The sequence below is a fragment of the Rhinolophus hipposideros genome (assembly GCF_964194185.1).
Source record: "Rhinolophus hipposideros genome assembly, chromosome: 9".
Lineage (NCBI taxonomy): Eukaryota > Metazoa > Chordata > Mammalia > Chiroptera > Rhinolophidae > Rhinolophus > Rhinolophus hipposideros.
This window is the reverse complement of record NC_138055.1, coordinates 73,071,383-74,224,815: the sequence shown is the minus strand read 5'-3', so window position 1 is coordinate 74,224,815 and position 1,153,433 is coordinate 73,071,383. Positions and strand designations below refer to the sequence as shown.

Sequence of the window (1,153,433 nt, the reverse complement as noted above, 5' to 3'; positions counted from 1 at the left end):
AACAAAAGATGCAAATCCAACATATTGTATATGTTGACATTTTAAACATAAAATAGTTATAACACTTTTTTTAAATGTATCAGAATGTAAATAATATGATTTGACACCACCATTATTCATTTTAAAAACATGTAAACAACTCATTCTTTAACAGTTCTTTTTGCTCCTTGAGTCCTTATTTACTTTTCACATGCCTCACAAAACAGTGTAACTTAATATATTTTGTGTTTTCCATTACATATGAATCACATCTATAATGTTTCTTTGCAATAAAATTTTGTATATAATTTGAAATTAAGTGGGTTTTCCCTATAACCACAATGATCCGTGTCTCATTAAAAGTCTTCTGGTTATCATTAGTATTAAACATCAATAATTGCAAAAATCATAAAATATTGCATATTTGTAGTATGCTAAGATTGAAGATGGGAGAGAGATAACGGGCCTTTTTTCAGTCAAGTGGGAGAAGGACAATTGTAAAAGGAAAGGCAGCAAAGAAGAAATACAATGACTCTTGACCACGGGGAAATTCTCAGGTAGATCAATTTTCAGAAGGAACAAATATGAAAATTTAATATGTATAAACTGACCCTCGTAAAGTTATATGTGCCCAAGAACTCACAGGGAAATCTTGTATCCCAGGCATGGCAGGCTTTGGTTTGAAAATCTTTGAGCTTGATGAATTTACTTGTGTTTACATGTACATAGTAAGTACATTCTTTTTACATAGATTGTGCCAATTATAAATGTTTTGATCTAGGATAACTATTTGTATTATTTGGTTGATTTCTGTCTTTCCATCTAGTCTAATACTACTTGTAGTATGGTCTACTGGCCAGTGCAAACTCTTTATTATTCACCCTCCAGGACATAAATATAAAAATTAAGATTAAGTGTTTAGAAACTTATAGCTATTTGATATATATTAATTAGGGCTTTTATTTTTCATTTAATTTTTTATTTTGTTTTTCTAGTGATTTATTTTTATTATAACCTACAAAGGTATCTGTCCACAATTTATTTTTTAATTTAACCAATCTTCTCAGAAAACAACTAACATAATGGTAATAGTAAGGCCTACACTATCAATAATAACTTTAAATATAAATGAATTAAATTCTCCAATCAAAAGACAGAGTGGCTGAGTGGATTTAAAAAGAAAAAAGAAAAACAAGACTCACCTGTATGCTGTCTACAAGAAACTCATTTTAGACTTAAGAACACACATAAGATGAAAGTAAAGTCATGGGAAAAGTATCCATGTAAATGGTAATCAAAAGAGAGCAGGGGTAGCTATATTACATTAGACAAAATAGATTTTAAGTTAAAAAAAAGCCAAAAGAGACAAAAAAAGACATTGCATAATAATAAAAGGATCCAGAGACTCCAGTGGGGTGGGGCAGCTGGGACACAGGCTCTAAATGGGAGGGGCAAATGGCCTGTCCTCCTTGGGCCCCTGAGATAGCCACTGCCCCTCTGTGGGCTTCTGTGTCTCCTCAACTGGGACATGGAGGGATCACCATCCAGTGCTATGGGCCTCACAGGGTTGTCATGAGGTTCAGGGAGAAAAGGGCTGTGCACAGCTTTCTGCTCTGCTCCACCATGAGTTGTGAGGGTGAGAACAATGTGATAGTAATATGACATACCAAGTCCTCTGGACAACCTGAAGTTCTCACACTTTCCAGAGGAGGAAACTGGGCTCAGGGAAGTCAGGCCCCAGGCTCAAAAAAAAAAAAAAAAAATCAATCCACCAGGAAGATATAACAACTAGAAATATATATGCACCCAGTGTCAGAGCACCCGTATATATACAGCAAACACTGACAGAACTGAAGGGAGAAATAAACAACAATAAATCAATAGTAGAAGACTTCATTTCCCTACTCTCAATAGTATACAGGAACATCTGGACAAAAGATCAATAAAGAAACAGAGGGCTTAAATAACACTATAGAAAAAAATGGCCTAATAAACTTATAAAGAACATTTCACCTAACAACAGTAAGCTACACATTCTTTTCAAGTATACACAGATCTTTCTCCAGGATAGAACACATTAGGTCAAACAACAAGTCTTAAAAATTTTAGTAAAAGGCGACAAAGAGGAAAAACTGAGGGTTGTTAGATGGGCGGGGGGGTGGGGATAAGGGGAAAGGTGAGGGGATTAGAAAACAGTCGGTAACCACAAAATGGCCTCAGGGTTTTTGAAAAATAATTTGGGGAATGTAATCAATAATGTTGTAAAGATTTTGTAGGGTAGCTGATGGACACATGTCCCATTTGGGAGACCACCTCAGGGAAGATGTAGATGCTTGATCAATGTACTGTACACCTGAAGCTGAACAATAATGAATGCCAACTACAATTTTATATATATAATGTGATGGCTCGGTGCGATGTCGGAGGGATAGTGGAAGGAGGGATGGTGGGGGGGTCCACAGTGTGAGGATATAAATGATGAACGTCTAAGTATTACCTTGTCTTGTGCACCTGAAACTAATAAAAAAAAAATTTTAGGAAAACTGAAATAAAACTATGTATCTTTTCTGACCATAACGAAATGAAACTAGAAATCAATAGAAGAAAAACTAAAAACTTCACACATGTGAAAATTAAGCAACATACTCTTGAACAACCACTGGTTCAAAGAAGAAATCAAAAAGAAAATTGGGAAATACCTTGAGAAAAACAAAAATGAAAACACAACAAAATGCATGAGATGCCACAAAATCAGTACTAACAGGGAAGGTCATAATGATACATACCTACATTAAAAAAAAGAAAGGATTTCAAATAAACAACCTACCGTTATACCTCAAGAAAGTATAAAAAGAACAAGGTAAGTCCAAAGTTAGCAGAAAGAAAGAAACAACAAAGAGCAGAAATAATTAAATAGAAAAGAAAAAGACAATAGAACAAAGCGATGAAACTAAGAGTTGGTTATTTAAAAGATAAACAAAATTAACAAACACTTGGCTAGACTAAGAAGAAAAGAGAAGTTTCAAATAAATAAAATCAGAAATGAAATAAGAGACATTACTACTGATGCCACAGAAAGAAAAAAAATCATGAGACTACTGTGAACAACTACATGACAACAAATTGGATAACCTAGAAGAAATGGATAAATTCCTGGAAACAAAATTAACTTCCATAACTAAATCATAAATAAATAGGAAATACGAATAAACCTAAAACCAGTAAAGAGATTGAATCAGTAATCAAAAACCTGCCAACAAAGAAAAGCACAGGACTAGATGGCTTCACTGATGAATTCTACCAAACATTTAAAGAAGAACTAATGCCAATCCTTCTCTTTGAAGAGGGGGGAACCCTTCCAAACTCCTTTTAAGAGACTAGAATTACCTTGGTACAAAATCCAGACAAAAACACAAGAATACTACATGTCATTATCCCTGATAAAAATACATGCAAAAATCCTCTGCAAAATATTAGCAAAGAAAATTCAACAATATGTTAAAATGATAATACACCGTGACCAAGTGGAAATTATCCCTAAATATAAGGATATTTCAACATGAATACCAATTAATGTGATATGCAATATTAATAAATAAAGAATAAAAATCATATGATCATCTCAATAGATGCAGAGAAATCATTTGTCCAACACTCTTTTATGATAAAACTCTCAGCAAACTAGATATTGAAGGAATGTACCTCAACATAATAAAGACTGTATGATAAGCCCAAAGCTATCATACTCAATGGTGAAAACCTGAAAGCTTTTACTTTAAGATCATGAGCAAGGCAAGGATGCCCATTCTCACCATTTCTACCTAAGGTAGTACTGAAAGCCCTGGCTAGAGAAATTAGGCAAGAAATAGAAATTAAAGGGCTCCAGATTAAAAAAGAAGTAAAATTGTTCCTATTTGCTGTCACGATGTTTGCTATACAGTATACAAAATAAAAAATATACAGAAAACCCTAAAGCACCATTAAAATAAAAAACAGAACTAATAAACAAATTCAATAAAGTTGCGGGATACATAATCAACATACAAAACTCATTTGCATTCATATAAAATAACAATGAACTATCTGAAAAGAAAATTATGAAAACAATCCCATTTACAATAACACCCAAAAGAATAAAATACTTAGGAATAAATTTAAAAAGAGGTGAAGACTTGTATACTAAAAACTACAAAACACTGAATAAAGAAATATGTAAACCAAGACACAAATGAAAAAACATTCTGTGTTTATTGACTGGAATTATATTGTTAAAATGTTCATTCTACCCAAAATGATCTACAGATTCAGTGCAATCATTATCAAGATCCCAATGGAATTTCTTTTTTACAAAAACAGAAAAACACAATTTAAAATTAATATAAAATCACAAAAGACCATAAACAGCCATGACAAAGAAGAACAAGGCTGGAGATAGCACACTTCGTAATTTCAAAATATATTGCAAAGCTACAGTAATTAAAACAGTATAATACAATATTATAGTAATCAAAACATAAAGAAGAAATATAGACCAATGCAACATTGTAGAGAGCTCAGAAATAAATCCATGCATATATGGTCATCTAATCTTCAATAAGATTGCCAAGAATACACAATGGGAACAGGATAGTCTCTTCAGCAAACAGTGTGGGAAATGCAAATCAAAACCAACAAGATATCACCACACCTGTCAGGATGGCTATTATCAAAAAAAAAAAAAAAAAGATAAGAAGTATTGGTGAGGATGTAGAGGAATTGGAACCCTTGTACAATGTTGGTGGGAATATAAAATGGTTCAGCTGCTATAGAAAACATGGTGGAGATTCCTGAAAAAATTAAAAGTAGAACTATCATATGATCCCACTTCTGGGTATTAATCCAAAAGAATTGAAATCAAGATCTCTAAACAGATATTAGGACTTTTATGTTCGTTGTAGCACTATTCACAATAGCCAAGATGTAGAAACAACTTAATTGTCCATCAACAATTGAATGGATAAGAAAATGTGGTATATACATATAATGGAACACTATTTGCCCTTAAGGAGAAAAAAAGGATATTCTGCAATATGCAACAACATGAATGAACCTTCAGGACATGCTCAGTGAAATAAGCCAATCACAGAAAGACAAATACAGTCATGCATCGAATAATGTTTTAGTCAACAACGGACAGCATATACAACAGTGTCCCACAAGATTTTAATGGAGCTGAAATCTCCTTCCATCTAGTGAAGTTGTAGCTGTCATAGCATTAGAGAGCGATGCTACACTATTTTTTAAATAAATTTACTGTAGCCTAAATGTACAGTGTTTTTAAAGTCTACAGTAGTGTATAGTAACGTCCTAAACCTTTATATTTACTCACCGCTCAATCACTGACTCACCCAAAGCAATTTCCAGTCCTGCAAGCTCTAGTTATGGGAAGTGCCACATACAGGTGTATCATTTTTTATCTTTTATACCATATTTTGACTGTACCTTCTTATGTTTAGACACATAAATACTTACCATTGTGTTACAATTGCCTGCAGTATTCAGTACAGTAACATGCTGTACAGTTTGTAGCCTAGGAGCAATAGGCTGCACCATCCAGCCTAGATGTGTAGTACAGACCCCTACATTTAGTAGGCAATACCAAAAACAACATCAAAATCGCCTAACGACATATTTCTCAGAACAAATCCCCATTGTTATGGGACACATGACTGTCTTCCAGTTATATGAGATATCTAAAGTAATCAGCTTCGTAGAATCAAAGAGTAGAATGGTGATTGCCAGGAGGTAAAGAGAGGGAGAAGTGCGGAATTATTAATCAATGGGCACAACGTTTCAGTCAAGCAAGATGAGTAAGTTCAGGAGGTCTTCTGTACAACATTGCATCTGTAGTCAATGATAATATATTTTACACTTAAATCTTGGCTAAAACGGTAGATCTTATGTTAAGTGATGTTCTCCCAATAAAATAAAATATAAAATACCACTGATCTTTCATTACAGATAGTTCAAGAAGCACTGTTCTGCACCAGAGATCAGCAAACTTTTTTCTGTAAAATGTAAAATAGTAACCATATGGGCTTTCCAGGCCACACAGTCTCTGTTGCAACTACAAAACTCTGTCCTTTTAATATGAAACTAGCCATCGACAATCCCCCCAAAATGGATGGGGCTGTGCTTCAATAAAGCTTTATATTCAAAAACAGATGGTAGGCCAGACTTGATCCACAGGCTGTAGTTTGCCAACCACTATTATAGGCCGTAAACTTCTAGGGAGCAGATGTCTCATTTGTTCAATTCTTCATTGTCTCCCCAGTGCCTAAAATATCCCTCATATAATAGGTACTCAATCATATGGATTAAACAGATGAATACTCTACTCTCTGATACAGGCACAGATCTTGCTTGCATTAAAGGGGAGGTCACATGTCCAGGGCCACCAATGCCAAGCATGACCATGATAGGGTGTTAACTGGCCTAGGTTAACGACATAAAAACCATGGATCTTCCAGGGATCAAATATGGTGTGGGAAGTAAAGGCAATCACCAGTTGCTTGAAAGAAGAAAGGAAGAGGATATTGGCACTTGGTAGGGTTTTAAGGAAGCTGTGAAAGTTTGGGAGGAGTGGTAGGGAAAGATGAAAGGGGCATGAGATGGATTTCTTAGCTAAGGTTGGAGAGTATGAGTGAGAGGTGGCCATGACCCAGAGGGCAGGAGTTTCCTCTGACAAGGCCCGGGACATAGTGGCCCAAGTAGATTAGCCTAGAAAAGGGTGTTGGATATATTGGTGCCACTTTCCTCTTTAAAAACTGTGGGAGTGTGAGGGAGACTGCAAGTTCCATTTCAAGGCAACATGAAGCCCACTGAGTAGACATCACAAGCAAAGCTCACCCTCCCAAGCTGAAAAAAATGTAAGGACAGGAAATTATCATTGAAACTAAATCATAGCAGACATGTCCAAGGAATATTAAAGGGATTTTTTCCTTTTATAAATCCTATGGTAGATGAATGTGCAGTGATCACAAGTAGGGGCCACAAAACACTACTTGAGTGATGGTCATCTAAGGAAATCCTATCATCGTGTCACTAGCCTTGAAAGAGCGTAAACAATGGCTGTGTTCAGCAGAGAAATCAGTTGCTTCCAAGTGTCTCCTATTCAACGGGCCTGTTTTACAGTAATGTAAAAATGAGGTAATGTACATTTGTCATGTTAAATTCTTTTATTAAAAAAGAAAAGGCTGCTAAGATTTGGTCCAAAACCTCTGACTCATATACGAAGTCCTTCATCATTTAGTCCCAATCCACCTTTCTAGTCATTTCATGCCAATGACCCCTTTCCCAGCATGTATTTTAACTAGAGCCACACTGGGCCATTCACCATTTCCCTCAACAACACCGGGCACTTTCCCAAGTTGATGCCTTTGCTCTACCTATTCTCTACTTTGCAAAGCCTTTCTTTTCCTGTCCATCCAGCAAATTCTTATCCCCTGTGAGACTTACACTATGAAGCCTTCATGGCTCACTTATCCAGATAGTTGGTCTCTCATTCCACTGCTCTGCCATTACATTATATCGCAATTGTTTGTTTGTATGTCTGCTTTTGTGCTGAGACAGGGAGTTCCTTGAAAGCTAGTTTTAATATTCTGGTGCTTAAGCAGAATTCGTAAAAAATGCAAATGGCCCATGACGTTGCATTTAAAGCAATTTAAGCAGCACTTTTTGTCCAGCATTCTCTCTTGCTACACTAATTTTCCCTTTCCGTATTTATCCCTTTCCAGCTGAATCTCCTATTTTGCTACTCCCAGACCCAAAAACAAGAGAAAACATCTCTATGCAAGGTTGATAAGCTTATCTGTAAGAAGGACTAAATAAATGTTTCAGCTGTGTTTTTAAATTATTGAATATCCAAACCCACACAGACCCGTTAGAGAACTTTTCAATCCTTTAGAATCCCGTGTGCATTTTTAGGGAAATGTAACTAGTATGTTTTTATCAGTTAATTTACATTTAACTTATCAACATAATGCACTTTCAGTCACTGCACTTCAAATCTATTGTATTTCCTTAGCAAGCAGACAATCTATTTTTTCTCTATTAAAAGGGTGTTGTTGTTTTTTCCAACTAAAACTTGGCACATAAATATAAGTTGAACCTAATTCTTAGATTCTTCAAAATAGTGTTCCCAAATGAATACAACAGGGGTCACGACTTCTGGGTTAGTACCATCTGGGGACTACAATGGAAACAACCTTTCCTTTCTCCCTTCCTTTCTTTCTTTCTTCTTAATTTGCTGCATCAGGAAACAGTTCCATATAATAATAACATTACAGTGTTTTTATTTTATAATAGTAAATAAATTTGTAAAGCTATTTGAGGTTTCATGGACCACGTTCAAAAGTTGTAGCACCGAAATGAAACAGTTTGAATATTGCCATTAAATAAAGATCCTCTGAACTTGGCCATTTTACATTTATTTCATAATACATCTTAAAGAAATAGGCACATTCTTCTCAAATTTTTCTCACTTAAAACAGTTATCAAGGCCGGCCCGGTGGCTCAGGTGGTTAGAGCTCCATGCTCCTAACTCTGAAGGCTGCCGGTTCGATTCCCACATGGGCCAGTGGGCTCTCAACCACAAGGTTGCCAGTTCAATTCCTCGAGTCCTGTAAGGGATGGTGGGCAGCGCCCCCTGCAACTAAGATTGAACACGGCACCTTGAGCTGAACTGCCGCTGAGCTCCGGGATGGCTCAGTTGGTTGGAGCGCATCCTCTCAACCACAAGGTTGCCGGTTTCGACTCCCGCAAGGGATGGTGGGCTGCGCCCCCTGCGATTAGCAATGGCAACTGGACCTGGAGCTGAGCTGCGCCCTCCACAACTAAGACTGAAAGGACAACAACTTGAAGCTGAATGGCACCCTCCACAACTAAGATTGAAAGGACAACAACTTGACTTGGACAAAAGTCCTGGAAGTGTACACTGTTCCCCAATAAAGTCCTGTTCCCCTTCCCCAATAAAATCTTTAAAAAAAAAAAACAGTTATCAAAATACAAGTTTTCTTTTTGTGAGTCAATCTGACCCTTCCAACAAAATAACTGTGACAAATGATACTAATTTTCAACTGGACGTGCTTATTCAACAACTGTTTCCTGAGTAAGATACTACACTGGACTTGGTGGAAAATAACAAAAAGTAAGTTTCATGTATCTTGAGAATCCACCAGATGTAGTCCAGTTAACAGCAGGGAAATAAAGGAGGGGCTCAGTTCTGATAACAGACTCATCCATGGGAGTGGGGCAGACATTTGGAACCAACTCAGCCACAGATGCTGGGAGAAGGCCCAGTGAGAGAACAATACTCATTATCTGAAACATTACAACAAACAACAGGGGGTAGCCCAGGAAAATAATCCCTCAGGTGGCTTTTACAAGGAAATGGGAACACTCCTAACCATGAGATGCTGAATGACTATTATCCAATCCTCCAGGAGCTTTCAGAAAAGCTGACAGCAGTACCAGTGAAGACAGTCATACAGTCATAATTTAAGTCTCTAAGACCAAGCGAGAGTCAGGTAAAGCATCAGATTTTCAAGGACAAATTACACGCAGCGACTCAGGCCCCAGGTATGAAGGTGGATGGCTCATTATTAGAACTAAGGCACAAAGTCAGTAAACAATATAGGAGCAAAACTCATAATGCTGCATCACAGAATTCTTTAGGTTACTGTTATTTCTCTTTAATATTGGTCCTGAAGTTTAGAGTGAGGTTGAATATGCTTTGGGGTTCAAGCACAATGAGCAGTGTTGGAAGTGCATGGGGTGGAGTACTGCAAAATCCCGCTAACAGTGCTGAAAATGGGTCCCTAACATCATGACTTATACTGCCGGAACTTAGAGGAGATAGGGAGATGATACCAAGAGGAAACAGAAGTTAATATTTTACCAAAGGAAGAGTTCATGAATATTGAGTTGGAAAAAAAAAACTCTCCCCTACAGTGAGTTTTCAACACAGTGCTTTTATCTAATGAATAAAAAAGAATAGGAAATTGATAGTATGTATTATGAGAGATTTATGGAGATTTATGGTCTAGATCCATCCAAAATCATTAACTTCTATAGGATTCACATGATTTTAATGTATTGGACAACAACATCTTCATCTTGTTGAAAGTTCTAGGTGAACTTTGGGTTCATAATTGAGCTTGCCTGTTATGAGCATTACTGTGTGAATGCAGTAATGAACTTTGCTCTCTTTTAACTTCCCTCGCCTATTGAAAGCTATGAGCATATACTTAAAGCTTAGAGTATACAGCAAGTTCTTAGAGTAAGTCAGCAAGTGTTTCAAGAACTTGTGACTACTCTTTCTGGTTATTCAAGATCAATTCAGCTAATTAGTGACATCAAGAATAAAGAGATAAGGAGATAACAAATGCTATTTGAAAACAATCTCATGGCCATTGCCTAGGAGTAGAGAATGGGTTGATTCTAGGGCAGCAACCACCAAAGCCTAGGAATGTGATCCCAAAATAATCCCCAGCTTCCTTTTATAGCAATTATAGATTTTCACCATTAGCCAATTTTCTTTTTCAAAATTATACTTTCTTTTCTACTTGAGTTGAGACCCATAAATGGATTATGAAATTATTTCAGTGGGTTGGGTCTAGAATTCTTAAACCGAAAATAATAAAATGAAGAATAAAGAAGTGAAGAGTAGAGAAGATGAGCAAAAAGAAGAAAAAAAACTTTTTGCTTTAGTTGTGTGTTTGTGTTCTGCATCCCAACATAAAATGCATTTTTTTCCTGTGGGTTATAGTTTAAAAAATACGTATAGACACAGACATAGATATAGATATAAATATAGAGATAGCGATACAGAGGTTTGACAACTAAGTTTGCAAACTTGTTGCAATGATATTGCTAACCTTTTTTTGATATCAGAGGGATTACTCATTACGAATTTGTACCAAATAGACAGTTAACCAAGTTTACTATTTGGAAGTGCTGAAAAGGCTGCGTGAAAAAGTTAGACTATCTGAATTTTTCGCCAACAATTCATGGCTCTTGCATTATGACAATGCACCAGCTCACACAGCACTGTCTGTGAGGGAGTTTTTAGCCAGTAAACAAATAACTGTATTGAAACATTCTCCCTACTCACCTTATCTGGCCCCCAATGATTTCTTTCTTTACCCGAAGATAAGGAAATATTGGAAGGAAGACATTTTGATGACATTCAGGACATCAAGGGTAATACGATGACAGCTCTGATGGCCATTCCAGAAAAGATTTCCAAAATTGCTTTGAAGAGTGGACTAGTTGTTGGCATCAGTGCATAGCTTCCCAAGGTGAGTACTTCGAAGGTGACCATAGTGATATTCAGCAATGAGGTATGTAGCACTTTTCTAGGATGTGTTCACAAAATTAATTGTCATACCTTGTATATAAGAGAAATAGCAAATTCTCCCCAAAATATTATCACCAACCCTATGGAGGCATTCTTCACCATAATATTCATGGTCATCTACAAAAATACAATCATAATAAAATGACTACCTTTCATAAGCCCAGGAATAACTAAAAGTTAAAACAGAGAGAACAGGTTACTTAAAGTTTGGAAAACAAACTTCAAACTTAAGTTTAACTTCTCCAAACTTAATTGTCTCATGTAAAACAAAAAATCAGAGATGATTTAAAGAATATCTAAGCTCTCACAATACTTGATTCTATTTTATTCTATTCTACTCTTCTGTTCTGCCAACCCCAAAGGTGAGTACTGTCATTTACTTTCATCCAATTCTTATGTCAAATGTTTTTCATATGGGATGTTTATGTCTTTGTTATTTTAAGAAAGATTCTTTTTTCTACTATGGAACGAATTCCCATTCAACAGAGAAAGTGTAGACAAAAGAAAATCTCTCTTAGGCCTACCATTTAAAGCAAATAGTGAAGATTTACCCAAGCAGTAAAAGTTAGCCAATACTTTCAGAGAGATTTACTCTAAACTATAAGATAAGGACAAGTTTAGAGATCACATTATATAGGGTCTTCTGTTTGACTTCCTTTATATCTTTGAGTTATAAAGAGTTATACAAATGTACATCCTGATAAAGTGAAGAGTGAATCAGCATAACATTGCAGTGTCAATTTTTTGTGTTGGCAGAAATACCCAGTGATATTTTGGAGCGGGGGTGAACACTGGAATTCCTTTTAAACAGAGTATCAGCTGCATAATTCTGCTCTGATCTCACACCCACATATGCCGATCTTCCTTTTTCTCTGCCCAGGCAGAATAGAAAGATCAGAACAGAATTCTTCCAGGGATGCAGTTTGACCCTCCCCTCCCATTTGCTCCTACTCCAGTTCAAAGATAGAAATGAAATCCAAGTAGGGTGTGGTTCCACTGTGGGATATGAGCTGGGCCAAAGCCTGACCATTGTTATCTCCACTGCTTCACACACTCCCTGAGCTCTCAAAGTCTATCTCTGATTCATTCTTTCTCAACCCTCTGAACCTTGAACAGAAAGAGCTAGCACTTTTAGAGCTGGATCAGAGTAACGAGTACCATTAAAGCCAGAGTCCTTCCTGTGGTCCATGCAGTGTTTCTTCATCATAAGGCCACTGCTCTGGCCTTATCCTGTGACCTCCTCTCCTGCCACCCTCCCCTTTCCTTGCACGGCCCTCCTTGAGAGCCTCAGATGCATTCAGAAAGCCCCTGCTGTACATGATATTCCCTCTGCCTGCAAAGCTGAGGTTTCCACATGACCTAATTCAGATCCCGGCTCTACCTCTAGAGCTAAAACTTCTCTGGCGCCATCACTGTCTCCCATGGAACTTGCTCTATTTTTCTTCACACAAGTGAAGTGCTTAGCTTGATTTCTTCTGCTGTACACATGGGCTTTAGAGTCAGAAACACCGGGGTTAGAATCCTGTCTCTGCCTTTGCTCTGATCTTGGACAAATCACGTACTCATACCCCTTAGTCTCCATTTCCTTATTCGTAAAAATGAATTATTGTATACTTCAAACGGAATTACATGTCAAATCTCTGAATTCAATGCCTTGTTCCAACAGAAGGCAACTTTCATAAAGACAAGGATTTTGCAGGTTTGAATCTGTACTTCAAGTCCCAGAGCAGTACCAAGAATTGGTTTAATAAATATATTTTGAAGGGAGGGAGGGGAGGAGAGAGAGAGAGAGAGATGAGGAGGGAAGGAAGGAGAGAGGACAATTATGTGGTCAGTCAATGTCGATTTATGATCACTTATATTCACTTTTCCACCAAAATGACTCTGAAGGGCTTCTATGAAAGAATACATGTATGATGAATATGCGCCTAACTTTTCCTAGCTCACAACAGTCCCCACCTTCCTTCTTACCATCTGACTTTTTAACAGTATTTAATCTTTATGTTTTGTGACATCAGAAACCAACAAATAAAGTAAAGCATGAGAAGTAACATACTAAAGCTAGGATAGCAGTGGTATCGGTCAGACAGGCAATAGTTGAGACCCAGAGTCTAGTGAGACCAACCAGAGCGAGATAGCCCATATTGTTGATGGTCTGTAATTAAAAAAGCTCTCCAGACAAGAGAATGAATTCTTTGCCTATTCAGTGGTAGAGACTTTAGAAGACCTGGCAAACAAAGTCCAGAATCAGAGGTATCTGTCAATGGAAGTCCTGGCAGAAGTCCAGGAAGGCATGAAGTCAACATCGGGAAAAACTAATCGGAGTCCTGCAGTCAGCTGTGAGCTTCATGAGGGTAGGGCCTGCCTCTGATCCTTCTTTCCTATGTCCACAACACCTCCCCAATTCCTGACAGGTCGTGCCTCCTCAATGATTATGTACGGAGTACATAAATTATGAATAAAGTAAGATTTTTTTTTCAGTTGTAGCAAGCCCCAACATAAATTCTTTTAAACAACAGCAAAAAAACAATAACATAACCAAGGAGTCCAGGTTTAGCTTTGACTTCAGCAGCAGCTGAATGCAGGGCCTAAATATTGGCATCAGGATGTGGTCTCTCCATTTTTCCTTTGGATGACTCCATTCTGAGACCACCAGCTACTATATGCTTCCCCAGTCTCATCCAGCAAAAGAAAGGCGAAGTCTTTCACACACATGAATTGGGGGGGGGGGGGAGTATATTGCATTGCCTTTGCTTGGAACATACATCATTTTTGAGCCAATCGTGGGAGTTAGGGGAATGCAAAGTGCTGATTGTCTAAAGCCTCTTGGGGAATAGAATAGGGTCAGCTTCACAGTAACCACTTGTACTGACAGAGAAGGCTTTGCTGAAGCAAAGGTGGTGGTAGCATTCAACGATGAATTAGAGAATATAGAAGTATTTAAGATGTTAGATGTAGAAAGATCAGGGTGATAGTAAGGTTCAGAGTGTCACCATGGCAACCCATTATTATCTCTTACTTTATTGGGTCTTGCATATCTTCTCCCATATAGACACTTTACCTTTAAGTATTTTTCAGATTATTTTATAAAACTGCATGTTGAATATTAACTACAAAAATAGATACCTAACTTCAACTTCCACCTCTCCTTGCCCCAACCAATACAATATTTTCTTCCAAACCTGGCTCTTCTCCTATATTGCCAGTCTCAATCTCAATTAGTAGCACCTTCATCTAAGCTAGAAATCTGTCCATCGTCTCTATCGCTGTGTCTCCGCTCTCTGTCTCTGCCTCTTGCTGTCTCAGTCTCACTCTCTCTGTCTCTGTCTCTCTCTGTCTCTATCTCTATTCTTTCTCTTATCTAGTCAATCATCAAATCTTTCCTCTTATATATTGCTTGACTTAACCCCTTCTGCCCCTTGACTTAACCTCTTCTGCCCACCCCAAAAACTGTTGCCACAATTCAGGCCCTCATCATTTGTGAAAAGCACTGCAATTGTCCCCTAACTGGATTCCCTACTTTGAGATACATTCCTGAAAACCATGGTCCACATAGTTCCTCCAGGTTTCCACAGAATTCTGTGCTTGGTTACTACTCAACATTTACAATATTATATTGTGATTATGGGTTTATGTGTCAGTCTCTCTGGCTGGATACTGAATTTCTTAAACATGAGAGTTCATCTTTAAATCCTCAGTACCTGACATAGTGTCTATTGAAATGAACCTAATCATCAAGTATTTATATATTTAAAAGCAAGACTGGACCAATAGATACTACCAACTCTCTGCTAATGACATGACCATACACAAAACATTAAGAGTGGCTTATCTTGAGACCAAGTGTAAAGAATTTTCCTTTTCAGTGCAACGGACCATACTTTTTCTGAATTAGTAGACAAAATTCTACTTTATTGGAATCTTTTGCTTAGACAACATGATTCACTTTCATTAGCAATTTGCAGGTTCAATGGCCTATGGTTCTGTAATATGCATATTATATTTGTGAAAATGAAAGAAAACATTCCAAACTTGGGCTGTCTCCCTCATTTATAATTATACATAGCCTACTTTGCACCATCATTCTGGAGAAGATCTAGAGTATCTTTGGGCACCAGCTTGAAAACTCTACAATAATATTCTAACCTCATCTAAATAATCAATAAAAAAATTTCTAGTAGACACAGGAACATAACACTCTATGAGCAGACATTGAATTTTCTTCTGAATGTATAGATTAACATGTAATCATTTTGGCTCACCTACTTAGATGATGCTTTGATTATGTAAGATAAAAGAATTTTAATCATGTTTCTAGGTTACCACATGTGTTTATCTTTGTTTTGATGTAATATGTGACCTGCTTTAACTATTCAGACAAGAGACATTACATAATATGTTTATAGGTATGTGCTTTGTAGTAAAATTGCTTAGGTAAATCTATGATAGACTTTGATTCTAATAATGAAAAAATTTTGAATGTGCTTCCTCTTACTGTTTTCTGCAAAAAAGTTTATGTGAAAATGAACAAATTTTAAAGGGTAAAAGTATTTACCAATGTTTATACACTTTTAGATACTGTGACTAATGTCCCTTCTTTTCAAAAAATAAGTGTCATGTTAGAGAATGTTCACCTTGTACCTCCAATGAATAACTTACAAGTAAGACTGATGAATTTGCTTAAGACACAGCCTTAGAGCTGTGTAATAAAAAGACTATAGGTGATGAATGCTTTATAAAAATAAGTTATCTAAAGTTTAACCAAAGGATCAAGGGCCAAAAAACAAAAAAGGCATAATTTAAATATAATGTTATTTTCAGAGATAACCAAACATGTAAAATGCATTGTCAAGTCCTTCCAAAAGATTTAAAATTTGGTCCTTTGAAAATAATACACAGCCTTGTGTTTACTTTGTAAAAATTTATTAAGCTATTTAAGGATTTATGGACTTTATACTCCAATTTTAAAAGTTTACTTTAAAAAGTTATACCCTCTAACACATTTAATATGCACTTGAGATGATGACAATTCTAAGCTATCAATACAAAAAGTAAAACTCACTATTCTTTAGTTTTTCCTCAACATACATCTCTTTAATTTATAAAACAAGATCACGCGTTCATGGCAAGGATTGCCTGTTTGTATTGATGATACATGTTGTGTTAGAAGTTAAATGAAGGGGAGATTTCCAGTCAAGATGGTGGAGTAGGTAAATGCTGTGCTTGCCTCCTCTCGTGACCGCATCAACATTACAACGAAACTACAGAACCACCATCATTGAGAGTAGCTTGATGCATAACTGAAACAAAGTCCTACCTCTAAGGACATACAGAAGAAGCCACCTCGAGAATGGTAGGAGGGTCAGGCACTCAGAATGGGTTGGTCCCACAAGCACACCTGACCATTGAAAATCAAAAGGGCTATCTTGGCTGTGGATGTCCCTTGGGAGAAGCAAAGGGCCCCAGCCCCACACCAGGCCCCCAGCCCAGGGACCCAGTGCCAAGGAAAGATATTCCCATACGCATAATTTCTGGCTGTGAAAACAAGCAGAGATTGTGGCTGAATGAAATGGAGGGAGGCTGCAGTCCCAGGCCCTCCTCTTAAAGGACCCACACATGAATTTACTGGCTGACGGGCTCCCTCACTTTGAGTTCTAGGGCTGGGAAAAAGCCCCAAGAAATGCTGTGGCATGTGGAGTGGCAGTGGGGTGGAACAAAGTTGTCTGGGTTCAGAGTGGGAGCTGGAAGGGTGGCTTTCTCCCAGACACAGGTGCTGATGGAGTAGTCCATTGTTTCTTTGTTGAGCCCTCCCCACTCCTGGTATGCTGATGCAGGCGGCAGGTGGCCGCAAAATCTGAGTTTCCATCAACCTGGCTAACATCGTCTGCCCCACCCTGTCATTCCCTGAGACTCTACTCCACATATCTTTCAGCCACTTTCAGTGGCTTTTCCATACAAACAGCCTGTCTTGGCTCATACTGCAGACTTTCCTAAAATCTTTCAAAGGTTCGCAAAACCCAAACAAGCAGCAGCTGGCTTTGGCGTGTCCCAACATTCCTGCTGAGCAGCCCCAAGCCCAGCTTTAGTGGTAGCAAATCTCAGGTCACAGCTTAGCCTCTTGAGGTACCTCCAAGCCCAGCATGGGTGGTGGTCATCGATGGACTGCTTTGTGGCTCATGCCACCTGGCCCTGGGCAGGGCACAGACTGAGGCTGAATTGGCCTGCAGTGAGGCCCCTCTCAGGGGGTCCAGGCCTGGCATGCCCGATGGCCAGCTTCGGATCAAGCTGAAGCACCACCCAGCTGCTTCCGTGGATGACACACTGGGCAGGCACCAGATTCTTGCTAAAGCGAACCTGCTCCATATGGTCAGCCCTACACAACAGCTCCTCCACTGTAGTCACAGCCAGGCCCTACAGCCATTAGCCTGGGGGTCAATCCCTCCCATTGACATGCAAACAGAAACCAATCAAAAGATCTGGAAATATTGGACTGTCATTACTATATGGACTAAGCCGATTACTGCTACTCCCTTTAAACAGGGTGTGATTCTTCAGTTCAAGGATTGTCTCCATGCTTCACACACACAGACTGCTGCATCATTCATGTTACCTGCCTGGCTCCTGGGGACATTTGAGGTTGCAATTCCTGGTTTCCATAGAGGCTAATTTAATTACCTGGTAAATTGGTTAATCAAAAGTTTTATTTTCCCTGTTTCCTTCCTACCCCATAGTGGAGGATACTGATATGTTGACTAAAGTATTCTCTTTATTAGCTTTCAAAATGATCCTTCGTAAGGGTCTTATGATCCTTAAACAAAAACAAAACAAAATCCTTTTTGCTAGTTGTTTTAAAAACCAGAAAGTCAAGTCTTTCTACTCAGCAGATTACCAGTTTTTAAAAAAATATTTTTGTAAGTTCAGATTTCCATATAATTATTTACCTCTTCACTAGAAAAGCATTCTTAATGATAATTGACAAATAGCATTACAAAACATTGCATATTTCCATGGAGGTAGCCTAAGGTCAAGAACCCAGCCATCAGCACGTGGAAGTATCTATGTGTGTATGGAGAGCCTGCCTTTTATTTCTTTAACAGTGATTTTAAAAAAACACTTTGAGGGTTTTCCTTAAAGCATGTAGGAGAAGTATGTTTTTGCCATTGACTTTCATTATTATTATTATGTGCTCTATAAACTTTCCCTATTTGTTCAAATATTAGATGCAGGGAAAAAGCGGGCATACGGATATACCACCACACTGTCCATCATCATAACTTTAAACTGAGACGCTTTATAGAACAGTCTGCTGACAGCTGTATCGTTCAAGTTTTACCTTGAGTCATTTTCCTGAAGCTGAGTTAAAAACAACATTTTGCATGGAAACATTGAGGCATCCTTAGCTAATGTTAGTGGATGCAGTCTGCTATATTTAAAAGTGAGGCATTTAATTTTTGCCTCCTTATAAGGACGCAAGAGATTAACCTCTAAATTTTTTTAATATCTCTAAGATCTGTTTAATGTGCAAAGAAAAAGAGCTACATGTTTTACGTGCTGATGTGAATATTTAAATGAACTAATTTTACCAAATGAAACATTTTAGAAGTTATGTAACCTAAAAATTATATTACCGTTAAGTTAAATATAATTTCCTTGAGAAATTATGTTCTTTCTTCCTAACAATAAATTTGTCTGAAAAAAAAATAACACTTCTTTGTACCAATGATAGCTTTGGGAAATAATTTGAGAAATTTACCATTTATTACTTACTACCTCCTACACAGATGGTAATTCCATTCACCTTCAGTAGCCTCCAGTTATTTCCCCAGGAATAGCAATGAACGCGTAACCTTCCCCCCATTTCACTTGATGACTTGGATTATTGTAAGTGGGATGTAGACTGTCCCCCAAGAGCAGGAATAATTTGTCCAGTCTGTGTAGGGAACTGAATTTGTGATGGAACTCTAACCAGCTGAGTCAACAGGTATATATACAGATAATACCGTGTTCACAGACAGGGCATAATTTTCCCTTCAAACCAGATCATCCCAGTTCTCCTATCATCTCTCCCACCATTTCTCAATACTCTTTACCAGCTAGTTTTCCTCAATATAAAATAGAATGGGGTCTTCTTTTTACACTCAGAGAGTCTGAAAACTCACTGTTTGTCCTCAGCCACAGCAGGAGCTATTCTTTTCTACAAATACATGAGTCAGGTTAGCCTCGTCGGCATTGGCTAACATCGTTCACCCACTCATACCTACAGACCCTACTCTGGGGACACCCAGAAGTTGGGGACATTATAATAAGTGCTTCTTATAGCTTTTTGTGTAAACCTGTTCTCCCTACCCATCCTCAGGACAGAGGATGTTATATTTTTTGTGGATCATAGTGCACGGAAAGTGTTACATGTTTGCTGACTTAATAAAGGAACATAGGGAATCTCATGGCTTAAACCGGTTCCCACATTTTAGTATGCATAAGAAATCACCTAGAGGGTTTGTGAAAACACAGATTCCTGGGCTCTCTCCCCAGTGTTTCTGATTTAGCAAGTCTGAGTTCGGGCCCAAAATTTTGCAATTTTAACCAGTTGCCAGATGATGCTTATGTTGCAAGTCTAGAAATTACACACTGAGAGCTATTAGCTTAGCCTATGACAGTGCATTATTGTAAAACTATAAAGCGTTCTCTCCATATATACAGTAAAGTAACTATTTTTCTACCAGTGATCTAGTTCTTACACTCACATATACGAGACAAAAATATTACCTAAGATTTAACAGAAATGTAGCAAGACTATAAAATACATTGATTCCTCCAAACTATACAGGGAATTTTATTTAATTATTATTAAACAGTAATGATAGGTGCAGACTGGTAGGGGAAGAAAATGGCATAGTTCAAAAAGAGGGGAAACTAGAGGTTGTTTCTGGGAGTGGCAAGGGTGGAGTTGCCAATGGCAAAAATAGGACAGTTCTACTAAGAAGCTATGCTGCCTGGCAGCTCCAAAAGGGTCAGCCTGAATTTTCTCCTTTCAAAAACATAATGTAGCTGCTCTGCCATCTCCCTCACTCTCTCCCCTGCAAATCAAGGCGATCCCTTAATCTAAGCTCTCTCCGTTCTGTGGGGAAGAAATGAATCACACATTTCTCTGCTATTTCACCTAAGCTTAAATCTAATTGGAAAGAGATGATTTTCAGTGCCATTCACTAAGTCCAGATGTCATAGCAGGATAACAGCATCAACAAGAAATGATCCAGTTAGAAGTCTAAACAACATTTTAAAAATCAATGTTAGGGATTAATTTGCCATCATTGCAAAGAAGGCAAGTGCACATTCAATAAGAACTTAATATAGCAAGCAGCAAAAAGGGATCAGTGGAACCAAGCAATCGAAATGCCTGAATTTAGATAAGAACAGTTCTTTTATCTAGAGAAAGGTCTTCCATTCCAGGTAGAATTCAATGTTTCTGAAATTTGAATTGCTTCCTCACGCTGAAATTGGAATTGTTCTGTAAAACAAAAAAATATTCCTTTGTGTTTGGATAAAATGCCCAGACCAGCAGCAGCATATTATGCTTGTAAAGGAATACAGCTTTTAATAATAGCTGAGGGACACAGCCCTGCCTATCTACCTTCTAAATGCAAAGATCCTTCAGGCTTCTCTGCTCAAACCCTTTTGCTAGCTACATACAAAAATGGTCTTTTGGCAATTTGACCTTCCTTCTGGTGTCATTAAACTTGTTCTTTTTTATTCTTTTTCCTGAACTGGGAATGGGATCTAAAACTTGATTAACTTTAGTTTAAAAATTTGGGGCACAAATACTTCACACTGACACGCTAATCCTGTGGCCACACACTCGGAGCCACATAATTCAGCTTGTCTGTTAGTGACACTAAGTTTGATAGTTATCTTAAGTGATCAGGTGTCTACACTGCAAAAGTAAGGTTTGTTTTTCCCTTTGCAAATAACAAGTAATCTGTGGCGATACTTGGACACACTATGCAAATATGCTTTGCCCCATCTTCTTACCTAATAATTTTGGCTTCTATTGATTATCCTTCCCTGAATCAATAATTGCATTAAAGTTTCCAAATGGTGATTTTTCTCATTGTATTATTTCTTCCATATTAATAAGCTCTCATTCTTTTGTTAAAAGAGAGAAAGAGAGACGGAGAGAGAGAGAGAGATACCTGTCATATATTAATTGGTTTCAAAAGACATAAATAGTTTCTTACCTATTTCCAGAGTAAGGTGTTGCTGTGTCACCTCCAAAGGTGGCAAATGAGTTTCTCTCTCTTTCTCTCTCTCTCTCTCTCTCTCTCTCTCTCTCTCTCTCTCTCTCTCTCTCCTCTCTCCTCAGAACTCATGGATTTATTTATTGATTTATTTATTCTACATTTTATGATAATTTACTTATTTAGGGGGGGTGCTTAATTTCTTACAAATTTCATTAATGGAAGCCATGAACTCATGTATTTATTTCATTCAATGTTTTCTAATCATTTGGTTATTCTCCTCAGATGGTTAACTTCTTCCAAACTTGGTATGGAAGCTGCTTCAAATCATCTCCAATGTTTGAGGATTTTCTAGCTTTCTGCCTCAAGATATTGCAAGCTCAATTTTTACCTGTCTCAGACTTGACATAAGCCATTTCTTTAAGTAAACCTGGTTTCTTTCAGAGAATTGAATAAATAAACAATATCTGGGCACTATAAAGTTGTCATTACTTCTAGACCTTTTCAGTAAAGATATATACATAAAATATGTATATAATATATATTATATATATCATATATATTATATATACATTAGATAGATAGATGATAGATATATAGATAGAGTGCATATCAATATTTTCCATTCAATGCCAACTATAATTTTATATATATGTATATATATGTATGTATATACTTACAAGAAGCATTAGGAATAGAGACAGTGGAAATGTAATGGCTCTGTGCGATGTCAGAGGGATAGTGGATGGGGGGAGGGACGTTCACACAGTGTGAGGGATATAAATGATAAACGTCTAAGTATTGCTTTGTGTTGTGCACCTGAAACTAATAAAAAAATAATAATAAAAAAATAAATAAAATGAAGAGAATGGTTGGGACTAAGCATAAACTTTCTTTACACTTTAGATCTGAAAATGGTAATAAACTTTTATCTTGTTGAAATAAACAGTTTGGCAAATGACAAACAAAAAAAAATATTTCCCATTCAAATTTAACATTACAGGATTTTTTTTAACTTCTTAACTTCTTAATTTTTTTCTTAACTTCTTTGATTTCATTTCATGTGTCCTTTTCTTACACGAAATATTGTTCCTGAAACACTTATTTTTCCCCAAAATATGCAAGTATTAAACAATTATAATAATGACATTACTACTAACAATAAAATCAATAAGTGATATTTAAGTGTTCTTATTGTTCTTTCAGTCCTTAGATTATATCTCACTAAGGAGGCACAGAGTATTAAATTCAAATTTCACTAAAAACAAATTTTTTTTGTCTATGTGATTATGTTAGCAATTTGATATACAGTTAAGGTTTATTTACATCTTTTTTTAGAGGTTTTTTCTTTTTAAATTAATCCTGTGTTTTTTAATATAAAAATATTTATATGATTCTAAAACTAAATTAAATAAAAAAGCATACTTAGGTTTCTAAGTGTCAAATCTTTCCCTTCCCCCTCCATTTCATTCCAAAATCACCCTATAGATAACAATTATTTCAGTTCCTTGTTTATAATACCAGTGTTCCTTTTAGCAAAAACAAAATATATGCACCATGATATTTTTTCACTTAGCTATATATCACAGAGATTTTTTCTTATTCTTTTGATAGCTGCATGATAATTAAAATAGAGGTGTCATATTTTATTAAATCAACAAGTCTTCAGAGTTGATTCCTAGAAGTAAGATTGCTGGGTCAAAGGACAAACACAAATGTAATTTTCTTGAATAAGATTTCATATATTTTTTAGTTTTGCAGAAAATTCTGGTAATCAGCCAGCTTTGATAACCAATAACCTATATACCAATAGCCACAGTATACTGTTTTAATAAAAGCAACAAGTTGTAACTCAGCCACTGCTTTGTGCTGGGCATCATGGGAGAATACACGCATTTACTCAGAAAAGCATATATCATTTGAAATACTTGGGTTAGGGGAGAAGAAGAGCAGGTAGTTCAGGTAGTTCATGTGAGAAAAACCATTTTCTCTGGTACTTTGCTGGAAGGGAAGAGAACAAGGAAAAGAAGATAAAACATAAGAGAAGGGTTGAGTTACCTAAAGGATGGTGATTGTTGGAATAGTTAGTGAAGGGAATGGAAGAAGCAGCTGGATTGGGGTATAAAATCAGAATGTCAAGAAGCCCTGTGGGGGAAGCTGAAATTGGATGCCATGTTAGAGTGGCAATGATGTCAATATTTGCTTTTCTCCAACATTGCTCTCCCTTTCACCCAGGAAGAATTATGCCTCCTTGTTCTGCCTTTCTATGCTCCTACTGCTCCCATAGCACATGCCAATATATTATGATAGCTGTCTAATCTATCTACCTTTACACACTGTAAATTCTTCATCTTTGTATTCCCAGCACCTGGCATAGGGCCTGCCACACATAGTAGGCACACAATCAATGTGTGTTCAGTTGAATTGTTTATCTAAATCAAATGATTAACCCTCCTGCAGACTGTAATCTGAAAAACAAGCTAATTGAGTACTTATTTCCATGGGAGTGTAAAAATTTTTGTTTGTGGTTTTTTTGTTTGCTTGTGGTTTGTTTGTTTTTTTTTTGTTTTCTTTTGGAACCATTGAGATTTGACAGATACAAATTTATGAGCCCAGTATCATTCCAAATTGACAAATTTTAAAAATTAACAGCTTATATTATGGATTGCTTAGATCAGGTTTATGGAAATACAAAATTAAAAGCAAAACTTTGTGAACCAAAGTTGCCATGTTGTTGCTTTTCACTGTATGTAGCTGCACTTCCTTATGAGATAACCATCAGATTATGTCAGACTGTTTCTTGTGTAATGCCAAGGTTAACTGAGCAAGAGTTTCAAAAATAAAATTGGGTTCACAGTAAAATTGTAGAGGTATAATCATTCAAAATGTTTGTGTTGCTTCTCATGACTCATCTAAAATATTTTAAAATATTTAAAGCTCTTTGTGTATGGTCAGTTCTGTTGAAATTTTCACCTCTTCTGTTGACTTGGGAGAGGAAACTAAGTCTAAGCATCTTAGGTGTTTATATGTGTATAAACATAAGAGGTGATTGGGTATAATGAAAAGGATTAATTCCAATCTGCTAACATTAAAAAAGAAAGGTTTTTGTAAATAAAATTTAAGTGGAGTTTTCAAGGAGATGTTCTGGCAGGAAGGGAAAAGAACATTCTAGGGAGGAAATAATGCCTTAGGCAAGGGCACCAAACTATCCAGATAGAAAGGAGGGGTTGATTAGATTTAAGGTCACTGATTAGGGAGATTTCCAATCAAGATGGAAGAATAGGTAAATGCTGTGCTCACCTCCTCTCAGGACCACACTAGTTACAATGAAACCACAGAACAACCATTATTGAGAACCGTCTGAAGTCTAGCTGAACTAAAGTCCTACAACTACAGACGTACAGAAGAAGCCACCTCGAGACTGGTAAAAGGGTCAGAGACATGGAAAGGGCTGGTCCCACACCTGTGTGTGACCATTAAAAATTGGGAGAAATATCTGGCTCTGGATGTCCCTCCCCCTGAGGAGTGAGAGGCCCCAGCACCTACCCAGCCCAGGATTTCATTGCCAGGGAGAGAAGTCCCCATAACTTCTGGTTGTGAAAACCAGCAGAAACCATTGTGGCTGAGAGAGATAGAGGGTGGCTGCACTTCCAAGCATTTCTCTTAAGGGGCCCATGCACAACTTACCCGCTGATGGACTCACCCACTCTGAGCTCCAGTGCTGGTAGAGTGGCTCAACAGGCATCAGGGACATACAGGGAGAAATCAAATTGTCTAGCTTCAGAATGAAGGCTGGAGGGACAGCTTTCTCCTGGATGGAGGAGCTGGTAGAAGCCATTGTTTCTGTGTTGAGCCCTTCCTGCTCCCTGTGTGCAGATGCAGGCAGACGCCATATCTGAGTCTCTATCAAATTGGTTATCACCTTTCCTTTGCCCCACCCTAGTGATGCCCTAAGACCACGCCCAACTCAACTTTCCTGCACACCCAAGCCGCTTCCAGTGGGTTTTCAACATAAACGGCCTGACTTGGCTCATGCTGCCAACTTTCCTAAAATCTCACAAAGGTTCACAAAACCCAAACAAGCAGCATCTGGCTTCAGCATGTGCCATATCTCTGGCTAAGCAGCCCTAAGCCTGGCATTAGTAGCAGCTGCTTTGTTTGCAGCTTGGCATCTCAAGGCACTTCCAAGCACAGTACAGGTGGTGGCTATCTGGTGATTGCTTTGGGGCTCATGCTAGGTAGTCCCAGGCAAAGGCACAGACTGCAGCTGAACTTGGCCTGCAGCAGGTACCATCCTAGGAGGACCACAACCCAGCTTCGGACTGGGCCAGAGAATACCCCGGCCCCCTCCAAGGACGACGCACCCAAAGGGCAGACTGGGCAGGCACCAGAGCCCTGCTGGAGCAAACACTGCTCTGTAGGGTCAGCCCCTGCAGAACAATTCCTCCACTGTAATCACAGCCAGTCCTCACAACCAATCAGTGTAAGGATCAATCCCTCCCATTAATGTGCAAACAGCAATCAAGTCTCAACTACAACAAGAGGGCACACAACGCACACAGAGGATACACCCGGAGCACCCAGCTCTGGTGACCAGGGAAACTGCACCACTGGGTCCCACAGGACACCTACTACATAAGGCCACTTTACTAAGACCAGGAGGCATAGCAGTTCTACATAGAAACAAATACAGGAAGGCAGCCAAAATAAGGAGATAAAGATACATTTCCTAAATAAAAGAACAAAACAAAGCTCCAGAACAAAAAGCTAAACAAAGTGGAGACAAGCAATTTACCAGACACAGAGTTCCAGACACTTGTTATAAGGGTGCTCAATCATCACAGGGAGAACTTCAACAAAGACATAGGAAACATAAAAATGGAGATAGAAAATATAAACAAGGTTAGGTCAGAAATAAAGAATTCAATAACTGAAATGAAGAATACAGTAGATGGAATCAATAGTACCACTAGATGAAGCAGAGGATCAAATCAGCAATTTAGAAGATAAGGTAGCAGAAAACACCCAATTAGAACAGCATAAAGAAAAACAAATCCCCCAAAATGAGGAAAATTTAAGGGGCCTATGGGACAACCTCAAGCATAACAGTATTTGCATTATAGGGGTACCAGAAGAAGACGAAGAGAGAGAGTATGGAATTGAAATTCTATTTTAAGAAATAATGGTGGAAAACTTTCCTAAGCTGGCAAAGAAAATAAATACACAAACCCAGGAAGCACAAAGTCCCAAACAAGATGAACCCAAATAGGCCCACACCAAGACACATCATAATTAAAATGCCAAAGGTTAAAGGCAAAGAAAGAATCTTAAGAGAAGCAAGAGGAAAGCAGTTAGCTACCTACAAAGGAGCTACCATAAGACTGTCAGCTGATTTCTCAACAGCAACTTTGCAAGCCAAAAGGGATTGGCACAAAATATTGAAAGTGATGAAAAGCAAGGACGTACAACCAAGATTACTCTACCCAGCAAAGAACTGAAGGACAGATAAAGAGCTTCCCAGACAAGGAAAAGCTAAAGGAGCTCCTCACCACCAAACCAGTATTACAAAAAATGTTAGAGTGACTTTAAGACCAAAAATAAATAAATAAAGATAAAAAATGTTAATAATAAAATGGCAATAACTACATATCTATCAAAAAATACTTTAAATGTAAATGGACTAAATGCTCCAATCAATAGACATAGGGCCTGCAAGAGACTCACTTCAGATCAAAAGACACACACAGACTGAAAGTAAAGGAATGGGAAAATACATATTTCATGAAAATGGAAACAAACAAAAAAGCTATGGTAGCAATGCTTATACCAGACAAAATAGGCTTTAAAACAAAGTCTATAACAATTGACAAAGAAGAACCCAATAATCCCACCTCTGGGTAATAATCCAAAGAAACCCAAAATGCTACTTCGAGGGAATATGTATATCCATATGTTCATTACAGCGTTGTTTACATTGGCCAAGAAGTGGCGGCAGCCTGGGTATCCGTCAATGGTGAATGGATAAAGAGGAGGTGGTACATATATACAATGGAGTATTGCTTTCCTATGGAAGGGAATGCATTCTCACCATCAGCAGTGGTATGGATGGATCTGAAGGGTATTGGGCTGAGTGAAGTATGTCAGAGAAAAACCGATGCAATGTGATTTCATTTATATATGGAATCTAAAGAACAAAATAAACAAACAAACAAAACAGAAACAAACTCATAGATACAGCGAATATTTTGATGGTTGCCAGGTGGGAGGGGTTCACCCAGGTGGGTGAAAAAGAGAAAGGGATTAAGTACAAATTGATTGTTACAAAGTAGTCATGGAGATGTAGGGTATAGCATAAGGAATATAGTCAATAATGTTGTAATAACTATGTACGGTGTCAGGTGTGTGCTAGATTTATGGGGGTAATAGATGAGAGGGGGTTTGGGGGACAGGGTGAAACAGGTAAAGGGATTAAGCAGTACAAATTTGTAGTTACAAAATAGTCACAGGGATATAAAGTGAAGCATAAAGGATATAGTCAATAATATGGTAATAACTATGTATGGTGTCAGGTGGGTACTAGACTAGTCAAGAGGATCACTTCTTAAATTATATAAATGTCTGACCACTATGTTGTACCCCTGAAATTAATATAAGATAATATCGAATGTCAATTGTAATTGAAAAATTAGAAAATGCAGGGAAAAGGTGAAGAGAAATTAAGAGGTACAAATTTCAAGGTATAAAACAAATAAGTCATGAGGATGTAATGTGCAGCATGGGGAATATAGTCAATAATATTGTGATAGCATAGTACTATGTCAGACGTTTGTTGGACTTAATGGTGATCACTTCTTTAAGTATACAAAATGTTGAATAACTGTTTGTACACGTAAAAGTAATATAAGATTTTATGTTAGCTATATTTTAATAAAAATCTTTTAAAAAAATAAAGTCACTGATTAGGTAATATTTGATAGTGGGTGGGATTTCCAAGTGTTAAATATCAAAGGTAGGTGCTCTCTCTGATTCACTTTTTTCCAGGCCATCAGAGCAGTAAGACTGGGGCTAACCCAGAATGTCAGAGGTCTGATCAGCTAGCTCATCTCAATTTCACACTAATTTTTGTTCCAAGTGACCAGAATAACATCTAAAATGTGGGTTTGAGTGCTAGATGGTGCTTTGGACTTAGGTCATTTAAATCCAATTAGATTCGAAAAATGGTTGATCCTCTAAAACTGTAGTTTAGTATATCATATTCCTCTTCCGGTGAGGAGTCAAAATGTCAAGTTTGCTTTACTTTTCCATTATTTCTTTTGCATTTTACAAATTTTAACAAATTTTTAAAAATTTTAACAAATAATGCTATAGTAACTTCTTGAGGGGTGTTGAAGTAGGATTTGGGTATTTGTGCTTGACCATAACACCCTAAACATAACAAAATTTTAACAAATAATGATTTTTTTAAACATTGGTATGCATTTTCCTAGGCATTGGTTTGGGCTGTGTAATGCTACTGAAATTACCTCCTTACAGGTTTGTTTCTTCCATTAGACTATTAGTTTCTTAAGGATAAGGACTGTTTGGGGTCTACTTTGTATTCCTAGAGTATAACACAGAACTAGGCGCATAGCAAGCACTCAGATGTTTGTTGAGAGGAACTGTTTGTCCAGTGCCAGTTGTATAATTAGAATTTCTTTCAGTCTTGCAGAGTTAGGAACAAAGCTGCAGTGACCTGCTGCTATTTTGAGATGCTAACTTTCCTGGAAATTTTCCCGACCTGCTTTGTTGGGATAGCCCAAACACAAGAGCTCTATTCAATGGAAAAAGTGTACCAAGTATCTTTTGTCCAACCTTGGGGCAGTGAGTGTGAGGCTATGCAAGGAATACCAAACTGGGAATGTTCTAATCTTGGCCCTACTACTGATCTACTAACTATGGGAAAGCCACTTTATCTCTCAGAGGCCTTAATTTCTTCCTCTGTCCATTAAGGGGTTTGTATTAAATTACCTCTAAATTCCCTCCCAGCATTAGTATCCACAGTAAATTCATCTTTGTATTCCTAACACAATGCTGGACTTATAATATGAGCTTAATATTTATTGGTTGAATTAGATTGAAGTTGCCCCAGGGTCTCTAATACATTGTTTTACAGTGATTTAGTTTAAACCTTACATTGCTTTCAATGTTACATTTGAAATTAAATTCTAAATGGTCTCAAAGAAAAGGTTATTTTTCCTCCATTTTTCCTTTATAGAGCTAACTTAAAGGGGAAAAAAAACACAGTGAGGAAAATCACAGTAAGTCAACCTGTACTTTTGAAAATCTATGTTCACAAATTTTGCCTTTAACTGTAAGTAAAGAATTTTCGAAGAGAATGAGATTTCAGGGGAGAAAATGATTTAAATTACTTGTGCAGGTACGTCAAGAAGTTTGAGTAACACACAATAACTTGCTAGCAATCTAGTAGTGAAAAAGCACTAGCTTTACCTCTATAACAAAATGTATTCCCTCAGAGAACTTATTGAAAACACTCCTTTTAGTTTACTTGCAATGATTAAATAAATGTAAAAGTAATATAACTATCTTTACTTTATTATAAATTTTGTAATTCCTACTTTTCACTAATTCAGGCTTCTTTCTAACAATAAAATTAGTTGGTGTTACATATTTCTATGACTACACACAAAATTATACAAAACTCTACGTGAATATGGAATTACTTTTAATGGTGATTGTTAATATGTTGAGATTGAACACTCATGTCTCAACAACATTAATTAGTACCTGCCGGATGTGGAGCATCATTAGGATTATGAGGGAGGAAGACTGATATTTTTTGAGCATTTACCGTATGATAGGCACCTCCCATTGTCTCATATGACCCTCTCAACAATGAAGATTATTTTCATCTCCATTTTTAAAATGAGAAAACTAGGGCTTAAAAAAGTTGTTACTTCTCCTAGAGAGAACAGTGTGAGTCCATCCCAAACTGTCAAATAGCAAAGCGTATCCATTCTCCTAAACACCATGCTAATATATTCACTTTGTTATATTAACTGCCTCACATAATACTTCTAAGAATTCATAAATTTGTCTGACTATGAGTTCATCGAAAACTCAGCTAACGAGTTAGTCACTGAAGGGTAAAAGCTCAAGGTCTCTGAGTTACCAGAAGAGGATTTAATATGAATTTACCACTTCCACTGATATGCGATAACCAAATTACAGTTATAAAGAATCACGCTATCATTGGTAGGGAACATTATTCACAGTTCACATCACAGCTAATATCAACCACAGGAGCATCTGTGGTTTGGTATTTCCCCAAGGCAGACATTGATGTCAAGACTTTGATGGTTAACAATGTGTTGAGTTTACCCAAAACCTTACAACAAAGATTCTCAAAAATTGTCTTACTAAACAACCATTTCAAATTGTCAGTAGAGCTACTTAGAAGTACATTAAAAATACACTTGTGTAATATAGCTTCATATAGTTAAAATACTAGCCATTCCATACTAGCTTAACAATCGTTGTGTCCCTATCCATCAGTTACATTGTCTGATGATCAGTCGGTATATACTGATATCATGCTGAGAGCTCCAACTCCTGTTATGCAATTTCATGTCAAGGAATTTTTCCTTAAGAAAGATGAGTCAAAAATGTTCAACTATGTCTTTTTTTATAATAAAAAATGTTTTAAATGTCTGAAAAAATTACCAAAAGAAGATTAATAAAATACAGGGTATAGAATGACATTTATGTACTGTAAACCTATATTCATTGACATGGGAAGATGTCCATGATACATGGCTAAATGAAAAAGATGGTACTTAAACTGTATGTGTAAAGTGATCTCATTTCTGTTTTTTTAAAAAATAAACCTGTTCAAAATCACCATGATTCAAAATCACCTCACACATGTTAGAATGGCTGTTATCAAAAAGACAAGAGATAACAAGTGTTGGCAAGGATGTGGAGAAAAGGGTACCCTCATGCACTGTTGGTGGGAATGTACATTGGTGCAGCCACTATAGAAAACAGGGTGGAAGTTCCTCAAAAAGTTAAAAATAGAACTACCACATGATCTGGCAATTCCACTGCTGGGTATTTATCCAAAGAAAATGAAAAGATTAACTCAAAAAGATATATGAACCCATATTTATTGCAGCATTATTCACAATAGCCAAGATATGGAAACAACCTAAGTGTCCATCAGTGAATGAATGGATGAAGAAAGTGTTGTACATATCACAATGTAATATTATTCAGTCATTAAAAAAATGAAATCTTGCCATTTGTCACAACATGGATAGAACTTGAGGACAATATACTAAGTAAAATAAATCAGACAGAGAAAGACAGATATCTTATGATTTCACTCATATGTGAAATGTGCAATACATATATATATAGTCTCATAGATGCAGAAAACAGATTGGTGGCTGCCAGAGGTGGGGGTTGAGGGATGGGAGAAATGTATCAAAGTACAAACTCCCAGTTTTAAAATAAACAGGCTATGGGGATGTAATGTACAGCATGGTAACTATAGTTAATAACACTGTATTGCATATTTGAAAGTTGCCAAGAGAGTGAATCTTAGTAGTTCTCTTCATAAGGAAAAAAACTATCATTATGTGTAGTTACAAATGTTAACTAGACTTATTGTGGTGATTGTTTTGTAATATATACAAATATCTCAAATCATTATGTTGTACACCTGAAACTAACATATGTCAATTACACTTCCATCAAAAAAAGAAACAAACAAATATGTGTGTATTCATGAATGTATTCAAAGGGAAAAAAATCTGGAAAATATGTGCCAAAATTTTAGCAGATCTCTGAGTAATAGAATTATGTGACATCATTTTCTTCTTGATGTTTTTATTATTTCCTGCTAAGTTTGTAATGAGAATAAATTAACTTTATAACCAGAAAACAAAAACTGTTCAAAATAACTCTGAGGAGCATTTGGAGAAATAATTGCCATGTCCATGTATGTAGTACATTTGAAAAGAATCTATTATGTTTGCTACAGCCCCATTTGCAAACTAGACTATGTCAGTTAATCAATTATAAGCATTTTTCAAGCATGCACAACTTGAGAAACATGGTGCTTCATAATGTAGGCGAATAGAAGAAATTAAGTCTGCTTTAATGGACCTTAGAACTAACTGAAGAATGAAAACAAACCTTCATGATCTATTTTTACTATTAACCAGTAAGGAATGTAAAAACTTGCTAACTTATATTTCTGGGCAGAAGGAAGTTTGTCTTTTAGCTACAGTTTCGTGCTTATGCATAAGATGAGGTTGATGCAGACCTCCAGTACTTTTTTTTAATCATTTAAAATTTCTAATTTTATGGGCATTAGTGTCTTAGGATCTGTTGGACTCTACTATGCCAAAAGTTAAATTTATGAATTTATTATATTTTCTCCTGCAACATGGAAAAAAAGCTAACAGACTTTATTAAATATAATTAACTTTTAATTTAAATAATCTGAAAATGTGATGTTCCTTATATCTAAATTTTGTTGATGTCCAGAGCTTACATTTGCAGGGTCACACTTTTTAACATTTTACCAAAATATTCATAAAGCATGTTTCTGCTTTCTTAAATATCTAAACAAAATTTGAAACTTTCTCCATAGTTCATTATAATATCCACTATTAGATAAAGATTTCTTCGAGATTACTGAAGAGTATAGAACAGTTTGCCCTTTCGTTGACTGGGTTATATTTTTTCAGTTCTTTTGTCTGCTTTTTGTTATTATAGTTTTTAATCTATATAATCTTTTGCTTTTCAAGTCCCTCCTGTTACTTACTGCCAAGAATGTGACTTTAGCAGCACCCCTCTTCTGACTTTTTCCTCTAATTTCCTTCAGGCTAAGAATGAGAACCTGGATAGGCAAAGGTAGGAACTCTCACGTAAAGGACAGGAGCTCGTGGGGCTTTGAGACATTTACATTAGCTACTCTGAGGCCTTTTATGTCCTCCAATTTCTCAATACTGCCATAGATTGCTGAGCCTTCTATAATCTCCAGACTTCTGACAAGTTTTGTATTTCAGAAAACATTGATGGGACCTAAAATTGGCTTTAGAATCTTCATAATATTTTCAGTTTAAAGTAAGGCATCCTTCAGAAAAGAAGTGTAAAGAAGATACCTTTTTCAGAAGACACCTTTTCAGAAAAGAAGTGTAAAGAAGAAAAGAAGTGATGAAAGATGATGCAAAATAGAAAAAGAGATACAAAAGGAAAGGGAGGGGGAAGCGAAGAGAAAAAAAAGAAGGGAAGGAAGTGGGGAAGCCAAGATGGAAAGATTTAGAGAGGGGGAAGAAAGGATATAGAGAGGGAAACAAAAAAATGGAAGGAGAGAAAAATTAAGGCAGCAGTGAGGAAAAGAGAAACTGAGATTTGGGCAGAAAGTGAGAGATAGAGAAAAAGACATAAGGAGAGGGAGGTAGAGAAATAGAGGTATAGAGAAAGAGTAATAGATAAAAAGAGAAAAAAGAAAGGGAGAAACATGCTACCTGACAACTTTCTAATTCCCAAGAATCCACATATTCCTCTTGAATATTTTTTCATGTCAGTAGACAATTTATAAATAGGTATGGAACTTAGATGCAATATCTGGTCTTGGGGGTGGCATCTGAGAAAAACCTTGTAAAAGGAAAAGAAAAGACGGCTACAGATGAAATCCTGTGAAATAAGATGTAGGTAGAGAAAAAGGAGTGTATGAGAGGAGTCTTAAAAGCAGTTAGAAAATTTGGAGGAAAAGCAGCAGAAAGTGGTATCATGGAAGATGAGGAGAGATTTTCAAGAAGGAGGAAGTATTCATCGTATCAAATATTTCAAAATGTCCATGGATTTAGCAATAACATTGGTGACCATCCTGATAAGACCAGTTTTTAAGGAAAGGTGGTTGTGAAACCAAACTAGAGTGAAGTAAGGAATAAGTAGAAAATGAGGAAGTGGAAACCACGAACAAAGATTATCTGATTATTTTTTGTGGGTTGAAGAATAAACACTAGAATTGTATACGGAGGTAAGAGAGGATGTATTTGGAAGAGGTTTTTGGTTTATTTTTAGGATTTCTCAATAAGGGAGATATTGTCATTTTGAGAACGGCAATTCATTGTTGTGTGGAGAAATCCTTCATATTGCAAGTTATTTAGTATCCATGCCACCTCCCTCCCCACTAAATCACAGTAGTGCTCCCCAGTCATTTTGATAACCGAAAATACTCCCAATCCACATTTCCAAATGCCTCTGGGCATTAAAAACCACAAACCACAATAGGATCTTTTTCCTTCTCAACATTTTATTATGAAAATTTTCAAACAGAAAAGTCAAAAGAATAGTATAATAAACACTTGAATACCCATTAGCTAGATTCAGAAATTGTTAACATCTTGCCAGTTTGCTTTATCTATTTATGTGTTTGTATTTATTTTTTTATTTTGCTGAACCATTTTTTTTTTAATTTTTTTTTTTAATTAATTTTATTAGGGTGACAATTGTTAGTAAATTTACATAGATTTCAGGTGTACAATTCTGTATTACATCGTCTATAAATCCCATTGTGTGTTCACCACCCAGAGTCAGTTCTCCTTCCATCACCATATATTTGATCCCCTTTACCCTCATCACCCACCCCCCACCCCCTTACCCTCTGGTAACCACTAAATTATTGTCTGTGTCTATGAGTTTTTGTTTCTCATTTGTTTGTCTTGTTCTTTTTGGTTTATATACCACATATCAGTGAAATCATAGGGTTCTCTGCTTTTTCTGTCTGACTTGTTTCACTTAGCATTATTCTCTCGAGATCCATCCATGTTGTCACAAATGTTCCTATATCATCTTTCCTTAACGCCGAATAGTATTCCATTGTGTATATGTACCACAACTTCTTTATCCATTCATCTATCGAAGGACATTTTGGTTGTTTCCATGTCTTGGCCACCGTAAACAAAGCTGCAATGAACATTGGCGTACACGTGTCTCTATAGAGAAATGCTTTTATATTTTTGGGGTAGATACCCAGGAGAGCGATTGCTGGGTCATATGGTAATTCTATTCGTAATTTCTTGAGGAACCTCCACACTGCCTTCCATAGCGGCTGCACCAGTCTGCATTCCCACCAACAGTGTATGAGAGTTCCTTTTTCTCCACAGCCTCTCCAACACTTGTTACTATTTGTTTTGTTGATGAAAGCCATTCTGACTGGGGTGAGGTGATATCTCAATGTGGTTTTCATTTGCATTTCTCTGATGATTAGCGATGTTGAGCATTTTTTCATATGTCTATTTGCCATTTGTATATCCTCTTTGGAGAAATGTCTCTTCAGGTCCTCTGTCCATTTTTCAATTGGGTTGTTTGTTTTTTTGTTGTTGAGTTTCATGAGTTCCTTGTATATTTTGGATATTAGCCCCTTATCAGAGGAACTGTTTGCGAAAATCTTCTCCCATTCAGTTGGTTGCCTCATTATTTTGTCAATAGTTTCTTTTGCTGTGCAGAATTTGCTGAACCATTTGAAACAAATGTTGTCAAAATCATGACACTTTATACATACATCTCCCTAAATTAAGGACAGATTCCATAATCACAACATTATTACCACATCTTAGAACACAAATAACAAAAATTCCTCGTATCAATCCGAAAACCAATCTATACTCAATTTTCTCCCATAATTAATTATAACTTTTTTCAAACCAGAACCTAACCAAAATTTACATGTTTAATTTGGTTATGTTTTTCAGTCTCTTTTAATGTAAACCATCCTCACTTGTGTAATTTTTTGCAACACTGATTTTATTTTTTTTAAGAGACCAGGCCAAATGTCCTGTAAACTACCCTACATCTGTGTTTTTCTGATTAAATTCTTATGGTATCATTTAATATGTTCTTCCAGTCTCCTTATTTCTTATAAAATGATATTTGATCTGAAAGACCTGGTTAGACTCAGGTTATTCATATTTGGCAGAAATATATCATAGATAACACAAGGGCACATAATGGAGGCTATTCTGCTACTCATCGTGCTACGTTTGATCGTGGCATTGAGTTACTGCCCGCATAAGCTGTTGATGGTAGGGAATATATGTTTACCTGGTTATAACTGTAGCACTAATATTGGGCTTGGCACGTGACAGGTGCTCATAAATATTTGTTGAATGAATAACTGAATAAATTAATGATATAAACTAATTTTAAGAGATAGTTAACAAAATAGAGGGAGTTGGGTTCTGACACACAAGTTCCGGAATAGTTATAGATCTGAGGAAAGAAATTACTGAATATTTATTCTTTAGTTTTAAATCTTATGTTTTATAATGAGTATGTAATTTTCTGCCCATCGTTATGCCGGTGTTCAGAAACATATATCTTGATGCCATTTGCTTGTGAAAAGTGGTTATGAAATATTTCCTATGGGGAAAAGTTCTCACTTGGTGAGAACTTTTGTTCCCTCTAAGGGAACAAAATATCTTAGAGAAATAAAATGTTATTCACAAGCTTGAAAACTTTCTCTGATGATCTTCTTCATACAATAATAATAATACTGTTACCAGATAGGTTCTTTGTTGCTAGCACAGAAATTGCCTCTAGTTTTAAGCAAAAAAAAATGAATTTATTGGAAGGATACGGGGTAGTCCAAAATTGAAAGAAAATCTATAAAAATAAGTATTACAGGAACCAAAGTGGGGGATGATAAGAATGCTACCGTCATTTTAGGGCACCATCATCTGGCCAAATCCAGTTTGTCAGCTAGATGCTAAGGAGAGCAAACCCGATTGGTTTAAATGGAGTTATGCCATTTTTCTGACATCTGAATACCTTTTAATTGGTGACAATTCTCATTTTGTGAAACTTGTTAGAAGAAAGGACCATGTCACCCACTGCAGAAGCTACATGGGTTAGACCTTCTGTCTTCCAATTCTGCAGTAGTTAAGCTTGACCAATTGAACATTCATGATAAGGACCTTGAATTTGAAGAAAATGTTGGAAAGCTGAAGGAAGAATTCATGATTGTTCTCAGTGATGGTGGAAAAAGGGTAAGAAAACCTTATGTGTAAAAGCTAGATGGTAAATAATTTAGATATTCCATGTACATATAATCTCTTTTCCATATCCGTCTTTGCTTAATATCCTCTGAAGATGTAGAAACCATTCTTAGTTCATTGGCAGCCAGAACTGAAAGCGTGATTGGGACTGCATGATCGGCTTCTAAGAAGGCTCATTCACTTAGCGGGCCCTTCAGTTTCTCCCCATGTAAGTCTCTCCACAAGTTTCCTGAGTGTCTTCACACATGACAGCCCCTCAGGGTGAGTGATTCTAGAGAGTGAAAGAGCAACAAAGACTGAAGCCACAGTGTCTTCTAGCACCTAATCTTGGAACTGACAGGTCATCACTTGTGCTGTATGCTATTGGTCACAAAACAACACAGGAACAAAGTCAGAGCACTACATAGTGTGTGAATATCACAAGGTGGGGTTTATTGGGGGCCCTCTTGAAGCTGGTTACCACAGTTGTCATAACAATTACTATCTGGTGGTGGTGGCACCAACAATGCTACTCTATCAGAATTTTCGTATTGTGTGATTTTGACGATGTTTGTTGTTGTCTGCTTTATATTTTATTCCTGCTCATTTTTGAGGTTCATTCTCCAGCCTTCCCACTAATTTTGGAATCATTCAACATTCTTTCCATAAATATCTTTTCTGCTTATGGAACTGGTAGGCAGAATTCTAAAATGTCCCCAAAGGTTCTTGTCCCTGGTGTACCTAATATGTATAATCATCTGGTGTGTTGGGAGGAACTATGAATACAATGAATTTCACACCTGTGATTAGGTTATATTATATGGAAAAAGGTGAAGGAATTCTGAGGTTGTAATTAATGTTCCAAACCAGTTGATTTTGAATTAATCTAAAGTAGACATTCCTGCTGGTGGGAATGTAAAATGGTGCAGATGCTATGAAGAACAGTATGATGGTTCTTCAAAAAAATAAAAATAGAATTGCCATATGATCCAGCAATTCCACTTCTGAGTATATATCCAAAGAGTTTAAAGCAGAGGCACCAAAAGATATCTGTACACCCATTTTTATAGCAGTATCTTTCACAATAGATAAAAATTGGAAATATTCCAAGTTTCCATTGGCAGATGAATGGATAAAATGTGGTATACATATACAATGGATTATTATTCAGCCTTAAAAAAGGAAAAAAATTCGGACACATTCTACAACATGGAAAGACCTTGAGGACATTAAGAGAAGTAAGCCAGTCACAAAAGGATAAATGCTATATGAGTCCTCTCAGGTGAGGTACACAGAGTAGTCAAATTCATAGAGACAGAAAGTAGAATGATGGTTTCCAGGGACTGAGAGGTGAGGGGATGGAGTTATTATTTAATGGGTACAGAGTTTCAGTTTTTCTAGATGGAAAAAGTTCTGTGGATGGATGGTGGTGATGGTTGCACAGCAATGCGAATGTACTTAATGCCACAAACTGTACACTTAAACTGGTAAGTTTTATGTTATATATATTTTAACACAATTAAAAATCTTTTCAATTTTAAAATGTGGAAAACAAAATTTTTAAAAAGGAGATTATCCTGAGTGGGCCTGAGTTTATAGGGAAAGCTCTTTAAAAAGGGACTGGGCTCTTCCTGGAAGGAGAATCTCCTACTGGCGTGGACACCGTGTTGTGAGCTGCCTATTAAGGAGGTCACATGACAGCACCTGAAAGCAGCTTCTAGGAGCTGACAGCAGCCTCCGGCTGATAGCCAGCAAGAAAATGGGGACTACAACTACAGGGAATTGAATGCTGCCAACAACCAGTGATCTTGGAAAAGGACCCCGAGCCTCAGTTGAGGATGCAGCTGGCAACAACATCTTGATTTCAGCCCAAAAAAAACATGAACAGAGGATGCATCTAAAATGTGCCAGACTCCTCACCCACAGAAACTATGATTTAAAAATTTGTGTTGTTTAAAGCCACTAACTATGAAGATCTGACAATTAAGTTTGGGAACTCATCCTAGAAAAAGTGCTACATCCCTCATTGCTGAATATCACTATGGTCACCTTTGAAGTACTCTCCTTGGGAAACTATGCACCGAAGCCAGAACCCTTCACAGCAATTTTGGAACTCTTTTTCTGGAATGGCCATCAGAGCTGTTGTCGTATTACCCTTGTTGTCCTGAATGTCATCAAAATGTGTTCCTTTCCTGCTATTAGGCTCTGATATATGGTCAATTGACCTTAAAATAAGGAGATTATCTAATCTCAGCAACTCTTAAAAGCAGACTACTCTCTCAGGACGGAAGCAAAAGGGGAAGTCAGAGAGAGGAAGCAAAGTATGAGGATTGGACGCGTGGCTGGCTTTGAAGGTAGAAGGTCCATGTGTAATGAAACAGAGAGAGCTTTCTAGCTGCTGAGAATGACTCACAGTCCACCACCACCAAGGAAATGGGGACGTCAGTCCTGCAACTGCAACTTGAATGAGTTCTCAAGATCTTCCAGATAAGAGCCCAGCCCAGCAGACACCTTGCCTGTGGCCTTATGATAATACCCTGAGCATAGAGCCCTGCTGAGCCGACCCGGATTTCTGAGCTACAGAACTGTGAGATAATAAATGGGTACTGCTATAAAGTGTTACATGGCTGGTAATTTCTTACAGCACCAATAGAAAATGAACTATATGTCAACTATATGCAAGGCTCTTTACATGTGTACTGGGAATGAATCTCACTTTAAAGACTCCTCATGTTTCCTAATTTTCTATAAAGAACTTCATTTCAACATTAACACCTGGCTAGTAGAGAACTCCATATCAGTCATTCTTGGAGGTCTTTCACTTCACCAGAATTGTGTGCCAAGTTCTGAGATCATAGTACATGGTGCTACTGTGGTCATCAGCCCTATTTGCTCATAGCTAATACGGCTACACTTATCCTTGTCTGCATGATCTCTTTTGACATTCAAGTCCCAGCTAGGGGCAGATTTGCTGTGAAACTTCAGGGTTTCTCACCTGAATGGGTCCTTTCCAAGACCCTATACTTGAGTATTTGTAATTTTATATTCCTTTTCTTAAAGAGGACCCCCAAACTGTATAAATGTCGTACACCACAAAACCTGAATATTCCCTCAGTGCAGAACTTTACTGATTAACTAATTAAAGTAATGCTTCCCTACCCCACGTCCCCCGCCGGTAACTTCACACACATTGTCTTTTATTTCTCTCATCCTAATTTTTTTTCACTACACTATCTGAATTTATTTATTGATTTAAAATATATTCAGGAACATTTGATATCTTGCTCCCCTTTCATGTGTTGTCAATTTGGCTCAAACAAACTCTTACAAAAATTAAAAAAAAAAAAGGGGGTTCATTTTATATCCCTCCCTACTAGAATGTAAGCTTGTGGGAGGCAGGCACTTCATTTGTTTTAGTCATCCTCTATCCCCAGAACCTAGAATGATTGATAAATATAGGTGTCAATCAATCTGTATTGCCTGATCCATCTCATGTCTACCAAACTGCTAGATTCTAGGTGTTTTAGTCCATTCTGACTGCTATAACAAAATATCATAAATGAGGCAGTTTATAAGCAACATTTCTCACAGTTCTGGAGGCTGGGAAGTCTTAAGATCAAGGCACTTGCAGATTCAGTGTCCGGTGAGAGCTCCCTTCCTGGTTCATAGATGGTACTCTTTCTCAGAGTCACTGTGTCCTCACATGGTGGAAGGAGACAGGAAGCTTTCTGGAGCCTCTTTTAAAAGAGCACTAATGTGACCTAACCACCTCTCAAAGGCCCTACCTCCTAATACTATCACCTTGGGAATTAGAATTTCAACATAGGCATTTTGGGGGCACACAAACTTCCAGACCACAGCACCAGCCATGTTCGGCTAGTGGGAATCTCTAGTGGTAGTCCCCGGCCTAGTGGTAGTTCCAGCCTCTCCAATGCAGCATTCAGCTATTCACTCTGAAATCCTGTCACATTCTAGGGACGCTTCCAGGGATCCAGGAACAAATTCCCACTGCTCTAGAGACCCGCTGACTTCTTTCTCATCCTTTTAGCCTAGACATCACTTTTTATTCTTAATGAAATCTTTATTTCCCATGGCAGTACCCAAGGATAGCTTTGAAGAACTCCTCTGCTTGGTTCCTCCTTCTCCATCCTAAGTACGAATAATATTATGTATTATGAATTGACATTTTTAAGAGTGGGAATAAAAGCAAATGTAGAAAATGTTCCTGTTTGTATCGATAATACTCTGCAAATGTAGCTTCAATAAATCCCTAGCCACTTGATACACCATAACTAGATTGCTAGCCCTAAACTTATTAAATAGAAATTTGGGGGTGGCCACTTCAAGCCAGGAAGGAACCTGTTTTGAAAGCAACTTCTGCTTTCTTCCCTGCTGCAAACATACCCTGAGGCAAGGAAGCAGAGCTGCTCTCAGCTTAAATGGAGGAAGGAAAAGAAGCAAATACAAGAAAACAAACAAAATTTCATTTTCTTCCTCACACACATTATTCATTTAATCTTAAAACAACCACATGAAGCTGATAGCATTTCCACCTGCCAAAACTGGGCATAGCCTTTACCAGTGATGCTGTGTCTGTGACCCCTGCATGTATTTTTTCTCAGTTGTATCCTACTGTTTTTGCACTCTCGTCTCTGGAAGAATTTAGAAGCTTTTCCTAGGATTTGAGTTGAATGACATTTGGTTGAATCCCTCGACTAAATGCTAGTGTTCCGAGATGGAATTCATACACCAGAATTCTCCTTGTAGATGTTGGAGCCGCTTTTAGTTGTTCTTACAATTTCAGTGCCATGGCAGATCCCTCTTGGTTGTGAAGTTGCCTTCATGTTTTCTCTGAGACCTCATACTTTCATATAAATGGGCCTTCCAATGGCCTGCCTTGATGCGCCAAGGTGGGTGTGTCACAAAGGTCTTTCTTGTAACCTTCACTACATTAATTATAATAATTATTATACATGGTAATTAAAGTCAGCCAGTGTTTTTCAAAGTGTGGGACATGTAGACTGGTGGTACATGAGGTAATTTTAGACAGATGGGATATTAAAATACCAGGGAAGCCACTCAGCAAAAAAGCTATTCTTTTTTCAGTACCCTTTAATCTTCCTGATTATATTAAGCAGAAAAATATCAGGTTGAAGCTAATGTGTCCAACCCTTACCAAGCTTCCTTTTTTTTAACAAACTGAGAGCTGGCCTTGGGCTCAGATCCTTGATAGGGTATCTAACTAGAATAACACTGTTTTGTATTCATTACATTTGTTTTCAAAGTCCTTCTTTTATTGATGTCAATTGGAAATGTTTTCTATTTATGAAAGACATAATGTTTCCTTTTAAAATAAACCTATTTTTAAAAATCTATTTAAGTTTTTTAAAAGGTTAATATTTATTAATTGATAATAGCATTTGTTAATTAATAATATTTGTGTTCCCTAGATCAGGCGAAAATTGTGACAGTTTGGGAAACACTAAATTAAGGGATTCATATGGATGGCCACATGATGTTCTGACACTGAATAACACAGGTTGAAGGTCATGTGCATTAGAGGCAAGTTATCATCTCTTTAGCATCATGCTTGTATTAGGGATTGTTGCCAGACACTTATCTGATTCCCTGTTTGTGGGGACCAGGGAGCTTCATGGGAATATCAGCCACAAGCAACTGCTACAGTTAAGTTCTTGGGATGAAGCCAGATGTGGCAGAGAATTTCCTCTGGAGAGTCAAAAACACGCTGAATTTCAGAGTTGTGGAAGGAACCACTAGGTCTGGGGAGTGAGGCTGACTTTGTAACCCAGGGGCAAGAAAAGGAGTTCGATACTATGATCCAGAAATCAGGATTGGTCTAAAAGTAGAGTCTGAAGTAATTTTAGGGTGGGTCAGTGTTGGTTCCAGTCAACAACTTGGGTGGGACTGAGTATCTTAGAATGCTAGCAGATTACAAATTTTTCTTCAGGTTCCTAAAAAACATTGGAAAGAAATCGTTATACAATGTAAGAGAGCCTAGCCCAGATGTAGTAGAGTACAGGAGATAAGACCAATGCCTTGTTGACTATTCTAGTCTCCAGTCTTAAATGTTAATTAGAAGGTTTGAATTAGGGATGAGGAGAACTTAAATATATGACTTAAAAGCACTTATCAATATCTTATATACACTTTGTACTTAAATACATTTCCAACTGTATAAAAAAGTTAATGGAAAAGAAAAGAATCACTGAACAGAAAGTTGGTTTATAAAAAAATTTGGTATATTATTTTGTATTAATGACATATACCTTCATTATTATTTTATAAAGATTGTAACGGTCAGCAAAGCAATGAGCTATCAATCAAACAAGCAAAGAAACATCTTAGATCCCAGGAGTTCTTAACTATTTTCCTTATAACATAACAGAGACTAACTTCTTTTTACATGTAAAAAAAGGTTTTTACCAAATTACAAATAACTAATCTTGTACTAGACAAAAGACTGTCAAATTATTGTTTTTTTCCTTGGGTTGACTTAAAATTTTTCCTTTTCTTATCCTGTGTTCATATTGCTACATAATCAAATCAGATATTTTCAAGTTTAGGTTCAATAATAAACAAACAAATAAATCTCCACATTGCATAGGTTGGTACTAAGCTAAGGCCATCCTCAAACAAGCTTTTGTATTATATTCTCTAGTTGTTTAGCTAATAATAAACTTGACTGTAAATATAGTGCCATATTATGATGGACACTTTAGGTGATGGTACATCAGATGGAGAGCACAGAAAAAAATCTAAGCTTTGTAGGTATGAGCATTTAAAATAAATTTATGATTTAATTAAAAAGTCTTCAAATTGATCATAATTAACAAGTAACTTAACGGTTAGTAGGGGATATCCATAGTGTAATTAAGCTTTGAAAAAGACATGGGCAGATCCTTTTCTGACAACCTTCTGGCTGTAAAGTAAATACCCCAACATGATTAATGATGTGCTGCAACAAAGAAAAACAATTAGCAAATTAATACAGTTTAATTTGCACTTGTATTTTAAGGATTAATTTGCCTGAAAGGTGCTGAAAAGTGTCCTCACACCCCAATCTACTTAGAGGCCATTAGGAAATGAAAATATTTGCATTTCTCAATTTCTTCTTCTGCTTCAATTTTTAAGTTCACTAGGCTATTAAGATAATGTGGTGTTGTTTTTTAAATAAAAAGTTTTGCCTGCTCAGGAATCAGGTCTTTAGTATCATTAATTTAATAATAACATTTGTTTTACAATCCTCCCGTAAAAACCCAAGCAGCTGGCCATTTAAGAGTACTTCCAATAAGATGAACATAGACCCTTAGAGCTGGGGAAGGAAAGCTAAACTCAGTGAAACTTGCATACATTAATAGCCCAGGTGGGTTTTTGTTTTGTTTGATAAACGTTTTGACTGGTAGCCTTTGGGAACTGATACTTATGTTTTATTTAAAAACTGTTTTGTTTTATTAATTTTACATCCTGAAGTGCTTGAATCTGAAATAGCACACTTCCCACCAAACTCTTGCTCCAATGAAAACTTGACATACCAATCTATATTCCAGGGCCCTTTGAAGAACTACCAAATAAACCACAACATTCTTGGGAAAGAGTAAGGAGGAGCTGTCAGTTTTTCTAGGTAATGGAGGAGCCGACGAGGCAATCGTCAAAGTCCTATCTTTTATGCTAAGAGCTGTATTCTGGAGTTTTTTTTTTTTAAGTGAATAGGAATTTCGTACTTTAGTGCTGACAGAATTCTTCATCACCTAACACCATCATCATTCAAAGGTCTGATATTACCATTGGTGCATTTTATGCACGTCTCACTTTCTATTTCTACATTTTCAGAGGAAACATTTTTATGGTAACTTGGGTTCTATTGCTATCCTAGTCATTGCAGTTCAGAAAATTCAGTCTTTCAGGCAAGTGGTTTCCTAGTCTACTGTCATTTTGTTTCTTAACATGATAGCCTGCAATGTAGTCTACTGAAGAATACGAAAAAGCTTAATTGTTCATTGCTGCATCTGCAGCATTTAGAACAATGCTTGACCCATGACAGGTGCATAATATTGGTTGAAGGACTCCCAATCCTGCTGCTGAGTAAAAAATTAATTCTTTGGGGACTCAGTCTCGGTGATCCCTCAAGTTCCATTCAATGGTACCGCTGTATGTGTGACTGAAAAAGAGTGGATGAAAACGGTGGCACGTTTACAAGACTATCAGTTGGTGATTACAAATGGATGGCTCAAAAGACATTAGTATTTGTTAGCAATATTGTGTGTGGGGGGGGAGGTGTGTCATCAAGACAAAATTAAAGCCTTTTTTATTACTATAAATGACAACGTTTTTTGAACACGTGACCTCAAGGGAGGCTTAACTATGTCATTGTCCTCGTTCTATCGACAGCGCCTAGTTAGAACAATGACTGGCTCCTAAGTATGTATCCAACACCGGTTGAATTAATTGCGTAATATTAACATTCCTTTTGAACTCGAGAAGCTGCCGGGTCCTTTACTCATCCTTAGAAAGCCATGGAGCAGGAACCAGAAATCCCTTAAAAGGTCAGAACCACTGACAAAGCCGCACTGGGCGAGTGGGTAGTAGCCGACAGGCGTCAATTGTGGAAGGAAAGGGAAGAGGACCCGAAACACGCGTAGAGAAAAAAAAAAAACCAAAAAACAAAACAAAGCAGCAACAACAACAACAACAACAAGCAAGCGTACGAGGAAAGACGTTTCTCCAGCGGCGGTTGGGAGGAAATCACAATTACCGCAGGTCCACCCTGGTCACCCGGCGGCCACTTGGGCCCCGGTCTGGCGAGCACCCAAGCCCCTCCGGTACACCGACCCCACTTTGAAAAGAGCGTTCGTCCGAGTGCCTTAGAGAAATCGCAAACGCCTAATTCACAACCTGTCCTCCATTCTATTCAAATCACGCAGCCCATAGGACAATCCTCCCTGAGCAACCGACTCGGCCGAGCCGGGACTGCCCCGGAGACAGGACTGCCCCGGAGAGAGCGGCCGCACAGCCCGACGGCCGGCCTCCGGAACCTCAGGAACCCTCAGCGGCAGGACAACCTCCCTGCCCTGGCTCCGCCCACACAGGTTGGTCCCAGGCCCCGCAGCCCGGGCGGACCGGACCACACCCGCTTCCCTCCGGGGGCCGGGCCGCCCCCGCCGCAGTTCGCGGCAGCGCTCTTCCTGGGCCGAGGACGCATGCGCACTGGCCGCAGGGCGCCTCCCTGTCCGGATCTCGCGAAGTTACGCTAGACGGGCCGCGGGTGACGGGTGGCCGGCGGGGGGCGGGAGGGCTTCGGCGGTAGAAAGGGAGGTCCGCGCGGCCGGGCGCGCCGCCCCAGTGCTCTGTGGGATACTGGCAGTCTCGAGCGTCTCCTCCCGGTTCCCAGCCCTCCTCCGGCCCGCACTCATAGAAACAGTCACACCCCCCCTGCCTTCCCTCTCTTCCCTCTCCGCCTCCCCCTTCCCCCCCTCGTGATAAGAAGACCCGGCGGCAGGAGAGGGGATGAAGATGGCGGACGCGAAGCAGAAGCGGAACGAGCAGCTGAAGCGCTGGATCGGCTCCGAGACGGACCTCGAGCCTCCGGTGGTGAAGCGCCAGAAGACCAAGGTGAAGTTCGACGATGGCGCCGTCTTCCTGGCTGCGTGTTCCAGCGGCGACACGGACGAGGTCCTCAAGCTGCTGCATCGCGGCGCCGACATCAATTACGCCAATGTGGACGGACTCACCGCCTTGCACCAGGTCTGTGCGCCCCGCCGCCCGCTCTCTGGCCGTGCGGCTCCGCCTCGGCCTCGCGCCGCGGCCTCCCCTCCGCTCGGGGCTTCCGGAGGCCGGGGGCGGCCGGAGACGCCCCGCTGCGGGGCGAGGGGGCGGCTTCTCGCGCTGGAGGGAGGGCGCCGGGGCTCGAGGCCGCCTGCTGACCATTTGGTGGTGGAGCTGGGAACCGGCTGGTTTCCGGGGCAGAGGGGAAGGGGCCGTGGCCGGCTGGGGGCTCCAGGGCCATGTGTGGACGTGCGTCGGGGCCTGGGGGTCGGCACCGGGAGGGCTGTGCGGTGGTTGCGCCCGGGCCCCCGTGGCAGCGATACACTTGGAGGGCGGGAGATGCTGAAGAAAACGACCAACCCGGGGCCTTAGGGACGCTGGGGCCGAGGGCCGGCTTTGGCTCCCATGTGGGCATTGGAGTTGTTGGCGTCTTTAGGACCTGATTACAAATGACAATGTTGGTGATGATGATGGTGGTGGTGATGATAGTAATCAAGAGCCCGAAGCCGAGTGCCCTGAGCGAACGATTTCCTGTTTGCTTCTGTATTACTCTTGGTCACCGGGGAGGGTAAAATGGGGTGTCGTTAGCTGATGTGCACGGGCTGGAAGGGAGGGGACGGGGCAGGGAAGCGTCCACGGGGGCTCGCCCCCCGCGGGCGCGGACCGTGGCGAAGAGTCTCGCAGACGAGGCGGCGAGTTTGCCGCAGAGTCAGAGATCCCGGAGCCCCCGGGCCCGAGTGCGCGCACTGGGGTCAGAAAGCGAAGCATACACACGGCCCGTCTTTCCAAAGACGGTGACCAGGCTCTGATTTTTCTCTTGGGGGTGGGAAAAAAAAGAAAGCTGGTCACAAACTTTGCTCAAAATGGATGCTTTGTGCATGTTAAAGTTTTATAGTAGTCCGATTGGGATCTCGCAATGTTAGCCAAATAAGGAGAAACTATTGGCAATCCAGAGATAATGTTCCTTTGCCTTTAACAGGCCAAAAGCAACACAACCGCGTAGAATTCTGCATAAAAAGCAATTTTTAAGTGATGGTAATAGGTGACGAGACATAGCCTTGCCATTTTCTTAGTGGGCACTTGGAATTTACTAGAAAACGACCTTTACAGCAAAGCTTCCCCTTACGATGAAAAGACTTGCACACTGTCTCTAAGTTGCCTTCGTTGTATGGGGAAGATTGCAGCTTTATTTTGATTAATATTAAACAAAAACTTGTTGGGGAGGTTGAAACTTAAGACTATTTTATACACATCACCTGGCTGACTTTTTAAAAGAGGTGTGTAGTGGCATTTTTCTTTTTACTGCTTCCTGTTTAGGGAATGAAGATCACTTTAAGTTTTGGTTAATTGAATTCTCATATCAAACTTGGCTTATAGCCTTTGTTTACAAAGTTGACTGGATGAACTGAAATGACTGACAAGTTGCAGGACAAATCTGGAATTGAGAATGTGGCACCTAGTAAAAATATCGCATGGTCTTCATATCTTTATCTGTTCCATTAATGTAGAGTCTGTAATGTGTATCAAGCTTTTTATTTGGCTGAGGTTTATTTTAAGGCATAACATAACTCTAGATTCTAAAAACATGGTGTTGAGAATGACAGTAAGTTTTGGATTAAAAATGACAATGTAATTATAGAAGATGAATCTTCAAATTTCTTTCAGGTGTGATTTACACATGTTAGTATGGAATTGATTTTGAAAGACAGTTATACGCTTGAGGTCAGGACACAGTTGGATAATGGTTTACCTCAATATGTTTTATTAAAATTGTCAAATAGAAATTTAAACTTATTACTGTTGTGGAGGAACCCAATTGTATTGGCGTGGAGGAAGAGGAAAATTCCTAACACTTAATATTATTGTTTTAGGTAGGAAGAGAAAATACATATAACAGGCTTCTTTAAGGTTTTTTCTCCCCTCCCTCTCAATTTGGACATGTTGCAAGAATTATCAGACTTATCAGTGTCTTCCTGATTAACTGAATTCAGTGGTTAGTTTGGCATTATACAGGTGTGTAGTCTTTATTCGGTATTTTGTTTTAACTGACAAGGGCTTAAGCATAAGTTTCCACGTTTATGCATAATACCTTTTTGTAATTTGTCTGCCCGTTCCTTAAATCAGTGAAGTCAAAGTCTTTAAAATATTAAGCATTAAAATTTTTATTGTGTTTTCTCCACTCTCATTTCTTTTATTAAATATTTGTACTTTTTTCCCCATAGTGATTGCGAGCACAAGGAGTTTGTTTGCCTGAAGCAAATTCAGGACAACAGATAGTGAAAGGTGATAAATAAAACTCTTTTAAAAAGAATCGCAAGAAAATGTTAGGCTTTTAAGGAATCTCTTGAATGCTGCTTGTTTTAAATACTTAAATTATAAAAATGTAAAGTTGACCCCTGATTTGTTTTATAGTCCTTAAATAGATGTTTTTTTTGTTTTTTTTGTTTTTTTATTTAACCTCTCGAAAGATCATAGAATACCTAAAATGTTTTTCTTAGATTAATTATTGGTTAGTCTTTTGGAATATTCATTTCCTTTTTTTTGGTGTTGATCAAGTATTCTAAATTTCACTGTCAGGAGAAAAGTTTCTTAGAGACTTCACAATACACAAATGTTAGTCTAATGTTTTACTCCCAGTTTTAATATAAGTATCTTATGTTTACAAGTTTATTTCTTAATTGCTTAAATGTACTGTCACTAGAAGTCAAAAGATAATCAGTTTGCAGCTCTTTGTTTTGTATAGAAATACAGAGGGTGCCAAAAAAATGTACACATTATAAGAAAGGAAAAAACTGTATTAAAATTGTAATAATATATATATATATATATATCGGTAAAGATGAATGCAAGTCATGTGTATACATATTTCTGGCACCCCCGGTTATGTCTCCCATATAGGAGAAAAAGCAGTGTTTCTTGTCAACTTTCCTATCCTGTCCTCTAGAATAGCTTACCCTCACACACACACTCCCATAGCTGGAAAATGTATGGATATTATGATATAAATATCTGATTTTTCTAGAACTGAGGTCTACAGTAGATTTTCATTTTTACATTGAGTGATAATCAACTCTGATATTATAGAGCTACCTGGTAGAGTTTTATACTGTGTGATCTGTATTTCAGTTTATAAAGATTTTAGGAGAGTAGTAATAGAACTTTCTGTATAATGCTTGATTGCTGATTCTTAGTAATACTGACGTGCATAAAATGCAGGACTGAGATCTCCAATAGTTTTTAGTTTGGCCTTTCGATTTCACCTTAAAATCTTCATCTGCTTCCTTTGTGCCAGTGACTTCCAAGTCAATTTCCAGTTCTCGCATTTCTGCGGAGCTCCCATCCCTCATTTCCGTTTTTCTACTGATGATGAAGTATTGATTTAAAATGAAATATTCATATATTGTGATTTTTATATTTTAATATATTTCTTTTAGTTGTAATATAGTAAATAGAGGTCATTCCCATTGCCATAGAATTAGCAACTACTGTACTGTATTTACATTTATTTGCCTTTGTGATTTCCTCAAAGGACCTTATTCAAACATGGATTTTCATAATTGTAATTAAATTTTATAATCTACTTTTATCACTTCAACCTGGAAATGAAACTTACCATTCTTCACCAAGCTCACTCTTCTCATTGATGCCTCTGTTTCTGTTAATGATGTCATTAATTTCTAGATCAAGCTTTAAACATTTTAATTGTTTTCTCATCCCCTTGTTTACATATATTCAGTCAGTCTTCGTCAAAATTGCCTTTGCATCAATTCTTTTCCTTGCCACTCTCACTATCAACTTAGTTCATACCTTTATTTTTATCCCTGGAGTATAGTAATAGCTAATTGCTTTCCCCACCTCTCCTCTCCCTGGTCCAATTCAGCATTCATATTGCTATAGATTAATCTTTTAACAATGTCATTTTGTGTCACTCCTCTCCTTAAATTCACATTTAAAGTGTTTCACCATTTAGCTTATACCTGGTGCATCTCCATTGTGTTACGTCCTTTACGCTTTACTTTTTTATTTCCACGCCTTTGAACATGCTTTTTCCGCCGCTAGATTATCCTCCCTCTCCTTTGCCAGTCAAAATCCTAGTTCTTCAGGGTTCAACCCAGTTGCCAACCAGAAGGGAATCTTTCTGTCTTTTGAGTTCGTGTAATACTATGGCTCTGGAGAGACACTGTCCTCTGGGGTGCTCACCAACTTACACTTGGCCTCTCTGCTGCTGCTATTAAGAGGGTTCTTACTGAATAGTGTTTGTAAGTTTGTCTTGCCTAGGTGATTTTAAGGACCCAGACTTCCACATTTTTGTATTTCCAGAGCATAGTAGGTGCTCACTAGAGATTTATTGAATTGTATCTTTCGCTTGTATCATAGATGTGAAGTTTTACTGTTGTTTGTATGTTATGAGATGAATCTTTAAAACCTTCACATCCAGATACTTACTGTTCTCACGCATAGTAGAACTTTCATGTTTATAAATAAATGAAAAACTTTGTTGTGGATAGTCTGTATTTTTCTTTTTTTTTTTTTTTAGTATCTTGTGATTTAAAAAAAATCTTAATGTTAACCTCCTTCCTATTAAAAAATCCTAAACCAGTTTAAGTCTTGGTTAAATGATAGAAAAATATTTAGTTGAGTCATTAATTTGCTACCTTCTTTATAAGGGTCTGAACTAGGTCCTATAGAGGAATACAAAATAGAATTAGATCCGTGTTCTGTGTGATTATAATTTTAAAACACTAAAGTCTTCCTTTTACTTTTGAACACAGACAGACTTGCAGATAAGTTTGTATTAAATCCTTTTGCCCTTAAAATACAAGTTTTATCAATTTCTAAGGGAGCCATTTGAAGCTTCTTTGTAAAAATATGTAACTCCCCCCTTGTCAGTAAAAGGAATACTTTTGTGCAGTCTTTTCTTAAGTGCTTAATCTTCTCAACCAATCCGTTTTCACTGAATTGTAATCTGAAATGTAACTCTTTTTTTAAAGTATTCTAATAGGGCTATTTAAAAGTGTTTTTCAATCAGAAGGAAAAGAGACTGGAAGCAGCTGACACTGAGGCTCTTGTTAAACAATAGTGTAATTAGTATATATGAGACATCTATTTATAACTAAATATAAAGTTTATAATTGTTTACCCTTTTTTTGGTGGGGGATGTTAAGATCTTGGAAGAATATTATTAAATAATAAATAATATTAAAATCTGTGTTTGAAAGAATGCAGTTTAAATTATTTTCTCTACATAATTTTCTTGTTAGAAAACCATTGTGCTTTATGCTGATGGCTCTTAAAATTTTTTGTTGAAATCATTCTAAATTCGTGTTTTAAACCCCCCACCTAAGCAAACAAACACAACTTCGAACTCTGTACTGGCTCCTCATTTCCTGCAAATAAATGGACAACCCTCGCCATATATGGGGTGTGCTGGTAGGGCATCATTGCCCACACTGCTGCCGTTATAATGCCTTCTCTGCACTTGCTGCCTTTGTGCTTCCTGGCAACAGTTTTGTGGTCTGACTTTGAAGTGTCACAACCAAGACCATCTTTCATGTGCCTCAGCTGCAGTGTGATTGCACCCTGTGACTGAGCATTTTCTAGTGTAGCCAGGTAGAAGCACTAGATGGACTAGAGGAAATTTTTTTTTCATCATCCTTTTGTTACCATATTTACAAATACTCTGTACATAAAAGTAGTTGTGCTTTAAGAAAATCTAGTTAGATAATTTTTAATATATAACTATTTAGGAAACTTTTGGGGCAGGTATTTAAAAAACCATTGTTCTGTTACTGCTGTAAATGTTACTTCTTGACACTTCCCCAATTGCTATTTTCATTGCACCTCTGCCTGCAAAAAATTGCCATTTTTATCCCACTTTTCTTTTGAAAGTTTGTGAGGTTCCATAATCATATTGAAAGGATGGAGTTTTGGCCTTTTGGTATACGCGTACATCTTTGAAAGGTTGAAGACCTCCAACAGTCATTTTGTGTTTATTTCAGTTGGGGTTAAATATGTAGTAACCACGACTTATCACAGGCTTTTATTGAGGAGTGGAATTGGCTGGTGAACATTTGCTGCGGATTTGTTATATGTGAAAAACTACGGGAGGTGCCTTTGCAACCAGTATCTCATTTAATTCTCACAATGCCCCTTTTCACTTGATCAAGGTTACTAAGATAATAAACGTCAGAGCTGGGTTCTAACTTAGGTTGATTTGGTTCCAAAGCCCAGATTTAACACTATGCTGGCGGTCTTCTTTTAACTGATGAAATACGTATTCTTAAATCTTCCAGTCATTATGGTCGTTGATTAGTAGTTGGAGGTTTCCCGTTAGTCAGCAGAAAATCAAATGAAACATACATATATGTAATTTTTCCTTCATTTATGGTACTTTTGTTTTATGTAGCCAACGCCTTTAAGAACTTTCTGTGGTACTATAAAAGCAGTGGTACTATATCTAAATTAATCTCAGAATCTGTCCTAAATTTTAATAACTGCCAACATTGTGTTTTACTAACCATTATATGCAAAATATTTGATCATGTGCTTTGGGAAATTGCAAAGGAAGTTACAACAGCAACAAAAACTCTCTTTTCGGGACCTAGAGTTTAATCTTTAAACGTCTTAATTTACCTTTATCCTAATAACAATTTATATTGTTTTAGGCATTTTTATATACTCATTTATAGTAAATGTTTTATACGTACACATTCTTACCTCCTTTAATGAAAAGAGATACATTTTAGTAAAGTCCTGTCAGTGATAGTAAAAGAAAGATAGGAAAAAAGAAAAACAAACTCCAGTTTATTATTACCATTTAGCTTAATCTCCTGCAATTTCCTTTTTGAGCAGTGATTATTGGGATTCATAAATAGGACTTGAGACATTACATGAAATGCTAATAAAGATACTTGAATTAACTTCTGAATTAGTAAAACAAACTTTTTAATGTTAGTCATGTTTGATTTTAATTGGAAGTCTTTTTTTTTTAGTAGGAATAGCTAAGTTATAAGAATATTCCATTCCTTAAATCATTTTGCAAGATTTAGCCAAATTATGTTTCAGGTCTTAACTTGGAAAAGGCAATAGAATTTTTTTTTTCCTCATTAGTAATAAGTGAGAGCACCATTTAAAATGTGATTTGCTTGTTGCCCATCAAATCATCGATTCCCAGAATTTTACATTTCATGGACCAACAACATATTTAAAAAAATTCTGATGACTAAAAGAGGATAGCCTAATTTTTATTTTACCATGTTTAGGGCATTAAAAACAAACAAGCTGATCACCCTCTATCATCATTTCATAAAGAAAAAGAATATTTTAAGGATATAGGATATGGATATGTCTGAATAAAGGACAGTGGGGACGCATATCAGTCCATAATATTGCTCTATTGACAACAGATATTTGTGATGCTCTTTTATGCAAATAGAGAGAGTAATTGGGGGTGAACAGATTTCATAGCTCTGTCCTCCTTTTGGGTAGGCTGTGACAGTGCAGGTGGTGTGGCAGGCTAGATTATCAGGGTGCAAATGCCCAGCCCTTGATTACTCAGTAAGGAGCAAAAAGGAATTTACCTGAAGAGAGTCAGAAGATTGGTGAAACCTTTCTTTAGGTACCCTGGTTTCATATTTATACTTCTATAAGCTTTTGCACATGTAATCTTCCTCTGGAATGTATTTGCCAGCCTATTTACATTAAGGAACAGTTCAGAGCACAAAGTGTGGGCTTGCTTGAGCACTGGGGCACACAATGATTCTCTAACTTACCGTTTAAACCCCAAGTTTGGCACTTACACACTACCTGCTATTGTTCGTATATCTTATCTCCAGACAAAATAGTGAATTCCTTCAAGTAGGGACTTTGATTCATTTTTCTTTAAATCCCCTTTGGTATCTGCATTTTTTTAAAAGCAGGTGTACAATAAATGTGTGTTGATTTGAAAAATGAACACAATGTAGACTAATCTTGTGAAGGGAAGAGTTCTTAGAAAACAGAATTATCACAGTTTGTGTGGGTAAATATAACAGAGCTTACAAACATTAAAACTGTTCTAATAAAAAAGCTTATACCAATAGTTTTTATAATACTTATAATGTAAAGGCACCCATTATTGCATCAAAGTTTGGCAGGGTCTTAGATTTATTTTTGAAATGAAGTATATTCCTGATTATCAATACAAGTAGAATTATGCTCAGTTTATGTTAACTTTTTAAAAATGAATTTCTTTAAACAAATTATTGGATGTTTGTTTAGAAAAGGAATCCCTAGTATACTGGCATTAGAAACTAATTCATGTTTTCTAACAATTTTAATCACTTTTTTTCTAAATAATATTTTCACAGTGGATCCCTGTATGTCAGTATTTTCTGACCTTATTAGTATTTTGGTTGTTTATCTTTTCATTATTATGCTGGCTAACCATAAAAAGACAAACTTGAGCTCTGTGTTACTGCCCTAAGTGTGCCTGCTCGAGTTGAATGTTCTTTCATGGGTGGAGACATTCCACATTGTCATGTGTTATATAGGCATTTCTGAAATGACATTCAGTAGAAACCATAGAAAGAAATGAGGCATTCCTCAGCTGTCACCTTTTTAGTAATCTATTTAAATACATTATGTACATTGAGTGTGATATTCTGCAGGGAGACCCTCACTGAATAAAAAGCATTACTTTAACTGGATTACTGACCCATATTTAAGCTGAAATTACATTTTTTATTATTTAACATGTTCTCTAAGCAAAATATCATAAGGTTATGATATTTTCTCCCTTGCATACTGCAAAGGAGAAATTTTATGAGATATTAGTTGATACAGTCTTAGAAGTTAGCTATGTGGGAAAGTGTATTTTCCTGGATTAACTGTTAAAACACACACTCCCAGACCCCCAATTACCTTTATTTTGTATTAAAAATACTAAAGTATATACAGAGGGTGACAAAAAACTGCATACACATTTTAAGAAAGGAAAAAACTGTTAAAATTGTAATACTCAATATATACTGATAACAAAAGATGAATACAAGTCATGTGTATACATTTTTTTTTGCACCCCCCAGTACATTTTATTTGCCTTCAAAATTATTTTAGATGGTTATAAACTTAGTCCAATGTTTGTACTTTTGCTTAGAACATTTCTGGAAGTCTTCTATTCGAACTTGAGCTTGAGAACATTCTTTTGAATATCCTCACCTTTGAGTTTTTTTGTTTTTTTTCTTTCAAGAGAATTTTTAAATTTTGAAAATGATAGTTATTTGGAGACAAGTTTGATGGCTAGGTAGATTGTGGGTAATAAATACTATCAGCGATTAGGTATTTTCTAAAAAGCTTACTCATTGGAACATGGTCATAAAAAGGCCATCTTGGATTTTAGTTAACTCTTGTTTGGACTTCACATGCTTTAGAGTTTCTTTATGATTAACGTAGTGTACTCTCATTTGTGTTCTGGATTTTTCATGAAACAAATCAAAGTTATAGCTTGTAATTTGAACCTGTTTTGTTTATTTTTATGTGAATGTTTGTGATTTCCACAAAAGAATTTGATGCTGTTATTGCCAGATCATGAGACTGTTTTGTCAAGAACTATTGTTTACTCTAAAATATGTTAATTAGCATAGTTTTTCTTAAAAAGATTAGAACAGATGACATGTTCAGCAATTTTCTATATCCTTTCCAAGTACATGGAACAATCTGCATAAAACTTCGCCTCATGTTCAAGGTTTTTCCCTTTCAAAAAGTCTATTGCTGTTTAACTAGTCCAACCATCACCTTTTACAGTAAAATGTCTTTAAACTTCTGATCTTCTCAGCATTTTTATTTCTTATGTTGTACATGAAAATGCCTTAAGTAATCCTTAAGCCTTCAATGCCTTTTACTCTTGCTTTTTGTCTTCCCTATCTTCATTTTATTTTTAAACATGGCTGACTTTCAAGTTTATTACTGTTCTATATGTGTTTCATCTCAAATAAAAATTTAAGAAAAACAATTATTTAAGTAATTAAAACATCAAAGAAAAATGTAAGACAAGAAATTAAATGCTATTCAAATTTTCAGGCCTGGCGGTAGCCCCATTTAAAACTTTGGTAAACTCCGTTTATCTACCTCTAATATATAATTTTCTATAATTATACTTAATTTTCTGGTTTATAACCTGTTTTTTAAATTACACATTTTTAGAAACATTTCTGTGTTGATTAGTAATATTGATTCTGCTGTTTGATTTATTTTCCTAGTTGTCCGGTGATGGATATTTAGTATATTTTCAAATTCTTTTTATATGGTGAATATTATACTATGTACATCTTTGCTCCCTCGTGACATTGTATTGCTAGGATTGTTTCTTAGAAATTTCACCTGCAATTTTATATGTTTTGCTCAAAATAGCATGCTGTTTTAATGCTTATTTATGCAAAATACATTTTCAGTAGTCTCTATGTAGTATATCTAGCCTAGAAGATTAACCTTGAATGTAGTCCTGAAGACACATTTGTTATAATCATAATGTGATGATATCATCTTCCTTCTCTAACTCTCTCATAGGGTAGTCTGTTTTATTACTCTGTCACTGTGTGTGTATTTAATAAAATTTGCAGTTTTTTAATATATTAAACAGTATTTTCTAGATAATATGGTGCTATTCATTTAAGTCAGTGATTACTCATTCATGCAACAAATCTATGAATCATTATTTACAGTATGCCTGGCACTGTGCTAATCTCTAAAAGTAATGGTCCCTGCCTGCATGTGGTGTACAATTTAGTGTAAGTGGCAGTATGAACAAGTAATTACAATTTTAGTAAATGTCAGAATAGAGGTTTGGGTGGGATGAAAGTTTGTATTAGGTGGATTTAACTTAGAATGTCAGAAAAGACGTCCCTGAGAAACTTACGTTTAAGTTATAAGTAACTTCACAGATATTTTGAGCACTGCTCCCTCTTTCTTTATCCTCTGAATTTCTCTGTTCAGTTTCCCTTTTTGATCTATTTTTTTTTCTTTCTTGAAGAAGAATGTTTCAAGGTTGTATGTCTCTATTTTTTTCTTTTCAATAATCTTCATTCTTACAGTTTCAACTGTTTGCTTTCTATGTGATCTCTTTATATAATCCACATCTTATTTTTGCTATCATCACTCTTCCATTTATCAAATGAAAATTTCAGGGTAATCTTCTGTTTTCTCCTTCACTTCCCACGTACAGTCAATAACTTCCATTACACCTGAAAAAGAAATACTCCTAGATTCATACTAGTTTTTATATATTCATATAACAGAATTAAAGGCTTATTCTGTGCCATACACTATTAAGTACTGGGGGGATATATTTCAAAGCAAAACAGATATCAACATTCCCCTCATGGAGTTTACAGTAAAATGAAATTACTTAGCCATAAGGGAAGTGCAAATCAAAATCGTAGTGAGGTACTTTTCTACATGTACTAGAATGACTATAATAAAAGCAACAGATAGTAAGTATTGATTATGGTATGGGGAAATTAGGACCCTTGTGCACTGCTGGTGGTAATGTAAAATGGAGCAACCACTTTCAAAGCATATAACCCAGCAAGTCTACTTCTATTTGAGTAGAGAATACGTTCATGAGAATGAAAACATCTACACAAAAATGCGTACATTAATGTTTATAGAAGCATTATTAATAATAGACTGAAAAATGGAAACAACACAAATTAATCTGTCAACTAATGAATGGATAAATAAAATGTATATTTTGTTACTGGAATCAGTGGAATATTATTGGGCAATAACAAGAAACAAAGTACTGATACTTGCTCCCACATCGATGAATCTTGAAGACGATATGCTAAGTAAAGAAGGCCATTCACAAAACACCACATACTGTATGATTCTGTTTCTAGGAAAACATTTAAAATAGGCAAATCTGTAGAGATAGAAGATAGATTAATCGTTGTCAAAGGGTGGAGGTGTTGAGGGGAAGTGGAAAGTGACAGTTAATGAAAGTAACATTCCATTTTAGAGTGATAAAAATGTTCTAAAATTGATTGTAGTGATGGTTGCAGAATTCTGAATATACTGAAAACCCTTTTAATTGTATGCTTTAAATTAGTTATTGTATGATGTGTGAATTATATATGTCAGTAAGCTGTTATATTTAAAGAATGAAATTACTTATGTGTTGATGTGTGTTCACTACTAAAAATTGAGGCACTGGCAGAGGCTGTATTAATCTCCCTATCCCCCAAACCCATCCTAGGCTTGGTATTCGTCACTGTCGTTATGATGGCAGAGAAGACAGCCAGACATTCCTGCCCTAACACAGCTTGCAGTGTACTAGGGTATATAAATAACTGTACAGGCAGTTACACATTTATGTCAGTTACATGTAATGATATGTAATGGTGGTAGTACTGAGTGCCAGGCAAGTTCATGAAGCACGTTTCACTTAGATTTGGGGAGAGAGAAGGAGATCGTTGATGTTTGAGATGCTGAGTGATGAGTAACAACAGTTATCCCAGGTCGTGAGGGAGGGAAGAGTATGGGAAACTATTTCCGAGAGAGGGACTAGCATATGCAAAGACCTGAACCGAAATGGTGAAGGATTTTAATCAGGTTAAATGGGACAATCGAATTTTCTCTTTAAGAAAAAATCACTTTGGTTTTCGTGTGGAGAATGCATCTTTTCAGTGCATTTCAGGACAAGACTGGAGGCAGGCAGACGAGTTTAGGAAGTTGAGTAGCTAAGAGATAAACTAGCATAGTGGCAGTGGAGTTAGAAAATAGAAGATGTACTCAAGACATATTTAAGAAGTAGAATTGATAGTAGGAATTGGAAGTGAATTGGCCTGAGGGAATAAGAGTCAAAGATGGGTGTGCACTTTGTTCCTGGTTTGGACAACTAGGTGAATGGAGGTGTTTTTCACAGCATGTATTTACTCGGTAAACACTTCATGTACTTACTATGTAGCTCAGGGCCGGAGTATATTTGAATGAAAATGGGGGAGACAGGCAGTAAACAAGAAATTACAGTCAAGTGTAAGATGTATGCTGAAGCATGTACAGGATGTTGAGCCAGCATACAGGAGGGGTTGCCATACTAGAAATAATAGGTCAAAATCTTATTTGGAGCTGTTTTTTGTTTCGTTTTGTCTTCAACTTAACCTCTTTTCTTAGGTCTTTCTGGTTCTCTGGTAGTGAGAATACCAAATAGAAAACAATTTATGAGACTACAGAAAACCCACAGGATAAACAAAGACGGTTAGATTTTTTTAGGGTTTTGGTGAACTATCAAATAAAAATCCATGCAAAATTTTGTGGGGTTTTTTTTTCTGTATTTTTCAGTTTAGAAGAATTAGTTAAGAACTTCTAAGTCTAGCCAAATTTACCTTTATGATAGTGTGGGTGAGGAGAGAGTGTTTTTTAGAGGTATGGGGGAGGGGTGGAGCACAGGCCTGTTGGAGAGGAATAAAGGAGTGGTAACAATCCTTTATCTAATCCAATTAGATAGTAGTAACAATCTAAACAGCTTTTATTGCCTGAAATAATGCAGTGTGAATATAAGGTCATAGGTTAAAATAAGAGGTGAGAGTACATTTTCTCAGAGCATGTTGGGTTTTGCTAAGAATTGAACAGAGAATTCAAATTTATGAAATGTTGTCTTCAGGGGAAATAAAGGTAAAATATTAATTATAACTAAGAAACCTATATCTTGGTATATTTTTTCTTTTACCGAATGTATTTTAATACTTTTTTCTGGTTTTGCCCAAAATGTTACAAGAGTTGCTTTATTTGCGACTTTTTTGCATATTTTAATGTTTTTAAAGTTGTACAGTTAATGAGGAAAGTAGCAGTTGTACAAAAAAGTGTGTTTATTTTGATCTTGAGCAATTGTAATTAGACTTGTGTCGTAATTAGACTTGTTTCGGCTTAGGTGAAACAGGAAATGATTATTATATATTAAACTTTAATTCAAAATTAACATGGTATCATTTTCTGTTTTCAACCCACCTTGACGTTTAAAGCTGGTCTTGAGGTGGGGGATGGTGGTAATGTGTTTGCTTGTTTTATGTATGAAATAACTGCTATTATATAAATTGTTCTTTTTCAAAAACCACTTACGTATCAAAAAGTTAGTTGCAAGGTAATATATATGGTATGATTCAATTTGGAGGCAAATTGTATAGAAAAAGTATCTGGGGAAATTATCCCACTTTATTAACAGTGATTAGTTATGTCTGGGAAGAAAACATAGCATACTTTGAATTATGGCATCTTTGGATCTTTTACAACAAGCAGAAAAAAATGGTGAAGATGAATCTGAAATGGAGAATAATGTCGAAATGGTTACTTCCATTAATGTATTAAGGATTAAATGTAGAGACAATGACATAATTAATGAATTTTAGTCTTTGGCTACTCAAGGAAGCTGGTGTTTGATGGTTAAGTATTTCTACGTTATGCCTGCATTTTCTCTTAACCTTTTATTTCATAAGGAAAGACTGGCTGACTATGTGATGGACACATTGGGAGAATTTTTAAAACAAGTAAGAAAATGAGTTAGAGGGTTTAGTTGGATATATTTTGAAACTTTTGGCAAGTAGATTAAGATAAGCATAATTCCCAAAAAGCCAGATAGTTTTTGAGGGATAAAGGAATTTTAAAACATAGAATTTGGGTTTCAGAATTTTAAACAGTTCCAGTGGGGGACAGGTAGAGGAAAGATCTAGAAAAGCATTTTTTTTTTTATACAGTGAGCTCTTTTGCTCTGTTTTATATGAATATAAAAAGCATTTAATGATGATTTTAAAATGAATTGAAAAAACAATGGTCACAGATCTCTAAGAATAGATTCAAGAATTGAAGCTCAGAGTTAATATGAATTTTGTGAAAATATTTTTGAAGACAGTGAAAAGAAGACTTTTAAGAGTTGTAAACTGGAGCAGGAATAGGAAGGAAGAAACTGTTGGCAAGGCATTTAATTTACGTGTACATTTGTTTAAAACGGTCTTCTGCTTTAAAGGGCAAAATCTAATATCCATTATTGAAAAGTAGTTTTAGAAGATTATGTCTTGATTACCAGATGCCAGTTTGAGGTTTCTGAAAACAAGTTGTGTTGACCTGTTCTTGCTTCCTTTTTTGACAGGGTTGATAAATTTAAATGAGGGAAATGTTGCAAACCGAGTATAGCTTGTTTTTTATTAAAGCACTTGGACAGGCTCTTGTTAGATCTTTGTGGTTAATGTAACAAAAATCTGGCATGACGATTAGTAGGATTAGATGGATTAACCGCTGGATGAACCACTATTATACATGTCAGCCTACTGATTAATCACTCACTGTCAACCCAGAAGGAAGAGTAAGGTAGAGGTCCTTGTGTTCTTAATCTTGACCCTATCCTATTCAGCATTTTAGTAAATAGAACTATAGAGCTGAGAGAGAACTTCAGAAAGCCTACAAAAGTAGGTTTTAAGCAATGAGATGAAAAGATAGTGAGTATTAATGTAAAATTTGCATTAAAACATTGTACAGGTTGGTAGACATCATCTTTGACAAACATGAGAAAAAAGTCACTGAAAGTTTAACAGCAAGCTCAGTATCTGACAATAGTATAATAATTTTAAAACATACTAATTCACTGTAAGCTAAATTAAATTAACTTTTAGCCTAGATTTTTAAAAAAATCTGTTCCTCTATACTGTGAGATCACATCTGTAGAACTGGATCTAGTTCTGCAGTTTCATATTTGTCTACTGTTTCGGCAGCTCTTACCAGTTATAGCCTTTTTTGAATACCCAACAGGGGAATGGCTTTGTAGAACAGTTCTACAGAGAAAAACAAACATATGCAAGTATTCCAATACTGTTTTCTATAGAATTATTAACAAATTTATACATAATTACACACCTAACTTGCAGTTATTCATATGCTCTAAGATCCTATTTCCCCCCCAAACCATCAACTCAACTATTTTCTTTTTGAGCCCCTTGAGAAAAAGAAGGGAACCTATTTTCAAAACCACATACTTATACCAACCATTAGTAGGAAATGGTAGGACCTCTTGCATAGATTAGTTAGGATTCCTCGTTAAGTAAGAAAAGTCCATTGGCACTAGCCCAAATAAAGTAATTCACTGTAAGACTGTAGAGGATCTCATAGAATCTGGGCTTCTGGAATGAATTAGAACCAGGAACTATATGCAGCCCAGGAAGTCTTCTAAGTTTCTCATTATTGTTTTTAACAAATCCACTTTATTCTTTTTTATAGCCAACTAGATTTCTTGTTTTCCCAGTTCAGAAGGCAAAATATAAGCGACCAACAATTCCAGAGTTTTTCTTTTGGTCTAGATAGCTAGAGAGATTGATTTCCTTCTGAGTTCTAATAATTCCCTATTTCCAGAAAAGGGACCAGTTGATCCACCTTAGATTATGCATATACCATCTTAGGTCATCAACACTGGGTGATGGGCTGCGTCTCTCTGAACAAACATACCTACTCTAACTGTAATTCTGAGTGTATTTTGAGGAGATGAGGGAGACATAACGCTAGAATTAAGTGAGTTCAGAAAGATGTAAATATTGATTGGCACATCACAAAAGAAAATACTCAAGTGGTGATAAAAGTACAAAGAATTATTCAGTATCAGTCATCAGAAATGCAAATCAAGACCACAGTAAGATGTCAGTGTAAATCCACCAGAATGGCTGAATTTTAAAAGACTGGTAATACTACATGCTGAGAAGGATGTGGAGGAACTAGTCTTCTCACACACTGCTGGTATAAGAAGTATGTGACGTTTCAAATTATTCAGAGCATGGTTCTCTTGCTGGGTTGGACATTCATAATACCAATGGAAACATTCAGTTTGTGGATTGTAGTTTAATGCTAAAATTTCACAGGATTCTGCTGAGGCTCCTTGTTAAACTGATTCATTATAAAAATATTAGAATTTATATTTATAGATGGTAGGTATTCTCTTATTAGTTGGCGATTGAACTGTCAGTGTTTCATGAATTTAACAAATGTTTGTTGAGTGCCTTGTATGTGTCAGGTTTGTTGCTAGGAGCTACAGAGATTAGCAGAAGGAGACAAGACTTTGCTCTCATTAATCAAATAATCAATGCAAGTTGTGTTAAATATTTTGAAGGAAAAGTATAAAATATATATGTCAAACATATTTCAATAAATAAATAATACAATATTATAAGGGAGTAAAAGGTTTTGAGACTTTGCATGGGATCTCTGTAGACGTGATGATTGAACCTAGCACTTAGAGACGAATAGGTAAAGAGTTGGTAGAGGGTGGAGAGGTAGATTCTTGGTGGTAAAAGGTAAAGAAATAGTTTCTGGCCAAAGGAAATACATATAAAGGTCTTTCATAGGAAGGAGGGGGAGGAAGCAAGGCTCAAAGGAAGAACCAGAAGTGTGACTGAAGCACAGTGGGTGAGGGGAAGAATGGTGCTACAAAAGATATGAAGAAGTAGATAGAGGTCAGATCTAGTAGAACCCAAGAAGCCCTGTTCAATCACATTTCATACAAAAAGCTCTAGAAATGCATCCAAGACTTGTAATTCCCATAATGTAATCAGATTTGCATTTTTTAAGAGACAGATGCTGCTTATAGAAAAGATTGGGGTGGGGGTGGGGAAGGATTTCTACTGGGAGACCAGTTCCCGAGGCTATTGCAGTAGTTCAGACTGGAGATCTTTTTTCAGATGGCTCTTAAATTGAACACTGGTATTTTACAAAATGTTAAAAGGCGTGGTAAGGGTGCTGGGGGTGGGGAAGAATTCTTTGGTCAGTATGTTTGAGAGATGATTCATAACACAAGGTTAAGCAAATTTTGCTAGAATTATTCACAATCTTTAAAATGTGCTGAAAGGCATGAGTGAGGGAGGAGCTGAACCCAAGTGACAGAAATGGAATTTGAGCCTGAAGGAGGTTTGGTTTTAGGAAATGGAGCAGAGTCTGTGAAGAAAGGTTGGGTGGAGCGATCCTGGCAAGTCTGGAAGTATGGGCTTGATTTATATACATTGGTGAAGAATTTGTAACAGTAGAGTGAATGAACTAAGGTCTACTGTAGGAGGATTGCCTTGGTAGTTCTGGGAAGTAAGTAGATTAGGACTCGGCAGCTGGGAAGCTATTTCTGCAGTTAGAATACTGCTTTGGGTCTCCCTTTGATTTTATTTGATAGTGTAAGTTTCCTATTTACCGAAAAAGATTTTTTTAAATAATTTCAATCTTTAGAATTTTGTGTTTAAGTTGTAAAGTGATTTATATTAGAAGCTATAAGAAGTTAGGAATTTATACTTTTTTTCTGTTTTCCCTGTTCGTCAGTAATAATAACTTTCTTAGCCATTACATTCTGTTTTAACAGAATTTCATATACTTAACACTAAATTGACAAAATTTTAATAATTTGAACTGTTAATATCAGTATTCATCTTTGGACTGTGACTGACCCTTGAAATTGGAGGGTTTTTTAAAATATCCTAGTAGTGTATTAATCCTACATTTTTTAGTGAAATTCATAGTAGAATAAACCAAATTTAAGGCATTTTAATTTTATGTAGTTCTTATAAGATCATTAAAAAATTTTAAGAACAAAATAATTCATGGACTTTAAGGTTTGTTTTAATTATTAGATTGATGCAAAAGTAATTGCGGTTTTTGTAATCTTTTAAACTTACTAACTTTGCATCGACCTAATAGATGTCATAATTGTCCCATCCCCGTTTTAGTTGAATCTTTTAAACTAACTCACATAGGCCTTTTCTCACCCGGTAAACTCCTTTCTTCTTTACTACCACCCAAATGAGAAATATGATTTGTTGTCAGTTTACAAAATGATTCCTCTTTGTTGTAAAAACAACATGGCATTAAAGAGAGGCTACGGTTAGGGCATAGAACGTTTACTTCATAACCGGTTATTAGAACATTTCTGCATCTTCAGAGGGACCAATTTCATTGGAATAACATATAGTGAACACTTTTATAATAGTGTTTATATAACAGAGACTGTTTTAGGCAGTTATATTGTCTCACAAGAATAATATGAAGTAAATGTTTTTATTCTAATTACTTCATTATACCAATGAAGAAAATGAGGTACAGTTGTGACTGCAAGGTCATGACAAAGCTCATGCAGTGCAGAGCTGGGAGTGAAACCTGGACAGTGACTGTTCCCTTAAACACTATGTTATAGTCCCTGTGGACTGCTTGAATCGCTAGATTCTATCTAGTATCCGCAGAATCCCTGGGGCTAAATTATAGGACAATAGATAGGCCGGAGCAGATCCGGTGGGTCAGTTACCTTCTAAAGCTGTACCAATGGAGTGTTCCCAGAAATTTCCCTTGATGGATACAGCGAGGGAGCACCAAGGTTTAGCTTCTGCAAGCTAGCATGCTCTACTGGCCAAGGGCTTGGGGTTTGTGATCGTGGGTGCTGTCAGACAAGAAATTTAGGACCCTGTTGGATATGGTTAAGTTTTATATTATCAGTCCTTGGTTCTAAATACCTTTACCTGAAAAATGTGAACTGAACATATAATGACTAAAATATAACAGAATAGCAGGTCACAGGTCTTATGTGAGCTTTTTATGTTTTCCATTAAGTTCTTTAAAATGTTCCTTTTGTCAGATGTTGTTTAAAAAGCCTTATTAAATGCTTCTGTTTCATTTTCAATTTACATACATGGGATCTCATACCTGCTTTTCTGCTAGCTTCTGCTCCTATATGAAGTCATTTTTTCCATTACTAAAAGCTTGTTTGTTTTTATTGGATAATCTGATTCCAAGTTTAGAACCTCTATGTTTTACAGGACTGTGGATGACAGGGAGATAAAAAACCAAGACTACAAGAAAAGCAGTTCCTAGTTTCAGCAGGAAAGTCAAAGGCATCTGGGTTTTTTCTATTATTAACTGCTCTTTTCCTATTTTGGAATTAAAGTAAAACTAGAGCCTAGTTTAGGGATGGTAGTTACCATAGATACTTATAGTACTGCAAGCAATATACTTTTTGAAGATCTGAAATGATTAAATAAAATGCTTTGGATTATCACCCTGTTTTAAATAGAAGTGAGTTTTCCAGAAAGATTCTACTCTTTAATTACTCTGCAAGACACTGTAAAATTTAACATTGTTTAAAGAAAACTTTATATAGGAAAAATGAATTATGAGTTAGTAGCCTAACTAAACTTTCCCAGTCCCAAACACACTATTTATATGTTCGGAAATTTACTGTAGCAAGCAATCTGGTTGCTCCTAGGCTACGAATGGCGATTACTCTATATAAAATACTATAAGCCCTTATTGACTATGTACCATACAGTATAGCTGTTTTCCAACTTTTTAAGAAAATAGATATATTTTTATAGAGAATAATAAAATTAGGTTAAGCCCACCATTAGTGAAAGTAGACAGTAGCAGAATGAACTTTTATCTTCCTTTGAACGTGCTTGCTGTTTACCAATTTCTTCTTTTCATCCCCTTCCAAGGAAATATTCTGTACTTTGAAATTTTTTTTATTTTGTTTTCTTTAACTTGATGATGTTTTTTGTTAGCATAAGCTAAGTATCTTTGGACACTCAATTTTTTCCTCAATATTCCCCCCAATTTCTAGAGTTCAGTTTTACATTTTCAGTTGTTTTTTGAAAGCCAACATACGTTTATTATAAATTAAAAATCAGGAGCAAATGAGTTCCAGTAGAACTAAGAAAAGGTTTAGGACTTGTCTTAATTTTTTTTACAGTAATTGGGAAATTTATCAAAAGACATTTTTATTTTCTTTTTAATGTTTTTCATAAGGGCGTTTCCAGATGGCAGCTGCACTCCTCTCCCACCTGCCTCTCCTGTCTCTCTCATAGAAATATACCTAAGGGACCATTGAGTGAGAGGAGCCAGAGAATTATTGTAACCTGTATTTACATATTAATGAAATACATTTTAAAATTTAATTATGCATGGGTAAAGAGAAACTTAGGTAATTTATGAAGTATCAGTTTTATATAAAATAAGCAGTACAAAGCAAGCTGTTTTTTTTCCTGCTGACATTTGTTAAATGTTCAAAGTTTTTAGCTTTAAAAAAAAAATTTAATGGTTATATATCTGCCCTACAGAAAACTTGGAAAATACTAAAGAAAGAATAGTCCCTTTATTCTGTGTTTTAGATGGGTGTTTTTTCCTTGTAGTCCCTTTACCTTGCATAGGTGTTTGTGTGTATTTTTTATATACTTGTGATTGTACTACAGGTACAGTTTTTTTATCCAACTTACCATATGGCTATTTTTTCTTAATTTTCACTATTGAATAGTATTCATTTGGATGTTTATACTTTTCTTAACCATTTCAATTCAGTTTCTAGGTTTTCATTCACAGCTCACGCATTAATTTATTCATTTATTCAGTCAGCAAATATTTATTGAGTGCTTGCTCTGGCACTTATATTTTGGTGAACACTTTAATGTATAAGAATTGTTTTCATATAATCAATAATGTAAAGATTTTGTATGGTGTCAAGATGGGCACATGTCTTATTAGGGAAACCACTTCATATACTGTGTAGATGCCTGACCACTGCAGTGTACATCTGAAGCTGAATAATATTGTATGTCAACTGTAATTTAATATATGTAGTCACAGGATATGGAGTATAGCATAGGGGATAGAGTCAATGGAATTGTAATAGATATGTCAAAGGGGCAATAGATTGGGGGAGGGGGTTATCACTTTGTGAGGGGTGAAATGTCTACCTATTGCATTGTTTTGCACAACCTGAAATTAATTAAAAAAAATAATGTTTTTCAGTGAAAGTAGGATAATTGCTTTACATAGATTCTCAGAACTGAATCTTCTGGGTTAAAATTAAGGAATATTTTAAACCATTTTATATAAGCATTACCAAATTGCTCCCAAAGGATTGCACCAACCTAATTGCCCTCTTGAAATGGGAGTCTGTTTTACTCTAGTCTTACTTGTACTGTACACATCTCACTCCCATTCAGATGAGTTTAGAGATATGGATAATTTTTAGCATCTAAATATATTACAAGTAGATTATATAAATTTTCAAAAGTGTGTGTAAATGAAATCCATTTCATAATTTATTTTAGTGGTTCTACAGAAAATGCTTGATTCAAAATCATAATTAAAAATACATAGGAATTAAGAATGAAGCAAAAACGTAAACAAACGTACAAAAATTTGTTTAATTGGAAATGTGGATGATGAAAGCCTGGAAAATGATTGCCAGGAGAAGTAAGGAAGAAGATTTGGAATACTCAGTTACTATATGGTTCTCCTTTAGAAAAAAAAGAAAAAGAAAAGGAAAGAGAAAAGATTCTAGAATAGGATGTTTGAACAACTTTTCTTTCTGTAGCTCCAGCTCTCAATTATTGTTACCATTTTAGTGTATGTTGTGAAGCTCTGCTGGTGCTATCTTTAGATTAGTGGGTTTTTCAATTTTATTTTGCTAGAATGCTTACACGGAATTTTGCAGAATGGCCTATAAAAAGTTGTTTGAAGGCTTTTAAGTATACCAAGCAGCAAAATAATAGCTGTAGTAAAACATGAATAGAATTAATGGAGAAAAATTATTTTAGTAACATGGCAGCTGGAAGAAAGATTAGCCAAGCCATCTGTGAGTTAAATTACACTATAACGTGTTAAAGTTGATTTTCAAACGTGAATTTTGCTATTTTGGGTTTTGGAAATGTTTTTGTATTTATATTTGAACTTTTGTGTTGTATTGGTATTCACTTCGAATAAAGTGAAGATGCTTCAGCGTGTCTTGAAGAATTATAGTCGTTTTTTTTTCTCCTTTACTGCTACACCACACACACTTTTGTTTGGCCCTTGTAAGCATCTAGAGTTGTTGCCTTTTAAAAAGTTGAATATGGAACAAGTGAAATCTGCAGTTATTTTCAAGTTTATTAAACATTTGCTTTTTTAATATGTGTAGTTTTGTAGGGTGGTGTCAGTGTTTAAGAAATAGAGAGCTAGTGAAGTGTAGAGGAAAGAACAACTACCAGTGCGCTGAGCTGTTTCATCTCTGAGTCCTTTTCCCTTCAGAGTCTGCTAAGTAAGGATAATTACATTCCGCAGCAGTGTTTTCAGAGGATGAAATGAGATGGAATATGTGAAAATACCTAGTACATACAGTCTTTCCTACCAGAGGGAAAGGGAGCTAATATTTGAGTAACTACTCTGTTTTGGACTTTTTGTTAGGTATCGGGGCACAAATACAAAGTATCTGCCTTATCGTCTATTTGGGGATACAAAATGGAAGTATCTGAAATGACTTTGGAACATTTTCTCTCTGTTTAATTAAATACCATATATAGTATGATTTGAAACCATATAAATGATATCATTTCATTCTAGTCAAGCAGAATTGGGGGAAAAAGGGAAGAACTTTTACATAAAAGTAATTATTTTCCTAAATGATATACACAAGCAGATTTTCCAGGGGAATAATCTAATGTAGCATAGGGGGAGAGGCAGAGTTATTAAGTAGAGAGAGAAATGGGTTAGTCAGTAATAGTGTTATGTGGTTTTACATTAATTTTTTTTTTGGAAAAGATGTGAGTTCATGATTGTTTTTGTATTTACCTTAAAATAGATAGAAGTATATATGCATAAAACTAAAAGATACAGTCTTATCAACTTCCAGATTGTGATATTTAGAATAATACAAAAATGTAGGTTCTGCTTGATTGGTATTTTAGGTAGAATCAGTTAAAAATGACTTTATATGGTAAACAGCATGGAAGCACGACTTTCAAAAAAAAGTTATTTTCCAAGTTCAACATTTATTGTTTATCTCTTTGAAAACCATCTTTTGTGTATCAGATAAATGTTGAATGGAATTTTATAATTTTACAATAAGAATCTCACTAATTTTTTTCAATTTGGAAATCAAAAATTTCAAAGATCTAGCTAGCGTTTGCTAGAAAAATTGGACGCATTGTGAGGATTAGATGAAATATTGAATATATAAAAAGTAATACTAATAAGAGGGCGTAAGAGGAAATGTCAGATTTTCACTTTCAATATTGATACTGATATTATCTGTAAGGAAATGATGTTCTGTTAGAGAACATTTATTATAGACTTGAAATTGAAATCAGCTTTGAATTTATCTCTCTGTCTTTTAAATGAATTGTCAGGTATAAAGTAGTTGACACTCTATCCAAGTTAAACAAATTTGTTAGGGAAACGGATCCCAAATCCTTAACAAGACCGATCAGAATTCTGCTTTTGTAGTCTCTTTCTCTTGTTCATCTACATTCTAGCTACACTTCCTTCAGACCGTTAAATATCTTTCATACCTCCAGCCCCAGTGTGTTTTTCTCTTTGCCTGGAACAACCTCTCCACCTCTCAGCTAACTCCTGTTCCTTAAGCTTTGTGACTTCCAGAAGGAAGCCTTAGCTGACAGGGATCCTGGTCTTAACTCTCCATAGATGTGTTCCTATTACCGCTCTGTTCTTGCATACCTCTGTTCTTAGGGAGTAATTATGCAGTTATTTATTTACTTATTTGTTGATTTGTCTGGCATTGAAGTCGAAGCATTTTTCACAGTGCCTGGTTCATAGTGAATGCTCACTAAATAATTGTTGGATGGTTAATTTGAAAATTCAGTAGCTTCTCTTTGTATCTTAGTCTAGTTTTTACTTTGCTTTTTCTCTTCCTTACCTCTTACTTTTTGGCAGGTTCGGTTAGCAAATAACTTACTATTACTGCGTGGTAATATTTATTTACCTTTAAAGAAGCTATGTTTTTTTGTTTGTTTTTTTGGAATGACTCCCAAAAGGGAGGAGCAAGTTAAAGAAAGCTTACTTTTTTTGCCTCTTCGAGAAAAATGAAAACATAATCACACGAAAAACAGTATATAACCTTTTATAGTGGCTTTATTTAAAATCACCAAGAACTGAAAACAAATCGAATGGCCTTTAGCTCTCACGTCAAGAACCCAAAAGTCAGTAGGAACCCCTTTGAAGATCAGTTGCTCTAGAGAGAGCTGGTACTTAAGCATGATTACTACTGAGTTTTTTAACTTCGGAGATGACCCCTGTTTTTCTGGCTAACATGACTGGGTATCTCATGCAGTCACTTTTGCCAAGAAACTTATCCTAACTTGTTCCTTCCTGATCTAGAGCCCCCTTGTGTGTTGTCCTTGAACACTTGCGTATTTCTCTAACAGTTCTGTGATTGTTTATTGACTTGACTGTCTCTTTCACTAAAATATAAGTTCCTTAATTTTGTCTTTGTAGCCATAGCACCTAGCACATTAACTGAAATACTGATTGTAGGCATTCTGGAAATATTGATTGTAGGCATTCTCTTCACAATAATCTATTTCAAAAACCTCAATCTTAGGGTTTGAATAGAAGTGAATATTTGGAAATTGTTCTTCCTAATTTACTTGATGCATAGATGTACAGGTGAGTAACTAAATTAAGATTTTTAATGGGTGGACAATCTTGTAGTAAGGTACAGGACATCTCATTGGCTGCTGGCTTGATTTGATCTATCTGCGATTACTATTCTGGAGCCTTTTCCTTTCCTTAAAATTCAGTGGGTATACTTTCTGAAGCTGTATACTGTACTTAAGTTACGGAGAATTACCATTCCAGATTGTGTGAAGATACACTTTGGAAAATATTTTAAAATCCCAGACAGAAACCTAAATCTGTTTCTGGAAGAAATAAATTGGAGGGTAGTTTCCAACCTTTGATTGTCTGTAGCCTCGTTTCACAGATGTGCCTTTTGCATTTTTTTCATGGCTTAACGACAACAGGAAGGACAAATAAATTTTAATAAGTAATGTAGATAAACTGATATTTATTTTCCAGCATGTTCAAAGCACTCTGCTATAAACATTGTAGGGGAAAAAGAAGGCTAACACAATTTGTAACTTCAAGAATTCTATAGTCTAATAGAGGCATGTCAAGTGCACACATAAGTAATACCATGCAGAACAGGATGAAAGGTACAGCCCAGTGCCACTTCCTCATCAAGGGAGGTGTTACACCAGTCAGTGGTTGAATGAAAGAAAACTTACATCATTAAATGTTGGCGAGGATATGGAGCAATTAGAACTCTCATTGTTGATGGAGATGTAAATTGGTACAATTACCTTGGGAAAATGTTTATCATTTTCTTATAAAAGTAAATGTACACCTGCCCAGAAATTCCACTCCTAATGTTTACCTGAGAGAAATGAAAACATATATTCTAAAAAGACTTGTACCAGAATGTTCATAGCATCATTATTCTTAATAATTGAAAACGGGAAATAGCCCAAGTATTATTCATCCATAGGGGAATGGATAAACTACTAGGCCATAAAAAAGGTAGCTGTAGATGAACTGGTACACAGCTCCATGATGAGCCTCATACACATTTTGTTTACAGAAATCTGTCACAAAATAGACATCTACTCGAGAATTCCACTTACATGACTTTTAAAATGGCCACATCTTGCTTAAGGTGGGAAAATAACAGAATAGTGGTTACCTCTGAGTGTGTGTGTCTGTGGTGGGCACTTTGACTAGAAAGGGACCTGAAGGAACTTCCGGAAGTCATGTTAATGTTCTAAACCTGGATAGGGGGTTAGCTTACACAGGTTTATGCATTGCTTAAAACACAGCTGCTGTACATAGAAGATCCCTGTATTTCATAGTATATAAATTTTGCATAAAAAGAAAACTAGGCAAATACTGAACTCAATGCTACACATGCTGAAATATTTACAGAGATAATTTACTAATTATACCAATTTCTACAGTTCTACTTTTCCAACACATTTCAAAGAAGCTAGGTTAACAGCTGGATAAAGTAATGACAAGATATATAGATATGTGCCAAAGCAAGTAGTAACATGCTAGTAATAGAATCTAAGTGGCGGATACATACATATTGATAGTAAAATTTGTTCAGCTTTGTTGTATGAACATTTTGTAATAAAATGGGGAGGAAAAGGGGGTCATATATGTTGAAGGTAATAGCAGGAAATATTTTTATGTTTTATGGATGTGGAGTTTTTAGGATGTGGAGGGATGGAAAGCATTTGGGGAGTGGGGGGGGTAGGGATAGGCAGAGGTGTAGGGAAAAAGCACTATAGGAGGAGGGAGCAGCATTAGAAGAAATACCAGGATAAAAATTGGGCTAGTGAGCAGTTCAGTTTGGCTGAAGCATAGATAGGGTAAATAAAATATTGAAACATGAACATAGAAAAGTAGAAGCCATTTATATATGAAGTCATTAGGAATTTTTTTTTTTTTTTGAATGGTGGGACATTTCTTCCTCCAAACCAAAGGAAAGGAAGAAAGGGAGTATGAAGATGTAAGAACTTTAATGTGGAAAGAGTAAGATTCTGAGAAAATTCCAGTGACCGTTTCAGTTTTCTTGACAGTATAAGAGTATATAGCTATTTGATATTTATCGTTAAGTGGCATTGTGGAACAGTAGGACTTCATATCAGTGGGATTTTGAGACGGGAGATTTGGAGTGGTAAATAGTGTTATAGGAATTCAGGCAAAAGGCATTTAAGGATAATCTGTTAGTAGAATATTACAGTGAGGTTAGGGTTGAGTTACAGTGGACCAAAGCAAAGTGCTTTCATGATTTTTCTACCATGCTTGACAGCATCAGCATAAGAGCACAGAGAGCAAATGGATAGTATTAATCAGCCCTAGATTTACAACGAATTCTGGGGTGGTGAGTGGATATAGTTGAAATAGACAGCAGGCAAGTAAAGCCTGTGAATGGACTGGAAAGAATTGGAAGGGGTCAAGAATCAGGAATTCACAAGGAGTGGGGGGAAGGAGAAGGACGGGAGAGATTGGTTGGTTCAGTCAAAAGAGGGAGAAAGAGATGAAATGGAGGATGGGGTACATACTCTTCTCTGGGAATTTCGGCATTCTGAGATCTTAGAGGTGACACACTTGGAAGTGGTGGCATTGTCCTCCACCTAATCACATAAGCCAGAAGTTTAGGAGTCTTAAAACTCTTAACCTCCATCTCAGCAAGAATTTTTTTTTTTTTTTTTTGAGAGCCCACTGGCCCATGTGGGAATCGAACCCGCAGCCTTCGGAGTTAGGAGCACGGAGCTCTAACCGCCTGCGCCACCGGGCCGGCCCTTTTTTTTTTAATACTAGTTTCAGGTGTACCAAACAATGCACTGGTTAGGTATTTCACCCCTCACAATGTGATAACCCCTCTCCCCCAATCTATTGCCCCTCTGACATTGTATATATTTATTACAATTTCATTGACTCTGTTTTCTATTCAGCAAGTGTTTTAATTCTCGAGGTTTCATTGTGAAGATAATCTAAATATATGATTATGGGTAGCTACGTAGATGGGTAGATAGCAAATGAATGAATGTCCTACAGCTGGATATTGCTTCCTGGTTTCAGTTGCATACATTTCCATTTATGTTGGAGTTGATGCCAAATATAACAGATTAACTGTCATAGACAACTGAGGAAAGACCAAGATGAATTTAAGGAAAATGTCATGGTTGTAATGGGTGGTCAATTCCCAGACAAATGAGATCACAGACTTGCTTTACAAACTAAAGAAAAAAATGGTGAGAAAATGTATAAATTTGTTTTGATTTCTACATGTACGAAAGCACGTATAAAGGCCTGGGTTTATGTTGCTAGCTCTTTAAATAGCATGATAAATATAATTTCAGTCAATTTTAGGGAAGTCTGTGGGAATTTTTTTCTTTTTAGAGGGATCCCCTTATATTATTCATATTTGGCAAATACTGGGTACAGAGTAAATTTTGCCTCCGTAGCCGGTTTATGAGGCCAGCCACAATCTCCCCCTCGCATTTCTACTTAATTCTCCCTAATCACCTCCCCATCCCTTCTTGAACTTGATGATTCTTCAGCAGTACCCGCGCTCTCTATCTGCTATACTGCCCCCCCCCACACCCCTTTAGGAAAGTTGTTTAACCTTCACAAGTTTTTTATCCTTCAAGACATGGATTAGGTTCTCCTAGAAGCCCCGACTCCTCCCCCAGACTATTCCTATCACTGAGCTCCTGCAAAATAATAGCACTTGTCCTATGAAAAGAGGTCCCCTTATTTCCTCTTTGGCTCCCAATTAAAATCATAGATTTCATGAGTATTTGTATCAGTATGATTCATCTTTATATGCCCAGCATATTGTACCTAATAAATGACACTCAGTAATTGTTGTAAAGATCTGAACAGTGTAGTGGTGCTGGTGAGGAGCGTTAAAGCCCAGAAACAGGTTTCAATTTTCTGGAAGAGGAAGTTTATTATTGTCATAAAGTAGAGCTTTGGGGTTTACCTCGGGGTTTACCTCCATGTCTTATTTATATATTCTGTTCTCTTATTATTATAACATGAAATAGCTGTAATAGAAAAGACTTCCATTTGTATCACACATGACTCTTCCATTATTAAACTTGACACATTGCTAAGTTCTATAACGTGAACTTCTACTTTTTCTTTTTTTGTTGCTCCTTAATTTTTGAAAATGAAATCACTAAGTTATTAGTACATTTTATTATTCTAAACATATGAGCATGCAAAGTTGTAAATAAAATATAAACAATATAAAAGTCATCTCTTATCTGAGTTCTGTGCGTTTTCTTAGGGTCACCACTGTTTTTCCCAGAGCTCTGAAATGATCGCTAGATGCGTCACGTGATTGTTCTGAATTACTGCCATGCAAAGGAAACATTGCCAATAGAATTTATTAGTTTTCTTGTTTTCAGCAGTTGTAAGTTTTGATGTTTTTGGTTATAGGTCAGCGCTCTACATTTTATAGGACATAATTGTTCAATAATTTTTTGTCTCATATTGGAAATTTTATGATCTGAAGAGTAACTGAAAAATAAGCATTACTCAGAACTGAAACAGACATAACAAATCCACTCTTAAGTACAAATACCTTCATTTTACTCGGGAGAAGTCCTCACATAGTTTTTATGTACTCCTATATTAGGCTGAATTTTTTTTTTTAATGTTTGGCAAATTAAGAGCTACGAATTAAAATAAAAAACAGGAGGCTATCAGGTAATTTAAAGAGGTGACAAATGAAAGCAAAAGACAAGACAACCTATTCCCAAAAAGCATTTTAGGTATCCTTTTGGCTGCCTAAACTATTGCAAGAAGGACATTGTTGTGTAATATTTGAGTTTAATAGTTGATACCATAATTAGTTAATAGAGAAAAGTTAAATTACATTTCTTGTCCTTGTTTGAAATGACAAAGGAATGTGTAACAGACTTTAGAAAGATTGTCATCAAAAGTTGTTCTGTTTGTTTTTTAGGAAATTTCAATGATTAGTATATATTCTGTGTATTTTAACTCTGTTGATTTGATTGTATTGTTTTGCAGGAACACTTTTGAGATTATTTGCGAGAATTAAGTGAAACTAGAATTTTTAAAAAATCCTCTCATGGTAATTCAGTACCTGTATTTGGTGTAATTTAAGGTTATTAGATTTGACTGTTGTCTAGGCGTTTCCATCCATGGGAATCCCAAGGCCTTATATGGTCAAGACTTAGCTTTTAGACTTTCAGGGAAATGCAAGGCAGCACTCCAAAACAGAAAAAAATAAAACGAACTAGCTGGCTGTCTTTCACTTTGTCTTCAGTGCTGTCTTGGCCGCCTTTATTACCACAGTAGCTAAATTACTAAGAACTTTATGTGCATTGGGAGTCTTACTAGAGGAAGAAATTCCTTTTGTGGCAGTAGTTTTATGCTAGAATGCTAATGTTATTTTAACAAAACATTACATGCTATTGGTTATATAATTTGATTTTTTTAAAAAGAAAACTTAGAGACAATTCTGTTTTATTTTATGTCACTATGAGGGAGAGGAGGGGATCATATCTGATATCTGGGTGTGGTGCCATGGGAAGTGTAGGTTTCGTTAATGGCAGGTATTACAGAAAGTGAAAGTGAAATTATTTGCTTGGAGTCTTTCGTGCCTTGGAATTCCCCCTACCTGGTTAGGGGACACAGGTGAAAATGGTGTGAATATTCAAGAGTGGCCAAAACAAAGGACTGTTAAAACAGTAACTTATTTCTGCACTGCTATGATCTTTTCAGCTCTGGTCATCCGTTTGCTTTGAAGAATGTGATTTTTTTTTTTTTTTGCATGATCATGAGTATCACTCATTTGTCCATTTGACTACAAGATAGTTTAATATTTTGTAGGTATTAAATTTCGTATTATGAGTTACACATTTTTTTGTGTAGGAAAAGAGAAGATATTATTCCCCCTAAGATAATAAGATTGCAATGTGTTTTGTAACGTATCCATCCTCCTGTAGTAGGTCAAATATGACATGGAAAAATTAATTTCTCTGATATTGTCTTCCAGAGGTGACAAAGAATCAGCAATCTGTTTCTGAGTCCTACCAATGAAGCTAAATCATACTTGTAGGTTCCTCCGTTCAACATTTGATTACTGACTAATGCATTCTAGATACTAAGTTTTGAATATACTGGGAGTGCCAAAAAAATGTATACACATGACTTGTATTCATCTTCTGTTATCAGTATATATTGAGTATTACAATTTTAATACAGTTTTTTTCTTTCTTAAAATGTGTATACATTTTTTTGGTACTCTCTGTTTAATGGAGTCCTTGCCTTTGAGAACTCATAGTATAGTGGAGGCAGAAGGAAAGGAAAATGAATGCCGAGATAGTACATTTGGGTAGATAATTATCATACAATGCCTTAAGTGTGTTAGGACACATATATTCAGTCTCACATAACATGGAAGGAGAGAATGATTTAACTGTAGCTATATTAACACGGGCTGGGGAAGGCCTTAGAAATAAAGGAGCAGTCTGTAGGGTCCAGCAACGCCCTTTTGTCTTCTTCCAGAGAAGTTACACTGGCCCAAACTACCTTGGTTAATTATTATCAAAAGAACTGAAATTTTATTAGGTTACTTTTTCTTGACAATTCCTCCCACCAGGTTAACCTGCTTTTTTGTGACGGAACTAAGAACGTGGATTTTGTAGGGTTTTTAGCACCTGGTTTTTTATCTGAATACTTTTTATATCGGAATACTTTTTATTTGTCATGTCTGCCTCAGCAGAAAGTTGTAGCCTCTGTTTTTCTGGCAGAAATACCTACCTGCGTTTTTTAGAGAGGTGGAGGACCATCCCAAAAGATGAAAATCTCATTTGTAGTGGGAGTCAGCTGTATTAATCGTTGAATGTCTAGTTCAGATAAACAGTTTAAAAACCGTTCAGACGTTTCTTGGATACATATAGTTATTGGTGCATAAAATCTTCATACATAATTTTGCCCCTAAAATTGTGAAATTATTAATCCATTATCAATTACTCTCTGAGAGTGACTTAGAATTCACAGTGCAGTGATGTACACATTTATTATATTACAGATAGTTTGTATATATGGGACAGTGATTACCAAAATGTGTGCCTCAACTTAGACACAAAAATAGATTTTGATAATAAAAATAAATGTTAGGGGGAAATGGGATTTGTTGACAAGTTCTGCAGTAAAGAAATCTGTTTTGTTCCAGTATTTCCTAAATTTAATCGTTTTTAAGAGCCTTTTTGTCAAAAAAGTTTATTAACTTTTCTAGTTCAGTAGTTTTTTAGAAACAGTTTGGGAAATACTGCAGTAAATTTTGGGGATAAATTGCTTTCAGAAGGGCTCCATACTGACAGTTGTTTGAGGAGGCAAATTGAATATTTAGGTATTCTTATTTCTGCCTTATTACTTTCTCTTTTGACAAGTAGTGATTTACATTTGAAGGAGTGTTAAAACTTTATTATCTGTAAATATACAAATATTAGCATCTTTTCATAACAATTTGGGCAAGATGATTGAATGAATGAATTATGCAATACAAATTTATACATATCTCTTTTCCTCAATGCAGAGGATTGTACAAGGTTGCTGCAAAAGTTATTGCTCTTTAAAAGGTTAAAAATAATTGCAAAAAAAACCACAATTTTGCACCATCCTAATATAAAAGCTGACTTTCTAGTTGCTATACATATGCCCTCCCTCCTCAAAAGTAAATATTGAAGGAATAGTAATTTTTATTATTTATTAGGATAGCTCTCGTTAGTTAAGAAAGTTATACTTTTATACCTTTTGACTCACTGGCACATGATCAGGTTATTCTTATTTATTCTGAATTTATGACTTTAGATTGTTTTGGCATTTCAAGGAATGGAGGATGGTTCAGTATGATTAAAGCTTTGAATTTGTGGAAATGGAGGGTTAAGTCTAAATTTAGATAACTTTAGCTTAAAGGACTAACTGATGACATTTAAGAGGAGTTAAAATACAGGAGAAAAGACAGGTTAGAGATTAAGAAGAGAAGGGAACACGATGTTTGGATACATATACAAGCTGAAGCATAGAAAGCTAATATAAATGCCTCTACCTTCATCAGTAATCTAGCAATGTAGCTATTGTTTATTGTTTCACAGTGAATTATCTTTAAACTTAAAATACTAAATATTTTTTATCTGAATATTTATTATCTTCTATGGTTCAGGAATTTGGATGTGTGTAATTAGGTGCTTCTGGCTCGGGGTCTCACAAGAGACTGCCCTCAGCTCTTGGCTGGGACTCTGATCTCATCTGAAGGCTTAAGGAAGATGGGGGCGGGGAGGCTGGAGGTGGGTAGGGATCCACTTCACAGCTCACTCATGTGGTGATTGGCAGGCCTTGCCACATGGGCTCTCCACATGACTGCCTCTTCTGGCAGTTGAATGCACTCAGGTTGTGGGTGATACAAGAGAGGGCGAGAGACAGAGAGAGAGAGAGAGAACATTCCAGGATGAAAGCTACAATCTTTTTAAAACCTAATCTCAAAAGGGCCACCCCATCACTTCTAGTTCATTCAGTTTATTAGAAGCAAGTCATTGATTGGTCTAGCCCATGCTTAAGAGGAGGAATTTACATACAGGTGTGACTACCATGAGGCAGGGATCATTTGCCATCTTAGTGGCTACTTACCATAATTAGCAAACTAAAATAAAATAATTTTGTGGCGTTTTACATACCTCAATTTATATTAGTAAATACGGCTGGTTCCTGTTTACTATGCTTTGCTTACTAGGAGCTGTTTATTTCTGTTTCTTACCGTTCAACAAAATACTTAAAAATGAATTATATCTTTGCTTCCCCCCCACCCCTGCTCTCCACCAGAATGGTGCCCCTCTTAATTTTATGACTTAAGGTATTAACTACTGCTTCCTAAACTCCTCCATCAGTGGTCCCAGAAATGCAGAGTAGCTTGGTAGTCTAAAATGGAAAAAAAAATATTTGGTTAAAGTAACCAAATAAGATTATTCTTTTCAATTTCCTTCCCCATGACCCAGAATTACATATTTTCAACTTCATCCTTGGTAGTTTAGGCTGAAGCATAACTGAAGATAGCGAAAAAACTACCAGGTTCTCAGCTTTGTTAGACATCTTCGTTCTTTCCTTTCTGAAACGGATGCAGGAATATAGTTCCAAGGTTTAGATTGCCTCTTCCCTGCTTTTACTCCCCTATCTGTATCGACATGACCAAAAAAAATTGCCTTTCTCTTTCCAAGCCCATCCCCTTTTCATCAGTTTGAATTTACACACACACACACACACACAAACACATCTAAATTTTTTTAAATTTAACATTAATTCTTTAGGTTTCAGAAAAGGTATACTGAAATAATCCAGGTATATTAAGATGAGAATTTGAGATTAGATCGTTTTGTAATTTTATCTAAGTATATGTTTATTTCTAATTGGATTGTGAGTTTATCGCAGGCAGGGTTTCGCTCTTTTTTAAATTTGAGCTAAACACTGCTGTATGCTAAAAAATAATAGTAATTGCTCAGTGGATGTTAATTATCCATAAACATTCATTTAGGGAACATTTCAGAATCTCTATGCAAATCCTTTGACATACTTTTGTTTAAATGGACACATATTATGTAACTATTTTAATTAGAAAGTGTTACATTTAGTTTGGATTTAATTTGCTAAAAAAACAACAACTGTAGAATGAAGTAGTGGTCAAATTTTAGATAATTTTTTTTGCAACCAGAGAGTATTTCCTTAAATATTCTTTAACATTACAAAAATAGGCTATGAATACGTTGCAATAAGATTTTTTAAACCATGTTCCCATTTTAGAAAGATTCTAGGAAAGAGAAGGAAATCATCACTCATCTGTTTTTGCTTCCCCCATCTCATTTTGTTAGCTATATTAATATTTGTACCTTGCTAAGAATTTATAATATTTACATTCTTTTCGATTGGCTTATTATGAGTCTTTGACCATCTTATCTTGATTTCTGGAGATATTTTGTTCTTTTCATTGCCTGATTTTATTCTTAAATAAGGTTTATCATCTTACCTTTCATTTCATGTTTTATTCAATATGTGATTAAGTAGCACCAAAATATGGTGCATTTCCTTTGGTTTGTCAAGTTGTATTTTCTTCCATACTGTTTTTTCTATCTAGATTTTTGCATACTTACATATTTTTTTTCCATTTTGTCTCCCCTCTGATAGTTATTGCCTCCCAGGTTTGGCATAGACTTTTTCTGGTAGTGTTTTACATATGCTGCCTGTGTCTTGTCATCTATTTCTCTAGTTTCAATCACTGTGGGTATCAGTGGTTCCCAGTCTAGTGTGTTTTTACAAATTAGATGGGGGACTTCTTTAAAGTAGAGATTCTGGGCACCACCTTCAGAGATTCTAATTTCTCCTCTTTCCAAAATCTAGGTTAAGTACTCTGGTTAAGGCCATATCATTTGTCATATTTCTTTTTGTTATTATTTGTTTAGTTATCTGTCTTGCCTTCTGGATTCTAAGCTACATGAGTGCAGAAATCTGCTCTGTATCCTTCACCAATGTACTCATTCCTACCGGCTAGCCTAGTGTCTGGCTTTAGTTGGCACTCAAATATTTGTTGAATTCGTGAATAATCTATGCTCTTTATTGGCCACATACTTTGCTGAACGCTGGAGAAATTCGTCAAGAAACAATCAGATAACTAACAACTGAATCTTTTGTTTTATTTTGGAAAGCCATAAAAATTTTATGTCCTCACTATAGATAAGCTTATGGAAAATGAGTCAACGACTTTGACTTCAGTTAATTAATATTGGCATGTCTTCTAGGCTCTTGATTAGGCCTGTCAGTACCAAGATAATACATACTCTTATAACTTGTTGGGTTTTTTTAATTGAATGAAATGGGCAGATGCTTTTATTTCTTCCACTGAAACTAAATTATTTTCTTACTAATATGCATACATTGATTAAACCCTTACAGGTTAGTTTTGGCCATGTCTGGTAAAAGAATTCAACAAGGAAAACAGCTATCTGTTCCTGCCTTCTCATCTAACTCCAGAACCCAGCCAGTAACGAAACCTGGCAAAAGATTTATTTTCCCCAGAAAGGTTTTTTTTAAACTCCTCTCTACTCACATGCTGACTTTTCCTTTATTAATGTTATTATGCTTATATAAATTGCTTAGTTTATTTCTTTATCTGCTTATCTTACTTTCCTAATTAGATTATAAGATATATATATATATAAGCATATATATATATTTGTTTTAGTTTTAGGTGCACAAAACAAAGTAATAGTTAGACGTTCATCATTTATATCCATCACACTGTGTCAACCCCCCCAACCCCCATTCCCTACCCCTCTGACATTGCACACAGCCATTACATTTCCACTGTCTACATTCCTAATGCCGTATTCCACTTCTTGTAACTATATACGTAATATATAAACTTGTAGTTGACATTCATTATTGTTCAGCTTCAGCTTCAGGTGTACAGTGCAGTGATCAGGCACCTACATCATCCCTGAGGTGGTCTCCCTAATGAGACAAGAGTCCATCCGATACCGTACAAAATCTTTACATTATTGATTACATTCCCCAAATTGACTTTCGTAACCCTTGTGCATCTTGTGGTTACTGATTGTGCTTTCTAATCCCCTCACCTTATCCCCACCCACCTTCCCATCTAGCAACCCTCAGTTTTTCCTCTGTGTCTCTAAAACTGTTTCTGATTAGTTCATTCATTTATTGTTTTCTTTAGATTCCACGTATAAGTGAGATCATATGGTATTTGTCTTTCTCTGTCTGACTTATTTCACATAACGTAATGTTCTCTAGGTCCATCCATGTTATTGCAAATGATAAGATTTCTTTCTTCTTTATGGCTGCGTAATACTCCATTGTATAAATGTACCAAAGTTTCTTAATCCATTCGTCTACCGATGGGCATTTCAGTTGTTCCATGTCTTGGCTATTGTGTATAGTGGGCAGTTTCCATTCTTAAGGGACTATAATCTATTTGGAAGAAAGGACTAGAAAACGTGAAACAATAAAGGCATCATGTGTCACACAGTTACTTAGTATAGTTTTATGTATATGAGGTCTGGCAGTTCTAAGTTCGTGAATTCATCCTAGAAAAAGTGCTACATACCTCTTTGCTGAATATCATTATGGTCACCTTCGAAATATTCCCCTTGGGAAGCTATGCATCGATGCCAGTGCCTAGTCCACCCTCTAAAGCAATTTTGGAACTCTTTTTCTGGAATGGCCATCAGAGCTGTCGTCGTATTACCCTTGATGTCCTGAATATCATCAAAATATCTTCCTTTCAACATTTCCTTTATCTTTGGGTAAAGAAAGAAGTCATGGTGAGCCAGATCCGGTGAGTAAGGAGGACGTTCCAATACAGTTGTTTGGTTACTGGCTAAAAACTCCCGCACAGATAGTACCGTGTGAGCTGGTGCGTTGTCGTGATGCAAGAACTATGAATTGTTGGTGAAAAGTTCAGGTCGTCTAACTATTTCACGCAGCCTTTTCAGCACTTCCAACTAGTAAACTTGGTTCATAGTGAATAATCCCTCTGATATCAAAAAAGATTAGCAACATCCTTGCAACAAGTTCGAGAACTTAATTGTCAGACCTTGTACCTAGATGCAGTAGGTTATAAATACTTACTGATTAAGGAGAAGTTAGCATTTTATTTTGATTCATTCTACATACGTTTATTATGTACTTGCTGTATGCTAGCCACTGTGCATGAAGGAAATAGAGAGTGTGCTCTCTATTGCCGGTCCTTGTAGCCAACAAAATGGCTGGCTCAATCTGTTACACATAGTAGGTCATCAATAAAAACTGTGAGAGAATGATCTTAAAAAGTCAGTTTCTTATTTATGTCCCTAAGGATTCTAAACTAAAAAAAAAAAAATGCTCTTCCCTTACTAAGTCCCCAAGTAAAAGTGTTGGCCTCTAAAGATCGAGGTTTAATAACTTAGCACTTTATAGATATTTATCAATAAAGGAAATAACAGTGCTGTGTAATAAGAGTAGATAAAGGGTGTACTTTAATCTTTGATATTATGGTTTCCTGTTTGGGACATTCTCATTCAAGTATTTAGTACCGTGTTTCCCCGAATGTAAGACCTAGCTGGGCAATCAGCTCTAATGCATCTTTTGGGACACAAATTAATATAAGACTCAGTCTTATTTTACTGTAAGACCGGATATAATATTATATAATATAATATAACATATAATACCAGGTATAATAATGTGATATAATACCGGCTCTTACTTTACTATAATCTAAGACCAGGTCTTATGTTAATTTTTGCTCCAAAAGACGCATTTGAGCTGATTGTCCGGCTACGTCTTATTTTCTGGGAAACACAGTACTTGTTGGGTGAAGTATGGATGTTTAAATAGGGATGTTTCCTTAGATTACTTTTACCCTAGAAACTTTTTTATTTTTTTAAATCTCAAAAACGTTTTCTCAGATTTTCTTACAGCCTATACTTGCCTTGTCTAGTTCATTCAGTCCACAGTATATATTTAGGTCTTCTCCTAGTCTGGCATCGTGTCTCCTGTATTCTCTGTAGGATACTACTACATATATGAGTCTGTGAGCCTGAACTTTTCTTAATCCAAATGAACAATTTCCCATGGTCTAGCCATTGTGTATAACCTATTTTGAATGTATTGTTCCAGTCATTTTATCGTGTGAATATATTATTTATTATGAGGACAGGTTTTTATTTTTATATGTAGATTTCCCACTTACATGCTAAGAGTAGAAAGGCAAAAACATTTCAACTTAAATGCAATGCTGACCTCGTTAGCTGTTTCCATAATTACATATAAAAGATGACCTCCTAAGATTATGCTCCAAAGATATGTTCATTGATTTGCCAGTCTTAATGCGAAATCAAGGTGTTTGTTTTTTATTATTTAGTATAGGAATAGTACTTGGAGTTTTTCATTGTTTTTTTTGTATAACCATACCCATAAGTCTTTTTTGATATGTCTAAATTCCGTTTTCTTTAAAATACAACAAAAGCTTGTTGTGATAGCTCCAGTTCCTTTCCTCTGTAAGCATTGTGACTTGACATCTGTGTCTCACTTAGAATGCATAGGGACTGGGTGATTTTCTGGTGTATCTACAAGTTTCTGTCCCCACCAGTTGAACACAACTGAGTTTTCCTTTCTAAGAGTCGTAGAGTTGTTTCAAAGAAGTGAAAATTGATTTAGAGAACTTTTGTTTCAAATTAATTTGCCTGTCATTTATCAATAATTAACTGTGTTACTAGTGATTAGGCACAAATTGCAAGTATTTCAACTAATTGCCTAAAATGACATTTTCACCTAAGTTGCTATTATTACATTATACAACTAAGTCTTTTGCTTTACTCTCCTGCATTGTATGTAATGTGTGTGAATGAGCTTATATAAAACTTTAAAAGTGTTTGAAGGTTTGAGATCCCTAAGATTTTCTAAGATTAAAATTTAATCGTCCTCTTCAAAAACTTTGGTGGGTGGAACTTTTACCAAAAGTAGTGATACTAAGGGGAATATTTAACAACTCTCCACCATTTAATTTTGGTTTGTAATTTATGGAAGGATGAAAAAATAAGTTTTGGATAAAAATTTTAAAAAAGAAAAATGTAAATGGATGATGTAGAACGTGGATTATGTATTGATGTAAATAATAGCACTTTTGGGCAGGTACTGTTTTAAGTGCTTTATATATTAATTCATATACCTCTCATAATAAACTTTTGAGGTGGGAACTGTTACTATCCTCATTTTCCAGGGCAAACCATGGCACACAGGATGTTAAGTGATTTACCTAATTGACACCTGGCCAGCAAGTGGCAGAATTGGGTTAATCCCAGACAGTCTAGTTTGACTCTTAGAATCTATACTTTTAACAAAACCGCTTTCATGAAAAGGAATATAACAGTGTTAGAATGTATTTCAAATACTATTAAATTTGTGATTGTTATTTTGCTCTGTTGAATTACATTTGTTTTTATCTCCTAGAAATGAAATTTAATGATTTTTTAACATACATATGCCCCACCCCAAATCTGTTTTAAGCCATGAACTCTGTCTACTTACTTTGAGCCAATGTTGTGTAAGCTCCTTTATTCAACTTTCTGTTATTAAGCTGCTAAACTTTTTCCTTAAAATGTGTGGGGAACAAAATTTATCCTTAAGCTAACTTGCTGAGAAAAATAATAGGCCCCCTTTAAAATAAAAACAGATGTTTAATATACTTGAACTACCTTGTTGAATTAGTTTATAGCTCAAGTTGACAAAATTGCCTGTACCTGAATTTAAATGACAGAAGTGTTTTCACACAGCCATTTATTATCGGTAATTGCTCTGGATATATATTCCATAAAAACTTAAGATAAGCCATGTCAGATAAGATTTTGGAAGTATATTTGAGCCGTTCTGTTTTTTTCTATATGGCTTAATGGCTTAAACTGATCAAATTTAGTCAATTATTTAAAATCAGTAAATCATGTGTCTTAATGTGTTGCTTGTGCTAGCTTTTGATTCTCTTAGCAATGATATTTTTATGGGCATGCTTTCCCCAGTTTCTTGTATATGCTTTACAAATGTCCAGGAGAATACTTGGAACAATTTATACCACAAACTTGAGATTTACATATAATGTATATTTTCATGACATTGTTTTTACATTTAATTTATATTAAAATATTTCAAAGACTTATAACAAAATAAAGGAACACGCATATTTAACATTAACTGCTTTAGGTATTTTTGGTGTTTAGGTATTGTTGGTGTTTCTTATTGTAATAAATTGAAAAACATAATCATTTTACATCAAAATCAGCAGTGCTCATTTACTGGGAAATACCATTCCTGTACGTTAATTTTTTCAAAGGGCCAAGGCAAGCACCTTCTTAAAATGGAAAAATTTGAAAAATTAACCATTGGCCCTGAGAATTTTTTATCTTCAATGTCAAAGAATTACTCATATAAGATAAGGCAGATGAGCCTCTATTCCGGGTCCTACCTATCTTTCCACTCACCATGTGACTTTGCATACCCCAGGGAGTGTCTTCATTTGTTCCTATGTTAAACTCAGGTGGAGCGCCTCCTCCAGGAAATAATCCCTGACTACCAGCATTCCTTTGTAGCTCTTTTTTCCCTGAGCTTCCACCATTAGCGGTGCAGGGCTCTATAATTGTATTTATCATCTTCCTTTTGATACAGCATCTACTGTGTGTTTATCTTCCTTACTAGATGGTAAACTTCAGAAGTTTCTCTCTCTTGAACTAAATGAATAAAATACCAGAATGTCTTTGATGTCCACATTGAATATACTGGTTATAATTTAACCTTAACCCTTTTCTTAATGTTTTCATAATCACTTTGATTTCAGGTCCCTTTTTTAAATTACTACCTTAATGAAGATAATTCCCAAATTGATATATTCATTCCACATTTATTTTCAGAGATCTGTATGTCCAGTTGAGCACTGTATATGCATGGTTAGTTAGGTGTACAGACATGTATAAATTCAGCATATCCAAAGCTAAAAATCATCTTTTCCCAACCTGCTCTTTGAATTTGTGGTATTTATTTCCATGAATGGTTTCTCCCTGTCCTTCATTCTTCATATTCAATCTTTAATTAAACTTGTACATTTTCTCCTAAGTTTTTCTTAATCTAGACCCATTCTGTGTAACAGCTGTTGCTCAGTTCAGTCTCTTGCATCCTAACATTGCTTCCAGTAATCTTTCTGAAATACTGATCTGATTATTTCAACCCCTGTGCTTGAAAACTGAATAGCTTCTCAGACATCATCTTGAAATTCTAAAATGTTTGCTCCTACTTCCCCTTGCTGCTGAATTGAGCTACTGTTACTGAAGGGAGTGCAGATTTCTTTGATGTGTAAGTGTAAAAAGTAGATTTAAAACAACCTATAATATCAAATCCAATCACCTTTGCATTATATTCAGATCTTTTACCTGCAATATATTCATACCTTTTAGCCTTATACTATTTTGTGATGTACAAATACTCTATATCACTGGGTGACTTGCTGTTTGGTTTATTCCATGCATTTTTCTAATCATAGTTCATTTGTTCATTGAAGTTCCTTCCAGTTAACTTGCTAAGTGAACAACTCCTATGTAATCTTCAAAACCTAGCTCAATTAGATATACTAATGAGACCATCTTAGTCACAAGAAGATCTCTTTATGTCCTTGGTGATAGTTTAGATTTTCTTTAGATATTATTAGATTTTCTTTTTATGTAAATGCTACCTATTCGTTGTAAACATTTTGAAAATAAAGGAAAATTTAAAGAAGAAAATAGAAATTGTTCAGTCTCGCAACCAATGATAACGACTGTATATAGTATTCTAGGTATATAGTATTCTAGTATTTTGGTGTACATAGCTTATAGTAAAATTGGACTCATTTGGCTAATTGTCTTGCATCCTTTTTTAAAAACTTAATATATTGTGAGCATTTTCCCATTTCCCTTTATAAAGAATTATTTCTTGTTTGCTTGACGTTCTTCTCTACTTTTAAAAAAGAGAATCATATTTGTATTGGATGCATTTATCGAATAGAGTTTCATATTTTTAAATTGATGATAAAACTCAAAATACTGTTTTGGAGCCTGTAGGAATTAAAAGAGGTTGAGAGGAAAGGAGAATAGAGTTTAATATCTTTTTTCAAGGAAAATTAATGATTAAGCTTATAAACAGATCTGTTATTTCAAGCTACTGTGAGTCTTCATCTAAAATAACATCTTATAAACTACTTTCTAATACTATAGAATTTTGATGTTTTCTTTTGTTATTAGATAGCTATGGTTCTCAAATCTCTCCTCTTCTTTCTTTAACCACTGCTCCTTGATTAAAACCAGTTCTTTTCCCAAACAGTGTATACTTAAGTTCATGTGAATAGTGCTTACATATTCATTTCCCATCTGCTGTGTGTAAGGTAGTGTTCTGGGCTCTTTGGGACCTGGCCATCAGGTTTTTTGTAACTCGTTCCAAGGAGGAGAATCATGCACACATAAAAATGTTAAACATTTTAGGGAATTTTAGTTTCTTCCCTTCACTTAAATGATAAAGACAACAAAGCCCCAAAAGATTAAATTGCTTGTCCACAGCTACCAAATTTGTGGCAGAGTCAGAACTAAAGCCTAGAGCCCAAACTGTGATTCCGTCTCAGTGCTTTTCCACTTTAGATGTATTTTGTCCTTAGTGTTTTTGTTGACACCAACTTTGTCATTTCCCCCCTAAGAAAATGTTAATTGCTTCTATGGTAAGTAATAGGTAAAAAAATAGGTTTCATTTATACAACACTTAAGTGCCTAGAACGTATGATATCCTGCTGCAGAGATGGCATGTAGGTGAGAAATATATTGATGAACCAGGAGCATCTGTAGAAAGCAGCGTTAAATGTGTAAAAAGCTTGTTTTTTGGAATGTGAACATCTGTGTTAGAATCTCAGCTCTATCATTTCCCACCTGTGTGGCTTATTCAAGCTACTTAAAGCTCTTTGAATCTTAGCTTTCTCGGTCATTCATTCATTTATTGAGCCCCTTACCATGTGCCAAGAACTGTACAAAGAGCTGGGGATACAGCAAAATTCTTGTTCTCATAATGGTTTCTGTGAGGGTAACATATATAAATCAGTAAAATAGATAAAGCACCAATCATACTACTTGGCACAAAGTAAGCATTGACAAAAGTTCCCTTATTTACTACAGGCTGAGGTTCTCAAACTTTTTCATCTTAGGACCCCCTTTTACTCTTACAAATTATTGAAGGAACCCCAAAAGGAACCCAATACAACCCTTTTGTGGGTTGTACATATTAATGTTTACAATACTAGACGTTAAAACTGAGGATTTTAACTTATTTTAAAATAGCAGAACTTTACCCGTGTTACATAATTAACTTTTTAAATTAAAATAATTATCTTACTCTTGAAAGCTTGAATTTATCATGGGCAACAAATATTTTTAGTTGTTTTTCTTGAAATGACAGGCTTACTTTGTTCATTTTCAAGAAAATTCCTGCCAAAAATCCAAGTTGTTATTTAAGTAAAAATGGTACCGCATGGGAAAAGTGGCTAGTTCAGCCCTCACCTGTCACACAAGTGCCCTTCATCAGGGCAGTCATCCTGGTAAGAAGTGCTTTATGCATACTTCTTCTACCTTGTTCCACAGACTATGAAAAAGATGCATATTTAAGGGTTAGATTTTAATAGTTTATGATTTTTAGTGCTTTGTAAAGAACATTAATAAGTAAAAACAGCATTTTAAAAACTTGAGTACATAGTGAAAACAGTAACTGTTAGTTTGGTTTGATTTTTTCTTTTTTCTTTTGCCACTACCTTAATTTGTGGTAAGGCACAAGCAGTTTTACCACTAGTGCTTTTGTACCCACAAACGCACGTCAACACAGTGAAAGGGGGAAATGCCGTCTTAGTATTATTTTGAAAATAGTTTTGACTGTGGCAACTCCCAGAAAGGATCGCTCCCCCCTCAGCAAACCACATTGGGAACCACTGCTATAGAAAGTATTAGTGATACTTAATTACAATGTTTTGATTGTTTTCAATTTATTGAAGTGTACTTGTTTTCCTTGTGGGGTTGACATAAAGAGTAGTCTCATACACCACTGTTGTACATGTATCTGAACAAGGACCATACTACAATTTACTTAGTACATTGGCCTGCTGGGTGACAGTACAGTCAAGATAGAAGCAGACTAATTTATGGAGGATATGTTATAAAAGCAACAAAGAAGAGTTTTATTCTATTGGTGTATTATTGGGAGTGTTGATTCAAATTTTTTCTAATGCTTTCTTTTGTGTTTTAGGCTTGCATTGATGATAATGTTGATATGGTGAAGTTTCTGGTAGAAAATGGAGCAAATATTAATCAACCTGATAATGAAGGCTGGATACCACTACATGCAGCTGCTTCCTGTGGATATCTTGATATTGCTGAGTAAGCTAATTCTCTATTTACTTTTATCCAAATAAAAATTTAAAGACCTGAGATTTTACAGAAATTGTTGTTGATTCAATGAGGGAACTTTTTTGTTAACTGCAAATCCCCTCTCCTTGTCTTCATGTAGAGAATTGTCAAATGATTTAGTTAATATTCATATTTAACAACCTAGTCTATCCCTGTATAACCCTGAATTGTTAGGGGATATTAACAATACTTTTTAATTTGGTTACCTTGCTATAGGGAGAATATGATAAATACATAGTTCTCTTAGTTTTTATTAAGGTTGTTTTCTAGAAACACGTTTTATTTTATAAAATTCAGTGAGAAATAGTCACTGTATTCTTAACTACCTTTAATGGGCAGGTACTTTCCAAGAAAATTTCATTCTTTAAACTTGTAACAGGAGAGTATAGACAGCCTGACAAAATAATTTTTAATTAAATAATTTTTTTCTGATTTGTGTCAACACCATAAAGTTTTGTTGTCTACCTGCTCACATCAAAGCTTTTCAACTATAAATATTGAATATGGGAGTTGTACTCTATGGGGCCTCCCTTAGTAAGACTTCATAATTTTCTTTGTATATTTTACTTTCCCCTTTCATATGTATTGGAGATAACAATACTTAAGTTTACATTGAGGCCGTGTTTGATGAAAAGAAAAGTGCTCTGGCCTGGGAATCAGATCTGAGTTGAGTTTTATTACCAACTCGACACTAATTGTACTACATCTTTTGGTAATTTGTTTTCCTCTTTCTGGGCTTTGATTTCTTTAGTGTAAAATGAGGAGGTCTTTTTGCCATTGCAAAACAATAGTAGTCATTTATAATTATAAGCATGGTTCTCAAGTTCCTTACTCCTTTCTGTTCTTTTCATGCTCATCAGAGGACTTGGATCTTTTCTTTATAGAAAAAAAATCTTTATCTTTAGCCGTCCTTAAATATTTAGTATTTAGGCTCTGGAGTCAACTGATGTGGATTATGAAGGCTTCCTCACCCATTCTCAAGGGATATAACCTTGGACAAATTGCTTAACTTTTATAAGCTTCAGTTTTCTCCTCTATAGAATGGGAATACTATTTGCTAGGTTTGTTGTGAGGGTTAACTGAAGAACCCATCAAGCATAGTACTTGGCCATAGGAAATACTCAGTATGTGTTAACTTTTGACCGTTATCTCCTTTATCTCCTCTGGGAAAATGAAAACCCAACTTCTTTTTTCAGGTGTTTAATCGTTGTGTTTCCTTTTTCTTTTTCTTTTTTTTAAATTCGTGCTTCTGAGTTTGAAAACTCAATGATAATTATCCTGAATAATTTCCTATGAAATAATTTCCGTAGATTTGAGTAGATTTGATTGATAACCCATTGTGTCCGTTGGGATGATTTTAGCTGCAAGTAAGTATCAAATTTAAAATAACCTAAAGAGTAAGGGCTCTTATTATACAGGATGACATATAGTTTAGAAGGACAGAGGGCATTCAGGTTTATTAAGTTTCTCCGTGATGTCATCAAGGGCCTGGGGTCTTTCAGTCCTTGTCTTTTTCTGACTTTCCCAAATATGGACTTTATTCTTAGCCTTGTCCCTTACTGGTCACAAGGTGATTGCCACAATTCCTGAATTGGGTTTTTACAGATGCACATCCCAAGAACAAAATAAAAATTGTGTGGGACGTGGGACAGTCTTCTCCATATTCTGTATTTGTCAAGGAGGGGAATCTTTCCTGGAGCGCCCTCTGACTGCAGCTTATTCCCCTTAAAGGATTTCCTTTCACCTGGCTTGGTCATTTGCCCATGTCTACTCTGGGAAAAGCAAGTATCTGGCATGTTCAGTTTTTTTATATGCCAGTAAACACATATGAGGAGGGTGAGCAGTCTGCTACAGGTGTTAATGTTTTCAGTAGAGTAACTACAACTTTTCATTTTTTGGAAGGTAGGGTATGGCGTATGTGCTTCATAGGACCTGTGCAAACAAGAGATCTGTTTTGGCCAAGGTTGACTAGAGTTTTGCTTATTTTAACTTCCTTTTTATAGGCCGTTAGAATTTATGGCTGTATATTATCCTGCATAATAAGAAATATAACTGAAGTATTGAAATCCACAGTTTCTTTGAACCAAATTAAAATTAGAAAAATGACTTTTGCGTTTTTGCACTTCCTGCCATATGAAATTCTTTTTTTTAATGACAATGTTGTATAAAACACAGTTTAACAAGTATATACTGGGTTGTTTATACTAACTAGTATATACTGGGTGATGATGGCCCCAGACTCCTCCAAACGGATGATTATTTTTATCAGCATTATATTTTTCCACAATTTCACTAATGAGTGTGAGAAGTTAATGAAACCCTAGTTTTCTTGGGCCTAGATAAATATAGCATGATGGCTTAAGAGACAGGGTGAAGATATCCCCCAAATCAGAGCATTTGTAGAGTAAAAGACCCTGTTAATGATGTAGAGACAATAGTTATAAACCAGGAATGACATAGCAATATTGGGTCACTCTGTTAAGTGGAGTATTTGGAGTTATTTTTTTTTTTTTTTTTTTTTTTTTTTTGAAATCCTGGTTCAGCATTCACTAGCTTTGTGCCCTTGGCTAAGCTACTTAGCCTCTACTATCAATATTATTTGTGAAATAATATAATGATTTTGGAATGATCTGGCATCTTCCTAGCTCTTATTTCTCATTGCTTTCCACATTTTTCACTCTGTCAATACTGAGCTACTTCTAATTTCTCATTTTTTGCTGGCTCACATCAATGTGTCTTTGTTCACAGTGGTTCATTTGCCTCACTTCTTTACTTGACCAGCTCCTTACAAACCTCTTAAAATGCAATTTGTGTAAGGCTTGCTTCTTCTAGAAACCTTTCTGATGTTCCTGGCTGATTCATCATCATCTCTAACATATCAGTTGTTTACATTCTTCTTTACCAACTGCATTATGCACTGAATAGTACTAATTCAAGCCTATTGAAATGGGAGATGAAACAAACAGTGAAACGCAGATATTTTACTCTGAGGATTTGAGGATGATTAGGATACCGTGAGTTCTAAATTTTTGACCTGTATTGGAGATAGTGGAACAAAGAATGTAAAGTTACAGTTTAGTTTCTAAACATTTAACAGTTTCATAACTGGTGTGTAGCCTGCCAGAAGCCAAGTGAATAGGTGAATGATAGCTCTTCACATTCTGGCTTGATTTTCTCACCTTTTCACGGAAATGATTACGCTCAGCCTCTCCCTACTTTGAATTAGGTAGAAATCGTAGGAAAAAATTAAAAAGTGGAGATTGTTTAATAATGCCCCTTCTCCAGATTGGATTGGAAGAAGTATAAATGAGGTGAGTTTGGGAGTATGATGTTAATGTTCACCATCCGTATTGCTTTACTAAATACTGATGGGTGAAATGCGTGCATGCGCATCATTCTCTCCTTTGGTGACTGAGTTAGCAGTGTTAGGGGCTGACTTGTGTCTTTACAAAATTTATGTGTTGGAACTATAACCCCCAAAACCTTGGAATGTTACTGTAGAATTGGAGCCTTTAAAGAAACGATTAAGTTAAAATGAAACTTACAGAGTGTGCTCTAATCCAGTCTTATTGATATCCTTATAAGAAGAGGAAATTTGGACACAAAAAGACACCAGGGCGTGCACACAGAGAAAAAAGACCCTGGGAGGAGGATACTGTGAAAAGGCAGCCATCTGCAAGCCAAGGAGAGAAGCCTCAGAAGAAACCAAACTTTCCAACACTTTGATCTTGGACTTCCAGCCCCTAGAACTAGGAGAAAATAAAATTTTATTGTTTGAAGCAGGTAATCTATGGCATTTTGTTAGCACTAGCAAACTAATAGAGGCAATATGAAATTTCTTGCTGTCATATCAAGGTATTCTTTCCTAAAAATTATAGTGTTGATGTCATAGGGCTATGGATTAGAAGTAAAATTCAACATTTTAGGAAAAAAAGCAAACAATTGTGGAGCCCAAGAAACCATGTATTCAATTTATTGTTACAATTTATAACAATCAGTTATAGCTCTCTCACCATAAACTATAAATTATATTATAATTTAAATTATGACTATGTGCAAAGCATTAAAAACCAAGTCCTCTAACTTAAGAAATAATTGGATGAAAACATAAGAACTATACAATAGTAGCATTTTAATTTTGTCATTCTTTTTCATTTATTAGCTAGAATATTTCTGTAAAAGAAACTTCCTCATATCTACTATTTGGCTATGCCCTAGTACAAATTTTATAGGAAAGATAGGATATATTACTTACTCTTTCCTTCTGTATACTGATTTTTTAAATGAGTTGATTCACTAGTTACCTTCAAAAAGGACTGATAGGTTTTTTTTGAGGTCTAAGTAACTTTAGGAGCTTCTGCATTTAAACATAGTTGATGTGTTTCAATCCATTGCAGTTATTATCCTTATTGAATAGCAAATTGTACCATCTTTGGTCACTAAGAGTATCTTCATGCTGGCATCTGAGTCCTTGGAACATGATCAAATAAAGTGATCTTTAAAAGCTTCCTTGCCCTTCAGTATCACAGTTTCAGACATCAGTTACATTCCTGCCCTGGGTCTAGACTTGCCATTTCTCCAAGGAGCCCTCTTCCTTGTAATGGGTGCTAGCAGTTCATTGTTACTGCTGGTCATTGTTTCCGATTCAGATTCAGCACCACGGTGAATTTTTCTTTAATCGCTTCTCTCTTTGATCGGTATTTCCTTTCTCCGATTACCAGGAACTATATATTAAAATAATACATAATTACAAATTTGCTTCATTCTGTGTTACATATATTAAATTGTCTATAACAACAATACCACCAACATTATTACTGAAAGCAATCTGAAGTTTTTTTGTTGGATTGGTTGGGGTATTTTTTGGCAGGGGTAAGGGGAGAACTTTTCATTTTGTCCTTAATGTATCCCACTTGAATACCTTAATCATACATACTACCAAATAACTGTGTTGAAATTACTTGAAATAACTGTTTTCTGTGATTATGTCACCAAATACACACACACACACACACACACACACACACACACACACGAAATTAGGTTCATTGTTTAATTTTATTTATTTTTTAGAATTTACTTTTTTAAAATTTAATTTTGTTTTATAATTTATATAAAATATCAGGTTCTAATGGCAATCCCTGCTCTACGACCCTATTTCCTCCAACATCCTATATAGGTAACCGTTTTTAATTTTACATTTTATCTCAGTGTGTTTTTTAATGTAAGTATTATTTAAAATAATTATTTTTCCACCTTTGTAAATAAATGGTAGAATATCATACACATACGAGTATTTCTCCACTTTTTTTTTCACGTAACAGTCTATTATGGAGATCACTATATAGTGGAATATAGTTACTTGTCATTGTTCTTTTTAGGTTTAGTACTCCATTGTTTAGTATGTCATTGTAGTTTATGCAGCTTGTCCCTTTTCATTAACCAATGAATATTATTTATTTGAATGACTACAGTTTTAGCCTTGGAATTGTCTTTCTGTATTCTTGCAAATCATAGGGATTTTTGTGTTTATGTGACAAATATTTTGCTTTTGAATAATAAAACTTAAATGACTTGTTTTATTATTAGCATTTTAGTTATTGATGTGATTAATATTCTGATACAATTTTTTTTTTTTTTTGTATTTTCGTCACCACATTTCTTGTTTAGGCCTCCACTACAGATGCTTAAGGAATGCTTTAATCTTGAGTTTCTTTAGTGTTTGCCATAAAATTTTCCAATAATGGAGAAAATTAGCCCTCTATTAGGCTATCATAATGTAGTTTCATATACTAGAATGGAATATTGATTAATTAGTATAACATATTTTTCTTCTAGTTTTAAAGATACTACTGTTGAGGATTTCATATCATTATAAAATGCTGATAGAATTGCATTCAGTGACATTTTCATGATTTCATTTACAGCAAGGAAAAAGTTTCATTAGCTTTTTGTCACTTGATCATTAAAGAACAACTGTTTAAGGATACGAAAACTTCTAAATATGTGTGGTGGCTCATTTATAGGTTGGCTTTTTTTCACTATAACCTTTATTCCATAAACATCCACCAGTGTTCTCAAGATTTTTCTTGGCTTACCCTTCAAAATTTATCCAGTATCTACTTTTCATCACCTCTTTTATTTTTCCTTCATCCTGGACACTTGTTTTTCTCTGGAATTATTGGCGTTGCAGTAATTCTAACCATAACCATCCTCTTCTCCCCATCTATTTTCCATACAGCAGCCAGAATGATCCTTTTAAAATATTGTAAGTGGGATAACATCACATTTTTATTATTAGTCCTCCAGTGATTCATAATGCATCTGGGATGGAAGCCAGACTTCTGGTGGCCTACCAGGCTATTGTTTGGTCCCCGTCACCTTTTTGACTTCATTTCCTTCACTCTTCTCTGAGCTCTCTCAGTCTCACTGGTCTAGCCTTTAAACAAATGAGACATCTTGCTTCATAGTCTGAACCTGCTGATTCCTCCGTCTGGAATTACATAATGTTATTTTGGGTTAAAAAGAAAATCAGAAATTTTTACCAATTTAAAGTACATAAACTTCACCACGCCAGGAAGAAATAGTTATTACTGAGCTCAAGCTCAGGAATCAGACAACTCTGTTTAAATCTTGACTCTGCCAAATAGTTGCTGTTAACTTTGGACAGTTTGACAGCTTCTTTGAATCTCTCTCTCTTTATCTATAAAATGGAAGTGTTAATACTTGTCCCTGCTTTATAAGATCATTTTGAAGATTAAATGCGAGAATGTGTATAAGACACTCAGCATAATATGTGGCACATATTTAGTATTCAGTAAATGTTAGCTAAATTAGTTATTATTATACATAATACAGTTTTTGGTTACTTTTAGTGAAAAAAAAAATAAGCTCTTGGTCCTGGATTATTATAATTTTGTTTTAGTACGTCCCTAACTAGATGAGAGGAGCAGAAGAGGGTGATATAGCCATTTACTTTGATGTAGGAGGAGTAGAGCCCCAAGAACAGTCGGTAAATCCATGAATATTGGTTTTGTTTACATATTTCTTATGAAAATGATACTTTATCAGTGTAAACCAGACCATGTGTTTTGATTAGAACTCTCCAGGTGAAAGTACATCTAGGATCCTATGAAAATAGTAAAATTTTGTTTGAGAGATACTTACATCTTGCTATAATGACAATGAGATACATTTGTCTAAAACTGTAAAAATGTATTCATACATTCTTAATCCATTTTTTAACAACTTTATGAGAATGTTCACTGTGACTTCCATTTCACAGTTAGAACTGGACCCTCATTCTCACTCAAATTCTGATGTTCTTTCCATTATCGCACAACTGTCTCCTATAGTAGAGTTAGGCATTGTGAGATATAAAAATTACTGCAACACAGTCCCTCATCTTCAAGCTTGCAGATACATGTGAAGTCAGTTAACTAATACTAAATAGAATAAATAGACCAACAGATGTACAAGGAACACTGAGGAAGAACTGATTAATTCTGGTTAGGCCAATCAGAGAAAGATTCTAAAGAAAGCAACGTTTTTATATTTAACAATGAACAGAGTTTTTGTCTCTGGGAATTGGAGCTGCCTAAATAAAGTCACGTTATTCATGAGAAATAATATTTGTAAAGTTCTTCCACTGCATTAACTAACATTTGCTGTTTCTTCATTAAAATGTGCTGATTCCCATAAAGTTGTTAAAATGAACACTGTAGCTAATAAGCTATTTGTGCAAAGTTCATTCACTTCCATTTCCACCAGCTGATTTGCAAGACTACCAAAAGTTAGTGTGTGTTTTAGCCTGTTGATGCCTGTTGAACTTGTAAGTGGTTATGTAATTTAACCAGATGGCCCCCAGATTGACAAAATGTGTACAAAAAATAAAATTGTTACTATAACTTAGCTAAACACTTCAGAAAGACTCAATAAAGGCAAGGCCCTAAAAATACAATTGCTGTTTAATCAGATGTGGGTATGATCACTGAAAGACTAAGAGAAAAAATATCTAGACTGCTTTTCTGTTCACTTCAAGTTTTTCCTTCACTTTAAAAGCACTTGAAAGTCTTAAACAATACATTCTGGGTATGGTTATCACAAGCAAAGCAGCGTGGATTTAAGTCATTAGAGACATTCTCCAATCTCTTTTATGTTGAAATAAATGTCTTATTTATGTTTATTTCATATATGTATTATGTTTTATTATTCCCTTTTCTAATCAGCTTTTCTGGTTAACCAAGCAAATATTAGGTCTGATTGCAGTAGATAAAAGGGTTTCTTTGGAGCTATGGTTTTTGGAGGAGAAGAGCATTAGTGGAATAAGGAGACTAGCTGGTAAGACTGGGAAGTCTTTGTTTATCCCACTTAGTGTAACTTTTTTTTTTTTAACTTTATTTTTATTGGGGAACTATGTTTTTCCAGCACCCATCAGCTCCAAGTCAAATTGTTATCCTTCAATCTAGTTATGGAGGGCTCAGCTCAACTCCCAAGTCCAGTCACCGTTTTCAATCTTTAGTTGCAGGGGTCGCAGCCCACCATCCTATGTGGGAATTGAACCGGCAACCTTGTTAAGAGCTCACGCTTTAACCAACTGAGCCATTGGCCATCCCTGTAAATTTTTTTAAGTGATTTTTTGATGTTTCAATTACACTTGACATACAATATTAGTTTCAGGTGTACAGCATAGTGATTAGACATTTATACTCATATGACTTATGAAGTGATCACCAATAAATCCATTGCCCATCTGATATCATGCATATTTATTATAATATCATTGACTGTATTCCCTATGCTGTACTTTACATCTCTATGACTATTTTCTAACAACCAATTTGTACCTCTTAATCCCTTCTCCTTTTTCAACCACCCGCCAACCCCCTCCTATTTGGCAACCATCAAAATGTTCTCTGTATCTATGAATTTGTTTCTGTTTTGTTTATTTTGTCTTTTAGATTCCATATATAAGTGAAATCATATGGCATTTGTCTTTCTCTGCTTGACTTATTTCACTTAGCATAATATCCTCCAGCTTCATCCATGTTGTTGTGGATGGCAAGATTTCATTCTGTGTTATGGCTGAGTAATATTCCATTGTGTATATGTACCACATCTTCATCCATTTATCTATTGATGGACACTTAGGTTGCTTCCATATCTTGGCTATTGGAAATAGTGCTGCAGTGAACATATGGATGCATGTCTTTTCAAATTAATGTTTTGTGTTTCTTCAGATAAATACCCAAAAGTGGAATTACTGGGTTCTTTGTCTCTTGTTGTAGTCTCTATTTTTAAAATCTGTTTTGTCTGGTATAAGTATTGCTACTCCAGTTTTATTGTTTGTTTTTGTTTTGTTTTACCACCTCTCCCCCACACACACACACCCGTTTTCATGAAATGTCTTTTTCCATCTTTTTACTTTTGGTCTGTGTGTGTCTTGCAATCTGAAACAAGTCTCTTGTAGGCAGCATTTTATTGTCTTGTTTTCTTATCCATTCAGCCACCCTATGTTTTTGATTGGAGCGTTTAATTCATTTACATTTAAAGTAATTGTTGATAGATGTGTAGTTACTGCCATTTTATTATTAGTATTTTTGTTTTGTTTTCTTCTTACTAAAGAAGCGTCTTTAAGACTTCAGGTAATACTGGCTTTGTAGGAATAAACTCCTTTAGCTTTTACTTCACTGGGAAGCTCTTTTTCTTAGTCCTTTGATTCTAAAGACTAGTTTTGCTGGGTAAAGTAATCTTGTTTGTAGGTGCTTAATTTTCATCACTTTCAATGTTTCGTGCAAGTTTCTTCTGACCTGCAAACCTTCTGTTGAGAAATCAGCTGACAGTCTCATGGGAGCTCTATTGTAGGTAGCTAACTGATTTTCTCTTGCTGCTTTTAAGATTCCCTCTTTGTCTTTAACTTTTGGCATTTTAATTATGATGTGTTTTGCTGTGGGCCTCTTTAAGTTCATCTTGTTTGGGACTCTGTGCTTTTTGGGCTTGTCTGTATTTCCTTTACTATGTTAGGAAAATTTTCCAACATTATTTCTTCAAATGCATTTTTCAATTTATTGCTCTCTTCCCCTTCTGGTACCCCTATGATGTGAATATTGGTACACTTGATGTTGTCCCAGTGGCCTCTTAAGCTATCCTCATTTTTGGGGGGATTCTAATTTTACTGTTCTGATTGGGTATTTTCTGCTACTTTATCTTCCAAATTGCTGATTATATCCTCTGCTTCATCTAATCTATAGGTGGTTCCCATTAATATATTCTTTGTTATAGTTATCATTTTTGACTGGTTCTTTTTTGTGTTTTCTATCTCCATTTTTATGTTTCCCGTCTCTGTGTTGAAGTTCTCCCTGAGATCACTGAGCATCCTTATAACCAGTGTTTGGAACTCTGCATCTGGTAGATTGCTTGTCTCCGTTTTGTTTAGTTCTTTTCCTGGAGCTTTTTTCTGATCTTTCATTTGGGACATGTTTCTTTGTCTCCCCATTTTGGCTGCCTCCCTCTGTTTGTTTCTGTGTGTTAGATAGACCACAGCCTTGGTCGAGTGGTCTTCTGTAATAGGTGTCCTGTGGGGCTCAGTGGCACAGTCTCCCTGGTCACCTCAGCCAGGTGCTGCAGGTGTGTCCCTTGTGTGTGTTGTGTGTGCTCTTCTGTTGTAGTTGAGCCTTGATTTCTGTTGGTATGTCAGTGGGAGAAATTGATCCTCGGACTGATTAGTTATGAGGCCTGGCTGTGACTAGAATAGAGGAACTGTTGTGCAGGGGCTGACCCTATGGAGCAGGAACTATTTTAACAGGGCTCTGCCTGCTGAGGCTGCCTTTAGGGGTGTTATTTGTTACTGTTCATGGAGATGGTTGTGTGGTGCTCTGATGTAGTCTGAAGCTGGCCACCCGGTATGTTGGTTCTGGGGCTTTGTGAGAATGGCTATGATTCAGGCCAAGGTCAGCTTCTCCCTGTGCCCTGCACAGGGCCACTTGGTATGAGCAAGAAAGCAATCTGCACATGGCTGCCACTTGTGCTGTGCTTGGAGGTGCCTGGGAGGGGCTGTGAACCGAAGCCAGCTGCCGCTGCCGCTAGTACCAGACATGGGGCTGCTAAGCAAGCAGTATAGGGCATGCCAACGCCAGATGCTGCTTGTTTGGTGTTTGTGAACCTTTGAGAGAATATAGAAAACTCCACAGCATGAGCCAACTCAGGCTGTTCGTATGGAGAAGCCTCTGGAATTGGCTTGGGTGAGCCCACAAGTTTGGTGAGGCAAGATCTCAGGGAATTACCAGGGTGGGGCAAATGGTGTTAGCTAAGTAGATGGAGACTTAGATATGGCACTCAATTTGGTCTGCAGGCTGGGAGGGGGAAGGGCTCAACAAAGGAACAATGGGTTCTGCCAACTTTTCTGTCTGGGGGGAAAGCTGCCCCTCCAGCTCTTGCCCTGAAGCCAGACAGTTCAGTTTTTCCTTGTGTATTTCTGGCACCTCTCAGGCTGCTGCTCCAGCTGTGCAGCTCTGAGTAAGTGAGTCTATCAGCAAGTAAGTCCATGTGCAGGCCCTTTAAGAGGAAGGCCTGGGACTCCAGCGGCCCTCTGTCTCACTCAGCCACAATCTTCGCTGGTTTATAAAAATATTAACGTGTTTGGTTGTAGAGTGCTTCATAGTATTAGACTATATCTTTGGCATTTTCTTCTAAGCCACTGATATTCATTCAGTATGTTTCAGTGTTGGTACTTACTTGATCTTACCAGAAGGTATCAATAAAAAGTCTCAGACAACATCCAGGAAAACATTTTAAACAACATTTAAGCTCAACAGATTAGGTACTAGCAATGCACATAAATCGATTGAAGTGCAAATAATATGAATAGCTGTGACCAGGGTCACATGAGGACAGATACTGACAACTACGTCTTGTCTGCCACCTGGACAGTTTCCATTTTAAAACATCATTTATTGTAAGATCCATTAATTGTAGAAGATTTCAGTGATATTAAAATGTAGAGGTAATGAGTATCTTAGAATTGCTATACAATGAGTAGGATTTTTGCCTCTAGAAATTGAGAGCTGCAACAATAAAGTGACAAAGTAATTGATTTTAATGAATGAATGTGTGTTTTCAGGAGTTAGTACATGATAAAAAAAAGTGTAAAGTTACTGCTTTAGGGGAATAATTGAGAGAAATTGGAAATGCTGAAAACAGAACCTTCGGGATTTCCTATATTTAACAGTGACTTTGCAAAGAGAAGGGAGAAATAAAATGCTTCCCTAAATTTTGAATTTGTTTTTCTACGAATGTCAATTCAGGTGCCTGGACAACTGGAAAATAAAGCTCAGTTTCACAAATAGACTCATTTCTCTCACAAGTATTAACCTGGTCTTTTCTATTGGCATAATTTTATCTAGCATAATTATGGAACTGATGTCAGAAATTAAAATTTGGCAAGGTGTCAGGACTACTAACAATTGTGCTAATAATGTGATTTATATACAAAAATAATACTTCCATCTGTGGGGTTTTGGCAAATTGAAATTTTTTTAAAGATTAAAAATTGGTATCATTATAAACTTCACATTTCTTAAGTTAAAATTGGGAGAGAGAATTTCTGCCTCCAAGTAAATAGAGTAGATACTTTTTCCCCTGTTCTTTCTTCTAAGTATAACTAAAAATCCTGAACATTATATATAAACATAAGGAGACACTAAACAATGGAGAGAACACAGAGCAGCTAGGGATCTCGAGACCCAAAGAATGACACAGTGGTTTGTTTTCTGGCTTGCTTTTTTGCCTCATATGTCCGAACCTTGGAGTCGAAGAAACTGATAATCCAAAGCACTGATGGGCGCAGATCAAAAAAGCCTTTTATCTCTTTGGCCAAATACTGGGAGAGGAACCCCTAGCAAGACAGAAAATTTTAAAAGTGAATAAATAAATTACTACTCTACTCCAGCCATACGCTACTGGAAAAAAAAATCTTGGTCCCACCCACATCCTCACCAGCAAGGGCCACTTAGGGAGTGTGGACTTCCACCCTTACTAGGCTGTAAAAACACCCCAACATCCACACTGTAGTGATGTCAGATGAGGCTAGATACAGAGCAAGACAAGACTTTTATCCCCATCAGATGGTTAACGGGCCCTTCCCTCACTTGCAGTGGAGACCATGTGGGAAGCCTGGACTTCCACCCTCACCTGGCAGGAAGAAGGAGCTCTTAACTCCTCCCTGGTGTCCAAAGGGGCCTAATGGAGAGTGAATACTTTCACCATCTCCAAGCAGTAGAGTCCTGCCTCCCTTCCGTCATGGTGCCAGTGGAGGCTATCTGGAGAATGGCACTCACACTCTTCTCAGCTGGGGGGTATCAATGAAGGTGGGGTGAGGAGCCACAGATAACAAGTAACAAGCTGCTGCCTCATCTCTGGTATCAGTGGAGGCTAAGTGGGTAACCTGGACTTACACCCCACTTTGTAATAACGAGATGGCACCTCCCCACCTTCCTCTGCTGGAGCAGGGCCATACAAAACCTGCTGGCATAGATTTCAGCAAGATCTGGAGTCTCATAACACATTACTCAAAAGTGTCCAGATTTCAATTGAAAAATCGATTGTCATATCAAGGAAAATCTCAAATGAAAAAAGATAATCAATAGAGACCAACATTGTTATAACAGCAACATTAATCTTAAAATTATCTGCCACAGATTATAGAGCAGCTATCATAAAAATGCTTTAACAGTAATTATGAGTATGCTTGAAACAAATGAAAAAATAAAAAGTCTCAGGCAAAGAAATAGAAGATTTCAAATAGAAGATATGAAGAACCAAATGGTAATTTTAGAACTGAAAAATTAATAACAAAAATAATAAAAATTCAATGAATAGGCCCAACAGCAGAATGGAGGAGATAGAAGAATTAGTGAACTGAAAAATAGAACAATAAATTATTAGAATCTGAGCAACAGAGAAAACAGACTAAAACAAAATTAACAGAGCTTCAGTGGCCCATGGGACTGTAATGAAGAGCTAACGTTTGTACTATTGGAGTCCCAGAAGAAGAGGAGAAAGAGGGCATGTCTGGAAAAGTAAAGAAGTGATAGATGATGGCCAGACTCTTACCCAAACTGTGAAAAGATGTAAACCTGCGGATTCAAGAAGGTAAGCATATTCTAAACAGGATAAACCAAAGCAGTCCACACCAAGACATGCCATATACAAACCTCTGAAAAACTAAAATTAAAATTAAAAATATTGAAAGCAGTGAAAAAGAAACTGCATCATTGGTGGGGGGGGGGGGGAATTGAATGACAGATTTCTTATCAGAAATTCTGGGGGCCAGAAGGAAGTGGCACATTTGTCAAGTGCTGAAAGAAAAGAAGTTATTTTTTAAATAACTTCTAAACCGTCCCAAGTCAGAACTTTCGTTTGGATTCTTATTCTTTTAACTATTTTCAACTATTTTTCATTGTGGTATAGAACGTCAAAAATGAAATAGCAAAGTGCATTCCCACTGAAGATGTGTAAGATTTTTACACTTATTTTATGATTTTTGTTTTTTAGAGATTTCTAAAAGAAAGTAGTACTTATTTTTGAAGTTACTAGTGTAACGTTCTACTTACCCATCTTTAAAAAGTTCAGATAGCTTAGTTTTCATAACTTCTGTCTCATTTAATAGCTTTGAGTAATTCATTTGGCTTTTCAAGAAACAACTATTTCAGTGGTATCCAAACTTTCTGATATTTTAAAAATATTTTTATTGTGATTAAAGATACATATTACATTTATCATCTTAACCATTTTTACGTGCACAGTTCAGTAGTGGTGTTTATTGTTGTGCAATAGATCTCTAGAATTTTTCATCTCGAGAGACTGAAACTACTACTAAAGAGTAATTTCCCTATCCCTCTCCTTCCCTCACTTGGTAACAACCTTTCTATTTTCTGTTTCTGTGATTTTGACAACTTTTAGGTACTTCATATAAGTGGAATCAAAGCATTTTTCCTTTTGTGGCAGTCTTATTTTGCTCAAGGCCTCATAGATGGCCTTGAGGTTCATCTATGTGACAGAATTCCCTTTTTTAAGTTTATACTCTCTGAGTTTTAAAAATTCATGTCTTGAATACATGAAAATTCTTGTATTGGTTAAAATGACTTTTGATACTAGTTTTCCTGCAGTACATGAGGAAGTCAATATTCACTAAATTTGGACACTAAGTATATTGAGCTCTTGCTGATGAAGTTACTTTCTCCATGTCTCTGATCACTGTGTTCTCAGTTTCTGATTTAAAGAAAGATTTGTAATTAAAAGGTCAAAATTTTTAAATGAACTATTTTTTCCCCCTCAATTTCTTCTGTAGGTTGATTTTTGACAAAACTCAGAATCCAAGTTAATTAAGAGACACTGTCAAAATTTATCTTCCAAATTCAGTTAACCCTGAGTGATTCTGTAACAGGTAGAATACTGCCTGCGTATTTATTTACCGTGTCCAAATTTCAACCAATAACTTGGTTAACAATTTTAGATCTTTTGTTAGATTTTTAAATAATTTTGTAGAAATCCATTGAATCATATCTCGATTTTGAGGTCTACTAATTTATTTATCCAGGATTATTCATTGACTCAAAGCTGTAGATTATTGTAAATCTCAATAAACCTGGTAATTAACCATTATTGACTTACACAATTTATAAAGAATGTCGTCATTCACTAAGTGGCATCTCCTATTTTGGCCACCTTTGTATTACTTGAGGACATCATTAACCATCGTTAAGGAAATAAAAGCCTGCTTTTTTCCACCACCACTCCGCCCTACCACCCCTGAAGTATTAAAAAAAAGTTGCCCATCTGAGACACAGCCCAATCTTCTGATTTTCAGTTTGGGACTCCTGAGAAATCTTTGTATTGTTGTTGTTGTTTTCCCAAGAAATCTTAAAATAAATGCAGTATATTTTTCTTAATTAGCAGTCACAAGAACTGCTTATAATAGAATACCCTAGCTTTTTTGTTCTGAAGGAAGTCTAGGCATGTGTTTTCAGTGTCCCTCAAAATGAATTTCTGTTTTTTCAGATAGGCTATATTTTGTTTCACATTATCTTAAACATTACTTTGTAAATGTCATGATTTTACATTATGTGGTAACAGAATTTTAATTTTATTTTTAGACATTACATGAGATGACTCATTTAAACTTCGCACAGCCCTATAAGTCACCTATAAACTGGGCTTTAAGTGTTTTAAGTTAATGAATGTCACACAATTGTCCAAGGCAGAGTTTGCAGTCTAACCAAAGTCTGCAGAACTTAAACATTTATGGCTTTTTCCTACTAACCAACATTTGTGAATGACTTTTTGAGACTACTCATGATAGATAAGAATTAATACCATGGGGTTTTATTTATTTTAATATATATTTTAAATATATTTACATTGCAGGTAATAGTTCTGGAGTGCAGGAGAGGCTTGGGAATTGTATTCGCGCACATGTGTGTGTATGTGTGTCTGTATACACACACACACAAACTTTTGGCTCAGGGATTACTCCAGGCTGTACTTCCTGCTAGTAGTTTTGGAGCTTTACTCTTAGTTTCTCTTAACATCCTTCCTGTTTATATAAATTTTGGATTGTCTGTAGTTGGCTTTGACCTTGTATTTCCTTGAGACTCTGTTTCCCATATATAGCTCCCTCTGCTGCAAGCACTGTAGCTACATTGAGGTATTCTTTTTATTCCTTTTATTCTCAGTTTTTATATCATGTGAATGATTTCTAATACTGTACCTAAACAAAATAGAATTGGTTTTATGTGTAAATATTCCTAATTATTTGGTTGAGATTTTTGCCTAACAGGATAATTTCATATTCTCTTGGAGCATAGTACAGTTTCTTACTCCACTTACATCTTTTTTCTTTTTTGCTTCAGATTCATTTATTTGTAGTACATAAATGTTTTTGTTTAGTTTTATATTAGTTTTTTTATAAAAAACAAAACTAGTTACCTCAATTCAAGTATGACTTCTGTTTGTAAAAGTCCCATGAAAATCATAAAAATGAAACATTACTTTGTACAGGGAAAAAATGTTTACAGCATATTGTTAAGTGTGAAAACATCAGGCTACGAAATTATATGGTAGCCATTTTGTGGTCTGACACATACACAAAACAAGCTTGCTGCAGAAAACTTGAATAACAAAAATTTCTTCTCTTATCACCGAAGAAATACAACAAATACAAATCCCTCCTTACCCTACCTCTTACAGGTAATTACTAAGTTTATAGTGTATATTTTTTCATTCTTCTCTTTCTGTGTATATAATGTGTGTGTGTGTGTGTGTGTGTGTGTGTGTGTGTGTAAAAGTTACATCTCCACGTAGATACATATAGCTAGATGGAAAGGGCCTTCTTAAAGCAAAAGATTGACAAACCTGACTTCAAACAACCTTTAAAATTCAGTAAAATACAAAATAATGAAAGGTTTTTTTTAAGGCAGTGACAACATGGAAAAATATTTATAGCACAGCTATTAGTCAGATGTAGGAAATATCTTAAGTGTCCTGCATATCATTAATTAGCACCACCATCCATTACAGCATATAAGTCAAGAACTTTACTTTATCCTAGACACCTTTTTCACCCTTATTTCTCATATCCAGCTGATCTCCCAGTATCTCTTAGGTCTCTCTGGAATTCATCATTTCCTCCAGCAAATTCAAGCTTCTAACATGATTTTCTGTATTACTGCTGTATCTACTTAACTGGTCTGCCTACTCTTATTCTTTCTCCATTCTAATTTATTTTCCATACTGCACAAAATGATCTTTTTGAAACACATATCTAATCATGTAAGCATCTTACCCCAAAAAACACTCACTGAATTTGGAGGCATGTGTGTGCGGGGGAGGTGTCATAGACAGAAATATATAGAGATTGATCATTTATTTCAATTACTCACGGGAAAATGAACCTGGCTCCTGTCTAGCCATACACACTTTCTGTCCCAGTGGTTGGTGCCTTTTGTTCTCTCTTCCTGGAACATACTGTCTTTCCATTATTTTTGTTAGTACCTACATATTCAGAGAATTCTTTCCTGACCTCACTAAATCAAATTATCCTATTATTTACTCCTAGACACCATGAAATTCTCTGTCATAAGGCTTATAGGGAGTCAATCCAAGGACCTGGGCGGGCCAGCTTTGGCTGCTCCGCTGGCCCGGCCTGCCTCGGCCTCTGACTGGGCTCAGTCCAGCACCGTGGGTGACCTACATGAACCCAGTAGCAATGGCCAGATCAAGGGGTCCAATCCAGTCTTCGGGGCCAATGATCCAAGATTATCTGAATTGACCAAGGTCTACAAGGGAAGATGTGAAAGAACAACTGGAAAACAAAAAGACTCCAAGGCATTAGCTGAATTCGAAGAAAAAAATGAATGAGAACTGCAAGAAAGAACTAGTAAAACACAGGGAGAAATTATTAATTGGAGATGAGAACTTGTTCAAAAAACAGAGAAAGTAAAAAAGAAAAGAAATCTGGTAGGTATTTAGCTTCATCAAGCTCTGATTCTTCAAGCAGTTCTTTGGATTCTGAAGATGAGAATGAGAATAATAAATAAGGAAAAAGAAAAGAAGAACCATTCACATCCATCTTGATAGCTCCAAGTCAGAAACGGCGTCAGACAGTAAGTAGTTTAAAAAAGAAAAGTCAAAGGATGCAATGGAGAAAGAAAAGATGTTCCAAGACTCCGCGAAAAGAGGGAGATGTATCCTGAAAAAAAACCTTTATCATCTGAGACCTTATTAGGTCAGATTATATTGAGGTACAAGTGAAAAAGAAGAAAAGCAGTGAAGAACAAGAAAAAGCAAAAAGAAAAAAACAAGAAAGAAAAAGCATAAGAAACACAGTAAGAAAAAGAAAAAGAAAGCTGCTAGTTCAAGTCCTGACTCACCATAACATTAATAAGTCAGGATTCCCTTATAACGAAAGTGCAGTGTCTGAGGGAATCACACCTGTGAAAATTATGACATATTCTCTAAAATGCATGAATTTTCTTGTTTTTAGAATTATTCCGGAACTATTTAGTGGCGACTCCAATGCTGCTGTGTAAAAAGGCCATGATAGTTGCTTGCTGTTCGAACATCTGTCTTTTCCTCTTCCTTAAAAACCCTGGGAGATAATACACTGCAGTCATGTGCTAGTGGTTGATATTTGGGGATAATGTTAGTATTTTTTTACTAAAGTATTTAATGATAACAGAAAATGAATCTGGGAACATCATTAAGATGTAATCAGAAATGATCAGGTGGCTTTTAAGTAACATTTTTGAGGTAGGGGTTACATTGATATTCCAAAATATTTACTCTGTAGATAAGCGTATTTTAATTTTTCCCCTCGTATACTTTTATTTACCTAGGGAAGGATCTTCTAGGGTTGGAGGAGGGTGGATTGCTGTTTCTTTACCTATCAGAATAGCCTGCTTTTTATCCTCATCCGTCCTGTTTTTGCAGACACAGTAGCCGTGCTTCGTGGGGAGTCAGAGTTGGGTACGGCAGCCTCAGCCTTTACTGAGCTTAGTGACATCCTTAGACTCTTGTCATGTGCTGCTTTGAGTGAACCAGTGAAACAGCCTTTTGCAGCCTGAGAAAACCCAAGAAGCTCTGGGATTTACCTCCACTTCAGTAATACTAACTGATTTTTTAGCATTAGGATGTCTTACATTTGAATTTGGCTACATTTTGGCTTTGGAGAGGAGTCATTTCAAATAGACATCGGTACTTAATTGAACTTGATAGCTAAAGATTCTAAAATGTACATTTTGTATTTTTTAAGTTTTAACCAGTCAGGAAAATTTTATGTAACCAGTAATAGTTTGTGGGTTTTTTTGGTTTTAGGGGGGGCGTATGAATTTTGTATAGGCTGTAATGTTCAGCTCTTATTAACTTTATTTTTGCTATCTTCAATCTTCACTGCATTTAATGGCATTCTTGCTGAGATATTTAGCATGTGAAAAGCAGGTGTTTTATTTTGGGGGGAGGGGTGTGGGGTAACAGCTTCAATTGAAGCTGAGATATAACCATGTACAAGTTGAGTGGCAGGTTTGGTATACTGTGTCTTGTTACATAAAGCTGGTGCCAGAATCTTAGTAAATATAACATTTTAAAAGTTTGTCATTGTATATTCTTCACAAATTATGACAAGTTAAACTTAGGTGAGAATTACATTATTGCGCTTTCTTTGTCATTTTACCAAGATTTTGGGCCTTATCTCTCCTGCAGAATTGTTTACTAGTAATGTTAAAAGAACTTGATAAGTCATTTTCCTTTTACATGTTTATATTATCAGGTAGCGTGAAATATAATTTGATGTACAATTTTCCCTGTTACAAAGGGTGTGCTAATTATAGTGGTTATACACAAAATGTTTTGGCATGACAAGAGGCTGAATAAATAGCTATAGTACTTTTTTAAAAAGACATCTTAGTTTTTATTCACCTAGTCTTCTACTAAACTGGGAACTTTCGAGAGGAAAATCCATCTTTATTTTTGCTTACCATTGGATTCCTGGCATGTAACGTAGTGCTAGATACATACCAGACACCTGACTTAGTCAGCTTTGGCTGCTGTAACAAAATCCCATAGACTGGGTGGCTTAAACAACAGGCATTTATTTCTCCCAGTGCTGGAGACTAGAGAGGCCAAGATCCAGGTGTTGGCCAATTCTGTATGTGGTGAGGGCCCTTGCCTTGCAGATCACTGTCACCTGGCTGTATCCTCTGGCAGAGAGGAAGTAGTACGCTCTAGCTAGTCTCTTCCTCTTATAGAAGAACACTAGTCCCATCATGGGCGCTCCACTCATGACCTTATCTAAACCTGATTACCTCCCACAAGCTCCACCTCCTAATAGCACCACATTGAAGTTTAGGGTTTCATCATGAATCTGGAGAAGACACAAACATTCAGTCCATAAGTGTTTGTTGAATTAATGAACAAACTAGAAGTACAAGCAAAAGATGTAAATAAGAAGTTCAGAAAAGGAGAAAATACAAATGCCGGTCAACATTGAAATATTTTTAACCTCATGAGTAGTTAGGAAATAACAAGTTAAAACAATGATAAAATGTTTTATTCCCATCATGCTCGGAAAATTTTTCAAGATTGATAATATCAAGTGTCCGTTTCAGAACATGTCCATTAGGAGGATGGTATTAAATAAAAGTGTGATCCAGTCATACTGTGGAATGTTCACAGCTATTGGAAGGGGGAAGCATTGTATTACAGTGCATTTACAATAATCCCATTAATTTTTGTTTTATAAAAAGAACCTCAAAAGTAACTGTGTACATATGTTTATATACACACATGTATAAATTAATGGCAAAGGTACTGGAAAGATACTTGCCTTACTGTTGATAATGTATATCAGAGAAGGGATCGTCATAGAAGAAGAGGTATAAAGAAGTTCTTTCTTTTTTTAACCATTTTTTTTTTTACTGTTTTTATAATGAGAATATTTTTATGTAGTCTGAAAAAAAATACAGATAAGAGTTAAGTTGGTTAGGGACATAGAGAAAAAAGGCTCATTCTTTACGTACAGAAAAGTAAAATCAGGGATGCCAAAAGAGCATGGTTTAATTTGGAACGGTAAACAGTTCCATATTGAAGCCTAAAATGTGACACAGGAAAGAAGAGGAATGAGACTGAAAAAGAATGTAAAACTAAATTATTTAAGGCCATGTGTGTTTTCTCCTAGTATCTACAACCATTCAAAAATTTTTAAATTGGGAATTGACAACTGGTCATGTTAATTTAGGTTGGTGCAAAAGTAATTGCGGTTTTTGCAATTGGAAATAATTGCAAAAACCGCAATTACTTAAAACTGCAATTACTTTTGCACCAACCTAATAGATGATTCTAGGAGATGTGTGGTTAACACAATGAAAGAGATTGGTAAACTTTTTTGTATCTGGATCTCTTTGGCGGTTTTGATGAAGTCTGTGGACATTTTCTCAGGATTGTGTTTTGGATGCATAAAATACAAGTACAATGAAAAACCAATTATATTGGATTTCATTTATCAAAATATTAGAAAAACACATTTGTGGTGATATAGTTATATATGTGCTTCTTTAACACATTAAGTGAGAAGACTTAATGGTTGGTTTAATAATTAATTTCAAAATAGTGATGAGCATAAATAATATTTTAAGATACCTGCGTGAGTTGAATGGTTTGCTGAATTTGGCCCGTGGGTCCCAGGTTAAGAACTGTTGCTTATGGCATGAGACTGGGAGCTTGGAGATCAGTTAGGAAATCAGTCAGTATGGAGACAATGAAAAATCGCAGTGGAGACAGTCTGAAGTGATCCTATGAAAGACTTTAATAGTAATTACTATTAAACATTATTTTGTATTAGTAAAGCAATGTGTGTACATAATAGAAAAGTTAAGAAATACAAATTAAAACAACAAAACATGCTCCATGGTAGTCTTTTAAAATTTGTGTAATACATATACTATCCTTGGTTTTTATTGCTGTGCTTATGTAGGAGTTTTCTTCATTGGTTGTGCATTTAGTCTTATTTCAGTGATATCTTCATTGCTTAACTGTTTTCCCTTTGATTTTACAGGTTTTTGATTGGTCAGGGAGCACACGTAGGGGCCGTCAACAGTGAGGGAGACACGCCTTTAGATATTGCTGAGGAGGAGGCGATGGAGGAGCTCCTTCAAAATGAAGTTAATCGGCAAGGTAACTAACAGCAACTTAAATGAAAAAAGTGTTTAAAACGGTTTTAGAAAGAATATAATACTTGACTTTGTCAGTAAAATAATTGTTGACATTGAAGGAAACCATGGTTTGGGTGGGGAAAAATCAGCTTACCTAACATGCAGTGTGATTCTATTTGAAAAAGTACATGATTCTCAACTCTGCATCTTCTTAATATTCTATGGTAAAGAGCTTTGAAGAGAAATAAAACAGGCAAAGAGGATAAGAAGTACATAGGGTGAAGGTGACACATTGTTAATTTAAACGCAGCCGTCAAGAAGTCCTCACTGATAGGGTGGTATTTAAGCTAAGATCTGAATGAGATGAGGGGATGAATCATGTGAATCTGGGGAAAGAACATTCCAGGCACAGAAGCAACGAGTGCAAAGATGGGAGGGTACCTCGTATATTCAGAGACATAGCAAGCCGACTAGTGTGACTGGAACAGGCAGAACAAGGAAGGCTGGATGGAGATGAAGTCACAGAAGTCGCAGAGGACCACATTACACAAGGCCTTATGGGCCATTGGAAGCACTTGGGCTTTTCATCTGAGTGAAATAAGGAGCCATTGGAGGGTTTGAGGTAGAGAAGTGACATGATCTGACATACTTCAGGAAGGATCTCTGTGGCTGTTGTGTTGAGAAAAGATTGTAAGAAAGTAAGGGCAGAAGTAGAATAGCAGAAGCAGAGTAGTAGTAGACAAAGTGATGAGGAGAGGTTGGATTTTAGATATCATTTTGAATGTTTGATCAAGAGGATTTGTGTCGCGTCCCACGCCACGAGGGTTATGGGGAGCGAGTAGGATGGTGCAGGGTTAAGGAAAGACGGTAGCCATGAATAGAGTGCAAGTGGGGCCAAGGGACTCCAGCCTCAAGGACTAGGCCCCAGTCGGGCCTACATATAAGTGTTATTAGTTAGGTGGGGAAGTAAAGGAGGTAAAGCTTGTCAATCTCAAGATCTGTGAATCCCATACATTAGAAAAGGAAACTGATTCAAGCCAATCACCCTTGCCTGCAGGCAGCTGAACTGTAAGTCTCAGCATATATGTACTTCCCCAAGGGACAAAACCTTTATATGTAGGAATAGATGGAGAGCACACCATTGAGTCACTTCCCCTGCAGGTTATGGGAAGGAATGCAGCCACAGAGGTAGAGGCTCTCTTTAGCTGGGGGAAGGTGGGGGGCTGTGCCCACCTATGTGAACCCCATGGGTTCTCCTGTTGGTCCCCATTCGACTATGCCTGTCTTGAGTTGCCCCACCCTTGGGGAATCTTACTCGTCATTGGCTGACCAGCCATCTTTCTGGGGCCAAACAGGGAGGTGTAAGCACAAAGGTGAAGCAAAGTCCCTGAAAGGATCCATCTCACAGACTCTCCTTGCTTTAGGGGCAGGTACACGGAGACAGACGGGGTAGGCTGCTGCGTGGCAACAGATTTGAGTGACTAAGTGTAGGGTGTGTAAGAAAGAAGAAGGCAGGGGCGATTCTAAGATTTTTGGTTTGAGCAACTGAATGGATAAAGTTTCTATTTGAGAGGTGAATAATGTGGGGAAAGTAGGTTTTGTAGAGAAAGTTAAGAGGTTCATTTTCAAATCATACTAAGTTTTTTGTTTTGTTTTTTTACCTATTAGATATCCAAGCAGTTAAATATGTGAGTAGAGAGAGGTACTGGCTCTCTCTACTCACCACCCAAGATATAAATTTTGGGTGGTGTCAATTTATAAATGAGAAGTGATTGCTTATGGGTAGATTTAGGAGTGATAGGTGTTCTAAAACTGTAGTAATCGTAGCACAACTCAACAAATTTTCTAAAAATCACTGAATTGTATACTTTAAATGGTGTATGAATTATACCATGATAAAGTAGTTACTTTGTATTTATAATATATATGTATATAATTCAGCAATTCCTCTTCTGGGTATATACCCAAAGAATTAAGAGGAAGGTATCAAAGAGATATTTGTGACATTATTTACAATAACCAAAAGATGGTCGCCAACCAACAGATGAATGGATAAACAAACTGTGATACACACACACACACACACACACACACACAATGGAATACTTTTCAGTATTAAGGAAATTCTGACACATGCTACAGCCAGGATGAACCTTGAGTATATTAAATGAAATTAAAGACAAATGCTTAATGATTCCACTTATATGAGGTACCTCAAGTAGTCAAATTCATAGAGAAAGTGGAATGATGATTGTTGGGAGCCAGGAGGAGGTAGGAATGGGATTTGTTGTTTAATGGGTAGAGCATTCAGTCTTGCAAGATGAAAAGAGTTCTGGAGACCCTGTCATTTTACCTAACACTGCTGAACTATTACTTTAAAAATGGTTATTAAGATGGTAAATTTTATGTGTAGTTTACAATTAAAAATATATAAATTAATGAAATTACTGTGTGTTATTTCTACTATATTTCATTACGGCAGTGATTAAATGGGTATTATCAGAAGGGAACTGTGTTTTGCTAAGGTTAAAAGATAAAGGAAGGGTATGGATTTTGCTGTAGAGGGTTGACTCCTGCGAAAGTGTGGTTCATCAGGAAATAGACGCAAAGGAATAGAAGCTAGGCCAGTCCATTAAAAAGAGATTTTTATTTCTTGTGATTAGGAAAATTCATGACGACTACTCAGTTGTTTTAAAAAGAAAAAAAATCTTAGGCAGTAAAACTGGGAATATTTAAATGCCTAAGTAGAATGAGGCATTATAACAAATGGTTGAAGATAACCTGAAGCCCAGGAGAAACAAAACACACTCGTTAGAAAAGCAGTCATAAACTGAGGCTTCGATAAGTACTCGTACACAGAAGAGCTTCTAACAACTATGTTCTAGGCAGGCATTCTGGACTAGTGGGATCTTCAAGACTTGAGAAAACCAGAAGAATAGATACCAAGCACACAACCTAGAAAGAAGAGTAACTACCTTATCTGCCCATCTTGCCCAAATGAGTGGCCAGATAACAGTTTCCTGTAAAACAACAGTTAAAATCTTTTCATACTATCTAACATTAGCTAGTGGTTAATATGAAATAAGAAACACATGGAGATGTACTGAAAACATCTTTCCTTTGGTTTCCTTCTATTGTTGGCAATGCTGATTTTAATTGAAATGATTCATTCAGTATTGATTAATGTGCTAGGAAATGTATTGAAGAAAAAAAGAAGACAACCTTTGTTCTTAAGAATTTCACAATGAAGTAGAAGTGGCACATATACAAACAACATTACAGTGCAATGTCCTATGTGCTAAAACATAGATAGGAACAGGATGTTGTGGGAGAACAGAAAAGGCTATGACTAACTGCTTACACTAGTCAGAATGATGACATTTAAGAACGAGTTTCCTTGACAGAGGAGGGAGGTGGTGGACAGCAAAGTCATGTCAGCCAGGGCTATTAGCATGTGCAAAGGAAAGGAATTGGAGACATAGCCTACTCTATGGGAAGAATTCATTAGAATTGTAATGGAGATAGAAAGTCAGGATGGAATTAGGAGTTGGAGGTGAGAACTGAAATGATTATCTCAGAGCCATATGGGGAAGGACATCTATTTTGTAGGCATTAGACAGATGCAGCAAAGATATCAGCAGGAAATTAACCCAATTGGATTTGGTTTTTAGTAATAAAACTGATGATGGTTTGGAGGATGAATTAAAATGGGGTTGGGGGGGTAGGGGGAATGCATGGTGACATGCCTTCCTTGAAGGCTCTTAAATATTAGTCCAGGTGAAAGATAGTAAGAGCCATAACAATTACTTTTAAAGAGGAAATATTAAAGTAAAATTAAAATACTTTGGTGAAGAATTGAATGTGGAGATTAAGGAAGAACTCAATTTGTCTCCTGAAGTTTTCAGTTTAAGAAGTGATGACTGGATGAATTTATATGGGAAAATGTGAGATGAAGCAGGAACAGATTTAGGAAGTACTTGAGTTTGTTTTGGGATATATTGAGCTTGTGGTGCCTGAAGGATATCTAGATGACAGTGTTTAGTGCACTGTTAGAAATTAGGAGATGTCAGGAAGGGAAATGTGAATCTGGGAGAATAATACATGAGGGAGAATTCTGGGGAAAGGTAGATGAGATGACCCTGGAACTGAAAAGTGAAGAGCTAATACTATTATTAGGTTGTTGCAAAAGTAATTGCAGTTTTTGCAGTTATTCTTAACCTTTTAAAACATAATTTCTTTTGCACCAATCTAATAATAGTAGCTAACTCTTACTAAATACCGATTATAGGCCAGGCATTGAGCAAAGGACTTTTTATGTGCATTATATATCATTTCATTTCATCCTCACAGCAATTCTAAGAGGTTAACACTATTATCCCCATTTTACAGATGAGAAATTGAGGCTCAGTGATTTGTCCAAGGTCATACAGGTAGGACGTGGTGCTTTAGTTCAGTGCCAAACAGTGTGACATAACTTGAGCCCACATTCATTACTGTACTAAACTACATTTTATTAAAAATGTCTCCTAGAAAATACTTAATGATTTTTTTTTGTCATATAATGGGAATACATGTATTTATATAGCATAATTTTGTTCCAAAGAAACCAAAAAATAGAGACATATCTAACAGATTTTAATAATTATAAAAAGCACACTCTAAATATGTATCTAATAGTGATAAGATTTCTCAAATTGTTTATCCTGGTATGAAAGTTATTATTTAATGCTTTTAAATTCTTTAATCTCACAGATCAGATTAAAGAGATTAAACAGATTCTTTAATCTCTTTGGTTCTTAGTTCTTACTCTAATATATTTGATCAATAACAATTTATGTTTAAGTAAATTGCCTTTGAAAATAGTAATGATTGAACAGTAGCTAAAACTATTTCTGGTTTATATTTTAATGCAATTTTTCTTTATTTTGCTTGTGACACAAGTCAAATTTTATATTTCTCAGCTGACCAAATTCCAGTTAAATTTTATTTTTTTTCTTACCTGAAAGATCTGGCTACATTTCAATCTAAAATTTACTGTTGTTTCTTTTTTTTAATAGTAGTGACGGATGTTAAATAGTCTAATTACTTTATTATGTCATACCCAATTTAATTTTAATATCTATTGTTTTCACTGTTTAAAACCCCTGTGATTATAGTAGGTAAATTAAAGTCCAGTTAAATGCATTATAGGATTTTCTTTCTATTGGACCATAAAACAAGAAAACAGAAGCAGAATCACAACCTTTTAGATTTTATGATTGTTAACACCTTAGTGCTTACTCCTAATCTAAGCACGTCACATACATCAATTAATTTAATCCTCACAACTCTATGGGATAGGTACTTTAATTACCCCATTTTACAAATAAAGAAACTGAGCATTAGCATAGATTGAAGAGTCTTGCCCAAGATAATAAGGTAGTAGTGGTAGATCAGGGATTGAAACCCCACAGCCTAGTTTCAGTGTCTGTGTTCTTAACCCATTATCCTAATATTTAAAGTTATGGCTTTCTCAAGGTCACTATCTAGTTAAAGCACTGGGATTAGAAAACAAGTATTGTAATATATGGTACAATGAATTGTTTTTTTAATTTTTAATGAACTAAGTAGGGTCTATAACTCTATATATAATCAGTAATATTTTTTAAAAAAATTAATAACAAGGGAATAGTTTTCTAACTGGATCTTCTTAAGCATAAGAAAGTTCCCCTTCATATATACTTTAATTGTAAACTTTTGTTTTTATGTAATTCATTTAAGAGCACGATTTGGATGCAAAAGAGGGTAATTGCTTTGTAATTATATAAAGATAGTATAAAAATAGATAAACCTACAACAAGAAGTAGGTATTTTTTATTTCAAGTCCAGAGGAAATTTGGAACAGTAAAAGTCAGAATGTTTAAGTTAGTGAAAGCCAAAAACAAAGATAATAAAGAGATCCATGTTTTAAAAGACATAGTAAAAGAATAAAGCATAAGAAAATAAAATCAGTCTGAGAAAAATCATTTAGTAAAAAGATTATTTGTTTTATTAGTTTCAGGTATACAAAACAGTGATTAGACATGTACGCACCTCACAAAGTGGTAACCCCAACAAGTCTACTAACCATCTGACACTACATAGCTGTTACAATACTATTGAATCTACAATACTATATTCCCTGCACTGTACATTCTATGACTATGTTTTTTTAATTATAGTTGACATTCAATATTATTTCATACTAGTTTCAGATGAACAGCATATAGTGGTTAGGCATTTACATAATTTGTAAAGTGATCCCCCCCCCCCATAAGTCTATTACCCATCTGACACAATATTATTGTCTGTATTTCCCATCCCTGTGACTGTTTTGTGAAGTATCAATTTGTACTTCCTAATCCCTTCACTTTCTCACCCACCCCCCAAACCCCGCTCCCTTCTAGCAACCATCAGTTTGTTCTCTGCATCTATGAGTCTATTTCTGGGTTTCTTTGTTTGTTTGTTTATTCTGTTCTTTAGATTCCACATATAAGTGAGATCATATGGTATTTGTCTTTCTCAGTCTGATTTATTTCACTTGGTACAATATCCTCTAGGTCCATTCCTGTTGGAAATAGTAAGATTCCATTCTTTTTATGGCAGAGTAATACTCCATTGTATAAATGTACCACAGTTTCTTTATCCAATAGTCTATTGATGAGCATTTCCATTTCCGTATCTTGGCTATTGTGAATAATAAATACTGTGGTAAACATAGGGGTGCATATATCTTTTCAAATTAATGTTTTGCATTTCTTTGGATAAATACCCAGGAGTGAAATAGCTGGGTCATAAGATAGTTCTATTTTTAATTTTTTGAGGAACTTCCATACTGTTTTCCATAGTGGCTACACCAGTTTGCAATCCCACCAACAGTGCACAAGGGTTCCCTTTTCTCGACATTCTCGCCAACACTTGTTTGTTGATGATAGCCATTCTAACCGGTGTGAGGTGATATCTCATTGTGGTTTTTATTTGCGTTTTTCTGATGATCAGTGACGTTGAGCATCTTTTCATGTGTCTATTGGCCATCTGTATGTCCTCTTTAGAGAAATGGTTATTCAGGTCTTCTGCCCAATTTTTGATTGGATTGTTTATTTTTTGGGTGTAAAAAAGTTATTTTTAATGTACAGAGGGTGCCAAAAATGTATACACATTTTAAGAAGGGAAAACTATTAAAATTGTAATGCTCAATATATACCAACAACAAAAGATGAATGAATACAAATCACATTTGACTTCTGCAGTTACAGGAGGTGCTCAAAGTGGTTACCATCAACTTCCAGACACTTATAATTACAATAAACTACTGCTTGAGCAACATTGCCCAAAGTGTTTACTTGTGTACATTTTTTTGGCACCCCCGTATTATAGGCTTTATAATTTTTTTTCTGAGTAACATTAAAGGCATCTTAAATAAGATGGGTTGATTATCTTTTGGTGGGAAATTTTTAATATATAAAATTGCTTTACTGAAATTGTAATGCTTTTTAAATAAAGATTATAATAGATTTTGTTCACTTATCTATGGTGTATATATTTGATTGTTTTTTATAAAGTCTATTTGGGAAATCCTTGCTGCAAGTTTCTTTCACATGTGGTACTGAGATTACAATCTCTAGTTTAAAGATTATCTGTACTGGTGTAATCTTGGAATTAAATGTTTTTCAATTATAGTCTGTTTTTTAAAGATGGCGCTTCAATTGACCAGTTTAGTTGTATCTTGAATAAATGGTAATTTGCTAAGCAGGCAGGATAAAGGCCCAATCCAGGGAGGGGGTAATAGCTTGCAGAACAGCATGCAAGCATGGTGCACTTGGGGACCTATGCAGTGACCTAGCTGGTTAGAGCCCTGGGTGATGATAGAGGAGACTTACAAAAGCATTGAGACCAAATCATAAACGGCTTTGTATGCGACGTACATTGCAGTGCTAGAGCTTTGTCTTACAGGAGGTGAGCCATTTATGTAGAAAAGTGAGACAAATCGTATTTTGATACAGAAAAACTAGTATGACGTTGGTGTGGGGAATGAATCAGGAGGGACTGAGGCTGAATGAGTTCAAGGCCAGTAGGAGTGGTCAAAGTGGGAGACGTAATATATGAGCAAAGATGGCCTAGGAGATGGCAACTCCAAATCTGGTGATGAAAGGGACGGGTTAAGGATGTCTTCCAGGTTGCTGGCTAAGTGGTGGTACAGTATAGTAAAGACAAGACAGCAGCAAGCAGATGGGCTGGGAAAAACGGAGGGAACGTTGTAGCCTTGAGTTGAGGTGCCCGTGGCATGTTATTTTATTATATTAAATTATTAGCCTCGTCTTAACCTCATTTCTGTTCTCCAGGCTCAGATATCCAACTGACTACTTGATATCTCCAGTTACATGTCTGTTAGGGCATCTCAAACTTCACATTTTTGATATTGAAAATTTAGTTTTTCAAATTGCTCAGGCTGAAAACCTTTGATTCATACTTGAATTCTCTTTTTCTCCTACATCCAAACTAACAGCAGATTCTGTTGGTGTGCTTTGAAGAATCCAAAATCTAACCTCTTTACCAACTTCACTGCTACTACTTTGGTTCTAATAATCATCATCTCTCGCCTGAATTATTGCAGTAGCCTCCAGATTAATACCTCAGTTTCTACTCTTAATTTTCAGTTTAAGTGATCCCGTTAAATCAGCTCAGGCCATCCTGCCCGTTGTAGATACTCGGGCCTTGTGAACAAAAGAACAGGCCAAGCAGGCTTCTACCTCAGAGTCTGCTAGTACTTCCCTCTGCCTGGAATGTTTTCCCAGGTTTCAGTATGACTGTCATTCATTTCATTGCTTGATGTGTCACCTTATCAAAGAGACTGTTCAACACCAACCCATATGAAGTAACACCTCTTTTTTCATTATCCTCTGTCCTTTTACCTGCTTTATTTTTCTTCATAGATCATCTGTCATAAGTTCACTTCTGCACCCATAGCACCTTATAAAGGTAATTGACACATAGTAGGCGCTCAATACATATTGAATGAATGGATGGATACATGTGTGGATGGATGGATGAATAAATCAATAAAAGAAAAAGTCCTGGACAGGTAGTTGGATACATGAATGTGAATTATAGGAGAGACCTTAACGGAGGACATGTGTGTGTATAATTGTTTTTCACTCATTAATTTCTCATTTAGTAAACATTTACTGATCCTTTTTACTTGGTATCAGGTACTCATCCTCATACAATGGGAATACAAGATAAAAAAAGCAGTATCTTTACCTTTAATAAATTCATAGAAAAAACTCATGATCTTCAAGTAAGTGTAGATAATAAGCACATTGTGGTATGTGCTGTTTATTAAATAAATAGCAGGTGAAGCCATAAGACAACATGAAATCATTCATGAATTTCAGGATTATGTTTTCTATTTTAATTTTTTTCTCAGGATGTTGATCTCTTTGAAGGTAACAGCTATAACATCCTGTTCCTTTATGAAATCTCCCCAGTCGTCTTCTTATTATGTCAGCCTAGCACAGTGCTTCATAAATTCTTTTAAATTAGTGAACATCTATATAACTTACTAAATTATAAAACTAATGATATGAACAATGTACTATGTTGGAAAAGGAAAGAGAGTTTGGTAGAGAAGTAATCTGTTTTAAGGTCTGGTCAATTTTAGATCAAGACGGCACCTCCAAGCTAAAGTGTAGAATAAACATTTGTATCTAGTAGGCTGGAGTTCATAGAATTGGTCAAAGCAGTAGATAGACATTTGAGACTTAATTACCTATGATTGATTTTTTTTCAGAAAGCATTTTTTAGACCAACAGATGGTACACCTAGAGAAATACTCAGATTTTTAAAAACAAAATGAGTAATCAGAATACGTCAAAAGAGAGCCAAAATAATATTGTAAGACAAAAACTAAACAATAAGTAAAGAAGGCTAAAAATACCTACAATCTTCCCACATTTCTGCATTTAAGCAGTTTGTTATCAGCAGTCCAATTTTCAAAAGTATAATTTCACTTTTTGTTTTCATTTAAACTTGAAATATTTAAGATAATTTTATTTCCCATCATAGAAAGAGTGTTTTCTATAAAAAACTAAAAATAATTTTAATTTTATCAGGGGTTGACATAGAAGCAGCTCGAAAGGAAGAAGAACGGATAATGCTAAGAGATGCAAGACAGTGGCTGAATAGTGGCCATATAAATGACGTCCGACATGCAAAATCTGGAGGTACAGCACTTCATGTTGCAGCTGCTAAAGGTTATACAGAAGTTTTAAAGTAAGTATTGTTTTTCACAGTTGTTTTCCTACTTTGGTTTGTTTTCTTTATTTCATTATTCCTTTTCTTGAGATACCTGCAAATATTTTGAAACAGCTTATAAATGTTATGTAATTTACATTTACAGAAAGAAAAACTACCTTGAATATTATTGCTTTGTTTCTAAAGCTCTTTCTTTCACTCTCAAATTTTGATTATTCTGCTGTTTTCTTTAGTATTAATTTTCCAGTAAGTTAAATTTAAGTGTCAGACAACAACTATGTGCTACCTTCTGAGCTAATAAATTATTACAGAGTCATTTTGAGATTCCCAGATTGTTTAACTTTGGTGGCTGAGACTAAGAACAGTGTCATATATAAACATACTTCTGTTAATATATTCTGAGAGTTTGGTTCCTATTGAATATTTATTTACATGTAATTTATCTAAAATACAGTTTCTTTTTACTACATAAACATTGGGACTCATGCTATTAGCATAATATTAAATGTCAAGCCATAAGCAACTAATTGATCAGCAAATATATTGATCAGCAAATTTCCTTGGAACAAAGCTTCTTTATGTCACAATAATTTTTTGTTTTTTACTTATGCAATACAAAGGTGTTGGCAACTATGTGAAAACAATGATTCCTTGTATAACTTTTGTTATATGTATGTATGTGAAAGGAAGTAAGATTGGCCCTCAGCAAAGTCAACTGCACCCTTTTGTTCTCTTGGGCTTCTAATATCATGTTCTTATTCCCTCTCCTCAGTAAAAACAGTGAAGTTTAAGTGGGTCAGCTATTTCCAGATTTCCTCTTTTCAATCCCTACTCACTTCAATAGCTTAAGCCTTTTCCTAGAGTAGTAAGTTAACTTTTAATTGGTTTTCTTGTCCCACGTTTGTTTCTGTCTAATCCAAAACTTTTCAAACTTTCAGACCCCATTAGCAGGTCATGAAATGAACTTAGTCACCAACAGCATTTTTTAAAGAAAGAATTGAAAATATCAAATAGTATTGCATATGGTAAAGGTAAATATTGTTTCTTAAAACTCCTGTTTCTGTAAACATAACACACACACACACACAGGATTACATTGTAAAATAGGTTTCTAGACTGCTTCCAAGTGGTCTTTGCAATTAGGTTATCCAGGCTCTTAAAATCCTTCATTAAGATTCTCAGTGGAGGTTAGCATATATATTAAATTCCTCAGCTTGGCACATAAGACCATTTGTCATCTGACCACTGGTTCCTCTTTTAAACTAAGCTGCTATCATTGCTCCTCAAGCATGCATTATTCCAGCTATATATCTTCTTGAAGTTCTGTTATGATGTCTTAATGCCTACTCTTGTTTGTCTAGATATCTTTATTCACCATCTCTTCAACTTGGAGGCAAATTCCTTTCAATCCTTTGGCTCAGTTCAGGGCTCTTAAGCTTATAACAACAACAACAACAAAATGCTCAACCTCATTCATAATAAGTGCAGATAAAGCTATAATGAATTACCATTTTTCATCTATCATATTGGCAAAGATCAAAACATTTAGTACCCTGCATTGGCAACGTTCAGGGAAAAGCCCTCTTACATTATTGGTGAAGTGTAAATGAATGTTGAGCAAATTCTGTCAAAGTAACAATTACTCTTTGACTTAGCACTTCTACCTTTGGGAGTATTTTTTTAAAGGTGTTCTCACACTCACATAGCAGCATTGTTTATAATAGGAGTAGGAGAATAGTTGAAAAAATTATGATACATCCTTTTACTTGTATACTCTGTATCAATTAAAACATTACAAATATATGGAAAGAGCACTAGTATGTATTATTAAGTGTCGAAACCAAGGAGAGAAGTATACATTTCTGTTATTTAAAATATTTTTAATTGCATTTGCTTATATATGCATAAAATTTCTCTAAGGACCCAATCAAAATTAGTATGGTTATGTATAGGGAGGGGAATCTGGTTACTACAGGTCAGCAGTGGGAGAGTGACTTTCCTGTACAGCCCAGTGGGAGAATGACTTCCCTGTATAGCCATTTATTCTTTTATGTTTTTGAACCTTGTGAATATATTACTTATGAAAATAAATACATAAAAGTACATATGAAATGAAAAATAAATAGAAGATATCTTTTTCAAATCTAATCTTCTCCCTACTTACCCCTCTCCCAGACACATACAACACCATTCAATTGATTTTGATGTTTCTCAGTTCTGTACTCCCATTACGTCTCCATCCCAGAATCTGTGAGGGTTGATTGTTTTACTTGGCTTTTGTCCTCCAGCAGAAGCTCCTTGAATACAGTTAAGTACTGTCTTACATTTTTGAGTGTCTTTGTATGGCCTGGCATATAAAGAGAACTATGTTTGTGGTTGGGGGGCTGAGGGGAAGGTGTATCTACCTTCCTTACTCTTTCCTTTCCACCCAGACTCCCAAGTACTTATATTTTGACATCATTCAGGATATTTAATAGTACTATAGTTCATATTTTCCAATGGGAGATATATTTTTATCTTATATCGAAGTATTATTTCTGTCTCTATTATATAAAGTTTCTGGTAACATATGTTACTGGATGTGTTTTGTTTTTTTTTTAACTTAAATCTCTGGGTTTATATGTGTTAGCCTGTTCTTTACAAGATCGGTGGCTCTTAAATGTTGGTCTGCAGGTGACAGGCAATGATAGCAGAATTATATGGGGGACTTGTTAAAAATACAGATTTCCGGCGCTGGCCCTGTGGCTCAGGTGGTTGGAGCTCTGTGCTCCTAACTCCGAAGGCTGCTGGTTCGATTCCCATATGGGCCAGTGGGCTCTCAACCACAAGGTTGCCAGTTCAATTCCTCAAGTCCCACAAGGGATGGTGGGCAGCGCCCCCTGTAACCAACATTGAACACGGCACCTTGAGCTGAGCTGCCTCCCAGATGGCTCAGTTGGTTGGAGCACGCTCTCTCAACCACAAGGTTGCCAGTTCAATTCCTCGAGTTCCGCAAGGGATGGTGGGCTGCGCCCTCTGCAACTAGCAACAGCAACTGGATCTGGAGCTGAGCTGCGCCCTCCACAACTAAGACTGAAAGGACAACTTGAAGCTGAACGGCACCCTCCACAACTAAGATTAAAAGGACAATAACTTGATTTGGGGGGAAAAAGTCCTTAAAGTACACACTGTTCCCCAATAAAGTCCTGTTCCCCTCACACACACACACCCCCCAAAAAAAGAAAAAGAACTGGAACAGTCAGTGAACACATGAAAAAAATTCAATCTCAGAAATGAGCAAATAAAATATTTATAAAAGAAAATACAGATTTCCAGGGCCCATCTTCCAATATGCTGGGGTGGAGCTGGGCAATCTTTTTTTGTTCTTAATAAGCTCTTCAGATGGTTCTGTTATGGAGCCAGAATTGGAAACAGCTGCTTTAGATACTGAGCATTAGGGAATCAGTTTCTAAAGCATAAATAAATGAAGGGTTATGTGTTAGCTGTCACTACTGCATCCTGTAGGTAGAAAGAAGTCGTTCTCAAGCTCAGTGTCTTGGAAAGTAAGGTAAAGGTCACCAGATTTCCTGAGTTGTGAAGTACTTAGTGTTTCACCTGTGTGTGTGAGGCTGTACTTTGTGCAATTTATAGAGCCATTCTTTGCTCTCTGGGAGCTCAATTTCTAAATAAAATAAAGGTCGATGTCAATATACAGTTAGAAGGGCATACTAACATAATTTGTGCAACTCTGTGTGTTGTATTAAAATGTATTCCTATTTTCTAGCTTTGTTAATTATTGGAATATTTGCTGTCTACTGCTGCAGAAAAGTAGACATGACCTCTTGGAATATTTGTTTTGCTTTGTTCCTAATAGTCAGATTGTCATTTTCCTATGAAAATTTCCCATGGTAGATCATAAAGGTTCATGAAGCATTCATAAACCAGTTCTTCAACTGTAAGGCAACGAAAACACTACAAAGTGAGCTTGTTTGATCCCCAGTATATTTTTAGAATACATTTAGCCTGGTGTGATATATCTTATGGACACCTGAAGACATGTCCTGCAATAAATCAGTTTAACGTACAAATGATCCAGTAGCTTTGGATCTCACCTTGAAAAACCATAGGCTTTCCTCTGAAAATGTTAATTACAAAACGTATTAAGAATTAATCAGTGTCACACCAAACCATATAAAACTTATAGTCATTAGGCATTAATTAAAGCTTAATGTATTATTATAGCAGTAACTCAAGATCCTCTTTGCCAGTGTTTTCTGAGTATTACTTTCTTTTGCCCTAGTAAATTCGTTGAGGAGAAGGGGTATTGAATTATAAAAAGAGAATTATATTGCCAATTTTTGTTAACTCGCATGATATAAAGCTATTGATTATGTTTACTTATTTCTGTATTGTGATGATTATCTAATTACTGTAATTTTTTTAGACTTTTAATACAGGCAGGCTATGATGTTAATATTAAAGATTATGATGGCTGGACGCCTCTTCATGCTGCAGCTCACTGGGGTAAAGAAGAAGCATGTCGAATTTTAGTGGACAATCTGTGTGATATGGACATGGTCAACAAAGTGGTAGGCCTTTTTAATGTTTTAATTTTTTGGAATACAATTTTAGTCTCAAAATACTAAAAGAATATAAATTATATAATTGTGTTTTTTATTAACTATACAAAACAATGTTTTGTCAATTGCTGATTTTTATTATTAACTAATTGTTTAAGTCTTTTTCAGCTACCTGTGAGGTGGTTTTGGCCTTATTTTGCCAAGAAAAAAATGTTACTTTTTCAGTAATCATTACTATATGTATAGAGAGTAGATTTGGGTACTTCCATTGAAATTATATTCTTAGGATTTCATAAATTAAGAAAATTTTGCATCACTATGTGTTCGTAATTCTCTGTGGCTGATAGTCTTATTAATTTTCTTATAAGCTTTTTAAGTGACATGGATATTGGAGAACATTTAAAAATATAGTTGTGTGCCAAAGAAGATCATTGAGATGCAACATCTGGTCTCCTAGTTTTGCAGATGAGAAAAGTTTAGTGAGGTAAATGGTATACTTAAATATCACCCAGTTGGGTAGAGGGAATGGAGGAGCAAATGTCATGTAAGTGCTTTTCGCAAAATCATGAACATGCTCAAGTTTTCAGAGTCCTTAGTAGATTATAGATTTTTCTCCTGCTCCCTGTCGCATCCCATCAGTGTCACCACTGTTCTTACTAGTTCCCTCCCACTCTGTTGGTGCATGATAAAGATCATTTATTGAGCTTCTAGTGAACTTAACCACTCTTACCTGCCATAGAATATTCCTTACAGATTACATTTCATAGGCTAATGTAGTAAATTACTTAGCAGGGTTTCTAAAAACGATTTCATCTTTATTCAGACGTGGACGTCTGATTCTATTGTATCCATTAATATAGGTGCTGGTGCTGGTTACTCTAGTAACTGCAGTTTCTAATCAGTGATCTGCAAAGGGAATAGAGAATAATACTACATGCCCAAGATTTTCCTACGGGTACATGGTTAGAGGTTGAGGTTCATAATAGTACAGATTCATGTCCTAGTTTCTCACATAAAGACAGAAAGAAGTGCTCTGAATTCCTTTTCTCTTTCTGGAGTATTTCATATACAGAGGGTGCCAAAAACAATGTATACTCATACACATTTTAAGAAAGGAAAAAAATATTAAAATTGTAATACTCAGTGTATACAAAAGATGAAGACAAGTCATGTGTGTACATTTTTTTGGCATCCCCAATATATATTTATAACTGTATTTTAAGTAAAAAAATGTGCAAACAAGAAAATCATAGGACGTTTTGAAAGTCTTCGGGAAAGTCAGGATAAAAAATGTTTGAGAGTGATCCATCTGTAAGTATAGGTTTGCACTTACATATAATAGTCTTCAATCTAAATTGTTATCAAAACTTGATAATTTGCTTTCTCTTATTTTTTTATTATGTTTTTGTTTTGTAGTCAGCATTAGAAGACAAAATATTGATACTATTTAATTTCAAGTGAAAGGCCAACTAATTTTAGCTTGACAATTCATATTCCTCTTTGTAGAAATTCCCCCAGCTCTTGGGATTTTTCTGAAGAAATTAGTGAATGAATGAATACCTGTTATCTTCTCTCTGTTCTGCATTCCTCTCTTTTCCAAATAGTGTCTCCTGCAAGCCACTTGTCCACTGAAATGGGCAGAGCTGATGCTGGTTCATTCAGTGATAATGACCTCTGGATAAGGACCACAACAAGGTTAATTGAACAAGGTTCAATTAACAGAGAACCTTGTTAATTGAAATGGTTTTCCAAAAAGATTATATCACTTCCTACTTCACGTTGTTTTGCTAGTGAAACATACACAATATATAGTATGTATGAGAAAAAGTATCTTGCATCTGTTCTATAATTGTCTAATTCCTATGCCATACAATTCATAATATGCTCTAGGAGGAAAACTACCTACCTATAAAATCATTTTGTTTTATCTTCTTTTATTTCTGTATTACTGTAGTAGCAGTTTCTTGTGTCACCCTATATTTTAATATCGCCTCATTTCATCACTTTAGTGCATCTTTATATGATCTTAAAAGAGTTGTGCCTCATAATTCTTTAGAATTTTATAGTTTCAACTTATTTTAGAACAGTGCTATCCTTTTAACAACACTGTGAAGTTGTTATCTGAGTTTTGAAGATTCGGGAACATGATCAGAGAAGTCACATAATTTCCCCAATGCCCGAATAATTGTTTCCTTTTATTCTGCTAAGTTCTTCTGCAGCTTTTCTTAGGTTTTTATTTCCCATATGTTTTATTTTTCTAGATACGAACTCATAAGCTCTAAAAACAGGATTTTTAAATTTTTATCAAAATATGATTTTCTTTTAAAATATCAAAATTTTCAAGATACCTGCTAATAGCAAGGAGCTACATAATATAGAGAGATAATTTTAAAGGCCCTTGTGGCATAAATATAACCAAATACAAGCTTTATTTTTTGAGAATTATATTGTAATTGAAGATATTTTTTGTAAGACTTAATTTTGTAATTTTGCCTATGTAAGTTAGACTGTTTGTTCTCATTGCCTACATTTTAAAATAACATGTTATATTTCATGTTCAATCAAAACAAATTAGTCTTCATTGTGTAAACCTGCCTGTATGAATTTATCTTCGCATTTGATACCTTTAGTACCTATAGATTAAAGTTTTTACTAAATTTCTTTTAAAAATGATATCATGAAATGTGCATAAAGTACTTTCAGAGTTTAAATGATTTTTCTACTAATGCAAAACATAATTTGGGGAAATAAATAATATAAAAAATGCAATAAATTATATAGAAAGCTTGAAAGTTTTGCTATATGAAAGTGGGGAAAGTGTTCTAAAATTACAGTATTTACAGATTTTGATCTCATTTCTTTAACTTGCAAACTGTAAAACATTTGCTGTCATTTTAACTCGTTATAAATTATGTGACAGATTTTAAATAGATTTTTATTTTGCTTTCTTAACTTATTAAAAGAATTGTTATACTAGAACGTACCCAAATATTGGCCCTTTTGAAATACTAGCTAAGATGCATTTCTAGTTGGAATTTTCTTTGAATGCAGTATTATAATCATTAGTAAACAAGTAGCTTCATAGCTGTCACTGTAAGGATTTAAATGAATAACAAAACTGCTTCTGTTACTAATGGGCACAAAGATTTTTTCCGAGCTTATTCTTGTTTTCTATAAAGACGATGCAATACAGACCTGGATTGTACTCCCACTTTCCATTCATTACCTGCATGACCTTGGATAAATATCATACATTCAGAGCCTGGGTTTCCTCATCTGTACAATGGAAATCATAATCATGCTTGTCCTGACTACCTCACTGGTTGTGAAGGTGAAGAGATAGGCTAGCTACAAAAGCAGTTCAGTTAGAATAAATGAGGAAAGAAGAATGGAGAGACTATGAAGTTACAGACTTAAGCAATGGCTCTAATAATGGCTCTTGTAATTTACCAATGTATTGAACTGATTGTTTTAACCAGTAATTTTTTTTTTAAAGATAATTTTCTAGACTGATAGAGTTATTTTTTTCATGCCTCAGCATTGTGCTCTCCTCAGTTGTTTTCTGGTTGTTTTGAGTGACAGCTTATATGCCCTACTTCATTAGTACCCCATTAACAAAGGATAGTAGCCTTCTAGTAGCTATGAATCAGGTGATGTTTATAATTATACAGTTGGTTAGCTTCATAATTGTCCTATTGATTGGTTTTTAAAGAGCATGGTTAAGTTGAAGTGTGCTTTTTTAAAAAAAATTAGAAACTTTTCTATGTTTATAGCCTACGTTTTACTTTAGTTTTTATTCTCTATCAGCTGCGGCTTGCAAAGTAGACTCCTTTATCAAGGGAGAAAGTGAAAAGAAAGGTTAGTAAGGCGATCCAATTTCTTACTCTTATAAAGGAAAATTCCGTGGTTACTAAAATAACCATTGAATTTCATTGCTGCTAAAATTTTATTACAATTCAAAAAAATGTTCCAAGGTGTGTGGTATTTCGTATATGAGAAGGATAAATGCTTAAAGTAATGCTTAAAAAGAAGCCGGTGAGATATTTCCACATGATAACATAATCTTGAACACAGTTTGCTTAACAAGTATAGCGTGTGTAACATTGTAAACTAACCATACAAAGAGAGTATGATACAGCAAAGCTGGGATTAACATGTATTGCTAATCTAAAAGTCACCCTCAAATTTGGAGCCAGTAGCTTTGTTTTAGAGCCCTTTATTCTTTGGGAATTTAATTCTTAGCATTTAATACTCAAGGTGGAAACGGGGAGAAAAGATTTATTAAAGCTAAAACTTTTGAACTGAGTGGTGAAGAATAGATTGCCTCTTAAATTCCTACTGGAAGATTTTCTAACAGGAAAAGGTAGATATAAAAGTGTTTTTGAAGCTTGTGAAATTTAAATACGTACATTCCCCTATCTTAATAAAGCAGCATTTTATGTACTTTTAAGATATATGTCATAAACCATATCTTTTATTTTATAAACAGACACTGGAAAAAGTAGCTCAAACATAGAGTAGCTTATATTTCATTTTATAGTATTGGAAAATATAACTCCTATGTAAATAGATGTCAACATCCTGATATTGGTATAGAATTGAGGGTTGTAGTTTTGTTTTTAAATGAAAGAGTAAGTGGAATTTTTTCTAAGAAAGAATCATACATTGGCTAACATATTCAGTAGGCTATATTCTAAATAATGAACTTTTTGGCATTCTGGAAACTTATACCAGTAAGGTTATTATAAGGACTAATGCAAGCAGCAGGAAAAATCCTTACTATGTTTGGTCAACAGCTCTTTGAAATTTTCTTTTCCACAGTGCATAAAAATAGATCGACAGATGTTCATCTGGACTAATTTTTGAAACTAAGCCATACCTGTGGCTGGCTAAACTTGAAGCAGTTTAGAAATATATGTTTTTATTTTATTACTCTACGAAGAATATAGTTAATTTTTATGGCGGTATCAAAAAGAAATAAGGCCACAAAAGGTTAAACATGGAGCAGTTACCATATGACCCAGTAATTTCACTCATGGTTATATATCCAAGAAAATGAATACCCATGTTCACACAAAACCTGTACACGAATGTTCATAGCAGTATTTCTCATTATGTATAGCAGAAAGCAAAAGCAAATTTTCGTCAGCTGATGAATAGATTAGTAACTGTGTTGTCATACAATACAGTATTATTCAGCAATAAAAAGGAGTGAAGTAGTTACATGCTACATGTATGAACCTTGAAAACATTATGCCATAAAAAAAGGCAGTCACAAAGGATCATGTGATTCCATTTACATGAAATGTCCAGAATAGGTGGATCCATAGTAACAGAGTAGATTAGTGGTTGCCTCAGCCTAGTGGAGATGAGAAAGTGGGGCTGTGACTGCTAATGAGTGTGTCGTTTCTTGGGGGTGATGCAAATGTTGTAAAATTGATTGTGTTGATGGTTGTAAAACTCTGTGAATATACTACAAACCATCGAATTGTATGCTTTAAAGGGGTGGTTTATATGGTATGTGAATTACATCTAAATAAAGCTGTTACCAAAAAAAGTAAGGGGAGGTTTATCGTCTGCTTCTGACATGGATTTCTCCTAATCTCCGCCCAGTCACATGTACTATATTTTATAACTGCCATAGAAAATGTTATCTAACTTCTTTTTATATAATCATACAGAATCACCAAAGGCATTTTATAATTTATTGACTTTTTACCATCATTACCTGCCTTGTTTCCTACCTAGGGCCAGACAGCCTTTGATGTAGCAGATGAAGACATTTTAGGATATTTAGAAGAGTTGCAAAAGAAACAAAATCTGGTATGTTTGATGACTGTCAAAAAATTGTATTAGTGAATTCTCTTAATAGCTTTGAATTTCAAACAGTTAAGAAAAGTATTCTTGTGATGTTTGTACCTTTTGGTTTTAAGTTATTCTTGGGAGTCAAACTAAATGACAGTGATCAACAAATAAAGGAGTAATAGTGTTTTGTCTTTCTTTGCTTACTCCCATTTCTCTAACCTCTATTCGCAAAATGAATACTTCTATGATGTATATGTTCTCAAGAACATGTTTTTATGATTTCATAAGAAAGTTTGCTTAGAAAGTGGAGACTATAACATCTCAGATTTCTCAAATGACAGGCTCTAGATAAGCAAGGAGTGATGCGACTAGGAAATACCGTAGACGTTTAAGTAAAGTATCCCCAGACGTCCTAAGTAATGATTGGACCCTGATGTTTTCGGTGAACTAAAGTTGGAGGGATCTAACAAATCCAGCTTAGTCCTTCCTGGAGCTTTAGGACTATCTAATCTTTTTTATTCTTTATCCAAGTCCTTTCTTTTCAGGTACAATTTAAATCATTTATTTGTTTTCTTTTGTTTTTGATTTGTGTTTGGAAAACCACTTTGTTACTATTTTAAATTCAGTATTTTACTTATTAATATTATTTTAATAGTATTCTTATTTTCCTTTGCGTAACTTTTCTAAAGCTCCACAGTGAAAAACGGGAGAAGAAATCTCCACTAATTGAATCAACCGCCAATATGGACAATAATCAGTCACAGAAGACCTTTAAAAAGTAAGTAAAATGTTAAAGTATAGTATTGTTATTGTTGGGAACAAGTTGGCATGATAGCTGCAGACATGATTGTTAGATTTTGTGGACCTGGGGAAAAAATTAATGTATTTTGACCTTTTGTGTTTATAATTATTTGAAAGCTATTTTCCTTTCACAGCAAAGAGACCTTGATTATTGAGCCCGAGAAAAATGCGACCCGTATTGAATCTCTGGAACAGGAAAAGGTTGATGATGAAGAAGAAGGAAAGAAAGACGAATCTAGCTGCTCCAGTGAAGAAGACGAAGAAGATGACTCAGAATCAGAGGCTGAAACAGGTACAACTGGAAGGGGAAAGGGATTTTCAGTGATACTTAGTATAAAGTAAGAGAGCAGGTTGTAATTTTGAAACTTTTCAGACTGATTTGCTACTTGTTCAGATACCTACTAAGCCAGTAAGTTACCTAATTCATGGAGTATTGAATCCCTAAGTATAGCTGTGATGTTATTGTTCTCTAATTACCTGGAGGCTTTTGTTCACCTCTGTGTTTTTCTGACCTATAGTTTTAGGTTTGAAGGTGAAGAGGCTTCTAAATCTCCCATAGGATGTTGTATTGCAGATAGGGTGTAAGTGGGTTTCCAGCAGTTCAAGGATATTCCAGCTGCTTTCTGAGGCCCAGAAGTCCAGGAAGCTGGTCCCTGCAGCATCCCAAACATTACCTAAGAAATAGTAATTAGAAAGTGGGGCATGAATCAAGATACTTTCCTATGGGAGTATGGGCAAATTACCTTTGTTTGAGAAATTTTAAAGACACAGAAATATATAATATTCATATTCCAAATACCAAGACTTAACAGTTATTGACATTTAGCTATATTTGCTTAAAATTTTCTTTTTAATAAGATTAAAACATTCCAGTTATCTTCTTTAACCATGAATCCTAGTCTATTTTCCTTTCTTCCCAAAGACAATCACCATTATGAGGGTTTTTTTGGGTAATCTTCTAGTCCATTTTTATACTCTTACAGGTACACTCAGAAGTCATACATAGTAATTATAAGGTAGTTTTGTGTTTCTATTTTTACACCCTAGGAGTTGTTATGCAGCTTGCTTTTTTTTCACTTAACAGTTTTATTTTTTCGATTTGTTCATATCTATCTATATCTGTATCTACTTAACTTATCCCTTTAGTTGTTTTATAGTATTCATCAAATACATCCATTTCCCTTGTGATAAATATTTCCCTTATTCCCAGTTTTTCTTTTTGCAAATGATGCTGCAGTGTTCATTTGTGTAATTGCCTCTTGGTGTTATGTTTGCAAAAGTTTCCCTAATAGATAGACTTTAACATTGAATTATTAGTCACATTTTTTATTTTCATAGGTGCTGCCAAACTGCTTTATAAGCCTTCTATAATTTACATTCTTTTCTTTCTTACCAAGGATATTGTTTCTGCATTGTTTTTCCTCTGGTCCACATGTTTTTGTAGGTGTTGTTTACAAACTTCCTTTTTTAAATTAACATTTAAAATTGACATTAAATTAACATTATTCTGTACCAGTTAATGACTCAAAACTTCTGAACAGCATGCGATTCCAGTATTGCCATCTTTGAGTTGTATAACCTGACATTTTAACATAACTTTATAAGAAAAGAAATGCCATTTCCATTAAGACTTTTGATCAGTGAAAAAATGGTCATCATGATCAGATCCAGTTTGGTGGTTATTGATAAAGACAAGTAGAGCCCTAGAATTTCTTGGACTCTTTATATTTCCTTTAGAAACAACAACAGTTTTGAATAATTTAATTTTTATGCACTCAACAAAATGTTTCCTATAAGAAAATGTGAGAAGCTGAAGTTTACTAAATAAACACACGTCAAGGAACATACTGATGATTCTGTTTCCCATTGAAAACAAGATGTTGCTAAACAGATATAGGCTAGTTATGTTGCCAGGTAATGTGTTTTAGATTCCTTTATTTTCTTGAGCCTTGCAAATCCTACAGGTAAATTATTTTTGGGTGATACACAAACAGTTTTTGAGAATCATAAATGGCTAGATTCTAGTCACTTGGGGCTTTCATTTTTTTTTATTTATTGCTATCACATTGCTGGTCAGGTGAGTCAGTGTATCTTTTACCTTGGTGAGACAGTAGCCTGGGTAAAATTGGAAGCTAAAGCAACAGGTAGTCATTGAATATTATAATTTATTTGTATAACGTGCTAATTAAAATATTTCTAATTATAAAAGCAAAAAGAATCAGCATGCACAGTGTTGAAGAACACAGACTGATTCATGCATGTAATTGTAGATGTGTAATTTATGTAATCTCAGATTTCTCTGTAAAATCAGGATAATAGTATCTGATTTACATGGATACTACATAACAATTACTTTTCAAGTGTTTGCTTTTGTATGTATAAAATGAAACTATTGATTTAAATATGATCAATATACATGCTCACTTTAATAGCACTTTAGTTAAATTTGTGCTATTTCCCTTGTTCTTTTTACTAAAACTGAAAAATGAAATGATATCATTGACATTTAAATTGCCTCAGATACTTTTGTGAGTATTTAAAGTTATTTTTATGTAGTTAATATTCTCCCTCTGAGACAGACTTTGACCCCCAGTCTATAGAAAATATGTAATAACATCACACTGTATGCACATGAGCAAGAGAAAGCAGGACTAGTACCCAGATCTCCTAATTCGTGTGTCAGGGCTTTTACTACTTAAAATAATAATAGAATTATTATTTTATAGTAATTTCTATTCTATAGTAATAGAATTCAAGAATCGGAAGTCTAGGCATCTCACAGAGATTTCTGAGATTTTGTTATCCAAGTTTTTGCTTAACTGGCTCCTTCTATACAAATCACTGTTCAATATTAGGCACTAAGGAGCTATTTAAAACAAACAGACTTCAGATTTAGGCCATTCTTGCCACTAACTTGCAATTCACTCAGCCTCTTTTGGTTGAAATATCCTTGTTTATAAAATGAGAACAATTTGACTAGATGATCTAGCCAGTTCTCTAAATTCTATAAATATAAAAAGAACTAATTTCCCTCAAATTGCATTGTATTAGTTCCCTGTTTGGAGTTGAAGCATACCAATCACTCCAGTTTCTCACTGAGCTAACTTTAAATGTTCCTCTGAAGCATTGTACTATGATAATTTTGTTCTTCCTGTTGCTAGTGGTCAGTTGTGCCAGGAAAATTTGACTCTGTCTCAAGAATTAATCCATGTAAATGCTGTGTGGTTTCTTCCCTCTCTCTCTTTTAATATCAACAAGGCTTTATCATGCTTTATTTGGCAAGCTTGAGAAAGCAGCTATTTCCCTGTAGAGCTGCAGCTTGATTCGACAATTTCTAAACTGTTCCTTTTTTCTACTTTTTGAAGGATTGTTTCCTTGGGAAACTATTTGACATAAAATAGGTATTTTGCTGAATTTTGTTTGATAAAGTATTTTTTTTTATCAGTGTTCTTTTCATAAGTCAGGTTAAATAAAATAGGAACTTAACCAAAAATTTAATTTACTTTCAAATGATTTATAAATTTGAGAAGTAGTTGAGGGAATGAGAAAAAAGGGAGGTATAATTTTGCTTTTAGCTGTTTTTTCCTTTAGGTCTTGAAATTTTCATTCTTCATTGAAATCGAATGAATAGAAGAGCTTCAACAATATCGATAATGTTTACTTGAGTTGGATGGTGGGCACCTGGGGTTTGTGTCGTTATTATTCTTAAACCAAACAAATGTTTTCATGCATGCATATGCATTCTTTGGTGTGTAGATTTCACTAATACAAAACAAAATTCTAAATGGAGAAAATAGGGGGGAAAGGAGAATATAAAAATGAAAGAAAATCTCTTGAATTTTATCTTATTTCTTTTACTAGACTGTGAGCTCTATGCTGTTAAGATATTTTGTCTTTTCATTGACTGATACATCCCTAGTACCTATGACAGTACTTGAAATCTGGAGACACTTAATAATATTTGTTGAATTACTCTCCCCAGTTAGGTGGATTGTTTTCCAGAAGGATGGTGTAGTTGAGTTATATATGATTTGTACTTTGCTGAATAGACTAGCTTCTGCTGAAGGAAAAGGAGTATTATTTAGCAATGAGAATAAAGTTTATTAGTCTGAGAGTCTAGCTCATTCCGTCTATTTGAAAAGCTAAGGTTATAGTGATTTTTAGATGTGGCAGTTGGGCCTTCTCCTTTGGTATAATTTGAAATAATTATGCTTTTCACCTTATTGACATCTTACGGATATTTTCTTAGTCACAAATAGAACTGAATGAATCATTACAAATTCAGATTATTAGTGGGATGTTTATACTTGCCCTAAAGATTAAGAATATTTTCATATTATCTACTTATAAAGTATAACAGCATATAATAATGATAACTTAAGGTGGAAGATTTCTTTGGAAAACTGACGTAAAGAAAGGACAGAGATATAATGAAAATGAGTATCTCATAGGGTTTTAAAGCACTAGACTTGTTCCCAAAACCTGTCCTACCCCATTTTGAAACCAAAAGAGTTCATTCAAACTAGATAAAATGACTTTTGACCATTTGGAAAGGAAGCTTTTCTAGCTCATTTATAAATTACAGTTAATTTAAAGATTTAAATTTATGTGGCCATTTTGCTAAAAGCCAATCTGATTTATATGTCAAATACAGCCTTTGAATTTTTTCTAGCATCAGGTTGATTTTTCTAATATTTTTAAAAATCTTCTAAGTGATTCACTCACTACTGGTTGGAAATTGTCTTAACACATTGTGAAAAGAGATTCGACCTAATTCAATTGATAATATGCCCATTTATCTATAGACTTTTTAGGGGTGAAAAGGCATGCTATGACATTGAAGCATACTGTTTGACAGGAATATAAACTGGTTATTGACAAAAACCATTTTTAGATTTCCTGGAATATAGAGGAGCCATCAATATTAGATAAGCTATGTAAGTTGTTTATCTGTTAGAAAATTGCATAGCTCTTGTAATTTTTTTTGTTACATTGTATTTATGCATTCAAGTTTTAAATATTAATTTAAAAGATTTTTTAAATTTCCATAGTGTTAAAGGCACAAAAGTCAGACTCTATTTTTGCTTTTCATTTAGAAGCTTTGTTGTATTTCTTCATGTAATCTTACTTACTTCAGCATACATACTGAGACATTTCTAGAAACTCCTTAAAAAAATTAACTTGTTAAAAGGTAATAGTGGGAAAAGACTTTAAATTAACAAAACCTTAAACAAAAACAGAATGTAAAATAATATTTTCCTACCCATTAAAACTGAATTAATGTAGAATCTTGACTCTTAATGTTGTTCTTTTTTGTTAAAATAGATAAGACAAAACCCATGGCTTCTGTAACTAATGCCAATACTTCTAGTACACAAGCAGCTCCTGTAGCTGTTACAACACCTACTGTGTCATCTGGCCAGGCAACACCTACATCACCTGTTAAAAAGGTAAGCCAAAACTGTGTTTGCGAAAAATACATATATCCTGTTTACATACCATTTGGGCTAAAGCGTTAAGTTCTAAATTTTTATAGTTAATTCTGAAAATATTTAAGGTTTTAGAATAAGAATATATTTTTCTTTAATTTGACTGAGGTTTCCTCTGAACTACATTATATTCTTTTTGTAAATACTTTTTGCCATTCATATTATAGTTGATAGTTGTCAGAAATAAATGACAGATTAAAATTCTTATGAAAACTAATCGTGGTAATTTTTATTTCTGTTGAATTTTTGAGAAACACGGGCTTCATCATATCTTTTGTCTCTGATAAGTAAAGGTACAGCTTGATAATTTCATATGAGCATCAATTAAGCACCAGAAGTACTACCACAAGTCAATGAGAGAACTAGAATCTAGATTTTCTAACTCAGTACAAACCACCAGGCATGCAAGTATGGTATACCAGTAAGAGCATAATCTAGGATGATAAACCAGAGATTAGCTCCTGATTCCACCACCTTTTATAAGTTGTTATGACCTTGAGTGAGTTACTATCTTCCTTATCTGCTCAAAAAGGTAAAACAAAAACAATAAATAGAGAAAGTAAGTTAACCTTGTAAGCTTTGGTTGAGAGAGCCTGGCTAGTGACTTAACTCTCCCAAAATATTAGTTTCATTTCTTCCTCTTCTCCCTTATTTGGTTCTCCATTTATTCTCTCTTTTTCTTGCTTCCTTTTCTATACCAAACATTACTTTCCATCTAGTATGTTGATCTTTTTAAAGACTTTGTTTTTCCTACCACGTTTCCCTGAAAATAAGACCTAGCCGGACCATCAGCTCTAATGTGTCTTTTGGAGCAAAAATTAATATAAGACCCAGTTTTATTTTACTATAAGACCGGGTATAATATAATATATGATATGATATGATTAATATAATTAATATATAATACTGGGTCTTATATTAATTTTTGCTCCAAAAGACGCATTAGAGCTGATGGTCGGCTAGGTCTTATTTTCAGGGAAACAGGGTACTACTCCAGAACCTGTATTTCTTTTAACCCAAATTAAAGATTAAGGATTCTGTTTTGTTTTTTTACCTACTTATCTTTTTTTAAAGGCTTCTTTCCACCAGCCTTACTTGTCTTTAATCAACATATTCTTTTCCCTCTCCGTCTGCAGGCAGTCTTTTTTTTTTCCAGAACCATTTAACAATTGGTTCCAGTCAATGTAACACTTGACCTCTAAATGCTTCAGTATGTATCTCCTAAGTACAAAGTCATTATCCTTCACTCCTACTCTAAAATTATCATACTTAGGAAATTTAACTTTGATATAATACTGTTAGCTTTGTTCACTAAGGTACAGACCCTACTCAACATTTTCCCGATTGTCCTTCTAGTAATGTCTTTTGAACTGTTTAGTTTTTGTTTTTTCAAATCAAGAGTCCCCTCAACGATTGCACATTTTGTTTAGTTGTCATGTCTCTGCCGTTGGACTTCTGATTTTGTTACTTGTCTGACATTATTTGGTTTGCATGAGTTTGAGGACTGATTTGAAATCCCTGTTTTAAATCACTATTTCTATCACAGCGTCAGTCTTGCTGATCTTTGGATTTGACTCCAAGTGGTCAAAATGTGAATCTTCTAAAATCATAAACTAGAGAATGTTGTTTAAATCCATACTGTTAGTAATAATTCTCCTCTAAAACTTTTCCTAAGGAAAGCAATAATGTGAATTCTTAGTGGTAAAAATGTATGGAATTCACTGGAATGGTTTGAATATTAGGAAACTATATCAATGAGTTATCTTGCCTTCTATGTTCTAGAACTTAGGGCTTCTTGTATTCAGTTAGAACCCACGTTCCTGATCATAATTATATATGCTTTAAAATGAAATTCTCCAGAAACAGCTGGTCTACAGAATTTTAAGATGGTTATCATGCCATAACTGGTATCACTATCAGCTGCTTTATTAAAGTTTTATTTAGTTCTAGAACCCCTATGTACTTCTCCAATGAATAATAAACTTTAGCTCTTTTGATTTATTATCTCTTAGAACTGTAGAATTATCAGAAGTTCCCAAAAGCCCCATCCCCTTGGAATAGCCGGCCTAGAAACTGATTCATTCTTTTGAGTATTTACTAAGCAATCTCCTCCCTACCATAGTCAAATAATTATAGTAGACTCCTTATGATCAACTATATTTTTCTCAAGCATAGCCCCAGATTTATGACAATTTCCTGATTTATGCCTATTGCCCTAATTTAAAGCACGTAACTTAATAACTCTGTTAGATTAGTGGGCTAATAACCTCTTTGCTTATAAAATTCTTATTCAGAATTACTTCTGATTCTGTAATTAAATTGATCCAATGACAACTATTTGCTTCTTTAATGTGAATATTTGGAAATTCCAATTCTCAATTTCAAGCATCATAACTTTGAAGATTGTATTGTTTCAGTCTTTGTTTTTAAGGTTTTGTATCCAAATTTTATTCAAAGCAATAAAGTCATGGTATACAAAACATTTGGAATGTTATTTTAATGGATGAAGCAATCTTTTTATCAGTATTGTATGATTTTAAAGACCTGTTATTATGTTCAGTGATGCTTTATGTACTTTAATTTAGCATTATAGTGTTTCTTAAGTTTGGTTCAAGATTTTTCCTGTATTTTAGAGACCTAGTATACAATTTTTTTACATGAATCGTTAATTTGTGACTGCATCTTAAAAGATTTTGCAGTTAAAGAGTTCTATCTATTCTTAGATTCCCACTCACTACTCTGCTTTTGATATTTAGACAAAGTTATCTTAAGTTCTTTAGCTTCGTCCACCAGTGCATAAACAATGCGCATGCACACACGCACGTACACGTGTGATCTCATGGCAAGGAATAGATCACAAAACAGGAAGCTCTAAAACAGTATTAAGTGTCACTTATATTTCATAATAACTCAGGATAACTACAGAGAAACATGAATGTGTTTAAGTGATCTTCCCTTAAGTACTCAACTCTTCAACTAAAAATAAAGAACTATTTCTGTAGCAATGAGATCAAGCCTATGATTTATGGAGATTAGCTATAAAACCATCAGTTTGATTTTATGATTTAAAATTTTAACTAACAAATTTATATAAGTCTCTAGTGAAAATAAATATTGTTGGGATCTCTGAAAAAGACTACTGATCTTTTTATGTATGAGCATAAATTCCAACAAGTATAAACTAGTTTTTCTTTACTAGATCATAAAAATTAGAATGTTCTTGGATTAAATGTTTTAGTTAATTAAATCCAGTTTCTAAGCATAATAATTTAATAAAAGACTACTATATGCTGTAAGTATATGAAGTATGCCAATAAATGTACAAATGTAGAATGATGATTTTAAAGTGAAAGAAATCATATTTGATTTGTGGTAATGGAATTAGTACATTTGAGATCCTGAATGAGTAGATAGTATTTCAACTAAACAAAGACAAGGAAGATTTGTACAGTTTGTTGGAAGGGAGAGAAGAAAACAGTGTGAGCCAAGTAGGGATAATGTGGAGTATTTTCCATGAAAAATGGATTGTCTAGTTTGACTAACGTATAGGGTATATATACAGAGCCAAATTGTGAAATATCTTCATATCTGTGGTAACATTTTTGTAATTAAATAGATAGTAGAGAATTAAAGAAGGTGTTTGAACAGGATGAGAGAATTATTTTTTTTTATAGAATATTATTCTGACAGCAATGTACAGGTTTGTTTGAAGGCGAGAGGCTGGTTGAGAGGTTTAGTAGAGTCACTGAAGTTGCCCAGGATAAGAATGTAAACTAGAGAAGTGGCAGTGGTCGTGTAAAAGAGAGAAGGAGATTTAGAGACTTAGCACTTACTTTATAGATGGAGGAAGATGACAGAGAAGTCTAACATGAGTATGAAGTTTCAAAAATAGGAGATTGAAGAGGTTATTGGTGCCATTGACAGAAATAGGGAACTAAGAGTTGGTTTGGAAACAAAGGTGTTTGATTTTAGATATGTTGAGTTTCAGGTTCTGATTATTGTTCTAGATAGTCCATTATGCAGGTGGATAGAAATTCAGGACTGGTAATTTAGGAGTTAGACTGAGCTAGAGAGTAACAAATTTGAGAATAAGCGGAATATAATTAACATTTAGCTTGAGGAAGTAGAGAAGAGCTTACTCCCAACCCTCCGGAAAAGAAAGTGGAAAGAGAATGTGGGAAATCAGAGAACAGACTCTTTGAGTGCTTCTGTTACAAGGCTATGACAAGGAAAGTTGCTACCAACAACAAAAAGACCAAGAAAGGGGGCAATCAGAAAAGTAGGCAAGTCAAAATGGTGTCTTGTTATAAAAGCCAAAAGCAGAGTTCAGGGAGTAGGTATAGTTGAGTATTTCAGAGAGGTTCATTTATACACCAAGAAAATTGAAAGGTGCTTTTAAACACATAAACCAGAACTTAAATGCAAATTTATGTTAGGCAGAGTGCAAGTGTATCAGTCATTAGAGTGCAACAAAGGTCCATTTCAAAATTGATAATACTGCCTCATTTTTCTCAACTCTAAAATAACAGTAATAATAGTATTTCCATGGGTGATTTTAAGGATTAAATGAGATAACCCATGTAAAACACTTAGCAAAGGGCCTGGCACCAGTAAACATCTGTTATTAATTAAATTTATTAAATGTAAGCTTCTTTTGTAACATTCAGTAAATGTTATCTGTTATCTGATTATTCTATTATGGAGGAAGTAACATTGGTTTCCAGTGTGGGGCAGATTTTAGGGTGGAGTTAGTAACTGTGAGCCAAATCAGCCCACATTACCTGTTTTCACAGCCCACAAGTTAAGAATGGTTTTTACATTTTTTTAATGGTTGTCAAGTGTGGGATAAAAAGATTTTGTGACACAAATTGAAATTCCAATGTTCCTAAATATCTATGGAACACAGCCGCATTTATTCACGTAGGTATTACCTATGGCTGCTTTTGTGCTACAGCAACACAGATGAGGAGTTACAACAGAGACTATGGTCTCAAAGCCTAAAATTTACAATCTGGCCCTTTACTGAAGAGAGTTTGCCAACCCCTGGTCTAGAGTACAATGCCTTCAATCTCAGAAATGAATAACCAATCTCCTCAGCACCTTCATATGACATAAAGATACTGCAGAGGTTCCTGAACTTAGCGGTCAACTGAGCAGCCCCTGGTGTTTTACTAATTTTCATCTTAGTGCCACTTGGCCAAAAGAAATACCCATTTGTTTCATTTATGAAGTAAGTAAGTGCAAATAAGTTAATAATGGCAGTTTGAGCAATGTCCAACAGATGTCACTGTGCTTCTCTCAAAACGTTTCAAGTATCCCATAGCACCCCTGTGATTCTGTTCCGGCACCCTGGAATGCTTCAGTGCACATTCTGGAAACTAGGAGATGCTGTGTATATATCCTGTGACTGTTTTCGACCCTATTGATAGGAATTAATTAATGGAAGTATCAAAGGTGTAACACTTTTATCTGAAGTAGCCCTCTGACATTATGGATATTTTAACGAGCTCTATTAAACTGCTAATTATAGCAAACTTTGGCAATAAATATGAAAGAAAGTGTCTTTTTTTTTAAAGTATCTATATCCTATGCTTGTAGCAACTAGTTACTATGTTCACCCACCTATATTTAACTGTTGGAATATTTACATCCTATAAATGAAGTTGATGAAGTGAACTAAAGATAACAGATGTTTCATTTTTAGGGCTTTTGGAAGGAAATCCCTGGAAATGAAATAAATATTTGTACAGAAAAATACTTTTTAGTTTGAAATGTTTATATTAATGTTTGGTGGAAAAATCAAACAGTAAATATAAGATTATTATACTAAAAATATTACTGAAATAAGTATTATAATTAGAAAATATATCAGTTATTACTTTTTTTATGCTGGATTTAAAAATGTTTAACCCAAATATATAAGTGAATAAACGTAAAATTGAATTACAGTAGTTTGTTCACTCACATATAATATTATCTGCCCTATATGCCTTTAACTGCTTTAGACATTTCTCTTATTAGATTCTTTTCAGATTCTCTCATGCTGAAAATGGAACTCGTTCCCAGTGACTTTCAAAGATTGGATTTCTTACCCAGTTACTGGGCTTTAATTTATTATAATATTCTTTTAAAAAAGAAAAAAGTGTGTTTTGCTCATTACTTCCTTTTCTGTTTCATGCTTTCGATCTTTATCTCTTTACCTGTCTTATTTTAATTGGCTTTAGTATGATTTCATTGCTCCCATCATGCCTGTGGTGGAATCAGTAGATCCTGCATCATGGAGGCAGGGCTTGCGCAAAACTGGCATTGTTCTTGTGCCCAGTAAGGGTGAAAAATCTATGGTGAGGCATTTCTATGTGCAAGGATTTATGTTAGGTTACAACATAACAACTTTAATATGAATATTGGTTCCAAAGATGCATGGTTTTAAGTCCTTATGGTGTGCTCATTTCTGTTCTCTGTATTTGCATCATAGTATTTCTGCGTGATATAAAGTGTGGAGTGTGTTTTCTTAAATCTAACTTCTGTAAAGGTAGTTCATTCCTTTTTTCAGTTTTCGATCTTTACACTTTTGACTAAGACATTAACCTACTTAGTAAAAGTGTTTCTCCTGAAACTATTAACGATAACTTTAGACATTTTATCTGTGAACTTAGCTTTTCCAGTTTAAGAACTAATCAGTCTTGATAATTCTTTTTTTTTTCCTTAAAAATAAAAAGTTTCCAACCTCAGCTGCAAAAATTTCTTCCAAAGAAGAAGAGAGAAAAGACGAGTCTCCTGCATCTTGGAGGTTAGGACTTAGAAAAACTGGCAGTTATGGTGCACTTGCAGAAATCACAGCATCTAAAGAGGCTCAGAAAGAAAAAGACACTGCAGGTGTTATGCGTTCAGCTTCAAGTCCCAGACTTTCCTCCTCTTTGGATAATAAAGAAAAGGTAATCTATTTCACAGTCTGGTTTTTGTAAAAACTCTTATGATTTCTTTTCCAGGAACATCAAATCTGGTGGATTTTCTACTGTATATCATTAGATCTGTGTTTCAACTTATTAATAGTTCACCTTACTTAATGAATTACATGACAATACAAATGTACCTACCTGCCTTAAATATCTGTGTGGAATTTTAAGTATTGGAAGGATCAGATTATACTCAAGTAAAGGAGCCCTTTATCTTACTTGTGAATTTATAGTAAAATGTATCAAGAAGCAAGCTTATTTTGTTTATTAGGGAAGTTTTCCAAAGTTTAGGAACACATTTATTCTCGAAGGTATTATGCTCATAGGTTGTATTTATCCAGTGTCTGCAATTTCGTTACCTAATTTGCATCTGATATATCATAAGCAACTTTTAATGAGTAGTTTTAATTACATTTTGAAAGGCAGTATAAAATTTCATCAAATACAATGTACCACAGTTCATTCAGTGTTATTTTATGTAGTTGGATTATTTATTTTCTACTGCATTTTTCAATTGGGTGGTTTTTTTTTCCATATAGTTTTTTCCTCTATTTAGGAGTGTTTTCCATGTATTAGAAATTCAGAAATGGAATTTCTCATCAATTAATTTTAATATATTTTATTTTGTATAAATGTATTGCCCATTTGTTTCCAACTACTTGATGCTAACATAATGAGACTGTATCAGATGCCATTGTAACTACACACTCTACCTGATTTGAATAAATATAAGCTAAATAGTTTTGTTTTGACTATTTTAATGTTTTAAAGGATAGGATATCAGGGTAGTAAATACCTTATATAACATAAGTGATTGGGACATATCAGTGAGCCATATTTGAGGCCTTATTTCTCTGGGATATAGAAGGATATTTTACCTAATGATACTATGTTACTTTAAATAATCTGTTACAGAAGTTTTAGAAAAAGTCATTAAACTGCAGAGGAATTTTTCTTGGAGAAAGAAAAGAAAATTTATTTGAACAGGCTGTCCTTTAGTGGTTATAGTACTTTTGATAGACTATAGGTTATAGTATTTTTGATAGACACCAATTTTAGAGTTTAGGTAGGAACTGAGGAAAATACTATAAACTGTGATGGCTGTGTAATTATACATTTTGGATACTCTTTAATCTCTTAGCAGCACCTATAAGTATCACACAGATTTATTTTCACTCTTTTTTCCCCTGTTGTGTAGGAGAAAGATAGTAAAGGAACTCGGCTTGCATATGTTGCACCTACAATACCAAGACGACTAGCTAGTACATCTGACATTGAAGAGAAAGAAAACAGGTGGATTCATTATGATTTTCTTTGTTTTTACTGTAAAATCTTGATTGTCTATTATGAGAGTTAAAGCATGAGCATTGTTGTAATTACTTGATATGGATTACGGTAAGAGATGGAGGGTATTCCTGATAAAGAGCACACCAAGTACTCCTCTGGACATTCTGGCTTTGTATGTTCATGAAATAGCAACAACAACAAAAAGGCATATGGTCAGAACAGAATGAGGAGACAGTGGTGGCATATGAGGTCACAAACTAGCACATACTCTCCAAATATTTGGAATAAATAGAAAAAGAAGGGAGAAAAAGCCCTTAATTTAGTTTGTTCCTGTTTTTAAGCACAGAGTGTGAGAGCTTTTTAATATAATTGTAATCATGTTAGAGCATCCAGTTGTCTGTCTTGATTTTTTTTTTCATCTAACATTTCATGCATAGTCTTGTATGATAATGTATATTTTCAGTAAGCATTGTTTTTCATCAATACATAATGTTCCGTAGAGTAGATCTGCTGAGGTTAAAGTAACCATTTTCTCTCCTCAAACTATGGACATTTAAATTATCTGATATTTCATGACCATAAATTAAACTTCTGTAAACATTGGAATTTCTATTCTGTAATTAGGATTATACCTTAGGGATAGACTCTTAGAACTTGAATTACTTCCACTTTTTAATAAATATTCCAAAGTATTTTCCCAAGAGATTTCTCTAGTTTCTACTTCTAATGTTTATTAATTAATATTCAGCTTAACACTGTTTACAAATTATCTACCAGAATCTGAACGATATTCTTTTCACAGAGACTCTTCAAGTTTGCGAACAAGTAGTTCTTATACAAGAAGAAAATGGGAAGATGATCTCAAAAGGAATAGCTCAATTAATGAAGGATCAACTTATCATAAAAGGTAATAATATAATTCTTAAGTAACTTTCATATATTCTATAAAAATATAAGGCAATTGGTTCGGACACCTCAATTTAATATCACATAGGAAAATATGTACTTTTGTTAAATATAGCATTTGTTGTTTAAATAAAACTTCATTTAAAGACATAGAATATATATTTAAAGATGGGTGAAAATTTGCTCCTACTAATTCCTTCCTGTAGTATTACAGTGAGCTCTCAGATAATGTCAGTAGGTTGTGCTTAAACAAAATGACATATAACGAAACTAATTTTACCATGGGCTAATTGGTATAAATGAGAGTTACATTCCTACGGTGTCTCATCAATCTTGTAATGAAATGATCTTGAGCAAAACGACGTTATAAGAGGACTGCTACATATTTAATTAAAAGTGATATATTACGAAATATCTTTTAGATTGTAGCGTATTACAAAGAAAATTCTTACACAATTGACTAGAGCAGTTGAAATTGATCAGTTTCTTAATCAGTCTGGTCATAATTTGGTAACCTGGGAAGTTTTCTCGTCTTAGAAATCAGAGGTATGGAAATGCCTTGAATGAGAATGTTGGTAATATTATATTGGGGGAGAGGGACTATAAATTATTTCCCTGCTAAAAGCAACCAAAAAGAAAGGTAAAAGATGAAAAGTGTAATATAGGCATGAGTTGTTCCTAGCGGTGAGACCCATTGCTGAAACAATTGTCTTCAAAAATATCAAAGTCTTAACTTGCCCCGAGTAAAACCAAACCAAAGTATTTTTCTCAGACCCAACCTGGCATGACCGTCTGGTCTGGAACAATTCCAGAAATGTAAACTATCAGATCAGATCATCTTGGAGTCTTGGCAAGGGAGAGGGGGAGGCAGTAAAACGATACACTACCAAATTAGTGAACTCATCTAGACTCTAGCAAGTTGTGGGTGCAACTCTTGGTGCTGGAGCTGGTGGTGTATTTAGGAACACAGCTTTTTAGATTTTTCCTAGCCTTGGGAATCTGTATAATGTATAGACCTTAATTATAGAATACACATACAGACACATCCTATATAGATATGACTCTTTCCTTTAGTTGCTCCTTTGGTAGAAGACAAGATGATTTGATTAGTTCTAGTGTTCCAAGCACCACATCAACACCAACAGTTACCTCTGCAGCTGGGCTTCAGAAAAGCCTGCTTTCCAGCACAAGCACTACTACAAAGATTACAACGGGTTCTTCCTCAGCAGGCACACAAAGCAGGTGAGTCACAGGTACATTTTGTGTTCAGGCTTACTGTGTGCTTATGTACGTGCATGCGTTTCTGTTTAGAAGATTGTGGGGCTCTGGATTTTTTCATTTACCTTGTTAAAATTATTTACAAATAAAAATTGGTTCCATTCCAAAAAGAGGCAGTTATGCATGTCTGGGGGGTAAAAATATTAAGTTCCTGGATGACGAACTTGCCTTGAATTAGGCTGCTTAAAATATAAATTTTTCTCTGTGACAGCTCTGGGTGAGCTTTCTGGTTCCTAGATGAAAAGATATCTTGCCTTGTGTTTTAAAAAAATCCATCCCTGTAATCACGTGTTTTCAGCTGCTAGAAAGTGCTTTCATTGTTTAGCTGTTTTCCTTTTCTCTTTTTGTGTTGCTGCTTGTGATGTTATAGTACCTCAAATCGTTTGTGGGCTGAGGATAGTACTGAAAAAGAAAAGGACAGTGTTCCTACGGCAGTGACCATCCCTGTTGCTCCAACTGTTGTAAATGCTGCAGCCTCTACCACAACCCTGACTACAACTACTGCTGGCACTGTTTCCTCCACATCAGAGGTCAGGGAGAGACGCAGGTGTGTAAAGGTCCTCACGGGACTGCTGATAATACCTTGCCCGGTGATGAAAGTTGTTTGTTTTGTTTTTCCATCTTGTGAAGTTGGTGACCATCTCTCCAGTAGGTTAATAAATGAAATAACCTATAGCAGCTCAGAACTATGACAATTGATCTAATTAGCCATCATTAGCACTTAGGCTTCATAACCTACCACTGACAGATGTTTTTTGTTTAAGGCAGCGAGCCGGACGGTTGTCTTCTTACTTAGCCACATTCGTGTTTTTTTAATGGCCCTTTTAACTCAAAATGTTTCTGTGATGAAGATCTAAACACACGTAGTCACACTCATGGAAAACCAGATATAACATGACAAAAACAGGTTTTCTTATTTTTCTCATCGTTTCCTCCCATTATTCAGAAATCTGGTGGATGTTAAACTGTTTTTGTTATTAAGAAATTCATTTTAAGATTCTCTTGATGAAGAAAGGATTCTTGTGCATATGTATAAGTCAAATGATTTTAACTATGTTAATACATTCACTTAGTTTTAATTTTGGTACATAAAGGCATTCATTAATGATATTTTTTAAAGGGTCTGTGACCTTATTTTGTGTGCTTTAATGCATTTACGAGCATTACTCACTTGTTCCTGCTACATGGACCTATATTATCTTTTGTGATATCCTCAATTTACAGAAGTAAACTGAGATCCAGAGATATTAAGTGACTTTTCCACTTTCATAGAGTTAATTAGTGTGAGAGCTAAGGTTATGCCCAAGATTGCAGAAGAATCAGTCCAGTGTTCTTTCCGCTATATCATGCATAGTCCCTAGCTTTGACTTTTGTTTTTCCTCTTAAGAGGAAAATCTTAGGAATCTAACAGTGACCTTTTTAAATATTTTATTCTTAGAAAATTAAACTAGCTACATAACTGATATTTTCCTTACTAAAATGTCGACCAGATTAACTTTCTTTTATTTCTGGCACATAGTGCTCATCATCAGACAGTCTTGTACATCCTTTGGTCCTGGAGCCCTGCAAAGTACATTCTTACATTAGAGTAGGATTTGTAGTGAATATATGAAAAGTAACAAAATGTTAAATTTTTAGATGTTAACTTTTTAAATGTTAATTTTCTTTCCTATCATTGCATCTTTAGTTTCTGTCAATATATTTACATTTTATCTCTATTTTTATGGTGAAATTTAGTGATACTTCTATAAGACCACTATAAGCAGTTCTGATTTTGTGAGTTGAATACCAGCATAGGTCATATCATATTTGAATTATTCTTTCTTTATTTTTCTTTTAATTTGTCAGTTTTAGATTTTTGAAGTATTCTCAGTAAAACCATACAGCCAACAAAAATTAAAGGAGCCTAGGCATCCACTATTCTCTTCTAGTGAAAATAAATTTGAGGGTTTTGCTTATATGGGGCTGGGGGTGGGGGCAGGTTGAAGGTTGGAAATGGTTAGAAGTCCTTGGTTTTTTTCTCCTTCCTCTGCCTTAATCCTAAAGTTAGAGTTCTCTATGGATCAGAATTTTTTTTCTGTAAAATGAGGTGTTTGATTTATATAATTTTTAACTTCCAAAATCCTTAATCTGTAGCATTCCATGCTTTAAAATTTTTTCCAGTGACAAAGTCCAGTGGATAGCTCCCCGGAATCATCTGTTGTTTCAGAACAAATTATGGTTCTTTAACCTCAGATTTCTTTATTTTTTATGTTGCTGGAGAGAGTTGAGTTTCAACTTTTTAGAATTAATCCTAGAAGACATTGGATATTAAGAATTAAGTATTTAGAAATGTTGTTAAAGACAGCAACTTCTAATAGCATAAGCAACAAAATGTGTCTGTTGACATTTTTCCTGGTCTCTATTACAGAAATTTTGTTTGTCTAACATTGTGTCAATGATGTTTGCAGTAATATTAATGTTTGTGTTTTGTTTTACGTCAAACATTTGTTTGCGAATTTGAATATATTGCTGGCCTTTTCTGTTTGTCTTTTAATCAGATATCATTAATTCTTTTGAAATGTATATGGTTGAAAATTTGCCTCCAAATGTATAGACGTATGATGATTTAAGAATATATTGTGCCTGACCAAAGATAAGTCAATGCATTTATACTGTTTGGTACCCTCGCGTACGTATTTTTGGATATTATGTAAAGTTAGCATGCACACTATTAAATTCTATCGTATTTTGGAATTTTCCTGTTTTTATGGGTCAGGATTAGATGAAGGGTCCTGTTTTTGTTAAGATGTCCAATGGATGGATTAATGGGGAGTAAGGAAGAGAAGCTAGCTTTACTTAGATGGAGCATGATAGCAGATTCTTTCATTGTTTAAGTATTTCTGCTTCTCCATAGTCTTTAAACTGCAAGACAGTACCTTACTGATAACTTCATATTTGTAGCATGGATTCACATGGAACTGTTGCTTTAGTGTAACTACACTCATTTCCCATTGGCTCAGTCAGCTCCTATTTGCCCATTTATCTTCCCTCTGGAAGGAAAAAAGCTGAGTGAAACAAGAGTAGGTGTTCAGGTTTTAAAAGATATAATTTGGTTGACTAGCCAAAATATAAATACTATAAGTCAATATAAATATTTCAGCCAATAAATGCCAGTGAAATACATTTGGAGTAATTGTATTTATTGAAAAAAATCCTTAATTTGAAAATAACAACCTTTAAGTTGCTCAGAAAGTAGTAAGCAATCTAAGACTACCAGAAGACTACTAAGGAGTAAACTTATATACCCTCGTAGTTATAAGGAAGAGATCTAGTATGGCGGTATGATATAGTAAAGATTAAGGCAGCAGTGGAGTTTGGTATATTCAGCCATCTTTCTAATGATCAGCTCTTTGGAATTAAAAATACATAAAATATATTAATTATTTTTCTACTCTCCATCCTATTCTTAGACGTCTGCTCTGTATAGACACCTCAAGGATGGAGAAAGGAGCTGAATATCACATGGGGACTGTCAAATGTAGGAAATATATGTGTTAGAAATTGATAGGCTAGATTTTTATGCAAATGTATGTAAAATTTAAATGAACAGATTTTACAAGTCCTTTGACTATTAATTTTTATCCCCCTAACTTGTATTTTATTCTATGAAATGTATTTTATTCCATGCATATGTATGGAAAATTTAATTGAACAGATTTTACAAGTCTTTTGACTGTTAATTTTTATCCCCCCAACCTGCATATATTAAACCGGATATGATAAATAGATTTATTAACTTTCATGGCAACTTGAAACTGTGTTAAAAAAGAATCTAGGCTCCTTGAAAGAGAGTGGGATGGTTGATTAGTGCTATTTGCCATAGGTTAAAACGGCAAAGTGGCAATGCAAATTTCCCTGTTCTAAACTAAATATGAAAAGTTTGACCATATTCATAGGAGTTTGAATTCAATAGTCCATGCTCATGCTTGCTTTTAGAGCAGCTCATGAAATTCTGAAGTGATATGCAGACATATGGGCTGCTATAAACTTTTTGTTCAACCAGATTTGCTGTCACATTTAGGTTTCATCTCCTTGTATTATTTTCTTCTTATCCAAAAAGCAGTAAATTGCATAGGACCAGTTGGTGTATAAATAAGTATTAAATGAACGGGTAAAACAATAGCCACTGGACCATATTTTCTAAGCTGATGTCTCATGGAACACTTGTCGATATTTATAATCAGTGTACTACCAAAGGAAAAAAAAGTGTTTCCTACTTAAATGACTTTGGGAAATGCTACGTTAAATATAGTTAAACCAGTGTCTTCCCTCAGTACTTTCACCTTTTAATATGTTGTGATCTTCCTAGAGAAGAGTATATATACCATTTTCCAAATTAAAAAACCAACTTCAACAAACAACTCCCTCATATTCCAGAGTTAATGTTTCTCGAATTAAAAACAAGTTTACTGGTTATTCTCTTTCTCCCTTTATATTACTTGTCCCACAAAAGTCATTAGAGTTATAAAAATAGGAAGTATCTGCTGTATCTAAATAAAAAACTTAAACCTCTAGAGAGGTGATATATAGACAGAATGAAAATTATAAGACAGAGCCCTGCAATAAAAAAAGAAAACTCCTACGTAATACTGATCATTGGAGGGAAGATATTTTTTTGTATTGCAGGGCTTGTTTTTGCTTGTTCAGCCCTTTAATTATTAATCATTTAACTCTTGACATAGATTTCATGCTATTGAAATTATGCGTGTCCTAAGACAGGATAGAAAATAGGCTTAGATTTATAAGATGCAATTTACTGAAGATAAATGCCAAATCCTCTTCTTTGTATCAGAAAATCAATTACCCAAGAGTAATGCTAATTTTAAAGCAGTTCATGTATAAAACCACTTGAATTTTTAAAGAACTCAAAGTCTGAATAAGAGTATGATGTCTGCCAAAAACATCATTAGTAAATATACAATGACGAGACTGCAGGAGTGCTGCTTACGCACTAGTCATCCCATATCCGGAATGTTGCATTCAGTCCTAACTAACCATTCTACCATAAAAGACGCGGACAGTGTAGAGTTTAGCCAGATCGCTTCACATAGGACCTAGGATGGTGTTACGGGGAATCAAAAAAAGAAACTAAAAGGAATGGCATTATATGGTTTTTTAAAAAAAAACAAAAAAGAAACTGTAGTTAGGAAGAACTTGAAAAATGTGATATGTTAATATTAGTTCTGTCTAATCCAAAAAAATTATCAGATTGCGTTGTTGAATTTTGGAGTGGGTGTAACCATTTTCTGAAGACCCCTTTTCTTAAAACCCTTTAAAATGCTAAACTTAACATGTTTCATTCACACACATTTGTATCGAATTCCCCTCATAGGTGTATCTCCAACTAACAATTGTATTTATTCCGATAGATCATACCTCACTCCTGTTAGAGATGAAGAGTCTGAATCCCAAAGAAAAGCAAGATCTAGGCAAGCAAGACAGTCTCGAAGATCAACACAGGTATATTTAACGTGTGTAATATATAAAACTTCAAAATAAATTACTTTTCCCTATTTGCTTTTGTGTGAGATTACTGATGTCAGTATATAATGTGAGTGAATCTTTAAAGATAAAGGTTACCTTTAGTACTCCTCTCGTAACCTTTTTATATGGGTACACTGTTAATATTATATTTAGCCTAATTAGCATATGCTTTGTACCTCTGAGTATTTTTTTGTTCCTAATATTGTCTCTGGCACAGAGTATTTGATAAGTGTTAAAATGAGTTCATCTTATATGATGTCTAATGATTACTAAAGAATTCTGTGAATATATAGAGTTGAGGCAAATAGTTCAATTAGGTATATCAGGCAGCTACTGTGCAAGTATGAGAAAAGTGTCACTCAGACTAGTTATCATCTCCTTACCTCCTCCTCGCCATTCTAATTATATCCCATATATCCCTTTGTGGCTCCTTTTGAGGAGCACCAAAGTCTAGATTCAGCTGTTTGATCCTTACCATTATTCACGTCAAGCTGAACTATTTCCTATGACCTTAACATATTTTTTCTCTTTGTACATTTACTTCTTGAAATCCAACCTGTTCTTCAGGGTTTGACCTTCAAAGATACTTCTTTACTGAAATTTCTGTGTGCATGTACATATGTAAAAACATAAATAATGTATAAATTCAATATAAACAATGTGTTTTTGCCTTTTCCTTTTGCTGAAATTTTGGGAATATTTATATTCATATTTCTGTCGTCTCCTATGCTAGTCTGTTAATTACTTGAATATAAAGACAATTTTCTCACTCATATTTGATATCTTCCCCAGTGCCTATTATTGTGCTTGCTCCTGATGATTCTTCATAAAATGAATGTAACCTGCTAAGTAGAAATTGTTTCAATTTCCAAACCAATTCCAAATATACATATTTGAATTTTGATACATTAATATTTAATTTATCTACTTACAAAATATTCGTTTGAAATGAACTGTAATGCCTTTCATAATTAAATTTATCTTTTTTATGTGCAGGGGGTGACTTTGACTGATCTTCAGGAAGCTGAAAAAACAATAGGAAGAAGTCGTTCTACCCGAACCAGAGAACAAGAAAATGAAGAAAAAGAAAAAGAGGAAAAAGAAAAACAGGATAAAGAGAAGCAAGAAGAAAAGAAAGAGTCAGAAACATCTAGAGAAGATGAATATAAACAAAAGTACTCCAGATCATATGATGAGGTAATATAATAGTATACCAATGACACAGCGAGGTCAAATGGTAGATAATAGTTCTTGCGACTCAAAACACAAAGACATTCACATATCAACAAACCATATACAAAATATTCAATAGGATTTTAATTAGAAATCTGAATTATTTTGACATGATTAGATTATTTTTCCATTTAAGTGAATTTAAGTGTTCTGTATGTTTTTAACTGTTTAATATTTCAGGTGTGTTTTAATTCTAATATTTCACAGACTTATCAGCGTTACAGATCAGTATCATCATCAAGTTCATCCACTCCATCCTCTTCACTTTCTACCATGAGCAGTTCACTCTACGCTTCAAGTCAACTGAACAGGCCAAATAGTCTTGTAGGTATAACTTCTGCTTACTCAAGAGGATTAACAAAAGAAAATGAAAGAGGTAAGGACCAAATTTTGAAAACACTTTGTTTCCTTCAAATAATCCTTTAAATTGGTTTTCCCTAATTAATATTTCAACAGAAAAGAAACAACAATCTAAACTGGGAGTCATTCTGCCTAAATGATACGATCTTTGAGAATGAAAAAAGTAGAAAATAGAAAATTGTATGACCTGCATTGATACGTATATCTTTATAAACTAAGATGTCACAAAAATCTTTATGTCTACCAAGATAGAAAAACCAGTATAGAAGAACTGGTGGGTGACTATTTCCAGGAGCAGTTTATTTAAAGCAGTGCTTTAAGTTATTTCTGACCTATTATGTAGATCATATCTTTTAAATGTTTTTCATGAAATTGTTTTAAACTAAAATCAATTGTCACATGTAATGTCCTTGCTAAAGCAAATTGCTCATTTCTTGAGAAATAGATTTTTTTTCAGCTAGATTGGCATACTGACACTCACTGTTAACATTTCCTATTATTTCTTATAAACTTTCTATTTAAATTCTAATTAACTTCTGCCTTAAGACAGAGATGGCTACTGAATAAAATTACTTCTAATTATAAGCATTTTGTGTTTTAAAAGCGAAATCTCATAATATTAGTCATGATAATAGAAGTAATTATGTAGGCTAAACTTCAGAGAATTAAGTTTTTCCTAATTTCCAACTAGCTTTTCTTTTGTTGGTCATTGAGGTTCTTTGGTGCTGCACTAAGTTGAGAGGCCCACATAATGTTTATAAGAATTCTGATCCAATGTTTAAAATTAGGGATATTCACATAAAAGTTCAGATTTCCATCTCTGTTGAATAACTAGAACATTTGGCATTACTGGGTCTGAATTCTCAATGTCATCAGTTGGCTGGAGCCAAGTAGTAGCAGCAGCCCCCACCCCCTTGTAATAGTGCCCCCCGACCCACATTACACATTATATTACCTAGATTGCCACTGTAGGCATCGGAGTTGGAGATCTTTGCTCTAAACTGATTCCAAAAATAACATTAAGACCCCTCTTAGTACTGTAATTTTGAGATTGTTTTTGCTGTGACTCTTCGCTAATGACGCAGGGAGCCTTTAAAACATCATTTTAACGTTACTTTGATCCATGTATGTACTTTTTAAAGCATATTCAAAAGCCCTAATATTCTTTTAGTATATGTATATGCCTGAAGCCATTTTAACTTTCCCAGGAAGGAAACAATTTTAGGACTAGCATTTTTTTTAACACGTTGATTTGCTTTTAATGAAAGAAAAATAATTTTTCCAAAAAAAAAAGAAAAAAGAATATACTGCTAAATGCTATCTAATAAAAATGAAATGAATACTGTATGTATTCTGTTGAATGAGGACTGGGAATAGTAGAAGCAGAAACTGATTAATTTATATGATGCCAACTAGCTATTCCATCATTAAGGAGTGTGTGTTTGTTTATTTTTTTGAAGTGTTAAATTTGGGTATAGTAACTACCTCCACATCAGACATTAGTAATTGGAGCCCCATTCTCTTGTTAGGATTCAATTATTTTCTATTCAACAAATATTATGAAGTGCTTCTTTTGAGCAAAACTTTTGTTTTAGGCACTAGGAAAATGAAGTTAATTAAAATTAGTTCTGTCTTGATCTTCAAGAACGTATCTGGTGAGAGATACAGATACATGTTTAAACCAAGTGGTACAGGAGCACTGAGAGGGCCAAAATTTAACGGTCATTGGAGAGAATTTTAGAAGGCTTCATAAAGAAGGGTGGCTTAGAACTGTTTTCACATTTTCCTTGCAAAATACTGCCAAGATACATTGCTGCCATGTGATGCACTGTAATCCTTAACAGAGGGAGAAAAGAGAGAAGAGGAAAAAGAAGGAGAAGATAAATCACAACCTAAATCAATCAGAGAACGACGGCGACCAAGAGAGAAAAGAAGATCTACAGGAGTTTCATTTTGGACGCAAGATGTGAGAATCTATTAAAATAAAACTCCATGATAGTATGCTTAATCTTTTCAAAAGTACACACTAATAATTTCTTATATTCCTCATAAATATGTGTTTATATGTGTGTATATGTATACACACACACACACATATACTCTTTAGATCATCACTATGTATGTTTTGAGCTATGTTACTAAATAAAAAAAGTTCTTCCTAAAGGATAGTTAACAACTATTTAGATTTTTGGTATTAAATGCTTGAGCTCTGTCCTGATTTTGTAATAAAAATAATGACTGTAGCTCAACATGCATATATTGGTAATAATTCTCCCTTAGAGATTCTTGAAAGATGTTTTACATTTAATCCCATTTTCATGAATATGATTATAAGATATACATAACAATTATTTCCATCTCAAGTGATGCTGGATAGAAGCAGTGCTTTACTTATCAAATTATAACAATTCTGTAGAATTTAATTTTTTTTCCTGTTCCTTAATTGTATGCCTGGCATTGCTAGTCATACGCAGGAGGACAAGAGAGCTGTGGGGTAGCACTGTTTATGTGCAAATTATACTTTTTCTTTTTTTTGAATAGCAGATAGTTTATTAGAAAGTACATGGTTTCAGTGGCAAATTCACTTGAACAGGAGATAATCAAATCAAAAAAGAATTTCTTGCTAATCATCAGAAAATCTGTGGCCATTAGGTCTATCATGTAGAAATCCAAAATCAGGGTCTGCCCAGTGGCTCAGGTGGTTGGAGCGCCATGCTCCTAACGCCAAGGTCTCCAGTTCTATTCCCATATAGACCAGTGAGCTGCACCCTCTAAGCTAAGGTTGTGAACAATGGCTCTCCCTGGAGCTGGACTGCCATGAGCAGCTAGAGGTTGGCGTGAGCTGCCACCGATTGCCATGTGTTGCCATGAGCAGCTGGTGGCCAGCGTGAGTGGCCAGCAGCTGGCGAGAGCTGCGATAAGCTGCTGTGAGCGGCCGACCGATGACTGGCAATGACTGCCTCAGCCTGGGGGGAGCGCAAGGCTCATAATACCAGCCTGGGCCAGGGAGCTGTGTCCTACACAACTAGACTGAGAAACAGCGGCTTGAACCAGAGTGGCAGCGGGGGGTGGGTGGGTAGAGAAGGGGGTGGAATCCAAATTCGTTCTGAGGCCAAATCTTAAAGATGCATCCTCTTATTAGTCCATGTGGAATGGGTCCATAGTACCTGAATCTGTAGAATTCTGTAGATTATCACCTTCTTACCAAATAGGACCCGTTGGCACATAACTATGGCTTTTAAAGATATCTGATAGACTATTGATGAGGATTTTGTCTCCTTCCAAACCAGTTAACTCTTTTACAAATATTTGATTTTGGATCACTTGGGCTTTTTGCTACCACAGTGTCACCTCTTTGGGTACCATAAAAATATCGATTTAAGATTTTCTGCAAAAACAGTATCTAGATTTTGAATTGTAAGCTCCTTTGATGGTCCAGAACACATGACACCACCACCAACATATTCAAAAGCACAATGAGCCGTACAGCCTTACTGAATAGTATAGCTAACAAGTCAAAAGGTTGGTCTCAGAGCAACACAAAGCATAGTTCTATGTAGACTCAGCCAACATTGGCCATAGGTCTGTTCTATAATACATACATTCAGCTTTCAGGGTAGTTGCATGGCTTCCAGAAAAAAAAACCGTCTAAAGCATGTGTCAAAGCATATATGGGTAATCCATAGTTTGACGATTCCTCCAGCACCAGAGACCCTGGGAAGACTCACCCAGGACTCAGGTGAGCCTTTCTCACCTGGGCCCCGCAGAAGCCCCTATACTGTTTCATTGCAACTTATAGCTACAGAACAGCACATAATTTGTTTTGTCTTGTTTTGTTTTTCTTTTAACCGCTTGGGTTTTTTTCCTTTTTTAAAAAATTTTTAATACAGAAAAGTTCAACAGTACAAAATTAACAGAGAAGCATAAAGATCCTACCCCAGTTATCCATTATTTAAGCTAAATCCTCACCACTTCCCCAACTCCCATATTTTGAAGCAAATCTTAGACGTGTTTCATCTGTAAAAATTTCAGTATGTACTTATAGGAGATTAGCATTCTTTTTAATTATTAAAATTTTATTTTTAAACAAGTAACCCAATACGTTATCACATAATAAATTATCTCAATACCATGATCACATTTATTGTTAAATAAATTAACATTAAATCCTTAATATTGAATATCCAGTTTTAATGTTCAGTGAATTCATCTATGCCATAAATGGTTTGTTGTTACAGTTTTATACTTTGCAGGTTTGATTAGGATCCAGGTAAGGACCATACATTATGATTAATTATTTCTTTCAAGTCTCTTTCAACCAGTAAGTTTCTCCCTCCATCCCATGTTTTTCTTACAATTATTTTCTAATGAACTGGGCTCTCATATCCCTGAAGCGTACTTTAACACAATCATGTAGTTTTTTTCTATTTCCTATCAATTGGGTAGTTGCAGGTAGGGAATTGATCAGATTTTGGTTCAATATTCTTTTGACTGGGTATTTTTGTTCCTCCATTAGGAAGTATATGATGTATGACTGATTTTAATTGACTGCCGGGTAACATTTTGATAACAGTAAAATAAAACCACAGTCTTAACACCCTAGCGTAGTAACTTATCATTTAAAATTATCTTCTTATTAACTCATGTATTAGTTTCATAGTCAAAGCTGTATTTATTATAGTATAGTATTTCTTTTTCCCTGGTTTTATTCCGACCAGCTCTCCGTTCAAAACTCCACTTTCTGGAGTCATACACCTGACCAGCATTATAAGGATCTTTTCTGAGATCCATATTGGCAATGCTTATCTTTTTAACTTGAGCCTGCATTGAATTGTGTTCTCACCAATCATCAAAGCACAGATCTCCTTTCCCCTTCATACCCACACATTTGAACCTATATCAGACAACATACAAAAAAGAATGAACCAAGGGTTCTGTCAAAGAAAGGGTAGTGTGTATTAGGCAGCTTTTTGCTCTATTGTATTATTAGGTTCCTTTTTTTTTTTTTTTTTTTGTCTTTACTTTTCAGGACCTCTGAACCTCCCCCGCTTTTTTATTTCCAGTTCCTCTGTTCTCCCACGAAAGAAACTACAATGTATAAAAACGATCAGTTCATGATGTGGAATTAATATATTAATAAATAATGTAGCCGCAGCAGCATTGATTTCCTCTGTTACGAGCCTTGTGTTCACATATCATTTTTACTAGGTACCAAAATGGTAGCTTATACGGATTCTGTAATCCTTAGAACAATTGTGTAAAGTTTTTATCCTCATTTTTATGGATAAGGTTACTATGGCTCAGAGAAATTTAAAATAAATTTGCCCTAAGTCACATAGCTGAAAATAACTATATCATATGAAACTAGGATGGTCTAGTTTTAAAGCCTGTGGTATTTTTATAGTGAGCCTGGAGCCAGATATGTTTGAATGCAGGTTTTCCCTTTTTTCTTTTTTTCTTTTGGTTCTGTAAGTCTTCTTGATATGTTCACAGCCCTCCAGTAGAATACAGGGATTCTAAGCTTTTAGCTTGCTGCGACTTTGATTTTCTATTTGGTGTGCTGCAAACTCCCAAGAAATTTTTAGATGGATTAACTATCTAAACATAATAAAGCTGTTGGATAAATCTTGCCAAGCTTATAGAATCCAGCTTTTCTTGCTTTTGATAATGACTTTACTATTTTTGTGGCCTCATTATAGTTGAGCAGCTAAATAGTGCATATATTGACTATTAAAGTACGTACAGTATCATTACAATATAAAATGGGATATCCTCTTTTTCTTGCTAGTCCTCCAACTTTCTCATCCCCAATATGAAAGTGTTTCCTAAATCAGGTTGTTAGGTGGATGGTCTTTCTTCACCATGTGTGCTAACCTACTTCGATTGTGCCATGCAGATTCAAAATAGGCTTTCTCTAAATAGGGTAGACAAAATCCCATTTAAAAATCAGTTTTCCTTTTGATCTATTTCCTGGTAGATTTTTCTCAAGGGCCATTTTATATTAGAAAAACCCTAAAGTATATAAATACTGAGTTTTGAAATTTAACTTTTCTAAAATAAATTAACAATCTATTTTAGAGTGATGAAAATGAACAAGAACAACAATCAGATACAGAAGAGGGATCTAATAAGAAAGAAACTCAGGTAAAAAGCTTTATTTTTTGCATTTAGAAATATTTGTATTGTTTAAGGATTACTTTTTACTTGTGTTTTATGTTTATTCATGCATGAGTTACTGCACAATATACCTGCATGCTGCATATAGACTTCTCAGTGGTTCTCTGGGATCAAGGGTGGAGGGACCAGAAAGGAGCGCAAAGAGTATTTTAGAGGCAATGGACGTCATCTGCATCTTGATTATAGTGGTGGATATACACAACTGTCAGAACTCATCAAACTGTATACTGTAAGTGGATGTAGTTTATTGTATTAAATTAATCTTCAAAGTTGAAAAGAAATAAACAAAAAGAGAATAGTACCATTGACCAAAAAAATGATCTGAAGGATATCCAAAAGTAGTAGATACTTTACCAGACCTAGATTTTAGTTTCGTAAATGGCAGAGTTATGTTCTGGAGGAGACAGTAGGCTTTTTAAATTTTCTTTACATTTGTTTAGAAATTTAGAGTCTCTAAAGGAAATTTAGAGTCTCTTTTGCATTCATTATCACAACTGATCTTTCCAATAGTCTTTTGAATAAGGCATTTGTGTCCGTAGTACTGACCAAGAAACTAAGACAAATTTGAAATACTGAAGGTTGCATGGCTGACACATGGTAAAAGTTTCTTCCTACTAGCTCCCCCTGCCCCCATTTGCCTGTTGTTTGGCTGTGCAGAAAACTGACATACTTGAAAGAGTTTTTGCATGTAGTGATAGAGCTGTACAACGTGAGTTCTAATCTTGTAAACTCAGCACTATCTAGCCTGAAATGACATTCTGCTGGTCTTCGTTTTGACTCGGAGTTCCTAAATAGAGCTGTTAAGATTTCTTTTAGTCATCAAGGATCTACAATAATGTGAGAAATGACCAGAAGTTGGTTATCCGTGCTAGGTGACTGTGGATATTACTTTTAGGACCAAGTTTTCCTAACCCAAATGGTACTTTTTATTTTATCTTTAAGTGACCAGACAGACAGATTGAGAAATTAATTACTTCTAAGGGTAAATTATTTGCAGGGCTAAAGCTCTGTCATTTTTAAACCCTTTGCCTGTCAGTTGTCAGCATTCCCCCCAGTTGACTTATGTCTCTTGTTCATAATACACTATAAACTTGTCCATCATCTTTCTTTCCCAGTACTCTGTGAATTCCCATCTTTCAAGGAAAAACAATGGTCAGGTAAACAAGGAGGGAATTGGTACACCATCCCCAGCTGGCACTTCTCACTGCCCTGTCACGCACAGACCCTATGTCCCACTAGGCCAGGGTTGGAAGGAAAAGATATTTTAGTTTCCAAAGTTGTGACTTTGAAACATATTGATATATGTTGTTTAAGTTTCACTGTTAAAATTATACATGAGATACATTAAGGTTGAGTAGAACATTTTTCTAAGAAAAATTTTCTTAATTCCAGACAGTTTAAATAGTTTATATTCATTTTAAATAGGGGGTTGTTTATTTCTTGCTTTGTACAAGCATTCTTTGAGTTGCAAGTAACAGAAAATACAACTCAAACTGCATTAAACAAAGAGAATTTATTGTAGTCCACTTACATTACACAACCCTCTATGTCAGCTTCATCCTCAGGTAGGTTTACCTCATAGGGCTGGGATTATAATAATTGGCTTAGGTTAGACAAGACATTTTGCTGCTAATGTGGTCTGTGTACCATCTCACCTAAACCTAATGACTGCTACACCATGAGGAAAAGAAGGAAGTTCAGATATTAACCCGGTGTCTTCTACAGAAGATGGGTAAAGTGCTTCTACCCAACAAGGGTGCTGCTCTCTTGAAGATTTGTAGCATTAGCCTTTCCTTTTCTGTTAAAAAGTATGAGCAGTAAAATTCTTCTGTGCAGTTTCTGAAATAGTGTTATCATCACCTCAGAAGAGTGTTTGATAAACTCAATAACACTTGTTATCAAACACACTTAGATTCTATAAACTCAGTAGTAGTTTTGTTGTGGACTCTAAGTTAACCACATTGAAAGTGGTTTTCTGGCATGTACTTTTCAAAAAAATAAATTGTCACATGCCAAAAAGTTCTTCAAAATTCTGCACAGCATATGAAGTTCAAGCTGTCTGCCTTCGGGATATAAGTTAAAAGAAAGTTAATAAATTTTATCACAGAAAATTTGAATTACTTACCAATATTGTTTATTATTTCAAAAATTGGACTTCTGTTGCTTGGGTTATTATGATTCACTTTCATTAAAATATTGGATGGTAAAACTTAGTATGCAGAGGACATTAGTAATTAATCAAGAATTTCAGTATGACACTAAAGCAAGAAATGGTTAAGAACAGATTAACAGATTTGATTATTTAAACATAAAGCTAGACTAGAACAGAAAAGACACCGTTATTAAAGTTGAGACACATTTTTTCTGAGTTAAAGTAAATAATCTTAGCCTTTTATAACATTTAAAAGATTAATATTTATGCTGTATAAAAGACAGTAAAAAATAAATGGGGGCATAATATATCAAATTTATAAATTTACAAATTATAAAATATTACTGGCCAATAAACTTAAAATGCATTTAATCTCAATAATAACCAGACATAACAATACAAAAATAAAATTGACAAAAGTTAATACTGCCCAGATTTGGCATGATTATTATTAAAATAGCATTTTTATATAAGATTTTGGGACTGAAATAAATTCATCCTTTCTGGAGATCAGGTTAGCAATACTAATCAGAAGCTTTACAAAAAACGGCTCATGCCTTTTAGCTAGCAATTTTCACTTCTAGAAATTTATTCCCAGAGAAATGACTGAAGAATATAAAAATAAAGCTGCAAGGTGTTCATAGCAGCATAGCTCTTAAAGAAAATTATCAAAAACACCCTAAATGTCTATTGGTAGGGAATAGATTAAATAAAATGTCTTTGCATAGATAGATATTTTACATGTTCACATAGATATGAGTACAAAAATGGTTAACAGTGGTTATCTAGGGGATTGGAGGGATTGGGAGTTATAGAGGAACTTTTTATATTGTGCTTTTATATGAGCTTATGGTACGGTAATCGGAAAAATTAAAAGGGTATTTTTACCTTGGAAAAAGAATTGAAACATAAGGAGTAAGGACGTTATGCTAGGTGAGAGAAGCTGGTCACACACACACAAAAAAAACACATACTGTTTGATTCCACTTATATGAGGTATCTAAAGTATTCAAACACATAGAAACATAGAGTTGTGGTTGCCAGCGGTTGGGGATAGGAGGATATCTGGAATTATTCAGTGGATATGGAGTTTCAGTTTTGCAAGATGAAAAAATTCCAGAGGGTCGTCGGTCAGTTGGCTCAGTTGGTTAGAGCGTGGTTGCCGGTTCGATCACCACGTGGGCCGCTGTGAGCTGCACATTCCTTTAAAAACAAACGACAACAACAAAAAAGTTCTAGGGATCTGTTGCATAACGTGAACATAGTTAGCACTACTGAACTATATTCTTAAAAGTGGTTTAGGTGGTAAATTTTATGTCGTGTTTCTTACCATAATTTAAAAATATTTTTTAAAAATGATGGCACCATGACTTTTAAAGAAAAAGAAATAGAATTTCAGTGATTTCTGTGATTGCTTAGAGTTTTTATTTACTCTTGAATTTTAAATCAGTGAACCAGAGTGCAAACCTGAGGTGAAATGTGATATTTTTATTTGATGTGCACACATTTTATTTCATGCACAGATGTTTTCCTGAATTTGAATAACTTTTGTTTGTTTCTGCTCTTTTCTTTTGATATATAATTGGCATGTAACATAATATTAGTTTCAAGTGTATAAAATAATGATTTATTTGTATATATTGAGAAATGATCACCATAAGTCTAGTTAACATCCATCACTATAGTTACAGTTTTTTGCTCGTGATGAAAACTTGCAAGATCTACTCTCTTAGTAGCTTATGAATTTGAGTATCTTTTTTTCGTAAGGAGGGTGCAGCTCACAGTGGCCTATGGGGGCATCAAACTGTCAACCTTGGTGTTATTAGCACCACGCTCTAACCAATTGAGCTAACCGGCCACCCCATGAATTTGAATGTCTTGAAAATTAAAATTTAACTTCAAAATTGTTTATTGTTATAAAACTAAAGAATAAATCAATAAAATAAAGCATTAGATCAAAAAATAGTGAACAAGTACAAAATTGGTTTTGCAAAAGGAATTGAAATAGACTTTAGTAAGACGTTTTTATTTTTAGTCTGAATTAGACTTCAAACAGTCCCAAAGGAACCCAGTAATTTTACAGTGCAATCAAAGATAAATATAATGGGAAAATACAAATATCTAAATTCAGGAATTTAACGCACCATTTCTGAATAGTTAGTTACCTTATAGAAAATTATTGATTCAATGAGTGTTTCAGTAGAAAGAGAAAGAACTAAAGGTGACCACCAAAGAAAAAACTACTTTGGCCCCCAAGAAGTTTATTTTTATCCTATTATTTCACCACTTAGATAGGAGAATTATTGGAGCTTCAATATAGCATACCATTAGCTTAGGAAAATTAAAACTATCTTAATTTTCTGTCTCATGATTTCTAAACCTTGAAGGACGTATAGATGGACTTCCAAGAAAGTAAATTTTAAACAAGATGTGTGTATACTGTTGTGTATAAAATACCTTAGGTATTCATTTGTTTGTCTCATTTTATTGCCTCAAAAATGAAAAAAGAGAAAAGGAAAAATAGTTGCTTTGAGATGTCACGTAGTAAACTTGACTTTTTTTAATTTGAATATGTTACTTTCTCCAGCTGAGCGGGTATAGGTAGTGGATATGTATCTTAGTCTCTACTTTTTTTGTACCTGATTAAAAAATAAGATATGGTGGCAATTGTAGGAATTCACAAAATATGGCCAGAAATTGCCAAATGTAATTGTATGGTATTGTGCTTATAAAAATATATAGTGATTCTGTGCTTTAGAACTTCTTTCTCAGAACAACCACGTTAAAGTTAAAACATACATAGTAAATAGATGTTAGTTTAATAGTGAGAAAACAGTATTGATATTGTGTTAAATATACTTGATTAATCAGTAAGTTACTTTAATGAAAGCATAAAAATGTAATATGCCTGTTTGCTTTTCTCTTTTTTTCTAGACGGATTCCATTTCTAGGTATGTTTTACCTCTTTTTTTTTCCTGATCACCTTCTTGTTTTTATCATGTCCAAGACTATGTTGCTCGATATTTGTGGATTTTAGAAGTTGATGAAATATTTTGAGTAATAAAAATCTATCCATGTTTAGATATCCTAGTCACTGATATTAGCTTTCTTTGTCAAAGGCTTCTAGTTCAGTAGTCACAGTAAGTCCCTTAAGAAAGACAATTTTTCTTAAATGTTTATAACAGTGATAAATTTTCTTAAGTTTTCCTAAGCTTCCTAAGTTACTTCAGCGATGACTATCTCATTATTAAAATCAGAGGCTGCTGAAACCCACCAGAAACGTATTTCATTAGGTTTTCAGAATCTTCTCTTATCTCTGCTTTAAATAAAAGAAAGCCAATGAAGACTCTAAGAAGTGTCATCTAGCTCAATTGTTGATCTTTTTAGAGAACTTCCATAATAGCTTTGAATCTAAACCTCCATTCTGTTTCTCTTACCCATAATTGTTAACTAGAGCCTTGTAAAACCAAGAACAAATTTGTATTCTGATAATTGTATTAAATTGAAATACAGAGGCAATAGTATTTATCGGATAATGTAACCCAAATTCAGAACCAAATAAGAGAATTCTCGTTTACAAATGAGATATGTTTTCCTTGTTTAGGACAAACCTATTGTCACTTTGGATAGACTATATAGTTACTTCATCAAATCAAAAGGTACTACTAATTTTAAAGCAAAATGATACATGACTGGAAAAAATGAAAAGTGCTATCAATTAAACCATAATACGCTATCAATTGTAAGCCATGTTCTGATTTCACAGATGCTAATATTGAAAGAAAAATGTACAATTTAAAAATTTTGAAATAATTTGTCATTTTGTGAAACCAGTTTGACTTAAGATATAGAAATATTGAATCCCTTCCACAAATAATGGAAATTAGTAATTGTAAAAATAATTTCCCATTTATGATATATTGCAAAAGTTGATTAGTTAACAGATGAGGGAGAAAGTCACCTACTATTTGGAACATAAAGTTAATATATACTAGGATGCATGTTAATGTAAGTTGCAAAAGCCTCTAATTGAGATTTTGACTGAAACTCATCTTTTGAAGATATGAAACCAGTTCCACATCAGCTAGTGATCGGTATGATTCCTTGCTGGGTCGGTCCGGATCATACAGTTACTTAGAAGAAAGAAAACCTTACAGTAGCAGGCTAGAAAAGGATGACTCAACGGACTTTAAAAAGGTACCTGGGTTATTTAGTTATATTTAATTTAAAATAATCTGTTTATTCAGATACATTATGTTGAGATATTCCTAGAAACTCATAATGGAATCAGTATCTTGAAATAACTTACTTTAATTTTCAGTTTGGGGCAATTAACGGTAAGTAGAACATAAATTGTTTGTTTGTTTGTTTGTTTTAAAGGAAGGGGGAAATTACCCAGTACTGTATTTCACATTTAAATGTCACGAATCAGTACTAATACTGTGACTGAGCTGTAAACGGACATGGAGGTGAGAGAGAGAGAGAGAGAGAGAGAAAACAAACACAGCAAGCACATGCACACACTTTTCTTTATTTGTTAATAGAAAGCAGCCAAAGCATATGGCTTTTCCTAGGAGACTAAAGTTTTCTCTTGGTAACTGAAAAACTTGTGGTAGCTCAACTGCTATTAATGATTAAGGATGGAAGTAATTAAGAAATAAGTGGAAACTCAGCAATATAGGATTCTTACTGTTATGATTCTTCATATTATGAGCATGGAATAAACCTGATAAAGTTCGTTGGAGGGGAAAAAAAGACTTGTGAAATTTGTACACGTCCCCAGGTATTTGACAGCTATTTCAGTTACCCACTTTCTTACAAGCCACATCAGCAAGAGAAGGAAGGTAGGGGATCATTTTACCTTATGCATAAGATTCAGTTATTCCTTCATTCAGTAAATAACTAAACACTGAACTGTGCTAAGTAGTGAGCTTCCACTCATGGGAGAGGGAGCTGGAGATACTGTCTCTGCTCTTACGGGCATCTTCCATGTAGTGGGAGAATCAGACAGTATCATACAGTCACACTAATGAATGTATAGTTTAAAAATTGAAACAGTTATCCTCAAACAGTTTTATAAAGTGCATAACAAACTTATATAAAGTTTTAGAAATTAATGAAACAGTTTTATAAACGTATGCAAAGGAAAGTGACAGGGCTTGAGGATGGATTTCCTAAGGAAGTGAAGTTTCAGCCAAGAACAGAAGGGTGATTAGTAGTTAACTGGCAACAATGGGACAAAGTATTGCAGATGGAGTGAACTGTGAGCACACAGAGCTGATAGTGGAAAGGGTATATGATGCATTGAAGTAATTAAATGTTCATTATGGTAGTGGAATGGAGGGGTGATGCTATAGGATTGCAGCTAAGATGTGCAGACTGGGACCAAGAACATACAGTGCCTTACAGGCTACTTTAAGGATATCCTATACTGAAAACATTGGGAAGGCCATTCATAGGTTTTTAATGTATGAGGGTAGGTAATAGAACGTTTGCCATATGAAAATCATTTTGAAAAGTTAACTCTTGTTGCTATGTGTAAAACAGATTAGATGGAAGTCAGGAGAACAATTCTAGTATTTGAATAGTCTAGATAAGAGATGATTATCACTATCTATGGTCGTAGTTATAGAGATGAGGGAAAAAGATGTAGTAGATTCAGGTGTTATGAAAGTGTTCTTAGAAATAGTTCACTTTCCTTTTAACGTTAGTAAAAATAATGTAAGTATAATGATAAATGCAACTGATACTCCATCGCATTGTCAGGAATTCATGAGGGAATCATAGACAGAAAAGCTCAGAGACCACCAATAAGCATCACAGTGGCTCCTCTTCTCCAGCTGTCATTGCTCTGCACATACATGGTCCCTCTTTATCAGGTAGCTGAATTTTTTTAATGGAAACCGAAAAGTCAGATTTTTCAGCAAAGTCTTAAATTTTGAATACTAGAAGTAGTGTTTAAGAGCTTATGTAGGACAGACATGTCTGTATAACCAAAATTTCTGCCTTGCAGCCACAGAGCATTAAAATGTGTTTTAATGTATCATTTAATAGCTCATATGTTACATTAATCTTTCTGTTTTAATATTGGGAAGTAAAAAGAAATCTTAAAATATTAGGAGAGCAGAAAAGTAATTTTTCTTCTCTCCTTGTTTTTATAGCTTTATGAACAAATTCTAGCTGAAAACGAAAAGCTGAAAGCACAACTACATGATACAAATATGGAACTCACAGATCTTAAATTGCAGTTGGAAAAGGCCACTCAGGTTTGTACCTTTTTGTCTTTATTACTCTAATTGTAATGGTTGTGATTTATTTTATCTAAAATACTGCATTGAAATGTTCTCTAGTGTTAGCTCTAAACATAAGTTTAGTTCCTGATAATAGCTTATTTATTAGTAAGAAGAAAACAAGATAACACAGTTTGCAGATAACATCAGGTACTTTTTTCTAAAATAAATTAAAAATATAGAAGTATAGCCTCATAATGGAAAGACAAAATATTTTTAAGCCTTTTTAATACCTGTGTTGTGGTACATTCGGGACTTAAGTGGTTATTTCCAGCATACCAAAGTATCAAGGCATTAAAAGCAACTATGCAGAATCTTCTTAGAGGTATAACATTTTTTTGTTATAGTTTTTATTAATATTTCCGGGTCAAAAAACAGTGATTTGATAATAATAATTCTGGAAGAAGGTAATTTTAGTCATAACTATTACCTTCTTTCTGTTGCAACAGCCTAGAGGAGACAATTTTAGACAAGAAAACTGGGGTAGCCAAACAGAACTCACAGGCTTGGACATTGATCTAGGATGTGTATGATCTAGTTGTTTCCCAAGCTCTTTTTCCATAGAACACCAGTTCTGGGAAACAGTAATAGGCACAGCCCCTCCTCATTTTCCTCCTGCCCCACTTCAAAAGAAAGACCTTTGTGATCCAAGAAACATGGGAAAAACTGTATATTTTACATCGTGGAGGTTTTATAGGGTCTATTTATGTGTTAAAGACTCTGAGAGGTCCTATAATTTTTAAGAACACTAACTTGTTTAAATTTAACCTGTGACTTTTTAGCATAAACACATTTCTGCAGTACAACTTTTGGAATCCAGTTGGAAAGCACTGATCTAAAATGTCATCTCCAGTTCTATAAATAATACTGCATACTTTCTTTGGCCATTCTTTTACATTCATCTTTTTCGTAACTTTTAAAATTACTTCTTTGTGTTCACCTTATACTTGTTACCAAATGGCTTTTTGTTGTCATTGTTAGCCTCTATTACGTTGTGAAGTAATTGTCTGTGCAAAATGGAAGCTGTGCTAAAATTGCTGTGGCCAAGCTAACCTTAGGAGGTTCTGAGGGCTCTTCAGATTTCATCAGTTAATAGGTGTACTCTAAAGATACACAGACCAAACAAAGCAAACTCAGACACAGATAACAGTACGGTGGTTACCAGAGGAGAATGGGCCTGGGGAGAGGATGAAAAGGGTAAAAGGGGTCAGATATATGGTGACAGAAGGAGACTAGACTGGGTGGTGAGCACATAATGTGATATACAGATAGTGTATTACAGAATTGTACTCTTGAAACCTATGTAATTTTACTAACCAATGTCACTCCAATAAATTTAATTTTAAAAATAGGAAAAGAAAAAAAAAAATGGGGAAAGATACACAGAGAAGTAAGGCCAGACAAGAACACATTTCGTAGTGAGGTGTCATAAAACCTTGGAATGTCATACATGTTAAAACTTGCTGGCTTATACTTAGGCTTCATGGTAAACTGGAATGTCATCATTCTTCAGCTTGCCTTAGTAGCTTAGTGGGCCTCCACACATAAAAACATCATAACTAGTTCTCTGAAAAGAGCTTGAGCACTAGAGATTTGGTAATAATGTTTTCTGAATAAAAATGTCCACTGCTGTCTATTGTCGTGTCCTATCATTGTGGTGACTCAGCTGATCTGTGTTTCCACTGTTTACTGCTTCTCTGTTTCTGCTCTTCTGCCCACCCTGTTGTTATCTAATACTTCTGTGTGTTTCTCCTGCAGTCTCTACAAGAGAGGGGAGGGGACTGGTAGAATTAGCCAGTTACTATCAGCATGGAGCAATCCTGTTAGTCAGGGCCTTTAGTGACCATTTGGTAGAACACCGGATAACTTAACAGCAAACTGCCTTTGGGTCCTAAACCAATTTCTGATCGTGTGGACTGTGGCCAGAGATACACAGCACTGGGTTAAACAATATGACAGTTTCTGCCGTCACAGACATTGAGTGTCATGCCTGATACACTGAATTAATTAAGGGAAAGGTAATTCAAAGTATAAGATAGTGAGGTATTCAAAGTTAATATCTTAGTTGGAAAAACTGTAAATGTTATTTTCAAAATTTAGGGATATTTGTAAAATTAAAACAGATAAACCTTACACTTTTCATTCATCTTTAGATTATCCTGAGTATTTAAGTCTGCTGTGAATCCTTCCACCTAATTTTTTTTTTTAGCATTACTTCCATGCTATTCATGAATATATGTAGAGGTGGCAATTTTGATATTTGCATGGAATTTTTCCAAGGGAACTATCATCCTACTAAGAATTAATCTTGACATTTAGGTATATTTGATAGTATTTAGCCAAGGGACTCTCGAATCCTTGAATTCTGCCTAAGCCCCCCAACCCTCTTTCTTGTCTTCAAGGGTGGGAAATAGGCTCATTTACCAGAAACTGGTTTGATGACTAATCATTTTGTCAAATGTCAGTTCACCAAATTTACTAATAGTGATTTTAACATAAGTGTTAACTAGAATATTTACCAAAAATATTAACTGAAGTTAATTTTTTAACCTAACAAATTCACAGATACATCATAAAATTGTGAAAATGTTCCTATATGAAAAGAAGTCTCCAGTGAAACACTAATTTTTGATCTAAAATTTATTTAAATTACATGTGATAGCATTGTTCCAGCTATTTCGGATTTCTTTCAGGTGCTTTTGAAGGTAATTTTTAAATTTTTTAGTCTTTTAAATGATTTTAGGATTCATTTATATGTCCTCCAGTAGTACATTAGTCTTTGTTTTATATTTCTAGCTATTAAAATATAGACTTAAATTTAAAAACATCAAAAAGAAATCAGAATTAGCTGAAACACTCATCATATTAGACATTCTGAATTTGATTATAACAATAAGCAATTGGAATACATCAACTTTTGTTTTTCCAGAAAGAGCACAAAAACATAAAACCATTTAAAATAACAACAATTAAAAAAAAAATAGTAAGGATACCTGGCCATGATTATTACATCTTTATATTTTATATTCCATAACCATAAAAAAGACATTAAAGTAACTTGGTTTCAAGTCCTGGTGATACTAAAATATGAATGTCTAAAGCGTCGACAGAAGAGAAAATTATGTAAAGATATATGTGTGTGTGTGTATATATATATATACACACACACACACATATACATACATATATATATAGGCATATTTGGCAGTTAATAGTTGTAAAAGAGCATTCTTGTTAAAGTTGTCAAAAATCATTTTTTGGTAAATGAGTTAGTCAACAAATTAAGCAGGAATCCCAAGGGACATGTATGTACAAAGGTCAATGTAAGTAAGAACTAAGATAACACTTGTTTTTAACTGAGCCTGTGCTCAATATCCAGAAGCAGAACTCGCAGATATTGGGTGCAGTATGTGTCTTAAAACCCCCAGGGTCCTTTCCACCCCTAAATAGCAGGATTTCATCAACTTTGAATTGGTTGCATAGCACAGGAAGCAGAAAAAATGGGAGACCTGAGCTCACTTTTCTAGGACAAGAAAAGCTATTACTATATAGCTAGGATTTCTTATAACTAACGGTAGGTAGAACCCTCTTACCAATTCTGGAGCATGGATGATTGGAAAAGAAAAAGAGAGAGAGAGAGAGCAATGAGAGAGGACCAGAAGGACAGTTTATTAGTCTGACTGCATGGTTACAAAGTCACTCAGCCTTGTTATAATCACATTTCTGTCAAGGTACTGGAATCTGCCGGTTCAGATCAGCCACTCCTCCTGGGGGTATAGGAAAGGAAAGAGCTTGGGCATAGGAGGGAAAAGTAGGGTGCTCTTGGTTTTGTTCCTCAGTATTCTCACATCCTTCCCCCTAGCAAACTATGTAAAGACCTGAGTAAAAGGAGTATGTAGTGCCTGAGAGCTGTGACCATTCTGTTTCAAAGCATTTATTTAACTCTTTGCTATTTCAACACAAACCTCGTTTTCTCTTTACTTGTACCTGTGAATTACTCACCTGAGTAGTGTGATTTCTTTGAACACTAGGGGAGAGTTATCATGGTTCTCTCCCCACGCCACCCCCATTTTATTGTGTATCCCTTATACATTTCTCATTTTCTTGCAGAGACAAGAAAGATTTGCTGATAGGTCACTATTGGAAATGGAAAAAAGGGTAAGTGTCTATCTTACTGAATAACTAATCATTGTCCCCCTTTATTGTTTTGTATAAGCAATGGTAGGGGTTTTTTTCCTTTAGTTTTTATTTTTATAGATGGTAGTTTTGGTGTAAATTAATACAGTGCTACCTCAGTTTTTGAACATAATCCACGTGTTCTGAAACATTCGAAAACAGCCGACAGCTAGGCCTCAGGATCTAGCACTCAGGGAAAGCTATGTGACATATTCGACTTCTGAGTCATGTACGAAAACCAAAGCATTTACTTCCAGTTTACGGCATTCATAAACCAAAATTTTCATCAACAGAGGGGTTCGAAAACCGAGGTACTACTGTACTCATTAATTTAATTAAAATGTTTTCTAGCTTAGCTTCTTCATAGAGTTCTGTGGAGTGTCTCTGTGTGTGAGATTGCCTTGTTAATAAAAAGACTTGATTTTACGTATTATTCTTTCCGTAGATTGAAAAACATCTAGCCTTGATTCTAAAATATACACATTCTGATAGTGAATCTCATATTTTTAAAATGCCATTTATCTCTGTCTTTGGTTTTCTGTGGTGATATACTTAAAACATTTTAAACATGTATACATGTATTCTTGAAATAAAGGTTTTGAAGATTGTGGTGACATCAAATTTTCAAATTCTTTTTAAAGTTAATTTAATAATGTTTTATTTAATTTTGAGTTTAACTGTTTAACTTAAGTAGAATATTTTAAACAAAAAATGATTACAAGAAAATCCTTTTACCAAATTGTCTTTCTACAGTTTTTTTAATCTGCTATGATGTATTCACTTGTTTTTCTTTCCATTTGTTAATATCATTGCTCAGGACCATACGAATAACTCTACAAGTTTAGTCTGAGCAGTTAAGAATGTTTAAATCATCAAAAGTTAAAGGAAAAGTGCTCAAAAAGTATCTGTAATGCAAGTGAGCAGTGGCTAGATTTTCAGGGTTTCGACCAAAGAAATTACTTCCTGGGTAACTATGATCTCCAGATCGAAGAAAGAATAAATAATCAGGAGCAGTTGATATAAAAATATTTCCTTCCCTTTCATTTTAAAAATAGCCAATTTACCCTTCTGAGAGAGAAATGGTAAAAAATGGTAAAAAAAAAAAAAAAATACAGCATATGTAAATAAATAGTCTGTTTAGTAAGGTACTAAATTGTACCTTATGATTTCAGCAGGTTTTAAAAATTACTGTTCTGGGCCATTTAAAAAGCTATTGGTATAACTAATAGTTGCAAAAAATTTAGACTCACTTATTTTATAAAACTTAGTATTGATTATATCCTTTCAGAATATAATTTATTGAATTTTATGTCTAAGATATGCAGAAATAGTAAAAATCACTCATTTCTTTGTTATCCATACTAATTTTTGAGATGAAAGACATAGATAACAGAACATAGTTTATCAAAATACTATTTTGAGACAAATTTTTAAAGAATATTTTATTCTTTTGAAAACAGTGTATGTTTATTACAAAAATTTTAGCGAAAGAAAAAAATAAAACCATCCATAATCCTATCATCAGAGGTAACTGATACTTTGATGTCTGTCCTTTGTTTTATCTAGGCTTAAGCACACACGATACATGTTTTTGTATTCTGACATTCTCATCTGGCCTTCTCTTTTTTCTGCCTGTCAAATGCAGATAAATTATAAAGTAGCTAAACCACTCTCAATGTACAGACATAGGTAATCATAGTATTATTAATGATAACTACTATTTAGTCAGTACTCTTTTTTTATGTACCAGACAGGTACTGGGCTAAGCACTTGACATGCATTTTCTCTTAACCGTATTTTTTAATATTGTTAAGTTTATTTGTCATACATAAGAAATTGCTTGCACCTTTACGTGCATTTTTAATGTTAAAAGGTTTATTTGTTAGACATGAAAAATTGCCTGCAACTTTACAATTGTCAATTTGGCAACAGGGCAGTTTGATACTGTTCTTGCTTTACCACTAAGTAGTTAAAATCTTGAAGGCACCTAATAAAATGGAGGACGATGGGTGGTTGGTTACCTATCATTTGGATAAAACAATGCTATTTCTGGTACTTCACAAAGTTATGAGGATTAAATATGAGACTATGTCCTATTTTAAAAAGTGCAATGGTTTTTATTAATTTGTCATGGCTGCATTATTAACTAGGAGAAAGGTCTTTTTATAGAAAATAACATTTTTGTCTATGTAATAATGTTCAAATATGCTGGTAATAGAATAACATGGTACTTATAAAACTATTAATAGGATTCCATCTATTTTTTTAAATCACATACCCTAAAGACATTAACATTTACAGATAAATGTACTGCTTCACTAAATATGAACATTAATTATTAATCTGGGAAAGAATGTCTTGGAAATAGTTTCAGTATGATTAAACTAAATTTAAATGGTTTGTATCTGAAAGGTGACCGGCAAGAGTCAGTATCTTCTGGGCGGTATGACCTAACCAAAGTTTTACAACACATTAATTACTGCTGCTTGCTTTTTGCGTAACACCCTAGAATGCTTATGATTTAAGGGGGAATAAAACAGAACACTGCAATAATGTATGTTGCCTTTGCCTGTCACTCTTTGAAATAAGGTAGTTTAAAATAAAATAAATGCTGCGGTTGCTTCTTCCTTAGATTCACTGCATTAATGCTACACAGTATCAACCTAAATAAAAACCTATAAAGCCAGTTGGACAAGTAATGGCTAGTGAACATTGCAGGTGGAAGAGATGAACTTCTCTTAGATCCTAACTGAAATTTTAAAGTACCCTTATTTTAGGCATGTTTGCTTGTTGCTTTTCTGCTTCTGTCACTGTAGAATAATTGCATCTTTGTGTGAGTTTTTTTTTTTTTTCCTTTCTGTACAAGCCTCAGTCTTCAGTACCGGTTTACTCTATCCGTGAGTTTTACATGAACTAAAACAATACTTTAAACATATAGCATCTCGCCTGAAAATCAAAGCTTTAAAGAAAAAGCTTATGGAAAGTAGTGGAAATAATGATCTTTGTATTTTTCTCAAATTTTGGAAAGCTCTTTACACATCACTGGCATCACATCTTTTTCTACACTGCTCCTGATTTGATTTTTCATTTTAAAGTGTCACTATTTCACAATTTAGAAGAAAAATTAAGAATATAATAATCATATAATTAATATTGGTACCTTGAATTGATCTAGGAACGAAGAGCTCTAGAAAGAAGAATATCTGAAATGGAAGAAGAGCTCAAAGTAAGTAAACCGTGCTGCTTATGAGAGAGAGTGCTGTTTAGGAACTCAGATTTTACATAGTACTGGAACAGATGTTGTGTTCTCAAAGCTGTTTATGCATTTTGTGATTTACCTGTATCTATGCTTCTCTTTCTTCCTCAATCCAAGTTTTAAGTGGTCTAAGAGAGTATTAAAAATGCAAATTTTATGCTGATCAATTTTTGGGCACTTTTGAAGTTCAGGTATAGAACAGATTAGACAATAATGGCCATAAAATTTGGGATTTATCGTTTATTCACATTTCACCTACTCTGTTTCTTGGGGGAATCAATATAAAAATATTCTCCTGTGAAAATAAAGGACATTAGAGTGGTGGACAGGCAGAGCTATATTTTATTAAACTCTGCATTACTTGTGGAAATTACTGCTTTGTATGTTGGAACACTTTTTGCAGGGGAAAAATAGCGTAGTTAATTGATTAACCCTTATATCGTCTTGCATAAAATATCTGTCATATTATGAATTAAGGAACTAATGCATAGGAAGTTGTGCACATAGAATTTGAATTTAAAATTTAAAAGTTTTAATGTTGAATTATTTGGTTGCTTATTAGAACATTATTATGGAATGGCTTTGGAGACAAATTTTTTGAATTTTGTTTGATAGGGAATTTTAGGACTACGCTATTTTAACGTGGTTAAATCTTATGGGATATTCTTTTAAGACTTAATTTTTCCTTATATTCATTATCTGTGCTTCTTTATATTTTTATTGTACTCTTTTCCATTTTCTTATTTTTTACTTGCTATTTCTTTATGTTCTGATTTCTGCAGAACCTGCACCAAATAAAGCAGATTCAAACTCTGAGAGAGTTAAATGAACGACTGCTGACTGAGAATAGGGCCTTGACGAGAGTGGTAGCCAAGCGCTCAGGGTTCTGTAGGAAACTGCAGTCTGTGAACCTATAATTTATAGTTTCATCATTTCTTCTTGGTAGAGCCAGGCAGGTGTTTTTGTATCAGTAAGCGTGTCTTGAGTTCACTTTTACAAATTAATGCCATTTTGTCTGGAGCTTATCATATAACTTTAATTATGCATGGCTTCTCAGAATGTTAGAAAGTCACTAATTGTATATTGAGACAAAAAACTTAGGGAATGATTTAGGAATTTAAATAAAAGACTTGTCTGCACTTTTGCAAAAAAGTTTGTACACATTTTTTGGCTGAACAGAGATTTTATGGCTTAAAAATATTGCTATTTAAAATTACTAGAAAGAAAGTGGAATATAAACAATATAAAATGTATTTTATGCATAATTAATATATGTTGAAGCTGAAGATTAACCATGTGTTCTGTTTTTCAAAAGAATGTCATGTTTAGTCAGAGCCATTTTAATTAATATTCGCTTAGTTTTGTATTGCAGAAGTATCTTAATACATAAACTTCAGATTACTGTATTTTATATCTATACATTTGAACCTAGGTAAAAATTGATTGGGTCCACGTAAAAGTATACTCTTCATAAAGGTTTTGCTTGAGTTGTTTTGCAAGTAGAAATTTTATTTTTATCAAATTCAATAATCTAGTACATTTTAAAAACTGAGGAAGAGGACTAAATACATATCTTGGAAAGTATGTTTTAATGTCCAAAATATAAGTTACTCCATTTCCTAGCAAATCTGGCAAAGCAAATGTAATGTAAATCCTTCTTAGTGGAAATTCCAGTTTAAACATTTTCACCCCGTCCTTCAGTTTGTCTGTAAAACAGAACATTAATTTGCTCTGTTTTGAGATTCTGAGGGTATGTTTTCCTCTTTGCTCCAAATACTGGTTATTTTTCCTGTGCTTGAATATTGTCATAAGTATTGACTTAACTACTTTAGCTTATAAATTATTTTATTCTGATAATAGTAATTGCTTTGTTGACATTTAATGAGCACCTATTTTTGGGTCAGACATTGTACTACGCACTTAAACTAGTACTATAGGTGAATTGTTTAAGGAATTTTAATGATTTAGAACAAATCTAGTAACCTCAAGACTTTCCCAGATAGGCTGGTTTTGTTGTAAAATTACGTAAGTATTATGGTTTGAGGTCTGACGTAAATAAAGCAAAAGCCTTGGTTTAGGTACTGCCAGGAACTCTTAAAGGAGCTCCCTTCAAGCTCTCTTTTGTCCTAACAAAAACAGGCTTCATTTTCTTGGCTGCTCTAATATTGTGTGCTTGTAAGTCATAATATCAAGTGATTTAGTACATTTCAGTTGATAACTTTGGGAGAATAAACCTTTCATTCCATCATTTATTAAACTAATTAGCTTCACAAATCAGGGGTCTGTTTTTTTGGTTTGTTTTTTTTTTTCTTTCTTCCTGATATATGTTTTAGCCACTAGAAATATATATAACTGACAAAGCTTGTTCATGTGTCTTGTGGTGAAAGCATAACATTTATTAAGACTAATATTTTATCTTTATTGAAGCAAAACCTTTTCTTCATTTTTCTCCTCATAGATGTTACCAGACCTAAAAGCAGACAACCAGAGGCTAAAGGATGAAAATGGGGCCTTGATCAGAGTTATAAGCAAACTTTCCAAATAATTTTTAAAAAGCAGCAAGTAACTGAATTGCACATATTAGTAACCCAGTGGACCATAATTGACAGTCACTGGAAGCCTGGGAAGAACCCTTGGAGACTGTCATTTTCGGATATCCTGCCAAATGCCCTCTTATCTAGGAGTTTTGTTCTGTTTTGTTTTATTTTCTGTTTTTGTTTTTTTTTTTTTCTTTTTCTTGTATCAAGACCATTGTTTCATGTTAATGCAGCTGCTGAGAAGATTTTTTTTTAATGACTGAGAAAACTTGTTTACAGCTCCAGCATATAAGGAAAGTGTTCAAGGCCAGATATGCCTCAGATAATTAACCAGTAAGCCTTAGTTGTACATAAATACTTTTGTGTCAACAAAAACTTTCAGCTCTCACAGAAGACAGTTATTCAGCATTTTTTGATGTGCCACAGTTTCCAGTTTTTCAATATTTAAATACTTTTTTTTGCTTTACATCTAAGTTTGGGTTTGTATGTTTTTCCTTCTAACTCTTCATGTGGCAGACTCTTCTATGTTTTCACAGCTTTCTCATTTAGTGACAAGAACACTTGTTCTTCTGAGGTCATTGTCATGTACTAGGCAAATGCTGTGTTGTCTCCTCCCACCTGGAACTGAATTGCTTGGTGGAACATTGGCTTTCACTGTTTGTGCAATATGCATTTATTTCTTATATGAATGCTTTAAAGTCAGTTGAGATTAGATTCTTTTAAGTCCTATTTTCTGCCTTCATTGGTCACTTTTTTTGTTTTTGTTTGTTTTTTACTATTGTAGTACAAGAAGTTAGATTCTATAATCTTCACTTTCATTTTAGCAGGTACTGAGTGATGCTGTATATATAAATAAGTGTATTGTTTTGATTTTTAAACCACCACATGGCATGCTTGACTATTTTCTTATTTCAAATGTCTGTTAATGCAAAGTAGGCTACTCCATATTAGTGTTAAAAACAAAATTTGCTAACAATGTGATACAAAGACTTTAACACATCATGTGGAGCCCTATCTTTACAAAAGTTTTCTACTGTAAAGTGCTTTTACTTTTATTTTCAGTTTTCATTTGATAGTATTCAACCATAATTAAAGTTGCATAAGATAATTGCTTCACATTTCACATACCTATATTTATCTGAGTGCTGTCTAAAACTGTTGTGCTAGCCAAAGTGATGCTATGAAATCATTTGCAGACCTACCCGTGAGTTCATGTTAAATGCACTGTTATTGCCATGTGAAGAGGCATTGACTTTGATACCACCATCGTGTTCAGACCATTTTATACATTTCAGTGGCCTTTTAAAAAAGCAAAAGAAAAAAAAGTAAAACCAAGTACATAGTGAAGATGGCTTTTATTTGGACAAATAGCTTTTATATTTTCATTGAACCATGCAAAAAAATATTCCATCTTTCTGGCACATAACTGTCTCCTTAACCACTGAACAGTTCAGCCATTTAAATAAATTGTACATTGTAAAGCTTATAGTAGCTTATTGTATTATTGATTGTATTGTATACTATATTAAATGTGAATTTGTACCCCTCCATTTTAAAAGGTCATTGTGTTCTACTGCCTATTTTAGATTACTTTAGGGTTGGGAAAAGGTGTTTTGGTAAGCAGGATTTCAAGTCCTCTCTCTTGATTGGTTTTATGAAGATATAAGGTTATGCTCTTACTACCAAGCTCAGGATTCTTGATTTTTAAAGGTACAAGGATAGTTGTGGGAATTTTATTTGGGGTTATATTTGAACTGTATGAATGGTGGGTCTGAATATAGAGAATTTCCATGGTCTTATGTGGACATAAAATATACAGACAATTGACCAGTTTGAATGACTGCAACGTGTTCTGGTTGCACAACAGTTAGGCATGCTAAGGATTATATTTGTGAAGTTTGGATGCCTGTGAAGAATGATTAAATACATGTTTCTAATATTTTAGTGTTTTGTATTTAGGTTATTTATTCTTTGTATCTAAAACTGAACAGCTACTGTGCTATATTGATTTTATTGGTAGTATTGAGCAGACCTTGTTTCTGCATGAAACTAGTTGCAAAACCCACTATTTTGGAAATAAAAAATGTATTTTGACATATACAAATAAAACGAATAAAACTATTTTAAATGTGTGAACTTTTACTGAAGACATTTGAAATTTTGTTCTGAGATATTTTAATTCTGCATGGGTATTTTTCCACTAATTGCTTTACTTTGATTCCAATTTGAATTTTTGAAATTGTAATATTGTGATAATTTGCACAACATTGTACATGCACATATGTAAATGCAATCTTAATTGCCATATTTATGCAATCTGTGTACCAATTTGGACAAATGTTTATATATTTTACATAAAGCTGTCTGTATGCAGAATCTGAGAACTAGTTTTTTATGATAATAAGTGGGTCAAAAATAATGCTAACAGTGAGTTTCAAGATAATAGCTTTGTAGCACAAGATTTCATTTACATAAACATTTGGTGGTTTCTAAATTAAACCTGTGCTTTTTCTTAGCTGCAATCATAGGCTTGTGAATACATATGAAGGTAATATTCCATTGAAATGTGAAATATTAGATCATTTTGCAATCTAGATTTGTCCAAGATCCAACCCCAATCTAATAACATGTCTGTAACTAGATAAGACACACTTTCAGTTGGAAACTTTGGTACAGGACTTGTGTTTAAATTAATATAAGAATTGAATTCTCTTCTTTCTGCTACCCAGTATTTTCCCCGTGCATGCTCACAGAATGATAGATATTACTGTTGTTGTTTGTCCTCCATAAAAAAGAATTTCACATGCAAATACTTCAGAGCCAAATGGAAAGTAGCTATAGAACTATAGGAGGGATTCATATAAAAAGTAAAGTAGGGGGCGGCTGTATGGCTCAGTTGGTTAGAGCAGTGCTCTTCACAACAAGGTTGCCAGTTCGATCCCCACATAGGTCGCTGTGAGCTGCGCCCTCCACAACTAGAGAAACAACTACTTAACTTGGAGTTGATGGGTTCTGGAAAACACTTAAAATAAATAAAAGTTAAAAAAAAAAAAGTAAAGTAGATTTCATTAATCCATTAGGCTATTTTATTCTCTTCCTTAAAGGTATATTACCACTTAGTCTTTCCTGGCTAGTCGGAAACACTGAGTCTGTTGTAAGAAAGTATCCAGAGTGCCAAATTTTCTCCAAACTAGAACCATGTATTTCCCGTAGGACATAATAGCCTCGTAAGTGTCCCTCACTTTGTCAAAGTGAGGAATACCTCACTTTGAGGTATTCCAATAGGATACCTCATTTGATCCTTACAACAGACTGGGTAAATAAAAGTCTTATCTCCCATTTTATATGTGAGGAAAGCTGAGATTTGTAGACTAAATGATGCAACATTCCAAGCCTAGTACAAAGCAGGGATCTTACCCATAGTTGGTGGTGGTGATTGTTTTTGGCAACTCTTAATCTAGGACTTTTTCCACTGTTTGAGTTTGACAGTTTTTTGCATGAAATTGCATAAGTTACTATGCATCTATTTTATATGTTTAGGCTTAAAATACTTGATTATCTTTGAGAAATCTGTTTCTTGATTTTTCTTCCACATTTTTCTCTGATCCCACATCCTTATCCCACATCCAGTAAACTCTTCCTTCTCTTCCTTTGGATTTATTACTAAATCGTTTGTTTTACAATGAGATTTAAAGATGAATGCTTTAATGCCCAAGCAACTAGTTGATTCCCTGGTGTAAATCCTAACTATGCCCAGTAGACCATTATAAGTTTGTAAAAGATTTTCACGTAGTTACAAGTTCTTTTGCATTCTTCACAAACAGGTTTTTTCATTAATCAGAGCTTAATTCCCAAGAACCTTTTTCAGTCCCAAGTAAGATCAGTAACATTAATAGTGCTGTGATTTTAGTAGAAAATTTTCTCCTCCCAGTGAAAACATGGAATACCAATATATAAAACAGATAAAATTTGTATGTACATTAACTCACAGGTACGACTCCACCCCAACAGAAAGCACTCAAAATCGGTCTCTGTAAGAGCAGCATGACTCCCTGACTTGTTACTGTATAACTCTTAGGACCAGAGAGAATTGATGAGCAGATGCACGTTATCTGCACTTGCTTTTATAATGAATGTATTAAATGTGCTCTAATACACTAATTTATGTGCGTGAAGGTGTTCTGGCCCAAAGAAAATTTGAAAAAAAAGTACAGGGCAGTAGAAGCTCCACACAAAAATGAGGTAATTTGAAAGTATAAGTAGTACATTAGTGCTCTGCAATGTTTTACAATTCAGGGTGTGTCTAAGTATTGTTTTCACAAGTTTTAAGAGCATTTTAGCATTTGAATCAAAATTTTGTGGGGTCCATAGAGTAACTTCACAAAATCTGTGGATTGCTTATTTTTAAACACTTGACATGGTGGAAAGAGTTTTGGATTCAGATTTAGATGTAAATCTCAGCTTCACCACTTTGTAATTTGTGACTGCTTACTGAAATTACTGAACCATTCGGTCTTAGTTTCTTCTGGTACATGTCAAATGTGTCAAGTGCTTTCAGTAGTTCTTGGAGCTTAGTGGATAGACGCTCAACAAATGCAGTTACTATAATTGCTTTGAAGAAATTACATTAATAATTTGTGACTCTTTAAAATACTCATTTGGAATGTAAATTATTTTTTCTGGGATCATTTGATAAATGTTGGTAACTGGTCATTTCAAAGACTTGTAGCATTAAAAAATTGGATAGTATTCTTAGAATATATTAAAGCAAAATTTTGGAATAATTTGCATAGTTACCATAAACACCAATTTTTTTTTTTTTTTTACTCGTGGGTCAGTAAGGGAGAAAGACGTAGGAAATAGATTTCAGCCATTGGATAGAAGGGAAAAGTACACCTCTGTAACCATGTCACATCTAATGGGCTCCAGGGATACCAACTCTACTCATGAATCCAATCCATTTATGGACCCCAGTTGCTGTTATTAAAGATGGGGGGAGAGGGAAAAGTAGAAGGGTATTTTGGGGAATAGCATACAAAATGTATTTGCCATAGAAAATGTTTTAAGGCTTACTGTTTGTTTTTGTTCAATATTTCTTGTTTTCATTAAAATTTATAACTGTTGGAATGTCAGGATTATCACTAATTTTGGATGCTTTTAAAATTTACATAGTGTTTCTCATAAAATCTCCTGAGGTCCTCCGGGCCTTTTATCAGCCTTCAGACCAGACTAACCTTGTTGCAGAATGACCTTCCACATAGATTTTATAATCTCATGTACTCGTTCGCAGTTAGAATCCTGCCCATCTCATTCTTACTCCATTGCTGGGCTGTACTTCTAGTGTCTAGTAGTACTTGCTTTACTATGACCAATAGTAGGAAAACAAGGGGGAAGGGAGCTAATTTTTAAGCTGTTTCTTTTATTTTACTCTACTATGAGCTCCTTGAAAGGTAAAGGTCTTTTTTGTCTTTTTTCTCAGCAGTTAGCACAGCATTTGGCACAAAGTAGGTGTTTACTGAATGTTTTTAAAAGGAAAGAGTAAATCTGAACAATTAAATTGTGATGTACGTTTTGTGGAGGCACAAATCTTGACTGGCGTCTAGATTTCTAAGAAAGTTTTTTAAGCTATTAAATATAAACATTCTGCCTCCTGCAGACTTTGTTTTGTCATTCAATAAATTCTTGTTTGCGCTTACATGCCAGACATTTGCCTATGTTGGAGAAATACACCCAGCAGCAAAATAAGCAAAAATAAAATCCCTGCCTTGGGGATGTTACATTCAAATAATGGAAAGATTGAAAATAATCAGTTACACTATGGTAGAAGATAATGGGTACTATGGAAAGCATAAAGCAGGATAAGAGATTTCAGGAATGAGAGGAGAGCTAGTCAGAGATGTTACTGAAAATGTTACTGAAAAAGTAACATTTGAGTCCAAACTGGAAGAAGGCAAAACTGGGAGGGCAAAAACTGCAGATTTCTGTGTGAAGAGCATTTCCAGGCGGAGAGAGCAACAAAAGCCAAGGCCTTGAGGTACAGATGTTCTCAACTGTTTGACAGACAGGCTAATGTGATTACAGCCGTGAGAACAAGCAGAAGAGTAGTAGCAGAGAAGGTCAGAGAGGCAGCAGAGCTAATTAATGAGGGGCTGGGCTTCCATCTTACTGACCACATACTGTGAGAGACTTGCTCCTTTAAGAACCTTACTTTTTGTAATCTGTAAACTAAAATTATCTTTCGTGAGATAAGAATTGGATTATACATTGGGGAGAATGATTGTACTAGGAAATCTAGGCTGTTTTGTAAGGGGAACATTGAATTAAATGTACAACATCTGCGAAGACTCCTGACAACCAAGTTAGAAATGGAAAAATGGATTATTGCAAACGTCCTTAGTATATAAAAGAAAAGCATCAATTGGTTTGGGCCAAATAAACGCTTTAGATCAATTCTCAGGAAAGAATTTTCTCATTGATTTTACCATTGGTCTCTACAGCTAATATACTTCATCTTCATTTGTCTCTTTTTTTGGTAGTGTTTCTGTCCAGGTGCTGATTTATTTCTGCTTTCAAAAGCAAAATAGAGTATATAAGGTATGCTTCCATAAATGTTACGATCTTGTTCCAAGAGGAATCAGAGTACTACTATAATCCAAGTGTGTAGTATACAAGGTGTGACCAAGAAGTACGGTGAATGTTTAAATTTTTTAAAATGTTACAGTAAGACCCATTGCCATTAATCCCCCCCTTGAAATACTCCCCCTCACTTCGAACACACTTAGCCCATCGTTCTTGCCACTTTCTGAAGCCGTTCTGGAAGTCCTCTTTCATGAGCGTCTTTAGTTGCGCTGTTGTGGCTGCATCGATGTCCTGAACTATTTTGACTTTGGGGAAGAGCCAGAAGTCACACGGTGCCAGATCCAGTGAATAAAGTGGATGAGGACACACCGTAATGTCTGCATTTGACAGAAATTGCCAAACCAGAAGCGAGATGTGACACAGAGCCTTTCCCGTTGTGATCACAAAATACAGCAAATGCTGCTGCTGAGTGTCATCCAGCAGAAAGGCAGGGACCTTCAATACAGGAAACGGTGCATCGAACCTTAGTAACACTGTGTGACAAGTTTCAACTTGTTCGGTGCAGTCAGTCGGGTGTGAGCTACAGCTGAGAGAAGGTGTGTTTTAAAATGTGCCATAAATCATCCTCCATCGTGACAATGCTCCGTGTCACACCTCACTTCTGGTACAGCAGTTTCTGTCAAATAAAAATATGGTGTGTCCTCATCCACCTTATTCACCGGATCTGGCAACGTGTGACTTCTGGCTCTTCCCCAAAGTCAAAGTGATTCAGGACATCGAGGCAGCCACGACAGTGCAACTAAAGACACTCATGAAAGAGGACTTCCAGAACGGCTTCAGAAAGTGCAAGGACGATGGGATAAGTGTGTCTGAAGCAAGAGGGAGTATTTTGAGGGGGATTAATGGCTGTGTCTTTTAATGTAATCATTTTTTTTTTTTAAGGAGGGCTCAGCTCACAGTGGCCCATGTGGGGATCGAACCGGCAACCCTTGTGTTATTAGCACCACGCTCTAACCAACTGAGCTAACCAGCCACCCCTAATTTTTTTATTTTATTTAAACCTTCACCATATTGTTTGATCATACCTCATCCACCATCTTTCTTGTCCTAGCAATGCACCAGGAATGGTTAGCTGAATCATTCCTCTAGCAGTGGTTCTCAAACTTGAATCACCTAGAGAGCTTGTTCAGACATAGTGTGGGCTCCACTCTTATTTCTAATTCAGTATTTAGGGTCTGGTGTAGGATCAGTGAATTTGCATTTCTATCATTCCCAGATGATGCTGATACTGCTAGTCCAGGGACCGTATTTTGAGATATACATAGAAATAGAGAATTCAAATGTAAAATCCCTTCAGAGAACCTAAAATGTAGGTACAGTATGCTATGTGAATAGTTAAAAGGAGATCGTCTGAACATCAAACCTTGAGTAACACTAATGATAGTTAATAAGAAGAGATCATGTGTCCAATCATACCACATGTACCCGGGCTGGGGAAAAGGACACATGCACACCAATCGAATCCAATTTACCAGGAAATCAAGACAAAAGGATTTTTTTTTTCATACGAGACAAGCAACTTCACAATAGTCGCATACATTTCATCAGAAAAAAAGAAAAGAAAAAGGTAGCCCGTCCCCTACATCGCCTTTTCTCTCCTCTGCTTGCTCGAGAGAGAAAGCCTAAAACTCTGGGTGTGGGAAGGCAACTGTTCTAAGATTACAGAAAGCAAGCCAACATAACTGCCTTGACAGGCCCAAGCTGCCTGCTTTCTTTCCATGCAGTGCATTATAAACACTGCACAGCATGCAGTACCCCTCTACTGCATCTAAAATACACATCCAACAATTTTTTTAAGAAAATAAAATGCATCCATTTTAGGTGGCTAGATATACCAGGGCTGCTGCTTACTACAGCTAAACACCCTTGAATGAAGAAAAGATGCGCTTAACCACTTCATGCAGACACATTTTCAGGTTGTCATCCAGGGACCAACAATATCAACATCGCCTTGGGATCTGTTAATGCAAATTCTTGGGTCCCACCCCAGACCTACGGAATCAGAAACTGAAAATGGGGCTCAGCAGTCTTTTTCAACAAGCCCTCCAAGGAATGATGCAAGATATAATTTGAGAACCACTGGCCTATCGTTTCAAATCTAGACCACCTGGGCTGAAACGGAACTAAATGTGTGTGTGTGTGTGTGTGTGTGTGTGTGTGTGTGTGTGTGTGTGAGAGATTCTTTTTCCTCGACTACACTAATGGAGAATGAAAATTGTCACTGGGGTGTGAGAAATCTCTAGCTGTGTCAGGAATGTACTGCTGTTTCCACTCAACTGGAAAGATTTTACTCTTGAAACAACTGGGGGGGTTCCTGATGAGATGAATTAATCTGAAAAGGAGCGGATTCACCTCAAAAGACGAGAGCATCAATCACCTTTAATGGATCTCTACAAAAGGCACCCAACAAGAGACTTTTTTGGGGGGGGGGGGGCGATGAGGTTATACTATAAAATGAGGAGTTTATTATTCAGTGCTCATCAAGTTCCCAGTGAGGTTCCAGCCCATTAGCGGTCTCTACCTGGGGGTGAGGTTCAGGATTACTGACAAAATCTCATCCCTGAGACCAGAGATACAGGATCTGGCTAAGGCTCAGGCCGGAGCAGGACCGTAGAAAGCTCTTTGGGCCCATCTCTGTCAACCCCACACCTCAGCAACCTCCAACTAACGAGTACCAAGGGACAAGCAATAGAAGTGTATGGATGGGGAACGGGAAGATCATGGAGAGACTCTCTGAAGTACAAACTACTAGAGAAGCAGAACATTGAGAAAAAGACTGATAAACCAATTTGCACCCAAACCACAAGTCCCATGAAATTTAAAACCAATGGTATATAGAAGGTAAATGGCAACAACACAAGACACCCCCAGCTCACTTCCTAACTATGTTATAACTATATGACACTCGACAGGCCTAGCCGAAGAAGAACGGCAATTCCAGTAATAAATACGATTTGCCTTAGTCTCTACTCTTCTATACATCATATACAGCAAGTAAACAATAAGTGTAAGAACGAAAAAAAGCAAAAAAGCTTTTTCAAACCCATTGTCAAGAGACAAAGCAATCAACAGGACCAGATTTAGAGATGGCATGGATATTGGAACTGTCCGATAGGAAATCTAAAATAATTATGAGAGTATATATCATTTTTTAAAACTATTTGTGATAAATTTGTAATAAAGAAAACCTTTATTTGTAATAATAACAAAGTCATTATGAGTAACATGTTAACCTACAGTAGAAACGTGGGGAACATCAACAGAAAAGCAGATGTAGAAGCTATAAGAGTTCAAAGGAAATGGTAGAATAAAAACGCATGGTAACAGATACAAAGAATGTCTTCTAAAGTCACATCCGATTTGACACAGCCAAGAAAAGAGTGAAGTTGAAGATAAGTAAATAGAGATTATTCCAACTAAAGCTAAAAGAAAAGCAAAAGGAAAACAAAACAAAATAGCTGTGGGACAGTATTATATAGCCTAACACGTACGTAATTTGAATCTCAGAAGGAGAAGAGAGTTAAAATGAGACAGAAGAAATATTTGAAGAGATAGTGGTCAAGAATTTTCCAGAAATGATAAAACACATCAAACCACAGTTGGGAAAAGCTCGGAGAGTGCAAAGAAGGATTTTAAAACGTAATTACATACGTTATATTCAAACTGTGGAAACCCCAAAGACAAAGAGAAAATCTTGTAGGCAACCAAAGGGGAAAAAACATACATTATATCCAAAACAAAGAGGAAACTAATAGACTCCTCAGAAACTGCACGCCAAACGACAGTGGAGTGAAATCTTTAAAGTGCTAAAAGTAAAAAGAATTGATGGCTCTGATTTCTAGGTACAGCAAAACTGTCTTAGAAAAACGAGGGGAAAATGATTTTTCTGACAAAAGCTGGGAAAATTCAATAGTAGACCTACACTACAGAAAAATCTTAAAGGGAGTTCTTGAGGTAGAAGGAATAGGGTATCAGACAGTAATTTGGAGCTCCAAAAAGAAATGAAGAGGAGGTGCTTAAAATGTAACTAAATAGAAAGGGCATTTTTCGTATATTTTGCAGCTCTTAAAATAATTGACTAAATCAAAGATATAAATATATTGAGGGTATATAACATGTAAAAGTATAATATATGACAATAGCACAAGATGTAAGGAAAGATCTGAAAGCATATCAGTGTAAGATTCTTAGACTACATCTCTTGGTTATAATGTGCTTTAATGTGCTCTCAATTCTGGGATGAATTTTGGATAAGTGCCGATTGAATTTTCATCTGCAATATTTAAATAAGCTTGTTTACCTATGTAAGGAGTTGAAAACTGCAGCAAGACATTCATTATTTTCCTATGAATTATAGCGTATTTTTTGTGTTTTTACAGAAATCTAGAACGTGTCTATGGGCAGGTCAGTAAATCTCATCTGAGTATACAGACTGCAGCTCACAAATTCTCAAGCTAAGCGGAAAGAGGTGGAGAAAGGGACCCTCCCTGAGCCATACTGTGTTGGAAGGGAGGGAAAATACTGTTTGTTTTTGTTCTGCAGTTCTTCCAGGAAGTTTCAATAAAATTGGATACTTGGTGTTATCCCTCCTCACTTTCAAACTCAAGCAGCACTGGAAGCATTTCAAAATTTACTTTTGCAACACGATTTTTCCAAAGATTCAGTTTCCCTTAAAATCCAAGAATCTTGTCACTTGATAACAAAACCTTTTCTACGGAGTTTTGCAGAAATTCGTTCAACTGGTTCATGTGATTAAAAAAAAAAAGTCTAAGTAGGCCCATTTCTGTAATCCTTTTTCATTTCAAAGCTCTGTGCAAACTCTAGCCCTCTATTTTCTTGAAAGTACTTCTGCCAGTCTCTTGAGCTCTATACCCTCTTGAGAAATCTTCCCCTGATAAACCCCTGGGTTTCTGCATGCGCCATGAAATATATGCACTCTTTGTCCGGGTTTGCACACAGCTTTCAAAAACGTTCTTGGGTAAACTAGTCATTGTTTAATAAAGTTAACCAATTTTATAACATCATTCCAAATTTCTAACTTCTCTATGAGTTTTTGACAAGCATCTCTGTGAAGAAAATAGTGTATTATGACAACAGCAGCATCTGCCTTTTCTTTTTTCTCCTCTTTTAACAAGAGGCTGCAGCCAACCACTGATAGGGCATCATTAGGTTTGATGCCAACGCAATTCCTTTCAGACAGATCTTTTATTTACAGATATCAAGACAAAAATTTAATATGTCTTGGCCTTTGCTTATTTCAGGCACCTCATGAAATCATGATCTCTAACAAAACTCATAGCAACATCTTGCAGAAACTTCGGTTCCATGGAATGCCAGTTGAGAAACTCGGATGTCGGGATTTCAATGTGCACCCTTAACTTATCACAGTCCACTGCTAGTTAATATTATAGTACTTCATTTAAAATGGAAGAACCTTACAACAGTTTATCCCATTTACCGCCCTTCACTCCTCACCCTATTGCTATCACACATTTTATATCTACTTATTTATAAATACCACATGACTGTTACAATGTTTACAATAATAATCAGTTGTCCTTTAAATAAATTAAGAGGAAAATAAAGGTGGGCGTGGTAGGCAGAATGATGACTCCCAAAATATATCTATGTTCTAATCCTCAGTATTTGTGAACATGTTAGGTTATGTGCTAAAAGGGAATTATGGTAGCAGATGGAATTGAAAATGCTTTAAATGAATTGACTTTAAGATAAGGATGTTACCTTGGATTTTCCAACTGGGCCCAATGTAATGACAAGGATTTCAGATGGAGAAAGGGAGACAGAAGAGAACCAGTAGCGATGGTAGCATGAGGACACAATTTGACATTGCTGGTTTTAAAGGTGGAGAAATGAGACCACAAGCCTAGGAATGCATGTGGCCTCTACAAGCTGAAAAAGCAAGGAAACAATTCTACTGTAAAGCCTCCAGAAGGAACATAGCCCTCCTGGCACCTTAATTTGAGTCCAGTGAAACCCACTTCATACTTTTGATCTCCAGAGTTATTATCTTAATAAATTTGTCTTGTTGTAAGACTAACTTGGTGGTAATTTGCTACAGCAGCAATTGGAAACTAATGTAGTCTTTTTTATTTACTTTTTCAGGTGCTCTTTATTTCTTCCTGTAGATTCAAATTTATCATATACCATTTTACTTTCAACTTGAGAAACATTGTTTTGTATTCTTTGTAGTGGAGGCCTGCTGACAATGAATTCTCTCGCTTTCATCTATATTTGTGACTTCATTTACCTCATTTTTGGAGGTTATTCTCTCTGGATATCGAATTCTCAGTTATTTTTTCTTTCCTTCAGCCATTTATAATTATCATATCATTGTCTTCTGGTCTCCGTTTTCTCTGATGAGAATGTAGGCCATAATTTGTTTATTTCCCCCTTTATATATAATACACAGTTTTTCCTTTGGTTGTTTTGGACTTTATTTTTGGTTTTCAGCAGTTTGGTAGTACACAGGTGTATTATTTGTACTTTTTGTACAATACTCTTTGTATTTTTGCTGAAAGGAGTTCACTGAAATTTTTGGAAATATACGTTGATATTTTCACTGAATTTCAGAAATTTCCAGCTTTTTACTCAAATGTTTCTTCTTCCCCATTGCATTACTTGTCTCTCCTCCTCTTGGATTCCAGCTACAGGCACGTGAGGCAGCGTGGTGTTATACATCAGTGCTTGGGTCACTCTCTAGTTATTTTTATATTTTTTCCAGAGTCCCTATTGATAACTGTGGGAGGTTTAGCCCAATATAAGCTACTCTGCCACGGCTGGAAACAAAACCTCTGTAGTACTTGAACAATGTAAGAACTAGGTTTTTAAAAGGCTAGAAAAAATGGACCAAAATACAGCATTTTATATGAAGGAGTCGTAATATTCCTCTATTTTCCAAATTTTCTATAATGTGATATTTTTGAAATTAATCTTTGTTTTTAATGGATAGAATTTGCATGGAATGAGAGGCATCCCAGATAGGAGAACGTGTATAAGATTTCCTGTAATGTGGTATTTATTTTTTAAATTAAACTTTTTTTTTATGGAAAGAGTTTGCACGGAGTGGGAGACAGCTTCGATAGTAGGAAGTGTATAAAATAAAGGTGTGTTTGTGTGAAGAGCATGAGTCATCTATGGGTCAGCTGTTGGATAGGAGCGGAATGGTTTTGCAAGGGTGGAGAAGTGTAAAAAAGCAAGGAAACTACCATTATACAAAGGTAATTAGTGTCAACTCATTGCCAATTGCCTGGGTTATGAACCTGTTGGATTACCATATGTAGTAGAAGAATAACTAAATCTGTCATGGAGCACCTTGAATATTTTATTTAAAATTTCCAACTTAATAGTACATAAAAATAATGCCTTTGGATATGGAAAAAAAGAAAGGGATATGAAAAAAGGAAAACAACTAATTTGTAGTAGGCAGTAGATCTCAAAAATTTCCCCCCGCAGGGACATACATAACGGTGACTTCCACATGCCCATGGACTTCCTGGATGGTGTCCTCTGGTACAGATACGACACGCTGGAGATTAGAAGAAATTCCCTTTCAGCCTGCAGTGAGACTCTCCCTTCACCCCACCCCTTTATGTCTCCCTCTCAGGAAAGTACAGTACATTAGAATTCAAGTAAGTAAAAACGTCAGAAAAACACCAGATTCTACTCCAACTTATTAAATAATTAGAAAACATTCATTTAACAGATATTTCCTGAATGAATGCCTATCATGTGCAATGTACTGTTTCTCTTTCAATTATAATATTATCACAAATTATTGATTACACCTTTTATGACTGGTTTATGTAAGGCCTCCATGTAAAGCAACAGAGATTGAGAAAATCCCTGTTTTAAATAATTTAGATTGTTACAAATGTGGACAAAAAAAGATGTTCTGCAGAAAAGTAACCTCACAGGACGATCTGATCACAAATTCCTAACTGGGCTGTCATGTCTCAGATATATATATACCTTTTTTAAGTAAAAGGTTTATCTTTGCCTTAAGCAAGTCCTGTCCATGGTTTCTGTACACCGAGGTTAACACACCTTTGAAATGCCTCTTTTCAGAAGCCACCCTCAAAAGAGCACTTAATCTTATTAACTATCCTGTAAAACCAAGCTCCGCCTTGCTTTCTGCCACCTACATGTAATCTTAGTTCCCTCCTTAATTCCAAATGCATAAAAGAAGGTGCAAACTGCCATTCTGGGAAGCATTTCAGACCTCACTTCCCAGCAATTGTCATCAGTTTTGGCTCAAAAAAACTCTTGTAAAAATTCTTTATAGGTATGGACGTTTTTTACATCGACATAAAGTTACTTGTAAAGTAAGGCTAGGTTTTTAATAACCCAGAAACAGGTCAGGCTTCAGTCAGTACTCAATTCCTTAAAAGGCTTGACTTCAGACTAACTTCTCAATTAGTGGAGATAAACTGGAAGGTAGGAAAGGAAAGCAAAGCAAACGTCCAAAACTCTTGTCTTGCCTTTGTTTACCACATTTAGTCACTGCTAACATCCTTCCCGCCACACACATGCTTTTAAATAGCATGTCATGGGTGTCACTTTCCCTTGGTTCTGAGTATTAACCTTCCTGTCTGGTTTATCCTGCATGCTTTTATCACCTAATGTTTTCCTCCTATACTGTAACCTCCATGAGGGTAGGCACTCTTTTATTCACTGTTCTATTGGCACATAGTAGGTGCTTAATAAGTATTTGTTCTTGAATTATTCATTCCTTGAAATTTTACTTTCACTATCTCCCAGTTATCCTCAAAATTAATCCAAATTCAGGACACCAGGGATTCACACACAGAGGGAAGACCAAGTGAGGACAGCAAGAAGGCAGCCATCTGCAGGCGGGAGAGGGAAGCCTCACCAGAAACCGGCTCTCCTGGCCCTCAATCCAGGACTTCCAGCCTCCAGGACTGTGGGGAAAAGAAACACGAGGAGAGGAAATCTCCAGACTGTAAGGAATAGAATATATGAAGGTCTGCCTGGGAACATTTGGGGATGTAAACTCTCACAGTGGCTGGGGTACGTGCTTGGCCTTGGAAGGATTGGCTACCCTCCCAAGGACCAAGAAAATATTTACAGGTTGTGGAGCCTGGCCTTGGCTTTGGCGCAGGTGGGCCGAGCTCCGATACATCTAATCTGGTACCAAGGACTGGCCGGGCTCCTAGCCAGATCCGAGACCAGTTCCTTGTGTTGCTAACACATATGCTTATTGGCTCCTTGCCGCTGTTGTTAGTGAAGTCCTCAAAACCCCAGAAAGCCGAGGCAGGCACAGTTGTTGTCCCCCTGGCCGCCCCGACTGCTGCAAGGTATTCCGCCCGTGCTGATGACTTTACTTGACTGGGATTTTGCCTGTGCTGATGAAAGGTCGTTGCTGTTTCTAGGACTCTAATTGACTGGGCCCTGGTGGTATGATGAGTTGCCTCCTTGCTTGTTAGTGGTATGATGATATATTCCCCTAATCTCTGTCTTGTCTTACTTTCGCTTTGTATTAAAACTCTTTAACCCCTTCATCCCAGCTTGTGGTGGTGTGTCTTGAGTATCGGGCCTTGAAATTAAGTCTGTGCACAGCAATCGATAATACTTATCGATACACAGACACAGGCCGACCTCTGCTCCACCTTTTCCACTTCACCTTCAAGGTTTTGTTGGCGTTTAAAGAAATATCTCCCCCACCTTGATGCCAGCCCTCCCCACTTCTGAAATGTGTAGGAGCCTACATGGGGCAGTTGGGGGAAAGTATGGAGGGGGGAGAAGGTTAAAGAGTTTTTCTCGGCAAAACCAGCATTTCCTGAGACTCCCAGCTTTGGCATTACTCATGGGACGCTGTTTTTTGCAGCTTCACAGTGTCATGTCATGTGCAGTTTACTGAGTCAGAGAGACTATACCCACAATTTTAGATAAATAATGACCAGTTCCATATGTGATACAGAGATAAAGAGGCTTGGAGATTGAGAGGCAGGAGATATCAGCTACCCCTGAGAAGATCAGGGAAGGCTTCCTGGAGGGGATGGCCTTTGAATTTGTACTTAAAAGACAGACAGTGTTTGGATGTGCAGAGATTGTGAGGAGGAATTTCAGGAGGCGATAGCTGTGTGAGCAAAGACACACGAGGGGGAATGTATGGGATGGGGATGAGAAGCAGTGGGTACATTTAACTGAAGAAGACAAAGGGTGTGTGAAAGGGATGGTGGAAAGGCAAATTGAACGAATGGGTAGGGGTCAAGCTAAGAGGTTTGCAATGCTGGGATGGTAAGCCAGTACTTACTCTAGCAGAAAAGGGGATACTCTGAACAGGTTCTACCAGAGGAGTGGTAAGACTGGATTTTCAAAGGTAGGATTTACCACGCTGTGTGCGAGGTCAAGGTTTGGCAACTCCAGTCGCTCTTCAGATCCTGCCTACTATATCCTGTGTATGTTCCCTTGGAGTGAGAGGGGAAAAGGACTTTTACATTTTAAAGAGAGTTGAATAAAAATATCAAAAGAAGAGTTACTACTTCGTGACATGTGAAAATTGTGCAAAATTCAAATGCCCATACATGAAGTTTTGAATTCTGCCAATAAAACACTTATAGGAAAAGAAAAAAGTAAGTCCACATTCCTCAGGCTTGTTTCCAAGGGCCTCCTTTTGTAAGCTGGCCACCCAACCTTATCAGTTCTTCCTCTCCTACTTGAACACGCTAAGCAAATCCTGTCCCATGGGAAGGATCATTCCCTCCCTGTCTTCCTAGCCACGTCCCAAACACCATTCCATGTTCTGCTGTTCTGCTCACATCCCACCTGCTCCTCGAAGGCTTGCAGTTTACCTTTAGCCCACACTCCTTACTTCTCTCCTACAGGACTGAGGAGCCTTTTCACTCAGCACAATCACCGCTGCTCTTTTTCCTATAGGTCCTCACATTCTTACTACTGAACTACTTCAGATGTCCATGTCTTATCTCCCTGCCTGGAATGTGACTTCCTGGAAGACTGAGAACTTAAGGCTCCAGCCATATCAAACGTCTCTGATTTCTTCCAACTCCCTTTTGCACCTTTTGTTTCCTCATTCCGAGCTACTCTCCATTGTCCGCCTTTCGTCTAACTCACCGCTCACGTGTCAGCTGGAACATCTTATCCTTTAATAAGCTTTCATCTACTAGACAAGAATGCCTACTCTGCCCTTTTATACAAAATGCTCATCACGCTTCATGATAACCCCCACAACTTGCCTCTAAGCTCTGTGAGAATAAACCTGTCTTGTTCACGGCTGTATTCTCAGCACCTAGCCCAGCACCTGGACACAATAAATGCCCAACAAATACTGTTCACTTGAAGAATCATTCATTAATTTCTGTTGTTTCTCCCACATGCATAATTACATACTAATTATATTCTTATTCAATGAAGGAAAAGACTAAGAATTTCTGGAGGCTGCATTGGTAACCCAGCGATTAATAAACAGGTCTCAAACTAACAAGACAGTGTCCCGCGGCGTGATTGCATATGGTATTCAAAGGCTTCCACCAACTAGCTCCTTTCTTTCCCCAAATAATTTATTGAGACCTCCTCTGATTAAGGCATGGAAGATACAGTGGTAAACAAAATGGGGTTCCTCTCCTCGGTGACTTAACTTATAACCTAGTGGGGGAGATAGAATATTGACAACTAAACAAAGGATTAATAATGAGCGGCAATAAGTACTATAACGATAAATCAAAATAGAGGAAGTGGATAGTTACTGTGTGGGGTGGATGACAAGAAAGGCATCTCTGAAAAGGAGATGCTTGATCAGAGATGGGAGGGCAATGACAGACGGAGCTGTCCTCATATCTGACAGGGGAGTGGTATTAGCAGAGGGAACTGCAAATGCAAATCCTGAGACAGGTGGATTTAGCATGCTTGAGGAAGAAAAAGGAGGCAGTGAGCCAGAGCAGAACTAGCCAAGGTGAAGAGTGGTGAGAAATAAGGTTAGAGGGTTGAGGAGGCAGGAATCAGGGCCTCATGAACCACAGTCAGGGCCCAGGATTGTACGCTGAGTGATGGGAAGATTTCGAGCATCCATCTTTTTTTGTCCTTTCAACATTGACTAAGCTTCTTTTATGTGCCAGGCACGGTGAATGCCTGCTTTTCCCTCACTCTTTGATTGCGCCCCTCTCTCTGCTCCATGCACACTAGCATATTAGCACTCTTGGAACAGGCCTCAGACTTTCCAAGTTTTTGTCCGTGATTTACCTTGTTTCCTATACAGCTGTCAGGACTTAGCTAAATAGGGCTCCTTTCATGAGGCCAGGTTTGGGGGCTCCCGTGGCACTACTTTCTACCTCTGCTACACTAGTTATAATTGGCCCTGATTCCGTCAGTTCCTCCTACCAGACAGACCATGTCAGCAGCATGTCTCATTTTTGTCTAAGGCCCTAAAATGAGTCATTTCTTCCCTTTACACTTACACAAACTGAATCCATTTTAGAGGCTCTTTTAAGCATAAAAGAACAATACAAGATGGTAGGAGGTAAAATTAGCTCAATAACAAAAAAAATACTCACTGACTCTGACAAGATAGTACAGTAATATCTAGGTTTAATGAAGCATTTTTGTCATTCAACAAAAATATATTTAATGAACATAGAATTACAGAGTTGGAATTGATCTTGCAGCCTTTTAGTCTGCTTCTCCTTGTCAAGCCAGCGAATTCTTGGGCAAACAGGCTACAATGTCACAGAGGCATAAAAGGAGACTGAAGGACAAGAGTAGAAGAGCATGGGTGCTAGTAACTTACAGATGTGAAAAAGCCCTCTGTGTGCTCCCACCTTCAGAGCCTCCTTGCAGTAACAGCAGCTCACCTCACCCCTACACAGGTCCTCTTTTCTTTACATGGGAGGGGTGGGCGGGCTGTTAAAGCAACACTTGGAAGGTCCTAGACTCACATCCATACTTCCCCTGAGACAGGAAGAGAGAGAGGAGTGTAAGATGACGCTAAAGGCAAGTTCCACTGACTACTCAGAATAGTTAAAGAAATGCACTTGGAAGTGTTTCTCCTGCTGCCTCAGCTGGAATTATGCATAAGAAACACAGGCAAATCCACACTCCACCCCCTAGTGTGAGACACTTGCAAACCTGAGTGAACAAATGAATGACTGAATAACTAAGTGGAATAATATTAGATGTAAATAAAGAGACAATAATATAAATTTGAAACAGCAAAGAATAATATTGAAGGGCTTTAATTTTCAAAATGATGCAGTCGAAAAAAATGAGACAAAATATATTCAGTGGCTTCATAAGGGAAGTGTTAAGCAAGATTTCAAATGGCAAATCTATATAAATAGGCATATGTAAGGACTATTTCTTACATATAATTATTACTCCATTTTAAAAGTTTATTTAAAATGTTGACTATAATTTTACTTTAAATACTGCCAGATTTTTTAAAAAGGGCTGAACCTGCCCTTTACCAATATGCTAACCTTTTTTATTTTCCTATGTTCATCAGTAAATGTCTGAGTTAAGAATGGCTATGTCTACAAGCACAACTTATCAATGTGAGGGTGGGTGAGTATTAAGCAATTGTGGAGGATCCCTAATTATACATTACATTCCCATAGTGACATTTTCTCAGTTATGGAATGTTTATGTTCTGGGTTTTGGACAGTAATAACATCAGAAGGGGTAGTGAGTCGCATAAAATCCTTAAAAATCATAATCTCTATTCATTTATCCATCTTTGCAAATGTTCACAGAAGCAAGAGTATGCGCTCAAATCTCAGGACAAAAATCTCTTCAGATGCCCCCAACATGTCACATTTGGTTGACACTGATCCTAAAAATAGAAGTATTCTTTTGTAGCCTATGTACTTATTTCCTTATTCTTTAAAAAGTTCCACGATGGCTCTAAACTTAGAAATTAGTGACCTCAAGTTAGAATGTAACAAGTGAGTTTCACAATCTTGTACTTAGAAGGTTTAAAAATATGTATCCCTAGACACCAAATCTCCTTGTGATAATTTATGTGTAATAATAGATTCTTAGGGCATTAAGAATTTTATGGGACGCTTTATAAACAGCTCATGACTTCTTTGCCAATGCAGGTCCCTGCTGCCAGTGATACCAAAAGCCCGTGGGAAAGAAGCTTGAACACTTTGCTGATCACTTTTAACATTGTCTGGTATGCTTAGTCCTTTTTTTCCTCCTTGTTATTTTATTATTTTATTCTTTTTTATTCATTTCAGGTGTACAAAACAACATAATGATTAGATATTTACACCACCAAGTCTCCTACCCCTCTGACACCATACATAATTATTACAATACCATGACTATAATCCCATGTTGTACTTTACATCCCGTGAGTATATATATATATATATATATATATATATATATATATATATATTTATTTATATACATATTTAATTCTAGTTGACACTCAATATTATTCAGCTTCAGGTGTACAGCACAGTGCTCAGGTTTCGACACAAGCTATGAAGTGATCCCCCTGGTAAGTCCAGCGCCCATCTGACACCCTACATAGTCTTTACAACATTATTGATTATATTTCCCAAACTGTATTTCACATCCCCATGACTATTTTGTGACTGCCAATTTGTACTTTCTAATCCCGTCACCTTCTCCCCACCCCCCACCCCCACTTGGGATGTTTAATCTTGCGGAAAAAAAGAAATGAACGTTTCTTGATCATCTACTGTATGCCGAGCATTCATAAGCACCTTACACACACAACACATATAGGATTTAATCCTCACAGTGACCATAAGAGGCAGAATAATTCCCAGTTTACAGAGAAAGAAACTGAAGTCGTGAGCTCAGGGCATCCGTGAGCACGGAAGCCAGGATCTATCTGACTGACTCAATGTACACTATCTGGCTCAATGCCCATTCTACTTCATGTAACTTTCAGAAGTCAACATAAAAGTCCTCATGTACTTTTCCTGGAAAAATCTGAGAGTATTCCAATAGTGTTCAGATTTTTCTTTTATTTTTTTTAAGGAGGAAACTTCAGTTTGTCAGTGGGTTCTACCCATCAACTTCATCTCTGAACCTCGCCCTTGGAAATGGGCTACATTCGCTTCATATTTTCTTAACAAATCTCTTTGGAATTGGCAGTGTAGAAATATACCTCTAGTCAATGGTTTAAAAATATCCAATTATGGAAAACATAATTTGCATTGGTTGAACTTTTAAATGTGCACTTAAATTTGTTTGCCAAATTTCTCCTGTTAAACTTTTTCAGCCCTCTCAAGCATTATCTCAGATCTTTTTTGCTTTTGCCAGGGTGGTACCTCACCTCTGTTCCTAAAACCTTATTCTCTTCTCTCTCTGTTCATTAGAAGAATAGCAATTCCTTTTTTTTTTTCTTTTTTTCTAAGGAGGGCGCAGCTCAAAGTGGCCCATCTGGGGATTGAACTAGGCAACCTTGGTGTTATCAGTACCACACTCTAACCGACTGAGCTAACCGGCTGCCTAGAATGGCTGCTTTTGTACCCTGCTATTCTTGGATTTACTCAGGTTCCCTCCACAGACTTAACAATTTCCTTTGTCCTTGTCTACCAAGTATTTTTCATGTACTTGCATATTTAATCATCATTATCATAATTGTTCTGAAAATAGCTTTGATAAGTGGGCCATCCAAGGAGACCAGCAATTTCTAAAGTTAGTAACTCCTTGAGCAAACAAATTATTTTGTGATTCACTCCTTTCATGACCCCTCATAAAAGAAAGAAAATTGCTATATGGGAAGAATATAGAAGTAATTAAGCATTTTAAGTGTTCAATAGTTGTTGAGATGGGTTTGGTCTGCTCAAATAATTGCTTTGATGTTAGGAGAAGGATTATATCTGTTAAGTATAAGTTTTCATTGAAAGAAATGTATGTTCATTAGAAAACTTCAAAGAGTTAAAACCCTTTTAATGGTTAAGTTGTGCACTTAATTCTAATTGCAGCCTTTATGACATTAGCCTTTAACATGGTCACAAGATTTTTTACACAGAGTAATACTTGATTTAATGAAAAGTTTAAATTACAGATTTTTTTTTTTAAAAGAATGTGTTCATACTTTTAAGTCCCTACCATAACCTGCCTATTAGTTTTACAGGAATCCTAAGGATCTGGACTAAGTAAGGATTCACTATTCTGATTTAAAAATTAGTTGCAACTAATTTTTATTTTCAAGTGGTTTGGGCTTGAAAATAATTCATCTAAGTAATTTGCTCTAGTAAGAAAAAAGTTTTTAATGACCAAAGACTAGAGATAAACTTTATAGCTAAACCAAAAATAAGCCTCTTCCTTTGTATTCTTAAAGGCATTTTCACCTGAAACAGAAATAAAGTGGCTGAGGTAATTGCAATAGCTTTTAGTATGTTAATTGAAATAGTCCTAAGAAAAGGGGGAAGTCTAAAATGTCTTCTGAATTACTACTGTAGTATCTATCACTTGAACCACTAGGTGGCAGTAACAAGCTTTTTCCAAATACATACTTCAAATGATGTACAAGACACTCCTTGAATTCCATCCACTCCTTGAATTCCAAAAAACAATATCCGATACCACCACTACCAACATGTCTACAAATTCGATCCATCTGTTTAAGGAAGACTGTATAAAGTTATGGCTCTAAACAACAAGAAATGTTTTACTTTACCAAATTTCTAGCTGCTTAAGACGCTATCTACATTGTTGACAAAAAATGTTGAGAAATCAACCGAAATACAAGACACATTATTTAGTGAAGAAAACACTGGACAGAAGGTCAGTAGTCCCGATCCTGTTTTCAGCTCCACCGCCAACTATCTTTGTGTCTTGAGTGAGTCACTAAACCTCTCGGGTTACCAGGCTCCTAGTCAGTATATGAAAGATTGAGTGGGATTAGAAAAGTTGATTTCAAATGCCTTATGCAAAACAAAAACAAAAACAAAAACTTTTCTGGTACAAAATCCCTCAAAGTTCTCGTATAGAAAACAAATGAAAGCAAAGCTAAAGGGTGATGGCGATGGGGGCGGAATGTTAGAAGGAAAAGGATGTATGAGATGTAATTGCTGCTCTACATCCCATAACTCTCCACAATGTCCAACCCAGGGTCCCTATGGCCCAGGAAAAAATAATTTGGAGACCAATAAAGTAGAAAATGATGAAGGTCTCCCTTCTGTTCCAGAAATCTGATTCTAAGTATGTAGCTGTGTGCAAATTCTTAAACATTTTTGCCTTTACTTGCCCAATTCCAGGATATAGTGCAGAAATTATTTTATCCATTTTACAAGTGAGTAAACTGAGGCTGAATATTATAATGTCTTTCTAAAAATCACCTGGACACAAGATCAGAATCCAGAACTTCTGTTCTTTTTTTTTTAATTGAACTTTTTATTTTGAAAAAATTATAGATTCGCTTACAGATTCTTCTGTAAAAAAGAACACAGAGGAATCCCACGTACCATTTACCCAGTTCCCCCAATGGTGACATTTTGCAAAATTATGGTGCCATATCACAACCAGAATATCGACATTAAGACAGCAGAGAACAATTGCACCAACACAAGAATCCTTGTGTTGTGCTGTTATAGCTGCACATTATTCCCTCTTTCCCCCCCCCCCTTAATACCCCCACCCCAGGAACCACTAATTTGTTCTCCATTTCTTTAATATTGTCATTTCAAGAATGTGATATACGTGGAATCATATAGTATGCAACCTTTTGCGATTTATGTTCTCACTCATAATAATTCTCCAAAGATTTATCCAGCTTGTTCCTTGTATCAAGCATTCATTCCTTTTTATTGCTGAAGAGTATTCCATAATGTGGCTGTACCACAGATTTTTGACCATTCATCCACTGAAGAATATCTGTTTTGTTTTCAGTTTGGGGCTGTTACGAGTAAAGCTGCTATTATGTTCACATTTGTGTGAACATAAGTTGTTCACATTTGTGTGAACATAAGTTTTCATTTCCCTGGAAGAAATGCCCAGGAATATTATTGTTGAGTCACTATGGAGTTGTATGTTTAGTTTTTTAAGAAACTGCTAAACTATTTTCCAGAATAGGTAGACTATTTACTTTCCCACCACCAGGGTAGGAGTGATACAGTCTCTCCCCATCCTCACCAGAATTTGGTGTTTTCAGTACTTTTTATATTTTATTTAAGCCATTCTGATAGGTGTGTGGTGATATCAAGCATTCATTCCTTTTTATTGCTGAAGAGGATTCCATGATATGGCTGATATTGTGGTTTTAACATTTCCCTAATGGTTAATGATGTTAAACGTCTTTTCATGTGCTTATTTGCTACATGTGTGTCCTTTTTGGTGAAATGTCTCTTCATGCCTTTTGTTCATTTTCTAATTAGATTTTTTTAATGTTGACTTTTGAGAGTTCTTTATGTATTTAAACACTAGACTGTGTCTTTTCATCCTCTTAACAAGATCTTTCACGAAGCATAAGTTTTTAATTTTGATGAAATCCAATTTGTCAATTTTTCTTTTTATGGATAATGCTTTTGGTGTCAAGTCTAAGAATTCTTTGTCTACCTCTAGATTTCAAAGATTTTCTACTATATTTTTTCTAAAAGTGTTTTAATTTTTCAATTTCATTTATGTACTTGATCGATCTTGAGTTAATTTTTGGATAAGATTTGAAGCTCAGGTTGAAATTCATTGTTTTTTTTTTTTAAATTAATGTCCAATTGTTCCAGCACCATTTTATTAAAAAGGCGATCTTTCTCCCACTGAATCGCATTTGTAGCTTTTCAAAAATCAGATAGGCATATTTATATGGGTCTATTTCTGGGCTTTTTATTCTATCTCATTAATTAATGTCTCTATCTCTCCACTGATAACACACTGTCTTGATTAATGAAGTATATTAAAAAAATCTTGAAATTGGATAGACTTATTCCTCCCACTTCATTCTTCTTTTTAAAAATTGTTTTAACTATTCTACTTCCTTTGCCTTTCATATAAATTTTAGAGTGATCTTGTTTATATCTACAAAAATCTTACTGGGATTTTGATAGGAATTGCATTAAATTTCTATATTAAATCAGGAAAAATTGACATTTTACTATGTTGAGTCAGCCAGTCAATGAACATAGTATGTCTCTCCTTTTATTTAGACCTCCTTTTATTTCTTTTGCCAGTGCTTTGCAATTTTCAATATAGAAGTCCTGCACCTTACACCTAAGTATTTCAAGTTTTTGATTGTTTGTAAAAGGTATTGTGTTTTTAATGTTGATATCCACATGTTAATTGCTAATGCATAGAAACATAATTAATTTTAATATGCCTATTTTGTAGCCTGTGGCCTTGATGAACTCACTTATGAGTTATAGGAGTTTTTTGTACTAGATTCCTTGGGATTTTCTGTGTAGACAATTATGTCATTTGCAAATTTTTATTTCTTCCTTCTTGATCTATATCCCTTTTACTTCCCTTTCTTGCTTTATTGCACTGGCTAGAAGAACACCATGGTGCATAAGAGGAGTGAGAGTAGACATCCTTTTCTTGTTCCTGATCTTAGAAGAAACGCATTATCATTTACCATTAAGTAAAATGTAGTCTGTAGGATTTTTATAGAAGCTCTTGATCAAATTGAGGAAGTTCTCTATTCCTATTTTTCTGAGCATTTTTATCATTAGTGTTGGATTTTGTAAAATGCTTTTTCTGCATCAATAGCTACGATCATATGATTTTTCATTTTTTAGCCTCTTAATGGTGAATTATATTGATTGATTTTCAAATATTAAGCCAATTGTGCATCTTTGGAATAAACTCCACTTGTATGGTGTATAATTCTTTACATATGTATGTATATGGAGGTCTGAATTTTATTTGGTAATGTTTTTTAAAGATTTTGTTTAAAGATTTTGTTTTTTAAATGTTTTTTTTTTAAAGATTTTGCATTTATATTCATATTACTTACATGAAGGATATTGGTTTGTGGTTTTCTTTCTTCTTTTTTTTTGTACTGTCTGTTTCTGGTTTGGGCATCAGGGTAATAGTAGCTTCATAAAATGAATTAAGAAGTATTCCTTCTATTTTTCTGGAAGAGATAAGAGTTTATATGTAATTGGTATTAGTTCTTCTAGTAGTTGGTATCTTTTTATTTTTTCATTCAGTTTGACATCTTCCTGGTTCTAGGTATGTGATTGAATTTCAGTTGAAATGGGGACATTTTAGGTATTATGTTATGACACTCTGAGTCTTATTTAAACCTTTTGTTTTAGCTCACTTCCTCTGATACCACTCTACCATGGGAAGAGGTAGTAATGGGATTGCTGCCTTATTATTTCCAGGTGGGATAGAAGTCTACTACTCTGCCTCTGTTGCCAGCTCAGGTGGGGGCTCCTTGTTACTGCTGGTTAGGGGTGTGGGTTGTAGCTTTGCACTAAACCTCCACTGATATCTCCTTAGCTGGGAGAGGTAGGAATGCCTCATCACTGCTGTCCATGTGACTTCTGTTGACACCAAGGTTCGGGGGGTGGGGGTGGAGAATAGCCTTGTAACCAACCATTAGCGCTGGGCAATGGTGAAAGTCCTGTCTTTCCACTCCTGTTCTGACACCATCACGAGGAGTAGGAAGGAATCTGCATGACTGCCAGGTGGGAGTGGAAATGCCAGCTCTTCACATGGTTGTGCTGTCATTGTGGAGTATGGGTGGGAAGCTCATCACTGCCTCATAGGAGTAAACAATTCCTTGCTCCTTACCATTCTCTGACACCACACTACTGGGCAGCTGGTGTGCTTCATTTCAGCTTTGAGAGGATGGACACCTAGGCTCCCCATCTGGTCCTTCCTGATGTGGGTAGGGGTGGGGAGAGTTTTTGTCTGTGGCATTTGGCTGGAGCAGAATGGTTATTGACTCAAAAGTTTTCTATCTTGCTAGACTGCCACTTTCCTAGTCCTTTGATTAGACAGAGCAGGTGTGTGGGGACAGAGCCAGCAGTGCAGTTTCCAGGCTCTCGGCCTCACATAGAAAGGTGCTGGCTCGGGTAGTAAATGGCCATCAACTGTGATCAGATGGCCAGCAGCTGTGGCTAGTTGGCCGTCAGCTGTAACCCGTAAGCCATTGGCCACTAATATAATTGCTGTGGCTACGCTAGCAGAAAAAATGGAGGCTAGAAAGAACGGATTGCAGAGCAGATCTCACCGGGGATGCCACCGGTGAGAATATAGTGGTGTGACTCCCCTATCTATGGCTCCGTGGGTGTTCCTTTTTGGCCTCACCATGTCCTGCGTTCTTATGTAGGGAGTGGGAGCAGAGACCCCGCAGGCCGCCCTGCACGACACGGTGGATGGGTGGGGGAGTGGTTTTTTTGGCTGTGCCTGTTGATATTTCTAGGTTGTTAGCTTCTCCAGCACCCATTCCAGGATACATAAGGCAAAAAATAAAACAAAACAAAACAAAAAACCCAGGGTGTTCACCACCATATTATTCCTTGGATCCCAAGGTCCCTAGCTGGTCTGCCTTCTTCTCTCCACCTTTCGGAGTCCATTTATGTTTGTTTTTTAGACAATGGGCAGAGTTTTAATGGGAGAAGTAGGGAAAAATATACTTACTTCCTATTCCCAAAAGTAGACGTCTCATTTATGATCCTTTTATCTCATGCTTTGAGGCCATAATTTCTACCCTACGATAAAAAATTATAATAAAGGTATCTCAAAGTGTGCAATTGGTATCAAGTGCAGAAGAGACGGTTATAGCTTAAGGACTTTGTGAAGCAAGGACTTGAGTTCCCATCCTAATAAGTAAATGCCATCATATAAGTACTGTAATTCTTCAAGCATTATCTAATGAAGAGCTCAAAAATAATTGTTCCTGTAGCTTTTACCATGTGCCAGACACTGTGTTGGTTGTCTTATATGCGATTAATGTTTTTAACAACCAGATGTAGTAAGCATTATTTCAACTACCTAGTCTACAATTGAGGAAAGGGAGAATTAGAGACTTGAAATAAGTCAAGTCTTGCATTTGAACTGGGTCTATCTGAAACCAAATACCAAACTTAACTACTCTGCCATACTGACTCATTCCTTTCAGAGTCAAAACAAATACATTTAGAAAGGACCCCCAGGCACCATCTGCCTAGTTCTAATGGAAACAAAACAGTTGCAGACTGACAAATATCAAAAACTATATGAGCACACAGTCATATTGGACTCAGACACTTCAAAGTAAGGTATGGAGATACCAAATGAGAAATGTTCATACATATTTAAGATAGAGGTGGAGATTTTACTCCTGACAAGTTCCTTCTTTTGTGTTCCTCAGATTCTCTGTGGGAAGATGAGGTAGGGAAACAAGCACTGTTCTGTAACTGAATGTGATGTAAGATGTGCCAGCATTATGAGTCACAAGACAATGAAATATTTTATGTGGCTTGAAAGCTCCTGCGCCTCAGGGAAAATACATTCCTGGTCAATGAAGTGTTATGAGGTTGTGTATCAATTCTACCTTTTTAAGTTAGGTAGAAGCAGTTGTCCTATTATCGTTAATGTTAGCCTTTCTATTAATCTAATGCATAGCAGTGGTATCACCTTTGAATTCGTTCCTTTTCTCTTTGAAAAGGATCCGCAGGCGTGTCTTTTTGAACAAACACCTCTCATAATTATTTGAAGACTCCATCTGAGCTGATCTTTTCTTGTTCCTTTCCGATCTGCTTATCTCCCAAATTTTCTGAGTCAATTTCAGTAAACGTTCTTGGTCTTTGTTCCTTGCATTCTAAATTGTATCACTTATAACAACATTCTCATTGGAAGAATATCTCCCTTGAGTTGAAGCCTTATATGAATACCAACACCACTGTGTCAGAGCTATAGAGAGATTTAAGAAAGGGAAATGTAGCATGAGCTGTCTCTTCATATGTGAGTATATAGCCTCCTCTTTACTAAGCTTTTGTGGCAACGCTTTTGTTGCCTTTCCTTCACTGTAGAGATCAACAAGATACTCCTTTGTTTACCAAAAGATCTAACAGTATTTTTGTTTCATTCTTTTTTATACATTTTTGTTACATAGAACTTTACGAGCATGATTTTATGCTACATTAAATAATATTTTTAGTTTTTATATGGTGCTCATTTGAAAATTATAGCATTGTTCATATATTTAAATTATATAAACTAGTGCATCTATGGGATTTTTAAAATTCTAATTCACTTCTTAAAAAATTAACTAGGCAATGACTATTACAAACTATTCAAGGATAAATTTGTGAAATAAACATTTTAATGTTTAATCTCTTTTTTGAATTGGTTAATTTTAGGAAACTAAGTAGAGGTATTTGTAACATTCGAGTCGATGTAATTAATTGTTATTAATACTAATAGCTACCAATTTTAAGCTCTTAATGACTTCTCTGTTGATGATTTTACACAAATAATTTCATTTACTTTGCACAACACCCGTATGAATTAGCTATAATCTTTTGTCCATTTTACAGATAAAAACAGATGATGCTAGAAAAGGTAAATAAAGTTCCTCAAAGAACCTAGATCTGTTTGACTGATCAAAGACTGATCTCCTCTAATGAATCTATAAAAATAATCAGAAACTTCCAATTCTTATTTGCCCTCACATGAATGACTGCTAACTTCATGGGTTCCCACCTGATTGAAGAAGACCGATAGAAATAATATCATTCACCTCTTGGTTTCTACTAAGGTGCAGTTCTCTAAGATTACTACAATTTTATTTCCTTTAATCTACTCAAAAACTCAGTGAGATAAGTAGTATTATTTTTCTCTTTTACAGGTGAAGAAACTGAAGCAAAGGAGATTAAGTGACTTGACCAAGCTCACACAGTCAAAGGTATAAGCAGGATTCTATTAAACGAAGTCTGCCTTTGCAATTTGGATCTTAACCAATTAACAATTAACCCTGGCTAATTCTGTTACTGAAGTGTCACCTTCATTTTTGTTGAATCCTTCAAAGCATTAACAAGTAATGAATATATCTTTTACTTTTACAAATAATGTTCCTTTCCTTTTGCTATTAGGTTGAGCCATATGAAATTGATAATTCAACCATTTACAAAATTGTAATTTCATATAAACATTTTTTTTAATATGCCTGCCTTTCTCAATATAACCCCTTTCCCTTCCTTGACTTCTTGAATACCTTATTTCTTTCTTACTGTTTAATCTGTAGATTATGCAACTAGAATACCACATAAGAATAAGAAATTGGGGACACTGCCCCACCCCATTCCTTGGTCCAGCAGGAGGAACTAGGGCCTCAGCCCCAAGCGGTTTTCTTGCACTGAGGAGCCCTGGGTGGGGAGGAAGGGGGATGAGGGCACTGATCAGGCAAAAGAAATGAGCTCCATAGACTGGGGGAGGGAGGGTTCTAGACCCCCTCCCCCTCCGTCCACCAGCACAGCGCAAAGATGCTGTTGTCAGGAAACTCCAGAGGTGGGAGGGTCTCCTGGGAGAGAAGCCATCTTATGATGTTTGTCCAGAGGGACCAACAAGCCAAGCAGCCCGCAGTTGACGTTAATTTTGAGAGCTCATTGCCTTATAACTGGGCTCAGAGGCTGGAAGATACACTTTGGGAGGCCTGGTATCACAGTTTGCCTCAGACCAGGCAGAGTAGGAGGAAAAGACTTGTGACAGCTGTCTTCTTGGAAGAGGTGGAAATCCTATTTCTCAACCAGGAATCCATGATACAGGTGTTCTCCAGACAACAGCCAAGTTTCTAACTGGATCCAATTGTGCAAGAAGAGATTTCCTTAAGACTTGTTACTTGCCTGAAATGCCTCTCTTGATTTCCAGGATGCTGCTCAAATTCACCCTCATATTTCCAAGGTTCTATGAAATTGGTGCATTCAAGGTCTTGAGTTGTTGAGGAATATGAAAAAGAAGAAAGGCACGTGGTTTAGTCAAACTAGAGGGGAAGAAGCCAGATTGCAAGTGGTAAAACAATAGAAGAGACTTTGAAGTACGAGCAATTAGTGAAGAATACAATTGGTACATAAGGAATTGAAAGAGAAGGGAGTGTGGTATACAAGAACACTAAAAAGGTCCTCTGAAATGTTATGAAAATTTTTTAAAGAAAATGTAAATAAAGATATAACTGCACCAAATGAAAAAAAAATGAATTGGGCCTCACCGTCCCTTAACACAGGCTACCTTCTGACAGGTACCTTTTAAACACTGCTTTGTACATTTATTGTGATATTTAAATGGTAATAATATAGGGCAACAGGGATACCAGTCATGATTTTAGTGGTTTAGAGACTAATGAGGATATTTTTCCCTGTTATTCATCCAGGATTAGAAGAAACAAGCCCAAGGCAAAAATAAAGTTGGAAAAAAGTTTTAAAGTAAGTTTTGCCTTTCAACATTTTTCAGTCAACATGTATTAAGTACCCACAAAGTATTCGCACCCTATGAGGCCCTTGGATGTAGAAAGATATAAAATGGTGGCGGGGGGCATTGTCATCTCGGCTCTAGAAAAACTTAAAGTGAAAGCTGACTTTCACTGACTTACCTTCTGTTAAATTGGACATCCTGAATTGTATATTCTTAACTGTTAAGCTTTCTCTGCAATTTTCTGGTTTCTAAGAGCTGTCCTTGAAGGAAAGTTATATAGAAAAATCTGCCGGGGGCTATTGTTCTTTCACCTTATTGTTGACTGACTTTGCAAATTTACCAATTATAATTTTTTGAAATAGCATTTGATAGTTCACAAAACAAAGTTTGAACGATGAGCCATATGGCTCAACTGATTGTACACTTCAATTCCTTTTCTTGAATACAGAGGTGGTCCACCAAAGCCACTCCAAGTTAAGTTGCTTGGCTTCAAAAACATGGGTTCAGGGAACACTGGAGGTGCAAAGGGTCCCAAGGTCAGGCTTTCCCAAGCTCCAGGGCCCCGTGCAACACCAGTGGACTTTACACCAAGCGCTGAAGGGGGCAGGAGGGGCTAAGGCCAAGCCTCTTCTTTGGCCCTGACTCCCTCGTCAGATTTGAAGTGATGGATATTTTATAATTTTTAGATCTCATAGTATTTATTAAGGATTGTTCTTTCTCAGTTTCACACTATTTACTTATTGGTTTGTCAAACATTTGCTAAGGGCCTGCTGTGTGGCAGGACCAATGCTACGTGTGGAGGACATGAAAATAGATAGAATATGCTTGTTGACTTTGAGGGGCTCACAATACCCAGAAGTGCAAACAATTATAAAATAGGATGAAAGCTAACATAGGGACTTGTTGTGAGTTAACAGTTACAGAGGAATAAGTGCCCAGCTCCTTTGAGAGTGGGCCCAGAGGGCATCAAAGGGAGCTTATGAAGGAGCTGACATTTGATCCGATTCATGAAGAATACGTAGGTATTTTCAAGGCAGAAAAGGGAGCATGGGAAGCCACTACAGAAGGAGAGAATAAAATTTTTACATACTGGTTGGTTTGTATGTACCTGAATCGACTTGAAAGGGAGGTAGAGACAAGATTTCAAAACATGTTTAGGTTATGCTAAGATTAGACTTTACCCTGAAGCAAACTAAAGGGGTGAAAAAAAGGACTTTAATCAAATAATATAATCATCAGATTTATAGTTTGAAATGTCATTCTGCTTTTATTGTAGAGAATGATTTAGGTTACAGGAAGTCATCCAGGCTAGAACAGATAAGAGTTTTCCAAAATGGGAGATAGGGCAGGAATTTAAGGTACTTGGGAAGTAGAAACTCCAGGGGCTGGTTACCGATAGGATGTAGGGCTTGAGAGAGGGTAGCCTACATGACCGGCAGGTTTCTGACTAGATAGATCGTGATAACAATCCCTATTTCATTATTTCAAAACAGCAGTGTTTTTTTTCACCTTTAACCATTGCTGAAATTGAGACCCATCTTATAGCGGATGGTGTGTTTACTTAATTTTTTAAGCAGCTTTTTTTTCTTTTCCAGTGATATTATAAATAATGGTGTATCAACACATAATCACACCTTTGCTTTAATATAATATAGGAAATAAGATTCAGGAATACAAGAGGAAGATCAGTTTGGGGCAGAAGGGCGAAGGGGGAGAAAATCACCTATGATAGACGAGGGGGATGGTGTTTTTAACTACCATTCATTACTTTATTATTTAAAACAAGAACTACATTCCCGTCCTTCTGATTATTCCATGCCTGATTATACCAGGCAGATAAAATGTTCAACTCTGATATCTGGACATGGGGGGGATGCGTCAGGCTGACGCTATGCCAGTTCAGAGCTCACCTGGAAAGCGGAGCTTACGGAAAGATGGAGCAATCTATTACACTTTTTCACTGACTTACCTTCTGTTAAATTGGACATCCTGAATTGTTAGATGTCAATGATCAACAAAAGCTTTTAATGTAAATGAACATCTCCGTATTTTCCATCTTGTAGGACCTCAGCAAAATATTTTGATTTATCCCGTTCTAAAAAACAAATGTTCACAATACTGTCGATGGGAACTATAGGCCGAGTGTCTACCACCTAATGCCCTAACTAGACGAGCCTTCTGCTCGTCCTTTCTATGTGTATTTGCCACATATTCACCAGCATGCTCATTGACAACTGAAATTTCATGTGGTTTCCCTGCTCAAAACTCTCCAGTTTCTCATCACCCTTAGAATAAAATCCAAACTTACCTCAGCCTATGAAGCCGCATGTGATCAGATCTCACCTTCTCTTTTACTCTCCTGTGTTACTCATCCTTAGTCAGACCTGCCTTCCTGCTGAACCCTGCAGTCCCAATTGTTTTCCCACCTCAGGACCTGGGTCCTGCTCTGTCTGCTGGGACTTTCCTTCCTCCAGATCTTCGCATAATTTTCTCCCTTCATGTGGGTAGTCTACATGTTGTATTCATGTAGTTTATATATTGACTTTAAAATTAGGAGCAATTTCTATTGGAAGATCAGGGACTAGCACTCCATTGAGTGGCCTTAGAAAATATTAATTAGTTCACTGAAGTTATAGTCGAATGCCCACCAATAAAATTGCCCTGGGAGAATTAAACTGTACAAAATTGCAATGAATGGATTTTGCAGAAATATGTAAATTCACCTGAAAGAGGTCTGACTACTAAAATGTGACCATAACCGGGTTAAAACCATTGGCATCTACAAAGAAAGAATGTGTCTACCAGTAGCAGAGTGAGCAGCCTCTTCAGCAAACAAGAGTTGGAATGCAAAGGTCCTGGGGAGAGCCATTTTGTTCTGTGGAGTTTGGCAGGGCGCTCCTTATTTGTAGAGATGAATGTCTCAGGCGCTCTTAGCAGAGGCCAGTAAACACTGGATTCCTCTAATTAAACCCTCTCGTTCTTTTCCCATATTTACCAAATAAACTTCCAGTTATGCTTTTCCTCCCATGTAGGTCTGCCTTCTTGCAGAATACATGCTGTTCATGACTTTTAACATTCCAGTGTTTCTGACCTTCATATTCTTCCTAATAAATCAATGAGATTTTTGGCTCTTAGACATCAGGCAAGTGGGCTACAATAATGTGACTGTGTCCCTGAGACAGTAATATGCTCTTCACTTGCTGATAAAATCAGGGTTCTGAATCTGCAGAGCTAAGGATCAAAGGCTGGCTATGGTACAGACACCAAGGAACCCTTCCCCACCCCGAACCACCCCCACCTCCCAAGTAAAGCCCTGGGAGACAGTTTACTTCCAGGCCAACCTTAGGACAGCCATCCTGCCTGTGTGCCATCTGACAAATATTTATACATAGAGCACCTGTGTGCCAGACACTGTGATGTAAAGGCAAAGAAGGGAGGGGCTCCTCAGGGACCCCAAGGTCTGTGGCTTGTCTAGTCCAGTGTTCTTAGCCTGAAGAATCACTGATCACGAAGCCCTAAAATTTTGATGAAATCCACACAAGTCTTTCATAGAAAAATGCACAGAAACTGAGCTGTTTGCATTCCATTGATTTTATTGCATTGAAAATTAATGTCTTTGACATAATATGGGCTCTGGAATCAGACCAATCTGTGCTGAAACATTTGCCTTTATCATTTACTGGTTGTGTAACCCTGGACAAGTTACTTCATCGTCTCTCTCTCTCTCTCTCTCTCTGCCTCAGTTTTCTGATCTCTGAAAGGGAGGTAATATTAGTGCTCTCCTCATCAGACTGTGTAAAGGGTTAGGTTTAAGTTAGACCTTGTATATGAAGTGATAGTACAGTAGTACCTAGCTTGTAGTAAACAATACATTACTGCTATAAGTATTATTATGCAAAATATTATCTTCATTAATTTGAATTAAATACTAATGTCAATAAAATAGAAGGCAATCTTAACTTTACTCAATAGCAAATTCCAGTGAAAGGCTGCTTTTTCTATTTTTTTAAAGGCTGCTTTTGATTTCAATAAGAAATTCAGTTGTGTCATCCATTTGATTTCATTGTTTTTAATGGCAAGAAACACTGAAAACATTTGTTCATATAGGTCAAAGAACATACCCCGAGACTGAGTTGAATTCATGCTTCATCATCATTATTATAAATTAATGGAATCTTTGGTGAGGTATATATTGTTGAAACTTTTTGTGGGCTAAAAAGGATGATAAAGGCATGTTTTAATTTTAAAGTCATCTGAGCAGAAATAACATTCAAAAGAATTCTGTGCTGTTTTGGGTATTGAAGATTTTTATTTGCAGAGAAACTAACGTGACTTTTTTTAAAATTAAAGTTTATTGGGTGACAATGGTTAGTAAAGTTACATAGATTTCAGGCGTACAATTCTGTATTACATCATCTATATATCACATTGTGTGTTCACCACCCAGAGTCAGTTCTCTCCATCACCATATATTTGACCCCCTTTACCCTCATCTCCCACCCTCCTCCTCCCTTACCCTCTGGTAACCACTAAATTGTTGTCTGTGTCTATGAGTTTTTGTTTCTTTGTTTGTTTGCTAACAAGACTTTCTCAGTGGGCTTCAGACCACAGAAAGTTCTTCCTCCTCATTGGAAGGTTTACATTGCTGGTTGCATTCCATCTTCACTTCCTGAAATGGTGGCTGAGCTACAAGAGTTGGTGGTTTCTTTTAACAGCATCCATAATGCTCTACGTAGGACCTTGAATCAAAAGATTTACTTTACTCTAAAGGTCAAAAATATCTACGATGTAACAAAACCATGAATGAACAATCTTCTCTCTCTCTCTCTCTCTCTCTCTCACATACAACTTATGAAGTTCAATCACTACTTTAAAATTCGTTCTTTGTTTCCCAGACAAGAAAAAGCTGAAGGAGTTCATCACCACCAAACCAGTATTACAAGAAATGTTAAAGGGACTTCTTTAAGAAGAAAAAGAAAAAAAATCACAACTATGAATAAGGAAATAAGGCAAAGAACAAAGGTTCTCACTGACAAAGGTAAACACATACTAAAAACAGTGGATCAACTAACACTAAAACTAATAACAAATGTTAAAAGGCAAAATACAAAGATCATGTGTAATTACAACAATAGATTAAGGGATATATACAAACACACACGTGAAAGAAATAAAAAAATAATGACAAATCATAAACATGGAGGGGGCAAGTAAAAATGGTAGTGATTTTAGAATGCGTTTGAACTTAAATGACCATCACCTTAAAATAGACTGCTGTAAACATAGCTTGATATATATGAAGCCCATAATAACCAAAATCCGAAATCTGCAAGTAGTATACAAGAAATAGAGAAAGGCATCCAAACATAGCACTGCAGAAAGTCATCAACATACAAGAGAAGAGAGCAGGAGAATAAGAACAGAGAACTACAAAAACAATCAGAAAGCAATTAATAAAATGGCAATAAGTACATACCTATAAATAATTTCTTTAAATGTAAATTATTAAATACTCCAATCAAAAGATGAATGAATAAAGAATATACATATATACATTGGAATATTACTTGGCCATTAAAAGAATGAAACTTACCATTTGGGACAACATGGATGGACCTAGAGGGTATTTTGCTAAGTAAAATAAGTCAGACAGAGAAAGGTAAATACCACATGATTTCACTTATATGTGGACTCTAAAAAAACAAAATAAATAAACAAATAGAATAATAGATACAGAGAAACTGATGGTTGCCAGATGGGAGGGAGTTTGGGGGGTGGGATGCAAAAAGTGAAGAGAAGTACAAAATGGTAGTTACAAAATAGCCATGGGAATGTAAAGGATAGCATAAGGAATATAATCAATAATATTGTAATAAGTATACACAGTGTCAGATGGGTGAAACTTATCGGTGGATCACTTTGTAAGGCATATAAATGTCTAACCACTATGTTGTACTACTGAAACTAATATAATATTGAATGTCAACTATAATTGAAAATTTAAAACAAATTTTGTTCTTTGAAAAGTCAGTGGACTATGTGTAACAGAGGAAAGCTCCTAGACTGATCTCTTTTCTAGTCAAAATTTCTCGAAAAGTTTGAGGTCAGGACCGAGCTCTGCTAAAGGGAATGACTTTCACAGCAGTAGACAGAACTCCTTTCAATATTTCTGGCACAGACCAATTCCTGTCGATGCTGAGAGCAACGAGTCCTGAGAATGTATGGACCATCTTCAGCAAAGCAGCCCAACCAGGTGTGTTACTGAGCTTCTGAGATGCTTCATCTGTGCACAAAGAACCAGAACGTTCTGTCCACACAAAGCTTTCCTTGGCAAAGACATTTTTCCCATCATCTGAAAATCACTATGGCTTGTCACATTTCCAAAAGGGGATCAGAAAAATTGCAATACTTGTTCAATGGCACCAGTGTACAAACAAAGAATGATGAAGAGCTGGTCTAATGAGAGGCATTACCTGTTTCATCCAGTTCTTTGCCTGTTGAAGGAAAGTGGTTTAGCAGTTTAGAGACCCGTTTCCAGATATTAGAAGAAAGATCAGTGATACTAAAGGGAATAATGCTGTTTGAAATTGGCATGGGTTCACTTTTCTTCCTTTTCCCCAGGCCACAAACCAATTCAAGTATTTGCAGGGTACCTGGATTCATTAAGTTTTCTACAATTTTGTGTCCTTTTCTGCTTGACAAAAAAAAGGTGATGTTTTAAGGTTGCCTCAAGACATATATATATTGGGCAAGTCCAATTTGGTTAAATTTGTAATCTTTGTCATGAAACAACTTACACAAATCCGGGCATTTTCTTTAAAATAACTTTAAATTCTAACATATTTCCAACATACAAAAGTACAGAAAATAATCTAACAAAGAGTATAGGTATCCCCTACCTCTGAGATTTAACAAACGTTAAATATTTTGGAACATTTATCTTAGATCTCTTTCTTTTTAAAGAAATAAAACATTATAAATTATAGCAACATTACCACTTCTATATCTTTTCCTTTTATCTGTCCTTAGAAGTAACTAATAAGCTGAATTTGGTGGGTTCGTGTTCATATTACAAAAGTATGTATCTATAAAAAATATTATTTTACATTTTAGGAATTTATATGCATAGCATCATACTTTTATTTTATTTTTATTGGGGAGTATTGGGGAACAGTGTGTTTCTCCAGGGCCCATCAGTTCCAACATCCGGCAGCAAGCTTGTTGAGAGCTCACGCTCTAACCAACTGAGCCATCCAGCCGCCCAGATATTACCATACTTTACATACAAGTTCTGACAATTAAGTTTGTGAACTTGTTGCAACGCTATTACTAACCTTTTTCTGATATCAGAGGGATTATTCATTATGAATTTGTACCAACTGGACAAACACTTAACCAAGTTCACTGTTTGGAAGTGCTGAAATGGTTGTGTGAAAAGACAACCTGAACTTTTCACCAACAATTCATGGCTCTTGCATCACGACAATGCCCCAGCTCACACGGCACTGTCTGTGAGGGAGTTTTTAGCCAGTAAACAAATCCCTGTATTGGAACACCCTCCCTACTCACCTGATCTGGCCCCCAATGACTTCTTTCTTTACCTGAAGATAAAGGAAATATTGAAAGGAAGACATTTTGACGACATTCAGGACATGAAGGGTAATATGACGAAAGCTGATGGCCATTCCAGAAAGAGTTCCAAAATTGCTTTGAAGGGTGGACTAGGCGCTGGCGTTGGCGCATAGCTTCTTAATGGGAGTTACTTCGAAGGTGACCGTAGTGATATTCAGTAAGGAGGTACGTAGCACTTTTTCTAGGATGAGTTTGAGAACTTAATTGCCCGACTGCCTATCTATTTGAAACTCTTTTTTATGATGTTTCTGAGATGCCTTAAATGTTCTAGTGCACTAATAACCTATAATCTATACATCCACTCTGCTGCTAAGTACAGGCAGTTTTTCATCATTTCACTATTAAAGTCAGTGCTGCAATAAACATTTATGTCCATGTGTCCCTGTGTACACCTCAGCGTTTCTGTCGGGTAGGTACAGAAGAGTGCATTTGCAGGCTTGTTGGGAAGTCACATCTTCCATGTAACCAGATAAAAGGGGGAAACCCTCTGTTCCTCTACTCTCAGCACCAAATGTTGAGAGGTGGGGAGGTTCCCACACCAACCAGTTTCCCCGCTCTCTGGATGTCCTACAATTGAGTTCTAATGCAAACTACTCGGAGTTGGCATAGACCGCACAGATTAAAGGCTTAGTCCCATACAACTGCAACAGCGACTAAAGATAACTCTTCCAAGAATTTTGACTGTGAACACAGACAGAGAAATAGGACATTGACCAGATTTGATTCTAGAGTCAAGGGAAGTTTTTTTTTTTCTTTAAGAGGGTGTGGTAGTCAGAATAATGGCCTCCAAAGAGTTCCAGGCCCTAATCCCTGGAAATTGTGAATATAGTAAGTTACATCGCAAAAGCCATGATACCAAACGTGGATTTAATACCTAATCTAATTGCAATTTGGACGTTTGCTAGTAATGTGATCTTAACCAGTCTGGAATTTTCTGGTCAGCACCAATGAGGTCATCTGTCACGTGGGCCCTCTCCAGTCCCCCAAAGAAGACGAAATCTGCATGATAAAATCCTTCCTGTTTTCTTCCCCAAAGAAGATATCCTGGCCTAAAAATAATCTCTTTTCTTTCGCTAATAGCTTTCTTGCACTACCCTTGTTTTCTGTAAAAACCTTTCATTTTGTACAAACCCTGGGAGCACCCTTCTAGCTGCTAGTAGATGGGATGCTGCCTGATTCATGAATTGTTTAATAAAGCCAATTAAATCTTCAAATTTACTGACTTGATTTTTGTTTTTGTTTTTTCCTAATAGTAATCACAGGGTTACTTAAAAGTGGAAAAGGGAGGCAGAAGAGAGAATCACAGGGACTTGTGACTCTGGAAGAAAGACATGTGACTTTGCTTCCTTTGAAGATGTGGAAAGAGGACCATGAGTTGAGGAATGTGGATGGCCTCTAGAGGCTGGAAAAGGCTAAGAAATGAATTCTCCTGAGAGCTTCCAGAAAGGAATGCAGCCCTGCTGGCCCCTTGATTTTAGCCCAGTGAGACCGTGTGGGACTTCTATCTACAGAACTGTAAGATGATAGAGTTGTATTGTTTCAGATGCTAAGTCTGTGGAAATTTGGTACAGCAACAAATAGAATACAAATATAGAGGGGTTTACTAGAGTTTATTTGTATGCTGAAGGAAATGACTTCATAGAGAAGAAATTGTTTATGCATTAGAGGAGCACATAATTGTAGGAGCAAAGCCCCTGTGAGGGAAAGATACAAATGGCAGGGCTGCCTCTGAGAGGAGTAGAGAACTTCATCTAAAAGGAAGAAGGCAGAGAGGAGGTCCAGATACAAGAAAGTGGGTAGACGGGCCGGCCGGTTGGCTCAGTTGGTTAGGGCACGATGCTCATAATACCAAGGCTGCCGGTTTGATTCTCGCATGGGCCACTGTGAGCTGCACCCTCCACAACTAAATTGAAACAACTGCTTGACTTGGAGCTGATGGGTCCTGGGAAAACACACTTAAATAAATAAAAGTTAAAAAAAAAATGTGGGTAGAGTTGTCTTAGGAAGATGAGGAGCTCCACTCTGATGTCAATGAAGTATGCAGCCAAGTTCATCACCTGAAAAGGAGAAAGTATTGGAGATTTAAAGGACTGATATGAACTAGTTATTTTGGAGCACAGGAGAGCAAGCTTTTTAGGACTGCAGGATTGCAGACAGTATGGACTGCCCCACTGAGACTATGGACATTCACTTAAAGTAGGGTTCGGAAGCATGCCAGACAGTTTTTACCTAATTTTATTCAGATGAGCAGGTGCAGGCACAGAGGAGGGTAATAATGATCAACTTTAGAATCTAAGCTAAAGGAATCTACGTAAGGAAATTTAGGACATGAAAAGGAATGACAGATAATGAAAAACATGACAAGATCAATAGATCAAAAGAAATGGTTGGGCTAGGGATACCAGAGTAAGTGTGCTGCAGGGGTAGGAGGAAGTGGTGGGAAAATGGGGTGTTTAAACTGAAATTTTGGAGGTGCACTGACTGGTGATGACAAAGTCAAGACACTAACCATGAAAATGCCTGAATGAAGAGGGTAAAGAAGAAATGGTTATTGGAAGTGAGAAGGTCAAGTATCTGAGATGCCAGGAGATTGGATAGACTGCACGTTACCACTCAGAACTGACATAAATAGAAGACAATCAGCCAGAAGCGAAGGTCCTCAGTAAGTCTAAGTGACTGGGAGGTTAGCTGATGACAGCAATAAGAAGGTCGCTCCTTGTAGGGGATGGCAAGTCTAAGGACATTAAAGCCAGTCTGTAGGAAATCCTTCCAATCATCCGACATGTAAAATAAGCAGAGAATTCTATTCTCATTGACATCTAGTCAAGAATAGTTCTTTCCTATCAGGAATATACTCAATAATACAAAGTATAAAATTATAAATGCACAATACATTATTTGCTTGTTTGATTGAAATAGTACCAAATAGAATTTATCAGAGTTCCTGGGTTTGTGGTACACAAATCTATATTTTGTACCACAAATAGGGGATAAATCTATATGTGAAGTCACCTATTTTATGTATCAATACATTACAATAAAATCAATAATAAAAATGCAGATAACATAGTATTATAGAAACATGTCAGAAAATACATTAATGAATCATTTGGTTGTTTTTCTGGATTTTTGTGATGTTCATGGCATTTTCAATTTGTTAAAATTTATAATTTTTAAAATTTCTTTTTCACTCTAAATATTTACTTTCTTTCCTATTCTTTTTCTTAAACAAGATTGTACAAGTATCAGGTGTCACAAAAGCTTGATCATTTCTTGATAGGCCACAAATCTGGCCTAAGATTACCAGCAGTCAATTGAGAAAGGGAAAACTACTTACATAACACATAGTTTTACTATGGTTAAAAAAATCCCCCCCAAAACAGTAACAAAAAAGAAATACAACCATTTTTAATGTTAATGTCAGACATTTTTTCCTAGGGTTTTAATAATAGGAACATTATGTAATATAATGGGCCACATCTTCAAAAACAGTCCACAGAATATACAACATACTTCACAAAGCTTTCTAATAGTGTCAGTTAGGAGGGGCTTATGATACCATTCAGTGAGGAGGGAAATAAGATGTATACTTCTCTACTGATCTGGCTTCATCATGATTTAGATTTCAAAGCATCTGCAGAATCGATGAATTGATTAGACTGCCTGTTAAGACTGAACACACATGTTTATCTCTATTCCCTCAAGTAACTTCACTAAAACAATAGTAAAGTGATAACGAGTAACAACAAAGAGAATGAGAGATGAGAAGAAAATTTTAGAAAATGAAAGATGGAAAACAGATAGACTTTAGCAGAGTGGAGAAAGATAAATTCTAACCACCTGCAGGAGACAAAGTCAATAAGAGTAATCCTTTTTTATCCTGAAGAACCTTAAAGACAACCTAGAAGTTAAAGGCAACAGCATATACCCTCTGAAATATAGCAAAGGATGGGAGCGAAAACAGAAGGATTAGTTGAAAATCTGCATAAGGAAAAGTTAGATTCTGTTCTTCAAGGCTCAGTAGAAAGGAAGCTGTCTCTCTTGATCTTGGCAGAGGGCTGGAAATTAATGCTCTGTAGATATTGAATAACGAGTGTAATGAACTTGAGAATACCAGGCATACTGAGCATAGATAGGGACTCAGTGAAATCCGTATGTTGAGTAGTGAGACTCCCCCAGCTCTTTTTCCCTACTTGGCTGAAACAGTTGACAAGTGGCAACACAGGCAGGAGCACAGTTTCTCTCAGAGAAATCGATCTGGCCAAGAGAAAAACGTCATAGATACTGACATTTGACCCATGTTTTCACAACATGCCTGGGTCCAAACACCACCCTCCTAAACGAGGATCATCAATCAGTAAGCTTTGCCTTTTCACAGAGGAGCATCCAATCAGCTTTTAAGTGCTGCAGTCTTAAATATGAATGAACAACAGACTGATGAGGAAATCCTCTAACATGAAAGATGAAGACTAAAACAATGAAAAAGAAAAAAAAAGGAATACATAGACAAGAGACAGTGAAAGACCAGCAGGAGAAAAGTTCAATTTCTGTAGGGAGAGAAAAGATGATGACACAAGAATAGGATACTATGGAGAACATTTAGAGAATGAGAAATCTTAGAAAACCATGGTGGCAAAACCAGAAAATTCAATAGAAAGATTGACATATAAGGTAGGGGGAAATTTCACTGAAAGTAGAACAACATGCTAAAGAGATGGAAACAGGAGAAAAAAGATTAAAAAGACTATTAGAGAGCTCTTAGAAGTCCAACATCTATTTAAGAGGAGTTCCAGAAACAGAGAACAGGAAAAATGGAGAGGAATAATTATCACAGCTATTGGCCAAGGAAATTTTCCAATTGAAGGGCAGAAAGCAGAATGAAAGGGTACACTGAGGCTAATATAATAATGGGAAAAGACCAAATCAGGGCAAATCTTCAAGATATTTTGGAAGATCTGGGTAAGAAGATCTAAAAACTTCCAGTGAGAAAATAAAAGGAATCAGAATGCCATTGGTTTTCTAAACATCACCTCTGGAAACTAGAAGGCAATAAATATAGTGATGTGTTCAAAGTTATGAAGGAAAATATCCAATTTAGTGTTCTATATCCCAACAAACTATTAATCAAATGCAGAGACAAATTAAAAACCTTTTCCAACCTGCAAAGTCTCCAAGAATGTGTAATCCTATCTCCAGAATATATTGATGATGTACTCCACTAAAATGAGGGGAAAAAAACAAGAGGACAATATGGGATTCAGGAAACAAGGGGTCTGCATAGGAAATGATTCCCAGGATGATAGGGAAGTGTCATCCCAGGATAACCACAGAGCAACGTGCTTCAAAATCAATCCAGACTAGAGCAGAGGATGGAGGGCTCTAAGAAGAGATGTCTCCAAGGAAAACAGAAATAGAACGGATAGAGTACACCACATGATTAACATTGAGAGGGGAAAAGTTTTAGTGTCAAATTGTGACTGGTATACAGAAAAATAAGCTAATGATAAAGAAAACAACAACAACAAACACAAATTTTAACTGTGGAAAAAATAGTTGTGCAACAAGAAAAAAGTTGTTAAAATAATAAAAAAAGGGCTCTGTATGGCTCAGCTGTGAGCAATATTTGCATAGTCATAACAGTATATGTTCTTCAATAAAATGTTCTTCAATAAAATCATGATATGTAGTGGGAGTTTAGGAGTAAGGAAAGTGTATATGTAGTTAGTGTAAGAGAGTTAAATATTCTTCTATATTAGGAAGTCAGTAAAGGATGTTGAAAAATGGAAAAATCAAAAAGTAGAATAGCAGATAAGGACATTAAAAAAATAAGTATGAAGATGTATATTAGAAACATTTAAAAAAATATGAAGATCTGTATTAGCAAAAGCAGTTAAAAGAGTTCCAACTTCTGGAAAGGGTTTTGGTAGTGGAAAGGGTAGGTTGCAGTCTTTTGCTATAGTCCATGCAGAACTAAAGTATTTAACTTTTAAAACCATGTACGTGTCTTATTTTTATTTTAGAGGGTGAATTGCTTATACTCCAGAAGGCAAAATGGCTATTTCCCAATATCCTATTAATTAGTTCAACACATACAAATAGGCTATTTCACATTACAGCTAATCCACTACCTAGAAAACATTAAGATTTAACATTTAGAATAAATTTCAATCTGACATATTAAAATGAATCTCTTTGTTTTGTTAGCATCATACTTCTCTTTATTATTAAGAGCAAGTGAGTCACCAAAATTAGTTATTTTAAGCTAGCTCAGAGTTTCTCAACTGGGGAAGATTTTGCCCCTCGGGGAACATTTGGCAGTCACAACCGGGATTGGGGGCAGATACTGGCATCTAATAGGTAAAAGCCAAGGATGATGCTAAATATCCTACAATAGACAGGACAACTCCCCGAACAAAGAATTAGTTTGTCCCAAATGTCAATAATGATGCAGCTGAGAAACAAGTTCCGAGTCTCTGATGATTATTTCATCAGAATGCTATACATAAAGATTGATGATATACAAACATTTTGCAATTTAGGATTGATTCAGCTAAATATCTTGGTGCACTACTGGAAGTATTGGAAGTTGTGAACTATATCTTTGGGAATATTGAGAATGGTAAAGACAAAGGTATAATAAATGATAACAATAATAATATATAGTGCTTTGTACATCAATAATCTCTTTCATCCATGGTTCCTAGGGCATTTATAGACTAATAATCACTACTCCGGTACTCACATATTACCTTTTATCTAAGGACCTCAGGCACTTTCACAATACTTTCACAATGTAGGAAGTATTATTATTATCCTATTTTATATGTAAGTAAACAGAGGCACAAAAGTTAAGCAACTTACTCAAAGCTACGCAAGTCAGTAATAGCCAACATTTCTGACTCAGAGACTATTAATACTGGTCTAAGAGATGCAGTGACAAATTTATGTGGCATAAGTGTTATTCTAGTTATTCAGCTTATTGTTTTCAAGTTCATTTGTGTGTACAGTACCTTTGTTGCCTAATTCCACCCAACCCCCCACATCTTAGAGACCCAGGATTCTCTCTGCTTGATATCCCATTAATAAAAGGCACTGTATTTACTGAGTGCCTTCCTAGAACCAAGCGCAGTTAACACGCCTGCCATGTCAATTCTTGTAACAGCTTAAAAATACTGGGGGTGCCAAAAAATGTATGAAAGTGGACACTTTGGTCAACGTTGCTCAAACAGCAGTTCGCCATAATCAGAAGTGTCTGGACAGTGAGGGTAACCACTCTGAGCACCTCTTGTAATTGCAGAAATCAAACGTGACTTATATTCATCTTTTGTTATTGGTATGTATTGAGTATTACAATTTTAATACATTTTTCCTTTCTTAAAATGTGTATACATTTTTTTTTTGGCACCCTCTGTATATGCTGTCATTGCTGACTTTTATAGTAAAGAAAGCTGAGTTTCAGAGAATTTAAACATGCCCAAGATCCCTCAGCTACTTATAGTTATATCCAGGCTGACTATATCCTCTTTCCACTGCATCCTGCAGCCCCTCCAAGCATATTCATATGAATCTGTTTAATGCGCAACCCTCCCTCTTCTCTCTTAAAACTCAGAAAACAAACTAATGAAGAATCTGTAATGGAGGAATTGCAAGTGGTGCACCCAGGTTGGTACCAGCTAGGCTCCGCGTTTTAAACCCATCCCCAACGAAGGCCTTTAATTTTCTAAGGATTTTCCCAGAGCTCTCTCCCGGTAACCCATATGTTCACCCCAACAGCGAGACCAAAGACCAGAACTGTACGACCTTCCCTCTGAGAAATAAAAGGCAAGTGAATCACTTTTTCCTGTTCTCATTCCTGTCGCAGGTACACAATGACTGCCTACCCACCGCGAGCCACCTGGGTAAAACATGAATACTAACTAGGAAGAGAGATTTACTGTTAGGTAAGAGTGTGACTCAGGGCTCGCCTACTTCTCCCAAAATGGTCCATTTGTACCCTATGACAGGGATGTTTCCCCGGCACTGCTTGTGGTAAGTCTCCTTGGGACCCTGTCATGGGCAGCCCACCCAGCCCCGGTCCACGAATCTTAGATGACTTGCATCTGAGGATGCGATTTACCCTACGGCGCGTTAAGGATGGAAACATAGAGACACGCACCGTCCCAGCTCCTAGCAAATCAGCATCAACGCAGCTTTAGTACTTTGGTAGGGAGCTTTGCTGCTAAATTCACTACCTGCCAAGAGGAGATGTAGAGACAGGGTTAAGAAGAAAATTCCAACAGGATTGAGATCCAATCCAATCCAATCCATTGTCGACATGTTTTTTAAGTTTTCTCCTCTAAGGATAATAGTGAACCCTTGATAATTCACTGTGACTTAAGCCCCTCCTTTTAGGTAACCGTTTCACGAGGATACCACAAACTTGCCTTAGTAGGGAGGGTGCTGGGCTTGTATCAGTTCTTTCTATTCCCTACCTGCCACCCCAGGACACCTGAGAAGGGGTTGGCGACCAGGCAGAGGGACGCGCGAGTGTTTTCCCCGGCTGGCTAGTCAGGCCCTGAATCGTCCCACGTTGCCTGCATTTACCCCCTCTGCCAGCAGCATTCGAGACTTTTCCCTCGAAGAATCTGTCTTGTACTTAAAAGGAAGAGTGGTGGGAGAAGGGAGAGGCGGCGGTGAGGAGCCGGGTGAAGGGCGTGGGGGGCCGTTCCCGCCCGCAGTCGGAGGCGCCAAGAGGCCGGACGCCGCGGGGCCGCGAGCCCAGGAATGCGCGGTCCGACCGGCGGGCTGGCCGCGGCGCCGTGCACCTGAGCGCCGGGGGCGGGGCGGGGCGGGGCGGGCGGGACCCCCCCCCCGCGCGCGCCGCGCCCCTCGCGCCGTCTCGGCCCTTTCCGCCCGCGCCTCGGCGCCGCTCGGCTCCCCTCCCTCCTGCCCTCCCCCCAGCCCGGTGCGCGGCGAGCTCGGGACGGCGCGGTGGCCGCGGCTCCTCCCGCGCGGCCGCTTCCGCTCACCTGGGCGCGCGCTCGCAGCCCGGCGTCTCGTCCCGCAGACTCCTCCCAGGTAAGGGGCTGCCCCGGCCGCCCCCGCCCCCGCCCCCGCCCCCGTCCCTCCCCGCGTCCGCTGGAGGGCCCGTGCCACACGTCCCGCCTCCTCCGCGAGCCGCTGGGGGCTCCGCGCCTCCCGGGGCGTGGGGGTGTGGGGATGTGGGGGTGTGGGTGGCGGGACCCCGGGCCGGCCGTGCGCGGAGCGCGGCGCAGGACATGCGGCGGGCCGACGGGTGGGCGGCTCCGGCCCCGGTCCCCCGACCGCCGTGGGCGCGGACCCCGCGGGGGCGGGGGCGGGGGCGGGACAGTCCCTTTCTCCTCCCCTCGAGGGGCGGCGATCGTCCCGTCCCGCGGTGTAGGTGCGTCGGACGGACTTCGCAGGTTGGGGACTCGGCAGCCACTCGCCGGCGGGCACGAGTGGGCGCGTTCTGGGTGGGGGCTCGGGGCGGCGCGGCCGCGGGGAGACCCTCGGGCCGGGCGAGGACCTGACGCGTCGCTTCTCCGCCCCCTTTTGTGTTTCCCCGCAGACGGCCGGCCGCTCACGCGGGGGTCGTGGTCTCGTCGTCGGGGCCGCGGGAAGGCAGCGGCGGCGGCGGCGGCCTGAGGTGAGAGCCGGCCGGCCCCGCTGGGAACATGGCGACCGGTGGCTACCGGACCGGCGGCACCGGCAGCACCGGCAGCACCACCGACTTCCTGGAGGAGTGGAAGGCGAAGCGCGAGAAGCTGCGTGCCAAGCAGAGCCCCCCGGGCCCGGCCGCCCCGGGAGGGGGCAGTAGCGACGCGGTCGGAAAGCCCCCGCCGGGGGCTCTCGGCTCCTCGGCGGCCGCCGCGACCGGCGAGCTCAACAACAACGTCCCGGGAGGCGCGGCCGCACCTGCCGCCCCCGGGGGCGCGAACTGCGCGGTGGGCTCCGCGGCGCTGACCCGGGCGGCCCCCGGCGCGCGGCGGCCTGAGGACGAGCCCCTCGCCGGCGCCGCCGCCGCCGCCGCCTCGGGGACACCGCCGGCCCGGGGCGACGAGGAGGAGCGGGACGGCGCCGCGGACAAGGGCAAGAGCTCGGGCCCCAGTGCCAGGAAAGGCAAGGGGCAGATCGAGAAGAGGAAGCTGCGGGAGAAGCGGCGCTCGACCGGCGTGGTCAACATCCCCGCGGCGGAGGTGAGCCGGGGGCCGCGGCCGGCGCGGGGCGGGGCGGGGCGGGCGGGCGGGGCGGGCGGCCGCCTCCTGGAACCTTCCTCCCGGGCTGCGGCCTCCGGGCCCACGAGTCTCCCCGTGTAGCTCGCGTCGCTCGTCCTCGCGCTGAGTCAGGCGGGCAGAGGCTGGTGGAGTTTTACTCCGGACGACTGCTTCCTGGGAAGTTCTCAAAACCCCAAGGAGGACACGTGCTTTTCAGGCTGCCTGGCCAACGTCTCAGACCCGGGATCTCGTTTTTCCCCCCACGGTGGTGGAGAGACGACCCCCGGCCCCAGCACCTGCTCACCGAGGCTGGTTTTCCTGAGCTTGATGAGTTAGAAAAATGGGTTAATGGTGATGACGATATACTCTAGTTTTCCACGTGTCCGACTCAAGTTATATTGTTTCTCTCTTTTTCTCTCTTACGTGTTTAATAGAGCACCTGTAAAGGAAACGTGGCCTTAGCATTTAAATAAGACAGCTTTGTCTTTTCAGGGAACCCAAGATGAGTACATCCAAATGAATATGTGCACTATTTCATATATAAACCAGCCTTTGTAAATAGCGCGCGCGCGCGCGCGCACACACACACACACACACACACACACACCCCCCCCCCCCCCCCCCCCCCCACTTCTGAGTGCTATTTTGGACAATAGGAACGCGGTAGCAACCCACAATTCTTTTTACTAAGACGATCTCGTGTTTAAGTATTTGGCTCTATGTCCTCTGGAAAACATTTGTGGTAGGGTTGGATTTTTGTTTTGTTTTGGTATTTTTGAGCAGTCTCAAAATATTTCTGCCCGCAGCAGCATCTTCCTATTAGCGTGACTGGTGAAACATTTTACTTAGTGTGTAACTGCACCACTGTCTACCCTCAGTAAAACAACCCTAAACAAGTTTTGGTTACTTTCATGTAGCTCACCTTGTTTAACCCAAAGTAGTTGCATGTTTTTATCGTTGGCTTATGTTTTACTTTTTTTTTTTTTTTTAAACTCCTGGCTTTCATTTTATTCAACTTTGACCCCAAGTAAATAATAAGAATTTATGAGCTTTAATTGTGGTTCAAGTAAACGCATTGGTAGTAAGTTAGGGTGCATATCAAACATACCCAAATTTTTAAGTCTTAATATGATTCCCATACCTGGAAAATCAGTTTTTCTTTGAAGGGTATATTTTTATATGAGTGTTTCAGAGAGGTTTTTATCAGCCAGCCAAACTATCCTCTGTGGTTTGCTACTTGCACAAAAGATCTGTTATTCATTAAATTGCTTTAAAAGGAATTCACAAGAGTGGTAATCAAATTTCTAGGTTTTTTTTTTTTTTTTTAAGTTAAAAATATGAAGATTAAGGGGAAACAAGACAAGGCTTTGGAAAATCTACATTCCTAAAGTTTATTTTCTAAAGTAGCTGATGGTCCAAATAAAAGAATTTGTCATTTTCAGTCTTTTCCTCATTATCTATCTGACAGTGGTCTTATTTTGGGAAATATCTTGGCAGATGTTAAACTTCATTATTTGGCTGCTTGTGCTAAAATTGTTATTTCTCAAATACCATTTTGTTTTTGTTTTTTTAACAAGGGTAATGTTTACTGGGGGAATAAGTGTGGTGTATCTTGTGAGATCCTAAGAAACATCATTTGTTAATATTCCTACTTCGGGTAAGGGAACATAGTGCTGAGAATGTAGATGACTCCCCACTATAATTGAGTCTAATACTCTGGAATGTTTTTCGTTTGGGTGTTGGCAACTCCTAAATTTAATCTTCCTTAAAAACAAACAACCTAGGGTACCATTTTTCTGTCTGTGGAATTTGAACCTTTTTTGTGGAACAGGGAATTGAGTGCTTTCTTTTTGTTGTAACTGTGGCTCTATCTGTTTCATTCTGTAGGACTCAACAAAACATGGTAATGTTTTATCACAGTATCTAACTAGCAGACATACTTCTTGAGTGCCTCCTCCCCATATTTTCAGTTTGAAAACAACTTAACTGTCCCAAATTATTTTAGTAGTGGCAAAACATATGACTCAAAACTTCAAACCATTGTCTATGAAGCATTTTTATATCTTTAGGTTGTTGCTTTTTTAGAATTGTGTGTCATTCATTTCTATTAGTAGTTTCAACATTGAGGATGCCAGTTGCTGTGGAGTTTCTCATGTAATATTACTTAGCACTCCTGTTTAAAAGTCATAATATTTTACAAAATTTTCAGGTATGAAATTATTATAGAAGCAGAAAAATCACCACCTGAAATTTAGGCTTGTATTATATATAATGTTGACTAAGACTCTTATTTTCAGACCATATTCCCAACCAAGTTTATATTAGATTAGCAAACATTTTGTATGCAAAAAGCTTATTTTAGTGGTTGATAAACAGTAAGTTCCTTCAAGAAGTATTAAACGTGTGTAACACATTGCATTAATTTATTTTACTAATCACAGAGTATTATAAAATTGTTGTAAAAGTACCTGACAGCACCTAAACATACCAAAACAGCTAGAAGATAGTTTTAGGAAGGAAGCAGGTCAAAAACTGAAAGTGGTGGATGAGGGTAGAATACTGGGTGGATATTTCATGTTATGACTGTAATAAAAAGTACAAATATGCACATGCTCGTTACTGAGAAAAACTTTAGTTTTCATTTACTGTTAGAGTGTTTTTTGAAGTTATTTTCTAAATCATTTTTTATGAGGGGGGGAGGTAATAGCCCAAATTGGATAATTTGGAAGTGACATACTGCCTTCCAGTAATTTTTGTATACATTTATTAGATTAGTCAAATGTTTTATTACATGTTTGTGTTAAAGCTACTATCGTAAATACCGTGGAGAAAACAAGAATAAGGAGCAAGACTAATCTAGGAAGAAATCTAAGGCATAAGTACGTGAAAAAACTTAAGAACGGAGTTAGCAGCCTGCAAGCCATCTTGCTGCAGCCTGTAACGAAGTGTTTATTAGAGATATTGTGTGTTTAAAGGGAAGAGATGATTAGGCTGAGAGAGGATATTGAAGATGAGGGTCTTGAGCTAAGACTTGTATTTATACCTATATAATTCACACATACATGTATACATACCTGCTTGTATAGTATTTTAAATGGCAGAGTGCAGTGGTTCTTAACTTGGCAACACATTAATATCATGTGAGGATCTTAAAAAAATACTCCCCCATACTGATTACTTAGGCTCTTTCTCCCTGACCCCCTTATGATTTAGTGGGTCTGGGATGGATCCCAGGCATAATATTTTGATAAGCTCCCCTTGTGATTCTAATGGAGTCAGGTTTAAGAACTATTGGGCTGCAGTCTGGGGATATAGATATGAATAGGACAGAGGCCTGGCCCACAAGGCCCTCAAGTAATATAGGCAGTTGTGCTAAGTACAGTGTTCAGTACAGCCTGTTTCCTGAGCAGGGTACCTAATGCAAGGACCGCAATAGGTGAGGAAGTTACACACCTAGATAGTTGTCAGAGTGCTTGTGAAATTATGTGATTGAGTAGGTTTGCGTGAATAGGTTAACAGACGGTTACCATAGAAAATAGTCTTTTAGTAGGTAGCACTCAAGTGACACTGAGGTATTGATTTAAATAGAAAAGTTAATATTGAATGAAACTAGCTGTTTTTATGGTGAGGTTGGCTAGAGCACTTTATGTGATGTCTTAATTAATGGTCACAGTAGTCCTATGTGGCAGTTATAATTAGGCTCTTTATCCCCATTCCTAGAGGAGAAGATGGAGTTTACAGAGTTTAAAGTGACTCAAGTTCACGTAGAAAGTGAGGAAGAGGTAGAGCAGTATTTTAAATGTTTTTGTGTTTTTTTGTGTATATGTGCATCTAGGGAAAGGAGAGTTTTCAAGAATTAATACACCTTGTATTATTTGGCTTATTTCCCTGGATTTTTTTTCTATAACTTTTTATTAGAGGTTATCTTACCTTAAATCATTGAACCACCTGAATGGGGAAAACAGTGAAAGTATGGAATTGAAGAGGAATTAAGGTCAATTTTGTAGGCTCATAGATTGCTTCTGACCCTCTCATCTGTATGTATGCTTGGTAAAATTTTGAATATCAGGGCATCAGCTAACTATAAATCTATTTTTGGCTAGCAGTCAGAAAATGTGGATCTTGGATTTTACTTAAGTGATGTGTTGTTTTTTTGGTTTTTCTTTTGGATATGATGGGATTTTAACACCTACTTCATAGTTTGAAGGAGCATTTGATACGTAGAAAGCATTTTTAAGTGAATGCCACTTAAGTCATAATTATTCAGCATATTTATTGAACATTACATAGGACATGTTCTACTTAAACCTTATAAATCCAGGTAGATTAAGAAATGCCTTTTGGTATGCCCATTATATTCCAGACTGTCTACCTTTCTATGTGATGAGTCAGGAGAAGAACTAACAGTGACTCAGAGTTGGAGAAAATTGGACTTGTGAATAGGGTAGATATAGCATAAATACTGAGACTCCTTAATAAGATATTAAGCCAAACTTTCCTAAATGTTTGAGCTCATTGGTAATTTTCAATACTATGATTTGTAATGAGTTGTCTAAGCCGAGATGCTTTTTTTCATAAAAATAATAATTGTATAATTAAAGTAGATGACATTTATGGTGTGTTTAAGTGCTAGGCACTGTTCTGAGTCCTTTACATATATCGGTACATTTAATTCTCACCACAATTCTATGGGAAAATGGGGCAGAAAGGGTAACTTACTTAACTGAGGTCATAAATATATGTGGTAGGAAGCACAGGGTAGAGATAGTCTGCTTTCAAAGCCTGATGCTTAATAACCATGTTAATATTTTTCAGTGTATTACATACTGTATGCCTAATTTAAGAAATAAAAAGATTGTTTTAGCAGTAAAATATAAGTTGCTACTTATTGCTATAGAGTTTGAAAATAGCCCTTTTATGAAAACCAGATGAAGTGGGACTTTATTGAACAAATGTAAGAGCAAATAAATATATAAACAGTGGCATTAAAATTCTGATTTATAATCATTACTAAGTTAGTGGCCTTATTTATGCTCTTTATTATTTCTACATTGATTTTTAGCATGTGTGATGTAGGCCAGAAAATAATTACGCTATTTAATAGTAATGCTGATATAATATCTTAGAAGTTTAAAATTATTGGTATTAATTAGAGTGCAATTTTCTAAGGGCTTTTTTTTTCCTTTTTAAAAATAAGATTTAATTCACATACCATAAAATTTACCCCTTTAAAGGGTTCAGTGGTTTTTCGTATATTCACAAAGTTGTGTTCTAAGTGCTTTTATATTTTCATCTTAAATTTTCATTATGTTCCTAGAACCTGAGGTTTTAGCTCCCCACTCAGGAAAGTGCAGCAGTTTTTCTATCATGAGAAGCTGTTAAAATAATGTAATCAGAGTTTTCTGCATTTCACAGGTAAAATGAAATTATGGTAGAATTTCCTTAGTTTAAAGTTTTTAAAAACATGGTCACCTACTACCATTTGTATTAGAGTTTAGTATTAGGTATTTAATTGAATTGAATATTTTCAGTTTACTTAAAATTTTACATATCTTTTATGGAGATCTGCAAAGCTCTGCCATCTAAACATTTGGGGACTTTGATTCAACGTACAAATCGAGTTTTAGATCACTTACAGTCTTAGTATGTTACTTAGTTCAGTGTCTTAAAAGCTGTGGCTGGGGGTGGGTGGGTTGACTCCTGTACCAGTATTACTTAAATACTGGTTGTTTACCTAAAATGTTGATTTCTTGGATTCATCTCAGCGTGGGGATGGGGATCAGGTTACCTGAAACTGCATTTTAACTGTTCTTGAGTATTTCTTGTACACAATAAATTTGGGGAAGAACTGACTTAAATGTCCTGTACCTGTTTACTGATACCTCAGAGGAAATTGATACTGATTATCTAACAGAATTGTTACATGAATCAAATAAAATTGTTCCATGAATCAAACTTGTGAAGTGTTCTAAAAATCACCAAATGATAAATTATAGTTATTGTATAGGTTGCTACTCTCACATTAGACCTATAGGCCTTGAGTAGCCAGTTGATTCTTAACATTTGTTTATTGCTGAGGCAACTTGCAGTCTGAATCCTAGGCATTTGTGTTTATAGCCATACTAGCATAGAATTGAGCTTCAGCCCTGATTGCATTCTCCTTAGGTTAGTTAAAAATACACTAGGCACTATGTCTTAATGAAATTGTAAGAATGTTTAATTTCCAAAAGTAAAATTATATACTTCAAAGGTAAAAACAGTTCCAGTAAGTTCAAAACTTACCATGTGAATTGGCTAATAATTATTCTGTGATAATCTTTAGCAATTTCTTTATCAAATTTTTATGGGTCATATGTAGGATTTTTAAAAACAATTTTCTGGTTTTTCAGTTACAGTTGACATACAATATTATATTAGTTTCAGGTGTACAACATAGTGATTAGACGTTTCACTGTGATTAGACGTCATGTTATAAAGTGATCACCCCGATAAGTCTAGTACTCACCTGACACTGTACATAGTTATTAAAATATTATTGACTATATTCTCTATGCAGTACTTTACATCCCCATAACTATTTGTATAACTGGCAATTTGTACATCATAATCCCTTCCCTTTTTCACTCCTCTCCCCAAACCCCTTCCCATTTGGCAACCATCAAAATGTTCGCTGTATCTGTGAGTTTGTTTCTGTTTTATTTGTTCATTTATTTTGTTTTTTTAGATTCCATATATAAATGAAATCATAAGGTATTTGTCTTCACTGACTTAGTTCGCTTACCATAATGCACTGTAGGTTCATTCATGTTTTCACAAATGGCAAGATTTCATTCTTTTTCATGGCCGAGTGATATTTCATTGTATATATGTCTTTATCCACTTTATACATCTTTATCCATTTGTATACTAATGGGCACTGAGGTTGCTTCCATATCTTGGCTATTGTCAGTAATGCTGCAGTGAACATAGGGGTGCATATATCTTTTCGAATTAGTGATTTGGTTTTTTTCAGATAAATATCCAGAAGTGCAGTTGCTGGGTCACATAGTAATTGTATTTTTAATTTTTTGAGGAACCTTCATACTGTTTTCCACAGTGGCTACACCAAGTTACAATCCCACCAGCTGTATATGAGGGTTCCCTTTTCGCCACATCCTCGCCAACACTTGTTTGTTGATTTATTGATGATAGCAATTCTGAAAGGTGTGACGTGGTATCTCATTTTGGTTTTGATTTGCATTTACCTTATGGTTAGTGTTGTTGAACGTCTTTTCATGTCTATTGGTCATCTGTGTGTCTTGTTTGGAGAAATGTCTGTTCAAGTCCTCTGCTCGTTTTGTTTTTTTTTTTTTTTTTTCCGCTGCTCATTTTTAAATCAGATTGTTTGGTATTTTTTTTTCTTTTTTTGTGTGTGCTAAGTTTTATGAGTTCTTTATATATTTTGGAAATTAACCCCTATCAGATTTGTCGTTGGCGAATATCTTCTGCCATTCAATAAGTTGTCTTTGCCTTTTGTTGATGGTTTCCTTTGCTGTGCAAAAACTTTGTAGTTTGATGTAGTCCCATTTTTAAAAAAATTTTGTTTCTCATGCCCAGGAGACATATCCAAAAAAATATTGCTGAGAGCAATGTTAGAGAGTTTACTGACTGTTTTCTTCTACGAGTTTTGTGGTTTCAGGTCTTACGTTTAAGTCTTTAATGTATTTTGAGTTTATTGTTGTATATGCTGTAAGAAAGTGGTCTAGTTTCATTTTTTTAAATGCATCTGTCCAGTTTTCTGAGCACCATTTATTTAATAGACTGTCTTTACCACACTATATGTTCATGTCTCCTTTGTCATAGATTAATTGACCATTTAGGCATGGGTTTATTTCAGGGTTCTATTCTATTTTATTAATCTATGTGTCTATTTTTATGCCAGTACCATGCTGTTTTAATTACTATAGCCTTGTGGTATAGTTTGATATCAGGTAGTGTGATACTGCCAACTTTGTTCTTCTTTCTCAAGATTGTTTAGGTTATTCGGGGTCTTTTATGGTCCATATACATTTTAGGATTATGTGTTCTAATTCTGTGAAAAATACCATTGGTATTTTGATAGAAATTGCATTGAATCTATACATTGCTTTGAATAGTATGGATGTTCTAACAATGTTAATTCTTTTTATCTGTGAGCATGGTATGTTTCTATTTATTTGTAGCTTCAATTTCTTCAATGCCTTATAGTTTCCTGAGTACAAGTTTTTTTACCTCGTTGGTTAAATTTGTTCCTTGGTATTGTATTTTTGATGCAGTTGTAAATGATACTGTTTTCTTAAGTTTTTTTCCTGAAAGTTTGTTATTGGTGTATAAAAATGCAACTGATTTCTGAATATTAATTTTGTATACTGCTACTTTACTGAATTCATTTATTCTAATAGTTTTTTGATGGAATATTTAGGGTTCTGTCTATATAGTATGTCATCTGTAACTAATGGCAGTTTTATTTTTTACTTTCCAACTTGAATGCCTTTTGTTTATTTTTCTTGTCTGATAGCTATGGCCAGGACTTCCAATACTATGTTGAATAAAAGTGGTAAAAGTGGACATTCTTGTTTTTTTCCTGATCTTGAAGAAAAAGCTTTTAGCTTTTCACCATTAAGTGTGACGTTAGCTGTGAGTTTGTGATTTATGGCCTTTATTTTATCTTTTGTCTTAAATATTATGAAATCTGATTTAATTATGGTTAAATATTGGTATGAGAAAAAACAACATAATTTCAGAAGTTCACACAGGTAATTCTGGGATGGCATGGCCTTTTGTCATGTTGAGGTGTGTTCCCTCTAACCCCACTTTGCTGCAAGTTTTTATCATAAATGAATGTTGGATTTTGTCTGATGCTTTTTCTGCATTTATTGATATGAACAAATGATTTCTATCCTTCATTTTGTTTAAGTGGTGAGTTACATTAATTGATTTGTTGATAATTGAAACCAACCTTGCATCCCAGGAATAAATCCCACTTGTTCATAGTATATAATTTTTTTAATGTGTTGCTGAATTTGGTTTGCTGATATTTTTTTTGAGGATTTTTGCATCTATATTCAGCACAGATGTTGACTTGTAGTTCTCCCCACATCCCGCTGTTTTTTTTGTAGTGTTTTTGTCTGGTTTTGGTATCAGTAATGCTGGCCTCATAAAATAAGTTTGGGAGCACTTCAATTTTTTGGAGTAGTTTTGGTATTAATTCTTCTTTGACTGTTTGATTAAATTTTCCTGTTTGTTGGGAGTTTTTTGATTGCTGATTTGATTTTGTTAGTAATTAATCTGTTTAGATTTTCTGTTTCTTCCTGATTTAGTCTTGGAAGCTTTTATGTTTCTAGGAATTTATCCAGTTCTTCTAGTTGTCCAATTTGTTGGCATATAATTGTTTATAGTATTTTCTTACAATCATTTGTATTTCTGTGGTGTAAATTGTCCCTTCTCTTCTTTCTCTTCTGATTTTATCTAAATGAACCCTCTTTGTTCTTGATGAGTTTGGCTAAAGGTTTACCAGTGTTGTGTATCTTTTCAAAGAACCAGCTCATGGTTTCGTTGATCATTTGTATTTTTTTGTTAGAGTATTTCATTTATTTCCACTGTAATTTTGTTATTTCCTTCCTTCTACTCACTTTGGGCTTTGTTTGTTCTGCTTTTTCTAGTTCCTTTAATTGTAAGGCTAGATTGATTATTTGAGATTTTTCTTGTTTTTCTGAGGTGGGCCCTTATGGCAATAAATTTTCCTCTTAGAACTGCTTTGGCTACGTCCAATAGATTTTGGGTCACTGTGTTTTTATTTTCTCAAGGTATCTTTTGCTTTCTTCCTTGATCTTGTTGTTAAACAGTTTATTGTTTAGCAGAATGTTATTTAGCCTCCACGTGTTTGTGTATTTTTCAGTTTTTGTCTTGTAATTGATTCTTAGTTTCATATGATTTTGATTGGAGAAGATGTTTTATGTGATTTGAGTCTTCTTAAATTTATTAAGACTTGTTTTGTGGCCTAATGTGGTCTATCCTGGAAAATTTTCCATGTATGCTGGAAAAGAATGTGTATTCTGCTTTTGGGTGAGATGTCATAAAAATGTCAATTAAGTTCATCAGGTTTAATGTGTCATTTAAGGTCACTGTTTCCTTGTTGATTTTTGCCTGGATGATCTATCTATTGATGTCAATGAGGTGTTAAGTTTCCTACTATTACTGTCTTACTGTCATTCTTTCTTTTTGTGTCCATCAGTATTTACTTTATATATTTAGGCGCTCCTACATTGGGTACTTAGATGTTTATAAGAATTATAGACACTTACTGGGTTAATCTCTGTGTCATTGTGAGATACCCCTCTGTCTCTCGTTATAATTTTTTAAAGTCTGTTTTGTTTGATATAAGTATTGCTCCTCCTGCTGGTTTCATTGCCATTTGCATGAAATGTCTTTTTCCATTGCTCTGTTTTCAGTCAGCCAGTGTGTGTCTTTCGCTCTGAAGTGGGTCTCTTGTAGGCAGCATATGTATAAGTCTTTTATTTTTAAATCCTTTCAGCCACACTGTCTTTTGATTGGAGTGTTTAATCCATTTACACTTAAAGTAATTATTGACAGATATGTACCATGTTTCCCTGAAAATAAGACCTAGCTGGACAATCAGCTCTAATGAATCTTTGGGAGCAAAAATTAATATAAGACCCGATATTATTATGTTATTTTATTATATTACAATATATTACATTATATAAGACCCAGTCTTATAATGAAATAAGAACGGGTCTTATATTAATTTTTTTCCAAAAGTCTCATTAGATCTGATTGTCCAGCTAGGTCTTATTTTGGGGGAAACAAGGTAGTTATTGCCGTTTCATTAATTGTTTTCTGGTTGTTTTTGTAGTTCTGTTCCTTTCTTATTCTCTTGCTGTATTCTCTTTTATGTTGTTGATTTTCTATAGTGTTGTATTTAGATAACTTTCTTTATTTCTTGTATATTTCCTATAGATTTTTGGTTGTGGTTCCCATGTTCTTCATATATAACAAGCTATGCTTATAACAGTTTCTTTTAAGTTGATGGTTGCTTAAGTTTGGACATAGCCTAAGATCACTACAATTTGTACTCACCCTCTCCATGTTTGTTTTTTCATTATTGTTTACTTTTGTGCATGTATGTTTGTTTTTATCCCTTAATTTATTGTTGTAATTACACATCATCTTCCTACTTTTGTCTTTTAAACTTTGTACTAGCTTTGTAGTTGGTTGACTCACTGTTTTTACTGTTTGCCTTTGTCAGTGAGCATTTTTTTCTTTCCTATTATTTCTTATTCACATTTTTGATGTTTTAATCTTAAGTCCCTTTAACATTCCTTGTAATACTGGTTGGTTTAGTGGTGATGAACTCCTTTAGCTTTTTTCTTGTCTGGGAAACTATTTCACTCCTTCAATTCTAAATGATAACTTTGCTGGGTAATCTTCGTTGTATGTTTTTTGCCTTTTATCACTTTGAATATTTCTTGCCATTTCCTTCTGGCCTGCAAAGTTTCTGTTGAGAAATCAGAAGCTTATGGGAGCTCTCTTGTATGTGACAAACTGCTTTTCTCTTGCTGCTTTTAAGATTTTCTTTTTGTCTTTAACCTTTGGCATTTTAATTCTTATGTGTCTTGGTGTGAGCCTGTTTGGTTTCGTATTGTTTGGGTTATTTGTGCTTCCTGGACTTAACCGTTTCCCTGAAAGTAAGACCTGGCTGGACAGTCAGCTCTAATGCATCTTTTGGAGCAAAAATGAATGTAAGACCCGGTCTTACGTAATATATATAAGTATATAATAAAATAAGAGGGCTGGGTGTTATTTTCGGGGAAACACGGTATGTATGTTTATTTTCTTTGCCAGGTTAGGGACGTTTTCAGTCATTATGTCTTCAAATAGGTTTTTAATCACTTGCTGTCTCTTCTTCTGGTACCTCTATGATGAGAATGTTCGTACCCTTGATATTGTCCAGAGGTCCCATAAGCTATCCTCATTTTTTAAATTTTTTCTTGTTGCTGTTCCAGTTGGGTGTTTCTTCTACCTTGCCTTCCAGATTGCTGAATATATCTTCAGCTTCATCTAATCTGCTGTTGATTCCTTCTGTTGTATTCTTCATGTCATTATTGCATTCTTTGTTTCTGTCTTTTTTTATCTCTTTTTTTTAATGTTTTTCTATTAACATGTTGACGTTTTCACTGAGTCCCTCTATCCTTCCCCTAAGCTCATTGAGCATCCTTATAACCAGTGTTTTCAACTCTGTATCTGGTAGATGGTTTGTCTCCATTTTGTATACTTCTTTTTCTGGAGTTTTGTCTCATTCTTTCATTTGGGAAATGTTTCTTTGTCTCCTCATTTTTGCTGACTCCGTTTGTTTGCTTCTGTGTATTAGGTAGATCTGCAGTCTCTCCTGGTCTTGGCAGAGTGACCTTATGTTGAAGGTGGCTTGTGGAACCCATGGCACAGTTTCCCTTGTCACCTGTGCCAAGTGCTCCAAGGGTATCCCATGTGTGTGTTGTGCTCTGAGTATTTTGTTGGGATTTTGCTGAAGTGAATAGAGCGGAGGGAATTTATGTTGTAGGTTACAACTCTGTGACAGCTAAAAATTTGTTTACAAGTCCTTTCTGTAAATTCTAGGGGATCAACTGATGAAACAAATAAAAATAATAAAATAAAAAATAAAATAAAATACGGTTTGAAATACAGCATGAAAACATCTTTTGTAATAAAATTAACTTCAAAAGATACCATTTAATATTAAGTTTGTGGGCATATGAGTGAACTAATCTTATTTGAGAAATTTGAGGGTTATGTAAAGTATGGAATGATTTTGCTACTTTTGGAATTTGTTGTATTTATAGATATCTTTCAAAAGTATCTAATAAAGACTAGCACAATTTTACACATGATTAATTGTGAAGAAATGCATAAGTATTATATTAAATGTGACACTATACCTTGAAAAAGACCTGAAATTTGCTTGTAGAAGTTGGTGTGAAAAGCATTGCAACTTGTAGTATTTAAAAAGAATGGAAATCTCAGTTAAGAAGAACAAAGTTGTCATTTAGAAAGAAGGTGGTACTTGAGGAATTAAAAGTAAGATTAGGTGAAACTCTTGAAGTGACTTTAGGTTTCAAATTTTTTTTTTAAAGATTTTATTGGAGAAGGGGAACAGGACTTTATTGGGGAACAGTGTGTACTTCCAGGATTTCTTTTTTCCAAGTCAAGTTGTTGTCCTTTCAATCTTAGTTGTGGAGGGTGCCGTTCAGATTCAAGTTGTCCTTTCAGTCTTAGTTGTGGAGGGTACAGCTCAGCTCCAGGTCCAGTTGCTAGTTGCAGGGGGCACAGCCCACCATCCCTTGCGGGAGTCGAACCGGCAACCTGGTGGTTGAGAGGATGCGCTCCAACCGAGCCATCCAAGAGCTCAGCGGCAGCTCAGCTCAAGGTGCCATATTCAATCTTAGTTGCAGGGGCAGAGCCCACTATCTTTTGCGGGACTCGAGGAGTTCAACTGGCAACCTTGTTGTTGAGAGCCCACTGGCCCATGTGGGAATCGAACCAGCAGCCTTCGGAGTTAGGAACATGGAGCTCTAACCGCCTGAGCCACCAGGCCGGCCCAGGTTTTAAATTTTTGACTAGACATTATGGTATCCTATCATGCAAATAAAAGGTGATCCAAACCAAATTTTTATAATCTTAATTTTTTTGTGTTGGTAAAAGTAGTGTGTTAAAAAAAAAAGTAATGTGTCTATTGTAGTTCCCTTATGGATATATATGAGAAGATAAACTTATTGTCTGTTATACATATTAATATGTTTCTAATCCTTTTTCTGTGTATCTACATTATTCATCATGGGTATTTTTATGGTATTAGTCTTACTTCAAAAATAGAGATGGAGTTTTTTGTTCTTGTATAATACGCATAATATAAAATATAACCATTTTTAAGTATACATTGAGTGGTATTAAATATATTTGGATTGTTGTGCAACTATCACCACTACCCAGCCTGTAACTCTTTTCATCTTATAAAACAGAAACTCTCTGTGCCTGTTAAAGAGTAAGTCCCTATTCAACCATCACACTAGCCCCTGGCAACTACCATTATGTTTGCTGTTTTTAGGGAGGGATATTTTTGTGTTATTTGATATTAAAATGTTTAAGCATTACTTGGTTGGGAAAGGATCTTACTGCATCTCTGCCCTATTATGTAGCTTTCTGATTGGCAGATAAGTTGTCTTAATATAACAGCTCTTCCCCTCCTACCCGCCATATATTGTGTATCTTGAACATTCTTCAGGAAAAGTGTTTGGGTTATTCATAGTATTAATATCTCATAGGTAGTAGGACCTTCAGTTAATTGTGAAGGATGCCGAGAGTTGTTTTTTTTAAATCCTCCATAGTCTTTGATTTCAGTTGGAAATTGGTTATCAGAGCTGCAATAATAAGAAGTGTGTGTAAGCTGTAACTCAACATGTAAGTTCTTAAAACTCATCATGGCGTGCAAAATTGTAGTAACCACAGGGCATATGGAAAGTGGAATTTAGGGGCATAATGCTCAAACATTTTATCAGTGACATGTCAAAAGCTAGAAGCCTGGGGCGGCTGGGTGGTTCAGTTGGTTAGGGGGTGAGCTCTAAATGACAGGGTTGCTGGTTCAATTCCCACATGGGCCAGTGAGCTGCGCCCTCTACAACTAGATTGAAAGACGACGACTTGGAGCTGATGGGCCCTGGAGAAACAACTGTCCCCCGATATTCCCCAATAAAATTTATATTTAAAAAAGCTAGAAGCCTAATAAAGACTAGCACAATTTTACACGTTAAATTGTGAAGAAATACATAAGTACTGTAATAAATATGACTCTACCTTGAAAAAGACCCAAAGTTTGCTTATAGAAGTGGGTATCAAAAGCGTTGCAACTTGTAAAGTGGTTGGAGGAAGAGTTTTCTGAAATTGGACCGAAAGTGCAACACCAGATGTGGATGGGTGTGGCTCAGACACATGCAGTGAACTGAGCTACCTGGCAGATGTTTGAAGTGTGTGCATTTTGTGTATTTCTGTGTGGCTGGGTTGTGTTTTCTGTGCTTACCTAGTGTTTCTTGCAGTTGTGCATGAGCAAATGTGAAATTTGTCTTATGCTCAGCATGCTCACTAACATCTGTTGCACTGGAACAAATCCAATTTTCTAAACAAATGTTACAGTGTTACAAATACATACTCATACACATACATCCACTTTTATGTGCATATCCACAGCCTTCTATCCAAAATATGGAAAACAGTGGCTTGGGAAGATCCATTCAAATAATAAAATGGAAAATGGGCTAGGGAGCAGGCAGTGACTAGAGATGAGAATATTATTCATTTAAGAGTATACTACTACTGATTGCCCCGGCAGTGGCGGTAGGAAAGGAAAGAAATGGATGGATTTGAGAGGTATTTGATTGGTATTAGAAAATTATATAATGGGATTCTTTGAGCTGGAAAAGTTTTTACAGATCATCTAGTCCATTATAAAAAAGTATTAACTTGGTTTTCCCAGACTACTTTTACCTCAAAACTTAAGCTGTATTTCACCATCAGCCTTCTTAACTCTAGTGAGTGTAGCATTTCCTCTCCACTCTTTTCCAGGACTAACTACCCTGATTCCTATCTGGAATCTTGCTTATTTTATTCCTTCATTCTTAAATACTTGGCCTTTCCCTCTTGGTTCATCTTGCTATGAAGAAATGTTCCCTTAATTCTTCTTCATCTTCAACTTAATTTTTTTCCTTAATTGTTCACGTTAAAGGCATTGTTTTTACCTGCTAACTCCCATTTCACTGCTCAGTTCCTACTACTTTATTGAAATTGGTCTCCCCAACGTTGATTTTTTTTTTTTTTTGCCAGTACCAACAGAGCTCTCTCTTGGAAGTGGGATGACAGCAATTTTAATTTTCTTCTTGACACAAGTCTTCTGTGCCCCCTACATTTTCTTTTTTTTTAAATTTATTGGGGTGACAATTGTTAATGAAATTACATAATTTCAGGTGTACAATTCTGTATTACATTATCTATAAATCCCATTGTGTGTTCACCACCCAGAGTCAGTTCTCCTTCCATCACCATATATTTGATCCCCCTTAACCTCATCTCCCACCCCTTACCCCCCTTACTCTCTGGTAACCACTAAACTATTGTCTGTGTCTATGAGTTTTTGTTTCTCATTTGTCTTGTTCTTTTGTTGTTTTTGGTTTATATACCACATATCAGTGAAATCATAGGGTTCTCTGCTTTTTCTGTCTGACTTATTTCACTTAGCATTATACTCTCGAGATCCATCCATGTTGTCACAAATGTTCCTATATCATCTTTCCTTTACGCCGAATAGTATTCCATTGTGTATATATACCACAACTTCTTTATCCATTCATCTATCGAAGGACATTTTGGTTGTTTCCACGTCTTGGCCACCGTAAACAAAGCTGCAATGAACATTGGAGCACACGTGTCTTTATATATAAATGATTTCAAATTCTTTGGGTAGATACCCAGGAGAGGGATTGCTGGGTCATATGGTAATTCTATTCGTAGTTTTTTGAAGAACCTCCATACTGCCTTCCATAGCGGCTGTACCATAAGTTTAGTACCTATGTTTTCTTCTTTGCAATTTATTGTGTCAGGTCTTATTCTTAAGTCTTTGATCCATTTTGAATTGGATCCATTTTGGTACATGGTGACAGATAACAGTCCAGTTTCATTCTTTTGCACATGGCTATCCAATTCTCCCAGCACCATTTATTGAAGAGGCTGTCTTTCCTCCATTGTATGTTTTTAGCTTCTTTGTCAAAAATTATCTGTCTATACTTATGTGGTTTTATTTCTGGGTTCTCAATTCTATTCCATTGGTCTATGTGTCTGTTTTTCTGCCAATACCATGCTGTTTTGATTATTGTAGCCCTGTAGTACAAGCTAAAGTCAGGCAGTGTGATACCTCCAGCATTGTTCTTTTTTTCTTAAGATTGCTTTGGCTATACGGGGTCTTTTGTGGTTCCAAACAAATCTGATGATTTTTTGTTCTATTTCTTTAAAAAATGCCATTGGGATTTTGATGGGGATTGCATTAAAACTGTATATTGCTTTGGGTAATATGGCCATTTTAACTATGTTGATTCTTCCAATCCATGAGCATGGAATGTCTTTCCATTTCTTTGTGTCTTTTTCAATTTCTTTCAAAAATGTCTTATAGTTTTCAGCATATAAATCCTTTACATCCTTGGTTAAGTTTATTCCTAGGTATTTTATTCTTTTTGCTGCAGTTGCAAAGGGAATTGTTTTTTGTATTTCTTTTTCTGAGATTTCATTGTTAGTATATAGGAATGCAATGGACTTTTGTACGTTGATTTTGTAGCTGGCAACTTTACTGTATTCATTGGTTGTTTCCAACAGCTTTTTGGTGGACCCCCCAACGTTGATTTTGACTTCCTAATTGCCAAATGTGACAGCATCTTTTGTATTTTCATTCTGTTTGACCTGTCTGTACCATTTGCCCTTGTCACTCCTCTCCCTTGGATATTACAGCATTTTTGTTAGATTCTTTTTTAGTTGATTTTATTCAGATACATTTGAGTGCCTGCTGTGTGCCCCAGGCTCAGTGCTGGGTGATACAAAGATGAATAGGAACTCACCAGTCTTTAAGGAACTTCCACTCTTCATTCAGGGAAAAAGATATCTTAGTTCAGGTTGCTATAACAATACCATACACTGGGTGGTTTATAAACAACAGAAATTTATTTCTCACTGTTCTGGAGGCTGAAAAGTCCAGGATCAGGGTGGCAGCAGAATTGGTGTCTGGTGAAGGTTTGCTTCCTGGTTCACTCTCTGTTGTCCTTACTTACGTGGTGGAAGGGTGAGTGAATGATCTCTGGGGTCTCGTTTATCAGGGCACTAATCCATTCATGAGGGCTTCACCCTTATGACCTAATCTCCCAAAGGCTCGACCTTCTAATACTATAACATTGGGGGCTAGGATTTCACTATAGGAATTTTGGGGAGACACAAAAAGTCAGACCATAACAGGTAACAAATAATTACAATTTGGCGTAATAAGAACTATGATGGAGAAAAGAACAAAATACTGAACAGTCAGAAAAGGAAGCCACCAATTACATAAGGGAGTCAAGGAAGGCTACATACGATGAAGTGGCGTGAAGCCCTGGGTTTTGACTGATAACTGTTTCCCGTGTGGAGAGGGGGACACAGTAACATTCTAGATAGAGGGAATAGCAATAGCAAGTGCGAGGGCATAGAGCCAGGAAATAATAGCATTCTGCTGCATGCCAACTGTGCTGAACTCCGCGCTCTGCGCTGGGGGCTTTCCATGCCTTATTTCTAATCTTCACATTATTCTCTTACCAAGTAGATTGTTTTGTTCTTCATTTTACAGGATGAGGAAGTTGATTATCAGAGAAGTTGTAACTTGCCCAAAGGCCATGCTGGCAGAAATTGGATTTGATTCCAGATTTGTTTGGGTGCCAAGGCCCACCCACACATTGGTTATCATTGTTGGAAAGAGGGAGGGATATGTTATAAGAGAGGGAACATTGATGTGCAGAGAATTTACAGTGGGGAATGAATGGAGAACAGATACCGTGTTTCCCTAAAATAAGACCTAGCCGGACCATCAGCTGTAATGCGTCTTTTGGAGCAAAAATTAATATAAGACCCCATCTTATATAAGACCGGGTATATTATACCTAGCATTATATTATATTATATATCATATTATACCCAGTCTTATTATACCTGGTTTTATATTAAAATAAGACCAGGTTTTAATTTTTCCTCCAAAAGATGCATTAGAGCTGATGGTCCGGCTAGGTCTTATTTTCGGGGAAACACGGTAAGGAGGAATGATGTGGACCGGTTGCGATGGATCTGAATGAATGTAATGCCCAGGAATTCAGACTTGATTCTGCTGTCTTTGTTATGACTGTCGATTGGGTCTTTTCTTTCTTTCTCATACCTGTTTATACAATAACTACGACAGCTTCTGGAATGGAAAAAGTTTTGCCTGCCTAATTTGAAATCATTAAGAGGATTTTGTTCAGAGACAGATATCCAATAATACAAAATCCTATAAAATGCATACAATAGAATAAGTAAGTCCAAATTTACACATGGGTTAAAAAGAAATGAGAGAATAGGCTCTAAACAAAGTTGTACTAAGTGATTCTTTTTATTACAAAAATAATTCTGTACTGAACATAGACTTGAGAATGACATTTTTGGAGGAGCAGGATGGATTGGAGATGGGGAACTCGGGTGATTTTAAATTGCCAGATTCTGTTCTGAGAGGAACCGTGGAGAAATGTATACCTTAATATTATCCCTGGGTTTAGACTTTGCCCTATACTTTATATGAACCAGGTGTTTATTCTATTCCCAGTTTCTTCCAGTTCATCTTGAATACAGATGCTTGGAGTACTGGTGCTAACGCATGGGGGTTGCCTTTGGATTTTGTTTCGCATACTTGTTCAACTTCTCCAAATGTTGTCTCCCTCCCCGCCTTCCTTTGTCATGTGTTATCTTCGAAGAAATCAAATGCCTCTCCATGCCATGTTTTTAGCAATAGTGTTTGTTTATTTTTGATGATATGAAGGTAATGCCTTCTTGTAGAAAATTTGAAATAAAACAGCAAAAACATTGTGCAAAGATGGGTTATAGGTTATTGTTATCAATCGTAATACATTCTTCTGTTTTTATTTTTATGCATTGGGATTATATGTACATTTATATTACCTACCTTTAAATTTGACGTTATATCGTGAATATTATTTCCTTTTAAACTTTTTTAAAAAGCAGACTTGTTAATTGCTGCATATTTTTGTTTCATAAACATAATTCCCCATGCAATGATAATTGTTACTTTATAGTTTTGGTATACAATTCTTGAGGATATTTTTATGCATACACATAAATACATTTATATATCTGGAAATGGAGTCATCTTACAATATAATCTTTTTGTTATTGATATCTTACGAACATCTTTATATGTCAGCAGATACATAGTTGTGTTGTTGTTCTTAATGGCTACAGAATATTTTATAATTTGTATGTTCCAATAAAGCTACAATATATTTACTGGCTTTTTAGTACATATTACATTAGATACTCAACAAGGCCTTTTGAGCATTTGAGTTGCTGTATCTGTTCTGTTACCAGCACTGTCAGGATTTGGATGGACTCTAATTCATGGTTTTGTCCTTGAGCAATTTATAATCTAATTTGGAGAAGTAAGATTATATAAGATAATTTTGAAACATTAAAAAATCTGTAATAAAGTGTTGAATGTTATGCATTACTGTTAGTACAGAGAAGTGAGAGATCCCAGGGGACTGAATGGCCCAGGAAGTTTCGTGGAGGGAGTGTGAGATTTGAGCTGAACTTGCAGGACTGATAAGAAATGGACAGATGAAGAGCAGAGTCATATTTCAGACAGAGCAGAGTGGACAGTGGTACAAAGGTGAGAGTTAGCAACCTGATTGGAATAGAGGGTTGATATTCGGAAATTATTGTAATAGGTGAAATTGGGGAGAATTGTGAAAGACTTTAAAGACTGGGCTGAATTTTTTAGGGTCGATGTGTCAGTCTGTAGGAGAACTTGAGCAGGATGTATTCGTATTTGTGAGATGAGGATTTTAACAAGATCAGCTTATGGGCAGTGATGTGCAGAATAGGGTTAGAGAAAGGAGAACAGAGGCAAGGAGATGAGTTGGGAAGTTGTGTTGTCATACAGCCTTTGGGGAGATAGTATATGTGAAATCATTAGAGCACTAGTAGAATATAGATTCTTGGCATGTTATCAGTTTTATGTATTTCCTGTAAATTGGTAGAATTTGATTTAAATGAGATGTTTGATCAGATTAATGTTCAATTTGGTGGTGGGGAGGGGCATGACTACTTCATAGGTATTTTGTACATCCATCTGGAGGAAGAAATGTCTGGCCAGTTCTCTTTCTGTGATGTTAGCAGGTATCGATGAATTGTCTAGATTAGCTGTCCCCAAACATTTTAGTCCCAGGACCCCTTTATGTTCTTAAACATTATTGAGGACCCTAAAGAGTTTTTATTTTAAATGTTGTGTCTATTGGTGCTTACTTTATTAGAAATTAAAACAAATTTTGGAAATGTTATTTATTTAAATAATAAACCCATTGCATATTTACATAAATAACGTTTTTTGTGAAAATCATTTTTCAAAACAAAAACTTAGAAGATTGTATTGTTTTACAATTCTTGTGAATTTCTTTATTGTCCAGCTTAAAAGAGGACAACAGCTGGGTTCTCCTGTCTGCTTTATCATTTAGTTTGTTGCAATATCACATCCCATGTAGCTTCTGGCAACTTCATGTGCCCTCATAAAAGCATGGAAGGGAGAAGAGCAGGTAACAGCTCAGTATTATTATAAAATAGTTTTGACTTTGTAGATTCTCCGAAAAGGTTACTGGGAGGGGACTCACGGTGGTGCCTGGATCGTGCTTTGGGGCTGCTGGGCTAGATCCATTTTATTAGGGGTTGCAAAATGGTGCTAATTGTATCATTGCCTTCTAATGTATTAGCCAGAATATTTTATAAAGAGAACTTTTATCAACTATTTAGTTACCCCGAGATACAGTTTGTATAAATAAGGTAGGCTATATGTTTGATTCTTTCCCTTGAGGGAGATAGAAGCCTTATTGCGTTTATTTTACCATATGAGAAAGAGAAAGAGAGGCCCATGAAACCCCCTTTGTACTAACTGAAACCACTTCCATTTAGACTTTTGAAAGGAAAGGAAGCTCTCTGCTAATACATTTGAGTTGCCTTCTTAAATTATTAAGATGCAGTTTGTATCTCACAGGTTACTTATTTTAGTAGTATATCAAGTAACATTATAATCTCTTTAAGAAACCATTGAGGAGTCTAAAAAGGATTGGAAGTTTCCAGGTTATCTCATGCTATCTGCTTCCTTATAGAAATGTAAAGATTAACAAGATAATGTCTGGAAATAGTTTAGAGCCCTTGTAGATTGTGAGATACATGACTGTTAATCCCATAGAAGGAAAAATATAGGCTCTATTATGGGATGCTTAGTTTTGCTACGGTTTGATTTTGAAAAACGTGAACTGTCTAATCTACTTCTAGAACTGCTTCCAAAACTTGAGTACTCTTGAAGCAAGACTGGGAGTTGTAAGCTGTCATAAATGATAAAACCCAGAGACTAAAACTTGGAATGGAATGAAGTCTGGACAGAGGAGATGTGTGTCAGAGTAGTATAAGCAATAGATTAATTAGGCATACTAAAATCTCAAGTCTTAAACACAAATGAAAGGGGGAGGTCGTCTTAATTCCTTACTTGTGTATGCTTGAGATGAAATGTGGCATCAGTTTTCCTGTACTTAACAATTTTTATTTTAATTGACTTTTGGAGTTTTTATGATACAATAGAAATATGTTGAGATGAGTTTATTGAGCCAACTATCTATAGATCTTAAAATATTTGGCAGTTTAAGTGGTTATTTAATGTGCGTTAGAAGTGAGAAGGATGTGAGTTGAAGGATGGAAGGAAGCTGAACCAAATAGAATAATCTGTCAGCAAAATAAATCTTTTCCAGTTAGACTTAATCTCTTGTTGTTTTTGGACCTGATGAAAATTACTTTGGAGATTAGAATTTAATAGCATAGTTATGGTTTGAACGTATCTGTTTTAGTTTTGTATTCGTAGACTATAAGAACAATAAAAAATTAAATATATCTTGCATTTATACAATTTCTTTGAAAAATATTACTTTTTTTTGTAGAATCTTATGAGTAACCACCATCATTCCATGGAAACATATCTCGGTTTTGAAAATAAATTAAGTCTTTTATTTCATTGTTGTATTTTTTTTTCCATTTTTATTAGGGGTTTAAAGCAAACCATCACAGTTGCACCCTAAAATATAAGTATTGCTGAATTTTGGAAAAATATTTGGTGAACTGCCCCTTCTTAATGGAAATTGAAGAGGAGTTGTGAACTTGTAAATGATGAATGCAATGACAGAATGTTCTCTACAAAGTTAAAAAATATTTTGGTTTACTTAAGTGGTAGTAGATGCGTGTTGACTGTGCTTACACAATTATCAGTATATTTTTTGGACCCATTTTTTAAGAAAAATATAAACTTTGGAGCTTTAAGAAAAAATGTTCACTTTGATCTTGAAATAATTAGGTATCACATTTAGGACTTCCTTTTTAATATTTTAAAATACTGATTTTCTAAAAATCATCTGACAATTAAGTTTGCGAACTCATCCTTGAAAAAGTGCTACATACCTCATTGCTGAATATCACTACAGTCACCTTCGAAGTGCTCCCCTTGGGAAGCTATGCACCGACGCCAGGGCCTAGTCCATCCTTCAAAGGAATTTTGGAACTCTTTCTGGAATGGCCATCAGAGAGCTTTCGTCCTTGTTTTACCCTTGATGTCCTGAATGTCACCAAAATGTCTTCCTTTCAATATTTCCTTTATCATCAGGTAAAGAAAGAAGTCATTGGGGGCCAGATCAGGTGAGTAGGGAGGGTGTTTCAATACAGTTATTTGTTTACTGGCCAAAACCTCCCTCATAGACAGTGCCCTGTGAGCTGGTGCATTGTCGTGATGCAAGAGCCATGGATTGTTGGTGAAATGTTCAAGTCTTCTAACTTTTTCATGCAGCCTTTTCAGCACTTCCAAATAGTAAACTTGGTTAATTGTGTACCCAGTTGGTACAAATTCATAATGAATAATCCCTCTGATATCAAACAGTCAATGTTGTTTTGGCCCTTGATTTGGACTGATGGAACATTTTTGGTCATGGAGAAGTGGCTGACTTCCATTGCGCACTTTGACGCTTTGTTTCAGGGTCGTATTGGCACACCCATGTTTCATCACCAGTGATAACACAGCCCAACGTCGTCTTGCCTCTCCAAAAGGTCTTGGCAAACTTCGACTCTCCTTTGCTTTTGTTCGTCGGTGAGCTCCTTTGGGACCATTTTTGCACACGCCTTTCTCATGCCAAGATTTTCAGTTAAGATTTTCCTGTTTCTCTGTTGATGTTTACTTGGTCTGCTGTACTTCTCATAGTCAGGTGATGATTTTGTCACACAATTCATCGAATTTTTGCAATGTTTTCATCAGATCTGCTTGTTACTGGCTGTCCTGATCTCTCTTCATCAGTGATGTGTCCTCTCCCCTCAGAAAAACGTTTAATCAATTTGTACACTGCTGTTTTCTTCTTGGCATTATCCCTATAAATTTGGACTAATGTGTCTCTGATTTCACTTCCACTTTTGCCAAGTTTAACAAGAAATTTAATGTTTGTTCGTTGTTCTAATTCAAGCTCAGACATTCTCGTGATGGCACACAAAAACACAATAATAATGAATGCCACTCAGCAAGACACTGCCACACATCGACGCAAACACAGCTGTGAGACACTGATATACCAAGGTTCTGAAACCTTACCCAGCTGTTTGTACAGTGCTGCCAATGGAAGCACAAGGTGGCAAGTTCACGAACTTAGTGGCCAGACCTCATATGACCAAGTTAATACCATTGGTTTAAAAACATAAACAAAAATATACTTTCAGGGCATGTTCCAGTACAGATTTAATGTAAAAAGTTGGTAAGTGTAGTTTATGGGAATTAATAATCTAAAAGCATGACATGATCCTAAAGAGCCAGAATTTAGAGACTATTCAAAGACAGTAAAGAAACCTTTTTTTTTTATGTTTATTACATACTTGTTTTTAATTGAGGGAGGGTTTTGCAGAGATGTAGTGAAAGAAGAGGATCATTATTCTCTTTTTCTTTTTATCTCTAAATCCTTTTGCGTAATGAAAACTCGCTTTGAAAAAGGAAAAATGTGTGGCTAGTTACAGCCCCAACTCTTGAAGTGATAGGCTCTGGTGACTGTTTTAAGGAGATTTGTACAGCTTTGTACAGCTCTTAGGAAAATAATCATTTATGAAAAGTAGGTAAATAGTGCTAAATTTCTTACTACCGTGTTTCCCGGAAAATAAGACCTAGCCGGACCATCAGCTCTAATGCGTCTTTTGGAGCACAAATTAATATAAGACCTGGTCTTATTTTACTATAATATATGGCCGAGTATAACATAGTGTAGTGTAATGTAATGTAATATAATATAATATAATACCGGGTTATATATTAATTTTGGCTCCAAAAGATGCATTAGATCTGATGGTCAGGCTAGGTCTTATTTTCGGGGAAACACTGGTCTAGTTATTTTTAATGGCCATTTTTTTGTTTAGAACATAAACTACTTTATTTTAAGTTGCTATAGCTGAATGTTTGTCCCATACCCCTAATTCATATGTTGAAAGCTAATCCCCAATATGGTGGTATTTGTAGGTGGGGGTCTTTGGTAGGTGCTTAGGTCTTGAAGGCAGACCTCTCATGAATGGGATTAATGGCCTTTATAAACAAGGTTGTAGTGAGTGCTTTTGCTCTTTCTTTCACGTGAGGCGAGCAGAGACTTCAGTGAATCAGGAAGCAGGCGCTCTCTCACCAGAGATCCAGTCTGCCAGCACCTCGATCATGGATTTCCTAGTCTTCAGAACTGTGAGAAATAAATTGCTGTTGCTTATAAGGCACCCAGTCTGTGGTCTTTTGGTGTAGCAGTGGAGTAGACTGATACCTGAGCTGTTACTTCCTTTGACAATTTCATCTTTGCCAGCGCTTAGTACTTTCCCTGGAATGTATGTTTTACATACGCTTTGAATTTATATGTTTAATCAATTTATTGCATTATAAACAAAGTCTAGTTAGTCATATCATTCTTAAGTTAATTAGGATGTTAGTAAATCACTACATGTAGTATAACTTTTATTTCTCTTAGTTGATGTTTCAGAAGTTCACAGTAAGCTAATAAAACAAATGTTTATGGGGTGTCCGGTTGGTTCAGTTTGTTAGAACTCAAGATCTGAACAACAAGGTTGCCGCTTCAATTCCCGCATGGGATGGTGGGCTGCACTCCCGCAACTAAAGATTGAAAATGGCCACTGGATGTGGTGGAGCTGAGCTGCGCCCTCCACATTTGAAGGACAGTTGATGGGTCCTGGGAGAACACAGTGTTCCCTAATATTCCCACCCCCAAACAACAACAACAGCAACAACAACAACAACAACAACAAAACGTTTATTAAATTCTAGTTGCCATAGAAAAACATAAAGAGATTTGGCCAAGTCTAGGATAGGACACATGAATCTGTATTTTAAAGATCTTACTAGATCTTACTAGATAATTCTAGTGAACCATCAGCAATACCTTTGAGAAACATTGATTTACATAATTTAGTAATAACTTCATGTTAGCTAAAACAGATTATTGAGGTCTGGTTTATTTTTTTAATTTTTATTTTAAAAACCTTTTTTTCTTAGATTTCTTACAGTTATTAAACTCTTGGTATTTGGCATGTGAAGGTGGAGTAAGGAAGCATTGAGAAAATGCTAATTAAAAAATCACTAATTGTAAGGAAATAATGGAAACAATACTTTATTGTCATTGTAAGTAAAAATAGCTACCACTTGTCTGAGAACTCTTACATGGCTGATAATTTGAGTAAACACTTTGAATTTATTTAATCTTGACTCTAAAGATAGGTAAGTAAATCTTCATTTTACCAATGAGAAACCTGTGTACCTGCGTAGTTTTACACAACTAATAACTAATGATGCTGAGATTGAAATCCAGGTTTATCTCGCTCCCAAATCCATCCTCAATAATTAATATCATTAATAATTCCACATTCAATAACAATTAAGAATTAATATAAAGAATAAAAATTAGAATCAGTAATTCTTGATAATTAACACTAAATTAAAAATAATTTGTGCAATGGGCAAATCCTGAGTGTATAGGTGTTTAGTAATGTGAGCTCGCCCTCTTGGTGTTACCATGGAACCCAATCACTCACTCTGTATTTACTGTATTTTTCACTTGGGGTATGGAGAGAGAAGATCTTGCTGGTGTCCTGCCCATTTTTCCTATCTCTTTTTTGGTTTTTTCTTTTTTTTCCCCCCTATGTTTTGGTTTCTTTCTTTCATTTTTACTTTTTTTTTTTTTTAGATTTTTATTGGGGAAGGGGAACAGGACTTTATTGGGGAACAGTGTGTACTTCCAGGATTTTGGGGGAACAGTGTGTACTTCCAGGATTTCAAGTCAAGTTGTCCTTTCAGTCTTAGTTGTGGAGGGTGCCGTTCAGCTTCAAGTTGTTGTCCTTTCAGTCTTAGTTGTGGCGGGCGCAGCTCAACTCCAGGTCCAGTTGCCGTTTTCTAGTTGCAGGGGGCGCAGCCCACCATCCCTTGCGGAAGTCAAACCGGCAACCTTGTGGTTGGGAGCCCGCGCTCCAACCAACTGAGCCATCCGGGAGGCAGCTCAGCTCTAGGTGCCGTGTTCAATCTTAGTTGCAGGGGGCGGAGCCCACCATCCCTTGAGGGACTCGAGGAGTTGAACTGGCAGCCTTGTAGTTGAGAGCCCACTGGCCCATGTGGGAATCGAACCAGCAGCCTTCGGAGTTAGGAGCACAGAGCTCCAACCACCTGAGCCACCGGGCTGGCCCTACTTTTTTTTTATTTTAATTTATTGGGGTGACAATTGTTAGTAAAATTACATAGATTTCAGGTGTACAATTCTGTATTACATCATCTATAAATTCCATTGTGTGTTCACCACACAGAGTCAGTTCTCCTTCCATCACCATATATTTGCCTTTTTTGGTTTTAAGTGTTGATTCACATGTTTTAGAACTATTTATCTTCTGTTCTCTGTCCTCTAGGAATAGACTTGATGGGAATGGGTGCCATTTTGACTTACAGTTTACAGAAGTGTAACCTTTGTGGGTTTCTTAGTCTTGAGTCCATAAGAGCTGGGTTACTACTTTGGTCTTTATGTGTGAATGATACTTTTGCCTTGCAGAGGAGATAAACGGAAGCAAAGTGAAATGAACTGTAGTTTAACGTGGCAGTGTCATCATTAGTGAATGGGCCAGAATGAGGATGTGAATGGAAGCAAGAGATTAGTAATCCAAGACTCTCTGTTTGTGTTCGTGACCTTGACTTGGCCCTGACACCTGGTAACTCTGTGAATGAGTGATGGTCCACAATGCCCTGTTCTCAGCAGCCCTCAGCTCTTGTAGACTCGTACATATGGCTTTTAGGGAGTTGATCTATCTTGTATTTGGTCTTCCTCTTTTCCTTCTGCCTTCTGTTTTTTTTCCAGCATTATTGTCTTTTCCAAAGAACCCTTCTCATGATGTAGGACATCATGAAGTAGGACATCTTCAGTTTTGTCATTTTTGTCTCTAGTGACATTCCAGGCTTAATTTACTCTAGGACCCTCCAGTTAGTTTTTCTGGAGGTCCACGGTATCTGTGGAGAGCTCTCCTCCAACACCATATATGAAGTGAATCACTTGTTTTTTTTCTTTCAGCCTTCTTCACTGTTCAACTTTCTCATCTGTACATAGTAATTGGGAATATGAGGGTGTGGGTGATTTTAGCTTTGGTCTCTAATGTCACATCCTTGCTCTTGATGATCTTCCCTAATTCATCGCCGGTCTTCTGAGTCCCAGCCTTCTCTTGATTTCTTTGTTGCAGTCTCCATTTGAATTCTCCATTTGAAGTCTCCAAGGAAAGCAAAATCTTTTATAGTCTACGGTTATGTAGATTTCCTCATATGGAGATACAGATCTTTAACAGGCTCTCTAGAGTTCCCCATATGGAGAAACAATAGAAAGTCACAGGCTAAGAACTAAGAGATTTTTGGCTTTTCTGTAGCTGTATAACTCTGAGCAGTTACCTAAGTTTTCTGATCTTTGATTTATTTGTTAGAATGTATCATAACCTAGTTTTTCTAATATCACAGCCAATTTACAGGGTTGTGTGAGAATCAGATGAAAGATCATCTGTAAAAACTGTTTTGTCAAATGTAAAGTATTCCTACAAGTGATTTTTATCACCAGTTCCTATCCCGAATGTCTAGATCTTTTAAATTCTATAGTTATTGACTGAGATTTTTCTGTAATTCAGGTAACATTTCCTGCATTCCACTAGGGCATTTTTGAGAAGACTTTTTTTTTTTAGTTTGAGAAACTTGCATGTTTTTCAAGGGGCCACATTTGGGTTGTTTGAGGTGCTATTATTTATTTTTACTTTCATTGCTTTTCCATTTTACTTTCTGAATATAGTTAACCAGGCTATAACCCTCCTATATTATAATTCCTTGAACCTTATAGTCTTTGAGCCTCACTTAAGGTATGGCAGTTACTGATCATATTATCTTTTATTGATGACATGCGGGCTTTTCATAGAAACTTAGGAAAATAAGTGTTTATGGGGATAAGGGAATGTGGTGGGGTGGAGGCTTGGGTTTAACATACATAATGATGCAAAAGGCAGAATCAAGCTTTTTAGTTAACAAATTTGCCAGTTTTAATAGGGCTTTTAAAGTGTTACTAAAATAAAAAAAATTTAGATGGTAAGAAAACTATCTTGTAACTGAGAGTGAAACGTTATCTTAAATGTAATATCGTCTTAAATATAATACATTAATTTGTGAAAGAGTTACGTGTCCATGATAAAATTTCAAGTGGTACAGGCTACCACTTATTTTCTTGTATGCCTTCCAGAGATATTCTCTACTTTTACTAATAAATATGTGTTGCTATCCCCATAGATTCTTTCTTTCAAGGCTGGTAATGAACACTGTAATGAATTTGAAATCTTGTCAGTAAGTTTTCTAAGAGTTTGCGAAGTTCTTAAAGACAGATTTTTTTTCATTAGCTATAAGCATATATTTACTATATTTGTATTCATTTTTCATTTGTATGATTTTTTTAAAGTATAATAAAATGCTTTTTGGCTATCCTAAGATAGGCTGAGTCTGGATTTTAGGGAAGAGCTCTGGAGATAACAATTTAGAGCTCGTCAGTCTGTCTATGGCAGTGGTTCTCAAACTGTAGCACATGTCACCGTCACTTGGAGGGCTTGCTTTAACACACATTGTAGGGTTTACCCAAAAAGTTTCCAAGTCGATAGGTCTTGGTTAGTTCCAAGAATTTGAACTTCCGGAGTGTTCCCAAGTGATGCTGATGCTACACATTTTGAGAACCACTGATCTGTGCTGTTTAAACCATATGAAAGTAGGTAGGTCACAGGGAGATACTGGATATAAAAAGAGTAGAATTCTGAGGCCTGAGCACATTTAGTTAATGGAGGCAAGAGGTGGGGTACGGTCCTGGCCAGGAGGAGGAGAAAAGTTCAAATAGTCAAATAAATTTGGAAAATCTTTTATATCGCTCTCTTAGAAGTTTTAGTATCCGTACAACCATGGAAAGGAATTAAGAAATTTCTGAGAGGGTAGCCAGATGGCTCAGTTGATTAGAGTGTGTGCTCTTAACAACAAGGTTGCTGGTTCGACTCCTGCATGGGATGGTGGACTGTGCCCCCTGCAACTAGATTGACTGAACTGTGCCCGCCGCAGCTAAGATTGAAGGACAACTTGACTTGGAGCCGATGTGTCCTGGGAAAAACACATTGTTTCCCCTATAACGTCCTGGAAATACACACTGTTCTCCTTCCGCCCCCCCGAAAAAAACACACCAAAATTTCCAAGAAAAGAATTACTGTATTTTGCTGTGTATAATGGGTCCTTTTTTCGCAAATTTGTGAAGGAAAAATAAGGATGCACATTATACGTGGGTAGCAGCAATTCCATATCTGTATAAATGTTTTTAATTCTTCCATTTATGCTTATGAGTTAAAAGTGTATGAAATCAATAACAGTATCCATATGCAAAATTATAACCTGGAATATGATAATTGGTTTTGTTGAACTTACTATGAACTTGCAATGATGAAGAGTTCTTGGCCTTCTTTGATGCGTATATATCGTAAATTTGTTACTGGTACATAAAATTTCTTGTACCTTCTATCTGTTCTTGTGTTTTGTAATTATTTGTTACATATTTCTTGTACCATAACATGTTAAAAAATAAATGCTAAAATTCCTTTATAATACAAAAAACAAGTACCTAAATATAAACAAACAATTGAAAAATTAAAATGAAAGATTTTTTCCCCCCTGAAAGCTTGGGCCAGAAACGTGGTGCGCATTATACATGGCAAAATACGGTATGCGTTTTAAAGAAAAATTCTGTATTCATGCCTTGAGGGCCAGAAGGGGGTTTCAGTAGAGACTGTTCCATTTCCAGGCTGGCCGCAGGAAGTGGGTGTGGTATGGAAATGGAGCAGGTATTGGCCATTACCAAAGAGGAAGGTCTTCAGGGTTTATGACAGAAAGAATATGGAACTACCAAATATGGGACCTAGTGGAGTTTTCTAATTATGAAGTCAGTTTGCCTCAGTTGAAGGCCAGCCATGTTTGAGAATCACTGACTGATTTTGTATTTGTATTTTTTATAGATTAATATCAGACATAGTAGGTACTTGATTAATCAGTTTTCACTTTCACCAAATGGTCTTTTTTGGTTTCTGGATTGTTGATGTACCACAGAATCTTTTTAATTTTGCTGGTGCACAGATTTATACTTTTTATATTTATTATATTGAATTGCATTGTTTTGCATTTAATTTCATAGTTTTACTTGGATGTACAATAAAAGGAGAGGGAGTAAATAAAAGCCTTTTCTTTTAATTGCTCTAGCCAGTTAGGTAGTCATGAATATCAGGAATTTGTAGCCTTCAGGTCGGTGAAACTCTTGTTTATGTCACCATATGGGGTTTCCTTATGGTAGCCACTACCAACGTGGCTATTGAGCACCAGAAATGTGACTAGTTTGTGTTGAGATGTACTGTAAGTATAAAATACACACTGGATTTCAAAGATTTTGCTTGGAAAAATGTTAATATTAAATTATTAAACATATTTTATACGAATTATATATTGAAATGATACTTTTGATCTATTGGGTTAAAGATAATATATCATTAAAATTAATTTTTCCTGTTTCTTTTTACTTGTATTCATGTGGCTACTAGAACATTTAAAATTATGTGTGGCTTACAGTATATTTCCATAGGACGGTATAGATCTGGGGGGAAGAAAATAACAATAGAAACATCCAACTTTTAATACTCTGGCATTTGTCAGTGGATGAAAAACTGCAAGGAATGAAAGAGGTGAACTAGATAGTGAGTCATAAGGTTATAAAAAGATTAACAAATCCGTTATCTTTAAATTGCATGGCAGTAGTAATTCACATGGTATTCTAAAGATACAGTGATAGAGAATCTTCTATAAATGTTAATTATAAAAATGACTTTGCAGAGAAAAACAGCTATTTGTTACATGAGCTCTTTCCTCAGGAGGTGAATCATACTTTTTTAAAAATACTAATATATATTAATTTACGTTAATACTAATTTATGTAGATAGGGCTTGACAGCTTGAAGAAAATACACATGCATTCTGATTTGATCATATTGACCTCATTTTTGGTAATTACAGGAAAATATTTAATGTTACGCCACTTACAGGTTTATTGCAAACTAGTGCTTCTCAAACTGACACCAAATGACTCTTGGACAGGAGAGTATATAGTTCTATATCCCCGTGGGCCTGCATTGTACTACTGTGTTTCCCCAAAAAGAAGACCTAGCCAGACCATCAGCTCTAATGCGTCTTTTGGAGCAAAAATTAATATAAGAATCTGTCTTATTTTAATATAAGACCGAGAATAGAATAGAATAGAATATTAGATTAGATTAGATTTCTGGGTAGATTTTTGCTCCAAAAGAAGCATTAGAGCTGATGGTCCGGCATGGTCTTATTTTCAGGGAAACACAGTAGTATGGTTGCCCAGTTCTTTGAAGTCTCCTGTGCTATCACCACCACCACCCTGCCACCAATTTTTGTGTCTAACAAACTGGTTGGTTAAGAAGAGTGAATCTTTCCTTTCCATGTCTCACTCTGTCCCCCTTAATCTTTCTCCCTTTGAACAATTTGTAAAACTACTTTGGAGGGTGTATATGTAGTCTTTTAAACCCAAATATTTTCATTTGTTAAATACTAGAAAAGAAAAAAAAAATGGAAATGGGATGGGCCACAGACAAAATCCTTTCTAAATATCACAGAAAATAATTTTTTAAAACTTTTGTTATTCTGTTTTTATCATTGATGTTTTTAACTTAATGTCTTGTCTCTATAGGTTATTTTCCTCTTAAATTATGTAACACTGAAATAAATATTCTGAGTGATTGCAGATAGAAATGTGCATAATTGTAAAATGGGATTTACTGTGAGAAAATTTTTTTTAACACTTTAGTCTTACTTAGGGATTGGTTGGTCTGGATAGTAGGTGAACTAAAGGACTTTCTTCAGTCATGTATTACTGCTGTGTAAATGGAGATGAAGTTAAGATGAGGGCAGTGTTTTTAATGCCTGTCCATATTTGAATGTAATGGCTATATTTGGCCTTCTACAATTGGCTTATTTTATCCAATATCTAAAATGCCCCTGCTATAAAGTATTGCAGAGATTTTTAGCTTAAGTTTAGATAATAAAAAATTCCAGGAAGCTTAACAAATAGAATTTATTTCATAACTTTTTAAAAATTTTGGAGTGTTTAGTAAGTTGAATCTGTAAACATTTAAAAGAAGCAATTAAACATAACTAATTTTTTGTATTTACTTTGAAGGATGACTAGTTTATTCAATTGGAATTTCCGTGTTATAAAACATAGATAAATCTGCATTTGTTTTGAAAATTGTTCACTAAATTTAATTTACTGAATTAAATTCTTATGTGTACTGATGATGTGCATCTGTATGTAAACATAAATTTTTGTTCTAACTTGAGGCCCAAAATTTTGTTTTGCTTGGTTGGCTGATAGAAAAACATAAATAACCCTATTATTCATTAAAAAAGAAAAACTGGAAGAATTTCAAGTATTTAGTTTCCTATTAAATTTCGATGGGAAGATAGACTTCCAAGTTGGAGTTTTCCTCATGCTTAATGAGTATGTCTATTAATAACTCTTAGCTTGATTCTGATTTAATTTCATTTAAAGACTCGATATGGACAGTTAATTACTGTTGTTTATGTCGAATACAGCTTATTAGTTAGAAGGGTGCCAGTGCCAGATGCAAGAATCTGTTGGCCCCTAGGATTCATGATTATTTTTAACTGTCAAACCGAAAATAAAAATTTCACTACATGTCTTAGTCTTTCTAATTAAAGTGACACAGATTACTAGATAAAGAATAACTGTCTTGGCGCTGTCTGTCTTACACAGTGTTGCCTACCTCATAACCTTCTTGTCTTTTGTACATTGAACACTTTTTAGGCCTTACATTTGACAATATAGATTGCTCTTGGGGTGGCTGGTTAGCTCAGTTAGTTAGAAAGTGATGCTGGTAGCACCAAGGTTGCTGGTTCGATCTCTGCGTGGGCCACTGTGAGCTGTGCCCTCCTTTAAAAAAAAAATTATGTATATATGGAAGATGAAGAAAATTTGCCTTCATTGGCTGATGTGACTCCATTGTTTCTTTTTGTCAGGGAAGATGTTAAGTTGAAAAACATTGCCTTCATTGGTTGATGGGAGTTTTTGGCTATTAGCTTTTATCTGTTTCTGTATGTGAGGTGATTTCTGTGCTGTGATGAGGGGTTCAGTAAATTTCCCCTTTAGTCTTATTCTCCTGAGCAGGGGAGATATGAGATGATGTTGCTTTCTGGCTCCCATTCTCTCAAGAAGGGGAGACATGAGATGAGGTCGCTTTTCTGTCTGTGCTGTGAGGTGATGGTTAGCTTAGTGTTAAAGGAATTCTTGATCAGTGTTTGAGAGAATTCCCTCTTTGTCCTGTCTGTCTCGCCTGCATTGGCAGATAAAGTGAAGAAGTAGCTAAGTTATATCTGGACGACGTGACAGGCACGTTGCCAGGCTTTGGGAGGCCTTGGGCTGATGGCCCCAAGCAGGAACACAGTAGATGTTACTTGTCCGGATGAACTGGTCCTTCAGCCAGATAAACAATATTTTTATCACAGTAACTTCTGTACCCTACTGGAACTGGCCATTCCCAGAGTGGGAGGCAGGAACAAAGAGCTTGGCTCTTAGGTACATTTTTAAAAGGATATATAAGACAAACCTCAGTTGGCAGTGTAATATCGTCATTTGGTCATTTGTCATTGGTGATTCTTCATCATTTTAACATTCTGGAAACTTCCAGCAATAGGCAGCTTACAACACCCAGTGATGTCCTGACTTCCAGCCGCAGATCTGGTGAGGTCTGGCTGGTTGCCGACCTCTGCAGTGTTGTTCCCCATGGATAGCCTTCTTGAAAACTGTTAACATTTCAGAAGCTTGTATGCAGCTTGCAGCTTACAGAATCAGAAAGTGCCCTAACTTCCAGCAACAACAACTGCAACAACAACGGCAACAGCAGCAACATTCTTGAGAACTTGTTAGCATCCTAAAAACTTACATGCAGCTTGCAGCTTATAATATCGGAAGACGCTTTGACTTTTAGCAGCAGCAGCAACAACAACAGCAGCAACGCCAACAGCAGCAGCATTCTTGGGAACTAGCAAGCAGCGGTGTGGGAGACGCCTGAGTTTCTGTCAGCTTCAGACCTGGCAAGGTCTTGATTTATGACTTTCCCGGTGCTGTTCTCCCCCGGTTTGGTGAGCTTTGGCATCTACTGTAATAGTTACTATCCTCTAAAGCTTATTATGGCTTTATAGGCGGTAATACACCTATATTTGAATACGCCTTATTTATGTGATTTGTATATTTAGCCAAGTGAGTTTCGATCAATAGTAAACATATATTAAAGGCTCTTAAACTTATATGTATATATACTCCTTTGACATGACATTGTTGTCAATGTACATAGTTCAGTCTAAAGCATCTTTACTTTCCGTCAGCGCATTCTATTAATTGCCTTTGTCTTTTGTTATCGCATATTGCTAAATAAATTGATTAGCTATTGCTAAATAAACAAATTCATTACTCCCTCTCTAGCATGTCCTCCTCTCTTTTCCCCCGCTCATCATTACTATATATATAGATACAGATACAGATATAGATAGCTCTTTCCTTGAAAGATTCCCTGCAAGAAAACTTTTTCCTTTTTTTCAGTGATGCCTCACACTTCAGATTTCTCCACTAATTCTTTGGACATTCCTTCGCAATCTCTTTGCTTTATAACTTCTTTAAATGTTGATATTCTTTGTGGTCTTATCCTAGACCTTCTGAATTTATTAATGATTGCTTAGCAATCTCAACCACTCCCATAGCTGCAGTTTCCATGTGTATCCTGATAGTTTATTGAGATGTAACAGACAGAAAACTGCAGCCATTTGAAGTGTACAGTTTGACATCTATACACCCATGAAACCATCACTACAATCAAGATATTGACCATGTTCATCAACCCCTAAATATTTACCCATACTCCTTTGTAATATCACCCCCATCCAAAGCAACCACTCATTTGCTTTCTGTCACAGTCGATTATTTGGCATTTTCTAGAATTTTATATAAATGTAAGCATAGTACAATATGGACTTTCAAAACCTAGCTTCATTCAGCATCATCACATTGCCTGTATCAGCTTTGTTTAGATTTGTTCCTTGTAATCCATCCTTTCAGATGGTTCTCTCCCCAGCTTTGGGATGCTTCCTCATGTGCATGCACTGCTTGATACTTCGTGTAAATCTAGAGATCATTTCTGGAGATCTCTGTGCAGCTCTCTCTTCTTCAGAATTCTGCCTGCAAACTTTAGCTACCTTGACCTTCCTGGACTTCCACATCCATTTCTTCAATTCACGGAGATTGCTGGGCTCTGCTGAGGTTCTTCCTCCCTGTTCTGCAGTCTGGAAACTAGGCAGTAATGGTAGAGCTCACCTTGTTAGTTTTCTGTCTCTCAGGGGTCACTGTGTGCTGCCTTATGATCGGTCTGAAAACTTATTTCCTATGTTTGATCTATTTTTTTGTTGTTTTAGGCAGGAAGGTAAATCTGGTCCCTATTACTCCAACTTGGCCTGAAGCAGATGTTATTACTGATAATTTATGAATCTATTCCCAGGGCCTATTTTCCTCTTGAGCTTGAGACTGCCTACTGATCCTTTCTTTTTTTTCCTAAAAATTTGTAATTTTTCCTGCTAAAATTTATTGTTCCTGTGTTCCCTAACTTGTGAGTAGTACAACCTCGTTTTTCCAAGTTAAGGACACTAATGTTCTGAATTAAAATGACTGTCTTCCGTATTTCCCTGCCCCAGCTCCACATCATATCCATTCACTCACCATATGTTGTCAACTTCAGTTCCTTGCTATTGCTCACATTCGTCTACTTCTCTCCCATCCTCACTACTGCTGCACGAGTTCAGGCTGCCAGTATTGCTCACTTGGATCACGGTAGTAGCCCCTAATTAATTTATGTGCTTCCAGTCTGTTCTCCGTCTTGCAGTCAGAGCTAGATATCAAAACACAAATTTATTTGTACAATTTTCCTGTTGGAAAAGGAGTTAGGAAAAATTCAAACTCTTTAAGGTCATTTACAAAATTCTTATGTTTGGGCCTTTGCTCACGCTGTCCCCCTTCAGTCTCTTCTCTCAAATCCCTTATCCTTCACATTCTGGACTTTAGAAATACAGATGGTCCCTGACTTACGATGGTTTGACTTACAATTTCTTGACTTCACAATGGTCTGAAAGGATACACGTTCAGTAGAAAACAAACTTTGAATTTTGTTCTTTCCCTCATGCTAGTGGTAGGATACTCTCTCCTGATGCTGGGCAGCTCCCAGCAAGCCACAGCTTCCCGTCATCCAGGAGATCGCGAGAGTCAGCAGCTGGTATTCTACAGTGCAGTGTTGCCAGTGAATTTTGGATATTGTGTTCTGAGCATGTATAAAGTAGGCGAGCCTCAGCTACAGAGTTTGGTAGGTTAGATGTATTAAATGCATTTTCGACCTGTGATATTTTCAATTTATGATGGATTTATTGGGATGTAAGTTGGAACCTGTGTGGTGAATACTGGGGTCCTCTAATATGACATGTTCTTCCTCATCTTCGGACATGTACTGCCCTCTGCCCCGAAGGAATTCCATCCAAAATGTGCTCATCTCTTTTAACTGTTGCTTAAGAAATTTTCTTTTGACCCAGATCTGTGCTAGGTATCTCCATTTGCATTCTGTTTTAATTACTTGTCTCTTTCACATTAGACAATATGCTCCATGAGGGTAGGAGTTTTATGTGTTTTGTTAATACTGGTATTGGCTTTGTCCAAAACAATGTCTGACACGTGAATATTCTGAGTTGGAGACCATATTCACATTTGACTATTGAGAAAAAGGGATCGAGAGCAAACACTAAAAAATCCCCGTTTTTGGAAACCTGTTTCTGAGTTGTTAGACCACGTGGACAGAGGCTGAGCTGTTCCTTCTCAGAATCTTAGCAATGCAGTATGTCAGGTCTCCTCAAGTCAGACTTACTGAGTTAGAATCTTCATTTTCACAGATCCACAGGTGATATATGGGTGCATTAAAGTATGAGAAGCCAAGCTGTAGTTTCTTGGCTACTTTTTTAGCTGCATGTTAAAGTCACATAGGGAACTGATGCTCGGTATCTCATTCTGTGTGTTGGTCCTGGGCATCAGTGTTTTTGTAACACTCCATGAATAGAGCCAGGAATGAGAACCTACACTTTCGTTCAAGTCCTCTCTCAAATTAGTCTGAGATTGGAGAAAGTGTCAGTTCATGTTCAGATGGTGAGCTGCTTTCATACTTTCATTCTAAGAGTGGGCCGACCCAGTGGCTCAGGCGGTTAGAGCTCCATGCTCCTAACTCCAAAGGCTGCCGGTTCGATTCCCACATGGCCCAGTGGGCTCTCAACCACAAGGTTGCCAGTTCAACTCCTTGAGTGCCGCAAGGGATGGTGGGCAGTGCCCCCTGCAACTAAGATTGAACACGGCACCTTGAGCTGAGCTGCCGCTGAGCTCCCGGATGGCTCAGCTGGTGAGAGCGTGGGCTCTCAACCACAAGGTTGCCGGTTCGACTCCCACAAGGGATGGTGGGCTGCGCCCCCTGCAACTAGCAATGGCAACTGGACCTGGAGCTGAGCTGTACCCTCCACAACTAAAACTGAAAGGACAACAACTTGACTTGGAAAAAAGTCCTGGAAGTACACACTGTTCCCCAATAAAGTCCTGTTCCCCTTCCCCAATAAAATCTTTAAAAAAAAAAATGTTTGGAGCGTGGTCATAGGGAATTAGGCCTGGGGCTAATTAGGGATGTCAGGTAGGCAAATGTGGCCATGATCAGTAGCGTCAGACTTTCATGTGCATGCAAATCACTGAGGCTTTTGTAAAATGCAGATTTTGAAAAAAAGAATCTGAGTGGAGGCCCTGAAGTTTTTAGCAAGCTTAAATGCATTAGAAAACTAATAGAGATGTTAAGTGACTTTAATAAAAACAAACTTATACTTCCTTCTACTTTCTTAGTTTTTCCCTCATAGTACAGTAGCATTACTTCAGAAACTTAAAAGTTTCTTGATTGTTACTGAAAAAAGAAAGGACATTTAAGTGCTGGCTGTCCCTAGTACCAAAGTGGTAACTCCCCCTCCCAAGAGGTGGTAAAGCGCCGACAGAATTAGGCTTTTGAGCAGCTTTCCATGTTAGGAGGTGAAGCCTTCCTTGGTCAGTTGATGTATGGGAAGGAGGGACGAGTTGCTTTTGCACTGAGGAGGGGTAGGTCTGTCTTTTGAGCCATTGTCTTAGAATTGATGCAAAGCCTTGTCGGTTATAGGAGAGTGTATCCTCTTTTCAATTTAGTGATCATGTTATAATAATTATTATTAGTCATATTATAACCACTGGATTGACTAGTCCATTTCTTTTCGCCCTACACGAACACACTTCTCTGGTGCTTTAGTGGAAGTTATTTGTAATTAAGATAAAATTTAAATGCAGTCACATTTAACCAAACATAACATTTATGCAAATGGTGGGTGCTTCCATCGTGAGCAGACTTTCATCCATTGTTCTAACCACTGTTGTGCCAGTAAGGATGTTATTTTCCTGAGTCATAGGGCTAGAATATTCTTCCAGTATTGTTACAAGGATCTTTTGGTTTTCCCCCCGTCTATTCTTTAAGGACTGTCAATTCATTTTTGGTAATCTTTTCATCTTACTCTTTCAAGTGTATAGCAGCTGTTTTATCATGTTTGGCTAAAATTAAGTGATCTGACAGGCTCTTACAGGAAGACTGCATTATCATTCACATAGTACCTGTAGTAGTCCTTAATTTTCTGTAATTTGCACTACAGAATAAGGATCCTTTAGAGCAATTTGTTAATTTTTAGGCCTAAACTGAAGGTTGCAAAATTAAATGAGTGGCTGTTGTTTACAATAAAAATAATTTGTCAAGCATTTTTTTTTAAATAAGAATTTGAAATTAAAAGAGAGGGTGTGTTGAATAACTGATGTGCACCTGAAACTGATATATTGTATGTTTGCTATATTTTAATAAAAATCTTAAAGTAAAGAAGGTAAAAAAGAGGGTGAATTTATTTTTAATAAGCACGGGTATATACTCAAGTGAAAAGTGTTTAAGGAGATTGAAATTTGAATTAAAAAATTATCCTGCTTTCTAGGAGAGAACTTCTGTTCTTCAAAAGTAGACCAGTTAGGAGTTTTTAAATGATACAATTGACAGGATTTCCTGCAGTTGGAATATTTAATTCTGTCCTGTTTTTGCTAAAAGTAGAAATGTCATTTCAAATACTACAGTGTTGTAGACAGAAAAAGCTAGCTAGCACAGTAATGTGTAGAAAAGTACCAAAAGATAATTTTAATTAAAATTTTATGTTGTTTTATTTATTAATGATGGAGAACTTAAATGTGAAAACTCCTGATAGAACATTTTAAGTTCTTTCGAAAAGAAACTCTTTGTTAAATCCTAAATCCAATTCTTTGCTTTAAGCCAGGTTTCAGTCCCTTATAAACTAATTTAAATCCTCTCAGGAATGCACAGTGTCCCTGCCAAAGGTTTTCTCCTGGTGCTTGATGAAAAGATTTGCTGCAGAATATGCATTCTTTGTAAATACATTTTAGAAACAGGTTAATAGAGTGGTTGGAAAATGCAGTAGGTGCATGATTGTCCGTATTTTCATCTTTATGACTGAACTCTTTCCAAAGAGCTTTTGAAAAGACATCACAAATCTGAAGCTTTTTCGTATAAAAGATTTGAAGTGACTTATATTGAAAGCCTTTCTTTGATTAACTGAAATCCTCACATTCATCAGATTGCGGTCTATATTACAAGGTCTATTTAGCCAGTGGGTATCTTTGTATTACTTAGTAAATTAAATATTTAACTTCCACTAAAGCTGTTGAAAGTCTTTCAGGGTCTTGGCAGTTATGAGCTTAATTGTTATCATCTTTCCTTTCCCCTTTTTTTTATTGTGGTAAAATATACATAACAGAAAATTTACCATTTTAACTATCTTGAAGTGTTATAGTTCAGTGGCATTAAGTACATTTACGTTGTTGGGCAGCTACTTTTTTATCTTCCCAACCTGAAACTCCATTAAACAGTAACTTCCCCTTTCCCCTTCCAACCCCGCCACTCCTAGATATCACCATTCTACTTTCTGTCTGTGAATTAGACTACTTTAGCTACCCACAGAAGTGGAATCATACTATATTTTCCCTTTGTTACTGGCTTGTTTATTTAGCATAATGTCTTCAAAGGTTCATCTATGTCAGTAGCATGTGTCAGAATTTTCTTAAGGCTGATTAATATTCTACTGTGTGTGTCTATATATATGTACATATACTCATACATCTACACCACTTTTTGTGTGTTTGACCAATTATTGGTCAAATCACACTGGATTGCTTTTCTTTCCTTTTATAGCATAAATTTTAAATACCGATTGTATTAGTCCGTTCTAGTATTTTACAGATGGTTCAGAAATCCACTGTAGAAGGGACTCAAGGATTTCAGCCTTCAGACTATTCCTTCCTCCTCCATTTTCTCCTTGCTTTGTTTTCCAAGTCCATCCTGGACATGAGAGAAGCCTGATCCTCTCTGGCCAGACCTAAACTGAGACACCACCTGAGGCAGGTATACTGAGAAATGAGATGTATTTTATACCGCACTAAACTCTGGGATCCCGGGTTCAGGCTTGTAACGGAAAGCTTCACATTGCAAATTATGTGCCATAGTTTCTGTAAGCAGTTTTCCCTTTTGGTTGTCATTTGCTCTTCTTTGAGGTTGTATGTGTTTACACTTACTGGGCGTTTGTATTTCTTTTCTGAATACCTGTTCATGTGTATGGTGTATATTCTATACGTTCACTTAGACTAAAAATTTAAGTGAGAAGAAAAAAATACTTTAAACTTCAGAAATGTAGTATTTTGCTTTATTTAAAAATTTAGAAAAAGGCACAGGGCACTCAGAAGGAGAAGGCCCTGCTCCTGACCAAATAGTTTGCTGAAATCTGGCGACACCCACATTTGAACATTCACAGCGGCAGCCTGGCCGGTTCAGTGCTTGTTGGAGTCAGAATTACTGTATTCGTATCCCGATGCGTCTTTGCTTATCTTAAACTGGAGGAAAAAAAGTTTCTCCCTCATATGGTTGTTTTACAAGTTAAATGGGATTTGGATGTAAACATCCCTGGCGTCTATAAATACTCAACAAATATTAGTCATCTGGTACTTAGGGCACCAACTACGTAGACACCAACATAAGAAGAAAATTGGCGGGAATGGATTTAATATTTCAAAAACTTATCCAAGTTGTGATCATGAGAAAAATAAAAGTTTTTTTGAATTATTTTCTGGAGTGGAAAAGTATTCCCCTTTTTCCGTTTAATATTTGTTTTGTTTTAAATGACATGGGCACTGCCATCTTTTCAGTGCTGGGGCCTCTCAGAGGTCTTACTCTGGCCCGGGAACTGCTGCTACTGCTGCTGCTGCTGTTATTAATCATACACTGGCCTCCTGGTTGTTCTTGGGGTCTTGGTCCTACCTCAAGACCTTTGTACATGCTGTTTCCTCTGCCTGGAAAACTCTTCATTCTCATCCCCACAGGCTGGCCCCTCTCATTCCTGAGCTTCAGCGCGGGTGGACTATCCAGAGAGGTTTGCCCCTGACCACTTTGCTGTTGCTCACGCTCACCTGTCACCCAGCATCTGAGCTGCACAGAATTGCTTGTCTGTGACACATTTTTGTCATTGTCTGTGATTGTCTCATTTTGTTTGAATATTTATAAGTAATATAATAAAAACCAGTGAAATCAGCAACCCAGCACAAGAACTGGAACATTGATAATAACCTACCTTCCCCTATGAACTTCTTTTCTGTCCCATCCCCTGCCTTCCTTCGCCTGAAGTAATGTCTATCCTGAATCTTTCTTACATAAAAAAATAAAATAAAAATAAAAATAAAAAATAAAAATTTAGGATGGGTGGTTAGCTCAGTTGGTTAGAGCGTGGTGCTGAAAACACCAAGGTTGCCAGTTCGTTCCCCACTTGGGCCACTGTGAGCTGTGCCCTCAAAAAAAATAATAAAAAATAAATATATATGTATTTAATATGATCATGCTTTATATATTTCTCAGACACTAGTTCTTTTTTGTTCAAGATCATTTATTCTAGCATCCAAGAAGGTTTACTGATTCTATAAACACATTATTATAGAATGTGTTTGTGTAAAATTTCTCCTTCCCATCATACTGGCCTTACTCACATTGCTGTGATGTAAATACAATGAAGGATTGCTGTGACATTATGTTTTTGATTGGGTCTCACAAGTTGTTCTTCCCAAGTAATACAAAAATCAGCTTTTTATAGTACTCAAACTAAAGATCTAACATCTAAGCCTGTTTGACTAGTTCAGTTCATTTTAATTCTCGGTCTGGATTCATTTGGAAACACAGTAAAAAGGAACGGATGCAGATAATGTTTAAAGTATTAGTTCAATCCTTGAGATTTATGGGAAGGGATAATTGAGATAACGATCTCCCATTGCTCTGTGTAACGAGATTTTTAAAGTTAAGTTGTGATTGGCTTCCAGTTAGGGAAGAATGTTCATCGGGAGCCAGCGGTATTTACCAGCTGCGCCTGTGAAAACATTCCTGTTGCCCTCAGATGCTCACTCAGCCTTCTGTTTTCCAAGTGACATTATTCAGGTCTTCAGTAGTCAGAAAAATTAAAAGCACATTTTAAAAGCATGAAGAGCAGAGTCTCCCTTTAGTTTTAAAAAAATGACTGCTTTTTATAATAATGGAAATACAGGAAGATTTCTGAAAACTTAGAGAATTTAAGTTTAACTGCTAAATATCCTTTGCCTTTTTAAGGACACAAATTGATGAAGTATAAAGCATATGAAATTTTTAAAAATTTTATTGGGCTGCTTAATCAATTCTGACTTTGTTAAATTGAATCATGGGAATGTGACCAGTTAAGAAGTTTGGCCATTCTTTCTGCTTTGACTCTTCATTGGCTGAAACAGCAACGGAATTAAGTCCTCAGCTAGGATATGATGAATATATTGTACGAAATTGAATGGTTTTCTGGGTGCAGTACCTCCTTGGAATGCTAAATAGAATAAATCTAATTTATTGGTCATTTGTTTACCTATTAGTCTTTAGTCATTTACTTTATGGATTTTTATAAGGATTTTCAAATATTAGGAATGTTCGAAAACTATACTGAGAATTTAATTGTGATACCTAGTTGGTGATCAGAGATTTTTTCCCTTTATGTCATATGTTTTCCCCTCTTCAACTTTTTCCTTCCCTCAGCTGGGACCACAGTATATTAGTTAACTTCTGAGCATTAGATTTTTCATCTGTAAAAGGGAGTTATGTAAAGACTGCCTGTTGTGATTGCCTAACTCAGTGCTTAGTACTCAGTAGAAGTTCAATAAATGGTAGTTTTTTTTATTAATACTAAACTTCTGATTCTCCTCTACCTTAAGTGCTTTTTTGTTTCTTCATCTAATCTGTTATTCCATTTTTAGAACTTCACTGTTGCTCAAAGAACAAATTTTACCTAATGTTATATCCCGTCTTGGGAAAATATCTCCGAAAAAGCATCTCTTTGGTCAACCTACATTATGTCAATATACATCCAGAAAACATTTGCTTCCTAAGGATGTGTATTACAAATGTTCCTATAATCAAATTTGAAGGAATGCTTGGAGTTTGAAGGAATTTTAGTTGTCTGGCCTTAACAATACCACCTTATTTAGTCATTGTCTCTGCAGTTGTGCCTCAAAATTTAGGCTTCTACATACTACTATCGTTTCTGCACAGTGCCTGTGTTCATAATATTTTCTAAGATTAGCTTTGGGTAGGTAATGATATCTGTGAAATTATAGGTGCAGTAGACTCGCTATATTTTTAAATGTATGTTAAAATAACGACTCAACCATTTTGTGTACTATTTAAAATTGTATTGAATTACCTCTTATTGCCTAAAGCCTCCCTGACAGAATCATCTAGCCTCTAAAAAGCAATTCCCCTTTCTCCTTTTTCGCTTTTTCTGTGTAAACTTGAACATAGTAATATTTTTTTTGATAGTGAAATATGGCCTTTTAGTGAACAGGAACCATTATAAATTCTCGTTTTATGTAGTAAATCTGATGTCTCAATATGGGGAATACTTTTTTCAGTTTAATGTTTTGAGATCACATGGGGGAAGGAGACTGAAAATGCCACTATTTTTATATGTAGACTTTTACTCCTTGTTTCAGTATGATTTGTTCCTCCCCTCCACCCTTGGCTGTTACTGATGCCTCAGAGTCACGCACTTCTTTGGTTCAGTAATTGTAAGAGTGAACCTTGTCACTGGGGATAAAATAGTTGAGTGGAATGTCGTAACTTCCTCTTACGTAAACTTTTCCCCATTTCTCCTACTTTTGCCTAACCCTTCCCCTTGCCTGTAGGGGCTTCTGATACTTCTAGTTCCCAAGCCTTTTTCCATTTCTTGGTATAACCTTCCCCACCCCCCTTGGCTAACATACAGATTTCAGCTTTCTCTGCTCTATGAAATCAGCAGTTGTCCATCTGCTTTCTATATTTCAGAATTTAACTGTCATCTCCCATCCTGTCACCTCGTCGTTTTTTGTCATTACGGTGCTAATAACTTTTTAACATTTATCATTTTATTGGAAGGGAACTGAGATTAAATAGGTTAATTTTCCCCCAACTAGACTCTAAATTCCATGAGAGAGATTATGTCTGTCTTGTTTATTGCTCTACCTTCATTGGCTAACACAGTGCCTTGCATATAACTATTTGAAGGAATGATGTATCAGGTTGTGTAACAAGTAACATTTTATGAAATGTTTTAAAAAGCATAATTTCATTTGAACATCACTAAATGTGATTATATAAAAATGACCCTTTTTATGGTTGAGGAGACTGGGACTCACTTAGGAGGTGGAGGGATTTGCTTGCATGGCAGTAGAACCTGACAGCAACCCATGTGTTCTAATTGAGATCCTGGGCTTGGTACTGAAAGCTGCTGCCTGTTTGAATTGCTGTAACATGAGCAACATTGAGTTGGCTTCCTGAGACTTCAAATTATACAAAGAATCACTATAGGTGGGATAATGAGGGTATTGATATTTCAGGATAGGGTTCTTGAAAGTATTTTGGAGTTCTGTTTTAACAATAATTAATATTGTTACCACTAATATTATATATGTTGTTACCAAGACCTATATTAATTTGTTGAAGAATTTTGGTCTTTATCATAAGGATGCTAGTTGTTTTTCCTACGTACTGAAAGAGGAAGACGAATTTGTACAAGCATAAATAAGGACAGAGGAGTATTTTCCCCTAGATAGAGCTGCAGAGGAACCGGACTCTAAGCAAGAGCTGGATTTAGTTAAGGCAAGAGGGAGGAGGGGTGGAGAATGTTCTTCGAAAAGCTGAGGGGGCCTGGCCCGGTGGCTCAGGTGGTTGGAGCTCCGTGCTCCTAAGCCTAGGTCACCAGTTCGATTCCCGCATGGGCCAGTGAGTTGCTCCCTCTACAGCTAAGATTGTGAACAACAGGTCTCCCTGGAGCTGCCAGAGCTGCTACAGCCAGAGGCTACTGCCCCAGCGGGAGTGGGGGTGTGTGGGGGAGTGGGGCTCATAATACCAGCGTGGGCCAGGGAGCTGTGTCCTACACAACGGGACTGAGAAACAGCGACTTGAACCGGAGTGGGGGGGGGGTGGAAGAAGGGGAAAAAAACTTAAAAGTTCATTTTCTTTTTGACTTTCTGAAGAAAGGCACTATTTAAATAAAAGGACTAGGAAAACAGTTAAGGTATGGATAAATGGAATTTTGTCACCTAGTGTCCTATTTAAATCTTTTATGTAAGTGACTTAGTCAATGGTAAATGTATTCTGAACACTGAAGGAAGGTATGTAAATGAATACTTCGTGTTTGTAATTGTTGGGCATATAATTTGATCTGAACTATGTAATGGGAAAGGCATATCATTATCATTCTTTAAAAGGCTTTGTGTAAAGTATGCTGTACTCAGGAACATTTTTCAGTAAATGTCAGAATTAAGCCAAAATGAACTTACCATGTTCTGTAGATATTTTGTTTTCTCCCCATTATGAAATTCCTGTTCAGTTCTTCTGACACATGGCCTCAAGACCTTTGGATCCTTTTAAAATAAACTAAAACTCAACAATACGGGATTTTGGCAATTTAAACAAATCTTAAATTTAAGTTACAGAGAAAAGATACCACATAATAAACATTTTTGTACTGAAGGAGTGTTTTTCTTTCTAATTATTTTGTGTTAATGTTCATTGATTCAGATGTGTCAAATCAAAGTAATGATAATTATCCTACCATTTGCTTTCATACTAAATTGTCTAAATTTATAAAGGAGCATGGATATAAATCAAATAATAGACCAAAAATGGTCTACGTTTTTATCATGTATCTGTTATTCAGTACAGTGCCATTGAAATAGTTTTCATTTCGTTAAGACCCCAACAGACATTTAGATATTGCTTTACTTTTGCTGCATACATTCTTACATTCCTACATAGTTTAAAAATAGGTAACCATTTAAAAATATTTATTGTCATGTAGTTCCAGTTTACTCGGTGCTTCTGCTTCTCCCTTTGTGTAACAGATTGGAGCCACAAAGATGATAAACCCTGCATGAACGTAGTCCTCAGTGGATGGTTTTTGAATATCTAGCGTTTAGAATAGATATTATATGTAAATGCTGTGTTTTATGAAGTTTTTTTTGTGGGGGAAGGAAATGAAATTTTGTAAAAATTTCTTTTTGAAACAGCAGAATCAGTTGGCTTCAAAAACCAGCTTTTAAACTAGTAGACTTCTTGGCAATCAATATATAGGCCCCAGTAAGCTTTGAAAAGTTTTTAAAACTGTTTTTCTGCTTTCAAGTAGCATTTAAATGTGTATGCAGGGGGAGTGGGACATTTTGTTCTTAAGATTTTCGTGCTTTCTACTTTTATGAGCTGTGACATGAAGATAAGAACCAGCCAAAGTCTGTTAGTTCTTAAACTTACTCTGTGTATCTTTATACCTTCTTTAAAATGTTAAGTATTTTGGTTCAAGTAATCTGCAGGGTACCAAACTAAAAGCAGGTAAGAGTTAAGTGCTACACCCTAAATTGATAAATATCTAACTTATTTTCTTTTTCTCTCCCTCCACTTTTTGTCCCTCTGATATTTATTGAGCATATGCAGGGCACTTTGTGAGGTGCTAGTGAGTCAAAGGTAAATAGAGGTTCTTATTCTTAAGTAAGATAGAGAATAATGTGCAAAATTTCCTGAACGCAAGATTTGCCTTTGTAATATAAAATATAAATTGATCTTAGAATATAGCAAGAACTAAAAATAAGGATATTTTCTTGAGCATAAAATAAATTTTTAAAATCCCATAATTTATTTTAGTCTCAAATGAAGAGCTATTCTGTTTTTTTGTGTTGTTGTTTTTAATGTAGAAATGACTTTGTATTGAATACTATTACCTCAGTAGTAGCTTACTGTAACAGATACGATGTTTTGTATTCCAGGAATGGGTTCCACTAAGGTCAGCTATTATATGTTGTTATGGACTGAATTTTGTTGCCCCTCCCCCATTCATATGTTAAAGCCCTAACCCCCAATATGATTGTATTTGGAGATAGGACCTTTAAGAGGATAATTTAATGAGATCCTAAGAGTGGGGAGCTAATCCAATATGCCACGTGTTCTTATAAGAGAGACCCCAGGGATTGTGTGCACAGAGAAAAGGCCCGGTGAGGATACAGTGAGAAGGCAGCTGCCTGCAAACCAAGGAGAGAGGCCACCGTAGAAACCAAACCTGCTGACACATTGATCTTGGACTTCCAGCCTTCAGAACTGCGAGAAAATAAATTTCTGTTGCTTAAGCTACCCAGTTTGTGGTGTTTTGTTATGGCAGCCCAGCAAATGAATGCATGTACACTAACCTACACATGTGTTTGGTAAACCAATTTTTCATGTTGTATGGAAGTTTTCTACAAATACAATTTTAAACCCCAATTTTAGATTGTTCTCAAGTCTTTAATTTCTTCCAAATATGTAGATTTCCAGAATGATATAGCAGATTTCAAGAAAGGCTAATTTTCTTTTACATGGTCTCATTTATTAATCAATCATGTTGAAGGAGTCCTTGATAAGTGACTCTAGTTCATTGAATTAGTTATACTTTTGCTCATCTTTTATTTAAGGCATGTTTTTAAATAATAGTGTATTACAGTTTGGCAGAATTTTCTTTCTCAGTGGCACGTAAAATGATGGTATTTTTTTCAATAAATAGCATCTTAAATTTAATAAATATATGTCCCCATTATTACTCCCCATTCACCTTTTAGCATCTCAGATAAATAAGTACGTATTTATGTTTCCTCAGAATGCTTACGAAAAGAGTTAATATGCAGTTTCCCTTGGTAAATCATTAGACTTTCTTAATCCTGTTAATAAACATTACATAGAATGTTTGAGACCTTTTTTTTATGTCATCAAAAGTAGAGAACTAAGTAGTCACCACAGAATAGTAATATGGCCTCTTAACCGTTGGCTCTGCAACCCGATTGTCTGAGTTCAAATAATAGTTCCATCACTTGTTAGTTGTGTGTTTTAGGCAGGTTGCTTAACTATTTACAGATTTGTAACGTAGGGATAATAATAGTACCTGTCTCATAGAGTTGTTGTGAAGATTGAAAGAGTTACGCTCTGAAAAGCACTTAGAACAGTGCCCGGCACATAAATGCTATATAATTGTTATCTGTTAGTATTGTTCCTATATTTGCTCTAAAAAAACTTTTTAAGTATCAGTTAACTACCTTTGTATAATCAAAAACCCCTGAGAATTAAGGGCACAAATACAGTTTAATGCTATCTAATGAAGGTTAAATGAACCTACCACTTAATGATGGATGTTATACAGTAATTAGACAAAATGAAGATTAAATTCTTAGTTTCTCTTTACTTTCTTTGCTGTCTAGCCACTGCCAATATACTTTGGTTATCCTTATCCCCCAACAACCTCAGACTCTCAGATGCACATATACATACTTAATAAGTTTTCATCCAAAATTCCTACCCATCAAACTAGGCTAGGATTGAGTTCCTGTAAGCTGTGTCCCTTCCCAACTAATCAGTTTACTCCCAGGTTTTTTCTCATCTTCACATCGAGATGTGTGTTTCCAAAGTATTAGAGAACTTGAAAAGGCAGTCTTTTGGTGGTACAGCTTGGATTGCCTACTTGGGTCACACACACTGATTACAAACCTGGGATAGAGTAAGAAGGAACAGCAAATAGGAATGAGTCCTGAGGTTTTGGCCTGCGGGATGCGAGATAAGTGGAGGATTTAGGACTAGGGGAGTGCTAAGGAAGGACCCTTTGGGGGTAGGGAACGTGCTAGGCCCGAGTAGTTTACTTGTTAGGTCAGCTGTTCATTTAGGTACTCACAGTGTGCTAGCCTCTGTGCTAAATGCTCATTGGTTTTATGTAGATACCGACTTTTAATTTTTTGTGTGAGGAACGGTTTTTAAAAACAAAAGTACAAGTATGAATCATTTATATAAGATTAAATTGTTTTCAGATTGACTATATGAGGAGTAGGAGAAAGGATGTGCATAGGGGACAAGGAATTTTAAACAGAAATATAAAGCTTCTTGAGAGGGGCTAGATGACCTTTTCTAAGGGATAAAGAAGACTGAAGATGAACTTTACAGACACTAAACCAAAAAAGGTAGGTCCTCTGTGGAACCTGCACAGAGCTTTGTGCTGTGCTTGCGGAAGCCTTAGCAAAACTCAGACTCTCACCCTATTTTCTGGGATCCTATTTCCTGTAACCTTCCTTTATGTAGCAATTTCTTTTTGACAAATAGTGATGTTTATTGAAGATTCTGGCCAAAGGAGACATGATGTTTGGTGGTTTTGTTTCTGCAAGCATGAAAGAGATTCCAGGGTAATTTCTCAGTTCCAAAGGATTCATTGCTATCATTACTTTTGTTCAAGTATGTATACAAATTATTCTGTCATTGTGTTTATCCAAATATTTCTGAATTCCCAGAAAAAGTATATATAGCATTGGAGAAATTTCAACATGTAGCAGATGCCTTCTGTTCTATACTTTTCTCTCTCCCTGCCTCCCCAAAATCTCGATAGGTAGTTTGACTATAGGAAATTCTGTTTTTACAAACAAACATTCCCGCAAAAACTAGTAAGACGTAACGTATTTAAAATGTTTCAGGACTTCTACCTGTAATCCTTGTAGACTTGACTTAATTTCATATATTCGAAATTGATTAATCGCTGCTTTTCATTATCTTGGGGAAGGGGTTTGAGATTGAGGGTGATCCATATTAAGACAGGGAAGTTTTGTTTGTTCAGTGCTGAAGAAATGAGGCTTTATTGCATTTGTACAGTGCTTCTTAAAACATGTTGTGTATGAGAGTTCTTAAAAAGCCTATTTTTCTCATTAGAATCTATATTAGAATAATGTGCAAAATTTCCTGAACGCAAGATTTGCCTTTGTAATATAAAATATAAATTGATCTTAGAATATAGCAAGAACTAAAAATAAGGATACTTTCTTGAGCATAAAATAAATTTTTAAAATCCCATAATTAATTTTAGTCTCAAATGAAGAGCTGTTCTGTTTATTAACAGGATTCCAAAGGATTCATTTATATAAGATTAAATTTATATAAGATTAAATGAAGATTATATTAACAGTAATGTTGATTAACAGGATTAAGAAAGTCTAACGATTTACCAATTGATTAGGATAAAATAGGAAGTAGATACTAGAAATTATTACTGTGTACATGAGGAGTTTTCAAATTGTATTTTTAGGCAGAAGGAATGTTTCTGAATAGGTGAATAAATTTGGTATTAAAATTGTTTAAATTTTTTATAGGACTGTTTCAGGTAATATTAAGTTAGGGAATATGCATTTGTATTTATTAAGTTGGCATTGTGTAGGTATTACTGATAAAAAAAAGGGAAGGATGTAGAAACAATGTTGGATGAGGTTTATGCCTTTGGGAACCTTAAAATCTAAGTAGATAGGACTGGCCATGAAAGAAGGGAACAATGCTATGTAGTATATAAAAAAGAACTAGAATGAGTTAAAAATTAAGAAATTGAGTATTTGTAGTCTGATTTTTACATTTCAAATAATCAAAGTTTTATTTTATTAATATTCAACAAATACAAAGTGCCTACTCTGTGGAAGAATTGGATACTTGTGTTTGGATTAGCATGGAGAAGTAAGGAGAAGATGATTCCAGTTGAAACAGCATTGACCAAATAACCTATAGTACCTATGTGAGGATTCAATGAAATAAGCCAAATGAAGTATTAGAATAGTACCTAGTACACAGTGTCTAGTAAAAGTTAGCTATTATTATTATTAGCGTGTTTTTATGTACAATTGCGTATTCTTTGATGGGAGTTATAATAATGTACCACTTACTAAGTGCTGTGTACATCACTGGTTTTAGCTTTTTGCATTTTTATGGGGCTTAACTATTGTTATCCCCATTTTTCAAATGAGTAGAACTGAAGTATAGAGTGGCTAAGTATATTTCCCAAATATGTAGAAAGTTGAAGAATAACTGTCATGCAATTAGATTGTGTCATTGGGTGTAGCTGAAGAAAGTCTGTGAATACTGAATTGCTTAAATCTGATAATAGTTGGAAGTTAAATATAGATATTTTGGGTTGTTTTCATTGATTATTCGTATAGTTGCTTCTCTAAGAGTATAATCAATAATTTGAGCTATTGAGCTGAAGGGTGTGATGTTTATTTTTTCTGACCTCAGCGTTATGCTTAAGAGCCATCATCGATAGCATAGAATATAATTTACATATTTGCCTCTTTTGATAGTTCTTTCTGAAGATAGTCTCTTTCCTTATCCTGATGCTTAGCTTGTTTCCCAGCATTGTTTGTGTGACTCATGTAGAGGAATTTTTATGTTATAAATATCCAGACCTGTCCTCCCAACAGCTAAGCATAAAATCAAATCTAATTAGATTGAAACCTAGGTTGTAGATAATAATAGAAAGTGTGTAATATAAAATTGTGGAAGGAATTTTCACCTAAAACTAGTACCATCCTGGAGTCTTTCTTACTAAGTTTAGTATCTTAAAAGAAAAAACCCAGATGGAAAATGATATTAACAAAGTTATGTTCAAGTATAATTGCACAATATCCTGCTACTCAGGACTTGCTTGAGTCACCTGTTTGAATTACGAGATGTGGGAAGACCCTCCTCTACACTCTTTCTAAAAATAACTGGACAACTTGCTGAAAATTTTGATAAGTTTTCATAGAATTGGATTCACAGCAATACTGAGCTTTAAAATTAGTAACAGCTCATATTACAGGTTGGTGCCATTTTGAAGTTTTAGGGTCTTTATTCTTAGCTAGACCCTCAGCACTTGTCTGGAAATTCTTTACATTTTACCCACTTTCATATTCCGTACAATATGTACTTGAAACTTTTAATCTGCCTCATACCCATTACCTCATCCTAACCTTTACCCATGATTGTCAGCAGAAGGGCACACTTATTTCTCAGAGAAACTACAGAATCCTCAGAAATCTCAAATTTTGTTTGCCTGTTTCTTACTTATTTGCATTTAGATCCATGTTAAGAGCTTCCCCGCAGTGTTAGTAAAAGGGGTTTAGCCTTTGATATGTTCCTTGGTCCTTCCTTTTCTCTTGTATGTGCCACAGATATTTCAAATGCTCAATACCAAACTCATTTCCCCCCTTTTAAAATGTCCTGTGTACGCGAATGACATCATGAGCTAGAAAGCTAGGAATCATCTCGCTGCTGCCTTACTGCCTTTGGCCCTCCCCAGTCCAGTCCAGCTCCGCTTCTGTTTGTCGTATCTGTCCACAGTCTGTACCAGCTTTCATTTCCTAAGTTCTCACTCATTGCTAACCTTTATGGGAACAACTCTGTTAGATGGGTACAGCTATTGCTCTCGTTTTGCAAGGTCACATAGCTAATCGATGTTGTCAGTTGTTTTCTCCAAATAATTTATATGTTAATTTAAATGTATTGAAATAATTATTCTACCAGGAGAAAACATTAGCAGGGAATGGCCAAGAGAACTTTAAAAATTAATAATGAGAGAACGGCTAGATATTACTATATATACTATTATAATAATAAAAAGAATATGATTTGGGTAATATAGATAGGTCGGTAGGACAGAATAGAAAGCTAAAACCTTGCCATATATAAAAATATATAATAAAGATAGCATTTTGAATTGGTGATGAGGAGATGGGTTACTCAGAACCCCTGGATATGAAACCTTCAGGGGGTGCTGAACTCTTCCCGGAGCCATTACTCATACAACCCATTGCCAGTGTGGCACTTTTGGATTTTTCCATGCATATGGCTAGAACAGTGGCTTATTTTATATACATATATACACACACACACACACACACACATATATATTTTAAATTTCAACCTCACTATACAACCAATTAAGTATGAAATGAAAAATTAAAAATGCGATAGAAATAATTAGAAAGGATATGTTTATTAGATCTTAAATTGGAAAACACATTTTCTGAACAAAACCACAGGGAGAAATTCTCAAAAGGAAAAAACAAACAATTGAAAGGTGAGCTAGAAAAAAAATTGACAATAAATAATAGACAAAGGTTACCATCTTATTATATAAAGAGCTGTTAGAAATACCCAGGAAGTAAATAAACCAATATCAAAATTAAGAAAGGGCATCAGTGAAGAAAGTGAAGATATGTAAAGAAATACATAAAGCCAATAAAAAGATAACACAAGTTCATCCTGCTAACTAGGATTCAGTGAAACCATTATTTGCCTAATATGTTTAAAGAGAGTTAAAAAATACTAGTAACGGTGGGGACAATCTTCTTAGAGGAAAATTTGGCAGCAAGTTTAAAGAGCATTAAAAAAATAGAGATGTGCACAGAAATTTATGTGAAAGGCTATTCAGCTTATTTCCCCACACAGATATGATTAAACAAACCCCATGCTATTAATATATTCATAATCTGATATACTATGCAGCTGCTAAAATTTTTTTGAAAACATGATATAAGTTGGTCTCAAAACAGGATGCCTACATTTATCTAAATTAAAAAAAGTTCTAGCAGAAGGCTTTGTATCAAAGTAATAACAGTTTATTGTAAGATTAAGGATGATTTCTGATTTCTTTTTTTCTCTAAAGAATTTTTTTAAAGTACTTTAATTTTGCAGTTAGGAAAAATGTCATTTTCTGCTTAAATAAAAGGCATCCAGCTATAGTTTTTAAATTATTGTTTTATTATCATTTGTTGACATGGCCGAGAGTGTTGCCTCTCTAATTATGAATACTGCTATTTAGAAAACGTGACACTGCTTAGTCCTGAGATCTGACGCAATCCCTACGCAAGGTAGCATGGTTGGATCCGACTGTGATTGAACCATATCTGATAGTTATTAGTGTAGAAATTTAATGATGGGGAAGGTGCTTTAAAAATTTAGAAGAATGAAATTCTGTTTTCACTTCCTGTCTGTAGAGGATTATGTTTTTAGATTCTTTATAAATATGATTCATTTTTTTGTCTAAAATGCTTTTATTGTATACTCAGCTTTTGAACCCATGAAATCAAAGTACTTCTATTACCATGTTTCCCTGAAAATAAGACCTAGCTGGACAATCAGCTCTAATGCGTCTTTTGGAGCAAAAATTAATGTAAGAGCTACTCTTATTTTACGATAAGACCAGGTCTTATATAAGACCTGGTCTAATTATAATAGAATACAATAGAATATGTAATATAATACTGGGTCTTATATTAATTTTTGCTCCAAAAGATGCATTAGAGCTGACTGTCCAGCTAGGTCTTATTTTCGGGGAAACAGTAGTATGTTACCAAGTTTTTATGATAGAAAGCATAACTAATTCAGTATGATAGATGAAACTGTTACAAAGTTAATCAGAGTGTTTAATAATTAGTCTTGGGAATTCATATTTTAATTTACTCCACTTAGTTCCCAAACTTTCTAGCTTAGGGTGTGTGTGTGTGCCCTTTTAAAATCATAATAACAGACATATGTAGCTTTATTCAACTGCCTAATTAGAGGAGAAAGGTTATTTGTTTATTTTGTTCTGTTTTCCCATAGAGATGCTTATTAATTTGATCTTATTTCAGTTTTCTTTTTGCATGTTGGAAAGTTTCTTTTGTTTAACCATTTCAAAATAAACCTCTTGTTACGAGCAGGGAGGGAAGGTAAGGAAAAGCTAAGCAGAGATTGAGTGATGACAGAGTGGTATATGCTAGATAAAGGACTAATGGAGGATGGAAAAGGGTATTACTAGAGAGGGAAGCAGATAAAGCAGCAGCAGTACTGATAGGATTGACATGGTCTCGCTGAAGAAAATGAGCGGAATCTGTCTTAACTCCCCTAATACCTTTCATGGATATAATAACTTTCATTTTGGAAAGCTCAGGCACTTACCCACATTCATGGTTTGTAATTGTGTAATCCTAAATACAGATCCCCTCCCGCCCCCCGCACGCCATGGTGTATATGGTTTTTAATTTTCTTTTCCCTAAAAGCTTTGCTGAGATTGCTTACTGGATTTAAACGCAAAGGGCAGTCAGCATGCTTTTAGAGCCCCATTTATATGATTTATTGTATCACGTAGGTACAATTAAACTTACTTGGCTGTTTGAATTTTACATTTCATTATAGTTCTATTGTAATTCCGTTACTCATTCAGATTCACACGAAGAAAATGTACCCTAGTGTTAGAGCTTTATAGAGAAGTATTTATACTTTACAAAATTTTATTGAAAAACTAAAACTAAGGAATTTGTGTGGATTCTGTTTTAAGTTTTCGAAAAGGCTCTATTCCACACAGGGATGGCGGGCCCAGTCCTCTTTGGCTGCTGCCTTCCGCGTGGCTGCAAGGACACTGCTCCGCTTTTCCTCTTGGCACAGATGTGTGCTCCATCCTTTTCTCGATGAAGTTCAGGGCCCACTTGTCCTTTGAGACCTTGAGCAGCAGCTCCCTGGCACGCCGCTCATGGGGCCAAAGCCGCACACCTCTCGGATCGTCCCGCACGACCTTGGCGTGTGTGTAGAGGCGCCCGCGGAGGCGGCCGGGCCTCAGCTGCTGACGCTGACACCCGTGGTCTCCTCGTGGCCGGTGGTGAGGCCCAGGGCCATGCGGTGGGTCGCGCAGAGCCATGCCTGCTGTGGCTGGATTCTTTATACTAAGGTCAGATGTGTATCTGTTACGTAGACTGAAGCATTTGGCTAGAAGACAATGATAATTTAAAAATTTGGCGGGGGGGGGGGATCCTGAAAATTAAAGGAACTAGCACTTTTTAATGGATGTTATTTTTATGAGCTATTGTCAATATTGTTTGGAGATGAATGGTTTCAAGATTCATCACTTACAAAGGAGAACAAATGTGAAAAAAGAGAAAGGAATGTGAAGCAGTATTTAGCAAAACTCTTCCAAGAACTAAGATAGGATACCAAATAATTCTATCAAAATATCAAAACTTGGTTTAAGCATTTATTTTATTAAAAATTAATGTAACAGTCTTCAGTATGTTTGAATTGAAATATATATAAAAATTGTGTTTTCTTATTTAGCTCAGTATGCATAGCTTTAGATAAATAATAGTTGTGAGTAGTGGTTATGTATTTTCTTTAGGTGTACCATTGCTGTCCAAGAATTTTTATTAGCATGAGTAAAAAGTCCTATGGAATATGCGCTTCATATATTAAAAACATTTTAAAAATATGTTAATACCAATTGTTAAAAGTAGGAAAATGGTATGTTGATTACGTTTACTGAACTGAGTTTTGTGGAATTCTGCTTTATAAAATTAATAGGGAAAAGCTGCCATGAAATGGATTCTTTTTAGTTATTTCTGTCTATGAACTTACTAAAGTTTTGATATATTAAAATCTTTGAGCTGTTGTAAGAAGTTTTAGTAGGAAACTTCAACCTTAAGATTTCTAAGTCAAGTTTATTTGCATATTTCACATATATATCACCCTAAACCTAGTCTTTCAAAAGCTGTATATTGTATCTCTCATTCATTCAAGAAATTAAATGATGACTGGCTCTTTTCTTAGTATTTAGGACTTAAATCCCAACTCCTTAGGCTCATTGTCCTTTATAATCTGGTCCAATCAGTCTAGTCTCTCCATTATACACCCAGCATTTATTCAGCAAACATTTATTGAATATGTACTATAGAGGCCATATTTTGTAATAAAAGTATGGTATGTGGTAATGTTGCTATTGTGATACACAGTCTGTTGCCTCAAGCAAGGTCTTAGAGCTATAAAAATATACTACAGTGACTTTCAAACTACTCTTTTGGACTGATGAAAGTGTGTTTTATTAGTGACTCAAATACCACGAATAGTTTTGCTGTTAGTGACATCCTCCAAAATATTGAGCAGCTTTTAAAAAAACAAATTACTAACAACCAAAATATTGTATTCCCTGGATCTATAGGGTAGTTGTCTTCCTGGAAAAATCTATGTATGTTTTAAAATCCTGTAAACACCCCACCCTTATGTTTCATAGAGGTGAAATGTGTTTAGGTTCAGATAATTATAAATTTTTCATATGTATGACTAGTCAATATTACATTCTAAATTTGAATGGGATGTGGGTCAGTTCTTTCTTAGAGGGACTAATTTTTCATATTGCAAGATACCCATTCCATGCTTCTGATCCATAAAAAAGTAGGTCCCTTAGTCATCAGTATGACCAAAAATTCCTCTACAGAATTCCATGCCTTGTAGACTGAATGGGAATTGTTGGGCTAGAGTATTGTGGCCAAAGGAGAAATTTGTTCCTGAGAGGTTGTCAGAAAAGACACTAACCCTGCGAAGAGGCCCTAAGGTAGGAGAGAAATTAAACAATAAATAGCTTCCAGTTGAGAGATGTTCAGGGGAAAGCTTTTTCAAGGAGCCAGCTAGGTTTTATTTTGCAGCTGAAGAGAACAAAATGCTAATCAGGAATTCCAGGGGGCGCAATGGAATGATTTGGACTAGAAAGGAGGTATGTAGGATTGAACCAGATTAGGCAATGGAGAGAGGAATGTGGAAATGAGAGTCTGCAGTGATGGATGAGACCCGGGAAAGCTTGGTTTGCTGTCAGTGACTAAGTAAACATAGAAATGAGGCCTGATAGAATTCCTTCAGAAAGTCCCTTTAAAATTAAAAAAAAAAAGTAAAAATGTTAATATACACAGAACTACAATGTAGATAAACCTTACATAACTTGTCATCCAGCTACAACATTCACCAATTCATGGCCACACTTTTTCTTGCAACTCCCAGTAATTTTGTGTTCTACAAAGTGACCCAGGACACCCACAGATAATATGAAAAAAACATTTTACAAAAAAATGCTTACTGATATTTTCTATTCTTTTTTGGTTCTTTTTCTTTATAAAAATTCAGTGTACTAAATGGATTTCATGACTGATGAGTAGGTTATTCTTGGCAATTATAAAATTGCTTATAGGGTTCATAGTTAAACTGCTTAGGTAGTAGTTTTGACTGCACCTCTCCATAACTTTGTGCCCTTAAACTTGTTATCTAATTCTAATCTTCAGATTTTTCTCTATAAAGTACTACACATCACCGAAGGTTTTTATGAGAATGATATGAAATACTAGATGTTTGTGGTTGACAGTGCCCTACACTGCTAGAAAATATTCAGTTAATAGTAGATTCCATTACCATTTATTTTAAGTGACGGCTGGAATTTCGAGTCTAGGTCTCTCTGATTCCAAAATCTGAGTTCTTAGCTTTTATTTTTCTAATCTAACTTATACTTTGCAGACAATTATAAAGAAAAAGAAAAATCAATCTAAAGATATTTATTGTGTATGTTTTGTATCATTTATGGTTTTTTTTCTATCTACATCAGATTTTAAACATTTCCCGTTTCTTCAAATCATGTTCTACTACTTTGTTCCCTAAAGTCAGAAGTGTTATGCTCCTTAGAATAAAATATTTGTCTAGTTCTAGTTATTTAGTCAGTGCACAATTTTATTGTTATTTTTAGAACTGAATTATTTGTGGGATTTTCAGTCATATACAAAAGTAAGGAGAATGGGTGTGATGAAGTCCCTCATCCTTCAGCTTCAAAAATTAATAACTGGCCATGGGCTCTCAGCCACAAGGTTGTCAGTTCAATTCCTCGAATCCCGCAAGGGATGGTGGGCAGCGCCCCCTGCAACTAGTAATGGCAACTAGACCTGGAGCTGAGCTGCGCCCTCCACGACTAAGACTGAAAGGACAACAACTTGACTTGGAAAAAAAGTCCTGGAAGTACACACTGTTCCCCAATAAAGTCCTGTTCCCCTTACCCAATAAAAAAATCTTAAAAAAAAATAGAAATAAACAACTGGCCAGTTTTATCTATGCCACCACACACGACCCATTTTATCTCGTGTTATTTTGAAGCAATTCTCAGATGGCACATTATCTCATTCTTAAATATTTCAGTATATATCTGTAAAAGGTAAGGAATATTTTTTAAACAAAAGAATAATATCACTGTCACACCTAAAAAACTTAAAAATACTTAATCTCATGAAACTCCTGAGATTTAATTTTATCATATATTCATTGTTCAAACTCTGAAATGATAATTTTTAAAATAGTTTCCTTGAGTAAGGACGCAGATGAGGTAAATATGTTGGTGTTGATATGCTGATCCTTTGAGTTTTGGATTTATCTCCCCCCCACCCCCACCGTGCCCCACGATTTATTAGTTGTAGAAACCTGCCATTTGTCTTTTAGAACAGAGGTGAGCAGAGGGTTGTTTCTGTATGATGGAGAACTAAAAATGTCTTTCATATTTTTAAAGGGTTATTTTTTTTTATCAGATTACCTTATGTAGCCCTAGAAGACTTAAATATTTGCTTGTTGATCTTTTGCAGTTTTCCAACCCCCGTTTAGAATTTCCCAAATCTGGATTTTCATGACTACCTCTCCATGTTCTTCTGTCATATTTCCTATAATTAGTAGTTGCACTGAGAGGCTTAATCAGATTTAGGTTCAGACTTTTTTATTTTTTTTTGACTCATTTGTTCACTACCTCCAGTATATTTCTTTTTCTGTCTGTCATATTTATTAAGTGTCATTTGCCTACAGTAGTATGCTACTGTTTTAAGAGTGCAATTTGATGCATTTTGGCAAATGTACAGAACTGGGTAAACCACCATGAGAATCAGGATATAGAACATTTCCATCACCCCCTTCTGCCCTTTTCCAGTCAGCCTGCCCTCATAACCACAGATATGTTTTCTGTCAGTATGATTTTTGCTTTCTCTAGAATTTTATGAATGTGAACTGATGCAGTAGATAGTCCTCGTTTTCTGGTGTCTTTCACATAGCATGATGCTTTTGAGATTCATTCATTGTGTTACTGAGTAGTATTCCGCTGCATGGCGGTACTAGTAATTGTTAATCTGTTTACCAGATAATGGACATTTGGACTACTTCCAGTTTTGGGCTATTACAAAAAAATCTGATTTTTTTTTTTTTCTGTACAAGTTTAAAGTGAACATGTTTTCATTTCTCTTGGTAATAACTAGGAGTGGAATTGCTGGGTCACATGGTAAATGTATATGTATTTAAATTTATGAGAAACTGCCAAACTGTTTTCCTGTATAGCTGTACCATTTTTAGTTCCTGTTAGCAATATAGAAGCTATTCAATTGTCTTAAATTCTCATTAGCACTAGGTATTGTCAGTCTTTAATTATAGTTGTTCCGGTATGTATGTAGTGATAGCCCATTATGGTTTTAATTTGCATTTCCCTAATAACTAGTGATATTGAGCCTGTTTTCATGTGTTATTTTGCCATTCCTATATTTTCTTTGATGGAGTGTTTTCAAATTTTTGCTTAGTTTTAATAATGCACTGAAATTTATCTTGGTATGTGGTGTGTGGAATAAATCCAGTTTTATTTTTTTAACACAGCTATCCAGTTATTCCCAAACCACATATTTAAAAAATCTGTCTTTTCCTACTGATGTGAATTTCCACTTTTATTGTAAACTCAATTTGTCTATATATTTGGATCTTTCGAAGTTTTCTATCCTATTCCTATGAGTTAGTTTTTTTGAGTCCTATCATATTCCTATTACTTAAGAGTTTTTTGAATCCTAACTGATTACAATTTTATGAAGATACCCTAATATCCTTTTTATTGGGTTATTTTGTCAGATCTGTAGCAATGATATGAGTAATTTTTTTAAGAACATGTTTTAGCTTCTCTTTTTTTCCAACCTCAGTAATTTGTTATTACCAATGAAAATCATACATGTTTCTTTTTTGTTTAGGGGATTTATTTACTAAAACATTTAATGCTCTAAAATGCAGTTTTGGGGAAAGCAAAGAGCTTGATGAAATTTCATGATGCTTATTATCATCTGTTTAAAAGATGTTATTTCATAAAATCTGACTTTTTTTTTAAAGATTTTATTGGGGAAGGGGAACAGGACTTTATTGGGGAACAGTGTGTACTTCCAGGACTATTTTCCAAGTCAAGTTGTTGTCCTTTCAGTCTTAGTTGTGGAGGGCACAGCTCAGCTCCAGGTCCAGTTGCCATTGCTAGTTGCAGGGGCCGCAGCGCACCATCCCTTGCGGGACTCGAGGAATCAAACTGGCATCCTTGTGGTTGAGAGCCCACTGGCCCATGTGGGAATCGAACCGGCAGCCTTTGGAGTTAGGGGCTTGGGAGCTCTAACCACCTGAGCCACTGGGCCGGCCAAAATCTGACTTTTTATTTTCAGTTTCAAATAATCACTAAAGCTGTTCTTGTGAAACTTTCTAATGGATATAAAATGAGAGAATATCTTTTACATGTTTACATTTATCTAGAAATGAGAGCTGGGAAGAGGGGATTCAGTCTCATTATTGATATAAGTATAATGTAAAATCAGCATCTTTTTTTTTTTTCATCTTTTCCCCTCCGAGATAAAAAGCTTATAATTCATAGAACTAAACTTTGAAAAATATTTAGGGTTCTTTTTGGTTCTCTTTTGCTAGCACTTAACCAAAAACAACTCTCTCTCCCTTAAGGATACCAGTCAACTATGTGCTTAAGAGAATTATTAATCTTTACAATAAATAGCAGTAGAAAATATCTTTACTCACCTTTGTCCATTAACTCAGTTCTTTTTTGCTTTCATTTTTTTCTCATTTCTCACCGTTTCTACCAAATTGTTTATCTGCGTGTGTTTATCACAGTTACGTACGATAGCTTGTAGAATTTGGAGGATGCTTGTTAAAAGAACTGTACTGGTTGCTGGAAGAACTTAGAAGGGAAGTTGTGATTCATCAAGTAATCCGTATTCTAAACACTTGCTGGAATGTAAGATGCGCACACACTCAACAGAGGTAGTATGTTTGATGAAAAGATCCCAGGTCAGTGGCTAATGGTGTTGCCATGGAAAAGAGCATTCGATTTTAACTTGGCGTGCAACAGTCTGTCTCCCTGATTTGTCTCATCTTGGCAACTCATTCATTCATTTATAAAACATTTACTGAAGAGATTTTTGTGTGTGTTTGTCGTCTTTTAATGTGCTGGTATGAAGGAGTCTACTTGTATTGAGGGAGTAGGAGGAGGGAAGGTTCGTGTTGAAGGCCTGGATCTTAGGAAATGAAAACAGAAGTAACATCCCAGTGCTCGGGTGGTTCATGGCTACCTGCCTCAACGTTTACTTTCTGTCTATACTACTCTGAGTTAAGAATTCTAGCCTATGCCACTGACATTCCATCCTACGGTCGGGTTTTTGCAGCCCAGGTACTGGGAAATGAGGAGTGATTGCTTTCAGAGTAAAAGACTAGAGCTGAGACTACTCTTTGTTCTTTCTAGGTCTTGTACCCTTCCTTCTCAGTCCCTGTAGTACATTAAATAGTTGACTCTTGTCTCAGTACTCAATTGAAGACTTGTTTTTAAAAAATTCTCTTTGCTGTTTTAGGACCTCTGCCATACAGTTTTCATTATTGTGGTTTTATACATTTAAATGTTAACTAGAGTGAGTGCTCTACCATAACATTTTTTTAAAGTAGTTTTTCTGGTTGTCTTATGTATTTATTTGTCCAGGTGATTCACCCCTACTTTCCAAAATAAATTCCCTTAAGATTTCGATTGGCATTTTTATTCAGTTTATAAATTGTTTTACAGATCATTGACACCATCAAAGTATTTTTTCTCAACTTAAGAATAGGTTTTAATTTATATTTCTCAGTAAAGTTTTATAGCTTTTTAATAAAGGTTTTGGGTTTACTTTTATGGTTACTGTTAAATAAGCTAACTGGCTATTGATTTTACTTTGGGAAGCTATTTATTTTTCCATACTTAATTGAAAAACCATCTTAAGGAACTCTAATAATTCTAAAATATTTTTAGTTTATTTTCTTGACAATATCATATCATCTGAAATGATGGAATTTTGCCTTCTTTCTAATGCTGAAATCTCTTATTTTTCTTACCTAGTTTTTTCAGCCAGTCCTTCCAGAGTGATTTCAACAGCCATGTTGATAGTGGACATCAATGTCTTAAATAGTATTTTGCTTTAAATTTCATTGATATTTTACCATTAAACGTGATAACTCTATTGGTTTGAGAAAAATTTTTAAAAAGTCCTGTGAGAGATTCTTTTTCTAATCAGGACTAATTTCGTAAACTTTGGATACGCTTTACTAGATTTCTTGATTCTGTTTTCTACCTAGGATATATCATTTTTCATAGGATCAAATTGCCTACTATGTTGTTTAACTAGTCTCTCCACTTTTGGTCCTTGTCCGTATTAATCTGTACTGTGAATTGCTGTATACAGGTTTTTTCCTTAAAAATCTATTTTGATTATTTTTTATTTACAGGGAATTGTACCACTATAACATCTTTTCGTGTTATGCAGTAACAGGCTTCTCAAGGCTACTTACTATTTATATTTCTTTGCGATCAGAGCTTTTGCCTTTCCAGTCCTCACCTTTGTCAAAAACTGTGAAGGGTCTGAGACCTTTTCTTGCCTGCAGTCTAACATGTTAGTCCTCTGTAGTTTCATGGATCCTGGCAGAAGACCCTAGTTTCTTGGGTCACAGTCAAGGACAGTTTATTACTCACAGCAGTGGCACTCACCACAGTATCCTCACTTTTCTTGTACCAGTTACCCAAGCCCCACTTCCCACAGGGTTACATGACTAGGGCTAGCTGACACCGGTACACACAGTTTCATGACAGGAGAGGACCCTGAACGTTCTCTAGAATCTCGGCCTGCTGGTTTCTTGAACTTACCCCTTCGGTTCTTTCCCTTGACTTCCTCTCCACATCATCCTAATTTAAGACTCCATGTCAGACAGATGCTTTCTTCCATGTGCCCCGTGGTGGACCGTATGTCTTTGAAGGTGCTACTTATCTGCTATGACCCTCCTATTCCAGACACTACGGTGACCCTTCTTGGTTTGCACAGTGGCCTCAGTCTTTTGTTTTCTTTTCATACAGTTTGTAAGTTCTGTCATCTCTCCTGCCATTCTGTGCTTTGGTCAGTGTCTTAGTGGTTGCCGAGTGCCTGCAGAGGCGTTATTTATTTATGTCTCTCACAGGACCCTGTAGGGCAGTGTATTGGTTGGGAATGTGTTCAGTTGTTAGAAATAAGTAACCCATTTGACAGTGGGTGTAATGGATAGAGTTTTGTTTCTTTCTGTTTTTTTCTCTTTTTTTCTTTTTCATGTAAACAGTGGAGATAGGTAATGCTGGTGTTGATTCAGCTTTTTAGCACCCTTTTAAACACCCTTTGCTGTAAGTTTTTCCCTGTGCTCTTCCCACCATCTGAAGTTCTTTGCAGTTCCCAGTTATACCCATCCTTGAAATTATAAGCTCTTCTACAGAGTCTTTGAAGAAGATGTACTCTCCAGGTGAAAAAACTCCTGTATATACTCACATGTACTACTAAGCTAGATGGTGGCCTTTATCCTATATGTCTTCCCGCTAGACTATAAATTCTGTGTCTGTGATGTATCTTTTGTTTTTCTCCAAAAGTGCTTTAAGGTAGACATAATCTGTTTACTTGTTGAATGAATGATAAAGAATGAGTGAACCCTACCTGTAAGCAACTCCTGCAAAAAGATATGTTGGCAGGGGTGTGGCTATGGGCATTAAGCTGATCATTTAATTTACAGGAATTAAATGTACTCATTGCTGAAAGGAACCACCTTTGTTGTGTAAATTAGTTTCTGAAAGCACAAATATTTCTTTAATGATACCAAATGTATCTTCACATACTATTAAAACGTTCCAGTAATATTATATGGAAATAAAATGGTAATTATCCTTTCTTTCAGTGCTTAGATGAATATGAAGATGATGAAGCAGGACAGAAAGAGCGGAAACGAGAAGATGCAATTACACAACAGAACACGATGCAGAATGAAGCTGTCAACTTATTAGATCCAGGCAGTTCCTATCTGCTACAGGTGAGCATTTAAAAATACCAGGATGGGGGCTGGCCCTGTGGCTCAGGCGGTTGGAGCTCCGTGCTCCTAACTCCGAAGGCTGCTGGTTCGATTCCCACATGGGCCAGTGGGCTCTCAACCACGAGGTTGCCAGTTCAACTCCTCGAGTCCCGCAAGGGATGGTGGGCAGCGCCCCCTGCAACTGAGATTGAACACGGCACCTTGAGCTGAGCTGCCCCTGAGCTCCCGGATGGCTCAGTTGCTTGGAGCACGTCCTCTCAACCACAAGGTTGCCGGTTCGACTCCCGCAAGGGATGGTGGGCTGCGCCCCCTGCAACTAGCAATGGCAACTGGACCTGGAGCTGCACCCTCCACAACGGAGACTGAAGGGGCAGCAGCTTGAGGCACCCTCCACAACTGGGATTTGGGGGACAACAACTTGACTTGGGGAAAAAACTTCCTGGAAGTGCTCACTGTACCCCAATAAAGTCCTGTTCCCTTTCCCCAATAAAACAAATATTTAAAAAAAAGAATTAGAACATTACCAATAATTTCCATCTTTTTGTTAAAAAAAAAAATACCAGGATGTCACCAGCCATTTTAATGATAATTTTTAAGTTACTACTAATAATTTTTCTAGTCTCATTTTAAAGTCTCATCGGTTCCACTTAAGTATTTTCAATGGGTTTAACTACTGATATTCCTTACATCCAAATACTTTTTTGCCTTAAGCAGTGTTTGGTCTTTATTTCCTGATGAGTGAATGTTTGCTATTTAACTAACAAGCAGGTATAAACAGTATCAATTGTAAAAACAACCAAGAAAAATAATTACCTCTTTGCTTTTAAAAAAGTAAGAATCAGTAAGTTTAAGGTTCTGATCTAGGTTGATACTTGCGTTAGAATTACGTAGCAAATAAGGAGTTGAACAACAGGTTTCTATAAAGTCAGATGTTTAAACATAATAATAAAACACAAAATTGTGAATTCCCAGATACATCTACAATTCTTTGTAATTATAAGATACTTTTTTAAAGTAAAATTTAACTCAGTTTTAATTAGCTGTTATTTTGAGTTCTTGTGGCACATAAAATTGGGAGTGGATGGTATTTGGATACCTCCGTATAAAGCAAATCACTGCGGAATCATTTAATATAAACAGTAATTTGGGCATAGTCTTGATATAATCTAATCTTCATTTGATGACATTTTGAGATCTTACTCTACAGTGTTGTCTTTTTAGAGTTACAGTTTTGACTTTTAAATGAATTTTATTAAGATACCACTTTAAAAGGAGCTTCCAAGTAGTACACTCGTCTCCCCATTTTATTGATGAAAAAAATGAAATATAAACTTGTATATTAATTTGCAAGGTTATGGTAAAAGGCATTTGGCAGAGAGAAGCAAATTATTTTAAAGTGGTTTGGAAATGCAGATGTAAAACTTCTTTCTCCTCTGCTCTTTGAGGCAGATAATATTGACATGAAGAATTGTTGAATGATGCAGGTTTGTCTTTTCTCCTGTTCAAGTAGCCAAGTTGCTACTTCTTAGGACAAGTAGTACCTGTTATAAATAACACGGAATAAGCTAACAAGCAATATTGCAGCATCTGTATGACTGTTTAGAATGGAAAATGTCTTTGTATCCTTTGTCTGACAAAGTTGAAATTAAATCTGGGTCTGTTCCAGTTGAAGATAGCGTACTCTGGGATACTCAAATAACATCAGGCAGCAGCTTTTAGAAAGAGGACTGATTTCTTTTTGTCGAATGAAGCCTTTACCCAGTCAAAGCTGGGGAGCCTTGTGTTAGAATACAGGGCTTATTCCCAAATATATACCCAGATATGGAACAGCCTCAGCTGGTCTGGGTTCTGTGAGGTGATTTTTGCCTAATCCAGTTTATCTTCCTTCCTGTAGCTTTTCTAATCTCTTTCTAAGGTCACTCTGTATTTCTTTCATTTTTATTTACTTATTTGTTACATTAGCAGTTAGGATGTGACTCATTTTTTACCTTGGAACCAAGTGTATGTTTTGCCAGGCTATGTGCTTAGGATGAAAGTGCGGCTAAGACTCTTCCATTATTGTCCCCGATTGTCTCATTGAAGTTGTGGTGGGAACAGGAACTCCTCTGTTTACATAGTTGACTCTCTCTGAGTTACTGCCTAAATTCATGTAGCCTTTTACTCATGTAGGATAGCTATGTATTTACAGGTCCAACTTCAAAAAAAAAAAAAAATAGAAGAAAAGAAAACAGAGAGAAAAATAAATATTGGCACCTTTAGTTGATTTAAGACTTTTTTAATAGGACAGAAAGAAAGACTTTGTTTCTTAGCGTTATCTGTGAATCTGAGTCATTCAGTGAAATAACTCTTTAAAAATGAAGGATCAAATGGAAATATAAATTTGATAAAACAGTATGCTTTGGGAAAGGTTAGCATGTTTTTAAGTTTCTGTTTGACATTTTTCAAATAATAATGTTAAAAAAATGATAATTTTAAAAGGTTTATTTTTAGCTATGATTTTACACATAACCATGTTTTCTAGATAATCTAGATAAAAATTTTATATATTCTCTGATTAAATAATATACATGATCAGCGGAAAATTGGAAAAATAATAAAAATATAAAGAAAAGGACAATTATGTAGTTTGGTCTATTTCTTTACTCTCTGTATTTTTATGAACTATTTATTAAATTTTAAACTTTAACTAAATTTATTACCAAAGAAACGTATAGTCACAGGGTAACAATGAAAAAATACAAAAGCATGTATGGTTGAAAAAAAATCTCCCTTAGCTACGTGGTTACCTTCCTGGAAGGCAGCTAGTAATTTTTATTTTCTTGCATCTTTTTCCGGAGGTAGTCCATAAACAAATTTCTATGTGTGTGTATCTATATGTCTGTACATGGATTCCTTAAGTGTAAATGCTCCTTTTTGCTCTTTTCACTTATTGTGGAGAGTCTTTGTAAAAATATGTAAAGAGCTTCCCTATTACTTTTTGCAAATGCAGTGTATTCTATTTTATAGATATACATAATTTTTCTAACTAATTTCTGTTGATGGTCATTTAGGCTTAAAATCTTTTTCTAATACAAATAATGTAGTGGTGTTTCAGCATGTTGTTACGTATATGTGTGTGTACAGTAGGATAAAATCCTAGCTCTGGAATTTCTGGGTGAAAAGGAATGTGCATTTGTAATTTTGATGGTATTTCCAAAATGTTCTTTGTAAGTGTTGCAACATGAACATTTTTTCATGTTTTTTAAAACTCTTTGTATTATTTTCAGTGGGATAGAATTTTCTTCTTTGATGTGTATAATACTTAAATTTCCCATTAATGGAAAGTCTCAGTGGTTAAAGTTTTTTACTGTTGTAAATAATACTAGAATTAACATCTGTGTAGATTAAAATTTTTGTGTTTGAATTATTTTCTTTGGCCATATTTCCAGAGATAAACTTACTGGGCCAAAAAACAAAGCATTGTAAGCATTTCTGACACGTATTGCCTAAATTACTTATGGAAAAAGGGTTGTCAGTTTATATAATCTTTGGCGTTTTGTTAAAGGGCATTTGTGAGTTTTATGTTCCTCTTTTTATTTGATTTATTGATTTATCTTTTAAAAACAATCTCAAGCTTGCTGAAAAGTTGCAAGTCCTATACAGAGAACTTTCCTCCCTAAATTGTTTAAGTTGCTAACCTGATGCCCTGTTAACCCAATACTTTACTGTGTGTTTTCTACATAACCACAACACAGCTCTTAAAAATAGGAAATTAAAATTGACACATTCTTACCATTTAGACCTTATTCAAGTTTTGCCAATTTTCTCAATCATGTTTTAAATTACAGCAAAACAGTCTAATTCAGAGTTGTGTGTTGCATTAGTTGCCATATCTCTTTAGTTTCTTTCATTCTGGAATAGTTCCATAGTCTTTCTTAATTTTAACTCTTTTAAAGACTATACGACAGTAATTTTATGATATGTCTTTCACTTTGGGTTATCTAAGGTTTATTTATAATTAGATTCAGGTGATATGTCTTAGTCAAGAATATTACAGAACTGATGTATGTCCTCATTGCGTACCCTGTCAGGAGGCACTTGGTTTTAATTTGTTCTGTTGCTGAGCACTTTGGTCGTGTGATTAAGGTGGTGTTTGCCTGGCTTCACTTCCCCTTCGTAAAAAAGTATTTTGTGGATAAGTGCTTTGAACCATGTAGGTCTCTTAATCCCCATCAAACTTTCTGTCTCTATCCACTTATCTATCATATATCTAGTTATATCTATATATTTGTATCAAGTCACTATGACCTAGTTTATCTGATAGGTTATAACCTGTTACCATCTATATTTGTTTTTTATTGCTGCTGTGACAAATTACCACAAACCTGGTATCTTAAAACAACACAAATTCATCATCTTAACAGTTCTGTAAGTTGGAAGTCCTATGAGGTGTGATCAAACAATATGGTGAATGTTTAAGTAAAAAAAAATTTATTACAGTAAAAGGCAATTGTCATTAATCCCCCTCAAAATACTCCCCCTCATTTTGAACACTCTTATCCCATCTTCTTGCCACTTTCTGAAGCAGTTCTGGAAGTCCTCTCTTGTCAGTGTTTCTAGTTGTGCTGTCGTGGCTGCCTCGATGTCCTGAATCATTTTGACTTTGGGGAAGAGCCAGAAGTCTCATGGTCAGATCCAGTGAATAAGGTGGATGAGGACACACCGTAATGTTTTTATTTGGCAGAAATTGCCATATACCAGAAGCGATGTATGACGTGGAGCATTGTCATGATGGAGGATGATTTATGGCACACTTTAAAACACACCCTTTCTCAACCTTCTCTGGTGTAGTTTACACAAGACTGACAGCACTGGACAAGTTGAAACTTGTCACACACTGTTACTAAAGTTCGACACACCGCTTCCCATGTTGAAGATCCCTGCCTTTCCGTTGGATGGCACTCGGCAGCAACATTCACTATATTGTGATCACAACAGACAGGCTGCATGTCGCACATCGCTTCTGGTACTGCAATTTCTGTCAAATAAAAACATGACAGTGTGCCCTCGTTCACTTTCTTCACCCGATCTGGCACCATTTGACTTCTGGCTCTTCTCTAAAGTCAAAATGACCATGAAAGGCAAACTTCTTGAATTGATTCAGGACATCGAGGCAGCCACACAGCGCAACTAAAGACACTCACGAAAGAGGAGTTCCAGAACTGCTTCAGAAAGTGGCAAGAATGATGGGATAAGTGTGTTTGAAGCAATGGGGAGGATGGTGAGAGGGATTAATGGCAATGTGTCTTTTACTGTAATCATTTTTTTTTTAATTGAAACATTCACTGTAGGTTTTGATCATGAGTCGTACATGGGCCTCATTGTGCTAAAATCAACGACTAAAACCGTAGTCTCAAATCAGGGCTGCTTCCTTTTGGAGACTCTAGGGGAGAAACGGTTTCCTTGCCAGCTCCTACCAGCTACCCTGTTCTTTGCCTGATGGGCCCTTTCCCCCTGCAGAGCCAGGAACAGTGAGTTGAGTCCTTATTACATCATGTCATTCTGACCTTTCTTCTTAGTCATAGCTCCCTCTGACCTTCTTCTGCTTCTCTCTTTCTCTTGTAATGACCCTTATGATTACATTAGATCCATCAAATAATCCAGGATAATCTCCCAATTTAGGATCATTGATTAGCAACCTTAATATCTTTTTGCCATGTAACCTAAGGTGAGCGAAGGTGTTAGAGATGAGGATGTGGGCGTCTCTGATGGTCATTATTCTGCCTACCATAGCGTCATTGTTTATTTTGATGTTTAAATTATCCCAGATTAACCAGTGGGAGCCCCTCAAAGCTTTCATATCTTTTGCCACATCTTCATCATTCTTGTAACATTTCCTTGTTCTGGCATAATAAGATGTCATAGAGGCTCATCTTCAACTTTCTTACTCCTCTAACTTTTCCTTGGAAGCAGCCATTTCTCTAAGGAAGCATGATTCCTCTTACTGGAAAATGGTATTTTGAAGCCAGGATCTGGGCTGTAGGTAGGTTCATGTTACTGAGATAGCACCATTCCTAGTTCCTCTCTGTGCAGACCTACAGAATACATGTCTATATATGTGTGTATGTATGTGTAGACACACACACACACACACACACACACACACCCTATCTGCTGCCTGCCTACCTATCTACCTGGGTACATCCATCTATCTATGTAGATACGAAAACTAATTTATACCATTACCTCCAATTCTAATTAATGTTACAGGGTTTATTCTGGTATTTGTAACTCCTTTTTGTGATGTAGTGAAAGCTATTTCCTGTTATCCTTAACATGTTTTCTTATTTGTTCAGTTCCCATGTATGTAACCTGTGTCCCATAACCACACCTTCCCCACACTTCCACCCTCTGACTTCCCATGTTGGCTCCCCCATGTGTGAACACTCCTTACTGTGTGCAGGCTTAGGCCTCCCTTGTGAGGCTGCAGGATGTCCCCCTTACCCTGCTTGCCGTGTGTGTGACTTCCCGTCTGTGGATTCCCTCCTTACACCATCCGGGGGCAGGCTCCTCTATTGCCCCGAGGGTCTTTCTTTGTTCCTGCTCAGACTCTGAGCCCTCATGCTCGATTGCTCTTTATTGGGGACCCCTCATCAACCTGATTAGGTTTGGACACTGCCAGGCTAGGCTACCACTCTGTGGACACTACTATCCTGTTTGGGCACTGGCACATGCCCCTGGTCATCCCTCTGTGGAGCTGTTCTCTGTACTCTGCACAGGCTGTGAATTCCCCTTGCCAGACCACCTCTCTGAGGGCGCATTGTCTTTACCCTCCCGGGGATCTGAAACCCTATTCTGGGGCACCCTTCTAAATGGATGACCATCACCCCCTGCTTGGGGCTATTGATGTCCCTTATGTGACTCCCTTTCTGACCTTACCTTAGGACTGGTAAACTGCCGTCTCTTTCCTGCTTTGTAGACACACTCCTTACTCTGCTCAGTCTCTGATTTCTCAGGCCAGGCACGTCCTGCCTGCTGTATGGACATCTGCTCAGTACGTGTGGACTCTGATGCTCTGTGCCAAGCACTCTTCTTCATGTAGTGTTCCCGTACCCCGCTCAGGCCACTGTGTTTCCCTCCCACCTTGCTCTGTTCCACCTAATGGCTTTAGGACAGAATCGTTCAGGAAAGGAAGGGAAATGATGAGTTTTGCCTTTTTAAATTTTTGTTAATTTGATAAAGTTCTTGTTTTATTTTGTATTTTCTTAGTTATTTTATCAATTATACTTAGATATTTTGTTGTACCCTCACCTTCAATCTATCTTGCTGTGTTGTGTACACCAGTGTAGTGTAGATATTTTAACCTAGTCTTGAGGGCCAGTTAGCATTGCATGTCGTAATTTTACTGAGGGCTGGCTATGGTTTTGTTGCTAATTAGTTTATTTGAATAACTTAACTACTGTTTTGCTGTATTCTGTTGGGTCTGTATTTGTCTGATCTTGCATCATATATGCTTTTATATTTGTTTATACTTGGCAAGTTCTGGTCAGCCAGTATACCTATAAAGACAATGCTCATGGGATTTCCTTCTTGACCATTCTCAGCTTACGTACAGCAGAATGTTTTGTTTAAACTTATACAAAACAGTTTGTGCTCTGCCAACATTTTCTAAGCTCTACATCGGTCTTTACCCCTCCCTTTAGTAATATAAACCATCATTGCAAGGAAGATTATTTCAGGAAAAGTATATTTAATATCAGTTGTATAACAGACTTTGGAGTTATTGGAAGGTCTAATTACATAGTCTTTGAAACTTTTAAAACCAGTATCAGTCTTAGCAGTTGGGTTTTTTATAAGCAGTTTCAGTGATAACTGGCATTTTTCCTTTTCCCCCAACATTTAGAATTGAATTGCTAACTTTAACAGTTACGATAATTATTAATTTTTCATTTTTTGTTTGGAAATCTTTGTGGCCACAGAATTATAGAGGCTTCTAGTTAACAAATGTAAGGTAGAGTGTATATTTGTATAGAATTTTGTTTTAATGTGTAGAAACATCAAATCTAAGGGGTGGTTACCTGCTTCCCATGCGTTTTCAAAATCGACAGTTACAGATGGAGTTTAAAGTGATCTCTATACCCTTGCCAAAAAGAGAGAACTGGGCATATCTTGAATAAGAAATATAGATAAAAAATCTGCTTTACGTATCTAAGTGACCAGTAATTAATCATTTTCATCTAGTTATTATGCTTTCAAAAATAATTCACCAACTAGATTTTATAAAGTATGTTCTTTGTTGCTATTCATTAGAGATTTCATATTTTTATAAATAGGAGATCTGTTTTGCACGTTTGGTATACAAAGTACAAAAGATTCATTGGCCTCATCTTTAGGGGCACCATTTTAATGACAGCCAGATAAGAAACTCTCTAAAGTTTACTTGCTAGGCTTTTGTCCCTGCTGTAAGAACAGCTGATGCCCAGGGAGGGTTAAAATGTCTTTGAACCAACTGTCAAAGCATGGCTTCCCCAGAGGTAATCCTGCTGAGGGGTCAAGCCCACACACGTGGATATTTTGATATCCTGTCACCTGGTGACTTCCTGCAGTTGGTTAATTTCAAAGGAGTTGTGCTATTGTTTTACTCACTTAATCTCCAAAGCAACCCAATAAAATAGACATTGTTGTTATTCCTGTTTTAGCGATGAGGAAACTGAGACTGATAAAAGTTAAATAATTTACCTATGATCCCACAGCCGCAGAGTAGCCTTTGGGGTTGGAACTTGGATCTTTCTCTTAACTGTATGGTTTGCTGTACTGTTTCCCCACTTTGATGTGTCCTTAATGCTCCTGTGCAGTCAGTAGTTGCTTTTCAATTTGGAATCTGGTCATCTTCTAAAGGAAGCTTATTCTCTGATTTTAACCATATCAGAAATTCCTTAATTGTAGGATCTCTCTTGGAGATGTTTAGTGAGTAACTAGAAAAAAGAGTTATGGTCATTTTTTAAAAGACTCACCGTTTAATTTTGACCAGTTTTATTAAAATGAAACTGTAAAAATACAAGGTGTGATCAAACAATACAGTGAATTTTTAAATAAAAAAATATTAAAATACACTTTGCCATTAATCCTCCTGAAAATACTCCCCCTCCCTTCGAACATCCTTATTATCTCATCATTTTTGCCACTTCCTTAAGCAGTTCTGGAAGTCCTCTTTCATGAGTGTCTTTAGTTGCACTGTCGTGGCTGCCTCGATGTCCTGAATCATTTTGACTTTGTGGAAGAGCCAGAAGTCACACAGTGCAGATCCAGTGAACAAGGTGGACGAGGACACACTGTAATGTTTTTATTTGACAGATATTGCCAAACCAGAAGTGATGTGTGACACGGAGCATTGTCATGATGGAGGTGAAACCGTTTGCCAATTTCATGTTAATGTGTTGTTCGTGATCCATGATTTACGGCACGTTATAAAACACACCTTCTCTAACCCTAGCTCACACCTGACTGACTGCACCAAACAAGTTGAAACTTGTCACACACTGTTACTAAGGTTTGATGCATTCCTTCCCGTATTGAAGGTCCCTGCTTTTCAGTTTGATGGCACTCGGCAGCAGCATTCAGCGTATTTCTTGATCATAATGAAAGGCTCCATGTCACATATCGCTTCTGGTATATGGCAATTTCTGTCAAATAAAAGCATGATGATGTGTCCTCATCCACCTTATTCACTGGATCTGGCACTGTGAGACTTCTGGCTCTTCCCCAAAGTCAAAATGAAATGACCATGAAAGGTAAATGTTTTGAATTGCTTCAGGACATTGAGGCAGCCACCATAACACAACTAATGACACTCACGAAAGAGGACTTCCAGAACTGCTTTAGAAAGTGGACGGAACAATGGGAGGTGTTCTAAGTGAGCGGAAGTATTTTGAGGGGGATTAATGGCAATATGTCTTCTACTGTAATAAATTTTTAAAAATTTGAACGCTCACAGTAGTTTTTGATCACACCTCATATTTGGAGGTTAAAAGACCTCCAAAGACCTGGGCTGTTAAAAGACTGAACAGAGAAATGGCTGTCCAGTTAGTTGCAGGGAAATAATTTTTTCACCTCAATGGTTAATGTTAACTTTTTAGCAGTCTTTTTTTTTTGGTAGTTTAGAATCAGCATGAAAAATACTCCCATTTTAAATTTTCAGCTGTCTTTAAAAATAAGTAATAATTATATATGTGGTGAATTGGATCTTTTTTTAAAATTGAAGGCATAAAACAGACGGGAAGGGATTATAATCATGCATTTTTTCAGTGTTCATTGACTTTAAAAATATTTGAAGCTGATGGTTGATGAATGATGGTCCTTTTGTCCATTTTCTGAGCTTTTAAAATACTTCCAAATTAAAAATATAATTTAAAAAAAGTGATTGGTTTCGTCTGACAAATCAGATGTGGGGTTTTGTTTTGTTTGATCAGCAATGTGAATTTTTAGAAGTAATGGTTAAGTGTTCCAAATTAGTTTCTTTCGAAATTAGACATTCTCTACCAACTGTTTTATATAATCTGGAATTGTATGCTTGCATACACGCCCAAACTGATGTGTCATTATTTTTACTTTACAGGAGCCATCTAGAACAGTTTCAGGCAGATACAAAAGGTAAGAATCCTTAAGTTATGACTTACAACATATTGTAGACATGAGTGTAATGTCTGTCTCACCATGGTTAACTAACTAGAACTGTTCCAAGCAGCTTTTTGAAAAATAAGAAAAAGAAATTACACTGTAGGCAGGAATGTAATGTCTGTCTAACCATAACTTATTCTGACATACCTTGCAGCCTTTGAATACTGTGCACAACCATGAATTTGTATGGGCCTGATGAACTTAGCAAAATAAAAACTTAGAATCATTTTCCGTTATGTATTTAACATTGAAAATATACCTGCATTAGCTTGGACTGCCATAACAAAATGCCATAGACAGGATGGCTTAAACAGAAATTTATTCTCTCGTAATTCTAGAGGCCAGAAGTCAGAGATCCAAGTTTGGCCAGTTTGGTCAGATTCTGGTCAGAGCCTTTTCCAGGTCACACACTGACAACTTCTCTTTCTGTCCTCACTTGGTGGGAGGGGCTGGGGAGCGCGGCTGGGTCTCTTTTATAAGAGCACTGACTCCCCTCATGAGGACTCCATCTTCCTGACCTAAGTACCTTCCAAAGGCCCCACCTCCTAATACCCTCACATTGGGGGTTAGGATTTCAACATATGAATTTGGGTAATGAGTAATGCTTTTTTACCAGAAAAAGTATTTGAGTGTGTGCATATGTATAGGGAAAAAATCAGAATTAGGTATGAGAAGTTGTTTAATGGAAATGCCTAGAATATTACCTTCTTTCTTTCCTATTGAAGCCATAAAGATTGCTGAAGATGTGGTCATATTTGTGCTAATTGTACAAATATAAATAACTGTAAATCTTATCAAGTGCTTATAATGTCTACCATAGATGAGGGAAGTAGGGTTAAAGAGGTAGAATAATTTCATTGGGGTTACAAAGCTAGTCAACAGCAGAATTTAGATTGAACTCACGTGAACTAACTCCAGAATCTACATACTTGCACAAGACCATCTACCGTAGATTTTATACATGTGAAAACTTTGTTTTTCTCTACTTGTCTGTTAAAGTTTAAAATCTTTGAAATATTTGGTTAAAAGTATTGGTTAGTCCATCTAAAATAACGCATTGATTAACAGGAGCTCTAATTTTAATATTTGGTAATTTTTATATAACATGAATAGTTTAAAATGGAAAGAATTTCTTTGCTTTTGCAGGAACTCATTGCCAATCAAATAGGTATAATTTGGCTTATTTTCAGGCCACATTCTCAAACCAAAAAAGTTTTTATCATCAGTTTTGGTTTGGTAAATAAAGATAAACTTCAGTAACTTACTAAGTTTGTTGTATAAATCAGAACATATTTCATTAAATGATAAACCTTAAATTATGATTGACACTTCACAGATTTGTGTTCTTTTTTAAAATTTATTTTTCAGTTACAGTTGACATAATATATTAGTTTCAGTGTACAACGTAGTAACTAGACATTTATATATCTTACAAAGTGATCACCCCGATAAATCTAGTCTGTCTGACATACATTATGTTCTTTAGTTAGAATCAGTAGGGGAATGATTTTCTTATAGATCTTCATCAGAAGCTTTACTTACGTATTACGGTGTTAAATCAGGTAGAAATTTGGTTTTCCATTTGTTTTAGATCATTATATTACTTGTGACCTGTTTTTTTATTCTCATACTTGTACTTTTTTATTCTCATAGCCTAGACCATGTATGTGGTTTGTTACTTTTCCGCTTTCAAATGTTTAGCCTTGTTTAATGTTATGAGAAAAAACTTTTTTTAAGTTTCTAATCATTATTCACTGACAGCAACTTATAGTTGGAATACTGTATAAAAAGAAAAGGACATTCACAAAAAACGTAGGCACCTAGAATCTATATCCGAATTGATCAAATCCTCATCTAGAGGAATTTTTTATACTGGGCACCCACAGCTCACTGTTGTCATTAGTCTGCCAGCAAGTTGTAGCAATGACTAAAACGTGGATGTTTCTTGGTGAGGGTGTCTGCTAACTAATGGGGATCAACACAAGGAGAAATGGGCTCAAGGGTAGGAATTGACATCATTTGTTAGAAAATGTTTTCAGTAAATAACATATATATAGCTACATAAACTCTTTTTTTTTTTTATATCCACAGATGAACACTTTTTATTACTTATCAAGCTTCAGCAGCACACTTTATAACATGGGAAACGCTCAGAATACAATAGGTTATAAAATACACAATGATCCCAATTTTGGAAAAGAGAAGTATGTTAGTCTATAGAAATGTGTCGGAAGTATACCCCAATATTAACAGTCTAATCTTTGGGGAGAGCATGAATAATTTCTTAAAGCCAATTTAACTTTAAACAATAACACTCTTACGTAATAAAAGTTATTTAATAAAAGTTAAGATCCCTCCAACCCCTGCCATCCACACTGCCAGCTGCTCTCCCCAGATGCAATCATTACTAGTTTCTTGTACATAAACTCTTTAAAAGTCAGAGGGTACAAGCAGCCACAAAACTAGTTTGCCTGTGTGGTGTTATAAATTGTGAATTAAATATTTTTTTGTTACCAGTATCAGGAATGTACTTTTTGAGCTTTGAATCTGTTAAGAACTCACTCTTAATTATGCCATACAGTGGCCTCTCCTTACCCACAGGGGTTATGTTCCAAACCCCCATTGGATGCCTGAAACCATGGATACTGAACCCTTTATATACTACATACCTATGATAAAGTTTAATTTATAAATTAGGCACAATAAGAGACTAACAACAATAGCTAATAATAAAATAGAATAATTATAAACAATATGCTGTAATAAAAGTTATGTGAATGTGATCTCAAAATACCTTACTGTACTGTACTCATCCTTCTTGAGATGAAGTGAGGGGAGTGATGTAGGTATTGTGACATTAGGCTACTGTTGCTCTGATGATTCTTAACAAGCACTTGATGGCTTCTCTATGGCAGCTTCTCTATGGCATCTCTGAATTGCCAGCATCACTACTCTTGTGCTTTGGGGCCATTGTTAAGTACAACAAGGGGTGCTTGAACACAAGCACTGTGGTACCTCGATAGTCGATCTCACACCTGAGAAGGGTAGTAAATGACTAGTGGGCGGGTAGTGTACACAGAGTGGATACACTGGATAAAGGGATGGGTCACATCCGGGATGGCATGACATTTCATCACACTACTCAGAATGGCTCAAAATTTAAAACTTATGAATTGTTTATTTCTGGAATTTTCCATTTAATATTGTCAGAATACGGTGACCACAAGTAACTGAAATTGCAGAAAGTGAAAGTACGGATAAGAGGGGGCTACTGTATTTTATTGAATTGACTCTTATCAAGAGCATCTCTAACATATTCACTGATTTTTTAAAACCTGTTTAAATAACTTTGAGGAACTATAGTCGTCCCTCAGTATACGCAGGGGATTGGTTCCAGGACTCCACTCAGATACCAAAATGTGGGGATATACAAGCCCCTTACATAAGCCTGTGCATTCTCCTGCATACTTTAAATCAATTCTAGATTATGTATAATACCTAATACAATGTAAATGCTATGTAAGTAGTTGTTATCTGTATTTATTAGGGAATAATGACAAGAAAAAGGTCTGTACATGTTCAGTATAGACGCAACTATCATAGGCCTAACTACATAGTAGTACTCGTCAGCAACAACGTAATATTTTTTCCCCCTGAATATTTTGCATCTGAGGTTGGTTGAATTTGTGGATGCAAAATCTTCAGCTGTAGATGGCCAGCTTTGTTTGGAGGGATGGCGGTCGTGAAATTTCTGAAACTCAAACTTTAGGAAAGATGGATCAGTGTCATGTATGGTTTTTTCCCCCAAGAATTTCATTAATAGAATGTTCACTTGGTTAAGTTTATAGTGCATTGGTTAGTATAAAAAACATTTTTTAAAAGACAAGACAGATTGTTAGATGTTTGGCTATAAATAGGATACCCTGCTTGGTGTGATATCTAAATAAAACCTTCATTCATTAAAAAAAAGGACAAGACAGTTTTGAATGACTTGCAAAGGGCAAGGTTAACCAGGATGTATAATTTACCATTCTCATTTAGGCATGTAATTTAATCATTAGGAATGGCACTGATTAAAAAACATGGGAAGCAAGTTAAGACGAATACTAAGTTTTATCATTCTCACATAGTAATTAACTGGTCCTTTTGTTGTGACATGTTTTTAATACAGTATTAACTATTAAGTAACATTTATGCAAAGTGCTTCTAAATCTTCCTCCCCTACAGTAACTTCAGTAGGTTACATTGATATGATTTTAATAGTATGCAAAGCACTATCACACACCTTACCGAACAGGAGGCTCAGTCAGCCAGCCTGGCAGACCTCTTTCCAAAATAAGGAGAAAGGCTTTAGTTCCGTGAATCCTTTATTGTACCACATTCCCTCTGAGCAGAAATTAGTTAAGTTACAAGAGAGGAAATATTTTTTTAAGTTTTTGAAGTTTTAAGTTTTTGAAGTTATAAGAGAGGGAAATTTTTGTTCTTATAAAGAGCATTGGACACACCAGGACATGAATATTAGAAAGAATTAACGTTAAAGCTAAAACGTAGGTGCAAAAATTCTATTTCAAGTCTGTAATGTTTCATGTTATTATTGTGCTTGTGTATAATTAATGTAGCTTTATCAGGACCTTTCTACCATGGTCATTTTTAATTACTGAAAATGATTAGGGTAGAATTTTTGTACAACATAAAAATTTGTGTTCATTTTAAACAGTTCTTACAATTGAATATTTGGATTAGAAAAACCCACTCATAACCCTATCACCCAAGTCAGTCACTGTTAACATTTTTATTTTTCACTTCCAGTTTCTTTTTCTAGGCTTTTTATTTGTATAATTGTGAGCATAGTAGACATACAATTTTGCCTTCTGGTTTGCTCTTTAGTTAATGTGAGTATCTTCAACTTTTATTTTAAGTTGTATACTGAATGTCTGGTATCATCTGAGCGATCTCTGCTTTTCTCCTTTTCAATAAAGTGTAGCATAAATATGCAAGATACCCACACTGTAACTGTTTTGGGGGACCCATAATTTCTTTTTTTTTCAGTTCTTTCCCAAAACTGCTTTATTTGGATAAAATGTGACTATGACCCTTTCCAATATTGTCTTCCAAAGTCAGTTCTGCTCTGCCTGTAATGCTTATTTTGAAAAATTGAATTTGTCCCAATTGATATATTAGGGAACCATTTGACCATAACACAAATTTCGTGTTTGCTTATGCAAAGTTTTGTTTATGAAAAACACTAAGTAAATCCAGAAAACTGTCTTCGCTCAACCGAGTAACGTAGCAATACAAAAAATGGATGCCTCACGCATCTACTGGTTACCTCAGTGTGAGCCACAGCCATTCACGTGTGGTGTTAGAACTTCCCATCAAATTTGGAATAAACCTCCTTTTGACACTTAGTGTGGCAAGAAGAAGAAGGATCACTTTTAAAAGATGCTATATCTTGAATTACATCAGATCTGTTGTTTTTGAACTAAAATACAAAAAAGTTCAACCCTTTAGTTGTGATTTGATTCTTAGGCTCTTTCATAGGAGATTGAATAGACTAAAATTATTTAAGCTTGGAAGGTAATTTATTTAGAAACTCTATTCATGCAAAGATTTAAAACGTTGTAACACAAATGTTAACTTTTTTCTACATTAAACTTGCTTCATACTCATGTAAAACCAGTAGTTCTTGTTTGTACTTGTGTTTGGAGAACTACTGAGTCAGTCACAAGACACTTTCTTGGTTTGTCGGTCAAGGGTCAAACCAAAAAAATCAGCCAAATTCTTTAAAGGTAAGAATTCCAGTCTAAAGAAGACCAACTATATCTCCCAGTCATCAAAGAGACACTGGTCTTCTTGAGCTTATGTGACCTTTTCTAAAGAAATCTATTCCTTTTCCAGATCTTTTATTTCTGTATTAGCATATTAGTTCAATATTTTACCAAATGCTATAAGGCACACAATAGCTGTGGCTCTTCCGGTTAATGGGTTTTGCAAATGCACATGAAAGTCACAAAATAATAATTTAAAAGTAATTGAGATACTGGTACATCTTCCCTTGTGGATTTGTGAACTTTTTTCTATGTTGTAAATATTAGCCAAGATTTATATAGTATTTATTATGTACCAGATACTATTCAACATGCTTTCCATATATATTAATTCAGTTAATTCTCCAGTAGCCTCATGAAAGAGATATTTTATTATCTTCATTTTGCAGATGAGGAAACTGAGGCACAGTAAAGTTTAATGAGTTGTCTGAGATCAAACATATTAGTTGGCTGACTTTGTCAGCATATGTTGCTTTATCTCATACAGTAGTATTTATCTGGGTAGAATGTGGAATGTTGGATTCAGAAAACATCAGAAAATAACTTTTGTTTCTATAATCCTGAGGTCAAACAAGATCTAAAATATCTTCATAATCATAAAAGAATTTATGTAATAATATTTTATGCAAATTTACTTTTAAGTGCATTCAATGTATTATATTTCCTTGGAAGTAAACCACTAACATGAACATGCTATTCTATACTTACTCTCTTTTTTTAAAGAGCTTTATTGAGATATATTAGGTTGGTGCAAAAGTAATTGCGGTTTTTGCAATTTAACCTTTTAAACTGCAATTGTGTTTGCACCAACCTAATATCATAAAATTCAAACATCATAAAATTCATCCTTTGAAAGCATACAGTTCAGTGGTTTATACCTTCTGTGTTATACAGCCATCAACACTAGCTAGTTCCAGAACTACCCTCTGCCTACCAAAAGAAGAGGCAATGCTGTACCCATTCAGCAGTCAACTCAGATCTTCCTTTATCCCCAGCCCTTAGCATCCAGTACTCTGCTCACTGTCTTTATACATGCACCTTTGCTGGCTAATTCATAGAAATGGAATCATACAGTATGTGGCCTTTTGACCTGGCTTCTTTCATGTAGCCTAATGTTTTCAAGATTTACCATATTGTAGCATGCCTGGATATATACCACAGTTTGGTTAATCATTCATAGACATTTAGGTTGTTTCCCCTTTTTGGCTAATGTGAATTATATTAGAATACATAACAAAATATGCTATGAACATTCATGTGTAAGTTTTTGTGTGATCCCTATTTACTTTTAGTACCCAGAAAATTTTCATATTGCTTAGTTGATTTTTCTGAAAAAACAAAAATGAACGTTTATGTCAAATATTAATTGACTGTCTAGGAAATGCATATTAAAATAATAATGAGGAGTGTATAATTTTAGCTTTTCTTACTTAATACAATGACCTGTATCTGGAAGAATGTTTTGTTTTATGAATTTGTTTTGTCTAGCTCTCAGGTAGTGAAATTTGAGCAACCAGGTACATTTGATAACTGTCATATTTGATCTCTTTAAGATAATTCATTGTATTTAATATACCAGAAATGAGCATATCATACATACAGTAGCCCATAATTAGAGAAAATTAAACTTCTAACAAGATAGGTTTATAAGCTATACCTTATCAATTTAAAGTTGCAATGCTGACATTAAACTGATGCTGTTGAAAACTTAATTATATAGGAAAATTATTATCTATTTATGTTAAATGGGGAGAGCATATCACAAAAAGTATAATACAAAACAAACATAATACATATAAAGTGTTCTTAACTTGAAATCTATTGATGAGCTGCTAAAATTCTGTGTCAAAGAATATAATGTTTATTTACCTGGGAGAAGAGCTACATTTTTCATCAGATTTTCAAAGGGATCTTTGATCTAAAAAGATTAAGAACTAATGTTGTAATAAAATGTATTGGCAGTTGTCTTTGGGTTGGTGGGGTTACTGGAGATATGATTTACATTTATTTTCCATTTCCTACAGTAAATTTGTATCACAATTTTAATGGAGTCTGAGTTGATTTCAGTTGTGAGTGAGTGTGTGTGTGTGTGTATGTGTGTGTGTGTGTGTGTGTGTGTGTGTGTGTTTATCTAGAGGAAGAAGAAAGAGAAGACCTGCACAGAGTAAGAGGCTGTTTTGAAAAGTGGGGGTGGTGGTGGGGAGTAAGGTAGTGAATCATATTACAAATAACGGAGGCCTAGCATGTACTTGCTGGTTACTTAGGAATTTCATGATTTATCCACTACTTCTAAATATTTGATATCCATTATAAAAATAGGATTTTACTCATGAGTCTTATATTTCTTCTAATTGCTAAGCTTTAAAATGTCTATTTTAGTGGAAAATTCCTCTAGCAGTAATCTCATAATGCTGCCAATCTTGTTCTCATGATACTTTTAGAATAACAATTTTTTATTCCCCCACATAACACCTCCTAGTCTTTCCACAGAAAATGGAAAAATTCCCAGTGGGGGGAAAACTTCCAGTAAATGGTTGTATTTATCTTTGATGATACTGTTTACTCTTTTTCCTTTTCTGAACATTAGAGTTAATATTTTAGGGGGGATTCTTTTTGGAATTATATTAGATAGAGATTTGAATTAACATTCCTGAGTAGAATGTTACAAACTTTTTAGAGTTAATGAAACAATCTTTTATTCTGGGTATTTTGTACTGTGCATATCCTGCACTCAGAATAGGTTAAAAACATTTCTGTTTTTAGAATAAACAGAGCTAAATTTGGCAGTAAGATCAAGTAACACAAGTTTTCACAATTTCGACAGTATTCCTTACAGACCTACTACACGCCAATCTAGGATGCCATCACTCTTACCTAGATAAGGGGTTATCGTGGCCTCCAGTCTGGCCTCCCTCTCTCCAGTTTGCTCATGTACAGCGCATTTCGTCAAAATGATGTTCTTTTCTCTGCTTGAATGGCTTCCCGTGACCTGTACGTGATGTCTCCCCCAGTCTTCAAGGTGGAGTGATGCATGCAATGACGTGAGGTGAAAACACTGAAGCCGCTACTTATATCCCCTTAATGTAAAATGCGAGGACACTTGGACTTACCAGCCAGTCCTGCTCACTAGTTATTTGCTCAGGACTCCCTGGCTGTGTCAGATGGGCATTTGGTACTGGAGGTATCCCGAGGGAAGCACGCTTTGTTTCTTCATTTCCTGAATGTTGTACAATACTGTAATGTGAATGTTTAAATGGATTTATGAATTGTAATCTAGTTTAACTAATACTCACAAAATGGATAAGTCTGGGAGGAATTTGAGAATATCAAACTAAATATATAAGTATAAAGATGATCACATGATTCTTCAGTTGGCAAGATACACAAAATTAGATCTGTTCTTCTAAATCAGAAAAATATCTTTATTTGTAAAGCATCTCTTTCTGCTATGATAGCCAGGAGAGTCAAATAGGTGATTTGATCTCAGAACTAACTTTGAATTTCTGTCACAATGTATTAAAATAAGATCCTAAAAAGTGGTAAATAAAGCATTTTAAATTATACTTTCATTAAAAATACGATACTCAATTTTTGTGAAAACAAAATTTTGTACCATAATTAAAACATAAATTTTAATTTCTTTTCATCCCTTTATGTTCTATTTTTTGTTATATTTATTATTTTAATAATACAAGTCACATTGATTTATATAATATGTGATTATGTCACATGTTTGTATAATGTATATAATATGGTTATGTTGTAGCTCATGTTATAAAATTGTAGGTAAGTGTATATACTAAAATGGGCATGTAATGAATAAAATTTGGGTAGCATTAGTTTAAATTCTTACGAAATAGGTCAAGTTTCCTGCTTGCTTTTCGAGGGCCGTATCTTATCACTTCTGTGTTTACATTTCATGCTTTAGGCATACTGGACTTTTCTGTTTCTCAGATGAGGCACATACTCTTTGTTTGTAGATATTTGCACATTCTTATTCCTCTTTTTAGTCTTAGTTTAAACATTCTCTAGCGTAACTGCCACGGACACTGTGGTCCTTGAACTTTCGTTACCAGTCCATGACTAGATAAGAACAGAACTCCAGAGTAAATATTTAGAAGCTTGACTTGCATTTTGACATTGTCATCATTACATCCAAGTGCATGATCACTGGATGAGTCCAAGTGCCTTAGTGCATATGCAATTTTTTAAATTTAATTTTTATGGCAGTTTAAGGTTCACAGCAAAATTGAGGGGAACGTAGAGGTTTTCCATATTCCTGCTGCCCTCACACATGCACAGCCTCCCCCATTATCAACATTGCCCAACAAGAGGCACATATGTTATAATTGATGAACTTACACTGACGCATCATAAACACCCAAAGTCTATAGTTTGTAGCTCACTCTTGGTTTGGTCCATTTTATGGGTTTGGACAAATGTAGAATGACATGTATTCATCATTATGGTGTCATACAGAGTAGTTTCATCGCCCTGAGAATCTGTGCTTCAGCTGTTCATTCCTCTCCCCATCACCGCTACCCCCACCCCTGGCAACTACTGATCTTTCTATTCTCTCCATAGTTTTGCCTTTTCCACCATGTCATATAGTTAAAATCTGTGCCCTCTCTTTTTCTTAGTTGGCCTGGCTAGAGGCTTGTTGATTTTATGCAGCTTTTCAATGAAATACCTTTTGGTTTAATTGATTTTCTATTATATAGTGGTTTCTTGTTTTTCAATTTCATTGATTTCTGCTCTAATTATTTCATTTCTTCTCCTTGCTTTGGATTTAATTTGCTCTTCCTTTGCTAGTTTCCTAAGATAGAAACTTAGAGTATTGATTTTAGATCTTTATTCTTTTCTTATATATATTGCATTCAGTGCTAGAAATTTCACTCTAAGTACTGCTTTAACTGCTTTCCACAAATTTTAAGTTGTGGGTTCATTTTCATTTAGTTCAAAATATTTTTAATTTCTCATGAGATTTCTTCTTTGATCATATGTAATGTAGAAGTGTGTTGTCTAATCTCCATGTGTTTTAAGATTTTCCAGTTATCTTTTCTGTTACTTGTTTCTAGTTTAATCCTATATTGAATCCTTGATCTGAGAGCAGACATTGTATGATTTATATTCTTTTAAATTTGTGATGGTGTGTTTTATGGCCTAGAATATGGTCTGTCTTAGTGAATGTACCATGAGAGCTTGAGAAGAGTGTGTATTCCACTGTACATGTGTTATTTTTATATTAATCATTTATAACCCAAAATGTATAAGAACTGATGAAAATGTAGATTTATTTACTTTAAAAATCTTGTGTCACATTTAATTAACTTATTATTGTTCCATTAATAAAATAATTTTTAAAATAAATAGCAAATCAATGAAAAGTAAAAATCTTTTTCATTCTTTTTAATTTCTGCTTTTGTTAGTATCTAAATCCTGAGAGTAAAATTTATATTCTTTATTTGTAACTCTATTTACGATTAAAAAAAGCTTTAATGACATTTTTGATAAGAAAAGATAGACCTTTTCTGAATATGACAGTGGTAAACCAGATGATGAGGTGGAAGTAATTTCAAAGAGATAAACAATAGAGATTGTACTTGTTTTGTTGGGGAAACATTGTCCTCCTAGATTGAGTTTAATTTTTAGTCATTGATGGGGAAGTGCTAAAACCACAGTGAGTAATTCGCAGTGATGTATTGGCTGCTAAAACAATAAAACCATCTAAATTTAAGTGGTATTTAAAATAGGCATGACATAAATATATTTAAAACCACAAATGCATTATTTGAAAGAAAGAATATTACAGTTAATATTACAGTTAAGAAGCTGACAGAAGCAGATCTTTAGAGTTTCATATGCATATGTAATCATTAGTGCTTTGAGTTTCTTTTAAATCTCACTTACGCTTGCCAACATTTAAAAACTACACACAAATGAAAAGACAAAGATGTTTACTAGGAGATGTTCGTTGATTCTCTACCAAAGAAGGTAATCCATGTAACACTTTCCAGCAGCATCATAGTTTGATATATTTAGGAACAGTTTAGTGATTTTATTTAGGAACAGTTCGATGATACAGAAAACCAATTCTTAGGCAAGTAAAATAGCAAAGGAATTTTTCTTAAAATTTGGTGAACACATTGATTTTGCTAACATGACAGTGATATGAAGGAAGAATTTTAACTTCCTTGCTGACAAACACAGAGTGCTCTGAAGTATATAAAACTTTGAAGGGTTAACAAACCCAACAAATATGATTTGGAGTTTTGCTTTCTTTTGTAGGAGTATATTCTGATTATATAGAGACAGTGACAGGAAAAACATGCTGGAACTTGTGCGAGAATGTAAATTAGTGTCCTGCTTCTCTCTCTTGCTATATCAGCTGAACTAAATAATATACCATGTTTCCGCGAAAATAAGACCTAGCCGGGCCATCAGCTCTAATGCACCTTTTGGAGCAAAAATAAATATAAGACTCGGTCTTCTTTTAATACAATATAAGACCCGGTCATGATAAAGACCCGGTCTTAGTATAAGATTGGGTCTTATATTCATGTTTACTCCAAAAGACAAATTAGAGCTGATGGTCTGGCTAGGTCTTATATTCGGGGAAACACGTATTTGTTATTATCAGCTAAATTAACAGTAGTTCATCAAAAGTGTGAATTACTTAAATACTAATGTATTAAATTTGAGATTAAAAAGTAAATGCTAATTTGGAGGTTCAACCAATCGACTTATATCGTATGCTGAGGTATACAGTAATTTTCAATGGGAAATTTTCAGACAAAAGTATTTGAACTATGGGGTGAACTCACTCTTAGTGTTTTTACAAGCTAAGAAACCAGTTTGGTCCCCGGCTTTTAAAATATGTGAATTAGACTTATTTCTCCGATAGCTTCATTTTTTTCTTTTTTAATTATCTTAGTCTGCAATGCAAGGAAGGAGTATCAAATGTTTTGAGTGTTATTTAAGATCAAAAGGACAGAAATAATGTTAGAAATTTGGGGGGAAAGTTCTACAAATTGTTATGATGGGTTCCACAAAATAGAAACAATTATCAAATTTGATAGTGATTTTAGTATTGCACATTTGCAAAATGTTATGATCAAATACCTTACAAATTTGAAATGACACTTTGAATTTTATTTTCTATCAAAAGAAAAGCCATGCATAGGAAATTAATAGATCAGGAGTCCATTTTTTTAATCAAAATTTATTTTAGATGTAACTAACTTTGATGGATAAATGAATGAAACTGACTATTCTTGAAGGATTGAAGACAAATTTTGAAAAGCATCATTTTCTGCAGTTGGGGTAAAAGTTAAAAATGAATATCCTGGGCTTGCTGAAATTGCTTCAAAATCTGTTCTGTCAGCATATACCTGTGAAACTAGTTTCTGTTATGAGTACTATTTAAACAAAACATAGATGTAATTTAAATATACCACATCCTTTGTGAGCAGTGAGCAGCGTTATCATCAGTCCAATCTAGTTTAGGTAAAATAGCAAGTGTGGTAGCCAGCCTCCAAGATAGCCCCCAGGAACCATACTTCCTGGTCTTTACACCTGGTGTAATCCCCTTTCACATTGCGCACCGGGTTGACATGATAGTATGTCCCTTCTGAGATGAGAGCAGAACAGATACTGCAGCCTCTGTCTTGGTTGCTTTTTCACTTTCTCTCTGGAAACCAGCTGCCATATGGTGAAAAAGAGCCCATTGGATAGGCCCAAATACTGAGGAACTGAGGCTTCTGGCCAGCAGCCAGTGAGAAACTGAAGCCTTTTGCCATCAGCCACGTGAGTTTAGTGGCAAATTCTCCACTCTATGCAAGCCTTCAGATGACTTACCAGATTGATAGCTGTTTTCTATAATTATTTGCCTTTATGGATACTTCCAATGAAAAATATGCAGTTTTATGTAATTTTTTTCTGTTTATTCTAATTACATTACTGAAATACAATTTTATGGGTCTGAATCTAAGAACACATTTGATTTTGGACTTGTGTTTTATATGGCCTTTTTTTACTCTTATTTTTCCCAGTGGTTTATTTGATCTTACAAAAGTATTGATCCATGATGGATTGGAATTTTAAAAAAAAAAGGTTCTTCACAGATGGTCTCCATTAGCTCCTCATCACAGTACCGTACTCTTACCTTATCCTGACGGTCATCCTACCTTATTACAATTTGTGTATTCTCTGTTAAACTGAAAGCTCTGTGACCGGCAGAGGCCACGTCTGTGCTATTCCATCTTCAGTACCCAGAACAGTGTCTGGCAAGTAACAGTGACTCAGTAGATATTGGTCAGAAGAATTAAGGAGTGTTTTTCATTGTGTTGAATGAAAAATTTTTTTATTGTGTTGGAATAATGATTAACCTCTATAGTTATAAATAAGTTGGCAACTATAACCATGTGTCCTCAGGGGAATGGTAATTGTTTGCTGTGAATAGAAAATATTCTTAGCATTCTTCTGGTTGAGTATATTAGGTATTTTTATAAAATACAATTTTTATTTCCATAGCACAACCACTGCCTCTGAAGAAGATGTCTCAAGTAGATATCCCCGAACAGACAGAAGTGGGTTCAGCAGATATAACAGGGATACAAATGCTTCAGGTAATTTGGTCTCAAGTAGCACATTGGAAAAGAAAATTGAAGATCTTGAAAAGGTATGAATTACAAATTATTTAAGATTGATACAATTAATATACCATTTTGATTCCTTTTTTACTTGCATAGCAGCAGGGAAAGAAAATAAATTGAAATTTGTAGGAGCGAGACCGGGCCAAAAATGGAAAAGAATGAGCAGTAATTGACAATATCATGAGTGTTAAGTGGTATTTTCATGTATAGTCAAATTGTAGCTTTGAATCACTGTCTAAGTATATTTTTTTAGATGTGTTGTGGCATTTTTCTGATTTCCTTAATACTTTCCTATCCAGTCCTGTTGATGTTAAAACTTTTAAAAATAGAGCCATTTCTTGTATTCCTTAATATTTAATGGATACTCCCATTCTGCCAAGTGCTATCTCTAATATATTGAAAATAGTGTTCGCCTTCGGAATGGTTAGAAGTCTGTGTGGCAATATATACTACTATGTGTTTATTATATTATCTGTACAGATTGGCATTTGTAGACTTTCTTTTGGGTTCTGAATTAGCACCTAGAGCCATCTTTGATGCTTGAAACAATTTTAAGAATAAACTTGTTTATTGTAGTATTATCTCTGAAAACAACTTAAATGAATATGGGCATAAATTTATTAATCATGCGATCTCAAGTTTGTTCTGTAGAATCCAACCTCTGAAATTGATATTAATACTGAATTACTTTCTGATAGTTGAAAATATGTTTTGTTTTGCAGAATTGCAATTATTCCCTGTGATATAAAGATTGTTTTTAGTAGAGATTTAATTTTAAAGGTTTTCTTTTTGTAACATTATGATTATTTTTAGTTCACATCTGATCTTTAATACTAGGTTCTGTGGGCCTCAATTAAAAACTTTAAGGAATACATAGTTCAGCAGTTTCCAGGGATTCTTCTAAAAGGCTTTTCAAGTTCCACAAGAATTTAGATTGACTTGCTAGTAGTTGGCAACAGTTGATGAAGGAGGCTGGCCGGCTCGCTGCTTTCTCTGAGGGTCAATAGGCAAGAAACCACGTTCTGGGCAAGACCTTTTCAGTTCTGCTTCTCTTTTGACTCAGCCTAAGGCCCTGGATTCTAAATAAGATTTCTTTGAAAAAGATGTTGCATTATTTAAGTAACATAATTCAGTTCTTTCATTTTATTCATTGTGAGTTAACTAGCAGAGCCAGAAGTAAAATTGAGGACCATTGTTTTTCTCTTTAGACTTTTTCATAGAGCCATCTCCTTTTCTTTTCAAAACAATTAATCTATTTAAAAAATTTATTTTTCAATTACAGTTGACGTTCAATATTATATTAGTTTCAGGTATACAATAAAGTGATTTTCTGAAACTTTGTGTTTTTAATAAAACATTGAATTTCCTCAAACAGGATATTATCAATTAAAAAACTATTTCATTACTAATGATGGTGATAAGCTAAAGAGGATAGATAAGTCATTGAGTATTAGTATTTGTTAAAGACATAGATTTAATCAGAAATACACCTTACAACTCCATTTTTCCTCTTATTCTCTGGTTGGTTTCTGGGATGGGTTCTTCCTTTTCCTCATCAAGTCATATAAATTCATTGGAAATCTTCATATATCTAAGGTACTCCACTAAATTTGCCAGATGTATGTCACTTAAGATTATAAACAATCAATTACTTTACAATTAATAAACTTTGTAATTATATCTACTAGGAAGTATTACGAGAAAGACAAGAAAACTTAAGACTTGTGAGATTAATGCAAGATAAAGAGGAAATGATCGGAAAACTGCAAGAGGAAATCGATCTGTTAAATAGAGTGAGTCTTTACATATTTCAATTTCATGGTTTCCTTTTTCCTGGCAATTGGATAGAAATACATAAAGATGAAGGAATTATTTAATTTCATTGTTGACTTCATTCTTTTGTTAATGAGATAGTAATTTTTGGTAGTAAGAACCATCATTTCATTCTGTAAACTGATTTTTTGCTAGCCAGTTATGAGTTGCATTCACTTAATCCTTTTGTGAGGCTGGGCTGATGACTGGGTTTGTTCTGTGTTTTGTTAGAAGAGTCTGGAGATGAGAGGCAGCTTGGTTGCCACTGCACACACAAGGGCATTGGCAGAGTTGCCTCAGTGAAGAACTATAGTTACTACTTTCTTGCCATAGGAAATTCCAGATGCCTTTGTGTGTATTTTCACTGCATTTTTTTCGTCAATTAACCTGTTTCGCCCAAAAATAAGACCTAGCCGGACCCTCAGCTCTAATGCGTCTTTTGGAGCAAAAGTTAATACACGACCCGGTCTTATAGCTGGACCTATTTTCAGGGAAACATGGTGTACATATGTACCCCCAACTTTAGGTTTATTGGCCTTACCCCAAGGTCTCTCTGACAATTTTTTTGTAGCTCTTTGTTTTTCACTTTCCACCTTAGAATTTACTTTCCATCTAAGAAGAAGGTATTAATGCTAGATCATACTTAGGTAATGGTGATAAGAGATTCCATAGTTTTGCTTTTTAGAAGACTTTAGATAAGATAGAGGAAAGAAGTGTTTGCTTCAGGGAAAAAAGGACCAGATTCCTAATCCAATCTTAACTCTAACAATGACAGAAGAAAAAATAGAGAGGTTTCATTATGTGTAGAATAATAAAGCTCTAAGCCATTAACTACAGGTTATAGATGAGGACACTAAAACTCAGAGTTTAAGTTTCTTAAGGTAATATGTAGTAATCACACAGTAATCAGCTGAGCCAGCATTTGATCTCAGGTATTCAAGAGTCCTAATTGTAAACAAGCTCTTCCATTCTTGTAGACTGCCTTTGATCTTGGTTCAAAACCCAGGCGTTCTCTGTTGGTTCTGGACTATGGTATAATAAAATCTGCAAATAGTTTTGATGTTGATGATGTATTAACACTGCCTTAGGTACTGTGTGCATTAAAGGGAATAATAAAACACCTGTGCTTACAGAGTTTATAATCTAGTAATGAAATATGAATGTATTTTATAATTTAATTCTAAATCTTAGATAGGTCTCAGTTGTAGTCATTTTAGGAATCTTGTATCTTTATTGTTGTTTTCAACAGATTAATTTTTCAGCATCATTTAGTTTGTGAGTAAATGAAGATTGTTTTTTTACATTTTAAAATCATTTACCTAATTGTCCAGACAGAATACTACATTTATCAGAATACTGCTATCCAATAGCACACAGGCTCCAAATTTTAGTATTTTGAATTTCAAGGATATGTCTATAAATGTCTGCTTTTCCAACCATAAGTAAATAGTCTGCCTTGAAATAATGTTTCTTCTAACTAAAACTTAGAGTGGATTGTCTTTGTATTTACCAAATGGTTATTATATATATGGCACTAGGATTAATATAGTGGCTTTCAAGGTTTTTTTTTTTAAGCTCTAAAACCTTTCCCTCAAACAAAATGTCATAGAGAAGACTAATATATAAATTGAACTAGATCAGCTCTATATGCCCCAGATTGTTTTTTTCCATATGCCTCGGTTCTATCACTTCCTCATATGCGCACCTCACAACATGCACGCTGATAAAAAAAAATCACACAAGGTGGTAGGAGGACTTTTAGAACTTATACCTGGATTTTTTTTGATGCCTAATTTGACACATGGGTGCAGTTCCAGGTCCTGAACCTCATATTGCCCGCATATGTATTTTGTTTAGCCCTGATTTTGGGTAGAGGGGGATTTGTTTTTAAATAAAAACTCAAGTTATTTATATATTGGAAGATACACAATTAAAGAATTAAAGAATTCTGATTTTTTATGCCTTCTCTTGAAAAATTGAAAGATCTGGCCAGAGTTGGCTCATGTTTTGGTACCAGTGAGAGGAGCTGGGTAAGCGGATGCTCCTTTAGGTGGGACATAATCCCGTCTAAAGTTGTTTTCAGAATTTGCCCTCATTTCCAAATTAATTGCTTATATGAATTGTCTTTGATCTTTGAATGTGTATTTTTGAAGTGTTTTTAACCACCTTCAGAATATTTTAAAGTATTTTAAAAACTCACATACCACTTTCCTTTTTGTTTCCTTAAGGACCTAGATGACATAGAAGATGAAAATGAACAACTAAAGCAGGAGAATAAAACTCTTTTGAAAGTTGTTGGGCAGCTAACAAGGTAGAAGATTCAAGACTCAGTGTGGGAAAAAATATTTTAAAACTACTGATTGAATGTTATGGCTAATGTTAGGACAATATTCCTATGCTGCAATACATTAAGTATGTATATTTATTTCTAGTAAACAGTGGATGTTTATTTTCAAAATATTTCATTTTCATTATTAGTTTCAAAAAAGTATCTACCTGTTATTTCACAAATAAGTAACATCCTTCAGTTATTAAAATGATAGGTTATGCCTCTTGGTTTTTGTGTGGTATTCAAATAATATATGGTTTAAAGTCACAACCATTTGACTATATTTTATCTATGATAGTGCATTTTCTCCCTAAAGGAATATACATAGTCTTTGTTTACATGAATTCAAATACTTTTGGGGAGTTACCTGCAAATGCCTTGTTACTGATGTGTGTAACCTTTTATGTGTTGATGATTTACTCATAAAGATCTTTGTCTACTGTCATTTGTTCTTTGAACTTATTCTAAGCAGTTTAGAGTAATATAGAGTTACACTATTTTGTATAACAGTCATCTTTAAAAAGGAAAGCTATTATAAAAAGTCACTTAATTTCTTGTACTAGTTGGCTAAATATAAAATTTAAGAGAATACTTGAATTGTGCTATAGTAAATTAAAATGTACTATTTTGTATTTGAATATTGAAAAAATTTAAAATCACTTTAACGTCTGAAAAACACACAATTATAATTTTAATGTAAAATTTCTTACATAGGTACTACCTTTTCTATTAGTCCAAGGTTTATAAGTGACCATGGGATATGTAAAAAATTGTTAATTCATCAAGCTTGGAGAGTGTGTACAATTTCAGTGTATAAGAAAAAAATCCATATTTAATTATATGCATTAAAATCAAAACCAAGTTATTTATCCACACTTATAAAATCAAAACCAAGATATTTATCCACACTTAAAACATTTATACTTACATTACAAAAGAGTACATAAACAGAAATAGTAGTTAAATGCATTGTTTAATTTCTAACTTGGAGAATAACACTGACATAGTTGTTTTCATATCAGAGAATTCTTGCTTGCCCTACCTCAAATTTATGGGATTTTCTTCCTGACAGTGGATTTTTAAGAAACAGAATTATTTTGAAGAATTATAAAATTTTCTGTTAAATATCATTAGTGTTCAGAGTTGTTTTTTGTTATATTTTCATGTTGAGTAAGTAAAGCCCCTCCTTTAAAATATATTAAGAAATGTTGGCCTGTAGTTGACTCTCACACAGTATACTGATATCTTTTTATCCAGTAAACATACAGAAGTGGCTTGAACATACATAGCCATTTTGAGCACCCCGCTGATTTTTCTTCCTTCAATTGCCAAGCCTCTTCATTATTCACTATTAGAAAAAGTGGGAAGGTGAGACAGTTGGCAAAAATGTAGAGTGAATGATAAAATTCTGATGTTGGAAACAAAAACTCTGTGCAATTACCAGATTCCCCCCATCCCCAACCCCTTTCCATTTCAGAAGTTTCAACCTTGGCTGATTATCAGAATCACTTGGGTTGCTTAAAAAGAATTTCCTAGCTGTAGTTTCTAGGTAGTTTTAGGTTGAGACCCTGGACAGAATTTTTAAAGTTCACCATCTGATGATACTGATCATAACCTGGGTTTGGAAACAGCTGCCATTGCCTTTTTCCTTCTATCCATTCCATTGGAGACTCTGGAATTAACATAATTTTAGCTACCAGCATTTTCCCCCCTTCTATTTTATTTAATAAACCTGGTCTCGGGGGAAGGTTTTCTGTGTGTGTGTGTGTGTGTGTGTGTGTAATTTTGTTTTACCAAAAAGTTCAATGTTAGATTACCAAACTTGATATATTTGCAGAATTTCTGCATAAGGGCATCCTTTTCAGAGAATAGTACTGAGCCTGGGAACAGTGATCCACTACCCCACAGGTCAAAAGTGGTTTGCCAGGCTCAGTCACCGCCTTTGGCTGTGAGTTACTCATCTCCCTCCCTTTAGTTACCCTTAGGTGTGTGGTAGAAATACCGGTATTGTTTAGTTTCCCATCTACACTTTGGATATTATGAAAATGCTGTCAGTGTCCAGCCTTAAAAATATATTAGTGTATTGGTTTTCACTAAAAGAAGTATTTTGAATTTTCTGTTTAACCACATGTAATTAACAGACTATTCCACTTCCCTTTTTAAAATTATTCCAGTTATTAATACTTCCAAAGACTGAGCTGTTTTAAATTTTTTCCTTCAGTTTATCAGGAACATTCCCAACAATGATCTTGTACATAATGGTACCTAGGGCAAGTACAGTGCCTGACGACTTAGGCAAGCTTTCACATGCAGTCTTCCATCCTTATGTCACACATAGATTTTTACACTGAATGTTAAAAATTAAGTAGGATCTGTTATAATCTCTTTAAAATTTAGAAAAAGCATTGAGATTTTAAAAAGGTAAATACTTGTGCACTACCCTTAGAAAACTTGGCTATTGTCAATAAAATGATAGTATTTGTGAGATTATTAGTCCTATTCAGAAATAATATTGCTTATATTTCCTGGGAATTTGTGGCATAATAAAGCATATCCAAAGTTCTAATGTGTTTATATTATTTTCAAAACAATAAGGTTATTAACTTTAAAATGAACATGACTTGACTCCCTGATTTCTGACATGCATTAACTTGTAAATTACTGAAGTAATCTATATTTCATTTCTCCTGCATTGTTATTTTATTGCACTACAGTTACCTTTAAAGAGGAAAAGAAAGGCTTTAGGGTTTGTATTTCTAAGGAATTGACTAAATATATTGTAGTAGATTAGCACTATCACACTTGCTCAAGTAGTTTAAAACATAGAAAATTAAGTATGGGGCAGCAGATACATGAAGCAATGTATTTTTTTTAAATAACCTTTTAATTGTGGTGGAAGCAATGTATTCTTGTGGTAAAAAATCTACCTCAGTTACATGTTTTATGTTTTCTGGATTTTTATAATTAGAAATTAAAATGCAAGATTTTGTGTCCACTAATACTTTGTTGAATATAATACAAGTCAGTATATTAGATATATTCCAACACCGTAAGACAAAATAGGAAAGACCTTGGGTTTGATAATTGATGTGGTGTCCTAGACAATACTCACATGTCCAGTGATAGTAATCTTTCATCTTTTCTGCTTTATGATCTTGAATCAGTGCCTCGTAAGTTCCATGCAATGTTGGCACTTAATAACTTTTGTTAATATTGTGTTAAAGATTCAGGCATATATTTTTATCTTGTAAGAAACCAAATACATCATATTTTCATTGGGGGAAGATATGTTAAGTGAAAAATCAACCAGCATTCAGGAATGTGAACTTTAAAATAACATGTTAGAGTCTGTGCTATAGATTCTGTTATTATATCTCAACAATTCCTAATGTGTAACAGTAAACTTCTTTTGTATTGGAACTGTGCTCGCTCTCAATAAAGGACATCCCATTGACTAGCATTCTAGTTTATATTATCTTAGAACCTGTGACACTTTTCTTGTTCCATTAAACTGAAAGCATAACTAATAGACAATGAACATTTTGCTCATCAGGGGCCTCAGCAAAGGCAGTCCCCCCCGTGCTGATAAGTTTCTCAGTGATGCATAGAAGTTGTTTGTTTCATATTTAGTGTAAAGACTTGAACCATTCATTACCCAAGAAATCTTGAGCCCATATTTTTTCATTTTACTTAGCTAGAATCTCATAGCATGTTAAAGTCATATGCCCATCTCCGAAATAATTATGTGTATGTGAGAGGAATATTGATGAGGGGGTTTACATTAAATTTTCATATCTATTCTTTCTGCAAGTATTTAATAGTCACCTGGGTATACAATTACAGATGTTACAGAAGTTGGAAAAAAAAAAGGCATAGACCAGCCCTTCCAAGTAGCAGTGTACAGTCTTATGTAGTGTGACTCAGTAGCACAAAGTGGGATCAATCCCAAGTATCATTACCTGGTCTAACCTGAATAGTTCATTCAAAAGTGTTTTTTGGTATTAATCGTTCAATCATTGTCTTTTAGGTCTGGTTAGTTAATAGGTATTTTATTTGCTGCAGTATTTACTGAATGGTGAATGCATAATTAGACAAATATGCAGTATGAAAAGAACATTTTAAAGGAATTTATAGCAGTAATGAAATAAAAAGAATTCAATGTATGTCATATACACCCAAACTGTTGATGGTATTCTAGTGTGATTTTTAAGTTAGTTTTTCTTTCTATACTGTTGATTTCTGGTTTGTTTTAGGTATTTAAGTCTAATGCATTGTTCACATATGGGCCGTCACTTTGATAATAATAGAACGATCACTTGATGGACATTTATTATCTGCCTGTTTTGTTTCCCCCCTCTGAATACCTAATATGTGTATATATTTTTGGTGAAATTGTTTCTTGAAAGATTTGGCTATGCTATTCAGGGTTTTTGTATAATTATGTTTTTCTTCTAAATTTGAGTATCAGGTGGCTGCTGCTACCAGCAAAGATGATATGAAAGCTAAAATTTAATGTTGAAAAATCAGCTAATTCAGATAATTCAAATATTTGTAGACAAACATCTAGATAATTTATTGATCACATTAGTATTGTGTATACAGCTTTCATAATTCCCATTGGCATAAGTTTTCATTGTGGAGTAGTCAGCTTGATTCACTTTTAATATGCTTTGCATGTAAAGTCAGACCCAATAAAAATGTAAATTTTCATTTATTTTTTAACACTGGTTAATTGTTTCCTTCCTGTACTATCAGTAAAACCCAGACCATGAGTTTTACTTTTGAAGTTAAAGGATATTGCTAATATTCTAATTAATTTATGTGCTTCTTACTGAAACAGTATGCAATACTTTAAAAATCTTTGGCATAGTATTGTAGAAAGAATAATGTTTTAAAAAATAAATGTAGTGTTGATAAGATCTGAATACATTAATGGTGAGGCTTCTTGAATAAGTGAGAAGTGTACGCGTGTTCAACCCGACTGAAAATTTTAATTGTCTCTGTTTTAAAACTGCATGAGTAATTTCTTAATTCAAAACTATAACTGTTATCAACTAAATCTGATGGTGTCCAAAGAATTTCAGTTCCTTCATGGTTTGAAAAAGATAAGTAGGGGTCTAGGAATGTAAAAATCTAGCCTTTGTTTTTTTAGTAAATGGTTTACATAACCTTTTGCTAACGTGTCATTCTTTATCCACCTGCACAAGCTAATCAGTCTTCTTTGCTTCTAGAACTCTAAATTAATCTTTTCAGTAATGTCATACATGTCTAACAAGTGAACAAGCATCCTTCAGTCAGACTGTTTAGATAATGTCTCAAGTCCTCATATAAGGACATACTTCATTATTGGAACAAGCCTATTGAAAAAATTTGCAAGATCTCCTAGTCTTAATTGGAACTGGTGCCATTTATCTTAGTCTTCATCAAATCTCTCTTTTTTTCTTATACTAGATTCACTCATTGTGCACACAATTCTATCAGTGGCTGTAAATACCCACATATTTTCTTAATCTCAGGCCTCCAGCTTCTCTTTTCACCTCTACAAGAGGTTACATTTTATTCCTGGGCAGCTTCTTGGAAAGAATTTATGTAATGCTGGGCCTTCATGTTAAAGAGATAGATAAAGAGATATAATATATTTTACACTTCAATTATTTTATTTTGATGTTTAACCAGGCAAGGTTAAAAAAAAAGGAAGCTAGAAAGCAAAACTTCCTTCTTAATGCTGGAACAAATATACAATTTTACTCTCACTTTCAAAAAACTTCTGTGACTGAATAAAGATGCTTTTAACAAAGGGAAAATCTCTCTAATTGGTGTCAGATAGTTAAGCAATATGAAAAAATTAAGATGAGCCAATTAGGAACGGTAGATTGGACTTCAACTTTGTATGTGTGAAAGACAAAAGCTTTGACTGTATGTTTTTCACATTAAAGTGTGAAAAATTATTCTGTATAAATTAGTCTTAATCCATATATGATTAGTTGCCATCCCTGTTTAGATATTCACAATCTTTATTTTACGGACTTTTATTCAGAGTTTTAGCATTCCTTTAAAATGTGAACTATTAACTGTGGTTAAACAAAGGTTGATCATGTCATCAGTGGGCATTGTAGTTTTATGGAAGCAAATTAAGAAAAATTAATAGAAAGGTATCTGGTTTCTTTTATTACTTGTATAGTATCAGTATAAACAAAGTTATCAGTCAAAGGCATAGGAAAATCCCATTTGAAGAACTTGCAAATCACTTTTGGTAACAGTACATTTGATACAGTGTTAGAAAAGTTGGAAAATTATTAGCCTTCCATAGAAGATTGAAAGTTTCATGTAAAGATGACTCAGAACAATGAAGGACATCACTGATTTAAGGTAAAATTATGCCAGTAAGATCATATTAACTATTATTTGCTATTTAAAGTAAATCAGTGATAATTGTAATGGGATGAATAAGGGAACACTTTGGAAATGCCGGTAGATGATCATAGGAAGCCTAAAAGTGCCGCTTGTTTCTTCTAACACTTTTAAGATCTGTATACCTTAAGAGGTACAGCTAAGCATAGAGACTCAGTTAACAATTTGAGCATAACTTTAACCCTAATTTAGTGTAGCATAAAAATGTTTCCATAATTAGTAAATTCAATAGTTGTATGTGCCAGGCATTGTGTTAAGTGCTTTAAATGTTGCTTTTATTTGATTCTTTGAAACTCATGCAAGTTACAGATTGGGAAGCATAATTTGCCCAAGGTCACAAAGCAATGTTTTGTGCCTTATGCTATGACAAACTCACTTTTATGATATACCGTAATCGTTGTCCCATTAAGTATTTTGCCAGTGGTTTTCAAAGTGTGGTCCATGCGCTAGTAGATTTGGCTTTACTTAGAAACCTGTTAGAAATATAAATTATTGGGCCCCACCCAACACCTGAATGAGGTGAGGCCCTGCAATCCATGTTTTAACAAGCCCTTCAAGTGATTGTGATGCAGGTCTAAGCTTGCAAATTTGCATTATTCATTTATATTTTTAAGCAAAGATCTTGGTCTTTTTGGACATCGTATAAATAACTGACATGAACTTGTAGAAAAAAAAGTGATCTTTTCATTGTTGCTTACACTGCAAAAAGATTGTATCGGGAAAAGCCTCAGCATGGATATTGGCAGTTTGACATAAACCCATTAGTTTAGTATTATCTCTGGAACTGAAATGGATTCTTAAGTCCAAGAGACTGGAATGCAATCTTTGTTTTTCTGTTAAGGTCCAGTCGATCTCTGTTGTTGCCTGAAGGTTTTGGGTAACATGCATTCTTGTGAAATTTTAAAACTTTATTGAAACAAATAAATGTATGTTTCATCAGAGTTATAGTTTTGTTTTTGTTGTTTTTTTTTTGCATGTATGGACATTGTGAGGTGGTCCATGGGGAGACTGAATCTTTAAAGAATACTCTCTGAACTTAGAAAAATCAGTAACATTTTTCAGCTAATCGATCAGTAAGAAATCCACAATATTGCATCCCAATGAGTAAAGAAAAAAAGTTTATTTTTATCAATTTGGATCATTTTTTTCTTACATGATGACATAGTTAAGTAAGCTACTTAAAACAAACTGTAGTTTTAGATTAATGAATTATTGTGAAGTTAGTTTAGGGTACTTGATTAACCCACACCCAGTTTCCACTGTTAATGTCTAAATGTTAGTATGGTGCATTTGTCATAATTAGTGAACCAGTATTCATAATTATTATTTACTGAAGTCCATACTTGATTCAGATTTCCTCAGTTTTTCCCTGTTCTCCTTTCTTTGTTCCAAGATCCAACCACGTTACATTCAGTAGTCGTTTCCTAACTCTCCTCTTCATTGGGAGTTTCTTAGACTTGACTTGTTTTTGATGACCATGACAGTTTTGAAGATTACTAGTCAGGAATCTTTTGCTTCTTACTATGGACATTTTCAGATATACAAAAAAGTAGACAAAGTAATTACCTGTATCTTTGCAATCTTATTTTACCCCTCGTTTTTTTTTTGCTAGGGTATTTTGTTTTTCTTTTATTTATTTTGCTGGGATGTTAAAGTTAATTTTCAATCATTCAATCATTTAACCTGTAAATACTTGATAATGTATCTCTAACAGATAAGGACTTAAAAAATAACCACAATATTATCATACCTAACACATGGAGTGCTAATTTCTTAACGTTATCTATTTAGTTCGGGTTCTCCTGAGATCAAGCCTGCAAGAAATTTATGGGGGGACAACACCTGTGAGGAAAAATGGGGCCAAAGCTAGGGGAGGTTGGGAGACCTCAGTACAGGTCTGACTGATGTGAAGTAGGGAGGGAAGGGCGATGGGGGAGCAGGAAGTCTTAATCCACAGTGCATTTGGAGGAAAGTTTTCGCAAGGCCTCAAGGCATAGGTGCCTTCCCAGAGTAGGGCCACATCTTGCAGGAATGGGCTTGCCTTTGTGTTCCTGCTCTGCTCCTGTGTTGGCTGGGCACAGCCGGTAGGCAGCAGGGCCTCAGGTGAACACCCGTGGTGGTGCATTCAGACCACAACGGCTGCAACTGGCAGTAAAACGACTGGAGGAGCTTGCTGATGCTGGTTTTCATGGCTGCCACATCATGGAATCGTTTGTATTCACATTTCCCTGGATACCTCAAAAATGTCCTTTTACTGTTAGTTTATATAAAGAGCGAAATGAGAGCCATCCATTGCATTTGCTTAATATAGCTCAGTCTTTTTTTAACCTATAAAATCAGATTCCTAATTTTTATGCCATTTTTCAAATTGAAGAAATTAGATTATTTGTTCCGTGGAATTTTCTACATTTGCATTAGACTGACTGCATCTACCTTTCTATTTTCTATAAATTGTTAATCGGATGTAGAGGCTTTATTAGATTCAATGTTTCATAGGTGGCCTGTACTTCGAACCAATTGAATCACATCAGAAGGTGCATAATGCCTGGTTGTCTCACTTTTAATGTTAAGATTGATTAACAGATTAGGATGTTGTTTGCTTAATTACTCTATTTTAAAGTTCCCCATCTACGTTTTATGTAATGGTTTTAGCAAACATTGATAATTATTGCCCAGATCCAATATATCATTAGGTATTGCAAAGTGATAGTTTTCTAACTCTGTCATTCTAATTCCATTGTTGGAATTCTTTAAAGAGAAACTTTACTTGGTTTCCCTAAAATATAGGAAAGATAAGATCACATTGATTCTTTTTATTTTCCAATTTTACAGTAATGGGCCAGAACCCAGGCAACCTCTGAAGCTGTTTTATTTTAATGTATTTAATTTGTTTTAATCCATTGAAGTCCTTATTTGTTTATGTCCAAATTGTCCCAGGTTTGGCCAGTGGATGCCCCTTTCAGATTGGCTCCTGTGTCCTTTCGGTCATCAGTAGCTTCCTTGTTTTCTGGCATAAGGTGTTCCAGTCTCATCTTGTACGAATACATTTTGTTTTCAGGACCTGAAATCAAAAGCTAGTTAAGCTACCTTTATTTGTAGAAAATTAAAGCCTTGCCAACCATCTAAATTCAGATGCTGTAGAAACTAGAGGGCATTTATAGAGCTCTTCTTAACTAAAAGTTATAAGGACATTGAAACATTTTCCAACTTGTACTTTTACTGGAAAATTTTAAGACCATGACGGAAATGGGCATGTTTCTTAGCCACTTCTCATTTTTCTTATTCATTTTCTGTGCAAATGGTATGCAGAGCTGTAATATATTTTGAATTTTTTTTGAAAATTTAAATCTATTCATGTCTGTTTAGAACCTTCGGGAGATTGTAAGTCAAGATTATTTTTTTTTGAGTAGTTAAATCAGTTTAGTGTTTAAATTAGGATGCAGTCACGTAAGTGTAAAAGTATAGGGATACTCATTGAGTTGGATGTGAAAAGACATCAGCTCATCTCATGTAATACGTTAAGCTAAATTCATAATAAAAATGTGATACCCAAATTATGGTCCCTGCCGCTCCCCCCCCCCATTAAAATCTGACCCAAACTCACAGTGTGGGTTTTATTTTAATAGAGACTTCCATCTCCAGTCACGTCTCAAAGAGGGTCTGTGCAGAGGTGCCAGGGATTGGTAAGTTTCCGCAGCGGGTTCTGAGGCAATTCTGAGGGAGTCCCAGACTCCTTGCGGTCCTGGATGTGAGGAGAAGTGTTCATGGTGGCTGGTGGCAGGTTGTGAAGTACTATGTGACTGAGCCACCAGGAGTTCTTACAGTTCTTAACAGTGGTTAGGATAAAGCCCAGTTGCTGGCAGCCGTCACACATGGGACCACCTGACAATTAATATTGGCAAAAACCCTTTCCTCTACTCCTGCCAATCCTTCCATCCAGAAAGAAGACTCCATTCTATTATTCCAGATTGTGGAAACCAGCTGGAGCCTAGAATTCTTACATTTTGTATCTTGTGTTGGTTCACCAGTATTACTGTATACGATTCTGTGCGAGACTCTCTTACAGGTACTACGGACATAGCCAGGAAAGACAAATCCTGGCCTACACCATGGTATTCTTTGTTGCCCAATGAAAGAGTAGACAGGATTGAGGAGCGGTAGCTTCTCCGGTTGTCCTTTGGATCTTTCAAAAAGATGAGAATTGAAATTCACTTGTCTTTTGACAGATAGTAGCCTGAATACATGTCATGGACTATAGTTAGTGTTATAAAATCACGCTGATAGGTCTGATGTTTGGAAAAAGACAGATTTATTCCCCAGGTCTTGAGAAATTGGGAATGATTGGGGATTTAGAACATAAATTCCTATTTTCATTAATTTGTTACATGAATTTTTATTTTTGTCCCAAACGTGTCATTAATGTCCAGCCAATGCTAGTAAGTCCTCAATGGGGTGGTCAGCCTGCACATTTTCTAGTACATTCTGATCATCTGAAGCATTTGTGATTATTCACAGTTTCTATGCTTAATTTTGTAATGGCTTTCCAAATATCTGTATTCTTATACGTCATAAAATTCCCAAAGTCAACCACGGTTAAAACAATTTCTTCCGGTGTTTTTCTTCCCTTCAGAGCTCTGCAATTGAGGTGGAACTAAGTACAGTGTGCTGTACAAGCTTTTCATATCTAGTTACTTGAGAAACACTTCCCCTATGGTGAAATCATCATCCATTGACTTCTTTCTTTTTTTGAAATGGAGTGGTCAGGCTACTTTATCCTTTTCCTGTGATTCTTGTCTAAAGATATGTTTTGTTTGGGAAGAACATATGTGGGAGAGTTAGATCCAATTTTGAGGATTTACCCCTTACAAACTTAAAGTAGCAATTCGCCTTTTATACTTAGATTTTTAAAAACTCTAAATGAAGATAACAAATTGGTAAGAGCTATTTCCTTTTCCCAGGATACTGGAAAAGGTTCTCTCTCTTGGTCTAAAAATGGCTTTATACAATCTTCCTGACTAACTTTTAAAAAGCTGACTGTGTAGATGGGGAAATAAGACTAAGAGGGATGTTTTATTGACTTTGAGGTCATATGGTGATATAAATGGAATCAGATATCTTGCAAGTACCTGCTAATTGAGGAGTCTGACCACTACTAAGATTAGTCTGCAACAGGTCTCCTTAGAGGGAAGGTTAGAGATTACAAAATACCTTAAAACCATAGATAAAGGAAGTTGTCAAAATTTTCTCATTGGAGGGAGAGTAGAAATTAACTTTTATCCTTGCATCTTTAGAATATGCTTTCAGTTCAGTGTTACAAACAGACAGTTGTTTGGGTTTGTTTGTTTGAATTCCTATAAGAGTTTATTTGAGCTAAACTAATGGGGAGCAAGATGTCAAATACTCTCAGTTGGTTGCAGTTTCTTTAAGGGTGATAACCCCTCTACTCCTGCATCACCCTGAATCCATAGGAATACCCGAATGAGTCAGATTGTAATGTGCATAGGCAGAGGAGGGAAAGATGAATTCCTTAAAGGAATCGGGAGAGACTCTTTAGGACCTAGCATATTTAAGGCAAGCTTTGAAGGAACTAGGGAGGGAGGGTTGGTTATCAGTCAGAGCCAAGACTATTTCGAAAAATATATTCAGCATCTGATGAACCATGACATTACACCTGAGGGCTGCTCGGTTTTTCTCATACACCACCTAATGAAGTGGTGGCTTCCAAGTTGGACCCACTTGAATTCAGATCCAGGCCATACCACTGTACGCTGTGTGACCTTGGACAAGTTGCTTTATAATTTTCTCATCTGCAGCAAGGACAAACTAGTGCCTAACTTGGTTGGGTTATTGTGGAGAATAAATGAGATAATGCATGTAAAATGTATGACAGTGCGTGTTTATACCTATGATGGGAGAATTAAAACGAAGCACGTTTTATAGTGATTTGTACCAGTGAAGAAGTTGAGAATTTATAATGGTTGCCTTGCTAAAATTTGAAAAAAAAAAAAAGGGGGTCATTGGGAAGCTCTGGATAAGTAATAAAACTCATCTGGTCTTACACTTCTGTTTTTCTAGGGCGGCTGTCTGTCCTTAGAAGTCCACTTGAAGCATGTCAAAACTCTGTCCTAAAGAAGAGTGCAGGATGTATTGATAGAAATGTAATGCAATCTCCATAGCCCCTGGTAAATTGTGGCTACTCAAGAAACATTGAACAAAGTTTTGGGTAAAGGAAAACATCTTTTAGAAAGAGATTCTTGAGTTAGTTTGCTTGAGAAGAAAATATTTCTCAGTTAGGTCTCTCTTCCCCTCAAATCCCCAGGCTCAACCTGGGCCTATTTTCCTACCAAGAAATGTCCCTGCCCGAACTCCTGAACAAATATATTCCGGGGCAGTATCATTAGCCAAGGTGATACAGGAACTAAACAAACAGGATGAATCAGCTAGAATTCATGAAGCTTGGCCATAGGTCAATTTCTTTCTCTAGTTCTCCATCTGTTTCTCCAGGGTACCTGATTGCTGGTAACCGGTACATCCTGATAGCAGAGAACAGGAAGCACATCAAAGCAAGAAGTTGTTTGTCTACTGACCTGCTCCTGTGTAACAAGCAGTTTTTGTTGTTTGGGATACTAGAAGGCAGTGAAACAGGATGGGCATGGTAGGTGCCCGTACTAGGGATGATTTTCTATTACTGTGGCAGAACGCCACAGTGGTACTTGAAAGGGCTAGAACAAAACATCTTTCCTCCTGAATTGCGCAAGTGTGAAAATAATGTTTGTCTTATGACCTAGAAAAAGAATCTTAACTAGAATGTGGATCTTTTATTTGTCTGATTATATGAACTAATTGAAGTCATACAGTCTAAATTCCTTTTGTTGTATTTTCTCCAACATTATATTGGATCTTCATACTTGTCTATTCTTAGACCTTACATATCAATGAGTATCACTCTAGTAGGATGGTACTCTGCTCAGCTTAAACATGGGTGATTTACTTGTCATTATAAGACATTGGTAGCATATCAGAAAAAAAGTGTAACTCTATTAAGTCCAGAGTAGTAGCAACTTTTTTCACATGAGTGAGATTGATGAGAAAACTTCAACTAGGCAGTTTCTTTTTAACTAAAACTATTTGGGACTTGAGTTTAAATTGTTGGGTTACGGACTTCAGTTTAAATTGGCAGGGTTACCAAAGGTAACATGGATTTAAAGCAGAGAGATGGATTTTCTTAATATCTAAAAGATGGACAATTAAGCCACTAAACAGAAAAAGAGATTACAAGGGTACTGTACTTTTAAAATATATTCCCCATTTTTCAAATGTTTAGTGCACAAAGGAAAAAGCTATTTCTGAAATAGTGAAAGGCTGCTGTCTCTAGGAACAACACTAGGGCGTCCCTTTTCTCTCATTTGCACCCTTTCTGATGGCTACTTCAGGATGGCATTGCTTGAGGGAAGCTTGTCCAGTACCGTCAGCGAATGGTGCAGAAGAATTGGCATTTGGTGTCTGAGTGCATTTTCTTTTGAAAACCCTTGGGAGGTTTTCAAATACCTGTTAAGCGAATATAAGAATGAATGAATGAGTGAGTGAGAGACATTGGTTGCTACTTTGGCCTGACTGACTCTTATTTATTACAAGTTTTGTGACCTTTAGCGTGTGACTGTACCCATGGCTGTTCCTTGTCTATAAAGTGGAGTGAATAACACCTACCACATAAAATACTTAATAAAAGCTTATTAAATATCTGAATTAATCACTAAATCCAGTTTCGATATACTGAGTCCAATTTTCTGGGGTCTGGGAATTTGCCTTTTTGCAAAATCTGGTGAGTCTTATGCGTACCCCAAATTGAAAAACCACTATTTAAACTCTGCTACATATTGGGCAGCACATTATAGTACATGCCCAAGGTGATAATAAAATGAATCAGACTGTCTTTAATATGTTTACCTATAAAGGATAGACATAATGTGAACGAGCACAGAAGAAACAGATTAATTCCCTGAAAGAACTGGTGGAACTTCTTAAGGCTCTACCATTGGTAAGGATTAAGCAAGAGTTTTAAAAATGCCTCGATCATTATGTATTACAGGGTAAAATGCCAAACTATTGGTATTGTGATTTCCACATAGGCTTTGTCCACCCACTCCGTACGTTTCTTTCTAATATGTAAGGATTGTTCATATTTCTATAGATCTCTAGCTAATTTATACATTTCTTTGGGTGACTACACTACCTTTTCTGAAAGATTTTTCTGACTTTTTACTGTTTTGTTCCGGTGACAGAGTTCCAGCAGGTAGTTTTTCTTTCAGTTTCTGTAAACCAGGTTATGCATTTTCTCATTTCCAGTTTTTGTGACTCTGAAAAAAATTTTCATGAAAGTGAAATTTTATTACAAACTCAACATTGTATCCTGAGACTCATTAGAAGATTTAAGAAAATTCACTTTTTTTAAACTGTAGAAAAGAAATCCATTTAGTTAACTCTCATTGAGTCATGTTTTTCTTGTGGATTAATCAGATTCTTTGCTCTGCATTTACAGCTTTTCTTTTCTCCGTTTCTTTGCTTGTTAGGCATGAATAGAGAAAGAGAAAGAAGCAGGTCTGGTAAAAAGAATTAGCATGGGAACCGAAAGAAACTGCGGGCTAAAGTAAGGCTCAGCATAGAGAATTCTGTTGCTATTAGACAGGGTGTTACAGGTCCTATCTTGTTAGCAGAGGTGTAACCTGATGATCTCAGCATGGTTAGTGTATTGATCAGAGATTTTGACCTTTAATCCTGCCACTAACTTGCTATGTAACTTGTGCAAACCAATCCGTCTATTCATGTAATAGGGAAAATGCCTACATAATTTTGGATTCACGGTCTAAAGCAGGGGTGTCCAAACTGCGGCCCGCGGGCCAACTGCGGCCCCCGATCCATTTTTTATTGGCCCGCAGCAAATTCCAAAAACATGTTTAGTTTACTTAAATAAACCAGGTGAGGCAATACGTACTTCACCTCGAGTGAGTGGCCCGGCTGTTTGTGTATTTTAGCGCATATGGCCCTTGGTGAAAAACGTTGAAAAAAGTTTGGAGACCCCTGGTCTAAAGGGATCGCAGTAAAAGGAATTTGAAGAATGCACTGTATGTGAACACAGTATTCTAGATACTAAATAAGAAACCTCAAAAAGAAAAAACGTACCTAGTCACTTAAGATATTACATGAGATGAAACTGGAAATGGGCTTTCTCTCTCTTTTCAGAATCTGTATACCAGTAGCATTATTAGGTACTATATAAAATATTTTAGAATTAATGATTTTATATCGCTTATAAAATTTAAAGAATCTTTTTAATGCCCATTTAATAGTGTGTAAAACGCCTAGAATTTAAGGAACTTGCCCCACGTTAACTAGCTAAATAATGCTGAAATGAGGGCTAAAATAGTTTTTCTGATTTTATGTTCACCAAATGACACGCTCTAAGCAGTGAACATTTTTGTTCTATTTCTAGAAGTCTGATGTGTCTATAGCCTGCTATCATGTTATCTGTTTATTTTTTATTTTTAAGGCAGATGATATAGTGTTAAAGCAAAACCAAAAATTTGGGACTAAGCAGGGATCTTCTGAATCATAAAGAGGAATGCTTCATATGTTTGTAGCATAACAGATCCCCATTCCCTGGCATAAAGGAGACAAAAACTTAAATTTTAAGCTAAATTTAAATTCAGAGAAAGGAGAACACTGATCAGATGTGTATCCACCACCTGTCGTGATCTTGGACGTGTCATTCGCCCTTCCTGAGCCTCTCCTTCCTAATCTACAAAATGGTCATAATACCATCTGTTTCTATATCATGCAGGTGCTTTGGAGGATCAGAGCTATTGGGGAAGTTTGTAACATGAGCTACGACAGTATTGGTGGCTTGCCACTAATATGAAACCACACGTAGCAATTATAGTATTAGCTCTTCTATTGTTAGCAAAAGAAATTGACTTTATCCTTTAGAGGTAAGTCTTGACTTTAAAAAAAGGTTAAAAAAAAAAAAGTTCTAACATCCTGTGGGTTAAAAGAATCGAAAAGCTATTGATTGTCAGAATCAAAAGGGAGGTTTTTAATTTAGCTTCTAAATCACCAAAATACGCGTATAGAGCAGATAAAACGTAAAGCTTATGTTCACAGATTTCACAACATACAGAAAGAAGAGAGGTGGCAGGGGGGAGAAAGGCTTTAGTGCAAAACTGGGTACCAGAAAAGCAAATACTCTCCTGAATTCTACTCTACTATTTCAAGTCCCTGAGCATGCCAAGTCTGACTGTACAATAGGTGTCAGTAATTGTTGAATGAATGAAGGAAGGAAGGATGAGTAAACGCAAATGGGTCTGCGTCTCCGTTGACTATTTTTCCAGTTGGAAGATCTGATCTTTTATCATTTGAATTCCACAAGAAACATCTTAACCAAGTCATGTCTTTGGGCCAATCTGTTTCCAAGCTTGTTTGTGTTTTTCACATTCTTTTTTTGACCTGCAGTATTATTCTGTGACTTCTTTCATGAATTCCAGTAGGTCATTCAGTTGGGACCCAAGGAAGTCAGTAAATTAAACTTGATTTGGAAAGGAATACATAGGGTGGGTGGCTTGGATTGGAATCAAATTAGGTCTGGTTAATCTTATTTTGGTTTAATCTATGTGGGAAAGAATAGAAATAGAGGAAAAACAAATAAACAAAAAGTAGGGGGAAACTATTCTTGTATAATGATAAGCAGTTTCTGTAAGAAATCGTTCTGAGGGCCAAAACCTAAATTATTTTTATTAGAAGTCTGGGGACAAGACTCAGCAGACAGATTCACTTCTCCAGGCATCATAATTGTTTACTTCTCTAGTTTTCCCAAGGCAGAATCTTTAGGCTTTGAAAATGTGGATACTCCATAGACAAGTCATGTTACTTAATATAGTTCATGCTTTTTCATCTTCTCTAGGGATCTGGAAATGGATAAACCCAAGTTTGGGGAAACCTCAGTCACGAGGGACACACAAACAGTTGTGGACACATGGTGTATAGTCAAATCATGCAGATCAGTCTTGAGTTGTTTATGTAGACCTAAGGAGATAAATGTTGAGAAAGTGCCATAAGTTCCTGCACTAATACTTTCCTTAAGCTGATGGTTTTCCCCTTCAGTTATTTCCAACTTGCAAGGCACTGAAGACTTAAATCTTGGTGCTCAGTGTTCAGGAAATCCCCTCTCTGAACTGGCTGAGAGCATTTGAATAAAATGGGGGATTTCTTTAAAGCTACCTGGAAAGTGGGAAGTCAGGAAGGAGTATGTGAACCCATCAGAGGGAGAGCCCTTTAGTTTGGAGTTCTGTCTGGGGCCTGGAAAGTCGTGAACGGGATTGTTCCTTGAAGAGAATTTCAAGTGATTGCCTCGTAAGTTCTTAACAAAGAGAATCAAGACTTACCATTCCGGAGTTTCTGGAATGTGATAATATTTGTTCCTGACAATTGAGTTTCCCCTCCCATGGAAGTATTTTGCTCATTTGATAGAGCAAATTAAGTTTTCATTTAGAAAAGGGGAAGAGTCATAGTACTTCTAATTGCCTATATGTGACCCATCAACTAAAGGTATGAATTAAGATACTGAAACATGGAGAGATAATAGGGAATTTTTTCAGATCTTGCCACAGGGTTCTAAGTACCCTGTCTCCCACTTAGTCTCCCCTAATATTGGTGAAGCCTTCACTTACCTGAACAGAGGGGAATAGAATGGTTTTTCATCTGTCTAAAGCAGATAACTAGGCCAAATGATTTATACAGTTCTTTTCAGCACTCAGATTAATGATTCCAAAGCAGCAAATGAATTTTGCCTTTGGTTTATTTTCCGGGAGCAAATCTAGTTTGCGGCAATCTTCTAAAAGCCAAAAGACAACTTTTGGCTGCTTTAGCAATCCTTAAGTATTGTAAAAATTATTTTGTCACATAATATTTTCTACGTATAAAATTATACATACATGTGTACAATTATACACACACACAAACACACATATATAATGCATATTATACACTATAGGTATAGGTTTGAAAAATAAGAAAATGAAGATCCATGTCCACACAGGCCAGCTCAAGAAATAATATACTGTTTTTGTTTTTTTTTTTACTGGTGTTACAAAGGTCTTAATAGTGAGTGCTGTTCGAACAGAAAGGATGTCATTTCATTTTCTGTTTTAGGAAAAAAACACAGATGGTTACCATTTCATTTGTTCAGCTGTGATTCTCAGATCACTGGCTTTTTTGTGTTCTTGGAAATGATATCTTAAAAATGTAAATTTACTGCCTCAGGCACTATTAATAATGTTTCACTTAATTGTTGCTACAAGGAAAATGGCTAGATTGAATGAGCCATGTCCCAATAAGTGATCCTTTTAAAGTGTTTGTAAAACTAGGGACACCTACAGATGCCTTAAATCTTTTTTGAAACAAGTTGTATGTATAAATAATATACAGTTTTTTGGGTTTTTTTTTTTTTTGAAAGTGCTCTCTCAACTTGTTAAAGTACACAAGGTTGGACATAAAGTTACATACATATCTAGGATAATCACAACCGCTACTCATATTAGGAAGAACATTAAACATTTCCCCATACCTATGGGTGATAGAATTCTCTTACCTCTTTTTACTGTTATCTTTTCTAAATTTTATTAAGCATATTTGTTCTTATAATGGAATAGTCTCTTATTTTTATGAAAAATAAATTGATTGTCCCTGCAATTTCCATGATGTCCAAGAGCTTATTCCAACTGATTTCTAGTGTGCTTCTGCCACCTTGTGCTTTCTGAAACCCATTACATGATCCACGAAGGCAGAAAAGTAACTTAGGAAGGTTGTTTGTTATTCCTTTGGAGATAAATTTTCACAGTGTAGGAGGAGTGTGAGAGGGAGACACATTTCAAATACATGGAAGATATGTGTGTGTATGTGAGAGAGAGGGAAGAGAGAGAAATCTTTCCAAAGGTTTGGAGATGATTTACTAGATTACATCAGTATTAAAATTACATTTTATCTCTTGTCCCTGCCACCCGGTAAAGGGGAAAAGTCTTGACTTTTCCTTGGTTTTAGTGCCGATAACAATAAGCTCCTGAAGTAAGGTTTTAAAACATATTTTGATAGTTTCTATCCTTGCCTGATCTTTAAATGTGTTCTTTTCTGCATAAAAACCTCAAGCAGACACTTGTGCCTAGAAAACTGTAGGTGGCTTGTTAAATGTGCTTCTTGAAATTAAATTGCCTGCTGTGTTTACGTGGACTGTTTTTCTCTTTCCACATTATCATTCCAGACAACATTCCATTTGTTCAGTGCCTCGAACTATGGCTATGGTCTGCTGCCCTGGAGTTATGCTGAGCTCTGGAAAGGGGAGCCTCTTACCTGGAACTTTGGCCTTCCTGCTTGGGAGTAAACAAGCTTCATTTGATGACTTGTCTGAGGAGCTCCCCTCCGATCTTTCTTTTTAGGAGTGAATTTAAATCTATTTGAGTTTTGAAATGGTACTTAAGGAGCCATGGATGACAGTGGAATCGTCTTTCCTAGCTTGCTGAAATAATTGACAGCACCAGGCCTGTAGGCATACCCACTTGCACTTTGGTCAGGCTTGCATTGAATTCACACTGTGACTTGAACTCCAGTTTCAGTCCCAGAGGGCTTGAATGGTACGTTTGTTGGGCACCCACTTGAGGGAAGGCCTAGTGCAAGGCTTTTGGCACATAGATAGTCCTATTTAGAACCCCCTCAGAAAGAACTGGGAGACAGACATTTTCTTCCTCTGTGTCACGTTTGAGGAAACAGACCAGAGATTAATGGCTTACCCAAGGTCACAGAGCTTGGAAACGGCAGAGTGAATATTGGAAAATATTGGAACTCAAGTGTTTCTGACTCAGTTCCATACTCTGTAAAGAATATGCTATCTTCCCATTGCAAATGGCAAAGATCTTTATGGTCATGTGGTCTGAAGAGGGCAACCAAGCCTAGAGGAGACGGATAGAAAGTCTGGACAAAGAGGAGGAAGCCGGTTTGCAGGGAGGTGCTGGCAGCTCAGCACCCTCACACCCCCTCCTCCGAAACCACCTCTTGCTTCCTGGCGGAGCCCAGTGTTGTTAGGGTTGGCAGAGCATTACAGGGAGGTTGGAAGCACTTCCCAGGACCTTCCAATTTTCCCTATTTGGTCAGTTCTGACTTGCATGAGCACAATAACCTCCTCACTAATCTCCCAGCCCCTATTCTCGCTCCACCTCCAATCCTTGCTTCTCACTGCATTTGGAAGAGCCTTTCTGAAAACAAATCAGATCTTGTTGCTCCTGAGTGTTAACTCGTTCAAGGGTTTCCTGTTATAATTAGGGTGAAGGCCAGATTCTTGAGCGTGGCATGGCTGTGAGCCCCTTCCATTCCCCGGCCTCACTGTGTCCCCTGCGCTTCAGCTCAGCGGGCTCCTTGCTGATCCTCGGTGGTACCGTGTGTGCTCGCTGCTCTGCGCCGGGCACGCTCTGATCCTTCCGCTGCCTCCGCCGCTCTTACTCCTACTCATATTTCATGGTCTCTGTTTAAAAGTCACTTCTTTTTCTGAAGTTTTTCTGAACCCTTTCCCCAGCTCCACTCCACTTGTGTCAGACAGCACTCTGTTCTAAAGTGTCACTTGTCACACTCTTATAATAACTTCATTTTATTGAGATACAATTCACATAGCATAAAACTCATCACTTTACAGGGTACAGTGCAGTGATTTTGAGAACATTCACAATGTTAGGCAGCCATCTCCACTATATAATTTCAGAATTTTTTTTTAAAAGATTTTATTGGGGAAGGGGAACAGGACTGTATTGGGGAACAGTGTGTACTTCCAGGACTTTTTCCCAAGTCAAGTTGTTGTCCTTTCAATCTTAGTTATGGAGGGTGCCGTTCAGCTTCAAGTTGTTGTCTTTTCAGTCTTAGTTGTGGAGGGCGCAGCTCAGCTCCAGGTCCAGTTGCCATTGCTAATTGCAGGGGGCACAGCCCACCATCCCTTGCGGAAGGTGAACCAGCAACCTTGTGGTTGAGAGGACGCGCTCCAACAAACTGAGCCATCCGGGAGCTCAGTGCCAGCTCAGCTCAAGGTGCCGTGTTCAATCTTAGTTGCTGGGGGCAGAGCCCACCATCCCTTGCGGCACTCAAGGAGTTGAACTGGCAACCTTGTGGTCGAGAGCCCACTGGGCCATGTGGGAATTGAACCGGCAGCCTTCGGGGTTAGGAGCATGGAGCCCCAACCACCTGAGCCACCAGACCGGCCCCAGAATATTTTTTCACCCCCAAAAGAAAGCACAACCCACTGATATAGCCCATTCCCCCCTCTCTCATCCACTAACAACTACTAAGCTAATTTCTCCCTCTGGATTTCCCTGTTCTAGACATGTCATGTAACCGAAAGCATTCAATATTTATCCTTCTGTGTCTGGCTTCTTTAACCAAACATGTTTTCAAGGCTTATCCAGGTTGTAGCATGTATCAATACTTTACTCCTTTCTATGACTGAATAATATTCCATTGTATGTATGTGCCATGTTTTGTTTATCCATTCATCAGTTGATGGACATTTGGGTTGTGTCTTGTTTTGGGCTCTTGTGGGTAATGCTTCTGTGAACATTTGTGTGCAAGGTTTTGTATGATCATATGTTTTCAGTTCTCTTGGATATGTACCTACTAGGAGTGGGATTGCTGGGTCTTAATGGTAACTATTTTCCACAGAAGCTATACCATTTTACATTCCCATCAACAATGTATGAGGATTCTGATTTCTTCACATCCTTCTCAACACTTGTTACTTTCTGATTTTTTTTTAATGATAGCCATCCTAGCAGGTATGAAGTTATAATTGTCTTATAACTGGTTTGTTTCCCTCATGACACTAAACTCTCTGAAAACAAAGGCAATGCTAGATCTTGTTTATTACTGTACTCCAGTGCTGTACACATTGAGTAGGTGCTCGATTAATATCTGCAAAATGGGTGAGAAGACCTAAATCTTTGCTGTTTGCTGTGCTTTTGTAAATCCAGGAAATCCAGGGGCTGGAATGTGAAACATGTTCTGGCTGCCAATCCACACACTACCCACCAGAGTGCCACAGGATTTTAATAACCACACTAAGTAGAAGGCTCCATGGCTTTAATAGTCTTACCTGAGCAGTTCCTGCAAGGAGAACGGCACGAGTTCTCATTTAACCAGCTCCAAATGGGGAAGACTCCACTCAGCTCTGCTGGCATTTTAATCTGTGATTCCGGGGAGTCTTTCTTTTCCAAGCACATTTTCTCAGGGCATGTGAACGCCGCCTAATGAGAAAGCCATTCATTCTGAGTGAAAGTAGAGAAGGAAAAAGCAAAACAAAAGTTCTTTTACTGGAAACAGATGAGCCACATCGATTATACATTCAGAATAATACAGATTGAAGCCAAGTTGTCATGTTCTGAACCAACTCTGTTTAGCCAAGTTACAGTTGGGATCTGTCTCATCTACTGTTTATCCTTTCCGAGCTATCTGTTTTTATTTGTCCCAGTGTGCCAAAATCTTGGATTTGTAAAGGTGAGCTGGAAGCAAAGAGGTGCTTGTGTCTTGATTTCTTGAGGGCACAATCCTGTCAAGGCGGTGCCTATAAAAGAAAGGGGCACGATGCCTTCTTGGTAATGTTCCCGGGATTGTGAGGAGGTGGGTGAGGGCCACACGTGCCATCTGCAAAACTCTTGTATCCAACTCCACCCTTTGTCAACATTCCACCTCGTCAGGTTTTGCTCAGTCAGGAGTAATCTCCCATAGCATTTTCTCTGCCTTTGTTTTTCTGTACTTTTTTCTCCCTTTGCCTGCCGTGAAACACAATGTTGGCCCAACCCTCGGAGCTTTCTGTTGAAAGTAATCTTTAAACCTTGGGACTAAGTTTCAGCTCCATCTTCTCCTCAGTAAATGTGGATCTGCTGAGTTACAAATGCCCACCTGACTAATCTTTTTCCTCCATTTTATCTTTCCCCTCAAAAACATAGTCTGTACTCATGATCCTTTGAGGGGAGCGGATAGGAAAGGAGACGAGAAACCTTTGGGAAAGTCTTAACATAAATAGTATTAACCTTGTGTAAAGAGTGTTGATGTTCTTATATAGCAGTGAAAAATACAAAAGAGAGAGAAAAAGAACACAGCAATCTTTGTCCAAATATGGCCCACTTGAACTCTGGATGGTATTTCAGCACTGTAGGAAAATTCCGGAGATCTCTCTGGCTACAGATGTTTCCCTCACCTTATCTGCCTCTGCTGATAAACTGAGGATGAGCTCGGTATCAGCAGGTGTCACCTATTTGAAGGACAATACCCGTTTTGGGGCAGCAGTATCCAGGCTAGTGTTCTATCCTTTACCCCATTTCTTTAATGCTTCCTGATTTATAATTTCACCCAGGTCTTTAGCCAGTAGGTTACTTTGCATGACTTCTTAAACTGTTAATTTCAGAGAAGTCACATACTAGCCTGCCCCGGTGTAAAAGTGCAAGGTCTATGTCTGGGGACATTAGCTGAACTCACAGGAAGGGGAATTCTGCCAAAAAAGCCCAAAGCCTCTAGTAACTTTGCTTTCTTTGGCACACTACGGAGGACTGGGTTTACTGGGCCCCAGTTGACACTCTGAGTGCCTGTGGCGAGAGAAACATGTGGCTCTTGGGTCCCCGTGTTTGCATACATGACTAACTTACTGATAGCTTTTGACCAGCTGGGCAACCCCGCTTTGGAGCAAGCCAAACACTTCTAACGTGAGTATGGAAACAAAACAGAATCTTGTACAAATAGGCAGAGCTGGCTTATTTAATTCTTCATTTCTGTCAAAAGTTTCTTTTGCTCCTGAGGATAGCATCTGAGAGAAATTCCGAAACTCGGGGAGAAATTCAGGAGGACAAACATGCACGTTTCAACTCTGGATTCTGAACTGCGCTGCAAAACTGGGCAAGATTGTTACTGATATACTAGAAACTTTGGCCCAGGCGATTCATGCTGCGCTTTGATGTGCACCTGGACGTCTCCACCCTGGGTGTGTTTATTTACAATGATAACTGAGGGAAAGATTCTGAAACATCCTGTCGCAGAGTGCGCGGGTGGGCCTGCCTGGACGCTGAAGCCGGAGGAAATCAGGTTACGTGATTAGTGGTGACACTGCCCCCTAGTGGTGTGTCTGAGGCTTGAGTGATTAAACTGCAGGTGTATCCCCCTTTTCCCGCAAATTTACCCAAATAAACTCCCAGATTGAGTGGGAAAGAGAACAGGAGGAGGAGGAGGAGGAGGAGAGGGAGAGAATTCTTGCCAATGTAGCTCATCTCAGCGGGTCTGAGGAGCTGGTGACTGGGCTTCTGAGATCCCATTAGGGCCTTAGTGAAAACATTTATTCCCCAGGATTCCAGCAAGTGATACTAGCTGAAAATCTTTATTGGATTTGTACCAGGGCTCTGGGTTCCTTCCCAGTCTCCAAAGCTTTGTACCAGCTTCGCTGGGCCCACATTCCATTTCGAGGTAAGTCACCAACCATGCTGAGCGGTAGAACCACCTGCTTGCCAGCTGCCAGCACCCTCTACCCTGTCTGTGTTCCCTTTAGGCCTCGCTGTTATCTTCCCAAATACTCTCGCTGCTCTTTGCACTTTACTTCCTGCTGCCTTCCCACATAAGAAATCTTGGCCTAATTCCTCAGGTGCCTGTGGGGGAGAATGTTTAGAGAGCTGCCTCAGCCCTTAGGGAATGGCAGGAATGCTGAGAATTCCCGGCGGTACTTTGCAGACCTCAGGGTAAGAAGGTTTGGGCCCAGAGGGAGGGAGAGGGGCCTTCAAAACACCTCAGATCACAATTACCTCAGACTGTGGAATGGGCGGAGGAAGCCAGAGTCTCATCTGGGGGTCCTTCCCTGTCTGCTGACCTAGGAACAGGGGCCTCTGGGAAAGGTGGTGGTTGTGTAGCAAACTATAGATATGCAATATGTGAGTTATTTGCTGTAATATTTTAGTTGTGTTCACCATCATTGGCAAACAAGGTGAGGCAACTTTGTAGCTATCTGTCCTTTCAGGGTTGAGTTGTAGAATTCTGTTCCTGGGTTTGCTATATCCTGGAACTTCTAGAGTCTTGCTTCATTCCAGGAAAAGAGGGTAAAATGGTGAGAATTTTACTCAGTACTATCATCAGTCTCTCTGGATCTCAACATTAACGTTTTTAGTTGGTTATTCTTTTTTCATATTTTGCACTTAACTCACAATTTGAAAGATGACCACCAAACTACCCCTTACCCCCCGCCAACCCAAAGACCTTTGTCATAATTAGAAGAATCACATGGGAAACATGATTTGGTTGGTTGGGTTGTGAGGCTCCTGTTTTGAATTATTTATTTACCCATTATCCTGAGGCATGTTTGGCTCTTGCTGAAGACTTAATATTACCCTCAAACACTGCAGCCACCTCACACCACCTCCCTGCTCCACCTTTGTCTCCATAAAAGCCTTGGAAACAAAAATGGGTTACTTAACACAGGCAACACTTCAACTCACGTTCAAGGAGTGCACACATTAACACGTATAATCATTTTTGTGAGACTCTCCTTGTGTTAAACAAGGGTTTTCTTTTTCCCATTATTGCAACTAACTGTGTTCTGTCAAAACTCTGTCTGCTGGGTACTCAGTTACCTTCATGGCGTCTCAGCCCAATTTTGTAACTTGTGTCCCTTGTACTCATTAAAACAGCGTCACTAAAGTCTTAAGACTGAGTAGTGTTTGTTTTAGTTTAAAAATTATTTTATTTTTTCTGTTCTAAGATCTTCTTCCTTCTCTTGCCTACCTTCACAAAGACCAGTGGTCTTAGGTGCTCGAGGGTGGGGTGGGGGGGTCTCGATTTGTTCTCTCACATTCCAGCCGCCTTCCCATGCTTGTCGTCTGATGGAGGAACCAAAGCCCATACTGGCTCCTCTTACCTGCCTGCTTCTAGTGAGGGTGGCTTGTACTCACCGCTCTGTAGGCCGTGGCTGCTTGCTTACCTGGCCGACACTATCCTTTGCTTAATTCTCTGTGGAAGGAGTCTGTGTGGAGTTCTTTCTTGGGGCACATGTGCTGGTTCTTCAGTGGGCTCTATAGGATACCCCTGGCCAGGTTCCAGGTGGTGCTCTCTCAGGTGCAATATTCTTTTATACCATGGTACACATAGCTTCGTGGGACAGTTTGATGGCTTAAACCCAGCCCCCTTCTCTGGAGTCTGTCAGAGCCACGTGAAAGCCTTGTATCCTTGCTCCTCCAAAGAGTGGCCGTGCAGCCTGCCTTCAGCCCTTCCTACCAGCATCAATATCTCTCATTTGCTCCTCCCTCCACTCGCCCAAGGATCAGGTGCTGTGTGTGCCACATCATGATTTGCCAACTTTCCAACCGGAGCCGATCTCTAATCCTCAACATAGCGGTCGGTAGTGGTGGGAAGCGTGTGGATGGCCCTGCTCGAATTCTCACCTGAACAGTGAGCGGCAACAGAAGGGACAGTTACCGTTCTGCAGAATGCGTCCCACCCAGGCCCTGTCCTTCTCTCTTCCTTCCTCTTTCACCAAAGTGGGTCTGCTGAAAGGTTGACCATCTCCATGCCCTTAATAAAGTGCCCATCTGGAAGTCCTCCAGACATGGAATGTTGGGTAGAGTTTTGTTCTTATAGACCTTCCTCAACAATTCTTGATATTTAGCACCCGACGAAAGTCTCATACACAGTGATATCATGGTTTTCGGTCCTGGCTTTACACTAGATTCGATCAGTCTGGAAGTGGGACCCGGGCCTTGGTAGTTAAAAAAAGAAAAAAAAATCTAGTGATTTTGGTACACTTGTGAGGGTTAAGAACGTCACATACTAGTGCAAGGCAGAATGCGACCCTGAAGGGACAGCATTTAGAAGTAATTTTAAAGTGAGAGGTTTGTACAAGAAAAATACAGCTCTCGAGATACAACTGAAGAAAGCAGCCTTATGTGTGAGTGGTTTGAGGGATGAAGACTTTGGAGAGGGGATCCCCCTCCCCACCCAATTTTTCTTCTGATCATTTTGTTTTTGTCACCATCAAATACCCAATTTCAGTCTTTGAAAAACACTTATTGGAGGGACTTGTTGCTCTCTAATTTTTTCTTAACTTCTCTGGTTGGGCTGCACAAAGCACTGTGCCTGGGGCTTGATTTAGACGTGGTTCTTGTCCTAGAACAGTAGGAGAGAGTAGGGCTAAGATGAGATTTCTGCAAATAGTTATACAAAGCAGCTGATCTCTTAAGAGGCTTAGCTCCTGGCTATGAGAACAATGATTGCTGTTTCCTCCTATGGCACTTAAAGACTCTCTACTCAGATATCTAGTATTTTTTACACGCAGGCCTTCTTTTTCACTGGCTAAATAGTGCGGAGTGCCTTATAGTAAGCCCCCTGGGTAGGTTGTTGACCCCAAAATCTAGAGGAAGAGGGGGAGCCTCTCTTTTTTGTGTCTTTTTTAGGAACGAGAAAACTTCTCATTTCTTTCCACGTCTTGGTGACTAAGACTGGATCACATGTCCATTTTAAAGCCAATGACCTGTGAGTGGAATAGGTTCTCATGGGTGGATTAGACTATTCATATGGAGTAGAATCAATAATGGAGTCAACTGCCAAAAGCACTACACTCTGCTTACCTCTCTCATAGCACTTTTCACACCGTTCTGTAGTATTCTTTTCACTTGTCGGTTTTCTCTAATGCCTCAAGGGTCTTGTCTGATTTATCTTTTTCTCTCCATGTCCTCCAGGAGTTTTAATCTAGTTAGAGATATAACATTAACCCACAAGTGAAACCTATACACACACCTACATTTTAAGTAGATCCGTACCACACTTAGTGGTGCAGATGTGTTCTTAAATTTGGGTACCCTAACTGAGCCAGCATTATAAAAGGCCATTATAGCAAAGTCCACTGGAAATGCATTTCCACTTAGTAAATGAGCAATAGCTTGTCCAGTCTCTCTCTATCCCCTGAAGTCCCGCTGTACCTTCAGTCATTGGTCACTCTGTTCTAGATGCAGTAATGTTTATGAGGCTTTTTATGAAGTCAGAGGACTTCTATGAGTCTCTCATTGCCTAAGGAACTTTAGTCTCTGTTTCCTTGAAGGTGCCCAGGGCTGCAATAAAACAAACGTTTGAAGGTTCCCTGTGACACTCTTTCTCGTTCCTTTTGGCAGGTACAGCACCATCATTTGAACAGCTTTTGTCAGGCATCATTGTTCAGAACTGTTTACGAGAACACAAAATAAATGGAGAGAGGGCACATTGGAGTAAACAAGACACTTAACTCAGGGGAGCATGGCAGAACTCTCAGTGGCTGGGAGTGTGTAGTGTAGTCTACTGCACACAGGGCATAGGGGGAAAATACATATCTATCAGTTATAGGGAACATGCATGTGAACAATTATAAAATGGTTTTGGAAAATTACTCAAACAGATGCTCTTCAAAGAAATAGATGCTGTTTGGAGTGATGTGAAATAAGGTATCTGTGTGCTAATATATTTAATGGTAGTAGGTTGAACTAGTTTGGGATACCTGCTCTGCTCATATCTTTTTTTTCAGATGTAAACCCATAGCCCCTGCTAAAAGGATGGATTTACGCGGTCAGGTTTATACCATGGAACCCACACCCCTGATCCCCATAGATTGTGCCAGGGATATGGAAACCGGACCTAAGCTGAGTAGTTAGATTATCTTTCTTAGTTTCATAGTGACCTGAAAAGTATTGTCAGGTGATGCTGAGTTAGCCCCAGTGCCCCAGGTAGGTGGTAGTTAGGATTGGTTTGGTTTTGAGAGATATAAAGCAAAAATTGTGATGACTAAACAAGATAGAAACTTATTTTTCTCTCACAAAAACATAGGCAGTGCAGGGTTTGTGTGCAAGCTATTTCCTGGCCACCAGGAACTCAAGCCCCTCTGTCATTGCTCTGCCATCTCCAACTTGTGCTTTATCCAGTGGTGTGCTGGTCAGCTGACTCTCTAGGGGGAAAAAGACTTGATGTGGAGCATTTGCCTGGGTCCCGTGGTGGAAATAGTCTCACCAAGGCCAATTTCAAGCTACCAATGGTATAATAACTAGCTTGCAAAATTCCTGAACATTCCAGAGTCTGCTCTCCTGAGCTGATATGAGCCAGCTCTGGCATACCACTGATCTCCTTAGTGGTCCAAAATGGCTGCCCGAGCTCCAGACATTAGAACTGTATTGCAGCTAATAGGAAGGAGGAAGTTGGAAGAGAACAGCGAACTCCCCCTCTTTTAGGATATCTTTCCAGAGCTTGTGCACAGCCACTTAAATCCCATTGTATAGAACTTAATCACATGACCACATCTATATATTCTTTATTCTTTATTCTGGGCTTCCATGTAGCCAGCTAAAATGTGGGTGTTCTGTTACTAAAGAAGAAGAGGGGAATACATTTGGGGGGAGAATTAGCAGCCTCTGTCACTAATGGTGACACTCAGTTCCACACACATGCCGAAGTCGATGAGGAAGCAGAAGCCCAAATTAAAAAGAAGTTAGTTTTCAGAGTGAGAAGAATTGGAGTGGATTTACAGCAGGGATGATAAACATGCAGCTTCAGATAGAGAAAGAGGGAATAGCTGCCAATTATTTAAATTTCAGAGTGACTAATGATAATACCCCTTCTTTCTCTCCTGAGTTGAACCAATTTAGGGACAAATAAATAAGTCAAGCAGATGGAGACAAAAGTGTCAACTTTATTACTAATTCAGCTGTTTGGAGGAAAACTACAATCCTGCAGTAATAAGGGCTCACTAACTTCAGCCCCCAAATAGATTTACTCTCTTGTCACATGCAGAATTGGAAAGCTGCAGTGCTCCCCACCTCCCCACCCCCACTTTTTCCTGCCATGGGCACCTGCTGTTGAATGCTCCCTACAAAAGAAAATTGGTGAATTTTCTTCTCCCAAATTCACTAATTGGACAGTTAATCAAAATCGGTTGAGATGTATTAGGAGAGGCCAGGATCTGTCCTTCCACACTGAGACATGAGGGATGAGTGTTCTTGTCTAATATTATGACCTTTCAAACCTGGTGAGGTTTAGCTTATCATCCTGTAGTTGGGTTGTGTGATAGCCCTCTGAATCCTTACAACTTTCTCCATTTATTTAAATGAGCCCAGATGGTTTCTCTTACAACAAAAAGGTCCCTGACTGAGAAATGTAATTAAGGGATTTATTGTATGGGTCAGACGCTGAATGCTTTAGGAGTTCACAAGAAAGTTTATAAGAACGTTGGAGAAGACAAAGGATTTTTCATAGGAGTGGTAAAACTTGAGCTTGCTCTTAAAATCTGGGTAGGAGTTTTGATTGGCTAGGGGAATGGAAGTGTTTCAATCAAGGGGAATTCATGGATGTGAATGGGAGTGGGCAAGGTACAGGCAAGGCACAGGGAGGAGACCACAAAGACTAGCTGAAGTGCCCACCGGAGAGAAGTTGGACATCAAGTTGGACAGGTAGTTTGGGACCACCCTATGGAGGACCCTAGCAGCATGCAATCGATGTTGAGAAGGAAATTTGTAGCTGTTGAAGAAAAGCAAAACATGGTGTTTTCACAGATTATTCTGGAGGAAGTATTTACTCCCTGAACTTTTTAGTTGCATGGACCAACAGACTCCCTTTTTTGTTTAATCTAGTTAAAATAAACAGCCTTGACTCATACATTCCACTTACAGTGTATGGGGAAATGATTTTCAAAGCTCGCATTCATTAGAATAACCTGGAAGACTTGTTAACATAAGATAGATGGCTGGGCCGTACCTCCATAGTTTCTGAAGCAGCAGATCTGTGATGGGGCTCCAGAGTTTTTGTTTCTAGAAGATCCCAGGTGATGTTGCTGCTGCTGGTCTTGGGATCACATTTTGAGAATCACTGAGACAAATATTAGCCTGGGGTGAATTCTGTCCAGTTTTGAATGAATGAATGAATGAGAATGAATTCCATGAATCATAAAAGGAGAGATTAAATGAGACGGTCTCTGAGGTCTTTTTGAGCCTGTGCTTTTGTGATTCTAAACTACACGATACCCTATTCATATTTTTTCCCTGCAATAGAAATCTCGGTGTTTACAGAGATTGCTTTTATCCCTTGTCAATGCATTCACTTTACCTGAGGGCTCATACCTGAGAAACTGAAGCCCTGTGATTAGACCTGAGATGCTTTCTCCAGCGGAAAGGCCCTTTCAACATGGGCCTTTCACACCTCCCCACTCAAGAAAGAAAAAAGAAAAAAAAAAGTGGCAACTAATTCAAACATTGCCCATACCACTTTAAAAGGTAAAAAGAGAAGGGATGAGACCTTTTTCTCTAAAGGAAAAGTGCGGTTGACCCAGCACCTGGATCTTTGGAGAGCATTCACTCGAACTGTTCAAACTGTTCAAACTGTTCAGCCTTAAGAAAATATTTACCTTATTCATAATTGTTCGAAACAGTCAGCTGGATGTCTGGCCAAAGGGGTCAGAGGCTACCTAGGGAGTACAAACTCTCAACACAGAAGACCAGAGCAGGCTGATCTAGGCGCAGGTGGATGGGTTTTTGTCAACATCTGAGCAGCAGCAATGCCCCCCCTGATCTGATTGGCTGAGTGTAGACTGGCCTAAGCAGAGCCAGTGGCTGGCAGCCATCTAGAGAGCTGTATGCAGACTGGGGATTTCCGAATTTCATTTGAAATGATCTTTATATGCAGTTTCACATCAAGGAGATGAAGCAGACAGGTGACGTGTCCAAGACAGCCAGATGACAGGGACAGACAGCCCTTAGCAGCAGAGGCAAGATTTTGAGGCATCCCTAGGATGTTGAGGGTTCATTTCTTTTTTCAAGTAAGATGGGTGTTGTGGTTAGAGCAAACAGGAAAGTGGTCACCCTTTTCGTGGAGAACTCTCCCACATGGTATAAGCTGCGGGTGAATTCTCCCATGATCAGGAGTGCTACCGTGATAAGTTAGTAGATGTGGAAAATGTAAAACCCTTGAGTTTCTGTCCCAAGCTGGGATAACCTGATCTTTGGGTTTATTCAACAAAGTGGAAACATGAGGGTGGGGTAGAAAGTAGCCACTCCTACCTGCTCAGTCTCTCAAACTCAGGCAGGACTGCGTAACACCAACTTCATCACTGGACAGGATTTTAAATGATCCTGTGCACCCTTAATCCCGATTTGGAAGCTAGTGGCTGATTAACATGGTGGCCAGCTGACTTTATATCCAGTTCACGCTGCATTCTCTCTTCCTCCTGGTCAATCTTTATTCTCTTATGTTGCATGCATACATTTCTATCTCTAGACCCATTAGATTGTGAATTATTTTGCAGTTGGGCTGAGTCGTACTCATCATTATATTCCACACAGTGAATATCCATCAATAATATTCTCAGTACATGTGTTTTTCTAAAACTGAGCACTGATACTTGTAAGTAGTGTTCATAATGCCTAAGATTAGGATCTTCTGGGGCGGGGAAGAGGTAAATTAGAAACCATACCATTACTATAAGGCTTTCAGCCCACCTTATCTTGCTGATCCCATTGCTTCAAGTATCCTGTAACTTCGACTGCTGACAAATTCTTATTCATTCTTGAGAACCACGCTCAGTCACTGCTTCCTCTGTGAAACTTTCCCTTCTCTGTACTAATTCTGTCTTTTAAATATTCTTGTAATTATTTCATGAATGAAAATGTTTGTGAGCTATGAACTCATTGATAGAAGGGCCTATTTTTGAAGTTGTTGACTGAGTTGATTTAAGGACCATGTCGGCTGGCAGCTGCTGGGTGGCACAATTTTGTGGGTTCAGGGAAAACTCAGTGTACTTACCTGTTCTCTTAGTCATGAAAACATAATGTAATTCAGAGCTCTGATCCTATTTATTTCCTTAGCTCCTTGAGAAAGGTCATCCTCGAAGCTTTTAGTAGAGGTTTGTTTTAGTGCCAAGGAATTCAGATCTCTTCCTTAGAGGCTATTTAGATAGGGAAAGAACTGAAGAGTGACAGGCACATAGAGGAGAGTGAAGATGAAGGGTTTATCTTGAGTCACCAAAGATAAACTTTGCCTCGTTTCTAATTTCATTAAGGCTGGAAGCCTTCTAATGAGTTAGCCCAATGAAAACCCAGTGTATAGTGAAGCTCAAATTCAACTCACTGAAGTATTAATTAATACTGCATTAATACTATATTAATCTTCCCTTCAATCATATGTCGAAACTGGGTCTGAAATGGTTTTAAAATCTTAGATGGCAAAGTGGTGTAGATCTTATGTTGAGTGTTGCTGTGTTACTACAAAGCAGGCTGTGGTTTGAGACCTTGGAAACCCCAAATTGCAATGTCTTAAATCCTAAGAAATATTAAAATATTTCTGTTCTTTACTGGGAGAAATCATTAGCTGATTTCTGCACTTGATCTTCTAGAAGCTGAACCAACTGGACAATTGATTTGGTCTTCATTCTATGTTGCTCATATCTATTGGCAACTTCATGAAGTTGCAAGGCTCAAAGGATACTAGTTGGTGAATGATATTATTTTCATTATAAGAACAGGCACTCTGCCTCTGCTCGTTTCCATGGCTGCATCTCGAAGCATCTATATAGGAAATCGTTTGCCTTTCATCGTCTCGTCGCTGGGTCTGACCAGAATGCACTTTGTGTTTCGTGTTTGTGATTTTTATACATGTCACAATGTCAACTGATAGAGATGCATTACTTCAAAGAGAAAATTGCAAACAGTTTCAAGCCTGCTATGGAAATAAAAGGTGGGAAGAATGGAAAGAGACCAAGGAAATCATCAAACATTAACAAGCCCATGATCCATGTTTAATTTCTAGAGATTACTGTATCCAATTTAAATAAGAATAAAATACACTTCATCATTCTGATATTTTGTGCGTGCTTTTACATACTGTAATCTTTTCACACTTTCCCAGATTTTCTCAGTGGTCATATAGGTAACACACCTATGTTGCATTGCCTGTCTTCCCTATTTTTCCACAGAGTGGAGCTGTAACTGCACTAAGATGAAGCGAACAGAATTCCAAGCATTAAAGATTAAGTGCATGATAGTGAGAATGTCCAGAAGTTTCTGTTTATCAATTGACAGGAGAGGAGAAATCACTCCTCAGGTTTAGACTGAAGATCTCAGGGTGTTGAAATCAGACTTTTAGATCTCAATCCGATGAAAATGAAAGATGAACTACCTCTAGTGTCCACTCATGACAAGTCATTTCTTTACTTTGGGATACAAATCTTACCTCACAGTGGTCTGAAATGTTCCTTTCAAAGTTGTTTGGTTTTCAAACTATAGTGCTTTCCAGGTATGCTAATTCTTACAGAACACTAGCATCTGGTGTGAGGAAAAGAAGACCCCCCCCCTTTTTGTGGTACTTAATTAGCAAGTATTTATTAATGCATGCTTTGTGCCAGGGACTATTGTAGTCCATGAGGATACAGCAGAGGACAAAACAGATGAGTCTCTGTCTTTAAGGAGCTTCCACTTTCGTGGAAGAAAACAGGTAATAAAAGCCTAACCATAAAAGAAGGGAAATATGGTAAATTGTTAGAGATTGACCTAAATTAGTCAGGAAAGATCTTTATGAGGAGTGACATCTGAACCAAAATCTGAATGTTGGGAAGAAAAAAGCCATTTGACAATTTTGAGGGAGTAGGGGCTAAGCTCAGCACATTGGGCGGAAACAAGGCCAGTGGGTGGGGATGTGGTAAACAACGCAGACGGGAGATGAGGTGGGAGAGGAGGGCAGAGGCTGGGTCACCAAAGGCTTCCGAGGCTTGGCATTTACTCATCTTACACTGAGAAGTCATTGAGTGTTTTGTGCAGGAAAGGAATGTAGGCTGATGTAATCACTGTGTTTCCCCGAAAATAAGACCTAGCTGGACCATCAGCTCTAAGGTGTCTTTGGAGCAAAAATTAATATAAAACCCGATCTTATTTTAACATAAGACCCGGTCTTATATAATATAATATAATATAATATAACATAACATAATATAATACCGGGTCTTATATTAATTTTTGCTCCAAAATACGCATTGGAGCTGATGGTTCGGCTAGGTTTTATTTTCAGGGAAACGGTAGAAAAATTAGTTTGACTGCTGTGGAGAGGATGGACAAATGGGACAAGTTTGTGGTGATGGGGACCTGTTAGTGGGCTTACACTAGGGTGGTAATGGTGAGGGGTGGAAAGGTCAGTGTAAGAGATATTTATTGTTGTCCGAACTGTCAGGACTTACAGATGGACTGGATGCAGAATACGAGAGGGAAGAATCGGGCGGCTATTGAGTAAGTTTTTGGCCTCAGCAATGAGTAAACGGTGGTGCTGTTGACTAAGGTTTCTGGTGGTGTTGGTGAGAGGAGGATTTGACAAAGAAAATGATTCTCTGTAGAGTTCTTTTCAGGTTTGTGTAAAGGAATCAGTCATCCTGTGCCAGTCTACTCCATGGGTGTAATTAGAAGGCTTCAATAATACTTCTAGCTAGTCATGTCCATAGTGGATGCTTTGAGGTGATAATGGGGGGGGTTTGTTTCCCAATACTCAGTGGCCTGTAATTTGTAGCCTGGGTGAAATGGTAATACCAGTAACATATGATTTCTTTTCTTTTTTTTAAAGTTATCATTTTTTTCTCTTCTTTTTTTCCCCAGGACTTTATTGGGGAACAGTGTGTACTTCCAGGACTTTTTTCCAAGTCAAGTTGTTGTCCTTTCAATCTTCTTAGTTGTGGAGGGTGCCGTTCAGCTTCAAGTTGTTGTCCTTTCAATCTTAGTTGTGAAGGGCGCAGCTCAGCTCCAGGTCCAGTTGCCGTTGCTAGTTGCAGGGGGTGCAGCCTACCATCCCTTGCAGGAGTCAAACCGGCAACCTTGTGGTAGAGAGGATGTGCTCCAACCAACTGAGCCATCTGGGAGGCAGCTCAGCTCAAGGTGCTGTGTTTAATCTTACTTGCAGGGGGCAGAGCCCATCATCCCCGTGCAACTCAAGTTGTTGAACTGGCAGCTTTGTTGTTGAGAGCCCACTGGCCCATGTGGGAATTGAACCGGCAGCTTTCGGAGTTAGGAGCACAGAGCTCCAACCACCTGAGCCACTGGGCTGGCCCCACACATGATTTCTTTGGTTAGGTTTCTCCCTCAGACTAAAGTGGTGATAAGGAAGTGAGTTGGGATTCTAATGAATTCTCCAGGCAATAGAGGACCAGGTTGCAGCTTTATTTTCAATCAAACAGTTTGCTTATTGGCTCCAGGGACTTTTCGAATGTTAAGTGTGTAATAAAAATTAGCCTTGAGGATAAGAAAGTAAGCACGAGTAAATTCCTCACTTTCTTGGGTTCAATAACAGCTATTGAGGAGAGCAACCGTGTCTTATCTAAAATGCCTGATTTTGTTGGGCTATCATATGTATATGAGAGGTCTTAGGTTCTGTGAATATTATGTGTAACATACATATACATATGTATGCCAATATTCACAGAAAGAAAAACCTAAACGTCTATCTCTCTGCCCCACCCTCCATGAATATGAGATAGCAGGAACATTCACAAGTTTGGATCAAAACAACTGGACAGAATCTTATAAGAATAGTGTCTCACTTATTCATTGGTTTCTTCTTTCATTCATTTATTAATTCATGTAGTCAACAAGCATCTACTGTGTTCTAAGCCTTACCTTAGGCTCTGTGTATACAAAGACTTATAGTCTATTATTATTTACTGTCAATTACTATTAACTTTTGTTTTTATAGTTAACATGAGTAATAGCGACATATTTAGTTTGATTGGATCCCCGATCAAGAATTTCATGCCAGGTGCTGAAAGGGGACAACAGCATCATGTTAAGGGCAATGGGAATCATTGAAGGGTCTTACATGTGGGGCTGACTTGATGTATGATAGCTTTGCGCATTAGAAAGCAGTGTAAGGAGATAAAAAGTAAATGAACAGGAGTCCCCTTCCAGTCTCCCAGACATGTGCTTCCCTCCCAGGCCTCTTCATGTACGTAGGCTTGTGACTTAGCCACCATCAGTGTATTTAGTGCCTCTTAGGAAAGACAGATTGATAATATGTACCTTCTTGAAATTCCATAAGCCAGTGCTTCTAGGTCAGAGTAAGAAAGTTACCAAACCAGTTAACACCAGTAGGTTTTGAATCGCATCATGATGTGATTGCTTTATCATATGTTATCACCTGAGTCATTTTCCAATTCGAGGACAATCCAAGGAAGTATGTGGTTTACCTTTTACGTCATCACCAGCATCTTTTTTTCATTCCTTTAAATCCTTTCTTATGAAGTCAAGAAATGAAGTAAGCTGGGTAGAGGTCATTACCTTTGCAACTGTGAAGACTTGGAGTAGAGTTCAGGTGAGATTTCCTTCCGTGGTTTAAAGAATCCTTTTTAATTAACCGTATCTATACTTTGGAGGTGCTCTTTTTGTTTGTTTTGCTTTGTTTCCTTTTCTTCTGTTGTTTCTGAAGACTTGGGTTTTCTGGAAATGTCTTGGAATCAGCCCATTGAATTTGCTCTCCAATGGGCTGTGTAGCCTTCTTTTTGTAGGATATATGGACGCTGTGGCTTAGGTAGCAGTGAACCCAGGCAGAGAAATTAAAGGTAGATAAAAAAGGAGCAGAGGTAAGTTTCCAATTTCGATTCCACAGAACTTATATAATGTCATGAGGAAAAAGAATGAGAATCATTTGTTGTTGTAATCTAGCTTGCCATTCATTTCCTCAGCAAATATTTATCGAGTGCCTCATGATGCCAGGTGATGCCACATGCAGCTCCTACCCTCATAGTTATTTTGACACAGTCGTGTTCATTAAGAAAAAAAAAAGATTCCTTAAAACTCTAAAATCGTTAGTTTTATACTCTGCTACTTTGTTTAAAGATTTACTTATTAATTCACTTAGCAACTACATTTATTTTGATTAATTATTGTAGAAAACACTATGCTAGGTTTTGGGATTCATGAAAGAAAATCCAATAAAGATGCAGCTTTCAAAGAGCTTTGGCGACCACTGCCTTTCGGTGGTTCCCGTGGTGTCAGTAAATGCATGAGTGCAGTTAAATCCAATATAATAACCAGCAGTGCTTTGAAACACTCATTTGAAATAGCCTGGGGCTGGAATAAATAATGAATCATTATTATGAAGTGCTAGGTCCCCGGGGAGTATGATCCTTGGACCAGCCAGAGATGGGATGAAAGGACTTTCTGGTCATCGATGCTGTGTGAGAATACAGAATCGGTATGACTGGTTCCATCTCAGGGTACACGATAGGGGACAGAGCTACAGCTTCTCCCCTGTCTGTGTTATTTTCCCATTTCTTATTTACTAGGCCTTGTATTATCTAAATCCCACTGAGTTTTCCTCTTTGGCGTTAATGAACATTTCCCTCTAAAAATTGTTGACCACTGTCCCTCCCACAGAGCTGCTAACAAATATTACAAATCCAAGGCCAGAAACAGCAAACCATGTTCAAGTAGAGCCGAAAAGGTGTTAGAGTCAAATGACCATGAGTCCACAATATTTTTTTTATTTTTTTTATTACTGTACAAAACATAGCACCATGCCTGCAGGCTATTGGAATATATGAAAAAGATCTTAGGTTTTAGAAGCTGTGAGTTAATCTTCAATGATGAAGATATATGTTCAGATTTCAGGTCTAGAGCAATCTAGAGAATTTGGCGAGCTCTCACTCTGAGAGAATTTTTGAAAAATAGGTTAAAGGTACAAATGGAACTGGGAGGGTATGGCTTTGAGTAGCAAAGGACATGGTAGCTTGTGACCGACAGCTTTCTTTCTTTCTTTCTTTTTTCTTTCTTTCTTTCTTTTCTTTCTTTCTTTCTTTCTTTCTTTCTTTCTTTCTTTCTTTCTTTCTTTCTTTCTTTCTTTCTTTCTTTCTTTCTTTCTTTCTTTCTTTCTTTCTCTCTTTCTTTCTTCTCTCTCTCTCTCTCTCTCTCTCTCTCTCTCTCTCTCTCTCTCTCTCTCTCTCCCCCTCTCTCTCTTTCCTTTTAATTTATATTGGGGAATATTGGGGAACAGTGTGTTTCTCCAGGGCCCATCAGCTCCAAGTCATTGTCCTTCAATCTAGTTGTGGAGGGCGCAGCTCAGCTCCAAGTCCAGTCACTGTTTTCAATCTTAGTTACAGGGGGCGCAGCCCACCATCCCATGTGGGAGTTGAACCAGCAACCTTGTTGAGAGCTTGTGCTCTAACCGACTGAGCCATTGGCTGCCCCTCTGGAAGCTCAGCGTCAGCTCCTTGTCTTCAATGCAGCTCACTGGCCCATGTGGGAATCAAACCACCAGCCCTGTTCAGAGCTTGCACTCTAACTAACTGAGCCATCCTGCTCCCCCCCAACAGTATTCTTTATGAGGCAAGAAAGTGGAAGGGGAGGGAACTGTCTCCTTTGATTCTTTTTTAACAACTCTGAGAGGTATGTTTTTAGACTCCCATAGTATACAGTAGCCCCCTCTTATCCTCAGCGGATATGTTCCAAGACGCCCAGTAAATGCCCGAAACCGCAGATAGTACTGAACCATCTGTATACTATATTTTTTCCTATACATGCATACCTATGATACTGTTGGATTTACAGATTAGGCCATTTCATGAATAGAAAATTTGTTCTTACTGTAGACGTTAGCAACCTCAGCATATGATTTTTTTTTTCTTTCCTTCATAACAAGAACTTTCACCTTTTCACTTAAAGGAGGCACTTTACAGCTTTTCTTGGGCATATCCCAATTGCGAGCTTCAGTACTCTTGTGCTTTGGGACCGTTAAGTAAAAAAATCTGACTTTAACACAAGCACTGTGATACCACAACGATCAATCTGATAGCTGAGATGGCTACTATGTGCCTTAAGGGCGGGAGACGCTGGACCAAGGGGTGATTCATGCCCCCAGTTACGTGAAAACACCAGTCACACATATACATACATAACATACAGACTTTTTGGGGGGATAAATATGGAATTATAATGTGCACTTATTTCTACAATTTGCCTTTTATATAACAATACATCACGGATATCTTTCTATGAAAATTCATAAAGTTCTCTCTAGTTTTAATTTTGTTTCTGTTTTAATAGCTATGTGATATTCCATAGTATGGACATGGCATTATTGGTTTAATCAGCCTCCTGCTGTTTGACTTTTAGATCGTTTCCAGATTTTTTTCTGTGTGTAACCAGTGATGCTACAATGCACAACCTTGTATTGTTCTATTTCTGTAGGATAGAGTCCTAGAAATATGCACGGATAGGTAACTGCATATTTAATATTGTAATAGGTTAGTTTTAAGAAGACTGTACTAGATTCAAGTTAGGGTTTATATGAACTGACTTCAAACCAGTATGCATGGCTTACATTACTGAAAACCAGCTTAAAAGAAATGGCCTATTAGCCATGAGTTCAGTGAGACATCATGAAATGAATAAGATTGGAAATACATATTTACTTCCCTGGGACTCTGGGAGTTACAGGATTGTTGTCTTCCTAGAATTTGTTTCAGTAACTCTGATACCCCTGGGAACAACATTGTGGCATTGCAGCTTTGGGGTTTGTTGAAAGGAATGTCCTCAGCTGATTTAAAGCTCTGCTGCGGGTGCAAGTTAGGTCACTAGTGCCTTTTAGCCAGCAGTGTCAAAGTTGTGTGGGAGGCGGCAGTTAGAAGTGTGATCTTTGTTCATATCCCCGGGGAGACTGTCAAGATAACCAGGGCTATTTTCTCTTATACTTTTAAGACTGAAATCAGCTTGGAGAAAATTTGTGTCTTACTTTAGTGGGGGAGAAATTCAGTCTGTTTAGTTATCCAACTCGTACACCTCCTGCCTATATCAATGTAGCAAAATGGAATCAGAGAGTCTACGTCATTTGCATTGTTTGAAGGAAGAGGAAAACTGCTTGCACTGTAACTGGGGGATTTTTCTCTTTCTTTGCCCTCCAAGCTCCCTTATCTCCCATTTCAAACACTTTCACCTCCAAAAGCCCAATCCACATCTGCAGAAAGGGAACACTCCTACACTGATAGCACAAGGAAAAGCATTAGGGTCCTTAGAACTCTTCCTTGGTTAAAAGTGCTTCTGTTAACTTAGTGATTAGTCTCCGAGAAAAAGTCTTATTTTTCTCTTTAGTGCCTCCAGAAGAGGAAATTAATTTCTAGTTTGGAATTCATTTCTTTTTCGTTTGTACATCTTAACACTTTTATCAAAAATAATACATGCACATAGTTTAAAAACAAAATAGTGCAAATGGGCTTATCATGAAAAATAATATTTACCCACCCCTCCTCTCCTCAGCTCTGGTCACATTTGTATGTGTTTCTTCTGATGACTACTTCCATCCCCCTAAATACAATTCTTATGCTGCTCCTTCTTTCCTTTTTTAAAAAAATTAGTTGTGTCTGTATTATCTACTAACCTGTCATGATACATGAGAATTTCCTTCACTTACTATTTCCTCCTCCCTTCTTTTGTCCTTACATCCAGTACATTTAAATCATCATTTTTAATTCCTTAATGGGTATGTTAGGTTGCTCTCACTTCTGGTAAGAGAAAATCAATGCCAAATACTTAAGCAGTAAGGAAAATATATTTTCCCCACAATAAGATGTTCCAAGATAGGTCAGCTATAAGGTTAATTAATTCAGGTAATGTCTAAAAGAATATGAGAGCCCATTCTTCCTTTTTATCTCTCCCAGGAGCCCAGTGCAGATTTCTCCTTATATCTGTTTGGCTAAAAGCCACCACATACCTACTACTGACTGACAAAGGGTGAGGAGTTACCAGATGTAGGTTAATCATATTTTACCCCTGATCGTTCCTAAGCACACGATTCCAATGAATAAGTGGACACATAAATACAATCTGGGCTTTGCTAACAAGAAAGGGTGGGGGGAAAGGGGAGCGAAAGGGAGGTGGCCATAGGTCAGGCACTGGGGATATCCACTATAATGAACTCAGTAGCTTTCATTTATTTATACCTTTATTTATTCTTCCATAGACTCTAGAAAGTATCTCTTGAGTCCTCAACCCTTCTCCTCAGCAAGCTTCCCTCCCTTCCACTTCCCAACATTTGTCCTCTGTGCTTTTTGCATCATCACTTCGCCACCATTCACATTCTGCTCTATTTTTTAAGAATTCCAAGTTTTATGCAGACGCGGACTCTAAATGTTGAAAATCAACAACCAGTGTTTGTGTTATCAGGGTATATAATTTGTTTTCGAAATCAAAGTTCTATCTTTCTCCAGTGATTGGGACATGCCCAGTGGATAACAGGCGTTTGTGTTTGTTGAGCGAATGAATGTGCCTGAGGTATTTGTAAATGCATTCTACTTGTAATGTCAAGCCCATCTGAGTGGAGGGAGGGTGGGGAAGAGTGAGGAAATGGATGTAGGAACACACCTAAATTTAGAATTGTCCGCGAAAAAAGATCCAGCCTAAGAGAAAACTTAAAAGAGTTTATCTGAGCCAAACTGATGACAATTGCTGGGAAACAAAATCTCAATGGATTGAGGAAATGCTCCGGAAAATGATGGTTTTGCAACTTATTTTATACATTAGAATCAAAGGAGAAGGTTACATGAAATCCATTGGTGGTAGTGTAAGGGGGTGGGAGAAAACAAAGCAGGGAAATCTCTGGGATTGATTGAATAAAAAGTAAAGTGGGGAAACGGATACTTCTTTTACATTGGTGGGTACAGGATAGTTAATAGCATTTTACAGCAGAGATGGTAATCAAGGGACGACAACAACAGGGAGGGGTTCTGTAGTTTCCTGCTCTGGTGTGGTGGGTTGTGCCCTGGGGTGTCCGGAAAAAGGGGTGACTCGGATCATTCCAAGGGCATGTTATCTTAAATGCAAAAAAACCCAAACAAACAAAAAAACAAAGGACAGACTCACTTACGGTAAAGATTGACCAAGGAAGTTGCGGGCCAAGGATGTGGCTACTGGCCAAGACCCGCTTTTAGTTAGCAATTTTATGTTCAGACCCTCCTGTGTGGTTAATTTTGGTCTCTGAGTTTGTAGGGCCTGCCCTGCAGGCCTCCCCTGAACTTGTCAGGTTTAGTATGTGTCTTTTTTTTTGTGGGGATAAAAAAAAAATAATACACAGAATCAACTTTCTTCTGTTGGGTTCTGATTTTTAAGGTAATTAAAGCTACTATGGAAACAAAGCCTTTGGCGTGGGGGAGATCTCAGACTGCACGTGAAAACTGCAATACTATATGATTCCTCTTCTCTAAGAATTGGGAGAATCTTCCTTCCAAAGACAATGACAGCGCGTGTGTTACTGCCAGCTGGTGGGGCTGTGTCCAGTTCCGTTCTGTGCACCTGCATGCACAGAGCCAAATAATTCCCTTTACTCGGTGCTGGCATCCAGGTTCCACCCTGGAGAACATACAGGCTTTCAATTAGGATTTGCCTCAACAGGCCACCTCCCTGTGATAAATGACCCATGGGAAAGACAAATGAAGCCCAGCACTGGGCAAGCTGTTCTCTGAGAATAACTTGGCTCTCCAGGTATTGTCAGTGAGAATTCCTGGTGAGGGGAAATGGATTGTGTCACAGGGTAAAAAAAAACACACAAGCGAGTGTTGCTGTGAAGACTGTGGGTGAGGTGGCTCCAAGGAAGAGTCAATAACGGAGGGATGGAGAGTTAGAAATGTGAGATTTTATAGGAAATCTTTGTGGCTCTAATTAGAAGCAGAATATGGATTCGGCTCAGAAGGCCGATCTGCAACACTTGCCGCTCTGTTTCGCTATTCATGCAATTCACATAATTTGGCATATTGGTGGGCAGAAACCCTGGTTACAGTGTCACTAATTAGAATATCTGTACTCGCACCTAGTGGACCATTGCCTTGGCTTTGCATTTCAAGTAGTGAACGGAAGAGGGAATTTTAATGGTGCCCTATTAAGGCAAACTACACAGTGCAACAAATAGTTCTCAGTTCCTCAGCTGGCATTGTTAAGAAAATAATTTGTTCTAGTGGAATTCTAGTTCCTTAACAATTCTAGTTATGGTTGCTTCTCAAAGGACCACTGATTCAGGTACCTGTTTGGATGGATGTAGGGGAAAAGGCAGGAAATATTGCTTTGATTTGCATGGAGAAGGGGAATAATTTCCTCTCGTTGAATTTTTTTTTTTTAATGATCATTATTTTGGAATAATTTTCTCCCACCATGGGCCCACTTAAGAGTCACTGTGGAAATTGTATTACAGAGAAGTGATGAGTCAAAATTCCTGCATCATTAATTTCACTATTGGATAATAACATGGGTTCTGTTAGTGAGTAGCCATGGAAGCAGCCTGCTGCCCTTTACACCAAAAAGTTTGGCGCAGGTTTGAACTGACCCATGAGATTCAGGGCCTGTTGAATCCGGGTCTTGTAATTTCTCCAAAATAGACACAGCTTCTCTCTACCCCGTTTCCCCCACTCTCGCCTTTACCTCAGGCTGACCCCATCTTAACCCTCAGATTACTAACTCCAGCCTGGGCCAGATCTCCTGCCCTTCCGGAACTTGAGACCTGAGACTGGGGGTAGGCTGTTTGCCGGAATCTGATTGGACGTCATGGTAGAGCGTCAGGGCTCTGGTGAGTGGTATGATCCACCTCATGCCAGATTCTATTCCATATCAGATTTTTCACTCTGACCAGCTGTCTTGCTGGCTCTGTGTACCTGTGTCTTCACCTGCCGTTGCCTCCTTTTTGTTGGTAGCCTTGTGCCCTCCAGTGTCAGGCCTTGCATCAAAATAGCTCCATCCCAGCTCTAAAGGTTATGGCTGCTGCCTTCCGGATACAAGTGGGAGCCCAGGCTGGCAGAGAGCTATAGGTTTTGTCCCATCTGACGTGGAGTTGAAAGCAGTTTCTTATGCTCTTATTGATGGCTGTATCACCTTTCCTCACAGGACACATGCTTGTCACCTGGAATTTTAATCTATCATCTCTTCTCTTCTACTTTTTAAATCTTTCTCCCTCTGCGGGCTCCTTCCTTTGGATGCACAAGTGTGTTTAGATTTCCCTTATAATTAGCCAAACCATGTTTATTTCTGTATATGTCGGTGTAGTTATTTCCATCTTATCTCCATTGTTTCAACCTGATACTCCACTGGGATATGGCCAAAATGCTTGAGTCAAGCTACACTCTTTGCCTTCATATATCATCACTCATGTATTCTTTGACCTTTTGCAATCTGTCTTCTCCCCCACAACATTTATCTGAAACAGCTTCCTTCAAGTCACTAGTGACTTTAAATTTAAAAATTTTATTATGGAAAATGTCAGACATATATAAAAGTAGAGATAAGTTTATTCTCATTGAATTCCTGGTGATTTCTTTCTTATGACACTTTCTTTTATAATTATCACTGCACCCCTGCCCTCACATCCCATTTCCATGTAGGCCAATTGTGTAAGTTAAGGTAACTATGGAAATTGAACTTTATATTGATAAAAAAAAAGACATTAAAAAATATAATGTCACATACTGTATCACACACAACAAAATTAACAATTCCTTTGATATTATGTAATTTCCATTACATATTCCAATTTTTCTGATACTGGTTATCTTTTAATTACCAAAACTTTTGTCTTTATTTCTTTGATTTATTTTAACAGTCACTGTTGAACTTTTTAGTAGGGTAATATTAAGCCCTGCGTATAGTAATATCCTTGCCTTAACTTCACTATCTTCATTTTCCCTTTTCTCAGGTTGTAAGGGTGAAATTTGGTAAATCAATAGCGTAATTAGACTCAGCTAGTTTGTAGTTTGACTCACCGCATAGCTCTCCCTATCTACCCACATGGCAGTTAGTTAGATCCACCCTGATATTCAGCTAGTTTGTCTTTGTTTCTCTCCTCACTGATTAACTTAAGAACTCTGTTTTGTTCCCTTTCTCAATGCTACACATACCTCGTTAATTCTCTTAATTAATAAAATCCTAACCCAGAAAGGGCAATTTCTTAATCCTCAGGTACCCAGAATACACATCAAGCCTCACGCTGTGGTGGCCAGTCCCAGTCTGGAGTCCAGAGATGACATTATCTTAAAACAGACCAGACCCCAGGAAGGATTCTGAATAAACCTGCTTTTCTTTCCACCAACCATGTCTCTTGATTTTTAACTTTTTCAAATGGCAGGTAGCCGGACCTTAGCATGGTATCACGGTGAGGGGTAAGTGCTGTCTGGACATAGTCTCATAGATTCTTTTCCAATTCAACTGTATATCTCTGAGTATGTAGCATTCTCTCAAGGAGGCCTCCTGCAGCTGTCTTCACTTTGTCAGACCCAATCCAAGTATCCTTCCTTTCTGTCCCCATAGCATCACATGTATATATATATATATATATATATATATATATATATATATATATATATATATATGTATACATATATACATATTTCCACCATTTCCATAGGTTCCTGAGTTTGTTTTATTTGTTTCTGCTGGACACGAGCTCATATTCATTCTTGTAGGCCTAATGTCTAGTTGAATAGTACTGAAATCAACTATTTAATCAAACCTTAATGATAACATCACTATCACTGATACATAACAGTTATTGAGTATTTACTATGTGCTAGATTTTATAGTAAAGTGATTTACATGCTTTATTTCATTTAGTCCTGATAAATAAAGCCTTGTCGTCGTCATTATTATTATTATTATTTTACAGATGAAGAAGCTGAGGCTTAGTGAGATTGTCACTTCCCGAAGGTCAGAGAGGAGAGTGAGATAGAGAGGTTACATGGCTGCAGGTTTGGCCGGGCCTACTATTCCTTGACTGTGAGAGGATGGGTACGCTTTGTTAAACTATGTAAGCCTCTGCTTCTCCATTTGCAATATGGGTGTTGTGAAGATCTTTGCCTCACAGAATGGTGAGGACTAAATGGGATAGTGTGTTTGAAGTCACTTGGAAACTGTTGGGTTTGTGAGAAAGTCATGCATAACCTTCCAACTACAAGTCACTACTCTCATTTGGGTATAACTGCCTTCCATTCTTCAACCCTAGCCATGTAAATGCACATACTTGCAGTCATAGCATGCGTTCAATTTTATGGCCTACGTTTCCTGTGATGCATATTATGTTGCTACCTATTTTTTCTGTTTATTGTGAAGTGTATCACATACACAGAAGAGTGTACACAACAATGTACATGTATGTTTTAAAGAATAATTATAAAATGAAAAATTTGTGAACACAACAACTAGATCAAAACATTACACTTTAGAGATGGCTCTGTTCCTCTGTGATTATAACCTCCTTCTAGAGGAAATGCTCTACTAATTCTGTGTTCATTGTGGTTTTCCCACAGGGTCATAGCCTTCAGGAGCCCCCCAAAGTTTTCAGGAGCCCCTCTTGGGGACATCAGTGGCACAGTCAGTTGTGAATCGTGAGGAGCAGGGCTTCCCACAGTGGGGGCATCTGGTGGGAGTATAGACGAGGCAGATACTGGATGTCCAGTAGGAATAGAATGAAGGGAAAAGACTGCTTTGTATTTTCCTCTTTTTAAGTTTACTATGGTCTACCTCAAACTTCCAGGGATAGATGAAAGCAAAGCATTTCTCTTAAAATAAATGAGTATTCTTAGCTGATCCAAGAGTCAGGGTGTGGAGTGGAGAAGAGAATCCCCAGCTCATGTGCACATAAGACAAGTGCGTATGAGAATCAGCCAGACTTTATTTTGGCATTCTATCCTCAGATTAAAATGATGGCAAAAAGGCAAGAGGATCTTGCTAATGGCAGTCCTTAGTGTGTCAGTCTTTTGTAAAACACTGTTCTGGTTCCCCGCTGTACTTGTTATATAACTGCCATCTTGGGATCTTTTTTCACTTTTCTCCTGGACATTCCATTTGCTCTCCTTTGTGTTGGGCCTCCTGTTTTCCTAAATCCCATCTGTTTTTCTTTCTTGGTTTATTTTTTCATTTTGGTGGAGCACATTAATCAGTTTTAGTTAATAATGAGTTAATGGGAGATAGATTATTATTTGTTTTGGAAGTTATGAATATCTTAAAATGCCTATATTCCATCTTCACACTTGTTTGATGGTTGGGTTGAGTATGGAATTCTAGATTGGATATCATTTGAAGTCATTTCTCTATTGTCTTTGACTCTCTGTCTCTCTGTCTCTCTCTCTGTCTCTCTCTCTCTCTCTCTCTGTCTCTCTCTCTTTCTCTCAACATTTGTGGAATCTTTTCTTTGCCCCACTGGTTGGAAATTTCATAACAATGTGCCTCATTATAGGCGTATTTAAATCCACTATACTGGGCACTCAGTGGACCCTTTCAATCTAGCATATCAGTTTTGGGTACTGTTCCTTAATTATTTTGTTGATGATTTTCTACTCTTTGTTTCTGTTTCTGGAGCCAATACTAGTTAGCCATTGGATATCCTGGATTGGATCTTTTGTTTTTCTTATTTTTTTCTCTTATTTCCCATATCTTTGTATTTTTTTTTATATGTGAGTGTGCCACCTATGGGAAATTTCCTCAACCCCTGTAGTTTTTTTTTCTTTTGTAACTTTTATGCTCACATTTTTAACTTATGAGAACACTTTTTTGTTTTCAGAAAATCCCTTTAAAAACAGGTTTTTGTTTTGTTTTGTTTTATGAATGCAATATCTTCCCTGATTAATAACATATTGTTTTAAGCTTTCTCTTTTTGTGTGGTCCCTATTTCTACTATGTTGCTGTTTTCATAATCTTTTGCTTTGAGTTTCTATGTTCTGAACTAGGATTGAGCATATGTGTTTCCTATTCTGATTATTGCCTATCCATATCCAGTATTTTAAGATTGGTGATCATTAATATTGGCATGAATGGAGGAAAATAGGCACTCTCAAAAACTCTTGGTGTAATATAAATTTATAACACCTTTTTTTTTTTTTGAGATTAAGCAGTCAGTATTTCTCAAAATTTTGAGAGGAGGGAGAGTGGGCAAATGAGCTGTAAAGGGTCACTCCTGAGTTTTTGGCCCAGTACTGATCTATCTGTGTGAGAGGAAAACTCTGAGAACGGAAAAGCCAACATCAGAAAGTAGTAGGTAGAACAATTACCAGAATTCAGACAAGTCTGGGAATAGTTCATGTTCCCACCAGCCATGGTGGAAATACCTCATTATATAAAACACATTGGATGGAAACCTCCAAAGAATTTTGTCTTTATAAGACTTAGACTGGAACTAAATTAACCCTTGACTAATGACTTCTCTGGACACACTATAACAAAGCTTTAAAATAAGTCTTGAAAACATTCAGCTAACTCCAAGTAACTTATCTGTGTGCCAGAAATATATCCAATCTTATTTAAAAGAATACAACAAACTCCAGAGATGATAGAACTAGCAAAAAAGGACATTAAAGCATCTACTATAAATATACTCCATATGTTCATGAAAGTAGAAGAAAACATGAGCATGTTGGGAAGAGAAATGGAAGATATATTTATATATATTTAATATTTGTATGTAAATATACATATACACACATACATATGCATGTATGTATGTGTATATATGTATATATGTATATATGTATATATACATACATATGTGTGTGTATATATACATATATATGTATATGTATGTATGTATGTATGTATGTGTGTATATATATATATATATATATATATATATATATATATATATATATCCCAGACTAACTTTTAAAGATGAAAAATGCCATATCTGCAATGAAAAATAGACTGGGTGGGATTAACAGCAGATGAGGCACTGGGGAAGATAAGATCAGTGTATTTCAGTAACAGAAACTATCCAAAAGAAAGCCTAGAGAGCAAGAAGCCTACAAAATCTTAAATAGAGCATCATGCTCTCTAGGATAATATCAAACAGTCTAAACTACATATAATTAGACTCCCTGAGAAAGAGGGGAAGAGGAGAGAAAAATGTTCAGACAGCCCGGCCATTCTCCGTCATTGGAGGAAGCTGGGAATATTTCAGAGAGAGGCTTTTGGTTAGCATAACCTGTGTTGGACCAGGTCCCGACTTGGGGTGTCCAGAGTGGACGACACAGCTATCTCCAGGCTGTTCTAGGCACCAGACTTAGAAAATTTCAAGGAAGTTGCTCCAAAGCACAGGGATCCCCGAGGGGCATCATGCAGGACAGGGCCCCCGCTTGCCTCCAAGCAAAGGGCGTTGTGGCATCCACCCTCTTTCTTATCCCAGGGAAAGCTAAAGCTAAAAGCTAAAGCTGTAGTTTGACGTCCTTCAGTCAGCCTGAAGGACAGATTGCAGCAGCCCCCTGCCCAAAGCTCCCACTCTGATCGCTGCTGCTGATGGCACATGATGCGAGTGAGGAAAATAAGCTTCTATTGTGTTAAACCAGTGAGATTTCAGGATGTATCTGTTACAGCAGCTACCCAATAACTCCCCCAATCAATCATCCTACCTCCTCCATGTTTTAATTACCTGTGAACTTGGATAACCTCCAGAATGGCTAGCATCACTGCAGTGAAGTTTTTGTTGTTGTTGTTGTTGTTGTTTTAATTAAATTTATTGGGGTGACAATTGTTAGTAAATTTACATAGATTTCAGGTGTACAATTCTGTATTATTTCGTCTATAAATCCCATTGTGTGTTCACCACCCAGAGTCAGTTCTCCTTCCATCACCATATATTGGAGCAGTGAAGTTTTTTGTTTTTTTTGCACTTTTTTGGGTTTGCTCCATTAATCTAGTACAGGGTGATTTTCATAGTTCAAGAATTTCACAACATTTCTAGTCTGATGGCACCTTGTTCTGTTTTCTTTATATCATTCTTGTCATTTTTGGGATTTGGGGGGTTAAGAGAACAATTAGAGTTGTGTGCTTACTTTTCCACCATCTTGAATCCAACTTCCTCTCATTGTGTTTTAATCTGCATTTTTTGATTCCTAGTAAGACTGCATATTTTTTCATATGCTTGTTTACTAATTATTTCCTACTTTGTGAATTTGCTGCTCATGTCCTTTGCTTCTTTATTCATGCAATATTCATTTTTTTTTAAGTTAAGAACTAGTGTTCAGCTGCATTCAAATTTATTGACTCCAAAACATGCCCAGTGCATGCCTGGTTTCCTACACATACTCATGTTGGTCCATGCTTTGAGTTATTCCTTTTCCTCTGTCCTCTATTTGTTTACATTAGATCTTTTGTAACATTTCGGGAAAGACTTTCAGTTCAGCTACAGATCCAGTCTTCAGTTATCATTCCTCCAATAATTATTTATAATGGGTAATATTTTTTTGTGTACTTACTTTTGCCAGACTCCATACTAAGTGTTTTACATATATTATATTTAATCCATAAAACAACCTTGTGCAATAGGTATAATTATAAAATCCATTTTACAGATGAAGAAACTGAGGTTTATAGCTGAGGGTATGTAACTCACAAAGGTTGAGTGTGATGGAAGAAGGATTCAAACTCTTCTGCCTATTTAGACAGACCTTACCCGTGGCCTGCATTTATTCCTGTAGTCACTTTGGATGTATTGCTCGGTGTAGCACGCTTAGTTATGTACCATTATTCATTTTGCTCTTATATATGTCTTATATTTCCCATTCAGTTGTAAACCTTTTAAAGTTATATGCTTTTGCTATACAAATGCTTTTTGTATGCTCAGTATAAATCTCAGTGCTAACAAATGACAGGCCCTCAATAAAGTTTGTTAAATCTATCAATTGTTCAGGATCTGTTTTGAATTACTTACCTAACAGAAATTCTTTTTGGATGCAAAACTGAGAGGCATTTTCTTTATAATTTACCTCAGTTAGCTCTTGCCACAGATTATCGCCTCTCCTTGATATCTCTCTCTTTATGGCAGGTGATTGTGCAGTCTTTAAGTGACAGCCTCAATACTCCATAGAATCCCATTTGTGATTATGAAGAACTAATATGCATGGAAATTTCCAGAAGTGGGCTTAATTTCTTTGGCCCTTTTTCAATCAGGTGCAACTTCCTAAATGAGTCTTGATTCTCTTTCATCACTTTTCCACAGATGAAAATTTCAAGTCTCTATAGTTACCTTTGAAAATTGCAGGGCAATTTGCAACAATGGCCAAGCCGCCAATCTCCAATAAACCTGGAGAGTGGTTTGGGTTATTGTCCTTCCATTCTCGCGTAGACTTACAGAGTTCAATTGTATCTCTCTTCCCAGTCACTGAATCTGTATCTAAAGAAGAGCAAAAAACTACAATGCCATCAAGATGATGGTAATCCTCAGCAATTTATATCCCCTTCATTTTCCCCACATATTTTAGAGCTATCCATCTCCCAGCATTCTGGAGTTCAATTGTGCAGGGAATGGGGATGAAATCAGGTTTTCTTCATGCAAAGAGAACAATGAAGTTAAAGATGTATATCCAGATCCTGGCATCTCAACCGAAGATAAAAATACTTAAGGGCATTTATAATTTTACAAAGGATGAAATAAAATTCTTATCACAATATTTATTTTCATTTATTTCACTTGCAAGTATGAATAGAATTATATTACAAACCAAATTTACAGGAGGTGATTGCTATGAAATTAAACAAAGCTAACAGTTTTAAATTTTTTGATCAATACTCAGTTTAGGGAAATCTTTGCAGACAACTTAATACCTTTATTGGTGACTCACTGAAGTTTTCAGTGTAGAGCTTGCAATAGTTATAAACACATATATTTTTATTGAATCAGGTACACTATACCTACTGTTAAGAAGGGTTTGTGGTGATTTACATACAATGAAAGCACAAGAGGAGCGGCCTGTTAGCTCAGTTGGTTAGAGCGTGATGTTGGTAACACCAGGGTTGCCTGTTCTATCCCCACATGAGCCACTGTGAGCTGCGCCCTCCACAACTAGATGGAAACAACTACTTGACTTGGAACTGATGGGTCCTGGAAAAACACACTTAAAATAAATTAAAAAAAAGAAGAGAAAAGAAAAAAGTTAAAAAACACAAAATGAAAAACAAAAGTATAAGAGTCATAAGCCAAAAAAAACACAACTCACTGCAAGATTAAATTACGTGAATTGTGATCATAAGTGTGGCTCCCTGTTAGGAATGTGTTTGGTTCAAATGAAAAGAATATGTGACAGACAATGGTTTAAACAAAAGAAAAAAGTTAATTTTTCTGAAACAAAAAGAAGTTCTGGAATCCAGGACAGTCCAATAATGTTGTCAGGGACCCAGGTTGTTCCCATGTGCCTGCTCCACTCCCCTTACTTAGAGTGTGGCTTTAGTGTCATGGTTGCAGGATGCTGGCTACATCTCAGGTGTCATGACTGGGTCCCCTTAGGATAAAGGGACAGAGACCAAAGGCTGAATGGGCACACCTGCAGAATTCATACCTCATATTTAGCTTTTCTAGAAGCCATACCTAATTGCTTCTGCTTAGATTTCACTTACTAAAATTTGGTCACAAGGCTACAAGGAGATGTAGGTGAGGTATTTTAAGCTGAGCAAATTGCCAGATGGAACAAAAGAGATTTGTTTTATAAAGGTAGAAAGGAAAAATGAATATAAAATGAGAACATGTTTGCTACAGTAACTGATTTTAAAAATAGGTATATCTAAAATCTTTATGTCCCAGCAAGAGATTTTAGAAAAAATATTTTAAATGACACAAGATAATAGTCATTCTCACAGGTATGGGGTGATATCTCATTGTGGTTTTGATTTGTATTTCCCTGATGATTAGTGACGTTGAGCATCTTTTCATATGTCTCTTGGCTGTCTGTATGTCTTCTTTGGGAAAATGTCTATTCAAGTCCTCTGCCTAGTTTTTTAATCAGTTGTTTGTTTTTTTGATATTAGATTTTATACATTATTTATGTATTTTGGTTATTAACTCCTTGTTGGATGTGTGATTTGCAAATATCTTGTCCCATTCAGTATGTCCGTTGCCTTTTCGTTTTGTTCAAGGTTTCCTGCTCTATGCAAAAGCTTTTTGGTTTGATGTACTCCCATTTGTTTCCTTTTGCTTTTGTTGCCCTTGCCTGAGGAGTCTTATCCAAAAACAATATTGCTAAGATGATTTCATAGAGCTTATTGCTTATGTTTCCTTCTAAGAATTTTATATTTGCAGGTCTTGCATTCAAATCTTTAACCTGTTCTGAATTTATTTTTGTTTGTGGTGCATGATAGTGGTACAGTTTCATTCTTTTGCATGTAGCTGTCCAGTTTTCCCAACACCATTTATTGAAGAAACTTTCTTTTTTTCCATCGTATATTCTTTCCTGATTTGTCATACATTAATTGACCATTAAGTGTGGGTTTATTTCTGGGCTTTCATTTCTGGCCATTACCATGTTTCCCTGAAAATAAGACCTCACCAGAAAATAAGCCCTAACATGATTTTTCAGGATGACATCCCCTGAACATAAGCTCTAATGCATCTTTTGGAACAAAAATTAACATAAGACCTGGTCTTATTTTCAGGGAAGCACGGTACCAAAAGTCAAAAAATAACAGTGTTGGCGAGGATGTGGAAAAAAGGCAACCCTTGTACACTCTTGGCGGGAATGTAAAATGGTACAGCCACTATGGAAAACAGTATGGAGGTTCCTCAAAAAAATTAAAAATAGAACTACTATATGATCCAGCAACTCCACTTCTGGGTATTTTTCTGAAGAAAACAAAAACACTAATTCTATGAGCTGTATGCACCCATATGTTCATTGCAGCACTATTTACAATAGTCAAGATATGGAAGCAACCTATGTGTCCATCCACAGATAAACAGATAATGAAGTTGTGGAATATACAATGAAATAATACTCAGCCATAAAAATAAATGGAATTTTGCCATTTTTGCCAACATGGATAGACCTACATGGCATTATGCCAAGTGAAATAAGTCAGACTGAGAAAGACAAACACCATATAATTTCATTCAGATGTAGAATCTGAAAAACAAAACAAATCAACAAAACAAAACAGAAACAAAGTCATAGACACAGGAAACAAACTGGTGGTTGGGGGGGTGGGGTTGGGTGAAATAGGTGAAGGGGATTAAGAGGTACAAAATTCCAGTTATAAAATAAATAAGTTATGGGGATGTCATGTAAAGCATAGGGAATATAGTTAATAATATTGTAACAACTTTGTTTGGTGACAGATTGTAACTAGACAGGGCGATCATTTTATAATATATATGAATGTCAAGTCACTATGATATACACCTAAAACTAATAGGATAATAATGTATTTCAATTATACATCAATAAAATAGTGCTTTAAGGGATAATAGTCTTACAAAAAAAGACACAAGAAAATCATGCATTATTTAAAAAAGAAGATTCTCCAATTTTCATTCTATGAGATATAAATCTTTTAAAAAAAGATTTCTGAGTGAAATTAGTTTGGGAACTCACTGTTGTGCTTCAAGAGTCAATAATATGATAGAAATATTCATTGTAAATTTCCAAGGGGGAAAATAGAATGAAATTGTTTCTGAAATTGTTTGGCCATAGAACTCTTTTGTTGCTTTATTTTTGAAAGTAGTATAAAACGAATCCTAATTTGAGAAAGAATGAGTAGAATTTTATCTTTTCATTGACCAAAAGAAAATTTTTTTTTACTTTAACTGTATCCAAAAACTTTAGTTAAATCTATACCTAGCATATTTTTAATGAATACCATTACCAAAAGGAATTCCAAAAATGTTTGAGCAATAGCAAAATCATTGAAGTTCTTCCCCTGTTCTCTCTCTTTCTTTTCTCTCTGTCTCTGTCTCTGTCTCTCTCTCTCTCTCTGTCTCTCTCTGTCTCTCTCTCTGTCTCTCTCTCTCTCTCACACACACACGTTCTATTTTTCCTTAAAGAACCAGCCATATTAACTTCTATCTACTTGTTTCACATCATTTTTTCAATAGCACATACCCCTTCATTAATCCTTTCATCAAAGATCTCTATATAGTAGTCTCCTACAACGGTTACAAGCACAGCAATAATAATAATAATAATAATAATTCTCTCTTACTGAAGAGAAGACAGTGATTTATAGACCCATCTAGGATTGCTTCATTTGTTCCCCTCTGCAACCCTGATTTTGCAGAGCTGTTAATGTGGTTTGTGTTTCCTTGTTTTGTGGAGCAGGGTGTTTGCAAAAGTACAGCTGAGACTGAAACACCGAATGGAAGGAGGATGGTGGAATATATAATACCTTAGGAGTTTGGGAGACTAGAATAAAGGCCCTGGTGCCCAAAGCCATCAGCAATAGTTAAGGTAACATTTATCCAGTGTCTCCTTTCTTCCCTGCATTTGTACAAAGAAACAAAACACAATCCCTTTACTTAAAATCTTGTTGGAACAAATTGTATCTCTTTTGTTCAGGTCATAACCACAGTGCAAAACCCAGTGCTTGGCACTTTCAAGTGCTTTGTCCATAATTGCTTTTGTTGAATAAAATAATCAATGATGTGCAAAAGTCCCTGCTCTCAAGAAGTTCAGTTTAGAGTTTTTATCCCTGGACATATATTTGGAATGTGGTCTGGTGGAGACACTAGTGTGTCCATGACAGTACCTGACTGATTGTCACTTTTGCTTCCTTATGGATACATTTTCTTTTTACCTTGTTACTTGTAAGTTTCAAAACATGGTAATATATTTTTTTAAAAAAACTAAAAAGGAAAGAAAATGTTCCCATGATCCTACTATCTCTAAAAAGCACATCGAGTAGAAATCTGTTAATAAAAAATAGTAAACTGACTTTATGAAAAAGTGAAAAAAAATAGAAATCTACTTTTAAAAAAAGTATGATCAGTAAAAACACTAAGTGAATGTCCTACAGTGAGAGAAGACAGACATATGGGGGAGGAACTTAGAAACCAAGTAAGAGAGACTTAATTCTCCAGTTGCTTTGGATTCTAGACCAGAAGTGGACTTTTTTTTTTAATGGAACTAGGCTGTTACTCAAAGAGAAGGTAATTACGAAGGTGGATTTTTGTTCCCATGTCTCACTTCTTGGTGGATATGTTAACTAGAAAACTCAAATCCCTTGGGTCTTGCTTGTAGTTGCCCTTGCTTCCTTCTTGACCCCTTTGCTAACTGGTCCTCTCACATGAGTATTTCTGGAAAGATCCATGAGTATCTTTCATGTAATAGAAAGCAATCTAGAAGCTCACCTGCAGGCTGTGCTGCTCTGAAGCAGAACCTTCTCCCTGGCACTGTGCTTATCTTCCTGTCTGCATAGGGGAAGCAGGCTCTTTCAATGGCTCCTTCCTTTGTGTTAACTTCAGTTAGGGATGCCCTCAAGGAGGATTTCTTGGGTCCTTAAGTATGACAGAGTTAAGTGGGATGGGTCCTTTAGTTTTCACCTACAGACTTTTTGTCTCCTTACCTCATGCATGCACTGCAAGGGTCACAGAGTCAATGTCGGTTGCCATTTTGTCCTTAGAATCCACTGCTTGCGATAAACTACCCTGTGATGCACATCATAATAGAAATTTCCTGGGCACTTTCCCAGTTATATAGTCTATTTTCTTAGGTTATATGCTTAGAAGTAGAATTGCAGGGTTGGGTATTACAGTTTCTCAGCTGTCGACAAATGCTGCCAAATTACCCTTCATAATAGAGCCATACAGTCTTCCCCATTGGTGGTATGTAAAAGTCGCCATTTACCCATTGTTAACGAGATATTATTCTGTTTAATCTTCACCAATCCATCACGTGAAATAAACTTTTGGTACTTAAATGCATTTATCTTATTAATGAGGCTGAACATTTTTATGTTTATTGGCCATTGGTAATTTTTATTTTTTATTTTTATTTATTTATTTATTTATTTATTTATTTTCTACAGTATTTTTTTAAATAAGCATTACTTTTAAAAAAGCATCATTTTTTCTGCTTTTTTAATATCAAAAGCCTTTATATGTTAATAATTCTAACTATTTTCCATAATTATTTCATTCCCCCTCTCTAGTTTGCTGCTTATTTTAATTCAGTTCATGAAGTGTTTTGTTGTCAATTCACAGGTGTTTTAAATTCATAGGTGATTAAATTTAGCAATCATTTTATTTATACTTTTACTTTCAGTGTAAAGCTTGGAAATTTCCACCTGCATTTTCTTCAGGCACATTTGTATTTTCACTTTACTTTTAAATATTTTAATTGTGCCCATTTAATTTTGTTTCTACTGACTGAGTTTCTCTTGGTTATGGGTCACATTTTTCTTCCTTATATTGTCTTAGTAACTTTTGCTTGTATATGCATATGATAGATGCTACAAAATTGATTGTCTGGATTTCTTTTTTCCTTCCTTAACAGTGACTTTTGTTTAGTCGGGAGTTAATGTACTTATGAATCAGCCTGACTCTTTCCAGGTTTCTTTTTCAGCTTTGTTAGGGCAGGTGTAGAGCAGTCGTTATTCCAGGGCTACATTAGCCATACCTCGAGCATAGCCTCTTTGGGAGTCTCTACCAAATATCCGGGGTGTTCACCAAGGTCTTTTCACGATAACTGGTTGGAACGCAAATGTCTATTAGACCCAGGCTTTGGTTGCTCAGTTCTCAGCATCCTGATGGTTGTTCCTTCCCCAATAGGTCCTTTTGGCCCAGCCTCATGGAGTCTCATTTTGTACACACACAGTTGAGTATTTGGCTAAGGATATAAGGGGACTCCTATGCAGATTTTTGGAGGTCCTTCTCTGTACATCTCCCTTTTTTCCGGTAGTCTTTCCCACAAATTCCAGCCACTTCAGTAAGTGTGTGATTTGATCTCTGTTTCCTCAGCTCAGCAAGACCACTATACTTTGTGTAGGCTCCCCTTCCTTCTGCAGTCTGAAAGATTCTACAGGAAAAAAGCTGGGATGATCGTGTGGTTCACCTCACTTGTTTTCCTTTCTCAGCAAGCTCAGTCTTGTTGACTGATATCTGATACTTCACATATTTTTTCTAGTTTTCTAGTTATATATTGGAGGAGGGCTAGTCCAGTAGCATTTACTGTCATGATGCTCAAAAGTCCGTATTTGATATGCATTATGGAGGGTCTGATTAGCTACCCAATATCCATTTCAACCTCCTTGTTCTTTGTCCATCTACCAACTGCTGAGACTGAAAAAGTCAGTTACTGGCTTAAACCGCATCCTTTGCAACAAGAAATGGTTCTGGACTTAGCCTAGTCAATGAGACAGAAGATAAATTTTTCTGGGGGGTTTCTGAAAAGACAATTAAACTTCTTGATAAAAGGATAAATGCACTAAAGGAGAGCTCCCCTCTCTCTCTCTCTAGCCTGGCCTATATTTACCTCTTGCCTTTCATATGTGAATACCTGATGTCCTGAGTTAGGGCAACCATCTTGGATCATGAGGCACCATGCCCAAGGTCAAAAAGCCAACCCATGGAGGATGGTGAAGAGCAAAGATAAAAAGAGTCTGGGTACTCAAAATGATCCTTAAAGTATTGAACTAATCCTGAGACTGCCTCCCTTTGGGCTTCATGTTATGTAACATTCAACAGCCTTGTGTTTTAAGCCTCTGTTAGTTTTTGTTTTTGTTTTGTTGTTTGTGGTCAGAGTATTCCTAGCTGATGTAGGATTTAAATGTTTTGTTTTCCAAATGACTGGACAGTTATAAGACATTCTATTTTTAAAACCTATTGAAATGACTGCTTTCTCGTATACCATATATGTCTATCTACATATCTACGTATCTACATCTACATCTATATCTATATCTTTATGGACTTTCTATTCTATTCCATTGGAGTATCTGTGTGGTATGGTGACCATCTAACTTTTTTTTTTTTTAAGGAGGCCACAGCTCACAGTGGCCCATGCAGGTATCGAACCGGCAACCTTGGTGTTATCAGCACCATGCTCTAACCAACTGAGCTAACTGCCACCCCCATCTAACTTTTTAATATCTGGTAGGGCAAAAGTTTCTATTGCCCTTAACTTATGAATTATGACATTTGTTTTCAACTTTGTAATACTCTTCTCAGGTCCAATTTTCTAGTAATTTTTAAAGTGATTTAACCGAACAACTTTTCTTATTTTTTATGTCTTTAAGGGTCAGGACACTGGTAAAGCCTGGGGGAAAATATGGACATTACCTCAAGGTTTTATGGTAAGAAGACGAAGGCTGTTGGCAATTTTGGAAGTTTCTTTAAAACATGACAGTGTTGCATGTAGACAATTATGTCAAGTGCAGTGTGATTTTGAGAAAAGTAAAGCAAAGGAAAAATTTACTTCAAAGTCATAAACAGTTGCTTTCTCTATGGGTTGAGAAAAAAATGCAATTTGCAAGTTGAGTTCAACAGCTCCAAAAACATTAGCTAATAGGGAAATAAAGTTGTACCGTAATAAAACAATATAATGCCCCTGTTCTCATTCTGCATGATAAGTGATAAGCAATTAGTTTGCTTTCTGAGACTTGTGATGTGACAAGGAGCTGAGAAAAGCAGACCCTTTCATTTACCAACTGAAGCTGTCAGTTGGGAAGGATGTTTTGCTTGACAGTTGATTAGAGGTTAAATGAACTGAAAATATTGGTAATTTTTGCTCCTTTTCCATTTATTATAACAGCAATTATCTGCATTTTTGATTCTGTGAGTTCTAAAGTCTAAATTTGAACAATTATCCATGTAAGTAACACTGATTTTGAACGGCACAAGGGCAACTTGGATCTGAAACCACTTGCTCTTTGAAGGATAAGAATCTCATCTGAAAACTGGTAATGTAGTTGATAAGTCTTTAAAGATGCCTTTAAAGATCTGTAGGAAGTAAATAATACAGTTCTGAAAAACATAATATTGCATACATAGTTATCTAGCTTATTCTTAATTATTCAGCCTAACATTACTAATCCTTTCTGAGTCAATTAGGTTATATATTTATTTGTCAGTATATATTGAGTGGCTGTTATGTGCCAGACACTGTTCTACATGCTAGAGATACAGGAATGAACAAAGCAGACGAAAAACTCAGTCCTTATGGATGCATTTCACTGAGGAGAAATAGCCAGTAAACAGATAAACAAGAAAACATTTACTATGTCAGATCTGATGTTTTATGAAGAAAAATATGGCAGAGTAGGGGGAGAGAGGGTGATGGGTTGGGGGTGTTGAAAGTTGATATTTAATTAAAGACCTAAAGAAAATGCAGGAATGAGATGTGGGGCTCTCTGGAGAATGGCTGCTGAGGTAGAGGGAACAACAGGTGCAGCAGGTACAAAGGCCCTGATATGAGAGCATGTTTGGCATGTCTGAGGAATAGCAGGGTGGCAAGTAGCAATGAGTGGAGTAGGCCAAGGAGAGAGTGGTACATGATTAGGCCAAGCAGTAGTTGGAGGCCAGACCATGGAGGGCTTTGGAGAACATGATAAGGAAGTAAGCTTTTTCTTTTGAGGGCGATGGAAAACCATTGGAGAATTCTAAGATGAGGAATGACATGATCTACATGTTTTAACATGATAACTTTGGTTGCTCTACTGAAAATAAACTGGAAGGGAGAAGGATGAAAGCATAGAGGCCAATTATAGGGCTGAGTTGATGAAGGTGAAAGAAAATGGTGTCGTGGACCAGGTGGTAGAATATTGAGAATAGATACTGGATGTATTTCAGAGGTGGAACTGACAGAACTTGCTGATACATGGGATATGAGTCAGGAAAGAAAAAGCGTAGTTAAGGTTAACTCTGAGGTTTTGGGCCTTACTGGGGTGGACAAAACTATATGAGCAGCAGGTTGGGGTGGAGAATGGGACTGGTGCTGGAGGAGAACAAGGGTTCAGTTTGAGACTTATTACATTTGAGGTGCCTATTAGACATCCTAATGGAAATACAGGTGGATATATGAGTTCAAGGGTAAGGTCTGGGCTGGAGATAACAAGTTTGGAGTCATCAGCACATAAATAGCTTTTAAGTCATTAGACAGGATGAGATCACCTAGGGTGAGTGTGACAGGAGGAGAGGTCTGAGCCCCGAGGCACTACAAAGCTCTCGGCGTCATTATTGATCTATAATGGTTGACAAGTCCCTTGATCTCTGTGTTTCTCAATTTCTAGGATAGTGTTGAACAATAAAAATATAACGTGAGCCACAAAGGAGAGCCACATGGGTAATTAAAAATTTTTTTAGTGACTACAGTAAGAAAAGTAAGAACAACAAGTGGAAATACTATTTATTTAACACAATGTGATAGGCAGAGTGATGGCCCTAAAGACATCAAGATCCCTAAAACGTGAATGTTTCTTCCATGGCAAAGAGACTTTGCAGCTGTGATCAAAGTTTAGGACCTAGAGATGAGGAGATGATTCAGGTAGCCCTGAGTCATCCAGGTGAGCCCAAACTCATCACATGAGTCCTGAAAAATGGAGAATCTCTCCCTGGCTGTGGCAGTGGTCAGAGAGCTGTGAGGAAGGGTAAGGAGAAGATATTGCAGGCTTTGAAGTTGGAGCAAGGGGCCCACTAGCCAAGGAATTTGGGTATCCTCTAGAGGCTGGAAAAGACAACGATACAGACTCTCACAGAACTTCCAGGAGGAACGCAGCCCTGCGAAAACATTGATTTTTAGCCCACTGAGACCCGCGTTAGTCTTTTGAACTACAGATATGTAAGATTATACATTTGTGTTGTTTCAAATCACGATATTTTTGACAGTTTGTATGGCAGCTACAGGAAAGCAATACATACTTAATATATCCTCAGTATGATCACTTCCAGGTGAAATCAATATACAATATTAATGAGACATTTTACATTCTTTTTGTTATACTTAGTCTTTGAAACCTAGTGTGTATTTCATGTGTACAGAACGTCTCAACTTGGACTAGCCTCACTTTAAATGTTCAGTAGCCTGATGTGGCTGGCTAGTGACTATCCTTTTCGTCATTGCCCTTCTAACCAGTGCAGTGAGGACAGGGCAAAGTATTAGGTTGGTGCAAAAGTGATTGCAGTTTTTGCTGTTATTTTTAGCCTTTCAAACTGCAATTACTTTTGCACTAACCTAATAGTCATCATCTTAGCTAGAGGCAAAGCAAGGAAGACATGTGTGTCGGTTAATTTTATGTGTCCACTTGGCTAGGTCACAGTGTTCAAGTATTTGGTCAAACGTTATTCCAGAATTTTCCATTGCTATGAAGATTTTTTTTTTAATTAACATTTAAGTCAGTAGACCTTGGTAAAGCAGATTGCTCTCTGTAATGTGGATGGGCTTCATCCGATCAATTGAAGATGTTACTAAAAAACACACAAACAAACAAGCAAGCAAGCAAGCAAACAAACAAACAAACAAAATTGACTTCCCCTGAACAAGAAGGAATTCTGCCAGCAGGCTGTCGTGGGACCCCGCTTCCCTCTCCCATCATGTGATCCAGTTCTTGAAATCCATCTCCTTCTATATGTCCTATTGGTTCTGTTTCTCTGGAGAACTCTGACTATACAGCATACATCTGAGACAAAGGAAAGATATTCACCATGCCTAAACCTCCTCCCCTTCCTGTGTCCAGAGTCCAGAGTTTTGGAGAAAAAGATGTGAACGGGGAGTAGGTAAATGGGGCAGGAGGAGAGGTGCTGCAATGTCCAAGAAGGTGAGAGGAGGAGGGAGTGTGAGATGAAGAGTCTGTTGGGACAAACGTTAGCCCATAATGTGATCTGTTTCTAGTCAGAGGGAGGGCCAGAGAGGTCTGGTCTGCAATCCCAGGAAGGCTGGTTTCACTTGGGTTGAAGCCTTTTGAGTTGTGTTAGAAGCCAAAGGTGTGGGCCCTGTAGTAGTCTGCTAGGGCTGCCATAATAAAATACCACGGACTGGGTGGCTTAAACAACAAAAATTTATTTTCTCGTAGTTCTGGAGATTGGAAGTCCAATATCAAGGTGCCAGCAGTGTTGGTTTCCTCTGAGGCCTCTCTTTGGTTTGCAAATGGCCACCCTCTTGCTGACTCTTCACATCTTTCCTCTATGTACGTGCACCTCTGGTGTCTCTCTGTGTCCTAATCTCCTTTCTGTATAAGGACACCAGTCAGATTGGATTAGGGCCCACCCCAATGAGCTCATTTTAACTTAATCACCTCTTTAAAGGCTTTATCTCCAAATACTGTCACATTCTGAGATACTGGGAGTCAGGGCTTCAACTGAATTTGGGGATCGGGGGGATATAATTTAGCCCAGAATGTGATGCCACCTGTCTGCCTCATAGACTCCCAGCTGAAGAATTAACACTTAGTTCCGAGTAAGTATTGAATAAATATGTAGAGAGGTATACATCTTCCTAAAGAACTCTTGATGAAGTAGGACATATTTTCAGGGTAGAAATGCAGGCCTGGGTGAGTCTGAAGTCACAGTGGTTTCTGGAGTTGGGGAGAAAAAAGAGACCCATAGGCTCCTTCCCAGCCATGGGACAGAAGCAGTTATCATCCTAGCTTGAGACAAACCAAAACTTAATGTCACTCAGCCTATACATTACTGTCCCCTGCCTAATTTGAATCACCTGGGTCTGAGTCCTGGCCGTGAGAAGTCAGCAGCATATATTTTAGGGAAATGTGAGAAAATGAGGCAACTGTGACATAGGAAATTACTCGGAAACCTATCTTCCAATTCCTTTTTATAATTTGTAAATCATCTACCTCATATCTGCTAGAGGAAGCATTGTTCTAACATTCTGAAATATGTTTATTTTCCCCCTGAATTAAAAAAAAAAATGCTTCAATATGTTCAAGGAAGGGGTGAGCCTTTCAGGCAATGTTAACCTAAAGAGCATTATTGTTTTCCTAAGGTTCGGAGTCATTTAGGGAGAGAAGGAACCACGCGAGGTCTAGAAGGGCACATAATGAGCTAAGCCTAAGAATTTAGGGTGTGCTTCACAGAGTGACAGTGCATTGTGTTTGGAAATAAATGGCACATTTTTCTCCTTCCCTACATTTCCTGAGTGTCTCCACATCCTTCCTTCATTTTCCATTTCGGTCACCGACCTGTAGGGTTTTGTCGCGAAATTTCAGGTAGAAGGCATGGTCTTAGTGACAGCATGGAGATGTGAGCACACAGGGATTTGTTCATAGGACTGTGTGGCTAGAATACAGGGCAGGGCTTGAAGGAGAGCGGGGGCGGGGGGGAGGTGGGTAATATGTGGGGACAGCCTTGAGCGGGATGCTAAAAAATTTAAATGTTAATCTGCAAGAAAGAGGAAAGGTGGGAAGTTTTTAAGAAGCAGAGGGTCGCAACTTGAATCTCGTCCACCAACTATAGCTGCCTGTATTTGTGTGACCTATTCGCTACAAAAGTTTTTTGCATGTTTAGTGTATGTGCTGACAACATGAGCACAAAGGTTTTTACATTTTTAAAGGGTTGCAAAGAAAAGGAGGATGGATGGTTGTCGGATAGCAGGAAGAAGAGAAGAGAATATGGCAGTAGAGAACATGTTTGGCCCACAAAGCCCCAAATAGTTTTCTTTACAGATAAAGTTTGTTGACTCCGGGCTAGATTTAGAAGATAATAACTAACATTTATTGAATGCTTATTTATACTAGGTTTTAATATCCATTATCTTTAATACGCAAAATGAAGGAACTTTTCCGGGGCTATGCAGCTAAGTGAATGAACCAGGGTTTGAACCCAGAGCTGTGGGCTCTCAAGCTGGAGCTCCTTACACTGTACGGAGAGAGCTGGAGCAGGAGAAGTTGGCTATGGGGACGCCTTGTGAGGCTAGTGGCACTGAAGGTGAGACATAATGAATGAGGGACTTGGTGGTGGAAGGAGAGCAGGGGGACCCGGGAACCCTCTCAGGGCTCAGTCGATGGGACTTGACGTGAAGGTGAGGGAGAAAATTGCCACAGCTGGACCCTAATCTTCCTCGAGACTCTCTCCTGCTGCCCTCTCTTCTCAGGCTCTCTGCCAATGCTTTTCTCATGTCATGGATTTTTTTTTTTGTTTTTAACCAAACTGCCTGGAGTAATGAGGAAGACAGTGGCCCCAGAAGGGAGAGACTCAGATTTTAGCTCTGGACTGCTCATTACGGAGGCGCATGACCCTCTCCGGTTGTCAGACATGAAAAGCACAATGCCCACAGTCGGGAAGGCTGTGGGAAAACTGGAACATGTCACACCAATGGCAGTGTATTTTGGTGGCACCTTCCAAGAAATCAAATTGGAAAATTCTGTAAACTTATCTTAAGAAAAATCAATAGATAAAAATCTACTTAATAATAGGTAGATAGATAGATAAATAAATAAACAAAATATCCACTGAAGTATCCATTGCAATGTTATTTATGTAAGAAATACATTAATAATTGTTTAAATATCTGATATTAGGGAAATAGTTGAACATGTTTTTGTTTATCTACCTGAAGAAAAGTCAGGTGGCCATTAAAAATAAAAATTATAAAGACTATGTGGCAACAAAAAAAAAGTGCCATTTCTCACTTTAAGTGAAAGAGACTGATACTAAATTCTATGCATCTATGATTAAAGGTATTTAAGAGGTGATTGTATATGGACCAAGACTGTTGGCCCATAGGGAAAAACATAACGGGTGTGTAGAGAGGTTTTTTTTTTTGTTCCTCTCTATTTCCCTTTCTGCCTGTTAAGTTTCTATAATAATAATTTTTTAATGAATTCAGGAATCTAAAATTGTGTCAATGACTCAATGCTTTTGAATAAAGGCTGCTTATAATATACAGCATATGACTGGTTTTCCTGACAATAAATGGGAAGGTGAATGGATGTTTTCTGATAATTGTTGCACACTTTTACATTTTCCTTTCCGACACTGCTTTTGGTCAAGAGGAAGAAGGACCAGGCTACTGCTGGGGCCTGAGTTTGTGCCTTCAGCGTCCCTTCTGTTAGGGCACAGGCATAGCAGGGGCCAAATACTAGATGCGTGTCGTTTTTCTCTGCCCAATACCCACTTTTCTTCCTTGGTAATAGCACTTTTTAAAAAAACTTTCTTTTTCTTTCTTTGATTTTATTTTATTATTTTGGTAATAGCATTTTGATTTTCCTCTGAGGAACCATCCTTACCCCATTTCTGTGGCTGTAGGGCTGGGGACATGACCCAGCCGTAGCTAAAGTGAACTGTGTCATAGTGATTAGTTTAAGGAGGGCCTGTGATCCAAGCACACATGTCAGGTCTGGGAATTTTGGTGATGTAATCGTGAGAAGAGCACTCTCTGCAAGCATGCTAAGCTAGAAGAATATACATTTGGAGGTGCTAAGGGCCATCTGTGCTGTCACATGGAGACACTGGAGGGAGAGAGAGAGAGACAGAGAGACAGAGACAGAGAGAGAGAATGGTGACATTATTTGAGGTCCTTGATCCACCTGTTCCTGAATGTAATCATACCTTGAACTTCCTGCTTCGATGAGCCAATAATTCTCTCTGTCTCTATTTCTTTCTCTTCCTCCCCCCATTCTTCCCCTTCTCTCTCTTTTTTCCTTAATCCAGCATGAGTTGGGTTCCTTCCACAGGCAATTCAAACAATTCTGCCTGCAAAGGACATTGACACTTTGCTGCACTCCCAGCCTGGAGGAGGTAGGAAAGTGACAGAGGGAAAGGGGACAGCTGAAAAGGAAATGAGTCCTGACTCCATCAGTACAAAATCCTGTTTAACCTTGTATGCACGTTGGTGGGGACAGGTACATTTTGCACAGGGGAAAAGGTTTTGTTGAGAGGATGGTTACTGTCAGAGAAGAAGGTGGGTGTGGGGACTCTGGGGATATGTATTGGTGGTGGTGGGCGAAGTCATGGATATGGCTGAAAGGCAGATTTTAAAATGCAGGTAACTTTCAGCCAGCCTCCCAACTTAGATGCCACAAGTAATATGCAGCTTTGCATGGTGTTTTTATTACTGCTCCCTTTTGATGCTTACTCCTGCATATTTATTGTTCTGTAGGTCTTGGAAGATTTCTTTGGACATTTACTATCAGGCTATTTCTTACTTTTATTTTCCCGCTTTTTTTTTTTTTTTACCTTCATATTCCAAAGTCACTGGGTAACTGTTTTACAGTAAAGACGTATGTACAGCTTAAATCAGTTGCTAAACATCAAAGAGCTCGGTGCATACATAATGAAGATGTGTCGCAGGGAGCAGTTCACTGCAATCACGGTTGGAATTTTCAGATCCACAGATCTGATAGGAAACTCTCTGCATAAAAAGAATGTGGTTTCTGTGCATCTGTTTCATCAGGGGTGGGATGCTTTGTGTGGCTCAGAAACGTCCACCAAAATCCTCCGAAGAAGACACGAGAGCGTTTACAAAGTCTATGCAGCTGCTAAACAGTCCCCTAATGTTATGGACTGAACGTCTGTGTCCCCTCAAATTTTTATGTTGAAATCCTATCACTCAATGTGATTGCGTTAGCCAGTGGGAATCTTTGAAGACAGCCCTTTACCAGACACAGGAATCGCTGGTGCCTTGACCTTGGACTTCTTAGCCGAGAAGTGAGAAATAAATATGTGTTGTTTAAATTATCCTGTCTATGCTATGTTTGGTATAGCAGCCTGAACAGACTAAGACACCTCTGTGTCGGTCATTTGCCTGCTTGTTCTCTGCCCTCATTCCCACCTGTGTGTGTTCTGCTGTGGTCATGGGGTGGGCTCTCAGACCCAGCAGGCTGTTTCCTCAACTCCCTCACCACCTGACTCTGATTAGGTTCTGCTAGTGGAGGCACTGGCTGAGTTGGAAGGTAGGAGGAGAGGAGAAAGGGCCCTCATTCTGTTTCTCGCTTCTGCCTGCTTTCCTCTAGCCACGGTGAGCAGCTATTGGATCAGGCTCTTCAGGCAGGTCCTGAACCCCCAAAGTGGAGCGTGTCTGTTGGTCCCCCCGCCAGCACCTGAGACCCTATGTGGCCCCAGAAAAATGGAGCTCCCCCAGGTTCTACCCCCTCCTCTAAAGTTCTGGGCGACTCTCTCTTCTCCATCTTGTTTTCGCAGACTTAGGAGGGGCCATATTGGCTCAGTCGTGCTCCTTACCTGCCCACCCTGTTCCTATGTTGAAGTCCTAGCTCCCAATACCTCAGAATGTGACTATATTTGGAGAGGGTCCTTAAAGGGGTAATTAAGTGAAAATGAGTTCATTAGGGCGTACCCTACGCCACTAGGACTCATGTCCTTATAAGAGGAGGAGGTTAGGACACAGGCACACACACAGAGAACGCCATCCACAGGCCAAGGAGAGGCGCCTCCGAAGAAACCAACCCGACCTGAACCTTGATCTCGACTTCAGACCTCCAGAACTGTGAGAAAATCAAGTTTTGTTGTTTAAGCCACCCAATGTGTGGTATTTTGTTAGGGCAGCCCTGGCGTACAGTACCAGGCGGTATCTGTTATTCTCTGGGTTAACCCACTGTCTCTACTTTCTCAGCCCTCTACGTGGTCCATTTCCTATAAAATTCCCTCTTTCAAATACCTGGGGTGGTTTTGTTTTCCTGACTAAAACACCTAAGGAATATCCTGAGTGCATGTGCCTGAGACCTAAAAAACTTTTGGGAAAACACATTGATAAAAGGATGGGATGATTGTTTTTTTTTTTTTAAATTCATTAAGAAATATTCTAGTGTTTTTACCTTATGTCAGTAGCTATTTAAGAAAAACAAAATGCTCACCCCTGAAAACCAAACACATGTATTTATAATGCTGATTTTTTTTTTCTTGGTACCTACCCCGAGTGGGCCTCAAGCGTCCTTTGGTCAGCTTGTATTTAGAACGTTGCCAGTCATTTCCTCAGAGTGTGCAGTAATTAAGTGGTCGTTCCGTTGGCTGTTTAAGCAGTTTTGGCTTACTCCCTGTCTTTAGTTGGCAGTGCCTAATCAAAGCTGGCTGATGGGAGTATGATGTAGCCAACTCTCAGAAACCTCATCATGGGCAAAGTTAGAGCCTTGTGAACTGAGGTGAATTTGGCACAGTCTTGCGTCCTCACTGACTGGGATAACTTCGACTGGTTCCTATAGGATTTGCCTCTGGTGTTGTCTTCTCTAGAAAACGTTTCCTCCTATTTCCCTGCTCCCTGCGAATGTGTTCTAGGCTAGGTTCCTCAGGAGGCGGTCTCTGGGATGAAGGGGTTTTACTGGGGAGTGCACTTGGCAACACCTGTAAAGGAGCAAGGGGACCTGTTAAGGCAGGGGGGAATTGAACTGCAACGCAGTGGCAAAGGCATTCTCAGCTAACCCTGTGGCTGTGAAACTGAGATGGTGCCCAGGAGAGATCCAGGTCATGGGACGTGGGCTGCCCAGGGAGCAGGCATGACCTTTCAGGTAAGGCAGCTTCCTCAGTGGAGGGAGAGGGACACAGCTGTTAGCTATCAGCAGGCATGGCTCCTGGCAACTGCAGGCTGACAGCCTCAATGCAAAAGGGGGCTCAGGTGGCACGCCGTGGTGTCCCCTGTGTGTGGTCTGGTGAAAATCCTCAGGGATTCAAGGCGCATGTTTTAGTGTATGGTGACAGTACATTTACACGTGTCTGAGACTGAGCCCCTTATTACATCATTTGTTGTATCTCCAGTATTCAGTGAAAACATGGTACACTCTAGGCATACGATACATGTTGAAGTTAGTGGAGGAAAGGTGTTTGTTTTACCTCATCGTTGCAGTGGGTGAGGAGTTCCATGGGTCATGCTCTCCTCTAAAAATGGGGTTTAGAAAATCTTATTTTCATCCTTACTCTGGAGAAGCTTTGTGACTTAGGTTCTAGAATTAAAACCCTTGAGGACACATTTTGGGCAAAGCAGGAAACCTGACAGTGTGCCAGATGAATTGATCATAAACGGGAACAGAGAAACATATATAGAAAATGATTCTGCCCGGGAGCACTGGGCAGTAATGGCCAGATGCACTCTCGGCATCGCGTTCCCCTCAGCCATTGTGTTTCCACAGATGTGACTCAGAGGCTGGCATTCAGGGAGAGCATTTGTTCAGTGGCCCCTTCTTCCAGCAGGCCCCACAAGTCAACAGGCCATCCATTTAACCACCAGAGTCAGGTAAGAAAAAGAGTTCAAAGGCAGCAACATCAACAGGAAATAAAACATTTTTATTGAATATCTGTGTAATATGTTTGTCATTTTGAACAACAATCAGAAAACTACTGGCGAATTCACTACACAAAGTGAAACAAAATTTAAACCACCTCATCAAAAATGAAGGTAAAATACAGCTAAAGGAGTTGGCTCGTGGGTCACGAGCCATATGGCAGAAGAAAACACCCCAACATTTCTACAAGATACAGAGAAAACCCACATATAGAAACACTCAAGCAGGCAGTAAATATACACAAAGGCAACTAGGATCTTTCTAGAGCATCAGATTCTAATACTTTACACAGCTTTGTCAGAAAGGTACATGTGGCTTATCTGAGGATGAATCTTGGTCTCAACGCAGGTTAGGTCACTGACTTGTGAAAGGTGGCGTAATACCAACTATGGTGACAATATCCCATGTCTGGCAGTGTTGGAAGAGAATGCATTGGTAGGACTTTAATGCAAGAAATAATGTGTATTCGGCAGCTCGAACCTGCTTATTTTAAAGTGTCGTTTCAGTGTGAACAACTTAAAGCTGAATACAGTGAAAATTAAATGTCAGTTTCTGGCATTTAAGGAATTTTAAAAGTCAGTCAACTCTCTCTCTTTAGTGGGGTTTGGTCCTTTAAATTAGGAAGATTCTCCTTTGACAACTCTGTCCAAACTGATATTTAATCTCACATCATGACTCGTGCATTTTCTATTTATGTTTTTTTACAAAAGCATGGACCATCCAGCAAAGAGGGAGATCTTCTTCTTTTGTGCTTGGTGTCTGTCCCAGTTGTAGAGTTTGCTGTGACTGGGCTGAAAGGTCAAAGGGCTTGCCTCTTCTTTGACAAGGAAAGAATAATGACAGGAATTCTAGTTTTCTTAGGAAACAACCCAGTTCGAAGCCTCCCATCAGCCCTTGTTTGAATTCTACTTGAGTTTTTTTGTTTGTTTTTTAATGTGGCATGATACCCTAAAGTCTGAACATGAGGCTACTGCTTAGTTTTGCTCCATGTTGTGTTGGTATGTGTGAAGATCGACCTTCACTTCAGGGCATCACTGCTTTCTGTGGCCTAGAGGTTACAATGGGCCACAGAAGTCAGTGGGAGAAAAGACTGGATGCAGAGTGAGATAATAGGCTGCCCTTCCACAGAGTGGTTGTCTACCATAGTGTGGAAAAATATGGAATATTGCACAGTGCTTGACAAAATGCTGTGTGTTCCTCCCCAGTCTATGAATCTTCCTTGTCCTATGCATAGCTTTTCAGTTCTGAATTGGTCCTTTGTAATGAGAACTGTTTGTGCTACACACACCTTGGGCAGTGCAGTAGAAGGGAATGGCAGTATTGTTTACAATATCACTACGGAATAAATTGAGTGCTATCCACTGAGGAAACTACGTGTCTAAGCACACACGGCAGTCACAGTGTTACACAGAGCAGTCCTTGAAGACGCTTATGGAATGACTAGTAGCTTCATAATAGTGCCATTTACTACATAATAACATTGAAAACATTTAAAAACTCCTCCTAAATCAAGCATCTAGAATACATAAGAGGTTGCTTTAGTTTTCTAGAACTTGTTCTTGGTTTTGTTACACCTTTTTTTAAAGGACAAATTAAAACTTATGTAAGTAAAAAGAGCATATAAAAAGATCACTAGCTGTCTGTTTTGGCTTAATCGAAGTGCATTTCAGAACTATGGCTAATTGTTTATTTTTTTTCATCTTCTGATGGGATTACAATACTGTCTGTTTACCACAAAGTAATTTTGTGTAATAAGCACAGATTGCTGTGTTAAAAATATTCTGCATTCCTCCTAATCTGGATTTGTATAATAAAATAGTGTGTTACAAAGTCTAGTGTGCAAACCTTTTCAAATTATTAGAGGTGTGAAATCTGGAATAGAATTCACAGGATGCCTGTTTTGTATAAAGGTGATAACGGAGAGCGACATTTTTGTTTTTTTCAAATAGTCAGGCAATATTTCAGAAATGCAGACTTCTCCCATCTTCTTCTCCCCCCACCCCCATCCCTAAACAAATGCACACACCATGCACGCACACACATGCACACTCGCGCGCACACACATGAACACCATCCTGTTGTTATTCTATATGCGGTAATATGAAATCGTTAACTCCTGTTCAGGTGCTTCTTCAAATGTAAGAGTGAAGCCCTGATTTTAGCTTTGTAAATATGTACAGACAGGTGCTATTCTGTTTTGTGGCTATGCTTCCTGGAGATCAGATCGTGCTATGCTGCTCGGATCATACTAATTTGCCTGTGAAGAAATTCTACAAAATTGGATTCACCCACCAAGGATGTGGTGTAAGTGTATCTTGGTACTCAAGTGATTCGATAGAAAGCTCAAGTTTAAGTTGTCCTTTAAGATGTCAGTTTCACTGTACTAGTGCCTTACAGGTTGATATTTTTGCTGGAATGCAGACGATGCTATATTTACCATATAATATATTATCAGCTCTCCTATATCTCAGTCAATTTACATAGTTTAAAATAGAATATCTTATTAAAAACACCTAGATATACACAGATTAGGAAACACTTACAACATACAAATACACAAACTAGAAATAAATCTTTAGCATACTGGTATGTACAACAATGTGATACAATAAATAATTTCAGTCATGCTCTATCTACACATCATATTGCTTAAAAGAAGAGTAGATTTGGAGGGCAGTGGTATGATGAAGGACTCAGGGGCTCTCTACGTTTAAATTTGTGCAAATCAAAACAGGATTTGACGTACCACTGAATTGTGTTAGGAACGCATGGCTGGAACAACGAAAAGACCCATCTTACTGAGGTATTTACAGATACTGGCTAAAGAGCACTATGTGAGCAAATGCAGAAAGGCTTCTTTCCTTTACTTCTTGACTGCCAGCATGGCATCAACTTCCTCCTCGACCTGTAGGGTGTGCCACTGGGCGATGGGTCGCCGGGGGTTGGCCAGCATATCTGACCAATGTCGCAGCTCCGCCCCAGTGCTATTGTAGCCCACAAAGACCTTGCCGATGGCATCGTTCTTGCCGATCTTGTCATAGTCCAAAACAGTTACCACCACTTGCACTTTCTGAAAGAGGACACAAAATAAATATTCATCAGTCAGCGCTAGAGAGACCCCCCCATTACAAAGTTTCCTTGAGACCGAAGGGATTGGAAACAAGGAGAACCAATCTCCAAACACCAGGACAAGGCTGAAAATGACTTGAATACGAAAACCCGAGTCATCCCTATCTTGCCATTATCACGTCATCATCACTGTTCTGTTGTCCTCATCATCTCCTTAGCATTTTCAAACTACTCAGTAAATGCCCATGTTTATTCTGTATTTGGTACTATTCTCAGTCTTTGACGTGAACTACTTGGTTACCTCTCAGAATAGGTCCTAGTAATATTGCCGTTATAGAGACAAAATGCTGGAGCTCAGAGCAGGTAAGTAACCTGCCTGGGGGCACGTGAGGAATGAGTCCTTTCGTCCATGCCAACCAACACACTCTGTTGACTGTGTCCATTGTATTCTCCTCTAAATCCATTGGTTTCAATTGTCTCATCTGTGAAATTTGTGACATTGGTACACAGATCATTTCTTTTTTGGGTTACATTCCCAAGGCAACCATGTACTGCCATCCCATTTTGGGGGAAAAGAACCAGCATTTCACATAAAGCTAATAGAGAATTTCAGCTAATCACAGAATTGTTGTGAGTATAAAATGTGACAGCAGGGTGAAAGTCTCTAAAATGTAGTAATGATGTAAAGACACAATTTCTCACTCATACATTCTCTCAATAAACATTTATTGAGTAACTACTACTCTGTATCTGGCACTGACATCAAATGGAAATATGATTTATTTCAGAGGTTCCATTAGGTTTTAGGGTTTATTTAATAACTCATTTTTTGAACTGAACTGATGAAAGCAAACCCATACCATTATGATATGAAAGAAACACTTTTTAAGAACACATTTTAGTTCTGCTTCCTAAGGAATGAATTCGCTTAGTCAAAATATGCAATGGCTCCAATCTAGAAACCGAGTGCAAGGATAAAGGAAGAGTTGAGAGTAAAGCAGAATGCATAACATTTGGTGGCCAGGGTTAAGAAAAGCAGAACACGTAATAATGGAAGCCAGCTGGGTTCTGCCCCTTCAGTGGATTTTGTACTCTGAGGACTGCATTCTTGCCCCAATATGTGGGAGAAGACACCCAGGTACAGTTTCAGATCAGAGACAACGTTCACTTCTCAAAGTGGAATTCAGAATGTGAAATGCCACACACTGGCAAGAAAGGAGACAAAGTTGGGTTTTCCCTTGTGCAGCCTTAGATTGATTCCGTTGTCAAGGGAATACCTTCCACAGGATGGTATTTGGAACTGAGAACAGACTCAGCTTGGTCCTGAGAACTTTTCCCAGGAGAATTCATTAAGATGCAGTCATATTGCAGGAAAGTGAGGACGTGGTGGTGGTGGTGGGGGCACCATTCAGGGCATTGTGCACAAAGGTAACAAGGGTTTTTGGAGGCTGGAGTGAGTTTTGATTATTCATCTAGGAATGTATTAATAGCCCTCAGGACAGAATATCCTTATAAGGGCCTTGGATTAATTTTTTCAGCTGCTGATGTAGTTTATACACTTCTTTTTTTTTTTTTTTTGCGAAGTGGGGGGAGGGGAGTGCAACATTTTCAGGTGCTTTTGGAAATCAGCATATTTTGCTTTTCTTATATTTCATAGGAATAGAGACAGAAAGATAATCTTATAACCTTCGGATAAAGTAAATCTAAACCCCTATTATAGCATGTAAAATGCTCAATTATTTTCTCTAGGGAGATGCAAAGACTAGGAAAGAAGCTTCCTGGGGTGAAGGTGGGGGCGGGAAGAAAAGAACAGAACAAATTGATTCTGGCGGCAGGGGAAGAAGAATGCAGTCAAAGGCTTGCTCATTATTTCTGTGCCTGATTTACTGTATATGGGGCTCAGGCTATCTCTGTCCTGACTATCTCTGTTCTCTCCTCCAAAATGCTGCCCCAGAAATCCAATGTATGCCTTGTTTTTAATGTGCTTTACATTTGCTACAATTTATAGTTCAAAAGGGACATTTACTATTTCTTTTTTAAAGGTATAGACATGTAGCTCAAAGGAGAAGGTTTGCAGTAGGATTTTTCATCTCCATGGGCTGCCTTCTGTTGTTTTGTGGAATTAAAAAACAAAATGCCAGGAGGAATTAGTTTCCATAGGAAGAAAGTCTTAGAACTCAAAAGGGTTCACTGAACAAATATTGTGAAATAAGTTGTTGGAGAAGATTGACTATCTTAGAGGTTTGCTAATGGGTCAAAAGCAGTGAGCTCACTGGTTCAGGCTAGTGAACAAATGATTGAGGACAGGGAATCCACATCCTCTGCAATGTCATTTACTTATGTGACAGCTGTTGAAAGTATTAGGTTGGTGCAAAAGTAATTGCAGTTAAAAAGGTTAAAAATAATTGCAAAAACTGCAATTATTTTTGCACCAACCTAATAAATATGTGCAATTTGTTGCCATGTATATGAGAAAAGTTAAAAAAAAGTACAAGCATAAACCAATGGGAGGATGGTGGCATTCTTGATTTTTAAAAAACTGCCCTATACAATATAGTACCTACTAGCCACAATTGGAAAGTAGCTGTTCAAATTTAAATAAATTAAAATGAAATCAAGTTTCTTGATCACATTAGTGACTGGGGTGCTCATTACCCACGAGTGGCAGGTGGCTACCGTGATGGACAGCATGGATGATAAACATTGCCATCCCCACAGAGTTCTGCTGGATAACGCTGATTTCTAGATTGCTTTAATCTTGTTGTTAGATCCATTTTCTAATAAAATGTTAATTTGCAAAAGAGACAACATCAACATTGTGAATAATAATGATGAGAACCATTTACTGAGTGTTCCTATGTGCTTGGCACTTTTCTGAGTGCTCTTCTAGGCATAATCTTACTTTATGCCGATTGTTATTATTCCTATTTTATATTGAGGAAATTCTAAACCTCAGTTTCCTTAGATATAAAATTGGGATAATAATGGAAACTCTCTCACAAGGTTATTATAAGGATTAAATGAGATGGTGCATGTAAAGTGCTTAATTTCGGTCGAGGCACTAAATAAATATACAATAAATGTAGCTATTATGTTAATCTTCATGGAATAAAGGTGTGATTAATTCATAAAATCCTATATTCTAAGAATAGATTAAAAGTGAAAATATGGAACTAACAAATATCTGCTGACTTTTTTTATTCTGGACCTTTCGAAAGTTTAAAGGTGTAGTTTTGAGACCTACCCTTCACTTCTCCTTCAAATTACTTGCAAACTGTTATATTATTGAAAAGATGGACCCACATTAATTATTTAACGAAACAAAAGTAGTGTTGCTTTAAGCAATCTGACTGTCTGATATCCATTAAAGATTAGTATGAAATAGCCCATAATTATTGGATATAAACTTTGGATTCCAATAGTCTCACTATGGATATAAGATGAGTAAACCTTCAAAGTATTTAAAAGTTATTAAAAGATCATATACTATCATTGTGGCTATATGTAGCATCCTATTTTAACCACAAGGTCTTTTAATAGAAAGCTTCCTATTATAACAATTTTTATCTAGCAAATTAAGATTCCATCTTTACAAAAAATACCCATCCACTCCAACTCAGAAACAAGAAGCTGAATTTAAACAATTAAAAATACGACTTAGCCTAATTTTTCTATCGTGAATTGTGTTTTAATAATAAAATATTAAAGAGGCATATTTAGCACCAACCAAAATATTTCTCTTATCTGTATTTTTTTTTTTTTTTTTGCTATAAAGATGTGATATGAAGAATTACATATTATGGCCTGGCGGTAAATAGTGAAAGCTCATTTGCTTTTGGCCTTTTACCCTTTGTGTATGTAGTTTTTAGGTTAGCAGAGTTGTTCTGTTGATTTTCTTTTTCCTACTTTATTTCCGTTCCACAGAATGCCAGCTGTTTTGGGCTGATGAATCAGCACATCCCGTGCTGTGTATTTTATCTTTTCCTTCTTGCTATAGCTTGAGCATCAAATGTGCATGGGAATAAGAATAGCAATTCTAATGGAAGGCATGTGCCCTGATAATTTACAAGGTCTGTGTGCTTAATTTATGTGGATGAAGTTGAATGGGAAGAGAAAATTAGGTTCGACATTACCTGGATTTGCTCAAAGGGTACTTCAAAGCTGAACGACTCATTGTAGTAGGGGTTAAGTGTGTTCTTTTTGATTGTTGTCTTTTTCTTCTTCAGCCGCTTGCCATTCTGCATCAGATGAATCTTCACGTAAGGATCTGAAAAACAGAAACAAAAACTTCAGGAGATCAGAGACACATATTTTAGGTTATAATTTGCTTATAAAAAGATCAAGTATTCCCAACAGGAAAATAATTGTATGGCATGTATTCAGTAGTTTTAGCATTTCATATTTAATTGAAAGATTTAAAGTAACTTATGGTCTATACTTTTTGCCATGGTAGCATCAATATTCATAGTTGGATTTAAGAGAAGAGAGCAGTGGTGGGCTTGTAAACCAGGTCTTTGGGCAAACACAGTCTTGACACGTAGCATTTGCTGGTGTCCATTGTTTCGGCATTCTCAGGTTAGCTGATTTCAAGCTACGAACAGTTTACTACCTGGCTTACTAAATTGCTGAACATTTAACAGTTGTCTCTGTGAGCTGGTAAAGAACTGGCTGCCGCGTACCGGTGTACGGGAATAACTTGTGAGAGGACAAAGGAGCAATTTCATTCATTCATTCATTCATTTATTCATTTGCTCAACCAATGTCAGTTAGGCATTAGGGATATAGCAGTGAACAAAACAGACTCTCCTTGTTTTCATGGTAGAACTTCACACTTGTGGACATACAGACGATAGGCTTGTACAGAAAAGAAATGCCTACGAAATTACAAGTTGAGAAGACTGCTCTGGAAGAAAAGAGTAGAACAAAGATATGATAGAGACGACCAGGGTCAGTATGATGAGTCTAAGGTAGGCATGAAATTCTTAGCTCGCTCAGGTGAGCTAAGGCCTCTTTGTGGAGGTGACATTTAAACAGATATAAATGTTGAAGGGTGTGTGTGTGTGTGTGTGTGTGTGTGTGTGTGTGTGTGTGTGTATGTGGAGAGAGAGAGAGACAGAGAGAGAGAGAGAGAGAGAGAGAGAGAGAGAGAGAGAGAGAGAGAGAAGGTCCAGGAGCTGTGCCTGAGCATTCCTAAGTAGACTGGGTAGAGAGACCTCCGAGGGTTCACAGAAGAGTAAGCCATTACACACACAGGTAATGAGAAAAGAAGCAGCAAGATTCCCTTAGCAGTTTTCCCCAAACCTCATTAGGTAACAATAAGGTAAAAAGTAAGTCACTGGAGAGGTGAGATTATTCCCATTTACACTTCTCATTGCTAATGGATGAATGACATACTTTCAGGTCACCGAGAACCAACGCCCCAAACCTCTCTACTATTTTCTTAAACATTTTCCTACTTCATATGTAATGCATTTTCATGATAGAAAAAAAAAACATCAGAAAGCAGTGATAAACAACAACGTCAAAAAAGAGAAACACTGAAATCATCCATAATTTTACTCCCTTAATTTTTTACTTACCACTGCTAAGCCTTCCAAAATTTATTTCCTCTCTTTCAGAACATACAGAGCTGGGAGGAACTTTACAGATAGCATAGTCTACCCACAAATTTTTAGAAGACAAAACTGCAGACCAGAAAATGTAGTTTTCTCTCTTCCTATCCCCAGTAGAAAATAAACCCTGAACAACAGAAACTTGGTCTGCCGTACTCACTGATTGAATTGACTAAACAGTACCTGAGACTATTCAGTTTTCGTTGAATGAACAAGTGGAACTTCTTTAGGCCCCCATAAATTCAGAGTTTCTTGGTGGCTTAGAAGTCCTGGTCCTTGCATAACAGGACATACTTTTATGGAAATGGTAAAACAGGCTGTAATGAGACTCATTGGTGTTGCTTTTGCTTTTCTGGAGTACAACAGCTGGACCCCATGTGTGGCACCTAAACTTCCATTTGGTTTTTGTAAACATATAAATACCATGGGTAAATGTACAAGCTATAGAATTAGGCGACCATCCTTGGGGAATCCATTTCTCTGTGGCTTCATTGCTTTGTCCTGTTCCCAAAAGAAGCACTTGTGGAACTCTTCATCATTGAGATATACTAACAACCCTTCTTCAACACCATTTAGATGATCCCTGTTGCCATTGAAACAAATGCAAGACTTGGGACACTTTACTTCTTTTATTTGTTTAACTTATCTTTAAAAAGGTATAGGGCCTCTTTGTTTTTCTAACTTTGATAGAAAGGAAGGTCTGTTTTCTGATGTCTATCTAGTCTCTAATAGTACACGACTATAACGTTTCAGTTCTCAAAAACGATAGACTAGAATCAGAAGGAAGGTTCTTCATTCCCAATAATAAACTGCAGGTACATTGAGTACAGATTTATCACCTCATTTTGGATGATTTTCAGGTTTATTGTTTGGTTTTGTTATCGATGTAGCTCGGCTACCCTTCAATAACCATTTGTCAGGATTTCTTTTTATCTGAAATCAGCTTAACTGGACTTTATCTCCTTTCTGTTGTAATAGCTGTTATGATTTGGAGGTTTTTCAGGACACTATAATGATTCACCCTCAAACTTTTATATGTTGACAAGACTTTTTTTTAAAATTTATTGTGGTGACATTTGTTAGTAAAATTACATAGATTTCAGGTGTACAATTCTGTATGACATCATCTATAAATCCCATTGTGTGCTCACCACCCAGAATCAGTTCTTCCATCACCATATATTTGATCCCCCTTACTCTCATCTTCCACCCCCCACCTGACAAGACTTTTTAATATACAAAATTGGGGGTTTTGTTCCTATGTTCACAATTATGGCAGGGTGAAAAATAGCTCCCTTAAAGGATGTCCCCATTCTAATCCTCAGAACCCAGTGAATATATTAACTTACATGGCAAAAGGGACTTTGCAAATGTGATTAAGGTTAAAGATCTGGAGATAAGAAGATTATCCTAGATCATCAGAGGGCCTGATCTAATCATGAGTCTTTAAAAATGGAGAACCTTTCCTGGCTGTGGTCAGAAAGAGATGTGGCAATAGAAGAAGGGTCAGAGGTATGTTACGTTGCTGGTTTTTAAGATGGACGAGGGTGCCCACACGCCACAGAAGGCAATGGCCTCTAGAAATTGGAAAAGGCAAGGAAACAGATTCTCACCTGGAGCCTCCAGAAAGCAATGCAACCCTGCTGACACCTCCATTTTAGCTCAGTGATACCTGTGTCCGACTTCTAGCCTTCAGAAATATAAGATAATTAATGTGCTGTTTTTAAAACTAACTTTGTGGTAGTTTATCATGGCAACAACAGAAAACTAATGCAACAACCAAAGTTGAAGAGAAGGTTCTTTTATCTTGCAAGGTTTGAGGATGAGAATTAAATTTAAATAGGTCTAGAAAATGAAATTTTGGAAATAATTTATATTCTGTCCAATCTCCTAAAAATGATTACTCGGTTCTTGAAAGCAAAAACCTTCAAATAGTTTATCTTTTTAATTAAAAAATTGTTAACTAGAGCATACAATCAGAAGATGAACAGTCATGTACAGATGTTTCCGGATTCATGGTAAAATTAGTGAAAATGGATGAAATGTTAGAGAATAATTTGTAAAGTCAGATTAGGTTTAATATAATAATATTCCTTTATATTTTTAGAGTACTTTAAGGTTATAAATGTTTAAAACATTTTTATCATCTCTAATCTTTACAACAATCTCAGTGAGGAAACGGGGGCTCAGGAAGGCTGGTTTCCCCTATCCCCCAAGCAGTCAAACCAGGGTCTTCTGACTCTGAATCTGTTGCTCTTTGTGATATGTTGGGGAAACAATTTAGTATAGAGTTTACAAGTATAGTCCTGGAGCCAGACTAACTCGAATCTTGGGTTTGCTACTAGCTGTGTGTTCTTGGACAAGTTATTTAACTTCTTTGTGCCATAGTTCTTTCACCTTCAGTTCGTGAGAATGATAACACCTAGCTCATAGAGTTGTGAAGATTAAATTGAGTTACTACAGGGAAAGTGTTTCAAAGCATGCCTGGCACATATTATTATTAACTATTATCATAGTTTTGTGTAAGGGCTGACATCTAAGTCAGCATCTACATATCAGACTCCCCTCCAACTCATTTTCCTGAATTGGTATCCACAGTTAGCAAATGGGGAAAGTCTTTCCATTTCCTGCAGAAGTCAGCCAAGCTGCTCCAAGTGCCAGATTGACTTCTGAAAAGAAGTATATCCACTCTAAGCCACTGGGTCATTACTGAAGAATTTAATCATGTATGAGATGAAAGAGAAAGGGAGAGCTTCATTCATTATGTATGCATGTATGTATAAGGTGGTCTTGAGGGGTGAGATGGGAAACTAATTCAACATCTTGTACAGTTTTCTCCTGCTCCTGAAGTCAGTAGGTTAAATTACACAGAGCTGAAGAGTTAAACTTGAGAGTTCCAAGTGTGCATTTATTACTGAGGCTCTAGGATAATGTGTCAAAATGATGATTTATTGAGCTTTCTTTCCAGATATGGAAGACAGCTAATGTTGACACACTTAGGCATATTATGTATGAACCATTTATTTTCCTTATGCTGCTTAAAATGAGAAAACAAAACAAACAAACGAAAAAAAGAAAGCCCTCCGCTTTGAAAGGATAATACAGGTAACCCCCATATAACATGGTTGTTAGATTCCTAAAAATGCCGTGTTATGCGAATCCATGTTACATGAAACAAAGAACTAGTATAAAAAAGGGGGCTAGGTTCCAAAAATTTAAAAACACACTATTATATTTTTATAATTAAGAGAAATATCTTTATTAAAGCAATTTTCACCAAAAGTATAACATATTAATATGTATTAAATAATGTTTCTTTCGTCATCACTACTAAGGACCATTAACCATTAACCGAAGGCATTTTCTTTTTGACAAGATATCTTCATCTTCTGAACTTTCTTCAGCATTATCTTGACTTCTTTTCTGTACTTTTTGCAAAAAATCTGTTATTTTAGATTGCTTGCTTTTAGCTGAGAGATCTTTATAAATTTTGTTATATGGTGCTAAGCATTTGTGAAGTTCTTTCTTAAACTTTGTGCTTCTTTCAGTGGAAGGATCTTCATTTAGGAAATTCTGCAGCCAAATCTGATATGACATACACGCTTGAATGAAAAATTTCAAATGAGATATCTTTTGCTCTTAAAAGCTTTTATTACGTTCCATGTTATTTGGGGAGTTCCCTAATTTTGAATGAGATATCTTTTGCTCTTAAAAACTCTTATTATGGTCCGTGTTGGTCGGGGATTTCTCTAATTCCAAATCGTGTTAGAGTGAAACCGTGTTCTAGGATGCCGTGTTGTATGAGTGTTTTCCCCAATTCTTGTGAGGATCCCAGGATCCCAGGATAATGACCAAATGAATGCTTTGGTCTCTGTGGCCATTTTCAGAGATCAGGATATAGACCTCATTTGACTGGTTTTGTGATTGGTTGGTCAGGTCCAGCTTAAGAGCGACTCTGAAGGTGGAATTGGCAATTCTACAGCTCTGCCAGTGGGCAGCTTCTTCTAAATATAATTCATGGGTTGGATAGCTTAGGGTCTGATGTCAATATTTTTGTTTATTTTGTCCCTATTTGGCATTAATCTTGAGTGGAAATCCTCTCACATAAGTCTCCCATATTAATTGGTAGGAGTTTCCTTTCTGAAGGGTTTCTTCCAATGACCAATTCCTAGAAGGCTGATTTAGCCATAATGCTCTGATATTTAGCTCTAGACACAGTGAATTATCATCTACCCATTGTCCTTCAGGCACTGCATCCCCTCCCACTCACCTACCTCTGATATTTCCTGGATACAATGAATCTGCCATCCTCTTTTGGTCAGGGAGTAGAATGGTGATGACATATGTATGCCCCTATTTTTCTGCTGTTTCAATTACCAACCTTCTCTACTATCTACCATGCTGTACAAAGGCTTGGTTGATTTGATGACTGTCTATGGAGGTGGTGGGAATGGGGAGGTTGGGTATGGCAGTCAAAAGAAACTCTAGAAGTTCTCTCTCTTCCAGATAATTATTATTATTTTTGTTTCTGCTTAAATTTTTACCTGGTGTAATATTTTTTTAAATTACAATTTATTGGGGTGGTAATGGTCAACAAAGCTACATAGGTTTCAAGTGTACAATTCTATAATACATCATCTATACATTGCATTATGTGTTCACCACCCAGAATCAGTTCTCCTTCCATCTCCATATATTTGACCCTCTTTACCCTCTTCTACCATCCCTTCCCCGCTTACCCTCTGGTAACCACTAAACTATTGTCTATGTCTATGAGTTTTTGTTTCTTTATTTACTTGTCTTGTTCCTTTGTTGCCTTCAGTTTTATATCCCACATATCAGTGAAATCATATGGTTCTCGACTTTTTCTGTCTGACTTATTTCTCTTAGCATAATAATCTCCAGTTCCATCCAAGTTGTTCCAAATGGCAGTATTTCATCTTTTCTTAGAGCAGAATAGTATTCCATTGTGTATATATGTGCCATATCTTCTTTATCCAATCACTTATTCAAGGACACTTTGGTTGTTTCATATCTTGGCCACCGTGAATAATGCTGCAGTGAACATTGGAGTATATATATCTTTACGGATAAATGTTTTCAGATTTTTTTGGCTATATACCCAGGAGAAGGATTGCTGGGTCATATGGTAATTCTATTCTTAATTTTTTGAGGAACCTCTGTACTGTTTTCCATAGTGGCTGTACCAATTTACATTCTCACCAGCAGTGTATAAGGGTTCCTTTTTCGCCACAGTCTCTCCAGATAATTATTGACACCACCTTAGCACTTGTTATCCACTTGTTACGGACTAAATGTTTGTGTTCTCCCAAAATTTATATGTTGAAACCCTAAACCCCACTGTGTTGGTATTAAGACATAGGATCTTTGGGGAGTAATTAGGTCATGAGGGTGGAGACTTGTAAGAAAGGATATGAGAGAAGTGATCTTCTCTTTGCTGTGTGAGGATACAACAAGACAGTTGTAAACCAGGAAGAGACCTTCACCAACAACCAGGCCAGGCAGCACCCTGATCTCACACTCCCAACTTCCAGAACTATGAGAAATAAATGTTTGTTGTTTAAGCCATCCAGTCTATGGGATTCTGTTATAGCATCCCTAGAAGACTACAATAGCTCCATTTCTGCTAAACAATCCTTTGTTTCCCTCTTTTTCTCTCTGCACATGAGCTGACCCTTCATTTTCTTCTGTCCTTTCATCTGCCCCAAGACTCTCAGACATATTTTATAAACTTAATCATGTTTGATATTATTTTAACATTTAATAGGATTTTTCTCTACATTACCTTTCTCAGATGTCTTACAATGCAACCTAATGCTTCCAATATAATTGCTACTTCTGTTAAGTAAAGTGTCTGGCCACAGAGTCTGGCAATGGAATGCAATGTCTTCACTAACCCTGATGTCACCAGCATGGTTTTAACTTGTAGAGATACATTCCCCACCCCCAAAATACAGAGTAAACTTGGAGGAAGACTTTGGAACTAAGTATAAAATTCAGTAAGTAGTTTTCCTTCAATTATAGGGACAAAATGGGCAAGCTTTGCAGAAACATAAGTACAGCCTATATGCTGTACTATAAGGTCATAACCACCTCAGCTCTTCTCTGATGCTTCAGACAGGAAACCTACTGAACTCATTACCCCCTGTCCTCCTTTTAAGCCTGTTCTTGTGCCATCAGACCAAAAAGTTAGAAAATTTGGGGACATCTCTACTTCTCATGAATACCGGGGGTTACAAAAAATATATATACAAGTGGACACTTTGGTCAACGTTGCTCAAGCAGTAGTTTGCTGTAATCAGAAACGTCTGGATGCTGATGGTAACTACTTTGAGCACCTCTTGTAATTGCAGAAGTCAAACATGACTTGCATTCGTCTTTTGTTATCAGTATATATTGAGTATTACAATTTTAATATCGTTTTCCTTTCTTAAAATGTGTATACATTTTTTTGGCTTCCTCTGTATATGGTCTCTGGTTTGTTCCCTCTCTCTAACTCGTTGTCATATTTCAAGATCAGAAATTCAGTCTCTTTTCTGACTATGCCTTCAAACCATTCTTTACATAATTGCTAAAACTATATTTGACTACACCATTCCCCTCATTAAAAACCTTTAGTAGCTTAACAATGAAAAAAAAAATCCAAACTTTACCATGGCATTCACCACCCCATTCTAACTTACTTGTTTCATTTTCAGAAACTACATTGTACTCATGGTCCACAGTCATCACAGAGAATTTAAAACGCCGTGCCCTTTAGCCTGAAATGCCATTTCTTTCTTTTCCCACGTCATCCCTGAAGATGTTACTGATGACTTTCTCAGTCAGAAACTTTCTCTTTGAAAGATGAATCTTTCTCTGCCCTGCAGCATTTCCTTTTGTATGCTTGCAAAGAACATATCTTGTTCTTTTCTGGTATTGGAGGACTTCTCTTGTAATCTAATAACATAAAAACAACATTCCTATGGGAAAGTGTGTTTTGAATTCAGAACTATTGGCTTCAAGATGCATTTTGGGAAGACTACCCGCTTGTAATATGGGTATTACATATTACCCTAATATCTAATACCCTAGCACACTGTTACCCCCTTCTTCCTTTAGGCAATTCTAATGTCACATTATGCTAACCTCATAGAAATATAATTGCAAAACAGCTGGCTGTAAGCAATGATCCTTTTGTGTGAGATATAAAGAAGCCACTAAAGACATTTTGTATTTACAATGAGAGCTAGAAAGCGGCAGTTCAAAGTCAAATAATGTAAGATGCCTGCAGTTTTCATGTTGACAATTTTGCATAATTATACTGTCTTCTTTCTTAACTACCACAATGACCATGGGCACTTATGACCATGGCCTTTCCATTTCAACCAAACTTCTCTTGATAAGAAATAGCCTTTTCAGCTGTTTTGTTCAATCCTTCTGAGCCAGTGCCCAGCTTCTGAGTGACTTCAGGTATTATTCCTTTCATCTTTTTGTCTTTGTATAATGTTCACAAAATTTCAACTTAGAGTGTTGGGTAAAGAAAGTAATACTTGCATAATTAGGGTTCTGAATTCCAAGTGACTGTAAACCCATTTTAAAATAGTACAAATTGTAACAGTAACTTATTGACTTTTATTATGGAAAAGTTCACAGGTAGGGCTGTGTGGGAAAGATTGTTAATTGTCCCCTAAAATCTATTTCCCCTTCTTTTTTAGCAATAGAATTGAAGGTTTACTTGGGCACCAGAGAAGTAGTTCTCTCAGATTCTCTTAGGACTCAGTATAACCAACTAACTTCTGGCTGGCTATTGGAAATATGTACGTAAATTCCACAGCTTATCCTTAAAACAATGGTTCTCCTGGGAGGCCATTTTGCCCCCCAGACACTTTGCAATGTCTAGAACCATTTTTGATTGTCATAACTTGGGGGTGGAATTATAAGGACATTGAGTGGGCAGAAGCCAGGGATTCTGCTAAATATCCTACAATGTATAGTACAGCTCTCAACAGTAAAGAATTATCAGGCATCAAATGTCAATAGAGCTGAAATTGTTAAACCCTACTTTAAAATAAGCTTCATGCCCTCCACTCTTCCTTTCTTTTTTCTTGCTACTCAAATGTGTGATGGGAGAACAGTGAACCAGCTTTTACCTTGCAACATGAAAACAATACTCTACGGGAATGAACAACAAGATAGGAATATCCTGGGTCTCTAGTTAACTTCACCATTCCAAACTGCCTGCCAATCTTGCCACACACACACAGACGTCAGGGTAATAGAAATACTATCTTTTTGAGCTGCTGTATTTTGGAGTCTCTTTGTTACAGCAGTTCAGACTGTTCCCTATCTGATACAGATTCAACAGTATCAGTAAGGTCCCAGGTTTGCCTGTGTCTCTGCTCAGTTTTCTGGGAAGTCCTCCTGAAATTCCACATGGTGGCCTCCTCAAGACCTTCTCAACTTTCCTCTTAAGGATGTGAATGACTACATCAGAACAAGTCTCATACATATCACCACATGATACCACCCAAGGCATTAGAGTCTATATCAGAATTCCCAGGAAAAGCCCCGGTTCAGTCTGATTGGACTAATACAGATGAAATATCTACTCTGTATTAATTCTGGTGAAGATAACGTGATGAGCCAAGCCGGCTTAGTTCTGGGTCCATCCCCAAGCCAATCAGGAGGGCCAGGAGTCCTACCTTTGGAGTTACGGGTAGGCTCAACTTTATTCTAAGCATAGGCTCAGAATAGAATACAGTGGTTCCTTAAATAGAAATTAGAAGGCTCTTACCAAGACAGTGGGGATTGGAAGTTGGGAAGCAATAGCCAATGTTTATAGAGTTTCTCAACCTAGGACCTCTAGGATTGCATTTCTGTCTGAACTTGGAAATGTGCATACACTTATTTGTAGAGAGACATTCCTTCCCACTTGAGATCAAATTCTTAGGAACAAGACACCAAGCACTTATATAAAGTGGGCCAGTAGTAGCAGAGACAGCAGAGTTAAAACATGGCAGGTTTAGGATTCAGAGATTCTTTGCCCACTGCAGCCTTTCCTGTGTACTTATTGACTAAGTCTATTTCATCAGTAAACCAATCATTTAACAGTATACAAATAATTAAATAGTAATAGTGTTCATGGAGCAAACAATTTCTATTTCCATCACTGGCAGTTACAATACATTTACTTGAGGGTGGCCTTTTTTTTAAAAGTAATTTACAAGTACTTAGAGAAGACTATATCGCAGAGCTTGTGTCCTTATAGTTTAAAATGCTCCCTGTAATGCGATAGTAAGGATGCAGCATTAAAAATATATTCTGGGAAAATTTTCTATGGGAACACACAATTTAACAATGCATTTTCATTAGTTATGTGCAGTATTTACTAGTAACGGCCACAGAGAAAATCAACCTCATGTTAATGAGACAGGTCATAAAATAGCAAAGGCTGATTTGGTTCATTAGTGGTGGCAGAGTGCTTTGAGGAGACAAAACCATATATGCAAAGTGCTATCATTATGCATTAAGTGGAAAGCATTTTTGGTTGTGCTGGAGGAAGCCACCAACTTCCAACTGTCATTTCTAATGTTGCCAAATGGACTGTACGTGACTGCCAGCCGTGACTAAAAATGTAGGAATGCACATACAAAAACTGGAGAACAGGGATACAGCAAAGAAAAATTTCTCAGATGTGGCGTGTTTCTGGGCAGGTAAAGGAGCAGTGTGAGGGGGTGAGTTCCACACTCGGTAGAGGAGAGAGAGCACATTCTGTTTGCAAAATCTAAATATTTTCTGTTCAGTTTTTAAGGTGAAATTCTTTGTCTATAATTCAACCCTTTCCCCCCCTACTTTGGAAAGTATTTTGGGAAGGGCAAATACATGACAGTAGGAGGGGCAGTAATTATGTTTGATTCTTTCTGGATGACTACAAAGACTTCGGTGGAATGACCAAGTGTAAACTGTTTGTATGCGCTGGTTCACGAAAACAAAACCAGACAAAAGGTTCAGTAAAGCAAACAAAACTGCAAATGGCAAATTTTAACTTCCCCCCCCGCCCCTGGAGTTTTGGGCTTAGCTTCTTATTTATGCCAGAGGAAAAGTCGCTAGTAAGATAGTTCTCCTTTTTTTTTTTTTTAACAATAATATGGGACATTTTTACTTGATAACATTGCCAGGATTTTTAAGCACATATAGTATGTCAAATGGATGCTACTCCTTATCCACATCGAGATAGTTTCCAGGCAATTCAACTTGAGTATAAAATGAAAACAATGTGAGACGACAGATGCTTTTCCACATAACATGGCTGAACAGGATTAGAGCTCGGTAATGGGGTTGGTTACCTCAGGCTGACCCAGTTCTCCAGTTGGTTTAGTCAGAATCAATTTTACTCTCGTTAACTTCCTATTCCTTACAGGTATGTGCTTTAGAATGTCTATGTCTTCTAAACAATCTGCTGTCTAAGCATTAGAAAGTTTATGGACTGAGACTATCTTAGGATAATTGAGGGAGAGATGTAGAAATATTTCCAGAGGCCTGTCCTCATTTTGAATTGTTTCTAGAACTTGTCAAGGGTCTGCATAGGTCTCCTAGTGAGTGAGGGAATGGCCCCTAAGTTTTCTTAGCTGGAAATATCTCAGTGCTTCTTTTTCTGCTTGAAAAAGAAATAGTTTTATTGTCCTCAGGAGGGTTTCTTTCTCTTTGCTGTTTCCTTTCCTGCCTTTAAGTGACATGGTTGAACCTGTGGATCCAGAAGAGGATGAACAATGCAGCTATCATTTTCCCTTTAGAAAAACAGATAGTGATTTTAAGACTCATATTTTTGTTGATGACTCATACTTTGTAGCTTCGGCTTGCGATTTTATAATATGAATAATGCATGTCCTTTTTTTTTAAAAACACAATTTGAACACCCCGGTTGCTTTATTATTAAGTTTCTTTATTTGAATGGTGATTTCCCTTCTCCTTCCAGAGAGAGAGTTCATTTTAATTCATTGATGGCCAAATATGGTTCTCATCCATGAAGCTGTGAAACTTTGTTTGACATCTTCTGGTGCTCTACACATCAACAAGATAAGTAGCTTTGCAGGAGAGATCAACTTCTAGCTTGGTAATTTGGTTTGCTTACAATATTGTAAGGACAAAATAAAAACAAATCATGGCTTCAATATTATACTGAATATAGGAAAATGACATGGAGTAACATTCTGTAATGATTTCACTGGTTTTTTTTTTTGAAGTGAATTTGGGATTAAAGTCAATCACTACATATCACTATTTCAGATCTCAGTAAAAACTCACAATAATGTTATTGTATACATTGATTTCTTTGGAAATCACTGATTTCTTTGGAATTGACATCACCCAAGATATTTCCTCCCTAAATCTGGGAGAAGTGAGAGTTACATCTGGGCTTTAGAGTTAGCTAAATTCTTTATATAGAAAATTTGGTTTCTATGAAAGGGTTTAATTCTTTGCAAGATTCCAGAGCCACATACTAAATGGCCACAGAGATGGCCCAGAGGTATCAATGCTAGGGCTGGTCTTACTTTTCCCACATTTTACCTTTTCTTGAATCACAGACATTGTATAAGCTGACATCTTTCACCTTGATGACTTTTAGTCTAAGATAACTTAAGTGCTTATTCCATTTTTCTAAACATTGTTTCTCAGCTCTGTGCTATAGAATTTATCCATCCATCCATTCATCCATCCATCCATCCATCCATCCATCCATCCATCCACTCAGTTACTCATTTACTGAGTGCCTATTGTGTGCCAGGTATTTATCTTTCAGCCAGTGTCCTGTTCAATCCTGTTTCCCCATGGTTGCCATAGAGCCTGGCACATGGTAGGGATCCAGTAAATATTTGTTAAATGTCTGAATGAATCAGTGACACGTAAATATCTATGGGGCAACTCTTAGGGAAGAAAGTGAGGGGTTACAGAAAATTATAGAAACTGGTTTGTTCTTCAACGAGCTTATAGTTCAGAAGAGAAGACATAAATTCGTGAAAAGTTAAGTTCAAATCAACCCACATATTTTTGTAGTAGGAAGGCTAGCATAAAACAGTGTGTGTTTTCTTGCTAAATGATTTGTACAGCAATGACGGTGAGAGGAATTCAGAGCAGACAGACACCCTTCACTTAGCTGGAAATGCTTAGTTTGAATTTAAAGCTCTACATTTAGGGAGTTCAAACAAGTGTCAGAGAGAACTAACCTTCTGTTAATTCTAAAAATCATCAGCTCTCCTGCCTTCTTCTCCCTCCACCTCCATATACAGATGTCCAATTTCATAAAACATAAATACAGTGGTATTTGGATAGTATTTAGGCTTATGGAGAGAGTGAAAGAGGTCACTAGATGGATTATTTTTCTTTCAACTTGCTTTTTCCTTTGGTTTTTCCAGTCTTCCCAGGCATGGCTACCCTACCATTATTTTCATAAATAGGTGACCCATACATCTTAAGGTGGTTTAAGTGAAATGGAATTTTGCATAATATGCAGAATTTTATAAACTATAGGATCACATGTGCCTGTAACATTTGCAGGACCCAGGTGAAGACTACAAACGTAAGTCCATGTACCATATGTCAAATTGTTAAAAGTTACACATTACAATACAAGTTGTTAAAATATGTATTTTCTCTTCTCCTATCTTGACTTGAAATAGACTTTCATAATGAGTAGTTTTACATGGGGAATTCTCAGACTCCTGGAGTTTCTGCGATGGGAACTGGCAGTGTGGGAGAGTTCGCGCACGGCCCTGCCCTGTCCCTACCCCCTGCTCACTGTCAGCTCCAGTGTGCATGGTAAGCAGGGACACCCCGCCTTGCATGTGCAAGCTTCATTCACCAGTCCTCCAAAGCTGCTCCTCAGCCATGGAGTATGTACCTGCCTTCAGGTGGTCATACTTAGGGAAAAGTTTTCAAAGACCTTGTGGATCAAAGTGAGATCCACACTTTGGTCCCACTCCAGGGACCCAGAGCCTAGTCTAGAATGGAGAGTTCAGTGCGGCCTCCGGATGAGTATGTCCTATTGGTCTTGTGGACTATTCATCTCCCTGAAGTGTAGCCTGAGGAGGACCAGAGTGGGGTCCTCTAAACTCTGGATTCCAGAGCAGGGTCCCTCTTTGCCCACAGCTAACAGCTGTACTACACATTCTTCCCAACTGTTAAAAAGCTCTTAGCAGGCACTGCACTATTCCTTCTCTTTAGTGTATCTCATTTATTCTTCATGACCACCTGAGAGATAGGTACTGTTACCTCCATTTTACCGTTGAAGAACTCGAGACGAAGTAATTGGTCCATGGTCACACCGTTAATATTAGTTATGATAAGGGTCCTGATTCAACTTTCATAAACTTCTAATTCTTCCTAATTCAATATTTGTAAACTCTCAAGTTTAGAATATATACATTGTACAAGGTGGGATGATTAAAACATGATATAACTCCTTAGCTTATTTCCAACCCAGTAATGATGCTGTAACTCAGATGTTCACATTCCTTAGGCAGACTATCAGATCCTGAATGATCTGGCTCATCCCTGCATCTCCAGCTTCGTCTCTCAGGATACTATCCCCTTGCTGCCTCTGCTCCAGCCACACTGTCCCGTCAGCACCTTCAGTATACTGTGTTTCATCCCTCTTTGGGGCCTCATGCTTGGAAGGCCTCCTCTTCATGCCTCCCCCCGACCCCCCAGCTCCATACCTCTTTAACAAAGCTCAGCTCTAATATCACTTCTTCATGGAAACCCCGATTCTCCATTTTGAAGCAGCTTCTTTTTTTCCAATCCTCATAAAAGATGGCTATACTCTACTAAAAGGATGGCAAATGGGACTCGGTGAAATAGCTGATTTATCCAACAACCCTTTCCCTGAGCTTCTCATCAGAAAGACTCTTAACAGGTGCTGCTCCAGACTGAACAGAACTTGACAAAAGTTACCAGCTGCAATAATTGTAGTGAGTTCATACAATAATTTGCTTTGGATTGTGAGCAGTTAAGGACATGTATTTTCTTAGAGCACAGGGAATAAAGAAAGCTATGGAATCATTTTGGAGAAAAGCTATTCCATATCATTCTTCGGAAGATTGTGCCCTATTTGTAAAGCAAGTTTATCTAGCAAAAGGCTCTGAAATATGTTTTTTTCCCTTGAATAACTGCCTGTGGTATGGATGAGGTTAGAACACTCTGTTCTCATTCTTCCCAGTTTAGCTTCAGGGTGGGAAGAGTTGCTTGTGCTAAATGCTAAGCGCTATCATCTCTAGGAGGGAAGATTAGACACGGAGGAGGAAATAGTCTAAAGCAAGCTCATGATTTGCCTTGAAAATCCATCCAAGAGAATGCAGAGTGAATTAATTTTGTGGAATTATCGGGCAGAGTCAGAGGTCTGATTTTGAATCTTGTTAGACACATTCTTGATGAATAGGATTCCAAGTCTAGTTTCAAAAGGGTTAATTCTTACCAAGCAGTGCTGGATGTGAATATATTTTAAAAACCTCACAACTTATTATTTAATCTGGAGGCCATTTTAAAGAGACAGTTAAATATCTCTACTGAACAAACAAATAAGAGGGCAGACATTATGTTCTAAGAGAAGCTACCATTTATGGGCTCTGAATTAAATGGAAAAGCTCTCTGTGTTTTTAATGCCTTTTTAAGGAAATGGAATAAATGAGTCAAAGACCATACACCAGTAATATTAATGCTTTTTGGGTAAAACAATTCCTACACAACTCTCTTAGATGGAGAGAAGTCAACATTTTACAAGATTAATTTGTGCTAGACTCTTTGGAGTTAAAATTTACCTAATAAATTGTTAGTTAAAATATTAGTGTATTTCCCTCTCAAAAATATTGAAAGAGAGTCATATGTAGTCAAATGAAAGAAAATTTTCTTATAATGGCATTTTCAACATGGTAGCCAGACCGGTGTAAAGAATTTAGTGAGTTAACTAATATGAATTTGATATTTGCCCTCAGTTCAGAGCAATGTGATTTCAGGCAGGAAAGGTCTTTAGGACAGAAATTGAAAAGAGAGCCCAAATGAGTTAAGTGACCTTGATTCAAGATTCTCTGTGGAAAACCAGACTCACTGTACATGGTTTTAAAAAGGGTGATTACTTCTTAATCTTGCTGCATGGCCATTGAGATCATGAACAGATGAAAACTGACTTGGAAAACATGGTTAAAGAGGTTTTGAAAGTTCTTGGAGGGCACCTTATAAGTTACATCAGGTTTATTGAACATTCATTGTGTCAGCACTTTGTTAGATGAGGTGATGAGATGGTAGGAAATATGGACACATTGCTATTACCTTGAAAGCAGTTACAATGAGAAATGTGTGTGGAAAAAGGAATTCCCCTGAAAACATAAGAACAAATATAAAAATGGCATAAAACATGACCTTATTGGGTTAGAAGAAGGAAATTAGGTCTATTTGTTCTATTTGGGGTAATGCTTGGCTTACATTGTTTTTTGCTGCTTCTAAGATCAAAATAAAGTTTTAAAGTTGTAATGTTTATCACTGGAATTTTTACAGGTGCACATTAAAATAGTAAAACTTTCTCAAAAATAAATAAATAAAAGGCGGCAGCTGAAGTGTCAATGGATAGCACAATGATTAATGAAAAACATTTAAACTTAGAACATTAAGCCAGATCTGCATACCATCACAAACATAAGTCTCACAGAAAAATTGCAGACCAAAGAGAGGGTGGAGAGTAGACTCTGTGACATAATTCCGAGGAAATCAAAACAGCCATCAAAGTAGTCACGGTTTTATTTAGGAACTATTAATGGCCAATCAGTTGTTTTGTAAAAATCAATCCTCACCAACCACCCATCAACCACATTGCAGTACCCCTAGAAAATCCTCAAGAAACAGAGGCTGAGCAAGAAATGGAAGCTATGCTAACACTGCTGAAAAATTAATGTAACCATGGCCGTACATTTCAAGTAGTAGAAAGAGGAAAGATGTTTAAATGCATATACCTGCTGTTGTCTGTGCTACCATCTTTCCTCTTGGAGTGCTTAAGGATAATTGCCATTTCACAAAAAAACTTTTGTGAATCCTAATTATGAACAAATCTATACACACACACAGTATATCTGGCACTTGTTTGTAAAGGTACTGTTAGGGAAAGCATCATTCATTTGCAAGGCTCTCTCTATTGTTATTTGTTGTTTGGCAATGCAGAAATTCCTTTAAATAGGTCATCACAATACTGATAATCATTTCCACGGTAACCAGCTTTCAAGGCAACTGGCTTGAGGATTACATTTTTGGACGGAGGAAATTACATTAGAGGCATGGTAGTGACACAAGAAGATGAAATCTAGTGCCATTCAAATTCCCTTATAAGTACGGCATTTATCAAATATTCTCTTCATAATCTGAATTAAGTAGGATTTATTTGGAAGACATTTGTAGGTAATGCTCAGTCTCTTACTGTTTGCAATAAAAGGCACAAGTGTTTGGTTATTTCTTTTACTGTTTCAGTTAAGCAAATAGATCTAGGTGCTTGGGATTTCTGATACTAACTCAGAGCACATATCTTGGTAGAAGTCTAGGGATGGGTATTTATTCTCATTTACTGTCTCTACCACTACCTGTATAGGTTTGGCATATTTAGAAAAGAGCTTGGATTCTTATGGGATTGTGCAAGAACAATCCTGAGCAGAGGTATCATGAAATTGAAGAACTCTTCTGACAAATGTGTTTCCTAGATATGAAGAAATCCATTTTTCAGTGTCCAGGGATAAGACCAACCAACTTCTTAGAAGTACTTTGAAGTTTAAGTCCTTGAAATATTTTTCAGCCAAGAGAAGCTGGCCCACAATCCAACCAAATCACTTCAGCTTTATGTTGTTGTTGTTTTTTTTTAACCTGTGTCTTAAAGTACTTGAATAATTCTGAGAAAGGAACTAACTCATGGTGATCTTATATTTGAGATCACAGGTAGGGTATTAAAAGAACTAGCTAAGAGAAGTAGTTGAGGACTCCAGGTGAAGGTGATGGAGTGACATCAGATCACAGATCACAGAGTCTTCCTCTCTCTCTTTCTCTCTCTCAACTAAAAAAGTGAATGTCAACAAGAAACACTAGATCCCTCCTCCCCAACATTAAATCAACCACCAAATAAGGCAAGTAGTGAAACTTAAGATGGACACCAAAACAAAACACGCATACCTACACACACATGCAAACTGCTGGCCGAGAAAAGAACAGGTTTGGAGTGACACAGTGCAGCCCCCAACCCTGACCTCCTTCCCTGCCCCTGTGAAGCTTTATCAGTGAACGGATGACTTCTCCATTGCCTTCAAGTCTGGAGAGAATTGGACTTAGTGACTATCCTTATTTTCTCCCCTCTTTTGGCTAAGGGGTAGTAGAATGGCAAGTAGGCAGAAGTGGGCTGCTTCTTTCCGATGCCATATTGTATCAGTAGACATACCACCATAATGAATATAAACGCATGAGACAGGGTATTTTTTCTCATTCATTCACACAGTTGTATTCCAAGTGTCTTGGTTAGAATAGTGCCTAGCAGAGAATAGGTACTCAATAAAAATTTGTTGAATGATTGGAAAAAAGTCCCAGAGTGTTCCCCTTCAGTGTGTATGAGTCTTGATTGAAAGGAAGGATTAAAATTTAGTTCAGAACACCAATAAATCCCACAGGAGAGAGCAGAACCAGGAGTTCTAATTCACATAGATGTCCACAGCTTCCAAAGAACTTCTCCCCTCCCTTCTCTACCCTCTCCATCAACCTATGGTAAAGTGGGTGGTATTCAATACCAAGTTCTCAAATGGTATCTGGGGAAAACAACTTACAGTCAATGGAAATGGAGTCAAGAAGAAGTCATCTATGTTAGACCAGAACAAAGAAAAGGTCTGTATAGAGCTATTCAGGGATGAACAAGATGGGGAGAGAATAAAGTGACAAATATGTAAATGTGCTAAAGTAGTGCTTCCAAAGAAAAACAATGCCAATCAACCCATAACGGGAACATAACATGCAGAAGAATGATAGATCTCCTACTCTTAAAGAAAACATAATCCAAAGAACAAAACAAAATTCCTTGCAAGTGCTTAGTACTCTGAATCAAGTTAATGAGAACATGAATTCAGAAAAAATATGAGCTCAAAGATGAGATGATAGAACAACAGGGAGGTTATTGAATTAAGCAGTTTGAGGATAAAAACAATATTAGAGAACAAATAAAGGTGACATAGCAAGGAACAAAATAAACATGGTTGCAAATAAAATTATTGACCTAGAAGAAAGCTTGGAAAGAAATTATAAGATAATACATTGGAGTTCCAAAGCACTTAACATAAGCAAAACTGATGTCTCTGAAGAAGAGGATCCAATAAATGGAACAGGAAAAGTATTCAAAAATATTATACAAGGAAATTCACTAAAGACAAAGAATAGTGACATCCACAGGTTGAAAGAGTATATCATGTTCTAGGGAGTGTTGATAACAGAATGCTCAACACTACAAACGGATCCCTGATTGAATAATTGAAATTCAAGAATGCAGACATTCCTCAAGCACTGAAGCAGAAAAAGAAAAAAAAAAAGCAAGTCACTGAGAAGGAAGCAAAAATTAGGCTCGCCTCAAATATCTCCACAATAGCATTCAAAACAGAAGCAAGATGTCAAGACCGACATCCTATGATGAAAGAATTTCAGTCAGGGGATGACATATAATTGGGTCTTGTGAATTTCTGGTTTCAATTATTAGGGATGATGGTATAACCAACCTTAGAATATCTATCCTAGCATTTTCCAAAGTGTGTCTTTTGAACTGTAAGCCTGTCAGATGTTTCATGAAGAAGGGAAATGTGGTCAACCACTTAGAAACCCAGAATCTTTAAAAGTCTCTGCCTTAGAGATTTGTAATACATACAGCATGTAAATAACTTTAAGACCTTTTGCATTAGAGAAACCTGATTTTCTTTTTAAAAACATTCTTTACTCCAACATTTACATTGAAATGTATTTCACTTCCTAGAACACCTATTAACATCTTTGCTGAAAGAGTATTTGGCAGATTCCATTTGAAGAAAGTTTTATCTATGATAATGGAGGGGAGAAAGATTTAATAACTCAAAACAGTAATCAATCCCAAAGCAAATCATATTTATTTGTCTGCTTCCCCCAAGGACAGCAATAAAAATTTCTCATTCATTCATTCATTCATTCATTCATTCATTCATTCATTCATTTTAAAGTCTTGAAATCTAAAAATCCAGTTACAGGAAGGAAACAGTACTCCAAAAAGGGTGGTCATTTTAGGAGCACTTTGAAAGTCCTAACAATAAACTCATTCCTAAAACGGCCATTTTAAATCTTTAAGTAAGCTCAATTTCACATCTGCTTTGTTGAAAGGAATGCATCTTTGAAGGCTACATTCCCACCCTAGAACTCTGGACTTGGCAGGACTTCAACTCAGTACAAAATGAGAGAAATTTGAGGCGGTGTATTGAAACCGAACATTGTTTTTCTTCCTTAGGGAACCAGGAACAATGTAACTAAGAAGGCAAAGGAATAAATATCTTCTGTTCCAGATGAAAAACAAAGCCACTACTGGTTTGCAATACCTTTCCCTACTTCTCAGTATTTCTCCAATTTACATAAGCAGTTTCTGACAGTGTGCAGTGCCTTCTGATGAGGTTACATATCACTGCTTTGGACAGTGGAAGACTTTGCTGTCTACTTACATCCTCTCTTATGCCACTTTGAACTGGAAAAAGTATTTAATTCAAGATTGACTTGTCTCTATGTCCCTCCCATGCTGTCAGAAGACAGAAATGTGCCAGAAATGTGGAGGTCAAAGTGGGAGGGAGCTTTCAGCTTTCAGATAGTGTTATATTTGTCTGTCCTTGTAAGATACTGCCCGGAAGCTGATTGAGGGGTAGGAGCGTGGGCTGCAGAGTAATTGATTTAGAGGTCAAAGGATTTCAAATAGTAAAGAAGGAAGAGAGCCGTAAACTGGAATGTATCATAAGGAACTGTAATGACCAGGATATGCTGCCCTCTGTAGGAGTTTTAGGGAAAAACACACCAATTGAAATAGGCTGAACATTTAAAAGTGAACAATATTTATGTTGACAAGGATGTGAGCTGGAGTTTGGTAATGTCTAGAAAAGCTGAAGATGTGGTTTCATGACATCCCAGCAATCCCACTCTTATGTGAATATCCTAGAGATGATCTCCCACATTTGCATAAGGAAACACGAATAGGAATGCTTCTTGTGGCATTGTTTGTGACAGCAAGAAACTGAAAACAACCCAAATATCCATCAACAGAAAAATGTAAACATCAAGCGGGGTGTAGTCCTACTAGGGAATGCTATACAGCAATTAAAAAGTAACAAGTTTACATTAATCAACATGGGTACATCTCACGAATAGAATATGGAGAGACAAATTGCGTAAGGATACATACTATGATACTATTTATATAAAGTTTGAAAATATAAAATACATAGAGTATAAAACCATTTGTATAACTGAAAACATGTAAACTCAAAACTCGGTGTGTACGTAATAATAACACGTATAGGAATGATGAACATAAAATAGGAAAATAGACCTGAGAATCATAAACTCAGATTCAAGATAACGGTTACCTCTGAGGAGAGAATGAGAGAAAAGGGATAGGGAGGGACACCCGGGGTGTTTTGATTATATATGTTAGGATTCTTTTATGTAGTGCGTATATGAGTATTCCTTATATTATACTTATTATTGTGAGGCCTGAAATATTTCATATGAAAAATTGAGGAGCTTTGATTGGTATTCATCTAAAATTTATGATGTTCCTGCCATGTATCTAGCATAATGCCCTTTCACATTTGGCAGTAGTCAACACTGGGGGGGTCTGTGCTTATACATGTAACTGAATCCCATTATCTTGAAAGTGCAGATCCAGCCAATGTGACCCAACCTGACCTGCAGGATGCTGTGAGCTCACAGCCATGACTGATGGATTCGTGATGGATTTGTGGAGAATGAAAGCAAGGTAGAATATGAAGACTTAGAAGACAGGGCATCAACCTGACTTGGAATTTTCTTTTCCAAATGAATGCAGCTTCCTTCTTTCTATGGTTCACATACTCTATCAACTTACGAATTTCTTAACTTTGATGGAAGATACAGGTGTAAACAAAGAAATTCTCAGTTATAATTCATTAGTGCATGCTGCATGAGAAAAAAAGGCAAAATACCTTGGCCTGGTTTTATTTGGCCTATAATGGATAAAAGACTCAGAGGTCAATTAGTTGGAGTGCTTACGATGAAGCTGGGCATTCACCTCTGAGGCAACTACAGGGGACGTCAAACATCCAGTGAGGTGATGCTCTCAGTGGTTGTCAACTCTGGGTTCACATGATAATCACCAGGAGAATATTCAAACCTGCTGACCCCTTGGCCCCACCCCCAAGCTTCTGAATTAGATGGGCTGGGGTGGGGCTCCAGGTGTTCATATTTTATAAATATCACTTCTCAGGTGATTATAATATACATTCGGCACTGAGAACCACTGTGCTGCACATGTTACCTTAACAGCCTGACACACTGTGGACCAACTTTCAGGGCCGTAATTTACCATTGTTGGGACAGTTACTGCTGGTCCATCCTGTCATGTTTGTGACATGATGAAGAAACCTTGGAAAGCTGTGTATTTCTACTAATTCTTTCTCTACTCAGACCTGCAAACGTCTTTGATATGCCACCTCTTGCCCAAACTCTCTGCTGGAGATTATCTATTGTGCCTTGGCTTTCCTTCACTCTTTTGTGCAAGGCCAAGTGTTTGGAAACCGTCTGGGCTGTGCTGTGCAGCAGAGGTAGGGGAGTGGAGTTACCCACAAGGCCACAGAGCTAATCAGTGTGTTGGACTGTCTATCAAGTGTGAGCACTTCATTTTAAAAAGATCCCCCAGGAGATTTATATGGACATGAAGGCCTGAGAAGCACCATTTTAGAAAGTGAATTAGGGGTTCTCCAGGTCGGAGGCTGGGGGATGACTGTACAAGCCGAGTGTGGGGAAAGACTCCCAGAGAGCAGTTTCCAGGCTCTCGGCCTCACGTGGAAAGGTGCTGGCTCAGGTAGTAGATGGCCATCAACTGTGACTAGTTGGCCATCAGCTGTTACCGGTTACCCGTTAGCCACTGATATAACTGCTGCGGCTAAGCTAGCAGGTGTGGATTGTGGATTGCGGATTGCAGAGAGATGGATTGCAGTTCGCAAGTGAGGTTGGTTGGCAGAGAAGCAGAGAGCAGGTTGCAGATCGTGTGGCTCCTGTTTCCTGTGTCTCCAACCCAACCACCAGCAAGACTATAGTGGTATGACTCCCCTATCTATGGCTCCGTGGGTGTTCCTTTTTGGCCTCACCATATCCTGCATTCTTAGGTGGGGAGCAGGACGAGGGACCCCGCATGACACCCTGCATAACACCTAGTAACGATACCCACAAAAGCTTCCATGTGTGAAACAGTGTGTTGTTATTATGACTTCAGCACAGAGCACATGAGATACAAGTGATGCCCTTTGGAGAGGCAGGCCTGGGCCTGGTCATTAAGCAGCTTGTAGAGCATTCTAAGGAATTTGGGTTTCATCATGAAGGCAGTGAGAAGCTAATTAAAGCCAATTAAGGATTGTCAATAGGAGAGTGGCACAGTGAGATTTTGCTTTAGGAATACACCATTGGCAGTAGTGTGGAGAGTGGAAGGAAGGGCAGGGCAGGAGCCCAAGGGCCTGGCTTTGGGAGGCTGTGGCCCTCACTGGAGAAGTGAGGACCCAAACCCTGGCAGCCCCAGGAAAGGAGGCAGAGGTGGAAACGGGGTTAGTCAGGAGGCCTGGGCAACAGGACTTATTACTATTACATGACAACTCTCATTGCCTTGAAGATCCCTTTAGAAATGCTTTGTATGGCATTAGAAAAAGAAATCCAACACATAACAAACACAAAACTCAAATAATCCCAAATAAAAGTAAAATTTAAGAAAACATGGTTAGGAGAAAAACAGGTATCCGTGACAAAGTAATCGTAGAAGCAGGAGAGACTAAATGAAAACGTTTGTACGTCCGTTGTTTTTGTGCTGCCCTCAAATTTTACTAAACAGGCACATTTGATGACTAACAATGGATACCTGCTTTGAAATTTAGATTGTTAAAAATATGTTGCTATAGTATAATATAGGAAATTTGAAGAATGGAAAGAATGAACACATGTATATGTACATATTTGGATTTTTGGTTTATTTTTGTAATTTGTGACTGGTTTTCAAGCATGGATTTCTTAACAACAAAAAAGCTATTCTTTTGTATTTCATTGAAGGTATAATCATTTTCTAGAGCATACTGTACCTTTTACACCTATTTTCTTCATCAAAAACACATGTATAACGGAACTTATTAATCCCAATTTTTTTAAGAGCAGAAATAAATTTCCAGTGGTTTACTGTTTGAAATATTAACATTGCTGATTACTTTTTGCTTATTCTCATAGCAAAAAAAAAAAAAATGGATTCAGTCTTTTGCGTTCCACTTTTAGAGTTTAATCAGTAACATAAATTATGTATGAGAAGGCTTATTATATTAACTGCATTTTAAAAAGATTTTTGAAAAAACCCTGAAATGAAATTACCAATGCTGCCATTTTTCTACCAGTCATATTTTTTATATCTTTGAAAATATAGTGATCATCTGTTATGTTACTACAAAAGCATGAATGTATACCCAAACTCTACTTAGAGGAGGATATATATAAATATATATATGTATATATAATGTATATATAAACATACATTATATAAACACACATATATATGTTATATATATAACATACATACATATATATGTTATATATATGTTTATATATAACACATAAACATACATATATAATGTATATATAAACATGCGTGTTTATATATACATTTATATATACACATACATATATATGTTTATATATACATTTACATATATATATGTATGTATATATAAACATGTATATATAAACATATATACATATATATATAAACATGCGTGTTTATATATACATTTATATATACACATACATATATATGTTTATATATACATTTACATATATATATGTATGTATATAGTAAGGAAGATGAAGTCATATGTTTCTGAAAAGCATTTGACCATGAGATGAAAATAGCAAAGGAGCTGAAGTTTTCGTCTTTGTCATTCAGTCTTGCTGCCATCCCCTCTTCAAGGGGCTTTCAGGCAAATATCTACTGTACCTTTACTTTCATGAGATGAAAATGATCACGTGCCTGTCACATAGTTCCTTATTCAATTTCCTGAAATTGTCTGTCTGCCTTGTTTCTTTCTGTCTGACTTCCTGACTTGGTCTGTGCCGCTTACTCTCGTTTGTTTTCTCAGTGGAATTCTCCCTGGGTTTGGAATGGAAACACTCTAATAGCTATCTACACTCCAGAAAGCTAGAATAAAAATGATTGTTAATGTCGACAGGACTATGCCACTCGAGTTTAGCTGTACCACTAATGTGAACTGCTTTGAGACATCAAAAGCTCAAAGAAAGCCGAACTTTCATGCATAGCTGGGATCCTAGCTTCACACAGGTAGGTTGACTTTCAGCTTGCAGAACTGGTTACCGTGGCAGCACAGCTCACACCTTCTACAAGGAATCCTAAAATATAAACATTGTCTTTCCCATCTTTCCCGTCGACTAAACTGAAAAGTCTTCAAAGAGCAATTTCACAACATTTTATCAACACTTAAAACGCACACATTCCTTCCACTCAGGGATTCCACTTGGGAGCATTTATGCTATAGGTTCCCTTGCCTTAGTATCTAAAAATATATGTGCAAAGACATTCAAAGGAGTATTGTTCATGAAGGCAGAAGCCTGCATACAATCTGTATATCTACTACTAGGGAATGATTACAAAATGATGGTCCATTCACACAATGGAATGGTAGTCAACAATTATGCCAAGATGCCCAAGTGGTAGGAAAAGCCAAGGAATAGTTTGGTGGGGCTTTTGTATTCACTACTTTCCACACTCTCTGTTCTTGGATATAGACAGTTGATATCCTATTTTATGTAAAGTGTATTACAACAGAGCTTCAGGACCCTTTTTGCAACCAGATTGCCTTTGTTGAGTGTCTCCTATATCAACCTTATAGAGCTATCACTATAGCATAGTTACATTAAAAAAAAGTAAAATAGTATGATAATATTTATACATAATATAGATTCTATGCATAAATATGCATGGAAAATTTCTGGAAAGATATGCCTGAAACAGTGGTTATCTCTGGATGCAAGGGTTGGGTATGGGGGTGGAGAGAGACTTTATACTTCTGTTTTTACTGCTTTGTCATAAATACATGTTACTTTTATAATTAAAAAGTGAATTTTAAACAAATAATTCTACGTAAACAAGTAAATAAAATGGAAAAGAAATAAAGGCCAATGAAAAGAGGCAGTTATCTAAGTGCAGACATCCTAACAAGGCCCTGCAAAAAATATAGGCTCCTGTGTTTTCTGTGGTGGTCCGTGAGACCAGGGACTTGTCCATTTTTGTCCATCCCTACTGAATAAATGGTTTCCCTGGCATCCTACTGCCATTTGATTCTTCAGTAGGCAAACCTTAAAGATTTTGCCTTAAGTCTGAGAAGGGTAGCACACGTCACCTCCTCAGAGAAAGCCCTCTGTGATTCTTACAGCCCTCATTGGTCTCTGCCTTCTTGCCACTCCTATTACCAAAAAAAGTCATTGCTTTAGTAGTTGGTGCCTATCTGTCCTATACTGATTGGATTCCTTTTATCTCCCAGCAGTTGTTAGCAGGAAGAGGTCTTCAGCTCAATTATAGATGCTCTCATCATAGTGTTCCCTTTGCTTACCCTGCAGATGTGCTGATAAGGAATAAAGGTTTTACTTCTCTGTCAAGATTGCAGATATAAGTCTTCTTTGTGCAGTAAAGGGGAGAAGATCACACAGAATGTGCCAAATTACAAATAATGAGACATTTCTGGGCAGTAGCTGCAAGTCTCCCGGGAGAGTCCTGCTTCAGAACTAAGTCCCAACTTCCTAGCATGAAGTAAAAGGATCTATATGCATCCTCACCCTGCACACACGCACACACACACACACACACACACACACACACTCAGAATTCTCATTTGAGGCTACTTTCTGGTACACACCCATATTCCAGCTTCACCAAATTATTTGTCTTCTTGGAACGCACAATAATAATTTGTACCAACTGTGTGTGGTTCAGTGGCATCCAGAATGCAATTAACCCATATTCATTTTCTCCTTCCTTCGCATTCTGATTTAATGATGCTTGACTCTAAATAGCTTCTCCCACAGAGGAAGAAAAAAAGACTACAGCAAGACAGTTGGAGGAGGGGCAAACCCCAATGGTGTCTTACGTTCCTATGGGCTTGTAGCATTCCATGTTACTGCCCACTAAATTTTCATTGCTGTATGCTCCACGTGAGTCACTCTACAAGGCTCAGCCTAAATTGTAAACAAAAATGCATTATTTGCCTTCTTTACATATATGGAAAAGAATGGTTAGGCCTACAGAGAAAAAGAGATAGTTGTGGTTCATTGTTTAGTTTTTGGTTTTGCTGGTAGAAGATGAACTTTATTTTTATTCCTCACATTTTCAGTTACACCTTAGTATTTAGGCATGCAATTATCTGAAGTATTGTCCTTATGGTCTAATTGGGAATTATCCGATGGTGTTCAAACTATATCTTATTATTAAGTTTTGATTTGCTAATTGGCTTTTGGGCACAAGGGAAGGATTAAAAAGTTGCAGAAGTAAACCACTCCAGAGTAATTTATCTAACATGCAAGCAAGAAAATATCAATCCTGTTCACAGATACTATGTGCCTAAAATATGTAAGGTTCTCTACTTAGCCAACATCAGGAAATAATAGAAACAGCTGTTTGACTGGTGTGTTGTAATCTGACTACTTAGTGTACATCACCTTGGCTTCAGATGAAGTAAAATGTGACACATCATCAGATATTTAAGGGCACAAAGTTGTTTTCAGGTCAGTTACAAATTTAGATAGGAGATACACTATTGGGTAGGAAAGTAGTTTAGCAGACAGATCTTGGGGTTCACTGACTACCTGAATTAAATTTGAACCCCTCTGAATATTTTTACTTGCCACTCTGATGAGACAAGAGCTTGCCAGTCAACTTGAGGGGATGAATGGGCCAGGAGGAAATCCGCAAATCACACATTAAGCCCTTGTCCTTCAAGTTCAACACAACTTGAAATGGAGGTCACGGTAGCCTCTTTCTCAAACAGTGAAGGAACAAATTGGGGTACCTTACTTGAAGTGGTCAGGTGACATTCTTCATTGGGTGCCACTTGAAATGAAAAGATAATGTCTTCTTTTACGCAGCCATTCATGAGTCAGCACCCTTGACACATCTACCAATGAGGGACTTGTTCCTTCCTGTCTGAAGTTAGTATTTCCCAGTATGAGCCTATAAACCTCCTTCTCTTCTGTCATAACTTTTCACAATATTAAAGAAGGCTAAATCTAAGGCAGGGAGACATGTTCAACTTCGATAGTAATCAAAGAAATACAAATATAAACAAGACTCCACATTTTGGTCTATCAACTTGGCAGACTTAAAAAAAAAATCATTTAGCACTCATTGTTGGTGGAAGGGTACAGTCATACTCAGATGGGAGGGTAACAATGCAAAATGTTAGCAGTCTTCCTGGAGGGGAAGTTGGCATGAATTTGGCCTTAAGATTTTCATATTCTTTGATCAGAAAATCTACCTTCTAAGGAAGGTGATGGAGGATATGATCAAAGATGTAGTGACAAAAATGTTAATTGCAGTGTGGTTTATAATATACAAAAACTTGAAATGACTAAAATGTTCAACAATTGGACACTGGTGAAATAAATTATGGCATGATCACACAATGACATAATCTTCAGCCATTTAAAACAATGTTGAAAAGATTATTCATGCATAAATATGTTCACTATATTGTATTGTTAAAAAGGCTAAAAATTACTATGCTTTGTATATTCCAACTTTATTATGGAAAGTATATAGATACACATCTGTTCATAAAGATAGGCCTGGAAATATGTACCAAAAAATAAACCCCCCTTATTTCTGAAAAGTGAATTTTAAATTTGTATATAACTTTATTCTAATTATCTGCATGTTAATATTTTCCATAACTTATATATATTTATGTTAGTGCAACAAAAAAGCTACTGTGTATTCCTGAAAATAAGACCTAATCGGAAAATAAGCCCTAGCTTATTTCAAGATGACATCTCCTGAACATAAGCCCTAATGCGTCTTTTGGAGCAAACCTTTATATAAGACCCAGTCTTATTTTCGGGGAAACACAGTACTTCTAATTTAAATAAATAAATATGAATATGTATGGGGAAGCTAAGTAATTGTGTGACCATGAGAATGATAGTGAGTCAAGAAGCCATGAACCTATGACAGAAACTATGTGTTGCCTACTTTAATATCCACTTCACCCTTTTCCTTTAGTTTTAGCATCCCAATTTTTAGCTGGACACATTGCCACCCAGAATAAAGGACTACATTTCCCAGCTTCCCTTGCAGGTAAGATGGTGAAAATTAGATTCTGTTCATTGAGATGTATGTGGAAGTACTATGTGGGACTTTGAGAACTTTCACTGAAGGATTTACCCTTATTTTCCCCTTTTTTCTTCTCACCTGGATGTACTGGCTGCCATGTAGGTCCTTGACATGGAAGTCACATGGAAAGGATGGCAGAAGGGAAAGATAGCAGTCTAGGTTCTTTGTGATAGATGGAGACGCCATGTTGGTTTTGGACAGTTTACCTTCACACTATTTTGTATTATAGAAACATAAATTTCTATTTCATTTAAACCACTGTTATTTGGGGTTTTCAGTTATTTGTAGCTGTTCCTGGTCCCAATAAATTAAAAAGCTGTTCCTGGGCTAATTACATTTGTGGTTGTTACTAACTGATTAGAACCCTTTATTGAAGGGCTTCTTAGAATTAGTTGTCCAGAAAAAGAAAATATTTGCAGCATCATAGAAAACATACTTTCACATATACCTACACTAGCATGATCAATTTCTTGGATTTCTAGACTACTCCCTCTCATTAATGATTTTTTTTTAAATGTAGTAAATAAGCCTATACATACATGTCCTCAAATGTTGATATAGCCAATTTGGAAGCCATAGCTGCCAAATGTAATTCTTAATTATATAAAAGACACATTAAATGAATGTTAATGATGATGAAAATAGTGACATTTTACACCTGTGTAAATGTAGCTTAATAAAGTACAGAGGCCTTTAAGAAGTACATTTAGGGGAAAAATGATCCCTTTACTAAAGGAAAGTTCGTCATATGGGATGTATTGTTTCAAGAATTTTTACCAAATCAATATTGTTGTGAACTAACTTATGACTTTGAGAGAAAAATTGTATTGAACTCTGAAACAATCAATACATGATTCTTTAGCATTAGTTCATATTGTAACAAAAATGAAGAGGAATAGTATACTTTGTACCCTGAATAGACAGCATGATCTATTACTCTCTTTGGGAGACATGAACGTTATTTTGTCAGATGTGATCATTATGTGGCTAATTTACAGAGTAGTGTGATTGGGTGTTTCAAAGATTTAAATCTTGATTATGATGAAAAGTGTATTTTGTTAGCATTGCTTCAGTAAGAAACACTCAGGCATTTCAAAATGATTTTTGAAATGGTCATAAAATATAGGCAATTAAAGAACACAACATTAACTCCTCTCATTCCCTAACTGGAAGACATTATTAGAAATGGAAGTGGCCAAAAGAAAAAAAGAAAAAGAAAAAAAAAAGACACATTTTTGTTTAGAGAGACATCCCCTTTTTTCTTTCCTTCTTTAAATTTTCTCTTCATCAATGCAAATGTTCATGTTTTCATCTCTGTAGGATTCTTTCCTCACTGCATTCCACAAGCCCAGAGAAACTCACTGGAACTCATACAAAACCCTCTCCTGCTACCATATTAGGAATCAAAATGTGTAGCAGAAACCCACTGCCAAGTCGAGATAATCAACAGGGAATGTCTGTGCCTTCAAGCCAAATGAGTGCAGAAAAATGATCAAGGCAGTAAAATAAATAATAAAACCGAGGACTGGCTTTAGATTGTGGTCTTCTTATATCCCACTCACTAATAAAGCTGTGCTGGAAATTTCTTTTCCTCTTGGCTATTCAGGTACCAGAGTCCGGTTAGGTCTAATTTTTCTGTGGATATAATTCACTCTGGGTCACAAGTGGGGCAAAGTGAAATAATATGTCTTTGCCTTATTAACTACATCAAAAATTTTGCTTGGTTGCATGCCTCATAAATCTTCTACCAGAATACCAACCTGATTATGCAATACTTTAAATGTTAGGTATTTTTTTCAACTTTTGCAAAGAGTCTGTAAGTATATGGAAGTTACCAAAAAGCTTTCCGGTTATATTGTTCTCACTTCAAGTAAAACAGGTTATGCTTAGTTATAGTTTCCTTATTTATATGCAGCACTTGATCCATCACATACTTGACTAGAAATAAAATTTTAATTAATACAGGAGCCATATTAATAGGTGTTTTGAATCACAACACAGTGGTTCTAGAATCCTAGCAAGGGACAAGGTGGGGAGTATATAGTGAAGGCTGAGCAATTATCTAGTGGTTGAAACAGACTGTTGTGGAACTAACTGTCTGCTTTATTAAGACAGTAATGATTACACCTGAGAACTTAATGCTGTAATGATGAGAAATTTGACCTTGGAGCAACATTTCGTAAGTTTTAAAGGAGGCAGAGGTAAGAAATGAGGAGATCAGAGAACAGAAGGTTTCATAAATCAAGACAGCAGATGACAGGAGCCTGGGTGAGAGCATAATTGTGGACTCAGGATGAAGCAAAGAATTTAGAGCTATTACAAAGTAATTTGTGTGCCATAACTCTCTGGGAAATTATAATTATCAGAGAAATAATAGACCCATGGCCAAACTGCCTCTAGCTGTATTACCTGGACAAAAAAAAGGGGAAAAAAAAGTGGTGCAGGGAGACACCAACAAAAATGCCTTTCTTGAATGTGTATAGCATGTTATAGTTTACAAAGTTTTCCCTGGCTATTATCTTATTTAACCTTTTGTGAAGTCTGCGAGGAAAAATTCCTCACCTCTTTAATACACATCTGGGCCTTGGCTGAGTCACCTCTTTAAATAACTTGCTTAAACTCTTAGTAAGAATGTGCATAGATATCAAATTTTTGTGCTTTCCAAAAAGTTTCTGAGTAGGAGTATCTGCTTTCTGAAGGGCTCCTTCTTTCCTTTGCAGTGACACTTAGTAACAGCTCCCCACCTTATTCGTTTGGTTGTTCAGTCTTCAATTTGAGCAATTTTTAGTTCTCTGATAGTTGTGGAACTCCAGAAGGTCTGGGGCCTTGGACACATTATTTAGCTACGTTGGCTTAGGTGAGGCAAAATTATGCCCAGAACTGAAATCAGGAGACAGGAAATGCCCTTTGTTAGGACTGGGAAAGGGTGCCCATATCTCTTGGCTGATACTGCCATCTCCTGTTCAGAGTGGCTCACCCAGAAATGCCTTTACATACATTTGCTTTAAATTCAAGTGTCACATCCAGGCCAAACGAATTCCTCATGCATCAGGAATATTGCCCGTATATTTGAGTTTTGCCGTTCGACCCGTTCTGGAACAGGTTGGTGGCATCTTTTGTCAGTGGTCAGTGTGAGAAGACAGTATGAACATGATGAAGGGAGTGAAGATTAGTGTGTGTAGGAGGAGAGAGATGGCTAGGAGATGTCTCTGAGGCAGAGATGTGGTCAAAGATGGAGGAAAAGAAGACAGCAACATGGTTCTATTCTGAGTCCACTGCATGAAGGACACACACTTCCACTCTGAAATTAAGATCTCTGCATGGGCCATGTATAAAGAGACTTGATGGAACAGAGACAAAGCTGATCTTCTTTTGATTTGAAGAGGGGTTATCGAAGAAGTTTTGATGTGGATACATCCCATCTACAAGTGACGTCAAGAACTTGTACCCGAAGAGAACTCTGGGTCTTCTCAGAGCTTAGTGTTTGCATTTCTGAGGATGTGGCCATCAGAGCCGTCCCCATGGTACAGCAAACAGGGATAACTATTCCAGGATTCAATGGCTTCCCAACTAAGAGTTGGCAAGGAATTCCAGGGAGCAGCTAACTGGGATGTGGGAGGGGAAGTGGGACAGAGATGGTGGTGCCACTGAGTCGTAAGAGTCATGACAGGTGGTGGTGTCCTATCTCTCATCATCAAGGCCCTTCCTGTATTTGTGGGATGGCCTCTTTTTCTCAAAACCTTAAGACTCTACTCGTGTACTTTACTCGTTTACTCGTGTAAACCTATTTTCCTTTCAGAATAGTTCCTGATGCTAAATTTAAGTTGGGTTCACTTATTATTCACAGGAGAGGAACACACCGTATGATTAGTCACAGGTAACAAATCACCCCAAGGGGAGTACTAATATAACCCCAGAGAAGAGTGAGTCATGGAGGAGTGAAAAATGAGTACAGATTACCTGACCATTTGTCTAGAACATGAGCTTCCAGCTAAGAGACTGCCCTCATTCTTGTGGCACCAGACAAACATCAACTTTCCAATCAATAAACTGCTGGCATAATTGCTTAGTGTGACAAGGCTCTCTATTCCACCTGGACACAGTTAAATACTGCAACTTGCAAGTAGTTATGAACCTTATTCACATTAGTCTTGCCCAAATACATTAAGCTCACAGAGTCATTCTGTGACAGAATGTCACAAAGAGGGTATTTCTAGATCCACATTCCATCCAAAAGACCACTTGACCTTCTTAATAGCCAATGTAAAAAAGTTAGGCTCCATAAAGAGTCTTTTTTCCCCGAAGACCTGGGAAATTCTTGCCGCATAAATTACATAAATAATTAGGAAGGCTGGATCTAGTGGTCTTAGGTAGTGTGATACTGCTGGATCTTTTGTTTGTTCTGAGAACTGTGCTAGGCAAGGCGGGAACGTTTCCTGGACATATGCTCTCCCTTTCGTGGTATGTACCCGACACCTCGCAGCATAGATGCTGCAGATAAAGCTGACTTCTTCAGATAAATTGCTTGTGTGTACTCTTGTTTGTAGCTCTGACCATCCTCTGAGGCTTGGAAATAACTCACAGGTGAATGCGTTCATTTTGCTCCTGATGCTGTAGTGTAGATTCTCAAAGGGCATGGCGGCAGGCGTGACCAGAGATTTCCTGGTCAGTATATTTGCAAAGGCTAATGCTGTAAGGGTGTAGACAGTGTTTGGGGGCCACGTGTAGCATAATACAAATTTGATTCTTGCTCAAAAGCGATCACTTAACAGTTCTATTTCTAGTTTTGCATTTTAAAGAACGAAAGTAGAATGAATTTTACTATGTTCAGCCATTATAATTTAGTTTGCCAAGTCCCTTCATGGGAATTGCATAAGGTAATTGAAGCCTCCAACCAGACAGACAGCAATTAGACTGCTCTCGTATTTGATAAATTAGCTTTACTGGTACCCACAGTTTTGCTTTTACCCTGAGAAATCTGTTCTTAGAGGCCAAGTTCCTTGGCAGTTGTCATCGTGCTTATCCTTGGAGCTCTGGCTTCAGTTCCAATGTGTAAGAGTAGAATGGGTTCCAATGTTCATTTCTAAAATATGGTTCAGCTTAATGTACTTAAAGAAAACACACAGATTAAACAGTATTTACATCCATGTTTGTTGGAAAATTTCTTAGGTCGCATTGTTCTTGTAATCAACTTGTCAGAGAGTTGCTTTCAAACTTTAACCTTCATTGGAATCACCGGGAAGCCATTTTAAAAAGAAATGGCTGAGCCCACTCACAGATGCAGTAGGATTTTGGTGGAGAATTTGCATTTCTAACCACTTCCCAGGTGTTGTTGATGATGCCCGACCACACTTTGAGAGTCACTTCATCAAAAAACACATGTTTTTACCATCCTTTCCCCATCTTCTTCTTTCTATTGTTTAATCTCTAGATCATAATAATACTCATTCAGGCCTTTAATAAGCTGTATAGTGTTCCCCCGCCCCCCATTCATATGTTGAAGTCCTAATCCCAGTACCCCCCACCCCGAATGTGAGTTTATTTGGCGATAGGGTCCTTAAACAGGTAACTACGTAAGTTAGAACGAGGTGTGCCTCAGCCAACTGAAGGCCTTCATACAGAAAGGCTGACCTGCACGGAGGAAGAGGGAATGCTGCCAGTAGACTGCCTTTGGGGCCGGCTTGCAACATCAACTCTTCCCTGGGTCTCCAGCCTCCTTTCCTGCTCTGCTAACCTGCCTTGGACTTGCTGACCTCTACGAATTTGTGAGTCAATGGCTTAAAATTACTATCTTTCTACACATACCTATAACATTCTGTTGGTTTTGTTTCTCGAGAGAATCCTAATACAAGGTCTTATTTCCATTCGGTTTCTGGCTTACGCCTGAGGATAAACCTTATGAATATTTTCTAGTAAATAAAAGTGCTGGGAATACAAACCTTATTGGCTTTCCTCTTACACACCTGTCATTTAATGGCTTTTATTATCATTCATGCTGTGTGGGGGCTGCTCTTTTCTCATGAAGACAACCTAACTGGCTCTCGATCACGGGGACCATTTTTTTGAGTTGCATTTAAAATAGCTTTGTTGTGGTCAATGTTCTAACACAATTAACTGTGTCTCCCAAGTATGTAACTGGACTGTGATTATTTACTTGGACTGTAGTTTAACTGGAAGAGATATTTCAGGCCCTTAATATGCTGGGGAGTCACGTGGAAATTCCTTGGAGTATTCTGAATGCTTTACAAATAGACGGTAGGGGTGGATGTGGTGTCTTATTATCTTCATTTCAACTTTTCCCAAAGTTCTGCCTCACACACTGAGGATTTAATGAGCTTTCACAGAGATCTCTACATCAAAACAGTTCTTGGGGAGCCATAAGCTTTACTGAGCTTGCTCTCTTTTCATCTTCTGCTGCAGTTTTTTTCTGCCGCTGGCATGGATGTGATTAAACTTAGGGGGCTATTTAGGTTTGCAGCACAGAGGAAACACCTGTGAAAATCTGCTTCTTAAATTGCCAATCCAAGTGGGGTATTTCTCAGGCTGCCTTGTTTTAAGTGAGCTCGAACAGAAATTAGAGCCTTCAGAACTGATCAATCCTAGATAACCACTGTAAAAAAGACTTATCAAACTCGAAACCCAGATTTTATCTTCCAAAGCTTGAAACCTTGAACTTGTGTTCAGACTGAAAGGAAAAAAAATCACACGTGTTTAGATGGCAGCACCTACTGGTCAAGTGCGATACGGCAACTTCCAAGCAAGAGAGGAGCTATTCCCAGGAGGTTTGTGTGTAGCGTTATGGAAACATTTTTATGGGAGGAATTCTTATTATGTGAGCCTGCGTGGAGTGGAGTGTAAATTGACTCAAGCTGGTGGGTCAACTCCAGTATCAGAAGATTCTGTGAAGGGCTCCACTGTTCTGAAAGTGCTAAGGTAAGGACCCATTCTGCCGATAGTGTCATGAGAAAACTTCCAAGAACGGTCCACCTTCTTATTCACTTCCTAAAAAGTTTGATATTTAATTATTTTTAATATCTATGTTCCATGTGGTAATCTCCTACTGACACATGAAATAAGTTGAAAAAGAAAATTCTTTTTACAGAAATCTGCTGGCTAACAAAGGTACTCACAAAAGCATTTTTTCCAAAGTGGAGGAAATAGCAAACCTGAATTTTTGTCACAGGTTTTAGATTATTAGCTTCATGAATATTAAGTGAAAGTATTTGGGGACTATAAGAGCACATTCTTGATATGTGGTATATAGGAAAGCTGATAATTGACTTGATTCTAGTTCATATAGTTAGTTCAACTTAATTAACAGCATTACATTTGCCCTTACTTGACTTTTTGAAGGATTTGATGTAGATCATAATGTGGGGACAGAGTCCCAGAGAGCAGTTTCCAGGCTCTCGGCCTCACGTGGAAAGGTGCTGGCTCGGGTAGTAGATGGCCGTCAGCTATAACCAGTGAGCCCATTAGCCACTGATATAACTGCCGTGACTGCGTTGGTTGGTTGGCAGACAGGCAGAAGTGGATGGCGGATTGCGGATCATGTGGATCCTACTTCGTGTGTCTCACCGGCTGGCAGAGAGAATATAGTAGTATGACTTCCCTATCTATGGCTTACCATATCCTGCGTTCTTATGTGGGGAGTGGGGCCAGAGACCCCACATGACACATAATAACAATGAAAAATCAATTATTAACCAGGTGGCATTATGTCCACCTTGGGGGTAATAGACATAAAAAAACTTGAGGTTTATTCAAAGTCACATTTTTTATTAGAGCTGGCACCCAGATGACATATCCCTAACTACTACTATAGAGTTTGTCAAACTTGCTAGGCTACTTACTTGAAGTCATAGATTATTGTGATATTGTCTGAAGGAGTGAATAAAAAAAATAAGATATTTTTTTCCAATTTGGATTGGAAATTTGGTTGTTTTAGGCTCATACATGGACTTCATGGAAACCAAATACACTAGTGTGTCCTCTTGATACATGGCTGTAGCACAGCAACAGTGAGTTACCAGTAACAAAATAATACCTGCCTTTCAGCAATGTACCCTTGGTCTAAAGCATTGTGTGGTCGCATCTGTTGTGTTCTGTCAGATGGCATGTTTATCTGTGGTGAAAGCTGTTTAGCCACAGGTGATTAAGATGGCCACAAAGTTCTATAGTTCTTGACTTCTGGCCCTCTGCTTTTTTGCAAGCCGATATCCCTTTCTCCCTCCCTCGTTCCCACCCTGTCCCCCTCTTTATGTTTCTCTGCTTTCTGAAAACCCTGCCTGGCATCGTCATCTCTCACTTTCTGCCTGGTACCCTCGGGGAGATTCAGGGCGAGTGTCACAAAGTGCAGTTGACAGGGAAATTAATGTAATGATATGTAGAGGCTGGAAGTTCCAGAAGGATGGAAACTCATTTTGCAAGCAACAGGAGAGAAGGCCTCCTGTGTGTGGGGCTTTGTACTTGATTCTATATACATATCATTTTATTATCAACAATAGCTGTAAGGAATAGATATGATCCTTATGTTTTAGTGGAGAAATTGTGGCTCAACTTGGTAACTTGACTTACATCCCTGTGCCCATTTATTTTTATGATGTCATACTGTCTGTAAATACTGGAGGTGCCAAAAAATGGACACATTTTAGGAGATGTTATCTATGTATTACTTTTGAAGTTCAATTGAATTATGGTATGATGTTTGCTGAAAAGATGGCGTTAATCAAATGAATGCTAGCCATCATTCATTGTATTACAATTTTACTACAGTTTTTTTCCCTCTCTTAAAAGGTGTATACCTTTTTTTGGCACCTTCTGTATATAAAAAATAAGTTAGGCATAGAAGAGGGAGAAAGTATGACTCGTAGGAGTAGTGGAGTTGAAGGAAAAGTGGAGACCCAAGAATAGGAGAAAAGGTGAGACTAGGAATGTTTGTCATCTTGGCCTTAGAGGGAAGATGCTCACATAAACTTTGCTTTCATTCAAGTCCGTTTGGTTTGCCTAGCGGAGCTGCGTATGAATGTGGTTAAAGATCTATGAAAGCTTTTCTTAAAATGGTATTCTTGTGCATATCACGAATTAGCTTAGATTTTATTCCTCAAGAAAAGCAAGGGATGGCTAAACATCCTGTATTCAGGACCTCCAACAGCGGCGTCCCCTGGGGACTTGTGAAGACAGCAAATCCATGGGCACCGCCCCAGACCTCTGCAAGCTTGGCCAGTGTCTGAATTTTAGCCAGACTTCCAGCTGATTCAGAAGCAAGCCAAGGTCTGAGAGTCACTTCTTCACTCTGCCATATCTACCATGGGAGCATTTTAAGTTCTCCTCATTTATGTATGAAAAGGTGCCTTTAAAAACAAATCTGTCAGCAATCATTAAATGTACTTTGATAAGGCATAATCTGCTTTCTCTTCAGATACCCTGTGGAAGATGAGATAAACGTAACAAAGTAGACTGTTCCCAGTATAAATGAAGCCAAGGAAGGCCTTGCTTTTCCTTTTTTGGCACTTTAACACTTTAATTGACTTCTAGAGAAAATTAAATATAACTTCTAAATAACATCACATCTGAATTTTTACTTTATCTTTTATCATAATATTTTCTTTGAAATTATCTGCTGAAGGCAATGATTGACCTTTTAAAAGGCCAAAGAAAACCTATTCAAATTACTACAGATGACTTGTTACAATGTCATATAACCATCTGTATTTAAAAATAACAACATCAAAAACCCTTCTAAAACTTGAAAAGACCAAGGAAAGGAGCTATATTCCCTGTCAATTCTGCCCTAGCCCAACCCCCACCTTTTGAAATAAGAGAATTCTAAGACTACAGAATTTCAAAGGACCAGGCACAGCAATACTGGGCTGTGTGTGAATGCTGCCAACACTGACTAAATAAGTAGGCAAAAACACAGAGGAGGCTTTCTGAAATGACATGATTTAATCTACTGTGCTGGTTATTTGTAGGGCCATGTTGACCTAATCAGTGATTTGGAGTAGTGGTTTGGAGAGTGTTCAGCTAGAAGGGCTGTGACAAAAATATGGTAAAAAGAATGATTGTTAAACAGAATTTGTCTTTTTGTCTGCCAATGTCAAGTTCTCCCTTCGACTCAAACGTCATTGTTTATAAAACATGTCTAATTCATATACTTAACACTTTTCTTTCAGAAAGTGATTTAGGTGAAATCACCTAGAAAACGTTCCTCATAAGTAAATGCCGTTTGCAAATGATTTCAAACATGTCTGTTGACAAAATGTTATATATGTTGATTTGTATAAGTTAACATTAATTCTATTGTATTTTATAATCTACTTAATTTTCTTCTTGGCTTCTGGAGTAGAGCGACCATATTCTATTAACTGTTTATTTTGTTCAGATATTTACCGACTTACTATTAAAGATTTCCCACCTTAATAGGCATTAAGACACATGTACCATATGTAATACCTGGTCCCTGTCATCAGAAAAATTACGTTGCTTGACAATATGAAGTGAGGATAAGTTAAAGGAAAAGTTAAGAATCAAACACAGTAATTCCAAAGAGTTTTGACAGTGCTTGCTTAAAATATAAATCAGTTATTAAGTTATTAAAGCAGATTATTAAAGTTATTAAAGCAGTTATTAAAGCAGATAGCAATTGCCATGAACTCAGAGAGGTGGCCTGAGTGTTCTATCTACATAAAGTGACGTTCCTTCAAAAGCCTTTGAACAGATTTCCCCTGGTAGTTTAGAAGAGCTCGGCCTATGTTCTAACAAGGGTCCTACTATCCCCAAATTCTCTTGTTTTGTGGGTTCAGACAGAACTTGCGTACTAATTAGTTTCCAAAATGCAACAAATGACAAATGGAATACCATTGGTAGTAACAGGAGAAATATTTTATATTTAGAAATTAATTCAATTAGGAGGTCAACTTTTAGCCTAGAAACAAACTGCGATTCAGAATGTGTTGTAACATTAATATAATCTAACCTCATTCAGTTACAAGACTAAAAATTCACCAAAAGTTTTAAGATACAAAAGCTTCAGAAGTTTCAATTCTTTCTAGTAATATAGAATTTACAGTTGCTAGTGGAAAACATTGTGAAAGCTTTTCCTATATTGGAAGCTGTTGGGATTAGGATATGTTTAATGAAAGGAACCATCTGATATATGTTTTCTATGAATTGCACCTCTCCACTCTGCATCCTCTTTAAGACTCTCCCTATTATGGTATAAGTTCCCTACTGGCAAACTGTTACGTTAACCTTTCTATTCCCAGCATCTATATGATAGATAGTGGGCACTAAATAAAAGCTCAAATGTCTGCTGACAGACTATCTGAAAAATACCATCCTTTCACGAGGCCACACAAAGCATTTAAGCCATAATTTTCTCCATCTAACCTGTGATTATGTCCCTTAACCTGGATATATAATTTATACAACTTCTGTTCTTTGAGCTCTATTCCTTTATTTTCAGTCAGAAAAAAACATATGATGACTTCATTTAATCTAGTTTTGTACTACATTGGTAATGCCTGGGGAAAGCTAAAAAAAAAAAAAATAATTGCTTCCTGTGACCTTCAACCATCTCTTGGAATAGAACCTGGGTATCTGTATTTTAAAAATCTCTTAAGGTGACTGACATAGTGAAAGGGTTGAGAAAGACTGCACTCATATTCAATTTAATAATTCAATATTAATATTTTCTCTATGCTACAAAACTATCAGATATATTCTCTTAATATGTATTCAAGTGAAATACAAAGTGTCAGTTTGGGGCAGAAACCACATCAACCAATCTTCCTGTAATGGGCATGATCACAGATGATAACTATTCACCATTATAAAGATCCCTTACTGTTGTTACCTTGAAATCTGTTAGCAAACTTTGGACCCTATCAGATGGTCAATATAATAAATACCTCAGTTTCTAAAGTAGTAAAACATTTGGTTTAGAAATGGTTATAGATGACTTCATATCTGAGCATTAATTAAAAATTATATTCATAAGTATAGTAACTCGTTTAGTGTACAAAGTATTATTGAGTATTTTGCAGCCATAATGTAAAAAATAGTTAATGGCTGTCTTGTGGGCTATAAGTCTCCCTGAAATTTATTATTAAGGATTAATTTAAGAAAATCTGGATACTTGTTTTCTTTACCGAGTATGGAATAATGACATTTTAAGTTCACTATAAGTTATCCTAGTTTTGATATGATAATGCATCAACTTAAATTGATTTTATCCCCCTTGGTACTCTTCTTTCATTAGATACCTTTAATAAAATATACACTACACATAGACCAGAGAAGAAATATCTTTACTTCACAAATCAAAGATACTATTGAAGACTATTGTAAATGTTGGGCTCTCTACTTCACTAATTACAACTAAATCACTCAGTTTTTGTAGTGCAGGCACGATTGATTGATGTCTATTCTATAACCAGTCTTCCTCTCTATTTTTCCTTCCTTTTCCCTCATTCATTTGGCAAATGTGTTAATGCCTATTAGGGATCAAGTCCTTTAAAATCATCTTGGCATTTAAAAATAATATAAAAAATTGTGAATGATAATAGTTTTCAAACAGTAAGACTCTCATGAGATTCACCTATTTAATCTTAATTGTATTGATAATTATGGAGATAATTTTATGTACACAGTCTAATCCATTTAATGACTAAATACAATGAATAGCGAGAAACTCTATTGTGCAGATGTGTCATTGGTAAGATTAAATTTATGGTCCAGATGTTTTAGCATTTGAATGATAAAAGACAGAACATATTGTCTGGTTTTTTGGAATGATGCAGTGGAAATCTGTTTTGATGAATTCTAGTTAGGTATTAGTTTATTGATATAGGCTGAAACAATTTTTCTTTAACATAAAATAAACCAAAAGTTCAATTCCTATCCCAATAGTCAAGCATCTTTAAAAATGTATGAATTCTGAAATGTCAACCTCTAAGATGAGACGTGAATAAAGGGTGGATGGTGTGTCATCAACTTCTGATTGGTATTGATCTTTATGAGTTTAAATGGATTCATATTTGCATACTGAATCATTCTGCAGACTGTTTTATATACTGTCAGAGCAAATCTGTCTTTATCAGTGTTTATCAATTGCCTACACAGATTAAACCTGACACACTGTTTGAGCTTCTTTCTGTAATTTTTTTATAGTTGCATTTTCACTGTTTTCAATTTTTCCTCCCCAGTAAAAGCAATATTATTTCCATTTTGACAACTGCTTCAGCGAGATCCCAAATCATATTCATATCTGCTGGTCCACTGCAATTCAAGTTAATGCCTAGCTATATTCCCCTAGCATTTACCAGATGTTTATCACCCAGCTATCTGGGTGACGTGAATAGTTTATGTATTTGTCTGACTTTAAATAATACATGTGACCAGATGTTAAAACATTAGAGCAGACTGCAGTCCAATAATGGATTACCTCTTCAATGTAGCCCCTGCTATAGCTTTCAGGTTAGAAACAAAATATACATTGAAATGGCAGCTGTTTCTGTGGTCCTTACTCTCCCAGAATGGAACAATAGGAGATGTTAGGGTTTGGCAGAGGGGTAAAGATTGGTGGAGTTGCTCCATCTTTGTTCCTTTCCCAAAAGGCAGAGGAAAAGACAGGGATGGGGGCGGGGCGGGGAGTTGGAAATTGGCTGACAGAGAAGTCTAAAAAAATGCTGTTAGGATTGTATATCCAGACATGCTTAGACTAGATATACTCAGATTTCTTTATTAACTGGACCACATTAATCTTGACTAAAGTCACTGAATCATCTCTATTTTATATACATCAGACATATGTATATATTTGTCTTTTAAAATTTTGCATCAGCTTAAATTTGTTTACGTCTCTTGATATTCTTTACTTCTTGTTCCTGTACTCCAAGTAAATTGTATGTCACAGATGAGGTCAAGTAGGTAGTCAAGAAGTATCCTCCATCTTCCTGTCCTCATTTTCTATAAACCAGTGTATATTCTCACTTATATATCAACAGTCTGTGTTATTCACTGTGTTCCTGTATAATCTTTGTACAGCTGACAATTTTACTATAAATTACAAAATCTGTGTACATTACTTGTTTTTCCTATTACATATAGTTTTACAAAATGCAAAAAGTTGATGTAGTTTTTGTAGGTATGCTAGGAAACAAATATTTTTTAGAAAACAGTTTGCAATTGTTTTCAACTTGTCCAAAATATATTCCTGTGGAAACTTACCTATTTAGAGTATTTTAAGCGTATTTTAACAGATTGAAAATGTGACCATGGAGATACTCACACAAAACAGTACCTAAACTCTCACAAACCAATATGTAAACTTCTCTGGAGAAAAAAATGAGTAATAGCAGGTTGTCATATCTCATATCTATTGGTACCACTTTTCAAAGAGCATTATTTTTGTGATATGTGCTGTTCACGTGGTGTAGATATGGCACATTGTGATGAAGAGTTTAAATTGTGAATGAATTGGAGTACTTTCAACATGGATTGATATTTGCTACGTATGAAGCGTAGAAACTTGGCTATATTGATGGCATTATTTTTGGTTGTGACATTTAGCCTTTTGCTCATTGTCTCCCAAAACTCATATGCAGGTTTGTACTCCTTGGTATTTTAAAATTTCTTGGTTTGTGATCACAACAAATCAGTCATCCTGAATAAAAATCCATCTGTTTCTTTCTCTCACTTTCCTAAGTGGTATAATCATGTGTAATTCTTACTGTCTACTCATAACTGTTGGGGGAATCAACTAAAAATTCAATTTCAGTGATCACAGAAGATAATGTCCTCGTTTCTTTGCTGTTGGCAGTATCTTTTCCACATTCAGAAAATAATGAAAATGGGCCACTTTAGCTCTTAGCCATTTTCCAAATACATGCTTGGGAGTTAATGACCTAAGGACTGTGTCATTCTTTATTAAATTAGATTTTTTCCATTTCTAGGGGGCTTTTAAAAAAATATTTAAGCAACATGATTTTGGCATTCCCAGATGTATACATTTCAGAATAAGAAGGAATTTTTGAAAGCTTTTTTTTTTTTTTTTTTACTGTGTTTCAAAACCCACTATTGTCTTTTGTTTCTGTTGTGTATCTTTAAGCTAGTGATTCTGAAAGGGTGATTCTTTAAGACATTGCATCAGAATCACCAGGGTTTAATATGTAGACACCGGAGTCCCTATCCCAGAGATACTTAATCAGAATCACCGGGCTAGGTCTGGGAACAAGTATCCCAGGAAATTCTAATGCACTCCAGTGATTGAGAACAACTATTTAACCAATGGACCTAGCGACTGACTGATCTTGAAAGTCATGATTATTGCCTTGCTTGTAGTGACATAATTTGCAGTGAGTGGCCAGAATGAAGTGCATTAAAGACTTTGAATTCAAATTCAGGAGCTTGGAAATTGAGCAAAATAGTCTTGGATACTTCCAGAGTTGCGTTTAAAATTGTGAGCTATTACATGTGCTAGAACTGAGAGTTGAATCTCTTCAGCCATTAAGATGGGTTAGCAGCATATTTTGGTGCGATAGGAAAGAACCTGAATATACATATACTGATAGGGTACAGTGTACCATAATGATTTAGGGGCTAGAAAAACTTGATTTGAATCTAGCTCCATCTCTATAATTATGGATAATTATTTAAGCTCTTAAAGTGTGTTTCCTCATCTGCAAAACAGTAGTTACAGTACCTACCTCATAGGGTGAGACAGACTATTCTCCGTGAAATGCTAGCGGTGACTGATTCACATGAGGCTCTTTGCAAATGGCAGTATCTTAAATTACTTAGGTTAACTAAAAAGTTCTTAGCTGTCTTATTTAATTTCATGTATTAGGTCTACTGAAGGATACCATCCTGGGAAAACTATAGATGGCTCATATTAGAATTTAACAACATGATGGAGTTAGTTTCTTTATTCAAAACTATGGTTGACATTTGTGTTCCTAAAAGATTTGATTAGTAAGATATTCTACAGTCGGTTCAAAATGTGTCTTGAGTCAGAAAACTGATATTTCCACATTTTTATTATCAGGGTTTATAAATGTGAATGAGAATAACTTGATTACATCCAATTCTGTTGGAAGTAGATAGAGTCAGAGAGAGTAATGGAGAAGTAGGATAAATCTACTTACAAAGCAAATTTTTCTAAACGTTATGGGTATATCAGGTTTCTAGCATTTAGATAAACATCCTTAATGGCATTCAAAGATGAATTTTTTTGGAGTTTGTGAAATGAGAGCACTTCGATATGTCACAGGCTTAGCAAAAGAGGGCTGAAATCATGTATGTATATATCATGTCCTTGTATAACAATTTTTATAATATATTTAGTCCTGGAAATTGGGATTTAAAATATCTGCTTCTTCCATAAGTTTTCCCATGAATAGAACATAGAAACCCTTCTTAGAGGTTTCCATAACTACAAAATTTATACTGTTTCAAGCATACAATCTTTCCTTGAAATCAGCAGTTTTTGTTTGCTTGAAAGAAGCAAGACAAAGTGTGTATGTGAGTATGTTGAAGAGAAAAAGGACACAGGTAAATGTACGTGTGTTGAAAGACAGCGACCAAGAAACAGGAAAAATATTACATGGCACTGCAGATATTTTTTAACCCAGCTCCGTCTATCATCCCCTAGAGCTATTCACACACATTTAAATGTTTGTGCAATGTAGTAGAAGAAAAAAGTGCACAAAGAATGTAGAGGTTGTTTTGTGTCAATGAAACAATGACATTAAGTGTTTGAGAATTTAATGATCTTCATGCGTTGTCAAAGGTTTTGGATTAAAAATATCACCTAAAATGCTCATAATTAATAAAAAGTTAAGAAAAAGTTTAATAAAAAAGTTAAAATATGTCAATTCCATTGCGAGGATTGGTCAAACCATTCCAGTTTCCAGCAGTTAAACTTGTACGAGTATGCCGAACATGAATAGTCTGGATGTATACATAATTAGATATTACAGAAATTTCCAAGATCATCTATTGGCATTTTAGCCTCTCTCCTAGCAAATATTATTTGGGCATTTCTTAAGAACATATTAACATTATAAACAACTTTTAAAATATACAATTTAAATTAATTGGCATCCTCAATAGAATGCATAGAAAAACAGAATTTTATGCATCGTCTTTAATCAAATACACATAGAAAAAAATAATAGAATAGTAAAGCAGTGATTATGACTACTGGCTAGAAATATTCCACAAATGTCCACAGAGCTGATATTTAAATAGCATCATATTTGAAATACTTCAATATTATTTTTATTCTTTACAGTGACTCTGGCCAGTTTTCTAAACCTATTTAATAAATCATTGATTTTTACAGAAGAAAGAGGCCTTAGATGTCAAATAGTTGAATACTTTTCATTGGAGAGATGCATATCTGGACAAATTATATAACTTGCCCATACTTATTGTTCTAATTATGGTGCAACTAGAACTCAGTTTAGTGCCATCTGCGTTAAACTTAACTCAGGTAGAAAAAAGAGGCAGATCCTTACTTATGAATTACCACTAGATTTCCAATTGCTTCTCTGGGCCACTGCTGTCCCTGAAAGTTTCTTCAAGCAAAAATGTATAATATGTGCAAAAATATTCCTCTTACCAAGGATACCAGTAAGATAAAATATTCAAAGATTATAAGGTGGGTAGGAGAGTGGAGATAGAAGTGCTGAAAATGGAGATAAATTGAGATGAGATAAAAGACAGGTTAAGACATTACCATGATTGTGACTTGCAATAATAAGTATGTCTCGGATCACCTTTCCTTTATCCCCTACAGGCAGGTGACTGGGCAGGTGATGTGTTCAGAATGACTTTATGAAATGCTGCAACAGGTTATTCTTCCAGTAGAAGGTCTTTCACATATGTGAGGTTAATGTTGGGAGAGAAAGCAAGAAGGATGAGAAGAGTGCAGGAAAGTGGAAACACTGGCTGTGTACAAGGTGGGAGGAGAAGAGAGGTCAAAAGTGATGGGGAAACTTAAGCAACTGTGAGGTTGTAGCAGGGGCACCCACAGAGCCAGGAATGCGCGAGACTAGGCATGGATGCCTGGAAACTACTAACTTCAGGAAAGGGCTCTGTATGTCATTGTTAGATTACAGAGATATGGTCAGGATAGATATTTAAAGACCCAAACACCAGGGGTTTCCATATTTGGGTAAAAGTGTGGCTATTTCCAAAGGAATCTTCTATTTGTAAATTTTTTTGATTGGAAATTTATCATTTCCAAATATATTTGTTATATGGTATACATATGTCTATATATATATATATATATATATTATAACGTGTATAACAAATATATATATTTGTCAGGAACCACATCTCTTTGCAGAGAAATGTGGTCAACTTTCTTGGGGGATGCTTTAAAGCAATTTTATCTAATAGTAAGGTGATGGACTGGACAACCCTTAAGGGTTAATTTCAAGGCTCAGGATTTGCCAATATTGATTTAAAGAAGCAGTTCTGACAGCAGGAGACCGGTATCAGAAACCATGGCAATAACATTCACCTGCATTACCTTAATCTTAGGCTAGCCAGAGTTTTCCATAACAAAGATTGTTTTCCTTTTGACGGCAGGGTTTTTCTAGCTTGTTCACTTAGTGATAGACCACTTTATGCAGCTAAGTGACAAAAGCAGGAAAGGAAGCCATCTAGAGAGAGTTTTGTATCACCGTGTATGTTTCCACCTAAGACACTGGTGGCACATTCTATTCATGGCTTCACTTCCGTCATTTAGTACGTTCATAATACAACATATTTTCCTGAATTAAAAAACAGGTAATTGAATTTATACCTACAGTTGATGGATGCCACCTTTCACGTTGGTAACTTTGGCCTAATAGACCAATTTATTCTAAAATCCATAACAACCCGCATTAGTAGTCTAGTTTACAATCTTGCCCTTACCATTTTGAAATGTAAATTCTGGTACTCTGCCACCAGCAATTTTGGAGGGGGATGTAAAGTACAGCATAGGGAATATGGTCAACAATCTTGTGATAACTATATATGGTCTCAGATGGGTCCTAGACTTACCGGGGTGATCACTTCGTAAGGTATGTAGATGTCTAACAACTATGCTACATACCTGAAACTAATATAATATTGTATGCCAACTGTAATTGAAAAATCGAAAAATTAAAATATATTTTTGGCATACAAATCTAATCATATAAAATTTGTTTATATTTTGTGTATAAAATACGTGTTTTAAAGACTTACACGAAAGCTTTCTTATTAGCAATTGTAATGAGCATATGTTTGAGTGCATTAGGGTAAATAATAATACTTAAATCTGCTGGATGTTTTCAAAACTGGGCTCTTTTTCAGTTGCTGTTTATTGTATAGTTCAGCACTCAGTCAAATACAAAAACATGCACATGGAGAATTTGCTTCAATTACGAAAACTCAATTTCCTTTATTTTTGAAAAATCTTCCATATTAAAAGGATCAGCTCTCAGCCCACCCTCAATACTAAGTTCTCCAGAGGAGGGTAAATACTCTAGTTGAATAACCAGGGCACAAATAATACTTCTATAAGATTTTAGTTTCCCCAGAGAATTTCTAAATAATAGGTGTGATTCAGGAGAGGTTATATTCTTTGGGCCATTTATCACACTTCAGTTTTTATAGTGTTCTCGAGATGAATTCATCTTGTTAGCTTATCAAGATAATAAAGACAAAGAAGGATTTGCATCTTTTAGAAAGGCCCAGGTGCTTTACATGATTAAGAACTCAGAAATGCAAAGTAAAAATTCCTCTCTGTAGTTTTATTTTCATATCTGTGAGTAATCTAGGGATTCACTCCTTCATAAGAGGAAAGAATTTGAAAGCTGTTGCAACAGCAAATAAACCTAATTAAATTCTGATCATTCCACTGGGTGTTTTGTCTAACTCTGTAAATTCTGCAAGGGACAACAGCAAAATGTACATAAAGGGCAAAAAGAGTTCTTTTGGTCTTGGGTTTTTTTTTTTTTTTTTGAAAAAATACTTAAAAAAGCTATCTTGAATAGCTATCCTACCACATGAATTTATTTTGCTATTGTACCATATTGAAAAGGATAAAAGCATTTATAGTTAGGGAGGAAATGAAAATATGTGTCTGTTCTACAAAGTACAGCAACATGCCAGGAATAAATGTTTTAATAGCTATATTTGGTGCTGATAAATTTCTCTTAGAGCATGTATAGAAGGCAGGTGATCCTAGATTATCTATAGTGCGAAACACCACACAGACTACTTGGAGAAAATCTTATATTTTATGAACTGTCTAAAAGTGCTTGCATTTCTACAATACCTGAACTTATTTAGTAATCTGTAGAAAGAACTGCATACAGTGTGACATTTATATTCATCAAACCCCAGGAATCTCTGCTTAGTATTTGCAGTACCAATCATTTGCCATACTTTCAAAGTAATAAACGTATTTTTTTATTTGAATCTCTATACTTAGGGAGCGAGGCTAGGAGGGGAGTGCTGAACCCACATCATTATAGTAAGACGGAATATTTTCAGGAGGGCAGTACACGTGTATATTTTTGAATTTCTGAAAAAGCTTTATTTAGTTTTTTTTTTTACTTTTTTTCTTTCTCTGAATTTTATACCTTTCTGTATTTTCTTTCCTTCTATAGCTTCTTCACTATCTGTGAGTAAATAACCAGGGGAGAGCATTACCACCGCCATTTTCCTGGGGGTCAAATTAGGGAGTGGGAGAAAGTCAATTAGGGAGTGGGAGAAAGGAATGAGTTCCTCAAGAGGATGTGGAAGGGAGCAAAGCACAAGTGTTTGTGTGCTTTTGAAAATAAATTCTTGGGGTCAGAGTACCAGCTAAACATTGTCCAGAATCGTATAGGAACTTGGATCTGAATTAGTAGGGGGAAAATAATGTCTCCAGGAATGTAAGTGGAGCAAAGAATCTGGCCCTTTCTTTTGCACTAGGAATAAACTTTGGCGCATGATAGGCAAAGACATATTTTTAAGAAATGCCTTCCTCTTCAACCCAAGAACAATCTTGTATCACTTACTCCCCTGAAGTAACAGACTCCCACCACTGAGAATCACTGTCATTTCCACACGAAGCAGTTCTTTCACGGGGATGGGTATCTTGACAACTGATTGAAAAACACATTGACTAAAATGGTCTTAATAAGCATGCCTCATGACCTTCCTCCCCTGTGGTCTCATCAGCAGGCAATAAACTAGACGCATTGTCCTCAATTCTCATGTAAAAACCTATCTGTCAGAGAAGTAATTACCTAGCCAGATGTGTGCCCCTCTGAGGCAAAGCCCAGAAATCATTATAATACACTATAATTAGTTTTTATTATTTTATCTGTGCGTGTCAGTGGACGTATAAAAAGGTGCCCCTCAGCTGGACAATCCTAGCATAACAAGACATAGAAAATATTAATGTAAAAGCTTCTCATTGTCTGCTTTTCTTTGCCATGGCAACCTTAAATCAGCTTTCTTCCAAGCAATTTGTAGCTCAACCACACTCCCTAACCCGGACACAGCAGACCTGGCATTTTATCCAGGAGTGTCTAAATCTTTAGTCTGACAACAGGTGCAGGTATTATCTTGACAAAGACCTGCATGATAAGCTCCTCATTTTTCTCTACAGGGACAAGTCGTACATTCAGGGCTTGTTCTTGGCAGATGTTATTCTAACTGGAATTCAGAATTCAAATCCTTCAACCCCCTTGCCTTGCTGGGTCCAAAGAAGGGCAGTAAGTACACAGAGATGTTTCTGCATTTCCATGCAGTACCTGGACCTTGGCTTTTGTGGCCCTGCATTTTGTAACCATGGTGGCCCTTTTATCTTCATGGAAATTTGATAAGAATTATCTGATTCGATGCGAACTTGAGACTGTCTCAGCTACAGAGTTTTACAAAGTTCAGGTGTACAGTTTTACGTTTGGACAAAGAACAGGTTCCTTTGGAGAGAGAAAATAATACACACACAAGCCTTTAAAAGATCGAAAGTGTTGTGTTTTAAAGTAGGAACTAGGGAAATCAGAATGACAGTTATTATAGCTTAATGTAGGTCACTGATCTTTAATTTTTAAAAGAAAGTTAAACTATTAAATCCTGAGAGAAAATGTGGTATTAGTAGTGAAAGGCATGGACTTTACATTTCTTGGGTTTCTACGCCATTGTTATCTCGACTGCAAAATGTTGACATCGATAGGGTGCACTTCCTAGAAATGTCATAGGATTTAAATGAGGCAAAACTGGTCAAGTATTTATCACAGTGCCCAGCACGTAGCATAGTAAGCTCTGAATACGGTAGTAGTTACTTCTAGATTTCTACTCTATCAGACCACGTAGCGTTACACACTGTCGCTGACCCTGTTTTATGGCTTTGGCATTCTGGGACACACACACTACGCTCCTCTAATTTTGGGATCCTACATACGGGATTGCGTAAGCAGAATCAGGAAATTTGGAATTTCAAGAAGGAAGAAGGCACTGGAAGGTGTTTCGAGGCGATAATGAGGTTGAGGGGAGAGCCTTTTCAGAATTCCCCTTGGGGAATTGCAAGGAAAGCTTTCATTCTGCAGTACAAGCCCTCTTTATTTTTAGGAAAGCACTGACTTGACCCCAGGCGCAGACAGAAGAGTGATAGATATTTGCTAATTGGCTGACTGAATAAAGTATAAATGTGAATAAATACACTGGAGGAGCACATTTCCAATTGGATCTTTGCCAAAGAGTCACTCCAAACTCCCAGAACTATTTGTCTTTTAGAGTATGCTAATTAGTTCCTGCTGTTAATATTTTCTCAAAAGATCTAAATGACAGGTGTTATTTCCTCTTTTTAAAGGGGAGTTGAAAGAGTGTTGAAAGGCCAGTATTTGAGTTAAAAATCTTAGATTGACCTTCATAGCAATTGGAATCTTTTTAAGTAAAATAGGTCGATTCTAAAAGAGGTCAAAATGTTTCTGGAAAGGGATTTTATTTAGATTCCCAAATCAGAAAACATCCAAGTGGAGTCAGAAGACATAATTTAAATTACTGGTGCAGTCATTTACTTTCTGGCATGAACTTGGCAAGTTATTTAGCTTCTTGAGACCTGTTTCCCCATCTCTCCAATGGGGTAAATAACACCTATCTCTGGTTTATTGTGACAATAAGATGCCAGAATGTATGTAAAGTGTTCAGCACAATGAGTAGAAAATAGAAACCCCCAATAATAGCTATTGTTTTTGTTATATTCCCTTTTAGGTAATTTTAGCATCCTCTAAGTAGACATGTTTATTAAATTTACAGTTCTATTAGATGCTGTTTCACTATACAAATATATCTATGATTACTATATTAAGAGGCAAAAGACACAACAGAGAGGCTTATTTGAAATCACAGCTTTCCAGAGGTTTGCTACTAAGCTTGGAAATAAAGATTTCAACCAATCCAAAAACTTGGGCGAATTATGACTTTCCATAAAACACCAGGAAGCTTTATGGATTTAGTGTGTGACAATAGTATCCTCTTATCCATGGGGTATGCGTTCTAAGACGCTTGGTGGATGCCTGAAACTGTGGATAGTCTTGAACTCTATATATACTATGTCTTTTTCCTTAAAGAAAGCACTTTACAGCTTCTCTTTGACATATCTGAATTGCCAGCCTCGCTACTCTTGTGCTTTGGGGCTGTAAGTAAAATAGAGGTTACTTAACACAAGCACTGCCATACTAGGACAGGTGATCTGATAGCCTACATGCTACTAAGTGACTAACAGGCAGGGAGCGTGTACTGTGTGGAGATGCTGGACAAAGCAATGATTCACGTCTGGGTGGGATGTGAGATTTTATCATGCTACTCAGAATGGTGCGTGATTTAAAACTTATGAATTATTTATTTCAGGAATTTTCCATTTAATATTTTTGGACTGTTGACCATGGTAACTAAAATTTTGAAAAGTGAAACCTCGGATAAGGGGGACTGCTGTATTGTGTAGCTTAGACTGCTCTTTGAGATTTTAGGATGATTACAAAACCCTTATGTGTTTTCAGGGTCCTCAGAGGATTACTTGGAATGGTATACAGCTGGCACCTTTTGGTAACCTTCAATAGGCCAATTTTCTTTATCTCTTGAAAATGTGCATGCCATTACCCAGAAATATTTTCAACTGAAGTTTTAAAAATGGTAGGGTTTCATTTTGTGGCTGTCTTGCTAACCTAATTAAGCAATCAAGTGATTTGTTATTTCAAGCATATCCCATTGTCTTGCCTGCATTTTTATTAAGTTGCTAAAAAAATTCTCTGTTGATATGCTTATTGGGTCTGAAAACCATTTACCAAACCTAATCTCAGAACTGAAAATGAGGATGTAAATTGTCACAAACATGACAGGAACAATAGAATTAAATGCATTTCTTTTCTCAGGAGGAGATTATCATGGAAGAATATAGAAGGTAACAGATCCTTGATTCTTACAGCCATTTTGAAAGGAAGCACTTTAACCAAAGACCTGTTTTCAAACATACTAATTTTTTTAATGACTTAGGAAGTCACTATGATGACTATGATGACTTCCACAAATTTCCTAGGCTCTGCATGGAATTGATATGAGCTTTTCTAATTTGGGCTGTAAATTCATCTAATGACCATTTTTAGTTACGGTAGTTAGTGCTTCTCCAAGTGGAGTCCTTCGGTTGTGTGGGCATTCCAGCATGTACTTTGGGTTAATAACTGCTGATCTGGATTCCAAGCTAAACTTTTGCCCTTGGCATGAGTTTGTGATTTAATACTAATGTCTCATCAAAAGCATTTGCCCAATTGTGGGGCATGTTTTGTTTGTTTTTGTAACCACTGGGGTTAGTCAATAGTGCTTTGGACTTTTACAAGTGACTCTTAGATCAGACTGGTGTGAAAAATCACTGCAAATCAGGACCCAGACTTGCTTTTAATGAAGTCTATGAGGACACTAATCTCTCATCAGTTGATTATTTAAAAAAAAATTTTATTTACACATTCATTTCTATAAATTGACTCAGTAGGCTATGTACTCCAGCCTGTTTAGTTGTGAGAAGAACCAAAGAGGTTGTTTCTGGTAAACTTTCCTTTTTGGAGTGTTAAGAGTTGGTTATGTGTGACAATTATATAACAATAGAAGAGTCTCCAAACTAGGTCATACTTAGTGATATTTCTGAAGGTTTCTAGATCTGTCCTGGAGAAATACATGCATCAGTAAATAGGATTGAATTTGAAGGATTTCATAAAGGATTTAGGCCTTGAGCATCTTCTAGTTAGGAAAAGATTTATAAGGGAAGAGAAATTTGAGTTTGATAATCTGAGACAAGTATTTTCAGTATGGTATGTGGCATAAAAAAGGAATGAAAATCCAGGATGAGGATTAAATGTGAAGATGAGGATAAGTGCCGTGATGTGTGGCCTGTGTTTTATATAATTAATGGCTTTAAGAATTAGACAATATGAAGAAAAAATGAGAAAGATACCATAGTTTTCAAATATACTTGAGTGATAACCACTGACGTTTAACTACATACTAACTATCTCTATCTGTTCTAGTTGGTATCATAAATTAAACATATTCCATAGGAATCCAATCCTGTCCACTCTCCCTGAACCTGGCCCATTGCAGATTTCCCCATCCCAGTGCTTAGCAACTCCATTCTTCCTATTAGTTACTCAGGCCCAAATCAATGCACCCGTTCTTGGCTCCTCACTCTCTTTCATAGTCAGAAGCAAATCCTGTTGGCTCTTCCTTCAAAATATATTCAGCATATGACCATTTTCATAAGCATTTTTTGCTCCATTTTTGTCCTAAACAATTATCTAGCACACTTTGTAATTTACTCGCTTGTCATGTTTAGTGTTGTTTCCTTCTTTCTAGAATGTTTCCTCTCTCTCTCATGAAGGAGAATTTCCTGTTTCATTCACTACTGTATCCTTAGCCTCCAGAACTGCCTGGCACATAATAAGTGTGCTATGCTTTTTGAATTAATGAGTGAATGAAACTATTAGGGAAGAAGAGGAAGGGACAGCAAACACTAAATTAAATCTATTCTTAATAGATTCAACAGTTATTTTTGGGTACTTACTATGTGCCTACTTGAATATTAAGTCTTTTTTAAAAACTTACTTTTCAGTTAAAGTTGACATTGAATATTTTATATTAGTTTCAGGTGTATAGCATAGTGGTTAGGTATTTATATAATTTATGCAGCAATTCTCTCCCATTAGTCTAGTAACCACCTATCACTACACAAAATTTTTGTAATATTACTAACTATATTCTCTATGCTGTACTTTACATATCCTTGACTATTTTGTAACTATGAATTTGTATTTCTTAATCCCCTCACCTTTTTCATCCAGCTCCCCAATCCCTCTCCCCTCTGGCAACCATCAGTTTGTTCTCTGTATCTATGAGTCTATTTCTGTTTTGTTTGTTTGTTTGTTTTTGAATATTAAGTCTTTAAATCCTGTATATAATGTGTATATTTCACTAAACTGCTAAGTTGTCTTTAGGATTTTGGATAAAATTATATATATATATGTATATATATATATAGAAATATAAATACATATATATATAATAGAATGCATGTATAAATACATATATTCATAGGATATGTATTTATGAAACTGAATGAATATGTATCTTCTCACTTATTTTGGTTAACAAGTTAGTAATTGAAAATTAAAATTAAAAAAATCCCAGGGATCTCATCACATTTGGACAGAAGGTTCTTGGAAAGAACTCATTTTCAGAAATATAATTAAATTGTTTTCTCAGGTATACTGTCTCCTGTTTAATTTTATTCAAGACTTGAGTGATGACAAAATATGTGTTGGAATGCAATTATGAGCACTCCTTGGAAAGTGACAGGGTTTTTCTACATAACGGATTTGGTATGTTGATTAAATTATGTATCACTTTAACATCCTGGATATTCTCAATTTCTAATCACTCCTAAAGGATTGTAGAGCTAAAAGGAAAAAAGGGAAACTAAGTTGTTTATACAACAATGGCAATAAGCCCAACATCTGATTTTTCAAAAGCAACTCTTTCATACGTAACCTCATATGTAAATGAGGTTAGATTTTAGGATAATGTTTAAGAACATAATTTCCTGGAAAACAGAAGGATGACAGAAACTGAAGATCATGCTTTTTAAAATCCATATGCTTTAAATAGTCCTGTGAATTTTTATATTCTACAACTAGAATTAGGATTTTTTCCAAATAGGTCATTATTACCCATACATACAATAGGAAAAAGAAATTGGTTGACAGTTCTTTACAAAGTGAACATGTTAAAAATATGTTCCATGAATATCTCTAAAAGGAAAGACTTAACATTGCATGGCACACAGTAGGTGCTCAGTAGACATTTATTGAATGAATGAATGAACTTGAGCACTAAGGAGTAATTTCACGTAAAAATTGCATATTGCTTTCTGATTTCCCCTGAAAAAAGTGTCCTAGAAATCTCGTGATTAGATAAATCATATATGCACAACTTACACTGTGATGTGATTTTGGGCAGTGAAATAATGAAGCCCTTTTGACAATTTACACAAGGAGGGATGGAGACATTTGTGGATCATTATTGAAATGGGCCACTTGTTATCCTCTGAGTTTAAGTTTAAAAGTCTGATGAACTGTGCACTGAAAAAATTTTGCTTCACTTCAAGTCTCGTGCCATATGAACTAGAAAACTGCCTAAAGACAATTTCTTGAAGGAAATGCATCTCTGTGGAAGAGGAAAAAAGCAACCACCATGTACTGAAATGTAACGGAATTAGAATTCTCTCAGGAAAATAAACCTATTATGGATAAGATAATTGTATAGAGAATAAATGATCCTTTTTTTTCTCATTGCTTTCCCCCCCAAGTTTTAAATGGTGCAGCATATTTATTCTTGCCAAACAGGAAGTTAGCGTAGACACTGGCTGATAGAATGAAAAGGTGGGAGAATGTTGGCTTTATGATTGGTTGATATTTTTTTCCATTTATTCATTAATTTCTTTTGAACACCTGCTCTGTCAGACATCATGCTAGGCATGTGATGTACGTTGATAATGATACGTTCCTGCATTCCAGGTGGGACATCAGTTAAACAAGTTAGCGTGGAACCCCTGTCACCAATTGTGACGATATGTGCCATAAAGAAAGCAAACAGTGCAATCATAAAGAATAACAAACACTAAGACAGGTATTATGTTGATATTCAAATGAGGGAATTGAGATTTAGAAAAGAAACCTGATTTGAGGTCAGATGCTTGGTTAGAGGCGGAACTGGGATCCTAATCCACATCAGACTGACTTCACAGACAGAGCTAGAATTGCTGTTCTGGAATGCTCCATCCACTGCGGTCCATTCCAACACAGACTTCCTACTTAAATCCCTTGGTGGCTGCTCACCACCTCCTCAGCATAAAGTTCAATTTCCTTGATCACCCTGGCCTCTCTCTCCAACTTCATTTCTCTTCTCTGCTGTAGCAATGTGGCTTGTGGTTCATTGGCACTTCCCAGTCCGTTTCACACAGCTGTGCCTTTGCTTATACTGTCCTCGGGGCCTGTCCCTTGAGCTGCAAAATCCTTTAGCTCAGTTCATCCTCTAGGAAGCTTCCCAACACCCCTAGGTGGGGTTACCTACCTTTCCTCTGAGCTCCTTTAAAATCCTATTAAGCTTTTTCAGGGCTCAGCAAATGGCTGCCTATGGACCAAATCTGGCTGCTGCATGGTTTTTGTAGGCCATATGCTAAGAAGGTTTTTACTTTTTTAAAGGTTGAAACAAAACCAAAAGAGTAACATTTCACGAGACATGAATTTATATGAAGCTCAAATGTCAGTGTCCATAAATAAAGTTTTATTAGAACACAACCGCATCCACTGTTTACATATTGTCTACGGCTGTTTTTGTATTACAAGGGCAGAGTTGAATAGTTGCAAGAGACCATATGGCCTACAAAGCCTAAAGTATCTATCCGGTCCTTTATAGGAAAGGTTTGTAGATTCCGAATCTAAATCTCACGTATGTCTTTTTAAGTGGCTTTCCCTGAGTCAGCTTTGAGCATGAAGCACATTTTATTCATCTTTGTATTTCCAGCTTCTAGCCCGCTGTGATACTTAGCAGGAAGGTATTTACTACATATTTGGTGAGTGCATGATTTTATACTTTTGTCCCTAGGATAGTTCTTCAAATACTCTCCAGTTTTTTTGTTTACTGGTTAAACATCCAGCCATTCATTCCTATTCTTTGTGTGATACGGCAAGTCCTGAAACTGACTAGCTTAGTGCCTCTTTATATGTGTTTATCTCTTTTGATTATGATGTTATCTCTGAAGTTTATGAAGAGCTTACCATTTATCAGAATGTGTACCGTTTTTTACATAAACATTATACATTGCATTGATAAATTACAATGCATTGTTCTTCTGGGTTAATGAGTAATTGGTTGTTAAAGGAAGAAAAATTGAAATACATTTTTCTGCCTGTGGTAAAAGAAAAAAATGTACATTTGGCAGGGCTTTGGTTTCTAAACTAGAAACCTTTAGTCTTCTATAGTCTCTATAGTGAGGAATTAGATGTTCCCCATGGGGAAGAAAATAGAATTTCTGCTTTATATATATTTTCTTCTAAAGATAATAAAGGATTACAGATTTACTAAGATCTGATATACAGAACCGTAGTGGTGCCCTTGTTTGGGCAAGATTCACACACAGTATTCAAGGGTTGCTGAGGAGGCAGCTGAGCACCACCATGGGGGGCAGAAAAGGGGTGGGGTACGCAGGGGCCCTCACTTGTTTATTTGCTTTTAGTGTTTTGCCATGTACTGCAGCTTCATATGAGCCAAAGTTATAGTGATTTATGGATTATATTGTTTAACTGTAACAAACTAATCCTCACAAAATGAGCATGTTGCTTAAAATGATTCCTGAAACACAACAGCGGTGGTTTGAATATTTAATAATGCAAATACATTTCACGTGAGTGAAAAATAACAATGACAGCTGGCACCTCTTCAACTTCTGGAGTGAGCTTTGTGTTGGTCTAATTAGATGTAAAAAATAATCCCTTTTAGGTGAGAGAAGTTGACTAAAAATTTAAACAGACATCAAAAACTTCAAACAATGTGGTATACTGATTTATATTTACTAAATCTTAAACTGAGTCCCTATTAAATATTAGGAATATTGTGCCTTTCTGAGGTATTTTTGCAGATGCTACACTCTTTAAGGCTAAGTGAAAACATCTAATATTTATGAATTGCTATGTCATAAAGTTAAAACTGTCTTCAAATATAATGAGACATATTTACTAACGTAATAGTAATATTAGTAACATTTTAAAGGGAGAACATTTTTATTCATAAAAGATTATAAAATGAGTATTTTATATTTTCTTTTTAGCCTTTATTTTTTTCTAGTTTTAAATAAATTTATTATATCCATTTTACATTACTACAATAGTAAATGTACAAAATTTATAAGCCTACAAGTAAACAGATAAGGAGGAGTGTGCTCCAAAAGCTTTACTGATAGGTGAACATCATCAGAATTTGAAGACATCTGATCTCGTCATTAGACAACTGTATGCTACTTAAGCAGAGATTGTAAAGAAGGGATATCTCCTTAACCAAGGATGTGAAGGACCTATATGCTGAAAACTATAAGACATTTTTGAAAGAAATTGAAGAAGACACAAAGAAATGGAAAGACATTCCGTGCTCATGGATTGGAAGAATCAACATAGTTAAAATGGCCATATTACCCAAAGCAATATACAGCTTTAATGCAATCCCCATCAAAATCCCAATGGCATTTTTTAAAGAAATAGAACAAAAAATCATCAGATTTGTTTGGAACCACAAAAGACCCCGAATAGCCAAAGCAATCTTAAGAAAAAAAGAACAATGCTGGAGGTATCACACTGCCTGACTTTAGCTTGTACTACAGGGCTACAATAATCAGAACAGCATGGTATTGGCAGAAAAACAGACACATAGACCAATGGAATAGAATTGAGAACCCAGAAATAAAACCTCATAAATATGGACAGATAATTTTTGACAAAGAAGCTAAAAACATACAATGGAGGAAAGACAGCCTCTTCAATAAATGGTGCTGGGAGAATTGGATAGCCACGTGCAAAAGAATGAAACTGGACTGCTATCTGTCACTATGTACCAAAATTAATTCAAAATGGATCATAGACTTAAGCATAAGACCTGACAAAATAAACTGCATAGAAGAAAACATAGGTACTAAACTTATGGACCTTGGGTTCAAAGAGCATTTTATGAATTTGACTCCAAAGGCAATGGAAGTAAAAGCTAAAATAAACGAATGGGACTATATGAAACTTAAAAGCTTCTGCACAGCAAAAGAAACCATTGACAAAAGAAAGAGGCAACCGACTGAATGGGAGAAGATTTTTGCAAACAGTGCCTCCGATAAGGGGCTAATATCCAAAATATACAAGGAACTCATGAAACTCAACAATAAAAAACTAAGAACCCAATTGAAAAATGGGCAGAGGACCTGAAGAGACATTTCTCCAAAGAGGACATACAAATGGCAAATAGACATATGAAAAAATGCTCAACATCACTAACCATCAGAGAAATGCAAATAAAAACCACAATGAGATATCACCTCACCCCAGTCAGAATGGCTATCGTCAACAAGACATATAGTAACAAGTGTTGGAGAGGCTGTGGAGAAAAAGGAACCCTCATATACTGTTGGTGGGAATGCAGACTGGTGCAGCCGCTATGGAAGGCAGTGTGGAGGTTCCTCAAGAAATTACGAATAGAATTACCATATGACCCAGCAATCCCTCTCCTGGGTATCTACCCAGCAATCTCTCTCCTGGGTATCTACCTGAAAACATTTATACATAAAGACACATGTGCTCCAATGTTCATTGTAGCTTTGTTTACGGTGGCCAAGACAACAACCAAAATGTCCTTCGATAGATGAATGGATAAAGAAGTTGTGGTATATATACATAATGGAATGCTATTCGGCGGTAAGAAAAGATGATATAGGAACATTTGTGACAACATGGATGGATCTTGAGAGTATGAGGCTAAGCGAAATAAGTCAGACAGAAAAAGCAGAGAACCCTATGATTTCACTGATATGTGGTATATAAACCAAAAACAACAAAAGAACAAGACAAACAAATGAGAAACAAAAACTCATAGACACAGACAATAGTTTCGTTGTTACCAGAGGGTAAGGGCGGTGGGGGGGTGGGAGATGAGGGTAAGGGGGATCAAATATATGGTGATGGAAGGAGAACTGACTCTGGGTGGTGAACACACAATGGGATTTATAGATGATGTAATACAGAATTGTACATCTGAAATCTATGTAATTTTACTAACAATTGTCACCCCAATAAATTTAAAAAAAGAAAACAGAAGATATATCTCTACCCACCCACCATTACTTTGCATTTTACAAAATGTTTATCTGGTTTATAAATAAATTTTTGATGCAAAGGGATATAATTTTGAGAGCAGAATTGCCTATAACTACTAAATCAGTCTACTACATCCATTGGGTGAGGAAAACCTCTTTTCATTTCACATTCTGTTGACTTTTTTTAAAAACAGGATTTGTAATTATTTTTGTACTTGCATATAGTTGATCTTTTTGAGACTGTAGGCTCTGTAAATAGACAGTGTCCATCTCACTGACTGAATTTCAAGTGTCTAACACAGGGCTTTGCCCTGATGGTGATTGATGCTGATTGACCGGTTTTTAGAAGCCAGAGCTAACAAGAGAGGAGTGGGTTGAGGGTCTGGTGGTGATTGGATACCTCTCCCTCTGGGATTACAGCAAATCTTGGATCAAGAAGGTGATTTAGCCCAGGAAATGAAATTTAAGATCTACTGTTTGGGGGATCATCTCATAGAATCGACAGTGTCAATTAATGTTCCTTTATACATTATTTGCCTTTTTCTGAAGTGCTGTCAACCTTCCAGAGGTTTGTTCTACATTTCCTAGCTACTCTTTAAGTACATAATGATTTAGATCATGTCTACCATTATGGCCTCAGTACCGGGTGCTCCAAAAAAACCATGTACACATTTTAAGTGCATTATCTATGTATTACTTTTTGAAGTGGAATTGAATTACGGTAACAAAGTGTAGTATGACGTTCGCTCGAAAGATGTTAATCAAATGAATGCTAGCTTGATTCGCTGTATTACAATTTTAGTACAAATTTGTCCTTTATTGAAATGTGTATACCTTTTTTTGGCACCCTCTGCATTATGCCTAAAGGTTGCTGCCTTTTTCTACGGTATCATACTAGGTAATCTTAGGCCTATCAGTCATTAGAATCACAACATCGTAGCTGTGTGTAGGCTGTGCTAATCAATTTGTCATTAAATATAATCTGGATAGTTTTATTGTGGCATGATATCTTAATACATTCAATTCAGTTCAATTTGATCTGATTTAATTCAGTTTTGTTCGTACTATAAGCCCAATGTGGGGGATAAAATGTCCTTATTTTCATTTAAATTTCAGCCGTTTTGGGGGTCTACTATATGCTAGGTAATGTTAGATGATGGCCATGTAAAACTGTATTCAGTTAGTTTCTCTGGCAAAAGAAATTCACAGAGAAAGAGCCACAGATACCTGTAGTGTGTGATAGGTTGTGGGAAGGGATAAATTCAGTGTGCCATGGAAACACAGAAAAAGAAATGAATAGGGTGCCTGACAACCGTGATGATTAAAGAACTTCACAGTCTCATGAATGAGAAAAGGTATTTATGGGACACAATCAAAGGAAGACAAGTCTGGTCAAGTGAAATATGTGGACAGTGAAAAATAAAGAATAATGAAGATGAGGCTAGGATATCTGAAGTTTCTAGGAGAAGAAATTGGTTCTTAGATTGGTTCTACCCATTTCTTTTTCGTTTGGTTTTAGTACTTTTTGCCAAACTAAAAAAGGAGGGACAAAAAAGAAAAAAAAAGGCAAGATGCTATGAAGCTTTCAGTTCATACCTCTGAGGCATGACTTCTGAAATGATTAAAAGTAAATTAAAACTGCCCAGGAACTCACTGGCTGCATATGATTGTCTTCCCACTGGGAAGCCACAGTTCACTGTCTCATGGTTGCTCTTTCTGTATTATGTCAACTTGTAAACCCTAAACTTCCTTGTTTTTTTTCAGTTGTTGAAAACAACATAGATTCCTTCTGGACACTATTTTCCAGCAGAAATAAGCAACAGAGAAAAATGAATACAGAGCAGTTTTTTTTTTTTCTCATTAGGGCATTTGCTATTTATCTTTTAAGTCACAGGGATTTGCATGTGTTGGCATTTGCAGGCACAGTTGGATATTGTTACTTTGTCAAAATAATCTATAGAGGGCATTAATTGTGAGTCAACTGATGATCATTTTGCACCTCAAAAGCATTTATTGTCTTCTAGGGTTGAGGTTTCTATGGTTTGGGGATTATAGCTGATTGAAATTAGAGAGTGCACAGTCTAGACTGTGGAATGTAGTGGGTACACAGGCAGGCTTAGGTACCAGACATAGCCCGAGTGAGGACCGGATGTGCCACTTATTCACTCTGTGACGCTGAGCAAGTCACTTTACTTTTCCAAGCCTTCCTTTTCTCGTTTGCATATGGGGATAAAATCAACCTCATGGGATTATGATTAGGATTAAACAGGATCAAAAGTATTGACTAGACTATAGCTATTTATCATCATCATCATCACCATCACCATCATCACCAGTAGTAGTCTCTTTCAACCTTAAGTTTTTAAAGGAAAAATAAAATACTGGCTCTTGGTGAGGGTAAATTTGTCTTTAACAGATGTGTTCTTCCATGTGCTGATACCTGCTCCAGGTTGGGCATGATGTTTTGGAGCTTTAGTTCTCACCTAGAGTGAAGCAGTTTTGGGTGATTGGAGGGATGTAACAAGTTAACTCCCTAACCCATGGAGGTGAGTAGGGCGTCATCTGCTAAACTTGCCTCTGGCCTTTGCTTAGGTACTGAAATGCGAAGAACCAAGTCTGTACCTTCATTGCTTTATACCCGTTGATCCCAGTTCAGATCTTTATAGTTAACAAGAGTAAGGTCAATGCTTTTCTCACATATGTGCAGGCAGTTACAGTGTTCTCCCTAAGTCTTTTCTTTTGCAGCTTTAACATCTCCAATTCCTTGAACAGTTCCTCACCTGAGACTGTGAGTGCCCTCTGAGTGACCCTGATTTCCCTCTGGATTTGCTTCAGAAAGTTAATGTCTCTCTTCTTAAATGTGTTTCCAGAAACAAATGCAATATTCCAGGCTTCTCAGTGGAGAGTGTAGAAGCTCTGTTGATGGAATCTCATCTTTGAAATGAATCATCTCTGTTGGTAATAACATTTCACTGCTGTTTTACATTTCGGATGAAATAATTTTGAAATTTAAATGCAGTTAGGCAATGACAAGAACCACCCATACCAAGAGCAGTCAAACAAATAAAAAGAAACATCTTTTTGTTCATTGACCCTCACAAGATGGAAAAAAAAATTCCATTTCTGCATCTTTCTTGCAAGCGAATATTAATTTCTAATACAACTCGTACCTTTGACAGCATTAAAGATGGCTGGACTGCTTTAGATTTTTTTTTAAAAAAAACTTTCAAGTGGCTGTTATAAGAATCAAAATCTATGTTATAATCGTGTGTGGGCAAGTTGATTTTGAAAGATATATCTATCTATATACCAAAATTTATATAATTTGGCTATGTAAAAAGAAGATAATATCTTTCTCTTCAGCTTTGGGCTAAACGTACATAATACTTGAATTTTATTTTGTTGAATTCTATTACAGGAATACTAAAAATACCTTTATTTAAAATAAAAGGATCCCTGCTTGAGGTATATGTGAAGAGCATTTTTCTTTTTTTAATTTTAAATTTGAAGATGTGGCTGGAATGTACCTCCTAATTTCATGTTTACGTCTCCCTTAACATCCTGTGAAATGCTGACACTTTTATCCCTGCACTGTGGAATATAGTCTTCAGGTTCATAACTTCAGAGAAAATGTTTCCTAAGCAATTGGTTTAACCTTGGGTCAGGCTGGCTAGTTATTTGAGACAGGCCCTGTTCAACATTACTGATATGGGCAAATTTAACAATTAGTTAAGTAACAAATCATAGTGGCATAGAGGAAGCATCGCTGCTGTAGGACTAATACACAACAATTTTTCACATTTCTTACCATGTTTCTCGGTATTTTCACTGAGCTGCTTTACCTCTTGGCAAGGGAAGCAATTCATCTAAGGTGAAGGCTGTAGAACACATGCATAATCCAGGCAGAATTTTTTCATTTCAGAAAAAAATGCCAGTATGAGCACAGCCTGGGAATATGTTTGATATAGAAAAGGAAATCAGGTAGAGGAAGACAAGCTGAAGAGGGCTGATGGGCTGCAAAGATGTGACCGTTTATATAGGCACTTCTCTTCTCGTTTTGGTGTTAGCATTATTTGTAAAGATTTGAGAATTTGTGAAGTTAAATGAAAGTTGGAATCTTGACCACTCAATTCCGCAGCAACAATGGGCAATGAATGGTGACTTATACAGTGTCCAATTAAGTATTCATTAGCTGGGGCACCATTATTTGGAAAGACAAGTGGAGGTGGGGCGGGGGGGTGATTATGTTGGGACCAGGCCCTGCCACTTCTAGTCATATTAACATAGCAACAGCAGGCTCCATCTTGTGGTGTTTCATTTTAGAGAGAGGGAGCATTTGTCCAGCAAGCAGGTACTAACTTCATAATTAGGATGACAGAGGCTCTATCCTTCCTCTTTATTCCTATTTATTGGCCTAGCTAGCTGCGTTTGTCTTGGGTCTGTTATTAAAAAAAATGGGTTGGAAAAGTGGTATCTTTGAAAATTCAAATAAATAACTTAGAGGTAGAAATACAGTAATTGAGAAACATACTAAGGTTCTTATGTCTTATAAAATATGTTGAGTCTTGCGGCCAAATAGTAACAGAAGAGGGGAGCAGAAGTTGCTGGTGAGCCTTAGCATGTTCCCCTACGATAAGTTCATCTAAGCTGATGACTGCTGTGTAAATAGTGGAGGTACATTCTTTAAGCATGCACACACATGCAACATTTAGCCATATAGGAACATATTTTCTAGGAACCATGATATGGTGAGAAAAATAGCTAATCAAGAACTGCCTCTTCGTTAAGGAAAGATGATATAGGAACATTTGTGACAACATGGATGGATCTTGAGAGTATAATGCTAAGTGAAATAAGTCAGATAGAAAAAGCAGAGAACCCTGTGATTTCACTGATATGTGGTATATAAACCAAAACAACAAAAGAACAAGACAAACAAATGAGAAACAAAAACTCATAGACACAGACAATAGTTTAGTGGTTACCAGAGGGGGTGGGGGGTGGGAGATGAGGGTAAGGGGGATCAAATATATGGTGATGGAAGGAGAACTGACTCTGGGTGGTGAACACACAATGGGATTTATAGACGATGTAAGACAGAATTGTATACCTGAAATCTATGTAATTTCATTAACAATTGTCACCCCAATAAATTAAAAAAACAACAACTGCCTCTTGCTTAGAAATAACCAACATTTATTTAGCGCTGTTAACACTGACATTACAGTAAGTCCTCACCAAACATTGCCAATCGGTTCTGTGACTTTAAGTGAAACGAAGTATAATGCAACCAATTTAACTACAGGCCAATTGATATAAACAAAAGTTAAGTTCCTACAGTGTCTCCTCAATGTTACAAGGGAAATGACAGTATCCGAGGACCTGCTGTACTACTAATGCAAGTGTTGTCATTAACACCCCGATAGATGAACAGACTGAGGATCAGAAAGGTTAAAGGCTTCAGCTCCAGGTTTTCCAAGGTCAGGCACTGTTTCTTTCCCAGTGCGTCCTGCTGTCTCTCAGGAGAGGGTCTGTTTATGGCTGAGTTGCAACTCCACTGGAGGCCAAGGACGCAAGGACAAATGCTCCCATTTTCAGATAGGTATTTATCATTAAGCTTTGCCCTGTACTAACTGCTAAATCATGCCTTAGGCATGCCTTTTGGCAAGGTCAGGGCACATATAAAGCATTTCCATAAAGTTAAATTCCTGTTGAGAGGCTTTTAAGGTTTTTATATTTTAATGAAGTTATTAAAATGAAAGTTCAGGCTTACATAATTCATAAGCATTCACTACCTCTTCTAAAATCTCTGCCACTAAACTATTTTTAAAGTTTTTCAGTGAAATTCTTATATAAAACGTGAATTGGCAACTTTTAGTATAAGCAGCTTTCAAATATTTAAGTAGTTTTGTAAAGTCTAGAAATTGAGAAATTCTCTTAAAAATGTTGGTTTTTACTTTTGTAAGGGAATATATTTTTACATTGGCTCTAAGTGACTGTCATAGATATCCTCAATTTGCTATCAAAACAATGCTGCTGGATTGAGTGTTTTAATGGAGTCAAACTCCTGAAAATATAGCTGATGAAAATCTACAAGCTAATGACCTGATTTTTTTTTTTTTTTTTTTTTTTGGTCCTCTTTGCAATCAACTGCAGTTGTCTTTTTAAAGCAACACATTTTTAGGTTTTGAACTTAGGGTAATTGCATCTTACTTTAAAATTCTTTCTTAGAAGCATGATCAGACTGTGTAAATTTTACCTTTCAGCCTCAGGAGCCAATAATAGAAGTAGCAGCAAGGAAATTTTAGGAACGTTAAACAAAAATGGAAACTTCCCTCCATTGTTTTTCTTTCTCTTATTGACAGTAGGAGCTCTTTCTATTATAGAGATATTAATGCCTTATTTTCTTCTTCCAGTCTGTTACTTTTAACTTCATTTATGGCATTTAATACTAATTTGGGAGGAACTGACATCTTTACTATATTCTTATCCAGGAGCACATTATTCTATTTATTTAGGTCTTGTTTGAAGTCCTTTGGTGCAGTTAAATAGTTTTCCTCATAAAATTATATATTTATAGGGACTTACTAAACATGTTATGATACATGCAAACAAAGAGATGCTATGCAATGAGTGTAACAGGAATAGCATATCCATGTGTACTGGCCTGGAAGGATCTCTATTTATTGTAGTGAAAAACATGACAGAATAATGTATTGGATATGATCCCATTTTTGTAGAGTGCATATATATTTGCATGTGTATAATTTATATAATGCAGAAAAGAAAATCTGGATATAAAATTTCAAATTATTTCTTGAGACAATTAACTGTCTCTGAATGGGAAGGGATTAGAGGGACTAGTTTGGGGACTTAATTTTTTACCTCACATATTAAAAATAAGTGGTGGGGTTATAGGTTATATTAACTTTATTTCTTAAGCTTTTATAAAAATTTAAAACTAAAAATCTAGGGAAATATTGTAAAAGCATTTTTCCCCTTAATTATGATATGGAAGTTCATAATATTATACACAAATGCCAGCTGTAAGATCAGTAGATAATTGTGAAACCTGAAAGATATATATGTATACACACACACACACACACACACACACACACAATACATACAATGTATGTATTACTTCTGCAAGTATATTATCACTATGTATTATATATATGCAAGTATATTGTCACTAAATATGCATTAGCAATTTTTGGTTCATGAGGGACCATTAATTACACTATCATGTTGGCTGAAATTAGTAGTTTGGAATCTATGAATTTCTTAAGTCAATCAAGCATATTGCTTTCGTTCTGGGTAAAAGCAGTTTTAATGTTCCCAAGAATATAAAATAATGTACTTATTTCATATTGCTAAGTTAAAAAGTTAATTACCTAAGTAAAAACTTAATCATTTATTTGTAGAAAAAAAATTATAGGGAGACACCTAGTTTTGCAGGGATCACTGACAATGAAGTATAGCAGTTAGGTTATTAGTAATTCACGAAGGTAACCAGCAGCTATGATCTCTTGACTTCCTTTTATAAGGAGTTAGTCTACAAAGCAAGTAAGATGCTGAATCATTACCTTATCTGTTCATGCTGGGCAAAAGATGTGACCAGGGGACCATTTTTGTCTTTACTTCTTCGCTGAAAAATATCTTTATGATTGTGAGGAATAGCTGTAGTAATGTCTACATTATTTCCTGGAGACAGTTACTACTAAAGGGGATAAGGGGGAATAAAAGAAGGAAGAAAAATCTGAAATGACAGCTAAAGTAAAGCAATAATTACATTTTTTAATTTTTATTTTGTGTTAGCTATTTCTAGTGTAATAAGATTACTATATGGTGCCGAAAGAATTTCAATAGGAAAAATTAAGTCAGATCAGATAGCAGATGAAGACAAAATAAGCAGCTAAGCTGGCAGAATTTAAAAATTCATAACTTGTTGTTTAGGCAGGGAACGTTGAGGTCTGTTCCCCTAACATGAGCATGCAAACATAGGTAGACACAATCCTTGCTCTCAGAGTGGCTCCTGGTGCCACAGTGAAGGAAGACTATGGAGAAGAGGAAAAGAGAGGGACACGTTTAAACCTAACAGACATTAGGAATAAGGAAATGAGGGACCAACTACAACCCAAATATCCTTTTGGAGGTGGAGGTGACTATAATAAAGTACGATTTTTTAAAAAAGATCATTTTTGATGTTTATTCCTTTGAACATTGTTACAGTGTTTGAGACTCAATGGTATATGGCATTGTCACCTATTGTAGGTGACAGGAATCTTGTAGCTTCGTAAAAGGAAGAAAAAGATGGCATATGTATTTGCTATATATTTTTAATAGTTTTATTAGGAAAAAATCTTTATCAAATGTGGATAATATGGATAATAGCTCTTGAAAAGCCCACCCAATGTAGTTAAAAAACAAACAAACAAACAGGAGCCTTAATTGTGCCAACACAATGATCTCTTAAAAAAAAATCTGACTCTCCTTATTCCTTTCCTGTATATGGAGTGGAGAGCAGAGGATAAAATGGTCAACTCTAGGATGGGAATGTAGCCCTTCTGGGTTGGATTTGTGAGAGATGCCGCTGTGGGGTCAGTTTCTGCTAGTTACCCATGGAACAGAATGGGGGCTCTATAAGACAGCACAAAATAAAGGTGTGGAGATGTCCCCTTTTAAGCCTATAGCTCAAAACAGACCCATACATGTATGTTCCATTTCCTGGAGTAACCAGCTTTTATTCCCCAACTGGAAAGTAGCAAAAAAAAATTGACAAAGAATTTTTGAGTAGAAAAGTGCCTTTGAGATCTTTCTGAATGGCCCTCCCTTTTATCTATGTGCTTTCAAACATCAAGGTCGCTTCTTAATTCTAGTATTGTGGGATGTGATAAACAGATTGGCATTACTCTAGCTCTACCTTTCATGATTTTCAGACTTTAATCATATCTCCGCTCAGCTTTCCTTTTCTGGGCTACAAAGTCCCAATCTTAGCCTGTCCTCACATAGCCCCTTCATCCCTGTTTTAGCCGCTTTCCTCTGGCAGTTACTCATCTAATACCATTATATCTTGCCTGAGGTGGGCAACCATAATTACATATACTCCACACATGGATGAATTTTAGCGTTAGTCTTGGACAAAGGTAGGGCATTTTTCCGCTCTTGTACATAATTACAAAATCTGTGACAACACCAAGCCACTTTGGTTGTAATAGTACACTTTGTGAATGTCTTCACTGGATTCTTCTGTGTGACCTTTTTCTTGGTTTATAATTGACCCTATTATTTATAGTCTAATTTTTTTCTTTCAATGTATTATTTCTAAACTTGCTTACTCTGAAGCTCATCTGCCACATTTTGGCTTACTCAACACAGCAAGATGTTTTACATTTATCCATTGAACTTGGCATTTCAATGGCCGAAAGCATTTGTCACCTTCAAAATTGAGAGTTTCATTTTGATGAGTAAAAATGCCTTAGCTCAGACCTCTTTGGTGCTCACTATTTTCACTTGTCCATCTGTGCATTTCTCTTGTCAACATTTTCCAGTTGAGCTCTATTTTCCTGGTACATTGTCAATTGAAGTTCCAGTTTCTTCAATTTTAATATTTAAATATCTAACTTTGACCCCACAGAGGGGTAGTAAGCTTTTGTACTATTACATCTACTGATTACCCTCTACCCCCACAATATCACACACTGTTTTCCAGAGTCAGGCCTTGATAAAATTGAGTAGTAGATGCATTTTTTCTCTAATCTTTCTCTACCATTAGTAGTCACTCAAATACCTTAGACCTGGACTTTCTTTCAAAATGTTCTGGCAACATCCCTTCACATTTATCACTGATATCACTATACTGTTTTGTGTTTCATCCTCTTTAGTATGAAAGAATCGATCACTAAAATAACGTGCCACTCTGTACACAGGGAGAAATTGAGGTGGTCCTTTCAGCCTGGAAATCTATTACATAATATTAATATAATCTATTAATATCTGATCTTATGGACTCATTGATTCCGTCTTTTCTAAGTAGCCAAAAACTAATCAAACAATCAACCAATTTATATTAATGGCTTCCATGATGGAATTTTAGTTTGGATTTAAAGGAATTTTGGAATAAGGCAGAATTTTTGGCCACCTCTCAAACTGTAACATGTAGTTAGCCATCTGCTCTCCAGGTTTTACCTGCTGAGAAAGGATAAGGACTTAGATGTCGTATGTTTTATTCATGGAGTCTGAAGAGAGACTGTTTGGGTTGACATCCTAACTCTGCATGTATAATTCTGTGACCTTGGGAAAGTCAGTTTCCTCTCTGTGCTTCAGTTCCATGGATAAAATAGCATTAAAAATAGTATCTACCTCATAGTGTTGTAATGCGGATTAAATCAGGTAATGTATGTAAAACATTTAGGATGGTGTTCTGGCGCACCTTCCGCTGTGCAAGTGTCTGCTGTGACTTTTCCTTACATACCCAAGGACTGGCATGGTGCCCAGCTCAGAGGGTGTATTCAGATGATGTTTGCTGAATGATTGGATACGTACCTTCCAGCTACAGGACTTATTTAGGAGTTTTTGTGCTAACTGTTCTAACAAATTCATTGTAATCTATCACTCGTTTCTTTGGATTACTGAAATAGCCCACACTCCATATCTGCTCTTCTCATTTCCTTCAAACCACTATTAGTCCTTCAGGCAGAACATTTCTATCCATCGTGTGGTAACTGTGCCTGGGTCTCAACTTGTATTGGGCTTGGTTATACCCTTCTTAACCACTCAGTTGCTAGGTTGATCCAGTTTAAAGATTTGTCATTTGTTTTTAGATCAATTTATTCACATCTTAGGGATTCAGATTATTTTATCAGTATTGTAATTAAACATTTTGAAGTGTCACAGAATTTGATATTCTAACATTCAAGCCTAAAATCATGATGAAGACTTCTGATAGCACAGCCAACTTATGCATATTCCTGTCTTGTTAGCTCAATAAGATGCCAGTTTATTTGCATATTATTGCTTGACCCCTGATATCATGGCCAGTTCATTTGCATATCCATATCTAATTGGCTCATATAAGTTTTTGCTATTTTATTTATTGGCCCAGCTCCCAGACTAGTGGTTTTTAGCTCAAATCAATTGAATTTGGAGTGGTTTTCTTTGTCATGCTTTCAGCACTAATGGAAGGTACAGATAGGGTGGTGGTAACAAATGTATAAAGGAACCATCCAGTGCTTTTATCTTCTCTTTTAGTGGAAGAGATTGAAAAAAAAAAGACAGTAATTTAGACAAGTGGGCAAGGTATCTTTCAGTAAAGAGGATACTGGGTTGATGAAAGAAATGGAACTTCTTATAAAGAAAATTCCAGTGTATAAGGCAAAGGATATATTCTGTATCACTGACTAAAAGAATTCTAAGTTGGAATTTGTCTGACCTGAACCTCAGCTAAAATTATGATGTAGCATTTAAGTCTCTAAAGTGTAGTTTTCTTTTTTTTTTAATTTTAAGATATAATTGACATATAACATTGTGTAAGTTTAAGGTATCAAACATCTTTATTTGATAAGTTTGTATATTGAAATATGATTTCTCTCTCTACACTCTGTAAAGTGTAGTTTTCAAACTTAAGATGCCTAAGAATAACATGAAGCGTTGTTTAAAATGTAATTTCTATGTTTCTACCACTAGATATTCAGTTATAGCTAAGACTGCGGTAGTCCCTGAAATCTTAAATTTTAACATGGACCCTAGGTGACTCTGATGTAGGTAGAATATTACATCCTTTTTTTCTTTAAATATATTTTTTGTTTTTCTATTGTAGTTGACATATTAATTTCACATGTACAACATCGAGATTAAACATTTACATAACTTATGAAGTGATCACCCCAATGTATCTAGTACCCATCTGATACCACCTACAGTTATTACGATATTGAGTATATTCTTTATGCTATGCTTTGCCATCCCCATGACTTCTTTGTAACTACCAATTTGTACTTTTTAATCCCTTCTCCTTCTTTACCCATCCCTCCAACTCCCCTCCCATCTGGCTAGAGTATTGCATCTTGATAAATAATGCTTGAAAGAAGGATTTGTTTCTGCTGATTCATGGTTTCTATGTGGAATCTAGTGGTTCCCTAAAAATGAATAAATTGTTCTTTTCCTAGATGACTTCAAACATTTAAATTGGCTGTATTTCCCAAGTTATATTTCTAGTATGATAGAAATGAGAGAAGACAAACCCATGAACAACTTTTTAAAATTGCGTCTCATAGAAAGGAGGGAATATGTGCGAGGGGAGGGGTTTGGGTGGGTGGGTGGGCAAGGTCAGTGTTACTGATTTAGGGCTCAGTGGCTAATCCATATACTGGCAGTCTGACATACAGGGATGTTGACTCCTTTACTGCCATAAGTCCCCTTTTTTTAAATCCCTCCATCATCTTCCTCAAGTAGTTGCTGCCATTTCTGAATCTCATTGCCCCTCCTTATTTTTTTTGGAGACTTAGATGCTTTGGAGGAACCTCTTCTATAGCCCTGCCTTTTGCTTTTTATAGGATAAATCCCGCAGAGATAAGACAGGACTGGTAATGGTCAAGAAGACTGGGGGTGGCGTTTCGGACAGAAAGTAAAAGGGAGAAAGAAATAATGTGGGAGAATACTTAACCACATTTTCTTTAACCAGCGCTGGGGTCATCTCTGACCAGATCCTGCCTCATCGCCACCTCTCTAGCTCCTTGATGTTTAGGAGGCTGCTAGAATAGATGCGTCTGATTTGAATCCCTTGACATCATATTTGACACACTTTTGTTGTTCTCTTCACAATTAAGGCTACACACTTTTTACCCTTGTTGATTTGCCGTGGTTCCTAGCAGTACAAACACTTAGAAACATTTCAAAAGGACTTAGGTGCTAGCTTCAGGGAAAGGGAAACGGAACTGTTTGTGAGATTACATTCTGTTTCATACTGGATCAAGCAAGAAGAGAAATCTTCTAGAAGCCATCAGTGAGGTAACAAAATCAATTTATGATTCTGGGAAGAAAAGACAGGGAGTGCCAGGGAACTGTTTGACAGGGAGTGTTCATAGGGATTTATACATGTGAAAATTTCTCTAGTCTTCAAGGATGTGTTGATTTCCAACAATCCATGAAGCGTCCATTTCTTGCCGTACTAACCCTGAGGACCTCATCTTGGTGTTTCAGCTCCAGGCAGAGAAGGCACCTTTAGTATCTTTGTGCCAGACATGGATCGAGATGATTCAGTTACATTATCTAATGTCTCTAAGCTTCAATTTTCTGAGAATATTAGCTTCAGAAATTCATCACAGGTCTATCATGACAACCACATGAGTAAACCAAGATTTTTCTAGAAAAGGGATTTTTAAATTGCAAAATAAGGAGTGTTGGGATTTGCATGGTTTGCTCCATGGATATATGATAGAGATAAAATCTTTGTGCAGGGCGTTTTGAATTAACACAATAGGAAAGAAATAAACAGTCACTGTTGGAGAGTAGTAAGAAAAATTATTTTAAAAAATTTCCATTTCTTATTTTCTTCAATTTTATTGATTAATTCAATACCTTGTCTTAATCACTGATGAGTATGTGTAAAACATGGTCTACTGATATTATTTTGCCTAAATTGAGCAGCCAGTACCATCAAATAAACAAATGAACTTTCTTTTTCCATTGAATCAAATAATTGGTTAAACTGTCCATTGGTTGTTTTTGCATTTTGCATATTTAACCCAAGATTTGATAAAATTATTAATGGAAATAATTACAATAATATTTAGCGAGCACTTAGGTGTGTCAGAACCAGTGCTTTCATTCATTTTTTTCCACAATAATCTCATAAACAAGGTTCTCTTATTACTTCCGCTTTATAGATAATGCAATAAAGCTTAGAAAGCTTAAATAACTTGTCCAATGTCAAATTGCAAGTACTGGCAGTGTGGGATTTAAACTTTGGCAAAACAACCCACATTGGTTCCAATTTCTGGCAAATATAATTCGACATTTGAAATTACATGGAATAATCTCATTATATAATTTTGGTCTCATAGGACATACATAGGTCAACTTACTTTGAAACAGACCATCCAAGTGCTTAAAGTTATTTTAATGGTAAGTAGGTTAAACAAATTTGAAATGCAAGACTTGTTTTTTCAGGCCATAGCTCCTTTGTAAATAATTCATTGTTCATTCAGCAGCTATGCTCAGTGCTACCACTCAGTGAGGGCATCGTGGGAATACAGATGCACATTCTAGCGAGAGGGAAGCATGGTATTTGAAGGATACAAACTGTTATTGGCATTTAAAAAAGGGAAAGATTTGTTCTAGTGGGATGGATCAGAAAAGGCTTTATGGAGTCCCTACTCCTAAAATGTTCTCTTCCCCGGAGATCCCAAGGTTCCTTTCCAGAATGTTGTCAAAATGTTACCTACTCATGAGGCTTTCTCTGACTGTCCCATTTACCATGACTCCCCAGCATTCCTTATCCTACTTCTGTGTGTTGTTTTCTCGGTAGCACTTTTTACCTCTTGGCATACTATGGGTTTTTCTTATTTATTCATTTTCCACATTAAAATGTAAGCTGGATGACGGCAGGGTGTTTTTGCCTGTTCACTGACGTAAACCTAGCTTCAGAACAATGCCTAACATAAGGTAGGGGCACATTTGTTTAATCGATGGAGGAAAGGAGACTTAAGCTGGGCCTGAAGAATGCATAGGATTTAGGTCGGCATTATTGGAAGGAAAAGAATTCTAGGTGAAGATCATGACTTAAGCGAGGAATGGAGGCAGCACTGAAGGGTGTAATACAAACGGGGAGGTAGACCCGGGGAGTACTAGACACAGGTGATGATGACATGGTTGGCATCGAAGTTTGGAATGGAACCTGTGTGAGTGGGTACAAAGGACATGTAATAGTATCTGGCTATTGAACCAAAGGAAAAGGTCAAAGGTGTCTGAAGTCAGACCTCAGGGTACTAAGTAGAAATCTGTGAATGAACTGTTTTTGTGCTTAAACAATTCTCAGAATTTTTTCACATGTGGTCACATGAAATACTCATTATTATGGTGTCATTTTTTTTTTTTTTAGGTTAAAATACATTACATTTACTAGTGTTTAAATGTATTGCATTTATGAAGTTTAAACGATTACATCTTTGGCCATTGGAAGCCTCTTTAAGGTAGCTCCTAAGTCTGACATAACCCCACTAGTCTTTGGTAGCTTCCTTGCTTTCAGGTATGATGAGATGTTCTGGGCTTGTCTTGTATAGTTCCTGTGTCACACCTGGAATCTCCCATTTCTCTAATTAAGCCCCAGGTTCTTTTAGTGAGAAATTCTATTTTCAAACCATATCTGGTGCTAGGGATGCTCATTACTAATTGACCAGTCTGTTTTAAGGTCTTTTCAGAGGACAGGGCTAGGAAAGGTATATGTCTAGAGACACTTACATACATACATGCATATATTCTACATCTTAGACACATTACGTATTCTTCACATGTTTAGAGGAAAGTGTGCTCATTGCTTTAAATGTGTTCTTTATGCTATTAAGCAATAGAAGCAGTCAGCTATTAAATGAGGTCTTAGTGACTTGAAAGAATTAGTACAGCATCCTCAGGCAATTTACTTATAAAGAGAAATACACTTAGGCACCAGAAGAATTTTGTTGACAAATTAGTGGTTCAGTAAGTAGAAACTCAGCTTTAGCATCTTTTAGCTGTTATGCTTTGGAATATAAAAATCACCGGGCTGCATTAGGGTGACCTTTTGAAGTTTGCAATATTTTTATTAGAGAAAGCACTGCATAACCAGTAATGTTAGTTCTAGTGCCATGGCCACAAACAATGACAACCATAGTCTGTTTATGATGACCTTGTGACATATCAAGAAAATGTCTCACACTGCAATAATGTACTGGAAAATTAAATATAATTGATTTAATCGCACAGAGAAGAAAATAAAAAAAATATGTTCAACTATGGAAATGACAAGTCCTTGAGTTGACTTTGCTTTTGAACAAGAGTATAGTACTTATTTTTTTTTTTTAAATGAAGGTAGGGTTGCATAGAACTTTAGATCCAAGTCTTTTCCATCCCCAATATAAGCTGTAGAAAATAAATGCATCATCATGGGGATTTACTCTCAAACAGATTTTATTTGCTCACATATATTTCAAATGCAAAATCTTTAATAAAACAGTATTGTTAAAAACCATGCGAGGCCATCAAATACCTAATAAGTCTCAGATAAGCACTATTTTTTGTATCCTGGGTGAATTTTGACTAAGAAAGAACTCAACAAAATTATAATTGGTCATAGGCATTGCCTTTTTGAAGAGAAGCAGACATCTTCAGCCTTCAATGCTATAGAACTGGCAATTGATCACTTGACTATGAAGCAGGAAAATAGATTTCATTTTCTGTGCCAATTCCAATAAATTGAGAGTGGCTTCCTGGGGTGCTGTGTTGGGATACATTTTGAGATTGCTTCCAGCCTCCGTAGGAAAGAGAACTGTGATCAATTAAGCATTAGGGAGTCACAGCTTGTGTGCTATGCATTTGGTAACCATGAAGAAATAGCATTTAAAGAAAACAATAAACATCACAGACTTACCAGATAAGCCCCCTACGTCCATCTTCTTCAGGTTCTTTGCCTCCAGAATGACAACCGTCAGTTTGCCAGCCGTAGGTACATAGCGCAGGGAGAAGCAGATATCACCCAATTTCTCTTGCTGTGAAATCCAATATGAAGGTTTAAGTAACTTTTCAGGTAAAGGTGAATATAGTTTGTACATATGCACTGTAAATTCCTCAGGAGGAGGATTATGACAGAATTTGAAAACTCTTAGGTTCATTGTCGTTTATCCAGTGGTCTTTCGTTTACCAAGGTAGCGTTAAGACTGACTGTAACCCTTTTCAGTTTATAAACAGCTCCTTTGTACTTTAACATTCTTCAAAATATATCCATAATTCAACAGTTCAGGAAACAAGCCCAAGATGACTTTCTTAGAATAAAATGTTCATAACTGTATTAAATACTTTTGAAAGGAGCCTAACACTTTTGTAGGAAAACCAACCCTACCTACATTTTTGTCTCTTTGCATTTCAAATCGGATTATGATTAATACTTTAGATTTTTGGGAAAAAGACTTTTATTTGTGTTCCACTAAATTCTATTTATTGATGACAAATTCTGACTTTCTAGTACATGAAAGGCAACAAAGTAAATTTTTGTACTTTCAGTTTTATTCATTTCAAGGGAGATCTCACTTTCTTTTTCCTTATCCTAATATTTGTAAAAATCTAAGTGGCAGTCTGGCAAACCCATACATAGGAATACAAAACAAAGCATCCCACAGTCCCTCATGTTATTTCACTGGTACCGTGTTTTAGGCCCAAAGCACATTCTCCAGTCTTGTACTCAGGCATTTCTGAACAAATGAGTCAGTTTAAAATGATGGTATATAGAACTTTTATTTATTTATTTTTTTCAGAAAGGACTGCGATGGGTTCTCCAACCTTAAGTATCTTACTCTTTGGAATAACTAATTAAGAACCATGGTATTAGAACTTTAGCATTCATATTTATAAGCATGAGAGAGATGTGGTGGGAGCCTCTAGACTGCTTTCTGATATAGGAAATTAGGCATATGGTAAATGAGGGTTTGTTGCTTATTGCTCCCACCCCCTCCTGCAAAAACAGGTTGACTTCTGAATACAAAGAAGGTAATGGTTGTGTCAGACTTCTGCATAGACTTTTAATACAGGAATGACGCACAGAAGACCATAGCCTAATGTCCTCTCATGTTCTACTCTTACTATGACTGTGTTTGGCCTTATCTATAACTTCACGTATGTTAAATGAGCCAGTGTCTCCACTGTGGAAATAACTGCCTAGATGTAATTTAACAATTTAAGGAAATGTAATTCCTTTTTTAGGGTACTCATTATATGCACCTTTAAAGAAAGAAAAGGTAATCAATCACCTGTTCTATGATTTATCTATACGTGTGAACTAATATATTCTGTGTGTGTGTGTGTGTGTGTGTGTGTGTGAGAGAGAGAGAGAGAGAGAGAGAGAGAGAGAGAGAGAGAGAGAGAGAGAGAGAGAGAGAGAATTGGTACTCTTTTTCCTTAAATAATGCTTTTTTGAAAATATCACCATGTGAATTTATAGCCCCAATTCTCTCATTCCTTGAATGCTCATAGATCTTACCCATCTTATGTTACTAAGGACGTTCTTTTTTTATCTTATTGTGCACATGTCTTAGTTTTCCTACATGACTGTAGACTCCTTAAAGGCAGGGTCCTTGCCTGAATTCACTTTCCACACTATTCGAAAAAGCAAATAAATGGCAATTTTAGGTAATATCCCATTTTGAGTTATCTAGGTCATAACTCTTTTCCATTAGTATAGATAATAGTGACTTCTACCTTGCTAACTTCACCAGAAGTGCCTATTCACCCCTACAAATTAATTTACACATCAGGAGAATCTAGTGGAAGAAATTTATTTTCATAGTCTTTGAACATGCAGAATGAGAGTCAATATCATAGAAATTAATATATAGTGTAAACAGATTCATCTGAATCTTATAAGAGAAATGTAAATGAAGGCAATTTCTGTTAAAAAAAAAATGCTCATGAAGAGGAGGGTTCGTTTTGCAGGATTCTGTCTTTTCGCCACAACGCCTTCCCTGGGGAACTCACTCTGTTGCAGAACCAGGTTATTGTAACTGTTCTAATTAGGCATTTTAGACATGACTGTTCTCTCTTAAATGACACTTCTCTTTATGTCCTATCATTTAATTGCACAATTAATTTATGGGCATCTCAATTGTTTTAAACAAAGAAATGCCACAACTTGCCTATCTTTTAGTATCTTTTTATTCAATCTATGATGGATAGGGAATTTTAAGGTTTTACATAATATTTAGCTTTAGAAGACAGCAATTATAGAGTTTGAAAAAACACACCTCAAGTAGGAGAAATATATAAAGTACCTGTAATTTTAAAGCTATGGGATGGAGGAAGAATGAGTGTGTGAAAGCAAGAAAATATCAGAGAAAGAGAAATATGAAAAAATACTTATTTTAGCACCCTTTACAGATCTACATTTACCTAATTTAGAAATTTGAACATGTAAAATTTTATTTGCTCATAAAATTATCATAATTGGTATGCTAAATTAAACATGTATTTTTTATATTAATCAATGGAAGTTACTTTTCAGTGTTTTAAAATGGTATGACTTCTGGATCTGTAAGCCATTTGAAAGCTAGTCACTGTTTTTTTCTGGAATTTGCGTCTTTTATGGCCTCAGGCAGATAAAGAAAAGCTAATTTTCTAGAAAGATGCGAGGAACCTATCCAATTCGTATGAACCTTTATCTTGTTCATTAAATTTTCTGCATTGTAACTACCTAAGGTATAAGTGTATGCTTTCTCTAATTCTTTAAAAATCAGCTTTAATAATTTTCTAAAGTGAAAAGTTTGAGAATGGGACAACTGTCTTCCATTACATGCTAGTTTTGTCCTCGATTCATTGATTTAGGACATTTGATTAGATGGTGATACACTAGAGTCTGGTTTTAGCATGTGGTAGTTTTACTGTATCTTTTGTCATCTACATAGAAGGATTAGAATGATCTGGAAGTTTTTTGTTTTTGTTTTTTTAATTTGTTTTTTTTTTTTGTGTGTCTGGTTTATTTCACTCAGCATAAAATTCTCAGGGCTGACTGACATTATAGCCTGTGTCAGAATTTTCCTTCTTTTTAAGGCTGAATAGTGTTCCATTGTGTGGATGGACCACATTTATTTATCCATTCATCCTCATAACGATCTGAAAGTTTTATGTGGAGAGTTCACATCAAACTCTTATTTCATAATTTTCACATGTCAGTTTGGAAGAAAGTTGATTGGATAATAATATAAAGATTTAGTATTAAACATTTTATCTATCACTCTAAAGTTCTAGAAATGAAGATTTTCTAAATTTTAAAACCTTTTCCTTTAGTGGGGTTATGGCAATGAGAAACAAAAGTAGTTCTTGGAAAATTTACGTAGGAAGATGATACCCAAATCTGCATGTCAGATCTGTACTGCTCCTTGATAATTCTGTCTAGTTTTCTCCATAACAGTCCTGTGAAGTAGATACTGTTATGTCTGTTTTATAAATGAAGACTTTAAGACTCAAAGGTTACATAAGATTACATAGGTTTCTCAGTGTGGAACTGAATGAAGCAAGGTCCTTTGACTCAAAATCAAAGTTTTGAGTTTTGAGTTTTTTTTACTGTCAGATTGGAATGACTAATATTTCAACTGACCACCCACATGGATATTCCATTTTCAATGCCACGTTAGCCCTATCGTAAAACTAGAAATGAAAACATTTCTGGAAATGTAGATTTTATAAGATAATTTAAAAACCCTGTAGAGTTGTAGCTGACAGACGAGCGCTTTTGCTGGTGTGATTATCTCGTGAAGGGGCCTTATTACTATTAGGAATTTCAAATTTATGTATAATTTATTTTAGCCAATTGCCTTGATAACTAGGTGGAAACCGCCAGTTAGTGTTAGAAAGCTCCAACTGTGAGATTTGGAGAAATTAACCTGCTTTTTACAATATGGAGCTGACAATCAGAAAGCACCTTTGTTCTGAGCTGCTTGATAATTCCATTATTTTTTTTTCAAGCAGCCACTAAATAGAGTAGCAAGGAATTAATGATTTAATAGACGATTACAGCAATTCCATTCCTTTTTGAAAAGCACTAGGTATTAGAACAGAGGTCATATCTAATGGATAAATAAAAGTTTGATTTAAAATGAATATTTATATGATGGCTTCTATAACACCATGCATTGTTTTATATATAAAAAGAAGGATTCACTTAATGACCTTTGCAAATGGGGCTAAGTTCACATGCTTGGTGGAAATGCTGTACTTTTGAATGAGTTTTTAAAAGGTACCTGAATTGACTTAATGCTGTGACATTTTAAAAGAACATATTCTATTTATGTTAATCTTAGGATTTTTCTGTTTTAAATTGGCAATAGATTGTCTGAGTAGAGGATTTTTCTCTGAGGTTGGGAATCTATTTAGAGGTGACAAATAAACAAATGGCAATCCAATAACCTTTCAAAATAAAATCCCGACTATGCATATTCTCCATTTGTGAAAAACAAAACACAGAAAACTAACATGTTTTTTATTTATAAGAAGGACAATGTCAGGTTTTTAATTTTAATAACAGAATGGTGTTAAATATGTCCTTTGTGTGGTAGTATCTTTGAAATTCATTTTATTCCCACAACTACTCTCATATCCCTGAAGTATCTGCCAAATCGGTATTTACATCTAATGGTCCAGATGGTCACAGTGTGAAATGTTGCTGTGGATGTACCCAAGCAAAAAAGACTGACTCTGGCCTAATGCACAAATGTACAGTAAGTTGTTCAGGTGAAGGAGACAGCATGTTATGTCTTTGAATACATTTTTTGTGAGGATACTCTATAATCCATTTACTTTGTATTCATTCCATTGTTCATTCATTTCTCATTAAACATATATTTAGTTTCACCGGGGACTCTGCCATGTTCTAGTCTAGGCTCCATCTATACCTAGTGAATAAGATGATTTTAAGAAGTTTGGAATATAGAGGAGAGACAGATTTAGATAAAGAAACACAATATAATGTGTTCACTGAACCATATAGGTGGCACAGATGCTATGGAAACAAAGTAGAGAAGGTTGAAACTTTGCTGGGTCTAGTAGTCAGACTGACTAAAGGAGGCCATTAGTTGGAGATTTGTATCCCCGATAGTCATTACCAATTTCTTCAGCCACGCCAGATGCATATTCTTTGTAAAACTAATGTGCTTGCCGTGCAAACGTAGCTTTGAGACGAATCTCGAGCTCTCCCCTTTTAACCAGAACTAGTGTGTATATGGGTGGGTGGGTGGGGAGGGTTGGTAACATATAAGTGTCCTGGAAGAGCCTGTACCTGAGCTAAGATGTGAAGGTTCAGCAGGAAGAGTCAATGTGAGCCCCATGAAGAAGAGGCCCAGAATGTTCTAGGCACAGGAATGCACATGCAAAGTCCCAAAATGCTTAAACCAAGTTATTTTGTATAAGTGTAACATTTACCTAATTTAATTAAAGGGGGGCTTCTATTTGATTTACAGCTTCAGAATTTCTTCATGATAGTTTTAATGTCTATTTTGATTGTTATACACTTGTAGTCCTATTAGAAATAATAATTAACAACAGAAAAGTGGATAATCTGAAATGATGAAAATAATGATGAAAATAGAAAATCAAAATGCCTATAAATGGTAAGAGGAAAGTGCAGAGCAGAGTGATGGGAAGAGCACTGGACAGAAGCATGGGCATTAACTCACTGTTTGTTCATAAAACAGTAAATATTTATTGGGATATTTATGAACAGGATATTTATTGGGCACCTCCTATGTGCCAGGCACTGTTCTAGACACTGGGACACAATAAAGCATACAAACCCAATGAACCAAATAAGGAAAGTAAAATGTCAGGCAAAGTAAGGTGTTTAGAAGAGTGCCTGGCACATCAAACGTACTAGAGGAGTGTTTGCTACATCTATCTTAGTAAGCCAAATGTTTTTTTCAGGTCTCATTAACCTGAACTCTCAGCAGAATTTGTTGACTTCCCTCTCTTCCTTGGATTGTCTAATACAATGCTTTCTTGATTTATCTGCCTCTGGCCACTCATTCTTGGTCTCCTGTCCCAAGGTTCAGTCCTAGTCCATTTCTTTTCTTCGTAAACTAATATTATCCCAGTCTATAGCTTTAATTACAATCTAGAAGGGATTCCAAAATTTGTACCTTCAGTTAAGACCTTTTATCTGTGCTCCAGACTTATACATCCAACTGCCCATCATGTCCACATTAGAATATTTCATACACATTTTAGAGCCAAAAACTGAATTGATGATCTTTCTCACAAACTGGTTCATTCGATTTCAGTGATTGGTACCAGCCTCCAATTAGTACTCAAACCAGAAAACTGGACATTAGCATTGACCTTTGACTTCATTAGAGTTATGATTTAATCTATGAGTAATTTCTCAAGTGGGTTTACTTGTTTCCGTCCCTAACAAATAAATCTCTAATATTCCAATATTAGACTACTTACCACCCTAATCCAATAATCTGTTATCTGAATTATTCCAATAGTCTCTTAATCGCCTTGAATTTACTCTTAAAATACAGTGGGCAGAGTCACCTTTTTCAAAACAAATACAATCCTCAAGTAGGTCTTCTGTCTGTCTTGGGATAAAGACCCACGTCTTTACCATCAGTTATGATATTCTCCAAGGTCTGGTACCTGCTTACTCCTTATCCTCATCTTATGCTACTTTCCCTTCTGTGCTCCAGTCATATCAGTGTTTTTCCCCCCATATCATTAAATATGTCATGTGAATTGTACTCATCTTTCAGGCCTCACCTCAAAGTTCACTTATTTGGAGAACACTTACCTGACTTACCAGACTAAATAAGGCCCTTTTATATATGCTTTAGTAGCTCCTTGAACTCTTCCTTTGAGATATTGATTATAGTAATCATGTGCTATAATCATGTACAGTAACTGTAGCCATGTGACGCAGGCATGTATTGATTTGTGTGATTATTGGATTGTATCTCACTTCTATGAACTTGATCATGTTTGTATAGTACCTTTTCTTCTATGTGCATAGTACCTGGCACATAGGAGATGATTAGTACACTTTCATTGGGTCAAAGAATGAATGCTCCACTTTGGCAGAAAGTACTAGAGAGAAGTGATGTGCACCACTCCCCCAAACTCCTTCCTATGATCTTTTTCTCTCTCCTATGGCAGACAATGACTTTGGAATCCACATACTGAAGACGGCAGAGGTTCAATCAGCCAGATTTCTGAATGATTCCGGTAGGAAAGCAGAGCCCTACCTGCCAATGTGGTACCACCTTGTACTGTTGAGTGAGCAAGAAATAAGTTTCTCTTTGGTTGAATCATCACATGTTTGGGTCTATTTGTTACTGTAACCTAGCCTGACAATAATACAAAGAAATGAATGAATTCTAAATGGTGTTTCCAAAAGTACTATTACTGATTTATTTCATTTCGTTTTGTGTGGTTTATAGAAAATGAGCAACACTTAGTTTTATACTTCATTAATTTAGCTCGTTAAGCCCTTTTTTGTGTTTTCAATGTCAATCGTGGTGCAAGGTACTGGGAACAGGGATGATTAAAACTTGTTCTTGCTAGTAAGAAACTTATTCTATGCTGGGGAGAACAGGCATAGAAACAAAAGTTCAACATAAAATGGTAAGGGCCATTATAGAAACGTACTATGAAGTAACATTATGGAGAATGTAGAGGAATTTGTTGTACTTAATTTCATATTAGGTGCATTTTGAGTGCAGGGTAGGGGAATGTGAACAGAATGCGGACTGGAAAGTGAGTCCCAGAAATTTCTTTGTCAAGACTCCTCATGCTGTAGCATGCCGCGGTGCCTGAAATTCCATCCTTCATTCCCTTCGCTAAAGCTCTCCATCTCTAGGAGTCCTTTAAAATAATATGAAATACTGTTTTGCCCCCTAGTGGATGACATGGCGAGCCATCATGGTATTAAATTTTAGTTGACAAGTTTCTTGGGTTATGGAAGATTTATCTTGAGGGGAGATGGGCAAAAATGGGGAAGATGGTGTGTATAGACCCCCATAGCTTGGGATGCTGCTTTTAGTTAGTTGAGGGCTTTAATAGGATCCTGGTAAATGACCAATTTTATGAGGACATGTGAAGAAGGAGGGGAATAATGGAGAACAATTTGTGGGAGGTATCCAAAGACAAAACTTTACCAAGTTGCTTTGTCCAGTTAACATTCTCCCTTTATCAACTACATGTCCTTGATTTTCTGTCCTAGAATTTGAAATACTGTTTTCTTGTCCTCTTGACTTTGAGGCTCTGAGGTAAAGGGGCCTCTTCCAAATAGTTATTTGGATTATGGGAAACTGTGTTATCTTCTTGTGGATACCAAGTAATTTTGAAATATGGGTAACACATATTTCTAAATAAAAATGTAGATTTGACTTATGCAGATGTAAAGGAAACATTGTAAAGAAATATTATGTCCGAAAGTGGGTTATTGATCCGGTAGCCTTCATGACAAACGATGCCAAATAATCCTTGGAAGGCATTGTTTGGCACTTTGAACCCTGAGAAGTGTCATCTCTACTGCACAAGATGTACATTTGAATGAATTCCACATACACTTACTGATAGAGCAGCATTAAATTTTACTCATCAAGCCGACAACTGCAAAGAGTTTATAGCCTGACCTTCTGTCACTCTGTAGCATCCTAACTAAATTGAGAGCAACCTATGGGGGAATAGGGTTTTGAAAGAGAACTCAGAAGCCAGGGTGCTGTAATACCTTTCTCTTTTTAGGTTTGGGATGATGGTGACCAAGAGGGAATTGGGAGGGAATGGAGATATCACAGAATTAGGAGATGTCATTGCCCCAGGAAGACTCTTTTTCTCCACAGGGAGGGCTGGGTAAAAAAAGGAGTGGGTGAATGCTCAGCAGACCTGAGTTCTGCTACTAACCAACTCATGGGGGGCATTGTAAGCAAGTTCTTCCTGTACCATTAAAATAGATAATTAATACCTGCTTTATCGTTATGTGAGGATTACACAAGACCCTTCTGTGGACCAAGGGGAGCTCAAAATCATGGAGGAAAAACCCAAAAAGAAGGTGATAAAGAGAGTATGGTATAGACTTAGGGAAGTCACACAGAAGCTGGTAAGGAGAGAAGGGCTGCTAAAAAGCAAGGTTACGGAGTTCAGAGAGGCCAAATGCAGCTTCTCCATTCTGGTTTCATTTGGTCATGGGATCTGTCCATTGCAAATAAGAGTCTTGGAAAAAGAGAAAAAACAGGAAACAACAACAACAACAACAACAAAATCCCTAAAGAGTTGGAGTTTGGGAGGCAAGGCAGTGGGAAAACAGGGAAAGTAGTAGAGGGGGAGAAAAGAAACTTGAGGAGGAAAGTAAAGGAAAAGCTCACTTGTCTATCTTCTATTAGAAAGAGGACAGAAGGAAGAGAGAAGGTAAGGAAAATAAAAAACTCGGAATGGTGAGAAAAGCAGTGGGAGGATTTTGAAAGAGGTCTTTCTGTGGATTCACTTCATAAGGACGAGAGCTGTTGCCTGGTGAGGGACTATGTGGTGGGACCCTAATTATTAGTTCAATTGGGAAGAACTCAGGAGACGTATTTTCAGTAATTCAAATCCACAGAAATAAAGAGTTTGATGTGAACCTCAGATGACAGAGAAAATGGATATATTTCGTAGACTCTAACAGAAGGAAAAGCACCAGGCACTGTGGTGATTTCCCCAAGCTAAAGCTAAAGACTGTTAGTTCTTTTCAGGACTGAAACAGGGGATATAGGTCATAAAGCAATTTCATTGAAAAAAAAAAAGAATACTATGATATGCTGAAGTTCCATTAACAGTGGTAGAGAGATTTGGCATTAGGATAGGGAAATGGAAAAGTGTGAAATAAAAAACGTTTGAGAGGCACAGGGGCACTCTACATACTGGTTGTTCTCAATCCAGATCAGAGATGCCTCTGGCTGCTATTGAAACAGCCAGCGATGTCCTTTATATGTGTGTCAACGAATCATATGAGCAGAAAGAGCAAGAAAGGAAGAAACATATTTGTGGGGAGATGGCCCCTTGAAAAGGTTGCCATAGGGTACTTTTGGGGTTGATGGAGGAAATAAAAATTGGTCAAATGGAAGAAAATATCAGTGTTACATGTTACGTATTATTTATAGTTCTTTAAAAATGGATTTGAAGGTGCAGCCGAAATTTAGATAAGCTTGTCAGAGAGAGGAAGAACAAGATAAAAATGCCTGGAGAAGATGGCTCTTGCAGAGGAAAGGAAAACCACTACCCAAGAAGAGAGGCGTATGTTTGAAGTCCAGAGAGGAAAAAAGAAAGGATTGGGAATGAAGAGTCCCTAGAGAACCTAATGCAAAGAAAGGCGCAAAAAGACAAAAATAACAGGTTTTCTACAGATGAGCTCCAAGTTCCGGGGTGGGGGGTGGGAGGGAGAACACAGAAGAGTAGGAGACAAGAGGAGGGATTAGATTCCAGAAAGAAAGCAGATAGTCAATTACATCTCAGTAAGACTAGAAAACAGGCTAATTTATAGGGATTTGGAGGCCTAAGAAAACCACACAGATATAGGAAAGCACTGCTTGCAGTAGGACTAGGTAATATAAAAGAGAGTGCCACGGTTTGGAAGCACAATGAGATTTTACAATAAAATATAAGTACTTTACAGTAAGAAGGAAATTAACACTCTTGAAGGGGTTGACTTGGGGTTCTTGATACTCATCAATAGAGGAAGAACGCCACACAGAGGGGGAAATGGATTGTTGGAGAGGGAGACCCTGGGTTAGATGTGTGAGTGTGAGTTTGTAGTGGGAAAGAAAGAGACCAACTTTGTTAATGTTCCTGGCTCTTCTAATCTTCAGGAGCAAGAACAGTTAAGTGGCAGAAATGGGAGGATCCATATTAAACATGACTGCCCTTCTGACAGACTCGGAAAGGGTGGTTTTACTTGAAAAGATTTTTGAAAATATACAGCGCAACCTATGAAGATGCTGCCAGAGTAGAGGATAAAGGCCGTGGACATAGAAGGAAAATGGTGAAAGTATTATACAAAGAAATATCGAAGGAGATGTACATTTATACAGCAGAAACATTACTATGTGAAAGCACATTTATTTGGGGTTGCAAGAAATAGAACAAGGAGAACTATGATTTCACCATATTGTCTTGTGGCTTCTAAACTTTAAACATGCTGCTTCCTTTGCCTGGTATAACCTCCCTTTTTTTATCTCCTGGACTCCTACTTATTTCTCATGTGCCATCTCAACTGAGTCTTTCCCTGACCATTCTCATGAGAGTTTGACCCTTCTTTCCTCTTTGCATTTCCATGGCACCATTCCAAACTCTTAGTATTCGTATAGTGTTTGCAATGTTACACTCTAGATGTCTGTTCACCTGTATCTCTCTTTCATTAAACAAGGCCTATATTTTAATCAGTTTTGCCTAACCCCATATTTGCCCTATGGCTAAAGGTCAATATAAAGTTACAGGTCAAGAGACATTGTGTCTTACTGTATGAAAGACATAGGACAGAGGGAAAATGGCAATTCTTAGTTTTTATGCAGTAGTAAGAAAAGTTTGGGATTCGTTGGTCAAGACTATGGGGAAAAGTCATCTGCAATAAGTATTTTGGGTTAAATGACAGAAATCATCATAAGTTCTGCCTTCTGAGAGGCTCACAGCAGAGTAAAGGAGGAAACATCTGGTTCTTTGTTAGGTTCCTGCCTCTTAGAGTGAAATCACCCCTATAAGGAGGAGGAGAAAAAAAAAGACTATGAGGAAGAAAAAGAAAATCTATGCTCTATGAACTAATGATAGAAAAAAAAAAACCAACTGTGTCTAGAACAAAGCTGATAATGAAATTTTCTTTAGAGTTGAGATATCATATATATATATATATATATGTATATATATTTTATACAAAGCAAAAAAAAGGTAGCAGGATTTTGGGATCAAGTTTTGTGGGAAAGTAGACATGGCAAGGACAATGTATACAGATCATTGGGAGAATAGACAGGATAAAAATACAAAAGCGGCAAAGAGAAACCAATAATGACTTGGGAGGACTGAGTAGGTTTTAAAAATGATATATGAGTAGCATTGGGAATAGGTGCTGTTTGATGGTTGGAGAGAAATTGAAATTAGATTTATATATAATCAACTATTTTTTATAATAAAGAACTGGTGAGGATAAAATGAAATCAAAGATGGACAAGAGCTTTGTAATATTAAATCTGTTCTGTACATGAAAGGTACTAATATTTTTCTTGCTAGTTTAGTATCAGTAGATTACCCATTTTTAAGCATGCTCCCTTTGCCTCATTATTTTCTTTAGACATCGAGTGGCTGGATCTTGTAAAGATGCAAACAAACCCTCTTTAAATTTAGATTTAGCTACGGCTGGATCTTATAAAGATGCAAAAGACCCCTCATTGCTTGATGACATAATAGCTGAGGTAGAATATTTGAATTTCTGAATAAATATAAACCCCAATTATGACTATGGGCATTTTAGTCACATCCAGGGGAATTAGAACCCTCTATGGATGGAATGCTAGGAGAATTGTAAGACTTCTTTACTTGAGATAAAAAAGAAAGTACAGTCCATTTTTTGTGCCTCAAGCATGTTGCATTTACTTGATAGTTTCCTAGTGTCACTGGGAAAATAATATAATTAGATTGTGGGTAATAGAAACAATCTTTCTCATGCACAGTCCATTTAATTAGTTTTCTGATATAGAGGAGAGTATATGGAGCAGCAAATTAAAGGCATATAGTTTAAGAATTTGAAAGAATTTCTTAGATTTTCTTCTTTTTTATATAACTGACTTGAAGAAATTTGCTTAACTTTAGTTACCGCCTTCACAAAATAGATCACCAACTTAAAGACAATCACAAACACCTCTAACCTCCCCTACATTAACCTCAGTTTCTTAGCGAAGCTGTCCTATTTGCATATTACTTCTTTTTCAGAGTTTTTGACTTTCATCTCTTCCATGGTGATCTTCTCATTCATTTCTACCTAAAGGTTATGCAACTAATTAGTGTATTTCTCATGTAGGCCTTAAACACATTACATTTGTGGCAGAATTAACAGAGGAAGTCCAGATCATCCCTAAGTATATTTGGAATTCAATTTGCGAAGATTTCACAAATTGTTCATTTTGCAGAAACAATTTAGTTTCCATCTGGTTTGCCTAGGGGAAAGTTCACTGGTGTTCACTGTTAAGAAAAATCAGAACATCATTAGGGAATTCAATGGTCCCTTGCATGGAAATGTGGATGTCACTGAATTGCGAGGTGCAAAAATATAGTTTATCTGCAAATAAGTATGATGGGAATTTGAATGGAAGCCATGCTCTTCAGACAAAGAAAGCACATAGGTATGTTTTATTGGCTTCATTTTGCATGTGTTCACACTGGCAGCTGGAGTGACCCTGCTGAGATGTCAGGGATTTTTCAGTTATGTAAAGGACATCACAGATTTTTATGAGAAATGACTACTGAAATAATTTTTATAAAAAGCATGTGTTATGCAATTATAACCTGAGGTATTTTAAACCTGGATAGTTTTCCTTCTTATTTGTAGTGGTAGTTTGGCTTTTGAGCATCATTTATTTTTATGAAGGAAATTTAGTAAGTTTCTAGAAAACATAAACAAGAACTGGTCCATACATTTCTGGTCAATTTTACCATATGACCTTTATCATTTTATTAGGGTTTTGTTTTTATCTATGATTTTAGTATGTGATATCTTTTTAGTGGAGATCAGTACTAAAATTTTTAAAAAAGAGAACTTTACCACTTATAAAATCCCATAAAAGCATGTTTACCAATACAATACCTTAAAGAAGTTTGCTGATTTCTGTGGATGTCTACCTCAGAAAAGTAGTAACCACTGTTGTTCAATAAATTCTACAAAGGGACAAATTAAGAGCCTGAGGTAATCCTTATTTCCATTGCTTTGAGATGCATATTAATTTTTGGCAAATAAGTAAACAAAAAAAACCATTAAAAAATTACACAAATTTCAGATGACCTCTCTCCCGCAAATATTTCTCAACTAGGGGAAAGAACTTGTGATACCTAAGGGGCAGCATTTTGAATTTGATGCTGAAAAGAATATGTATAAAATTGCATTATGTGAAAAAGGCCTTTAGGCAGTCAAGAGTCCTTGAATATTTAAAACCATTTGGCTGAAGGAGATGAATCATAGATACAAATGACTATTTTTGTGAGATGCTAAGATACAAGAGTCTTGTAGGTTTAAGCTTAAGGAAAAAAATCACAAAAAGTGTAAAAAAAATGTGCAATATTGGAATGACTACTTCTCATTTTATCTAGAGTGCATTAAAGGTAGAGAAATGAGCAAATGATGTCGCTTATAGGTGAAAATGGTAGAGGTAGGTGGGAAAGCTTTCTGAGAGAAGGTATTTCTCTTATAAATTAAGACTATTCCTCAATTGTGCCTGAGGGTAAAATTGAACAGCTTACAGAAATAAGTTGGGGTCATTTTTCCATGGATCATGGAGAATGTTTACTGTGGTTATAGATGATGAGGTACATCAAGAAAAGAAAACAGACTGGAAGTTAAGTCTGTATTCCTAAAAGATATTAGGTTCTCAAAAATGACTTTAATGACAGTTAGTGCCATGGTTAAGACTGCAATTAGACTGCTGTATTCAAATCTTGGCTTTTCATTTACTAGCTGTGTGACCTGGGAATATTTTTTACCTTTGTGGGAATTTGTATCCTTGTTAGTAAAATAAGAATGATCAAAGGACCCAAATCAAGGGACCATTGTGAGGATTAAAGAGTTAATATATTTGCAGTGTATACAACAGAATTTGACACATAGTAAGTGCTCAATAAATATCAGTAGTTATTGATAACAGGCTGTCATTTATGGATCAACTGCTATGTCTTGGGTACTTCATATGACTTATTTGATATCTTCACAGCCATAAAATGTAGGTTATCATTATCTTCAAGACAAATTGAGGCTTGGGCCTATGAAGGAGCTCTCTTAAGATCACATGGTGATTTAAACGTGGAATACAGATCTATTAAGCATCAAAGTCCATGTTCTTTCTTCTATGTGGTGAAACTTCTGAAATTTTATTTTTTTTTAATATTGGATCATAATTTAATAGTATTTAACTGTGTGTCATTAAAATTCCCTTAGCACAGGGTGCTGAACTGAGAAAAAATCACATGGCAGGATTTCCCTGGTGTAAGTATTCACAGCCAGATTCTTCATCTCTAATATTATGCATCATCTGTTAAACAATTTGTAATTGCTTCCAGGTCTTCTTGAATGCACAGGAATCAGCAGGCTATAATTCCTGAATGACCGTCTCAAGGTCTTTCATCTGCAGACTGTTGAAATGAAAAGGGTTTCTCAGAGGAGCAGAAGCATATTCAAACACAAGCTCCCTGACTTTCCTTTACATTTCTGAGGTTGCCAGAGTTAAATACATTGACTAAAAGGAGATGTATTACATCGCCTTGAATCAGAAGGGATAATAAAATGTATTCCTCTCCCCTTACAGGGACTTTGTGAGGTCAAATAAGAAAAAAAAACACACAAAAAACAGAAGGCTAAGCTTTCTGCAAATGAGAGGGTACATGCAAGAAATTTTAAGCAGTGAATTAGGAAAATATGAAAGCAAGTCACCTTCTCAAAACAAGTGATTAGTGCTATATTCTCCCTTCTTGTGTGGCCAAAGGTTAGTGGATACAGATTGTTTCACTGACGGACCCGTTGGGCTACATGTAGAGCTGAAGTCAGAGAGATCTAAATTTGAACCCCTGGTTTGCCACTTACTAGCTAGGTCAACTTGGGCAGATAGTTTCATCTCCCTAAGCCTCAGTTTCCTAACTGTATAAAATGGGGGTAATGATAGTACTAATCTCAACAAGTTGTGATGATTAAATGAGATATATAAGTGCTTAGAACAATGCCAAAAAAAAGAAAAAGAAAAAAGAACAGTGCCTAGAACATGGTAGTGCACAGTGCATGCTAGTTATTTTATTATTGAAGTATAGTAGTATTTCTATTCATATACAATTAAAAATGCTTTCTTTACAAAATAGTATTTTATCCATCTTTGTGTGTTTCCTACTCAGCTTGTTCTGTGTACAGTGCCTGGCACATAACAGACACTCACATTTTGCTGTAGTAGTTAATGGAAGGCTAATGCCATGCGGACGTTTATATAGACACATAGCTCTAAGTTAGCCCTCTTACTAGGTTGCTCTTGGAAGAATCAGAGACAGAAGAGTCAGGGACAGCCAAGAGGGGGGCCTGGTAAGGTATCTGTGTGCAGATGTGTATCTCACCATACTTGCAGGCTCAGGGTCTCCTCACACAGTAGGTCTCTCAGAGTTGAGGTCCACTGAATCCTACACTTGGGTAAACATAGTTTGGATTTTGTTCCCCCTACCCCCCCACTCAATCCCTCAGTGCCTTGAGCTTGGATGAGGGTTGTTGTGGGTTATTACATCTAGCTGTTAACTGGGATGAGATGAAATAGAAATGAAGAAGTTCATGAGGAAGACTGAAAATGGATCAGCATAAACTGGAGTAAAAGTAAAGGCCATTTTCTATTCTTCAGGACATTTTTTCCCTTCGGAAGATTTTTTTTTTTTTGGGAAAAAGTATATGATTTTTGGCTTTATTTATGAGCAAGTTAGGAAAATACTAGACGAGTAGGAAGATAATGGAATTGAAAAAATGAAGCAGTGCTAGTTGATTGTAGGCATGATACAATTCAGGAGAACATTAAATACTATATGTAAAGCATTTAAATTAAATAAGTTGTAGTAGGGGAAAAAAGAGGATATAAATATGATCTTAAATGAAAATGAACTCTGTTTTAATCAACATGTCCAAAATAGAACTACTGTTTTTCTTTAAAATTAGTGCATCTTTCTGTAATTTCATTTATTGCCTTGTTGGCTCATTTCTCAGTCAACCAAGCTAAAGCAGAGTAATTTCCAATGGTTCTCTGCCCCTCATTCCTCTCTCTAAATGGTAACAAAGTTCTTTAAATCTATTTCTTAAAACGCTTTTCGAATTTGAGCTTTTATTTTCACTGCCATATAATTTCATAGACTCGGCAACACCCTTCAAAATGGAGGCAACAGCCTGAAATTCATCCTTGTATTGCCAATGTATCAACTTCCTAAAGCACAAAACTGATGCTGCCATGGGCAACTTTCATATCTTTCTGGCTCCCAGCTATGAGAATAAAATGTTAACTCCCACATTCAAGGCCCTAAAATATTACCCTTATTTATTTTTCTGGTCCTGCCTCACCCCAGTTATTTTCCTCTCACAGTACTAGATTCTAACTATATCTGGATATCTTGTTGTTCCCTAAAAGTTCCAAATGCTCACCCTGCTTCCTCTGCTTGGAAATCCTTATGATCAACCTGCTGAATTCCTAATCATCCTTTATAATCCACTTCAAATTCACATGCTGATTATCCCTTTTGAACTCATTCCTTTCTCATCAGCTATGAACTCCTGGAGTGGAGAAACAATGTCTAATTTATCTTGGTATCACCAGAGCCCAGCACAGAATGATCTGTAGATGTATATTTGTCGAGTGGAATCATCAGATTAATGAAAAATTTTCCACAACGGAGCTTTTTCCTTTGCTGGCATGTTTTCATTTGAGATAATTAAACTTAGAAGGTACAGAACTTACAGCCACTAACATGTGCAGTTAGCACATACAATGGATTGATTGCTGGAAAGAAACAGAGAAGGGTCTTTGTAGTTATGTATCACCTGGAGCATAAGCTTTGGAGTCAGACTGACCTGAGTGAAAATACGTATAGACTCTGTAACTTAACAGTCACATGACTATGGGGGAGTCCCTCCACTTTTCCTGTGTAAAATGGGGATAACAATACTTCCATGTCATGTGAGATGGTTGTGGATATTAAAAAATATGTACAGACCAGAATATAGTGCTCTCAATTTTATTAAAATAGAGGAACTTTTATATACAAGTTTAAAAATTGGGTGGCATAGCAATAGTACTTCTAAGCAGACAGGAAAAAGAAAAATGTGCTAACAGATACCTGAAAGAAATGTAAGGCTTATTACTAAAGGATGTGGCCTAGAGTAATTTGTCTAGCTTATAGTATGAGGAGGTACACAGCCTTGTTAAATTATTATATAGTTCCTGTTACTATAATCTAATCTATTTCTATATAATATAAACTATTTTATAGTTCCTATCTTTAGTGACCACCTTAATAGGGAAATCTTTAATTTCTTCATCATTTGAATTCTGGTTGCAACAGTTAAAATATTAGCGCTCAAATGGAAAAAGACAAGATACTATACTAGCCACTTCAGCCGTCTGATCCCTGAGTTATCTTATTTTCCTTCTAGATTCCCTGTATCTCTTAATTGTTTACAGACAGCACATTTATCTGTGCCATTGGCAGGGTGTTTGGCAGGGATTCTGAAGAGGTCGCTGAAAAAAGCACAACCATTAGGACTCTAAAATGCTGCTTGATGGTCATCCACTTAAAAGCTATTACCAATCAGCTGCCTGTTACAGGCAGAAAAAAAATCTGTGGGTTGAAGACACTTGAAATCAGAGATTAGCCGGAGATGCTCTTTCATTTCCAAACAGGGAGGCAAGATATCAAACATCTTGAGTTTCTCTAAAGACAAAAATCTCTTTTCAGGAATTTTTTTAAAAGCCAAAATGAACTGAAACACCCCCCACTACGTCTGCTGTCATATCCTGCACCCCTCTTCCTGCACCCCGCAGCTGGCTGCCCAAAGTGAGGGCATCCCACTTTGGCTTGCCACTTGGCTCTTTCTCAGCTACTGCCTGATCATATTTCTAAATGTCATTCACGTTTATGCAGGCCAGTGCACAAAACAAAATTAATTTAACTCACAATGGCATGTTAATATTATCACTTTAGACATCACGGAAAACTTATTAACTATAGCTTGTCATAGGCCTCACAGACTAAATAGCCTAACTGCAGCATAAAGAGTTGAAGTCACATGGTCTAAAAGTTTTTTGGATTGCCAGGCATTGTAAACCATCAAAGTAGTTGAATTTTTTAAATAATGATGCTAAAAATAACTGTCTATGAATGGCAAAAACATTTCTGTCGCATTTTGTTGGACTACGCTGTAAGAAAATATTTTATGGCACATGATTTAAGCTTTACGCATTTTTTTCTCTATCAAGAAATATGGTCTTTATATTTTAAAGAGGTAGTAGGAAATTTAAGTAATACAATTTATGAGTTATTGTGTAAATTATAATAGCCCTACGGTGTAGAAGAAGGAAAAAAAGGAAAGGAAATATTCATCGCATGCGTACAAGTTTGGGGTGTTTTCATGTACTGCACCTTATTATAATATTATGTGAGGAGGTTTCTTTTGATTTGTAATTGAGGCATAATTAACACTGTGATGAGGTTTTGTGTTTTCCATCTTCTGCATAAGGAAATTCAAGCAATGAGAGGTTAGCTGACTTCTCCAAGTTTGCACAGTTCATGGATGGCAGAGGCAGTTTGAATCAGTTCTACCTGACTGCAGAGACCCTGTTTGTTCCATGAGTCCGCTCTGCAGCTGCGTTCAATCAATATGAAAAGAGGAAGTCATAGGCCTTACACGAAGTGGGCCTTTCCATACACTGCTTTCTCTGCTTTCCATACACCCTTTCTCTGTTTTCCGTACACTGTAGGTTTCATGGAACTGATTTCACACACATTTTTGAATTATTCAAAGTTGGCATTTACAAACAGACCTGAACTTGCACTGAAAAGGCAATAATAGCAAGCTCAGAAATACGTTCTTTTTATTTTTTAGGTATGAAATTAGCTGCATCACGGTATTTATTTCTCTTGTTCAGTAACTGATGATTTGTTTTTCCACATCTACCAAGAAGGAGGTTATATGCTTTTATTCTTTTCAGCCATAAGATGGCTTTTCCCCACCAAGAAGGTATCCTCTGTCACTGTTTGAAACGGTGATTTAGAAAGTGACAGCAAAGACTGTGAAGTCTAAGTCCCTGAGCTTCTGGTGCCAGGCAGGAAATCAGGTCTCCTTAGCTGTCAGAAGGAGGCCAAAGGTCTTACAGAAATGACTGGATGGTTCGTTCTCCCCAGAGCCTCACACTCTTCCTGGGAAGATGTTCAAGTGGGATTCAAATATCCAAAGGTTACTTGATTTTATTGCAATGGTGCAAACCTGCCAGCCACCAAAGAGTTTCCTGTGGTGACAGGAGAGGGGAACAGAAATTCGATGGCTACTTGAGACAGAACTCAGCTGCCATTAAAAATGCAAGTGTTTTCAAATCCATGCTTCAAGGAAGTATTTCGGATCAATATGATTGTGTGATGGTATCTCAAAGGTGATGAAAGCCTTTTAACAATATATTTTCTGCTGCATTAACCCAAGGTAGAAGTCTTTATCGTTTTATTTTACCCCATTCTTTTGTAGGGCCTGGAAACATTCGCCACAAAAACTTCTCTTTGCCAGTCAAGATTTTATTTCAGCCACACCGCTTTTCTTAGCCCTTTCCAGATTTCTCACTTTCCCGGTGGCGTAAGACAGGTATGAAGGCGCACCCCTCAAATCCCACAGTGTACTGCAGGTGTGTTTTAGGTCTTATTTTTAATTTTGACCTTCCTACTTTCTCATTTCTTAAGGGAAAATACTGAAAGCTTTTCTGGGATAATCTATGGGAAAATTTCTAGGGCAAGCTATCCTGGGAAAAGGAAAAGGATAACTCGTCAGCTGAATATAAGTTAAAATGGAATCTCATTCAATGTCTGTGTATCGTAGGGGGCAGAGGTCTTAGGAGCAGAGAAGGGAATGAAGGGGGAATCACATTGGTTTACTCCCCATTTTCTTGTAACTCTTGGTACAGAACTTCAAAAAACAAACCTATTCTGAAACCAGAATATACTGTACTGAATTTTGTAAAAATGGTCATTTGTTATGTCAAATATGTGTGTGTGTGCGCATTATATGTATATATGTATGTTGAAAATGGGACCAAAAATATCATCTTAGAATCCTAAGACAATGTTCTTTTGTTTGTTTTTTTCTGCTTTGTTCGTTGTTGTTTAGATTCCACATATAAGTGAGATCACATTGTGTCTTTTTCTGTCTGATATACTCTACTCAGCACAATACCCTCCAGGTCCATCCAGATGGCGAGAACCCATTCCCTTCCACGGCCAATCAGTATTCCACTGCATACACGTACCTCCTCTTTATCCATTCATTCATTGGCAGACACCCAGGCTGCCTCCACATCTTGGCCATTGTAAACAATGCTGCAATGAACATACGAATGCACATGTCCCCTGGAAGTAGCGTTTTGGGTTTCTTTGGATAATTACCCAGAAGTGGGATTACTGAGTCCTGCTTTGTCACTTGTTACGGCTTTTGTTTTAAAGTCTATTTTGTCTGGTATAAGTTTTCCTTCTCCAGCCTTTTTATTTATTTTTTTTCATTTCCACTTTCATAAAATATCTTTTCCCCATCCCTTTACTTTCAGTCTGTGTGTGTCGTTTGATCTGAAGTGAGCTGAGCTAACATTCTAATTTTCATAGATCCCCAAGTTATCTTTATCCATATGCAAATATTTTAAAACCTACAACAAAACATATAGGCGTATAAAATCTTATATTTTGCCGTTTTTCTGCTTAACATACTAAAGTATTTTCCATATAATTATGTCTGAGGTTAATATTCCTCTTCTTATTGTTGACCACTGAGCCCATTTTGATGTGTGAAATTATGTTAGAACAAGTTGCCATCCATGAATATGAATATCTGTGTAGTTTAGGTATAATGCTAGAGGCTCTCAGCTTGTTAGTGCTTCTGTTAGTGCTTCACTATGTGAAATTTCACATCTCTGGACAGAATTTTTTGCTGTAAGTAACGCTCATTAAAAAAAAAAAAGATTTTGCTTTTAAACCTGGTATCTTTTTTACAGGGTGCATGGTAGGAAAGTCAACATGATATGACTGTTGTTTTTATTGCATTTATCTAACTTTCCACTGAGAGTTTACTGCCTGTAGGCACATGCCCAGGAAAGTTAGCCAAAGGCTGATATATGGAAACCCACTCAGGTAAATCAACTCCCCAAATCTATCACTGTAGTCCAGAGCTTTAGGAATCAGTTTCTGCTATTTTTCACTGTCAAAATTGAGTGCTTTGAAAGAGACTAAAAACCTAAGTACTGACACAGTTGTTTGTCAAAGTAATTGTGGAGGGTATGTCCTACTGTGATAGGTCCTATGAAAATGCAAGGAGAGATTAGCAGTTAAAAAAATGATAAAGTACAGGTAAGCCTTGATTTAGATTGATGCAGCAGCTTTCCTTCTCTCATGGTTTTGCTTTTTAAACACCTTTGATGAATCACAGGATTGCTAGGTCCCACGAGAAATCACCTTGTGTATTCCCTTACCTTGAAGCAGGACTACAAATCCGTGCCCCCATCCTTAGTTTTAAAATCCTCCAGAGAGGTAAGCTCTCTTAGATACCTGTATGAACATTTAACACTTCCAGGAGGGTCATCTTTGGTTTCCATGCCACCTTTGAATGCCTTTCTTTTTGTACTTCAGTGGTGTCGCAAGGTCTTTCTAGCTGCCTAAACCAATGTTTTATCCCCAATTAATGAACATTCATTACTCAGTTCTCTTATTCCAAGGAAAAAAACTGATTCTGGTTCTTCTATTGTCAACCCAAATCAGATTGGCAACTACCGGAGATGCCACAGCCCTGAGACTTGAGGGAGGAGAGAAGTTGGTTTGGAAGCCGAGGGCTGGGTCCCAGTGGCCTCTAGAGGACATGGAAGTAGCAAATGTGAGGCAATGTTCATAATATTCACCGTTACTCTCAGAAGAACCGAAATAATGTAAAATTTTAAACTTATCACTTGTTTAATGATCTACATTGATGGGGAAAAGTATGAACAATAAAAGTTGAAATAAATGGAACATGAAAAATAATCCAAACAGATTGAGCCTTTTAAGGAAGAAAGTAAGTGACCTCAGAGTCTTTTTAGAGGAAGGATGAGGCATAGAAGATGATGTCAGCTAGCAGTTTCCATGTGGGGATAGAGTAGGCTTTAATTTTCACAATCTCAGAGTATGTTTGAACAACTTCGATCTTAAGCTCTTGGGGATGTTTTGGCTTACCAGTTACAAACTTTGTTTAGGTATGCCAGCACTCACATTTAGGAAATGAATTATTTCCATTCTCAGCTTTGAAGTCAAGTGCATGTGATTTTATCTCGAAAGGAGGCATCCTGAAGTATTTGCTTACATTGGCAGGGCTGGTGTACCGAGAATGGGTGGGGCAGTGGGCGATGGCCAGTCACCACATCAGGGCCAGGAGAGAAACAGCCCACTGCATTCTGGGTTGTGCCTCAGCCTCTGCTTCCTACCTTTCACCCTGGCACTCAAACTAATGGCTGCACAAGTGGCTCTGTGCTCCACTTAGAGAAGATCACACGATGTCTCATGCATTATCCTCCAGTAGAAATGACACATAATGACCTGGTTTGTGCTCCCATTACCTAAGTTCTAGCCCAGGGCACTGAATTCATTAAGTGCTGAACAGGAGCCAACTGAAAGAAGGTTTGATCCTTGTGATTGTGTACTGGGCTTTTCCATGATATCTTCCTCTGGTGACTTGTACAACACATCCTGGTAAATACTTATCTCAGACTCACACTAGATGCCCCAAAACATCAGCACTGGCTTAAATCACCCTTGTTAGAATTGAGCTATGTCCCATCTCTTTTCAGATTCAGCACTTTTGTATGTGGAGGGAGTAACAGTCACTGGAACAAAAAATGTCCTTTCTTCCACCACACCAAAAGGGAAAGAGTAAGAATTCAGACTTCATGTGTGCTATTTTTTTTTTTTATTAATTAATTTATTTATTAGTTTCAGGTGTACAAAACAAGGTAATACTTAGACGTTCATCATTTATATCCCTCATACTGTGAACCCCCCTCCCCCCATCCACTATCCCTCCGACCTCACACTGAACCATCACATTATATATATAAAATTATAGTTGGCATTCATTAATGTTTAGCTTCTGATGTACAATGCCATGATCAGGTATCCACAGTATCCCTGAGGTGGTCTCCCAAATAGGACGCATGTCCATCGGATACCCAACAAAATCTTTACAACATTATAGAATACCTTCCCCAAATTAATTTTCAAAAGAAAAACCCTGAGGCCATCTTGTGGTTACCAGCTGCTTCCAAATCCCAAAGGCCTACAACCTAGATTGCTTTATCCAGCAAGGCTATCATTTAAAGTTGATGGAGAGATAAAGAGCTTCCCAGAAAAGAACAAACTGAAAGAATTTATGACAACCAAGCCAGCATTGCATGTGTGCTATTTAAATAGGCACCTTTCTGTTCCTGATTACTTCATCAGGAAGAATCCCAATTCATTTGTTAAAAGGCCACCATAGTCACATGCTACATTTCTTTTGTAAGTAAATTACCGGGATCCCCTATACTTTTCTTGAACAATTTCCTAACTCTTAGTACTAGGAATTTGAAGTAAAGTCCCTGCTCTAAAAGAATTTAAAAATAAAATGAATAGTAATTAACCTGGACTTTAGAATAAAGCAAACCATTGATCTAAATGTCTGGTCATTATTTCCTAGTTATATAATTTCAGACAAGTTTCTTAGCTTCTGCATACCCCAGTTTCCTCATTTGCAAATCTGACTTAATACCATCTGTAACACAGTTTGTGAGATTTAATTGAGCTAGACTATTTCAGAGTAATTATTTCAGATTTAAATTACATTTATAAATTGTTTTCCCTCCCAAGGGAATTGATCAGCAATTAGGATTACAAAATTAGGTAACTTTTGACGAAGGAGCATAACCATCAGGAGGAAGAGGTTGGGTTTACAGGGGTTGTGATGAGAAGTAAGGTCTCTAGAATTCACCTAATAGAGATGCTGCCAGTGCAGGAAATAGGTCTAGCACCACTAATCCAAGGCTTTGAAAGTTATAATTGAAAATGACAACAGCAACTGCTCAGTTAACAAAGGCTAGTTATCACGCTAAAATTCAGATCTGCCATAAAAAGTGTTTAAAAATTTGACTAAGTTGTATACAAAATTGGCTAAAATAATTCATATAAAGATGACATGAAAATCTCCAAGAAGGAATGGTACAATTTATTCCAAATAGTAAATATTTGTATTTGAAGAAAGAATTGGGGACCAGATGCTATGCATTTAGTAGTCATCTGGTTTTGTAAGATACAGTTCATGTTTTTTCTCTCCTTTCTCTCTTTTTCTCACAGGAGGTAGAATTTTGAAATGGAAATAGAGGAGGATGGTCATTGCTGCATTTCAAATTGTAGTAGTCTATAAGGCAATCATCCACATTGGGCAGATTTATTGTTTTTCAAAAATTAGTTTAGTAATGACAAAAAATTGGGCAATTCTGCAGAGTTCAATATCTCATCTTCCCTATAGTGTGCTAATAAGGATTTTCTTTTATTGTTTTATGAAACACAGGGGCTTAGAAAACTCTAAGCATACAAAGACATTTTGTTTTGCAAAGAAATTTCTCTTATGTTCGAATGTACCTAATTTAATACTGTTCATTCATCCATGTTCATTCATCACACCTGATAAGGAAAGGTGATGAAAGAGATGGAAGCAATTATTTTCTCCTTCCAGGAATTTACAATATAATAAATGGAACCAATCAGAGAATGAGGAATAGAGAGAAATGGACACAAATGTGAATCCTATTTGGGATCTTTCACAGATATATGTATGTCATAGAAAGATTGACCCAGAAAGCTTGGGAGCAGCTAAGAGATCTGGGAATAGGGAGAGACTTTAAATCGAGGCAGGCTGTTGCAGCCCTCCCTTTGCACTGTATGGTGGTGGCGGCCTTGGAGGTGGGAGAACTATGGAAACAAACTACCTGAAGTGTGCAGTGTGTGTGTTCATTTGCAGACTAAAGTACTATTTCTACCAAGGGCCCTGTGAACTCTTTCTTACAGGCAACCTAGCCTGATTGAGTATATCGTTGGATTCAGCTCAAAGTCTGAATTTTCAGCACTCCATTAGCTGCGTTGCCTTGTGCTATTCCATCTTCTCCGAGTTGCAGCTTCTTGGTCTATAAATTTGGGATAATAATGGTACCTAGCCCATAGTGTTGTTAGGCGTAAATGAACTAGCACACTTACCACAGTGCGTGGCTCATACAAACACTAAATAGAGGTGAATTTAAATATGGTTCAAAGTAAGTTTGTGCTCTACTAGGTAACAGAGCTTTGAAAATTGTCCTCCAAAAAGAAACAAAAGTGGTAATTTTTTTTTCTAAAATTAGGCAATCCTGTGACACTCAGGTTCCATAGCCTTTGTGTCATTTTCTTTCTTTTTTTTTTTTTTTAACCTCCTCTCTCCACCTGTGTCATTTTCAAACATAGCTTCAATATAAACAAAGTGTCAGTATGATGTTGCTTGGAAAGTCAGTGACCTCAAAAAGAAGAATGCATCTCTCCTCAGGTTCTAAGTTAAAATTTTATATCAGGCAAGCATAAAGACTGTCTGCCTCCTCTCTTTATGGGCTAGACTATTCAAAAATATGTTCTAACGTCAAAATATAAACTTCAGGCTCTTGACATATTTTAATATTCTAATCTCACTCGATTTTTTTGTTGTTGTTTTGACACCCAGCTACAATTAAGAACAGACTGTTTCTGACAGCGTGCTGGTTCCTGAAAAACATTCCTTTCTCCCCCTCTTTAAACCCTTGCGGAAAGTGAAAATTCAGGGAAGAACCTTTTCAGAATATTGATTTATTCATGTAGAAATAACATCTTAAACTGAAGAGCCATTGGTTAACTTTTGGTAAACAACAACCTCTCATCACCTCCCAGGGTATTTATTTGCAGCTTAGAGAATGAGAAAACTTGACTGGAAGTATTTTCAAAGGAAATAGTTTTTTCCACTTTTAATCGAATTGTTCCTGGGGCCTTCTGCTTCACTCACAAATGCTCATCTCTATATTATCCCAAGTCCACAAATTGTTCTTGCAGATAAACTATGTTCCACATGGAAAGAAAAATACTAATGTAGAAGGTACTTTCTACATCAGTAGAAAGGGTGTTGAAAGCAGGGCTGATGCTACGATGAAAGCCATCCCCTCTAAGAACATTGGCCTCTAAGCATTTTAAAGGTGTAAGGAGCTGGTTTGTACAAGGCTGGACTTGCTGTGCCCTAGGTTTTCCTACTGCCCAGTGCTCTCCTGCATCCGTCCGCCAGCTCCTGGAACTCAGAGAAAGGGCACCCTACAGAGCAGCTGGATGTACGTCCCTGGCTGGCAGTCTTGCTGTGGTCCATCTCGGGAGAAAATAGTGGCACATTATTAGCAACTTGGGGGCGTTTAAAGTGGAGAGAAAAACTAAGCTAAATGTTTTATTTGTTCCGAATCCCCTTTCTGAAGGGATAAAGAAGAGAGGAGATAAGGCTGGCAGGAGGCACTAAGTGCCAGAAGTTTTGTCTGGAGGTGACTGATGGAGTATTCCTCCATCAGATTTCCCAAGAGCTTAGGGGTTATTCCACTACTTTCAGCCACTTGAACTCTGGAAAGGGTAGACAGAAGTGGGGGCGAGACATACACGGAGACCATCACTGGCCTTACAGTGAGAGGAAAAATACTCCCGAAACTGTTAAATGGTATTGGAAACAATGGATTTTTCCCTCCCCGCACCTATAAAATAGAGAAAGTAATGTTACTCGATATATCTGTTTAAGTTAGGATTAATTTGGTGTCAGACAAACCTGTGTTTCAAATATAACTTTTTAAGGCCACATATTGTAGGATTACATTGATATGCAATGTCTAGAATAGGCACATCCATAGAGACGAAGTAGATTAATAGTGGCCTGGGAATGAGGAGTGGGAGTGGGAAGTGATTGCAAATAAGCACAAGAGTTCATTTTGGGGTGATGAAAGTGTTCTAAAATTAGGTTCTGATTGTTGCACAACTCTATACATTTACTAAAAATCCTTTAAAAAAAACAAGATAAATTTCAAACACGTAAGTACCTATCTGACATTTTCGACAGCATTTTACTTATAAGGGAATAAAGCTCAGGGAGCTTATAGGATTTGAACCCCGAGTTCTGTCCTCATGTGATCCATACCACACTTTTCTTCTAAGAGCTAACTACTGCGGTGTGCAAAAGTATCACATATAGCTGACACTGAACACCGTAGGGGTTAGCAGTGCTGACCCTCCTGGTACAGTGGAAAATCTGCATATAACTTTTGACTCCCCCAAATTTAACTACTAATAGCCTACCCTTCTTATGAAACAGCATTCTGTGGCTAGGCACTTACACTTAGAGAATAGGGATGTGCTGTAATGAAGCAAGAAATATGTATTTGGTCACTTAGATGATCAAAATGCATTTTTCATATATACTGTGTTTCCCCCCAAATAAGACCTAGCCGGACTATCAGCTCTAATGCGTCTTTTGGAGCAAAATTTCCGGACCCGATCTTATATTCATTTTTGCTCCAAATGACACATTAGAGCTGAGGGTCCGGCTAGGTCTTATTTTCGGGGAAACATGGTATCTTTGGGCTGCATCCGCTATAACTGGCTCACAGCTCCCCAAACCCTTGGAATTTCCCAAGTGTTGAGAGTGAAAAAGGCATCTTTTGTGATTGAGCTGAAGTAGACAGCATCTAAGGATGGGAGGCTGGTTGCCAATGGAGCCAACCAAGTGATTAGAGGATCGAAACTTTCATTCCCACACCTTGACCTTTGCAGAGGGGCTGCTTGAATCAGTTGCCAATGGCCAATGCTTGGAGGGGGTCCTTGGAACCTCCAATCTGTAGCCAGTTGGTCAGAAGCACAGGTACAAGCCTGGGCTTGTGGCCGATGTCTGAAGTGTGTGTCTTTGCATGGCATGGAGAACAGTCTTGTGGGACAGAACCCTTCACCTGTGTAATCTGATTCTATCTCAGGGTAGACAAGGTCAGAATTGAGTTGAATTCCTGGATGCTCTGCTGGTGTCTGGGAACTGTTTGTTGGTGTTGGGCGGGGGGAACCCATCTCTCCACATTGGAATTGGGTCTGGGACCTTCTGTCAAGAAGCATAGTTGTGAGGAGCATAATCTTGGAGATAAGTGCTCTGGTTTATAGGAAGACTAGAATATTTTGAGGGATTATCCCTAAACTTTTGACGCAGTATTGGAAAAGAATTCTCAGCATACCTGAGTTCTTTTCAAGTGGGGCCCCAGATCCACCTAGAATATCATACTTCCATGTTTGGGGTTTCAGTGGCTGAAACTTGTTTTCAAAAACAGCTTTGTTGAGATATAATTCACATGCCATAAAATTCACCCTCATAAAGTATACAGTTCAGTGACTTTTAGTATGTTTAGAGTTGTGTAGCCATCAGCACTAATTTTAGAATATTTTCATCAGCCCACAAAGAAACTTACACCTATTAATTGCCATTCCTCATTCCTCCCATTCTACTCCTCCCCTTTTCCCCCAACTCCCAGCCTTAGGCAGCCATTAGTCTGCTTTCTGTGTAGATTTTCCTTTTCCTTTTCCTTTTCTGGTTCATCCACGTTGTATCATGAACTTCATTCTTTTTTTATGGCTGAATAATATTCTATCATATAGATATAGCATGTTTTGTTTAACCATCAGTTAATGAAAATTTCAGTTCTCTTTTTTGGCAATTATGAAAAATATTGCTTTGAACATTCTTGTATAATTTTTTGCGTGCATGTGTGTCTCCATTTTTCTTGGGTCTATACCAGGAGTGAAATTGCTAGTTTATGTGATGATGCTCTAACATTTTGAGAAACTGTTATCGGTTTTCCAAAGTAGCTGCACAGTTTTGCTTTCCCACCAGAAATGTATGAGGGTTCCAAGTTTTCCACATGCTTGCCAATGCTTATTATTGTCAGTCTTTTTGATTATTAGCATGGCCTGAATGTTGAGTTCATTATTGTGTGTCAGAGCACAGAGAAATGCGCAGCCATTGGGGCCACATCGTATGAGTACCACCTTCCACTCATGCATGTTGGACCTTACCCTGGATTGGCCTTTGTGACCTCTTTTCACTTCCATAGTCTACCGCAGGTGGGGTCTAAGCTCTCCCTTTCATTAAAACCATGTATGAAAATGCATTCTGAAAACTTAGGCTGTCTTAGCATCCTCACAAAAGGGAGGATATAAGTCCAGTGGTCAGAGCGCTGCTTTTCAACCAGCAAGGAAATAAGGGCTCTGATCAGTGTTTTCAATACTAAAAATAACTAGTATTTATTGAGCATTTATTAGGTGCTAAGTACTGTTCTAAGTGGTTTACATTTAGAGCATATCACAACTCATGCAGGTGGGTAATATGAATCCCATTTTGCAGAAAGGTTAAGTAACAAGCCCAAGGACATAACAATAATAAGTAAGTCATGGTTAGAGCCACATAGGTTGACCACAGGGCCAGAGATCTTATGTACTTGCAGTACTGTCTTACCATTTAAGTATAATTGAGTAAGCTTAATGGGTCTATCTTATTCACTATTGTATTCCTAGAAATTAGCACAGTCCCTGGCTTACAAAAGGGGCTTAATAAATGTATGTTGAATAAATGAAAGAAAGAATGAATAAAATTTACAATATTTAAAGATCTCTTGTTCACAATTGGAAAGAACTTCAGCCTTGTTTAAAGCAAGTAAGTTTGTGTGTATGTGCATTCTCTCTCTTTCATCCTTTAATTATTTAAGCTGTTGTTTTTCAGCAAGTCCTCGTTGTTCTCCCTTATTTCATAGTACAAATAGTACAACTCAATTGCTGACATTTCATCTAATGCTAAGTAACAGATTGTAATGGATTAAAGACTTCACAGTGCAAACATTTGGCTTGCTCAAAGCGAGGTAGGAGTAAGACAGAAGGTAAAAACATCTAATTTGAAGAATCCACAAACAAGGTAATAAAAAAAAATTGTTCCAAAACATATGAAGAACTCACTTGAAAAGATCACGTGTAAGAAATCCGAATGTGTGGAAGATGGCGGACACGACAGAACAAGACATTCTCCTGCATTGATCACATTAATTCCCACTCAAAAATCCTCTTTGCTGTTTCAGTGAGAAAGCAGGTGTAGGCAAGATTGCTCTTGTCTGTAACATTTTCCTCATTCTCCTTTTTCTTTTTGTTTTCATTTCAACTTCCACTCCTCATTTTCTGCTCTGCTAATCTATATTCATGAAATCCATGCTTCCAAACGACTTTGCTCTGCTTTCATTTAAAATTCAACTGAAAACTCTCACTCCTTTTATTCTTTGAATAAGAAGAAAAACGAACATCTGCACTAGTTTCTATGAAAACAATTAGATTTCCTTGACAGTACATGTATCAGAACTTACATCTCCCAGTGATTTTTCCAATACTGACCCTTTGAGAGACAATGTAATGATGTTACTGTTCAAAAAACATTTTGGTCAGAGTCAGAATATAAGCCTGACAGGGACCTCCACCTCATTTACCACAATCACTAAAACTATTTTATTGAATTTGATCATCAACTCGTAGTCCATACTTGGCCCTAAATAGTTTACAGCCATTGCAATAAATTTACCTCTTAACGACAAAGATAAGCCACTATTGAGGACACAGAAAATAATCTATATTGTACACCGAGAAATACTTTTGGAAAAAGGGGCCGAATTTAAAATATTTTGGGGTACCATATAAGCGTAAGTTGTACATACCATTGTACAACTGGAGTAATTGGGTATCTTTCATAGATGTCTTCCTTGAGGATGATATGACTCATGATGCATGCTTATTAAACAACATTTTCATTCTAATTTGTCCAACCAATTCACTTGAAAATGCTTCAGCATGTTGGCACAGAGCCAAGGCACTGGGTATAAGAAGGTAAACAAGATAGACCATATCATTACACTCACTGAGCATCAGTTAGAGAACTGGCAATGTGGCAAAGTAAAGAGAAAGCTGATTTGGGAATTAGACCTGAGTCTAAATCTTTATTCTGTTCTCTTACCTATTTTCTGGGTAACACAGGGCCAATTACACTTTCTAATGTTCAAAATAGGGATATGAAGAATTAGTTACCCCACAGGGCTGTTCCAAGGATTACATGAGGTAAAGTGAGAAAAGCACTCACTAGAGTGCTGGGCACAGGGGTCGGGGCTGGGGTGTCTGGCTTTCATATTCCAACCCTTGTCCTTGGGTAGAACACATTTTACAAGGTATCCTTAATGTCCTGAGTTTAGATTTATTAGTCTGATATTATGGGACAAACTGTCACTAAACTATTTCATTCAATCTTATTTCTCAGGGTAGCTGCTGAAGCTTTCACTCCACTCTTACCTGGGCCTGGTTTTAGCTCTGTAAATTTGTTCTTGCTGATCTCTTTTAACTTGTAGAAGGCATTTTCAGCTTCTTTATGCCTATTCAGATTCTACTCAGTTTTAATGACTGGCTTACTTTTTTCAACTCTTCCATGGAGCCTCTCTGTTCATGCCTTTTCTTCTCACTTAAAATATATGGTACATTTTAACTTATACTTTTTTTTTCTGGTTAAAGCACTTTATCGATTACAGTATGAATTCACAGCAATGTTATTTTACATAGCTACTGTATAAATAAAGGAATGAATCACTGTGCAGGCAAGATCCAAGTATACTGTTACGTCACGGTACAAATCCATCACTTATTTGGTTGTAAGCTTTTATAAGAGCTTTCTTCTAGTAGGTTCACCTTTCCCATAGTCACACAACTGATGTTTTGAGTCTATTGGCCACAAGTGTGTAGAAACCATTCTAGGTGAAGAAAAACATTTTATCAACTTTAAAAACCCACTCAGATGTGGGTGCCTTTGGATAAGAATATGCAAATGCAAGTGTTCAGACGCTTGCTTGAAAAGAAAACAATAGGATAGAGCACCATTGTATAAAAGACAGAAAGACTTAAAATGTGTGTGAGGTATATCACTGAAGTTTCATTAATTAATAAAAATATTGTGTGATGTAAGATTTTGTTGGGCACAATGAACACCAATGAGTTCAAAAACAACCAGTTTTTCATAACGCTGCATCATCATAACTTTCATAGGATCGGTAATTGGATTTAAGAAATAAAGAGTTAGGAAATTTTATTAAAATGCAAACAAAATGGCTAAATACAAGGTGTACCATCAATCTGATTAATAAATTACTTTTGAAAACACAATGCTAGTTTAGACATTCAACTACAACCCGTTTTCATGAATACCTATGGTAACCAATATTTTTTAAATATAGCACTAAATTTAAGGCAACTGAAAATGAACAATGGGAAAAAACTAGTAAATATGATGTGTGCTTTACATTCGAGTTAACCTAATTTAAAATACCAATTTTATTGATTGTGCTACCTTTTCTCACAGGAAAGATGATCTAGCTTGTGAGTCTTTTGAAAATTCTAACAGGAGGTGAGAAATAGTTTAAAATTTTCCTTTCTATAACGGCAAAAAGGAAACTAGAAGCTGAACATAGTACTTTATTAATTTTATTTTTAGACTGACTCACACAATTTATACTTCTTATTTGGCTACTTTGAAGCTTTTTTGTTTTGCATTATGAAATTGTGCTACAATTACTGACCATTTCCCAAATGTGAATTTTAATCTTCCGTTTTACACACTTTACAGTATTAATTTCACAGATATTCAATATGTGTTTTGACTGGATTGATGGAAATTTATTTTCTATTTAATGGAGTTTTTTTTTTTTTAATGGAAAGCAGAATCCCTGTCATCATTAAATTCCTCAGCACTCATGAGTGAATAATAACATGTTTGTGTTAATGAGTACCTTTGAATTTTAGAACTTTGTATCCTGGGCAGGAATTCATGCTGAGTTTTTATGAAATACTGTTAAGAACTAAAATGCCATAGCTATTAATGCTTCCCCCCATGTTGCATACATTTGCAATGTGTTATAATATTTGAAAGGGAAAATATATATGTAGACTTCAACTAGTTGCAAGTTGTCAAAGCAAATTGACCAAATGTTAATATATACCCCCCTCCCACCACCACCACCAACAAAAAGCCAAAACTAAGAAAAACTGGTTTTGTTTTGCATTTAAATTGAGTTTACAGCTATACTTTGTGGATGAAAAGCTTGAGAAAGACCTTTTGAAGACGACAGTATGATGAAAGAATGTGGGCTTCAGACCTGTATTTGGATTGTAGCTATGGCACTGTTGTATAAACTTGGACAAATTATATTTCCTGGGCTCCACATCTGTTTTCCCCTCATTCTGTAAAGCAGATTTAATAATGCCAATTTTAATGAATGTTATGAGGATTATTTTTGCTGGCACACATAGGCTCCAGGTAAATTGTAGCTTTTATTTGTGTTTATAGCGTAGTTAAAGAAGCTAAGGTAAACTTGAATGAAAATGAATTTTGGAAACAAAGAAGCAGGGCTGGGAACACATGCCTTTGGGTGGTTATAGCTGTGATAGGGAGGGTATTGTATAATAGCAGGTTAAGGATGACAATGGGGGAGGGAGGGCAATGGAACTTTCATTAAAGGGCATTTTGAAAATGCCCATTTTGAAAATGTCAGGGTATCCCCTCCCACTTAAGTCTTTACAATCTAAATTTATATTAGTTTTTTAGGGAATTCACAATAAAAAAAATGAAATTTTCATTTAGAAAAGTAGTGAAGTTAGAGTTTGGTTCCCTCCATTTGTGCCTGAAAAGTCTTTTCAACTAGACAGGCAATCAAATTACAGTCCTACACACTAGAGGGATATTTCAAGTTATTTGCTTTTTCCTATGATCTTAGAAACCACATTATGAAGCAGATGATACTTATTATGCATAACGATATAATTATAACTGGTGATTGAAATTCTGACCAAACACTCAGAATTAAGTAAAACATAGTTATGGACAAAGACATATCGTAAAAATCAAATGCAATTTCTGTAATAGTTGAAAGGAAAATCATTATGTTCCAAGTCCCACAAAATGGACATATAGATACTAAGTACACTAAAATATATCATGGTCTTGATATATTAGAAGAAAACAGTTCAATACTACATATGTATTATATTCTAAATCTGACTAACAACAGGTATCCTATCTATGAGAAACTAAGATTTTGTTCAGATTCTTTGAAATTTCCTTGTGACTGATTTCCTCATTTCCCTCTGTGTACATTTCCATGATGCATCATAGCTTTAACTAGATGTTAACTTTAAGAGTTATATTAAACTAAGCTCCAAGCTCTCTGTGCATCATGGAAATAGGATGAAAGAAGGGTTACAGAGAAGGAGGAGTATAAGTCTTTATCATAAAAAAAATAAGAGAAAAACTATCATTTTCGTGACCATCACCAAAAACAGTAACAATGATTTTGCCAAGCATCTATACTGCTTCTCTTTTTAAAGAAAACAGATTGAAAAAAACAGAGAGGTACTAAACTGTTTTCATTATTTGGTGTTAAGATATTTTGTTGACAGGCTTTCAGAACACATTAGCTTTCAGTTGTAAAACAACACAATTACTATTATTAACGTGAACTTTAAAAAGGAAATTTTGAAACATCTCTTACAGCATAATAATCACCTCTTTCCGTTTACGCCTTCAGAAATCTTTTTGCACGCCTATTGTGTGCTTGCCTCTGTGAACAAACTTGGTTTCACAGTGGGAAAGAATAGATATGGCCCCTACTGGGACAGAGCTTACAGTCTAGTCGGGAAGATAGGCAACAAACAAGTAAACAATTACCAATAATCATACCTTCCTGGAATGCTATGGATCAAAGTCAGTGTCTTCATTGCATTTCTCTCAAGTGATAGATTGTGAACGACAAAGAAGGTTCTTATTGGCCTTCATGTATAACGTTCCAGCAGTTAACCTTTTATAAGGATTTTCATTCAGGGCATTGATTTGTTGTACAGAGATTCTTGGAGGGCATGAGTTACCATCTGACTGCTAAATACTTAGAAATATCATCAGTTCTTGCATGATCCTTGGACAAAAGACGCAATCATGACTTTAACTCATTCTAAAGAAGTCTCAAGTAATTGACCATTGGAAGCTAAAAAACTTTGACTGTTTGATTGAATGTGTATTCTCCAAATGCTTTTCTGTGAAGTGAATGTTTTCTAATTAGGTTTAAAAATGTGAAAATTTCTGGCAAAATTGATTTTCTATTAAGGCACTAAAGTAGCTTCTCTGCCCTTCTGCTTGAGTACTAATTAAATTATGTCCCAACTTGTTTTAATTCAGCAATCAATTTTTTTTTCCATTTGCCCTGGATTACAGCATCTCATTTAAAAATCAGGCTTTATGGAATTCTACACAAAGCAGAGATGATAGACTTATTCCCCAATGGAGACAAAACAGTAGTGGTCAAGTTAAGAGACAGACTTGCTCAAAAAAAAAGAAAAAGAGAGAGATCTCAAGTTCTATTTTGCTGTTTTCAGAGATAAAAAGTACTGAAAGGAATGGGGATAAAAAATAGGAACAAAATACTAAAATAAAAAGAATCTAAATGCTTTGAAGCTGTATTTGATACTGGGATTCAGGACTAAGAAAATTTCTAAAGTGATCATAAATAAAATTTTAAAAAATGGATTTATAGCTATTGATTGTAACATTTGAAGTAATTAAGTGAAGATATTAAATGAATGGGTTATTCTAAAAATCTGAAGATTGGTTTTAGGTTTGACTTGCAGGTCGCATAAATATCTTTTGGATGATTAAAAGGAAGAAAATCTCAAAAATTCAAAACAGGCAGCCCGAGGCTATACATATAAGAAGCTTTTTGCAAATGGAAAAACTGTATATACTGATTATAAAGGATGATTTTTGAAGCCCCATACTGAAAATGGGAAAATTAAGAAAACAATTTTATATGTAACCATTTCCCAAAACTCAGAAGATATATATTTCTGTTTTAAAGAAACAAAAGGAAGAGCAAGGTATAACTATCTGCAGGGTAAAATTAATCTGTTGGGAGGAAGAAGGAGAGAGAATGGTCAACCATGCAACAGAAAACAAGTTAACCTAAGCCAGTAAGATGACTTTGGTTATGTTAATTAGAGAAACATTGATAAAGTCAGAATGGAAACCTCACCAGAGATGTTTTCACCAGAGGCTACAATCTAACAGAGAAAGCTGTGTGCTTCTTAGGCCTCTTCCTGGCATAGCTTATCTGTTCCACACCGCCTGTTTTAAACATATGCTTAGCAAATTTCAGATAAAGCTCCTACCCATTTTTTTTCTAAATTGCTTGCACATTTAATTGATCACTAAAATAACACACAATTTCTTCACTTACGTAATTGATTCAGCATCTATGACTTTTATATTTTATAGCTTTCTGGCAAAGACAAATGCAAAAACAATCAAAAACCATACCCCATTCTATCAAAATCAGTACTTTGAATTTAACCTGCTTAAATCTAAGTCTCTATTTGAACAGACTACTATGTATGGTTCGTGGTTCGATTTTTAGATTCCAAAACTGTTTCTTGAATTTTTTTCCTCACTTTCTTTAGTATCTTTAATTCCTTATGATGTTAAAAATAACATTTAATACTGTTAGATGAAAGGAAATTAAAGTCATGAACAGAATTACTTATGTAAAATGGAAAAACAATTTCTTTAAAATTGTGAGAACTAAAGTCAATCTAAGGCTCAGTTTATTCACACAATAATTTTCTGCAGTTAATGGACAGTAGTTTAAAAAGAGAGCATGTAGAGCACATATCAGTGAGAATATGTGATCCTTCAGATATAAAATATAATTAGAATCTTAGTTAATTTATTATGATAAAGGTTATATCTGAGTCTAGTCATCCAGAGATACTCTGTAAGTTAGACATCTGTTTCATGAGGTTTCCTATATCATGATAGAAGGAAATAATCACTCAACTGAAAACCAAAAATCACTATTCCTGAGCAGATATCAAAGAGGAAAAGCCCCAGAGTTAAAAAATGTAATTATAGAATTATTTCCTGTGAAAAACTTCTAGAGACATTCAATAGTACAACGGCGGTGAGAAAAAGAATAGAGAAGTAGATATAGATAAAGGAAAATGGGAGAATGCATAGGGAGATGAAAAACAAGAGAAACAAAACACTAAGATTGATCAAGAAGGAAAAATGGGAGATCTCTTGCTTATTCAGCACTTGTTACATACTGTGCTCTATGCTAGGAACTTTAGCCTTCTTAGTATGTCAGATAAGGGGTAGATAATGTTAGGCCACTTTCTAGATTAATAACTGAATGTTAGAGAGCTTAAGTGATTCTCTGAGCTAGTAAATGGATTGGTTAGTATTGAAACCAAGGTATGTTTGGTTTTCAAGACACGACGTCTTCCAGAAATCAGTCTAGCTGGCAATAAACGAGGCAAAGCTTGGAGTGAGGGAGAAAAATGAGACAACACTAAACCCTATGACAGCAGGGGCAGTTTGCCCTTTTCACTTCTTTTTAACACCTAGTGCAGTTCTAGAAATATAGAGGGTATAATACATATTTGCATAATGAATATTTTTGAATGAATTGGGTGACAAAAGTCTTAGATAGAGAGATAAGACATGGAGGAAAGAGAAGAGGCCAACTAAGGGGGTGAGATAAAATGTGATTCTTTTTGGGCAGTCTACTTAACCTTCTAGACTCTAGAGTCCAAACCCGTTGGCTTAGTGCCAAGCCTCAAACTCTTATCTGTATTCAAGAATTTTTGAAAGAGAAAAATCACTTGATGGCCTACATCCCCTTCACTCAAGCAAAAATATTTAACAACTTTTCAGAAACCCAGTGGGGTGCAGTCTTAGAATTCCAGACCACGTGATAGTTACCAGATGAGTCGTGTGAGCCATGCAATCTGGACAGGTGGGCATTGTGAAGCACGATATTCAACCAACAAGCCAACCCAAAAAACAGTTAATTAATAAAAACCAATTAGTTAATAAATATTTATGGTCCCACTTTGCCCCCGCCAACCCAGCTGCAAGGAATTTACACAGAGCCAAGCATTCCAATAAAATATAAAAATTCAATGAAATAGTTTACTACTTCATTAAATGATCAGAAGCACAATGGTCAAATGATTGAATGTTTCTCTTTTCAGATGTTCAGTTTAATATTGATATTAGTTTACTCATAGGGGGAACCACTTATAAAATCATAAAATTTAAAAGCTCAGTATTATCCTTGAGTTCCTGAAACTCAAGGGCTAAATCTATCTCAATAGTCAAGCATCTAATTTGACTAACCTATTTGGTTAAGTTATATATATATATTTATTAAGGAAATATATATATATATATATATATTTCCTTCCAAAAAGAAAACAGAGCTTGACTCAAATAATTTGGACTCCTTTTGTACAACCAAATAATTTTAGAGCACTAATAAAATTCAGTTTCAGTAGAGCAATCCCAAGCCTATTCTTAAAAACTCAATTGATTATATTGGTCACAGAAAACCTTAGGTGGAGAGGATTCCCAGATTATGGGACTGGCTGAGTTTTTCTGAAGGCTGGTGGCCCCAAAGTGTCCACATCTTAAGAAATCCTAGGGATCCTAAATGACGGAAGCTATTGGCAAGCCCTTGGGTAATTATAAATTCATGTCAGGATCCAAAAAATGGCTGAAAAAGGACTTGCTTTTGGAATTCAGAGAAGCTAAGAGTTGTTTACTTTTCTGGTATTGGTCGACTGAGATATGCTTACAGAAAAACGCTAATGCCAGGCAGACACGGCATAATCAAATATAATTGATTATCATGTAGTTTAAATGCACTGAGGATATTGAACTTCCCCTTTTAAATCACAGAAAAATCCTGGGCTAAGCTATTAAAACTGGGAAAAAAACAATGTAAAGAGTATTATAAAAATGCGAGTCCTTTAGAAAAGGGCTTTAATGTCAGCTTTTGCGAATTATATTTGATGTTTCACCCATCATACTCTGGTATGTTCAGAAGAAGCAATGAAATGTCTGTGATGTGCAGAAATAACCGAGGAAAAAGTACCATTTCTTTCTATTTAATAGCTACCTACCCTATGTAGAAACACAGAATGATTGTGGAAAAATACAAAGAATAACATGTTGTTTTAACATCCTTTTAAAAAAGTAGGTGGATGTATGGCATTTGGGAAGCTTTTAGGAACAGATTGTGTGTGTGTGTCCAGGGAATTGTCTTTAGACCTGGTGCACAAATCTTTCTCTTTTCTTTCAAATTACATCCAGAAGATCTGTATGTGTTTCGATGAGGTTATGCAATCCCCTGACCCTATTTTGCCAGCTGACAGCAGCTGGAGGCCCACATCACTCTTTGTAAAGAACATCTCTCAATAGGCTATTATGTGAGTGGGAACTGGCTAGTTCAGATGTCATCTTAGAAATGCTAATGTTTTTCTTACCTCTTCCTTCTCAGCACTTTGCAGATCGCGCCACTCCTCAGTTACGTGACCGAAATCCACTGTGTTCATTGGGACTTTAAATTCCCCAATAATGTCATGCTTGGAGAAACGATCAAAATCATAGACAGCCATCACCAGGGTTTTGCCGCCCAATTCCGAGTATGGCACCTAAATCACAAGAGATGAGGATAAAATATCTGGTCACAAAAATGCTTAAAACGTGTTGCTTGTTTACAGTACTTAATTTTAATATTTATGTTAGATAAACAGGACAGGGAGATAATTGTGCTTTTGGTATTTTCTTAAATTGAATCATTTGACTAACTGCTTGAGGCTTAAATTACTTGGGAGAAAATGGAGACTTCCTTTAGTAATTTGTCACTTTAACCCGAAGCTGTTAGTATTATTAGTAATGGATCCTACTATTAGTCATGCTATAAACACTTCAAGATTAATACAAGAATAAACCAAACCAATTTTACTATATAAGTTTCTTTTTTAGTTCTTTTTTTCTTTGTAGAGTATTTTGTGATCATTGTTAAGATAAGTTATATTGTTAGCATGTAACTTACTCAGGTAGATAACTTGTTTTCAAAAGTTATGTTAGCTCTTTCAAGCCATTGGGGTCCCATATTTTGACGGAGCAGTGACTTATTAAAAAAGGTATGCTAGGAGTCGGAAAGGACTTTGATGAAATTCACAAGGTGCCTCATGTACGCCCTAAAATAATTTACCGATTGACAAGAACTGAGAAGAAAAGTGATATTTTGAATATCAAGGATGCATTATAACAGAGATCTTGAAGTTCATTCTTAGGTGTGACATTCTTTAGGATGAGTGATGGCAAAAGGCCAAGAACTGATGAATTCTCCAGCTGTTCAAATATATCTGGGACAGATGCTATGGGTTGGGAGGTTTATTAGTGACATTTTTAATATTCAGGGAGAGCAGTGCAATCCAGGTGAGCTACACTTCAGTAACTGGGTAGAAGTGCCTAATTAAGAAATTGTTTAGATTTGTATTGAAGATTTGATCAATTTTTATACACTTCCTATTTTATCAGTGTAAATGATTGTCTTACGCCCCAGCAAACATTTCTCAGTTAATTCTGTATGTTAAGAAGGGAAGAAGGACGAGTATTGGACCATATATATGTACAAGAAATTTTAGTTTTTCAGAAGAGTTGTAATTTTCTGTCATTTGTTATCGATTTGGAATCTGATTAAAATACTACAATGAAGTACTAGGCACAATGCTTTTTCCATTCTAGAAGGAAAAAAACAAAAACCAAACTTTTCTGAAGAGCTAAATTTCAAAGGAAGAAATAAGAAATTTTAGAGTGAGGATAAACTCTTGGAAATTTCATCTGATTTCTGAAGTCTCTTTAGATTATTTTTGTGATTGTACTGAGGTGGCATCAGTCAAAAACCTAGAATTGGGGTCAGATAGGCCTGCGCTTATCCACTTCCCAGCTTAAGGGACCAGGACAAGTGAATAAACCTCAGCTTTTTCATCTATTAAATAGCGATAGGACTAGTGCCTGTGTCACAGGACTGTTTGAGGCTGAATTAATATATGGAAGGTGTTTAGCTCAGTGTTGGCACACAGCAGGCACTTAATAAATGCTTATCGTTTGAATGTTTGATAGCTTCTATAGGTGGGAGTTTGTTTTGGGGAAAGGAAGCATTTAGTTGGGAGCATATAGAGTTCATGTTAAATGGATTTGAACTCAGTTATAAAGCCAATCCTCTTTAAACTCTATCATGCTTCCATTCCTATATCATATTGCCTATTGGCATTTCAAGATGCATAATTCATAACAACTATTGGATAAACTAGTCAGTTCCCTAGAAATAGTGACATATTTCTTAAATGCATTAAAATATATTGGACTTTAGATTAATTTATGGTTTGATCAATTCTTGAAATAAAATGGAACCTGACAAAATTTTGTAGCCAGTTTCAAAATTTCAATAATTATACTTCTTGAAGACACAGAAATTACTAATAAAATTATTAGCAGTATATTTTTAAAAGAAATAACAAACTCAAAATAAAAAGCAATGCCCTCACAATATTATTTCAAAAAACTTAAGAATATGATTACTAAATTGTAGTTAGAAAGAGCTGACCTAAATTAAGTGTAATACTTTGTCAAATAAAGTGATTGTGATTATCGTTTGCAATATTTTTTAGTTTTATTTTCGTTTTATGTTTTCTGTGGTATATTGACCATAGTGGTTAGTTCTTCATAAGCTGAGTATTTCCAGAATGTTTTTACTGCTACTCTATCTGGGTATAGAAAAGAATAGATTTTAAATAGGATTACTGACAACCTATTAGGGACTTTTGTCTTAAAAACTCAGGAGTATCAAAGTGAAACCCTGCTCTTTTACAAAATGAAACAAGGTTCTAGAAGATGACTCATGGCCTGTTTCATCTATTTCTTTCACACTAGAATGTCTGCTACCATGAAGCACATGCTGGTGAACGGATGATTTTGGATCAGCCTACTGGCATATCCACATACATTTCACTTTATAGAAATGTACTGTTTTAAGTAATGCACTTTTAAAATTTTTACATATTAAATATATCCACAGGAGAATTATTTTTATGCATGACTTCTAGACAAGAGTTGTGGAACTTGTGTATGAAGAGCTGCCTGAGGACTGCAGAGCACATTTTCCTGTCGTTATTATACAGCTAGAATTCCTCTTTGTTATTGTTTATCAACTGAGGTATCTCAACAAGATGAAGAACACGAGGGAAGAGCCTAGAGTAAAGGGAACATGCTGTAAAGGCAGAACCACAGTATGTTCCCCTTCTTTTAATTGATAGGTTGAGAAGAATGGTTTTAGAGAGCTCAATTTGCCCTGTGCACACAGAAGGTTGCAACGAGAGTGATATCCATTCGTACCTTTTAAACGATGGGACATAGCTTCCTTCATTCTGTGATTGCAGCAGGGTTTACCTATTTCAGAAACTTTGAATCTGAGAAAATTAATTTCATTATTTCTTTGACTTTATTTTAGAAGAGGGGGAAATGCTCGAGCTCGTTGGCACAGGTGAAGCTGACCTCACTTTTTAGATGTGAATATGACCTCTTAGTCACATTCTGTCCTGAAATGGCCAAGCTGAATTGTACTTTTGCCAAATCTAAATGCAATTTAGAATCCTCACTGGGTGGAAAATAAGGATTTTAAATATTCTGAGTAGAATCACTTGAAGCCTCTGAACAAGTCATCATGTGCATGTACATCTATGAATGTGTCAGGATAAGATCAGTCTTCTATCTAAAACAACAGGGAAAAATTATGAGTAAGTATGAAACAATACCTTGAAAGTAAATTGCTCATTGAAGACAGGATTAAGGGTCTTTCGGTGGACTTTCGTCTCGAATTTCTTCTTCTTATCAGGCAGCAGAAAAACTTTCACATAGGGATCAGATGTGCCCCCCATATCTAAGGCAGGCAGTTCAGCAGCCTGGATGATGCCTACCAGCAGCTGAAATAAACAACACAATACAGTACACACAAACAGTGGTGGACATTTTGGAAAAGATTGCTTTGTTCACAAGGCCGCATACTTTGATTTCTCCCTCGTCCTCGTCGCTTTTAATAAACATTTTTTCTCTTATGAATCTGAACACAGAAGGCAAATGAAGCGAGCTCTATAGGCTTCAGAAACCCAATTATGACAGATGTAGGCTCTAGGAAGCCTGATTTTAAGCACAAAAGAGGCTTTTAAAAGGTTGCTGATTACAGTTAAATATGGAATTCATATTTGCAAAAGAGTTGCAATCAAATAACTTCCCAGTTACTAAAAGCCCTTGTGCATTATGTTTCTTTCTAGGGCATGATTTGTAAGTGGAAATAAATTGTTAAACAATCACAGTGTGTAATTATAAAGTAGGAAAATTTCATTCTGAACCCAAGTGTCAGACTAAGCTAAATAGAACTTGCTTAGAAATCAGGTAGCATTTTGAGATAAAAATAAGTTTTTATCATATTTGACTTTTACTTGTATGTTGGCTACTTTTTGTTTTAACTTACAGTAAAATGACTATTATATGTCAAATTCTGTGTTTAAATATAAGATGTGGAGTTAAAGAAATATAATATCCCTTCATATAACGGAAAGGAAGATTCCAGACATGCTTTATACTGGTAAGTGTGACTAAGTTTCTGCTTTGTTTTTCAAATACAGCAGAAATCTCTGTATTTCTTTAAATCTGTTTTCCTAGTGATACATTCCTATGTCTTGCTATGAACAAGAGCATAGGCTGACATTTTAAATAATTTTGCAAAGAAAACAAAACCTGTGAATGGACTATTCTAGATGCCCTGCCATCGGACATTTTGTGTCAATAGACTGCTTTACATCCATATGGGAAACAAAAGTAAATACTTTTATTGTTGTTCAAAGTATATACTATTTAGTAAATGCAGTCACACCATAGCTTTTTACATCAGAGCCTGAAAACTTGAGTCTGACACTTTGTAGCCACTAGGGTGGAAAAGCAATTCACCCCTCTTCCCTTCACCCACCAAAAGTCACACCCATTTCCTATAAGGTTGACCCACCATGTTTGTAAGTTAATTTTGGTTAATTGACTCATTTTTTAACCTGCATCCATAATTATGTTTTCATTTTAATGCTTCAGTATCTTTGTGATATCTTCATACAATAATAGCAATAAGAGAGTACTGAGTTGTAGGTATACAAAACACAGACAGATGGTCAAAGAATAGCTACAACAGGCATCACATTATAAAGACATGATTAGGAAATCAAACAGCTTGTTTCTTGGTTTGCCAATTGGTATTTGGGATCTGCCTTTATTCTTATTCACATGCTTATTGCATGTGAATAAGCAAGAATCTATTTTCTCCTCACTTTTGCCAATACATTTTCTTTTGGGTAGGGAAAGCTCTAGAAACATACCTAAACTCTTTAAAACTAGATCACCTATATTTTAAAGATTTTTGAAATTTATTGATAAGTGGTGGAATTACTTCTTCTAACGCCCCTCTGACTTCTGCCTGAGCGATAAGTATCAGATTTCTCTCTACCATGAAAGCATCTCAATTCGTACTTAGGGTTGTCTTTCTGTTTTGGTAAACAAAGGTATGTATTTAATTACAGCCTTATCTGGGAAGTTCCTCCGACTTTATCTTCCATGACTCATAGGAATCATTTTATACATCAAATTAGCTGAGAACATTTAGAAAAATCAGTGAATAATACTAAAAAAAAAGTTTCATTATGTAGAATCTTTTAGATCCTCAAAATGAAATGCCTTTTTAAATAGAATAAATTAGTAGAAAAGTGTTGGATGCCTATATAAAAGCAGGTTAAATTTCTGGAAAACATGTTGTATGTTAAGATAACATAATTTGACCTTTCCCTAGAATATATGAATAATAGGAAATTTTGCTGTCAACCCAGTCAAGATGATCAAATTTTGGTAGAAGTGATATCAAATGCCCTATTTAACTATGAATGGTATACCCATAAATCTGAATAAGTCCATACCTATAAACCTGTATCTGTAACCAATATGCAGCTTTCTAAAATGTATTATGAAATAACTAGCCTGGGCTATAATGAAGCTGATCAAATAAAATTATTTTTAATATGACAGAGCATATCACCACATTCGTTGTGAGGAAACCTCTGGAAACTTCAGAAAGTGAAGACATTATTTGAACTGTCAGTTCCTAAATAAAGCCCAGAATTTCTGCAACAGCCTAGGACTCTCACAGCTTTATTGACTTTGGACAATGCTGTCAAAGCTGAGCATTGGTGTTTAATTTATTTGTGGTTCATTCCTCATCAAACTCGAAATAATTAACACAAGTTGTATTAATAATAATTGTATTGACTTCATGTTTATCAGTTCTTTCTCACGGAAAATGATGAGTGAAACAAAACAAACTGGAGAGATTTAAAACTCTCCTCTTTGGAGAAGGGCTATGTCCAAAGGATTCTTATGAGTCTGGTCTCTAACTCAGTCAATTTCACCAATTCTCATCTAACTTTTTAATTTCTTTAACAATTCAGTAGGTAAAGGGGCATATTCATCAATGTCATGGAACCTAGAAGGTCTTTTTATGCAGAGCAATTTCTAACATTTACCTTTGTGCTACTTCTATAATAGTGAGTCAATAAAAGGTAGCTAATATCATTAATCTAGGTGGCACTTCACAGCTTTTTGAGAAATTGAAGCAGGAATGCCTCTTTTGTTACCTCCTTTAGTTCTCTGTCACTTTTTGGGGAGCAGTCATAGGCACTAGAAATCACGTTTTTGGTCTTTCTACTCTTCTAGAACTGCTATCTCATTAGCATGAGAAGTTTTATCTACTGTCATGATATTATATACAGCATTCCTCCCTTTGAAATTCATGGACTACAATTTTCCATCTTTGATTCCTTACAAAACTGTTATATTATGTTTCAAAAATTTGGCTTGAATGGTGGCCTAACTCAAAGGCCTCTCACCTTGGTTGGATCTCAATCCATGAAGTGCAAGGAAGATTGTTTTAGCACAGGATGAGGGAGGGACCTGTGGGGGCAAGACTGTGACTGGGAGATCTCTGAATCAGACGGACTGCTTCAAGTTAATTTGTATTCTGCTTGCCTATTGTAAGTGCCGTAAGTAGATGTAATTGGTTGAATACTGTGAATTCTAATTACCAGAAGTTAAATTAGCAAGTAGGGGACTGCCTGTACTTAGAAATTATTTCATCAATAGCTTTGATAATTGCATTTTCCTCTTGCAGCAAACAAAATGCTTTAAGAAGTATCTTGCTTCAATTTCTACTTGGTAATTTCAGAAAACGTAATGGAATTAGAAAACATTTTCCCCTTCAGACCTGGTTATTCTGGAAATCATAATCCAGTGAATACTGAAGTTTTCCTAATTTCTCCTCTTCTTTGGGTTCTTCTTTTTCTTCCCCATCAGTCAATCCGGTTTCAGCATCGTCATCCTTAAGGGCCTATGAGTAGGGAAATAGACCATATGTGAATTCAAGTGAATTTTCATAAAAATTCAAATGAAACTGGGTGTGTGGTTATACTTCCAAGCTGTTAGAAGCAAGCACTAAGATGCTGGGAATCTCAGTTTGTCTGACACACATTCACATTGGCTGCTTACATATTTTTTAAATTCCATTTGTGCACGGAATTTTCTCCCCTTCTCCCCTGCCCCTCCCTCCCCCCCGCCCCACCGCACTCAGCAAGCAACATGGAAGCAATGGAAGAAGCCCCTAAGAATATTGCAAGCAAAAAATGTAAAGTTGTTGCAAAGAAAATGTCACTAGGTATTATATTTGGCTCTGCTAAAACTGCTTCTTTCAGAGGTGTGATAGACATGCTATTAACCAGGCCAGGTTTCACAGTTGTGTAGGTTAAAGCGATCTAAGCTAACCATCATGTAAAACACCATTGCTACATGCAGTAATTTATATGAAATGCACGGCCTTCTGTGGCCTTGTTTCCTATGAAAGAAGAAATAGTTGAGTGAGTCTCAGAAAATTTTAATTTCCTATATTTCACATAAACATTTATAATGGTTATGGAAAAAGGGGAAAACACATGCCATCAGCAAATGCGTGTTTAGAGAAAAATCTACCCCACTTCCAGTTTAAGTTTACCACTTTATTTTCATAACAGCTCCACAGAAAGCTAGGCTGAATTAAACTGATTTACAGGTCCATTTGATATCAAAAGGTAAAAGGAGATATGTTTGCAATTTTGTCAAACTAAAATTGGAGTAAAAGTTTATTTTGCATTAATGAACAAAAATCATGGTGTTGAACTCTCAAAGCTCAGTTAGTACTAGTTGAATATTTTTTATAACCTAAAACTTAAGTGTAACATAAACTGGAATACTAGAAAGCTCATTATTTCATAAAATATATTCAAATGCTCCTCTTTTAAAACAATATACATTTTCCCATTAAGTGCAAGAATTTTGCTAATAAAATCAAAGGTTAGAAAGATTATAAATGTTAGAAGCTTTGTTTCTAGGAATGTGCATTCTTATTGCTTTAAAGATTTAGAAAAAATTAGAAATCAATGCGTAGTTATTATTCAAAATTAAAAATGATAGTGTTACATTTTCGTAACTACTAGTAAGGTTGAAAAAATTTTAAATATATTCATCATTTTTCTTTTTTTCTTTTGGGGACTGCCAGTCTATAGCCATGACTCATTTTTCTATTGTGTTGTTTGCCTCTTACTAATTTGTAGAGACTCTGTGTATAATGGTCTCAAACTTTCCGTTGTTATATACATAGCAAATACCCTCTCCTAGTTTTCGGTTATAGCATTTTCATTGTCTTTGGTGGGTATGTGTGTGTGTTAGTGTGCAACCACACAGAAATCAAGTTAAGACATATGACTGGTAGACTGCATTACCTCTCTGACAAAGTAAGGAAATCTTAACTCTTGTCAGCAATCAAATAAATCTGGGCATTCTTATAGAACTTGAATGCAAGAAATATATAACCATTCTACAAAAAGGCATCAGAATCATCAGCCTACAGCTCCATTACCAACCTCCCCATCTCTCCCCACCTCCCAGACCACATGGTCTCCCTCCACCCGCCTTCCCCATGCTGAGAGAAAGTTTCTGTTTGCTTTTCCATTTACACAGAGACCCTTAACGGTGCTTCAAAATGGCACCCCCAGTCCCTGAATTGACAGGATTTTCCTGTTTGGCTCTAACCTAGCCTTTTCCAATTTGATCCCCCCAAAATGAAACTTGGTGGCATCATATTAATAGAATGTATTTGGGTGGCAAGATCATATAGTTGAGCTGTAGGCAGAGATATCTCTCTTTTGTGCATCTTGAAAAATTTCAGGAGTCTACCAATGAGTTTAGAAAATTGAAAATTACCATTGTTATATCAGTGTAGAAACCTTTACAAATCTGGTTAGCCATGCACCATTTAATTTGGAAATTTTCATTTGTACTTGGATGTTTCCTTGAATAGTAAAATGTTGATCTACTGAGAGCCAAAGACAGGAAACAACATAATTATTTAAAAATTTATAGTAGTCTTTTAATTTGGGGGATGGTGTGGGTGTCACTAAAAGGAACATGGTAGTAAAGTGACAAGAAAAGACTACTGAGTTTAACGAGAGGACTTGAGCATGAAATCACATTGGTCTTTCAAAATCTGTGTGTAAGCCTTTAACACTGACATAGAAGATCTGCTTACAAAAGTATAGCATAGGTAATTTGCCTCCATGTAAGATTTTAATATTTTTTAAAATAATAGCAAACTAATGCATATTTCTGTTTCAAAAATCTGCAGGTTACTCTACCATAATAATATATTTCATGGATTAAACACTTTTTCAAAGGTCTCTTGTACAACTGACAATTTACATATTATGTTTCAGCCCAGTGCAATTTGAAGTAGCTGAGATATTAAATCTCCTTCTCCCTAAGTGGGTTTTGCCCTAATAAAAAGTGCAGGACCATCTCTGCAATTATTCTGCATGAAATAGGGCTAAATTTTTGATAATTTCTCAGTGCTACTGTTCCTCATTGAAGTGATTAAGTCTATTCTTGTTCCAAAGGCTGAGTTTAAGCAAGATATTTTTTGTACTATTCCGTTAAATTCAGGCCTATTAAATCAGTAGCCATTATAACATCTCAAGAAAAGCATCTCCCTCTTCTCTCTCTCTCCTTCTCCTCTGGAACAAAATGAGAGGTAAAAGCTTATAAACCTGCCCATTCTGAGAGTTTGGTATATTGCTGTAGAAAAAGCTGTGTTGGGGACATCAGATCTTGTTTTAAATTCAAAGATTTAGTGCAGACGTTCCTGGCTTCCTTAAACATTCAAAAGGTGCTTGCTTAGTTTACAACCATTAAAAGGAGCACTTGTTCATTCTCAGTTCAATTGTCCAAATTTGGATTGGATAAGGCACACTAAAAAGATAACAAAGGACTGAATTTTCTCCCTGTGACCATCAGTTAAAAACTCGAGCTTTCTAATAATGCTCTACTTAATCAGTTAGTCATATTTAAAACAAGAACGCTTCATCTTGAAAAACCAATCAATTTAGTTCAGCCTCTTGATGTGTGTCAGAATGGTATACCCTCAGCTGTGGAGCCGCAGCTGCCAGGCCACTAAATCCGAGCTTTGACTTAAGTGGATCTAAGTAGCAGAGGAAACCTACCGCAAGGGACAGTCCAGAACAGTCATGAGACACAACACAGATAAGGAGGACATAGAGGGAAGAAATAAAAATTAAAATATCTAGACACATTAGTGAAAACCATGGAGAAATGACCTTTCCAGACCTATGACTTGCCAGGTTGATATTTTCCCTCTGTATTTTTAGTGTCCTCAAGCTTTAAGGCATTAAAAAAAAAAAAAAAAAGCTTAAATATAGGTATATATCCTTTGCTGTACAAATACACTATCTATAGTTACTTTTTTTGTTGTCATTACAGAATATTTAAAAATCCTTCTTTGGTTATAAAATCTTACCATAGAGACATGTTGCCACGATCATTGAAATTTGAATTTCTGTGAGTTTTTATATAGATTGAAATAGTAAAAATTGATTGATTTCCTTAGAGCCTCTGTGTCTTAAGATATCATATCTAAAATGTCTCTCATATCCGTTTTTAAATGAGAGGCATAGATTATCTATAGTATCTTCCCCATGTTCATATCAATGTTCTGTTTAAAATATTCTGAAAATATAAATATTTAAGAATAATTTTACTTTGTGTTAATGTAGTTTTGAATTTGGAAGATCAAATGTGATGTAGTATCTTAAAATCTACACATTCCGTTTTGCTCCTTTGTCCTTCCTCTTCTTAAAATGATAGAACCCATTATTAGCTACTTTTGTCTGCCTTAAAAAGTATCATAAGCTACCATTATACAACTGTTTACTAATCGGGCCTACTTTCACTTGTCCAAATTATATTTCATTCTGAACATTTAATTATTCAGAAATCAAAATAATACCTATAAAATCCTGCATAGACAAACTTATCTACTTAAAATGATTAAAAACACTTTTTTGAATGGTTGAAATCCTAAATGCTATCTTGTGACAGATTACAATAAACATGACTAACTACATAGTATTTCCTTATTTGACTCATTTTTCTCTTCCCTTCTCATTCAAAGGAATAGGTGATCAATGGAAAATTTACTGCAATTCTCTGTTTTTATTAGAGATTTTGGTCATTATCTTTGAGATCTTGGTCATTTATCCAGGTCATAATAGGGTAATAAACACTACTACTAGTTTATAAATTACAGCCTTATACCATACAGAACAAATTTCACAAAGAAAAATACAAATTTCTTATCCTAGGAAGAAATACTCTAGGTATCATTTAATATTTTTGGTGCTTTTAACTTTTAATTCTAGCATAATGGAAAACCACATTTCAATTTTATTGTGGTTATGAATACGAAAGTATTGTGTTTTCAAACTACTGTTTCATCTCTATAGCTGAAATTCACATGAAAATTATTCAGTGATGTCCATCTAGGAGATGATTTCTATTCTTATTTCAATAAGTTTAAAGAAATCTATATCAAGTCCTGTTTGCTATGGAAATGTTGAAATAAAACAAGACATGATTTAAAAATTTAATTTCACGTAACAAATTAACCAAAGAGAAAAATTCTTATTAGATGTGTGGTTGAACATTTGTGCATGGGTTTCTGTGGCGGTGATTAGAAATTTTCAGAACATTGTAACCCTTCTTACGCTGAGCTTAGGACAAAGCTCTCTCAGCATGACCACTGGCATTACATCCGCTCTAGAGCTCTGAAACCAAACAAAAGTGAAGCAAGTGAAAAACAAGCCTTTGAGAAAATGTCGTCAATGGACATTACTGTCTTTGAGAAAAAGTGCTTAAAACTCAAGCTGGAGAGAGGGGTTCGAGTCCTGAGAGTATGATTAACTAGGAAACTATGCAAATGTACTAAAATGCCTGCCTTGAGTAAATTGTTCTTAAGGAAATTCACCTGTTGAAGAGTTCACTTAGTAGTAATGAATACTCTAAGAGGAATTGATAAAATTGCCTATGTATGTTGCTATTTGGGAATACATAGAACTTTTGAATTATTTGAAGGAAAACACTCATAACTGAAAATGTAATTTCTCTAAAAATAATCTCTCTACATTTTAAAATATGAATGAAATGTTCTTTAGAAATATTCAATATGAATGTGATTCCAAAAAAATGAAGTGGCATTTAATCATTGTAATTATTCATAGTAAACAATTCTGAACCAAACCATCCAGTTAATTTAGTAAAAATAGACAACAATATAAAGGACATCCAAATAGCTTCCTCAGGCTTGGGAAGATAACACAGATATCTTTTGTAATCTTCATTATGGTTTTAATTATCCCAAAGTGAGCAAATAAGAATTTTGCCTTCCAGTTCTGCCCTGTTCTTTAGGACCGGTTCATACTTTTCTCCCTTCCCCTGTATAACTCATTGTTCCTGAGCACTGATTATAGAGCTGAATGAATATATAGGAATGCTAGTCATCAAGTGTGACAAATGGCTTCTAGACTCCGTTATTGAACAGTAGTTAAGAACAGTGACAATGCCAGAAATGTGCCCTGTGCAAGAAGAACACTTGGATAATCTTTCATCTGTTTCTCAAACTCTAAATCCAATTAAGACTGGCTAAACAGATGTAATCAGAATGTTCAGGCATCGTTGTTATATGCTCGGCCTATCAAGATGACCCTGGTGGTCATGGATGCCCTTTTCTGGTTAACATGCCTAGGAGACTGGAAAACCCTACCAAGTTTCCATTGTACTTTGGGATATTGAGTAGTGACTGAAAGGATTCCTAAGCATCTCTACAACAATGACACATGCCTGGAAGTTTATTTCTATATTTATCCGGAATAAAATAAATTATTTATTAATTTCCAGTAAAATAATCTAAGAAGAAATATGGAATGAATACATTACCTGATCTTTCATGGTCTTCCCTAAGTCTTTCACATCTTTCATGTTAATGGCATTCTTTCCTCCCTTTTCCTTTCCCTTCTTCTTGTTTTTCTTTTTGAACAAACATTTCTTACAGATACAAAAGCAGCAGGTCAGGACTAAAAGGACCACGACTATGGCTATGGCAATTAAGGCCCACGGTGGCACTGAAAGAAAAAAATGTGCAGAGAATATTAGCAATAAAACACTTCTATATGCAAAACCTTTTCAGTCATGGGCCAGAAAGATAGTAACTCATTCATTCCTATTTATCGAGCAGCTATTATGCTCTAGGGACACTAGTCTGCATTATTTTATGCATGTTGTTTCCTCTGCCTAGAGTGTTGTGTCTATCTTTTTGACTTCTCCATTTCAGATATGTCAAATGTCATTTCCTCCCTATTGCTTTCCCTGCCCCTCCAAGCTAGATTTTCATTAAGACATCTCTAGACTTTCATTAACATATTCATTCCTAGCATAGATTTGGAGTTTGGCTTTTGAATTTACATCCTGGCTCTGTGATTTACTAGCTGTGTGACTTTGTCTAACCTCTTTCTACCTCAGTTTCTCTAAAGTAGAGGTAAATTGGTAGTTCATAGTCTTTTTGAAGATTAAAATAAGATGCAATGCCTGGAACTTCGTAAAACGTCAATAAATATTAGCTGCTATTACTTATCTATTAAAGACTAGGGGTTCTATTATGTCAGAGTACAATGGAAGGGGCAGACATTAATCAAACAGAAAAACAAATGTAATATCATAATGGTAGTGAAGGTTAGGAAGAAGTATTTGGTGCTCTGAAAGTCAAGCATGGGGAAACTTACCCACTTAGGGTCCCCAGAGGCAGGACAATGGTTACGTGTTCAGTGGTTCTAAAACCAGGGTTGAATACAGGTTTACTAGCTACTTACAGGTTGTGTAACTCAGGCCAGATGGCTTAACTGTTCTGAGTTTGTTTCCTTCTCTATAAAGGGAAGATAATAGTGGTACCCATTTCATGTCTTTTGAAGATGAAAGGAGTTAATACACTAAAAAGTTTAGAATGGACACCCAGCACATAGCAAGAACTCAATGTTAGCTATTTCTTTATATTTCAGGCATGGAGCTAAGTGTTCTGGGTAGGAGAGCTCAGCGTATATGTGGAGACATAAAACATGCACACCTATGAATATAGAAAAAGAAAGATGAATTCACTGAGATGAGTTCAGTGGATATGCTACTGGGATTGAGAGGAGTAAGAGATGATTTTTAGATAAGAGGAGAGATTTCAGATTTACAAACTGTTTAAAATAGTAAAGCATATATAAATAAGTATATTCAAAGAAGCATTTTTTATTATAGGTGTTTATCTATTAAAAGTTAATCTATTTTCTTATTTGGTAACCCCTATATTTGTGCTTATAAAAATTAAGTTCTTGTGGAAACATTTAAGATTTCCTTTGCTTGGAAAGGAATTCAACTATTGAGAGTAATCAGAAGTAATTAGATTTGCCTGTTGTAATCAAAAAAGATATTGGACACTGAAATTGTAAGAAAATTTCTCTTTTCTTTTAGTCATTAGTACCAATGACTGCTGAACTCAAGGCAGGAGTACTTTGATAAAGTAATAACAGAAAAATTAACTTCTCTTCAAAACTGAGAAAACCTACTCTTTTTGCTATCTCTGTATTTAGCTTCATAGTGTAGAATGTTTACTATGCCTATTATTCCAGTTTATGATTGACTACTAGATGTTAACCTAAGGACATACAATATTACAACTTCTGAAATTGTGTTTTTAATCAAAGAAATATTTGTATGAAAGTTATAGATAAGCCTACACCCTAAGACATGTTTTTTCATAGGTCTCTAATCTCACTAAACAATCATATTAAAAAAAAAGTAAATTGAAGCAATCTTATGAAACCCATGATATCATTCATAATACCTCATTTCAAAGCTTCTTACCTCTTTTGATCTAGTTCAAACCCTACAGGCATGAATGAGAGAGCCTACGTATTCATTGCAGGCAAGACAGATTTACTAATGACTGTTCATTCTGAACTTCATAAATTATTCTCCCATTTGGACTTATGTGATAGTCTGTCAGAGAGCTACATAAAAGTCTCTTAAATTACACAAAACAAGACAAAGATCATCTGACAACTTCACAAAAAGAAAATAGTGAAAACACAGACACTTTCACCTAAAGGAATTAAGGGATAGGAACATGGGATTACAGCAAGAAATCTGGAATAGTGCCACTTGAAGATAAATTATAACCACTGAAAAGCTCATTCTGTGACTTGTATTTCTTAAAATGTTGCCATCTTCTAGATTTCCATTCAGTTGATCTTCTGAATACTTTAATCTTTAACTTTGAATATGCTATATTGAATACACAAAATTAAAAATTTCCTCATAATTTACTGTCACCTTTAGATAGAATTAAAAATAATTTTAATATTATCATTGCATGTACCCCCATGAAATCTGACTGAAGAGTTAATTATAACATAAATCTCCATTTTCAATTAAATGGAGTTATTTGAATTGAATTCTTATGTTAAAACTCTTATTCGATTGTGTAGAACAACCAAATACTTAAAGTTTGGTATGTTTAGTAAGAAATACCATCTGCAGTATCCATTTATAATATTTATAGAAATATGTTTCAATATTATGAGCATATCTCATGTAATATTTTTTGGATTAGGCTAAAAGTTTATTGAAGACCTTATTATGGGTCAGCAATTGTGCTACAGTTTTATATACATTATCTAATTTAACCTTCACAACAGTTTTCATTATCCTTTTAATTTTGTGCAGGAAAAACTGTACAGAGCAAAAACTATAGATTCAATAGTTTGAGAAATTCAAATATATCTTTACAGTATTAGGTTTAAAAATATACATATTTTAAACATATATAAAGGAAAAAATCCTTATCTAGTTTTGTAACCTCTTTAATAGAACACTTTATATTAAAAAAAAAACACTAAAGCAAATAAATAACAGCACAAGATGCTGCCGACAGTGATTTCTATAACAGAAAGTACAATTTCAATAAAAAACAGGCTCATTAAAATATTGCCATTGGCAGAAAGCTATCAGCTTATTGTCATTGCCACCCCACTATTAGTAAGTGAAATTTGATAACAAGAATTTTAACATTTAACTTAAAGACCTTTCAGCAGAAAATAATACACTAGTGTAAAATCTCTCTGTGAAACATGTTATTTTCATTTCCTAGTTAATGAATTAATCTTACATATTGTTTAACTGAAAGGTAACCTGATGCGTAAGAATTACGTCCAAGTCAATTTGAAACTGCTTCTGATGTTATAATTTATAATATGTGGTAGGTGACATAATGACACCTCCAAAATATCCGTATTTCATTCCTTAAAAACAATATGCTACCTTACATGGCAAGGACTTGGCCAGTGTGATTAAGGATCTTGAGATAAGGAAATTATCCTGGGTTATCTGGATGGACCCAAGAAACAAAAAGTGGAATGGTGGTTATCAGAGGCTGGGAGAAATGGGGAGATGTGAGTCAAAGGGTACAAACTTTGAATTATAAATTCTGGGGATCCAATGTCCAGCACGGTGACTATAGTTAACAATACTGTATTATATACTTGAAATTTGCTAACAGAGTAGATCTGTTAAAATCTCAAATGTTCTCATCACACACACAGGTAACTGTGAGGTGATGGATGTGTTCATTAACCTTATGTGGCAATCATTTCACAATATATTCGTATATATTAAATCATATACCTTAAGTTTACACAATGTTATTTGTTAATGATATCTCAAATTTGGGAAAACGAAAAAAGAAGGAATCAGCCCTGCTAACACTTTGAATTTAGCTCAGTAAAACCCATTTAAAATTCTGACCTCTAGAACTAGAAACTTATGTAGTTTTATGCCAGTAAATTTGTAGTAGTCCATTACAGTAGCAAGAAGAAGCTCAAAAGAGACAAAGCAGACCTCAAAGATATATAATATACACTGCATATAGATAATTCTGCAATTGGAATGTTATTGTGGGCTATTTCTGTATTTTCTGTGATCTTTCCTTCTTACCCATCCTTTTTATCCCTTCTGCAACCATTGTTATGATACTAACATTGTACCCTAGACTCCCTCAAAGATAATCAATGGTTTTCTTTTGGACAATTGCAAACAATATTGTCTGTGGTATGAGAAAATCTTGATCATATATTCCTTCTCAAAATTTTCTTATGCTTTTATTTCTTTTGTTCTTACCAGCATTTTCTACACCTCTGACTTTTTGCTCCCTCTTTCCTTTCCCATTCCCAAGTCTTAAAGGAGTTGTTATTCAAGTTTCTTAGCCCCTTGCTCATCTTCATGTTTGCTCGTTATCAAGCACATCATTTGTCTCTTTAATAGAAATATTTTTGAGAAATCAAAGACAAAACTTCACAGAGAACAAGGGTCTTTGTGAATATGCATTTACAGAAGGGAACATTTTAATATTACTAAATAGCAGCCCTGTGCGTCAAGTTATGTTCCCAAATCCAAAGTCTGCTTATCAGACACACATTGTACCCATACCTACAGAATGAGCAATTGGGGAGAGGAGCTTTTTAAGATTTACGCCACATGTCTTAGGGCCAAGGGGTACGCTCCTCTAATTCTTCTAATTCTGAGCTCTGACTTCTAAGTAGGTTATTATTTTTTTTTATTTTCTAAAATGCCTAACTCAGTACTATCAAACTTAACAGTGCTCAGTAAATGTTAGGTGGCTTGAAAGAAACTCACATCGTTATGTTCTTAAGGTCAAGTAGAAGCAGTGTGCATGGTCTCTGAGGTACACCACCATCTCAAGTGTGTTTTCCTAGGTCTGCTTTCAGTCCCATTTCCTTAGCTCTGATCGTCTCCTGTCTCATTCCCATTCACAGTCAGCTACTGCAGTCTCCTAGGCTGGTAACCTCTTGGTGGGTTTAAGGTTTAATCTAGGGCAAAACTTACCGGTTTTTGTGTTTCCTGCCTTGATTTCTCTTTCATGGGTAGCTCTGCATTATTTATCAGTTCCATTCCCACTCACCATATGATGAAATAATCTTAAATACATGTCTCTTTCACAAGATGAGCTGTATTTTTCTCTCTGAGAAATATAAGCTTGTTCATTTGTATCAGTCCTAGATATTTCAGCCAAGAGCCTCAAGTTGACACAGGTAATAAACCGTTGCTATGGCCACTACAAAAATTTAGCAATAACATCAAGCATTTTCTGCCTTTGACATATCTCTATTTTGTTATATGAGTGCCTCACCACTGCATTAATGTCTGTAATTCATTGTGTAAATAATCTACATATTTCTTTATTCTTACATTTAATGAAGCTTTTTGCCAACTTCTAGTTTTACACAAAACAATACATTATCTTTCTAGATCATACATGGATACAAGATAAAGATACAACATGAAAATAATTTTGCTGTTCACCAGTAGGAAAAGTAATAATGTATTTCAAAGTTTTGCTCTGAGACTGTTTATAATTTTTAAAAACACACAAGAGTAATCATTTTTCAATAACAGGTTTAAAAATAAGCCTTGCATTTTAAAGCTTTTACTAAATTATATAATGCAAATAGAAAAAAAAAAAACAACCTCTGGAAATATGTGGATTAATATACTCATTAACCACCTCTGGAGACAAAACATTAAAGGCAAGATTTGAAATAATGTGCACAGTCATACAGAATGTGGTTTACAATTAAACCAACCAGTCAGGTTAGGATGAAGAATTTCTCAGTAGAGACTGAAATGGCTTCAAAGACTCTGCATTCTTGGCTCCTGAGTATCAAACAAACTTACCTATTCCAAACTCTTTAGAGTGGTAGTTCTAAGCTTCTTTTGAATTACACACCCCTTTTAAAATATGACAAGCTATGGACTCTTGATGGGAAATACATGAGAGAGAGAGACAGAGAGAGAGAGAGAGAGAGAGAGACAGACAGAGAGAGAGAGAGAGAGAGAGAGAGAGAGAGAGAGAGAGAGAGAGATTAAATTTTTACACAGTTGGGAGTGTGTGAGATACCCTTGTGGAGATCACAATTCCATAGGTTGAGGACACCAGGACTCCAAATGAAAACCTCCTTTCTCAGAACATCAGGGTAAAATTCACCAAGATTAGTGAATTGGGGAAAACTTCCTCCTTCATTTGGTCGTTTAACCTTTTGTTTATTTCTTCTTGGGTATCTGCTGTGTACTTCTACTGTGCTGGAGGTGGTGGGGAAACAATACAGAGAAAATGGGTCCCTTTCTCTAGGAGCTTATGAAGACTAATCCGGGGTGGGGGGAACTAGAAAGAGATAGGAAGCAATACAGAGTTAAGCACAAAATTCAGTGGAGTAGGTAGGCTGTGTAGGTAGCAGGTCGGTGAAGGGCAAAATGAAGGATCCTCGAGTTCAAGGAAGGCTTCATGGAGCTCTGAAGCCTTGCTTGTTCACAAAGTGAAAATAGCATTTTGGGTATTCAGTTCTGTGCCTTCCTCCCTCTCTCTTCCTGATTCCCCCTCCCACCGTCCAGTCTGGCTATTTCCTTCTTTTCCCTTCTCTCCCGTCCCCTCCCTTCCCCTCCCCTCCTCTTTCTTCCTTTCTCTTCCCCTTCTTTCCTTTGTTTTTTTTAGACTGCTTTAAATTAAACGTATCACCCAGTGACTACCTTGTCAAACAAAGCTCTCAATAAGACACAAACTTAAGAAACTCTACTTTAGATTTTTTTATCATATTAAATAAAAAGATATTTCCTTGTATTGAACACATGTAATCTCTAAATAACCTTCAAGATTGCCTCCTTAAGAACCAATTTAATATTTTCCTCTTACATAGTTTTGTTTAGCTTTTCAATATGTGCCCCTGAGAAAAAGCCAACTGGAAGATATTTCTGTATAAATAGCCTGTTAAAATGATACAAGCTATTGACCTGAGTCAGCTACCTGTGGCTTTTTAAGGCAGATGGACGATGTATGTGGGAGGGAGTCTCATTCTTTCATTCATCACTCATTCGAACGTCTCTTTAACACATTAATAATCAGTACATTGGAGGGATAGTGAACAAATTTGAAATAAACAACTTACTGTCCAGTTGGGCAGATTTCTTAATACACATGAAATAAATTGTGAACAATACCTGACAGCACGTGAGATGCCAAATTAAATGGGGTCTTTGCATGATTCTGATTCTACTGTGTAGTCAGAGACAATCTCATTCTACTCGGCAAATGAACACTGGTTTAGAATTCTTTTTTAACACCTTAAAGTTTAATAAAATGGGAAACCTGCCTCTCTTTGCCCATTACCTCTTTAAAAAGTATGAATACATAACAAATTCTGTAAAATACATTATATTGCTTTGATATGCACAAAATCACAATCTTTATATTGACAGATTTTTACCAGAACCTCTATCTCTTGATCTGATTTCATTATATGCAGTGCTACTGAACAAATTCACATCCCCTGCTGAATAACTAAGGTTATTGCTATTGCTGAATGCAATGATCAGTCTTGATAACAAAAATTAGTTGACTGAAGGCCATTTGATATGCATAGGTATTAGCCAAATAATTAATTTTATAAAATGTTTATAATAGTCTGCTTTCAGCGATAAGGCAGAGTCATCCATGTCTTCACAATATTGGAATGTCTGAAAAGTGACAGGGACAGTGATGTTGGGTCTCCTGGCAGAGATAAGCCCTAGCACAACTTCCAGAGGATTTAGATAAGGCTCTACAGTCAGCCGAGGTGCTCGCTGTCTGCAGGCTCCAGGGACACTGCATTGGTAAACATAAAGGGATGCCAGGTAAGTTGGCAGAGGTGCAGGCACCTCACGGGCTAATCAGTTCTGAAGCCTTTGGAAGTTCTAACAGTTTTCAGTCATGCAGTGGATAACACAGTTTCGTGGTTGAAGGGAAATCCATTTATCCCATAAAATTTGCAGCATGTCTCTCTGGAGTTCTGATTTCTAAGTTCAAAACTAGAAAAGAGTTATATCTCCGGTTTAACTTGTGTATTAGAAGTCTTCAAAATCATTGTCGCTTGGATTCTGATCTAGTTAATATATGCCTTTATTGTGATGCTGTGAACTTGGTTAGCAATTTCTTTTATCTGCTTTCTATCAAAGATGCCCAAGCGGGAAAAATAATCTAGTCTAAGAATTAAACATAACACCTGTTGGTGGCTTTTAAATAATTCAGTGTTTGAGTATCTACATGTTTTTTGGTAAGCCGTTTAATGTTACTATGATGGAATCCAATTATGATTAAAAAAAAAGTATCAGTTAAAGGGGTAGATATATTCCCCGCTTCCCTATGCTGTTTTACAGCTCCAGGCCAACAGTTACAAGAAACAAACAAAAAATATCACTTAGCCTTATTACCTGCTCCTTGAAATAGTTTTTTCCCCCAACTTTCTGTTTATTATTCTAGGCGCAGGCGACATGTTTTAGAATTCCCTGTAACTTGGAGAGATTTGATTTTACTGACAGGAGAACTGCATGGTTGTTATGCATGAGCAGAAAGCAGGATGTTTGAGTCCTTCCACTCATAAAAGGGAAGAGTCAGGCTCATTAATTTCATTACTATACAAAGTGACAGGTAGACAACAGTGAAAACAAAGCCCCTTGCTTGTCTAGCTATTCACAGGACATTTTTCCTTGATTATCCAATGGATTTCTACGGCTGTAGACCCAACATTAATTTTCCTCTCCAATTGTTTTCTCTGTTTTTCTCATTGTATTTCTCTTTGTGGCACTTTCATCTGTCCAATTCCCAATTTGCGGTGCCATTTCTTTTTGTTTCCTGGTTTTTAGATTTGAACTTTCATCTTTATTCTTCTGCAGTTCCCCCGATCCTGGATTCATTTTCTGTTCTTGCTTTTGAAGGGGCTTCCCTATGCCAGTCAATCTTGGATATAGTGGCTTTTTCTTTTTTCTTTTTCTTTTTACCTTCCTATCCATCTTCTGTGTAGTGCCTGTACTTCTAAACACTGCAACTGTGAACATACGACCTCAAGGCTCTGCATGAATCTTGCTTTTTGTGTGTATATTCTCTCAGATCTTCACTAAAAATGTAGAATTCCCTTCATTCTCTTTCCTTTGTCAAACTTAGTCATTTCTTCTTTTAAAAGACTCCCAGTAGATTTCCTTCAAATGTCTACCTGAGTAATACCACATACGAGCCCTTTACTTTGTCTCTCATCCACATTTATTTTTGCCTTCGGACTTGTATAATCATAAAGATCCTTGTTTTCTAGTAGCTTTGTTTCTTCGATATGCAGAAGCTACCTGAAAAGGGATCCTGTTATCTTTTTTCCTTTGCCTTCCATGAAACATCAGTTGGGTTGCGTACATGGCAAGTCTTAAGCAAATGCTTATTGAATTACTGAAATTATAAGTAGAGGCAGAGGAAGTCTTCTTCAAATATTGTTCACACATGGTGAGGACATGACTCCATCGAACACATTTTTAAAACTAATGGGTACGCTTCTTTTTTTTTAAATACTACGTATCAAATCCTGATAAAACTTCAGAAATATATCAACTTTTCCAGATCATTTAGAAAATCTGTGCAAGCATTCCTTATTTTTTTATTCTAGGTAGACTACAGGCAAAGCTATAGGGTCATTTTTCTTTCCTGTCTATGATTTTTCCTAAATAATTTTTGTTGTACACTTCCTTGAAGAGATTTTCTTAAAATTGTATTAGTACTGCTGAATGGTTTTCCCCTTCTTCTGTCCAGCACCTGCAGTACAGTAGTTGCCCTTATCCAGTGGGAGGATATATTCTAAGACCCTTAGTGGATGCCTGAAACCATAAGTAGTACTGAACCCTACATATACTATGATCTTTCCTGTACCTGCATACCTATGATAAATTTTAATTATAAATTAGGCACAGTAAGAGATTAACAATAACTAATAATAGAACAATTATAACAATATATTGTAATAAAGGTTATGTGAATGTGATCGATCTCTCTGTCTCCAGTAAATTTTAGATTTGGAATAGTCCAAATCTATTCCTGAATCTGTGTAACCATCCCTACCTTGCAGTAAGTAGCTTGGTGTCACTCATTTCCGGTGATCTCTTGCTGAAGTCTTCATATAGATCAATGCTTTCTGGTGTAAGACATTGTTTTTAGCCAGAACACATTTTCTGTTTATGTCTCCCACCCACTAAATGAATGCCTTTTCCATCTTAACAAGCACTTATCATGCACTATGGCCATAACTTTTGTATTTTGAGGTGCAACAGCAAAACTTGCACACATTTCTTTTTCCTGCATCACAATTTCACGGATAGAAGATTCATTCTTACTGTAAATCTCAGGAACTTCAAATGCAATTTTTTTTATTAAATAGAGAACTTTCACATTTTCCCTTAAAGGAAGCACTTTACAATTTCTCTTGGGCATCTCCGAATTGCCAGCATGGGTACTCTATGATTTGGGGCCATTATTAAATATGGTTGCTTAAAGATAAGCACCATTGCACCATGGTGACTAACAGGGGGACATACTGGACAAAGGGATGATTCATATCTTAGGTGGGACAATGGGTTGGCACGGTGTCAGAACGAATGGTACACAATTTAAAACTTATGAATTTGTTTATTTCTGGAATTTTCCATTTCAAATGTTCAGACTGCAGTTGACCATGGGTAACTAAAGCTGCCGAAAGCAAAACTGCAGATAAAGGGGGGACTGCTGCATTTATTCAGTTTCTTATTTATAGAGTTCTTTGAGACCCTTTCACATTGTGATTTGACCCTAAAAACTACACGGTAGAGTTGCAAAACTGGATACCATAATCTCCATTTTATAGGCTAGAACACCAAGAATCTGAACTGTGGTCTCCATAATGAGATTCCTAGTAGATTTGGGATGAAACAGGCCTTTGAAATACAATTTTCATGTTCTTTCCACATATTCTGGCATTCTTTTGTGTCCACACTGAAAAAATGATTACTCACTAATTTTACTGCTGTTAAGAAGAGTTTAGTTTTGTCATCACATTTGTATATTATTATCAGGCTTCTTTTGACGGAAATAATTTTTAATTGTTTATGCCAAATCAATGAAAATTATTTTTCAAAAATGATTAATAATCCTAACAGGGCAGCATTAGATGTAAGATACATCATGGATCTTGACTCCAAGTTCTGCCACTTAAATAAATTCGATCAAGTTATTTAAATATTTTTGGACCCCATTTTGACCATCTATAACATAGGAGGTGGATGGAGAGAGGAGATAATGACATAAACTCTGTAAGTGATTTGTGATATGTAAATTTATAATATGCAAAATACTTAGTATAGTGGACAACAATGAAGGAAGGTTTTAAATGCCAGTTACTATTTGCCAGCAATTCTTATTAAATTTCATAATTTGAAAATGCTTACAACTTGGCTGAAAAAGCAAACTTGAAAGTTATGTAAATAAAAATTGAAATGCATGCAATTGTATATATAATACAACTCCTAATATACTCGACATGTTCTGCCTTAAAAATATAGCAGAATGTCAGGGTAACATTCTGAAATAGATTGCCGTTGGAAAACTGAAAGGCAAAGCATTTTGGTAGTGCTCAAGCTATTCATGGGTAAAGAATAGAATGGATGAATAAAACTTTTGGAGCGAAGAAATAATAGTCCTTTAAAATCACAGTGGCCAAAACTTGTTTGTTATTCAAATAATGCAAGCAGTATTAGCATACTATTAAACTTGTCCTAATGGCAATAAACATAATGTGCACTACTTTCTATTTTCAATAATTAGTTAGCCTAGCTGACACTACCTGAGGTAAATGTTTTAACACAATAATAAAGTATTAGTGACAAGATTTGCCCTCTTTCTACTGGCGAAGTGGTAGGTTTTGCTTGAACATGCTCTCAATTCTTGTGCAATAACAATAATATGCTCTTGGATGTTCCTTTTTTGTTGTTTTCAAAGTTGCCAGGTATTTTAAAGTGACTGAAAAAGCTACCTCAATCCAACATTTTTTAATTCAATAGTTATTTACATATGCATTTAAATTATAAGAATCATTTTTTTATTAAGAGCCAATTTTGACTTTATACCATAGGTTTCCACTGAATAATTTACAAAATAGTTGGGTTTATGATTTCATATAGGTAATATTATCTTCATTCATTTATGGTAAATTTAAGGTACCAAAAACATGATTGTCCAAAGATCCTAGGGAAAAATGATGGCCCAATCTCAAACTCAGTCCTTCAAACTCTGTTAATCCAATCTAATAATTTCTGTTTCAAATCAAGCACTGATGATAGGATTTAAATTTACCAAGGGTCACATTTTTTGGTCCTTTACTATTTAAATTATTCCAATCCATATCCATTGAATATGTCACATTCATTAATTTTCTGTTGTGTCTACTCAAATTTTCAAGAAAATAGGGTTAGGAGCCTATAGTTTTCTTTTGGTGATTTTGACTAGAATTGTAATGTTGATTGAAATTTATATTTTAATATAATTTAGTAAAATAGTGAAATAGCTAGAGGACTTTAAGGATTAAAATCCATAAAACTTAATGGAAAGAATGGCTGTGGATTTTTTTGTTTTTCTTCAGTGTTTTCCTTATATGTAACCATCAAAGTCAAGAGCCTGGCCACTGTGCAAATACTGTAATGCTTATATCCTTATAGGATCACTAAATCCAGATATTGCCTGGAAGAAATATAATTATCTTATTATACTAGCAGCCTCTTAAGATTTTTCAAACAACTGTAGTCGATACATAACATATTTAAGCAAAGGCTGTTCAAGCAATGTAAAATTTTATATTGGAAGTTCATCTTAACGGTTTTAAGTGAAAGAATAAAACAAAGTTCAGTGGACTGAAGTGGGTAAATCTTTTTAACTAAGGATCAAGCTATTATCTCTGAAGAAGATGTTTATTTTAAATTAAGCATGATGAACATAAAGAAAGAAAATAGCAGAGCACTAGACATAAAAAAAATCATTGGAATGATTTTGGAAAAAACAACACAACAACAACAAAGAAATGAATGGAGGGTACTAGCTCCTACTGAAAAAGCATACCACTGACTTCAGAAGGAGAGCTCATTGACTTGTAAGTGGTGATTTATTGCAGTAAATCATTTCTTTAATCAGTTCTCTTTGAAGTCTTTTGCGTTTGAGACAAATGGAAGGAAACAGACATTCTATGGACATTGCAAAGGGGGCAGTAAGTAACCCTTTGTATACGCGAACCTGGGTCAGCTCTCTCCTTGAACCCTGTGTTTCAAACTTTACTCTTGGTCCTTCCTGAAGTGCTGCCTCATGCCTTGCTTTTCTCTTTTCAATTTACTCTACCTCTTTTGTGGGCTGCATTATGCCTACGTGACATGTGAGGGAGTCAAGAGACGGGAGAACTGAGTGGGGAGTTGGGGAAAGCTATTTGGAGCTATTTTGTTTTTTGGCACTTTTTCTGATTGTCTCTGAGAACCATCTAAATTGTGAAATGGGGAGAGTAAGTGGGAAATGGTGTGAGAGTTGCAGTACATTTCCAGAAGAGTTGAGGAGCTGTCTCAGCTTCAGCAGTGCTCAGAAAGTGGCATAGAAAGCAGTTGTCACCTCAGTGTCTCTACATTGTGAGAAGGATGTCAGTTGCTTTATTCTAATGGTCGTATGGGTGAGAATCCCAGGAACAACCTCAAAAACATAAATGTGAACATGATTAAAATGAACGTAAAGATGTATATGCTTTCATAAAGTTCCAGCAATCTGTGGAGTTGGACATGTGGCATAATTATATAATTTTTAATGTAAAAAGCTATCTTGGCTCTACTCCTCACCCCAGGCCCCACCAGTCAAAACCAAAGATTTTAAAACAGCAGATGCTAACACCTACGGCTGGGGAAATATCATAGAAGAGTCACGAGGTTGGAGTTAGATATGAGAAGTTTCTTTTTCTTTAGAAAGTTGAGATAAATATTGTTTATTTTGAGTGATTTTTAAATTTTTCTAGGCAAAAGTCCAACGATGCTATAAAACAAAATGGGCTCCTTGGATGGAAGAAAAGTATAAGGAGAAAAAATCTTGTTAGCACAACTGATCAGAATCATTACAGTGCGGAAAATAAGTTTCTGAAATGGCTGAAACATAATGATTATTTTGGTATTGTTTATAACAATACACAAGGGCTGTGCCTTCCTAGATCAAAGTAAATTTAGGTTAATTGCCCGCACAGAGCAGATATTTTGATATGATGTCAACATGATTTGATTTTTAGTAAAATGAATGTTTATGTATAAATTTTAATGTGAAATGTAATAATGAAAACAGTAAAATCGTAGAAAATCAGTTATACTGTCACATACTACTTCAACTCCTCATGGTATAATAGAAGGTACTAGAGGTTTGAAGTCAAAGATTTTATAACTCAGTGAGTCTTTTCTCTTCTTTGAGCCTTTATTTCTCTACATGGAAAGTGGGAATAATAATACCATGGTAATAATTAAGGAAATTATGTGAGCTGATATGTCTGAACACCTGGCATATAGATGCAGTTTAATGAATGTTAGTTCTCTTTCTCATTTTAAGTAATAAGAAATATGCATCAAATTCTCTTCTAAAAATGTAATATATGTATTCTTTTTATTGTAAGTGTATTTCTTGGTAATGTATTTAAAATGATTAAACTCAAACAGTAAAACAATAGGAAACCTGCTGGGTTGCCTCCAAAGACCTGGTTCTATTTGCCTCTCTTAAAAATTAAAGGAAGAGAAAATTGGCCCAGTGTAATTTCTACAACTTGGAAGGAATAGAGACAATTTGGAATTAATGTAGCATAAAGAAGGCCTTTAAGTCTTAGACAATGGGATCTACTAGATTTATAAGGAGTTAAGGACCTATTCTCTATTTTCTGAGAAGGAAGACAGAGAGGAAATAAATATAGTGTAGCAAAAGAGAATGAAAATAGTGGGGTCAGAGAAGTAGAAATCTCTTAATTTTAAGTATTGATACGTACTGGAAGAATTTGTTTGAATAGCAGATCTGGCAGAAATCATGAAGTCTTACAGTGAAAATTAGCAAGCAGTTTTGTTTTTTGTGCCTGCCCATTGCTTATAGTGTCTTGCTGGGTTTTAAGCCTGTGGCTGTAAATTACACTAATTCTTGTTTGAGAAACCTGCACGTAGTATGAGACTACTGAGCACTCAGTAGCCTTTACGACCCCAAGAACAATGAGAGATGGGGGAGGGATTGGATTTAGGGACAGTCTGAGATGGCACAGGTCCCAACAGTGAATGACCCCTGGGCCATCCTCAGCAGTTCACCATGATTCAGCTATGCAGAGCTTTTCCAGGTAGAGGGAATCACCATCCCATCTGCAAGATGGATGTTTATCCTTTAATATTCTAATATGGTCACGTATTTTATTATTTATTTATTTATTTATTTATTTATTTATTTATTTATTTATTTATTTATTTATTTATTTATTTATAAAGAGGGCGCAGCTCACAGTAGCCCATGCGGGGATCAAACTAGCAACCTTGATGTTATCAGCACCACACTCTAACCAACTGAGCTAACCAGCCACCCCATATATTTTAATACAATAGAATTACCCCTCTTTCCCTTTAACAGAATGGCTTGAGACCCAGGTCTAGGGAGAATAAAAATGAGACATGTCTATAATGACTGAATTGTAAATTTTCTCTTAGGAAAATTATCCAACACTCTGATGTAAACAGAAGGGTTCTTGATTTCAACTTTTGAATCGATTTGATCATTGGGTGAGAAATGTGGAGTGGTGAAAAGTAAAATTATTTATAGGTGCTGCAAGAAGGATCGCAGGTACATGAGGAAGTTGAAAGCTGGGAAAGATGAGATCCTCACTGTCTGGGTATTAGGGTTGATTTGAAAATACTTGTTATTATAGTCATTTTGATTTCATAAGTCTGAACTTCTTGTTAAAGTAGCATTACATCAAAATAGAATATTTATGGCTCTCTAAGGAAGCATCTTGTACATCAGTTTCTGAAGACATTTTGGTGTGCATGTATGTGAAGTAAGGCACTGATAAAAATTTGTTCTCAGACAGAATGTTTCTGTTATATTATGACTGTCTCCATCATTAAGGGGCAGAGAACAACAGCAAAGTCTTTAAAAAATTTTTTTTGTAGTTCAATGAAATAGTCTTTTTCATTAATTTCTTATTTACTTCAAACAATCATGACAAGATATTCATTTAGAGTACTTTCCAATTTCAAAGCAATTGATTGAAATTGATAAAAAAAAAGAGTAAATCCAACAGAATAGTAGGTAAACAAGAGGTTCTACTCTGAGTTTTATCAAAGCAGTGCTGTCTTTGAATTTATCCAAGGCCTTGGGAAATAAGGAACAATGAATTAAATCTTTTTGGAATTCAGATTCAGCAGGTTTTGGTGTATCTGACCATGACTGCCTGTAGGAAAAATAGGTATTCCTAAATCTTTCTGAGGTGCATTTGCCCTTTGCCTTATATGTCTCCACATAATCAAGCTCTTTTAGAAAAAGCTTCGTGTTTTTTAATGGCATAGTTATGATAGAAATGAGCAATTTTCCGTCTTTCTTTTAATCATTGTCTTATTTTACATGTTTAATTTTAAGCTCTAAGCCTACAAATGTTAGATTATATTGAATTCAGAATATTCAATAAATAGGAAATTCAATTTATTGCAGTGATTGTAATATTTAAAAACTGAATTTACTTTTACCTTTAAAGTTAGATCCGAATTATATTTTCTTGTAGGATTATAAATATTAACTCTAGCTATTCATATAAAAGGAAGTGTTTTTCTTTAATTGGAAAAATGTCAAATGATATGGTGAGTACAGAGAGGAGAGAAGGAAGAAAACTAGCCGAAGCTCAAACTAGTTATGCACTGAATGTTTAAATTGATTTATACTGAACATTTCCTTTGTTTTATGTGAAAGAAGCTTCCATTTTTCTCAAGTTCTATTTTCCCTTTCTTGATCACCATACTTCAAATAGCTTTTCTGTGAATTTCTTTCTATCTCAAAATTCTATCACTTTAACACCTCTTTACATTTTCGCTTCTCGTCCTCAACTATACACAGATATTTAGAGTTGCCTTCATAGCACATACAATTTTGTATTCAGGTCTTTTCATTATGAATTTTCTCATGTTACTACATGGACTTCTTTAATTGTTTCAAACATTATTATCAAAACTTAAGTGAAGCAAAAAGGAATAAAGTGTGATATCCATTTACCCCACACCAAGCGGAAGAACTGAAAGATTATGGGTACTGCTGAGGCCACATATGATTGCATTCTGTTTCTCTAATCACTACACAAATTCTAGTGCTTTTTTTTTGTCCCCTGCACATTTCTTTATACTTTTACGTAACTGTCTTCCTAGGATCTTTTTAGACTTAAGTTTTTATTCCTAAGAGAACTGTAGCATACATCATAGCAAAATCTTAACAGCTCTTTGAACTTTGATGTGTCAGCATCAAAATACCTTAACTTTAAAACCATGGCAGAATAGTAACTATACCGTACATGATTTGACTCTCAAATGACACAAAGACATCTCATGTGCCTAGAAATCTATGCTATGTATTCTGTGCAGTTCAGAAGTCATACTTGCCCTTGGAAGTAATACAGGGAAGACATGCGGACTATTTTTACAGAAGAAGAAACTAGGAGGTTGGATTCCAAGCCGGCTGCCTACGTGCTCCCAGACACAGAACTCAGGCAGACGTTAATCAATCACACAGCAATCTTCCTGGAGACTAGAGATTCCATTAGAACCATCCCTGGAGTTAAGCCCATGGAAAGAAAACACTGGTTGTGCTTTACAAGAGTTAAAAACAACCTGCTCCTATTCTTGTTGCATCTTAGTGAGGTTGAACTTACCATTGTTCTTCTATCCTCCTTCCCCCCCATACCACTGAATTTTCTATAGAAGCAGAAAACACATATAAACCCTAGCTCGGGGGCAGGATAGGGGTCTCTCTTCCATTAGCGATTAGAGACCTCCACTCTGTCTGAGCCATGGCCCTTCTTACTCTCTGCTCAATAAACTTCCTTTTACTTCAAATTCTAGATTGTGTTTGAATTCTTTCCTATGTGAAGCCTCTTTTCCTGTAACAGAAGGACTATCACAGTTGACAAAGTGAAGCTGTTCAGGAGGTGCCTCCCCCTCCTTGCTTCGGTGCCTGGTCTGTGTGGTATTTTCATTTCATTTGCACTGTTTGAAAGTCAGACAGGATACTAAGTCAGAAAAACAAAAGGGAAGAAACATAAAACCCTGCCTTCCAACTGTCACAATCATTTTGGAACACAATGAATCAGAATCATTATTCTTTAGTGTTCTTAAATGTGCAATCCGCAGGGATATGTAAAATAAAGGTGTACTTCAAGTTGGTCTTGTGCTGAGAATGAGACATTTATTTTCAGAGCAAAAGAAAATAATCTCTTTTTACATTAACTGCTTAATTTGCTTCCTCATGTAAGAAGTTGATCTTCTGCTCCTTTTAGTAGTCTTGCCCTTAGGGAAATCAAATGCTAAGCATCAGAGGAAAAGATTGAGATGTCATCTGATACATCTTAAAACATCTGAGTTAGTTTTCTTCCTCCTCTTTTTTTTACCCACTATGTACAACAAGGGATTTTTCACTTCCGAGGCCACACGTAACCCAGTACTATTCAGAAGGGATATGGAAGCAAACATCCATTTCCAAAAGTATTTGAGATTAAGAGTGAGATGCTTTCTTTCTTTCTTCGTTCACTTAACAGTAATGTTCTGGTGAGATGATGAGGATAGATTCCTGGTTTCCGGTTTTTCTCCCCTCCTGGTTTCTGTTTGTTCTACACCAAAAGTGTGACCTCTGGCAAGATGATAAATAGATTTAGCAAGTATTAGCCATGAGAAAACATCATGTAACCTCAGTATGTGACTGCTAATTATCAAACTCAAGCTTCCAGCTGTCAAAAATACTGGTCTAGAGTTTTAGAAATCTAGGGGTTGACTATCTTTCCACATCTTAATTGATATACCTTTGTCTACAAGGTTGGAAGTGAATTGTTGTCTTCTTCTAACTTCTAACACATTTTCTTCAGTTTCAGATAAAACGAAATTTTGATACATGCTGCTAAATAATCTGTTAAGGGAAAATTCAACAAAATTGTCTTTGTTGCTCTAAATCTTCGAGGTCATTTATCTTGGCCACGGCCACACAGAGACTCTCTTAGTAAGTTGCTAGAAGCTATTTTTGTTAGTAAAATGGTCACTGCTGGAAGGGATACTCTACATTAGCAAGCTTTGATTTGAGATTTCTTAAAGTTAATTTAAAAGTGATTCATAGATATACACAGGGAAAAATACAATATCCTGGTATTGTACAAGCAAGTTTTGTAATATTGCTACTCAGAGATAGAATTCAAGTGTAGGATATAAAAGAAACATGGTTAATAAATTTGGGTAGGCAGCATTTTTCTGCATCAGGCATGAAATTTTTAGAAGGATTCCTACTGTTAGTAAACTTTTGGAAGGATACCTACTGTTAGTAGTGTAGATCTCCTGATCAAAAACTGGTTTGGGCTTGCCGACCAACTCCTTTTAAAGACCTTGGAACTATACCATGAGAAAAATGTATATTTCCATCACTAGCGTTGATCAAAATGTTTAGTAGAACTTTTGTAATTATAGCACAAATAACTCAGAAATTAAAAGTGTTGTCAAGACATTTCTACTTGAGAGGGTAATGGTTTGATAATTTAAATGATGTTCTAAAACAAGAATAATGGCAGAGATTGTAAAAACGGTAACAATAACAATTCTCCAGATAATTTAAAATCAATCTGAAGCTTTGGGATTCTGCAAGCTACCAAACAAAGCCCGAGAATCCTTTTTGGGCTCCTATTTTGAACACTGAATGGTTTGCATTCTAATATTCAGAGGGAATTAAATACACACGTGCTATTAAAAGTTGAAATTGCAAATATTAATAAAGAAAATGTACATGACAAGGTGGAACGTTTTTCTCTCACCATTCTGCGTGTTATGGAAAGACAAGGCAATCATCTGCTTTTAGCTTTTAACCGAAATCCATGCTTTTGAACTACAAATTGTGTTATTTTTTTGAAGCCATTTTGTATGTTAGGCAGATAGTTCAATCCAAGAACTGCTTAAAGTTGGGATAATTATAATCTAGGCAATTAATTCATATAACACATTCTCCTTATTAACATACTTAAGTGTATATTAAATTATTAGGTATGTAAGAATGTGGCTGAGCAAATCTATTTAGAAATCCACATTATCCACTGTAATATGCACGCAGAGAGACATACAAGTATGCCTCAGTATCTTCTCAGTAGACCTAAAATCCTCTCCTTGGATGATTGCTTATCCCATAATTATTAAGTTGGTGCAAAAGTAATTGCGGTTTAGAAGGTTAAAAATAATTGCAAAAACTGCAATTACTTTTGCACAAACCTAATACATGGGAACCTCATTTTTAAAAGTCCTCTCTCAATTCTTCAAGAAGTCGTATAGGCCACGACTCTTGTGAAAAATACCGTAGGTTTCTTAGACTAACAACCATTCTTCTTCCTTACTCTTTGCTAAGCAAACACTGATTTTGTTCAGGCATCATATAGGGATTATGATACCGGCGTATTATACTCAAAAATAGGAGGCCCCTCCCCCAGATCTACGAGATGTATGAGGACCGGATTAAGTCCGTTTTGCAATTCCTTTCTTTTTGTCACGGATTGGTTGAGGTCTCGGCATAAAAACCAGGACTGCTAATACTGTATGAAGGAAATCTGCAGGAAACTACTGGGAAATGTTTTTTTTTTCCTAATGAAAGAGCACCGAAGGGAAACACCCGTTTTGCTGTTTCTGCCCTGTTATCCCAGGACCTGATTGGATTGTTATGTATGTGGTGTTTAGAAAGGCCAAAACTATCTTTCAGTCATGCAGAGAAGGCCAAGGGAAGCTCAGTGACTTACAGGCTTGGAACTGTAAACTAGCAGGACCTCCCTTTGCTAAAGTTTAATTTATCTGAGACAATTAAATGTTTTATTGCGTAAGTTGCCTGTATCAAATCAGGATAAGTTAGGATACCTAGCAGTCACGAACAGTACCAAGTCTCAGGAACTTAAATAACAGGCTTATTGTCTTTCATGTTAGAGCTCTTTGTAGGTCAGCAGGATTTCTTATGCTTGTTGTAGTCACTCAAGGATCTGGGTTCATGGAGGAGATCCATTTCCAAAATGGCTGGTGTTGGTTCGAGAAGGAAGAGTCTCTTATCTGCAAGCAAATACTCTAGGGCAGGACTGACACATATCATTTCTACTCCCAATTAACCTCCCAGAACTGGTCACACAGCAATACCCACAAGAGAGTAAGGAAGTAAAATTATGTTGTGTGCCGCTAAGGAGAAATGAGCAGAAATACTTGTTGAACAGTACTAATGATCCCTATATCAGCTTCAGATGAGAATCGTGTTACATGTGGCAGAAGTCATCTGAGTATGATGATTAAAATGAACTGAATGTTACTCTATATCGGGGATTGTTCTAAGTTTTTGTATGTGTAAATATATTTCATATGTGCAAAGATCTTACAATGTGAGTACTGATATTTTTATTCTTTGATGAAAAACTGTCTCAGAGCAGTTTCTTGCTCAAGATCATTTGGTAGGTTCATGTCAGACTCATGATGTTAACTTAGGCAGTTTAGCTGTAAAATCTACCTTTTTAACTTCTATATCATTAATCTCTAATAATTTTGTTTTTCAAATATGTACACACACACACACACATCCTATCAATTATCTATGTATAATCTGTATTTGGTCTGTCTTTGGTTTATCTATCTATCTATCTATCTATCTATCTATCTATCTATCTATCTATCATCTATCTATCATCTATCTATCTATCTATCTATCTATCTATCTATCTATCTATCTATCTATCTATCTATCTTAAAAAATATAACATGGTTGTTGGAAAAATATAATAAAACTTCTTCAGAAAATACCTGTCAGTTCTCCTTCCATCATCATATATTTGATCCTGTTGATTCTGGGTGGTGGTGAACACACAATGTGATATCTAGATGATGTATTACAGAATTGTACACTTGAAACCTATGTAACTTTCCTAACCACTGTCACCCAATAAATTTTAATTAAAAAAACAAAGAAAGAAAATACCTGTCAGTTACTACTCAGTAAGCTGTAGTCAGCATATTAGACAAATTTTGAATCAATTTTCCCAAAGCATAGGGGGAAGTTTTTCTTGCATGACACAGAAGAGCAAAGTAAATTTTATAAATTACCAAGCCTGAGGCCTCAATCATGAATAGCTTGAGCTTTCCTCACCTGGAGTGAGAAAAAATTGAACACACTTTCCACCATCCTTGAGGAAGCTATAGCCCAGAGCTATTCACTTGGTTAATGTTTAATTCGATACATAAATAAACCATATATTCAGACAATAATGGCAGATAGCTATCATCCATAGAAGTGTGACTGCACCCAACCTACCCTTTATTGGAAAACTGTTTTCCTACCAGTGCTCCTTGACTGAATGGAAGAGAATTTAGACTTGGTGATTCTGGAAGCCTATGTAACTCACATTTTAATTTTCTTTTATCTGAGTAAATTCTATGTTTTCTGGGGAGATTTCCTCATCTAAACCCCCTGAATTTGGATTTTGAGGTTTTAATCGAAAATAATTTCCCTTAGGTTCACCTCTGTCCTTTGGTAAAAGCACCTCAATTCCTCTTTGAAAAACTACTGCTTCCTCATTTTTAATCAAGGTGACTTGGGTGTTATTAATCCTGTCTTCGCTTCTTTAAACATGGGCATGAGTCTCAGGTCTGGTGAATTAGAACATGCCGTTCTCCCCAGGGCATAATGATTGGTGCATGAAAGGGCACAGGATTCAAGTCAGTGTAATAGTACTCAGACTCGGGACTATTAAGACAAATACTAATCTAGAAATGGCAGTAGAAGGGCAGACATTTTCCTATCTTTTTCACTGATGTATCTCTATATTTAGGGCAACACAGTAGGCTCTCAGTATATATTTGTTGAACGAGTGAAACTGCTTTATACTGAGCTTACTATGCTGGTTGAATATTATTCTTGAGCTGCTAGGCATTCACCCTGTAGAGAACCCCTGCTAAGAGAGAAGTCAAAATAGAAGAAATCTAAACTAACGGCTAGAAAAAAGAATTGAATTCTGATAACATAATTTCAGTTCTAGGACACAGATATGAGGGAGCTAGGGAAGGTAGGTATTTGTTAGTTCCAAGAACTAAAAAATGTACTTATTTACATAAGTTGGAATTGGGTTTCATCAAAAGAATACTGATGAATGCATTGGCCATTTTATTGTGTGAAGAGTTTTTTTTTTTTTTTTTTTTTTTTTGTAACTCTTGGTTATTATAATAGAATGACCCAAATTGTATTACTCTAAGTCTCTGGCTTGAACATTTCATTTATAAATATTTTATTAGAGACTATCTATAATGCAGCAATAAAAATATCTCTAGAGATATACCACAGTTGTGTATGAGGATTACTCTCAAATTTAAAATATTTTAAATGAATCAAAGGAGTTGATATATCTGAGAGTTGCTTCAACTTAAGTGAGTATTCCAGAGAAGTCCTTGATGGGAGTAGTAGGAATATATTTACATATTGGGACTTTATGTATTAATAAAGGTATTGTGAGAACGGGGGCTAAGAGCTCTATGATATGGGAAGGTAACTTACCCTGGAAGGCAGACATACTCAGCAGTGGTCTCTTCTTTCCTGGAAGGACTTCTAGAAGGAAGTCCTTGTTTTGTTATAACAAGTTCAGCGCTTGTCCTAAACTCTCTTTTTACCCACACACTTATGAATTTTGTACCCTCATGGTTACCTACTAGTTGTATAACTTTGGGCAAGTTAGTCTCTCTAAAATGGAAATAATGATAATACCTGTCTTATAGAATTGTCTGAAGATTAAATAAAGGTCAGGTAAAGCAGTTAATAATTACTAAATTAATGGTAATTATTATTATTTGTTGGGTTCAAGACCCCAACTGTTTCTTGTCTAGGGCTTTGAAGGAGCTCTCGCTTTCTATTAGCCTTATTTTGATTTGGAGATTCACTTCCAGTGTCTGATTTCAAAACCTTAATCTTTACCATTCTCATCCAGTTTCTATCATGGGGCTTTACTCTTCTAGAATGATCTTGGGATGAAAAATCTTAAACCCAGTTTTTCCAGGGTTGGAGACCTAATCTTCTCTTGTTGATCCATCCAAAGGACTGAGATCACCTCCATACTCGGGCTCCTGCTGTTAGCTATTAGCCACATTACCTGCCTAGTACCTCCAAATTATCATTAGATCCTAGCTTCTGTCTGCTTCCTGGAGGTGCTCACCACTTACCTTTGCTCAATGTTTTGCTAGCCATTTGCTTAAAAATTTTACCTTGAACTTTTCTCCAACTATCTTAATCAGCAGCAAGTCCCTTATGATAGATATGGATGCATTCCCCGCTCCACTCCTGATCTCTCTCCTCTAGATGGCTTTGTCTTCTCACACTTCACACTTGGATGGAAGACTGCAGAAAAAGTGAGGAAAGAGGACCAAGGTGTATAGGCACTCTTCAACATCTCTAAGCCTGGGAAAGCCATATAGCTCCAGGTACCATGTTGGAGAGGTAGAAAATAGCTAAAATATAAACAGGGGAATGAAATTAGTTTATTCTGTAGTGTCTAGTTTCCTATGTTTTTTTTTATCTCCTGCCTGGAAACTTCTCTCCAACTCTTTGAATGTGTGTGTGTGTGTTTTCCCCTTGTATAACTGGGCCTTTTGAGTATCTATGTCTATGAGTCCTAAGCCTCTATTGTATTGTACCTCTCCCTACTGCCATTGCTGTGTGTGCTAGAAGGTTGTTTAGCACACAACACGTATTCATTAAATATTGAGTGATCAACTGCCAATGTGCAGGTGGTTGCAGAATAATCTATGTGTGAAGGGATGTATGTTTTTATTTTCTCCAGTTGCTAGTGAGATGTCGATAACCCTAGCATCCTTAATAATTTTTTCTCCCAAAGCAAATAGTTGTGAATCACTGATTTCGCTTATGCTACTTTTCGTTATGCTCTATATATCCCAACAGTAGTATGTTAGTTCTATGCCAAGAATCTTTTAAAAACAATATTATAAAACCTAACTATGAGAAAAGCCATTCCTACCTCATAAGTTGTACCTAATAAGTTGCTGGTTGGCAATTTGATATTTTTACAGCAATATGATGGTTAAAACATCAAAAGTACTGTAAATGAAAGAAATGAGAATATATTTGTTACATAGCTATACAAAGATGCTTGATTGTTCTTGACTTTGAAACACCCTCCCTGAAGTCTTGATATCTTCTCTATAAAAACCATATCCTGGAAGGTCACAAGTGATAAAAAAAAAATCACTAAATTCAATTATCTTCACTTTCTCTGACTTCTAATGGTACTTGAAATTAGAAACAGATTTTAACTTTTTAATTAAATAAAAACCTCTTCTCCTTTGAAATCCTTGCTGTCACTCCTTCATTTCCCAGCTAGAGTACATTGCTAGCTCTGTCACTTTATCCATGTTACACCCCCAACAAGGAATGCTCTGGCACCCTTATTTTGAACCCTTATGTTCTAGCCACTGAGTTGGAAAAGGGTGATAAAAAGAAACTAAGGCATCATCTCAATCTTCTAGGAACTCACAGTAGTTGAGACAAGAGGTGACCATAAATGACTGTGGTACAAGATAGAATTAATAATCATTGCATTAGAGGCAAAGGTAAGGAAAATGTGAAAATTCAAAGAAAGAATGGAAGCATTAGAATAGCCTCATGAAAGTGGTTATCAAGAAGGATGTGCAGAATTCACATGCAGAGATGATGAGGGAATGACAGGCAATGTGAACAAAAGAATGGAGACAAAAATAAGTACCAGACTGGAAAAGAGAACCATATTTTCACAGATTTCCCTCTTTGAATTTCCATTTCCATGACTGAAGCCAGGCTCTTATTATCTCTTGCCTAGACTATTTGGATAACCTCTTAACTGATTCCCTTTCTCCGGCTGCTCCCTTCCCCAATTCATTCTGATATACATGCACAGAGTAATTGTCGTAGCTCTGGTCAGGTTGCTTTCCTGCTAAAAATACTTCAGGGGCCCCTAATGACGCCAGCACTCCAGGCCATCCACAGTTGGGCTCTACTCATTTTTAGGCTTACCTCATTTTCCTTTATAAAAAATATGCTCAAAATTTTCCAGTTTTTATTATTACTCCCTTATTCTCTCAACTTTCCCTAGACTTAAAGTTGTAATCCTTTTTGATTCTCATTTCACCTTTCATTTTCATGCTCAAAACAATCACCTCCTAAAATACCTGTTGTACCCAGTGCCCTCAAGAGGACCCTTATCTTTTGCAATTGACCTCTAATATGTTTCCTGGTTTTCATAATCTATCCTCTATTAAGTCTTTCGCATGATTTTTATAAAATATTTTTAGAGAAACTGGAGATTAGTTGGAGGTGTTCTCCTGAATTGCTCCTCAGAAAAGCTTGTCTTAGTCTTGGGAATAATGAAATTGCAGGCGATTATTATTAATTTCAGAATTATTTTCTTCTTTTTGCCACAATCTTTGCAGTTATATTTTTTTTCCCAGAAACATTAGCTCTCATAAAATTCTGCACAAAAGTAAAATGTTCTGCTTAAGAAGTCAAAAAAGGTTAAAAGTTACTTATTTATAGTTGAGTTTTCAAGTAATGAGCAAGGTGATTATTTTTTAAAGCATGGTTTATACACAGACATAACAGTTTCAGAGTCATTCCTTTGGTGAAAAAACTCATTGCTCATACTAGATTTTGCAGTCATAATAACTGTCACAGTGGCAACAATTTCCAGGAATTGCATTCACTTTCTAAGACTGCAACCTACTTCATCAGACAAGTTTTAGAATAACTTTTAAAGTGTTTTTTCCTTTTTTGTCACTTAAACTGAAGAGAGAAATCTCAGGTTAGAAAAAATCTGTTCAAAGTAAAATGAGAACTCCAGTTTTACTAGCTTAACAAGCACTAAATTTAAATGGGTGAAAACTTAGGGGAAAATGGGTACTATAGTATGGATCCCTTTATTTTTATGATCAAATTTGGTATTTTCTGCAGAGGTGTCTAGGAAATGAAAGTTTCTGTGAAAGAAAAAAAATACAAAAGGACTGTGAGGGAAACCATGCAGAAGGTTCTTGAGGGTCATGGGTACCAAACAGAAAAAAAAAAGTGTCAGCAAATTGTAAAGATAATGAGGGTGCAGCAATGTGCAAAGCAAATGATAGTAATGAAGGTATTGACGAAGGCACCTTAATTTTAGGCCAGGAAAAGAGCAGAGAATACCGATCATTACCAGTATGAAATCCTTCACTGCAGTACTTAAGTTCCCAGAATGGAATTGAAGCGAATTGAGCAATTGTTCTAACACATTTGAAAATGTGGTATGAGAGTCCATTGTGAAAGTGGGTCAAATGGATAACATTCTTTTTACATTACGATGGAGTATACTGTGTTGTGCTTTTCAATCATTACATTTATACTAGATTCTTAAACTTTATTAGGTGTAATTTTCCTCCCCCCTACCCTATGGCCGCCCTGCATTTTCTTTCCTTCCCCTCCCTCCTTTTCCAGGCTAACTATATTTGTAATGTTGTCTTGCCCCCACCCCTTGATGGCACTGTTAAATTTGCTTGCCATTTCTGGGATAAGGATACTTAGCACACTGAGAGAGTAGTTTTTTGATAAGTAACATTTCAATTAAAGTCAGTCATTGAAAGCAACAACTCAATGCCACTTTGGGATGAGTTTAGCTTCAGAGACCATCTGCTGGCCAGTAATTTTAAAGAGTTGTGATCCTTGACTTTGGAAAATGGGAAAAGGGATGAGATTTTCTGCAATGCATCTCTAACTTTAGCAATCCTTGCTCCTAAGTAAGGTTTTCAAATTCATTCTTGCTGCACTGTTTTTTGTTTTAGAATATTTTAAATAAATAGAGACCCAAGAAGGGTCTAACAAGTACTCTTTACCACACAGTTACATCAATATTGCAAAAAAAAAAAAAAAAAAAAAAAAAAGCGCATGGCCTGATGTTTTGCTTGATACTGAAATGTGAGAAAGCATATGGTTGCACTTGAGTAATTTAAGAAATTCTACTTAACAAGCTGTAGAGAAAAAAGTCGCGCAAGAGGGAAAAAAATGGGAAAATTATTCTCTTCAAATTTTGGAGACAATTTTAAGAGAAAAGTGGCAAATACCTTGTCTTAGTTCAGGTTGCTATAGCACGAATACCTATAAACAACAGAAATTTCTAACAGTTCTGGAGGTAAGATCAAAGCATGGGCAGAGTCGGTGTCTGGTGTGGGCCCACTTCTGGGTTCATAGACAGCTGTCTTCCCTGTGTTCTTAAGTGGTGGTAGGCACAAAGGAGCTCTCTGGGGCCTCTTTTAAAAAGGAAATAATCTTGTCTATGAGGACTCCACTCTCATGACCTAGTCGCTTCTCAAAGGCCCCACCTCCAAATACCATCACATTGGGATTAGGTTTCAACATAACCTTGGGAAGACGTGTTCAATCTACAGGATCCTCATATACAAATTACAAATGGGTACAACACATAACCTACCTGTGGATGTTTTGGGAGGAGAGAGCATCTTGCAGTAGTTAAGAGCCTGGATAGATTTGGGATAGGTTTCATCCTCTGCTGCTACTTAGCAGTTGAATGACCTTGGCTACTAAATCAAGCTAACTTTCAATTCCTTATTTATAAACGGGGTGTAATACTAGCATCTACCTCATAAGGTTGTTGTAAGGAATAAATGAAATAATGCACAGTGCCTGTGGATTACTAGGTACATACTCAGTAACTTGTGGCTATTATGACAATTAAGCCACAGTACACAAAGCAGTGTTCTATAAGCTCAGCACACGAGGGAGGTACTTCTGGGAAAAGTGCCTCTGGACAAAATTTTATCCTCACATACACTCATGCACCATACATCTTATAGGGAAGAGTTATGAATCATTGACTTTGCTTGTGCTGCTTTTCATTACACTCGATATATCCCAGCAGTATGTTAGTTCTATGCCAAGAATGTTTAAAAACAGCATTGTAGAGTCTAACTGTGAGAAAATCCATTCCTATCTCCTAAGTTGTTCCTTATAAGTTGCTGGTTTGCAACTTCTGATCTTCGAACAGCTGTGTACTAGTGAGAACACCCAAAGTACTGGTAAATGGAAGAAATGAGAATGTATTCGTTATGTAGCTGTAAAAAGATGTCTAATTGCCCTTGCCTTTGGCAGAGTCCTGAGGGAAGATGATGAAGTAGATGAAAGCTCAGGCTTCCTTGGCCTCTCAGCACCCTTTTCCTTGTTAAGTGACAAGGAGAGGTGAGTGGGAATGAACTTGGGGAGAGATGGAAAAGTGACCTCAGCGTTCATTAACAAGGATCCAGGTGCTTCTCATGCACCTTGCCCCCTTATTTCCAACAGCCACTGAAACAAATTCCCATAGACTGGGTGGCTTAATACAATAAGGATTTATTCTCTCAATTCTGGAGGCTAGAAGTCCAAAATCAAAGTGTTGGCACGGCCATGCTCTCTCTGAAGTCTGTGGGAAAGAATCTGTTTCATGCCCTTCTTTTAGCTTCTGGTGTTGCCCACAATCCTGGGTGTTTCTGGGTCTGTAGATAGATAATCACTCCCATTCCTGCCTCTGTTGCCACATGATGTTCTCTCTGTGTCTCTGTCTGTGTCTCGTCTTCTCTTCTTATAAGGACATTAGTCATATTAGATTAAGAACTGCCCTACGCCAGTATGACATAATCTTAACTGGATTAGGTCTTTGAAGACCATTTTTTCAAATAAGGTCACATTCGCAGGCAGCCTGAGTTAGGATTTCAATGTATCTTTTTTGGGAGATACAATTCAACATAGCATCTGCTATGTACTTTTCCATTTAAAACGTATTTGTAATTGCTTAATGTAGATACATTATTTTTTCCTTCTAACATCACTAACATTTTCTATTTAGTCATTTTCTTCTGCTTTCTAAAAACATGAATTTTATGTTTTGGAAAAAATATTTAAAAGTTGCCACTGAGAAAAAGTCCTCATTACATTTTTCTCCCCACCCCGGACTCTTTCCTCATAGGATTTTCTTACCCCTCAATAGTAGGAAAAATCCAAACTCCTTGTGGGAATGTGAAGCATGTAATAGACGTGGCTACTGGGTATCCATGTATGAACCTTAGTTATTTGGCTGACATTAATTGTGGTTTAGTATTAAATTGGTTTTCAAAACAAGTAAATAATAAGTTCCCCTTTCAGTTCATGGCTAAAAACAAGTTTTCATTGCTGGGATTTTAAAAATAATTTAGTTTTTATAGTAAGATTCTGAATATTTTTGAAAACTCACTTTAGTCAGACATATGTCAGGAATGATGAGAGGCTCACCTCACATGTGTTTGAAGCAGCTTTCGGAGTGTGAGGTATACCAATAATCTATACTTTGAATTTTGGAGATATTTACTAATAGATGCCCCCTACCCCTTTTAAAATATTCTCCTCCATATTTTTCTTCATGTGCACATTTCTTTTAAAGGATATATCAGGAACTTGTAATACATAATCATTTTAAAACGTGTCAAACATAATTTCTAATTATATTGAGTATAGCTCCAGGTATCTCACAATGCCAACTGCTATATTTGAGTTCATACTAAGAATAGAAACTCTACTTCTTCTTAATCAATTTTTTTCAAAGGAGAAATTTGGAATTGGAACAGTATCTCCAACCTAGGATCCATGGTATTTTCATAGGTATCCTGAATCCTTTGGATATGCACTAATTACCATTACCAAAATACAACCTTGGAAGGATTTACTAGATTGAGCGTTATGAATAGAGAACGGTGTTAGCTTTCACACCCTTTAGCATTGCTCAGACACAAAGAACCTGCACTGTAATATCTCGTCACTGAAACTGGGCTGCTGCTGACCCTGTGAAAACACACTATATTTGTGATTGTCAGGAAATGCCACCAAAAAGGAGAAAAGAAGAAAATGAGAATGAGTGACGCTTTTTAGTTCAAATGCTCTTAGTTTTGTAAAAAAAAAAAAAAAAAAAAATGTACTCAGTTCCAATTAAAATTAGAGAAAAGAAAATCTCTATTGCCTTTTAGGTAAGAATTCCTTGGCTCTCTCTCACATGCTCTCTTTCCCTTTCCTTATCTGTGGTAGCAGAATTCTAAGATGGTTCCTAAGATGTCCCCCATCCCTCTCAGTACTCCTCAGGTACACATCCTCTGTAATTCCCTGGCTTTGATCATGGGCAAAAGCAGTGATATGATAGCTACTTTATATAGCAAGGGTGAAAGATTGTAACATCCCAAATTGGTTGATTTTAAATCAACTAAAAGGGAGATTATTCTGGGTGGGCCTGACTTAATCAGGTGAAAGCCCTTCAAGAGGGACTTGGCCGTTTCTAAGGTGAGAGAGGTTCTCCCACTTACCCTGAAGAAGGGTAAACTACCTATGAAAGGGGTGCCTCTAGAAACTGAGGGCCTTAGTCCTACAACGACAAGGAACCGAATTTTTGCCCAAATATGAAGGAACTTGGAAAAGAGTCCTGAGTCGCTCTTCTGCGTAGTTGCCACATTGATTCCCGACTTTACATCAGTCAAACTGTGCTTGGATTCTTGACGCGTGCAAACTGTGAGATAATAAATGTGTATTGTTTTAAGGCCCTAAATTTGTTGTAAGCATTTATGCAGGTGTTAGAAAACTAATACCTCTCCACAAACCAATTTTTGGCATATCTTTTAATAGTGAAACATAGTCTCCAAAATTAATTCAGTAAGTAATTATTTAGTGTCTGCTCTATAGGAGCAATATATATGAGAATGTCCATCTCTGCTTCTAAAGAAGTTACACTCCTCTGGAAAAAGAAGACAAATAGCTCTCACATAAGAATATAATTGGCAAGTGCCGTAAGCAGGAGGCCTATGAAAAGTGCAAGAACAAGGAGGATAATCAAGAAAGAAGGAAAAGCAGTGCAAATATGTTGGTATGTGGTCTCAGAAACACTTTATAGTCAAAATAAATGAGATATTTGAATGCATCTGAGTTTTTAATGTTGAAACTATCAGTGGACTGTCGTGAACTTGGGACAGAGAAGTTCATAAGTAACTTCTGTTGCAGAAAATACAAGAGATTTGTGATAACACCCTGGGTGTAGATGTGTGGTGGCATTCAAAAGTAGCCAGGAAAGAGTTAGCTTTTCTGATGGTAATGACAGCCTACTTCCTTTCATCTAATTCTGTAACCACCTCAACACTTATCCAATTTCCCTTCATCCTGTTAAGTGCATGAGCTATAATTCTGTTTGTACTCTCATGGGAGAGAACAGTTAACACTCACTGCTTTCACTTTCTCACTTCTTAACTCCTTGCCTCACACCCTGAAAGCTGGCTTCTGATTCCAGCTCTCTAAGGAAACAAGGCTTTCCAAGGTCAATAAAGAACTCTAAATCCCCTGGCCTTTTCTCAGGCAAAATCTTCCATGATCTATTTGCAGCATTTGCCATGCCTGGATGCTTATATCTTTAATTATTTCTTTTCACAGTCAAAAAAAATTTAGCTGGATCACACTGTATTCCTTCAATCCCATAAAGGTTTATTACGGTTTACAGAATGAAGTATGACCCGCTTAAGCAAAGCATAAATGTTCTCAAAAATGAGGTCACCTGCTTTCTCTTCCAACTATATCATTAAATATATCCTACAATCCAATCACACCAACCAAATTGTTAACCATAAAACTCTGTGATGGTACTCACAACTCATGTTATTCTGTATGGAAGGCCTTTCTATCAATTCTTTGGTTGTGCAAATCCTTCTCTGGCTCAAAGCGTAATTCAAGGCCACCTCTTTCTTACCTCCTGTAATTCATATCTTCCTCCTCTGTGTTTTGCTTACTTGTACCTCTCTTTAATACTTCTTTCATTATGTTCTGTACTAAAGTATGTTTTCCTTAACATCTTTGAGACTCTGTTCCCCTATAAAATTAGGATCAGACATATATACCCAATAGGATTGTTATGAGGAATAATTGGTCAAATTGTAATTCAATATATAGTACTGATCACTAAGAAAATACTGGTGATGATGATGATTATATCTGCTCCTTCTTCCTCACTAGACTGAAAATACCCTAAAGGGCAGATTTGTATGTTTTAGTCGTTATTGTTTGTCCCAAATTTCAAGCAGTATGTTCTAAATTTGTTTTGAATCAAACTGGCTGCTGTTTCTCAGAAACTCTCTTTACTTAGCTTCTATGACACTATACTTCTTCACCCACAGATCTCTGACAGCTCATTTGTCTTTTCATCGATTTCTCTACTCATCCTTGAGTTTGGTATTTTAAGAATTTATCATCGACGCTCTTTCTCCACCGCCTACATTATTACTGATGACAACTATCCACCTTTCCAACCTCAACTGATACGTGGTCAATCCTCAATTTCCAATGCTGGACTTTCTCTTGCTTTCCTCATTCCCTACAAGGCATGACCCTGAAATGGTTATGCAGCTTCTCTGGAATTATTTTTAATTTTTCTGTTTCCTAGACACCCTTAGTTCCCGTAGCAGTGCCTGTCAACTGGATGTTCACAGAGGCTGTCACATTTGTACCTTCCTTGCCACAGAAATTTAGGCTTTCATTATCTCTAGGATTCCTTCAATTGCCTCTTTCATGCTTTGTCCCTCTCTCCTGGCTCTCCCCTTGCAATCCATCCTCCCCACACATAATTGCCAGATTGATGCTTCTAAAACAAAAGTATAATTATGTTACTTCCATGTTTAAATATTTTGAATGGTTCCTGGCTCCTCTTTCACTATTAAATAAAGTCTAAACTCCTTAGCCTGATATTGATGGTTCCTCTCTAACCTAATTCCATATTATATTTCCAGTCTCATCTTTGATGACTCCTCTATATATTTAAGTTTCAGCATGCATCACTGTCTTATATTATTATTATTTCTCTGCATATCTTATCTCTCCTAGTAAATTATGAAAATGATAACTTACTCTGTTTTGGATTCTGCCACCAAGCCATTCATCCACGCCATGCACATTTATTGGCTGCTCACTCTTTGTAAGGCATACAGCATGTGTCTAGAGTATGAAAGGATGGGTCAAACACCAAGGCTATCTTCTAAAACATTAAAGTCTGGTCAGGAAAATAAGATATGAGTACAATAATACTACATGGTAGAAGATGATAAGTATATTAAAAGCGTGATATGCATATTCAGGAAGAGTAGTACAGAAAAGCTAGCATTTGAATTGAGCCCTGATCTTTTAGGATAGGGAAGCTTGGTTATGCAGAGATGGGGAGAATGGCATTTCAGATGTAGGAAAACTGTGCATTAAGGTATAAAGGCAGGAAATGGGGAGATGTCTCTGTGGAACAGTGAATAGTTCGTTTCAGAGAAGCTGAAAGGTAGGAAAGGTAGATTGGGGCTAACGTACAGAAGGTCTTGGATGTCAAAAGTCAGCTAAAGGGGAAGTACTGAAGGTTTCTGAGCAAGGGGTTTGCGTGTTCAGAGCTGGGCTACGGGAAGAATCACATCTGGAAGATTCATGTACAGTGGATTGGTCAACAGAGGAAACTGGTTGTGGGAAGATCTCTTAGGAGGTTCTAAATAATTGTTATATAGATGAGGGACCAAACAGAGCAGTGGCAGTGGGAATGGAGAGGAGAAAGAGAACCAAGACAGAGGCAATAGTGTTTGTTAACTCGTTGGGCGATGGAGACAAAAATTAAGAATCAAACATGAGGCTAGGGTTTTGAGCTTTAGGGTGGCAGAGTGTGTGTGTGGAAAAGAAGGTAAGTTTAGTTTTGGATATATAGAATTTTAATCACAAATGGCATATACAGATGAAAGGATCTTAAAGAGCTTTAAAAATGGAATTCATTGGGAGGGCTGGTTAGCTCAGTTGGTTAGAGCATGTTGCTGATAACACCAAGTTTGCTGGTTCGATCCCCATATGGGCCACTATGAGGTATGCCCTCCTTAAAAATAATAATAATTTATAAAAAAATGGAATTCATTGTAGTTTTAAACTGCATTTCCTAATGACTAAAAATGTTGAACATTTTTACATGAACTTATCAGCTCCATGTGTATTCTTTCATTAAGTATCTGTTCAAATCTTTTGCTCATTTTTGTAAGAGGAGATATATATATATATATATATATATATATATATATATGCATTTTCATTTTCTTAATGTTGCATTTTGAAAGCATAAGTATTTACTTTTGAAGTAGTCTAATTTATCAACTTTTCCTTTTATAGTTATTGCTTTTGGTGTCCTTTTAAGAAAACCTTTGCCTACATCAAGGTCAAGAAACTATCTCCTATGTTTTCTTCTAGAAGGTTTACAGTTTTAACTTGATAGGGACATGGAACAACTAGATGTTTAATGCATTGCTCTTAGGATATAAATAATATGACTACTTTAGGAAAACAGTTTGCAAGTTTTTAAATATAAAGTAAAAAATACCATACTACCTAGAAATTCCACACTTAGCTACTTCCCAAGAAAATGAAAACATAAACATATATCCACTCAAAGACTTGCACAAAAATATTTATATATAGCAGTTTTACTCTTAAGAACCTCAAGCTGCAACCAACCTAAATGTCCATCAACAGACAAGCAAGTTGTGACCATCCATACAATGGAATATTATTTAGTATAGCAATAAAAAGGAATGGACTACTGATATACTCAAGAACATGGGTGAATCTCAAGGACATTACACTGAGGGAAAGAAACCAGACAAATAGATAACACATGATTCCATTTTCTTGAAATGCTACAACAGTCAAAAGTAATCTATAGTGACAGAAAGCAGATCGTTTTTGCCTAGAATCAGTGCAGGAATCGATGGAAAGGAACTAGAGGCAAATTTTTGGAGAGATGATTATATCGCATACATTTGTTAAAATGCACAGAACTATATATTTACAATGGGTGCACATTATTGTATACAAACCATTCTTAATAAAGTTAATATAACAAGGAGGGAGCTCAAGAGACATCAATGCTAGGGATTGAGTTATGAGTATGTTTTACATAAACATGGTATAAGAAGTCCCGAAATTGTAAAGAAATCATAGAGATAGAAATGTCAGAGGCAGATCCTTGGAAAGCACCTACTTGTAAGTGATTAGAAGAGGCAGAGAGAAAGAGAAAGAACACTGAGAAAGAAAAGAGGAGACTTAGAGTATATAGTATCAGAAGCCAAGGAAGAAGAGAGTATCAGTAAGAGTGAGGTACATAGTATTGGTTGCCTTGCACATATAGGGCCAAATGTCCCTGGCTGAGTGAATGGCCAAAGCAGGTAATCCAGATAGAAGCAAAGGCGCATCAAACTCCAAAAGGAAGATAAAAACAGCAGAAATGACTTTGGGAACCATCTAAATGTTTCCTATAAAGGAAGCACTGGTAAAATCATGGCAGTGCTCAGCTTGCAGAAAAATTAGCAAACTCAAACTCTTATGAAAGTAACGGCGCTTCCACATCAGGAGCTTTGCTGTCATAGCCGAAGACTACTTAATGCAAAATAGCAAAACAGATTCTGTATTGATGAGGATCTGGAAGGCAGCCAGGTAAATCACATTAGAGCCACATTAGCAGATCTGGAAAAGAAAGGGGCATGGGTGACAGCAGCTGTGGAAAGGTGAGGTGACATGGAACAGTGAAAATTAATGTGGGCAGAAGATGGCTGGCAAGGCCATTTTGAAGCACCACTTCAAATGATATTCAGAGTTGTGGCATTATTGGCAAGAACAGTAGCTGAAAGACAGACAGAACTGCTGTGCTTTGTGTGGCTGATAAGGTAAAACAGAAATTCATACAAGTTTTCTACAAACAGCTACTCACCAAAGAAAACCTCACAAAGTCCTTATCGCAGGAAAAGATGCTGTAACACACTTCCAGCTATCTTTGAACTCTCTCCATGAAAACACAGGAAACTGGACTATGTTGTATGGCAATTGCCGTAAAAAAATGAGTTCATCTTGTTTCATGGGCATTCTAATACAGTGTATTATTTTTAAAACTAAAAGATGAAACTTTTCATCTTTTAAACTTTTTTCATCTTTTAAAACTAAAAGATGAAACTAGTGCTAAGTCCCATCTCTCCATTTGAATAAAAATGCTTGTCGAGAGAACTGTTTATTCTGACGACCAATTTGGTGGCTGCTTGTATTTTAATGTTGAACTGGGCTGCTGCCAGGCCAAAGAGAATAAAACAAACACGGAACATTTTTATTCAGTGCAGGCCACGAGGAAAGAGAACAGAAGATGACAAAGTTAAAGAAAGTTCAAGGAAATGGAGGTAAAAATCAAAAGAGAGGGAGAAAGAAAACAGGTGGGCTGTGCAGTGATGAGTGGTTGAGAGAAAGCAGAATGGCTGTAGAAGCTGCCCCCCACCTTTAGTCCAGCATGATGTGGAATTTCGCTTTGATGATAATTATTACTCCTTATCACTAAGACCCTTTTGGAGACCATTTGTTTTCTTTCTTTTTTTTTTTTAAATTGAGATATAATTGACATTAAGTGGACTAGTTTCAGGTATATAACATAATGATTCGATATTTGTACATATTGCAAAATGATCACCACAATAAGTCCAATTAACATCTATTACCACACATAGTTACATTTTTTTTCTTGTGATGAGGACTTTTAAGATCTATTCTCTTGGCAACTTTAAAATATACCATACAGTACTAACTATGGTCAACACATTGTACATTGTATTTCCAGGACTTATTTTGAAACTGGAAGTTTGTACCTTTTGACCCCTTCACCATTTCATCCACTACCCCAACCCCTGTTGCTTGCAACCACCAACCTGTTCTCTGTCTCTATGAATGGAAGCCCTTTTCTTGGTAATGGGATTATTAGGATCTTTTGAGTTAAAGGAGAATAATAATTCTGCCTATTATGAGGCCAATTTTGTGCTGGAACTGAAGACACAAACGTGAAAAGATAGCCTCTGGTCTCATGCAGATTGTTTGATACTAAGAGAAAACACAAATAAGTAACAATATAAACATATGTAGAGACTAACTACAGAATCAGAATTGCTGATTAATTGATTAGGTGGTTGGTGGCATGAGAAGCTTTAAAAAAGAGGAGAATTCTGAAGGAAAACTAGAAATTGTCCTTCTAGACAAGCAAGGAATTTCAGGCAGAGTACAGAGTTTGTACAAAGACTTTGAAGCAAGGGATACTTTGGATAATAAATTTGGTAACTCCTAGAAGTTAGTTTCTGTCCAGCTGAAGCAAACTGTGTGAGGGCAAATAGTTGCATGAGAGGCAGGAACTTACCTAAGAACTGTTATCAAATCATCTCATAAAAAGCCATCGATGGCATGCTAAGGCATTTTAATTTAGAGGCAGAAGAATGCTGAGTTTGTAATGCTACAGAGTCCCAGAAACAAGTTGAAATTATGTGCTTTGGTTTAGTTACTTAGTATAGCATGCACAACTTACCATATAGCATATGCTGTATAAATATGCACTGGAAGCTTGAACTTTGAATATGGCCAATACTGTATTCCAGATATTATTTTAAGCATTTTATTACACCATCCCAAGGTAGAGTACTATACTATCCTTATTTTACAGAGAGATTAAATGACTTACCCAAGGTCATACAGGCAGTTAATGACATGAGTGATTATTAACAGCTTTGGGACAAAGTGTTAACCCCTTAGGGTTACTGAAGTATACCAAAGAATGTAGGGAGTAATAGTTACATGATTGTAGTAGCAGTGTTTTTAAAACACTGTAATAGTTTCCTGATTTTAAAGAATCTCATCCAAGTCCTTATAAAAAGGAAATGATTACAATAAAACTTTACTGTGAAGGCACTGAACAATATAACTCAGTCAATTAAGGTATATTACCCTGAAATCCTGGATCTTTTCTAAGTTTCTGTGGATAGGTACACACTACTTTCAGTAAATGATATACGTATCAGTCAAATATATTTCTATTATTTGTAGCACCATTTCCTCCCTCCACCCCCCGTTTTTTTTTATTTTAATTTGTATATGTAAAAAGCTTGAAAGAGAAAAGAAAAAAGGAGAAGGTTCAAGTAGTTTTGACGTTTCTCCAGGACAGTAGTTTCAATGAAAGTGTTGCTTGGGGAGGAAACCTTTAAATGGGTCAATATCTTCTGAATTTTTATTTTAAAGTTTACCTAAGTCACTTAAATGGCAGACTGGGGAGGCATGTGGACTCAGAAGGCATCAAATTGAATTCCTTTAGTAGAGTATTCTCAACAATGAAAATCAAAACAAAGAAAAATAAAGCCAAGTGCTGAAAATATGATGGTGCAGCACATAAATTCCCTTTGGTTTCTGCTTCTAAATTCTTTATCCAGTTTAATAGAAACTCACTATTTAATAGAAACTCACCTGACCAGTCAGCAATGCGATAAAAGATCTACATACTTATTAGAGAGAGGAGAAAACAGCAGTCGCTGAGCTTCTCTCATTCTGTTTTCTTTATAGATTTGCATTGGTAGTCAGACTTCCCTTAGTGAAAATGTAGCCTATTTTGACATGCAGTTGCTATGTAGTAAAGAATAGAGCTTTCAAGCTATTTTAAAATATATTTGTGTATCTGTATAATATGTCCACATGGTAATTACTGAGCTGTTTTTAATACATGTCCAAAATATGGTTCACTCCCTTATTTTTCTCAGGTGTATTTACTTAATATCTTTGGAAACGCTAGTGGAATGTAGCTAAATAAGGTTTAGAAACTTCCCTGAGATCTTAATTCACTTGGTGGCTTTACATGTTTACCATTACTCTGTATTACCAATGCTTTAGAAGTTTATAAAATCTCCCAACACTAGTTCAATTTAAAGGCATGAATTTCTTGGGGGAATTTTCTGCATAATATGCTTCCAAGAGGGAAACAAAATTCAAGGATGCATTTAAACAAACTTCCTGAAATACGGCATGAATGCCACGTACTTTTTGTCAGGTTTCCATATTGAATATAGGATGTTGGTAAGGTCACACACATTGCACATTATTCTTTAAACTCAGTATTATCCACAATACCCCAGTTTATAACAAATAATTTATAACCCTTTTACTCTCTGAGTATAAACAATGATAATACAACATATCTACATATGTAAGTTTAGCACAAATCAATAAAATGTGCTAACTATAAAAGAAATATAAGAAGAAAGTAATTTATAATGAAATAATTTGTATTTCAGTATAAAAATCATCAGGCACCACTATATGAGAAGACAAATGAATTAGAAAATGAAGACAAGCAGAAGATTTTCAAAAAGGAAGGAGAACATGAAAGGTCAGAGGTTCCATACACATTAGAATGAAAACTAGGATATTCAGTTGATATTAAGGCCATGCAAAAATACTTTGTGTTTAGATGACAAATGGTTTTAGGTTCAGATATTATGAACAGGATTTCCTACTACATGCATATTTTATGGAGGTTTTGAAATTTGTGCAGAATGAGGGTCAATTTTCATTGTGTGAAACTGTCTCATATGTTGCAAGATGTATAGGTCCTTCAGCCTGTGGCTTCTAAATGCCAATAGCTGTCCCTGATGCCCATATCGCGCACTAAAAATGGCCTAATGAATAGTCACAATATACTCATATTGTAGGGCAGTGCCAACTCTAATAAGAACGAAGCTGTCTTTCTGCCATAGGATTAAGTTTTTAATGGCAACTCTAAACACACACACACACACACACACACACACGCACACACACGTCCTGTATCTTAAATCAGAATTAAACTTCAAATGTAGATGAAATAGTTCAACTAAAATAAAATGGAATGTATGTTTATCGAATGGAAACATAAATCACTATGTTGTGCTGTGATGCACTGCACCCTTCTCTCTAAGTGTCCTTGTCCCACATACACTCCTTCCGAACTGCACTGACGAAGTCACTCAATATCACAAAGCAGTTGCTCTGAAAACAATGCATCAGTATTGCCACTTTTTTCTTAAAGATATTTCAATTTAATAGAGGTTCACAATGAATAATAGCACTTAACATTTTAGCCAATGCTTTTCTGAAGTGAGAAGAATCCAGTCAACAGATGAGAGCTGAAGCTGAGTAACATACAGAGTTCATGTACACAATGAAACAAAGTGTAACTGGTAGTACTTAGGTAATTATGGGTTCTTCACATGACAATCTGCCAGAGTAAGTGAGTGCAACCAACGAAAGGCAAAAACATACAGTGACTAAATAAGTACTTGTCTTTAAAGCCAGATAATGCAATGGGAAACTCCGAGTTAGTATTAAATTTGTGTTCCGAGTATTCAGTCATTTAAAACAAATATCAAAGACGAATATGAAAGATCAACCAGTATCTATGAAGAGACTTACTAGTTACTTGATGAAGAGAACTTAATAGTTTCAAGTCGGCCGTGAGTAGGAATGGTGGAGGACATTTGCAGCCTCTGTGATGCTCTGTGAAAGGCATAATCATAAAACTGCAAAATTTTTCTTGACACGCCCTGTACCTACAACCTGCACTTCTCTGAACACATCACTTACTATACTGAGCCTCAGCTTTCTTACCTGGAAAATGGTGATAATAATTGTTCTCATCTAGTAGAGTTTTCACAAGGCCAAATGGAGACTGATTTTACAGAAAGCATGGCACATAGTTTCCATGCTAAGCGCTCAGTAATCATTGGTGACCACTGTATTGTTATTCACTTGCTATGGATTATTGTATGTTCCTAATGGTTCTCTTCATATATTTCATATTTCTTAAAATTACCTTCTTAAATTAACATTATGTTCGTGACATTCACATATGTAGCAGTGACATGGCGTACAATTACCTTATGTTCATCCTGTAGTTGCATGAGGGAAAATAAAGCTACTGGACTGCATTTTTGCTCCTCAGTGAATATTTGCTTGTGCCATATTTAACCAACGGTATCACTACGGGTTGTTGAGTTTCACTGGCTGTTACTATGAGAGAAAACACTGATATACCTACTTTTCAGGCAAGTACTTTTCAACTGTGTTCCAGCACAGCCAGTGTCTTTAGAGCTGTTGATGTATCTAGGGAGGGTGAGTGAGAAACATTTAACTCACCTCCGCAGCTCTGATGTGTTTTATATAGGTTTCTTTTTTCTATTTGAACAAAGGGATCTTTAGCTAAAAAGGTGTGAAAACTATTGCTCTCTAGATCGGTTTCTCCAAGCATGGCACAAGAAATCAGTGTTTGTTTGGTATAATGGCAATATGTGTAATGTGATAATATCTATATAGTTGTTTCTAGTACGATGTCAGAGAGTTCCAAGTAGGGGAGATACAAAGATGTGTAAGAAATTGTTCTTGCCTCTGAGGAATTTATAAGAGAAAGACAGGCAAAACAAGAAAAATACACATCCAAACCAGATAACCAAGATATTTAATGAAGAACTTTGAAAGGTTGGAGGAAGACTCAAATAATTGTGTTTTAGGAAATGATGGAACTTCTCATTCAAGTGATAACATTTGAACTGGTTCTTGAATGAAAAAGAAGGTGTCGGGGTTAAGGGGAATGGGGTCCAGGAAGAGAGAGAAGCATGGGAGAAGACACGAGTGGATGTGCTGGCTGGTTTTGAGAGGTTTTTCAGGAGAATTAACAGGACTTGAATGAATGCAGGTATAGAATTGGAGGTGAAATATATCAGGGCGACAAGGACGTAATGAGCTTTCTTAATAGAATGGCTGGCTGGGTGAATATAAGTACCCAGGGAGAGCAGGTGGAATAAGAATAGAATAGGATTAAAAATGGAACCCTGTAAATAAGGAACTTTACTGCTCAAGGGAAGAAAAGACAATGAAAACGGAGGCCCAGTCAATGAGAATAAGGAGGAAAGGAAGGAAGAGGAGGAAAGGAGAGTCGAGTCCTGGAAATCAAGAGGTTTTGGATGTTGGTGACAAGGAAGCAGAAATATTAGACCGAATGAAGGTTGACAATGATCCTCTTAATTGTGTATCAAGGAGTACCTGAGACTACATTAAAATCATTTTAACAAAGCATTTACTTGAAGGATGGAAATTTCAGTGGAAGGAGCTGAGTTGTTGATGGGAGTTGAAGAAACAGATGTCAGAATCTGGGTTATGTTTTTCAGTCTGTTTGGTGTAGATATGAAAGAGGAAAACAGTAGTAGTTGACAGGAGGTAAGGTAAGAAGAAAAGTTTAGAAAATGAAAGAGGAAAACTGACATTTCTTAAGCCCTTAGTGTGCATGGAGTTTCATCAGATATACGAGATATATTGAGTGTGTGTATGGGCTGAAAAGAATGACGAAGTAAGAAAATGAAATTATAGGGATTTTTTTTTAATAAGGAAATTAGAGGAGATGATGGGAAGAGGAAACACCAAGAGGTTGTTTTTCCTAGAAACGGCATTGTTGGAATGAATTTAAGAAATGAAATGCATATATATTGGGCCACAAAATTTCCGGAATTTTCTTAATTTGGGTGTCTGACCTGAATAGAGGGCTTTTATAAAATAGAAATAGGCTTGTTAAAAATGACAGCTTGAGTTTAATAATACCTACCATTTATAGAATGGTTACTCGGTGCCAGACACTCTGCTAAACACTTTATATGCACTGATACTTTCACACAACAAGCTATGATGGAAATATTATTTTCGTCTCCATTTTATACGGGAAGAAACATTAAATAACATTTAAATAACATTAATACACAGAAACATTAAATAACATTCCCAAGGTCACAGAGCTAGTATGTAGTAGAACTCAGATTTGAACCCATGTAGTCTGTGACTAGAGCCTGTATTTTTAATCCCTATGTTAAAATATCTATCCAATAGTATTTCTGCATTAATTACGTGACTACCCTTAGCCCACTTGCTCGTATTCTAGACTGAGAATCAGGTTCTGGCTATTTGGTTTGCTGCTATGCTTCAGGAAAGGTGCACTCTACTTCAAGAAGCTCATAAATATCAAAATCTTAATCACAGCTATTTGGATGACACGAGTTCATGCTTTACAAACCAACCATGGCCCTAGTCATATTAAAATCAAAGCTGCAAAATAAAGAAACATTCTGAGAAAGCTTGTCTGCTTCATTTAGATAACAGTGTGCAGAATGAATTGAAAGATAAAAATGCTCAGCATTTACCATTTCCTTTTCCTTTTTTATTTTAAGCTCCATGGTGTTATGGATGATATCATCAGGCAATTTGGTCTGAATATGTTCCATGCTGGTCTGTGCAGATGACCCAACTAATGACATGCACACTCACTGCCATTGTGACAGTGCTCTTCTCACAAGTGGGAATTTCAAGTGACAGAGTAAAGCTGTTTGCTATCAATTTTGCAAAAAACGCATCTGCCAGATAGCCAAGATTTCGTTCAGAGACTGAAATCGATTAATATTCTTATTTGTTACCTGTCATTAGCGTCATCCTATATTATGCCAAGTCAAAAGTGATAACCTTTATATAACATATGCTCTTAAAGGAATGTAATTTTAGGGATGTTTTATTTTTGTTTAGTGTTGCTTCCTGTGTGTAAATCCCATTAAAATTTCAATTGCACTGGCAGTAAAAATTGTAATGTATTAAAAATAAAAGTGTGAAATATTTAGTTATATGTTTTTAATAAATCTAGATGGCTATATTTATGATACAGTTTTTTCTAACACTTATTTACCATACCATTTAAAATAATTTAGGTATTTCATTTCCTTTTTCCAATTAAATCAGGGAGAGAGCTAACAACATAATATTTCTATAGGTACTACCCATATCGTCTGACATTCTATTATTTTAGGTTGCTGGTCAAAAGCAAATCTCCATGGAGGAGAAAACTGGGCTGATTTCCAGGGCCCAAGAAAGGGACACAGGAGTGAGACAATGGCTTGGGAAGGAATGAAATGAGGTTAGCCAAAAGAAAGAAAACAAAGAAGGGCAATTTTCACAGATGATTTTTTCCAGCTGATTGTTTTCCTACTGAGAAACAGGAAGGAAAATATAAAGTAATCATACCTGGCTCTAAGTGGCAAAGGTTAAATCATGGTTCTCACTAAGTTTGGAAACAACTCGCTTTTCCAGTGTGAATGACACAGTCAAGCATTGAAAACATGTTTTCCTTGGTATTAGAAATTAAGAATTTTTAATATCCTTTAATTTTTAAGCACCTTAAGGCATCAAAGTTTAAGAGGGGTGGCTCAGGATATAAGTTAAATTGATCATTCATTCATTCATTCATTCATTCATTCATTCATTCAACACAGATATTGAGTCTCTCACGTATAGTTATATCCCAGGCACCACCACAGATATAACTATGCATAGAGTAGACCCACCTTTTTGCCCTTATAAAGCTTACAGTATTTTGGAAGGAGCCAAAATGATTTAAAAACAAATAATAAAATACATAGTATTGCAAATGGTGCTAAGTAATAATAGTGAGAAATAAAAAACAAGGGGTAGGACAGGAAATGCTGGCAAAGATGGGGTGGGACAAATGGGTCAGACTTTTAAATAACGTGGTTGGGGAAATTCTAACTAAGAAGGTAACATTTGGGTAAAGTCCTAAAGTAGATGAGAGAATGGGTTACAGAGATACATGGGGAACATTCAATCCCAAAGTTTTTGATGTTGCCATGCCTCTCATATTGTTTGCTCTTACAGAGGAGGAGATAGTATTGAAGACAAGGCAGGATGTGCATTTGGTTTGGTGTTACTCATTGCTGCCTCTGCTTCCCTGGAACACATTTCTTTTCAAACAAACAATTTGATGAAATATTCAGGTGGGAGTTTGCCCTCATGATATACACATTTGGTTTTTGCCATGTAATTATGAGCGCAAACGTATATCAAAATACTCAGGTCAGTCCATCAGCTCAGCAGCAGAGCAAGGCAGAGAACCGGGAGCCTGTGTTTCCTACCCTAGGGCTCTATCTGTTGGACCATCTCCATCTCCATTAGGTCGTGGGTCTTCTTACTGAGAATGGTCATTACTGACAACTGTGCTAAATGTGTCTGTCATGTGAACATGAATGTGTTAAAAGTGGACGGAGAGATCAATAAATGGTAAATTACTTGAGGGATAAGAAGGTGATTCCTTGTATTTTTTCATTTAGTTTCTCATTGGCCTCAGAGAATAATTCTCTTACAAATTTTATAAATCTCTCATCTGGATTATTCCAATAGCTGGCTTTATCTTCTGCCCATGCCCCTCCAAGCATATTTCAACACAATATCAAGAGTGATTTTAAAGAAAAACCTAAGTCAGATCCTGGGACACCTCTGTTCAAATCCCTCCAAAGGCATTTTATTTCACTCAGGGTAAAATCCAAATTCCTTAGAGCAATCTGCAAATGCCCCCTTGTGATATGGCCTCTGCTACAATCCAGACTCATCTTCTGCCCTTCTCCATCATGTTCATTCTACTTAAGGCACACGGAGCTTCTGGCTGTTTCAGTAAGATTCTTGCATAAGGGATTTTATTTCCCAGGTTTTTTATAACTTCCTCCCCTACTACCTCAGGGTTTCCTTACAAAGAAAACCAGCTCCATCATTCTAAATAATAAGAACCTTTTACTCTCTGGCCTCTATCCTATCCCACTTATGCCCTTTCAGTTTTTCTTATATCATTTATCACTACATGAGGTACTATACATATTTGACTCTCTATTGATTTATTACTTCTTTCCCCCACTAGAATATAAGCTTTGTGAGGGCTGAAACCTATTTTTCTAGCACCTAGGAAAGTGTTCAGTACACAATAAGTGTTCAAATCCAAAGGAAAAAAAAACAACCCTGTGGTTTAAAATTTAAATTAAATACCACTGCGTGGACTGAGTGCTACACTCATACACATAAATTTAGGTACAAATTACTTTTTATTGCCTGATGACAACAAAGAAACATTTAAAAACTGTGCAAAATATTTTGAAATATTAATAAAAGAATAAAAGGAAATCAAGCTTGCAATCAGGAAAGTGCATTTTAGGTATTACTTAGGAATGATTTTTACAATGGTTTCATAAATACAAAACTAAACTACGGCACAAGTCATAAACATTAGTATTCTTGAGAGACAGACACTAAAGATAAAAAAAAAGGACCCACTTACACTGAACACAAGATATAGATTATTTTATAAAGTGGATTTTCATTAATTAAGTATATTTAAAGACTTAATAAAATATTCCATTTCTAAGAATGTTCCACTTTATTATTGGAACACTACCATGGCTATAATAAAAAGAATTAAATGTATGTATATAGTATGTTAAGAGGAAGTCTGCCTTTTATCCAATGGGTAAAGTGATTTTCAACCATTTATGTTTACTCAAGGAACAATCTATAATACTCACATGGAATTTTATGTAACTCATTCATGAACTTCTCCTTCAGCTTAGAAAAGGCATCTTCCTTTCCTCCTCCAGGACTGGCTGGCTCTGTGGCGTTATTTGGTAGAACAGTAGCAACAGTAGTAACTGGCGGGGCTGCCAGAGCCTCATGATGACTCTCGCTCACCATTTTAGGTTCAGGTGGAACTGCGAGGGGAGGGAAACAAAAAAGAATAATTCAAAATGGCTTAACTGATCCCACATCAAAGATATACCAAAGATGAAAAAAACATCAGAGATACACCTGCTCACTGAGTAAATAGTCTATCATTAGCATATTACTTTATGTTGGTTCATAAAATATTTATGGCACCACAGTGGAGATTCTTCCCCAGAAGGTAAGCCCAGACATAGTTACTGAAAGCATTCTCTCTCAACAATACTATGTAAACTGTCAGATCTATTAGTAATTTATGTAGGCAATTGGTTGCTGTGTAGATTTAACTTTGTAATTTAAATTTGTATGAAACAGTTGCTGACAATATATATGCTCTATACGCAAAATATTTTGTATTCCCTGAAATAAAGAGATGAAATATGTTGGGAATGTTGATAAGTGATAACATTTAAAGTGTTACCTAGTGAATTTTGAAATGGTTATGAAGAAAACTATAATAACATTGATATTCTAAGATGTTATAAACGTTATTCAGAAATTAGTTCTTGAATGGTCTTTAGTCATTTATTGATGGTATGTTTTCCTTTCAGTCATGTTTTTTCTTTCTTTTTTTGTGTGTGACATTTACTGTAAACAGTACTCTGCTCAATAATTTACTTGTCTTGCTGGTGAATTTTTGAACCCACTGTACATGACATGATTGACTATATATACCAAGGAACCAATAATGGAACATGACTTGTCTAATTATTTCCATTTATTTATTTTGAATATATTATTGAATTTGTTAAATGAATTCATTCAATTATTTTAAATGTTTGTTTATCTCCAAAATGTTTAAAACATCCTTAAAATCGTCAATGAAAAAAATTTTAGCTTTGAATACAGCACACATGAATTCTAGTCCTCTTCACTATCTAAATTTTGACAATGCATTTGACCTCGATTTATCTGCCTTTTGAAATATGGAAAACTGAAACCTGCCTTACCTAGATTTTTTTTAGACATGTGAAGTACTCTATAAATATAAGGGAGGTGTTCTAAAAAGGTGTAATTGATGCCATATTCTCCAATCTAAACGTATTCTGGACTTTATTAATTTTACTGTGTGACTTAACATTTCAGGCTGTGCTGGTGAGAAAGTAAACATGACTCTGGGCAGAAATAGATAAATGCAAACAAGCTTGGGCATAAGTTACTTCACTGTCTCAGCAGGAAAGTTGATGGACCCGTAAAGCCCTTTTGATTTGCAAGGAACTAGAGATAACCAGCAAATAGATAAAGGAGTTTTATAGAATTCAAACCTTCTGTGAATTAATTATGCATACTTATCTGTTTAGTGGAAGTACAATTGAAAGAAGAATAATCTCAAATGTATGGGGTTATTATTAAAATCTTAATCAAAATCCAGAGATTTTGGATCTTCTGGATGGAGGTGATGACTGAGGCTAATATGAATACATAGATAATCAATATTTATTTTATAATAGTTCTCTTTTTTTAAGCTTTAAAGTTTCTGCAAGTAGCTACTAATATTGTCGTGGAAGGTAGAATTAGACAGATACAAGTTCAGATCTCTGTTCTTCAGTTTCTTCATTTGTAGAATGAGAATAATCATACAAAATACTTACGGACTTAATGAGAATAAAATGAGATAATCTAGGCAAAGAATTTAGCACTCTGGCATGTAAGTTTGTTCCATCTATTGATCAGTCGATTAATCAATAAATCTATCCCCCTCACACCCTCCCTCCCTCTCTCCTTCCCTTCTTCCCTCATAGAACTTGGCAGCCCAGAATATTCCAGATTGTGGAAAAATTATCTTTTTCCAACATAAGGTCACTTTCCAGAAGCTTTTCCTGATTTTCTGATTCTGTTTAGCTTAGGATCTTGTCTCCGAGCAAACACGTGAAGTACTCTTCGCATAACTTATGTGAAACTCTTGTTATTGATAACTTTTATATTTCATCTGAGTCAGCAAGACTAAAAGTATGCACAGAAACCCATACATATGGATGAAATATTAGTATGTATGTATTCAAAAAATGAATTTGTTCCTCTGCTGTAAGAATCTCCAGCTATGATAGGCAATATTGCTTATCTCCACAGGCTAGTTGAGGATATTTGAGGAATTATGGTTTCCTATGGGATTTAAAGGAAATGATGTGCTAGATACAACCAGCTAAATACAATAGAGCTGTCATTAAATTAAAGGCACATTGTCTGTGTTTGAGCTCAATCTTGATCATGTTCTGGAAGTGGGGTTTTGTTTCTGGTCTCCCAGACTGATGTTCAGCTACTCCCTCCAAGTGGAGGTAATACTCATTGTTTGTAGCTTTTGTGCACACAGGTGGTTGGGTCATTTGCCTCCTGGGCTGTTAAGTATTTTCATATTATCCCAGCTTATTTGGAATATAAACTATTTCCATAAGTAAATTGAATGATCTAAAAGACTATAGGAAAAATAAGCCTTTCATTAAGTAGAGTCAACATTTCGTAAATGCACTTGCAGTTTACGCAGTATTTTTTTTTTAAGGAAACACACAATGTTTTTATAATTTCTCAAAACAATCCTTTCAAACATAATGTGTGCTTGAGAGGTGTTTCATCAAAGGTAAAAGTTATAAACTTTCAGTTCTTATTAGCTAATGATATTATCCCTACTATTTCTGATTAAAAAAATAAACAAAAGATTGTAAAAAATAAATAGACATGCTCCTTCTACTTAATGTTCACTACTGTAATTTTTTTAAAAAAGTATTTCATAAAATACAAAAATATAACGAGCAATTAAGGATCTAATATACTGACAAAGAAAGACTCATTGATTGCTTAATGTTTCATTTTTATTCCTTCATATTTTGACAGATAATATTGTTTGTAAATAGAATAGTTGCATGGCTCTTGAAAATTCATATTTATGGATGTAAGGTGCTTATCAAGAAGCATCATTTGTAGATAGAAAAAGTAGCTAATTATTCAGTCCAAATGACTTTATATTCTCTTATGTACTTTAGTGCATGTGGTATTGTTCACTAATTCAGATAAAACCTTTATATTCTACTCAAGCCTTGATAAAATAACAGCCAACAGTTATTGAGTACCTACAAAGTGGTTTAGTTTTATGAAATCATATAGTTCTCATACCACTCCTATGAAAAAAATATAATTTTATCTTGTTTCAGGGGTGAGGAAACTAAGACATACAGAGGTTATGCAACTGGTTCAAAGTCATACAGTAGTAATTAGAACTTGTGTGTCTTAGCCACTGTAGAATAAGAAGCTTGCACACTATGAGTGAGACAAGTATCTAATAAAATTGTTTTGTTTGAAAGTTTTTGACAACCCCAAAACTTCAGCTACTACCTTTAAGAAATACATTTTATACTGTACTCCATTATAACACTCTCTCCACCTGTATGTTATATATAGAATGAAAGTTTCACATAACACTTGCCCTTACTACATGTGAATTACTTTGATACATTCAATTTTATTCTTTTTCACCAAACAATTCCAGTTGTATCTCCAAATTGTGTACATTAGTTTCATAATCCACTAATGATTTGAGACCTGTGGTTTAGAAAACCACTATAATAAGGGACATAGTACAATATTGTACTACTAAATGGGGCTAATAAAAACTAAAGATGCCATTTATTAAGAACCTACTATGTGCCAAAAAATTGTCATTGATATTTAAGTATAATATCCGCAGTTCTCATTAAGGTAATGAGAAAAAGTAATTCTGTCTTACTTTACAGAAGAAATTGGGATGTGGAGAGGTTAAATGATTTGTCCTACACAGATTTAGCCTCACCAAGGGTTCCTTCTGGGTTACTCTCATAATAACATTTAAGTATTATTAAACAATTAAATCAGTACTGGGAAGGTATTTATGGTTTTCTTTTGAATTGGTTTACCAGTAAATGGAAAACACAAGTCATCTTACTAATTACATAGTTTTAGAGGTATAGTCATTTAGTTAAAGTGGAATTTAGTATCCTGGAATACGCCAAGAGAAATACTGAACAGAAAAATAAATTCCCATTTAGAAGAAAGTTTAGTACAAAGGACACGAGCAAACAATTCTCAAAGGAAAAAAAAAACATTAATCTCACAAAGAGTTAACAAACTGGATGTTCAAATAACAATGAGATAATATGTATTAATTTGTAAATGTAGCTAAGTATAGATATGAAAGTGAGAGTACAAAAAACTGGGGACCTGGGGAAGATCATAGGTTAGAATAATATTTCATAGAGGTCAAAGTAATAGAACATATCAAAGGCTGTAGAAGCTCTCACTCTTTTTCTAGAAATTCACAATAGAGAATTAACTTTAGGTGCACAAACAATTTAATATAAGGATATTAACAGTAAATTATTTCTAATATTAGAAGACCAGAAACTGCCTACCAGAGAGACTTCTTAAATTATGGTAATCTGTAAAATGTTATTAAAATTATCTTAGAGGTAAATATTTGCAAACCTGGAAATAGAGTGTTAGATGAAAAATACAAATTATGAAACATTATGTATGTTCAAATTCTGTCAATAAAATCTTTTGTATCAAGCGGTTGGAAAGGTATATTTAGAAATGATATCCTTGTAGTAGAAGAGTCACTTTCCTCCTCATATCTATACATTGTAAATATATTATAAACCTGAATTATTTTAAATTCCACAAAGAAGAAAAAAAACACCTTCAAACTGCTTTGCTATTGAGAAAACTGGATCTTACAAAGAGTTTAATTTCCAAAGGGCAGATTTTCAAAAAAATACTTTAAAATGTAATGTAAGAAGCTAAATTGCAAGAACGAGTGATTCAGCTATGTTTATTTGCTCTACTTAGCAAATATAATGTGCAAAATGGCTACTGATTAAAATACAACGTAGAAAAAATATTAAGGTATTTTAAAGGTTAATACTTTTTTGGTATAAAATGAGGAAAACCAGGATTTTGGCTGCCATGACAACTTCTCTCTATTCCTTGTATTTATTCTACTTAGTAGGACTTTAATTATGTCTATGTCCAGGTCTACAAATTGATAACGATTTCTCAGATTATATAGTGAGATAGTCTACCATACTGCATAAACATAATGATTTCCAGAGAAATCACTAGTACGACCTCTATTTGCGTATTGTATTTTGTAACAACAGCATGCAAAATTAAAGAGCAAACAGGAGAAGTTCAAAGAAATATGGAAAACATTATCACTAAAAAAACACTCTAATGCAGACATGCCCCAACCTGAAAGTAACTTTCAGAGTAATTTTTATAAAGAATCTGGGAGATAATACGGAATGTGCTAGAGTGCATTTTTGAGGTGCAGGACAGAACATAATCACTTTATTCCATCGGAATTTCCTTTGATCTTCTGTGGGTGTAGGTGGACACCATAAGACATCATGTGCATCCTTCCCTGCCTTTCAGGAAGGAGGCTTTCAGTTTTAGGGAGTCCTGCCCGCTGACAATTCACAGATATGAAATCTTTCTATAGAATCACCCTGGACTGAAGAAAACTGCCTTGCCCGAGGTTAAACTCACGTCCTCAGGGACATCCCACATGCAATGCCTGGGAGATGCTGGTATAAAGGCCAGGCCCCCTGCTTCAAATTGGTTCATTTCTGAAGGACCTGCTTGAATCAGCTGCAGCTCGTGGTAAGTGCATCTCAGTTCAGCAACTGCCTTTGCTCAAACCTGCTTCCTCCAATCCCTTGCATAGAAAGCATAGGCCCGTAAGCCACCTCTGACTCAGTGCTGTTTCCCAGAGAATTCCATGGATGATTCCCACTCTGAGAGATTTTGGGGAACAAAAATGAGCCACCGTCAAAAGTTTCATTCAAATTCTTTCCAGATTCTAAGGATCCTTAGGCAGTAAGTGAAGTGTAGCATGGGTATCACAATCTGCCACAAGTTTGCAGGTGTTTGAATGTCAGGCAGGGCAGGGGTGGGGTGGGTATATCTTCTCCCCAATTTAGAAACTTTTTCTTGAAAGAAGGAAGAGGGAAGCCAGGGGTTATATATTCCCTATCATGTCAGAAAAGAGCTGATTTCTGGTAACACTGCCAATAAAATGGTTGGAGATGAAAGGTGGTTTTTCAGACTGTGGAGCAAAAGGAAGCACAGCTGGTACATCCTACCTTCATAAAGCCATAAAATGCACAGCCTCCTGGGGTTTTTTCCTTCTTCTTTTTTTAAAAATAGATCTAGGTACCTCCAGATTTCCCCTATTTATCTAGTCACAAAAGTCTCCAAAGAAATGCAGGGAGAATTTTGCTTAGGAGTATGGTTTTCACGCAGTATCTCTCATAAATGCCTGTGTAAATTGGATACAAATGGGCCTGCTTAGCTTTACTTTGAGAAAAGAATCAACATTCCTCGCAATCCTACAAATAACACACTACAAAGATTGATGAGGTGTATACATTATTATTCTGGAGGTGTCTTTGGAAGAATGTGATGTAGGAGGAAATACTGGATACTCATCAGCTGCATTTTCTAAGAATTATGTATGTATGTGTGTATGATTGACCTACAAAAAGCTGTACATATGTAATATATGCAATATATACATATTGATGAGTTTGGGAATATGTATACATATTGATGAGTCTAGAAATAAGTATACACCTATGAAATCATCACCATAGTCTCTAGTTGGCTCTGTAGAAGGTGTTTTCTCTGCCTGTTAAGCCTGTCTCTCTTCAGCCTCCTATAGCCATGTTGGTTTTCTTTCTCCCATCTTTCTCCTCTCTCTCTCTCTCTCTCTCTCTCTCTCTCTCTCTCTCTCTCTCTCTCTTGTTCTCTCTCTCTCTCTCTCTCTCTCTCTCTCTCTCTCTCTCTCTCTCTTCTCTCTCTCTCCTGCTCTCTGATCAAAATCCTCCTGCTCTCTTCATCTTTTTCTTTTCTTCTTAGTTTCTTTCTTTTCTTTTCTTTTAAATATATTTGTCCTCCAAAGGGAGTACAATACTCATTTATTGTTAGGTTTCCTTTGTCATGTACTGGATACTTGATGCATGTTATGTGTGTTTCCTGAGACCTATACTTTGTGTAGAGTCAAAGAAAAAAAGAGAATAAGATGCCAATTCACACTATCAAGATAGCCCATGAGTTTCTCCTGGATGCCTCTTCCTGCCATTATGGAAACTCAGATATGCCCCATGACAGCATCTATTGACACAAATAGTGGTGAATTACAATTCACAGTTATCTTCTTGACATAGTTAGACAGCTGGGAACACAACTCTGATTGCCAGGAAACAGATAGGAAAGCATGAATAAGAAGTAGCAAATAGGACCAGACAATAGGAAATTTGGATCCAAGGGGAATAAGCAGAGAGAGGTGCTGATGAGTGGTGTTCAAAACAGCAGAATAGCTTAAAAGGCAAACATTTTTATTAAAAGCCAGAGATCAAAGGGGATCAAATATATGGTGATGAAGAGAACTGACTCTGAGTGGTGAACACACAAGGTGATATATATATATATATATATATATATATATATATATATATATATATATATATATGATGTATTACAGAATTGTACACCTGAAATCTATGTAAGTTTACTAACAATTGTCACCCCAGTAAACCTTAATTAAAAAAAAGATCAAACTTTTAAAATGGCAAGCTACTAAATCAATTAATAAATCAATCAATAAAATAAAATAGCAAGCTACTCCTACTAGAGGTAGGAAAACTTTGGCTTACCATCTTCTAGTTTTTGTGTTTTTCATATGAATTATTCTCCATATTTTCTAATTCTCACTGTTGATCTCCTTCCATCCCTGTCTCTCCAAGACAAGTAGAACAAGTTTTTCAAGATTCATCTCCTTAATGGTAGAAGGGCACTGATTTTAATAAGAATTCAATTATTTTCCCATCTCTAATTTTCATTGTTTAAAGAAAGAATAATGTCCTATGTCAAAAAGGATCATTATTACTAAGGTTTATTTCTAAGCTGATCAGTTTGTTCAAAATCTTTATATCTTTTTTTTTTTTAAACTTCATTTCTTTTCTGAGGAGAAAGAGACCTTGCTCTAAATCCTGCAGATGTTGGGTAGGAGATATACTTGAGATGTGAACCCTAGTTCTTGCCCATCCACAGCTCATTTTCAGTGAAACTGTCTTGCTCAAAGGCTCTCATGGTGAAAAAGGAATCTATGTAGATGATATGACCACCTCATACAGCCACAGTCACATTGGATTTAAGGAGGAATGAGGACCTAATTCAATGACAGGTCACTTAGGTGCTGGCCTGAGGCCAGTGACACTGTTTGGCATGAAAAGGAGAGTGAGGCCAATAAGATTCTCTCCTTCAGGAATTTAAGCTATAGAATACTCTGAAGAAACTGAGGCATAGAGAAGAAACACATAGTTAATATGTGGTGGAGCCAGGATTCCAAACATGGCCGACCTCAGGGCTCACACCTTTGATCACTGTGCAGTGCGTCCCTCAGTTTTCCTGTTTCCTTTGGCCTGGTTTTCAAGCTTTAAGTTGCAGTATATAGTATCCTGCAAATACTAATACTGGTAGTGATCTGAGTATCTGTACCTTATAATCAAGAAGGCATAATGAGAAATAAAACCTATTGTGTAGGTTCATTAGGCTTGATAGTTTCTGGAATATTTGAATTTATAGCCAGTGGTGGTGAATTCTGTTACTAATCTGCACTGCGTTCATAACAAGGTGTACATGGAAGAGTGAGAGAACTGATGATATAGGGTGATATGGGACTCCTGTTGTGTAGGCTTAGAAAAATGCCATAGAGATGGGTAGTGGAGTGATTAAAATGTTTAACTGAATACTTTTTGTTTTCACACTACATCATTTCCTCATAAGGGTACATCTCTGAAATGGGGATTGGCTTTATAATCCATGGCATCTTACTATCACTGTCTACCAGGCCTGGGCATGCTCAACCTGCTTGTAATTCCTGTTGATGCTCCCAGTCAACAAATCAATTAACTCTTTTGCCGAGTTAATTGATTTCAAGTTTTTCTTTTTCAAAATGTGTCAGAAATCCACAAAAAACCAAAATGTTGATGTTTTGACTATTTTATATATTTAATAACAAGTTGAGCTGCTTTGTATATAAATGACATTATTTATAAGTATAAAAATCTCCTATTATTCACTCTTGAAAAACACAAGAATATATAAAAATGTACATCTGCTTTCCTAAACTTCCTTTCTGGAAGTTTCCATCTGCAGTCAGCAGATGAAAATGTTCATTCAGTTCCGAGTATATCCGACTGTTGCGGCAAAAGGGTTTTAAAGACAATCTGAGGAAGGGATCTAAATCCTGGTTGTGCTCTGAAGCTTTCCATTGTAAGCTTATACAATCAAAATTACTGTGTTTCCCCCAAAACAAGACATAACCGGAAAATAAGCCCTAGCATGACTTTTCAGGATGACATCCCCTGAACATAAGCCCTAATGCATCTTTTGGAGCAAAAATTAATGTAAGACCTGGTCTTATTTTCAGGGAAACACAGTAACAGAATGAGAGTCAAATAGTTTGAAAGATTTCAGAAGCAAAAGTGGAACAATGTTTAAAGAAATGCTTTATCTACAATCTTGATGGCACAAAGGAAAATAAATGGCGTGTAAAAGATGGACATCATCGACTCTTGAGTTGAGAACAGATTTAAAAATCTTAAGAATTAATTAACTGATCTATTGTGTTTTATTTTTCTTTTTATGTATGAGAGTGACAAAAATAATATCTGTCTGAATAAGTTTGATCATTCAATAAGTACAAAATAAAAATTCAAGTGATATGAAACCGTTTTTGACATAGTTTAATTTGCATCATTTTTTCTTAGTGGTATATAAAATAATAGTGAATCTTTAATTAATTGTTCCTTAGAATATATGAAACACAGATTTCCTACAGAATGAAGAAAAAACATGAGCATTATTTACAAATAATGTATTATAAAGTAATAAATGTTACAAAATTTTAAACAAAATGAGTTTTTCATTTCCAGATCAATCACCTGAATTTATATTTAGCAATTGTAGTCAATATAAATTTCAGAAGAAATAGCTAACATAAAAATGTATCCATGAGCCAAGTGAGAACTATATTCATTGCTACCTCATTTCTCCCCTCACCTATAACATAGAGAATAAAAGAATGGAAAGAAACAAATTATATGCAAGCCAAAAACCTAAGTACTGAATTATTGTAAAAATGATACAGAAAATCAAGGTCTTACACAAAATTGAAAATTTCCCACCTACAGAAGGGAAACAAATGTTGACAATTACAACATAGAGCTATTTCTAAAAGCATTTAATAATGAATTCACAAATTATTGTTTTTCTAATCCATTTATTGTGCACCCATTCTTCTATTAATGAAATGTTTTATGGCAGTTTCAAAAATTGTCATTTATTTTAAAAGCACCACTCAATAAATAACTTTTATAGTTTTCAAGAGCCTCCTAAGCTTTTAGTAAGAATGCCAGGGTCATGATCAAGAAAAGATATCAAAATAGCCTTTTCAAATGAATTATAAAGACTTCAAGTGTATTTTATAGTGTTTTAGAAATGGTAGAGTAAGAGTCAGACTCTTCATTTTTATTTTTTGATAGAAAAGGTAGATACAGAAATCTAGAGATGTAATTCAAATCTTACATGGATCAATTTAACAAGTTTTCAGTAACAATGCTCATTGTGTACATATTAATTGAGGTTACTTCTCTTTAACTATTGTATAGTAAGATGAAACTAGACACTTTTGGCAGTTATTAAAGAGATACAGCTTAGCTGGATCAAGCCAATTGGCTTTCAAAATGTTTTCTTTAGAAGCAACAGACAAATAATTTGGAATTCTCATTCTCCATTGCTTTGCTGAAACTCAGCTCTGAACTCTTGCTGTTTCTGAGCTGCAGGCACTTGAGAGAAAATCTAAGCTCTCTTTTATCAAACTGTATTCAAACTGTCATTGTGTTGTCACACAGAGAGATGCGATCTATATGTGGTTTTCGTGGTGGTAAATAGGATGAAAAATTCTGCAATCTACATTAGAAATAGTATATTAATAAGTAAAAATAGTTAACATTTAATAAGCCCATACTATTAGGCAGACATTTTTATAAGAGCTTTAAACATACTAGCTCATTTAATGCTCACAAAACAAACCCCATGAGTCAGGCAATACTATTATTTCTCTATTATAGATGAGAAAACTTGCCAAAGGTGCACAGCTAGTAAGTGCTGGAGCGAGGATATGAGCTGAAACAGGCTAGCTCTAGGGCCTATGGAATTCTGCCTTGCTAATAAATGAATAGATAAATGTTGAACGAATGAATAAATTGGGTGTCTACAATGTGTCCAACATGGTACGAGGTGCTTTGGATAAATTTCAAGTAGTTCATTCACCATCTGTATGCATGGAGATGCATACAGATGGTTAAAATCTAGTGTGATATATACTCTACTAGAAATGGTTATGGGCGACTGTACTGAGATAACAAACCATGTAGAAAACCACTGAGATTTAAAATATCTGAATATAGTTGGATCTGAAGAGTAAGTTTATATGCTAAATATATCAGATATAAAGTATGATAAGTGGTGATTTGCCTTCTTCTTCCTAAAATCTACCTTCTGTTGTGTGCTACTGAATTAATTTGGGGACATGAGACATGAGTGAAAAATATCCACTATTTACAAAATACTAATAAATGAAACCACAAGACCATTGCTTACCTAACAGCTATTCCTTCCTTTTGATTTAAGAAAAGCCCCAATTTTTTTCAGGCAGCTACTGCTCCTTATCCCCCACTTATAGGTAAATCTTATTAGTCTATACACCAATCATAGTAATCCCATTGTTTTTGCCATTGGTTGGTTAGGCGAGGGCATATGATCCAATTTGGGCTTGTCGTGATATAAGAGGAAATTTGTTGGGTAACTTCTGGGAGAGTTTTTATAATTCTTAAAAATATATGCACAGGAAGTCTCTTCTGCTAGGGGTGGTTGTGTCTGCTTGTGGTACCTGGGACTGCTTGTTGTGAACTGCATTGTGTGCTAGTGAAAGAGAAGGCTGATACTGTGTGAATGCCAGAGCTGAAAGCCTGAATGATGATATCGAGCTGCTGTATTAACCAACACTATGAACACCACAATGTCCTTGGGACTTCTCTCCCCACGGGAAATAGTACATTTTTTTCTTATGGCTTAATCAATTTTGTGTTACATTTGCTGTTGTTTGTAGCCAAAAGCTATTAGATGCCAATATTAGGTTGGTGCAAAAATAATTGCAGTTTTAAAAGTTAAAAAATGCAAAAAAAAAAAAAAAAGCAAACATGTATTGAGCATTAAACTTATTGAGAATTAAAAACCAGGGGTCAAGGCACACAGGATATTAGCAAGAAGCCAAGATGGCATAGCATAGTAGAAAATAAACCTATAGGAAAAGTAAATTTGTTTTTGTTACTGTGGAAATCGGATAATGAAGTATTAGGTTGGTGCAAAATACATTTTCTTTATTCAGAACAGGGCTGTATCTTCCTTACATCCTGTAAATTATGGTGGACATGATTACCTTGCATTTTATGGTGCTAGATAAATACGAATTGAATTGATTAGAAATACAAAAAAATGGGTTTTGTAATTGGTTTCATCTTTCATGAAAGATCTGAAATGTTTAGGTAAGGTTCCAATTTGTTGTACCTTGTATTCTTATTGGATGCCCTACCTTCTTCTACTGCGTCCATCATCAATCCAAGTGTGTGAGTGAGGGAACAGTGTACAACTATGCCTGGATCTACTTGGAGTACTTTAGAAGTATATCAGGGGGAGCCAAAGGGTTGGAAAGAATATTTGAAAGTCAGGTACCCTATTATGTCTACTATGTAGCATAGTCTCCAAGTGTTTCTTAGTGAGTTCCTTTTTCTTTTGCTGCTGCTTCTTAATCAGAAACAGTTTATTTTCTATTTCTCTAACATGTCGGATAAACATGTCTGGGATAAAGTTAGGGATATATTCATGAAGATTTTTTTGTCTTTCCTCTTGACAAGCCCAGATCATACATACACTTCCAGGAAGTGAGCTTAAGAACAGATTTCCTATAAAATATCATTGAGGCACCATCTCACATTTAAGCATCATTGTGAAAAATATTTCTCTGATAAAAATCATTTGCGGCTTTTTAAAACTTTTAATTTTAGACAACAGTTGAACTTCATGCCATTTCTATCTGAGTGTCTCAATAATAGGACTGATGAACATACCGCAGCTTCTATCTTCGATCCTTAAAGAAAGAGCTCAGTGTGATATGTTGAGAAACACAATCCGTAAATACCCTTTCATTTGCATCGTAAACAGGCATGCTGGCTTATTGACAGCAATATATGGAGCTAAATTGCCTTTTAATTTTATATTCAGTAATTACAAACACTATAATTTCATGTAAATAAAGTCATTCTATAAGCAGTCCTCTTATCTCTTTAGGCTTTATGGCCAAACTTATTGATCAATAATTTGATATTATGATACATTGAAAGAAAACTGAAAAGTGATCTAAAGCACCATGTACCCAACTTCCTCTTTGAAAACTGTTACATGACTTTGAATCTCAAATGCCATATTACCACAACTTTGTAAGATTCTTAAGTGGAAAACATCTCAACCTTATTGCAAAGCAATATACATGGGGAAGTTTTGCAATGTTCCCTTCTGTGAAGGTCAAGGTCATTGATGATTAGAACCTCGTTTGTTTCACCAGTTTGGTTACAAACTGTGATGCATTTGTTAGGAGAAAATGTTTATATTTAGCCAAATGTTTGTTTTTTTTCTTCCATGGCCCTTAATATTGCAACTGCTTTTCCTTAAAGCAGGTACTATCAATAGCTGAATTTCGATTACTATTCAACTGGCTAAGGAGACAGTTCAGAGTGAGGGCATACTACCACAAATTCATAGCTGACTATCATATTACAGATAAACTAACACTTTTACTACAATAAAAGTATACTGATAGCAGGAATAAAATATGAGCAATGATTCAATCAACTAAAAGTCACCCTGTATTATCGAAGGTGAAATACAGAATAAAACAGAAGATATGGCTTAATATACTTCTCTTTGTTTACTGGAGATTTTATTTTTAGAAACCCCTCAGGGGCTTTGCAATCAAAGACAAAATCAGTAGGGAAAAAAATAAAAAAACAAAACCAAAAGATAGTGTCAAAGTACTGTGCCATAAAAAAGAAATGTTAATAAAGTACTACTAAAATTAATGAAGTAAAATTATAATATCAACTGAAATATGAGAGATTACTTAAAATCACAGAATTTTTAAGACTAGAAGTAGAAAAAAGAGGCAAAATATAGCTCTACTAAAATGTTTAAAGTTACAAAGGTACAAATAATAACAACATAGAAAGAATAATTCATAGTGAAATGTAGGAATTAGGGTGTAAAAAAAAGACAAAAGGCATCAAAAGGAGAGGAGACTTCAGGAGATGTGAGTGGTAAGTTAAAGGAGGCTGTTGCTGAGCACATTGGAGCTCTAGGATGGCCAACTTGGGAGGGAGCTCAGTTCTGACTTAGCTACACAAAGAAGAATGTGTCACTTGCATTGTGATCTAGTGTTTTCTCATCTGTTAAAAATGTTTAGTAATACACAACTTAAAAATCTATTATAAAATTAGATAATATGTTAAAAAGCACATAGCCGGCACTCATGGTAGTTGATAATTATTTTAATGCAGTGTTCACAATAATAACAACAACAATAATAATAATCTTCCTGTAGATAATATATCCCTATTGCAGAGTTGGCTCCAAGGAGATCCTTCTCTGACTTGTGGAGGTGAATATAGTATTATTTGCCATGTAGATTTCTCTAGTAGGAGAGAATGCCCAGGTGAGAGATGCCATGTCCAGGTTCTAACAAATATTGGCATTCTGGGTTATACATTAGTCTCGTGAGTTGGTTAGTGTGAGTCATACCGAAAGATTGGTTTCAAAACAACTTTCTGAGCCTATCACTTTGAAGGCCAGATTCTGGAATATGCACAACGTTTTCTGTCTACCTCTCTACCACACCACCTTCTGGTCTCATAGCAATACCAGTTAGACTCAGAAAGAAATGAAAAAAAAAAATAATTCTGTTTCTTGATGGAGGGTGTTCATTTTTCTCTATGAGATAGGTTCTAAATACACTTTCAGATGTATCCATTTTTAAACAAAATGGCAGCTGCTACCGAAGGTATTTTTGGGGATTCTGTATGAAACAGGTTAGAATTTCTGAAGCTCTTTGGCTCTGGCAAGGTTTTGCAGGACTCAGAGATAGTCAACCACTTAGGAGCCCCAACTTTCAGGGAGTATGTGGGAATTACCTTTTCCTAGCACTTACTGGTTTCACTACAGTGGTAAGAACGTAAGCCCGAAAAGTATGAGGCTTCTAGAGGCTCTTATGCTTCAGAAATAAACAAGTCTTGAGAATCAGGAAGATTCAGGAACAGGTCTAAAAGTGATTCCATGGAATGACTCGCTGATGTGTGTAGTCACATTCTGGTTCCAAAATACATTTCCTTGATTTATTTTTACCTTTTCAACTATTTGTACAGGTTGGTGGTTCACCAATTGGATATTTATTGGACTTAACAAAAAAAACTCCTTTAATAAATGCAAATATGACATATGTTGGGGCCAGGTTATACTACTAAGTTACATGGACTGGGCCAATACATACCTAGACCAGTTATGTACTAGATAAGAGCATGGGCTCTGAAGCCAGAACGTCTTTGTTTGAATCTTATGTTGATAAATATTAGGGAGTGGTAGAGATTTCTTATAAATTGGTCAAGCCTCTTTATCCATTTAGCCTCTTCTCTGAATGGAAGAATTGAGTGAGAGCTTGGGGTACCTGGTTAAAGTGCATTGATGAGCACACATTCCTTCTAGATGCCTGGGCAGGTAGCCATAGGTAGGCCAAGAATTACCTCGATTATTAAGGTAAGGAAGGCACTTCTCTGGGAGTGGCCCATATTTTTTTTTTTTTTAGCCGAGGGGACCTTCCTACTCTTCTCTTCATGCCCCTTTGAGATTCAGAGTGCCCTGTTTTGCTTCTCTTTTGGTCTTAAACCTTTCCCAGAATCCTCCCCTCATTACTCAGAGTGCTTTCAGAGTGGCTCTTACTATGTTCGTATAAATTAGAGCCAGTTGCCCAGCTGTGAGTAGGCAGTTCTCCATTAATAAATTACTCCAAGGCAATTACTCTCCAGGCAAAAGTCCTGATCAATTTGTTAGAATATTTAGGTTCAGCTGTGGGAAAATGGTTCCTTTGGAGTATATTTTTGCCACGCACTTCTGAGTTACAATTTTCTCAGATCTGGTGTTTTTATCAATTATTATAAAATGCTTTCTATCCTTTGGAAATATCTCAGAATTTCTGATTTGTTAAGGTATCTTTGCATTGCCCAGAGTTTTATGTGGTTCACCCCTTTCTTTTTGTATTTTTTCTTGTATTTCAATAGCTTTTGGAAGGAAGTATAAATAATCTCTTGTGGTTAATAAGCCATCAGGAACAGAAGTCCTGTCTACATGTTCTTCTAATGAAAACATGTCATGCCCTCTTTTCTTTAATATATAAAAAGACTCCTCTCCTTTATGTTGGAAAAGATGAGGATTTTCATGAATTTTTATTGCATTTCTGGAATTCTATCATGGTTTTCTGCATATGTATCTATTTTTCCCATTAGCCTTTAAGCCCTTGAGTTTTGGGATAAGGTTTTATTCATATTTGCATTTGCAATACTCAGCACAACGTCTCAATCCTTACAACGATATGGTAGAGATTTGATAGTGTCTAGGGTATATGTTCATAATATTTGTAAAAACGGATGTTGCATTTCTCTGTTATGATATAAACTTTGGTAAACAGGTGAATTTGCACACGATTCTTTGTTTTTCTCTGGTGTCATGAGTAGGTCTGCATGCATTTCCAAGGTTTGCATGTTATTTCAGATTATGTTCAATTTTGGAGAGAACTGGTATTCGGAGAGGTGATGGCATTTCAACAGTAAAAATGGAGGCCTGCTTCAAATCCTGAGCCTACGCAATATTGGGCACACATTGTTACTGAATCTTTTTCATCATAAAATGCTGACAGTGGAGAGAAGGCAGCTGGTAGAGAGGGAACGGATATAGAGCATTCAGTGTTGAAAGAGGGGAACATGTAGCTGCAAAATCATGCTGTTATTCACGATAACAAGTAAAGAAGCCAGCCAGCATTTTGCAGAGGGTGTTAGAAGAAAAGTCTCTTAGAAATCAGCTCATTAAGATGGCACTTGGTAGAAGCCCATTATCAGAGACTGAATACAGTTCTGAATGAGAAAACAGCATTTCAGACGACATAAGAGTGGTGCGGCATTGAAGAGGCTCAAAAGAACTCAGACAACAACTGCTGGAGTCTCTACTGCCTTTGAGCCTCCTGTCTTGGCCATGCCAGTTAAAGATTTTAAACACTTCCTCGGTGAAGGAAGCCTGGGAATCATTATCGGAATGTCAATTGATTTCAGAATGTCACCATACAAGGAGTGTAGTTCTAAACATTCTGCAGGCTTTCCTCTTCTTAAAGCGGCCTGTCTCCATGATGTCAGGGAATTTACTGTGTTACGTATAAATTTAGGCCTGAGTCTTTTGCTGTTATCAACCAGATTGAAAGAAAATGACTGTCCTTAAATTTAAGTATTTTCTTTATGAATAGAAATGACAGAGAAAAGCTATAGCAATTTCTTCCCTCATGATCATTCTGTCATCCTTCACACTTACATCTTGTTTCTGGAAGCTTTTATCTACATCTCTACTCCCCTGACACTTAGAACCATAGAGATTTATACTACGGCGTGAGACCCAAAAACTCATAAAAATTAATGTTCAGCTTAATTTAGGCATGAAATTCTAGTACTGTCCAGAGAGGGATCATGCTGTTTCAAAATAACTTTTACTGTAATTCCACAAAGAAACCATATTTTATATCAATAAAATACTTGTTTTCTGTGTATTGCATAAAATAAATTTATATTCAAATATTGGGCTACTGCCAAATCAACATCTTTTAGAGAGAGTTTAGAAGCAAAAGTACCATAGAGATTAACTGTGAACATTTTATTCCATGAAGAATCATCAAACAGAAATTAGAATATTAACAAGATAGCAAAGCGCAAAGCAATGCTGACAAGATCACGTGTTAGGTGGGTCACTTCGGAATGAATGATTTTCTACCACTGTTCTTGCAATTAATGGATTTTTACCCCCTTGTCCTGGTTTACTTATTCTTCAATTTAAGGGATTAGTAAAATTAATTAGAGAATGAAAGTTGATATAACTACTAAAACACCACAGACAAGGGGCTGAGAACATCAGTTTGCTTTTCCTAGAATTACAAATTGCAAAATGGATTTTGTAACAAAGTTCTACAAGATTTTTATTTAAAAGTTAGGAAAACTTGTGTGAGATGATATGAATTCTTTCTGTTTTGGTCTAGAAATAGATGTAATATTTAGAATGAATTTTCTCTGTTAGTATTACCTTGTTTTTCTGGTAATAGTGATGTTTTATTTGTCTTATTTCTTAGCTGCCTTATTTGTATCAGAGAGTTTTTAAGCAGGAAATTATTTATTCATCAAGATAACAGTGATACCTTCTAAACAAATACAGATTTTCTCTGAGGGATTAAATTTGAGTAATTCTAGAGCAATTACTCTTAGAATGTGTTTGGGTTTAAAATATTATACATACACACATGTTAACACCAGCACTTTATTCCTTCATTGAAATCTGGATAAACTAATAGGTATGTTAAATTGCTTGAGCATTACAAAGCTGAAGTAGCTTTGATCATTATTAAATAAGGATAGGCTGATATCCAAGCTTAAAACTACTTCTTATATCTTTCTTTAAAAGAAATAGGATTTGTATTAAAGTTCTTGAACGTTTTGCTTTTATCACTGTTTTCAATGAAATGTTCTTGACCATTTTTATTCCTTTCTTTCTGCTTTTTCATTCCCTGGACCAGAGGGGCCTCAAATTCTTGCCAGGTTCAGGATTCCAGATTATTCTTCATTGAATATGACTTTGAGTTCACCTAAAGCTAGGCCATTAACCTGATTTCTAGCCACACCTGAATTTTATACCATGATATTGCAACACAAACTAAATCTAGAATTCCATGTGACCTGAGGATCCCATCAAATTCTATTACTTCAAGTTGACTCATGTTTTCTTGGTTGTAAATTCATCAGTCTCATAAATCTTAGAATATTCCTGCATACTGCATTTTTCTAAATACAAATATCAAGTATGGACCCCATGGAAGATACCAAGTTGCACTGAATGCTTGGTTCCCCAAATTTTCAACCTAAGACCTGTAGAAAGGGTCTCACAGAATCACCTCCTCTAAGTTAATTAATAATGTTAAGCTTTCCAGGAACACTTCAGCCACATCATATCAAAGCTAAAATCAGCAGTTTTCCAAAACCATGAATGCAAGTGGACTGGTTTTGACAGCCTATTTATTAATTGCTGCCAAACGGTAATTGTTATTGTGTTAGCATTGCCTGTCTGCAGAAAAGCAGTGTCAACTGAAGCATCTGTCTCTAAAATTTGAATATAAATTTGTTTCTTTAGGTTTCATCACTGATCTTTAATGTTCTTAATATTTTCAGGCAATTTCATCTACAAGCTCAAATAAATTGTAGAAACTGGAACTAATTGTTCCCCTAATTGATTGACTCTCTTACCTCCTGTTGTGTGTACAATGCATGCCATCCCGCCTGTACGTAGCCATGGGAGGGAAAGTATTAATCAATCATAGAACAATTAGTTCTGATCTGAAGCTTCCCCCCTCTGTTGAAAGAGAAAATAACCTCCTCAAAGGTTAAAGGAATACATTTCTTCTCTGTAGTTGTTGCTAAAGGAAAGGATATACAGAGTAGACTGATTTTTTTTTTTCACATAATTCTAAATTAAGGTTCCTTAAATTAGGCAGGAGCACCAGACATTACAATTAGGACTATGACCCCTTGATACATTGTTCATAACTCCACGTGCTTCTATTTTCGTAGGGTATTGCGATGGGTTGTTTATTAGTAACCACCAGGCTGAGCAAGGGATGTGTGTTCACAGCTGTATTCCTTTCACCTAATACATAGAAGTTGCTTAATAAATAGGTATTGAACGAATAGAATTTATCGTCTTCAAATATAAGCACTGCAAGTAGTTTTAAATTATTCATACCACTAGAGCCCGTCTCTGTAGATAAGAAATTGTCAATAGAACAATTAAAGTGAGATACGTAGTTTTAAACCTTGTCTTCTATAACTTTACATATTCTTATAAAAGGGGAGAAAGTAGGTAATTTGAGTTTTTAATATTTTTTATTTTTATGGTTTATATTCATATATGATCTACCCTAATTCCTTCCAAGTTGACTGCAAAAGAAGTAGATCATGTGACAAAATTGTGAATTTGGCCTATTTTAATCTGTTATGGCTACTCCTTAATTTTCAGTCCTTCCTTATGCTACTTTGAACATCCTCTTGCTTCCTCCATATTCTGTCCCAAAGCCTGATGATAACTTTGTGATCATCTGATTGGTTGTTAAATGGTCCCCATGTTTCTGAAGTTCTGTATTCTCGCACTCCCCAACCCTAACTTGTTTACATTGTGTTATCTTTTTTTGGGGTTATCTCTTTTATTTAGGTATATGATTGTGTGAGGGATAATTTTTAATTAAACATAACAGTTGGGAGACAGAATGTACTACTTCACCCAACAAAATAACAGCATTTCTTTTTAAAATAAATACTTAAATAAATGTAGATATGATTTCCATTTTGGTGGCATAAAAAAGGAAGTTAAAATTTTTGGACTCTGAAAACAGATTATAGACAATATAAAAACCATTAGAAAGTTACAAGAGAAATGACAGAAAGACAATAAACAATTTTCAAAACATTTTTACATTTTCTGCAAAGATAGGGAAGCAGCTATTAAAGTCACATCAGTCATGTAGGTACATCTGTTAGGCTGGTGCAAAAGTAATTGCGATTTTTGCCATTGTTTTTTAACCTTTTAAACTGCAATTACTTTTGCACTAACCTAATAACATGTGGGAAAGGCAAAAATCAAAGATTTAGCAAGTAGAGAATAGATTTCATTACACAGTCTGACATGCCCTTACAAATTAAAAGAGATAGCAACAAACAGCCGAAATGGGCTTAGTTAACAAAAGGGATTTCCTCCTTTATTTGTGTTTTAATCAGGACTCCAAGTTTAACAGAATTTATGTTATTAAAGTTTAGCAAAGTAGCTTATTGAAATGCCAATTTGTATCTATCTTCCTTCCAGACAAGATTCTCCTGACAATTTGACCTCAGCATTTAAAGCTTTCCAGTAGCTGAGAATTAGTTTTGCCAGTTTTGCACATCAGAGCAGCTCTGTAGGACAGAAGTAATTATAAACACAACTGAAAAACTAAGAAAGGACTGATAGTTTAAAGAATATAGGTGCTTGAATATGCATACGCACACAGGTACTTTAAAAAACACTCTTCATAACCAAGAATTTCTTTTAAAAAGTAGATATTTACATATGTGTGTTTGTATATGTGCATGTATGTTTATATATGTATATGTGTGTATGCGTGTGTATATATATGCACACACACACACACACACAGTCGTATTCAAAGTGAAGTCCCTGGACAAGTAATATCAGCACTATGGTAATTTGTTGGAAATGCAAATTCTCAAGCCCCTCTCCAGATCTACTGAGGGTGGACTTCTGCATTCTAGTTTAACAAGACTTCCACGTGATTTTGATGCATGTTTTATCTTTGAGAACCACTGCAATCATTTTATAATTAAACATAGGTAACATCAAACATACCCAGTTAGAAAAAATATGAAAACAACAACAATTAAATTTTTTTACACAATGTGACTTCTAACTCAAGGGGATTATTTCATTTAGATCTTGCACTGAAAATCATTACCTCTTTCAATGTTGTGCTAGATTTACTGAGAGACAGGAAAAATTAGCCTTCTGAATTGTATGGTAGGCTTATTTTCAAAGGTTAGACTATAGATAATTTTTGCTTCAGATGCTCACTTTCATAGAAAGCTACTCTTCTGAATGAATTTAATTAAACACGTTTCAGTGCTTTGCAGTGACTTGAAATTTGGGGTTCAACAGAAGCTAGATGATTGCCATAATATGAGTCTATGAATTTTATAGCCAATTATATATTTACTTAAATTCCAATTTTTAAACTAATCTGGGGAATCTGATAATTCTAATATGCTGTATGATAATTATTTATTATCATAACATATTTGGATTTTAAAATACCTAAGATGTAGGGAAAAATAAAACAAAAATGAATCCAAAAAAGCAAAACTGTTGTGAAATTTGATGAAGAAATGAATAAGAAAGATTAAAGTTAGCTTTATATGTTTTTCGCAAATTACAGAAAATAAGATATATTTTGGTCATGATGTATTGATGGGTCTTAATAATAATAAAAAACAAAAATATGGAAATAAATAAAATATTTTTTTTAAAGTAAAATACTTTAAAGAGGATTGAAAATAAATTCTTGGTGTAAATTCACTGCTGAATTTCTATTCTATTAAGGACTTCACCCTATGGATAGGACACCAGTTTCCCCCACTCTGCCCCCAACTAATTCTTTACTATTCTAATCTTTATAATGCTTCAAGTTCTATGTCAACTGTTTCCTTCCCTGAGCCAGCACAGTCAGAATTTATTTTCCTAGTAGTATGTCTCTTATGTCCTACTGCCTAACATTGTATTTATTTTATACACATAGTTTTCTTATAGTAGATTGTAAGCTTGTTGAGAGTCCTGTAGTGGTATCATTTCATCCCTTTAGGTCTAGAACAATCTCTGGTAGAAAGAGGGTGCTTAAGAGATCATTTCTTGGACTTATTTCATTATCGTATGCCTTTTTCTTGAAGTTTATTGGAAAGTTATAGGAACTCTTTCAGGCTATTAAGAAATTGTTTGAGGTCCATAAGGTAGTCCACAGACTACGGCATTGTGTAGAATGGAATATAAGGTTACTTGAAAAGAACTGACCTTAGTTTAGATATAACTTGCCAGTTTGAGAGGCCACAGTTTTGAATCATCTGATTCTAGAGAATCCATTTATGAGAAGCATTGATATTGATATTGCTATCACCTTACAGGAAAAGGACAGAAGAGTTTGCTTTGATTTTTGTTAGAGGTCAGTGAGTCTTAATACTTGAATAAGTGATAAATGGTGAATTTATTCACATTGATCAATTCTTATACACTGGGGGTAATGTTGGGGGCAGTTATGTAGTTCTTCCAGGAATGGTGAGTGAGAGAAAGTCAATCAGGCTGAGCCTGGAGCAATCCAGAATGATTTCACAAAACACTTCACCTACAGGCACGATAACTCAGCATGGCTGTGGAGGAAAGGTCACCTTTCCCACCATCAAAACTGGTGCTGTTTCCTCCTTTGTATCCCTTTTCTTCACGTACTAGGTATTCACATTAGTAAACTTCCAGACCATCAACAGATGAAGCACTTCTTACCTCATCCTCATAATTACTTCTTGAGTAATGAGCATCTGAGCCTCAAATGTCCTATACATATAATCAGAAGACAGGTTCTACTGACACTAGTTAGGTCAACTCAGGCAAGAAATAAACTAGACTGTCTTGATGGTGTCAACTGGTGGTTTTAGGAAAGGAGCATTAAATAATGACTTTCCTACTTACCCTTTTATTTTTCACTCATGAGGAATAAAATCTTGGTTCTTTTCATCTTTTACTATCTTTTTTTCATGAAAACATACACTCTTCTTCCTTCTCACTCAGAGTCCTTGCTAGGTACTTCACATTTGCTCTTCCTATCTCTTCCTTTTTTCCTTACACCCTCATCTTCATTTCACATTTGCCAAGGTACCACCCTTATCTTGTTTATTCAACACAAGAATAATGCTAGTAATAGTTCACATCTACAGAGAAGAGAAAGTCATAGGATTTGGAATAAAATTAGAAATACATTTTCCCTTCACATCTGACCCTAATGTTACCCTTTCATGGAGGTTTAAAAATTTTTTCTTCAGATAGAAGGAAACTTTCTCCTGTACAGCTGTTGCTGTATATCTCTATACCTTGCTTATGACAGTCATCAATTTATGCCTCAAGTTGTGGTCATTTTGGTATATGTTCCATTTTCCACACTGGATCAGCAAGTACCTCACAAGTTGCTATGAGGATTAAATGAAGAGATCTTATGTATGTGCAAAGTTCCTGGGACATAGTAATGCCCAATACAAGTTTGTTGACAGCAAGGAAGAAATCACTTATCACTCTTGACATCTGAAAAATATCCTAAAATTCTCCTTAAAATCTCAACAAACATCTCTACCTAATCATCCTGGTACAATGAAACGTACAAATCCTTATGTGTATAAGTGTATCAGAAGGTAGAAGAAAAGAGAAAATGTTCATTGCATAGCAACTAAAATATAGGATGTTATATTGTAATCGCAAATATTTCTATTAGTAAGAATCATTACACGGAATTCACTCTTCTTTATTACCAAGGCTTCTCATGAACTAGAATCTACTGCTTCAGAAGAAAATTTCATGCATCTGCCCTTGAAGAGCAAAATAGTTAGATTTTTTTTATACATGTTCTTGATAAGTAAAATTAACAAGAGAAAAATGTATTATGTATGCGGACTTAGAGATCAGGAATATCTATATATCTATATTCATGTCTATAGTTGAGTCATTCCTTATTGGCACCATTGGCTTTTGGTAAAGGAACAGTGATTTACATTGAGAGACCCAGTGACTAATTTAAATTTAGTAATAATAACAGCAGAAAGAGTAAACCAATAATAGGATACCTGAGAAACTGAGCACAGAGTTTAAGTACATTCAGTGCAAATTAGGAGCCAATAATATAGGTGTTATATGAGCAACTAGCTCCTGATCTTCTCTGTTCCAAGACACACATTCCAATGATCTCATTGGAGAACTTTCTGTGAATAATTAGCACAAAGGATATGAATCTTTCTGTTTTCGTAAGTACCTGCTCTCATTATGGGAGGCATAGACACATTTTATAGATAGAGCAAATTATTATATAAATATCTATCAAAGGAATGGTTGTGAGACACAACATCCTGGAAAAAGGAGCAACTGGAGGTGAAATGATCAAATGCTGTAAAAATTAGCCTTGCAAACAGAACTAGGGAAAAGCTACCTTCTTAAGTCCATCAATCTATGATATTAGTGGATGATGATTGTGAGTGCATGAATATAAATTGCTTTCCAAATGAAGAACATATAGTCTAAAATAGCTGAAAATCATTTCTCTGAAAGAAGAGAATTAACCTGGAGAATGAAATACAGTTATCTTTTCCCAATGCAGTGGAGTGCTGTACCATAACTGGGGAATTGAAATGTATCAATTTCAAATTTCATAATTTCCACCATATGTGAAAAACAACGATGTTACAACTTTGACTTCTTACATTTGAAATGAAGGAGTATGTAGGTGTCCATGTGCTTGTGTGCTCATATGTGTTGATATAGTAGTTTCTTCTATGGGGCTCTTATGCCTTTCAATGCTAATTTTATCTAGTTTTAGGTGAATCCCAGGCTAAATCTAAACAAGTGTCTGAGTGTCCCCAAAAACTTGATCTTTCATATGTGATTTTGAAAGGAAAGGATGGGGGTGAAGAGCAAGTGGTGGTTTTAAAACACTCTAAGTTTATGGGTTAGAATGCTCAAGGTTCATGGCAAGTTTGGAAAAGCATTAATATAGATCTGACATGGATCATAAAAATGATTCAAAATGGAAAGGTTGATTTTTGTTAGAATCTCGTACTGCATTTAATTAGATATTAATTCTGAAGGCAGAAGACTCTAGGATGGAAGGCAGTGTAACATAGTGATTAAAAGAAGAAATTCTGAGATAAAAACTGTTTACTACTACCTAAGTACTTTTTTACTTGTGTGACTATGTGATTAACTAAGCTTTAGTTTTCTCGTGGGTAGACCACGGATGATTGTATCTTCTACACTGAAAGGATTAAATGAGATTTACAAATGAAAGACTTATGCAATGTTTGACACATAATAAGCAATTGATAAACTTCAGCTATTATACAAATATTTAAAATTGTTTACATTTTTTCAGTTATACTAACTATTTAATGTATCTGGATAACTTGAATATAGCTCTTAGAATCAAATATACCTAAAAATTATTAGAATCTACCTACTTACTTACCTCATTTGATATAATTCCTTCCAAGTAAGTATTGCAATCATCTCCATTTTATAGATGAGAAAAGTAGTGTGGACAGATTAAATAGCTTGCATAAGGCAATACAGCTAGTAGAGTGGTAGAGTCCAAATTTAAACCAAAGAAGATTGTTATAGAACCAATTAAAAAACAAAACAAAACACTTCAGCTGCCTAATATGAGAGGAGGAAAATAACATTCAGGAAGACATAGTTACTTCCAAAGTCAGAAAGCTAGATGGCAGCAAATCAGACTAGACTTGGATTTTTGATTTCCAATCCAGTCACCTTTTTATTCAGTTAGCTGTTTACTCCATTAGCTATGCTGAAATTAGTGGAAGTTGATACAACTATCAAAGAAATAAGAAATCTGACTGAGAGAGAATTACTTTCAGAGTTTGAGAATCAAGATTTTAAAAATTGGGTTAGTGATTTAATACTCAGATTTTTGGATCTGATCAGAATAATAAAATGGGATTCACCCTCCTCCTCTATACATTTTCATAGGCTTGAAAATTTTCCAGTTATTTCTTCTAGATATCTATCCCCCACTCATTGGATTTTTACTTGAAATTTTACCATTAGTGATTCATTCATGTGAGATGATTATTTCTTCTCCTTACTATTTGGGGTGGTGGGAGGGAGGAAGCAAATTGTCTCTCTGAGTAATGCTATAAGATAATAAGACCCTTTATTTAAGATAGGGAAAAAAGTGTTAGCTATAAAACCACACTGTGTATAATAGAGGATGTGGAACTAAAAAGGTGAAATGAAACAAAGGGAAATGAAGCCTTATTTACAGCTTTACCTATGGTTAACCCTTATAAAAGAGTTATTATAACACATGCTTTCCCTAATCCATGAGGATGTAATAATAAAAGAAGTCAACATAAGTGAAAACTATATAAGTCCTCAGAAAATAGTTCAAAATCCAAATTACACCCTTTCTCCTTAAAAATCAATTTGGCATGACCACTTTCAGGAAAGAAAAAAACTTACTTTTAAATCATTGATCTGAATTCTAAAATCCAATAAAAATCTTGCACTCAGATGTTCCAGATACATTTTTTATTAGTTTCAAATCCATTTTTCATAAGGCCTAAAATGGGAAGAAACCTGTCATTTGTAGAATGTCTCTATTCTAAAAATATTTTCTGGTATTTTGGTCCTTTCACTATATTGCATGCTAAACAATTTTATAAAAATCTCTGGATGAATAAGAGAAATGGAATAGGAAATTCTTTTAAAAACAGCACAATAAATGTAAAAGTTATACCAATATTGTGTAAATGAATTATTTGCCATTGAAAACAAGAGGAATGTTGTATATATAGGGCATTTCTTTCGAAAAATAATATCTCTTTCCCAATGGGGTCTTGCTATCTCACTGAAAGAAATGTGGAAATACAGAAACATAATATATTTTTTCAATAACACAAATGGGAAGGATTGAGGGGAAAGAGTCAAAATGTAAAGATTAGCTGGTGCCTTCTAATAATAGCTGAATAGTGGCAGGCTGTCTTGGGGAAATCAAAATTAGATATTCTCACATATGAATATTATGTGGTCTTGGGAAGTTTCCCTGTTGTTCACTACCAAATATACCTTCTTTGAAGGGAATTCTGTCTGCCCTCCTAGGAAAAGGAACAACCACCTATTAGAACAATGAGAAAGCTATTTGCAGGGCTCCTACTAATCTTTTATGAAGCTGTGTCTCGTCGCTCTATTAGAAACTAAAAATAACATGGGGTGATACATGAATATCCGATGAAATATTAAAGCTGCTAGCCCAACTTGGGGGAAGGTTCTCAGTGTTACAATTGGGAAATTACCGAACTTAATGTGAATATATGAAATCCAGCAGGAATTGAATCCCAGGTGCTTGTCAGCTGTTGAGACGTGAGTGATAGACAGGCATAAAAACTAAGGGAGAAAGTGGAGGCACTGAGCATTGCTTCCTGGACTCTACCTGCAACATGACGATGAGAGAATTATTCCAGCGTTCCCCAAGCAGCTGCTGCTATGACCTCCCCATTATTCCCACTGATATGCTCAGTGACTTTTAAAAAGCTATTTGGAGCACAGTTCCTGGGCTCCATCCAGTATATATTTTTTTATTCTTCACTGGTATATTGCCACTTGAATGGGCTTCGAGAGTTATGTAAAACAAGCCAGATGGCAGCTGGTTGGGGTGTGAGATATCTTGTGCTGCAGGGGGTGTAGAAAAAAAAAAAGAAAAAAAAGTCTAAAATCAAGTGTAAATAAAATAATGTTTAGAAGAGGTGACTAAATTTCTTGTATTTAATTAGCAAAACACTCCTGAAGTTATATGTAAAGAAGACAAATGTTAAGTAAACTTTTAAGTGAGACCAGATTAGATGATCTTTTAAGGAGAAAAACAATAATATTTATGTTCATTATCTCCAAGAATTGGTGTATCATCATGGCTAAAGAGCTTGTTAAGAGTTTTAACATGACTATTTTTGTGTTTTGCAAGGACTGAGAGAACATGAAATTGACATTCACTAATTATTCATTTGCAATGAAAATGAATCTCAGGCCTTAATAGTCTACTACTTAGATGACAAATTACAATTTCAGGGGAAATCTGGTAAGAAGTGTATCCTACAGCTAGTGTATGGTGTGGGAAATCAGGGGGCTGAGAGTTCACTTCTGACTTTACCATTTATTGAACATTTATACTTTGGGGAATTAATCTCTCAGAGATGTTTTTGTTAACTGAAATACAGTTTGTGAATAAAATTACTTCCTTTCGCTTAAATAAAACATTTTAGAAGTTTCATTTCTTTTCTAAACCTGGGGAGAGTAAGAAATTAGAGGGCACATGAATACAAAACATACACATAATAAGTTATGGGAAAAGGAATGCAATCAATTCCAAAATTCCCATTCTACACTTGAGAAAAGAAAGTGTCAAGATACAGCAGGACTATACTCTCTCCACTATACTGTAATAATACGTTTTACAAAGTAATGGTTTATGTGTAAACATACAAATAAAATGCAAATTAACTATAGGTATCATGCATGGATAGTGGAATCAGTAACAAGAAGTTTGAATGTGCAGAATTGATAAAGTGAGTAACTGAATTTTGTCATGTCATTTGCAATTATTTTACATTTGACATGTAAAATCCAGGGGATACTAGAAAAGAAAGACAAGGAAAGTTTTAGAAGATGTGAAAGTGTGCAGATCCTTGAAGATCCTCAAGAAAATCCACTAGTTTCAAGGAAAAGAAGATGAAAGGAGCTTGTTGAACAAAGAAACATGACATATAAAATGCTGTAACTGCAAAATGAACTCTATGAGGACAAAAATATGAGAAGATAAAACATTTTAATTCCTGACATGCTGTAGGGTTGCACTTAAATTTTCGTCAACAAAAATTTTGAAGATTTTTAAAAATAACATCTCCCAGATATTCTAATGGAAATTAATGAAAACATAAAATGTACTTTATAGACAAAACACGTATAGTTAACTTTGCTATAAAATGTCTAATCATTAAATAATAAATTACTTGGTTAGGAGGAACTGGTCCATAATCATGGATATTTTCAAACCATTTCTTCTAGACACTACTTTTCTGCATCTTTAGTCCATACTGCTTGAAGATAGCTGGTACTGTGACAATTTGCTATAAATCATCATAGTATTTATTTATTTTTTGAATGACTTCCTTTTCCCCCCACACGTATTTGTCTTTTATCTCCAATAAAGTTATCAGGTCCTTGAAGAATCGGAGCATTCCTTCTGCATGCAAACATGTATAACAAGATGTAGTGTGCCTACTTATTATCTGAGTACTCTGAATAAATCTAACACAGAAGGGGTATTTGAAAGGTCATTCTATAAAATATTCCACTGTAATCACTCCAATGTGCACCCAACCTCAAAAGTGCCAAAGGAAGTGGAGATTTTACCATAGTCAACGGGGTTGCCTAGGAAAATGGTCTGGATAAATTAAAATGCAGTTGGATAGGTGCCGTGTAAATGAAATGGCATTTAGTTCCATGGTAATATTTCCTCAGCACCTAGTTATTTGTCATGCTAGTAGGTGACTCTTTTTAAGTATTGGTGATTGACATTTGAGAGCACAGATAATTAGACATTCACAGCATTCAGAAGTGATGTCTGCAGTGTAACCAGCGCTGTTGAGGATTAGTAGCTACAGACCAAAATGTCAGTTCATAGTGGGGAAGAGCGGGCTCTCAATACTTCCTTTTGCTAGGTGACATTTCTGTTTGTTAGTGAAGATGTTCTTGCTGTAAGAACAGAGCACATGCCGTTTTATGTTAGGAAAGAAGAGAAATTCTGAGATAAGAGAATTTCCGGAGAAAATGTTCAACCTTTACTAGTCTAAAAAGAAGTATTCAATTTCCAGTGTATGAGTAGTTTTCTAATGAATCTAAAATAGTGTGTGAATGTTAAGAAAGATGACTTGTGGAACTATTGACATACACAATACATTTCCACTCCTGTACTTTGATGCCTAGATACAGAGTATAATTACATTACTGGGGGCGGTGGGAGGAGAGCTGAAATAGTTTAAAAATCTACCTAATTTTGGCTGATTTAGAACTGGATACCAGGCTGGATATCATCCTGAATACTAGATATCATCTCTTAGATACAGTTTGGGATGATAATGAGTCATGTCTGTAGAACTAGACGATGAATACAAGACAACTATGTGGTGGTGATAACAGCAATGTAATGCTCAGATTAATCGCATCTCCTTGTAATCTCCCTAAATTGTAAGGTGACTTGCTGATGGTCACATGGCTAGAAACTGGTGATACAGCATTGAAATCCAGAATTCTCCTGCCAAATAATAGCTCAACACATTTATTTAATGCATGACTAAATTCAGCCTTTGAAAGTTGAAATGAATTAACTAATGTTGCATAAGTAGTAAAGGTATAAATTCCATCTGGAGCATGACTGTTAAGTGACTTAGTTCATATCCTGCCATAGTTATATGTAAATGATGACATTATAACCTAAAGAGTTTAGGTAGCATTTAAAAGAAATGGAAAACACAAGTAACTTTTGGACTAACAACTAAGACCCCTGTAAATTTTCTACCATATGAAATATAACAATACTACTAATGGCTAACTTTCTTGTTCTATTTATGAATTAAATAATAATTTATTCACTATTTTATAGCGACATACCACTATGTGGGGAAAATACTGGTCCGTGTAGGCAAAACTGCAGAATGTCTCCTGACCCTGGGAAGTTTATTGCCTCTGATATTTCAGGAAGAGTGGCTAGGAAAATGATGGGTGGCGAGACTGCGATTTGGCCCTGCTGTGAGCTGCTCAGGGCACAAACACACTGAAAAGGAATTATAATTTATATAATTTGTGATTATACTTGTGCTTCTTGTTATGAGATTTTATTTTATTTTATATTTTTAAACTCTTTTTTTTCCTTTTTTTAAGTTTTATTGGGGAATATTGGAGAACAGTGTGTTTCTCCAGGGCCCATCAGCTCCAAGTCATTGTCCTTCAATCTAGTTGTGGAGGGCACAACTCAGCTCCAAGTCCAGTTGCTGTTTTCAATCTTTAGTTGCAGGGGGCACAGCCCACCTTCTCATATAGGAATTGAACCGGCAACTTTGTTGTTTGTTGAGAGCTCACGCTCTAAACAACTGAGACATCCAGCTGCTCCCGCTATGAGATTTTAAAAATGAAGTTATTTCCTGTAATTATGCCCAGCAGGCAAAGAATTTGCTAACTTAGTGCTTGCTCTAGAGCTTTAGTAAGCATAGATTGACCTTTGAGAACAGCTCAGAAAACAAATAGAAGGTACAGATCTCAGTTGAACATTATATGGTTACCCATGGAACAACAAAGATTAGAGAAATGAACTTGAAGGGAGGTCTTTGTGATCAGAGGTAGGAGAGAGGCTGTGGGAGAACATGGTTTATGTCTTTTCCTAATAGAGAATTCAAGCCACAGGGGCCGGGGAGCCTAGGGCAGGGTTTCTTAGCCTTGTCCCTGCTGACTTTGTGGATGGGATGAGTCTTTGTTCGGTAGGCTGTCCTGTGCTTTGTAAGATGTTTATCAGTATTGCTCAATGAGAGTGGAACTTTCCACCAGCTTTGGCAATCAAAAATGTTTTCACTTTTAAGTTTTTAACCACTGGCCAACACGGACAGTTCCTATTTATAGAAGACAAAATATCTTTCTGTCTAATTTAATGTGTTCACTAATATACTGATTTACTCTATACAGTACCACTCACTAAAGGAAGAGACAGATATAAGCTACATATCCTGTAACATGTAAGCTAGTCTAATTCATTCAGATGAAATGTGTATGCCCCGGAGTCCAAGAGTTTGTCTGGCTTGAATTCCTAATGCCCAGAATAGTGACTTGCATATAATAGCAATAAATATTTGCTATATCTTAGAGGATGTATAATTAAATATCGCCTAAATTCCTGACCTAACGAATATAACACATTTGATTCTTATTCTGAATGATTACTCTAAAGACCAAGTTATATTAATTGAAGCTGTAACAGTATTATTGTCATAGAAAATATTTAAATATTCCAAATTGTTAGGCCATTACAAATAGAGAAATAGAGCTGATTTCTAATGCAATTAATGGATGATTATTAATGCCATAACCAAAAGCAGATTAGCTGTTGTCATATGATGCAATTTTCATTTAGATATCGGATTAAAAGAAAATCTTTTTAGCAGAAATGCTAAAAGAAGAGTTAGCATTTATTTTAACTATAGCTCAGACCTCTGCTATCAGTCAGTTAAAAATTGTTGCTGTGATATGTATTGGCCCAAGAAATATTGGACCATAAATATTGTGGTATGTATCGGCCCAAGAAATGAAGTCCTAGAATTATGTGGTGTATAATCTGAACCTATCTATATGTGTTACCCATCTGTTATCTGTCACCATATAATCTGAATATATCTATATACCTGTTCCGTTAGGCATTATGCAATAAGCTCCCCAATGTGCATTGCATCGTTTTCCTAATCCAGGACACATATTCTATTGCATGGTCTTCCAGCATGTTGTTTACCTGGTGAACTACTCAAAGTAAGGCTTATGGAAGATTTTCAGGAAATACCTAAGTTTAAGAGTTGAGACAAACTAATGAAGAAGAGAGAGAAGGAATGTTCAGGAAGAAAAGCATGATAACAAAGGATCCTGGAATTGGAGTTTAGAGATCACCAGGAACTTTTAAGAGAACAGATTTTATAAAGTGGGAGCCAAATTACAAGGGCTTGATGAGAGTAAACAGAAGCTATGTCTTTAAAATCGTGATTTTTCAGAATTTTGCAGTACAAAAGTCATAACTTAGGTCAGGAGGTGAAAGAAGCTATCTGTAGAATGTGAGAGACCTAAGTCTTTGTGTAGACAGAGAAGTTGCTAGAGGAGAGGAAGACTTAAAAAAAAAAAAAGTAAGCTATAAAGGAAATGATTTATGGAGCATAGTTTCAGAGGAAAAGTGCAAGTGTGTGTGTTGTGGGGTGGGTGGTGGAGGACGGGGGATAGGATTAGCCTGGAGAAAGAGAAACAAGAAGCATGAAAACAAATAGATTTAAGGTAGGGAGGATAGAATTGGTAGGAACACTAATTGAATGCCCTTGGCCTTCACATAAAGTAAAAACCAAGGTTATTAGCTTAAAGAGAAGGCATTAAGGGGTGAATTTCAGACGTCTGCAGCCTGGAGAAGGATGTACTGCTGAGTGGCAGTGAAAGCCCATTGAGTTACGTGAAGAGAATCTGTATTGGTTCCAATCACATGAGTTATTGGCTTGGGAATGGGAAATGGGAAATCGGATTATGAGATCTCAGGAACTGTTTAAATAGTAATATTAGGGATCTGGGAAGACATAGGGTTGATATGGAAACCAATGAGAGCCCTACCAAAAAAAATGAAGACAGAGAAGATTGTATTTTGAATAGAGAGTAGCATATATAGTATATAAACAGTCATACTCTAGGAAATAACAGCATGATGTACACTCCATCATTTCCTATTTTCAGTACTTCTCTGTCTTTTAACATGATCCATAAAGATAAATCCCTGAGATTACTTCCCACTCTATATTTCCGTTGTATTAATTATTTTTTATTTTTAATTAGTCCAATAGAAAAGCAATCATAAATACAAAAGCTTCAAAATATTCCACTTACTCAGGTTTGTCTGGTATTACAATCTTGCTCTATTTCTGAAGTGGCGTTTGCCACCTATATAATTTAAATTTGAGTTTAGAATCAGGAAGTGGGTGTGCAGAGTTCTTAATACTTGTTCTATAGAAGTTTTTATTGTTTAACATTATTTAAACAATTAACATTGTTAACATTTTCAGAGAGAGATAATGATTTGGTTACCTAAAGAAGTATAATGATAGAAATGCAAATGGCATAATTTATATGGAGGGGAATTTGGCAATATTTGACAAAAATACACATCTTTGATAACCCTCATCTCTGCAATCCCACTTCTAGGAATTTATCCTGAAGATACACCTTCAAAAATACAAAAGAATATACACAAATTTAGTCCTTGTGGAATAATATTGAAAAAAAGAACCCTATTTGACAAATTAGAGGATACTAGTTGAGTAAATTCTGATATATCTATAAAATAGAGTGCTATAAAGTTATGAAAAATAAAGGGCATCTCTATGAACTGAGAGTGAGTTTCAGCACACATTTTTAGGTGAAAAACCTTAGTGGTACATAGTCTAAGGCAAAAGAATAGTTAAATTTGAACTTGACATTAGTAAGTTTGTTCTCAGTACTTTTATTTGTGTAGTAAGTATGAAACCACTGTTTTGTGTATTTGTAGACAAAGCAAATGATAAATATATGGATGTTGTTAGAAACCCGTGTTCCTACTGTGACAGATGGGAGATACATGTATGGAATGGGAGGAAATAGGGAAAAGTCTGTAGTTTGGGATTTGACTTAGAGGTATAAGTTTGAATGCATTATTAAAAAAAAAAAAATCTAGCTCTGTTCTACCAAAAGAGCCCAGAAGAAAGATATTCCAGTAAAAATGAGTATATTTTGGTTTCTAAATACAATTACTTATAGAAAAAAAGAAAGAAAAACATCAGGACTTGTTTCAAAGGCTGGGATTGGGAAGGTTCAAGAAGGAGCAACTTATTGTGTAAGAAAATAAGGACATTTCCAAAATCTGTTGGGATATGTCAGAAAGGCACAGGAGCTGTTTTTCATGGGCTCCCACTGGCCAAGTTTAGGACAACGTGAGCTTGAAAAGAAAAAAAAATGACGGCAATAGATTACAAAAAATTGAAAAAAACAAAAGGAATTCATGAGCTCAGTGTGATAGTATTAAATAAAAGGAAGAGAACTTTTTATAGTAGAAGCCTGTCTCAAAATGTAGAAGTAATGATAAAGTTAGAAAATCACTTTTTTTGTAATAGCCAATAAACTAAGTGATTCAGGCCAGAATCCATAGATGCTAAAACCACTGTGTAAAAGGTATTTGAGGAGCATGATATAATAATCGTAAAGGTAGAAGTGTACCTTTACAATGTACCTATCAAGGACATTTTTGGACAACTGGAAGAAGTCTAAATTTCAACATTATATTTGATACTATTTATTAATGTTCAATTTTGGGGTGTGTGATATTGGTATTGTGGTTATGTGGAGTGTATTCTTGTTTTTACTTCTAACAAATATAGAAAATGTGACGGAAAGTTACCATTTGGTATAAGCAAAGGGTATAGATGTGTTCATTGCACTATTCTATTCAGTAATTTTTGTAAGATAAAAATATTTGCATATGTAAAGTTCAAAAATATAAAATGCAATAACAACAATGAAACAACTGAAAAATGCATTGCATGGAGCAGATTGTACATAGAGTAGCAGAGTTTAGTAAAAAAGATCACTGTTTAATACTGATAAATAGTATAGAGTATTGAACTGCATGAGTTAAGATCAAATGCAGTAACTCATATGAAGTATAAAGCATTTCTATTATGATCGTCATCATCAGTTTTGCCACTCAGGCTGGGTAGCATTAGATCTCTTGCTTTGAAAATCTGCAAACAGAGCCATCATTTACATCAATACCATCTTCTTCTCCAAATCAATTTTACATTTCTGAACTGAATTTAAGCAGTCTACGGACATAGTGTGAAAATAATCAAATGACAAATGGCTCCAATCATTTTCAAATTACAATGATTTATAAAACTGCATCAGTTTAACATAGTTGACTGTGGTGACACTACCCCTCTCGATCTTAAGAAACAATATTAGATATCGTACGTTTTCTAAGGTGCCTTAGATATGTTTATGCCTGCTGGTAAAGTGGTAAAGCAAAAGGCAGTTATAGGTTCTCCATGCACGAATTGTTTGGTGATGCCACATATAGATGATAGTAAAGATGATGAAATTGTCTCTACTCTTGCTTTTGCTTCATTGAAGAATAAAGTAGCTACCTCACAAAATTAACTTACCATGGAGATTCAAATAATGAATTTTGATGGCAATAGAGAATTTCATTGCCCAAGGTTGGAATGTCCCAAATGTGATGTCTCTAAAAATTGCTATTAAATATGTGTTTAAAGAGATGTGCAGTACATTTGAAAGCTGTGCTTTTGTAAAAATTTTGAGAATGGTTCCTTTTAAATGGCATCTTGATTTATCTTATTTTGTCAGCAGCCAAAATAAAGTCTCCCAGCTAAATTTGCCCATGTGATCTCGCAGACAAAGACTAAATACAAGTCAAGTCAAAGTATGTACGACATTATTACTATACTGATGAGCATACTGTGAAGGATAAAACCCATTGTACCAATAAAATCATGGCAGAAAATACCTTTTCCTTTTCTATGACCAACCAGGCCTATGTCGCAGATGTTATTTTTCATTGTGTTTCTATTAGAACTAAAATTGAAAACAGGGGAAGACACACTATCTCATGGTTCTTTATTGTATTAATTTCAATAAAAGACAGGCTAAATCATGTTTCCAAGAGCATAACACATATAGAAAACAAGCTGGATATGATAACTCCATTAGCTTAGAAGTAGATAGCAAATGAAATCCCTCCTATGTGACTTACGAAGATACAATAAAATGATTTTCATAGCAGCTTGCTGATACTTAGATGAATCGTGAGTACAAAATAAAATATATTCTTAAAGAGCAATGGAAAGTACCTGAAAAAGTAACCAAACTAACCACTGGATGGCATTGTGACTACATTAGAATGTGTTTGCAAGATCATGCATTTGTCTCTAAAAACTCCCCAATCATTAGCAGCAAGCTCCAATAGGATGACACCCGTGTCTGTTCCCAATTATAAGGTGTTGAAGGAATTTTTCAACATCACAAAGTGACGTGGCAACACCATTCCAAAGGACTGAAAATAATTAAATGATGCCACCTCCAGTATTGTCAACAGTTTTCTAGAGCTTGTCTCTCAAACCATTGTTTCCGTAATCCTTGCTATTGGTAGTCACCCCATCCTTTTTCCTGTCTAGATTGCCTTTCTTTGACCATTCCCTTATTAGTGTATCACGCATAGTATGTTTTTGAGTGCCTGCATTTTATTGCACCTTGTAATAAATCCTCAAATCTTTCTGTAAACTATTTTTACCTTTTATTAACTAAAACCCGATTTCACCCTCAGGCCTCTTATTTTCCTATAAGGCCCAATATTTGTTCCTCAATACTAATTCCAGATGCTTAATCAACAGTACTTACTTAAACCACTTACATTTTCTATACTTAGGCTATTTCACTCTTCACCATTGTCACCAACAACTTCTAGGATGGGTGTCCACCTCCCTGACTGCCTTGTCCTGTATTCTACCACCATTCTTTGCGGCATCCTTAGTGATTTCAACATCCATTGATGACCCTCTGCAGTTTATCCCTCAAAATTTCTTGTTTCTTCAATTCTAATAATTTTCATAATTATAGTCTGGGTTTCATCTCTGACCATTGCTCCACTTTCCATGTTATATATTGCAAAAATTTTCTTTTTCACTGTAGCCTTCTGTCTTTTTCTTTTCCCTGTAAATCTATTCATTATTTTCTTCATTTTCTATTCTTTCTAGTCTGTAACAGATACCAGTTTCATTTGTCCAGTAACTAAGCCTGAACCCCACAACATCTACTTAATAATATACTATTTCCATAGAATGTCACATCCACTTAAATATACACCACACGTGCTTGCTAATCTTAAGCACCTAAAATGACTGGCTATTCATGGCCTCCTAACTATTAATAAAGAAAGTCTCAAATCATTCTATGTTCATTAAAAATTCACTTCCGTGTCAAGTGGGTCCTCATTGATGCTTGGATATTCTTCTAGTTGTTTTTTCTGGACTTTCTATCAGGCTCCTCATTGGCAGACCTGTTCTTTCCTCTTGTCTATCTAATTTGCATGCCTCTTTTAAGCCTATCTCAGATGCTATCCACCTTTCTGAATTATTCCTGTTCATTCTATCCATCTGGACCCTTTCTTTTTTAAACTCCATACATATTTTCTCTCCTTTAGGAAGAACATTTAATTTCACTTCTCACGTTCCCTCCAAGTGAAGGGGGGAATTTCTACTGCATTTCCTAAAAGGAAAAATAAGGAATAGGGAATGATACTCCATCTTTTTGGCTCCCTTCTTCCATCCATTCTCCCCAGGGGAGAAATGCACTCTCTGATTAATGAATTCTGGACAAGGAATTGTGCATGTTTGACCCAGGGCATCAAAAGGTTTTATTATCCATCTGCCTGCCTACAGACAGGGTTCATGCTAACTTACAGGACTACACTCTGCCTTTTCAGAGTTGAATTGTAAGCTCAAGTCAAGGAACCACACTGAGGACACAATTTTAGCTCTATAATTCAATTACAGTATCCCACATTATCCACAAATTTGCTTTCTGTAGTTTCTGATACCCATGGCCAACCATGTTCCAGAAATAGTAAATGGAAAATTCCAGAAATAAACAATCCATAAGTTTTATATCAGGTGCTGCTCTGAATACTGTGATGAAATCTCCTGCCACCTAGGATATGAATCATCCACTTGTCTAGAGTGTCCTCGCTGTATACTCTCCCTGCCATTTAGTCATTTAGTAGCATCTCAGTGATCAGATCAACTGTCGTGGTATCACAGTGCTTGTGTTCAAGTCACCCTTATTTTACTTAACGGTCCCAAAGAGCAAGAGTAGAGATGCTGGCAGTTTGGATATGCCAAAGAGAAGCCGTAAAGTGCTTTCTTTAAGTAAAAAGGTGAGTATAGTACAATAAACTATTTTGAGAGAGAGAGCACATTCGCATACTTTTTATTACAGTATATTGTTATAATCTATTTTATTAGTTATTGTTAGTCTCTTGCTGTGCCTAATTGGTAAATTAAACTTTATCATAATTATGCATGTATAGGAAAAAAATATATAGTGTTCGGTACTATCCACGGTTTCAGGCATCCACTGGGGAGACTTGGATATATCTCCTGGATAAGGGGTGACTACTGTAATATGCTACAAAAAGCGACTATTTTGATCTGCAGCAGCTTGATTCCTTAGTCTAACTTTCATACAGTTTTGGACTCTGGAAGAAAAAGATAGGGATGCTATTAATCAGCCTGCTAAAATCCCAAGAGTTTGTATGCCACTTATGCCACAACATTTTATTCCTTGGCCACCTCTCTTACTAGATGCAAAACTCCTTTTTGAAGTCAGTAACTTTTACTGATCTGTATTATATATAGTAGAATCTTGACATATATTCATCAAATTGAACTATGCTGCCAATGTGAGAAAGGTATCTAGAGTATAAAACCCTGTATTGTTGTCAAATGATCACAGTATTTTCATGGGAAAATGCTTGTGCCATAGGCTTAAGAAAAAAGTGCTTTAATCTGTAAAACTAATTTGTGAAGTTGAGGAATAGATCATCAAAGTTCCAGAATAAAAACTGATTAAAATGGAGAACTGTAATTCACTAGAAAATTGACAAATCCTAAATGGTATGAATATTTTTTTAGCTCATAAATTTAATTCAGAGAAGTATAAATACTATCATATTTGTTTTTCCTTACATAATTAACCCCACTCTCTAGAAAAAACTTCTAAGATAGAACAAAGAAAGGAAAATAAATGAAATAACAAAAACAACAATAACAGCACAAAACACTAAAAGATCTAATCTTTTCCAATTACCAAGGTCTGCTTTTAAATAGACATTACAGTTATTTTAACTTCATCAACCAGATATTGTGTCTTCATAATTTTTAATAATAATTTTTTTCAGTTATTCTGAAAAATTGCCTTACCACTTAAAAAGTAAAGTCTTTGCTAACCACTAAACTATTGTCTGTGTTTATGAAATTTTGTTTCTTCATTTGTCTTGTTCTCTTGTTTTCAGTTTTATATACCACATATAAGTGAAATCATATGATTCTCGACTTTTTCTGTCTGACTTATTTTGCTTAGCATAATAATCTCAAGATCCATCCATGTTGTCACAAATGGTATTCATCTTTTCTTATGCTAGAATAGTATTCCATTGTGTATATATACCACATCTTCTTTATCCATTCATCTATGGAAGGACACTTGGTTGTTTCCATGACTCGGCCACCGTAAATAAAACTCAATGAACATTGGAGCACAGGGGACGGGGGGTGATAGATGAGGGTTTAGGGGATCAAATACATGGTGATTACAATTCTGTAATACATCGTCTATATAGCACATTGCATGTTCGCCACTGACTCTGGGTGGCGAACACGCAATGTGATATATAGATAATGTATTACAGAATTGTACATCTAAAATCTATGTAACTTTACTAACAATTGTTACCCCAACAAACTTCAATTTAAAAAAGTGAAATATTTGAACCATAAGTGCCAATTTACCTAAAGTTACATCATGTCTACATTTTATGCTTGAAAGAAAATTTAAAATGTGTGTAATTTATACATTTAGATCAAAGCACCTAGGAGCATTTTATAAGCAATAGTTGTGCAACTCCAGTGAGTTAAAATGTTGTTGTAAATTTTAAAATGTCCACATGTCTATTTTATAAATTACTTAGGCACTTGGATAATTCATTTTGAATTTTTGTTTTGACATTATTTTTCTCTATTACAGGAATCAATAAAAGAAATAGATTTACATGATGCAGTAGTAAAGATTCCTTAAAAATAAATGATCTCTAAATCTAGAAATCTTAACAATAATTAGAATTATTGAGCATTTATAATGTGCTAAATATTGTGTAAGTACAGCAAGTCCTTGAATAATGTCATTTTGTTCAATATCGTTTTATTATAACGTTGATGGAAAAAAATTGACTCCTGGCAGGGGCCACTGTGTGTGTGGAGTTGGCCTGTTCTCCCCATGTCTGTGTGGATTTTCTCCGGGTACTCTATTTTCCTCTCCTATCCCAAACATGTGCATTGAGGTGAATTGGTGTGTTCAAATTGTCCCAATCTGAGTGATTGTGGGTATGAGTGTGCCCTGTGATGGATGGGCATCCTGTCCGGGGTGGGGTCCTGCTTTGCACTCTGATCTGTTGGGAGAGGCTCCAGCCACCTGACACCCTCAACTGGAACAAGCGGGTTGGAAAAGAATTATCTTACTCGTTTTTATAATCTTTCTTACATGTATGTCCAATTCATTTTTTTTCTTCAATTTCTAATATTAGAAGTGTTTTGGATCTTTACTTAGAAGTTTGGTGATGTTTTTGTGACCAGAAGTAAGCGATTAGAACTTAACTTCGGTTTATATCATTTAGCCTATGGTAAAAATGGTTTCGTTTTGCTTGAAGTTGATTTCTAAGAACAAGTCTACAGCGTTAAATGGAAACTTACAGTACTTCCTCAACACTTGATCACTGAATTCTCTCATTAAAACAAGAAGGCAGACATTATTATTATCCCAATCTTACAGATGAGGAGTCTGAAGTTTGGAGAGACTAAGTAGTTTATCCAAGTCTTACAGCTGGTGAGGAAGAGAGCTAAGATCTAAGTCCAGGAGGTCCAGCTCCAGAGCTGGTGTTTCTAATCACTCTGCTGCCTTACCCTCTTCTGGAAAATCATGCAGTGGTTTTGACAGATTTACCCATGTATGAATGCATAACTGAATTCTAGAGGGAATATATGAAAGTAGTAGGAATTCATTTGGAAGACCTATTTTATATGTGACAATGTGACTAATATGAAGGTCAAATGATTCTTCCTCTTTTATGGTTATCTAGTAACAGTGAGAATTGTCTTCTTTATTGATCTCCTCATGTCACACACTTTCAAACATGGCAAAAGCCAACATCCCCTTTCAAAGACAGCTGCTTAACCTCACCCCACCAACAGGTCAGATCTGTTCAGCCTTTGCAGGTAAACTTCCCCACCTTTAAACCTTCAGTGATTTCATCTTGTTCCAGAGAAGGCTTTACAATTGTCTCACTATGTGCAGTAAACCTCTGAATCGTTTTGTCCGAAGACCCATGTGATAAAAATAAGCAGGTAACTAAACAAGTTTGTATATATTTCTATTTTCCTTGCATAGTTCTTATATTCTGTTTAGATTGTAAAACATTTTTTTCATACCATTTATACTTTAGATTTCTAGAAGTCAGGCACATAAATATTTTGTAGGAATCCTCTATTTGCAAGTGTTATATTTAGTGCCCTTTATACAACTTGATAAGTATAGTTGGCTACTTTGCTTAACTGTTCTTATGTAAACTTTTGGAGACATAAAAAAAAAAGATAATTTTCTAAAAAAAAAAAATAAGGCACTGTCATTAATGGGCTAGTATCTGTAGTTCTAAAGATGACATTTTTTTAAAGAAAGACATTTGCAAATGCAGAAAATCACAGGCTTCCAGCTGTCCCTTGATTCATTCAATTTCATTGGAACTCTCATTTAAAAGTATCTACATTGTTGAAAATCCATTTAATTTCTCATTTACAAAAGCATTCAACTGGTGATTGCTGCAAACAGGGAAAATTGCTGCTCAACTATTCAAGATGCTTGAAAGGAATATTGAAAACTTTAAAGGTGAGGTAACTAATGGAACAAAAGGACATAAGGAAGCTGTTTAGAAACTTGACCGTTGATGATTGTCAGTGAGGCCTAGTTAAATTAGAAAACGTTACCTACTAATTAAGGCAAACCTATAGATAATTAGCCTCTCATTTCATTTTATCTTATACACATTTAGTAAACAATAGTTAGTTCTGATCTCAAAAGTCACATCCTTAACGTCAAATAACAATATACCTAAGCTCAAATATTTCTAAGGACCAAACTCTAGTTAAGTGCTATGAATGAAATATTTTCTTGATAGGGTGATAGTATAACAGTGAAATATAGAAACAAATAAATATTTTCTGTTGTTTTAGTAAATTTTCATAAATGTTTCCAAAGAAACACAGACATAAGCAATAATTCTACCCACAAGAGTCACAGAAAATTGTCCAGAATTAATAACCAAGTTATGCTGTGGAAAATATGAAGTGGCATTTCTATAAGGGACTAGAATCTAAGATATGTAAAGTACATAGTATGCCCTGGGAATGGGAATAAGTCTGCATTAGCTTCCTAGGGCTGCCTTAACAATGTGCAATGTGCAACAAACACAGGAGCTTAAAACAATAGAAATTTACTCTCTTAGAAACTTCTGGAATCTTGAAGTCTGAAATCAGGGCAGGGCCATATTCCCTCCAAAGCCTCTAAGAAGGAATCCTTTCTTGCCTCTTCTAGCTTCTGGAGGTTTCCAGCAACCCTTGGCGTTTGTTGGCCTGTGGCTGCATCACTCCAAACTCTCCCTCTGTGATCACATGACAACACAAAACCTAAAATTTAAGCACCCCTCAACCCCATTTACATTTTCCAATCTACTTGGCTATTTCCCAACCGTAATACACCGTTCCATACCACTAATAGACCTATCTCTAAGCCAAAAAATGGCCTTCCTATTACTAGATTTAACCTGAATAGAAAATGGCCTGCCTAAATCAATCTCCCTGCTCTAAATGAAAACCTCCACCCTAGTATCAAGCCAAAAGGGCCAAATCAAACTATATTTCCTCTTTTTCCTCTTAACACCGATCCTAAGCCTAGTTATGCTTAGCCTCCATGAGTAACCTCTAGAAAAACAACCACTCCAACAAGTAGGGACCACCCAGTAATAATCACCAGCCAGACACCATAGCTATATAAAGCAGCTACACCCTTTACCTCCTTACTAAATACTCCAGAGTCCTCATTACTATAAATAACCCAATCCTCCATGCCATTAAATTCAAATATACCCTTTAGTCCCTTATTATTTAACACACATAAAACGAACACAACAATTGTTTCCTCTGTGTTGAAACAATTCTTTCAATGGAAAAAAAATTAAGAAATTTTGTGTTATTTTCTAACTACAATAAGTACTGTCCCTTATCTTCTTAGTGACTATATTGAAAAAAATTTGAAATGTAAATTTAAAATGTAAAAACGAAATGTCTTGATTCTATAAATATTAATGTTTCACCAGTAAGAAGTAGCAGTATTCTGTGGAAAGAGAAAAAGTATTAAATTCAGTGCAGGATGTCCCATTTTTTCCATATCGAAATATCACTTGGTAGGTTTATTAAAAATGAAGATTCCTGACTTATTGAATATAATTGCTTACTTATTGAGCTCCAAACATTTGCCTGGCACAGTTTTGGTCACTTTATAATGTTCATTATAATGCTGAATCCTCACAATGGCCTAATGAGTTAGAATTTATCTCATTTGCAGGTGTCCACCAAGGAACCTGGGGCTTGGTGAGATAACTTGACAACTGTCACTCAAATATACCAGATTTGCTTGACTCCACTAAGCTCCCTGTCTTTTTGCATGTCTAAACAAATCACTGGAAGATTACAAAGTTAGGAGTATACATGTGTGTTAGACCTTAACATCATATATTCTTGTTTTTTTTTTTTTTAAGAAGGTCACAGCTCACAGTGGCCTATGCGGGTATCGATCGAACTGGCAACCTTGGTGTTATTAAGCACCATGCTCTAACCAACTGAGCTTATCGGCCATCCCTAATGTATTCTTAATTCTTTGTTTTAATTTTAGCTTATTGGACTTTGGGGAGTGTATAGTTACAAATATTTGTTCCCTGACATCTTAGTCTTTTAATATTCTTTTTTTTTTTGTAAAAAAACAGCTTCTACAAAGTAGGCTCAATAAGTTTCAATTATACATTCTTGTACAAGTCATTTGACATTTTATGCTTCTTCATATCATAAAATTTTGTAAGTTTACAAGTATATAAGTTTATCAAGGGAAGGGAAGGAAACATATATTTACAATCTATTGTAGAATACATTTCACTCCATTCCCACTCCTTCACATACACACACCAACACCCATAAATCAGAGCATAAGACAGTGTTTTGTACACTATACTTAAACAAGTTTTATTGATTCTGGGTGACAGATTTAACCATTAAAAAGGCTTATAACATAAATAAATATTTGTTGTTTATTTCCTTTATACATTGTAGAGACCCAATGTATTTTCTTTATATATTGTAGAGACCCAATGTATGCCCTACTTTCCTTGAAATGGTAAGATGTTCAATGCCAGGATTTGTCTACCATTTCTCTGCCCTCCTCATAGGGACACTGAGATGGTTATTTGATAACAACTCACTTCAATTGCTTAGCCTTTGTAAATAAATATTTTAATTAAACAATTCCATTTATTTTGCTATAAATTCTATTCTTTTAACTACACTAAATTTCATGAATAATTACTCTAATAACAATGTTATAGTTTGCTTCATTGTTTACAAATAACTTTCACTACAGATCTCATTTTGTTTGAGGTGATTTACAGAACAGTACTGTGTAGAAATTATTACACTAGTTTTATATATAGAAAAGTGAAACTCAGAGACATTACATGGTTTGCTCAGGAGAACACAGACAGTAAAACAAAGATGTTTCAAACACTAAGTCCAAGTATACCTCCCCTCTACCAATGCTGTCTCTAATAAAATCTTCCCATAGAATCAAAATAACATATGTATAGCATCTGTAGTGCTTTCATGTGCATTATCTCATTTGATCCTCACAAGGTAGGCATTTTTACACCTATTTTGATGACAACTGCATTTATGAAAATGGAAGGAGAATGTATCAACCAGGATCTGGGAAATTTTGCGATGCTTTTAAACCATTATGAGGGCTTCACAAAAATAAAACTAAAAAACATTTGGACTAAAGAGATGACCTACGTAGATATTCAATACCCTATTTTTCCCCCCTAAAATATTCTTTAGAATATCATCCTTTCCTCCCAGATACTTTCTGTAGTTTATACATCAGTATAGAGATTATTTTTTCTTGCAGAGAATATCAAGTGACCACTATTAAAATCAGGTATTGAATTCTATTCTATGCATTGCATTAAACCTTTATGTTCAGTAGTGATACATTATATTGCAATTATTATGGTGGGATTGATCAGAATTGAATTTTTAAAAAATTAATTAGCAGTAGAACTTATACGGACTCTGAAAACTGCTGTATATTTCAAAATTCTAAGTTGCCTTCTGAAAAATTATTTGTATCAAAATGATGTTGTGCAAAGGCAGGTCTCATGGCACTTAAGTTCTAGATGACAGAAAAGAGTAAAAAATTTTTCTATAGATACTGTCCTTTTTTTTTTTTTTGACTTAAAACAACAATCAACATTTATTATTTCATAGTTTCTGTGGGTTAGGAATTACGGAAGAGCTTAGCTGCGTAATTCTGACTCAGGGACTTATTAGGTTGCAGTCCATTAATGTCAGCCAGGGCTGCAGTCATCTGAAGGCATGATTAGGGCTGGAGGATTCAATTCCAAAATGGCTCATTCGTGTGACTGACAGGTCAGTGGTAGCTGTTGGCAGGATGTTCCATGTTTTGTATAACCAAATCTTACAACACACGAGTCAAAGAATCCAGCATAATATTCAATTTTAATTATTGTTTAATGTTTTTATTCCATTTCCATTTGAAAAGAAAGGATAATGATTTCTTGTGAACAGTAATATGTTTTTGTGTAAGAAGTCAGGCAAAACAGTGGGTGAATTTGTAGCAAGTAATTAGATTTTATCCTGAAGCAACTAAAGAAAGTTTCCTATAATATAATTTACTTAGAAGAAAATGTACTTTAGTGTTCATCCTACTGTGCGTGTTTAATATATGTCTTTATAAACTACGAAGAAAGTTGACAATTCTATTCCCATTTACTATGTACTCATTAGCTCATAGAATAGTCTAGCAAAAAGATTAAGTTGTGTTACAAGGATTAAAAACACGCAGATTATATTTTCTTATTTAGCGATGGAAGTCAGGTCTTCAAATAGCAAGTGCTGGATGATAAAAGCTCTTGAGTTATTGTAAGGATAAATAATTTTTCCAAATTGCTATCTTCCACTGCAATCGAGATTAATTTTTTAGGCGTCTGCTCAAGGGATACATTTTCAATGAAACAGACGAGCCTTCATGGTACAACCATCATATAAAATCAGCAACTGTATTTTCCTTAAAGAATATAGAACATTAGAAATTTTGGGATAAGTTTAATGAACAAAACATTTCTGACACTATTCTAAATCTTAGTTGGGATGTTGACCAAACCATAATAAAATAAATAAAAGCTTTTATTTGTAAAGAATCCTCTCAAGCTAAAAATATGTGATAGATATGATAGTTTAAATATTGTGTAACTATATAATTAATCAAAAGATTTTTTCCCCTAACTTTACAATTACAATTTACAACCATAGATGACATAAAAAATCATTTCTAAAGATTAATGCAGCAAAAATGTCACACAGAAAAAGAAAAAAAAATCCCTTAACTGAGATGATATTTGTCTAAGGAAAATTACATTTCTGAATACTTATGGGAAACACTTGAGCAAAAATTTTGAAGATGATGAAAAACAAACTGTTTTTTTTTCCCACTTACACATGGATTCCAGTACAAGATTTCCTCATTTCCTACTTCTTGTCAAATGGTACTCAACTGATTTACAATAGACTATGATAGCTAAAAGGTCACTTTTAGCTTTTTACTTCATTTGTCTTTGACTTTATATCAAAGTCTTGATAATGAGGTAAATCTCCATCAACAGTAATTTAGATATCCAGAACTGTTCTGACTATATCACCGTTTCCCTTTGTGTATTTGCCATTTCTCATTTGTTAAATGTAAAAACTGATTATTTCTTGAATCATTAAAAAACTAAATATAAATGGAATCTATCCACTTTGCAAAGAAAACAATGCCTGTTACTGCATGCCCCCTCTCATAAGAAACTAATGTTTTGACATATTAAAAAATGGTTTAACATTAAATTCCCAAATACAAAATAAAGTGGGCTCAACAGAGACTGCAGCCACTGAAAAAAGTCATTACTAAGGATTTCTCTTTACATTGTTTTTCTCTCTTTAAAGCAGGTAAACAGACAGTGTCTTCCCATTTTCTCATCTAGTTTATGAGAGCAACTCTGATTTGGGTGGACCAATTTGTGAATATTTTACACATACACAATTTTTAATTTAGTGAGGCATTTTATACAAGGTCTTGTGATGTTTTTGTAAACCAAATGGAAAAATGAGGACTGAAAGGACAGTCTAGTTTAGATGAACCAATAGTTGGTGGAACAATAGAAAGCCAAAAAAAGAAAAAGAAAAAAAAGGTAAAACACACATTAAATTCTCTGTGAGAGCTTCCAAGCTAAGAGGTTCTCCACAGCAGTGTTTGACTTACTAGTAGAGTTGGTCCTCCATATTTGAGGGTTTCAAATCCACGGATTCAACCAACTGCTAACCCAGTGTTTTGATCTGTGGTTAGAATCTGCAGGTATGAAGGGCCCTGTGTATTGCTCTGTGCTATTTTATATAAGGGATTTTGGTATCATGGGAGTGCTGGAACCAATCCCCCACAGATACTGGGTGACAACTGTGATTCATCATTGATAATAAAGTATCAACATTTCTTAATCACTTACTTAAAAAAGTATATCTGATTTGATGTTGTCTCTGTGATAACATCATACTTCATTCCCTTTCCTGCTAATGAATTTATTTTTGTGTGTGTAAAAAAGAAATTGCAGATTAGAAGTGCAGCATGCATTGGGAATGTGGTCCAGACACATGTCCCCATCTGTGTCATAGTTGAGAAAAGGTAGAAATTCACAATCCAGATTTCTTTCTCATTCAGTATTTTACCAACAAGTTGATTAAAGAAATGAAGGAGTGTTTTGGGTGCTAAAGCACATACCTAACACAGTCCTTAACACAGTGTTAAGGACTTTCCATGTCTGAACAAGTACCCGCCCCCCACCCCTTGATTTGAAAAGGTGGAAAAGGCCTAGTAGTAGATGACCAGGGTATTCCCACTTCAGGGTTTGATACTCACCTATCAAATAAGCCTTGGTCTTCCACAAAACTCAGGGCTCTTTAGTGATTATAGGCACCACTGTCTAATCAGTATTTTATTTGACTAAATCAAAGAAAAAGCCAGTGACCGGCCTGGCAATGACAGAAACAGTTGAGAGCCGGGTTTTCAGTGCAAACAGAACTAGTTAGAAAATTGATCCTGGCAATCATTGTGAGGACCTAAATTCTTTATGTCTCAGTGCCTCGACTGTTTAAGTGTGTCTAGTAAGTCCTTCTGTAAGCGTTGCTCTTAAGGAATACAGGAGTTGACTTACATAAAGTGCATGGCATAGTGCTTGGCACGTAGTGAGGCCTTAAGAAGCATGAGTTGCTATCATTATACTATAATCTGCATAGTTCACTGAAGAAAACCATGGGTAGTGCAAAGGCCCCAATCAGTCAGATAAATTCATACGCATGGATTAGTTCTCTTTCAAGCGAAGAAACAAAAAGAGAATGTTCTTCAATCTATGATTAAAGGTATATTTGCAATTATGAGCAAGGGATTTTTTAATGAAGAAAATATAGGAAACAATTTGCAAGCTAGAATTCTGGATAATGGTGGAAGAAGCAAATAGTTGAATTTGTTGAACTCTCACCCCATATATCGGTCGGTGTGCCAGTATGTGTCTCTCCATGCATAGGAGTAATTCCGGCAAATGCTAAAGATGCTGTGATTATTTGTACGAAAGTGTGTGTGTGTGTGTGTGTGTGTGTGTGTGTGTGTGTGTGTGTGTATTACTTAAGGACTAATGTAATATTCTAATTATGGATCAGTTCTACATTCGACCTTTTGAAATGATGTATATGCTGGTAGACAAGATTTCCCACGGACATTTATTGTCTGAGAATAATGCTTGGAGTGAACTGGACATCTTTATACTTGGAGTTGTGGAAAGAGATAGATGATTGAAAACTCTACCTGAAATCTAGAATAATGGGACCCTCACCCCAATAAAATAAAGTTTAATAGAGAAAATATAAACTCTTGCATTTAATTTCAAAACAAAGTAACTGCGAGTATTGTATGTGTAAAATTGATCTTGGAAGTTAATACAAAAAATAACTAAGGTTTTTTGTTGATGAAACTCATTAGGCACAATAAAGTGATGTAAATGCCAAGAAAAAAAGCTCACACACTACTAGATTGCATTAGCATACACGGCTCAGCACAAAGACAGTCATAGAACAATTGAATTCTGTAAGGGTCAGAGGGAAGTTTCATGATTGTTCAGCTATAATTGTCTTAATTTAAGAAGAACATGGACAGAATGGATTCTGTTCGAAGGAGAGTAAAGTTTTGTAACTCAAGCAACACTAGAAGGAATTCGAAATATAAAACTATATTCTTCAACTGAAATTGAAGAATATAAGGCAGGGTGTTGTCTTCGATACTAAAGGTTGTCACAATGGAAGAACATTATGGTTATAAACTGGCACCATTTAGTGTTCATTTACTTTTAGTTTTTCTTTAGCCTGAATGGTGTTTAAAATAACGAATCACACTAAAAATGTAAGGTTTCACCTAAGATTTTAGGTTTCCACTTTATCTTACAAAATCTGAAGATTTGGTAACAGAGTACTTTGAAGGCTGGCCACCTTTTTATTCTTCTAAAAATTTTAGTTAAATTTATTGGGGTGACATTGGTTAGTAACATTATGTAGGTTTCAAGTGTACATTTCTATAATACATTGTCTATATATCACATTGTGTGCTCATCACCCAGAGTCAGTTCTTCCATCACCATATACTTGACCCCCTTTTCCCACTTCTATTACCCCCCTTCACCCTTACTCTCCATTGTGCCATATAGTCCTCACCACTGATTTCAAGCATCTTTTGATCTTATCATATTACATTGTTTTCTTATGGTAGAGAAATAGTTCTTCATTTCCATGTTCTAGTCAAAAGTAGGAAAATGAAAATAGAGTAAGAAAGTCACAAGCTTTAAGAAAACTTTTTTCTGGTAGAGGTAAAGAATGAGTCCTCAGAGTCAAAAGAAGGCTGTGAATGTCAAAAGCATACAGTTTCAGGTACCAGGAGGGATAGATCCAGTTCAGGTCTCTCAAGTGCATTCCTTACTAGTGTACTGTTTCAGCATTTGTAATTGTTGCATGTGCTTTATAAGGAAGAGGAGCATTGTGCAACAATCACAGGAAGTTGGGCTTTGTGCAGGCTGGGAGTGCATTATGAAGCTTGAGGGTTTTTAAGCAAGAAGCTTAGGTTCAAATTCCCACACAGCCATTTGCTAGCTGTGTGTCCCTGGGAAAGGTACTAAACCTCAGATTTTCCTCATTTGTAAAAGGAAGATTTGAGAATCTGTCAGTGGTGATTTATAAGTATTATAAATATCATACGCAGAATGTCTCACATATATATGCATTCAATAAATCACAGTTGTTTTAGTTTCTTATTAAATAGTATTATTTAGTATAGGCTAAACTACTCCTTCCAGCTAAATATAACTCATTTAAAATCCTGTGGTTGAATCATTTCTACTACACAGCAAGTTTCACTATGAATAGATGACTCTTAAATTTATATCTTCAGATCTGACCCATATCCAGAAGTATAGACTATAGATTTTCAAATGCATTTGGATCATTTTTACTTGCATATGCTGGCAGCACTTTCAGCACAGCACATCTTAAATTGAAATTTTTACTCCTCCGCAGCCAAACTGCTTTACTTCTTAACTTCCCATATCTCTTAATGAAATCAACTTTCCCCCAATTCTTAAGAATCCTTGATATCAAGCCTGAGAAATTTTATCTTTATAGTATGTCTTGAATCCATCTCCTCTCAATTATTCCTAATGCTTTCCCCTAGGTCACGTCAATGTCTTCCTTGGCCAGACTTGTTGCAGATGGCTCCGTCCACTTGCATGGTTTCATTGGCCACACCACTTGGACGCTTCCTAAATCAATGATTTCTAGCCCTGTCCTCTTTCCTGAAAAGGGACTGGGCATTTATTCCAACTACCTGCTGACATCCCCACATGTAAGTCCTACCTTTCATTTTATCTTCAGCATGTCCCAAGCCAAACTCATGATATCAAAGCCCAACATGCTCTTCTTTGTGTGCTTTGATCTCAAAGTTACCTTGTCAGTCATCTTAGATATTGAATGGTTATCTTTAAAGCTCTCTCCCTCACCATCTGTATTCAGTAGCACAACAAAACCCAACAGTTCTACTTTAAGAAAACTTTTTTGTGAGGTAAAGAATGCATGTTCTTCAAAAAAGCGTGTCAATGTCAAAAGAGTACAGTTCCAGATACCATTAAAGACAGACCCAGCTCATGTCTCTCCTTAGATCCATTATCATTTCTTTCCTTCAGTCGCTATTGTCATTTATTCTCAACATCTCCATTATATTTCTATATACCAATATTTAATAAATATTTGTTCAATTAATTTATGTGCTAATTTACTCATTGACTAGGATCAGTAATTAAATGTACTTTTGCTTCAGTTATTATACCATATTTCATAGGTTCTACAATGCACTCACTTCTACATTTTTATATCTATGAAATTGGAATGTGTCTTATAATAGATGGTGTTCAATTAGGAACATTTTTATGTCTTCGTGTTTCTCAAAATCATGTGCTTTACAATAGATGGTGCCTTAGATTTGATGAAACATCCTATTTGTTTTGTGAATACTTTCCTAGGCTCTATGATTTCTCTGTTTCCTCTCTCATTACTTCCTGGTGATTTTTTTTTTTTTTTTTTGTCAGTAGCCAGAACAAGTCTTAGAAAACAAAATGCTGAATGTAATATGTTTGTACAATTCCTAAGTCTACCTAATGTCCACATTTTAATTTTTCTACTGTTTGGTCAGAATCCACCTGTCCTTACCTGCTTTGGAAATCTTTGTTGTTTCTCTGTTGTTCATAGGATAAAAATCCCTAAGCATAGCATAAAAGGCTTTTCTTCCCCATCTGGTCCTAATGTATTTCCATGGCTTTCTTCATTTCTTCCACACACTTTAAATGTCACTTTCACAGACTTTATCATTGTTTCTTGAACAAACTGCCTTCCGTATGTGCCGTATGTTTTGTCTTGAAAGACTTCTTTGACTAAATCTAACCTATTTTTTAGAGTTCAGGTTTAACTTCATTTTTCAGAAGTATTTCCTGGATCTACCCTCAGAGAGTCCCTTTCTATTTTTTGTGTTTTATAGCAAGGTGGCTGAAATCAGGGACTCTGTAGTCAGACTGAATGAGTTTGAGTCGAGCTCCAGCACTTATTAGCTTGATAAATTAGTAGTCACTAAGTCTCTCTTTGTCCCATTTTCTCCATCAGTAAAGTGGGGATAATAATAGCATTATTTAAAAGGTTGTTGAGAGATTTATAAGAGCTAATACATTTAAATCAATTAGGAGAGTTCCAGGTGCACAACAAAGGTACAATTTTTAGTATAATGTCCTATAATTGTTTGCCTCCTCAATTAAAGGGCAAGTCTTTCCCTGACAGGGACAATACAACCCTCAATCTAGTTCCTGACACATATTTGCACTCTGTAAGTATACTAACTGAATAAATGGTGCATCAGATAAACATTGACTAGAAGCACAAATCTATCATGTATGGTCAAATGGGTAAGTTATTTTTGTTAAGTTCTGTGTATACAGAGAATTAAACATGTTTAAGGCTTCATTTAAAGTAGGGGATTTCTTATCACCTAGACTTTGAACAGGACGTCTTAAAATAGTGGTGGGACTGAGGTTGTGTCTGAAGTAGCTATTTTGGTTTTCTCACCTCATGGCAGTCTGTTTTTTGCAGTTTTTAATTGCCCAAGGAACATAACTTGGTGTCATAACTCCAACCAGCCACATCAAGGCAAAGGGTGAATGATAGTCATGCCTATAGAATACTGTGTTTGTAAAGGTCACAGCTGAAATCTTCCCTTGCAGTAAGCTGCAAGCAGTTCACTTTGTCTTGTAGAACAAGCTTGCCTGACAGTGGAAAGCACAGGATCTTAAGCACATAGGGGTGCAGAGATGGCAGGAGAAGGAATGATGACTGAGCCCTAAGATTGGGCTAATGATCCTACTTAAACTCTTTATTTTCCTCTTCTCAGCACCTATCTCTCACGCCACTCCCTTTTCTTCCTCTCCATTCATCTGTCTCTCCTGCCTGAGCCAGTCCAGGAGGTGACCATTTGGACACTTCTGGACTCTCTTAGTGAGGAGAAAGGTGACCTGGAAGTGATTGCTTGTGCAATTGGCAGTAATGCTTGCCAAGGAGGATTCTTTTCTGAGAGATGTCACTGACTGCATCTAATCAGGACTTTAAACTGTGTTAATATTTTTTACTATTTTTTTGGAATAATTTAAAAAAACAAATGAATTAAAAACATTAAAAAGCTAAACAGCCTGTATTTTTCATGTAGTTTGAGATAATCCTAGTCTCTGAAGGCAAACTACCTCAAAGTATTAGACATACAAATAACTACCCTCTAAAAGCAAGCAAATCAAATGAGTACCGAGTGATTTTTCTCTAATCATGGGCTTTATAGTCAGATAGACCTACTAAATTTGCAGCAAAATCCTGCTCTTTCATTTTGTAAGATACTACTGAGTCTTGTTTTTTTTCATTTATAAAAGGAATAATGACAGTACCCATGTTGTTCAAGATTGTTCTTAGTATGAGGTCATATTTGTAACATACTTAGCACATATTATTTGATGTAGGTGTATAACGACCAAATGTTAGACTCAAATGAATTTTAATGTGTGGTTCCTCTAGAAATACTGGCTAGAGACTGAGAAAATGATTTAGTAATCAGGTCCATACATATAACAATGGGTGATTAGGCCACAAAATCCTACACTGAAGTTATAAATTGTTATCAAATTCTCATAGAATGTTAGTGAAAATGCTCATCAAGTTCTGTGTAAAGAGGGAGTACTCAAAAGAGGCCTGAAGCCAACAGAAGAATTCCTTTTTTTCCTTCTGAAATGGATTCACCACTAAAAAATTGACAGAAAAGTTTTTCCATTTTAATGCCCACTTTAAAAGCCAAACAAGATATTTTAATATTTCAAAAGAGTGTATGAATGAAATTATAACTCTGATAGGCTCTTTCCTGATACATAAAGTGCATTTAAAGCATAATTTGTATTACTTACAGACATCACTCTATGAATCTAGGACCCTACTTAATTATTCACAGATTTTAAACAAAATGCGTACAGTTGATTTGGTGCCTAGATGAAAAGAAAGTTTTATTCTATTTAAAAAAATATATAAACTCAACAAAGAAATTCAGGCATTTTTTTGGTTTGTTGATGCCTCAGACAATGATTATAGCTGAATATGAAATTTTATATTAAATAGTGAGATTCTCAGGAGTCTCCACTTTTAGACATCTGAATTTTTAATTAATAAAGATAAACAGCATAACTTCTAACATTTATACACAGAGGCTGTATAATCCCTCTTGGCAGGCCATCTTAATATTTTATTATTTTTTGATAAAGTAATTCTATGAAAATTTTACAATATTTATTTTCCTATCTCTTACATTTATTTAGTCCTCCACGGCAATGGGTATAGTTCTTTAGTATGTCCTGTAGCAAGATACCACATATTTTAAGTAGAGCAATCTCATTTTCTCCTTAGCTTACTGTTGGTATACTTTCAGTTGCTAAACTTCGCTCATGAATTTAGTCAAATATTTGTCTTTACTTTTTCTTGCCCATTAGATCCTGTGCATAAGTGTTCAGAGGAATGGCATGATGGTGCCATGGCCATATGGCTGTTTTATGTGGGAGTAGAAAGAACTTCCTGGCTCTTTTGTAAGCTTCTTAGTAGGTGGATTCAGTAATGAGTACCTCTAAGCATGCTGTGTACTTTCAGTGGCACAGAAGCAGCAATTTTCTCCCTATGCCTTGCTTATTTTGACTCCAATGGCTCAAATCTATGTGCTTTCCCTTCTGAACTCGTCTTCACAAATTCCCAAGTGAAGCTATGAAGAAATTTGCCTTCAGTGTCCCTTTTTCAAGGTGTTTCAAATTCTCTCCCTGTTGTCACTTATGTGGTCATCACGCCTCAACAGCAATATTTTCTCAATGCTTCACTCTCCAGAACTTCTCCTGTCATCCACCACTGTGAGCTCTACATACTCATTGGATAAAATGTTATACAGTCTACCTGAGAGTGGTGTAGAGCATGGACTCTAGAGTTGGAGCTGGTAACTCCATAGCCTAGCTCCAAAACCTACCAGCTGTGTGACCTGTTATTTCACGTCTCTGTCCCTCAGATTCCTTGTTTATTAAACACAGAGGGAAAAAAACACCAATGCTATAGAGTTGTTTTGAAGATTAAATAAATTTCTATAATACCAGTTAAGTTCTCAGAACAATATGGCAAGCATTCAAGAAGTGTTAACTATTATTTCAGGGTAATGTTAAAGAAATCTAAAAGAATAGATTTTTGGATGTAATTTCTTAAATCTTTGCACTTCAGTGGCTCCTTAGTACGCCTCTGAGTATTTTAACTGTGGCTTATACCATAGAAATTTAAACATGAATTAGATTAGTATTAACACAAACTCATAAATCTCAGTCAAGCTTCATATAAATGATTAATAGAAGGTAATTAAAGACCATATAATCCAGTGAGGAACATCACTGGACTTGAAATTTATAAAGTCAGAAACTCAATTCTCATATTTGCCATTTAAAATCTGCTTGGCTTTGTAAGTTCTTCAACCTTTCTGAACATCAGTTTCTCTAACTGCAAAAAGGAGACAGCATTTTTACCAACATTGGCTCACAGGTAGTACATCCTTTATTTTCAATTGACACATATTCAATTTGACTTTATTTCTGAACCTCTAATGCCAATTGAATACATGGATAGGCAGACTATAGAGGATTGTATAGCACCATCATCATGTCTCATTTTAAATAAAGACCCCCGAGTTTTTAAATTCCCTAAGAAATTTTTGTTGAAATTAAATAGTTTTTCATGCCAGAGAGCTTATCATTTGTGAAGCACCCCTACTGAAGTAAAAGCATGAGAAAGTAACACCATTTCAGTAAAAGAAGGATTATAAGTGTCACACAGTTTGAATCATCTCTCTCCTATGGTAGGATAATTTGTATATAAAACATATTATCTTTTCTTTGCATATGTTTGTTTTTCTAGTCATAATTAATGTGTCCCTATTGTTCATAAATTGAATTTTAATCATAGCCATTCTATAACATTGATGCATTAGGGTAGCCTATAAACCATTAAAAATTATAGCTCATTTTTTCTTTTAGACAGTAGAACAGAACAGAATTGTCCTGCGTGTTCAATGCATCTTCCCTCTACCTATAATTCCTGTAGAAAGTTAGCCAAAGAAATAGGTTTATTATTAAATTCAAACCCAGGAGAATTTAGGCAGATTGACAGGATCATAAGGACTCTCTAGTTTTTTTCTTTCTTTTTTTTTTAAATTAAAGTTTATTGGGGTGACAATTGTTAGTAAAGTTACATAGGTTTCAGGTGTACAATTCTGTAATACATCATCTATGTATCACATTGTGTGTTCACCACCCAGAGTCAGTTCTCCTTCCATCACCATATATTTGATCCCTTTTACCCTCATCTACCACCTCTCTAGTTTAAAATGTCCATTTTTCAGATGACAAAAACTGAGAAGCCTGAGCAATTAAGTAATTTGGCTAATCCCCAGACCCTGGGCTGGAACCCAGCACAGCTTCCCCCAACCTCCCCCAGTAAGGCTTTCTTTTGAATTCGATGCTTTGTAATTCATGGTTGTGTTGAGCCGTTGATCATGACTTGGGAAAGAAGGTATGGGTGGTTCATTGTCCATATAAATGTAGTTTTATCTTCCAAGTCTTGAATTTGCTTATATATAACTGAGGAGAGTAGTAAGTCTGGAATAAGCTTTGTACTTCTTCGTCATTAGAAAAGCTAGCTTTTTCTCTTATAATTAGCAATCCCATGACATTGATCCAATACTCTTCTCTCTTGATCCAATACTCTTCTCTCTTCCCTGTATAAAAACTTTTTTGTGGGCTTCCCTGTTTTGATCTATTGGTGCTTCCTTAGTATTTCTAAAATCTTGGGTTTTTCCTTTAGATCTAAGTGAAGTGCAAACTGGAAAACACACTGATACTCTTTTAAACTGTGTATGTATAGAATGTGATATTTTACCTGCCTAAAATTGGAAACATTCTTTTTTTTTTCCTTTTTAGAAGATTTAAAAAATAAGGTGCAACAAGAGCACCTATAGGGAAGGCTAGGGATATGAAAGGCTTTTATAATCACTAGCAACCATGAAAAAACAAAACAAAACAAAACAAAAAATGCTTTAACTCAATTTCATGCCAGAAATTAAATGAAAAAGCTATTGTTTATCAAGTTCCAGCGAAATTGTCCCTGAGAAACTATAGCCTAAGAGTATTCAAAAGTCAGGTGATGTCATATGCTTGAGAAGCTAAATAAACTGTTTATGAAATTATTCCTGTATTTGTTAAAAACAAAGTTAATTATTGGAGTAAAAAAAAAATCCCCTGGAATGTGTTTATTGAGGTATATCTTTTTTTAAGGACTAAGTCATGAGATTTCTCCAGTGAAATTAAGTGTCTGTATACTTAATAACCAGGGTGCTTGAAGCCACAGTTTCCATTTTCTGAAAACTGAATGGGTGGTAAAGATTCAGAGAAAATGATGGATTTAAAAGCTTTTCCACACTGCTGCCAGGCTCTGTGTGCTCTGCTGATCTTGCAAAATAAGCCTCCCGGTATATCTTTCTCATGTGTAAATGAAAGCCATTTATCAAGAGGCAACTGCAGGAGTGAGAGACTTCTGGTATGGCAACAGAGACTGGGGTAGGGTGCCACTACTGAGCTTTGGGTGAGTTACTTTACCTGTCAAGTCTCGAGTTACCTTATATATAAAGGAGAGTAATATGGCTAGTTGAAACCTAAGGTTTCTCCTAGGTCTAAATTGGCCTTACTGCTTTTGACATTTTTTTCCTAACTTTTATAAACCACCATCAGTAAACTAACTTCCATAGTTTAGACCCGAAAAGAAAGCTTTTTGCTCCCAACAAAAATTACTATAATCATTTCACTTATCCCCAGGCAGCTTCCCCTCCCACTCGGTTCTTCAAATATTTACTATGCTCACTATTCTCAGTCTTCCAAATTGTGTCCTCACTCTCAGCAGACAGTTCCGATCTCATATAATAGAAATTTTTCTATATAATTCCTCATAGGAAAGACATAATAGATAGTTAGATACCATAAGATTATATGAAAATAGGTAATTCCTCACATAATATTCTTTACATAATAGACAATTACTGTCTCATCTGTTTTCTCTCAGGAAACTAGAGGTAAGCAGACAATAATTTCCTTGACATTTGGCACTTTTCATCTACTTCTTCCTGTAAACACATGAAATGATTCTGATTTCATAAGGAATCTAACTTCCTTCCCTCTGTGTTTATCTCCATTTTGTAACTTTCTGTATTTTTGCTGCCACAGGATACCATTCTCTTATCCTTTCTTTGTTTTTTCTTCAAACTCTACTTTTTCTCCCTGCTCTTCACGATATACACTATTCAGATCTCTCCCATGAAGCAGAAACAGGAACAAGATGACCCAGCTTCCCTGATCCTAAAACCCATGTAGAGTCCTGCGTGTCTATCTCCTCTTCTGGTCAAATTTTATTATGTATCTATTTCATCACCTAGAATTCCTTTCTTGATTCTTTGAAGTCTGGTTCCACACACTTTTCCATATCTTAATATTCTTTTCTCCTAAGTTATCTAAGATCTCATATTCAATATTTTCCAAAATCTAGTTTCCTCACCAAGTATATTTTTGTTCAAATTTACCAAAATCTATTTTACTGGCATGACTTTCATAGCATCTGACACAGTTGACATTTCTCTTTCCTGAAAAATTTCCTTTTCATTTGTTCTCTGAAATCATTCTTTGTTCTTTAGCTTTCTGCCCACTCTTCCTCAGTCATCTATAAAACTTCTTTTCCAGAGTACACAGAGTTCCTTTCTCCGCCCTTTTCCTCTCTACACATTTCCTGGGGTATGTCTCAAATATATGCCTTAGTCTTTGTCTTTACTGATGAGCTCTCAAATTCCTCTCTCCTGAGCTCCAGATTACTTTCTCCCTTATCTCAGCAGCAACCTCTCCCAATATTCTTTATGGACCAATGGTAACGTTATACCTCTTCTCTGCATCTCCCCTCCACCCCATCTCTAGGCCAACCAGAAATTTCGGAGTCATTTGAGATTCCTTTTGCTTTCACCATACACATCCAGTCAGGATGATTTTATATCCCAAATACCTCTCAAATCATTAGTTCCTTTCTGTGCTTACAATCTTGATTTCACCTCACCATCTCTTGACTGCATTATTGTCCATACCTGGTAGAATTCCCACTAGTCTTGTTGCTATCCAATCCAAACGTCTATCGCCATTAGGGTGATGTTCATAAAACTTTTTTCTAAACCTGTAATACCCCTGATGGAAAACCATGAATGGCTGACTCTATACAGAATCAAGTTCAAACTTATTAGCCATACACACACACACACACACACACACACACACACACAAACACACACACATACACACATACATGATGCCCTTCAATGAAGTGGTTCTAATCTAATTCTCTTGGTTAGATAGAACATATGAATTTGAAGTTAAAAATTTAAACGACAAACGATATTGCATTTCTTAATTTTTTGAAATCACATTGAAACTGGCTTCAAGCTTCCATCCTTCCTGGCAGGTGGGAATGCCAATCTTAGAAAAGATGGACTTTATCACCTCAAGGTTGTTCCAAAGTTCCAGGGATTTGCCAGGGTCATGGAATTTCCTCTGGTCATAATTTACCTGCTCATCCTAGTCTAACCCCTGAGATGCCCAACATCTAAGCAAGCATAGTCTCTCAATGTGTTTCTCACCCCAGTGGCTCTTTTTCCTCCATTCCACGCTTGGGGCACAGGGATATTTGGTGAAGCTGGTACATGGTCATTACCGTTTTTCTAAGGCACCGACAAACTAGCTTTCTTTATCTGTGTCATGGAATCTCTCTTCTTACTCTCTCCTTGTCCTCAAAAGCATGCTTCCCTTTATGCTCTTTTTCCTGGACACTAAGCATATCTACTCAATGTGTTTATGTTCTTATCAAAATCAGTAAGTTCTGTTGACTTCTGGCTATTTCTCTTTTCTTCCCTGGAAAGAGAATCCTTCTAGGCAAGGAATGGGTTGCTTGTTTGACATGGAGGAAAAGAGTTAAGATGAAAAAAAAATATTTCAACAAATATGCTACATCACTGTTGTTTCACAACTGCTAGCCACATTAGATAACTTGCTGATGATCTTACCTGCTCTGTGCTCTTTCTTATCTCTGTACCTTTGCACGTGTTGTTTCTTGTCTTTCGTGTGCTTCCTCACCATGTTCATCTGGACTTTCCTTTATAACTTAGCTGAATTCTCACTTAAAAATGTTCTGGGATGGGTTATATAATAGAACATCCCATTCATATATTTCATTCATTCATTCATTCAGTCAGTCACTCTCACTCATCCATGTATTCAACAAGAATGTGTAAAGCAACTATTATGTGGCAGAAATGGTGCTAGGCACTGCATATACTGTAATGAACAAGAGAGAGGATATGGATCCTCATAGAATTTATGGTCTGTCAGGAAGATAGATTTGAAAAGGTACTTGCCATACAAGATGTAGAGTATTTTAACAAGGGCAGTTCAGTGTGCTAAAGCAGTATATTATACGGGACTATAACCTAATTTATCGGTCTCTGAGACAGTGATGTTTAAGTACCCCCTTGTAGCACTCATCATATTATGTGTCAATTTGCTACTTGTCCATCTTTTCCATTAGATTGTGGGTTCTTCAAGGGCCAGGGCAAGAATTTCCATATCTTACGGATTCAAAAGGATGTATTGTATGTTGCAATTATCCAAGGGAATGTCTATTTAGAAAGTTATTTTATGCTACTTAACTTTAATAGAGATGGTTTAGAAAAAAAGCCTTACAAGTGTCATAAAAATGGGCCATTTTGTTCACAGAAATTATATATGGCTAACAAATCTTAGTAAGAAACTAGGTCACTCATAGTTGAATTAAAAACCTTTCACAGAAAAATCATGTTAGTCATTTCATTTGAAATTTCACACCACTTTTAGGTAATACTTTCAAAGATATAAAACAAACAGATACTTTTCTTCTTTCATAATAATATCTTTTTAGGTTAGAAAGGGTCTATAACTCAAAAGGTCAAACAGAAAATGTTAATGAAAACAGAATGTAGTCAAGTCAAATAAAATAAGAAAATAAACCAAGATTTTGCTTCAGGCATTGCAAATATGATTTAAACAGGCTTCCCAGAAGATTAGAACTGCTACTTACTGAAATGTGATGTTTTTATACTTATTTACCAATAATTCTCTTTTTTAACGTCAGGATGTAACATTCTCCCAAAGATAATTATCTAAAATGATTTCATATGTAAGAACTAATTTAAATGATTACTGGGTAGCTAATTTAAAAACCTGGATTTAACAAAATAGGTCAAAAAACCTTATGAAACGACTAATTGCCAGTATTTAATAAAGAAAGCCAATGGGTAATTTCAATATTAATGTCTTACAACCAAATTACACACATTTTAATAGTGATTGAACAAGTCTATGATCATTATTGTTTCAAAGCTGTAGGAATTAATTTAAGTTTCTGCAAATACAGACGTAGCACTGCATGTCTCTGGAAACACAGGGCATCGTTTATAATAACCAAAGATCTGTTTTTGTAAAGATTGCCCACTTATGTTCCACAGTGTATATTGTTGTTCATATAGTGATTCTTGGAACCGTGATGTTCTCCATGATATAACACGGAACATTAAAATACTCTTTATTTTTGTGAAATCATGTCGTCTCTCTATTAGTTACCAGGAAATATGTGCTTATTAACTGATCTTTAATTAAACAGGTCCAGGATGGTTCTTGACTTTCATTTGCAATAAAAGGTGACTAATGTAAAATCAGATAGTAATTTAACAGTAGAATTAATTTTGCAGTTTTATGGAAGAAAGATTATCACTGAAAAATATTTCCATTGTCAGTCCTGAATTGCTTATTTCTATCTTAGGGTCCTCATGCTTTCATAAAGGTTTTAACAGGAGTGTTAAAGGAGTTTACCGCCCACTCATGATGATGCTTCAAAAAAAAAAAAAGTTTTCCAGAATGGATCCAAGGCTGTAATTTCCATGCCATTTCTGTCCAATTTTCTTTTCTCCTAATGTTTTCTTTTTTTGAAATGGCTATGATTGCAATCCAATTTTGCCCACACAGCACTGCATGTCTAAATGAACCATTTATCACAAACTTTGTCTTTTTGATGCTTGAGATTTTATTTGCTTAGAAGTCTGTTTTTTTTTTTTTCATTAATGTTTACCACTCAAGCTGCATTACAATTACCTTCAGTAATTACTACCTGTAGTGGATTATATTATTCTATTCTCCAGATGTGGCATCAAAAGTTCCTATTTCAAATCAATTATATATTAGTGCTGGAATTCTTTGCTGCTTCACTAAATAAAGATTCCCTTATATATCCTTGAAAGATTTTGACTCTCATCCTCACTTACAAATACTGAAACTTCAAAATTCCTAGGATTGATATTTCATATGTCTCATAGATTTTCATGAACTCCTTAGGCATAACTTCCTTTGTATCAGTTGACATACTTTGAATCATTGTGATGGGACTGTTCAATTCAAATATTGTAGCTACAAGTGTATAGTATTGAAACACAATTTTTAAGAAACATAGTTATTAGTTGAGAAACTTTTGAATTTTAGGTCATTTAATGTGGTTTAACTTTACAAAGTCTACTTAAAATTGTCCAAACGTATGTTATAGTCATAGCAGTAAGCATTATAGTGAGCTGTCTTCCCACTTTCAGCACTCACAAAGATATAAGAAAAATCAGTTTATTAGAATAAAATGGGTGCAGACCTTAAAGTATACACACCCCAGCTCCTCTTTTTACTTTGAATTTTAATGGAAATCTACAATTAAGGAAACACTAAAAGTATATTTGTTAAAGGCCTGTGTTTTCTTTTCACGTACTTGGGGAATAAAGAAGATAATGGTCAAGAATAAATATGATATTAGCTAAGAGGTACAGCTTAAATAGTAGATAGCTTCAATGGTTAATTTTTGGTGATGATGATGAAAATTCATTTTATAAACAATATTTACATTCTGGAGTTTCATGTATTTTTTTTTTTAATTTATTTTATTTTTTTTTGTTTCATGTATTTTTAAAAGTGGATATATGCTATTTAGTCTATCTCCTTTCCCTTGTAGACAGACATAAATCACAGTTAAAATTTTTCAAAAACTTAAGGCAGATCTAAAAACTCTCAGAAAATATTCTGTGTTGAATTTCAACAGGCTTAGATCATTCTTCAACTTCATCACTCCAGAAGACCATATTTTAAAGTTTATTATTTTCCAGAGTTGCCAAAGTGAAGACACTGTTTTTTATTATTAGTGTCTCCTACTGGGTTTTGTGGTGTCTCGAGTACATGAGCATTTCATACTACTCTGTACTGTGGTGTGTTAGTATCACGGACTTGGACTCAGAACCTGGTTTAACTTAGAACTCTTTCATCACCGTCTTTGTGCTCCTCAGCAAATTATTGAACTTCTTTTAGCTTCAGTTTTATGTTCTATGAAGTGAGGAAGATTACATGAGAGTATATGGAAAAGGCCTTGTATCTGGTTTACAATCTCCATACAATATGTGACTTCTGTTTCTTCCAATGAACTGTTTCCTACCCAAAGGTTAATATACCTTCTCTTGTACCTTGCTTTCTACTTTAAAGTGTGTATATGGGTGTGTATAAAGTGTGTTGGCGGTGACTGTGCAAATGTGTTGCCTACCTGTGGGATTATGTTTAGGGTGGGGAGGGTTGTTAATGTGTTGCGTTGTAACCTAGCTCAGTATTAAAAGCTCTTTGAGGACTGAAGCGGTTTTTGTTTTATTGTGATGGCTATTTGGTTTGTTTTTAAAATTTCCTTTCTTTTTCCATAGGACCTAAAATATTACATGTATAAAGAGAGGCAGTGTAGATATAACATGACTGTTTCAAGCTTGGAATGTTTGCATTTGAATCATTGGCTGTGTGATTTTGAGGGGAAGGTCCTTAAAACTTTTGTCCCACTTATCTGCAAAATAGGTCTGTTGCTAATGATGCCAAGCTCATTGAGTTTTTGCTATCAGGAGTAAATTTTAATACATAAAAAACATTAAGAATGGTGACAGCGTCTTATAACTTGTGAGAAAGTACATCTGTTATCTAATGCTAATTCTTAAATGACTTATGTTCAGTATGGCTAAATGGTTCCTACTATAAACAAAATGATTTTGTTTAGAAGCATTGAACGAATCAGACAAAAATAAACATTAAGTATTTTGAGTTATGAAATTATACTCTTTATAATTTATATAACAAAATTATAAAATATTCTAAATCATATTTTGAAATGTTAAAAATCCTAAATTGTAGTTTGAAAACAGATTTTTAATGAGGATGAGTCAAAGCTACGTAGATTTAAAAAATCGGGTAATGTATTATTAGGCATGTATAGTACACATTCTAGAACACTGAGTGAATTTGTTACCATTTAAAACATTTGAGGTAGAATAGAAATAAGCACGTAAGGCCTTGGTAAGTTTTAGAGTGGAAATTGTTCTTTGAAATCTGCAATCAATGATTAAAAAATTGATGAAATAAATATCAAGAAAAAAGACTTGGAAATCCACAGTGCAGAAACCACAAGCAACTTAGTCATTGGAAAAAATGCAGAAAGAAGAGCATAGTTGCTTTTAGTGTTGAATTTATTAAATACAGTTATAGGCATTATCATTTAAACAACCTGAGATGTAACAAATTGCAGAGTAAACTATACATTTTCACAGGATAGTGACGATGACTAGAATTTTCCTATCTAATAAAGAAATATTCTATGAAACTTAAAATGTAAAGAAATATATTCGTCAGTTTTTCATCTTCTGAACATGAACAACTACAATGATGTTTAACAAAAATGACTGATACTTGGATTAATTGATCTGTTTAATTATTATTAAAGAAAACTTTTGGCTATTACTTTCTCAATTCCAAGCCATTTTACCTTCTTGAGGTACAATTTAACTCACTCCAGTACCTTCTATTTTCCTTTTGTATATGTGCTGCCGAAGTGAGCACTCTATTTTCCTTTTGGTTACTTCTCCACTAGGAGAATGGAGTTCCAATGGTGAGAAATGACTCAACAGAAAATCCAGTAAATTCTGTCCAACCAGTATCTTTGTTAAGGGCAGTATGGGAAATATCACTCTCTAGTCTTTATACACAGATGAACCAAAGGTAAGTCCATATTTATATTCCTAGATAATTCATACCCATACAAGGAATACTAAAAAATAAAGATGTACGTAGAGTAATTCATCAGTTGTTTAAGCTAATGGACATTTTATCAGAAAACTGTACCCATTCCTTCCTTCATTTCTTTACTTGTTCAGTAAGTATTTATTATATAACTCTTAAATGCTAGACACATAGTAGTGAGATAGATATAGTAACGAACAAGACAAATATGGCTACTCTTTTCATGGACCCTGCAGTTTAGCAGAAGACTCAGACAAACAAACAAATAATTGCATAATTACCTTTGTAAATGATTATATGAAGAAAAAGCATAAGGTCTTATCAGAGCAGTAAAAGGGATAAAATCCAAGCAAAGTAACTGATAGAAGTACTCATTAACTAGGTTTATTTAAAAGTCTGAAATACTCATCTGGAAGTTGACATGGGAAGTTTGCTAAGAAATATGAAATTGACAATGAAGTGCAATGCCACGGCACTTGCAAGACTGGTTATGACAAGGGGTTAGAAGGTAAGAAACAGAGTAAGAAAAATAAAGAGTAATCGAAATGGATAAATAAACATCAATAAAAGAATAACCTCTGTGGCAAGGCTTATAGAAATATTTCTTTCAGATGCATTTAGAATAAATTTTGGTGATTCTGTGAAAACTTAGGTAGTTTTAAAAAAATTATATTAAATTTGTTGGGGGTAAAATTATATGGGATTCAAGTGCACATTTCTATAATACATCACCTATATATTGCATTATGTGTTCACCACCCAGAGTCAGTTGCCTTCCATCACCTTATTTTTGAACCCCTTTACCCTCTTCTACCATCCCCCCTTCCCACTTCCCTTCTGGTACCCACTAAACTGTTTTCTGTGTCTATGATTTTTTGTTTGTTTCTTTGTCTTGTTCATTTGTTGCTTTCAGTTTTATATTTCACATGAGTGAAGTCATATGGTTCTCGACTTTTTCTGTCTGACTTATTTCACTTAGCATGATAATGCGAAGAATCTCAAGATCCATCCATGTTGTTGGATCCATCCATGTTGTTGCTAGTGGCATTATTTCATCTTTTCTTATGGCTGAGTAGTATTTCATTGTATATATGTACCATATCTTATTTATCTATTATCATGTGTCGAAGGACACTTTGGTTGTTTCCATGTCTTGACCACTGTGAATAATGCTGTAATAAACATAAGGGTACATATATCTTTACAGATAAATGCTTTCAGATTTTTTTGTTAGATACGCAAAAGAGGGATTGCTGGGTTATATGGTAATTCTAGTCTTAATTTTTTGAGGAACGTCCATATTGTTTTCCATAGTGGTTGTACCAATTTATATTCCCACTAGCAGTGTATGAGGATTCCTTTTTCTCCACAACCTCTTCAACACTTGTTATTCCTTGTCTTGTTGACAATAGCCATTCTAATAGGTGTGAGGTGGTATCTCATTGTGGTTTTGACTTATTAATAGCTAGTAGCTCTCTAATAGCTAGTGAAGCTGAGCGTTTTCTCACATACCAGTTGGCCATCTGTCTTCTTGGGAGAAGTGTCTCTTCAGGTCTTCTGCCCATTTTTTAATTAAATTGTTTCCTTTTTTTGTTATTAAGTTGTATGAGTTCTTTATATATTTTGGATATTAGCCCCTTATGGGAGGTGCTGTTTTCTAATATCTTCTTCCATTCAATTGGTTGCCTCTTTGTTTTGTTGATGGTTTCTTTTGCTGTGCAGAAGCTTTTTAGTTTGATATAATCCCATTTATTTATTTTTTGCTTTTACTTTCCTTAACTTTGAGGTCAAATTCATAAAATCCTCTTTCAACCCAAGGTCCATAAGTTTAGTACCTATGCTTTCTTCTATACAATTTATTTTTTCAGGCCTTATGTTTAGGTCTTTGATTCATTTTGAGTTAATTTTGGTACATGGTGATAGATCACAGTCTAGTTTTATTGTTTTGCACGTGGCTTTCCCAGCACCATTTATTGAAAGGCTTTCTTTTCTCTATTGTATGTTTTGGCTCCTTTGTCAAAAATTATCTGCCCATATATATGTGGATTTATTTCTGGGTTCTCAATTCTTTTTCATTGGTATGTGTGTTTGTTTTTCTGCCAATTCCATGCTATTTTGATTATTGTTGCTTTGTAGTATAAACTGAAGTCAGAGACTGTGAAACCTCTGGCCTTGTTCTTTTTTCTTAGGATTGCTGTGGCTACTTGGGGTGTTTTGTGATTCCATACAAATCTGATGAATTTTTGTTCTATTTCTTTAAAAAATACCCCTTATTTTGATGGACGTTGCATTAAACTTGTATAGTCCTTTGGGTAATATACTATTTTAATTATGTTGAATTTTTTCCATTCATGAACACATAATATCTTTCCATTTCTTTGTGTCCTCTTCACTTTTTTAAAAAAATAATGTCTTGTAGTTTTTCAGTGTAGAGGTCCTTCACATTCTTTGTTAAGTTTATTTCTAAGCATTATTCTTTTTGTTGCAATTGCAAAAAAAATTTTTTTAAATTTATTTTTATGAAATTTAATTGTTGGTATGTAGGAAACAACTAATTTTTATACATTGAATTTGCATCCTGCAACTTTACTGTATTTGTTTTTTGTTTCTAATAGTTTTTTGGTGGAGTCTTTAGGGTTTTCTACATAAAGAATCATGTCATCTGCAAAAAGTGACAATTTAACTGCATCATTCAATTTAGATGACTTTTCTTTCTCTTACCTAATTGCTCTGGCTATGACTTTCAATACTGTGTTGGCTAGGACTTCTGATACTATGTTGAATAACAGTGATGACGGGACATTTGTGTTTTATTCCTGATTTTTGAGGAAAAGCTTTTAGTTTTTCACCATTAAGTATGATTTTAGCTGAGTGTTTGTCATATATGGTCTTTGTTATGTTGAGGTACTTTCCTTCTAAATCCATTTTATTAAGTGTTTTAATTACAAATGGATGTTGTATCTTGTCAGATGCTTTTTCTCTATCTATTGATATGATGATAAGATACTCATCCTTTATTTTGTTTATGTAGTGTATCTCATTGATTGATTTGCATGTGTTGAACCATCCTTGTGCCCCTGGAAGGAACCCCATTTGATCATGATTCAAAATCTTTTAAATGTATTATATTCAATTTGCTACTATTTTGTTTAGGATTTTTCATCTGTATTCATCAGAGATATTGGTCTGTAATTTTCTCTTTTTTGTATGTGTTGTCTTTACCAAGTTTTTCTATCAGGGTAATGTTGGCCTCGTAAAATGAATTACGAAGTATTACCTTTACTTCAATTTTTTTGGAAGAATTTGAGGAGGAACTATATGAATTCATCTTTAAATGTTTGGCAGAATAGTGAAGTCATCTGTTCTGGACTTTTGCTTTTGGGGAGGTTTTGGGTGATTGTTTCAAATTCCTTACTGTTGATTGGTCTGTTTAGATTTTCCAGTTCTTTGTGATTCAGCCTAGGAAGGCTATATGTTTCTAAGAACTTGTCCATTTCTTCTAGGTTATTGAATTTGGTGGCATATAGTCCTTCATAGTATTCTTGCATGATCCTTTGTATTTCTGTGGTATCTGTCAAAACTTCTCTTTTATTTCTGATTCTGTTTGTGTCTTTTCTCTTTTTTCCTTAGTGCGTCTAGCCATGGGTTTGTCAATTTTATTAATCTTTTCAAAGAATCAGCTCTTTGTTGCATTACTTTTTTTCTATTGTCTTTTTGTTCTCTGTTTAATGTAATTCTGCTCTAATTTTTATTTCCTTCCTTCTGCTGACTTTAGGTTTCATTTGTTCTTTTCTAGTTCTTTAAGATGTAATGTTAGGTTGTTTATTTGGGATTTTTTCTTGTTTCTTGAGATAGGCCTCCAATGATATAAATTTCCCTCACAATACTGCTTTTGCAATATCCTAATAATTTTGATATGATGTATTCTTATTCTCATTTGTTTCTGTGTATCTTTTGATCTCTCCTTTTATTTGACCCAGCCGTTCTTTAAAAGCATGTTGTTTAATCTCCACATATTTGTGGTTTTTCCTGCTTTATTTTTGCAGTTGATCTCCAATTTCAAAGCATTGTGGTTGGAGAATATGCTTGGTATGATTTTAGTCTTCTAAATGCATCCAGGCTAGTTTTGTGTCTCAACATATGGTCTACCCTTGAGAATGTTCCACATGCACTAGAAAAGAATGTATAGCCTGGTGTTCCAGGATGAAAGACTTTGTAAATATCAGTTATGTCCATTTGGTCTAATGTCTTTAAAGGCTGATATTTCCTTATTGACTTTCTGTTTGGATGATCTTTCAATGGTTAGCTCTCCATGGTGTTATTTAGGTCCCCTGCTATAATTGTGTTTTTGTCAGTTTCTACCTTTAGTTCTGTCAGTAGTGGCTTTATATATTTTGGTGCCCCCTTATTGGGAGCATATATTAGGCTGGTGCAAAAGTAATTGCAATTTTTACAATTGTTTTTAACCTTTTAAACCACAATTACTTTTGCACCAACCTAATATATTGATGTGTTATGTCTTCTTGTATTGTCTCCTTTATCATTATAAAGCGTTCATCTTTGTCTCTTGTTACCATTTTTATCCTGAAGTTGGTTTTCAGATATATGTTTGGCTACACCCACTTTTTTCTGGATGCCATTTGCTTGAAGTATTGTTTTTCACCCTTTCACTTTGAGTCTATATTTGTCCTTGCAGCTGAGATATGTCTCTTTAAGGTAGCATATGTTTGTGTTTTGTTTTTTGACCCAATCTGTTAATCTGGGCCTTTTTATTGGTGAGTTCAGACCATTTACACTTAGGATGATTATTGATATAGTAGGATTTCCTATAGCCTTTTTATCTGTTGTTTTCTGGCAGCTCGGTGTCTCCATTGTTGCTTTGCCCTTATGTATCTGTCTGTTATTTTAGTTTGTTGGTATTCCATGACTTTTTTTTTTTTTTTTTGGTCTTTTTAAATGTTATATGTCTCAGTTCTGGATTTTTTTGTGGGTAGTTACCATTTGGTTTATATAGAATAATGTTTCATATATACAGTAGTCCTTTTTCTTCAGCATGCATCTTATCTCCACTTGCCCTTTTCAGTTTAGACCTTCACTCCTTTCCCTTTTATGTTTTTGTTGTCACAAATTATCTCTATTTATGCTGTGAGTTCATTTCTGAGTTGCTGCAGCAAAGTCTTCTTCTTCTCTTTTTTCTTCTTTTATGTTTTTATCTTTTTTACCCTTATGTTATGTTTAGGTATAGTACCCAATGCTGTGTAGGGGTTGCCTTTCCCTGTTTCTGTCTGTTAGTAATCTTGCTCTTAGTTTTGTATCCTTTTGTCTTTTTGTTTCATGTCAAATTGTATCCTTCAGTATTTCCTGTAATGCTGGACTTATGGTAGAAAATTCCCTCAGCTTCTGTAGATCTGGAAAGGTCTTTATGCCTCTTTCATATCTAAAAGATCATTTTTCTGGGTATATTATTCTTGGCTGATAATCTCTTTCAATAGTTCGAATATTTGATTCTACTCCCTCCTGGCTTGTAGAGTTTCTGCTGAAATATCTGATGATAAGCAAATGGGCTTTCCTTTGTAGGTTATTGTCTTCTCTTCCCTGGTTGCATTGAGAATTCTTTCTTTGTCATTAACTTTTGCATTTTTCTATATAATATGCTTTGGATAAAGCCTTTTAAGATTGTGGTATTTAGGTGTCTGTTTGCTTCTTGGATTTAAGGATCCACTTGTTTCCATAGGTTTGGGAAATTGTCATCAACTATTTGTTTAAATAGGTTCTCTGTGAAACTTCTCCCTTTTTTCTCCTTCTGTATACCCATTATTCTTATATTACAGTGTCTGATGAAGTCAGATATTTCTAATCAAGTTCTTTCATTTCTGTTAATTCCCAAATGTCTCTCTTCTTACATCTGCATCATTTCTAGGCTTCTATCTTTGATATTACTATTTCTTTCCTCCATCTGGTCAGCTCTATTTCCAAAGCTGGCTATTTCATTCTTCATCTCTTTGACTGAGTTCTTCAGCTCCAGATTTTCTATTTGTTTTTCTTTTCAATGTCTTTGGTCAAGTATTCATTTTGTTTGTTAATTTTATTTCTGAGTTCATTAAACTGCCTGGCATTTCATTGAGATTTTTTCAGAACTGTAATCTTGTTCTCTGTCATTTAAGTCACATATTTTCTTTAAGTTTTCTGGAGATTTTAAAATTTTCTTTCTGAGTTGACTTATTACCTTGGTTATTTATGATAACTAATGAATTATTTCCCCTCCTGGGCATTTATGGGAATGAATTCTGCAGCAGGTTGATATGAAGAGGTCTTTTGCTTTCCAGTAGGTGGCACTAGAGCATTTTATTTTCTCTTGTCTTGTTTCAGCTTCTTGGGATAGAAGATTTCTTATCTTCTATCCCAAGAAGTGGGAAGTGGGTGAGTCCTCTGTGACCAGGTCACCTTGGTCTCAGGGCACCAGCCCCATGGGAGTATGTGGTGGGCGATGGGGTTCTGAGCCCTTGAAATCCTAGTGCTGCCCCTGCAGCTGATGCAGAGCTGTGCACCTCAGCAGCCCTAGATCAGACATGAAAGGTGGGGGCGAAGTGGGTTCAGAGAGGCAGCTAGTGTGTTTGTGTCTTTGTTCTCTGAGTAATGGCAACTGTCAGACCACAACTGCTTCACCCCTACATCTCCTCCCTTGTCACTGGCATTAGCCACAGTGTGCATCTGCCACTCAGGAACTGTCTCTCCAGTTCTAGGGCTGTAGATATTGTTCTTTAATCTGACACTGGGGATCTTAGACCACCGTCGTCACACTTCTGTATTCAGTCTTGCCCTGAGGTCTTGGCCCCAATTGCTGGGTTCATCTGTGTTATATACTAATCACTCTAGCAGGATGTCTTGGGGCCACAGAGAGTATACCTGCAGCCTCAGTCCTCCTCTCTCCGGGACTGCAGTGAGCTCCAGGCTGCATTCACGGTCCCATCTTCGCACTTCTCCCCTCCTTCCTTCTCTGTTCACTCCCATTCACCCACCTTCAGATGTTAACATGCGAGATCTCTCAGATGTGTTTGTGTATTATGTAGGGAATCCTTTGTTGAATTATAACTGTTCAACTTTTTGTAACTTCAAGGGGAGAGATCAAGGGGACTCCTCAAGTGCCATGTTTCTGATGTCACTCTGAACTTAGGTAGTTTTATTGTTTATAATTTTGTGGTTAGTTTTTATATAGCAACCTAAAAAAGGAGTTTAATTGACTCTTACTTATTAATTGTCTCACATATAATTTTTTCGTTTAAGAAGTTTCTCTAAAAGAGTATTTCTTTCTAATTTAGTAAAATTTACTTGTTTTCCTTCAAGTCTCAAGAAAATTATTGCTTTTATTTTCAGTTTACTATGTTGCTTTGTGAGAAGAAAATTCAACATAACATTTATTGAACAACTACTATGTACAAAAACACTCAGCTGTGTGAGTTTAGGCACAAAATAGACTTACACAACAGGGTTTCTACTCCAAAGGAGCTTTGACAAAGGGTACACTGTGTGTGTACACTTGAGTTCAAGAGTCCTTTTGTTTACACTTATGAGGAGCTAAGATCTAAGAAGTCATAAGTATAATTGAGAATTATAAAAAAATAGGTAAAATGAAGTGCAAACACAATGAAAGGGTAAATTAAATTGTCTTTTGAGGCAATCTAATGAAAAGCAAGAGTAGGAAGTACAAACAAACAGTAGGAAGCGCAAAAATTACATTATGAAAGATGTAAATAAGCACTGGTCTTTGATCAAAGGAGAAAAATAAGTGAGAGAAAATCTTTAGGATACCATGAAGGTAAAATATATATATATATATTACTAAGTTGGCCTACCAATATATGAAAGTCTGAGAAGCAGAATACAAAGCTTGGGAATACTATGGGTCATAACTAAAAAGAACAAAATGGAATGAATAAAATATAAAACTTGGTCGAGTATCAGTAGAGTCTTTGACAATAATATTTATTGATTATGAAAGAGTGTTTTGAGCAAAATAGCCGCTTTGTCACTTGGAACATTAGAAATGAAGACTAGACAAAACCCTAAAGTGCTGAGAATGAGCAAGCAGAATTGATGGCATGTTCGACTTTAAAAATTTCTGGTTTCTATGACTTTGTGATTTTTTTTTTTTGATAAATGTTATCATTGCCTCTTATAGTAGTATTTTTTATAACCAATATATTTGCTGTCTCACGAGCATTTCCTTTTACCAAGTTTGGAAAACACCAACCTGGAACCTGAATTAATTTTAGATTTTAAAGTAAAAGATCCATGAATGATAGTCATAAGAGAAGTGAATTCTTAAATAAACCCAGGTAAAACTGATCACATTAGCGATATCAGTGCAATTTCCTTCTTAACCACTTATGTGGGTTACGTAATAGTGGAAGCTGTCATCTGTTCAAGAGTTATTGTGTTTCAGAGACTGTGCTATGTACCTTTATATGCATTATTTAGTTTCATCCTCATTAGTACTCCAATACTATGGAGTAAGATTATGCTCTTTATTTCTTATTGGAAACTTATGCTATGACTATTTCCTTGGGAGACAAGATTCTCTAAACAAAACGAGCAAAATGGGGTGTAAAGAGGGTTAAGAGATATCCTGTGCTGGGTTAGCCATTGCATGACTGACACCAATGAAGGAGTTTTATTGGAAAGGTCACCTCCTGGTATTGTCTACCTTAGTCCTTTGTAAGTAGGAATTGTGCCACCTAGGCAACAGATGCCTGAGGTCTGGATGCTCTTGGAAGTCTTCACCCAGTCAAAAATCCCTTTTCCCTCATCCCAATGAGGGCAGCGGAGATTGTTAAGCCAAGCCCTTCTGGAAGTGTCTTACTGAGGAATGTCGGGGAAGAGAGTCATGTTCTCAGGCCCATGTCTCTGTTCCTTATATTATAAAGGCAGTGTTTTATGTATGTTATTAGATGTAAAATCTTGTTAATAGGGTTTCCTCTCTGCTTTTGGAATCCAGGGGAAATAACTTTGATGCCCTAGAAGTATATTGCATAGTTGCAGTAATAGATAGCATACCTTAATGATAAAACTTGAAAAGTAATTGATGTAAATTAAAGTAAATGGGCTAATTTTGGAGGAAAATGGTACGTCAAAGAGGTAATGATGGATGTGATGTTAGAAGAAGCCTATTGTGGTCAAGTGTAGTAAACTTCATCTTCACTAATACCCTCCTAAAACTCCCTGGTTACAGTAGTTGAGGAAATCCAAAAACACTCCACAAATTCACAGCCATAATGTGGGAATCCTTCTCCCAATTTGTTCTCTGGTAATATGTTAACACTTTAAGTCCTGAAGTTAGGCTTCAAGATTTTGGGCTTAGAGAGCTCTCTAACCTGAGCTAGCATCTTCTTTGAACTGTAAATCACAGGGCTGCAGTCAGTACCTGTGAAGTGTAGTCTTATTCACTATTCTTTTAAGGGGAAAAGTAGAGGGAAATTTCTCAAAGTAGCTTGAGGTGAACTCTTCCATTTGACCAGAGTTCATGATTTTTAATGAAAAATCAGAAAAATCATGTTTTAAGCAATTTCAGGATGGCTACTTGTTATGATTTTATATTTTCAAAATATTACTCAAGATAAAAGTACTGGGTTATGGGTGAAACATGACGTAAATGTGCAGCGGCACCAATGGTTTCTTTGAATTTCTTATTTGATTATGGCAGCCCATCAGGGCTGACTCAGTGTTCCAAATAAAAATGACAGTTGAGTTTAGAATATTTTTTTCTTATATACTGAAGAGAGACAAAATTTCAATGTAACGCAGTGAAGATTTAAACCCATGAAAGCTGGCAGTGAGCAAATTTTGATGTGTTCATCTAAAAGAGGGCTTAGTAAGTTATACTATATACACAAATGCTGCAAAAGACAACAGCATAAAATTCTAAAGCTATTTTAATTAAATGACTTTCCAGGTTATGTGCTATGTATGTGTAAGTGGTACTTACTAGTACCATTGTTCCTATGGTAACAATTCTCCTAGCAACATGAAAAGATCTTAACAGGATCTGCTCTTAAGAATCCATTTTTGGAGTATCATCAGAGAAAACTGTATATTACTCTCTATACCTAATCTTCCACCATTTTTTTTAAATGTAAGACTTTTCTCAAAATCGTAGACATACAAGGTTATATGAAAACAATCTCAGGTTTGAAGTTTTGTTATTTTTGCATCTCACTTGTCCAAGGACAACTTGAGGTTGACCTCCTGTCTTAAAATGGACTCGAGGCACAGGAATACTATATCATAGCATGCCTATTTCAGTTTTCTGTAAACAAAAGTGATATTCCTCAGGCTTTCAGTGGCTAACACAATGAAATAAATGAACTATTCTCTGATTCAGAACCCTGGACCATCGACTCATACACAGGTATATTCAACAATGAGGGACAGCACTCAAAGAAGAGTTCTGGTTCTCAAGTGATTTAAAGCAGTGACGGTCACTTTATTCTGCTGCTCAAAAGACAAATGAAAGTTCACATGAAATTGTGATATACTGATAGTGTCTTAGTTCTCCTCATTTCACTAATGTTCTCATTTGATTGATTAATTTTTTCTCCACCTCCAAGCATTTTGCCAAATGGAAACATTCTATTTTATCTATCTAAGTAAGTGACAGTTTCCTGGCATGTGAGATGAAAAAAAAGTCTTATTAAGTCTCGTGGTTGGTCTATATGAACGTTGATTTGTTTTTCTTTTTTTCTGGCCATATTTTCAGTTTACTTACTACAGCCAGCCATGTATTTATTTCCATCTTTAGTACCTTCCCGAAAATGCACAGATTGAAGCCCTCTCATAAAAAGATGAGTAATGTAAATGTTCAAATAGTAGCAAAGAAGGGTCTTAACGTCTCAGTTATTTGTCAATAGTAACTTCAGACTGTTTAGAAGTAAAGGTGAGATGCTTACCTGGCACCCAGGAGCAGCTTTGGAATTCTGCATAGGTGTGCTGTAATGTGAGTGAGTTGAGAGTTCCCAGGTACAAGGCTGACCTGCACTGTCTGTGTGTTAATCACTCAGTAATGACCCTGACATTTTCTGAAGACCTTTCCTGAGATTCCAAACTAGCCAGAGCCACACATGATTACTGCATGGTGCCTGAAACCTGCTTCTCTAGGGCTCTCAGCAATTCTGCGCAGGCCTCACACCGACAGCTACTCAAGCACATTCAAGGGCATTCATTCCCTGAGAAACAATATGCTAATTCTGCATCTTGAATTGCTGTCTCCTAAGCTGGGATCTGATGCACTTTGGGAGCACCCTGAAGAAAGAAACCCGTCAATGACATGTCCTGTTTAACCTAATGAATTATGCATCCTAATGCGATGTGTTCTTATGTCCCCATGATACTCCTTAGAAAATAAATATGGGATCAGTAAACTACAAAAGATCATGAAAGCAGTAGAAGCAATGAATATCACATCCTGGGCTCAACTTAATTATGTCAAGTAAAGTATTTCTGAATAGCAGTTTATGTTGTTATTTTTTTAAGACCTTATTTTTCTTTTTTAGAGCAGTTGTAGGTTCACATGTACTTTTCAAATAGATAATACCTAATCTCCACATCCAAATAATCATTAATAATCTAAATATTTTCAGTCTTTGCCCCAGATACTCAATGATTTCTATTGACAATACTAGAACATTGCTTTTACTTTTCTTGGGCTATGAAATGAAAAATAATTTAGCATATATTCCTCATGTTTTTCAAATGTGTTAACCTATCTAACCATAATAGCATTAATGGAGCAAACAAATTAGCTGATGTTAGTTAAACCATCCATTCTAACACGTCTGTCTAATATCATATATAATATTGTATGCATCTTAATAATAGATAAACTTAATGAAGATCAGATACAAATATACATTACTTGTACATTTTCAAAGGAGTACATTTTTGAAGAAGTAAGGAATCTAAAGAGTATCACAAGATATTAAAATATAAAGTTCCACAGGCCTAAACTGGGGACAAAATGAACCACAAAGAATAGATTCATGTACCAATGTATAGATTAAATTTGATCAGATAAAGCAGATGGAAGGAGAGATGAGGATGAATAAACATAAGGAGGGGTGAAAGAAGTATTTGTTGCTGAGTGAAAAACATTATAGAATTCTGATATCTGAAAGGAAACAGATGGCATCCATATTTTGTTTCACAGATAAAAATAGTATTTGTTTTAACAGAATCCAAGATAGAAGGCAAGAGAAAAAAGCTGGCCTAATTTTTTCAAGATGGCTACCTAGGAATTTTACTCCCTTGATCCTGTGTGGCCCTGACTGCCAGTTCATTATGATGTAGGCAGGCTGAGCTCAAGTTGGGTAGTGACGAGAGTGTACTGAGGCCAGCCAATCATGTGGTCTTTTTGAGGGAGGCAAAGAACAGTTGTCACAGTCATGCTGACAACCTGTTTACCTATGGGCATCTCCCCTTAAGACAACCAGAACTTCAAATCCTCAAAGAGTCAATGCAACCACGATACAAATCAGTGGAGTCCAAGCTTTCGCATGCATGAGTCAACTGGGAGCTTGTAAACATAACAATTTCTGGGCCCCATCTCCAAAGGTTGTAATTCAGAAGTAAATCGAGGGAGAAGCCCACAAAGTCTGGATCTGATAAGTATTCCAGGTGACTGGGATGGGTGGTAATAATCACACAGTCAGGTGATTATTAAGTCAGGTACGCCTGAAATCAAATGCATTCCTTTGCTCTGAGAATGCAACAGGCACATAACTTTGCATGTAGTAAAATCTAAATATATTTCAGAGAAGTTCATTTGTTAGCTTCAGACCAAACTGTGTATTGAAACTACCTAGTAAAAGTTTACTAAATCTATATCAAGGGGTATTTGGCTAGAAAATGGTTTTTGGAGACATCAGAATTCTAGAGGCAGATATACTGTAAAGGGAAACCTGACTCTGTTTTCTGTATCAGAACAAAAAGTGGGCTTCCAAATGAGAGTCTGTAGAAGAACCAATAGAGTCTAAAGTTTGTCAACGTTCTCTTAATGGACGCACATATGTTATTAGTCTAAGTTCCCCGGGACTGGTGTTATATGCTCCATGGTTTGAAAGACTGTGGCATAGAAAAAACTTGGCTATCTTTTCAATACTAGGATGGCCTTCCCTAGATGCAGTGAGTCTCTGGCAGCTGTGTACCCCTCAGGGAACCCAGGGGCAAGAGGAAAGCCATATGCCACATATCTGCTCCTGCTGTGGGGAGCTTCTGTGTTTCCATTAATTTCAGTACATTTGTTAAATAAATCAGGGACTTTGTAAGTTTGTATGATCTTTTCCTGCCAACCCATAGCCCACCTGAAATGCTGCATACGTGGCAACACTAACTGCTGATATATTTTGTGTACAATTTGGTAAGTGAAGAAAAGAAACACTGTCACCCACTCATTCTGCTCCACTGCGTGGTTATTCTGTGTTAACCTACTGCTGATACAATTCTTTCCCTGGAGGTAACCAAAGAGGGCAGTGTGTCTTGTCTCAGTGAGAGAACAAATCAAAACCAAGTAACTTCAAGCACTCTAATTTGGTCTAAAATTTAGTTTTAGTAGAGGCTTGTTTAAGTATTTGGAAATAGGTGCAACACGAAATAATGGAAAAACATTATAGAAAGAGAATGTAATCATTCCAGTTTCACAAAAGCACTATTAAAATTGACTCCATATCTATATATACTAAGTACTTAGATAACTATTAACCATCAGGGGCCTTTCTCCCAAGTCTGATGGAATGAAAAATAAGTATGGAGTCATAGACCTAAGAGGAGCCAGACATTTATTTTGTGCTTCTCAAAATCATTATAGAAACATGGATATTTGTTCATTGTCATGGTTAGCAATCTTTCTTGGATGAGGACACTCAAGCAGAATGGGCAAAGAGACAGTTGTTTGTCGCCTTTCCAGTTTGGCAAGTTTGAGAACTGAAGCTCTCGCATTACTACATCTCTGTGACTTCCTGGGCTTTCCGATTTTTGCTTTCTCAAGTTCTCAGCTCTTACTTCAGCCTTTATTCCTAGCTCCAGTTTCAAGCCTCAAACCTCTTGGTCTCAGACTGGGGAAAAAAGCGTGAGGCTGTGAGCTACCTCAGGCAAGGGGCCCAGGACTAAGAACACAGATACTGGATATTGTTTCCGCAGAGAGGCTAAGAGCTGTGTCACATGTCTATGTAATTCTGGTGAAAGTATTGCTGGGATGAGCTGTCCCGGAGCCTGAAGAGAAGGAAAGCCCAGTAACACTAATCTTGCCTTCATTTAATATTTTGATATTTTGTTCATCATGGAATTTTGGATGAATTCTGATTTTTAAAAATTGCATTAAAATATTTACTCAATTACTGAGTTTCCTGCCCCCCAGATCTTAAATTCTGTGTACTTGCTTCATCCTGGTCCCATCTTCAGTCCCAACTTAAGTCTAGCAAGGTATAATGTACTTAAGATATGTAAATTTAAGATATGTATGTGCTATAGAGGTGAAAAGTATGTGATAAAGTAAAGTGTATATTTACTATACATTATACTTTATAGTATGTATGTACCATGTAGTATGTGATAAGGTATAATGTATTTAACAGACAGTATGTGATGTATGTATATGAAAAGGAAAAGGAGGGAGCTGACACATATTGAGAGCCTACTCCATGTGTTCCAGGCATTGATTGTTTTGTATATATTTTTATGCGTATATAGTACCATATATATATTTGCTGATATATAGTACATCATATATATTTGCTTATATTTATCAAAAAATAGTCTATATAACACACATATTCTCATTGAATCTGTGGATTTATTTTACATGCTGGAGATGAGGAAAGAATACCCTGGAGAGGGTTCAGTAACTCGCCCAAAGTTGCAGAGCTAGCGTCAAAAGGAGGCAGTGCATGGAAATCAGAGATTAAGTTGTAAATACTAATAGACTACTAGTTTTTGATGTTATTGTATTTGGGGAATACAAAAAAATATCATTCAAGGTTTTATTAAGAGCAACAATGTTTCTGTCTCTTTTGAGATTGAAAACACAAACTTGGTGCTGAGAATATAGATTCCTAGGTACATCTTTTCTAAATCTCATGGGAAATGTATTGGTGTCAGTTGATTTCTCAGGTTCTAAGTTTAAATTACTGCTTTTTTAACAGTTCTTTTTGTGTACCCCAGTAATATTTAGTGTCCTATGAAATGAGAGCTAAATATTTAAATGTCAAAGTGCTTCAGAGATAAAGTATTTCTCTATAAATCAGTACTAGTGAAAGCTGTACTGCTTAGAGGCAAAATTGGGGAAATCAATATTAATTATTTATGTTGTTCTTCTAGTCATGGTGAAATAAATATCTATGAATGATATGATGGTTAAATCAGTATGTGTTGGGGCTTGAGAAAGGACATGAATATCTAAGATCATATTTTTATGCATTACTGCTTGCAGAGTGAAATAAATATCTGCTAACTACATGTCAGCAAAAAGATTTGTGCAGGGATAAAGAGAGAAATATACATAGTCAATACAAAAGCAAGATCATATACATAAATACCAATGCTGGAAAATGTCAGCCATACTAACAAAGGGCCGATAGGATACTAAACATACAAAGAAACAAATTACAGAACTACAGTGAAATTTAATTTTTATTCACTTAAGATCAAAGCATAAGTGTTAAGTATTGATGAACTACAAACCAAAAATGAAACGAGCTCAAGAGCTTATTTTTACACTGATGGTTTAATTTTCATTGTTTTCAAAGGTGTCTTGGAGGCAGCACGATGACTAGGTAAAAATTTCATGTTAGGAGCCAGGCAGTCTTGGTTTTGGAAACAGCTTTTGTACTTCTAATTTATGACTTAGGAGAGCTATTTCACTTCTGTGAGCCACATTGCTCTTGTATAATTGGGGGTAATGATAGCTTCTTTATGGGATGGTGATAAATAATAATTATATAATGGATATAAAGTGCCAAATACAAAAATGTTCCAAGTACTATACCTGAAATATCCATCATTGAAGAAATCGTAGACCTACACTTTTGTTATTGATGTTTTTGGAATAATACTTTGGGACAGATATTTGATATGAACTATGGAAATGACTAACATACCTTGCATACCTTGAATAATGAAATAATTGATAATTTTTTCTTATTTCCTAGATAAGCAATATCTGTAGAATTATAAATGGAGAGGGAAATCAATATAGATTTGAATATAGAGGAAACCATATTTAAAATTGATCAGTTGCCATTACAGTTTTTAATATAGAAGAAATCCATATTTAAAAATGATCAGTTGCCGTTACAGTTAATGAAAAACACAAGAAACATGATTTACTTTTTTTTTTTTCTTAGATTTTATTGGGGAAGGAGAACAGGACTTTATTGGGGAACAATGTGTACTTCAAGGACTTTTTTTTTTTTTTCCAAGTCAAGTTGTTGTCCTTTCAATCTTAGTTCAGCTTCAAGTTGTTGTCCTTTCAGTCTTAGTTGTGGAGGGCGCAGCTCAGCTCCAGGTCCAGTTGCTGTTGCTAGTTGCAGGGGGCGCAGCCCACCATCCCTTTGTGGGAGTCGAACCCACAACCTTGTGGTTGAGAGCCCACGCTCCAACCAACTGAGCCATCTGGGAGCTCAGCGGCAGCTCAGCTCAAGGTGCCGTGCTCAATCTTAGTTGCAGGGGGCGGAGCCCACCATCCCTTGGGGGACTTGAGGAATTGAACTGGCAACCATGTGGTTGAGAGCCTACTGGCCCATGTGGGAATCACTGGCAGCCTTAGGAGTTAGGAGCACGGAGCTCTAACCGCCTGAGCCACCAGGCTGGCCTGATTTACATTTTTTTAAAACATAAGGGATATATCATGTACATGTAACAACTTTTTTTTTAAGTTTATTGGGGTGACAATTGTTAGCAAAATTACATAGATTTCAGGTGTACAATTCTGTATTATTTCATCTATAAATCCCATTGTGTATTCACCACCTAGAATCAGTTCTCCTTCTATCACCATATATTTGATTCCCTTTATCATCTCCCACCCCTCCCACCCTCTTACCTTTGGTAACCAATAAACTATTGTCTGTCTCTATGAGTTTTTGTTTCTCATTTGTTGTCTGGTTCTTTTGTTGTTTTTAGTTTATATAACACATATCAATGAAATCATATGGTTCTCAGCTTTTTCTGTCTGACTTATTTCGCTTAGCATTATAATCTCAAGATCCATCTATGTTGTCACAAATTGTACTATTTCATCTTTTCTTGTTGCCAAATAGTATTGCATTGTGTATATATACCACAACTTCTTTATTCATTCATCTATCGAAGGACATTTTGGCTGTTTCCATGTCTTGGCCATCGTAAATAAAGCTGCAATGAACATTAGAGTACACGTGTCTTTATGGATAAATGTTTTCAGATTTTTTGAGTAGATACCCAGAACAGGGATTGCTGGGTCATATGGTAATTCTGTTCGTAATTTTCTGAGGAACCTCCACACTGCCTTCCATAACGGCTGCACCAGTCTGCATTCCCACCAACAGTGTATGAGGGTTCCTTTTTCTCCACAGCCTCTCCAACACTTGTTGCTATTTGTCTTGTTGATGATAGCCATTCTGACTGGGGTGAGGTGATATCTCATTGTGGTTTTCTCTGATGTATAGTGATGTTGAGCTTTTTTTCATATGTCTATTTGCCATCTGTATGTCCTCTTTGGAGAAATGTCTCTTCAGGTCCTCTGCACATTTTTCACTGGGGTTGTTTGTCTTGTTGTTGTTCAGTTTCATAAGTTCCTTGTATATTTTGAATATTAACCTCTTATCGGAGGCACCGTTTTCAAAAATCTTCTCCCATTCAGTTGGTTGCCTCTTTATTTTGTCGATGGTTTCTTTTGTTGTGCAGAAGCTTTTAAGTTTCATATAGTCCCATTCATTTATTTTAGCTTTTACTTCCATTGCCTTTGGAGTCAAATTCATAAAATGCTCTTTGAACCCAAGGTCCATAAGTTTAGTACCTATGTTTCCTTCTATGCAGTTTATTGTGTCAGATCTTATGCTTAAGTCTTTGACCATTTTAAATTAATTTTGGTACATGGTGACAGATAGCAGTCCAGTTTCATTCTTTTGCACGTGGCTATCCAATTCTGCCAGCACCATTTATTGAAGAGGCTGTCTTTCCTCCATTGTATGTTTTTAGCTTCTTTGTCAAAAATTATCTGTCCATATTTATGTGGTTTTATTTCTGGGTTCTCAATTCTATTCCATTGGTCTATGTGTCTGTTTTTCTGCCAATGCCATGCTGTTTTGATTATTGTAGCCCTGTAGTACAAGCTAAAGTCACAGAGTGCGATACCTCCAGTATTGTTCTTTTTTCTTAAGATTTCTTTGGCTATTCGGGGTCTTTTGTGGTTCCAAACAAATGTGATGATTTTTTTGTTCTATTTCTTTAAAAAATGCCATTGGGATTTTGATGGGGATTGCATTAAATCTGTATATTGCTTTGGGTAATATGACCATTTTAACTATGTTGATTCTTCCAATCCATGAGCACGGAATGTCTTTCCATTTCTTTGTGTCTTCTTCAATTTCTTTTAAAAATGTCCTGTAGTTTTCAGCATACATGTCTTTCACATCCTTGGTTAAGTTTATTCCTAGGTATTTTATTCTTTTTGCTGCAGTTGCAAAAGGAATTCTTTTTTTATTTTTTATTTTTCTGGGATTTCATTGTAAGCATATAGGAATGCAATGGACTTTTGTACATTGATTTTGCAGCTGGCAATTTTACTGTATTCGTTGATTGTTTCTAATAGCTTTTTGTTGGAGTCTTTAGGGTTTTCTATATATAGCATCATGTCATCTGCAAAGAGTGACAATTTAACTTCTTCATTCCCAATTTGGATGCCTTTTATGTCTTTCTCTTGCCTGATGGCTCTGGCAAGGACTTCCAACACTATGTTGAAAAGCAGAGGTGATAGGGGACAGCCCTCTCGTGTTCCTGAACGTAGAGCAAAGGGTTTCAGCTTTATTTATTATGAGGTTAGCTGAGGGCTTGTCATAGATGGCCTTTATTGTATTAAGGTATTTTCCTTCTATACCTATTTTATTGTTTTAATCATAAATGGATGTTGTATCTTGTCAAATGCTTTTTCTGCATCAATTGATAGAATCATATGATTTTTGTCTCTTATTTTGTTTATGTGATGTATTACAATGATGGATTTGCAGATGTTGAACCATCCTTGTGCCCCGGGGATGAACCCCACTTGGTTGTGATGAATAATCTTTCTAATGCAGTGTTGCATTTGATTTGCTAGAATTTTGTTTAGGATTTTTGCATCTATATTCATCAGAGATATTGGTCTGTAGTTTTCTATTTTTGTGTTGTCCTTACCAGATTTTGGTATCAGGGTAATGTTGGCCTCATAAAATGAGTTGGTGAGGGAGTACTGTCTCTTCAATTTTTTGGAACAGTTTGAGTAGGATTGGTATTAGATGCTCTTTGAAGGTTTGAGAGAATTCACTACTGAAGCCATCTGGTCCCGGACTTTTGCTTTTGGGAAGGTTTTGGATGACTGATTCAATTTCGTTACTGGTGATCGGTCTGTTTAGATTTTCCAGTTCTTCATGGTTCAGCCTTGGAAGGCTGTATGTTTCTAAGAACTTGTCCATTTCTTCTAGGTTATTGAATTTGGTGGCATATATTCCTTCATAGTATTCTGGGATGATCCTTCGTATTTCTGTGGCATCCATGATAACTTTCCCTCTTTCATTTCTGATTTTGTTTATTAATGTCTTTTTTCTTTTTATCTTAATGAGTCTAGCCAAGGGTTTGTCTATTTTGTTAATCTTTTCAAAGAAGCAGCTTTTTGTTACATTAATTTTTTCTACTGTCTTTTTGTTCTCTATTTCATTTAGATCTGCTCTGATTTTTATTATTTTCTGTTTTTCTGCTGACCTTGGGTTTCATTTGTTCTTCTTTTACTAGTTCTTTAAGGTGTAACGTTAGGTTATTTACTTGGTATTTTTCGTGTTTCTTGAAATAGGCCTGTACTGATATAAATTTCTCTCTTAAAACTGCTTTTGCTGCATCCCCAAAATTTTGGTAGGATGTATTTTCATTCTCATTTGTTTCTATGTATATTTTGATCTCTCCTCTAATTTCTTCTTTGACCCAGTCGTTCTTTAAAAGTGTGTGGTTTAATCTCCATGTATTTGTGTTTTTTCCTGCTTTCTTTTTGCAGTTGATATCCATTTTCAAGCCTTGTGATCAGAGAATATGCAGTGAGCTTGGAGCATTGAGCTAGGTGTGTGTCCTGCACCTGCACGGCTCTGTCCCCACACTTCTCCCTTCCCGTCTTCCCTGCTCGTGCAATTTGCCCACCTTTAGGTGACTTCAGTAGTGGGCCTCTTCGTCTTGCCTGTCTGCTGTGCAGGGAGTCCTTTGTGGAGTTATAGTTGTTCAATTTGTTGTAAATTCCAGGGAAGATTTATAGAAGCTCACCTCACGCTGCCATTTTGATGACGTCTTACATGTAATAACTTCATTTAACATATTTTTCTTTTGGTTTAATAAAAGCCATAAATTATTGACTCAGAAGAAATGTTTAAACCAAAAATACATTAGATAACATGTTAAAAATGAAAATTACAGAGATACACTAGCCATCTTCAATACTAGTCATTGTTGTGGGATTGTATATATTATTAGTTGCTATGGAAAAGAGTGTAATAGAGCTACGTAGGGTAAAAAATACTCGGAGACTAGAGGTTTGTTTGCAACCAGGAACTAATTTACCCCAGTACATTCATATGCAATATCTGAGGTTTACTGCTAATCAAGGTGGTGGTGGACAAGATGATTTGGGGGTTAGCATGTTTGAGTTTCAATCCTAACCTCACCTCTTGTGAGCTGATGAATCTTGACAACTTACTTAACTTTTCCATGTCTTTTTTTTTTCTTTGTAAACTGGGATAATTAAAGTACTAACATCATAATATTGTACAAAGTTTAATGGAGACAATATAGTAGGCACATGTCTGGTTGTTAATAAGTGCTCAATAGATAAAAGTGGAAAGGACGTCTACTAACTGCAATGATACATTTATTTTTATAATCGTGAAAAACTAAGTGAGTTTTCTTTTCTGTCTAAATGTTAAATTTAAAAATTCATGATTTATTTTAAACATAGACACATTTTCTAGGCTAAGCTGAACTCAACTTAACTCCTTTCAGGCATTCAGGAAAATTTCTAGGCAGTGTTGTCTTAGGCTATCCTTCTGGGTTTCAGAGCACTGACATGACTTGGAATGAAAGTGTGCCACTTTGATTTGCTCCCCCCATCTCAGACATCAAAAGCTTTTAATTAACCGCTTTTTAAAATTATTCTTGCTAGGATCTCATTTGTTCAGAAACTTAACCACTCCAAAGGATACCTGTATTCCTTAATCTTTCTACTTCTATCAAGAGAATAAATTCCACTTACTACTACCATCCCATCTCCTGTGGCCCTAAAAGTAAAGCATGGAGTCAGACAAGCTGATGTCTTTATAAGTGCCTTTGTCAATCAAAAGCAAGGCGCTCATGTCAACCAAGGGGGTATTTCCACCCAATTCTTACTCCTCCTTATAACCAAATGAAATGTTGAATATTATTTTATGACTTTCCAATCTTGCCTCCCCAATAGATTATAATTTCTTCAGATTCAACTTTCATAATGCTTACCCTCGTGGTAGGCACATGGTAGCTACTCATTGAACCCTTGACACTTATTTATTAGTATCTGAGAAAAGTTTAGAGTAATTTTATACTTACAAAGAAATAAAGTTAGAAGAAAATCTGCATTCAAGGGATGAAATGTCATGAGTGAGACATATACCAGCCATAGAACATACTATTAAAAATGTACATATTAGAAAAAAGCTGGTATGTAAAATAAAGGAACATGCTACTATATTCTAGTATAGGCAGTCTTTGAAAGTTCAATTTCCTACTTTCAATAAAGCCACAATCAAATCTTGCTGTGTACCAATCATCAGAGTGTGCTAATGTACAAAATCTCATCGTTACCCTGACATTTTCATTTAGGTTCTTCCGAATATCCAGCCCATTTCTCCACATCCAGAATAATGTGCCCGAGCATTTACCTGGTCATTTCGATGATGCTATACATCCCACAATCAAATAGAAATCATTAGCTCTCTTTTTCTTTTATCGTAATTCAAACATACCTTTGTCAACCTGAATTACTGGCATTGATTGGTGAAAATGATTTTTTATTTTATTCACACTACCATATTGCTCAAGTAAAGGAAGATGTAATTATTCAGCTTCCACATACGCAACACTGTTTTACACTTTTATAGTTAAAGTGGAGGCAGGTTTGGTTTTGACACCCTGCCACAGGGAAAATGGTGTATGAGATTTGAGGCAATTTACTGAGTCATAGTGAAATCAGAATGTGAACGTTGTATTGGAAAGAGTGGCAGAAAATTGCCAGCATGACTGGCACTTCCAGATTCAAGAATAACAGATAATTTGTGATACCTGAAGCCTGCAATCTACAGACATGGATGACGACCAAATCCATAATTCTAGCTAGGGCCTCTCTCCTGAATTCTGGTCTGTTCATTGGGAATTTATACCAGATGGCCTGCTGTCTCTTCAAACTCCAGCTTTCTAAAATTGCGCTCATAATTTTTCCTTTCAAAATTGTAACTTTCCTATTTCTGTCGAAGTTGCCACCATTTCCCCCCTCACTGAGATGCAAGAAGCAATGTTTACATCTTTCTGTAGATGAATCAGCCATTGAATTCTGTGTTCTTCCATACTGACTTTTACACATCTCTCTTTGCCATTCTGGCTGATTCCTCCCAAGTGTAGATCCATCCTCTCATTCTTTGGGGGTAGCAATGCTGAGCCAGAAAACCTTTGGTTCAAGGAAACCTTTAATAACAATTTTCTAGTAGACACAAAGCCATCGTAGTAAGTCTACACTCCAAATTATTGCGACATTCAAATACCCGACCTCAATAGAAACAAAATGGGGTCCTTAACTCGAAAGGAAAAAGAACTTCAACTAACTTATGATAGCTTCATGCATAGATACTTAGCTTCCCATTTCTTTTTCTTTACCCCAATTCAATATACTCTCTGTCATCAGACTAGTATTCTTGCAATACATCAATGTTTCATATCTCTGATTGATAAAATCGGCCTTTCAAAGTGATTTGTTGTTTTAGACTTCGATATAAATAACAGTCAAAAGAAATATTTTATGAATGTAGATTGATTTTAGGAATTGGATTTTATGGCATTTGCATTTTGTAAGGTCAGTGAAGATAAAAGTTAGCTCATTGTCGGTCTTCTTTGTGTTAGCATTTGGCTTATAACACATTTAGGTGTCCATGCTGTTCTGTTTTGATTTAAAAAATAGTCAAGATTTATGTGAAAAGTAACTCAAGTATTTTGGAGTCCTCAAATGTTCTTTGAAGAGTCCTTGGGTTTATCAGAACACAGTTATGGAAATCTCTAAAGTCGACCACCTCTAAAGAGTTTTGACACTATAGTACTCTGTTTTATACATACATACATATGTATATGTATGTATATATACATATATGTATATATGTATGTATATGTGTGTATATATATATATAAAACAGAGTACTACAGTGTCAAAACTCTTTAGAGATATATTTAGAGGTATGTATGTATGTATATATATATATATATATATATATACACACATGTGTGTGTGTATATATGTATATATATGTATAAATACATATATATATAGTGTGATGGGAATGGACAACAAACAAAATCATGAGACATACTAAAAGAATCACAAATCCAAAGAAGTTAGAATCAGAAGGCAGTCTCCTTCCCCTGACTACTTTATAGATGAAGAAATTGAGGACCAGAGTAGTTTGTTCAGTCCCTCAAAAAGTTTGTAGTCCAGTGGGATTGCAACTTATCTCTGGACCCCTGCCCAGTGCCCTTTCTAAGAATCAAATGGATTATATATCATTATAAAATGGTTAGTTGTTCTGCCCTTGCCCTGTGCAGGCATGTTAAGAGCTATGAGGGGCCTGAGATTTTGCCCTGATTTAGGAATGTGACATACCTATTAATAAAATTCTATTGATGTTAGAGCGGTTGAGAGAACAATATATGTTTTTATATTTTAACTTTTGTACAAATAAGCCAAGAGCACTAAACATTTTGGTTTACAGTGCCTGCCAAACAAGAACGCAGTCCTGAACTAAGAAGTAGGAAAAAACAAGTTATTTTATACACATACAGTTTTTAAGAGTTTCTACCCATTTTTCTTGAGGGTTCTGTAGTTTAAGTTTCTGAGATAAAGTGATCTGCTAAACCGTAAGACACACACCAATGAAGGGATGGGTTACTCTTAATCAGAAATAATAAGAATCAAGGATAATTATGTGAATGCTATAATCCTTGTTTACAAAGTAAAATAATCACACAAGGGCAGAGAATGGAGAAGAAACACCCAGCATATTTTCTTTTTTTCCTCTCATGATTACCTTTTCTTCTCTCTCTCTCTCTCTTTCTTTTTTCTGGAGTAACCTCTAATTTTTGTCCCCCTTCAGCTTCATTTGAAATAAATTAAGAACTTTAAGTTTACTCAGACTACTGCATACTTAACTTTTCCAATCTTTATGGGCCATATATTTGATAAACTTAAAAAGTATATATAGATGATGTATTATAGAATTGTACACTTGAAACTTATGTAGTTTTGTCGATCATCATCACCCCAATACATTTTAATTAAAAAAGGATAAGGATATGATTTTTCAGTCACCAAATACAATACAACCATAATATACAGTTGTATATATACAATGTATATAACTGCTACATGAAGGATTCCCATTTTCTATTTCTTGCTCATTTTCTTCCTGAAGAAACTGAAGATGTATCATCTAAAAAATGATAGAGATGGTGACAGTGAAAAAACAAAAACTCTCATTTTATTGGGCTCTTATTTCCAGGTTATGTATAAGTTATCTACATTCTTCCTCATGATAATCTCTTATTTTTTAATTTTTTTTAATTAAATTTATTGGGGTGACAATTGTTAGTAAATTTACATAGATTTCAGGTGTACAATTCTGTATTACATCGTCTATAAATCCCATTGTGTGTTCACCACCCAGAGTCAGTTCTCCTTCCATCACCATATATTTGATCCCCTTTACCCTCATCACCCACCCCCCACCTCCTTACCCTCTGGTAACCACTAAATTATTGTCTGTGTCTATGAGTTTTTGTTTCTCATTTGTTTGTCTTGTTCTTTTTGGTTTATATACCACATATCAGTGAAATCATAGGCTTGGTATTGGCGGAAAAACAGACACATAGACCAATGGAATAGAATTGAGAACCCAGAAATAAAACCACATAAATATGGACAGATAATTTTTGACAAAGAAGCTAAAAACATACAATGGAGGAAAGACAGCCTCTTCAATAAATGGTGCTGGCAGAATTGGATAGCTACGTGCAAAAGAATGAAACTGGACTGCTATCTGTCACCATGTACCAAAATTAATTCAAAATGGATCAAAGACTTAAGCATAAGACCTGACACAATAAACTGCATTGAAGAAAACATAGGTACTAAACTTATGGACCTTGGGTTCAAAGAGCATTTTATGAATTTGACTCCAAAGGCAATGGAAGTAAAAACTAAAATAAACAAATGGGATTATATGAAACTGAAAAGCTTCTGCACAGCAAAAGAAACTATTGACAAAATAATGAGGCAACCAACTGAATGGGAGAAGATTTTCGCAAACAGTTCCTCTGATAAGGGGCTAATATCCAAAATATACAAGGAACTCATGAAACTCAACAACAAAAAAACAAACAACCCAATTGAAAAATGGACAGAGGACCTGAAGAGACATTTCTCCAAAGAGGATATACAAATGGCAAATAGACATATGAAAAAATGCTCAACATCGCTAATCATCAGAGAAATGCAAATGAAAACCACAATGAGATATCACCTCACCCCAGTCAGAATGGCTTTCATCAATAAAACAAATAGTAACAAGTGTTGGAGAGGCTGTGGAGAAAAAGGAACTCTCATACACTGTTGGTGGGAATGCAGACTGGTGCAGCCGCTATGGAAGGCAGTGTGGAGGTTCCTCAAGAAATTACGATAATCTTTTGAATTTGGTATCATTTTTCAGATGAGAAAATGAAAGTACTGAGAGGTTGGGTAATGTCTCCAAGATCATACAAAAAGAAAGTTGCAAAGAGTGTACTCAAACACTGGGTGTCTATACTGTTCCCATCACATCATGTTGGTGTTGCAGAATTCCTTCCTAAGGCAGGTTATGTAACTAACTATAAAAGGCAATATACTCCTGTCTATGTTTAGGGTAGAGTCAAAGTGTGAATTAAAGATTGGCTTTTACAGAATGAGTGCTGACAACTTACCTGTGGCTTAGTTCATGAAAACCTCACTGAGTACATAAATGCTGGTTCTTGTCACAGTGTGTGGCACATAGTATATGATTGATAAATGTTAGCAAAACTCCGACAAGAGCAACAACAAAGGAGAAGGGAGGAACACATTTTCCCATTGCTGACTGAAAGAGGCCTTAATTAGTCTCCTTCAGGGGAAGAGTAAAGCTATTCTGGATTTTCCCCCTGTATTTTTATTAATGTATTGGTCAAGAAATTAAAAAAACTTTATTAACTTTTAAAAAGCATTCCTGTTTGTTTGCTTCAGGTTTATCAGGAATCACTCATTTGAGCTCATTGTGTTCTGACAGCAAAAACAGAAAGCTAGACCTTTAGACACCTGCTGAAAATTAAGGAAGTATAAAAGACTTCAATTTTATTTTTTCCAGAAGATAAAAAGTATATGCACAAAAGAGCTGGGTATATGCTGTGAATGTGTTTCTCAAACGTCAGTAAACAATATGTTTGCAATACCATAAGGCTGTGCTGTGATTACAAGCACAGGCTTGAAAAAGTCACTCAATCCCTAAGCCTCAGTTTCCTTATCTATAGAATGGGAACAATGTCAGTACAGGCATACCTCCTTTTATTGAGCTTCACTTTATTGTGTTTCACAGGTGAGCACAATTTTTACAAACAGAAGGGAAAACTCTCCATTCTGAGACTTTACTGCAGTGGTCTGGCACCAAACCCACAGTATCACCAACACATTGGTGATTTCTGGTATCCTGTATCTAGAGGATCAAATGGAATTAAACATTAGGTGTTACTATTTTAGTGTAATTACGTATTTTGTTTTTTCTAAGATTCTCTTCTTTCCTGATTTCTGAAGCGATAGCTAAGAGATATGAAAATCAATTCTACAAATTTGTTAATAGGACATTTGTCCTTTTTCTATTTTATCTCTGCAACTGCACCTTATACTCACTCACTCACTCACTCTGCTTTGAGACAGATACCTTTAGAAACAATGGACTAGCCCAAAGATTTGAACCCAAGGATTGGAATTTCAATGCTAAGGCAGCCAATATAAGACACATTTTTAGATAGACGGAGACTTTCAGTAGGTTTTGCCTAGGACTCCATGAGCTTCTGCCTTGCTTAGTGCTGGAACTTATCAGAAACATGTGGATTAATGGCAAAGTAATTTGAAGCTTTAGTAAGATATTTCATTCTTCCCATCATAATTGAATTAAACACACATTTCTGTGGATGGCTGCAGAACTTGTCCCCAAAAGGAAGGATAAAATCTCTCTTGTAAAACCAGGGTGTCCTCTCATCATAATTCTTCATTTTCAGTCAAAATGCTTTTAAAAATGACAGATATTAATGATTATGTTCTTGAGGAGGTGTCATCATTTATTAAAAATATAGAGCAAGTTATATGAATAGTTAGAATTATAACTGGGAAGTTTAAGCAATATAGGGAAGATAAGAACCATCATTCTCAAAATCATTAAGAATTTATTATTTACTAAAAACTTGATGGAAGAAAGCATCACCTTAAAGATCATTTGCCTTCAAATATTTTCATATCTTTCATTCAAACTTACCAGATTTAATTTATAGGCAGTAAAATGAATAGAACTTATATATGACCAGAAAAATTTGCTTTACTTATCCCATTTGCAATCTGAATTAGATATATTCAAGTTCAATAATAGCTCAATTTACAAAAAAAAATTTGATAACTAGTTAAAAATTCACACACTTATTTGGAGTGTGAATCTGTTTATTGACACTTTTCAAAGCAATTTCGTATCATTTCTACAGTCATTTAAATCTAATTATGTGAATGATGATGAACTTGAAAAGAGAGAATACTTAAGACATGTGCTATAGTTCTGTAATTTGAAGGATCTTATAAATCTTGCCAGGAAACCTGACGGACAGGAGATACCTACTTCAAAAAGTGCTGAAAAGCAATGACAAGAGGGGAACCATTTCATGAAAATGGGCGGTTAAATAAATGCAGCTTTTCTTAGTTCTCTGTTACGATGGAGAGCAGGACTTTCCATTTTTGTATATGTCTGGCTGTCATGTATTCAGAACTTGATAAATGCTACTTAACTTGAATGGCATCTACTATGTTGTATAGTATTCAATACCTTGACAGGTTATTGATAATTAAGCAAATACAAGGTTTGACTTTTCCTCTAAGGTCTGTCTTTGGGGCACTGGAGACACTACCAAGGCTCCAGAACAATTTTTTTGAAAGCAGCTAATAAAAAAACCAAAACATTTGCTAGTAGCTTCTCTGGTACACAAAGTTTAGCAGGCTCACTGCTTGTCAGTAGTCATTATTCTGACCTTACAACCACCCCAAGGAGTACACAGCCAGGGATGGGCACTGGAATCGCTTGTGGGTGGAGAGTAACTCTCTGTGGTTAATGAGCCCCGAGTGGGGAAAGGATGAAAGGTAAAATTGAATATGTCATTACAGAGGCCCTGCTTCTAAAAGCAATGAAAGGCTACCAATGTTGAAAAACAGTCTACTTTGCCTTTTGACTTATTTGATGTCACTTGAAAGTGTATTCTACATTTTATTCCAGGTTGTTCTAGGATGTTAGAGAAACCCATTAGACAGAAAAAAGCTTTCACCTTCAGTTAGCATATAAGGCTGCTTGCCATTACAGACCATAAAGATTCATAGGCCAAGCCCCAGAATGCTCGGGAAAGGGGTATATTGAACATGTCTCTTGGTGGCTAAACTCATTCCTCACAGTCTGGGCATCAGAGAGGGCAATGAGTGGTGTGCACGTGAACAGTGGGGTCCTCAGGATTGGGAAATAGGTTTGCCACAGGAGAAGGGAAGGAAAAGACAGGCTAGGAGTAGTTTCAGGGAGGAGAAATAGACCCCAACCCTGGAGCATATAGGGAAAACATTATGAACCAAGGCACCGCTATTCTATAAAGGATAATTTGTGTCTACACATGGATGAGTTCTGCTGGGCTGAAATATTATAGCTCACTACTCAGAATATTGGCTCCCTCTTGTAAATTATTACTTTTGGAAATAAAGAAAAGTTTGTAAGGTGCAGTAGAACTTCCACGTCAGGGCTTTGGGGTGTAAGGTGACATTGGCCATGCAGTCATCATTGAGTCCCTGAACTGCCACGTATATTGGACTCTCAGCCACAAAGCAAAGAATGTGGACCAGATTATAAGTAAGTATACTACCTAGGAGCTATAAGAACGAACTGTTGAAGGAAATTCTCTTGTAATTTCATCACATATTTAATCTATGAAACATAACTGTTTGATAAACAGAAATTTTTCACAGGAGTCCTTTACTGATACTTTTTTTCCCTCACTCAGCTAATGTATGGGGTGGGGGTTGGGGGGACAAAAATGTCTTAGAAGACAGTGCATAACCGTATATCATGTAAGTCCTGCTTGACTGATAACTTACATGATTTTAGACAAGTTATGTACTGTGACTGTAAAACTCCGACTGCTAAATTGAAATCCAAGAAACATGGGCAATAGGAAGCGGGTCTAAGCAGCTCTCTCTATCAAATTTTGAAATTCGTATTTTAAAAAAATATGAATTCATTGCTCTGTTCTGCAATGACTGGGATCACATCCCTACGTAAGACATAAGACATTCTGACTTAGGTAAATGTCTTTCTCCCCAAGCACAGGCTCATTTCTTTGTGTGGTTATATTTCCTATCAGCAGTAGGATGGGGAAAGAATTCATTAGTTCTGGGGAGGCCTTGGGGTTACATATGTGAAGCTCGGTTGGCTGGCCCAGTCTCTTGGATCCTACTGCTCCACAGCAGACCTTGAAGAGGCAACTGGGATTTTCACTACATCTGGTTATACTAAAGATGAAGAAAAAAGGAAGGGAGATGATAGTTCGCCCATCTGTGCCTCGGAGGATGCCTAATTAGTTTGCATCTTTACTCAAGCGGACAATAAAGCTATTTAAGTAATTTAGATTAGAAAAGAAATCTTACAAGCTAATTCAGGAAGTAAAGGAATCTTCCAAAATTATTTGGAGTGTTCCTCTTTATTTGTTTCAACAAGTCTTAAGCTTTTCTAATTCATTTGCAAGCATACATTTCTGTGCTCTAAACTTCAACACCAATGATGTCAATTCAACTCTGTAGACACTTAGTTAGCAACTTCCAAATATAAACCCACCATTCAGATGTCGGTAGGACTGGGTCAGAGAAGGATTTCTGGTGATAGTGACATTTCACTATCAACAGGAGTCAGACAGAAAAACTGAGGGTGTAGATAAGAAGGACCTTCCATGCTGAAGGAATCTTATGACCAAAGAGAAATCATGTTATGCGAGGAAAAAAAATATGAGGAGTTGGTGTTGCTAGAGAATAAAGTGTGGGTGGGAGATGAAGCTTTATAGAAGAAAGCATGAACCAGATTAAGGAGGGCCTTGTTAGGGAGTTCAGCCTATTTCTTATTGTACAAGAAATGGAGTGCCACTGAAGGGTTTTAAAAAGAGAAATGGCATATTTACATATATTTATATTGATTTCTTTGACAGTGTTGAGGGCATTAAAACTGAAGGCTGGAGAACCTATTAGGTGTCTGGGAAAGAGATGATGATAGACATAAAGAGGAGAAGTTAGTGAGGGTAGAGAGAATAGCCATAGACTCTCTAGTTGAGCTTGTATGTTATTGAGGAGGTAAAATTCATAAGAGGACATCAGAGAAACAGAGAAAAATAAAATGATTAGTCCACTTCTAGCCTGGCTGGATGGTGATACTTCATACACTGAAGAATATAGGAGACAGAGTAGAGAGAACAAGGAAATCAATGGTGGATACTTGGAGGAAGAAGTGACTAAGGGACCAAAGATGGGAGTTATACAGTAGGCAGTTGGGTATATGGGTATGATGTTTCGGAGAAAGGTTATGTGAGAAATAATGCACTTGAAAGTGATCAGAGTATATAAGTAGCAACTGAAAACACGTAACGGGGTGAGGGCACCCAGGGAAATTATGTACCATAGAAAAACAGAGTGCTCAGGACAGAAGCCTGTGGAGTTACACCATTTAAAGAGCTAGCAGGACACATTTGGTAAATTACTTAATAACCCTGAAACGCAGATAATAATCCCTTCATTTTTTGTGTTGTGAAACTTAGAGGGGATTATACATGTACAGTGTTTGACTCAATTTTGATGTCCACTAAATGCTCTTTTTTCTTTCTTCCTCATTTCTATACTAGTGCTGTTTGCTTTGCCACATAGTGAAGATGGTAAACTTGATTACCATTTTAAACAGGAGAAGAAATGCAGTATACCATTTGTTTTTGCACCAATACTAGCACATGAAAATTTCATGTTGACTTGGATGAAACGGCTTCTCTACAGTAATTACATGACAAAAGTGTTGCTTAATATTACACTTGAAAAAAGTTTAGTCTTATGATAATGTACAACCCAAAATTGAAAACCCTACTCTAATAGACTGTTGACATATATTTCTACAAATGTCCACTTCTATAATAAAATCATAATTTTAGCTGGAATGTGATGATACATAACCAATAATTCACAAGTACACATGTAAAATAGCAAAGCAGCTTATTCTAATATGTTATTCACAAGTCAAAGATAATGGGGTAAACGACAGTGTCATTCAAGAATAAAGGATCTTGTCAAATGACAGGCTAGATTACTTCTAGAAGGATCAAATTATTTATGTAATCAGCATGTAGAGAAAATCAGAGACAAGAGCAGGGAGGTCAGATGGACCAAAGAGCGGCTTTACTGGCCTGTACTCCAGATTTTCTGCCCTTTTTGTCCAGCTTAGTAAAACTTTATTTAGTAAATATTATCTATTTTCAGTTGATGATAGACACTTGAGGAAAATTTCCTGCACAGTTAGGCCCTAACTATGAAAATTATGAGTTTTAAGCTGTTCCCCTAAAAATTCTATAATATTTTCCAAAAGTAAACATAAGCATTTGTGATATCTGGCCACCACCAACTGTTTTGTGAATATGACCTAGCTCTTACACGGGATAACGACTGGTTTGAAAATCTTCTCTGTGCCATCTATGTCTTTTCCTTTACATTTCCTATCGCTTTTTTTTTTAAACATAAAAATCCAGTCCTGTGCTAGAGGCAGATGAGCTGTCTGCGTGCAGCTCTGCACCTATGTACAGAAACTGGGGTCTGCTGTCTCCAGGGGACTGATCACGGCGGTGCCCACATGGGGAAGCTTTTTGCTTGATGCAAGTTGACTCCTGAGGAGTGATGGTGTGGAACTGCAGTCAGCAGTCATCCACTGTGGCGTGGGTTGCTCCTTCTGAAATTGAAATAAATTGGCTGAGGGAATGTGCAGAACAGCAGTTGGTGAATTTAACATGGAGCACTGTGGGCCCACACGGATAACGACGGCATTATATTAAAGCAGAGAAAAGCAAAGGGAAAACCCACTTAGGAATATTGTATTTCTCGATACATAGCAAGGCGTCAAAAATGTAATCAGACCTTTTATATTTTAATTGTAGTGAAACTGAGTGAAGAGGGAATTTAATTAGCCAACGACTGATTTTATCGGAACCTCCATCTCTCACTAATTTGTCCTTGTGTATTGCTGGTGGATTAATCTCTTAAATAACAGGACTTTCATGAAGCAACTCCTAAGCTCAAAAATGTATCCTTAGTCCAGATCTGAAAGGCTTAGAATTTTGTATCTTGGCTTTCTCATTCATCTTCATTATCCACCAGTCTCGACATGGGTGCTTCCCCATTTGCAGAAATGCTTGCGGATTCCAGAGGAGTCTGGATACGAACCCCGATTGCCCTCATTGGAATGGGGCAGAAGCAACTTGCCCTCTCAGCCCGTTAGAGATGGAACTCAAATTGAGTGAAGGCCTTGAGATACAAAGATGAACAAGAAATTCTCTTTGACCTCCTGGAGCTCACAGTTGAGTGGAAAGAAAATACAGTAAATAGTTATGCTACAATAAAGTGTGTATAACATACAATGGGAATTCAAAATGGGCAATGACTAAGAAGACGACTATTTGGGGAAGAATATGGGAAGGACCGCTGTCCTAAAAGGCAGAGTGCGAAGGCTAGTATAAGTGGATTGCATTGACTTTGGGCTCAGAAATCCTGGGTTTCAATCCTAGTTGTATCATGTTGGGCATGTTACCTTAATACTGTAAGCGTTCTGTTTCCCACCTATAAAGTGGGATACTAATGAGAGGGTTTCTTGCTTAATCAGAGATGGTGAGTGCATCCTAAAATCAGTACCTCATCTCCCCATAGAGAAACTCCTTTATCTTAATAGTCACGTAACTTTTACTCCATTGAATATTGTGTATATCCCCAACAGCAGAAAATGCCAACCACTTCTCTCAGGAAACACTAATACCAATCCTAAACTTCTCCATTGGGCTTTTTGGGTCTCATGCTCTGGCATTCCCAATAGATATAATAATACTACTAACAAGAACATCTAATAGGAACAGTCACTGCAAGTTGGACTGAGGGCCAATTCCTTTGGCTGTCTACTATTTATTTTCCATAAACTATCTCATTTAATTCTTATTCTACCCTGTGAGGTAGGCGTCATTATGCCATTTAAATGATGAGAGATTTGAAACTCAGAGAAGATAAATGATATTTCCAAGATCATCTAGCTAGTTAGTGACAGTCAATGATCAAACAGATCTTTCTAATTTGAAAGGTTGTGTGCAATCCTTTACATGTCACTGAACTCCAGGCTCTCTGTCCCTTGTAGCTTTCAGAGTGTGGGTAAGAGAGAAACTTTGTAGGAATTTAATACATACATGGTTGACAGACGTTCTAGAACCCCTAAAAGCAGCCCTAAGTTGTGGAAGGGCAGCTTTGGAAGGGAGCCTAGATGGTGGGCTCAGTGATAAAAGGAGAACTGTAGACTGTGTGAAACCTTTACAGATGCTATCTGGCATCTACCAGATTCCCAACAAAATTTTGTAATTATACTTTTTAAATATTACTAATATTATATGTCAGTGGAGGAAGCTGTGCTTACTTTATTTCTGGATGTCTGTGGGAATAGCAAAATATTTTTGTGCGGAGAGTAGATAACTCTATTACTCTTAAAGCACTCTTTTCTTTTTTATATAGATTTCACCTAGAGGTGGTTAAAAATTTATCTAGGCAGTATTTTTGCTTAGACAAAAATAGAAATGTCAGGGCAAAGAAATGAAAGGGCTTTTCAAAAGTTCATGGGGTAAAGCTATTGACAGATTCAATTAATTAAGTTTTGTTGTTCGGAGACCATTCATTTGTGTTGAGGCGGTAGAATATAAATTTTTGAGAATTTAGTTGAGTAGGAACATAAGGAAACATTAAGAAATGTGCCATATGGGAAAAAATAATTGTCTCTATACAAATGTAATTGAACCCTGTAGCTAACGAGAATAATTGTTGGATCTTTTCTTTAGATAGTTATTTTTCCAGAATTATTTGCAACCCGGTTCTGCCCAGAGGCAAGGAAAATGAGGCAACATGTTTCTGAAACTCTTTTTAGAGTTAGAATATTGTAATAAATTTCAAGATGACCATAGGGAGTGTGTTGTTCGACACACACACTCTTTACTGCTACTACAAATTTACAATAATTGAAGATAATTTACTATTTTATGAAGCATAACATAATAATTGTACTATTTTCGACTTTAAAGGGAAAAGAGTGGGAGAGGTCTGGTCGGGAGGATAAATTATTCACATCCTCCTGGAAATGTTTCCTTTTTAAAAATGTAGAATCATTGCATGTAATAGCATATTCCAGTTTTTCATTTTTAAAGCATTTTAATCTTCATTTTATTAGAATGTTGCCAATTTAGTGTTTTTGAGTTCACATGAATAATGATGACATTTTCAATTTAAGAAACTCATTGTTTTTGCCTATCTGTGACATACACATTGATTTAACAGTCCAGTGGACCTTCCCCTCAAGGACAAATCCGTGTTTTGATAGGAAGTAAACAGATCCATATAGGTCTGGCTATTAGTATCCTAACATTTCCCATATTTGGGGAACATACTTCAGATAGCTGTATTCTGCCTGATGGAAGTAGTGTTTCTGGCTTTTACTTGTGGTAGCAATCGTAGAGTCGAATGCTACATGAAAGAACTTCTCGAGGGTTGCATAAAACTATAGAGGAGGAATTGTGGGGTAGCTGTGTTGCCCTTTGTAGCCCTGGACTTAAATCATGGAGGAGTGGAGATTCCAGCCTCAGCCCTTTACCTCGAATAAAAGCAGCTACCTAATCAAGGAACAGAGGGTCAAGCTTCTAAAGGCACAGAGCCACCCGCCCTCACCTTTGGTTATCCTCTAGGCATCAGGATTTGGACAGTGTTTCCAAGCTTTCCTGAGAGTGGAAGTACAAAAGTAAGGAAATAATTTTCCCTTGGGCTCCATACTACGTGGATGGAGTGAATGACTGTACATACTTTTCCTCTAAAGGTCATGGTCTCCCACACCAAGGCCTGTCCTGAAATTGTTTTTTCTCTCTCACCAATTCATTCTTCAGATTTCAGTTTACTCACAGGACCACCTTAATCCACCAAGGCAGTATGGCTGCTCCTGAACTGTGTTCCCAGTGTGAGGTATCTTCCTTAGCAAACACATATCAGGCTCTTTCCTTGTCTCTTTCTCCCACTACACGGCTTGTTTAGTGATGGTGAGGACCATGGAATTGTGCTCACCATTTATCACCAGAATACAGCGTGCTCCCTCACCAACATTATGTTCCCTCACAGAAAACATTAATTGAATGAATGAACGGAGGCAGCAGAGATGGGGAGACAAAATAATCAGAGATAATTTTCCATTTTTGAGGCAGAACTAAATAGGAAAATGGAAATCCTATGAACACCTATGTTAAAGGTGAGTAGCCCATAGTTTGACTCCTAAAGTAGTAGCTTTATTAGGAAGTGAGGTTAGTGGTCAACAGATCGTTTATTAAAACTTAACATTTCCCTGGTGCGTAATGATGTTCTTGTTCTCAGTAATATTTCCTAAAGTTAGCATGGGCTATGAATAGATTTTAAAGGAAATGAAACATTATGTGGTCAAATAAGGTTGGAAAGACCTGGGTTGAATTAAGTTAAACACATTTTGTTTTAGGCAGAATGAATCAGACTTCAGTTTGCTAATGTGCAGTATGTATAGCTCTAAAGGAAAGACACGTGGCAATTTCCAAAATTTAATTGACAATAGAAATTTTCTTTTGTAGATCATCACATGGAATTTATAATCGAGAGTTCTTTGGCCATCTAATACAGTATAATTTGAAAGCCATATCTCTTTAGTGTTAAATATGTATTAATAGAGAACTATTTATTCAATGCCCATACTAGATTCAATGGTACAGCACCATAACAGTATCTTATTTTATTTCATAAAAACATCGAGTTAAATCATTGAAGTTGATCCTTTAAGACATGTAGGGTTGTCAGTTGCTAAAATCATGTCTAGTAATATATGAGTATGCTTAGTATCAATACAATTAGAACTGACATATAATACATAAAATATTTTGGTTAACTTATATGTGGAATACAATTATTCAAAAAACGACTCTCTTTGAAAACAGCAATTCAAAGCGAATTTTCTGTCGAATACATTTTGGATTTGAAAGATATCTGGGTTTTCTCATTCAGCCCCAGACACCCTGGACAAGTTCATTATCTCTTTATACACTTCTGTTGGTGTTTGAGGATGAGTCTAAAGAAACTCTTTTTTATTTGTCTAATTTATTTGCCTTTCCTTTGTCTGCATTCTGACAGTTTAGATGTCACCTGGAATAACTATGAAAAATTACTGTTGTGTTTCATGTTCTTCTTCTTTTCTAACCTGCAATAGTTCTCTACAGCTACCAAGGGGAGTTTAGTTCCAAGAAATAACAAATCCAATTTAACTGTACTGAGTTGCAATCTCTCACCCTAATAGGCATTTTGTTTAGTATGAAAACTCATCAGTGGGGACTCTCTGAAAGTTGTTTTATCTATTTTAGGGGAAAAAACACTAAAAGAATGTGTATTTTAGATCACCTAAATATTTTCTGTAATAAAATGGTGCAATTAAATGATGCTACTTTGTCACAGTTAGCATCCTACATGTACCTGGTAGATAAATCTTTACAGATCCCAGCTCCTGCAATGCCACTCTGCTTTTAAAACTCTCAGTGGCTCCTCACAGCTTATCAAATTATGAATTAATTCCTTAGGCTGACATTTAAGGTCCTAACATTTCATTCTTATTCACCCATTGTTTCCCCCCATACTACTCCAATTAACCTCGTTCTTTCCAAAACATGGATACACATTTCTACCTTGAAGCCGTTGTTTAATGTCTCAATATCTTCCCCAAAAGACCAACCTTATTCTTGTCCTTTGAAAGTTAACCAGCTCTTTAAGCTTCCTCTCAGATTCTACCACTTCATATGTTTGTTTTTAATTCAGCGCTCTGGATGACATCTCTTTCTTTTGGGAGCCCACCCCCTGTTTTAAAAATCTCATATACCTAGCACCTTGCACTAAGCTTGGCACATATAATTAATTATTTAGTTAAGATTTGTCCAATGAAATATTGACTCTCTTGTAGTGTCTCTTTTTTTGCCTTGAGTTAAAGTTATTTGTGTTTTCTCTGACCCCTTTTTACTCAACTTTCAGTTTTCTCAAGGGCAAAGACTGTATCTATTATTTACTACCACTATGTTCTGCAATAAACAGTTACTGAATTGAAAAACACTCTTATCTTGTCCATTTAACTTGAAATGGAACGTTAAAAATTTTCTGTGGCATGCTACCACTTCAATGTAGTAAAAATTTTCAGAGCATGAAATTTGGTATACCAGAGTTACCTCTTGAAATTTTCTAAACCAATTTCTCACCTGAGTTGAAGGAGAAAGAACACCTGGTGCTGAGTCTAAAGACTTGAGTTTGAGTCTCAGTTGTTTTTGTTGCTGTTGTTGCAGTATTTGTGACCTAGGATAGATTTCTTAACTTTTCTGTGTTTCGGATTTCTCGTTATTTAAACATAAAAACATGACACTGACCATACAGGCTTAATATGAAAACTGAATGACATAGCACATGAGAAAATACATGGCAAACCATGAGATTATGTTAAAATATATTTGTTTATTCAACATGTACTTTTGGAGTGTTGAGTCTGTGGCAAACATTATGGTGGTCACTGGAGAGAAAAACAACAGCTTTTATTTTTATAATTTACTAGTACATTAAGATAAATGAAAATCTCACTCTGTTTGGAAGGATCTGATAGTCTAGAAGAGAATTAGAAAAAAATATCGAGAATTAGAAAACTGTATCACAGTTTGTATTAGGAAACATGTATCACATGATATAGGGAGGAGGGGACACTGTTAATAACAAGATGAACAAAGGTACCTAACAAAGTATGGGGACAGGAAGACTTCCTGGGGAAGGCAACATGTAAGTGGCGACCTATAAAATAAACTTAGTCCCCAAGCTGGTAGACGCAAAACAGATATTCCAGGAAGAGGAAGAGTATTTACAATGGTATGTAAAGCATGAGAAAGAACGGTGAAGAATTCTGTATTTGGGAGGTAGGGTGAGTGTAGTACAAAACATCCCCTTGGATTTTGATATATTCCTGGAAAGGTTTTCTCTTCTTTGCTCCACAGCCTTCTGTCCCAAATTTCTTTAGGAACGCTATTCTTGATCATGGAGACACAAGGATTTTTGTTGTTTGCAGTGAAACTAGATTGTTTTACATTGTAAGTGAGTTATAAGTGAGGATGATTTAGATGTAGAACATTCTTCATATTTCATTGCTACACTATATATAGTGATATTTTGAAAAATAAATAAGCTAAAGTTACCCACAGTGTGGATGATTGGTGAGGAGCACTGTTTGTTGAGTTAGACCTATGGGTACACAGTTCAACTTCACTTTATTGTTGTGTGTCCTTTGGCAAATCACTTAATCATTTGACTTTAAAATAACAGTGGTACTTAATTATAAAATTATTGTGAACATTAAAGGAAGTAATGCAGGTGATAACTAAGTACATCATCTGGCAGTTGGTAAGAGTTCAACAATTGTTGGCCTTTATTATTTCAGAACCAATAAGAAGCAATATTTTTCTGTGCAATTCTATTTATGCTTTAATTTCAAGCCTATATATCTTTAATTAGTGCTCTGACTGTATCAGCTGACATTCTAAAAAGTAAATGTTGGTTAAACTAAACTGTTATATCAACTATTACCATTTATAAAATTAAAATTTGTTTTATTAATGGCGTAACTAGGATGCAAACCTCTGATACTCATAACTAACTTTAGAATGAAAAGTGTAAAAACGTATGCTATATATGAATTAACAATAGAATGTTTCCTAGATTTCCGTGGGTGTCCCATGATTTAGAGAGATGAGAATCTCCAACTACTCACAGGAAAATAAGGTCTAAAGTCCATGAAGTTTTATTTTAGAAAAAACTGGATTTTGGAAGTTCTTATTCATAGGTTGCTGTGGAACTGCCTCTCTTTCTTAAGTTAATTTTTATTCCTTACTGTACCTTATTACAGAGAAAACCCCAGAGAAAATATTGGAGGTCAGCCCACTTTTTTTTTCAATTGGAAAAATTGACCTATATCTCTATTTCTCATGTAGGACTCAATTGTTTTTGGTCATTTATAGTTTCCCAGATATTTATCTGACATGTGCAAGCTAATTAACATATACCTTGTCATAGTATTTCAATACTTTATATAAGTTGTACTATTTTTAAAATCTTATTCATAATTTTACTTATATAAATAAGTCTGCTTGTTTGGAGAAGAAAAACTTTTTATTTCTGTTAACCTAAATTCTGGCCTGTACAACACAAAGTGAGATATGGGAGCAAATAACTTGTAACATGAAATAATATATATCATTTTTATTTATTCTTGATTTTGTTTCTACTTTGTTTCTAGCATTATTAAAGATAAAGTAGGGCAAAAATGATTGCAGCAAAGAAAAAAAAGGCTTTTGTGATAACACTTCATTTGATATGCATTCCTAAAAGCCACCATAGGTGTGGAGTCATTTAAAGAAGAAATAATTTTATTGCCTTTAGCTATTATGTCAAAGGAAAAGTTTTTTTTCATGCGGTTAACAGGACCTATTTTCTAAGCAGTTATTCAGGGTTTGAATATTTCACAACTTCCTTAGGAAGTTATTCTATACTTCAGAAATGGAACATTAAAACATACCTCCTTAGAGGGGCTTTGCAAATAAATTAGATAGAAAAGAGAAAAGACAAAACTCAAGAATTTTTACATCATTTTCATTATGAGTGAAAAGCATCATCAATTAGTTTTAAATTAGTTGTTTGGCATCCTGTCAAATGAATGAAAGTGTTTAAAATATTTAGGTCACATTTACATACAATTGACATATAAAATTTGTTCATTGTGTTCTGGCTGTCTTTTGATCATATGACCACTCCCTTCCCGGGCTCATTCTTCTGTTCTTGCCGGTGAAGTATATTTGGATGTTGAGACTATGCCATTAGCATTGTTCTCATGTATTTCTGTTCTCTCTTGGCAACAATATCTCACCAAAAATCGGGGCTTCAGCTATAATCTGAATATTGGTGATATGTCAACCTACATTCCAACCAGTACGTTTCCCATATTTTATTAATAGTTCTGCATTTCTACTGCAGGCTGGATATCTGCTGGAATCTCAATCCAGCCATGTCCACAGCTGAGTCATTTTCTTTTGACTCAAACTGGTTTTATCACCATCTCTATTTCAATTATTCTCTCAGGCCCCCACCTTTGAGGTCTGTACTTATTCACTTCGTTTCAAAGTCCTATCAATTTAACTTCCATAATGTCTGCAATCTATTTCCTCTTTTTGGTCCCTATTGCAGAACAAACGAAATTGCTTTCTAATTGATTTTTCTACTTCCGTATGTCCAGTAACCAAAATATTTTGTAAATAATTGCTATATTAATCTTTCCAAAGCCTAACACTAATATATCACTTCAGTGCTAAAATAGTTTATAGTGATTCTCTCCAGCTTATGGAACAGTCTGGTGTTCTGTATTCTGTTATTTCAGTTCCAGTTATAGTTGTAGACTCATCTTCCATTACTCTTCCCCATATGTAACAGTGAAATTGAATTTAATTGCGTTCCCCCAGATGCTCTAATGTGGTCACTTTCATTAGTGCTAGACACTTCGCTAAGCCCTTTACATGCATTATATGGATAAGTACTCATCACAAACTGCAAGGTAGGCATCATGGTTATTTTTGCATAAAGATGTGGAAACTGAGGCTTGATGAAATAGGTAACTTTGGCAAATGCTAAACAATTAGGAAGCAGATATGCTAGAACTTGAAGCCAAACCATTTGCTTTCAATGCCCATATGTGTTCAGCCATCCTATCACCGTGCTAACTGAATTCTTTCTGGACCTTGTTCTTCTCACTGGAACATCTCTCCTTTTTCATCCATCATGATCTGTTGGCCTGTTGGTGGTCTGATCTGACCTCATGCTGCACCACCCATTTACTCTGCTCCAGCCACGTTGGCCTTTTTGTTTCTCGAAGTCAAGATATTGTGCCAACCTGAGGACCTTCAAACATGCTATTTCCTTTTTGAAATGTTCTAGTCCCCGAATATTTGAAAGATAGGCTTTTAACATTTTATTTTATTGTTTATATTTATTATATTTTACTGATTTTATGCTTTACTATCTATCCCAATTTAAATATTGATTCAGTATTTGTTAAATTTTATTTTAATATGTATGCACAGAGACTGATATTATGAATGGCCTTTTATAGAATTTGTCTTTTATTCATAATGTGAGTGCAAACCATAGAGTTCAAGAAAGCAGAGATAGGGGCAGCTGGATGGCTCAGTTGGTTAGAGCGTGATCTCTGAACAGCAAGGTTGCTTGTTCGATTCCCACATGGGCCAATGAACTGCGTCCTCCACAACTAGATTGAAAAATAACAACTTGACATCCTGGAAAAGCACACTGTTTCCCAATATTCCCCAATTAAAAAAAACAAAAACAACAAAAAAAGCAGAGATATATTATGATCAAAGTTCAATTTGGAGGAGATAAATTCAAGAAAACTTTTTCCAGAAAGATGTCAATGTCTGTCAAAGCATTTTTATGAGCACAACCCATTTACGAATAGGACACTTCAAGATTTTCAGAGTGTGATCTTTCTTGAAGGAAATAACAAATAGGAGAAATAATATTGAACATCATTCTATTTCTTTATTTTGGTAAATTACACATAGTATAAAATTTACCATTTTAACCATTTTGAGGTATGCAATTTTGTGGCATTAAGCACGTTTACATAGTTATGCAATAACCACCACCAGCCATCTCCAGACCTTTTTCACCCTCCCAAATGAAACTCTGAACCCATCAAATACTAACTCCCCATTTCCCCCTGCCCCCAGCCTCTGTCAAACACCATTCTATATTCTGTCTCTATGAATTTGACTATTCTAGGTGTATCTATATAAGTGGAATCATAGAATATTTGTCCTTTTGTAACTGGCTGATTTGACTTAGCATAATGTCTTCAAGGTTCATCCATGTTGTAGCATGTGTCAGAATTTCCTTCCTTTTTAAGGCTGAAAAATATTTCATTGTATCTATACACTGTATTTTATTTGTTCATTTATCCATTGATAGAGACTTGGGTTGCTTCTACCTTTTGGTTATTGTGAATAATGCTGCTGTGAAGACAGGTATACTTATATCTGTCTTTCCCTTTTATTTTAAAGTATAATTTTCTGGATTCTAACTTTGAAATAAATACTGTTGGCAATAAAAAATATACCTACTGACAAATAGCCTTATTTATTCCCTTATGGGCATAATAAATTGGAGAACAAAATAAGATATGATTAAGTTTTCCATTGCAGTGATATAGAAGGGGCATATTTGTTTTCAGTGTGACAATGTGGTTTGAATTCTTTCTTTCTTTCTTTCAGCTTATTTTTTTTAATTAGTTTCAGATATACAAAACAGCATAATGATTAGAAATTTACACCCCTCAGAAAGTGGTAATCCCAACAATCTACTACCCATCTGATACCGTACATACCATTACAATACCACTGACTATACTCCCTATGCAGTACTTTATATCATGAATATATGTGTGTATATATATATATATATATATATATATATATATATATATATATTAGTTGACATTCAATATTACTTTAGATCAGTTTCAGGTGTACAGCACAGTGGGTAGGCATTTATATAATCTATGAAGCGATTACCCCGATGAGTTTAGTACCCACCTGGCACTATACATAGTTTTTACATTATTGACTATATTCCCCTACTGTATTTCACATCCCCATCACTATTTTGTGACTACCATTTTGTACATTCAAATTCCTTCACCTTTCGCACCCATTCTCCCAACCCTCCCTTCCTTCTAGCAACCATCAGTTTTTCCTCTGTTATCTATGAATCTATTTCTGTTTTGTTTGTTCATTTATTCTGTTCTTTAGATTCCACATATAAGTGACATCATATGGTCTGTGTCTTTCTCAGTCTGACTTATTTCCGTTAGGATAATACCCTCTAGGTCCATCCATGTTGTTGCAAATGGTAAGAGTGGTTTGAATTAATTTTCATAGAGCAACTAAAAACAATATAAAAATATAGGATTTGTGTGTAAAAATTCAGCCATTCTTCAAATGAGAAATAAATCCAGGCACGCTATGGATATATATTTGCATAGTTCTAAAGGTAGTTAAGTTAAATATAAAAATAGTATAACTAAAAATCTAAATCAATTGATAGTTTTATGAAATCGGTCAATTGTGACTATAAGTAATAATTCTGTAAAATAACTCAATTATTGTTTTCTAGTTACATGAGTGACTCATTTTCTTTCATTACCTTAGTACAGGGAATTTAGAAAATAGAGCAAATATAATAAATCACTGCAAGCCCATCACCAGATAACAAGTGTGTTGGTTTCTACCTTTTCAGTGTTTTTCTTTCTCCTAGGCATATTTTCACAATTGTTTGCAAAATATTTCAGTCTTCTCCTCCTCTTCCTCCTTCTTTTACAACAAACAATATATTTAGAGCATTTGCCCTCCTATTATTATGACTTTCTAAACAATACAGTTTTCAAAGACAAGTGTGTAAGACATAATATGACCTGGGAGTGCAGATGAGGCTTTGGGAGCCAGACTGCATGAGGTCAAAGTTAGCTCTGCTACTTGCTAGCTGTGTGACCAAAGGCAAATTTCTCAAACTCTCTGTGCCTCCTCTCCTCAACCTAAAATGGAGATAAGTATCATAATTCATACAGTTGCTGTGAGTACTCAGTAAATTAATGTTAATCAATTACTACTTAAAAGAGTACCTGGCACTAAAAAAGCACTTTAAGTGTTGGTTATTATTTAGCATAAAATCTTCTTTAAATTCTTGTCTATATCACGGATGGAAAATATATTATTATCCATCCAATATGTTATTATCCATTATTATGTTGGAAAATCATGTAAATTATTTAATAATTTGACAAAACTTGGGAGATTTCTATGGCACCATATGAATTACTGGGATTCTGAAACCTCAGCATGCATAAAAATCACCAGGGTGTTGGATAAAAATACACAGCCTGAAATTCTCACTAAGATTATCTGAAAGAGAATCACAGTGGCTTAGTGCTGTGCCTTGAGAAAGCTAAACTAATATATCTGCAATGAGTTCAGTAAGAAAGCCACTGTCATAATCAGCAGTGTCTGTGCCATTTAAATAAAATCACACAGGACACAACCATTACTTGAAAGTGTCTAAGTGTTGTTCAGAGACACAGATTTCCAAAAAAATTCTCAGTCTTTTAAAGATATTTGTCAATACTTTTCTTCACATTATTAGAAATGACAACCTACATGAGTTTTTGAAATCCTACTTTATATTTACAAAGGACAACATTCACCATCCAAGAAGTTGTGATTCCTTCAGTATTTCTGATTTTTGAATAATTCTTTACTCTTCTTTCTCAAGAGTCCATTTCTATCAAACCAGAAGCCTAACAACTATATGGCTTTAAATTATTAATTTTTTTTGTTCCTCTCTAACATATAACATTAACCAGGCATATGTTTATTCCAAATTGCATTGTTGTAAAACTCCCAGTTGCAATGAATAAATAATGTTTAGACAAAAAGAACATTATTGTGCTAGAGCTTCTCTTCTGTGGAAAAAAATATGTTTTTTTTAAAATTCATATAATTTCTTTACTGGTGAGAAGGATAAAGTGACATCATAATTAATATTATCCTTAGGATCAGTAACATAATGGACAGTGAGCCACATAGACAAAATTGACCTCCTGGCTGCATTGCCTTTAATTGGTAAAGTTTATATAGGTTTGTCATTGTCAAGATTGGGTTGAGCTCCTAAATGACAGAACTTAGGTAGAATGTTCATCTTTTCTCTTACCTCCCCCTTTCCTGTGTTCACAATGTGGAAAGTTCCCATTTACTACATTTTTTGTTTTGTGAAATTAATTTCCTCATTTGTCTTTGAGAGGCTACAGTAAAGCTCTGAAGGACAAAAAACAACAACAACAACAACAACAAACCACACAAAATATCAATAATCATACATTGGACCAGGCAGAATTGCTCTTCAACTAATTGCTTTAGTGTGCTGCTGTTCATGGGTTCTGAAGTAACATATGGAGAGTCAACAATTTTGAGATTGTGTTCCACTTACTCCAATCCATTATAGGAGCTGCCTTGTAGTTCAGAAAGATTCAGCCCCTCAGCTCGTCCTGAAGGTGCCTCTACTGGTGTGTGATTCTCTCCTCCTGCGCCATTGCAGAGCACCACGTGGCCAGGAGCGCAAAAATGGGAACACTGCGATGATTCCCCATTAGCCAGAACCTCAAAAATTTTCACTTGTGATAAATTGGACTCTGTAAAATCATTTCTTTTTGAAGATTATTTTAAAATACTTCATTGAAACCACATCTTCACAACCTGAATTTCTAATATATCCTTTGAGTCTAGGTAACATCCATGCTAGTGTTTGACCTGGACAAGTTTAGAACCAGCCAACATTAATTGAATCCCTATTGAAGGGTGTTTTGTTTTTATTGTGCTCTTGTTGCCAATACTTTAGGATTTTCCATTCTTGTTTTATTACTAGAATACAATAATGTTGCTATTAAATGCTGAATTCTGGAATTAACAGATTCAAAGTAATTTAGCATTAGTAAGGACTGCCTTTCACCCAAATCATTTGGAGATGACAGTGTTTTAGAAGAAGTGGGGGCTTTCGTGTCAGAAAGACTTAGTTTCAGATATTGGCTATGCGTCTTTGTAGATATATGACCTTGGACAAGTTGTTTAGCCTCTTGGAGATGCAGATTTAGGCATAAAACTGGATGTTAACATCTCTTTGATATAGGTATGAGAAAAGGAAATAAAGAACCTGAAACTCCTATGCTTTAGCACAGCATAGAAACTAATGGTAGCTAAGGTGAAACACTAGCCCAGAGAGGTTAAGTAAAAACAACTGAAAAAATTGTTTTGGATAACAAAACAAATTTCAAAAGATCATGGAATGACTATTGTATTAGAGGTAAACGTGTGTGTGTGTGTGTGTGTGTGTGCACATGTACACCTGTGTGTGCACACACACTTAAGTGACTAGCTTTGTGGTGTCACACTCAAGGAGGTAACGATAGCAAGGGTCTTCTCTAGGTAGTATCTAGCAATGTAACTGTGAAAGTCCTGCCTTATCAATTTCTCAGCAAAATCCTTGAAAGTTAAAAATTTCTATTATTATTATAAATACATTTATAGTTGTGATAGTTTTGCTACTGTTCCCTAGAGAAAGCAAGTAAGTCATTTTTCAGAGAGCAAAACGACTGCTTTCCTCTTGGACCAGGGCTGGGTAAGGCCTTGTTTGACAAGATCTTCACTTTATTTTATGAATGTTTTGATTTTCCAGAGGGACTTTCAAAGATTAAATAGTATCTTATAGTGATACCAGCTCCTATAGGTATTCATAAGAAAAGGGAGAATTTTGTTTCTATAGTTCCTCCAAAAACTGCTAAGACCTCAGAGGTTTAAACCCTGTGGATAGATGATATCAATGACTTCTGGCTAATGGATCATTCTGATGGTCTCGTGCTTCACTGGAGCATTAGGATATCTTATTTTCAGCTTTGCAAACCAGAGAATACACAGAGGGTGCCAAAAAATGTATACACATTTTAAGAAAGGAAAACTGTATTAAAATTGTAATACTCAATATATACCACTAACAAATGATAAATAGAAGTCATGTTTGACTTCTGCAATTACAAGAGATGCTCAAAGTGGTTACCATCAGCGTCCAGACACTTCTGATTATGGCGAACTACTGCTTGAGCAACATTGTCCAGTGTCTACTTGTATACATTTTTTTGGCACCCGCGGTGTACTTGAGATCTCCCAGGAGTATGGCTGATATCCCTTAGACTAGTTTAGATAGAGCAGGCCCATTCTGGGTCTCCTGAACTTTGACTACATCAGTAAGGGAATAAACCTGGGCCCTTGGCACGGTCTCAAATGTTGTTTTTGCTTCATCCCATGCCCCTTTTTACTCTATATGTCCTACTTTGAGCAACTGCATCCATACATATGACTTCAATATATCTGCCTACATAAAGGCTTCTACATATATAACCCAACTTGTATCACAGGCTCCTTACACTCAATGCTTCCAAAATCAGGCATATTATCTTTCCCACGCCAATTCAACCCCAGCAAATATCTCTCTCATTCTCTATTTTGGTTAATGACACTTGGGAGTTATCCATTACTTCCCTCTCCTCTCTCGTCTTGGTTCCTGTACTCTCATTAACTTGTGTAAATTCTGATTCCTGAAAATCTCTGCATTCTGTCCAAACCTCTTAATCTCCTTGACTCTGTCCTACCTCATTTCAAACATGCCAGTAGACTTTTCCTTGAAATTGTTATACCTACGTCCATTCATCTTCCATATTGCTTCCAATGTGATGAAGAAAAACCTCTGCTCAAAATCCTGTAACATCTGTTCATTCAGCATCTGGCCCCTTACCTTTCACTCCTTCCTTCCCAGTCACATCACACCCCTAACGGGCCAGACAACTGAATTCCTCTGTTCCTTGAACATACTGCTTTTTCTCACCTAAATTGCCTTCCCTTGTTGGCAAACTCCTACTTATTTAATATTCAATTAAACACCATCTTTGCAGTGGGATATTCCTTGACTGACCCAGAAAGAGTTAAAGCCCTATTCTTTGGACATGTCTATTGAAGTATGAATCACACTTAGCAAAATGTGTTTACATGTTCTCTCTCTCAGCAGATTGGAAGATCCTTGTGAGCAGGTACATTGTTCCACCTGACCAGCTTCTGGGCAGCCAGAAAATATGATTTTCATAAGCCCCTACTGCTTATGGGTCTCTCCGGATCTCAAATATTCAATTATGAGGGAGCATTTAGTTGATGGATAAGACAAGAGTAAGTGTAAGAGGTATTATGGGAGATTGGAATTATAGCAGGGAGAAGAGGAGAAGTAAGAAATAAGATGGAGGCAGATATTTTGGAATGATGTGCACTTGGCTGTAAGTGGGGCTAGAGGAAAAAGATGGTATCCTACACCTTTAGTCTGATTTATTGTTATCAAAATTTGAACAGTTTGTACCAACTTAAAATGATATCCTTTCTCATATCTTTAAAAACTTTTTTATTGGGATAGTTTTCTACAATAAAAATACTGTGTTTTCAAGTGAAAAGGACAAGAAATCTTCAAGAAATATATCACTCACTCCAAGCAAGTAGGAGATATAGTAAATAAACTCTTATTGAAAAGACAAGCCTCAGAGAAAAGTAGAGATGCATTTTAGGGTATTTGTCCATCTCACTGGGGTGTTAGCCCACACAAGACCAGCTACAGAGATTACATTCACCCTAAGGTTGTTACACAGTTGTTGTTGGAATAATCGCATGGGGAGCAATCAATGCCACACAAATGTTTCAAAACAGATGCGTTTTTCTCTGAGTTTGAGAGAATTAGAGTGCAGACAAATGAGCCTGCACAGGAAAGGAGAAACTCAATCTCCGTGTTTTCTTCAAGTAGACCAGGGTTAAATTTGACTTGAAGGTTAGCAAGTTAAATGTAAGAGAAAGAGAAGCATTGAAGCGTTGCTCTTGTCCCTGGTATGAGGCAAAATGAGGTATTAGCAGGAGGCTAAGTATTGTTTTCAGGCTATGGGAAACAGCTTCTTTGTCGTGCTGAAACAGATTATCTGGAACTTTCTCAGCAACCCTGAGTGCTCTGCAAACTGGAGTGGTTTGAATTTAGACTGGGGCGTACCCAGGGAGCCTACAATCTCAATTAGAGTTCCTATTTGGGCACAAGCCATTTCTTTTCAATTTACTTCCACAAGCAATCATTGAGTACAGACCATGTTCCAGGCACTTTGCTAGGTGATAGTAGAACAAAGGTGGATAAATACAGGGAGATTTAGAGTATAGTGGGAGAGCGAAGCCACAGAAACAAATAACTCAATGTCATGTGATAAATGCTAAGATCCTTAGCTCAAATCAACTTGTAAAATTTTTAACTGTGGCCAATTATCTAGTAAATGTAGCTCAAGCTGTTCCTTTTAGCTTTCCAAACCCTGATCACTTACCTCCAGTTTGCATTCTCATTACTATTCCATGTGATTCTTCCCATTCAGATCCAAACAGTACTTCTCTTTTATGACCCTTATTATCTCCTACCCCTCACTTTGGATAGTCAAGCATATTAATATATTTCTTCCTTTCATTTCTATCCATTTTTCCTAAACCAAGTCAATTCCTTGGTCTTTTGCAATACCACATAATATTCATCATTTATTTAGTATTATCTAAAATGGAAGTTTTGATTTCTAAATTTGTCAGTTGTCTTCCTCATAAAATCCCGCATGTCAAGACATGATAGCTTCAATCGGTCTGCTTAGGCCCAAATTCTAAATCCTCTCAGTTTTTTTTGAACACTACATATCCAATCCAACAGTGAATGCTACCTGTTAAACCTTGTAAATACATCCAGATTTTGACCACTTCTCTCTGCCTTGCGTTCTTTCCACCACCCCCCCACCCCGGGGCAAATCTGGCCCAAACCCACTATTACCTGAATAGTTTTCTGCCCAGTCTGCTCTCTCCATCCTTGTCCTTCTTCAGTCTATTCAGGGTGTAAGTAATTCTTGCGAAGCATAAGTTAGATCATGTTCATTTTTTTAAATTTATTAGGGTGACAATTGTTAATGAAATTACATAATTTCAGGTGTATAATTCTGTATTACATCATCTATAAATCCCATTGTGTGTTCACCACCCAGAGTCAGTTCTCCTTCCATCAAGATCATGTTCATTTTTTACTTAAAATTCTAAATTCTTAGCATGGTTATACGTTCTCACGTGATCTGTACCTTTCCTTCTCCAGAAAATCTTTCAACTTCATTTCCTTTCACTCTCTCCTTTATCACTCTACTCCAGCTACACTGTAAACTCCACAAAAGCCAGCTTTTGTTTTGCTCATATCAGTGCTTGAAACTGTATCTAGCATACCACAGCTAGTGATAATAACTGGCTTATATAACACTGATTTTAAGTTCAAAACTATTCTATGTTAATAACATATATTATTTCATTTATTCCTAAGAGAGGGGTATGCTTATTATGTTAATTTTGCCGATAAAAGAACTGAGGCACAGAGAGGTAGTATGCATGGAGTACATATTCACTGAGTTATCTCATTCAAATAACTGTGAACACTGAGAGCCAGTTCCCTATCTTGAAAAATCAGAGACACTAGTTTGTATACTTTGAGAGGTTTTTATAAAAGGAAGGAATTAATTGGTGAATAACAATGAAAATGCTATTTAAACATAAAGCCCCATACAAATTGTTCAGGTGCCCTATTTTAATTCTTTTATATGTGGATCCTTTTGATGAACAAATGACAAAACTCAGACTTCCAGTCACTGTCATGTCACTTTCTCCAGGAAGCCTTCCTTGAACTTCCATTCTCTTCTGTTGCTCCTGTGCCCAGTACATGTTACTGCCACTGGGTTTGACACCATTTACACATTCCTGGTCTACTTGCCTTCCTCTTCCACCAGACTAGGAACTCCTTGAGGACAGAAACATTGTCCTATTTACCTCTGAATTCCAAAAGCCTGGCAAGCAGGAGGTGTCAAATACATGCTTATTAAATGATGGCTACCCCAACAACACACATTGTGACTAACAATGTAAAGAAATGAAATATTTGAACCTAAGTTGGCATTAAACTATAAATCCAGAAAGAAAATGTTTAGTTAGATTTGCTTAGCTAGGTTAAAATAAGTATCCCATTCCGATTAATTATCCCAAGCTAATGCCTTCCATAAAGACACTTGTGATAACTCTCCTTCTGTTGTTTTTGTAGCTCTCCCATCAACCAGACACTAACGTCCCATTTGCAATAAAGTCAGAGAACAACCAGGAGCATTACAAATTTTGGAGGTAGATTCACAGCTCTGTAAACATAATCCCCACGATTTCATTCAAAACAAAGACATAATTTAGAGGCGGAAAACAATAAAAGACCTGAATTACATACTTACACAATGATTTATTATCATTGGTAATGGTAATACATGACTATGTTACCGGTTATATTTTTATTATACTACACATTTTATAGTTACTTTAGAGTGTACTCTTTCACTGCCAAAGTGAAGGTAACTGTCAACTTGGTTACTGGTTTTTCTTTTATTTCTGACCATTGTAACACTGTGTTTTTTGTTTTGTTTTTTTAATGCTTCAGTTAATCCTATCAGGCTATTTCAAACTCAGAATATAAAGTTAAAAGAGTATTACAATGGTGATTGGAAAGAACATAAAACTAATTTGAAATAGAAAGAAAGCATTTTATAAATGAACGTAGAACGCCTGGAGGCCTACCAAGAATACCTAGCCATGCACTAGTCTTTCAGCTTGGATTCTGACTCACACAACATGCCATGGCCTTGGGAGAAAACCCCACATCCAATGTCATTGGCAGCTGCTCAGCCAGGCACATAGAAAGGCACATTGCACCGATGATATCGGACAACACTGGCGGTGATTTTTCTGCTTCAGTGGCTACCTTGTCCGAAGTCAGGCCAAGCCAACATGCTAACAGTTCATAAAGAACGAGGCTGTCAGAATTATCTTTATAAGACAGTGTCCAGGATGCTTCTTTTAATGAACATTTCACATGCTTGTGTAGCCAAGAGTGTTTCACCCATTAAAATATCCAGAATAGCAGACACTGGACTACTGGGGCTGGAAGAAGGTTTCTATCAAAAATGCTATTCGCTCAATGTTCATTCGAAACTGCAGAAAATAACGATTTCTCATCACTGTGTTTTGAGATTGTTCCTTAATTCCTTATTACCTTTTAATGTAACCTAATAAATTTTATATTTCTAGTGTCCAAAACGGAGTACATATCTTGGCATATAAGTAGGAAAACTGATGGAGGTTTAAATAAATAAATATACAGTCATGTGCCACATAATGACATTTTAGTCAATGATGGATCACATACTCAATGGTGGTTCCATAAGATTATAATGGAATTGAAAAATTCCTGTCACCTGGTGACATCATAGCTGTCATCCATGGTAGCGGAATGCATTACTCACATGTTTGTGGTGATGGCGGTATAAATAAACCCACTGTGCTGCCAGCCATATAAAAGTATAGAACATACGGTGATGTACAGTACAGAATACTTGATAATGATAATAAATGAGTATGTTACTGGTTATATTTTTATTATAACTATACATTTTGTAGTTATTTTAGAGTGTACTCTTTCACTGCAAAAGTGAATAAACTACAGGGAATGGAGTACAAAAAAATTTTTGCTGTAAAACTATGCCAGCAGCAGCCTCATACATCTTGTGTTTACTGCATCTCTTGATTGCACCATTTTCTCTTGTGCTTGACCTAATCTCATGTTGTTTTGTCCAGTAATACACTGTACAGTCACTCTGCTCTTCTACACCTCTATGACATTAGATCCTCTCAGCCCCATCTCACTCCTTGACAAACTGTGGCTTTTGTTCTTGTTATAAGCTACGTATGTTTGTGAAATCTCCCACTGTAATTGCTATTTCATCTAATACAAAAATAATACTATAAAGGCGTCCACTTCCATTAAAGAACAGATACTGTCATGTTGACATCTCTGCATCCAAGCATGCACTCTCCTTGTAAGACAAAATGTTTCACGGACAGCTAAAGCCTCACCTCTTTCCCCCTTACTTTTCAGATGTAATCACTTTCCTGAAGTCTGTATATATTTATACCTCTGCATAATTTTGTATTTTATAGAATATGGATATCTGTGTAATATATATATATATATATATATATATATATATATTATTTTTAGAGTTCAGAGTTTAAACCGTGTTTCCCCGAAAATAAGACCTAGCTGGACAATCAGCTCTAATGTGTCTTCTGGAGCAAACATTAATAGAAGACCTGGTATTTTGTATTATATTATATTTATTATATTATTATACTATATTATATTATAAAGGCCGGGTCTTATAGTAAATGTCTGGCTAGGTCTTATTTTCGGGGAAACATGGTATATAAACTTTTTTTTATAAATGCACTTTTTACATTTAATACATTTTTACAACTTGAAATCTTTAATACTTTCTTTTTTCAACTTGCTCTTTAAAAATCACCATGGCTATTGTAATTTATCCAGGTCATTACATGTAAATATAGTTCATTTGTCTTAATTCTGGTTTATTATCCTACCACGTGAACACAGTTTATCCATTTCTCTACTAAAGAATAATTAGGTGTTGCTAAGTTTCACTCTTACAAAGGGAGCTGACTTGAGCCTCCTTATACATAACTCCTTATGGAAATGTGCCAGTTTCACTAGGGAATTCATCTAGTCGTGAAACTGCTGAGTCATAGCTCATGCGCACATTCAAATTTACCAGTTGTTTTGAAGGTGTTCTGCTTTGTGGTGGTCTAATCTATACTTCAGCCAGTAACGTATCTTGAGTTTTACCTTTCCATATCTTCATCACCACCTGGGTAATATGAGATGAATTAATTTTGGTCAATCTCTCCTAATTAATATTTCAGAAATTGTTAGTGAGCCTTAACATCTTTTGATGTATTTATTAGCATTCTGTTTTTTTCTTAACAAAATGGCTACTCTTTTGCCCCTTTTTCTTCTGAGCTTTTGAAAAATATGTTTTCTTAATCTTGTCATGGCCTTTCACATTTTTAAGTTTCTTTTCATACGCTTTTTTTTTTTTTTTAAATCCTAGTGACGTGATCAGTAACAATCATTTCTTTTCTGGTGTTTGCTTTTTTGTTTCTTCATTTAAACAATTCTGTCTTCATGGGGAAGCTGCTTAAGGCTTGGGGAGACTGATAGACCTGACAAGGACCCATCTGTGGACAGGCTTTTCTCATCCACTCACCTCAGGCCAGAGTTTTGCCAGAATCTACCACATTTACCAGGGACTCCCTTCAGGCCTCTCTCCCACTAGTCCCTGCCTCTTTCTTGGCTCATGAAGAAAACATTCTAGCACATGCTCTTTCTTTCAAGACCCCAGCAGCACATGAAGCCTCAGCAGCAGCTTGGGTGCAACATAGAAGTAGCAGAGATATATTCAAGCTATCATCTTTTCATAATTCTCTAATTGTTATTCTCGCTCACTGGTCAATTTGTCTTTTTCATAGCACTTATTATGAGGTGTGTTTATATTTTTTCATTATCTTCCTAGAATTCCCTAGTAGCTATTCTCTATCAATGCAGATGTTCTTTTTTTGTTTTTTTTTGAGTTGCATGTGTGTGTGTGTGTGTGTGTGTGTGTGTGTGTGTGTTTTACTCATTCACTGTGTGATTGCTGCTGTATTCTTCCAGTTTCTTGAGAATAGGGATTATGTTTGTTCATAGTTACATTCCTGTGGTTAGGCTAATGCCTGGGATATAGTAGCTATACAAGCATTTATGCTAAATGAATTAATAAATGAATTTTTGCATTTCCTTGCAATAACTGGAGGGTTGCTATTCTGTGATGATAATTGAGACTACTTCTTGCAAACTTTGAGCTGGAGATGGGTGTATAAGCCTTTGTGAAAACAGATTAACCAAAAAGAACATATGTCTGGATGAAAGGCCATATCATTTCCTCTTTTAGGTGGTATCTAGAGAAGGGTCAAAATTTCCCCCCAAAATCTATGTTGAATATGCACCTATATTCCAATATATGAGCATTTGAGGCTCAAGTTACTAAACTATTGTTTTTGGCCACAATAGTTTTAGTAGGAAAAAATTTAATGCCAATGTAAATACTACTTCTATTTTATAGAGAAAATTGGGATACAAAGAAACTAAGGTTTTTAAGGTCACTAATCATTCAGCTATCATGTAAGACAGTGAGAAGCTTATAATGAGAAACACTCCTTTACAGCGAGATGAATTCAATGGTAAAGCAGTTACTTGAGGTCTTAGAAGCTTCCAAGAGAGCTGGCAGATGTACTTGAATTAACAGAGAATATTAAGAGGAACAAATTATGGAATGCAATTTATAATTTGATAGGGAGAATAAACTATGGAATACAGAGAGAAACCAAGACCAATTACTAGATACAGATTAATAGACCTCATGTATAACTTGAACAAAAAGTGAATTTATGAGACATAATGTCCATATTGCATTGTATAAGTCAAAATGTAGTAATATATAGTTTTCTCTCTTTTTGTAGATTTTATATGCAAGTTTTAAAATGTTGTTAGGTATCTGGCCTTTCCTGGAAGAGGAGAAAAAATGAGGGAATTCAGGAACCTGAAATAGCTTATGTGTATAGACTAGCGTACACACACACACACACACACACACACACACACACACACACAAATTGCTTTTCACATGATGTATAGCTTTTCCAATCTCTCTCTCTTATTTAAATCTTTTCAATCCCAACTCTTTTCAATTTCATTAGAGATCCATCCCCACCACATTCAGCCCCTTCACTGCCCAAATATGCATACAGCTCTACACCATCTAAATAACTTTGCATTATGATTGTAAATCCCCATCTAGTTGCAATAGCTTTCCTGTCAGTCTGCTCTTATTGTAAAGCTATGACATGGCCATAGACCATTTCTAGCCTCAGATGTATTGTCAAGACTCCAAAATTCCCTGAACCATCTGTCATCTTAAGCTATTTTGACAAGCTATGGACAGTGGAAGTGACCAACTCAATTAGTCTAACAGCATCCTTGTAGCAGATAGGTTAACTTTGTGGAGCTGTGGCAACGGAGCAGAGAACCTGTGTGGCCTTGCTAAGGTCCCAGGGCCTTTAAGATAAGAGTGCAAACATTGCCTGGCCTCTTCACTGCTGATTTATATGTAAATCTTTCTCATCAAGTTTTCACTCATGATGTTTAGCGTATACAAGCTAACTATTCAACCCTGCCATCTTTTTCAGGTTTTGTCTTCAAGATAAAAGAAAATGTATTTATAATATGTACATCCACAAGCATCAATTGTGATTTCTTTCAGATTCAGATTTAGGCACATAGTTTTAGTGTAGTGAATGTCCTTTCATTCTGTTTCACAATAGAAAATTTTCTAACTCTCCTTGGACCAGGAGGTTAATTAATAATCATTAAATCTGTTTCTCCTTGGTGCCAAATCATGTAGATAAAAGATGAAATGCTCAGTTAATCATATTGAGATTGGTGGTTGTCAAACATGCAGATGTCCCAAAATAGCCAGCTGTTTGTGGTACAATGTAAAAAGAACTAAGCAATTTGCATAATTCTCCTTTTTCGTCCAAATACTTGAGGTTATATAAATGATGTTTTTGTCCAAATACAGTGATTTTTGATATACAGTGATTTATATATCTGTATCTGTAGCTGTATATAAATGATATTAGGGATTAAATTGATCCCAAACAGTTTAATCCCTGAAGTACCTGCCAGGCTCACTGAGGCTGAGCTGATGGCAGGAGAGTGGTAGATGGTGTGCTCAGTCTCTGGGATATCTACATATTAATTGTATGTAATTGTAGGTAAATGTATGTAAATGTACACATACTAAATCCTCACTCTGTTTTCTTATAGGACCCAACTATATAATATTAAATTCAATATAAGTATCATTGAAATATTTGATCTCATTGAAAGAGCATATTTATTTCTGAAGAAGTGAAGGTTTTACTTTTGTAACAGTGACTCACATCTGAGGAACAGAAAATACTGCACTGTGATTTTAAGGTTCTTTTCATCCATAACAATCAGCAGTCATCTGAAAGTACTGATCTTGTTTTAAAAATATTCTCGAGTCAGCAAAAAGGACAGATGGCCCATGTTTCATGTCTCTAGATCTGTTCAACGTTAATAACAGCCAGTACCACCTAAGACCCAAAGTCTGTTTTATCACTTCAGTGTATTTCATTTTAGTGTATGTCAACTGCAAATGGTTCTTTGAAATTATTGTGGCCTTTCAAAAGAATAAGATTATTTATTTTTATGTTTATAACATAATATACATTCCACAGTTTCTGTGGCTCATAGAGAACATTGCTATGAATAAGAAAAAAACAAAGCAATTAAAGTAACCCAAAATATTTTACCATCATACTCTGATATATTAATTTCATTTGACATAAATGTATAATATCTAGGGGTAAACTCAAATAACATATGTACCTTAATTTAAATGAGATGATAATCTGTATTAATGAAAATTTAAATTTAGCTAGATAAAATTTCCTGTTCTACATTCTAAAAAAAGAAAATCCCACAAACACATGTCAATTGTCTTAAGTTCTAAGATTTACAGAGCCTGGAGTAGGGGCGTCTTTGATATATCTAATTATTCCATATATCACAAGATCCATTTAAGTCACTGTCTTTGATATAGATTATAAATCAAAGTAAAAATTATTACTCTTTGCTGGAGGGTGAGTTTAAATGAGTTGGAATATTCTTCTCATGTTCTTTACAGCTTATCACAATACTTTCTGTGTTAGTGTTATTTTTTATTTCACTGGTTGCATGTTAAATATTTTCTATTCATTCTTTATTTTCAAATTTTGTAGGGTATTCTAAAACACCCTAATGTGCTGGAGATTCTGGGTTGAAGCTTAAATCAGACCCCTGTTAAAAAGAATTTTTAGAAGGATCTCGACATTCTCCTTACCTTAATTCATGTGACTTTTTAATTTTACTCTTGAATATAGCTGAGTTTATTTATCACTACTCTTGACTCTCCATGAAGTTGCACCACATGGGTTCAGTATCCATTAGTATCATTGTGTATGTGTGTCTGTCTGTGTTTGTGTGTTTTCTATATCATCTATTTATATAATATATAATTAACATAATTATAAATACATTATACAGTATATATAGTATATATAGTTCACATATTTATAAATACATTATATAATGCTATTATATCTATGTCTATATCTATATCTATCTATCTAATTCTGAAAAAATTGATTCTGGCATAAAATAGAATCTTATAGGATATTTTGTACCTCAAATAGTAGCCATAGGTTCTTCCTTTAAAAGGCGATATATTAGTATCATAAAAAATAATGGAAAATATAACAGGCTTTTAATAAAATCGTGGGTATAATTAGAATAGATTCAAGACTGCATTATCAACATCTTCAGTTCCTCCAGAGATTTATAATTGTATATGTTATTTTTAATATTTTTTTTATTAAGCTCCTACTATTTATGTCAAGCACTGAACTAAGGTCTTTACATATATTGTCTATTTTTGTCCTCCCAATGACTTTGAATGAAGAAGATACTGGCATTCTTACTTCTTAGAAATGAGAGAATTTCAGGGCTAGAGAAAGGGTAAGCTCCAAGAGCAGAGTGCAGGTAGGCGGAGAAGCCAGAAGTAGCTACCAACTCTGCTGACTCTGAAGTCAACACGCTCTTTCCCAACCTTGCTCTGCTGCTCAAATGATGGACAGGAGATTACCTTAGAACTGGATGATGGCCAGTGAGTAAAAGAAAGGGCAATGTTAATTTGATGGTTCTATTGATAGCTTATAGAAATCCTGGAAAAGAAGTCTTTCATGGGAAGCAACAGTTTTAAAAACCAGGAATATATGCTGAAATGTAGTTTTTAAAAATTTTGCTGTGTTCTTACTAACATAAAATTTCATACAAAAATATTTCAGAAAATGAACCGGAAATAATATGAATAGTACTTTCTAATGATTTGAAATGTAAATGCAAAAAAAATTACCAAACCAGAAAAAAGCATATAATTAAAAATGAGTACATTATTTCTAAAAAAGCCAGGAAGATTAAAGTCATAATACAGTGGCCCACCGTTTATTTTTATGTGACATTATTTTCAATCAGCTTTTTAAAGTTCCCTTCAGATAACTATGTAAAAAAAGCAAAACCTATCAAAAAGCAGAAAATATATAATTCTCTTGTGAAAGTTTATGTCTTTACCTAGGTAATTCTTATATTTGTAAACACTTGGTGGTTAATACCATTTTTATTTTAAAATAGGGTTATTCATAAACAATCTCAGTTATTTTCCCATTAAATAACAAGTCAATATGAATGACTCAAACAATTATGTAATTTCCCTTCTTATTTGGAAATGTCAAAATGGGTCAAAGTGCCGTTTCATCAACAAGAGGCTATGCAAAGAGATAGTCACAAAATCATGGAAACTGGAAAGCAGACCTTCCCAAGGGCTGTCCTATGTAAAACGGTGAATCTCTGTGTGGTTACTGTGAGTATTGAATCCAATAGTATGAGGAGGCCATAGTCATGAAAGAACAAGCTGTAGCTCAAGGCCAAAGTTAGCTAAATGGCAGTGCTGTGTCTTTAAGCCGAGGAGCCCATATCTGAAAGGGACATGGCAATGCTGTAGGAAAAAAATACCTTCTTTTTCTCTATATGTGTGGCTGACAGAAATCAAGTGGGGCCAAGCCTTCAGCCAACGGTGCTCAAATCTAGCAGGAACTTTAAGCAGAAGCTGCATGATAGGTTAGTACAATGACTGGAGCTGGGGAATAGAGGTAGGGCTGGAGCTTACTGGGCATATTAGTAAGATATTCCAGACCCAATGCACTACTGGGCTAAAACTTGTGTCTGGGTGAAGGCATTTGAACTTCATCAGGATTGACTGGGGAATTGACAAGGTGGGTCCAGCAAGTAAGAGTATGGAGAAGACACACCCACTGGTGACTTACAAACATTTATGCAGAAAATTAAGAAATCATCCCAATTAATTTTAAAAACCAGCCATTCCAGTTATTTGGGATCTCCCAGATAATGTGAGTGGCTGAGTCATTTTCAAATACGTTCTTTAAATATTATTAATTTACAGCTAATCATGGAGTGTAAGCCTTATGATACAATCATTTCTCACCGTTAACATTTTCATAAGGAGACTCACTCTGAATGTTTCCCACTTGCAGTACCCACTGTGAAAAGCAAAACCAGAGGAGCAGGGACACAATTTTATTTTATCTGAGCTGCTTAATTTTGAAAAATCTAAAACTATGTATGTACGCACCTCCAAATAAGGTGGTAAAGAATTAACAGAAAGTAAAACGGTAACAATATACAAAATATCACAGTATTTCTATTAGGAAATACTAGTAATATTATCTCTATTCTTAAAGCTAATATAGTTTATGATTTATAATAATCTAATATATATTTATCTGTGATTTATGTAATTGCCTCTTCTTATGGGTTTCTATTAAAAAAAATGAGTACGTGACTATGAAGATAGAAATCCAGATAAGAGCGTAATCATGCCTGGGATCGATTTCATTCTTTCTGTCTGATTCCATAGACTTGTTTGATAAAGAGAAGAGCATCTGCCAAATGTGATGAATAGTTGCATCACAGACTGCATGGGTGTAGGTGACCTTGGAGATCAAATAGCCAATATCCTCCTTTTAACAAATGAGGAACGACTTAGGGATTAAGTTCATATGACTGATGGATGAAATTTTAGATCTTGAACATAAATAGTAAAGCATCAGAAGCACTCTCCCACAGCGGAGAGGACAATTATATGTTTCCTCTGGAGACCAAGTCAAACATGGCTCTGTTTACTTACACTAGGAAAGGGTTCTTTGGCTAAACTACGCATCATACTTCAGCAATAGACACTTGCTGGGAAGAGAGAGGGACAGTTAGCTGTCTGCCGGAGCTAGACAGGTAAGCCTGCTTGAAGTAGCACAAAAAGGGGACGTTCTAGTGGGCATCACGTGAAAAACTCAAAAGAAAGTGGGTCAATAACCAAAAAGAGACATGTACTGTAAATTTCAGAAGGCTTGATGATTTTGGCTAGCAAGCAAGGGGTTAGGTGAATTGAGAGGGAGGAACTCATGTTATCATTTCAGCAAAAGTATATAACAGTGAAGAGATTAGAAATGTTTAGTTAAGATTTTAGTTTCTGCAAATACAGATTCTAGTTTCTTCTAATGCCTGGCTCTGGAAATCTGTAACAATATGTGTATGGTGCCTCGAATTAGAGAGCCTTGACACGTAGGATATTTGTATATAATGATATTTTGATTTGAGGGGTCAGAGTGAAGGGTATAGTAATTTTGGTTTTATTTTCACTCTTTGGAAAACAAGAAGTGAGGAGCAATATTCAGCCAGTCCCACTGCTGGGAACAGGGAGGTCCTTACCTTACTCCCAAGTGTCCTGGCCCTGCCAAATCCATGGAGGGCAGATGGAGATAGAAGGTCTGCAACCACATCCGTGAATTGAGCTTGAGTGAACACTACGAGCAGATCCACATGCTGATACTCACAAAGTTCAGTCTATCAAACAAACCACGGCCAGAGAGCAGAGAACGAATGCGTTTTTAGAAGAATTAACAACAGGAGAAAGAGAGAGGGCCAGGTGTCTAGGGGCCATAGTATTGGGAACCTACCAGGACAGAGATTTAGGCACCAGGAGTCAGAACCTGAACACAAATGCTGTACAAGCATCCCTGGGATCTAGAGCTATTTAAATCCCTGATGTTTAAAATTGCAGGCAGTGCTGAATTCACACGAGGCCACATGGACCAGAGCTGTGTGGAGAGTAGGGCTGCAGGGGCAAGAAAAAGAGGCCGATTTTCAGAACAAAGAATGAGATGAACAAATTTGGGCATTAGATTCCTTATATCTGGTGTTATTTTGAAGGTTAAACAATTGCTAGGACATGCACAGGGTTTGATTAGAAGTTTCGTTAAGTAAAAATACTCCCTGTGTCTTGGTCTCTGTGGCAAAATGCAAAATGTGTGGCACTCTAACATACTTACAGAATGTGAATACATTATTATTCTTAGATGGATGCTAATGACTGCAAGGAATGCAGAATATTTTAGTTAAATGAGCAAGTGATCAAAATTGACACCACAAGTGTAAATAAGGCCCAGATTAATTAAGTGGGTCATTATTTTTTTCTTGTAGCAGACATTACTTTGTATTTAGTCTATGAGTAACACACAAGTGCACACACACATACATGTGCATTTGCTGAGGCAGAGATATAGAGAGACAGAAAGACTGAGAGAGGCAGAGAGAGACAATAGGCATACAACTAAATATTCTATCTTGAGTAATGCCAAATGATTAATTGTAGCTAATTACAAATCTGAAAGGGCATATCAAGAACTCACCCTTCCCTTTGCTCCCTCTGCTCCAGAACACTGGACTCTCTCTATTTATTGCCTGGGAACCCTACAGTTTTCCTGCGTCAGGAATTTTCACTTGCTGTCTTTTTAGCCAGGAAAGCTCTTCCCTCAGATTGTAGTATGGACCCTCACTTCCGGTCTGTGCTCAAATGTCTCTTTCTTGGAGAGTTCTTTCCTCTGATATATGGAATGGTGACCCCTACTCTCATAGCACCCCCAATTCTCCTAATCCTACTTTATTTTTCATCGTGGCATTTATCACTGTATGGCATACTACTTTTTGTGTGTTTTTATATTCAGTCTCTTCACCTTAGGATTGTCAGATTTAGCCAATAAAAATATAGGGCACCTAGTTAAATTTGCATTTCAGATGAACAACGAAAATCTTTCTAGTATACGTGTGTCCTAAATATTGTATCAGATGTATTACAGTATTACTTATTACATAAACTGAAAACTTTTTCATTGTGTAGTTATTCAAGCATTTCAAATATGGCAGTAAACACTTATACTAAAAATGTATTTGTTGTTTTTTTTCCCTGCAATTCAAGTGTAACAAGGCTCCTATATTTTATCTGGTGACACCTCCCTGACCTCCCCACCCACTTGAGGGCAGGAACTTAGACCATTGTGTTCACTATTGAATTTCCAGTGTCTTGACCAATATCAAGCAGTATATCCTAGCTGAATCAATTAATCATTCCTGAAATAATCATTTCCTGAAATATCATTACCATCCTGTGACTTTTATCCTGGTGAAATCTCTGAAGACCCATTTTATACCAATATAACACTTAGAGTAATAATATGCTCCTTCATATCATGGAAAATGCCTTTTTCTCTGCAAGGTCTAGCATATAGTTTGAAATTTGCTGAATACAGTAATTTTGTAACATTCAACTAAAACAAAAATTTGAAAATATTTTTATATACTATTTACATATTCACAGAGAATACAAGAAACTCAAATATTTTTTAAAAGTATATTTTCAGGTTAGACATGCATTATAAATGTAAAATACCTATTAAATAAAAATATGTTGGTCTTCCATAAACATTCCTGCTTATGTGTCATGCTATTTTCAAAAATATCAAATTTTATTGTATAAATTATTGCCATTGAAGTTACTCCAGGGGGGTCATTTAACACCCTTCCTCATCTGTGGACAAGATTTTATTATCCATTTTATCAGTTCACCTATTTAAACAAATCACCAGAGAGAGTGATTCTTCAATATCTATGATTAGTTTGTTTTAAAGGGCCATTGCTCCTTTTCATCCCCATCTTTAATTGCTAATGAAATCTAGTTTACCTTTTTTACTTGTTCAGAGAAGATAATCCTTTTCATATTTAAAGAGAGAATAATAAATGCTACAGATAATAATGAAAAACTGAGAATTGTATGTCTAAAAGCCCACATAAAGAGCTGTGAATGGCCAAAAAATTGTTGAATTACTTTTAAATGAAACCGTTATTGCCCTTTAAGCCAAAGAGGGCAGGAATCTAGTGTTTTAGTAAGCACCTAGTTTTGTGTGTTGAATTGTGTCCCCTAAAAAGATAACTGAGTCCTAACCTCTGGTACCTGTAACTGTGAACTTATTTGGGAATAGGTCCTTTGCTGATGTAATTAAGTTGAGATGAGGTCTTAACTGGATGGACCCTAAATCCACTATGACTGATGAACTATAATAAGAAGAGAAAAAGAGACAGAGATGGAAGGATGACAACTCTGTGAAGGCAGAGACAGAGATTGGAGTTCTGCTGCCACAAAGCAAAGAATGTTTAGGGCTACCGGAAGCTGGAAAGACAAGGAAGAATACTTCCCTAGAGGTCTCAAGAAAGCATGGCCCAGAGTCAATTCTCCTTCCTATGTAACTTTACTAACCACGTTACTCCAATAAACTTTAATTAAAAACAGAAAGAAAGAAAGCATGGCTCAGCTGACACCCTGACTTTGAATTTCTAGCTTCCAGACTATAAGAGAATAAATTTCTGTTGTTTTAAACCCTCTAAATCTGTGATAATTTGTTATGGCAGTCCTAGGAAAGAATTACGGTAGGCATTTAATAAACATTCATTCTTTGAGATTCAGTTTTCCAATCTAAAATATTTACTGTCCACAAGAGTAATTACTGCTTTTGTACTTTCTTAACACAAATTTTTAGAGGTTTTTTTTTGTTTGTTTTGTTTTGTTTTTAATTTTTTCCTCTCTTCTCTTTGTCTCTCTTAGAATTTTTTAAAGGCAAGGCCTTATCATTTATTATTGTAACATCAATACTCATGGTGTCTGGCATAGAAGATAGTAAATAAAATGTTGAGAATTAATCAATAAATGATTTAAAAAATAAACTACTGGTATTGATTTACTAAGGTTTCTCTACACTTTAGAATATCCTGAAGAACAGTCTGTTGTTTTCAAACACCAACACAGTTGAAGATAGACCAAGTTCCCTCTATTTTTATGTTGTTTTTTTAGTTAGAGTTCAGATGTAGTTTCTTCAAAAAGGGAGGGTCAAGATTTCAAGTAACTTGTTTTCTTTTGTTTATACATCTTCACTTTTAGAAGGCAAAACTCTCTTTATTCAGACTGTGTTTTGAGGGGGACATGGGTTTGAGATTTGCCGCTGTTACTTCTGTCAGGTTTTAGTTAATTTAAAAAAAAAGATGAGGCAGTTTTTAATGAAACTTTCTAGTTTAATTTTCTGGAAGAAAATTGAGCTTGAAACAAAAAGAGGAGAAAAACTTTTAAAAAGCTGTTAGTGACAGAAATAGGAATTTAAAATAGAAGTGTAATCTCAAGTATAAGTATAGACACAAGTATAGTTTTGCAGTAACAAACGATGCCACATTCCTAAAATAAAAAAAATAAAAATATAGAAAAACGAGAGAGAGGTTAAATAAAGCTGGCACAATGCGAATAACAATTGGACTTAAAAATTGGAGGCTAAAAACCCTAATCTGGCTTTCTTTGGCATTGGGCAAATTAGTTAGCCATCCGTTTCTTCATTATAAATTGTCAATAACAGCAAATGGTCTCTCAGGGTAGTCATTAGACTTTCTTGAGGCCTATAAAACAACTTAGAGACAAAAATCCTAAAACTAAATAAATTGCTCATCTCTCACAGATGTGTGCTTAGGTTCCCAAGTCTGTCTGGGTCAGACTTGGGATGTTATTCATTCTGTATATTGGTAGGTTAATTATACAAAATAGCAGGAATTTGTGATAAACAGCTTTCACAAGATAGGCGGTAGTTATAATAGAGGCATTATTATTTATCTATGACATCTTAAGTGGCTTTTGAAAAATTTAAGAAGATGAAAATGGAAGGCATTTTGAAAATTCTTACAACTCTGCAAAGCATTATGTTCAAGGTTATATCTGAGCATATCTTTATATTTATTTTTCTTATTTATTATTTATTGAATCTGTTGGGCGATGAGCTATTTAATTCAGTTCTATTTGATTTTATGATTTTGCATCTCAAAACAGCAGCACAGTTATTTTTGGAAAGGGATAGAAGTAGAAACTATCCTTTTACCCAAGCACTTTTCTCCAATTAAAATATAAAGAGTTTTACAATACTTAGGTTTGCCAAAAGGACTGAGTTCCAGAAAGGAATTTTAATATCTGACTATATCCACAGTTTGTATTTATCATGTATTCACTGCCAGACATACTTGTATATTTTGTCAATATCAAGTCACAGACAAGTGGTATTAATTGCCCTCATTCTACAGAACAGGAATTCTTAGATTCTTTTTTATATTTCAATGCTAATTTTAATTACTATTAAAATTAATGTTATAATATCCATAAATAAAATATTAAAAAAGAAAAAGACTCAGAGCCTCAACATTTCAAGACAGTTATGGAAAACAGAAATGGGTATAAACAAATATAAAACAAATATGTGGGAAAATAAAAAGTTTCTTAATGACTTCAAAAATAAATTTTTGAATAAGAACTTAAGTCAGTGTTATGACTTTAGTTACGTCTGTAATATATTCTTGTGGCATTCAATAAAGTAGTAGAAGAAATAGTCCTTAAAAGATTTCTTGATTGCTTGTCTACTTATGGATGTAAGACTTTCTTTCAGCTGCTGTGGTTTTCACTGTTGTGCAACCCTTACCAGGTCAATTACCTGTGTTCTTGGCTTCATGTTGCTCACTGCCATTTATAGATATGCACCTGTCATCACTGTTTCTCTTTCTTTTGAAAAACACATTAATTCACTGTAGCAATTTACCCATAAAACTATAATTATTAGCTGCCTCTGATTTATTGAACGGTATAACTTTGGTTTTACAATCCCTTTTGGCCTACATATGCAGGAAAGGTATTAAAATGGTCCATAATTAAATTTTCTCTCTGACATGAATAGGTACAGGTAAGCTATATTGATCTCAGGTGTTATTACTATTCATGATAAGTTGAATTTTTATTTGATTTGCTAGATCCTAAAAGAAACATTAAAAATAAATGTGTAGGAAAATAAAAAAAAACAGCAACATTTTTCCCTCTTGGCATTCTTCTTCATTGTCCATGTAAGAGAAAATTTGGGAAATTAGTTTTCATGTAACTTAAGAGCCTTTATATCAAAGAGAGTAATGTTGTGTTTAAAAGAAGAGATTGTTTTCTTTAGTTGCAATTGGTAAAAAGTTATACTGTTTTGTGTAAATATTGATGTGAGGTAATATTTTTACATTGGACAATGTAACTCCTTAGTAATTCCATATATTATCTTTCATATAGCTTTTCTGATGGAAATCTCTTTAAATCACCGCCTCAAAGATAAAACAAATTGTATTTAGCATTTCTGCTTGATTTCTTGTGAATATGGCATTAAAATGTCAGTTGAAGAAAGCTATTTGAGAAATAAAAGCATGCTTTACTAGCACATGAAAGGGACAAGGGTATCACACCAGGTTTCATGGAACTCAATGAATTGTATGTAAATCAGGGCCAAACAATACATAAAAGAGAGCTTGGTGGTCCGGTTAAAATTCAGTAATATTATTAAATGCATAAAACAGCAAGAATCATCTTCTCTAAGAATCATTTGATCAAATCACTGGTCTTGTTTCAGATGCTCACATTGGCTCCTAATGGTTGGTCAAATAAAATTTTCCATAATGAACTTGTATAACTCAAACTCAAGAATTTGTGACTGGATACTTCTTTACACCTATTGATATTGTAACACGTGGTGTGAGGATCATTAGTGCTTGCGAAAATAAACAAATACAACCTGGAATTTGAAGAATTAATTAAAAATACTCAGGAGTCCATAAGAAAACATTCTATAGCTGTGTAGGACCCGGTTTTAGAAGAATGAGTCAGGCATAAGTATCTTTAAAAAAAATTAAAAAAAAAAAAAAGATCTTTGAGCATCACTCAGGAGGCTTGAGGGAGGGTTTGAGAAAACATGACCTAACAAGTGAAGTTGCTTTCTATTAAAATGTTTTTTTTTTTTGAATGATCACTGCCAAGCAGCTGTTTTGTATTTATAAATGGTAAAATATATTACAATTTTTGATTATTATTGAAATGAAAGAACAGAATTTTAAAAAATCATCTCATGGTACTCGTGAACTCTCAAAAAAACATTCTACTAGGATACTAGGACCCCCAATGTGACAAATACTGAGATAGTAAAAATAGCGTGAGGTTTGAAATTAGATAGGCCTGAATTCGATTCTTAGATCTTGCCTTTATTAAGTGGGTGAAAATCACTCAATCTCCTTAATCCTTTACGCCTCACTCTGTACACATCATATGTCCCTCACAGGATAACACGTTGTATTATTAGACTAGATGGGATAATGTGGGTCAAATTCCCTTTTATAGTGGCTGGTACAACACATGCATTCCCTTTGTCTTTTATTGTACCAATGTGTTGATTATTGAAAATGTTTAGGATAGAGTAGGAGGACAGTCGGTTGTCCATATGTGATAAACACATTCAGACAGAGGGCCCTTTTTTCCTATGAGGCATTTATTTGTTGGGAGATGTCGTAAGGTTTTAAAAAAGGAATAATAGTGTAAGTGTAAAATAATTCCAGAGCACAACTAGCACTCTGGAGCTCTGAAACAATGTATCTACTTCACATATGTGAACAGTTGATCCCTAGATTTTTTTTTTCCAACCTCCATCACCAAAGGATTAGGTCCAATTATAATTAATTCCTTAATAATGAAACTGATACCCTTTTCAAGCATTTAGACCAGATACTAGATTAGAGTACACTATAAAATATGCTTCTGAGTAATTATGACCTAATTAATTATTTTAGACAGCTTTTTAAAGTTTGATTTACTAATTGGACTCTGAAATTGAAAGCAGGAAATAGAGCTGTCCAGCCCACCAGAGGCTTCATTCCAATTGGCACAAAACCAGAGTGAAAGTTGACTTAATTTGTGCCGTTTTGCATGGTTGGGTTTGACAAGTGTGTTTGGGTTTCATAAAATAATCAAAGGTCATTTCTGGCCTGGCTTTTTGCAACTACAACCCAAATTAATAAGAACAAAATCCAAAACGTAGCAGGAGCTCTGGGCATGAAGTCCTCCCGCTTTTCTCTTTTCAGGCTTGCTGCCTGGGTGCATACTTGAAAAAATGAAACGATAGAGACGATATCGCCAAATGATTGTACTCAACCCTGAAATGTGGAGGTCCATCACATATTCCCCATCAGTTCCTACTTGGTGTGTGTGGTCTTGAACACTGTCTCCGTTTTCTCTGAGCCTCGGGCAGCTGAGCCTAGGAGAGGATATATACTAGGATAAAGAATTGGGAGAGTTGAAGTGAGCCTTTAAAGCTCAGGACACGGTGCTGATATCCTGACTTCTCCCCTCTGCCTTTCGACACCACTGAGCATGAAAGTACAGTTGCTATTGCTGTTTTACCTGGAAACCCCAACAAGTCTATGTTACAAGGTCTCCTTACAAACCAACTGCTAGAATGATCTGTGGCCTTGCTTGAGTTCATATCTTGTTAGTGATTTGCTTCAAGGTTCATATAAAACCTTTTGGAAAGCTGTGGTTTTTATAGAATCTTAGCTTTATAAGAAATTTTTCTCTAAAGGACTCCAAGGAAAGCAGCTTAAAGGTTAAAATTAAAAAAAAAGAAAGAAGTAGAACTGACTCTCAAAAATGCCTGTGTATCAACATAGTTTCCTAATATTTTAATATTGAAATGGCACTGACGTGCAAATCTTCCAATTCCAATTCCACAGTTCCATAACTCTATTTTTCTGCTTAATACAAGAAGCAGAATTTAAAGTCAACTGCATGAATTCAATACACATAAGGACTACATTTTCTTGTAAAAAAATCTGAAAGAACGGATGGGTATGAGCTATATGATTTTAATAACATAAAATTACCTTTTATCAACATCTATCACATTATCCTCTTCTTGATATTTCAAAGAATTTTGAAAAATCTCTGTTCTTTTAAAAAAGCGTGTTTTTTAATAAGTTGGGTGGATCTCAACTTGAATGGCTTGTTATGTGTCACAGCAGGAAGGTTTCTATGAATAAATATATCATCTAAAACACATTGTACGGATTGCATTGAGGAAATAGATTAGTAACACTTATGTAATGTGTATTTCTGATTTATCTTTGAAAGTTTTAAGGTTTTATTCAGATTTCAGAGACATATTAATGTGGGCTAAGTAGCCCTTACTAATATTTCTTAGGACATTAGAAGGTGATCAAATTGAAAAATGCAATTGCTTTTTTAGGGTTTGAAGTTTGTGGATTGGGTGAGGGAAATCAACCAAACCAAGAGCAGCTGGAAAGCATCAGTTTTGACAAAGAGGTTAAAATATGCTTTACTCTTCTTCATTACCTTTTTTGAGCATCTTGTACGTATTATTGTATTAGGTATGTTACACACATTATTTCCCTTATCCCTCATTAGGCAAGGAGTGCTTTTCCCATTGTATCCATTCAGTATTAGACGAACTATAATCCATAATATTTAATACAAGGAAATGCAGTAGTGCTCATGGCTCCTGGGCACGGACTTCTCTCTCTTCCTCCATGATGCATGGCCTAAATGCCACTGAATTTGGTTTGAGATGTCACTGAGTTTATTTTGAAAACCAAAAGATGTGCCACTTTCTCTTAAGGTGAAGTACCTAGATTGTAAATTTATGATTTTTCTAGAATGATACTGTACACTGGTATAAAAGTCCACTGTTGCTTTACAGGTGTCGTTGCGTGTCTAGTCATAGGGAGGTGTGAGTCTCCTCTGGGGTGCTTGGTGATCTGGTGAAGCTACCATGGGTTAACATCTAATAAAATTTTATATCCTTAACTAATTAAATTGGGAGCGTAACTTTGCTGTGCGTGCTTGTGAGTGTATGTGCAAGTGTGTTGTTTGGTTTTGTGTGTATGATATGTGTGTAGTGGAGTCTGTGTACATCTTTTGTGCGTGTGCATGTGATCAGTACATCACACGTGTGGGTGACACATATGTGCACATGGGTGTGTATATGTGTGGTCTCTTCCTTCCAATCCATAATCCAATTCATTTTTGTTGAATATCTGTTTTGCTATCTTGTGAATAATTACTTTGCTCTTTTGTAACTTTGGCAACCCTTTAGCTAGAGCACTAAGTTTTCCTCCCCCCTCTCCTCTATTTTTTACCATCTTATTCAATTTTCTGCTTATTACCAATTAAACTGTAAGATCATGAAAAGTGTTATTAATATGTATAACATCTACAGCATTTTATATCATATAAGACAATATTGATATAGGTACTGATAGACAATTCATTTTGTAAACAAACAACATGAACTTATGGTCTCAATATTAGTACCGAACTGTAAATGAATTTTTTCTTATGGTTTTCTTAATAACATTTTCTTTTCTCTAACTTACTTCATTGTAAGAATTCAGTATATAATACATATAACATATAAAATACGGGTTAATAAACATTTATGTTTTTTTCTAGGTCTCTTGTCAATAGTAGGCTATTAGTAAAGTTTTGGGAAGTCAAAAATGATACACAGATTTGCAATTGTGCTGGGAGGTGGGGACCAGTGCTCACAATCCCCATGTTTTTCAAGGGTCAGCCATATAATAAATATTTTAGTATCACACTTGAATTTATTTCTCAAGATCGTTTGTTTGTTTGTTTGTTTATTGTTTATCTTCTTGCTTTTAGTGACTGCTAATTATTGTGACTGGGATATTTGTTTTTCAGTAGCAGAGAGATAGGAAGAAACATAAAATAGCAGCTCTATTTGATACGCTATCTGCCCACAGGTATGGCAGTAATTGGAAACAAGTTTCAGTCATTAAGCAGAGCAAGAAAACCTCCTCAGGTACACACTCTACCCTTGGGTTTCTAATTGGAATGCATGAAGTACAGTTGAATGGCAGTATGAAACCGCTGAAAGCTCTAGAAGCAATAAAAAAAAAAGCAGGATTTTTCTTAGGACTGATGAGGGAAGGCAGGGCTGAGGGTAACAAAAAGAGAAACTAAAACTAAATAATGCCTTAGCAGGAGAATGAATAGTAAATGGTATTTACCTGGGGGAGTAGTTAGTTTCTGTTAGGAGCACTAGTATAAATTAGCATAATCAGTCTCATGCAGACCAAAAAGAACACACGCACGCACACATTCACATACTCACACATATATAGGGTAGATTTTGCATTAATTCAGACTGTTTCAATGCAGTAATTTGTAGATTTGCAGATAAAATTCTTTTGTCTTCTCACTTCATTTGTTACATTATATAAACTTAGAGTCTGTTTCTAAAATTTGTTGGCTAAGGAGTAAACAAAGATCTTGTCCTCTTATATATGAAAGTGAAAATATTTTAGTCATATGAAAAATAAACTTGCAAATTAGTGTGAATAAATACATCTAAGATCTGATGTCTAGTCTTATATAAAACTCATTTCCTCATCTCCACTGTGAGTTCTGAAGCACTCTGAAATATGTATTTTTTTCAACTAAATTTCTTTGCTAAAGGAAAACATTATGTTTCCTACTTAATATTATGTGATAGATTAAATCATTACTGACATCTTTGGCCTCCCTTTCTTCCTTCTCTTCCTTCTACTTCCTACCCCTAGTCTTTTGATCTCTTGCTTCTTTCCTCCTTCAAACATTCTTTGAGTAAAGCCCTCAGTACTAGCACAGGGTCTGGTCTGTTGAATGACTGAATAGAATTATCTACTGTATGCTAGGCATTTGTGCTCTCTGAAGTAGTGGAGGTGAAGAGATGGCTAGGTTATCCTACTGCTGGTTGATTTTACTCATATCCAGCAGATCAGATGGGTGCTACAGTACAAATGTGTCCTAGATGCTCTGGGAATATAGAAGAGAGAAAGAAATTACCTCAGCCTAGGAGGAGGTTAGCTCAGGAAAAGTGGGGTCAACTCCTTGAGCCAAAGCTCTTGTGTTTGAAAGAACGTGGTACTTTCCAGAATGGTGACTAGGGTGGTTTTGTGTTCCCATGGGGGACAGAGGGTAGCATACATGTGGCTTTCTTTTATTTCTTTTCTCTCTTTACTCTTCCACCTTTTTTGTTTGTTGTTCCCATTATCCAACTGGTACTTCCCATCCCTAAATTATTTCAGAGAATCTAATGCTATTGAGTTTTGGGACTAACAGTAAGTAATGAGACAAATATGCTTACTACCCATTTTCATATTACCTTTGTGTAGCACTGTTAGGCATCCTTTGTCTTGCTGGATGTCCTTTTCCTCCCCTCTCTCCCATGCTTATTCAAAGAACAGGATGCTTTGATTTATATGTACATATGGGAAGAGACTGCACAAATTGGAATGTCTTTAAGGGGAAAGGATGCTGTAGCAGACTGCAGGAAATAGCTATGCATATGTTCTCTACATAGTTTTCTGGGACATTGAAGTTTGATCTCAAAGCATTACCATGTTTCTGCTTTAGGCAACTATTGCCTAGGTGAGCATATTCCCCCAAATTGTGTAAGGGCATCAACAGTCTAGTACTCCATCTGCCTTCTCTCTTCATAAAATACAAATATAAACTAGTAGTGGTAGAAATGACGCCGTTATTACAAATGATGCTAACTTAACAAAGGGTCATACCATATTTCAGCACAATGAAATCTACAATCCATTTCTGAATCTAGAGCTTCAGATGGTCTCACAAAGAGTAAGATGGATGCAAGGTATAGATAACAGTTTTGTGAGATTGAAAGAGGTACTGTAAGTAAAGTTTCTATGCCAATTGTGCTCTGCAAATCCAAACATTACCATCATTTTAGATGACTAAAATTCAAGTGTGATTAGAAAGATAGAATTATTACTATCTCAGGCAAGTGACTTAACCTCTCAAAGTCTTAGGTTCCTCATCTGTAAAATGGGGTAATGATACCTACTTTGCTATGTTGTCAAAATTAAAGATAATGTGTGAAAATTGCTATGCACAGAGCATGGCAAATGATAGGCATTCAATAAATGATAGTTATTGTAACAGACATTTCTAACCATCCACAATTTTATAAAAAATCAAACAAATAAGATTTCTTTAAAATTTGTTGTAAGCACTTAAAACAAATAAGTACTTACAATTCTAGCTATCTTGGAGTCCAAATATTTAAAAATAAATAAATAAAATAAGAAAACACCTATGACTTTATAGTTCAAGTTTCAGTCAGCATGCGGTATTTCTAAGAATAAAGTTTAAACCTTTAAAGCATAAGAGGCGCATTGGAATGTGTGGAAGAATAAAACAAGGAGAATAAAAAAGAATAACAGAAAACACAACTCTTTTATGGCAACAGCTCAGGACGAGGGGGTGATTTTCAGAATCATAAGCACTCAACACCCCACAGGTCAGGGCCGCTCCAACTTCATGCACAGTGGGGAACCTTCTGTGTCCTTCAATATCAAATTGTACATGCAAGTTATTTGTAACAGAACATTGAAAAGTCAATGAAGGCAAACCTGGTAGGCAGCTACTGTCAGAAAACATCTGAATCAATAGGACACTATCAGAATTGTCTTTCCCGAGCAAAACACACAACTGTATTAACCCAAAGCATAACAGCACTGTGAAATTCCCTCACTATAGCAGTGAATTAAAGCAACAGAGACCTTGGGAAGCATGCTTTAGTTTCTATAACAAATGGTTTTGTTTTGTTTTTTTTCCCCATGAGTGTTGACTTTTTAAATTATTTTTTGCTTTTATATAATTTTAATTTTTTCACATATATTCAAAGATAGATGCATGAACCAGGTAAATATGTAAAATTATATATATAAATACAAATATATATGTATAATGTAGTTATATATGTAATTATAGTTGACATTCAATAGTATTTTATATTAGTTTTAGGTATACAGCGTAGTGGTTAGGCATTTATGTAATCTAGGAAGTGATCCCGATAAGTCCAGTACCCATCTGACACCCTACATAGTCTTTACAACATTGTTGATTATATTCCTCATACTGTATTTCACATCCTCATGACTATTTTGTGACTACCAATTTAATAACAAATGTTTTTATGAATCACACTATTGAGGATCACCTGAGAAGAAGTGATGGTTCTGAAAAAGAGGCAAGAGTTAAATCTTGACTCATTTCTACAATGCAAGGACATTAAAAGAAAAAAAAGAAAGAAAAAGGAAACAAAAACTAATACAAGCTAACAAAGAAATTATTTTTCTTAAACTTATTTCTTAATTGCTTCTATTCTATCACTAAAACTTCTACAGAATGAGATTAAGCAGAAAAAAATAACAAGAAAAACATGAAAACAATGGTTTTCCATTGGCTAGAGATAAATTTCAAAAACTGTAACTTGACCTTCATAATCTCATTATAAACTCAACCTTAACCAACCTTAATATGCTTAAGTCGATTCATTGCCAAAGTAGAAAACCAGCATGGAAATAAGTCATGTAAGATCAAGATGGAATGCCCTTTCCTTTGTAAAGTTTTTCAGGGAGTGTTAAGTCATGTTCACCTGCTGGCTTCCATGTATTTCTTATTTTCATACTACGATAATTAACTTTAGAGTGTTCATCCATTCCACTATAATGTGATATTTACTTACATATGTATGTGTGTGTATCTTGCAATTAATAAATTCTAGCTATAAAATTATTAGTAAGCATGGAAGTAATATTTGTTGAAAATATAAATGACTGATAAGTAAATCATTTCCTTCTTGTTTATTAAGATTCATTCAGTAATTCTTGAACAATAATATTTCACAATACATGGATTAGAAGTTAAATGGTAGTATCAGAAAAGTTGAAGGCTATAAATATACATTCCTATTTGAATCAACAATACCCTCACTATTATCTTATTTATTTTTAGAGAAGTGGTAATTTAAAAACATCCCTAACTTTGCAAATCTTCTGAAGAACAGTCAGTGTATAAAAACATAAGGTAATCAAATGAAGACTGGCTGATTCTCGTCTGAGGAATTAAAATGTGGCATATTTATGACTCAGAAACCCTAAATTATCTTAAACTCATCTATTTCTCCTGATTGCCTATACTGAACTGATTTTCTGTGATTCATTTTAGGGTTTATGATATAAAAAGAGAGATATTCTAGAAGTCACAACTCGTTGCATTTCTGTATTTTCATCTTTAGTGAGTGAATTGGCAAAAAGATTCCACTTCCAACAACTACCTTATTCAATCAATTATAGGATAAATGGACCAACAAAATGCAACATATACACACAATAGAATATTATTCAGCCTTAGAATGGATGGAAATTCTGACACATGCTGTAACATAGATGAACCTTGAAGACAGAATGCTAAGTGAAATAAGGCAGACCTAGAAGGACAAAAACTGCAGGATTCCACTAATGTGAGGGTCCTAATGTAGCGAGGAGACCAAAAGTAGGATGGTAGTTTTCAGGGGATGTGGACCCAGGGAGTGGGAGGGTATTATTTAATAGACATGGAGTTTCAGTTTGGGAAGATGAAACTGTTTTGGAGGTAGATGGTGAGGATGGCCGTATGTACAACAGCATGAATGAATGTATTAATACTATTTAAAAATGGTTAAAACAGTAAATTGTATATTTTATCACAATGTTTAAAAAGCTCAAAAATTAATGGTATATTTGTCTAAAGCTAAAGATACAGCTCTTGAAAATAAAAACTTATTGTAATGGCATGTTTGCAGATGTGGATTAATCTATTGTAGAACAGTAAGGAAAAATAACGGATAAGGGAACTTTGTAAAGCAATCACTATGGTAGATCTGGGGAAGCAAGTGACCACTTCAGTTCAATGAGCACTGAGCACCTACTCTGTGCCAGGGTCTGGGGTACAAAGATGATTTGCAGACCATACTCAGGGGTTCACCTCTGATGCAAGGAAAAAAACTCTTCAAACATCATTTCAGTGTAAGTTCGTGAAATTTATGTTTAAGAATACTGGTTTCAGCATTATATAGACCCTGGCCTGCATTTGGCTCAAAAATGATAACCTTTGTTACATTGCCAATGTTAGCTTGCCTCTTAGAATCTCAGTCTCCTCATTTAAGAAATATGGATATGAACATAAACTTCACAGGCACGTTCCATGTAAAGGTCTCAGGGGCCACCCGTTGTGCAGTAAGACCCGGGACAGAGGCATGGCTGGCTGGGCTGGACTGACAATAGCCTGGCAAAATGAGATGCAATAGTCTGGCCTGGCCTCACCGTGCCACTTCCATAATTGTTGATGCCAGCACAGAAAGTGCATAGCATTTGTATGATGATGACTAGTGGGGTTATTATTGAAAAGATATTCATCATATTTACATTCAGAGTTATGCTGAACACTGACAGTTAAAATTTAAAGATTATTTCCTTGATCTGACTTGTCACATAGAATGGGTGGTTGTAGATGGTGGCTATGGATTGAGTCTGCATTCACCAATGCAGACATATTGAAATTCTAATGCTCAGTGTGTTGGTATTAGGGAGTGGGGTCTTCGGAGGTGGTTAGGTCATGGAATGCAGCCCTCATGAATAGGATTAGTACCCTTAGAAAAAGGGACCTCTGGGAGCACTCTTTCTGCCCTGGGAGGATAAAACGAAGAGAAGCCTGTAACCAGGAAGAGTTCTCACCAGAACACGGCCATGCTGGTACCCTGATCTCAGGCTTCCAGTCTCCAGAACTGAGAGAAGTAAATGTCTATTGTTTGTAAACTCCCCAGCTTGTGAGAGTTTATTATAACAGTCTGAACTAAGGCAATGGTACACATAAAATAATTTTCTTCATCTAGAGTGGATATTTACAAATATTTACTGCATGAATGGATGTTTGTTATTTAGGGTGTTCAAAAAATTTTAAAAATGAACTATAGATAAGTAGTATTATTTAATCACATACTTTAAATAAGTTACATTACAGGAGAAGAAAAAAAAAAAGCACAGATAATTTTTGGCCTATTACACCTCATTGAATAGCTTCTTCACAAGCCTCCCAAGAACCACTGGGAAACCATGTAGGTATTAAAATAAACTCTGGCGTCCTAGGTAGGCGATTGGAAGGAAATGTTAACACCTCATAGCAGTACAGGGGTGTTGTGTCCAGGGCATGTGGGTCCTGTCTCCACCCACACTACCTCAATTCAGCACTTCAGGACCTCACATGGCCTAAAATCCCTTATGTCATTTTTTTTATTGGTGTTAAAAATTGTGAGGGTACGGGGTGGAGGAGTAAAGAGAATGCTTTGACCTAGTTCCTTTTTTCTTGGGTGTTTTCTCATACCAGCTGCATTGAGGCATTTTGGTCAAGAGAAAAGTAGTGTTAGGAAATTTGAAGCCAAAAGCACTTTAAAGAAAATTTAGCTTGAGAATATCAGATGGGAAGCAGAATTACATCAGGAAAAAGCAAAAGTTAGAAATAGATGAGGCAGTGTGGAAAGCCAGCTGTACTTACTTTTCAAATTTTAGCTGGTGATTGTCAGGAAAAATGGAGAAACATTTTGCTCCTATCTCCCTCTCATTCATCCAGTCCCCATTCCCAAAGCTATAAATATTGTGGTTTGGCGTAGACTGTGGATTTTCACAGGTTTATTTGTGCAACTTCTCTTAGTAAATATCCATCTTATAAAATGGAAAGAAAACATCTTAAAATGGATTTTCTTATATAACTCTTTCCTGGGTTGGAGACTGACCATGTTTTCTCTATTATTTCAGCCGTCTCATTTAATGAGAAATTTGGCTTTACCTTTTGTAAAACATTGATAATTGTTTAAATCTTACCATAATGGAAACAATGGATATGTTAATAATTAACCAACTATGCAAACTCATTTTTTTCTAGAATTATGCTAATAGGCATAATTCAGATGTTTAAAAAATATTGTATTCTAAAATACAGGGGTATTATAAGTACTATCCCATGTAAAATGCTTTAAGACATAATTTGAGGGCATTAAGAAAACCTTCTCTAAAATTAGAAAAAAAATATTTTAAAGAACAAAAGGAAAGAAAAATCCAAGGTTCAACCTCATAGTTCAAATATTACATACCTAATAAAAAATAAATAACTTTCCAGAAGATGTTATGGCAAATTGTGTCAATGCTAAACGCAAAGATAAAATGGATAAACAAATACCCTGAGGAACTTACAAAACTGTTGCTAAGAATGATTTCTTACAAAACATTTCAGACTATTGAAAATTTATGTAATATCACTATGGGGGTCATTGAATTAGCAAACCAATGCAGTTTGAACATTTGTTTAGAGACATTGTTTTCTCATTCTGAAACATTTTGTACAATTCATAAACACAGGCTTTGCCAGAATTCTTTTGAAAGTGGAAAATAAAAACAATAGCAGGGTTAAGCAATTCCTATTAACCATAAGAACAGGGAACATAAATTGCTCAAATGTACAATGGAGCATATGCTGAATCAGGTTTCTCATATTTTAGTCTAGGAAGAGAATTGTAGTTTATGTAAGGATTCAATTTTAAAGACAGGAGAAAAAATATATTTACCATGAATTATATTTTGTTGCTATATGGACAGTTATTACGAAGATTGGGATATACTTATCTTCAGAGGCAGAACAATATTTGACATTAGAAGGGGTAGTGATGTTAGCATAGGTAATCCATGACAGTATTATGAAGGAATTTAATGGTATTTGCAAAAGAACGACAAACAATCAAGTCAAATGAAAATGGTGGATGTGAAAATTTACTAACAAAATAATTGAGGTATTAAAACAAGGAGGGAACTCAAAATATTATTTATCATGGGGGGGAGGAGCAAAATAAGCAATTTTTGTGGTTTGAGATTTCCTTGGTGAAAAAATAATTTTGTCATGTTAATTGCAGATATCACATACAAAATTTTATTCACAATTTTTTAAAGAAGAGTATCATTTGCCATACAGTGGCATAAAACTGTGCTTTAAACATGGTGCATGTAATAACATGTGTTGAATGTAATTTATTTCTGAAACTTGAACAGTTTATAGTTTGTTAGACTTATTTTCTCTGGAGACAATAACTCCATTTTTGACTCCAAAGGAAGTAATTTCATGGTAGGGTAGAACGCGTTTTTGGTACCCATCACGTCATAATGCATACTGACTCGGCTTCCTTATAGGGCCCTGAAGACTGTCAGAATGTCTCAAGTCTTAATTTTGAGCTCTCTGAAAGGGTGTCATGCTGTTGTTGACCTTTTCTAATTTCAGTATATTCTTTAAGGAGGAAGAGGCCTTCAGGAGAGCTGATGGTGGACTCCTCCCAGAGCATGCCTACATCCTAGTATATCAAAACCTAATTTCATCTTGCATTCAAGATTTCTAACCATCCTCTCCTTTTCCTTCACTCTTTCCTTCCTCTTTATTCCTTGCAGACTTGTATATGTTTCATAATTTGAAAAGAATGCCTTCTTAATATTGCAAAGGAGTTATCTTTAATGGCAACTATCACAACAGAATTACTATTTGCTGATGACATTGTATTAACTTCTGTTATAAACACTTAATAAACATATGCAGTTGACCCTTGAACGAGGCTGAGGTTAGGGGCACCAACCCCCACACAATAGAAAATCCCTAAAAATGTAACAACAATTGTCCCTTGGTGTCCACAGGGGATTGTTCCAGACCCACTGCAGATACCAAGATCCAAGATGCTCAAGTCCCTTACATAAAATGGTATAAAACAATTCATATAGTTGGCCTTTCACATCTACGGATTCCCACCTGCAAATTGAAAATATTGTTTTTGACCTGCAGTTGGTTGAATCCGTGGATGCGAAACCCAGGGATATGAAGGTCCTACTGTATATTTATTTAAAACAAAACAAAAAAATCTATATATAAGTGTGGTTCAAGGGTCAACTATATTGGAATTCTCATATGAAAGCTTTACCTAGACTTTATTAGCTTCACTTTTATAGAAGAGGATATTGAGGCAAAGAGGTTAAATTGTCTTCCTGAGATCATAAAAACAGTAAGAGGCAGAAATAGGACTTGAACACAGCTCCTTCATCCACTGCCAACAATCTTAATTATGAAAATAAATAACGCAACCCCAAGTAATGCTCTGGTAAAGAAAAACAAGTCAATAAACCAGAGTGTTAGAGCAGATCAAAATTAGCATTAATTATTCAGACAGCTGAATCATTTGTTTTTAAGTCTTATTAATTTTAGACTTGACTGATTTTAAGGCATTCCCACTTCATCTCTTTCACAACTACACAATTTATATTTCAGAGTCATGAAAGTTGATGATGTTTTCAAAATAAAATAAACTGATATCAATGAGAACATCCAAATCAAAGATTAATGCTTCTAGAAGTAATGGGTTGAATTTTATTCATTAATTATCATAGCTAACTTTAATACAACACCGACTATTAACAAGATACTGCTATACAAACAAATAAAATCTCCGTATATCTTTAACTCATATGATGATCACAGTCACTCAATGAAGAAATTAAAACATATAGAGGACTGCTAAATTGCTCTACGTCTTATAGCTCAAGTCAGTAGTGGAGCTGGGATTTGAACACAGAGGGTGAGTTTCCAAAGCCGAACCTATGTTATCATAAGTTTGTAGAAGGTTCCTGCTTTGGTGTTCTAGAAAATAGCCCACGTCATGAAACACGGATTAGCTTTAGCTTTGTCATGATCAATAATTGTTGTGGAAAACCCATCTTTCCCAATGTTCCACAGAAAGTGACAAAACTCTGAATCATTTGGTAAACAAAAACATAAAGTGATTCTGACCATTATTCATCCGATGAATATCTTAGAAAAGAGAGTTTATTATTATAAATCACAGTAGTACTAGTCTCTTAATAAAGTGACTATTCCAATATTTGTAATTACTCTAAAAGCTGCTTGATGAAGAGACTGTGCTTTGTTCACTGTTGTGTCTCTAGCACCTAGGACAATGTATACAGTAGATACTCAGTAGCAACTATTGAATAAAGAATGAGGAATATACAAAAGAATGAATTTCCAAAGTTGTACCAAAGATTTTAAAGGGAATTTTCCATTTAAAGATAGCTGTTTTTAATAATTACATTCTCCTATCAAGGTTTAATTTTAGCATCTGAAGGACAAATATACACAATACTGTCTAATGTTTATTGATAGGTGATAAAGAAAAGTAATATCATATGCACATCACATGTATTTTACATAGACGAAAGACATTTTAAAAAGCGATGCATTTAGTACTTCTACCTCCTCTCACCATGCCATTATTTATGTAGGAAAATGAAATATGTCTCGCCTTTATCAGTTGTGATGCATTTAGTAATGAGTGATAACTTGGAAAAGGGTAATCAGAAAGACTGGAGTTCAAATGGTGGCTCTGCTGCTTACTGATGAGGCTAACTTTGTAAAGTTTTCAGTTTGCATTTTCATTATCTGTGAAACTGTAATAACATAGGAAGAATTCTTTTGATAATTAAATAAAATTTAATCCTATGATTAGTAAAACATCTGACATAAGCTAAGAGCCCCATAAATGTTCCCTTTCCTTTCTTAGCTCTCTTCCTTTTGTATAAGAACTCCCTTAGGTCTATGTGTGAGAAAGCTGACCAGGATTGAGGGGCAATTATAAATTCAAGGAAAAGGGAATTTTTTTCTGGATGACCATTATTATCTAAAACAAATCAACCACTTTAGTATCAGCAGCCACACACTCTTGTAAATGATATATGGGATTCCCGAAAGAGGAAAGGCAAATTTTCACAAAACGTTCTTTTACAGTAGTATAATGTAAGGTTTTATACAACAATTCGATAGCCCAAATTTATATTTAAACATCACTGCAGTGATCATTATATAGCTAATATGATCCCACAGAGTCTTGGGAAGTAGACTGGGAAGATTTTTTTTTCATTATCCAGATACATAAACAGAGAAGCAAAGAGGTAATTGCTTAACTGTTGCTGATGACAGATTTTATGTACATATGTATTATTATCTGGTAGTTTTGTAGCTGTGTGATCTTGAATGTCATTACCTTCTCCTATGCTCTGGAACTCTTCACTATGAGAGGGGGGTTGGCTGAAGCCAGGACTCCGATTCTCTCTCTCTACATATATATGTACGTAATTCTTTCCACTATAAATATTATACTAATGAGCTATATCAAAATAAAGTTTTGGGCAGGTAAAGGCTAGGCAAAGTTATTTGTATAAATTTTCATAAGAGTTTTGCTTGAAAGAAGTTTAAAGTTTGAGAAGCAGCTTCTTGAACCAATCTGAGACCCTCATTTTTTTTTATATAAGCACTTTCAGGTAATATGGCAGATAGAAAAAAGTACTGGGTTAATTAAGCCAGAATTTTTCTTGATTCTGCCACTAGATATTGAGTGCTTAGATAAATGACTTATCTGGCGCTCTATAAATAAGGATATTAGAGGAGGTAATGTCTATAAAATGAGAATATATTAGACTAAATAGATATTTTTTTTCCTCGTTATATGGTACTATTACACACACGTCTATGCTTTTTGATTACAAGGATTTGTTACTTGGAATAGAGAAAGGTTTGACTAAATTAAGCTTCTGAGGGGCATTTGCAAATAATATCTATTCTCTAATGAATCACAAAATGCTTTCCCAGTTAAAATCTGCTTTCTATTAGGACTTTTCTTACTGAATACTTCTTGTTCTATTTGGTGTGCCAGGAAAGCAAGATTGTTAATAATAGCCATACTTTGAGTGAGAACATCAACTCCTGGTAATATTTAAAGAGGTTTAGCAAATCTAGGATAATGCGAATCGTTTCCAAGAAGCATGCCTGAGCTTCTGGATGTATTTTTAAATGTCCCTTTGTTATTATTATAATCTAGTGTTTTCAGAGTCTGTAGAGAGCTGACCAACGGAGTTCTTGAAAGTACCCCTGAGTGTTCAGCAATCGAGAGAAAAATTGTTTTAAAATACAATTTCCAATGGTTCTTTTCTTATCTTTCCTTACCCTTTAACTTTTTTAAGCACAAAAACTTTTTTTGTGAAATATAAGTTCAGTGTACTCTCAAGATCCTTGGTAATATTTTAATCAATTACCCAATTGTTTTTAAGCTATGGGCTTTGAGGAAAAATTATAGGAGGTTAGTATGGCTTTCCTATGCTAAAAAAAATCTTTCACTTAAAAGATTTGATTCAAATACAAATTGTAAAAACTCATTTATTCATGGGCTTGCAACACTGGCGCAAATTCTGCAGATGATAAAGATGAGAAATATTCACTGTATTATCCAATATCATCAACTTGTATCATGCTTTATTCCATGTGTTGACACATCTAACTCGTGAACTCTTTGGAGATTAAGAATATATTTCACTTAGCATTATTCTCTCGAGATCCATCCATGTTGTCACAAATGCTCCTATATCATCTTTCCTTAACGCCGAATAGTATTCCATTGTGTATATGTACCACAACTTCTTTATCCATTCATCTATCGAAGGACATTTTGGTTGTTTCCATGTCTTGGCCACCGTAAACAAAGCTGCAATGAACATTGGAGTACACGTGTCTCTGTAGAGAAATGCTTTTATATTTTTGGGGTAGATACCCAGGAGAGCGATTGCTGGGTCATATGGTAATTCTATTCGTAATTTCTTGAGGAACCTCCACACTGCCTTCCATAGCGGCTGCACCAGTCTGCATTCCCACCAACAGTGTATGAGAGTTCCTTTTTCTCCACAGCCTCTCCAACACTTGTTACTATTTGTTTTGTTGATGAAAGCCATTCTGACTGGGGTGAGGTGATATCTCATTGTGGTTTTCATTTGCATTTCTCTGATGATTAGCGATGTTGAGCATTTTTTCATATGTCTATTTGCCATTTGTATATCCTCTTTGGAGAAATGTCTCTTCAGGTCCTCTGTCCATTTTTCAATTGGGTTGTTTGTTTTTTTGTTGTTGAGTTTCATGAGTTCCTTGTATATTTTGGATATTAGAGGAGAACTGACTCTGGGTGGTGAACACACAATGGGATTTATAGACGATGTAATACAGAATTGTACACCTGAAATCTATGTAAATTTACTAACAATTGTCACCCCAATAAAATTAATTAAAAAAAAAAAAAAAAAAAAAAAAAGAATATATTAAGATAGGGGGGTTCACAGTGTGAGGGATATAAATGATAAACGTCTAAGAATATATCAAGACACTTATGTTTTGACAGTATTAGTTTAATTCAGAGTATTTTCTTTCATAAGCATTTTATAAAATGTTCAAGGAATAACACTTTTTGATTATTTGGGCTCGAGTTAAGAGTCATTTTTCCTTACAGTCACTGATGAGCAATGTAGCATGTAGTTGTTAAATAAAAGACAAAGCCTAAAAGAAAATACTGCCCCAAACCACAAACACACCAAGAAAAGGCATGATTTCTTTCTTGAAAACATGTACATTATTTTCTTTAGGATTACTCTAAATGGGCAGATCTCATTACTTGTATCAGTTCCCTCCCAAGAAGGCCATACTAAATCCTATTTCAATACCATTATGAAAATTACAATACAAATCAAATAACTTATATAAGTCACACCTGAATAATAGACCAAATAACTTATAGATAAATTAGATCAGAAAACAGTCACAGATGGCTTTTAACAGTGAAATTACAAGATGGCTAAGAAATTGTGAGGGGATAGGGTAGATGTTATCTGGCTCTTGAATAAAGAGCTTAAAACAGATTCGTATCGTTCTGTCAATGAAATGTTCAACTTTTTAATGGTGAAAAAAATACGTCAAAAAGGAATTGCTCATTCATTTCATACCTTGCAATTCATTTAAATTAGCAGAATTTTCTTGTTACATGATAAAAAAATCTGATTTTTAAATGCTCTTTCTTGCACCCAGAGCTACATAAACCTGTTCACATGTTTATAACTTGCCCCGTCACCTCAAAACACCATTTCACATATTTGGAGTTTATTTTTTAAATGAAGGAAACATTTTTGAAAATTTTGGATTTTGAAAATCTCTGATTTAAAAATTTAAAGTGTATGACCATCCATAATTACAGCAAAAAGTGAGATAGAGTGCTTTATGTAAAGTGACGCTGCAGCACTTGAATAATATTCAGACAGGGTAGTAAAAGAAACATCCTTCTCTCCCTGATTCTCTAATACTTCAAAATGAATAAAGTAGATTTAAGATGTTAGATTTATACCATAACCATGGTTAATTATATTTAATTATTTAAATTAAGATGTGATTTATGCATTAAAGTTCTTTGGAAGCTCAAAAATTTTATTAAGTGTAATTTGTGTACATACCACGTGGAAAAATTTCCTATGAATTTTTTTTACCACATATCCTTTCCATTGATACACACACACACACACACACACACACACACACATACACACACACACACGAACTCTACCATAAAATTATATCAAGAATGCTTTTAATTTTGTTTAATAAAAACATTTAGGAAAATAATTATTACTGTCTAATGATAACTATATAAGCAAAGACATGTCATAGTGCAGTTATAAGGTTGAAAAGAAATGTACTAATGAAATAAAGCTATAGATTTTAAGCCTGCAGTTGGTTGCCATTTTTTATAATTCCAATTTAACGCCTATAAACATACCAAACACACCAAGCATATTGATTCTGTTTAAAATTTTGTTTAAAATGAATAGATCTTGTTATCATATACAACAAATGTGAGGCATTCTGATTAAATTTTACTTGCTACTTTTTCTTTTTTAGAATTTACCATGATATGATGCTAGTCAAAAGATATGGTGTAAACATAAACATTTTCTGCCACCTTGATGTATTACAAGGATTACCTTGGCCTCTTACCTAAAAGGATTAATTATATGATAAATGATTTTCAGTTTATTCCAGTAAATTGAAATTGAGTTGTAGAAGGCTCCATTTGTCTAGTATAGTCATTTCTTATTTTTGAAAAGAGAAAGGAATATTTCTGTAAAATAAATTTATAAGCTCTTTTAATTGTATAGAAGCTCTAGTATAATTATTGTATCATTAAAGTACTTACTGTTCTGTTAGAAATTCTGGGGGATTTTGATGTCCGTTTTCTTTTATTTTCTTGTTTTCTAAAAGGAAAACAATATGCACAGTGGTTAGGTGACTATACATAGCTCAGAATCATTTCAGATTGTCATAAATATAACTGATTAATTTTATTCAATATTTCCAATTAAAAATCTTGCAATACATAATCCAAATACAGTATATCATATATGCACCGTTAGTATTTCCAGTATCTATTCAAATATGTATATATACATACATACATACATATATAAGATAGATAGATAGATAGATAGATAGATAGATAGATAGATAGATAGATAAGGATTTTAAAGTTGTTTTGAAGAGCTAGAGATCAAGATTCTGTGGTAAGTTTATATACTGGTTTTCAGAAAAGTTAATTATGTTTCCTGTAGCATGGTTTTTCAACTTGAAAATTGAAATGATACTAATTTAGGCAGACATTGTTAGAGAATATTACATTATTATATTCATTAAAGAATCATACAATTATTAGTCAATTAAATGCCTAGTGCTATATTGAATATCAATATATTCAATATATCAACCTTATACATGTTACTTTTGAATTTTATAATTTCACTAATGTTAGGATCACTTCAGTATATTACACATATTTGCCTATTTTCAGAGCGAAATCAATGTCCAGATATAACCTAATACTATTTAGCAGAGATAGATACATAGATAGCTAGATCTATTTAGATCTAGATAAGGAGTAGATTACGTATATAAAATAAACCCATCAGGAGAAAATTAATCTCACATTATTGCAGAAAAAAGTACAACTTTTAGTTTGGAAGTAAGACAATTAAGTCCTTCCCAAGAGTCAATATCAGGAATTGCTTTAATGTAATAAAGATGTCACGAAATTCTGATTTGGTTTGACAAGTTAACAACTCACAAACAAAAAATTTCACAGTGCTGGGGACAGGTACCTTTTGCATATGTTCTTATTATTTGTACTCTTCAAAAAATTTAGGTAGAGTGAAAATCAAGAAGGAATATAATATTTAAAAATAGGTTCATAAAAGGCATGTTAACCTGTTTTAAGAGTTCGTACACTCTCCATATTCAACCAAAATACTATAATGCCAGCAGCTCTGGCGATTGACACATACAGGTAATCAGTGGAAAAGATCTGAAGTGACAGCTATAATTCCCAAGCTGCATTTACTGCATCTGCTCGGCGGGTAAGCCTCCAAGGTCTGCTTTCATATTCATTCCTACTTGACTCAACTGTTTTCTAGTAAAAGCCATTAGAAAGAGCGCCATAGAAATGCACATAGATTTGTCTGGCTGCCTCTTGAAACACGACTTTGAGCCACAATCAATTTTAGATAAGATATCTATATATAGTTTCAGTACACTGACACTTTTCCTATTAAAACAACTAGGAGATAATTCTATGGATGTACATATTAAAGTAGCAGAGTGACCAAGAGTCCTTTACAAGAAATATGGGGGGTGGGAGGAGGAACCTGGCAGAGAAAATAAAAGCTTTCTACCAAAAAACTAAGGGAACACTTGACATTCTGCATGTTGTACATTATTGCCTACCAAGGGGCAGGCTTCCCCAAGGGATGCAGTGAAAGGATTAAACGGTTTTTGTGACTTATGAACCATCTGCAGGGATTTGATTTCAGTTTGGTTTTGCATGCATACCTGTCTATCACAAGGATGAATGGGCAAGCCTGTTCTACTGTAGGGGACAAACTACATTTTTATTTTTAATCTATGGGCTGACTACTGACGTGCATACTTTGTCATCGATCTGGCTTTTCAATAATACCATGGGTTGTCTGTTGGTCTGATTCAGACAGTGTCTAGTATTGAGACTTGGTACTTTCATGTGTTTAAACAATTCTAAAAAATAAACAAACAAAAAAAAACATGCATCTGTTTAAGTAGGTTTATATATTTTTCACAAAACATTCTATGCATTCATAGTCAGGGAAGCTGATGACTCATGTTCTTTTTATCCAGTTTTAGAAGCAGGCCTGACATGAGAAAAGAGAAAATTATCTGAGACTTAGGGATTACTACTCAACAGTGGCTGGAAATCAAACTGCTGAAGCTTTGGATCCCTAACCATAATTCTATTACAGAATTAAACAAAACACTGCATGCTTCAGGCATTACAAGTACTACAAATCCTTGCCTTTTCTTGTAATTTTTATGGGTGGGAGAAGGAAACTATTCCTTTTAATGGTAGACACTTAAAAATGCACAGCTGTGTTTTTGAAAGGGGACTTACTTTCAAGAATGACAAATAATTAATACATCCAAACTTGCTTTCAAGAATGACAATTAATATTTACATCCACACGTGGTTTTAAACATCTCAAATGCTTCATTTTGATGACTATATATTGATTTTAATTGAGTTTTTCCTAACACCGCACTAAGGTAAATACTTATTTAAGGTTGGATTTAAAACGTGCCTTGTGAATCCTCCCAACAAGGCCCCTTATAAACACTACTCGTATTCCTTTAGTGCCAGTCAGACTGAAATGGCAACAGAATCCCTAGCCCAAGTTCTAAATTTCATAATTGTAAAATGTTGTTAAACTCCAATTTTCTCTTTCTTGGGCTCCCTACTATTGAAATGACAAAACTTGTGGTTAGAACATAGATACAAAGTTGATGTGCCATTCCCTCAGCGCAGATATCACTAATCCTAAGGGATTTGTTAGACATCTTTTGGCTTAAATTCTTTTTCTGGGAAGAGTAGACAGCAAGCAGAGATTACTTTAAAATAGAGACACTATGCCTATCTAGGCCATTCATTAGTGACTGAATGTAAGCTTTTAAGCTACAACAAAAATAAAGTATTGCATGACAACTGAATGTATCATATGATTCTAGATTAGATCCTGGACCAATGGGGGATAAACACAATTAGCTATTAAGAACAGTATTGTGACAATTGATGAAATGTGAATGTGGACTATGAATTAGATAATGGTATTATATCTACGGTAAATTGCCCGTGATTTATAACTGTTCTGTGTGATGTAAGCAAATATCCTATTCTTAGGAAACACACTGAAATATATGCTAAAGTACTGAGAATGAAGTACATTGTGTCTCCAACTTATTCTCAAATGGTTCGTAAAACTATATGAATCATGTATATACACACATTATATACATATTATGTATATAATGTATGTATATATTTTATGAGACAGTGAAAATGATCTAGGACAAAATGAAAACAGTTAATCTAGGTAAAGGGCACAGAAGAACTTCTTATACTAATTCACAACTTTTTATGAGAATTTATGAAATATCAAAACAAACAGTAGCCAAAAAGAGACAGGAAAACTATCAAAATAACAAAGCGCCATTTTCCAGTGTCTCTACAAAACATTACACTGTGTGCTCTATATTTATTTTGTTCATTAAGCACAAGATTGTTTCATTCTGTCTCTAACTATATAAAATAATGACGTTTATCTGGATGACTATTGGAGTGCATTAGGCAATAAAAGGAAAATAATTCATCAAGTAACAGAGTAAACAAACAAATGTTCCATAAATAAATGCAATCGCTACAGGTCCCTATGAGGTTCCTGAGAGGGAGTCAGTAATATGGAATAGGGACTTTCCTTGACAGGAAGGAAGGAAGGAGGCCAAAAGACTGTGCCTCATAATTAGGGCAAATAATTTTTTCTTTTTTTCCCTCTTTTGTGTACAGCCACTTAGGAGGCTTAAGCCTACAAGCCTGTCCTCATTATGATAGAAGCAAATATTTTCCAACCAAGATTGAAAAAAGGGGGGGCAGGATGAAGGGTCTACTCCTTGTTCTGTTGTGACACTTTATTATCCCAGTCGAAACATACTACAACGTTTGTTGGCAGTTGCAGTGACAATAATCACATACTGGGTTCAACCATGTTTAACATTTTCATTCTATTCAAAATAATTATTTTAGAATGGGGGGTAGATAATGAGGCAGAATGGCACTAAGTCAGGAGAGCCTGTTTGTATGTTGAAAAGGAGGATGGGAATTAATTAAATGAGAAGCTTGGGGAGGTTAATTGGGATTCAGTGAAGATAAGAACATTATCAAAGCATGAAGAAAGAAAACTATTAAAATAAAAAGGTATAACAAAGTCACGGTGAACATACTTAAGGGAGGAGAACCCTGCAGAAGCAGCAGTGACAATGGCAGAATTATGCCTATAGGGGTCCCTCTGAGTCTCCAGTCCCTAGAATAGTGCCTGCCAGGCAAATAAATATTTGTTGAATGAATAATATTGTATATTGATGAAAGTAAAATTTAGCGTCATATAATCCTAGTTGGTTTCTGCCTCTATCTAGTGTATGACTTTAGGCAAATCATTTAATCTATTTTGACCTCAATTTTATCAGCTGTGAAATGAGAGAGTGGGAAAAGGTGATTCTCCAAGGTGCCCTCCAGCTCTTATTTCTGTAATGGTTCTGCTTATTAAAATGGGCAACTGTGAACATTTTTATAGAAGACAATAGCCTGATATGGGTTTTAAATGAAGAAAAATGGGGGAAAATAGAAAAAAATGAATAAAAGAACAGTGCATTGATTCAAGTAATGGAAAATAAATCCCGTTGAAAGAGACTTTAATATAGAAGAGAGAATGCAAAAGGTGATTAATGGTTTTGGTAAGTATGAAGTGACATTTTCGTGTTCTATTGATATAGGCATGCAGATATAGAAATCTTTATGTTCCTTTTATTATGATTAAAGTGACTACACACTCCCTGCTTTCATATCTAGGGTCCCCAAGTGCACAGTAATATAGACTGTTCAAAAGAAGCCATAAAATGGCAGTTTATGTAAATGCTCTCTTACTACAAGGTCACAGAATTGGCACTGTCCATCTTAGAGGAGAGAAAGCTGAAGAAACTCTTAGGATCTATATTTAATTCCAGAAAAAGTTATTTAATTCAAGACCCACCAGGCACAATTGCTGACACCTCCATGAAGGCTACGATAATCAACACTGTCTTCAAATGTTTTCTTTCCTAAAAACTTACGAAGCACTTACATTCTATAACATGTATTTATCCTTCATTTATATATGATCTCATTGTTTTCCCCAGTTACATCTATGCTAATTTTGAATTGACAACTAGAGGAGGCCATGTTCTGCAATTTGTGCTTTTCTGTAATAAGGTGGTAGTTAAAAATGAGTAAGTGCTCAATAAATGCTCATCGGCTGATGGAGATGGGCAGGATATACCCTGAGCTCAGAAAATGAACTAGAATGCTGTTTGGCAGCTACCCAAAATGACTCCTTGGCCACCAAGCATGGTTGGTGGTCCTGGGACTACTGTGAAGTCCCTACTTTGTTTTCTTCTCATTGTCCTATTTCCTAGGCATTTTTGTGAAGAGCGGCCAAAGACCTAGCACGTGGTAATGAAACATATACTTTTTTTCTTTCCAAACTAGGATGTTCTACGTAGTTAAATATCCTTAAAGGCACCTGAAACTATGACTTGAAATAAGCTCGCCATTTTAGTCTGATTCACTGCGGAGGTGAGCAGGGTCCAACTTTTCCAGCTTTGTCAGAACAGAGCAAGCACAATGTTTCTTATAATTCTATGTTCGAATCAAGACGTTGGTGGCAATATCCCTGTAAAAAGCTGGAGGGTCAGTGATGGCTTGAATTAGTGTGTCTGTGGGCAGCACGGAGTACAAAAAAGGAGGAAGCACAAGGGAGAGAAAACACAAAAGAACTGGACTATTTTCAAAGGGTTTTGATTTCTACATAGATTCTGGTACTTCCACAATTAGAGACAATGGAGAATATTTAGATAAAGTAGACACTTGCATAATTTCTGACTTTATAAAAAGAAGCCAACCAAATCATTTTAGAAAGGGCTCCAAGGTATCTGTAAAAACTGCCCATTTCTTACCAGGATAGAGAGTGTTGGTGAAATGATAAGAAATGGAAGTAAGTTGACTCAGCTTTCCAAATTGTTTTAGGTTGGGCAGGGAGAGTGAAGCAGCAATTCTATCTACAGATTTAAGGCTGAAGGAGAGAAAATGATTTATTTAAGCCTTGGTTTGCGGCAAAGTCAAATCGAGCAAATTGTTATTGAACAAATAAGTGGGATCTTGGGATATGGAATGAGATATGCTGATTGGCTCAACTTGAGTGCTTTGCTATATTTTGGGTTTAATTTAGTACCATAAGAAGGTATCAAGCTGGGAAGTTCAGGGCCAGCCATGACAAAACCATAGCCTAGAAGAAGTGGTCTTCAGTCCTCTATGTAATATCTACTTGGGAACAATGTAGAGATAAAATAGAAACCAAGCAATTTCTCATGTTAAACTTATTCTCAAGACATCTTCATCTCTGTCTGTCTTACTGGTAAACATTAGGTTGGTGCAACAGTAATTGCGGTTTTTGCAATCATTTCTAACCTTTTAAACTGCAATTACTTTTGCACCAACCAAATAAAAAGAGTGTACAAATATAAACATCAGTACAGATTGGTTCACAGGTATCCTGGATCTTTACATTCACATGAAAACTGCCCTCTTCAAGGATTCATTATGGGAGGTTATATGCCTGTTTTTGGAGAAATAGCATGATTTTTTTAAAAAAATGTTATTTAATAAGCTAAACTCAGCAGATTGCATATATTTTTCACATTCAGGTTCACAAGGACATGGTGAAGTAGGTGTTAAATCTCTGTCTACATGTTAGCAAACTCAGTTCAGAACTTCTTTAGAGTTAGTAAGTGGTGGAACCAAGATCTCAATTCAGGTCTGTCTGTATCTGAATCCTGTTTTTCCCTTGCAACCAAGACCCTGTAGTGCTGAAACTGGCTTTAAGGAGGTCGAAAACTTATTTTCTAGACATTTCTCTAATACTTATTAGATGTGTGTCGCCTGAAGCAATTCAAATAAGTTTTCTTTGTCTTAATTGCTTCATTGGTAAATGGGGTAACACAATACTTACCCTAAGGGAGAAGATTGGATTAACTGATTTAGTGAAGTATCTTTGAGTTCTAAAAGTAATTGAATGTATCTAATCTTAGAACAACAAAAAGCCTTAAAAATAGAAGCCTTTTCAAGAAATGTTCAGTGTGCAACCTTTTAAAGTTTCATCAGTTCTCCTGGAAATTTTACCTGAATATCATTATTCCTATATTAAACAAAAGATTTCAAAATCAACATAATAGTTTCATCTACATAAGATAATTTACTATAGTTGGGTACTTTCAGTATACTTTTGTAAGAAGCATAAAACATTTGTCACACTATTTTTAACTCTGAACGTCTACATAGTTCACAGAGAATTATATTAGGTGGGAAATAAAACTGCAAGGTCATGAAAGTCGAGAGATAGATTTTCTATTAATTAGAATCAACAAAATTTAAGTGAATATCTAAGTTAAAAGATGAATACCAGGGGGATAGCTAAAAGATATTATGTGGTGACTTGGAAATACAAAGGTCCATTTTAACTCAAATAGCCTCACTCTCAATTCTTTATTTTATTTTTATTTTTGGCCTTTTTAAAATTACATTTATTTTAAATGGGGGTGACAGTGGTTAGTAAAATTACATAGGTCTCAGGTGTACAATTCTGTAATACATCATCTACATGTCACATTGTGTGTTCACTACCCAGTCAGTTTTCCTTCCATCACCACATATTTGACCCTCTTTACCTTCTTGTAGCATTTCCCCTTCCCCCTTCAATTCTTTAAATGAACAGCACTTCTTTAATCCAAAAGGTCAAAAAGAAAAAAAAAAAAACTGTGGAGAAAACACATTTCAAAAGCTATTTCTTAGATTGAAATGTGTGGGAGTTGGAAATGGTAAGAATTTCAAAGAAGAGAATGTGATTTTCATTTTGAAAGTGAATACATTTGAAGTCATAGTTTCAGAACACAAGACTCTTATATTCCCCCATCAATGGATGAAAACAAATTGATAATAGAAAAGACCAGAGGAGAAAAGGTGCTAACTAAGATACTTGTGGCAAAAAAACAACCACCTAATTCTGATAAAAAAATTATTTTTCTTAAAATGACCATAAATACAATCTTATAAAATTCTAAATTAATGGCTTATTCAAAGAATTCAAAGATGTTTAAAAAAAACCTAAATATATTTGAGAGAAAGGGAGAATATCCACCAAATTACATAGGAAATACATATTTCTCACGTTAAATTTCTGAGTAGAGTAAAGTAGTTGGGTTCTCTAGCATTAAATATTTGGGGGAGATTGCAATACAATTTCACTTAAAAATTTAAGACTGTTTTATTTGAGTTTGAAAAAGATTCTCATTTCACCCATGAAATGACATAATGAATAGAATAACAGCTGATCAAGTGAGACAATACCATGAGTGAGCTCTTTTCTCAGTTTCTATCTACTCTTTGATCCTTTAAGTGTCTAATGTGAATGGCAACTAATTTTCATTGACAAAAATAATACAATGAAGATTAGTTCCTTAGAACTAATTCCTTAAAACAGGCAAATTTCCTTGGAGGTAGGTCTCTAGGCAGAGGTTATAAAGGCCTGAGTTTTTGGCTGTGTGATAGAAAACCCAACCGAAGAGACCAACCTTCAATTTGAAATAAAAATTCTTTTTTAATTGCATACTAGAGGAAGTGAATTTTTACTGTTCCTTAGTAGTGTTGTCGTCGTAGTTGCCATGGAATCCCCTAGCATTGCAATTTCCTCTTCAGTTATAGGTTAAGGTCATATCATTTTTGAAAAGAAACTGATTTTATTGTAATCACTTCCATAGCCTTGGTCTAGTAGAGAATCAGAAAATAATCATATAATAATTCACTTCAACATACTTTAGTGGAGACTATGTAATATCATCTACCACATGATTTCTAATTTTACTATTATAACAATCATAACATGCACTAGAATGTCCACATAATGCTCACCTGTGAATACTAATTATATTAAGCTTAGTAAACTCAGTTGGCAGAGGCTGATGAGAAGCACAGACCTTTTTCCTAGTTGAATATGAATCCCGATCTTGTCAATACACTAGATGTGGCCCCAAAAGAAGCTACTGTGCTACTGTTTCATCTCTCTAATCAGGCTAATCTCAACAAAAGTTGTTGTTTTTTTTTTAATTTCTGTGGTACTATTCTAGGAGTTGTGTGGAACAAATGGAAGTAGAACAAATGGTCCTTGTCTGTAAAATGCCAACTCATACCTCTGTCACAACACTTAGTACATTACATTAAAGTCTGTTTTTGTTGTCGTTTTAACCCATCATAATGGCTGCTCTCCAAGAGATTCACAGAACCTAGTACATTGCTTAGAATACATGGGGTTCTAAATAAATATTTGTTGAGCTAAAGTACTGAAGCCCCCAGTCAGTCTCCTTTCTCTGCACAGCATCTTCTAACCAAAAATCTAGTTTCCCAATTTGGAGGTGCCGTGCAATCAGACTTGCAATTGCTCATAGGCAGACTTAATGCTAGCTATCCTCTTGGTTTTTATGTGCACATGAAAAAGTTACTTGATTTCTATAAGATGTTTAGTTATTGTATAGGGAATGAAAATAATTTTTAATTATCTCCTAGAACATTTATTTAGATGTATAAACTAAGGCTTTTCATAAAGTCCTATATGAAGTGTATATAATTGAATAAATATTATGACCCTTGATAGAAAAGAAAAGGGGTACAGGACACACTTTCCCAGGTATGGGCATAGGCTCTCGACACTTCCATGGGTAGGAATTCCAATAGCAGAATATTACTTTTATTCTATACTTATCGTGCTTTTTCTCTCTCCCAGATAGATAACCGCTATCCTTCACACCTTAGCCTCTAGCCCATTATGCACTCATGCACCTGCCTTTCAGGTTCTAAGCTAAAGAGCCAGCGGCAATTGTGTAATATGTTTAATATAAAAGTTGCATAACAGCAAATTAACAAGGATTGTCACCTTAATAGGGAATAAGAGCTGACTGGATGAATTAAGGATATTTAAGCCAAAATTATAAAATTCTCCTGTATGTTCTGATAAGTGGTAACAGAATCCCCATGATCTTAAGAGGTTGTTTCCATGGCACATAGTCTTCATGCTCCTTTCTTAGAAAGATGTAAGTGCTAAGAAAATAAGTTAACACGGAGAACCCAATCAATACGTTGAACATCGTCTACCACAACCTCAAAGTGTGTATTATTTCAAATTGATGATCAGCAGTATTTGCAGGAGATATACCATAAAATAAATATACATGCCGTTTTAACTAAGTCAGGAAAATGTTCCTACTGAATTTTGAAAAGAGACTTTTAACACGCGAGGAATCAAATGATCATGGTATTAATAGATAATTTCACTGCAAATGATACTATTTTGATGATTATTTCACTTAATCTCAGTTTTATTGAGGAAGCTAATTTTAGTAAATGTTATTTAGATTAAAAAAATCCTTAAATTTCAGGTGTTTGTTCTGCACTTAACTATGCATATTTTATTTTTTCTGGAAAAAATATATATAATCTATATTATATTATATATAATCTATAGTGTATGTAAAATTATGAAATTTAGATATATACATATATCTATATTTCTACCATCTAGATTTTTATTTATTCTGTGCTTAATCATGCATGCGTTATTCTTTCTGGAATATATTTATATGTATTGAATCATGGCATATATATGTGCATATATATATCATATATATGTATAACACACACACACACACACACACACACATTTTTGGAGCAGGTACTTTCCAAGCATTTTTCCACATACAAAAACGAGAAATATTAAGGAATTTCTGCTCTCAAGAAATTTTAATCCTGACGACACAGTGGACAAGGGAAAGTTGAACCCACCCATAACTCTTAAACAAGGCAAACTATGATGAGTTCTCTATCTATGCAAATTAAAACTCAATGGAGGGAGTAGTAAAAACCCTAACGGCATATGGAACTTGGATGGTCATCGTTCTTTGTGAGTTTTGACAGGAAGAAGTGTCTCAGGGGGGAAAGCACTGGGCATGTTTGGTTTCTAGACAGTAGGATGGTATGGCAGGAGAATAAGGTAAGTATGGAGGAGAGAGAAATCAGGCAGGTAAAGTAGATTGGACCATTTTGTAGACAACCTCAGAATGAGATTGCAGAGTGCAACAAGGAACAAATGCAGGTGTCTCAAGAGGTCAATTGTTCTCAGAAGATCAACAAAGCAATTTGGTAGTATTCCTTTGAGAAGGTAATGTTTTATTTAACTTTGTGCTACGAAAACATTTGAATAAAATTTATCAGAACATCGTAAAGCAAAAATTTTAAAGTATATTATAAAGTGTATAATATTTTGTTTCTTTCATAGAAGTGCTTTTAATACTGACATTCATGACATTGAAGAAAAGACATTGTTTGATTTAAAATCACAAAAATTCCTGTAGTTTTTTTTATATGGCACTGACAATCTGTACCCAGGAGGGAAAAAGAAAAGTAAGTATAGACAGTGAAGTAAGCCTGACGTAAAAACTAAACACAATGACACCTAAATGTATTAGAATTTATACTGTGCAGGTGGTTATAAACTTTGTAACATTCAGCTAAGGTTACTGTTCAACAATGGTGGAGTAAAGAACATTATTTTGATAACACAGTTGGCTATAAAATAATCTTACTTGCAACATGTTACCTTAGGAGTTCGTAAAGAAACATTTATTATAGCTATAATTAATTAGCTAACTTGCAATTACTCTATATAACCTCCTATGTTTACACTTAGTACATCTATATAAATAAAACTTCATTCAAGGTTCATTACGTAGAGAATAGCATTACATGCATGAGAAATAGTTTAATTTCCCTAATTGTACAAGTGAAGCTAAATTAACCACCAAGTCAGAAGTTGCAAATGTTTCTGAATCTGGATGGTAGGAAGAAGGCAAAGTATACGTTTGGTTCCATGTTCCGTTTTGTTTACCTTTTCTGTTGCTCAGTTTTGAGAAGCATTCAAAAAATATATTTGCTCCAGCCCTAAAACTTTCCAGAACCAACACTAGTCACTTAATTTTTTTTACTGGTTTGTACAATGTAGTACACCGGCACCATACGTAGATTAAAAAAAAGAAAACAATTTGCACTGTTGATACTGAAGTATGGAGTAATTTTGTTCTATTCCTTTAATGCAATCTGCAACTGCATTAACAAAGGCTATAAAACAAAATGAATCTTTACTACCCATAATGCACAAGGGCTAGATATTGAAAAGTTTGAAAGCATAATTGACATCTGCATTAGTAAAAATTACCCAGAAACGAGAAAGTATCCTACTACTATGCAGGATTTCAAAAGCTGAATATATCTTGTATAGCTTCCTGAATAAGAGAGTAGTATTCCAACCACTGAATAGAGAAAAAAGAAATGTTTGTGTGACTATTGTTAATATAAAAGAGTCCTTTGAAATGGCACTCTTAGAAAATCTATTACTGTTATTATTTCATACTGAATGGCAGGAATCCCTACATGTATTTTTTATTTCTTATTCCGATTTCAACTACTCGGTTGCTCTTGAGATAAGGTTAGTGGTAAAGTGTAGTTTTCACTTAAGGAAAAGCATAAAATCTTCACCCAACTCTACAATCTTCATGCTGATATATTTCATTTCTTCCCAATATCATGTTCAGAAAAATCAACACATTTTAGACCAAAAATGACTGCATTGTTATTACCATTTATCAATGATACCGAAATGTCTAATATTGCATTATAATTCTTTTTTTGGGTGGGGAGAGGTCATTAATATAACAAAATTTTTTTTAATCTAAAAAAGATATATTGAGTGTCTTCTAAGTGCCAGGTACAGTCCTATGTACTATGGATATAAAGGCTCACTGTATACACATGGATTTTACTCTCAGGGACCTTACACTCTCTGAAATAAACATGCATGTTCTAACTTTTTCTTTGGGGAAAAGAGAAAACCTTTAAATAGCAATCAGCTCTTACCATATAGTTTAATTCTGAGGTTTTGGATTTTGATTCTCTACAGCTAGGAACACACATTATATTACAACATTCATATTTAAATTTTTAGAAGAACAATAATACGACAAGATTATGTTTAAAGTATATTTTTCTATTGAGTAAAGAAATATAATAAGGTCTGACAGGGCTAGTAGAACATAAGTAACTCTACAGAAAGGAAATTTAAAGTGGCTTGTCAACAAACAATGTGTTATTTTTCTGAAGTTTTCTAACACATTTTTCATGGAAACATCTTTAAGATGATAAAAGTAACAATGTATTTCTAGAATACTACTTGAACAAACAAGCAATAATCTTATTTTTGGATCTGGTGTTATTCAATATCTCTCTTTTGTTCTTTTACCCTGATGAAATATGGAGATTTTGATCAACTCATACTAATGCCTACACAAAGAGATTGGCAAACTTGAATATCTGGCTACGTATTAGGAGCTATATCCATCCACAGCCAGGCAAATGACTATTAAAGCTTGCCCAATGGTTGATGTGAATTCCATGGCAAATCTGGTTTCTATTTATTTAAAGCAAATCCAAAATAATTGGTGTGGTGCTATACCTTTAAATTAATTGTTGCAAAAAGAATTTCTTAATATAGCTTCTTATTTTTGCTTTTAAATAACATTTCTGTTGTTCCAAGTTAAAACATCCACAGCAAATTATGTTTTCGTTTGACTCCTTCTGAGAAAAAGGGAATTCATTTGTTCAGACACTTTGGATATGATAGTATTGAATCATAAATCGGCTCTAAGTGTGTGTAGTTGTCCCTTGCCTAAATCTTTTGGTTTTCAGCTTGCCTTCTGCATTCGTTCAACAGAACTTAGATTATCTCTCTATTTCTATAGCTAGGTATGCACCTATCATCTATCTTAAAAAGGTTTTTTTTGGAGCACCTCCAACAAGGTAGGCATTGTTCATGCAGGTGAATATAGCAGACAAGATCCTTATCCTCATGGAATCGATGAGAAAGTGAATCACTGTCACTCCAGGTAGTAATAACGGCTAGGAAGAAAAATATAGGCAGGTACGGCTCAAAAGAATTAAGCAGGAAGCAGGCAGGAGAGGCTATTTTAGGTAGGCTGTTCAGGAAAGGCCACCCTGGAAAGGTATGAGTAGAGACCGGAGAAAACTGAAGAAGACAACTGTGTGAGGTGTAGCTCAGCACCCCCAGGTGGAGAGAAACGGAAGCCCAGTGGCCCGAGGCAGGGGAACGTTGGTTGTGCTCAAGAAACGGCAAAACACAACAAGAACATAAGTTCTTTAATACAGCAGAGTGAAGCATTTTCCAAATATTAAGGCTGTATTATTTTGTGAATCATTTTGAGGGGTCTATAAAAATATGTAGAAGGAACAAATCAGTATTTTATGCTGTTTGGGTTTTCAAACAGTTTTAAATATATTCTAATAGTTAAAAACAAATAAACCACGCAATGCAATAAAATAAAAGGACAGTGGTTTATTGAATATGTCTTTTTGGTCTTTCTAACTGCAGAAGAGCATTTTCTTTTTAAAGAAATACCATGTTAAGTGCATGAGAATGGGGGATTTTTTTTTCAGCGATTAACTGAGGTGCAAACACCTCAGTATTATTTGAGTTTCCACTTCCTCGTTTCTATAACCAGCCACTAAAATCTCCTCGATCAGGAAAAGATAATAACTCTGTGTAATGGGAATGTTTATGAAACAGGTATAATTATTATTTTCAATGGGTTAATAACTTTTTTTTTCTTGAAAGTATTCCAACAGAAGCATAGACTGCTGTAGCCAAAATGTTAACTTAGAGTTCAAAAGGAAAGCAATCTAAAACTCTTCAATAGTAATATTTCCTTAAAAAATTATGAGAAACTAAAATAAATGGCATAAAATTAACCAATCAAGCTTTAAAACATAATTCTTTACTGTAATATCCTAAAGGTATTTGTATTTTAAGTTTGTTTTTAAAATATTTATTTTCAGTATCTCATATATAGTACTGAGGGAAAGATTCATTTTGAAATAGTTGTCCTCTCCCACATGGACATAAGCTAATTCTCTTTAGCAAAATCAAAATGAACATCCCGGCAATGTATCAGTGTGTGCATCAATATTACCAACCTTGTCAAAAGTCACTTATACAAATATAGTGTTTGGTACTAAAAAATAGAAAGCTCTAGAGTCAGACAGGCATTCTTTGTCACTTTCTACCATCAAATAGCTATCACACACATTTATAAACATATGTATATATTGCATACATTGCAGAATAAAATATAAACCTATATACACATGTATGAATACATATCTATGTATGTATACACAATACATATGTGTACATATACACATATGTTACATGTGTGTATACTCATATACATATGTATGTTTATGACCAAGAAATCAAGAAGTCAAATCACGCTTTTATTGTGCAATGTAACGTAATAGCCAGAACTCTGATGCAAAGTGTATTTCTAATTTTTCTTTCTAGATCTGTGTCTAGAATGACATTCCCTAAGCAATCTGTTAAACTTGGTTTCTGATGATATTTTCAAATGGACTATTAGAAACTGCAAGGTTCAAAATAGTTTAAGCATCACTCGCAGGCTTCCCAATGCTTCTATCAAGCTTAACAAGCCAATATCATTATATTTTGGCTTTGAGTTTAAGAGTTTTTAAAGTCACCTTAGAGGAAATGGAATCATGCTGATGAGGCTCATGATTCACACTGACGTAAAAGTAATGATGGTTCAGACTTTTTTTTTTTTTTTGCCTCCAAGAGAAAATTACTCTGATTCAATCTTGAGCGTTTCAAACATGTATCATATCAAATACTTCTAGACAAATGAGAGCTGCCTAAATGGTAAAACCATGCATAGAACTTTAGATAGAAAATCAATAGTCACACTGGTATTCACAATAATTAATTAGCATACACATAGGTGGGCTTCAGCTTCTGAATGTATGAATTCTATCCACCTAAAGAAACATTTTATAAGTATATTTTGAGTGTGTTTTGCATTGCAATCAACTGTCAAAAGGTCACAATAAATGAAAGATTAAGTACCCATTATCCTGGAGCTATTAAAAAATCAAATATGTAGCTATCAAGAAGGAATTCATGAAGATAAAACATCATTACAGGGAACAAAGCTGGACTAAATTCTCCTTTAGCTTAATTCTCTGATTCAAACACTTCCTTAATAACTACAGCATAACACTACAGTGTACAACCCAATAAAACATCATTGCATCATCCCTCTTGGAGAGATTATAGTCAAACTAAACAAGGACAAGTACCCTAGAAAATAATTTCCAGGACAGCAGGGATCTTGCCTATTTTAGTCAAATACTGTTTTCCTAGCACCTAGAAAGGTCACTTATACAAATGGTATGGTACATTCTACTTCTCAGTAAATATTTGTTGAATAAATACACAAATAAATGAATGAATATTGAAAAGACGGCTCATGAATTGATTCTTAGTCCAGGACTTTACAATGTAGACATTCAGTTAATATTTGATTATTAAACGAATAAATGCCTCTGTATGTCGAGAATGATAGAGATCTCTTACAGATTGCTGTAATATACAGTCAAGCAAAATTCTGGCATTGGATAATAATGTAGCAGCTAATCTTGGCCATTAAGCAGCATAGTTTGGTTTCTGCAATCAATTCTGATGCTAGGCAGAAGGCACAGGCTGAAGCCCGGGGGTGGTGCTTTCAAATCCATCTCTGAATTTGCCGTCATGTTTACTGGCCAGGTGCGTCTTTCAACCCCATTTCCCAGCAAATAAGTCCTTGAATTTTGTTTTACAGCATGAGTTCTTCCTGTCCCCACTGCCAATTCTTTAGAATCCTTGCTTGTCACTCAGGACTGGGTTAGAGACCTATGCATTTTCATCTAGTCACCCTTCCTACTTCTTCTTTCAACCTTTGGGAAATCAGCAGTTTCTCCCCCTGTTGGTGTCAGGATGCCCTTGCAGGCAGTCCTCTTGGGAAGAATTTGAAAAAAAATGCCAGCTATAGATTAGGTAATACTGTAGTATTGAGGAGAAATATCCTGATGTGGGAACCACTGTACTGTGGTTATATAAGGAGATGGACTTATTCTTAGGAAATACACACTGAAGTGTTTAGGGGTAAAGAGCCATGCTATCTCCAACTTACAGACAAATGGTTCCGGAAAAATAACAAACAGTGTGCGTGTGTGTATGTGTGTGTGTGTGTGCGTGTGCATGTGCCGGGGGAGAGGGGGTTAGAGAGAGAGAGAGAGAGAGAGAGAGAGAGAGAGAGAGAGAGAGAGATACTGATACAGAGATAGAGAAAGAAAGAGATAGAGAAAGGGAATGATAAAGCAAATGGCACAACATATACATAATTGCTGAATGTTGGCAAAGAGTGTACGGGATTTCTTTGCACTATCCTTGTAAGTTTTCTGCAGGAATGAAATAACCTAATAGAATTATGTAAAAATAAACGTATTATTATGAATTATAAAATATATGATAATAAAAAAATAGTTACTAAAAATACCAAAAAACTTCAGGCTGTTTCTTCAATATCTGGTCCCAGAGGGTAGGCTTACCATACTTGTTCCTGTCAACCTCTGTGGCACAGCCTGTACTCTGTGAAGTCTCCTCTGCATTCCCCTCCATTTGAGAGCTATGCCAGTCACCATATCCAGCTTTTTGATTTTTTTTGCTTTGGGTCAAGTATCAGCATGGGGCCCCAGAGACTCCATATGTCACAGATGAGGATCTCTAGATGGTGTCTCTAAAGCTCCATTCTCTAGGTTTTATGTGAGAGGGAAGCTTTCTTTGTCTCCCCCTTAAAGACACAGAGCATAAAGGAAGTATTGAATTTCCAACAACCTGGTTTTTCCCACTTCTACCCTTTCATTTCAATCAGGTAGGGGAGGTGTTGTCAAAACAATTTTAAAACTTGCCTTTGAAAGGTCTATGTAACTCCAGACCCTCCCTTTGGAAAGTGTAGGTTTTATCACTTATCATTTCCTTCGTGGTCTTTGAGACCTTTGCTAATAAAACTAAGCCATGAGAGTTCCATTTAAATACCTGGTTTTAGTGACAATTCATAACTCATGACCTCCAAGAAAACAACAATAATTACTGATTTCTGTCTAGGATAAGTTAAATAAACGACATGGCAGCAAGGGTTTATCTAAACGTCATTTCTAGCACTAGGAAAATCTGATGTACACAGATTTTCTTTTCATTTGAAAGATAGGTCCTGGGCTGTTTTGCTGTGTATTGTAGTTTCCCATTTTACTTAGTGAAGAAGCTTTATCTAGCTAGTATAGTGGTTCTCAAAAGTTTTGGGTCTCAGAACTCCTTTACACACTTAAAAATTATTGAAGTTGCCTAAGCGAAATAAGTCAGACAGAAAAAGCAGAGAGCCCTATCATTTCACGGATATGTGGTATATAAACCAAAAACAACAAAAGAACAAGAAAAACAAATGAGAAACAAAAACTCATAGACACAGACAATAGTTTAGTGGTTACCAGAGGGTAAGAGGGGTGGGGGAGGGAGATGAGGGTAAGGGGGATCAAATATATGGTGATGGAAGGAGAACTGACTCTGGGTGGTGAACACACAATAGGATTTATAGATGATGTAATACAGAATTGTACACCTGAAATCTATGTAATTTCACTAACAATTGTCACCCCAATAAATTAAAAAAAAATTATTGAAGTTTCCAAGGGAGCTTTTGTGTTTCTGAGTTACATCTACAGATGTATAACCTACTAGAAGTTAAAAGAAATGCAAAATATTTTTAAAAAATAAGAACAATGAACAATAAATCTATAACATGTTAATATAGTTAACATGTTTAAAAAAATAACTACATTCCAAAATATATTAGAAGAGTGTCATTATTTTACACATTTGCATCACGTAACCTCTGGAAAACATCATAAAATCATTAGACAGTGAAATTTAAAAAGATATTATTACAAAAATAGTTTTGATCTCATAGACTTCCTGAAAAGGTCTTTGGGCTTGCAGGGGTCCTCAGACCACACTTATCTAGAGACACTAATCTAAAGGACCCAGCATTTGTTTTGGAGTGACAATCCTGAGTTTGAATCCAGTTTTGCCTTTCAATGGTTTTAAAGCTTCAGTTAAAGTATGTCCCTTGTCTGAGACTCAGTATATCATGCCGGGAATTAAGGTAATGCTTCTTCACAGAGAATTGAATAACACATTTAGCTCAGTGCAATAGTTGAGCACAAATCAGTCAATACTTTTTAATAGTAAGTTTCCTCTCTATCCCTTCTGCAAATTCATTGGCATTCATAATTATATTGTCAATGTCTGTATGAATTGCTTTGTGAACTTGGTAAGGTCCTATTTTACCTCCCTTTATTTCAGTGCCCTCAGTGGGGAAGACACAACACAAAACAGAAAAATGAATACAGCTGTGATGACAAAATAAAATGATACATTTTAAGTTGTTTTGAAAAAGTAAAAGGGACATCAAAATACAAGAAATGTACTTATTTTGGCAACAGAATAAAAATGTTAATGAATGCTACTTAGACCAAATTCAATTCTTTGAAAGATAAATTAAAAATACAAGTTATAGTAAATTATTTCCTTAAAAAGCCTAGCTTTGGGTGCTATACATTTTCTAAATCCCTGATTCAACTGTCGAGTTATACAGTACACTGAAAGGTAAAATGGTTTTCTAGGGGCATGCTGTTCTATGCCCATCTATGGCATGCTATTCGTCCATTACTTGTGGATTTTCTGATCTGGAGCAAATCAACTCTTTGGACAGTAGTTTTCATCTTTAAAATGACTTTTTGGGGGCATTAGGTACTCATCTTTTCAGCTCCCAAATTGTATAATGCTATTATTCTTTTTCTGTAATCACTGGATTTTTTTAAAGAAAGGAGGTTTTTGCAAGATGTTAGCCTCAGCTCATCACTACATATATATGCACAATTTTAATTGAGGGCCACGGTGCGTGGAGAAAAAGTGAGAGGTATCTTGATAATGACCATTCTCCATGTAAAGGAAGATAAACCAGTATCAGAGCGAGAAATTTACCAGAAGAAGGAAAAGTTCCTTTTCATGGACTCATGACAGAATCTCTACCCTTTAGTTGTATTTCTTTTCTCAATAATCCAAAACCAATTTTATAACTCAGTTGTCTCCCAGCTAAATGTGCAGCCTGTTGCAGAGACAAGTTTGCAAAGCTTCACTATATAAAATGGTATATCTAAAGAATGCCTCATATGTTTGCAGGGATGTTTTTATAGTTGAAAGGAGCTTTGCTTAGTTTGTTTCCCTCTTTCTCCTTCTTGATATTAGGCTTACACAAACTGTTACCAAAAAGAGATACATCAAGAATAGAACATAGAGACATTAAATTGAACTAGAAAAGGTATAGTTTACATGTGCAATTATATTAAAAGTCCAGCACGCACCATTGCTAACTAAGTATCAGACAATGTCAGAGTGTCTGATCTCATTAAAGTATTATTGAAAAGCAGCATCGATTCTTCATGAACCCGTATGGAGTCCTCATTACACTGTGTTTTTACTTTACCACCCATTAGGTAACCTTGTTTAGCACTAGCCTAGGAGGAATTAAACACCACAGGTTTCTTCAAAGAGTTTATAGGGTAAACAATATTTAACCATTGGAATGATGCATTTTCTTCAGTTTTTCTAAAGCCCAGAAAGCCCAGATGTATTGCTATGGACAGGTGACAGCAGGTAATAGCAGCCATATAAAGTCATGAAGGTGGCTGTCTATTTTTCTACAGGAGTGACAGAATTAGGAAAGGCACATACACTGTAATGTGTGTGGGTGGGGAGAAATTACACTTCTCTAAGTTCCAGCATATATACAGATATATATTTTTTTCCTATTTTTTTGTATTCAGTTCCTATTAAGACGTGTTTCAATTTTTTTTGACTTGATATTAACAGCACATAATATTTTCTTCTATGTCAAAAAGGAGGCAAATCAGACCACACTTTTATTATCCAGACAGGGAAACGTCCAGGGTGTCCTGTTAATTGAAATGGACAACTTCCTAGGCTCAACAATCTGTCAGGTGGTCTTGTTGCAACAACATAATGCCAACCATAGGCACAGATGAAATCAGTCACCTTCGCAACATGCTGCGGGTTAAATTCATGTAGGGAGATAGAAATTACACATTGGAAAATAAACTGATGATTGCAAAAACATACATTAAAAAACTGCTAATTCATACTGATGCAGAACGTCCTTAGCATTGGACTTCGTCTACCTCCAAGGTCATAAATGCTGTTAATACCAAGGTCAGGGAAAGAAGATGGTGGGCCTTCCAAATAATTTACTTTAGATTTGAAGTGTCAGGTCCTATATCAACTTGGACTGTAGTATGCATTCTCTTGCCATATAAATTGACACTGCTTTTGTTTTTCAAAATGAGGTTTTGCATCAGCTCTTTGGATAGATATCCTGTGGCAGTGTCTTACACAAAAGCAATTTGTAGAGGTGTTGAAAGAAAAAAAATAATTATTTTTGCGTCACTTGTTAAATGGAATATAAAAATGAAAGCACTTTTGATACATTGTCACCCTAATTGATTAGTATCTTAACTTCCCTCGGAAATTTTGCTTCTGGTTTTTCTAGCCAATAATTTTCTCTTTCTTCGACATTGAACGAGTTTAGGAGGAAAAAATGCTCTAGGTTGTTTTACTACTTGTAACCCCACCCCCCCCCAAAAAAATTAAAAATCCAAACTGGCATTTTGCTTAGCAAAGTTGAAAGCAACCTACAAAGTACAAACCGGGAGGATATATTATGGAAAACAATGTCTCTCATGTTGGCTACTCTTTTTTGTTTTGTTTTGTTTTGTTTTGTTTTGTTTTTTTGTTTTTCGTTTTTTGTTTTTTTTGTTGAGAGCCCACTGGCCCATGTGGGAATCGAACCGGCAGCCTTCGGAACCGCCTGAGCCACCGGGCCGGCCCCCATGTTGGCTACTGTTGATCATTACGTACAGACAGGTACCAGCTGTGTTAGGTAGCCCCTCTGAGTTACAATGACTGCATTTGTTACATTTATGGTATTAATTATCACCTTTTAAATTGATTTACGTAGCTGTATCCTCTAAGTTTTGTGATATAATTCTCGGACTGTTCATGATATTTCAAACTAGTTCCTTTTTGGATAACACAATTGGGCTTCAAATTTCTGCAGGAGTTTTAAGAAATCGCTCCCCCCAATTACATTATTTTGAAGCATTAACAGAATACACTAATTAAACATTATGCCTACATATTTATGAACTATGAGATTATATTATATTGTTTTTATTTGACTATATTTCTCTTCCTATAAGACTGTCAAACCATAACCAGCAATTTTGTATCGCCAGGTGTTTTGATACAGGAGAGATGATCAAAAACTACTTTCTGAGTGAATAAAAAAAGTTAAACAAGATTGAAAGGAATATAAAAATTGAGATACAGCAACTCCTTAATTTAACTGATACATGTCCTCCTTTCAATAGGATTTTGACAAATAACTACCATTTATGAAGTGCTTATATGTGCTGAGGAGAACATAAAACCCCTTACTTATACTATTTCATTTAGCCCTAGACATAATTCTGTGAGACAGATATTAGTCTCTTGTTTTAAGGATAATAAAATTGAATGTCAGGGAGAGTCTAAGAGACTCACACAAGGTCATACACCTACTAATGCATGGAACTGGGATTATCATGTATATTTTCCAAATTATTTTAAAGAGATGCTTTAACTATCAATCTAGTCTTGGGTCTTGCTTACTGAGTATTGAAGCGAAATTACGATACTCATAAGAAGCAGCTTCGCTTGCAGGAAAGTCCTCCAGCCCAGCTCTGGACACTTCCCTACCCCCAAGTGGCAACTGATTTTTGCTAGGCCTTTAGGTGACTTTTGTTAGCCATATCCAATCCGAAGAAATCCATTTCTAGTATTTTTTCCCTCTCTAGCACTTGGCTTTCACTCAAAGTTTTTATCATATGATATAAAGGACTCAATGGATATAAAAACTTTGAAAAGCCATATCTTTTGACCTAAACCAAGACCTCTTCCTACTGACAAAAGAAACCTCGGTTTCCTCCCTCCCTCATTATCCATAGCCAACCACGTTGCACTAGCCTTCCGAGAAAAAACGATTTCCTCTCAAATCAGTTACTTTTCAACCATCCCCACGGACCGCCTCACACCCTCTGCCTGGACCATCACCATGGTTTCCTTCCGTTTCCTCACTAGGCTCCCCACTACTAGTTTGTAATTTCGAATGCCTCACATTACTCTTTCCATCTATTTAGTACCTTGCTGATAGAGTTATTTTACCAAAGTACAGTTTAATTATGTCAATTTTCAAGAATCTGGAATTCCGTAGCAGAGCTTGCTGGCTTTTTGTCAACCGAATCTCTTTTTTTTCTTCCATTTTTTAAAAATTAGTTTCAGGTGCACAAAACAATGTAATAGACATTTATCATTTGTATCTCTCACACAGTGACAACCCCCCCCCCCCATTCACCCTAATCTCTTTTTTACACTTTCAACCTCTTTTTCCAACATTGGCTTACAACAGGTTCTGACTCTGTTGAAGTCCCCTACCCAGTGTGTCCCCTACCCATATGCCTTTTTATCTTTCCCAGTGCAGTATCCCCCAATGCTCCTCGCAACCCTGCTTCTCTATCAGTTCTGTGATTTAAAAAAATACTTTGAAAAGTGACTGAAGCATTATCTCTTCAGTGAAACTTTTTTTTCCCCTCAAACTATCCTAGTTGATGTTTCTTCGTTTATCTTCATGTCTCAGAGAGCGACTCTACTATTCCATTGTGGTTATTTGCTTACATGCCGGATTATTTCATTAGATTGTCAGCTCATGGAAGAGAAGGGCTATGATTGGTCATTTCTGTATTCTTAATATTTAGCACAGTGCCTGGCACAAAATGAGTGCTTAATTCAAATAAGTGTAAAATGTGCATACTACTGTGATTTCTAAAACTCTTGTCTCCTGATCTGACATGCCTTCCTTACATGTAAATATCTACTTCTGATAAAGCATAACAGTTCCCAGTTCTCAGCTAGCTGTCTTGAGGTTGTCTTCGTTAGCACCACCTTGGAAATCTTGTGAAGTATTATATAGTCGCTATACATCCCCACCGCGTCCAATCAGAGATTTCAAGTAGGTCAACAAACCTGCATAGCTGGTAATTTCAAAGAGGGTGATGGAAATAAGAGGACTAATATGAACACAGTAAGCTCTTTGTTCATATCTGGGAGTACATAATTAAAGACCAGTGCTTTGTCTTTTCAAATGTCCCAAGTGAAACCTATGTAACTTTACTAAAAATTGTCACCCCATTAAACTTTAATAAAATAATAAAATACACACACACACACACACACACACACACACACATATAACAAAATGATTTTAGGTAGTGTATGGTGAAATTTGGATCCATGGTGGCCTATCCTATCCTTCTAGTAAACACTAAAACTTTTCTCAAATGATGCCTAACGGGGAGTTATTTATTAAGTTGTTACAAACTGAACAGGAGTATAGATCTTTAAATCTGAAGCTTCAACAGGAAATTGACATAGTCACTGCCTCCTTCATGACATGATCAGAAACAACGTTTACTCAGTTTTAAAATCCATTTCAAATTAAGTTGCAGAAAGCATTGCTACCCATGTAATGCTCATGGATTCTGTAATTGAGATTTTCCCCTTTAAATTTATAAATATACCACAGGATAATATTTCTGACACCAGTGCACTTAGTAAATAATTCAATTGATCCCAGTTCTGAAAAACTGACCTCTATGTAGTTTAAGTTGCTCTTCTTTGCCAAGTTATAAATGAAAAGGCAACAATAGTTTTTAGTTGAAATATAATTACAAGCAGTATGACAGCAGTAGAACTGAGGACAGCTGTTTAAATAGGAACAATGTGGCTCAAAAGGAAATCATAATGCTTATGGAAACACACTTGATGCGGCCGTAATTCTAGAAACAACTATGAGATTACAGCATCAAAGAGCTATAAACCTATTCTTTTTAGCTTTTATCTGGACATTATATGTGAAAAAAAAATCACTAAAAATGCCTGACTCCACACAGATGTGACAGTGAAAGGTTATGAAATCCTTCATGTTATTTGGAGGAAAAGAACTGCTGCTTTTAACTTTGCAGTTCTTTTCTCATCACACACTCTATTTAGAATGGTAACACATAAATAACAGATCTCAGCTATAGTAGTTGAATGTGTTTCAGTGAAGTAAGAGTTATCCTCTGATACAATTAATCTTGATTTGGAATAAGTGCTTGATAAATGATTTCCCAGGAAGGGAGGCACCATGGCTCATTGCATTTCACGTTCATCTTAGATCTGCTGTGTACTCACTATGTGACCTTGGCAAAGTCATTTAACCTCTCCTTACCTTTTTTCATTTGTAAAGTGAAGCTAATCTTCGCCTACCTCTCTTGGCAAAAATAAACACTAGCACCATATAGTCAATAAGTATGAACATGGGAGAATATTGGTATAAAGGATGAACATAGTGGAATAAGAATATTACTGTGTCACTAACATAAGCCACTGAACAAATTGCTTTCATGTAGAACTGAGTTTCCAACAACTGTCTACTTTGAATTCATTTAAACAAACAGGTGCTGTGATACTTACTTTGGTCCCTTAGACATAGATCTGCTGCACAAAACTGGAGTAATATAATCTTTATTGGCTAAGTCTATTTAATGCATACACTTTCATTCTTTTGGCTATTTACTTGTAGGTTCTGACTCTTATAGTCCAAACCATTAGCCAGGTGGTTAAATATGATACAGGCAGCAAAAATGATAGTCAGGTAAAGAAACCACCCAAGAGACAATATCTGGTGATGTCAGTTGAGGTGACAGTTAAGCAAAAAAGAGTAAAAGCAAATGAGAAGTTGGTTACTTATTATTTAAAATAAAGGACTATATTACAAACACTTAAAATGGAGTCAGGTCTATGTAATATAAACCTACATTAGAGTACAACTTTAGCTTTGAACATTTTAACTTAAATTTTGGAATATATTTTCAAGGAGAAGAAATGTTTGTACCAAATATAGACATGATATGGAATGGTTGAAGAGCAGAAGAATTCTAAACACTATTTTAAACGGTATCAAGTATTTGAAAAGTGTTGGAATCACATTTGAATGTAGATGTTAGATTAGATTTAAGAAAAAATAAATTGTACTTACTATGAGAGTTATTGATGGAAGTATTTTAATTTTTTTCCCACTAGAAGTTATCAAAAATACTCTAGATTAATTTTAACAATTTTAATAATTGGTAATAATGATGGACTCTTATTCTAATTGAAGAAAAAAGAAATGAACTGTCTAATTTCCTAATATTTTTTGCAACCCTATACAATCTGTAACTACATAGAAAAAAAGTATTTTTTACATATATTAACCAAAAATTGAGCTGAGATTTTGGTTTGTTTTCTAGAATTGGTCTTGATTGGACATTTTATTTAAACCTCATAGAACTGGGATGGGAGTGTGCGAAAAACAAGAAATATAATGAAATATGCCCAAGTTGCTTCCAGATAAATTGGGGGGATGAATTAGTGAGAAAGCCCTGCCACTTATATAAATGAGTGATAGGACCACATCTATTTGCAAGAAAGTTGGCTAAAACCGTGAGTGCATGTTGTGATTACAGCTCACAAACAGTTCACTCTGCATTCCTGGTATCTATTACTGGGTTCAGCACATTGCAAATATTGAGTAAATATTTGATAAACTCACGGAGTGATTGAAATCTAGGACCTGACTCTCAGGGTATTTTAAACTCTTCATTCACTTGAACAAATATTTATTAAGCACCTTCTAAGTGTAGACAATATGGTGAATAAAAAGACAGTCTCTATTTTCAGTCTAGTTACCGAGATATTTAGCAAATAAACTCATTAAAGAGTATAGTAATAACACTCAGAAAGCACTCTACAAGATGGAAATAGTTAAATTGAACTGACCTTGACTAGGAAACAAGGCAGGATTTTCTAAGTAAGTGACTCATGAGTTGACATGGGGAGGGTGAGTGTTAGCTGGTCTGACGTGGAAACAAGCAGAGATGGCAGAGATCTCCAGGTAGAGAAGACTGAGTAGAAGGAGGGGCAGAAAAGACGTGTAGCGTATTTAATGAAGCATCTAGATACATCCTGTAGAGCATTGTAGGCCTCATTCAATACATGACTTTGTCATAAAGAGTGGGGGAAAACTACGTAAGGATGATTACCTTTCTGACTGCAAGGCAGTGACAGGCTGGGAAAAGGCATGGGAAGCAGCGACAAGATACACGCTGCTTTTCTCAAAAGGATCGAAGACTTGTCTATAGGACGTTGTTAGTTTTTGCCTATTAGACACTTCACAGAGAACCAGGAGATATTATAAACATTTTTCTCAGCTGTTTCCGAAAGCAAGAGCCACATGGTGGTGACTTGATCACACAGATCTCAGAAGTGTCACAATGACAAATAAGAGAATTGGAAAAGCCTAAGTGCTTTCCTTTCATACTGAAATCTCCTGGTGTACTTGTATTTTTATGACCAAAGAGAAGTGGTTTGCCATTTGTATATCAGAATAGTACGTGCTTAGTGTAATGCTTGAGTGGAAGATGGCTTGAGCTAGATGTGGCCTGGAAGGAAGACACCATTTAGGTGATTGGATCTAATCTTCTAAAACTGAAATCAATGTCTACTCCATAGTGTTCTCCCGTAACAGATAATGTTGTTGTAAAAGTTTAGAGCACAGCTTATCCCTGTGTGGTCCACCTAAACTTGAGACAGAATCAACTGGACTGATTCCTAAAAATAAAGATTCTGGGCCTCTTAGTTCCAGACCTTTCAGGTTCTTAGGTTTAAGAACCCGCAAATGTAAAACATTCATAGGTGACTCTCAAGAAAACCTATGTTTAAATCTTAGGCGATGATTCCCAGGCATTCATATATATAAGAATCACTGGGGAACTTAGAAAATGCAGAGTCCCAGAATCTACAACCAGAAATTTTAATACAGGAGATTTGGGGTAAATACCTAAGCAGAGATATATGTATTTTAAAGCTCAGGGGAATTTTAAGTACAAAGTTAAGAGCCACTAGTCTAAAAGTTCTTCCTAGTTTATTTGAACTATTTCTAGCAAGAACTCTCAGAAAGCACATACACACCTGTATTATAAGTTTATTGAGGTCAGGTGCACTGTCTGTTTCAACTTTCTCTCCCCAGTACTAGGATAGAGTTAGCTCTTACCATTCTGTGGATGTCAGATGAAATGTCATTTCCTTCTTAACTAGATGGCCTGATCCTGCTATCGATTCACATCTCCCTGTAACTTCGCAAATCACTCATTACACTTCTTTGTAATACACTGCCAAGTTACGTTTCTTCTAAGCTACTCTAAGAGACATTGTCTATTTTTTTTAGCATCCTTTTATTTTTTATTTTTTTTATTAGTTTCAGGTGCACAAGACAAGGTAATACTTAGATGTTCATCATTTATATCCCTCACACTGTGGACCCCCCTACCCCCTCCCCCCATCCACTATCCCTCCGACATCGCACTGAGCCATCACATTATATATATAAAATTACAGTTGGCATTCATTATTGTTCAGCTTCAGGTGTACAGTACATTGATCAAGCATCTACATCTTCCCTGAGGTGGTCTCCCAAATGGGACACGTGTCCATCAGCTACCCTACAAAATCTTTACAACATTATTGATTACATTCCCCAAATTATTTTTCAAAAACCCTGAGGCCATTTTGTGGTTACTGACTGTTTTCTAATCCCCTTACCTTTCCCCTTATCCCCACCCCCCCGCCCATCTAACAACCCTCAGTTTTTCCTCTTTGTCCCCAAAACTGTTTCTGATTAGTTCATTCACTTATTCTTTTCTTTAGATTCCGCATATAAGTGAGATCATATGGTACTTGTCTTTCTCTTTCTGACTTATTTCGCTTAACATAATTTTCTCTAGATCTATTTTATGCTCAGTAGAACTGTCAATATCTAACAGAATACCTTAATAGGCACTTTTTTTTTTAATTGGGGAATATTGGGGAATAGTGTGTCTTCCCAGGACCCATCAGCTCCAAGTCAAGTTGTTGTTTTCAGTCTAGTTATGGAGGGAGCAGCTCACTGGCCGATGTGGGAATTGAACTGGTGACGTTGGTGTTATGAGCACTGGGCTCTAACCAACTGAGCCAACCGGCTGCCCCTACTAGGCACTTTGAAATACTTATTGAATGAAATAAATATGCAGTAAATATTAAATGTTTTTATTACTTGAAAACTATTATTAAGAAATAGACATCGAATTCTGGTAGAACTTTGCAATAATGATTGGCATAACGGCCCACATATGGCTACCTCTCACCTGCAGCTACAATCCTAGTCCAAAATGCCTCCATTTTTCCTTCAAAGGGGAAATCAAACAGACTTGGAAAATGAAGGCATCCTCATCAGAGCAAGATTGCTCAGGAATTAGATGAGTATTAAATAAAGGGAACATTTAGAAGATCTTTAGAAGAAAATTGTCTTTAAGGATTAAAATAAATAATGAAATAATGAAAATATAGATAGTAAGCTGAGCATTCATAGGAATGGCCTAAACATTGATAGCAGCACAGGACTCTAGGAGTCTACAGTGAAGACATAGAGGAAGTACAGGTGAAAGTAAAAATGATCAGGAGCTGGGTATTTTGGAGGTATTATAGGAGACACTGAACTTGTTAACAAAGAACCCACATTTAAAAAGGAATACAATAAAGAACAGTTCAGTGGGCTTGATTAGTGGGCGATTCAGATATGAAAGCCTCCCCTCTTCATATCAAGAGAAGTAGCGAAAGGTATGATGTTACTGAATGAAGGCAGTGATAATATGTTATTACAGACAACTTGGTCTCTGTTAAGAAAATACAAGGAGACGTAATTTGAAGAAGAGAGTTTGTTCAGACTGAAATGGAGGATTCTGTGGAAGGCAACCAAAGTGAGGACAGGATGTATGATAGATAAATGTGAGATATTCTCTACCTTTTATTTTCTGAGAAATGCAAGAGACCCCTAATCTAATCTTGAACTTAAACTGGAAAGAAGATCATTGAGTTTGTTTCTGTCTTATTTTCATCTTGTCATGGTCTCTTTTCAATTCTAATTCTATTGATTTTTTCAACCTCTTTCTCCATCGTAGTAGAAAAACATTGAAAGAACAGGGTAAAGGAACATTAACCTCCAATGATAGAATTGCTGTAGTATTCATTTAGCAATGACAAGAAGCCCATAGAACCCCTGGTACAGACCTCAGACTCCACAAAGCGGTATACCATTCATAAAATCTTGGAAATATTGTTGGAGCTCAGTATTGTGGGTTCAGGAGAGAGGATTATGATAGCAATGCCCTCGTCAAATATAGAAAATGCCTTCTCTGGGCTGAGCTTAGGTACTATGGAGTAAAGCACCAAGTCTGGGTTAGGGAGAAAAAAATAATAGTGAAAGAAAAGAATAAGAGGATAATGAGACAAATAGAATTGCTATTGGTGGGAAAATAAAGAGCTACAGGTTAAAGCCATAGGGGAATTCATAACGTGGAAAATCTAGATATTTAAAATTAACCAAATTAAATACCAAAGTATTTACTGGACTGATTGCCTAAAGTCAATAAGCAATGTACCTTACAGTCAAGAGTTTGAGTTGTGCGTTTCTATTTATTTCAGTTCTTCTGATTGACAGGTGATCTTAGGCACAGCCTTTAACCTTTAAGTTTTCATCTCTATCCATAAAATGGGGATAATTATGCTATTTACTTCATAGGGTATTTACATTGATTAAATGAAAAAGAACATGTAAGTGTTTATCATGGTGCTAGGAAGCAAGTAAGAACTTCATACATCCAATTTAATATTACTAGCTACCATTTGCTTTGATGCCTTTTACTCACCAATAATGAAGTATAAAGACAACAAAGATTATTCTGGTTGTTAGGGAAAACTGCTGCTTTAGACAATCCACAGAGTGTATGACCTTGCATAAATGATTGGAAGCCCAAAACAAAAGAATATAAGAGGGATCTTTATCTAAATGGGAAGGATAAAGGCACTAAGATTTAAAGCATTAATACAGGAATACACAAGGTTGAAAGAGATTAGTTTTGTTATGGAAAGTACTAAAAACTTGTAAAGCTTTTAAAATACCATCTTGCATTTCACAACAGATACAATAGAAGTTGTCACATGGTAACAAAAGGAGCTATCTGCATGCAAGTTAAACATTTAATGAAAGTGAACAACTCCGATTTAAGATTTAATGCAAGGCTTCTAAATAGAAGGATAATGTTCTAAGTCATCATGGAAATGTAAATATGTTTAGAGCAAAGTTGAGGTTTCTAAAAATTTCATGACAATGTTTCTCCTATGGAAGACCATTGTTGTTGAATAATGTTTTCTTGTTCTAATAGTAGAGAAAATAAATCGATGACGTTTTATGTTGTAGAACCCCGGCTGTGTCCTCAGAGCTGTAATAGACACTATGGACATAGAAGACACTTGTCCATGAATGTATTATTTGGGGAAATCAGGCTAGCAATAACCAAGAGTGAACAGTGGGAGATGACACAGGAATTGTTGTGGGGCACCTGAAGCATCCAACCTGCTGCTGAGACCATCATCCTGGGACTCATCTGTGATTCCTTTCTTTCCCTGAATCTTCACATGATCAAAACCTACCAATTCTACAGCCACAAAATGGTCCAAATCTGCCAAGCTCTCCCTGATCCCACAACTACGATCACTGTTCAAACCACCATCTTTTCCTTGGATAAATGCTGTACGCTCTTAATTCTAGTCTTTTCTACCAACAGTCAGTATTCTACCCAGTAGCCTGAGTGAGCTCCTCAAATATTAAACTTGGTCATACTATTTCTCTGGTAAAATATTTCAGTTGCCCCCATCACAATTAGAATACAATCTAACCTCCTTTCCTGGCTTATGGTGTCCTATATGTTTTGCCCCGGCTATTTCATCTAACACTTTGCTTTGCACTAAACTTCTTATACTCTCCTTCTCAAGTCAGGGTCATTCCTGCCTTACGACTCTTGCACATGCTGAAGCCTCTGTTTGGAACCCTCTTTCTCCAGATATTCCAGAATGGTTGTTACTCTTTAGGTTTCAACTCAGAAAGGGTTGTGATCCTCCATCCTATATAAATAGCCCTTCTCCCTCAACATACTACTCATTATCCCATTTATGGTTTTACGTTTTTTTCCCCACACCACAGTAATAACTATATGTATGTGGGTCTATTTTTTTTTTATTCCACTATAGTATAAATTCCTTGAAAGCAGGGATCCTGGTTAACATATTTATTGCTGTATCTCCAAGAACTTCCTAAAACCAGTGCCTGACACCTACTAAGCATTTGTTACTTGGATGTGGAATGAATAAAGGAGGCCATTACCCATATCTCTCATCCAGATATATTTCCTATCTCTGAAGTCATCTACCCCCAGAATTCTTTTCTGTCTTTGATGAGATTTGCACTGAAAATCTTTCATTACCTTTCTAATGAGACTTGAGCCCTTAAATCTTCTATTCACTTTTGGCACCCAAAGCCTTTTCCTGGCATCTCCCAGGAGATGAAAGTCAACATAGGGTAGCAAAAAAAGGTACAAGTATTATCTAGTTTCTCGCCTTCACCACCCAACTTGACCTTCCTCTACCTTTTGAGTTCAGATGATCAGTGAACTTAAAAGGAAGAGAACTATAGATATTGGGACACAGAGGTCCTTCAGGACATCAAGTTCTAACAATACTGTCATGGCTATATGATGGTTAGTCACTCTGGGAACTGATCCAAGCAATAATTTCCTAATATTAGTAATTAGTTGACTAAAAAAATAATAATAAAACATGTTTTTCTCCCTCTGGGAAAATAGTTTCATGTCCCAAATGGTTAACTTGCACGTAAAATTATAAAATACATCTTGATTTTAGTTTTAAAACTACCTGAATAAACTGTGAGCTGTAGAAGTCCAGATGAGAGGAAGGTCATCAAGGCCTGTAGTAATTAAAGGAGAATTATGTAGGGGCGGAGGGACTTGAGATGGGCCGTAAGTTAGGGTTGGATTTAAATCGCTGCTATACTTAGTCGCATTATTTCCCCTCGCCTAATTTTAAGGGGAAATTTGCATCTCCTCTATGCCTAGTGTCTCCTGGCTCGCTGCCCCACCTGTCTATAGCAGCAGCCCTTGTGCTGAAAAATGGCCAACAAGGTAACTGTGAATAATTTCAGGCTTAAAACGCTCACAAACTGAAATGTTAAATGAGTAGAGCACTGTGGGAGTAGATTTGTATGGGTGCACATATACTTCTTTTTTTTTTTTTTAGATTTCTCCTAGCAGCTTTAAAAATGTACAAAATAACAACGTAGCAGAAGCTACATATTAACTGAAGTCAATAACCAATGCAAAACATCTTCATCACTTGCAACTAAATTGTACGTCAAAACAGTTCACCAAGATAATAACATGTTTCACCATACGCTTTCACATGGCTCATCGTGGAGAAAGTGGGACCTGGGTTGCAGCATTCCTGGCTTATCCTCCATGTAATCAAACGTACTATGTAAAGCTCTGAAGCTTTCTGAGAATATCTTTCTGTGAACAGATAGTGATCCTGCATTGTATGAGTACATTTTAGATAACCAAAATCAAAACACAAGGCAAGAAAGACACACAAACAGGTAGGACAGATGTCGTTTCAGGGACTCTCAGAAGATGGCACCAAATATCCATCCCTACTGATGGCCAAAAGACAAAAAAAGCCAAATACCCAAGGCTGCAAGGTCATCATTCTTAGTAATATGATTAGTTTTCCAAAAAGAGCATCTGTTGCCTGGAGCTTTTTCATGGTCACTGCCATTGCCTTCTCTTTTCCCCTCACAGTACCCTAACTTACAATTCATTATGGAAACCGTTCCTTGCATAATCGTCACCCACTGGTGTTGGCACTTTGGTCATACAGGTGCGAGCTATTGGCAAAGTGCTGCATGGGCCAGTCCTAACCAAGTATCCCCTTGACACAAAAATCTAATACTTGATCCCTTATAAAGTGATCTTTATAAGCGGTCACAAGTAGACCTGCCTGAGATAGAAAATCCTAAAGTAGTGAATGCCATCCCTTCCTCCCCAAGCTAACATGGAAATCGGTATTTCCAGTCAATTTCAGAAGTTTGGTCTTCCCTAAAAGAGAACTTTGAGTTAAAAACTCTCTAGTTTTGTTTTTTTTCTTTTGTTTTTAACCCACTGTCACATTTGTTTGTTAAGAACTAAGACATATAGCATCCCAAAAGGCATACCATCACTCTTCAATGCAAAACAATTAGAGAAAAGAAAGGCAGGCAAACTGAGTACCCATCCAAAACTCATCACTCCCTTAAGTATCTGATACTAATCCATGAGTGCTTAGTTGTTCCGTGGTGGTAAGGATGATTTGAAGATGTGGGATTGGATCAGGAGTCTCGTGATTTAAATAGCTGCTATTTAAATACCTATCTTGAAACTATCTTGAAATACCTATCTTCAATAGAACAAGTTCTCATTTGGAACGGTTTTTTAACCTAAGTGAAAGACTTTGGATCTCTTTTTAAAAAATAATTTAACAGGTTTTTTATTTACAGTTTCTATATATTATATTATATTAGTTTCAGGTGATTAGATATTTCTGTAACTTATGAAGTGACCACCCAGATAAGTCTAGTACCCACCTGACACCATACATACTTATTACAATATTATTGACTATATTTCCTGTGAAACTCTTGATTTTATTCCTCTTCTATCATAGTAATTAGTAAACTGAGTGGCCAATGCTTGTTTACTGCCCATCTTTTCAGTTCATAACCCCTATGTAGGGGCCACATCTATTTGATCTTTAGAATCTATCCTATCTGATATATACATTAATAATGATGCCTGTGTATGAACAAAAATAATGATCATTTCTAAAGTGCTGCCCATAGGTCAGATACCCTGTGTTTTACATGTATTATTTCATTTAATACATGGTTAATGTACAGCAGCTCTATGAGAGAGACACTATTATTAGCCGTATTTTTGCTGGAAAGAAAATGCAGATTAGTGAGTTGAAATGACTTGCCTTAGATCTAGTAAAAGGAAAATGGGATTGCAATCTAGATTTGCGTGACCTTAAAATCTATGGTTTTTGTTTGTTTCTTTTATCTCCATGGGGTATTTTATCTATTAATAAACATTTAATACATTTCATGATATGAGTAAAATATTGTGATGTTAAAACAGTATTATTAAATGGGTTCAGATATATTGTGAGTTCATTCATGCTCCCTTTCAAAAGTATACAGTTGGTCTGTAACATATGATATTAGTTGAGACCCTTGAAACAAGATGTTCTGCTTAACTCATTAAGTGTTGCTAAGGTGAGCAAAATGAGCGTGATCGTATAGGAGGCTTATTATCTGCTAAGACACAGAAGGCTACCAGAAAGTTTTGTTGTGCTCACATGGTAAGGATCCCGGGCTCTTTTTGAGATGTCATCTATCAGGTTTCAAGTTACGTTCTAGGGAACCCTTCTTTTCGGAAGTATAACACATGTCAAGTTAAGCTGCATGTTTTTGTGTAATTCTCCTTTGAAAGTTTGAAGTTATATCAGCATATTGCTCACCAAACCATTGTCACTGTTGAGCGGAAAGGGTTTTAGAGTCAGCTACCTTGATCTGTCACTTATAGCCATGTGACCTAGAGTAAATTACCCTTTCTGCTACATTTTTTAAAATCTAATTTGGAAATAATATTTTTCTCATAATGTGGTGAAATGAAATGAGATAGGGTACTTAAAGGAAATTGGAACACATTATACTTGAAAAATTCCCACATCTATGTCCAAATTGCATTCATTTTTGCCTTGTACATATTAATGATTAATACTATACTACTGAAATACCCCAGACCAAGAGCAATGTCAAATATCTTTATCTTTAGCCCCATCCAACAAAATGAAATAGCTTAAACATATTATTTAAATTTTGTTGAAATGCAATTATATAACAATATATATAAAAACAATAATACAATAATGGAAAATTTACATAGAGCTCAACATTTCCCAACACTGTTCTAAATACTTTATATCTAACTTATGGAATTCATTAGGCACATAAGAGAAGTCAGTAAGAATTAGCTAAATTAGTTACATGCCATAATTATTTGGAATTACAATTGTCATTACCTTTATATTTATGATGTAATTTATTTTCAGTAAAAATGTAACTTACTTTTAAATTTTACATATTACTTTATGAAGATTACACAGCTGGTACCTTTCACCACTACTAACTGTAAATCAAACAAAAATTTAATTGATATAAATAGGTTTTCTTCATTTTGCATGCATATATATGTATGTATACTACATGTGATTGTCTTTTTTTGATTAGAGTATTAGGTAAAAAAAAAAAGCAGGCTTATTAGATATTTGAAAGCAGAGAAAATTGAATCCTTAGTAGTGTCATAGTTACTGTAAAGACAAAGGTTAATTATTCTATTATGGTTTCTGCTCACGGTGGTTTTTCCACATAATGATGCTTTTCAAGATGCTGGCAATTGTTACTTTAAAATTGGAAAAAAAGAAAATTAATCCTTCTTGAGGAAGTGATGATTCAAACCTGCCAGATGAAAAATAAAAAAGCTGACTTCAAAGTCTACATTCTTCTTTGTAGAGTTTCTATAGAATTATGAAAAATGAAAAGGAACCGTCCAACATATTTATGAATTGAGAAGGTAGGCTAAACCACCAAAAATTAAATAGAAGTAGATCACAAAAATTATGAAAATCTGTTTCTTCACAAGGGGAAAAGAAATATATATACCTGTAGAATGATCACTATCATGCTGGGCTTTGGAAAGATCTACAGTGCAGTGTAAATTAAAGTAGACAGAATCAAAGAAGCAACAATCCCTCAATGACACGTATCAGATCCATTTTACTCATACGTACATTATTCACTTCATCAAATCTCTCAAAACCTAATTTTGCAGTGATGTCTTAAGCATATGTCTTTTCATAATTATAAGAAATTAGAAAAGTCTATCTTATAATCTACTACTTTGGATTTTAAACAACATATGCATTTCAGTATTACTAACATTGATTAGGACTGGTGGCATTTGACAAGGAGACAATGCAGGTGGGATCCCAGGTGCATTAGGAGAATGAAAATCAGAAATCATTCAATGGAATTTTTCTTTCTCGGTCTTTATGGGTCAGTTCTGGAGCAGTTATTATCCAGGGACTAGATCCAGAAGATGTTATGAGACAGAAACACTAAAATGTCAAGACACTGATCATTGGGTCAAAGGCACTGAAGTGTTTAAGGGAAAAATTGGAATGGAGAGGAGTGTTTGGCCTGAAAGTCCTGGCCAGATTCTCAGTTGAGAGATTGTAGTCTGTTTTTCTTGAGTCTCCCCCTACTACACACCACAACCTGGAGTTTCTTTTGGAGACTGTACTCTTTCTTACATGATTTTGCAGTATTGTGTTATGTTAAACCTCTGCCGTGTTCCACTCCAGTTGGTGGGTAAAGTGATTGCTGTGCTCTGTATATTGTTTAAAACTTGCTCCTTAGGGTGTGAAAAGTACTACATAAATGTAAGATTCTGCTACTCATTTTAAAAGAAAGCTTCATACTGAGCTTCATAAAATATATACAGAGAGTGCCAAAAATTGTATACACATTTTAAGAAAGGCGAAAACTGTACTGAAATGGTAATGCTCAATATATACCAATAACCAAAGATGAATACCAACGTGTATACATTTTTTTGGCATCCCTGGTATATATACTTCAAACCCAATTCTTTAGGTTTCATGAAATTATTTTCCAAACAAAGTGAAAAGAGTTCAAGCATTCCCCTGGCCCCTTGGGCTCCCATTCTTCTCATCTTGCCTTACTTTTTAGCTTCTTGCCTAATTTAACAATAGAAGGATACCAAAGGAATGACTCAGAGAATTTGAGATTCAAGGAACACACAGTCATTAAGCAAATGCAATGTGTTTAGTGATGCTAAACTAAATTCACAGTTTGAACAGACGTGGAATATAAACGAAATAAACTCAGGGCAAGAGTTCAGGGCATCTAAGTAAACACAGCATGAGAACATTTTATGTGTAGCTTGCTTGCTACCTGGCTACTGAACTTGCAGTTCAAAAGTCAAATTTCATTCATTTGAAAACACTTTGAAAACTGTGAAATGATGAGACAACATTATTGTAAGCAAATTTCCTCCTCCTCATAATAATAATAATAAAAAACATAACAATGAGAAGCCAAACAATAAATATTTCATCTTACAGTCACAAATTCATTGCTGTTCTTACCAAGTAAATTTTATATAAAAGCAAATAAGTTGTCCATAAATTAGAATTGTAATAATTGTGCAGTGAGTATATGCAATGATGACTCTTAATTTATAGTCTTTATGGCCAGAGAGGAAGCACACTGGACGGATGTGCCTCATCCTTCCTTAAATTTACTTTATCCAGGCTATTCCACCATTCTTTTTAACCAGAGGAAGATTATAGTAAAAATTATAGTACAATTGTTTTAACTTTTTTAAAAAGTTTAAGGAGAAACAATAAGGAGATCCATTTTTAAAGGGATCTGCAAACATTTCTATGTACCCCACAACAGCAGTTTGTCCCTTAAATATTTTAGTCGCTTTACCATGCATCTGATTAAATCAGAGGACACTCTTAAAATAGAATTAAAAAACCTTGAAATTACCAAACACAAAACCTCTCAATCCAATCACTGAAATTAATATGTATACTCTTCTTCTTCTAAATTTGAAGCAAGTGCCAAAACCAAACAAAAGTTGAAAGTTTATTTGGATGAAGAAAGCTGAACTTGAAAGTGAACAGTCCAATGATGAACTTCGCATTGTGAAAAGCAGATAATTACTTTCACCTTTCAGTAAGAGAGTATTTTAAAATCAGCATCACTTTGATAAAAATATGGTCATCTCAAAAACAGACTTTACAATGTGCTGCTCTCTCAGGCATCATTGACACCAAGAATAGACCATAAATTGGTTGTATAGAGTGCCTTTTAGTCAGTTTTTCTAAAGGCACTTTACAAAGCAATTAGTCAGATAATGGTGGTGTGCTCTCTTCTTCCAGCCTGTTTGTAGTTACTAATGGCACACCATCTTTAGGGAGAGCTGTGTAACTTCTTTGGTCTTGTCAACCCTAATCACATCCCGCCCTTAAATAATGTGTTTGGGCTGTCTTCTTATTTATAAAATAGGTTGGAGTTCAACATTTTACTAATAAAAAAACTTTAAGCGTTGATGTTTGAATCCAATTAATCATCGGATCTACAGTTGATGTCCTCTAAATCATTTGTGAGTAATGAAAACTCCAGAATGTTCTCCCATCACTCTAGCAGCGGCTTTCTTAGTGAGATTAGGGACTTTTTTTTTTTAACTGAAGTGAACTTTATAATATAAAAAGTATAAAATATCACCATTTTAGTCTATCAAATATAACATGTGAAATAGATGAACGGATTATCACACTGGTAGTTTTTAGCTATTAGAAAGGTTAAACTGGAAATATCCGAGAGTCCCTTAAACTTAGTGTGATTTTTTTACACTAGAATAGTATATGAATTAAGGTGTACACAATAGTAGCACTCTGCCTACAGGAAAAATATCTCATGAGCAAATAATTGGAAGCATGAACTAGAATTCCTTAAAAGCTATTGTTCAGTTATTTAATTTATTTGAAACAATTTCTGTTGACAATTTGGCTATGATGATTTTGTGTCTATTGTTTGCTTATTTTACATAACGACATTTTGGGAATTTAAGTTGGCATTTCTTGGAATGTCTCAGTACATAGACATGTGTCCAACAGACATTGATAAAAAGGGTAAACCACTTGGTCCAACAATAGTCAAGTTTTGAAAACTTGATAATTTTTTTTTCTGTGGAAAACAAAACACTGATTAGTCTTTTGGCCTCAGGAAAACGTGTATGACTAAGGTATCATTAGAAACTCCAATGTCAGCCCGTATAGCGTCAATGGTAGAGACAAATAGAAAATTTTCCTTTAAAAACAGAGAGCTTTATATATTCAAAATGAAAAAGTGATTAAGGGAGCGCTAAAAAGTGATTTTTAAATGACATTTATATTTAAAAACAAGGGAGGTATTTTATTTCCAAGGAGTAACTTTACATTTTTAATCTTTCCACTGCTTACCTGAAAAATAAAAATAGCACTCTACTGTCCATTTTGTTAGCATTTGAATCACAGCTTAGTAATGGTGAATTAATTTTGAATTATTTTTGAAATATACTCTGCCCTGTATTTTAACATATCCTAATGCAATTTAATATAATCTGATTTAACACCAGTAATGCTTGCATTTATTTCATATTCCAAACATTCCGTATATTTCCACTAACCTCACTGATACATTTAAAATAATCACCTGTTCTCAGTATGAAATACTCAGCTGTAAATCAAAACCCTCTCACCTATTAAGTGTAAGTGCTTATTTAAAATGTGTGGTGATTAGAACCTTTTCTCTCAAATTACATCTTCTTGGAATGAATGAATTCTTTGTAGGAATATTAACCAGCTTCTACATTTTGCTGATGAGCCCCTCCACCTCACTAACATATTGAATTCATTAACTACAGACAGTGACCGATTCCTGATTTATCTCTAATACAGTGGACAAAAGTAATGCACTGGACCCTGCATCACACATACTTTTTCTCTCTGTAACATATTTAGATTTTGAGCATGAGATTATCTTAATTCTAGTTGCCATTAAGCACATGTGTTCTGACAGACATAAATTTAATCCAAGATAAACTATTTCTGCCAGCCTGGAGGGGTTAGAAAAGGAAGGGCGACAAAATTCAGAATTGAGCTTGTCATTAGCAGGGCTGTCAGAGCAGCTTACACCATGGTTATCCCAGTTTTGATCAACACCATTAATCTCCCATTTTTAGATAAAAAATATGAAAGTATATCAGATATAGACTTTCTAAAACTATGCCCCACAAAATGAAACAATGGATACACATTAAAGAATCTGCCTTTAGCAATCACACCATCGTATTGCTTCCAAATCACTGGCTGCTCTCCGAGAGAGGGTATTACAATCGAAGGTGCCAAAACACGCACAGCCACAAGCATGCTAATATTCTTGTATCGTGCTAATGTTGGACGAAAAACAGCAAATGTGGATCCCCAAAGACTTGGTGGATCAGAGTTTCCTAGCTGAATATATTATAGTTTATTTATTGGTTAGTTGATAGAACAAGGACTATTCTAATAAGCCATGTTCGGTCACATAATCACAGTGACTTGCTGCTCTAAACATCAGTGTTATTAGCCAAAACCAGGACCTTTTTACCACCCTCACTCTATCCATCCCTTGACAAGGAAAGAGTGTCACAGCGAAAATTTCTACCAATATCAAAATTCAAGGTATTTACAAATTTTGACTGAGTTTTGAATATAACTTCGCATGACAACTTGTTATGCTTAAGCTTTCTGAGCACTCATTGTGTGGCAGGTGATGTGCTCTATGCCTTATGTCCATTAGCTAATTTATTTTTAAGATCTCAAGAGGAAGCTCATATGATGAGCCCAGTTTTGTAGAGAAGGAAACAGAGTTCCCAGTTTTGAACCCAGTTTTGCAGAGAAGGAAACAGTTCCGAGAGGTGAAACAAAGCAGCAGAGATCACCAGGCTAGAAAATGACTGCTGTGATTTGAACCAGTGTAGTCTAACTGAGAATGGCCACTCTTGAACACTGTGCCGATTCAATGCTGCCTCCCCATGTTTCCCAAAGATCACATTGCTGTGTACACACTGTTTCATGATTTAATATCCCTTCAGCAAATGTTATGCCCTACCCCCATGTGCAGTCCTTACGCTAGCTGCTGTGTATTCAGTTTTTACACAGAAGATACGGTGTCTTTCCTTCCAGAGCTTATAGTTCAGTGGCACAGACAAAGCAGGCAGCAGTTTTCCCTGGCAGAAAGGTGTGACTTCAGAAAATGGATAAGGGTTACCCTGAATTTACACATTAAGGTTGCCTTCCAATCAGGGTGAATGAAATGTGTTTCTTAGTGAAATCCTGGCCCTGTGCTCTTGCCCTACTAACTCTCCCATCAGCTGACTTGAAAGTCAGTATCTGTGAAACAAATTTATGCTTGGTCTTAATTTTAGTATTTTTATTTATCATAGGTAAATGAAATAAAATGAATAAAAAGACAGCACCGGGCAAACAATGAATAGAGAAAGTTTTTTTTTTTTTTTGCAGGGGGCACTCTCAAATTCTGCTTTTTGTTCCCTTCCCTTTTGGGTTATTTAATTTTCTGCTCTGCTTCTCTCCAAGTCTATAAAAACTGTCTTGGCCAAAGATTTGATTTGAATCTATTGGTACCTTTTTCTAAAAAAAAAATAAATCAACTTGGTCCTTCCTCATTAAGGCTCTGAGCTCTAGGAAAGTCATTTTAAGCATTACGGGCACTGAGACGAACAAGGGTGACCGTAAGCCCAGCTTCACTTGTCGAAAATTATTTTGTGAAGAAGTTTGTTCCCCGCTTACTTTCCATTCAGTTATTGGGAGAAGGAATGCATTGTTTGAAGGTAATGTCCTCTGAAAGACACTCTCTTTCCTCCCATGTCTTTCTTTTTCCTCATTCTTTCTTCTGTCCTCAATGCCTTTCTCTTTCTCTTCCCTCTCACTCATCTTCTCGCCCTAACTTCACTGTTTCTTCTCCATTTCTCTTCCCAAAAACGGGAAAAGAAAAATGGAAAGTGAAGAGACAGATTTAGAGTACAAGTTCACTTCTGGGAAGGAAGAGGGTCACTTCAGGGCACACTCGGCTAGCATTCATTCAGAAACTCAAGAGAAAGGGAACAACTGCCCATTCTCAAGATTGTAACCATTCTCAAGATTGTTCATGCTTCTATCTTTAAAAAAGCAACATATTACCGCTTCTCTCAATGCACAATTACTTAACAGCAGTTAAGAATATAAAACACCGTAGGCAAAACAGAAAGGCCTGAGGCTTTGGGAATAACATGATCCATAAATGTCCCTGTATTTTGATTGTTTCCTTTTATTTTCAGTACCCTATGAAAATAATAATAGAATCCTATTTGGTTACCTATCTGGGCCTTCCTACTGTGTTTCCCTGAAAATAAGACCTAGCAGGACCATCAGCTCTAATGCATCTTTTGGAGCCAAAATTAATATAAGACCCAGTATTATATTATATTATGTTATATTATATTATATTATAGACCCGGTCTTATATTAAAATAATTTTATATATAAGACCGGGTCTATAATATAATATAATATAATATAATATAATTAATTTTATAATTTTTATAATTTTCTAATATAATAATTTTATATTATATTAAAATAAGACTGGGTCTTATGATAATTTTGGCTCCAAAAGACACATTAGAGCTGGTGGTTTGGCTAGGTCTTATTTTTGGAGAAACACGGTAATTGAGAACCGCCACACTGTCCATAGGAATAACACCCAAAGGTCATGTTTTTGTTCCAAGAACAGCTTTCCTATTGCTTATTAATATGGGATGGACCCTTTAGCACAAATGGAAAAATCACATTACTTTCCTGCTAATTTGGAATTTCAACTGAGAGATATAGGGAATTAAGTTGTTCAGCCTCCAGGAGATTCTAGAAGCCTGGAGAACATATTCCTCTTGCTGAGGTACATAGCAATGCATTGGCTCCCACTCTCCCTGAGGCATGAAAGATTAAAGCCTCTTTGGATTCTGTAGATACTCTAGTGTCTTTCTGATAATATCACTGAGATTTATGCAAGCTCACAGGGTTTCCATAACTTGCCATTCAAAGAGTCTCACTTAATCCTGTGATCAAGACTATATTAATCCTTTTAATAATCCAATCCCTGTTTCATTTAAGCATTGCATTTCCAAGGCCACTTGCATGAATTTGTCTTTGTTTTTTATCTTTCCGACTTATTTGATCCATTGCCTGTATTTTGCCAAAGTGACCTTGGGTGGGTGAAGCAAATAGAAGGGGTTGAAGGGTATGATATAGGATTCCATAGCATCCTCAGAACTTACTGTGCTTTGGAGACATTCTTTTTTTGTTTGTTTGTTTTGTTTTGTTTTGTTTTGTTTCAGGTGAAGAGTTATTCTTATAGAAGCTGTATGTAAGTATGAATATTTAGAAACCTATCTCTTGACCAAGAGTGTCAATGTAGTCTTACCAACTTTTGGGGACCTTTAAGAATACCCTTTACTACTAACATCAAAAAGTAACCACTAAGGGAAATTTAAAACTCTTCTCTAGGGTTTCAACAAAGTGCTAGTAAAACAACTTTCAGACACCTGGCAGAATTCCCATTTCAAGATGTCCTCTTAATTGGTATCAATATAGTATAGCTTTTAGTCAAAGGGAAAGAGTGTTTGTAAGATTCTCTTATAAAATCCTGGAATCAGCCTTCCCCTCGGTGAAAACCAGTGCTTAGTAAGATTTCCCTCAGCAAAAATCATGGCCATACAGGTGATCAAGGGATTCTCGTGAGAGCAGCTGGACTTTGATATCAAATAGAAATATTGTATTCATTGAAAATTACTATTAATGCCTATTTTTTACATGTCACCTAAAGCACTGAGGCATTGAAACATTAAAGTTACAGCAAAAGCTGACGGAGATCTTTCAATTTTCTTTATAAAATAAATGACATGAAGGTGGAAAGAAAAAAGTAAAATTATACCCATAGTTATATTTGTAGCCCTTTCTGTAATAATCATGGAGATAGACCTGGATTATTAGTGAAACTGTCATGTGAAAAACAGTAAGTTCCGTTCAGAAACTTCAGGCAAGTTTATGACTCTAAAAGTATATCATGTTACACAGTAAAATAAATCTTTCTTTCTAAACGGAAGGATGCCATTGTCAATGCAAATTAAGACTGAACCCAAATAACAACTCAGTTTATTCAAACAGCAGTTAGTTTGTAGATTGGTTACATGTTTGAGGCTACTTCTTACTTCATTTTTTTTTTCCTCCTGGTGAACTTCGGCAGCAACTAAAATTTGCCCAGAGTCAAAGGCGAAGGGTAAAACCCTCCATTAGTCTTTCCCAGCCTAATCTGCTTTGTAGAACCAACAGATGTAGATATTGAATAGAAATTAATCTCTTTCTGTCATTCAGTCTTACAATGCTTCATTCTAATACTGATTACACTGATGCTCTAAGATATGCTGGAGAAAATGCAGCTGTAATACAATTTCTTTGCTGCTAGAAACGAAAGCTCTTGAGATCGCTCTTGCTTACATAGCTGCTTCAGGTGATTACATCTTTACACAGATGTTAATTACTCTCAGGAGAAAGCTGCCCAAATCTTCAGGTGAGTAGAGTAATCTTGCAGTGGATATGAAAGAGTGACTTAAGGGCTATTATGGATATTGTTTCTCACCCTTTTTGAAACCTGAACTCCACTCTGATGAATTTAAAGGAAAATGGCAAGAACTTTATAAATAGTAAACAGCTAGCTCATCACCAAAATGGGTTACTAAAAGTGGATATAGATATTAGCTTTTCGCCTATTCCAAAGTCTGTGCTTCAGTGAGACAGAATACACACAGCTCTACATGGGAATTCTTGTTAAAACTTCAATCGGTGGTTCTCAGACTTCACTGTGCATTAGGCTCCCTCTGTGAGAGTTGAAAATATTAATGCCCAGGCCTCAGTTTGGATCCATTAAATCAGAATCTCAGGAGGAGAACCCAGGCATTAGTATTTTTGAAACTCTGCAGGCGATTCCAATGTGCAGCCAAGATTGAGAATCACTGGCTTAGTTGTTTTGCTTTGCTGTACTCAGTGTATAGTCTGGTGAGCTTCGGCACAACAATTGCAGGTGGGATGGTCAGTCTGAAGAAACAAAATGAGGGCTGTCTGAAGAAAACAGCAGCTCTGCAGCATTGGATATTGATGGCTGGAAACATTAGTTTCAAAAATGTCAACCTCAGAACAAAGGACTCCCTCCAAAACAAAAAACTGATGCAACTTCTAAAGTAAATGTGAATGAGCTAGACATTGCAACAGACAGGCCATTCAATGAATATATTATAAAGGGGCGAACTACATAGACATTCACTCATTAGTCTCATCTCAAAAAAGAAGGAACGGTAACATTGGAAGAACTGTAATATTTTATTGATCATAAATGGTGTAATTAAAATGGTAAATACTTACTTTGGTGCTTTGTCGATGTTTCAAGACACAGCAAAACTTTAGGTGGTTAAATTCTTTCCGTAAATCATCAATATTCAAGATTGGGGAACAATACCTGGGAAAGACTAAATTACACTGAGAGGTTGATTGTAGAGAGTATCTACTCGGGAGGAAACAGTTTAACATAAATGAGCACAGTCTGTTTAGTTTGAGAGCTTTCCTTTCCAGAGCTGGATATTGTGGATGTGCAACTGCTCTTAGAAAAACAAAAGTGGGTCCCAGTGGAATAGTTGAATGTCTAAGTGGGTATCCACATCAGTAAGCAATATGTAAAATAGCATTACAGGACCTAATGTCAAAGGCTTCAAATATTCAAGGATGGCTGATTTGATGCATCAACCTGATCATCAAGAATGTGGAAAATGATTTTTCTGAAGGGAAAATATCAAATTCACAGAAAATAAAAATATAAGTATTTCCACGTTACTGTCCTTCATTGCAAGATATACTATGCCCAAAAGTTTATGCAGCTCAGTCAATATTTTGAGCACATCTGCTTGTTCTGATAAGGAATATATTTTTCCTATAATTATGTGTTCATTCACAGATTGGGATTCAGGATAATTTAACCTGACAGTTTCATAATCTGTTTTAGAAAATAGAGAAACATAATACAGGCTTTAAGTCATTAGATACAGTGCTGTCAGAATGGATGAGTTGTCGGTTGATGCATGCCATTTTATTTGCATGAAGTAACCATCTTTTTGCTCACAAAAAATGTCAGAGAACAAACATCAAAGTGTGTAGAAGAAATGAATAGAGAAGTTTCTCTGCAGTAGTCTTAGCATGTGAATTTCGAGGAAAGATTCCTAAAAGCAGTTCTTAAACCAATTAAGGATGTACTAACCTATTTGATTTTTCTCCCCCACAAATATCCAACTGAATGGGCATTGTGAGTTTCTATACATCACTTGTACATGAAGATAAAGTAACTTAGCTACTTGACTTAGTGCAATAACGTTGGTAAGAAATACATTTTATAGTGCATCTAAGAACACCCAACGCAAATATAGAACTGAAGTAAAAGTTTCACAAAGCAATACTAATTCTCATTGCATATGAGGTAACTTATGTTGTTTTCATTTCATTCTATTCTATTGCATTTAAAAATGCTAGTCACAAACCACTAATTTGATTCCATGACCCACTTATAGGTAACGCTCCACTGTTGTACAAGCACTATTTTAAGTTATACCTTAATGGAACCTCATGCCACTGATAAATTCAAAGTCAAAATAGTTTGGAAAACCATATCTACATTTCCTTCTTGTCTTTGAGATCATGTTGGAAGGATTCCTTTAAATTATTGCACGTAAATGACAATACACTGGGGAGGTTAATTACCATGGCCCCAGTCACAAACACGTAGCTGGTAGAGAGTAGACTCAAGTCCAGGCATAACCACTTCTAAAACTCTTGATTATTCCATTTTCCCACAGTGACTTTCAGGTGACATTTGTTGTTTGTGGCTCTCAGGGTATAGGTAAAGAAGGAGTTATTCCTTTCTTTTCTCTATAAATTAATCTTCCTGACTACCAGGGTGACTTTGAGTTGGTGAAAGCACAATGGTATGAGCAGTCAATGACCGTGGTGAATAGCCTGACCTTGGTGAATGTAGATAGATACCCCCATCTATATTCTGAGGCCCCTGAATAAAGGTTCTGGGAAATAAGGACTCTTCATGTAATGACCCTCACTACAAAATTATCAGCTTTTTTCTCAAACAATAATCCACCCAAATAAATATAGAACCAAATTATCTTGGCACAAACATACTTAGCCACAAAACAATTCAGCATGATTTTATAAAATTTATAAATAGATTCAAGTGCTTACATACAACCATCAATTTTATAAATAGCATCAAAAATGATGAAATCAAGAAAACTTGTTAATCTAAGAAAGAGTTCACAGAAAGGACAAAGCCGAATGTCTTAGTTTTTCTAATCATATTTGAAAATCAACATGACTCCTTAAGAATTTTCTTGGATAAAAATGTCTGATTCATGGTTTTAAATAAGCGATGAAAAACAATCTTTTATATAAAATAATAATGACTAATCTTCCCTTCTTTTAATTATAAATCAAATTTTACTTTCATCTGTGCAATCTAAAGGAAACAAAATTAATTATCTTGGGGCCCTCAATTTCTGAATGTCTGTATCAATTAAGTGTAATGTTTTTGACAATGGCTATGGGCCAAAGAGACACAATACTCTAGTATAGATATTTATGAGAAAAAAGAAAACAGGTTAATACAGACTATTAAGGATTTGAATTAGATATAAGGAAGAGTTTCTATAAAATGTTATTCATTTCCCTTCTTAGTAGGCTTTTTCAAATTACAAATCTGCCTAGAATCAGGCAAGAACTACATAACTTCTTTATATGCCTTTAATTTTGATAATGTTTAAGAGACACTGAAATGGAGTAAATGGAGTTAAAACCAAAACAGAATAAAGAGTCAAATTTCTCCTCATTCTCGTGTCATTTCTATTCATCAATTGTTAGCTAAGAAGAAGATGTTCTGAAGTAAAATACAATGGATCACATTCATGAAATTATTGTACCTTGGACGTAAAACAAAGATTCTTATAAGACCACTTCAGCTTGTTTTGTTTCAACAATTTATTCCTTCATGTATTTGTCAATGGAAGTGTTGTCTCTTGTCATTGGTGTTTATCTTTTTGATACCAGAGAGACTGAGTTGCAGCATACACACCATATTCACCCAATATTGATACAGAAACGGGGTGGATGCTTGAATAACTAGTACACGTGGCTGTTACTTTGTATTTGCCTTTTTTATTACATTTTCAGAATCCAAAGCAGATAAGCTCTTACACCAGCCACTGTTATCAACATCAAGGAGAACACACACAAAAGATAGGTGAAGTAAATGAAATTTGACATGTCAATAGGAGGCAGACTGTAGTAGGAAAGTACCAGATAATTAAATTTGAGAAAGAAACTAAATTTTGAATTTCTCACAATACAGTGTGATATGGCAGACACAGATAAGGATTTGTACTTTAAAAACATATGCAGATATCAACTCACATTGTTTTCTCTATAATAGAACAAATAGAACAAAGTAACTGAATGGAAGGACAGTATAAACTATAGTCATGAATTAAATGCCAATGGGGTACTAGGATTACTTTTTAAAAGCAGGGAAAAATGCAATAAGAGGAGAGCTGTGGCAAATATATTTTATCCCATTGTTTATTTACTTATCTTCTCATCAGAGATTATGACCTTTTTGAGGACAAAGGCCTCTGTCTTTTATTTGCTTCTGCTACAGTACTTGGCATATGGGATATTCTCAGCAAACAAAGGAACAGTTACTACTACCTATGAACCCTACTCACAGAGATTGCCAGGCCACCTGACACATTCCCATACACAAGCTCACGTTCAAATACTATTCAATGACTTCTGATAAAGGTGCACAAACAGAGAAGCTTATTTTCTGGAATTCAGTTTCTTCCATTCTCCTATGAATTTTCTAAACTGTCCTATTATTTCTGATTGTCCCATTTCCGATTCTTTAACAGGTCGTCTACCTACCCCTACCCACTCCCCCAGGCTGATTTAATCTCTCTGTTTCTTACTGATTTCATTAACTTTCCAGCACAGTCCCTGAATCAGATATATTTACATCTGACTTTCCTTTTTCTTTCTCTGAAATCTCTCTCTGGGTCTCATTTATCCTGGGCACTTCCTAGTCCCCTTTTCTGTTTATTTCACCTCACACACTACCTTCAGTCTCCAGCTAGGCTGTGGAACATTCAGATGTGTTGATCACATTTTATTCCTCAGAAAAATTCTAATATCCACGACAGTTTCTGTCACTTAGCAAATGAACCTCAAATAACTTAATCCCTCCTTCCTTAGAAGGGGCAATAGGCAAATGATGTATATATTGTACAATTGTAATTATTTTGAGAAAGAGTACTGGAGTTAGTAAATAAGAAATCAATGTTTTGTAGAGAGGCAAACTGAGGAACCAGTTAAGATAATTCTTGTGATATTAGCTGCACGTCTTGTCCAGATTCCAATTTCTATCCTTTAGGCCCATAAACCCAGAAGTATAATTATGTTTTTCACAAGGAAGATTATTTGTATCTTGCCTCACAGGCAAATTATTAATTTCAAAGTTATAAAAATATAGTGTGAAACTGCAGGTCATTGTCATATCAGTTCATTTTTAAATTAAGAGGCAGTGGAGGACATAGGTTAAGGGCCTACGAGTATAAAAACATATGTGCACATAAAATCATTATAACCATATTAAGAAGTTTCATGGTTGGCTTGGCTTGTGTTCAGTGACCAGCCTTAGACCGACTACTATGGCCGGGAAAGTATAGTCATTTTATTCCTTCTATATTTTGAACTAGAACGTGTGGATTCAGAGGGAAAACAAATTCCCTAAAAGAAAGGACAGCTAAGTCTAAAATAGTGAGATGGGAATGATTTCTACATATAATTTACTTTCCTACTCAGAGAAAAATTCCAACAAATGTCATTAAAAAAAAAAAAAAGATCTTACCAGAAATCACATATATTAAGTTCTGTATATATTCTGAAAGGTGATACAGATCAGTTACTTTCAAAGTATCCTCATTTACAGAAGAGTAAATGAATATTCACTGAGTATCTACTATATAGCACATACTGTCATAGGTGCTGGGAACCCATAGTTTTTGATATCAGTTATCTGCCGAATTAACCCTGGTACTTTCTAAAGTTAGATTTAATAAACATAGACATAATAAAGAGACATAACAATTGTCACTAATATTTAAGCAGTTTTTAGTAAGATGTTCTTTAAGGGCATCTCACTTAATAAGCAAACCTTATTTTTATATCTTCATCCCATTCTTTTCCTCTGGGGTCCAGGCTCCTACATCTGCTATTTGACATCTCTTGAAAGTCCAATGAGAATCTTAAATGCACTATGTAAAACACAAAATTTGTTTTCTCCTCCCTTACCTATTTCTGTTTGAGTCTTCCACAACACAGGAAATAGCTTTACCAAGTTTTCAAGGCAAAACCTAGGATAATTTTTTTTTTTTCCTTCCTGAGTCTCAAATTTTCCCATCTGCTAAAGAAAGTAGTTTTGCCAACACATAGGTCTACTGAGTGTTTCAAAAGAGCTAATACCTAGAAAGGTCTTACTGTTGTGTTTGGAACATAGTAAGCATGCGGAAAATATCATCAGGACCATGTATGATTTTGTTATTTTACTGGATGGGAAAGCGTTCCCTGCCATTCCAATGAGTCTTGTGAAATGAGAAATTTAATCCTAACAAAACAACACATTAAAGTCTATTTTTGAAAAGAATTCTTGATGAGATAAAGAGGGTTTCCGGATCCAATTCTTACCTGTGTGGCAGCCTCCCCCACATCAAGTAATTCTCTAGAAGGGTGTTCGAGAATTCAACTCAATTCTGACATGATCTACCCAGAGATTGAATCAGATTCCACAGGTAAAGGGCTTAGTCCCACAAGACTGCCCTCCACTTCAGATTCCAGTCACAAGCCCAGGTTTTTACCTGTACTTCTGAATCAGAGGATCCCAAGACCCCCTCCTTGGGTTCAATTAATTTCCTAGAACAGCTCACAGAACTCAAGGAAACTCATTTACTCACTAGATTACTGATTTATTATTAAGGGTAGTAAAGGCTACGAATCAATAGCTAGATGAAGAGATACACAGGACAAGGTCCTGAATGAAGCTCAAGGAGCTTCTGTCCTTGTGGAGCTCAGGGCCCATCAAGGTGGCAAAGAGTTCAGGTTTTCCGTTTTGGTAGCTCTCTGGAAAAAGGGCTCTAGGATAATTCTTAATTATTCCTCATAACTAATTCATTAAAAGGTCTTACAGGTTCTACTTTCAAGATACATCTCAAGTCTCTTTACTTCTTACCATTATATTGCCAGGGGCCTAATCGAAATGACTAACCTCTGATAGCTTCCTGGCCTACATTATGGCAATAACTTCCTACTGATCTCTCTGCCTGTACTTTTGACACATAAATATATCTTCTCCACAGAAACTAGAATACATTTTTATAATAGTCAATTATTTTATGGTATTCCTTTATTAAAAACCATCCAATGGCTTTACATGACACTGGGCAGAAATTCTAAACTCCTTACTGTTTTCCATCTACCTCTTCAAATTTATCTCCAACCACCTCCCTTTTCTCCCTCTTCACTGGCCTCTTAATAATTGTGTCTTCTTGTTCTTTCTACCTCTTCTTTTCCATAAGACATTGTCAAGGTTCTCTCCTTCACATCCTTTAGGATTTTATACAGAGGGTGTCCAAAAAAATGTATACACATTTTAAGAAAGGAAAGGAAAACTGTATTAAAATTACACTGATGGTAACTACTTTGAGCACCTCTTGTAATTGCAGAAGTGTGACTTGTATTCATCTTTCATTATCAGTATATGTTACAGTTTTTTTTACTGTCTTAAAATTTGTATACATTTTTTTGACATCATCTGTATAAAATAACTTCCTCAACGAAACCACTTCTGAAAAACCTATGTAAATTTCACCCCTGTGTACACATTAAATTCTTATTTCCTTCTTAGCAAGTATCACTAAGATGTTATATCTTTTTCATGTATATCTTCTTTATTGTTTGTTTCCCCAGTAAAATGTAAGTTCCACAGGAGAGCGGTTTGGCCTGTTTTGCTCACTGCTGTATTCCCCAGTGCCAGCTATAGCACATTATACATATTCAAGAAATATCTGTTGGATGATTTAATAAGAGACTGACCAAATGAGGGATGGTAACAAATCTGACCTCTTGACCACATAGAATAGTGTTCAGAACAGGGAATGTTGGTTGAAAGAATGAACACACGATATTAGAAGGCAGAACATCCTTCCGTAGCACCATTACCTTTTTCACCTGCCATGATAGCTACTGAGCTTTACTTTTGTTGGGGATTTTTGCATCTACATTACTGAGAACTATTGGTCTGCAGTTTTCTTTTCTTGTAAAGTCTTTGTCGTGTTTTGGTATTAGGGTAATTTTGGCCTCATAAAATGAATTAGAAAGTATTCCCTCTGCTTCTCCCTTCTGGAAGAGATTGTAAAGGATAGCAGGCACCCGTCATGTATAGTCTTATGGGTTCGTGTAAGTACCTTGTATACTTGTCTGAGGTAAGGATGTAAGTAAATTACATACGAATAACAAAAGGTGAGTAAAACAGTAAGCCCACTAATTGATCCAGCCTGAAAGTCTGTGTTTCCTGTTTGTATTTATTTCTTTGCTATTTATTTATTTAAATTATCTTGAAAGAGTCTACTGTAATAGTCTGGGCATAGACTATAATGTCCTTTACCCAGCATGTGACCTCGTGAGCACATCAGTCTCAGAGCCCTCCTTTTATGTGATAGATATATCTTTCTGTCTGAAAAAAAAATGTGCTGTTTAGATAAAAAATATACTTGATGGATGCCTATTTGAAGATATGAATTGCATTAAAAGAAATGTCTCAGAAAGTGTGCCTCCACATTTTCACTGGCCATAATAATGCAATGTCTTCCCAGTGTTTTTTGAGAAATGCTTTCTGGTACATAAGGTGGCTCTACAGACAATTCCAAAAAAATGTGTTAACCAAATATTTTGATCAGTTGTAACCTTTCTGAAACCCAAGGTGAACATAGTGAAGGGCAATACTCATTTGGATATAAATTTCAGTTCATGAGCTTTTTTTTTTTAAGGAGTTTTACTATTTCAGAGGTATGGTTCAGAAAATTTTAGTATTTCTTCATTCTGCATTGTGACTATTTTTTAATAAGAAATACCCGAAACATTGAGGCAGTTTCCCACCTATGTTCAGAGACTGAAAATACTAATAGAATTTTTGGAAAGTAAAGAGATATGTATGTAATTCTTCATGTGTATATAGAAAACTACTCATCACAGTCCAAAATTCTATTATAGAGAGACATATAAACAGATATATATTCTGTTTCATGAACTAAATTTCAGTGTCCATGTGGAATAAATGGATTCCACAAGCTAAAAATGTAGTTTCAGGGAAGGAATGAAAAGGCTTTTGTAATGTAGAAGAGTATTTTTTTTCCGTTAGGAAAAATCTGTATTTTACTGTATATAAACAGGAATTGTTAGTATAAGAAACCAAATAACCTTTATTGATATAATTGTTAATATATTTAGCTTTTACTTTCTGAAGAATAAATAATAGGCAAAGGCTATTTTCAGTTACTACATATTTAGTTCACTAAAACTGCAAAATTGTTGTAACTGTGAAAGAAATTATTTGTTTTATTAAATAAAGAAGAAAAACTACCAACTAAAAACATTTTTTTCAGAAAATGTAATAGATATATTAAACTGTTATATATGTTAAGGTATCAGAGACCTAGAAACTAAATAGTATATTAGAGATATATAAGAAAAAATTGTAATAAATGCTTGAAAGCAATATCAATTCAACTTTGTGATGAACACAAAGATTACTTTTCATAAAGTCAGGTATATGCACAGAAATCATCTCTGCTATTCATCAGAGACATTTCTTTCAGTAGAAAAACACAAACTTAGAGTTTGGTTTGAATGCTGTTGCCTATATAGAAGAAACGGGTGGGAAAACACTATCCTGCCTATCTAGCTGGTAATGGAATTATACTCATTATATGTTGCGTTTTAATGTTATTTGTTTATTTTTATGTGAAAATTATTTTAAGTAATGATTTGTTTAAGAGAAATTATCAAGGATTAATGTTGTTTCAATAACTCATTCAGGTTAGGTTTATCTCTTAAACAATTTATATATTCTTGAAAGTCGCTATGTATTCTTTCTTATCATCTATTTCCTGCTTTACAGTGGGTATCTTCAAATAAATCATTTTAGTTCCTATTGCCACATTGATTTTCTTTTTCATATTGACTAGATATGTACAAATTGTATTGAATTTAGGAGTGACTAGCCCAACTTAATCCATACCAAAGTTACTTTGCCAGACAGGCAGGGCAACAGAGCTCTGATTTATTCTGTTGTGTCCCAGAATAGGACGCTTAGTCACTGGAAAATGTAATTAAGAAAAATCTCAGGATCAGAAAAGATGCCTTTTGAGGCCTAGGTTGTGGATATTTGATTCCATAATGGCCACAGCGCAGCCACCCTTGCATTATTTAGGCCTAGCTATATGGATTAGATTTCTCAGGCAATTCAGCTTTATCTAATATGTAAATTTATGCAATCCTTGTCCTTTCCATTTAAGAAGATGGAAAGCCCTAAAAGAGTTAAACTAAGTGGATCCGATTGATTTTAGTGCGTGGTTGACAACAGTCAGAATCAATAAGATTAAAATGAAGAGTAGGATAACTGACTAAATAAAACTTGGAGGCAAAAAACTAGAGAAGAATATGATTAGAGTTACTGACCAATATTTCAGTGGGTCTAAATAATTATTTGTTCTTTGGTAATAGTTTTCCTTTCTACTAAAATAAAATCTTTATGAGAACAGGGGCCCAGAGGGCTTGGAAGAGTAATTGGCATAGAAGATGCTTAACAAAAATCACTGTTGAATAAATAAATATGTGAACTCAGATTTCATGATGAACAAAGTGCGTTGGGTCAAGGGAGAGAAGGAGACACAAACATTTGGACTGAAAGCCCAACTGTAGGGAACTTCAAACAAGTGTATACGTGAATATAACTGGTAACAATGAGGCAATTTTCATATATCACTTCGAAGGGATGGGGGAACAAAAGCATTTGGAAAATTCACACAGAATTGGGAGCTGATATCCTTGTAGTCTTATGAAGGCCAGGTTTTTATAGTAGTTTTTGAAAGTTGCCAAATAGATGTTGAAATAACTCAATGTAGGCATTGAACATTCCTGTCCTAACTCACCTTTGAATATGGACAACACTTCATCTTATCCTTTGCTCTTAGTTCTTGAGAATGGAACGGAAAAGAAGGGTGCTTTACATTGAAAAAAATCTCTTTTAACAGCTTTTTTCAATGGGAAATGAACCATTTTCCCCCAGTAGAATTTTCAGAGTGAAGAGAGATTTTAGGAACTTACATAAGGAATTCTGTTGTGCCTCAAACTAAATAGCAATAGAGATTTTGAAAACTTTTCTTGTAGATATTTTATTTTACTGGAAATTAGACTTGATAAACATTTATGGGCCCCTTTTCCAAGATGGCTTTCTAACTCTCTTATACTGCAGATTAGCCTCGTAGTGAGGTTTAGATCAAATCTCGAGATGCTATGTATTATCAGCTTCTATTTTGAAATTGCTAAGTTTTCCCTGAATAGAGAATTTTAGTAATGAGGAAGTAGTTCTGTTTGATTTTCTACCTGTAACACTTGTTCTTCATGTTAAATGGGACTCTGGTGGGAGGTGTAGGGGAGGGGCTCCAAGATTTCTTGGAATCCAAGAAATTTCCAAGGGCTCCAAGATTTTCTTGGAATCCAAAATCTAGAGGAATAATGACAGATATGTCCTTATTTGGGCCTTACTCCCTGAGTTCTTCACACTACTGCTCTTCACTCCCTAGGCACATATGCTACTTGTTCTCTCAAACCATCTAAATTTAATGAACAGAAAATAAAGAGAAATAGTAAAATATAAAATGCTAAACTTCAAATAGAACAAAAAATTATTTGTGGCCTACTATCTGGTCTAAAAGTAACCAATTAAGCATAGTGCCTAATTACATAGTATGCATTCAATAAATATTTGGTAAATTAAAGGAACAACCACATGGCTAATGCAGCAAATTGGTGAACTTGTTATATTGCAATACTTGATGCTGAACTTTTCGAAAGACATAGAGGGCAGAATTCTTCAATGGAGTTCGATAAAGCTTTGAGTGGTAGGTTGAGTACTTCAGAGAAAAAGACATGAGACTTACCAGTTCTCTGTCTTCACACCATTCACAGATGCTCATTTAATTAGCATTCGTGCTCATTGTCTCTGTTTAAACATTTCCTCTATGCTTATGCTTTCTGAATGGATGTGTAACTACTATATGTATGTATTCATTTTATAATAATCGAGTACATCTGTTTTCCTGAGTTATACACATAACCTTAATGAACATCCTTTCTACTTAATAGCTAGTTTAATACTGCTTGGCTACTGCTATCTGAGACCATTTTGGGCCTCATGCTTTAGCTCTACCAGTACCTCTTCCCTACATCTGCCATTCCTCTGATGAGAAGAATCCTGATCATGTTATAATGACTTTCTCTTTGTTTTAGAAAAAACTACTACCCTCTCTTTCAATTTCTTTTTTTACTTTTTTATTTTTTAATTTAAATTTATTTATTGGGGTGACAATTGTTAATGAAATTACATAATTTCAGGTGTACAATTCTGTATTACATCAACTATAAATCCCATTTTCCTCAAGAAATTACGAATAGAATTATCATACGACCCAGCAATCGCTCTCCTGGGTATCTACCCAAAAAATTTGAAAGCATTTCTCTATAGAGACACGTGTACTCCAATGTTCTCTTTCAATTTCTAATGTCCTTATACTCAACTTGCTTTCCTTTAGCAATGATATTCAAAGTAAATGGAAAATAAAAATTTGTCTAATTGGTTTAATTTTTAGAATCATAGAGTATTTTTTCTACTATATTTCACTGTAAAGTTTTATTTTCACAAATCATATGATTTGACTATAATTTTGTGGATTTAAAAAACTTGAATCTGATCATCTAAAATCATTTACAGCATTGTTTCTGTGTGAAAATGTGTTTTAAGTTCTAAATATTAAACTTATAAATTAAACTTTTGAAACACAAGCCAATTGAAGTCAATGCCTGTATAATAAATATGACCTTTAAAACTAGCTGAAAACCAGGGTTTTTTAATTTATAAAAGGATTCTTATGGATTTTGAAAACAACTGGAATTATTCCAATCATTTCAGGACACATTTATTTCATAAAATAAGTGTACCTGAAAACCTAAAGATTTTGACCATTTGCCCTTTTTAAACCCTTGTCTCAGTGGAGGCTACCATGTCGAATGCGAGAGTTAATTTTATGGGTCAAACGTGCCCTGTAGTTTCCCTACTAGATATAATGTTGCTTTTTGCTTTCATCCAGTGCCAAAGGTAATCACAACATTCTTTGCATGCAGAAGACAGTTCTTTGTTCCCTCTCACTACAGTGTATTCTTACTTTAGAGTGTGGCATATTGAGTTGACAAACAATGTATACCTTGTTTGCACTAAAAATAAAGCTATGAGAAAATTCTCTTACTAAAATGAGATAACATAGAAATATTCATTTATGAATACATGGAAAACCCTGAACCCAAATTGGTTAACTTACTTGTACCAAGAAATTATCTTTTGAAAGTTTATCACTCCTAGGAGATGAGTCAATGGAAACTACAACAAAAACACAGGTTGGAATTCTTAAAGAAGTGATATTACTTAGATATATCTAATATTGAAAAAAATGACTTGTTACTTAGAAAGCTTTGTGAAACTAAAGATTCCAATGTGAAAAATAATACTTGTATAAACTCTAAATTTAATACCTTTGGCTGTTATAGATATCATTTATATTATTTGGCAACTTTGGGAAACTTTTATATTTTTATTATTTTATTTTGGGGGAGAAGCTTTTAAATTAATAGACATTCATATCCTTGACATCCTTAATATTTATTGAATTTTTAATTTAAAAATATTAAAGACTCACATGAAAGGGGAAATAAAATAGTATAAAATCCTTGGTGCAGTCATAGGAAATAAACATGTAGGAAAAAAAATCCAAATTTAATTGAATTTCAGTATTTTTATGTTTGATATCAATTATATGTCTACAATTTTGCAGTGTTTTTCTCTCAGCTGTTTCCTTGCCCTCATATTATAGAATAGTGGTTCTCAAACTTTGGAGTGCATTGGAATGATCTGATACACTTATTTAAAATGCTGGTTCTAGAGTCCACTCCCAGTGATTCTGATCAAGTAAGGCTGGCATGGAACTCAGGATATATATTTTTGTAGGCTGACTTCAGGCTACATTTTTGAGATGCTTCTTAAAATATTTTCAGAATAGAAGAAGAAATTATTCCTAGAATGCCTCAAGGTACAAGAGAATAAAATGGAAATGTTTTAAACTGTATGGTAAACCCACACTGTCAGGACATCAACACCTGCCCTTCATTATAAAATGATTGCAAAAACCAATAGACCTTAGTACTGTGAAAATTACTTTCTGTGAAACTAAAGTTCTTTTGATCTGGGTACATGCATTTTCAGACTACTTTGTTTTTCTAATCCATGTAAAGAAATTACGAAAATTAGAAAAAAAAAAGTGTTTCAACAATGACAACTGTGATCCTATTCTGTAGTATCATATTGCATGAGAGAGAGGAGAAACTCCTAGTACTAAAATAGTTCATTCCCAAAAGATGAAGAACTTATAACACAAGCCTACTGGACAGATTTATTTAATAAGATGATGAATTTATAGGAGTGTATAGTGGGTTTATTTCTATGTGATTTTAGTATTGGAGATTGATTGTAGCCAACTTCCTCAGGGAAAAACTAAGATGCAAATAATGGAATAAAGTCTTCAAGACATAGCTTCATACTGTAACATTATTTCTCCTCTGTACAGTGAGAGTAATGTGAAAAGTGATTCTTTAGAAATCCAGAACTTTAGTAACATTGGACTACAAATAATGATTAGTGAGATAATTCAATCACCTCCAATGTATTTGATAGAATTATGTTTATGCCTAGTGAAAGTGTTGGAAATGACTTAGACCAAAGAAGCTATTTGATTGGTTAATGAATAGTCTAAGAATGATAATTGAATTTGATAGAAATCATTAGTTAAGACATTCAAGCAGATACTCTACAACCCTAATTATATACGCTAACATGTATCATCAATACGTGATATATGTACTTTGTTGTTGAATTAGGCATATATGAAAGAGTCAGACATAGTACAGCGCAAAGAAACATCACTCTGAGACAAATACTGCCTCCACTCCTGCCCCCTTCCCCAATACTCTAGCTAAAATATAATCTGTACAGCAAGGCACAAAAGCACAGAGGCAGATGCCATGGCATATTCTTTTAGAATGCAAGGCTGCTCAACATCATCTACAGATAATGAACCATGACAACTCTGGATATGATGAAGTATAAAATGAGAGTAGGAAAAAGCAAAAAAGATGTTATGTAAATCACCAGTGCCCTCTCGACTAAACTAGGACTTGCAGGGCATTAACAGTAGTAATAATTTCAAAGGGCATGACAAATACTAATATTTAATATCATAAAAACATTTTTAAAGTAAGCGATATAGACCTCTCATCTTCTGTACAAATGCTTCCCCCACCCCACATGTGAGAGTAATGTGAAAAGCGATTCTTTAGAAATCCAAAACTTTAGTAACATTGGACTACAAATAATGATTAGTGAGATAATTCAATCACTTCCTATGTATTTGATAGAATTATGTTTATGCCTAGTGAAAGTGTTGGAAATGACTTAGACCAAAGAAGCTATTTGATTGGTTAATGAAGATAATGTGTGGGGATAAAGGGAGCATCATTAACAAAACCTTTCAAAGTTTCTGCTTTTCCCAAATACCTTAATCAGACCGTCGCAGTGCAATTTCCAGGAATGAAGCGATATGCAAATGAACAGAATTCCAAGCTGAATCCAGGCGTTTGTCACTCAAGTTCTTGCTCGTTCTTGTTTTCCCTTGAGGGAGAAAAATAAAAGAAATAATCCATCAAAATGCTGGCCTGCAACTCTGCACTTGCCTCTGCTACTATCTGGGCACAAAGCGATCTGCTTATGCAGCCCATTCATTATTCACATCCTGCTCCAGCTTCCTCAATTCCTGGTTGTGCCAGGTGCTCCAGGCTAAGAATCAATAGGTGTGAATCATGCTGACATAAAGAAAAATCTAGAAGAATAAATGTTTCAAAAAAAGCGAGTTTTTCACATTTCTCCTGACATATCTTGTTCAATGGCATTGGTCTATTGAAGATAAAAAGCATGTGCTGCCACAGAAGGTGCCCAGTGGAGTTATCTTCTGCAGGGAATTATCTCGAAGCAATTCATACTTTGTTTTGCTAACAAGACTCCTTGTTAGGATACTGAAGTGCTATCCTTCCCTGGCAATGTTCTCCCACCTTTTAGAATTATTGAAAAGCTAACTTGAGTCTATTTTGATTTGTGAATCTCTTTGTAAGCAACAACAGCTGCCACAGTGCTAATAAAAAGGAACGGCATTGCTATTTACGTAGGAAGGACACTGAAATATTGCACATACAACAGCACCTGAGTTGCAGAGGATCTCTATCAAATATTTTAATAGTTCCCTTCCCTCCTTGATTCTTTTGTCCTTGCCTCCTCCCTCCCTCTCTCCTTTCTTTTGCATTCTTTTTTCCCTACTTCCTTTTAGTCTTTGTTTTCTTTAATGCACTTCTTATTGCATATATCTATTCTTTGATAGAAAGCAAACTACTTTCTTATATTTGAGATTTTTAAAGAATGATTTTTAGAATATGAAATCCCCAAACTCTGATGTTGAAACACAAGTAGGGAGATTTAAGTTATCAGCTGAATCTTGTAGCCCCAATTAAGAACGGAGGCTCTGCAGATTCCAGTGGCTCTGATACTAATCACACCATTTTGCTCTCTTTTCAGTTTGGATTTCAATTCTCTAGAGGAAGCTAACATGGCAACACCCTGTGATTTGAGGATTCAAGTTTTCCTACTACAAGATAAATGAACACACAATCACCAGCAGCTTTCGTTATATTTTGAATAGAATTTTATAGTTCTTCTGCTGTTATTAAGGAGTCCTATTTGCCAATTAATGGACCAGCATCATTATGGCATAAATCCACGTAGACAAATCTTCTGTGGGTTTGCAAGGTGTGGGAAAACCTTAGTTGTTGGTTTAAAGAAATAGGTCCTGCATACAAGAGCTCTATTCCCGGAGTGGCTTCTGAGCTCCATTTTGCCTGGCTGAGATAGACAAGGGACGGTTGACTTCAGCTCAGGCTGTTTCCATTATAAATATTTATTATCTGTGATTCATTCAGTGAATGTTAATGGAGTGTCCTTATGGACCTTTTTGGGGGGTGAACAGATCTTGGGGATAAAAAAGAAAACAAGATAGTTTTTGTGCTTCTGAAAGAGTTGGGGATACAGATATGGAAATAAAATAAAAATATTACTACAAATTGATAAGTACTATAATGAAGATTTAGGCTATGTTAAGTGCTGAACAAAGGTTCTTCTCATCCTTAAGGAGAATTCTAATTTCTCATTTTGAAAGAAGTGGAAAGCTCTGTGCTTGTACGTGTATGTGTGCATTCTTCAGATATTGGGCATGAGGTGATCAAACGATACAGTCCTGAAATTATTTAATGATTTGCACAATTGTGGCTTTTCACAATTGGATCTTTTTTTTTCAACAGTGATTCTAAGCATAAAGTGGCTTTTCCCGCCAGAAAGCATTTAAAAGCTTTTCCCTATCGCTATAGGTCCCAGAAAGTATTTGATTACTAAGAAAGCACAGTCAACCGGAGTCATTTTCTACATGTTGCAGGGAATACATGAATTAGAAATATACTCCCATTCTGGAAGCCAAATAGCAAAGATTAAAAACCATCTGTCATTGGGATTATGAGCCTACAAGCAAGCAGTAGACTTCCAGCAGAGTCTGGGGCAGGAACAGTGTGTAACACAGATTTAAAAACACAAGATTTAACTAGACTCATTTGCACAGTCACATGGTTTAAAGGATATTACCAGCTCCCACCAGAACTCACTTTGCCCAATATGTTGCATAAAACCATGTTTTGTAAACTGAAGACATTTTTGATGGAAATTCATTCTCTTTCTCAGAAACAATTTTCTAAATGCTTATTTTGTGTCAGGCAGGGTCCAAGACACTTCAAGTTCATTGAGAGAGAATGAACTTGAGCAAAAGAGAACAAAAGAGAGAAATAGCTACCTCAGTGCCCCCTGACTTCACACCCAGGAAGCTTGCTTAGAGAGAGACAGATGACAAATATACACACACAAAGAACATATGTAATTACATAATTTAAATCATAATAAGTTCCCAAAAGGACAGGTGAAAATGCTAGGAAAGTGAAAGCAGGGGGCCTCATCCAGAATTGGCTTCCATGTAGAAATCACATTTAGGAATTACTGGGTTTGGAGGTATGTTGGGGTGAGGGTGGGTAAAGGGGTAGACTCAAGGTGGAACAGTATATGTGTGAAGTCCTGAGGCAGGAGGAGCTTTATACGTTTGAGAAACAACAACAAAAGGTCAATGTGGTTGTAATATAGTGAGTACAGAGAAACAGGCAGCATGTGAAGGCTGGAGGCAGAACTGGGTTAGCCTCTGCTGAGAGTTCTAGGTGAGGGAGCCATGGGAAACCACTGAAGGATCTAATCTCTTTAGTTATTCTTTGAATAATGGATTGGGGTTGGGGGTGTGTAGGGACATTTATCAGGATTAAATTTAAAAAACCTCTTTGCATGTGTCTATTGGCCATTTGTATGTCCTCTTTGGAGAAATGTCTAACTCAGATCCTCTGCCCATTTTTTTAATTGGATTGTTTTTTTGTTGTTGAGCATGAGTTCCTTATATATTTTGGATATTAGCCCCTTATTGGAGGAGTTGTTTACAAAAATCTTCTCCCATTTGGTTGGTTGCCTCTTTATTTTATCAATGGTTTCTTTTGCTGTGCAGAAGCTTTTTAGTTTGATATAGTTTCACTCATTTATTTTAGCTTTTACTTCCCTTGTCTTTGAAGTCAAATTTATAAACTCCTCTTTGAACCCAAGATGTTTAAGTTTAGCATCTATGTTTTCTTCTATGCAGTTTATTGTTTCAGGTCTTATGTTTAGGTCCTTGATCCATTTTGAGTTAATTCTGGTACACAGATGGTAGATGAGGAAGGGTAAAAGGGATCAAATATATGGTGATGGAAGGAGAACTGACTCTGGGTGGTGAGCACACAATGTGACATATAGATGATGTATTACAGAATTGTATACCTGAAACCTATGTAACTTTACTCACAATTGGCACCCCAATAAACTTTAATTTTTAAAAAAATTCTTTTACCTACTCTCAGGGGTAAAAATTATATTGATTTAAAAATTAATTTTCTGACTCCTTGATGTTTAGTTGGTTGATTTATTTTTTTAACTTACAATTAAGTTGCATTTTTCTTTATAATACTTATCATTATTCTACATATACGAGGTCAGACAATTAAATTCGCAAATCTGTTGCAATGAAGTTGCTAACTTTTTTTGATACCAGAGGGGATTATTCATTATGAATTTGTACCAACTGGACAAACAGTTAACCAAGCTTATTATTTGGAAGTGCTGAAAAGGCTGTGTGAAAAAGACGAAAATGATAGGAACTTTTCACCAATTCATGGCTCTTGTGTCACGACAATGCACCAGCTCACACAGCACTGTCTGTGAGGGAGTTTTTAGTCACTAAACAAATCACTGTATTGGAACACCCTCCCAACTCACCTGATCTGGCCCAATGACTTCTTTCTTTACCCAAAGTTAAAGGAAATATTGAAAGGACGACATTTTGATGACATTCAGGATATCAAAGGTAATATGACAGCTCTGATGGCCATTCTAGTAGGGTGGACTAGACACTGGCGTTGGTGCACAGCTTCCCAAGGGGAGTACTTCGAAGGTGACCATAGTGATATTCAGCAATGAGGTGTGTAGCACTTTTTCTAGGATGAGTTTGCGAACTTAATTGTCAGACTTCGTATAATTGTTTGTTTCTTCTTTCCACTACTACCTCTTCAAAAGCCTGTAAGAACTAGTTTTTTTGTTTTTTTGTTTTTTCAGGTTAGCTCACTGATGCATATCTGGGGTCTAGAACATCATTTGGCACATACTTGTAGCAGCTCTGGAAATACATCGTGAATGTATAAGTGAGCGGATAATTTAGAAAATTATCTCATACTAGTTGCTAGCAATCATTTAGTGTTATTCTTCCCCCTAAGTTACTTTCATGTGTGATCAATGTTGCATGGTAAAGTATAGCATATTAGATTAATAAAATGTGCTCCTGGTGATTCATCATTAAAAACTGTATATATAGAGTTGTAGCTTATGGAAAAGGCATAAATAAACCCATTTGGGCAAAGCAAATGTAGGAAAAATAAAAGATGAAAGCAAAATACATTTTGAGCTAACATACGTCTCTTAGATTTTAGGTTCAATCATTATAGAATAAGGTCTAATCATTTACCCATTATTTGACAGGGAATTTATCAGAATATACCAAACCCAAATGTATGTATTTCAAATTTTGTAATATTAAGAGTATAGTTTTATGGCACGTATGTAAATTTATAAAGCTAATAGACAAAAAATTTGTAATAAGTTAGGAATTTTAATATACTATTTCCATAGAGTAAGATGTTCTAATTTACCAATTATTTTCTTCCACTGAACATATGTAGTATAAATTTTATTGGGTTATATATAAATTGTTTTAATATATCAAACAGTTTAAATAATCTAGAGGAATGTGTTAAAAATTTCCAAACTTTATTTGCTTATGACGGGCTTAATTTTGACATATATGTTCAATTTTATGATATAATTTTTAAAAGGATAATATGTGTATTGCTCAAATACGGAAAATTAACTTTATAGTAGTCAATGTAAGTTAAAGGATTTAGTAGACCTTGGTAAAGAAAATATAAATCATTAGTTTATGATAAATTACCCCAGGTTTCTGATCTTATGTGTAAGCAAATCAGATGATATAGCAGCAAATTAACCAAGACATTAATTTTTGAAGAATAATTAGATTAGAAAATTTCTTTTGCCAAGATGCCCTACAGGATATTTGCATAAGAGCAATCTTGTTTGCAATGGGCAAAGACAAAAAATAGTAGAGCTAGGCTTTTACTTACATCATTCAAATTTTTTTTTCCCAGTTAAAATAATAATTTAGGATAAAATTTTTGCAAATTGTATTAGAAGTACAGAATGCAAAAATGTTTCAGAATTACCTAGTTGTCGGTTTCATTACCTATTGGTGAGCACCATAGCTCCAAGAAATCTGCATATCCCCTGACATATTAGGTAAGATTGTGGGCATTTATGTATTTATGCATCTTTACCAGATTCTCAAAAAGAGTCAATGATTCCCCTCCTTGATAAAATGTTGAGAAATGAAATTTCACTTGCCCAAGTTCTCACATTCATATCTTTTGATTCTCAATCTAGTGAGTGAAAAGTGCCATTTTCATCATAGACTTTATATTTCCCAGGTGCATGATTCAAGTCAAACTAATATAGCACTTTACTTCTAAGAATACAACATTAAAATAGCATAAAATACTCAGAAAATCAAGTTTTTGCTTTATTATTAGCATTAATTTTTTTTGCATTTTTTAAGCAAAAATGTCAGGGAGAAATCCTTTACCAAAATTAGTCAATGTGAGATGAAAGCTACAAGGAATTTTATATAATTTTTCTTTGTGAATTGATCAAAGTGTGTTTGAAAAGCTTGGCTCTCTTGTGTAATTTAATCCAAAAAACAATGCATTTACTTTCATCTTTATTTTTTTTAATTTTGAGAATCTCAGCATGGAATGATACACTGTGAATTTTAACAGCCTGTTTTTGTTCAAGTGATTGCCTTCAGTTTCTCTATTCCTTTGTGAGGACAAATGAATATATTTCTTTTTACTTTTGTAAATTTGTTTTAAAGTTTGGTTTTAAATTATTCAAAAGAGTTTTGGACTTTTTACAATCAATTGAGTTAGGAAAGAAATCTAGTGTAGAGATTTGCAAAAACTAGCCATCATGCACATGATCTATTGACCATTGCATATTAATTACTAGATGACAAATAAGAGCAACATTAGTAACAGTAGTCTACTATGAGAATTTAGGGGAACTCTGATCTGAAGTCCAGGTAAAAAAATCTGTGGGAGAATAGATCAGGAAAAAGCTCACGAACAGGTAAGGTACACACACACACACACACACACACACACACACACACACAATGTGTTATGACTAAAGCCAAAGTCATTCATTTTATGGCACTATCTGTGTCAGTTACAGCTGCAATTTCACAATCATTCCTGGATTGAGTAAAACATGATGTTAAAAATGTACTCTGCACAGCAATCAGTTGCCTGAGTTCCAGAAGACTTTCTTACATGCACAAGAGAAGCAGGGAAAGAGAACTAGCTATAATTTGTAGGTGAGGTTAGAAATTGAGTAGAGATACAAAATGTTAGAACCAACAGAGCATTGACATGTGCTTAGATTTTATTTAGTTACTTGTGTCAAAATGTGCTCTTTTAATAAGTCTTTCAATAAAGCATAATTTATTAACACTTATGCTACTTAATAAATTTAAACTTTTAAAAAGTTTGGAATAATATTTCTATTGTTACGATTATATGTCACTTACTATTTTACTATAAATCCAGTTTAACAAAAAAAGTGAATGGACTCTTGTATAGAAAAAAAATATTGAGTGATATTTACAGTAAAGAACTGAATTGATCTTTCAAAGATGGTTATTTTTTGGTTATCACTGGGTTCTGTCTTCTGACATCTTGAGTTCAAATCCAGGCTCCAGAACTTCCTAACTATAATCCTCAATTTACTCATTAAAAAAAATTGAATATAATAATTCTCCAATAGTGCTGCTTTGAAAACTGGACAAATAATTCAATTAAAATGTTAGCATATAATAAGCCCCATTGGTTTGGCTATTGTAAATGCTAATAATATTGATATAATTATTCTTTTTAATATAAAGTTAACACAAATTTTAAAACACTATGTGCTAGAGGACCCCATTCTTCAATGCTGAAGGCAGACATACTATTATACTTTATTGGAGTGTGTATCTCATCACCGTACTGAATGTTACTTATAATTTTTATTCACATGTCATGTTTCTTATCTTGCCTCTTAGTCTCTTGAGGGTAAAAAAATGTCTTATTAATTAATCTTTTCCTTTCTTTTTGTTCTCTATTTTTCCTTTCTTCTCTCTATTATATCAACGCATACGTATTTATTGAGCAATTATGTGGCAGGCCCTTTTGTAGATCTGAAGTTACAGGGGCAAACAAGACAGATAAAATCTGATGTCATGTTGCTTTGGTTCTTATAAAATTCAATTAAAATTCTGTTACTATTTGCTAAATTCAATACCAGTATTGGACTGCAGATATAAAAGTAAAGACATGAACAAATATATACATAATAAATAGTTTAGAAAATGCATTTAAAATTCAAGAAACTGTAAAAAGGGAAACATTCATGAAAAGGCAGTACAATCATAAAAAGTAACTACAATAATGAAGGCAGAATATACTGATGTTGGTTGAATGGCTATGTATTATCCAGTGAAAAAAAATCAAGCTGTTTTTTACATAAATAAGCACTGAATAAACCAAGTTATAGTTAAGCCGCAACAATTTTCAAAAAATAATTTACAGAAGGAGCCGTATACCTTGATGAGAAAAGAGCATATCAATAAAGAAATAAATGAAGTAAATTATAAAATTTTTAAAAAATTTATTTTATGGTATGCATTTACTTTGAACAAAATATTGAGAATGTCCTAGATTTTTACCTCACACTGTCTGTGGCAGAAGAATCTAGATACAAAAAAACCCAGAAAACCCAGACATAGCAAATACAATAGGGTAAGAAAAACTCTATGAAATAACTTGTACACGTAATAGTAACCACTTTTTGTTTCTAAACTTCATAAATTACCTATTTTTTAAATGCCATATCTTCTATGTATTATTTGGGCAATAAAAAGAGAATATGAGTAGAAGACAACTGTATGAATCTCAACTAAGCAATTAAATTAATAATTTACCTGTTTCTTAAATCAGATGTAAAAGCACACAACAATTAAAGCTATTAAAGAATCACTAACATTTTGAGTCCATCAATTACATTGGAGAAAAGGAGACTAGGATATTTATTTTTAGTCCCTAGAATTATTTTATATTTCTAAAAGTATTGTGAACTAAAAAGAGCCACTCAAAAAAATGAAGTTAGAAATTGTGTAAAGTTTAAAACCAATACTTACCTGGCAGGGGAGATACCACGAAGTTTAAAACCAAGTCCAATTAATGACTGAATTATTTATGACATACAGATGAAATTTTAGAATATGTAAAACTTAAAAAAATGAGCTACTTTAATTATTTCCATGTTCTTTAAAATATGTACATACAAATCAGTGAAATATGTTTACTTTGAAAACTCTTAGATCTTTAGGCACTACAAAATAAGAAAATGTATATAATTTTCTAAACCTACTCTATTAGAAAATACCTATTTCAATCTGAAGAATTATACTCAGCACAGTGTCTTGTGCAAAGAGATAAACATCAACGTCTCCTGGTAGAGAATCTTGGATAATTAAGTTATCTCTTGATGTCTTTGATCTGAAAACCTTATGCTTCTAGTGTACTGTTGAAGGCGAGTGGGTAGTAGATCATTTATCAAGTTCTTAATACCATATGAGGGAAGATATACTATTATCCCCATTTTACAGATTGGAAACTCAGGAATAGAATGATTATATAAATTATTCAAAGTCACACTATTAGTGAGAGGTTTAGCTGAGATTTGTATTCCAGCTATCAGTCTTTCAGACTAATTCTCATTGGCATAACATTCTCCTATATTTCTTAGTGTATGGCTAAAAGATTGGTGAACCAAGATAAATTGGCTAATATACGTAATACTGCTGAGATAGTCTAGGATGTGAAATGGACATAGTGTGCTGATGGCTTGTTTTAGTTTAGGCAAAGATCTTCACATTTTCTTTTGAAACTCATAATGCCTATAACTAAAACTAACTCCCACTCCCCACCTTCCTCCCCCCACCCCACACACATACATTGTTTCCTTTCTCTCTCATTGGGTCATGTGTTCATTCATTTCAATAGGGTTTATTGGAAATTTATAATGGGCTAAACACAAATATAAATGACAGTTACTTTAGTCATGAACATCAAAGGGAATCATCTTTGCCTCCTTCCCTCTTAGTGTAATCAGGCCCAATTCTATTAATTCTTTCTTCTTAATGCATCTAATAGCAAATTGCCTTTTCCTCTCCATTGGAACCATTAATGCATTGAGATGGCTGACTCAGGTCTTTAGCACTTTATACTTGGAGTACTGCAACCACCTCTGGAGTAATCTTCTACCTCCAATCTATCCTACACACTAACACCAGATTAATTTGTCTAAAATACTTAAGCATATAACAAAGCCAATTCTTAGAAGAGAAAGTACTAGTAGATAGAGCAATAGATATTGAGGCTGGGGCTATCACTTATAAATTTTCTCCCTGAAGATAATCATGATACCCTGACAAGGCATCTTTTACAAATTATCCAGTGAAAATGCAAAACTGAAAATGCAAAACTGATGAATTATGTCACACTCCCAGTCAAAATCGTCAATGGCTCCCTGTTGCTCTGAGGGTAAGTCTGAACTCCTTATACTTACAAGGCCCTTTATTTTGTAAAAATTGAAGTTAGACATTGGGTTAGGTGTCCTGCCTTTTACAACAATCTTGATGTCTTCTCCAGCCTCTCTTTTTCATACTTCCCTCAGTTTTTACATCTTCAAATCAATTTCTGGAATAAGTCAAGCTACTTCCTCCATTCCTCACTTGACTTATTCTCATTCCAATTCCTTACCATGGCACATAAGGCCTTTCCTGGCCTTAGCTACAATTCTCCAGCATCCTCAGTCTACTCTAGACAAACTGGCCCTTCCTCCAGGTCAAAAAGCGTGTTCCTACCAAGGGCCTTTGCACTTACTCTTCCCTCTACTCATGATCTTTCCCTGGATATTCACATGGCTCATTTCCTCAGTTTATTCCCATCTTTTATCAAAAGTCACCTTTGTAGGGAAGTCTTCCAGTGCCACTGTGCCATTTCCCCATGTGTATGTTCTTTATAACTGTTATCAAGACCTGACATTATAGACTTTATTTGTCCATTTGTTTATTTTGTTTCCCTCATGCTACAATGCATGAAAGCAGACATTTTTATTTTATGCATGCCCATGATACCAGCACTTTGGACAGTATCTGGACCATATGGGCACTCAATAAACCTTTGTTGAGTGAATGGGTTTTTCATGTCTCAGCTTGGATATTATGTCTGCTAAAAATGGTCCTAACTCTCATATTGGCATGATTCCTTTAAAGTCTGGGTTAGGTGTCCTGCCTAATTGTTTGAGTCGACACTGCCCTAGGCCTGACACAGATTGGGCAAGTGTTCAGTAATCATTTATTGAATTAGGCATACACTGAAAACACTTTTAGGTCTTTTTCTTCAGAATTTAGAGTAAATTAAGATATGAGCTATTCTTTTTAACTTTGTTGGTAAATGTACATGGAACACTGAGATTCACAGATGAACTTTTCAATGAAATGATGTAGAATACATGTCCTCTCAAATTAATTTCATCCTGTTTCCTTGGCCATTGCATAAAATGTTTCCTTTGTAAATTTCAGATTTCAAAATTTCTTTTATTGGGAAGTATATATCCTTATGAGAATCTCACGACTCTTTCAATAAAAATTCACATATATTCAATATATAGTTTTTGCTTTTAAGAGATAAAAGCAAATAAAATCCTGAAGCCCAAAATAGACTCCAACACTATGGACTCGGATAAAAAACCCTTGCTGTTTTTCCTCTCTCTTTCTGCTTTCTACCCATTTAAAAACAAGTTCAATTTTCTCCATACTAAGCCAAAATATTAATTCTACATTGCCTCTCCTTTTAAGATACACCGACCTTTCTCCTCTTTAGTATGAAACTTTCATGGTAAACTTTTCTGCACTTACATCCATATGTCTATTAAATCTTTAGCAATCTGGCTTTCTCATTCATTCTACTAAAGTCATCGTGAACCTCAGAACTGTCAAATCTAACACCTACTAATCCTCAATTTTCAACTTCTCTACACCAGTGTGATTAAGTACCATTCCACTGTCTCAGAACTTTGGTTGTGTGTCAGTACACACAATCTTTGGTTTTTGTAGGTCTGTGTTCTATGTTAGTATCTTTTTCTGCTTATTCTTCCTTTATCATATCCATATTTAAACCCCGCAAGCTTTTATCCTCAGCTCTCTGTTTCTATTTTGTTCCATGTACTCTCATATTATTAGTTTCAATATTATTGCTATGCAGATTACTCCTAACACTTCATCTTTAACGCTGGCCTCACTATGCTCTGGCCCTAAATTTCCTCCTGGTGGTTATCTACTTATAGATGTCCCGCTGGTATATTAAACTCATAAACCTCAAATGAAATGTGGCACACTTCCTTCACAGCTTTTCCTCATTTTGTGTTCCCTAGTTCAGTATCTGATAAGAAAACTTAAATTCATCTTTGACTCCACATAATTTCCACTCCCACATCTGATGAAGTGTCACATGTTATTGATTCTTCCCCTGAAATGTCCCTGGTATTCTTTCCCATCTATTCTATCAGATCACTGGCTAATCCAGGTTCTTATCATGTTATTCCCTATATGTGCTTTAACTTCATAACTGATGTCTTCCCTTTAATATCCTGCCACTTCAACCCTATCTCCACACTGTTCTGCCCTCTAGCCTTGCTTTATACTTCCAGAGCACTTTGTATTTCTATTAAAAGATTCACTTTATTTTTCCAAATACTGCAGTTGATTGCATACATGTCTACTTTTGCCATCAGATTATTAATTTCTGAGAGGCAGAAATGATATCGTAGCCTATTTTATATCCTTCTTAGTGTCACTTTGACCACAGTGTGAACTTAATAAATATTTGTTAAATTGAGCATAAGGATGTGTGAGAAAACAAATCAGAAAATGTGGCATCATTGTGCTAGGCTGGCTAAGATGCCGTTCTCTACTGTGACACAAGAAAATAAAACTATATCATGGTCCTTGATAGTTTATGCTCAAATATTAGCTAATATTTTATTGATTATCCTTGATATTTAGTTTTTGAACAAGGAGTTGTTCAGTAATCTACTAAAAAAATTCAAGAACGTAGAAGCATATATTGAATTAATAGTCACATATAATTCAGAAATTAACAATTATTTCACTTAAATTTGCTCAATACTTATTTGCAAGACAATGTCTTTATAAATACTACTGTGAGTGTTTTATAATCTATAAAAAACATGGAAGGGATAAGTACTTTCTCCAAATCAAAAAATATAAGGGATTGATTCACATGGTTGAGTTTTTTAATCATACTTTTGGGTTTAGTCTAAGACTTTGTAGATAGAGAGATAGGTGACTTACCTTGCCATTGTTTTTATTCTGACTTATCTGAAACAAGTGTTATGACAGAAATGTTTGACATATATGTTATGAAAGTTAAAAATGTGGTGTTAGAGGAAACTACTCTCCGTAGAGAGCCAGGAAAAATAAATAGGCAAGATGGTGTTGTAGAAAGATTGTGGGTTCCCAGAATTACACAGACTTGGAATTGAATTGTGACTTTAGCACATTACCAGCTCAGGAATCTTGAGAAAATTGTTCAAACTCCATATCTTTAAATGATGATAATGGTACCAGTCTTAGAGTTATAAGGACAGAATAAGATGAAGTATGACAAATGAATGATTAAGGTATGTAAATGTTTAGTGCTCAGCAAATGTTGCTCCCTTCCCACCACCCTGTTTTCTAACAGAACATAAACTAGACATAATAAATATGTGAACTCTGCACTTCTAAAGGGATCAATCTATTTATTCATTCAAGAATTTTTACTGATGATCTATCCAGTTCTAGGCAACATGGTATATATGGAGATAGAGTATTATGATGGTTAAAGGGCCTAGAGAACAATCTTGATTCAAGTGTCAGCTCTAGAACTTACTACTGTGTGATCATCAGCAAGTGGTGTCTGAACCCTTGAGTCATACCTATGGAAACCCTCAGATTGTGTTCCCTTTTTTTTCTATGAAGTGTAACTGAAATAATGTTCAATTTACCGGGTAACCATATTAAAGATGTTAACTGTTATCAGGACTAGATGTAGATTTTAGGGGGAGACATGTACTTGATTTGTATTTAAATAGCTTGTGTTTGAAATACCAGGAGGTCAATCAAGCACAGATATCTAGTAGGAAGTTAGAATAGAGGATTATAATCTGTATGTTCCAGGAGGCAAGGGTCGTGTTTTGTTTGCTCAGAATTATATTTCCCTGTGCTCATAACATCTGCTCAATCAGTAATAACAACAGTGATTATGTACCAGGTTCTGCTCCAAGATTTTTACATATGTAGTTAATTTAACCCTGAAAACAATGCTATGGAAAATGTACCATATTTTCCATATTTCGCATGAGAAAATGAGGCACAAAGATATTAAATAATTTGCCCAAGATTACAAAACCAATAAGTAACACTCACATTTACATCTAAGCATTTTGTCATCAACATTCACACTCTTGACTACCCTAATTTGTGAAAGTAAGGAATAAACAACAGATTTGAGAGCTGGGGATAGAGAATTGAGATCGTTTGTATATAGGTGAAAGCAGAGGCTGACGGAATAGCTGAAATCTCTCAGGAAACATAAAGAGTAAGAAGGGAAAATGGATTGGGCATCCTTGGGGAACACTGACATTTAATATGAGGTGGCTAGTTAAAATGTAACATACCCAATAATCAATCAAAAGAAAAAGTATTGTGTTGGAAGACAAAGTAGAAGAAATTTCTAAAAGTAGAGAGTGTGTCAAAAAGCCAAGTCAGTTATAGATTCAAAGTATATCTCTTGAAAGAGCTGTCAGAGACAGAACGAGAGAGAACATAGAGTGGGCAATGGAATAAAATATAACAAAATAAAATGGTACATGATGACACAGAGAATAAGCATAGCGATACTTCTGTGTGCACTTCTAATCATTACTCAGAGGACATTACTAGTGTGAGACATTCAGGATACACACATATATCAACAAGTATTTTCATGAACTAAAAAAAAAAAAAAGACATTTCTTAAACTTAAAAGAAACCCACAATTTTTAATTCCTACTTTCTAAGAATTCATATAACAGATATTCTTTTTCAAGATGCTGTGAAACTAACAAATGGGAGGAAATAGAAGTGAATTAGTAAACTCTTGAAAGATTTAAAATGATGAACAATATTTTAAAGTTTAGAAATGAGATTAGAAATAATTTCTCATTTTGGATTGGGTCTCATTTCTCTTTTATTTAGTGCACATAAATCATTTTCCTAAGTAGCATATTGGAATTTATTGGAATTACTAGTAGTTAATAATAAAATCTTGCTGTTACTCATATCAGTATTTTAAAATTGTGCAGAATTCTAAATTCTTCACATTTATTTGGTCACAACAACCTGTTTATACTTAAAGAAAAGCTCAGAAGCTATTATCTTTCTTTGGGCTACCCTTGAAGAAAATTCATCAGCTTCTGGGACCCAAATATTTTTTTCTTTCAAAGGATTTCTTTCTTTATCCCTCACAGTTCCTTGTTCTAAACAATGAAGGCTGCTGAGAGAGGGGACTTGACACAATTATAGGAAATCAATGTTGTATAGCTTACATATGTGTTTCTTTTTCTTATAAGATTTTTTAAACTTCATTATTTCTATATGGCTATAGTTTTATTTCTTTAAAGCACAAATTGTAAAACAGTTTTTATGCCATGTACAGCATACTCACTATTATATTGTGACCATTCATTATAGAATTTATATGTGCAGTCATCCCATTTTTGGTGAGCTAAGTTTTAGACCTTATCTCCAAATCTTCCAAAATTCTAGAGAGAGAATGTATTACCTCATTTCCCTTTATTAGTATATTAAAACCAAATCTTAAAAGAGTACAGTAGCAGATAAAGGACTTTATTAATCTGATATAAGAATCTTTTCAAAATTAAGATATATGAATATGAATAAAAGGATGGGAATCTTTAAATTGAGTTTGGACTTTAATATAAAACTAATTCAATATAGAGGGGAAACTAATGAAAAAACTACAAATTATCCTTTATTACAGAGAACTTCTGAGAAAATACACATTCAATTAACTAACTAGTCATCCTTTTTTCATTCATGAGCACTTACTAGGTGCAAGCCACTGTGTTGAGATCTAAATTGTAATTAAAAATTAGTTGAATGAGGCCTGGAGGGAAAAGTGTTCCAGGGAGCTGTTTCAGCACAGACAGTTTCTGAAGTAACTGAGTGTGTGACCAGAACAACTGGACCACAGAAAACAAAGTGGGAGAGAGGAGCCATAATGTGGGGAAGGTAAGGGGGATTCAGCTCCCAGAGATCCTGGAATGTCATAGCAAGGATGTTGGACTTTTTTTTTCTTATATTTTATAAAATCATTAAAAAGTGTTAAGTAGGGTAGTAACTTGATCACATGAATTTTCAAAGCATCACTTTGGCTGTGGCTTAGGTAATAGATTTCAGGGAAATGGTCATGGAGGAGTTAAGTTGCACAATTATTTATTCCCAATTCTGATGAACTAAATTCGTTGTTCCTATCATCCAATTATTTTTTTAAAAAAAGTTTGAATTCTAACAGCTTGCTTTTAGAATCATCCTATTAGATTAGGACTGAGTACACACATAGGCCAACTCTCCCCTTCCCTGCCCCAAACACACTCACGTATAGAAACTCACCACATTATCTAACCTCTTTGCAAAGTTGACATGCATGGTTGATGTAGTATTTAGGTCATAGACTTTGAACTAGTTTTCTAGTAGTGATGTTCAGTTTTTATTATAACTTATAGGCTACACAGGGTAGGTTGGCATAGAAAAAAGTAAGGTAATTGACTTCCGGAGTGATAATAGTATTAATTATATATCCTCAAAAGAATACTAGTGAGTGATTACTGTGTGCCAAGAAGTATTCTAAACACTGGTACTATTTAATCATTGTAACAATCCTATGAGATAATGTCTGTATACATATATATATATATATATATATATATATATATATATATATATATATGTATATATGTATATATATATATATACATACACACGATCCATTGGATAACCTATCTTATTGAGATAATTCCCTAACTTAGCAAAGCGACCCAAGCTTCTGCATAAACTCACCATATTAGGACAGTCAAAAAGTTTGAAGTAAGCAAAACAAAACCAAGCTAAGGTAGCTTAAAACCCAAAAAAGAGAAAACTCTATGAAACAACAAAAACACAATCCGATACTTTCACCCCAATACAATTTTGTTATAGGAAATTATATGACATTAAAAAACACTGTAGGCATGTATCAATATTAGAGTTAGTCTCTGATTGGTTCTGAATAATATATGAGTCCAAAGGTTTTACCACAAAGTTGGTCAAGTAAAGCGTCAGGTACTTAGTAAATGATCATGTTCACCAACCAAAATGTGACTTGTCAAATAGAAAAAGAGATGCAATGTTTCACAATTCTTCCCACTCATGTACAGAGCTCACATTTTCTGGAAGGATGATCATTTTATCTGGTGCTAAGTGTCCTTCTTCCTAAGTACTTTTCAAGTTACCATTAGTGATGCATAAGAACTGCTCATTATTTAAGCAATGTAGCCTACAACTACCTTCTCATTTCTCTCATGTGACCTACTTCTTGGGATCCAAAGAAAAAGCTGACTGCTACAGGAGATGTGTTTGCAAAGATAATAGCTCTGTTTAGAAAGACAAAGGATATAATCAATTTCTATAAAGACATGAAGGCAGTTGATTGGGTCAACGTGAACTTGCTCACAGAAATCTTGAATCACTACAATTTAAGGGAGTAACAACTGCTCAAAGAGTGAAATAGCAAACTTAAGACAACAACAGAATAAATATGAAATATCCTACCCCATGGATATTTTGAGTAATGAAATGCACTACTTCAGAGAGGTAGAATGAAAATATAACTATTTTTAAAGAAAACTTGAGATAACTAATGGATGACAGATCCATATTGGGCTATTGAACAATAGAATTGCAATAGTTTTATATTGCTCTTTGCCTCCACTGTAAGTTCCTTAGCCACTATGTGAACATAGATAACGGGCTAATAGAAAATTTTATAACTCAATTATAACTTAATATATATCTTTTTAATTCTACAGGGAAAACTATGGTAGGTCCTTCTTTAAAATTTTTAGTTAGCCTACTTTTTCTCAGTTAAAATTCTTCAAAGTGTTCCTCATTCCAGCCAATTCACATCTCCCAGAAGCCATCCCTCACCCATTGATCTGAGTGAGAATCATTCCTTTGTACCTCAGACTATCCCGTGCCCCTCTCTTCATGTGACACTACTGCTACTGCTCTACTCTGCATCTTTACTTGCTGGTCTTTTCCAATGGACTGTGGTGTGCCAGTGGCAGGGAGCATGGGAATATATTTATGAATATATTTATCTGTCCATTACACCCAGCTCACCAAATGATTTAATTCATTGCCATAGGAGCTCACTTCTTTTTTCCATGAAGAAGTAGGTGAGAAAAATTGATTCAGAAAGGTGTTTCTAGTTTTCAAATTATTAAACATATTTACTTTTTTGACTCAAGAAATGAGCATTGACTTTGTAGATCGCTCTACTGCGAGGTTCTATCTACATTTAAATTATAAAAGAAAATATTGTCTAATTTGTTAAAATTTATGCCATTACTTAAAATGCTTGTTAAGAGAAAACCTGGAAAGGCTAAAAGTTAGAATGAAATCTAAAAGAATGGATTCAAACATGGTTTAAAAAAGCAGACTAAGATTTCCACTTTTACCTTTTTTCTCCCATGGTATGCAAAACTCCCAACAAAATATGCAAGTGGTAAAGTTGTGATATTTATTGTTTCTTTACTAACATGTTGAGTATTAGACAATAAAGTATATGTAAGATTTTTAAATTATTTTAGTTAAATTACTTTTAAATCACATGACATTTTTAAACCACTCTGGAATGCAGATCTTTTCACTTGGGCTATAGATGGTTTTTCAAAATCACCAGTAGTGTGTCTTTGTTTCTTGACTCCTGTAGTTCAAACACTTTAGAACTACGTTCCTCAGAAAGAGTCACGTCATGCATCCCTCCTGATCTTGGCATAACATTCAAATACACTTACAGTTCCAAAGGACCTGAAAGCATTTCCAACTGTTATCTCTCTTTTCTACTGAGTTTCTCCCTTGTTTTACAGCGGGCAACGAAACTGTGTTTTTATTAGCTTGAAACAGAGTAGAGCTCAGCAGCATTCTGTGGTGAGGACACATTTGTTTAAGAAGCCCTGGCATCTATTGTTCTGTAGTAAGAATCAGAACCTCTATGTTTGATTGATTGTTTCTTTCTAGGTGCCTCTGGTAAGAAGCATCCATCAGAATATTGTATCTATTAACTTCTTTTTTTGGGGGTTCATATCGAACAGCCTCTCTAGTAGAACATATCCTCATTTACATTTTAAGGTAGCAGCATTGATTCATAAACATGCTTGTAATAGGAGATGGGTACAGAAGGAATAAAGGACATTTGAAGCATAGTAAAACCAGTATTTTTATGTATGGAAGCTTTTTGATTATAATTACTCTTAAATAGGATTATAATTTCAGTAGCTCTAAGCAAACATCTTAAAATGCTGCATTTGAAGTTACATATAAGTTTATTCTAAATAAATTTATAACATATATATTTAATAAGAAAATCTTTCTTCCAAATGATCCTTAGAACACTGCCTAAGTTCCACAAAATAGAGCTTATACTAGTTAATATATATAGCTTCCTATCAATTTGTAAAGAAAGTAAATAATAGGCGGAATAATTTGCTGAAAAACGGAGAAAATAAAGTTTAAAATGGGTATATTATAAGAATAAATATTTACATACAAACTAATTTCATACATATTATAAACAATAGCCTCTTAGGCCCTATATTCTTCGAAATCAATATTAAATGTATCTTGAATGTTTTTCACACTCATACAATTGATACAAAATGAGATTAAAGCATAGTACACTTTCCTTTATTTAAATTATGCTGCAAATAGTAAAAATCATTCACTATAAAGAATAATACATACTCTTTTGAATGATCTTTGGTATATGCCTAAACTTGCCTGGTGGGGACTAGGTCAGAATGATAACTTTGGAGTATATGAACAAACAGAAACAACCATGGCAAGATGGCAAGGAAGTGATCAATAAACTTCTGTTTGGATTTGTGAAATAAATTAAAAAGAAATTTGAAGTATTTATTGATGCCTTGCCTTCTAAGTGACAGCTCTTGTTGCAGTATTTTTCTTGTGGTTTGGAACTAACTGGACCTCAGAAGGATACCATTTATTAAAGGGTATTCGGAGAAGAGAGATTAACCTTATCTCTAACTATAACTGTCTTCATAAAGAAAGATGAAAAGTATACTCAAAATGGCCTTTTCAAATTTTCCTTAAAAATTACAATGTGAACAGAACTGGAAGAGGCTATGATCTCAAATGAAGCTATGTGAGGATTTAGGGAAAAAGAGAAGAAACGGAGAGAAAGGAAATTTTTAAATTATTCCTAATGTTTGAAAATTATCTGAATGCTAGAATGTTAATAAAAATGCAGGTTGAGTAAACTAAGTTTTGAATCTTAAATGATTTCTTAACCAAATAATATGCTCTAATGTTATTGCTTTTACACATTTTGGGGGGTTTAACATTTATTTATTTGGGGAGTATATTTGAAAATACCTTATGAGATTAAGACCTTTGGTGTTTTGTTATTTCTTTTAACATACATGTCAGATTCATTTTGGTCAAAGAGAAAGTGTAGTATATTTGGGCCAGTATTTTGACTCTCAGGCTTTTCATTTAGAAAGATACAGGGTCCAATTCTGGTTCTTCACACCTACTGGCTATGTGACCCTGAGCAAATGATTTAATCTTTGTGAATCCATTTTGTTGCAACAGACAACAGAAACAACCCGAGTTTTTTGTATCCTTGAAAAAAAAGAGTTCAGCTCAATATTTGAATATAGTAAGTGCTTCAGCAAGTGGTAGAATGAGAAAGTAGAAGAGTTTGCTCTAGGATATTTAGAAAACATTTTCATTTAAATAGAAAAGAAAAATCCACAAATACTTATTAGGTATTCTTCCCAATAATCAAGGAACACAAGTGAACAGATTAAGTAAGTAGATGTTTGTTCATTGTTTTCCCTCAATCAGTGGACACCTGGGTGAATCAAGTGTACGCAACCTTCAGCAGCAAGTCTTTTTATGGCATTATCTCGCTAGTCCTCTGTTATAGTAGCCTCAAGATAAAATCCATGTTCACTCTGATGGACATTTTCATCGAAAATCACTGACCTGGGTCTCCTATTTCATTTTTCTCTTTCTAGTCAGGAAAGGCTTTGGGGCCCAGATAGGTTTTCAGATGTGTTTTAAAAAATGGGGTAAATGTGTTCCAGAGAAAGGGGGTCTACTAACACGCCTGAGTAGAAAATCATCAAATATTCTGAGGATAGCGCCAGGGCAGACAGATAGGAGAAGGGACATAATTCTGAAGTGTAAGGTTTGATATGTAGAATGGATTTCAGAATAACTCCACAACTGTAGGATTCTTATACCATACCTGGATACCAAAAAGTCATCAACAGAAGACTCGTGCTTATCAATGAAATATGGCATGATCTTAAGTAGAAATTCCATATATCTTCAAATATATAGTTATCTCATACAAAACCTGCTGCAAAACGTGAGTTTTTCCCCTCACTTTTCACTTATTTCACTTATGCTTTTGGTTTTCTAACTTAACTATTTTAGTTAATTTTTTTCACTTATCCTTTTGGTTTTCTAATTTAACTATTAATGAAGTCAGTCAGTGGTTTTAGCCCATAAATACCTGACTGGTGATAAATTTGAAATCACATTTACCATTTGTCAGCAAATGGCGATATTGCATAATTCTCGACAATGGCTGCCAATTTCCACAGATCTAAGCCATGTCTAAGTGACAATTGTCCTCTGTCACCATTTAACTCTTCAACCATACCTCAAGTCCTGGTTTTCACACCACTGTACCTTTATCAAAAGAGTCTCGATATTAACTTTATTACTTCTTAAAATTAACTAAACACAATATAGCCGAAATAAATGAAAATGTACTAACATTTTTATTCATTACCATTTGTTCACCCGACTACCATTTATTGAGAGCCTACTATGTGCCAGGCACTGTACAAGTTATGAAGTTACAGCTATAAGAGAGACATCTGCTGATCTACAAGATGACACTGAATAGAGCAAGAGCATTTGATAAAGGAAATATAAAATAAAAAGCACAAAACAGATTTACTATTTGCACTAGAACGATGACTTCAGTAGTGAATAAGCTTGGCTACCAAGCTTACTTATATTGTTATTAGTATTTAGTAAGATATTATTCAAGTAATTATTAGTCCATTATTATAATGGACTTCATTGTCCTGAATGACAAAATCTTTTAAAATGTCTGTCATTAAAACAAAACAAAACAGAACGCTCCACCTTTCTTAGTCAATAAACTGTGATGCTAAGAAAATGTTTTATCTCCATTTTTGAAAATTAGTATTTTCTCCATGAAAAGCAAAAAAGAATTCACCACAAGGGCAAATTTTGATAAGGATCATAATCTGCATTTTTTTTCAGAGTTCTGTAAGTATTCTTTACTGATTAATTTATCAATTACATAGGAGTTCAAATCTCAGTAAATAACAGAGTAATCTTAAACTGCTATCAAAACAGAGTCTATTCATACATGTTCTTACTAGTAGTTAATTATGACACGACACACTTTTTTCATTTTTAATGGGCATTTAAAATATAAGATTGCAATCACTGTTGCAGGTATTTAGAATACAGCCTTTAAAAACACAAAAGACCTCCTGAAGTTTTCTCACAAAGGGAGGGAGAGGGATATTAACTCAATCCTTAAGACAATTTAATGACATAGATGCTATTATTATCCCAATTTTACAGAGAAGGAAACTGAGACAAAAGGTTTAATAAATTGCCCATCATAGAAGTAAGAGGTGGAGGAGCCAGGATTCAAACTCAAACAGTGTGCCTCCAGTTACTTTAGCAACTCTATATTAATATAGTATGTTAAATTGTTCCAAATATTTCTCAGAGAGTGTTATTTCACTTGTATGATACATTTATTAAACACATACACAAAACACAAATACAAAACCAGTCAGTCAAATAATGATAATACTCCATTATTACTAAAATATTCCCTTCCAATAACTACACACATTTTCATTCAGAAAAATAAGACCTAAGTTCAATATAAAGGAATGCAATTTCATTTTATCATAATTTCTCAGATTCTATCCTTACCACACACCTTGATCTTACATGACCCCATTCTACACTGATCAACTTTATTTTTAGTCGAAGAAAAATAGCAATCTTAAAATGAGTTTGACCTTGAAATACTGAAAGACACAAGAAAATTCAGTTGATCTGCTATATGACCATAGAGCAAGGAGAAACTATATTTGAATGTTTGCCTATCTGTCTATCTATCTGTCTATCTATCATCTATCTATCTATCTATCTATCTATCTATCTATCTATCTATCTATCTATCTACCTATCTATCATCATCATCTATCTATATAATCTGTCTACCTTTATATATACATACATATAATGACAGAAAATAAAATGCATAAAAATGTGTGTTCCCATTAAACTGTTAGGTACAGGGCAAGGAAAGATTATTTTCTTTCTGGTCATTATTTACTAAAGATATTATTCAGGTAACGACTAGCTTTGTACTATAATGGGCTTCATTGTCCTGAATAACAAAATCTTTTAAGATGTCTGTCATTAAAAAAAACGACGACTAACCCACCAGCTTTCTTAGTCAATACACTGTGATGCTAAGATAATATTTCATCTCCATTTTTGAAAATTAGTATTTTTCTCCATGAAAAGTAAAGAAGAATTCACCACAATAGGCAAGGTGTAGTTCAATGACACGATGGCTGCCAATGATTGCAATTAAACCCCTATATGACAAGTAAGCATTTCTTTCCCCCTGAGGTCCAACTAGTATTACCCCATTCAAGATATACTCACAAAACCTGAATGGTGTGTTTGAAAATCCATCCAGCAATACTTTTCTCATCTTCTGATCCTACTGATCATTCAGATATTACTCTACTATGAGATGCTGTCTAACAGCCAGGCAAGACTAACTGGAACTCCTAAATTATTGTTAAACACTTGAAAAATTATGTTTCCTCTTCTCAAAGGATTTCAAAATATCTTAGAAACTCTTTTTTAACAGTCACTTTAAGCTGAACAGCATTTAAAGCTATCAAGAAATACTGATTTTATAACAGGATAAAAAACTAGAAATGTGAAATTAGAAAACTGTAAAAAATATCTCAAAAGGCATATGAACTCAGCACATGCATTCACACAGATTGCCCATCTTCAAGGTTCAGATAAAGATTTTAATTAGCTCCCAGGACAACTGTTGTTAACACTAAAACAAAAATTCCATCATTACTTCCTTTTTACATAGTACTCAGGATACCATACCCCAAAATAGAATTTAAATTCCTGATTAACACTGCAATAAAAGAGTAGAGAAATATAATGCAGGCCATACTGCATTAGTTTAAGTGCCTTTTGGCAAATAGATCTTTGTTATTTAGCATTTAATATATACACATAAAGATTAGGTACATATTTTATTTTCCCTAACGTGCTAATATTTAACAAAATCTCAAATGAAAAATACATATTTAAAGTTATTTATAATATAGGCATTCCATTATTGAAAAAATGCTCAGAGGTAATTATTACATGTACAACAAACTGATGAAACTAGATTGGGTTCAATATTAAGAAGATATTTACATATACTCTGTATCTGTCTATCTATCTATCTTCCTGTATATTTCTACCAAAATGAAGGGTGGACAGGGTACATATAGCATTCATTATCTGCTAATTATTTTGATAATTTATTATATCTGTAAAATTATAATAAATTTATTATATCTTTAAAAGATATAAAATTAAATATATCTTTAAAAGTATAAAATACATGTTAAATTAGTAGGTAAAAAGAAAAACTTAAATGCATTCAAGTTAGAGTACACAAATAATGGAAGACAATGTTCAATTTAATTTTGAGGCTGTAATTTGCAACAGTCTTATTTTCATGGTCAAGGTGACTTCTGGATATACTGAGTAAATCCTTACACAGAACTGTACCAATGAGAAAACAACATGTGTCAACCCAGTAGGTGGAGGTGACACGCAATTTAAAATGTCTAATTACACATTTCACCTTAGCTAAACATCCTGAAAGATGACATGATCTAATTGCAGATTCATGCATTATTTCTCTAAGGCCACAAATGAAGCACCTAGAGGAAAACATCTCTCTGATCTTCTAAATAGTTGAAAAATTCTATTAAGTGCCTGTGTTTGCCAAACACATTTGAAAAATTCTCCAGCATATCACCGACCCTAAAATATAACTGACTAAAGTATTAGTGGACATTGAAATATCATTAAGGATTGCTTTTGAAATTTGAATAGGTGAAAATCATCCCTAGCTAGGAGCTCAAAGCAAATCTTGCTACACCTAATGTGAAATTTGACACACTATTTTCACCCATTTCGGTCTCTCCCACATATTCCATACTTCTTACTCGCCCTCTCCATGCCCCACTGCCTTTTCTTCTTGATTTTTTAAAGGAAAAATGTCAAAAATCTTTTCCCTCTGGCAAAGTAGATTTGTGTTCTCTTAACTTCATACTGTGGTTTGAATTTTCAAATTGCGTTAAAAAATTGCATTAAAATTTGTTTGCTGGATGCCTGAGTGCTTAGAGACATTTCTTCTGGTGGATTATACAATTTGCATAGCTTCTCAATACAACACCTCCACTGTCTTTGAAACAGACAAGACTTTAGGATTGACTGATGATACTGTGTATGTACTGATTCCATCCACCATAAATGCTCTCTGAGTACTTATTAATATACCGTACTCAATGCTGGAAATGAAAAGATTAACAAATTCCATTTAAGTACCAAATAAATAAATAGGAGCTATAACAAATAAATGTTCTGGGTGCAATAGCAGCAAAATATGCTTTGAGGAGGAGATGCTCATTTTAAAGTTGCTATAAAGTGAATGTTTGTGTCCCAACCAAATTCATATTTTAAATACCTAACCACCAGTGCAATGGTATTAGGAGATGGAACCTTTGGATAGGTGATTAGGTCATGAGGGTGGAACCCACATGAATGGGATTAGTGCCCTTATAAAAGACACCAAGGAGAGCTCCCTGGCCCCATCCACCAACTAAGGACACAGTGAAAAGTAGGCTGTCCATCTGGTGATTTCTTATGGCAACCCAAATAGTCTAAGATAGAGGTGGAATCTTAGGCTGGTTATGTGTACCTGGGGTGCCAAAAAGATTTATACACATGACTTGTATTCATTCATCTTTTGTTATCGGAATATATTGAGAATTGCAATTTTAATGCAATTTTTTTCCTTTCTTAAAATGTATATACATTTCTTTGGCACCCTCTGTATATTCTTTTCAGCGAGTCTCTATATTATTCAGTCCTATTCTCAACCTTTACTATTTTTTCTAACTTTCTCCAGCCTCCTGATGATCTAGCCACTTGTCTTCCAGAGTCATTCATTCATGCATCAATTCCTCCTGTCAATTTACTGATTGGTGTCCCTACTACTACATGGTTAAGCACTGAGGGTACAGTGATAAAGACAGATTATTCTGCTTTCAGGGAGCCTATGTGTTAAAGTAAGTTAAATATCTGTTTAATTGCAATTATTAAGTGCTAAACATAACAAGTAACAATATTCTGTCCTTATGATTTTGCCATTTGAGGTTAACATTTCCTTTCTTTTATCTGCTTATGATTTGCTTTGTTTTTAATAGATTAAGAAAAAAAATACCTCAAGGTATAGAATGTGATATAAGAAATACATGCAGTCTCTACTCAAGGAACACCATAAATGTTGGTCTTTTTTCATGATGGAGAAAAGGTTGTGTCATCCTGAGCAATCTTGTACAGTGATGGACATTTTAGGAAACCAGAATTTACACAGTGTTCATTAAGCCATTGGCTGAATTTGCCCTCTTAAAACAAAAAGAACATAAGAAAATGGAGGAGTATGATTTTATGGTAGTAAAACCTGACAAAACTAGAGTCTAGGAATATTCCAGAATTACCATTAAATTAGTACCATGTTCCCCCGAAAATAAGACCTAGCCAGACAGTCAGCTCTAATGCGTCTTTTGGAGCAAAAATTAATATAAGACCCGGTTTTATTTTACTATAAGACTGGGTTTTATATAATGTAATAAAATATAAGACTGGGTCTTATATTAATTTTTGCTCCAAAAGATGCATTGGAGTTGATTGTCCGGCTAGGTCTTATTTTCGGAGAAACACAGTAGTCACAACAGTGCTTTTTGGTATTAACTACTATACTGTATTCATCTAAACAGAGCATGAGTCACGGCATCCTGACAGTCCATGCCGAATTTAAAACAAATTGGAGCTATAATTTATAGCACAATAGAACCCAAGACAGAGGCACATGTCGTCTTTAAATATTCTATAAATAATAGCTCAAACAGGCACAATTGACAATGAGCAGAGGCTGGATGATGAATCATCAAGTAGTTTAAGTAAAACTCTGCCTGATTAAATGCTTTGTTTTTAAACCACCTGCACCCATGTCTGCTGTAGCAGGACAGATCAAATTGTTCTCGGTCTTTTTTCAAAAAGTCAGACGGGCTTACAAATGATAAGTTTTATTATATTATGAAACTGGTGCCCAACTGAAGTGCTGAGCATTATGTAATTCCAATTATCTCCATTTGGGCCTGGGATTTGGTGCCAGGCAGTGTTAAAGACACGGCTAATGTAAATGATCAGGCTTCTCATGCCTTTGGGTTGTATGCTCGTAATTTCATTTTGGTCTTCATGGGCTGGAGAATTCATTTTTCCATCCTTCACTTCAGGAGTCTTTTTTGTTTATCCCACCAATGAGCTACCAGATGCTGTATCAACTAAGCTAATTAGTGGAGTCTCCTTGGAAAGCTGGGGCTTGTTGAGTGTGGTCATTAAGAGCAGACAGAAGTGCAGAGGCTAGAGACATCCTGAGTGACACATAAGCTCCGGCAAGCACTCTCGTAGCCAGATCACTAGGAGTTGCATGGAGCCTGTGACTAGACTACGGCAAAGCATCCACTCAGGTGAACACAAAGTCTGGTCATTTATTTGGCTTCTAACATGATGCTGAATGGTGGTTCACTGTGCTGACTCTTAACACAACTGATAGTCTTATTTTAATGTTAATCAGACATCTTATTTGTTTATATAGTTACAACTTGATATCACGTATTAAGTGATATATTTTAAACTAGTGTTTCCCTCCCTGGAGTATCGTAATTACTCTAAAATCGTTATATTATTAAATTCCATATTATTATTGTCCTAAAAACATAAATAACAGTATTTCTCATATGTCTTAAGACATTGAGACCCAAAAAAATCACTGGGCTGTTATTTTAACCTTGTATCATATTTTGTATCAATCCCCTGCTTATGTACCTTTTCTACTGACCACACTGGTAGCTCATGGATGCTATGTCTAATTTGTTTCTCTATCTCTAGAGTTCAACATAAATCCAGTAAATAAAAATTGTTCAATACATTTTTGCTTAATAAGTGAATGAAGCTGCTGGTCCCATAATGGACTGACACATAATTAAGAGACGACGAGAACATTCATCCAAAATAAAAATCTCTGTTTTGTAAAAAGTTAGATATGAGGCTTTGTTATGGAAACAATTTGATTATCCTGAATCAGGGTGAAGAGTTAATCCACATACTGAGAGTCTGAATTTAACTATTATACTGGAGGAAATACATTGTCCCTTTGCATAGAGGGTTACTATTCACATTCACACCAATCTACTCCAAAATAATATAAAAATGTATTGGACGTACAAATATTCTCTTTTGAAATGTATGGATGTGGTATTACTTTGTATTTAAAATTTAAATACATCATTCCTTCTGAAACTATTTGTAAATTGGTACTTTGGTGCTAGTGCAATGGCTACTCCATTTTGGTCAGAGCAAACAGGTTTCGTGTTATGGGGATTAGAGAATAAACAGAATGGCACAATTTTTGTTTAATAATTCTCTTAAAAATAAAATCATGAAACTGTAGTTTAAGAAAACAATTTGAGAGTCAAACCATATGACTAAAAAGGCACGATCTAATTAAATAAAGCATACACTTGAAGTGATTTTTTTCACATAACAAGAACAAGGAATCATTCGAACATAACTGGTTTTGAATATTAGCTTTGCCATTTACTAGTTATGTGTCTTCAATCAACTTTTTAACCTCTCTGAAACACATTATCCTGTTCTATAAAAAGATGTTCGATGCTCACAATTCCTACTTCCAAAGGTGATTGTGATTACATGAAATACTATGTAAAAAAGTTCCTGGCACTTGGCATATACGCCACTGAAATTGGTCCCTTTTCATCACTGGGGCTTGTCTGAAACTGTCAAAATGTAAATTTGACTAAAATATGTATATTATATGATTGTTTATATTATCATAGTAAGAATATACTTCAGAAAGAGGTTTCTTAAAGGAATTATGGGGCTACCTTCATCCATTTAATGAAACCCTACAATGACAAAAATTAAAATAGGTTCATGTGTTGATAAATACTTTCATATCTTATATGATTGAGTGAAAAAGTATCTGCAGAATAGTATTACAGAAAAACCCATTAATGTAAAAGTACATATACTTATATGTTATCAGAAGTCTGAAAGACTTCACACTAAACTAAAATTATAGTTATTTTGGGGGGGGTATAATACCAAGGAGGCTTTTATTTTCTTTGGTTTTGAATTTTTTTTGAGAACCATTATTTAACAGAAAAATGCTAAAACATTTGTAGCTTTTGGGAAAAAATGTCTTATTCTGCTTCTATGTACATTGATTGATTACAATATTCATTTACATCTACTCTGTTCCTATTCAATTAGAGGCAAATTTATATCTCAAAGGTTTTTATAGTTTAGATAATTCAACCTAATTTAGATTGCCTTAGTTTCACCTTTGTCCTTTTGGGCTAATGAGAGGGAACTACCTTATTATTCTCTCTAGCTCTTCTGTTTTCCTCATATGCTTCCTTTTCAATGTGAAGCATATGCCAAAATGAGAGATTTGAAAGTCTGTTGTATTCTCTCACTCAGAAATGAATTTCCAAAGCTGGCTCCCATTCGTTCTCTTCTTTTAGAGGAATTTCCTTCTGCTACATCCCATCTTAGGTATTTCTCTAGCAACGACTCAGAAACACCCACTATTGTCAATCAATCTCTAGAATACAGACATTTAAAAGTGGTTTACACATTAAATGGTGTTGTGATTGAAGTCTCTCAAACTGGATATTATTTAAGGTTTTTAAAAAGCAGCTTTACTGTTGTGTGACAATTCACACATTCTAAACTCACTTAGAATTATCTTGAAACCAGTGGACACATTTTACTCATCATAGGTCTGAAGATACTGCTTGGTATTATTTTATAAGAATAGTAAACTTTATTTCACATTCCTGATTAACGTAAACGTCTTGATTAGTCATCAACATTCCTGAAAGTATTCTCTAGCAATTCCACATTTCCAAAGTATCTATGGCAAAATTATTATGACATTCTTTCTAGTATTTTTATATCTATGATTCCAAAAATAACTGTTTCCATGTTAGCCTAGGGATACACCATGTCTTTGCTATTATTGTAATCCTTGGTTTGGAGAAGTTCTATATCCAACCACTAGCCACTGATATAAAGACAACCACTGAATTCAGTGGGACTAAGGAAAGAAATAGATGGCCTTATTTGAGAATTTGGAATTTTACAATTGAGGGACTATAATGTATGGGACCCTGCTTTTTACTACAGTTAAAAGGGACTTTAAATTATTGTGTAGAAGGAACTTACATTTGAGACACCAGAATCAGAGACATCACGTATTTAATGTCTATGCTTGCCATGGCAGCATCTTTCCATGGACACTGTGCAAGTACTTACCTCGCTTTTGGCACAGTGAGCATGAAGGCAATGGATACTACTTAAAATGCTAACCTGGACAGTCTAATTAAAGATGCTCATATATCTGTGATAAGATCAAAGGAAAATGAATTCGTGACCAGATTAGAATCTTGAGAAAACGGTCAGTCAAACACCACTTGTCATGTCTTGGGTTGATTAAATTCATATAATCCCATATACACATGAATATAGTGAATGCAAATTTTACTCCATGAAGCCTAAATTAATAAATAGAATGAATCTGGCTTCCTTTTATAGAATTATACAGACATAAAATGAATAGAAATTGGTGTATATCTGTAGAATGTACATCATTAATAACAGTATATTTTCATTAAAATATGGGTTACGAACTATGCTAAATACTGTGAACATCATTAACTTTCTGTCACAGTATATTATAAAATTTAAAAAGGCAGTAATTAACCTGACATAAGTGTTTCTTACAAGCCAGCTGTTAATTTCTAGATGAAATAATACATTCTCTAAATTATGTTTTGATTAGGAGTAAAGATAGCTATATGGCTAAATAAGAAAATTAAATATGTCATTAATTGTAGAAAATGTTATTCCATGACTAATTCTCTCATTTTGAGAGCTTTTAATATAGTGAGTTATACTAATATTGACCTTAAAAAATTATCTGAGAAATGGTATCCTCTCTCTTTTCTAATTAAATGGTTAATATAATTTGTAGGACCTTTTATGTATTTGATTTGTGTTAGCTCCATCAGCACTGTTAAATTTATCCATTTTTTTTTTTACAAACGTTATATCTATGGTTCTTTAAAAACTCTGGAAAAAATGAACTTGAAAATTTAGAGCTGGTATTTTAAAACACTACTGGACGATGGGGATATTCTATTAGATTAAAATATTGATTAACCTTTTAAAAGATTGGTTCATATAAAAGATATACTCTAACAGTTATTAGCCATATAGAGACTCAAATTCTTTAAATTCTATCATTTTTTTAGATAGCACCCCTTACAACAGGCCCAAGTTTTTCTAAACCAAAAGAAAATAAGCCAAGTAGTTCCGTAAAGAATAATAATTTGCATAGACCATAGAAACAAGCCAAACAAACACCTTGTCATCTTCCAAAAGCTGCACTAGCTGTCTCTATGCTTTCCGTGGTCTGTTGGCACTGAGAATATTAACAGCATGAGCGGCAGCAGTTTTAGTACACATTTAAAATTTTTAATCTCTTATCAGCCATTTTCCCTTAAGTAAATCTGTTTTTCTTTTCTAGACTCTGTCGTACTGTTGTCAGGCACTGTTGCATCTGGTTGAATTTGACAGCCAGCGTGAAGGGTCCATGACTCTAACATAAATTGTTTGGCTTGTATCTTAGAAAAGCCCCAATTCACCAACCACTGGGTTTCCAATTCCAGGTTATGATGTGTAATCTGGCTCAAGAAAAGGGCTTCACCAGTGAAAAATCTCCAATGCAAATATTCCACGCCCCTTTCCTCTCCATCTTTTGGCATATTTTCACTTTGCCCAGTTGTGCCCAGAGAGAGGCTAAAGAATTGGTCACAAGGACTTCACCATCTAAAGCACCATGACAAAGATTAATTCCTAAATCCATAACATGCTAGCTATTTGCCAGGACACTAGGGCTCCAGGGGAGAAGAGAATGAAACCAAGCTGGTGGAGGAAAGTAGCTGCAAATCTTTCAGGGATAGCAAAATAAGATCCAAAAACCCTTCGGTGACACTCCATCAAATATACTAACATACCATTCTTAGTTAATAAATAGATGTCAATAAACATCTTGGAAAATCAAATTTGTAAAGTTGGGTTTTTTGAAAATAGGTGTAACATAATTCTTATATCCTTTATACTAAGAGCAGACTCATAACAAATAAATGCTTCTACACTACATTCTGCACAAATCCAGTGCGTTTGTTAGTTCACTCCAAAACTGAGATATTTTAGCTAAAATGAGTTTTCACTGGCCTTCCAATCTGGTGACTAAATGTATAATCGGACAAGTATTTATTATGTATTCAATGGAAGATGTTATGGGCAGTCTAGAATTACTGACTAGCTCCCGGTTTGACAAATACATGCCTTTATCCATTAACTGTTACGGGAATGTAAGCTCTTGAGGGCAGAAACTTTGCTTTTCTCGTTGTTTGCTTAGGAGATGCCTGGCAAATTCTGATGGAATGAATAAATTTGTTCCCTCCTTGTAAGAGGGCTGATTTTTTTGGGGAAAAACAGATTTTAAATATTTTTTAAAAATGTTTTACTGAAATGGGTTATTTTAGAATTCTCTGACATAAATGTACAGAATTCTTTCATACATAAGTATAAACATGCTGTAACATTGTCTACCTGAGTTATATAGCCTAAACTTTCTCATGGATATTACTGCTTTAGAAAAAAAGGATCTGAGTTTTTTTCTTTGAACAATGTCAAAGAGATGGTGACATTAAAGAAGAAAGTGCAGAGTTTGAACTTCTTTTATTCTGGCTCAGATCTTCTCCTACAAGGCTAAGTAATATTAGAAAAAAAAGTAAAGCCAAGAAAGAAGGGCTGCCTTCAGTTTTAGGTAGGCTGTAAGAGGCATGCAGGCTCTGGGAGAGTAGACAGAGGACTGAATGGGGGCAGATTGAGTACAATTTTCCATTCTTTACTTTCTATACAAACAGAAGTGATTTGGCATTAATATCATTAGATTTGTGTATTTGACTTACACTGCCAAAACCCACATTATTAGTGAAGCACAAAACTAATGTGACTAGATTACCACCAAAGACTGATGATTCATGAGTATTTCACATAAGCACCACTCATCTCATTTCCTGAACAGAGGAGAGAGGTTTGGCTTGGTAACATTTGCCTAAGTACATCATTGAATAACCAGAAATTGTGCAATCCTACAAAGAAAAAAATACACATAATTTATATGTATGAATACATATGTATATGCACAGATGGATAATATATTAATATTCTATAAAATAGTCCCTTATTTATTCTGAAAAAAATTCAACAGTTGACTTGCAGTATTTCCAAATTCCTTTCTGTTCTACACATATCTGTGGCTATACATTTTTTAAAAACTTGCATTATTAAGATATATATATATATTTGTGTGCATACACACACACACACACACACACACACACACATAGTGATAAGAACTGACTCCAGGTGGTGAATACACAATATGATATATACATGATGTATTACAGAATTGTACATCTGAAACTTATGTAACTTTACTAACCATTGTTACCCCAATAAACTTTAATTAAAAAAAAAGAAAATCTCTCTTTTCAACAATTCTTTAAGTGGGTTTAAATCAGCTGAAATTTTTTCAGGAATTTTGTTGTTATATTTGTATTCTGTTATATTTGTATTCTGAACTCCCAAGACAAACAAGTCTAAAGTGAAGTCCACTTACAAATATTAATGGTACACAAATAAAGTTAAAGTTGTGAGGCTGATTAATGGCTTATTTTCACTTTTTAAACAGAAACTGTGCTATTTGTAGTAATTTATTTATTAAAAATATTTATTTTACTTATCTTTAGGGCAAAGGCAAATGAAATTAGTCTCTTTAATAGCTAAGAAAAGCATTCTAGTACTACACATTGGGGATGGGGGAGGTAGGTGGAGGGATGGCATTTGTGAAGATAACTTTTATTTAGGGTATAGCATATATTTGGGCTGTAGTAAAAATTAAGCATCTGTTGGTACATAAGTTTTTCAGAGATTATTTTTTTTCCAGAGATTCTTAAAATTCTGAAGTTTCTATAAAAATAAGCTAAGTTTTTCAATGTCCCTTATTAACGTATAAACCCAAGACCCTATGAGTTTCTGAAAGATACAACTTGCCATTTTTACAAGATATCATCATTTGAAGAAACAAATCTATATAATTATGCCAAATTCTATAGGCAACCAATTCAACAGGAAGGAGTTATAATTTCTGATTTATTATGAGGTTCAAACAAGATGAACTATGTGATGGAGCTTTGTTAATGGTGAAAAACAAAGTCAATTTTACACAGTTTTATTAGAGAAATATTCAAGAAGGCACAAGAACCGTAATGATAAGGTATAATTCAGAGGTTTTGCAAAGTCTTTTCAAAGAAATTGTTGCATTGTGACATTGTACAACTTGTCACTGAAACTTAAAAGTCTGTTGTTCCAAACCTGGCATGCCATACTTTTTATACTAGTTTTAATATTTGTCATAGGCTAAAGATGTGACCTGAAAAATGGAGCTCATTGGGGAAATCCAATCACAGATATGATGAAAAGTGGTAGATGACTGTGAACTACATTCTTAAGTGGATTATTAACTCCTTAAAAATTGTGCTCTGTACAAAAGAAAATAAATCATTTCTAACAGATTTAGTAAATATCCACTTCTTATTCAATGAATATTAATGAATACTTACTAAATATCTACTGTTTTTAGGCTACTCTACAGAGAATAATGTGGAAAAAATAAACAAGAAAGCCCTGGGCAATTTTTTTGATAATTTCATAGAACACATACAAAATTTAAGACACCATTTTAACTGACATTTTCATATTACACACTATACAACTGTAGTTCGGAGGAGTGAAGTAATATTGTCAGAAAGAGCTAATTAGAGGCAGACACTGAACTAATAATATCCTATTTTACTAACACAACAAGCTGGTTCTGCCTTTTAAGTAGTTAAGGAGACTTAGGTAAATATACAGTTAACCGCAAAACAAAGAAAAAGATGCTTTCAAATAATGGGACACAATTCTGTGTAACTTCTGAGATGGACATGGATCCTTTCATAGTAAAAGGTCATAGAATACCTAATCATATGAATCCTAAATGAGAGTGTTTTGGGGGGAGAGGGTAGAAAAAGATTGAGAGACGCCACGAGTGTCTTGGAGTCTGGAAAATTAGGCATATTTTCAGAAGTGTTAGATTAATTATAATCTTGTGCAAGTAATAAAACAATGTCTAGAGACAAAAGTTGAGGACCAATTTTGATGGTCTTGGAATACCAGAATAAGGAGACTGAGCATGTGACAATGGGAATCATGTAGTGAATTGAATTCCTTTAGGAAGATCAAATTAGTAATTATAGTGTTGAAGGGCCTGGAGGCTGAAAGGAGAGAGAGATAGGTTCTAATAAAGACTCAAACAAAAAATTCATTCTTTTCTTTGGTCCTAAGCTTTGATGATGTTTGTTGAATGGAGTGTCAATGAAGGGTGTTGGAATAAATGATGGTTCCTCCATAAAGACATTGAAGTTGTACAAATGAATGCTTGAAACTGGGGTCAGAAGGAAGATAAGCCAGATTCCGATGTACTCAATGATTAATTGACAGTCCTGAGTAGTAGTATATGTAGAGGAAAAGTTTAGTATGAGAGAAAAGTGATGGTCTTTGAGTGGCAGTGGGAACTTATACATGTGTGTGTATATATATATATATATGTATGCACGTAATATATATATATATACATATTCATGTAAATTGGCGTTTGCCATCTCTCCACCTTAATTAGAAGTCTTTGAATGCTAGTCCCCAGAGCCCAGCACAATACTCTCTACTTACAGCACAATTACTCTGCAAATGCTAGTTTGTAATATTATTTCTAAATCTGCTCTAAACTAATTTATTATTCTGTCTTCAGAAAAGATGAGGACAATCATGAGAAGTGTTGAGTGTCCTAGTTGATTTAAATTCTCTATTCCAGCATTATGTTTCTCCTAATTTATTCTTTTTTTAAGGCTTTTTTCTTTAGTATTTTGTAGAGGTCAAATATCATAAGAACAAAGTAAAACAAATTCCATAAAATTTAATGGGAAAAATTAGTCTACAACAAGAGATTTTGGATGGTCACTTGAAATTCAATTTTACTTTTTAGAACACTTTACCTAAAGAAAAAGGCAGTGATTCTTGAAGTTTTTGCACATCAGTAGACGTCAAACACCTTAAAATAATGTGTCAAGTTAGATTGGTGGATTAGTCCAAGGACACTTTCAAGTTTTAGGGAAATTTGCTTTGAAAAAAACAGAAAAGAACTTTTAGTCAATATTCAACATTGGGCTACCGGATGAAACTTCATCCTACACAGATCCACAATATTTCCTTTAATCCTGCCATCTCGAATGGGCAAAATACAAGGTTTCTATTAGAGGAAGTACTTCCAATTGATTATCATCTACAACCACTGCCTTCACAATCTCTTTTCTGTATTCTGTGACTTATGAAGACAATTATATAGTAATGTATACAATATAGTGTGTAATACAGTAATGTTTATATCCTAAAGTCTTACTAAATAAAAGAACCAAAAAAAAAATAAACAATGGGTATATGGCTATCCATATTAGTAAGGTTTCATGGAGGAAGTTGCTCTTGATATACACTTTTAAGATATAGCATAAGAGACACTAAAAATAAAACCTCTTAGCAGATGGGATATTGTCAGAAATCCTAAAATCTGTCAATGTATTATGAAACATGAATGACGTTTTGGCCATCACTGTCTTCCATTGCTAAATCTTGGGAATGTAGAAGACCAATGATGATTACCTCATACTTATAAAAACAATAACCTCTTTCTAACAACATGTTACCAAGACACACTTGCAATGTTCTTAGTAAGTGCAAAAAGTGAATATGGGGACCCCATTTCCCTCATGTAACCCGAATGCCTGTGTGGAGGTTAGTTTAGACTAGAGCTAGTTTCTCCTGGAGGCAAGGGACTGGATTAGGTATCTGGAGATCCTTCTGACTGTATAATTATTTTGTATCGATTTTAATTATCCACAAAGCACGACACTGCTGTGAGCTCTAATTTCAAAGCCCTGACCTAGATGTTCCAAAGTCCTACCCTTTCCCCTGTTAATTCAGTGTCCCTGACTTTACAGGAAAATTATGTTGCAAATAAAGCTTAGGTAGCATTTGTTTTTCAACAGTGAAAAGAAATAACTTAAATCCTAAAGATAAGATTTAAGTTTAGAAGCTTCCTTGGCAAGTTTTAAAGGTGACTTCGATGTCAGGTGTCTAGAAAAACAAGAATATGAAAAGCCACATTTACATTTAAACGACAGAGCCTTTGAAATTCTTTCTTTTACATCAAACTGTTCAACAGCTCATTTTATAAACTAGGTTTATTTTATTCAAACAACAACAAAAAAAACCTGATTAAAAGTTTTAGTCCATGGTTGGAAATTCAGCAGTGCCGCTGACCTAAAAGTCTTCTTAGATGCAGATTGTCCCATTGCCGATGTCACTGGACAGCTGAGTGATGGATACTCTCCTGAAGCAGCAGATATTTCCACACAAAACACTCGTATTCTATATAAATCCTTAGATTAACAATAAATACCATCATCAAAACACTAGTCATTTTTCGTGATTCTTAAGCAAGGTACCCTTGATTTCTGGCAATTTCTAATCTGCTAACTGGTTTTGTCATCCTTAGGGTCTACAAAGGCAGCAGCTTATGTGTGAGTGACACAAAGATAGCAGCTGTTCTCATAATGTTACCGTGCAGAGTTACACTTCCTGGAGAGCTTAGATTTATGCCTCTGGTCCAATCTGTCAGCTTGCTTCAAAATTACTTTTTAATTTGTGTTATGAGTAAATCATGAAGGATGAGTCACAGGACTTCATAACATTTACTTTATTGATGAATTATTCTTTTCTATAATTTAGTGTGCTTGACATGCTTCTGTATGTGTGAGTCTGTGTGTACCTTTTAGGGCCTTTTGTTTTCTTGCACCTGAGCAAATAGATGGAGAGAGATTTTCCTACGTAATTTGTCCATAGAAGCCAAAGGATAAAATAGGCACTATCATAGCCATAAAACACTCTGGAAGGAAATCTGGCCAATTGTTGCTCATCCATACTTTATAGAAAGCTTTCCTTATCAGTAGAGCCACATTTCTCAATTTCTATTCCACAGTTAGCTTCATCCTATTAAACCCAAAGGAAAAGTTGAAACTTCAGGCATGGCTTACTGAGTGCTGGCATGGTTAGGGCTTACTCCCTGATGACTGTGTGAAGTTAAATATTTTTTTCAGTGTCCTAGTTTCCTAGAGAAGAGCAGTGTTAAAGGAGAAAGAAATGGAAGGAAAGGTTGGAAAGGAAGAGAGAGGAGACCCCAAGAATTCAGCTGTATAGAAATGGCAGAAGAAAATAAAGACAGAAAAAAAAGTAAGAATGCAAAAATAAGATTCTTTTTAGCTATGGCTATAATTCTCTCAAATATAGTTCAAAGACTCGGAGTTCAAAATCTTTACATCAACTGTTAACTGCCTCACCCTCACATTCCTTCCTACAGTCAGCATAGCATCACATTGCAGTATGAAAATGTGATCTCAGGAATACCACTTTCATGTGCTCTTCTCCAAGTATCTGGAAAACCATACCTAATTACCCCAAACGGCTTTCAAAAAATATTAGACAGCTCTGGCTTTCAGAGAATTAAGAATTATCTGCGTAGGTCCTATCAATATTTTTATGAGCTATTTTACTCTGAATAATGTTTCCGATTTAGAGCATTACAGAATTTTCCAAAAAGGCTTTTTTTTTGTTTTAAAAGATTCTGAAGGAGAAAGAGAATTTATAGTTATTGCTGTCTCCTAAACAAGATGACATATAAACAGTGTTTTAATTCAAGTTTGAAGGTTGGGAAGCTGCTAATATAAAAATGTGGGTATTCTATTTAAGTAATCGTTCAGCGTGACTCAACTTATCTTTATAATATAACCACAAGCCTTTTCTATGCATAGTGATGAAAATGTTCAATAAAAGTACTAAAATTGCTACTACTAATTGTATTTCTGGCATAATCCTCTTTTGTGAGATTCTAATAAATTAAGATACAATTTCATTTTTGTTTGTTACTAGAATAAATATCTAATTTCTTTTCAATTTATAAGATTTAAAGGCCACAAAAGCAGAAATAAGCAGAGTAACGAAGAGTGCCAAAAGCATCATCCCTATGGTTTCTCTCAGTTTCCAAAGGTCTAAATGAGTCACACCAGAAATCCAGTCAAAGAACCTTGGAAAAGAAGTCCAAATTATAACATAACTACAACGTACTTTATTGATCACGGCAACGCCCCTCAGCTTGACTACACTTGAGGCCGTCTTCTAGACTCTGGGAACTTGATCTCATTTTTCTTAGACCTTTAGAAACCTTGTAATTGTAAAATCTTTCCTGTTTCTTTGAAATGTAAATCTTTTTAAAAAGCTTCTTACCAGTTTTAAAACCCAGAAATGTCTTTCAAAAGAACCTGTGAGCCATCCCTGTGAAGATAACGCCCCTATATTTTAATGTCTGTCTAAGGGTAGAATGGATGCCTCGCTCCAAGTTGTAAAACTATTTCCAGTCTGGAAGATATGAGGCCGTTTCATTTTCCTTTAGGTAAAGCCAATTAGCAAGCAGAGATGGTCTAAGAGCCCCTCCATACCACCTCTTAAAACACTCCTACCCTTTGTCAGTGCAGTAGAGCTCCGATTAGATTCTAGTCTCTCTTGTTGCAAAAAGCCTTAAATCAAAGCTTCCTTACTTGTTTATGCAAAGTTGCCAGACTAAGTTACATTTAGAGACAATTATTGTCCACATATACTAATAAATCATTTACATTTTTTTATTATTGTTTAGTGAACATTATTTACTATTTAGTGAAAGTCTGGCTTCTTTATAAGGAAACATTGTAATTAAACACATCTCTGAATGCTACCTATAAATACTCTAAAGAGAGAAAAATAAAAACAGGCATACTTGCAAAGCCAATTCACAAGAATTATATTGAAAGCTGTTTAAAAGATGTAAAATATATGTAATGATTGAACAAACGATCAGTAGCCAAGGTCTAATCTTCCAATTACATAACAGCAAGCATACAAGTTATCATTTGAACTTGAATCCATAGGGTTTAAGTTCAAAATGATATAGTTTTCAATTTACTAGCAAACTTAGAGATAATGCTGATCCAACTATCATTACAGATACGGAAGTGGGAATAGTATACCCTTATCTAAGTAAATATTCCCAAACAGAATATATTCTATTTATCAGTTAATCTTTTCTACATTAAAATTTTCCTTTTAAACTGTACATTCTTTGAAGACAAAGATTAAATTTTCTCCTAACGATACCACTCTAAAAGAAGTGACATAAATACAATGGAACTTGATAATTCATTTTGATAATAATGCAATAATTTTTCTCCAACTTTTTCCTATCTTATGTCTAAAGCCTTGCCTATTTGCTATATCTTTATTTACTTTAAAGGAAATTTGAGTCTTTATACTTTGATATATTTTATGAGACTATCAAAATTTTAATTTCTAGGTGATAGCAAGATGGATTTACTCTGCTCTATCTATAGCTATAGTGGCTACCAATAAGTACACCCCCCTTGCAAATGACTGTACAGCAAATTTCTTAGTTCATGTATATTCTTAGCTGTAATAATTTGGTATACTAGGAAGGATTGCCCATTTGTTTTGACTTATGTAGATTTCCCTTAACTGCTATGTAAAAGCCCTCAGTGGCAAATGACAAACTGAAACCAGTCTATGAAAGCATTTTACATCTTAGAAAGGATTAATATTATGGAGATACCCCTCCATTAATTATCAACATGAGTAAAGAACAATTAATCTCATCTTTTTACCCAACCATAACCTATCCTTTAATTTTCATTCTTCTGTATTTGCCTCCTTTTATGGAGGGGGTTTTACTTCTTTCTTATAACATTTAGCTTCCCTTCTAGTGAATAGTGTTATCTTTATCAAAGCAATAAAGCTTAGGTTGCCCAAAACACAGGCCATCCCTATGTTGTAGCTGCATGGCCTAGAGTATTGCCTGGCTCATGGCAAGAGCTCAACAATTTATTAATTGAGTAAATAATTCAGTAAATCAATGAGACCTAACACTTGCCTTTCAGAACCTTATTTAGCAGAGTCTGCAAGCCGACTTTAGAGCAATCTTCATGAGAAATGCAACCAGTGGCATCCTGGAGATATCTCTGATGTCATCACAAGAGGCCTAATTGCTCCCCCCCCCTGCCCCCCAGGTTGCTCTATTGTTCAAAGGCAAATTCCAAATTATCTAGGCCCAGAATGTACTATCACTTAATTTTTTTAAATTCTCGGAGATTTGATTTTAGTTTTTTTCAAACTTCTGACCTTCATTCATTAGAAACGGATCCAACCAAATCTAAACTTCCTAGGCAAGGCATGATTTCTGTGGATACAAGCCAGAGTGTGGTCTTTGGTTTCTCACACTTCAGTTACCAACATGTAATATACTGGTATGTCCTATTAGAATCCATAAATTATAGTGGTACTACGAGTATTTACCACCAGTCTTGCAGCCGCTTCCAGTGCTTGTACTGTTCTCTAAAGACAGAGGTTGTACACCAACTTTATCAGAGCGTTGACCTCTTTCTGTAGTCAGTTTCAGTGTATCTTTTTCAAAAATAGCTCATATTTAATTTTAACCTACATATTTATCTCTTTAGATTTTTCACTTCAACATATGGTTTTACCACAGAGACATTTAATTCATGTTTTGACTGGTTGACAGGCTTTCTTAGTTCCAGATATGAGAGAAAACCAGTGGTCTCATAGCTCTCTTCCTGCTTATTCCGAGGACTCTTAGGTCTTTTAAAAGTAGAATGGATTGGCACTGATTCTGGGTCAGAATGACAAGCTAGCAGCAAAACCAAAAAGAGATATGATAATATGTTTTTACTCATCTCAAAGGATTGTCTTGAGGATCAAACAAGATCTTTTATAAATTACAAATTTGAAAAAAATATTTACTCAATAAAGATGTATTAAATGTTGTTTCATTGGAGAGACCATGACCAATGAGACATATAAACAGCACCTTTAAATGTAGATTATCTCTAATTTCTTGTAATGAATTTCCTATTTCTGGAAAGAACCAAACACACAAACCATGCATGTTTCTTTAAATCTAAATCTATCAGAATTCTACTCCATCTCTATTCTCTCTCTGTTTCCTTTTCTCTCTTGAAGAGGCGAAACAAGGATATATAAGAAAAATTTTCTCTGCAGATTTTTTGCTAATATCTATCATAGAAGTTTATTGCAAGTATTCAGAAGTTATTAAACCAGTCCTAAAATGGATAATCTGCAAGGGGATCCAAAACATAAAGTTGAGGATATTTAACTCATATCTTTCTTTACTCTTTCAAATGGATGAATTTGATAAATTGTATTAGAAAAATGCTAATATACTTTCTCATGGTCTGAACTTGACAAATAGATTAGGTTGGAAAGAATTGGTACCTCAGGAAATAGGACATTTAAATTTAAATCGAAATTAAAAATTTTTATAGTGCTGAATTCAAGGACTTAGAAGTCACAAGAACAGTTTTCCCGAACTACTCTTGACAATATATGAAAAAAATTTTATTTAGCAAGTTATAGGCATTTTTTGACCTCTTCAATTTAGTCTTCCTTCTTCAAGTTATGGTTTTTCAGAGACTCTATACCTCACCCAACAAATTCTTTGAGAAGTTGATAAACTAAGGTCAAGATTGTTCTAATATTAGTCACACGAATTCATCTAACCATATGTATCCCCACCCGCAGAGCATAAAACAAGATGGGAGAAGAGAGCTGAGTATATTATCTGTGACCTAGATATTTCTTCACAGGTGTACCCTTTTAAGGCAGGAAAAAATAAGTTAAAAATATTACTCAACTTGACTGCTTAGAGACTTTCCTCAAAATCAAATAAATAATTTTCAAGGATACCAAGAGTGATGCCTGAAAACTTTTAAAATTTTGGACGTCTTGATGTGACAAACATTGGCTTTATGTAGAAATTTTAAAGTGTTTCTTACACTGAGGAAGTCTTACATGAGAAAGTAACGCTTATTCATGTAAGACTTACTGAGTTTTTGTGTTTCAGAAGGCTGTAAGAGTTTATTAGCCTACAGTTGAAGTGATGAAATAAAATGAATAATTGTTTTAATATAGAACTGATTTAGCAATTGAATGGACTGCCTCTTATGCAAGTGAATAAAATGTTTATATAATTTTGTATAATTTTTGACTTTTATTGGTAAGAATTGATAGGAGTTAAATTAGCTCTAGAAGAGTTATCATATTATTCCCTAAAGGCAACTGAAATGAAAATTACAAGGACAATCAGATAAAAAATAACAATAGTTATAAAATGGAATAAAATGGGATTTATATGTGATGGTAACATTTACACAAATTTGTAAAATTTCACATAGCAAACTTAACTCAAAGTGGATTTTACTTTTTAAATAAAATGGAAATCAAAATATTTTAAACTGACAATGTAACTAAACTCATTACCATAGAGATCCTTTTAAAATTAGTATTTTTGCAAAATTAGACAATTTTGGAGGCACAAATAGCTTTGTAGATATTTTAAAACAAATATAATTGACATTCAGTATAATCCTATGAGACAAATAAAAACTACTGACATATCTCCTACTAATATATATGAGGAAACTGAGGTGCAGAATGCAGGCATTCATTCTCCTGGTTGCCAATATCAGGCTACTGTACTTTCAAGTACTTTCACATGAGGAAAGCTTCAAGTATTTTCTCAAGAGGAAACCCATTATGGCATTGAATGAATGATGAAACAAAACAAAACCAAGACCTAAATTTGAATATTCAGATAATATTTTGAAGATGTTATAGATTTAGAAGAAGAACCAAATTCAGCCTCTCGTACTTTTACAAACAAGAACAATTTCACAATCCAAATGACTATCACTAAGGATAAAAAGAAACACACCTTGCAGTGAAAGAAAGTGGCTGCCCAAGCACACTGACACACTCAATCATGCACTGTCTCAGACATAACATCTATGAGAGTCATCCTTCTCAAGTCATGCCAGATTTTAGGAATTCTTGTAGAAAGTGGCTCTTGTGCCAGCTATTCCTGCCTGGATGGGAGAGATGGGGCCAGAAAACAGACTCTGCTTTTGCCAACACTGCTTTTCCTCCTGCCTGTTCTCTACCTCATTAGATTAGGAAAGTCATCTGCGTGACTGGCAAACATTGCACTCAAAGAGCCTCTCTCAAATAAATTGGCCCATCTCTATTGACAGAAAGTAGTTGCCAGCAAGAGGCACAGAACAATTGAATCTGGTAGGAAAGCTACAGAAAGTCTGTTAGCATTCCCAAAAGAAAACTGTTAAAATAACCCCTAAGAGAAAAATAAATAAATCTACATCATGCCCACACACTTGTTCACTCATTTCTAAGTACCCAATTTGAATTCACAAGATGTGGATTGAAGAGTACTCAGCTCTATAGAGAGAAGCAAGGTCTCTGAATACTTGACTTATTGACCATTTGGTAAGCATATATTCAGTCTCAAGTATAGCAACACATTATTTTTTTTTCCTGACAGCCCTATTAGATACTATTTTTACCCCAGTTTAACAGATGAGAGAAATGAGACTCGAAGAAGATAAGTAATTTGCACAAACTTACATAGCTACGGAGGTGGCAGAACTGGGATCCAAGCTTCAATCTGTCTCACTCTGAAATTTACGCCCTGGTTTTACCTGTTGCTCATTTTAACCTCCAGCCATTGAAGAGATGAATTGCATTCAAGAGATCAAATTTTGGTTAAATCATTTACCTGTGCTTGAAGTTTGACCACTGTCCAACCTCCACCTACAGAACATATGTATATTAACAGTCTTACAAAATATCTGCATCCTGCTCTTTGGTCATTATCAATATATAAGGCCTCAACCAGTCTTCCCAAATCTAATGACCATTTTTATGTTTCACAGCTTAGTGTTATTTCTAAAAGACTCTTAAGTCATTAGATCTATTTTTTCTCGACTTCTGACTCTTTGGTTCACAATGCTAATATTTCCTTAATATCTCTCCTCCCTATTCCCAGAATTGCATACATAGCTATTCTGTCTTTTTTGAAAATGTGTTCTGATCTATTTTCATTGTATTTTTCGTTCCACATCTGCCTTCAGGTTTTCAATATCAGCTTTGTTTATAGGATTTTACTCTTTTTTACAAATAGGTCTACCCAATCTCTCTGTCTCTCTCTGTCTCTCTCTCTCTGTCTCTCTGTCTCTCTCTCTCTCTCTCTCTCTCTCTCTCTCCTCTCATCAAAAAGTACTTACACATCAGTGTGAAATTGTACATATATAACTATCAAATGTGTCTTGCTATTTGCAGCTTATAAAACATTTAACAAACATTGTATTTTGATTTTCTCAACAAACTTTTAGCTTGGTAATTTTATTATCAATCACATTGAATGTGAGTCAAATATTTATCCTTTAAAATGGACTGTCGAATGACTTACAATAGTGACTAAAGAGATTGCCCAAGAAGAGAAAATGTTCAAAATTCTTCTATTGCTGTTATAAGTTATATCTTTCTATATAACTTTATAATACCAAAGCTATCACTTTATAATACCAAAATACTTTTTTATTTTTTGTCAGTAGTATTTGCTGCAAGTTTAAATGCATACCTTTGAGTTCCAGCAGGGGAAAATGAGGTGAAATACTGAAAAATAATATAGCAAGAAATCCATAGTTTTTTGAGGGGAAGCATACAAAATAGCATTAGAATAAATGAACGGAAATGCAGAAAGAAGCATCCTGTTACAGGGAGGGAGGTACTGTGCTATAGGGGCTGATTGGCTGGAGGCTATAGAGGCTTTATCCCCAATGATAATTTAAAGATCAGGTGATAGAAAGGCAAGTTTTTGCAGCAATGGGGGCTTTACATTTTTCTGGTATCTATGAGAAATCTTATTGTAGTAAAGGTGGAAAGCTAATAAATATTATTTTTTTGCCATGCTAATAATTTCATTGTTCATCTGAAGAAGGAAAAGAAAGTTATTAGGATAATTTCTCTTCAATGCTTAATTCACACCAACAAGGAGGGAAAAAAAGAGTATGTCTAGAAACATACTCTATACAGTTTGGAATGTCCTTTCAAAAGGGTCAAGAAAAAGGCATGATCCCATGACCAGAATTATAGAACGAGACATATTTCACAATAGATGGGACATACAATTTAAAAAAAAAATCATGACCTACAGTAGTATTACAGTAAAATTTCTAGTGAATTGTTTAGAACACTAAGCCCAATTTCTCATGAAAATAACCTTACAATAAAGACTGGGTTTCCAAAGCACCCCAGTGAAGTCCTGGGGTTCAACATGCAGCTGGAACCCAAATGCATTCTGGTGATGATATTTGAAAGGTCCACTTATTTCACCAGCAACAAGGACAGATAAAGGTGGACATATAAAGGATTCATGAGAAGTCAGAAAATAAAGAAATCTTCAAGAGAGGTGGTGGTGCAGGAAATGGGGCTTTTGGGAGCTCCAGCCATGGCAAAAGAAAATACATACAGGTTCTGAGGGTCTACTGCTGGGGGGAGGGAGGGGCTATTGTATTTACCTCATTTGGAAGATGAGACACAGAAATAGAAAATTGGGTACTAAACAAACATAAGTATCTGTATACTACTTAAAATAATTCATATATTAAGGGAGGGAAGTGGTAGATGAGGGTAAAAGGGATCAAATGTATGGTGATGGAAATAGAACTGACTCTGGGTGGTATGTGGATAATGTATTACAGAATTGTATACCTGAAACCTATATAACTTCACTAACCATTGTCTCCCCCAACAAATTTTGAGTAAAAAAAATATTTCTCTACATATGAATAAGCATTTTCTAACATATCTGAGCTACAGGATCATATGTTAGATTTTCCTGTCAAGTTGAAATATATTTACTAAGAATATATTATAGCTAACACTGTGAATGTGTGCAACTTGTACTTTAACAACTCTAAGTTCACACTGTTATTAAGATATGGACAAGAAAATGTCCATATGTTTCTACATATTATCAAGAATATAGAAAGTATATTTAAAGGAAACCATCTCAGGGAGAGTGTTATATTGCTAATAATTACATGGGTGTTATATTTTTGATCCTAAATATCATCTTTATTTGCTTCCCTAAAGGTTTATGGTTCATGGTTATTTTTATCATTTATGAGTTCTCTATAAATATAGTTTCCTTTTTTGTTTCTTCTACTGCTTAGTCATGATGTCAGAGTAAAATTAAATGTTTATAAAATTTTTACAAAATTTAATAACTTTTATACATGATCATAAAAAGAAATGTCTTTTATTAAGTATATATATATTCTCCCAATAGAAGAAATACCTAAATTTGATCCATAAATTTTATTGCAAACATTTAACCATGAGAAATCTGTTCTCTGACATATTTATTGAATATCAGTAAAGTATACACATTAGAATCATTATTCAAGTATGCACAGAAGAATTCATGAGGAATATGCAGCGATATTAGATGTTTCCAGAAACAAAGCTTTTGCTTTAAAGAAATGCATTAAAATAACAGTGATTTTAATAAGATAATGCTTGCTTCTTCCCCCTCTTTTTGTGGAGCAGGACTTAATCTAGAAACCTTATCTCTTAGAATTAGTTAAGCATGTAATTCGCTTGTTTCTTCAGACATGCCTCAGGATTCTTTATTTGTTTTACTCCAATTTAACAATTATAACCTTTATACAGAATTACAGCTATTTTTCTCATTTTAAAGGCATTATTGAAATGAAGTCTAACTCTGATATATTTTCTACATTATTCCTGCAGTAACTTTATGCTTATACCACATGCAGTTAACTACATTTCTACTTTTTTTCTTATTCAAATGGTTTATTAGTATGGAAAATGAAAATAGGTTCCTATACTCTCCCTCCCCCCAAAAAAAAGCTGTCTTAGTGAGATAGGTGGAATATATATATTATGGACTAAAGATATCCAGGAACTTACACAAAGCCAATAGGAAAATCTCAAAAATAATCAAACTTTTATTTTTCAATGTCCCCTTAACACACAACAAATGGAACATTATCAAAAAAAATAAACCTAATTGAATATTAAAAATATACTTCAATTCAGTTATGAATAAACAGGCTTTAATATGGAAAAATAAAATACTATTATCTGATTTAAAGAAAAAGTACTACCCATAATCTTAGGTTTCATTGATGAGTAATGATTCACAGAATTATTTCAATACTCAGCTCTGAAAAATCATAGAAATCCACAGTCCAATAATGAACTTTGAGAAAGAGGCTTAATAAACAATATATTTACAACATTTATGGTAACTCTTTCATGTTAAAAGTTTTCTGGAACATATTTCTAACATATTTCTACTTCTTAAGGAATAAAGTAGGCCATTGATTCTTAACTGGAAACTAAACACAACAGTGTTGCGGTCAATTGTTACAAGGATACAATAATCTTTTCCTAATAGTACTTAAAATATCAAAGTTTGAGAAGAATTTTATTCACATATTTGTATTCCAATTTGGTTTCATAGATGGGAGGAAAAGGTATGAAGTAATTAGAGGGTGTAATTGAACACAGGTATGCAATATTATTAAATGAATAGGTAGATGAATTTTTTGGAACCTAAATAGGTATCAGGGAATATGTAAAATCCAAACATTTATAATCTTATTTACTCCTCAAAAGTTCCATGAAGAAAGCGAGTTCTGTTTTTTTTGAAAATTTTAATGTTTCAAACACTTAAAAAAGAAAACAGGATCATTGAGGCAATGGGATCTAAAAAGCTAAAACAAAAACACGAACAGAGTCCCATTTCAAATGAGTAACAGCTACATTGGGCAAGGGGGAGGGGTACGGATTCAGGTAATTTTAAACTATTTGGATTTTGTATATTTAGACTATGTATCTTCCGTATGAACACTCAAAGAACTCTAAACAAATATTAAATTCTACATAGTAGGAATCTTTCTTATCAGATCGATAAATCAGATTGATTTATCAGATTGATAAATGAGTTAATAATTTGAAAACTATTTTCTATGTGGTTTAGGGTCAAACATATAAATATATTGTAGATGACTAGGAACTAGGTTTTCTGTGTCAGAGAAGGGAGTTACAGATAACTGAAACTTAACGTAACTTGTTATATTCATAAAGCAAGGGAGAAATTATTTGAAAACCGGTATGTTTGATCATAAGTCCTACGCTTAACCATCCTTTATGCAGAGTTCTATTCATTATAGAATATAAGGAAACATATTAAAATAGTAAAAGGATGAAATTAATTACTTATCATCACACTACATAGCAACTGTATTGAACATTTTGGTTTATTTTCTGTTAATCTTATTTATTCTGAGGTCATCATAGTCTTAAGTATTATGGCAGTTATATTACTAAATAAGATGGATGCCTTTAGCTCCAAAAGTTAATGATCCAGAGAAGAAAATATATAATCTATTAATAATGTAGGGACTGAAGATACAGACTGTAGAATCAGGTTGGAACTGGAGGTATCAGTTTGATTTTATGGTTTCTAAGGTACAGAGGTAAGTATGTATGTATGTATGCTGGTACATACACGCATATCTATATATCTCTGTGTGTGTGTGTGTGTGTGTGTGTGTGTGTGTGTGTGTGTGTGTGTGTCTTAGTTCTCTTTGCTGAGAGGGCCAGGAATGAATGACTTCCAGTAGCAGTAAGACACACACCTAAAAGAAAGCTAGGCGTTTTGATGAAATTGATTCCAGGGCTAGTCAGGGAAAGTGAAAGATGAGTCTGCAACATACTCAAATAGTGATGGAGTCATATAAAAAGGATATAGGGGCCAGTTTGAGGAGGTTCCCTCTGCCCAGACATCGGACAATCTGAGCATCAAACAAATAATTATAAAGGACTATAAACGTAACTAGCCAACACCTTCCTAGTAGACAGCATCTTAAAGTTATCAAAGATAACATCACCGTAATGATGGTAATGGACATCATGTGCCCCCTGACATGATGCACTGCGAAGGACACATCATCACTTTGTGGATTCCTACTAAACGTGCATAACATCTATTGAATTATGAGGAAACAATGGACAAACCAAAAACGAGAAACAGTCTGCAAACGAACGGGCCTATGTCATTTAAAAAATGTCTATGTCATGAATCAAAGTCAAGATTGAGGAAGTGTTTCAGAATAAAGGACACTACAGAGACATGAAAAGTGAATGCAAAGAATAAGATGGTACTTGCTTTGGATATAAAAGACATTATTGGGACAACTGCTGACATCTGAATAAGGTTTGTAGGTTAGATAATAGTATTATGACTAGTAAATGTTAATTTCCTGATTTATGTAAGATAATATCTTTATATTTAGGAAACTACACTTAAGTATTTAGTAAAGGAAAATGGAATCATGCCTGCAACTTACTCTCAAATGGTTGAGGGAAATAATCATACACACAGAAAAAGACAGACAGAAATACAGAGAGAGAGAGAGAGAGAAAGAGAGAGAGACAGCGAATAAATGAACTAACCTTTGGGGATTCCAAGGGAAGTGTATACGAGAATTCTCTACTATTCTTACATCTTTCCTGTAACTTATGTCAAATAAAAATTACTAGAAAACGCTTTATGATGTAATTCAATTATTATCCCAATTTGTGGGTAAATAAACTTTATACTCAGAATTGTATACTACGCACTATAACCAAGGACTGAGCTTAAATCTGATGCTCTTTAACCTCCAAACTCTTAGCTACTACTTTGTTCTGTCTTGCCAGGCTCCATCTCTGGGAGATCTCATATATAAATGCCAACTGAAGAAAAAAATGAGAAGCATTGATCTAGAACCTAAAACTGCATTGTTCAATGAGAGGTCACTATGTGGCCATAACTGCATGTATCTATTTAAAGTTAAATGATTAAATTAAAAATTTGGTTCCTCAATCACACTAGTCACATACCAAGTGCTCCAAAGCTAAATGTGGCTACGAGCTACCATATTGGACTGAATAGAAATAGACCATTTCCTTCAACTCAGAAAGTCTATGGGACTGTACTGATCTAGACTCTAGGCTGTTATAAAATTTAAAAGGATGCTCCTTTGTAGTAGATGTTTTTATTAATACTATTAAATTATAATATATATTATATTAATATTATAAATATTTAATTTAAATATTAAGGATGCTCCTTAACATTTTGTTTGATTATACAAAATAGTTAGCATCTACTGATTACTTTCTACCACTCCAAAAAATGTATCTTTAGTTGTTACAACAATCCTAGAGTTTTCATAACAATATTCCCATTTTATGCATTAGATAACTGAAACCAAACATAACCTGTTATAGTCATAAAGTAAGGGAGAAATAATTTGAAAACAGGTATGTTTGATCATAAGTCCGACTCTTCACCATCCTTTATGCTGAGTTCCATTCATTATAGAATATTAGGAAACATATTAAAATAGTAAAAGGATGAAATTAATTATCATCACACTACACAGCAACTGTACTGAACATTTTGGTCTATTTCCTTTTAATCTTATTTATTTTGAGGTCATCATGGTCTTAAGTAATATGGCAGTTATATTACTAAATAAGATGGATGCCTTTAGTTCCGAAAGTTAATGATTCAGAGAAGAAAATATATAATTTATTAATAATGTAGGGACTGAAAATATGGACTGTAGAATCAGACTGTTCAAGATTGAATCTTAGTACTTTATTTGTAAGCGACACAACTCTGAACAAATTAGCTAGTCTGTCTAAACTTTGATTTCCTAATCACTAAATTGTCCATTATTATCATCATTATATAATGCAAACTTGAATGAGATAATACAGGTAAAAGCAAAGTTCAGGGGCAACATGGAGGGAAAGGAAGGGAATTAATTTCAACTCAATGAATCATAGAAGGCTTTGAATTGCTAATGAGACTTAATTTATGCAAAAATAAAATAACTATTTAAAGGGCTCTTCCCCTCTTCCTCAGTGAAAATATATTCTCAATAGGTGAGATTTTTAATAAAATATGCTTACTTAGAGATCTTTTGGTTGGAAAAAATTTACAAAAATGCATCTGACTGAATAAAAATCAAGAAATAAAAAACATGTGCATTGAAAACTCAGTTGCTTCCTGAATTTGTATTAAATGAACCTCAATGGTTAAAGCCATCCCCATATCCCTTAGCACACATCTGTAAGTGATAGAGATATAAATTATCTATGACATGTATTCTGTCTCCTCATTTTCATATGTTGAATGTCACCTATTAACTCATAAAACAACCCAGTGGCAGGTACTACATCTTTAACTTTCTCTGTGACCTTGTAAACCATCTTAAAGTGCAGAGAACACCTTTATTCAATGTTATTATTTTACTAGTAAGAAGTTGTCACTACATTATTAACCTAATCATGGATTTCCATGACTTTTAGTTTACATAATTCTTTCAAGACTATTAATAAATGAAAAGAACATAGTTTCCTACATATTAGACAAAAAATAAAAGTATTTATGTTTTTTTAATTTTGGCAATTAAGTTAGTAATTCCTCGTGACTTAATTTTTCAAAAAAACTAACTGTCATAGCTCTCTTGAGCAGAAAACACCCTGATGATGCTTTAGAATACAGAGACACTAATATATGGTGTCTGAGGCTGGCAATGCATGCATGAATCAGTCCACATATTGGTGTCCAGGAGAATGCATTTTTGTTATGTCTGAGCCACATGATACACGTTGCTGAAATGTTCCAGAGTCTTAGGAATTGTAGCACACACACTTAGACTTTCTTGGTCAGACAAAATTCTATATTAAGGATCATATTAAAGGACTTCTAGAGAAGTATTAACACAATATTTTACATTACCATTCCAACCTTTGATATACATTTGCTACAACTTAGCATCCAACACCCTTTCTATTGGAGAGAGATGACAGAAATCTCAAAATATGAGATGTGCCTCCACCTCACCTAAAGCCAAGAGAAGTAGAGATGAACCATACAGAGTCCTAGAAGCACGGGCATGGATATATGCCACGAGTTATGGCCCAATAATATACACCATCCCACCTTAAACTATTGTATCCTTACAAAATGAGGTAAAGATATAAGGACAGTTAGGGTTTATTCTAGGCATGGGAGCAAATGTGTCCAGTGACTATGGCACAGATCAGCTCTCCAGTGACAAGGTACCAGTGGAAGAGTCTAAAGAGACCTTTCCCTTGTTCTGCCTGATCCAAGCCTTCACTAGTATACAGCTTTCCTTAACATCTTTTTCAAGCTTGGATCCAGCAGAATTGGGGAGTTCTTAGATACACCTCCAATGCATCCTTTCTTTTTTTTAATTTTTTTTTTTTTTTGCTCAAGTTCCCTAGAAGCTGGTTTCTGCTGTTTGTAACCTGGAAACATTACTTTTCTTAACTATCGTAACTTTATTTTAAATTTTTAAATTATATATGGTTTTATTACAAAAGTAGCAACTTTAATGCCTGTATATTTCTATAACACATATAAGCACAGATACAAAAACTAAAATAATAACTCATCAATAACTCCATCATATAGCAATAAATCTTTTTAAATTTTGGTTTATAATCTTTCATTTCTCCTGTCTCTAGATATCAGTCTCAATTAGTATCTTTATTTCTCCAAATATATCACTTATGCATTTTAAGAATGAGATACCACTACACATACTACATTAAAATTTGATTTTTTTTTTATTTAGTATCTCATCAGTATCTTATAGACGTACTACAAGGTTGGACAATTAAGTTCGCAAACTCATCCTGAAAAAGTGCTCCATACCTCATTGCTGAATATCACTACGGTCACCTTCAAAGTACTCCCCTTGGGAAGCTATGCACCAACGCCTGTGCCTAGTCCTCCCTTCAAAGCAATTTTGGAACTCTTCCCATCAGAGCTGTCGTCATATTACCCTTGATGTCCTGAATGTTATCAAAATGTCTTCCTTTTAATATTTCCTTTATCTTCGGGTAAAGATAGAAGTCATTGGGGCCAGATCAGGTGAGTAGGGAGGGTGTTCCAATACAGTGATTTGTTTACTGGCCAAAACCTCCCTCACAGACAGTGCCCTGTGAGCTGGTGCAATGTCGTGATGCAAGAGCCATGAATTGTTGGTGAAAAGTTCAAGTCCTGTAACTTTTTCACACAGCCTTTTTGGCACTTCCAAATAGTAAACTTTGTTAACTGTTTGTCCAGTTGGTACAAATTCCTAATGAATAATCCCTCTGATATCAAAAAAGATTAGCAACATTGTTGCAACAAGTTCGCGAACTTAATTGTCAGACCGCATATAGTTAATGCTATAATTATTAGCCATTTGGATTGCATCCTTTTTCTTCCCATTATAAATAATTCTATGAGGATTATCCTTTATATAAAATTGGACTCCAGTTGATCTCTTTATATGTTGTGTGTTTTTGTCTCAGTGGCACTCTGATGAATACTGCTTAGTGAATAACGTACCTGTGACGAGGGTCATTTGCACTGTTCATGAAAGCCCTGTCAGTTTAGCCAGCCTCCCCTGTTCTATACTTACTGAGAGTTTTATCTCCCTCACTTGAAAAGGGACCAAAATGTAACTAGCTCATATGCCCACAGGGCACTTTGGTCCTTTTTGGTCCTTTGTCATTACATTTTGGTCCTCTTGTCCCAGTGTCTGTAGCTTTCAATTCTCTCAATCAGCCAACACTGCCCTGATATAGCTCCCCAGCAAAGCAAATTGCATACACACGCTGCATGAAATGATGCTGGCAGTTTTACATGTAGGGATGAGGCTTTGGCAGGCAACTGGCTTGGAATGTAGAGGAAGTGAAAGGGAAAGGTTCCCATCAATATTTTCCTAGTCTCTTTTCCGGAGGAATCAAGCCCAGTCAGAGCATGTATGGTGCACTGTCTTATTTAAGCAAAAATTAAAAAAAATAAAAATCTGTATATTTACCTGTACATTTCTAAGCTATATTATTACAGGATATGATATGAGAGTACTTGAACACCTTAGAAAGAGGGCTTAACAATCTCTTAACAATATATGGCTTTTAAAATTCCTACAAGATTTGTTCAATATAAACCCAATTTCTTAAGATTTGACTTGCTGTTTTTGGACTATCCAACTACTGATGCTTGAGTTCTATCTTAGGCCCAAATTCTAGTTAACTTTAAATTTAATATGAGCCAACATTATGAAACAATCATCTTAAAAGCTAACCTAAACAGGTTAGCATATGTGTGGCTGGGTGGCAGGGGTGTTAATGAAAATCTACGCTCAAGAACAAGGGTAGTGTGGGTCCTCCTTTATTCTGTGATGTTCAGACTATTGTGGGGTCCTGCCATCAACTCTGGGTACATAGACTAATTGGGATTATATTGAAAAGACTGGATGGTAAAGAAATCAAAGCAGTGACTCATGAAAAATTGCCTAGGGCAGAGATGGTGTAGGAGTATGAACATAACCATCTTCAAATACTTGAAAGGCTGTTGTGTGAAATAAAATTTGTTCTGTATAGCCACAAGGGACTGAGCTATACGTGGAAATATAAGAAAACATTTCAAGTCAATATAGAAAAGAACTTTCTAATAAAGCTCAGGGTCAGTTGTAACTACTTTGAGAATTTATACTGAGACTGTGAAGAGATAGGTTTTCAAGTTTATATTCTTGAAAAAAAATGGAGTAGCAAAACAGTAATTGAAAACTATGGATTCATAAATATTAACCCCGGAGACTTTGACAGAGAAAAGAGTTCTAAATGTAATTAAAAAGGGGTTTCCATTGGGTACAACTAACCTGGGTACTTGTAAATAAAGAATACTATGCTTAGTTTCTATGCACATCAATAGACAAAAAAATCTGTACAGTTCAAGAGAACAGATCAATAGTAAACAATAAACTAAATATGTTTAATTGTCAGTAAACAATAAGGTAAGATAGAAGGGAAATAAATGAATTTAGCTAGGCTGAATTTTGGATGTCAGTCATAAAAGGAATGTTGATTTCAATAACCAAATCTGTGCCCTCCTCAAATATTCTTTATTAAGAAGATTTGAATGTCCTTATTTGCAATTACCTTTATTATTATTTACTTCATATAAGAATTTTGGTTTTGCCATGATTTAATATTATTTCATAGAAAAACCATACGTTAGGCCAAGTGACCTATTCAGACATTTCAATGAAATTAAAAGAAAATCCTGGCTCAACAGATGGGTCCTACACATGATTTCAAATCTTGTGTGCCTGGCTCAGCTAGAGAGATGAGCTACTCTACATTTACAGAATTAACAACTGAAACCTGAGTCGTCTATTGGGGTTCTTTTCTTTTATCTTTTCCCATCATTTTTAGTATAATTTACACTTAATTAAAATAAATACTGGATTTTATTTAGACCTAGAAACGGTTTTCTTTCTTAATTCATTCATAAATATTCTTCCTAAAAATCTTCTATAAAAATATCTATGGTAGAAGTAATTTTAAATATTCAATGTAATTATCAAAGGACTTACAAATCTTAAAATTACTTCAGAATTATAATCAGCAATCTATATCAGTAGATACAGTAGAATCAGTAGAAGAAACACTTTTGAAAGTTATTTTGACAAAATTTGTAGTGATCAAATGAGAAAAATAGCAGGAAAAATGGCAAGAAAATAGATATTAAATGCCCTATAAATATATGAGTAAAAGAAGACAACACTTTTCACAGGTGCATTTTATAAAATGCAAATAGAACTGTCAGTTTGAATGCTGAGCAATTAATAGCAAGTAGCCTTCTATGTCATTCCAACTTTTTTTTTTTTGCCTTATTATCTTATCCTAATTCCAGTTTCTTCTAACAATATCAGAAGTTTTATCATTGCAATCTGTGGTTCCTAACCTTGGCAATATTGTTTCTGGCCTCTATATAAGACCCACTGAATCAGTCTCAGGAGAGACTTGGACATTTGCTGGATTTTTTGTTTTGTTTTGTGTTTTTTATAAAATCTCTGCAGATGCGTCTGTAGCAGGGGTCTCAGTACTTGGGAACCACTGAACTACTATTAAAATAGAGCACTCACTGCATTTTTATTTGCAGAAACATCCCTTGCTTTTCAATCAATCTGGCAAAAGCCACCACATCAGTCTTTTCAAAATATCTGTCTAATGATATTATTTCCTATTCTAAAACTTTCAATAGCTCATCATTTATCGCCAGTGTATCTTTTTGAAGAGATTATCAGTCATTTTTAAGGTATAGCTCAAAAGGCACTTCCTCCAAGATGCCCACTTTCACTAACTGTGGTAAGAGTTATCACTCCTCACTTGGAACCCCCATACACGAATATTCTGCACTACCCATGTGGTATTTAAAACCTTCATTTGTGTATTACAAATATGTGTACATGCATTAGATGGCATGTAAATTGAGGATAGGTATAATGGGTTATCAAACTGTATAATGCCTCATCTCTCACAAAAGAAGGTATTCATGTGTATGAATTCATGCATGAAAAGACATAGTAGAAAACAAAACAGCATTCTTGACTCAGAGTTAAATTCAGAGGTTTTATAAGTAGAAAAATAAGAAAAGTTTCTAATACCGCATTCGAGCTGTATGTGTCTTTAAACAGATATTACAAGGTATAGGGACCCATAAACTATCGCATGCCAGCCTCGGAGCTGTAATTCATATGCCTCTTTAAACTTATGCAAATGAGGACATTGAAGTGGAAACAGATATATAATATGTGCATCAATAAAAGAAAACAAATTATTCTATAATTTGCTGCTGTTAAAGTAAGCTTAACTCATTCAACTCCTCAGTGGCTACAGCATATAAAAACATTCGCTGCCGAAGGTCATAGTCTATTATCAGAATAGATTCCAGGGACAAAAGCTGGAAATAGAAGTTTCTTTCCATTATGTTTCCAGTCCCCAGTTATGCACCTCACTCTTCTATGTTAGCACAATTTTCTTCTTTCCACCCTCAAAAATACTTTCCAGGGTATCTTTGCTATAGTCCTCATTTCTCCAGTGCCAAAGACCAACAATCATTTGGCCAAAACCCCTTTGAAAACTTTCTGCTTGGTGAACACACAATGTGATGTATAGATGATGTATTATACAACTGTATACCTGAAACCTATGTAACTTTACTAACCATTGTCACCCCAATAAATTTTAATTTAAAAAAAAGAAAAAGAAAACTTTCTGCTGTATATCTATCTAGTTCCTCAGAATTTTACTAAGGGATGGATTTGATAGGTGATAAAAAGAATAACTGAAGATTAATGCCATCCTTCTAGTTCAAAAAAGTCACATGTTATCTTCCTTGAGTCAGAACATCTGCGTGCTAAGTAAAAATTATCTGTATTTTGCAAATGAAAAAATTAAAACTAAGTAAGATTAATTGATTTTCCCAAGGCAAGTCCAATTCAGTGCCCTTTCCAAAATCCATTCTTTTTCCAAAGATGTTTAAGATTTTAGGAGACTCCTAGAAACACAATCAATGTTTTGGATAGGAAGATACCATTACTCCCTGTCAGTTGTCCCACATATGTGACTAGCGATGCAGAAGGCTAATTTGTTCATTATCTGGATCACTGGTTAATAATTAGACTTCAATTACCGTGAGTTTAATAATTTCTCGTATACATCACTGTGAGTCAAGCGAATCATATATTTTACTAAATCAAGTAGGTATTACAAGAGATTTGATTAGTCAAGCAAAGCAAAAACAAAACAAAAACCCAACAATGACAAAAGAAACCTAACAACTCACGTTTTTGGCAATATCTACTTAAAGACTTGTTTAGAGCAAGGAATAAAGGAAGAATTCTGCATTTTATAAAAATCATAACTGTCATCATCTGAGGTTAATTTTCAAATAAACAATCTGGAAAATGAGCAGAATAAAGCATTTGTCAAACATGTACGAATTTTAAATGATTATGAGACATAGAGAAAAATACAGACGGTGCCAAAAAATGGATACACATTTTAAGACAGGAAAAAACTGTGTTAACATTGCAATACAATGAATGACGCTAGCATTCATTTGATTAGTGGCCATCTTTTGAGCGAATATCATACTACACATTGTTACCGTAATTCAACTTCGAAAAGAAATACATAAATAACCTCTTTTAAAATGTGTACATTTTTTGGCACCCCTGGTATATAAAGTTTCTTAAATATCATTAAAGTATCTAATATTACATTAAATAGTAATTTAATAATTTTTTGAGAAATATCATTCTCATACTTAAGGGTTTACTCAAGTGTTTACTCAACTAATATGAAAAAAATAGTGTATTTGGCTTACAGATGGGTCCTACATCTGGCTTAGTTTAAAATTACATTACTATTCTTGGTCACTATTAGATCTTATAGTAAGTGTAGATTGATCCAAAATGAATATGCTTATAAATTGTTTTTTAAAAGGAAATACAAGAAATATGTGAAATGTATCTTTAAAATGGTAGATAAATATAATTTATTTCCTTAAAAAATAAGCATTCTTTATAAGAACTTTATATGGGAAACCAAGACTATTGTATACATTTTGATGGTTGTGCAATGGGAGGTTGGGTTGGGGGAACAGGTGAAAAAGGGGAACTGGTTAAGAAGCACAAATTTGTAGTTGCAACATAGTCATGAGAATGTAAAGTGTAACATAAGGAATACAGTCAATAATATAATAACTGTATACGGTGTTAGATGGGTGCTAGATTTATAGGGGTGATCATTTTGTAAGTTTTATAAGTATCTAATCACTATGTTGTACACCTGAAACTAATATAATATTATATGAAATTAATATAATATTGTATGTCAACTGTAATTGAAAAATTTAAAAAATATATTAAAAGAAAAGTATTCTGTACATTTGCTTAAGACAAAGATGAGGTGTTTTACTTATGTCATCTAAGAACAGATTCTGCAATGCATACTAGAAATAAATAAAAAGATTTTACTTACAATTAAAAGTAAAATTTAACTTTCCAGTCTTATATAAGTAAATATAACTAAATAGATTTGTAACATTTTTTCAATCAATGGATTTTCTCACTTGTTTTTATCAATCTAAACCATATCTTAGAAAATGCTGGTTACTTAGTGGGCCCTAGGGAGCCTTTGAGAAAATGTATAGGTAGCTATATAGTAACCTAGGTGTTTGAATTTTCTGCTGCCTTATATTTGTACATTTGGATGTTCTATCAACACATGATTTCTAATAAACTAAAAATATTACTTTAGCTTATTAAGTTATCTCCTCTTTAAAGTATCTTGCATGTGAAGCTTCTTTTGACTCCAAATTGACTGCTTTTCCTTTGACATGTTCCCAGTGATTATGGAGTCTTGAGAATTCCATTACATGATACCTGTCGTTTATATTCAGTCCCCAAAACTGATATGTAGATTAACAATAACCAATGTCTCTTTATTTTTAGACCTGTGCAGTTTAGGATAATCTTTGTTAACTTATATTTTCTTAATAGTGCTCAACTTATCACATCACACACAGCCTTGCATGAAAAGTATCTATCACACTCATTCTCTTAATCACATGCTCCTCAATCTTTTTTTTTTAAATTAATCTTTGTTTATTCTGATGTAAACTTTCTGTTTTAGCAATTTCAGTGTACTTATCATTATCTCTTATTTACCTTATGTATTAATCAGCTAATGACTTGTATGGTGCAGAATAATCATTAAGTGTTCATTTCTTGGAGGAAGGGAAGGAAGGAAAGTAGGAAGGAAGGAAAAAGGGAGGAAATGGAGTAATATATCACAACTGACTCATAGCGAATATTCCATCACTGATATTACCTTTCTTATGTACCCCAATTCTAAATTCCATTTCCTAAATGCTACAGAGGAAACTCAACAAAATATCATAGAAAATCACCCAGGAAGTCATGGAAGTAGTAAGTCAGACATAGATATCATCAATTATATTGTGCTTCGTGACTTTATGATTCTATTAATGCAATTAGGCAGTACAATGAGTAAATATTCATCATGTTTAGTAATTTAACAAAGTGTCCAGTCCTAGTAAGGACCCATTCTAGAACTTCATCACTTGTTTGTTTAGAATAAAGAAAGAACAAGAAATATGGCACTGGCAAAAGGATTTCCCAGGAATTAAGTCACCTCACTTCCTCAGAGAGTCATCAACATTATACTCAGAGAGAGAGGCTTAGAGAGGCTAGAGTTGTCTATACTTATCTCCATTTTAACTTCCACTAACTCTTCATCCATTATTGTGGTTTCTGATCTCATGAGTCCATTGAAACAGTTCTTGCTGAGATTACCAATAATTTCTGTCACTATATCTAATTTACAGTTTTTCAGATTTCAGGTAATATTCCAGTTTTTTTGATGCAATGTCTTCTCTCCATTCAAAACATATTCTTCTCCGGTCTTCTGTCACACATGTATTATACTTCTTCCTCCGTGTCGGCTCTTTGTTCCTGGAAGGCTCGTTTTTGTGTACACAGACATTACACAGTGGAGTGCCTCAAAGTTCATACTCAGGCTTTCTCTCTTTTTATTCCATACTGAGCCCCACATCCACAGCTTGAATTACTACCTAAACACAAATTATTTCTGCTAAGCCAATATATTCAATTTCCTATAAGCCATCTCTCCTAGGATTTATTTCCAAACACACATTAATGTCCAAAATCAGATTCGTGATCTTCCCACACACCCAGTGTGTTTTTCGTCTTGATGAATAACACCTCATCCATCTAGCTGTACAAGCCAGAAAACTCATCTTGACCACAAATTAATCTATTCACATCCACTTAGTTCCTCTTTAGTTCACTTACAATGCTGAAGGTTCAGAGATCATTTAAAATTGAAAATCTGATCACTTCTCTCCCTTGTTCAACACCATTCAGTGATGTCCCATCACTCTTAGATAAATCTCAACATGACCTAAAAACCCTACATGATCTGACTATCTCTATTTCTTTAATCATTTCTTGTAGCATACTTTTCTGCCTTTTTTGTACTTTAGCATAGTGGCCTTTTCAGTTGCCTTACTACTCTCTCTCAAGAATTTGCCTGGATTCTTTCCCTCATACTTATCACCTATTTAATTTCCAGTTTATCCTTCAGATATTAGCCTGTGTATACCTTATTCAAGAAATTCTAGCTTCCCAATAAGGTAAAATGTCCTTACCAAAGGCTCTCAGAGCACTGCATATTGTACTCTCTTTTGTAACATTTTTCAGAGTTATAAATTTATATTTATTGCAATGATGATCTAATTGCCCCCTTTCTCCTTTTCTAGATTGTAATTTTTATGAAGGCAAAGGCTATACTTGATTTCATTCCTGTCTGTATCCAAAATGTCTAGCAGAGAGTAGGAAATCAATAAACACCAACTGAATGAATGAACAAATGAATGTTTATAGTCTGAACTACGCAGGTGTAAATATCCAGGGATTTAAGCTGAGATGAGGAATGAATAAGAGGAGCAGAGAAAAAAATCCCTAAGAAGTTATACAGTTTTACCTCTAGAATATAAAAAAGTTTATGCAGGCTTAATGTAAGGCTTTAGGCAGAGAGTGAATGTTTGGAAATGGATACCCTGAATATGTGGCAAAGGCATTAGAAAGCACTAGAAAGGGAGGTCAAGGTTTAGGGTTCATACTTTTGTTTATTCAATTAGTTATCTATCCATTTGATTAAAAAACATTTATTAAATACCTACTATGCACTGTGGGCTATGTTAAGCATTATGGCTACTAAGATAATAAGATGCTTGCCCTCAGGAAGCTTTCAATCTAGTAGATAAATGATTTTGAGGCCCACCCAATGGTGAAGAAGTAGCTTCTAATCTATTTCTTGGTCTGAAGTGCACATGACAAAGGCAGAAAATGGCAGAATTGAGGCTGATAATCCCTAGCTAAATGTATGAGAACAGCGGAGGAAGGAGGATGTCAATCAAATGACATTGCAGATGGTCCTAGTGTATCAGTAGTACTTAATGACTTTATGATTTGAGTATTATTTCAAGAGAGAACACATTTATTAAACTAAAATTAACAACCTACTTTATGTGGTATTCGACACTTTGAAAACTAAGTTAGAAACATACTATCAGATTGTAAAAAAATCAAAAGTAAAATGAATTACATTGAGATAGGTGTTTGTTATTTAAATACTAGTGTGGTGATATCAATATTTAGGAAAACAAATAAACATTATATTGATTATAGACATTGTATTTTCCCTCATGGAGTAAAATGAAGACAAAATCTGTATCTATCTACTCATATAACTATAGCTATAGCTATATATCTATCTAATTGGTTTAAATTACACAAGGGCCAAGGTTAAACTGTAAGGAAAACATGGCAGCAAATAAATCTGTTAGGATGTTTTCGTAACAGTTTTTTGGGAATACAAGAAAGAAGCATATATGTCTCTGGATTTTGGATTTTTTTTCCTATGTGTAAAGTCTAAGCTCTTGTATTCATGATTTTTGTCACAGTCAGAGTTTAATTAGAATCTTAACAATAGAAAACAATTATATATGCTGAAAAAATTTGAAGATAAGACCTGAGAAACAGTCATCTTTTCTACTTAAAAAAATAAGGAAACAACTAGATGAAGCAAAACAATTTAGAAGTAACTCATGCTGAGAGATGTTTTATAAATGAGTAGCTGATAAGAAATAATGGCATAATCTAATCCTAGAAAGTAACTAAACCAATCATACATTCATATAAAATAATCATTCTGGAAATATTTACAATGAGTTAATGAAAATGTGAATGTGAGCATGGAATTTGCAGAGAGGCTAAAAAAAAGAGAAGTATATGTATTTGTTGAGTGTTATACCAGTAACATAAACTTTTTGAACAGAAACAATCATTCTGTAGTCACTTGGAGATGGACCATGTGCCATAAAATGAAATTCCCAAGTCCTCTTTGACATGCATAGATTATGAATCATTTGGTTGACTGAAATGACTTTATACATTAATGAATTGTGTTCTGATCTTTCTATCTTTTTTGTGGGTGTGTCTGAAAATGTATAGTATCAATTAGTGTCCCAGAACCTAAGTGAAATAATTGATTTCCTGGAAATGCCAGGTAGGAGGTTCAACCTAGACAAGTAGAAATTCTCTCAAGGGCCAAAATAGTGGACTCTGTCCATACATCCTTCTTTACTCATTTTAATTGCAACATTTTTGTGAGCCTATTTTATTTACTGAAATAAGCAGTGTTACAACACAGGATAAACTATAAATACCATCAAAGAACCATTGAGCATGGCACAACCATGCGATGGGGGAGAAATCATGACTTCTGATCACTAGAGCAGGATGATTGGCAAAGATTCTGGTTTAAGAATAAACTGTTGAGTTCTGTTTAGTTTTATACTGTTGAGGTATGTAATTATCAAAACTGGCAGAGACTGTGAAGTTGTACCATGTGCCCTTAAAGTAACATTATATTTAGAAATAATATTACCAGTACTGAAAAAACAAAACAAAACAAAATGTAAAGAAAACAAAAAACAATTCATCAATCTTCGGATTCTTCAAGTTTAATATAGTATTTCAACTAGAATTATGTAATAAGAAAGATCCTGTAAGCCTGGAAATTATAAATTGCATGAATATTAGTTGAATGTGTAAATAGAAATTTTATAGAACTTTGGAGATTGTGAATATGAGGAAATTGAGGCTAAGGGAGGGGAAGTGATTTGCTCCAGGCTGAACTGTCAGCTAGTGAAGGTTAGTTAATAAGTCCAGAGAATCTTTGATAGAGTCTTTTCCTTGAGTTTCTGAAAATTCCGTCTTTCTATCATTTACCAGGGGCACAACAACTTCACCTATTTATGAGAGAGAGAGATATATACAAAAGTATGTGTGTCTTTGTGTAAACAAGGAGATGAGGGAAAAAAAAATCAAAGTAAGACTGTAGTGTTGTCTGAAATTTTCTAATAAACCCAATTAGTTATACCTTTTGGGCATAAAATGAAATTTGCTTATTTTCCAGGCAACAACATGGCTGCTGGCTGAGCAATTCCAGATATCACAGACTCTAGGAACTGGCTGGGGAAAAGCCTTTCTCCGCTCCATAGCTGAGAGGGAATTTAAATTACTCCTTCCCTTTAAAGTATAAGGCAGAGAATTAGGCCAATATTTTGCATAAGCAGCCATCTTGATCATTTTACTTCTATTAAGTCCCAAGAACTTGTGTTTTTTTATGGTATTTTTCTGGTTGAAGGCATAGACAAACTCACATTTTTACTTCATTTGACAAAATAAAAAGTAGCTTTGTGACAGTAATAACTGGGAGGCAGATCAGAGTGTTTGACCTAACTGCATATGGCATTTTATATTTTGGCTTCAGACAGCTCATCGTTTGAGACTTCCATCAGTATATAAAAGGAGAACGTAGTAGTTAATGCCCTAATAAGTACGCAAGTTCAGGAAAGGGGGACTGCTTTGAGGATGGAAATCTCTAAGCATCATCACCTAAACTTGATAACTTTCCTTGGAGGAGCTTGATCTCTTGGTTCTTCATTATGACAATGTATTATGATAGATGCCATTATCTTTTCATTTTAGACATTTTCACATAATTTAATTGATTATTGTACATGCAATAATGATCATATCATCCAGCTACAAAATGAATCTCATGCACTGACTTTGTACACATCGTATTTTGGGGAAAAAAATAAATGAAGACTTTGAATTCAACTGTCTGCTATTGCTTACTCCACGAACTTGGATATCGTTTTGCTCTTATCTTAAAATAAGAATCATAATACCCAACTCCTGGAAATAGTTTACTGATTTTATGAAGTAATGTATATGAAGTCCCTACCCCCAAACCTAAACAAAGTCCTCAAAAAACGTTAAATTTCCTTTCTGACAACAGTTACCATAAATATGCTTTAACGAACCAAAACATGGAAAATCTAATCTTTAGATAGTTTACATCAAAGAATTCTACCAGTAGGTGTTATCAAAGTGCCAGAATTTAAGCTTTTCATGTGCACTTATGAAGTCTTAATCATCTCTGTATTCACAAGATATAGCATGACGCCTGGCACAGTAGGCATTCAAATTGGTGTTTTAGTGATGAGATGACAATAAAAAGACAAAATAATCAGTATCACCTAGGGATACTGTTTGCACTGGCAGAGTGAAGGTGGAGCCCAGAACACTGCTTTCTCCTGGACCTTCATCAGTTCGTCTTCCAGGACACCCCCAGTTTGATCACTGCCTGCATCAAGGCAGAACTAATTCTCTGTTTGCTCTAATTTCACTTCTAAGTCATTCCTCTTTGATGTGAATCACCAAATGAGTGGGTGGCCCAAGGACAACTCATACTCCTGTTGTTGGTATGGCTTTTCCCTTTTTCTTTTTCCGTAGCACTTTTACCATCTGACATAGTAAATATTTTACTTTTTGGTATGTCTGTCTGCTTCCCTCCATTAGAATGTAAACTTTATGAGAGCAGACATCTTTATCTGTTTTGTTCACGGCTGTACCTTCAGCACTTGGAGCAGTCTGGCATTGCTAAGTACTCATAGCTATTTGTTCAATGTATGAATGAATTTCCACTTAACATGAGGAAATGCAGTTTTACATTATAACGTCTTCCTATTCTTTTGAGATATATGCATAAATGCCTACAATAAAACCAGCCATCAATACTTAATGACTAATGTTTTTGTTGTTTTTTTCTAGATTTTTAAAGACATGCTTAATATTATTGCAAATAATCTAATCCATCTTCTTCTTTTATAAAACATCTTCTGTAATTGCACTTACTAAATATATAAATTCTTTTCATTCATATTTTTATTCACTGGCTTAATGGAGAGTATGCTAAAAATATTGTTTTGATTTCTTCAGATTCCTTGACATACATAACAAAGAAAAATATTCCTAAATTACAAATAATTTTATCTTACCTCAGGGAAGAAAAAAACTCATCAGTGTTTACAAAATATGAGAAACTCCTCTGGAAAAAAAACTTTCTTGTTGCTACATCACATGTAATTAGAACTATTTTCAACATATTAGAAATTTAACTAGGTTTTACATTATTTACAATTTTAATATCCCTGCAATGTGCTCTAATTTTTAAATTGTTTAAATAGTTGAACATGTTGATCTTTCCTTTTCCAAAGTCATTTATCTTAAAAGAAATAGTACTCCTATGTTCAGATAGTTGTTTATTTTAGTAAAACTGAAGTTAAAATTAAATAACAGTAAGAAAAGCAAAATCTAAATTAATGCATTGTAGAAGATATATATTAAAAGGTGAGAGGCATAAAAATGAATGGCTTACCCTTTTCCAAATTGTTCCTGCTTTGAGGATTTTTAATGCAGAAATCATTCTAAAATGAAGTTTCAATAATTAAGAACTAACAATCCCACTTACACTTGGGTTAGAAAATACATGTATAAGGTGTGAGACATTTTATGCTCAAGTATGTCATGTGAAGTCTAAAAAATTTCATAACATATTTTCAAGCTCCTTGAATCAGTCTTGGCAGTGATTTTTTTGTGGTTTGACACCAAAAGCAATGGCAACAAAAGAAAAACCAAACAAGAGGCACTATATCTGACTAAAAAGCTTCTGCACAGCAAAGGAAAGCATCAACAAAATGAAATGGCAACCTACTGAATAGGAGAAAATATTTGCAAATAATATATCAGATAAAGGGTTAACCAAAATATATAAAGAACTCATACAGTTCAATAGCAAAGCAAACAAACAAACAGACAATCTGATTAAAAAGTGGCCAGAGGATCTGAATAGACATTTTTCCCAAGAAGGCACACAGATGACCAAGAAGTACATGAAAAGAAGTTCAATGTCACTCATCATCAGGGAAATGCAAATGAAAACCATAAATGAGATACCACCTCACACCTGTTACGATGGCTATCATCAACAAGACAAGTAATGTGTGTTGGTGAGGATGTGGAGAAAAGGAAACACTTGTGCACTGTTGGTGGGAATGTAAATTTGTGCAGTCACTATGGAAAACAATACGGAGGTTCCTCAAAAATTAAAAAATGGAACTATCACATGATCCAGCAATTCCACTTCTGGGTATTTATACAAAGAAAATAAAACACCGACTCACAAAGACATATGCAACCCCACATTCACTACAGCATTATTGACAAAAGCCAAGATATGGAAACAACCTAAGTGTCCATCAATGGCTGGGTGAATAAAGCAAATGTGACACACACACAGACACACACACACACACACAAATTATTCAGTCATAAAAAAAATTATTTGCGACAACAAGAGTTGAATTTGAGGGCAATATTCTGAGCGAAATAAGCCAGAGAAAGACAAATACTGTATGATCTCACATGTGAGAAATCAATCAAAAAATAATAATTAAAAAAAATTAAAAACCAAGCTCGTAGATAGAGAACAGATTGGTGGTTGCCAGAGGCTGGGGTGAGGGATGATTTAAGAAGTTCAAAAGGTACAAACTTCCAGTTATAAAATAAGACATAGAATGTAATATACAGCATTGTGACTAGGGTTAATAATACTGTATAGCATATTTGAAAGTTGCAAACAGAGTACTTCTTAAAAGTCCTAATTGCACACACACAAAATTGTAACTATGTATAGTGATGGATGTTAACTAGACTCACTGTGGTGATCATTTCATAATATATAAAAATATCAAATCACTATATTGTACATCTGAGACTAATGTAATAATGTATGTCAATTGTACCTCCATAAACCAAAAAACAAAAAAAAATGTATCTGCACCCCCATAATCATTGCAGCATTACTTACAATTGCCGCGACATGAAAACAACCTAAGTGCCCATCAATGGGTGAACGAATAAAGAAGATACACACACACACACACACACGCACACACACACAGGAATATTATTCAGCCATAAAAATGAAGGATATACTGCCATTTGTTACTACATGGATGGAACTTGAGGGCACTATGGTAAGTGAAATTAGAGAAAGACAAATATTATATGATCTCAAATATATGTGCAATCTATATATTGCAATCAAATATATGTGCAATCTATATATAATATTGAACTCTGTCACTTCAATAAATTTAATAAAATTAACAATAAATAAAAATATTGAACTCATGGATACAGAGAACAGATTGGTGGTTGCCAAAGACGAGGGACAGGTGAAATGGATAAAGGGGGTCAAAAGGTACACATTTCCATGTACAATACAAATAAGTTTTAGGGATGTAATATACAGCATGATGACTATAGCTGAATAGCCTCTTTCAAATACAAAACATCAAGGTCCAATGTACACTTTCAGTCTTTTTTCGTATGTGGACAGTTCTGTAGCTTAACCATTTTCTTATATAACATATAATTTTATTTAATTTCTTCATTTGTCCAAGTATTATTTTCTTTTGGCCTCTTTCAATACTGGGGAAGGAAGTGAATAATGTGTCTATCCACTCTTCATAATCTTAGTCATTTTCTAAATAGTCATAATATCTCTTTTCAACTTTTATATCTCCAGGATGGATCCCTAAATTGTATAGTGTCTTACTTGACACTACATAGGCCATCAAACTGTCTAAATTCTCTGCACTGGAGAATTTGGCCTTTGTCTTTTAAAAATTACTTTAGGTTCATTTAGAAACACAGATATTTTTCTGTGAGCATAATTGTTGCATTTAAGGAAGCCCACTGTTAATTTCCCATCCAGAGAAGTTCCCCTTCCTAATCATACTCTGCATTTTGAAGCCAGTTCTTCTAGAGCCAAGCATCTACTCCAGTACAGGGGCAACTCAGGTTTTATGTTTTTAAATTAAACCAATTCTTTGTGAAACCATACTGTAGCCTTTAGAAAAGTTAACAAGCAGGTTGATTTACTTTAGATTTCATGCAAGTCCTGCCAGGTAAGAATGCCACTTGTGGCAGCAAGCATGTAGAAACAATAAAAAATAATTTCATACAAGCTTTACCCTGTAATACTCAAAGTATATTTTTAAGCAACCATAATGGATCTTCTTGCATTTTCTTTATTAATAAAAATTAATAATACAGATATTATTTATTTTCCTACAATCAAAATTTGAAGGAAGCAATCTTTCAAAGAACTTGATGCTCAAAGCTGATCTGCTGAGCAATTTTTCAGAGACCATGTATTGGTACAGAATTTATCACCTCATATAAAAAAACTGCTTGTACAATATTTCACATTAAAAAAACAATGTATCTAATACTTTTATCTTCATCAGCTAAAATTTGACTATTTTTTAATTAAGAGAAGCAGGGGACCCTGACTAATGACTCTCGCTCCCCAGGAGAAGCAAAACAACTATTTGGGATACTTAAAGAGTAACTGCCTTGGGGACAACTATTGTTTACCTCTTACATGTACTCAGGCTTAAAGCTGTCATGGAGTTTGTAAGACAGAAAAAGAAATTTATGCCTACCTAATAGATTTAAGGTCACACTGAACCTAAATCACGGTGAGTGATATCAAATTCCTTTGAAAACCCCCATTACATTATGTCTTACCTTTAAGTATTGAAAGAAGCTTTAATTATTTTATTATTCCTATAATTAACACTATTTAGTCTGTTTTTAAATTGAAAGTAGAGAGCGACTGCTTCCTTTATTATAGTTCTTAAAGTATTCACTTTTTACAGAAATAAGACAATTACCACTGCTTTTCTGCCTTTTTTTAACCTCAATTTGCTACATTACTTACTGTATTATTAGGTTGGTGCAAAAGTAATTATGGTTTTTACAATTGTTTTTAATCTTTTAAACCGCAATTACTTTTGCACCAACCTAATATATTATGCCATATATCATTTAGATCCACAGGGTTTTAAAGAAAGATAAAACAAATTGATCCATTGGTTCTTCCATTTTAATAATGTAAACAAATCAGAATAATCTGTAATCTCCTCTTAATAAAATATTTAATTATATTTGCAAGGTTTCATTAGTATCCAAGGAGCTTTACAGAAAGACTGAAAACATTATTAATTCTTCCAAGTTTAAGAATGTAAATAATTTCTAAATGTCTAATAAGAAACTATTTATAAAATATTTAGCCAATTATGGGGAAATGAAAGATTTTTCTTTAAATTAACATATAAAATTAAATTAATTGCAATGTATGATATCATCCTCATTTTGAAAACTGCTTTAACTTTACTTAATCTCTGCATGCTTTATTTGCTTCATGATAATGTCTATTTTATAAAGTATTCAGAATAATAATGAGTTTAGAGCAGCTCTTGACTCATATAAAGTGCTTTGGGAGCCAGCAATACATATTATTATCTTTATTATTTAAGTTAAAACAAATCAAAAATCAATAGTTAAAATAGTTTCATTTAAGCTCGAACTCTTTGTCTCCTTTCACTATCCATATTTATGGAATTCTGTTAGCTCCTAATAGGAGAATTACTTTTGAGTACTTTTAATTGCTTATGGTATAACATCTACTACCTTCTTGTCATCAAATATCTTTAGGTGCAGATTGTTAAATAAGTTCAGAATGCCAATAATTAGATTCATTGATTTTCTTTACCATGGATCTAATATATTGATTTGCCCTGGACAGATGTACATTTAATACTTATTAAACAGATCTTGATTTGATATCTACCCAATGACATGTATTTAGTTGTTAAGTAGCTCATAGTTTTCCACTTTATAGAAGAAGAAGAAGGAAAAAAAAACTAGGGAAAATCAATAAAATCAATATTCATTAACATGGCTGAATTTCAGTAAGTGACAGGTATTATAACTGATAAATTTGTTTTTCTGTCCCATAACTTGTTTTCTGCTAGCTTATATTACCTATGCGATTTTGATATATAGTTTATGAATAAATAACTCTCTGTGAGACGGCGCTATGTAAAGTCTTCCAAACTATTTGCCTTATTAGAGGGTACAGAGACGTCCCTAAAGTATCCTTTATGTTTCGACCACCGTTGTATGCCAAGTTTGCCTTCAAATGGGTCCTTGGAAATCTATGTAAGAAAATACATTTTCATTTTCCAAGCATCAATGGGCATAGTTACACATAATGTTAAGATTAAGAGTCTTTATATGACCAGAGTTAGTGAGGATTAGTTGAAGCACATAGCTAGAATATTTAGCAGTAAAGAAGCAGCACCTACATACCTTACATGAAGAAGATTCTCCATTTTTAAAGATTCTGTCTCAAACATGTAGTATGTAATGGGTTGTGATCACATGACTATAGAGACCAAACAACAACAAGCAGTTGCCACTTGAAAAGGAGAATTGGTGTGGCCTGACATCACCATTTTTGTCAACAACTACAAGAACAAATATTTGGACGTGTTTATTAATGGCAAATTATCTCTTCCAATTACTCTCCGATTTACACTTCTGTTACTTTTAACAGCTAGATTATCCTTTCCCACAAACAATAATGGCCACAACCACTAAAATGAAAGTCTAAAGCAGGCAAAAGCTTCATTTACTAATACTAAGAGATGTTAATTACAGAGGATACTGAAATATAAAAGAACTCCCTTTGTTGTCTCAAATCACTTTTGAACTTCCCAGGGGTTTAAATATAGCATTTGCTTGGCAGATATTCATGTCTAAAAAATAAGAGGAAAAATACTACACAACATAAAATCTCAAAAACTCGTAATCAACCGTAATCTTCATCAATCAAGGAAGAAGACTTTCTTTTCAGGAAAAATTATTTTAAGAGGTCCAAATTCAATTCAAAGTTGCCGTTTCTGGAAAATATGCAATTTTGTCATCATGAAAAAATGCTGATGGTTAAATGGTTGAACTGGGAAACATTTTTCCTGACTATTTTTTTCTAGTTAGAGAAGCAATGGATTAGTATCAAGTCATCAAGAAAGATATATATATATATATATATATATATATATATATATATATATATATATATATATACAATTTCTAATATGTGTGTGAAGTTTTTATGTAGGAAGATATAACTAATTAAATGGATTGGATATTGTATACTTCAAATATATTATAAAGAACTTTAAAACTATTTTTAACTTTTTAAAAATAATATGGTAAATGATTTTAATACTTTTGGTGTTCTGACAAACCACATTACTTTAAAATTACAAGCATTTTGACAGTGTTGAGTATTTAAATTAAGAAACAAGAATGTACCACCAAGAGGGATCCAAATGCATGTAATTAAAGAGGTACAGAAAAATATTCTTTCACATAAAAGAATTTTCTTCTAAAATTATAAATAGGAGCCTGACATGCTGTTTACAATTCTTCATAGCACGTGGAGTACAGTTCAACGCTTTCCATGGACTCCCAGGTTCTGCAGGATGTTACTCTGTGTTATCTTTAGTCTCTTCGCCCATCCTTTCTCTAGTTCTACATGCTCCAGTCAAAGGTGCCTTCTTTCCATTTCTCAAACACACTAAGCTCAGTGTATCCCTTGGGGCTTTTAGCTCTTTCTTCTGCCTAGAGCATGTCACAGATCTTCCAAAGGCTGGTGTCTGTCATTTAGGTCTTAGTTCAAACCAGACTTCCTTGACTATTCCATCAAAATTGGCTGGGACTCTCCATAGCCACTCTCTGTGCTGTTTTATTTTCTTCTCACAATTAAATCCACCTGATTTCAACATATTTATTTGCTCATATACTTATTAATATCTGTCTTCTGCTGAATGTAAGTTCTGTGAGAGCAGCATGTGCTCTAGCTTGTTCACCAATCTAGCCCTCCTCGTAATAAATAGAAGGGTGCCTGACAAGACGTCTAAATTAATATTTGCTGAATGACAGAACGAAAGAAGCATCTTTTCAGTAATTTTCTTCCCATAGAAATGTTTATTTTACCAAAAAACTATGGAATACAGCGATCCTTATTCATTGCCTCTCTTGATCACCACCAATGGATCTATCAGCAACTTTCGATGACCATTTATTAACTCATTTTGTCATATTTGTGTTTGGTCTTACTGTACTACAATTATAAGATGATGACATTTTTAATTTGGATAAGGATTCTACCATACAATTTTCTTAATTTGTGTTTCTAAAAGTATCTTAGATTAAAAAATCAAAAACAAAAAACTAGGAGCTAAATTCAATTATAGAACAAAATTAACGACTTCATTTAAAAGGTGAAGACATATTGGAAGAATATTCTGTTTCACCTATAAAATAATCTAGCTAGAAAATTATTTTGGAGTTTCATTAAAAAGCATTGATAAAAGTTATAAAGCATACTGAACTAAGAATATTAGGGGAAAAGTTTTTCACAGTGTTTTAAGAGCCAGGTTAAAAAAAATTATGTTAAATTTGCAGATTAAACAGTGAACAGAACATTTTTAAGAGCTACGTTGAATGTCAAAGAGAAAACTCTTCTTAGACAAGAAAAAAAATCTATTTTAGGGGAAAAGTGTTAATATTTTACAAAAATATTTTTAAAAAATGTAAATGGTGTAGATTATAACCACACACACTTACAGAAACATATTTTACCATATAATACATTAATATATGTTTAATATATAAAATATATTGTTAAACGAAAAGCAGAATTATATCTGGAAAATATAACATAGTTTTGGAAGTGAAAATATTTTTTCCAGGGTTTGCAGCTTTTCATCATTAGCTTAATTCCCCTAATGGCCATTTTTTTTATTTACTTAGATTTCCATATTAATTCATTCAATTATTTATTGCATTGTAGTTTTGAACTTGTGCAATACTGTTGTAGCTCCAGAAATACACTGGAGGTCAAGGCAAAGCCCTACACTAGAGGCACCCAAGGGGACCTCATCAATAACCTCAAACATTGAGAGTTAAATGAGAACTTTTAATCTCAAATTTTACTTGAAAATGGTGATATTTAGTGAGCATTATTTTCTAGTATTAGTCTCATATAAGCAAAAATAGCACAGCAGAACTTGCCAACTCACAGCCATCAATAATGAAGTGAGTGCAGTGTCATGTTAAGTGCTGAGCACACAGTAGGCACTGTGTATGGAAGACATGAATGAAAGAAGAAATGAATGAAACATTTTATTATCAACAGTTATATCATTGTGTATCATTACTGGATCTGCAATTAACGGTTGCAAAATATACTTTTTGTTAAATGTCCATTTTTAGCTGATAATTTGCCAGTATCCATTTTGAAATAACATATATATATTGCATTTTTCAAGTGTTAAAGATATAACTTCACAACATGTGAAATCACTGTTAGAGGTTTTCTTCCTCATTGTGAATTGTGCTTGAATTGGCCTACAGAATCAAAAATATCCATGCTCTTGTTCTCTCAAACCCAGAGTGTGGTAGAAAGCCAGCTGGCAGAGCCTGCTGGCAGTCTGCCATTCTCATCTGTGGTTGCAATGCAGTCCTAGGGGAAAAAGCAATCATGAATTCTGTTTAACTAGGGCCATAGAATGGCATTTGTTTCTTGATGGACTGTGGGTCTATTACTAAGACAAACTAGATGAAAGCCATTCAAATCCTTCTTTCTATGACTCTGGGAAGATCAGAGGGCTGAGGAGGTTTTGAGAATAGAAATAATGCTGTTTATTAGTCTTTAACACAATGATAAAACACCCAAATTGAAAGTAAATGTTCAGGCACCAACTTGTTATGTTGACTGATATTTCCCCCTTTAAGTGGACTGAACGTTCTTGGCATGGTATAGGGACACCCTACATATGAGAAAATAAAGTAACAAAAACAATAATGATCATTACCATTTATTGTTACCTTTTCTTAGGCACTGTTCCAAGAACATTGGCATTTTTTAAGTCACTTAAATCACCCAAACAAGTCTATGAAGTAGTACTATTCTTATTCCAATTTTACAGGTAAGAAATATGAGACAACAAGGTTAAACAATATGCTCTAGTTTGCACAATTATTAAATGAAGTGTTAGCATAAGAATCTGACTCCAGATAACACTTTTCAACCATATAGACAGGGATTTAGAAACTATAATCATAACATTTAAGCATTCCTAAATGCCTTAGAAGATTTTAGATTAGTAATGTTAAGAGTTTTGGTTAGTAGGATTTTTCAGTCTGAGATGTTCTATGCTTTTGGGAGCTGAAGATGAGGAAGGTTGCTTCAACACAAGCTCCAAGTGGGCCTTTATATTTGGTTCATTTCCTGACTTGGGCATTTCAGTTTTACCAAGGCAAAAGTGGTATATGGACAAACTCCATAAAATAAAATAAAAAAACAGTGAAAATGCCAGAACCTCAACACTGTGTTCCGTGATCAAGATAATATCCCAAAAGCACTGGGAAGGAAAACCTCCCTCTGTCCTGCCAAACTTTTAGTTTTTAGTACACATTTATTAATAGGTCAACTATGATCTTTGTGAGATGATAGATGTAAAGCCCTTGGGTAGCGTCTGCCCTATGGCACTTAATAAATTATATAAATCCTTATTAGTTGCATAGAGCAAATCATTGGATGGGATCTAATTTGAATCACCTGTCCACTCCTTTGAAAGAATCAGGACAAACTGCTGCATATGCCTTTTCACAACAGTCTTGTACTACCACTTTTCAGCTTAACAGAGTTACATGCAATGATGAAGATTCACTTTCAGCATTTGGACAGTGTCTGAGCATTGGTCTAATAAAAAAGTTTAACTTCTGGTCAAAAAACATTTAGTCCTACCTAATGTACTCTAAGATAGTTTAAGTAATATTTCTATGTTGATACCATTGAAAACAGAGAAAGAAAAGTAGCATTTTCTCTAAAGCTCAGAAATCATGAAGATCCTGATATTTGGCATTTGATTATATAATTTATGTAGTTCTATACAATTTTATATAACTTATATAAAAATTAGTCTGAATATTTTTCAAATTATATTTAAAAGAAACAAGGTACAAAAGCTACTCTAGGACACATTTTAGTTTAATCAGTGTGAAGCTGTTATGTATTTAAATGCATCGTCTGCTTCTTCTGTAGTTTATATGTAAAAATATAAGAAAAGCATACAAAAATATAAAATTTTAAACGTGTTTTTTAACTGACTGATGACAATGTCATAAATCTATTTAGATATTGCAGAGGTCAAAAGGACTTCAACACAATATTGTGAGGTTCTGAGATTTAAGGAAGGTAAATTTTCTAATTATATATTTTTTAATTGAATCTAATCTAATTTTTCTGTAGAAAATGTTTTTCATACATTGAACTCTAAAATCATTATCATCCTTTGTAAAGTACATAAAATTACTTATTTTTCCTTTTTGTATTCCTCAAAAATTAAAGCCAATTCAAAGATAGCATTTCACATAATTTTTAATATTTTAATGTATATTATATTTGATACTGGTTTAAATAAAAAACAAATTAAATGGCTTTGGTATCTATATTATAAATAATTAATAGAGATACTGTTGACTCCTAAATACTGTAAAGTCTTCATTTATATGAGGACACATAGTTTGGGGATATTTCCCCGTTGGGGAGGGTGGTTGCTGTTCATTTCAAATTAAGCTCTCTTAATCCATGTTTCAGAATGTATTTGTTCTCTCTTATAATAAGAACAGGTTTCAGAGAAAATTTTGGGCTTCTCAGAAAAATTCTTTTTCCAAGAGATTTATGTTTTTTCCAGTGACTATATTTTCTTGTTCTTCAACAGACAAAGGTAGCTATGAAGTTCTCCTTCATAATTAACCTTGTTATTTCTTTATCATATATTTCCATAGCTTCTTTCTTTCAAGTACATTTTCCAATGTGTTTTTCTCATAATTCCGGCGAAGACACTACTCATTTGCTAGTTAGTACAAGTATAGTAGAAATAAATAGCTCTTTTATTCAAACAGTGCGAGTAGCAATTTAAGTTAGTAGAAAAGAATAAATGCAGTTCTAACATTACACCTAAATGCTTAGGGAAAAGAGAAGATCAAAGGGATTTTGAGACACATAGAATTGGATTTCTAAAAACAAATTCTTTCATTCATATATTCATACAGCAAAGTCACAAAAGATATGCCAGAAATTAACCTAGGCGCTTTATCCACCACTTTACTTTGAAGTCTGTAGGATTATTTCCATTTTACGTTTGAGGAAAAGGCACCAGGATAAAGCCCGTTTCATGGTAACTAAATAGCTGAGCTTGCCTCCTGTCCTTGGGTTACTTTGTCCATTTTCTTTCTCCTTCACCATTAATATATTTTTCAGAAGTTCCCTGGAATAGTTGGAGGCCAGATTTTTTCTAGATTGGAACTCCAAATCATTAAAAAGGCTATAAACTGCAATATAGGCCATAGATCCAAATACAGAACAAACTTAAGAAAGCATTTGCCACAGTTACTGTTCTTCAGGTACTTTTGAATCGCCTTAATAGACTAGAATTAGCTTTCATTATTCAAGTACTGCACATATTACAATCATTCATTTATTGTGTCCTCTGGCTCCAAATACATGTTCTTTCTTAAAATATTTTGGATTTAGCAACACAAGAAGTTTTCTAATAGAATACCTTTAAAATATTTTTTAAATAATCCTTAATCACCGAAATAAAAATGTTTCTATGATAACGTATTTTATTTTTCGGATGACAATGCCATAGTTTAAACCAACAAACGTGTTATTTTAGAGTCTGTTAATTATGTGGAAAGCACAAATATTCCAGCTCGTTAATAATTGCTAAAACTAATATTATTTTACATGAATAACAGAATAAGTATTATATTTAAGCATTTTTTATTGTTTTATTTAAGGTGTTGATTATTTAGTCCTATTATCCTAAATGTCATAAGTTAGTTTATAAGGAAGTATATTTTGTCTTTTCTCATTTTGTATTTCAAAATTATCTTGTCTTGAAATAATCAATTCTCTTATGAATGATTCATTTGAGTACATATTTACGTTCAAGGTATTTTACGGGATGGTATAGAAACCTAAAAAGAGGGTACATCATAAATTCTGACTTAAATAACCATAATTTTAAGAACTAACTCATGAGTTTTTACTATTGTTCAAGATTCCCATAAACAATTAATATGCCTCATCGCATTTACTACTCCAGAAGTCTATGAAGATAGTACTCTTATTTTGATGCCCATTTGATGCCCATATAACTACATAGCGAGAACCCATTTTGTGCTTAATGGATAAAACAAAACAAAGCAAACAAACAAAAACTAACAATAAGAGACTTGATCCTGTAGGTAAGTTGATAGTTCATCGGGGAAGGTAACTAACATACGTGTACATGAAAAATCAGTAAGATTAATTCTAAAGAAATCCATAAGAAAAATACATCATAGTATAAAACAAGGTACCAGTACATTCCTAAAATCTAGAAGTATTCCTGTTAGGAGCACAATTACTGTTGCATAGTTCTTATTTAGAAACATTCTAAGCTGATGGTTTTTCAGCTAAGCTTGAAAGTAGGGCAATATTTAAATTGATGGAAAGGAAAGAGAGTCTGACTCTGGATAGGAGATCAGAGTAATGGAAATACAAATAGAGTTGGGGAATAAAGACTAAAATATATGGTATAAGGAGCAGATGAAGAAAGATTTCCAGGAAGAAGCGGCCAATTTTGAGAAGAATGAGTGAGTTCGAGAAGACTGATTGCAATTAATAGAAACTGTGAAGCTCAGAAAAGAAGGGAAAAAAAAGGAAGGTGACATAAGTAAAAAAATAAGTTCATAGACAGTCCAGTTTAAGGTATAGTAATTTTGAAATAACACTGTGATATTCAAGAGGAGATGTCTACTCTCTTCAGCCGTGGAATTTGAACATTTTTTCCCCCATCTGTATAAAACAGAAGTTTAGAACAAAATGCCCTGGATATATTTAAGAAATCTGAAATACAAATATTCAGTCTAGATCGGCATGAATACTACAGTGTAATTTGCTGTTAAAGAACAGTACTTAATGTCTGTGAAATTGACTGCAGTCTTTTGTAATGATATATCATGCTGATTGCTGTTATTAAGAGTTATTTTACAAAAAAAAATTCTTGAATATTTAAGATTTTCAGAATCTAAATGTTTCTAAATCTAAGGAAGGTTATCTAAAAGATAATCTACCACGCATCTTTTTACTATCAACATTTTAAACCATGGGAATTATTAATAGCTCATGTATTCAATAACTTTTTTATAAACCAATATCATTCAAGACATAGGCTGTTTATTATCTTCCCAAACACCCTAATAAATATTAATTCTAAGGCCTTTTCATGCTCTTTTCCCCAAAAGATGGAAATCTCATGAAACTTTAATAATTAACTTATTTCTAAACTCAGATCAAGTCCCAGTTCTTCCCTCTAATTTATTAGTGATTTTGTTCTTACCTATTGTATCAAACACCACTTCACCCTTATTTTTATACTGCCATTTCACTTATATTGCAAGCTCCTCAACCACAGGAATATGTTTTATGCATTTTTGCCTCTCTAGTGGGTGAATTAATATTTTGGAGGTCTTCACCCTTTGACAATCTAATGGATGCTAGGAGCTCATCTCCCAGAAAATGCATCTGCAAACACACACACCACATTTTGCATGTAATTTCAGGGAAACTATTCTGAAACCCTTGAAGCAATATGGATGCTGGGATAAAATACCCTGAATTAGTGGTTTAACAAACATCCTTGGACAAAATACGAATTCAATACATGCTTGTCAATGGATTAACTATAGGTACTCAAGTCATTTTTGAATTGTTTAATAAAATTAACTGGAACAGGTGCTCTGGGAGAAGGGGGGGCAGAAAATTGATAATAGTCCAAAGAGTGGAAAAAGTAGGGGATTTAGGAGAAAAGAAAAGCTTTGGCCTTAGGTATTAATCTAGCTACAACTATCTTTTTCTAGTAAAGATTTGTTACCAAGCATACATTTCTTATAGAAAATCTGTGGATACAGGAAGCCTCAGAATATAAGATGCTTTAAAGAACCTTGTGCTCTAAAGTAAAAATAGAAGTGACAGTGAGCAGGAGGGATGAGGAGGATATGCCGAAATGCAAATCACACCCTTGGTTTCCTGATGAAGCATGACTCAGAAGCTCCCAAAGATATTAACCAATTACCAGGCAGAGGAATGTGAAACTGGGTAGAGTTCAGAAGCTAGTTAGAAAAAATGATGTCTGAAGCATTTAAAAAAGTGAACAACCCCAACAAGATTATTAAGCATAGATATAATCATGACTTACTGAACTTTTCTGTATCAAGCGTCATACTAATCACTTTACATGCATTATCTCTCAGTAGGTTGAATATGTTTCATTACCTTAGCAGATTAAATATGTTTCATTAAAGCTTAAATAAATGGAGACAAATTTATCCATTTACTTAGGGAATTGTACACAAGGATAGCCAGGAAAGGAAAAGTAAAATGGGAAATGAGCAATCTACTTACACCTACGTTACACAATCAAATGTGCAGTCTTCTACATACAAGGGCAATACTTAATCCTCCCAAATCATAAAAGTTGGGGGAAAAAAGACCTGTTTAAAAAATGATTTTTAAAATATTTTTATATAAGGTTTTACTAATTTATACTTTTTATGACTACTACTAATGATACTAATTAACATCTCACTTTTCCCATGTAGTAAGTTTGATTGCTAACTTCAGTCTCAACGTAAATGCTCTCATAAGTTTTGGGGTATAAAACTTGAGCAATCCTCTTTGGAAATAAAATAGCTAGTTTTAAATATTTCCATCTTGAAAAAGTAAGCATTCTTTCAATAAGCCAAGAATATCCTTTTGAGTAACAGCCAAAACTCTCAAAGAAGCAGTAATAATCTATTTCTCCTAAAAAATATGTAGGTACTGAAATTATATTTTTCAATTTTAGGAGAAAGCACATACTTCATTCAATCAGTAAATATTTATTGAATATTGACTATATGTAAGATATTTTTCGCGATATAAAGACAATTAAGATATCCTCCCTACTCTCAAGGAGCTTGTGTTGTAATAGGGAAGGTAAACGATATACACAAACAATGATATTATTAGGTAGAAAGTACGAGTGTTATTGGATATTATCTTAATTCCACCAGCTGGCATTCTATCCTCCTGACTTGTGAGATTCCCGATTACATGACTAAATAGCACTTATAGATCATGAAATCTTATTGAATGACTTAACCTTAAATAGCTTGTATCTGTTTATCAACCATGTGTTTTACTTAAATATCAATTTACTTTAGCAACAAATAATACACTGTTTTATACTTTTCACTGAAAGTATGTTATGGCTCTTTTTTAGCTCTTTCTATAATATTCTCCTTGGAAAAACAAACTGTTTATTTTTTTAAAAAAACCTACAATATCTGTCTGAATGCTTATCTCATAGTAAACAATAGAAAAGTATTTGCTGACTGTGCACCTAAAACACCAGGAGTATTTACTGACTAAAATATAGATTATCACAGCTCTAAGGGTTACAAATATCTTTTAATTCTTAAATTCTTGCTTTGTATTCGACTATGACAAGCAACATTTAAATGATCGTTAATTTTAGGAAATTACATAAAATGTTGTATAGCTTTCAAAATCAGCCTTCAGCTGAGTGGATATCATTTCGAATGTTGACATTGATATATTTTTGTTTAAATTGAAATTAAATGTAAAATACTGAAAAGCAAAAGCATTTTGTCTAAAAATAATTTTCTTGAAAAGCAATGCCGATCCAGGTATTTTATGGAGGATGGCTTTTAGAACCAATTTCACTCACTCTATATTCATGAACCCTTAATGCTTCTTTTCTGCTGACGTCTGAGAGTGCATTAGTAAGTCTTTCAAGCATAGAAAGAAAAGAGAAAAAATTGTCTTGCTGCTTTCCCAGATGCCTTGAAGTTAGCCCAACTTTTATCTGCTTGCTCCAAGACAATGCATTAGATGGCAAGGTAGCTGGGAAATGTATATGTAAAATGCTAAAAACTTAAAATAAAATCAGTGTTATGATAAACTCTACCTTGTATGCTAGAAGTTAAATCCATTTTTTTATAAACATTCTATGGATATTCCTGAGAATTCCACTGCTCTCTTAATGTACTTAGTGGTCACAAAACCTATGAAACACAGTTTTGTTTCCAACACAAACCTACAAAGAGCAAACTTTTCCTTGTTTCCACCCTTGGCCCACTCAGTCAATTCTAGAGAGAACATTTTATTCAAAATGACCCTTCAGAACATAAGTGGGAACGTGTTACTCTTCTGCTCAAAACACTTCAATAGTTTCCCATCTCGTTCAGAATAAAAGCCAAAGAAGTCCCAGTGCCCTACACTACACGCCCCCATCTTTCCTCTCTAAAATAGGCTTCTGGTGCTTTCTCAGGCCACTCCATGGTCCACAATGGCCTCTTTGCTTTCGTCAAATCATTAGGCATGCCCTATGTCTTACCAAAGCTCAATTTCCCACCTCTTTGAGATCTGTGCTCAAATGTGACCTTCACTGATCACCCTTATTAAAAGTGCATTCTACATCCATTCCCTGCCCCCCAACCCTGCACTCTCTACGTTCTTTCCTTCCTTTTGTTTTAATTTTGACTTTTTTTGATAGCACTTGCCAAGATAAAAAATACTACCAGCAAAGTCCCTCCCTTTTTTCCTCCCTCCCTCTCCCCTTTGTGCTTTCTTTCTTTTCTCCACTGACTTATTTTCTACTCCCTTACAGGTAAGCTTTTTGAGGGCTGGAAACTATTGATAATTAGTGATTTTGAGCGAATGCTGAGGTTTTTGAATTAACTAAACAATAGATTGGCTCTAAAGCCAACTTCTTCTCCCATCCAGGCCCCTGGACTGAGACCCAGTTGTGACACTCAATAGCTTTATGACAGCAAGCAAATGGCATAATTTCTCTGACCGTTAACTTTTTTTCCAAAAATAGGCATAATAATAGTACAAACATCACAGAGGGTTTCAGGTAGGATTAAATAAGGCATGCACAGAAATTCTTAGGATAGCACTTAATATGTAATTAAAGCTATCTACATGTAAACTGTTATTATTAAACAAATTTTGTAAATCCCCTTAAACTTAATATTCTTCACACATCTCCCATTGCCCATATTTTAATTTTTAAAAATTGGTCCTGTAGCTAAAAGGTGCAAGATTCTTAACCATTTTACACTGTAAAACACTTTAAAATCCTTAAGATTAACATATTGCAGCCTTGAACATTACATATATTAAATGTGATTATAGAATTTTATTTATAATTGTATCTGAAAATATATAGGAAATCAAACATTAAAAATACTATAAAAGATTATGATCTCTAATGATAATTATTGAAGAAAATATTTTTAAAGAAAAGATTACATTACCTGTTAACACAAGAATGAGATGAGAAAAGCATAATTTTATGAAAATGCTTAAATATGATCAAATCTGTAAAATAATTCAATATATCTGTGTATTGTCACAATCATCACAAATTATGCAAAAAAACTTAAAATTATAGAACTAAACTATAATAACTTAAAGTTAAAATAAACTGAATCACAACAATTAACATATTTTGTAGAATTATTTCATGTTATATTAACCAAAAGTAACAGATACAACTCTTCCTAATACATAAAATGCATTATGTACATTACAAAATAATTGTAGTCTGTATGAAATAAAAATATTTCCAGTGTAAATAAAATCATCTAATAACTTAAAATGTGCAGAACATTGCATATATAATGGAACATTGATTTTAAATGCGATGTATGCTCACATATGCACATAATATTTCTGTTAGGGGATATTACAGGCTGTTAACAGTGATTGCCTCTGAGAAGACAACAAGGGGTCTGAAAGAATATTTATTTTTTAACTTACATATTTTTGGATTATTTAAGTATTTTTAATATTTTAATGGAATACATTTTTATTAAAAAATCAAATTAAAATATTTCTTTAAAAACATAGCTTTTTACAAGAAATAAACCATACTTTTCTTAAAAATACCAGTTTCCAATATCGCATATTAAACAAATATTGAAAATCTATACAGAAAGTACATCTTTTTCAGAAATAGAACACTTTGTCCTTTGAATGCAATGGAGATTTATGACATAATTGAGGAAACAGATAAAAACCAGAGAAGGAAGGAAAAAGGTGGAGAGGAGATGAAAGGGAAAAGATAAAGTAAAAGAATGATTATTTCAGATACTAGTTATCACTGACCCAAATCCAAAATAGTGGTCTCATTAAAGTGGAATTGGGATCTATTATTACATAACATGTTTTTACTTTTAATTATCTCTCACAAAATGAACACTTAAATTAACACACATTCATTTGGAATTTAATAGTGAGCTAGCTGGCTGATTTATTCTAGGGAAGTAAAGACTGATAAAAGAAAGGAAGTTATATTTTGCCTTGTATGAAAATGAACTAAATCCAGTTCATTAAAACTCTTATCATCAAGCACACACATAAAGTTACTATATTAGTTTGAAGAAAAATAGAAATGAGTGAGATCCAAATAAAAAAAAATCAACAGAGTGATTCATCCAGCAGTATCCACCAAAAATTTTTTACTGCTTGTTTAGTAAGTGCTAAGGACTGCCAGGTCAGGCGACACTGAGGATATAATTGGAAACAATAAAGAAATGATTCCTGCACTCGTAGGGCACTTAAGTTCAATCTGATTTTTTTTGCAATGTGAAAATAAACATTAATTCTCCACTGCTATAATTTTATAATTTAATGCATTATTATTGGAAGCATAGAAATATACACATAAATCTCAGAGATTTTTTGACAGTTATTCTCAAATTAGTAATCATTCATCAGAGATTTTTAAAAATCATATCAGGCTGTATTTCTGTTACAGTCTCATATTTTATCTTTAGCTAGAAGATTTTTTTTCCCACTGCATTTTGTTCAGGTATTTTTTAAAATACATTTTCATACCCAAAGGATATAAGGTCACAGAGTGTTCCCATTACGAAGAAAGGAAACAAACCAAACCAAAAAAAAAAAAAAAAATCTGATGCCATGATTCTGAGAAAACACATTACCAAAATAATTGGTAAAGAATCCTAGGTTAATTTTTAGCAACATATAGTTAAAGCACTTCTTTACATCCCACTTAAGATTTCCTTCAGTTTAGCTTCATCAGTATCCTCACTGATAAGACATGAATTTATAAATAAATTTCTTCTCTCAAAGCAGTTAAGTATTCAACATCTTCAAACTGAAACTGTACTTAAGGTTTCCCAAAATATGAAAAAAAGTTTCAATTACTGTTCAAATCCCTTTTTAGCACAGAGTTTGCTAATTTTTTGACAATTCTTCAGTTGTTTTGAAAAATGACATATATATACATGTATATCATTGAAAAATAAAACATTGACTGTCAGATATAAATAATAAAAATTTGCTTTTAAATGGCCAGCCCTATTACATGGCTGAATTTACAATGTTCATGTCTGACGATAGTAGGTATATACCATGCTGCTCCAAGCATAGGGAGCCGATTGTGCTAGAGCTCAGAAGCAGGAAGAAGTTCGGAGTATTAAAACTTGAAAGAAGGCCAATGCGGCCAGAACATGAGAATGAGAGACTGATGAATAGATGGAGTCAATATTGCATGGACTTGAATGTCAAGTCAAGAATAGCAGAATTGAGAAGACAAGTTGGTGTGATTAAGATATGGCAGTGGCGGTAGGGAGAAGTAGACATATTTAAAAGATATTGGTGAGCTAAAAACGATCAAGACATCATATATTTTGGATATGAGGTGGCATGAGGGACATGTGAAAACAAAGATGACTCCCAGGTTTCTAGAAAACACAATTAGATAGATGGTGGAATCATTCATGAGGACTAGAATCATTGGGGAAGGACTAGATTTGTTGGGGAAGAGAGTGAGTTCTGTTTTGGATATGGGAAATTTGAGGTATCTTTAAGATATCCATATAGATGTATTAAGTTGGTCTTTGTATTGCATGTTCGGAATCCTAGTTAGACATAAATGATTAAGTTCATTTTCCAAATTTGTCAGGAGTGCTGGTATTCTTAATCCAATGCATATCCATTGTCTGAGATTCAGGTAAAGAGAAGATTTCATTAAAGAATGAATTGAGCATCTCTCAAATAATATAAAAGTCCCTCAGAGAGCAGCTTGTGCATCCATTCTTCTTTGAAGCCGTCATTGTCTTGACTAATTGACCATTTTCACTCTCCTGTGCTTTCAAAAAGCTTTGCACTTTCCTGTTGCGACTTAACAGATGATGCTTCAAGAACTTGGCAATATCCTCTCCTTCCAAGCCTGGATTGGAGTGGTGGTGGTGGTGGTGGTGTGCTGTACTTCCTATGCCCTTGTAGTTATAGGCCATGTAGACTGGATCTGGCTTATGGTCTGTGACCAGAAATTATATATGTCTCTTATAGCAGCAAAGTAATTAATTGCTAGTGAGAAAACTCCCAGTGCTTTCCTCTCTACTGCAATGAATCCTTAAACATTATGTTGAGATGACAATGGCATAAGTCACTGAAGCCCTCATCAGTTTGGGTCCCCGAATGACTATGTAAATCAAAAGACCTCTCCACCTCTTCCTTCCACCCATATACACACACACACTGATCCACAAAGCTTATTTAGCATAAGAAAGAAGTCTTCGTTATGTAATCCCTGAGAGTTTTGTAGTGTTTGTTACCACAGCATATCCTACAATATGTACCTTATTTCACGGCTCACATCTAAGTATAGTATCATTACTTGTTTATGGTGTCTCTCTTAACTGAACTATACTTTATTCTTCTTTAGTGGTTGATAATGTTTGAGAGATTACACTCTTTAAATATTTTTGAGCATATTAATGAATGCCTGAAAAATGGAGGACATAACCTCCAACCTTTTCCACCATCATGAGAGAACTCATATGGATAGTAGGGAAGCCAAAGGAGCATTTCTGTGCTGGGCCACTTATATGTCTAATGAGCTTGCAGGAGAATGTCATGATTAATTACAGATGGTCACACATTAGCACAGCAGTGTATCACAGATATCATCTAGTAAAATCCCAACATCATGAACTTAGTGCCAGGTTGACGGGCTTTGTGTTATTTGTTTTTTTAATTTGAACACAAAACCCTAAATACTTATGCTCAATCTTCACTGTCGGTTGGTTCCATAGACTAGTTCTCTACTCACTACTTTAAAGGAAGAAAATTCATCTATCATATCTTTGTATATTCCTCTACTCTATAAGAAAGTTTACCCATAACCAAAAAAAGTACAATGTATAGACACCATTTCAACCAAAAGAAAGCATAATATCTTTTCACGGATAGCTATTATAACTAATAGCTATTACCTGAATTCCTCAGAAGGTAGCAAACCAACTTGGATCTGCTTGATGGAGAATAGCCAATAATAGCACTAGTGTCAGATGCATTGTGGGCTTTAAGAAAATCATCAGAGTAAATTCACCCAAAATCACCTATATGTGAATATAGAAAAAGCATTATAATTTTGGTATGGAAATTCTATTAAATTTCATGCATTTAAAGTATGATAATACCCTATGTTCAAAATAAGCCACTGCAAGTTCCTATATATCCATTGAATTATACTTATATATGTTTAAACACGATTTTAAATGTACTATAATTCTTTAAAACCTGGTAATACTTTTTAGGGAAGTGTTTATAAAACTACAGATTGTTACCCATTAGTAGGTTATTACATTAACTTAGTTGGTCATAACCAGTATGTTTTAATAAATTATAAAAAAGATAATTGGAAAAGAATCAGGATACAACACCAGTAAGAAACATTCACAGAACTTTTGTGCATCTTGTGTGTATATGTGTTTATGGACTGAGTCTGGATATCATTAAAAAATATTAGAAAATGTAGATTTAGTAGATTCATTCACTCATTCAATAAACATTCTACAGAATGCTTTCTTCCTAATATCTGTGAGGTACTAGAGAATCAGAGATGATAAAAAATTTCATTGCAAAATCCTGAAAAGCTTGCATTTAGTAATCAGATATTAAAAATTCAAATACATTATATACACAAGGATATAAGTATAAGTGTACTAAAACATAAGACATTTAGGATAAAGAGCCTTGATTTCGCAGATAAGGAAAACATAGAGCTATCACTTATTGAGCAGAATAGTCCATTATACTCTTGCTATGTTTACACATTGGTGATTTTGTGTGAATTTAGCAAAGAAAACTCCATTTTCAAAATATGTTATAATCAGAGTATACTGTCTATAGGAGTCTTAGGGGGAAAAAGAAGGCCATTTAAGATTGACGCTTTAATTATTGCTTCATTATTGCTGCAGCGTATTGAGTGTTACTGCAGCCTCACACAAGATAATATGCCTGTGTAAGCACCTAGTTTACTATCATACAGTGACCTAGGTAGACTTTGGTTATTGAGTTCTTGAAACCAGGATATGAATCGAGAGAGAGGAAAAATAATTTCCGGTTAATGCTCTAAGACCTGTGTTGTCTAAATGATAATCGACACAAAATGATTTGTTTCATTATGTTTCAGTGTTTATTTACTTTTGTTTCAAAATCTAAATTAGAGTTTGGTAGGATATTATCAAATATATACTCAAAAGGAAATTACAGTGGAAAAAAATCATTACCGTGATAAAAAGCCAAGATGTTCACTTAAATTCAGAGAAGTAATAATAAAATTGGAGGTAGGCTGTGTGTTCAATGCCCTTAGAAATGAGGGCAGAAGGGGAAAGGTTATTAAGATTTAACAAAAGATATACAATAAGTATTTATAGAATACATACCATAAAAGAAAAGGAGTTACTCTTCTGAAGATGAAAATGGCGGATAAAAATATACACCTATATGACACAAAATGAGAATTCATTTTGAATGTCAGGGTAGAAATATGTATGTATTCAATGACTGTACCATAAAAAAATAATGTAAGCATATGAACACAGTCTGGAAACATATTGTACAGAATTGAGACACCACATACTTGTATATTAAATAATGTTCAGGTTATATTGTTTTGAAATTTTCCTTAATAATGTTTGTAGATTGTTTTTAATTAAAATATTGAAGCAGGGGTAAACTCATGAAACCAGTATTTTTACACTTCAGCTGCCTTTTGTCCCTTCCATAATTACAGTGTCCCTCTTATCTACGGGGTATACATTCCAAGACCCCCAGTGGATGCCTGAAACCATGGAAATTGCCGAACCCTATATATACTTTTATTTTTCCTATCCATACATACTTTTTCACTCAAAGTAAGCACTTTACAGCTTCTCTTTTGCATATCAAATTGAGAGCATCACTACTCTTGTGCTTTGGGCCCATTATTAAGTAAGATAAGGGCAACTTGAACATAGGCACTGAAATACCACAACAGTCAATCTAGTAACTTAGAGGGGGACTAAGGGAGATGCGGGACAAACAAATGATTCATATCCCAGGCAAGAGGGAGCAGGATGGCGTGAGATTTCATCGTGCTACTCAGAACGGCACACAATTTAAAACTTATGAGTTGTTTATTTCCAGAATGTTCCATTTAATATTTTTGGACTGTGGTTCATGATGGGAAACTGAAACCACAGAAAGCAAAACCATGATTAAAGGGGACTACTATAGCCCTGACTTATTCCCACTGCAAAGCTTCCACACTGGGGGTTTCCTCTAGCTGCAATATTCTTCCCCTGATAGATACATAGCTGGCTGTTTCTCCTTTTATGTCTAAATTTACATATTTTCCGTTGACCAGAGTCACAGGGCTACTTTGTTTTATTTATTAGGCTGTTTTATCAATTATAGCATTTCTTACTATTTGACAACATCTTAGGTTTTCGTTGTTGGTGTTGTTTTTAATTGTCTGTCTCCTCACATTGAATGCAAGCTCCTTAAAAGCAAAGTACTTGTCTGCTATGTTTGTTTCTGTATTCCCAGCATCCAAAACAGTGCCTGGCGTGTAATAGGCACATCATGGCACTTACTAGAGAAACACATTATTTCTAAATAATTCCCTTTCAGTTTGAGGTACAGCAAAGAGAAAATGTGCAGTTTTTGTGCAAATTTATTCTGTGGCATCTGTAGCAATACATATGTAGTTAGAGCAATTATAAAGTAAACTTTAAAACTCCTTGAAGTAACATCACTGACGCAAAACTAACAAAAATATTAAGGACTGACATATACAAAGGTGGCCCGGGAAGTATCTTCAGCTGGCTACTCTCTGCTTTAGTGAGCTGAGAATCTAAACATCCTCAAACCTCTCTTCCCACTGCATTAAAAAAGAAGAAGCCAAAGCAATAAGGCAAAGACCTAACTAGAGCTAAATTACACTCAACTCAGGCCTCAGCCTCTGATATTCAGGCTTTTCATGCTGGTATAGTCATACTGCTTATTAAATTATTGAATATTTCCAAACCTGTTTGTAAACAGCCATTGCTTCAAGCCTTCTGAGGGCCACTTCTCTCCACATCCTCAACTACTATGGGCCTTTCCCTAGAATTCCCTAGATCTTTCCCTGAACCATCAGTTAAGGGGTTAATGTCTGGGACACTAAGGGACCTGCTCCAGCATCAGAGCCAGCAGGCATCCCTTCTGGTGGGTCAATGCCCATACCTTATCAGCTAGTAGGCATGCGTTGCTTTTGTCTGCTCTAAATCTAATCATTTCCTTCTTGCAACAGCAGAACTCTTTCTACATAGTTGAGTTATGCTAGTTTCAACTCTCATATCCAGAGATTATACAAGGCCTGGCTTACAAAGATGTCATATTTCATAGCCTGCAACATAGTGACGGGTCCACGGCAAATGACCTAAGTTGTTCCAATCAAGCTCATCCTGGAAAGCTTTGGAAAAAAAGACTACTTTACATGGTTTATATAATCCTATAGTCACTGGAAACATTCTTAACCACTGTAAAGAAAGAATGTGACTCTAAATAATGCAAAGAAAAGTAGCATGGGTGGTGGGATGTAGGTGGGGGTGGGAAATGATATGCCTGGTTCTGATCATATGGTTTTATTTCCCATTTCCGACTATGACCAATGCAGAATATTCCTGAACTTTGTGGTAACCTGACCTCTAGAATCTCTTTTCTTTCTCAAACCATTTTGAGTTAGGTGGCATTTTTATAATTGAAATAATTCCTAACTATAAAAAAGGCGGGGGGCAAGGATGGTAGGCTCTGCTTTTATTAACAGAGTCCCAGGCATCTTGCAAATGTTATTACATTACCTTCCTGGTGAAATCAGACTTTTAGTAGTAAAACGTATTATTGAAGCTCCCCATGTCAGAGTAGGTATTAATACCCAGGTCTATAAGACTTCAAGTTTCATGCTTTGATCATATTGCCTTGATGGTCATTAAGTCAAACTATGAAGTGGATAAAGTTTGCTTATGACACGTCAATCTCTTTAGGTCACTTCTAACATTTTGCCGCCATCTGTTGCTCTTCTGCCAGTGAGGAGCTAAATAGTTATATGATTAATTATGGCTGAGTATTGGCTTTGTAAATATAGACTTCTGCATTTGAATCCACATGTTGCTACATAGTAGTTGTATAGTTGTGTGACAATTCCCTCATTTAAAAATTGCAACTCACACATTTTAGAATAGCTATTATCAACAAAGACATGTAATAACAAGTGTTGGAGAGGTTGTGGAGAAAAAGGAACTCTCATACACTGCTGGTGGAAATGTAAATTGGTACAGCTAGTATGGAAAACAATATAGAGTTTACTCAAAAATTAAGAATAAAATTACTATATGACCCAGCAATCCCTCTTCTGGGTATCTACTCCCAAAATATGAAAATTTTATCCATAAAGATATTTGTATTCTGATGTTCACTGTCGCTTTATTTACGTTGGCCAAGACACAGAAACAACCAAAGTGCCCTTCGATAGATGGTTGGATAAAGAAGATGTGATACATATATACAATGAAATATTACTCAGCCTAAGAAAAGATGAAATACTTCCACTTGCGACAACATGGATGGATGTTGACATTATTATGCTACTCGAAATAAATCAGACAAAACAAGTTGGGAACCATATGACTTCACTCATATGTGGCATGTAAAACTGAACATAACAAATGAGCAAGACAAACAAACAAAAACTCAAAGATATAAACAACAGTTTAGTAGTTACCAGAGGGTAAGGGGGGATGGAGGTGGTAGAAGAGGGTAAAGGGGGTCAAATACATGCTGATGGAAGGAGAACTGACTCTAGGTGGTGAACACACAATACAGTATATAGATGATGTATTATAGAAATGTGCATTTGAAACCTATATAATTTTACTAACTTAGGTCAATTTAATAAATTTAATAAAGATAAAAAATATAAATTAGCACCAATATTATATGGTTATTGGGAATATTAATGGAATGAAGCAAGCATGAAAAGTATACAGGAAAATGCCTGAGATGTAGTAAGAACACAATATGATTACCCTGTTTGTCCCAAAACCTCATAGTTACCTATTTAATGCTCTAATTAATCTTGCATTCTTTCTATAGGTCTTTCCCAATTAAAACGTGTTTCCTTGTATCAGATCAGCTAGAAAGTCAATGATGTTAATCCATGTTGCAATGTGTATGGCTATTGACAGTCACTCCCAATTGTGTTTCAGTCGTAACACAAAGAATTGCCACTTGATGGACTTCACACATTATTATGAATAATAATTGGGGCTTGTATATATCCCCTGCTTAACCCTTTCTCCCTTAGAATGTAAGAGAAAAAGCATCAAGAGACTCAACAACTTCCATTAATGTTAGGTTCAGGAAAAAGTGAGAAGTTATGTGTGTGAGTACCAATGAGAAAAACGAGAGATTCCATTGGAGAACTTGTGGTAAAGCTCCAACACACATTATTTCAATTGCATCTTTGTGTACTCAAGGAAGTGGCTTAGACTACACAGTTTACAAATAAGGAAATCAATGAGAAGACATTCAATATCATAGTGATATAGCAATGACTGAAGGCCAACTGAGCCTAGTGACTCAAGCTTAGTGACTTCTCTTAGAGATTAGAAAACTGTTCTGTGAACAATTTAAAAAAGACAAATATAATTTATTTCAAAGTTAGAGTAAAAGAAGTAATGACAGTACATTAAAATGTTCTTTTCAATGAGAAGAATAAAGACTATATATCCGATATTCAGTGATGATGTTAGATTTTGTTTTTATTTTTGGTGAGAAATAGCTAACTAGTTTTTATATATTGAGAGAATTAAAAGATATACTTCCTTTCTGTTATTAAATGCTGAGGCACTATGATTCTGTAGGTGAAAGTTATAAAGGGCTTCGTGAGTGTCTAGTTGTAGGCAGGTAACTTAACTGCTGAGTCTCCTTTATTTCATCTATAAAATGGAGACTGTCTTCTTTATCAAAATCAAATAAGGCAATACAATTTAAAAAATACAGTGCTATACAACCGTCATGAGAACAATAATTTAATTATCTTTGGATGACTGAAATAGAAAAACAAAGAAAGGTGCCTCATAATACGTGCCAATTTATTTGTCTGTTTATTTTTGGTCTTTTAAACATTACTGTTTTTTCTCTCTGCAATCGGGTTTGTTCTAGAAATTACCAGTAGGCCAGTCTTTATATTTAAGAACGTAAACATTCAAATCATGGCAATTCCATTTAAATGTGCTAATTACATAAACAAATTGAGAGGCTGCTCCCTTATTTATCTATACATGTGCTTTATGAGGCTAACCCAAAATGCACAAAAAAACCTAAGAATTAAATTTCTTGGTTGTTGACAAAATAATAATAATAATCCAACTGGTCGAGAGAGATAAGTAGTACAGCGTCTAGAGTATCAAGCTCCCAGTTAATGGTTCTATAGGAAAATAATACATTAACATATTTAAAAAAAGAAAGAAAGAAAGGAAGAATGAATAAGGAGAGGGTAGGGAAGGAAGAAAATGAGAAAGGAAGAAAATTCAAGGAAAGGAAGGGAATGCAAGAAAATTACTGTATTACTCTTTTATTTGGAGAGGTGAATCTCTTTTACTCCAGCAGTGAGTAGTAATATGCTTCAATATGTGCAAGTCTGAAAGTCCAGAAGTCAAGAGAAGTAAATCTGTTGCTATGTATTCAATATATAAATGATGAAACAGATTCTCAAAGGCATAATGGAAATAAAGTCTACTCCACGTTTTCCTGAAGTAGTCGGCTCTCGCCTATCAATATTCATTTTGTGGTATGTAAGAGTGTATCTTTGATTCTCCCTTCCCCCCCAAATTTGAAAACTTGTATATCAAGTACTTTTTGTTTTTTGGATGCTCCTCCATCTCCCCCCCACACACACACACACTATTTAGCAGCAGGGCAGTTTTGGTTAATCTAGAAGTATGTTGGCTTTTTGTTGAAATGTCACTTCCTTGAATTATTAAACTCAGATGTATTTCAAGGTGATTGCTTGGCTTTTTAAATTTAGCATTATAGTAAAACCACTAAAAATAGATACATTACTTGTAACACCATGTTGTTAACTAAGGTTCAACAGAAGAATTTCCTGAACACAGACAGACAAAACTCAAGCACTTTTAGGCATATAACGGTCTGGTTTATATATATATTTAAATATAAAATCTGTGGCCATGGATCCTGGACATTGATTAAAATAGGATGGTGATGTTATTCTATTTATAGAAGAGATTCTGGTGCTCTAGAAAAATTCTCTAATGCCCACTGGTTCACTTTATGCATTCCTCAAATCTGATGAAAATGCTAGGGATTAGGCAGAAAGCCAGCCTTGTAAACTAGAATCTGGCAGGCATTCCAAGTCAGAAACAGATTCAGTGCTTTGCTACCTTGTCTTTCTCCTGAAAAATTGTGTCAACTTTTCCCTTTAGTAATCTGGCTAACTCAAAGCCTGATTGCTTAGAGGAGCTCAGCTAGGCCTGAGTAACCCGTTACATCACTGTCCTTGTTTCAAAGATCATTGAGTCATTTATCTAAAAAACATTTGTTGATTATTTTTTTCCTCGTAAGCAATTTGCATATGTCATAGGTGGTGAATAAGGACCTATCCATTGTTTGTAGTACATAGAATAGTGGGGTGCAGTATATCATGAGGAAAAAAATACACTCAATTGGCTTCTCAAGGAGAGTTCAAAGAATTCTAAATTGACATTTTAGTGAGTGTGGCCTGCTGCTGTGATGCTATGTTGTTGTTTATACTTACAGTAACTCTCACATAAAATTATGTTTGCAAATAGATTAGTAATCCATCCTAAAACTACCTTATGCGATGTTTCACAATAATATCCAGAGATTCCTTAAAAAAACAAACTGGTTCTAAATATCTGTGATTATGAGGATGCGGTATGTGAATGTTTAGGAGTCTTCATAACAAGACACAGATGGATTTGGGAAGTGAAGTACTAAAGCCAATCCGAGGATTTGAAATTCTTTTTAACAATTGTTTCATAAGGGGGAAGAAAGGTGGTAGATGTGGGTAAAGGGGATCAAATATATGGTAATGGAAGGAGAACTGACTCTGGGTGGTGAACACACAATGGGATTTATAGATGATGTAATACAGAATTGTACACCTGAAATCTATGTAACTTTACTAACAATTGTCACCCCAATAAACTTTAATTAAAAAAACAAAAACAAAAACAAACAAAAAAAACCAATTGTTTCAGTTTTATCCACTATTATAAATTAGTAAAAAAAAGTTACACTGATCCATGGTTTAACAACCTTACCTTTGCTTGAATCACTGGTGAGTAATCAAAAGAAATTCCATGAAAGAAAGGCTATTTTATCAATTATCCTAAAACCTATATAAGATGCAGCATCACATTTTATATAAATATTAATACTAAGGTTGGTACAGCTATGTATCTTTTGCCTGACTATTTTCTTGTGCTTTTGCCTTCCTGATGATGAAAATATCAATGTAGCAATTAGTAAATCCAATTATCTGTTTCCAAGCTAGAGTGAAGCCTGGGGTGACAAGTAAGGAGGCTAGTCCAGAAAGGAAATGGGCCTCAGGTCAAAACAGGAGGCTGTCCCCTGGAGGCCACACCCAGGCAACTCTCACCAGAGGTGCCCTGTGGGTTTGCCTGATTTCCCCTCTGTTCCCATGCGAATTTAAAGATGGTTATACTCCAGGAAGGTGTGGGAGGAGGACAAGAGATAAGTTCTCATTTAAGCAATTGCAGCATAAGAATGTTTAAAAAAATGAATATGTCACATTTAAATAATCCTTTGATTCTGTTTGTGTTTTAGTGCCTATGTGCATTTCATCTTTGATTAACTAGTTGAATTATTTAGAAAGAAAAAGGAAACATTTATCTATTGCAGGAAACAGCAAGCAACTCTTTTTACTTACATAATACCCTTTGGCAAAAATAATAGTTAATGATATGAACTCTAAGCCCATTAGAATTATAAGCAAAGCTACATTTCACAAATAGAGAAACAAGTTCACTGGGATCAAGTAAGACCATATTTCAGTACCATACCTGGATTTGATTAACTGGATATTTCAACCAAAAAATTAGTTCTTGACGGAGGCATTTAGCTAAATGTCTTATTCACAGTATTTGCAGTTGCTGTAGCATGGTTGTAATTTGGTATGTGCAATGAAATGTTGTCTAACAGAGCTATTAGGAAATTATATCTTAACCAAAAAGTTTCACCAGATTCTTATACTAGCTGAATAAACAGCCCTTCTCACTCTACATGGAAATTTTCCAGTTCCCATTTGGTGTAAACAACTAAAGAGTAGAAGCATTTATTATCCTCATCTGCTTTACAATTTTCCAGAGCTGTTTAATAAAATAGACTCCCTATGTGTAATATTAATATGTTCAAGATACTACACGTGAAACCTATATAGGAATAGCTAGTATTTTGTTCTTTGTACCTCCATAATAGCATTAACCAAAGAAGATGAACTTTGACTTCCTCTCACTTACATTACTGGTAAATTATGGAAACCAGGGTGCCACATCCCTTCCAAGCACTGAGTGTATTTGTAGAGACAAAACAAACCCAAAGAGAATCAAAACTAGTTCTAAACAGTTAGAACCTGTGGTTTGACTAATATTAAAATTATGAAAATTGCACAAATTAAAAAAAACTGCTTTGCATTTTTCAAAGATGTGGCAGAAAATTCATATCTAGAAATATCATAAATGTGCTATTTTTATTCTAAATAGGTTTTAATTTGTTTTAGAACTCAAATATTGTTTTTAAATTAAGGAAAGGGATAGTTTAAAAGGAGGCTTCTTTGCAATAGGACCTCTAAAATTATGTTTAAAAGTACAGAAGTAGTATCTCTGGTACTAACTCTTTCTACAACATAGAAGTATTTCTCATTGTACACTTTAAAAGTTTTTTTTATTTTTTAAACAAAACATTGAGGGTTAGAGTTTTATTCCTATATACTGGAAAGGACAGCATGCTGTCTTACTTGCAATAGATAGCATTAATGTATTTGCAATATATTTAAAAATATGTTTATTTTTCTATTACTAACACATGTGAGTAGAACGACATTCATATGTCCTGCTACCAGGTTATCTTATAGTCAATATAAAAATAGCTCTTCAAGGCATCTCTTAAAATGACAAAGAAGCTGACAGAAAATTGTTGTTTTCTTCATATTGGAAAGATTAAATTCCATTTTAAAAAATGGCCACACTTAATGGAAAGATTTGAATCAAGTTTACAAAAATATTATGAAAAAATATTGATCATTCCTAGAGGAAATATTAAAGATACCAATCCACACCCCTTACCAGAAAAAGCAATGATAATCATATCATTCAATTATGTAAACTATTAAGAACAAGTATACCTTTACCCAAACTTTGAAAGAAACACTTGATAAAAGCCTTAAAAAGACAGAAACTTTATCACCCTGTTATGTCCACATCATATAAAAATAGGATTTCATCTTATTTGTTACCTGTATATAGAAGTGCATTTTCTGGTACTGAGAAATTTTTTTCATCCATGATTCCTATAAAAATCACTTCTTCCCAAAGCCACAGAAGGGCTGTTCAAAGTGAAAGAACTAGACCCCTATTAATTTTGCCTCTGGGTATTCCTAGCCTTTCAACCAAAAAGCCATTAAAAGCATTCACAACACAATGTCATTTTTCTTTGAATGGTACTTTTAAAAGGAGTACTCCCTAGTTTCAGAAGATTATATGTTACTTTCCATTAGTTTCTAATCCTTTCAGAAAATTCTCATAATTTTAATATACATAAATATATGTACACATATATGCATATATATCCTGAATGCTACTTGAAAAAACTAATTTATTTATTTAGACTTCCACATACTTTATCCTTTTTTAAATACTTTGGTCAATTTTAATGGAAAACAAACTCAGCTAGAAAGCTTCTCTTCTATTGTAAAATTTTGATACAGGTGTATTTATGACAGAAAAATAATTTTTAAAAATTTAAATCACAAGTGGATTAGATATTTAATTTTAGAAAGCATTACTTTTTTCTGGCAAAACATTTGTGAGACCCACACCTACATCATGCAATGGCATAAAGCCTAACTTTAGTCTTGGTTTTCTAAAATATTAGACCAAATTTGCTCTATTATGTAATCAAACTGTTTTATTTTTGCTTTCTCTCCCCCAAATTATTTAATCGCTTCCATTAGGGAAAGAAATATTATGTTCCAATTTGGAATTAATGACATCTCTTCCTGGCCGTTGCACAAACTGGAAACCATAACAGCTATAAGTATTACAGGCTAATATAAATGTCTGTCATAAGTGTGAGTTCTTTAAGATTAGATGGCTCCAAAAACCTGCTTTGGGGATTCACTCTAAATTGACTAAAATACTGACTTCAAAAGAGATGAATTGATATTATGTCCATGTATCATTAGGTTAACGGTAAGTTCAAATTACATTTCTAACACATCTTGTATTTTATTTATTAATCTTCCAGTTCATTTTGCAAATATAATTAAGAGAAACTACTATATTCTAGTTTTATTTTAAGTTAGCACCAAGTCTAATATGCAAATCTTGTAATCTAAATACCATGTTATCAATTTTTGTATTTCTTAATTAGAACTACCTGATAATTTGACCAGAGAAAATAACTAATACTCTCCATTATGAAATGGAGTTTAAAACTACTCAACAACTCTCCATTATGTACTATTTCATGGAATTAGTATGTTAAGATTTGTCCTGTATTTTTGCAACCTTTAGTTCTCATAAAAATATCTTAAAGTCCAATTGCCATATTTGTCCTGAAACATTAATAAGATTTACAAAGCTAGTCTTTTAAATGGAGAAAAGATGAAGATTGTATGAAATTGTTATACCAGAACATTCTGTGTGATGACAGCAATAAAGTCTCTCCTCAAGCCACTCACTATTGGAAATATTGGAATTAGTTCTGACTTCTAGTATATATACAGACTTAATTTTTCAACATTATGTGAAAAATTGAATATATACATATCTTTTACATGTCATTGCTGTAATTAACATTTGTAAAGAGTCATGAAAATAAATGTCACAAACCAAGAAGCCTAAACTTTTACGTTTCCTAAGACAGTGGAGAAATACGCAAACAAAATCTTATTTTGCTCACATGGAACACACTTGATTTTCTTTTTGTACATCTTTTCATGTCTAAACTTGTTAATTCAGTTGTATACACATGAGGCAATTAAGCAATTTGTCCTTTTGTCCTTGGAACGAAAAGGTGGCACCTCTAAAAATTAGAGTTAGCTGTCAACAGAGATACTCCATTAAAAAGGAAAAAAGAAAGAACATTTAAATGCCAAAGCTCTAGAAAGATCTTGTTTTCTGTGACTCTCAGTAATTCTACTTAGAAGAAATAAGTGCATCAAATGGAAAATGGTTGAGAAAATAATATTCATTACATTGATGGTAAATGAAACTAGCTCTTCTCTAAGTTGGTGTATAAAACTTATGTGCTAGGATATATGGTGAAAAAATACTTTCTGGCGTGCATAGATTAGTGAGGAAGATTAGGAAGAGTTGAGAAAGAAGATCCCCTTTTCTTATTTCAAGTGGACATGTAGAAAAAAATGTAAGAGTTTGCATTTCCCCTGGTAAATCAAAGGAAAAGATTTATCTGGACATACTAGCATCTTCCGGCTTTCCTGCACTCATGTAGGACCCACTTGGAATGCTTCCCCATTAGATTCAACTAGGCACTTCTCTCTACTTCCTCCCATCTGACAGTAATCACTTAGATATCTCTGATGCATAATAGGAAAGGAAAGCTTATATCATTGATGATGGAATTGGAAATGGCTACAGCTGCCGTCAAGGCTCTGTCCCACAAGTATTTTGTACTTGACCTATTATACAGTCAGTCAGGGTACATAGTTGTTTTGCTATCTTCCTCTTTCTTGAGAACAAAAACATTTCTCCTTTAAGATTTTTAAAATTTGAGGTTATCTTCCTACCATTACTTTCTAAACTTTGTTCCAGTACAAGAGAATTATTGGCTAACTGAGCTTCCATATGCCTTCTAAATAAAGCATGTAAACATGATGTTTATACAGTTTCAATCTATTAAATATTATTATTAAAAGAAAATAAGGCAAGACATGAATTTGATATCCAGGTGATAAAATGCAAATAGATAATGGAAAGGTAGAATGAAATGACAATGTGTACACAAAAGTAGCTTTAGCACAAAAGTTCAATGGTTTCTGTATTTCACCAAAGGGTTAATATTACAGAAAGTGAAAATCAACATGTATGCAAAGCTAACCAAATTAGCTTTCTTAAAGTAGAAATCCAAGTCTCCTCATAATACTGGTGTCACTTACAAATGTTTAAAACTTTACATGTTTACTTTTTTTTTTGCCCCCCAACATAAAGGCCATACCAGAGAACCTCAGGAAAGTAGTAATCTGTTTTTAATTTTTTTCTTTACTCGAGAAACACCTCAAAGTTCAGATATTACCAATGAAGGTCAATACCAAATAGTCAGCCCCAAAGGACAGATGGACACAGGAAAAGTCAGATGGTTTACACTTAAAAACAACAGCAGTTAAGCAGTTGAATGTGGGTTGGATCAGTGGTTTATTTTTGTTCCATTGGAACGAATCGAGTGAGAGACATAGCCTCTTGCAAGGAGATGAAGTCAAACTTGATGCTCCCCCTCTCTGACAGCCCAGGCTGGATGGCTTATCTACTTGCTTCTTTTGGTTCAACTGCTTTCTGTACTCTAATTTTCACAGCGGTTGCATTCTACCTTGTTTTTCTTCTCCCCGGGGCAAAAAGAATTCTTTCTTCCTTCACCACCCCCTTCTTTCCTCTGAGAAAAGGCAATCCTCTCCAGGAAGAGAAAGAAACCCTGTGCGTGCTTAGGATGGGAGAAGGGTGGAGATGAAAGAGATTGAGGAAGGTGTGGAGGGAGGTGAGAGATTCAGACTGGAGTGGGGGATAGAGGAGGGAGAATGAGGGAAAGAAAGACGGAGCAAGAAGATGGGGGATGCCCACCATCAACTCCAGGCTCTAAATCACCGGCACTGTGCAAAGTGCTTTTCCAGGAGATGCACATGTGGTCTCATTATATTTCTCACAATAGGCCACCCGGGGCTCCCTCCCCAGGTCTCAGTCTCCCACCACCAAAACCCATGTGTACCGAGAACACAATCTTGCAGACAGATTCAAACAAATAGGCACCACCTAGGTGGCCGCGCCGCCAGTCCCGCGGTCTTACCTGGAGGGAAGACTCGAGGTGGTGCTGGTCTCTGTCCCCACTGCTTTCCCCGGCGGACCCGTGCAAGACACACACGTCTGCTCGCTGCCTCTGTTCTTGGAGGGGCAGCCTGTAACACAAAAGGGGTGTGTGGGTGTGGGTGTGTGGGAGGTTTTCCAGGGCCACCAGCTGGTCCCAGCTGGCCGCCCCCACCCTACACACACCCCTTCGGGGCGCTGAGCCCCCCCTCGCCGCTGAGGACCACCCTGGGGGGTTTGCCCAGTGCAGCCTCAAGTTGCTGTCTCTGCTAAGTAGTGCTGCTGCCGCCGCTGCAGGAGGAAGTGGAAAGACACTGGGGGCAGCACTCGGTCTAGAGCAGCTTCTCCAGGAATCCCTCCAGTGAGGAGGCGGCCGCCCATCATCTCCCAGCCCCGGCCACCTGATTGGTTCCACCTCCGGTACGCTCTGCGGAGGAGCCAATCCAGGCGCACTAATAATAGGTGGATCCGCTCAGCCAAGATCGCCCTTCCCAGTTCTGTTAGTGTCTCTCCATCCCCACAGCGGACAGGGACCTGAAGAAGGGGTTGGGGGAGGGCTAATGGGAGGGGAGTGAACTAGGAGGGGACAGAGCCCAAGGAGATGCAATCAAGGGCACCCGATATACCCTTTGGGTAGGAGCAGGGATGCCCCGAAACCTGTTCGGAAAGCCCTATGCACGGGAGGAGACAGCATAATACAAAGCTTTCTTCTTCTTTTTTTTTTTTTTTTTAACTTTCCATCAAAACCTGCCCTGATACTGAGCATGCCCAGACTGCAACAGTGCCCTAGGAGTTCCGATGTGTGTGGGTTCGCAAGCTGTGGGGTTTTGAAAAGGTGGGAAAGGGGAAGGAGAGGCAGAAGTTTGTCTTTGGTCCTTTGACCCCACGGAGTTGTGAAAGCCAAGCAGGGTTGGGATATGAAAGGATTCCGCACGAGTGCCCGCAAACGGAGGCACCGGGAGGTGGCCCTCTGGGCTACTGGAGATTAATGATATTATTTGGTCGGGGTTCGGGGTGTGGAAGCCGGAGTGGAATAACCTGAGCGTTGCTTGATGCCCAGAGACTTTTCGCGAAGGGTACCGTGGACCAGAGATGCTGAGCAAGCTCGGTCTCACAGGTGGGGCCGGGAGCGCGACTCCACCCAGCAGCGGAAGCTGCGAGGCCGTGGAGAGTACAGTGGAGTTTCCACTGCAGTGACCGACAAGTTTGTAGACTTGGGTCAAGTACGACGTTGTTGGGGATTGTTTCTGCCAGCCGCCTCCCACCATCTCTCTCCACCCTTCGCCGGCACAGTGACGACTAAAGCGTGGGTTTCCTCCCTCCTTCCTCTCTTTACCCCAACTGATTCTGCTCGGAAGTAAGAAGCTTTTCTCTTCTGAGAGCTGTGCTGACCTGATTGTCTCTAAGCTCTAAGGCAGTTTATAGCTTGGTAATACTGACAGATACCAAACTGGGAGGTCCAGCGAGTGGGGGAAGGGAAAAAGAGCAAGGCGAGGGGCGGGAACAGACCCAAGCTCCAGGTAGGAGCAAGTCCATTCTCTGCTCCACAGGTGAAAGGCTTTTAAAACGCAAAGACATATTTCCCTTTTCCTCTCACTGACCTTATCTGATGGTCTTTGAACCTCTGATTTGTTTTGCTTAGAAAATCCTAGCAGTTTGTGTACACTTGATCAATAGCTACAACTGAGAACTCTCTTAATTGGGTTCCTTTATTTTACTGAGAAGATTATCATGGCATCTCAGGTAAGGAAATAAATAGCTATCTCAATTCCCCAAATCCATCCACTATGAACTGGAGTTTCATTAACATTGGTTTGCAAAGGTAACTGTAGCAAGAATTCAATTAACTGTAACACATTTCTTCAAGTTTTAATTAAACCTCTCCTATTTATGTAATGTTTAAGATTAAAATCCTTATTCTCAGTACAGGAGAAAAGATGACAACCTTGATATAAACGAATTCCTTTAATGACAAACAATTGTGTATTTGAAAAAAATAGTAACTTTATGTAAATATGTGTCTTCCATTTTCTTATTTTATCTATCTATTTTAGAATAGTTTCATAGTTAGAGAAAGGAGATAATAGACATTAGTTTAAAATCAATTTTACGTACTTGATGGAGGAGGAGGGGAGGAGAAGGAGAAAAAGAAGAATCAACTACCTCTCTAATATTGTTTTCTAGTACATGTCTTTGTATGAGAGGATTAGTATAATATCCACCTAATAGACATCTTTAGTCTAAATATACTTCTAGTACACTCCCTAGATTCCAATGATTAAAAACTGCATGTTTTCATAGCTGCACCCAGTAGCTACATGCAGAAACAAATAAACTTATTTTAGAAAAAATGAGTAAGTAGAATATGAATCCAGATTAGTTATCTCTGTTCCACACTCTTATCTTATCATCGGTATTTTAGCTAATTTCTCTTCCTGTCTATTTCACCTCCTACCCAACAATCATTCTCCCTCAGTGGTCAGGATCCTAGACAGTGGGATTGTGTTAGATGCTTGTATTCCAAAGTTCCCTGAGGGAGACTGCTGGATAACAAGAAATGGGGTTTAGATGTATTTTGTAATTAATTTTAGAATAACATTTTTGTTCATGAATATTAAAACTTTAGTTACACAGTGGATGTAGATATACTTTAGTTTTTGCAAGACTAAGATTTTTATTCTCTCTCCTGTGTGCTCCCCAAGTTAAAGGAATGGGCTGAAGAGCCCCACATGATACTACTAGGTTGACATATCGGACTTTTCTGTTGCAGAGAGTACATATCGTCTCTTTCCCTTTATAGCAGACTCATCTTAATTAAAAGACAGATCAGGTCAATTGTCTTTTTTTCTCTTTATCCCATTTCTCAGGTACTTTTTAATCTAGAATGTCTATATCTTATGCTATGGAGATTTAACTGATTCCCTGGTTGTGTATTTTTTAAAAAATTATTTGCTATTTCTAGAACTGATTTAATCTATTTTGTTTAATGTTTTGTTTCCTCATTTTTTTGCCTAAAATCCCCACTTTTGTTAGCTTTCCTTCACAGTTTTGCTTTGATTGAGATCCCATTGTCATCATTTTCTTTATTCCTTTTTCAATGGATTCATCTATTTACAACTTTAATGTTCCCTTTGCCATCTATTTTAGGCTACAGGATCAGAATAGAAACTAAATTGGATTGGGGCACTGAGGAGAAAAGTGTGTCTTATGGCAAGAGTGGGAATTAGAGACTCTAGAAACAAGAAATTCATTAAGTGCAAACTTAGGCAATGTTTTCTGTAGACTACAGAAAGAATACATGAGAGGTACCAAGAAAATACTCCATGTTGGTGGAAAAGCTTGTATATCCTAGTCAATCAGTGGTACTAAAGAGTTCCATTTAATCAAGACTCTCATGTATCATTAAACTTTATATCTTTAATAACCACCCTAGTTTTCTGGTGAAATCTATTCATAAGTGTCATTACCTAGTGTTGTGAAAGAAATAACAAACGTTTCTAAATTTTACCTATTGTTTACACAGATTCATATCTTATTATTCTTTTTATTTTATATCCATACATTTTCTGCCATTGCCTTTCAAGATCCAGGCTTTTTTGTTTTATTCTTTCCAGGACAGACAGAGGATTGATTAAATGCGTGTTTTCTGGGGCAAGAATTTGGATAGAACTCCAGCTTCAAGACTAATCGTTTATGTGACCTTGAAAAATGTTTCCTCATCTATAATAAGTAAAAAATAACAAGTACAATATATTCTGAGGGTTTTTTTTTTTGGAAAGATTAAGTAAAGCTGTGCATAAGTGCTAGTTCCAAATACAAAGCAAGGACTTAATGATATTAACCATTATTATTATTTTATCATTATCATTGCTGCTGCTGCTACTTCTTTTTTTCATATTTCTAGGAGATTGGATTTCCTCCTATCGTCTAATCCATTTAAGCCTATAGTGAGGTATATTCACAATACCCTCTTCGCCTATGATCACTGAAGTTAGAAGAGAGATAATCCATGTTATAACAACTTGTTTGTACATAAAATGTCAACAGTCATCTATTTTGCATGTTTTGGTCTTAGACTATAATCTTCTAGGACATGAATAATTTGATTTTTAGAGAATTTGTATTTAAATACTGTTGTTTATTAAAAGTTTCTATTACTTTTTAAAATTAAGAAAATTCTAATTCTAGAGGTAAAAAAGTCATGAACACCTATGTTTTTTGTTTTCTAGCAAAAAAGATGGAGCCATCCATTTTGGTTTCCCTTCCATTTCTCTCTCTCAGGATCATTTGGCCTGGCAGTACTGCTAATCATTTTATAGCCAACTTGTAAGGAAAACACATCAGGGCTCTCTGTATCAGAATTAGATAAAAAGAAATTAACCACATGGATTTTTCAATTGAACACCCACGGTGTAAAATAAAGGAATCTAGAATTGAGAGAGAGAAAAAAAGAAAATGAATACAGATGGGAGTCAAGTCTCTAGGGCAGAGAGTAAGAACCCCATAATTGAACTACAATGCTTTACAATTTCCCAAGAAAAGAAAATAAAGAGCTAGCAGTATTCAATGTGGCTTTACAAAAGCCTTTTCTTAAAGTTATGGCTAAGAAAATATTGGAAATGAAAAGGAGGACAGTGACTCAAAAAGTAATATACTGTGTCAGGCAGCTGAGGTTAGCAAGGAAAATATTATTTAGGTGAATCTATCTCAAGGGCAAAATAAAAGTAGTTTGAGCTAATGTTAGCCAAAGGTCTTAGAAAGAAAACAAATGATATATCTTTCAAATACTCTATCATACAAGGAATATACGGTGGTGAAAACAAGTTTGCTAATAAAGCAAGAACAACATTAAATTTTATATTAATTCCTTTTAAAATCAGAGGGAACCATCAATAAAACAAAAAGGGATCCTACTGAATGGGAAAAGATATTTGCCAATGATATATCTGATAAGGGATTAATATCACAAATCTATAAAAAACTTACTCAACTCAACTCCAAAAAACAAACAACCCAATTAAAAAATGGGCAGAGGACTTGAGGAGACATTTTTCTAAAAAGAACATACACAAGGCAAGAAGACATATGAAGAAATGCTCAACCTCACTAACCATCAAAGAAATGCAAATAAAAACCACAATGAGATACCACCTCACTCCAGTCAAAATGGCTATCATCAATAAATCAACAAACAACAAATGCTGGCGCGGATGTGGAGAAAAGGGAACGCTAGTGCACTGTTGGTGGGATTGCAGATTAGTGCAGCCACTATGGAAAACAGTATGGAGGTATCTCAGGAATCTGAAAATGGAACTACCCTATGATCCAGTAATTCCACTCCTACGCATCTACCCGGAGAAATCCAAAACTCCAATTCAAAAATCAGTATGCACTCCTATGTTTATTGCAGCACTTTACACAATAGCCAAGATATGGAAACAACCGAAATGCCCATCGGTAGACGACTGGATTAAGAAGCTGTGGTACATTTATACAATGGAGTATTACGCAGCCATAAAGAAGAAAGAAATCTTATCATTTGCTACAACATGGATGGATCTAGAGAACATTATGTTAAGTGAAATAAGTCATAAAGAGAAAGACAAGTACCATATGATCTCACTTATATGCGGAATCTAAAGAAAAGAATATGTGAATGAACTAATCAGAGACAGTTTTGAGGACACAAAGAAAAACCCGAGAGTTGTTAGATCGGCGGGGGGTGGGGGGGATAAGGGGAAAGGTGAAGGGATTTGGAAGCAGCTGGTAACCACAAGATGGCCTCAGGGTTTTTTGAAAATTAATTTGGGGAACTTACTCAATTATGTTGTAAAGATTTTGTTGGGTATCCGATGGACATGTGTCCTATTTGGGAGACCACCTCAGAGATACTGTGGATGCCTGATCATGGCATTGTACACCAGAAGCTAAACATTAATGAATGCCAACTATAATTTTATACATATAATGTGATGACTCGGTGTGAGGTCAGAGGGATAGTGGATGGGGGGAGGGGGCTTCACAGTGTGCGGGATATAAATGATGAACATCTAAGTATTACCTTGTCTTGTACACCTGAAACTAATAAATTAAAAAAAAATCAGAGTGAAGTTTTCTATTTAACTGAACATGTAGAGAATTATAGTTCAACTGCTTCATTCAATTTATGTGGAGGGGAAAAAGTGGGTCCAGATTGATTAATTCACTTTCCGAAAGGCATAGAGATAGAAGCTAAGGTAGGGTGGGGCAGGGGTGTGGAAATATTCTGTGTTTTCAATGAGCTAAAATGTTCTAATGATATCCATAGGGAGAGAAGCATGACAGACACTCAAGACCTCTACTTCAAAATTTGATTCTGGAATAGTCCTTCGTGTTCTGATTGTGGGCAGAAAAGACACAGGTAAGTCTGATTCATTCTAGGACACTCCTGGAAGGCTTTTTGCAGAATAGATTATATGGATTTGCTTCAATAATTTATATGCCTCCTCGTCCATTTGTCCCTAATTCACCTAATACTAAATTAAGAATGAAGCATCCGAAATTAGTAGGATTTTGAAGGAAAGTTTATTGAATATTGAAACAAAAGGAAAGATAAGGACACCAGGCTCCCTACATCTAGCACCAGCATAAAAGTCTGTCATGAACCTGGGCATGCTTAACTTTTGGACATTAAAGACTTTTGACAGAGGTGGCGGAAGGAGGGGGTGGGAGAGAGTGATTGGTCTCTTGGTCTGGGAGCATGTTTCCATTCCAGGTAGCATTGTGGATACAGTGATAATGACATCTCCTAGACCAGGGCTGTCCTTTGTGTTTTCTATCTTATGCAGAGATGGAGGAATCGATTTGGGTACTGGGAAGTCAATGGGATATAAATAATCACAAATATTTTTGAAAAAACAAGACAGAAATGTTAAGGATCTGTTCCAACATCGCATAGCAAGTAAATGCTTCACCTTTCACGTCTCAACTCCCAAGACTTGACAATCTTAATAGAAATTTAAGACGTATTCAGAATAACTATGACTCTTTCAAGGACTCCGATCCTATTCTAGAAGACCCCAGAAATACAGAGTAACGTGAAAGGTTTACGTAGGAATAGCTTATATACCATTTATCATGTAATAGTCTCATCAACACCAAGGGAAATAGAACAGGGATATTTTTCCAGCCACTCTCCTTAATGAATGAGCTTACTGAGTTTTAGATGATGACTTTAGAACTCTTAGAACTTTTCATTATGAAATAGTATAAATGGTTTAAGGTTATTAATGAAACCACCAGTATAGCCACCATCAATCTTCAAAAATTAAGTATTAAAAATTACCTTTGCATCACCCATTTATTCTCCCCCATCTGATACTCCTTTCTATGTATCCCATTATCCTGTATTTCGCATTTACCATTATCTCGCTATTCTTTATAGCTTTATCACATATGCATATATCTCTAAAAATATTTTTCAGCTTTTCCAATTTTTGAAGTTTTCATAAATAGAATAATGCTGTAATATATATTTCTCCAAGTCACTATCTTAGTTTAAGAGTAGGTTTAGTGAGATCCTATGGTATTTGTCTTACTCTGTCTGCATGTGGAATCCAAAGAAAAGAATAAATGAATGAACTAATCAGAAACAGTCTCAGAGACATAGAGGAAAAACTGAGGGTTGCTAGATGTGAAGAGAGGTGGGGATAAGGGGGAAAGTGAGGGGATTAGAAAGCACAGTCGGTAACCACAAGATTGCCACAGGGATACAAAAGTTAATTTGGGGAATGTAATCAATAATGTTGTAAAGATTCTGTAGGGTATCCGATGGACTCTTGCCTCATTAGGGAGACCACCTCAGGGATGATGTAGATGCCTGATCACCTCACTGTACACCTGAAGCTGAACAATAATGAATGTTAACTACAATTTTACATATATAGTTGCAAGAAGTGAAGTACAGCATTAGGAACAGAGACAATGGAAATGTAATGACTGTGTGCGATATCAGAGGGATAGTGGATGGGGGGACTGTGTGAGGGATATAAATGATAAATGTCTAAACTGTTACATTGTTTCGTACACCTAAAACTAATAAAACACATTAAAGAAAAAGAGTAGGTTTGGTGATTTATCCCTGTAGCTGAAATTTATTCATTGTAACTCATACACTGTTTTCAATTGTATGACTATATCATTGTTACCTGTTCTTCTGTCTGTAGATATTTGCGTTGTTTTTGATTATCTGCTATTATATACAGTACTGCTATGATCATTCTCATACATGTTTTTTGTTCTGCATGCGCCAAGTTTTCTTGAGTATACACTTAGGGTAAGACATGGATCCAGGTTTTGTGGATCTGAAGTTTTTACAATCCAGGAACTTTATTAAAAAAAAAATAGCCCAAAATTAGGAATGGAAGTGCTTATTTGTTTGGAATGAGAAAAGAAATACCAACAAATTTTAATAAAATTTTTCTTCATTTGATGGCTATCAATGATATATTTTTGAGTTAATTTGTATTTTTCTAATTACTGAGAAATCTTAGAATTCTATCGTATGTTTATTGGATATTCATATGTCCTTCTCTGTAAAATGCCAATATATTATTTATTTTTTGTCTTTTGATTTATTGGTGCTCTTTATATATTCTTTACATTAATACTTTGTTGGCTATATGTATTGCAGATATCTTCACTTAGTTGTGACTTGTGTTTTCATTTTGTTCTCTTTTCATTTCATGAAGAGACATGTTTAATTTAGTGTAGTACAATATTATCATTCTTTTACTTTATATCCTCAATATTTATAAAATACATTTTAACCTTTTATGTTTGACTGCTTAATTCATCTTAAATTATTTTTTTGCATTTGCTTTGAGATAGAATTTAGATCCATTTTTTCTACACTGAGGACCAGTTTTCCCAACATAGTTACTGAGAGCCTGTCCTTCCCCCCATCAACCTAATGCTAATGCTAATGCTAATGCTAATATTAATAATAATATTAGCATTATTATAATGCTAGCTGTCTAGATCACTTTTTCATATACACATGATTCTGTTTCTGAAGTCTCCATTCTATTCTATCGGCTTCTTTATCTATTGGCATCAACAGTATACTGTCTTAAATATGTAAATTTATAATAGATTTTGATCACCCAAAGAGCCTTCCCCACTCCTTCTCCACTGTGTCTTCCTTCTTGTACTCCCAAAATGTCTTGACTGCTCTTTTACATGCTTAGTTTAACATGCTCATATGTAATTTGGAATCTCCTTATATATTTCCAGCAAAAAATTCCTCTATTAATATTATTCACACTTTTTAAAAATTAATTTGGGGATTTAAAAATTGGCATCATTATGACTGACTCTATCAAAGGCATTGTACATTTTTTTCTTAGATTTTGTTTATGTACCCATTTTTATTGTTGAGGTAAGTTTTACCATTTTAAAACTTACATTTCCTCACAAAAATGAAATTGACTTTTGTAGCAGCCCTGCAAAACTATTTAATAATGATAATTTGCACATTATTTAGGTTTTCTTTGGAGACAAACATATAATCTGTGAATAATGGCTTTTACTTTTCCCAACAGTTATCATTTTCATTTTTAAAAAAATTTTTGCTTGATTATCACATTGGGTAGAACATCCACCTAAAGATCTTTACTACTTTCAGTTTACAGAAACTACTTTTAATATGTTTCCAATTAGTATATTGTTTACCATATAGTTTGTGACAAAGTCTTTTTTTAGGGCAAGAAAGCTCTCTCTTATTTCTGGTTCACTTTTTGTTTTTTAATTTTATTTTTCAATCATGGATGTTGAATTTTGTTTAGATTTTTGTTTTTTGGGGTTTTTTTTGTTGGTTTTTTTTTGCACTTAGAGGGCAATTTTCTTTTAATTTGTTAATATGATTTATATTAATGTGTATTTCAATATTGAATTAATCTTGTACTTTTGATATAAATTAACTAATATAATGTACTATTTTAATTGCTGGATTTGATTTGATGATATTTTAAGATGTTTGCATTTGTATTGTTGATTAAGATTCAACTATAATTTTTTTCTTGAACTATGCTTGCTGGTTTTTATATCAAGGTCACTGTAGCATCAAATAAAATGTATTGGTTCTTTTTTGTGTGTGTGTAGCACAACTTTTCACATCTTTCCCTTGTGGGAACTTGTTTTACATCCTGTATAAGAAATCTTTGCTTATTCCAAAGTACTAATGACAATTTCCTATGTTTTAATCTAAAAGCTTTGCTTGTTACTTTTAACATTTAAATAGGTAATCCATCTGGAATTTATGTTTATGTATAGGACAACATTCATTTTTCCCCAGGTGCAAATCTAGTTGATTCAATGCACTATTTTTACTATTCTTTCAGCAATTACTTTATAGAACACACATCCTTTATTTACTACAATCTAATACACTTTATTATATTTACCACTTTGTCAATAATGATGTAAGTTAGGAGCACTTGACTCCATTTATTCCCATGCTATCACGAGCATAATTCTGGCAACTCATTTTAATTATCCAAATATTTCAAATCTTCATTATTAGCAATAGTTTTGTAAAATATTCTTTTATATTTACCCACAAACTTTGTTGTTATTTGTATTCTTTCCTGCATTTCTATGTTTTTATTTGGGTTTATTTTTATTGAGCCTAAAACGCATCTTATAATAACATTTGTTGTAGTATAAGTTGGTTATTCACAAGTTATCTGAACTTTAGTTTAAAAATCTCTTTAATTTTTGAAGGCTGTTTTCACTGAAGATAGAATTCTAGGCTAATATGCGTTTCTGTTTGTCTCTGTGTGTGTTTTTCCCCAGGACTTAGAAACTTCATTTCATTATCTTCTAGTCTGGATTAGTTTTGATGGTAAGTGAGTGATATTTCTTTTCTTTCTTGGCCCATATGCTGGGGCTGCCAAAAAAAACATATACACATGACTTGTATTCATCTTTCGTTATCAGTATATATTGAGTATTACAATTTTAATACAGTTTTCTCCTTTCTTAAAATGTGTATACATTTTTTTGGCACACTCTGTATGTGTTCATTTTCTCCACCTACTTTTAGTATTTCCATTCATTATTTATTTTTAACAATTTAAATATGATTCGTTTGGGTGCAATTTTCTTTGTGTTTATCTTGCTTATGGTTATTGAGTATATTTAATCTGTGGATTTAGAGTTTTGATCAAATTAGGAAATATCCTGACCATTACTTTTTAAAGTATTTTTTCTGTTCATTCTAACTTCCTTTCTTTTTTACTAGGATTTCACTTTTATAGATATTAGACTGTTTTATAGATATTAGACTGTTCCACAGATATCCAAAATGCAGGGCTTTTCCCTCCCTTTTACTCAGTTTACTTCTATAGTGATAGTTTTATTGCTGTGTCTTTATATACACTGTTCTATTTATTTGAGTATCTCATCTGTTATTTAGTCTATCAATTTTCATTTCAAATATTATGCTTTCAGCTTCAGAATATTCATTTGTTTTATTATCTTCTGTTTCTCCCTGTTATGTTTATAGTTATCTATAAGCACTTAAATTTATAATAGCTGTTTTGAAATCCTTGTTTGCTAATTCTATCATTTTTCTGTTTTTTTATTTTCAATTGATTGATTTTCTTCCCGATTATGTATCATATTTTACTGTTTCTTCTACTATCTAGTATTTCATTTTTTATTGGATGTAGGACATTGTGAATATTACATTGCCAAATATCCATTGTCTTCTTTTAAAGTTTGTTGAATTTTATCTTGACATACAGATTAATTTCTTATAGATCCAACTTGCTCATTTTAAGGTTTATCTTTATCTACAAGCTAGGGTCTGACTGCCTGTTTTTGTAAATAGATATTTTTGGAACCCAGCCATACTCATTTGTTTATCCTTTGTCCATGCTGTTTTCACACTAAAACAGCAGAGATAAGAAGTTGGTACTCATCCAGGTAGTATGAGCTACAAAACCTAAAATATTTGCTCTCTAGCCTTTACAAAGGAAAGTTTGCTGGCTCCTGGGTTAGGCAAGTATGTGGGCCTAAATGAAGTCAGTAATAATGAAATGCATTAGATGGGACATATTGGGAGATGTTTAAAAGGTATATTTAAATTTTTTTCCAGGTTTGACTTCAGAGGTAATGGAGAGGGAGAAATCTAGGCAGGATACTCGATTTCAGAATTGGTTAATTGAATAACCACTAGATAGAGGGCAAATGAAGAAAAGGCATAGTTTAAAAAGAATGTGAGTTCAGTGTGGGTTTTAGACTTTAAGCTGCCTATGGGAAGCAGATATGGTTATGATACTTAGGTCAGTAATCAGGTCTGGAAATTAGGTCAAGGTTATAGAAAACAATTTGTGGACTGTTATTGTTTATTTGTGATTAAATTCATGGAGATAAATAAGAAAGAAAAACTTGCCATTTGTATTACTGTCCAAACATAAACATTTTAACAAGGGAATAAGCCTAACATTGCTTTCTCAACAATTTTACCTTACTTAAAATAATCCTTAAATCTTATTTTCATATAAAGACTACCAGGAGGAGATATGTTTACTTATAATTAATAGTTACCTAATTAATTATAAGTTTATTTGTAAGGCAATTGTTTGGAATTTAAGTATACATATTTGATTGGAAACATTGTCAAAGTACTCCTCTAAAGAATTCACAAAACACTATGTATGTAATCTATTATACTCTCAAAGTTTGGTAATAGTAATCTCACATTGAGGTTTTTTTTTAAGATTTTATTGGGGAAGGGAAACAGTGTGTACATCCAGGACTTTTTTCCCAAGTCAAATTGTTGTCCTTTCAATCTTAGTTGTGGGGGGTGCTGTTCAGCTTCAAATTGTTGTCTTTTTAATCTTCGTTGTGGAGAGCGCAGCTCAGCTCCAGGTCCAGTTGCTGTTGCTAGTTGCCATTGCTAGTTGCAGGGGGCGAAGCCCACCAACCCTTGAGGGACTCCAGATGTTAAACCAGCAACCTTGTGGTTGAGAGCCCACTGGCCCATGTGGGAATTGAACCGGCAGCCTTCGGAGTTAGGAACATGGAGCTCCAACCACCTGAGCCACTGGGCAGGCCCTCACATTGAGTTTTCCAACCACCACTTTTAATTATATTTCTAAAGGAAAAAACATTAGTGCTGTATCTTGCAATACTGCAGTTATCTTCAAAATCAGCATATTTTATAAAGGCAATGCTTTGTGTTTTATAGAGTATTTCTATCTATATCATCTTAATCTCATAGCACTCTGACGTCATTTCCATTGTCCCACATACCAGAGGATGAAACTGAGAATCAGATTGTTTACAAGACTTGCTAAACATTACAGAGCAACGAATCGTAATAGGGAGTGCAAACTGGTTCTACTAGAGCTACCTAAGCCTGCTGCTTTACTCATTCTCCCTCTGTAATGTCTGCATAGGTAAAGTCAGAGTACACACTGATACTGAATGGAATACCATAAGTGCATGCCAGTGAGCATGCTCAAAACAAAGCAAGTAGGCAAAGGTAGCCATTTTAATTCAATGATCAGAAATGATTTTTTCCCAAGAGATGAAAAAACTGTGGTGGTATTAGGTTAACGAATAAGAATTTCACATTTGCAATATTGAGATGAGCCAACGGGGAGCAGATTCTGTGCAAGTTTAACAGATCACAGAACTTTGAAATTGATTAGAAGGTCAACGAAAAATGAAATAGACTAAATTGAAGGCAAATATGGAAAACAGGAAGAAAAGAGCCAGTAAATAATGGTAATACAAACAAACTTGAATTGACCTCAAGTTTGGAAAATTAAGTTTGCTATGCTGCCTATTTCTAAGACTACAGTTTAGATATTTTTGTAAAGAGAATGACTGTAGTAAAAATTAAAGTGTACACAGTTGAGATTTCTATGATTTGACTTTATTTAAATAATGTGTCTGCAAAATGTAGCTTTCTTAGGTCTTTCATCAAAATGGTGCTGAATGTTTTAGCATGTCTAATATAAACATTTATGCTGAGAGAATTAAGAACTTAATACAATCTATTCAATGAGTATTGCTTATAATTGTCTTTTTATTATTTTTTTAATTTTTATTATTTTATTATTATTTTTATATTATTATTATTTTATTTATTTTTTTTTTTAAGGAGGGCCCAGCTCACAGTGGCCCATGCGGGGATTGAACCGGCAACCTTGGTGCTACCAGCACCATGCTCTAACCAACTGAGCTAACCAGTCACCCCCAAATTGTCTTATTCTTTTCAAAAGTCTCCATTTCCCTGCTTTAGTGTGGGTTTCTCAGCTGAATAATCAATCCATGGGCTTATACTTTTATTTAAACTGAGGAGGTTTCAAAACATTAAGAAATTGAACTGAAGTTTTTATTTAATCTCAATTAGAACAGATGCTCTTAATCTCAAACTTAATGTGTAGAATATTAAGTTTTAGATAATACTTTAAATTTTTGTAGCATTTTATCTCTTTGCAAACCACACATTAAATAGTGCTAAAATAGCAATGATTGAACAAGCTACACTGTTAATATTGCAGAAGCTGACAGACATTTAACTTTTAAATATAAAACAGTTTATGGTTTGACTATAGTGGTTTTTAAAAAATAATTATCTTAAACAACTATTTCTTTATATATTCCCTCAAGCTTCAATTCTATTATTTTTCAGGCAACCCATCATAAGGTAGAAACTCATTTCACATCCTTTTATCATTAGAAATATCTTCCGAGTGCTGAACAATAGTTTTTGTTATTTGTTTGATTTATGCAAAGTTGTGAGAGGTTTAAGTTATTTATCCTTTATAATTACAAACTTAAAGTTTAATAGGGATTTAACACATGAAGCTTATGGAGGTTGTGCCTGTCTACTTATTATTTCTGTAGGTCTGCAACTGTCTGGTTATGAGTCTGTGAGCGTTATTAGGAAGAAGAACTTGACATGGAATAGAGACACGCAAGGACGAGCCAGAAACTCAGGTTCTTTCTGCTATACATCTGCCAGTTCTGTCTGATACCCCATCTGAGCATGGGGACCCTCAGTGAATAATAGCTACAGTTCAACTTCTGTCTTCTACATGACACACAAGTATGTCTGGATCAACTTTATTTTATTTTATTTTTTATTTTTTTTTCATAAATTTTATTTATTAGTTTCAGGTGTACAAAACAAGGTAATACTTAGACGTTCATCATCCATATCCCTCACACTGTGAACCCCCCTCCCCCCATCCACCATCCCTCCGACCCCACACCGAACCATCACATTATATATATAAAATTATAGTTGGCATTCATTAATGTCCAGCCTCTGGTGTCCAATGCCATGATCAGGTATCCACAGCATCCCTGAGGTGGTCTCCCAAGCAGGACGCATGCCCATCGGATACCCAACAAAATCTCCACAACATTATAGAATACCTTCCCCAAATTAATTTTCAAAAAAAAAAAAAAAAAAAAAAAAAAACCCGAGGCCATCTTGTGGTCACCAGCTGCCTCCAAATCCCTTCACCTTTCCCCTTATCCCCAACCCCCTCCCACACACCCATCTAACCACTCTCGGTTTTTTCTCTGCGTCCCCAAAACTGTCTCTGATTAGTTCATTCACATAGTCTTTTCTTTAGATTCCATATATAAGTGAGATCATATGGTACTTGTCTTTCTCTTTCTGACTTATTTCACTTAACATAATGTTCTCTAGATCCATCCATGTTGCTGCAAATGATAAGATTTCTTTCTTCTTTATGGCTGCGTAATACTCCATTGTATAAATGTACCACAGCTTCTTAATCCAGTCATCTACCGATGGGCATTTCGGTTGTTTCCATATCTTGGCTATTGTGTAAAGTGCTGCAATAAACATAGGAGTGCATACAGATTTTTGAATTGGAGTTTTGGATTTCTCCGGGTAGATGCCTAGGAGTGGAATTACTGGATCATAGGGTAGTTCCATTTTCAGATTCCTGAGATACCTCCATACTGTTTTCCATAGTGGCTGCACTAATCTGCAATCCCACCAACAGTGCACTAGCGTTCCCTTTTCTCCACATCCGCGCCAGCATTTGTTGTTTGTTGATTTATTGATAATAGCCATTTTGACTGGAGTGAGGTGGTATCTCATTGTGGTTTTTATTTGCATTTCTCTGATGGTTAGTGAGGTTGAGCATTTCTTCATATGTCTTCTTGCCTTCTGTATGTCCTTTTTAGAGAAATGTCTCCCCAAGTCCTCTGCCCATTTTTTAATTGGGTTGTTTGTTTTTTTGGAGTTGAGTTGAGTAAGTTTTTTATAGATTTGTGATATTAATCCCTTATCAGATATATCATTGGCAAATATCTTTTCCCATACAGTAGGATCCCTTTTTGTTTTATTGATGGTTTCCTTTGCTGTGAAGAAACTTTTTAGTTTGATGTAATCCCACATGTTTATTTTTTCTCTTACTTCGCTCGCGCGAGGGGATATATCAGTGAAAATCTTACTCCGGGTAATGTCCATGAAGTTTCTTCCTATATTTTCTTCTAGATATTTTATGGTTTCAGATCTTACATTTAAGTCTTTAAGCCATTTTGAATTTGTTTTTGTATATGGTGTAAGGAGGTGGTCCAGCTTCATTTTCTTGCATGTGTCTGTCCAGGTTTCCCAACACCACTTATTGAACAGACTGTCTTTACCCCATCGTACATTCTTGCTTCCATTGTCGTAGATTAGATGGGCATATAGGCATGGATTTACGTCTGGACTCTCTATTCTGTTCCATTGGTCTATGTATCTATTTTTATGCCAGTACCATGTTGTTTTGATTACTGTAGCCTTATAGTATAGTTTGAAATCAGGTATCGTTATACCTCCCACTTTGTTCTTATTTCTCAAGATTGCTGAGGCTATCCGGGGTCTTTTATGGTCCCATATAAATTTTAGGATTATATGTTCTATTTCTGTGAAAAACGTCGTTGGTAGTTTGATAGGAATTGCGTTGAATATGTATATTGCCTTAGGCAGTATGGACATTTTAACTATATTAATTCTTCCTATCCATGAACATGGAATGTGTTTCCATCTATTTATGTCTTCTTTCATTTCTTTCTTCAGTGTTGTATAATTTTCTGAGTACAGATCCTTTACATCTTTGGTTAGATTTATTCCCAGATATTTTATAGTCTTTGGAGCAATTGTAAATGGAATTGTTTTTTTAATTTCTCCTTCTGCTATTTTATCATTGGTATATACAAATGCAACTGATTTCCGAATATTAATTTTATATCCTGCTACTTTACTAAATTCATCTATCAGTTCTAATAGTTTCTTGGTGGAGTCTTTAGGGTTCTCTATATATAGAATCATATCATCTGCATATAATGATAATGGATCAACTTTATTTTAGCATCGTCTGTAGAAGATTCTGGAAAACAGGTCTCATCTAACCATATTCACAGAGAAATGTGTTAAAGATAAATGTAAAATAAATATGTCATTGTTTACAAATTATGTTTCTGTAAGCAGGATATCTAAAAGAATCTACAAACACAGCCTTAGAATTAATAAATGAATTTACCAAGTTTTCTAGATAAATGGTCAATAAACAAAAATTAATCAGTTTCTATCTCTATTAGAAACAAATACTTAGAAATGATATTTAATATGATACTGTTTACAATAACATCATGGGATATTAAATGCCTAAAAATAAATCTAACAAAATATGGTTATGATCTCTTCATTAAATTTGTAAACATTGCTGAGAAAAATGTAAGGAAACCTAAATAAATGAAAAAAATATACCATATTCTAGTACTGCAGGAGTAAATATTAAAGTCAGTTCCTCCCATATTGATTTAGTGTTTCAATTCAATACCAATTTTAATACAAATTGATAAGATGGTTACACATTTATAGGGAGCCATAAAGATTTTATGGTTTAAATGAAATTCTCAAAGAAGTTTAACAGAGTTGAAAGTTTTTCACTACTAGATATGAAACTAACACATATGAAACTAGATATGTATTACTGCTGAAAAATTAAAAAGGTTGGGGAAAAGTGAAGAGGTGTAAAAAGTCCAGATATCCAGGTATAAAACAAATAAATCATGGGGATATAACATACAGCAGAGGGAATGTAGTCAATAATATTGTGATAGTGTGGTATGGTGTCAGATGGTTGCTGGACTTATCATGCGGATCACTTCTTTAGGTATATAAATGTTGAATAACTATGGTGTACACCTAAAACTAATATAATACTGTATGTTAGCTATATTCTAATAAAGATCTTTAAAAATTAGACAAGGTCACTGCCCTCTTGTGACTTCCAGTTTACACCTGTGCTGATTAATAAATAAGGTAGTTACTAGTCATGTGTGGCTACTAATCACTTAAAATGTGGCCAGTCCAAATTTAAATGTGCTGTAAGTGGAAAACGCATACTGGATTTCAAACACTTAGTATGAAATATGTTAACTATTTCAATTTTTAAACATTGATTACATGTTGAAATTAGAATAGTTTGGATATATATGAGGAAATATATTAAAATTATAAAAATAAATAAATAAATACACAAAGTAAATAAATAAATAACTGTGAGTTACTGGTATAAAAATAGACAAATGGTCCAATGGAATTGAATGTAGCGTCCAGAAGCACTCATATATATATAGTCATATATAGTCATATATATAGTCACATATATATAGACTCTCTCTATATATAGCATATATATATAAGCATATATATATATATATATATATATATATATATATTATATATAGTCACCTAATTTTGTAACTAAGAAACATCTTTAAGTCAGTGGAGATTTATTTTCAATGAATGATACCAAACCAATTGGATATATTTATCCAACTGTATAAGTGGAAATAGAGCATATCCTAAATGTGGAAGGAAAATCAGTAAAGTTTCCAGAATAAAGCATAGGAGAATATCTTTATCAGCTCAAAGTAGGAAAATATTAATAGTTCTTAAACAGAACACAGAGATAACTGATCATTAATGGAAAGATTGTCATAATGAACTTCATTAAATTAAGAACTGATCATCAAAGACACTGTTAATGAAAAGCAGATTACAAACCAGAAGTCATTTGTAATGCGTATATCTGACAAAGAACTTAAATCTAGAATGCTTAAAGAGTTCCTAGCTTCATAGAATACACTAATAATTATTAAAGGAAAATACTAACAAATTTAACTTCATCAATATTGAAAATCTCTTAAAAAAACTTTTTAAGAAATTGAATAGGAAAGGCATATATTTACAAAAAATTACAAACATCTATCTGATTTATATCCATGATAAATTAATAATTTCCACAACCCAATAATAAAAAGACAGCTAGACAATTAAAAAATGGCGGACAGATTTGAACAGATACTTCATATAAGAAAAGGATGAATGGCTAATAAGTACATGAAAACTCAAATCATTCGTTTTCATAAAATTACAAATTAAAACCATATGAAAACCCCCTCCAAAACCTCTAAACCAAAAGTGGAAGAGCAGATCACTTTACTGGTTAAGTCTACCAAATTTTTTCAGAAGAATTAACTCAAATCCTTCCCAATCTCTTTCAGAAATTAGAAAAATAGGAAACACTTTCTTTACACAGTCTTTGAGAGTAGCCTGAAAACATAAAAAGCTAAACATATAACAAGAAAACTATGGACAAACATTCTTATAAACATAGATGCAAAACTCCTGTACCCTATACGAGCAAACTGAGTATAGTCATGTATTTAAAAGACTATACACTATAACCAAGTGAGATTTATTCTAGGAATGCAAGAATGGTTGAACACACTAAAATCAATATGCCACACATTGTTTGAAGGGAGGTACAAAAAAATATGATAATTTCACTTGATGCAGAATAAAAGTTTCACAAAATGCAACACCATTTCATGATAATGATATTTAACAAGAAAAGTCAAGGAAAAGAAATAAAAGACATCCAAATTGGAATGAGAAAAGTAAAACTATGTCTATTTCCAGATGACAGAGTTTTATATTTGTAAAATCATAACAGGAATTATGATTTTGCAATTAGGAATAATTTTAACAAAGGAAATGTAAAACTTGGACACTGCAAATCCATAGAGAAACAAAGCAAGTTAGTGGCTGCCAGAGTCAGAGGAGAGGAATGAATGGAGAGCTACTGCTTAATGTGTATACGGATTCCATTTGCAGTTATAAAAATGTTCTGGAACTAGATAGTGGGGATAATTGGACAACATTGTGAAAGTCCAAAATGCCCGTGAACTGCATGCTTTAGCATGGTTAAAAGAGTACGTATTATGTTCTAATTTATATATATATATATATATATTTTTTTTTAACCACAATATCAGTAAGTAAAAGAGTTGATCCCATGTGCTCAGAGGTAAGAGTGGGACAAGAGAACAAAGTTATATGTTTTATGTGCTAAGAATATCAGTTTTGATGGCCATATGTAATATGGTTAAGAGGAATCAAAGGAATAGTTATGAGACTCTTGGAATATATATTCTAATTGAATGTTGATGGGATGCCAGGCTGAAGTTTCTTCTTTAAGTTTCTTCTGTTTCTAGTCTAGCATCCACAAGTGAAATTTACCCAAACATTTTTATACTGAATCTAACTTTTCTGGCCCCCTCATTAAATCTGAGATGTTATCAGGACATCACAGGACAGATCCCCAACTCAATAAAATATCTGTGTATTCCCTCAGTTTCTAAATTAGACAAATTAAGTCTGAGGAAGGATTATAAGATTTTTTTTAAATCTTTTCTCTCTCTCTCTCTCTCTCTCTCTCTCAATCTTTCCTTCCTCCCTCCCTCCATGCCTCCTTCCCCTCCTTCCTTTCTTCCTTCCTTCCTTTCTTTCTTTCACAATATAACCCTGTTCCTTTGGCCCCCTCTGACAATTCCTTCGTCATCAAGAGTCCTCTAAATCTTCTACATGCTTTAAAAATTGTACTGTCCGCACGTGTGCAAGTTCTGACTACAGCTAACTAAGTAGCTTAAATCCAAGTCAGAGTTTACAACATTTGCATTTGGGCTATTTAAATGTTATTTTCAACTCAAACAATTGCAAACCTTCTGGATTTACAAGTTCCAGCTTTACAGGATTATACAGATTGATGTTTTGTATTTGGTGAGACTGGAAAAAATGGAGCAACACACATATGCCAATTTTGCTGTGTAACCACAAGTTTATTTTTAAAGCATGTGCTTTAATATAGTCTTTTAAAATGCATATTAATGCTTGTACTTGGGAGATTTCATTGCTCTCAAACATATAACACTGCAGGAGTTCACTTGCTTTGCTTTCATCCCAATGGATTGTGGGAAGTTTTCTGTTTAAAAATGAATATGAAAACATTTTCTACTGTGAGATCTTCAGGCATGTTCTTTAACCAGTTTTCTTTTTTTTTTGTACATTAGAAAAAATAAATTGTTTGAAAACAATAAGATTTTATTTCTTCACTGTCCATTTCACATCAATGACTTTCATATATATATATATATACACATACATATACATGTATGTATAAATACACACACACACACACACACACACACACACATATATGTCATAAGGAGGGCACCATGCGGGGATCAAAGCAGCAATCTTGGTGTTATCAGCACCACGCTCTAACAAACCAACCACCCTGATTTTCCTGTATTTTTTAAAGTGACATGATTAACTTTTATTTCCCTCATTCCATAAAATATGAAGTTCTGCATGATTATCATACTTGAAACTGTGCACTTTTTATTTAGGCTCCCAAATAAATGAACCGTCACTACTTAATCATTTAGAAGCAATAGTCAAATTACAACTTATTGAGCATCTTAAATGATAATGCTATGCATATTTAATACTTTATTTCACTTAATAAAAATCACTATGAACGTAAATTATTTTATAATGACATTTAATAAAATTAAATATCACTAAAACTAAAGTGGAATATATTGATACTTATGTGTTTTTTTTTTAAGAATAATAAAAATAGAGTAATAAAGCCATGGTCTTTGAAAAGGTGTTTTTATTTGAACTTGGAAAGCTGTTCCTCATAACTTAAACATATAAATTTAAGGAAAGGGTATTAACTGGCAAAATCTGAAGTATGACAATTTAAAAATCCTTGATACACACTTCATTCTATTTAGAAAAAGAGAATAGATACTGGTTAAATTGTATGCAAAATGGGCAAAGAAAAATAACAGTAGAAGAAACATCTTGGTTAAATATAAGTAATATAATTTTAGGTTTTTAGGGCAGATAGCTCTCTTGACATTTCAATGAGATTAAATGGGTATGATGTGGGTAAACAAAAAATTAACAATTTCATATAGTAGTTGGAATAATTTTGGTCATGTAGCATTTTTTAAAACTATTTTAACAAAAGCTCTTTAGACATTTTTAACCATTTAAGAATTGTATAAATCATCAAGCAAAATGATTCCTCATGAAATCAAGACATTTTTTCTATGTGTGAGATGAGAAATTCACTTGTAGAGAATAAAAACCATTCCCATGGTCATGAAGACAATCCTAAAAGGAAATAAAATTGAGCACCTTGAATATATCAGAAAGTTTTTAGGCTATTTCAACACACTAAGACAATACATTTCTGAATAGAGTCCGGTACTTCATTCTGACTTTTTTTTTTTTTCTTCACCAGTGGTCTTTCTTTCTTTGCTTAGGTTTGAGTTATCACCTCACATAACAAGTGTATGTGTTATACTTAGAATTTTTAATATTTTTTGGAATAATTTGATTTTTTTTATATTCCCAGGTCATTTGAGGTACATTAATTTGTTTTTGATAGTTTATGTGGTTCTTTTTTTTAAAATTTATTGGGCTGACAATTGTTAATGAAATTACATAGATTTCAGGTGTACAATTCTGTATTACATCATCTATAAGTCCCATTGTGTGTTCACCACCCAGAGTCAGTTCTCCTTCCATCACCATATATTTGATCCCCCTTACCCTCATCTCCCACCCCCCACCCCCCTTACCCTCTGGTAACCACTAAACTATTGTCTGTGTCTATGAGTTTTTTGTTTCTCATTTGTTTGTCTTGTTCTTTTGTTGTTTTTGGTTTATAGACCACATATCAGTGAAATCATAGGGTTCTCTGCTTTTCCGGTCTGACTTATTTCACTTAGCATTATACTCTCAAAATCCATCCATGTTGTCACAAATGTTCCTATATCATCTTTTCTTAACGCCGAATACTATTCCATTGTGTATATATACCACAACTTCTTTATCCATTCATCTATCGAAGGACATTTTGGTTGTTTCCATGTCTTGGCCACCGTAAAAAAAGCTGCAATGAACATTGGAGCACACGTGTCTTTATGTATAAAAGATTTCAAATATTTTGGGTAGATACCCAGGAGAGGGATTTCTGGGTCATATGGTAATTCTATTTATAATTTTTTGAGGAACCTCCACACTGCCTTCCTTAGCTGCTGCACCAGTCTGCATTCCCACCAACAGTGTATGAGGGTTCCTTCTTCTCCACAGCCTCTCCAACACTTGTTACTATTTGTCTTGTTGATGATAGCCATTCTGCCTGGGGTGAGGTGATATCTCATTGTGGTTTTCATTTGCATTACTCTGATGATTAGTGATGTTGAGCATTTTTTCATATGTATATTTGCCATTTGTAAGTCCTCTTTGGAGAAATATCTCTTCAGGTCCTGTGCCCATTTTTCAATTGGGTTGTTTGTTGTTTTGTTGTTGAGTTTCATGAGTTCCTTGTATATTTTAAATATTAGACCCTTACCGGAGGCACTGTTTGCAAAAATCTCCCATTCAGTCGGTTGCCTCTTTATTTTGCCGATGGTTTTTTTTGCTGTGCAGAAACTTTTAAGTTTAATATAGTCCCATTTGTTTATTTTAGCTTTTACTTCCATTGCCTTTGGAGTCAAATTCATAAGATGCTCTTTGAACCCAAGGTCCATAAGCTTAGTATCTATGTTTTCTTCTATGCAGTTTATTGTGTCAGGTCTTATGCTTAAGTCTTTGATCCATTTTGAATTAATTTTGGTACATGGTGACAGATAACAGTCCAGTTTCATTCTTTTGCACGTGGCTATCCAATTCTCCCAGCACCATTTATTGAAAAGGCTGTCTTTCCTCCATTGTATGTTTTTAGCTTCTTTGTCAAAAATTATCTGTCCATATTTATGTGGTTTTATTTCTGGGTTCTCAATTCTATTCCATTGGTCTATGTGTCTGTTTTTCCCCCAATACCAAGCTGTTTTGATTATTGTAGCCCTGTAGTACAAGCAAAAATCAGGGAGTGTGATACCTCCAGTATTGTTCTTTTTTTTAAATATTGCTTTGGCTATTCGGGGTCTTTTGTGGTTCCAAACAAATCTGATGATTTTTTGTTCTATTTCTTTAAAAAATGCCATTGGGATTTTGATGGGGATTGCATTAAATCTGTATATTGCTTTGGGTAATATGGCCATTTAAACTATGTTGATTCTTCCAATCCATGAGCATGGAATGTCTTTCCATTTCTTTGTGTCTTCAATTTCTTTCAAAAATGTCTTATATGATATGTGAAGCATATCAATCCTTCACCTCCTTGGTTAAGTTTATTCCTAGGTATTTTATTCTTTTTGCTGCATTTGCAAAGGGAATTGTTTTTTGTATTTCTTTTTCTGAGATTTCATTATTAACATATAGGAATGCAATGGACTTTTGTACATTGATTTTGTAGCCAGCAACTTTACTGTATTTGTTGATTGTTTCTAACAGCTTTTTGGTGGAATCTTTGGGGTTTTCTATATATAGCATCATATCATCGCAAAGAGTGATATTTTAACTTCTTCATTCCCAACTTGGATGCCTTTTATTTCTTTCTCTTGCCTGATGGTTCTAGCAAGGACTTCCAACACTACGTTGAAAAGCAGAGGTGATAGGGGACAGCCCAGTCGTGTTCCTGAACGTAGAGCAAAGGGCTTCAGTTTTTCACCATTAATTATGAGATTAGCTGAGGGCTTGTCATATATGGCCTTTATTATGTTAAGGTATTTTCTTTCTACACCTATTTTATTAAGTGTTTTAATCATAAATGGATGTTGTATCTTGTCAAATGCTTTTTCTGCATCAATTGATATAATCATATGATTTTTATCCTTTATTTTGTTTATGTGATGTATCACATTGATGGATTTGCGGATGTTGAACCATCCTTGTGCCCCTGGGATGAATCCCACTTGGTCATGATGAATAATCTTTTTAATGCATTGTTGTATTTGATTTGCTAAAATTTTGTTTAGGATTTTTGCAAAATTTTGTTTAGGATTTTTTATCAGTATTCATCAGAGATATAGGTCTGTAGTTTTCTTTTTTTGTGTTGTCCTAACCAGGTTTTGGTATCAGGGTAATATTGGCCTCATAAAATGAGTTAGGGAGTACTGACTCTTCTTCAATTTTTTGGAAGAGTTTGAGCAGGACTGGTATTAGATCCTCTTTGAAGGTTTGGTAGATTTCACTAGTGAAGCCATCTGGTCCCGGACTTTGGCTTTTGGGAAGGTTTTGGCTGACTGATTCAATTTCTTTACTGGTGATCTGTCTGTTTAGATTTTCCAGTTCTTCGTGGTTCAGACTTGGAAGGCTATATGTTTCTAAGAACTTGTCCATTTCTTCTATGTTATTGAATTTGGTGGATATAGTCCTTCATAGTATTCTTGAATGATCCTTTGTATTTCTGTGGTGTCCGTGATAACTTCTCCTTTTTCATTTCTGATTTGTTAATTAGTGTCTTCTTTCTTCTTATCTTAGTGAGTCTAGCCAAGGGTTTGTTGATTTTATTAATTTTTTCCAAAGAACCAGCTCTTTGTCACATTAATGTTTTCTATTGTCTTTTTGTTCTCTATTTCATTGAGCTCTGCTCTGATTTTTGTTATTTTCTTTCTTCTGCTGACCTTGGGTTTCGCTTGTTCTTCTTTTTCTAGTTTTTTAAGGTGTAACATGAGGTTATTTATTTGGGATTTTTCTTGTTTCTTGAGATAGGCCTGTAATGATATAAATTTCCCTTTTAAAACTGCTTTCGCTGCATCCCAAAAATTTTGGTAGGATATATTTTCATTGTCATTTGTTTCTATGTACCGTTTGATCTCTACTTTCTTCTTTCACCCAGTCGTTCTTTAAAAATACGTTGTTTAATCTCCATGTATTTGTGTTTTTTCCTGCTTTCTTATCGCAGTTGATATCCAGTTTCAAAGCCTTGTGATCAGAGAATATGCTTGGTATGATTTCAATCTTCTCAGATTTGCTAAGGCTGCTTTTATGTCCCAATATATGGTCTATCCTTGAGAATGTTCCATGTACACTCAAAAAGACTGTATAGTCTGATATTTTAGGATGAAGTGCTCTATATATGTCAATGATGTCCATTTAATGTAATGTGTCATTTAGGGCTGCTATTTCGTTATTTATTTTCTGTTTGGATGATCTATCCATAGCTGTCAATTTAAGTCCCCTAATATAATTGTGTTTTGATCAATTTCTCCCTCTGGTTCTGTTAGTAGTTGCTTGGTATATTTTGGTGCTCCCTGATTGGGGGCATACATATTGATGACTGTTATGTCTTATTGTTGTATAGTCCCCTTTGCCATTGTGAAATGTCCATCTTTGTCTCTTGTTATCTTTTTCACCCTGAAGTTTCTTTCATCTGATATCATTATGGCTACACCTGATTTTCTCTGGGTACCATTTGCTTGGAGTGTCAATTTCTACCCTTTCACTTTGAGTCTATGCTTGTCCTTGTAGCTGAGATGTGTCTCTTGGAGACAGCATATGGTTAGGTTTAGTTTTTTGATCCAATCTGCTGCACTGTGCCTTTTTATTGGTGAGTTCAGTCCATTTACATTTAGGATGACTATTGATATGTGAGGATTTCCTGTCATTCTATCTTTAGTTTTCTGGTAAGTCTGTATCTCCATTGTTTCTTTGCCTTTTTGTTGTTGTCTGTTATTTCTGTGTGGTGGTATTCTATGATGTTTCCATCTGTTTCTTCTTTTATTACAGTATACATTTCAGTTCTGGATTTTTTTTTTAGTGGTTACCCTTAAGTTTATGTAAAAGAAATGTGATATTTAGAGTATTCCATTTTCTTCAGCACACTTACTTTCTCCATTCCCATATTCCGGTTCAGGCCTTTACTCTCCCCCTTTTTATGTTGCCACAAATTGTCCCTGTTGATGGTGGTCGAATAGCCTCCTTCAGTATTTCTTATAGTGCACGTCGTGTATTAGAAAATTACCTAAGCGTCTGTATGTCTGGAAAGGTCTTTATTCCTCCTTCATATCTAAAGGAGATCTTTGCTGGATATATTATTCTTGGCTCACGATTTCTCTCTTTGAATAGTTTGAATATTTGTTTCCACTCCCTCTTGGCTTGCAGAGTTTCTGCTGAAAAATATGATGATAATCTAATGAGCTTTCCTTTGTAGGTTACTGTCTTCTTTTCCCTGGATGCCTTGAGGATTCTTTCTTTGGTGTTAATTTTAGACAGCTTCAATACAATATGCCTTGGAGGAGGCCTGTTGGGATTGAGGTAATTAAGTGTTCTATTTGCTTCTTGGATTTGAGGATCCAGTTCTGTCCACAAATTTGGGAAGTTCTCATCAACAATTTGTTTGAATATAATCTCTGTTCCCTTCTCTCTTTCTTCTCCTTCTGGTATGCCATTATTCTTATATTGCTCTTTCTGATGTAGTCAGAAAGTTCTTGTAGAGTTCTTTCATTTCTTTTAAGTCTCCAGTTTCTTTCTTCTTCCATCTGTGTAATTTCCAGGTTTCTATCTTCGATGTCACTGATTGTTTTCTCCATCTGGTGAACTCTACTACCTAAGCTGGTTATTTCATTCTTATTTTTTTCTCTTGAGTTCTTTATCTCCAGAAATTCCATTTGGTTCTTTTTTAAAATTTCAATCTCTTTCGTAAAATGCTCATGTTGTTCTTTGATTGTGATTCTGAGTTCATTAAATTGCCTTTCTGTGTTTTCTTGCATCTCATTGAGTTTTTTCAGAACTGCAATCTTGAATTCTTTATCGTTTAAGTCACATATTTCCATATCTCTAAGTCCCTTTTCTGGCGACTTTTCACTTTCTTTCTGAGCTGTCTTGTTGCCTTGGTTATTCATGGCAATTAGTGATTTATTATTTCTCTTCCTAGACATGTGCAGGAGTGGCTTCTGCAACACGTTGATAGGAAGAGGGCTTTCTTTTGTTTTCCAATACTTGTTGGTAGAATGTTTTATTTTCTCTCTGACTGCAGCCTTTTTTTTTTTTTTCTCACACAGTAGTGCTATGTTTTCTCTGCATCATTCCAGCTTCTCACACAATGGGGGGGATTCCCTGGGAGACGGGCCTCTCCTAACAGTTCACCTGGGTCATAGGGTGCCACGTCCCTCTGGGGGTACAGAGAGCTTTTGAAGGTCCAAAGCTCCTTCTGCACCCGATTCAGAGCTTTATGTTTCAGCAGTTCTGTTTACTCCTGCAGGGATACGCCCAGATAGGTGGGGCCAGGGGCGGGGTGAGTTGTGAGAGGTGGCCCAGAGGAATGGTGGCGACCACCACCACAACTGGTCCTGCTTCCACAGCTCCCTCCCCTTTGCTGGAACTAGTTGGGCTGCAAATCTGTGTCTGCAGTCCACAGTTCTCAGAACAGCAAATATCCTGTCCTTTTGATCTGACACTGCTACTTTATCGCTTCTAGCACCGGGCAGTTGGGGGTGGGGCGAGCTCTGGGAGGGTAGGGAGGGGGCAGTTAGTCTCAGTGCCTAAGGCTTCTGTTCTCTGCTCAGCAGTGGGGGCTTAAACCACCATTTTCAGCCTTCTTCCCTCAGTCTTTGCTCCGAGGTCTCTGCCGTAAGCATTGGGTTCAGTCGTATTATATGCTTCCCCCTCAGCCCTGTGGGCCATAATCGGAGCCCTAGCAGTCCGAGTTCTTCCCTCTCCCGCAGCTGCGGTAGTTCCGGGATGCAGCGAGCTCTCAGAGCACTGAGCTAGGTCTGCGTCCTGAGCCCACGCGGCTCTGTCCCCACACTTCTCCTTTCCCTCCTCCCTCGTTCGTACGATTCTCCCACCTTTAGATGAATTCAGTAGTGGGCCTCTTCGTCTTGCCTGTGTGCTGTGCAGGGAGTCCTTTGTGGAGTTATTTTTGTCCAATTAGTTGTAAATTTCAGGGGAGATTTACAGAGGCTCACCTCACGCCGCCATTTTGATCTTATTCTGAATTTTATTATTGAGTTTCATAATTCTTTATGAGATAATTCACAAAAAAAGTTGGTGTAGAACTAGCAATTTTCCAAAATTATCTGCAATTGAAAATAAGCAAGTAGTTAAATGTTAGTTCATAACATATAAGAATACTACAATTAGGGTGGCTGGTTAGCTCAGTTGGCTAGAGCATGGTGTGTATAACACCAAGGTCCAGTTCAGTCCCCGCATGGGCCACTGTGAGCTGTGCCCTCCTTAAACAAAATAAAAATAAAAGAATACTACAATTATATCAAGCATCTTTACCAACCACAAAATTATGAAACTAGAAATGCTACAAAATACAACTGTAAAATTCACAAACGTGGAGATTAAACATCTTGCTAATGAACAATCTATTAATTAATGAAGAATTCGAAAGAAAAAAAAATTCCGTGATACTAGTGAAAATGGAAATACAGCATACCAAAACTTATGGAATATAGTAAAAAAAAACCAGTTCTAAGAGAGACAGTCATAGCAAGAAACACATTAAGAAACAAGAAAGATCTCAAGCAGTCTAAGGTTACACCTCATGGAAATAGAAAGTCCAAAGTCAGTAGAAAGAACATAAATGTCAGAGTGGAAATAAGTGAAACAGTGACTAAAAAGACTTTGAACTTGAAAATAGAAAAGATTAATGAAATTAAGAGTTTTTTTTTTGTTCTGTTTTAGTTTGTTTTAGATAAAGAAAATAGACAAAGCTTTAGCTAGACTCACCAAGAGAAAAAAGAGAAAGGACTCAAATAAAGAAATGAAAGAGATGTTACTACTGATAACATAAAAGTACAAAGAATCATGAGACTATTATGAAGAATAAAATGCCAACAAATTGGGCAAGTCCTTTCATTCTGTGCAAGTTTAAGCAATGGCATCTTTTGATATTAGGGAGTCCTTTTGGGGTTTGTCTGTAGTTTTCTTTATGTAATTTAAACGTCTTTAAGTAGAAAAATGTCCGTATTTCCTAAAATTCTTTCAAACAAAAAAATCTTGGACTTAATTTCTCATTTCATGTAATGCATTCTAAAAAATAGTTAGGAAAGCATAAAAGAATGCATGCATAAATATTTTCTTTGCAAACATTATTTTTCATAGTGACAAATTGGAATTTCTATAAAAGTCCACTAGAAGAATTAAATAATCTCTAGTATATCTACTCGCTTGGCAAACTATACACTAATGGTGTAAAATACAATTATAAGATTTTATGTCATATTATGTTATATAAAATGCTATGTATTAGTTGCTTTAAAACAGCCACATGAGATAGGTAGTGCTATTATTCCCCAATAAAGAGATGATATTTAATAGAGTTAAATAATTTATCTGGTGCTCCACAACAACAAAGTGGCAGCGTGGATCAGAACGCCAGACATTCTGACTCTAGAAACAACGCTTTTGATCACTACATTGCTGATGTCGCTCTACATTTATTGGCATGGAACATGTTCTTATTATATTAATTATCCCAATTATTCAGGATACAAAGTAGAAAATGAAATAAATAGCTATCTATCTTAAAATGTTACCAGTAGTTTGTCTGGGAACAAGGATTTATAGTAATTACAATTTATTGTATTTTCCTTCCATTTTTTCCAAATGTTACATATTTGTATTTGATTAGAAAATAGTTAAAAATGCATATAAAATATTCTTAATGTATTGGTGAATAAATACATGAATGTTTGAAGGAAAGTTAAACAAAGAAAACATACATTCATATAAATGTATCTGAATGTTTATTAAAACATTAACAGTATTTATATTTATGTGCTTGCTTATAGGAAAAAATCTTCCTAAATTCCTTCTTGTCTTTATATGTATATCTATTTTTTTTAGTATGTCACATAAGCAATGAAATTTTAAAATAAAAAATACAATACAATTTGCTTTGCTTGCAATATTCAGTGTGTGTAGGCAATGATGATGGGAGGATGGAAACATAACTGTGAGCCTTCCTACCCCTACAGCAATGTAAACTATTTAAGTAGTACACAGACAATTTAAATATCATATAGTCAGTGTTCCTAGAGTAAGTAATTTTTATTTTACTACCACAGTTGCATAAAGGACACCTCTCAACCACCTGCAGAAATTTCTTTAATATATATCCTAGGAGGATCTCAGCATGCAATTTGACAGCTTTCCCTCAAGACACAAATCAGGTTAAATTATTGAAGTTTTCTTGCTTTCACTAATTGAAGGAGTCTAGACATGTGTTTCCACAGACCAAAAAGAAAAAGCCACCCACTGAACATAAAGATTTAAAAAATCTCTACCCCAGAGGATGCCACTTGGAAATCAGGTTAAGTTAAACTCAATATTTGCCTTTGTGGGTGATCTGAATACATGACTGACCCTATGACATGAAGCTCTTCAATATAAATAGATGTCCCATCTATTACTCTTAATTCCAAATCAAATCCCATCCCTTCAATCTGTATTTTATTTTACTAGAAAAATCATAGAGCTAGAAAATCACAATGAGATAAAATGACAATTTTAGCTTAGCTAATGAAATAACCTGTTTTTAAAAATCTTGTTAAGTTTAGCCTAGTCTATGTTCACTTGGACACTTTTCTTGATAACAGTAGAAAAATATATCAATAATGTCTTTTTTTCTCAGAGGACCAGAATCAATGACTGAGCACTGTTACTACATGAAGTCAAAAACGTCATCGAGAGTAATTTTGATTTCACGATATTATTGATCATCATAATGGTTATTAAAAGAGCTATTAAAAGTTCATCACGCTAACTTAACTGGGAAAGTATAATGGGTTGCTATGGGGTAGCTTCCACTAAATTAATGTAGGAGAATTATAATCAAAGCCTTAGCTGCTGTCATTTAAAAAAATAAAACTGTAATGATAAATTAATTACAAGCATAAATTGATGACATCATTCATGAGAGAAATTAAATCTTTATCTAAGACAAAATTTAGTAAAACTTTTTGGTTACCATTTTTTCTTGTAATTCATTGATATTTTGGTTTCAGTATTAGTTAATGCATCATCTCACTCATTACAATTTAGATTTATGGACACTAATTTGGAGTATTGTAGAGTAAACCATTCCTGAGTTCTTCCTTCTTAGAATTCTGAGATATCACATTTTCTCCTGACTCTTTTGGTGGCAGACTGTTTTGTAAAGATGCTGGCCCAAAGCAAAGCTGCCCGGTTGCTAAGTTAGTGTATTTCTGTGCGTCCAGTGAGCAATTTTCATTTTTTCATTATGTCCTTTCTTTTAAACTTTATCAGCAATAAAAGAGATATTTTGGTTCTCCATATGCTGGCCATTTGTCTTGCCTCTTAACTTGTCTAGGAAGCTGGTAGGAAAGAAGGATTCTTTTTATTTGGCTTCCTCAAGAAACCTAATGTAAAGTATTTGGTGCATTGGGCTAGCCATTCTATCTTTATATTTCTTGTGGGTAATCTTTCATATTTAGAAAAAAAGTCGGCTTAGTAAATAGAATAGACTCAATTATTTTTTTGAATAAATATGTGATTCAGTGAATCAATTAATAGCACAACATCTCAACATTGTATGATTTCCTATCATCAATTCATAAGCATGGATTAAGTGCCTGGCATTCTGCAAAGTGCTGGCACAAAAATGAATAAGATTTGAGTGACGTCAGAAATGACAGAATAGGAAGACCTGAACTCTCCTTCCACCCATGGGCAGAATGATTCAGTAGCAATTGAGTCAATTCCCTTTGTGAGAGATCCAGAACTTAGATCGAGGCTCCTGTAGCCTAGGGAAATGTGAAATCAGCCACATAAAAACTGGAAGGAAAATGGGAGACCTCCTCTTACTATAAACCCTACCTCTGATGCAGTGCCATACAATCAGGAAATGCACAGTGCCCACCTTATCCCAGAGTAAAGAGTTAGATCACTCATGCAACACTCTGTTTTGGTGCAGCCTGAGGGACTGGCTTCTATCTCAGCTGTCTCAGAGTACTGACAGGAATAACAAATGCTAGATCTCTAGGACTACAAAGAACCAAGGCAGAAATCTGAACTACAATTCACCACAGCTCCTCAAGGCCAATATAGAGCAAGTCAATGGTGAAAAACCAAACAACACAGTGCTCAGCTTCTCCCTAGGGAAGAGTTGGACCATACATCCAAAATTTCAACTTTGGGGGGGGGGTTGGCATCCAAAGATTGGCTGCTATCTCACCTCTCTTGGAGCACCGACAGGATCTGACATACACTAGATCTCTGGGGCTATAGAGAACAAAGGTGGTAGTTTGATTAGTATGTGGGCACTCAATAGAGCTTCTCCTCCTAACTCAGCACAAACTAAACAGATAGAAAACAGAAACAAACCCAGATCCTAGCTTTTCCCTGGGGAAGGAAAGAATTGAACCACACATTCACCATTCCAACTCCTCTGAGTGCTACCTGAGGTAGTGCCTTTTGTCTTTCTTGTCTCAGAGTATTGATGGAACCCAGCATATACTAGACCCCTGGAAACTACAGAGAACAAAAGCAATGGGTTAAACTAGCATGTGGGTACTTGCTACAGCTCATCCCTCAGCTCAACATTGAATAAGCAAGCAAAAAACCCAGCTCACAACTTTCCTTTGGGGAGGGAAATAATTAAATTGTCCTTCAAAATTTCCAACTGTTCTAGGGGTTACCCAAGAGACTAGTCTGTCCTGCCTGAATAAGAACGCTTATGGGACCAGGCATATTTTAGATGTATGGGGAAACTGAGAATGAAGAAGGTAATTTGAGCTCTCACACCAACATTCATCACATCTCCATCCCTCAATCTAGCAAAGATTGAGCAAGCAGAAAACTTCAGCCCCAACGTCTCCTTGGGGAGGAAAATAGTTTAACTGCTCATTAATGTTCAAGTTGATAATCAAGAGATTACCTTTGTCTCTTCTGTCTAGGGGCTACTAAGAACAAAAATGGTGGTTTAGACCAGCAAATATATTTGCAAGGCCTAAAGGAGTTTTAGCTAGCTTGATTGGTGAGTGTCATCTTTTGTATGAGACTAATTTGTGAAGACAGAGAGGTGGCATTTTTTTTTTTTGATGTGTGTATACTAACACATCACAGTGAGTTAAGGGAAATTAAGATACATGGAAATACAATCTGAACAAAGGGACAAGGTAAAACTCCAGAAATTGATCCTAATGAAATGAAGACATGTGAATTACCTGACAGAAAATTAGAAACAATGATTATAAAAGTGCTCATTATGCTTAGAAGAGTGACGCATGAACAAAGATAATTTCAACAAAAAGAAAATTAAAAACAAACAAACAAACATTAATACTGGAGCTGAAAGATACAACAACTGAACTGAAAAATTCAAATGATGTGATAGTATCCAGTCAGAGGAGCAAAAAGAAGAAAGAATAAAAAAAGAGTTAAAAAGTTTAAGGGATTTATAGGATATCAACAAAAATACACATTATGGAAGTCCCAGCAGGAGAATAAAGAGAGAAAAGACCAAAAGCTTAATCAAAGAAACAGTGACTGAAAAGTTCCCAAATCTGGGAAAGGAAATGGATATCTAGATCTAGGAAACCCAAAGGATCCCAATAAGATGAACCCAGGAAAATTAATAGAGACACATTACAGACGGTCCCTGACTTACAATAGTTTGCCTTACAACTTAGATTTTTCAACTTTACAGTAGTGCAAAAGTGATATGCTTTCAGAAGGAACCACATTTTGAATTTTGATCTTTTTCCAGGCTACCAATAAGTGGTATAATGCTTTTTCATGAGGCAGTAACAGCAATTCACAGCTCCAAATAAGGCATATGATCACAGGATAAACAATCAATATTCTATAATGTACTGTGTAGTCAACGTTTCTGGATATTGGGTTCTGAGCATGTTTAAGGCAGGCTAGACTCATCTATGACATTTGGTACTAAATGTGTATTAAATTCATTTCTGACTTATGATTTTCTACTTAGATGGTTTTATTGAAATGTAACCTCCATTGGAAGCTAAGGAACATTTCTATCATCAAATTGTCAAAAGTCAAAGACAAAGAAAGAATTTTGAAAGCAACAAGACAAAAGTGACTTGTCATGTACAAGAGCTTCCCCATAAGACTATGAGCAGATTTTTAAGCAGAAATCTTGCAGGCCAGAGTGAGTAGGATGATTTATTGAAAGCACTGAAAGAAAAAATAATTGTCAACTAAAAAATACTACACTGGCAAATGTCCATCAAAAATGTAAGAGATATAAAGACTTTATCAGATAAATAAAAGCTGAAGGAGTTTGTCGCCACTTGATCTGTCTTACATGAAATACTACAGAGAGTTCTTCAAGTTGAAACAAATAAAAAAGCTAAACAATAACATTACAATATAAGGCATAAAACTCATTGGTAAAGGTAAATATATAGACAAATGCAGAATACTATATTACTAATGAAAATGGGTGAAACATTTTAAATTCTAGTATAATGGTTAAAATGAAAAATATACACATTATAACTATGACTAAGATATACAAATAGATACACAATATAAATAGATATAAATTGTGGTATCAATAATAAAGTATATGTGAGGGGGAAACAAAAGTGTACAGTTTTTTTTTGTATAAGATTGAAGTTGTTCTCAGATTAAAATAAACTGTTATAAATATATTTTACGTGAGTCCCATGATTACCACAAATAAATACCTATAGAAGTTATTTAAGCAAAAATAAGTGAATACAAAAAAAAGTGAGACATAAGAGAAGACAGCAAGAGAGGAAAAATAGAGACAAAAGAACAGCAAGATGAACAGAAAACAATTAAAAATTGTAATTAAATTGGTTTACTTTCCTATTAATAACTACTCCAAATCTATTAGGTTGGTGCGAAAGTAATTGCAGTTTTAAAGGTTAAAAAAAAAAAAATTACAAAAACCGCAATTACTTTTGCAACAACCCAATAAATAGATTAAACTCTCTAATCAAAAAACATACAGCAGGTGAACAAAGAAAAAGTAAGATCCAGCAATATTCTGGCTATGAGAGACCTTAGATTTATGGACACACATAGGCTGGAAGTAAAAAGATGGAAAAAATATATTCCATGCAAATGATAGCCAGAAGAGAGCAGGAGTGGCTACACTTATATATCACAAAATAGACTCTAAGTCAAAAACTGTCAAAACAGAAAAGGAAGTATATTAAATAATGATAAAAATTTCAATTCAACAGGAAGATATAACAATTATAAACATATATGTACCCAATATCTGAATATTTAAGTATATAAAGTAAAATTTGACAGAATTAAAGAGAAAAATAGAGAGCAACACAGTAATAGTAAATTTTGTTACCGCATTTTCAATAATGAATACAACAACCAGAAAGAAAATCAATAGAGAAATCACAGACTTAAACATTATAGATCAAATTGACTTAGACAGGAACTCAAAAATGGCAGAATGACAATATTTTCAAGAAAACAAAACACCTTATCAAATTTAAAAATATTACAAATCATACCAAATACCTTTCCAAACACTATAGAATGAAAAAAGAAATACCAGAAGAAAAAAATGAAAATTTCAAACATGTGGAAATTAAACAACATATTTTTGAACAACCAATGGTCAAAGAAGAGATCAAAAGAGGCATTAGAAAATATCTTGAGAAAATGAAAATGAAATCACAACACACCAAAAATTATGGGATGCAGTAAAATAAGTACCAAGAGGGAAGTTTTTGGTGATAAATATTTAAAAAAAAGAAAGATTCTAATAAATATCCTAACTTTACACCCCAAGAAACTAAAAAAAGAGGAAAAAACTGAGCTTAAAAGTAGCAGAATGAATGAAACAATAAAGATTAGAGCCAAAATAAACAGAAACTAAAGAAAACCAAAAAAATCAGTGAAACTATGAGTTGACTTTTTAATAAACAAAATTGACAAACTTTAGTTAGGCTACTAGATAAAAAAAGAGACAAATCTCAAAAAATAAAATCAAAAATAAAAGAGATAGTTAACCAATGTCACAGAAATAAAAAGGGTCATAAGAGACTACTGTGAAAAGTAAAACACCAACAAATTAGATAACTTAGAATAAATGGACAAATTCCAAAAAAAAACACAATGCACCAAGACTTATCCTCAAGAAATAGAAAGTGTGAATAAACCTATAAATAATAGATGTCATCAGTTATTAGAAACCTCCCAACAAGAAAAGCCCAAATCCAGAAAAGCAAGTTATTGTTAATCCTTCTCAAACTTTTCCAAAAAACATGATGGAATGGAAATACTCCCAAATTCATATTATAAATCCAGAATTACCTTGATACCAAATCCAGATAAAGAAACCACAAGAAAAGAAAACCACAGGCTAATATCCCTGATAAATATAGGTGTAAAAGTCTTCAACAAAATCACAACAAACAAAATTCAACAGCAATTGAAAGTTTCATAAACCATGACTAAGTAGGATTTATCCCTGGGATGCCATCACCATTCCCAAAATTCAAGGATGTAAGAGATACCATTAAACCATATACAAAATGCAAGGAAGCTTTAAATATCAATTAATGTGATATACCATATTAATAAAAAAATAAAAAGGATAAAAATCACGTGGTCACCTCTATAGATTCATAAAAAGCATTTGATCAAATTCAACATTTTTTCATCATAAAAATAAATTGCAGAGAGTAGGATATTACCTCAACATAATAAAGGCCATATATCAAAAGCCTACATTGAACATTACATTCAATAATGAAAATCAAATTTTTTCCTCTAAAATCAGGCACAAGACAAGTGTGCTACTCTAACCACTTCTATTCAACATAGTACTAGAAGTCCTATCTGGAGCAATTAGATGAAAGTAAATAAAAGGCATTCAAAGTGAACAAAAAAAAGTAAAATTTTCTGTTTGCAGATGACATGATCTTAAGAAAATCCCCAAGACGTCACAAAAAACTCTTTTTTAAAAAAAATTTATTGGGGTGACAATTCTTAATGAAATTACATAATTTCAGGTGTACAATTCTGTATTACATCATCTATAAATCGCATTGCGTGTTCACCACCCAGAGTCAGTTCTCCTTCCATCACCATATATTTGATCCCCCTTACCCTCATCTCCCACCCCCCAACCCCCTTACCCTCTGGTAACCACTAAACTATTGTCTGTGTCTATGAGTTTTTGTTTCTCATTTGTTTGTCTTGGTCTTTTGTTTTTTTTGGTTTATATACCACATATCAGTGAAATCATAGGGTTCTCTGCTTTTTCTGTCTGACTTATTTCGCTTACCATTATACTCTCAAGATCCATCCATGTTGTCACAAATGTTCCTATATCATCTTTCCTTAACGCCGAATAGTATTCCATTGTGTATATATACCACAAGTTCTTTATGCATTCATCTATCGAAGGACATTTTGGTTGTTTCCATGTCTTTGCCACCGTAAACAAAGCTGCAATGAACATTGGAGCACACGTGTCTTTATGTATAAAAGATTTCAAATTCTTTGGGTAGATACCCAGGAGAGGGATTGCTGGGTCATATGGTAATTCTATTCGTAATTTCTTAAGGAACCTCCACACTGCCTTCCTTAGCGGCTGCACCAGTCTGCATTCCCACCAACAGTGTATGAGGGTTCCTTTTTCTCCACAGCCTCTCTAACACTTGTTAATATTTGTCTTGTTGATGATTGGCAGAAAAACAGACACATAGACCAATGGAATAGAATTGAGAACCCAGAAATAAAACCACATAAATATGGACAGATAATTTTTGACAAAGAAGCTAAAAACAGACAATGGAGGAAAGACAGCCTCTTCAATAAATGGTGCTGGGAGAATTGGACAGCCACGTGCAAAAGAATGAAACTGGACTGTTATCTGTCACCATGTACCAAAATTAATTCAAAATGGATCAAAGACTTAAGCATAAGACCTGACACAATAAACTGCATAGAAGAAAACATAGATACTAAGCTTATGGACCTTGGGTTCAAAGAGCATTTTATGAATTTGACTCCAAAGGCAATGGAAGTAAAAGCTAAAATAAACAAATGGGACTATATGAAACTTAAAAGTTTCTGCACAGCAAAAGAAACCATTGACAAAATAAAGAGGCAACCAACTGAATGGGAGAAGATTTTTGCAAACAGTGCCTCCGATAAGGGTCTAATATCCAAAATATACAAGGAACTCATGAAACTCAACAACAAAAAAACAAACAACCCAATTGAAAAATGGGCAGAGGACCTGAAGAGACATTTCTCCAAAGAGGACTTACAAATGGCAAATAAACATATGAAAAAATGCTCAACATAACTAATCATCAGAGAAATGCAAATAAAAACCACAATGAGATATCACCTCACCCCAGTCAGAATGGCTATCATCAACAAAAAACTCTTAATAATAATAAATGTAGTCAGTACAGTTGCAGAATATAAAATCAACATACAAAAATCAGTTGTTTTTCCACACACTAACAAGGAACAATCTGAAAAGGAAATTACGAAAACAATATAATTTATAGTAGCATCAGATATAATAAAACACTTAGGAATAAGCTTAAGAAGGTGAAAGAATTATACACTGAAAACTATAAAACACTGATTAAAGAAAATACAAGAAAAAAGGAAAAACATCTTTTGTTTATGGATTGGAAGACAGTATTTTTTAAATGTTCATACCACTCAAAGTGATCAACAGATTCAATGCAACTCCTATACAATGGTTTTTTAAATAGAAATAGAAAAAAAAAAACCAAAAACAAAATTAAATTCATAGGGAACCACAGAGAAACCCAAATGGCCTAAACAATCTCGAGAAAGAAGAACAAATCTGGAGGCATTTCACTGATTTCAAACTATATTCAAATTACAGTAACTGAACAGTGTGGTACTGCCATAATGACAAATATGTAGAGTAATAAAACAGGATATAGATCCCAGAAATAAATCCACATGTATAACTATAAACTGATCATTGACAAGACTGGCCAAAAATACAAAATGGAGAAAGGATAGTCTTTAATAAATGGTTTGGGGAAATCTGGACAGCTGCATGCAAAAGAATGAAATTAGACTCATATACCTTACACAAAAATCAACTTAAAAATAGATTAAAGACTTAAATGTAGCACCTGAAACTATAAAACTCATAGGAGAAACCTTAGGAAAGAAATCTTCATGACATTGGTCTTGGCAATGATTTCTTCTTTGATATGACATCAAAAATGTAAGCCACAAAAGCAAAACAGACAAATGGAACTACATCAAACTAAAAAGATTCTGAAGAAACAAAGGAAATAATCAACAAAACAAAAAAGGCAACCTATGGAATAGAAAAAAAACATTTGCAAACCATGTATATGATAAGGGGTCAATTTCCAAAACATATAATGACCTTCTACAACTCAATAGCAAAATCACTCCTAACAACCTGATTTAAAAAATAGGCTAAAGGGGCCAGCCTGGTGGCTTAGGTGGTTAGAGCTCCATGCTCCTAACTCCGAAGGCTGCTGGTTCGATTCCCACATGGGCCACAAGGTTGCCAGTTCAATTCCTCGAGTCCCACAAGGGATGGTGGGCTCCGCCCCCTGCAACTAAGATTGAACATGGCACCTTGAGCTGAGCTATCGCTGAGCTCCTGGATGGCTCAGTTGGTTGGAGCGTGGGCTCTCAACCACAAAGTTGCTATTTTGACTCCCGCAAGGGATGGTGGGCTATGCCCCCTGCAACTAGCAAAGGCAACTGGACCTGGAGCTGCGCGGCGCCCTCCACAACTAAGACTGAAAGGACAACAACTTGAAGCTGAATGGCACCCTCCACAACTAAGATTAAAGGACAACAACTTGACTTGGAAATGAGTCCTGGAAGTACACACAGTTCCCCCAATAAATCCCTGTTCCCCTTCCCCAATAAAATCTTTAAAAAAAAATATGCTAAAGACTTGAACAGACATTTCTTGAAAGAAGATATGCAAATGGCTAACAGGTATATGAAAAGATGCTCAAAGTCACTAATTATCAAAAAATATATGTCAAAAAAATATATATATATGTCAAAACCATAATGAGATACTACCTCCAACTACCTGTTGGAAAGGCTACAATAAAAAGAAAAGACAACAAATGTTGGTGAGGATGTGGAGAAATGTGGACCCTTCTACACTGTTGAGAATTCAAAATGGTGCAGTGTCTATGGAAAACAGCACGGAAGTTTTGCAGAAACTTAAAAATAGAACCACCATTTGATCCAGCAATCACATCTCTGGATAATTGTCTGAAATAATTGAAATCAGGATCTTGAAGAAATATTAGTACTCCCCTATTTATTGTAGCACTGTTTATAATAGCCAACATATGGAAACAACCTCAATGTCCTTCGATGCATGAATAGATCAAGAAAGTATGGTGTATGTATACAATGGAATATTATTCAGCTTTAAAATTGAAGGAAATCTTTGATAATTTGGGACTGAAATTCAGAAAGCCTAGTCAGTCTCTCATATTGATTGCACTGAGTAGATGCAAAAACTGGCAACTGTAAGAAAACCAAACTTCCCACCAGAAGCCAGTCTGCCAAAGGAGAAGACTAGAGCAAATACATAAAATACTCTAGAAAAGATTCTTTGACACTGTCAGCTTCCCATTTCCTAGGGCTAGTCCTCGGAAAGACCGGGTTGGACTTCCATGGCTTTTGTTCTCTGAGATATGTGTCCTCATGAGATGTTTTCTTCTTCCCTTTTTTTTTAACCCACTTTCTTCCACCTCTGCCACCCCTCCCTCCCCAAACTCTGGTTCAAGCCATTGTTTCTCAGTCTAGCTGTGTAGGACACAGCTCCCTGGCCCATGCTGGTATTATGAGCCTTGCGCTCCACCCCAACCCCCAGCTGAGGCAGTCAGTCGCCAGTGGTCGCAAGTTGTCCGTCAGCGGAGGCAGCTCTCACCAGCTGCTGGCCGCTCATGGAAGCACATGGTAGCCCTTGGCATCAGACAGTAGCCCACGCTGACCTCCGGCTGCTCATGGCAGCCCAGCTCTGGGGGAGAGCCATTGTTCACAGTCTTAGCTATTGAGGGCACAGCTCACTGGCCCATGTGGGAATCCAACCAGAGACCTCGGCGTTAGGAGCACAGAGCTCCAACCCTCTGAGCCACTGGGCCTGCCTGCGATGTTTTCTTCTTAATTAATTGCAACCTAGTCGTAGTAGAATTGTGCAACTTTCAGTCACAAGAATTGTGATTCGGAATTTCTCTTTTGCCCCTTTCTCAATTTTCTTTTACTTCTGTTCTGTTCCCTTTCTAATCTCTCTGCTTTGTTTTTTTTTTTTTTTTGAGTTGTGACATAATCCTTTCTACTTAACATTTTTCTCTTCCTTTCCCTTTTGACTCCTTATTTCTATCCATTCTTTGTCTCTTTTTTTACTTCTTCCCCTGCCTTTTCTTTTGACCCTTATCTTCCTGTTATTAGCGTAATTCTTCCCTATAGTTTCTAGATCTGTTTTCACTTTACTTCTCTTTATTACTCAACATTTCCACCCTTAAATTTAATGTATCTCCAATATGAGAATTGTATATATACCTAAATCTTGGTTTAGGTTTTTGAGCTCTGTAACTTCCCATGTATGTGAAATAAAAACCTACCTACATTGCTATGATACATATATGATGTATATATATATGTATATGTGTGTATATATATATATATATACATATATATAATGCTGTTCTATCTCTAAATATATAAATATACTATAAAATATATAAAATATATATACTATATAAAAATATAAAAATATATAAATATACTATAAAAGAACAGATATATAGATGTTGGATGCATTTATCTCATCAAGACAACTCATCAAAATCCATTTTACTTTTCTTTTGAGTCAAAGAAAATTAAACCACCCTCAAATACTTTGAGGTCAATGTGTCATGTTTGTACTGTAGCAAACAGACTAAAATGTTCAGCTTACACTGTGTGAGAATCTGATAAGCCAGGTTTAATCTTGTCCTTAATTGAAAACACCACTACCACCTAATTGTCATTCAGTATTCTTACACAAAATATGCATGTGAGTGAAATTTCCATGACGGTGATTTTTATAGTCATTTCTGGCTTAAAGAACAAGATTTATTTCACTTTATCAGAATGTATTTCATGACATTTGTCCTACGGTATTATGATCAAAGGGCTGTAGCGCTGAATGTGGCAACTTCTCCAAGAAGCCTGACTGTATGTGATTATGTAAACTTCTAAGCAACGGCAACCTCCATCATGCACCCTAACTATCGGAAATCCTTTGCAGGTCACATATTGCTAAATATAACAGATTTCTGTCTACTGGGATTCCACAGGAAGTTTGGATTATTTTAAAAGTGTATAAATCTGTAGGTATGCTGTTGCCAATAACGAACACAAAGAGAGGAGCCTGTTTGGATCATAGCAGTGAATGCTAATTATATTTTCTTTCATAAACAGATGATGAGGATTGTGCGCGTATATATAAAACCAAAGCTGTTTTTCAGATCCAAGACCTCCAACCCACCAGACAAGAAATTTGGCCTGAGTAATCTTGTAATTCTCTAAGCTATATTTTGAACTACTTACATATCAACCAGAGTCAAATACGCTTATTTTGCTATTGTTAATAAGGTACAATGCTATTGTTTTTTTATGCTAAATGCTTGCTGGAAACTGACTTTAGGATATGACATTAAATAATTTACTTTTTTGCATTTACTAATTTTCATCCGTGTACAGTAATACAAATATTCAAAAAGATTTGCAATAAGAAGTTTTATGCACTAAAACTTTATGATTTAATCATTTCATTTAGGTATCTGTTCAAATATCTCTTCCTCAGAGAGGCTTTCTAAATTCAGCTTGTCTAAAAGAGAGCTTCCCCATTACCTTTTATACTCATATCTTGCCTTAGTGTTCTTTCTAGCACCTGTCATTCCTTTTTATGGATATAGTGGTTATCTGTTTATTGTTCCTTCTCCAGCTAGAAAATCAGCTCCACAAAGGTGGGGATTCTCCCTCTTTTGTTCCCTACTGTATCTTCTAGCCAGATAAGCCTCTTGGTGAATTAATGAGTCATAGCGTTAGCTGTAACGACAAAAGAAGATGAAAGTAAACTCAATGGTCTACAATAAGGGGTTTGTTGAATAACCCAGCAAATATTCATAACTTAAATATTAAAATGTTGCCTATTTTGTGGTAAAGAGATATTTTTTTCTGTTTCTGTAACATTATGTGAATAAAGCAAGACCTAGAATTATAAATGCAATATGAACAGAACTGTATATATAACTATAGATATAACCACACATATATACATGTATATATATATACATATATATGTACATATATGTATATATGTGTGTATATATATATATACATATACATGTATATATATATATATATATATATATAACCATAAAGGGAAAAAAATAGATTGAGAAGAAACACCTCCAAATATTTATTGTCCGTGTGCTTGGATGGAGATATAATGCATTTTGTTTGTTTGTTTCTAAATATTTTACAATTGTTATTTAACACTGGTGGTAAGAAGAAATGAGGCAAAAAAGATGGAAAGGAGAAAAGAGACACAGTAGTGACTGAGTACTATCACGTGAAGGCACTGTAAATATGAAGACTTTAGCACCTAACAATATTACAGGAGGTTTTTGAGTACTCACTCTGTGCTGCTGTTGTTTGAAGTACTTTACATAAATTATATTGTATAATTCTCATAATTACCAAGTGAGGTCATTGTTATTGTTGTTGTTGTTATTATTATTATTATTATTATTATTATTATTATTCCCATTGTATAGATACAGCCCAAAGAGGTCAACTACTTCCTAAAATTACGTAGCTAAAAGGTGGTGGACCTGAAATTTGAAGTCTTGTCTGATTCAAGGTCTATACTTTTCATTTCTGATTAAGAATTTCAAAAAGGGAGTAATTGTTTCTGAAATAAAAATGAAAAAGAAAATATTTACTCATAAATTCATCTTATTTAGTTTTTTTAACAAAGCAGTGTAAAATGTGTTTCTATTTAAAGTGGCTCATTTTGGGATTAGTCAAACACATAGAGCCATCTTGAATATTTGAACATAAATGAGAAAGTTGCTACTAGAATGTAAATTGGTGACTTACAGGAACACATAATTACAGTGTTCTGGTGACATGCCAGGCTACTCTGGACAGTAAGTAGTAGAATTCTAGTGACTCAGAATTCTATATATATAGAAGCCTTATTAAGTTTTACATTTTTTAGATGTATATATATTATTAGAGCTTTGTGTCTAGATGCCACTTTGAAGTGGTCTGAATTCTTTCTATATTTAACTTTATAATGTTCATGCTTTCCATAAAAATTAACAAAATGTCTGTAATTCTACTGTTATGTGGTTGAAAGAACATGAGCTTTGAAATTCAACTGATTTGGGTCATAATCTCAAATCAACATTTTACTCTATCATATTATTCATGGGGCACAATATCCTATACATGATTTATAATGGAAGTTCAAGTAAGAGGTTTTAATATTTCTTTAATTTTCAGTGTATAAGTTATTACAGTTACGTAGAAGGAAATAACCCAATTGTCATTTTCAAAATCAAGAATCCTGGATGTTTATTACTTATTAATTATAACAAATGGGTTAATTATATAACTATAAAAATGATTGAAGTCACAGCTGACAGTTGAAAACGTCTTTACAAAACAATATACCTGATTCTGTTCTCAGTGAAAACAGTTCAGGAAATTTAATTTAGGATGCCAGGTGGCACAATAGGTTGAACATTAACTTGTCTCCTCTGGAAAATTTAATTTGAATTTGGCTCTGGTCACAAATAAAATGAGTCATTTGGTACATGCCACTAAGGATACTCACAAAGCCAAAATGACATTTCATTGAAAAATTACCTGTTAAGAAAAATGTCTTCAGTCACTGGGGAGTTTTCAAAAACAATAAACAAGTGCATAGGGCAAAAAGAAAGGGATCTAAGAGGCTTTCGTAAATATAGGCTTGCTGAAAATTTGGAGGAAGGAAAGTGCTGCAATACTTATGAGCTTATATTCAGTCAGGAAGTATTATATTTTAGTCTGTACTATCTATCCCGTTTTCAGGATTCTAGGAGATTATTCACTGTTTTCCAAAGAAAATTTGCTTTTGTTCCTTGTCACAGGTTTAGCCAAATGTCAGTTTGTATCAAATTATCATGGATTACTGAGCTCACTGCAAGGAGCCATCTAACTGTGATTTTGAACCATATGTTTAGATCTTCCTGTTCTTTCAGGTAAATAAATAATGTAATTATAAATCACATTCTCCCGTCATTTAGGGAACTAACAAAATGTTCAATTGACAGACTTCAAAGCTATTCTTACTTTCGAATTAATGCTAATTGTTTTCATTGTTACATTCTTATCCAGATAACAATCACAAGCAAGAATTTAGACAGATAATGAGATTAATGAGTCAAATTCCCAAATCAAACAAGAAAAGCCCAGTTATTCCATATTCACTATTAGAGAAACAGTGTACACAAATATTAAAATTATCCTAATTCCTCATGTTTCAGGTTTTTTACTGGATTCTAAATAGACACTTTTAATTCACTATTTTGGGGTCTCCATATCTGAGGCAACTCTGCACTATGAGTCAGGCCATGCCCATTTTGTATTCTGCCAAAAGACCATACCTACTAGCTGTTCTGTGACCACTTTCATGCCTCTGCATGATGGTTGACATCATCGAGGTCTGAATGGTCCTGGGCCACTAAGGTGTTAGGCTTGTTTCATGCTGGGGCAAACTGAAATAGTCTCTAACCTACAGTTTTACCTCAGCAGGCAAATTCTAGACCATTCCACTCTATCTCTGGAGAGAGGTTATTATAAAAAATTGTAGCATGACTAGGCAATGTTAATGACCAAAAACAATATTCACAGCATCCCTGGATTTTTAGTCTCAACATTATTTGCTAGGCAAAGGTCCTTGCTTAGCAATATTATTAAACCTTAAACCAAGGAACAAACCTTACTTTAAGACAATAGGGTCATGCAACAAGCTCAACAATTACAAAAACAAAGTCACAGGATTTGCATATGTTAATTCATCCTTCCTTAGTGCAAAAATGCAAATGTATTTTTACAGAAAAGATTGCATTGACCCTCTGGCAAAACTTACTTAGGAACAACAGCCCTAAATTTATTGATATTTTCTATTCACATAGAAAACAGAAGTCATTGCAATTGGAATGATTGAAAAAAATTCCCATAATAACAAATCACAATAAACATGCACAGGTATAGGGAATATACCCAATTTTTATAAAAAATGGGGGCAAATGATGAAATAAGAGTTATAAGCGTAGCTTTTTTTCTTTCATGTGGTCTAAAAAAAATTATCTTCCTTGTATTCTGTTAGCCTTTTATACTATCTTACAAACCCTAAAAAGTAAAAATTATAGTTGGTTCTATGTGATAACATGTAGTCCGATACTATGAATGAAAGGCTTAATGTACACAAATAGTAAGGAAATTTCTCTGCAATTTTCAACTGTCATGGGTGAAATTGTTATTTTGCTTTGATTATTTTCAGACTTTAAAATCTGACTTAAAGAATCTGGCAATTATGGAAACAACGAAAGACAAAGATGGCAATATGCATTGTCTCATCTCTTAGAGAGAGGTATTCAGTTCGAGCCATTTTAAAGAAAAAATTTCTTAGGCTTCTGTATGATCACATATTATTATAGTAGACATTCTGGAGGCAAAAACCACTTTTCAATGACAGGCATAAAAACTTCCAACTTACTGTCTAAATATTTTTTAATACCAAATTGAAAAGCAATTGGCAGTTGCATTAAACTTTAAATCCAGGCTTAGTTTTTCAGAACTTCTTTTGTAACCTTTAAAATAGAGTTCCAAATGTTTAATCAGAATTTTGGAAAACACTTTAAAATCAATAGTGAATAGAAAAGTAGCTGTGTAGGACTTTCAGAATATATCTCCATAGTCATATCATTGTAGAAGGCATTTCTAAGGATTGAAAAGCGTGTATTGTATATGAGTTGGGATTTATTTGAGGTTAGCATCATAATGAGAATATAATATCACTTTATTGCCTTTTTCTAATATTTAAAAATTTCTCAGATTTATGACCCAAATCATTAGAAACTTTAAAGACATTCTGCCAATATACCTATTTTAGTGATTTTGTTTTAATACATTTTTAATTTATAAAATACACTTCCAATTTTGTACAAAAAAAGGAGATGTTTGATATTTAACACAATGAGATCATGTACTTCCTCTGCCTAAACCACTTCAGTGAATCCCCACTGCTGTTAAGATTTAAAAAAAAAAAAATCATGTATGCATATACATGGTTCTTTCAGGGTTCTTGGATATAAGCACCAAAACAACTGGCTATTTTAAGAAAGAAAAGCTAATCGTATCGGAGGACCCACACTAATATCAGTAGCTAATGGAGAATCTTGGAAGACACACAGGAACAATGCCAAGCCTGAAAGCAAGAAAATCAGAAAGGACAGAAATCATCCTTTATAAATGGTAGTCTATTAGAGTCAGCATAGCCTATCAGTTATGAGTATGAACTGTGAAGCCAGTTTAAGTGGGTTTGAATCCTGGATTTGCTGCTTATACTTTGTGTGCTTGTGTAAATTACTTAATCTCTCTGTGGCTCAGATTCCTTTGTGAATGGGAATAACATACCTACCTCATAAGGGTTTGTATTAGGTGAGGAATATCTATGCTCTGATAACAAACAACTCCCCAAATCTCACTATCTTTAAAATAAAGATTAATTTCATGCTCATGGTACATGTTCCATCTGGGTTGGCTGAATAACAGTTCTGTGGTGGTGTCTTCACTCCTATGTCGAAGCTGAAGAAGGCGCCATTCTCTGGAATATTGTCAATGATATAACACAGGTAAAAGAGGGCCAAAGGGTATCACATCAGCAACTCATTAACAGGACTGAAAGTGACATGCTTCACTTCTATTTACAGCTCACTTCTATTTACAGCTCTATTTACAAAACTGATCACTTGATTACACCGAACATCAGGGAGTGCAACCTTACTATGAGTCCGGAATTTGTGGCAAAAAGCATCAATGACTAATAGAAGTTTCTAAAGGAGTTAATATTTGTACAACCCTTAGGGCCAGACTTGGCATATAATTCTATAGATCTATATGTGTACTTCCTAAATAAAATAAATAGCTGGGGTATTTTCTTTGTCTGGACATAGTCATAACTGACTTTAATAAATACCAACAATCTTATTGCCTTTACATCATTCACTTCAGATACAACACTCAAGGCTGAACTTCTGATCATTTCACATGCCTTTGCTGTTGTTAGGTACCATTTCCCTCAGTTTCCATAGTGAGAAATGAAACAAATATATATGTTGTTTCCTCTTTTACCAGTGAAAGGATGGTTCAATGTTAATGGCACACCAAAGCATGACATGTTTATACAATTATTCTTTTGGATGTCTATACTTCCCTCACACATTCTTCTACCTATACTACATTTCTAAAAATAATATTCTGCAAACATGCCTATACTTTCCTCACACATTCTTCTACCTATACTACATTTCTAAAAATAATATTCTGCAAACATGCCTATACTTTCCTCACACATTCTTTTACCTATACTACATTTCTAAAAATAATATCCTGCAAACATACCTAATTTCCTCCACAAAGGGAAACAATCTAAAATCTCATCAGTTATTTCAGACAGCTCCAAGAGAGCTGTGCAAGCCCAAGACTTCTAGTTGACACCTTTTATATCATTAAGTCTACCGTTATACCCCTCAGTAAAAATGATTTATAAATGTTAGTGGAAAAAAGGGAGAAAAGAAGGAAAAACAATCATCCTCTTTTTCTTCAGGCATAAACCCCTTCTGTCATGGAGCCATAGTTGGTATTTATGACTTTATTGCCAATTCATTATTACTTTTGCCTTTAGCCATGTTTGTTTTTGTTTATTTGTTTGTTTTTTTTTGTTTCAACTTAGAAGGATGACTCAATATTCTAGTGGGAGCTGAGCCTGACAGTGATCCTACTTTTAATGGATTGCAATAGTGTTCCATTACCTTTTATCACTGAACAGGTGACATTAGGGGAGTCTCCGGTTTCATTCAAGCTTCAATTCATTCAACATGTGTTTGTTAAGTGACTAATATACTCTAGGCACTGTACTATACAGTAGGAAACAATTGGTGAGCAAAACAGACAAATATCTTTGTCCTTGAGTCACTTACATTCAAGCATGAAGTGACGTATAATAAACATTGAACACAAATAATTTTATATAATGATAGCATGTAATAAATACAAAAAGAGAATATGCAGAGCAGAATAAGGAGGACTAGAGTGGGGATATTATAACCTAGAATTCCTTAAAACAGATCCACTGCCCACAGCAATTCTGCAATCTTCAGTTTGAAGAAACCCGAATGCACAAGTAGCAGTATCAGTTTTTAATTGGTATACATATTGTTTCAGTTACATTTTTAAAAAGTGGATCATTTGGTTTCCTAAGGGCAGGCACCATGTCAAACTCCACACTTGGAGACCTGATATATGAGTTCTAGCTACGCGAGAAAGATTACATGCATAGAGATCATTTACCAATCCTCAGGACAGGACCCAACCTAAAAATGATGGACTCTTTGTGCTGGAGAAATTAATTCGTAATAGAGATTTCATCATTCTAGAATACCAGCTATTTCTTGATGGTCAGTTAACTGACAGGGCCAATGAAGCATAGTTTTGAATTTTACTTTTTCCATGACACTTTTCCTTCGAAGCAATGATATCGTCATACCAGGAGGGTAGATCAGGCATTTACCTCGTCTATGAATTTTGTGCTGGTATAAAATGATGAGCAGAAAAAAATAAATCTAAATCTAGAATACATGTCTCTTCCATGCCTCCTCAATAATGGAACATGTCCAATGTCGTAAGCGTAATTCTGGGTATCTAGTTGGATGCATTCTTTGTGGTATGTTATTGAATTGGGGCTTCGGGATGGTGGCTGTTACTGGAAAATTGGGTTCTTCTATGTTGCACAGCGAGGTCAGCACTAACTGAGTGGAAGACTGTGATGTTGAACTGATGGAGATTTTTTTCTTACTATCAAATGCCCACTTTGTTTAGTAACCAATAGAACAGTCAGGTGATTAGAATGAAACGGAATGACATACAAATACCAAATGAACTGGTGTCTTTGATTGAGTTTCCCTTCGAGAGAGGGGCTTTTATTAAACATTTAGATAGAACAAAAATATTTATGCACTCTAGGCCTACTCTAAAAGGGCCTACCCCAAACAACTTGTTAAAAGAATCTGGTTCCTTTCAAGTCATTGAAGGAGTTCAGCAGTGTCCATTCGATCGTTCTGTGGTAATGGGATACATGTGCACAATTGTTGTCTGATATGGTGGCCACCACACAATGGAATTACCGATCATTTGCAATACAATACGTGTGACTAAAGAGATAATATTTAAAACTTTAGGTGAAGCTTAAATAGCCTCATGTAATTTGTAACTCCTGCATTGTGCAGTACAACAGCCAATCCATTAATCAGATGCCTTGTTTATATTTCTGCCTGAAGCTTTTTAAATATAGTATAAAAAGTTTTACTTAGGAAGAGTTCTCCACTTCACTGAGGGTCAATTCCTCCCTGTTATACCCCAGGCATATTGCTAGTACGTGGAGGAGCTGCTTAGTCAAGGTATGTTAGCTATACAATGATGAAGCCAGCATTGGAAGCCAAGCAGACTTTCCTCTAGAGACCATGCTCTGCTCTCCACCCAGTACTGTCCTGCTTCTAGTCTACCTAGGTGTTTCAGTCAGAAACTTGAGAGTCACACTGACCCTTCTCTGTCTCATATCCTACATCTACTTGGTCATATATTCTTGTCGATTATACCGCTAAAAGTCCTCCCTCTTTTCCCACTATTTCAAGCCTCAGAACTTGTCTCCTGGATTTAAAAGCAGACAGCTCTACATTTATGTATTGATAGTACCTATCATTGTGCCATGTACACAGGAAGAATGGATGCATGTCTCTGAATGCTTCATATGTTAGCGCTCTCCCTGTGTATTACTCCATCTCCAATTAACCCTCCAGCTGCCATTGAAATAATTTTCTGTAAAAAAAATCTGATTATGTACCATTCCTTAGCATATCATACAAGTCCGGTGTTATCTAACTTCTACCATTTTATCTCTCTGGAGTCATTCTCTATTAATCTTTTCACTATTCAGCCTACCTCCTGTCAGCTTCTCAACTGTTACTTGGGGACCTAATATAAAGTCGTTCTATTACCCTTGCCTATGCCATTTGCACTTTTCTTTCTCTGGAACATCCTTGACTACTCTTACTTAAATTTAAGACTGCTTAAATGATCCTAACACTAGTTTCTATTTACAGAAGATCTGCTATGCACCAGCCCCGGGGCCTATATTTTAAATCTTTGCAACAATTCTTGACATGTATGAGGCCACTGAGGCTCAGAGAATTGATGTCATGTGCCTGCGTTCACACAGTGAGCTGCCAGGTTTAAATTTTTAGTCAAAATATAGCTCCTTTTCTGTACCATTTTGCTTTAGACAATGAACTCCTTTAAATTTTACCTTACATGTACCAATTATCTTCAATTAGGATGTATGCTTGCCTGTATTATATAGCCTTTCTATGTTTTCTATAGCACTGTGCTACTTTTTATAATTCTATTAAATTGTTTTGCAACTGTTTATTCCTTGTCTAAAGAATATTTTATTATCTTTGTATCTTGGGCCTATGGTAATAATTCAATAAATATTTGCAGAATGAATAAATGAATTAATGAAGTCACAATATCTACCTACTTTTATATCTGTAATAATTTTTCTAGCATTTCCACACCCTCTAGATACTAAAAGGCAGAGAAAATAGGCTTTAAACCCTCCATTACCTCACTTCATTTATTTTTATACATGAAAGTAATCTCTTTACATTAATTTTAATTACCTACTCTTTTGCTTTTTTATAATTGATGGATGTCATATTTACTCCTTTTCCTCAATTCAATACTGTAATGGGAGATTTATTATTGGTGATTATACATTGCATAATGTATAATGCAAGGCATCATGTGTTTTTATCTCACTTGTATGCATGGAGACTTAGAGATGTGTTTCACCCCCAGAAAGCGCTTAATAAATATTTGTTGAAGATTGGGCCACAAATTACACAAATAGCCAAAGCAATCTAAAGAGAGATGAAGAAAGATGGAAGCAACAATTTCTCAAATTTCAAACTATATTACAGAGCTATATTAATCAAAATAGTATATCAACATAAAAACAGACATATAGATCAAGGCAACAGAAAGTGTCCAGAATAAACACATGCATGTATGGTCAATTAATTTATGGCAAAGCAGCCAAGAATATACAATGGGGAAAAGACAGTCTCTTCAATAAATGGTGTTGGAAAAATGGACAGCCACATTCAAGAGAATGAAACTGGACTATCTCACATCATACACAAAAATTAACTCAAAATGCATTAAACACTTGAAGACCTAAAACCATAAAACTCCTAGAGAAAACATAGGTAGTAAGCACCTTGACATAGGTCTTGGTAATGATATTTTGAATCTGACACCAAAGCCAAAACAATAAAAGTAAAAATAAACAAGTGGACAATATCAAACTCAAAAGTTGCACAGCAAAGGAGATTCTCAACAAGATAAAAAGTCAACCTATTGAATGAGAGAAGGTATTTGCAAATCATATATCTGATAAGGGGCTAATATTCATAATATATTAAAAAATGTAGCAAAAATCAAATAAACAATAGAATTAAAAAATGGGAAGATATGAATAGACATCTTTCCAAAGAAGACGTACAGATGGCCACCAGATCCATGATAAAATGCCTCAATATCACTAATCATCAAGTAAATAAAATCAACATAATGAGATATCATAACATAACATAATGAGATAACATAATGAGATATCACCTCACACCTGTTAGAATGGCTATAATAAAAATGACAAGAACTAACAAGTGCTGGTGAGGGTGTAGAGAAAAGGGAACCCTTGTGCACTGTTGGTGGGAATATAAATATAGCCAGTATGGAAAAGAATATGGATGTTCCTAAAAAAATTAAAAATAAAATTACCATATGATCCAGTAATTCCATTTCTTGATGTTTATTTGAAGAAAATGAAAACATTAACTCAAAAAGATATATGTATCCTTGTGTTAACTGCAGCAATTTTTTAATTGCCATGTTATGGAAACAAGCTAAATGTTCATTAATGCATGAAAGGATAAAGAAAATGTCACCCCCCCAACACACACACACACTGTACATTATTCAGCCATAAAAAAAGAATGAAACCTTGCCATTTGTGATGAGATGGATAGACCGTGAAAGCACTATGCTAAGTGAAAGAAGTCAGAAAGAGATAGAAAAATACCATATAATTTCACTTATACATGGGATCTAAGAAACAAACAAACAATCTGAGCTTATGGATACAGAGAACAGAGTAGTGGTTGCCAGAAGCAGGGGTGGGAAGTAGGTGAAATGGGTGAATGGGGTCAAAATGTGTAAACTTCCTATTATAAAATAAAAATGTCATGGGGATATAATGTATAGCCGAGGGACTACAGTTAATAATACTGTACTGTATATTTAAAAGTTTTTAAGAGAACAAATCTTTAAAGTCTGCATCACAAGAAAAACATTTTTTTAACTATGTATAGTGATGAATGTTAATTAGACTTGTTGTGATGATCATTTCTAAATACAATTGTTCCTCGGTATCCTCGGGGGATTACTTCCAGGAACCCCCACAGATACCAAAATTCACTCAAGTACCTTATATAAAATGGCAAAGTATTTATATATAACCTATGCACATCTTCCCATATACTTTAAATCATCTCTATATTACTTATAAAATTTAATACTATTTAAATGCTATGTCAATAGTTGTTATACTGTATTGTTTAGAAAATAATGATGACAAAAATGTTTGTACATGTTCACTACAGACACAACCATCATAGGCCTAATTACATTGTGTAAGTCAGCAATGATGTAACAATTTTTTGAAACTTTTAACCTGAGTTTCATTGAATTCGAGAATGCAGAACCCATGGATATGGAAGACCAACTGTATATACAAATATTGAAACCAATGTAATGTTATTCGTCAATTATATCTTTATACTTGAAACCAGTGTAATGTTATACGTCAATTACATCTTTTAAAAGAAAACTATAAGAAATAAAATATATATAAACAAATAAGTGTTTCTTGGAGAAATTAACAAATGCAAGAATTAATTATATAAATATGTGGATGAAATTTGCCTGCATTTACTTGGATATAAATAAAATTTTCTCTCTCAAAAGCTGTGGAGAATGAAAAATTCTCCTCTATGTTTCTGGTTGAATGGAATTGTAGTTGTATTCCAGAATATGAAAGGACCAAATGTGTCAATTATCCTATAGTGTTTTAAAGCTTTCTGCCAGCTTCAGAATCTAAATCCTTTTGCATTTACACATTACATTCCTTCTCCAGTTCTTTCCCTTAGGAAATTCCTCCCAAAATATCAATTCTGGTATATAATATGTTATGAAAAATGCAGTCTTTTTCATTTGAACTACATAATATCTATGCACTTACTGGTTGCAGTTATGAAATTACATTTTTAGATTTTTGCTAGAGCTAGTTTAATTACTAGACTAATCCGAATTTCATTTACAACATGCTATGGAGAGAGAGTATTGCATTTAAATATTTTGTTATACTAATCTTTTCTTATGTATATATTTATTTATTTATTTTTGCAATTAGCCATGGAGATTATTTTTACATGGATACAGGCTATAAGAGTTAAATTTCATTTTAATTCATGTCATCCATTTATTCATGCATTTATTCATTGAACACATATTTACTGAGTATCTACAATATGCCTGAAATAAGGATGTCACCACCAAATGGTGAAAAATATGTAATTTAAAAAAAAGTTATGACTAATATCAATTGGTATATAACAGTTACTTATTGACTTCTAGTTTAATTTCTAGAAAAAGAATAGCTTAACTCTAATATGTAATAAAAAATTGTCCACATGAACCTTAATTATCATTTCAGAAAGTATTCTTCACCTTTTAATTTGTTGGAAATTTCTACATTTAAGTCTCACTCAACTCCTCAGAAACTGTCAAAGTGTAATTATAGCATTTTAGAGTTGCAGCTAATCTTAGAGCAAATCCAGCCACAAAGCTCTTTAAAATGGAGTTTCACTGAGGTTTAATGATTGGCCTACTTCCTCAGTTATTAAAGGTGGAGAGAGCATAGAGCTCATGTAAAATGATTCTTAATTCACCCTCTTTTTATGACACCATGCTGTATATTTTTTACCATAGGAACTCAGCTTTCTTACATAACAGCACTTAGATGTTAATATACAGGATAAAATTAACTTCTATATTACTAGAAACTGCTGTTTACTGAAATTTATTTGCTCTTGTCCCTGGGCACACCAACTGATTATATGCCTTAGGCTTTCTTGTGGTTAGGTGTGAACATGTTACTGAGTTCTAATGGACAGAATAAAGTGGAAGGACTATGTGTCATATTCCGGACAAAGGTTAAAAAAGATGGATAGGCCAGTTCCATACTCTTTTCCTCTCCAATGGCTGGATGTAAATGATAATGAGAATCTACAGTGTAGTAGGACCACAGATGGAAGGTCCTTGGTCTCCTAATTAGCATTTAAAGAATAGCTGCCTGAAGATCAGGTTTCACCCCTTGAACTAATAAGTGAGCAAGACATAAACTTCTCTTGAAATTGAGTTACTAAAATGTCATTGATTGATTTGTTTCTGCAGCTCTACATTATATCTCTTTTGGTATTTTTACTGACTTCACAGAATCTGAATATTTAAGCACCCAAACTTATTATTCCAATGAAAATTTATGCAGGTGCTCTTTTAAGGCTAAGTAAGAGAGAAAACTGATTTTCATACAAAAATGAGAATATAGGTGTAATTTTAAGTATAGATATAGTTCTATTCAGGCATATTTGCTATTCCATGACTAATTGATAACTAAGAAGTTTTAAAGCAATATTTCTACATAATAAGTACCAGTGTAGGCCTAGGAATTTGTTTTTATTTTTTGTTTTTTGATCTAATCAACTCTTACAATACTGTCACTGTATGTCTGCCAATAAATGAAGAACTTTTAATTACTTTTCTCAAATGATAAAGAACACAGTAAGGTTATATTTCTGGTTTTGTAATCACATTCATTGAAAAAAACAAATGGACTAGCACTGATGTTTTCCAGCGGTTCTAGTTCATAAATATTTTAGTCTGTATTTCTTCATAAATTATACAAATTCTGCATATGGCACATTTTTCTACAGTGGTAGAGATAAGTACATATATCAGCTTTCAAAAATGTATTTTCTATTACAGTGAACAATGAAGATGTAAAACATACATGTGCATTTACATGCATTATATTATAGTATATAGAGCATATAAAATACAACACGTGTATATATGTATATTCTAGATGTATGCATATATGTACACATGCTCCAAAGCACTTTCCTGGGTAAGAATGTTTCACAGTATTTATTTGCTATCACACATGAATATACATCATGCTGTTTTGACCTCATATTTCAAAAAGTCAATGAAATAGTGTTAAAACTTAATATCGCTACTCATTTTACTATTTCCTTAAAAGGACATTCTTGTGAAAATTTAAATATTTGAAAAGTTTAAAATAGAAAATTCAGATGTGTATTATCTTGAAATACATACATATCTAAAAAGTAATATTAGGTTACTGTTAATATTATTTGAGTTTGTTAAGAAGAAGCATAAAGGCAGATGTACAGAGTTCGATGAGTAATAAGCCCTATTCATCAGAAACAGTCATCATTGTCATCACTTAGCACATTTTTGTTTGGTTATTCATTAGATAATTTTAATAAATGTAATAATGTAAGAAGCACCAGCAAAAAAGGAGGAAAAAAAAAAAGCACCAACAAATTCACCTCTGAAAACCTGAGGTTTTCAAGTTTGCCCATGTTTAGTTTTTAGCTCTTTTTGGTCCTCTTTATTATATTTGTTTTTATATCATGATTTTTGTTTTTCTTTTATTGTGTCTCTTGTTCTACTTCTTTTGGGTGTATTCTATAATAATTTTTGCAGATGCATGTTGAACTTATTTATTTTCATGCTTTTTACCTTTCTAATATAAATATTAAAGGCTTCAAGAAAGATATCCACAAAGCATGGGTTTTGCTGAATTCTACTGGTTTTATAAGTACTATTTTCATAATCATACATTTCTAAGAACATTATAATCAGCTTAATTGAGGTGTATTTTACATACAGTAACATTCATCAACTTTTACATACAGTAAAATCCATCAAGTGAATCACAGGATAAATTTTGAGACAAATGTATATATTCATATAATTGCCACCAAAATCAAAATATAGAATATATCCCTCACCTCAAAAAGGTTACATCATGTTCTTTTGCAGTAGGCCCCCTCCACATACCCAGTACACTGCTGACAATTATTATTAAAATCCCCTCTGTTATTATTATTAAAATTCCTCTGTGGAATTTTATATAAGTGGAATTATATATGATTTTTTTCAGGCTTCTTTTATTTAGCATCATACTTTTAATATTCATCCTTATTGTTGTGAATAAGCAATTTGTTCCCTTTGTATAGATTTGCCACATTTGTTTATCAATTTATAAGTTAATAGACATTTTTATAATTTATAGTTTGTGGACATTATAAATAAAACTTTATGAATATTCATGTATAGATATGTTTACTTTTTGGTAAATATGTAAAAGTGGGATTTGTGCATTTATGTTTATAAGAAACTGCCATAGTCTATTTTAAGAGACATAAGAGATTTCCAGTTTTTCTACATTCTGACAGACACTTGATATTGCCAGTTACTTTCACTTTAGCCATAGTAGTGTGTTCACAGTGTTGTGTCATTGTAGTTTAGTTTTAATTTCCCAAATGATTAATGGTGTTAAACACCTTTTTATGTGCTGTTTGGGCATTCGTGTATCTCCTTTTGTCTATTTGTATTTAAATTTAAATTAACTAAATTTAAGTAAAATTTAAAAATTCAATTCCCTAGTCACACTTACCACATTTCAAGTGCTTAATAGCCACATGGAAAAATGCAAGCTATAAAATGGGAGAAAATATTTGAAAACATTTATCTGATAAAATATTTTAATATAGAATATACAAAGAAATTTTATAATTCAATAACGAGAGAATCATCCTACTTTAAACAACAGAAAATGTTTTGAAAGGCTACTTCACATTAGAAGCTTTATTCATATCAATTTCTTTCTTTCATAAGTGACTTAGTTTTTGTTGTTACTTATTTATTTAAGAAGCACAGATTTTCTAATAATTTTACTTTGACATATTTTGGCCTTGACTCCTGCAGGTTAATTTTTGTAGATACAAAGATAGACCCTTTCAATAGAAAGATCAGGTCTGCTTTTATTTCAGGAAATTAAAAATATTTAGCTTTCTTGTATTATTTTGTTTTGTTTTCAGGCCTTCGAATCTCAATTGCATGTGTGTTGGATCTTCTGTACCTACATACTATTTTTCATACTTTAATCTATTTTTTTTCAAATTTTATTTTTGTTCCCTTTACATTGTATATTCATGTTCTCTATATCTACCACTGTAAATTCAGTCATATTTATTCTCCCCTAGGCATTTTTATCTTAATACTTATTTCTTAGTTGATTTTATGATTTTCTTTAATTTTCTGAATCATGTTGTTTTTCCATTAACATTTTATTTTTGAATATCTAATTCATTATGGTGTACTTTACTGCAACATTTAATTAGGTTTAACTTATATTGATCCTATGTACCAGTTTTCCTCTGCTTCATAGTTTGGAAAAATTTTTCAACTGAAAAATTATAATTGTACTTTATTTTTTCTTCTCACTTTTTTTTTTTTTTTAAATGAATGATGAGCCCCTCTTACTGTTTTTGATAAACTTAACAATATTCTTCTGGACCAGCAATAATAGATTATTATGTGCACAGAAGATATGAGTTTGGGTGATTTACTCTATTTGTTCAAAACTACCTTCTTTGGAGTGAAGGAAAGTTTATTTAACAAATAGTGTGTTGGGAGAGGTTAATTTTATTTTTATTGTTATTTTATATAACCTAATGAACTCAGTTGCTCATACTCTAGCAGTTATTTATTAGACAATTTGGGAAGGTCCTGACAGCTTCAAAGAGCTAAAGGAGTAGAGAGCAAATGAGCCCTAGGGTGAAGACACAGAGTCACTAGAAAAACATGGACAATTCATCTTTATTACCTAGAATCAGAAAAGGCTTTATCTTCAACCTTTTCCCGCAACCCCCTAACCCCCCCCCCCGTCCCCCTCACACACACACATACACACAAAACATTTGGAGGAGATCCATTTTAGATTACAATTTATCAGCCCCATAAATTTAGGAAGGTACGGGTGGGGAAGCACTGCCTAAATTATTTTCACCGATTTTAATCAGATTTGCATAGGGCTTCAGGTTTCTTTCCTGATAAATCCTTGACCAGTGCTCTAAATCATTGCCAATGTCAGGCAGACATTGTGTCCCAAGGCAGTGGCAGGGAGAAACAAGAACAAAATCCCAGAGTTCTTTTTTACTTTATTTTATCATTATGCAGCAATATCTTGTCCCAAGCCAAAAATTCTACTCCCTGCTCTCCGTTTCCACTCCCAGACACAAGATGCACACATTAGTTCAAAACAGAACCCAAGAAGCTTTCTGTGGTTTTACCATTTATGGCTGTTTTCTCTTTACCGTTCCACATTGATCTTGCAGGAGGGAACCGGCCAAAGTGTGAGAACGAAAATGGTGCTCTTACAAAGTAAAGACTTTAAGTCCATGTAACGTTTATGAAGGATTCCTGCAACTGGCATAATTTTGAAACTTTTATGAGAACAACTTATTAGAATTTAGTTTAATAAAAGAAATTCATTATGGAAGTGAACCTTACAAATTTTAGAATTTTCATTTTTCCATTGATTTCAGATTAAAAAAAAAGATGTTCACTTCACCAACATATATGCTTTAGTAGGGATTCTTGACAAATTTTAAATTGTATTTTCCATAAAAAGAACAAATTATGGGCTAAATTTTTAAGAGTACAATTAGAGGTAGATGCTTTCTGCAGACTCTGAAGTCAAATTTTGTTTTACTGAGGCACAAAATAAACTGTAAAGTAACTGCACTTACTCTTCATATGATATTTTGCATAACAAGTAATTTGAAATTTGTATCAAAATATTAAATAACAGCATATCAGGCATAAAGACATATCACCAGATAGTTATTTAATTTAAAATTTGTTCTTAAGATAAAATTAGAGTTTTGTGATTCTAGGTTTGTTTTTGATGTTCTTTAAAGAAAGGCCTTAAGTCCTTTGTTTTGTAAGTCAAACAGAAATGTAAATATAATAAAAGATGGCAATAATTTAATGTATATGTAAATATATGTCATTTTCCTCTTATATCCATGCATGTTGAATGAGAAAATACTATTGTAGAGGAAAACTGGAAGACAGGAATCTGGCACTAATCCATAAAATTGACTAGAAAATGTACCTCTTTAGAATCACCATGTATATAATAGATACAAAACCATCTCTGAACTTTCTTGGTAGAATTCTTGAATGAAAAATTTAATTAAAAAACAAACAAAAAATAGTTACCATTCTCTTAGAAAGCTCCTCAAGGCTAGTTTTAGAGACGTTTTATACAAGTTAAACAAGATGGGTTGAAATTTTTCAATAAAGTAAAGATTACTTTTTTATATATACCTTCTATTCTGAAATACAGAATTGTGATATGTTAAAAGACTGGGGCGAGTATAGAGCTTTTATGGACCATAGAACAATGTCGGCTACCTTTCATAGAGCCATATATCTCTATTTAATAATCCATTCTCTAAGGGCCTTGGGATTTCAGATAAATTTAAATAAATCAGCCTTGATTTTTCATACAGAATTAGAGAACCTCTGATTTATGGGCCACTCACACTTGTACCTGTTATAGTGTAATGACAAAGTAGGAGGCAATTTTAGATAAATGTCAGCCAAGATTACAGTTAAAACTCATGCTCAATTGGGTCTTGTCTGAGCGATATGCTCTTTGTAGCTTTGTTTTATCAATGCATAAAGTGTCACTTATATTTTACAGAACCTTTCAACATTTATTACTTTCACAAAGGAAAAAATATATAAAAATTGAAAAGTTCTTTGCACTGATTTAAAGCCTATACTAAAACTTAAAAGATAAAATCAAAATATTATTCTATCTGGTGCTCTCTGACCCCTGTTAAAAAAAAACTCCTTATTTTTATTTTTTTAAATTATTGGCTACAAAACTGGAAACCAGTAACTCTAAGATAAAATGTTATTGACATTATCATCATATTGAAATACTCTGAAGTTGACTGGCTAGGTTTATTTCCACTATAGTTTGTTTCCTATTCAGTATATGCAATTTTAAATTGGATATAATTAAGATAAGATGGAGAAATTAATTGTTTCTCAATTTGTAATAGTAAACAAAGTAGTTAGCTGAACTTTCCACCCTTGTTAGTAAAGATACATTATTATCTCTGCATAAAATCAGACTGGATAGAATGAAGTAAGGCAGTGACCTTCAAAAGTTTTATACTAAATTCTACAATTAATACAAATTTTGGAAAATAAAGAAATATATAAAAAAGAAAAGTAATGTTATCTCTAATTGCACGTTCCAGCTCTGAAAACCTTCAGCATATTGAAAATTATTTTGGTGTGTTAACCTCCAGGATTCTCTATGTATATATACATATTTCTTTATAAAACTGTAACAATATTTATGATTAAATAAATATGTATGCTACATTTGATCTTTTTAAATAATTTAAAAATTATTTTCTCATATTATTTAATATTCTTTCACAGAATTTTCATATCTACATAATAGTATATAATATATTGGCAGCATTATTTACCTCTTTGTTGATTGTAATAAACATTATTCTCCTCCACTATATAAAGCACAAAATAATGAGTTAAATATAATATCAGTTGAAGAAGACATAGCTTTTACTGAAGAGTCAGCCATCTGAATAACTAATATAAGAGAAAAGGTAAAGAAGAAAAATGTTATGAAAACAAGAACTGGAAACCAATAGTGACTACAAAAATAAAATAAATTAAATTAAGAAGTCCCAAATAGAAAAAAATATATATCAATGGGTCCACATTTCATATTTTACTGAATTGAGTTAAATTTTTTGTATTATTTTTATGTCCTGAACTAATTAACTTACTAAGTTTAAGCCATATATATATATATATATATATATATATATATATATATGTATATATATACATATATATGTGTATATATATATATATATTCAGTATTTCAGTGTATTAGTGTATTTTAATTCAAATATAAACCTTCCTTATGATTATGCAATGTGTATTATATTCTAGATGTGACACACAAATTAACATTACTTACACATTATTGTATCTGATTAGACATAAATAGGAAAAAACCTCTTTCCCATTTTGTAGTTCTCATAGAAGGATGAAAATTTTAGGGAAAAAATTAATAGCCTTTTAATAAATACATTTCTGCATTTAACATTGTTCTTCCAGTTAAATGACATAGGGACGCAGAAACAGTAATTGATTTAAAGCACGCAAATTCACTCATAAAAGTGATTTTCCATACAGCTGTATTTGATGGAAAAGAAATTAATCTGGTACTGAATGGCATAAGGAGAAGAAAATCTGTGCATTTTATTGCAAATTTCATTGGGTATTTGGTTTTATTTTTTAGGGTTTGGAGTTGTAAATACATCGGCTCACAAAAAGTAAAATAATAATGATAGAATTTTAAAAGCTTTATAAAAATACAGCAGATAAAAAATAAATCCATATAGAACATTCCATCTAAAAGTGGCAGAATACACATTCTTCTGGAATGCATGTGGAACTTTCTCCAGGATAGATCACATGTAAGGCCACAAAATAACTCTTAATAAATTTAAGAAGATTGAAATCATGTCAAGTACCTTTTCTAACCACAATGGTATGAAATTAGAAATCAATTATACGAAGAAAACTGGAGAATTCACAAATATATGGACATTAAACAACATACTAGTGAACAACAAATGAGTCTACAAAAAAAATTAACGAAATATATTGAGACAAATGAAAGTGGAAATATAGCATGCCAAAATTTATGGGTTGCAGCAAAAGCAACTCTGAAGAAAGTTCATAATGATAAATGCCTATCTCAAGAAAGAAGGAAAATCTCAAATAAACTTTACATCTCAAAGGACTAGAAAAAGAAAAACAAAGCCCCAAATAAGAATTAGATAGGAAACAACAAAGATCAGAGTGGAAATAAACACAATAGAGACTAAAAAGAAAATAGAGAGTGTCAATGAAATTAAGAGCTGCTTCTTTGAAAAGATAAACAAATTTACAAACCTTTAGTTAGATATACCAAGAAATAAACTGATAGAGGGCTCAAATAGATAAAATCAGAACTGAAAGAGGACAAATTTCAACTGATACCACAGAAATACAAAGCATCATGAGAGACCACTATGAACAATTATATACCAACAAATTGCACAACCTAGAAGAAGTGGTTGAATTCCTAGAAACATACAATCTACCCAAACTGAATCATGAAGAAATAAACCCAATAGACCAATTACTAGTAAAGAGATTGAATCAGTAATCAAAAACCTTTCAATAAATAAAACTCCAGGACAAGATGGTTTCGTTGGTGGATTCCACCAAACGATCAAAGAAGAATTAATACCAATCCTTCTCAAAGTCTTCCAAAAAATAAAAAAGGAGGGAATACTTCCAAACTTGTACAGATTCATTATTACACTGATACAAAAACCAGGAAAGGATGCCACAAGAAAATTACAGGCCAATTGCCTTGATGAACATAGATGCAAAAACCATCAAGAAAATACTAGGAAACTGAATTCAATATATTAAAAGTACCATATACCATAATCTGGTAGAATGCAATCCAGGGATGAAAGGATGGCTCAACATCCTCAAATCAATAAATGTGATATACCATATTAGCAAGATGAAGGATAAAAACTGTGTGATCAATACATAGGTGCAGAAAAAGAATATGACAAAATTCAAAGTCCAGAAAGTAGGTATAGAGGGAACATATCTCAACATAATAAAGACCACATATGATAAGGTCACAGCTAAAAGTATACTCAATGCTGAAAAGCTGAATGCTTTTCCTCTAAGATCAGGAACAAGACAAAGATGCCCACTCTCACCACTTTAATTCAACATAATATTAGAATGTTTAGCCAGAGCAATTAGGGAATAAAAAGTAAATAAATAAAAGGCATCAAAATTAGAAAGAAAAAAGTAAAACTGTCACTATTGTCATATGAAATGATACGATATATAGAAAACCCTAAAGACTCCACCAAAAAATCTATTAGAATTAATGAACAAATTCAGTATATTTACACAATACAAAATCAATATAAAAAATTGTTACATTTCCATATACTAATAGCATACTATCAGAAAGAGAAATTAAGAAAAAATCCCATCAATTGTATCAAAAAGAATACAATGCCTAGGAACAAATTTAACCAAGGAGGTGAAAAACCTATAAGGTGAAAATTGTAAGACATTGATCAAAGAAATTAAATAAAATAAAAATAAATGGAAATAAATTTCTTGCTAATGGATGGGAAGTTTAATATTGTTAAAATAGCCATACTACCCAAAGCAATATACAAATTCAATGCAATCCCTAACAAATGCAATGACATTCTTCACAGTAATAGATAAATAATCTTAAAATTTGGAACCACAAAAGATCTCAGATAGTCAAAGTAATCTAAAGAAAGAAGAAAAAAGCTGGACATCATGCTCCCTGATTTCACCTATATTACAAAACTATAGTAATCAAAACAGTATGGTATCAACAGAAAAACAGACACAGATCAATGGAACAGAAGAGAGGACCTAGAAATAAAGCCATTCACATATGGTCAACTAATATATGACAAAGCAGCCAAGGATATACAATGGGAAAAGACAGTCTCTTCAATAAGTAGTGCTGGGAAAAGTGGACAGTCACATGCAAAAGAATGAAACTGGACCACTATCTTATACCATACACAAAAATAATGGATTAAAGACTTGAATGTAAGACCTGAAATCATAAAACTCCCAGAACAAAACATAGGTGGTAAGCAGGTCTTGGTGATAATTATTTTAATCTGACATAGGTCTTGGTGATGATTTTCTACGTCTGACACCAAGCAAAAGCAACAAACTTAACAATAAACAAGTGGGGCAACATCAAACTAAAAAGTTTCTACACAGCAAAGAAGATCCTCAACAAAACAAAAAAGCAACCTACTAAATGAGAGAAGATATTTGCAAATCACATGTCTGATAAGGGGCTAATATCCAAAATATATAAAAACTCATATAACTCTGTAGCAAAAAAATAATCCAATTAAAAAATGGGAAGAAGATATGAATAGACATTTTTTCCCCAAAGAAGACACGATCACCAGGTCCATGACAAAATGGCTCAATATCACTAATCATCAAATAAATGCAAATCAAAACCACAATAGATATCATCTTATACCTGTTAGAATGGTTATTATCAAGAAGTTAACAAATAAGAGGTGCTGGCAAAGATGTAGAGAAAATGGAACCCTTGTGCACTGTTGGTAGGAATATAAATGCAGCCACTATGGAAAAGTGTATGGTATGGAGGTTCCTAAAAAAAATAAAATAAAATAAAAAATAAAAAGAGAGAGAGAGAGAGAGAGAGAAAGAGAGAACTACCATATGATCCAGCAATTCCACTTCTTGGTATTTATTTGAAGAAAATAAAAACACTAACTCAAAAAGATATATGTATCCCCATGTCACTGCAGCAGTTTCACCAATAGTGAAGATACAGACACAACCTAAATGTCCATCCATGCATGAAAGGATAAAGAAAATGTCACACACACACAGTAGTATTATTCAGTCATATAAAAAGAATGAAATCTTGCCATTTGTGATAACACGGATGGACCTTGAAAGCATTATGCTAAGTAAAATAAGTCAGACAGAAAGACAAATATTTTATGATCTCACTTATATGTGGAATCTAAAAAAACAAAGAAACAAACAACAAAGAACACTCCAAAGCTCACAGATACAGAGAACAAATTAGTGTTTGCTAGAGGCAGGGAGGAGAAGATGAACAAAACTGGTGAAGGAGGTCAAAAGACACAAATTTCTATAAGTTATCAAATAAATAGGTCATTCAACATACAGCATGACAAGCATAGTAAATAATAGTATATTGTATATTTGAAAGTTGCTAAGGGAGTAAATCTTAAAAGCTTTTTAAACATTTGCCCCAAATGAGACAGCTAAAATGGGAATTCAACTCCAAGGCTCTCATTATTGAGATCACTGTTCAAGGCCCCTTGAATCAAAATGGAGAGAGAGAAACCACAAATGTATGAGAGGAGTATGGAGTCAAAGTGGGATAGTTTAAGCATGATAAAAGTGCATTCATTGTCCTCCTCTTTCTACTAGAAGAGCATTTCCAGTTATAACTGAAAATGAAACCCAACTTCTTTGAATGCATTTCAATGACTTATTTACATAATAATAATGATCTATACTCCGCATTCTGTCCATTCAATCTATCTTTGATTACAAGCATATAGAGGTTCACAATCAAATCTATGTATCTGAGTCACTTTGTACAATACACTTTGTCCTCATAACTCCCCAAATATGTTTTTGAGCAAGAACAGTGGTGATGGGTTTAATAAAATCCTTCATACACATACATGGTAGATGCTTTAAAATTCATATCCGTTGTGAAAATGTGGGTATGGAACTGAATTTTTTAAACTATGGGTATGAAACTGAATTTTTCTCAATGCATAATTTTTTTCAACACAATGCATGGCTATCTATGGCTAACCTGGATATGCATAATTTAAGCCAGTGACCCTGGCAGCTGCATCATGTTCAACCAGTGAAACTAACCAGCACCCACTACACTTTTTGGGCCAATTAAGATATATTGTTTTGAGCACTTTAGAAATGATCCTTTTGGATCATTATAATAGTCTTCCCATGTGACCAAATAAGAGTTAAGGAGTATAATATAGATTCCAGAAAAAAACCTAATGTTTTATTCTAAAGAATAACTTAGTCATTTGTTGAATAATGGTTTTTTTTTTTGTATCTTTAGTTGTTCATTTGTTGCAGACCATTTATAGGGTAAGATAACTGAAAATTCATTTTACACAGTCAACTTTTAAAGTATAAATAATAATGGACGTTTAAAAATATTCATCACATATAAAAAACAAATTACCCCAAGAGCTCCCCAGCCTGTCCTTGATCTGCTCAGTGGAGAGCCTATTGGCCTCAGTTCCTGTGGATGGTTTGCAGAAGACCATCCTCCTAAATCCCTTGCAATCATTGGCTAGACTCCAGAATCAGCCTTCATTTAAGCATGAAGGAGAATTAATGCTGAGGTTCCCTCCAGCTCTGAGCTATTTAATCACTGCTTTGGCTCTGCCCAGGGCAATCATCGCATCAGAGCAGTGACTCATTCCTGGGTGAGCCCTCTGAGTCTGCTGTGAAGCTGGGTGGGAAAGAGCTTAATTATACTCTTTTCCACAGCAGAAATAAAGGGTATATTTAGAGTTTTCTGTACTGTCTGAGATCATATTTGATCTACTGACCTGAAGAATGAAAGCTTCCAATATGAATTGCTGTATCATGTAATACCTATTCTCTCATTTCTCTCTGTCTCTTTAAATTCTTTGTGGGTGGAGGGCAAGACATCTCAAATACTTGTGACATTTCCATTTTCATTTCATGAAGATAAGATTACTCTTTTTTTCTGGTTTGATTTTCTTTATATCTTATGTTGCCTTAATTTATTTTTTCAATATAAACTGATTAAACTTTCTGATTTTAGGTCAATACCACTGTTGAACTAGAGAACAACTAGTTCAAGTTATGTAAATGTCAGATGAAGCTGTTCTTTCAAGGTTTAATAATACTGTGTTTCCCCCAAAATAAGACCTAGCTGGACAATCAGTTCTAATGCGTCTTTTGGAGAAAAAATTAATATAAGACCAGGTCTTATTTTACTATAAGACCAGGTCTTGTTTTACTATAAGATTCAGTATAATTAATATAATATAATATAATATAATATAATATAATATAATATAATATAATATAATATAATATAATATAATATAATATAATATAATACTGGGTCTTATTTTACTATAAGACCCATTCTTATATAATAGCGAGTCTTATTTTACTATAACACCCAGTCTTGTATACTATAAGACCGGGTCTTATATTAATTTTTGCTCCAAAAGATTCATTAGAGCTGATTGTCTGGCTAGGTCTTACTTTTGGGGAAACAGGGTAATAATGGTACCTGGCCACCCTGCAAATTTGGATACAAGTTATTAAGAGGCATATGTTAACTTCCCAACATAGTACAATGATATTCTATACTCAATTTGCAATCAGTCTGATGTTCTCTACTTAGATTACAGTTTAATCCACTGTTAATTTAAATTTTACTTCTGATTTGTAATAGTAACAGCCACATCTCATACGTACCAGGCACTATCATAAACATCTTATTTATATTATTTAAATTCTCTCAAAAATTCCTGTGATACATTTTTGACATCTTTATTTAATAAATCAGAAAACCAAGAGTTTGTGGCTTTATGAGATTTGTTCATCCCAAAAAGCAAGTAAGTGGTTAACCATAGTATGAAATTTAGGTCAGCCTTAATCTGTAGCCCATGATCTTAAGCACTAGTGTGTGCTGCTTACTTCATAAAAAGTCCTACTGACTAAAGCTGTGCAAGTGTTTAGACAGATTGTCTTTGAAGCAGCTAACTTTTCTGAAAACTGAAATATATTTCCTGTGAATCTGAGGTAATCCATCAAGAGTTTTTGAGAGTTTAGATCAACTACAATCTTTTATTTGAAGAACCAGATCTTTAACTGAGTCAACTTTTATCAGAATCTATAATTACTTGATGGTAATCAATAAAACTAAAATAATAACATATACCAACGAGCTTTAGTTTATACTTGGAAAATTATTTGTCAAATGTAAGGCTATAATTTTAAAACATAAATATCGTCCTGGGATCCATTATTTCACACATTGTCAATTGGAAATACTGGTGTATATTTTATTCATGAGATTTCTCAATATAAGTTTTCAAGATATTAAGCACTTTAATTATTTTCCAAAGTAGATACATGCAGTAACAGCACCAAGAATATAATTTTAGAATTAGGCTATTTTCACATTAGCTCTGTAGCACAGACTTTAGAACACCTTTGAAATGTGAAACTTGTAAAAACGCTTATCAAAAAGGAAGTAAAGTGGTGTCTATACCAATACTTGTAAAGCAGACTTCCCAAAAGCATTCTGAAATGTTCATGTGGTTGGACATTTTCTCCAATGTATACCTATTTTTTAATTCCATCAATTTCATATTGATTGTTTTTTCCGTAACAGAGTATCATGGCAGAATTCTGTGTATATTCAACTTGCCTATTTTTTTTCAATGTTTATATTTGCTTGTCCTCTTTTCCGTACAGCTATGGCCCTTCTTTTTATATACCGTGTTTCCCTGAAAATAAGACCTACTCCAAAAATAATCCCCAGTTAAGATCATCAGCCAGATGGATGTGTTTAGTAAGTTATGACGATGTTCCAGAAGATGACATGGCTGTATTTAAATAAATGTAGATTGTTGTACATGAAAAAATAAGACATCCCCTGAAAACATGACCTAATGCGTCTTTTGGAGCAAAAATTAATATAAGACTCGGCGTTATTTTGGGGGAAATATGGTATAAGACTTCACATACACCAAAGGGGAAGTGGCTCCATGAAATCACTGGTGGCTCTTGTCATATGGGCCATCGACACAGCTCTTACTGAGCTGCTGTCATTCTGTGATTGTTTTTGGACCCCAAAGAACTGGCACCTTTAAAGCTTTCACATCCTCTCATCTTGCTTCATGTATAGACTCAACTAAAACAATGACTTATAATAGTGGACTGTCCTGTGAAGAATGTCACTAGTCAGAAATTAGTGCTGCTCTATGCATTCCTGTGTGGAGAGATAAATAGGCCTTGATGTAAGCAGTAACCTATCCAATTGTGTCTAGGAAACACTAAGGACAGCCAGCCTTTCCACCCAGCCTTAAATTGTCTACCTTGGGAATTGTGTGTTTACAACTAATTGCAATAGGTACAGAACGGATGAGTGGGCTGAATTCACATAAGCAGCCACAGAAGATTTAAACATTTATATTGTTGAATAAAACGACATGTTGATATAGTGATATAACAAAAATTTCAATATTTACTCAAATCAACAGAAAATTGGGCTATTCATGTGATCCCAAACATTTACTTATGATAATCTATTATCTCATTCTAGTTATTCAACAATTTAGTCATGACTTGTGCTAGCAATACAATTCTTAAAACTTACTTTTGGAAAGTAGATTATGATTTTTGCCCTAAACCATTTGCTTATTCTTGTCATCACTCCTTTATTATTCCATTACAGAGATGTATTTTTAAGTGTGCCTGTCCTTGGAAAAATATCACTAGGCTCCCAGTGAATCTCTTGAAGCAGTGACACTGCATTCATATTTTGCTTTAAAATGACAGATGAAAGGAGACAGACACTGGTGCAGTCTAGGAGCAAAACAGCCAGGTGCTTAGTAAGGATTATGTTTCCTAATTTAAAAAAAGGAATGAAAAATAAAAAAAGCTATGCACATCATCAGTCTGAGACGAGGAACAGGAAGCTCTGTGAATTCAAGCTGTGTCATCCCATCACTGCCATGTATGTGCCACCTTCCCCTCCTCCTCTACTTTATTTTTCCATTTCTTCAGTTTCCGCCCACATGGATAATTGCTATCACCTATTCTTCTCTAAGGGAGAGAGGAGGCTGGACTTGCAGCTTCAGCTCCCTGGAGAGCTGGTGCAGTTCCAGTTCTGGAAATCAGCTCACTGTGAGAGCTGGATATCTTCTGAATACTGAGATTACACACTGGTAACATACTTACACATCCATAATTTCAAGTTGTATGTGGTTACAAACGTTTAATAGGCTAGTGAGATCACCCATAGGAAAATGCTTGCAGAAACTATGTTTCAGAATGCTATCTGAATGATTTTTTTTCCCTTTTCTGAAAATCAGGGCATGATTGAGAAACTGTTCACTTGTATTAGGATAATGGTAGAGAGTTGTTTACTTCTAAGGATTTTGGATCAAGCTTTTAAGGAGAGCAATTAAAAATGTATCCATGGCAGGATAAGGGTTTATACTGACAGAACAAGGGATGTAATTTATTTTCTTTTCCAGTATTCCTCAGATACGAATGAAGCTCTTTGCACCACCCTCCCCAAGGACCTTTGAAAGGCATTCTTTCAGTTGCCACGTACCTTACACCAACTTAAAAAATGTGACCATTGAATAACAAGGATGATTACTAACAAGTACCACAGTGAGTGTTGACCTTCTAAGAAATCACCCTGGGAACCTTGATTACAGTGATGCTACCACGGCTTGAAACATTTTTCGAACGCTATTTCTGGAATTGTGTCCAAGGAGCCCGTTTTACAAACCACCCAAGAAAATGGATTGTATTACCTTGTGGTCACACCTTGTCTATTCCCACTGCTGTGAGGGCATTCAGGATGAGTTTTAAAAGAGGTGTTCCAGAACCAGTTTGAATTTAGTGGGATAGCGTTTGTCACTGATGGAACTTATCAGTTTCTGATTTTTTTAAACAGAATCTCTCAATTCAAGTATTCATGAACTGCTTATTGAAATTCAACAAGCAGTTCATGAATTGTTCAGCATCAAGCAAGATTGATTAAATAATATCTAGACCATTTCCATAGAAATGGGCTTATTATTATTACTAACTTCCAATATTTTCACATGGCAGGTCAAAAGAAAATAATGTTTCAAAAAAATCATGAAAAAGTATGTTTCATGAGTTTTCAGAAGTTCAAGAAAATGAAACTGTCACCCTAAGGTGAAAACTGACATAGTAAACTGTATACATTTCAAAAGAAATGGAATGCAGAAAACTGAAAAGATTATAATTAAAAATAAAATAATGGCTTTGTTGTTTTGACTATAATAACCAGTGAAGGAAAACAAAATTTGATTTTTCAGCTGCATATCAATAACTCAATCAGAGTAGCTATAAATAAAGTCCTTACTGTAAAAACAATAATCCAAACACTATTTGTTTGGTTTCTTTTTCCCCCCCAATTTTTCCAAATTTATATATGCTTCTTAAAAACCTTAATTATGTTTATTGTTAAGTAACCATTGAAGGCAACCGAACACAATTTTAAAAAGCCAGGCTCACCAACATAATGTAGAGTCTCTCATAAAATTAGTAGTGAGTAGTTCTAAAGAATACTCTAAAATACTATATCATCAGCTATTATCAAATGGATATCTTTCAAATTAAGCAAAAACAATGTAAGGAAACTTTTAAAGCATAGGTAGCAGATTATATTCCAAATGTTTATACACTAAAGTTGCAAAATTTAACTCACAGAATATCTTAGATATGCAAGGGGAAAGTAAATTACTTATTTTGTCATATTAGAGATGGTTTTTCTCATGAGCACTTAGTTGATACTTACGAGGCAGGTATGTGTGCATGGGGTTAGGGAAGTAATATCTAGCTCAGTATCTCGAAGCATTCAAGCTAGTTCAACACAATGATTGAGGTGATCTCAAACATAATAATATGTTCATAGGTTTTTTTTATGCATACATTTTGGCATTTAACAAGAATTCTTCCATCCTTTTCTCAGGTCAACAAAACAGACCTTAATGTCCTATTGGGATCTACCTTATGTGGGGTAACCACCTGCACTATCACTATCCGAATTCCAATGACATTATTCACAGAAATAGAACAAACAATCCTAAACTTTGTATGGAACCACAAAAGAGACCTTAGATATCCAAAGTAATCTAAAGAAAAAATAAAAAAACAAAGCTGAAGGGATCATGTTCCCTGATTTCAAACTGTATTACAAAGCTACAGTAATCAAAACAGTATGGTATCGGCATAAAAATAGACACAGATCAATGCAACAGAAGAGAGAACTCAGAAATAAATCCATGCATATAAAGTCCATTAATTCATAACAAAAGCAACCAAGAATATACAATGGGAAAGCACTGTCTCTTCAATAAATGGTGTTGGGAAGACTGGACAGCCACATGTAAAAGAATGAAACTGGACCTTTATCTTATACCATACACAAGAATTAACTCAAAATGGATTAAAGACTTGAATGTAAGACCTGAAACCATAAAACTAGAAGAAAGCATGGATGGTTAGCTTCTTGACATTAGTCCTGGTGATAATTTTTTTGTATTTGACACCAAAAGGAAATACAACAAAAAATAAAGAAGTGAAACTACATCAAACTAAACAGCTTCTGTACAGCAAAGGAAACCATCAACAAAATGAAAATGTTACCTAATGGATGGGGGAAAATATTAGCAAATCCTATATCTGATAGGAAGCTAATATCCAAAATATATGAAAAACACATAGAAATCATTAGCAAAATAAAAAAATCAACTTTATTACAAAACAGGCAGAGGGTCTGTATAGACATTTTTTCAAAGATCATACAGATGGCCAACAAGTAGATGAAAAGATGCTTAACAGCAGAAATCATTGGGGAAAGACAAATGAACACCACAATGAATAATCACCTCACACCTCTCAGTATGGCTATTATCCAAAAGACAAAAAGTAAGTGTTGGCAAGGATATGGAGAAAAGGGAAACCTGTGCACTGTTGGTGGAAAACAAATTGGTGCATCTACTATGGAAAACAGTATGGAGGTTTCTCAAAAAATTAAAGATAGAATTACTATATGTTCCAGCAATTCCACTTCTGGAGGTCAAAGAAAAAACAGTCACTTAAAAGGATATATGCACCCTCATATTCACTGATGCATTATTTTCTATAACCAAGACATGGAAAAAACCTAAGTGTCCATTGATGGATGAATGGATTAAAAAATGCGAGCTACACACACACACACACAAACAAACACACACACAAGAATATTATTTAGCCATAAAAAAATGAAATCTTGCCTTTTACAACAATATGGATAGAACTTAAGGATGTTATGCTAAGTGAAATAAGTCATACAGAAAGACAAATTCCATGCTATCTCCTTTATATGTGGAATCTGAAATAAACAAAACAACCCCTAGCAATACAGAGAACAGATTAGTAGCTGCCAGAGGCAGCTGGCATGTATGTATGCGTGTGTGTATGGGGCAGGGGGATGCTGTAAAATGGGTGACAGTGTCAGGTCAAAAGCTACAAATCTTCAGTAAAATAAGTCATGGAGGTGCAATATACAACATGGTGACTATAGTTTAAAATGCTCTATTGTATATTTGAAAGTTGCTGAGAGTAAATCTTAAAAGTTCTTATCACAAGAAAAAAAATTTGTAATTATGTATGGTGGCAGATGTTAAGTAGACTTATGGCAATCATTTCAATATATAAACAAATGTTGAACCATTACATTGCATACCTGAAACTAATAAAATATGTTTTTATACCTCAATAAAAAATAATAAAAGAGGGATCAAAAGAAATTTTGGAAAAAGTATTTAACCTTTCTGTTGCTAGGCACATGGAGTGTGGATTGTTATTATGACTCAGTCAAGGCTCTGCCTAAGGCTGATTATTCAAGATTATTAAGGCTTTGTCCACTTTTGGCTTATCCACAATCCTTGGATGTAGCCCTCCAGCTATAGCAGGGATGTTCACTCGTGTATTCTGAACCCTAATCCTGGTCTCAACATGTGGAGACTACTGAAAAAAATGTCCTTCGATTTTTTTCCCCAGAGTTTGTGCCTGGTTTATCAATCTTGTGCCCCATGCAGACTTAAAATTTGGCAAATATCTTGAGTGAAAGTGACACAATATTGCTATCAGGGCTCCATGCTACTCTTACTGGAATTCTGGCCCCTTATGTTTTTATAGTTTGTCTTTCTAACCTCATACCTGCCAAAAGCAATCCTACTTTTCTATTAGTAGAGGCCTTTCCCCTGGCTTCATGGTACGTTCATCAATTCCCTGCCTTCTGTTTAGAATACTGAGGGGAAGAAGGAGCTTTAAAATGTTGGTTTACTTACACCTGCTTTTTCTCAGGGATATGTGCCCCAAGTCCTTAGTGGTGCTCTGATGACTATAATGTTTTAAATATTTTTTTCCTTTAAATCAGCTTTGTCTTTTTTATTTTCTGGTGGAGCATTTGTCTGTTAACCCATTTTAGCCAAAATTAGAAGTCTATTTACATAGCACTTTTTTTTTAGTTTATATGTTTGTTAATTTTCTGTCTTCTCATTCTAGGGTATCAGCCCCATGAAAGCATGGAATTTATCTTTGTTGTTCATCATTGTATCACAAGTGCCTATCAGTAATTATCACATTATAGGAATTCAATAAGTTTGTATTGAACAAATGAATATACAGAGCCCACATAAAATTTCTATGTGCCAGACAAAAGCCATTTACCCCCTTTTCCTTCTATTGTCAGCGTTATGTAAGGTCTGGAGATTGTTTTGGGAATCAGAAAACCATGTTAAATTCCTCCTCTCTATCAGATTTCCTTCTTCATAAATGTCTTTACTCTTTCACTGGCTTGTTCCAAAAATGAAATGGCACAGTATTTTGGAGAAGCTTTTAAACCTCAAAGTAGAGTCAACCGTCAGTTGTATTGCATTTTCCCATAACACTGAATAACTAACATACTAACAACTGTTCGACAATCCATTTACCTTGAAAAGTCCAAGTTAATTAGAAGGGAAAAAAAGCTAAAGTAATGAGCAAAAATATCTCTTTCTGGTTTCTACCAACAATATCTATTCCCCTTCCCCCCCCCTTTAGTTCAACTCAGTTTTGCTTAGGCCGTAGGAACATAGGAAGAATTGTTTTATAATGACTGAATTAGACCACTGGTGCAATGGTTAAGGGAAAGAAGTTAACTCAGCCATTCAGAATGGTCCATTGGATTTTATAAAATGACAGAAGCCCTATTTAAATTAGTGACACTTGAAAGATTTCTGATTTTAATCATGATGGGTGATCGCAGTAGACTCAGTGTTTAGAAGTTCAAAACCTTTGGTAATTGGCAATGTGTGAAGAGGAAACACTGTCCTTCACAGATTTACACCCAGGGAGAGTTGTATTAGTATGGGATAGTAGTTCATACTCATCTTATATTTTCACTGATAAAGACCGTTCTTGAAGAAAAATAGACATATTTAGAGGAGCATCAAGAGAATTTCATTTTTATTTACATTGAATGGAACTGAAAATTGTAGTCAGATTATATGATCCAGACGTTCATAATTTCTAAGTCTTGAAGAAACAAATTAATCAATTTCAAAATAAAAGATTAATATGAAAGTAAATTTTTCATGGATAGTTTGTTTTGGAATCTACTCATAAAACCATATTCAGCTGACTTTAATACATGGATGCATTCATTCTTTAATTCAACAAGCTTTTATTTAGACTCTATTATACTGCAGTAAAACTTTTGATCAACTAAAAGTACCTTTCTGTCTCAAGTCTTGAGAATTGCTTCCAAGCATGCATATCTAATAATATCAATGTAGTCCTCATTTTTAACTAATCTTGGGCTACCCAACATTTGTTCAGAAATAATTCTTTTTTAAAACAAAAATAAAACCAACTTTTCCTTCTATTATTTAACATCAAACCTTAAAACCATATAGTCTTGGAAGTAAGTTGAAATATCAGAGACGTCATCAAAATGGCGGCATGAGATGAGCCTCTGTAAATCTCCCCTGGAATTTACAACTAATCGAACAACAATAACTCCACAAAGGACTCCCTGCACAGCAGACAGCCAAGATGAAGAGGCCCACTACTGAATTCACCTAAAAGGTGGGAGAATCGCACCGAGTGAGAGAGGAGGGAAGGGAGAAGTGCGAGAAGGAGCCGGGTGGGTGCAGGACGCAGACCTAGCTCAGCGCTCCGAGCTCCAGCTCGCTGCATCCCGGAACTACCGCACCTGCGGGAGAGGGAAGAACTCGGACTGCTAGGGCTCCACTTATGGCCCACAGGGCAGAGGGGGTAGCATATAACACTGCTGAACCCAACACTCAAGGCAGGGACCTTGGAGAGAAGACTGAGGGAAGAAGGCTGAAAATGGTGGTTTAAGCCCTCACTGCTGAGCAGAAAACGGAAGGCTTAGGCACTGACACTAGCCGCCCCCTCTTTACCCTCCCAGAGCTCACCCTGCCCCCAACTGCCTGGTGCTAGAAGCAGAACTGTGGCAGTATCGGATCAAAAGGACAGAATATTTGCTGTTCTGAGAACTGTGGACCCCAGACACAGATTTGCAGCCCAACTAGTTCCGACAAAGGGGAGGGGGCTGTGGAAGCGGGACGGCTGTGGTGGTGGTCGCCTCCATTGCTCTGGACCACCTCTCACAACTCACCCCGCACCTGACCCCACCTATCTGGGTGGAACCCTGCAGGAGTAAACAGAACTGCTGAAACATACAGGCTATGAATCTGGTGCAGAAAGAACTTTGGAACTTCAAAAGCTCTCTGCATCCCCACAGAGATGTGGCGCCCTATGACCCAGGCGAACTGTTAACAGAGGAGAAGTCCATCTCCCAGGAAAACCCTCCATTGTGTGAGAAGCTGGAATAGTGCAGAGAAAACATAGCACGACTGTGTGAGAGAGGAGAAAAAGGCTACAGTCAGAGAGAAAATACAACATTCTACCAACAAGTATTGGCAAACAAAATAAAGAGCTCTTCCTATCAACCCGTTGCAGAAGCCACTCCTGTAGATGTCTAGGAAGAGAAATAATAAATCAATAATTGCCATGAATAATCAAGGCAACAAGACAGCTCAGAAAAAAAGTGAAAAGTTTCCAGAAAAGGAAATATGGGACTTAAATGACAGAGAATTCAAGATTGCAGTTCTGAAAAAACTCAATGAGATGCAAGAAAACACAGAAAAGCAGTTTAATAAACACAGAAATGCAATCAAAGAACAACATGAGCATTTTACGAAAGAGATTGAAATTTTAAAGAAGAACCAAAGACAATTTCTGGACATTAAGAACTCAATAGAAGAAATTAAGAATGAAATAACCGGCTTAGGTAGTAGAGTTGACCAGATGGAGGAAAGAATCAGTGACATCGAAGATAGAAACCTGGAAATTACACAGATGGAAGAAGAAAAAGACATGCGACTTAAAAGAAATGAAAGAACTCTACAAGAACTTTCTGACTCCATCAGAAAGAGCAATATAAGAATAATGGGCATACCAGAAGGAGAAGAAAGAGAGAAGGGAACAGAGAATATATTCAAACAAATTGTTGATGAGAACTTCCCAAACTTGTGAACAGAACTGGATCCTCGAATCAAAAAAGCAAATAGAACACCTAATTACCTCAATCCCAACAGGCCTTCTCCAAGGCACATTGTATTGAAGCTGTCTAAAATTAACACCAAAGAAAGAGTCCTCAAGGCAGCCAGGGAAAAGAAGACGATAACCTACAAGGAAAGCCCATTAGATTATCATCAGATTTTTCAGCAGAAACTCTACAAGCCAGGAGGGAGTGGAACCAAATATTCAAACTATTGAAAGAGAGAAATCATGAGCCAAGAATAATATATCCAGCAAAGATCTCCTTTAGATATGAAGGAGGAATAAAGACCTTTGCAGACATACAGAAGCTGAGGGAATTTTCTAATAAACGACCTGCACTACAAGAAATGTTAAAGGAGGCTATTCGACCATCAACAGGGACAATTTGTGGCGACCGAAACATAAGAAGGGGAGAGTAAAGGCCTGAACCAGAATATGGGAATGGAGAAAGTAAGTGTGCTGAAGAAAATGGAATACTCTAAATATCACATTTTCTTTTACATAAATTTAAGGGTAACCACTCAAAAAAAATCCAAAACTGAAATGTGTACTGTAATAAAAGAAGAAACAGAGGGAAACATCATAGAATACCACCACACAAAATAACAGACAACAACAAAAAGGCAAAGAAACAATGGAGACACAGACTTACCAGAAAACTAAAGATAGAATGACAGGAAATCCTCACATATCAATAATCACCCTAAATGTAAATGGACTGAACTCACCAATAAAAAGGCACAGAGTAGCAGATTGGATCAAAAAACTAAACCCAACCATATGCTGTCTCCAAGAGACACATCTCAGCTACAAGGACAAGCATAGACTCAAAGTGAAAGGGTGGAAATTGACACTCCAAGCAAATGGTCCCCAGAAAAAATCAGGTGTAGCCATAATGATTTCTGATGAAACAGACTTCAGGGTGAAAAAGATAACAAGAGACAAAGATGGACATTTCATAATGGTAAAGGGGACTATACAACAAGAAGACATATAGTCATCAATATGTATGCCCCCAATCAGGGAGCACCGAAATATACCAAGCAACTACTAACAGAACTAAAGGGAGAAATTGACCAAAACACAATTATACTAGGGGACTTAAATACATCATTTGCAGCTATGGATAGATCATCCAAACAGAAAATAAACAACGAAATAGCAGCCCTAAATGACACATAGATGAAATGGACATAATTGACATATATAGAGCACTTCATCCTAAAACATCAGACTTTACATTCTTTTCGAATATATGGTCTATGTATTCTCAAGGATAGACCATATATTGGGATATAAAATCAGCCTCAGCAAATTTAAGAAGATTGAAACCATACCAAGCATATTCTCTGATCATAAGCCTTTGAAATTGGATATCAACTGCAAAAAGAAAGCAGGAAAAACCATAAATACATGGGGATTAAACAACATACTTTTAAAGAACGACTGGGTCAAAGAAGAAATTAGAGGAGAGATCAAAAGATACATAGAAACAATGACAATGAAAATACACCCTACCAAAATTTTGGGGATGCAGCGAAAGCAGTTTTAAGAGCGAAATTTATATCATTACAGGACTATCTCAAGAAACAAGAGAAATCCCAAATATATAACCTCATGTTACAACTTAAAAAACTAGAAAAAGAAGAACAAGTGAAACCCAAGGTCAGCAGAAGAAAGGAAATAACAAAAATCAGAGCAGAGCTTAATGAAATAGAGAACAAAAAGACAATATAAAAAATTAATGTGACAAAGAGCTGGTTCTTGAAAAGATTAACAAAATTGACAAACCCTTGCCTAGACTCACTAAGATAAAAAGAGAGAAGACACTAACAAAATCAGAAAGAAAAAATGGGAAGTTATCACGGACACCACTGAAATACAAAGGATCATCCAAAAATACTATAAAGGACTATATGCCACCAAATTCAATAACCTAAAAGAAATGGACAAGTTCTTAGAAACATATAGCCTTCCAAGGCTGAACCATGAAGAACTGGAAAATCTAAACAGACCGATCACCAGTAACGGAATTGAATCAGTCATCCAAAACCTTCCCAAAAGTAAAAGTCCGGGACCAGATGGCTTCACTAGTGAATTCTACCAAACCTTCAAAGAGGATCTAATATCAATCCTGCTAAAACTCTTCCGAAAAATTGAAGAAGAGACAGTACTCCCTAACTCATTTTATGAGGCCAACATTACCCTGATTCCAAAACCTGGTAAGGACAACACAAAAAAAGAAAACTACAGACCAATATGTTTGATGAATACTGATGGAAAAATCCTAAACAAAATTCTAGCAAATCGAATACATCAATGCATTAAAAATATTATTCACCATGACTAAGTGGGGTTCATCTCCGGGGCACAAGGATGGTTCAACATCCGCAAATCCATCAATGTGATACATCACATAAACAAAATAAAGGATAAAAATCATATGATTATATTAATTGATGTAGAAAAATCATTTGACAAGATACAACATCCATTTATGATTAAAACACTTAATAAAATAGGTATAGAAGAAAAATACCTTAACATAATAAAGGCCATCCATGATAAGCCCTCAGCTAATTTCATAATTAATGGTGAAAAACTGAATCCCTTTGCTCTACGTTCAGGAAGACGACAAGGTTGTCCCCTATCACCTCTGCTTTTCAACATAGTGTTGGAAGTCCTTGCCAGAGCAATCAGGCAAGAGAAAGAAATAAAAGGCATCCAAATTGGGAATGAAGAAGTTAAATTATCACTCTTTGCAGATGACATGATGCTATATATAGAAAACCCCAAAGACTCCACCAAAAAGCTGTTAGAAACAATCAACAAATACAGTAAAGTTGCTGGCTACAAAATCAACATACAAAAGTCCATTGTATTCCTATATAATAAAAATGAAATCTCAGAAAAAGAAATACAAAACACAATTCCCTTTGCAATTGCAGCATAAGAATAAAATACCTAGGAATAAACTTAACCAAGAAGGTGAAGGATTTATATGCTGAAAACTATAAGACATTTTTGAAAGAAATTGAAGAAGACACAAAGAAATGGAAAGACATTCCGTGCTCATGGATTGGAAGAATCAACATAGTTAAAATGCCATATTACCCAAAGCAATATACAGATTTAATGCAATCCCCATCAAAATCCCAATGGCATTTTTTAAAGAAATAGAACAAAAAATCATCAGATTTGTTTGGAACCACAAAAGAATCCAGATAGCCAAAGCAATCTTAAAAAAGGAGAACAATATTGGAGGTATCACACTCCCTGATTTTAGCTTGTACTACAGGGCTACAATAATCAAAACAGCTTTGTTTTGGCAGAAAAACAGACACATAGACCAATGGAATAGAATTGAGAACCCAGAAATAAAACCACATAAATATGGACAGACAATTTTTGACAAAGAAGCTAAAAACATACAATGGAGGAAAGACAGACTCTTCAATAAATGGTGCTGGGAGAATTGGATAGCCACGTGCAAAAAAATGAAACTGGACTGCTATTTGTCACCACGTACCAAAATTAATTCAAAATGGATCAAAGACTTAAGCATAACACCTGACACAGTAAACTGCATAGAAGAAAACATAGGTACTAAACTTATGGACCTTGGGTTCAAAGTGCATTTTATGAATTTGTTTCCAAAGGCAATGGAAGTAAAAGCTAAAATAAACGAAAGAGACTATATGAAACTTAAAAGTTTCTGCACAGCAAAAGAAACCATCGACAAAATAAAGAGGCAACCAATTGAATGGGAGAAGATTTTTGCAAACAGTTCCTCAGATAAGGGGCTAATATCCAAACTATACAAGGAACTCATGAAGCTCAACAACAAAAAAACAAACAACCCAATTGTAAAATGGGCAGACGACCTGAAGAGACATTTCTCCAAAGAGGACATACAAATGGCAAATAGACATATGAAAAATTGCTCAACATCACTAATCATCAGAGAAACGCAAATAAAAACCACAATGAGATATCACCTCACCCCAGTCAGAATGGCTGTTATCAAGAAGACAAATAGTAACAAGTGTTAGAGAGGCTGTGGAGAAAAAGGAACCCTCATACACTGTTTGTGGGAATGCAGACTGGTGCAGCCGTTATGGAAGGCAGTGTGGAGGTTGCTCAAAAAATTACGAATAGAATTACCATATGTCCCAGCAATTCCTCTCCTTGGTATCTACCCAAAAAATCTGAAAACATTTATACATAAAGACACGTGTGCTCCAATGTTCTTTGCAGCTTTCTTTACGGTGGCCAAGACATGGAAACAACCAAAATGTCCTTCGATAGATGAATGGATAAAGAAGTTGTGGTATGTATACACAATGGAATACTATTCGGCGGTAAGGAAAGATGATATAGGAACATTTGTGACAACATGGATGGATCTTGAGAGTGAAATAAGTCAGACAGAAAAAGCAGAGAACCCTATGATTTCACTGATATGTGGTATATAAACCAAAAACAACAAAAGAACAAGAAAAACAAATGAGAAAGAAGAACTCATAGACACAGACAATAGATTAGTCGTTACCAGAGGGTAAGGAGGTGGGCGGTGGGAGATGAGGGTAAAGGGGATCAAACATATGGTGATGGAAGGAGAACTGACTCTGGGTGGTGAACACACAATGGGATTTATAGATGATGTAATACAGAATTGTACACCTGAAATCTATGTAATTTCACTAACAATTGTCACCCAATAAATTTAAAAAAAAAGGAAATGTCATTCAGTATTTTTATCAGTATTTTTATTGCCTTGCTATTCATTTACTTGCTGGTATTATGTATTTAACAAAGTGCATTCTACTTCATATATACTTTCCAGTATTCATGTTTAACTTTGACTAATCGTCTAACATTATTTCTTAGTTATCTAAACTCCATTAACAACTGATGGTTGTTAATAGAACCTTCAATGAAAATACAACCTTCAGTACAGAATCCTCTTAAAAAAACAAAAAACCTTTTATACAGCTAAACCAGTTTTCTAATTATATTTACTTTTATTAGAAATGTCGTTTTCCAAGATTTTCCTTTTACTTATTATTTACAGTAAAATTCGAATAATCTCTTTGATTAGCATGTTTTTCTGAGTGAGAAAGTTAAAAATTAAATAATTTAAAGTATTTAGCCAAGGGCTACTTGAAACCTTTTCAGGCTTGATAAATATGGTCATACAAAGGAATTGGAGGTAATAATAGTAATTGAAATTTATTCCATGATATATTTGTTCAGATGGGCATTCTCTTCATTGAACATTTTTGAAGCATATGTGAGAATAATTGAACCAGGAGCAATAATTTTCATAGAAGAAAAATAAACACTGAGAGATATAGCAAAATGTTTATTATGAACTACCTCAATTCATGAGGGATAGTATAAGTAGTTGATTTGAATTGAAGCACTATAAATTTAAGTGAGGTATAAAGGTATTTCCTGAAAATGTGGGTTATTAATTATTGGGATGTCTTCCTAAGAGATCTGCTGGAATTCCCACATTTTAAAGTGGGTACTAATAATGGGATATTACAGAAAATTCCCAATAGTAAACTAAGAATAGACAGGTTACTAAGAAGAACAGTCAGCATCGTATTTGAATGCAAATCTGAAAGTATTCTCATTATAATTTGGTTTAAGAAAAGGAGAATTATCAGTCTGATATTTTATTAAGTCAATAAGCCACAAATCAGATATATGCTTTTGGAAACCTGACATCACAGTCATAAATATTTGTAGTCAACATGCTTTCCTATCTATTAGCACTGATGAGAAAGCAAAATGCCTGGGTACAAAATAAATAGCTATCCTATATAACAACTGGTACATAAACATAGAAAACATTCAGAAAAGTTTCACAATAAATATGATGAAACTACATTATGAAAATTATGAAAAGTTTAACAATAAATATAAAACTACATTATGAAAATTATGAAAAAATATTAAAGTATACAAGAGAAATCTTATAAATGAAGAGGCATATCATGTGCCTTTATAGTAACAAAATATAAATCCCCAAAATTTTCTCTAATAATTATAGGTTTAAGCAATTTTAAGAAAAATGTCAAATGGGAAAGGTTTTTTGTTGTTGTTGTTGCAGAATGACTTGGAATATTAACTAAGTAAAATAGATAAACAAGATTAGTCAAACCATGTTAAGATGGACAGTAATATTTATCTTGTCAGATCTTAGAAATATCATAAAAATAAAATAACTAAGATTTTATAATTTTATTGTTAAGTTTTGGGGAGCAGTATAATGCAATGTTATTTTTTTTTCTCTTTAAGATGCCTGTGAAGGGCTAGAAAAAATAAAAATAAAAATTGCCATCCTGAAAAAGTAAATCTCAACATATGACCCAGCAATCCCTCTCCTGGGTATCTATCGAAAAAATCTGAAAACATTTATCCATAAAGACACGTGTGCTCCAATGTTCATTGCAGCTTTATTTACAGTGGCCAAGACATGGAAACAACCAAAATGTCCTTCGATAGATGAATGGATAAAGAAGTTGTGGTATATACACACAATGGAATACTATTCAGCGGTAAGAAAAGATGAAATAGAACCATTTGTGCCAACATGGATGGATCTTGAGAATATAACGCTCAGAGAAATAAGTCCGATAGAAAAAGTAGAGAACCATAAGATTTTACTGATATGTGGTATATAAAACTGAAAACAACAAAAGAACAGACAAACAGATGAAGGAACAAAAACTCATAGACATAGACAATAGTTTGGGTTACCAGAAGGTAAGGGGGGAAGGGGACTCTAGAAGAGAGTAATTGGGGTCTAATATATGGTGATAGAAAGAGACCTGATTCTGGGTGGTGAACACACAATGTGAAATATAGATAATGTATTACAGACTTGTATACCTGAAATCTATGTAATTTTACTAACAATTATCACCCCAATAAACTTTAATTTAAAAAAAAAGCAAAAGAAAAAGTAAAACTCATACAGACGATCTACTGTCTGAGTCTGTGAAGAATTTCAAATAATGACAAAGTTGATAAAATTTCCATTAAAAACAAATTGGTACGGAGACCTAAAAAATGTGAACATTTTCACCTTAAAGATATTGTAGAAGTGCTTTTCTCTTATTTTCTATAGTGATTTTATGTTTAGTCCAGAAATGTAAGATTTGAAACAGAAGTAATTTAAGCATAGTGATAGCTATTATGTGACTTTTTCTTAGTAAGCCCTCTATTCTACAAGTATCTATCTCTATTATAACATATATATATATTATTATATATTAATATATGTTCTTATTATGTGTTTCTATATTCATTATTATTAACAAGGTTGACTGTCTCCTTACATGTTAAAAGGCTATTTTCACTTCTTCTGAACAGTTTGTTCTTACAGCGAATAGTCTTTTGTATTATATGTCGCAAATGTTATTTCTCAGCCAGTATGTAATCATAATTTTTATTTTTATGGTGTTTCCATGAATGCGAATTTTAATGTACTCGAGTCTAGTAATGTTTTGAGTTATAGTTAAAAGTTTTCTCCTTTCTCTGGTTATAAAACAATTTACCCATGCTTTCTTTAAGTACAACATAAACTTATTTTGCAGTATGATGTAAGATATGGACCCAATTTTATCTCTTTCCAAATGACTGAGTCACTACAATCTTTAGCAAAAAAAATCCACATTTCCTCATATATTTGAGATGTCTTATTTTTTATATATTACATTTCCACACGTATTTATATCTATGTATTTGTGGACTTAGGAACTTGTTCCATTGGTAGGTCTGACCCTAATTAAATAGTTTTAATTATAGAGCTGTTAAAGTACATTTTAATTTCTGGTAGGGCCATATCACCATATAGTCCATTTTTTAGTGTGTTTTCCTGGTAATTCATACTTGTTTGTTTTTCTCTATATATTTTATAATTGATGTAGTCTGTTAATATTTTTTATAGAAATCATGCAAATTTATAACTTAGAAATATCATTTTTATGATGTTGAGTTTTCGTATGCAAGAGCAATTAGTGTTTTTGTTTTTCATTTGTTTAAATGTCTTCTATTTGCTTATGTTTTTTCGGGGGTTTTAAACTTTTCCTCATATAGTTTTTGTATAACTTCAAGTTTGTGCTAGATATTTCTTTGCTCTTGTTATTGCTGTTACTATGGAAAATAGGATTTTCTTTGACATATCTTCTAACTGGTTACTCATTGTATTGATTTCTGTATCATTATTTCCTGTTATTTTTACCACATTCTCTTATTGGTTGTAGTTTTCCCACTAACTCTTCTGGGTTTTCTAGATATAAAGTCGCATCATCCTCAAAACTCCTCTCAATTTTTATTTTTATTTCTCTAACTGCATTCTTTTATCTAATTTCATTGGCTAACAGCTCAGCAAAATGTTAAATAGTAATAATAGTGGCATACTTGTTTTATTTCAGACTTTAAGAAATGCTTCTAATGTGTTCTCAGTGTATTAGTTTTCAATATGTTAATCAATTTTTTCTACAAATAACCACAAAATTAAATTGCCTTTATAATACACATTATTTTTTTCTTTTCAGATTAATGGATTGACTGTGGCTTTGCCTAACTGTGCTGGTTTCAGCTTGGCTTAGCTGTTTATTATTATTACTTTTGAGAAGTTTTGCAGCTTAATTTTGTATTTCTCCTTATCATAAGAGGTGCTTTTGAAAGAGCTTTTTCAGTGGAAGAGACTTATTGCTGCTGCTGCTCTCCTCCTCCTTTTTCTTCTTCTTTCCCTCTTCCTCTTCCTTCTCCTCTACCACCTCCTCCTCCTCCTCCTCCTCATTATTATTATTATTATTATTATTATTATTATTAAAAAGAAAAGTCTAACAAATGGAAATGACAAGGGAGAGGACATAGTAGATATAAAAGAGGAAAAATGGAGAGTAAACCAAGAATTATAAATGTGTGAAGAACAATTAAGAACAGAAAAGAGGAACTTTGTTTTTGTTAAAACAGGAACAATTATATAGATAAAAGCGAACCACTGTGCTTTCCCCTACAAATCAGTTAAGTAAGATCCATATCAAGATATGTCTTAGTAAAGTTTTAAATTTCAAAAGGAAATGAGAACCAAAGCCTATAAACTTTGGAGAGAAACAGTTTTGAATTTTATACTCATATATAATAAAATGCCCAAAGGCAGTAGAATAGTAGTAAAAGGTACTGACCAACATGTTTAAAACTCAAGAAGTTTATAGAAAAACAAATTTCTTCCATGTTAGAAGATAATGAAACTCCCAAATACGTAAGGGCTCAGAAAACATACCACCTATATACTCTTATTGAATACACACACACACACAGAAAGAGAGAGCATAAGCTCACATAAAACTTTAAGATTTTCTTTTTATAATCAACAAATATTTTAGTATGACAATACATGTCAGATACTCTGCCAAGCATTGGGATAAGTTGGTGATGAAAACAGAAGTGTACCCTGCTTTTATGGAGCTTTATAGAGAAAAATACAAGAAAAATCATACCTTAAAAAAGAAGCACTTGTAGTAAAAGAGAACTTTTTAAATTTTAACACAATTTGGTTTTTGACTTTGGGATTCATTTGATTTGTTCAGTTTTTCTCAAGTGGCCTGGAAATTTTTGATTTTGAATTTTTATTCTCCCTAAAGGAGAATGTGATTTCTGAGCCACATCCTTAATCCTACAATTTACATGAGATTTATTTTCATATTTTTAAAAACCACTTAAAATCACTGTGCTGAAAGATAAACTAAACAAAAAAGTTATATTATTTTCCTACTCCAAAAAAGGAATCCTTGACAAAGATAAAACCTATAAATATTCCTGTGCTGATAATTGTAAAAATCATATGTAAAATAATCTCAACTATGTAAAATAAAAATAGGAATAAAAGAGTATTCTTTCAAGGGTCTATTCATTACAGGCAAGCCTGTAAAGAACATTAGTTATTGTACATTATTACTGTTTATTACCAATACAGTAACTATATATTAGTTACTATAACTAAAATAATCTGACATTAGGCTTAATGTACAAAGAACAGTTTCAACTTTATAAGTGACCTATTGAAAGTTGTTTAAAAAAGATTGAAGATCTGAAAAAACAATTTACAAAACACCAAGTTATTTTATGAAATCATGTAAACCTCACTGGAAAAAGCTCAAGTTCACTTAAATATTGAGATGTACTTTTTAGCCTATCAAAATGGAAAATCAATAGAAAGCCAGATACCATCTATTGATAGAGGACTTATAATTTGAAAGTACATTTCCAGAAAACATTTTGACAGTATGTATCAAAAGATTTCAGTGTTTATAATTATGAACCAATACTTCTACTTCTGTAAATTTATCTTAGACATTACATTCAGTGATGTAAATATAGATATGTCTAAGGTGCAGCATATAACATTGCTTACAATAAGTGCTTTTAGATGTCTGGATAAACTTGTTGTTACAATACAGATAAATGTAACTCCCTCACAGATTTCCACAGAAATGGCCAAAAGAAGAAAAAAGATGCAGGGAAAAACCATATCAATGCTGAAAACTAGAAAAAAAAGAATCATCAGCTTTTTGACACTTTGATGAATCCATGTTAGTAGGCGGGCGGAGCAAGCTTCTTACATGAAAGTTGAAATGCTGCGAAAGCAACTAGGGAAGAATATCCCTATGACTACAGGTTCCAAGCAGGGGACCCTGTTCTTGGGACCAGCTCATGTAAGACACAAGGAGTTGAAAATTGCATATAATACAGCTCTCAGAAAGAGACACAGAATACATGGATTGGAAGCAGTGATCAAATAAATGCAAAAGGAAAATACTTTGACCTGGAAAAAAAGTTTTTGAACGTCTTTCTAAAGCAATTTAAGTAAGGGCAAGAGACATAATACCAGACAAAGTCTGGTAATGAAAAGGATGAAGGAAAACAAAGCAAAATTCTACAAATACCCTTAGAAACAAAATTAGATTTTCGGTGGACATCTGTAACATTCAGAAAAACAGTTCTGAGGGAAAAACAATTGCAAATTCAAAATATTTATCTACCTAGTTGTCATCTATATAAAAGCAATGCAAAGTTATTCTCAGACATTGAGACCAATCTACTTTCTTTAAAAAATTAACAAGAAAGACATGCCAATCAGAGATGACTATGAGACATGACACAAAAAATGGAAGAACAAAGGAATTGTGATTTTAAAAGGATTTAAGTAGAAAAATAGAAACATTCAGTCTAAAAATTAATTCCTATGGTTAAAAATAATGTAAAGATTCAATTCTTAATAAGAAAGCAAATAATTAAAAATATTAATATAATGTACTTCTCAGGTAACATCAATAAAAATAGACTAAATATATGCAGACAGTATGACCAAACCTGTCACACTTAGGAAAGTAAATGGATCTGGATATAATATATATAAATATATATTTGTCCTGGCAGTCAATTTATTGAACAAAATAAACTTGTAGAAGTGCAATTATTAAAATAGATTTTTTTCAGGGCCCTGTTCCTAAATACCACCTAGAGTTCATAGATTTTTTTTAGTCACTCCAGATATTGACTAAAAGCTTCATTTTGTAATTTATAAAGTCCAAATGTATAAAATTTGATACAAAGCAAAAGCTAACTATCTCTTTCCTGTCAACGCTTCTTTTCTTCTTCCCTCTCTGATGCCTGGCACAACATACCAAGTGTTGTGGATGAGTGGATGAGTTCCAATTTCTGCTTCATAGCCCAGCTCAAGCTAGGGCCGCCTCAGCCGGGGTAAGAAACTGCCAGAGTGCAGAACCTCATGTAGCAGGTGCTAGCAACCTGGAACCACTGCATTTTCCTTCCTTATCAGGCTGACTCTCAGCCAGCGACCTTCCTCAGATGTTTTCCACAGGAAAACCCCTGCAGGGTCCTTATCTGCCAAACTCTGAACCTCGCTCAGTTTCCAGCACCTCTCTTTCTCATGGATACTGCCATGCCAGACCCTCCAGCCAGTATCTGGTCTTCAGGTATTTTTCAGGTTTGGCACAGGCACCAGTTTCAGTGCCAATCCCATCCTAGGACACCTGTCAATCTTTTTGAACGTGCTGTTGTTGTTTTTTTTCTATGGCTGTGATGGAATAACAAGTCTAAGTTTATGGGGCTTTCATCATAGAATTCCTTCTTCTCTTCATAGAAAAAGTTTCTTGAAGAAACTCTTAGCTTTTGCTCACATAACATTGTGGAGAGAGATGGGTTCATAATGGCTGAACCAGTTTGGTTACCTCTGACCCATCTTGTATAAGGTTCTATTATGTAGAATGACAGGTTACTTTGCACTGATTGTCCTGGGATTTGAGGTGAAACTTCACTATGGGAGCAGTCTTATTTTAACATCCTGTTACATGGGTGACTCACTCTATAAAACAAAAGCCCTGGCTCCTGCATATACTCTAAACCTCATTCCCACTTGCTCCGTGCAATACACCTACAACAATCTTTCTTCCAATTGCTAAACAATATGCTCCTATTTTTTTCTCTACCTAGAACACCATTCTCTTAAATCCTTCCATGACTGGATCTTGATTCAGAAATCAGCAAATGCCACCTACTCAGAGAAACCTGCTCTGTGCCCTTATCTAGAATATCTCATACCCCCTTTATCTAATTTAACTGCTTTATTGTCCTCTTTTTTAAAAAATTAAAGTTTATTGGGGTAACAACTGTTAGTAAAATTACATAGATTTCAGGTGCACAATTCTGTAACACATCATCTATAAATCCCATTGTGTGTTCACCACCCAGAGTCAGTTCTCCTTCCATCACCATATATTTGATCCATTTTACCCTTATCTCCCACCTCCCACCCCCCTTACCCTCCAGTAACCACTAAACTATTGTCTGTGTCTGTGAATTTTTGCTTCTTCATTTTTTTGTCTTGTTCATTTGTTGTTTTAAGTTTTATATACCACATCAGTGAAATCATGTGGTTCTTGAGTTTTCTGTATGACTTATTTTGCTTAGCGTAATGAGACCGCAATGAGATATCACCTCAACCCAGTTAGAATGACTATCATCAACAAGCCAAATAGTAACAAGTGTTGGAGAGGCTGTGGAGAAAAAGGAACCCTCATACACTGTTGGTAGGAATGCAGACTGGTGCAGCCATTAAGGAAGGCAGTGTGGAGTTTCCTCAAAAAATTAAGAATAGAATTACCATATGATCCAGCAATCCCTCTCCTGGGTATCTACACAAAAAAAATGTGAAAACATTTATCTCTTAAGATATATGTACTCCGATGTTCATTGCAGCTTTATTTGTTTATTTATTTATTTATTTATTTATTTATTTATTTATTTATTTACTTACTTAGTTATTAATTGCAACAAGACATGGAAACAGCCAAAGTGTCCTTCAATAGGTGATTGGACAAAGAAAATGTGGTATATATACACAATGGAATACTATTCTGCCATAAGAAAAGATAAAATAGTGCCATTTGCGACAACATAGATGGAGCTTTATTGTCTTCTTAGCATTTCCTAATATTTAAAATAGGACCTGTCTCTCCCCACTTGAAGGAAAATTCCAGGGAAGTGGGAACCTCGGATGTATTCCACTTCTCTCTATTCCAAAGGATTAGAAAGCTGCCTGCTCCAGGCTGTGTACCAATAAATAGTGAATGAATAGAACAGACAGATAAAAATAGAACAGATAATAATATCTGTGGTATAAAAGAATGGTATATGCACCATGAAAAAGATGAACAACAAAGAAATGAGAGAAAGAATTTAAAAAATCAAAGTATAAGTAAAATTTTGCCAGGTGGTACACATTTAAAGAAGCAGAAGTACAAATATTAAAAGTTGACAAGTTATACTGAATAGGTATACTAATAAAAGGACAAGCCAAAATTAATATGTATCTTTCATTATCTTTGTGTCAAATATGAGAATCAAGAATGGTACTGTGATACTAGAAAATGAGCTCAACATGGGCAAGGATTTTTTGATTTTTTTAAATTAGCTAATGTACCCACAGTACCCATAAAAATGGTGGAGTATATGATAGATATTTCATAAATATTTGTTGAATGAATGAATGACTCAATTTAAAGCAAAAAATTATTATAAATTCAATAAACTTGAAGGAAGGGTGACTGTAGTAGAATTGTTCAAAATAAACATTCAAAATTCAGGCAAACCAATTAGGCAAAATAGATAAATCAATGGAAGTTTAAAATATTATCATTATTAATAATGATAATATTCTTCTGCAAATACCTTTAATGCTTTCATGCCTCTCTTTCTAAATATATTTACCTGGAACAACCAAAACCTTGGCATTTTTTAATGTGCTTTTTTGAATGAATCTTGTCTGAATGTTGGGTAATGAATAAATTATTAATATAATAATATGATTCACATTGAGTATTTTACTTTGCAAGGAAAGACTACATATTTTTTAAAAACATTTACCAACCTTATTATATACTAAGGTACATAGAATACTTCAATAACCTCCTAAAAGTCATATTTATACAAGCATAATGTCTAATTACAGGGCAACAAAGTGAATGTTAAAAAGTTTAATGAAAAAGTTTAAAAAAGACATTTTCATTTACTATTAAATTAACAAAAGAAACATTCTCAGATAATTATGTTTCAAATAAGGAACCAAAGAATTTGAAAAAAAATATAAATAAAAAATACAAATGATGCAATAAATTCTGCAGTTAGGAACTAATTCATATGTTAAAATTAACATATTACTTAAGAATTAAGAAAAAAAATAAGTGAATAATTCTTCCATTCAGAATTCTATAAAAGGAAACACAAATGGAGGAAGAGAAATGAAGACTTACACCAACTTTGTTCACATTTATGTTTCTATATATTTTACAATGTGTACTCATTTTTTGTAATTACAAAAATAATTATTTATAAATAGATAAGTCAATATAGGAGATCACTTTTCATGTCTGTATACTATGTTCATGCTCTATGCCATTGTCCCACAAAGTACTGCTATGGTATGTTATAGGACAAGTTCTTGTGTGGTAGTAGAGTGTCAATGTTCAAGTATGTTTGGGAAATATTAGGTTAAACAAAAATAAGGAGATATTCTGACTAGGATTTTTCAGAAGATAAGACAGTTTAATGCATATTGCTGATTTTTAACTTCCCTGTTATAATATGCAAATTTATTTTATTAAGGAATACATTTATTTCTTAGTATAGCTGTTAGTTTCTGAATCCAGTATCTATAAAAATCCATTTTTAGGAATACTATTCTATGCTGACATACATTTAAAAATTTTATTCAATTGGTAATTTTCTAGAAAAACTGAAATGAACAAAATTGATTAAGAAACAAGACAAAACTTACCAATAATAGGATAAAAAGTTTGTTAAAGAATTACAATCAAAGTAGGCAATGTCCACGGATCACTTAAATAACTTTTTCAATGATTTCAAATGAAAAGTCCATACAATATTCCAGCAAATAGAAAATATAGGTTGTTTCTCAATAAATTTTATGAATCTTGCTTACCAGTGATACAAAAATCTATCAGGAGACCAAAATCTATCTTTTTAGAGATATTCAATACTAAAGAAATGCCTAGGAGTACGGCAAAAAAATTATCATTGACAAAGAAAGGTTATTCATAGTACAGTCAAATATTGCTCATGTTTTATGAAATGTATTCATATAAGTCAGAGAAAAAGTTGCTTCAGGAATCACATTTATTTAATCTAACCAGGAACAATATCAACTGTAATATCAGATTCTAACTCCTGTCTCTCTCATGTTTCTTGTCTAGTCACTTTATCATGACTGCTTTATAGTTTTCTTTGACAAGGTTTCATCTAGTTTCTAGAATTATGAGCATGACATAATTTGAAGCACATTTTTAAAGAAAGTTGCACATGAAAAGGTTGATTAAACCCTTTCTTCAGTTGCTAATATCCTCCATTTCCTTTTTTTTTTTTTTACATGATATCTTTATGCTGTTTCTAACTCGGGTTGTCATTTAATTTTTCCCCATAAACTAGACTAACTCATATTCATGTATAATAGATAGTAAAAGAAGAAAGGACATGTGTGGACATATAAGTAAAATAAATATTCATTACTACTTCCCAATGCAAGATTACCCACTTAGGGATCATGATCAAGAAATATGGGAGTGAGAAGTTTTAAAACATTTCTTGTTCTATCAAGATGACGCCTTTAAAGTTTAGAATTAGTGAAAATCAAATTTTATCTTTAATTTTCCATCTCAGTTCTGTGAGATGGATTTTATTCATCTTTAAATATATCAGAGACATCTGAGGAATTATAAGATCACTATAAAGTTCATGGTATGCAAATATGCTCTTATATCTGGGAAGGCTAAAGCTTAACATTCCTGTTAAGATTAGCATAGTCTCAACATTTCAGAGTTTAAAGAAAGCTAGGAACTGAGCAGACTGAACTATAATAAATATCAAAAAGGTCAATTATAAGCCTTGAACCAGTATTTTTCTGGAAGATTACTGCTCCTAAATCTCCCATTTGGCCATTTGGCACACTGGTAAGTGAATGTTAGTCATTGCAAGACATACATTTTATATCCAACATAGGAAGTTAGTTTTTAGGATTTGGGTTTTTCCTTCCTCCTGAATTATCCATCCTTCCATTCATATATATATATATATATATATATATATATATATATGTAACAGATATATAGATATCTAATATAGATATTATATCTAATATCTATATTACATATAGATATAGAGAGAGCTATACAGATAAATATATATATTTGACAAAGAAGAGTTATTTATTGTACAGTCAAATTATGTTTATGTTTTATGAAATGTATTCATATAAATCATTCTATCAATGAGTCAGAGAAAAATATGTTTCAGCAATCACATTTATTAATCTAACCAGGAACAATATCAACTGTAATATAAGATTATATAGACACATAATAGAAATATTATATACATAAATATTATATATGTATCTAATAATAATAACACATAGAAAAAAAGAATGAATATGCATAAAAAGGCTAAACAATATTTACAAGTAATATTAAGGACAAACTACTGCAGATCAAGGATACCAATCTTTTACAATAAAACATAGTATTTGTCAATCAATATATTGTATTTGTTAGAATGGATGAGCAGTGTAAAGGAAAGAAAACTATACCTGAACACCAAAATATGTGATTATGTTACTTCAGGAAACTGTATCTTTGTCTTTAAATATAACTATACAACATGCTGAAATGTACTATCTCTGTAAGAATCCATCATAGAAATCTCTTTGTTCTTGGAACCAATATATTAATTAAACTATATTCTAAACATCTAGATTTTCTTTTAGCATAATAAGTACTATGTTCATTTTTATTCTTTTCCTTGTTTACTAGGAATCTCCTGGGCAAACTTGTGGCTTCTTTAACATGGTCATGGATTTTAATGTTTTGAGCTCAATTTCATTTTTCCCTATTCTTCATAATCTATTTTTATTCTATGCCAGTGTTCACATTTTATGACCCTTATATTAAAGAGGTCTTTGTAATGAAGTATAGTAAATAAACACATACATTGAGCCAGCAGAACCTCTATCTCATACCCTCTAATTTTCTCTATTCCCACATTATGTTCTTTGGACCTTGCAGTAACCTCCACACTGTAATGTGCCCCTCAGTAGGTTTTTTATGTATCATTTCCTTGAAGATTACTTCCCATGTTATCATCTTAATTCTTTTTTTTAACTTACTACTCCAATATTTAATATTTCTTATTACAATTTTATTGCTATGGAATATAATTACTGCCCTTCAAGGAGTTTCTAAGTTACTTTCTAAATTGATTTTTAACCAACAATATGCTTCATAAAAATATATGAAAAACACAGCAAAGCTAAAAAAAAATTGGCATATGTATATGTATCATACTTGAACAAAAATATCACAAGGATAGACAAAACAATATTTTATGAATATCTATTATCATTTTACAATACAGTGTGATTTTTAAATGATAAAGGTTAAATGATAAAATATTTCTATGACCCATTATGTAATAACTATTACTAAACATGCCCTTCTAGACATGCCATGCAAACAACTATAAAACTCAACAGAATATTTTAGAAAACTGTTTACAAAAGTTAAATACAAGCAATACAAAACTATGATGTGCAAGGGAAGGGAGACAAGCCAGGTGAAGTGCACATTTACCCTTATCTTCTGCCTGTGGTCTCCTTTCGGACTATGCTACAAAAGAATGGAGTTCAAGCAAAGCCTACAAGCCATGCTAAGCTGAGGGGGCAGACACTAGACATGCTGCTGAGATGACTAGAATTTACTGGGAAAGGTGCTAAAGAGGAGAAAGCTTCACAGAGAGGTGGGCACACAACACTGCATAGAGATTCCCCATGTATCCTTGACTGAGAGCTGTAGAACCTATGTACAAATATAAAAAATAAAACACAAACACACTCACACACACCCCTTTCTGACAAGTTATAATTAATTATCTGGTAATAATTGATCTGACTAATTATATAAAATCTGATATCCTTTAAGAAAGACAACATTTAGATCCCATGCTGAATAAATTACAATGTCCAGAATATAATTTAAAAGTATTATAAGTCGAGAACCACATGACTTCACTGATATGTGGGATATAAAACTGAAAGCAACAAAGGAACAAGACAAACGAAAACTCATAGACACACACAATAATTCAGTGGTTACCAGATGTTAAGGCAGGGAGGGGATGGTGAAAGAGTGTAAACAGGGTCAAATATATGGTGATGGAAGGAGAACTGACTCTGGGTGGTGAACACACAATGGGATTTATAGATGATGTAATACAGAATTGTACACTTAAAATCTATGTAATTTTACTAACGACTGTCATGCCAATAAATTCTAATTAAAAAGTATTATAAATGTAAAAAAAGCACGAAAAGATGCACAAAATAAAGACAAAAGAAGTTAATAGAAACAGAACTTCAAGGTGGCCTAGATGTTGGAATTAGTAGTCTAAATCTCCAACGTAACTATTATAAATATTTAAAAACTTAAATAAAATATGGGTATAATGAGTAAATAGGAATCTCAGCAGAGCAATGAAATATATAAGTAAGAATCAAATCAAAATTCTAGTACTGATAATTATGTCATCTGAAAAAAAACTGAGTACTAAATGAGCTTAACAGCAGATTAGAGACTAAATAATAAATGGGTCTTAAACACAAATTAATAAAAATAATCCTGTCAAGATCCACAAAAAGGAAAGATTGAAAAACAGGAATACAGCCTCAGTGCCTTAAAGGAAAGTGTCAGGCAGTCTATCATTACATACATGAAGTCCAAGAAAAAAAATAGAGAGAGATTGAAACAGAAAAAATTTTTTGAGGGGAGGAAGCAAATAATGGAAAGTGACTGTTTAATGGGATTGGGGTTTCCCTTTGGAGTGATAAAAATAGTATTGAACTCTAGTGGTGATGGCTGTGCAACACTATGTACTGAATGCCACTTATGGTAAATTTCATGTTATATGACTTTTGCCATCGTTAAAAATAAAACGATTGCCAGTACCAAATTCTCCATGAATGTGGAACAAGAGAACACTCATATATTGCAAGTGAAAAAGTAAATTTGTACAATAACTTTGGGAAATACTTTGGCAGCAAATTTTTCTTAATATTTTTAATAGCCAAAACTTGGAATTAACTCAAATATCCTTTATCAGAATCATAGACAAAAATATTTTATATTCATTAAAATAAGACACTTCTCAACATTAAGAAAAAATCTGAGTTGATACATGCAATATATATACATATATATGTATAATATTGCATGTAATATATACGTATATATACTGCATGTATCAACTCAGATATATATATACATATATATAAAACAATATTTATGTGAAAGAAACCAGATATGTATGCATACTGTATAATATCATTTATATGAAATTCAAAAATAGACAATATTATCTGTGGTGGTAAAAATCAGAATATGGGGAGATTTACCTGGAAGGTAGTAAAAGGAACTTGTCAAGATGATGGAAATATCCTATACCTTGATTGGGGTATTTGTTATGTGATTCTATATATACATACATTAGACAAAACAGAATTGTATTTTTTAGACTTCTATCTTGGGGATATCCAGTCAAGATGGCAGAGTAGATAAATGCTGTGTTTGCGTCCTCACATGACAACATCAAAATTATAATTAAACTACATCATTGAGAACAACCATCACTGAGAATCACCTGAAGTCTAGCTGAACAGAAGTCTTATAACTAAGGACATATAGAAGAACCCACATTGACTGGTAGGAGGGTGGAGATGCAGAATGGGCTGGTCCTTATACCCACATGTAATGGTTAAAAATTCAGGACAGATATATGCAGAGGTCCTCCCTGAGGAGCAAGGGGTCCCAGCCCCACACCAGGCTCCCCAGCTCAGGCTTCCAGTTCCAGGAAGAGAAGTACCCACAACTTTTGGCTGTGAAAACCAGCAGAGATTGTGGCTGAGTGAGACGAAGGATGGCCTGAGACCCAGGCATTATTTTAAAGGGCCTACATCTAGAAATACTCTCTGAGCTGTAGCACTGGGGAAGCAGCTTGAAAGGCACCACGGACATACAGGGAGGAATTGAACTGTCTGGCTGCATGGCAAAGGCTGGAGGGACAACTTTCTCCCAGATAGAAGTGCTGGTAGAAGCCATTGTTTCTTTGTTGACCCTCTCCCCTTTCCAGTCTGCAGATGCAGGTAGTCACCATATCTGAGTTTCCATCAACCTGGCTAAAATTGATGGCCCTGCCTTGGTGATTCACTGAGGCCCTGACCCATTCAACTCGCGAGCCCACCACCAAGCCACTTCCAATGGCTTTTCCATACAAATGGCCTATTTTGGTTCATGCTGCAGACATTCCTAAATCTCTCACAGGTTCACAAACCCCAAACAAGTCATCTGGCCTTGGTGTGTCTTGTACCTCTTGCTAAGCATCCCGAAGCCCCGCACTAGCAGTTTGCAGCTCAGCCTCTCCCTCTCTAAAAATAGTGTGGATGGAAGACACCTGTGGATTGCTTTGTGGCTCAAGAAAGGTGGCCCATGTGGAGGCTGAACTTGACCTGTGGTGGGGTCCCTCTTAAGAGGTCTCTGGGCCGATATGCCCAGTGGCTGGCTTTGGACTGAGACAGAACACCACCCAGCTGCTTCTGCTGATGACAAACCCCAACAGCAGAATGGGGAGGCAACGGGGCCCAGCTAAAGTGAATCCTGCTCCATAGGTTTAACCCCTGCACAACAGCTCCTCAGCTGTAGTCATGGTCAGTAGTCCTCACAACCAGTAAGTCTGAGTGTCCATCCCTCCCACTGATGTACAAACAGCAACCAAGATTCAACTACAACAGGAGGACACACATAACATACCTATTGCACCCAGCTCAGGTGACCAGGAACCCTGTGTCACTGGGCCCCACTGGACACGTACTATATAAGGCCACTCTACTAAGACTGGGATACATAGCAGCTCTACTTAATACATAGAAACAAACACAGGAGAAACATATCCCAAATGAAAGAACAGAATATCCATGTTCATTGCAGCATTATTTACAATAACCAAGATATAGAGGCAACCTGGGTGTCCATCAATGGATAAATGAATAAAGACGAGGTGGTGCATATATACAACGGAATATTACTCAGCCATAAAAGAAATGAAATATTCCATCTGCAACAATGTGGAAGGACCTAGAAGGTATTGTGTTGAGTGGAGTAAGTTAGACAGAGAAAGGCAAATGCCATATGATTTCACTTATATGTGTAATTTAAGAATAAATAAATGAACAAACAAAACAGAAACAGATTTATATTTAGATACAGAGAATATTTTCATGGTTGTTACATGGGAGAGGGATTGGAAGTTGCGTGAAAAGGGTGAAGGGATTAAAAAATACAAATTGATAGTTACAAAATAGGCATAGAGATGTAAAGTATAGCCTAAGGAATATAGTCAGTAATATTGTAATAACTATCTATGGTGTCAGATGGGTACTAGATTTATAGGGGGGAATCACTTCATAAGTTATACAAATGTCTAATCTCTATGTTGTACATCTGAAACTAGTATAATGTAATACTAGTAATACAACTAGTAATACAACTGTAATAAAAAAGATTAAAAAATCATTAAAAAAATACTTCTATTTTGCTTATACATAAATTTACCACAATGGAAACAAATGAGTATGCAGAGTATGACCCGTTTTGTATGTAACCATGACATATCTTTAATAAATATCACTATGTTCATTTAAAAAGATAAAGAATTGTATGCCAATCAGTTAATACTAGTTTTCTCTAGCTGTAGGTATATCTAACATTTTCATTTTCTATGTCCCAAATTTTGTGATTTTTCTGTTTTAAAGAATAAAGAAATTCTGTTAAAGTAGAATTAAAGAATTCTGTTGTAAGTAGAAAATCAGTCACTAATTAAAATATCAATGTTATTATATATCTAGTTGCACCAAAAAATGCTAAGTTGTCACAAAATGGGAATAAGTCAGTTATAAGAAAAATTGTACAAAAATACAATTGAAGTGATAAGGTTTAGTTATTTTAAATATTAATTGACATATGAAGGTGATAAAATCAGGTATATAAATTAAATAAATAATATTCTCCTACATAATGCAATAAAATTAACAGACATTACCTTTAATGATTAGATAGAATTTATCAAAATTTATCAAATATTAAACCACAAGTAAGATTTAATACAAAAAAATCAAACATCACCAACTGTTTTTCTTGACTACTATGTATCTTTGCTATAACAGTGTATCTATAAACAAAAAAACTCAGATTACTGAAAATAAAGTCATAGTCTCCCAGTATTAAGTTATGAAATAAGTAAGGAATATTCCAAGTCAGTATTTAGAAAGTAATGATGATGAGAATTCAACGTAACAATTCTAGAGGCACATAATGAAAACATCACTTACAGGAAGTCGAATCAAGCACATATAAAAGGTTACTACCTATAGTACATAAAAAAAACTCATTTAAATTCATGTGAAAATGAAGGCTGTAAGAAATAGGATAATGATATGAGAAAACACAAATCACAAATAAATGCAGTAAAAAGTATTATATTTTACCAATCAATTGAACACAAGATGAAGCAATGATTGGGTACAATTTATTTTGTTAAATTGTTTAATATATATTAACTTTAATTTGTATATATAAAATTTGATATATGTACTATATATATATATATATATATATATATATATACAGAGAGCAGAAGGGGAACAGGAAGAAAATGGCGATGCTAATGGTATTTGTATGAGGCTGCCACACTTATGTAACTCACATACCTGCTGACAATGTAACTTGAGATACAGATTATGATTCACTAATCTTACTCTTTTTTATTTTTATTTTTTTATTAGTTTCAGGTGCACAAGACAAAGTAATACTTAGACGTTTATCATTTATATCCCTCACACTGTGTGAACCCCCCTCCCCCCATTCACTATCCCTCTGACATCGCACAGAGCCATTACATTTCCACTGTCCCTATTCCTAATGCTGTACTCCGCTTCTTGTAAGTATATACATATATATATACGTATATATATATGTATATATATATACGTATATATATATATATATATATATAAAATTATAGTTGGCGTTCATTATTGTTCAGCTTCAGGTGTACATTGCAGTGATCAGGCATCTACATCTTTCCTGAGGTGGTCTCCCAAATGGGACAAGGTGTCCATCGGATACCCTACAAAATCTTTACAATATTATTGATTATGTTCCCAAAATTAATTTTTAATACCCCGTGGCCATCTTCTGGTTACCGACTGTTTTCTAATCCCCTCACCTTCCCCCTTATCCCCACCCCCTCATCTAGCAACCCTCCGTTTTTCCTTTGTCTCCAAAACTGTTTCTGATTAGTTCATTCACTTACTCTTTTCTTTAGATTCCGCATATAAGTGAGATCATATGGTATTTGTCTTTCTCTGTCTGACTTATTTCACTTAACATAATGTTCTCTAGGTCCATCCATGTTGTTGCAAATGGTAAGATTTCTTTCTTCTTCATGGCTGTGTAATACTCCATCGTATAAATGTACCACAGCTTCTTAATCCAGTCATCTACCGATGGGCATTTCGGTTGTTTCCATGTCTTGGCTATTGTGTACAGTGCTGCAATAAACATAGGAGTGCATAAAGATTTTTGAATTGGAGTTTTGGATTTCTCCGGATAGATACCTAGGAGTGGAATTGCTGGATCATAAGGTAGTTCCATTTTCAGATTTTTGAGATACCTCCATACTGTTTTCCATAGTGGCTGCACCAATCTGCAATCCCACCAATAGTGCACAAGCGTTCCATTTTCTCCACATCCGCGCCAGCACTTGTTTGTTGATTTATTGATGATAGCCATTTTGACTGGGGTGAGGTGGTGTCTCATTGTGGTTTTTATTTGCATTTCTCTGATGGATAGTGAGGTTGAGCATTTTTTCATATGTCTGTTTGCCATCTGTATGACCTTTTTAGAAAAATGTCTCTTCATGTCCTCTGCCCATTTTTTAATTGGGTTGTTTGTTTTTTTGAGTTGAGTGAGTTTTTTATAGATTTGTGATATTAACCCCTTATCAGATATATCATTGGCAAATATTTTTTCCCATTCAGTAGGATCCCTTTTTGTTTTATTGATGGTTTCCTTTGCTGTGAAGAAACTTTTTAGTTTGATGTAATCCCACATGTTTATTTTTTCTCTTCCCTCCCACAAGGGGACATATTAGTAAAAATCTTACACCGGGGGATGTCTGTGAAGTTTCTTCCTATATTTTCTTTTAGGTATTTTATGGTTTCAGATCTTACATTTAAGTTTTAAGCCATTTTGAATTTATTTTTGTATATGGTGAAAAGAGGTGGTCCAGCTTCATTTTTTTGCATGTGTCTGTCCAGGTTTCCCAGCACCATTTATTGAATAGACTGTCTTTACCCCATCGTACATTCTTGCTTCCATTATCATAGATCAAATGGCCATATGGGCATGGATTTATTTCTGGACTCTCTATTCTGTTCCAATGATCTATGTGTCTGTTTTTATGCCAGTACCATGCTGTTTTGATTACTGTAGCCTTGTAGTATAATTTGATGTCAGGTATTGTTATACCTCCCACTTTGTTCTTATTTCCCAAGATTGCTGAGGCTATCTGGGATCTTTTATGGTCCCATATAAATTTTAGAATTATATGTTCTATTTCTGTGAAAAGCATCATTGGTAGTTTGATAGGAATTGCGTTGAATATGTATATTGCCTTAGGCAGTATGGACATTTTAACTATATTAATTCTTCCTATCCATGAACATGGTATGTGTTTCCATCTATTTATATCTTCTTTCATTTCTTTCTTCAGTGTCTTATAATTTTCTGAGTACAGATCTTTTACTCCTTTGGTTAAATTTATTCCCAGGTATTTTTTAGTCTTTGGAGCAATTGTAAATGGGATTGCTTTTTAATTTCTCCTTCTGATGTTTTATTATTGGTATATACAAATGCAACTGATTTCTGAATATTAATTTTGTATCCTGCTACTTTACTAAATTCATCTATCAGCTCTAATTGTTTCTCGGTGGAGTCTTTAGGGTTCTCTCTATATAGTATCATATCATCTGCATATAATGATAATTTTACTTTCTCCATACCAATTTAGATGTCTTTTGTTTTTTTTTCTTGTCTGATTGCTGTCGCTAGAACTTCCAGCACTATGTTGAATTGAAGTGGAGATAGTGGGCAACCTTGCCTTGTTCCTGATCTTAGGAGGAATGGTTTTAGCTTTTCCCCATTGAGTATGACGTTAGCTGTGGGTTTATCATATATGGCCTTTATTATGTTAAGATATGATCCCTCTATTCCCACTTTCTTAAGGGTTTTTAACATAAATGGCTGCTGGAGTTTATCAAATGCTTTTCCTGCATCTATTGATATGATCATGTGATTTTTATTTTTCATTTTGTTAATGTGGTGTATCACATTAATTGATTTGCGGATGTTGAACTACCCTTGCATACCAGGGATGAATCCCACTTGATCATGGTGTATGATCTTTTTAATGTATTGCTGAATTCTGTTCGCTAATATTTTGTTGAGGAGTTTTGCATCTATGTTCATTAGCGATATTGGCCTGTAGTTTTCTTTTTTTGTGGTGTCTTTGTCTGATTTTGGGATCAGGGTGATAGTGGCTGTGTAAAAAGTGTTTGGGAGTCTTCCCTTCTTCGAGATTTTTTTGGAAGAGCTTGAGGAGAATAGGTGATAATTCTTTTTTGAACGTTTTGTAAAATTCACCTGTAAAGCCATCTGGTTTTGTTTGTTGGGAGATTGTTGATTGATTCAATTTCCCTGGGGTAATCAGTCTATTCCGGTTTTCTGTTTCTTCTTGAGTTAGCCTTGGAAGGTTGTACACCTCTAGAAAATTGTCCATTTCTTCCAGATTGTCAAATTTGTTGGCATATAGTTGTTCATAGTAATTTCTTAAAATTTTTTGCATTTCTGCAGTGTGTGTTGTCACTTCTCCTTTTTCATTTCTGATTTTATTAAGTTGGGTCCTCTCTCTCTTTTTTTCTTAATGAGTCTGGCTAAAGGTTTGTCAATTGTGTTTATCTTCTCTAAGAACCAGTTCTTGGATTCATTGATCTTTTGTACTGTTTTTTCTGGTTTCTATTTCATTTATTTCTGCTCTGATCTTTATTATCTCCTTCCTTGTGCTCTCTTTGGGCTTATTTTGCTGTTCTTTTTCCAGATCCCTTAAGTGTGAAGACAAACTGTTGATTAGTGATGTTTCTTGTTTCTTTAGGTAGGCCTGCAGTGCTATGAATTTCCCTCTTAGGACTGCTTTCGCGGCATCCCAGAGATTTGGGGTCGTCGTGTTTTCATTTTCATTTGTCTCGAGATATCTTTTGATTTCTTCCTTGATCTCCTGCTTGACCCTTTCATTATTTAGTAATAAGTTATTCAGCCTCCATGAATTGGTGTGTCTTCCAGTTTTTCTCCTGTAGTTCATTTCTAATTTCATAGCACTGTGGTAAGAGAAGACAATTGGTATGATTTCAATTTTCTTAAATTTATCAATACTTGTTTTGTGGCCTAACATATGGTCTGTGTTGGAAAATGTTCCATGTGCGCTTGAGAAGAACGTGTATTTTGCAGCATTGGGGTGAAATATTCTGAAAATATCGATTAAATCCAAGTGGTCCAATGTATCATTTAAGGCTGTTGTTTCCATATTGATTTTCTGTCTGGAAGACCTGTCCCTTGTTGTCAGAGGTGTGTTGAAGTCCCCTACTATGATAGTGTTACTATTGATCTCTATCTTTATGTTAGTCAGTATCTGTTTTACATATTTAGGTGCTACTATGTTGGGTGCATAGATGTTTACTAGGCTTATGTCCTCTTGTCGGATCGATCCCTTTATTATTATATAGTGCCCATCTTTATCTTTTAACATGTTCTTCATTTTAAAGTCTATTTTGTCAGATATAAGTATTGCAACTCCAGCTTTTTTCTCATTTCCATTTGCATGAAATATCTTACTCCAACCCTTCACTTTCAGCCTGTGTGTGTCTATTGATCTGAGGTGAGTCTCTTGTATACAGCATATCCAAAGGTCTTGCTTTCTTACCCACTCAGCCACCCTATGTCTCTTGATTGGAGCATTTAATCCATTTACATTTAAAGTGATTATTGACATGTACATAGTTATTGCCATTTTTAAATTTGTAGTTAGATTGTTTTCATCTTTCTTTTATTTACAGAAGTCCTTTTAGTATTTCTTGCAATGCTGGCTTGGTGGTAATAAATTCCTTTAGCTTATTCTTTTCTGGGAAGCTCTTTATCTCTCCATCAACTTTAAATGATAGCTTTGCTGGATAAAGCAATCTAGGTTGCAGGCCTTTGTTTTCCATCACTTTGAGTATCTCCTGCCACTCCCTCCTGGCCTTTAATGTTTCTGTAGAAAAGTCATTTGATAGTCTTTTGGGAGTTTCCTTGTATGTAACCCTCTGTCTTTCTCTTGCTGCTTTTAGGATTCTCTCTTTGTCTTTAAGCTTTGCCATTTTAACTATAATGTGTCTTGGTGTGGACCTGTTTTGGTTTATCTTGGTTGGAACTCTCTGCACTTCCTGGGCTTGTATGTTGGTTTCCTTCATCAGGTTAGGGAAGTTTTTGGACATTATTACTTCAAATATGTTCTCAATCCCTTGCTTCCTCTCTTCACCTTCTGGTATTCCTATGATGCGCATGCTGTTGCGCTTGATGTTATCCCAGAGGTCTCTTAAACCATCTTCATCGTTTTTTATTCTTTTTTCTTTCTGTAGTTCTGTTTGGGTGATCTCTGCCAACTTGTCTTCTAAGTCGCTGATTCGATGCTCTGCTTCATCTAACCTGCTGTTAATTCCTTCAAGTGAGTTCTTTATTTCGGTAATTGTGTTCTTTAGTTCTAACTGGTTGTTCGTTATGATTTCTACATCCTTCTTTATGTCATCTCTAAGCTCCTTAAATATTCTTATCATCAGTGTTCTGAACTCTGTCTCTGATAGGTTGGTTACCTCTGTTTCATTTGGTTCCACTTCTGGAGGCTTCTTCTGTTCTTTTATTTGGGACATGTTTCTTTGTTTCCCCATTCTGGCTGACTCTGTGTTTGCTTTGATGTATTATGTAGATCCCCTAGAGTTCTTAGTTCTTGCTAGGTTATCTTATGCAGAATGTGTCCTTTATATTTGACTTGCACTACTTCATTCTTCTCCTCTGCATGTGCTCCAAAGGTGACTCTTGTGTTGTGTATATTGTCCTGTTAAAGAAGACCTTTAATTGCTTTTCGCTTGTGAGTAGGTGGGGTTAACTCCTAGGCTGCCTAGTTGTGAGACTTGGCTCTGCCCACTGCAGGGTGTTCTGCTGCGTGATGGTTGACTGCTTAAATGTGGTTTGGCCTCTATGGGCTCTTGTGCCTGTAGAGAATTCCCTCTGGGTGTGTGACTTGTAGGTGAAACACGGTAGTACTCTGGCTTCGTCTGGAGTTGGCCTCTGGATATGTTGTCTTGTGCCTCTTAAGCTGGGCCCTGGTAGGGCAATTTCAGAACAAAGCAAATCACCAAGCACAACAACAACAACAATAACAAAGAAAAAATCAAATACATTCACATGTAAAAACAACTGACAATCCCCACTCAACACAGGCAAAGATATCAAAGATATAAAGACAAAACAAAACAAAACAAAACAAAAAGCAGCTCCAGTCTTGGCTTAAGCCCACCAAGTAATCTCCAGGTTGTACTCTGCTGTACCAAGGAGTCCCCTGCGTATTGTGCAGGCAGAGCCGGACACTTGGTGCCCAGGATGACACTGGGACTGCAGATTTAGATGCGTGGAGCTGAGGGGTCTGGATGGTAGTTTTTACAAAGTCAGTGCAATTATTGCCCTTACCTGCACATATGCACACTGAGAGTAGCACCACCAGCCTTGTGTCCAGTTCTCCTGATTCTTAGGGCACTTCTTCCGTGTGTGTGTGTGTGTGTGTGTGTGTGTGTGTGTGTGTGTGTGTGGCAGGCGGGAGATTTCGGACCTGTTGAAAGCAGGGAGCTGTGTCTGCCACTTACTGCTGATCCCTGGGAGTGCCTCCGCAGTTGTAATTGCCCCGCCCTAGGCAGTCCAGAAAGTGTGGGGACTAGAGGAATCTCTTCTCTCCTAGCCCAGCAAAAATCACACTCTTCCCAGCCTCTTCCCTGGGTCAGAGCTGCCTGCCAGTCTTCCCAGAGCTTGAGCACTAAGGCTCCTCTGGAATCTGACATTACTCCTCAGTTCAAGGGCCAGTTTAAGTCTCTGGAAGGGCAGGGGTAGGATTGGAAGAGTGGGGGGGAAGGGTCCAGGTATGGAGTTTGTGTCCTTTGTCAGGCCTGGGGCCCAACTGGAGGTCTCACTGAGGTTATTGCCTCAAATGCTGGATATGCTACCCCCTCGGTGGGAGAGATCAGCTGTGGGGCACAGGGAAAGAGCCCACCTCCTGGCTTTTGTGTTGTCTGTTCCGTCCTGGGATCCCCTGCGTCTCTGCAGCTACGGATGCCAGCTGCTTTCTACCGTCACAGATGCGGACCATGTATCCACCTCCGCAGATGCGGGCTGCGTCTCCACTCTGCTCCCTTCCTTCTTCCCCTGCTCGCCCAATTTGTCCACCTGCAAGTAATCCTTGCATGAGTCACTTAGCTGTTCTGTGTGATAAGCAGAGAGTCCTTTGATGGGTTATATGTCCCGTTTGTGATAAGATCTGGAAGAGAACTCAAAAAGTGCGCCCCGCTGCCGCCATTCCTATGACATCACTCACTAATCTTACTCTTGAGAATGTATTTTAATTACCAATTCAATTCATTTGTAGTTAAACCCTTAAAGACTCTTATTCATGTTTTATTAATAATTGACAAAAATGGAAGGAACCTAAATAACCTATAATATAAAAAGCATTAAGTTAATCAGGACTTTATCAGTTTAACGCATTATAATGCAGACATGACAAAAAATAATTCCACTCAATATCTGATAGTGTGAATTACGCTTACTATATTACACTGAATTAAGAAAAATATATTATGTGTAAATTTTAACTTCAGTATATTTTAAAATGTTATACAAAAATGAAATCAGGATGAGCAGAGAATAGAGTCTGAAAGAATATATAGTAAGTTCTTAATTATGGTACCTTTGTGGTGTGACATTACGGGACCTTTTAGTTTTGTGTATATTTCTTTGTTATGATTTTTTGAATAAGTAGTCATCTCACTTGTAAAAAAAATACATGTGTGTATAAACATGCGTATATACATGTAGATGTGTATTATATGTCTGTTTGTGTATAATATGTGTGTTTTTTTTTTCGGTGCCAGTTGCTGTGTTCAGCAACAGTGATTTAAAAACAGTCAAGTTCTTTGCATTCCAGAAGCTCTCAGTCTACAGGTAGAAAAACCAGGTGGCAAGTAAACAGATCGCTGAAAGTGAACTAGAGAAAGTCAGAGAGCTATGGGAACACAGAGGAAGCATGCAAAAATGCACAGAACCACGGCATTAAAGACATGATATCGGGGTCAGCATCTCAAATATTCTTTACCTTATATGACGTTATTTAACAATAAATCACCAAATAAATATTTCCAAATGTTATAACTTGACTTTCACAATAAATTCTAAACTTTTAATCCTGACATTCAAGGATCTCACAGCTTCCTCTCCAATCTCACCCCACACTTTCTCCTACCTCAAACCAGCACTGTAGCCAATATTTACTTTTTCTTCCAAAATAATTGTTCATGAATTCCTACCCCTTGCAACTTTACTTAATGTTATTTTCCTAGACCAGACGCCAGTACACCAGGTCCACAGGCCAAATTGGCTTACTGCTTGTTTTTGTAAGTAAACTTTATGTAATAATTTTATCAGAATTCACTCATGTCTGCACTGTCTATGGCTGTTTTGAGCAACAATGGCACACAGGTTGGTGTGACAGTGATTATCTGACCCGCAAAGCCAGAAGTATTTATCATCTAGCCTTTACAGAAAAAGTTTGCCAATCTGTGTCCTAGACTACTGTGCAAGATTATAATGGTCTTTTTACTCCTAGAGATAATATATTTTTTCCCTCCCCAGTATAGTGATAAAGATAAAAAGTTGGGACAATGAAACCAACATTAATTAAATACTTACTGTGTATTCCAAGCATGATACTGTAAGCTTTTCATAAATGGCATGCCACACAATTATAACAAAACAATGATTTGAAGTTTATCACCAGCTTGTTCAGTTTAGAAAATAGGTGTTGAGTTTAGAAAATAGGTGGTTCAGAGAGGTTAAGTAATTTACTCAAGTTAGCACAGTTATTGTGTTTTCACAAAGTTTATAGCCTAATTTGCCTTGCCAATAATGCTACTGTGCATGTTTTATACAAAACCTTCCTAAATGATTTCTTCCTGAAAAATTCCCATGCTATTTATTATCTTTTCAAATATTATATACTTTAACTATGCTTTCTCAGCTATCTTTTTATGTATATTCTGCCACTCCACTTACTGTGTTTCCATGAAAATAAGACCTGGTCTAATATTAATTTTTGCTCCAAAAGATGCATTAGGGCTTATGTTCAGGGGATGTCATCCTGAAAAATCATGCTAGGGCTTATTTTCCGGTTAGGTCTTATTTTCGGGAAAACATTGTAGTTGTAAGTCATTGAGGATGGTCTGTTACATCTTGACACTTCCAATCAAACTCAACAGAAGAATGGCTGTTTTGATGACAAAAATTTAATTGATTAAGAGTATACTGTTTATCTTTCTTCCCTGGCTGAGTTCTTGTATAAACACATTCTCTTTTATTATAATTATATTTAGGAGATTGTTCAGTAGCAAAGATAGCTAAAGGATTTCTCTGAACCTTATCTAATATTCACACAGTTGAGAAACTAATTTACTTCCAAGTAAAGAAATTATTATGCATGATAGATTTCTTTTCCTCTGGTGAAGGGACTCTACAATACACAGATGATACCAGAATTCAAAACTCCCCACAAGCCTGCCTTGTCCCCTTACTTTTTCTGCTGTTATCTCTCTTTATCCTGTATCGGTTGCATCTGCACTTCTAAGAGCTATGCCTTGTATGTTGCCCTGAGCTCATCTAATTTGAAAAATATGGAAAGAGCCTAACTGAATACCTGTGGTAAGAGGCCTCAAAAGCAGAAATCAAATTAGACCATGACTAGTCTATTCTAGAGCAGCCAGTATTTCCATTCCACAGAGAGTACTGATACTAATGTTTTTACCTTTAAGAAGTGAGTCATTGTGGAAAATTTAAAAACTTCCCCACAAATCTTTTGACACTCTTCCATCAAGAGATGGAATCTAATCCCTTTTTCCTTGGCTATAGAATGACTTTAGTGACTTGCTTCTAATAAATAGAATGTAGTGGAAGTAACTTTGCATGCTTTCTGAGGATAAGCCATATAGGTTGAGACAGTTTCCACCAGACTCTCTCACTTAGGTGGCTCATCCTGATAGACTAGCTACCAAGATGTAAGGAAGCCCAAGTCACATGGAGAGGTCACATGTGTGTGTTCCTCCGACAGTCCCTAGTTGAGATCTCAATCAACCAGCAGACATGTTAATTAAAATGCCTTTGACAAAACTATAAATAAAAGGAAACTTCCTTACTTATATTCCTTATATACAGAATTTATAACCCTATATAAACCCTATAGCTAATATCATACTTAATGGTAAGAAATTAGACATTTTCACCCTAAGACCAGAAACAATGCAAGAATGTTCTCTCTCACCCCTAGATTGCTAGAATTACTAGGCAATATAGATTATTAAAATGTCATTTATTTACAACTTGATCTGTAGATTCAATATAATCCCAGTTAAGTTCCTAGCCAGCAATTTCTAAGCAGCAAACTTATTTTAACGTTTATATGGAAAAAGAAAATGGACCTGGAATAAATGACACAATGCTAAAGAAAAACAAAGTTGAAGGACTCATACTACTCAATTTCAAGACCTATTATAAAGCTGTGGCAATCAAAGTGGCATGGTTTTGGAAGAAAAAAGACACAAAGATTGATGGAATTGACAGAGGACCCAGAAATACACACACACAAATATAGTCAACTGATCTTTGCTAAAGGTGCTGGTGGAATTTAATGGAGTGATAACAGTCTATTCAACTAATGATGCTGGAATAATTGGAAGTTCATATGCAAAAAACAAACAAACACAAAAATTTACCTAGACACAGGTCTTATACCTCACACAAACTCAAAGTGGGTCATACACCTAAATGTGAAGCTCCAAGCGATGAAATTTCTGATGGAAACATAAAACAAAATATACCTGACCTTGAGTTGGCAATGAGTTTTAAAATACAATAACAACAACAAAATCCATGAAATAGAAAAGTGAAAAGCTACACTTCAGTAAAATAAAATAAAATAAAACAACTTCTCTGCAAATGACACTTTTAAGAGAATGAAAAGACAAGCCACAGACTGGGAGAAAATATTTACAAAACATATATCTGGCAAAGGACAGTATCCAAAATATACAAAGAACTATTAACCCTCAGCAATAAGAAAAAAAAAACTCAATTAAAAAAAATATGGGCAAAAGGTCTGAACAGACACCTCATCAAAGAAGACATAAAAATAGCAATGTAACTATATGGGAAAAAATTCTCAACATTATTTGTCATTGGTAAAATGCAAATTAAAACAGCAGTGAGATAATACTACATATCTATTAGAATGGCCAAAATCTAAAAACATTAACAATACCAATATTTGTAAGGATGCAGAACAACAGAAAACCTTGTTCATTACTGGTGGGGATACAAAATGTTACAAACCAATTTAGAATATGGTTTGACAGTTTTTCAGAAAGGTGAACACAGATATACCATACAATCCTCCAGTCATACTGCTGTGTATTTACCCAATTGATTTGGAAATCTATGCCTACACAAAAACCTGAAGGTAAGTATTTAGAGTAAATTTATTCATAATTCCCAAATTGGAAGCAGCCAAGATGTCCTACAATAGATGAATCGATAGGCTGTAGGACATCTATACAATAAAATATCATTTAATAATAAAATGAGCTGTCAAGCCATACAAAAACATAGATGAATCTTAAATGTACAAGGCTAGTAAAATAAATCAGTCTGAGAAAGCTACATACTGCATGATACCAATTGTATAACATTCTGAAAAGGCAAAACTAGAGAGAGTAAACCTATTATTGATTGTCAGGAGTTCAAAGGTTAAGGGTTAGAATTGGTGAAGCACAGGGACTTCTTTAGGGTTGAAAATTGTTCTGTGTAACTGTCTAGTGGTGAATACAGGACATTAAGCATTTGTCAAAATTCATCGGGGGTTGGGGGGAGGGAGATGAGGGTAAGGGGGATCAAATATATGGTGATGGAAGGAGAACTGACTCTGGGTAGTGAACACACAATGGGATTTATAGATGACGTAATACAGAATCTATGTAATTTCTGAAATCTATGTAATTTCACTAACAATTGTCACCCCAATAAATTAAAAATAAATAAATAAAAACAAACAAGTGTTAAAAAAATTCATAGAACTTTACAGTATAAACAGTGAACCTCAACATATGCAAATGTTTGTGAAATTATTCAGGGGCTCAGGGGAATCACAGGATAAATGTGACCAAAAAAGTCTAACTGTATTACAATTATATAAAACAACCTCACTGGATAGGGTGGGAGAACAAGTGGCTGACCCAAATAACTTTGGAAATGGGTTGAGAATATTCGACTAAAGGCAACCGGAACTGCATAACAACTGTACTCTGGTTGATAAAGTTGTTAGCAGTGGGCATATGGATTAACAATTCTGAGCACACTTGATATGTATACTGGAATTAAACAATTAAGGAAATGGAAGGGGCTGGTAGGTGTAAGGTTTGCCAGTGTTGGAATGGGAGGTTACAGATAAGCAAAAGAAAGAAGCTGGAATGATCGGTCCATATAGTAACTGATGAGATTTGGAGACATCAGTATGAATGCATGGTAAGCCAATACAGGTATAGGTGGTTAAATATAAAAATACTTGTAAATACCTGTTTATGCATAGGTTAGTATACATATATATATATGTACCCATGCTCTGTCAGCTGTGAGGTTTTAGATGCAATGACACCCTAATAGCAACAAGCATACCTAGCACCCAGACTTTCGACTCCAATGAAAGGAACAAGAGCTCCTTAGAGAAATGGCTAATTCTTGAAATGGAGCAGGAAGCATATAAAACAAGCCTAGAGCATTTTGTAATTCAAGAAAGTAAGAAAAGAGCTCAAGAAAAAAAAAATGAGAACATGTCAAAGGGATACAGGAGTTCCTGAAAAAGCTCCCAATAGTCAAGCTGCAAAAACTTAAGGAAAAAACAAACTGAGTTGTTTTAGATTATAATCCAAAGTATAAAATAAATATCCTCAAATCTATAGTGATAAACAATGATTGAATAATAAGTGGGAGAAAATAGATTAAAAACTTCCAAATAACTTATAGATACTATGCCCTTATGGAGGCATAGTGTCACTCCCCACTCCCTGTGGACTGCACCTAGTGAAATTCTTCCAGAGAGTATATTATGGAAAGGGAGAAAAAAAAATTAATACCTTAAGCCAGTGATCAAGATTGATATGATAAACTGCATAAAAGTCTCAAAAATGTCCATATCATAGTCCCTGGAATATGTGAATATATTTATTACGTTATATAGCAAAGGGGAATTAAGGTTGCAGATGAAATTAAGGTTGCTAACCAGTTGACCTTAAGATAGGAAAATTATCCTGTAATATTCAGGTGGGCCTAATGTAATCACAAGCGGGCTTAAAAATGAAAGAGGAAATCAGAAAAGTAAGAGGGAGTGTGACTATAAAAGAAAGGAATAGAGAGATGCAACATTATTGACTTTGCAGGTGGAGAAAAGAAACCGGGAGTTAGGGAATGTGGGCAGCCTCCGAGGCTAGAAAGTCAAACAAACAGGCAAGCTACTCTAGAGCCCCTGAAAAAGAATACAGCAGTTCTGACATCTTAATTTTTAGCCTAGAGAGACCCATTTTGGATTTGTAACCTATAGAAAAATCAGGTAATAATTTTTGTTGTTTAAGTTTCTAAGTTTGTAGTAATTTGTTATAATAGTAATAGAAAATGAAGACAGGTTACATCAACAGTGAGTAGTCATATTGCTAATATGTACCTTTGACATTTTGTATAGAGAGACAATGGCACCTTATCTCTGTGTTCTTTCCCCAAAGCACATTATCCTTGTCTAATCACGAGAAAGACATCAAACAAACATTATACAAAATACCTGACTGACAATTCTTAAAACTAACAAGGTCATCAAAAGCAAAGAAAGTTGAGCCAAAAAGAGTTTAAGGAGATGTGACCATGTAGGTAATGCAATGTTATTCAGGATACAATTCTGGAACCAAAAAAACAAAAAACAAAAAAAAGGGACATTAGGGTAGAACTGAGACTACTTGAATAAATTTTACATTTTAGTTAATAATACTGAAGTAAACTGTTGAGTATGTAGGAAAGTGCGTTTACTATGAAAAGGCCATCCCAGAGAGAAGAATTCGAAGGAGAGGAAACACTGAAAAAATGAAATTATGGTGAGGATACACAGAAATGTGTGGGGATGACATCATAAGAGAAGATAGATATCAGGAGACAATTGAGATGGTTCTCAATATATCAATATTGGTTCATTAATTGTAACAAATATACCATTGCGAAAGCGATTTAAGTGGGTCATTTTTGCCACTGTAAATTTATAGTCCCTCAAAACTACTTGGAAATCCTTGCATATGAAACAGTCCTGTTCCCTTTCCTCAATATCTACTTATACCTAACTACAAATTATGGGCTTTCTAGGTCCCTCTAAAATGCTCCTCACAATGTTAGAGGTGCTCACGAACAATTTTGATATAACCTGCCACCCCTATCACACAAAGGAGGTGACCAGTAAATATGCCTGAAATGAATGATTCTGGCTACATATTTTTTACTCATTGATACTAGTCTTAGACAGTTTCTCAAGTACTTTACATGAATTATAACATTTAGTCATCACAAGAATCCATTAGCATACATATTATCACCGTTGTCAGATAAGGAAGACGGCTTAGAGACAACAGCTAAGGTCATACAGAGAATGACTATTAGAATCAGGAATTGAACACTGTTCTAACATTAAACAGATGCTTTGGTCCGCTGTGCCTCCTCTCTCCGCAGTCTCACATTCACTGCCCAGTGTATTTTCCTACTGGTTGCTCCAATATAAAAACAGGGCTGGCTGCCTTTCACGGCAACATAGAGTGATAGAATCTTCAGGCCTGGGGGAAATCATTCTGACATTTTTAAAGTTTAGCAAAGTTTCAGACTCCATATTTTGTTTCTCTGTACTCAGAAGGCTATCCACTGTATTTATTTGAGAGTTGCATAACTGAATCAGAAGAGCGGAAGCTAGAAGTTTGCAGTAGCCCCGGGGAGGCACAGATCTATAAAAGTCTGACAGGAGACTGACTTTTCAAACTGAGCAGGAGTTAACTGTGGAACACTTGCCTTCTAGTCCCTCGTGTCCCTTCCTTTCTGCCATGCCCTGAAGGTTCAACTAGCATTACGTCAACCTCATTGATTTAAAGTGATAGGCATTTATGGGGCCCTTCAACAAACTAGCTGTCACAGGTTAATGCACACTCTCTTTAAAATAAATTCTCTTCGTTATTTAATTTTATGGACTATTTCTGAGACAGGTGGAAATTTCACAGCAAAACTGAGAAAAAGTATAAATAAGGGGAAAGAACTCTTTTTCATAATCACTGGATTGCATGCTTAATCGATGTTAAATATTTTTATTGCACCGGTGTGTTTTCTTTGCCAACATCCAAAAACTTGAAGCACGTGCTTGCTTGAGGTAGATTTGTTTCTTTCACATTATACAAGTTTAAAAGAAAAAACAAATTATTAATACCAAGAGTTGGTATTAATTAATTAAAACAAACTATTAATACCAGAAAACTGAAATCCTGTTTTAGAGACTATTGCTTTTCAGTTTTTTCTCCTATTAACCTAACTTTTGGCACCTTTTCTTGTTATATACTTGTTGAATATATTACTTCAAAATATACATATTTCCTTTTTTTTTACAAGTTATTTATTTACTTATTTAGTTTTTAATGAAAGTTTATTGTGGTGACAATGGTTAGTAAAGTTACATAGGTATCAAGTATACAGTTCTGTAACACATCGTCTGCATGTCACATTATGTGTTCACCACAGAGTCAGTTCTCCTTTCATCACTGTGTAGTTGATTCTGTTCACCCTCATCTACCACCCTTCTCCCCACTTCATTAAATATATATATATATATATATATATATATATTTTTTTTTTTTTTTTTTTTTCAAAGCATTTGTACAGCCATAATCTCATTTCCCTCACAACAAGCATACTTTGATTCGTATTTGGCATTCTCATATGAAACTATCAGAATTTTTACTTTTTATTAACTTCCCTTTTATTATATTGAGTCTTTTACACCTCTTAGTTACTATCTTTTCATCTTTGTAAAATTTTATATTCTACATGATGTGCGTACTTGAACAGATAATTTAAAATTTTAGAAATAGGAGCAGGCCCGGTGGCTCAGGCAATTAGAGCTCCATGCTCTTAACTCCGAAGGCTGCTGGTTCGATTCCCACATGGGCCAGTGGGCTCTCAACCACAAGGTTGCCAGTTCAATTCCTTGAGTCCCACAAGGTATGGTGCGCTCTGCCCCCAGCAAGTAAAATTGAACACAGCACCTTGAGCTGAGCTGCCTCCCAGATGACTCAGTTGTTGGTTGGAGCACGGGCTCTCAACCACAAGGTTGCCAGTTCAATTCCTCGAGCCCCACAAGGGATGGTGGACAGTGCCTTCTGCAACTAAGATTGAACACGGCACCTTGAGCTGAGCTGCTGCTGGGCTCCCAGATGGCTCAGTTGGTTGGAATGCGTCCTCTCAACCACAAGGTTGCCGGTTCGACTCCCACAAGGGATGGTGGGCTGTGCCCCCTGCAACTAGCAATGGCAACTGGACCTGGAGCTGAGCTGCGCCCTCCACAACTAAGACTGAAAGTACAACAACTTGACTTGGAAAAAAGTCCTGGAAGTACATACTGTTCCCCAATAAAGTCCTGGTCCCCTTCCCCAATAAAATCTTAAAATAAATAAATAAATAAAATTTTAGAAATAAGTATGTTTAAGCATGAAGTAATGAGTCATTCTTGATCTTACTGTAATATTTAAAAATCAGTTTTCAAATGGATGCAGGAAGGTTTTTATCATTTGCTAACCCTGATTTTCAAACTTTGGGTTTGAGAAATGTCTAAGGAGGTTGTTAAAAATGTAGGTGCTACTTTCCCTCTTGAGACCAACAGAGCTGGAGACTGGAGCATTTATTTATATGTTAAAGGATCTTAACAGGTGATTCTGTGGCACATGAAATCTGAGATCCAAAGCCTGTCAGATTTTTTTCAAATTATCTCTCTTCTCAACAACTTTGAGTTTATTATGTGCCACATTTATTTTACTTTTTGGCAAATGAGTGAGAATACTAAATTCTATGAGAACTAAGAAAACTTTTGCGTAAGAACAAAACTTTTAATGTGAGCCTGTCTAGACTACTGGGATAGTTAGTCATCCAACAGTAACAAATAGAAGGAAAGTGACTGACAAAATTAATAGGGAAAGTTTTTATTAAAATTTTTATTCTATTGCCTAAATTGATGACAACATGTAATTTTCTCTTTCGCAGCCCTCAGTATAATTTGCTTCATTTAGTTCACTAAGAGGAAGGTTATATTTTTCTGTAATCACTATAGCAAGATCAAAAGAAGGTGCTTTCATGTATTACGTCATGTGGTATTTTATAATGTTAACCAAAAGCCACATTTTAATAAGAATAAACCAAAAGTTGAATTTCAATTATGATCATCCCTTGCTTGTGACCATTTCAATGATCCTGCTCAGGTTATGCCGAGTATACAAAATACATTCCTCTTACACATGCCAACCTATTATACAGATATCTTTAAATGTTCTCATCTTTAAAATAGATGTTTCTAAAGATCAGCCTTGGAACTTGGAATTCATAGTTCCAACGTTCTTGTAAAAAAAAAAAAACAAAGGAAAAAAGAAAATTACTGAGATAACTCTCACTGTATTTATCTTTCCTTGAGCCCTTAATTTTTCTCCTTGGCACTGGTATGATGTCAAGAATTTATTTTTTTATCCCTAAACTCTGGGTTTCCCTGAAGACTAAGGGAAATACATCTCCTACGAAAAAAGCTTGATATCTGAGGCCATGTGATTCTCAAAGAGAGAAATACATCTTTCTAAAGCTGACCATATCATTTTCCAGCTTAAAATCCATGTGTTATCCCCATAGTAATATAACTAAAATTCTATAAAATGGCTTAAGCCTCTCTACAATCCTGCTTCTTCCTCCAGCGTCATCTCCTAACATTCCTGCCCTCCCCCTGAGGTAAAGTCCCCACTAAACTGTGCGTAGCTCCCTGAATATTCCCTTTTGTTCTTTTCCTTGCTCATACTCTCTCTGCAGTATATGACCTCACTTATATTCTTCCTGCCTGCTTCTGGAGCTTAACTACCATCTTGAACCTTGTCTTACAGCTCAGAAAAAGCATGTAACAAAAATGCTCCTTAGCCTTTAGGCTAGACTAGGTGACATATCCTATAGTTCCATAACACTTTGTGCATGTTCTGCCAGAGTGTATTTAATTTTTTATTATATTGTATTTTTATTGTAATTTTTATTGTATTGTATTTTTATTGTAATTTTTATTGTATTGTATTTTTTATTGTAATTTTTATTCTGTTTTTCTCCCATTTTTCTGACCTATTTAAGGATAAGAAGTATGTCCAATTCATCTTGGAAATTTCTAGGGATAGTCTTTTAGTGGCCCCTCAATAAATGTGAACTAAGGGAATAAATGAGCATTTCTGGCTCCTAAATAGGATGTATGTTGCATATTAAATGTCAACAAATACCTGCTGAATTGAGTGCCTAACTGAATTAATGAAGACACTGCAGTCATCAGGCTAGATGTTATCTACTGTAGGCAGTTGTCAAATGCCAAGTCAAAGAACTGAATATTTTTCTTGCTCTGAATTTTTGTCCCAGGGTGATACTATTTTCCTTTTACTTGTTTTAGAAATATTTTAATATGTTGAAGCTATAGATATACATACTCCTCTTCAGAGAGAGCTGGTGTCTTGAGTTCTTTTACTATGATTTACTGTTATTACACTGGAGTCCCATGGGTGTGGTGGTAAGGTGCGGGGAGAGGGATATTTCTATAATCTTATGATTAAGTATCAATCTTTTAGTGGATGTGTGTGGGCTGTGACCTTCACAAATGTTTTTTTAGAGGTGTAGCTCTCCACCCCACCTCTACTCCCATCCTTTATTCTAATTTATTTCTTTGAAGCCCTGAACCCTTTTGACTGTTTCCTCCCCTCACACTTTAGGTCAAACAGAGAGGGTATGGAGGCTGGAACTGGAGGAATGACCTTCTTCCAGATGAGATAAGCCTCACAAATTATTGTTCATTGGAGAGCAGGTCTTTGTTATGGAGAAGGTATTCAGTGTATTTCATAATAATTACTCTTCCCCTCCCTCTGTCAGACATAGGAGAGGATTTTTTCAGATTTTCAACATGAGAACTGACAAGGAAAGAAATTCTGAGATGCCTTAAATTAAATTACAGCAGGCAGAAAGTGGAAGAAGAGACAGGAGAGGTTAATCTGTTAACAACTGCAGAATAAAACCAACCAAAGACTGCTTACACTCCTGAGTGTATGTTGAAACTTTAAATTAACTTCCAAGTGAATATTTCTTTAATTATCTAAAGAGAATAGCCAGGTGCCACCGACCACCAGGAACCTCCACTTCTAAAAATTTGTCAAAGTTATGATTTAAGTGTTGTACCAGTTAGCTTATGACTCCAGTCTCCTGCTCCAAGGTAGCCTATCTCAGATGTGACTCTCACTATGCTTCTGTCTCTCCAGATTTCAGAGGGTTGGTTTTGCTTACAACCTCATTTCTGTAATGGGTCTAAGAAAAATAAAAGATTTCCAATGTGTCCAGCTTTTTAATTTTTTTGTTATAAAGACAAGAGTGAGGACTTCCAAGCTCTTTAATTATTAGAACTGACACAATCCCGTCCAGACCATTGTATTCTGATTTTTCTGGATATTTCTATGATTTCCATTCTGGTAAAGCAGAAGCTATAGCTTCCCTTAGTTTCTCTTATTAGCTTCTTATTTCATGTTCCCTGGATTTCTGATTAAGATTTCGATTCTTATGATTGTGTTGACTGAATAATTTCATATTCTCAATGGTCTTTGTGTCATCAGAATTTTCCCAGTACTACCAACAACAAGAACAACAACAACAAAAAACATACAGGCCAAAAAAACATTATTTGGGAGGTTGTTTACTATATCTCATTGTAATTGTTTCTAAATCTATTAATAGGAGGATTTAAAAGGTGTCTTGATGATGTAAAGACAAAGATTTGTGCATATCATAGGTAAGTTACAGATGCATACCTCTTCTGTAAACTGATTAATAGAAGACTGTGTTCTACTCCAGTGTTTCTCAAAATGTGGTCTTAAGACCATCTGTAACAAAATAAGCTGAAGATTTATTCAGAATGCAGATCCCTCTGCCCAAATCTTGTCTATTAAAAATGAGCATCATGGAGTGGGGCCTGGAAATATAAATTTTATAAGATCTCCAGATGATTTACATATCATACACTAAATATTGAGAAGTACTGTTTTTAACATGCATCCATTTTTGCTATCAGCTATGGTAAATCAAGAAATATCTAAGGCTACCTTTCTCCAAGAAAAGGATTGCTCACTCAAGTGTCTTTCTGCATAACTAAATGATAAATGTAACCCAAATTAAAAGGGGCTGCATGAATCACCAACACAACACTTATTTTCTAAATCCTTCAGTGTTTTAAAGATTCCTCCCATAGAGCTGTTTATTTCTTCCACCAGGGCAGAGGTGTGAAAGCTTTCTTCACAGTTCTCCTAATTATACAATCATCGACACTGCAATGTTGTTTCAGTATACTGCTTTTGGAAGATATACACTAGGAAGCCAGGACATATTGTCAAACTTAAAATAAAACTGAGTCTAGAATAAAATGAAACAGAGCATCTCAAAATCAAATACAGAAATAAGTGAGGCAGAAAAAATCAAGAACCATATGATTTTATTCATATGTGGGATATAAGACTGAAAGCGACAAACAAAAAATCATAAACACAGACAACAGTTTAGTGGTTATCAGAGTGGAAGGGGAAAAAGGGGCTGGTAAAAGAGGGAAAAGAGGGTCAAATACATGGTGATGGAAGGAGAACTGACTCTGGGTGGTGAACACACTATGCAACATATAAATGACGTATTATAGAACTGTACACTTGAAACCTATATAAATTCACTAACCAATATCATTGGTTAAATTTAATAAAAATTTTTAAAAATATTAAATACAGAAAATATCGTAATTTTTTCTTTCCTGCCAACCTCAGAGAGGGAGCTAAAAGAGCTCATAAGGGATTTCCCAGTATCACTCTTAACATTCAAGTTTACTTTTTTACATCTTAGTGAGAAGATACCACACAATGCTCTCTTATTCCATTAAAATCTATTTTAAAAATGAATCCTTGGCATTTTACATTTTTTATTCCATTTTTGGACCTGGAGTATAAGTGAAAATTGGGGCAAAATGTTCCCTTAGTCCTACTTCTTCTTTCATTTTACCCCCCAACCTACTTTTCTCTGATCAGTCAAGGACTGTGTGGGAATAATGCAGGACTCAGTCAAGGTCAAAATAGAAATTCTTCAAATTGATTCAGTATAAATAGACCTTTGCTGATAAATAACACTTATGAATGGATACAGTTCACTTATTTCACAGAAGGTCAGTGGACGTGGGTTACATGGAAAGACTTCCTCTATTAGGCTGAAAAATTTTATCAAACTCTATGTTATGTTACTATGTTCAGACAAAGCATCTAATTTGGGGAATTTTGGGAAATTTGGGGAATTTTCTAAATTGTTCTTTCTAGCTTAGCTTAGTATAAGATCTTGTTTTGTAATTGTTGCATCAACATTTCCAAAAAATTCTATGAACATTTGAAAAAAATTATATATAGTCTCTGTAGGGTGCAATGTTAAATATTTTACAGATACACTTTCAAAATAGTAATATATCAAAATTTATGATTATCTCATTGAAAAGCTCTATTTTTTCAGATTTTTTTTTTTCGCTAGGATGTTTACAATTGGCTGCAGCTATTAGCAAAAATCACACTTTCTCTTTAGGAACTGACTCCTCTTGGTATCCTGAGGTATCTTTGAAAGATGGTTGGGAGGAGTATGCATTCTGTTCCCTGTAAATGAAATGAGAAGTGCCCAAGAGTCAACTAAAGGCATTTACAGAACTCATTGTGCCCAACTATTTCTAATCCTCCATATAACCCACATTTTTGAGAAGCGTTTCTCATTTTTTTGTGTATTTTTCTTTTACTCTAATAGTTCTTTTCAAATTTCTAAGCCACTTTTAAGCCTTAGTTTAGCGACTCTGCTTGATTTGAAAAGGAGTAAATTCCTAAAAGCTATTTTATATTTTTCTGCTTAAAAATAGAATATGCCTTCCTGGGCTGAAGTTATTTGACCATTTCTCTATGATGATATAGTGGATAGTCCTGCATTAGGAGAGGAAAGGGATTCTAAGATTGATTGTAATTATATTTACTCTGTGGGTAATTCCAGGACAAGCAGCTCATATAACAGCATGGGGATGGGGTGGGAGTGAGAGGCAAGACTTCATGGGGAATTTGGCACATAGTAGGTACTTATTCCTTTTGGTAAGTGGATAGATGAGTAAAATCAGGGAATTTTTTGACCAAGAAATTATACACAAATGAATAAATAAAGAGTATCTGAAGTCTGAGGAAAAGGAAATAGTAGTATAGAGATGGATGTCTGAAAAGAATGCTGGGAAATGAAAGAAGCATGTTTTCCCATATACATCTAGGTATACGGTAATAGCTAATAGTACTTTTAGTTATAAGTGCTTAAATTAAACAATTCAAAAGACTGTGAAACTCAATTTTATTCAATTTAGCCAAAATGCTAATATATTGTATTTGCATTGATTCCTATAGGCTATAAAACTACTTATACATATGTTTCTAAGTCTAGGATAGTCTTTCATCATCTTCTCTGTCCTTCCCTCATAGTAAAAAGAAAGAGGGGAAAAGACAGGAGGTAATATGAAGAAATATCTATGAATGAATTTATTAACAATATACATCATTAGTGTGTAACACTAATAGAATTGAGCACAAACATGATTCAGAGTTTATGCAAAAAGTACATTAAAATAACAACTTTCCATCAGAAAAAATATTAAATCTTTGCTCAGGCTTTAAAGACACTCAAAAGTCAATGAATTGTGACTTGTTATCATTAAATAGATATTCTCTCTCTCTCATCTATGCCATACAGTAACTCCTGGAAAACATCCCCCCTTTCCTTCTGGTACCCCAACCTATTCTGTTCACACTCCCTGTCTTTCTCACTGCGTGGTCTCTCTCCCTTGTCTTCTCTTCATTTACATCCGTACTAGTCTCCATGTTACCTCTTCCCCTTCTACACACTCTACCATGAAATGCTCTTGATTTCTTCAACAAAAATTTCCCCTTGCTTCTCTTTTCCTCAAAAATATTAGACGTTATCTGTGCACTGGTAGACTACTTGTAGTAGTAGGGAAAGCTTCAGCTAGCATACAGATATTCCTGGATCTGGGTCCTGAATTTGCCTATACTTGGCTGGGTGTTGTGTACATTCTTTTCCCTTTTTGTGCCTTAGTTTCCTTATTTGTAAAATGAATAAAATATATGCATATCTTAGAACTGTGAAAGAATTAAGGTAATTTATGTGAAAATACCTAGCTCCTAGTCCAACAATATTTTTTTTCCTTTATCCCACCCATCCATAGTTCTAATAGAGCTTCGATGTCTGTAGAGAGTATCACCTTAGAAACTCTTGTAAAACATCAACTGTTTTTAATTCATTCTATTCAATATTATTTTTCTATGCACATCTGCAGCAATAAAAATGATGTTTAAATGGAAGGCTTAAAACAATGCAGGGTAGAATGTAGTTCAAATAAAGATATGATACACTTGTAATGGGGCTGGTTTGGGCTTTCTTTACTACTTTATCACTTATTCACTACAAAAAAGAATAAAACTAACCAGACTGGAAGCTTTACTGAATTAAGTTATTCTAATTCTCAAGACTATTAGGGAATTCTGTGATAACCTTACACCATGAGAGCTCAACAGTCATAGTAACAAGAATTCTTTGTAGAATATAAAGAATGTTAGGTAAACATACAAGGTCTGAAAATTACATTCATGAACTCATCCTACAAAAAGTACTATATACCTCATTGCTGGGTCACCTTCAAAGTACTCCCCTTGGGAAGTTAGGCACTGATGCCAGCACCTAATCCACTCTTCTAAGCAATTTTGGGACTTTTTCTGAAATGGCCATCAGAGCTGTTGTTGTATTACCTTTGATGTCCTGTATGTTATCAAAATGTTTTCTTTTCAATATTTTCCTGATCTTTGGGTAAAGAAAGAAGTCATTGGGTGAGAAGAAGATCAAGTGAGTAGGGAGGGTGTTCCAGTACAGTTATTTGTTTACTGGCTAAAACCTCCCTCATAGACAGTGCTGTTGTGATGCAAGAGCCATGAATTGTTGCCAAAAAGTTCAGGTCGTCTAACTTTTCCACGCAGTCTTTTCCGCAGTTCCAAATAGTAAACTTTGTTAACTGTTTGCCCAGTTGGTACAAATTCATAATGAATAATCCCTGTGATATCAAAGAAGGTTAGCAACATCGTTTTGACTCTTGATTTGGACTCATGGAACTATTTTGGTCGTGGAGAATTGGTTGACTTCCATTGTTCACTTTGATGTTTTGTTTCAGGGTCGTATTGGTACACCCATGTTTCATTACCAGTGATAACATGGCCCAAAACATCGTCTTGCCTCTCCAAAACGTCTTGGCAAATGTCAACTCTCCTTTCCTTTTGTTCATCAGTGAGCTCCTTCAGGACCATTTTTGCGCACACCTTTCTCATGCCAAGATTTTCAGTTCAGATTTTCCTAACTTTTTCTATATTGGTCTTTACTTGGTCTGCTGTGCTTCTCACAGTCAGCTGACAATTTTGACATAGAATTCAAAGAATTTTTGCAATGTTTTGGTCATTTCTGCTCGTTACTGGCCGCCCTGACCTCTCTTCATCAGTGATGTGTTCTCGTCCCTCAGAAAAACGTTTAATCCATTTGTACACTGCTGTTTTCTTCATGACATTATCCCCATAAACTTGGACTAACATGTGCCTGATTTCACTTCCACTCTTGCCAAGTTTAACAAGAAATTTAATGTTGGTTCTTGTTCTAATTCAAGCTCAGACATTCCCACAATGGCTAAGCTGTTTGTACAGTGCTGCCAATGTAAGCACACAGCGGCAAGTTCGTGAATGCAATTGTCAGACCTCAAATTAAATTAAGTTTAGGTGATGTTGCTGACTAAAGGTTCATGATAATTTATTTCTCATATTCAACAATAAAAATATCTTCTGGAAAGTTTAAAATAAATTGTTCATATTAATGGAATAAAATATACATATTTTTATATAAAATAAAATTAATAAAATAAATATACATTATTAGAAAAAGGACAGCATTTTCAGGTTCAGCTGTTTTGAGATCCTTTCTAAAAAGACAGCCTGGAGTATTGGTTAACTGCACTGATGCAGAGTCAAACGTCATGGGTTTGAATAGATTTCTACCCTTTACTGGGGTAAAGTATTAAGCCTCTATGCCTCAGGTCCCTCATCTGTAAAAATGTGACGTTAAGAGGTGACCAAACATTGGAGATACTATCAAAGAATTTTTATAGCATCTACTAAGTGTTAAATGAAATGGCTTTGGGAGCCAATGTTCATGGAGAAGTAGTGAATAAAAAAGAAGATGTATGGGTCCAGCCCAGTAGAAGAAACTCTGGGCTGGACCCATACAGCTCTAGCCCGAGCTCTGATCTGGTCGGAACTTCCTATGTGACTGGGAAAGCCTGGCTTCACCTCTCTGGGCTTTGATTTTCTTATCTGAAATTAGCTCTAATTTTAAAAATTCCATGAGCTAGTGCATTTTTAACACTGTGGGGAATAAAATGATTGAATCAAAATCTGACATGTATTCAACATCTGTTCTTAGAATCCACACTTAAAGAACTAAAATAAATTTGGAAAGTTATGGGACCATAGAAGTATTATATTCAGAGGAACATATTAATGAATACAGTATATTCTGAGAGAAGCTGAAATCTATTGAATATTGAATAGAAATACATAATTTTCATCTATTGTATATATCATTCATTAATCATCAAAAAATAAAAATGAGAATTGTGCAAAAATGCAGTTTGGGATAGGCAAGGATAATTTTCTTATTATGGTGCTCTTTAGTAATAAACTATTTTGTAGCCAAGTATGAAGACTAACTAGATTTTTGTTTTGTTTTTTAAGTGGAAATGTCTTACTCTGGTTGAAATTATGTTGGGAGATGAGATCAAAAAACTGATTATAGTAAACTGACTACATTTTCCAGGAAGGCTACTTAGGAATAATGTAAAGAAAAACACATTTAGCATAGATTTTTAAAAGGCCAACTTTGTTCTTGTTTATATGTGTACATATTCTGTTTCCATTCTGCCACCTAATTAACAATTATATGAGCCAGAAGAAACCACCTAATTAAAGAACAGAATGTAATCTGTGCTGTTACACTTCCCTTGGTTTATTATAGAATTATCTGTGAAGATGATGAAATACTGCTCACTGCTAAGTGATTTATGCCTATATGGTCATTTATCATTAGAGGTAATTGTGGCTTAGTGTAGAGCCTTGAGTCGTAGAGTAAGGCTGATTAGCAGTGGATCTTTGGAACAGTCCAGTGTAATCCTGATAAAATTCTTTATCACCACCATCCTTTCACCGCACCTTTCTGGTATTTTCCATCTTAGTAAATGGAAGCATCTATCCAGAAGCACAAACTGAAAATCTGAGAGTCGTTTCTGATACTGGCCTTCCTTTCAGCACCCTGATTCAGCACCCTTCCCATATCCAATTTATCATTAATCTTTTCTATTTTATCACGTAAATATTTCTTGAATACTTCCATTTCTCCCAATTTCTAACACTGTCACCTAACCCAAGCAGACACTGTCTTCTGGCCTACTTCACTTGTCTCCTGTAGCTACTTTCCTCTTCATTCACATTTTTCCCTTTTCAAACCATTCTCTACCTTTCTTGGTCTTAGGCTAAGGCACAGTGACTTTAACATGACTGATTCCCTCTTCTAGAATATTCTTCCCATCACTATGCTTCATTTAGATAGACACATCCTCAGGAACGTCTTATCATTCCATGACTTTCCTTTATAGTATTTACCTCACACTATAGTCATACATTCATTTATGTAACTATTTGATTAACTTCTGTCTCTGGCTGGTTTTGCTAGCCATTGTTTTTCCAGCACAAAGCATAGTACTTAGAGTACAAAAGATATTCAATATTTTTGAATGAATGAGTAAATAAATGAAGGAATGTCTGTGATTATTATAAACAGCTTTTTGGTTCGTGGCTCAGCCTCGTACTAAGATATCTTGTATTAAGTGATTTAGGGTGAAAAAAGAGAAATAATTGAATACGTATTTAAACAATCTAGATAAAATATTTTATATCATCAGATTATCTTTGTTTTGGTGGTGCCATGTGGCAATATAACTGAGTGATTAGGATACTTTTTGTTATTTAAATCTATTTTTAATTATCTTACTGTAAACAGTTTCTTCAAAACTTGTGAGCTTTAACTTAAAATTTCCGTTTAGGCTATAAAGATGTTATTTTATTGTATAGTACAAAGTGTTGAATAATCATATACAATTTTTACTTAGACCTGGGATAACTACTGTTTTTATTTCATCCTTCTTTATATTCAAGTTTTCCTTTATTTTTTTATTTTTTTAACTGTAAGCTTACATTAAGCGAGCCAAGTAAAAAATTGTCACTAGATAGTTCACATATGTTCCTCACACACTATTACTAAAAAACAAACTTTCAAGTTGGCGTCTATTCTTTGGAGATAGAACCTTAACAGATTGTTCAGTCAAACCAAAAGCTTTATTTTTCTCACTCTTTTGTCTCCCCTCATCCTTATCTTTCTTTTATTCCCTCTTGTTCTCTTCCTTTCTTGGCTGCACTTCACCCTCCTCCCAAACTGTCCTCAGAGTACCTCCTTACTAATCTCTAAACTTCTGCCAATATCCTCTCCATCCCTCAACCTGTTCAAGATACAAAGACATGCTTCTCTGGGTTGCAAATGTGTGTAATTTATTTTTCTTTTATCTTCCTTCATCACATTGGACATTTGATCTCTTTTCCCTAGGTTCCTATCCATAGTTGTAACCCTTGCATTTCTCATCACATTTAATATATCAATCCTGCTCTATCACTTGTTAGCTGTGTGACTTTTGGTTTTGTGCCTCAGTTTCTTCTACTATAAATCAGATATAACAACAGTCTTCACGGAGACAGCCTGAACTAAACAATCTGAGGAGCACTGTTTAAAAAATAATACAAAATTGAGAGTAAAAATTTGGTGCAATGTGATTATTTATTGAGAATAAGAAACCCAAATAAAGTATAACTATTTAAAGCTGATTGAGACCAAAATATCACAAAGATGAGGAAATAAAGCATATCTGTATTCATTAACTGATTGACACTGCCTTTTATAATACTATTTTCCTGCACCTGGAGGCTGTAAACTTCTTCATTGCATCTTCCTATGATAGTAATTTTTAAAATAATTTTCTATAGAGAATAAATAAAAGTAGTTCTACTAGAGTAAATTGATTCCTTTTATTTATAGTCTAGAAATTATTGTTTTAGATTTACAACCCAAAAATGACAATATCACACAGATTTTTAGAATCACCGTCTAATTTGGGAAATATTTGTCAAATTTCTTTCATACATAATGTAAGATTAGAAAGACTTTTCACAGACTAGCTTTTGGCTCTATATCTTTTAAACCATTTTTCTCCTCTACTTTCCACACATTTCTAGGGCTACAAGTCATAGTAGTCATTTACATCTAGACAGCATCATTGGCTCTTCACGCATGATATTATAGGTTAGGTACAAAGCATCTCAGACCACCTTAAGTTAACCCATAAGTGATCTGTTACAATTCAATTTATCAACTATTCTATGGCAAATAACTACTACATCTACATTAAGATAACAGAAATGTAAGTAACACTACATGAAAATTGTTATCCGTCTATTTTGTCTCATTTAAAGAGTCGTAGAAAAAATATACATGAGTGTTCAGAATATTGCAGTAATGATGATGATGTTGATGATAATAATAAATAACATTTATGTAGATTTACTGTGTGACAGACACTCTTATAAGCACTTTCCATATATAACCATCCTTTCCAAAACCCTGTGTGGTTTTTACATTCCTATTTTACAGATGAAGAAACTGAGACGCACAGATAATTTGTATCATATTTTATCTGTACAGTGCATACATTTTTCTTCTTTAAACTGCAAATCATGAGGATTTTAATTACCACTTTATAGTGAAGTACAATGATAAAAATGTACTTGAGATAACTCTAAGGACACTTTCCCGAAGACAGATGTATAGGTTAAATGACTAGATTATATTTATCTCTTAAACTTCTCTAAACTTCTAGTGACAGACAGCTAAATTTGAAAGCTCATGCTAGAGAAGTGCTATTACATATATTGCATAAAATGACATACTATATATCAGCTTATTTAATAGTTAGAGTCCTGGAGTAGACTAGACCCTAGTTTGAAGGTACCCCTCAGTCAACTTCTGTGTAAATTGATTCCTTTTATTTATAGTCTAGAAATTATTGTTTTAGATTTACAACCCAAAAATGACAATATCACACAGATTTTTAGAATCACCGTCTAATTTGGGAAATACTTGTCAAGTTTCTTTCATACATAATGTAAGATTAGAAAGACTTTTCACAGACTAGCTTTTGGCTCTATATCTTTGAAACCATTTTTCTCCTCTACTTTCCACACATTTCCAGGGCTAGGAAATGTGTATTTTCTGTGTATTTTAAAGAACTCTGAGGATTTAGGCTAAAGAGTTCTTCTTTACAAACTTTCTCTCTACTCACCTAAATGGTATTAATTATGACTCCTTTAAACCATACCTGTATCTTTATAAACAAAACTCAGCATGGTTATTTTTACTCATAGAATTATTTGTTTATATGTTTTATTTCCTATGAAACATTATAAACTGCTATAGGTCAAGTATCTTTTCTGTTTGTCTCTATATCAGCACCAAGCACAGAGCTTGGTATATAAAGGGACTAGAACACTAGATATTAAATAACTGAACAAATATTGGAGGACAGCTTTGGAATTTAAACTTTGCAAGATATAAAACATTCCAGATTTTAGAAAAGAGTGTGGTAAAAAGGGACTAAAATTTTCTCAAGAAAACTTTTCTAGATTTTTTTCCCCTGCAATTAATTTATGAATTCTTAAATGACAAATGAACCCAACCTAACTTAAACAAGTTTCGTTAGAACAGACATGTAAATTTGCACATTTGGAAAATCAAATGCTATTTTTATTTTTTTCTACTACTTTTTAAAATCCTGGGTCTTTTGAATTCTTGTATGAGTGACAGTGCTGTTTATGGACATCAAAATAACATAGACCAATTTGGGAATCATTGTAATATGCTTTACATCATTTGAAATCTAATGTAGTATTTTAAAAACATGTTTGAAAATTTCTTTGGCGATCTTTTCACATGTCACAGTCTAATAATTAATATTTTGCCTCTCTGTAGTCCTACCTATTTTCACATAACTTGTAACACTGTATTTTAATTTTTTAGTTATTATTCATATTTATACATTGATGTGATTTTAAAAGTTTAGAATCAAACATTCACGTTGCCTACTTCAATTCAACAAAGCCACAGTGTTATAAACTAGCTAATGAAAAATACTAAGAAGTACATAACATAATCAGGCTTATGTTTGAGAAGGTGATTCTGACAATTGTGTGGAAGGGAAGACTGAAGGTGGAGAGACTGGCTGCAAGCCTATTTTAAAAGTTGAAGCTAAAGATGATGGTGAGTCTTGAACCACTGCAATTGTGGCCAGGGTGAAAATATAGAGTGGATCCTAGAGATGTTAAAAAAAACGATAAAAGCAAAAAGAGATTTGGGGGATGATCAAGGAAAAAGATAGAATTGTGAGATGCGGTGATATGCAACAATGCTCATTGACTGGTGGTTGGACAGAGACGCATGAGAAGAAAGGTCCCGCACTGCGAGACACTATTGGAAGCTCATACACCTCGGGGGGTGGGGGGAGGGCGCATCGTTTAGAAGGGGAGAACTAAACTCGGGGATGAGGGGAATTAGCTAGGGGGCTTATGTGTCTAGACGATATCACCCAGCAACACGATTTAAAGCCTTTGATTCAGACAACTCTGAAGACCCATAGAAACTTGAGGTCGTTGAACTACAAGTCTCTATCGGCAGATGTGAGATTAAGTTTTTTTCTGCAATATGTAAAGCAGATAGGCTCTAACTGGCTAAAACTTGCTTAGTGGGATTATTTTGAAAATAATTAGCTATGTGAAAATTTTGGTTTGGAGCTGGTGAGTTTCTGAGCTAATAGGTCTCAGCCTGCAGTGAAGAAATAAACAACCTAAGGACTAATGCACAGAGGCCACCTTTGGTTCATTTGTATAATAACCCTCAGTGACCAGTTAGACATCAGGGGGGAAAGGCTGCCAGGTTTCTGGTCTGGATGTCTGTTAGGTAATGACACTACTTTGTATGTTCACTGGCAAAATTAATTAATGGATGCTCAAAAATAGTTATAAGATACCTATATATCTGTATCTATATCTATAATACACTCCCACCTACCCACCCCCCACCCTCCCCACACATATATTAGCTTTCAAAACATGTGTGTAGCTTTATCTACTTAGATCCAACCTTTTCATGTTGCTTCAGAAAAATTTGAATGTGTAAAATGCATTTCTAAAACATAATGTGAGCAAAGCTTTTCTCACATACATATATACACTGGCAGGAAATACAGAGAAGTGAACAAGTCATTAGAGAAAGTTCAGATCTTTCTTTCTAGTGACAAGAATTGCACAATTCATTATTTTGAGACAATTTTTGCAGGCATACATACCTATTTAAAATTTCTGAGCAAAGTGCTTCAACAATAAAAATTTTTAAGTTGGAAAGAACCACTAACTTGAATAATAAATCATATAGAATTCCAAATTAAAGTGGATTCCGTTATCTCCCTCAATTTACAAACAATGCTTTTTATAATACTAAAGAAGACAGCAAGCTGAAAGTTTTTTAAAAGTACACAAGAAATATAAATATATATGTATGCGTCTGTGTGTATACCTATACATATATGTACACAGATATGTAAAGCATGTATGTATAGGTATACACACACATACACATATGTAAACAGTTCACTGAAAGTAGTTATTGCATTTTTCAAGAATTGAAATGTTTATTTTATGTATCATGTTTACCTAAACTATAGCAAAATGGGAATTATAATTTTATATATATTTTTTCCTCTCGGATTAGACAATATGTCCCATTCTGCAGGGTGTCAACTGAACCCAACATTACAAAGGTTATGTTTTATCTTTTTATCATCCTTTGATAAAATAATCCTTTTGAGAAAATAATTCTCAAATTCTCATCCTTTGAGAAAATAATGTTCATAAAAATGAGTATCAATCTTATTTTCTTATAACCAAAATAATGTTCTCAACAAGTAGTTTTTATGCCTCTAAGAGTAGAGCTAACTCAGTAATTGGCTTATTTATAATCTATACTTCACCTATTTCAAAAATAAGAGTTTAATAACTCTGAATAAATGCCCCGAGAACAACAGCTAGTATTACTGAGTGATGTCTGTACATTTGGCATTGTTCTAAAAGCTTTTGATGTAGTAACTTATTTAATCCTCAAAACAGCTCTATGAAATAGGTATTATTATAATCTCAGTTTCCATATCAGAAAGCTGGTGAACAGAGAGGTTAACAGCTAGTAATTTGTGGAAATGTGCTTTGAACTCTGGCAGCCTAATCTCTCAAATACAAGTGTACCATGTCTATGCACAGGGCAACTAGAGTAATAAAAAAAGATTGAATGCAACCAGGAGCAAGATGAGCCACGTACTGTTGAACACTATTATCAGTATGTTTCATTAAACTATTCACAAATATCACTATGCCCGGGTGCTGTGTTGCACATGAACAGAGAGTGAAGGAAAATATGGTCCTTACTGTCATACTTTCTCTTCTATGGGGAATCCTGAGTCTTGCAAAGATAATAAGATAGTATAGTCAAAATTTTCAAATACCTACCTTGTTCTGGCCAGTTGTAAATATTTCTTTTGTTCATTAATGCACTCTTCACTTATCATTCATTAAATACAAATGTATTGAATATCAGCCAGGAGCCAGACAATCTGCTGGATGCTGGAGACTTTAAGTTATACAAGAAAAACTCCTTTGAGATGGTTTTTTGCAAGTGACCAGGAATTACTAAAACCAATTTCTATGTTTTTTTTTTTTTCTTCCTTTTTTTTTTTTTTTTTTTTTTTTAGAATATTTAATTGAGGGTCAGAAATGTTAGGAAATTTTTTCAGGATCACAGAACTTTTGAGTTATAAGGGTAGGACTTGAATCAAAGTCACCTGTCTTTAAAAGGCCATATTCACTCAGCCATTACATATTTGGAACTTACTTTGTTTTAGACTGTGAATGCATCAGCGAACAGGTTAAAAAAATAGACATGGCTCCTGTCTCTCTGCTCTCTGTTACATACTTGTATGACTTGAGCTACTATACCATGCTCTAAATACAAGTCTAAGTCCAGACAGAGCTTTGGAAACTACAATGAGGAATTTCATATAGGGAAATGGCTAAACATCGAGGGCTGAAAAAGTAGGAGCTTTGAAAGACTTCCGAACCAGTTGTTAGGTCAATGTATGATTGCTAGACATTGCTCATGGAACAAAAACCAACCAACCAACTGACCAAAAACCCCAAAAGAACCAAGTCCCGTATAATTCCTTCAGCTATGTAGTCTGTACTTTTTACGGTTGGAACCGAGCAGGAAATCAGGTGGCCAAAGAGACATGTGGTTTGCAAAGTCCCCATTCTGAGCCTCACAAAGCAAGGGTATAGAGAGGTGGGTTTGGAACTGAGAGACAATAGGTAAATGACAGACTCATGCTATCACCCTATATCTGAGAGAATGTAATAAGAAATGTATGGATATTTAGAGTTAGGAAAGGTGGTAGAAACTACTTGGTCCAACCCGCTATTTTTCAAATGAGATAAACTGAGGCCCAAAGGGATTAAGTGCCATGTAAAAGGTTATAGCACTTGTAAGTATCAAAGCCAAGACAGGAATTTAAATTTTCTTATTCTGCATTTCATGGAAATTTCTGCTATTCAATGCTGTCTTTACGTATGTTCTCAAAAGATGATCTATAATGGGCACAAAAGATGAAAAATTTTTATAATGGGTACTTCTTATAACCTCCATAGGGCAAAATAAAATAAATTACTGCCTGATGACTTTATTTACTTTGAGAATTTAGGAAACAGATGATAGCATGTCTCTTAGTCTGTTTCTCTCAAATTCCATCCTTTTGGTCTGAAGTTGAGTACCACTTGGTTTGAGATTAAGCTCCTGTCAGGATTGATTAATGATTCTGATGTAATTGTAAATGATTTGAAACCGTCCATTTGATAATTTAGTTCTACCCATGATTCTTAAATACGAGATTACAGAGAGAGAGACTGCATAGTGCAAAGAATGTTAAAGCAACATAGCCTGCTTCCTTGGTCCTTAATCTCAGAAGACTCTGTGCTAACTGCATTGCTATGAGCACACCACTGTTTGTCAGGGCAAAGAGAACTGTTTGATGAGCAACCATGCTACAGCAGTTACTCCGTAGTGCAGAGTCAAACCAAATCATGGGTCTCTGCGCATTATAATCTGTTTGAGTAGCCTAGCTTTACACAATTTTGAAGGTGTGTGAAAAGGTCAGTTTTACAAAACCGTATAAAAGCCTTCTATTGGTTTTTTTCATAGATTAGCTATTGAATTAAAACAACTACACTCCAAACCCTTTTTAATCCAGTTTATGTAAATTGAAAAAAATCCCACCATGTATTAAAATACTACAATATGCTTGTGTCTTTAGTCAGGGTTTTTCAAGGATTTACTGATTAACATTGCACATGCTTTTGTTTGGGCATTTTTCTCAGTGATCTCTGATGTCAAAGTCTTTTGTTTAATTTACTCAATAAGAGCTGGATTTTTGTTTCAATTGTTTAAATTGAGAATGACATTTAATTTTAGCGTTTTACTGTCTTGGCATTAAGCTGAACTTTGGCAGTTGACAGAATGTTTTATCATCAAAAAAAAAAAAAAAAAAGATTCCAGAAATTTAAGTGACAGTACCAGCTAATTTCATTGAGAAAATTATACAGTTGCAGACTGATTAATTTTTTTTTTTTTGGAGATGAGTTATTCTGAAGTAACAATTAATAGTACCAATTTGGGAAGGTGCTCAGTTTCAAAAGGTGGACTTTTTTCTATGAATAATGATCATTCATAAATGATGTACTGTTCACATTAAGCTAGAGAAGAAATCATAATTTTACCCCCGTAATAAAGCTACATATAATATGCTGGTTATTTGCAGAGAACATACAGCAGAATTAGTGGATCAACTCAAACTTTGCATTTAGGTTTGATTTAATTACTTAATTTTACTCCTTTCTCTTTGTTTGAAAAGTAAAATAAAAATCAAATTAAATGGTGGAATCATTTATATAACAAACTGGATCTCTCATTATATTGTCTCTGGGATTTTTAAAAATAAAACAAAAATCTAAGATAGGCTCAGAATCAGAAAAAAAAATTTATTTTCACCTTGACATTCAAATCTTTTCCCTTTGGATGTATTCTCCTGCTTCTAATTAAATATTATATAAATCTCAGAGAGATGAATTATTTTCAGCATCATCAGAAATCCCTTGCTGTCAAGATTATTCCAAAGATAGAATAGAGCATTAGCTAGAACAGAGCACCATTAGGTACTCAGAAATGTGGAGGTAAAAGAGAATTGTGGAAATCAGTAAGGAAAGACATTATGGAAAATAAAGCAAAGCAAAGTCGATATATAACTATTCGAGATAGCTACACGCCAGGTAAGAATCAGGTGAATCATCACAATTTTATAAACGAGTTGTTCAATATCGAATAAATATTTAACCTATTAGTGATGTTAATATAAAAGTTTTTGCAATTTGTGGGTATTTCTTATTTTAACCTATTAAAACAGGAATGTTATCTATGTTAAATGTGATTAGTTTTTTCACTTTGAAAGGAAAATGTTCTGTTCCTCTTTCAAGCTTTTGGATTAGTTTAATCAAAGAATATCACAAGATTACAAAATCTATTTTAAAACATTCTGACAGGCAAAAGTTATAAAGATGCAACAAGGGTTTTTCTTGTGAATGCAAAAAAAAAGAAAAATTAAAAAAAAAAACATTTTATATCAAGGCTGATGAATGTAACTGGTGCCCATAACCCTTAAGTTGAAATACTTATTTTACCCCTAAGAGCTTCATTTTTCTCACTAATTGAGTTTAAGAAATAGACTGAAAGTACAGAATATCATTATATTGATAAGCCTCTTCTTCAGCTACTAAGTATACTGTTGCCACAGAAGAGTTAATTCAGGAGCAAAAAAAAGATTCAGTTTCTAAAATAATCATTTTTTTACGCAGCATATATTTATGTATATGTATATCATGAAAATATACAGAAGCAGATTCACCATAGATTTTTCCATTCAAGTCTCATAGTGGCTATTTATTCACTGAACACTTTTACCAATGGCTTAATCATCTGAGCATGAATTTTGGAATACAACTATGCAATTTATTAGTCCTGTAATCTTAGAAAAGGTATTTAGCCTTTCCCATAACCTGTTTCCTTAGCTATAAAATGGGAATAATGACAGCTACTTTTAAGGAGTGCTGAAAGAATAAAAAAATATATACTTATATATATGGCATTAAATAAATAGTAGCTCTGATTGTTGCTATGTCCTACCTACTGTGTGGAATGCAAAAAAATACTTTCTCTTCTTTCTAGGAGAAGGAGAGAAGGAGGGCAAGTCTGGAGACCAAATTGTAACTAAATTATTACAATGCTATACTATTACTACATTTTATTAAAGGTGATTTGATAATGAGTACTGTTTTTTGCAGAAAGAATTTTTTTTAGTAGATTGAAGGAAAACTTTTACTTTCTGCCAGGATAGACTGTAGAACAATTACTTATGCTTTCTAAAAGTTAGGCTTAAATTTAAGAATCACAGAAAATCAGCAGACCTGCTGAGTGACGACACGATGACACAGTAATAACAACTCTGACCACAAACAAGACAGTGACAACTAATATTTCCTGAACATAATATTGGCCACACACTTTTATAAGGGCTTTATATTAATTATCTCATATGATTCTCATAACAATTCATACAACTCAACAACATAAAAACAAACAATCCCATTAAAAATGGGCAGATGACCTGAACAGACATTTCTCCAAAGAAGACATATAGATAGATGACCAATAGACATATAAAAAGACGCTCAACATCACTAATCATCAGAGAAATGCAAATAAAAACTATAATGAAATATCACCTCACACTGGTTAGAATGGCTATCATCAATGAGACAAACAATAACAAATATTTGAGAGGCTGTGGAGAAAAAGGAACCTTCATACAGTGTTCGTGGGAATGCAGACTGGTGCAGCTGCTACTGAAGGCAGTGTGGAGGTTCCTCAAAAAATTAAGAATAAAAAAAAAAAAATTAAGAATAGAATTAGCATATGATTCAGCAATCCTTCTCCTGGGTGTATACCCCAAAAATCTGAAAACATTTATCTGTAAAGATATATGTGCCCCAATGTTCATTACGGCTTTATCTATAGTGGCCAAGACAAGGAAACCACCAAGTGTCCTTTGATAGATGAATGGATAAAGAAGTTGTGGTACATACACAACGGAATACTATTCAGCGGTAAGAAAAGATGATATAGGAACATTTGTGACAATATGGATGGATCTTGAGAGTATGATTCTAAGCAAAATATATTGCACAGAAAAAGTCAAGAATCATATGATTTCATTGATATGTGGGATATGAAACTGAAAGCAACAAAGGAACAAGACAAACAAATAAAGAGACAAAATCTCATAGACACAGACAATAGTTTAGTGGTTACCAGAGGGTAAGAGGGGAGGGCATGGTAGATGAGGGTAAAGGGGGTCAAATATATGGTGATGGAAGGAGAACTAACCCTGGGTAGTGAACACACATGTGCTATATTGATGGTATATTACAGAATTGTACACTTAAAACCTATGCAATTTTACTAACGATTGTCACCCCAACAAATTTTAATTAAGAAAAATTCCATGAGATAGAATAGACCGTTTTACAGATAGGGAGGTCATAGAAAATTTAAATGTGTGACCTAAACTCTCACAGCTAATGGAGTAACAAAACCAAGGTTTGAATCCAGGTAGTCTCAACTTCAGATCCTTTTTTTTCTCTTTACCATAAACGGAGTTGTGGTGTCCACGGACTCACTGGATGGACAGTGAGACCTCCACGACTATGCCAGACAACATCCCCAAACTAGACCCATCCAAAGAGGTCTGGGTGATAAAGACATAGCCCTTGTTCTTGGGATTAGACGCAAAAGCATACTTAGATGACCTTTTTTCTCTATACTTCTAATTATAAGAAATTCTAAAAAAAATAATATGCAATATATAGTTAACTTCCAAGCAGCACCCCTTGACATTCGCTATTTAGCAAGTATTATGACGCCGGTCAACACACGCTAAATCCGTCCTGGAGGCTCCTACTGTTTCAAATGTGACCTCAGTAACCCTAGATCTTGAGGCAGTCTTGACAGGGTAGCCAAAATACGGAAGGGAGGGACCGAGGGGGCTCAGTGTTGTGGCTCTTTTTTTTTTTTAAGTAGATTAGAAAGATTCATGTATCTGAATATCTAAAACATCTGGCACATTTGAAAACTGTGCATATGGGCTGAACAGCGGTCTTGCTTTGAGCATATATCATTTAGTCATAAAATATGAGAATAAAAAGCTCCTTATTTATAAAACGACTTTATATAATAAAGAGTAACAATGATGTTGTTTTGGGAACTCAGGTGTTGCTACTTTTGAAAGATTTGAAAACAGAGAAAGAAGGAAACTGTAATCAAAAAAGAATTGCATAGGTAAGCCTGCCACGGAGAAAATCTATTTTTTAAAGACTCCTTGGAGACACCAAACAGAAATATGTTATGAGAGACACACTGCATCTAAAGTCTTTTCTACGATAGTAGGTACTTTACAATGTCTCTCTGGACTCATAGGAACTCTAAGTAGGCTGGTGTGGGATCAATTATTTGGTTATGAACAATATGCAACCTAAATAAAGAAAATCATTGCTATGTCATGCTTGTTACTACTATGATAAACTTCATTATCCACTATACACTATCATGATTTTTTTTTTAACATGATTTTTTAAATAACAACCTTCCTGGTGAGGGGTTTAAAATCAATATTCCAACTGAGACATAAAGAGGCATAACATAATCAGTTAAAATAATAAAGTCACATGATTTTGTTTCTTGATTTAAGAGACAGATAGATCATGTAGCGGTCTTAGGGGATAACAAAGAAGATGATTGCATGAATTTCAAGGTAGTTGGTGGAATAAATTTAATGTTTTCAAAGTCAAAAAGAAAAAGAAACAAAGCTATCATTTTTGTCAGCTTAAATATCATTTTAACAATACAATATGACATACTATCATGTGACCATGTTTCCCTGAAAATAAGACCTACACTGAAAATAAGCCCCAGTCAAGATAGTCAGCCAGATGGACTCATTTAGTACGTTATGACGATGTTCTAGAAGAAGATGGCATGACTGTATTTGAATAAATGTAGATTGTTGTACATGAAAAAATAAGACATCCCCTGAAAATATGCCCTAATGCATCTTTTGGAGCAAAAATTAATATAAAACCCGGTCTTATTTTCGGGACACATGGTATATTATAAATATACACACTGTATAAAATTCTATAGTTAAAATAACTGCATTCCTTCTCCTAGCTGTTATGGTACTTACCAGAGAAAGCGACTTTCATTATTTGATGTGCCTTTTATCCAGATAGTGTGTGCTTGTGTGTGTGCATGTGCACACAGATACACAGCCCACCCCCCCACACACACACCCAGAAAGGCAGAGCAAATTATTATGGAAACTTAAAGAAAGTATGGATAATATTAACATGTTAGAGAACAGAAAAGGCGTGGGTGAAAATAACATTATCCTTTTACTTATATTAAAGATAACAAGTTTTTAAGAGACTTTTGATTAGCAAATGTCAAAAGAAAAAATACACTATATGCATGAGACTGGTAAATATTCCAATATGTCAAAGCTAATTTTTAAAAAAATTTTGAGAGCAAACAATGACCTAGTATTTTCCCCATGTAATAGCAAAATCTCAAAGCCTCTACAAACTAGATATTATTAGTCCTAATTTACTGATGATGAAACTGAGGCTTGGAGGGCATGATGACTTTCTCAAGTTTGAATACATAATGAGTGGGAGAACTATATTTTGAGTTTCAATTTGTCTGATTCTTAAATCCATACTGTTTCCATTAAAACAAATTCCTTCTTTTTTTTTCAAGAGATGATCAGAAAACTACGAAAAATTAAAATTATCTCAAGAGTAAAAACATGTAAGAAACTTGCATTAGTATTAGAAATTTGAGAAGTTATCAAGTACATAGAGTGCTAATGTTACAATCACACATTTAATTTCATCTTCAATATAGCAAAGTAATTTCTATTATTGGTAGATCTTACTTTCCCCCTTTTCCTCAGACATCTTCAGTGCAGTTTTACAACTAAAATTTTACCTTAATGTACAACTAAAAAATAAATAAAGGATACCCTATACACCAGAGATCGTGAAAAAAATTAAATAAAACCAGTACCATGAAAGTGAAGAGACACTGTAAAATTAGAAGAATTTTAATATTCTTCTAATATATATATTTATATATATTTATATATTAATATAGTGATGCACAGGAAATCAAAGTTTTGTGCACATAGTGAGAATTTTCACATTGGGTCTCCATGAGATTATCAATCCTCCTTAAAAATATCCGGAGGAGAGAAGAAAACCCTGACCTCCTGCCTCCACATTCCCTCCCCCACCCCTTGTGAATTGCAGTAGCATAGATTACAGATTTAGAGGGAAAGATATCTGCTGTAATTCTTTTGAGAGTATAAGCAAAGTATTCATAGAGTGAGAAAAAACAGAAGAGTGTATTGTCCTGTGAAATGTCCCACAAACCTTTGTGCCGGGGGCAAATTGGCACTGATATTAAAACTATATTGGAAGAGGAAAACCCAGTCTAACCTTTCGGGCAATTCCGGATACAATTAAAAGCAGAGTTACCCTGAGTTACATAAACTCAATCTATAAGGGTTCTTTAATTAAAATTAGATTTTGAGTAGCTTCAGATCAAGACATAGAATCCCCTCAAATTTATATTAAATGTTTTTCTAGAGAAATGATGAAGACACAGAAAAAAAAAACCTGGGTGCAAAAATTTGACTGTACTGTACCAACAGAAACATAATGAATCTCAGCCACATATAAATAACACGTTTAATAATTCCTACAAAGGAGGGATTGGAAATTACGATAGATTTACAGGATACAACATATGCAAGTTTGTGTATAGTTGTCATTAAACTAACCATATAGTGAATTATATATTTTGGTCTTAATTAATCCTATGTGTATCAGGGAAACTCTTCCCTTGGAGGGAAGATACGTACTCAGTTTGTTGTAGGTAGTGAGGATTTATTTTCTCAGTGTAGTGAGAAGTGAGCACGTGTAGAAAGCCATCTGAGCAGTTGCATAGTTACTGGATCCCACTGTCAGTATGAATTGAATATGTAATAGGCTGGAGAAGAATAGAAATAAATTGTCTTACTGTGCTTCAGGCTAAACAGCAACTCAAATGACCAAACCCTCACAATCAAGCATCCCGTATTTAAATCTTAGTGTATGTCCCATTTGAAAATCACAAGAGCATATCCAACTGAGTCATTTTAAGTCCATCCAATAAAGACTGCACTTGCTGGGCAGAGGCTTTGACCAAGCATCCTATGGGCAGTTGTTCTCCCTGACACACAGCATATCCCTCAGTGTGCTTGGGTTGGGTACCACTCCCTAGTGATGGCTTTATGTCCCAGGGCCGATATTCCTGATGGTTCTTACTGAATGAGTCCACATTTCATGCAAGACTAAGGCAGAAGAACACTGAATGTTAGGGCATAAAATCTAGAAAAGGAAACACATCTATTCATAGTTGAGAAGCCGGGAACCTGGTAGCTATCTAAAACAAAAAGCTAAATCATACTCTGTGAATGCCTTGCAAATATCAAATATTGGCCATTTTCAGGCTCTGTTATTTTCACTCTCTTGTCTATTTTAGCTTTTATTCACACCTTATTATTTGTATTTATAGTAGTCCCCCCTCATTCATAGTTTTGTTTCCCACGGTTTCAGCTACGTGTGGTTAACTTCACTCCAAAAATATTAAGTAAAAAATTCCAGAAATAAACATCTCATAAGTTTTAAATTGCTTGCCATTCTGAGGAGTGTGATGAAATATCTCACTGTCCCGCTCTATCCCACTCAGGATGTGAATCATCCCTTTGTCCAGCATACCCACCCTATATACATCATCCACCCATCAGTCTTCTGATAGCCATCTCAGTTATCTGCTGTCTTGGTATCACAGTGCTTGTGTTCACGTAAGTCTTATTTTACTTAATATCGATCCCAAAGCCATTCACATAACTTTTATTAAAGTACTTTGCTATAACTGTTCCATTTTGTTATTAGTTATCATTAATCTTTTATGATGCCTAATTTATAAATTTAACTTTATCGTAGGTATGCATGTATGGGAAAAACACAGTAGGTCTGGAGATTACATATATATGTATATATATATATATATATATATGTTTTAAGCATCCATTGGGTTTCTTGGAACATATCCCCTGAGAGGATAAGAGGAAATTATTGTATATCAAAATATGTTTGGTTTTACTATAATTCCTTTTCAGTTACATATGTTTTCAGTATATAGCTGCTGCTCAGCATTACCTTAAAATTAAAAACAATTCTTCTGAAGATCATAAAAGATTTTTAGCAGATCCTTTTAGAAGTGTAGTTCTTAACAGGGACAGATAGTTGCATATTTTTGAATTGTTCCTTTTCTATCCATTGCTTTAACTATAGCTGACTACTTTTAATCATAGAGTCTCAGTATTTCCAACAAAAAAATTGTATTAATAACACCTTCAAAAAGAAAGAAATTAATTGGGTTTCTTAAGGAAGAAACTATGTAATAGAAACTAGGATTATTAAACTATAGAAAGATTACCAGTTTATGAACTGCTTAGAAAAATAAACTTGCCCTTCATGTAGGAATATGAGGATTTTTATATAAAATGCCTAAATTATGGTAAGAAAATTGACTAATTTAATTTCATAGGTCTCAATATACTGAGACTTTTGACAAATATTAATGTCAGTCATATGATCAATACCCATCAGAGGAGGTTGCTGTTTTAAAGACACATACATAAGGCCATACTACTGCAAGACTATTGTCCGTGTTTTTCATGTTTTTGCATGTCTTGAGGTCAGAGGAAGTGGCAATTTTCTTGGACTCTATTTTCTAGAGTCATGAACAACCCTGAAAGAGAATGATAGTGCCTCCTTCCAGAGCAAATGTCAGGCACATTTATTGCCCATTATAAAACAGTCGAGCTCCTCAAGCTCACAGTTCCTCTCCTGTAATGTAACCCATTGGATACGCAGATGTCAACTAGCACTCTTCATGTCACGTGGAAACAGAGGATTAGGGAACCAAAGCAAAAATTACACTGTCCGCTAATATTGCTGTGAAAAGTAACCTGTCTTGTGTCTTACATCAGCATTTATATAACTATGGAAGACTAATTTGTTAACTAGAAGGAGAGTAAAATCTCAGATCCTTCACAATTCTTGATAAATTCACTATTTTTATTACAAGTTTCTTAGTAAGTACATTTTTTCCCTAGTGGGTCCTGAAGTTTCTTAACATATGTTGAATTATATATATTATCATGACTGGTTTAAGAGCAGGAAAACAATTATAATATTGCTGATCATTTGCAAATATATCTAGTGGAAATATTAAAGTTTATAAAATATTAGTCATTGATATACTATGAGATAGGGCTTTTTAAAAAGATTAATTTGAATGATCAAAGATAGACATTGTAATATTTGTTTAATGCACTTTTCATGGGGAAATATTTCCATTAAATGCTTCTTCTCGAGTAAGGCTTTTGTTTTATAAAAGATTTTTAAAACATTTTTTTAATACAACGTATATAGATGATTTGGAAGACAAAAGGACAGAATAACTTGTGTAATACTTTAACCTTAATTTCTGAAATTTTCCCTGGAAATTTCCAAGAACTATGAAGTACTTTAAGAAAGACTTAACTACATTATGATAATAAAAGCTCTCAGCTACGGAGTATCACAAATAACTGAAAAATTCACAGTTTTACAGTAGCTTGCTGCTGAAAACAAAAATGAAGTTACTCTTCGGTCCCTTGATAATTAGTTCCTACTGTCAAAGCTTCAGTTACAATTTGATTAAAAAAAAATCCTAAATGTCAAGAACCATGCAGTCTGATAAATATGGATGACATTTAAAAAGCAAAGTAGGTAGAGTCTACAAAGAATAGGGTAAGTGTTGTGTGTGGCATTTATTAATAAAATACCTTATATCTCATTCATATAAGTATTTGGTCTTCTTTGTGAGAAACTATAAGCAGTTTCTGTTTATTAAAAAAACAGTGTAACCCCTCACTTCCCTACTTGATAACTGTGTGACTTAAATACTAATAAATTTATGGGTAATACGTTAAATATAAAAACAGTCTGTTCAAAGGAAAATTAGAGTATATATAAGAAATCATGTTTATTGTTTGGAGTCAGATGCAGAGAACTCCCCAAATTATGAATTACTTTCAAACTTATGTTATTAATTGAATCCTTAAGAATGTATGATGCATATTCATTAATTATTATACTATGGAATTCAGACCTGCCATTTGGGTAAACAGCCACTTCATATCAAATGTTTACTAATATGTAGTTGGGAAGTATATTGTTAAATCGAGTAATAAATAGCAGGGAGAGCTCCTGTGTAAAACAGCATGGGAGCAACAGCTAGTTGTAAATTTTTTAAATATCACGGAATTTAACAACTTAATTCTTAGAGATATTCACTAACTCTCCTTTAAATTGCATTTTGATCTGTGGTAATTGATGTTAGCTTCTCTCTATACTGACTTTGATACCTCTTGTTAGAAAGTTATTATGTAAAATCATCAGTTATCAAACTAAACAGGAGTAATTCAGTTAGTCATAGACATAAAACACAACTTTTCTAGGCTTTCGGTTAGCATAATAAATGAACACACGCATGTTTAAAATAGACCTAGAGCTATGAGTTTACCATTTCTTCTTTATTTTCTTGGTGGAATTTAATATGTTTCTTTTGATAATACATATTATTGGATGAAAAGTGAATACAAAGGTAGATGCAAACTTGCTAAAACTTTTACTTTTTTGGAGCAGATTTCTACTCATTAGGTAATCTTTCTGGTTAGAAATACAGGAACTTATTAAACACGTGTTTCTGATTAATTTTGCTTGCCAAGCATGTGGTTTATCAATATTCTAAAAAAAAATCTCCTGAGATAGGTCTTGATCAATAAATGATATAATTGTCATATACGCATATGAAAATTAGTCCTATCACTTGTTTCTTAATAACATTTTAATGGATTTATTGAGTATATTCGTCATGGAATAAATTACAGATTTTTAAGTATATCATTTGGTAATTTATGATATTTGTATATACCCATGAATCTATCACCAGAATGAAGATAAAAAATGTAATCGAAACTTGAGATGGTAATTCTATGTTTCAACTTGAGGGTGTTTTTGGATGAGATTGACATTTAAATCGGTGCATTTTGGGTAAAACAGATTGCTGTCCATATATGGGTGGGCCTCATTCAATCAATTGAAGGCTTTCATAAAAATGAAAAGAACAGTTTCCCAAGCAACATGGAATTCAGCAGACTGCCCTAAGACTCATCTGCACCATCAGCAATCCTGGGTCTTGAGTCTCTCAGCCTAAAATGAAGATTTTTTTACTTGCCAGCCTCTATAATCACAATGGCCAACTCCTTATAATAAATCTATCTATCTATCTATCTATCTATCTATCTACATAGATATAATTATTACATATAATATATATTACATATATTATATACACCATGTTTCCTCGAAAATAAGACCTAGCCGGACAATCAGCTCTAAGGCGTCTTTTGGAGCAAAAATTAATATAAGAGCCGGTCTTATTTTACTATAAGACCGAGTCTTATATAATATAATATAGTATAGTATAGTATAATATAAAATAAAATAATGTAATATAATATAATACTGGGTCTTATATTAATTATTGCTCCAAAGACGCATCAGATCTGATTGTCTGGCTAGGTTTTATTTTCAGGGAAGCAGGGTATATTAATATAAATAAATAAATAAATAAATATCCACATCCTATTGGTTCTGTTTCTCTTGAGAATCCTAATTTCAATTTTGGTAACACGTACTGGGGTACTGCTGTAACAAATACCTAAAAATGTGAAAGTGACCTTAGAACTAGGTAATGGGTAGAGGTTGGAAAAGTCTTGAGATGCATTTTTTAAAATGCCTCAATTGTCTTAAAGGGATTGGTAGGAATATGGAAGTCAAAGGTGGTGCTTGTGGGTTCTCAGAGGGAAATGACGAACAAGTTATCAACAACTGGAGGAAAGCCAACCCTTGTTACAAAGTGGCAAAAAGTACTTGGCTGAGTTGCATTCTCATATTTTCAGAAAAGTAGAAATTAAAATGCCGCAGATATTTAGCTGAGGATATTTCGAAGCTAAGTGTTGAAACTGCAGCCTGGTTTCTCCTTCCTATAGTAAAATACAGGAATAGAGAAATAAATTGAAGGAATTGTTAAGTAAAAAGGAACAAGGACTTGAAGATTGGAAAATTTCCCAGGAGAAAGTGTGTTCTGGAGAGAAGAAAATCAAGGCTGTGGCTAGAAAATCATTTGATAAAGAGATCATGGATGTTCCTTACGGATTTAATCAGCCATCTCAGCAGAAACCAGGAATAGAGATGGAATTTTATCAGAGGAAACATTGACAACTGGGACTAAAGGGAACAGAGATGAGACAAAATGAAAGGCTACCAGGCATTTTGGATTCTACAGGACGGAACAATAGAGCTAGTCCACTGTGAATGTGCATTATCCTTTAAGAAAAGGTAACAATGACCTTGAAGGTGATTCAGAGATCAGCAGGTCTGAGACTCCCACCTCAGGCTTAGAGTACACAGGCCTGAGGTGGGGGAGGGGGACAAGGCTTTTCCTCCTTGGTTTCAAAGGCCTAGGCTGTCCCCTGCTCCCTTTTAGCAGGCCAGAGCCTCAGGGACAAGGCTGCTGCCCACAGTCTTGGGGGAAGGATCACCACCTAGAACCATGGGGGTGACGCTGCCTTCCCAGAAAGTCCCAGAGAGTGGAACATTAAGCCAAAGAGGATTATTCTTGATCCTTAACCTCTAATGAAATTTGTCTTGTTAGGTTTTGAACTTGACTGGGATTTGTCACCCCTTTCTTCTTTTTGATTTTTCCCTTTTAGAATGGGAATGGCTAGCCTACCCATGTCTCACCATTGTATTTTAGAAAAGACGTAACTTGTCTAGTTTCACAGTGCTGGAGAGGAATTTTCTCTCAGGATGAATTCTATCTCAAATCGCACTCATACCTGATTTAGATATTCATACGAGACTTTGAAATTAGAGTTGATGCTGAAATAAGTTAATACTTTGGGGGCTGTTGAGAGGGTGCAAATATATTTTGCCTAAGAGAAGAACATAAATTGGGGTAGCAAAGGGTGGAATACTATGGATCAAATTGTGTCACCCTCCAAATTCATATATTGAAGACTTACCCCACAATGTGGCTGTATTTTAGAAACAGGGCATTTAGGGAGGTAATTAAGGTTAATGAGTTCATAAGGATGGGACCCTAATCCAATATAACTGGTGTCTTCATAACAAGAGATAGATACCAGGGATGCTTGCGGACACAGAGGAAAGGGCATGCACAAACGGCAAGAAGGCAGTCATTTACAAGCCAAGGAGAAAGGCCTCAGGAGAAACCAAACCTGCCCACACCTTTATCTTGGACGGCTGGCCTCCCAGACTATGAGAACATCAATTTCTGTTATTTAAACCACCCAGCCATTTTTTTGTTATGGCAGACCTAGGAAACCAGTACACCTCCCAACCCCTCACCCCATTCCTGGTAACCAATAATTTGTTTTATGCCACTATGGATCAGTTTGGATTCATAGAATTTTATATAAATAAAATAATACAGGTTGTTCTATTTTTCGTTTGGCTTCTTTTACTCAATACAATTATTTTTAGATTCATTCATGTTCTAGCTGTGGATCAATAGTTTATTCCTTTTTATTGTTAAGTGTTATTTCATTGCGTGTATGTATGTGTATGTGTATGTGTGTGTATGTGTGTGTTTGTGTGTGTCACAGTTTGTTTATTCATTCATCTTTTGATGGGTATTTGAGTTGTTTCCAGTTTTTGGCTATTATAAATAGACCTGCTATGAATATTTCTGTACAGTCGTTTTAATGGACATATGCTTTCATTTCTCTTGGGTAAATATCTAGAAGAGAAAAGGCTGGATCATATGTCAGAAGTTTAATTTTTAAGATACTGCCAAACTTGTTTCAAAATGCTTGAAATTTTTAAACTAATGCCCTTTAGAATAGCATCCAAAAATATGGATACCGAAGGGTAAATCTGACCAAGGATATTAAAGATCTGAAAACTTCGATACATTGCTCAGAGAAATTAAAGCCTTACTAGAAAGATACACCTTCTAAGTGGGTTGGAAGATTCAGTATTTTAAAGATGCAAGTTCTTTCCAGGTTGATCTATTCATTTAACTCAATCCTAATCAAAACTGAAGAGGTAATTTCGTAGAGATTGGCAAATTTTAAAAACCATATAGAAATTCACAGAACCTAGAATAGCAAATAAGTTTGAAATCATTGGAGTATTAACCCTACCTAACTTCTTATAAAGCCACAATAAACAAGATAGTATAATACTGATATAGAGACAGGGATATAGATCAATGGGAAAAAAAGGCAAGTCAGAAATAGACCCATACATTTATGGACCACTGGTTATTAACAAAGGTGCAAAAGCAGTTCATCGGAGAGAAGATGGTTGTTTCAATAAATCACGCTTGAACAACTGGTTATTCATATACAAAAGAATGAACTTCAATCCATACTTTCCATTCCATAAGGAATTAACTCAAGATGCAGTATAGACCTAAATGTAAAATCCAAATCCAAAATTTCTAGATAAAACACAAGAAGAAAACTCTGTGGCTTTGGACTGTGTACTTTTCCTAAAAATCCAGTGAAAACATTTTGTACTTTTCCTAAAAATCCAGTGAAAATCATTGTGGGGCCTATGACATTTCCTCTCCGCATGTAAACAATTCAGCGAAGTAGAATTTTTATTGTCTTAAGTACGTATTTCTAAAATTAATTTAGATGTTCTATTTCTTTGTTTACCAAAAGCAATTTTGTTCAAACATCCTCCAATATCTTACAATGAATTATACAAGAATACAACAAAACCTACTTGCTTTACTGTTTATACCAACTTACACCTATTATCTCATGGGCCTCAGAGCAATCCTTTGGGGAATATGCTATTATTTTCAAAATAGGAAAATACCTAGAGACAGTTATAGAATGATCATTTAGCTAGCAAAACAGAAGCTGGGATTCAAATCATATTTCACTGACTCCCTTGACTGCAGAGCTTATACTCCATGACTAAAATCACATGTACAATTTTTATTTCAATGTCCTACTCTTCATAAGCAAGAATCTAATAAAATGCTATCAGTACCTGTACTTTTTCTGTAGGAATTTTTTTAAAAGGGTAGGCAAGCAACTTAAATGCTTGGTTTGAATTCACTTCTGCCTTCTTGGAAGAAAATGATGTATACAAACATTTTATTTCCAAACAAGCTCTATTGCTGAATAGTTTTGGCTATGTATTCTCACTTATCTTACTAGAGATAAGATGAATTTAAAACAAGTTCACAAGCATAATTTTCTACTAATTTACCTATGTGTATATGTTCCCTTTAAAGTTTACATTTTTAGAGGCTGTTACCTTTCCATGAGAAACTATTCTATTCCATTCTGTTTCTCTCCAATATACACAGAACATTTTATTAAAATTCACAGTCTCTTTATCAAATAGAAAATCCAGAAAAATATTTACATCTAATCAATTAGTACTTATCTTGTACCTAGTGCAATAGGTCCATAGATGGTGCTGAGGGGAGGATAAGCAATTATCTAAAGAGTCCTTCCATAGAAGACAATTACAACAGAGGTGAGAGAGTTAATATATGAGAGCATGGTGTAGGAATCCTTCATGAGGAAGTGGGATTTGACTGAGATTATAAAACAAACAGTATTTTTTTTTATGGATGGCATTGGAGGTAGAGCCTACCAACACTGATTTTTAATATTAATGAAGTATTCTATTTATTGTAACTAGCTAATCTGTTGACAACAAGTTGCATGTCCATTCAAATAAAGACAGTGAGAAGACTGCAGAAGCAAGGGGAAAAATAGTGGTTACACGTTGTCAAGGAGTAAATACTACCACCATATTCTCCTTGTTGTAGTAGTTATTCAAACAAAAACAATTCTTAGAAATCCATGTTGGGAAGGAGATAACAGGGCATTTCAGGCAAAGGGAAGTCAGCAAGGCATTTCATCAATTCTTTCTTTACAACTCTCTCGGCTCTCGTCTCCTCCTGTCTGGCTTATTGCAATAGCTATCTCAATGGCTTTCTAGTTGGTAAGCTCTCCTGTCTTCCAATCCATTCTATTCACAGCAACTGTGTTACTCTCCCCCAAACACCCATTTATTGATGTCAGTCTTTTGATCAAATGACCTAAGACTGCAATTTTGGGGACTGTTACTAAAGTTTGAGCAATATTAAAAGTTGTTCCTCAAAAAAAGTTTTGGCAGTCAAATATATTTGAGAAACATTGTTTTAAAAAGCTACACATTTGTGTGGAACTTTTTAATACTTTAATGTGCTAATATGTGAAATGAGCCTTCAGAATGGGGGCGAGACAGAATGTAGCATGCATTGATTTTGGAATATCCAGTTGGGGAAAGCTGACGTCAAATAAAGAAGATTATGGTGAATATTTCACAATGTATCCATTCAATTTTTAATTTTCAACTATACCTCAATAAAGCTGGAAAAAAGGAATTACATAAGAAATCCACAAAAAAGCAAAGTTATAGAGTATAAGGTCAATACAAAGAAATCTATTTTGTTTCTATATACTAGTAACACAATTAATAATTTAAATTTCAAACCTAATGCAATTAAAATACAATGGATAGCTTTAAGATATGAAATACTAATGGATAAATTTAATAAAATTATGCAATTCTTTTACAACAAAAACACAAACCATTGCTGAAATTTAAAATAATATAAAAAAATGCAGAAATACATCATGATTATAGACTGAAAGACTCATTATTGTTGAGAGGTTGATTCTCCACAATTCAACCTATAATTCAACATAGTCCCAACCAAAATCCCAGAAGCCTTTTATGATAGAAGTTCACAGAATGATTCTAAAATTTATATGACAATGCCAATAATGCAAATGTCCTGGAATAAATAATTTTCACCAAGAAGAACAAAGTTGGAAGAATTATAATACCAGATTTCAAAATTTACTATTAAACCACTGTAATCTAGACAATACAGTATTGGTGCAAAAATAGATGAATAGATAGAACAACAGAACAGAATGGAGAGTCTAGAAAAAGATTCATCTATATATTTCCAATTGCTTTTGACAAAGGTACAAAGACAATTTCAATAGGGAAAGAATAATCTTTCCAAAAAATAGTGCTGGAGCAATTGATTATTTATATACAAAATAATGAACCTAAGGCCTTCTTTACCTTATATCACATACGATAACTTACTTGAAATGGGTCTTAGATCTAAACATTAGAGTTAACACTATGAAACTTCTATTAGAAAACACTGAAGAAAAATTTTGTGATTCTATATTATGAAACATTTCTTTAAAAAACACAAAAACAAACAAACAAAAACACTAAAATGAGCCACAAACAATTGATGAATGGGACTTTATCAAAATTGCAAACTTCTAACTCTTCAATATCCGTTGTTAAGGTGAGGAAAAGGCAAGCCACAAACTAGGAAACGATATTTGCAAACATATCACTGATGAAGAACTTGAATCCACAATATATAAAGAACTCTTTCAACTCAATAATAAAGATGCACATCCTAATTAAAAATTAACAGACAAAAGATTGCAACAGACATTTCATCAAAGAAGATTTACAAATGGCAAGTAAACACAAGATCATTAGTCATCAGTGAAGTGCAAATGAAAAACACAACGTTCCAGATGGGAAGGGGTTTAGAGGGACAGGTGAAAAAGGGGAAGGGATTAAGATGTACAAATTGCCAGTTATAATAACAATCACATGGATGTAAAGTACAGCATAGGAAACATAATGAATAATATTGTAATAACTATGTACAGTGTCAGATGGATACTGCACTAATTGGGGTGATCACTTCATAAGTTATATAAATGTTTAATCACTATGTTGTACACCTGAAAGTAATATAATATTGTATATCAATTATAATTGAAAAAAAATTTTAATTAAAAAAAACAACATAATACCAAAAAACACCCACTTGAATTTCTACTGGCCATAGCAAGTGTTCGTATAGGTGGATGTAGACCAGTTGCAAATCTCATAAACTGCTGGTGGTAAGAGTCTTACAAAATTAAGAATTCACTGCCTTGTGACACAACAATTTCACTTCCAGGTCTTTAAAGAAATTAAAGCTTATTTCCACACAAAGACTTGCTTGTACATAAATTTTCATGGGAGATATGTTTGTTTGGGATTCTTTGCCAAAAGCTAACACTTTCAACTAAAAGCTAGAAACAACCCAAATGACAACCAACAGATGTATCAAATTGTGATGTAATCATAGTGGAATACTACTCAGTAATTAAAAAAAAAACACAAATTGATTCATATGAGATTTCCAAAGTAAATATGCTAAGTGACAAAAGCCACATTCTCTTCCTCCAGGAATGGGTGTTGAACATATGATGCAATCTTTTGTAAAATTTTAGAAAATGCAAATTAACATCATGAGAGAAGGCAGATGAGTCGTTGTTTGGGTATGGGATGGTGGAAGAATTGGATTACAGAAGAGTTACCAGGAAACTTTAGGAGTTCGTTGAAATGTTTGTTATTTAACTGTGGTAATGGTTTTATGGGTCTATATGTATGTTGAAATTTATCACATTTCAATATGGACATCAATTTACTGTATTATCAATGACACTTCAATAAAGCTGTAAAAAAAAAAGTACATAAGGGGAAAAAACTTAAGACAGACTTTCTTAGCTTGAAATGTATTGCTCTCTGCCATCTGACCAGTCTCTGCAAATACTAAAATGTCATTGGACCACACTTGCTGATCTGAGGTCTGAAGGTGGTCTGGCTAAATATTTCTCCTCCTTTGGAATTGTATTATGGTTTTATTTCCCTGGAACCTATGATATTTTTTATTTTTTAATCTTTAAAGTTTATGTATTTCATCAAAGTAAGGCTTGGTGTTAATTTTCCTAGAACATGATCTGAATATGTACCGATCCAGGTGTTAATTGATTTCAGGACTGATTCTTTTATTATGTCTTTATTATGTCTTTTATTTACTTACATGTGAATTGGATCTCCATTGTCTGGCTTTGCATATCAACTATATATTGTCTACACGGGCCAAGGATTTAAAAGTTTCCCTCAGTCTGACTAAATTTTACGCAGACTTTTTCCTGCATCTGACCTCGTCTTACCTGCCTTACAAAATCCAGACAGCCTAACCACAGAGCTCTCTCCCCTCCTCTTTCTCAGAGCACTTACTTTAGGAAACCTGTCATTATACATTGTTTCTCTTTTCCTTTGTGATTTAAGTCTTTTTAGAAGCTTCTTGCAGGTTTACACACTAGGGCTGCTTCTCTCAAGGACCTAGGAGTCACCCCTTTGAAACAGAATCATCGGGGAGAGAGTTCACCTACCTCCCAGTTTCTGTGGGATGGTAGGAACCTAACTTGTCTCGCTCCAAGATGTAAAACTATCTCTTGTCAGGAAGATATGACAAGAAGTTTCAGGGTCTCTTACATTTCAGCACTTAAAAACTCTCCTGCCACCTTTTTTCAGCAGAGTTGAGTTCAGATTTCATTCTGATCTTTCTCCGTTATTATAATAGCCTGAAGAAAGTCCTCCTGTTTTGTCTAATACAATTCTTGCTCTGACAATATTCATTTCTATTCCTTTTCCCTCAGTATTTACTTATACTACGCAAGTCTGTCTGGCATGCTATGGAATGAATCCTAGTAATATAATTTTGCTCTTTTTCAATATGTTTTTGATATTCTCTATTTTACTTAGTCCTGGTAGCTCCTTTTCCAACTGACCATTTATTTGATATTTTGCATCTTACCTTTCAAGTCTTTACCTGAGAGAATAAAGCAATTCTTTCCTACAATTCTAGAAACTACTTATCTATGCTATGCACAGAAATTTATTTCATTTTGATGGAGAGTTTTTACTTCAATTTAATGCTGAATTTATTTTTAATTTTGCTTTTAATATAAAATTTTACTGAGACCACTGTTTGCCCCTAAATATTGTTCAGAGATTCTCTTTGGCTTTCCTACCTCTTATGGCATTGCTTCAATGTGTTAAATTGAAAGGCTCAGTGTCATTAATGATTTTTTCCTTTGTCCAATTGTTCAGCTTATTCAACTCTTTGGAAGAGTGGTTACTAAGGGAAACAGGGCATTAGGCAGCCCATTTCTTGTCAACCTTTCCTACAGATTTATTGATTTCCATTTCCTATTGTCATGTCTGGTCAGATATGAGGTCAGGATGAGCTCTCCATATCTAGGCTTCCAGAAGCAAATACTCGGTTTCCCTGAAAATAAGACCTAGCCAGACAATCAGCCCTAATGCATCTTTTGGAGCAAAAATTAATATAAGACTTATATACTATATAATACCCGGTCTTATAAAAAAATAAGACTGGGTCTTGTATTAATTTTTGCTTCTCTACGGCTCATAGAATTTTTGCTATGGAACCTATAGAAAGAATGTCTTTGCTGACCCCAAATGTTCCCACACCATTGTTCCCTTGTTGCTTCTTTGACCCAGCTATAGCTACAATCTAGCCCCTTTCCTGTTAAATTGTAAATCATCGTTATTTTGTGTGGTCAGAAGATCCCTTCCTGTTCTATGGAATAAGACTGAGTCCAAAAACAACTCTTGTTATCAACCCCCAAGCTAGAGAATTTAGTAGTAGTCTGCAGAATGTTTCCGTCTACCTTCTAAACCCTTTGTTACATTAGGATATTAGGCAATATTTGTTAAGTTGAGGAGTGCATCATCTAGGTGTAAATTGTATATTATCTAGCAGATGACCTTTAGAATTTGAAGTATGGCCTGACTGCCACTGTGTACTTTCAATAGATATGCAGTTTATATTCAATTTTGGTTGTTTTCCTCCTTTGCAAGAGTTTGAAGGAGATTAATGCCTTGTGCACTTTGCCAACATTCTTGGAAGTCTTCTCAAATTAGCATAAAAATCACATTCAAATTTTCTCTGTGCAGCAAACAAAACATTTGATCAATTCCGATGAGACATGATTAGCACCCATTTGCCTAATCTCTTTCAATAAATTGACAGGTAAAAGCCTTCTCACTGGTCTCTCTGCTTCTTCAGTTTATTTTCAGCAGAGCAGCCAGAATTATTCTGGTAAACTGAAAGTCAGATCAGGTCACTGCTCCACTCAAAATTCTCCCACAGCTTTCATCTCATTCAGAATCACATCTGAGGTTAATATTATGACTTGGAAGGATGTCCGTGGTCTGGGCTCCCGTTGCTTCCCTAACCTAATCTCCCACACTTTCTCCTGAATTTCCCCCAGCTGAGACACCCTGTTTTACTGTTATCTTGTGCAGGCCAGCTAGCCTCTACCTCAAACCCTCTGCCCTGGCTCACCCCCAGCGTGGCTCATTCAGATGAAGAAGCAACTTCTCAGAAAACTGTCTCAACCATTCTCTCCAAAATTTCAACACACTAGCTTTCTTCTTTCTTGCCTTTTATCTCCCTTAGCACTTGTCTAAATATTTTACTTACATATCTTGTTTATTATTTATCTTCCCCAGGGGACTGTAAGTTCCACATGGGCAAGACTTTTTGTCTGCTTTGTTCATTACTGTATCCCCAGGGAAGGGAGCAGTTATCTGGCTGTTAGGGATGGAATGTTTGTCTCTCCAAATTCCTGTGTTGAAGCCCTAATCCTCAATGTGATGGTATTAGGGGGTAAGGTCTTTGGGAAGTAATTAAATGTAGATGAGGTGAGGAAGGTAAAGCCATATAAGAAGGGAAGAGACACCAGAGCTTGGTCTCTATGCCATAAGAAGGCAGCCATCTACAAGTCAGAAAGAGGGCTCTCACCAGACATAAACACGTTGGAAACTTGATTTTTGACTTCCAGCATTCAGAACTGTGAAAAATAAATATCTATTGTTTAAGCCATTAAGTCGATGGTATTTTGTTATAGCAGTCCAAGCCCCACTAGGTTAGTGGCCTATTATAGACAGTCAATAGTTTTGTGAATACACAACTAAGTCACGATCTGGAAAAGAAAGACTGATAATTGTATCTAAGGACCCTCAAAGCAGGAAAACTCAGCTGCCACAGACCACTAAGATGACCCATGGTATCTAATTTGGTGTTAAAAAGTAAAACCAATGACCTTGAACTGTAGTAATAGTGTTCAATTCAACATGTATTTATTCCATATAAATACTATAATGTATTAATTATAAATGCCGACTGTGGAGCTGGAACATATGGGTTGAATCTTCAGCTTGACCTCTTATTAATACCTTGTGCAAATTACTTAATCTCGTGTGAGTCATCTGTAAAATGGGCATAACCATAATACCTGACTCAAAGAATAGTTGCGAGGGTTACATTAATTCATATATTAGAGCATTAGAATTCTTGGCACAAAGAATGCTCAATAAATACTAATACCGTTAATGAACTGTGAAATTTCTTAGCTTTATTCTAGGATTCACAAATAAGTAAGACGTGTCTCTAAGCCAAAGAGCTATCATTTTCAAACCACCCTGGTTTTATATCCCCGTTTCAAATGAACACACCTATACAGAATATCAAAATTCATTTTTTACAAAGAATGAGCAATTCATTTTAACCTTGGAAAAATAAAAGACCACCAATTTTTTCAGATGCTCCTAAATCTCTCAAAGGTCACAACTGCCTAGAGATGAAACCAACAATCTAAGACATTTTGGATAGGATGTTCTTGGGTAGAGAAACTCTGCCTACTTCTACCCTTTGTAATGAACAATGACTGTAATCACACAATCATGAAACATTAAAACTATTAGAGGTATAGATCATCATATAAGTCACACTTCTCATTTTTCTCTTGATCAAACTGAAGTCCAGAGAGAGAGAGTTCATAAATGGTGTTCCATATGTAACACAACTCCTAGGGTTTAATCTACATCCTATCATCTTAAGAAGAAAAAACTCTGTAATACAGAATTGTACACCTGAAATCTATGTAATTTTACTAACAATTGTCACCCCAATAAATAAATAAAAAAAGAAAAAAAACCCATAGTGGGGCACTTGCTATTTGCTTAGACCACATCTAAAATTGTTTCAGCATCTGGAGACTTAAAAGTTCAAGATATATAACAATTCTCAAATGCCAGAAATACTCAAACATTTGTGAGTAGAATGTTAAGTCAATAAATATCTATTGATGCAACTTACGTAAAACCCCACATGTCTATGCATAAGCACGGTTATATTGAACACATTAGGAAGACAGTGCATCCCTTTTATGAATTAACTTTTTGCCTTTAGATGCAGAACATCATCCCAAATAATACTGAAAGCAGATAGCACTGTGGTTAAAATGATAAAAACAGTAGCACATGATTTTTATATTAAGAGTAGTTGGCAAGTCAAAATCATTTTCAAACTTCTCTGTCTTCATGCAATTGTAAGCAATGTAACATTTCTCTCTTTTAACTAACATGAATCATCTAAAGAAATAGTATGTAATTAAGTGAAGAGAAGGTGTTTTGAAGCCTTTTCTTTTTGCATTGATCACTCATTACTCACACCAAGGGCATACCGTCTCCAACCTATGCAGCACATCTTACAAAGGCACTCTGCTCTTTATCTACACAAGAACATCATCTCCAAATTTTATGCTGCTTATTTCTCTAGTTTGCATCCTTTCTCGACGTCATTTTCTCTCTGCTTACCAGATGTGATGTGCATAGCCAATACGCTACTCATATAAAAAGGAAATTACTCTTACTCTTGGGAATGTTTGGCAAAACACCTTCTACGAGAAAGCTTATTTCCTTTTATTAGGATATCTGAATACTAAATAGTAAACATCGGTCATTGAGTTGTTTTTAAATGACATCGCTTAAATATATCTATTCCATTAAAGTACCTTGGGAATACAAGGCTGATTTCCATGCCAGAGACTTACTTATTTTCTAATTAGCTGATATCATCATTTGCTGTAATACCTAATCTGATGTTCAGTAGCACCTCATCCAAAAACTATAACATTTTGAAATGTCTGTGTAATATTGACAAAGCTAAAGTCAGTTGATTAGTTTTTAAAAGCATTTAGTCATATTTTATATAAAGTAGGTGTAAGTATATTTTTATATGCAGTAATAGCACTTATGCATGATTCCTGATTGAAACCTAGTTCCCAAGCATCAACGTCTTCCTAGAATAGCTAAGTGCATTGGGCCTATTGAGCCATTAGCTTTTATTGAAGGATAGATGAATATCAGTCCCTACAGAATAGTGAATTAGCTCTTGCCTCAAAGCAAAGCTTTTTCCTGGTTTCTCTTCACAATGGGACTCCTTTAACCATGCCTCTTTCTAATGCAACCAGAGAGTCAAGTGGCAGCCATAAGCATAAAATGAGATCTATTGAAATAAAACCATCACGTTGACATGGCTTTACCTTCTCACAGTAGGGTGATCTGACGTGATTAATCTATAATAAAGGTGACCCTTTGGGAGTTCATGGCAATTTCTCTGAGTATTGAAGTACACATGTTCTAGAATAGAAGTAATAGCTGTTATTCATGAAAATATATCTTTTATCTAAAAAATGTAATATCTTATAAATCTTATGGTAGAATAAAATGTTTCTTTACTCTTCAACTTTTTAAAGCAGAACTAAAAAAAAATAACAAAGCAGGAATAAAAGGATGTGAGAGAGCAATAGCCTTATAACCTTACCTTGGAATTTAACAACTCAGCAACTCATTTAGAGAAAAAAATTAAAATGGTTATCTAATTGTTTTCTTGCCTAGAAAAGTTGTCTCTTACATTTACAATTTTGTTTTTTAAAGTAATTTTCTGACATCTTCTAGAATTAGTATGCCAGAATTATATTTAGAGGTAATTTAGGAAAACGGGGGAAAATGCTACTAATACATAATTTTTTTTTTTTAAGTGAGCATTAGCAGAACCTCACTATTTTTAAGACATCTACTCTGAAAAGCCATTGAGTAGACTTCCACTACAGGGTAAGATGTAAATATTTGAAAGACCTTTTTTCCCCATGATGAAAATAAGAAAAATCAAGACAAAATGAAAATCATACTTCTTTGTGGGATTAAGAAAAAGTAGCACTTGAAAAGAAACTTTAATAAACTGATTGCAGGAAGAAATCAGCCTTCATATTTTGCAGAGTATAGTGACATAGGGTTCATAGAAAAAAATGTGTAGCCTTAAAAAAGAAAGTTCTAGAATATCTGATCCAAGTTTCCACCTTAAGAAGCTTAAAAAAAATCAAATTATAGTCAAAGTAAGCAGAAGAGAGTAAATTTTAAAAATAGAAAATTACGAGGTAGAAAATAGAAAATAGAGAAAAATCAATAAAACTGAAAAACAGGTTTTGGGAAACAGAAACAAAATTGATAAAACACTAGCTGTAATGAACAACAACAACAAAAGACAAAAAATGCCCATTGTCAGTATCAGGAATAAAGAGGAAGAATTACTATAGATTGTACAGGCATCCAAATAATTATAAGGGAATATTATAAACAAATTTATGCCAATAAATTTGACAATTCAGGAAACATGAACAAACTCCTTTAAAGACACAAGTTATCAAAACTAATCCAATAACAAATAGAGATCTTGAATAACCTTATACCAATTAACTTGAATTCATAATTTAAAGCTTTCCCACAAATAAAACATTAGGGCCAAATGACTTTACTGATGAAGTCTATGAAACATTTAAGAATTTGTGTAGATAGAAAATAGGCACAAAAACAGCATTTGATCAAATCTCATGCCCGTTTATGATAAAAATTTTTAACAAAACAGGAATATGAGGGAAATTCTTCAATCTGATAAAAGTCATCTACAAGAAAGTATCTATAGTTAGTATCATACTTAATGACTGCATACTTTCCTTTCTAAGGGAACCAGGCAAGGTTGTCTGTTCTCATTATTTGTAAGAATACTAGAATGGAGTTGCCACCCAGTGCAGTAAGACTAGGAAAATAAACACAAATATCAAAGTTCAAAAAGGAAAAACGAATTGTATTTTTTTTCATAGACAACATTATGTTGTTCAAAGTAAATTCAAAAAAATCTACTGAGAGAGAGAGAAGAGAAGAAATGCTAGAATTACTAAGCAAATTATCCAGGTTATAGTTCACAAGGACAAATATGCAAAAATTAACTGCATTTTTATAACTGAGGAACAGTTGGATTATGAAAATCAGAAACCAGTCTCATTCATAATATCATGAAAAATGAGGATATATTTAGTAAAAAATATTTAAGATCTCTACATTGGAAAATGATAAATCACTGTAGGAAAAAAAAAAACAAATAAATTGAGAAACATACCAGTGTATTAATTGGATCATCCAACATTATTAAGGTGCCAGTTCCAACACTGATCAATTCCAATCAAAATCCCAACAAGCCTCCCTCCTTCCTCCATCCCTCCCTCTCTCTTTCCTCCCGTCTTCCTTCTTCTCTGGTAGAAATAAAACATGCTGATTCTAAAATATGTATGGGAATTATTAAATGCAAAGGACATCAAATAGCTGAAATAACCTTGGAAGAACAGACTTACACTAATTAATTTTACAAATTACTTTTAAGCTACAGCAATCAAACAGCATGAGATGGTGTGGATCAATAAGTAGATCGGGAATGGAACAGAGAGATTAGAATGGAACAGAGAATTAGAAATAGATAAACACATACAGTTAATGTACTCTTTAGAATGTGGCAAAGCAATTTAATGGGGAAAGGAAATTTTTCAATAAATTATTTAGAACAACTTGATATGCACATGAAAAATAATGAACTCTATTTCATATCTCATACATACACAAAAAATAATTCAAAATTAATAAGACAATGCATATATGATCTTGGGTGGGCAAAGATTTCTTAGAACAAAAGTCGATAAACATAATAAAATACTAATAAATTGGACTTCAGTAAAATAAGTTCTACTCTTCAAAAGACAATATTAAGAAAATAACATAAGCCACAGACTTGTCCCACAACTCATTAAAGTTACAAATAACTCCAATTTTGCCAATAAAATGGACAAAATATTTCAATAAACACAATGTCACAAAAAAGTTCCATACTAGAAATAAGCACGTAAAAATATGCTCATCATTATTAGTCATCAAAGAAAATCAAATTAAAACCAAAATTAAAACTCACTAGGATGGCTAAAATTTTAACGTCATCAATTCCAAGTGTTATGAAAATGTGGAGCAACTAGAACTCTCATACTTGATAGAGGTATAAAATCTTACAATTATTTTGGAAAACATTTTGGCAATTTCTTATAAATATGTGAGCAACCAATCCACTCTTAAGTTTCTACCCAAGAGAAATGAAAGATATGTCCACAGAAATATTTGTAGAAGAATTTTCTCCGCAGCTTCATTTATGAGAGCCAAAACTGTGTGTGTATGATGGTGGTGGGGGCGGGCGGGGGAGTCAGGGTAGAAATGTCCATCAACAGGTAAATGTATAAATAAATGTTTGTATATTTTATTCATCCAATGGAATGCTAGTCAATAAAAAGTTACTTAAAAATTGATACTGTCAACATCATGGATGAATCTTTAAAACATGGTGAGCAGAAAAAGCCAACACAAAAATGTGTACATTACATGATTCTACTTATACGAAGCTCGAGAACAGACAAACTAATTTATGATGTTGGAAATAAGCAAAGTGGCTGTTTGGGTGGGAGTGGGGGGATTGCCTGAAAGAGAGCACAAAAGAACTAGGATGATGGAAATTTTCTGTATCTTGATTGGGACGATCTTTATCCTTGTGTATATATTTGTAAAAACATCACACTGTACAGTTAAGAACTGTGAGAGAATCTGGGCAAGATGGTGAATTAGGTAAAATGCTAAGTCTACTGCATCCCAGGATCACACCCAAAATTACAAATAAATTATAGAACAATCAACCTCAAGAATCACCTGAAGACTAGCTGAACAGAACCCCTATAACTAAGGATATAAAGAGGCCACATTGAGACTGGTAGGAGGAGCTACACATGAAGCAGGCTGACCCCAAGCCTATGGATGGTGTTTGAATGCTGTGAGGGACACCTCACTGGCAGAGGCTCCCCGTGAAGAGGGAGGTGTCCTAACCCCACTTCAGGCTCCCCATCCCTCGAGTCCTGTGTGAGAAAGAAGAGTTCCCACGGCATCTGGCAGTAAAAAATAGCAAGGACTCTGTCTGCCAGTTTCAGTGGGGCAGAGGGTAGCTGGAAACCCAGATGCTAGCTAAATAAGACTCACTCACTTGCAAACACTCACCTTGTCTCTGGTGGGGGGACAGCAGCATGAAGGCCCATTGATATGCAGGGAAGGACTGAGTTGTGTGGCTTTGGAGTGGGAGCCAGAGGGACAGAAGCCATTGTTGCCCTTGTGTGGAGCATGACACTCCTGTGGCCTATAGGAGGGCGCCATCTTTCAGTGTTAAGCTGGCTCCAAAAATGCTAAGTCTGTGACCACATTGGTTTGGTGGAATCTGCACGTGTGCACTGCCCCTCACACAGCTGGTGCTACATTGCCTGGGACACTCTTGACTGCTGGGTTGCTAGCCCTGCCCCACAGGTTGTAGAAGCCTTTTTGATGCAGATGAGGGCCAATGCAGCCCGGAAAATGTTTCCTTACGGGCAGTAACCCAAGACCTGTGGTGCAGCCACTCTTGGGCAGCTCTCAGGAATTTGTGAGCCTGAGGTAAGCAGAGGCTGGCAGTGGTATTTCTCAAGGGTGTTTCTCAAAGTGACCACAGGCCAGGCACTGCCCCAAGATGAGCTGTGTCTTATTTGAGTGTTTTCAGGGTGCTGTGTGAAGTGGTCACAGGCCATAAGAACTTAATCTGCATTAACTTTGTGAAAACCACTTGCTATGTCTCATGATTCCTCAGGACTCCCCATCCAGCTAGTGCTGCATCGCTGAGGGCACTCAATACTGGGTTAACCAGCCCAGCCCACGTACACCTAAGGAGGCTTGTTCAAGACCTGGGCCTGACAGGCAATAGGCCTAGGGGGCTCTGGGCTTTTTGCTAACCTACCTCAGATCCACTATTGGGGGCAGCCATCCTCGACTCACACTCACATACCTCTAAGTCCAGCATCGGCATCAGCCAACCACATATAGCTTTGTAGCTTCTACATGTAGCCCTGGGCTGGTCACAGGTAAAACTGGAATTGGCCAGTACAGGAGCCCCTCCCAAGAGACATCAGAAACAACACACACAGGCCAGCCTCAGACCACAACCAGAGCACTACCTGGTTAGCCTCACATGCAGTACACCAAAAGGGAGTTTTCAACAGGCATAAGAACCTGCAGGGGGAATCCCCATCTGTGGTGTCAGTCCGTACATAGCAGCTCATATGCTGCGGGCATAGCCAATCCTCAAAATCAGTCTGTGAGTCAATCCCCCTGACTGATGTGCCAAAAACAATCAAGGCTCAAGTACAATAGGAGAACACACCCAACACACTCAAGGCATACTCCTGAAACATATGCAAAGGAGATCAAGGAGACTGCACTATTAGACCACACAGGACAAATACTACATAAGACCACCTAACAAAGATTAAGAGATATGGGAGATCTACTTAACACATAGAAGCAAACACAGAATGGCAGCCAGAATGAGGAAAACAGGAGAAACCTCCAGAAATAGAACTAAATAAAATGGAGGAAACCAACCTAACTGAGACAGAATTTTAAAAACTGATTATAGAATGCTTAAGGAACTTAATGAGCATTTCAACAAAGAGATAGCAAGCATAAAGGAGGACATAAAAACCATAACAAAGAACCAGTCATAAATAAAGAATACAATAACTAAAATGAAGAATGCACTAGAAGGAATCAACAGCAGATTAGATAAAGCGGAAGATTTAGTCAGTGCTGTAGAAGAAAAGGTAGCAGAAAACACGCAACCACAACCACCACCACTACCACAACAACAAAAAGAATAAAAACCAAATGAAGACAGTTTAAGGGACATGTGGGACAACATCAAGCATAACAACGTTCTCATCATAAGAGTACCAGAAGAAGAGAGAGAGCAAAGGATTGAGAATTTATTTGAAGAAATAATGACTGAAAAGTTCCCTAACCTGGAGAAGGCAATAAACATACAACTGAGGAAATGCAGAGAATCCCAAACAAGATGAACCCAAAAAGGCCCATGCCAAGACACATCATAATTAAAATGGCAAAGGTTAAAGATAAAGAGAGAATTCCAAAAGCAGCAAGAGAAAGACAACTACTTACTTACAAAAGAGCTTCCATAAGACTATCAGCTGAATTCGCAACAGAAACTTTGCCAGCTAGAAGGGAGTGGCAGAAAATAATCAACGGGATGAAAAGCAAGGACCTACAACCAAGATTACACTACCCAGCAAAACTATCATTTTAAATTAAAGGAGATAAAGAGCTTTCCAGACAAGAAAAAGCTAAAGGAATCTATTACCACCAAGCCAGTATTACAAGAAATGTTAAAATGTTTACTTTAAGCAAAAGAAAGGAGAAAACAAACATACAAAATGTGAATTAAAAAAATGGCAGTAACTGTGTACCTATCAATAATCACTTTAAATGTAAATGGATTAAATGCTCCAAGCAAAAGACATAGGGTAAGCACACAATGTGATATATAGAAAAATGTTATTAAAAAATAAAAAAGACATAAGGTAGTGAGTGGATAAGAAAACAAGACCCATGCATATGCTGTCTACAAGAGACCCACCTTAGATTGAAAGACACACACAGACTGAAAGCAAAGGGAAGGAAAAGATATTTTACAAAAAAGTAAATGAGAAAAAGGCTGGGTTAGCAATACTTATACAGGACAAAATAGACTTCAAAATAAAAACTATAATAACAGACAAAGAAGGACATTAACTAATAATAAAGGGATCAATACAACAAGTGGACATCACCCTAGTAAACATTTATGAACCTGACATAGGAGCACCTAAATATACAAAGCAAATATTGACCAACATAGGGATAGAGATCAACAGTAACACAATCATAGTAGGGGACTTTAACACCCCACTGACACCAATGGACAGATCTTCCAGACAGAAAATCAATACAGAAGCAGAGGTCTTAAGTGACATGCTGGATCAGATAGATTTAGATATTTTTAGAGCATTTCACCCCAAAGCAGCAAAATATACATTGTTTTCAAGTGCACATGGAACATCCTCCAAGAGAGACTACATGTTAGGCCACAAAACAAGTCTCAATAAATGTATGAAGATTGAAGTCATCATACCAAGTGTCTTCTCTGACCACAATGGTATGAAACTAGAAATCAACTACAAGAAAAAACCTGAAAAACATACAAACACATGAAGACTAAATAACATAGTACTAAATAATCAGTGGATTAACAGTGATATCAAAGAAGAAATCAAAAGATACCTTGAGACAAATGAAAATGAAAACACAATGACCCCAAATCTATGGGATACAGTGAAATCAGTCAAAAGGAAAATTCATAGCAATACAGGAAGAAACAGGAAAAATCCTGTTTCTACTTAAAGAAACAGGAAAAATCTGAAATCAACAGTCTATCTTTATACCTAAGGGAACTATAAAAAGAACAGCAAACAAAGCACAAAGTGAGTACAGGGAAGGAAATAATAAAGATCAGAATGAAAATACACTAAAAAGAGAAAAAAAAAACCCACAAAGGATCAATGAAACCAAGAGATTTAAAAATATATATATAAACAAAATTGACAAACCTTTAACCAGACTCATCAAGAAAAAAAAGAGAGGACCCAAATTAATAAAATAACAAATGAAAGAGAAGTGACAACCAACACCACAGAAATACAAAAAAATTAAGAAAATACTATGAGCAACAAATTGGACAATGTAGAAGAAAAGGATAAATTTCTAGAAGCATACAATTCTCCAAGGCTGAATCAAGAAGAAACAGAAAATCTAAACAGACTGATTACTACCAACAAAATAGAATCAGTAATCAATAGGCTCCCAACAAACAAAAGTCATGAACCAGATGGCTTCACAGGACTAAACATCTAAAAAAAATTAACACCTATTCTCTTCAAACTATTCCAAAAAATCCAAGAGAAGGGAAGTTTCCGAAACTCATTTTACAAGTCCACCATTATGCCAATCCCCAAACCAGACGAAGCCATTACAAAAAAGAACCCCAAATCTATAGGCCAATATCCCTAATGAACATAGATACAAAAATTAATCAATGTAATACACCACATAAATAAAATAAAAGACAAATATCACATGGTCTGTCAATAGGTGCAGATAAAGTATTTGACAAAATCCAGCATACATTTATGAAAAGAACTCTCTATAAAGAGGGAATAGAGGGAACATATCTCAACATAATAGAGGAAATATATGGGAAACCCACAGTTAACCTCATACTCAATGGGAAAAAGCTAAATAAAAGTCTTCTCCATAAGATCAGGAACAAGGCAAGAAAGCCTACTTTCACAACTTTTATTCAACATAGTTTTGGAAGTCCTAGCCACAGCAATCAGACAAGATAAATAAATAAATAAATAAATAAATAAATAAAGGCATCCAAACTGGAAAGGAAGAAGCAAAACTGTCATTATTTGCAGATGACATGATACCATGTATACAGAACCCTAAAGATTCTAACAAAAAAAAGTATTAGAACTGATAAATTAATTCAGTAAAGTAGAAGGATACAAAATTAATATTTAGAAACTGGTTGCATTTTTATACACCAATAACAACGTCTCAGAAAGAGAAATTAAGAAAACAATCCCATTTATAATTGCATCAAAAAAATACTATTGAATAAATTTAATCAGGGAAGCAAGACTTGTACTAAGAAAAATATAAGGCATTGAAGAGAGAAATTTAAAAAGATACAAATAAATGGATAGATATATTATATTCGTGGGTAGAAAGAAAGAATATAGTTAAAATGTCCATACTACCCAAAGCAATATATAGATTCAACACAATCCCTATCAAAATACCAATGGCACTTTTCACAGAACTAAAACAAATAATCCTAAAATACATATGGAACCATTAAAGACCCTGCATAGCCATAGCAATGCTGAGAAAGAAGACAGCTGTAGGTATCATGTTACCTGATATCAAATTATGCTACAGGCTATAGTAATCAAAACAGTATGGTATTGGCATAAAAAACAGACACATAGATCAATGGAAAAGAATAGAGAGCCAGAAATAAATCTATGCTTAAATGGTCATTTAATGTATCACAAAAAAGCAAGAATCTATACTGGGGTAAAGACAGTCTATTTAACAAATGATGCTGGGAAAACTGGACAGATACATGCAAAAAAAATCAAACTGGACCAGCTTCTTATGCCATGTACAAGAATAAATTCAAAGTGCATTCAAGACTTAAATACAAGACCCAAAACCATAAAACTACTAGAAGAAAATATAGGAAGTAAACTCTCAGACATTACCCTTTGCAACATTTTTCTGATATATCTCCTCAGTCCTTAGGCAAGCAAAACAAAAGAAAAAAATAAACAAATGGGACTACATCAAACTAAAAAGTTTTTTTTGATAGCAAAGGAAACCATCAACAAAACAAAAAAATCCAACTGAATGGGAGAAGATATTTGCTAAGAATACATCTGATAAGGGGTTAGTATCCAAATTTTATAAATAACTCATATAACTCAACATCAGAAATGTAATACAATTGAGTTAAAAAATGGGCAGAAGATGTGAATAGACATTTCTCCAAAGAGGACATATGAGGTTTGGTCCAAAAATACAGTGAATGTTTAAATTAAATAACATAAAAATTACTGTAAAAGACACTGACATTGATCCCCATCAAAATACTCCTCCTCACTTCAAACACACCTATCCCATCATTCTTGTCACTTTCTGAAGCAGTTCTGGATTCCTTTTTCCTGAGTGTCTTTAGTCGTGCGGTTGTGGCTGCCTGGATGTACTGAAGCGATTCAAAACATTTACCTTTCATGGGCATTTTGACTTTGGAGAAGAGCTAGAAGTCGCATGATGCCAGATCTGGTGAATAAGTCGGATGAGGACACACCCTAATGTTTTTAGTTGACAGAAATTGCCGTATACCAGAAGCAATGTGTGACACGGAGCCTTTCCTCATTGTTATCAAAAACTACGGTGAATGCTGCTGCCAAGTGCCAGACAACGAAAAAGCAAGGATCTTCAATATGGGAAGCAGCGCGTCAAACCTTAGGAAGAGTGTGTGACAAGTTTCAGCTTGTTTTGTGCAGTCAGCCAGGAGTGAATTATGGTTGAGAGAAGGTGTGTTTTAAAGTGTGCCATAAATCATCCTCCATCGTGACAACGCTCCGTGTCACACATCACTCCTGGTATGTCAATTTATGTCAAATAAAAACATTATGGTGTGTCCTCATCCTCCTTACTCATCAATTCTGGCACCATGCGACTCCTGGCTCTTCCTCAAAGTCAAAAATGATCATGAAAGGTAAACATTTTGAATAGATTCAGGACATTGTGGCAGCCACGACAGCACAACTAAAGACACTCATGAAAGAGGACTTCCACAACTGGTTCAGAAAGTGGAAGAATGATGGGTTAAGTGTGTTTGAAGTAAGGGGGAGTATTTTGGTGGGGATTAATGGCAATGTGTCTTTTACTGTAATAAATTTGTTTACTCAAACATTCATCATATTTTTTATCACACCTCGTACAGATGGCCAATAGACATATGAAAAGATGCTCAACTTCACTAATCATCAGAGAAATGCAAATAAAAACTAAATGAGATACCACTTCACTCCTGTCAGAATGACTATCATCAATGAGTCAACAAACAAGTGCTGGCGAGAATGTGGAGAAAAGGGAACCCTCGTGCACTGCTGGTGGCATTGCAAATTGGTGCAACCACTATGGAAAACAGTATGGAGTTTCCTCAAAATAATTAAAGATAGATCTACTTTATGACCCAGCAATCCCACTCTTGGGTATTTAGCCAAAGAAATCTAAAACACTAATTCAAAAAAATATATGCGCCCGCATGTTTACTGCAGTGCTATTCACACTAGCCAAGATATGGAAACAACTGAAATGCTCATCAATAGACTCTTGGATAAAGAAATTGTGGTACATTTATACAATGAAGTATTACTCTGCCATAAAAAAGAATGACATCTTACCATTTGCAACAACATGGAAGGACCTGGAAGATATTAGATAAGTAAAGTAAGTCAGGCTGAGAAAGACAAATACTAAATATTATGTGATCTCACTTACATGTGGAATCTACAGACCAGAATAAATGCGCAAACAGAACAGAAACAGACTCACAAATACAGTGAACAACTGTATGGTTGCAGATGGGAGAAGATTAGGGATGGACAAGAAAGGTGAACGGATTAGGAAATATAAATTGGTAGTCATAAAATAGTCATGGGGATGTCAAATATAGTAGGGGGAATATAATTAATAATGTTGTAAAGACTGTAGGGTGTCAGATGGGTACTGGACTTATCAGGGGAATCACCTCATAGGTTATATTAATGCCTAACTACTGTGCTATACACCTGAAACTAACATAAAATATTGAATGTCAACTATAATCATATATACATATATATGTTTACATATATAACCTATATATGTAAACATATGGTATATACATATATGTATATACTATGGTATAGTATATACTATATACATATATACTTATATGTATATGTGTGTATATATATATATATACATATATATATATATATATATATATATACATATATATGGTCACGGGATATAAAGTGCAGCATAGGGAGTATAGTCAGTTATTGTAATAGTGTCAGATGGGTAGTAGACTTTTTGGAGTTATCACTTTGAGAGGGGTGTAAATATCTAATCATTATGTTGTCTTGTACACCTGAAATTAATAAAAACAAACAAACAAACAAAACTGTGAATTTACTCAATGTAAATTCAATTTCAATAATAAGCATTTTAAAATTCTGGTTAATATCTCCCTTTTCATTTTCTAACACTGAATACTATCATAAAGAAGTGAGTGCAGGGTCAAACGCATGCTTATAGCATCCTCTCCTATGCTTTCTCGTGTATTCCCTAAATTATAATTTAATTAGTGCTTAATATGTGCTCAACATTGTATTAAACATGAGGTATAGAAAGTTCATTAATTTATGATCCCTACACCAAGAGTGTTTAAGGTTTAAAAAACACACCCAGATACACTCTACTCCACACAGTTTGTAGATTCCAACTAACGTTATTTAAAAAGCGTGTCACGGAATCTCCTGGATACTCATCCAACAACTCCTGAATGACATTCCTTTGTTTCTGGAAGTAATTTGGTGTAAAAGAGGGAGTGCCTCAAATGTAATTCTTTGTCCTGCCTGAATCCAACTGAGATAGAAAAATCATAGGCAGTCAGGGACATAGGCATGGTGGAGGGGATTAAGGTGGAGACCATAACAAAGCCAGAAGAAATAACTTTAATAGCTCACAAAGTCATTCAAGTTGCAGAGCCAGCCAAAACTATCAGCTCAGGTGTAAAGACGTGGGGTGGGGCTGGAGGCGGTGGTGGGGGCAATCAGCTTACAGAGCCCTCCAAAGTTAATTGCCCAAGTACAGGAGACCAATCAGCTCTGACTCAGAGACATTATAGTTCCTAGCACAGCCCTGTTGGCGAGCGGGGGAAGGGGGCATTCCATTTTCGGATCCCCCTCTTCAGAGAGCTTTTTCTCTTGTGCTTAACAATTAAACTGTATAGCTTAACCCTTGCCTCTCCGGTCTGCGTTTTTATTCTTCAGGTATGTGAGACCAGGAATCCCGGGAACACACCAGACTCCGGATTCCTATATCACCACCACTGTTCTTTATATCTCTGTCAGAAATTGTCCTGTGACCTCAGGGTGATAAATGTGAATACCTCATGCACATTCTAGTGACAAGACAAAGAGGCGAGGCAGAATATGAAATGCCCATGGACTAGCCTGTGTATTTTAAATTTTATTCTAAAGGCTGTAGGAGACTATTATAATTTGGGGGTGTGACATTATCAATTATTTTTTACAGGAGAAAGACAAGTTCAGTTTTGCCTTAAGAGAGATTAGTATGGTCACAATTTGAGGAAAGACTTGCAAATAAAATATTACACATAAGGAGACCACTTTAAGATTATTATACTCACTCAGGGGTTAAATTAAAAAAAAAAGGAGTAGATTGCAAAAGTAAGAAACAGTAAGGAGGAAGGATATTTTAAGAGTTGACAATGGAGGTTACATACAAAACAATTTTCTAAGATGTTTCTCAGGTTTCTGGCCTGAATGACTGGGTGGGAGCAGTGTCATTTTCTAATCATGTAAGACAACATTCTTTACCTGGGATGGGTGTTTAGTACTGGACTACTGAGTTTCAGACGATTGTGAGACATCCCACAGAGGTTTACACAAGAGGCTAGCTAGTCCAAAGCACAGTAGAGAAGGCTGACCTAGAGTAGGTGTGCATTGAGGGTAACCAGTTTATAAATGGTACTTGAAGCTATTAAGATCATCCAAGAGAAATATAGAATATGAATAGCAGAGGGAAAAGGAAAGAGCACCTGGACATTTAAATGGAGTAGTTAAAAAGAGATAAGTTTCAAATAACCATCCTAGAAAGCACAGCCAATAAAGTAGGAGAAACATCAGAAATGTTATAGAAGCCAAGGGAGAAACTGGCAGAGAAAGTCAATTGACGTTGCTCTGGTTGCACTGGCTGATTGGCTTTCCCAAGGGACGTTATGAAAGCAATGCCCATTCCGCCAGATCCACAATTAGTGGATCACTTGATAGAAACTGATATTTAGTAGAAAGAAGAAACGGAGACATATATAATTCTTACCATGGCTGAACCTATATCCCACCACAAACCTCTGTCTTTCTTCTTTAACATTCTATTTCGTTGAGTACGGATAAGTGTTCTTCTCCATAAACCACCATAACCCAACCAAATGGGCAATGGCTATCTCCATTTCACAAGGACTAAGTGAGACCCAGAGAAATTTAATAGGCTGCCTAGATTTTAAGAGGCAGAGCAAGGATCTGAAATAAGTCTTAGAAGTCCAAGCCTTTTTCTACTCTATCATGATACAGCATCTCTTCTGCCTCTACCACCATCTTTGGAAGAAAGGGAGCTCAGTAAAAACAGTAAGTTTATCAGACAGAATTGCAGATATTTAAACCCACAAACTGTAAATCAAAACATGAACATATATTCTTTATTAATATTCGTATCAATAGTGAGCCTTGGGAACTGACACCAAAATTGATGCTAAGCATCTTTCTTTTTTCTTTAAAAAAACACACAAAACTGAGTAAATGTAGAAGTAAATAACTGGTAACAATTATTGAATAGTTGCTGTGGCCGACATAGTTGTAAGCACTTTATGTGTAGTAACTCCTTTAATCCTCCAACGGTCCTACAAGGTAGGCATTATTATTACCTTTATCATTTCAGCTGTAGAGAGGAGGAAACTAAAACCAGAAATGAAATAGTGTGCCCAAGTACATTTCCATAGCTACCTCAAGTATATGTATGCAGTGAACCTGGGATTCTTGTTCAGGTAGCACAGATACAGTGACTGCACTATGAAGAGCAAAGTCATGCTTCATGAGTAAGATGCAGTAAGACCTGGGAGAACCACTTTGACTCATCTGCTTCACACAGTACGGGGAATGTACAGCGGGTCCTGAAAAAATGCATACACATTTCAAGAAAGGAAAACTCTATTAAAATTGTAATACTCAATATATACCTATCACAAAAGATGAATACAAGTCACATTTGACTTCTGCAATGACAAGAGGTGCTCAAAGTGGTTACCATCAGCGTCCAGACACTTCTGATTACGGCGAACTACTGCTTGAGCAACATTGACCAAAGTGTCCACTTGTATACATTGTTTTGGCACCCCTGGTATTGCAATAACTATGTACTATGACAGATGGTTACTAGACTTCTTGTGAGGGTCACTTTGTAAGGTATAAAAATGTTGAATCACTAGGTTGTACACCTGAAATATAAATTTGTATGGCAGCTATAATTTAAACTTCAAAAAATAATTTTTTAAAGTACACTGATCCAGGTGTGACACTGCCTGAAGTTCATTATCAGAGACTTTTTCCTTTGGAATGAGCTTTGCTTGTTCCCGATGGCATCCCCCAACACCAATTCCCTTTTACCTTTATATCAGGGGATTAAAACAGAGGCAGCTGGTGATGGAGTGGAACAAAGAGATGTACCAGAGGGAGGAAATGAACAGATAAATGAGGTGGGATGTTTACCTAGGGCATTTCTGGCTCAAACAGTGTTTCTCATAAACAGATAAAATGGGTGTGGCAGAGCTCAGCCTTAGAATTCAAGCCTCAGTTCTAGTTGTCAGTCTCTCCAATACAGCAAAACTTTTCCCTCTTTATTGGTTCTGCTGCTTAAGTTTTCTAACTGAGGGACGTGGACGTATGTATTCGCCTTAATTCAATATTCTGCCTGTGAGGCTGGATTTTTGGCAAAGTGTGACTAATTACCTTTAATCTCTAGGAAACAGACGAGCAGAGTCCATAGCTTTACAAATTTCAGCTGCAAAATGAAAGGAAGCACATAAAGTTTGGCTGGTTGTTAATTGTTAACTAAGAAAGGAAATGGTCCAATTTGCTAAATAAGAAAACATGATCTGTCCCTTCAATGTGGATCTGCTAAAAGAGAGCATGAACAAATCCTATTTAATACCAGTGTTCTGAAGTGACTCAGCTCTGTCCTTTAGGCCTTTTTTTCACATCTTTTGGTAGTTTTGGTTTTCTCTGCCACTCCTAATTGAAAAGAGAAAAGAAAAATCAAGCTCTGAAGCTTCGACCAAGTCTTTTTGACACTTCGTAGCTAAAGGAAAAAGTTTTCTTTTGTTTTGTTTTGTTTGTTTGTTTGTTTGGAGGGTGAGGTAGAAAATGCACTTGAAATAATAAGACTGTGATATATCTCCAAAACACTTGTTCTATATCATATCTAATATCATGGAAAACCAAAAGACAGATTCTCAAGTGGATAAATAGTACTTTTCAGGTTTGGAAAATGTCATCTTTAATTATATCATTGATTTGAAATTCTATCGTATTTTCCAGTAAAATCATTGCATATTACTCAAGCAGTGAAGATAAGTCGAAGAATGCATTCTACTTGTAGTCATAAAGCAGTGAAAAAAAGGAAAACTGAAAGGGAAAGAACAATGAGGGTAGCAAAGTAGCCAGAAAAGAAAGTCCATAATCAGCAGTGAAGGATGTCAATTTATTACTGGAGAGAAGTAGTAAATTTACATCCTTCACTTAATCAGCTATATCCACTTTACCTTTAAAGCTGGTGTCTCTGTGCTTGTCCCTTCTTCAATTTCTATAGCATAACCAAGGCTACCCAAGCAATAGGGACAACACAAGCAATAGGGAGAAGGTGGCCCTTCCGCTTGCGGCAGCAGCTCTGACGCCATTATGCCTAGGCACAGGTGCATGGTACCTATCCTAACATTTTCCCAGCTTCCCCGTGGACTTTGGCTCAGATAGTCTTCCTCCATCTAAGCTGTTATTACTGTCAATGTTCTCGATGACATCTTTGTCCCTCTAAAAGCAAGTTAAAAATAGAACGTGAAGAAAACAATTAACAAGCGATTTCTAACTTTAGAATAGGTGATGCCAATATTACCAATTGGAAGTCCACACAGAAACCACATCATCCTACTGCTTAAAATCCTTGAATGGCTCTCTGTTGCCTGTAGGATAAACTCCACATTTCTTCACATGGCATCAAATGCTTTTTATAATCTATTTGCAAACTACTCTTCCAGTGTCATCACTTTTATTACCTTACTTCAATCTTCTACACAACTAGAGATAACATCTGACTCTTCTTTGACTATGTCATAGACTTTTTTTTTATTAAATGTATTGGGGTGACAATTGTTAGTACATTTACATAGATTCCAGGTGTACAATGCTGTATTACATCATCTATAAATCCCACTGTGTGTTCATCACCCAGAGTCAGTTCTCCTTCCATCACCATATATTTGATCCCCCTTACCCTCATCTCCCACCCCCCACCCCCCTTACCCTCTGGTAACCACTAAATTACTGTCTGTGTCTATGAGTTTTTCTTTCTCATTTGTTTCACTGATATGTGTATATATAAACCAAAAACAACAAAAGAACAAGACAAACAAATCATAGACTTTTATTGCCTTGCCTTTGTGCATACCTTCTACTAAATAAAGTTCTGCTGGTGAAAGGAAATGGCATCACCTAATAATGATTTAAAAAGCATGGGCTCTGCCACCAGAGTATAAATCCTGGCCACGTGACATATTAGCTGTGTGACTTCAGACAAGTTATTAATCATGTGTGTGTCAGTTTAATTACCTACAAAATTAGGGAAATAATTAGGCTTCTTTCATATAGGATTGTCAGTTCCTATGCAGATTTTAGGATACTTCCTCCTCTGTGATGCTTTTTCTGAATTACTCTTTGTTTTTCCATTATTTTATTCATACCTCTTTTATTATTTTTCTGAACCATACTTTATCAATTCGTACATCATTAGTATCTCTGTCTTGGTAACCTTTGTATCTATAGTGCCTAAAACAGATTGTAACAGACTTATAACGATTGACATGATTTTATGTCAAATATAGCTGTAGTAACATGTTATTTTTAAGAAAATAAATAAAACAAACCATGTTGCTGTGATTGCTATATTTAAAATATCAGGGATGTGCATGCCAAGAAGTATTAGTAGGCTAAATATCAAGTTATTTGGGATTATTGGATTGTGATTGTTTTTTCCTTTTTCTTTTTGGTAGTTGGCAAATTACTTATAATACTGTTAATATGAAATCTTAAGAATACTTAAGACCTACCCTCTTAAATTCTTCAGTGTACATTGTTGTTGACTATAGGTATAATGTTGTACAGCAGATCTCTAGAGCTTATTCATTTTGCTTAACTGAAACGTTGTGCCCATTGATTAGTAATTCCCCATTTGCCCCTAGCCCTAGCAACCATCATTCCACTCTATGATTCTGATTCTTTTAGATACCTCATATAACTAGAATCAGACAGTATTTGTCTTTCCGTTACTGGTTTATTTCATTTAGCATAACATCCTTAAGGTTCACGCATGTCTCATATTGCAAAATTTTGTTCTCTTTAAATGCTGAATACTATTCCGCTGTATGCCTATGCCACATTTTTTTTTTAAATCTATTTTCTTGACAATCGACATTTAGGTTTTTTCCACATTTTGGCTATTGTGAACAGTGCTGCAATGAAAATGAGGGTGCTAATATGTACAGGATGGGAGAAATATTTACAAACTATATATCTGATAAGGGGTTAATCTGTAAATATATAAGAATATGTTATAAATATTAAAAGTGTTTTAAAATTTTGATTCATTGGAGCCTAAGGTAAAGCAGACTCAAGTAAAAGAGGTAATGAGATAAATGGGGGAAACTGAGTTTATAACCTGCTTGAAACTGGTGAGTAGTTGTGATTTATTTTGCCTTTTTCATTTCAAAATATATGCTTTTCCTCTTCCTTGAACTAGGTAGTTTTACTAGTGTGCTATACACTTCATAAACAATAACTAGTGGACATTTTAGGCTCATGAATAGAACAAAGAAAGTAGAAACTACTTAGGCCAAAAAGAAAGAATAAATTATTTTCTGGAGAAGTTAGAAGAGATGGGGTGGTGGGGACTTGTGAAAAACTTACACTGGAATGAGATCTGTTAATGCTGCAACACATGGGGAATGGAGTGGAGTGAACCGCACTTGTTTCTACTGACCAAGCATGTCTATTTACTTCAATGGCTGCTTTTCTTTAATGTATCCTTTTCTCTACTTTCCACTCTTTTTTGACGTTTCTGTTTTTACTTTGTTTCCTTCATGGAACAAAGTATTTTTTTTCTTTTTTTTCTTTTCTTCTTCTGCAACATCCTTATTCTGTCCAAGGATTACTCTGTACGTCACTACTCTCCTCAAATCTCTGAATTCCTATCCTTACCTTTATTCTCAGATGCCATTGACTGAAAACTACCTGAACTTGTGTATTCAAGCTTCATTTAACTATAGTTATAATTTTTCTACATTTTTCTAGTTACGGTGGAATAAGAACAACTCCTTTACCTTTGTTTGGAATCCCATCTGTTTGTCCTCTCAAAAATTTGTTGTTTTACTTACCTCTTTCTTATAGTTTCAAACCTGACTTTTCTACCAGCTCCTTCCAATATCATTTTAACATGATCAATTTCACCTATATTTAAAAACAGACAAAAAATACCCCTCACTTGTCACATGCTCTTTTCCACTCACTGCTCTGTTTTCTCCTTAACAACACTTAGCAAGAATCAAAAAAAGTTGTTTATGTTTAGTGTCTCAGCATTTTCACTTCTCACTACTTCTCAGTAGGTGCTAATTTCCTCTTTCCCTTCCACAGGAACTGCTCTTACTGAGTTCACCAATGAGCTCTGTCACTAAATCAAATGGATGCCTCTAAGAGCTCATCATTTTCATGACTCCATTGCGTTTGATCACCTTGTTTTACTAGAAATACTACTCTGCACTCGTCTTTCATGATACTGCCTCTCCAGATTTTGCCACAGTCTCTCTGTCATCTATTCATTGGTCTCATTAATTGGTTCTTCCTTCTGAACTATACCATGCTATGTTAAAAAAAAATATATCAGGATCCTCTTCTAGATTCTCTGGCCATTCTATGTCCTTTCATCTAAGAAATGCCATGCACTTCCATGGCTTCACTTACAATCTGAATGTTGTTTTTCTCGAGCTCTCACATTGCTTCTGATTTCAAGATTCTCATCTCTAACCATCTGTTTCACATTTGGATAGCTCACAGTCATCTCAGATTTAATATGTACAAGACACCATCTTCTACTCAATTCAGTCTAAAAAATCTGGCAGACTCCTCTCTCTTCCTTCTAATCACATCCAATTAATCACCTAGTATTGTTGACTCTACCTTGTAAATGTCTCTCAAGTGCATTCACATCATTCTATCTTCACTGTTAATAATATTTCCTAAGTTATAAACATTTCTATTCTATTACTATAATAGCCTTCTAACTGGCTTCCCTGAATTTTTCTTAACCTGTTCCTTCTCAGGTATCTCCAAAACCCAACTGACTTCCACCAAACATGAAGCCTTACAATGGGCCAAGTACTGTGACAAACACTGTAGTTACTACAGGGAATTCAGTTATGAGCATGGACTCTGCTACACTTTAATCATTAGGGATAGTGAAGATTGGGGGGAAGGGGAAGAAGACAGACAAATTATTTGACTAACGATTTTACATCTAGTTCTATGTCTCTCATGGTTTTAGACCAGAATAACCAACGGCCTATAGGCAATTCTATCTAAATGTCAAAAATGAAACTCACTCTCTTTACCTCTAGATATACCATACTACCACCAGAATATGTATTATCTTATTAAATGTTAATAACAACCCTGTGAAAAAAGGCACAATTATCCTACCTTTTAAAGGTGGGAAATTAATCTGTGTAAAGTAGAATATTAAAAAACTAACCAATGTCTGATTTGACATGAGCAGAATTATCTCCATTCAGAGTAAGAGCCTATGACTTTTGTCTAATGAGAGGTGTGGTTCACAGGTGAAATTGGGGACTGCTGTATGTAATGGGTCATTTGTGTTGACAGTTATGTAGAGGCTTGGAACCTCTACATATGTAATTCAGGTGGCAGTTAAAAATATAACTTAGTAAAATTTTAAAGCTGATGAGAACATGGAGATTTCTTGATCCAACACTTCAATTGGAAAGGACAAGAAATTTAAGTTGAAAGGTGAGATGATTTTGCACTCCTGAGATTATAAAATAAGCCTTTGGAGAGGTGGGATGTAAATTGTCTTCTAACTGCCAGTCCAACGCCTATTCCACCACACATTCCTCCCTCTTTTCTTTCAGGCATCTTTGTCTTATGAAAAGATTCTCTCTGTATACATTTCTTTTAAGTTGCAAGCTTGCCTTTTGAGCTTTAAATATATTTAAATATTATAAAATCGAACTCGAGGTAGCTGATTTAAATTTATTTTGGAGTTTAAATGTTTATGTATGAAGAAAATAATCATTGAAAAAGTTTTCCCAGGCTGTCAGAAACAGGCTAGTGATACTGATAAAATAAAGAGAGTCAGGAAGTTACTTTAAATGACAAGAATCTGGCTGGAGCTGCTTGTCTAACTAAATCAGGTCCAGGCTTAAGGCAAACAAACAAAATGCCAGACCCAGACATAGAATGCTAAGTGGGTTAGAAAGTCTGACAGAAAATGCAGTGTTCTGGCTAGCTCCCTGAGAGAGAAGCATTAGGATACCCTGAAAGTCTCCTCAACGTGTCTGGATGACTCAGTGGGCCATGTCTTATCTGATATACTTTATGTTAAAAGGACCTTACCCTTTTTGTGCCAGGTGGAATCTTTTCAGAGTTAGGTCCTTAATAATTATGGTAAACAAACCCAGAGAATGAATCCTTTGATGTGGTCATTACATTGGTCAAAACTTTAGAGAATGCAAGAGTCAGATTAGATGATATTTATCCAACCCCTTCTAGAAGACCTCTCTTTCGTGGAACTGAATATAGAAATTAGTCTAATTTGAGAATCTTGGCCCTGCTCCTCTCCCAGATGATCTCTTTTGAATAGGGAAAGGAGTGGACTAGAAACCTAAAGATGATTAAACTCGACAAAGGACAAAGGAACAAATCAAGCTTGTCTTTGAGTCTTAACTTCTTTTATTCCACCAGATATTGCAGTTGTCTCATGTTCCATGATTCTATAGTTTGTATGTTTTACATATGTACTCTATATGGCCTGAGACTAGGACATACTGTTTCCGTGCATCGAGGTGGTTAGTTATGTGTGACAAGCTTGATGAGGAAATGATGGAGACATGTTTTGAGGTACAAGACTGTTAAAGCTTAAAGGCTTTGGATGGATTGTTTTCTCAATGAGGATAGGCACGACAAATTAGTTATGTGGTTTCAGTCACAGTAACACTTTTCAGAGAGACATGATCTTAGATACTGAGGCTTTCATGAATCTAACCTAACGGCCATTCTCCTTTGTAAGTGAGTTATGTCTGAGTCAGTAATGGCTTAGGTGGAAGCCATGTTCAGTGGCCAGCATTTTTGTCACATGCTAATTTTCCATTCTGGTGGAGCTTCTCCCCAACTGGGAGAAGCATGGTAGGTCACAAGAACCCAAAAAAGGGGCAGCTTACTCTGCAAGGTCAGCCTGCAGGGTCAGGGAAGATTTCTATAAGGAGGTGGCATCTAAGATGTTTGGGGACAAAAAACACAATTAAATAAATGTGAATTATTAGTGTATGAATGATTTGACTGTACATTAGCAGTAGAAAAGATCATAGTTTAATTTTTGTTATGTCAAATAACAATATAATTCCATTATTAGAGAGAATCTAGCTTGCACTTTTGTTGATAGCAGGATTGAGAAAAAGGTTTGACTAAAACAAGATGTGAATTAGGAACTTGATCTATAATAATTTAAAGAGATGGTGGAAATGAAAAATATTGGGGCCAAATGGTCGGGATCCCATAGCTTACTTGGAACTTAGCTTCTCTTATCAAGGCTTTCTCCAGGATGGAGGTGGTAGTTATAGTTATAAAGTAACAAAAGCAGATGTAAATACATAGGGGTTCATGGGATAAGGATTATTCAAATGAGTTATGGTGTCGCAGTCCTTCAAATAGGCACATATTTTGCTATAAAACATGAAGTTCTGCTCTTCTGTTAGAAAAAAATTGGCCAAAGAAGATTTGGATGAGACTGCTAAGCAAAAATTATCAACAATAGTTCATCAATATAAAAGCATATCAGAAGTCTTTGAATTTGTTAGGATGCTATTCTGGAATAACACATATACATTTTCTGAGTATCTATATTAAATATCTAAAGTGAGAAAATGAGAATAAGGATGATGATGATGGTGATGATGATGTCCTACTATAATAATTTAAAAGCTCAGAACTTTAATTTTCTACATCAGAAGAAGTAACAGAACTAGTTTTAAATGAAATATATAGGGCTACATATTTTGATGGGGTTTAGGGAGCTACTTAGCATATCACAGACATTTATGATTGCTCATTTATTGAGTAGGTCATGGAAGGTGTTATACCAAACTGCTGATTGCAGATGATAATTGCATTAATCACTCTTAATTTTACAAGTATAATTATCTGCCACACTCATTAAAATAAAAGGTCAGATATTTTTTTCTATTGTAAATGTTATCCATGCAAGAGATTGTGAGGGAAAAAAAAACAATTAAAGAAATAAAGACAAAAACAACTATTTCCTTTTATATAAAATAGCCACAATTAACACTTGGTGTATATCCTGCTTTTCTATACATTAAGTTTTGTTTTTATGTTATATAAAGAGTTGTGTTCATATTGTAAAAAATAATACACTATTTTAACTTGTCATAGCAACTTAAGCATTTTCTACATTCTATTACAGTATTTTGAATGGATTGAACATTTTCTTTTTTTACAGTTGTGTGACATTACATCAAGAGGTTGTTTAACCCATTTGGTGTTGCTAAATATTTATGGTTCCTCCTTTCTTTCATTTGTATAAAGCTTAGTGCTTTCTCTATACTTAATTTTTTTGGCTTAGAAGAACTTTCTAAAATAATCATATGAAAATAATTACTTTCCAAAATATTTTCATTTAAATTTGATTCAGTAAAATATGAAACAGCAATTTTTTCTAACAATATACACAAAAGCTATTGAATTTCGTTTATGCCATTTTTATATTAAAATGTTTTATGAAATCTGACAATTAAGTTTATGAACTTGTTGCAACAATATTGCTAACATTTTTTGATATCAGAGGGATTATTCATTATGAATTTGTACCAGCTGAACAGTTAACCAAGTTTACTATTTGAAAGTATTAAAGAGGCTGCATGAAAAGTTAGACAACCTGAACTTTTTGCCAACGAGTCATGGCTCTTTCATCACAACAATGCACCAGCTCACACAGCACTGTCTATGAGGAAGTTTTTAGCCAGTAAACAAATAACTGTATTGAAACACCCTTCCTACTCACCTGATCTGGCCCCCAATGACTTCTTTGTTTACCCAAAGATAAAGGAAATATTGAAAGGAAGACATTTTGATGACATTCAGGACATTATATAACAACAGCTCTAATGGTCATTCCAGAAAAAGAGTTCCAAAATTGCTTTGAAGAGTGGACTAGGTGCTGGTGTTGGTGCATAACTTCCCAAGGGGAGTACTTTGAAGGTGACTGTAGTGATATTCAGCAATGAGGTATGTAGCACTTTTTCTAGGATGAGTTCGCAAACTTAATTGTCTGACCTCGTAGGTATATGAGCATTGCATGAAAAGTAAAATATATTTGCTTCTTAATTACTAACAGTTATACTTGCTATTTATATTTCCAATCTTAGTCATCCTATTCGCCAGAACTTACACATTATTGTTAAATAAGGTATAGAAATGTGTACTACAGAAGATCGCAGATTTTGGCATAAGAAAACTTGAGTTTAAAATGTGAATGTGGAAGAGTTCCAATCAAGATGGTGCAGTAAGTAAATGCTGTGCTTACCTTCTCTCAGGACCACATCAATTATAACTAAACTACAGAACAATCATCATTGAATATCACCTGAAATCTTGCTGAACTGAAGCCCTACAACTAAGGACATGCAGAAAAAGCCACCTTGAAACTGGTAGGAGGGGTGAAGTCATGAAACAAAATGGTCCCACATCCACCTGTGACCAATTAAAAATCGGGAGGGATATCTTAGCTGTGGAGTTCCCTCCCAGAGGAGCAAGGGGTTGTAGTGCCGGGGAAAGAAGTCCCCATAATTTCTGGTTGTGAAAATCAGCGGAGATTGTGGCTGAGTGAGACAGAGTGTGGCTGCACTCCCAGATGCTCCTCTTAAAGGAACCATGCACTTACCACCAGAATCACTGGCTCTGAGATCCGGCTCTGGGGAACCAGCTAAAGAGGCGGCAGGAACATATGGTAGGAAAACTGTGTTGTCTGGCTTTGGGACGGGGGTGAGAGGGGCAGCTTTCTCCCGGATAGAGAAGCTGGTGAAGGCCATTATTTCTTTGTTGAGCCCTCCCATTTCCCAGCGTGCAGATACAGGTGGTTGTCATATCTGAGTTTCTATCAAACTGGCTAATGACTGTATGTTTGCCATACCCTGGTGATTCTGAGACCCTGCTCCACCCAACTTTCAGCACACCCAAGCTGTTTCCAGTGGCTTTTTCATACAAACCACCTGCCTTAGTTCATGATGCAGACTTTCCTAGGGTCTCTGAAAGGTTCACAAAACCCAGACAAGCAGCATCTTCCTTGAGTATGTCCTGTACCTCTGGCTGAGCAGTGCTAAGCCTGGAACTAGTAGCAGCTGGCCTTGGTTTGTGGCTTAGCCTCTCGAGGCACTTCCAAGGTTGCTTTGTGGCATGGGCGACAGCCATCTGCAGATTGCTTTGTGGCTCCTGCTGTGTGGCCATGAGCTGTGAGGATTAGCATGGATCTTTATGAGTCTGGTATGTAGCAGATATTCAATAAGTGGTTACTCTTATTATTCTGTTTTGTGGGGTTGTTTTGTTTGTTTGTTTTGCTGTTGTCATTTGTCATTGATGTTTATTTTGTAATAGCCAAAAAATATGGCCTGGATAACTAGGCACTGACTATGGTGTAGTTGTTTTGGGGCAGTGGATACCCATATAGGAACTATGTTTTCCACACTTCCTTCCACACAAGTCCCTTGCATCTAGATGGGGCTGGTTATATGATACTTTCAGGCCTGGACTATTGAAAGAAACATTCTGTATACTCCCCATACGCGCTCTCTTATCACTCTTAACATCTGGGTTTGCATTCCCAGGGTGGCTTGGAAACATGAGGATAGGAAAACCTTTGTCATCCTGGGTCCCAGAAAGACTGCATGAAGTAGAACGCCCTCTTTCTATGCTGCCACTTGGCTTTTACTTGGGTGAGAAACCATATTACTGTCTTAACCCTAAGACTCCAGGATTATCTGTTACACTATTAGTGTTTCCTTACACTGACAGAGAAATTGGTATCTGAAGTGGTGTTGTGTCATTAAAAAAATTAAACTAAAATATGTGAAATTGGCTTAATTGTAGGGTGGTGGGTTATTAGAAAACTGCTGTTGGTATTTGGAACTGTTGCTACATGTTATGCAGTGAAAGCACATTGGGTTAAATTGTCATCCGTACTTTGAAGGCAGACTACCCCTTGTCTGTAGCTCTTAGGAGAAAGGATAGAAATAAAATCTTAGGAGTTGCTCTAGGCTGAATTTAGCAAGCATTTAGATGAAAGCTATATAGATCAAGAATTGGCCAGTTTGCAAACATCATAAATTTCAGATTTTGCAGGTGGCTGAGGTGGGGATTTCTACTCCACTTAATCAGAAATTCAGCTGAAAGAAGATTGCCATCTACTGTACATGATTTCCATTTTCCCTAGACCTTGACAACTTGCTGAGGAGGGAAAATGGAAAGCAGAAAGCACATTGCACATGTGAGGTAGGTTATTTGTCTGCTTTTCAAGAAATAGGCCCAGTAGAGGAATAAGTCGTTCTACCAATATTCCATTGGTCAAAATTCACTCAGATGCCCACTGCCTTGATTCTATTGGGTTGTAAAATATAGCTCTGTCCTGGACAGTTGCTTCTCAGCAATGACTCTACTTCCAAAGAAGTCAACACTTTTTTATTGACAGATAACCAAGTCCACCATACTTATTAGATTAGGCCTCTATTATTTCAGGATTTATCTGTTATGAAGGTAGTACTTCTTTAAGCAGTACACAGAGTATATTAGACTGTATATCAGGAAGTCAGTTAATAGAAGGGAATAATTGCAAAGGCAACAGATCTGTCCTAACACACCATTACCAGTATTGAAGGGAACCAGATGGTGTTCCAGTGTCAATGAAGGCTTATTCCTGTATTGGAAAGGCAATTCAGTTACCTGGTTCCTGATGCTCAGTTCTTTTTCTGTGACCATGATATTTGGTTTCCTCATAAACTGTGACTGAAATTCTCCCTCTGGCTATAATGCCTTTCAGTGGCCCTCAATCACCTTCTAGCCCGTTTCTACTGGACTTGCATCCCTTCTCTATTTGGGCAGTCCATTATAGGCGGTACTCTCTATGGCTTTGCTCTATACTCAGGACAACTATACTCAGGTTTGTTCAGGACTATGTAGTTCGACTTGATGAAGGCAAGAAATGAATGGTCTCCGGTCAGGATGTATAAAGAAAACGCCATTTGTTAAAGTAAGAGTTTTCCGTGAACTCAAGAATCCTCTTTCAACTTTGTCAAAGACACCCTTCCACTGTATCCAACATCAAACTGCATTAGGTGCTGTTGCTTTGACCAATTTCATAGTAATAGGCCTTCAGACGGGAAACAGATGCTCCTGAACGTGAAAGTCTCAGCTCTTGTGCCAGAACTAACATCTTCCTTCTTTGCTACCCTTAGTTTCATTAACCTTCAGAATGCCTCTTATTTTTATGTCTTAAGCTAATCTTATTCCCTTAAGAGTCTGGCATGAGCAACAAAACATGAGCATATCAATAGCTGTGTTAACCAATTAGATTAACATCTAATGGAAACCTAAAGTTTACCCCAAATGTTAGATACGTATGAAAGGAGAATGGAGGATCTCATCTTAATGTGATACAATTTCTTAACGTACCTTTTTCAATTTTATTCAATCTGCACGAAGCATAGTACCATTATTCCTCATGATGCTACATACTTGAGAGCTCCTAAAAGCACATTGGAAAAATGGAACGGGAGCGTTCCTTGTTTTAGTCACTCCTCTACAGTATTATATTGCTATCAAGGTTGAAAATATGGCATACTATAATATTTTACATTTTAATATGGCAGAGATATAAATATTAGGAATGTGAATATTAGGAATATGAATACTAAGAATATGGTACATTGTTACTTAGAGAGTGGAATATCAAAAAAATATATAGAAAGATCTCTGAGTACTTCAACTATCTACCCTGCTCAATATTCTATTCCTAATCTTTGCTTCGGGTGCTTTGTCTACTCGTCTAAATATTCCTTTCTTCCTCCAGTTTCATTTGGATAGGTGGATACATCTCAATGGTGGTCAATATCAGAGTATATGATAAAATTAAATTAATGTAATCAAAGCAGCAGGCTTGATCCTTAGGAAAAACTTTATGTGGTCATAAAGAAATTGCTTTGTGGATGTCTCTCTCTCTCTTTGTCTTGTCTTATCTCATCATTTGGAGGCGGTAGCTTACAAGGAGTTTTGGTCAAAAAAGTGAGTTTCTTTTTGGAAGACTCATAATTTTCACAATTTAAAATCTGCAACTTGTTGAGAGTAAGTCAGGAAACATCTTTAAATATGAAGATCACAAGCGATTTTCTCCCCTTTTCCAACAATAGAAACATGTATTAAAATTGCTGGGGATATTTTTATTATTTCCTTTCATCTAATTTTCATTCCTTTCATTATTTCCTTTATTTTTTCCTTTCCTTTCCATCTTTTTTCTGTTCTCTGGACTTGCTTTTTCCTACATCTCATGCTCATAGCACTTCCCAGTGCAGCTATAGCTACTATTCTCACTTTTCATTCAGTGAAAATGTTCCTTTTGTGACAGACATGCATGCCTCTGGAGAATCCTACCAAAATCAATGAGTCCCGAGCTTCTTCAGCCCAGAAAATTCATTCTAATTCATAAGACTTATTTGTTAGGAAGCAATTTAGATCTCCTGTGTATGTCTTTTCTGAAAAATGTCTTAGTGGGGAGTGGGGTAGGAGGGGAGGAATAAGTGCCTTGTGTAACTCATTTGTTAAGAATAAAATAACGTATTAGCAACTAATGTACAGTGCTAATATTTTATTGTTATTATTATTAGGATGAAGGAAATTGTTGCTTTATAGGCAACCAGAGAAATAGTCTCAATTTTGAGACCAAACTTACATATAGCTGGAGTAAGTCATCTGTTCATGTCATATGATTTCTGGCATGTTGAACAGGGACCAATGCCCTGAAATATACTTCTCCCTCCTGCTCACTGGTGCCTGAATGTAATTCCCTAGAGTGTCATTATTTTTACTTAAGGTTTCTTGGTCTCTGTTAACATGTAAAAACCTAGGAGCATAGACATATTTATGTCACAACTGTATGCATGATATTTTCGGTACCTTTCTTATGCCTGGGTTTCATTATTCAGGAATCAAGACCTTGAAGGGAACTGGGAAGGTTTAGAGCAGTGTGAAGTAGCATAGCACTGCTATATTTAAACAAGGTTTTCTGCTTCTGAAGTTTAAGATTTTGTTCCTAGTGGCTTTTAATTTTTTATATCCATAACTAGTCATTTTGTTTTCTGGCCACTAAACAACGCAACAATTTAATTGAATGCAAGAGAGAATTACACTAGAAAGTTGAAACATTTTACTATTTCTTTAAGCTGGAAAGCAAGCATTAGGTTCAGATGCTAAATTATGACAGTCATATTTCTAGTGGCATATGGCTCTTTGGAAAGCTTCCCTGGTTAGGAAACTGGCAGTTCTGAAGTCACCTCTGGTTAGTCACATGGCTAGCTTACTGATGGGCTGTCTGAAGTTCCCAGAAGACTTTCAGAATTTTCAAAACATATTTAACTCATAATGAATCTTGGGTGTCACTATAAGCAATGGAATTACGTCCTTCTTCTATCAGAAGTACTTACTTAGTTGATTATTTTGTCTTTTAAATATAATAGCCGTCTTCACCATTTTCCATAAAGTAGCAGATATCCAAATACTCTTTCCTTGGATAGAGGTATCAAGATAGATTTCCCAAATCAGCTGGTGGTAATTGGGCTGAAAACTACTTCCCTCCTGAATCATCTCATTATGGGCTTAAATAAACCTTTTTACTTCAGCCCAACTCACTTCAGGAGAAGAACTTTCACAGCTGTGTGGCTTGCAAAGCCCTGGGGACTCAACTGCACAATATGTTCAGTTTCTCTGTAACAACATCTGAAAGAGAGAAAATTCTGAAAGTCTAATGCTGATAACAGTCAAAGTCTTAATGATGTAGGATGTTTCTCAGAGGGTAATTTGTACTCTGGTCAATATCCCTACTTTGGAAACAAAATGTCTGTTCTCTTTTGCACCAAATGTTTATTTTATAATTTGCTTTATAGCTAAATATTGGGCTAAAGGATTAAACCAATCAGTAGAGCAAAGGTTAGTAGCAGTACATATAAAACTATGTAGCAGATTTGTATAATTACAAATTGCAAACATAGCTGGGTTTTTTGTTGTGTTTTTAAAAGAAAATGCACTTTCTCATAGGCATATTTCCCCCACGTAAATATGGACAGATTCGTAGTCCTAAAATGGGTATTGGTCACTAAATCTGATTATGTTGGTAAGTTTTAAGCTAAATATTAATAAATGAAGTGTTTCTTTTGAAAAGGGTCACTTTGTGGAATTAAAAGGACTGAACATTATCTGGTTTTGTCACAATATAAATTAGCAATTTTGAATGGGTTTGATAACTTCAGTTGACCTCTGTTTATTCATTTGTAAGTTATTGAAGTACTAACTCACAGACTTCTTACAAGGCTAAGGCTAAAAGATATTTAAAATTTTAATGCAATATACACATGTACAGTTATTTAGCATATTAGCAAATTATTTGCTTGATTATTTAATCAGTGATATGAGTAGTCCTAAACATTATTATGCTTCTCATACCAGATTTCATGTGGATCTAGTCAGCACATAAAAAAAGCACACCAGGATCTTCAATCAGAAAACCTGAGTTGTAATTTCCAATAGATTGATTTCTGTCTATGAGCCCTTATTTTGCTGAGCCTGTTTCTATCTCAATAAAAATATTATAATAGTATCTGTCTTACAGGGATATTGTCAGGATTAAATGAGATTTTGAGCTGGCGTATATATACATTGAGTGTATTTTGTAATTTATGAAGTGTTATGCTAATCATAATAATTATAATACCACTTTATACTTTTAAAGCACCTACCCCTCAATATAGTCCATATTATGGTGAAAATAATGGATATAAATCAACAGCAGCACTTGAAAAAATATAATTAGCCTCTAGCTAACTGTAGAGTATAATTTATTTTCTGGCAATATTTTTATTTTCATCATATTTTAAGACTCTGGGTTTGAAAAATCAAAGCTAGTTCACACATATGTTCCAAAGTACTCTGATCTTATATGTGTTTTATTTTTAAAATCCCATTGTAAACTCCAAAAAAACCCAAACCAAAGCAAAACAAAAAAAAAACCCTTGAAATTGATTATATTCAAGGAGATTCTTTTCATTTGAAGCACACTTATTAACTATTACCTTTGATTACTACACAGACTGCAGATTAAAATCTTGAACACTATTATGGAAAAATATATATGAGGAAATATTTTCTGAAAGCATTCAGATTAACTGTAAATTTTCAATGGCCTCCATCCCCATTCATAACATCTCCAGGTGTGTTTCTCTAAGGTAAGTTTAATATTGTGTTGTTCATGTAAATGCTGTCTTTAAAGCTGTATTAAGAAAGTGAGAAAGCGGACAAGAGACTCCTGTTAATGACAATTAAAAGTGAGAGGAAAGACATTTTTAAATTTGTTTTGTTCTCCACATTTTCCCACCTCTATTTCTAGTCAGTGAGCAAGGTCCACTATTGCCCTGACTTGAGGAATTTTGCAGTGCCGAAAGCAGCATTGTTTTAGAAGACAAAGAATCTTCCAGTCCCTGACAAAAGTCTATCCTCAGCCTAAAAACGGAGAGGTGTGAGGGGAGCTTTGGGCACATGGAAAATAATTTTCTCACCCTTAGAGCTGCAGCCAACACACACCTGGGCTGGGGTCCACAGAATACAGAGGGGACCTGTACTCACAGCTGGAGAGGCAGCAGTCAAGGTCAGAGGTCAGGCCACAGCAGAGGTGGCAGTGCCAAGTGTGAAAGTGGACTTATTGCTGCTGGTGACACATTTTCCCTGAGACTCTTGTGCTTTTATGACTTCCAAAAAGATACAGAACAAGAAGACAAAAAGAAGAAAAAAAAATCCATTACCACCACCAAAAACAGCAACCTATTTGACCTTTAGATGGTTCATCAATACATGTTGCAAAATACAGAATTCCTTTTTTATGAAGAATCTTGGTTATCTGTGTATATAGATAGGTAAATAGATACAAATATATTGATAAAGTTAAATAAAATCGTTTAAAAGACGATAGAGAAACAACTCAGTGTTCTGAAAATGGGCAAATAAAATAATCAAGGATTTTATCCTGAATATCTTGTCTGGAGTGTGGCTTGGACATAAAGATTTTGTAAAGTTCCTCAAGGACGCTATTGTGTAGCCAAGGATCAGAACCATGATTCTAGGTATAACTATCAGTCTACAGGATATCATGAAATACAGAGGAACATGGCAGGCGACATCGTGAAGATGAAATTAGCAAATCCGGAAATGTGAAAACTCTCATCTCTTGTTTCTGAAGTGCAGCGCAGGGACCAGCAGCTTTGGCATTAGGTGAGAGTCTGTTAGAACCCAGACCTACTGACTCAGAATCTGCATTTTTAAACAAGATTCTCAGGTAATTCATAGACTCATTCATATTTGAGAAGTACAGTGGTACCTCGGTTTTCGAACATCTCCATTGATGAACATTTCAATTTACGAATGCCGTAAATTTTATGGATCTATGGTATCATTAGATAGTAAAATTCCTGCTAAATTTGCAGATTTAGGGGTTGATTTTAAAGGTCTGAAATGGATTAATCCATTTTGCATACTTTCTATGGGGGAACCCTGCCTCAGTTTTCGAACAGTTCAGAACTCGAACGGTCTTCAGTAACGGATTACGTTAGAAAACTAAGGTACCACTGTACTGCTCTATAGACAAGGAGAAATTGGTTTCTTCAACAGCTTTACACAGCAAAATAGCAAGGAGGAAATAAAAAGAGGAGGAAACTATTTACATATACTTAAAAGACGCATCAACACATGACATGTGGAAATTATTAGGATACTGGTTCACACAAAGTAGCTGTTTAGACAACATATATGCTTATTTAGAGATTACACAAAATTTGAATTGTATGTTTGATGATATTAAGAAATCTTTATTCGAGAACTCTATGATTTCACTGATATATGGGATATAAAACTGAAAGCAACAAAGGAACAAGTCAAATAAATTATTAATTTTTGAGATGTTATAAGGTCTTACAAAAATTGTCCTTGTCTTTTAACGATACATGATGAAGTGTTTATGGATTAGAATGAAGTTTGGGATTTGCTTCAAAACAGTTCAGAAGGAGAAGGGAAAAGTAGATAGGGTATAGATGAAACAAGATTTGACATGTGTTAATAATAACTGATGATACATGATGAGCATGAGGGAGGTTCAAAATACCATTCTCTTTGATTTTTGAAATTTTCTACTATAATAAAAAAGCACATTAACTGACTTTTTCAAGTTCTACAACAAAAAAACTAGTGACTTAATTCAAATTAAGTGTGTTTCTCCCCAAATTTGTACTTGTAACCTTCTCTTAACTTTGACGCCAGAGTGCTCAACTACTCATCTACCAGTACTGCTTCCCTTTCATTCAGCATATACAATGCATCAAGCACTGTATTATGCTTTACGTATGCAAATTTTTGCAGAAAGTCACAATAAAAGGAAAGAAAAAGGAAAACATGGTAAGCACCATAATAGAAGCAAAAGCCGAGTTCTAGCACAGGTAAAAGGAGACATCCTGTCACAGACATACACAGGTTTCACAGAAGTAATGGCATTTGACAAGTCTCATTTTAATATTTGTAGGTAATATTTTGTAACGAGTGGGATCAGCATGTACAAAGACAATAAATTATGAAAAGGGCCAGAATACTCTTGGATGGTATTAACCTAATGTGGAGGAAAGAGAGTACATGGTGAGAAAGTGCTTGTAGATGAGCATGAAGAAGTAAGGGAGAGCCAGGTTAGGAAGGTAATCAGAACTGCCAGATACTCTATGTATTTCATTCAGATGACAATTAAAGTCACAGGGGTGGAGAAAAAATAAATCACTGAAGGAGAGAGGAAAATGAGCTAAGGCAGTATCTCAAATTTAACATTTCTTGTCCCTCACTGCAATCTCCACAAGGTCTCCTGTCTCACTTCTTCATGTCTGCAGAATGCTAGTGTATACTTACCTTTTCCTCCACACCCATAATCCCTTTCTAGCCTTACTTGCCTCTTAGTTGTGTATCTTGACCCATCTTTTCAATAATGTGTCTGATAGCTCCTAAGAATTCCTCCACCCAGAATCACTCTGGGTGAATCATTTTTCTCCATTCCCAAATGCTGAAATGCTCAGGATTGCTAGAAAATGTCTCAGTACCATGTGAGTTTATGCCTTCATTTTTTTTTCAGCTAGTTTCACAAAGATCAATTAAAATCCTTCCATGTGCCAAATACTATTCTGAGGAACAGATATATAGTGGAAATGAAACAAAATCTCTGTTCTCATGAAGGGAGACATATTAGACACATTAATAAATAAGGGATGGTGGAAAGTGTTATGAAGAACAACCAAGCAGAACAGGTAGATGGAAAGTGGAGTAGTATGTATGTGCTAGTGAGTACATCAAGGCGTGTGTGAGTGTGAGTGTGTGTGTGTGTGAGTGTGTGTGTAGCCTTCTAATTCAGAAAGGCTATCTCTAGAGATCGTCTCTATGAAGGTGTCTCCATTCCTCTGTGCCTCTGACACCCACTTACTAACTGTGCACGTTATATATAAAATGTTCAGTTGATCTTTGTGGTCTTTCTTTCTACACAATTCCCTTGTCAATTTTAATTTGTGTGGCTTCCCCTTTCACCATTATTCTTAAAATTATCAGTAGTGAATTACTAGGTCTGCTTTTACTCCTAGATACGTTCTGGGCCCCATCTATCAACTACATGTGGTTCTCAAACCCAACAGGAAGCAATGCAAAATGATTACGTCTTTCCTAACTCATCTAGCTTTCTGTCTTCTGGTTTAGCTTTTTAAATGATTACCACCATTTTATGAATCAACACTCAAAGTCAACTGCAATTTCCCTTCCCATATTACATTTACTTAAATCAGTTTTTGCATTTTAAAATTATCTTCAGATTCTCATCAAAATACAAGTCTATACTTACTTATCATGTGGAAAATGACAGAACGTTACACTGAAGCAGAGGTAGGCACCCAGGTCTGCAGGGTCTGGGAAGTCACATGAAATCATGTTTCCTTTATCCCATAAGCATTGAAGAACCATTGAAGGGTTTGGACAGGGCATAGTCCATTTTGTGTCTTATTGAGGTCACTCTGGTTATAATATTGATAGATTTAAGGGCAAACAGTGGGTTTTAATGGACAGAGAGGATGTGGGATTGGCCCAGAAGTAGCAAACATATCATTATCAAATGAACCATTCTGCATCTTCAATTTGAATCCCTGTCCCAAAATTATAATTTTTTTTTCAGAATAATTGCAAAGAGCTCAGATTAGTATTCAAGTTCTTAATGATCTGATCCCATTTCAAGTTTTGGGTTATAATTCCTAGCATTGTATTAAGTACTTGCAAACTTAAAGACTCCAGCTTTTGAGTATATGGAGCATTTTTCAATTTTTCCTGCCTTTCCTCTGTCATTCTCATAACAAGTAATAACCATTAGTGTAAACACCACTGGCATTCTACTAACTCATCAAGATCCTGCTTAAAGTCCACCTTTTCTATGGAAACTTACTTAATAACACTAAATGGAAAAAAAAAAATCTGGTCTGAGTGACTAAGGTTTTAGGTTTTGTTTTCTATTCTCATGTTACTTACCAACACTATTGTACTTTATTTTATTTACCTATACATTTAATCCTCCCAACTGGGTTGTAATTATGAATAATATCATTTTATATTATCTCAGAATCTAATTCACTATTTTTTTACTCATATTTTGAGTAAAATAAAGTTGGTAGATTGGAGTAATGCTTACACACAATGGCAAATTAAAAATAGCTGAAAACAAGGGTCAGGTACCAGTATCATGACATGGAAGCTGAAAATTAAAATTAAGTTATACCATTTAGACTTGTTCTAAGATCAACTACACTTCTACACAAGGTTTCCAAGGGAAAAATAATCTTGGAGAATAGTATACACAGAATGGTTTTTATTCCAAGCTGGGGCTCTATCTTCAAATCGCAAAGCAATTCATTCCCTAATAAAATAGACTTGCCCAAGTGAACTTGTTAACTGATGCCCTGACATTCCTCCCCAAGGTTTAGGTAAAACTTCCAAGAGCCATTCTATTCTGGAGGCAAGTATCAGAGTCAAGGAGGAGAGGAAAGATGGACAGCAAAAGAGCTGGACTTGCGAAGGGAAAACAACTCCCTCCAGCTGCGTTTTATTACTTCACCGTCCATTAAGCAATGGCATCAAAGAGCGATCACCTTCATGGGCCCAGGACTCTTTACCCCTTTGCTCACAAAACTCAACAGATTAGCATAATTGCCAATAAAATTTCAAGATCCTAGTTCCTAATAGTGACACTTGTCTCCAGGTCGTGTGAAACGGATGAGACAGAAAGGGCTACTTTTCTCAACTTGCCTTAGTTCTCTTAGATTCTTCACTTCCCCTTTACCTTTTGGGGGAGGGGAGAATTGTAAACCTGCTCTGACCCTTGACGTTTTGGTTTTTCTAGGGTAAGACTCCGAATGGACAATTTAGGAAGGTGTTGGTAACCTGTATAAAGCAGCAGCCCTCACAGTAGCTGAGAAGGACTTCAGGTCATAAAGTTATAAGGAGAGCTTGAGGCTAAGCAGAGGGTGACTGCAGGGAGAGGAGGCATTAATTTACGATTTGGGGTAGTTAATGAGGGAGAACAAATAGTCTGGTCTTTGCATTACTGTGAGATTGCCTCATCACCAAGAAGACTGAAATGACAATCTGCAATTTTCTGGGGAAAAAATATTAATGTAGTCTTTTGGGATGTTAATACATTCGGTAAATATTCAATAGTGGCATCTCAAAGATATGGCTTAATTATTTCAACCTCAATTCCAGTCTTGCTTTTAATCCTACTTCCCATAGTTACGGAACACAATGTCTCTGACTCTAATGAAATATTTTATTTTTCCAATTCTGAAATACCGCCCCCTCACACACACAATTTTCCAAATAGAAAGTGTACGAGCAAGTCTTTTAGCATATAGGGAATTTTATAGAATTAATTGCAGAAGATTTACTATGCAAACTTTCTCCTACTGCTATTTTTTCTCTATTGGAAATTTAGATCATTCAATAAAATCAGTAATATAAAATAAAGAAGGCCAAGTATTTCCACACATTCTAATGTTTAACTAGTTCAGTCCCTATTAGTTTTAGGTATGTTCAGAATGCAAGCATCTTTGAGATGCATAGGCAAAAAGATTTAAGAGAAATTGAAAAGTACATATTCAATGACAAAAATACTAGTTTGTTTTTTCTCTATCAAAAAGCAGCTACCCAAGAACCCTTATATTCTCGGTGACATAGTTGACCTTTAAAACTTCATTTCTTGGAAAAGAAAATGAAAGATGTCTGCTTTGGAAATTAAAAAAAAAAAAATGGGGATGTGTGGGAGGCAAGTGAAAAATCAGGGCTCCTCTTAGGAGCCTCAGCGCAGTGGGCTCCAAAACCCCATGAGGGAGCCAGTGCAACTTCCGTCCTCACTCCAGATGGCTTCCATGTTAAGTATGGGGAAATTATTTTTCCTTTGGGCTTGGCTAAAAAGTAAAATTTGTAATAGAACATAATCTCCTCCAGGTAAGGTATGAGGGAAACAGTTCCTTGAATCTCCTATAACATCACTTTCCAGGTAGAGGCCCATTAAACAGAGTAAATTGGATCTTCCTGAGGACCATGCCCAATGGGAAGTGGAAAGTACCAGCCCAGAGCAGAGTTCATGGGAATCTCTCAGAAATCTCAGAGCCACAGGACTTACAAGAACAGATTCTGATATATAAAGAACTCATACAACAATGGAAAAAACTGCAATGAAAACAATGGGCAGAAGATCTGAATAGACATTTCTCCAAAGATGACATACAGGTGGCCAACAAGTACATGAAAAGATGCTCAACAGCACTGATCATCAGGGAAATGCAAATCGAATTGCAATGAGATGTCACCTCACACCTGTTAGAATGGCTGTTATCAAAAAGACAAGAAATAACAAATGCTGGCGAGGAAGTGGAGAAAGGGAACCCTTATACACTGTGATGAGAATGTTAATTTGTGCAGCCACTATGGAAAACGGTATGGAGTTTCCCCCCAAAATTAAAAATATAACTACCAGAGGATCCAGAAATTCCACTTCTGGGCAATTATCCCCCCAAAAACCACAAAACACAATGACTCAAAAAGATACATGCACCCCATGTTCATTGCAGCACTGTTTATAATAGCCAAGATATGGAAGCAGCCTAGGTGTCCATTAACATGAATAGACAAAGAAGATGTGGTACACAATGGAATGTTATTTAGCCATAAAAAATAAAATCTTGCAATTTGTGACAACATGAATGGACTTGGAGGGCATTATGCTCAGTGAAATAAATCAGTAAAAGACAAATGCCACATGATCTCACTTGTACGTGGAATCTCAAACACAAACGAACCTCATGGATCCATGTATCATGAGCTCATGAGCTCATGGATACAGAACGTGGTTTGGTGGTTGGCAGAGGCAGGGGGAAAGGGTTTGGTGAAACAGATGAAGGGGATCAAAGGTACAAACTTCCAGTATCTTCATAAGATAAATACACTTCCAGTACCTTTAAACTTCTAGTACCTTCATAAAATAAATAAACTTCTAGTACCTTTATAAAATAAATACACTTCCAGTACCTTTATAAAATAAATAAACTTGTCGTGCGAAGGACCCTGCTTGCTCTGCCATTTGTCGTACAAGGCGACCTGCGGGGTCTCTAGTCCCTCTCCCCACATAAGAACGCAGGATGTGGCTAGGCCAAAAAGGAACACCCACGGAGCCATAGGTAGGGGAGTCATACCATTATAGTCTCACTGGTGGCTGGAGTCACACAACCTGCAACCTGCTGTTCACTTTTCTGCCAGCTGACCAACTCACTCAACTCGACTCACCAACCAGCGCAGCCCTGGCAGTTACATCAGGGGCTAATTGGCTAACTGGTAACAGCTGAGGGTCAATTAGCCACAGCTGACAGCCATTACTACCCGAGCCAGCACCTTTCCACATGAGTCCGAGAGCCTGAAAACTGCTCTCTGGGACTCTGTCCCCACACTCCACCCCTACAGGGTCTCACCTCACAATTTACGTGACAAGCATCTTCCGCGAGGGTCCCTGTGTCATATTAGCCTACAGGCAACTACGGATGGAAAGAAATAGTAGTCTTAGGAACCAACAATGATGTCATGCAGGGTGGCATGTGGGGCCTCTGATCCCGCTCCCCACATAAGAACACAGGACATGGTGAGGTCAAAAAGGAACACCCATGGAGCCATAGGTAGGGGAGTCATACCACTATATTCTCGCTGGCAGCTGGGTTGGAGACACAGGAAGTAGGAGCCACACTATGCGCAACCTGCTGTCCACTTGTCTCTGCCAACCAACCTCACTTGCTAGCTGCAATCCGCTCTTGCTAGCTCAGCCACCATCTTCTTGCTAGCCCCCATTTGCTGCTAGCGTAGCCATGGCAGTTATATTAGTGGCCAGTGGCTCACTGGTTACAGATGACGGCTACCTAGCCACAGCTGATGGTCATCCAATCACAGTTGATGGCCATTTACTACCCTAGTGAGCACCTTTCCATGTGAGGCCGAGAGCCTGGAAACTGCAGTACTGGCTCTGTCCTCACAAAAGGCAAATCCCTTCTATCTGGGAGGATACACGCTAGCTTTTTGTCCTGGGAAAGGAGGGTCGCTGCCACTGGTACCTTTCCTGGTTTGTGTTACCAGACTTTTATGGCAGTGCTTGGGGTCCCTTGCTTAGTTTCAATGTGTAACAGAAAAGGGGACCCCATAATAGGCCATAGTGAGAGCACATAGGTTCCCCGCAAAATCATCCCTGTATCGGGACCTCCATATACTACAGTCACTTGCGGGGGCCACTCAGCCACCACCCCTGGCATCATTTGCAAATCATGAGTCAAACAGCCCCCCATGGAGCTATCAGGCCCAACCATCGACAGTGGGGGCTTTTGACCTGCCAGGGCCAAGTCCATTGCTGCCGTTCCCCTGCTTTCAAGCATGTGGGTGCTGGCAGCAAAATGTTTCCATTTCTGCCATAGCCTGGCTTTAACAGAGTCTCACTGGTGGTAACCTGTAATTGAATGGGAGCGGCTGTTCGATGTAGCAGAGTTTCTACTGGTGCAGGCCCTCCCTTCCGTGGTCCCTCATTCAGGATTCTCAGGACGTCTAATAAACACGAGGCCCAGTCACGCATAGTGGGAGGGTGTTTTGACACCCAGGAGCCTTGCTTCAAAAGGCCGTTGTAGCATTCAATCATGCCAGCTGCTTGTGGGTTATACAGAGCATGAAACAACCATTGCACGTTCATCTTGGCAGTCCATCACTGCACTTCTTGTCCCGTAAAATGGGTACCCCTGTCACTTTCAATGACTTGGGAGCGCCCATAGAGGGTGCACAGATGTGTAAGAGCGACCACTGTATGCGGCTGATCCGCAGCCGGACACGGCCAAGCAAACGTCAACCCCATAGCAGTGTCCACTGCTGTGAACGCATACATAGCATTGCGGGTCTTAGGCAGGGGTCCAATGTAATCCACTTGCCAGCAAGTGGGGGGCACCCTCCCTCGCGTAATCTGCTGTGTCTCCCAGGGGAGCCTCCATCTTTGGGGACTGTCCTGGGAACAGACGGCCCAATCATTGCAGGCATCTGCTATCTCCTGCCATTTCAAAGGCAGACCTCAACATCTGCTCACCTGCCATATAGTTCAGCTTCCAGCGTGCTGCAATTTCCTGTGCAGCCAATGGGCCACATCAGTGGCAGGAGCCTGTTCTAACCATCGGACAAGTGCTAGGGCATCTGCTTCCTTGTTACCTGGGGACACTAAGGAGGAGTGACCTGTGACATGCACTAGAGAAGGACACCTCCTTTCTCTGCCCTAGGTACCAGAGGTCCTGCCACATGGCTTGACCTCACAGTGGACGGTGTCCTATCAACCAGTTTTGGTGTTTCCATGCAGGGAGCCACAACGATAGGCCCTGGAACACTGCCCAGCTGTCAGTACAAATAACTAGGGGCCTGGGCTCGTGGCTAATTACTATCCACACAGCCCGTAGCTCAGCCCACTGGCTACTCTGGCCCATCCCAGTATCAAACTAAATGGTGTCTGTTTTGGGCTGCATACCAATAGCCATCTAAATGGCTGCAGCTCCTCGGCTAGAACCATTGGTAAACCAGGCATCCTTAGGTACTGGGGGCTGTCCTTCTTTGTAGGACGAGGGCTCCAAGTCCTCCCCTCTAGGCAGAGCGCTTGGCTCAGCCTGGGCTGCAAGCTCAACAGGCCCAGGACCTGTTGTAGCTCTGTGCTCAAAGGGCTTCAACTAAGGGTGCTACGTTGCTCTAAGTAAGCACCCCGCTTGGCGAGGGTGGTGGTCTGTGCCACCCCTGTTTTGGGTCCCTGGGTCCACGTAAGGACCCACCCCTGGATGGGATAGGTGGTTCGAACCAACACCCAAGCCGTTCCTGTGATGGCTTCTGTGGCCACTAGGGCTCCATACATAGCAGCCAGCTGTTTCTCTATTAGAAAGTCGTGGACTTCTGCTCCTTTTCACAATTGGGACCAAAATCCCACTGGCAACCAGAAACACTCCTGGCGTTGCCAGAGGCCCCAACCGTAACCCTCTTGGGTTATGTGAACATTAAGTTCAAATGGGCGGCCAGGGTCTACTACTTGCAGAGCCTGTGCCTGCTGCACTGCCCGTTTCGTGGCAACAAGGGCTTTCTCTATAGCCTCTGTCCAATCCCATGAGGCCCCCTTTTTTCTTATCATGTTATACAAGGGTCTTGACATTTGTGCTAAATGGGGTACAAATGCCTGCCAGTATCCTAACAGACCCAAATATGTCTGCAGTTAGGAGACCTTGGTTGGCCGAGGAAAGATTTGTATTTGTCAATAATCACCTCAGGCATGACCTTTGTCTTACCTGACCACACAACATCCAATAATTGACGGATAAGCCAGGGCCTTGGACCTTTTCTTCATTCACCTCCCAGCCACGTGACTTCAGGTGGCGGAGAAGAGAGGGAGCTGCTTGCTCTAAATCTGAAAGAGAATCAGATGTTAATAAAATATCATCAACATAATGAAACAAGGCCACAGAGGACAGGTGATCCCACTGTGCCAAATCCTGGGCCACGAGCCCATGGCAGATAGTGGGGCTGTGCAAGTATTCTTGCGGAAGGACTTGAAAAGTCCACTGCTGCTCGTCCCAAGTAAAAGCAAACTGTTCTTGACACTCGGGTGCAATGTCAATGGAGAAAAAAGCATTGGCCAAGTCCACTACATAGTGATATGTTCCCAGGAGGACATCAAATCATGAACTGAAGGCACTGCAGCGTGCAAAGGTGGTGTCACCTTATTTAACTCCCTGTAGTCCACAGTCATTCGCCAGGTCCCACCTGGCTTCTCGACAGGCCATACTGGGGAGGTAAAGGGACTGTGCATTGGCCTCACAATATGTGCCTTCTCCAATTCCAATATTGTATGACCAATCTCCTCCTGCCCTCCTGGCAGGCAGTACTGTCATACTGTAACCACGCGCCAGGGCTGTGGCAACACTTGAGGAGGGTGGTGAGCATGCCCGCGTGTCACCGCTTTCACCACCCAGATCCGGAGACGGAACTCTCCTACCGACGGATCCGGAGACGGAACTCTCCTACCGACGTCTGTAAGCTGAGGCCATGTAGCACATCCACCCCTAGAATATACTCCAAACGGGGGAGACATAAACCTTGTAGGTACGAGGGGGAAGCCTTTCTATACCCAGTGGTAAGGACACAGCTTTTACAGTCACAGTCTTTCCCTGGTAGCCATCAATGCAGATTGCTGGTCCGGGGAACAGTTCTGGGTTTCCATAAACAAGACTGCAGTCTGCGCCAGTGTCCACTAGGGCTAAAACCCTCTACACATTAGAAGGCGACCAATGTATGGACAGTTCCACGTGGGGCCTCCGGTCCCTGCTCATCCCCTCTGATCTGGTACCTTGGCCCCACCCCTAATCAAGCTAAAAAGAGTCAGCCTCAGGCGGCCACATGAAGTCCTGGAGGGACATGGGTCGCGCTTTCCCAGACTTCTCCTTTAGGCTTCTCCGGAATTGCTGTTCCAGACACAACTGTTTCCAAAGTTCCAGCAGGAGTGCATTGGGTTGTCGGTCTATTTTTTCCCGATCGACCCCTGCTGCCACGAGATCACACCACATCCGTGCGCGTGTTACTCTCTGAGGTCCGCAACCTTGCCCCTTTACTTTTCATTTGGGCTTCCAGGTCTTAACTGCGCGGACCTCCTGTCTTAACTTCCTTTGCCTCTGACTTTCAACATCCCCTAGGGTGGCCATGCAGTTGTAACTTCATGGATCCGTCGCCCACATAGGACATAAGAATGGCAACCAAGGATCCAAAAGCACTTGCAGGTGCAGTATCCAAAACCAGATCTCTCATGCTGGCTGTAAAAAGCTCATCATCTGGCCCCTGAATATTAGGGTTGAAAATAGCATTTCTCATACCCATTTCACGGATAATTTGAGTAAGTTCCGTATATGACTGCCATTGACTCACAGTGTCTGGCAGCTCGCCAGCCTGTCCCCATACTGTGCATATCGCAGCAGTGAGCCACTCCATTAGAGAATGGTTACCCTGGTTTTGGGCCAACCTATGGCAGTTCTGTAACCTTTATCGCAGGGATGGATGCACTGTCACGAAGGCTAACTTTTTCATTTCACCAGGTGAGCAGAGAATGTTGTCTGCTCCCTCATCCCATAAACATAGGAACCAAGAGAGACTGGCTCTCCAGGGCTCTGTCGGTACCGCCTCCCCAGCTCCTGAAACTCAGTGGGAGTGTAAGGGGTGTAGGTTGTGAACTCAGTCACAGCTGGGTTGCTGGCAGCAATGCCCCGGGGGCCCAAAGTTTGCTCACGGGTTTTACCCTTTGCTTCAAGACTGGCCGGGCTTGGGGGTTGGGAGCTACATTGTCTCCACTCGCTTCCTCCGCCTCTGCCTCCAAGTCTCCATTGTGGGGCCCCTCTTCTAAGAGGTGGACCCGAGCTTTCAGGGCCTCCAACCGGGACACCTGGTCCAGCACCTGGGCCATTTCATGAAGCGCATTTTCCGTGTTGAGACTCAAGGCCGTGAGGAACATGGTCGGCTGTAGCCTTCGCCTCCTCCGGCAACTGCTTAGCCAGAGCCTGCAGGGCTCTCTCCATGCTGGCTGAAGAGCCATCCATGTCCTCCCACCCCTCCTTGGGGGTCCAACTCCTGAGAACAGTGGCCACCGGGCACCACACACTGTATGGGGTCACACGTCCTCCTGCCCAGAGTCAGACTCCATTCCTACCTGGTCGGAATCTGCTCTCTGTGCCAGGTGTCTGAGTGGGTGGTGGTCTCGGTGTATAATGTCCACAATCCTCGGAGCCTACAGCAGCAGATCAACAAAAAGAAGACAACGCCTTCCATGGCCAGGAGGGAGGTGTGCCATCTGGAGGCTTGAGTCTCCCAGGTGATCCGCACCTCCCGCTCCCGGCTTCGCTCCTCACGGGCCTCCCGAAGCTGAGCTTTTACACGCACAACCTGCTCCACCATGCTTCGGTGGGTTTTGGCCGGCATCATACCCTGCTCGTGCCGCCATTTGTTGTGCGAGGTGACCTGCGGGGTCTCTAGTCCCGCTCCCCACATAAGAACGCAGGATGTGGCTAGGGCAAAAAGGAACACCCACGGAGCCATAAGTAGGGGAGTCATATCACTATAGTCTCATTGGAGGCTGGAGTTACACGACCTGCAATCTGCTGTTCACTTTTCTGCCTGCCAACCAACCGACTCACTCAACTCGACTCACCAACCAGCGCAGCCCTGGCAGTTATATCAGGGGCTAATTGGCTAACTGGTAACAGCTGAGGGTCAACTAGCCCCAGCTGACGGCCATCTACTACCTCTGCCAGCACCTTTCCACGTGAGGCCGAGAGCCTGGAAACTGCTCTCTGGGACTCTGTCCCCACAAACTTCCAGTACCGTTATAAAATAAATAAACTTCCAGTATCTTTATAAAATAAATAAGTCATGGGGGGGTAGAATATACAGCATGGTGACTACAGTTCATAACACTGTATTGCATATTTGAAAGTTGCTAAGAATAAATCTTAAAAGTTCTCATCACAAGAAAACAAAATTGTTAACTATGTATGGTGACAGATGTTAACTAAACTTCTTGTGATTGTTTCTCAGTGTATACAAATACTGAATAATTATGTTGTATACCTGAAATTAACATAATGTTATATGTTGATTATGCCTCAGTTTAAAAATAAAAAAGTTTCTGCGTCCAGGTTAACAACAATGAAAATAAATAGATGGCTAGAGGTTTAATTAAAATAATTGATGAGGATGATTTTGCCTTAGTTCTCAAACATTTTTCAAATAGGATCTTGCTACAAAAAATTCCTTAGTTCATTTTTCTATTATTTCTCTCAAAATATAGGCAATTATCTAATTTACTGACTTGCACATGGGAAACCAAAGACCTATACTTAAACTGTGTATCTTATAGTTTGATAGTTGAAGGACAAATGCCCTTAAGTAGCTAGATTAGGACTAGCATCATTATCACATAAGAACTGCAAAGTCTTCCAGCTTATACTCTGCCTTTTGTTCTACTAAGGAAGGTGTTTATGAAGCATATCAACCTGAAGTCACAGACTGGGAGAAGCTTTGTTTAACATCTGTCTGTAAGCTAAGTGCACTACTGTGAGGAGATTGGCAGAGTCTTTTGGCATTTAAGCAGGAGTCTGCAGTTTTCAAAAGTAGCCTCCAGTCTAAGACAATTTTTCATGCAACTGGGAATGCACACATTGCACAATTCCTAAAGAAACTCTCTTTTCCTATCTTTATCTTTTTATTTTGTATTATTTATGAATCTCTGGGACAAATTCTCAGTGATGTAGTCTATGTTTGTAGGATTGAATTTTCTACTGCCTTTTTTTTTTGAACACTCCATTACAGTGGGTTTTTTGTTTGTTTGTTTGTTTAGTGTATTTCATTTTTAAAAGGCTATAGTCTTCTGTAAAAAAGAAGAATGAAATAATAGACTAGAGTGTCTATTCAACTAGGAAAGATCTAGGCATTTAATTTTCAGGGCTGGCATGGAAACCTGCACAGAAAAGATATTTGTTTGAGTTACCTTAAATGTAACACATGCAGTTGGTTTTGGTTATTTTGAATTTTATTTTAAAAAGCTGTATATTTGAGAGTCTATGATATTCTACCACATTCAAGTACTAAATAAAATCAGCGATTTCATTGTTCCTCATTAAGATTATCAGCACATTCCCAGGAGCAGTTTTAAATCGGAGATTAGTTTGTAAAGGATAAAATGCTCATCCAGATCAAAGGTACAGATGGAAGAATGGTGAAAATGAAAATGATACTTTTTAAATAATCAGAATTATTGAATAATCAGAATTAAAATAACTCTGATGTCATTTAACTTCATTTATACAAAAATGAAATTTACCAAGTATTAAATGTAAATTATTTGATAAAATTTGTATGCAATTGTAACCATTTTACAAGAGATGAATTTAAGGGACATCATTGTTAACTTTCACCCATATGAATACACAAAATCAGCATGTGGTTTGAGAAGTAGATCATTGATAATCATGGCAGAGTCCCATGTTCAAATAGCAAACACATCATTTATCATATTTGCTTTCCAAAATGATTGCCTTTGGTTCCAGTTCAAGATGGTGACAGAAAGGTCCTGAACTCAACTCCTCCAAACACACTGCATCTACAGCTACTTATAGAGCAATTTTGTCTTGTCGAGGGGAAAAAAACCCTGGAAAACTAGCACAGCAACTTTATATTGGGCAAATGAGAATAAAATCCAAGCAGATAGCAAAAGCTGAGACACGGTCTTGTCATATACCCCCCTCTACCCACAGTGCAGTGATCCACAATCTGGAGAAAACCCAAAATACAGAGCTTCTCCCTAAAGAGCAAAGAGTTCATATCCCACATCAAGCTGTCCAACTTTTAAGACCTGCACCTGAGAGAGATGAGCTCCCAGAGCATCTAGCTGGGAAACCAACCGGGATCACACCCACATGACCCAGATAGCTGTGAACTGAGAAAAGGCTCTTATAGGGCTTATGCACAGATTCACTTCCTCTGTGGCCCAGGGCGGAAGCAGCCATTTGAGCAGTGCCCTGACTTTAGGTTAAAGAGGCTCATTTGCTACATACGGTGATGGATGTTAATAAACTTATTGTTGCGATCATTTCATAATATATACAAATATCAAATAATTATGTTGTACACCTAAAACTCATATAATGTTATATGTCAATTATACCTCAATTAAAAAATAATTACTCTTAGTATTTGGGCCTGAGCAACAGGGTAACTGTTAGATCCCTTTATTGAGACTGAAACAACCTGGGAAGGAACCAGCAGGAGGATGTAATTAAGACAGTTGTAACGATCTCTGACCTTCTTTAAGTTTAAATGCATTTAACCCATAATCTTATTGATAGCATTTAGAGTCATGAGATTGAATATTATCCAGGGAGTGAGCATGATAAAGTGTGTATAGACAGCTCTTTTCAGGAGTTTTGCTGTAAGAGGAGCTCTCAGAAGAGTAACTACCTAACCATACTCATCGAACGTCTGCGATGTGTGATGACCTGGATATACTGAAATAGACCTCAGGTAATGGGATGTCATTTTTTTTAATGTGGTAAAAGGCTTTTTTTCTCTTAAGAAACAAAATATCTGTCTTGCGGGAGGCCCTGCTCATTACGCCATTTGTCGTTTTGGGGTGGCCTGCGGAGTCTCAGCTCCTGCTCCCCACATAAGAACGCAGGATATGGCTAGGCCAAAAAGGAACACCCACGGAACCATAGCTAGTCTCACTGGAGGCTGGAGTCACACGACCTGCAACTTGCTGTCCACTTTTCTGCCAACCAACCAACCGACTCTTGACTCAATTCTCTGACTCACCAACCACAACAGCCCCAGCAGTTATATCAGGGGCTAATTGGATAACTGGTAACAGCTGAGGGTCAACTAGCCACAGTGAACAGCCATCTACTACCCAAGCCAGCACCTTTCCACGTGAGGCCGAGAGCCTAGAAACTGCTCTCTGGGACTCTGTCCCCACAATATCCAAAGCCAGAATCCCAGATTCTAGTTTTTCATCCAATCTTCTTATAATTTTTCTGAACAAAATTAATAGTTTCTCATTCAAAGTGATCTCTCACTAGAAAATTCTATATAATACAATGTCTCATTGCCTATCATTAAAATATCCATAAAGCAATTTAAAAAAATTCACCATAACTTTGGAGACCAAATCTATCAGAAAACAACAGAATATGAGAAGAGATAACACTAGTAAGAGGATAGAACTAAAGTAGTAAAAAGTCACACAGCAGAGGCTCAAATTTGCTTCAACTGTTAAAATTAAACACAAAATGGAGACCAGACTTGAGAATTCTCTGAGCAGACAAAATCAATTAAGCCACCAATGCAAAACTAAATCGAGCTTATTTCATGAACATAAGCAAAACTTAACTTAGGCTAGTTTTTGTAGATGCCTCTGTGTGGGGACAGAGCCAGGAGTGCAGTTTCCAGGCTCTCGGCCTCACATAGAAAGGTGCTGGCTCAGGTAGTAAATGGCCATCAACTGTGATTGGATGGTCATCAGCTGTGGCTAGTTGGCCGTCAGCTGTAACCAGTGAGCCATTGGCCACTAATATAACTGCTGTGGCTACACTAGTAGGAAAATGTGGGCTAGCAAGAAGATGGCTGAGCTAGCAAGTGCAGATTGCAGTTAGCACAGTGAGGTGGGTTGGCAGAGAGAAGCAGACGGCAGGTTGTGGATAGTGTGGCTCCTGCTTCCTGTGTCTCCAACTCAGCCATCAGAGACACTATAGTGGTGTGACTCCCCTATCTATGGCTCCGTGGGTGTTCCTTTTTGGCCTCACCATGTCCTGCGTTCTTATGTGGGGAGCGGGGTCCAGAGACCCCGCATGCCACCCGCATAACATTCTGACAATCATAAAAACAAAAAACAAAAAAAAACTTAAGTCACCTTCCTAAAAAAATGTTATGACCAATCATTTACTGTCTGGAAACCCCCATTATAATAATCAATCATTGTAAAGATTAAACAGCTTCCTCATGTTCACTTTACAATCCATCCTGTAACTTCCTGCCCTGAACTTTATATCAGTTTTTATTTTTGTAGACTTTCAGTTTGTAAATTGTTTTTATATGCATAATTAACCCTAACTAAATACTGTTTATTTGGTGGTTTAGATTTTGCTATTTCTGGATTTTTGACACAAGTAACAGGTAACTTGATAAAAGACACTTCTCCCTACTTCTAGATAAAAATGGCAGAATAGAAACAGGCATTTACTTTTACTCCCTCCTGAATTCCTAAAACTTAGGATCAAAAGGAACAAGAGAATAAAACAGCAGCACAATTTTTTAAACTGAAGTGTAAATAGAAAAGAGCCAACTTACTTACCAGGTCTTAGGGTGCTGGATACCAAAGCACTTACAGGGAAAGCTCAGAAACAGCCCAATTTATACCACAGACATTGATACCTGATAATCATAATTAAGTATTGGTGACACCTGTTGCCTCTGAGGTAAAGGTGGAGGTGGTTGATGTATTACAGAATTGTATACCTGAAACCTATGTAATTTTACTAACCATTGTCACCCCAACAAATTTTAATAAAAAAAATAAAATGTGGAGTAGTGCCTTCATCCCATCCCATACTTCATGCAACTTGGTGCCTTTCCTCCTCCACTTCTGGCAGGAGAGGGAAGATTTGTTCTCTAAAAATAGTAAAACAGACACTGTTTCAATTAGGGAAAGTTAGGCACAGTTAAGAGTACCAGACGGACAAGTGAATTAAGCAAATATTTAGACCTAGAGGCTGAGTTCACTTTAATTACATAAGTATCCTATCTAACATGTAAGAACTAAACCTAGAAAACTCTTCAATGGAAACTTAGGTATAAATCTTCATAACTTTGAATTAGACAATCATTTCTTAAGTGTGACACCAAATTCACAGCAATGAAAGGACACATAGATAAACTATTTGTTAAAAACTGGGTATCCAAAAGACACTACCATGAAAGTCAAAAGACAAATCATAGAGTGGGAGAAAATGTTGGAAAATCATATTCTAACGATGAAGACTGCATAAAACCTATTGCGATTCAACAATAAAAAATGCAACTCAATTTTAAAATGGACAAAGGACTTGAATAGACATTTCTTCAAAGATATACAAATAGCCAATAAGCGCATGAAAAGATGCTCACTATTAGTCACTAGGGAAATGCTAATCAAAAGGAAACTATGAGTTTTGGTGAGAATGTGGAGAAACTGAAACCCTCAAACACTGCTGCTAGGAATGTAAAACGGTTATTTATGCCCCTCCAAGTTACACAGCCAAGACAAATGAATACAGAAACAAATGAATGTGTGCACAGAAATATTTGTACATGAATGTTCATAGCAACATATTCATAATAAACAAAAAGTGCAAGCAACCCAAATGTCCATCAACTGGTGGAGGGCTAAACAGAATGTGTATAGTCAGACAATGGAATACTATTCAATCACAACACTGGGATGATGTTCTGATACATTCTACAACATGGATGAACCTTCATGACATGTTAAGCAAAAGAAACAATATTGTATGATTTCATTCACCTGAAATGTCCAGAATAGGTGAATCTATAGAGACAGATAGTAGATTAGTGGTTTTCAGGGGTGGAGAAAAATGTGGCATATGGTAGAGTATGACTCTAATGGGTATGGAGTTTTTTGGGGGGATGACGAAAATGTTCTGGAATTAGATAGCAGTGATCAATACATAACTTTGTGAATTGTACACTTTACAAGAGCATATGAATTATGCATCGATAAAGTTACTTTCAGAGAAACTTTAAAAAAATAAAGGTTAACATTAGATGAAAAGGTTAGCACTGATGAAAAATTAAAAAGAATTTGTGCACTCTGTATTTTGGTATGTTCCCTTTCTCTGGTTATTGTTCACATGGTTGATATTATTCTCCATATATGATTAGGAAAACTGAGTCAAGCCATATCATAGGCATTTTTAACATCATTAAAAATTCTTGTCTGAGTTTATTTAAAAGATAGCATCATATGCTATACTATAATTTACATAATTATCCAGTTGCTGGATATTTGGGAAGTTTCTAGTTTTTTTCCTATTATAGGCGATGACCATATTTGACAAAAAAAACAAAACACACCTTTGTTTGAATTTCTGATTACTTCTTTAGACTGGATTTTAAGAAATGGATTTATTGCAGAAAAGAGAAATTAGAGGTTATTGCTGAATATTGCAAAATTATTTTCCTGAGTTTTTCCAATGCCCATTCTTCCCAATAGTGTAATGAACTTAGTTTTTACCTACTCATTGCCAACATTATGCATTTTCATGTGTGCATTTTTTCTTAAGTGCCAAGGAATATTAAAGCAAAAACAGTAACAACAAAATTGCATTCAAGATGCTTCAGTCTAGTGTAAGAGACAGGTAAAAGGACATACAGAAAACAACGTACAGAGGACTTTTGCAGAGTGATGTTTCTACTTTTGAATGTCAAAATCCTCTATCACCTCTCATTTTCTTGCAGTGGTCCGTTTGACCCTGACACCTAAACTTTCCATGCCTGGAAACGTTTGGATTTTTTTTGAAGCTGAGAGGTAGATGACAATCTTTTCCATTATTTTAATTTGCATATATGTTATGTGTAACTGTGATTATTTTTAAAATTGTGTAGTTCCTCTTTTATAAATTATATGATACATACTTTCTACATTTATAGAGTGGGACTTTAAGATTTTTCTCCAAAATGTATATCAGGTGATTTATAGTATTTTTTAAAAAAACATTCTCTTTCTCAAATACTTTAACATATTAGTATGCAACTTTGCTATTTGTATTTCTTTTAAAAATCATCTTCATATATGTTGACTTCTTTACATTCATATTCCATTTCTTTACATATTTTATGCTTATAAATCTTTTTTCTTAATTGTATTTTTCAGTTTTGCTTAAATTTAAAGAATAATTTTTTCAACTCTACTGATTTTCAGTATACTCACTCACTATTCATTACTGTTTAGGACTTTCCTCTTGCTATTCATGAGAGGGATTTTAAAAATACATTCTAATGACTTCTACAATTGAATATCTTTTCTATTTTATTATATCTTTGGTGATTGGAATTTTTTAGATCATGACATTTTCAAGTCAGAGGTAGGCACAGAGAATAACATGGCATGCCTCCATGTAATTATCACTCAGTTTTATCCATTTTAAAGTTTTTACAGAACTTACTGTACATCACTTTTAAGAAATAAAAATATGACAATTAGTTTGCTATGGCGGCCTGACAGCATATCACAAACCGAGTGCCTTAAACAACAGAAATTTGTCACATCACAGTTCTGGGGGCCATATGTCTGAAATTGAGGTGTCAGCAGAGCCACACTCCCCCTGGAGGTGCTAGGGAAGGATTTGTTTCTGGACCTGTCTTCTAGCCTCTGGTGTTCCTTGGCACGTGACAACATAACTCGTCTTCACATGACATTCTCCTTGTGTGCATATCTGGGTCCAAATTCTCCCTTTTTATAAAGACATTACTTATATTGGATAAAGGGCCACCCTACTCAGTATGACCTCATTTTAACTTATCCAATTACATTTGCAGCAATGACATTTCCAAGTGGGTCATATTCTGGGGTACTAGGGGGTTAGGACTTCAACATATGAATTTTGGGGGAGCAAAGTACAACCCATAACAATGACAATCTTTTGAAATCTTTTGTGTAATCCTAAAATGGTGTTTTCCCTCTCCATCTGAATTTTAAATATATTTTTCCAGTATTTTATACTATTTTACATATGAATAGATCCACAAAAAAGATATGTTTGGCACATTCTCAATTTTCAAATAAATATTACATTGTACTTATCACTTTTAACTTGTTTCTTGTTCAATGTTATGTTTTTAAAATGGATTCATCTGTTTATAATTTAAGAGTGTTCTATATACATTCTGGACATTATTGTTTTTTTGGTCTTATGCATTCAAATATCTTCTCACTTTTATGGCTTTTCTTAACTCTTCATTCACGTGGGGTTTTTTGTGGTACAAAAGTGTTTTATTTTAATGAAGTAACATGTATAGTTTTAAGAATTATATGTACTGTTGGGGTATTTTCTAAAAGAAGAAAACCTTATCTTGAAATCATAAACATGTCCTCCTTTAAAAAAAAAAAGTTCATGGTTTTACAAAGTTTTTAATCCAATTATAAAGGGTGTATGTGTGTGTGTGTGTGTGTGTGTGTGTGTGTGTGTATACGCTCACATGTGTGCATGCGTACTACGTGCGATTCAAGGTCTGAATCTATTCTAATGTTTTTCCCATTTGGATAACCAGTTACCTTGGCACTATTTTTTGAGTGATCCATTCTTTCCACACTTCATTGTAGTGACATCTTATTCAGACTTCAATTTTCCATATACATTATTTTAGAGTGTGTTTGTGAGCTCAATATTCTGTTCCCTCAGTATATTTGTCTAAACCAATTTGTCTTAATTCCTATGACATTCCGATAGTATATTTTGCTATTTTACAGAACAAAAATCATCATATTTTGTTAGTTTCAAAATAACCTTAGCTTTTTTTGGTCTTTTATGCATGCTTATACTTTTTCATGTCAGCTTGTTCTGTTCCTTGAAAACATTTGTTGGAATTTTGATTAGAATTGCTATGAATTTATAGATTAATTGAGGACAATTTGACATATTCAAGGTACTGAGTCTTTCTATCCACAAACACTTCATAATTTCCACTTATTGGAGTGTTCTCTTATGCTTCTCAATGTTTTAAAACTTTTTCCACTGTGATCTTGCATACATTATGAGACTTATTTCTATGTAACTTAAGATTCTATAAAGTTTTTTTTCAATTATAGTTTCTAGTTTGACTTTCATTAGTATAAAGAAAAATCATTAATTTTTATGTTCTGATATATTCTTTCATCTAAAAAAGATTTTGCTGAACTTTCACATAGTTTTAATAATATTTATACAAATTCTCCTGGATTTTTTATGAACACAAATAAATTGCAGCTGACTTGAATCATTTGTACTAATATTTTAATAAATGAGTTTAATGCTCACTTATATTATGATTAATTATATATTTACTTTTTCTGCCTTCTGGAGGTTTGATAAAATTCTGTCTTCTCCCTCCCCTCCTGCTATTCACCTGCTGCTCTTGGGAGCTATAGATTGTGTTTCTAATCTTTTGTTACCCATTGAAATTTTCCTGCTTAATTACAAATTATAAATGGCAATGCATTTAAAGTTAGTTTACATTATTATGATGCAAAAAAGCAAAATCATTTTTGCAATTGTCAAGACTTTTAACTATACTTTTTTCAATACAAAAATTACCACTATTTTACAATTCATTTACAAAATATTTTATCAATTTGTGTGCTACATTGTTTCCTACCTGCTGGTTTTACTTTTTTTTCATACAAAATATTCTCTAATACTTTTTTTTAGTGTATTGTCTTAATTAAGTCTGGTATGACTGAAAATATCTTTATTTTGTCAGTGCACCTAATTCATAATTTATCAAGCTATGATAGTTTTGTTCCACAATTATTGTCCTTTACTCTTTTAAGATGATGTTCCATTTTTACTTTTGATGAGATATCTGATGACTGTTGATTACTTGTTGCTAATGTGAATTTACTCTGTTACTTTCCTAAGATTTGCTCTGTGTTGCTGATGTCCTCAGGTTTCAATACAACAGGTTTAGATGTTGTACTTATCCTTCCTGACCCTATTCAGTACTCACAGTAAAACTTTGTATCTTGAAAACCTGTGTCTTTAATTTTGGGAAATTTGCAGTATTTAGCCATGTAAATGTTGCCTTTCTACTATCTCCCATTCTTTTATTCAGGAATTCCTGTAGATACTTGTTTGAGTTTTCCAAGTTATCTTTCAAATCACTTAAGTTGTCTGTCTCTTTGCGCTACGTGTCTGGCACTATACTCTTCACTAATTCTCTAGGATTAAGTCTGATCGGATATTTATTTCAGTGAATATAATTTTCATTTCCACTATGTCTTACTCATACTTCACATACATTTATTCTTGTTTCATTTATACCTACTTTTGCTTTGCTATTTCTTGTTCATTTTAATGACCACCATGACTTCATATGTGTCTTTCAGAATATTAAATACACATATTTAAAGTTCTTATTGACTAGTCTATAAAATTATTCTCACCTGCAGTACGTAGCATCCCAAGGATATGGTGAACAGTGGGAGTAGTCTGCCCTGAGGTGCAGGCAATAAGGGGGTATCTTGACTCTCGAGAGTTTAAAAACAACTTTTAGAAACTGACGTAAATTTAGTCTTTTTATCATAAACATAGTGTTTCTAAACAACACAATTGACCAAGACGTTCTTAACATTCCTCTCAGCTTCACAAAACTTTAGACAGGTTTCCTCCTGACTATAGACCCCTGAACCCTTTCTTTCTTGGAGTTTCTCCAAGAAAAGATATAAATCTTTTCCTAGGCTCTTGCCATTTTCACAACCCAGAAATGTCTTTCTCAAGAAGTTGGGAGTCCTTTGAAATGTAATCAAGAAAGCTAGGGCTCCTATCTTCCAGTCTGTGTAGGGGGGTCAGAACCTAACTTTGGTAAGTGTCAATTTAGCAAACACAGATGGCACAATCACATTGACCAAGTTCCCCTCAAACCAAGGCCCTCCACTACTTTTCCATTAGCTAACTTAGTGCTTAAAACTTCTCCCATCTTTTGTTTCGGTGGAGGTAAGTTTTCTCCCTCTCCCTTACGGCAATTCTCTTGAATAAAGACTTTCGTGCCTGTTTAACTTTGTCTGATACAATTCCTTGAAAGTTCCAAATGCTTTGCTCCTGCAGTCACCTGGAGTACGTTACTCTTCTCATCAAATGAGATAATATTTTACTTCCCGGCTGTGTTTGTCTTCCTTAACATGGGGTATTCACTTACCATCAGGTTCGAGGAGTGTCGTTGTTGGATTAGATACGTGACTAATCTTTTCTTCCTTACTATTTAGTTGAGTGTGGCAATATTTCCAATAAAAAACAAGGCCTTGCAGGTAGCTTTGGTCAGGTGGCTAAATTCTGGAAAACAGAATTCTGGACAATGAGAGTGGAAGTTGGGAAGGTCTGCTCCCCAACCTATCTTTCTTGACAGAATAATAAATACGACATTTTAAAATCTGCTATCTTTAGGTTTTCTGTTACATTCAGCTAACCTCAAGTGATAAAGTAACTGATACAGTTTCCATGGCACATATAACCTGCCACCAAGAATTATTCCTTTCAGGAAAAATAATTGCAGTTTGAAGAAACAGTACTGTTTTGTTGCAAATAGTAACCTGAGTGTGTAGGCCACTGACTGTCTCCCAGTGATGCATCTCCCTACTGGTTAGTCAATATTCTTTCCTGCAGTTTACAAAGCATTGATTTTATACTTACTTTTCAGACACCTGATACCAGCTTAGACCAGAATTCACTGAAAGTTTTTTAGAACAAAATTAAACATACAAAGTAACAGTAAAGCTGTACACTAACAGTAAAAGGAGGGAGAGAAAATCATAGCAGAGTGGCATCTGGAGTGAAAGAAGAAGAATCTCAGAAGGACCCCAGTCAGGTACTGTGTATGTAATGGAGTCTATTAGCTCGTAATCATATCAGCTCATTATCTTGCATTAGAAGGTATTTTAAGATGTTACTTTCTTTTGGGATAGACAGTAGTGCTTTCGCTCAATTCCCTCTAGTAGTCACAGATGTGCAGGGGCATCACTCTGCATGCTCACATTTCTAACCATAAGGGAGAGCACTGAGAATAATTCACATTGAGTGATCACCAGGCTTCCTTGATTTTCCCACCTATAATGGAAATTTTCTTCATTCCAGGCTTTGGTTTGCATATTTCATTGTTAGCGAGCATTCTTTTGATGTCTAATATCATCTGCCTCGAAGTGAAGTACTCTTTTAAATATTAAGCCTTAAAACCAATTAATAGCAATATTAATTAAGTACCAGTTACATATTTAGCAACTGAGATGAATATTACATGTGTGGAAAAAATAGTTCCTGCTGACTGTTTGAAACTCAGCTCAATTATTTGATATTTACCAATGTAAATATTTGGAGACATCTCACCCACCGCTCCAAATTTGATTTCTAATAGAAAAAAAAAGCAACTAAGAATCATACATACTATTACTTCCAATTTATATTTATGAAAGTGAGTATTTTGATGAAAATCTTGGTTTAAAAGATATTACAAATCAGGAATTTGGAATAAAAATTACTGAAATAATATATCCTAATAAAGGTGATATGTATTATTTTTAAACTAAATTGTTAAAAATAAAGTATCATACCCTGTATAATGATCAATGTCTCCAGTAACCAAATGTTTGATGGGAGAGAATTTTATGGAGGAAACTTATGAATCAGGATTTGGATTTACTAAGTTATAAGGTTGGCTGTTGCCTCCTGATGTCATTTGAAGACATCTTTGTGCCGAAAGACTTTCCCATGTGTTCATATGATGCCATGTTATTGGAAATGTCACTGCTGAAGGGCAGCTCATCAAATCAATAGGAAGCCTAGAGAAATACTCTCCAGAAGGCACCAAAGGAGTTAAGGCTCAACTGTGGAAATGTGTGTGTAGGACACGTGGCAAATTGTATTATGCTCTCACTTCTCCGTTCCCTCAGAATAACATTGTACACTCAGAGGCTTGCCATGGTCTCCTGGTAGAAAAGTATATTTCCTAATCTCTTCACTTAGGGCTTGGCCACGGGACTTGCTGTGGCCAGAGGGATGTTAGTGGGCATAACAGAACAGAGGCTTGACATATGCCTGGAATGTGCATGCGTGAGGTATCTCGCTGTCCCAGAAAAATGTGAGCCATATGGTGAAGACCAAAACATGAGGCATGGCCTGGAGCCAAGTCCAGCTGAGCCCCAGTTAACATGTAATGCATGAGTGAGGAACAAATGCCTTTGTTGTATGCCACTGAGATTTTCGTTTGTTGTGCAATAAAAGCTGAGTGACACAGGAAAGCAATGGCCCCGATACTAGTGGACACAGACAGCCATCAATATACTCGTACTTTGCTGATTTTCCCTTAAGTGTCAAACTCCTAGATAAAAAAAGGTAATTAGGCATCAGGTGTCCAAAGTTAATATAGCTCCTTCTGCATTCGTATTGGTAGGTGAAGTCCCTTTTCCCAAATATTGAAGGATTATCACAAAGCAGAAAGAGCATTCCAACATTGGATAGCCAAAATGTCCACTACAACACTCAAGTGAAAGGTGTAGGCCTGGAAAAAAAAAAAAATCCCAACTTAGGGATATACATTCTAACAGTGCAGCACTTCCAAAGAGATTTCTTAATATAGTAATTATTATGCCAAAATAATGATTCAATGTTCATTTTAATATCTGGGGGAAAAAAGAAAAATTGTCATCTTTCCTGTAGATCTTCTCTGAGTCTATAAAATGTTAATATACTTTGTTATTTTCCTAAGTAAAAGAAGTCACAGTGTGTGTAGCATTTCAAAAATTTGACCACAATGACCGTTTGGTTTTTTTGTTTGTTTTGCATCTCATTAGGCTATAGTTCCCTGTAACACAATTTGAGTAATACTGTTAGAGGAAATCACAAAGCACTTTTGGAGTACAAGGAAATAGTAACTAATTCTGCTTATCAGAAGTTGCTTTTAGAGAGGGATGCTTTTGAGCAGAATCTAGAAGGGTGTATCGGACTTTCCCAGGAAAGCTTTTGAAAGAAGAGCATTTCAAGTACGGGGAAGACAATCTAGGATGAAAGACAGATATGTAATATGGAGCTGGGAATTTCAGTAAGTGATGCACAACAAAGATGAATGAAAATGATGGAATTTTAGATGGTTGCCACCATGTTTATAGTGCAGGCCATAGAAATAGTGTGGCAGGGTTCTCAAGAGCGTGAGCTTTGGCCTTCAGCACTCCACAGTAAGTGGCTCTGTGAACTCCGGCAAAGTATGTCACTCCTCTCTGCCCGAGTTGCTTCACTTATCAGCTGCGAAACTCGACGGTACATTCAAAGAATGTTAAGTAATTCAAATAGACTGTAATGAAGCAAGTGACATAGGGGAGGTTAAGTAAGGTATAAAGCTAGACAGAGCCAAATTAAAAAAAATTATACTAAAACAAATTAACCTCCCAACAATATAGTTAATATTCATTGAATAAATACATTGAGCCAGGTACTTTCCTATATATTTACATATATAAACTCATTTATCTTCAAAATAATCTCAATGGTAGTATCATTCTTTGCTTCATTACCAATGAGAAAACTAGAACACAGTTAAGTAATTTGCTCAACATTACGCAACTAGTAAACTGTATAACTCAATTTGGAACTCTGGTCATCTTGCTCCAGAGACCACGCTCTTTTCATATTTTTTATTTATTTTTTTGCTTTCAACTTTTTTTTTAAATTTATTGGGGTCACAATTGTTAGTGAAATTACATAGATTTCAGGGGTACAATTCTGTATTACATCATCTATGACCACACTCTTAATCATTATGGCAGTGGCTTTCAAAGTAATTTTTTTTTAAACTGCAATTGACAGTAAGAAATGTATTTTATGTCATAAATTAGTGTGTGTGTGTTTGTGTGTGTGTGTGTGTGTGTGTGTGCATGTATCTCAAGTACTACAAATTTATAGTAATCCTTACTATGTTTGATTTATTTGGATATTTCTATTTGGGTACAGTCTATTTAATTTTTTAAATGATCATAAAAGAGTAAATTTATTTTGTAACTGTTTCAGAGCATAATCTACTATTTGAACAACAATACTACATTGCGCCATAATTGGCATGTCTTTCTAAGGAATTTAAAATGTATCCTACCAAAAAATTGAGAAGGACTTTAAATAAGGAAATACCTAATTAAAGCATATATTTTAGAAATATCATTTCCCGCAGTGTGGATGTTAAATTGGAGAGAATTGGCACTGGAAGTAATAAGTTTACTTAAGGGGGACTATTTTAATACTAAAATAAAGCATGGGGAGCAGAAAACAAGAAACACAATTAAGGAAGATAGTGATAAAACATAGAATAAATAAAAATATCAAATATAGAAGACAAAATACTGATTTTATATAAATATAAAAGGTGAAACAGAGGAATGAATCAAGAACCACTCCCATATTTCATGTTGTGAGAAGAGATAGATAATGCAGTCATTAATCAGCCTAGAGATAACAGAAGAAATTCCTTATAAGAGAAAGATAATAAAATCAGTTAGTTGGAATTTTGTTGAGTGTTAAAAATTAAGTAGAATCACATATGGACATGACAGACTTTGTAAACAACTAATTATTCTTGAATTTGATCCATTACCACTATATAGTCTAAGAATAGATTTACTTCTTTATTGTGTTTTTCAAATTGCTGACTTAACATTGAGTTTATAGTCTGCTAACATCCCTGTTTTCATATGAACATTGGAGAATGATTTTGTCTCCTTTTCTCAGCTTATTAAGATTCTTTAAGCTTGGTAGTTTTATCCACTCTATTCCTGTCCACGTCAGCCTTCTTAGGTCATGAAATTAGTGGAAAATTATGCTAACTTATTAATGAACTCATGTTTGCTCCTCGTTATCACCACTTGCTTTTGGGGGGTTCTTAAGCCATCTGTTTAACCATCTTTTCTAGAGTTTTACAGAAAATGTATATGTTCGCCAGTTTGACTTCTTAGAATTTATCTTGTTCACCATGTTAAAAACAGAATTTGAGAAAACATTTCCCACCTCAATTCTTTTGGCATGACTTCTATTTTTTCAAAACTGAAATAAAGTTACTCTTTATGATTCCACAATTAAACATGTAAATTCCTTACATATGATGTTCAATTAATTTGGGTTGGGGATTTGAATTCACTTAAGTGGCTATCTACTTTGAGCATAGTGTCAAAGACAGTCTATCAAACATATCATATCATAAAGTGCATATCAAACCATTTCCTCTTCCTGAGAATACTGGAGGACATTTCCAACCTCCCTTGCAGTTATATTTGAACCATATGACTCAGTTTAGACCAGTAAAATGTGGAGGGACTTCTATCTATTATCTATCTATCTATCTATCTATCTATCTATCTATCTATCTATCTATCAATCATCTATCTATCTATCTATCTATCTATCTATCTATCTATCTATCTATCTATCATCCATCCATCCATCCATCCATCCATCCATCCATCCAACCATCCATCCATCCATCCATCCTTCCATCCATCTATCTTATCTATCAACTATCTATCATCGCCCTATCTATATCTTACAACTCTGTCCATAAAACCCTTGTATAATCCCCCACTCTTCCTTTCTGCAGTGAACATGAGCACCATGTGGTTAAGATACCAGCAACACAAGATGGAAAGAGCCTATAAATCTGTGTTGTGCCAAGGAGAGTGCCAAACCTACATGGGACTGTAAAATTGTGGGCTTTTTTTTTTTACTCCAGCATAGACTCATCTATCCTGATTTGTGCAAAGATTAATTTCCTTTTTAATGTGTGTTCTTCCCTTTTATTTTGAAAACATCTCCATTATGGAAGAAGATGAATCTAAAGATTAATAGTGTGCTTTTTTCCCTGTTATCAGCTACTTTTATATTATGTTCCCTAAGCAATGAGTTTATTTTGTTTTTCTTCTACTTAGTCTATAATTCATTCACTCAACAAATATTAGCACCTACTATGGAGCAAGAACTGGTCTAGTTGCTTGATGAAAACAAATAGGAAGGTAAGTGAAATAGGGAATGTGAGGATGGCAGTGGAAACCCAAAATCTTAAATCCAGTGGAGTGGGAAGGCCTCCCTACAAAGGTGAGATTTGAGCAATGACCTGTAGGATATGAGGTTGTGGACCTTTTATTTTCTTTAAAATATTTCCTAAGTTTCACCATTATTGATACTTCATTTTCCTGATTTTATTCATGTAATTTACATAATTTAGACATTTATATAATTTATGAAATGATCCCCCTAGATTAGTCTAGTACTCACCTGATACCATACATACTTATTACATACAAGTAAATTATATAAATGTGTAACCACTACACTGTACACTTGAAACTAATATAAAGTAATATTGAATGCCAACCGTAATTGAAAAATAAAAATTATTTCAAAAAAAAAGAAATCAATGATATCGCAAGCCCTATGTGCAAAATTTTAGTGAAAACAAAGAAAAACATATATACAAAAATTCCCTTCGTCTACCTATCCCATCCCAACTCTTAATAAAGGGATTTAGTAATACCAGAAAATACCCAAAACATAAATGGCACATTGAGAAAAACTCTCCAATAGTGAGTAAACTAGTGGTATTAATCAGGGAGCTTGTAATGTATAAGTGTATGAATTCACGTGCATAGCATGCATTGAGTTTTTACAGCGATCCATTTTACAGTCTTGAAACTGAATCATTGCCTATATGGCAGTTGAGACTCACTGATGGATTATTTTACAAAGGAGATAACTTGAAATTTTCTATAAACATTTACACATGCACAAACTCATACGGACACTAGAATCAGAGCTTTATCTAAGTCTATCCATGACTGTAAATTCCTAAGGGCCACAGTCAGAATATTTTGTTCACCACTGTATCTCTCAGCATAGTAAACTCTTCAAAAACATAATGAACTAAATCAGGAAGAATTTTGCATATTTATTTTTTAAATGCTCACTTTAATTGCCTATTTGCATTTTATTTTTGGATTATACTGTTAGAATCTTAAGCCTGACATTTGTGTCTTCTTCACAAGTGTATGCCTAGGACCTAATAAGTATGTCTTATACACAGTAAATTCTCCAGACCAGTAGCCATTACTACTCAACGCCATTGCTAGATATAGATGACATAGTGATCTGATAGAGTTGTTCTTAGTGGCTTGTGACCCAACTTAAAGATTTGGCTCCGTACTAAACAATAGGTTTCTTAGTCCATTTTTTCTTTTTCATGGAGTGAATTATTGCCATTAAATTATTTTATTTATTATTAAATAATTTCAGATGAAATGTTAACTACTCTGTGAAATTCTGGCCACCTTTTAACACTGTCTTCCACAGGCAGAATGTATTTTCCCCCTCACCAGTGTTCCTATGATACTTGAATTATTCCACCATCACAGGATTTATCATACTTTTAAAGTTATTTGTGTATATGACTGTATCCTACACTAAGTTGTTACTCCTTTGAGACTTTTGCTTTATCATTTTTTTTAATCTCCAGCCTTAACATAGGGTTGGACACATGTGCTGGTCTCTATAAGTGTTTGTTTAATTCAATTGCACAAAGCCCAAAGATCCCCTGGTTTGGGAAGAAGTGTGTTGTATAATCATTTTTACTGGTACATGGTGTGATTGTAGCTCTTGGCTATATAGTTTATTTAACAAGGGATATGGTCTTTAGGAAGCATGTAGCTTTTAGCAGATAGAAATTCTCAGAGTGTCATAGAGGACAACTGGGCATTCCTTGAAAGGTCTCCTTTTGTCATATACACATCTAAGAAGCTTGAGAGTCACTGTTATGCTCCCAGCTCCTATATGAGTGTCTTCTTTTGCTAGGTCACCTCTTAACCAGAAATCATCTCCATGAACCTAGAATTGGCATCTGCTGTGAATGAATCTCGCAAGAGATTGGCCAAGCCCTATAAGCTTTGCATACCCCATGTGTGTTTTCATCTGTTTTTTCAAAGACCTAGTTCCATCTTTCCCCAAATGTTTTCTGGAATATTTGTTCCAAAAGGTGTCAATAGCTTTACTTAGAGAAATCACTTCATGATTAAATAAATTTGCAGAATAAAGGGTAAATTGAAACAAAGGAAACAAACAAACAAACAAAAAAGTAGGATTCCTGAATTAGGATTCTTCAGAGCCTCTAATATAGAAATGAATACTAACTTTTCAATAAAAATCATATACAATATTTTCCAAAAATTATTCAGTCATGGAATAATATTAGTTTTAACTTTCATCATGCCACTGTAGAAATACACTTTATGAAATGTGAATCTGTATCATTAAGATTTGTCCCTACTCCTAGATTCCCTCATCAAATGTTTCTCTTACTCATATGTACAACTCTTCCAGCGTGACTGAGATACTGAGAGAAGCTCAGGAAAATTTCTTCTAGTGGTGCTAATGGCATTATAAGACAGGCACATGAATATTTTTTCTAAAATTAAGTTTTAAATGAATGTGTCGGCTCAAAAGTAATTGCCATGTGCACAAATCAAAACGTTATGCTAACGTACAAATTCCAAATCTCTTAGACTTTCAAATAATATTACGTGTTATTATAGTGACTGTATGTTATTTTATTTCTTTGTCCTTTTCAGCGTCGATTTGAGATATCCTTAAGTATATCAATACAAGTAGAAATTTTGAAATATGAGGTGCAAATTAGCAAATGTATAACAATAAAAAATGCAGAATATGCTTGTGCTAATGTATGAAAATAATTTTAGCTAAAATCTCAGCTTTCACCTAAACTTCTCAACACACAGGAAAAGTTAATGAGAGTGATCTCAGAATCTTGCTCTGTGAGCAGGCATCAATTACATTTATTATTTAAGGTACAGTGTGATTCCACTTACATTTCACTACATGCAGCTCTTATATATTGCTTGGCAAAAAGTCATATTTTTACAGTTCTGGGAATGTTTAACATCACTGCTAATTTCAAAACGAATGGAATACTAATACAATAAATGGTTGGTAGAACTGGAAAAATAAGAACATGACTAATTGCCAGAGATTTATTAAGCAAAACAGATGTTAATAAGTAAGAAAAGATTGAGCCCAAACCCAGATCTTAGCTATTGCACAGATATGTGCTTGAATGTGATAAGATCAATGAAATTTATTGAGGATGTCAAATGAGTTTGTTTGCTATCTCATTAACAAGAGACTGGTTGTCTCTTTAAAATGAGGTATATCCTCTCTTTAGTTGCTAAGGTTATGTTATAAAGGAATAAGAATATTACTCTTCAATGTTATATTTTTAGAATTTGTCATACTTTATAATTTAATGTGTTATTTGGGGAATGAGTAAATACATAAATATAACTCAAACTCCGAGTTTGTAGAATGAACCTTGAAATTGATACGTTACTGTGTAATAGTGTATATTACTCTATTTGCTCAGGCTTGCTAAACACCTATAATATGTTAAATTTTAGTCATTTTTCAGTTCTAAAATAGTGACCTTTTATTTTTTATTTTATTTTGTATTTGTTAAGAAACTTGTTTACAAGCTTTGGCTGTTGGTATCAGTATTGATGAGCCTGAAACATCTTCACTATCAGTAAAGCAGAGCTGCTCATACCCACAGCTGGAATAGATCTGCTTCTATAAAAATGGGAAGTAGCAGCTGCAGGAAACATAAATTGTGCAATCGATTTGATTTTGCAAAGCAAACACATCCCTTGTGCTAATACTTAGCTTGCTAATTAGGCCTAGCATAATCAAAGGAACTTTGGAAGAAAATAATTCTGGATTAAATTCAACTTCTACACCTTCTGAGATCTCCTTATAACATTTTCCACATTTTTCAAGACCAGTATACCTCAAGCTGAAAGCCTAGAAAAACAAAAGGATGATTTGCATATAATGTTCCTATGGGTGAATAAAGGGAGAAGTCAAAAAGAAGAATATCATTCATTTATGACAGCCAGGTCTCAATAACTATGTAAACAAAAAGTATTACATTCTTTCTTATTTTGTATCAGGTGTCAGCAAACATTTTCTGTAAAGGGTCATAGTAAATATTGTATGCTTTGTGTGCCATATGCTCCATAATGCAACTACTCAACTTCTCCTTTTAGAGGGAAAGCAACTATAGGCAATATGTAAATAAGTGGACATGGCTGTGTTCCAATAAACTTTATTTACAAAGATGAGTAATGGGTGAGATTTAACAATCTTGGTTTGTTTAATTCTCAGAAATGAAAATTAATGAATGATAACCTAGGTAGTAGTAGCAAATGTGACTTTATGTTGTCAAACCAACACTGTGTTGTATGTATTTCATATCTCATATGTATAGAGAGAATCTGCATATGTGGTATGTATATATGTATATGTTTGTGCAAATGTATGTGTATATATATGTATACGTAGAGAGAGAGAAAGAGAGAATATATGAAGAATACATTTTATAAAGTATGTCCGGGATAAGAGGGGAAAATGGAAAAGTATTAGGGAACAAGCCAAACCTTAAGAAATGGTGGAATGAGAGCAACAACCATGTTTCCCTGAAAACAAGACCTAGCTGGCCAATCGTCTCTAATGCCTTTTGGAGCAAAAATTAATATAAAAACCAGTATTTATTATATTATATTTATGATATGATATGATACGATATGATATGATATTATCTCATATTATACCCAGTCTTATATTATAGCAAAATAAGACCAGGTCTTATATTAATTTTTGCTCCAAAAGACACATTAGAGCTGATGGTCCAGCCAGATCTTATTTTAGGGGAAACACAGTATGTTAGCAAATTCATGAATTATATTTGTTTACAGTATTTTACGTGTAGGTGTTTAATTAATTAACGTATATGTTGAGTATTTGTTATGAGTTGACAATCCTTCTGCTGTTAATAGAAATAAAAGAAGTAAATCATTCATACCTTACGGAAACACACAATATAATTTCCATACATGTATATATCACTCTAATGGTACAGACAACAAATATCATTGAAGTTGAGGAGGAAGAAAAAGAATTGTGAGCTGTGTGATGGTAATGAAAGGCTCTTAAAAGAACATAGGGTTTGAAATATGAGTGATGTGAATTAGATTTATATTGGGGGAGGGGGATATATAAGAAGGTGCAGAACACTGAGCATGGATAATAGGTAGGAAATTTCAAGCTGGGCTAGTGTGGGAGATAAGAATTTTTAAAGTAGATTTTGGTGCAATCTCAAGAGCTTTGAACATCAGATAAGAACATTTTAAATGTTATTCTGTAACCAGTGCAGAAACAGTTATTGATCAGAGAAGCAATTAGATGAAACTGCTTTTCAAGGTGATTACTCCAGCAGGGGTTGCATAATTCGATGAATCCAGAAGGTGGCAGGAGACAGTAAGACTGATTGGGGAGGTGATTCCAAAATGAGTTGAGAAATATTGAAATTATATGGTGGCAATGCCTGTGGAACTGAAAATATGCATCACTGACCTAGTCTGAAGGAACTATAATAATAACACCTGACATTTCATTTACTTAATGCAAATTTACTATTATGAGTTAGGGAATATGCTAAGAAGCTACATTTTTACTTGCCTTCATCTGTTTTTTCCTTATAGAGGAAAAACAAAAGGTAGAACTTGCAAAATGATTGGGACTTGGACGTGAAATATCTAACATAACACACCAATATGCATTTAAGGAAAAACACCCTAACAATAACCAATACAATCTGAAACCAAAAAATTGAAGAAATACTAACAAATTTTTTTAAAAAGATTCTTTAAAGCTGGATTTGTCAAAGCTTTTAATATGCTATTGTGTGTAATGAATCTCCATACCGTGAAAGTTTCTGGCTCAGCATCTTCATATTATTTCCTAAGTATTCTTTTCTCAGATTAGGTCCCTCACTTCATTCAGGACCCGGCTCAAAGTCACCTCCTCTGAGGCTTCCCTCAGGATTAGGATAGTGCATGATTTCTTGTCCCCAAGTTAAAAGGCCTAAGGAATATTCCTTTGCAAAGTTCTTCCATTAAGAGTGCCCTTGGGTCACAGCTGCCTCTGGTTTATGGGACAGACCACTACATGCATCTTTGTCTCTTTGCTCTATAATGTGTTTTGTATTGCTAGAAGCTAACTGATTGGTTTTCTCATTTTAGTCACCCTACAGCTGTGTCACACCGTGCTACCTCGTGCCACAGCATGCTTTATCCATTTTTGCTTCTGCTGCTCAAACAGGAAGATGTATCACTTCCTCACATGTCACAGCTGTTTGACAATTTTATGACAATCTAGCCCCTGCATGGTTGAGTTGTGCCAAGTACTACTGTGGTGACTACACACTGGATTCTTTAATCCCACATTGAGCCCTATATTGCCATTTTATAAACCTTATAATTCCTTTGAATGTTGTATTTTGAAGAAGTTTTATCAGCATCTTGTAAGAGTCACACACAATGGATATTCTCCTCCTCGTTCCATCTTTAGTTTGGTGCCCCGACTCTGTCAAAGATGCTTGTTTAACTTTGTTCTTTCTACCTTTGTTCTTCTTCTTATTATTTTTTGTTACAATAACTCAATTCTCCTATGTAGCAGCTTTTACCGCTCTTTTTACTAGTAAAAATATGAATGCCAAATTCCTCTATTTAACCTATATTACGTTCTATTTCTACGTTCATGGTTTGTGATCACTTATATTCTTCACCTACATATTTTAAAAGGGAATCATATCGCATTTCCTAAATCCTTGCATCAACCAAGTTTCATTCATTGCTGACATCACTGGATATACTTATTACTCAATTAAATAGGGCAGGACATACAGTACACACACACTTTAACTCACTTAATGCCAGCAAATGATTGAACAGGGCTTTGTTAATTCTGTTTTCATGGAATAACTTTTGGGCTTTAGAGTATTTCTTAAAAGAGCCAAACTACTTCCATAGTTGTGAGCTCAGACCTAGTCTTCATATCAAATACCTTTTGAAAGTTATAGATATAATTGAGAGATTTTTATCGTGATCCTTAGTTTTTATTGTATAGCAAATGATACACTTTTTCTTTCAGACCATTTGCTCAAGAAGTATTGTGAATCTGGAACAACATAAGAATTAGAAAGTAAAGCTAGAGATATGTAAACATCCATGTAATGAAGTAACTACTCCAGAAGGAATTCAGCCAAAGTTTTTCTGGGGATGAATATTTTAAAAATGGCACCCTAGACTTGTAGGCCATATGATAATAAAGGAAACGAGACTAAACATTTTGAGCAGTTTTTATCTCCTTTTTTCAAATACATTTTACTCTAAAATTTTTCAGACAAGAGAAAATATATTAACAATATACTGAACCAGTTTAAATATAGAGTGTAATCGTCTCTTATTTAATACTTTCACACTCTCCTCCTTCTTAAAGAAGAAACACCTTCTTAAAGAAAAAAAAAATTAAGTTTTTTTATCTGTAATTCTCAGGCACACTTTATTCTTTTACTGTCTCTAATTAATAATGTTTTTATTTAATACAGTTTGTGAAATTCACCAATGTTAATAGAAATGAAATTGCATAGGCTATATTCATTTTTGATTTACCACTAGTCTCATAAGAAAAATTTGAGAATATTACTCCTCTTTATCTAATCTATGTTACTAGGCCTCTCTTTACTTTGGACTTTTGTTAGAATTTATTTGTAAAACAATATAGGCCTAGTAGTTTAATAGTTATAGCATTTGATGAATAGATTTATAGCTTCTGATTAATCTGATTGAATTTCCTTAATGATCAAAAAAATATCCAGAATTTCTATTTATTTTGGAGTCACTATCATATGTTACTTTTTTGTTTTAGAAAATTTATCATTTTATATGTTTTCAAATTTAACGGCCTAGAGTTTTTTGTAATGATTGTTTTAGTATTTTTACTCTTTATTCTGTCTATAATTATAGTATTTCCCTTATCAGTTTTAGTAATATTTACTCACATCTTTCTCTTTTTTCTTTGATTATTCTTGCCAAAATTTGTCTATTATATCAGTCATTTTTATTTTTCAACAAATTTATGGCTCTATTGATCTTCTCTAATATTTGGTTTTAACTTTATTTTTCTGGTTTCTCCACTTTATTTGCCTTAATTTCATTGTTTTATTTCTAAGTTCTTTGGTTGGATGCTTAGCTTGATTTTTTTACCCAACACAAGTGGTAGGGTGTCTGTTTTCTTCTATCCATCACTTCAGCTATTTTTCATAGGTTTTATATATGTATTGTGGAATTCAAATTATTTTCTAATTTTTATAATGCTGCTTCTTTGTAGTGTGTTTTTAAATGTCCAGTTGCCTTTTTAAATTTATTTTGTTATTGGTGTCTAAGTTATTGCATTCTGTTCAGAGAATAAGTAATAGTTTTGCACTGTTTCATGTGTACTGGAAAGAGTATATTTGAATTGTCAAATGCATTTCTTTTTTGTTGTTTTATTTTGTTATATTGTGTGTAATTTTTTTCAGATTAAGTTTTACAGTTCACTAATTCTGTTTTCAGTTGGGTCCGATACATTTTAATTTTCCATTGAGTTTTAATTTTAAAAATTATAATTTTCATTGCTCCAGATTCTCTTTTGTTGTTTTCTAATCCACCTTGCTAATATTTGTAGTTTCTTTTTTCTGTATATATTTAATACATGTTTTATATTCTTACTCTTTTTCTGATATTTCTAATTATATCATATTCTTATAAGTTTAATTATACTGTCCGTTGCTTCTGATGATTCTCATATATGGTACCCCTTGAGAAAGAATTCACTTTACCTCTGCCACATATCTCTGCAGGCTACCAACGTTGACTACTGCAATTTATTTATTTTTTTCTCTTATTTTCTGTACTTTGCAGGTAATATAAATGTAAACCTCAAATTTCCAGAAGAGCAGTATGGAATTTAATTCTCAGAAACTTCCCTTTTTTCATGTTGCAGGTCAACAGGCTTGTTTCCTTGTCATTTTCTTAGGGCAATAAATAGACTTTTATTTTTTTTCAGTCCTTAGGGCAATAGATTTTTCTTCAATTTTCCTTTTCACTGTAGCTGTAGTCTTGCAAGGGTCCCAGGTTTGTGCGGGGAATTCAGTTCTTTGTCCTTTGTCCTCCTTCTTTGTCCTTGTGCATAGACGGAAGCCTTTGTTTTTTTTTTCTTTTTTTTTCTAAATTCGGAGTGGTTTTTATAGTCCAAGGTTCTAGATTTCTGAGATCTATAAAGGCACTCGGGGAGGATACAGCTTCAGTTCCAATTGATGATTCAGGTTTCCAGACTTTTCTTTGATTTTGGACCCTGGGTATTTTCCTTTACTTTCATGTGAAATCAGCTGTGCATCTGAAAGATTGTTATGTTACATAGTATTTCAAAATGTTTTATGGAGGAAATAATTTTTTTCTAGTTGGCCATGGTACTAGGGAAAAAAAATCCCTCTTTTGAAGTTCTCAGACGTGGGCTTTAGACCTAACATCTATTTATAAGAATAAAATAATTGCATTTTCACTCCAACCCAAATGTTAGAAACAACAAAGCAATACTAATAAAAAACACAAAACTTCAACCTAATAGATTGCCCCCTCCTGTTTAAACAAACAAATAATTTGTTAATTCATTATTTTTGAGATAACTTTACTCTTACATACACCAAGACATGTGATATATAGATCTAATTTGAGTCACACCATGAAAATCAAATAATCAAATACCTTATTATATTTTTATGCCTAATACTTAATAAACTAATAAAACCAAGGCAGACAATGTTTCAAATACAAGAATTAAATTATTTCTTATACTTATTTTTTAAAGAACATTAATACAACTACTATTTACTTCTTTGATTTTAGACAGTCTATTCAATGTGACAAAGTGTTGGAACTGAAACTTCCAGTCTTAAGGCATGAAAAGATTTTACTGGACACATTAATCCTTTCCAGCCTCTAATCTACTTACCAGATCATAAACAGTCATGGAGATATTATATTTGACTATCATCTGATCCACTAAGATTGTCTACATAAGAAATTTAAAGGTCCATTGATCTAGACATATATTATTGATTCAAATAGAAATCTATTTTATTGGAGGAGGGAATAACATCAAGTTTAGTCAGCAGAAAATACTCAAGTAAATGAAATCATAGAAAGCAGCATCAGTAACCAAAATATTGCAGGGCAAAGGTAAAATAGAGAAATTACAAAAATCTTGCGCTCGAAATAATGGGGAAAAAAAGCAGTTTAGAGAAGTAGAGTTAGACTTTTAATTCCTGCTAAACATAAGTAGCTATGACTTTTGGTTGTCTCAGCAATTGGACTACTCACTATTTCAAGAGTATCATAATGATAATACTTGAAAAATGAAGGAATATGATTGTATCCACTGAATAGGACAATAATTGGCAAACTTGGCTCATGGGACAAATCCAAACTACTGCCTCTTTTTGTAAATGTTTGTTCGACCATAGCCACTCCCAGCCGTTTATGTATTGTCTCTTGAGGCATTCATACTAAAAATGGCAGGGTTGAAAAGTTGTGCCACAGACCATCTGGCTTGCAAAGTATAAAGTAGTTATTATTTAGCCCTTTACAGAAAAAAAAGTTTGCCAACTTATGGATTAGGGAATATCTATGGGAGAGTTTGGGAGAATTTTTACCTTCAGGCAAAGATAAATTATATATGAAGAAGTACCTGGAATAGTGTATGGAACCTCATAAGCACTCATTATGTATTGGTTGTTGTTGTTTATAGAGATATAATTGACATGTAACTTTATATTAGTTTTAGTTGTACAACAAAATGATTGGATACATGGCTATATTGCAAAATGATCACCACAGTTAACCTCCATCACCACGCATAGGTAGAATTTTTTTTTTTTTTGTAATGAAGACTTTTAAGATTTAATCTTTCAGCAATTTTTAAATGTACAATAAAGTATTATTAACTATAGTCACCATGGAGTAGATTACATCCCCAGGTCTTACTCATTTTATAACAGAAAATTTGTACCTTTTGACCACCTTCACCCATTTCACCCATCCCTGCTCTCGCCTCTAGAAACCACCAATCTGTTCTCTGTGCCTATGACTTTGTCTTTGCTTTTTTTTTTCTTTTTAAGATTTCACATATAAGCGACATCATATGATATTTGACTTTCTCTGTCTGGATTATTTCACGTAGCGTAATACCTTCAAGGTCCATCCATGTTGTCACAAATTGCAAGATTTCATTCTTTTCACGGCTGAATAAAATTTATATATATACAGAGGTTGCCAAAAAATGTATACACATTTTAAGAAAGGAAAAAACTGTATTAAAATTGTAATACTCAATATATACGGATAACTCAAATCATTATATTTTACAAAATAACGAGTCAGTATTCATCAAAAGTGTCAAGGTCAATTCAACTTCGAAAAGTATTCTTAAAATGTTTATACATTTTTTAGCACCCCAGTATATGTATTTATATACATATAGCTAGATATAGATATAGATCTATCCATCTCTCTCTATATATATATATATAACATTTTCTTTATTAATTCACATCCATCAATGGACACTTAATTTGTTCTATTTGTTGATTAATCAGAGTTAAGAACAGTTTAGTGAATAATAGAGCTAGTGTTAGAGCATGGTGTTTGTAATGGGTTGGCAGTGGTAGAAGGATTGTGATTCATGAATTCATGGTCAAACCGTGTGAATTCAAAAGATAAGCCTTGGACAGTTCCCTCCTTAACTTTTGATGAGATTTAAAGACAAAGAGGGAAACCTTTGGCTTCTGTGATAGTTAATTTTATATGTTCACTTGGTTGAGTCACAGTGCCCAGATATTTGGTCAAATGTTATTCTGGATGTTTCTGTGAAAATGATTTTTTTGGGTGAAATTAACATTTACATTGGTGACTTTCAGTAAAGCCAATTGCCCTCCACAATATGGGTGTGACTCATCCAATCAGTTGAAGACTGTAATAGAACAAAGACTGATCTCTCCCCCAAAAGATAGAATTCTGGCAGAAGACTTCCTTTGGACTTGAACGCCACGTTGGCTCTTCCCTGGGCCTCTATCTTTCTAGACTAGATTTTGGACACACACACACACACACACACACACACACACACACACACACACATCTATTAAATTTACTGATTCTGTTTCTCTGGAGAACTCTGATCAGTATCAATATAGCTTCCAAAATTGGCCATCAACTCAAATATATGGAACTAACATTTAAGCTGAGAATCTCACATATTTCTACTCCGTAGCTCATATGAGACGTAACTACTTTCAAAGCTGGTTTGCAGATGACAAGACAAATTAAGGGGGAAGAAATAATAAAAGAATCAAACTATTTAATAAAAGTAAGTCTATACATCCATACAGACTAAAAAGGTTACATATTGAAACTCTGACTTTTCCATGTAACATTTTTCTTATCCTAAATAATTTCTCAATAATATAGTACTAATATCAGCTGCACATCTGTATTATATTATATATTAGTTGGTCTAGAAATCCGGTCCCAATCTGACCTAGTTAGTCTGCCCTGCAGAACAAGAAAAAAGAGAAGAGAGGGCCTCCTCCAACTGAAGATAAATTAGCCTTGGCCCTCCAACTATAGCCTCAGCAGGGATCCAGGTAATGAAGTAGATAAAGGTCACAGAAGCACTGAGAAACAGGATGGCTGGATCTAAACAGTGGATGTTAGAATAACTTATATGTCCCTTTCCCTTCTCAGACAACGTAGAGGTAGAAATGTGCAAGGATGAATATCTGCCCTAAAGGTCAAGTACTCCTCATCCCATGAAGGCTGGCAGTCGGTAGTGCATAAGGGAAAGCTGCACAAGAGGTGACCTCACCCTATAGTAAATGTGACCTAATCACTATCTCTAATTCTCATCAGTTACATGAAACAGTTTCTCCTCTCTTGAGGATGAGCTAGGAAAAGAAAAAGTACCCTTTTCTATAGAACATAGGTGGGTGAGAATATAGAAAGTAATGAGCAAGTCCTAAAATATGGAAATTCACCATGTTCACCGGAATGTGAGGGAGAAAAAAAACTGTAAGTTGTCAGGGAGATAAGGGATGATCCAGAAATTTTGTGCCTTTGAGCAAAAAAGAGTTTAATGAAGAAGTGATTAATAGTCAGGAATGTTGTTGAAAGGTTGAGGGTAATGAGAAAAGGTCATTGAGTGGGTGATTATCCGAGCATGCCTAAATTTTGTGACCTATGGAGGATCATAATATTTATTTAGTTTCTGAGACCCCCAGGTACATTCTAAGTAATTCTCTAATATGCACTACCTAGAATGGCATCTTTTTAGAGGAATCAAATTTTTGAAATAACCTTACATTCAGCAAACCTGTCCAGGACAAAGAAAAATGATTGTGCTAACATAAAGATAAAGTCGAGGCTTTTAAAAACCATATTTATATTCTGACTTCCCACAAAAATATTTTATTACATTATATTAATGAGATACTTGAACCTGTTTCCTCTTTCCCAGAAATTCCTAGTTTATCTCTAGTGGAATCACATATAGATTAAGATGAGTGTTTCTCACAGAAAACTTTGCCCAACTTCTGTACTCTCACAACACTTTGGTCTTAAATCAATTAGAATTTAAGTATTACCTCAGACTGGAACACTTTATTGTCCAGTTTTGGACTCAAAATTTAGCGATTTTCCTGACATATAGTAATTAGGTAATAAACATTCATTAAATAAGCAAAGGAATGAATGATAATCAACTAATCAGGAAGACAAACATAAAACATGCTACCGTTGTTATATTTTTAACTCAAGTTTGAGACAATAAACTTATAGAAGCAAAATTCACAGTGCAGAATAATACATATTTAAAAATAGTGCAAAGTATACATTGAACATAGGGATACAGAATCAAAATTAATAAAATAGGACCATGGTGATTCAGGGAAGACTTTCTGAGGGAAGCCACTTTCAAAGCTAATGTTAGAGAATTAAACAGGCATGGAATGAAAGCGGATGTGAGAAAGTCTAGCTTCGGGAATAAGAAGAAAATTCAAGGCTGGAGGAGAATAAGGAACAGAATCTTAAAGCAGTTTCTAGAAAAAAAAAAATATGTGGAGGAAAGCAAGCCAATCTATTTAAATGGACTGAAGAGAGCTTGTTTGCTGGTGTAATACTGGCAAGGATCAGTTGGAGAAGACCACTGGGGGTGCCAGGCTGAAGAGTTTGGATTAAATATGGTAGACACCAGGGCGCTTTTCCCTAAGGGTCCTTGAGTAGGAATGACATGATGAAAATGGTGCTTGAAGAAGATTGTTCTTGCAGCAGGGGGCCAATAGCCTAATACTATAAAGGGGAACATTTACACCTAACACAAATTTACCAAAACAGTACACTTTGCTACCCTAACAGGCCTCAGTAACTACAAGACACTATTTTTGAAAGGCCTCACTTTTTTTGGTGGCATATTTCATTCATGCTCTTGGCCAAAGAATTTCTTGTCCCTTGCTTTTATCTTTGTACTTTAACAAATGCCCTGCCACTGGCTCAGATAGGAACCACAATCATTTGTTTTCTGCTGCCTGTGGCAGATTGATGAAAACAGTTGAATTTTAAGCTACTTCTCCGTGTTTCCTTGACAGTGACTTCAGCTGTGACAAGGGCATTAACCTTAGGGGTGAGGAAACAATTCTTACTTCATGCTTTCTCAGCTCAGAGCTTCTCCTCAGCAGGGAGAAAGCAAATCACGTACATTATTTGAAGCAATTTTGCGATTTATCCACCGGGTACTGACCTATAATCAAGTGAACTTTGCTTAAAACCTCTGAATGGATTTTTAACAGCTGCTGTGGGGCCAAGGGAAACTCTTTCATGCAGCCACATTCTCAAGAGCAAACTTCTCTAAACAAAAATTGTCCCAAGACCCAAGGAGCATGCTGCAACTTTAACCTTGAATTGGCTTGTACCCAGTTGTAAAGATGAAGCAAAAGCTCATCTTCTTTCTTAAAAACAGCTGCCAGTTGTATAAATATAACAAATACAATGAAGAGAAGACTCCTTGAATTCAGTTTTCTTGAAATTTATGTTACGGACTTAAACACCATTGTGATTTTATAAATGGAGACCAAATTTTACCCACATTAAATTATTTTCTATACTGCCCACTAGAATCTTACTAGAGAATTTGAACTAGAGATGTTTTTAAAAATTCACACTGGATGGTAGATTAAGTTATCAGATTATGATTCTTATAGTTCTGCTTCCCTGACAACTTATTTGGTTGAAAACTAATGAATCAAATTGAGGCATTTAAGGGTTAAACAAAATTTTACTAATAAATTTTAAATGAGAATACATTTCATCCTATATTGCACTCCAGTTGGGAATGTACCAATCTAACACTCTGACCTCATGTCAATGTTTTTCTCCTCTACCAAAATTAATAATAATAATAATAATAATAATAACTGAATTAAAAATAAGTTTACTTTGAACGTAAAAACTTTTCTGCTGCTTTGAGGATGGAGACCTTTGGGATGTCATATTATAGGGTTGCTGGCAATGGAAGAAGAAGAAAGCCACTAGGACAGTGAAAAGTGATACCCATGTAATCCAGAATGTGACTGCTTTTCCACATTGTCAGTAGTAAATTTTATGATCACCTGAGTGACTGGCTGAAGTGCCGGCTGAAGGAGAACTGAACAAAAGCAGAGAGACTATCTGTAGAAGGAATGCCTCACTCAACAATGGTTAAAAGGAACAATCATGTCCAGGATTTCCGGTCACAGGCATAAGAACTTGCATGGATTCTTGGAAGTAAGAATAATGGTGACAATTCTTTAGGGTTTTCTCTCTGCCAGATATGGTTCTAATAGCTTCACGTGTGTTATAATTCAATTCTTATAACCAACCTGTGAAATAAATATTTAATGAGCATCAGTTTTTTTTAGATAAGGAAACTGGGGTAGAGAAAAATTAAGTAAATTGCCCTAAGATCACACAACTATTAGGGGATGGAGAATAATGTGAAACTATTATAAATATTATAAACATAACATTAAAAAGAATTATATACGTGTGCGTGTATTTACACATGTATAGGAGTACCAAAATAGAATGTTTGAAATGTATTGGCAAAGGATAATATGAGAGAAATTTATATACAGTACAAAGACATTTATGTATATATATTCATTTGCAATTTGGCAAAACTCCTGGCTGCATTATTTTCTACTTTTGGGTAGAAAGTGGAACTTTCAGCAATGAACTTGGATAATTAGCTGAGGAGATTTCCCAGCTAACTCTGAAGATGCAACCTGGTTGCGCGTTACTGCTTATAGTCAACGTGAGAGAAAAGAGATACATTTAAAAAGGAACTGTTAAGAGAAAAGGAACAAGAATTTGATGATTTGGAAAATTCTCAGCCTATCCAGTTAGTGTTATATGAAACAGGGCCAAGGTATAGTTGTACAAACTTTGCTGGAGAGATTAGAAGTGCAACTCGTGGAACCAATCAACCACGTAAGTAGAAGTATTGCTAGCTCAGACTGAAGGGGCCAGAGATGGGATGAAATGAGGAAGGCTGTTGGAGCTACTTAGCTGTAAACATGTGTTTTCCTTCAAGAAAATGAAATGAGAACTCTAAGAGTGGCTCAAAGAATGCTACTGCCAACATAGGTCCAGAGGGCACGAGGCCAAGGTGCTGGTCCACTTTATCTATTACAGGGGCTAGAGCTATGCCAAGGGCAAAGGGTCACCTCTCAAAACTCAACTGAAAAATAGGAATGATATTTGAATTGAGATATCGCCTAAGATGATATTTGGATGGTCTATATAAACATGGAAAAATGCTCAACATTATTAGTTGTTATAGAAATGCAGATCAAGAACACAATGAGATACCACTACAAACTTACAGCATGGCTGAAACGAAAAAGACTGACCACAAAAAAGTTGATAAGGATATGAATGAACTAGAAATTCATAAACTGCTTGTGGGAATATAATGCTGTAATCACTTTGAAAAGGCATTTGGCAAATGTTATTTAAAACGTTCCATGTAACATCTAGCATATGATCCAGCCTTACCACTTCTAGATATCTACCCAAGAGACAAAAAAGAGCCTAAGTCAGTACAAGGATTTGTACATGGATGCTCATAGCATCTTTATTTGTAATAGTGCAAACCTGGAAACAACCGTGATGTCCAGCAATAGATAAAGAAAAGATTAACTGTGGGATAATGGAATACTACTATACTATACTATAATGGAATACTACTTGACATTAGAAAAGAATGAACTACGATACATGAAAACACATGGATTCATCTAAGAATAATTGTGCTGAGTGAAATGAAGCAGACAAAGAGCACATATCTACATAATTCCATTTATGTAAAACCACATAAAATGAGAACTACAGTGACAGAAAGCAGGTAAGTGGTTGCTTGGAGATAGGTAGCAGAGGCCAATGATTATAAATGAGCAAGAGAAAAATTTTCAGGGTGATGGATTTATGTATTTTCTTGATTATAGTGATGGTTTCATGGATACATACATATATCAAAATTTATCCATCTGTACACTTTAACTATATGTGGTGTATTATATATCAGTTATGCCTCAATAAAGCTGGTAAAAATATATCAGGATAATTCCCCATCTTGCTAAACATTTTTCCAAATATATTGCATAATATGTGACCGTATGATAAATCCTGTGGTACCACTCTCCTAGCTATTTAAAATATTTTATTTAATATTTTATTTAATTTTCTATTATTCACTAATATAATGAACGAAATATACAAAGGAGGTTACTTTGAACATTTAAAGAACCTAGCAGTTTTACAACAGACATAGAAAAAAATAGCTATATATTTTGAGTACTTTCTTCTTTCTTGATTATTATTATTATTATTAATGTTTGTTAGTACTGGTTTAAAGTAAAGCATGAGACAGATATTTGAGAAATATTTGTCAAGTAGTTACATGTGGTAAAGATTGCTGGCACAGACATGGTCTATATTCTAGTTTCCCCTTTGGAATCCTTTAAAACTATATTTCTAAATGACCTTTAAGTTTTAGGGTAGGCCACATGGTTAGGGTTTGGGGACAATGGATTGTCATAATAAACATGATGTACTGTGACCATCTTCAAGTCTGGTGCACAAGCATCAAATCATGTGATCTCCATGCTCTCTTTCCTGGTTTGCTGCCTGGATATAACATACCTCGAAAGCCTCAGAGGATGATATGGCCATAGGTGAAACTGCCCAGGTCCCTAAATGACTCTATGGACCATAGCTTTTCCTATCCCAACTGATCCACAATTGTCTATGACACAAGGCAGAAAATACCACCTTATTATATTAAGGCATCAAGATTTTTAGAACGGTTTATTATAGCAGCTAGCACATGGTGTCTAAATATACCTCTGTTGTAGTATATTTTGTATTCCTAGTCACTTTTGTATTCCTAGTAACTTGGTTGTTATTTCTCACTTGCCACAGGAATACAGTGGCAAGCACATATACTAAATATACCTCTGTCGTGTGTATCAAGTTTTAAATGAGTATATGTTTAAAAATAAATGAGGTTGTCCCTAAAGATAATAATGTAGGAAGTAGAAGACAAATGAATACATTGTGATTCTAATTTTCAAATTCACATCAGGTATTTCCTGCTTCCTCTTATTTCAGTAGTATGGAAAGATGTGAAGTACACGTGGATGGATAGGAGAATAAGGTGCTATGAGTATATCTGATAAGAAATAGTGCTGATTTTATACATGTTTACACTTTAAAATTACTTGTAAAACTAGAATAAACAGATGTAGTCCATTAGCTGAGATGACATAAATAAGAGATTAGACAAATGTTTCAAGTTATTGAAAAGATTGACCACAATGTTTACAATTTAATTTTAGTTTTGGTCATCTTTATTGAGCTGGTTAGAATTTGATTTTTTATTGCCCATGAAAAATACTAATCTTTAATGATGTCTACAAAATTTTATAACTGCTCTTTCAAAGGACTGTGACATTCTCAGATATACCTGGTCACTTTTGTATTCCTAGTAACTTGGTTGTTATTTCTCACTTGCCACAGGAATACAGTTTAAATGTCGAGTCCTTACAATTTGTAGCTTGTTCTTTCTAATTGGTAGCATTGGATAGCACTCTAATGCCCATATTGAGGCAATGAATTACCCTGAACGATTATTTGTCTGCCATACACGCCCCTATAGAGATAGGACCTTAACCACTTACAGCTTTTAATTTTCAAATGCCTAAACATGCAACACAGTGTAATTTAAGACATGATCTGGGATTTCTCCAGAGACTTTCACTCCAGAAATTATTTCAGGTACTCACAGGAATAATGGTGGTATCTTAGAAA

The 1,153,433-nt window shown here is 35.5% G+C and overlaps 4 protein-coding genes, 1 long non-coding RNA gene and 2 pseudogenes across 11 annotated transcripts; 5 read left to right on the top strand and 2 right to left on the bottom strand.

Annotated features, from left to right (window-relative positions):
- Nucleotides 1-17,635: 17,635 nt before the first annotated feature.
- On the top strand, nucleotides 17,636-46,986 carry LOC308501931 (uncharacterized protein; the record flags this gene model as incomplete). The annotated part of the gene is made up of 5 exons (XM_081058990.1): nucleotides 17,636-17,743; nucleotides 37,497-37,673; nucleotides 45,513-45,586; nucleotides 46,245-46,501; nucleotides 46,604-46,986. The coding sequence occupies 5 exons, from the start codon at nucleotides 17,636-17,638 to the stop codon at nucleotides 46,984-46,986; spliced, it is 999 nt and encodes a 332-aa protein (XP_080915116.1).
- Nucleotides 46,840-187,074, top strand: PPP1R12A (protein phosphatase 1 regulatory subunit 12A). 4 transcript variants are annotated; one of them, XM_081058258.1, is made up of 26 exons: nucleotides 46,840-47,423; nucleotides 92,634-92,764; nucleotides 115,398-115,516; nucleotides 125,625-125,784; nucleotides 130,190-130,334; nucleotides 136,074-136,148; nucleotides 136,820-136,908; nucleotides 137,066-137,223; nucleotides 142,257-142,381; nucleotides 148,645-148,761; nucleotides 149,140-149,355; nucleotides 150,575-150,669; nucleotides 151,466-151,570; nucleotides 152,644-152,811; nucleotides 153,218-153,394; nucleotides 158,259-158,349; nucleotides 159,370-159,570; nucleotides 159,814-159,982; nucleotides 161,811-161,932; nucleotides 166,045-166,110; nucleotides 171,230-171,246; nucleotides 172,357-172,492; nucleotides 174,457-174,561; nucleotides 178,696-178,743; nucleotides 181,937-181,987; nucleotides 184,476-187,074. In XM_081058258.1, the coding sequence occupies exons 1-26, from the start codon at nucleotides 47,187-47,189 to the stop codon at nucleotides 184,560-184,562; spliced, it is 3,210 nt and encodes a 1,069-aa protein (XP_080914384.1). In that variant the 5' UTR covers nucleotides 46,840-47,186; the 3' UTR covers nucleotides 184,563-187,074. The 4 variants fall into 4 exon arrangements, with proteins under 4 accessions (XP_080914384.1, XP_080914385.1, XP_080914386.1 ...); XM_081058259.1 differs by lacking the exon at nucleotides 148,645-148,761 and having other exon boundaries at nucleotides 46,872-47,423; XM_081058260.1 differs by lacking the exons at nucleotides 148,645-148,761; nucleotides 152,644-152,811 and having other exon boundaries at nucleotides 46,872-47,423.
- Nucleotides 111,042-111,785, top strand: LOC308501631 (annotated as a pseudogene). Its single transcript has one exon. The product of its transcript is annotated as an uncharacterized misc_RNA (transcript).
- LOC308501632 (mitochondrial inner membrane protease subunit 1-like) lies at nucleotides 162,590-163,475 on the bottom strand (annotated as a pseudogene). Its single transcript has 2 exons — nucleotides 163,075-163,475; nucleotides 162,590-162,648 (listed from the first exon to the last, which is right to left on the bottom strand). The product of its transcript is annotated as a mitochondrial inner membrane protease subunit 1-like (transcript).
- A 46,643-nt stretch (nucleotides 187,075-233,717) lies between the features above and the next one.
- PAWR (pro-apoptotic WT1 regulator) lies at nucleotides 233,718-334,195 on the top strand. The gene is made up of 6 exons (XM_081058841.1): nucleotides 233,718-234,335; nucleotides 301,326-301,457; nucleotides 312,052-312,086; nucleotides 326,474-326,621; nucleotides 328,284-328,388; nucleotides 330,636-334,195. Exons 1-6 carry the CDS (start codon nucleotides 233,814-233,816, stop codon nucleotides 330,720-330,722), a joined length of 1,029 nt encoding a protein of 342 aa, XP_080914967.1. The 5' UTR covers nucleotides 233,718-233,813; the 3' UTR covers nucleotides 330,723-334,195.
- A 67,898-nt stretch (nucleotides 334,196-402,093) lies between these two features.
- On the bottom strand, nucleotides 402,094-909,683 carry SYT1 (synaptotagmin 1). Of its 2 annotated transcripts, none has more exons than XM_081059199.1 (11): nucleotides 909,308-909,683; nucleotides 806,083-806,196; nucleotides 745,004-745,061; nucleotides 589,686-589,868; nucleotides 542,097-542,281; nucleotides 535,990-536,103; nucleotides 532,451-532,618; nucleotides 529,112-529,279; nucleotides 488,532-488,649; nucleotides 409,314-409,447; nucleotides 402,094-405,181 (listed from the first exon to the last, which is right to left on the bottom strand). In XM_081059199.1, the coding sequence occupies exons 4-11, from the start codon at nucleotides 589,849-589,851 to the stop codon at nucleotides 404,975-404,977; spliced, it is 1,260 nt and encodes a 419-aa protein (XP_080915325.1). In that variant the 5' UTR covers nucleotides 589,852-589,868; nucleotides 745,004-745,061; nucleotides 806,083-806,196; nucleotides 909,308-909,683; the 3' UTR covers nucleotides 402,094-404,974. The 2 variants fall into 2 exon arrangements, with proteins under 2 accessions (XP_080915325.1, XP_080915324.1); XM_081059198.1 differs by having other exon boundaries at nucleotides 535,990-536,112; nucleotides 909,308-909,681.
- A 5,911-nt stretch (nucleotides 909,684-915,594) lies between these two features.
- On the top strand, nucleotides 915,595-924,465 carry LOC308501615. The gene is made up of 3 exons (XR_013993927.1): nucleotides 915,595-915,724; nucleotides 920,158-920,206; nucleotides 924,229-924,465. It is a non-coding gene; the product is annotated as an uncharacterized lncRNA (long non-coding RNA).
- Nucleotides 924,466-1,153,433: the final 228,968 nt, after the last annotated feature.

Bases quoted from the DNA above. Each gene is read 5' to 3' on its own strand.
- SYT1 (XM_081059198.1), bottom strand. From the start codon at position 589,851: ATGGTGAGCGAGAGTCATCATGAGGCTCTGGCAGCCCCGCCAGTTACT. The intron at 542,282-589,685 runs GTGAGTATTATA...TTTTTCTTTCAG, and splicing joins TGAGTTACATAAAATTCCAT to TGCCACCGTGGGCCTTAATT. The intron at 532,619-535,989 runs GTCTGAAGGGGA...TGTTTATTTCAG, and splicing joins ATGATTTCCAGAATAACCAG to CTGCTGGTAGGCATCATCCA.
- PPP1R12A (XM_081058258.1), top strand. From the start codon at position 47,187: ATGAAGATGGCGGACGCGAAGCAGAAGCGGAACGAGCAGCTGAAGCGC. The intron at 148,762-149,139 runs GTGAGGCATTTC...AAAAATAAAAAG, and splicing joins GTAAGGGTGAAAAATCTATG to TTTCCAACCTCAGCTGCAAA. The intron at 158,350-159,369 runs GTATATTTAACG...TTTTATGTGCAG, and splicing joins AGTCTCGAAGATCAACACAG to GGGGTGACTTTGACTGATCT.
- PAWR (XM_081058841.1), top strand. From the start codon at position 233,814: ATGGCGACCGGTGGCTACCGGACCGGCGGCACCGGCAGCACCGGCAGC. The intron at 312,087-326,473 runs GTAAGAATCCTT...TTATTTCCATAG, and splicing joins GTTTCAGGCAGATACAAAAG to CACAACCACTGCCTCTGAAG. The intron at 328,389-330,635 runs GTGAGTCTTTAC...TGTTTCCTTAAG, and splicing joins AAATCGATCTGTTAAATAGA to GACCTAGATGACATAGAAGA.